This window comes from Dasypus novemcinctus, chromosome 7 (assembly GCF_030445035.2).
Source record: "Dasypus novemcinctus isolate mDasNov1 chromosome 7, mDasNov1.1.hap2, whole genome shotgun sequence".
Taxonomy (NCBI): domain Eukaryota; kingdom Metazoa; phylum Chordata; class Mammalia; order Cingulata; family Dasypodidae; genus Dasypus; species Dasypus novemcinctus.
Genome location: NC_080679.1, coordinates 115,357,616 through 116,511,048, shown reverse-complemented (window position 1 = coordinate 116,511,048; position 1,153,433 = coordinate 115,357,616). Strand labels below are relative to the sequence as shown.

General features: G+C 42.4%; 5 protein-coding genes, 1 long non-coding RNA gene and 4 pseudogenes across 18 annotated transcripts; 4 read left to right on the top strand and 6 right to left on the bottom strand.

Moving 5' to 3' along the window:
- Positions 1-207,164: 207,164 nt before the first annotated feature.
- LOC101421857 (mitochondrial dynamics protein MID51 pseudogene) lies at positions 207,165-208,922 on the bottom strand (annotated as a pseudogene).
- Positions 208,923-282,361: 73,439 nt separating this feature from the next.
- On the bottom strand, positions 282,362-284,428 carry LOC139439264 (skin secretory protein xP2-like). Its single transcript, XM_071215989.1, has 3 exons — positions 284,404-284,428; positions 283,728-283,905; positions 282,362-283,079 (listed from the first exon to the last, which is right to left on the bottom strand). The coding sequence occupies exons 1-3, from the start codon at positions 284,426-284,428 to the stop codon at positions 282,362-282,364; spliced, it is 921 nt and encodes a 306-aa protein (XP_071072090.1).
- On the top strand, positions 282,565-659,718 carry MGAT5 (alpha-1,6-mannosylglycoprotein 6-beta-N-acetylglucosaminyltransferase). 5 transcript variants are annotated; one of them, XM_058301096.2, is made up of 18 exons: positions 282,565-282,890; positions 336,595-336,644; positions 415,572-415,950; positions 437,430-437,594; positions 497,731-497,807; positions 498,805-498,894; positions 509,960-510,031; positions 512,461-512,622; positions 515,774-515,943; positions 518,611-518,745; positions 524,260-524,393; positions 548,684-548,817; positions 595,940-596,089; positions 607,587-607,733; positions 626,367-626,483; positions 634,376-634,450; positions 644,912-645,069; positions 653,932-659,718. In XM_058301096.2, exons 3-18 carry the CDS (start codon positions 415,710-415,712, stop codon positions 654,128-654,130), a joined length of 2,226 nt encoding a protein of 741 aa, XP_058157079.1. In that variant the 5' UTR covers positions 282,565-282,890; positions 336,595-336,644; positions 415,572-415,709; the 3' UTR covers positions 654,131-659,718. The 5 variants fall into 5 exon arrangements, with proteins under 5 accessions (XP_058157079.1, XP_058157077.1, XP_058157080.1 ...); XM_058301094.2 differs by having other exon boundaries at positions 415,569-415,950; XM_058301097.1 differs by lacking the exon at positions 282,565-282,890 and adding an exon at positions 283,092-283,288.
- Positions 659,719-660,901: 1,183 nt separating this feature from the next.
- On the bottom strand, positions 660,902-936,257 carry TMEM163 (transmembrane protein 163). The gene is made up of 8 exons (XM_004480181.5): positions 935,913-936,257; positions 930,492-930,611; positions 769,241-769,284; positions 767,850-767,941; positions 716,902-716,998; positions 672,409-672,520; positions 663,508-663,649; positions 660,902-661,935 (listed from the first exon to the last, which is right to left on the bottom strand). Exons 1-8 carry the CDS (start codon positions 936,106-936,108, stop codon positions 661,875-661,877), a joined length of 864 nt encoding a protein of 287 aa, XP_004480238.2. The 5' UTR covers positions 936,109-936,257; the 3' UTR covers positions 660,902-661,874.
- Positions 936,171-953,532, bottom strand: LOC101420534 (POU domain, class 5, transcription factor 1-like; annotated as a pseudogene).
- A 25,806-nt stretch (positions 953,533-979,338) lies between these two features.
- LOC101420109 (mesoderm-specific transcript homolog protein-like) lies at positions 979,339-987,474 on the bottom strand (annotated as a pseudogene).
- A 13,232-nt stretch (positions 987,475-1,000,706) lies between these two features.
- On the top strand, positions 1,000,707-1,097,597 carry ACMSD (aminocarboxymuconate semialdehyde decarboxylase). 4 transcript variants are annotated; one of them, XM_004480178.5, is made up of 10 exons: positions 1,000,708-1,000,893; positions 1,006,827-1,006,871; positions 1,016,067-1,016,163; positions 1,019,968-1,020,017; positions 1,021,461-1,021,697; positions 1,032,297-1,032,390; positions 1,043,994-1,044,089; positions 1,044,734-1,044,906; positions 1,094,500-1,094,598; positions 1,097,312-1,097,597. In XM_004480178.5, the coding sequence occupies exons 1-10, from the start codon at positions 1,000,837-1,000,839 to the stop codon at positions 1,097,372-1,097,374; spliced, it is 1,011 nt and encodes a 336-aa protein (XP_004480235.1). In that variant the 5' UTR covers positions 1,000,708-1,000,836; the 3' UTR covers positions 1,097,375-1,097,597. The 4 variants fall into 4 exon arrangements, with proteins under 4 accessions (XP_071072580.1, XP_004480237.1, XP_004480235.1 ...); XM_071216479.1 differs by lacking the exons at positions 1,094,500-1,094,598; positions 1,097,312-1,097,597 and adding an exon at positions 1,047,388-1,047,686 and having other exon boundaries at positions 1,000,707-1,000,893; XM_004480180.5 differs by lacking the exons at positions 1,094,500-1,094,598; positions 1,097,312-1,097,597 and adding an exon at positions 1,047,384-1,047,529 and having other exon boundaries at positions 1,000,707-1,000,893.
- Positions 1,084,420-1,085,764, top strand: LOC101414410 (26S proteasome non-ATPase regulatory subunit 4 pseudogene; annotated as a pseudogene).
- Positions 1,097,598-1,109,218: 11,621 nt separating the features above from the next.
- Positions 1,109,219-1,113,432, bottom strand: LOC131279229 (uncharacterized). 2 transcript variants are annotated; one of them, XR_011649286.1, is made up of 2 exons: positions 1,113,328-1,113,432; positions 1,109,219-1,113,034 (listed from the first exon to the last, which is right to left on the bottom strand). It is a non-coding gene; the product is annotated as an uncharacterized lncRNA (long non-coding RNA). The 2 variants fall into 2 exon arrangements; XR_009186613.2 differs by having other exon boundaries at positions 1,113,224-1,113,402.
- Positions 1,113,433-1,113,437: 5 nt separating this feature from the next.
- Positions 1,113,438-1,150,698, top strand: CCNT2 (cyclin T2). 5 transcript variants are annotated; one of them, XM_058301093.2, is made up of 12 exons: positions 1,113,438-1,113,791; positions 1,114,012-1,114,118; positions 1,114,940-1,115,021; positions 1,116,831-1,116,857; positions 1,133,579-1,133,707; positions 1,135,144-1,135,204; positions 1,137,301-1,137,363; positions 1,140,432-1,140,477; positions 1,142,096-1,142,259; positions 1,145,949-1,146,019; positions 1,146,500-1,147,658; positions 1,147,760-1,150,698. In XM_058301093.2, exons 1-12 carry the CDS (start codon positions 1,113,705-1,113,707, stop codon positions 1,147,825-1,147,827), a joined length of 2,064 nt encoding a protein of 687 aa, XP_058157076.2. In that variant the 5' UTR covers positions 1,113,438-1,113,704; the 3' UTR covers positions 1,147,828-1,150,698. The 5 variants fall into 5 exon arrangements, with proteins under 5 accessions (XP_058157076.2, XP_058157075.2, XP_071072579.1 ...); XM_058301092.2 differs by having other exon boundaries at positions 1,146,500-1,150,698; XM_071216478.1 differs by lacking the exon at positions 1,116,831-1,116,857 and having other exon boundaries at positions 1,146,500-1,150,698.
- Positions 1,150,699-1,153,433: the final 2,735 nt, after the last annotated feature.

The following is a 1,153,433-nucleotide window of genomic DNA, read 5'->3' as shown; positions in this document are numbered from 1 at the left end:
ATTACACGCTGTGTTTTAAGCTTCCAAAGCAATAGACCAGAAATGGATTGGCCTTTACAAAGGAGATTTATTAGGGTTAAAAGATAATAGTTCTTGACACCAATCCTGCTGAAGCTATTCCAAAAAATCGAAACAGAAAGAACATTGCCCAACTCCTTCTATGATGCCAACATTACCCTAGTACCAAAGCCAAACAAAGACATCACAAGAAAGGAAAATTACAGACCAATTTCTCTAATGAACCTAGACGCAAATGTACTTAACAAAATACTTGCTAATCGTATTCAACAACACATTAAACGAATTATACACCACGACCAAGTGGGATTCATCCCAGGTATGCAAGGATGGTTCAACATAAGAAAATCAATCAATGTAATACACCATATAAACAGATTGAAGGAAAAAAATCACATGATTATATCTATAGATGCAGAAAAAGCATTTGACAAAATACAGCACCCTTTCTTGATAAAAACACTCCAAAAGATTGGAATACAAGGAAATTTTTTGAACATGATAAAGAGTATATATGAAAAACCTAAAGCCAATATTGTTTACAATGGAGAAATCCTAGACTCCTTCCCTCTAAACTCAGGAACAAGACAAGGATGCCCACTGTCTCCGCTCCTATTTAACATTGTCTTAGAAGTACTTGCTCGAGCACTGAGGTAAGAACCAGAAATAAAAGGCATTCAAATTGGAAAGGAAGAAGTCAAAATTTCATTATTTGCAGATGACATGATCCTATACATAGAAAACCCTGAGAGATCTACAACAAAGCTTCTAGAACTCATAAATGAGTTTAGTAAAGTCGCAGGTTATAAGATCAATGCGCAAAAATCAGTAGCATTTCTGTACACCAATAATGAGCAAGATCAGGAGGAAATCAAGAAACAAATACCATTCACAATAGTAAATTAAAAAATCAAATACTTAGGAATAAATTTAACTAAAGAGGTAAATAACTTATACACCGAGAACTATACAAGACTGTTCAAGGAAATCAAAGAAGACCTAAATAAATAGAAGACTATTCCTTGTTCATGGATAGGAAGACTGAATATTATTAAGATGTCTATCCTACCAAAACTGATCTACATATTCAAGCAATCCCAATAAAAATCAACACAGCCTTCTTAAAGGAACTGGAAAAACTAACTATGAAATTTATTTGGAAAGGAAAGAGGCCCCGAATAGCCAAAGACATACTGAAAAAGAAAAACGAAATTGGAGGAATCACACTACCTGACTTCAAAACATACTACAAAGCTACGGTGGTGAAAACAGCATGGTATGGGCATAAGGAGAGATACACAGACCAATGGAATCGAATTGAAAGCTCTGATATAGAACCTCACATATATAGCCACATAATATTCGATAAAGCCACCAAACTCTCTCAACTGGGAGAGAGTGGCCTATTCAACAAATGGTGTCTGGAGAACTGGATAGCCATATGTAGAAGAATGAAAGAGGATTACCATCTTACACCATATACAAAGATCAACTCAAGATGGATCAAAGACCTAAATATAAGAGCCAAGACCATAAAAACCTTAGAAAGCAGTGTAGGGAAACATCTACAGGACCTTGTAATAGGAAATGGATTTATGAATATCTCACCAAAAGCATGAGCAGCAAAAGAACTAATAAATAAATGGAACTTCCTCAAAATTAAAGCCTTCTGCACCTCAAAGGAGTTTGTCAAGAAAGTAAAAAGGGAGCCCACACAGTGGGAGAAAATATTTGGCAACCATATATCTGATAAGAAACTTATAACTTGCATATATAAAGAACTCCTATATCTTGAAAATAAAAAGATAAACAACCCATTTAAAAAATGGGAAAAAGACTTAAACAGACACTTCTCCAAAGAAGAAATACAAATGGCTAAAAAGCACATGAAAAAATGTTCCAAATCTCTAGCTATCAGGGAAATGCAAATCAAAACCACAATGAGATACCATCTTACACCCATAAGATTGGCAGCTATGAAAAAAACAGAAGAATACAAGTGCTGGAGAGGATGTGAAGGAAGGGGAACACTCATCCACTGCTGGTGGGAATGCAGAAGGATCCAACCATTCTGGAGGACAGTATGGCGGTTTCTCAAAAAACTAGCCATAGATTTGCCATATGACCCAGAAATACCACTGCTGGGTATATACCCAGCAGAACTGAAAACAAGGACACAAACCGATATATGTACACCAATGTTCATAGCAGCATTGTTCACTATTGCCAAAAGTTGGAATCAACCCAAATGCCCATCAACAGATGAGTGGATCAATAAAATGTGGTATATACACACAATGGAATACTACTCGGCTGTAAGAACAAACACACTACAAACACATGTGATAACATGGATGAATCTTGAGAACCTTATGTTGAGTGAAGCAACCCAGACATTGAAGGACAAATACTACATGACCTCAATGATATGAAATAAACAAGCTGCCCTAGATAGCAAGAGACTGAACGATAGGCTTACAGGAAATCGGAGGGTGGAGGAAGGATGTGAGCCGATGTCTGCAGGGGTAGAATTTAAGACGAGATGGTGGTAAGTATGAACACAAAGAAGAGATAAAATGGGGACAAGGGGTTGCCTTTGGTTGGGGCTTTGCGGGTTTGAGGGTGGCTGGGGGTGGGCGGATGGGTAATATTGCCCAAAAGTGGGGGGAGGGACGGGTAGCATACGAACATAGGAGAGTGTCAGATGTTGGTGGAGAGTAAAATGCCGAGAAAATCATATCAAAATATAATTAAGAGGGTTACCTGTTTAGAATGCTCAGAGGGGAGGGTCTGATGCAGGACGGGCTCCTAGGGAATGTCTAAATGCTCATTCTGCCAGAGTGGGTGACACCATGGGGTAGAAACCCAAGTAGTGAGAGTGGGGGTGGACCCACATCCTGGGGAGGACTAATGCCATCAAATAGAGGGAACTGTATCCCTCGAGAGAAAGGGTGGCTCCCAGGGCATTGGGGCAGTTGAGCAAGTTAGGCCCTGAACACTATTCCATCTATCTCTGGAAGTGGCTCCTCAGGAAATGGAGGTTGGCTGTCACTGTGGGCACCAAGGTGGAAGGGAAAATGGACGTTAAATGTGTGGAACCAAGGTAAATGGGGGGTAAGAGAGGAGTTTCATGAGAGTACACAAGGATGGATATAAAACATGTAATATTACACCATAACATATAGGAGATGACAGACTGATAATGTAAACCATAATGTAAAACATAGGATAACTTAGAATTTAAAAAACTGTGTATCCTAAAGTATGCACCACAATGTAAGCACAGATGTCACCTTGTTTGAAAGCTATTGTCTCAGACTCTGTACATCACGTTAAGTAAATATGATGTGAATAGGGTGTAAGAGTATTGCTGTGGAAGGGAAAAGGTTTTGTGGTGGATGTATGGGAGTGCTGTATATTATATATATGCATTGCTGTGGTCTAGGGCTCCTGTGAAGAGAAGTTCAATAATTAGGGGGAAAAAAAAAAAAAGAAAAAGATAGGATGTAGAATTTTTTCCAAGTCAACACGTATTCTTTGTCTAACCTTTAAACCCATCGCTATATGCCATTTCCTAGTAAGGGACCCTGATATTATATTGGGCTTCAAATTTCAGGGAATTCTGGATCACAGAGTGGTTCAACAATGGCAACGGAGGAATACTGGTATAGGATACCATTGACAGGTGATATATGGCTGACAGGGAACTGTACAGAACATATGTCCAGGGTGTATGGTAATGTTTGGATATACTCATAGTGGCAACAATTAAAAACCACAGCAGGGGGGGTACTGGGTTCCTGGCCAGTGATGCTCTGTCGTGGTCCCTAGGGAGCAGCGACAGTCTCCCAGGTGCAGCGGCGGGGACCAGGAGGGAGGGTTCAACAGTGAGCCCCTGACACTAATGACTATGCTTGTGAGCTGATAAGCCTAAAATAAGAACAAGGCCTAGAGCAGCATTGTGCCTGAGAATTTCCTCCTGTCAGCCTTCATGCTACTCAAATGTGGCCAGTCTCGAAGCCAAACTCAGCAAGTGGATGCGGTGCCTTCCCCCCAACGTGGGACATGACACCCGGGGATGAGCCTCCCTGGCACCGAGGGATCACTATCAACTACCAACTGATGATGCAACTGGAAAATGACCTTGTACAGAAGGTTCGATGCGGATCAGCAGAATATCCCTGTCTACATAAAATAACATGACTTTAAAATGATGTTTGACCTAATGTAAGGGGGAAATGGAAAGGAGAAATGAGTTTATGTGGCTACGAGTCTCTAAAAAAGAGTCTGGAGGCTGTCAGAAGGATTGCCCTTATGCACAACTGAGCAGAGTCTGAGAGACAGATAAAGCTGATACAACCCCCAGGTATTGGTTCCTTTGAGGGCTAAAGAGACCCATGGGAGTTATGGTCATGGCAGATGGGGTTAACTACCAGGTCAGATGGCCCCTCTTTGGAACTGGTGTTTATGTGTGATGAATCTGGACTCAGATGGGATCTCTCTTCATAAGACTTTCATGATAATGTGCTGGAGTTGCAGTTAGTGTTGGGGTTTAAGATATATTTAGGGGATTTGAATCTCTGGACTGACAATGTGATAGCCAGGCCCTGAGCCTCAACAGACTCCAGCACCTACAATCTGATTTATTGGACTCACCACACTCAGCTAAGATGGAGTTGAAGAAGGACAACCACCACACCATGGAGCCTAGAGTGATTACAACTGAAAGTGGGAGGATTGCATCCAGCATCCATGTGGAATCTGAGCCTCCTCTTGACATAGAGGTGCAATGGACACAACCAATCCAATGTCCACATAGAAAAGGTGGCATTGGATTGGGAAAAGAGGACATGGTGGCTGATGGGTATGGGGAAAGGCAGGAAGAGATGAGAGGTGGAGGTGTCTTTGGGACATGGAGCTGCCCTGGATGGTGCTTCAGGGGCAATCACCGGACATTGTAAATCCTCACAGGGCCCACTGGATGGAATGGGGGAGAGTATGGGCCATGATGTGGACCATTGACCATGAGGTGCAGAGGTGCCCAAAGATGTACTTACCAAATGCAATGGATGTGTCATGATGATGGGAATGAGTGTTGCTGGGGGGGAAGAGGTGGGGTGGGGGTGGTGGGGTTGAATGGGACCTCATATATATATATTTTTAATGTAATATTATTACAAAGTCAATAAAAAAAAAAAAAAAAGATAATAGTTCTGAGGCCACGAAAGTGTCCAAATCAAGGCACCAGCAGGAGATTCCTTCTCCCCGAGCAGTAGCTGTGGGTGATCAGGCACATGGCAGAGTCTGTTTCTCTCTCCTGTCCCCTCTGGGCCAAGTTGCCATCTGCTTTTGGCTGCTCCATCTGTGACTTTCCTGGGTTCATTGATTTCAACTCCTGGAGGCTTCTCTTTGTCTCTGCAGCTTTTTTCTGTATCTGTGGCTTTTATTCCTCTTTTTATAAAGGACTCCAGTAAGAGGATTAAGATGTACCCTGGAGGGAAACAGATGTGGCTCAACCAATTGGGTTCCTGTCTACCATATAGGAAGTCGAGGGTTTGATGCCCAGGGCCTCCTGGTGAGGCCAAACTGGCCCCTGTGGAGTGCTGGCCCATGCGGGAATGCAGCCCCACGCAGGAGAGTCGCCCTGTGTGGGAATGCCGCCTCATGCAAGAGAAGCCGCTCTGTGCAGGAGTGACAGCCAACGCAAGAGAGCTGGTGCAGCGAGATGATGCAACAAGAGACACAGAGGAGAGAAAGTAAGAAGATGTAGCAGAACAGGGAGTTGAGGTGGCGCAAGAGAGTCACTGCCTCTCTTCCACACAGGAAGGTCCCAGGATTTGTTCCTGGAGCCGCCTAATGAGAATACAAGGAGACACAGAAGAACACACAGCAAATGGACAGAGAGAGCAGACAATAGCGGAACGGGAAGAGGGAATAAATAAAAATAAATCTTAAAAAAAAAAAAGATGCACCCTGACTCATGCAATCTAATAAAGGGCCCTTAACTGAAGCCATTTAATCAAAAGTTCCCACCTACAATAGGTATACATGCACAGGAATGGATTAGCCTTAAGAACAGGATTTTGTGGGATCTACAAAAGCTTCAAACTGCCACATACTGTTTTACAATTTTCCTTTTTCACTTAATATATCAGACAATTCCATGTTAGCACATAAGGAGCTGCCTTGTTAATTTGTACAATTGCATAACACTCCATTATATGCATATATCATAATCTATTTCACCAGTCTTGTCTTGATGGGCATTTATGTAATTTACAGCCATTTCCTATTATAACCAATAATACAACAAATGACCTGGCAATAAAAGCTCATTTTGCCCATTTACTAGTATGTCTATAGGATAAATTCCTTAAAAGTGAGTGGCTAAGTCAAAGAATATGTGCGTTTTTATTGTAGAGGGGAAAGATGCCAAAATTCCGTGAGGTTTGTTCGGTTCTCCAGAATTTCTAAGCAATGAGTGAGCCACAAAATTTGATCACCTTCATTTAAACCTCAATATATCTCGACCTTTATTCCTTCAGTGATCATCAGGCTCTTATGTGCCCAAAACATTCTCTCTTATTTCCAATTCACAACCAACCAGGCAAAGGCAGTGCTTCGCATTTCCTCTCCAAGCCCCTTTTGTGATTACTTTCCTCCCCCATGCCACGGGGTAAGGCCAACCTCTAGTTCATCTTCACCTCCTCAGAGTCCTCACTCCCAATAGCTGAAGGAAAATTCTATTAATTCTATCTACACAACACTTTTTTCTTTTCTCTAATTTCCCAACAGCTTTGCACCTTCAAACCAAATGACTGCAAGCCCATCTAACTCTCTCTCTTTAGAAAGAAATTAAAAGGACTGAAAAAAAAAAATCAACATATTAACAGGGAAAACATCTGGGCTGTGTGATAGCCAAATGATTTTCATTTTCTTCCTTGTTTTTTCCGAATTCAAAAGACCTTCTAGACCTGTGGTCCTCAACCTTGGGTGCATACTAACATCTGCTGGGAGCTGTTAATTATCCTAATACCCAGGTCACACACCAAACCAATTATCTCAGCATCTTTGGGGCTAGGGCCCTTTTAATCCACCAGTCTTTACTGAAGAACCCACTGGGTTGAGGGTGTGGTACTAGATGCTTGAGGTCCATGCCAAAGAGCAAGCCCCATCCCTGGCCTAAGAAACTGATAATGAGAACACGCAAAGAGTTCTCAACCCGCCTTGACAACTCTTTGAATCTACCTGTTAAATTTTTCTCTACAACATGCAGGCAACACAATCCCAGGACACTCAGCTTCTGATGGGCCATCACTGTCCTTTACTTGGATTCACTCTTCTGAGTTTCTCACTCACTCACCATTTGTTCTGTACCTTCCTTAATCCCTCCTCTTTAGTGTTACTGGAGTCAGTTCATAATGAATCAAATGTCTAAATTAGGGACTTATCTCAACCTGCCTTGACAACTCCTTAAGCCTGCCTATTAACTTCTAGAGCCATTTAAAGTAATTAAGTATATGGATGGTGAGAAAACTCATTTTCCTTTGAAAGGAATTGTTTTTAAGTAAAGCTTATCATTCTCCCCGATGAAGTGAAAGAAAATGAGCAAGATTGGGCTTGGTGAGGTATGAGATGATCACTTTCTTAGATTTTAAACAGCTCTAATATGCATTAAGTGGCTTCACTACCACTTTGAGAACAGTGCAAAGCTCTGGTTTAAAAAAGGATTCTGTAACTGATAAGGCACAATTTTCGCCCTAATAAAGCAGCCCATAAAATGAGATGCCGTCTCCTGGCATAGCAACACGGAAGAATCCCCAGCTACTGCCAAGATGGAAGCCACAGCACACACTGAAGTGCGCAGGGGAAGACACGACCAGCTTTCCACGTCAACACTGCACTGTTGGGGGAAGGCATTGCTTTGTTGCTTCCTGGTCATGACACCCAGGAGCCTGTGCTCTCTCTGTCCACAGCAGTTTATCTGTAGCCCCTATCCCTTCTCTGGCCTCCATCTCCCCATCCCAAACAAAGGGCCTGTTTCTTTTTCTTGTTGTTCGGCAGCCCAATGTGTGCAATGGACAGACAAAACTGTTCAGCATGCAGTGGCAGCTATCAAAACTAATACATGTCTGTATTGGGTTGGATGCTAGGGTTCTCCTTATGCCTTTCCTCTCCCAGGTAGTAAGGGCCAGGTAGAAACAGACTTTTGCAAAACATCTGTGTGCCATTGAACAGCTGTTCTCAGCTTGCAGGAGAGGCATTCTATCTTAACAATTCTTGGAGTAATACAAGAAATTTGTGACTACTAAGAAAATTAGCAAAGTTTACTGTTTGGTAATGTAATACAAAAAATAATTCAAGTAGGTTCACATGATTTCTATATTAATGTCACTCTCCCTTGCCTCCTGATGTGATTTCCTTTGTCTTTATTTTTTAATTTTTCTTAGTGAAGTTGTGCATTTACAAGACAAAGGTGCCTGGTTTTGATAACTTCCAGCATTCTGTAACATTTTCCTGAGGAACTCAAACTCACCTGAGTTCCAGCAGAAAGGGCGGCAGCCCGCGCAGGGCCTGAAGGGAGGGCTGAACTTGAGGCAGGCAGTGGGGAGGAACTGGACGAGAACTTCAAAGGAGGTCCTGAGATTCTCAGGAGGAGGAGGCATGGCAACTAAAATAGTTCTTGCAATTCCAGTTTTCCCAATTAGGGCCCACAAGATTTTGCTAGTGTTTGTTTTGTTTTGTTTATCTACTTAAAATACACACATTCACAATCAAATCCAGATATCAAGAGATTCAGAGCAATATTGGGCAATCAGAGGATGTAACACATGTACTTTTGTTTCTGAGACTAGTTTATAAGGGACATTTTTGCATCCAGTCCTAACTCTGTGGAAGGGAGGGTCCATTTGTCCATGCTGGGAACCTATTAGCGGGGGGGTGAAAGCAGCAGCAATTTCTAAGAATAGAGAAAGAAACGATGGCTGTATTTGGAAAATTCTCCCCATAGAAAACCACAGGTTGGCCCTAGAACTGTGGGACGCTCTGTACTGGGTCTGCATGCAGAGGCCCGAGAAGGCAACCTCCGGGTAGAGGAGAAGGCAGGGAAGTGGGGACTCACGGAGATCGGCTCGCCTAGGCGAGGGACTTGTTTAGGAGAATGATCGCACAATCCAGGACCAGCAACATTTGGAAGTTAGGAATAAGACTATGAAGCATGTTGCAAACACCTGGCCCCCTGGGATGCACTTGCTTGACAGTCACCCAGCCGAGAAAAGTCTATCTCTGGGTGTCCCCACCTGCCTGCTTTCTTCTCCACCCTGATGTCTGGTGAGGGTGAACGGTGGTGCCAAGGTGGAAGCCAGGAAGGGCAGGAGGTACACCAGGAGGCCAGGGCCTGCAGGTTCCAGGATCTTGATGGAGCCTAGGAGGAGGAGGAAGGCTGGGCAAGCCGTGCCTTCAGGTGCCCTCCTCCGGGTCCAGGGAGCAAGGAGGGCCGGCCAGTCAGGCAAAGTCATCCTGTGGGAAGGGCCAACAAGCAAGGGAGGGAAACCACAAGCTTGCCCATGCAGCATGGGACTGTGCATGGACACGCAGAGGCACACAGAAGAGCCTTGGGCTCGATTTGGTATTGTGACCTCATCCCAGGGCCCCACAGGCCAGGCAGGGGCTCAGCGCACTGCCCTTCTACCCCAGAGCCGGCCTCAGGCTAGGTTATATCCTGCACAGAGAAGCTGGAGCCTGAGGAGTAACTTGGGCCCAAAGGGGAACTGAAGAAGGAGCCAATAAGAGAGACTCTCTCCGATCCCCTTGCCAAGGCTAAATTCCAAGGACTTGGGTGGCCTCAGAGACGCAGGGGTAGGTCAGGACACCAAGCCTGCGGCGAATGGGGAGTCTGACTTCTGACCAAGCCACACACGCACGTGCGAGGAAAGGGTGGGACGTTGCTTCCTCCCACACGCCTCACCTGCACACCCCCACCCAGTAAGGGGGGCCGTGGGTGCCAGGCGCCCTCGAGAAGCGCTCCCTGCCTCCCCTGGTCCAATTACTTCCATGGCAATGGAAGCTCACGTTGCTCCAATTTTACAAAGAAGAAAAGCAGCCAGATCAGAGAGAGAATTTTACAAAAAGAAGAAAAGCCAGATCGGAGCACTGGGCTGAGAATTTAATAGAAGTTTACATCTCAGCCAAAAGCTGGGTCCTATTTAAGAGAGCTTGTAATTCTTGCCTAGAAACAGATACCGGCCTGGCTCTGGCACCCAAATTTGCATTTGTACCGGTCAGAAAAGGAAAGGGAACGGCCCCTTTGGGCCACCAGTATTCTTGAGTGCGCAAAATCTCTTGCCTGTGAGGCCTGGCATCTGCACGCCGCCTCCACCTGCCTCCCAACACAGCAGGCCAAACGGTTTCACTTAGCCCAGAGCGTTCCTCAGCACAGTCGCAGGCAACACCTGGGGCCTGTCGGGCCACGGGGAAGTCCACTGAGAGCCCTGGGTTTTGTCTGCAAAGACTGCAAGTTCTCTGGTCAGGCTGCCCCCTCCTCCCTCCACCCCAGCCTCATCTAAGGGTAATGTGTCTCAGCTGAGACTCCAGCCTCCTTGCCCCTTCCTGCCCCCTCTCCCCTGCTCCAGCACACTCTGAGCCCATGATTGGCTCGTCAGAACAGCCGTCTTCCTCCAGAGGTCACTAACCCACCCCCTTGCCCTAAGATGACACAGATCCGTAGGACCTGCCTGTTAGAATGAATGACGAGCCCTGATGCCCTCAGACCAGCCCCTGCTTCTCCTCAGATGGGACAAAGGCACGGTCCCCTCTGGTTAATAATTAGGGGCCACCCAGGAAGCCGGGCCCACTCCGTGGCTCTCCCGCCCCCTCCCCAAGGGTTGATAAAGCTGGAGCTGGGCTTACAGCCTCAGCGGGTGCACAGACCACCCGCGGGTCCCAGCATCCCGTTAGAATGAGGTCCGGATGCGGTAGGTCTGGGCTGGGGCCCAAGCTGGTGCGCGTCTGGCAGGCTCCTGGTGGCCACCCCCGAAGGAGCGCGGCCACGGGAACGTGCGGGTCTGCCGCAGCCGCCCTAGAGGGGACGCTCGAAGGGAAAGGGAAGCTTGCAGGTGTCTGGCTGGGACCACTTTGAAGAGCTCTAAGCTCCCCTCACAGCCTCAAGCTTCAAGCTGCCATCATTTTAACACCATTTACAAACACGTCTTTTAAAAATTCCTGTACCCATGCCAAATCCAAAGTGCATTTAATAGGGAGAAATAGAAACAGCTGAGGGAAAGGGCAGGCAATTCGGGCGACTCGGTCAAGCCCCAGGGATGCAAGGCTGCGGGTGAAAGCACTGACGTATGAAGGTGGAAATTGAAATTGAAAAGGCCCCAGAAATAAGGGTAGGTAGCTGACAGCTGACAGAGCCGGGAGCCCAAAGTCGGGGCTGACACACAGGCCTGCTCTCCAGGGCTAATGAGGAAGGCAGCCACCTGTATTGGGGTGACAGTGTATCTGGAGGTCAATACTTAATATAATTTGACAGCAGAAAAAAAACTGTTTTGGAGTTGGGTGCTGGGTGTTGGTTTGTTTTCCTCCCTTCCCTTCCTTCCCTTCTTCCTTCCTCCCTCCCTCCCACAGTTTTATCTCTGGAAGAAAACCACTTGGAAGTCATGTTTGCTCCCGGGTCCCATGACTTTAGTAGCTCCCAACACTTCTCTTTTTATGGACTAAATAGGTAATTCCTGACGGCATTGCTGGGGAGCTCCTGCTGAGGGATTCTCAGCCTTCCAGAATGAACTTGCTTGTTTTGTTGTTTCTTTCCAGAGATTCAGCCTCCAACCTCTGCGTTTCTGGGAGGCGGCCTCACCTGACAGAGATCTGTCCCTTTCCCAGACACCTCTCACATCTCAAGTCATTTCAGGGCTCAGAGCACCTCTCCTCTCGGCCTCCGCAGACCCAACGCTGGAGTCCGTGAGGGAACGTACAGGGCTTAACAGAGCGCTGGGAATTCTACCAGGACTGCCCCCCTCCCGCCCCCCACACACCCCTGAGCTGACCGTCAGTTTTGATCCAGTGCAGCCCTCTCCCAAACTGATTGTAAGCCCTCTGGTGCCATCGCCTGGAAAGCCGTAACTATGACAAGGCAGATTTCCCACAGGAGTCCCAGTGAGGAAAGGAAGGGAATATTTACTCAGATCATTTGCATTCTCCCCAACGCCCCCCTCACAAAGAATTCCGTTTCCACTGAAAGGGTTAGAGGTAGGTTGTGGGGTTTGCATCACGGGGCAGGCACAATTCAGGGATCGGAAGTGGCTCACATCTTGCTCGGCCACACTAGTGGGGTGTCCTAGGGCAAGTTGCTCACCCTCAGAACCTTGGTTTCCTCAGGAGTTAAAGGGCCACCTTGGGGGGTTGTTGCCGGGATTAAACGAGGTGATGGGAATGAGCCCCTGGGTGGAGGAGACCCGAAGATGAGGTCAAGTTTAATTTCTGTGACTCTGTCCTTGGTGGTTTTATTAAATTCCTTCTAAAATCTGGTTCCCCTGATGCCTGTCCCATCTCAACAATAAATAAGTTCTTCCACCACGCAAGTGGGTCATTCTTTTTCTCTGGCCTAAAATTGTGCCTGTACGAGATGAAGGACTTGCCCTCCACCCACAGGCCGACGCCTGTCGCTGAAGGTAATACTGACAGATAATGACTCCATCTCTAGATGATCCTAGAGGGTGGGGAAAAAGAAGTGCTCCTGACCGCCTCCGCTGTAGCTGGAGGGGGGTGGATGCCCTGGCCACATGGGAGGTTGTCTATTTCTGGGGAAAAAACCAGCCCTTAGCAGTCCTCTAGCTGTTCTCACATGCTCAGGGGTCCAGAGCGGCCCTCCATACATGGCAGGAGTTGAGCTCTCAGATGGGATATGTATGATGAGAGGAAAGGTCATTAGGGGTCAGAAGGCCTTGTTTTCCAGCTTCTGCCAATACCTGGCTCTATGACTTGCCCTCTGACCCTTCTAGGTACTCCATACCTGTGAGCAGCTCCTGAGTCCACCTATACAAGTACCAATGGGAACCCCACTCCAATACTTACCAGAGTGCCTATATAAGCTGGAAACACGAGCCAAAGCTCAGAGATGCACAGCAGATTCGGGTGTCCCTCTAGACACAACGATAAATATCCCTCTCCCAAAAAAGCATAACCAATTTCCCCAGTCTCCTTTGCCCCAGGGGTGACTATGTGACACAAATCTGGCCAATGGAAAACAAGAGGAAATTATGCGGTGAGAATAATGGTGAAACTCCTCAAAAGGGAGGTTGACTCAGCTGGCATGTTCCTTTCACCCTATCCCTTCTTTCCCGCCAGAAGAACAAATGGGAAAATTTGAGCGTTGGCAGTCATCTTGTTACCATGAGACAAACATGCACTAAGGATAATGGAGCAGAAGATAGAGGAAGCCTGGGTGTCAAATGACATTATGGAGTGGATCTTGCAGTTCTGGACTACATATATCCCAACCTCACTTCATGTGAGAAAAATAAAATCTTTCATTGGAATAATCCACTCTTATTAAAATATTTGATACTTGCAGTTTACTTCACATACTTAGTGATGCAGGATGGCAATTATTGAGTAACTTCCCCATCAGTCAGTGTAATATGAGGTAAGAGCATTTGACACTTAATAGGCATTCAGTAATTGCCTACCAGATTCTAAACCTACACAGAGCAGTCCATCCGTTGTTTGGCTAACACCCAAAATTTATTTCCTGGCTCCAATTTCAACCTTGTAAATTCAAAGTTTAAATGTTGACAATTGAATGAGATAAAATATGTAAAAAGCTTTTTACAATGTGTGACGCATAGCATACTTCATTTAATGCTGGAAATGCACTCTGAAAATGAGAGCTCTGACTGAATCCAATGGAGATGTGTTATGGAAACCCTAACTTATTCTCTATTGCCAAAATCATGGCTTTATTTGATTATGCAAATAATAGTGCAAATAATAAAGAGATTAATAAAAATAGTATGGGTTGGTTCCAAGATGGCATTGGGGTAGCTCAGGCAGGATGAAGATCTCTTACAAAATAGGGGAAAAGTCATAGAACTCATCTGAGGGAGTTGCTTTGGGGACCTGCAGACCAGCAGAGTGCCTCACACATCATCCAGAAGGGACTGGGGACAGAGATGAAGAGGCCAAAAGGAAAACTATGAGCTGTTGACCCCTGTAGCTGGGAATACTGCCTGTTTCCCACCCTTGAAGGGAAAAGCCTCAGTAAAACCTGTAAATGAGCGGCCAATGAAGTGGGGAAAGGACATATTCCTGGACAGAGGGAGGGCGGGGCAGAGGGCTGAGTGTGGTTCTCTCCAGCAAGTTTAATAAGCATAACGCAATTCTGAATCATGGCTCAGAAGATTCAGTCAGTGGAAATTGAAGGATTCATCTCTGTGCAAAGGTTTGCCAAAGAGCACCATCTGCTGGCCAGCTGGGAAAGTGAAGACACACAAGGCTTGTCTCCCGTTTCTTTCCCAGGCACCAAAGAGTTGGTCAGTGCCCTCATTAATGGCTCTCTGCCCCTTAAATGGCAATCTAAAGGTATGAGAAAAAAAATTGAACCAAAAATCAAAGAAGAACTGTGAAATAAAATTACTAGGCAAGAAAGAAAGATTAATCAACAGAGTAAAAACACTAACACAATCAGAGCTTAGATATGAACAAAAAATTACAAGCCATACTAAGAAACAGGAAGATATGGCTGAGCCAAAGGAACAAACCAAGAATCCATACAAGACATGGATTTAAAACAATTAATCGGGAAGTGGACTTGGCCCAATGGATAGGGTGTCCGCCTACCACATGGGAGGTCCAAGGTTCAAACTCTGGGCCTCCTTGACCCGTGTGGAGCTGGCCCATGTGCAGTGCTGATGCTTGCAAGGAGTGCCATGCCATGCAGGGGTGTCCCCCATGTAGGGAAACCCCACACGCAAGGAGTGCGCCCCGTAAGGAGAGAGGCCCAGTGCAAAAGAAAGTTCAGCCTGCCCAAGAATGGCGCAGCACACACGGAGAACTGACACAACAAGATGATGCAGCAAAAAGAAACACAGATTCCTGGTGCCACTGAAAAGGATAGAAGTGGTCACAGAAGAACACACAGTGAATGGACACAGAGAGCAGACAACTGAGGGGGGGGGGCGGAGAAGGGGAGAGAGGAAAAAAAAAGACAACTTATCAACGAGGTTCACACAAATCTCCTTAATCAATTTAAGAAGTTAAAGGAAAATATGACTAAAGAGATAAAGGATATTAAGGTGACATTTTGTGAGTATAAAGTACAAAGAAAAGTAACAGAGCTTGGTGGGAATGAAAAGCACAATGGATGAGATTAAAAATACATTAGAGGGATGTGGCTCAAGTGATAAAGCCTCCACCTACCATATGGGAGGATCTGGGTTCAATCCCTGAGGCCTCGTGGTGAAAAAGAGTAAGAGAAAGCATCCCTATGCAGTGAGCCAGTGCCTGTGTGGTAAGCCAAGTGCCTGCACAGTGAGCCAAGTGCCCATGTGGATGCCTGCATGGCAAGCCAAATGCCCACATGGTGAGCTGAGTGCCCACATGGGTACCTGCATGGCAAGCCAAGTGCCTGCGTGGTAAGCTGAGTGCCCGTGTGGTGAGCTGAGTGCTCATGTGAATGCCTGCATGGTGAGCCAGTGCCTGCACGGCAATTCAGTGCCCACGCAGCAAGCTGAGTGCCCACGCAGTGAGCCAGTGCCCGCACAAGTGAGTCATGCAGCAAGATAATTAAGCAGCAAAAGAGAGGCAAAGGGGAGAGTCAAGGTGAAGGGCAGCAGAGACCAGGAACTGAGGCTGTGCAATTGACAGGGAAACTCTCTCCACATCAGAGGTCCCCAGGATTGAATCCTGGTAAATCCTAGAGGGGAAAGATGAGAAGAGAAGACAAAAAGAGAAATAGATAAAGAAGATCACACAGCAAAGAGACAGACAGCAAAAACAGCAAGGCAGGGAATGGAGAGGAGAAGAAGGAAAAAAAGCATGAGGAGTAGATGTAGCTCAAGTGGTTGAGTCCCTGCCTTCCACATATAAGGTCCCAGGTTCAATTCCTGGTCCCAGTACCTACAAATAAGTTTTTAAAAAATACATTGGAGGCAAAAAATAGCAGATATGAATTGGTTGAGGACAGAATAAGTGAATTGGAAGACAGACCATCTGAACTTGGAAAAGACAGAAGAATAAAAAGAGAAGAAATGGCAAAAGTAGAACTGGATCTCAGGGAATTGAATAATGGTGTGAAACACACAAACATGCCTGCTATAAGTGTCCCAGAAGGAGAAGAGAATGGAAAGGCAGCAGACAGAATATCTGAAGAAATAATGTCCCCAAATTTTCTAACCTGTATGAAAGGTATAAATATCAATATTCAAGAAGGGCAGAGTACCTCAAACAGAAAAAATTGGAACAGACCTACCCTTAGACACTATTCAGAATGTCAAATGCCAGAGATAGAGGATTCTGAGAGCAGTGAGAGAAAAGCAATATATCTCTTAAAAGGGAGTCTCAATAAGACTAAATACCGATCTCTCAACAGAAACCATGGAGGGGAGTGGATGTGGCTCAAGGAGTTGAATGCCTGCCTCCCACACAGGAGGTCCCAGGTTTGGATCCTTGTGCCTCCTGTAAAAATAAGGCAACAAGCAAAACAAATGAAAAAATCAACTCAGTGGAGACAATATGGCTCAGTGGTTGAGTACTGGCTTCCCACATGCAAGGTCCCAGGTTTAGTCACTGGCCCCCAGGACCTCAAAAATATTTAAAAAGTAAAAAAAATAAAATAAAAAAGAAACCGTGGAGATCCATGGAAATGAGAAGGCAATGATAAGATATATTTAATGTACTGAAAGAGAAAAACTGCCAGCCAAGAATTCTTTATGTGACAAAACTGTCCTTCTGAAATGAAGGTGACACAGACAAACAAAAACTGAGAGAGTTTTGTCACCAAGAGACTGATTAACAAGAAATACTAAAGGGTGCACTACAGCCTAAAAGGAAAAGACAAGGGTGAGAGCCTTGGAGAAGAGTGTATAAATGAAGATTAGTAAGGGTAACAAAAAGGGTTAAAAGACAGGCAATAGTAAGACATGAGAAGAGAAATCTAATGGATAAAATGGACACAGTAAGTAATGTCTTTATAGTAATAATATTAAATGTTAATAGATTGAACTCCCCAATCAAAAGACATAGACTAAGAGAATGCATAAAAACATATGAACGACCTATTTATTGTCTAAATGAGATTCACCTGAGATGCAAGAACATAAGCAGGCTGAAAGTGAGAGATTGGAAAAAGATATTCCTCATAAACAGTAATCAAAAAAGATCTGGAGTAGCGATAATAATATCAGACAAAATAGATTTTAAATGCAAAACTATTGCAATAGACAAAGAAGGTCACTATATATTAATAAAAGGAACAATTCACCAAAAAGAAATAACAATAATAAATATTTATGCACCTAACATAGGAGCTCCAAAATACATGAGACAAAACTGAAGGGAGAACTAGACATCTCCATAATAATCGTTGGTGACTTTAATGCACCATTCTCAGTATTGGATAGAACATCTGGACAGAGGATAAATAATGAACAAGAGAATAACGTGATAAATGAACTAGACCTAACAGACATCTATAGACCATTACAACCCAAAACAGCAGAATATACATTCTTTTCAAATGCTCAAGGATCATTCTCCAGGATAGATCATATGTTGGGCCATAAGTTGGATCTCAATAAAATTTAAAAGATTGAAATTAAACAAAGCACTTTCTCTGATCATAATGGACTAAAGTTGGAAATTTATAACGGGTATAAAAAGGGAAATTCACAAATATATGGAGTTAAAAAACACTCTTATATATTCAGTTGGTCAAAGAAGAAGTTGCAAGAGAAACCAGTAAATATCTTGAGACAAATGAAAATGAGAACACAACATATCAAAACTTTTGGGATATAATCTGAAAGTGTCAGCAAATGCAGTACTGAGAAGGGAATTTATAGCCCTCAATGCTTACATTTAAAAAGAAAAAAGAGGTGGGGCAAGATGGTATCCAAGTGAGTGTGCCCTTGTCATCTCTCCTATAAAAAAAACGGCTGAGTGGGGACAGAATCCTGCCCCCAAGTAAGCAGTTTTAGGAACCCACAAAGCAGGAGGTTTCTGGATATGGACCTGGAGAGAATGCAACAAAAGGAGTGCTTGCTCAAAGTAAAGCCACGGGTTTCTGACACTAGAGCTGGAAGCTGTGGGAAGGCAAAACCCTTCCCCTAGGGTTGATAGCTGCAGCATTCCCTGAACACTGCCAGTCACCCAGTGGTGCTCCTGAGGCCTATGTTCCCCAAACACATGATTCCCAAACCCATGTTCCCCAAACCCACATTCTCTGAGCCCACATTCACCAAAGCCTGCATTCCCTGAACCCAGCACTCCCAAAACCCTGGCATTCCCCTATCCCTCCAGTCTCGGACAAACTCCAAGAGTGGGAGGGTTTTGGTGAGGGGTGCAGAGGGGCCCGAGGAGTGCAGGTTCAATGGTCTGGTCCTCCCCTTTTTTTTTTTGAGCTTGGAGGAGCATGCTAGCTGGCTTGGGAAGAGGCTAGGAAGAGAGAAGAGGTGAATCTGCTAAGAGAGCCCAATTTACCTAAACACTCTGGGATAGAGAACCTTGCTCTGGGAGAAGGTGGAGTCAGAAAATTAACTAGTCCTGAGTAGCACACCTAAAGGAGGGGGACAGTAGGACATGCTTTGTAGGCTTCCAATAGCATATTTAGGGTCCCTGGCAAGGTGTGGGTGCTCTCTCAAAGAAACTAGAGTGTCATTATTTTCCATGATGAGTTGGTTCACCAGGGTCCCATTTGAATCTCCAAGGGGAGCCCTCACACAGCCTTCCTACTGCCCTGGAAGAGAGGGAAGTGAGGAAGGGAGAAAGGGGGAAGAATAGACTCCTAAGCAGTTTATATAATTGCAAAGAGAATTTCTTGCTTGAGGATTTGTCTGGTCTTTTTTGTTGGTTTGTTTTCTTGTCCTTCCTTCCTCTTTGTCCCCCCATGACCCTTTGTTTGTTTGTTTCTTTCTTTTTTCCCTCTCTCTCTTTTTCCTTTTCTTCTTTCAGGTGCTGCAGACAATATTTCTTATTTACTGTGCTTCCTCATCCTCATGTTCCTCTTTTCTGTATGTATTGATATTGGCTACCAATGCTATACCCTTTCCTTTACATCTTTCTTTCTTCCATCATCTCTTGTTTCCATTTTACATTCCACCTCTCTTTGTTTAGCCCCCTTTTCATGACTTTTTATTTCTAACACCTCTGTTCTTTTTTCTGTCTTTTATTCACTCTTTATATTATTGTCCTTTCTTTTCTCTTTCCCTCTCTCCTGACCACACTGGCCTTTTAATTTCATGCTATATTCTTCCCCATATTCAGTTTACCATCTCATTGTAGATACTCCACTTTTTTACTGTTATAACCTCTACACAGCTTATGAGTTTAATATCCATTATCCTAGATCTCACATGGTTATTCTGCTAACATTTACTATCAATATTACTATTATACTTTTGCTTTTCTTACCTCTTTTGCTTTCCCTGGCCCTAATATTTTCCTTCAAGGGAATGTAGACAACAAGGAAATAAAAGAAGAACAAAGTATCAAAGAGGAGACTTAACACATGCAAAAAAACGGCTCCTAAATAAACCCCAAGACTAGATGAAGAAGCTAATCAACTGAACAAACCCATCAAGATAAAATTATGACCGGACAGCAACAAAAAATTACAAACCATACCAATTATCAGGAAAACATGGCCCAATCCAACGAAAAAACTAAAAACCAGGAAGAGAAGCAGAACATCGAACAACTAATCAAATCTCTCAAAACATATATCTGGACCAATTTAATGAAGTGAAGATAGAAATTACGGATATTATGAAAACACTTGGAAGAGCATACAGAACAAATTGTAAACATATACAAATAGATAACAGATATGATAGTGATGAACAGCACAATCCAAGAAATCGAAAATAGACTCTCAGGGACGTGGACTTGGCCCAATGGATAGGGCATCTGCCTACCACATGGGAGGTCCACAGTTCAAACCCCGGGCATCCTTGACCCATGTGGAGCCAGCCCATGCACAGTGCTGATGCACGCAAGGAGTGCCATGCCATGCAGGGGTGTGCCCCACTTAGGGGAGCCCCACGTGCAAGAAGTGTGCCCCATAAGGAGAGGTGCCCAGCACAAAAGAAAGTGCAGCCTGCCAAGGAATGGCGCTGCACATGGAGAGCTGACACAACAATGTGATGCAGCAAAGAGACACAGATTCCTAGTGCCACTTATAAGGATAGAAGTGGTCATGGAAGAACACACAGTGAATGGATACAAAGAGCAGACAACAGGGGGGTTGTGGGGGAAAGGGAGAGAAATAAATAAAAAATAAATATTTTTAAAAAAAGTAAAAGAAAATAGACTCTCAGCAAATAACAACAGATTTGAAGAGGCAAATGAAAGAATTAGTGACATGGAAGACAGTACATCTGAAATCAAACAGATAGTAGAATTGATCAATAAAAAGATAGAAAAAATCCAGCAGGGACTTAGGACCTGAATGACACCACAAAATGCACAAACATATGCATTATAGACATCCCAGAAGGAGAAGAGAAGGGAAAGGGGACAGAAGGGGTGTTGGGAGAAATAATGGCAGAAAACTTCCCAAAGCTATTGAGGGAGATTACATGTCCAGGAAGCACAATGCACCCCAAACAGCATAAATCCCAATGAGCCTATCCCAAGACATATACTTGTCAAATTTTCCAATGCTAAAGACAAAGAGAAAATACTGAAAGCAGCAAGAGAAAAGAGAACCATCACATACAAGGTAAGTTCAATAAGATTAACTGCTGATTTCTCATCTGAAACCATGGCAGCAAGAAAGCAGTGGTATGCATAGTCAAAGTACTAAAAGAAAAAATTTCCAACCAAGAATAAGCATTCAAAAATGATAGAGAGTTCAGAATATTCACAGATAAACAGAAATAAGACAGTGTGCAAGAAACCTGCCTTTCAAGAAACACTAAAGGGAGTCATGCAGGAGAAAAGAAAAAAACAGGAGAGAGAGTGGGAGGAGAATGTAAGAACAACTAAAAAGACAAAAAGAAAAGAAAAACCTATGACATACACAAATCCAAAGAAAATATCAATAATGTAAGTAATATGTTGAGAGTAATAACACTGAATGTCAGTGGATTAAACTCACTTGTCAAGAGACACAGATTGGAAGAATGGATAAGGAAATATGACCCATCTATATGCTGTCTACAAGGAACACATCTTAGACCCAGGGGTTTAAGGAAGTTGAAAGTGAACGACTGGAAAACCATCTTAAAGGCAAACAATAACCACAAAAGGACAGGAGTAGCTATATAAGTATTGGACAAAATAGACTTTAAATGCAAAACTATTGAGAGAGGCAAAGATTGACCCTACATATTAGTAAAAGGGGTAATTTTTCAAGAAGAAAGAATAATCATAAATATTTATGCTCCTAACCAGGGCACCTTCAAATATGTGAGGCAAAAACTGGAAAAACTAATTAAAACACAATTATAGTGGGGGAATTTAATACACCACTATCATCATTGGACAGAATATCTCAACAGAGAATCAATAAAGTAACAAAGACTTTGAACAATATATTAGAGGAGCTGGACTTAATAGACATATACAGAACATTATACCCAAATACAGCAGGATATATATTCTTCTCAAGTGCTCATTTTCCAAGACAGACCATATGCTAAGCCACAGAGAAAGTCTCAATGAATTCAGAAAGATTGAAATCATACAAAATAATTTCTCTGACCACAGTGGAATGAAGCTGTAAATCTGCAAGAGCCAGAGAACCAGATTAGGCACCAAGATATGGAAGTTAAACAATACACTCTTAGACAAACAGTGGGTCAAGGAGGAAATCTCAAAAGAAATTAGTAACTACCTTGAAACTAATGAAAATGACAACAAGACATATCAAAACTTATGGGATGCAGCAAAAGCTGTACTGAGAGGGAAATTCATAGCCATAAATTCATACATCAAAAAAGAAGAGCTAAAATTGAAGAGCTATCTGCACACTTGGAGGAATTATTAAAAAGACAAAAAATTAACCCCAAAGGTAAAATAAATAAATAACAAAGATTAAAGCAGAACTAAATGAAATAGAAAATAAGAAAGCTCTAGAAAAAATAAACAAAACAAAGAGTTGATTCTTTGAGAAGATCAATAAAATTGACAAACCCTTAGCTAGGCTAACAAAGGAAAAAAGAGAGAAGATGCAAATACACAAAATAAGAAATGAGAAAGGGGATATCACCACTGACCCCACAAAAATAAAGAATATCATAGGAGGATACTTTGAAAAATTATATGCCAACAAGAAGGACAATTCTGAGGAAATGACAAATTCCTAGAAACACATAAGCAGCCTACATTGATGAAAGAAAAAATTGATGATATCAACAAACCAATCACAGGTAAAGAGATAGAATCAGTCATTAAAAACGTCCCAACTAAGAAGAGCCCTGGGCCAGACGGCTGCACAGGTAAATTCTACCAAATATTCCAGAAAGAACTAACACCAATCTTGCTTAAACTCTTTCAAAAAATTGAAATAGAAGGAACATTGCCTAACTCATTCTATGATGCCAACATCACCCTAATACCAAAGCCAATCAAAGACACCCCAGGAAAGGAAAATTACAGGTCAATCTCTCCAATGAACGCTGATGCAAAAATCCTCAACAAAATATTGCTAATCGTATTCAACAACACATTAAGTGAATTATACACCATGACTAAGTGGTTTTCATTCCTAGTATGCAAGGATGGTTCAACATAAGAAAATCAATTAATGTAATACACCACATAAACAGATCAAAGGAAAAAAACACATGATCATATCTATAGATGCAGAAAAAGCATTTGACAAAATACAGCACCCTTTCTTGATAAAAGCACTGAAAAGGATAGGAATAGAAGGAAACTTTCTGAACATGATAAAGGGTATACATGAAAAACCCACAGCTAACATCATGTACAATGTGGAAATCCTAAAATCTTTCCCTCTAAGATCAGGAACAAGACAAGGATGCCCACTATCACCCCTCCTATTTAACATTGTGTTAAAAGTACTTGCTTGAACACTGAGGCAAGAACCAGATATAAAAGGCATCCAAATTGGAAAGGAAGAAGTAAAACTTTCACTATTTGCAGATGACATTATCCTATACATAGAAAGCCCTGAGGGGAAGCAGACATGGCTCAGCTGATAGAGCACCCATCTACCATATGGAGGGTCCAGGGTTCACTCCCCAGGGCCTCCTGACCCATGTGGTAAGCTAGCCCACATGCAGTGCTGCCACATGCAAGAAGTGCCATGCCATGCAGGGAGGCCCCCTCATAGGGGTGCCCCATGCGCAAGATGTGCACCCAGCAAGGAGAGGCACCCTGCATGAAAAACCATGGCCCGCCCAGGAGTGGTGCCATACACACAGAGAGCTCATGCAGCAAGATGACGCAAAAAAAAAGAGATGCAGTTTCTCAGTGCTATCTGATAATGCAAGCGGATGCAGAAGAACAGCGAATGGACACAGAGATCAGACAACAGGGGGTAGGGGGAGAGATAAATAAAATAAATCTTAAAAAAAAAGAAAGCCCTGAGAAGTCTGCAACAAACATATAAATGAGTTCTAGAACATATAATGAGTTCAGAAAAGTCACAGGTTATAAGATCAATGTGCAAAAATCAGTAGCATTTCTTTACACAAATAATGAGCAATCTCAGGAGGAAATCAAGAAATGAACACCATTTACAATAGTAAATAAAAATATCAAATACCTAGGAATAAATTTAACTAAAGATGTAAAAGACTTATACACAGAAAACTATACAACACTGCTCAAGGAAATCAAAGAAGACTTAAATAAATAGAAGAATATTCCCTGTTCATGGATAGGAAGAGTAAATATCATTAAGATGTCTATCCTACCCAAACTGATCTACAGATTCAATTCAATCCCAATAAAAATCAACACAGCATTTTTTTGGGTTTTTTTTTTTTTTGGTCTTTATTTATTTTTTTAATATTACATTCAAAAAATATGAGGTCCCCATATACCCCCCACACCCCTCACTCCACTCCTCCCCCATAACAACAATCTCCTCCATCACCATGAGACATTCATTGCATTTGGTGAATACATCTCTGAGCACCACTGCACCACATAGTCAATGGCCTACATCATAGCCCGCACTCTCCCACATTCCACCCAGTGGGCCATGGGAGGACATACAATGTCCAGTAACTGTCCCTGCAGCACCACCCAGGACAACTCCAAGTCCCAAAAACACCCCCACATCACATCTCTTCCTCCCATTCCCTACCCCCAGCAGCCACCATGGCCACTTTCTCCATACCAATGCCACATTTTCTTTGATTACAATAGTTCATGAATAGAATATCAGTAAGTCCACTCTAATCCATACTCTATTCCTCCATCCTGTGGACCTTGGAATGGTTGTGTCCACTCCACATCTATATCAAGAGGGGGCTTAGATTCCACATGGATGCTGGATGCAATCCTCCTGCTTTCAGTTGTAGGTACTCTTGGCTCCCTGGTGTGGTGGTTGACCTTCTTCAACTCCATGTCAGCTGAGTGGGGTAAATCCAATAAACCAGAGTGTAGGAGCTGAAGTCTGTTGAGGCTCAGGGCCTGGCTATCACATGGTCAGTCCAGAGATTCAGGTCCCCTGGGTATATATTAAACCCCAGCAACAATTTCGGTTCCGGTAAAAGTAACAGGAGAGGCTTGTGAAAAAAAATCACACCTGAGTCCAGCTCCATCACACAGAAGCACAAACTCCAAAGTAGGGCCAACTGACATGGCACTGAACTCCATCTGCCATGACCATAGAACAGGTGGGTCTCTGTAGCCCTCAGAAGAACCAATAACCGGGGTTGTATCTACTTTATCTGTATCTAGGACTCTGCTGAGGTGTGCATAAGGGCAACCTCTTGATAACCTCCTGGCTCTTTTTGGAGACTCATAGCCATATAAACTCATTTGTCCTTTCCATTTACCCCTTTGATTCAGGTCAAAAAGCATTTTTAACTCCTGGTATTATATGTAGATTGAGATATTCTGTTGGTCTGAGTTGACCCTTTTATTCAAGGTCATTTTTTACTTACATCATCAGCTGGTACTTGGTAGTAATCCCTCGGCATCAGGGAGGCTCATCCCCGGGAGTCATGTCCCACACTGGGGGGAAGGCAATGCATCTACATGCTGAGTTTGGCTTTGAGATTGGCCACATTTGAGCAACACGGAGGCTCTAAGGAGGTAACTCTTAGGCACCCTGCAGCTCTAGGCCTTGATCTTATTTCAGGTGCACGGGCTCACAGGCTTAGTTATTAGTATCAAGGGCTCATTGTTGGACCTTCAATCTTTTTTGGTCTTTGCCGTTGCACTTGAGGGATTGTTGCTGTTCCCTTAGGGACTGTGATAGAGCTCCTCTGGCTAGGAACTCAACACTCCCTCAGTTGTTATTTTTAATTGTAACCACTATGAAAATATTCAAACATTTTTATGTACCCTGGATATATGCCCTGTAGAACTCCCTGCCAACCATGTGTCCCCTGTCAATAACATCCCACACCAGTATTTCTCCCCTGCCATTGTTGAACCTCTCTGTGATCCAAAACTTCCTGAAAAGTGAAGCCCAATAACACAGCATTTTTTAATGAACCAGAAAAACTAACTGTGAAATTTATTTGGAAAGGAAAGAGACCCTGAATATCCAAAGACATATTGAAAAACAAAAATGAAATTGGAGGAATCACACTACCTGACTTCAAAACATACTACAAAGCTACCGTGGTTAAACAGCATGGTATTGGCACAAGGATAGATGTACTGACCAATGGAACTGAATTGAGAGTTCTGATATTGATCCTCACATATACAGTCACCTGATATTCAATAAAGCCACCAAGCCCATTCAACTGGGAGAGAATGAACTCTTCAACAAATGGTGCCTGGAGAACTGGATATCCATATGCAAAAGAATGAAAGAGGATTACCAACTCACAACTTATGCAAAAATCAACTGAAGATGGATCAAAGATCTAAATATAAGAGCCAAGACCTTAAAGACCTTGGAAAATAATGTAGGGAAACATCTGCAAGAACTTGTAATAGGAAATGGCTTCATGAACTTCACACCCAAAGCACAAGCAGCAAAAGAACAAATAGATAAATGGGACCTCCTCAAAATTAAAGCCTTTTGCACCTCAAAGGAGTTTGTCAAGAAACTGAAAAGACAGCCTACCCAATGGGAGAAAATATTTTATAACCATGTATCTGATAGGAGACTAATATCCTGCATATATAAAAAAATCCTATATCTCAAAAATAAAAAGACAACTCATCTAAAAATGGGCATGAGATTTGAACAGATGCTTCTCCAAAGAAGAAATACAAATGGCTAAAAAGCACATGAAAAGATGCTCGAAATCATGAGCTATTAGGGAAATGCAAATCAAAACTACAATGATACCATCTTACTCCCATAAGACTGGTGGCTATTAAAAAAAAACAGAAGACTACAAATGTTGGAGAGGCTGTGAAGGAATGGGAACACTCATCCACTGCTGGTGGGAATGCAGAAGGAACAAGCTATTCTGGAGGAGAGTTTGGCAGTTTCTCAAAAAACTAGCTATAGATTTGCCATATGACTGACCAATTCCACTGCTGGGTATATACCCAGAAGAACTGAAAACAAGGACACAAACCGATATATGCACACCAATGTTCATATAAGCATTATTCACTTTGCCAAAAGTGGGAATCAACCCAAATGCCCATCAACAGATGATTGTATATCAACAACATGTATGTATATAACATACACATAACGGAATACTACTCAGCTGTAAGAAGGAATGCAGTACAAATACACGGGATAACATGGATGAATCTTAAGGACCTTATGTTGAGTGAAGCAAGTCAGTCATTGAAGGACAAATACATGACCTCTCTGATATGAAATAAGTAGATTAAGCTGTCTCAGAGAGCTAGAGACTGGATGATAGGCTTGCAGGAAATCGGGGGGGAGGGGGGAGAGGAAGGTTGTGAGCTGATGCCTACATGGGTGAAATCTTTGATAAAGTGAAGGTAAGTAGTTGTACAGGGAAGGGATAAGATAGGGGCATAGGGATGCTATTGGGTAGGGCTTTTGCAGTCTTGAGGGGGCTAGGGTTGGGAAGATGAGTCAGATGGCCCAAGGAATTGAGGGGAAAGTTGGGGGGAACAGATGAACATGGGAGATTGTTGGGTATGTGGTTGAAAGTATAATGTTGAGAAAACTCTTTGGAAAATATAATAAGGAAGGGTTACCTGTTTAAGGTGCTTAATAGGGGGCATCTGTACAGGGGCAGGCTTCTAGGGAGTGTGTGAGTGCTCATCTTGTAATAGTGTGTTACATCATTGGGTAGAGACCCATACAATGTGTGGGAAGGTATACCCCCATCCTGGGGAGGCCTGGTGTTCTCAAACATAAGGCGTTGTGTCTCTCAAGAGAATTGGTGGCTCCCAATGGAATAGGACAGTCTAGTGTGTCAAGCCTTCAGCATTGTTGCAAGTATCTGCGAATCTGGTGCTTCAAGCAGTAAAGCTTGGTTGTCACTGTGGGCCCTGAGGGGAGTGGGAGAGAAGAAAAGAACAGATGGAAGCAGGGTAACTGGGGACAATGGAAATGTTCCACAAGATCATGCAATGATGGATACAGGACATGTTAAATTTCACCAAAATGTATAAATGTCTATTGGCTAAAATGTAAACCATAATGTAACTAAAAATTTAGAAAATTGTACAGTCTAAAATATAAACCATAATGTAAACCAAAATGGAGCCATGTTTGGTAGCTATGTTTCAATATCTGTACATCAGCTACAGCAAATATAACATGAACATGTAAAAAGATCATTGCTGGGGAAGGGGGAAAAGGGTTTGATGTTGGATATTATATTATATATGTGACTTTACCGTGTTCTAAAACTTTTTTCAAGACAAAATTAAAAAAGAAAAGAAAAGGATTTAGACACTGAGGAAGGAATGAAAGCTATTTCCTTGCCACTGTACATACAGGGCAACACCTATTACAGTGTTGAAAGGCAAAATGTTGAAAACAAAGTTTTATGATATTTTTCATTTTTTAATACCCCAATTTATTTTTTACTTTATTTTAGTTTTTTTTAAATTAGTATGTATTCTCTTTCTAATCTTTAAACTTATAATTACTATTTCATTTTCCTACTAATTGAATTTGGCAATATATTAGGCTTCATTTTTTCAGAAGTTTTGAACCACAGAGGGGTTCAACTATGGCAGGGGAGGAACATTGGTGTGGGGTGTTATTGATGGGGGACACATGGTTGGGAGGGAGTTCTCCAGGGCATGTATATAGGGGACATAAAAATGTTCAGATATTCATTGAGTATTTTCATAGCAGTTACAGTTACAAATGACAACTGAGGGAGTGCTGAGTTCCTACTCAGGGGAGCTCTGTCACATTCCCCAATGGAATAGCATCAATCCCCCAAGTGCAAGGGCAAAGTCCTGTGAAGAAGGATGGCCAATGATGAGCTCTGATATTAATGACTATGCTTATGAGCCTGTGTGCATGAAATTTGAACTAGGCCTAGAGCTGCAGGGTGCCTAAGAGTTACCTCCTGAGAGCCTCCATGTTGCTCAAATGTGGCCACTCTCTAAGCATGTAAATGCATTACCTTCCCCCCAGCATGAGACATGACTCCCGGGGATGAGGTTCCCTGGTGCCAAGGGATTACTACCAATCACTAACTGGTGATGCAACTAGAAAAAGACATTGAATAAAAGGGGGAAATGGTAACAACAAATGATTTTATGTGGCTAAGAGTGATCAAAAAAGAGTCAGGAAGTCATTAGAGGGGTTGCACTTATTCACACCTCAGCAGAATCCTAGAGATAGCCAAAGTAGATAGAACCCCAGGTATTGATGCTCCTGAGGTCTATGCAGACACAAAGGTTTTACAGTCATGGCAGATGGCTCTGGAGTTCAGTGCCTTGTCAGTGGGTCCTACTTTGGAATTTGTGTTCCTGAGTGTGATGGAGTTGAACTCAGATGTGACCTTTTTACACATGACATTTCTGTCACTTTTACTGAACCTGTGGTTAGTACTGGAGTTGGTGTATACTCAGGAGACTTGAATCTCTGGACTGGCCATGTGCCAGCTGGGCCCTGAGCCTCAGCCAAGTTGCAACTCCTACTCTCCAGTTCATTGGACTTAGCCAGGTCAGCTAACAGGGAGGTGAAGATGGTAAACCACCAAACCAGGGAACCAAGAGTGCCTAAAACTGCAAGCAGGAGAATCACATCCATCAACCATATGGGATCTAAGCCCCTTCTTGATATAGAGGTGGAGTGGACATCACCATCCCAGAGTCCACAGGATGGAGGAATAAAATAAGGGTTAGAGTGGACTTACTGATATTCTACTATAAAACTATTGTGACTAGTAATGGAAGAAATTATAGCATTGATGTGGAGATAGTGGCCACAGTAGTTGCACAGTAGAGCAGGGAGAGGGAAGAAGCAATGTGATGTGGGGGCATTTTTGGGACTTGGAGTTGTCCTAAATGATACTGCAGGGGCAGATACTGGACATTATATATCCTGCCATAACCCACTGAATGTACCAGGGGAGAGTGTAAACTACAATATAAACTATTATCCATATGGTGCAGCAGTGCTCCAAAATGTATTCACCAAATGCAATGAATGTGCCACAATAATGAAAGAGGTTGTTGATGTGGAAGGAGTGGGCGGGGGGGGGGGGGTGTATGGGAACCTCTTTATTTTTTAATGTAGCATTCTTTGTGATTTATGTATCTTAAAAAAAATACAATTAAATAAATAAATAAAAATAAAATTTAAAAAAAAAGAGGAAGAAAGAGCTACAATCAAAGTCCTAACTGCACACCTGGAGGAACTAGAAAAGAAAAGCAAACCAAAATAATGGAAGCAGAAGGAAAGAAATAATAAAGATTAGAGCAGAAATAAATAAAATGGAGAATTTAAAATAACAGTAGAGAGAATAGACAGAACCAAAAATTGTTTCTTCAAGAAGATCAACAAAATCAATAAACTCTTAGCTAAACTAATAAAAAAAAGAGAGAGAGAGAGAGAAGATGCAAATAAGTAAACTCAGAAATGAAAAGGGGGACATTATCACTGACCCAGCAGAAATAAAAGAAATCATAAGAGGATACTATGGGGAAGTGGCTGTACCTCAACCCTTTGGGTGCCCGCCTACCACATGGGAATTCCTGGGTTTGGGTCCTGGTGCCTCCTAAAAGAAAACAAGCTTAGATGCCACTTCCTGCCATAATGAGCTAGACTCCTCCAATGCCTCAACAAGCAGATGCCACAAGCCAGCAAGACGCCACAGCCTGCAGGGAGTAGATATGGCTCAGGCAGTTGGGCATTTGCCTCTCACCTGGAAGGTCCCAGGTTCAGTTCCCAGTGCCTCCTGGAGAAGGCAAGCAAACAAGGAGCAGACAAACAAGAGAACCATATGGGGGAAGGGGGAATAAATAAAGGAAAATAAAGTAAATCTTTAAAAACAAAAGAGGATACTATGAACAACTATACACCAACAAAGCAGACAAAGTAGACAACATTGTTGTAATGGGAAAATTCCTAGAAACACATGAACAAACCGCACTGACCCTAAAAGAAATAGAAGACCTCCACAAACCAATCACAAGTAAAGAGATTGAAACAGTCATCAAAAACCTCACTAAAGGGGTTCATCAGGAAGATGGTGGCTGAGTGAGCTTGCCTGGTAATGTCTCTGCAAGGGGCGGCTGGGCAGCGTTGAAGGCTCTTTAGGACCGCGCTGTTTCGGGGATTTTTGCTGGTTGGAAGGTGTCTGAACGTCAATTCAGTGGGAAGGTAACAGAGAGGACACGTCTATAATATATAAACGGAGATCCCAGCTGGGCGCAGGAAGTTCCCTCCTTGGGAGGGCGGAGCGGCGGTAGCGGGCGCTCTTGCAGCTCCGGAGCCGCGGCGGCCAGGGTTTTTGGTTTTTTTTTCCTTTTTCTGGAGGCTTTGCGGTGCTGAGAAATTCGCAGATACTGTGCTGGCTGGTGGGACAAGACTCCTTGGCGGATTGATTTGGGGAGACAGACAGTGTTTTGTTGTGAAGCGGGGGACGTTTTGGTCGCCGGACAGGGGGGGTTGCGCTTCCGCCTGGAGCTCCATCCCCACAGGTCCGGCTGCCAATCTGCAACGGAATTGGATTTTTGGCAATAAGGGGACACAATTGGGAGACTGTTGTAGGGTGCAGTGAGGGAGGGGGACACGTCTGGAAGCCGAGTGGGGAATATTTTGCAAAGTTTGGGGTTTCCGGTCTCGGAGTCTTTTTTCGGCGTTTCCAGCTGAAGCCCAGCCCACCCGACGGGGCTTGGGATCTGGGTCATTGAACTGGCTGTGGTGTAGAGGCGCCCTCAAGTGGCCGTTTTGTGGGAGCACAGGGAGGGAGCTGTCCAAAGGCTGAAACCCTGAGGAGTAGGTGAATTGCAGGGATCAGACATTTAATATAGAGTTTACGGACCTGGCTTCCCCCACGGGGCTGGCACCCAGCTACGGGGATCCCTGAGGGCTGTGTTGCACTGTGGGGCTCCTAAGCTTCCTGTGGACCAGATTTGAGGTTGCCAGGTCTGGGTCCCCTGGACTCTGGCGGTCCACACCCCAGACTCACACCTCTTGAGTCTTCAGTGTCTCAGACTTTCCACCCCTGAATCCATCATGCCCTGGGGTCTACCTGGGGTCCTTGAGTGCCCTAGACCTTAACGTTTGCGTTTTATCTTTATTGGTTCATATTGTTTTGTCTTTATTTTCACTTTATCTTATTTTTTACTCTTTTTGACACCCTGATTGCTAATATTGCATTATTCCCTTGTCTTTTCTCCTAGCGTGACCCCCAAAGTCCTTTTTTTTTATACAGTTATTTAGGGGTTTTTTTCGTTGTTGTTTTAGATAGTGTTGCAATTGTGACACGTGTATACCTGTATCTCTCTTCCCCTATCTGTTCCCCACCGTTTGCCCATCCTCTTTTTCTTTCTTCCTTTCTTCTTGTCTTTCTTTTTTTCTTTATTATAATTAGTTTTTCTTTTTTGGTTTTCTCTTTCCCTCTTGTCCCTCATTTTCCACTTATTTTATTTTAATTCAAGTATACAAGAGGTGCTACAGGGAACACCTAACATTTGCTGGGTTTTCCCATCCTCCACTGCCTCATTTCTGTGTGAACTGATTTAGGCTAACTACACTATCCCCCTTCCCCTGCATCTTGATATCCACTATCATCTACTGTCTCTCCTATATTCCACCCCCCACCTCCCGTTCTTTGATCCACAAAGTGTCTAACTCTTAATTTCTAATACCTTTGTTCTGTTTTCTGTCTGGCATCCACTCTTGAAACTATTACCTTTCTTTTCTTTTTCCCTCTCTCACGAAAACAATAGCTTTGTAGTTCATACCATATTCCTCCCATATTCAGTCATCTACCTCATAAAAGGTACTCTACCTACAGCTATAACTCTACACAATCTACATGAATCTAACCTCCATCCTCCCAGATCTCATATTCTTGCTTTGTTAACATATATCACCAATACAATTCTACACTTTTTCCTTGCTTACACAATTGCCTTTCCCTGGCACTAATACTTTCCTTTAAAGTGAACTTAACCAGCAACAAGAAATTAGAATAAGAAGAACAAAGTGACAAAAAGAAGATATAACACTTACACAAAAATAACAGCTAATTAATCTCCAAGACTAGACAAAGAAGCTAAGGAACTGATTAAACCCGTCAAGATAAAAGGATGACCAGAAAGCAACAAAAATTGACAAACCAAATCAGTAATCAGGAAAACATGGCTGAATCCAATCAACAAACTAAAAATCAGGAAGGGGAGCAGAACTTCGCACAAGCAATGAAAGATCTCACAACATTTATCACCAACAAATTTGATGAAGTAATGAAAGAGGTTAACAACATGAAGACAACACTGGGAGGGGAAATTGCAGACATACGCAAAAACATAACAGACATGATGGGAATGAACACCACAGTTCAAGAAATCAAAAATACACTTGCAGCAAATATCAACAGACTAGAAGAGGAAGAGCAGAGAATTAGTGATGTGGAAGACAGTACATCTGAAATCAAACAGATAGTAGAAGGGGTCGATAAAAAGATAGAAAAAATCCAGCTAGGATTTAGGGACCTGAATGACAATGCAAAACGCTCAAATATACGTATTATAGGTATTCCAGAAGGAGAAGAGAAGGGAAAGGGGTCAGAAGGAGTGTTGCAGGAAATAATGGCTGAAAACTTCCCAAATCTACTGAAAGAGACAGACGTACATATCCAAGAAGCACAGCGCACTCCACTGGTCATAAACCCCAACAGGCCCACCCCAAGACATATACTCGTCAAATTATCCAATGCTCAACACAAAGAGAAAATCCTAAAAGCAGCAAGAGAAAAGAAAACCATCACATACAAGGGAAGCTCCATAAGATTAAGTGCTGATTTCTCTTCTGAAACCATGGAGGCAAGGAGGCAGTGGTATGATATAGTCAAGATACTAAAGGAAAAAATTTTCCAACCAAGAATACTCTACCCAGCTAAACTAGCATTCAAACATGATGGAGAGTTCAAAATATTCGCAGACAAACAGAAACTGAAAGAGTATACCAACAAGAAACCTCCCCTTCAAGAAATTCTAAAGTGAGTTCTGCAGGAAGAAAGGAAAAAACAGGAAAGGCAGAGTTGGAGGAGAGTATAAGACCAACAACAACAACAAAAAAGACAAAAAAATATATATACAAACAAAATATGACAAACACAAATCCAATCAAAATATGGCTAACACAAATAATTCCTTGATAGTAATAACACTGAATGTCAACAGATTAAACTCACCTATCAAAAGATTCAGACTGGGACATTGGATAAGGAAATATGACCCATCCGTATGCTGTCTACAAGAGACACATCTTAGACCCAGAGACGCATGGAGATTGAAAGTGAATGGCTGGAAAACAATCATACAAGCTAACAATAACCAAAAAAAGCAGGAGTAGCTATATTAATATCAGACAAAATAGACTTTAAATGTGAAACAATTGTGAGAGACAAAGAAGGATACTACATTTTAGTGAAAGGGAAAATCTGTCAAGAAGATTGAACAATCATAAATATTTATGCCCCTAACAAGGCTGCCTCTAAATATGTCAGGCAAATGCTGGAAAAACTAAGTGAAACAATAGATACATCTACAATTATAGTGGGGATTTTAATACACCACTATCAACTCTGGACAGAACATCTCAAAAGAGAATTACCAAAGAAACAAAACATCTGAACAGTATATTAGAGGAGCTGGATCTAATAGACATATATAGATCGCTACACCCAAACACAGCAGGATATACATTTTTCTCAAGCGCACATGGATCATTCTCCAAGATAGATCATATGCTAGGCCACAAAGAAAGGCTGAAAGAATTCAGAAAGATTGAAATCATACAAAACATTATATCTGACCACAGTGGAGTCAAGCTGGAGATTTGCAAGGGACAGAAGCCCAGATTTCACACCACGATTTGGAAATTAAACAGCACACTCTTAGAAAAACAGTGGGTCAAAGAGGAAATATCAAAAGAAATCAATGACTACCTTGAAACAAATGATAATGATAATACAACATATCAAAATTTATGGGATGCAGCAAAAGCAGTACTGAGAGGGAAGTTTATAGCCATAAATTCATATATCAAAAAAGAAGAAAGAGCAAAAATTGAAGAACTAACTGCACATTTGAAGGAATTAGAAAAACAACAACAAAGTAACCCAACAGGAAGAAGAAGGAAGGAAATAACAAAGATAAGAGCAGAACTAAATGAAATAGAAAATAAAAAAGCACTTGAACAGATAAACAAGACCAAGAGCTGGTTTTTTGAGAAGATTAACAAAATTGACAAACCTTTAGCGACACTAACAAAGAAAAAAAGAGAGAAGATGCAAATACACAAAATAAGAAATGAGAAAGGCGATATCACTACTGACCCCACAGAAATAAAGACTATCATAAGAGGATATTTTGAAAAACTATATTCCAACAAAAATGACAATCTAGAGGAAATGGACAAATTCCTAGAAACACATAAGCAGCCCATATTGACAAAAGAAGAAATTGATGAACTTAACAAACCAATCACAAGCAGAGAGATAGAATCAGTTATTAAAAATCTCCCAACTAAGAAGAGCCCAGGGCCAGATGGCTTCACAGGTGAATTCTACAAAACATTCCGGAAAGAACTGACACCAATCCTGCTGAAACTATTCCAAAACATTGAAACAGAAAGAACATTACCCAACTCCTTCTATGATGCCAACATTACCCTAGTACCAAAGCCAAACAAAGACATCACAAGAAAGGAAAATTACAGACCAATTTCTCTAATGAAGCTAGACGCAAAAATACTTAACAAAATACTTGCTAATCGTATTCAACAACACATTAAACGAATTATACACCACGACCAAATGGGATTCATCCCAGGTATGCAAGGATGGTTCAACATAAGAAAATCAATCAACGTAATACACCATATAAACAGATTGAAGGAAAAAAATCACATGATTATATCTATTGATGCAGAAAAAGCATTTGACAAAATACAGCACCCTTTCTTGATAAAAACACTCCAAAAGATTGGAATACAAGGAAATTTTTTGAACATGATAAAGAGTATATATGAAAAACCTAAAGCCAATATTGTGTACAATGGAGAAATTCTAGACTCCTTCCCTCTAAACTCAGGAACAAGACAAGGATGCCCACTGTCTCCACTCCTATTTAACATTGTCTTAGAAGTACTTGCACGAGCACTGAGGCAAGAGCCAGAAATAAAAGGCATTCAAATTGGAAAGGAAGAAGTCAAAATGTCATTATTTGCAGATGACATGATCCTATACATAGAAAACCCTGAGAGATCTACAACAAAGATTCTAGAACTCATAAATGAGTTTAGTAAAGTTGCAGGTTATAAGATCAATGCGCAAAAATCAGTAGCATTTCTGTACACCAATAATGAGCAAGATCAGGAGGAAATCAAGAAACAAATACCATTCACAATAGTAAATTAAAAAATCAAATACTTAGGAATAAATTTAACTAAAGAAGTAAAGAACTTATACACCGAGAACTATACAAGATTGTTCAAGGAAATCAAAGAAGACCTAAATAAATGGAAGACTATTCCTTGTTCATGGATAGGAAGACTGAACATTATTAAGATGTCTATCCTACCAAAACTGATATACACATTCAATGCAATCCCAATAAAAATCAACACAGCCTTCTTTAAGGAACTAGAAAAACTAACTATGAAATTTATTTGGAAAGGAAAGAGACCCCGAATAGCCAAAGACATACTGAAAAAGAAAAACGAAATTGGAGGAAACAAAGCTACGGTGGTGAAAACAGCATGGTATTGGCATAAAGAGAGACACATAGACCAATGGAATCGAATTGAAAGCTCTGATATAGAACCTCACATATATAGCCACATAATATTCGATAAAGCCACCAAACCCTCTCAACTGGGAGAGAGTGGCCTATTCAACAAATGGTGTCTGGAGAACTGGATAGCCATATGTAGAAGAATGAAAGAGGATTACCATCTCACACCTTATACAAAGATCAACTCAAGATGGATCAAAGACCTAAATATAAGAGCCAAGACCATAAAAACCTTAGAAAGCAGTGTAGGGAAACATCTACAGGACCTTGTAATAGGAAATGGATTTATGAATATCTCACCAAAAGCACGAGCAGCAAAAGAACTGATAGATAAATGGGACTTCCTCAAAATTAAAGCCTTTTGCACCTCAAAGGAATTTGTCAAGAAAGTAAAAAGGGAGCCCACACAGTGGGAGAAAATATTTGGCAACCATATATCTGATAAGAAACTTATAACTTGCATATATAAAGAACTCCTATATCTTGAAAATAAAAAGATAAACAACCCATTTAAAAAATGGGAAAAAGACTTAAACAGACACTTCTCCAAAGAAGAAATACAAATGGCAAAAAAGCACATGAAAAAATGTTCCAAATCTCTAGCTATCAGGGAAATGCAAATCAAAACCACAATGAGATACCATCTTACACCCATAAGATTGGCAGCTATGAAAAAAACAGAAGAATACAAGTGCTGGAGAGGATGTGAAGAAAGGGGAACACTCATCCACTGCTGGTGGGAATGCAGAAGGATCCAACCATTCTGGAGGAGAGTATGGCGGTTTCTCAAAAAACTAGCCATAGATTTGCCATATGACCCAGCAATACCACTGCTGGGTATATACCCAGCAGAACTGAAAACAAGGACGCAAACCGATATATGTACACCAATGTTCATAGCAGCATTGTTCACTATTGCCAAAAGTTGGAATCAACCCAAATGCCCATCAACAGATGAGTGGATCAATAAAATGTGGTATATACACACAATGGAATACTACTCGGCTGTAAGAACAAACACACTACAAACACATGTGATAACATGGATGAATTTTGAGAACCTTATGTTGAGTGAAGCAACCCAGACATTAAAGGACAAATACTACATGACCTCAATGATTTGAAATAACCAAGCTGCCCTAGATAGCAAGAGATTGAACGATAGGCTTACAGGAAATCGGAGGGTGGAGGAAGGATGTGAGCCGATGTCTACAGGGGTGGAACTTAAGACGAGATGGTGGTAAGTATGAACACAAAGAAGAGATAAAAGGGGGGCAGGGGTTGCCTTTGGTTGGGGCTTTGCGGGTTTGAGGGAGGCTGGGGGTGGGCGGATGGGTAACATTGCCCAAAAGTGGGGGGAGGGAGGGGTAGCATACGAACACAGGAGAGGGTCAGGTGTTGGTGGAGAGTAAAATGCCGAGAAAATCATATCAAAATATAATAAAGAGGGTTACCTGTTTAGAATGCTCGGAGGGGAGGGTCTGATGCAGGACGGGCTCCTGGGGAATGTCTAAATGCTCATTCTGCCAGAGTGGGTGACACCATGGGGTAGAAACCCAAGTAGTGAGAGTGGGGGTGGACCCACATCCTGGGGAGGACTAATGCCATCAAATAGAGGGAACTGTATCCCTCGAGAGAAAGGGTGGCTCCCAGGGCATTGGGGCAGTTGAGCAAGTTAGACCCTGAACACTATTCCATCTATATCTGGAAGTGGCTCCTCGGGAAACGGAGGCTGGCTGTCACCGTGGGCACCAAGGTGGAAGGGAAAATGGACGTTAAATGTGTGTAATCAAGGTAAATGGGGGGTAAGAGAGGAGTTTCATGAGAGTACACAAGGATGGATATAAAACATGTAATATTACAGCATAACATATAGGAGATGACAGACTGATAATGTAAACCATAATGTAAAACATAGGATAACAGGATAACTAAGAATGTAAAAAACTGTGTATCCTAAAGTATGCACCACAATGTAAGCACAAATGTCACCTTGTTTGAAAGCTATTGTCTCAGACTCTGTACATTACGTTAAGTAAATATGATGTGAATAGGGTGTAAGAGTATCGCTGTGGAAGGGAAAGGTTTTGTGGTGGATGTATGGGAGTGCTGTATACTATATATATGCATGGATGTGGTTTAGGGCTCCTGTGAAGAGAAGCTCAATAATTAGGGGGGGGGAAAGATAGGATGTAGAATTTTTTCCAAGTCAACACGTATTCTTTATATAACCTTTAAACCCATCGCTATATGCCATTTCCTAGTAAGGGACCCTGACATTATATTGGGCTTCAAATTTCAGGGAGTTCTGGACCACAGAGTGGTTCAACAAAGGCAATGGAGGAATACTGGTATGGTATACCATTGACAGGTGATATATGGCTGACAGGGAGCTGTACAGAACATATGTCCAGGGTGCATGGCAATGTTTGGATATACTCATAGTGGCAACAATTAAAAACCACAGCAGGGGGGGTACTGGGTTCCTGGCCAGTGGTGCTCTGTCGTGGTCCCTAGGAGAGCAGCGACAGTCTCCCTGGTGCAGCGGCGGGGACTGGGAGGGAGTGAGGGTTCAACAGTGAGCCCATAACGCTAATGACTATGCTTGGGAGCTGATAAGCCTAAAATAAGAACAAGGCCTAGAGCAGCATTGTGCCTGGGAATTTCCTCCTGTCAGCCTTCATGTTACTCAAATGTGGCCAGTCTCGAAGCCAAACTCAGCATGTAAATGCAATGCCTTCCCCCCAGCGTGGGACATGACACCCGGGGATGAGTCTCCCTGGCACCGAGGGACCACTATCAACTACCAACTGATGATGCAACTGGAAAATGACCTCATACGGAAGGTTCAACGCGGATCAGCGGAATATCCCTGTCTACATAAAATAACATGACTTTAAAATGCTGTTTGACCTAATGTAAGGGGGAAATGGAAAGGAGAAATGAGTTTATATGGCTACGAGTGTCTAAAAAAGAGTCTGGAGGCTGTCAGAAGGATTGCCCTTATGCACAACTGAGCAGAGTCAGAGAGACAGATAAAGCAGATACAACCCCCAGATATCGGTTCCTTCGAGGGCTAAAGAGACCCATGGGAGTTATGGTCATGGCCGATGGGGTTAACTACCAGGTCAGATGGCCCCTCTTTGGAACTGGTGTTTATGTGTGACGAATCTGGACTCAGATGGGATCTCTCTTCATAAGACTTTCATGCTAATGTGCTGGAGGTGCAGTTAGTGTCGGTGTTTAAGATATATTTAGGGGATTTGATTCTCTGGACTGACAATGTGATAGCCAGGTCCTGAGCCTCAACAGACTCCAGCACCTACAATCTGACTTATTGGGCTCACCACACTCAGCTAAGATGGAGTTGAAGAAGGACAACCACCACACCATGGAGCCTAGAGTGATTACAACTGAAAGTGGGAGGATTGTATCCAGCATCCAGGTGGAATCTGAGCCTCCTCTTGACATAGAGGTGCAATGGACACAACCAATCCAATGTCCACATAGAAAAGGTGGCATTGTGTTGGCCTCCGCTGCGGCACTGCAGGCGGGTCACTGCAGGCGAGTCGCTGCCGGGGATCGGGCCTACGCCACGGCCTGACCGGGGCGGCAGCGGGCGGCTCAAGGCTTGGGGGACGCGCGGTTCGATGGAGGAAAAACCACGGAGACGAGGTCTATGCGCAGGTCTGATTTTATTCGGGAAGTACATGGGGTTTTATAGTGTCATGGAGGCGGGGAGGTTGTGGGAGGGGCATGTCCGCAGGGCAGCTGAGGATTGGCTGCAGAGGCAAGGGCGGACCTGCGGTTTATGACGTAAGCCATAGATGGCAGAGGGGGTTGTTTCCGAGGTTGTGCCGGGGCGGATACGGGATGAGGGCGGTTGAAATGAGGCGGGGAGAACAGCGATCGGCTGGGAGGGGGAAGATAACAGTGGCTGGGAGGAGGGGCAGAGGGAGGCAGCAGCACAAACTGCTGCTGAGAAGGGCCATAATACAGGGAGGTTACGAGGAACAGGCGGGCAAAGTGTAAGGAAGCGAAAGGCAGGGTGGGAGCAGGGGACAGCATTGGATTGAGAAAAGTGGACATGATGGCTGATGGGTATGGGGAAAGGCAGGAAGAGATGAGAGGTGGAGGCGTCTTTGGGACATGGAGCTGCCCTGGATGGTGCTTCAGGGGCAATCACCGGACATTGTAAATCCTCACAGGGCCCACTGGATGGAATGGGGAGAGTGTGGGCCATGGTGTGAACCGTTGACCATGGGGTGCGGGGGTGCCCAGAGATATACTTGCCAAATGCAATGGCTGTGTCATGATGATGGGAGGGAGTGTTGCTGAGGGGGGGGAGAGGTGGGGTGGGGGAGGTAGGGTTCAATGAGACCTCATATATATATATTTTTAATGTAATATTATTACAAACTAAATAAAAAAAAAAAAAAAAACCTCACTAAAATGATAAGTCCAGAACCAGATGGCTTCACAGGTAAATTCTACCAATCATTTAGAGAAGATCTAATGGCAATCTTGCTCAAGCTGTTCCAAAAAATTGAACAGGAAGGAATACTACCAAACTCATTCTATGAAGCCAACATCACCTTAATACCAAAACCAAATTAAAAAAGAAAATTACAGGCCAATTTCTCTAATAAATATAGATTTCAAAATCCTCAACAAAATACTTGCTAAATGAATCCAAAAACACATTTTAAAAGTTATATATCACAATCATGTGGGTTTTATACCAGGTATGTAAGTGTAGTTCAACATGAGAAAATCAATCAGTGAAGTACACCACAATGATAAATTGAAGAAGAAAAATCATATGATGATTTCAATTAATGCAGAAAATATATTTGACAAAATACAACATGGTTTCTTAGTAAAAAAACATTCTGAAAGAAAGGAATAGAAGGAAACTTTCTCAAAATGATAAAGTATATATATGAAAACCTACAGCTAATACTGTACACAATGGTGAAAGACTGAAAGCTTTCCTGCTGAGATCAGGAAAAAGACAAGGATGCCCACTATCTCCACTGTTATATAATATTGTGCTATAAGTTCTAGCTAGAGAAATTAGGCAAGAAAAAGAAAATAAAAGGCACTCAAATAGGAAAGAAAGAAGTACAACTTTCTCCATTCACTGATGATATAATCCTATATCTAGAAAAACCTGGAAAAGCCACAAAAAATGACTAGAACTAATGGATGATTTCAGCAAAGTGGTGGGATATAAGATTATATGCAAAATTCAATAGCATTTCTATACAGTACTAGTGAGCAAACTGAGGGAAAAGTCAGAAAAAAATTTCCATTTATAATAACAACTAAAAGAATCAAATACTTAGGGTAAACTGAACCAAGGCATAAAGGACCTGCATTCAGAACATGGCAAAACATTGCTAAAAGAAACCAAAGAAGACTTAAATAAATGGAAGGACTTTCCCTGTTCATGGGTTGGAAGATTAAATATCATTAAGATGTCAATTAAACACAAACTGACCTACAGATTTAACACAGTCCTGATAAAAATTCCAACAGCCTCCTTTTAGAATTGGAAAAGCCAATTATCAAATATTTCTGGAAGGGTAAGTGCCCCCAAATAGCCAAAAATAGTTTAAAATAAAAGAATGAAGTTGTAGTACTCTCAATTCCCAACTTTAAAGCATATTATTTAGCTACAGTGTTGTATAAACAGCATGGTACTGGAGTAGAGATAGACTGACCAATGAAATAGAATTGAAATTTTGGAAACAGACGCTCACTCACATCTATGGCCAAGTGATTTTTGACAAGGCTGTCAAACCCACCCAGCTGGGTCAGAACAGTCTATTCAACAAATAGTAATAAGAAAATTTGATATCTGTATCTACAAGAAAGTAAAAGGACCCCTTTCTCACTTTTTATACAAAAATTAACTCAAAATGGATCAAGGACATAAATATAAAAATAGAACCATAAAACTCCTAGAAGAAAATATAGGGAAACATCTTCAAGATCTTGTGGTAGGTGGTGGTTTCTTGCATCTTACACCCAAAGCACGAGCAATGAAATAAAAATGGGACTTTTTCAAAATTAAACACTTTTATGTTCCAAACAGACTTTGGAAAAGGCAGTCTACTCAATGGGAGAAAATCTTGGGAAACCACATATCCAACAATGGTTTTATTTCCATGTTACCTAAAGAGGTCATATAACTCAATAACAAAAAACAAGCAACTCAATTAAAAAAATGGGCAAAAGACTTGAATAGACATTTTTCCAAAGAGGAAATACAAATAGCCATAAAGCACATGAACATATGCTCAGTATCACTAGCTATTAGGGAAATGCAAAATGATTTACTAGAACACAAAATACATGGCAGAAATAGGGGTTGCAAGAAGAGCTTAGAGGATTCATTGGCATAAAGGCTCTGTCTATCATGGGCAAAATGGTTTCTACTCTCACTTTTTTAAACTGAAAGTATATATTACCACCCAGAGCATTGAAAAAAGTATATAGTAGTAAACTATAAAGGATTTTTTATACAAATACATACGCACTTTTTTTGTTAGGAAAATGAAGTTGGAGACAACATAAATTAGTACAACGCAAATATCAACAAATGGAATACGTATGCCCTGACTCAAAAAATCATTCATCCCCTTTCCTTCCTAACAAATGAACACTATGTTCTTTCTTTTAAACAACATTTATTACAGGTGTGCTTTGTGCCAGACCTGGTGTTAGAAACTAGAAATAGAAGATGACTAAATCATAAATGCTACCCCTAAGAAGAAGCAACATAGCTCTGCAACTGAGACTCTGGAGCCAGACTGTCTAGGTGTGAATCCCAACTCTGCCACTTGTAAGGTGTGTGGTCTTGGGCAGTTGACCCCTTTGTGACTCAGTTTTCTCATCCGATAATAATACCTACCTCATAGGGTTGCTATGAAGATTAAATGAGTAAGCACTTAGAAGAGTTAGGATATACTAAGTGTTTTTAAATAAATAAAAATAAAGAAGTTCATGTTTCAGAGGCAAAACAGACAAGTTTGCAGGTAATTCCAGCAATGTAAAAAGCGCTGTGATTAAGATGTACTCTGGAAGCTCAGAGAGGGAAAGGACCAGACCTAATGAGGAAGACAAGGAAGATGTCTCAGAGAAGAAAGGGAATATGGTCCTATATCTGAATCTTCAGGTTATGCAGGAGTCCTCCAGAGGACAGAAAGAGGAAGCAGGGACCTTGTACTACCCAGACACCAAAGGGACCCTTCTTGGCTTAGGCAAGTTCTCCACCTTCTTCCAGGTCCCCCAAGGCTCCATGGGAAGAGACCAGCCACAATGAAAGAAGAGCCCTTTGGCTGTGTTGGAAAAGGAGCACTCAGGAGTATCCTTTCCAAAATCTCTGCCCTGATGCCTCAGTCCCTGGCAATCAGTCAGCCAGGCCACTCTTGTCACCATGTCTCATACGTGATCAGTATGTCTAAGCTGATTGCAACCATAAATGTGCTGCAGTGGTGATTCCGTGTGGAGACATCAGAATGGCTGTGTTTCCTCTGTGTCTAGAGGGATCCACATGTAAAAGATGAAGAGGAGAGCAGCTCCTTGAGGGTGTGGAGAAAGGGAAGATTAGTGAATTCCAGCCTTCCTTGCCTCTCTGAAAGGCTTCTTCCAAAAGAACCTAAACCCAGCCAGAAATAGAACCTAGTCTGATTTTATTGAGAAGGTAGAGATCAGAAACCCCCTGATATTAGTCAGCCAAAGGGGTGCTGATGCAAAATACCATAAATCTGCTGGCTGTTATAAAAGGTATTTATTTGGGATAGGAGCTTACAGATACCAAGTCATAAAGCATAAGTTATTTCTCTCACCTAAATCTATTTCATGTGTTGGAGCAAGATGGCTGACAACATCTGCAAAGGGTTCAGGCTTCCTGGGTTCCTCCCTTTCAGGGTCTTGCTTCTCTCTGGGTTCAGGGTTCCTCTCTTCCCAGGGCTTGCTTCTTCCTGGGCTCAGGTTGCCTGTCTTCCTGGGGCTTGCTTCTCTTTCCTCTGTGAACTTACTTCCCGGGGCTCCAGCTTAAAGTTTCAGCATCAAACTGCAACATCAAAACTCCAACATCAAAAACCCTCAACTCTGTCCTTTGCCATGTCTTTTATCTGTGAGTCTCCACCCACCAACAGGTGGGGACTCTACACCCTACTGGCAGAAGAGGTTTACCTGATTACTTAATCAAGTAAACCTCTGAATCCAATATAATCTAATATGCCCAGAGGAAAAGATCTGTTTACAAACACAATCCAGTATTTCTTTTTTGGAATTCAACAGTAATATTAAACTGCTACACCCCCTTTGACTTCATCTTCCATCTTTCCTTTTTACACCCAGTGGCTTCTTCTGTAACTATTCCTATACCAATAAATGAATGTCCCAGAGGTGATGTAGGGGAGAGAGGACTAGGTAAAAAATGCCTCCCCACCATTGCTTTGTTTCGTTTCCCAGAGACTAGCCCCTGAAACTCAGTTATTGACACCCAAGAGAAAGAAGAGATACTGGATGAATTACAATGCTTGCATCTGGAGAGCAAAGTCATGTCCCCCTGGGATCAGTAATTATACCGCACTGTCACTTTGATAGCTCCACATTGGTACCTGCTAACTGTACTTAAGCAGCATTTTGTCTTAGGACTGTAGATTTACTGGATTCCCACACACCCACTAGTGCAGGTAGCCACCCTGATTCACGAAGTTCCCCAAATGTGTGTACAACAGGAACTCAGTCACCATAGCACTATCTGGTTCTGTGTAACCTTGGAATATCCATATTTTCTTTAACTGAGCCCAAAATTCATCAGGCTTCTCTAGACAGTGAGGTACCTGGAGCATGTCTGCCCTGTTCTGGAAGTTGGAGAACAGCCCCGTGCACAGCTGGCACACATTCTATTCCATTAGATTTGATCTCCTCAGTTCATCTCTAGTCCTAAGAGTCTCAAAATTCAGTCCCCTGACTGGCAACACCAGCGTCATTTGGGACTTGGTGGAAATGCAGATTCTCAGGTCCCACCCCAGACCTGAATCAGGAACTGTGAGGTGGGGCTTGGCACTCTGCTTAAACAATATCCAAGTGATTCTGATGCACACTCAAATTTGAGACCTCTTATCTAGTCCACAGTAGGCAAATGACAAACCTTCCTACATATGTCAAGCTTTGCAGACCATATGTTTTTTTTTTATATCTTTTTTTTTTAATTGACTTTGTAATAATATTACATTAAAAATATATATGTGATGTCCCATTCAACCTCACCCCCCCAGCAACACTCGTTCCCATCATCATGACACATCCATTGGATTTGGTAAGTACATCTTTGGGCACCTCTGCACCTCATAGTCAATGGTCCACATCATGGCCCATACTCTCCTCCATTCCATCCAGTGGGCCCTGTGAGGATTTACAATGTCTGGTGATTGCCTCTGAAGCACCATCCAGGGCAGCTCCATGTCCCAAAGACGCCTCCACCTCTCATCTCTTCCTGCCTTTCCCCATACCCATCAGCCACCATGTCCACTTTTCCCAATCCAATGCCACCTCTTCTATGTGGACATTGGATTGGTTGTGTCCATTGCACCTCTATGTCAAGAGGAGGATCAGATTCCACATGGATGCTGGATGCAATCCTCCCACTTTCAGTTGTAATCACTCTAGGCTCCATGGTGTGGTGGTTGTCCTTCTTCAACTCCATCTTAGCTGAGTGTGGTAAGTCCAATAAATCAGATTGTAGGTGCTGGAGTCTGTTGAGGCTCAGGACCTGGCTATCACATTGTCAGTCCAGAGATTCAAATCCCCTAAATATATCTTAAACCCCAACATTAACTGCTCCTCCAGCACATTAGCATGAAAGTCTTATGAAGGAAGATCCCATCTGAGTCCAGATTCATCACACATAAACACCATTTCCAAAGAGGGGCCATCTGACCTGGTAGTTAGCCCCATCGGCCATGACCATAACTCCCATGGGTCTCTTTAGCCCTCAAAGGAACCAATATCTGGGGGTTGTATCTGCTTTATCTGTCTCTCTGACTCTGCTTAGTTGTGCATGAGGGCAATCCTTCTGCCAGCCTCCAGACTCTTTTTTATAAACTTGTAGCCATGTAAACTCATTTCTCCTTTCCATTTCCCCCTTACTTTAGTGCAGTCCATATGTTCCTGTCATAACTACCCACCTCTGCTTTTGTAGTATGATAACAGGCATAGACAATATGTAAATGAATGAGCTTGTTTGTGTTTTAATAAAAATTTATTCCCAATAACAGGCAATGGGCAAGATTTGACTTCATGGAACTTTGCCAAACCCTGGCCTTGTCTAATCAGATACATCCCTTAATAGTTTTACATGGTGTTGCCTTAGTTAGAATCTTGCTTTCACTGACATCTTTGATTCTGGTTTCTTTTGGAGTTCCTTTTTTTAAGTTGATACTTATCCATTGTAAGAAGAAAGACTTAAACTCTATGTAAAACTATACAGAAAAGTACCAAGCTTTATAACTTGAAAAGCCTGGGAAGTGGGCAATGGTCCCATTTCACAATGAAGACACTTAGTCACAGACAGATGGTTCAAGGTCCACCATAATACAGAGCCAAAAGTGTGTTCTTTGAGCATAAGAGTCTCCATTTCCATAAAACAAAATGTGTATGGTGTTTGGGTTATGCCACAGGGGCCCAAGATGTAATTGCATACAACCAAACCGCTGATTTCAACAGGGCCTCCCCTAGAAACCCAGTTTCCTGATCCCTGTTCCAGATATCTACCCTATGCTGCATCATCTTATTTGGGGCCATACAAATAGAAACTATAAAATGGACAATGATTTAGTTTTCCAGTAGTTAATTACGAGTTCATGCATTTCTCTAGACTTTATCAATAACTGATCCATCCAGACTCTCATGTGCTTATAAAGCCACTGTTACTCTTTCCTAACCATCAATAAAGGATGTATGGCTTTCAACAGGGTGGGGATAGGTTTAGTTGAACCAGGATAGCATCTCAATATCATTTTGAACATGAGCTCTGACAGACCGGCAGTGGCTATCTGAAGTGATGTTAAACTGGTTCTCAGGAGGCACCCAAACTGCACAGGAAAGAGTGCCACGTTTGATAAAGGATGTCTGCATGACTCTCTGCTCCTCTCTCGGCTGAATAGTGGCAGAACCTCATCTCTATGCTAACCCCAGCTAAGCCATTCTCACCCCAACACTGTGCCCGGCAGCAGTGGAGAGAAATTCAGGTGAGGCTGGGACTGTTGATGAAGGGAAAGCTCTCTGGCTTATTCTGAAACAAAAATGGGGATGCTGGTCCCATCTTCACCAAAATGTGAACAAAAGTCTCTGTGATCAACAATGTCTCTAAAAATATTCAATTTTCAGTCTTTACAGCCCCTTTGTGTTACTCTCTGTTAATAGCAGAAGGTGAGGCCACCAAACCCTGATCAAGCCCGCCACCTATAGGGATTCATCCAAGGGCAGGAAAAAAGGGGACAATATGTATCTTTCCCAGGATCTTTCAGACTAGATTGAGAGAGTAAAGATCTTTTGCTTTTTGCTTTTGAAGATTTAAGGACAGAATAGGAACTCAGCGTGTATCAAGCAGATCATAGCCATTTCTTCCACCAGGTAGAAATGTTGAGCTGAAAGAATGAATCCCACCACAGGAAGAACCAAAGGCAAGAGAAGAGAAGCAAGAGCCTTGACCGCTGTTCATTCTCTGACTCATAACACCACAGATGAACTTTACCCCTATAGGTTTGTTGGTGAGGCAGTAAATTCAAACCTGTTTTTTTTTAACTGTTAACTTTTTTTTTAAACTTGAGTTAGTTTGATTTGGATTTCTGTCATTTATTTCAACAAGAGTTTTGAATAATATGATTGTTTCAAAATGGAAAAGGAAAACTCCAATCCAGAAATATCACTACCAAAAAGTTATGAACTGATGTGCATGAGCAACTGTACTAAAAGCACAGCTGGGTATCATGTATAAGCTATAAGTGATGGAAAAGTGTGAAAAGAAAAGAATTGTAATGTTTTCTCATTGCTTTTTGTAGTAGTCAGAATGAGCTTGTACATGCTATGGTGACAGTAACAAACAGCCCCTGAATTTCAGTGGTTTTAATGCATCAAAGTATTTTGGGTGATTCATGTCGCCATTCAAGGCAGCACTCCTGCATGTGGTAACTCAGGAATCCAGGCTGCTTTAATTTTGTAGCTCTGTCCTTAAAACAAAACATTTTCCAGGAACACTTTCCCTAGGAAAGACAATCCAGAGAAAAGTGTGTGGGCATTGCACTACCTTTGGTCACACAGCATCCAGAACTAGGCACATGTTCCTGGCTAATTGCAAGGAGGCCTGTCTTCCTCATGCCTGGATATTGATACTAGAATTTGTAACATCTACCACACTGGTGGTGTATCCTCCCATGATGCAAAAGGGAAGTCAGCAAAACAAACACAAAATGCAGCTTCAAAGAGGACTGACCAAGGAGTGCTTATTAATAGCCCTGACATAACATGTGTACATAAAAAGCAATAATGTCACCTAGACTCGTGATGTCACTGTTCTCCACATAGGCCCACTCAAGTTTTACTGAGATTGCCTCTGCCCTTTGTGGGCCTAAGATCAACTGATGGATACAGTAGGAAAGGATGTATGTGAAAGAGGGAAGACAGTGAATGAAATGTAGTAGCAGGACAGTCAGCCAGGGCTTTATCAAATGACCACGTGGGAAGAGACAATCATTCTTGTTGAATTTCATTACATATCTTTTATTCAGACAAAAAGTGCAAATGGAAACAAAGACCACACAGACAGTGAAATGTCCCCTGTGTCTCTCTCCTTGCCTCATGACCTCTCCCCGGCTCTGACCCTTCAGACAGGACCCACCTTCTACCCTCTAGAGTCTCTTGCTTTTCCTTTCTTCCACTTCACTGTTTCAGGCTGACAGATGGCAATGGGCAAAACCATGAAAGAGAAGGGCCCCAGGATTCCTCTTCCCTTGCTGATCCTCTGCCACCCACCCCTTCATGCCACGCATGCGGCTTCTTTCACGCCGAGATCCCATTGCCTGTGGACCTACTGTGTGCCAGCCACTGAGAAAAGAGTTTTCATGTATTATCTTACCTAACACCATAGCAAGCCAATGAGGAAGGCGTTGTCTATCCACTTTACAGATGATAAAACAGAGTGGGCCAGGTTAAGTGACTCCTGCTCAAGGTTTTCCATTAATAAGCAGCAAAGCTGAAACCTGCAGGCAGATCTGAAGACTTCCAAGTCAGGCTGTGCTACTTGCGTTGTGCTGCATGGCCTTCCTAATAATTGCTCGTTTACGTGTGTCAAAACTGTACAGAGGGACCTCAGATTTTTTGAGTGTAACATTAAAAAAATAAAGACAAAAAAATAAATAAAATAAAGGCAGGCATTTTCAGCAGCAGATCCCCTTCCCTCAAGGTGAATAAAGACCATATTCAAAAAGAAAAAAAAAATGCTGTACAGAGTGCCTCCTATGTGGCCTGTGTTTTCACAAGGATGAACAAGCAGAGAAATATGCCCTCCTGCAGCACAGAGACTAAGCTAGTGTCCTAAATGCATTGGCAAAGGTGTGCACCCAGTGTGCTGGGGTCCCTGTAATCTAACTGGAGGAGGTGGAGAAGGTTTCAGAGAAGAGGAGATCTTGGTGGCTGGGAGAAGGGGGTAAGAAGGCCAATTTTCACTATACTTTCTACAGACAGTTGAACTGTGTCCCAAAAGATACGCTGAAGTCCTAACCTCAGAGAACTGCAAATACAAAGTTGTTTTGAAATAGGGTCTTTGCAGATGTAATTAGTTGAGATAAGGTCATACTGGCTCAGGGTGAGCCCTAAACCCAAGGACTGGTGTCCTTATAAGGAGCGGGAGTTTTGGAGACACACACAAACATACAGGGAAGTCGGCTGTGTGACAATGGAGGCGGAAATTGGAGCAATGCGTCTACAAGCCACGGAATACCAAGAATTGCCAGCAATCACCAGAAGCCAGGAAAGAGGTGTGGAATGGATTCTCCCTCAGAGCCTCCAGAACAAACCAGCCCTGTCAACACCTCGACTTTGGACTTCTGGCCTTCTGAACTATGAGAGAATACATTGCTCTTCTTTTAAGTGACCCAGTTTGTGGTCATTTGTTCTGGCCGCCCTAGGAACCTAATCCACACCGCTTTGTGCCTTTGGAATGTCAGGATTCCCATGCGATCGTGCCAGCCACGTGGAGTGGTGGTTGAAGACAGGTCCCTGATGGGAGGACACAGCTCATGCATGCTGTCCTCCGGCTGCTCATGGCCACTACCACCACACTCCAGCAGTTGGCAGCCCGCAGTGTCAGGCCAACAGGACCAAGTACTGGTGCTTGGTCAGGACCACCTCCCTTCACACAGGTGCTGCAAATGAGGATGCAGCCAAGGCTGCGAAGAAAGGACTAGAACGGCCCCCGGGTATTGTGTCAGGGGATCTTCCCTTCTCCAAGGAGAAAGTCACTTATTTGAGCTACCCATGAAGGAGAGGAAGCCTGCCTCTAAACACACAGTCGTCACCTGGTGTAATCTTCAATTGGAGCCCTCAGCCAGCAGCATCAGCAGCATCTGGGAGTTTGTTAGATATGCAAATTCTAGGGCCTAATCACAGACCTACTGAGCAACCCTGTGTGGGTTTTAACCTGTGGAGAAACTGCACTGTGGGAAGCCTATTTCCTCCCCCAAAAACAGCTGAAGCGGGAAGGCCCTCTTGGAACTGGCCACCCAACCCTCATGTGGGTCCATCCCTCTCCCTTCCCTGGAACCAACCTGGGCCAACCCTTGATGCCCTCGGAGAAGACATCCCATGCCACAGAAAGAGCTGAGAGAGCAGCGGCAGAACCGTCGGGTAGACCAACATGTAGAGTGAAGGAGTGCACCTCTAGAAAGAAGGAGAGAGAAGGGGTACCCAGCAGAGACTGGAAGGCCACTCGTGAGAGTACACCTGTGTGCTGGGCATTGTCCTTGAGGAGCAGCAGACAGAAAATGCAGGAACCCTGTACTTGGGGGGCCCTGCAGGGGAGCCATTAGACAACAGGGCAGTTCAATTTAGCACACTGTTCATTCAGCATCCGCTGTGTGCCAGGCACCGTGAAGGCAAAGGGACAATGTGGAGGAGTGGTGAGAAGGTGGGCTCTGCAGCCAGGCCTGAGTTTAGACCCCACGCTGCCCCTTGGGGCAATACTCAGCCAGCAGTAAGTAGTACCTGGCTAGTCAGACCCACAGGTGCTTTCAGTTAGCATCTGCGCTGAGGGCTCACAGCCTTGTCTCTGATTGTCCAGTGCCTGAGTCTTCCTAGTTACTAAATATTTTGACCACCACCCCTGTGGTGGCAGAGTGAACCTGAACAAGCTTTCAAGCTCCTCTATATCTCTGTATCCTTATGTGTAAAATAGGAATAGTAACAGAACCTACCTCAAGGCTGGGAGGACGAAAGGAGTTCACAAAGGGAATGTGCTTAGCCCAGTGACTGGTACATAACAAGTTCTCAGTAAATATTAGCTGTACTATTTTTTCTCTCCCAGGGCCTGAAGCAAAGGCCAGCCTCCTAGAGATAAGATACCAGGACTGAGTGGCCAGAGCTGCTGAAGGCAGATGCCTGATTCCCAGGGTGGCTTTACTTCCAGGCCTGGACACCTGTCATCAGCCAGTGTTCCTCACACAGAGCTGCAGGGGGCAGCTTAAGGGTCCCAGCCCAATAGGGTGTGGTTGAGGGCATCCTCCCATCTCTCATGGGAGTGGAGCCACTGCTCAGACCAGCTCCACTCTTCTGTAGAACATACAGATGTTCTGACACAAGTGCTGGAGCAGCCCCTTGGAGCTCATTCAAATGTGGGGGACTATTTAGAGCCAATCAAGACCGCTCCAGATCGTTGGCTCTTACTTTAGATAAACAGGGTAAACAAAGTTGTAATGAATGAAAACTCGCAGGAAATCCTCTCTTTTCCCATCTGCCTCCTTTTTGAAAGCCAGATACCCCAAGTCTCAGTGTCTCACGGGGAATATCCGAAGGATTTCAGGAGTATTGCTTATTTGGTTAATAACAAACGTGCCTTACATTATGCAGCCCTTTCACATATGTGTGAGGCTCACAAAACAGCTGAGAGGAAGGCAGGCCAGATGGCCTGAGCCTCATACGACATAGTTGGGAACTGAGGTCCATTCTGCATGGCTTCTTTGAGACTCATGGACATCTCTGCTTGGAAATAGCGAATGAAACCATCACTGTAGAGATGGACAACCCTTCCTACTCATTGGTGAATTGGAGTCCACCTTCAGGGCACCACACCCCGTAACCCTCAGCACATCACATGCACACAAACCCATACACACACATATGCAACAACAACCATTTGCCTCCAGGTAGGGAGAGGGACTCATAGTGGCCAAGATGGAGACCAGATCACTCAGTTACTACAATTATCACCAGCACCTCCCTGCAGCAGAAAAGATGCAAGACGGTCTCATACCTTCTAGACACAAGAGAGAGTAGGGTACATATCTCATGCATCCTAAAATGGGCAGTTGAGGATTGGGCAGAATGCAATTTAAAATATATATATATATATATATTTACAAGAACTTCGTGAATCTCTGTAGAGACTGCCAGTTTCCTATACAAACAGAATAACTAGCATGCAAGTATAAAAATGAGGAAGAAACTTACGTGGTGACTTGCAACTTTTCAACCAAAGCTGGACAGCAAGATGGCACTTGCAGTTACAGAGAAAGAGAACTATGCATAATATCCTACATATGCAGTATTTGCAAACATACAGATATGTCCAATATATTTTGGAGTTCCAAAATAAACTCCATATATCCTCACAAAAATAAAAAACAAAACTTCCTCTCCATCCTGACAAATCAAGAAATCAGCTGAAGGGCACACAAGTACTTTTAACCTGTAACACTCTTCTATATTTAGGCCCAAAAGGCACTACCTCAATTTTGTTAGTCAATTAGACCATATCCTGGCGAGGTGCCTAATATGCTCTCTTTATATCAGGCCTTCTCCACTGGAGGAGAGGAAAGAGCACCCCAAGCTATGAGATAGCACAGCGCCTCCCCATGAGCGGCCGAATCAGGCATCCCAACTGCGGGTAACTGTGGCCAAGAACTACCAGTTCCTCCTTCCAAATCTGTGTAACTCCTTTTTGGTCTACTGATACTTCCCCAAACTCGAATTCAGGCTATCTATCATCCCTTCCTCCAATCTGGACCAGCCTCCAGCTTTTCCCTGTCTGTTCTTTGGAGAGGACCTTGGCCAAAGTAATTTTGCTAATTGCCAGGAAAGCAATGAGCAAACTCATGGTAGCAGCCAAGCTCCTGAGCCATAGTCAGTCAACTGCACATTCTGGTCCTGCTCTCCGTCAGCCACAGAGAGCATCGCTCCCCTAGCAGGATCCTCCACAGCAGCCACAAGAGCTTTAACATGGTCTCTCTATCCTCCCTTAATCTCCCCCCTTCTCTCTACTTCTTCAAATTCTTTGAAATCTAACTCAAATTCTATCACTTCCATAAAGTCTTCCTTGACTCCTCCAGAACTTCTGGAGATCTCCTTTCCAAATTCTAACAGCATAGTATTTGCTGTGGCCTATTTGCCACCACATGGATTAAAATGGAGCAAGAGAGTAAAACCAACATACAAAGGGAAGCTGAAATAGGAGGCATGTTTTAAGGCAAGAGATAGATAAATCAATTTTGACATAACCTTCCAACTATAATGGCTAATAATACAATACAATATAATACATTACAATATAATGTAATATGATATAATATGATAATATAAACATCAAAACCAATGCTGGCTTGCTTCTCCTTTCCTCTCTCCCTGCCCTCCACTCCCTCAGAGCAGATGGGCACCTTTTCAGAGAGGAAGTCAATCTGTTTCACTTGGTGGTCAGGCCACCAAGATCCTGCAAGTCCAACCAGGTGGACATCTCACCCTGAAAATCATTTGCTGTTGAATTACACCCAGTTCCACACCCTAGGTTGAATAGCTGACACCAAAACCTTTGCATCATCTGTATTTTCTGACCCAGGGGATTTTCTGGGGTTATTTCACATGACAGGAAGAGTGATCTGACTTTCAGCAGAAAATAGAATTTCCCTAGGACACCTCAGTTAACCAACCCCTCCTGCTGACTTCAGGTCACCAGTCTGGTGGCTGTGTTTTATTTCAATTAGCCCCAGGGAAACCTTTTCTTCTCATGTGACAATATCAGTAATAACTTTTTTCTTTTAGCTTTTATCAACTGATGGCTCCAAAGATGAGCCATTCATTTTTGTGCTCTGCTCATCTCTGGAGAACCTGTCCCTCAGTGACTCATTCTATCCCTGATATCTTTCACCTGAATGGTTTCACATCACCTTGCATTCATTGATTCATAATCTACTTATTCATTCACCAACACAGAACCCAGAAGACATTCATTCTCTATCCCTCCCACAATTCTTTTTTCTGCTTTATTCACAGTATGTCTCCCAAGTGTTCCTTGATTCAGTCCATCCTTCTCTGATCACATCCTTCTAATATGATCACTTTAAGTTCTAGTTAAGTCCAGTGATTTTCAAAAGGAGAAGGTTGGCAGAAAATCAGAGTCTTAAGGGAGAGCCCATGTGTGGTATAAAAAATGTGTTGCTTTTTCCAATTCAAACTATATGAAGTAAGGCTTGATATAGATCCTTGGTCTGGGGATACAACAAAGACAGAGTTATTCATACTGGGGACATATCCCTTGTAGGGGATGACCAGACCCTGAGAAAATTATTAGGGAACTATGAGATTCATCTCTACCCAGAATAAGGTCCATGTTCCACATATTAGCCTTTATTCAAGCTCTTTCTACTACCTGGAATGCCATTCCCTCACTTCTATGAAATCCCAACTGTTTTAAAAACTTGTTCTTGATATTCCAAATATCATCTCATCCATGAGGACTTTCCTGGTTCTTCCAAGCGGAAGTGACCTTTCCTTCTGAATACCTTATCAGATGCTTCTCCTGTGGCAATGACTGCATTTTTTTCAAACCATCCTCCTGAAAGTAAGCTCCTTGAGGGCTGGAACCACACACAACAGGTATGCTGTTTACTCCAGAACCCTAAGATGTGAAAATGATTGCTTTGTTATTTCTTTAAAGCAAATTAACTTGGTTCTCATCTCAACCACTAGGTTGAAGAATATTAAATTTCAGTCCTTGGTGGGCTCCCTCCTCATATCAGCCCTTTTCCCACCACCATGAGATTATATACAACTATTGGGTATACATAGTACCAGAAAGCAGGGGGCAGGGTTCTTGGTGCTCACTGTCCAAATGCACATGACAACGTAAAGCAGGTGGTTCCACACTTTCTTCCCCATCTCCAAAGTCCAGGCCAAAGCCTATTGTCAATGGGTCTTCGAATACTTGATCTTTATCTATTCTGAACTCCATCTCTTCATCCCAAATATGACTATACTCTAGCATTTGTTTTGGCATCTATTGTGTGCACAACCTATGCCTTCATGTATCCCATCCCCAGTCTTCAAAGGAAGAAACCACTTAGTATCGTAGTCACACTTGCGTCTCCTACCCGTGTGGCTAATGCAGAGTCTAAAACGTGAAGTTATTGAGAGAATGGTTACTCATCTTCTGTCCTTTCCTCTTCAAGCCTGGGAGGCATTTTCTGGGACATAGGACCCGTCGTGTAGAACTCAGCCCTAATACTCCTTCCTTAGGAAGCCGTCCCCTGTCAGACACTATCATAGCACAGATATTTGTTCATTATTTAATCATGATTGTCTGTATCACCAGACCAAATGCTCTAATAGGGCAAAAGCAGCATCTCTATTTGCCCACTCTCTATATTCCCTGCGTAAGGACCTGACGCCCAGTAGCCATTCAAATAAGTACTGACTTCAGTCATAAAGATCCTCCTTCCCTTCCCTTAGTAGTAGTGTTTGTATTCCAGTTGTATGTATTTTTGCTGAAGTGGAAAGGTAAGTTTGAGGCCATGGGGTAGAAATTCTCCCCTAAGATCAAGGCAGAGGCTCTCCCTTCAGGAGCCTTGTGAGATAATCAAGGTCTTTACCCAACTTTAAGCCACATTTCCACTACCCCTGCCTCACTTTCCTGCCTAAGGACCTGTGAGGAGAAATCCTTTCCCTTTTCAAGTGTTCATTCTTCACAAACAGAGATTCATGTAAAACTGAACAGGTGATTCCCTAAAATATCCTAATAAAAGCCCCCCAAGGGCCATTCCAACCTTTCTTTTAAAACTATTTTCTAATACTAGAATATGTAGCAAGAAAGATCTTAGCTTGTTTGACTGAAAATAGCAAAGAATTCAATTAATTTAATTAATGTGCTGGGCACGCAAGAATGGCCATTGTATAATTTAAAATCAGAATGACCTTGATGAGTGAGTGGGCTAGCATAGGTGACTGTGAGAAACCTTGTACTCAGTGTTGATGGAAAAGATCATATGGTGATTACTTAAAGTTTAGATGTGCCTTTTTCCATGGCTTCATCTTCCTCATCATTAGAGTCTCCGCTTACATGCTTCCTTTTCAGAAAAACTTCTCCTGATTATTATAGCTAAAATATTCCCACTCCACCAGCCATTACCACCACCAGTCACTTCTTATTCCTTACCGAGATTTATTTTCTTCACAGACGTAATCAGCTGAAATCATTAATTGACTTATTGAATGAGTATCTGTCTTTCCCCCCATCATGTAGCCTCCCTGAAAGCACAGGATTTACTTAATTTGGTTACCCTCTATCCTTAGAGCTTAAAACAGTGCCTTGCATATAGCAAATGCTCAGTAAAAGTTGTTGAGTGAAAGAATAAACAAGCACAGGCAATGAGTCAATAACAAATCCAATTGACTTTATAGCTCTTGAAAGACAGGTTGACTACCTTTGTCCAGTGAAAATGGCAAAGTTTCAGTCTTGCCCCCTTCTTTCCCAGCTACACTCAATATCTATTAACTACTTCAGAGGGTTAAACTGAGCAGATCATCAACTTTATGGTAGCATTTGGCTTCTAAATCTAACCAAATCAAGCATAAAATGACAATATGGCTGGTGTAAGTTCTCTCCCTCTGAGAGCCCCTGGAGCCAATTATTACACCATCCCTGGATATTCCCACCACTGCTGGTGGGAGTAGAGGAGGTGGGAATGGTGACTGTCTTACCTCCTGTAACAGTTTGATATTACTGATGAATTCCAAAAAGAAATATTGGATTATGTTTGTAAACTGATCTTTTCCTCTGGGCATATTAGATTATATTGTATTCAGAGGATTAGTTGATTAAGTAATCAGGTAAACCTCTTGTGCCAGTAGGGTGTTCAGTTCCCACACCTTGGTGTGGGGGGGACTCGCAGATAAAACACATGGTGAAGGACAGAGTTGGAGGGTTTTCGATGTTGGAGTTTTGATGTTGGAGTTTAATTCTGAAGCCTTAAGCTGGAGCCCCAGGAAGTAAGCTCACAGAGGAAACAGAAGCCCCAGGAAGAGAGGAACCCTGGACCTAGAGAGAAGCAAGACCCTGGAAAGGAGGAACCCGGGAGCCTGAACACTCACGGATGTCAGCGGCCATCTTGCTCCAACCCATGAAAATAGACTTTGGTGAGGGAAGTAACTTATGCCTTATGGCCTGGTGGCTGTAAGCTCCCACCCCAAATAAATACCCTTTATAAAAACCAACCAATTTCTGGTATTTTGCATCAGCACCCCTTTGGCTGACTAATATACCTCCTACCACATTGCTTTCTTTCCCTGGAACAACCAGCTTCCTAGTGCTGAGAGAAAACAGAAAATCAGTAAAATGAGTCAGATGGATGACTCTACTTACCCAGTTCTTTTACTTCCTCTTCACCCTCCTGACCATGTGGGGAGAGATATCTCCTTAATTCTACCCAGGAAGGAGTGAGTTTTAACTCCAAACCTAGAGAGACAGGTATGTGAGTAATAAATCCTGCCCAGAGCCATGCCTGAGATGGCAGCCCCTGGGTGGAGAACAAGCAGCCACCTCACTGAGCAGGATCTTACAGGGAAGCACATGGCTCACATTGCAACCGTTCAGGAATGCCATCATCCCCCAGTGGGATTTTTACATTGAAATAGGCTAATCAGTAAACCAAAATGATTGGCAGGGAGGAAAACCACCAAATCTAAACAAACAAAAACACCAACAACAGCCAATCAGCTTCTCTATTAACCACAGAAACTGAAGCAGGGAGAGCAGGGCAATTAGAATTCACAAATAATGCCAAAGCTTTTTTCTCACAAGTCACAGCAAGTGAGCTTATTTTCAGAGACTTCAAGGCCAATTCTAATGTAATAAACAAGAAATAGAAATTATGTGAATGCAATACACACACACACACACACACACACAGAGCCTGACTTGGGTGGAATCAATGGGAACCAGCCCAGGTACCCATTCACACAACACACTTCTGCTGAGCCCTTAAGATTTCACGTTCATAAACTTGCTGCTCATTCAGGACCTCTGGGCTCAATGCAAATTAATTAAGCAGCTGTACAGCTCATTTGTCCATTATTGGGGTTTTAAAATAATTAAGAGTGAAGGTAACTGATGAAAGCCTTTCCGGGCTGCCGCCACAGTGTATGAATTATAAGTTCCATATTAATGTGATTCCTCTGTGACAGCAGATTAGCTGGGGGATATTCATTAAGATGGAATAAAAAGGCAACAGTAGCCGTGACATCCTTTTGTTTCGTACTCCCTGACTGCTTTCCAGTGTGCTCTATGTGAAGGTATATATATAACATATTTCAACATTTTACAAATAGGATAATATTGCTTAACCCATTTGATCCTCCCACTAATCCTGTGAGCTTGGCAATGCTGAGGTTATCCTCTTTGTTTTACAGAAAAAGGATCTGAAGTTCAAGGAAGTGTCTCACACAGATAATAAGGGAGGAGACATGGTCAAACACTCAGGCCCCCTGACTCCCAATCCAGGGGTCTGCCATGGTGCCTCTCCTGCTTCAGAAGCTACCTTCTCCCAAACAGCTCCCTGTGCTCCCATCTCAGCTGTCTGAAACTGCCAAGGGCAGACATTCCTTTCTTTGGCTTAAGCCAAGGATTCCCATATTAAAACAGAGGAGGAAGATTTACACTGATAGCAGAATAGAAATATTTTTGCTTCACTCTCTCCCCCATTAAAACCACAAAAGAAAGAAAAGGTGGGAAAAAAATGCCATTTTCAGTGAAGTAAGGAAACAGCCATGAACTCAAAGTTATCAGCTACGAAGCACACGTGCCAAATACTGTGAAATTAGAGTCTAGTTGAGGGAGCATGGTGAGAGCAACTCATCTACCTTAGACTCTATGGAGAATGCAAATTCTTTCAATTAAGTGTTACTAAGCAATATATAGCATCAGTGTTCCTTAAGCCCTTCCAGAGATTAGAAGAAATGGGGGCGGGGGGTGGGAGGAGGAGTTCTCAGCTCATTTTTATGAGCCCAAAAATCCTTGATACCAAAACCTGATAAGGAATATTACAATAAAGGAAAATTATATACCAACCTTACTCATGAACTCCAAACATAATATTAGAATTCAATAAGTCCTAAACAAAATACTACATAAAAGAATCCAGTGGCACATGAGAAAGATAACACATTATTACAAAATTAATTCCATAAAAGCAAGGGTAGTTTAACTTTTGAAACAAAGTAATTCATTCATTACATTTACAGAATAAAAGAGAAAAATTCAATAGATATGGAAAAAGATTGAAAAAATTCCATGTTAATTCATCATAAATCTCAGCAAACTAGGAATAGATCCAAACTTATTTAATCTTATTAAGAGTATCTACAATATGCCATGAGCACACATCATGATTAATGATAACATATTGAAAGCTTTCCTTCTGAAATTGAACATGAGACAAGAATGGCTTTTACTCTATTTAACATTGTACTGGAGGTCCTGTCCAGGCCAATAAGACAAGAAAAAAATTAGAAAGAAAAAATAAACCTGCCATTATTTGCAGAAGATATGATTGTGTGCACAGAAACACAAAGAGAACTATTTTTATTAAATAAATTTATTAAATACAGGACAATGCATGTGCCAGCTAGGCCCTGAGCCTCAGCAGAGTTGCAACACCTACTCTCCAATTCATTGTGTTGTGGAAGCAGAGAGATTCCATGATCATGTATTGAAGGCCAGGACTCAGGAATATTCTGAGAAGGAAAAATGTATTACAACCAACCAGGCCCAGGGACTCCTGTCCAAAAAGCTGAGACCTGAACAGGATTTCTGGGTCCCCTTTATACAGAGAGTATAGGAGTGGAGAGTCAAACATTGCTTTTACGATAAAAGGACTTCTCTTTCTTAGTTTCTTAGAGTTTTAAGTGTTTGTTTGAGTACCAGATAGGTTTTGAATTAACTTATCACCCACATTCCAGGTAAGCTTGAATTAACATATTGCCCACATTCCGTCTGGATAACTTTGAATACACTTTCAGTCTACATCCTTTCTGAATATATAAAGCCTATAGGGCCTATATTACTTAATTGGCTTTCTAGAAACTAGGAACACTTGGATACAGAATTAGATAATTTTGAATTAATGCACAGGCTAAATTAGTTGGACTTACTTAGGTTAGCCAACAAGGAGGTGAGGATGGTAAACCACCACACCAAGGAACAGAAAGAGTCTACAACTGCAAGCAGGAAAATCCCATCCATCAGCCAGGTGGGCTCTAAGTCCCCTCTCAATTTAGAGGTGGAGTGGGCATTGCCATCCCAGGGTGCCCAGGATGGAGGAATAAAATATAGATAGAGTGGACTTACTAGTACTCTACTGTAGAATCACTGTTACTCTAGCAATGGAAGAAATTATCGCTGATGTGGAGACAGTGACCACCGGAGTTGCTGAGGGCAGGGAGAGGAAAGAAGAGGTGTGATAGTGGGGCATTTTTGGGACTTGGAGTTGTACTGAATGATATTGCAGGGACAGATGCAGGATATTATATATCCTGCCATAACCCACTGAATGGAATGGGAGAGAGTGTAAACTACAATGTAAACTATAATCCATACTGTGTAGCTGTGCTCCAAAATGTACTCCTAAAATTGCAATGAATGTACCACACTAATGGAAGAAGGTGTCGATGTGGGAGGAGTGTGGGGTGTGGGGAGTTGGGCATATGGGAAACTCTTATATTTTTTAATGTAACATTTTATGTGATCTATGTATCCTTTTAAAAAGATAATAAAAAATGGAAAAAAAGAAGCTAAATCATTAAATTAATAAGTGGGGTTTTTAATTAGTGGGCATTGGTTCCCTAGAGCCAGCAGCTCTCAATCTGTAGCCAACACAGGGAGATGTTCTCCTTGCAGCACCCATCTCTTGGGTTGGTATGCCTAGTGGAGGAACCCCACTCTCTCCCCACCAGGGACAAATATACCACCTGGTATATGCCGAATGCCGTAGAACATGCCCACTCTAACCAAGTTATTTTTAGTGAAGGAAATCACTGGCAGTCCCCTTATCTATTAGGGATTGTATTTTATCTTGCCCAGCCAACACACCTGGTCCTGAGCATAGGATCTCCTTGTAGGTCCTAGGGAAAGGCAGCTTAGATGATGCTATGGAGGTATTCTGCAGATGTGATTAGCATCTACTAGCAGCTGACAGTAAGGAGAGGCGATTAGGCTGGATAATGTGGATGGGCCTCATACAATCAGTTGGAGGTTTTCAAATCAAAGAACTGAGGGTTCCGGAGAGAAGAAACTCTTACCAGAATTTCTAGCCTACCAGCTTCCCCCAAGAAATTCAGACATGGGACCGCAACACCACTCTAAAAGAAATTTCCAGCCTGCCCTACAGAAATTAGACTTGCCAGCTCCAAAATTGCATGAGCTAATTCCTTGAATGTATGTATATATTTCTATTTCTCTGTTGAACCCTGATGAATACAATTTCCAAATTCATTATTAGCTCACGGATATCCACTTGTCCCAGAATCATTTGTTGAAAAGACTGTTTCACCATTAAATTGTCTTGGTATCCTTGTTAAAATCAATTGACTATAAATGGAAGAGTTTATTTCTGGATTCTCAATTTTATTCCCCTGATCTACATATCTTCCTTATGCCAGTACCACATAGTCTTCATTACCATAACTTTGTAATAAGTTTTGAAATTGGGAATTTCAAAGTCTTCCAACTTTGGTTTTTGTTTTTGCTTTTTCAGTATTCTTTTGGCTATTTTGAGTCCCTTACATTTCCATAGGATTTTGAGACCAGACTGCAATTTTTTAAAAAAAGCTCAGGGATTTTGGTAAGAGTTGTATTAAATCTGTACATGAATTTGGGGGGTATTGTCATCTTAACAATATTAAGTCTTCTAATCCATGAAATGTCTTCCCATTTATTTACGTCTTCTCTAATTTCTTTCAGCGATACTTTGTAGTTTGCAGAGAATATGTCTTGTTCTTTTTTTGTTAAACTTATTGCTAAATATTTTATAATTTTCATGCTATGGTAAATGTAATTGCTTTGGTAATTTCAGTTTCAGGTTATTCTTTGTTACTATATAGTATTTATGTATTTATCATAAATCCTATAAATTTTGCTGTAATCATTTGTTAGTTCTAATAGTTTTTGTGGATTCCTTAAGATTTTATATATACAAAGTCATGTCAAATAGATAAAACTTCAGTTCTTCTTTTCCATTTCAGATGCCCTTTATTTCTTTTTTCATGCTAAATGCTTTAGTTACAACCTCCCCTACAATGCTGAATAGCTGTGTTGAGTAGATATCCTTGTCTAATTCTTAATGTCAGGCAGAAAGATTTGTCTTTAAACATTAAATATGATGTTAGCTGTGGATTTTTCATAAATGCCTTTTATCGGTCCAAGGAAAAGATGATATAGAATAATCAGTCCCAACATTTCTCCTAGTGAAATAACTGTAGTTCAAGGATAAAGTGATAATCATCCATATATCTAAGCATAAAAAACAGGGAGAGCACTTGGGAGAAAAATCAGGCTCATGTTAGAGTTATCCAGAATATGTATTTTGATGCTTACAAATATATATATATGTATTAAGAAAGGTCTGAAATTTAAAATATACATATATATATACTTTTAACCTCCTATGGATATCAATCTTTCAAGAAACAATAAAGAGTTTAGAAACATAGAAAATGAGATTAGCAGTATTGGTGTTAAGATTGAGGTCCTAAATATAGGACAAAGATTAAATGCCTACAAAACTTATCTATAAGATATAAATACCATAAACCATAATAAAGTAAAATAGTAATATAGCTAATGAAAATGTTGCAAGAATGGGAGAGAGGAGAGGTTGGAAAGCATATATGTACACCAAATGCTTGCTCTTGCTAGCAAGATGTATCAGCTGGAATGCGTTTGACTTTAAAACATCCCTGACTCCAGTAGCTTAAACAATAAGGATGATGTGTGCACTCACAAGAATTCCCTGGGCGGCGGACTTGGCCCAGTGGTTAGGGTGTCTGTCTACCACATGGGAGGCCCGCGGTTCAAACCCCGGGCCTCCTTGACCCGTGTGGAGCTGGCCCACGTGCAGTGCTGATGCGCGCAAGGAATGCCCCCCCATGCAGGGGTGTCCCCCGGGTAGTGGAGCCCCATGCGCAAGGAGTGTGCCCCGTAAGGAGAGCCGCCCGGCGAGACAGAAAGTTCAGCCTGCCCAGGAATGAAGCCGCACACTCGGAGAGCTGACACACGAGATGACGCAACAAAAAGAAACACAGATTCCCGTGCCGCTGATGACAACAAAAGCAGACAAAGAGGACGCAGCAAATAGACACAGAGAACAGACAACTGGGGTGGGGGTGGGGGAGATAAATAAATAAATAAACAAATTAAAAAAAAAAAAAGAATTCCCAATATAGATAGGCTCTGGGTGGGTTAATTCAGCAGCAACAGTGTCAGTGAGGATCCAGGTCCCCATGATGTTGACCTGGGCCTTGCTTCCTCCACCCCACGGCTACCCGAGCTGCAGGTATCCACGCAGGTGTGACGGTGCCCAGTGGAAGACGAGTAAAGAAATATTTTTAAAAGACTCTCCTTCAGACCTCACCTCATGGTTCATTGCCAGAACTGAGCCAAATGATGCCACCAATCTACCCTCTAACAAGGGGAATGGGTCTACCACGAGAAGCATAAATTGATTAGAACACATAAGGAGGGTGGAGACGTGGACAAATTGTAACAAGGGGAAGGGAGTCAATAGATACTGCCTGAAGTTGAAAGCAGTAGTTCCCACGCGCAAGGAGTGCGCCTGTAAGGAGAGCCGCCCAGAGCGAAAGCAAGTGCAGCCTGCCCAGGAATGGCGCCGCCCACACTTCCCATGCCGCTGACGACAACAGAAGCGGACAAAGAAACAAGATGCAGCAAATAGACACAGAGAACAGACAACCGGGGGAAGGGGGTGAATTAAATAAATAAATAAATCTTAAAAAAAAAAAAAGAAAAAAGAAAGCAGTAGTTAAAAAATGTAATGACTCTAACTCCTATGTTTTTTTCATTATCTTCCTTGTGAATTTTAGAAAGATTTTTAGAAACTGATATTTCTTAAGCTAGAAGAAACATTTAGCTAAAGAGCAAAAATTATTAGAGATTTTTTTTCTTTATTCTTATCGATAACAATATTATTTTGAGTATGCATCATACAATCCCAATTTTCTTTAAAAGAAACTCATGAATAGTGGCTGTTAATAAAATATAAATAATCCAAGAAGCAGTTATATTGGGTAAATGTAAATGGCCCTTAATTATTCTTTATGTCATTATCTGTCATCAATATCTTTGTCCCGATTAGCCAGATTCATTTACCTGTCATATTGGAAAGCAACACAGAGCACAGATTGGGAAGAAAGAGGAGGCCAGAAAGCTTATAGCCCTCCAAGGGGTGGGAGAGGGGGATCCTGAGCAGCTCTGGAATAGGAGCCGTGGGGGGAGAGACAGATGAGAAAAGGACTGATGGTTTTCCTGCATCTATCCTACTAAACATGTACAAAGACTCCTATGATACTGGAGGACTGAGACTCGGCCTCTCTTTCATATTGACAATATGGCCTTGGGCCAGAAGTTGATGATACAAAGATGAATGCAATTCAGGTCCTGCCCTCAAGCGCTCACAGTCCAATGGGAGAGAACTCATAAAACACAATTTTGACTACAACAATAGAGGTGCAATGGTATGAGCTACTGCAATTGCCCAGAGGAGTCAGTGATTAATTCAGTCTGGAAAGTCAGAGATAACTCTGTGGAGAAAACGTAAAAATCAAAGAATGCACTTGACTTCACTGACTATACCATCAAGAAAAAGCCTTCTAGAAACAGAGAATTATGTTCAAAAGAACTGAGGTTTGAAGTAACATGACCTACTTGAGAAATTACAAAACAACTGGTATTGAGGCAAGGTGTCAGTAGAAAGAAATAAAGGTTGAGAGGGGACACAGGACACAGAGGATTTTATTTGCCTTACTAAGGAGAGTGAAGCTTTTCCTGTGGATGATGAGAGCCACTGAAAGTTGTTTTATTTCGTTTTGATTTGTTTTGATTTGATTTGTTTTTGAGGTACTGGGGGCCAGGGATTGAAACTTGGACCTTGTATGTGGGAAGATGGTGCTCAACCACTGAGCCACATCAGCTTCCCTGAGTTGTTTTTTTTGTTGTTGTTGATTTGTTTTGCTTGTTCTTTGTTTTCATTTTTTTAGAAGGCACTGGAACTGAATCCAGGACATCCCATGTGGGAGGTGGGCACTTAACCACTTGAGCACATCCACTCCTGGGAAGTTTTTAAGTAAAGAAATGTCCTGATTTGCATTTTCAGAAGAGACCTTGGTGGTTCTATGGAAAACATATTGCTGCAGTGTTGTAGAAGACGAGAGAGGTTCGATTATTTGCATATAGAAGGGTCAGGACTCAGGAACAATTTTGAGAAGGAAAAAATGATTTATTGATGGGGCCGGTCTCGGACTCGGGAGCTTTCTGTTTCAAACTCGAGCCCAGAACAAGATCTTTGAGTTACTTTTACACAGAGAGGAAGGGCCAAATCATTCTTTTGTTTCAGTGCTCAATAGGCTTAAATTAGCATATATCATCCACATCCTAGGTAAACTTTTAGCATGGACTTCATACATTCTAGATAAACTTTTAGCACATTTGGTTTACATTTTCTCTGAATATTTAAAGTTTGTAGAGTTTGCATTGATAAACTGTTTCTCCAGGACTGGAGTTGTTGCCATGGTCACCAAGGGCAGGGCTGTAGCCTCTCACTGTCCCACACCCACAGGTCGGGACACATACAGCTTAGGTTATCTACCAAGAGATGAACAGTTTCCCACCCATAGCCCGTATCAGCAGGTTAAGACATGAGGTGAAAGGCCCATTAGGATGATGCAGGTAATAGATATTGAAACCTGAACTAGACTAGAGAAGTCACAATAGGAAGACACAGAAGTAAGAAAATAGTCATTGATTATTCATGAAGGTCGATAGAAGGAAAGGAATGAGATACGATATGTAAATATCTGTCTCAAGCAACTGGGTGGTTGTGCACAGGAGGCAGGTTCAGTCTAAGGGAAGCTGATCTCGAGGTATGAGTGGGACAACCCAGTGAAGACGTGCATTTAGTAGCTAGACATTAGTCTCATCTAGCAATATGGATTTTGGAGACTTGAGGTAGCATCTCCTGAAGGTCAAATGGCCTTGGGAGAGAAGAGAGCAAGAGAAGAAAAAATAACGTACCCTTCACATTGCAGAAACAAGTGGGAGAGTCCACAAAGGAGACCAAACAGGGACAGTCAGAGAGAAAGGAGGGGAAACAAGAAAAGAAAATGATGCATTCAAATCCATAGAATGAACAATATTCTTAGAAGAAGGGAATAATACCTCAGCTTTAAAAAAGTAAACTACAAAATTCTTAGAAGGAGGAAATAAATACCTCTGCTTTAAAAAATTGGAGAACAAGAAGAGGAGGAGAGAACATGGAGAAGAAGAGGAAGGATAGGATGCAGAAAGAGGAAACAGAAGGAGGAGAAGAAAAAGGAGACACATTAGTGCAACTGGTTAAGATGATCTGTAAATTTCCCAGAACTCTGCTGCTGATTTCCCTTTATTCCAGAGAAGTATGTGATGGGGCCAGGTTATCATATAAGGTTCAAGTATCCATGTTCCTGGAGGAGAAAGCAGCAGAAATCTGTACTACTTTTGAGACTCTTCCTCCTTGTGGTGGTTTGAAGCTGTATGTACCCTCAGAAAGGCATGTTTTTCAATTTAATCCATTCTCGTGGGAGTGGACCCATTGTAAATAGGAATTCTGAGGCGGCGACATCAGCTAAGGTGTGACCCACCTCATTTAGGGTGGGTCTTAACCCTCTTACTGGAATCCTTTATAAACAGGATGAATATGGAAAGAAAAAGAGAAAGCCACAGAAGCAAGAAGCTTAAAGCAATGAAACCTGGAAGAGAAGGGAGAGACCAGCAGATGCTGCCATGCACCTTGCCATGTAACAGAGGAGTCAGGGATGGCCAGGAGTCAGTCTTCAGGGAGAAAGCATTGCCTTGATGATGACTTGATTTGGACATTTTTCTCAGCCTCAGAACTTTGCTAATACATTCCCATTGTTAAGCCAGCCCATTTCATGGTATCTGCTTTTCATAGTCTAGCGAACTAAAACACTTCTTGTCTTAGATTGCTATGCTACTATGACAAATACCAATAATGAATGGGCTTAAACAATAAGAGTTTATTGTTATAACAGTTTTTGACCCAGAAATCCCAAATCAAGGTGTCAGCAAGACTAGGCAAAGCTCATGGGACCACTGGCATTGTGATGGTGGTCATTCTCCACCACAAGGTGATGCCCTTGCTTTCCTTCAGTTTGCTCTGACTGACTGCATTTGAATATCTCTGCTTATGAAGGAAGCTAGTAATGTGGATTCAATTGTGCAACATTTAAATAGGATCTTGGAAGACCCTACTCTAATGAGTCCATTCTTTAACTGACAATACAGTTTTGTAAAAAAAGTTCCCTATTTACAAATGGGTTTGCATCCACAGGAACACAGATTAAGATTGAAAATGTGTCTTTTGTGGGGTACATGATTCAAGCTACCACAATGCCAAACCCACTGGCTCAGAAGCTTTCTCGGTAAGCTTTGTAGAAAAAGTCCGATCCCAAATGAAATTTCTGGCAACGAAAACCTTAAGGACTTTTTAACTTACTAATGTTTTTGCCCCATGAATAGCCCTTTTCCTCAACTCTGCCATCATGGGTGAGAAAGAACTGGGCCCCTCCCTGATTATTTTTAAAGCAACTTGAAGGGTAGCCCTAGCTTTCCTTTGCATTCACTTTGATTTCACTCAGTCTTGGGGTATGGGCTAAAGGTGGTAAGATCTCTGCAGGCTGAAACATATCCTCTTAGCCTGCCCCTCTAAAGCTTGAAGGTGAACAAATGTGTTTACAGATACACACAAACAGCCTTATATGCAAGGAAGATATGAATCTGGCCAACTCCTCCAGGAGCAGGGGAAAAATGTACCTTTATAGGGGACCAACTCAGTATCAGCAGCTGGGTTAGAACTACCTCATGCCTGTTAGCTCATTTAGTAGCCACATGAGGTAGATGGTTTAATCCCAATCAACGAAATTCAGATTTTCCCTGTCTCCAAGGCCACCTGATTACTAGTAAATGGGAGAGACAGGGTTGGATTCCAAAGTCCAGGCTTTTATCCTAAATGAAGAAAGAGTCCATTTATATTTTTAAAAATTTAAAACTTGTTGAGGCTGCCTTATTTTTCGGGTTCCAATATGCAGATGAGCTTCAGATCAGAAGACATGTGTTCCTGTAATGCTGTATACAAACTGAACTTTTGTAGCTCAGATCATATTTCAAGTATCTTAAATTTCATGGCAAATTCTTTTTCTACATCAAAGAACTCCTTCATAAAGCAAAGTCTTCCCTTAATTTATCTCCAGTTTCATGTGTCAAGTTTCCTTCAAGTGGAACTCATTTCTGTCACTAAAGAAACTGTATATCCTGAAAAAGCACCAAACCCAAAGTCTCACTTTGTTGTCAGTGTGAGTGAAGAGAGAGCGCCTGAGAGCCCTTAGAGCAAGCCCTGAAGGGGAGACCAGCATTCATCCCAGCTCCTCCAGGCACCCTGCCCTTCGCAAGGAGCCTAGGAGATTAAGTCCTTTTCATGTCTACTCTGTCAGGTCATAACAGACTTTTACTCCTACAATTTCCTGGAACTTCTGGGGGAAGAATACAGAGCTTGAGTTGACATAAAGTTGCCCCTTCTCCTTGGGACTCATGAACCTCTCAGTAGAGTTAGGCTCTGGAGAAAACTGAGGACATCTTTGGACATGTCTGGAATCTCCAAATTCCTCTGTCCATTCCCTTAACTTCTTATATCAGTGAACAGGCTTCTCCATCCTTACCCTACCCCATTCCCCAGGAATCAAATAGGTAAACTTGAGGTCAAGAATGAACAGCTACTTGCATGCTTTTCCTCCTTCCACATCTGTCCTGACTTGATGAAGAAATTTGTACAAATCCCTATACATTGATACAGGCTGAGCCCAGGGTTGCCTGGATAGAGATGCTTCCCTCTTGTGGACCTACACTCTACTGGAGGCTCATCTTTCGTGCTGGTCATCTGTGTCATCTACCAAATATTTCCAGTTCTCCTGGACACGGTTATCCTTGCACTTTCCCAGTTCCTAAAATGTTAGGCATGGCCATGATACTTGCTTTAGTCAATAGAATAGATCAAGTGACATATGTCATTTCAGTGGATGCTTTAGGAGTTAGAGTGATGGTGAAAGCAAGAGCTGAGATAAAGCTGTTACCAGTCTGGGTCCCTGGGAGAGTATGATGAATACAGCCCCCTGCCAACTCCCAGTAGAAATGTAGCAAACAAGCCCAGGATGCCATGGCAGCCCTTAGAAGGGGCACCAAGTCACATTCCTCAAGGAAGTGGAGTCTGGTTGAGGAAGACCTTCAAGAGGTTGTTGCCAATGCTGCATAGGAGCTGAGGCTTAGTAGGTAATAACAAGGCAAAGTAGGGGAACTAGAGTGGGGAGGGAGGAATTCCAAGACAAGAGAACAGCATGGGCAAAGGCCCTGAGGAGCAGCAGGGAGAGAGAGAGGCAGGGAGGTAGGAAGGTAGAGAGCAATGAAGGGAGGGAGGAAGAGAGAAGGGTGGAGTTGTTAAGGGGTCACATATCACCCAAGTCTGGCTTACCTAAGAGCTTCTTTCTCGGTGAAACTTGATACACCTTGACTCCCACCAGAGAAAATGAAAAGAGAAAGAAAATTACAGTGGAGGAGAAGGAAAAACAGAAAAGTGGATTTAAGGAAAAGAGGACCAGAAAAGAATGAGGAGCCCAGAATATTCAGATTAGAGGATGCAATAAGAAACAGGATGAAAGAATGATTCATCATTCTGTTTGAGAGTCACTGAACTCTTCCCTTACATGAACTCCGCTTCACCTTCCCAGTCTCCTTAGTATCCAGAACTCTTTACACTTTTCTACCTTGAGAGTTTGCTCATAGCCCTCTGCTCCTTTCCTTTCCTTCCATTCAGTCAGGTCCCACCCCACCCTTGCTTCCCCTTTTAACTCTTCTCCAGCAATCTCTCCCCATGATGCCCTCCTCTTTTGATCCTCTATGCCACATGGAACTATCTCATTGTTGGCTGTGTTTCTCAGCTCACTTGATGGATTCTAAGCTGCTTGGAGGCAAAGACCCTATAATCACACCCAAGCATTTTGCTCAGTGCTAGACTCAGTGCATGGATTTGAATGCATAAAAGGTCATTAACAAATATTTGCTATTTGTTTAATAGTCTTGAATTACTTATTATTATAATAAACATGTATTAAGTGACATTTATAAAGTGCTATTTATTAATAATTTATTTAATACCTATTATATGCTTGGCACTATACTAAACACAGCAAATAATAAGAGAATAAAAATTGATTAATTCCCCTATATTTTCTACATGACTTTTTTGTAACCTAAAGCTTCTATGAAGATAAAGTGAAAAAAATAAGACCCTGGGGGAACATAAGGAAGAAATTGTTACTGTATATACAAGATAGATCTTACAGTGATGAAAGATAATTTTAAACCTTTTTTTTTTAGTGTTACATTCAAAAAATATGAGGTCCCCATATACCCCTCAGCCCCCTCACCCCACTCCTCCCATAACAACAACCTCCTCCATCATCATGGGACATTGATTGCACTTGGTGACTACATCTCTGAGCACTGCTGCATCACATGGTCAATGGTCCACATTATAGTGTACACTCTCTCCCAGTCCACCCAGTGAGCCATGGAAGGACATACAATGTCCAGTAACTGTCCCTGAAGTACCACCCAGGGCAACTCCAAGTCCTGAAAATGCCCCACATCACATCTCTTCTTCCCACTCCCTACCCTCAGCAGCTACCATGGCCACTTTCTCCACATCAATGCTGCATTTTCTTCCATTACTAATCACAATAGTCTATGAATAGAATATCAATAAGTCTACTCTAATCCATACTCTATTCTTCCATCCTGTGGACCCTGGGATGGTTAGGTCCACTCCACCTCTGTACTGAGAGGGAGCTTAGATTCCACTTGGATGATGGATGCAATTCTCCTGTTTGCAGTTGTAGGTACTCTTGGTTCCCTGGTGTGGTGACTAAGGTAAGTCCAATAAACCAGAGGGTAGGAGTTGCAAGTCTGTTGAGGCTTAGGGCTTGGCTATCACATGGACAGTCCAGAGATTCAGGTCCCCTGAGTATACACTAAACCCCAGTGCCAACCACAGGGCTGGTAAAAGTAACAGGAGAGGCTTGTGAACAAAAATCACATCTGAGTCCAAATCCATCACACTCAGGAACACAAACTCCAAAGTAGGGCAAACTGACATGGCACTGAACTCCATCTGCAATCACCATAGAATCTGTGGGTCTCTGTAGCCCTCTGAAGAACCAATACCTGGGGTTGTATCTACTTTAGCTGTCTCTGGGACTCTGCTGAGGTGTGCATAGGGGTGACCCCTCTGATGACCTCCCAGCTCTTTTTTGGAGACTCATAGCCATATAAACTCATTTGTCCTTTCCATTTCCCCTTTTTATTCAAGTACATCAGTTGCAGTAAATATAGTATGAACATGCAAAAAGACTATTGCTTGGGAAGGGACAAAATGTCTTATGTTGGATATGTGGGAGTACCATATATTGTATATATGAATTACTGTGATCGAAAACTTTTGTGAAGACAAGCTTAATAATTAGAAAAATAAATAAAAATAAAGGATGTAGACACTGAGGAAGAGATGGAAAAATTTGCCTTGCCAATGTGCATACAGAGCAACACTTATTGCAGTGATGGAAGGCAAAACGTGAAAAACAAAGCTTTTTCATTTTTAAAATTTTTGATACCCCAATTTTACTTTAATTTTTCTAAGTTAGTATGTATTCTATATCTAACCTTTAAACTCATCACTATATTCCATTTTACTATTAATGGAACATGGCAATATATTAGGCTTCATTTTCAAAGAAGTTTTGGATCACAGAGAGATTCAACAATGGCACGGGAGGAATACTAGTGTGGGATGTTATTGATAGGGGGCACATGGTTGGGAGGGAGTTCTCCAGGGCATATATACAGGGTACATAAAAATGTTTGGATATTTTCATAGTGATTAAACAATTAAAAATGAAAACTGAGGGAAACGGACTTTGGCCCAGTGGTTAGGGCGTCCGTCTACCATATGGGAGGTCCGCGGTTCAAACCCCGGGCCTCCTTGACCCGTGTGGAGCTGGCCATGCGCAGCGCTGATGCGCGCAGGGAGTGCCGTGCCATGAAGGGGTGTCCCCTGCGTGGGGGAGCCCCACGCGCAAGGAGTGCGCCCGTCAGGAGAGCCGCCCAGCGTGAAAAGAAAGAGCAGCCTGCCCAGGAATGGCGCCGCCCACACTTCCCATGCCGCTGAAGACAACAGAAGCGGACAAAGAAACAAGACGCAGCAAACAGACACCAAGAACAGACAACCAGGGGAGGGGGGGAAATTAAATAAATAAATTAATTAAAAAAAAAAAAAAAATGAAAACTGAGAGAATGCTGAGTTCCTAGCCAGGGGATTTCTATCACATTCCCTAATGGAACAGCAACAATCCCCAAGTGCAATGGCAAAGACCAAAAATAAAAGGGTGGTCCAACAGTGGGTCCTTGAAACTAATGACTATGCCTGTGAGCCTGTGCGCCTGAAATAAAAACTAGGCCTAGAGCTGCAGGGTGCCTAAGAGTTACCTCCTGAGAGTCTCCATGTTGCTCAAATGTGGCCAGTCTCTAAGCCAAACTCATCATGTAAATGCGTTGCCTTTCCCCCCAGCATGGGACATGACTCCTGGGGATGAGCCTCCCTGGTGCTGAGGGATTACTACCAAGTACCAGCTGATGATGTAACAAGAAAACGACCTTGAATAAAAGGGTCAACTCAGACCAACAGAATATCTCAGCCTACATGTAATTTTAAACCTTTTTAAATTTTTATTTCAAATTTTTTATTTTTCTATTTATTTTTGTATATTATTTGCTATTTTAAAATTATTTTATTTTCTTATTATTTATTTGGGGGCTTCATTTTTGGAGAGGTTTTGGATAAGAAGGGTCACAACTGTGGTAGGGGTGCTGGATGTCTTTGATGGGGGGATGTGTGGGAAGGGGTACACCTGGGGTATGCCTCTAAGGCAATATTAATATGTTCAAGTGTTCACAGCATGTTGCTTTTGGAGTTGGAGGCTCACAAAACAACCAAAAGAATAATGAATTCCCATTCTGGAGAGTCCTGCTATATTCTCTAATCGAATGGAAAGATTCCCCCAAGTATGTGGGCAGTGCCTAGTGAAGGAGGATAGATCATTAAGCCAACCAATATTGATGATTGTACTTATGAACCTTTTCTTGTGAAATTGAAACTTAGCCTAGTATTATAAATTGCCTAAGAGTCACCTCCTGAAAGCCTCCTTGTTGCTCAAATGTGGCCTCTCTCTAAGTCAAACTCAGCATATACACACACTACCTTCCCCCCAGCATGGAACTCCCGGGGAGTCCTCCCTGGCGCTGAGGAATTATTACCATGCACCAAATAGCAATGCATCTGGAAAAAGACCTTGACCGAAAGGGGGAAATATTAAATACATTGAGTTTTTTTGACTAAGAGCTTTCAAAGTAAGTCAGGAGGTCACTCCAGAGGTTACACTTAAGCACATATCAGCAGGATCTCATTGACTGCCACAGGAAACAGTGCCTCAAACAGACACTATAAGCAGGGCAAAGAATCTCAGGAATTTGGCACCCTGTCAATGGGCCTTACTTTGGAATTTACGCTCCCCTGTATAACAAAGTTAGACTCATTTACAGTTTCCCTACACATGGCTCTTCTGCCCCTTTTGTTTGAACCTGTAATTAGCACTGTACTTGTTAAATATATGTCCTGGAGACTTAAATCTCTGGTCTGTTCATGTGCTGGTAGAGCCTTGAATCTCAGCAGAAGTGCAACACCTACTCTCCAGTTCACTGGACTCACCCAAGACAACTACAAGGAGATGATGCTGGACAATGCATTTCCCAAAAAACATATGGTATCTGCAACTACAAGCAAGACAATTCTATCCATCTGCTCCCTGGGATCTAAGCCCCTTCTCAGTTAGAAACAGAGTGGGCATCACCATCCCCAAATCCTCAAGATTGGGGAATGAACAATGGACTAAAGTAGACTTACTATTATTCTATAATAGACTTATTATTATCCTAGCAGTGTAAGAACTTATATCATTGATATAAAGGCAATGGCCTCCAGAGTTTCTCAGGGTAGGGAAAGGCAAGAATAGGTGCAACATAGGGCCATTTTGGGGATATTGGAATTGTCCTGCATGACATCGTAATGACAGATACAGACCATTATACATTTTGTGAAAAGTTATAAATTCATGCGGGGCAGAGTGTAAACTATAATGTAAACTATATTCCATGGTTAGTAGCAACACTTGATCAATATATGTTCATCAGTTACGACAAATATATCACACTAATGGAAGATGTTATTAATGTGGGAAAATGTCGGAAGGGGAGGGAGTGAGACATATGGGAATCCCCTATATTTTTGATGTAACATCTATGTAATCTAAAGCTTTTTTAAAAATAAAAAATAAGAATTTCAAAAAAATAATTGATTAATGAACTATTATCATCTGCCAAGTACGATGTCATACACTGGAAATGTGCCATTTTGTTTAATTCTCATCACCTTATTACTATATTTTCTCCTTTTTAGGAGCAGTCAGTTAACTCACTCAAAATCACCCAACCAGCAAGACTTACAGCCACAACTCAAGGCCAGATCTGACAGTCTCTTAAGACCATGCTCTAAATAGGGCCCTATAAAAATAAAACTCCAAAGTTTCCATTTCCCTGGCCAGCACCTTAAAATATTACAGTTTTTCAAATGTTTGGGATTTTCCTTATGAGTCTAGGTTTACCAGTTAGACAGGAGTGGCAATCCCAGAACATGAAATCAACTTAATTGGCCACTGGGTGGCACCAAAAAAGTGTGTCAAACACAAAAGCCAACAAGCTAGGGTGGTTACCAGCTCTGAGATGTCCCTAGATGCAGAGCTTTGCAAACAGGGAGGGCAAAGCCGCCCGGAAGGAAATAAGCCAAGGTTCAAAGAAACGAACTGGAAAGCATGTTTCCTCAGGTGTCTTATGTTGATAGAGACAGCAGCCAATTTGCATGTTTGCCTTTCAGTTAAAAACCACAATCTTGAGAAATGCAGACTATTTAAAAACATCTGTTTACCAGGAGGCACACAGAAATCCCCGTGGGTGCTGCAAGAAAAGAAGAATTACAGGCACAATTGCTGACAGCAAGGATGTCCAAACACCTTAACAAGTCCTTGTTGAAACGGCAGCTCTTAAATGATTCAACTGCCTCTTAGCCAAAATGCATAGCATCAGCCATAAATACATATAATTAACATCACACACGGAGCAGGGGAAACTCTGAAAATATTTCATTTACTATCTCAAAGGAATCATAGATATTCTTCCCCATGAATTGAGGATATTGTCAAAGTATTTATCTGCAACCAGCTGTGAACTCTCTGAAATATCTAAAGAGATTGCCTTGTACTTAGCATGAGGAACTACAGCTCATTGGGAAATCCCACACGCCAAACCTCAGGGCCTGCCTAGAGGCCTGGCTATGGGACAGGTTGCCCTGTTCTGTACCAGTGCTGCTCAGCATGTGGTCCATGGAGTACTGCCCATCCATACGCTACAGGTCGATGAGGAGATAAGTACAGAAAGTGAGAGCAAGACTTAGAAACTCTTACACAACTTGATATTGCCATGATATGGAAGGCTATGACCAGTGAAACAGGGTTAGACCAGTTAAGATGTGGCAAACTTGCTGGCAAATCCTTTGTGGCAAATTGTGAACTAGTCTTGTGCAGTAGGACCACCTATCCACCTGAAACTGGCTGGAAAGGAGAACAGACTGGTCCTCCACCATGGCTAGCTTGAGAAGCACTGTCTATTAACCCAAGGTGGATTTCTCCCACCCTCTCCACCCAGTTCCCAGGCTAGAGAGGCAAAGAGCATAGTAATTAAAGGTATGCGCTTTGGAGTCAGGGATAACTGGATCCAATCTCCTCTATTAATTGCCAGCTGTATGGCCTTGCGCAAGTTACTTAACCTTTAGATCTTCCATTTCCTTAGTATTAAAATAGGGCTATTAATATTTATTTTATAGAGCAGTCATGAAGATTATATCAAATACATGTGATGCGACTGTGATACTCAGACAATTTCATATTGTATTTTTTCTCTGGTTCTTTCTTTCTCTCTCAATGCAAATAACACTTCCTCTCTGGGGAGCAGTTTCGAAAATGAAGACCTCTCAGCCCCCAAGAAAAAAATGTTACCAGTGTATCTTGGGGGTTATTTATGACTGGGGTTCTAGATTTCAAGTTCTTTTTTGAAAGGAGAGAATTATAGGGTAATGGAAAAAAAGAGAGAAAAGAAGGCCTAAGGAGAGAGGGGAAAGGAGGAGAGGGGGGCAAGGGGAGAGGAAGGGAAGAAGTAAAAAGGGAAGAAATGCTTTCTCTTGGACAAAGAAAGTATTGAGACCTGGCACCAGAAAAAGGGAAGGATACAGAGAGCTGGGGAACGAGAGTTAGATGCCTTCTACTGGGGGTGGGTCCCAGAAGATAGAGGGCACTCTGTCTTGGAGAAGCAGACAGGGGGCATCCAGCCTAGAACTCCTGGGAGCAGCCTGCTGGAGGGCTCAGAGCCACGGGTGAACCCACCTCCCATTGATTACCCAGGGCTGTGCCAATATAACCTCCATTCTCTGCCCGGGGAGGTGTTGACTGTGTCGGCATCCAGCACCTCATCTAGTGACTGCCCCACAAGTGATCCCCATCCAGGACAGCACACTTTGCTGTCCTCATCTTTATACTCTCATCTAACCAGTGATAGCTGAACGTCCACTATATGCCAGGCACTGTTGTAGCACTGGAGATTCAGCAGTCAACACAACAAAGGCACTGCTATCCCTGGAATTCACTTTCTAGATGGTGTGGGAAGAATAAACTGTACAAAAATACCAAACAAACGACATTACCCCTAAATGGAACAATGGCATGTTGCAATTACTTCAGCAAGGACAATGTGCTGTATCAGTGCTTAACTCTACATTGTAGGGTAGAGGATCTTACGCTAGAGTACAAAGACAATTCAAAAGGGTTCATAAATTTGAATGAGGAAAAAAATGCATCTTTGTTTTTACTGACTTCCAACTGAAATTTCTTTTTTTGTCAGTTTGAATTTGGTGAATCTCCAAAAACAATTATGTTTTGAACTAATCCATTCCTGTGGTTGTGAGACCCTTTGATTGCATTAGATTGGGTAAGGGACCTTGATCAAATTGCTTGATTAGATTGCTTTTGATTGGACTAGGTCTGTGAGGTATAACTCAGGTTGGGTCTCCACCCTATTACTGGAGCCTATATAAAAGGAGACACAGAAATAAAGAGGACACACAGAAAAGGAGTTCTGCCATTTTGACCCAGTCATGTGAGAAAGAGGACTCAAGGATTGCTAGCCCCTGAAGCTGAGGCCCCCAAGAGGTTGGGCCCACAGAGCAACTCAAGGCTGAAGAGACTAGCCATATACCTGATTGCCCACAGCTGGGCTTCTGGAGACAGTGAGCTTTGTGGGGAAGGCAGGGCCCACAGCAGAGACTGGCTGCCGTCTTGCCTCACCACATGGCGAAATCACCAGTAGCTGACTTTGGTGAGAAAGCATCTCTAACGATGCCTGAATTTGGGAATTTTGAAAACTCGGAACAGTGAGATTTAACCCCTAAAAAATTTCCCATTATAAAAGCCAACCCATTTCTGATACTTTGCACTGGCAGCCTTTGGCAAACTAAGATAACTTTAAATATGAATGTAGATGATCACAGCAGTTCCTGTGACTTTGTAACCAATAGAAATTACATATCCCATTATATAGTTTCAGCTATTTCAAAATAGCATATCTCCTCACTGCAGAATTAGGGTAATTCTAAAACCCACCATCAGACCTTAATATTTAATGTTTTAGTAAAAAATAATTATAAAGAAGCACATGTATGACTATATCACATATACTTGTTCTCAATGTTTTGATCTATTACATGTTTTTAAATAATTGGTTTCCTCCTTTGTAATTTTATGCATTTATTAACATTGTTCTAGAGGAGATCTCTGGGTTTTATTAGCCTGCCAAAGGGGCCCAAGGCTCAGAAAATGTTGGAACGCCTGCTCTGGGGCCTGCTGTTAGTTGGCATTTGAAGTGCCTTAATCAGGAATCCATCCTCAGAAACTGTTAGCATATGAAAGACCCCAATCAAGCATTCACACCCTGCAGCACTGTGGCAGCCTGTCCAATCTAGCTAGAGTGTTTATAAATCAGCATCAGAAATGTTAAAAGTAATTCTTTCTTGGTGAAATAAGCGATGTTCTGATATAGGTGGAAAGGCTAGATATATTGTCTAGGCACATGCACCCTTGCATGAACAGTCATAAAGGAGTTTTGCAAGCTCCATGGCTATATATTGTTACAAATGGGACACTAGGCCTAGGAGTATGATTTGGGCATGTTTTCAAACATCTAGCAGGGGATTCCAACCAGACAGCTTTGCTCTCTTGACTGGACAGTAGATCTAACCGGCATGAAGAAATTAAAATCTTCACGAAAGTCAAAGTAAAGAGGGTAAGAGCTGTCATTGCTGATTAGGATTATGCGTGGAGGGTCATTTTAAATTTCCTATAAAACAAGAAACACGTATTACATAAAAGAAGGATATTTTCTTTTATGTTAACACTCAGCCCTCGCAATTATTAGGTTGGTGCAAAAGTAATTGCGGTTTTGCGTTGTTGAAATTTGCCATTTGATATTGACAAAATTCTTTAATAAATGTGGTTATGTTATACATCACTTTAATGTACATTTCTTGCTTTACTTTTTTTGCTAGTGGCTTATTCTCTTGCTTTTTATTTTATATTTATTTTACTATAGTAATGATAGACAAAAACCAAATCTGAATGATTTTCTTATTTGAGTTCAAAACAGGTCGTAAAGCAGCAGAGACAAATCACAACATCAACAACATATTTGGCCAGGAACTGCTAAGGAATGTACAGTGCAGTGGTGGTTCAAGAAGATTTGCAAAGGAGATGAAAGCCTTGAAGCTTTGGAGCATAGTGGCCGGCAATTGGAAAGTGACAAGGACCAATTGAGATCATCATCAAAGCTGATCCTCTTAAAACTATAGGAGCAGAAAATGCTTTCCAAGAGTTTGTCAAATCCCAAAGCACAGATTTTACGCTACAGGAATAAATGAATTTATTTCTCATTGGCAAAAAATGTGTAGATTGTAATGATTCCTATTCTGATTAATAAAGATGTATTTGAGCCTAGTTATAATGATTTAAAATTCACTGTCCGAAACCGCAATTGCTTGTGCACCGACCTAATACATCACAGAGAAAACTCCCTGGTGACTAAAGCACTAGGAATTGACATGACTGGGATGGAAGAGAGTAGAGGAAGCTTGAAAAGCTGTGAGGGAGGGATACAGCAATCTAGGATCTCTGAAAGACTTAACGCTTTCCTGCTTTGTGTGTTCAGTTTGGCTCTGGACAAGGGTCTCTGAAGGGAAGTGCCTTGATATCTTTGGGAAGTATGGAGCTTTGCCTTGGACTGAATGATTCTTGAAGTTTGACTTCTTTCTACTCCTATGCTGTATTTAAGAGCTGGGAACTGGGATGTGTTGCAAATAATTTTTTTTGTTGTTGTTAAAAAAAAAAAGTATATATATATAATACCAGTACCATTGTATAAATATAATTATATGTATATACATACAATTGTATGTATATATAATTATATATGTTGTTAAAAATATATATAATATACAGTACCATTGTATTTTTAGTTTAGAACTCTACTCTTACTTCTTAAAGGATCTAAAATACAAGTACATAAAAAAATAAGCAATTAATGTATGACTTTGCACACACAATGTATAAAGAAGTAATTTGTGACAAGAACAAAATAAATTGGGGGTTGGATAGAGAGACCTAGGAACATAGATTACATATGCTATTGAAGTTAAGTTAGTACCAAATCAAAAAAGATTGTTAAAGATTTAGGATGTTAAATTTAAGCACTATGGCAAGAACAAACAAAATATCTGAAAAATACGCACAGAAGAAAATGAGAAGGAATTCTAAATGGTTCATTGGAAAAGGTCAAATAAAGATAAAAGTTGACAATAATAGAACTGAGAGACAAAAGTGGTATAAAATTTAGAAAAACAAATAGCAAAATGGCAGCAGTAAATCTTGCATTATCAGCCGCTACTTTCAGGTAATGCAGTAAATCCTGCATTATCAGTAGCTACTTGCAATGTAAATGGATTAATTGCCCCAGTCAAAAGGCAGAGAGACTGGCAGAGACCTAACTACATGGGTCTATGTAAGAGACTCACCCCAAATTCAAAGATAAAAGTGTGTTGAAAGTGAAAGGATGGGGAAAAAAAAGTATTCCATGGAAATAATTACCAAGAAAGAGCTGGGGTAGCAATACATACAAAGAAGGACGCTGTATAATTATAAAAGAGTCAATTTAACAAGAAGACATAGCAATTAAAAATATACATGCATCTAACAGCAAGACTCCAAAATATATGAAGTATTGACATATTAGAGGGAAAAATAGACAGTCCTAGATTAGTAGTAGGAGACTTCAATAAACCACTTTTAATAATGGATAGAACATCTAATCAGAAGATCAATAAGGAAATAGAAGACTTGAATGATATTATAAACCAATTTGTCCTAATAGACATATATAGAACACTTCACTGAATAACAGAATACACATTTTTCTCTAGTGCATATGTATCATTCTTCAGGATAGACTATATGCTAGGTAAGAAAGGAAGCATCAATACATTTAAGAGTATTGAAATCATATGAAGTATCTTCTTCTACCACAATGGAATGAAGCTAGAAATTAACAAGAGAGAGAACTGGAAAATTTACAAATATGTGAAAATTAAAGAACACACTCTTAAACTACCATTGGCTCAAAGAATGAATCACAAAGGAAAGAAGGAAATACCTCAAGGCAAATGAAAATGAAAATGCAACACAACAAACCTTATAGGATGCAGTAAAGGCAGTGCTGAGAGGGAAATTTATAGCTCTAAATGCTTACATTAAAAATGTGAGCAGAGAAGGTATAGCTCAGTGGTTAATGTACAAGGTCCCAGGTTCAATCTCCAGTACCTTTTAAAAATTTTTTTTTTACGATGAATGATCTCAAATTAGAAAGCTAACCTCACAACTGGAAGAACTAGAAAGAAAAAATAGAGCAAATGAAACCCAAAGCACACAGAAGGAAAGGAATAACAAAGATCATAACTAAGATAAATGAAACAATTTAAAAAAACAAACAAACAATAGAATCAATGAAACCAAAAGTTGTTCTTTAAAAACATCTTCAAGTCAACAAACCTTTAGCTAAAAAAAAAAAAAAAAGGAACAGGTGCAAATAACTAAAACCAGAAATGAAAGTGGTGACATTTCTACTGACCCCACAGAAATAAAAAGGATTATAAGAGGACAATATGAATAATTGTTCATCTAGGTTTAGATGAAATGGACAAATTCATAGAAACAAAACTACCTACATTACGAAATAGATCTTAACAGTCCAATAACCAGGAAACAGATTGAATCAGTAATCAAAATCCTCCCAACAAAGAAAAAAGTTCAGGATCAGATGGCTCCCCTCATGAATTTTACCAATCATTCAAAGAATAATTAACCCTAATTCTTCTCAAATTTCTACCGAAAAAAACAAAGAGGAGAGAATGCTTCCTAACTTATTCTCTGAGGTCAGCATCACCCTAAAACCAAGATATATAGCTATCACTAGAAAATAAAATTGCAGGCCAATATTCCTTATGAATATAGATGCAAAAGTCCTGGAATACAAGCAAAAAGAACCAAACATCATATTAAAAGGATTATACACAATGACCAAGTAGAATTTATCTCAAGAATGCAAAGCTGGTTCAACATAAGAAAATCAATTAAAAGAACGAAGGAATAAAAATCACATGATCATCTCAATTGACAAAAAAGACAATTCAACAAGAAGACACAGAATACCCATTTGACAAAATCCAACATCCTATTTAATAAAAACACCCAGAAAACTAGGAATAGAAGGGAACTTTCTCAACATTGTAGAGGGAATATATGAAAGACCCAGAACTAACATTGTTCTTAACAGTGAAAGACTGAAAGATCTCTCGCAAAGACAAGGAATGAGACATGGATGCCCCCTTTTACCACTGCTATTCAACATGGTACCAGCCAGAGCATTAGGTAAGATGACAAATTAAAAGGCACCCAAACTGGAAAGGAAGTAATAAAACTACTCCTAATCACAGGTGACATGACCCTCCATAGAGAAAATCCTAGAGAATCTACAAGAAAGCTCCTAGAGCTAATAAGTGAATGCAGCAAAGTGGTGGTATGTAAAAACAAAGCACAACAATCAGTCATGTTTCTAAGCACTAGGACTTCTACAGAAAAAAACTGTAGAACACTGCTGAAAGAAATTAAAGAAGACATAAATAAATGGATTTATTCCATTTATTCAAGGATTAGAAGACTTCATGTTATAATATCAATACTTCCCAAAGTGATTTACAGATTCAACATAACCACAATAAAAATTCCAACAGCCTTCTTTGCAGAAATGAAAAAGCTAAACATCAAATTCATATGGAAAGGAAAGGGGTCTAAATAGTCAAAAACATTTTGAAAAGGAAGAACTATGTTGGAGGACTCATACTTCCTGATTTCAAATAGTATCAAAACAGTGCCATACTAGCCCAAGAAAAGACAAAGACCAACAGTAAAGAGTTGAGAGTTCAGAAATATACCCACATATTTTTGGCTAATAGATTTTATTTTTTTAAAGATTTATTTTTATTTATTTCTCTCCCCACCTCCCCCCGCAATTGTCTGTTCTCTGTGTTCATGTGCTGCGTATTCTTTTGTCTGCTTCTGTTGTCAGCTGCATGGGAATTGTGTTTCTTTTTATTACGTCATCTTGCTGCAACAGCTCTCCATGTGTGTGGTGCCATTCCTGAGCAGGCTAAACTTCCTTTCGCATAGGGCAGCTCTCCTTATGGGGCTCATTCCTTGTGTGTAGGGCTCTCCCACGCTGGGGACACCCCTGCATGCCACGGCATTCCTTGCACGCTTCAGCACCATGCATGGACCAGCTCCACATGGGTCAAGGAGGCCCGGGGTTTGAACTTCGGACCTCCCATGTGGTAGACGGTCGCCCTAACCATTGGGCCAAGTCCGCTTCCCACTAATTGATTTTGACAAGTGTGTCAAAGTTCATTCAATGCAGGAAAAAACAATGTCTTCAACAAAGGTGCAGGAAAAAGTATTCACATGCAAAAAAATGAAAGTGGTCCCTAGATCACACTATATTAAAAGATTAACTCAAAATGGATCAAAACCCTAAATATAAGAGTTAAACTATAAACTCTATGAAAAAAGCATAGGGAAATATCTTCAAGAAGTTGTATTATGCAATAGATCCTTAGACTTCATACCAAAACCTGAGCAGCAAAAGAAAAAAGAAATGAGAATTCATCAAAATTTAAAAGGTTTGTGCAAAATTTAAAACTTTTCATTGAAAAGACAACCTACAGATTGGGCGAAAATATTTAGAAATCATAAATCTAGTAAGAGTTTAATATCCAGAATATATAAAGAACTCCTACAACTCAACAAGACAACAAAAAAACATTTTAATATGCAAATGACTTCAATAGTTTTCCAAAGAAAATCTACAAAGGGTCAATAAGTACATGAAAGGATGTGCAACATCAAAAGACATTAGAGAAATATATATCAAAACCTTAATGAGAGGGAAACGGATGTGGCTCAACCAATTAGGCTCACGTCTACCAATAGGAGGTCCACGGTTCAACGCCCAGGGCCTCCCAGTGAGGGAAAACTGGCCCACACAGCAAGCTGGCCCATGCGAGTGTCAGCCCACGCTGGAATGCCCCAGGCAGGAGTGCCGCCCTGCGTGGGAATGCTGCCCAGGGCAGGAAAATCACCCCGTGCAGGAGTGCAGGGCAACGATGAGAGCTGGCATGGCAAGATGATGCAACAAGAGACACAGAGGAGAGAAAATAAGAAGAGATAGCAGAACAGGGAGCTGAGGTGGCACAAGAGAGTAATCGCCTCTCTCCCACTCTGGAAGGTCCCAGGATTGGTTCCCAGAGCCACCTAATGAGAATACAGGCAGACACAGAACAGCACACAGCAAATGGACACAGAGAGCAGACAATGGGGGCAAGAGGGGCGAAATAAATAAAAATAAATTTTAAAAAAAAACCTTAATGAGGGGAGCAGATGTGACTCAAGTGGTTGAGCACCTGCTTCCCACATGGGAGGTCCTGGGTTCATTTCCCAGTGCTTCCTAAACAAAAACAAAACAACAAGCAAAACAAAAGAAAAAAAAACAACTCACGAGAGCTGATGTGGCTCAGTGATTGAGGGACGTCATCCCACACATAAGATGTCAGATTCAATCCCTGGCCCCTGGTACCTAAAACAACAACAGCAACAACAGCAACAGCAACAAACCCAGTGAGATACCACGTTATATTCATTAGAATGACTTTTTTAAAAATGGAAAGTAACAAGTGTTGGCAAGGATGTGGAAAAGGAACTCTCATTCATTGTTGGAGAGAATGCAAACTGGTACAGCCACTGTGGAGAACTCTTTTGTGGTTCCTCAGAAAGTTAAACATGGAATTGTCATATGACCTGGCAATTCCATTTCTATGTATATATCCAGAAAAACTGAAAGTAGAAACGAAGCAGATATTTGTAGACCAGTGTTCATAGCAGCAGTATTCATAATAACCAAAAGATGGAAGCAACCCGAGTTTACATCAACAGATAAAGAGATAAACAAAATGTGATATAAATACTCAATGGCATATTATCCAGTTGTTATAAGGAATGAAGTTCTGATACATGATACAGCATGGATCAACCTTAAAGACATCATGCTGAGGTACTTTTATTAAAAGTACAAATATTGTATGATTTCACTTAAATGAAATAATTATAATATGCAAATTCCTAGAGACAGGAAATAGATTCTAGATTACCAGGGGCAGTGGGTTGGGGTATGGGGAATTAATGCTTAATGGATATAGTGTTTCTATTTGTGGTGATGAAAATGTTTTGGTAATTAATAGTGATGAGTGTAGCAGAACATTATGAATGTAATTAGTACCACTTAATTTTATACTTGAAAGAATAAAACAGAATAAAAGGGAAAGCTTCAGTATGCTCTGATTGAAGATTCTCGTGGCAAGGGGAAACTGGAGGTGGGTTCATTAGAAGAGGGACATCTTATGTGATTGGTTTGGGTAGCATATTTGGCTCTCTCTGTTTGCTCCTGATTTGGAATCGAGGGACTAAGGTTAGGTAAGCTGCCATTGACCAAGCCCTGACCATTCTGGACCAACCCTTGCAGAGGTCACTGATTTATTCCCTGCAGCAGCTGTGGGTTAGAATTTTATTTTCCTACACAGTCTGGTTATTGTCCCTTTACATATTCAATCTCTCAGGACCTATAGATCTCCCTCTCTCTCTAGCAATGAGATATTATGGATCTCTACCCAAATGAACCTCCCCATTGTAAATGGTCCATTAACAAGCTCCCTCAAGCACAGATATCTCAAGACCAAGAAAGGTCTTGGACACCATGTAGTGTGGGGTGGAGCTAGCTGCTCTTTCTTTTACCTGGATGGGCTGTAGTGAGCAGACCGTAGCCTCCTGAGCCAGTGTGGTTACAGGTGCCCGAGCTCACAGGTAAAGCTCTGGGCATAACATCTGACTCGTAGTAAGTGCTCCATAAAGCACAGCTATGGGTTTTCTTTGGAAGAAGTGGCTCTTTGCCAAGGAGGTAGGATTTAGCCCAGTGCTCCTCAACTAGGGGTGATTTTGTTCCCCAAGGGACATTTGGCAATATCTGGAAATTTGGTTGTCACAACTGGGGCCAGGATGCTACTGACCTCTAGTGACGAGAGACCAATGGTTAGCTCCTGCTAAACATCTTACAATGCCTAAGAAAGACCCACACAACAGTAATTATTCAGCCCCAAATGTCATTCATGCTGAGGTTGCCTATCCATGGAGAGAAATGGATAACAGCAGGGGCTTCTGGAGGCAAATAAGCATAGTGATCAAGGGAATGGTCTCTGGATTAAGAGCATGGCTCAGAGCTTAGTTCTGCCACTTTCCAGTGACCACGGATAAGTCACTTAACTCTTCTAACAGTGGGACCACTCCCCCTACCCTCGCTTGTAGGATTTATTGTGAACTGACAGTCAATTTCATCCCATACGTTTCTTAGGTTCCTTGGGTAGATACGGGCAACCAAAGAAGTTTGGGGAGAGGGAGACTCGGCCAGTTCTTCTTCAACAATCGAGCCCCCAGGTTAAAAGGAAAGAAAATTTCAAAATTCTGCCACACATAAACATATTTATTAGCAAGCAATCCCAAAAGTGGCCGTCAAACTTGTTTTGTAAGCTCTGTGACATCCCAGCTCTCCGTCCCTTGAGTCCTTCAAGCCCCATTTGGCAAGAAAGACTCGCGCAAGACAGACACAGTGAATGTAGAAGCAGGGTCAGTTTACCTTGTCCCTGGCATCAGGCACCCAGGGCTGGGCAAGGGACATATTAGGGATTTAGCTTCCTGAGTTATTATTTCTAAGTATTCTGGCCATTGGCTTCTCTGGATCTTTATACCCTGCTCACGCACAGGTAGGTAACAGCTCTAAAATATTTCACCCTCACGTCATCTGTGAAAACCCACTTCTAACATTATCGTGCTACTGAACATGCTGCTAATTTCACCAATGAAAGAGACATTTCAAACATTTTCCAAGCTAATTAGCTAAGCACCTGATGTTGGAGATGCAGAGCACAGAGGCTGCTCCAGCCCTCTGGAGAGGGCTCCGGGTTAGACTGCTAGCTGGCCCCTGGGGCGGGGGCAGCGTCCACCCAGCATAAGAATGCCAGCTGCACCTGGGCTGTTGTTTACCCTAAGTAATGCGCACACAATAATGCATTGTCAGTTTCAAAGGTTTAAAGTAAATCACAGAAGCACAATAGAGCAGCTAAAATTACTCAGAGGGATCACATGTATCAAGGGCCTAGCACTGTTCCTGGCACACTAATAAATGAGGAATAAAAACTGGCTTTAATTGTATGATTTTTTAAAGCCCTCCGCCAGCTCCTTGAAGAAAGGGAGGCAAATTTTACTCTAAGGGTGGTACAGGAAAGGGAGACTGCATTTGTCGAGCAACTACTGTGGGCCAGGCATTTCCTGAGCCCGGTGGCCTTTAATTGACACAAAAACCTGTAAAGGTAGGTTTGGTTATTACCGACTTGCACACAAGCAAGCTGGAGCTCCGACGACGGCACAAGCACTTCACCCAAGGCCACAGAGCTAGTAGGTGCCAGGGCCGAGACGAAACAGAAGTCTCTTGGATGGGAACGTTGGGGCTGGAGTAGATCCAACCACCTCCTCAGAACTGTACTTTGAACTCTCAGCAGGACAGGGGTATTCTTAAAATTCCCAAGTATCAGGAAGTTTAACTGCACAGGCTAGGAGGCAAGTGGGAAGTGCAAGGCTGCGGTCACTGCTGGAGGGCGCCAGGCCGCTCTCCACAGGACTAGGGTGCCAGGGGCTGAGCCACAAAGGGAGGGCTGCCTGGGTGGATTCTCCCCGAAGCAGAACCTGAACCAAAGATTCGGGACAAGTGACAGGACAGCACGAAGAGGGGGAGGGGCGCGGAGGAGCAGAGAGGGAAGTGGGAGAAGCAGGCCTCAGCGCACCTGCCTCAGTCAGCCCTGGCTTGGGGCCATAGTTCCGGGGCAGGCCAGGAACTTGTCCAGCTCTTCAGGTTCTCCTTAGGGACAGGTCGCTCCAGTGCTCTCTAGCATCCTCAGAAGCCAAGGCATACAGGGAGGTGGAAGAGCCGGAGAGGCTCTGGGCAGGACCTCAGCAGTGTATCCATGGTAGTCATCGCAGCATCCACAGGGCCTCGTCCTTCACACTCCAGTAGCCCAAGTCCTTCCCGGGCCCCCACGGCCCTGCCCACTGCCCCTGCCTGCCACGCAAGTGAGTCAGCCACACTTGTTTCCCTCTTCCGCTCCCACTGCCCTGCCCGCCCCGGGGGCTTCAGAGACACCAAACACACCCCAGCCTGCTAATGACTCATCCTCTGCTCAGAACCCTCTTCCCTTGAGAATCTACTCACTTCGTCGGGGTCTCACCCCAAATATCAACTTCTCTTAGAGACCCGGGTCACACTTTTTAAAGCAGTACCTGTTCCCCTTACCCTGCCTCTCTTTTTCTCTTCTCTACCTGATACTGTATTCAATATATTTCTTTTTTTTCCCTATAGTTTCTTTTCTTTTTTTTTAAGATCACACAAAATGTTACGTTAAAACATATAAGAGGTTCCCATATACCCCACTCCCCACCCCCCCCACTCCTCCCACATTGACAACTTCTTTCATCATTGTGGCACATTCATTGCATTTGGTGAATACATTTTGGAGCACTGCTATACAGCATGGATTATCGTTTACATTGTAGTTTACACTCTCTCCCAGTCCATTCAGTGGGTTATGGCAGGATATATGATGTCCTGCATCTGAATCTACAATATCATTTAGGACAACTCCAAGTCCCGAAAATGCCCCCATATCACACATCTTCCCTCTCCCTGCCTTCAGCAACTCCCATGACCACGGTCTCTACACCACTGATGTAATTTTTCCATTGCTAGAGTCACAATAATTCTATAGTAGAATACCAGCAAGCCCACTATAATCCATATTTATTAGGCATATTTCTTTGTGGATTTGTTTACTGTCTACTTTTGCCATGAGAAATATAGGTTCTGTGAGGGCCAGAGCTCTGACTATCTGGCTTGCCATTCTCTCCTCAGTAGCTAGGGTAGTGCCTGGTACAGACTGAGGGTCAGTAAATGCTTTGAATGAATAAATGAATGAATGAATGAATGAATGAATCTATCTACCTACCTACCTATCTGTCTATCCTTCTATCCATCCAGAATATATATACTCCCTAAGGCAGTATCCCTGGAAGTCTGTGCAAGGATCACCTACATCAGGATTCCTGTGGGGCACTTGTTATAAATGAGATTCCGCAGAGGCTACCCTGGCTGGGCAGTGGGGAGCACTAGAGGCTTTCCTCCTTAGCACTGATCATGGGCAGCTCTCTATTGGGCCCGGTAGAGGCTGCAAGGTGGGGCGGGGGCAATGACTACTGGGCCACCCAGGAGGCTGAGTACTTGGCACCAGAGTTCCCAGCCCTCCCCAGCCTGGAGGTTCTGCAGAAGTTCCCAGGCCCCAGACTGGCCAGGCGACCTCAGAGCTGTTAGACTTCAAGGGACACCAGTGAGCTCAGAAAATGTGGTGATGGGGGCAGCCATGGCAGACAGGTGTCATTCAGCCCTCCTCACTTGTCAGACACTATGGCCCTTCTGATTCTGTGAGTCCTGGGAAGGGAAGAGTCCCCGATACTGGCTGATGGAGGCTTAGAGTCAGGTTATTCTTAAATGTGTAAATGAGAATCAGCAACTTGGCTTTTGTGTTGTTTTTACAGCTTACTATCAAATGGTAAATTAATTATATCTACATCACTGAACATTTTACAATATGCATTCTGCAATTCATTTTGTAGTCATTTTAATAATAGTTACTATGTATACAATACTAAATTCAATTTGTAGTTAAGGAATATTTAGTGATACTTCGAAACTCATTAAGACTTTTATTTGAATTAAAAAATATAGAGTCTGACACTTTTTGTCATCAGAATCAGATTTCATTTGATTTAGAGGAAACAAATGGATGGGATTTCTATTAAAATGCAGATTCCTGGGCCCCATCCCCCATCTTCTGAATCAGAATCCCAGATTGTGCTGAGTCCCTGAATTCACTGCCAGGTTCACTACGACACTGTGGTATGTTCTTTGAAGTTTGAAACTCCCTGCACAGTCTGCCCTCAAGGCAAGTGGGAATAATGTTGGAATAACCAGAAGAGAAGAGGGTAGGAGCTACGCACCCATTCTCCCATTCTCCATGCTGGGGAGGGACATAAAATTAACGCCTACCACCCTTCTCATGACGTACTGAAATGGCTGTGTTCCTTTCTGCCCAAGAAGACCTCTTATTTTGGGTTGCCAAAGGGCTGCCAATGCAAAGTACCAGAAATGGGTTGACTTTTACAAAGAGGATTTATTTGGGGTAAAATCTTACAGTTCCACAGCCATGAGAAGTCCAAATCAGGCACCATAAGAGGTGCTGCTCACCAAAGTCAGCTACCACATGGCAATGGATTATTTCACAGACATAATCTTTATCTTTTTGGGAATCATAAAATAACTTCCCAAAATAATTTCTGAAGTGGGGCAGCAGCTGAATAAAGCAAGTAGAGGGAGGCAGGCTTAACTTCATAAGGAAAAGCAGGGAGGAGAGGACACATGAAGAAATGATAGGATTGCCAAATAAGAGAGGTTGATATTAACTAGATGTCCCACTTCCAGGTTTCTTTAAGACATAGTTGAAAGAATAAGGAAAAGAATCATGTTCTTTACAAGCAGGCAACCCAGATCTGGATCCAGAGACCATTTCTGTGGCTTAAAGGAAAGAAGTGGTTTTGATTAAGTCAAGTTGGGTTGGAATCCTGACTCTGCTCCTTATTTGCTTTGTTTCTCTGGGGTGATCATATAATTGCATCCTAGATCATGGGTCTAGGATGCCTCCTTTGTAAAATGTGCATAATTATCACTGCTCTTCCCCTTTGTTGGGCCCTTGATGGTTGGAAGGGTGGACTGGTGGAAGCCACTGTCTGGGAGAAACATCTCACCATGGGCAATTGGGCTGGAACCTGCACTCCAGGAGATGGAGCAAAGCAGTTCTCTCCCCTGGATTCTCAGGACATGGTCTATGTCCTATTGCTTGACTATCCAAGTGCATCACCACCAGAGCTTTGACCTTACTGTGCTTCCTACCAGGACTGGTCTTTCTCTTTGCCCCATGTTGAATTTGCTGTTTTTGCCTGGAACATTCCTTCTTTTCATCTCCACATGCTGCCTTCTCATCATTCAATTCTCAGCTTAAAGACTGCCTCTTCAGAGAGACCTTTCCAGACCTCTTCATCCAATATTGCTCCCCACATTTCCATCTTGTCACTCTCTATTGTGTATTGCATCTTTTATTTTTGTCTTCATACTTATCCTTCTCTGAACTCATCTAGTTTGTCCATTTTAGTCACTAGTTTATTTTCCACACCTTAATTACAATGTGAGTTCCTTCTTTTCCAATGAGCACAGGACCCGAAAACACACATAAATATCCACAGAACGAACGAATGAATGAATGAATTTACTTTTCCCTTCGAGTTGCCTCTCAAGCCACCTCTTCTTTTGTCCATTCTCAGTTCTTCTCCCCTTGGACTTTTTTTTTTTTATTAGAGAAGTTGTGGGTTTATAGAACAGTTAGGCATAAAATGTAGGGTTCCCATACAACACCCTATCATTGATATCTTGCATTGGTGTGGTACATTTATTGCAATTGATGATAGCACACTTTTGTAATTGTACAATTAACTCTAGACCATGGTTTAACTTCAGGTTCATTCTTTGTGTAGTGTAGTTCCATAGATTTTTTTTCTGTTACTATACATAAAATACAACATTTCCACTTTTAATCACATTCAGATATGTATTTTTTAGTTCTTCGACTCTTTTGGTCTTTTTATCTCTTTGCCCTTCCCCCAGTTCAATCCCTACTTCACTCCTTTAGGCTGTCAGGACCCTGACTCTGATTGTAAATTTCCCCTAGATGGAGCTAGAGAGGAATGTTTTATGTCCTTCCATTCCTTCTGAAGGATACTGGGTTGAGCAAATTCAGCCTCCGAGGAAATCATCTAAGACAACCAACCTTTCTCTGGCTAATACTGCTAAAAGCAGAATTTCAACACATTCTTACAAGTTTCTCCTTTGCACCAAAGACAGTCTTCCAGTTATTCTTGAAGGGAAGTGAGGGGGGAAGGGAGAAAATCCCATCCTGCCACACTTTACAAAAGACACTGATGATGATGTGGGAGCCAAAAGTGAAATGCCTTCCAGAGAACTGAAAAATGAGGAAAACAAGATTGCTCTTGGACAGAGAAACAGGAAACCAGCCAACCTGGGATCAGAGCTGCAAGCTGGAACAAATCTCCGTTGAAGGAACTACCATATCCGAAAGAAGACTCTCTCCATTAACAGAGGGGTTGATTGGTCTTGGAATTAGAGTAAATGTTTATTTAGCCCCATTACCTGCCAAACACCTTGTTAAAAGATTTCTTTGCATTAACTCCTGTGATCCTCCCTAAAGCCTTTTTCTTTGCTATAGTTGGTCTTTTCTTTAGAACTAAATTATTAAGTCTCATAGGAACAAGAGCTGTGTCTTTGATTTCTCAAAATTCTTTTGCTTAATATTTTGTCCAAACATCACAGCACAGAACACAATGCTGAGAGGAACAACCAACATTGGTTCATTGGTGGATTGCTCTAGCCTGGAGTTTCCGTTCCTTCTGAAACTTTCTCCTCCCTTAGCTTCTCTATGTACAACTACATAACCTATTTCATGCACATTTCTTTAGCTCCTGCTGTTCCCTCTGTGAGGAATTCTCTTTTTCTTTGATAGTCATCCCTTACTTGAAAGCACTATAGATTGACGGTTAGACAAACGGACTTTGGAAAATGAAAGACCTAAGTTTGAATTTCGGTGCGGCCACCAAGCTATATGACATTGGGCAAGTTAACATCTTTGTGTCTCTGTTTCCCTTCAGTAAAATGGGCCTGATAATCCCTGCTGCTAGAGTTATTATAAGAATTTAAATTCACAAATGTAGTTAAAGCACCTAGCACAATACCTGGTAGGGGACATCATGCTAGAGAAAGTATTCGGGACAGAAGTTAGTGAGTCCTTGCTAAATGCTAACTGTTAGGGTTGCACACAAACAAAATTGCATTTGGCTAACTTAAGCAAAAAGAAGGAATTTAGCATAAAGATACTGAGTGTTAACTGACTTAAAGGGCAAGCAGAAAAATCAGCCTTAGGAAAGATGAGCCTGTATAGATATTCATGAGAAGTCCCTGGGATGAATGATCTACATGGGCCTCCATCTGGATCCTGGTCTCAGTTTACTCTAGATTCAAGTTCCGGGAGAAAGTATCTGGGTCATGTGCTCGCTGTGGAGGCAGGCGGATGGGTAAGCCCTGTGATTAATAGTGCCACCAAAATCCTGTGGAATGAGGCTATGGTTGGCATCTGTATTTGTTTCTTTTTTCTGCTGTAACAAATTACAACAAACTTAGTAGCTTAAACCAACACAGATTTATTATTATCTGACATTTCTGGAGGTCTGAAGTCCAAAGTCAGTGTTAGTTGGCTAAAACTGTCAACAGGGCTGTGTTTCTTCTGGAACTCTAGGGAGAACCTGTTTCCTTGACTTTCCAGCTTCTAGACACCATCTGCATTCCTTGGCTTTGTCATCACATCTCCATCCCTCCCTTTGTTTCAGTAGTTACTTCCCCTTCCCTGATTCTGACCCTCCTGCCTCCCTCTTAGAAGAGGGCTCCTGTGATTACACTGGGCACACTCGGATAATCCAGCATAATCTCCTTATCTCAAAATCCTTAATCATATCTGCAAAGTTCCTTTTTGCCATATAAAGTAACAAATTCACAGGTCCTGGAGATGAGGACATGGACATCACTAGTGGTGATTATTCAGCCTACTTCTGTTGTTACCAAGGGAAAAGTGAGGGTCTGTTACCAAAAGGAAGAAATGCTAGAACAGCAGATAGTCACTGAAATAGCTTTTACATCATCATCATCACCATCACCACCACCACCACCACCATTTTTTAAGACTCAGCATAATACCGTTTATAGCAGTTTGATATTATTTATGAATTCCAAAAAAAAAGATATTTGATTATGTTTGTAAACTGGTCTGCTCCTCAGGGTGTCTTATATTGCATTAGATTCAGAAGTTTCACTCTTACTTTATTAAATCAAGATTAGGGTTTTATGTGAACACGTCATTAGGACATGCAGGATTGAGTCCTTGGTGGTGATAAAATAGACTCTCTGACAGAAGTAGCTACACAGAGAAGATACACAGAGGATCCTGCAGCCTGGGAAGAGAGATGAACCTGATAGTTTGCAGTTGACCTTGTAAAGAGAGGAGAGCATCTGAGCCTGGAGGGAAACCATCCCTGGGAAGAGAGATGAGCCTTATGCCAGCCTAAAGCTGAGATGGGAAGAAGCTGGGAACATGGAACCTTAAGAGGAAGGAGGAGGGCTGAACCCTCATAGACACAAATGACTTTGGGTGGGAAAGCACCTCTAATGTACCTTGAGTTGGTCTCTTTAGGGCCTTGTGACTGTAAGCTTCTCCCCCAAATAAATACCCTTTATAAAAGCCAATAGAGTTCTGGTACTTTGCATCAGCATCCCTTTTGGCTGACTAATACACCATCTTTTCCAGCAAATCTTCCCTGAATTCTCAGATAGAGCTTATACCTCTGCTCTGTGCCCCATATCTGTGTACACTTTCTTGGTACGTGCCATATCATACTGAAATTGTTTGCTTGTTTTTATAGGTCACCACCACTATACTATAGTAACACAGACCCAAAACTTCCCCTCTAACTTTTTCAAATCCCCTTTCTCCCTCCCTTTAACTCATCACTACTTTAAGTCAGTAATTAGCCAATATGAACTCCTCAACAACCCTCTTTGCATTCCTGCCTCCATCCCCCTAATCCACCCAGCACATTGCTAGAGCAGGGACCCTGAAACACAGCTGTGTCGTATCACTCTCAGTTGTTGACTCTTTTGGACTTCAGGTGCACAGAATTGAAACAATTTGCATATTCATTTTCCTCAGTAAACGGCTCACACTCGTCCATGGTTCAAACATAGTTTGTCTTTTTAGCTTTTTAAAATTGTTTTGTGACTTTTTTGACCCTTTACGGTTCATTTCCCACTTCCCAGGGCACTCAGTTTCATGCATTTAATGTGTATCTTTTCAATTAACTTTATATAGCTCACTTATACATATAGGTATCTATGAACACAAGCAGTATTACTTTAATTTTGAATTTTGACATGGAATATATTTTATTCTGCAGGTATTTTTTCACTAAAAGCTGTTTTTGCAATCTATTTATACTAATCAATATAAATCTAGTTTGTTCATTTCAACAGTTGAATAATATTTCATCATATGACTGTTCCACATGCTTTTCAAGCCATTTCCCCACTAATGGACATTTACGTTGCTTTTATTCTTGTCCATTATGATAAATTTCCTTGAGTATGTCTCCTTAGGTATCCTTTCCTTAGTTAACTGTGCAAGAATATGCCATGCTACTTTTCAATGTGTCTGCTCCAATTAACTCTTCATCTAATAGTACAGGAAAGTTTGAGTTTTCCCATATGTCTACCAATGCTTGCTATTATCTGACTCTTTCATTTTACCAATCTACTGGGTGAAAATTGATAGATTTGTTTATTCTGCATTTCTCCATTTACCCCCGAAATGAAAAACTATGTTTATAAATGGTCAGTTTATGCGGTCACCAAGGTTCAGGAGCAGCAATGCAGAGCGAAAAGATAGGGGTGAGAAGAGAGGAGGGCGTAGGGCTGTGGGAGGGTTACTTCAGACGTGCAAGCGCGCGCTCCCAAGAAATCCAAGGCTCCTCTTAATCATAGCGGGTCGGTATAAGCCCCCGACATGGAAGGAGAAAGCCATCCAGCGATTCTCCCAAACCGCCGTGGATCATATGAGGTAGCCAAGGCTCAGGTAGCAGCAATGTTGCACGAGAGAAGTCCCATGGTGAGAAGAGAGGAGGGGGGGGCTGCCAGGTTATGGAGTGAGGCTGTGGTGGAGTTGCCTTGCCCCACGTTGGGCGCCAGCTGCGACGGCTTGCTCGGTCAGTAGAGGTGGGGTCTGGCTGCGGACGAGGGGTCGGTCCAGCTTAGGACGAGGGGTCGGTCCCACTTGGGACGAGGGATCGGTCCCGCTTGGGACGAGGGGTCAGTCCGGCAGCAGACGAGGGGTCGGTCTCACAGGGGTTGCACAGTTCGGCTGACGGGGTCGCCCGGCGAAGCCGGCGATGAAGGGGTCGCCCGGAGAAGCAGGCGACAAACTGGGGACAAGGGAGGCCAGGCCCTTGTCGGGGGCTCTCAGGACTGGAGGGCGCACGGCAGAAGAACTACCGCGGAGACAAGGTAAACACGCAAGTCCACTTTATTGAGGGAGAGGCAACAGTTTTATAGGGGCTGGGGAAGGCTGATTGGTCGAAGCCACGCCCTGCTCTGATTGGTTGCCAGAGAAAGGTCAGTGGGAGGTGCTGGACAGGGGAGGGGTGGTGGTTAGGGATTGGCTGTCGCTGTTGCTGGGGGAAGGGGCAGGGTTTAGTGATTGGTGGCTGCTGTTGCTGGGGTAGAGGGCAGACTGGAGTTTCCCGCCCATGCCTGGCTGTTGCTGCTGTCGGGGGGAGGGAAAAGGGCAGACTGGATTTTTCCGCCCACGCCTGGCTGTGGCTGCTGTTGGGGGAGGGGAAAGGGCAGACTGGAATTTTCCGCCCTGCGCCTGTGCAGGGAGAAAAAAGGCATCGTGTGGCGCTATCTGGGAGGAGGGGCGGCCGCGGAAGCATGGCTGCCGAGAAGGGGAGACCCGAGGGCACTCTGCGCCCATGCCGAGCTCCCTTCAGGGGTGGCGGTGAGTCCGACCAGCCACCCTAGCTTACTGCGGCTGCTCCCCCGCCAGGCCAGCAAACCACACTTCAGCCCGAGGGGTGACCGCAAGTTTACTCTTTCCTGACCTGTCTTTTGTCCATTTGTCTCTTTGGTTCATTGCTTTTCTCGATGATTTATAGACCTTCTTTGGATGTATTGTATGATGAACCTTTATATATTTGTAAAACCATAAATACTTCTAATCTTTTAACTTTGACTCTGGTGTCAGTTTTCAAGCAAAATTTTTCAATTTTGATGTGATTTTATTTATAAATGGCTTGCAATATATGTATCTTACTTAAGAGCTCTTTTCTAAACCCAAGGTCATAAAAATCTCTTCTGAACTTTCTTCTGAGTATGTGTGTGTGCATTTTAGCTACTATTACTGACCTTGATTTGGGATGATCAGAGTCATCCCAGCACACATTTGGTGCAGATATCAGTAGGTACTACAAATGCTGTAGCTGTGTTATGGGGCATATTCTCCAAATTTTATTTCCCCAATATCTCAGTATATTTTAGCCACAGCTTAATTTCTTTCCATCGCTGGAACTTGGGCCTCTTTTAATTTACAAGTATAGAATATCTTTTACTTATGAATAATAACTACAAGTTTTGGAGTGCCTGCTATATGCCAGGCTCCTCTCAACCGTCCATAGGTAAAAATAACATTCACTGAGTACATAAGGACCAGGTCCTGGGCAAAATAGTCTCTTTTTATATTATCTCATTTAATTTGTGGAAGTATGAGTCCCCATCTTGCAGAGGAGACTGCTGAGCCTGAGAGAGGTTGGATGAGGTCCTGCTGTCACATACTAGTAAGAGAGGAGCCAGGTTCCACCTTGCTGGTGTCTCGCTCACAACCCCTTTTCCCTTCCTGCAGCAGGGCCTCTTCTCTGGGAGCACTTGCATCACAGCAGGCTCTGGAGATCAAAGGTGAGTAAGAGCCATCTGCATTGGTGTTCTATCGCTGGGTAACAAACTACCACAAACATAGCAGGTTAAAACAACACCCATGGGAAACGGACTTTGGCCCAGTGGTGAGGGCGTCCGTCTACCACATGGGAGGTCCCCGGTTCAAGCCCCAGGCCTCCTTGACCCGTGTGGAGCTGGCCCATGCGCAGTGCTGATGCGCACAAGGAGTGCCGTGCTACACAGGGGTGTCCCCCGCGTAGGGGAGCCTCATGCGCAAGGAGTGCACCCATAAGGAGAGCCGCCCAGCGCGAAGGAGGGAGCAGCCTGCCGAGGAATGGTGCCACCCACACTTCCCGTGCCGCTGACGACAACAGAAGCGGACAAAGAAACAAGACGCAGCAAAAAACACAGAAAACAGACAACCGGGGGAGGGGAGGGGAATTAAATAAAAAATAAAAATAAATCTTAAAAAACAACAACAACAACAACAACAACAACACCCATGTGTTATCTCATGGTTCTGCAGGGCATACATCCAGGTCCTCTGCTCAGGGCCTCACCAGTAGGAGGTCAAGTCTCAGCTGGGCTGTGGTCTCATCTGAGCCTCAGAGGGTCTCCTTCCCAACTCTTTCAGGTCATTGGCAGAGTTTGATTCCTTTTCATTGTAGGACTGAGGCCCTTTCCTTCTTGCTGGCTATCATCCTGGGCTCTTCCTCAGCAACCAGAGGCAGCTCTCAGATCCTATTCGTGTGAGCCCCTCACAACATGACAGCCTCCTTCTAAGCCACCAGGGAGATCTCTGCCTCTGGCCTGCTAGGAGAAACTCTCACATGTCACATTCACAGGTCCCACCCACACGCAAGGGGTGTGCATTACACACACCGTCCTTGCCTCGAAATGCACCTTTTAGGGAGGTGAGAACAGACAGGTAAAGAGATCGCAGTTCAGCATAGGATGGGTGGTCAGAGAGGTGGCACTTGGGCGCCACAAGGGCAATTAGGAATGAAGGTGTTCAGAGAAGGATGGGAGGGAGATGGAGTCCCGAGGCTGTTCAGGAAGAGGTGGAGTCTGAACTGAGTTTTGAAGGATGAGGATTAGTCCCTAATGGGAGCTATTCGTGGAAACTGAGAGGAAACCAAATTTAGGTTTCTAGGTAAAAGACTAATGCTTTAATCTATACCAGAGCCGAACTTCAGAAAAGCTAGAAATCAAATCTAGGAAAAATTAATAATTCAATCAGTCAGCCAGACCACGGTGACTTGCTTTGGTGATTTCAAGGGCTTAGACAATTCATCTGGATCCCATTTTTAAAGCTTGCTGCATCTTGCAATTCTTTTTATGTTAGTATTAGTAGGGAATTCTCAGAATCTTTTTCTTAAAAAATGGCACAAAGGAAGAGGCAGATGTGGAGTTGCTGCAAGGAAAAATAGTCAGGTTATGGTCTAGATAGTACGGTAGTTGCATTCACTAATCAGCCAGTTGCCCTGGGTTTATTAGTTTCTTTTTAATCTTATACTGTATTATAAAATTGCAGGACTGTGTGAAAAGTGGAAAAGAAAAGGCGGGTGGTAGAGAGGGAGAGAGGATTATCAAAGCAAGCACAGAATAGAAAGAGAGCAAGTGGAAAGCAGTCCGTGAAGTCCCAGCTGGCTAATAGTGATGGATTACAGCTCCATTCGCTGTTACAGGTATGCAGGTGGCGATACGTGTCCTCGTTCCTAAAACCTTGCGTTTTCATCTGTTCTAAGGTTAAATCACCTACCCTTTACTAAGGCTACTTAGCATACGCAAAGAAATTTTCAATTTGTACATTTTAATCAAAATAGTGCATTCACAAATATTTAAAAATCAGCCCTTAGAGAAGCACTTCTAATGAAAGACAACAATCCCCTGCCGCAAGCTCCCCTCATCTCTGTTTTTAGTTCTTTAGATCATTCCTGCCCCATCTACAAATAACATATTTAAGTCACTCTTCCTTTTGGAGGCTTATGAGGATTTAGCTCACCTATACTATCACCATAACCCCCGCCTACATGAGAGGTTTATTATGATTTGTATTTCCTCTATTGATTGTTTTTGTAATTTTGTAATTTGAGATAACACACCACAATATTTTTCTCTTTTTCCATGGTCTTTATACAGAAATACGTCTTGACATTTTTACAATGAAGGGATTTTATTTTTTAATAAGCTCTTTTTTTTTTTTTAGGTACCAGGGGCCAGGATTGAACCTGAGACCCCATATGTGGGAAGCCAGTACTCAACCACTGAGCCACATCAACTCCCCTGGATTTTATTTTTTAACAGGGATGTTGACAGGTGAAAATAGCTACAAAAGATGTTAACAGATGGGCCATTAAAAAGTGTTTCCTGTATAAACAAATTTTTTCAATCCTGAATAAATAAAATAGAACAAGTTTCTTTGTAATCTCAGAATCTCAGAAGATTTCATATGCAAGTTTTGTACTGCGAAGCTTCAAAAAGGCATGTAATATGTAATATTTCCCAAACATTTTAGCATAGACACTTTTTTTTTTTCACAGAACATCTATACATATCTTAGGGAAATGTTTCTAAAAAGGTAAAGAAGCTGGCCTCCTGTTTGACATAAGTCTTTTTAAACAAAGGAAATTGGGCACAAAAGTAGAAGCCAGAAGTCTTATAAGATAGAAGTCAGCATAAGCTAAAAATTAGTAGAAACCAGAAGTCAGTGGAAACCAGAGAAGTAGACACAAGGAGAGAGTGAAATCACCATGGGATGGAGATTTGCTGGAATGCTACAGACTCTGGGAGAAAGCAAGCCCTGCCAATACCTTGATGTTGGACTTCTACCCTCCAAAACTGTGAGACAATAAATTTCTGTTATTTAAGCCATTTTGTGATATTTGTCATAGCAACCCTGGCAAACTAAGACAAAGCTGCCATAGATGCAGGTAAGAAAAGACAGCTGAACTTTTAATACAAAGCTAATGGAAGAGTATGGGCTGATGTAATCATTTGGAATCCTTGGGTCATAAGGGGAGTCTGCACCTACCTACCCACTCTTTTCCATGGGCCTTCACTGAATGCTCATAAGACAGGGCAGGAGGCAGGAGAACTCAGGGACCCCCAAGATACAGTGCGGAACCTGCTGAAGTCTAAGAATAAGTGAAAGGAACCCCACAGACACTCTGAACCTTACACTATATACTAGGTAATGATGATTTACACACTAGAGGAGAAGTAAAAGGTCTGAGGAAGACAACTTACCCCAGACACAAGTGCACAGGGACTACTGAACAAGATCAGAACAGGAATAATGAGAGAAACCTCCAGACAATACCAGGCCATGTACTGTGTACAAAGCAAAGGCCACCTGCAATTGGGAGAAGGCAGACAAGCTAAGAAAAGCATGAGTCAAAGGCAAACAGAGCCTGCTACAGTCTGAGGGCAGGGAAGAAGAACTGAGAGAAACCCCTGGATCCCCAAAACCAGCATAGGAATTTCTGACTCCTGCCTCAAATAAGGTGAAGCCTATAGTGAACTTAATATAAATAAAGTAACAAAAATGTCAGACCCAGATCAACTATAGACTGGATTGTCTCAACTTTTTAAGTTAATGGCCTGTCATAAAAAAAGGCCTACATACTTCTGAATCTGATTATTATTTTCTTCAGGGTCTACCATTTTTGTTACACACAACGTCTCAGTTCAATTAAAAATTACAAGATGTGGGAAGCGGACTTGGCCCAATGGATAGGGTGTCCGCCTACCATATGGGAGGTCTGTGGTTCAAACCCTGGGCCTCCGTGACCCATGTGGAGCTGGCCCATGTGCAGTGCTGATGCGTGCAAGGAATGCCGTGCCACGCAGGCATGTCCCCCACATAGGGGAGCCCCATGCACAAGGAGTGCGCCCCATAAGGAGAGCTGCCCGGTGAGAAAGAAAGTGCAGCCTGCCCAAGAATGGCACTGCACACATGGAGAGCTGACACAACAAGGCGATGCAGCAAAAAGAAACACAGATTCCCAGTACCGTTGATAAGGATAGAAGCAGTCATAGAAGAACACACAGCAAATGGACACAGAGAGCAGACAACTGGCGGGGGAGGGGAGAGAAATAAATAAATAAATCTTTTTTAAAATTACAAGATGTGTGAAAAAGTAAAAATATTATTTTAAAAACGATGACTCTTTCTCAAGGGAGAAAATAGTCAACATAACCAGATCCATGGACATATAGTCAGAATTATCAAACAGGGACTTTAAAGTAATAGTAATAAACATATTAAAGGAATGATTGCGAAAAGTGAAAACATATGTGAACAGATGGATGATTTTAGAGTCAAATAGAAATTCTAAAAATGAAAAATATGATATCAAAGATAATGAATCCTTTCAATGAGTTTATTAGCAGACTGATCACAGCCGAGGTATGCTCTGTGAAAATAAAAACCGTCTATAAAAATAATGCAAGCTGAAATACAAAGAGAAGGCAAAAAACAGAACAGACTATTCAAGATATCTGCTAAAATATAAAATGGCTGAATATTCATGTAATTTGAGTCCCAGGAGAAATATGTGAAAAGAGAATGACCTAGAATTTTCTAAAATATGTGAAAGCTATCAATCTAAGATTCATGAAATTCAGCAAACCCAAAGAAGGATAAACACAAAGAAATAGCCTCCAAAATCCCATGCCCTTAGGCATATCATAATCAAAATGCTGAAAAAAGCACGAAAAAAAAATCTTAAGAGAACACAGAGAAAAGAAGACATGTTACATACAAGGAAACAACAATAGAAAAATTACATCTTCTCATCAGAAATAATGGAGACCAGAAGACAGCAGAATGGTATATTTGAAGCATTAAAAGGAAAAAAACATGCCAATCTAGAATTCTCTAGTGAAAATATCTTCCAAAAGTGAAAGTAAACAAAATAAAAAAAGTGAAAATAAACAAGACTAAAGTGAAAAAAAAAATGTCTCCAGCAAACCTCCACTACAATAATACTGAAATAAATTACTTAGATTGAAAAAGAAACATCAGTAAAGACCCAGTAAAAATGTGTCTACATGTACACACACATACACATGCACACACCTAACACTTTAAAGACTATTTACTGTTTAAAGTAAAAATAATAATGTAATATGAAATTGTAAAAGTATGGCATATTTAAAGTAAAATGTATATGACAGAACATAAAGGGTGGGAAGGTGGTAATTAGAATATATAATTTTAAGGTACTTAAAATTGTGAAATAGTAAGAGTATTTTTATTATATATGTGATAAGTTAGAGATGCATATTGTAATCTCTAGATCAATCACTAAAAATTGCATAAACAGTCAGGCCCTGAATCTCAGAGTTGCAATAGCTACTCTCCAATTCACTGGACTCACCCAGGACAACTAACAGAGAAATGATCATGGACAACGCTCATCCCAAGGAATAGAAAGAGTCTGCAACTGCAAACAAGGTAGTCCCATCCATCTGCCCCTTGGGATCTAAAACCCTCTCAATTAGAGGTGGAGTGGGCATCACTTTCCCAGAATCCTCATAATTGGGGAATGAATGGTAGACTAGAGTGGACTTACTGGTATTCTACTATACACTTACAGTTTTCCAAGCAATGGAAGAACTTTTATCATTTATCATTGATGTGGAGGCAGCAGCCACTGGAGGTTCTGAAGGAAGAAAGAGGGGAAAAGTAGGTAGTAGGTGTAATATGGGGGCATTTTTGTGATATTGGAATGGTCCTGAATGATGCTGCAATGACAGATACAGGCCATTATATATATTGTCATAACTTACAAAATTGTGTGGGAGAGAGTTTAAGCTATGATGTAAACTATAATCCACACTTGGTGGCAATGCTCCAATATGTGTTCATCAATTGTAGCAAAAGTATCACACTAATTAAGGAGGTTGTTAATGTGAGAAAGCGTGGGAGGGGTAGGGAGTGGGACATATGGGAATCCCTACATTTTTAATGTATCATTTATATAATCTAAGTATCTGTAAAAAATAAAAAATTAAAAATTGCATAAAGACACATAACTAAAAGAACCTAATCATAATAACTTATACGGGAAATAAAAAATGTATACCCATATATATATTTAAGGCACCAAAAAGAAGAGGAAGGACAGGAGGAACAAAGAAACATGGAGAAGATAGAGCAATATAAATTAAATATATTATAACCCAAATAAAATAATAATTACATTACGGACCAAAGAAACCAATTAAAAGACAGAAATTGTCAGACTGAATAAAAAAGCAAGACCAAAGTATATGTTGTTAATAAGAAATACAGAAATACATTTTATACTTAAAGACACAGACAAATGGAAAGGAAAAGGACAGAAAATGAAAAAACTATACATATACAAGAATTATAAGAAACCTGCTATAGATATATTAATATCATAAAATGAAGATTTCAAGATGAGTATTATATGAGATAAAGAGAGGCATCTTATAATGGCAAAAAGATTAAGTGACCAAGAATACATAATTTTAGCTATGACAGACTAAAGAGAAACATAGATAAATCTACAATTATCATTGAAGACTTTAATTCTTTCTCTCAGCAATTGCTAGGACAATGAGACAAGAAATTAACAAAGACAAGGAAGACATTATTCAACTTAAACTCATAATACTAAAACATTACACCCAACAACAGAAAAATATTGTCTTATCTTCTCAAGTTCACATGGAATACTCACCAAGATAGACTATTTTCTGGCCCATAAAATCCCTAAAATAAGTCTCAATAAATTTTAATGTTCTCTGACTACAACAGTATTAAATTAGAAAGCAATAGTAATAAAATATTCCAAACCATTTTTCTACAGTGATGGTACTGTTCTATATCTGTGCAGTCCAGTGTGATTGTTGCTTGCTATATGTGACTACTGAGCTCTTAAAATTTGGCTAGAGCTACTTCAGGAATTATTTTTTAAATTTTAATTCAGTTCAATTAATTTAAATTTAAATATCCACATATGGTCAGCAGCTAAGGAATTGGACAGCACAAATCTAGAAAATTTCCAAATATGTGGAAATTAAATAATGGGTAAACATAATCACCAGGGCAATTAGAAAATATTACGGGGAAGTGTACTTGGCCCAGTGGTTGGGGCATCCATCTACCACATGGGAGGTCCACGGTTCAAACCCCAGGCCTCCTTGGCCCGTGTGGAGCTGGCCCATGCGTGCACAAGGAGTGCCCTGACACAGCAGGGGTATCCCCCCGTGTAGGGGAGCCCCACGTGCAAGGAGTGCACCCTGTAAGGAGAGCCATCCAACACGCAAGAAAGTGCAGCCTGCCCAGGAATGGCACCGCACACACGGAGAGCTGACACAACAAGATGACACAACTAAAAGAGACACAGATTCCCGTGCTGCTGACAACAACAGAAGCAGCAAATGGATACAGAGAACAGACAACTGGGGTGGGGAGGGAGGGGATAAAATAAAATAAATAAATCTAAAAAAAATTTTTTTAAAATAAAAAAATTTTTAGAAAAGAAAATATTATAACCAGAATGATAACGAAACACACCATTTCAAAATTCACAGGATAAGGATAATAGTTGTAAATGTCTACATTAGGAAAAGGGAGAGGTGCAAAATCAATGATCCAAGCTTTCACTTTAAGAAGCTAGAAAAGGTAGAGCCAATTAAACCCAAAGTAAACGAAGGATGAACGTGAAAATAAGGATGAAGTCAAAGAAATAGAAAACAGACAAACAATAGAGAAAATCGACAAATCCAAAAGTAGAGTCTTTCAGATAACCCATAAGAGTGATAAGTTGTTAACATCAGGAATAAAAGAGAAAATACGCATTAACAATAATGAAGGAGGTGACACAATTACAGATCCTCTAGACATTTAAATAATAAGGGGATAATTACTAAATAAGAATAAAGAGATTACTGCTAACAAAGTTGACAACTCAGATGAAATGGACATATTCCTGTAAAAGTACAACTCACTCGAACAGACACAACAAAAAAGAGAATTTTTGGTTAACCACTAAAGAAACTAAAATTTTCCTACATGAAGAACTCCAGCCCTCATGGATATAAACGCAAAAATCTTTAACAAATTATTGATAATTGAATTCAGCAACATAAAAAGAATAATATATACTGACTTAGTAGAGTTTATCCCAGGAATGTAAGGTTAATTGAACCTTGGAAAATCAGTCAAGGCAATTAACCATTTTAACAGATTAAAGGAGAAAAATCATATGATCATGTCAATGAATGCACACACTTTCACACATGGAAAAACATCTCAACAAACTAAGAATCAAAGTAAAGTTCCCCACAAAGGACACTATGATAAACCTTCTGCTAATAACAGTGATTTCAACAAGATTGAATACAAGATGCTGCTGCTCATTCTCATTACTTTTACCCAGAGGGGGAGTGGGCACCACCATCTCAAAATCTTCAGGATTGAAGAATGAACAAACATAAGGGGGGAATGCAACTATGGACTCAAGTAGGCTTATTATTCTAGCAGTGGAAGAATTTGTAACACTAATATAAAGGCAGTGGCCACCAAAGGTTCTTAGGGGAGAAGAAGGGAAGAATGGGTGTAACATGGGACATTTTTGGGACATTGGAATTGTCCTGCATGACACTGCAGTGATGGATATAGGCCATTATACATTTTGTCAAAACCTATAAAGTTGTGCGGTGCAAAATGTAAACTAACGTAAACTATATTGCATGGTTAGTTGTAATGCTTGAACATGTGTGCATTAGTTGTAACAAATGTACCACTCTAATGAAAGATGTTGCTAATGGGAGATGTTGTTAATGGGTGGGGTATATGGGAATCCCCTATATTTTTGATGTAACAGTTATGTAATATAAATCTTCTTTAAAAATAAAAAAATTAAAGATTTAAAGAACACATTATGCTTAATAAAAGGAGCCAGTACAAGAAAGTATGTACTGTATGATTCCATTATTATGAAGTTCTAGAGTAGGCAAAACTTTCTACAGTAATAGATAGCAGATCCATGACTGTTTCTAAGGCCCAGGCATTGACTAATTGTAAGCACAAAGAAATTTTCTAGGACTATAAAAATATTCTGTATCTTGATCAGGCAGTGTGGTTTACTTGTTAAAAGTGATGTGGCTCAAGCGATTGGGCTCCTGTCTACCATATGGGAGGTCCTGGGTTCAGTTCCCGGCAGCTCCTGGCGAAGGCAAGCTGGCCTGCATAGAGAGCTGATGCGGCAAGATGACACAACAAATAAGACACAGAGGAAAGACAATGAGAGACACAACAAACCAGGGAGCTGAGGTGGCTCAAGCAATTGGGTGCCTCTCTCCCACATCAGAGTTCCCAGGACCAGTTCCCAGTGCCTCCTAAAGAGAAGAGAAGAAGAGAAGACAAGCAGACAGAGAAGAACATGCAGTAAATGGATGCAGAGAGTAGACAGTGAGTGCAAGAGGCAAGGGGGGGCAGGAATAAATAAATAAAATAATTCTTTTTTTTTAAAAAGTCATCGAAGTACATTTATGATCTGTATTTCTCTGGATGAAAGTTATAATCAATAAATACGTTTTAATCAATAATAAAGCTATATTCACACAAGTAAGCTTAAGTGTCTCAAAAAAATTCAAAAAGGTTTTATTTGTAAGAGTAACACAAATTTAATATTTAATCTTTCATAAGATATATTTTAATGTAATGATATTTTTCACCATTGCCTTTTTGTGGCAGCATGCTGTACAGAGGATACAGTGTCCTATACATGCCACAATGTGAAAACAGTGGGAGGCACCACTCTGCCTGGAGTAAAAGAGGGGCAGAGGGAGTGGGGAGAGAGATGTGTTTGGGATCAGAATGCACAAAAATGTGAAATTATGTCCATGTCATCAGGTTGTAAGAATTAAAATGAAATGGAAACTCTAGAAGTAAAATGAGATCATGCATGTAATGCCCTTGGCACAAATGCCTGGTCCAAAACAGGTGCTCAATAAATATTATTCCTCTTCCCCTCTGGAGCCCTATTATTTTTGGGGCATGTGGATTCGGTTTCTCTGCATGAAAACCTACTTATTGCATTTGGGGAGATGTTGCTCTTTTCATATCTTTATTTTCTATAAAAGAAAGTTGGAATTGTCAAAGGATCCATTTTTGGTTGCCCTTCAGAAATGAGCCAATTTATGGAAAAGAATATTCTGAGTCTTCATAGCTATGGTCTAAACTGTATGCAAATAAGGAATTCAGAATTCATTAAGTGATCTTTGGGCAGTCACGTGAGTTGTGAAAAGGGCAATATTCTCACAAAACTACTTTGTCATAAGTAAGATTACAGTAGGGAGCCTTTCAGAATTATATAAGGACTTCTATACAATAGCTAAATCATTAAAATATCAAATTAGAAATTTATTTATTTGTTTGTTGAGATACCAAATATTCAAGAAGATTTTTTAAAATGTTCAAACAATCCTTATAACTTTGCCTCTCAAAATAATTTAGGAAGAGTATGTCACTGTTTGATAAAATATCTTTCAAGGCAATTTTTTGAATATGCCAGTAAAAGCTAAATAGAGGATTTGGTTGGTTGGTTTTTTTTTTTTAATTTTCCTACTGTTGTAGACTTGGCAGGATTATCAAAATAATCCCCTAGGTGTTATATCATACAGAACAGGAGACCTGGAAAGTTGAGTTTCTTTTTGGCCAAGATATATTCTATACTTCTCTAACACGTGAACTTGGAATTATTTTTCAATTTTAGAAACACTTATAGAATATACCACCCCCCATAGGTCACCTCAGGTTCATTCTTACATTTAATTTTCACAACACTCCTTAACGCCATTTTACAGATGGGTACAGTGGGGTAGGAACAATTCAAGATGGTTAATTTATTTATCAGGGGCCACACCTGATGGAAAGCTGAGCTGGGATTTAAGTGGAGAACCCGCTCTAGTCCCCTATGCCTTCTACCTTCCCTGCCCCTCTGCACCATACTCCATGCAGAAACCTGAAGATAAAAGGCTGCCATGATGCAGGAAGCTCAGCCTTCTTTGTGAGCCCCCCTCCAGGCCAGAAGACGTCTGAGGCAATGGAATTGAAGGCAGAGGCATCCGGCTGGCACAACTCCCACTGGGGCTCTCCTGGATGACTCTGTCACCCCCCTAAGAGGGAGAGATTTGTTGGTGTTTGTTTTTTCCTATCCCTGGGCACTTTAAGAACATTTGGTCTGGAGCCCTGCTCTCCATGCCCCACGCTCCACCGATCACAGCGCTGCCACCTCCCCAGTCAGAGACACTGGCTTCAGTCTCCCACATGCTTCTCTGCCTGCCAACAGGTTGAGGAAGAGAATTGGCCACTTGGCTGTAAACATAAGCAGCACCTACCACCCCAGTAGGATTTCAGTGGCACAAAATACATCACACTCAAGAGCTTTCATGGTTGCAAAGCCATGAAATGCCTGCTATTTCATCCTCTCCTTACAGGCCTTCTGGAACCATTTCTGTTTTAACTAGTTAAAACCATTTTTTAAGTCTTATGACTCACCTACCCTCATGAACGTGACTCCTGAGGTAGGCAAGCCACAGAGACCAACACAATTTTTGCTTTTAGCCTTGGAGGTGAGGACATTTCAGCAAAGCTCCCATCTTTCCTTCCGCATAGATTTTCATTTAGTCCTGATGTTGGTTTTGCAAAATGGGAATTTGGAAGACTTCCCACATAGAACAAAATTATTTAGCATTAAGACTATGTATCCATAGTTTTCCAATCGGCTAGTACTTTTCTGCAGTTTTCTATCACAGTGATAGACTTGCCCAAGGACACACAGGTAGACAAGGGTGATAGCTGTCAAACTCAAATCCATTGGTCCACAACCTCACATCCAGCCTTCAGAGTGACCTCTAAGGATTCATCAAACTGACAAGGGACTTCAGGAACCGAGAAGAAACATATATCTGAGGCCTGAACAGATTCCTCACCGTGGGTAGGAGATTCCTAGCATTATAATTTTCCATGTACCTCAGCTAGGGATGGAGGGAGTCACTGGAGAAGGGAAGAGGCTGTTGGAGTGGTGAGGTCCTCCTACCCACTGCGGGGTAACCCAGGAGGCAGACTACAAGCTTTAGGAAACAGAAGCACCACATGAAAGTGGGAGTAAAATTATTCTTGAAAAAATTTGCTGTTTTCACCAAAAGCAGTGACATTGCCATTATGGGCAAAAAAACCCACATAATTTTGAATAAATTTTCACAAACTATTTCTGTTTTTATTTTGATTTACACATTGAGGCAGCCATAATTTTTTAAAATAATTTATACATCATATGAGAGTGGGGAAAGGTATTATAAACTTTGCAATTCTTAAAACCTACAAGGTCATAGCCCAGGCTTCGCTCTCTTTCCGCTATCTCTGAGATCAAAAACTACAGGAAATATATCACTAGCACTGATACCTCCCATTCCCCAAATAACAAAAGTGTTAGTGAGACAAGCTGCCCGAGATTTAGTTCCTATGCCAAAATCTACCAAGCAGTAATAATTCACACAAATGAGCATGACCATCTTATTTCACATTTCAGTTTACTTAAAAGAGCCTAGAGAAAACCATGAGAGCAGACTGCTGACTCACAAAATGAAGAATCTTGCTATAAATTTAAGGCTACACTGTGTCAGGAGCTCTATCCTAGGCCTCTCTCTGACAGTGACTGTTTCAAAAATTACACGTTAGGGACCTTGAAGGTCAAATCTCTTTGGCAAATAAGCATCATTATTCTTTTATTCTAATATTTATCAAATTATCACATATTTATCAAATACTTATCAGGTGACCATTATGTACACAATATGAGTTATAAAGGCATATAAAGTTCTCAGGCTAATTATAACCACATAAGAGCAGTAAGACAAGTAAATATGTACAAACTGCCTGCCAGGTGAGAAAGACAATAAATCATGAGAATATACGGTAGCTTACTGCATCTGTAAAATCTTAGAGTAGGGAGAAATCTCAAAGTTCATCTTATCTAACCATCCTCCAATATGGAACTCAGAAAAAGATTAGATTAGAATCCAGATTCCAATTTACTGGCATTGTAACTTTGGGCAACTAATTTGATATCCTTAGTACTCTGCCTTCTCTTCTGTGAAATAAATGTAAATAGACTTCCAGTTAGATGTGGCCAAACACACGCATATTTGTCCTCTCCTGAAACCCTTCTAAAATGACAGCAAAGAGTTTTTACAAGGAACAGGGGAATGGGAGAGGAAAAACTAGTAAACAACATTTGTAATCAGACAGAAGCATCTCCTTTCAGGAGGTCAAGCCTGGAAGTCAGCCAGTTCACAGCACAGAATGCCAGATCAAGATTTGGAAGGATTTGATACTCCAAGAGGGGGGCTGTGAAATGGGGTCAAAAACAGAAGAACTGGTTAAAATTTTTATGTAAGAATAAGATAATCCTCTAGGTTCTCTCCCCACCCTCATGCAGGTTGAACAACTACCGTCCGCCACAAAAGCAGGAAAGTGGAAAAGAAATTGAACAAAAGGAACTCCAGAATCAGGGACCTGATAGAGCAGAAGCTGGGCTGCTCTGTAAAAACAAGTTGATGAAGCAAAAGCCTACTTGTTAGACAGTGAAATCCCCAAGTCCCCTGTATGAAGTAGAATAATGGCCCTCAAGGATGTCTGCTTCTTAATCTCAAGAACTTCTGAATGTGTTAGGTTATAGTGGCAGAGGGGAACTAGGGTTTCCAATGGAATTAAGATTGCTTATCAGTTGCCCTGAAAAGTGGAAGATTATCCTGAGTTACCCAGTGGGGTCCAATGTAAAAAGAAGGATCCTTAAAGGTGGAAGAGGGAGTGAGGGAGACAGTGAGAGGAAAACGTGACTATGGAAGAAAAGCAGAGAGAGACGCAATGATACCAGCTTTAAAGCTGGGGGAAGGGGCTGTGAGCCAAGGAATGTGTCTGCCTCTAGAAGCTGAAAAAGGCAAAGAAGTGAATTCTGCCCTAGAGCCTCCAGAAGGGAACTCAGCTGACTACTTGATTATAGCTGAGAACAACCTACATCAGGCTTCTATCTTAGAGAACTGGGAGATAATAAATCTGTGTTGCTTAAGTCAGGTACGTTTGTTGTAATTTGTTACAGCAGCAATAGGAAACTAATGTATCCCATCAGAAAGCAATAATAAGTGTAAGCTTGCTATTTACAAATCCAGAGGAAACCACCAGAAGAGTTGAGCATCACTGCCTCTAGGGAGAGGGAATTGGTGGTAGGAAGGGTAGATAAGGGATCTGCTCTTTTTATGTTATAAGCCTTGTAGAACCATGTGACTTAAAGTTATGTTGCAATTTTATAGTGAAAAAAGACAAAACTAAAAAAATAAGTGTTAAGCTTCACAGAAAGTTCTGATGTAATCACCTTGATCCATTTGGAAACCATGCTCTGAATAACTGAAGTAACTAGTTACTGACAGACATTCTGTAACAAACAAAGTTTGCTCTATGTCTCAAATAAATATCCCATTATATATTTAATGTATCTCTCATCATTTAAATTTTCAATATTAGATGCTTAAAAGAATAAATATTTTGTTTCATCTTATTTGTGAAACCATGAAAAACATGATGGTTCTGTTAGTGTGACAGTATTTCACTTGACTAGTGGGATATCCACTGTTCTCTTGTTTCCTATTATGCTTAGTACCTTTGGATCATGACTGACATGTGGTTGTTGGAGTAAATCTAAACATTCTGAAGATTTTAGATCTAAAAGATGTTGTATAGAGTAAGACTTATACCAATGGAAGTACATTTTTGGTTGTAAACTATAGAAACTCTAACAAGGTATTCATAATAAAATTTTTAAAAACATGTGATAAAAAATAATGTGCTATTGGGACTTGAAAGAAGCCATTCCAGAATGAGAAACCCTGAATTTAGGAGAGTGGTTAATTCTGCAGGGCAGGAGGCAGGGTGCTGGTGGATATGAAAAGGGCAACCAGGAACTCCAGTGTGTTGACCACAGAGCTTCTCATTTGGTATATACATATATTTTTAAAAGATTTATTTTATTTATTTCTCTCCCCTTCTCCCCCCACTCACCATTGTCTGCTCTCTTGTGTCCATTCACTTGTGTGTTCTTCTGTGTCCACTTGCATTCTCAGCAGCACCAGAAATCTGTGTCTCTTTTTGTTGCATCATCTTGCTGCATCAGCTCTCCGCGTGTGCGGCGCCAGTCTGGGCAGGCTGTGTTTTTCACACAGGCGGCTTTCCTTGAGGGGTGCATTCATTGAGTGTGGGGCTTCCCTACATGGGGGACACCCCTGTGTGGCACAGAACTCCTTGCCCACGGCGGCATTGTGTGCGGGCCAGCTCACCACACGGGCCAGGAGGCCCTAAGTTTGAACTCTGGACCTCCTATATGGTAGGTAGATGCTCTATCAGTTGAGCCACATCCGCTTCCCTTCATTTGATATATTTTTAATACATATTGTCTAATACATTTTGAAGAGACTACTCCCACATTAATCTCCAGTGCACAGTTGAAAAGTAACTTATATGAAATAAATTTTGTCAGAAAATGCTGTCTTGCTTAACACATCTTCTAGTAAAATTCCCACTCTGCCCTCATCTGATTGCTTTCTAAGACAATGCCTAAACTGGCAACAGCAAGATTAAACTGCGTGTGAACACACAGCCTTTCCATGATAACTCGCTTCACTTGTATTAAGAAAACATCTCAAAACGCACCCAAGGTCATGAGCTTCAGTGTAAGGTCACACTATGCAGTTAATTGATTTATTGTTGTCAGTTGTGAAGGTACCAACCAGAACTTGAGCTGGGAGATCTTTCAAAGAAATACGATGCTTTTATAAGAAATTCAACTTCTATTTTAGCCCATTTGAAGAAAAGTTGGTTCTTGTAACTATTACCATTCTGTAAGGAGTAGAAAACAGACTTAATATTATGCCGCCTGAAAGCATAATTAAAGAATTTTTCCTTTAACTAATATTATAACTACTAACATTTGTCTTCAGTATTAATTTTGAAAAGAAATTTTACAGACTGTAATAACATTTCCCTTCTGTATAAATGTGAATGGATGATTTCACTTATTTCATTTTTACATTGATTTCAAACTCTTCTCACATACTTTCATTAAATAAATCATTTTTATCCAAATAAGAACTGGTTCCTCCAACTCATCTTTTTATCCCCCAAAAGCAGGTGTTCCTTTGTTAGGCTGAATCAACCACCTGCTGTTGAATATTTAATTTGAAGAGAATCTCCACCAGCACCTGGCATTCACAGTCAGCCTCTCTGTATCTGGCTTAGCTGTGACCTTTGTATATTTATGTTTAGTCTTTTCACTGACATTTTATAAGGAAAAAGAATGTGGGACAAAGTAGGAAAATAGAATGCATAAAAGTAAGCAACAATGATATGAGGTAGCAGAATGTTTATAGGATCTGGTAAAAAATACAGAACTATCTAGAAGGTTATACAAAGTACTTTAAAGCTCAGGAGCATATTTTAGAACTTAGTGTGAAATATAGGATTTTCTTATTTTATGAAGAATATTATAGGTTGGGCTATTTACCAAATCTGAGTTATATTTTAAAAAATGATATGGACAGTGGGACATTCTGCTGTCTCCATGGCTGGTTTGGGAATCTTTATGGTGCCAATAACATTAAAGATTTTGGGATGATCCTCAACAGTAAAACAGGAAGAATACTTAACCAACTGCTTGTCTTACCAATTCATGAAAATGAAGTGAGTGTATTAGTCAGCCAAAGCAGTGCTGATGCAAAATACCAGAAACTGCTTGGTTTTTATAAAGGGTATTTATTTGGGGTGGGAGCTTGCAGATATCTGGCCATAAAGCATAAGTTACTTCCCTCACCAAAGTCTATTTCCATGTGTTGGAGCAAGACGGCTGCCGACATCCATGAGGGTTCGGGATTCCTGGGTTCCTCTGGGCTCATCTCCTCTGGTTTCTCCACAAGGTCAGCTGTAGACTATGAGTCTCTCTAGATTGCCTCTCTCCACAAGGTCAGCTACAGACTATCAGGTGAATGGCTCTCTCTCCCTGAGGTTTCTGCTGTGTCTAAGGAGCCATCTCTATCCCTCTGTGTTCTTCTCCTGGCTCAGGTCCTCTCTTTCCAGGGCTTGCCTCTCTTTCCTCTGTGTGCAGACTTCCTGGGGCTCCAGCTTAAGACATCAGCATCAAATTCCACACATCAAAACTCCAATATCAAAAACCCTCAACTCTGTTCTTTGCCATGCTTTTTATCTGTGAGTCCCCACCTCTTGGTGGGTGGGGGACTCAATAATCTAATTACCTGGCCCAATCAAAGCCCTAATCATAACTTAATCACACCCAGGTATGGACCAAATTACAAACATAATCCAATATCTATTTTTGGAATTCATAACCATATCAAACTACTACAGTGAGCTTCAGACATGGGAATATTACGATAACAGAAGTCTGTTTTCATACTATATAATAAATGAAAGGATATTATCTACTTTGTCCTGAAAAAAAAAAAACACAGGGCTCTTTTTTGGTATATATAGCTGAATTAATCCTCATAAAAATGAAATTGCTATGGCTTGTATTTATTTGAAAATATGAAAGGTCATCATTTGCTGTAGAATTGAGTCAAAATTGAAAACTACCTATTAACTTAAAATACGCCATGAAGGGTGAAATTACAAATACTTATGACAAAAATTAATATTAATTATAGTATAATTCAATAAATGTTCTATTGTATTTTAAAATTATTAAAATATTGTCCTCATGCACAGTATTTGGTAAATATTTTTAAATGGATATGCTAACACCTATGTCATGATTGTTATCAAGATTAACTGGTTAAATATACATAAAGCATTTTGTACAGTGCTTGACATATAGTAAGCCTTCCATAAATAATAGTTATTAGTAGCTACTTATTTGACAAACTGCTAAATATATGGATATCCAAGTTCTAATCAACCTTCCCATTGATGAAGACCCAGATCTTCCACTGGGTCATTCGTCCCATTTCTGGATAACTCTAATGCTTAGAAAGGCAATCTTCATATTGAGCAGAAATCTACATTCCAACATCCAACAGTTGGTGACAGTTTTGCCCTTTGAAGCCCCACAGACCATCTATTCTATCTTCCATGTAGCAACCCTTTAAGCATTTCTAAACAGCATTCCTCCAAGTCTTCTCCCTCTTGAATATCATCTTTACAAAGTTGAAAATGAACACAGTGTGGCCAAGATAGAGCTTAAATTAGGGCTACCTAGAGACTTAATATTGTGATTATTCTACCTTTTTTTCAGGACATTATAGTTATAGCTTAAATTTGCATATTATTACTCAGGACATTTTCTGTGGCAAATGACAGAAACTCAATTAGCTTGAGTTGATAGGGAAATTAATAGGTTCTACTAGATTATTAGAATATAATCCTACTAGAGAAGGAGGAATACCGATGAGCCATGGGAACAACTGGTCCAAGGAACCCAAATGTAGAGAGGAGTCTTTCTTTCCAGCTTTCAGATCTGTTCCTCTCTCCACAGACCAGACCCTTTGCTTTCCCAGAGGTGAGAGACATGGCTGTCTACAAACTAAGGCTTTACATCTTGAGGAGTCTTTCTTTCCAGCTTTCAGATCTGTTCCTCTCTCCACAGACCAGACCCTTTGCTTTCCCAGTGGTGAGAGACATGGCTGTCTACAAACTAAGGCTTTACATCTTATAATCTTGACTTCCTGAAAGTGACTTACCATTTTCCATCCTGATTTTAGAATTCTCAGAAAAAGATTCTGATTCTTGGGGCAAATGTCCACTCCTATACCTTTCAATTGTGGCCATGGGACCAGGATATGTTGTGACTTGAGTGTTTTACATTGTGACCATTTTGATGAAGGAAAGGGACAATTTCTAGAAAAGATGTGCTAGCTAGACAGGCCTGAAATAGTCCACTCCAGAATACATTGTTTTATTTTTCAATTTTTGAAAAAAAAAGACAGTTAATTAACCTACTACTCCATTTATATGTAATCTGTGATGAATTCCATGTCCCCTTCAGTACTCAAGATATTGGCTACCTAACCTATGACATCATTTATACCTACTGAATTGCAGACATCTTTGTAGCCTCGTGAAATTTTGCATCTTAATTTTTCATCCTACTTATATTACTAAAACTTCCAACTGTCTGTTGGAAGTCTGCCTTTTACAGTTTCATGGGTGGATGAGAAAATGGATAAGGTCACAGACAGAACTTGTTGCAGTCCATTAGGAATTTCTTTCTGGGTTGACATGGATCCATTAATCAATACCTTTTGGGAACAGTTGTACAACCAGCCCTGATTGCTTAGAAATGAGTCTTTCCTGAAGGACATGTATATAAATGTCAGAGACAATAAGGTTAGAAGATTCATCATCTCCATGTCCCTTGGGTGGAACCCATTTGAGGAACAGTGTTGCTACAAGACTAAAGAAGAGAATTTTTAGGCAATGATCTAAAATGCTGACTTCCCCCCTCAAACAGGATGTGCTACCTGAAATAGCCCTAGCATTGCACAGGTAATTATCTCAATGAATCATTTTTCTCCTTAAAAGAGAGCTCAGAAAGAAGTTTTAAAAACAAACAACAAAAATAAACCACAGTCCTGACCAGCAGGACAGTTCTTTGAAACTCAGATGACAGGAGCTAGAGAAGGATGCTGGCATCAGAACAGGTACTGATCTAAGCTGTCTTCATTCTTTGCTCTGAGATTCCCTCAGCACTCAAAAGCAAAGCCCTAATGGGAAAGCTCTGATTTCCCTGAATATTTTCTCAATAGACTTGACTGATACCATTGTATTTTTCAAATGCTCCTCAGTTTTTAACTGGTATGTCAAACTGACCCTCACTGTGATATGAGTGGAGTGAATGAAATATGCCATCCAGGAACTGTTATCTTCAACCTAGTTTTGGTGCTAATCATGTAGTTTATTCATTTATCCTTTAATTCATTCAGCAAGTATTCATCAAGCATTTAAAATGTTACACATTTGAGATAACCGAATTCACAAAACACAGTCTCTGATCTCATGAAACTTCATCTGCCCCCAGCAAACCTTTTGCTTCAGCCAAGCAAGCCTGCTCTGACTGCTGAAACTTCCAATACTTTTTTTTCACTTTTTTTCTTCTTTATTTTCTTTTAAATGTTACATTCAAAAAACATGAGGTCCTCATATACCACCCCACCCCACCCACCCCACCCCTACCACATTAACAACCTCTTCCATCATTGCGGCACATCCACTGCACCTGGCAAATTCATTCTGGAGCACCGCTGCACCACATGGAGAGTGGTCCACATTGTAGTCCACATCTACCCCAGTCCACCCAGTGGGCCATGACAGGACACACTACGTCCAGCATCTGTCCCTGCAGCACCACCTAGGACAACTCCAAATCCTGAAAACGCCCCCACACCAATATCTCTTCTTCCATCTCCCTACCTTCAGCAGCCACTGTGGCCACCCTTTCCACATCCCTACTACAATCTCCCTTACTAATCACAATAGTTCCCCAGCATAACACCAGTAAATCCACTCTAATCCATACTCCATTCCTCCATCCCATGGACTCTGGGATGGTTATGTCCAGTCCCCCTCTACATCAAGAGGGGGCTTAGATTCCACATGGATGATGGTTGCGGTTCTCCTGCTTGCAGCTGTAGGCACTCTTGGCTCCCTGGTGTGGTAGTTGGCCCTCATCACCTCCCTGTCAGCTGGCCAGGGTAAGTCCAAGAAACCAGAGGGTAGGAGCCGCAAGTCTGCTGAGGCCCAGGGACTGACCGTCACATGGACAGTTCAGAGATTCAGGTCTCCTGAGTATACACCAACCCAAATGCCAACCACAGGTCCAGTAAAAGTAACAGAAGAGGCATGTGTAGAAAGGTCATATCTGAGTCTGACTCCATCACACTCAGGAACACAAACTCCAATTAGGCCAATTGACATGGCCCTGAACTCCAGAGCCATCTGTCATGACCATAGAATCTGTGGGACTCTGCAGCCCTCAGGAGAGCCAGCACCTGGGTTTCCATCTAGCTTGACTGTCTCTGGTACCCTGCTGAGACGTGCATAAGCATCACCCCTCTGATGACTTCCTGACTCTTTTTTGGAGACTCATAGCCATATAAACTCACTTGTCCTTTCCATTCTCACTTTCATCCAAAGTTAAAAAGCAGTTTTTAACACCTGATATTACATGTAGGCTGAGATATTCTGCTGGTCTGAGTTGACCTCTTTATTCAAGGTCTTTTTCTAGTTACATCATCAGCTGGTGCTTGGTAGTAATCCCTCGGCTCCAGGTAGGCTCATCCCCAGGAGTCATGTCCCATGCTTGGGGGAAGGCAATGCATCTACATGCTGAGTTTGGCTTAGAGGGCCAACACTTTCTTGACCTTCCTCCCTGGACCAAGAGTTCTCTATGCATTACAGTCTCTTATTTAAATCCACCTCAAATTGTGTCTTTCCCTCCACAAAGATTCCTTGATCAACCCAACCTGCAGTGATATCAATTCTTGTAACCAAATTGCTTGTGTTATTCATGGGCAGCTAGCAGATAGATCTGATAGAATGAAACGAGCTTTAGAGTAGGACAGATAAATATTCAGATCCTACCCCAGTGACTTACTAGATTGTATATTCATATGTGTTTATTTTTTTCTGAGCAATGTCTGTAAAATGAAGATGATAATGTCAATTTCATAGAGAAGTTATGAGGAAGAAATCATTTATTCTACACAGCATTCTTTCATCCCACACATCCAGTTCTCTAACAGTGGTGTACTGAAAAGGGAATAGGATTTGGAGCCAGAGAATGAGACTCTATACTTCCTGGTTTTGTTCCCTTAGAAATATCAATTGATATCTTTGAATCTTAGTCTCCTGAGGGGCAAAATGGGAATAATAATTCTTATTTCAAATGATTGTTTTGAAGAGCCAGCAAGTTGATGTATAGAGAAGTCCTTTGTGAACTAGAAAGCACAGAACACCTAACACATTCTTTCTTGACTATTATTTAGGTTTCCTAATTTTAACTAGATTGTCAATCCCTTTGGCCAATAAACTTACCTTCTATTTCCCTTTTGCACTTCTCCTTTTCCTATAGTGTATAGAGACAGTTGGAAGTCCTTGCTGGTGAATACACATACACACATGCACATGTACACACATACACACACCTGTTTGTATTTTGTTTTATAAATTTTCTTAGAAATATAACACACATGCAAAAAGTGCACACCTCTTAAGTACATAGCTCAATGAAGTCTTACAAAGTTTATAAACAGCCACCCAGCTTACAAGCAATCAGAATCTTGATCTCAATCCCAGTACCCCAACCACTCAAAGTTAGCCACCATTCTGATTTCATAAGCAAAAATTATTTTTGACTGCTTTTGTGATTTATATAAATTGAATCATACAATTTATACTCTTATGTGTCAGACTTATTTCACTGGGCATTATGTTTGAAGATTCAACTTTGATGTCTATAGCAGTGGTTCATTCGTTTTCACGCTCTGTAGAATTCATTGCATCAATATTCCAAAACTTACTTATCTATTCTACTGTTACAGATTGGAGCTATTTCAAAAATATTCCAACATTTTGTACATTTTGGGGGATACACTGGTGTACATATTTCTATTTGGGTGTACCTAGAAGTGGAATTGCTGGCTATAGAAAAGATGTATGTTCAGCTTTGGTAGAGGCTAACAAACATTTTTCCAAAGTGGTTGTACCAATTTACATTCCTACCAGCAATGAATGAGAGTTCCAGTTGCTCCATATCCTTGCAAACATCTGGTATTGCCTGTCTTCTTTGTTTTGCCTATCCCAATGAATGTGGAGTAATGCTGCATTTTTATTTTAATTCACATTCCCTGTAATTGATAATGAAATTAAACATATTTTCATTGTATTGACCATTTAGATATCTTATTTATTTACTTAAGTATTTAGTATATTAAGTGACTATTTAAGTCATTTGCCCATTTATTTAGGTTTCTTTAACTTTTTCTTATAATTTTAGGAGTTCTTTATATATTCTGGATATGAGTTTTTTTATATTATGTGACTTGTTTTTATCACTATTAATGGTGCCTTTTGATGAGTAGGAAGTTTCTAATTTTAATGTAGTCCATTTTAACATTTTATAGTTGGTACACTTTGTGTCCCATTTAGGAAAACTTTACCTAGCTAAGATAATGAAGATAATGATTCTTTCTTTAAAAAAATTTTTTTTGGTTTAACTCCTGTATACAGATCTATAATCTGCCTACACTTCATTTGTGTAAGGAAGGGATAAAAATTCATTTTTCACATTTGGATTTTCAATTGAAACAGGATAATTTATTAAAAAGACAATACTTTCTACACTATACTTAAGGTCACCTTTGTCAAATATCAGGTAGCTGTACAGATGTGGGATTCCCTGTACTCTGTTGGTCTTTTTATCTATCCTTAGGTAAATTTCAATGTGTCTTAATTTTAATAATCTTATATGTCTTGACATCTGGTAGTATAAATCCTCCAATTTCTTTATTATTATTAAAAATTCCATGAACTATTCTTGGCCTTTTGAATTCTTATGTGAATTTTAGAATCAGCTTGTCAAATTCCATGCAAAATCATCTGGGATTTGGATATAGATTGTGTTTAATCCAAAGGTTAATTTGGGGAAAATTTACATCTTGACAATTTTAATTCTTCCAATCCATGAACCTAGGGAGGGAAACCTCTATTTATTTAGGCTTTTTAAGCTTCTATTGGCAAAGTTTTATAGTTTTCAGTGTAGAAATCTTTGAAGATCTCTCATTAGATGTATTACTAAGTTTGATATGTTCTATATTAATGTAAAGCATATATTTTTATTTCATTTGCATTTTTATTGACATTGGATCAAGCAACTTGGCTAAATTTCCTTATTAATTCTTGTAAATTGTCTCTGGATTTTTTTTTAATTTTTAAAAGATTTATTTTATTATTTATTTATTTTCCCTTCCCCTTTATTGTTTGCACTTGCTATCTGCTCTCTGTATCTATTCACTGTGTGCTCATCTTCTTTTGTTTTAGGAGGCACTATTCACTGAACCCAGGACCTCCCATGTGGGAGGGAGGCGTCCAATCATTTCAGCCACCTCTGCTCCCTAAATTTTTTATGTACACATGTTGCCGGTGAAAATGACAGTTTTATTTCATCCTTTCCAATATTATGCCTTTTATTTCTTTTTATTGCCTTATTGCATTGGTCAGGATCTCTATTTTTCTTTTAATCAAAGTGGTGGTAACAGGTATCCATATTTGCTCCCAATCTCGAAAGAAAGTTTCTAACAATTCACCATTAAGTTGACTTCTTTTCCTGGATATGCTAAGAGATTTTATCATAAGTCAATATTGTATTGTAAAGATTTTTTATATAGTTATTATGATAATCATTTGACTTATCTCAATTTTTCTGTGAATGTGATGAATTATATTGATTGATTACTAATGGTAAAGCACTAGCATTCCTGGAATAATCTTAACTGCTCATGATGTATTATCTATTTTACATATCACTGAATTCCATTTGCTAATATTTCATTTACGAATTTTATGCTTATGTTCATACTATAGATTCATCTGTAATTTTCTGTCCTTACACTAATAGTTTCCTTGTTTAAATTTGGTAGTCAGTTTTATGCTAGCCCTATAGAAAGACTAGGAAGTATACCTCCTTTTTCTATTTTCTGGAAGAGCATCTATAAAAGTGCAATTATAACTTCTTTAACATTTGTTATTCACCAAAGAATTCACCTGGAACAGGAGTGTACATTTTGGGGAGGCCTAAAATAAAATATCTTATTTTGTTATAGATATAATCGATTTCTGTTTCTATTGTTTTGGTAAGTTATGTTTTTCAAGGAATTTATTTCACCTAAATTGTCATAAAGTTATTTGTAATGTCTTCTTCTCTTTTAAATATCTATAGAATCTATTTATATTGATGTCTCCTTTTTCATTATTGATATTAGTAATTTGTTTTCTTTCTCTTTTATTTTTCATCAGTCTTGCCAGTACTTAATCAATTTGATTAATCTTTTTCAAGGAATGAATTCTGATTTATTTATTTTCTTTATTGTATTTTGCTTTCAATTTCTTGATTCCTGCTTTTATTTAACTTTTTATTTTGAAATACTTCAAACTTACAGAACAGTTACAAAATAATATAAACCCCACACAGAGAATTCCAATATACTATTACCCCCATATACCCAAATCTACCAATTTTAATAACTTGCCATACTTGCCATATGATTTTATCACTCTATCTATCCAGCAATGTGTTTATCTGTCTATTTATCAATCTAATTTCTGAACATTTAGGTTGTAGGTTATATAGATAATGCTCCTTGAACATTTACTACTGCCTTGTACATTTCCTTAGAATAAGGATATTACTTATGTAACCACTTAAAGTGTAGTTATCAAGGTCAAAATATTTAAAATTGATATGAAATTTACAGTTATGAATCCAGAACCACTGATTTATCATTACATTTTATAAATTTGCCTTTTAGATTCTGTTTAGATAGTGGTGTGTCTATAACTGTGGTAGTTTCTTTTGTGGACCCCAGAAAATTATGTTCTTAATTTGGTCCATTCCTGTGGGTGTGGAACACTGTGATTGGATTGGATTTAACTGAGAGCCATTTAATTGGGTTGCTTCAGTGGGGCATAGCCAAGCATGAGCCTTGGTCCTCTTGCTGGAGTCCTTTATAAGTGGGAGAGAGGAGGCAGCAGAAAAAGAATGCTGAGAGAGAAGACCTCAGTTACCAGAGGCTGAAATCAATGGAACATAGAAGCTCAGAAGAGCCACTGGTGAAATTAATGAGATGAGGGCAGAGACAGGCAGACACTGCCATGTGTCTAATTGTCCACAGCTGCAGCTTGGGGAGACAGCATCTTCTGATGATGCCTTGATTCGGATACTTTCATAGCCTCAGAACTATAAGCTTTTAAGTTAATAAATTCCCAGTGCAAAAACTGACCCATTTCTGGTATATTGCCCTGGCAGCCTCTAGCAAACTAAAACAATGACCATGAGTAAAATGTTTCCTAGGGAAGATGGGACATTTGGAACTATGTAAATGGGGGAATTCCTAGAGTCATATGCTTATGCCCAAAACAAGCCACACAGGCAAAAAAAGATCAGCGAGGTCCCTAAGCTTTGGCCTGGAGCTATCCTCTAAACTCATTGTATATGTTTAGAAGCCTGAAGGAAGCACTTGCCCTGGTGAATCTGCAAAGACTAGGCCAGGTGTTACACTCAACAAACTACTTACAAGAAAAACCCAAACAGATGTACCCCATGACATATTATGATTAAACTTTCAAATGCCAAAGATAAAGAGGAAACACTGAAAGCCACAAAAGAGAAGCAACCTGTTGCATACAAAGGAACCTTAAAAAAACTAAATATCAATTTCTCATCAGAAATCATGGTGGCAAGAAGACAGTAAGATGACATATTTAAAGTGCTGAAAGCAAAAAATTGCCAAAACTGTCTTTCAAAAACAAAGGAGGGGTTAAGACATTCCCAGATGAACAGAACTGAGATTGTCATCACTAGACCAACTGACCAACCCTACAAGAGATGTCAAAAAGACTTCTTTAGGTTGAAACGAAAGGACAATAGACAATAGATTGAAGCCACATGAAGAAACAGAGATCTCCAATGAGATCTCCAGTGAGACATGGGTAAACATAAATGCCAGATCTATTGTATTTTTGGTTTAAAACTCCACTTTTTACTTCCTATAGGATCTAAAAGGCAAATACATAAAAATGTAATGATAAACCAGTGGTTTTGACTCCTAATATATAATTATGTAACTTGTGACAAGGACAGAGAAGTATAGGTATATACTTTGTGGATACTATTGAAGCTAAGTTGGTACCCAAGCAAATAAGATTGTTACAGGTTTAGAAGGTTAAATTTAAACCCCTGGGTAACTACAAAGAAAACATTGAAGAATATTCAGGCATATAGAAATAGAAATAATAGTACAGGTTGTCAGGTGGAAAGGATGAATGGGGAGTTAATGCATGAGGGGTGTAGGATTTTTGTTTGAGGAGATGGGCAAGTTTTAGTAATGGAAGGTGGTAGGAGTACTGCAATATTGTGAATGAACGTGATTAATCACTTTGAATGGTATACTTGGAAGTGGTGGAAATGGGAAAGTTTATGCTTTGAATGTGTTTCTACGTTTAAAAAGAATAAGAAAGATCAACTAAAGAGACAATGGCAAATAAATACAATACCTGATCCTGGAAGGGATCTAGCAAGGGGAGAGAAAAAGCTCAAAGGGACACTACTGAGACTTAAGAAAGAAATGGGATATTACCCATAAGCATTGCACCTATGTTAAATATTTTGAACCTGATAACTACCCTTAAGGTGGTTACATAAGTAAACATCCTTATTCTTAGGGAATATACATGGCAGTATTAAGTGTTCAAGGAGCATGATATAAACAACCTATACTCATGTATTCAGAAAATGGATTGATAAATAGATACAGATGGGATAGTGTCATCGATATGGTGAAATAAGACATCCCCTAAGAAAGTCTTCCCAGAGACTGAGCAAATAAAAAGAAAAACCCCACTTGCTTAGAACTCTGGAGGTTGGTACAGACTGGAGAAGGACTCCACAAATGCTGAATAGAAGAAAGAGAAAAATCTCAGGTAGGAAAAATTCCATTCCAGAATGCCAATTAGTTCTCTTTCCCCTCCCTCACACTCGGTCCAGGCAGCCTGGGAGTCACACCGAAGCAGCATGTCCCAGGTCCCTCCCACCATGAGCAGAGACTGTAAAGGAATGCACAGCATCAACTTTGACCATCACAGGGACCTAAGTCCACAAGGACCCAGGACAGAACTCAAACCACTGAGGAATGCTGCAAACAAAAGGACCCCTAGAGAGGAAATGAGAAAGAGACAGACCATGATAGAAAGACTGGTAAGAACTGTTGGGCCCACTCAATCCAGTTTCAGCAGTGAAACAGACTTTTCTGAAATAATTCACCTTTCTGGTTTGACCCCATCTGGTTCCCTGGGGTATGATACCTCAGTGGGGAAGAAGCCAGAGGCAGAAAAACCTCAAAGAAAAAAAAGGGGGAGTAACTGCATTGCTGTGAGATATAATGTATCCCAGGACTAAAATGTGTATGGAAAATAAGACACTGAGTGTGGGTGAGAATTTAAACAAATCACTGGAGCTGGGGAGAAAAGTCTGCACAAAAACAGAAGAGATCAGGTTTCCTGGAGAAGGAACAGAGGATAAGAAGCTCTCTCCTGGAGGCAAAACAATTGCATAAAAAGTGAAATCTTCAAAATTACACCACATATTCAGGGCAACCAATTGTGAAAATCTGATTAGTTAAAAATAGGTTATTCTGAAGTTCTAGAAAAAGTTAGACCAAGCATCAAAGAAGAGCCTTAACACAAAGCCAATAAGTGATAAAACACTAGACAAGGAGGGGAGAAATGGACCTTCAGAGTTAAATCATCCAGAAAATCAGATGCCTAGATACCAGCAAAAACTTGCAAACCATACTGAGAAACAAGATGATATACCTCAGTCAAGGGAACAAATTCAAACTTCACAGGAGACACAGAAGTTGGAACAACTCATCAAAGATGTTCAAACAAATCTAAATCAATTCAAGGTGATGAAGGAAAATGTCATCTAAAGAAATAAAAGATATTAAGAAGATAAATAAAAGATTAAAAGATAAAAGACAATGTATGAGTGTACAGAAGAATTTAAAAGTATAAAAAGAAACAATAGAAGTTACGGGGATGAAAGACTCATTAGTAGAGATTAAAAATACATTAGAGGCATGCATACAACAGCAGATTTGAATAGGCAGAAGGAAAAATTGGTGAACTAGAAGACAGGACAATTGAAATCATTCAGTCAGAAGAGCACATTAAGGGTAAAAAATATAAAACATTGAGCAGTATCCAGGGATTTGAGTGACAGCATAAAGCACACAAACATATACATAATCCCAGTAGGAGAAGTGATGGGAAAAGGGGCAGAAAGAATATTTGAGGACATGGTGGCCAAAAACTTCCCAACTCTTATGAAGGACATAAATATACACATCCAAGAAGTATAACATACTCCAAACAGAATAATCTCAATAAACCCACTCTGAGACACATACTAATTACAATGTCAAATACCAAAGATAAAGATAAAAATTTGAAAGCCACAAGAGAAAAGCAAGTTATCACATAAAGGAATCTTCAATAAGACTAAGCACCAATTTCTCATTCAGAAACCATGGAAGCAAGAAGCCAATGGTATGATATATTTAAGGTGCTGAAAAAGAAAAACTGTTAGCCCAAGATTCTTTATCTGGCATAACTGTCCTTCAGAAATGAGGGAGAGTTTAAAATATTCACAGATAAACAGAAACTGAGAGGATTGTCAACAAGAGACCTGCCCTACAAGAATTACTGAAGGAAGTTCTGCAGATTGAAAGGCAAAGACAAGATCGAGTGACTTGGAGCTCTGTGAAGAAATGAAGGTTATCAGTAAGGTTAACTAAAAGGGTAAATGCAAAACCCAATAGTCCTGTATCCTCAATATACAGTTCTACTCTTTATTTTTTTTTATATGTGTTTTTTTATTGTTGTTGTTTTTTAAAGATTTATTTTATTTATTTCTCTCCCCTTACCCCCCGCCCCACCCCAGTTGTCTGTTCTCTGTGTCTATTTTGCTGCATGTTCTTTGTCCACTTCTGTTGTTGTCAGTGGCATGGGAATTTGTGTCTCTTTTTGTTGTGCCATCTTGTTGTGTCAGCTCTCTTTGTGTGCGGCGCCATTCCTGGGCAGGCTGCACTTTCTTTCATGCTGGGTGGCTCTCCTTACGGGGCACACTCCTTGCGCGTGGGGCTCCCCTACACGGGGGACACCCCTGCGTGGCAGGGCACTCCTTGCGCGCATCAGCACTGCACATGGGCCAGTTTCACACGGGTCAAGGAGGCCCGGGGTTTGAACGGTGGATCTCCCATGTGGTAGACAGACACCCTAACCACTGGGCCAAGTCCGCTTCCCCAATTCTACACTTTAATTCATATATGAATCAAAACACAACTGAACAAGAAAAAGACTTCTTTCCTGATAATGGACATGCAAAATGTAAAGCGGTAAAGTGAGACAAAAACAACATAAAGAAGAGCCAGTAGGCCAGAAAGTTACTTAACCTGGTCACCATTACATAGGCAGGACTCAGCCAAATCTATCTTTCAATCAAGCATGTGCTATTAGTCAAGCCTGGGGAAAAGCCCAAACGAGTGAAATAGTGTCAGGAAGTATTAAGGATCTAAGATTTTTATCTTACTTTTCAAGCTGATAAGCTAGCTTGCTCAGTTTTGTGGATTTTGGCAGAAAGAATGAGACTCCTGGGTCAGAGACAAAGGTCTTTGGTGGTCAGGCCTCAGTAACATGCATGCTCACACTGTTGGTTTGTGTCTGTTCCCTCATGCACCCCAGCCCCACAGGGACAATGCAGTGGGTCTGCATGGGTGCCCATGCACACAGGAAATTGTATTATAGGAAAGGAATACTGAGCTTGGGAGAGTCACTGCTTTTACAGCTGAAAGTTCACCTCATCCCTCAAGGTTGCTTGGTGTAACACAGTCCTGAGAAATGTCTCAGGAGAAGTGTCTTGCATTCTTGGTATTTCCAGCAAGAATGCACAAGTCCCGTGGCAGATTGCTCTCCAAACATATTTTAAGACTCTTTCAACTACAAATTACAGAAACGTAGTTTAAGTTATTTAAACAAATCAAAAAAAGGAGGGACAAATAAAAATTAATTTTCTTAGAAAACTTTTCTCCCTCCCCCTTCCCTCCCTTGTCTCCTTTTCTTTACATTGTCTCAATTTACAAGCATGGTCACATGGCCCCTTCTAGAACCAGGAGTGAGATCTGTCCCCCCCAAAACATGTAGACTGCAAGTGGGATATTTCCCCCAAGAAAACCAGAGTGCCACTAACAGAAGGCAGTGAATTCCCAACAGATGAAAAAACACTGTGCTAGGGATGAATGATCTCTAAAACAGCACATATAGCTAGCAGTAAGCTAGTTGGGATTGCAAGACGAAATGTGTGCTGTTCCAATCAGATTTGCAAAGCTCCATAGGCCTCAGTGGTACTTCTGCATAAATGGTGGCTGACTGCTGGTACTCCCTGTGACATTTGACAGTTCAGGCAGTTATCAGTAGGTTTTAGGAGCCTGACTGCACCCAACGGCAGCATGCATGGGGATTTGCCAATACAGAAAGAATAAGGAAAATAAAAGAACAGGGAAGTGTTCTAAGCTAACAAATTTATAACAGATCTCAATACCCACCCTCAATCTGATGCATCTTTTCTCCTGAACTCTCTTAAAATTAAGAACCATGAATAATGTTTCATACAATCACAGCAAGAGCAAACAGGGGAAATTACTAAGACACACAGTATTGCTCTTGTTAGGACACAATATTTTGGAGGAGAAGGTAATATAGCCTTTTAGCAGTTTGTGGATCATGGGCTAAGTGTTGCAGAACCAAAAAGATTCTAGCACTCCCAGGGTTTGGTGGGATCAGGGCTCTTCAGGAGAAATTAAAGTTGTCCTTTTCCTCTTTCACAGCCATGCCATCACCATCTCTTTCCATTTTCAATAAAGTTGCCCCTAAATTTGTTGCAACTATAATGATGGCAGATGAGAATCACTCTTCCAGAGCTCCCCACTCACAGACAGGATGAGGAAGAGGGTTGTTATCCCAGAAACTCCCTTTATCAAATGATGAAGGATGATTTATTAAAAGCTGGTGCAGGGCATGTAGAAGGACACACATGAGGACACACTGGGCACCCAACAAATACTCGTTGATATGTGCCTACTCTCTCATCTCCACTATATGGAACTGTTTCTCCTACTATTGACAACCCAATAAGCGAAATGCAAATATTGTCATTTCAAGAAATTGAACTTTGTAATTGAAAAGAATGTGTTGGCTAGAGGAAGCCTCAAAAGTCATGATTGTCTATTCAGCATTTTGAGTCTTCCTTCTCTACCCATCACCTGCAGCCCAATTAACAGAATCATTGTCATTATGCCCAGCTCTCCAAGCTTTATAACTGTGGATGCCCTTTCCAAAGAAACTCTCATGCTAGAGTGAGATTGTCTTAGGGGCAAGGACCATATGTCAATTATCTATTGCTGCATAATGAATAATCCCAAACCGTAGCAGTTTAAAGTGGCAAAAGCTAATTATCTCATCATTTCCAAGGAATTTCAAGATTCCTCTGTTAGGAATCCCAAGACTGCAATCAAGGTGTTGACTGGGGCTGACAGCACCCTAAAGTTCAAAAGGAGAAGAGGCCAGACTTACTTTTGTGTTCGTTGACAGGACTTAAGTCCTCACCCGTTGTTGGCCAGAGACACCAATTCCTTGCCATGTGAAAGCTCACAACTGGTAGCCAGCTTCTCTTGGAAAGAGAAAGAGAGAAAGAGTGTAATCAAGATGTATGTCTCAGTCTTAAATTGTAACATACCGAAAGTGATATTCCATCACCTTTGCTGTATCATAGTCACTAGAAGTGATTCACTAAGTCCAGCCCTTACTGAAGGGGAGGAGATTGTACAAGGTAATGAATACCAAGAGGAAGGGATAACTGAGCCATGTTAGAGGCTGCCTTCCACAGACCACATCTCAGTCATGTAACTGTGCCCAGTGGCTAGCAGAGAGCCTGGCAATGGTAGTGGCCTGGTGTGAGTCTTTTTGGACTCCAGAAAACTATGTTCTTAAACTAACCTTTTCCTGTATGTGTAAGCCTACTGTATGCAGGACCTTTTGAATTAGATTGCTTTAGTTAAGAGCCTTTGATGAGATTGTGGGACCCAGGGTGGCTCCTAATTCTTTTACTGGAGCCCTTACAAATGGGAGAGGCACACAGGAAAGAAGCCTGCCATTTTCACCCTGCCATGTGAGACAGGACTCCAAGATCACATACAGTTTCAGAAAGACAGAGAAACTCTGAAAGGCTGAGACAGAGGTTGGAGGCTGGAATCACAGTGGAACAGCTTGAAGCTGAAGAGAGGAAGCCCAGAGGAAAGAGAAGAGATGAGTCATCACACCTGATGGCCCACAGCTGAGCTTGGGGAAAGCGTGAGCCTGGAGGAGAAAGCAGAGAGAGACCTGTAGACCTGCCATTTTGCCTCGCCATGTGGCAGGAATCTAGAATTCCTCGGCTGCAATTTGCTGAGATGCCATCCCTAATGATGCCTTCGTTTGGACATTTTCATAGCTTCAGAAGACTTCCCCCTAATAAATAAATCCCTATTGTACAAGCCAACCCATTTCTGATATTTTTGCATTGGCAAACTTTAACAAACTAAAACAGGTAGGCTCAATAAATACCTGCTGCATTATATTTAATCTTGTCCAGAGGACTCACACACTGCAGTTGACACCAAGCAGGGTGGAACATATATGAGAATAAACAAAGAATGGTGCAATGGGCATGAATTTCATTCCACCAACTTAAGTAAGCAAGAACTACAACATTTTCTGTCACTCAACCTAATTTTTATCTGAGCTTCTATCCTGCCACGGTGGCAAATCATCATCATCATCATCATCATCATCTCACTCTATGAAACTCTACCTTCCCTGTATCCAGATAGTTTTTCAATTCTAGAAAGATTACTTAGAACCAAGACCATGGGGTGAGAGATGGACATCAGCTGGTCCTTGCGTCCTGAGTGTTGACTGAGATGGGTCTCACACCATCAGCTTCTTGATCACCTGCCAATGTTCTGAGATTCCTATCCATGTGGTTCCTTTGATGCCACCCCACTCTTGGCTTTTTCTGAGGTTTGGGATCCAAATGAGACACAAGGTTCTTAGTCAGGGTCTGTGTGTCCATCTCACATGGAGTCCCAATCAGACATAACCATCTAGGCTCTTGCAGCCTCCCAGGGTCTGGCCTGGGAAGAACACTGCAGAACCCCTTTGATCCCTAGCTCCCTTTGAATTCTCTGGGGCTCTGTGGACTCTCAGGGTGCACGCTGGTCCTTTCGGACCTGTTGGCTATTCCACTCTCACAGCTGCTTCTCCACCTCTCTTCCCTCTTCCCTCTGAGCCCAACCCTCCTCCAGAGGATCTTTTCCTAGTCTGAAGGTTGGAGGGTAGAAGGCAGAACCTCATGGTATTGAGCTTGGGCATTTTCCCTCAGTAGCACTCCTCCTCCCTCTGTCATCTATTTTTTTGTTATGCCCCCCCAGGGCCCCTCGCCTGCTCTTCCTAATAGGTCAGGCTGTTCAAACATGAAGCCACAAACTGGGTGGCCCTTGCCTGGTCAAACCCCTCAAGGCAAGGAACTCAGGATGAGAATATGGCACGAGGAGGAGGAGGAGGGTGGAGAGAAAGGGGGAATCAAAGGGGGAATCAAAGGGGATTTTTTTTAATTGGTGAAGCTTACTTTGCAAAACCCAGAACACTAGAAAAAGTCAGCTGACTCCTGGAAAATAAAGTAGAAGACACAGGGATTCAAAGATCGCACACACAGGGATGTCCCCCACACACAAGGAGTGCGCCCCATAAGGAGAGGTGCCCTGTGCAAAACAAAGTGCAGCCTGCCCAGGAATGGAGCCACACACACGGAGAACTGATGCAGCAAGATGATGCAACTAAAAGAGACACAGATTCCCATGCGACTGACAACAACAGAAGCGGACAAAGAAGAGCACGCAGCAAATAGACACAGAAAACAGACAACTGGGGGGGAGGGGGGGAGGGGAGAGAAATAAATAAATAAATCTTTAAAAACAAAACAAAGAGCACACATGCACAAAGATGAAAGTACTGTCGGCAGGAAACAGGAAGGGAAGAAAATAAGTTCATCTCTCCAGTGGATGACTTTTTTCCTTCCTTTCTCTCCCAGCTCTCTTGATCTGACCACGTAAGGCCCCGGCCTGCCACCTTTAGCCCTCTCGTGGGATCAGAAAGCACCTGGGGGCTCCTAAGCCCCCTGTGCATGAGCCAGGGGAACGCCTGAGGAGGTACACAGCCCTTGTTTGTTCCAGTAGGAAGGGAAGCCCACATGGATGTCTCTACAAAAGAATGGTCTCCTGGTTGATGTGGTCAAAGACCCAGACGAGCCTGGGAATTTCATGAGATGGTGGAAAGCATTATTTTTTATGCAGGAATGGTGTGGTAAAAATAAATCAACATTTAAACTATTAAACTACCTTACCTTTTCAAGTTTCACCTTAATTCCCATATCCACAAGCTAGGTATTATTAACTCTATTTAAGTATTGAAGAATCTGCAACCAGCGCAGAAGACAGGGATATGGGATGTGGGCACAGATATATGATGTAAAAATCAATGATCTTTCAATTAAAATATGGCAAAATGGGTCATTCCAAACAGAAAGGATTGAAAAGCCGAACAATTTTCTGGACTGGCATAAGCAATCAATCTACTTCATTCTTTTCTTCAATAGAGCTTCTCGACAGAGGGAAAAAAGAGATAATTTTTCATTTCTCTACTTTGTTCCAAATATAAAGAAAGGTGGTAGCAGCAGGAAAAATTAGGATGTCATGGGGTTTCTGTTTGCTTGTTTTCTTTTTGAAAAAGAGGAGTACTTAGAAGTACCAAAGAAAAAATTTCAAGGTATTTTTGTGGCTGAATTTGTTTGTCTGAGCACACAGGCAATTAGCCCAATTGTTAGAGCTAGAGAGTCTTGGGAGAAAGGATTCCAAGACCAGGTGAGGCTAGCAGCTCCCTCAGTTTTAGATAACAGAGCAAGTGGCTCAGTATGTGATTTCCTTCTCCCACAAGAAAATCAATTCTTTGCAAGATTTGACTTTACTGGGGACTGTTTTGCACTGATGCTCAGTTCACAGGAGCTAGTCCTGGACAAGCCTCTTTCTTTTGGTGGCTGAAGCATTGTATACAAAAAGGGTTTGATGCTGACCAGGGGTTCCCAAAGTAGAACCTTTTTGCAAAAGGTACATGACTCCATAAATATACCAAGCATTGGCTGAAGATAGAATATTCAACATTTATGAACATTATGTTCTGATTACTTACATACAGATAGATGTTATTATGAATTAATAAACTACAAACTAACTTAAAAGCATTCTCAAATTCATAGTAGTTTTAATCCTCAAGTATTTGGGCAAGGAAAGGATACTCTTAATAGAAAGTAAAACATTTTAACCTAGGAGAAGTAACAATAGTGTTGTATATTAAAAGGGATTTTGATGCTCAAAAATATTGGTAATCATTGATGCAATTTACCCATTAGTTGTTATTAGAGAAATGCAAATCAAAACCACAATGACATTATACGTCATACCAACTAAGGTGACTATGATCAAAAAAGACATGCAATAAACAAGTGCTGACAAGTATATAAAGAAATTGGAATTGAGAATAAACAGAGAATGGTGCAATGGGCATGGATTTCATTCTACCAACTCAAGTAAGCAAGAACTTACTTGTAAGTAAGTAGAATTGCCATATGGTGCAGGCACTTTGGAAAACAGTTTGGCAGGTCCCCAAAATGTTAACCATAGAGTTACAATATGACCCAGCAATTACAGTCCTAGGGAATTGAAAACATGCCCACACAAAACCTGTACACAAATGTTCATAGTGGCATTATTCGTAACAGCCAAAAAAGTGGAAACAACCCAGATGTCCATCAACTGATCACATCCATACAATGGAATATATTTGGCAATAAAAAGAAATGAAGTACTGCTACATGCTACAACATGGATGAGCCTCGGAAACAGTACGCTAAGTGAAAGAAGGTAGTCACAGAAGGCCACATATTACATTATTCCATTTATACGGCATGTCTAAAATAGAAAAGTCTATAGAGATAGAAAGTATTTTAGCGGCTGCCAGCAGCTGTGGCGGCTGACTATTCATGGATATGGGGTTTCTCTTGGGGTGATGAAATGTTCTGAAATTAGATAGTCATGGTGGTTCCACACCTCCACGAATATACTCAACATCGTTGAATTGTACGTGTTTAAAGGAAGAATTTTACAGCTTATGCATTATATCTCAATAAAGCTGTTATGTAAAAAATAAACCAATCCTGGGGAAGAAGCGTGGAAATAGAAACACTTTAGAATTCATTCCTTCATCCAAACGTGCAATAACGTAGCAAAAATATCCCAAGCACTGCAGGAAGCACCAGGGAGAAGGCAGTGCCCCTGCTCCACGGCGCTTACAGGCTGGCAGGATGTGGGAACCTGACAGCAGTGCTGAGTTCTGAGGACAAGGAGACGGCACAGAGAACTGGAAGTGGGAACAGAGGAAGGTAGAAGCAAGAACCAGGCAGAAATGGGACACGGAGGGGCAGAACAGAACGAGACCCACGTCTCCACGAGCGGCACTTCCAGAACAGAAGGAGCCTCATGAAACGGAGTGGGGGCAAGGCGCAAGGGTCAGGGTGGGTGGTGGGACAGACTTCCTTTCTCTCTTGGCCTCCACGCTTAAGATAGAGAGGACAAACAAACCTAGAGGGCCCTGTAGACCAGAGGAGCGCAAACCATCCCTGTAAAAGGCCAGGGAGTAAATATTTTAGACTCTGGGGACCGTGTGGTCTCTGTTGCAACTACTCAGCTCTGTCATTACGGAACAAACACAGCACCAGGCCATAGGGAAATGAATGGGCATGGTGATGTTCCAATAAAACTTTATTTACAGGAGAGCGGATGTGGCTCAAGCAGTTGAGCACCTGCTTCCCACATGGGAGGTCCTGGGTTTGGTTCCTGGTGCCCCCTAAAATCCAAAGAACAAATAACAAGCAAATAAATGAAAAAAACCAACTTAGGGGAGCCGATGTGGCTCAGTGGTTGAGCTCCAGCTCCCCACATGTGAGGTCATGGGTTCAATCCCTGACCCTGGTAACTCAAAAAAATAAAAATAAAAAACACCTTTATTTACAAAACCAGATATCAGGCTTCAGCCCACGGATGTACTGTGTTCACCCTTACAACTGTGAGCTCTTTGAGTCGAGTGCCATGCTTTATTCATATCTATGACCCCCAGGGGCATAGCCAGTTGGGGTGGCTCAATATGTGTTTCCTGAACTGGAAAGGAAAGGCTTTGCACCATGCCTGCCCTTGGGCAAGGTAGGTGCCAGCATTGCTTATCCCTCTTGGCCTCTGGCAGCCCCTGAGTCACGTGGCCAGCTACCCCCTGGTTGGCTGTGGAAGTTCCGTGAAATGCAGGCAGCTGGGTCTAGGATTGAAAAAGTGGATGGAAGCAGGAGAGGAGCAAGTGCTGACCAAGTGATAAGGATTATAACACAGAGCCCATTTAATACCTGAGTTGCCTCCTCTAGAGAGTCTTCCTGGAGTGGCAGCACTGGTCATAGAAAAAAGCTCTGGCCTGGGTGTCCTGACCTGCTCCACCTGGAACACACCCTTAGAGCAGGTGCAGACTCTTTAACGCATCTGTCACACCAAGTGGAGGCAGGGTTGGGGTCCTCTCCTGAGCAGGACCCTGACCCACTGCTATAAACCTATTAAGGCCCTGTTGCAGTCTACCTAGGAAACCCACCTAAATGTTTGTTCAACTTCTCCAGGAGGGAGGGCGAATAGCATTACAGCATTTGCCACTCTGACTTTATGGAGTTGCTCCAAATTGTGCATGTCCCTAAACTATTTGCTCCAGCACAGGCTAAGAAGAAAGATGGAGTGTTCCATTAAGACAGGGGTTCTGAACTGTTTTTATTCCATGGACTCCTTTGCCAGTCAGGTGAAAACCACAGAACTAAGTCCACACTATACTGTGTATTATGTAATAAATATATCACACCCGCACCAACACGTCCCCAAAGAATAATGTTTTTTTTAATTTATTTAAATTCAAGCTCACAGACCCCTTGTTAAGAAGCCCTGCAAGGGCAGTGGAAGAAAATAGGACAGGTTTCCCTTCTCTAGGTTTTCCCAGTAATGAATGATGGGGACTCTCCATTGATCATTTTTGCATTCACAAATCTTGGCTCTCGCCAAATAACACAGCCGTGCCCTCCTCCCCTTGGGAAGACGCCACACAGTGAGCAAAAGGATGTGCTTTGAGCTGTCTCCCAGTGGATGGGATGGAGGGGAGTCATTCACACCCTCTGACCTATTTAGAGCTCTGTGATCTAAGTACAGTGGCTTGTTATAGACATAGTAGAAGCTGAGGACAATTATGATAAAGAGCTACTCATTTCTGTGGCATCATATTACAGGTGTTCAATATTCAAGTACAGAACGCGATGGGCAGAGTGTAATGAAAGGGGTTATTAAGGAATCATCTATGTAGCAGATAGAAACGCTGTTATAAGCTGTACTTCTATTTTTGTATAAGGCCAATTTACATGTTTATGATGTCTATAAAGAACAGAGTATGAGATTTGGAGGATGTAGTTGTGCATTATATTGACATGCCTGGTTTTTTGTTGTCATTTTTAAAGTTTTCAGGCACCAGAGTTAAAAACCAGTGGTTCCCTTAGGCACTGAGCTAGAAGGGACACGAGAGGTTTCTGTATCTGGGGTCCTGCTTAAAGCCTCTTGGGAGCAAGGAAAAATGGATCATAAGCAGACAATTGGAACCAAAAGGTCTGTCTTGTCCAAGATGAACACAACTAACCCAATAATTCTGCATGGATGTAAGGCTTTAAAGTTGCCAGCCTGGCTCCTCACCCCATCCCAATGACAAGCATTTCAGAAATTGGTGCAGAGGGAATCGGGCCAGGAGAAGGTACAGACACAAGCAATGAAGATCTGAAGTACTCTGCAAACAATTTTACGTACAGAATCTCTAACTTGCCAAAACTCCTGTGCTGTTAAGACACCTTCAACTACAGCAACTGAGCACCCTGATTCTGGGAAGCCTATACAATAAGTTAATATATTAGATCTCATATGAAGACCAGGTGAAGGGAGGGGACCAGAAATGGTCCTCTATGACTCCAGCGCCAGAGTGCTGCAATTCTCTTCCCTTCATTCCTCTGGTGCTAGCTTTATCCACAGGCTTGGAGCAAAACGTCTTGACATGACAGGGCCAAGAGGAAGAAGGACCATCTCTTTCTTGTGACTCTTTTTAGAGACCGTGGATGCCCCCCTCTGGAACTTTACCCTCCTGTTTCATAAGTTAGAACTGGACAACATGCCCCTTCTTAAAACAGTTACCAGTCTAGAATAATCAGGATCTACTCCTGGTGCCAGGGGTCACATTTCTACAAACCACCTAGAGGACGGGAAAATACCTGAACAGAAATCTCTTAGGAAAGAAGAAAAGAGAAGAGAAAATAGTAGACAACCAACAACACCTTCTACAGACATAGAGATCCCTTTGTCAGGACTGGACTAATTCCCAGCTCCTGCACACTCACACACTAGAGAGGTTTCATAGCTCTGTAAGTCCAGGTGCTTTCCTCCATCTTCCTCCCACCTCACCAGCTCCAGGGCCAGCTCTGACCTGAGGGAGGACCTTTGTATGTAGGAAACCACCCATTTCAGGTATCTGTTGCTGCATAACAAACAACCCCAAAACTTAGCAGCCTAAAGCAGCAATAGTTTTATTTGCCCATGATATATGAGTCAGGAATTTGAGTGGACACAATGAAGAAGACTCCTCTCTGCTCCATGATAAGTGGAGTTTCGACCGGGGGTGGGAGGTAAGAGTGGGGGCTGGCTGGGATTGCTCACCTGGGGCCATATATCAGGGGCCTTGATTTTCATTGCTGGCTGCGTTCCCTAGTTGTCCCCCATGTGAAGTGTCCATGTGGCTAACTTGGGCTTCCTCACAGCAAGGTGATCTCAGACTTCAAAGCAGCAGCCTCCCAAAGCACAGGCCCAATGCGCAAGTGCCTGTTGGGCCTCTAATTTTTCACATTTGCTGATATCTCATTGACCAAAGCAGTCACATGGCCAAGCCCAGCACCAGCGTGGGAGAGGCTGCACAAGGGCCTGTATACTAAGGTACGTGCTCATCAGGCCCACCACCCCAGCCATCTGGCTCAGCCTTTAGGCCTGTCCAACTCTGACCCTGTGCCCAGTTTTGATCATTGTGCCTCTGCGGCTCCAGAAAACTAGCAGCTTTAGCAGCTTTTCTCTACCCAGAACCTAAGCCACAAATGGCCTATAGAAAGCAGTTCTACGCCTATCTTCTCCGCAGCTCAGGAACCTCTCACAGCTCCCCTTCTTTCGTTCCCCCTTGAAGTTCTCTCTTGTCTGCATATCCTCCTTTCTAGCTATAAATATTATATTCACCCCCTACCTTGCCTCTTCCAAATGACAACTACTACTTAGCACAAGCTGTCTGGCTTTTATAACCGAGCTTCAATTCAAATGCTGCCTTTTAGATTTTCTGCATAGATCTATGTACCAGCAAGTACCAGTAAGTGATACCCACCCCCAGGCCTGGCCTGGCTTCTGAGTCCAGCACCTTAGACCCTCTTTGGCTGAGGATAGCACTCAGGTGTCTACATTTGACTCATGCCCTGAGTCCTTGGCTTGGAACTCATTCAGGACTGAGCCCTCTAGGACTGTCAGGCACTCCTCCACTCTTCAAAGGACTGGAGACCCCCTAAAGCCCAGCCCAGAAGTGGAGACTTTGCTTTTGGCTGACACACCTCCCCAGTGCTAATAGCTACTTGTACTCCAAGATGTCCAACAGCCCCAGTTCCTGGCATCCCTGTCAGTTTGCACTGTCTGTGAAGAAGGACATCTGGGATGTTTCATGTATAAACAGGAAACTTTGAACCAGCTTAGGCAGGAGAAGGGAATTTATGTGCCCACTTAAATCATGGGAAGGCAGATCTGGCCTCTGGACTAATGGGCACAGGGACTGGAACATAATCAACCTCCTTTCTATTTGTGCTTCTCCACTCTGCTGACTTTGTATGTCATTGTTCTATAGATAATTTTCTCCAATGGCAGGAGCCAGGGCCCTAATAGCCCTGGAAACTCTAATGGGTTTGAATTTCAACACCTAAATTAAAATTCCTTAACTTCCTGCAGTAGCAGATTATTTTATGTCAAGCCCACTTAGCAATAAAGAAAGCATAAGCTTCCTTAAAAGCATGTATGTTTGCTTTCTCTTCCCACTCTGTTTTGCCCTGTACAGAAGGGACACTGGAAGCAGGAGGATGGAGAATAAAGGTGGATAGGCCCAGAGATCCAGAGGCAAGCAAGTCCGGGGGCTCTTCAGAGAGTTCCCAGGAGCAGCCAAGTCCCATGAAGCTGCCCCACCTTGGGGTGGCTCTGGAGATGCTTTCATGTTTGGTTAGGTATATAAATCCAAAAATATTAGCCAAGACTCATGAAGTCAGATGCTTTTTTTTTTTTTTAGGAGGCTCCCGGGACCAAACCCAGGACCACCCATGTAGGAAGCAGGCACTCAGCAACTTGAGCCAATCCACTCCCCATTTATATTTTTGAACATTCCAGATTTTAGAATAAAATATAGGTCAAAATATAGGGCATACACCATGTATTATGCATCACTCCCAGTGGAGAGTGGGACAGCACTCATAATCAAACACATTTTTAAAATGTATTTTTTTACAGAAGATGTGAACTTACAAAACAATCTTTCACATATGTAGAATTCCCATACAACAACCTTTCACCAATATACCACACCGTTTTGGAATATTTGTTACAGATTATGTGATAATATCATCAGACTATTACCACTAACTATGGTTCACAGTGTGTATTTGGCTTTATTTATTCCATACCCACCTATTATCAACACAGTGTGGGAAGCAGACGTGGCTCAACTGATAGAGCATCCACCTACCAAGTGAGAAGTCCAGGGTTCAAACCCAGGGCCTCCTGGCCCATGTGGTGAGATGGTCCACGTGTGGCAGTGCCATATGCAAGGAGTGCTGTGCCACTCATGGGTGTCCCCCACATGGGGGAACCCCACGCGCAAGGAGTACACCCTGCATTGAGCTGCCCCACACGAGAAAAGCACAGCCCACCCAGGAGTGGCGCCACACACATGGAGAGCTGACACGGCAAGATGACGCAATAAAAAGAGACACAGATTCCCGGTGCCACCAAGAATGCAAGCGGACACAGAAGAACACACAGCAAATGGACACAGAGAGCAGGCAACAGGGGGGTGGGGAGGGGAGAGAAATAAATAATAAAAATAAATCTTTAAAAAAATAAAAAACACAGTGTATCTTCAGCATTGATGCAAGAATATTATAGTATTGCTGTTAACTATAGTCCATAGGTTACATTAATTGTATTTTTCCCATGTTTCCCCATATTCCCAAAACCCTTCTTTTATCTCCTAATAACCTGTACTCTAAGTTTTAACTCCATGCATTTATTCTTCATATTTAGTTCATATTACTGAAACCATACAATATTTGTCCTTTGTGTCTGACTTATTCACTTAACATAACGTCTTCAAGATTCATACATGTTATCATATGTGTCCCAATTTCATCTCTTCTTACTGCAATATAGTGTTCCATCATGTGTATATACCACATTTTGTTTATCCATTCATTGGTTGATGGACATTTGGGTTGTTTCCATTGTTTGGCAATTGTGAATAATGTTGCTATGGACATTGGTGTGCAGATGTCTGTTTGTGTCACATTTTACAGTTCTTCCGGATATATTCCTAGTAGAGGAATTGCTGAATCATATGGCAGTTCTATATTTAGCTTCTTGAGGAAGTGCCAAACTGTCTTCCACAGAGACTGTGCCATTTTACAATCCCATCAACATTGGAAGAGCTTTCCTATTTCACCACATCCTCTCTAGCCCTTATCGTTTTCTACTTTTTTAAAATAATGACCATTTGATGCAGTATGAGATGAAAGCTCATTGTTGTTTTGATTTGCATTTCCCTAATAGTGATATGATACGTCTTTTTCATGTGCTTGTTGGCCATTCAGTATTTCATCTTTGGAGAAACATCTTAAGCCTTTTGACTATTTTTTCCCATTTATATATATATATTTTAAAGATACATAGATTACATAAAATGTTACAGAAAAAATATAGGGGATTCCCATATGCCCCACTCCCCACACCTTCCACTTTTCCTACATTAACAACTTCTTTCATTAGTATGGTACATTCATTGCAATTGATGAACATATTTTGGGCCATTGCCACACAGAATGGATTATAGTCTACAATGTAGTTTATACTCTCTCCCACTTGATTCTGTAGGTTATGGCAGGATATATAATGTCCTGTATCTGTCTTTGCAATGTCATTCAGGGCAATTCCAAGTCTTGAAAATGCCCCCATATTGTACCTCTTTTTCCCTCACCTTGCCTTCAGCAACTCCAGTGGCCACTGTCTCCACATCAATGATATAATTTCTTCCATTGCTAGAAACACAATAAGTCTATAGTAGGATACCAGTAAGTGCACTCTTGTCCATATTTTATTCCCTAGTCCCGAGGATTCTGGGATGATGATGCCCACTCCACCTTTAATTGAGAGGGCACTTTGATCCCACCTGGCTGATGGATGGGACTCTCTTGCTTGCAGTTGTAGACTCTCTCAGTTCCTTGATGTGGTGGTTGACCATCCTCACATCCTTGTTATTTGTCCTGGGTGAGTCCATTGAAGTAGAGAGTACATGTTGCCACTCCACTGAGGCTCAGGGCCCAGCTGGCACATGAATAGCCCAGAGATTCAAGTCTTTTGGACATAACACCTACTAACTCCAGCACCAACTATAGGTTCAATAAAAGGGACAAAAGAGACATGTATAGAGAAGTCACATCTGAGTCCAACTCTGTCACATTCAGGAGCACAAACACCAAAGTAGGGCCCATTGACAAAGCACCAAAATCTGGAGCTATCTGCAATGACCATAGGACCTGGGTGTCTCCACAGCCCCCAGGAGCCTCACTATTTGGGATAGTATCTATTTTGGCTGTCTATGAGGTCCTGCTGAGACATGCATAAGGGTTACCTCTCTGATGACCTCATTTTGAAGTCTCTTAGCCACATAAACTCATTTGTCTTTACCAATTCCCCTTTTATTCAAGGTCTTTTTCCAGATGCATCACCAGCCCGTGCTTGGTAGTAATCCCTGGGTGCCAGGGAGACTCATTGCCGGGAGTCATGTCCCACACTGGAGGGAAGGTAATGTGTTTATATGCTGGGTTTGGCTTAGAGATTGGTCACATTTGAGCAACATAGAAGCTCTCAGGAGGTAATTCTTAGGCACACAAGAACACTAAGTTGAAATTTCAAGAGCAAAAGGCTCGTAAGCATAGTTGTCAATATCAAGGGCCCATCAATGAACCATCCTTCTTCACTGGTCATTGCCCTGTTCTTGAGGGATTGTTGCTGTTCCATTAGAAAATATAGCAGAGTTCCTCAAGATGGGAATTCAGTATTCTTTCAGTTGTTGTGTAAATCTTGGATTGCTGTTCTTTTATTGTTGAGTTGTATGATCTCTTCATGTAGAATGGAAATCAAATCCTTATTGGACACATGTTTCCAAATATTTTCTCCCATTGAATCTGTTGCCTTTTTACCTTCATGATGAAGTCCTTCGAATCACAAAAGTGTTTAAGTTTGAAGAGTTACATTTATCCATGTTTTCTTTTGTCACTTGTGCTTTCAGTGTAAAGTTTAAAAATGCACCACCTACCACCAGGTCTTAAGCTGTTTTCCTACATTTTCTTCTAGGAGTTTTTTGATTCTAGCTTTTATATTTAGGTCCTCCTTGATTCATTTTGAGTTAATTTTTTTAGGTGTAAGATAGGGGTCCTCTTTGTTTCTTTTGACTATGGATATCCAGTTCTCCTAGCACCATTTGTTTAATAGACTGTTCTGCCCCAGCTGGGTGGATTTGACAGGCTTGTCAAAAATCACTTGACCACAGATATGAGGGTTGTTTCTGAACCATCAATTTAGTACCTTTGGTCTATCTGTCTATCTTTACACCAGTACCATGCTGTTTTTACCTCTGTAGCTTGGTAAAATGATTCAAAGTCTGGAAGTGAGAGTCCTCCAACTTTGCTTTTCCTTTTTAAGATGTTCCCAGCTATTCAGAACACCTTACCCTTCCAAATAAATTTGAGAATTGTATTTTCCATTTGTTTAAAAAATGCTGTGGGATTTTTATCAGGATTGCATTGAATCTGTATATTAATTTGGTTAGAATTGACATCTCATTGATAGTTAGTCTTCCAATCCCTGAACATGGAATGTTCTTCCAATTATTTAAGTCTTTTAAAATTTCTTTTATGGAAGTGAACGTGGCTCAACTGATAGAGCAGCTGCCTACCATATGGGAGGTCCAGGGTTCAAACCCAGGGCCTCCTGGCCCAAGTGGTGAGCTGGCCCACATGCAGTGCTGCTGCAGGCAAGGAGTGTCATGCCACGCAGGTGTGTCTCCCATGTAGGGGATCCCCACGCGCAATGAATGCACCCCTCAAGGAGAGCTGCTCTGCATGAGAAAAGTGCAGTCTGCCCAGGAGTGAAGCTGCACACATGTAGAGCTGATACAGCAACAAAAAGAGACAGATTCCCAATGCCGCTGACAAGAATCCAAGTGGACACAGAAGAACACACAGAGAATGGACACAGAGAGCAGACAACAGGGTGGAGGGGGGAGGGGAGAGAAATAAATAAAAAATAAATCTTAAAAAAATTAAAAATATATATATATATATACAGGGTATTCCCATATGCCCTGCTCCCCACACCTCCCACATTTTCCCACATTAACAACATCCTTCATTAGTGAAGTACATTCATTGCAATTGATGGGCACATTTTGGAGCATTGCCACTACCATGGATGAAAGTTGACATTGTAGTTAAACTCTCTCCCACAAATTCTGTAGGTTATGGCAAAATTTATAATGGCCTGCATGTGTCATTGCAATGTCATTCAGGACAATTCCCAACTCCCAAAAATGCCCTTGCATTACATCTGTTTCTCTCTCTCCCTGTTCTTAGAACCTCCAGTGGCCACAGTCTCCATATCAATGATATAATTTCTTCCATTGTTAGAATCACAATAAGTCTATAGTAGAATACCAGTAAGTCTACGTTAGCCCATAGTTCATGCCCCAATCCTGAGGATTCTGGAATGGTAATATCCACTTCACCTCTAATTGAGAGGGGGATGTGATCCCATGGGGCCAATGGATGGGACTCTCTTACTTGCAGTTGTAGACTCTTTCAGTTCCTTGGTATTGTAGTTGTTCATCATCACCTTCCTGTTAGTTGTCCTGGGGAAGACCAATGAACTAGAGAGTAGGTATTGCAACTCCATTGAGATTCAGGGCCCAGCTGGTACATGGACAGCCCAAAGACTTAAATCTCTTGGACATACACATACCAACTCTAGTACTAATTATAGGTTCAAATAGAAAGAAGATCTATGTGTAGGGAAACCACAACTGAGTTCACTTGTGTCACTCTGGTGAACATAAATTTCAAAGTAGGTCCCACTGGCAAGGCACCAAACTCCTGAGCTATCTGCCCTGACTATAGCATCTGGATGTCTCCAGAGCCCTCCAGGGCCTTGCTATTTGGGGTAGTGTCTACTTTGGCAGTCAAAGAGATCCTGCTGAGAAGTGCATAAGTATAACCTCTGGAATGACCTCCTGACTCACTTTGAAGTCTCTTAACCATATAAATTCATATTTCTTTACCTTTTCCCCCTTTTGGTCAGTTGCATTGTATTTGGTGCTTGGAAGTAATCTCTCATTGCCAGGGAGGCTCATCCCTAGGAGTCATGTCCCATGCTGGGGGGAAGGTAATGTATTTGTATGCTGAGTTTGGCTTAGAGAAAGACCACATTTGAGCAACAAGGAGGCTCCCAGGAGGTAACTCTTAGGTATCTTATAATATTAGGCTGAGTTACAATGTCAAGAGTAAAGGTTCATATGCACAGTAATCAATATCAAGGGCCGATCAATGGACTATCCTCCTTCACTAATCATTGTCTCTGTACTCAGGGGATTCTTGCTGACCCATTTGAGAATGTGGCAGAGCTCTCCAGGATGGGAATTTGATATTCCATTGGTTATTGGTTATTGTGTGAATCTCCACCCACCATAACAATGTCCCATGAACATTTGAACACATTTATTAATAAATGCCTTATATGTATGCCCAGGTGAGCTTCCTCCCATGTATCCCCTGTCACTGATACCCTGCACCAGTGATCTTCTCCTAAAGGCAGTTCTTATTTCACCCATTTTGACCTTTGGGTGTTATCTGTCATATTTTATTCTCACCACTCTCTTTACACTTTTAGTTACTTTTACTGATATAGTCTTGATTTCTAGACTCTATTCCAAGCCTCTCTCCTGTCTTTTATCTTCAGGCTGTAGCACTCCCTTTATTATTTCCTGCATAGCCAATCTCTTGGTTACAAACTCTCTCAGTTTCTGTTTATCTGTGAATATTCTAAATTCACTCTAATTTCTGAAAGACAATTTTGCCAGATATATGATTCTTGGCTGGCAGTTCTCTTGCAGTATCTTAAATATATCATATTTACCTCCATGGTTTCTGATGAGAAATTGGTAGTTAATCTTATTGGGTATTCCTTACATGTTATATGCATTGTTTTTCTCTTGCTGCTTTCAGAATTTCCTTTGTTTTTGGCATTTGACATTCTGATCAGTAAGTGTCTTTGAGTTGGTCTATTTGGATTTATTCAGATGGGAATACATTGTGCTTCTTGGACACAGTTATCCATGTCCTTCAATAAGATTGGGAAATTTTCTATAATTATTTCTTTGAATAGTCCTTCTTCCTGTTTTCCCTTCTCTTCTCTTTCTGGGACACTCATGACACATATGTTTGCATATCTCTTGCTGTCATTTAGTTCCCTGAGGCTCTGTTCAATTTTTCCCATTCTTTTCTTCATCTCTTCTTTTGCATGTTTTCTTTCAGAGGCCAGGTCTTCAAGCTCACAGATCCTTTTTTCTGTCCCCTCAAATCTATTATATACTTCTGGTGTATTTTTAATTTCATTTATAGTGGCTTTAATTCCCATAAAATCTTCTGTTTTTCTGTGTATGCTTTCAAATTCTTCTTGTGTTCATCCAGTGTCTTCCTAATATCCTTAATCTCTTTAGCCATCTTATTGAATTTATTAAGGAGATTTGTTTGCACATCTATGATTAGTTGTCTCAACTCCTTTATGTCATCTGGAGGCTTACCTTATTCCTTTGACTGAGCCATATCTTCCTGTTTCTTGGTATGGATTGTAATTTTTTTGTTGGTGTCTTGGCATCTGGCTTACTAGATGTGTTTATTCTGGGTGCAGTTCCTCTCTTCAGTTTAGGTTTTCTTGCCCTTTCTCCCTTACTGGTTGTGCAGAAAGAGCCAAGTATGTAGATAATACTATAATCTATGGAGCCTGAGCCTGCCCATGTTGCCCCAGGAACTGACGGAGCTTCTCCCACCTTTCTCCTCTGCCAGGGGTAGACACAGAGCTGCAGCTGTGTATAATAATCCAAGTCATGCAGGCCAAGATCATCTGTAGTTGCCAGGAGTGATGAAGCTTCACACCCCTTCCTCTCCTGCCTGGGCAGGAATGGAGCTGTAGGTGTGGGCAGCAATCTATGCTATGAGGTTCTAAAATGACCACAATTGCCCAGGTAAACTGGCATAACACCAGCCCCTCTCCTCCCCTACCAGGGGAGGGGATGGACCCTTTGGAGTGTCCAACAATCTAATCCATGTGGACCAGATGTGCATACGGTTGCCTGAGATGCTGAGGGACTACTGTCCCTTCTGCGCTTTAGGTGGGATGGAACCACAGGTGCCCAACAGTTTAGTATATGTAAGCCAAAAGTGTCTGCCATTGCCCAGAGTGACTGAAAAAACACGAGCCCCCTCCTATCTTCTGGGAGTGGAGCAGTAAAGATGGAATAGAAAGCACTCAACAAACCAGTTTGTGCAGACCAAAAGCATCTGCAATTGCCCAGAGAGACCAAGGAAACACAGCTCCTCTCCTATCCTATTGCGGTACAGGGAAGGAACTCCCACATGTCTCACTATTCAGTCTGTGCTAACAGAAAATGCCTACAGTTACCCAGAGAAGCTGGTGCAGGTTCCACCAACTTCCTCCCTGCCAGAGGTGGGGCTGGAGGCTTGCTAGGGCTATGGTCTGATCTGGGTGGAAAGAAGTCTGTCCCTCCATCGCTGTGATTTTCCATCAGCCCTGCTTCCCCTCAAGCCAAGTGTGTTAAAATAGTGGCTACCAGATTCTTTCCAAGTTGGACAGGTTCAAACTTGAGTTGTTCTTAGGATTATGCTTTAGTAAGCTGAATTTACTAATCAGCAGCTGAAGTCTGTAGCCAACTATCACTTCCTCCATCATTTTTAGGAAATGGAGCTTCTAACTCCAATCAGGGAATAGCTCCTGAGGCGGCTTGTGTTGCCAGTGGAGGATTGGCACCAGCTTTGGTGCTGTGGAGTGCTCTACTCACACAACCTTACTTCTGATTGGCAGTCTCTTCCATCCATTCTTTCAAAGATGTTATAGGATATTCTTCAGACCTCCTGGGTCCCCAAACACATGCTTTAGATAGATCTGTTTGATTACTATCTGCCCTGTAGGACGAGCAGATTCTCTCTCTCTCTCTTTTTAAAATATTACATTCAAAAAATATAATAGGTCCCCATATGCCCCCCACCCCCCTCACCCCACTCCTCCCATATCAACATCCTCTTTCATCATTGTGGGACATTCATTGTGTTTGGTGAATACATTTTAAAGCACTGCTGCACCACATGGATAATGGTTTACATTGTAGTTTACACTCTCCTCCAGTCCACCCAGTGGGCCATGGGAGGACATAACAATGTCCAGCATTTGTCCCTGCAGTACCACTCAGGACAACTCCAGGTCCTGAAAATGCCCCTACATCAAATCTCTTCTTCCCTCTCCCTACCCTCAGCAGCTACCATGGCCACTTTTTCAACATCAATGCTACAATTTCTTCCATTACTAATCACAATAGTTCCAGGATAGAATATGAGTAAGTCCACACTCTAATCCATACTCTCAGCTGCCATCTTGTCCCTCCCCTCCAAACACATTTTTGATTGGTATTTATATGGTAAAATGTATAACTAGTCACACTTTGTAGGATACATAGGGTTCATATAAACCCTCTTGCTATTTCAGGTTATGTTTGGGGATTTCAGAATGATGGGTAAGGGATGTGTAGCAGAGATGTGGAAAGTGGTCACCAGAAGCCTGGACCACTGGTTTCCAGCAGTAGGAACCAACTTTGCCTGAACCTGGGGTCAGTGATTGGTTGCACCTGTGTCCCATGTCTGCTTCTAGTCCACCGCCTTTACTCTACCACAGGATGACCACAAAGTACCCCTACTCTCCACCTCACTGTCACTGTCTGCCTAAGGCTCTAGTTCCAAGAAGTAGACTACACTTAGAATTGATTATCCCCCTTCCTGTAGGAAACCATCAGCTCCACTCCCGTCATTTACCTTGGTCCCCAAATGATGCCCCAAACCCCCAGGTCTCTCCACTCCACCTGAACTCTCATTTCCATAAGATTCTGACATCCCTTAATCAACCCGATTTTCCAGCCCTTCAAACTCTTTCACTCTCTTCTGAAACTCATTGGCAAAATTCCCTCTATCCTCAATATTTTCCCTAAAAGGCTCCTTCCCCTCTTGGCTCTGAATGAAGCCAAGCCCTCCCCCTGAGGATACTTCCTGTATTAGTCAGCCAAAGGGGTGCTGATGCAAAATACCAGAAATTGGTTGGTTTTTATAAAGGGTATTTACTTGGGGTAGGAGCTTACAGATATCAGGCCATAAAGCCTAAGTTACTTCACTCACCAAAGTCTATTTTAACGTATTGGAGCAAGACGGCTGCTGATGTCTGCATGGGTTCAGGCTTCCTGGGTTCCTCCCTTCCAGGGTCTTGCTTCTCTCTGGGTTCAAGGTTCCTCTCTTCCTGGGACTAGCTTCTCTTTCCTCTGTGAACTTAACTTCCCGCTTAAGCTCCAGCTTAAGTCTTCAGCATCAAACTCCAACATCAAAAACCCTCAACTCAGTCCTTTGCCATGTTTTTTATCTATGCCCTAATGACGTGGCCCAATCAAAGCCCTAATCATAACTCAATTATGCCCAGGTACAGACCAGATTATAAAAATAATCTAATATCTATTTTTGGAGTTCATAGCCATATCAAACTACTACACTTCCTCCCCTGGAACTCCTTCAAGTCAGGGATTTATTTTACTTCATTCTTCTCCTACCACTGAGCCTGTAAGTAGGAAAGGTGTCCTCTTTACTCCTCTTGGTCACTTGTGACCTTTGTTCCTCCCTTATAAAATAAACACACACACACACAGTTTTTGTACAACATGCACCATACAATACCATCTACTATTCCTCCTCATTTAAGACATTTGAAGATTTATGGCTATTTCTCTTCATTTCCCCCATCTCTTGCTCTTTATGACTTCTTGAATATTAATTCTTGATGATTTCAGTATTCTCAAAGAGGATACTTCCAGGACATATATCTTCTCATCTCCAATTATCCCATCCACTCTACTGCTGTTCACCTATAACCATAATTATACTTTATCCTTTGTCATTACACTCCACAATATATATTTCAAACATCCCATTCCCAACCACCATCTTTTATCCCTCTAACTCACTTCCTTGAGATTCTAATACTAATAATTTTAGGCCACTTGGGGATCTTTGTAACCTGAGAGCATCTCACTGTCCAGCATGCCACTCACTTACTACACTTTCTCATTAGATTTCATGGTTGCTTATGTAACTTTTCCTTTGCAAACACAACCAACTCTTTCGTTCTTCTCTTCTTCTGTCATACTCATCTGGCAGAAAGCCCAATCCTTGTTAACTCCAACTTTCTGCCTGCTGCACAAACCCACAGGACTGAAAGTGGCCAGAGAAGAAGTGCACAACTGGGTTGATGTGTCTCAGTTTAAATTCAACAGCACCACAAGAAACTTCAGATGAGCCCGTGGTGCTGCTGGTCACTCCTTGATGACATTCCCTGAGTCAACTCACTTTCCCACTCTCATTAGGAGCCATTCAACCTTCTCTTTTCTCATGTTGCCCACCCATTTCACATTCCAACTCTCAGCTGAAGACCTTGCCTTTTATTTCACTGAGTAGAAGCCATTAAAAGAGAGCTTTTATATGCTTTTTACCAAATCCCCCCAAATAACCACATCATTATCCACAACTCTGCCTTACTTCCTCAATGGAAGGCCAAGCCTTCCTTTTTTGCCCTGGATCACATCTCTTGCTTCTTTCTCAAGGTCTTAAGTTCTGAAATTGTCCCCTCTCCCTTGTGCATTATCGAATTTCCCCCTCTCTATTGGAACACTTCCATCAGAATATAAACATTCTATAATATCTTCCAACTAGAAACAAAGTCTCTCTTGAGCCCACATCCCCTTCCAGTTACCATCCCATTTCTCAGTGTTTTCTTGTTGCAAAAACTCCTCCAAATCAGGCTTCAACCTTCCCACTCCACTCTTCTCAAGGATACCACAGCCCTTTTCAAGGTTACCACATCACCAAATCCAATGGGCAAATATCAGGAGAAATGTGGTTTGGGAAATGATTCCCTGAGCATGTCCCTTTCTCACCTGCTTGTCCCCTTTCACTTCCCTTGGGCCACACTGGCCTCCTCGCTGTTCTTAGAACATGCCAAGAACATCCCCCCTCATGGCTCTTGCACTTGCCCTCCCTCACTCTGGAATCCATACACCCCACATATTTGCACAACTCATCCTGGGCCTATACTCCTGAGCCAACACTTCCAGGCCAGCCCCTACCTCCACCTCCACCACTTTTACATTCCACTTTTTAGATTCCGGCCTTTTTACTGAATAGTCCAGGCCTCAACATGCCCAAAGATATCACAATTATGTGACTACGGCCAGCAAATTGCTACCATTCAAAATCTCTAACTTAACAGGATGGCTACAAAGTTCTGAATCGCTCCCTCAAACAAATAATTTTTTATTCTACTTTCTATTTTTAAATACTTGCCAACTCCCATGTAGTAGTAAGAAATAATATAGGGAGATCCTATATACTCTTTACCTTATTCACTTTAGCGGTAACATCTTGCAAAACGATAGCACAGTATCACAACCAGGATGTTCACACTGACACAATCCACCTATCCAGACTTCCCCAGTTTTACTTGCACTTATGTGTGTTGTGTGTTGTTCTATGAATTTTGTCACAAGTATAAGTTCATGTATCCACCTCCACATCAAGATACAGAACAGTTTCATCACCACAAGGATCCCACCTGTGGCCCTTTTATAGCCACGCTCCCATCCCACCCAACCCTGTAGCCCATCCTAACTACAGGCAGGCATTATTTAATTGCAAGAAATGAATATTCAGTTAAAGAAATTGAAGCAAAAATGGGGTTTCATTACAAGGATGTAGAGGACTCTCCAGGAATCCAACTACGAAAGGACATTGTGGGGAGCAGATGTGGCTCAAGCAATTGAGCACCTGCCTCCCACATGGGAGGTCCCAGGTTCGATCCCTGATGCCTTCTAAAAACAAAAAAGCAAACAAGTAAACAAGTGAAAAAACAAACTCAGGAGAGCCCATGTGGCTTAGTGGTTGAGTGCCAGCTTCCACATACAAGTTCCCAGGTTGGCTCCCTGGCCCTGGTACCTAAAAAGAAGGTCATTGGACCTCCCAGAAATAGAATAGTCATCAAGGAGGTACTGTCTGCTTTTCTCACCCTCTCTCATGCTCATACTCAATTTCTCCTTTATTCTGCATGGTCTTTCATCTCAGCTTTTCTTTGAATATTTACCTCACTCTTCTCCCTCTGTATACCACTTCCCCGTCTCACTTTTCCACTATCTCAAGGGCCATCATAGTCACCCCAGAATGGTAGCCTCAGCCCCCAGCACCACCTGTTTCTGAGGATTTCAATTCCAAATTCCCAAAATGAAAAATCTGATGGTCTCAGCTTGGGTCAGGTGTTCACCCACAGCCCAGTCAGCTGTGGCCATTGAGGCAGGGCTACAGAGTATGTAAGTCTCTGAGAAAGTGACAGCACTCTGAGAAGCAGCTGTGGGCAGAAGAGCATATAGTGTGGTAACAAGTCAAAAACAAGCAAAATACCCTCCAGAAGTCTATCTTCCACTGGACAAACACACAAACACAAGAGAGAAGTTAACATTTTAGAGAACAAAGCTTTTCAGAAACTACTGAGAAAGAAAGGAGAGATGACCATAAGGAGAATCTAAGGAAAGCATAATTATATTGGAGCAGTATTTTACTCTGCCTCCCCAAGACATAAGTGTCCCAAACCCAGAACTGCCCACACTGATCTTTAGAAACCAGTATGTAATGTGTGTCTGGCACTCAGTATTTGCTGGAGCGAACAGAATCCCTTGGAAGATAATGGGGATAAAATGACAGCATGATGGGCATTTTAATTCTCCTCTTCTAAAAAGAAAAAGAATTGATGTTCTCCTGGAGAGTAAAGTTTTTCTCTAGCATTTCATATTGGAAGGAATCATAAAGAGAAATCTTTATTATCTGGGTGACATTTAGCCATACAATGGACAATGGCCTCATCCAAAGCTTTGCAACATATTCAGAAATACCCTTCTACTGTCTGTTACTTATATTATCCTCTCTTAAAGTCAAGGTCATAGCACTACTTCATAATTCCAGGATGGCATTTTCCATGGAGAGATGAACTAATCTGGGAGAACGGGTTGCTCTCTGACCAAATTGCAGAAATAGTGCTGAGAAAACTTGGAGATGTGGCTCCAAGCCATGAGTGGGGGGTAAGGATAAAGAGGTACATCAGAAGCAACTGAAGGAATTTTTCAAAATATACTCTCCCGCTCCCCATTCCCAATATTCTAATATTACCTGGGTCCCTGGGAGTGGGGATAGGGAAGGTCAGAAAGAATATGGGATTGTATTTTTGAAATTTTTTCTCCAATAGAAAACTTCCCGCTGCCTCTCTCCTTCACCCTCATGGATACCAGTAACCTAAAGGGGTGCATTTGTGCCTGATATATCTTTCTCAAATATCAGTATATATTTTATGTATGTATATAGGTATGCATTTATATGCCATCTCATTCCATAAAGAATGACAGATGGTGTACAAAGATACATAAAATACAAAAAAAATGAGCATTAAAAATAGGAACGAAATGCCAAAAAAGGGAGGAAAAGTTGGAAATTCAAATGTGATAGCCCAGCATGCACTTGCACAATGTTCAGCTGGTGGTCAATCAATCCAAGGTGAGCTCACTGAATGGAGCCACAGTGAGCCACACTGAACACCGAGCTGGGCAGTCGGCAATCACACCAGCTCTAGGGACTGGGTCATCAGCTAGCAAAGTGGACCATCTGTTATCAAGACGAAGCTCTGAGTTGTGCTCTCACCAGATGGAAGCAATTCTACCTAGAAGGGAGGTGGGCAGCAAGGCCCCATTTTGTAAAAGTGAGATTGTTGAAGGGTCCCCATCAGGGGGCCTGGGCAGGATAGCACTTGGAACTTTGGGAATTAGTAGACAAGAGCAGGAGTTGTTGGAACTTATTATTGTCGCTCCTGCCAGGAGACATACCCCAGATTGAAGGACCTGGAATTCGGCCTTGTGTGCTTAGAGTCCAGCTTGACCCGCATCTGGATTAAAGATTAAATGGCTAGCTCTTCCTAACCCGATTCTATTTTGTTATATGCTATGTCTTCCTACACTTAAATTTATACTTGGAATAAGACCCCTAAATTATCTATGATTCCATGATGGGACTGAAGATGTTGACACATGCACAGAGTAGTGTGGGAACGGGAGTGTGGGGAAGGGCAGATGATCAATGGATTCCACCCCAGGATGAAAATAAGTGTAGCTATTATCACTGAGCACCTACTAGGGCAGGGTGCTTAAATCATTATCTCATTTTAGCATTTCAACCACACCTTAGGAGTACTCTTATCATCTTCCTTGCTTTATAGATGAGGAAGTAGAGGGTCACAGAGATTAAATATCTTACCTAGGGTAGTTTAGCTATTAAATGGTTGAGCCAGGATTCAAATCCAACAGTCAGGCTGGGTCAAGCAAAACAGAGGGGAGAAAAGAGTTGATGTTTAGTCAATAGTTCATGGAACTCTGGTCAAAAAGAGTCAGACTTGAGCTATTCTCTGAAGCTCAGGGGTCTCCGCTTCTTTGGACCAGTGAGATGCTGACTCGATGGAAAACTCTGTCTCTAAGCCGCCCTTCCAAACACTGAGTCTTCATGAGGCCAAAGTGAAATTTTGCTAATAATTTAGCAGCCATCTGGTTTGTCATGGCCACTGTGGAGGGTAAGGAGGGTAAAGGCTGGACAGACAAAACATCACACCATTTAGCCCAGAACTTTGCAAACCGTTTTAAAATCTATGCCACCATTTGATGAAAATTTTCCTTCTCACTCTAAGAATGATCAATGTGCAAAAGAGTCTTTTCTTTAACACATCCCTACAAGGCAAGGAAATTTTATTCAGCAGTTTGTATTATGAAAATTTTTTTATTGATTTCCAAATATTAATTTTGTCATAATGTAAATATGTTTTCAAACCACTCATGTCCCCCACCTTGAGAGGTGGCCTTCTCACTGTCCTTGAGGACAAGTCGCTACTGCTAAAAGCTTTTATCTGAACGTATTTTATCTGAAATTCTGCGTAGGGTTCAGTGCCTCTGAAGCACTAATAATCCTGCAAGTTCAAGGAGTCAGAAAACTCTGGTTTTTCTTCATTCATGTGCTTCAGTGGACTAATAAAATCATCCAATCTGTGAAGTTTTGAACACATCATTCTTTCTAATGTCTTAAAAATTATATTCCCAGCTATTTTCCTAGCGTTTCTTTTACATTCTTTGGTGCCCTAAATTATAGCATGCATTCCATGTGTTTATTTGGGGCTTTGTCTGATATTTGAGCCATAAACTCATGACTAGTAGCTAACCTCTGAGGTTTCTAAGACAAGTATGTGGTTTTCACATGTACATATAACCTGAACACACACAGCCTGCAGAGAATTTTTTGCCAAAGCCCTCCATTCATAACTAACCTGGACATAATGATATTTCTCACAGCTTTCAAATTTGGAGCATTTTGGCAATTCTGGTTTGCAGCTTCTTATAGGTTTAATTAGATACTCCTGAGAGCTAAAGCTGTTCTCCGAATGCAGTTACAAATGAAAAGCTCACTCGCTGATTAGCCTCACGGCCGTTAAGCCAAAGCAGCTGTTGCAGTGGGATTTTAAGAACTCCTTTCCCTAGTGATGGAAAGGGATGGCTACCTAAGGACTGGTACAGGCTTTGGAGCCAGGGGACCTGCTTTTATTTTGCTTTGTTTTGCTTTTTTTAATTTTTTATTTTGAAATAGTTCAAGACTCACAAGAAGTTGTAAAATTAGTACAGAGGTTCCTTGTTCCCTTCACCCAGCTTCCCCAGTGATGATACCTTACATAATCACAGTACATTTAATAGCAAACCACTAAATGAGCACACATTCAATGTGCAAGAATCTGTTATAAGTTCTCTACCTGTCCTAATCCCTCTAATCCTCACAGAGAACCTACGGGTGTAGGCCTAGTAGCCCCATTTGTCATCAAGGAAACCAAGGTGGACAGAAGGAAAGTAAATTCCCAAGCTCTCAGAACTATTAAGCAGAACACTAGAATTCAAACACAGTCTGGCTCTAGAACCCATGCTTTTTAAATACTACATTACCCTGTACTTTTTCTATGTGAACTTAACCAATTTACTCTTACCATCCCCTGTTCCTTTGCACAAATTAAATTGTGTGGAAGATTTTCTGAGAAATTAGGCAAGAAAGTATCATGTACATGGCCCATACTCATTAAATTGCAACTCCTCTTCTTTCCTCCCAGTCCCATGCCCCATATTTCATTAGATGACCTTTGAAAACTTCTCTTTCAAGCTCTAGGAAACAATGTTGTTGTTTTTTTTAGGTACTAGAAGCAAGGGATTGAAAACCTGGGACTTCATATGTGGGAAGCTGCATACTCAACCATTGAGCCACATCGGCTTCCCTGAGTAGGTTTTTTTGTTTATTTTGTTTGTTGCTTTTTTTTTTCAGGCAGCATCAGGAACTGAACCCAGGACCTCCCATGTGGGAGGTGGGTACTCAGCCACTTGAGCCATATCCACTTCCCTCTAAGGAACAAATTGTAAAGATCAACAGCAAAGTCAGTGCATGATGCAAATCACTTACTAGTCAAGCAGGATTCACATGAATTTATGCATAGAAATAAACCAGTCACAGATACTCCATGATAGTCCAGGAACAGCATTTTCTGATTCTCTTTGATTTCTAATCTTTCAGATAGTTATCTGAAGTGATAGCTTATAGACCTGAAAGGTATAATTTCCTGGTTATGTCAAAGTCAGGCTGGGGGCAGGAGTAGTAGATTAACAAACTAAAAGCAAAAAAAAACTCTCAAAAATGTTCCAAGCAAAAAGAAGAAGAATGGATTTTACTCCCATGATTAAGTCTGATAAGAATATAAACCAACCATTTATTACATCTACTGTGTGCCAAGGTCTTTGTAGTCTCTCTAATCCCCACACCTTGCATAAGCAGTACCCTCTTCAAAAAGGAGGAAGCTGGAGAAAGAGGTACTCTTGCAAACAACAGGAAGGATCCGGGAGAGAATCCAGGTGGAGATGGCATCCTTTCCCAATTCTGTCATCTGCTCACATCAATACTTAGAACCAAGAGTGAACTGACAGAGCAAGCATAAGCTAATTAAGGAAAAAGTTATCTGCCTTGCTAGGTAGGCGGTGCACCTTACCCATCTCATGGGGCCCTACAGAATTTATGTCAAGATGTCAATTGTAACTGGTGAGATCATTAAATCTTGTTGATTCTCTATCCTAACTTTCTCTTTCACTCCTTCTCCACTCTATACCTTCCCACTTCTGTCTTAGTCCAGATGGAAGAAATAGAAACTGGGATCAGGCCAAATTTATTGATATAGGCTCACTGAGCAGAGATTCTGTATTTAACGATTTAGTTCAAAAGGATAGGAATTGCCCTAACACTTTGCTTGTTTGGTTAACTGAAATATGTATCTAAAAGCAGTCCATAGTAAATGAAGTCGAAATGCCAAACTTCCTCAGTATTCTATGAAGGAAGATACTCAAAGCCCTAGGGAGGTTAGAATACTAGAGTGGATTTATCATGTAAGACCTGCCAATTTCCCCCAGAGGACACACTCTTCGCCAAAGCTGTGATAAATAATTTTATGAGGGAGCCCTCCTTTCCCTCCCTCACCACGATCCTTGAAGAGTTCTTGGTGGCTCTTCTCTGTAGGCCAGGAATTACAGTGTGAAATGTGATCAAACTGTGATTCCTAAATGCAGCGGGGATGAGAGGACCCCAGGGTGGCAGGGGACAAGTCATGGTGCCAGCAGAGGCAAAGTCATAATCAAAAAAGTCTGACTCACTTTTGACTGCGCTGAAATAGGGTGTCTATCAAAGCCTTACTTTATCTTTATAAGTAGAAAAGCTCTAATACTAGTGAACAGATATTTGACTTGAATCACCAGGAGTCACAGACTCTCACAATCAACTCCCAGACTTGAACCAGTTCACTAACCCAACATTAGTGGGTCCCTGAGGAAGGTATATGTAAAAGATTTACATTGTTAATCTCCCTCCCAACCTTCCCCAAAGGACCTGCGTCCGTTTCCAAGGGGGACTTTGCATTAGAGAAGAGGAAATAATATGATCTTTGAGGAATTACTGGACTCTGATCTGAAAGAGCACAAAGTCCTGAAAACTTTTAGTGGTCATGTTGTCTACCGCTCAGAGTAGGGGCTTATAAAGGTAAACAAACAGTTAATGGAGTTGGGGTTCAGTTCCATCTCAGAGGGCCCAGTGTGTCCCTGAACTTGTGTTTAGATCTCCAGTTCTGGAATGCATAGTTTCAACAGATAAACTCTGCAGAATCCCCAGATAGGTTCCTCGTGTGTAAAGTAAGCATTATTACTATAGGGAAGGCCAAATGGAAACCATTAGAACTGCCTTTACCTAAGCATATAGTAAACTAAAGGCGAGGCTGTATTTCCAGAGATATTGCATCAAGGACTTGAACAATGCAGGGGTAGTGATTACTAGCACATCCCCATACAACTAACCTATTTGGCCAGTGTAGAGGACAGATGGAGCTTGGAGAATGACCGCGGATTATCTTAAATTTAATTAGGTGCCAACTCTAATTGCAGCTGCTGTTGCAGATGTGACTTTATTGTTGGAACAAATCAACACATCCCCTGGCACGTGGTATCCAGCTGCTGATTTAGCAAATGTTTTTTCTCTGTACCTTTTAATAAGACCATCAGGAGTTCGCTTTCAGTTGGCAAGGCCAGTCCCACTCCTCCACTGTTCTACCACAGTGCTATAGCAACTCTCCAGCCCTACATCACAGTTTGGTCCACAGGGCTGTAACCACCTTTCCATTCTTCAGGACACCATGCTGGCCCTTCATACTGATAATATTATACTGATTGCACCTAATAAGGAACTATCTTATGCACATTGATATAATATTTGAGTGGCAGGGTTTAAGGGAAATACAACCCGTGAGTATCTTAGTGAAATTTCTAGGGGTGCAGTGGTCTGGGGCATATTGAGATATCTCCATCAAGGTAAAGGATAAGTTTTTGTACCTGCCCCCTCCTAACACTACTGAGTGCCCAATCTGTCCATAGCAGAGATCAACATTGAACCCCTGATGTCACCGTTCCTCAGGAGGACTAGGTGTCAAGTTGATTACATTGGATCACTTCCTTTGTGGAAGGGACAGTGCTTTGTTCTCTCTCTGGATAGAACAAAGCACTGTCTTCCTGCCTGCAATACTTCTGCCAAAACTACCATCCATGGACTTAAAGAATGCCTTATCCACTGCCATGGTACTCCACACAGCTTCCCTTCTCACCAAGGAACTCACTTCACAGCAAATGATATGCAGCAGTGGGCCCTTGTTCATGAATTTCATTGGTCCTAGGATGCTCCCCCTCATCTTAAAGTACCTAGATTGATGGATAGTGGAACGGCCTTGGGAAGATTCTGTGACGGAACCGAGTAGGGTCGTAATATTTTGTAGGGCTGGGGCAATGTCCTCCAGGAGGCTGCATGCGCTCTAAATCAGCATCTAAAATATGATGCTGTTTCTCCTAGGGCCAGGATTCATAGGTCTGGAAATCAAGAGCTAAAAATGGCAGATTCCTCTCACTAGTAATTTCAGCAATCCACTAGCAATAATTTCCCTCCTGTCCCCTCAATTTTAGGTTCTGTTGGCCTAGAGGTCTTAGTTCCAAGGCAGACATGTTTCCACTAACAGAACAACAATGATTCCATTGACCTGAAATTTGAGACTACCATCTGGCCACTTTGGGTTCCTCATGCCAGTGAATCAACAGGCCAAAAAAAAAGGAATTAATGTTCTGGGTGGGGTAATTGATCCCAACTCTCAAGGGAAATTGAGTTGCTATTCCACAGGGGCATGAGAAAGAGTGCCCAGAACGCACAAGATCTGGGGCATCTCAGTAGTCCCATGTCCTGAGATTAAATTCAACAACCCAATTTAGGTAAGGATTCTAGTGGCCCAGACACTTCAGGGCCATTAGGAATGAAGATTGGGGTCACTCACTAGACAAGTAACCATGTGCTTGCTGAGCACAAAGGAAATATGGAATGCGGAGTGGAAGAAGGTAAATACCAACGTGACCAATTGCATCATTGAGGACTACAATGGTTATGAAGATTTTCTCCTTATTTTGATATGTTTATAAATGGGCTGACCAAATATTTTTGTTCTCTTTACCTCTTTCTTTCTACCATCTAATATAAGATGTTATTAATCTCAGAATGTAAGGTAAACAATTTAAAAAGGAAAGTGTGTATCTCTTAGGAGAAAAATGAATATTACCCAAAGACAAAAAGATACTTTATATCCTCTTTGGGGGAAGGAGTATGTTTCCCATTCTGCAGTAGATATTTGTATCATGTTAGGTGGAATCCTGATTTGGTTATCGTCTTTATTTGGAGATTGAACATGGTTTGGGAAAATGTGTCTGGGTGCCAAGTGGACCAAAAGAGAACCATGGTGTTTTGTAACATGTCAACTTGGCTAGGCTGAACTACACTTCCTAGAATTCCCTTTCCCGTATGCTTCCAGTTAGAGTAGGCCACAAGAGATACAGAGCTATTCTCGGGGGAGATTTGGAGGGCAGAACTGTAGCAGCAGGTGTTTTGAAGCTCACATACATGTTCCCTTATCCTTGGGCTCACCTGCTTGGTGAAGGAGTGGTCGGGCCTGTACCTGCTCTTCCTTCCCCTGGATCCTCCTTCATCTTCTCTGATTCCTGGGACAGGTGTGAGTTCTGCTTCTTGATGACGGGCCTCAGCTTCTGCAAGACACCTACCCATCAAGATCAGAGGGAACAGAACTAACAGAGGCTGCAGCTTGTCCTTGCTGTTTTCTACTCTCTTCCACCTGCCTGCTCCTCCACTGGACAAGCTCTGGGGAGTTTCTGCTCCAGTAAAGAATACAGGCTTACAGAGACTGTTTAATCAGTCCCTGTAATTGGTAAGGTCAAAGCCCTGTAATGAATAGGCTAGATACAGGTATTTCTAATGGTTCAGCTTCTCCGATTGACCCCTGACTGCTGATACATAGGCCTAACTCCAGAGGATTAGAAACCTGAGACCACCAGGCACACATCCATGAGCTTTGGAGGAAATTTCAGCCTAAGGAACCGTCACTGTACAACTCCCAGCTCCTTGTCTGAAGGAAAAGCCACCGTGCTTTCATGGTTGCTTCTTTTTTTTTTTTTCCTAAATGGATCCTTTTCCCCATTACACTCTCAGGGAGAGGTTTATGATAAGGATGATCCCAGAGCAAGAAATGCTGGAGGAAATGAGAAATGGCTGCACAGACCCTTGGACTTAAATAACCACATATCAGCTCTTCTCAAGGACCCAAGATTCCTCCCTTATCTCTGTGCATCTTGGGAGCATGTGATTTCCTCCTCTTCTCAGTGAACCATGAACTTCCCCCAGCCTCCCAGCCAGAAGCATTTATTCCTGTCGTGTGAAACTGCACAGATTCCTGCTCTCAGCAAAGAAGGTCTAAGGACCCCCTTCTTCAGGCCTTCAGCCCTGCCCATCTATTGTCTCCATGGCTATGGTTTTGGCAGCCCCCACCTGAGCAGTCAAGCTGACCTTTCTGGGAAGACCAACAACATGGTTTTTCCACCTGTCATCATCCCAATAACTTAAAAATGTTCATGTCCCAAAGCTCAGGAGCGGAGAAGGAGAGGGAAGACTGCCCCTTCCGGAGGAGAGGGGGGCGCAGGGCATCTTCCTGTCCCCCAACACGTTGGCAGTGGAGATTGGCAGGAAGAAGTTCCAACCCCCACACCCCAGGTGGTTTCTGCTCCACCGAAAAGTTCTCCACTCAAAAGTTCTCCTTCCTGTGGGAAAATGCCACAGCCAGTCCCGGCCAGGGGCACCTGTGCCCAGCGCTGCCACACTCGATCCCCAAAGGGTAGGAATTTGCACTTGTAGCTGAAGTGAGGGTGGAATCAGGGATTCAGGTGAGAACAAATTCAAGAGCACTGCTGGAGGCTAAACCCCTTGATACTGAGTTGCTTGGCAGAGAAGAGCCATTAAAAACCCATACCTCTTACAGGACAAAGATGTTTATCGTAGCATTCATTTAAAAATAGAAATGGGAAACTTCCTGCATGCTCAAAAACAGAACAGTAAGTAGCTAATAGTGTTTTTGCTATTTTTAGCAAAAATGAAGAAATGCTCACAAAACATCAAATCTTTTCAAAGAACAAGTGACAGAATAGTATGAACCCATTGGTTTACTTGCTTTAAAATTTAAATTACAGAATCTTCTCAGGAAGATAAGTCTCAGCTGTAAGCAGTGATTTCTTTTGGGCAGAGGTAGATTTGGAGAGAAAATCTGCCCTACTATATGGTTAGAAATATTTGGGTTTACTTACAATAAGTACTATTTTTGTGGTGAAAAAATAAGGATCAAAAATCATGTTATTAAAGGTTGGTAAACAACAGAAAAATGATCATAACAGAAAGTTAATTTTTAAAAGCAGGGCAAAACCCCATGAAACATTACAAAACAGAGGAAAGGAAGGATATAAGTCAATAGCAAATGCTGATAATTTCTGGATGTTAAAATTATAGGTAACTTATGTCCTTGAGAACACTTTTTGCATTCTTAGAACATCTAAAGTATAAATTTTTTACATTAAAAAAATAACAGGGGGAAGCGGCTGTGGCTCAATCAGTTGGGCTCCTGTCTACCATATGGGGGGCCCTGGGTTTGCATCCCAGGGCCTCCTTGTGAAAGGTGATGCAACCAAAAGGGAAACAAGCAAAAACACAGAAGAGCATGCAGCGAATGGACACAGAGAGCAGACAACAAGCAAGCCGGGGGGGAGGGGAGGTAGGGAGGGATAGAATAAATAAAAGTAATAAATACAGACACAGAAGAATGAACAGCGAACAGATACAGAGAGCAGACAGCACCCAAAAAGCCGCAAAGGGGGGTGGAAATAACAGGGAAGTGATGTGGCTCAAGTGATTGGGCTCCTGTCTACCATATGAGAGGCCCAGGGTTCAATTCCCAGGGCTCCCCTAGTGAGGATAAGCTGGGCCAAGCAGAATGCTGGTCCACGCAGGAGTGCTGGCCCACGCAGGAGTGCTGGCCCACGCAGGAGTGCTGGCCCAAGCAGAGTGCTGGCCCACGCAGGAGTGCTGGCCCAAGCAGAGTGCTGGCCCAAGCAGGAGTGCTGGCCCACGCAGGAGTGCTGGCCCAAGCAGAGTGCTGGCCCACGCAGGAGTGCTGGCCAACGCAGGAGTGCTGGCCCACGCAGGAGTGCTGGCCCACGCAGGAGTGCTGGCCCAAGCAGAGTGCTGGCCCACGCAGGAGTGCTGGCCCACGCAGGAGTGCTGGCCCACGCAGGAGTGCTGGCCTACGCAGGAGTGCTGGCCTGTGTGGCAAGCAGGCCCAAGTGGAGAGCTGGTGCAGCAAAATGGCACAACCAAAAGAGACACAGAGGAGAGACAACAAGAGATGCAGCCAACCGGGGAACTGAGTTAATACAAGACATTGAGCACCTCTCACCTACTCCAGAAGGTCCCAGGATCAGTTCTGGGTGCCACTAAAGAGAAGACAAGCAGGCACAGAAGAACACACAGCAAATGGGCACAGAAAGCAGACAATGCGATAGGCAAGGGAAATAAACAAATCTTAAAAAATAACAGTACTACTTTTATAGTCAGCATTTATTAACATCCTGATACAACCAGCAATTACATTAACATCCTGTGAAGGGCTCACGGGTTCCTTATTTTCCCCTCCCCCACACTGAAATCCTTTGGGAGGGGGTTGGGTTTTTCCCACCGATGCTGCACTTGCTGTGTTCTTGGGGAGGAAGACACAACACGTGGTGCTCTCCTGCCGGGACGCACCCTCCTACAGGTGCCGTCAGCCACCGCGGCTTCCAGCTCATCTATCAGGACTGGTTATTAACCAGCCCTCTTCGGAAGCAAAATTTTTTCCTACCCAATTCCCTAATTCATAGCTGCTGTCAAACACCATTCCCTTCAATTTACTAACAATAAAAATTGAGTAGAGTATTTAACTCACTGCCAAAGAGACAGGTTCACTGGCAAGGCCAGAACGAGACATCTGGCTCAACGATTCTCACTGGCATCCAAGCTCCACGCTGTCCGCACTAAGGGTGGTCAAAAGAGGCAGGGCGGGGGAGGGCAAGGGGGCTTGGGCGGGGTGGGAAACAGGCTTCCAAAACTGGTAGGACGCAGCAGAAGTGATCCTAATGAGCAAAGGAAAAGCCGTGACCATCGCCATACAGAGAAGGAGAAACTACGCCAGCCACAGTCCAGGAAACAGGGCCCACGCTGGCCCAGTCCTTTTCCTAGGGTAGTGGTTCTCAAAGTGTGGTCCCCAAACGAGCAGCATCAGCATCTCCTGGGGTCGTGCTGAAATGCACATTTTGGGGCACTACCCCAGGCCTGCTGGGGATGGGAAGCTCTGGGGGTGCCGCCCGGCCTCTGCTTTTTAACAAGGCCCCCCTTCCCTCCTCGCCAACCCCCACCCCCACCCCGTCCCCACTGCCAGGCCTGTGTGTCTCTGAAGCGCTCTGCAGCTTGAGGAGACAATGCTCTCAAGGTCAGCGAGTGACTCATTCTAAGTGCTCAGGAAGGCAAACACACAGCAGAAAACCTGGGCCTCCTGGAAAGAGCAGAAATGGCTCCCCTGGCAGAGGCTCCCTCAAGGGAGTCAAGCAAATGCCTTGTTCCGGTTCCAAACTAGGTTGTGGGCCTGTATACGACAGGTTAGTCCCAAATGTAAGTTAAATGCCTCTTCAAACAACTCTCTCCCTGCACTCACTTGCCCATATTTCAGCCATTCCCAGGAGTGCTCAGAGAAAGGAAATCATCCAGCAGCCCTATTCCGTGAATCCAGAAAAACATGTAAATAAGCACCTGCACAGGTGTGAGGGGGTGATAAGTGCTATGTCAGAGATTGGAACAAAATGCGACAGAGCACACGGAGTCAATCACTGCTGACTGCAGAGAGGCGAAAGAAGGCATTTACGGAACAGATAACATTTAACCTGGAGCTTGAATAACGAGCAGAATATAACCAGGTAGAGAAAAGAGCAGAGCAGAGGGCCAGGGGCACAAAGAGCTCCTGGGAGGAGGAGAAGGAAGAGAAGTTCAAATTGGGGTGGAAGACAGAGTCCCGGGTGCCAGGCCAAAGGAGATAAACTATTCAGGAGAATGTGGAAGCTTTTTAAGAACAGGAATGGGGTGATGAAATTGACAAATAGATGATTTTGACATCGTGGGAAAGAATGAACTGGAGAGGGGACCAGTTAGGTGAGAATCTGGGTGATGATTTTTGTATTTATACAAATTTATTTCTAATTTTCTCCACCATGAGTGTGTTTTACTCCCACGTCCTTTGCAGTTAAGAAGATTGGCAAGAAGGGGAGGAACAACCAGGACAGGAGGTCCCTGGAGTCCCAGACGAGGGGGGTGGCCTTGGAAGAGGAGCAGGAAGAAAGCACCCAAGTAGATGGGTTAGCACTGGTGAAGAGGAGAGGCCGTTATCAGAAAGGAGACAAAAATTCATGAAATATCAATTTTTCAGGTGGAAAAGAGCTGAGATCATTTGTACGCAGAGGCCTCCGTATTTTCAGTAAACAGACAGCAAACATCACTACCTGAGAACGCAGGGTCAGGACTGCAGGTGGGAGCTTGAAGAGAGCCACAAAGATTTGGAACAGATAGCAGGCTACGCCTGCACTCTATGTATCAAATGTCAGGCATGAAGTCTTTTACATCTATTGATTCATTTAATCCTCAAAACAACACCAGGAGGGAAGCAGATGTAATTCAAGTGGTTGGGCGCCTGCTTCCCATGTACGTGGTCCCAGGCTTGATCCCCAGTACCACCTAAAACAAAACAAACAAATGAAAAAAACCAGCGCCCATTGGGGAGCAGATGTAGCTCAGTGATTGAGCACCCACTTCCCACATACAAGGTCCCAGGTCCAATTCCCTGGTACCTCCTAAAACAACAACAAACTCTAGGAGGTCGATACATTTATTAACATACCCATTTTATGGAAGAGGAAACTGAGGCTTAGGGAGGTCACAGCCACACAGGTAGTAAGTGGCAAAGTGAAGATTTGAACCCAGGCAGTTACCACAGACTGGTTTATTTAAGCAAGAGAAATTTCTTGGCCCACACTTTAGACTAGAAGTCCAAAATCAAGGTGTTGAGAAGGCCATGCCTCCTAAGTCTGCAGCGTTCCGGTGCTGGCTTGCTGGCAATCAGCCTCTGCCACCGTCACATGGTGCTGTCTCTCCTTGTGTCTCCTCCTGTTCCCATACTTCCTGTCCAAATTTCCTTTGCTTGTGAGGACTCCAGTCATACCATGTTAAGGTTCGCCCTGCTTCAGTTTCGCTTCATCTTAGGATCTTCAAAGATCCCATTTACAAATGAGTTCACATCCACTGGACCAGGTGTTAGGACCTGGAGATGTCTTTGCGAGGAACATGATTCAAGCTATGATAGCAACCAACATTGAGATTTAGAGAAAGTTACCCCAGAAATAACTGGAAGATCATCCAGCAGTATTGGAAGCTCAGTTGCATTTTAAAACCCCTGTATTCGCTATGGAGTCCATCAGAACTCCATCAGGGAGAGCCTCAGAAGAACCAGCTAATGTTCTCTGAAGGAAAGGCCCTCCAAATGTGGCCATGCATTGTGTTCCCAGGAGGCTACCAGAAAAACCTACCATCGGAGCATTCCTGTGGAGAACACTACCTTTGGGCAAATCTATGTCCTGCCAAGTCTCGGGCCACCCCGTGCCATGGGAAACGAGGGAAGCTGCAGGAGAAAGAGAGCCGCTTCCCAGTCACCATGTCTTTGACTCATCCTACTATGGGGTTGGAAGGTCTTCAAGTATTTGGGGAAAGGACAGCTGCCAACACAGCTGAATCAAAAGGTCTAAAAATAGTCAAGGAAAACACAAAGATGGAATGTGAAAATCAGATTATTTGGAAATCCAAGCCAAACTCAGAAAAACTACAAGATGGGTGGGGATAAAGAACACAGGACTTTGGCCACCCTCTGCAGCAGTAATTATGCCACTAATTACATTTGGGCTGCCTGGCAGCACTCTCTCCCACTGTTGCCTTCGTGGTAAAAACAATCACAGGTCACCTTCACTGCACATCCAAGCATAAAAGTCAGATAACCAAACTGCCTTTACTAGACCACTTGAATCAAACAAAATCCCAGCACAGGCAGAGGGATGCCTGCACTGTCCCCTGCCACCAGTGGGGTACACCTGCCTTACGGGCAAGGGGAATAAGTTAGGAAACCTTAAGTGTCTCAAAAAACTGCCCAGTCCCCTTGGTCCTTACAGGTGAGGTTTTGAGGCAGTCAAAGCAAACCCAGCCAAGATCTGAGACAGTCTGGATGTTCTGGGCTGCCACATCAGACTTAATCCATCAGGACTTTTTTTTTTTTTTTAATGTGAAGGAGGGGAAGGAGAGGGAAGGTAGCTGTTTAGCAGCTCCACATTATCAGGGCATCAGTCAGTGTAACCGGGTGGCCAATCATCAGTGTCGGCCATACGAGTTAGGGAGCGTGGCATGCTCTCCTGAAAGCTGCCCTGCCCAGGGGCAGGTGACCAGTTTCCCAGATAAGACCTCTACTTGGTTTCCTGGCTTCATCCAGCTTCAGGAGGCCACCTGTTCTCCTTAGCTCCTGACCCCTTCTTCCATCTTCCGCATGTCCCACTCCAGCCTCTGCTGCCATCATCACGTCTCTTGCCCTCTCCTCCCGATCTTCTTGCCTCCCTCTTCTAAGGACACTTGTGATCACATTTAGGGCCCACCCCAATAATCCAGGATAATCTCTCCAACTTGATACCCTTGACCTAATCACATCAGCAGTCTCTTTTTGCCCCATCAGGTAACCTATTTATAGGCTCCGGAGATTAGGACACGGGCCTCCTTGGGGGCCATTATTCAGACAATCACAGGACCTCAAAGATGTATTTCTTTGGTTATGCCCTCTCTACTCTCACGGACTCCAAGGAAATAGCCTCTGTCCCTGAAGATTTTTGTCAGAGGATTCTGGAAATTTCCAGATGTGTTGCCATCTCCCCTTGAATTTGGATGGCAGTGGTGACGCCTCCTGACAGTGCGGGTGGCAGAGGTGGCAGTCACAGTACTCTAGCCTGGTGGCACTCTGCCGAAGCAAGTGTCATCAGGCACAGCCTCGCCCCCAGTGCCTGTGATGGCCAGCACCGAGGGCACATGGGCCCCAGCCCTGGCGCCTGTCACCCCACAGACACGCACACCACCTCTCATGCCAAAGCTGCCGGAGCCAGGGGCTGGCGCAGTGCAGCCTGAGGAGTCCTGAAGAATAGGCACAGAACTCGGCCATTTGCACCAAACGCCACTCTGCACTGCCTCTCCCGACAGGGTGCGCCTCACCTTCCTCCCTCCTCACTGTGATGGCTCGGCTCATTGTCAGCTTGGCAGGTGATGGGTCTGGTTGTTCGGTCAAGCGTGCACCGGCCTAATTGTTACTGCGAGGACATTGCATGGACTTAAATCATTAGTGAGTTGATTGCATCTATGGCTGACTGCACCTACCATCAGCGGAGGAGATTGCCTGCCGCAATGAGAGACCTCTCATCATATCAGTTGAAGGCATTACACTGAGAAGTGTTGATTTCAGCTGCCCGAGAGAGAATTTCGATTTCTGCTTCAGCCAGCCAGCTTCTCTGGGGGAAGTCATCGAAAACGTTCACCGGAGTTCCAGCTTGCAGGGCACCCTGCAGAATTTGTACTTGTGCATCCTCATAGTCACATGAGAAAATGTAATAAAATCTCATCATATTTAGAGATAGCTCCAGTTGGTTCTGTTTCCCTAGAGGACCCTGGCTAATCCACCACCCTGGCCCACCCTTCAAACCAAACTCAGGTGCTTTAACTTTTCCTTTCAGGAAGAGTGTGCTCATGCCTCCATTTACTATCAAATAAACAGACCCCTGGCAAGCCCATCTCTCCCCAGCCCCGACCCCTTCATACACACACCCCACCCCAGCTGCCTTCCACCTAATCGCACAAGCCTAAATCCTACAATGAGCACAGTTCAAACTTTAAATCCAGACTGGGGCATCTGCAAAAGATCTCAGTCTTCAAGATGCAAGGAGATGTTACTTTTACCGGAACTGTAGTTGGTGCTGGGGTTTAATGTATACCCAGGGGACCTGAATCTCTGGACTGACCATGTGATAGCCAGGCCCTGAGCTTCAACAGACTTGCAACTCCTACACTCTGGTTTATTGGACTTACCCCACTCAGCTAACATGGAGGTGAAGAAGGTCAACCACCACACCAGGGAGCCAAGAGTGCCTACAACTGAAAGCAGGAGAATTGCGTCCAGTATCCATGTGGAATCTAAGCCCCCTCTTGATACAGATGTGGAGTGGACACAACCATTCTAAGGTCCACAAGATGGAGGAATAGCGTATGGATTAGAGTGGATTTACTGATGTTCTATTCATGAACTATTGTGATTAGTAATCAAAGAAAATGTGGCATTGGTGTGAAGAAAGTGGTCATAGTGGCTGCTGGGAGTGGGAGGAAGAGATGTGATGTGGGGGCATTTTGGGGACTTGGAGTTGTCCTAGGTGGTGCTGCAGGGACAGTTACCGGACTTTTTATGTCCTCCCACAGCCCACTGGATGGACCGTGGGACAGTGTGGGCTATGATGTGGACCATTGACCATGAGGTGCAGTGGTGCTCAGAGATGTATCCACCAAGTGCAATGAGTGTCTCATGATGATGGAGGAGGTTGTTGTTATTGGGAGGAGAAATGGGGAGAGGAGGGTGGGGGGGTATATGAGGACCTCATATTTTTTTAATGTAACATTAAAAAAAAAAAGACAAAAAAAAGATGCAAGGAGAGAGTCCGATTGTCACAGTGTCCTGAGCATTTGGGAGCAGAGAAGTGGGAAGTGGGATATGACCGAGAGCCTTGTATATTCCAGGTGGGCCCTGTCCTTTCACTTGGCAGAAGGGTTTCGCTGAGAATAGACTGGTATACAAAATGCCACCAGCAGAACCTGTCCTTGGGCAGCCTTGCTAATGTCGAGCTGTCCTTGAAACTCAAAGATGCTCCAGCTAGAAGGCCTCTCCCTGCCCCCTTGGTGAAGAGCACAGTAGATGAAGAGGAGATGCCTCTTCTCAGCCTGACTTGTAAATCAGCCCAGCTGATCTGGACAGACACAGAAAGTCCAAGGCCTCAGGAAAAAGCATAAATATTTCATGGAAACCTCATCCACTTGAGTTCAGGGAGGCTGGAAAATAAAGCCACAGAAGGAGTTTCCCGCCTGACCAGGCAGGCAGGACCAGCACACTGCAGGTTGTGAGCTGGAAGCTGATAGTCGAAAGCTGACCTCGTTAGGCCCAGTCTGCAGAGGCAAAAGGGCAGAAGAACCATTGGTCAGGCTTCAGGTTCGGGGCACTCCAGCTGCTCAGGGGACCTTGACAGAAACTCCGCAGAGTTACCTACAAGCCCGGAGAAGGAGCTGATTTTTTTCAGCTCTGTCCCAAACACAGCATGTGTACAACTTGTCTCCCTAAGGTTTGGCCATGAGCAGCATCAGGGCACAGAAATGCAGGGCAGTGGCTCTGAACACAGATTTGGACTCAGATAGTCCTGGGTCTCAGTCCCTGCTCTATCCTTTCTTAGGCAGAGGGCCTTACGCTGGTTACTTTGTCTCTCGGAGGTAAGAGTCTTTAAAGGCATCTCATCAGCAATTTTGAGATTTAGTGGCAGCATCATTAACAGCGCCAGTGTCTTTAAGGACCCGGATTTTGATCTTCCTGCTCTGACTTCCTAGTATACGGCTTCTATTCTCAAGGTCACCTTAGTGGTGGCGGATGCTATTTGGGGCCCCAGATATCACTTCCAAATTGCACATTGGAAGAAAGAGAAAAGTCAAAATGGCAAAAAGGAAGCCTTCTCCTGGTTTAGCCAGCTCCTTTTAAGCAGCTGCCCCTGCCCATGCTGCATTCCCATCTGCTTCCATTTGCAGGAGGAGAGCTTGGCCACATGACCACACCTGACTGCAAAGGAGCCTGGGAAACATTCTTTCATGTGCTTATTTTAAAATCTGTGCACATTGTTCACCACCCCGAACTAAATTGGGCTTCTTTTACTAGGAAGGAATGGAATTGAACATCAGGGGAGGCAACAGGCAGTGGGCAGTGGCTGCCGCACCCACCTGCCCCTCCTCGGCGCTCTGCATCTGGGCCTCCTGCTTCCTGGCTAAGGACCAAAATCAGGCATCCAGAGAGCAGGACTGGGAGGAGGGTGCACAATTTAAGGAAGCACTCACTCTCACGTTCACATGAGTGCCCAACTCTGGGTGAACCTGAGAGTGAGCGCCTCCTTCAATGTGGAGGCTCTGGCACCTTGCTTGCCTCATCTTAGTCCCATCATCACACTGTGTCGGGTGCTTTCTTCCCGTTACACCTGATTTTCAAAAATGGGCAAACCGTCCTGGGAAGCCTGTGCTGGGAGCTGTTTAGGGTTCTCCAAGCTCCAAGGCCCTCAGCACTGCGCTTGTTAGAGGCTCTCAGACCCTGCAGGGCACACAGGCTGTACTCTCCCTGCATCCCCAGGCCCCGCGGACAGCAGGAGACGCCCCTTCACAGGAAGAACAGAGCAAATCAGCCTCAGGGCACAGAACTACCTCAACTTCTCACCCCTGCAGGCCTCAGAACTGCTGCCTCGGGCCTGGAAGATGAAAGGGCCAGCAGCTGGCTCGTCCCCACCCCCCAGCCCCACCTCTGCTTTTAGGTCTTCCAGGAACACACTGATCACACTAGCATTGCTCAAACCCAGCTGACCCGAAACAAGTTTGGATATGTCGTGGGTTCCATATACGCAATGGGTTAATTTCCAGTCTAACTATAATAATGAGAATAATTGCCCACACTCAGGGAGCTGGCAATTACCACTATTTTTAACCTGCGTCATGAAGGCAAATGGTGTTATATACAGCTGGTTCCAAGGGGGCTGAGTTTTTCCCAGCAGGGAAAATCATGCTCCAGAGTCACTGCCCACACACTTCCCTCCAGTGCTCTTCTTCCAATATGGCGCCACCTACAAGCCCAGGCACATGGGACCTTCACCCTGTTGCTTCTTGCCCTTGCTAGCTGGTTCCTTACGCCAGTAGATACCTGATACACATGCTACACTAGTAAGTAGTAACTGCAAGCCCCACAAAGCCCCACAAAGAAAATATGTGTTCTTGGTTATAATTTGACAATGTACTGTCTGAACCCCTGCGTGGGCCTCCCAGCTCTGGGTGTCTCCACCAAACTACCCTGAGTCTTTGCCAAGAGAAAGTCAGTGCCAGCAGGACACTGGGAGGGCCACGCCTCCAGGGAGGCCAGGAGGGAGGGAGAAGAGCACGGCCCCTCTCTTGCCCCTTGAAGGATTCCTGATAGACAACCTGCAAGGAGTCAAGGGGAGAGCAGAAGCTCTGGGGAGGGCGTGGCCCCTGCTCATGCACCCCCTTCTCCTGTGGCACTAGCTCATATCTCTTTTCTCCCCTTCTATATCACAAACCTCTTAAAGGCTGGTACCTTATGTTTTACTGTCATCACCCAGCACAGTCTGAGACTGAGTACTTTTTAAATGAACAAATAGCATCGGGCACTTCTAGAACATGGATATTTTCAGGACTCGCCAACCTGAGGTTCAAATCAAGTCATGTTAACATGGATACCCTTTCTTGATCAGTTATTCCAGTCTACCGCAGAACTCTTCCCGACCATCAGGACATATTTCGCCATCTTCCAAGGGCTCTCTCCAATGCCCCACAAAGCAGTACAAGTCATTGCTTGTTGACACGGCTGTTACTGGGTTGTAGCAAACTCTGCCACCATCTCTCTGCCATGAGGCTCAGCCCTCCCTTGCCTGTGCCATGCATACAGCATCACTGTGGAGCTGGTTGAGCTAGTGACACTGATGATGATGATGTAGTGCTGGCCAAGCCTGCTTTTGCCCCCTGAGGCTCAGATCTTGCAGATTCATTGTTGCTGGCTAGCAGTACCCTATCCTTGCATTGCACAATGAAAGCCAAGCAAAAACAAACATTCTCGCTCTGTGACTCATTCAGGTTGGGGGGAAGGGAGTGTCTTAATTTCCCAGTGGAACAACAGGAATTTATGGGTTAACAGTTTCAGAGGCTAGAAGGTTTACTTCCTCCCAGGGTTGGTTTCTTCTGGCTGGCTGGCCATCCTTAGGGCTCTTTGGTGCTTCCATCACATGGCAGTACACATGGCAGCAGCTTCTCCTTTCTCTTCTGGGTTCTGTTGACTCCCAGCTTCTGGCTGGTCCCCGTGACTTCCTCACCCTGTGACCAATTTCCTTTGCGATAAGGACATGAGCCATGCTGGATGAAGGCCTACCCTCATTCAGTTTGGGCATATCTTAACTAATAACATCTTTAAAGGTCCTGTTTATAAATGGGATCGTACCCACAGGCCAGGGGTGGGGACCTGAACATGCCTTTTGTGAGGGACATGATTCAATCCCCAGTAGGGGGATTCCATCGTAGAATTGTTGGGACCTCCAAAACACGACAGAGCATGATGAATTCTTGAGTCCAGAGGCTGAGTCAAAGCAGCAGTTTCAACTCTGCCACCTTCTCTCCAGAATTACAGAGCAGAGCTAGATCCTTCTTCCTTTAAGACTAATTCTCTCTGAGGAGTGTATTAGTTTTCTTTTGCTACGTATCAGATGACCACAAATTTAGCAGCTTAAAACTGTACCCGTTTATTAGTTCACAAGCCTGGGTAGACTTGGCTAGATTCTCTACTTAGGGGCTCTCAAGTCAAGGCATCAGCTGGACTGGGCTCTTATCTGGAGCATCTTGGAAGAATCCTCTTCTCAACTCATTCAGGTTGTTGGCAGGATTCAGTTCCTTGTGGTCGTAGGACTGAGGTCCCTGCAGTCACTGTGTTCCTCCTCACGTGGCCCCCTCCATCATCCAGCCAGTAATGGCCTGTCATATCCCCCGGGTGCCTCAACCCCCCACTCCCTCTTCTGCTATCAGCTGGAGAAAGCCCTCTGCTTTTAAGGGCTCGTGTGACAGATCAAGCCCACCTGCATACTTCCCCTATCTTAAGGTCAACCTTGCCCCGTCACAGCACGTGATCACAGGAGGGACATCTCATCACAATCACAGGATCACAAATAGACTAAGGTATTTCAGAATTTTTTTTATTCTACAGGGAGTCATCCTCCACCCCTACATCCTAGCATCTTCCAGATCCCTTTCTCCCCTGTCAGACTTTCACCCTTGGATACATTGGAACCTCAAATGTGGACAAAATTCAAGGATAATTCTCGGCAAGCAATGGATACCTAGGAGAAGGGTGCCATGTAATTCCCCTCTCAGAATCTGAGTCTCATCTCTGGCCCAATAGGGCCTTGGGTGACACCTGCCTTGGCCTGGTCCTATGCTAAGTGATTTACATTTTTTATCTCCAATAATCCTACCACTTTTCCTATGAAGTGGGTATTATTATCTCTGATGGTAGGATGGGGAAATGGAAGATTAGAGGAGTCCAATCCATGCAACTAGGAAGAGGTAGCGCCAAGATATGAACCCCAGATAGTTCTGATATTTTTTTCATTTTAAGTTTTTCTGCCCAAAACTAGTACATGAACATCTATATACCTCTATCTGCTTTCAACAATTGTTATTATTTTGCTAGACTTGCCTCTGCTCTCTCTCTCCCCCCCTCCTTTCCTCCCTCCTGCTATATAACTGCATCCATATATCTATCTATATGTTTAGAAACATATTTTTTGGGCAGCCCATCTGAAATTAAGTTGAAGAAATTTTGATGCATCACTCCTAAATTCTCCTGCATATACCTCCTATGAATAAAAGACAATCCCTTTAAAAAAAACCATAACACTACCATGAACCTTAAGAAAAGTCAAATCAATTTCACAATGCCATCCAGTATCCAGTCCATATTCACTTTCCCCCAATTGCCCCAGTGTCTTTTACAACCGTTTTTATTTTTTCTTGTATTTTGACACACAGATCAAAAGACCACCATTTCCAAGTAAAAGGGGTGGGCTGTAGGCTGAGCCGTAAAGGGAGGGGCAATAGAGGATTGATGAGGTGCTCTCTTCCCTGGGTTGGATTTCAGGCTGTTTGGACTATTGACAGGGAATGCTTCCATCCCGAGACCCCTCTCCCAAGGAACAGGCTGGAGGAAGCGCCTGGCTCGGGAGCACCATGGCAATTGTCCTCAGTCACCAACTCCCTTGAGCTCGGGATCCGTGCTCCTCTCTGTCCTCTGGGGCCATCCCCTGTCCCGGAGGCCGGAGCCTGCCCCGTCCTTCTGCTCGCCGCCCCCTCTCCACCTCTGACCGATGGTTGCTCACCACCCACCCAGGCTCGGCGGAACCCGGCCCGCGCGGGCCTGCAGCGTGGCCCTGCCGCCAAGGCTGGGGCCGGGCGTGTGCTGGGAGCACCGCAGAGGCCGAATTAACGGCTGAGCGAGCCCGAGAGCAGACAAATGAGTGTTGCAAACTGTCCCCAGAGAGCTGAGCCCCACGAGGACGGGGGCCGGGTTTAAGCTGTTCTCCAACGTTCTGACAGCACCTGGCACAGAAGGGACCCAGAGTGAGCCTTAATTAATCATTATTAAGTCAATGGCTCTCAAAACGGCCTGGGGAGCTTGAACGAAACAGAGTCCAACACCACCCCCTCCAAACTGTGCATAAACTGGTCCAGGGAGGGGCACTGGCTTGACGGTTTAGAGACAGTGCAAAAAAAATGGGAGGGGGGGAGGAGAGATAAATTAAAAAAATAAATCAGTCGTGCACAGGGAAAGGATAACTGCCCGGGGAGTAAAGGACGAGAGCTAAGGCAGGGCTGGTTTGGAGAGAGAAGCACATCATCTCCCCGGAGCATGGCCCCGTGTGCTTCCCGAGGACGCCGGCCAGCGCGAGCGAGCCTGCAGGGGCGAGGGGATGGCTGCAGAATAGCCTCCGCCCCGTGCGCCCTACGCTCCCCATCTCCTCCTTTCTTCTAGAGACAACCACAGTGCAGCAGGCAGGATTCGAAGCTGGCCCCTGCGAGTCCCAAGTGAACCCCTCCCCCCGGGTGTGGGTGGGAATCTGTGGATGTGATGGGCCAGTCTCCAGCACACTGGAGAGAGCCCCCGCTGGCTTTGAAGAAGCAAGCTGCCGCGTCGCAGGAGGTCTGGGGCCCGATGGAGTCTCTGGGAGCTGAAAGCGACCCCCTGTTGACAGCCTCTAAGAAAACAGGGAGGGGAGCGGCTGTAGCTCAAGTGGTTGAGCGCCTGCTTCCCACAGGCGAGGTCCCGCGGTTTGAGCCGCACTACTTCCTAAAAACAAAACAAGAAAGCAAACAAATGAAAAAGCCACCTTGGGGAAAGCCAGTGGTTGAGTGCTGGCTTCTCACAATCGAGGTCTGGAATTCAATCCCTGAACCCAGTACCCTCCCCCCCCCCCCCCAAAAAAAAAAAGAAAGAAAGAAAGGAGAGCAGGGACCTCAGACATACAACTGCAAGGAGCAGAAACCTGCTGAATCAGACTAGAAGCTGAGAACACAGTCTAGCAAAAACTGATTTCAGCCTTGTGGGACCCTGAGCAGGGGACTCGGTTGGGTCATGCCTGGATGCCTGCCCTCAAAACTATGAGACAGCACAGGGGCGTTGTTTTAAGCTACTAAGCTTGTGGCAATTTATTACCCAGCAATAGAACGCTAATACACATGCTCATAAAAGAAAATTCATAGACAGGAATTTAGGAATAAATAGTTCATCAATAATCACCCATATTGTCCTCACCAGCAGCAGAGATGCAGAGATTGTTTTATTTTTCACATACTTGTAATCCTACTGTACAGTTTTCTATATTAATGTTAATTAGCTTGCAAGCTATCACGTATTTTATAAACTTTATCTTAATGGCTGCAAAATAGTCCTTTGAGTAGATATCACAGTTTATTTAACCTTTCTCTATGGTTTGATATTTAGTTGTTTCTACGTTTTATTATTCTAAATAATGCCGCAGCTAACACCTTTGGAAGAGAAGTTTCTCCCCATATTTAGGATTATTCCTTTAGGTTAACTGCCCCTTTGATTCATACAGCCCCTTGAATTTTCCCCACCCTCTTATGGATTTTCCAAAATTCTTAATACCATGGTGAAAAGAAGCCTACTGACAATTTTCCTCTGTGTATCCATACAGTTTATCTTTTCTTTCTTCTGTCCTTTGACCTGGCTACAGCAATATTCCATCACAGGAAGCTATGAAAATGTCATCCTTCCGATCCTTTCTTTTAAAGAGTGACATCCCTTGACTTGGCCCAAATGCTGCTTTGGGAAGCCGTATCTTGTGGTCCCACAGGCACGGTGACCTCCATCTTCATCTCATTCATCTAGCGTCTCCGGCCATTTTCCCACTTCCCCGGTCCCTCTAATTACAGTTTTACACTGCAAAAGCAACCTGTTTCTTGTGTGCCACATGCTTGGTATTCCTTTCATCCAAGATCATTTTAATTTCCCTCAGATGAGATCTCCCAGTTGGGGCAGACCTATCCCAAAGCAGACTCCTAGCCCAAGTAGGGTCGAAAAGATATCCTCATGCATTTTGCATGTGTGCTCAGAGTGTCCCTCTTAGAGGTCACTTGTTAAAAGTCACTTACTGCAGGGGAATGGATGTAGCTCAAATGGTTGAGCGCCTGCTTCCCATGTACAAGGTCCCAGGTTCAATGCCTGGTACCTCCTAAAAAAAAAGTCACTTACTCCAACTCCCAGTAGTAAGGTAAAAGGAGGGCCCATTCCCTACAAATAGACCTGAATGACAACCATACAACCCTAAAATATACCTCGGAAGTGAGCTGCCTCTGGCCCAACTCCACCTTCTTACTATCGTTTGTTATAATAAGATTCAGTTTCAGCACTGGCTGGTGACTCTGATATCACACAGGTCTCTACCCTTCTGTCATTCTGGGCTCCCACAGTTATTGCCCGAGGAGTCACCAGAGCCACCAAGGTTCAGTTACAAAGGCATAGTGTGGGAGGGGAGCAGATATGCTCAAGCAGTTGAGCACCTGCCTCCCACATGGGAGGTCCCGGGTTCAGTTCCTATGGCTCCTAAAGAAAAAAAAACAGGCAACAAGCAGACAACAAGCGCAAATAAGAAGCGAACAGACGAAGGAGCAATGGGCGGGGGGGGGCATTTTTTAAAACTTAAAAACCAAACCAACCATAGTGTGGGAGACACATCAGCTGCCTACCCAACAGCCATTTCCTCCTTTTCTCCCCTATGAGAACAGGAATGACCAGGCAAGGCCTCAAGCAGAGATGGCCTTTTGCCCTTTTTTCATTCTCCAGCTTGAATGCAGATACAAAAGCTAGACCTGGAGCTGCAGCAACCACTTCACTACCCTGAAGGAATGGCCATGAGCATTGCAGGGACGCTAAGGGCCCCTGACCCCAGGGGCCACTGGAATAAGGCTGGCAGCTGCCTGCCACCAGCCTGCTTAGTTGGGGAAATTGACAGCCCCAGTTTGCTTCAGACACTGTTGTTTCCTGTTACTTGCAGCTGAACACAGCCCTCTCTGAGGTACAAAGCAAGAATCAACTATACTCCCCAAATAGACGGGTAGCCAGGGAAGGAATTATTGGAACAAAGGATATGAACATTTTAAGGCCCTTGACCCACAGTGTCAAAAGACTCTCCAAAGACTTCTGCTGGCCTCTACTCATTGGCTAGGTTTTAAAATCTGCATATGCATACACAGGAGCACAGGGAAATGATTTAACCTCTTTAAGCATTAGTTTTCAAATCTTCAAAGGAAGATGAAGTTCCCTCTTCGGTTTGTTACAATTGATAAATGAAAACACAGACCCCTACTCAAGGTGAGGCAAACAAGGCGAAGTTTATGGCGGTACCAAAAACCTCGGCAATTTTAACACACTATTTCTTAAAATTCAGAATTAATGCAAAAAAAAGGCATGATGAAGAACTTTTTAAAATTTTAGCTAAAGATGGGATCGGACCTCCCTCTAGTCGAGGGTCTGATCCTACTCTGAAAAAGCCACTAGGACAGCATCTGGTAGCTGGAAAGACACAATCGACACTCATTGCTTTTCCTTCACCAGTTGTATCTTTATGCATTTAATAAATTTCTTCTCTCGTTCGCTACATGTTTTTGTGAGGACCTATGATCTGTTGCTGGGATTTGACCTCCCTGGTGTCAGGGAGTGTGTCTTTGAGGTCTGCTTTGTACCAGTTGGGCCACAAAGGACTTGTAAACAAGCACTGCTGAAAACACGACTCTCTCCCCTTACATCAGCTGTCCACACGGAGCTGACGCCCCTACTAATGAAAGGAGGCATTCAGGGGCGAGGCGGGCCCTCGCTGCGTGCCAGATGAGATCTAATTACTGCCAGCGAGCCCCGGAGGCAGCATAAACAGCCAGGCAGAGCAGAAGAGCACTGCCCAAGGCCCCAGCCCTGCCTGAAAGCCTGGAAAAGCAGACCCCAGGGCGGGAAACAGCCCTTTTCTCTCATTGCGGTAGTTTGTGCCATAAATTGGGGAAGGATTCCAGAATTTCCCGAGGAGCCTCCCTACCTCATCACAGATATAACACAATCTCTGCTTGTACGTTGGTTTCTCAGCAAGGGAATGTAAGAAATAGCACAGCCTGAGCTACAGCCATTCAAAAAGTAGGTCATAAATACCCAGGAATCAAATTACTGGGGCTCACGGTGGACACCGGAGCAAGCGGCTTCCACGTGGTTTATTTTTCTTTCCTCTCTGAAACCATGGAGAGCATGGCCCTGAAATTTTCACGGTTTCTCTCACCTTAAAATAAGCAGTGGCAAAGAATGTAATATTATTAATATCTATGAATTATTTTAGTGCCTATTATATTCTGTGCACTTTCTAAATGTAATTTCCATGAACTCAAACTGACAAGGTAGAGTGTGAATCACCCTTGTTTTAGAAACCAGAAAAGTCTGGAGAGATATCTGACCAGCCAAACGTGGTTCTAGGATTTGAACCCAGGATGAGGGTTCCCCATTAAACTATGTGACCCCCTATTTGGCCCAGAGATTCCCCAAGGCACCCAAGAGATCCATGACCCTGCAGATTACTGCTCTTTCTGAGGTGTTCAAAGATTTAAAAAATATGTTTGCTCTCTATCACAGGTCTTTCAAATGAACATACCATCAAACATAATCCAATGTTTTTAAAATTTACCCCCAAGGAATTTGCCCCAAAGAAGCAATCAATAAAAAACCCAAAACTTTATAAAACTGTTCATAACAGCGTTATGAATAATAGTGAAAAATTGAAAACAAATGCTCTGAATAGAGGATGATTATTTACAATACACTTATAAAGTGTCCTCAGGTTTTCCAGCCTTATGTAGCTACCTGTTCAACATTCAAATAAAATAACAGGACTTCTCGTTCATGATGGCCACAGCTATTTCCGAATGGTTCTGACCATTCTTGGGGTCTGCTTACCTGGTAGTAGCTGTCACCTGTAACTCCTGCTGCCCTTGGCTTCCCCTCAGGATCTTTGGGCCGTATTTTACTCATTCTCCAGACTACTTCACCAGAACGTGGAAAACAGTCCCCTTCTTTAATTTCTCAAGGTATCATCTAGGTCTATAACTATTTGTGGAACAGCCTTTACCAGGGAGACCATCAGAAAAACATTAACACATGAAAATAAAACCTGAATCTCAAACTCAAACACCAATTGTCCTAAACCCACATTCATGCTTCAATACAGAGCGCTCCTGTCCAAGTATCTCATCTCTTTGGCCCGCCTGCCCCGCTAGCATCCACTCTTATTTATATCCATACCCTTCTCATTTTCCTTAGTTTTAGACCTGTAACTCCTGAGTCCATGCTCCCAAAGGAAGCCAAAAGTCTGGAACCATCAGAACAACTCACAGGTGACTTTTTCCCTGCCATTTGCCTCCTTCTAGTCCCTAACTTGAGCTCCAAGGAAGCATTTGTTCTTGTCTTTATATAATCAAGAGGCTCACTGAACTGTTTCTTTTATCCAAATTAAAAAAAAAAAAAGAATTTCTCTCTCAAATGAATGCTTCTACCACACCCTCTAGAAACCAGCCTAAACTGTCAGCAGCTTTTAAAACAGCAATTTATTTTCCTTCCCACCACACATTTAATCAAATCCTCTGGAGCCATTAAAAGTCATGTTGTAGAAAAGTATTTAATGACCTGGAAAGTGTGTTCATAGACTGTGGATAAGTGACAGAAAAAGAAAGACCTATCAAAAAGGACGTGCAGTAAAATCCAAATGATATGAAAAGGTGAATCTATGTGATCACGAAGAGAGGACAAAATGTGTTTTATTTTTCTGTTTTGTCTTCTATATCTACCTGCCTTGGGGTAAGGCATTATTAGGATGCCAAGAGAAAGAATTACTGTTTAGCATTTCTGTTTGTTTTGTTTTTTGTTTTGCTGTTTAGCTTTTGTCATTCCAAATAGGACTTTCCACCTGAATTGGGCTTGAAAGCTGGGCATTGTTAAAAGAGGGCCATTGGATGTACCAGTGGCTAAGCTTAAGGCAGTCGAGAGAGAAACCGAGGCAGAGTAGCAGTCCATGGTGGGGGCAGGATGCCCAGGGGAGGAGCGTCCAATGAGCTCAGAGGAAGGCTGAAGCCTGACCTTACCCTTGCCTTTACCCTAGGCCCAGGGAGGAGACCGCTGTGAGAGTGAGCCCCCAGCCCACGGTGCAACCCCAGCAGGGTTTGTAGTGCCGATGTTGGAGGCCGAGCAGACTGAGGGCCCTCGAGGGGTCGTGGGCTGTGGGTTAAGATGGGGACAGGTGGACAGCATGAGTAGACCACGTGGTCTGGGCTGAACAAGATGCAGCAGAAACTCAGGGGTCTGCCGTGCCAGCTGGAACCACAAAAAGACCAGGCAAGCCCCTGGACCCTGACAGGCCTTGAAAGAGGAGGACGCATGTGAGCAGTCGCAGATGTCAGGCGCAAACATCAGCAGGTCATCCAGAGATGAGGCCAGCGAGCAATATCCCAGCCCTGATGGCCAGCGCACAAGGCAAGACCAGCCCCCGCCGAGGTGAGCCGAGCAGGGAAGGAATCTGAAAGGCTGAGCATTTATCCCAAGAAGACAAAGATAGGTCTAAGAGACTATGGGGAGGGGAGCTGATGTAGCTCAAGTGATTAAGCACCTGCTTCCCAAGTACGAGGTCCCAGGTTTGACCCCCAGTATCTCCTAAAAACATACAAACGAACAAACCAACTCTCAATGGGGAGTGGATGTAGGTCAGTGGTTGAGCGCCTGCTTCCCATGTATGAAGTCCTGGTTCAATCCCTGGTGCCTCCTAAAAGAGAGAGACAGACTATGGAGATTATTGGCTTAGCCTAAATTTAAACTCAGGAAGCTTAATTTAGAGTTCTTCCTAGCAACCCAGTGTAGGGAAGGGGGTAGTGATAAGCCTGGGGTAGTGGTTCAGAGTATCAGACTTCAGCAAGCATTGGAAAACACCTGGAGGACATCACCCGTGGGTTAAAGGACCCATCCCTGGCCCCACCCTCAGGGTGCATAAGAATGTGCATTTCTACCAAGTTCCCAAATAATGCAGATGCTGCTAGTCCAGAGACCACACTTTGAGAACCACTATTGTTGAGAATTAATATGTTCCTGGCACATCTAAAGTAGTAATGGGGAAGCAGACTTGGCCCAGTGGTTAGGGCGTCCGTCTACCACATGGGAGGTCCGCGGTTCAAACCCCGGGCCTCCTGGACTCGTGTGGAGCTGACCCATGCGCAGTGCTGATGCGCACAAGGAGTGCCCTGCCACGCAGGCGTGTCCCCTGTGAAGGGGAGCCCCACGCGCAAGGAGTGCACCCCGTAAGGAGAACCGCCCAGAGGAAAAGAAAGTGCAGCCTGCCCAGGAATGGTGCCGCACACACGGAGAGTTGACACAACAAGATGACGCAACAAAAAGAAACACAGATTCCCGTGCCGCTGACAACAACAGAAGCGGACAAAGAAAGAACACACAGTAAACAGACACAGAGAACAGACAACCGGGGGGGGGGGGGGGTAGAGGAGAGAAATAAATTTAAATTAAAATTTTAAAAATCTTAAAAAATAAAATAAAGCAGTAATGGTGCAGCTTCTCCTCACCAGAAATAAATGCATATATCAAATAATAGTCACGGTTAAAAGTAGGTATAGGATTATGGCTGATGTTTATTTTTTACTCTGTGTCCAGAAGTTTTCTAGTTCCCTAAAATGTACATGAATTCTTGTTGAAATCTGAAAGAAAAAAAAAAGTATATCGAAACTGCTACTCAAAAAAAAATAGAGACGTGCTGGTTGGGATGCCTTTAAAATAGCCCAAGAACATGACACTGACCAGAAGGCAGGGCGCTCACTCTTCCTTCCCTGAACTTCTTGCCACAGGTACTTTACAATGAAGACAGTCCCTTTATAGACAAAGAAGGCAGCCACCAAATTGGTGTGGTTCGAGATTTTGATGGGAGGTTTATTACCCCAAGTTCCAGGGTACTCAACCCCACAGGTCCACAGTGGGGGCCTGTGGACCCCTGCGGTCAGCCCAGGAAAGAAGACATGGAGAGAGGGCGCTAAGGCAGACGTGAGTAAGTGACGTCAAGACCCAGAACCTCCTGGCCCAGCCCAGCAGCCAGGCCGCCCGGGGCTCCCTGCAGTTCTGAGCTGGCCTCTGCCCTGCTTCCCCAGGACAGCTCATCTGTTTTGGTGGGGAGCCTGCAGGACAGTACAGATGGAAATAGTGCATTTCACTCTCAATTAAGTGTTAAAAGTCGTTCAACTGGGGACCCGATGTGGCTCAGGCAGTTGAGCACCTGCTTCCCACAGGGAAGACGGGAGGTCCCGGGTTCAGTTTCCAGTGTCTCCTTTAAAAAAAAAAAAAGGCAGCAAAACGAATGAAAAAAACAACACAGGGGAGCAGATGTGGCTTAAACAGAGGGCCAGCTCCCCCTCCTTCCCCAAAAAAGTAGTTCAACTGCTTGTGGAAAATCATCCTTTGCGTGTCTCAGGATATTTTATTTTTTAAAGACAAAATTTTCTGGGCAAGAAGTGGTGCTGGAGGCCCAAATCTGGCTCATAAATGAAAACCACAGAATATGTGGTGATTCTTTTTAAAAAGAAATCTCCCTTTTTACAGAAAGCCAGCTTGCCTCCTGCAGGCCCCATCGCCCCACCTGATTTCCTATCCACTGTCTTGATTATAAAAATGGTGCAAATGTAGATCTGAAACTCTGCTTAGAGTTCTGAGCAGACCAAGAAGATCCATTCAGTTAGAGGCACTGAAATCCATCTCCTCTGGCTGTAACATTCTGTTGATGTTAGTCCCCTTCCAGCTCAGGAAACAAATCCTTTGGCCAGCAACATTAGCAAGCTGTGCCGTGATTCTCTTGCATTCCACCACGGGACTGACACCTCAGGACTGGCACTCCATGCACTGTATTCAGGGTGACACATTCCATTGCACCCAGAGGCACAGTGGCCCAGCCAACTGGGGCGATTATCTGTTCCCTTGTCATTCCAATTTGGCTGTGAGCTTCTCGAGGGCAGGGATCATGTCTGAATCATCTCTGTCACTGAGAATACCTAACATTGTACTAATGAACATGGGAGGTTCATCAATGTTTGATGAATAAAAGAATGAGTCAATAAACCCTAACAATAATTCTGATAGTGGCACAGAGCGTTCACAATGTTTGCAACAGCATGCTAAACAATTTACATGTGTCCTTCCATTTAATCCTCCTGACAAATATACAGATAAGAAGTGAATGGGGGAGGGAAGAACACATGGGGAAGAAAAGGAAAAGGAAAAAGGATAAGGGGAGGGAAGGAGAAGGAGGAGAAGGGAGAAGAGAGGCGGGAGAATGGATAAAAGGAGAGGGGGAGGAAGTAAAGGGTGGAGTAGAATAGAGAGGGGGGAGGTAGGAGGGCAAAGGAGAGGCGAACGGGGAAGGGAGGGAATAGAAAGAAAGAGGGAGAGATCTAGAGAAGGGCTGACTTGCTCCTGCTGGTAGCCTTGTCCAAAGGGAACCCGGGTCCGGTGGAAGGAGCTGGGATGACAGCATTTGAGCCAGCCCCACACACCATCTGGAGGGGTTGACCAGAAGACTCCACAACAGCAGGTGGCTCCAAGGACCTGACAAGAGTGACTGCTGGGCAGCAGGCTCTGGCAGAAGGACTCTCCATCCGGGCCAGATTTGAAAACTGAGCAGGCAGGCTTGTTAGAAATCTGTCAGCAAGGAGTCAAGCAGGAGACACTGGATTAGGAACCAGCGGCAGACAGCAAGCCAAGGCTACAGACAGGGACGTGGGCCCAGAACACAAGGCGGGAACCCAGTTACAGCACGGAAACCAGAGGGAGGGCCAGGGAGGGTATTTGAATTATCAGGGTAAAGTGCTTACATATTTGCTTAAAAGTAAGGACTTCATTCTTTGGGGTAAAAACTATGTGGTTAAAATAAAATACAATTGAGCAGCACAAAATAAAGATCAAAGAATAAAATTCAATTTTATTACCTAGGAATAAGCCTTGCTACTGCTTGATGAACTTCATTTCAGGCAACTTTCTAAGCACACGTACACAAAGAAACATAGACAAACAGATGGGTGGATGCCCAGATGGACACTTGAACAGATAGGGAGATAGTAGCTAAAATGGAATCACATTATAAATTCTATTTATTTTTAAGGCATTAAAGTTAATTTTACTTGAATTTTATTTAAATATTACTTAAATTTTATTTAACTTTGCACCATCAATTTATACCTTCTCAAGGCCTGATAAACCTCAAGCCAAAAATAAAACTTCATATCAGCCCAGACTGTAATATTATCTTTCATTCCAGAACTAAAGCAAATGAAGTTCCTCTCTGGAGGACCCACCTTCACCCCAGATCAAGGTCCAAGGAAAAATAACAGCTTTTTAATGTCACAGAGCACTCAAGAAAACAAGGCACCAAGTTTGAGAGTAAGTCAAAACATGAGAAGGCTGAAACAGCATGAAATAGTTCAGATATTAGAATTATCAGACACAAAAGTAAAATTAAGTTTAATATGATTAAAGGAAAAGAGAAGACACTTGAAAATGATCAGGGAAATAGAAACTATAAAGTGTGAACAAACAAATTTCAAGAGGAATGAAGAAGAACTTCCAGAAAAGAAAAAAAAAAAAAACACTAATTATTGAAGTGAAAACCTCAGTGACTGGCTACAAAGTAAATCACTCAAAACTGAAGAAAGAACTAGTGCACTAAAAGTGAAAACTGAAGGAATTGTCCAAAATGAAGCATAGAGAGAGAGATTTTTTTTAATCTGAAAAAAAGAAGAAGCATAAAGGATAGAGAGGGTCAATATATTTGTAGTTAGAAAACTAAAAGAAGAGGCAAATGAGGCAGAAGAAATAAGATCTAAGCGTGTTCTAAAACTGACAAATTACTCTTATCCACCAAATTACAAAGGAGGAGGAGTTTAGATAAAGAGAAACACACCCTGAGATACATCGAAATCAAACTGGAAAATACCCCCAAAAAAGAGCATGAACGCAGCCAGGGAGAAAAAATTAATTAATTTCAAAGGAACAGAAATTAAATTACAAGTCTCTTTCCAACCAAAACCAGAATATGGGATGAAATTTTCAATAACAGAAATTATCACTTATATGGTCTTTATAATGTGACTAGAAGCCTTCTAGAGACTTTATTTGTATTAAGCTCTGAATCTTTACAATTACGAGATAGACAACACAATTATTTTTATTTTACAGATGATAACTGAAGCAGAAACTTTAAATAATTTGCCCATGTTCACACAGCTAGTAAGTGACATAGATGGAATCCAAACCAAGGCAGCCTTGTTCCAGAGACAGTGATCTTGACCACTCTATTCAACTGCCTTTCTCTACCTGCATTTTTTAGCCAATAAAAGTATCTTTCTGTAATGAAGCTATAGGTAATTTCCTCTTCTGGTAATGTCAGACTGCATAATTCAATTAAAAATTCAAATCCGTAATTAAAAACCTTCCCACAAAGAAAACTCCAGACCCAGATGGCTTCACTAGCAAATAAAAAAAAGACCAATCTTGCACAAACTCTTCCAGAGAAAAGAAAAAGAGGAAACATCCCAAATTCTTTTTTGTTTCTGAAGCAAACATAATCACGATACCCAACCCTGGCAAGAACATTACAAGACAGCCAAATTACAAGTCAATTTCACTGAGGAACAATCTCACTGATTTTGATTCAAAAATCAAAATCATATTGGCAAACTAAATCACAGCAACTTGGCAAAATCTGTGTAATTAAAAATGCATTTACTCTTTGACCTGGCAATCATACTTCTGGGAATTTATTCTACAGATTTAACTGCCTCATATAAAATGACAAGTGTTTATTACAATTTAGAGTATTTATTACATCACTGTTTGTAGTAGCAAGAGATTGAAGACAGCCCGTTTCTGATAATAAAGACCTCATTCAATAAATTACAGTACATCTATACAATAGAATATTGCGCAACTATGTATAAGAGAATGATATCTTCTAAGTGTTGATATGAAAAGATTTTTAAGGTACATTAAATTGGAAAAATCGAAGTACAGAACAGTGCTTATAGTATGCTGACTTTTTTGCATAAGAAGATGGGAAATAATTTATATTTGTTTGTAGGAATATTAAGAAACACCAGAAGATTACAAAATTCTTTTGTGTGGGGAAGTATCGGGTAGGTGGGTTGTCACCAATGGCAGAAGAAATAATTTTTCTTTGAATTTTCCCATTTTATATTGTATTTTGAATTTTGAACCATGAATAAACATCAAAGAATATAATGTCTTATGGGGAGAAATAGTAGATGAGGAAAGGGGCGAATGGAATTAAGAATTCCAAGGCCCGGTACTGTTTGGGACAGTAAGTAAGAAGCTGGGAGCAGGCGCAGCTGCTGTCTCACAGGGAGAGGATTTCGTGAGGCTGGCTCTATACTTGTTGAAAAAATTACAAAGCAGGTCCATTTGTGTGAAGAAATGAGGTTGAAATGGGTCCAGAGTCTTACTTATGACTACACAAAGATTTCAGGGGGTCCGTGAGCTCAAATTAATTTTGAATAATCCTAAAATTTAATTTAAAGGAATACAGATGTTGAGTGACCTAAAACTACCCGCCGCTACATTCTGAGAAGAGGTCCGTGGTTTTCCCCTGACTGGCAAAGGGGTCCGTGGAACAAAAAAGGTCAAGAACTCCTGGCTTAAGAGGAGGAGAGGAAAGAGCCTGCAGAGTGGTGGCCGGGGAAGGGCTTTCTCTCTGGGAAGAGACAACGTGAAGGGCCCAGGATCGCCCCTTGCCCAGGTCGCAGCCCAGGGAAGAGACAACGTGAAGGGCCCAGGATCGCCCCTTGCCCAGGTCGCAGCCCAGACAGATTAAGTCAGGACCTTTGGGGGGGTGGCCCTCAGGGGTCAGTGTTTTTGAAATCTCTCAGTGTTTGGGGAACCAGGGTTGGAAACCGTGTCATACCTGCCCTCACATCCGTAGAGCCTCTGTGGCTCTTCCTTGCCCACCTCTTGGAACCTTCCCACCTTGGAAGGATTCGTTGTTTTTGGACAGAGGAGGCTGCTTCTGTACTGGTTGGGAGGTGGCAACGGCAGGCAGAGAAGCACAACCCCGAACACCCCTCACACACACATGGAAAGAAAAGCACGCCCGTTCCCGGTGCTGAGACCACGCCAGTGAGCAACCGTTCCCCAGGCAACTTGCTCCCTGCAGCTTGGCTCCATCTCTTAGTTCCTGGTGCAGTCAAGGCCGCAATAAAGCTCCTTTCATGGAGCAAGGTCATGTTCAGAGCACTGGGGTAAGGCAGGTAAAATAAACCCTCCTGAGGGGGAAACGCCCACCCCAGCGGAGGCCCTGACATGGGGCCTCCTGTGGAAGGCAGCACCAGAGGGACCCCAAAGAGATGGTTTTGCTGAGAAGCAGGCCACCGGCTTTGCCAGGCTTGCCAATCCTTTTCACATGGAAGGACACACTACAGAGGGATCAAGAGGCAAGCCCGCGTCTTCCTTAAAATTTTTTCTACAACAAAAGTAATGCTAGTTCATTGGGGGAAATTTCTGAAAAAGAACTGAAAAGCACAAAATAGAATATGATCACCTGTCATTCCACTACCCAGATAGGAATGCAGGTATAATTTTGCAGTAATCGTTCAAGGCATCCATAAAATAAATCATAAGTATACCAAAATTTGGATCAGATTGACTATATACCCTTGAGCTTTTCAAAAACTTAACAATACAACGTGAGCATTGTTATCTGCAGCATAATTTTTATGGCTTGCTGGATTCTATTGCATGGAGAGCATAACTTATTTAATCAAATCTCTGTTACTGGGTACTTGAGTTGTTTTTCATTTTCATTCTCATAAATAATATTATGATGAACACCATTATAAATCAGTCTTGATCCACACACTTGATTGTTTTTCAGTTCCTCATAAGTTCCATCCTTCAGGCTTATATACCATCTGGGTAGAATATACCCCCCTCTCCATGTTCTTAACTAAGTCAACCTACTTATTCTTTCAAGTCTGAGCTTAAAATGTCACCTTGTCTAGGGAGCCTTCCTGACCCCTAAAGTCGAGGTTCACCTGCCTGTTATATACCACAATAGCAATTTGCACTTTTCTTTCACAGCACTAGCACATTTATTTCTGTCTCGTTCTCTAGTAGACCCCAGCACTCGGAATAATATTTGGCCCACAGTAGGTATTCAGACATTTCCTGAAAGAATTCAGACAAACAAAATCTTCTAAACTGGGTTTTCAGGTACTTTTTCATCGTTCAGAAAAGGAAACTTGTGGAAGCCTGATTCATCCTTCTCAGTGCGGCACAACTTTCACTGGCATGTTATTTCTTTAGACTAGTTCCACAGCTCCTTAAAAATACACAATTTTTTTAGCTTACCACTTTCTTCTAGTTGTGGCAGTGACAGCGGTGATCCAATGCAATTTTCTGCACTCTAACCTAACACTAGTAACCTAGGTACAGGACTTCCAGCTACTAACAACATGTCGGTGATCCTCACATTTTTCTTTTGAGTCAAGTCTTCTCTACTGAGTCCCAGACCTTTATCCCTAGTTATTCTAACATTCCACGAGCCTCTTAAATGTACATATCCTAGACGCAGCTCATCATTGCTCCCCATATATAGGCCGGTCTTGTCTTGAACACTATTCCCATCCACCATTACCCCGTCCCCGGCCTTGTTTTTGACCCTGCTTCTCTCCCACCACCCACACCACGTGTTACCAATTCAGCTGGCGTCCAGCCCTGAAAGTCTCCTGCCCCTTCCCTTGTCCCCCACCACTGCTTCACGCAAGCCTTCACAATCGCTGGTCACAGTCATCACAATCACCTCCCAACTGAACTCTAGTCTCACTCCCTGGTCTCAGATGATCTTCCTGAATACTTTAAGAGTGATCTTTGAAAAATAATAGCCTTATTTTGAAAAAGCAAACATGATTGTGTCACACCAAGACTTAAAAAGTATAATTTTTTTTGCGAAGCCCCTCCTAACCTAGCCCAAACCTACCTTTCTAGTTAAATGTCCAATCATTCCCTACATGCTCTGGGGCCATAACTTGCACAGCTTCAGAAGGCACCAGTCATGTTGTATTTCTATATAAACAGCATCCCCTGGATGTCAATAATTCCACTGGATTTTTCCAATGAAAAATCTGATCCTAAAAAAATGCACATTCATCCCTTTATGTTCTTTTCTTATCCTACCTGGCATACTCTTCCTGAGCTTAACCACCTGCAAAACTTCTATTCATACTCCGAGACCCAGCTCAGATGACTCCTAACCATCTAAGTTTTTCCTAACAGCCCTGTTAGCTTTCATGGAGAAATAAATTATTCCATCACATAGGTTCCTATTGTACATACCATTCAACACAATAATATTGGTGTCGTCTATATATCTCGGTTCACATAAGGCAATCAGATTTTAGGGGGAAGCTTATGTGTTTTTGGATCTCCATCTATTAGACTGAGGAAGTCTTTGCTAATTAGAGTAGGGAATGATTTAGGTGGATATGTGTCATCTGATTGTTGAGGGCTTTGCTTGTTCAAGAACTTGCATATTAACCTGTAGACCATGGGAAAGCACTCAGATTGGGGTTGGGTGGGTGGTAAGTGATGACATGGACGCTGCCATGCCTGACCAAAGTATGGCAGCAGAAGCAAAAGAACAGTTTAGGGAGGTGAAGAACAGTGAAGGCAGGAAAGGCAGGTGGGTTGCCTGCCCACCACATATCCCTAGATAATAATCTACCTCAAACATTAAGAATATTCATGTAAAAGTGTCTTTCCCACAGAGAGAATAGTTAGCTCATTTCTGAGCTGTCCCCATTTAGCTTTCCAATTTTAATGTTCCATTTTAACATTCCAAATGTTGGTTTGTTCGAATCACCCTTTAAACACTTTTAGAGATGTTTCTTGATGGCATTGGCTGGGCTAGTTCTAAGTATAAAAATCAGCTCCTTTATTTATCACATGCATACATATTCTACTTCTTGTTGGGATATGTAGAGAAATTACGGCTCAGCTCAAGGGCAGGTATAGGTCTAGTCTCTGCTTCACTCCCTTTTATGGCTCCTTTCCCCCAAACGGAACCTTTGGTCTCGCCACCAGCCTGTCCAGGCTCCACATGGCAGGGAGAGAAGCAACTCCAGCAACTCTTTTCACAACAGTGAATCCGATGTTCCCTGAAGCATCTTTGTTTCCTTCCCACCTTCCTTATTTGCCTTCTTTGTTTTCTCGTAGTCCTGATTTTCTATTTCATTAACCCATTTTATGCTCCCTTCATTGAAAGGCACTTCAAATACATTTTGGAAAAGGCTATTTTAAAAAAAAAAAAAAAGAATGGAATAATACCATGCTCTTTTTAAAAAAAAAATTTAAGCAATACATATTTATTATAGAAATTCATGCAATGTTGACAGGTATGAAGAAGAAAGACACAGCTATTAATTTAGAGGGCATGAGTATTTACATTTTGGTATATACCCTTACATATTTTATATATAATTTTATATATTTATACACACAGTTTAATCAAATATATATTTTAATAAAACAATTGTACATAAATTATTTCATATTCTGCTTCTTTATTCAACAATATATATATCCATGTCAGTATATATCCATCTGGTTTCCAGATATAAGTAGTGGAATAAAGTTAGAGCATAGAATTTATTTCCCTTTATGATTAACAAAATAAACCAGTAATAAATAAATAAGAATTAACCAATGACAACTAAATAGAGAAAAAGAAACACAACATCATCAAAACCTTCTAAAAGTGGTGGTCAGGAGGACAAACAAATGATTCTGTTTCTCATGCTTAGAAGTATGATATGAGAAAAGAAAATTAACCAAATCCCTGAGATTTTTTACAAATATCTTCTAATTGGTAAGGAAGAAAAGTAAGAGTTGAGCACCCAAATCAGTACCTTTTCTGGATGGGATAGTGAAAATAGCTGCTGGGTAGGGATGGGTCAAAAGGCAAAGTAAGCAACTGGGACTGACAGTCTCATATGATAGAGTCTCCTGGTATATAGTATTACCCACTTTACTGGGTATAAAGTATCACCCACTTTTACTTAGTAAATAAACCCTTGTATAGAACGTTTAACTGAATCCTAGGTGAGAGAGGTCACAGTCAAGTTTTCCAACAGAGACTGCTCATAGCTCAAGTTGATCTCTTCCTCTACCTTCCAGTGAAATGAATTTAATAGCCAGCTCTTTGGCTGAAGTTTGGAGGGATGTAAAACAGATCTCAAGTGTGAAGAGGGTCAAGGACAATTCATGCATCCTCCATCAGAAGATAGAGCTGCTCTGTGAAGCTTGAGCAAGATCAAAAGAACCTGTATGATACTTAAGCCAATATACTATGGCAAACAGAAATAACAGTGATAATAAAAACAATAACAACAAAGGAAAAGAACAAAGAATACAGTTGAAAGCTGAAAAATCTATTTTGGAGGAAAAAAATAACCTAAGGAACAGAAGAAAATTCCCTGAAAGTACTTCATTCTATATAACATTTTAACAAGAAACTGAACTCAATTTTTAGAAGAGCTCAGAAATTAGATGATAAAACATCCAAAGTAGTAAATACATTAGAAATAGGAAGGACTAGAATAATCATAACTGCAAATGTAATCAATGGAATCCAGGAAATTCTAGAGATTATTTCAATACCTTTAGATGATTTAGAATGAAACTAAAGGAATTAGAGAGGGAGAAGATAAGAGCTATGGAAGGGAGATAATAATGATCCAGTGTTGGTAAGCATGAAGTAGAGAATCCAACAAATGGAATAGAAAAATTCTGAAAAGATTTAAAAGAAGAAAATTTTCCCTGAAAGGAATATCTGAGTTTAATGTAAGAGACAAATGAACTATTTAAAAAAAAAAAAAAAAAAAACTGGTCTGGCTGGTAGACCCTGAGATATATGCTAGTTACTTTTTTGGAGAAAAAAGAGAACATTCTTTAGGTCACCATGCAGAATAAGGAAGTATCCTAAACGGGATCATTTTTTCTTTAGACTTTTCATAACAACATTTGACATAGCAATTTCTACAAACACAGGAGTGCGACGGTTTGCTCGGTCGGTAGAGGTGGGGTCTGGCTGCGGACGAGGGGTCGGTCCCGCTTGGGACGAAGGGTCGGTCCCACTTGGGACGAGGGGTCGGTCCGGCAGCAGACGAGGGATCGATCTCACAAGGGGTTGCGCGGTTCGGCTGACGGGGTCGCCCGGCGAAGCCGGCGACGAAGGGGTCGCCCGGAGAAGCAGGCGACGAACTGGGGACAAGGGAGGCCAGGCCCTTGTCGGGGGCTCTCAGGACTGGAGGGCACACGGCAGAAGAACTACCGCGGAGACAAGGTAAACACGCAAGTCCACTTTACTGAGGGAGAGGCAACAGTTTTATAGGGGCTGGGGAAGGCTGATTGGTCGAAGCCACGCCCTATTCTGATTGGTTGCCGGTGAAAGGTCAGTGGGCGGTACTGGACGGGGGAGGGGTGGTGGTTAGGGATTGGCTGTCGCTGTTGCTGGGGGAAGGGGCAGGGTTTAGGGATTGGTGGCTGCTGTTGCTGGGGTGGAGGGCAGACTGGATTTTTCCACCCACGCCTGGCTGTTGCTGCTGTCGGGGGGAGGGAAAAGGGCAGACTGGAATTTTCCGCCCTGCGCCTGCGCAGGGAGAAAGAAGAAGAAGGGTGCCGCCCCACAGGCATCGTGTGGCGCCATCCGGGAGGAGGGGCGGCCGCGGAAGCATGGCTGCCGAGAAGGGGAGACCCGAGGGCACTCTGCGCCCATGCCGAGCTCCCTTCAGGGGTGGCGGTGAGTCCGACCAGCCACCCTATTATGGGGGCAGCGGCTTGGCCTGCCGCGGCTGCTCCCCCGCCAGGCCAGCAAACCACACTTCAGCCCGAGGGGTGACTGCACAGGAGGGAAAGTATGACATGCAAAAAAAAAAGAAAATCTTGTATTAGCGATTCTCAATCATGAAAGAATAGAAATAAACAACTGTGAGCCATTCTGGAAGTAAAAAACTCAACAACTTTCATGTTGAAATCTAATTAATCAAGAGATGAGTGGGAAGACCATGGAAAAAAGAAACAGTTGAACAACTCTTGCAAGAACAAAGTGAAATGGTAACTGTGAAGTTCTGAGATATAAAAAAAAGAATTTTTTTAAGTGACTCGAGTTTTATAGCCAAGTTGACTTAACAGTAGAAAGGGGAGACACCCTTCCACCCTCGCACACACATGCACACACACGCAGAGATAAGGGTTTGGATTTGGTGCTTAGACCCAGAAACTCTTTTGCAAAACAGAGAGCTGAGAGCAGTAGGTATGGCTCAAGCAATTGGGCCCCCATCTACCGTATAGGAGGTCCAGGGTCTCCTGGTGAAAGCAAGCTGGTCAGAGCAGAGAGCTGGCCCACACAGAGTGCTGGTGCAGAAGATGATGCAATGAAAAGAGACACAGAGGAGAGACAATAAAAGAAGCAGCAGACCAGGGAGCTGAGGTGGCACAAGAGATTGAGCACCTCTCCCCCACTCCAGAAGGTCCCAGGATCAGTTCCTTGTGCCTCCTAAAGAAAAGACTAGCAGACACAGAAGAATGCACAGCGAATGGACACAGAAAGCAGACAGTGAGCACATAAACAAGGGGCTGGGAAGATATAAATAAATGCATAAATCTTTTTTTTAAAAAAGAGAGAACTGAAGACCTCTAATGTTGAGTTGGAGCTGTGGGGGTCTCCTTCCTTGGGACCACTGCTGTTTCTGTGCCATCTCCCCTATTGAAGGATCATTATTTAGAAGGAACTGGGGCAGAACAGATAAATGCTACAATATTGTTTGAGAAACTCCAGGAGCAGGTTACCAGGACTATAAACTGTTTCCTCCCAAAGTCTGGGAATTTCTAAACAAATTCAGTGCCTTAGTTCTATTAGAAGCAATGATGAAAAATGGAAATTCCCCAGGATATGACCCATGTTATATATAACCAACAAGAAGCAGCCATGAGAACTAGTCCATTTTGCACAAAAGGCAGAATTGTCAGTAGCGCTGGAAGGATTAATAGCTATTCCAAAGACCTGATAGTTGGAATACTCTGCACAAATAGGTATAAAATTGTAATGAAGTTTTTTGAGACATGAAAGACCTTGCTGAGGAAGACTCAAGAAAAGATTATAGGAAAGTTGTTTTTAGGTTTCATCCAGATAAATACCAGTCACTTGTAGCAAGAGATCCTTTTAAAAAGATCAGAAATGCCAAGGTAATTTAAAGAAATACTGAAAAAAATGTGAAAGCAGCATCTCACAGATACTAAGGAGCAAGTCTGAAATCACCAAAGCAATGGAAAATTTAATCACCCTAACTGACATAAATTGTTCCATAAATACTCTGGTGGTAGATTTTCATCAGAATGCATGCATTCATTTTCTAATGGACAAGCAGAGTAGGTTTATGCAATAAGACATAAGAGAGAGCACAAAAAGACAATGAAGGCTTTTATTATTTTGTATTTATCATGCCAATTGATAGTCTATAATTTCTTCTATCCCTTAAATCCAAGTTTTATTTGGACAAATTATTAAAATGCACACAGAAAACTTAGTTATCATTCATTACGTATATAATGGATTTGAAAATGGAATTAAAGACTTCAGATTAAAGATGACAGGTTGTGGGAAGCAGATGTGCCTCAAATGATATGGCTTCTGCCTACTATATGGGAGGACCCAGGTAAGATTCCTAGGGCCTCCCGGTGAAAAAGAAGAGGAGGCATGCCTGCATGCACAGCAAGCCAGTGCCCGGGCAGTGAGCCAGTGCCTGCGCAATTAAGTCATGTAGCAAGATGATGATGCAACAAAAGAGAGAGACAAAGGGAAGAACGAAGGTAAAGCTCAGCAGATACCAGGAACTGCAGTGGTGCAGCTAATAGGGAACCTCTTTCCACATCAGATGTCCCCAGGATCGAATCCTGGTGAATTCTAGATGATAAAGACAAGAAGAGAAGACCAAAAGAGAAATAGATACAGAAGATCACACAGGAAATGGACACAATAGCAAAAACAGCAGAGTGGATGGGTAGGGGAGGGGTGAATAAATAAATAAATCTTTAAGGAATAAAAGAATGATAGGTTGAAGATACTTCTGCTTCTGCTCCCTTGACACTCCATTATAAAATTTAAAAAGGGATTATATTCTATTGTGAACTATATGCAACATACAAAATGGTATATCAAACTACATATGCAAAATATATAAAATGTAACAAATACAATAAAAGGTAAATCTCATACACCCACACTTAGGTTAAGAAATAAACATTCCCAGAACCTTGACCATTCCCTATGTACCTGGTCCTCCACAGTCACTTTGCTGTCCATCCCACACTCCCTACCAACAGAGGTAAATACTCACTTGAATTTGGGGTCCTTTCCTAGCTTTTTTTACAGCCTTAACATCTATCTATCTATATATATATCACTGAACAGTATTTTTTATTTTGCTTGTTTTTTTAACTTTATATCAATGGGATCACTCTGTATACGTCTGTGGTTTTTATAATAACTCGACATTACTTTTTGAGCTCCATCCATGTTGAAGCAAGTAGCTGTGGGTCACTGTTAATGCTATATAGCATTTAGCTGTATATAAGAATGAATACTCCACATTTATCCACTCTATTCCTGATGGAAATTTGGGTTGTTTCCAGTGTTTTGTTGCTATGAACAGGGCTCCTATACATATTCTGATACGAGTCTTTCAGTGGATATGTAGGACGTATCTTATGAGTATATCCTTAGCAGCAGAATCCCCCTTGGGTCATAGAATAAGCACATTTTCAAATTCATTAGAAAATTCTACAATGTTTTCCAGGAAGTGCACATGCCTATTAGTAATGAAAGGAGATACCTGTTGCTCTATATATTCACTAAAATTCAGTTTTTACTATTTTTAAAGTTTTGCCAATCTGGAAGTTGTGAAAGGATGTTGCATTATGGTTTCAATTTGCATTTCTTTCATTACTACTAAGATTAAGCATCTTAGCATCTGAGATGTTTATATTTTTGCTTCTATGTCTGTTATGACTTTTGTCCATTTTTTATGTTGGGTTATTTATCTTTTCCATATTGTTTTGTATAATACAACAAAGGATAGTAATCCTTTGTTGAAAAGACATATTGCAAATATCTTTTCCCAGGCTGTGGCTTGAATTTGAACTCTATTTTTCACTCCAAAAATAGGTGTTATTAACATTAGTGCAGTTGAATTTATCAATCTCTTTCTTTAAAATTTACATTTTTTGCTTCTTGTTTTAGAGATCCTTCCTACTCTGAGATTATGAAGATATATAAATCATAGAATTTTGAAGTTCTAGTTCTCACCTTAGGATCTTTATTCAATGAGGAATCGATTTTTGTGTATGCATATGGTAGGAGTTCAGGTTCATTTTTATGTACAGGCATAACTAACTGACACTGAAGGATTTATTGAAAAGGACATTACTTTCCCACCAATTCACTATGCCAGCTCTGTCATAAATCAGGTTTCCATAATACATGGTTAATTTCTGGGCATTCTGTTCTCCTTCATCTGTCTGTGTCAATACCATACATTCTTAGGTAAAATAGTTTCATGATAATTTTTGATGACTAAGTCACTTTATCTCTTTCTTCAAGCATGTCTTTGCTATATTTGGCTCTCTCTTTTCCATAGAAACTTTAGAATCAGTTTTTCACACACACACATTTAAGCTATTAGGATTTTGCCTGGAAATGTATTGAATCTAAATGTTAGTCTGAAGGGATTGACATCTTACTAAAAATGAACTTTTCAATCCATAAATTTGGTGTCGCTCTTCATTTATATAGGATTTTTAAAGTTTTTTTTTTAAGTCTTACAGTTTTCTCTATAAAGGTCATATACATATTTTGCTAGATTTATTCCTAAATATTTCATTTTATATATTTTAAATGGTATGCCTTTTAAAATATACTTTTGATTTTTTTTGTTGCCAGCACATGGAAATGAAATTGACTTTACATTTATATGGCATCTTGCAAAGTTGGTAAATTGTCTCATTAAATCTAATACTTATAATCATTATCTATTTGGGTTTAGTATGTAGACAAATTTATTATCTGCATATAATGATAGTTCTGTTTCTTCTTTTCCAGTTCTTAAAGAGAATGCTTTCAAGGTTTAACATTAAAATGGTGGTTACAGTAGGTATTTGTTAGACATTCTTCTTAGGTTTAGAAAGTTCCCTCCAATGTTGAGCTTCCTAAGAGTTCTTATCAATGGATGTTGAATTTTATTGAACACTTTTTCTGCAACTATTGTATTATCTCTATAATTTTTCTTCTTTATTCAATTCGGAGAACTATTTTAGGTGATTTTCTTAGATCAATGAAACAGCCATTCAGGGATAAAGAGTCCAAATTGTCATTACATAGTATTTTTTTATACATTGATAACTTTGGTTTTAGTTTATTTTGGATTTAGTTTAGGACTTTTGCATTTACGTTTGCAAGTGAATTTGAGCTAATATGTTACTTCCTCATACTTCAATTGTTATACCTGGTATCAAAATTATGTGTGCCTCATAAAGGTGTAGAGTGTTTCTTTATTTTACGGTCTTGTAATGAGTTTGTGTAAGACTGGAACCTTCCTTAAATAATCTGTAGAAATTGCACGAATAAACATCTAAGTCAAGAGTCTCTTTGTGGAAAGAATGTTATAACTTCCACTTTCTTTAATGGTTATAGAATTCTTCAGGTTTTCTCTTTCTTTTTCAGTTAGCTTTGTTATATTTTTCTAGGATATTTTCCATTTCATCTAAATTTTCAAATTTATGTTTTAATCATTTTTAACATCCACGACATTTCTAGTTATGTGCCCTTTTAAATTTCCCATATTGGTTAATTTACATTCTGTAATTTCACATGCATGTGTGTGCATGATCAGCCTTGCCAAAGAACCAATTTTAGTCTTGTTGATCTCTAATGGAGAGGTCCATTGTATGTTTGTTTTCTGTTTCATTGATTTCTATTCTTATCTTTCTTATGTTCTTCCTTCTCCTTTCTTTGGGTTTCTTTTTCTAACTTACTGAGATGGATATTTGATTTATTAATTGTCAGTCTGTCTTACTTTCTAATATAGGTATTTAAGGTTATAATTATCCTCTTAGTACAGTTTTAGATGAGTCCCACAAATTTTGAAATGTAATGCTTTTATTATTATTTAATTGCAAATATTAAATCATTTAATTATGGTTTTTTACTTATAGTTAGATGGTCTTAATTTCAAATTTAAAATTGATGTAATTATATACATTTTTCTATATTCTATAGGACAAATTATGTTCATTGATCTTCTAAATTTAAATCAAATCTTTCTTCTAGGTGTTTAAGTTTCCTAGCTGCCAAAACAAATACCATACAATGGATTGGCTTAAATAATGGAAATTTATTGGCTCACGGTTTTGAGGTAGGACAAGGGTTCTTTTTGTTTGTTTGTTTGTTTGTCTAGGTTTTAAAAAGTGCTTTTATTTCTAAAAAGAGGCTTAACCACAGTGTGCTAGACCAGTTTTCAAAATGGTCTTGCAGCTAAGAGTAAAACTGGGCCAAATGAGTAGTAGTCAGGGCTCCTGGTCCCCAGGCAACAAGAGGGAACTTCTCCAGCAACTCAGTCTACTAAGTTTTACTTCAGCTGTTTTTTTGTGATGGATGGAGAGTCGTTTGGGGTTTCTCTGCATGACGGAGAGGTCTGATCTTGAAGAAGACCGGTAGCCCACATCCTCTGCCTTTATAGGCTTAATGATATGGCCTGGCTTGGTGACAACCTTGGGAGCAGTCAGCTTTTGGAAGGCCCTCTGGGTGTTCAATGTAGATCCTATAGGCGTCTGGATGGTCCTTTCAAATTGCTGATGGTGGGTGGATGGGTATGGAAGCACCCGCACCTGATGGAGCTGCTGCATGGATGTTGCACTTCTCATTGATAATCACATTTGGCAAATTCTTGTCTTTTTAGGACAAGGGTTCTTAACCAGGGTTCCACGGACCCCCAAGGGGTCTGTGGAAAGATTTCAGGGGTTCCATGAGCTTGAATTGAAAAAGATCAACTTATGATCTTTATTTTCTCTGACCTCTGACTGAAATCTAGCATTTCCTTCACTTACGAATGTATGCAATCAATCACAGTAGTATTCATTTCATATCACATTACAGTTGTTGCATATCTGAAAAAATCACTTAACGCTCATCCATCCTTTGAAATTAGAGTAGTTGTTAGACCCGACACTAGTTGAATGTCATAAAACTATCTGCCTCTACATTCTGAGAAGGGGTCCTTGATTTTTGCCTGACTGGCAAAGGCATCCATGGAACAGAAAATGTTAAGAACCCCTGGGCTAGGAAAACTCCACTATCAAGGCACCAGCAAAGTGATGCTTTCTTGCCAAAGATTGTGGCACTATGTGGCTGGCTGCCAATGATCCCTGGTACTTGGCTTTTCTGTCCCATGGCAAGGCCCATGGCAGCATATTCCGGCCTCTTTCTCCATCTGACCTTCACTCTGCCTAAAAAGGACCCCAGTAATCTGTATTAAAGCAGAACCCGATTCAGGGAGGCAATGCCTTAACGGAAAATAACATCTTGAAGAGATCTTATTGACAATCTGTCCACACCCACCAGAATGAGGGCCAAGAACAAAACATGCCCAAACTGAAGCAAACAAGTCAATCCACCACACTAGGGATAAATACAATTTGATCATGATGTATTATCATTTCTGTATATTGACAGATGCACTTTGCTAATATTCAATTTAGGGTGGCTTTTTCATTTGTGTTCATAAGTGAGGTTAGACAGTAATATTATTTTCCTATAATGTCCTTGTCATATTTTTGAATTAAGGTTATTTTTGAATAATATGAACTGGAGAATATTTGCTTATTTTATAATCTTTCAATAGTTTGGGTAAGATTGGAATGAATTTTCCTTAAATGTTATAATGTAACATATATTTTTAGATGTGAATTTGCATATTGATAGCCTATTAGTAAGAAAACACAGTCGCATGCTACATGTTCTTTGAAATATATTGAGATTTACTGTATGGCCTAGCACAAAAGTCAATTTTTGTAAATGCTTCATGTGTACTTCATCTGCTCTCTCTTATTGAGTCTGGTGTTCTATATATGATTATTAGTTTAAGACTGTTTCTTATGTTTTTCAAATCTTCTATATCCTTACTTATTTTTTTGTCTGCTGAAACTGCCCCATATCTGAGACAGATATATTAAAGTCTTTCACTATGATTGTAAGATATATCTATATCTCCTAGTAGTTCCACCAAATTTTGCTTTATGTATTTTTAAGGCTATGCTATTGGGTGTTTATTATATCAGTTAAGCTTGTTGTATTATATAATATAAACTTTATTTCCAGAAAATCTGTACACTTCTCCCAGCCTTGAGGTAGAAGCTGCTCCCTACGATTGCTACCACCTTGATACCTTGACACTTCTAAGAAGGGGTTGCCAAGTTTTTTCTACAGAGGAGACAATTGTTAGTATTTTAGGCTTTGTAGGCCATACGTACTCCTTTGAGACCATTTAACTCTGCCATTTTAGCATGAAAGCAGCCATAAATCATGTGTAAACAAATGATCATGGCTGTGTCTAATAAAACTTTATTTAAAAAGCAGGCCAAAGACTGGATTTGGTCCATGGATTGTAGTTTGCAGACCCAGTCCTAGTGTTCTCTTTTTTTTTTTTATTTATCTCCCCTTCCCCCCACCACCACCAAGTTGTGGGGTTCCCCTATGCAGGGGACACCCCTGTGTGGCAGGGCACTCCTTGCGCGCATCAGCACTGCACATGGACCAGCTCCACACAAGTCAAGGAGGCCCGGGGTTTGAAACGCGGACCTCCCATGTAGTAGGCAGACGCCCTATCCATTGGGCCAAATCTGCTTCCCCCTAGTGTTCTCTTGTTTACTCTTTACTGTTCAAAGAATTGTTGTGATTTCTGTCTCCTAACTGGACCCTCATGTTTTCTTATTAGGTGGGGGGAAATTTTTTCAAATTATGCTCTTCAATGCTACTGTTTTGTTTAAATTTTTATAAGTATATACTTTCTTGAAAAAATTTGACCTAAAAATACTTTCTTCTTAATAAGCTCTTAGTACTGCTTTTCTCTGCATTAGCAGCAAAGGGAGGTTATTTGTATGTTAACTATTCCATTTCATTTACATTTTCCCTCTGAATATAGAAGAATCGTAGGCCTCTCAAAAGTATCACTTGCATATTCCATCTGGAATTTTTACTCTGATTCTGGTAAAATTTGTGTTTTAAATATATATTTTTAGAAGAAGAACAAAAGAATAATAGCTGTACTGCCAACCCCAGGGTGGTTATGAAAAACAAATTAGATAATGGATAGAAAAAATGCTTTGAGAAGTACAAAGTACAGCACAGATATGAGGAGGTGGAAGGAATCACAAAATCCTTTTAGTCTTCTTAAGAAAGGCTCCTCGTGCACATATGGGAAATATTTAATCTACTTATTTCCTGGCTCTTAAATGCCTCTCTCTTCTAAGCAGACATTCATGGTAAGTTCTTCCACCTACATTCTATGCATGCAAGTTGGAAGGCAGGGACATGGGTCTCTATGTCCTGGGATTGGCTGGAGACAGGTCTCTATCCCACTTCCTGGTCCTTGAGCATCTCCCATGCAAAATCATTGAGTCATAAGGTCCTATTTGCTAGAGTCTGCCTGGGGGTGGAAGTTCTTCTTATAGGGTCTGTGATCTTGGTTGGAGAAAAACACTGAAGTTAAGCATTTCCTTCCATTATGTGTGCAGGCAATAGGCTTTGCTGTACCTGACTTTCTCACTAACCGAAATCACAGGTATAAACATATCACATAAGAGTTATACCTGGATATATAATATTTATGCCCATCACTACCTCAAAATTTACAGTATTTATTAGAACTAGTCTTTTTGTTTAATGAGTACATAACAAGGTACATATACTACTATATCTCAAATTTGTTTTTTATTTTTATAACTATATTTCAATACAATCAGTTTCCTTTGTAATCCTACAAATTTTATTTTATGCACTCAAAGGAATCTATCTACAGGCTTTACCAGACTGTCAGAGGAGGACCCAGCACAGAAAAAGTTAAGAACTCTCTTCCTAGGGGAATAGATATTCCTCCAAAGTGTGCTGTTCTTATTTCTGTCTCTCATTCCAAAACTTCATCCGCTCTGGTTCTTTTCTCATACTCCCAGCATATCATACACACTCACCCCCAACTTCAAATCCCTCACCCCACTTTGACTGTACAGAGCAAGTCACCTCAGCCAGCCTGTCCCGGTGCTCAGCAAAGCCATGGCCTCTCCACCTACAAAACTCACAGTCCTTTAAAGGCATTTACAGATTATGTCTTTTCCCCTGAGCAAGACCCTGGAGTCTGTTACAGATTGAATAGTGTCCCCCCACCAACACAGGTTCAAGTCCTAGCCCCCGTCCTGTGGATGTGAACCCTTTTGTAAAGAGGACCTTTTGTTTTTCAGTCTTCAAATAATTTCATGTCCAGTTTATATTGCACCCTCATGGGTCAATAACAGTGTGCTCATGTGGAACATTCTCAGCACTCACAAAATGAGGTGCTCAGGAGAGGGGAATGGGCTTCCTTCCCAGAAATCTGGGTCAAAGGCCAGCTCTTCTGCCAGCCTCACCCCAAGACACTCTAAATACTGTCTCAGCTCTCACTCTGCAGAGTTCACCCTGGAAGCATGCAGTCAGAGCTCTTCACTGACATTCAACTGGAAGGCAACATCTCCATAAGGTAGATGTGCTCCAGGAAAAAGATAAAATCAGACGGCATGGGCAAGAGAGAAAAGATGGGAAAGAAAAAGATGCTGAAAAGGAACAGGCCAAAAGGCAGGGCAGACAGAAGCAGAAAACCTAGGCCAAAATATAAAACATGAAGAGGTCTCAACTGCCAGGCTGGTGTTCTGCCTTCTCAATTCCTTCCGAGGAATTAGCCTGGGGCAAGGGATGGAGCAGGCAGCACAGTGTTTGGAAACAAAAATAGAAAGGGTTGGGTGAGAAAACAGGAGACTGTAAAGATGTCATACTGATCAGCACGAAGAGACCAGGGCGATGACCAGCAGGACAGGAGGCTCCCAGGAGCCCTGCAAGGCACCAACTACATGGCCATGTGCTTCAAACGGAGAATCCTGAGCTGACCACCCAACACCCAATGTGGTTTCCACCTGCCTTAAGTCTGCAGCAGCATGTCAGCTCAGACAATGAGCAATCGAGAGTGTACCCCAACTCATCTATTTCTGCAGGAGTGAGCTCTGCAGATAAGTTCACCTTGGAGTTCAAGGGTACTGAGCGGTGTTCAAGGGTTCAAGGGTACTCTGGCCTCTAAGTAGCTGATGAGTCCCCCCCACATGGCCTGCAGAACGTGGTCAGCCAACATATCAGGAGACCAGTCAGCCTCCTCCTGGGCCAAATGGAGTATGCCACTGGTGAGCTGACAATAAGGTGGCTGAGGGCAGGAACGGACTTGTAATGGCCTTGAGGATCTTGAGGAACAGAGATTTGTAGCCTGCCTGGTCCACTGCCCACAGGTTTGCCATGTTGACAGACTCAGCTGCCTCAGGTTGTCATATTGGGCTAGCCAATGTGGTCTGGTCACCAAGACAGTGTCACCAAGGGCACTGATGGCAGGAAGTCAATGACGAAACACCTGTCAAGCTCATACTGCACTTCCAGGGTCAGAGCCTCTGAGGGTGGTGCTGGTCAGATCACATGGTCCAAGGGGAACCTTATGGCCAGCCAGTTGATGGAGCCAGCCACTACCTTCTCAAACGTGTCTGCCACTGTCTTTGGGGAGAGGTAGCCCCCTACTACACAGTGGTCCTAGTAACTGCTACCGCAAGGAAAGTATTCTGGGTTCTCCTGACAAACGAGGAAGAAGCCAGGGACGTTCATGATGCTGCCTTCACCATGGACACATGACCAGAGGTTCTGCTCCAGCATGAGGGACACAAGGAGATGGATGTGGTCAGCTGTCACCCCTGTAGGTCATCAGAGAGGCTGCCACTCATGTACATGTTCCAAAGTGGCGTGCCAGGCAACCTGGCCTGCAGGAAGCTCCAAAGCTCAGCACACGCTTGCACGGCCCAAGCCTGCTCACCAGCAGGGATGGCTGCCTGGTTCTGATAGTAAGAAGTTTCTCCTGTGTCTAAGGCTGAAGAGTCTGTTGGGTGGGTCTGTAGGGACCTGCTCAGGCCCGTCTTCAGGTCCTTGTTCAGCAGCCTAGGGGAGCCCATCCAGTTTGGCTCCTCCCGGCTCCTTATCCTTGAATGGCTCAGATGGGTGGGGCTGTGGGGGCACTGACTGCTTAAGCGCCAGCGTGGCAAGGCCGACCTGGCCACTCTGCCATCCCCAGGCCTGGCCCAGCATGGAAAGCACAAAATCAATGGCCATGCCGCTGTCTTTGGCCTCCTCCTTGCCTTTGCTTTCACCAGCACCTGCCTTTGCTCACCTGAGGCTTCTTAATGCATCTGTGAATTGGGGTGGGAGAGAGCAGGAGTGTCTACAGAAGACACCGTTGTCCTCTTTCCCTTGGAATTAGGATGGGAAGGAAGAGGAGAGACTCCTAAACAATTTTCTCCAGTTTGCTGTGGAAAAAGACCAGGCTCTTCTCCAGCTGCCTCTCCCAGGCCTCAGGATCCTCTAGCTTCCGATTTTTCCAGAACTCACAGTAAATGGAGCCAAAGTAGAAATCTCAATCATGATAAGTTCTCAGCCCTGGCTCAGCAGAGCCCCGTAGAGACTCAGTACCGCTGCTTAGCTCCACGAGGCCACGGGGGCCTGGCAGGGGCTCGGTGTCAAGCTGCAGACCACACACAACCACTCTCCAGGCTTCACCTGTCGCCCGGGATGTCGTCCAGGGTCCCCCACCAACATGGCCCCTACACTTCCCTGTAAATAGTATCTTTGAAGACATTGTTAGTTGAGGCCAAACTGAACAGGGTGGACCTTAATCCAATATGACTGGAGTCCTTATGAGGACAGGCAAACAGTGGGATACAGAGAGAGAGAGAGAGAAGGCCGTGTAAGGGAGGCAGGGACTGAGTTATGGATTGCTGGCAAGCTACACCAGAACACTACAGACTTCAGAGAAAGTCTGCCATCACTTGAGTTTTGACTTCTAGCCTCCAAAAATGTGAGACAATAAATTCCTGTTGTTTTAAAAATAATAATTATTATTATTATAATAACAAAAAATACAAAAGAAATAAATTCCTGTTGTTTAAGCCAAGCAGTCTCTTGTATTTGTTACAGTCAGCCCTAGCAAACTCAGATGGAGTATTGGTTGCTATATCACAGTCTTATTAAGTTTATCTGCTCAAAGGAATTTGGGGAATCATAGAAAATGAAACCTCAGACTCCAGACTTAAAGGAAAACTTCCTTGTTTACTAAAAATCCTCATATAGGAAGGAATGAAGCAAATACACAACACAAAGTTTCCACAACCTTCACATCCATTTTCTTTACTGGACTTTCTAAGCATACATTTTAAATCTACCAAAAGGAACAAAGGATTATTTTAGGCACATTTACTTAAGAAGCAAGCTGACCCTGACCTTAGCAAAACCTTCCAACATTGCAAAATGAAGCTGTCTTAAAACAGAGTTTAGCAATTTCTAAAGAGCCATTGGTAAAGCATATATATAACTGCCCTTTGAAAGGGGTCACAGTATTTGTTCGGGAGAAGTAAAACCTAAGGTTCTTATTTGTTTTCTAAGACCTTATCCAGCAGTCTCCGTGGCATATAGCTCTATTATTAGAGGTCAAGGGAGGTGGGTACATTTCTTCTGCAGAATGATGTCTCTCCATCTCCCTACACCAGGACACAGGGAAATGGCACATGGCAAATTCCATCAGGACAAGGAATTGAAGGGTAGGGAGGGGGCAGTTTTTCCTGGAAAGGAGTACCAAGATACAAAAACAAGCCAAGACTATTGAGAATAATTTGGAGCATATTAAAACTCAAACCTCCCAGTCTACAGAATTTTAATTCAACAGTTGTTTTCCTTCAGCACATTGAGGATGTCTTTTCTGGCTTCCATGTTTGCTGTTGAGAAGTCAGCTTTCAGTCAACTTTAACTCCTTTGTTGGTGATATGTCTTTTCTCTATTCCCACTTTGAAGATAGTCTCTTTACTGTTAGTTTTCTGTAAATATGGATTTCATTCTTTTCTTTCTTTCTTTAATTTCTTCCTTGGAATTTGTCATAGTTCTTTAATCTGTGGGTTGGGCTTTTTTATCAGTGCTGCATTATTCTTAACGGTTATCTCTTATGATATTAACACTATCTCTTTCCTCTCCTTCTGGAACTCCAGTTACATGTATGTTAGACCTTCTCCTTCTGTCCTCTATGTCTCTTAAATGTTTTGTCATATTTTCCACTTCTCGGTATCTATATGCTGTATTCTGTATTTTCTTTTCACTTATTTTTTTACCAGAAATAACGTTAGCTCTAAATGCTTTTAAGAAGACTTTAAAAATATAGTTTACCCACCATTACCAGTACCATCATAGGTGTGATTGATCTGCATACTTAGTCCACCAGAGTCTGAGAAACTGATGTCTGTGGTTGGAATTTAATGATTAAGGCTATACTTATATGTTGAAAAATATATCCCATAAATGCAAACCTTAGCCTAGGTAATTTGTTGAGATCCTGAAATATGTAAATATCTTTTTCTATCAGTTAAAGACGTTTGAACTTGATGGAAATTAGCATTTTTTTTCATATCTCCAGGATCTTACAACTTTTGCTGATATTTACAATTATATCCAATTGAATTCTGGATATTTCAAATAGCTTTGTCTGACCTTAAGTGTCATCTTACCAATGCAAGGTAAAATAATGCATTCTAACAGATATATTTAAATGTAATAAATTCTGTGTGCTTCATCTTCTTTAGTAGCAGTTTATATTACCTTTTCTTCATACTGAAAATATTATTCCTAAAAATAGTAACTTACCTATTTGCTTTAACTGACAATAAATTCCAAATGAGCAATATCAATATTTATACAATAATAATACTCAATGAAGTCCAAGACAGTATTTCCTGTTCCTTTTACCTTTAGAATGCATCTCACTAAAAATGGACAGTTTAATTAACTTTTTATAATTATATTTGTATACATATATATGAATATATTTGTAAACAACAAAAAAGGGAGACAAGTAAAAAAACAGAAGAGTGCTCAGTGAATGGACACAGAGAGCAGACAGCAAGCAAGCCCAAGGTGGGGGGGGTGGGGATTAAAAAAAAAATTCAACCACATTAAAAAAAATTTATGTGGAAAAACAAAAAGCATAAACATTTTACAAAGACAGATGACAAGGTAGGAAAAATAACATTTGCAGGAAGTGGATGTGGTTCAAGCAGTTGGTCACCCACCTCCTACTTAGGAGGTCCCAGGTTCAGTTCCCAGTGCCTCCTAAAGATAGTGAGCAAGACAGCAAGCTGATGCAACAGGCTGGCACATCAAACTGATGCAACAAGATGATGCAATGAGGAGACACAATGAGGAAACACAATCAGATACAATAAGCAGGGACCGGAAAAGGCTTAAGTGATCGGGCACCTCTCTGCCACATGGGAGGTCCTGGGTTTGGTTCTTGGTGCCTCCTAGAAAGAAGATGAGCATTCACAGAGAACACACAACAAACAGACACAGAGAGTAGACAGTGAGCACCAACAACCAGGAAGGGGGATAAATAAAATAAATTTTTTTAAAAAATTTGCAATTTATATCACAAAGGCCAAATAGCCCTAATAAATGAAGAGCTCTTGGAACTGTGTGAGAAATAAAATCTCATTAGAAAAATTGGCAAAGGACACGACCAGAACATTCACAGAAAATAAGAAATACGGATGGCTGTTAAACATGAGAAGACCATCAACTACACTCACAATATGAGAACTGCAAATAAGTACCATACTGTGATACCATTTTTCACTTGCCTAGTTGACAACAACCCAAAATTTTGACAGCATATACTATTGGGAAGGCTGTGGGGAAACTGTGGGAAACAAGACTTTCATCCATTTCCTGTAAAGGAGAATCTGGTAATAGCCATAAAAATTCCAGATGTGTTTATTCTTCAAACCTATGATCCCATCTCTGGCATCCAAATCTGCAGATATACCAGCTCAGGTTCAAAATGACATGTACAAGTTTGTTCCTTGCAGCATTATTTGAAACAGCAAAAGACTGGAAACAAGCAAGGAAGTGCAATATGAAATTGGTTGAATAGACTGATAAAACCACACAACAGTACTACATAGCTGAAAAGAGAGAAAAATCTACAGGATGTATAAGAGGTAAAGAAAGGAAAGTATGGAACAATGTTTTCACTCTGCTATCTTTGATATGAGAAAAAGGAGCAGGGAAATAAGAAAAAATATGCATATTTGCAAAAAAGAATCATTGAGATGATAAATAAGAAATTAATGTAAATGACTACCTACTGGGAACAAGGTAGATGAAGATGGAGCAAACAGGGGTGAGACAAAACATTTTAGTCCATACCTTTTTGTATTGTTTCAATTTTATTGAACCATGAAACTATATTATCTATTCAAATAAAATAAAATTTATCCAAACTGTCCATGTGGAAACATTTCTCTAGACACATATATAGTTTAGATTATCTGGGTTTCATTTGTACCAATTCACAAAAGATGCCATATTTTATGATTGTAACTGTATAGCATAAGGCAATTGCAATATATTTCTATTGAAATTCCACATTACATTACATTTGCATAAAGCAATCACTCTTTTCTCTGTGAGTACAATCAATAAACCACATTCTTAAAATTAAAGTAGGGGAAGAAGATGTGGCTCAAGCGATTGGGCTTCGGTCTACCATACGGGAAGTCCTAGGTTTAGTTCCTCAGACTTCCTGGTGAAGGTGAGCTGGCTTGCATGGAGAGCTGGCTCTCACAGAGAGCTGACACAAAACAAGATGATGCAACAAAAAAGTGACACAGAGGAAAGGACAATGAAAGACACAACAAACCAGGGAGCTGAGGTGGCTCAAGCAATTGAGTGCCTCTCTCCCATGTCAGAAGATCCCAGGATTGGTTCCGGTACCTCCTAAAGAGAAGATGAGAAGACAAGAAGACACTGAAGATTGTGCAGCAAATGGAAGCAAACAGCAAGTACAAGCAGTAAGGGGGGATTAATAAATAAATAAATCATTTATTTATTAAATTAAAGTAAAATGTTAAATTTCCCATTTTCATTACATAAATGTTTTTCAACCACTTTTGAAGTTTAAAAGAGAGATATACAAAGGTACCCCATTTGTAAAATATGCTTTAGAAAAGAAGTCACAAAAGACTTTTTAAACCAAAAATTCACCCCCCACAATTTTGCTTTTTCTAGAGCCAGTATTTTTATTCCCTGATCATTGTTCTCTTATTAATGGACCAAAATGTTTCTGAACTTAAGACTATGCTGGAAAAACTAGAATTGTTGTTTCTGTTTTGTTTTTTTGAGGTACAGGGGGCCAGGGATTGAAGTATGGACCTCATGTGGGAAGTCAGTGCTCAACCATTGAGTCACATCAGCTTCCCTGAGTTGTTTTTTTTCATTTGTTTTGCTTATTGTTTGTTTTTGTTTTTTTCAGGAGGCACTGGGAACTGAACCTGGGACCTCCTATGTGGGAGGTGGGTGCTCAACCGCTTGAGCCACATCCGCTCCCTAGAATTATTTTTAAAGAAGCTTATTTCATAATTTTTAGCTTTATACAAATAAAGTCATACCTTTGCCTGGAAAATTATAGACTTAAGAAAAATGTTCAAACAGAAGTATTTTATAGTTTTATCAATGGATTCTTCATATTTTCAATCAAACATTTTTAAATTGTTTGTTTGGAGAACATGTTCCAAGCAATCAGTCATTCTTGAGACTTTGTTAGCACTAGAAACCACTTTCATTCAGTAGTCAAGAAATTCATATTCTTATTGTTGAATGTTTGCATTTTTGGTGAATTTGCTGTGATCCAGTTGTGAGGCTGTACTTTAGCCAGTGACCTCATAGTTGATTATATGTCATTCTTGTAAAGCTTCTGGGGCCTCTACATGACCATCCTGATGGATATGCAGCGTCTTGCCAGGCATAGTTCCAGGCTTTTCCATCTGGAGGACTCCATCCAACCCATGGATTGACTCCAGAATGAAATATTTGCAGAAGACCACATGACAAAGACTCCCCACCATCAAGAGGGCCACACACACAGATCCATCACTGGTTTTCATTTTCCAATGCAATTGCTGAGTTTAGGGAACAAAAACCATTTGCTGCGGCAAGGATGACGCGTGTAAAAAGTTCTCACACTGGGGCATAAGGGACACGGCAAGAGGCCCGAAGAAAGGTGTTTCTGGCATGTAACCAACTGTAATAGCAAGCAAAGTGAAGATGGTTAATGCCCCTGCAGTAATAGTAGTAATCCTACAGTCCTGCATTCCCAGCCCATGCCACAGGTTCTGAGGTCACTTACCTGCATCTCCAAGAATTTCATTGATACTTCTTTGCAGGTTTTTTATGGTCTTCACTCAGTCTGGTGAAAGCCCCATTTCCATCTATACAAGGAGTTGGCAAACTTTCTATAAAGAGCCTGATAATCAAGATGGTCTCTGTTGCAATTAATCAATTTTGCCATAGATATAAATGATCAGCCTGGCTCTAATCCAATAAAATACTTTTATGGGCACCAAAATTTGAATTCCATATCATTTTCGTGTGTCATGAAATCATCTTCTTTTTATATTTTTCATAAAATGTAAAAACCATTCTTAGCTCTCAGGCCATACAAAAACAGATGGCAGGACAGATTTGGTCTGCAGGCTGTGGTTTGCCAACCCCTGCTCCACGGTGTTAGAGGAAAATGGATGAAAAACATTAACTGGAATCATTCTGGGCCATTGCCTTAAAATATCATACTGGCTAAGCCTTCTGGTTGGAGAAGTGTATGTCCGTTATGTTAATTGGGAAGGCCGCAATCCATTTAAGGTCTTCATTGTAAAACCTACTTAATTCTTGCTTAATATCATAGTTTTTGCTTGTGGTTAGACTTTAATGTTTAATCCTTTATATAAAAGCTGGAAGATTTGTCCCATAAAATTGGAAACAACTTGAGTCTATGTCGAGGAATGTATTTAAGGAGCAATATTTTGCCAGAGTGCTAATGTCTGCTTTCCTCTCAGCAATGGTCCTTAAGGTGTGTCCTTAGACCAATAACATCAGCATCAAGTGCGCATTTGTTGGAAATGCAGATTTTAGGCCCCATCTCATACCTCCTCAATGAGAAACTGGAGGTGGGGTCCAGGAATCTGAGTTTTAACAAGTCCTCTAAGGGATCCTGACGCATACTAAAGTTTGAGAAACACAGCTCTAGGAAAATGCCTTGGATCCTCCAGAAAATAAGTATATAATCACTAGGACATAGGATTACCTCTTAAGAGGAGAAGATTGATACATTTGCTAGTGGGTGAAAGGCATCCAACTCCTGGACACATCCCTGATGGTTGCTGTACTACCTCCCCTGCATTACAAGCACAGCAAGTAGAGAACATACACAATGACAACCTGCTGTGTTGAATGATCCAGGCACAGCAAAGCAATTCTGATTTGTTCTGTACACTGTTCCTTTCCCAGGTAAGTCCTCCAATGATATACTGACTGGTGGAAGGGACTTAAGAGCGATGGGATGACTGCATAGGAGCAGCAAGTTGTAAACAGGGTGAAGGAGGCCTACCGCTGCCGTCCTTGCGGCCCTATTCTAACCAAGGAACTCTTTCTTTAAGTCTTTATGGTTCGCAAGAGGAAACAGATGATCCTGGAGAAAAGCAACTTTCATGACTGCATCAGCTCAAGCAGTTTCCTGACGAGCCTCATCAATGTTGATGTTGGCCATAGGTCATGGTAGAAAAGGCAAGAGGTATTAGGGATTGGGGTAAACTGTAGAAGAAAAATAACAGATTGGCCAGAAGAAAAACAGCTGCTTAAATTGAGATCCTGGAGAGGATGGGATTAGGTTTAGGAGCTATGGACTGACACATGCATTAATGTGGCATGGGTTCTCAACAAAGCAGGAGACTTGTCTGCCAAATTTAAATTTTCCTGACTTCTTTACTAAGTGTCCAGAGGTACATGGACTCTGGGCTAGAGCTAAGGCACTCTGTTTAAGGAGGTTATTAATGTAGGGCTTCACACCCTTCTCTGCTTATTTTGAATACAGGCATGAGGGTATCATGAAGGCTGCATATGCAATTTGACTTTGGTTTTAACAGGAGGTACTCTAACCTGATTCCCTATCTCCTTAGGGTAGCCGCCCACAAGACTGATGGGATTTCTGCAAGGATTAGATCCAAACTGGTTGATTCTTGTGGCTTAGTCATTGTTAGTTCTCCACTCAAGGCTGTTCATTTGGGATGGTCTCATCCGCCTATACCATGTTCAACCTGCCATATATCACTGTATTGAATTTACAAAGTAAATCTCAATTCAATACACACACAGACCAAGGTGTATTCCATCATGTAATGTTTAGGGGTAATGTTGTTCCATCATACTATGTTTAAGGGTAGTTGGAAGTCATTCAGTAGGATGATGTCTGATTTTCCTTAGGTCTTATAGTAATAATCATCCAACAAGATAATGAACAGAGTAAATAAATGACAGCACCATATAGGTACACCAAGGTTAAGAAAATTATGTGTCTTTGATGGGATAAACGATTGATGAGTGAAAGAGGGATCTATTGCTTTTGTAAACTTTCAACTAACTTGGAAGAAAATAAGATTAGCTTCCCATGCTTTCTTTAAGTTTTGAATCTTATTGTGCCTGCGGATGGCTGGATAAACTCTAGTCAGTCTTGGATTCTCATCTGAAAGCTACATTTTTTATTCCTACAGAAACTTTGGATGAAAATTGGAGTATGCTTCCCAGAGAGCCTTTGAAATTCTCTACCACAGAAAATTGCCTGTAGAATTCCCAAAAGTGATTTTATGAATCTAGAGTGCATTCATTTAACGTCTATATCCATTAATTTTGAGTTATCAGCTCTAATATGAAAATAATGGGCATGCATTCTTTATATCACTTATTAATTCTCTTCTATCCCAAGCTAGCCTATCACAGAGCTGAGGAATTTTTAATGGATCTAAAAGATCTTACTGGGGTCAAAGGTGTGGTTGGTGGTCTCCCGAAGAATCAAAGCGCTCTCTTGCTGAGGCTCAAAGCCACTGCTGGAAGCTTTTAAACACCTCTCTAAGTAAAATCTGCTACATGGAAAAAGCTTTCAAGCTTTGTTCTGAAGCTTCTCAATTCCTCTCTAAGATTTGAACCATGGCTATTCTTCAGACACAGGCCAGAATCCTAAGGGACAAGTGCTTCGGGATCAATACCTATATTTTGACAAGGGGGTGCTTGGGGCGTAGATTCATCTAAAGAAATAGCAATGTCAAATTTTAAAGTTTGCTCAGTGGAGGGCTCCACATCTGTGTAATGTCCTCCCAGGGAGGAAACTTACCCATTCACAGGGAAAAGTGGGACTTCCCAGGAGGGAAAGCCCAGGTACTTTGGATTCATTTTCCTAAGTGTCATCCCCTTAGGGATCTTGAGGAGTAATGCCAGAAGTTCTTCAGCTCATGCCTAGATGCAGAAAGCAAGGAAGAGTTCCAGGGCCCCACTCTGGTATGGCTTCTGGGAATGAACATTCCAGAAGGTTCTTTCAAGCACCTGAGAAGGTGTCTTCCTGAGTTTTGACTCAAATTTTGCAGTCCTTCTCTGATACCTTTATGGAATGGCCTCAATGATTTTGTCCCTTGTATAAGTTTCCTTTCTCTTCCTTCTTATATCATAACTCCATCTGGTCAGGATAAATAATCTTTAGGTTTCCCTTACATTGTGGTCCATCAAAAGGAAAGTGTAATTGCAAGTCCTACCTGTTGTACATGTCCCATAGTTTAAAGCCAGGCACGCCAATGGTTTAACATAAACTAAGCAGTGGTGGGAACTGTAACCCTTGTGTTGGGGAATGTCCCAACTAAATCAGCTGATTTAGACTGGGATGAAAAAAGGATACTCAAAAATTTTATAGGACCTAATGGGAAAGGTTCACAGAGAGGAAAGAGGAGACCCAGAGATTAGGCAGCCAAGGACAGGCTCAGCCTATGCTCCTAATTTGAAGTGACAAAGACTTGCGTGCTAACACATTTCAGGTGCAGGGACAGCTGCACCCACCTCAGAGAGCACAGGGAAGTCGAGAGGAGGAACTGAAACTGAGACAACAAGGGTCACAGTCTATGCCCTTGAACCACATTCTGCGGTCCTCTTCACTGACCTCAGGCCACACATGGCTACAGACTCGACTGACTATGCCATACTGATGGAAAAAAAAAAAACAGCAGCAGCTCGTATTTCAAAATAAACGCTGTGGTTTACTAAAGTCAGTCGGAAAGAAAAAGGAGAAACAAGTGTTTCCTCTCCTCAGGCTCATTAATACCTTATTGCAGGGTTAGCAAACTTTACCTGCAAAGGGTCAAATGGTAAATATTTTAGGCTTTGTGAGCCAGAGGGTCTCAACTGTTAACGGCTGAGCTCTGTGAAAGTAGCCACGGAATGAACATGAAAACTTTATTTCCTGGGCACTGAAAGTTGAATTTCATGCGATTTTCACATGTCATGAAGTATTCTTCTTTTGATTTCTTTCCAACCATTTACAATTGTAAAAGCCATTTTAGGTTGTGCGCCAAACAAAATCAGACAGCAGTAGGCTGGATTTGGGCCCATAGGCTTTTTGGTGGACCTTTGCCTTAAAGACACAAATGTTAATCTGGGTACACTTATGGGGAATTAAATTAATAACTTGGCCATTCCATCAAGGTAGTGTTTTCTGGATGGTCAGGGGCTTGGTGACACAGGAGGGGAAGGAGAGAGGTGTCAGGGGACCCAGAAGAGCTTGAAGGCACATCTAGTAGGGAAAGGAAGAGTAGATTCTTTATCACGGTCTAGATGATATGAGGTTCTTCTTCCTTACGATTAAATTTTCTCATCACATTTGTATCACTCTCTCCCTGCACATCCTTCACTTTCACTCCAGAGCCTTCTAGAAAATCCAGTGCCAAACCTCCTCCCCAGCTGGTGCCTGCTCTGTAAGCAAGTTCAGCTTCTGGGACCACCTTCACCAGGTTCTCATGGGGACAGAGCTCTTTTCACCCTGACTATACTCAGGACCAGCTTTCTTTGCCTTCTTTGTCACCAAGTTCTCCCTACTTCGGTATTTTCTGAGTTTTTCTCCTTTGTCCAGGAAGCTCTCATTGGTCCCTAACAATGCTTAATCAATATGAAGTGGGTTATTTACCTGCAGCAGTTCTCTAAAGCATAAGCATCTAAAGATGTGGACCTGTTATCAGTGATTGTGGCCACGTCATGCCCCGGGTTGCCAACCAGCACCACTGTGCAAGCACCCAGTCTCAGCACCATGGCCACACTCCCATGGACTCTGTTAGGCTCAACTCTTTGGGAGAAAACAAATCACTATCAACTAATGGCCAGAGCCACTGGTCTCCAGCCATTGTCCATGCCCCATGCTCACTTCTTCAGTTCCATCCCTCTTTATTTATTTATTTATTTATTTATTTATTTATTTATTTATTTATTTATTTAATTTCCCCCCCTCCCCTGGTTGTTTGTTCTTGGTGTCTATTTGCTGCATCTTGTTTCTTTTGTCCGCTTCTGTTGTCGTCAGCGGCACGGGAAGTGTGGGCGGCGCCATTCCTGGGCAGGCTGCTCTTTCTTTTCACGCTGGGCGGCTTTTCCTCACGGGCGCACTCCTTGCGCGTGGGGCTCCCCCACGTGGGGTTCACCCTTGCGTGGCATGGCACTCCTTGCGCGCATCAGCGCTGCACATGGCCAGCTCCACACGGGTCAAGGAGGCCCGGGGTTTGAACCGCGGACCTCCCATGTGGTAGACGGACGCCCTAACCACTGGGCCAAAGTCCGTTTCCCTCCATCCCTCTTTTTGATGAACAATAGAGAGGGTATCTGCCTCTCCATCCCACTCTATGGATGCTCATCCACTGAAGAACAGAAAGGGTGAAGGAGAACTGGTATTTGCTGAATGCTTACTAAATTATCTTATTTACTATCCACTAAGTCAGGTAGCTGTGATAATTAACGGTGTCTAAAGATGGAGAAACTGAGGCACAGATAGGTTCATTAATCTCCCTAAGGTCACATAGCCAGTAAATGGCAATATAGTCTGTGAGCCTAGGTCTTTTTGTGTAACTTACATTCATGAAAATTATAAAAGCTTACATATAGTATTGAATATGTGCCAAACCCTACTCTGAATAGTCTAGTCCAGTGCTTCTCAATCAAGGATGCGTACCTCCCCTATCCTCCAAGGGATACTGGTAATGTCCAGAGACATTTTTAGTTATATGCTATGGCATCTAATGAGTAGAAGCCACAGATGCTACTAAACATCCTACAATGCACAGGGCAGCGCCCCCATGGCAAATAATGTCCACAAATAACGTCCCCAAATAGCGATTGTGCTGAGGTTCAGAAACTCCGCTCAAAATGTACTATTTTGTTTAATCATCACACGGCTCTGAGACTTGAGTACTGTTATTATGCTCCATTTAACAGCTGAAGAAACCAAGGCTTGGAGGAGTTAAATAATATGCCCAATGCCATCCATCCAGCAAATGGTACAAAATGGATTTGAATCCAGGCAGATGGACTCCACCATGCTGTACTTCAGAGACCCTATTGCAGTTTGTAACTATAAATTCAGCGATGGAATTATTTCATCAATTCACTCATTAGTCTAGAAAGCACCCAAAGGAACAGGGGTCATATTGGTCTCTTCTTACCGTTGTTACCCCAGCACCTAGTCCCATGCCTGCTCCATGGTAGATACTCAGCAAACAAATGAATGGACCTATATATACATACATGACTTCAAAACTTGTTCTTGCCATCACTGGCACCTTCCTTTTCTCTGTTCCCATCTGTCTCCCCATCTCTCTGTGTATCTCCATCTGTCTCACCCTCCCTCCCTCTCTCTCTCATGTGTGTGTGTGTGTGTGTGTGTGTGTATGTTAAAACTTCAAAGAACTGAAAGCTATCTCTTTCCATTCCTAAACTCTTTCCCCAGATTTAGAGAGAACTACTTTAAACCTTACTGAATACCTTCCTTCCTCCTTAAACATCGAGCTGAATAATTAAACTCAAACATTTGTTTAGTGCTTTTAAACTCACAGAGGACTTTCTATCTCTATTATCTTGTCTTCACAAAATCTCAGTAGCAGTCGTTCTCTTATTGTTATGCGCCTCACCCCCATTTGGCAAATGTGAAACTGGGACCCTGAGCTGTAAGGCACTTGCTAAAGGGCACACGGCTGGTAAATGTTGGAAGTAGGGCTGACCCCAAGGTCTTCTGAGTCATTCTCACTTTCTGTTCAGTTACCATATACAGGGTCCAGGTGGACTATGAAGCCATGGAGAGAGTAAGCTCCCAAATGGCTCCAGCCCATAGTGGTTTCTGAGCATGTGCACCTATTAGGTATTACTTCATAACATACGTATATTGTGTTTGGAATGAGCAGAAAGACTCCCGAGAAGGTGTTTGAGCACTCTCATAGCACCTCAAACCACACATGAAACCAGAGAATGAATGTCATCCTGTTCCGTACCCCCAGAAAGAAGTTGCTAGCACAGCAAGAAATCCTTTATTGCTTCCCTAACAGGTATGGGAACACGTGAGCCAGCACTGTGGTCCTACCTATTCTATATCTACAATCTATACCTGTATCTATATCTATTATCTATACCTATATTGTTCTGCCTGATCTGTATATGGTTGTTAATGAGTAAGTGGTTCTGGGCTAGGTTCTAATCCTTTTCTTAGGTCTAGGCAAGACTGGAAGGGAGATTGGGGCTGGGTGGAGAGGGGGAGAGGTGCAGGCTCTGACATCATCAAGTATAAGAATAGAAAATAATATTCTCCATCCTGGGATGAGGTCAGCATGTAAATGATTGTTCTGTTTAGGAAAATATTTTACTTTATTAATATGGAATAGAGGAATTGTACTATCAGAGTGAATCAGTGTGCATCTCTAGGAGTTTGTGAGTGTGTTTTTGAGTCAATAGTTACCACCAGGAGGAGAGAGAGAAAATCATGGACCTCACGTTAGCGGAGAGAGCTCAAAAGGGACCCAAATCTGAGGTCCAAGAGGACTCTCTGCCTCTACGTAGTAGTGCCAGGGCCACAGAGTGGAAGGACCCAGACCTTCGGCAAGACCAGAGGAAAGAGCAATGGGCTTTTCCTAACACTGTGGAGGCTGGAAGGGGATCCTCGCTAGGGCTGCTGTATTGCGCAACTCCAAGGAGCACCCCTCGCACCAGGTGCCAAGTAAATGACAGCCCCTGGAGGTGGGCGTGAACAATGCGGTTACCCCTGATTCCCTTTCCAAGGAGGCAAACCTGAGGGGCAAGGAACTAGGCAAGGAGCTGGGGTCCACCACCCCCTAGGAAGGGCTATCTCTCCCTGCACTTTTTTCTTGGTTACATTCATGCTCACATAAAGTACAATTTAAAAAGTGTTTCCTCAGGAGCTAGCATAGCTCAGTGGTTTGAGCTCCTGCTTCCCATGTACGAGATCCCAAGTTCTAGCCTCAGTGTCTCCTAAAAAAAAAGTGTTTCCCTCCTATGTTGTCCTTCTTTTATGAAAGGCTGTTGAGAGAAATAGAAAGATGATGGAACAAGAAGGAGGAGGATTTCCTCTGCCCAAGCCATCATGGTAGAGGTTGTAGTATTAATGGGAGTGGGGTGGAAGGGGGTGGGTAGAAATCCCCAGGTTCCCAGAGGTGACATGTAGTAAGGGAAGTGGCCCACTGTGACCCTGGGAGAGGAAAGGAGGAGAGGTTATAGTTATACTTCACAGAGAATACTTCAGGAAGCAAGTTCCAGACAAGATTCATCTGTCCCAGATACTCTAAAGGAAGCCATAATTAAAGGGTAAGGTGAACTGGCGTACATACGCCTTTTTGGGACAGGAGAGTGACTTCACTATTCTAGTGAAAAATTGTGGTTTCTGACCAGGAGCAACTTTTACTTTTTTCTCTTTTTAAAGAGACAGTTACTAAAAAAAAAAAAAAAAAAAAAAAAAAAAAAGTCTGTAATATTCTAAATAAGAGGGAAAATTATTTTCCCAGGTATTTTCTCTTGTATACAAATTTCCCTCTGGTACATACTTTCATTCATTCACTCATTCATGCATGTATTCACTGAGGAAAACTCTTACTACTCTCCACTTTGCTAGGCCTAAACTGACTACTAGAAACTAACAATGCAGGCCAGGTCCCTACTTGGAAGGGCTGACAATCTACCCAGTAGGGGCTGAATAAAAACCAGCACTCCACATGGGCAGTGCCTAGTGAAGGAGGGTGGACCAATGAGCCAGGCCCTTGATAACTTGCTTATAGTTATGAACCTTGTTTTTATGAAATCAAAACTTGGCCTGGTAATATATATTGCCTAAGAGTTACCTCCTGATGGCCTCCTTGTTGCTAAAATATGGCCTCTCTATAAGCCAAGCTCAGAATGCAAATTTACTGCCTTCCCCACCAACATGGGACATGACTCCCAGGGTTGAGCCTCCCTGGCACCAAGGAATTAATACCAAGCACCAATTAATGATGCTTTTGAAGAAAGACCTAGACCAAAAGAGGGAAATATTAAGTGCAAATGAGTTTTATGGCTAAGAGACTTCAAAGGGAGTCAGGAGGTTGTTCCAGAGGTTATGCTTATACACAACTGAGGAGGGTCTCAATACCTGCCACAGTAAATGGTACCTCAAATAGGGGTACTCCTGGGGCTCTAGACATATCTAGATACTGTAGACAGGGCAGACAACCCAGGATATTGGCACCCTATCAGTGGGCCTTACCTTGGAATATATGATGACCCATCTCTCCCAATGTATCAGAGTTAGACTTATTTTTAATTTTCCTGCACATGGTTCTTCTATTCCATTTATTTGGACTTATAATTAGCACTGTACCCATTAACTATATGTCCCAGAGACTTAAATCTTCTGACTGTTCATATGCCAGGTGAGTCTTGAATTTCAACAGAGCTGCAGCCAATACCAACTCTCCAGTTAATCAGACTTTTCTAGGACAACTAACAAGAGGATGATAACAGACAATGTTTAAGCCAAGAAGCAGAGAGTTTCTTCAACTGCAAGCAAGACAGTTCCATCTTTCTGCTCCCTGGGATCTAAGGCCCGTCTCAATCAGAAGCAGAGTTGGGCATCACCACACTAAAATCCTCAAGATAGAAGAATGAACAAACATAAGGGGGGGGGGGGAGGTGCAACTGTGGACTAAAGTAGAATTACTATTATTCTAGTAATAGAAGAACTTGTAACATTTGTAACATTGATATAAAGACAGTGGTCACCAGAGGTTCTTAGGGGAGGGCAAGGGAACAATAGGTATAACATGGGGCATTTTTTAATGATTTTTTTCTTTATTTTCTTTTAAAAAAATATGAGGTCCCCATATAACCCCACCCCTCCCACATCAAAAAACTCTTCCATCATTGTGGCATATCCACTGCACCCAGCGAATACATTCTGGAGAACCGCTGCAGCACATGGGGCATTTTTGAGACACTGGACTCATTCTACATGATATTACAAAGACAGATACCATCCATTATACATTTTGTCAAAACATATAAACGTAGGCAGTGCAAAGTATAAAACATAAAGTAAACTACAGAGCATGGCTAGTAGCAATGTTTCAATATGTGTTCATCAGTTGTAACAAATGTATTATACTAATGAAAGATGTTAATGGGGGAAATTTCTGGAGGAGAAGGAGGAAGGGTATATGGGAATCCCCTATATTTTTGAGGTAACATTTATGTACTCTAAAGCTCTGTAGCAGTTTGATATAATTGCTGAATTCCAAAAAAAGAAATATTGGATTATGCTCGTAATTTGTTCTGTACCTGGGCATAACTGAGTTATGATTAGGGCATTGTGTTCCCACCCCTTGGTGGGTGATGACTCACAGATAAAAGGCATGGTGAAGAACAGAGTTGGGATTTCTGATGTTAGAGTTTGATGCCGAAGACCCAGGATGGTAGAATTTGATGCTGAAGACCCAGCAGCCAGAGGAGAGAGAAGTCAGCACCAGGAAGAAAGGAACTTTGAAGCCAGAGTAAAGTAAGCCCCAGGAATGTAGGAACTCAGGAAGCCTGAACCCTCGGAGATGTCAGCAGCCATCTTGCTCCAAATAGACTTTGGTGAAGGAAGTAACTTATGCTTTATGACCTGGAATCTGTAAGCTCCTACCCCAAATAAATACCCTTTATAAAAACTAACCAATTTCTTGTATTTTGCATCAGCACCCCTTTGGCTGACTAATAAAAGCTCTTTTAAAAATAAAAATTATTAAAAAAAAGAAAAATACAAAACACAGCACTCCAAGGGAAGCCTTGGCAGAAGGGAGCCTCTCATAAGCAAGAGAAGATGTCCCAGTGACAATTCTCATGAGGTAAGGAGGAAGCAGGAATTCAGAATCTCAGCAGGGAAGCAGACATGGCTCAAATGATAGAGTGTCTGCCTCCCATACAGAGGGTCCAGAGTTCGATCCCCAGGGCCTCCTGACCCTGGTGGTTAGCTGGTCCGTGTGCAGTGCTGCTGCATGCAAGAGTGCTGTGCCACACAGAGGCACCCCCACGTAGGGGTGCCACGCTCAAGGAGTGTACCCAGCAAGGAGACCTGCCCCATGTGAAAAAAGTGCAGCCCATCCAGAAGTACCACTGCACACATGGAGAGCTAATGCAGCAAGATGATGCAACAACAACAACAACAAAAAGAGACTCAGTTTCCCAGTGCCACCTGACAATGCAAGCAGATAAAGAAGAACACACCACAAAGGGACACAGTGAGCAGACAATGGGGGGGAAGGGAAAAGAAATAAAGAAATCTTAAAAAAAAAAAAAAAAGGATCTCAGCAGGTATAGTAGGGAATGTCCCCAGGAATGTCCTGCTGGGGTGTGCCACCCCAGCCACTGACACCACCTTTAACCTTGACCTACATTTGTTGATAAAACAGGAGCACACAAAAGGAGTCCAGGACAAATGAGTTTATATGGCTATGAGTCTCCAAAAAAGAACCAGGAGGTCATCAGAGGGGTAGCCCTTATGCACACCTCAACAGAGTCCCAGAGACAGGTAAAGTAGACACAACCCCAGGTATTGGTTCTTGTGAGGGCTACAGAGACCCACAGGTTCTATGGTCATGGCAGATGGCTCTGGAGTTCAGTGCCATGTCAGTTGGCCCTAATTTGGTGTTTGTGTTCCTGAGTGTGATGGAGTTGGACTCAGATGTGATCTTTGCTCACAAGCCTCTCCTGTCACTTTTACCAGACCTGCGGTTGGCGCTGGGGTTCAGTGTATACTCAGGGGACCTGAATCTCTGGACTGTCCATGTGATAGCCAGGCCGTGAGCCTCAACAGACTTACAACTCCTATCCTCTGGTTTATTGGACTTACCCCAGCCAGCTAACAGGGAGGTGAAGAAGGTCAACCACCACACCAGGGAGCCAAGAGTGCCTACAACTGCAAGCAGGAGAACTGCATCCATCATCCAAGTGGAATTGAAGCACCCTCTTGATACAGAGGTGGAGTGGACATAGCCATCCCAGAGTCCACAGAATGGAGGAGTGGAGTATGGATTGGAGTGGACTTGCTGATGCTCTATTCTGGAATTGTTGTGATTAGTGATGGAAGTAAATGTGGCATTGAGGTAGAGAAAGTGGCCATGGTGGCTGCTGGGGGTGGGGAGTGGGAAGAAGAGATGTGATGTGGAGGCATTTTCAGGACTTGGAGTTGTCCTGGGTGGTGCTGTGGGGATAGTTACTGGACATTGCGTGTCCTCCCATGGCTCCCTGGGTGGACTGGGGGAGAGTGTAAACTTCAGTGTGGACCATTGACCATGTGGTACAGCAGTGCTCAGAGATGTGTTCATTGAGTGTCCCATGATGTTGGAGGAGTTGTTGTTGTGGGAGGAGTGGGGTGAGGTGGGGGGGGGGGTTATATGGGGACCTCATATTTTTTTAATGTAACATTAAAATATAAAGACAAAAAATTAAAAAAAAAAAAAAAAAGGAGTCCAACTCCAAGGCTTCAAAGAAAATGGCTCATTAGCAAAATCTGCAAAGGTAACAGGTGAAGGAGGAAGGAAGGGTGATCCAGATGAAGACATAGGAATCCACAAAAGGACAGAGGCTTGGAAAGTGTGAGGCATTCAAGAAAACTCCTAGAGGTTGATTAGATTAGACATCACCCAGGTGGGACACAGGTGTGAGAAATAGGAACAGAGTCAGGGCAGGTTGGGCCAGGCTGCTTGCAAAGCTAAGGAATCCGGTCAGCTCTAAATTAGTCCCTACATACTTGTGACAAGTTCATTTTCCCCTGTCTGGATAATAATAAATATTCAGGTGCCAGAGAGGGGGTGGAGAGAGCTTGCAACAATGCTCAAAGTAACCCATACCTTGACAATTCACTCTGCTATCTGACGAGCACTAAACTAATTTCCATATTAATGCATTATGTCGAGATAAGACCCAGAAACATGAATTACAAGAGCTGTGTAGGGCTCTCATTACATTTCCAAAGAATCCAGTGCGTCCATTAGGTCCATTAGTCTGAAGCCCGGGGAACCTAATGCAAGAGAGATTTATTTGCAAGGAGCAGCTGTGCAAAAATGGATTCTCCAGAGAAAGCAGCTTGGCTCTGGAGCTGATGTTTTCTTTTCCTCTGTGAATGGAACAAGATAAGGCACATTTCTTAACAAATTGTGACCATTTCTGGCATGCTTTCCGCCTGGTTCTCTTCCCCATAAAGTGCTACCCTGTACAGAGCCCAGCTGTCAGCAGACACCTGAGCCCACGAGAGGCTCTCCAACCCGGGCCCCCGTGACCCTCGCAGATGTACTGTGCCAATCCAGGCGGAAATGCCTGCTCCAAATGCTCTCAGGCTTGGCATCGCACTCTGTCAATCCAGCTTCTGATGATGACTGAATTTCACAAGCAGCGAAGGCACCGAGCACCACCACCATTGAGCCTGATTCTCCTGCATTTTTAACTTTCCCTCCCTTTTTGCCTGGAGTCATGGAGGAAAGATAGAGTTGAAAAAATTCCCTGGACTGGCTCACAGGAAGTCAGAAGAATGGGGACCACTTTATTCCAAAGGCTGGAGGCACTGGGAGCACAAGAGTTGTTAGGAGGGATTGAGTGAGAAGACTCCCATGGCTGAGGCAGTACTGTGGCTGAATAGTGACCCCCCAAAATATGCCTACATCCTAATCCCCAGAACCTGTTACTATTGCGACTATAGCAGAAGATGGGATTAAATTAAGGTTCTTGAGAGGAGGGGCATATCCTGGGTCATTCATGTGGGCCCTAAATGCAATCAGGCATATCCTTTTTATGAAAGAGGCAGAGAGAATGTGGGGACAGAGAGACAGAAACTTAGAAGGGGAGACAATGTGAAGACAAGCAGAGAGGCATGCTGCCAGGAGCCAGGGAATGCGGGCAAGCACTAGAAGCTGGAAGAGACAAGGACCAGATTCTCCCCAAGAGCCTCCAGAACACACCTCTGTTGTTTCAAGCCACCAAGTTTGTGGTCATTTGCTTACAATGGCCACAGGAAACCAATGCTGGCACCATCAGAACCACTTGTGGCCTGCCTAGTCCCCTATGGTCCTGTTGAGAGGAGGATGCCCAGCAGACACAGAGCATATGAATTGCCATGTCCTGGGAAAGTTGGAGACAGGCAAGGATTTGGTTGGCCATGACTTTGCCATGTGGACTTAGGCAAGTCCTTGAACCCTCTGACTTTGTTTTCCTCCCCTGTGCAATGAGGAGGTTGAACTACGTGACCTCTAAGTATCCCCATGAATGTTAATATCCTATTATTCTATTAGCTATTAGCAGCAAACTTATGCTTTCACAAGGTGGTGGCCACAGCAATGGGCCACCCAGAACTCCTTCAATGAAGACCTTGATGCCCAGCTGTTGAGAGTCTGTGGGAGTAATTAGGATGGATGTGGGGCATGAAGGCCTGGCCCTTTTGCCCCTACTAAACACTATTATGAGGGGCATTTGTGGTGTATATGACTTTGCATTTTTCCCCCAACCTTTTCAGCACTTTTCCCTTCCAGTTACCTTCCTTCCATTACTAAATAGTTTAAAGGCAAGCCTCTGAAAATGGTTGTGAACTGGTGACTGATCAGTAAATCTTGCTACACTGCATTCTTCAGAAGTCTTGCTGCCCTTCACAAGCTCTTCCCCATATATACAGAAACATGCATTTTGAAAGACCCCTCTCATTTTGCAGTGAGCACGGATGATCAAGCATGGAAAATGCTGTCTCTCCTCCTGCCAAGGACAAGGACCCCACATAAAACCCCAAAGAAATGCACACTACTTGCCAAGCTGGACTTGTCTGAGTCTTCCTTTGGTCTGACGGATCCCTATCAGGTAAGTGGAAAGCTGTCATTTTACACAGCTCCTCGCCATACTCAGGACCGTGTTCTAGCTCCAGAGCTTTCTATGGGGTTGGCGAGGCTGACATTGGACTGAAACTTCTCCTGCTGCCCAATTTTGCTTAGGTCCCTTCCTTCCTCAGTGTTGCTCCTGAAGCAACCTTTTAACAAGCAGCTGCATGCTCAACCCCTTCTCAGATTCGGCTTTGGTGGAACCCAACCTGCCAGTCCCATTTCCACAGAATCATACATTTTCAGAGACTTCTCCAAGCCCCCTTCCCCTACTAACTCCCAAACCCCATTTGACAAATGAGGAAATGAAGGCTCAGAGAATGACTTACCAAGTTCATTCAGTCAGCAGAACTAAATCTTCAGTTTCCCACATCTCCACCATGTCCTCTTTCCACTGCCCATCACAGCCTTTCCCAAGATATCTCATTTTCCTTGCATGGTGGAGAGATGCGTAGGCAGAAAGAAATCAATGCATCTATCCATCACCGCTGCAAGGAAGAGCAATGAGCAAATGCTTGAGTTTGTGAGTTATTCTCTGCTTCCACTTTAAATAAATGAGTCAAAGCTTTTGGCATAGGGACTCTTTAGCCTTCCTGTTAGGCCATGTCACATAAAGACAAAATAAGCTCTGGATGTGGAGTCAGGAAACTTGGGTGATTGCTCAAGGGCCCCAGTTTAGGGTGGGGAGGGGTTAATCATGTTAAATAATAACTGGAGATGCTGGTTATATAAGATACTCCTTGGGAAAAACTGGCTGAAGGGTATGCAGGTGCTCTAATTTTCACAACTTCTTATGAGTGTAACATTATTTCAAAAGAAAATGTTTAAAACAATGCTGCTGCTGATAATAATAATTAATAATAAAAAGTATGGTTTCATTTATTCTAGCAGGGAGTGGATGACCTCAGGTGGGTAAAGGAATGGGCAGGTTACTGAATGATTTTAGAGTACCTAATTGCAAGGCTAATACATTCTAATGTATTTTGAATGTCAGTCAGCAAATGGAGGGTGAAGAAGGTTGTTACACCAGGCATGCATTTTTAAAAACATGTCCTACATGACTGAAAAAAACACCAGAACTGACATTCTTTCAGCTGCAGTCCTAAAAAAGTCTGCCGGGCACCTGCTGCACTGCTTGGCTTAACTCGCCCTAGGGGATCCTCACCTGCGGCCAAGGCTGTCATCCACTGGGTCTGACCAACTCCCAGAATTCACAGGTGAAAAAGCAGAGGCCCCTTGAGGTGAAGCGACCTGTCCAGAGAGTAGCTGATAAAATACAACTATATGGTCCCAAATTAGAGACACCTAGCCAGCTGTCTGTTGAGGGAGGGGAGCAGAGGCTACCTGGCATTGAGAGAGCCTGCCCTGGTGGAACAGCATGTGGCAGAGCTCCAGTGTTTTGGGGGGGACCTCCCCTTCTCCAGAATAAAGCACACCACCAGCACAGCCAGTGGCCCCAGGCCACCTCCAGGGACACTGCACTCTCACCAAGAATCCTGAGAGCAGGTGCTCTACGGAGCACTCAAATATGGAGCATTTTTAGTTTTGAAACTAAATGGCATTCTAGGGTATTACCAACTATAAATCAAATGTCACCTTAAGAAAAAAGAAAAAGAAAAGAAACTAATCAACTAAATCCAGGTAGCTGCGTTTATCACAATTTCTTGCAATAAAACGTTCATTTTTTCTCCGCGTTCTAATCTTCTCTTAGGGAAAGTACATTTTTTTGCCGTTTCAAGATGAGAATCCTAACTAAAACTGCTGTTGAGTCCAAATGCTTGTTATCTTCCTGGTGTTTAATGTCCAATAAAATAGCCATAGCTATTTTCTTAACTCTTTTTGTTCCACGGACCCCTTTACCCATCAGGTGAAAACGATGGACCCCTTACAAAGTTCACACTGTACTGTGTATTATTTAATAAATACATCACACCCGCACCAACACGTCCCCACAAGAATAATGTTTTTTTGAATTTCAATTCAAGCTCATGGACCCCTTGTTAAGAAGCCCTGCTCTAGTTCATGTTTCAGAGTCCAAAGTCCTTAGAAACATGGCTTACGGTATCCTCCATGGCACTGGATATTTTGCAAGCATAGAGCTGTCTATATTCTTAACTGTTTTTTTTCCTGAAGTATACTTTATATACACTATCAAGTGTACAAAACTGATGGACTTTTATATGCTGTATACCTGGTAACCACAATCCAGCTCAAGATAGAGAACATTTCCAGGCCCCCAGAAGGTTTCCCAGGGTACAGTATTTAAAGAATTTTAAAAACAGAATGCAAATTGAAGCCTTCCCAGCTGGCATGGTCAACTCATCCCAGACCTGGGACAACATCCTAGGCAACTGGCTGAGATGGGAGGACATCTTGATCCTACAGGCAGTTGGGAGACATCCAGGCACACCATTCCAGAACTTCCAGTCCTCCACCCTGCCTTCTCAAAGCAGGCTTATGCCCTGGAGAACCTTTCCTGTCAAGGAAAGGGGGTGGGGATTGTTATGAATGTGATGTTTAAGAAAAAGCTAGAATTGGAGGCAGAGGAAAGGTTAGCAGACGAGAGGTTTTGACTTGTAAATTATGGTTTTCAAAAGAGTGATCATTTGTACAAGCTTCTGTAATAGGCCACTGACAGGTAGAAACACTGGCATTAGCACAAAAGAGATACTCTTGGTGCTTATTTATCCCTAACTGATGTCTACAGGAGTTGCCTTTGATTTCGTCCTGATTGTTGGAGTTTCAGCTTCTTTCATTCATTTTAGTAGGAAATTATCTTCAACTGCACCAGGATATAATAATATATGAAGCTGCTACCAACCCAAGATTTGGGCTATGACTTGCCTAACTGTCCTGGTTCTAGAACACATTTAAAAAACCTTCATACTTACAGTCTTCTACCCAGAAGTTTCCCCTATCAGGGGCATGACTCCATCTTCTTCACTTTAGAAATTTACTTAAAGTTTCCAAAACTCAAATCCTAGTTCAAGGAAGGAGTCCAATAGTTTTCCCCTCCCATCAAGAACACAGCCTCGGGTCCCTCCACTTGAAGCCAGAGGGCTGATTAACTGAGAATTGAGCTAAGCTATGTGGAAGACAATTTTAAATAAGACCCTTGAAACTGTGGACCGGGTGGAGGCTTTTTGAGTCAATCTGGTGGAATGTAGAATTTAAAGCCAACTAATCCCTCGGCGCCAGGGAGGCTTATCCCCAGGAGCTGGTAATGTAACTAGAAAAAGACCTTGAATAAAAAAGTCAAGTCAGATCAGCAGAATATCTCAGCCTACATGTAGGATCATGTATTAAAAAATGCTTTTTGACCTTGAATAAAAGGGGGAAATGGCAAAGACTAAATGAGTTTATATAGCGAAGTGTCTTCAAAAAAGAGTCGGGAGGTCATCAGAGGGGTCACACTTATGCATGCCTCAGCAGGACCCCAGAGACAGCCAAAGTATATACAACCCCAGGTACTGGTTCTCCTGAGGGCTACAGAGACCCACGGGTTCTATGGTCATGGCAAGTGGCTCTAGAATTCAGTGCCATGTCAGTTGGCCCTATTTTGGAATTTGTATTCCTGAGTGTGATGGAGTTGGACTCAGAGGTGACCTTTTTACACATGCCTTTTCTGTCACTGTTACTAAACCTGTGGTTGGTGCTAGGGTTGGTGTATACTCAGGAGACTTGAATCTCTGGGTTGGCCATGTGCCAGCTGGGCCCTGAGCCTCCGCAGACTTGCAACTCCTACCTTCTGGTTCATTGGACTTACCCACGTCAGTTAACAAGGAGGTGATGATGGTCAACTACCACACCAGGGAGCTGAGAGGGCCTACAACTGCAAGCAGTAGAATTGCATCCATCATCCATGTGGAATCTAAGCCCCCTCTCAATATAGAGGTGGGGTGGACATCACCATCCCAGGGTCCACAGGATGGAGGAATAAAATATGGATTAGAGTGGACTTACTGATATTCTACTATGGCACTATTGTGTCTAGTAATGGAAGAAGTCGTAGCTTTGATGTGGAGAAAGTGGCCATGGTAGTTGCTGAGGGCTGGGAGAGGGAAGAAGAGATGTGATGTGGGGGCATTTTCAGGACTTGGAGTTGTCCTAAATGATATTGCAGGGACAGATGCTGGACATTATATATCCTGCCATAACCCACTGAATGTACCAGGGGAGCGCTCCCTCCTGGGAGCCTCTAAGGAGCAGTATGAAATACACCTCAGAATCGTCCACCTGTAAGAAGGGAACACTTACTCACCAGCTTCTAGCTCCTATCAGTCAAGGACGGCCAGGTGATGTGTTAATTCCCTCTTCTAGATTGTGCTTGAGAGAGGACCAGGGTAGTTTAGCAGTCATCTCACATGGCAGCTTCAGAGGGGCCCCAGGATGGAAAGTAAGAAATGAGGTGCGCTTAGGGGAAGTGCTGACAGGTCTCACCTGCATAAAGCTGGAAGCTGCAGTAATGGAAGCTGTAAAAGGTGGAGGGAAGGGATGTAAGGCAGGATGTGTGGGAGGTGTCCAGTGCAGTCTCCCCCTTACACCACTCATGCTCTCCCTGAAGTCCAGTCAGTGACAAAGTGTTTAACGTGGTGGCCAGTGACCATTTCTACAAAGGTTTCATTCAAGAGAGTTCACAGACCACCAATAAATACTCTTATTGATGTTCATCATCTTTCTCCCCCACACCCATTCCAGACTTCCCTCACCCTCGACTGGACCCTCATTCTTCACCCCTGCAGAGTTGGAACAATAGTTGCCTTACCCCTATTGGGTCAAGGGGTAAGGGATCCAGACCTGCTTTTTCCTGGTGCCATTGGGGAGCTGCAATCCTAGCTCTTTATGGCAATCAGAGTCAATTATTCTCACCAAAATAGTTCTCTATGCTTCACTGGCCCCAGAAGCCTAAAATGACTTAATGGTAGTTGTAGCTCCAACTTCAACTCTTCCAGTATCTTCTGGTGCATGCATATTCCTTCTTTGGAACCAGAACCTCTTGTCTAGCAAAGCACAAGGTTGCAGAATGGCATCTATACATTTCCCAAGTGGGTCACTGGGAGCAATGGTGAGAGTACCTAATCCCACTTCCACCTCTTGGTTCCAGGATCCATGTATTCTAGATATTGGGGACAGAGACCATATATTGGCCATTGATTCAATGCATTTAACACATTCTGAAAGATATATCCCAACTCCACAGAATGCTGTCCCCAAGATAACATCTTAAAGAAAACTTTAACAGGTCTTGCTTTTAGGCATCAACTTCCAGTGATTCACTATCTGGTAGAACCAGCAAATCCATTGGCACACCTCTTTTACAATAAAATGGGTCCCTTAGCCTGAGGCAATGTTATGCAGCTCTATACTGATAAATCTAGATGCTCAAGGCCAGAAAAGGGAATAGCATATCCAGGTGGGTGTTAATTCTCATAAGCACAAATTACTGCCCTGAACAGGGCAAAGGCATTTGAAGAAATCAACCCGCCACCATGGTTGGCTGGCTTCTTGAGCAATGTCATCACATCAAGAGCTTGGCCATGGTCTCTTCTGCTGGGAGGTGGGGCATTTGTCTTGGCAGTGGCTAGATCAGCCTTGACAAGTAGAAGCTCATACTGTTGGGCCCATATATATAGCCTTGACCTCTGCCCCTATGGCATTCAGGGGCCCATGGCACAAGCCCTGGGTTGACCAAGAAGAGAGTCTGGCTGATATGTACTCATGGGGGCTTCCTCTCTAGTGGATGCTCTCTGGTGAGCATTAGCCCAAAACCCTAAGATCTTTACACTCTGTACCCAGTCCCATCAGTCCACCCTATGTCCCATTCCCTAACTTCCTTTACTCTCATCTTCCAATCTTGTTCCACCCAGGTCTCTGACCATTCAGCCTACCACTTACCATAGCCAGAAGTCAATGGCTATCCATACCTCAGCACATCTCTGCCTCCAAACCAATTAAGTAATCAACACACTAGTTGCAATTCTCCTCAAGAAGAGGATACTTCATTATCACTGTCCTTTAGGGAACCCCTGAGTGAGGCTACAGTGCAGACAGGTCCATGTCCAGTCAGCACCTACATATTGAGCTTGTCCATCTGTGAACAACCTCCAAGATTTTTCCTCCTATGTCAGTTGGCCATAAGAAACTCCCCATGAGTCCACCCATGTAAGATGAGGCAGAGGCAATGGGACAACAGAGGCAGGTGGCATGGCAGCAAGGACTACCTGTTAAGTACCTTACTTATTCCCTCTGTACCTCTGTTTATGTGAAATCCAGAAATTATCATTCCTTTTATATGATGAATTGCTGCTGTGTCTGTCTCACCATATGATTTGGCACATGTAATAATTCCCAACCTTTGATTGTCTCAGGTCACAGTCACTTAATGGTTTCTTGCAGGTGCTTTGCCTCTACTAGGGCCTAGTAGGATACAAAAAGCTGCTTTCAAATGGTGCATAATTCTCTGCTGTAGAAAGCATGACCTTGCTTTAGAACCCTATGGGTGTGGGCTGTGATTTTCCTAGTGGAGTTTTCCAAGGACCCCACACACTACTGCTATTGGATCTGCTGGGTCATATACCCCACGTGGCAGGGCGGCTTGCCCAGAGCCTAGACTTGCTGCAGAGCCTTCTCTTGCTCTAAGCCCTACTCAAAACTGACAGAATTTCTAGTTATCCAATAAAAGGGGCCAGATCAGTATTCCTAAATGTATTAAATGTAGCCTCCAAAACTGGAGATGGCATGTCTCTTAGTAATAGCAGGTGTAAGAAGCAATAAGTTGTCCTTTACCTTGGAGGGACGGTCATCGCATGCCCTGGGCCAGTGGGTATTACACTTCAGTAATGCACCACATGACAAGAGCTGTCACCAGCCCACTTACCACCAGCAATGGAGTCCTTACCACCATCTCACCAGCCAGTGAACCAGCTCCAGAATCCCATCTTGAGTTTCTGCTTTCTAGGGTCATGTCTGGAGCCAAGACTCTTAGTCTAGATTTCCCCCAGAAAGCAGAGCCTCAGACCAGGGCTTGCATATAGGGACATTTATTTTGGGAAATGACCCAGGAAACAGGAATGGGGACTGGGAAGAGTGAGATAGGTAAGGAAGGAAAGCCAATCCTACCATTAGTGAGTTTGCCGTCACTGTGTGCCACTCAGGGATGAACCTATAGGAGACACTCCTCATTTCCCAGGGCTGCCATGACAAATTACCACAAAATCGGTGTCTTAAAATGAAAGACATTTGTTCTGTCACAGTTCTGAGGTCTGAAGCCTGAAATTGAGGTGTCAGCAGGGCCATGGTCCCCCAGCTGTGTAGGGGAAAAACCATTCCTTGCCTGTTTGAGCTTCTGGTGGCTACTGGTACTCCTTGGCTTGTGGTTATATCCCTCAATGCAACATCTTCACATCGCCTTCTCTGTTTGCCTGTCTTCTCCTCTTCTGTCTCAAATATTCTTCTGTCCTTCTCATATAAGGACACTTTTCACAGGATCCAGGGCCCACCCAGATAATCTAGAATCATCTCCTCCTCATCACAAGATCCTGAAGGTCACATTCATGGTTCCAGGGATTTGATATGGATATTTGGCATGCATAGCTTTTTTTTTTTTTTTTGGTGAAGGGTGGGGGAGCATTTTTCAGCCTGCCGGACATTGAAGATTCACGGGAAAAGGACCTCAATTGCCCACCTGTGGGAAGGAAGAGATGAGCATTAATCTGCCAGCTCCCTCCCAAGTCCCATTCCTCCCCCGGAGTTAAGTCACCTTGAACTGCTTGGGAGAATGCCGGTAAGTCAGGAACCCCAAGGTAGAGCAAGCAGTGCAGCTGAGGGGGTTGCTATCAGCTTATATCTACCTGCAGCCAGCAGCTACAGCAAAGGTTGGCATAAAAGGTGGAGCGGGAGGAGGCAAGGCAGGGCAGGAGAGGGGCCTTTTTAATAATGTAAATTGTGTCCTTCCATTTGTTTCTTTCCACTTATAGAATTCTATAAAGACCATATTAAGCTATACCTTTACATATACTGAAGTGTTTTTGTTGCTTGAAAATGAACTCGCATTGCAGATACATTTCATTTGTAACTCAAATTCCTCCAAGTCATCTGAAATCGTTCAGACTCATCCCTTCTAATGTCTGCATATCATTTCACGGTATGGATATACCACGATTTATTCAGCCAATTTCTTCTCTTGATGGGCAATCAGTTCATTTCCTGTGCCTGCTGCACACATCTTTATGCATATTTCGGAGAGCCTCGGGTTAAACTCTGTAGAGAGATGAAAGTCTTAAGGATTTTGTGAGATACAGCAGTGACACTTAAGGGCCTAGATCATGAGATGCAACGGCTCACCACAAAACCTCCCTGCAACCTTGTCATCTGAGGTTTGGCAAAGCGTTTGTACCACGCAAAGAGCCTTCTTGTGGGTGGCGCAAGCCGGAGAGGCAGAGAGTGAGCAGACTTGGCCTTGAGCACAGGTGAGGTAGCCCTGAAGGCTCCTAGAAATCACTGAGGGAGACTTTGCCCAAGTGTTTAGTTGCTACACTTGTCTCATGATTATTTGCATCATCAAGTTGCTGCAGCTTGGAGACATCTGGGTTGGCAAGGTAGGCTCCCAAGCTCCTTTTCAAGGTGAAGATGATGCAAAGCTTTGGACTGAGCAATTCAAGGAGTTTGGAATCATCACAGGGATTCTACATTTTCAGAGCAAGCTGGAGACTTACATATACAGCTCAATTTCCCCTCAACAGTAAAACAAATCTGGCAGGAGAGGACACTGAGGATATAGATGGCAATTGTCAGAACTAGAGAAGCTTCCCCATAAAGAAGTGTGTGGTATGAAGGAGAGAGAAGAATTTGGAGACTTCCTATCTATCTTCCTTCCCTCTTGTTGAAACATAATTCTCCACTTTATTATGTCATCTATTTAAAATTAAATGCCCTTTGATTGCTTCTATGCAATCTAATGGAGTGTTCAGGAGACCCTGCCCAGGGCCACCCCCGCCCCCAAGTGTATCATTCGCCCAGATTTATTCGTTTTTTTTTTTTTTACAATTGTTTTGTCTTTATTAATTTTTTTAATGTTACATTCAAAAAATATGAGGGCCCCATATACCCCCCACTCCCCTCAGCCCACTCCTCCCCCCATAGCAACAATCTCCTCCATCATCATGAGACATTCATTGCACTTGGTGAATACATCTCTGAGCACCGCTGCACCTCGTGGTCAATGGTCCACACCATAGCCCACACTCTCCCACAGTCCACCCAGTGGGCCATGGGAGGACATACAATGTCTGGTAACTGTCCCTGCAGCACCACCCAGGACAACTCCAAGTCCCGAAAATGCCCCCACATCACATCTCTTCCTCCCATTCCCCACACCCAGCAGCCACCATACCACTTTCTCCACACCAATGCCACATTTTCTTATTACTAATCACAATAGTTCATGAATAGAAATACACTTAAATAGCCAGGAGAATGGCTGAGTGCTTTCTCTGGGAATGGATCTGGAAGACTGCTAGCAATTTGCATAACAATGTCCATGGACCTGCATGCTCTTCCCACCTGATTCTACTCTTCTTATGCATTCAAACATAATCACATTTTTAGATGTCTTTAAAGACTCAGAGGGTGGAGAGAAAAGCCAAATCACAAAGAAAAAATGGCAGAAAGAAATAATTAATTTCTAAAAAGGCCACCGATTGTCCTGCCCCACCGCCTGCTCCGGTCTTGGCTGCCTCCTTTCAATTTGAAGCTTGCCTTGCATCCCCAGGACACGGAGATGTCTACCCGAGTGTTTGGTCTCCCCGGACAGGTTTGAAAGCCTCTCCCTCCAATTTGATTTCCTGCTTCCCCCTAGTGCAAACGTGCCTTTGCCTTTCCCCAAGTCCCCTCTCGGTCCTTTTCACCACAAGCTTTTCCTGAGTCTGAGCTTCATTCTTGCTGCCCCCCTTTGTTTCCTGTTGCCGTCTCTCTGCCCATCCAGGCTCCGCTTCCTGCAGGTGGCAGCCCAGGCCACTCCTCCAGGTGTTTCCAAGAATGTAATTTTCCCAAGGTCAGGGACTTTTAGTCTCTTGTTTGCTGATATATCCATAGTGCCTAACAAGCAGTAGCTGCTAAATAAATATTTGTGGGCTAAATGAAGGCTAAGTCACTCATGACTCAATTCATTTGATTGCCGTAACATATATGTAACATAAAATTTGCCATGTTAACCATTTTTAATTGTAAAACTGATATCAATTATATTTACAGTTTTGTGCTACCATCACCACCATCAATTACCAAAACTTTTTCATCCCCCTCTAAACTGAAATTCTGTACCCATTAAGCAATACCTCCCCCGCTCCCTGTAACCAACAAGCTACTTTTGATGTCTATGAATTTTGCTAATTACAGTTATTTCATATAAGTGAGGTCATACAATATTTGTCCTTTTATGTTGGACTTTTCTTTTTTTGGAGGTACCAGGGGCCAGGGATTGAATCCAGGACCTCGTGTGTGGGAAGCAGGAGCTCAACTGCTTGAGCCACATCCGCTCAGACATCATGCTGAGTGAGGCTTATTTCATTCAACCTGCGAGGTTCAACCATGTTGTAGCAAGTAGTAGAACCTCATTCCTTTCTATGGCTGAATACTATTCCATTGTGTGTATATCCTACATTTTGTTTTGTCACTCATCTGTTGATGGACCCGTGGGTGGTTTCTACCTTTTGGATATTGTGACTAATGCAGCTATGAACACAGGCTATGAACAATATCCATTCAAGTCCCTGCTTTCAGGTCTTTGGGTGTATACCTAGGAGGGGAATTGCCAGGTCATATGGTAATTCTATGTTTAACTTTTTGAGAAACCACCAAACTATTTTCCACTGTGACTGAACCATTTTATATTCCCACAAGCAATGTATGAAGGTTCCAGTTTTTCCACCTCTTCACCAACATTCAACCCCCAACTCTCAAGATACCTGTAGCTTTTATTACCCACACTCAAACCTTTGTCATATGCTGCCTTATCTGACTAGGCAACTGTTAGCCATTTTTCCATCCTGTTTCCTCCGGTAGACTGACATATCCTGGAGGCTAAGGATCTCTTCCAACTCACTTTTCCTTTGTTATTCACCATTGCATCACTGTTGGTTGCATAATTTACTTTTAAATTCTCAGCATTGGGAAATGGATGTAACATAAGTGATTGAGCGCCTGCCTACCACATGTGAGGTCCCTGGTTCAGTTCCCGGTGGCTCCTAAAGAAGACAGCAAGCTTACACAACAAGAAACACAGAAGAAAAACATAATGAGAGATACAACAAAACAGGGAGCAGAGATTCCCGGTGCCTCCTAAAGAAGACAAGCAAGACAGCAAGCTAATGCAATAGGCAAGTGTGGCAAGCTGACGAAACAAGATGACTCAACAAGAGACGCAAGAAGAAAAGAATAATGAGAGACGCAACAAAGCAGGGACTGGAGGTGCCTTAAGCAATTAGGTACCTCCCTTCCATATCAGAGGTCCTGGGTTCAGTTTCTGGTGCCTCCGAAAAAAACAAGGAAGACAAACAGACATAGCAAGTGCAAACAACTAGGGGGTGGGAAGAAATAAATAAATAAAACAAATCTTTTTTAAAAAATCTCAACATTGGCAAGGTAAAAAATTCATGTTAAATTTCATTCTCTGCCAGCCCCAGGGACAGAGATTAGTTGGTTTGAAATCTCTAAGCAGGCATCCACACCCCAAGCCTTCAGCCACCTTTGTATCCAATCAACCCTAGAGGGTTTCCTGAGATCTTAAAGGATGCTAGAAACTATTTTTCATTCCTGAAATGCATAGGTATGAGAAGTATGTGGATTGCCTATATATATTTTTCAGTCACTTCTGCCACTGCTTAAGGAGACCACCAACTTCTCCCTCCTGGAAAACCATAACAGCTTCTGAAAGAGCACTGTTTTGAAGACCTGGTTTCTAGTCTCAGCTCTGCCACTTACTGAGAATGTGACATTTGCTATGTCCCTGCCTATATCCTCGATCTTCTCAGCAAGAGTGTTAAATGAAGCAATGGTATTCAAATTTTAGTAGTGGAACCTGCTTTCAAATGGCTTTCTGGGCACCCCAAAATAGAAGATAGCTATTAATGACAATGCTGCTGCTTTAATTGAGGCAGGAGCCAAGCCCCAGCTCTGGGGCCTTCACCTTCTTCCTAGCTATCCCTGCGCAAACCCTCTGAGAAACCACTGGGCAACTCTCCATGGCTCTTTGATTTTATGAATGGTTTTCCCTTTCAAAAATGTTTGCTCAAGTTTTAGACACTTAGTAAATGTTCAATAAACATGAGCTTCCATTATTGTTGTGATTGAGGATGATGAAAGCACTGCCGTTCTTGAAATCAGAGCTGGCATTTTCTCTCATGCATATATTCAACAGCTATTTTCTGGGAGCCCACCATGTGTTCCGGCACTGGGTTAGTGCTGGGTGAGGTTGCCATTTGAAGCCCGCCACAATTCTAACACAAAACAGGTAAACCATCTCCACAGCCCAACTGCAGTCACAAATTGGTAATGAAGCTAATCCAGTGATGGGCATCTGGCAGGGAACAATCCTAATTCCAGGCTTATCTCACAGTCCTTTGCCCACTTTTCTAAACAAGAGCAGCCTCTGCCACCTAAAGAGTTATTTCCCTTTAGTAGAATAGCATTAGGAGAGATAACACTGAGTGAACACCCTAAGTTGTCAACCAAGGAACCTCTTAGATGACTCTGTCTGTTAACAAGTCAACCCTGAGTGTCCAAGATGCTAGAAAGACATACCCCTGTTCCCTCTTCCCTTGCCATTCCTGCCACTGCAGCTATGTATTTCCTGTACTGAATATACCTACCTAGTGTACTCTGATGTATTTGTCCCATGGAGGCTGGAGATAAGGCCACACTGCACTTAATAGTACTTGAAAGAAATGGTTATTCTGGATGTCAGTCTTTTGGGAAGAGGTAGATCTTTAGACAACAATGGAGGAAGCCTCTTGCAGTGGTTTGGAGCTGTATGTACCCCAGGAAAACATCTTCTTAAATGTTGTCCATTCCTGTGGGTGTAAGCCCACTGTAAATTGGATCTTTTGATGAGATTACTTCACTTAAAGTATGTCCCAACCCTACCAGGACGGGTCTTAATCCTCTTACTGGAGTCCTTTATAAGCAGATTGAAATTCAGACGGAGGAAAAACCACCAGAAGCAAGAAACTGAAATTCAGCAGAACCAGGAAGAGAATGGAGAAGCCAGGAGAGACTCCCATGTACTTTGCCATGTGACAAAGGATCCCAAGACCAAGGATCACCAGCAATCAGCCCCAGAACGCCAGTCTTTGGGAAGGAAGGTCAGCCTTGGTGATACCTTGATTTGAACTTTTTCCTGGCCTCAAAACCATGAGCCGTTAAATTCCCATCCTTTAAGTTAACCCATTGCATTGGTATTTGCTTGAGCAGCCAAGGAAACTAAAACAACTCTCCTGCATGACCCTGACCCCATTCTGGTAGTGGGAAAACCTTGGCCTTTGCGGTGTGGTGACCAACCAGGAGCTCAGCATGGAAACAACTCTCGGGGACCGCACAAGGAAGAGGAGTGATACGGCTCTCCAGATGCATGGGGTTCACTTGGTTTGTTTGCTTTTGCAAACCCTGAGCTTCTGGTAAAGTCCTGGGTAAATGATCCCATCTGGTTGCTGCCATATATCAGGAAACCATGATGAAAATGGTGAGGACATGTTTGGGAGGTGTATTGTCACGAGGGAGCAGACATCCCTGAAGCCAGCACGCAGTTATTTTGGAAAGATTTCTAGAGAGAAGGATAATTACGAGGTCTCAATTTCCAACCAGTCCTGCACACGGAGAGTTTCATCCTGCACTCCCAACCTTGTAGGGCTGGGGGAAGGTTAATTAAGGGAGCCAGTGGGGTTTCTTTCCTGATACTCACCTAGATGCCACCTTGTATACTCTCCATCCCCTGCACTCCACACCACTGCTGTGTACTCTCCACCTACTCTTCAAAGAAACAGTCCATGCTGAGGCAGGTGGAGGGAGCATATTGGCAGCCTAGCTCTACCAAGAAGAGGCAGGCTGTGCTCTCCCTGAATTTCAGCTCTAGGAGACGCTGTGTAGTTTAAGGGGACATCTCACATCGTCTTTGGGCTGCTGAGCTGGCTGAGGAAATGTATTAGGCACTTTAGCCTCCCCTAGTCTTTATGCTGGCGATCATAACCAACTCCATCCCACTTTTCATAACACTCTGGAAGCATAGAATCCCCTCTAGCAATGTGTTTCTTCCCCTGCAATGTGGAAAATGGAGCTTTGAAAGCCTCTGTGAGACTAAGCTTTAGAAAACTGGGCTTAACGTATGAATGACTGTCAGGAGGGATTTGTTCTCCATCCACCTAATGAACTCAGAGCCTGCCCCAGTCTCCTTCCAAACCTCAGGGGTCAGGGGCAGGGGAAAAAAGCTGTACCACATGACAACCACCCAGCTTCAGAAATAAAATTATAAGTGAAATCTCTCATGCTCCCCTTCTCATTTCCTGCCCTCCCACCCACTTTACCTCCAAGTAGGCCTTGGGCCATTTTCTTTTCTTTTTTTAGAAAAAAAAAAAGGTTATTTTAGAGGCATTTTTAAGGTGCCATATTTACCTATTTAAGCCTATGAATTTATTAATATTAAAATACTAAGGGGTAGGATGGAAAGGGGTGATTGTATCTTAATTTCCTTGTGTTCTGCACATATCGGGAGCAATTGCCAGATACTGGGAAGGGTTACCAAGAGAGGCTGTGAAATCTTTTACCTCTAGAAGAATTTGGGAGAACAGAAAAGTCCCATCCAGTTGAGGCAGTTTCAGCAGGTGCTGAAATAGCAGGTCAGTGCAATTTAGAAAATCAGACCCCCTTGTTTTTTGGGGGTCATAATTATTCCATGTAGGTTTTCACTCTTTTCCTTGCCCTGTTGTCCATCTACAGCCTTAGAAGACTGTTGGCAAACAGATGGGTGTGTTTGTTCCTTTCCTACTACTGATGCCTAAAATCCTAGGCTGTGGGGGCCAATTCTTCCATCTCCTGGAAGTGGAGACAGGGGCCCTGAGAGCCAAGGGTAAGAGAGCTTATTAGGGGCAACACGGGATGAGAATTCCAGCCCTGCCCCTCGGTGCTTGCTCTCTTTCTCATTTTTTAAAATCATAATACGTTTTTAGGTTTACAAAAAAAAGGTATAGTGAATGAAAACAAATACTATGTGCCCACCACCCAGCTTCAGACATAAAAATATAAATGAAGCCTCCCCAGTTTCCCATCTCATTTCCTGTCCTACCTCCATGCTTCATCCGAAATGGTGTCCACTGTCCTGAATTTGTTATTCGTCAAGCCCAAGATTTTTATATCTTTACTACACACATATTCACCTAACAGTATTTTTGCATATTTTAAACCTTATATACAAGCTGTCATATTTATGACCCTTTGGCAAGTTTCTTTTTTCATGCAACATTTTAAAAAATTCACCGGTATTTTAGCATCTGCAGTATTCTATATTATGGATATTTCATACTGTATTTATCTCACATTTGTTGATGTTGAGGACAGTTTCATGATTACAGCATTGCAGGGGTAAACTTTCCTGCATAGATCTCCTAAGCCCTCCAGTGCTCTGTCCCCTGAGATAATTAGCTACTCCCCGAATAGGGGTAGATTTGAGTTACACACCACCCTGTGTGGTTCTGTTGTAACTAAATTTGCATGGTGTCATACTGGAGAGGTAGAAAGGTGTTTCAGTCTGCTAGGCTGCCGAAGCAATATACCAGAAATGGGTTGGCTTTTACAATGGGGATTTGTTAGCTTACAAGCTTATGGCTCCAGGGCTGAGAAAGACATCCAAACAAAAAGGCATCATCGGACCATGGCTTCTCCCCAAAGATTGGCTGCCAGAGATCCTGGACTCCTCTGTCACATCACAAGGCACATGGTGGTATTTGCTAGGCTCTTCCTCCTCCTCTGTGGTTCCTTGCCTTCAGCTCCCTCCTTCCATGGCTCTCTCTCCTCTCTCTGAATTATATCCTCTCAAAAAGGACTCCAGTGAGAGGATTAAGATCCATCCTGGACTATGCCTTAACTGAAGTAACCTAAACAAAAGGTCCCACCTACAATAGGTCCACACCCACTGGAATGAATTAAATGTAAGGGCAAAATCCTCTGGGGTCCATCCAGTTTCAAACTGTCACAAAAGGAAATAGAGCAATAGTGGGATGGGTGGGTTGGCCCAAAGATATGTAGCAGGAGGAAATGCATGTGGGGGAAACACTGTCTATAAAGGGGTATAGGGAGGAGAAGTCCCATGGGAAACTACCCCTCCGTTCGCACACCTCTGCCCAGAAAGCCCTGACTGTGGAGGGTGGGGTTGTATATCAGACACATACAGATTGAAAAGGGATTCTTAAGTTAGTATATTTGTCTTTTTTTTTTTATTTAAATTTTTATTTTTATTTTATTTTTAAAGAATCTTTAGGTTGCGTAAATGTTACATCAAAAATATAGGGGAAAGCAGACATGGCTCAAGCAATTTGGCTCCCATCTACCTTATGGGAGGCACAGGGTTTGATCCCCAGGGCCTCCTGGTGAGGGTGAGCTGGCCCATGCAGAGAGCTGGCCTGCGCGGAGTGCTGGCCTGCATAGGATACTGCCCTGCATAGGAGTGCTGCCCCAGGCAGGAGTGTTGGTCCACGCGGAGAGCTGGTGCAGCAAGAAGGTGCAACAAAAAGAGACACGGAGAATAGATAATAAGAGATGCAGTAAATCAGGGAGCTGAGGGGGCACAAGAGAATGATCACCTTTCTCCCATTCCGGAAGGTCCTAGGATCAGTTCCTGGAGCCACCTAATGAGAATACAGACACTGAAGAACACACAGCAAGTGGACATAGAGAGCGGAAACGGGGTGGGGGAAATAAATAAATAAATAAATATGATCATATAACCCACTTCTCACTTCTCCCCCTCCCATTCTTTGCCTTTTTGGTTATTAAAAAAAAATTTCATGGGTGTTAAAGTTTTTCCCAAATATTTGACTAATTATCTGGATCTAAAACAATATTTTTCCCCTCAAAGAGGTCAGAATGTTTTTTTTGAATAACTAGTTTTTAAGAGAATGTTCTTAAAGACTTCAAGCAACACTGTCAAGTAATATTCACCTGAAGTTCTACCCTCCCTTTCTGTTTTTAAGACTCTCAGAGCAAGTTAAGCATCTATCCTTCCAATTTGGTCTGTGTTAGCCAGTGCTAAGGTTTTTACCCCGAGCTTTGATTTTTTTTTAATGAATCTGAAATTAACACTATTTTCTTGACCCAAGTACAAAGGATCTTCCTTTATTCACCCACCTGGGAATCAAGTTTATTAGTCAGCTGTCAGCCACAGAAATGCAATTCTCTAAGTCTCAAGGAAACAATGTCTGTCTTTGACTCCTCTTAACTAAAAGAGTAAAGGATTTAGACACAAAGAAAACAGATAGCTGAAATCTGGGCTCCTTTCCTCCCCAGAATGTGCTTGCTCCAAAGTAGGTCAAACTCTGTTGCTGTAAATCTTAACAATTCTCTTTAATTCTCTCACTGGCTACACTTGGGGGCTTGGAGAAAGGGGAACCAGTCCAATTAATTAAAGAAAAATTGCAGTAGAAAAAGAAAGACTCCTGAAGCGCTGAGGATCTTCATCTAGACACCAGATGAGTTCATCAAAATGAATATTAGTATGAATAGAATTACTGGTAGTGAGGCAATTACTGTACAATGGATGCTTCCGTGGCCTGTCATGGTTGACTGCAAGCATTCTTTCTCCGTCCTGGAGTTTGAGGAAGAGGCTGACACAGCTCCAGAGAGGGTCCAAGAGGAAGAGGAACCTGATGAACCATCAGCCTCTGAGCTTGACATCCCTCCCCAGAAAGCCCAGGGAAGGGTTTTTCAAACCAAGGAGTCAGCTGCAAATCTAGTGATGTGAATTTACAGAATGCTTTCATATTCTAAGGCTGTGTCTGCATATTATCTCTGAATTGAAACCCTTTATTTCCTTTGGCCTCTAACGTATATTTCTGCCTTAACAATGGAGTGATATGGTTGTTCTCCAGAGCAGTCTTACCAGAAAGTAAACAATTCAATCTTGCCAGTTGGTCAAAATGTTGCAAAGTTTTAAAAATATAATAATATGAAGGAGTTGTGGACTTCAAATTTTTTTATTCTTTTTCTAAACCATCACAGACCAGCAAAATCTGTAGGGCTGTAAGGAATGTTTAAAGGTTGTCTAACTTATTCTCTGCAAGAGATCTGAGTCTCGGCAAGAAATTATTTCAGAAAGATGATTCTTCATCCAGTTACAAAGGAAAACGATTTTCCAGTGTTACCTAATTAACTGATGCATGACCACACAGTACTACCAACAAATTCTTCCTTCTGTGTAACTAAAAGTTGGAGGCCCTTTTTAGGACACAGTGAGAGAGATAATGTTCTTGGTATTACAATACATCTCTAAAGTTACATTCTAACTATATTTGTCAGCTATTGCCAAAAATATGCTGCATAAGTAACAATCCCAAAATTCAGAGACATAACAAAAAGTATTTTTTTCTTGTTCAGACATCTGCAGGTTAACTGGGATTCAACCAAACTAGGATGTACTAAGTTAGGTTTGCATACGCTCTGTGTTCAGACTACATCTATTCCACTTGTGTCTCATTCATGGACCAGCAGCTTCCTGAGAAGTGTTCTTTTCGGGGAGAAAAGCAGGAGCACCAAAGAACAAGATCAACCCCACTGACACTTTTAAAGTCTTTGCTCATTTCCCATCCACTAACATTCCACTGGCCAAAGCAAATCACATGTCCAGAATCAGTTTCAATGAGTCTGAGAAATCGGCTCCACCTCTGGTGGTAGGAACTGCAAAATCACATCACAAAGGATGGGGATTGAAGGACAGGTTGGAAGCATAATGCAATCGATCACCCTCACCTTTTCTGTATTAAGCTGAAGCAATAGTACATAACACTTTCGGGAACCTTACAAGATCCCACTGAGAATCTGATAAAAGCTCTGGATTGAATTTTGGCTCCTCCATTATCTAGCTGGATAACCTTGGGCAGATTATTTGTTTTTTTCTAGGCTCCAGTTCCTGGATAGAAAATGGAAGAAAAGAATCTACTCTACAAGACTGCTGGGGTGACTAAACGAGATAGAGAGAGCTTAGCACAATGCATTGAATAAAGTAAAATAGGCTCAGTAAATAGTGGCTGTTCTTATGGGTCATTCATTCAATAGCCATTTTGAGAAGTTCCTACACACCAGGCATTTTGCTAGACCCTGGTGGTACGAAAATAAATGGCACAGACCCTGAAAATGGGGAGAACTAACTAGGCTTGGAACAGGTAAAGGCCACTAGGGGTGCATGGGGAAGAGGCACCTAACCCAACCTGGAGCTTCAGGAAAGGTTGATGGGAATGACTCGTGAAGAGTCTTAGGAAACTTAATGGGAATTTGTCAGATAGGTGAGAATGGGGGTGCAGCAAGCAGGGTAGTCCAGGTAGTGAAAAGAACCACTGTGGAATCATTCATGCTATGAGGCCTGAATAATTCACTGGGGCTGCCATGGGTATATCTGGGAGGGGGCCAGGAGGAGGAAGATAAGCTGGAGGAGGATGGCTGGGACAGGAGATGAGTTAATTGTCATAAATACGCTTCACTGAGGAGGTGGATTATATACTAAAGACCAATAGCTGTTCAACAGCATTCAAATCGGAATCATTCATTTCACAGCATCTTTCCATCCTACATTAATGCTACATGGTCTCACTTAAACTCCTGGGACTTGAGAGGTCTCGAGTCTGCTGAAAAAGTCACCTTCAGTCCCAGCTGCTGGGAGGGAGAAGACCTTGGCTGCACTTTCAAGACCATGCAATTCATCAAGAGTTTTGGGCCAGCTACTCTACTTGGCACTTGGGATGGGGTTTGGGGTGGGGTGAAAAGTGTGAAGAGACATGCTCTCTTCTTCCAGAAGATCCAAACCTAGGGGTTTGATTCCAGCAAAAGAGCAAAGTGTGTCCCATAGAATTGCTGCAGCTGTGACATGCCCTATCCTCTCATGCCCACCCAATCTATTCCACGTCAGGCCACACCACTTTTAAGGGTTAGTCATCCAGGTCAGTAAGCAAGGGTCACCACCACTGAGCAAGATGGGACAGAAAGGTTTTTCTGCGTTTTATCCAGCACTCAGCCTTCCTCTCCGTCCCACACTCCCCACTCTTTTCCTGGGGAAAGTAGATGGAGTCAGTGCCGAGGGTCCAGGGGTAGAGGGAGGCTTGGACTCAATGTGTGTTGTCTTTCCTTTGGGGAAAAAGAAAAACAGCTTGAAAAGCCCAATGCTAAGCAGAGATATTAAAAACTGATTCTAGGAATGAATTAGTAATGAGTTACTGTTGAATTTTTTAAGAAGTTGTATTTGTCACACCACTCGGTGGTCATTAGCCCTTTTTGATGAATCCACAAGGTTTTGCTTTGTAATTGCAAGATATTTGGAGCTTCAGGAGAGACTCCCTATGTTAGAGAATCATCTGGTCAAGGTAGTTCTTTGTAAGGAGCCAGCCAAAGCTGACCAAGGCCGACCCTCTCTAGGGTGCTCTAGCATTCTGGGATCCACCTGCTGCAGGCTCTTCTGGGAGATCCCACCATTCCAGAGAGCCAGCAGCCTCCAGCCACTCCCTGTCTCCCCATAACTTCCTTCTTACTGCCTGACCTCTAGGCAGATGTCTCTCATCTCCTCTTATGATTAGTTATCACCATTTCACCTCTCCCCAAAATACTGGGAGTCAAAGATCAAAGACCCCATCTCAGACCTCCCTATTATTCCAGTTTAGAACCAGTGGGTGGGATTCCACCTTCCTTTGTTGGTAATGATGATGGAGCAGACCCCACCAAGAAGGCTTTGTAGGCAGGCAGGATCTAACTGTCTAATTCTATTCATTTCCTATTGAAGCTACACCAAATTACCTTGCTTAAGTGGCTTAAAACAACACAAATTTATTTTCTTACCATTCGTGAGCTCAGAAGACCAAATTGGATCTCACTGGGCTGAAAAACAAGGTATCAGCAGGGTTATGTTTCTTCTGGAGGTTCTAGGGGAGAATCCATTTTCCTGGCTCTCCTAGTTTCTAGAGGTTGCCTACAGTCCTTGGATCCTGGCCTCCTCCTACCATCAAAGTCAACAATGGCTGGTGGAATCTTTCCCATGCTGCATCGCTCTGCTGCTAACTATTCTGCCTCCCTCTTCCACATTTAAGGACCTCTGTGATTATGTTGGGGTCAGCTGGAGAATCCAGGCTAATCTATTTTAAGGTCAGTTGATTAGCAACCTCTATTCCATGTGCAGCCTTAACTCCCCCTTGCCATGTGACATAATAGATTCACAGGTTCTGGGGCAAACATAGGACATCCTTGCGGGAGATTATTTTTCCTACCACACTAATCAAGATGAGGAGAGGGAAGTGGATGTGGCTCAAGTGATTGAGCTTCCTCCTGCCACATGGGAGGTCCCAGGTCTGGTTCCCATTGCCTCCTAGAGAAGACGAGCAAGATAACAAGCTGACATGACAGGCTGGTGCGTGCGGCAAGTCGACGCAGCAAGAAATACAAAGAGGGAAAACAATGAGAGACACAACAAAGCAGGGAGCTGAGATGACTTAAGCAATTGAGCACCTCTCTCCCATATGGGAGGTCCTAGGTTCACTTCCCAGTGCCTTCTAAAGAGAAGACGAGCAGACTCAGAAAGCACACAATGAATGGAGACACAGAGCAGATAGCAAGTGCAAACAATGAGGGCAGGGGAGGGAATAAAAAATGAAATCTTAAAAAAAAAAAGATGAGGGAGATGTATGAAACAAACATTTTCCAGTCTTGTTGAGTGTGTCAGGCACACCACAGAGAACCACAGGGTGTAATGCTGACAAAAGGAAGAGAAGAGGAAATGCCAGCAGAAGCCCTTTATTTCCTCCATTTAACTTCTTTTGTCTTCCCAGTATTTCAAGTTGCCAAAAAGGTGGGCAATTTCCCTTTGTTTGCGGCTGTTGCTCTGACATGCTAATGACAGAGAACTTTTCTAGCCTTGAAAGAGTAGGGAGGACGGATGAGACAGGAAATAAAGGCTGCTTCTCTTCCACCTGCCACGGACCCATTGGAGCCATCACGTAACCTTGCACTGAGGTTTTCGTCATTTATTCTACAAGGATGAGGCTATCTGCTCCCCACTGTGTAGTTGCACACTTGCGCGGCTGCTCCTGCTGTACTATGCCACTAGGTTTCATTTTTTAAAGTGGGATGTGTGCCTCTCTTATTTGAATCAAGACTCGCTCAGAGAGTGGTGTAGATTTACCCCTTGATTTTTGCCCCCTGCCCCACAAGTGCCTTGAGAGAGAGCACACTGCATTTAGTGGCCACTTAGGCAGATGTGGTGTTGGCTTGTTAAGCAATCTCTGGGGCTATCCAGAGTCCTTGAGGGCCAGTGAGTCCACAGCATGCACTTACCTTCCCAGCAGATGGAGAGTAGGAAACAGGAAATCATCTTGCCATAAATTCTGTAAGCCTCATGCAAGGTTCTTTGGCTTTACATTCCAGGGTTTTATAGAAGGGTTGCATTATAGAAGGGCTGACTAGTTGTCTCAGCAGAAGATAGAGACTAAAAAGGGAATGGGATCCTAAGTTCAGTGTGGGTAATTCTCACCATTTTGACCTCAAAGAGAAAACAATTGCTGGAGGCAGGAGCCAAGCAGAGGAACTGCAGGTTCGACCCCAGGGGCTGGGAGAGGGGGAGGGATGGGGGTGTCACAGCCTGGATATTTGTTTCATAGTTGGTGGGAGAGTCAACAGGTAAAAAAAAAAAAAACAAAGAAAACCTTGTCTAGTGTCATGTGGTCTTGCTTCGATTTTCTCATCAAGGTCTTAACAACTACCATATCAACAAATCACCGGAAAGCAGAGGGCGGGGCGGGGCAGGGGAGGCGTTTGCAGAATATTGGAAAGGCTTTCCTTTTAGGGCATGTCCTCAGGGAAAGCAGCTGCCCCAGTGCTTGCCCCAGTCCTACCTCTACGTCTGGAGCTGGAGGGGGGAGAGAGGAGTCAAAGTACATGGGATGGGGAACCGTCTTCCGGGGCCAGGGGTCCCACTCCCTGCACAGACCAGCATCTCGTCTGAATGCTGGCTTAGGACCGACCCTTGTTCCCCACCTGGTTCCTACTGCCCTGGCCTGCTTTGGTGGGAAGGCAGGAGCCCCAAACTGAAAATTCAGAATTCACTTAGTAAAACAGCTGTGAAGAGTGATCATTGTTTCTATGAGTGAACGATTTTATTTTTGAAGAGATAACAGAGACATATGGTTCAAAATTTAAAAGCAACAAAAGTGAAAATTTTCCTCCCACCTCAGTCTCCATTCATCCAATTCCTTCCCTGGAAACAACTAATGTAATCAGTTTTTTATACACCAGGTCAGAACTGTTTAATGCAAATAAAAATGAATATGTATGTGTTCTTCCCCCTCCTTTTTTACCTGCATGTAACATTCCCACACATACACTGTTTTGCATCCTGATAATTTCATCAATATTTTGGAGAACTTGCCACATCAGTTCCAATGAGCTCTTACTGGTAGTAAAAATAAAATGTATGGAAAGGATCATGTACCTAAGCCTAGAAAACAATGGTATTTTTTTCCTGGATGACCTCCTAATGAGATGTGGTCATGGAAGATGAAAAATTCTCTTGAGGACAAAAGGAGTTCACTAGCCTTCAACGGGGGACACATCTGGAAGCACATGGGGCAACCAGGACAGTGACCAGTGTGGTAAAAAGAACAAAGGGTCTGCAGGCAGGAGCTGGCTCTTACTCTGTTCCCATTTCTTACCAGCTATGTTGCCTTAGACAAGTTATTCACGAGTCAGGATCCTCAGTTTTCTCCTCTGTAAGGAAGAACCAATAGAAATAGCTATCTCATGAGGTTTGCACAAAATGGAATGAGATAATGCTGGGGGGAGAGAGGGCTTTGTGAAATGCCAAGTGCTGGATGGATCTATTCATCTTCTCAGTGGTTTTTGTTAAGTGCCTGCCGTTTGCCACAGAGTTCCAGGGCCTGGGATCCCAGGTGGGGTGAGGGAGGTGACAGGCTCTCTCACCCATGGAGCTTGTCCTCTATCGGTGCAGGAAAAATAAACAAATCTACCAACGAGATATTTTGAGATTTGGTGCTATAAACAAAGTAACAGGATGGGGTTGTTCCAGTGAGAGAGGGTGGGTAGGAAATAGCCTGGTCAAGATGTTTCTGGACACTTGCTTTGCAACCATGCAACGCAAGTAGGATGTTGGGGTCAAATTTAAACTCTCTCTCTACCCAGGGCCAGAGGAAGCCAACCTCTGGGAGGGTGGTGGGAAGCAGATGGGACACATTTGTTTTTCAAACTGCAGTGCCTTCCTCCTGAGCGTTTCACCACTTGGCGGCATCCCTGGGCTGACAGCACCAACCAGGGCAGTGGAGGCCACGGCCCATGTGATGTTCTTCTCTTCTGTGAACAGACCTGGAGCGAACCTGAAGGAGGGCAGGGGCGACGGGGAGAGCCTGTCCTGATATTTGCCTTCCTTCCAGGTTACCTCAGCAGTCTGTTTGTTGGAATCCTAGAGCGTTTCTTTCTTTTCCTCTTCCTGCAAACACTGTACAGCCTTGCATATGTGTGTGTGCACGCATGCGTGTGTCTGTGAAATGGCATGCGTTTAAAATGGAAGAAAGCAACTTTTATATAACATGCATAAATGTCAAAATAGTGTTTGTAAGCGCTTGCTGTACTTCTAAGTGCAACAAGAGCAAAACAGCATCTCAGATCCACCTTTGATTCAAGAGAAAGTCTGGGGCATCCCCCAGGAGGAAGCAAGAGATGGCCTGCTGTGTCTCAAACTGCACAAAACTAATCCAGGGAAGACTCGGCTGCATTCCTAACCCCAAAATTTAGGCCCAGCCTAAATCCAATTCCTTCCCAGGCAACTTTTGAAAATGATAACCACCCTCTATTGAAGACCTACTATGTGCAAAGTGCCCAGGCCAAGAATGCTCCATACATCTTGAATTCTCCCAACAACTCTGCGAATTGGTATTTGGTTGGAACTGGTGGACAGGGAATAAAAATCAAAAGTAAAATCTGCAATCTTCTGAGCAAGTCTTGATTTAGATGACATCATGTAATCTGACCAAAGATACCAATCTAGATACCAACCCCCTAGCACCCTGTTTTGGCCCATATTCCTTCCCACAAGGTATAAGAATCCTCAGGTTGCTAGTCAGCTGTTCAGGGACTCCACTGAATATCACCAGACAGAACAAGGCTCCCAAGCAGTGGCTATCTTCTGGTTACTGATGGTAACAAGGTCCAGAGTAACCGCAGGCAGCCATTTTGTAGCATGTAGGTAAGTCTGCCACTATCTCTACTGCTATTTCGCTTGTCTTCTGTCCACTGGCCACTGACCAGCCTTTTTTTTAGCAAGATGGAAGACAAGGTAGAAATCTATCCTTATCTACTTTAAGTATATCTAGGAATTATTTGATAGTCCTCCTTTCAAGAGATGGAGTTTACTTCCCCTCCTCTGGAGTATGGGCCAGACTTAGGGACTTGCTCCTAATGAATAGCATATGGGAGAAGTGATGAAGTATAACTTCTGACAGTAGGTCATAAAAGGTACCGCAGCTTCCTCCTTGCCTCTCCCTCTTGGGGGAAGCCGGCCGCCATGTTGTGAGGATGCTCAAGCAGCCCCATGGAAAGGCATATAAGGCCACGAACCGAGAACTCCTGCCAGGAGCCATGTGAATGTGGCTCCTCCAGTCCCAGCCGAACCATCAGGTGAGAGCAGCGCAGCTGACAGCTTCACCATGCACCCATGAAAGACCAACAGTTAAGCTGCTCCCGAATTCCTGCCCTGCAGAAACTGTGATCATTTTAAGCCACTAAGTTTTCAGCAATAGCTAACACCAGTTGTAGTAGAATACCTGATTAGATCATGTTGACTAACAATTAGCCAACCTAACCTAAATTATACAAACACTGGTAGGTTAAATGCTTTCTCTTCCTGAACTAACACATTTATATTTTACCAGAAGAACCCTGGAGACACAGTGTCCCAATTCAAAAATGCTGGGACAATGGTGAGCATTTCAGGAGTTGGTGGCAGGCCTATTGGGTAATTATTTTTGGTCCGGGGCCTAGGAGTTTACGTGATCTTCTAATCACACCATGCAGCCAGCTGCTGGCTCTTCTTAGGAATGTCTCCAGCCATTCCTCAGGCAGCCCAGAGAGACAATTCCTGTCAGAGGCCATGTGGGCTGGGGCACGATAATGTTACCACCATCCAGGTGACAGGAAATGTTCTTCTCTCTCCAACACTCTTGTCCCCCTTTCCATCCACCGCAACATCTCCTTTGTATGTCATCTTCCACAAACAAAGGTCTGTCACCCTCTCCTTGACCTCCTTCACTGAGGGGTCTTCCATTCCAGGCAAGTTATATCTTTACTGCCCGCTGAGTGTTTCTCTCTCTTTTTTATTTCTTCTGTCCCCTTTCATGGTTGTTGCTGCTACACAGTCCTTTGGAAATCCTGTAATTCCACTAGCAATTTACTGAAAACCAGGGATTGGAGTGTAGGAATGCAGGAGTTCACAGCACTTCCCTCAAGCAATTTTATGTTTGGTAGAAACAGACCAAAAGTGCAGGTACACACACAGCAGCCACCTCCTCACAACATAAAGGTGGGCATAACAGCTGCCCAGGCACACTGGGCTAACAGGCCTGGGAGGTCTGTGGTCCAACTGAGAGCCTTCCTCCCCTCAAAGGACCCTGCCACCCAGGCTGGGGTTATTACGAGGTAACAGAACCCAAAACCATATGTAAAGGATTAATAATAATTCCTCTCTCAAGCACACAATCCCCTTTGGCGTAATGCTTTACCTTTAAGTGTTTCCTTTCTTGGTCAACTTTGCACGCATTGGAGGATTTTCCCAGCCTTTCACAAACAGTGTAAATAATCACTTTGTCTTCCCGGTTAACTCCAAGTTTTGAGCTTTGGAATTTCATTGCTATATCCCTTTTAGGGATTACGTTGAGATGCCTTGGGGTCCGGGGGTTCCTAAACTGTGCTCTGGAGGGCCTCAGAGCACTGTGTAGAGAACTCACAGGGGCATCTGGGATATTTTCATATTTTGAGAAAAACACACAATACTAGACAGCGTGGGATAATGCATGAACTACTTGCTCGAGGCAGTTAACAACTCAGCACTGGATTTCAACAGCATTCCTTCTGGCAACATCATTTCTTTGCAAAGCTGGTTTTTCAGTGGTTGACAGGAGAGAAAGGCATTATCACCCCAAATCAACGGGGAACAGGAAATGAAGGTGGTGGCAGCTAACCTCCTTCCAAGATTTGAGAAGTTGTACAGTTTCCAACGGGATCACATATCCTAATAGTAAGTAATTGTAATGATTTAAGAATGGAATAATATTTTTCTTTCCATTTATGTGTATGTTTTTAAATGGCTGGAGTTGTTAGGACATAAATACTTAATAGGTTCTTTAAACACAACTACTTGAAAAATGGAACAGCTGGGTATTTCTTTTGGCTTCAGGACACCATGAGAAAGTAAGTGGGAGAGTAAAAAGGCAGCAAACTGAGAAAGTTTGGGAACCTCTGTCGTGGCCCATTGTGACTTGGCCCTACCCCGTGCATCTCAAACACTCCACTGCCCCATCTTCCTAAGCCTTTCCATAGTGCCCTGAGGGCTTTGCCAAACTTGCCGTGCTTCTCCCCTCTAGGGCTTCCTACATGCTCTTCTTTCTGCAGGGAATTGCCCTCTCTCCTCTACTCCTCAATGAATCACCTGTCTTTAGTTATAACAGCACCTATTATACTGTACTCCGTTCACTTGCTTGCATATTTGTTTTTCCCAATAAACTGTGAGCTTCCTGAGGGGAAAAGTCTTGGTCACCTCACTCATCACTGTATACCCAGCATTGGTTGATTGAAAGAATAACTGGCAAGTGTGTTACTGAAAGCTTTTTCTAGGATTTTGCTGACTATACACCACCTCTTAGCCTGCCCTCCGCAAGCACTCTTATTATCCTTTACCACATTCAAATTTCAGTACAGACACCAACTGTGGCAGTTTGAGATTATTTTTTTTGTCTTTATTTTTTTAATGTTACATTAAAAAAATATGATGTCCCCTTATACCCCCCACTCCCCTCACCCCACTCCTCCCCCCATAACAACAACCTCCTCCATCATCATGAGACATTCATTGTGCTTGGTGGATACATCTCTGAGCACCGCTGCACCTCATGGTCAATGGTCCACATCATAGCCCACACTCTCCCACGTTCCACCCAGTGGGCTATGGGAGGACATACAACGTCCGGTAACTGTCCCTGCAGCACCACCCAGGACAACTCCAACCCCCGAAAATGTCCCCACATCACATCTCTTCCTCCCACTCCCTACCCCCAGCAGCCACCATGGCCACTTTCTCCACACCAATGCCACATTTTCTTCGATTACTAATCACAATATGAATCCCCAAAAGAGAAAGATTATGTCTGTGAACCAATCCATTCCTGTAGATGTGAGACCCTTTTAACTGGACTATGTCAGTGAGGCATAACTCAGGTTGAGTCTCTGTCCTCTTGCTGGATCTGCTAAAACTGGAGACACAGGAAAGGAGAGCCGCCATGTTTGATCCTGCCATGTGAGAGAAAGGACTCCAGTTTTGCCCAAGGCTGAGCTGCAAGGAGAGAAGACCCCAAGAGGCTCAAAGAGCTGAGGCCCAGGGAGAGATGAGCCATGTGCCTGATAGCTAGCAGCTGAACTCGGGAAGAAAGGGGAGCAGCAAGACTGATAGAGGAAGCCCAGAAAGAGACCAGCCCTATACCTAGTTGCCCACAGCTGAGCTCCAGGAGAGGAAGGTAGATTCAGGAGGGGAAGGCAGAGACCTTGGCAGAGATCAGCAGCCATCTTGCTTCACCACGTGGCAGCTGATTTTGGTGAGAAGTGCCTCGATTTGGATATTTTATGGCCTAGGAACTGTAAGCTTTTACCCTAATAAATTTCCCATTATAAAAGCCAACCCTTTTCTGGGTACTTTGCATTGGCAGCCCTTTGGCCAACTAAAACACCAACCAGGGAGCAAATGGCCTTTATTCTCCCTGAAAGCATTCCTTTGGCAAAAGGTTATCTGTGGACTGGGAACTACAGGTTTTGCTTGGGATATCCAGGCCTTATTCAGGAAGTGTATATGTGTTAGGTCAGCACAAGGGATGGGGGTCTGGAGTAGTGTGCCAGGCACAGATGGTTGCAAGCAACTGAGACTGGGAAAGAAGGGAGGGAGGGAGGAAGGGGAAAGTTTTGTTGGGTTTTTAAAATTTTGTTTGTTTGTTTTGCTTTGGGGGCAGGGGGCAGGGCATAAAAGGCAGGAATCACCTCATAGCTGGGTCTCATGTAGCCCAGAAACAGCATCAGTACCACTTCTCATAAGGAACAGAATCCCAGGGCAAATGGGCTTTGCAAAGCTTCCAACTCCTGTCAGGACTCAGAGCTAGCTCAGAATCCAAAGCAACACCAGTATCAAGGTCATGGAGAACCTCATCCCAGGGCTCCATTGTTAGTGTGATAAGGTTTCTTCCTTCTCTCTCCAAGACTCTCTGCCCTGGGCTCCCATTGCCAACTAACCGCCTTCCTCTTGGCTCTCCATCAAAGTTCAAAGAGAAGGAAGCTGACTCACCCAGCTGGCCAGTAAAGCCCTACTTGGGCAGAGGTTTTGCAGTACACCTATAGCCTGGCTATGCTCGGGCCAGGGCTCCGCTTCTGGGCCAATCAGCCGAAGTTAGAAGAAGAGGCTCAGAGAGCACCAACATGTGGCACTGGAAGGAAGTCTTCCTTGTGAAAGTATGATCTCACACCAAGGATCTAGTTGTCTATAGTGATTTATGCACTAAAGTTTCCAGGCCACTGAAGTGTGCTTTCCATATGCAAGATAAATGGGTCAGTGAGGAGGAAAGAAGAGAACTTCTTAATTTTAGCAATGAAACTCATTAAACAAGAAAAACCCCTTTGAATTGGTATGTCCAAACAACTGAGGATGAAATCTTCAGTGAGACCTTCCCAGGAGCCAAGAGCATTCCTGGCACTGACTTTGAACCCAAATGTTCAGAGTTCTTCCCTACCTCCCCATGAGTATGTGATCTCAACCCCATCACGGTCTCTGCCACTGGGGGTCCTTGATGTTTTGGGTTGTTTATTCAGGAATTTCATTTTTGTCTGAGCAGTTTCTTTCTCCTTGATATTCTCTTTCTCTCTTTTGCAGCTTGTAAACCTGTCCCAAATAGCACTTTTGCCTAACCTCCTACACATATTCAGACCTTGTCCAAAAAAATAAATCACCATCCTTGGATGCTGTGTGCACCTCTAACTCTCCATCCCATATACCCAAACTTCAGGAAAGAGTGCTCTGTACTCAGTTTCCATTTACCCCATCTTCCACCTTCACCTTCCAGCCTAAGACATGATGCCGCTGCCCTCAGCATGGTTCCAGCTCTGCTTTTCCCAGGGCTTTCAGGAATCTCCGATTATCCATCTAGGTTGCACCCTTGTCAGGTCTGATGTCTGGCATGCCTGGTCTTGCCCACAGGCCCTCAGTGATTCCTCCCACCTGTCTGGATGCTTTACTGAGCATCAAAATTGCCTGGGAGGGCATGTTAAAACTGGGATGACAGGGCTCCACCTCAGCAGTTCTGACTTAGTAGTTCCAGGGTGGGGCCCTAAAATTTTGCATTTCTAGCAAGTTCCCTGGCAATACCATTGCTTCTGGTCTGGGAACCACACATTGAGAATCATTAAAGGAGGTGATTTTGCACCCTGACCCCCATACATTTGGTAAATGCCTGGGGACAATTTTGGTCATCAAAACTTGATGGTGGTGGGGTTGTTACTGGGATCCAGTGGGTAGAGCCCAGGGATGCTGTGAAACATCCTAAAACCAATGGGGCAACTCCCACCTCCCACCCCAACAAAAATGCCAGTGGGGCTGCTGAGAAACCCTGCTCTGGAACTCCCTCCTCGGCTGTGCAGCCTCTGATCACTCTTCCCTCCCCACTCTTATCGCATCAGTGCCCAGGCTTCAAAGTTCCACCTTTTCTATGTGTCTCTTCTGTTCTCTCGTCTTCATTTCTACTGCCCCTCCTTATTTCAGACGTCATCACTTCCCGTGGGGATTGCTCACTGAAATAGCTTCCCAAATAGACTTCCTAAACAGCAGGGTCCTCCCTCCCAAATCAGTATGAACTCTCTGAGCACGTGGTTTCCCGAGGCTGTCCCTCCCCCAGTGTCTCCACTAGAAGACCTAGATGGACCCTTGGGACACAAGAGAGCCCGGCCAGTTGACGCCTGCTTGTCCCGCCAGTCTCATCTGCCCACTCCCGTTCCCTACTCCCCGTGCTTCTGCCCTACTGCGTTACTTGTAATTGCTCAAATGTGTTGCCTTTCTTCTCATCTCCAGGCACATGTTCTCTTACCTCAATCTAGAAAGCCCTTTCTCAGTCTGCCTAGAGAGGTGTTTTCCAGCTCCACCTCCTCCAAGGAGCCTTCCTTGACCCTCCAAACCTGCTGAGTTAGGTGCTTCGGTTTCAGGTCCCCTTGGGCCCTGAGCGGGAGCCTGTGCTTATTTACCCAGCAGTCATCACACTGGAGAGGCAAGATTACAGAGAGGCTAAACACAAAGACTTTGGAGCTGAAATTGGATTTGTATCCCAGCTGTGAGTCTTACTGGTTGTGTGACATTGGATGATCTACATAACTTCTCTGCACCTGCTTCCTTATCTCTAAAATGGCTTTGTATGGTTACTGCCTTATTGGGTTGTTGTGAGGATTAGAGCACTCAGAACAGGGCTTGGCAGTTAATAGGCAGTTCCACAGTGTTAGCAATTATTAGTATTATTTATGTGTCTACTTACACACATTGGATGTTAAGTTCCTTGAGGATAATGATATGTCTTTAATTTCTGTATTCCCTAGGACATAGTAGGCCCTTGATAAATATTAATATGCATGTGTAGACTCCTTTCTGAGGGCCGAAGCCATAACAGACTGCCGTAGTTCCTTCCTTCTTTTCTCCCTGCATTCTATCGTTTCTGTCTGCTTGATTCCATTTATTCATTCGTTGAGTGTTTTATTGAGCATTCTATAAATGAGACAATATTTTCCATACCCTGAGTTTCTAGTAGCATGAAACAGTACCTGGAATAATGAATTAAGAATTTGAAAAACCTGAGCTCTGACTACCTCTCTAAGGTTTGCACACCGAATAGGACAACAGGGTCTGTCACTCTTCTCCATCACCATGATATTGTGAAGTCATCATGAGATAATGAATTTATGGAAAGTACAACTATCATCAAAAGCAAAAGATTTTGTTTTCTAACCCACACTTTTTTTTTTCTATGTATCTGGAATAAGGACCACTGGACTAACCTGTGATTATTTGCATGTTACTCTTCACAAAGAGTTGGAGAAAAATGTTAAGTGAGAAATAATTTGTTTTCTATATAAATTGATTTATATTTACATTTCATATAAATAGAATTATACGATATGTCACACAATATATTTATTTCATTGTAACACAGTCATACAGTATTTGTCCTTTTGCGTCTGCTTGCTTCTCTCAGCATAATGTCCCCCAGGTTCATCCATGTTGTCACATGCTTCAGGACTTCGTTTCTTCCTACAGCTGCATAATATTCCATCATGTGATTACACCACGGTTTGTTTATCCACTCATTGGTTGATGGACACCTGGGTTGTTTCTTACTTTTGGCACTCGTGAGTAATGCCTCTATAAACATAGGCATGCAGAAGTCTGTTTGTGTCACTGCTCTCTGTTCTTCTGGGTATATACCCAATAGTGGTATTGCAGAGTCATGTGGCAAATCTTTATTCACCTTCTATCAGAACTGCCAAACAGTCCTCCTCAGTGGATGTACCATTCTGCATTCCCACCAAAAGCGAATAAGTGTTCCTATCTCTCCACATTCTCTCTAACACTTGTAGTTCTTTCTTTTTAATAGTGGTCATTCTGATAGGTGTGAAATGATATTTCATTGTAGTTTTGATTTGCATTTCCCTAACCATTAGCAATATTGAATGCTTTTTCATGTGTTGTTGAGGTGTGTTTTTTCTTTGCCATTTTTATTTCCTCTTTGGACAAATGTCTATTCAAGTCTTTTGCCCATTTTTTAATTGGGTCATTTGTCTTTTTATTGTTGAGTTTTACCATCTCTTTATGTACCATGGATATTAAACCCTTGTCAAACATGTGATTTCCAAATATTTTCTCCCATTGTGTTGGCTGCTTTTTCATCCTTCTGACAAAGTCCTGTGATGTGAAAATGTGTTTAATTTTAAGGAGGTCACATTTATCTATTTTTTCTTCTGTTGTACATGCTTTGGGTGTAAAGTCCAAGAACACACCACCAGCCACAAGGTCTTTAAGAAGTTTCCTTACATTTTCTTCTAGCAGTTTTATGGTCTTGGCTTTTATATTTAGGTCTTTGATTCCTTTCGAGTTGATTTTTATATAGGGAGTGAGATAGGGGTCCTCTTTCATTCTTTTGGTTATGGATATCCAGTTCTCCCAACACCATTTGTTGAAGAGACTGTCCAAATAACGTGGATTTGATAGATTTATCAAAAAACATATAGGTGAGGGTTTATTTCTGAACTCTCAATTCTATTCCACTGATTGATGTGTCTATCTTTATTCCGGTAGCATGCTGTTTTGACCACTGTAGTTTTGTAATATGTTTCTCAAGGTCAGGCAATGAAATCCCTCCCATGTTACTCTTCTTTTTTTGAATGCTTTTGGCTATTCAGGTGCACATTCTCTTCTGAGTGGATTTGGTAATTGCCTTTTCTATTTCTGTAAAATAGGCTGTTGGAATTTTGATTGGTATAGTATTGAATATAGAAATCAGTTTGGGTAGGATTGACATCTTCACAATATTTCGTCTTCCAATCCATTTGTTTGGGTCGTCATTGATTTCTTTTAGCATTGTTTTGTAGTTTTCTGCATACAGAAAACTTTGGTTGGGTTGATTCCTAGGGATTTGAGTCTTTTTGTTGCTATCGTAAGTGGAATATTTTCCCTGATTTCCTCCTCAGACTGTTCAATACAACAATATTACTGAATTTTGGGTGTTGGTCTTGTATCCTGCCACTTTGCTAAACTCATTCATTAGCTCAAGTAGCTTTGTGGTAGACATTTCAGAATTTTCTAAATTTAGGATCAAGTCATCTGCAAATAGAGTTTTACTTCCTCTTTTCCTATTTGGATGCTGTTAATTTTTTTAATCTTGTCTAGTTGCTTAGATAAGATAAACTTCTAGTACAAAGTTGAATAACAATGGTGACATTGGACATTCTTTTCTTGTTCCTGATTGTAGCAGTTTGATATTATTGAAGAATTCCAAAAAGAAATATTGGATTATATTTGTAAACTGACCTTTTCCTCTAGGCATATTAGATTATATTGGATTCATAGGTTTACTTGATTAAGTGATTATGTAAACCTCTTGTGCCAGTATGGCATGTAGTCCCCACCCTTTAGTGGCTGGGGACTCACAGATAAAAGGCATGGCAATGGACAGAATTAAGGGTTTTTGATGTTGGAGTTTTGATGCTGGAGTTTGATGCTGCAGCCTTAAGCTGGAGCCCCAGGAAGACAGAAACCCTGAACCTAGAGAGAAGCAAGACCCTGGAAGTGAGGAACCCAGGAAGCCTGAAACCTTGTAGCCATCAGCAGCCATCTTGCTCCAATATGTGAAAACAGACTTTGGTGAGGGAAGTAACATATGCCTTATGGCCTGGTATCTGTAAGCTCCTACCCCAAATAAATACCCTTTATAAAAACCAACCCATTTCTTGTATTTTGCATCAGCACCCCTTTGGCTGACTAATACAGAATTTGACACCAAGGAGTGAGGAAGTGCTTTTGCAATTACCGAAATGCTGGAATGGTTTTATAAATGGGTAAGAGGTATTTTTTGGAGGAATTGTAAGATGCTTGTAAGAAACAACCTACAGTGCTTTGAAGAGACTGTTGATAGCAGTATGGATGCTAAAGAGACTTTTTATGATGCCTTAGAAGTAAATGATGAAACTATTATTGGAAACTGGAGGAAAGGCTATCCATGTTTTAAAGTTGCAGAGAATTTAGCAAGATTAACTTCCGGTGTTTTATGGAAGGCAGAATTTGAAAATGGCAAGCCTGGGCATTTAGCTAAAGGAGTTTCCAAAGTAAACCTGGAGAATGTGGCTTGGCTTCTGCTTGCAGTTTATAGCAAAACACTAGATGAAAGAGATATGCTGAGGATTGAACTGTTGGGTACAAAGAAAACAGAAACTAATTCTGGAAATTCCAAGCTTCTGGAAATCAAGCTTCCAGCTCCCAGATGAAAGTGCCCCATTGGAGGACCTAACTAAACTTGGAACTTGCAAATCAGGATTGAAGATGCAATTATCTACAAAAAACTTGTGGAAAGTCTTATTGTCTGATGGCTTAGACCCCTACTTCCTGAGTGCTAAACCAACAGAATTATTGAGATAGCTGTATGAACAAAACCACTGTCAACCTGTAATAAAAAGGACATGGAAAGGAGAGATGGAAGGAGAAACAGCTTTAAGAGGAAAACCATGGAAGCTGAGATCTGGAATTAAGATATTACCTTGGGCCAAGAAAGAACTCCACCCATGTGTACAGAGAAGGTGAGTTTGTACCAGCAGTTGGAGAATGTGGATGTTCCTGTCCAATGTTCTGGGAGAGTTTTGCTACCCCAGGAACAGAGAGGGTAGAGCACATTCCCCAAGGATTAGGGCTGTTAAGGTTAGCACCCAACAGGTCTGAGAGGGGTAGACCTGTCCCCCAAAGGTTAGGGAAGGCCAGGGTTCAACTCATTGCTCTGAGAGAGTTGAGCCTGTTTGCCAAAGGTTAGGGGGAATATTGTCTTCATATCACTGTACCCAAAGATTGGGTAAGATGTGGCAATTACCCTGACACCCTTGGAGGGAGAAGTCTGGAGCTTGGTTGACACCTAGATGCTTGATAAGGGTGGAACCAAGAAAATGGCCATTGGATAAGTATGTGGAAAGGGTGCGTTCTCATAAGGCCCCAAGGAGAAAAAACCACCTTCTTAAGAATGACTCCCAGACTGAAATAGAATGGAGGATGCCCTGCAGGTTTACTGAAATATAGAGGACCCATGATTCATGTTTCCCTCCCAGATTCTCCTTAATGTAATGAAAATGTTTGTCCTTTGTCTGTTCATTTGTATATTGGAAGTAGATGAGTTGTTTTGTAAGTTTCAGAGGTCTGTTGCAGACAGGACTTTGCCCAGCACAAACTGTATTCCTTTAAATTGATTGTGATATGATTTAGTACTTGCATTGTGATTGATTTAAGGTTTCTTTGAATATTGTAATGTCCTTTTGGAATTCAGAGGATGGAGTACAGCAGTTTGATATTATTGATGAATTCCAAAAAGAAATATTGGGTATATTTGTAAACAGGTCTTTTCCTCTGGGCATATGAGATTATACTGGATTCAGAGGTTTACTTGATTAAGTAAACCTCTTGTGTCAGTAGGGCCTTGAATACCCGCCCATTGGTGTGTGGGGACTTGCAGAAAGAAGGCATGGCAAAGGACAAAGTTGAGGCGTTTTGATGTTGGAGTTTGATGCTGAAGCTTTAAGCTGGAGCCCCAGGATGTAAGCTCACAGAGGAAAGAGAAGCCAGCCCCAGGAAGAGAAGAACCCTGAGCTCAGACAGAAGCAAGACCTGGGAAGAAAGGAACCTTGAACCCAGAGAGAAGCAAGACCCTGGAAGGAAGGAACCCAGGAAGACTGAATCCTCGCAGCCATTGGCAGCCATCTTGCTCCAATACGTGAAAAGAGACTTTGGTGAGGGAAGTAATTTATGCCTTATGACCTGGTATCTGTAAGCTCTTATCCCAAATAAATACCCTTTATAAAAACCAACCCATTTCTGGTATTTTGCATCAGCACCCCTTTAGCTGACTAATACACCGATCTTAGAGCGAAAGTTCTCAAGCTTTCCCCATTGAGTACGATGTTGGCTGTGGGATTTTCGTATATACCTTTAATTATATTAAGGACTTTTTCTTCTATTCCTATCTTTTGAGGTGTTTTTATCAAGAAAGGATGCTGGATTTTGTCAAGTGCCTTTTCTACATCGATTGAGATTATCATGTGATTTTTTCCTTCAGTTTGATCATGTGGTGTATTATGTTGATTGATGGTATGTGTGTTGAACCAGCCTTGCATAGCAGGAATAAATCCCACTTAGTCATGATATATAAGTTTTTTGATTGGATTCAATTTGCAAGTATTTTGTTTAGAATTTTTGCATCTATGTTCCTTAGAGAGATTTGTTTCTAATTTTCTCTTCTTATAATGTCTTTATCTGGCTTTGGTATTAGGGTAATGTTGGTTTCATGAAATATGTTTGGTAATTTTCCCTCCTTTTCAATTTTTTGGAAGAATTTAAACAGGATTGATGTTAATTCTTTTCAAAATTCTGGTAGAATAATTCTTTTCAAAACGCTGGTAGAATTCACTTGTGAATCTATCTGTTCCTAGACTTTTCTTTGTTGGGAGATTTTTTATAATGGATTCAATCTCTCTAAATGTAATTGGTTTGTTAAGTTCTTGTATTTCTTGTAGCATCAGTGTAGGTTGTTTATGCATTTCTAAAAATTTATCCTTTTCATCTAGGTTGTCTAGTTTGTTGGCAGACAGTTTCTCACAATATCCTCTGAGTGTATGTGTCTTGGAGTAGGCCTATTTGGATACCTTCTGATTGGTACAGTGTGCTTCTTGGGCAAGTAAGTTCATTTCTTTCATGAGAGTTGGGAAATTTTCAGCTACTATTTCCTCAAATATTCTTTCTGCCTCTTTTCCCTTCTCTTTTCCTACTGGAACATCCATGACACGCATGTTGTGTTTTGTGTTGTCATTCAACTCCCTGACCCCCTACTCGATTTTTTCCATTCTTTTCTCTCTTCAGTTTCAGCTGTTCTGTCTTCAGTATCACTTATTCTTTCTTCTATCATTTCAAGTTTGCTGTTGTATGCCTCTAATGTGTTTTGGATCTCACCCTTAGTGTCTTTCATTTCCATAAGCTCTGTTACTTTTCTATTCAGGATTTCAAATTCTTCTTTGTGCTCACTCAATATCTTCTTGATGTCATTTATCTCTTTAGCCACACTGTTTCTCAACTCAGTAATCTGATTTTGGATATTTGTGTACATCTCATTAATTAATTCTCTCAAATCCTGCTTCTCTTATGGGACTTTGTTATATTCCTTTTCTTGGGCCATGACTTCCCTTCTCTTAGTATAACTTGTTATTTTTGCTAATGTCTAGGCATCTGATTAGGATGGTAATTTATTCTGATGCTCAATTTCTTTCTCTTTCATAGGGATTTAGTTGTGGGAGGCTGTATGTTACTGCTGCTTGTTGATTCTTGGTTTCACCTGGATCATTAAGATTGTCCCTGTTAGTTGCTCAAAACTTGGCTCTGGACCCACTGATGGGTTGCAGACCTGCTTCCTAGGGCTTTGGGGAGGAAGGCCAGAAAGGCCAGAAAGGCCTCTCTTACTTAATTTTCTCCCATGCACTTCCTTGATCTGCCAGCAGATGGTGCTCTTCGGCAGCCCTCTCAGTTCAATGCATGGTTGAACTGTTTGTTTTGCCATTGTGATTTCCCTCCTTTGTCCCTATCTCTTTTGAGCAGTGTCCAGCCTTTGCCTGGTGTCCTAAACCCTAGAGGATCTTTATCTAGGCTATTTCAGCCTGTCCTCTAGCTATTTTTCTGGAGGAGAAGAGAATCCCATGTCTTTCTAGTCCACCATCTTCCCAGAATTCTGAGAAATAAATTTTCCGAGTCTGAGAGAGGCTAAAAAATTAAAGGATCATCTTCATCTCTCAGAATCATGGATGTTAGTGATCACATTGTTCAATGTTTCCCAAAGTGAGTTCCAAATAAAATTTGTTCTAGGTGATGGTAACACATATCTGAGGAGGTGGGATGGTTTATAGTCAAACAAATTAGGGAAATATTGGATTAAACAAATCTCAACAAGTTTCTTTGTGGTAGCCCTTTCCAGTCTTTAATAAGCTAATGTGCACCTTGAATTTCCGAGGTGCTATCTCCGAGGCATCTAGGATTCAGAGTTTCCAAAGCTTTTTCAGATTTCAGCTCTTTCAAAGTTACTTCAGATTTCAGAACCCCTTTCCATTAAGCATCTTGGGAAACTAGTGTTTCATGGTACAACTTTGGTCCAGGTCATCTCTCCTATTCACCAATATTGAAAGTCCAGAGAAATTAAATGACCTGCCCAAAATGTCACAGTCGGGGGAGAGCCTCTCTACTGGACGAGGGCTCTTTCCGAGTAATCACAATGCCATCTTTTTCTCAGAAAATAGAAGGCTGAAGTTTCCAATGTGATTCCAAAGTGGTTTTCAGCTTCCAATTCCAGAATCTCAAAGAAGTTCAAAGTAAATTTTGTGAAGAAAATAAGTGAGAGTGGATTTCATCTCCTTTCCATTCAGATACTGAGTGACCTCCTGCCTTCTCTGAAGTTCTAAATCCAACCTATCCTTCAAGGCCCCCTCTTTCAATATCTTGTATATAGGAGGAGCCAAAATTGTGCCTGTTAAATCTTCAATTATTTACCTATGAGTGTGGGATCATCTCCCTCCCCCATATTCCTATAACATATTCAGTGTGTTATTCAGTATCAGTTTGCATAATCTCCCATATAACTGTTTATACACATTTGGTTTCCAACATTAGATTGTAAAATACTGGAAGGAAGGGTCTATATATAATTCATCCCTATAAATTGATATCCTAACATGGTCCCAGGGAAAAAGCTATTATCAATCATTTAATCCTTACTATAAATTAATTTTTCATGCCATATTAGCCCAGACAAATAACGTTTATGCTGCAGTAACAAATAGTTCCCCAATTTTAGTGATTTACCCATTAAAAGTTTCTTGCACATTAAACCTATCTCACATGGGTGAACAGATGTCTCTGTTCCATACAGTGACTTAGGACTCTGGGTGCTAGAGGCTCAACCAATGGCTTCCTCAGTTGCTGTAACCAGAGAAAAGAGTGCTGGAGAGCTCATACTGGACATCTCATGCCTCGGCCCAGAAGTGACACAAGCCACTTCTGCTCACAGCTCACTAGTTAGCACTAGTTCCATGGCCTTTCCCAACTGCAAGGGGAACAGAAGGCTAACCACCCTGCATGACCAGAAGGAAAGGAAATCTGAATGTGTCTAGAAGCCTCTACTGTACCATAGGCTTGTTAAAATTAGACTTTATTTCTAATAATGGAAATAAAGGCACTGAACACTTAATAGATGCTTGATAACTTTTGGTTGATGAATGGGTTGAAAGTCAGAGGTACTTCAAATAATAGGGAATGTTGAGTGATTAAAGCATTAGATTGGAATCGGAAACCAATTTTGCCCTTTTTTTGATGAAAAAGTTTAATCACCAACCTAGGCCTATAGTTTATTCATCTGTAAAATAAAGAAATTGTACATTATAATTTCTTGTGTAATTACACCATACAACCTAGTGATCCCTTCTACTAGGTTCTATAGTTCCTTCCATGGTGCAGTTGGAGGCATTCATCCCAGAAATGACCCCTCTTTCTCTATAAAAGAGATCTTACTAATAATCCTCCCTTTAACACCAGCTGCTGTTTTGTCCAAATAAATGAAGAAGCCAAAGAAGAGAGAACAGAACAGAGAGAAAAGATCCAGAAATAGCTTTTCATTACAAGCCAGCATCAAGCAAGAGCCTTGAGCAGACACAAGATGCCCATTTTGCTTTTGGGAGATGCCAAAGTTGTCCCTTCAGTCAAAGGGGGATTTTAAGAGAAGCACAAGAATTCTTAAACATTCTCTGTGCTGCCTCTGGCCCTGGTCCAATAACAACACTGTTATTGTAACTGAGATGTTAGGACATTTGGCAGTGTTGTGTTCTTGTTTGGCCCAGTGCAACTATTTATTTATTAAAGCATTGGGGCTCTTCAAGTCACAGTTCAGGTTATTAATTTATGTAGCTTGCCTCCCTCAACAGGAGACCAATTTGAATATCCTCAGCTTCAGTATGAACCAGTTTGCAGCCCAGATAGTAACTCTGAAGCTTTATCTTTCCGTTTTCATTATGCCCGTAATAGGTATTTGGGCCTGCCCTAGGCAAAGGGTCAAGATCCAGTGCCCTCGCCCTTCCCTTCCAAATGCCCCTCTCTTTCTTTAAGATCCCAATACAAACTGGACTCTCAGTTTAATTCAACTAACTATAAGTTAATTCAACAAAGTCAATACTTTTCGGGTATTAATTATATGCATGTGATATGCTAGCAGGGAGTAAGACCCAGCCCCTGTCAAGGGGCTAGGAAGTTACTAAGGAGAAAGACATGGAGACAAGCCACTCCAGGTGAGTGTGGCAGGGAAGAGCTGGTGGGGTGTACAAGAGTTAGTGGGATGTAGAGGAGGGAGTGGGCATCCCTGCTGCAGAGGCTTGGGGAGAAACTTCTAGATAAGGATGGTTTATTTGGGTCCTGAAAGGTGGGTAAGAGCCTGCCAGATATTTATGTGTGTGTGTATGCGTGTGGGGGGAGTAAGAGAGGCCCAGCCTGGGCCAAAGCCCAGTGGAGTGAAATGACTCTCCATGCTTGGAAATTTAAAATAATTTCCATTGACTCTAGCATGGGATGAGGGAGAAGAGGTATCCAGGCAGGAAAGGAGCCAGATCATGGCTGACCTTGTCCTTTGAAAATAATTTAAGCTATTGTTCTTCCTAAGGGTATTTGGAAAGTGGATTTCCAAAGCCCAAAATCTCTCCTGAGGTCCGGAAAATTAATTGTAATTGTGTCAACCAGGGTCCCAACAGAAGACAGCACACTCAAATTAGGGTAATACAAGGATGTGTTTATTTTAAAAAGGACTATTGGTAAAAGTGTGGGGTCAGGAAAACCCCAAGGGCAGTGCAGCCTCAGGGCTAGGGCAGAGGAGCTGTTACCATCCACGGGCTGAAGGGATAAGGGGAGGGAGTAGCTTTTGGAACTGGGGAGGGTGGGGAGGGTAAAGAGCCAGGGAAGCGTAAATTCCCCAACCTCCATCTGCCCTCTCTGTCCAATCTTCTGCCAAGTCAATCAGAAGCCAGAGTCCTTTGACGTAGTTCATAAAAATCAGTGGGTCCGGAGGAGCCAATGGAAGAGACCCAGCGGTCTATTGCTGGCTTTGTCGTCCCCGATGAGGGTGTCAGGTGTGGTTGGGAGTCTTGTACCACTTCCCAGCATGCTCCACTTCCTAGTGGTCTTTACCCCCAACTCCCAGTCAATGCTCCCCTATCCTTCTTGGTAGTTGGCATCTACTCAACAGGGTGTAAAAGACAAAATGCACCGGACAATTAAGGAGAGGATTTTATTCAGACTATTGCAAAAGGGAGAACATTCATCAAGGAGGACCATCTCAGAAAAAAAGGAGGGGCGCCTGAGTCTTCCTAGAGGTAAGGAAATCAAGGAAACAGGAGGAAGAGCAGAGGTGGGTCTTCTCTAAGTCAAATTGGGAAGGGCGGTTCTTTGCAGTGAGTCATTTCCCAGAACTCAAAAGGGTAGGGGATTTTGGAAAACGAAAGGGCAGAGCTAGAGGGACTTCAGGAAATGAAAGCATAAAGTTTATATTGTTAAGGGCTTGTTAATAAACTAAATATGAGCTAGAGTTATTATTATTTCAGGGGCTTTTGACTTTGGCTTCAATCCGTAACAATTATTGTATTCCATTGCAAATTGCATCATAAGGAAGTTTTTGTTGTGGCTGTTGTTTTTACGAGATATAAGGTCAAACACTGATGTTTTAAAGTGACTTATCTTCAGAAATATAACAGATTTGGTGGCATTCCTATTCACTTGATGGGGCATATGGAAGCGAATAACTTATGCAAAACCATCTATAAATGGCACTGCGACTTCAGGGCAAAGGGAGCTAGTGTGGGGAGAGTGTGGAGTGTGGCAGGGCTAGGGACAGGTGAGGCTAGGCGAAAGGCCTTGGCCAGGATGAGGAGGGTCCTCCGGGCCTCTCTACTGAGTTTTAACCCATTCTGGAGGGTTTGGAGTCAGATGTGTGAGGCCATTGTGCAAACAGTCTGAGCCCAGATTTTCCCATTTACTGGCTCTGCCATCTTGAGCAAGGTACTTAACCTTGATGGTAAAATGATGATAATAGCATCTAGCTCAGAAAATATTTATGGTAATATGAGAATTTTACCTAGCGTGTAGAATTAGGTATGAGAACGACTGAAGCTTCAATTGTTGTTATTACTTTTTAAGGATTTTCCTGCTTCAATGTTGCTCTCTGGGTGCCTCCAATATTCCCACGGAGGAGTGGCTCACTGGGAGATATCTGGTTGGAAGTTGTGGGTGGGTAAGGACTTGACTTGAAGCTGCGTCTGCATAGCTATTTAGGCAAGAATGGTTTTAAAGTCGGCTGGTCAAATAAAAAATTGATTGGAATTTTAGAGATTGGGAGGTTGTTAAAGTCTTGCCAATACTGCCCTTATGGGGGGCGGGGTGCAGGAAAAGAACTTTGACTAAGGGGCATTGCAATGGTTTGCATTACAAAGCCCAAAAATGGTTCCATTCATGTCAGAGTCTGCTCGTACCCCTCTTTGAACTTCTGCCATGTTGAAAGCCGGGAGCTCTAGTAAAATGGGCTGGGAGAGGCAACTGCTTAAATATGCCTGAAGCAAGCCTTGGAATCCTGAGACAGTCATAAAGCAAAGGCGAAATGTTGACTATGTTTGTCCAAATAGAGGATGCGTTTCACCAAAATATGGGAAATTTTAAAAGAGCAGCATCCAGCCTTCTCATCAGGATGGACACCCAGAAGATTTTCAGATTCTTGTTTAGCACATTGCTTTAACCTTCGGTAGCAATGGCAACACGATTGCTTCTAGCTCCCAGCCCAGCTGAGATGGTGAATTATTGTGGAGCATAAGGTCTCTCAAAGAGCTGTGCAAGTGCCTGCCAGCTACAGACAAGCTCACCAGCAGGGTTCAACACCAGTTCATTCAATAATGGCACTGCTAGGGCAGCTGGCATGGTCTGAGAGCAGGGTGGCAAGGGTCACCACCGCCTTTTGAAGTCATGCAAGCAAATACCTATTCTTTGCCTACTGTTGACATAAATTTCAATACATAGCCTGAAACATCAGGATGAAATCTTTTCCCCCACAGCCGGCTAGAGAATAAAGGGAAACACAAAAAACTTAAAACACCTACCACAGAAATAGCCATAGAAAAATGCCTCTGTTTTCAAATTAATTTGGGTAGTGTCACCATTTGCTGGGTGACTGCTGCAAGCTTGGCTTCCAGGGACAGGAAGGTTTTACACAAATTTCTTGTTAGTACTAAGGGGAGTCAAAGTTTACTCAATCACCACAAGAGCTGTGGCTTTTAGAGCTTTTGACCATGACCGTTGGTAAGAAATACACTTTCCATTGTGACCCAATGTACACCTCCATAACCGAAGCAAAATTTCCGAAGTGTAAATACTCCCACTATGCCTCATTAAAAGCTACAAACCTAATGTTACTGAAATAATGAATACGGAGTTGGCAGGAGATGCACACAATAGGCTGTTGGCACCCCACTGCTAATCACACACACACACACACACTCTCACATACACACATACGGGCACAATGCCTATTAAGAAACTGCTGAACTAGTGTTGCAAAGAACAAACTTTAAGAGTTGATATGCAGTACGTTCAGTTTAATTTTACAGAATTTTAAGATCTTTTGGAAATCTGTTGCAGCAAGAAGAACACTAATCTTCTGTTGGTAATGTTCTAAGAAATGAGGTCCCTCGACTCGAGATCACTGGCTTGCCTGATTCTTCTGTGGTTCCTCTTTGCTTCAGCCCAAATGAAATTTTTTTTGGAAGCAGTTTTTACAGAGCCCTAAAAATTGTTTGATGCACAATAAAAAGAAAGGTATGTGTGTGTGTGTAAGAGAGAGAGAGAAAAAAAAAAAAAGAGAAATTTTACATGACTCTGAATATTTTGAACAATTGAATGGACATTGGCAGTTTTCTCCTAGGTTTTAAAGCAGGGGTTCTTAACCTTTTTTGTTCCATGGACCCCTTTGCCAGTCAGGTGAAAACCACAGACCCCTTACTAAGTCCACACTACACTGTGTATTATTTAATAAATATGTCACACCCTCACCAACATATCCCCACAAGAATTTTTTTTTTAATTTCCATTCAAGCTCATGAAGCCCTTGTTAAGAACCCCTGTTTTAAAGCTACTGTGTCAATTAAAGACAAATCACCCTACAAAGTCAGCAGCATTCGACAGTTAGCATTTATTTCTCACAAAATTGAGGGATAGCTGCAGGAACTATCTGCTCTTTGCTGGGTTTACTCTTGTGTTTACAGAGTGACTGGGGGCTCCAGACCTAAGCTGGGCTCCACACAGCTCTCATCCATCCCATGGTGCCACCGGCCTTGACTGAGGAAGGAATGGCAACAGCTCACAAGAGCAGGGGAACCTTGAAAGGCCTTTGAGGCCATCACCTCTCCCTCGATTAGAAAAAGCAAGTCACAGAGCCGAGCATAGAGACGAGGGTTGGGTCTCAGTTCTCCATGCCGCTATGACACATACTATCCAGTGTGTTGGCTTCAACAGTGAAAATGGCTTGGCTTTTGGTCTTGAAGCTAGGAGAAGTTCAAAATGGAGGCATCAGTGAGGCGACTCTTTTCCCCTCAAATCTGTAACAATCCCATGGTGGCTGCTGGTGATCTCCTTGGCAGCCCTTGGCTTGCCTTGCTTCACATGGCAGCGTCCTCTCTTTCCTCTCTCAGGTTACCTGGCCTCCGGCTCTTCCTTGTTGCTTTCTGTGACTATGTCTGCATTTCTTTTGCTTATAAGGACTTCAGTAATCTGGACTAAGGCTCACCTTCATTTACTTGGGTCATAGCTTAACTAAAATAACACCTTAAGAGATCCTGTTTACAGGGGGTTCTTACCCACAGGAATATGGATTAAGAGCATGTCCAAATTGGGGTACATAATCAAACCTACTATGTGTGGGGAAGAAGCCCCACCCACTGAGAAGGGCTTTTATATGACAAAGTTCATGGCTATAAAGTTAGGGGTGAAGAATTGGGGCCTGTGGTAGGCTGAAAATGCCCTCTCCTAATATGCCTGCATCGTTACCCCTTATCTGGAATAAACGATTTTGCATAGGTGGTTAAGTTAAGGATCTTGCGATAGGGAGATTATCCTTGACTAGTTGGGTGGGCTCAATGTAATCACAAGGGTCCTTATAAGAGAGAGGCAAGAGCTCAGAGTTAGAAGGAGATGGGATGATGGAAGTGAGGGAGAAAAGATTATGTGAGGCAGGTCCATGGGCCAAGGAGTGAGGACAACTTCAGAAAATGAGAAAAGTGAGGAAATGGATTCTACCCTGAATCTTCCAGAAATAACACAACCCAACCAAATCTTACTGTTACACTTCTGACCTCTAGAACTGAAGGAGTATAATAGGAGTTGTTTTAAGCCACTGTTTGGCAATATGTTTACAGCAGCAACAGGAAGCCAGTGCAGACCTTGTGACGAGAACAGAGCAGATGAGCCCAAAGAGAGATGAGTCCTACGCCAGCCTACAGCTGAGATCGGAAGAAGCTGGGCCCATTCTAGAGTGGTAGGCAGTAGGTTTGGGAACTTTGTCTTGAGGGATGAGCATACAAACAATGACTGTAGTGCTCTTCAAAAATGATGGCATTCTCTTCACCAATGGACTTCTCTATGCTGTGATGAATATGTGTCTTTGGGGGCATTTGGATGGATGAGTAGGTCATATTGAAATGTATTATAACATTTTCCTAAGTACTTAATTCCTTGCTCTTTTTAATATCAATGTATTACTGGCATCTAAATTTCATTAGAAAAACCTTGGAGAATTCTGTTCAAAGCCCAGATTCTAGGGAAATGGATGTGGCTCAACTGATAGAGCTTCCACCATATGGGAGGACCTGGGTTTGATCCCTGGAGCCTCCTGGTGAAAAAGAAGAAGAGAAAGAGTGCGCACATGGCAAGCCAGTGCCTGCACAAGTGCCCGTGTGGTGAGCCAGTGCCCATGTGAGTGCCTGCGTGGTGAGCCAGTGCCCTGTGCAAGTGAGTCACACAGCAAGATGATGACACATGAAGAGACAAGGGGAGAGTCAAGGTGAAGTGCAGCAGAAACCAGAAACTGAGGTGGTGCAATTGACAGGGAACCTCTCTCCCCATCAGAGGTCTCCAGGATAAAATCCCGGTGAATCCTAGAGGAGAGAAAATGAGAAGAGAGGACAACATAGAAAGCAAAAACAGCAGGGCAGGAGGAGGGGAAGGGGGAAACATAAATAAATAAATAATCTTAAGGGGGGGGGGGGAAAAAAAAGCCCAGATTCTAGAGCAAGGATTCCAGATTTACCACTTACAAACTGCATGTGAGAAATTGTTGACCCTCTATATGCCTCAATTTCCTCAACTGTAAATAGGAATGACAATACATATCTCATAGGTTTATTATGAGGATTAAAAAATTTAATAAATGAAAGCATTCTTATTTACTCAGGTCCTCATGAATCTAGATTTCAGCCATCCAATGGGTCAGATGCTTAGTTTCACTGTCAGCTGCTCAAGTGAGTACTTTGAATTAGAACCTTTGGTAATTACCTCCATAACAACAATTTCAGCCTGATCTAAAACTACGTTCTTCCTTCCTTGGTCTAGCCTTCCCAGAATCTGTCTTTCCATGTAGTCCCCAGTTTTGCTTTTACAAATGTATAGAAGTTCACAAGTCCTGTGGTGGGTAAGTCATCCCCTTCAAAGTTTCCCTTTTCAGTTTTCCTCTTGAAGCCTGCTCTGATCTGAGTCTATAATTAGAGAAAATGAAGATGGTTTGGGGTAGTGTGCAAAGTTTCAAGGCGTACCCTCAGGTCAGGTTATGATAGAATCTTGGTCAAGGTAGTAGCAATTTCATCATTGCCCACTTTGGCAAGGCAAGCCAATGTAAGTTTGGAGGTGTGGAGTATGCTAAGTCATCTGAATTCTTTGATGTAGCTCCATTCGATCCTCAGGGTCCTACTCTATTCTAATTGATTCCCTTGGTTTAAAACAAGAGAGTGGTTAGGCTGTGAATTCAACTGACTTTTGTAATTGGGCAACCCACAAGATCAAACTTTAATTTTGGTTTTCATTTATCTTGACCTAAAGCTACAAGAGATGATATTTTATTGTTATTGTTGTTTCTTTATTTTAGCAATCATGGAAAATCCCTGGTCTAAATGTGCTTTGAGCTGATATTTAGGAGTTTGTACTCCTTATTCTTTCTTTGAAGTATAAATTCCTTGAAAAACAACCACCCTTCCCCTCAGTCTTTATATTCCTCAATTGCCACTTGTTCTCCCAAAAGCTTGATTTCAATGAGCACTTTATTCAAAGTGAAAACAGTTGATAATTTGATAAAACGTTTTGCTGTTGTATGCCATAGCAGCTGGGTTTTCAACCGTCAGCCTTAATCAGACTTGATAAACCATCATTTATTTCTGCTTCCTTGAGTGTGCCTCTTAGTTCTAATGCATGTGTGTCAGGCTACTTAGCTAGCAGCAACAGAAACTTACGTTGATCTACTGAAGGAGAAAATGATGTTATTTAAAAGTAAAGGTGAAGGAAACATTCCATGCAAGGAAGAAAACGTTCCATGCAATGAATGTGCACATGACTTAGAGGTTACTGAAGGCCTGAGGTAGCGAAGGATGCAGGGAGAAGCTGTGTCTGGTGAATCAGCACATCCCCAGGTGTTGTGGGTGTGCGCATGGTGGAACCCCAGATAAAATCAAGGGTGGACATACAGACACTGACTATTATAATTACATATATTGGTGTTGAATATAAAATGGTACACATCAAACTTGGTTTTATCATTTATTACAATGAAAACTATAATGTGAATCAGAAGGTAAGAAATTTATCTGCATTTGGTGAGCGGATGATGGAACTTTGCAAGATTTTGTGTAGAGGAACACCCATGGGACTACATCTTGTTTAAGCATCCCTATCCTGAGAAAAGAGACTTTGATTCCTAGAAGCCACTAAAGTCAATTATTATGGAGACTGTTCTCTTCACCTTTGAATATGAAATGTCACTGTAAATATGTTTTTAAATTTTGTTCAATGTTAATAAAGTTGTCCAAATGATGAAGAAAAGAAAAAAAGTAAAGGTGGAGAGCCAGACTCAGAGGCATGCATCTAGAAACAACTGCCAAAAGCATGTCATAGAACTGGTAAGGTAAAGAACTGCTGTCTCTCCCGCTACATACCAGATATCACAGCTTGCCAACGATCATTTATTTATTCCACAGAGACCTTTGCCAAGACTGAACCACATGGGTTCCAGCTTTATAATGGTAAGCATACATGTATCAGTCAGCCAAAGGGGTGCTAATGCAAAATACCAGGAATCTGTTGGCAGGGTAAATAAATTTATTTGGGGTAAAAGCTTACATTTACAAGGCTCTAAAGAGTCTAGCTCAAGGTGACTTCCTCATCAAAGTCTCTTGCCACATGTTGAAGCAAGGTGGCAGGCAACCTCTGCCTGGTCTCTCTTTCCTTCTTCCTCTTAAAGCTCCGTGGGCCCTGCTTCTTTCTACCTCAGTTGTAGGCTGGCGTCGGACTCTTCTCTCTCTGGGCTCAGCTGCTCTGGTCTCGTCACAAGGTCAGCTGTAAATTTTCAGGTGAACGGCTCATCTCTCTTCCCAGGACGGCAGGATCAAAGCTGATAAAGGTCTCTCCTCTGGTATCAACGGAACTTCTCTCTTCCTGTATGCATCTTCTTCTGTGTACCTTCTTGGGTGAGTGTCCATTTAGATAGCCCACCAAGAAGTAGGGGACTTAAACTGAGTTTACTTTACTGACGTGGCCGAATTAAAGCCGTAATTGTAACAAAATTTAAAGGCATCTCAGCTGAATCTAATGCAATCAAAGGGGATCACACCCAGAGGAACAGACCAGTTTACAAACATAATCTCTCTTTTTGGAATTCGTAAAAGAATCTCAAACGACCACAATACATAATAGCTATTACATTTCACTTAATTTGAATAGGTCAAGAAATGTGTTTTATATATAGGACCTTAAATATCCCCTGCAGTATTTTGTGCGCTCTTAAGAGTCGTTTCTGTCCTGATCTCCCTATCCTCCTGATTTCCTGGGGTGGGCAGTATGGTGCAGGAGAAAGACTCTGGGCTTTGGAGTCAGGCAAACTTGGGATTCAGTCCTGGCTCTGGTTCTCACCAACAGTGCTTAATGTTAGCCATATTGTTTAACTTTTCTAAGTCAGCTTCATCTGTAAAATGAGTAGAGTAAAATCTACTCCATAGAGTTGTGGAGAGGATAAATATAATTTACATGAGGCTTAGTAAGAGATGCTGAGTAATAATGGGCTTGATTGTGCAGAATTGTGTTTTCTATGTTTATAATTGAGCAATTATCTAAAATACGGCACATGGGACATAAAAAAAGAAGTGGAGAAATATGCTTAAAGCACATTTAGCAATACCAAAGGACACTGCTGCTTTGTCCAGAAATAAACCCAGACTTCTTTCAATCTAAGGCCTTTTGTTCAGGAGGGGTGGACGTGCTAAAAATGAAGCGCTGTTCACCAGGTATCCATGACCTTGACTCAGCTGCCAGGGCTTTCACTTCTGAAATCCCACCGTGTTTTTTCCCCTCTTCTCTCATTTTTTAATGAATTATCTCTTGAGAGGATTTCATGAAATATACATCTCCATCCTAGTAAACATCTTTAGGTCTACACACTATGTCTAGAAATTACAATCTAAACCTTGTAGGAAAAACAATCAAGAGAGTGCTAACTTCTCTCACAGGCATTGCAAGTATATAATTTATAGAAATAGACTATATAATACAAATATATAAAATAATATAAATGTGTATACATATGAATTTTATACACTTATATTTTATTTCTCTATATTCAATACTCTTTTTTAAAAAATTCTGAGTAATAGCCATGTGTAATACTCTCTACGGCAGGTGGGTCCATGAAGTTTAACTGACTGATGCATTTCAGAAATCTTTAGGTGACCAGGTGGTGCAATTATTACCCAGCTGTGGGAACTTGGCTTCAAAGTGAATCTATTATGATTAGAATCTGTACGTTCGTATCCTAAGAACAGAAAGTCCTGGCCACCAGGTGTCACCATCCTTCTATGTCCTTCCCTGTGCCTGAGAGCACTGGAGAAATTATTTTCTTCCGAGGGACTAAGGGAAATACGTGCCTGGGAGCATTCCTGGGACTTCACTAAGAGGTCTTTTCTTATTGAGCGGAATCGCCCTGCCCAGGCAGATTTCCTGGTGGTTCTTGAGCACTACTGGACAGTTTCTGACTGCTGAGAACAGAAGTGGCAGATAAGACTCCTCCAGGCAGGAAATATGAGGGCCGTTTCCTCTAGCTTGAAATTTAAGGTATGTTGGCCAAAGGTGCCCGGAGCCTAGCGCTAGCTCAGTGTTAAAAGAGTCCCACCTGCACTACCACCCTTGCTCACCTGCAAAGTGAGGGAGCTGGGCCAAGTCATTTCTACCGTCATGACGTTTCATGATCTTCAGCAGGGCAGGTGATAGAAGTCAAAGGAAGAAGATAGGGCTGACAGTGAAGCAGAGAAGGTCAGGGAAAGTTTAAACATAAACCCTTGCTCGCACAATAACTGGATCTAGTAACTGGTGGCAGGGCCCGCAATTTCCCAAGAGTTATGAACCTTGTCATTTGTACCCATAGGTGTTCCACCAGGCCAGTCTCCATTCCAGATACTACTTAACAAGGAATTATAATGTTGAGTGATGTAAATGTCTGACGTTCTCTCTCCCAGGGCTTGGTTGGCTTTATTGTGTCCTGTCAGTCAATAGTCTGTGTAATGCCTTCAGGGCATGGGATGTGTTTTATTTCTTTTTGAGTTTAACCAAGGTCTAATAGTACAATGTTCAACTAGCACTCCCAGAGTGTTCATAAAATCCGGGAGTGGTAGGGGCAGAGAAAAGGGATGGAATTCATTTCCCCAGCACCTACTATGTGCCAGGCAATGCTAAATACTGTACATACATTTCATTTCATCCTCACCATAAGCTGATGAAGCAGCATTTATTACGATAGTGCTCAGATAAAGAAAAGTAGACTCAAGTGATTAAGTGGCTTGCCAGGGTCACAAAAAACCAAGTGGCGGAAACTCATACTGCTTTATGTTATCCATTCTACAAAGGAGGAAACTGAGGATCAGGGAGTTCATGTTGTGCAAACCGGCTAACGGTGGAACCCACGTCTGCCCCTCACTGGGCTTCTCTGCTGGAGGTCCCCTGGTCCTTAGAAACCTGCACTGCACCACCCTGGAGGGTGAGTTGTCATATCGGCATTTGCACTCGGGCGGAAACTTGCCCTTCTCCTTTCACCCTTTGGGCTGCGGAATTGCGAGGCTGGGAGAAGTCCTCTCCGACGGGGTTGAGAGTTTGCAGACGGCCCCTGAGAGGCTGGGGCGTACCGAATTGGCTGAGCGCTCCGCCGGGGAGGGCGGGGAGTTTGCAGAACGTCCCTGGCCGGAATCCCTGCCAGCGAGATCCACGAGCCCCGGAGCAGGGCGAAGTTGGAGAGGTCGGAGGAGGGAGGGTGGGAAGAAATTGCGGACAGATCCCCGCCCTGGCCGGCTGAACCTCCGGAGCGTCTCTGCGGCGTCCGGGCCCAGGGTGGACGCGCCGCTCGGCCCCGCCAGGGCTGGGAGTTTGCAGACCGTCCCTGCCGCGGCCCGCTCGGCGGCGGCCCTGCGGCTCCCGCGGCGGCGGCGGCCCCGGGCGCGAGCCAGCCCAGGTAGCCGCGCCGCAGGGTCGGGGCAGCGCGACCCCGCGTCCGGCCGCGCCTCGGGCTCCGCGGGGACCGCGGCCGGAGGGCGCTCCCGGCTGCCGCCGCTTCCTGACGAGGAGGTAAGAGCCGCTGGGTCGGGGTGGTCGCGCCGGACTCGCCATCCCCGCGGGGCCGTACACGCAGAGGGGACCGCGAGGGTCGCGGGGAGCCGGAGCCCGGAGGGGCGAGCCGGCACCGCGGGCGGCGGGCCGGGGGCTTCCGCTCGCCCCTCCTCCGCCGCCTGCGTGGGTGCCCTGGCCGCGGCGGCTCTGCGGGACCCCGGAGTGCAGCCGGGGACGCGCCCTGGAGCGCCCACCTGCCGGGGCAGCTCTCCCCGAGGAGAGGCTACCGCCCCCCAGGGCGCGTGGGGAGGGGCTGGTGGGTGTTCTAAGGGAGAGTGCAGGGGAGGCTGCGGTCGCGCGGGATGGACGTGAGCGGCGGGGATGGCCGATGGGCGCTCGGACCGCAGAGGAGCCCGGTAGGGTCACGCTGCCGGCGTGGGCGGGCGAGGGTCCCTGGGACCCGGGCGCGGCCGCGGGCCAGCTGGAGGAGCGAGGGACGCTGGCTCGGGTCCCTGGGGAGAAGGGATGAGGCGGGCGGGCGCCCCGGGTCCAGGGACCTGGGAGGCTCCGGGTGCGCCCGCAGCCCGCGGGGTGCAGCCTGCGGGGTCCAGCCCGCGACCCGCCGTTGCGCTGCTGTCCGGCGAGGCTGCGGGGAGCGCAGAACCCACACCCGCGCGCACACTCCCGAGAGCATGCTCAGTGCGGCCCTGGGAACTTCCTGCCGAGTCGCGAGCCGCCTGGGCCCTCTCCCGGCCCCCTCCTGGCTCCCTCCGGGCCCGCGGCAAACAAAGTTGGGGGCGGCGGGGGACCTCGAGCCCCTTCGGTGTCCTTCCAAGGCCTCGGCCCCTGCCTCGCCTTCTGCCGGGCTTCCCCGAGCGGCTCTGGCTGGCCGCCCCGGAGACTGGGGACGGGGGCGTGGATGTCCTCTCTCGCTCCCCGCGGCCGGGTCCAAGGCCGGGTGGCCGGAGGCCTGGTGGTACGGTCGCTGCCGGGTGGACCCTTGCTTTGGGCGCCCGCCGAGCGCACAGACCGCCTGCGGTAAGCGAGGTCCGTGGAAGTGGGTGTGTGAGCCCGGGGACGTCTGCGCACACACTCGCTGTCACACACAAAGCCGTGGTTTCGTAGCCACCGCGCGGAAGAGGGAAGGGGTGGCGCTTGCATTGTCCAGAAGCGTTTGGAGCGCGCACAGGGTTCGGGGCGCTTTGCGGGCTGCGGGATCCTGGAGATGCTCGAGTTGAGGTCTGGGGCCCTGCATTCCAGGCACTGACCGCCAGGCCAGGCCCCGGGCACTGCTGTCTGCGCCTGGCTCTGGCCGCCCAGTTAGTGACGACGGGCTACATCTGGCACCATGAAGTTGGGGAGGGAAGAAAGACGACCTTCATGTGAAGGAGCACCGGTGCACCTCTAAAGACACCTGGATCAAAGTGCTAGAGGCTGATCTCATTTCGCAGAAAGGCAGGTGGGGAGCTGATGTTCTCCTCCAGTGCGTTTTCCCGAGGGACTTGGTTTTTGCCCCAAGGGTCTCCCCTACCTTTGCCACTGTCAGGCACGGGCATCCTGAGTCTTGATGCTGGATCCCAACTCCCCGGTGTCTCTAATGGACAAAATTACAGAATAGTTTTAGTGAAGGACCAACCATCTCAGATCTGTCTTGATGAAACCCTTTTCAACCCTGTCCTTTCCTTCCTTCCTACAGATTCTTTTTGTTGATCCTTGAGGGCTGAGATGAGTACCTGTAAAATTATTTGGCACTTTTAGAATTAAAGCTCCCCTCTCTAGAGATCTTTTAGCTCTCTTCAGTTGCAAACTTAATATCCCTATAATCACTCCAATGTAGAGAGGCCCAAAAAAGCCTGGTGATGAGGCAAGGGAAAAGGTGGCTTTTTATCCCTTTTAGAGACTGAGGAAAGAGAAAGAGGCTACTCTGGCTGGTACCTGCAGAGTTAGATATCTGGGTGCCTGGGCATAGGGTTTTGGCTAGGTTTGAGCCTCACTTTTGTGGGTTGGGGACACTTTTGATGAGAATCACTAAGGTTTGGGACTTCGCAGGATTCGCTTCCACACATCTGAAAGCCAGCTGGTTTTAGGTAGGATTGCAGTGACAGAGGGCTGGGGGCCCTGCCCAAATCTGCCAGTGGCATCTGTGTGCTTCAGCCACTGCTGCAAAGAAGCTCGTGGGCTTTTTGAGCCCCTCAGCAGTGTGCATTTCAAGTGCTTTGTGTTTGGAAGTGTGAATACAGTACTCATTTATATACATATTCACAAGTGCATATACATTTTTATAAAAAAGCATATGCATATGTACGTGCATATGCAGTGTTCTTGGTAGAATGCTGGAGCCGGAAAGGACCTCGAGAGATCACAGGAATTCACGTTTTCTCTCTTCTCATTCAGTTTTCTCACTTTAAAAATAACCACCCAGCCTTCTGTGCAGCTGGCCCCTGAAAGCATTGAAATACCCGAGTCCCCCGTGATCTTCTTAGCTGAGGAGACCTGAAGTATGACTGCTCAAGATCCTTTCTAGATATCACTCTGACATCTGACATGATTTTTCCTAATGCTTTACCTGGCATGGGTTCTAAGTCACTGTAGAGTAACCCTCAGATTGCTTTTGGCAGGGGACAGGCAGCAGCGGCTGTCCCTTGCAGAGATGCCTAGAAGATTGCAAAGAGCTATCCTCAGTAAGGTGGGGAGAGGTGGTTGCTCTTGGCCTTCCCAGGGGCAAGGCATAAAGAGCTGCGAGGCTTTGTCTTGATTCCGCCCTCCTTGTCTGTTGGTGGCCACCTGGCGCTGGGAAGGCAGGGTGGCGGTTGGGGGTGGCATTCAGTGTCGATGTTACTCTAGAAGGTCTCAGGGAAGCATGTGCTGCCAGCAGCTTTGCTTCTAGACCGAGGGGGGTGGGTGTCTGTCACTAATTTAAAGAAGGTTCCTAGCGTCAGGTGAACAGTTGACAGCAGAAGGAACGTGTGTTGCAGAACCCAAGTACTTAGAAGAGAGAAAAAAAATAAGTTTATGCTTAGAGAGGGGTGCCATGTGGGTGACAGTTGAGAGTGTGGGTGAGAAATAAATATTTGGGATTTGCCAGTGCCTGTTTTACCAGCTGCCTTTAAAGTTAATAATGGTTTTGAACTATAGTCATTCCTAACAGCCACAACTCGGCTATACTTTTAAAGTTTCGTTTGAAATTAGTAACCATCATCCCTACCCTCTCTTCTTAAAGTTGCTAATCCTAGCATGTCTCCATGGATGCTTTGTGTCACCATCAAAAACCCTAGCCTGACTGTGACTGAGATGCTCCCTGCAGGTACACTCACTGAGTATTTATTGTGCATCCACCCCGCACTGTGCTGGTGATATAAAGATATCCTTCATCTAAATTACTTTCTCACTTTTAATTTAGCTGACCTTCTCTTTCAGTGTGTTAATGCAAACTAATAGCTCTTGGAAAGCTGCCAGGGTGGGTCCCAGGAGCCTTAGTCCTGTAACCATGTTCTCATCTGGGTAGAGCTGGGACTTGAGCTGTGTTTGCCCATTTGGACTGCGTTATTTTATTTTTTTATTGCCACAATTAAACTCATTCTTCCCCAACTTTGTCAGGTGTGTGCATGGGCGGGGTAGGGGGAATTATTTTCTTCAAAATGCCACAGGTCTCGTCTGAAAACCATAGCCTTCTGGAAAGAAAGCAGGGGCCTTCCTCTTGGGGCACTTTGTGCCTTATGTCTGGCCTCAAAAATCTGGACAGGCAAGGGGTGTAAGCTTGTGAGGGGCTGGGTGTGGTGGGATCCGCTGTCCTTGTCAAACTGGCACTGTCTCCTGGTTACTTCCCCTGTCATGCCTGTCTTAGTGGCCCTCCTGGACCTTAGCCCCTCCTGGGGCTGTTATCTAGGATGTTTCAGATATATCTCTCTACCCTTTTGTGCATGAACTTAGGAGTGAGGTGTGCCCAAGTACTTTGTTAGTAGAGAGAGTTGCAATTGACTTCTTTTTTAAAAAGTCAGCACTTCACAGGTTATCCCTAGAATAATCACAGCCCCCCTTATTTGTGTCCCTCTCTGACTTCTGTGGCTGGCTGCTGGGGAGAGGGCCACTGCCCACCCTCTCCATCTGTGCTTTAGTCCTTAATGCTGTAATTTTTGCAAACAGGCTGCTTACAAGTCCCATCATGCTATGAAATGCTTTCCTGCACGGAAAAGTCATCTACCACAATAGTTTTGGATCTCTTCCATGACTCAGGCCACCCATGGGAGTGTGTTGTGTTTGTGATCATCAGAGAGATTGTACGACTTGGTGAGGGAATGTCAGGAACAGCTGGGCGGGAGAATGGGGGTATTCATAATGATAGAAATTTACCTTCAGTGAGATTTGACGTGGTTTCAAATGCTACTGAAATAGTATTTCCTCTCATCGTTACCCTAATACCGAGGCGGATGCTACTGGGAGTCCCATTTTACAGGTGGGGAAAATGAGTCACTGCAAGGTTATGAAAGCCATGGTCACTCCTAGCAAGCAGGTGGCAGAGTGGGGATTTGTGCCCAGGTGATTGGGTTCCAGAGCCCTCCTTCTTAACCACGGTGCTCAGATATTAAGGCTGAAGAGCTTCCCTGCAGTCATGAACACCGGCTTTCCAACCGAAGAGAGAGGAGTCTGGGACGTGCCAGGGGTCGGAAAGGACCACAGAGGGATCCCTGTCATTCACTTCTCTTTCTAGCTGAGGTCACCGAGGTGTGGAGAGGTAGAAGGACTTGCTCAAATCTCACCAGCGGGCAGTGGTGAAGCTGGGCCTCAATTCTGATCCTTGGTCCCATAGGAGCAACAGATAAGTCAGAACCACTGACGTGTGCCTGGTTGGTTTGTAGCAGTGATTGGGGAGCAGACTGTGATGGTCATTTGGTATCTGTCTCTCCATACTCCTAGAACTGTTCTGTGCGTTCACCCCATGGCTTCAGCTTGGGATCCAGTAGAGAGGCTGACTGGTGTCCAGGTCTCTTCTCCATCACTGACTGGGAGAATTTACCTGACTTAGGTGCCTTTGAATGCACTTTCTTTCCTCATGTTACTTTTTAACTCTGACGTCTTGAAGCCGACTTGGCCCAATGGATAGGGCGTCCGCCTACCACATGGGAGGTCAGCGGTTCAAACCCCGGGCCTCCTTGACCCATGTCGAGCTCGCCCATGCGCAGTGCTGATGCGCACAAGGAGTGCCCTGCCACGCAGGGGTGTCCCCCGCGTAGGGGAGCCCCACGCGCAAGGAGCGCGCCCAGTGCAAAAGAAAGTGCAGCCGGCCCAGGAATGGTGCCGCACACACACGGAGAGCTGACACAACAAGATGACGCAGCAAAAAGAGACACAGATTCCCGTGCTGCTGACAACAACAGAAGCGGACGAAAAATAGAACATGCAGCAAAATAGACACAGAGAACAGACAACTGGGGCGGGGGGGAAGGGGAGAGAAATAAATAAATAAATAAATCTTGAAAAAAACCCACAAAAACCCATGAACTTACAATTAAAAAAAAAAAAGAATACAGTCTTGGGACAGATTTAACCCTCTTCTTCTAATCTCTTTGCCCGCGTCCTAAGACTCCTGGTCCCTCCCAGTGTTTTCTGATACTCTCTAGGAGCATAGGGCAGGCAAGGAGTTGAGCCTGCAGGCCTCAGAAGTGTTCTTTTAAAGTTCCAATAAAAGTTGCCCCTGAGGGCATTCCCACAGAGTATTGGACTCCCAGGAGAGCTGAGGCCTGCCTAGTTGACCAGTCCCTGCTCTGTGGAGATTTCCCGTTGGGTAAACCCGTCAACACCGTTTCCTTTTGAGTGATTCCCTTTACGTGCCCAGGATTGCATCAGGCACCATTGAGCTCTCCCCTGTTCTTGCCTCTGAATGTTTCTGGTTAATAAATAGTCCCTTGTTGCTCAAGGAGTTTGAAGTCTAGTGGTCACGGCCCCCACAGACGAGTTAAGTTGGGTCGCATAAAGAAGTATGCGAATGAAGAGCACATTAATTCCGTCCAGGCGACCACATTGGGCCTCAGCTCTTACGTGGAGAGTAAGAGGGTTTTGAATGAGCTCCAATGTTATGTTCAGTCCTAACGGCGTGTAATTCCATACATGTGGCAAAGAAGGTGCAGAATAAAGAAATTAGCTGAAGTCCCCTTTTTGAGTAACCAGTGCAGTTGGTTCTGCCCTTGCTGGAAATCTCTTTAGTAGACAGTTGGAATGCTTGCTTAAGAATGAGTTCTGTACCATCACTGTCTTTTGGGATGTTTATCATGGCGTGTTCAGGAATGAAAAAGAGCCTTGGTCCTAACTTCTCAGCCCAGAAATCACCTGCTTTCCCGAAGGAAGCTATTTTTCCCTCTTGGAAAATTGAGACTCAAAGAGCAGGAAATGCCCAAGTTCATGGAATTCCGGGATTACAGGCCAGTGTCCTGGGGAAAGCAGCTAGGTGTTTCCGTTGCCACACCGCCAGGCCAAATTCTGTTTACACGCCTTCATTGCTGCTTCACTGTAAAACAAACATGTTTAAAGAACAAGGGAGTTGGATATCAGTCTCCTTGCAGCTGCTTTTTTTTTTTCCCAACCATCTGTTATTTTCAGCTCTGATTTTTTTATTTACTAGTGTTCCTGCCATTGAGGGGTTTTCTAAACGACCCATTCTTTCTCTTATGCCTCTTGTTTAGAGAAAGACTGGGTATGCCTCCTGCTAAATATCATCTTTCTGCTTGCCTTTGGCAACCTTGTTAGGATTTCTGCTTAGTGTATTTCCCTTGCCATCGCTCCTGTAATTTTTTTGATCAACTGAGGTTAGAAGTAGTACCAGTGGGGACTTGGGGGGGGGGGGGGGGAAGAGGAGGCTCGTGTGCCACACCCCCATGTCCATGTTGTCGGTAAGACCATTGCAAACACAGCTTCAAGCCGTCCTTCCACCTGCATCACCTTTATCTGCCTGAACAAATTTCTAGCCTCAGTGGCTAGCACTGGTATCTTCCTCCATCATTTGATTTTTAACTATAATGTCAGATTTAAAGGCAGCGTTGCTAGGCAGGTGATCTCTCATTGTAAATTGTTTAGTACTTCCAGTTGTAATTCTCTTGGGTAAATGTTCCCAAGCTTCTTCTAAATTTGTGAATTTGATGTCCAGTGAATTTCAGAAATGGAAAGTTTTCTCCTAGTTTCAAAACTAATCACCTCTGGCCCCAAGGGTTTCTCAGAGAGGGTGCTAGAGGTCTACAAGGCACTGGCTGGAAAGCTCTGTCTGCACCCATGCCCTCATACAGTGCCCAGGACGCCAGAGTTACCGGTTTCTGCTGAGCAGTGAGCTGGCGGCGGCTCTGCCTCCATGGGTGAGGAGCCTGAAGTTGGCTGGCTGCCTTTGTAGGTCAGCCAAGTGCTTCACGATTTCAGTACCTCGTCTATAAAGGTGTGCTCCTGATATATTTACTTATTTATGTTAGAGAAAGTGTAGGTTTACAGAAAGATCATGCATAAAGTACCAAGTTCCCATATAACCACCCCAATTTGTGCCCCTGATTTTGAGGTCCTGTTTTGTTGCGCTTTTGTGGAGTATTCTTTTTCTTTCTTTCTTTTTCTTTTTTTTTTTAAAGTCAATTAGTGGACTTTTTGTGGACCTTTTTCTCCCTCAGTGTGCATAATTTACAGGCTTACGAAGGTCAACAAATTGGGACTGTGTATGTGAGCGAGGGTGTGGTCGTGTGTCCACTTACTGCCGTGGCTTAATGATTGTCTTGCCATCTATTAAAAAAAAAAAGTGGGAGTGATCAGAGCTGGAGCTGCAGTAACCATCGGTTAAATGAAGTTTCCAGAAAGCTTCTGTGCAAAGATTTTGTTACTATAACTTTTCCCCTAATACATTCAATTGGAGCGAAGTACTATGGATGATGATTTTATGGTACTTTCTTATAAAGCATAATAAAAGTGGTATTTCCATGATCATGAGTTGCTTATTCTATGATAGGCCTTTTCTCTAACTGCCACATGTTTTCATACCATGCCTGGTTCATTGTTCTCCAGGTTCCTGAGATGCTTCCTCCCAGTCCAGTTCAGACCAGGGGCTTCACAAGAAATTCTTCTATTTTCTCACTGGCAGCCATTAATATAAATAACATAAGATTCTATTGTCCTTTTCTTAGTTTCCCATTGCAGCTGGAACAGATTGCCCCAAGTTTAGTGACTTAAAACAATGCAAATTTATTACCTTACAGCGCTTAGGTCAGAAGTAAAAAATCAGTCACTGTGGTCTAAAATCCACACGTGGACAGAACCGCTTTCCTGCTGGGGGCTGGGGGGCGGGGATCCATTTCCTTGCCTTTTCCAGCACCTAGAGGTCACCCACATTCCTTGGCTTGTGGTGTCTTCCTCCATGTTCAAATCCAGCAGCGTCAGCTGAACCCTTATCCTGCCGCCATCAAGCTGGGTCTCTGAGCACAGCTGAGAAAGGCTCTCTGCTTTAAAGCATTCATGATTAGATTTGATCCATCTGGATAATCTGGGATCCTCTCCTCTGCTCAAGGCCCTTAACTTAATCACGTCTGCCGTGTAAATTAAAATATTCATAGATTCGAGGAGTTAGAATGTGGAACAATTATTCTGCCTACTGCAGTCCTCAGAACTCTTCTTCAGGCAATGGTTATTTACTCTTTATGGAAAGGAACAACTTTACTGTTATAGAAAATCATGGTGTTTCCTCGTTCCTCATCTTTATGAATATATTCAGACCAAATATTTGCTAAACACTTTAGTATTTGAATGAAATTTGAGTTCTGCCCTGGCCAGGAATTGGACTAAGTCCTTTTATGTGTTCTGGCTTATGAACCTGCCAGCAAGTCCTGTTGTTATGATGTGGAGACTGAGGGTCAAAGAGGGCAGGAAACGTGCCCAGGGATGTGTTGCCAGAAGAGGTAGAGCCAGTGCTCTCTTTCCTTCCTGCATTCTTTTCGCTCTGCTTTTCTGCCTAAGAAGTGATCACGGAAAAGCTTAAAGTAATGTGAGATATTTCTTCATCTGCCATAGGTGGTGATAAAAAAATAAACACTGCCAGTGGTAGAGTGATTGCACTAATGGCCCCGGTTAATGGCCTCCCTGTAGCCACACCGTTTGCTCTATAATTTTGTAGTTCTCCTTCCGCTCCCTTCAACCACTAGTATTGGCAACGTGACTTGCTTTGGCCAGTGAGATGTTAGCAGATATTATAGAAGCAGAGCTTGAAAAGCATCTGTATGTTTCTGATTTTCTCCTTTTACGCATCGGGGCTTGCTCTCTCAGAACCCTGCCATGGCCACGAGAACATGCCCTGGCTAGCGTAGTGGGGAGGAGTGTGCTAGCCGAGGCCATCCTAGACCTGACAGCCCCTCGGTGACCTGCCGGCTGCTCATAAGCATGTCTAGCTAAGGTTAGCTAAGCTCGGATCCCCAGAACCACCCAGCCAACTTGTAGTAGAACTTGTAGAATTGTGGAAAGAAGAAATGAACATTATTTTAAGCTACCACATTTTTGGTAAAATTTGTTAAACAGCATTTGCTAACTGATACACTGCTCCTCTCAGATTTGAGTAGCTAAAAGGTATTTTCAGTGTCTTTTTGAAGAGCATTTTGGTTTCCTTATAACTTATTAATGTTCTTTAGGCTTAAGAACTTGCCTATTGTATCTGTTTTATTTTTTTTTTAATCTTAAGGTCCTTTAGGGATAATTCCTGTCAGTTTCTGTCTGAAGCAGACTTATTTTCCCTCCTCAAACTATTTACACTCTTCTAAATACAGTGTCTTTTGACTTGAACCTACAGTTTGGCTTAGAATTCAACACATACATAGAAGAGCAAGAAAAGTTTTTATTAATATTAACACTACTTACCTTTACTCCCTATGATGCCCTCTGATGTTTCGTATTCTGTTCCAAATCATTTACTTACAAAATGCTGGTCAGGGATCCACAGAGTATGGCCTGCTGCTCAGTTTCGTAAATAAAGTTTTATAGGAACACAGCCCTGCCCGTTTTTCACGTTGGCTGTGGGTAGTTTTCATGCTACAATAGCAGGAGTAGTTGTGACAGAGTTCATCTGGCCTGCAAAACCTGAAATACCTACTATCTTGGCCTTGAAGAAAAAGTTTCTAATTCTTGCAGTAAATTTCATAACCCATCAGTCAGTTGCAGCCCTCAATTTGGAAGACACTGCTCCAGTGAACCTCAGCTCTCCTCATACCGTTCTTGAAATTTTATTATGCTCCACAAATCTGGCTGATGTGAAACCTTAACTCTTTCTTTTCTATTTGCTGAGACGAGGCAGTTAAGATTTGGCTATTTAACAGTACTCCTGCTTGGCTAAAATAGGGAACTCTTAAGTGCTTCTCAAATGTTTTCAGGAGTGTTATGGGTTTTTTTTTTTTTTTTAATTTAAATAAGGCTTTCTCTTGGAGACTAACTGGAATTAAAATGGACACAAATTCTATTCAAGTGCTGGTTACTTATTCATTAGATTCCAGCAGTGCCTTTTCTGTGATATAATGGAGCCCATTAGTGGAAGAGAAGAGAAACAGTCATCCTGGCTTCTTTTAGAACACCTCTCTGGCGGCTGGTCCTTATCGCCACATTTCTGAGTCAAGGCAGTATTATTTCTGAGTGTAATGCAATTTAGAGATGTTGAATCATGGACTTTTGGGACTGGAAGGGATTTTGGAAGGTTGGTTTTTGCCCTCAGAGCTAACTGGCCCCTTAAGTCCAAGTTTCTCTGATACCTAAATTTTCCAAGCCTGCCAAGGAAGAACAATGCTGTTATTTATTTACGTTGTATGGCTAATAGGATTGATGAATTGGAGCTAAAGGCAGAAGAGACTTGAGGATGACTTGGAACTTATCTTTCTAGAATCTGAGATGCCAGGTGAAGAGTAATCACTGGCCCATTTATTTATTGGCAGTGAGAATGGAATCAGAATAAAGGAGTTTCAAGTTCAGAATGAAGAGCTTAGTTAAGATCTGAGGTGCATCCCCTAAATAAGGTAGGTCCTTTAACTTTGGAGTAGGTTCTCCTTAGCATTTTGATGTTAGCTGCCTTCCTTAGTTCTGGTAGGTGGCTGTCATTGTTAGTTTTTATGGCAGATTAACTAGATTATGGTGTTGTCTTGGTTTGAAGCTGTATGTAGCCCAGAAAAAAACATATTCTTAAATGTGGGTGTAAACCCATTTTAAGTGGGACCTTTTGATGAGACTACTTTAGTTAAGCCTCATCAGAATGGGTCTTAATACTGGAGTCTTTCACAAATGGAATGGAGAGAGAGCAAGAGCGAGCGAGGAAGTGAGCCACAGGAGCAAGAAGCTGAAATCAGCAAAATCCAGAAGAGAAGGGAGAGACCATGAGAAGCCTCAGCGTGCCTTGCCATGCAGCAGAGGAGCCAAGGCTTGCCAGCAACTGGTCCTTAGGGAGAAAGCATTGCCTTGATGATGTCTTGATTTGGACATTTTTTTGCACCCTCAGAACTGTAATTTTTCCCATTGTTTAAGCCAAACCATTTCATAATATTTGTTTGGAGCAACCTAGGAAACTAAAACAGGTGTCCAGTTGTTGGATGAAGTAGGCATTGTTCCTGATTGTTCCTGTGAGGGTGCTTCATAGATGGATTTACATGTTTGGTCAGTTGATTGCATCTATAGTGGATTGCATCTATAATCAACAAAGGAGACTACTCTGAGCAATGAGGAGCATCTCCTCATCTAATCACTTGGAGATCTTAGAGGCAGAACTGAAGATTTCTGAAGTCAGAAGGAAGACTTTTCCTCTGCTTCAGCCAGACAGTCTTTCCTGGGGAATTCATCGTCACCATCATTGTAGTTTCCAACTTGAGGCCTGAACTACAGAATCCAGAATTGCCAATCCACGATCATGTGAGCCAGTTCCATAATACATTTTGTAATATTTATATGGAATATGCAGCCTGTTGGTTTTGTTTCTCTGAAGAACTTGACCAATATAGTGGCCGTCTCTACAGGTGGCTGGATGCTAATAAGGCCCCTCCTGGCTGCTAGCAACAGAAACCTGCTGGGGCTTGCTCAAGCAAAAGTGGAGAATTCATGGATATAGGGCAGGGTCGAGGAATGGTCTGCCGCCTCTGGCCCTGGGAATCCACAGGAACCCTCTCTGCCCTCCTCCTCTCTGCCCCCCTTTGCCTGGCTGCTTTATTCTGCCTCCTTCCCTGTTTTGCTCTTCTTACCCCAGGGGCAGAATTCTGGGCAACGTCCTTGTTAAAGGAAAAGCCAACCAGCCAGTCTTGTAATGTCTGCTCCAATTTCCCTGGGAATGTCTCCCCAGTGACCCTGCTTGAGATCAGCTAGAGGTGGGCAGGGGTGGGAACTGGGGAGGGGACTCTGGTCCAACAGCAGCCTGTGCAATCAAATTTTGGTTCAGTCAAGGCTCTTATTGGGAGCATTTTTAGAAATTTGTGGGGCAATTTTGATCACCAGTGATTGGGAGATGCCATTAGCATTTATTGGAGGGAGACCAAGAATGCTCCACACCTATAATAGGTAAAACTGTCTTACCAAAAGGTATCTTGTGCCCACTACTAGATAAGCATGAAGAATAACCTGTTTAGTTTCTGAACCTAGACCTCACTTTCATATAAACAAGTAAGTTTTTTTTGCATGCTTAAATAGATGACTTTTCTAGTCATGAAGAAAGATCATGCTTTGTTTTGTTGGGAAATTTCCCAACAGGTGTTTGCCATTTTGGAAAATCATATTGCCCACAGGAGAGCCTCTTGTGTGTTTGAGTCACTCATATAGTATACTGTATGAGTCCACATTGGTAGCTGACCCACTTTTTGATTCTACATTAAAGTGCAAACATCTAACAACTCCATTATGCCTTCTTGATAAGTCTTGCCCAACTGATTGCATGTTGAAATACATGTTAGTTTGTTATAAATTTTTGTCCTTGCAGTCTCACTTTTTTTACTCTTAGGGCAATTAATATATGTGTTTGAAATTGTTCAGCTGAATTAAATATTCTTGACATCAGGCATTTTAGAAGTACAGACTCTGGCCCATGCATTGAGTGCACAGGATGGGAGAAAAACGGAATAGATGTACTGGCCCCTAATGCTTATAGTTATACTGCCCTTCCTGTGGCTGTATGCATGGGTGGTGGGCTCTCGTTGGTGCAGACCCTCCACTCTCCCGTAAATATGGTTTATAGTTACTACTGGGCCAGGACTTGGTTGTAGGTATTGTCTTCATTATGGAAAGTGAAATCAGGCTATCATTCATTGAAAATGAGTTTCATATGAATGTCACTTTGCAGGGCTTTGGGGGTGTATGTGTTTCTGTAAGCATGCATGGGAAGATATTACATCTTGATTTTCACTGCCTTCTAGTGAAAATTTAGCATTCTTTAACTTTTCAATGTTGGGAACAAATCACAGTAGTGTTGGTATGGTCTGTGAATGTCACCCATAGAAATCAGATATTTTCATGTCACATTATGTATGGTTAACAGGTATCTTGAAAAATCAATACTCTATACCACTTTGAAATTATGGTGGTTGTTAGGCCTGCTGCTAGATAGTGTTATTTATAAATAATATAATAGTGTTATTTATAAATAAGCACATGGGTTAAGCTATATTACAATTTTTTAAATCTTTAGATAACTTTATTTAAATATAAATGATTTCCTTTGTAATTCTATGTATTTTATACACTAAAAAAAAAACACTTCTGAGAAGGAGTCACAGGCCTCATCAGTTGGTCAATAGGGTGATGATATGGAAAATGTCAAATGGAATTATGGGGTGCTCTGGACACCCCACTGCTCCCCAGTCATTTATCAGAAGTTGACCTTCAGAGTTTACCTTTCCCTCAAGGTCATCAGATGAGTGTGGAGTAGGGGAGGCTTTTCTCCTTTGGTTCATTTTCTTCTTAGACCTGGTGAAGGAATTGAGGTTGACTCACCCTTGGCTCAGTCTTTTAAGTCTTTCGTGTTCTTCCAGTAAGACCCTGTTGGTCAGTGCGAGGTCCACATGCACTGAAAGCCAGCACATACTGGTGCTCTGCATCCCAACTAGAAGTGTGATTTCTGCTTCTGTTCTTCAAAAGGGAGAAAAAATGCAAACATTCTGTAGGAAAATTAAATTCCCTCCCTGCAGGGAGACTCTGTCCTCCTCTTCATGTGCTTAGAGGCACATCATCCCAAGCACAAATGGAAGGGGTCACCATTGCCCAAGAAAGATGGGCATGAACGGCTGCCAGGGGTGTTTTCCTGTTACTGTATGGCTTGTGGGGGGGAAGGGGCATCCCCCAGCAATTAGGATTTGGGCTTGAGGCAGACAGCGCCATTTGTGTGTTGGTGCCATCCTGGTGGGTGCCGTGCCCCCTGGTGTGCTGAGCTTCACTGGTGCCATGCGGCAGCCTCTAACTGGTTTGTTTCTTTTTTTTTTTAAGATTTGTTTTATTTATTCCCCACCCCTTGTTGTTTGTGGTTGTTGCTATTCTGTGTCCATTTGTTGTGTGCTGTCCCTGTCTGCTCATCTTCTCTTCAGGAGGCACGGGGAACTGAACCTGGGACCTCCCATGTGGGAGAGAGGCACTCAACCACTTGAGCCATCTCCGCTCCCTGCTTTGTTGTGTGTCTCATTGCTTTTCCTCTTTGTGTCTCTTTTGTTGCATCATCTTGTTGTGTCAGCTCACTGTGCCTGCCTGCCACACCAGCTTGCCTTCTCCAGAGGCACCGGGAACCGAACCTGAGACCTCCCATGTGGGAGGCAGAAGCCCAATTGCTTGAGTTACATCTGCTTCCCTCTCACTGGTTTCTGTTTCTGGGAACATCTGTTGGCAGGAAATGACTTTGCTTCCTGAAGCCCCAGTTGCAGGGATCCTCGCTTCCCTCCAGACGTAGAATTATTGCGGGGCTGCCGTGTCTATGTCCTCTCACAGCTTCCAGGTCTATATTTGGAGTATGCAAATGCTGGACATTTCTTTTCTAAATCCCCAGAAGTTGAGGGTGGGGATGGGTCTTCACAAACTCATCACAGATACCTTGGACAACCATGTTAATAATGACAGGAATATTAATTTTCTCTTCTTCCTTTCAAAAATATGCTGAGGATTAGAATTGAATAGTCATGGTTTTTTCCTCCATTTTTCAGAGTTTGGTTATTGATCACACATCTCATACTTCTTTAAGGAAATATGAGCATCCCTGTTGCATTATCTTGTTCTTTAATAAAAGCTTGTGAAGACAAGTTCTGCACTAGATGTAGAGCCAAAGAAAATTCCTTTAAGGCTAAGTAAAACTTCTACCTAGCAAGAGAAATGTCCGAAGAGATTTGTTGGAAAGTCAGGTGGTTTTTTTCTTCCTAAAAAAAGATTTTTCCTTTTTTTTTTTTTAAGAATGAAGTCTGCTGTAGCACTTGCCAGAAAGCGCAATATTCATAAAATCTCTTTTCCAGGGCAGACATCTTCACAGCCAGTGCCTTTTAAGATACAGAATGATACAATGAATTCTGCAATAGGAAGGTGTTTAAATAAAACGCCCCTGTTTTTAGCATTTTCTCTGTGACGGTTAGATCAAGGTAAAATTTGTGTGGCATAATCATAACTCTGAAATGTGAAGATAAAACCCCAGCTCCCGAATGGATTGCATTCCCAGTACTGCCTCACTCTGACTTGTGCTGAGCCTTTGTTCCTCTGACTGCTCAGCACACACGTGTGAACATGCCCAGCAGAGGCGCAGACATGGAGATTGATGAATGAAGCTCAAGGCGCTTATAAATGGCATTACAGCCCAACCACAAAAAGTAATGAAGAGCATCACACGGCGACCCAGGATTTATTTATTCACGGTGTCATGTTCCTCTGCCTTCTTGTAGGCCAGTTGAGGTGTGAAAGCAAAAGTTTCATACCGGAGCAGTTATCTAGAGATTACAGTCCATAAAAAAATCACTCTGCCCTGCTAGATGGGCCATTTGTCATCAAGTCAGCCATTCCAGAGGCCATTGCTGGAAACCTAGAGCCAGCAGGTGGTTAGGTGAGAGTTGCGTGTATGCTTGGAAATTGGGGATCCAGCTTTTGATGGAGAGCTGTTATGTGGCCCGAGGATAATGGGAGTTCTTTCTTCTGAACCTCGAAGCATCCAGAAAAGATGGAGCCACAAGGCGGGAAGAAAAAGAAAACGGTTGGAGAAGTCCTGGAAACAGGAGCAAGGGGATAAAAGAGGGGGCAGGGGTGCGAGAGCAGCACTTCTGCCCTGTAAAGGGCAGGCTGTGGGAGCTGCAGGTCAACTCTGTGGTCCTGGGTAGCAAGACTCTTCTTGGAATAGGGCAAAGGTCGTCAGCTGGAAGTCAGGTGGTCTGTGGGCCAGTGCTGTCCCTGTCACTGACCAGCTCTGTGAGCTTCAGTCTCTTCCACAAAAGGAGTTGAGTTGGGTTAGACGTGATCCCACATTGCCGCCAGCTCTCAAGGCCTTCGCTGTGGAGCCGCTGAACCATCCTTGGAGAGCTCCTTCGAGTGGTTCAGTAATATTGATTGAGTACTTATATGCCAGGCACCGCGGCGCAGAGGCGAATACAGCTCCCCATTCCAGGGGGCAGAGGCTGGCGTAAACACTCCCGCTGCTCCAATAGTCCTAGTAACGGCTAGCTCGAACAGCGTTGCTGCAGTAAAGGCATACTTCCGTACATTCTTTAACCTGCCCAGCAACCCTATGAGGCTGCCACTACTGTTCTGATTTTAGAGATGAGGAAACGGAGCACAGAGCAATGAAGGAGTTTGTCCAAGGTTTCCTAGCTCACAGGTGGCGGGGCCGGGATTTGAACCCAGGGACTAGGGCTCCTGAGCCCATACTCTGAGCTGCTGCTATTTGGGGTGTGGGGGGTGTATTCACATGTCTTGGTGTTTTCCCTCTAGACTGTCAGCTGCCCGAGGACTACAACTGCGCCTATCTTATTAACTCCTCTACTCCCAGTGCCTGGTCCAGTGGATGCTCATGGGACACATTTGTTGGATGGGTGGATGCATGGAAGGAAGAGAGAAATAGGGTTTTCAGGGGTCTTACAGCCTAAAAACAAAACAGACCCATAAACAGCCAACGTCGGTCAGGTTAAGGCAGGACCTCTGGGGCGTCAGGGAAGGCTCGCCTGAGGGGGTGATGCCTGAACTGAGCCTTGAAAGATGTGCAGGGTTTGGGAGGAGCCAGGTGGGAAAGGCGGCGGGCTTCCGGGGCTCGTTCCGGCCTCGCACAGTGCAGGCAGCCCTTCTCAGAGCACAGAGGCAGGGGTCTGGGGGTGGGACCAGGTCAGGAGACGCCTCCCCTGCCCAGGCCAGCCGTGGGGCTTGGTCCTGAGAACAGGACGTGAGCCCCTGAAGGGGTTTGAGCAGGGGAGTGACAGGGGTGGGGACGAAGGGGTTTCAGATAGGGTGTTCTGGCTACTGGGAAAGGGTGGAAGGGACAGGAGAAGACTGGGGTGGAGGCCACTGCAGTGGGCCTGGCCAGAGATCCCCGGAACTGGAGTGTGGGAGGCGGGCGCAGACAGCTGCGGGAGGGAGGGCAAAAGCGGTCCTGCGGGAGTGCCAAGCTGGTAGGGACTGGTTTAGGCGTTGCAAGCCTCAGGCTAGGTTAAAGGCAGGAGAGTGGATGATAATCATCCCCCAGAAATGTGATCCCTGGAGGGTCCAGGCCCTGGAAAACTGTTTACAGGCTGAGCCACAAAGAAGCCCTGAAGGACCTGCCAGAGAGCTGGTCAACCAGGAGGGTCAGGTCAGCAAGGAGGGTCAGGAAGGTTTTATGGGACTGATAATCCTGGTTATCTTGCTAAGTACCTTTTTTTTTTTTTTTTTGAGCCCTTAGAGTGGGCCTGGCATTCTTATAAGCTCTTTTTAGGTTCTTTTCCTCATTGGCTGTTTATAAAATCCCTGTGAGGTAAGTGTTATTTGCTATGATCTCCATTTTACAGATGAAGAAACAGAGGTTCAGAGAATTACCCAAGTAATTCTACTGATTACCCAAGTAGACATGCATCTCCAGACCAGATGGGGCTGGTAAGATAAGGCCTTCTAAGTTTCTCTTGCTTTGGGCAATATGGAAATCTCCACTGACCTTTGCAAATTCCACTCTATGAATCAGAGGCTGAGAATGGAAGTAGAGTGGTAGAACCGTCTGGAGGACCAGAAGATGTAGGGTGGAGGGTGGTGCTAGTTTTGTGTTTTAAAGGATGAAAGAGCTGCTCCTAGGCTTAGGGAAAGAGCTCAGAGGGAGAGTTTAAAGGTACAGCCAGGAGGGGCTCTGGGGTCTCAGGACAGAAGGGAGAGGACAGATCACAACACAGAAGACAGGAGAGGAGGCTAGAGGCAAGAAAGCAGAGCTGTTGGCAAAACCGAGGGGGAAATCATACGATTTCATTTATATGGAGTGTCTAGACTAGGTAAATCCGTAGAGACAGAAGGTAGATTAGTGGATGTCAGAGGCTGGGGGAGAGGGGAATGGGGAGTGACTGCCTAATGGGCATGGGGTTTCCTTTTAAAAGGGGAGATGAAAATGTTTTGGAATAAGGTAGAGGTGGTGGTTGCAACAATATTGTGAATTTACTAAATGCCACTGGATTGTGTATTTTTTAAAAAGTCTGTTATGTAACTTTCACCTCACTTTAAAAAAAGGGGGTCAAAAAGTGGGCAAGAAGCAAAGTGGGTTCCCTCTGCCAGCCTGGACATCTGGGGCCAGGCTAGCTGCCTGTGAGGTAAGGCCTCTATTTCAATACCTGCCACTACCTTGTTTGTCATCTACCCATTAGATTGCAAATGCTGTGAGATGCCGTCCTGTGTTCTGATGCTGAAACAGTGCTCCGCACCTAACTGGGTCTCAGTAAAGAGGGGAATGAATGAAAGGAAGGCTGAGCAGGTGCGTGGAGGAGAGGCATGTGGCCTTCTCATAGTAAGAAAGTGGACAGTGGTGTGGGTTTGGAGCCACTGGCCCGGGAAGAGAAAGCCCGAGTTCCTGATGTTAACAGTCCTGTTGACGATGAGCGTGTGGATGACTCGGGTAACAAGGTTTAGGGGATTACGTGGATTGATTATTTTCCTGGTACTGCTCAGCTGCAAGAAGAGAAGGTGGATTGTGAGACTGAGCCTCGGTGTGTTGTTAAGACGTGAGAATTTTGCTGGCCAGTGGCACTGGAAAGACGAGGATGTGGGAGAAAGAGGGCAGGGGTTCAGGGAAGTTTGTGAGTCTGGAGTGGGGGTAGACTGGGGATGGTATAAGTTGGAAAGAAGCACTTAAAGGTTTGGTAGGAGTGGAGGAGCAGGAGTTGGTTTGGAGCTCTTGATCACTTTATTCCCTTATTGATAAGACAGGAGACTAGTATAGCATGTGTATGAGCATTAGAGCTAATTCAGAAAATAGGCCTAGCACTCTACCAGGAGTGTCACAGCCACTCAGTTCATGGTAACTCCTGTTGTAAATTCAGATGAAAGAAAAAAGCGGTCAGGTTCTAGGCAGGCCATGTGTATGAAAAGGCGCCTATTGATTAAACACTTAGAAAGTTTTAAAAAGCCCCCTTTTAAATCCCAAGATATTGGCACTCATGATGGATGTCTTGAGGCAGATAAAACAGTTGAGTCTTTTTAGTGGAAGAAACAGGGATCCTTTCACATGAAGTGGTACTTGAAGAATATTCCTGTAATTAAAATATACAGTGCAGTTAGTTTTCAGGAAATGTGTATTTTTCATGTCTTGAAGGAGCCTCACAGAGTTACTTACGGAAAGAAAAGAACTGCCTCTACTGGGAAGTAGCACATGATGCAGGGGCAGTTTTTCGTTGTTGTTGTTTGTTTTTTCTTCCCTCCTTTTTAAGATTTTGCACCTAGTGGTGGAACCCACTCTTGGCTCTGTGAGTCCTGAAGGTCCATTTCTTTATAGTACCTTCTCCTCTTCCTCCTCCCTCTATGCCCGGGAGCCTGGGAGCTTGGTTGGGGGGAAAAAGTTATCTATATGTACACTGAATTCTAACTGAAATTTAACTTTTTCTTTAGTGAAGAATACAGGCCACAAACCAAAGTAGTGGTGCCCTGATGTCATCAGTAAATCCATGTCAGGTCACCGTTGTTGCAAATATCTCCAGATCACATTCTTACTCACCCTACTTCAATGTTATGGTTGATGACAGACCCACTTTTAGTCTTGTTACTTGGTGCCCTAGTAAAGAAGCACTCATGTTACCATGCCACACTTAAAATAATATTGTGTTAACTGTATTTAAGTATAATTTGTTTCCTTTGTGCCTTATTTATGCATTTAAAAGCATTGTTTGGTGAAGTCCATGGGCTTGACCAGACTGCTAAAGAGGTCCACGGCATCCAAAAAATTAACACGGCTGCTCTTCGCCTGTGGTCTAAGTCAACTCCAGTGGTTCTCAACCCTGGCTGCACATTAGAATTACCCGTGGGAGTTTTAAGCTTTTTAGTGTCCAGGCCATACCCTAGAGCAGGGGTTCCTAGCCAGGGGTCCGTGAGCTTGAACTGAATTTCAAAAAAACATTATTCTTGTGGGGATGTGTTGGTGCGGGTGTGGTATACTTACTAAAGACTACTCGTATAGTGTGGACTTAGTAAGCGGTGCGTGGTTTTCGCCTGACTGGCAGAGGGGTCTGTGGAACAAAATAGGTTAAGAACCCCTGCCCGTACCAGTTAAATGTGAATCTCTGGGAATGGGATCCAGTTGATTCCTGTGTGTAGCCAGGGTTGAGGGCCATTGTTCTAAATGCTTATGCAAGCCAACTTGCTTCCCTCCCTCCTTTCTGGGTCTTTAAATTAGAAGTTAAGTTTTGTGCTCATGGTGGAAAAGTCAAACTGTACTGAAGAGCATGGCCCTCCCACCCTTTCTAGAGATACTATTGCTGCCAATTTTTTTTTTTTTTTTTTGCTTAAACAATTGTAATAGACACACATCCTCACAAAGAGCAATGATGGAATTATATGATGCATGGTGTACCATACATACTTATTATAGAATTTTCCCCCTTATAGAGAGCTTTTATAACCAATTTCTGAGCTAGCTTGATCTTTGAGATTAAAATTCTCTTTTGTGTCCCTCCTCCCCCAAGGGGAAAGAATAATCTCTTTTTTTTTTTAATTGGAGAAGTTGTACATTTACAGAAAAAAAATACTCATAAAATACAGAGTTTCCATATGCCACCGTATTAACATCTTGCATTCATGTGGTGCATTTGTTACAATTGCTGAAAGCACATTTTTATCATTGTACTATTAACTATAGTCTGTGGTTACATTAGGGGTCATTGCGTTGCACAGTCCTATGTGTTGTTGTTTTTTTTAACTTTTTATTCAGCAACATCTATGTTACTGCATTTTATCTAGGTTCTTGGTTATGCTGCAGAAATGAATTTCAAGAGCATGTCAGGTGAGTTAGGTCAGTAATTTATTCAGATAGGGAAGGAAGAGAAATGGGAGACAGTAACAGATCAGGGGTCCCAGATGGAGAGGAAGGGGCTGAAAATTGGTAAAGAGGGCTGATTTATAGGCTACAATTTCCCATTATAGACTATAAATGCCCAAGTTTTACTTGCGTGGCCACATGGCAGAGGGAAAATGGTGAGAGCCATGCGCAGAGGGCAGGAACAGGTCCAGAGGCGAGAGAGCACGAGTGAGAGTGCACTTAGGCTCTGCGCTGGCCTTTTTGAACTTAATTATTCTACCTCTTTGCTAATGGAGGGGAGGAGTTTCAGCTGTTCGCTGTTTTGATGGACTATCCCACCTCAATCCCCCAGTGAGGACCCAGTGATAAAGTCCTTGGGGAATATCCGAGGCTTTTCCTGGCTTCTAGAGGAAGTCTTTGTTCTGAGTGGCAAAATCTTGGGGGAGGGTCTTCCAGCTGCCATCTTGGGGGTTATTGATGTCCACGTGGACTTTCTGCCAGGTTCCAGATCCATCTATTGATTCCCTCTCTTACTAGCCTGCTTCATATAAGCAACCTAAATTTCCCCTTTTAACCACATTTGTAATTCATTCTTGTTAATTACATTCCCAATGTTGGGCTATTTACCTAAACTTTTGCATCACCCCAGAGGGAAACTCTGTACTTTAAGCCTTGACTCGCCATTCCCTTCCCCTACCCCAGCCTCTGGTAACCCATGTTCTAGATTCCAACTCTGTGAATTTACGTATTCTAATGATGACATATTGGCACTTTAAAAAAAAAAATTTTTTTATTTTTATTTTTTTAAATTTGCCCCAACCTGGGGAGCCTAAATCTTTTAGGCTCAATTCAAGGGTAACTTGGAGACCATGAATCCTATTTCCTTTCCTTTAAGAAATAGTGCAGATGAGAAGAAATAACAGCTTTAGCATCAGGCAGATCTGGGATGCATGGCTCTGAACAATAATTTCTTTGAATCTATTTGCTCTTTGCAGGTGGAGATAAAGAATTCTTCTTTACAGGGCTGTAGTGAAATGTGTGGAAGGCCAGTGGCAGGCAGCTAGTATCATTTCCTCCTTGTGGACTGTGTTCCCGAAAGGAGTTTGAAATGATCCACGGGCCCTTCAGAGTTTTCTTATTAGTAACAAGGAAGAAGGTTGCAGAAAGCACAGGATAAGTTAAAAAAAGAAAGAAAGAAATCCCCATGTACCTGCTGCAGACAGGTGTGGAGGCCTTGGCTTGGGATGGCCATCTTCATCTGGTTGGATTAGGAGTTGGGTCCAAGAACAAGATTGAATAATTAGCCTTATCACCCTTATCAGCTCTTCTGCAACCTAGTACTCAAACCAAGTTAACAAACCAGCCAACTACTTAGAATATCACATCTTTGCCTTTCATCTCACTTGAAAAATTCAATTGCGTTTAGAACGAAATCCTTATCAGGGCCTTTGGCCTGACGCAGAAGTCACCCCAGATGGTTCAAGTGAAGACTAACAAGAGGAATAGTTACAGAGGTGTGGGCTGGGGTGAGCTGAGGGAACCCCTAAGGGACAGCACACAGACAGGGACCAACCACCTTGGAGGACCGATATCACCCAGGGACCAACAGGGCCACCAGGAAGAGCTCCTGAAGCCCAGGCAGATGGGGAATCGTGGAAGAGGGGCTCCCCGACCCGAGTGTTACTCGCCGAGGGGCGCTGCTCCAAGGTGGGGCACCCAGGGAGGTGGGGAGTGGGGAGGAAGTACCCTGCCCTCTTTCTTCCTCCCCCAGGCCCCATCTGGACCTCAGGTTGGCTGACCCAGCTGGAAGCCCACAGGCGAGGGAGACTGCGGTGTCAGCTGGCCAGAGCAATGCAGAGGACAAAGCTGGGATGGGATGGGAAGGAAACAGAATAAGCAGATAACCAGCAGGAAGCTGTTAGAAGTAAGCGCCTGACACAGTGCTGAGCACTTAGACAGGACACAGTAATGTTACGTAACTTCCCTTCCCTCCTAGGATTTGAGTCATAGCTTGCTTACGCCTATCTTTTTTTTTTTTTTTTTTGACCATAACCTTAAGATTTTATGTCATAACAAGACAAAGCTTAGAACTGGATCACTTGGCCCTATCTCCTCCCAGTTCCAAGTGTTTGTATCTCTTAATAGCCCACATCTCTTAGCTGGGCAGTTGGGCTCCACGCATTCAAGCCTCAGCCCAGGTCTTTGTAGTTTTAGCCTTCTTCCGGAAAATTGGCTCAGTGTGCCCAGCGTGGCCACTCTGCTTCCTGTCACAGTGTGCTTTGCCTGGGCTTACAGAGAAGCCCTTTTTTTTGCTGTGTCACTCTGTGGGGTTAGTGCTTGCTGCACTTCTTACAGGTCAGGTGGGTTTTATGTAACTTTCACCATGTCTGTGAGAGTGCTCTCAGCATGAAAAGAACTATTCAACCCTATCTTTTTTTTTTCTTTAAGATTTATTTTTTATGTAATACTGTCCCCTATCTTAAAGACGCACCAGCAGGAGGAAGAGCTGCACCTGCTAGGAGGCAAACCCTCTGAATCCTAGGACTGCCCTGTGTTCCTGAGCGCTGGCTCTCCAGGTTCCAGGCAGAGAAGCTATGTATGTAAATCATCCCCAGCCTCCCGTGTCCAACTGCAGGCATTCTGACTTGCCGCTGGTCAGGCAAGACGCCAAATTCTTGGAGGTCTCTTCAAGGAGATGTTCATTTGGAAACTCCCACTCTTGGTTTTCTCCATACTCATGCCTGGGTATTTCCAGGGGTCATCCGGCTGGATTAGGGGTGCTGTCCAAGACCATGCTCGTGCCGAATTAGCCTCATCAGCTGCTCTTCAGCCCTAGCTCTCAAAACTCAAGAGAAGACCAGGCCAGTTCCATAGATGAGCCTTCTAGTCCTTTAAAAAAGTGAGAAAATGCATAACCCAGGATTAGAAGCACCATAGAGAATTTTAATTTTTCCCATGTAACACCTGAATGCTTTTTAATCCAAAGAAACACAGTACAGTATATAACTATGTTTTTCAGAAGATAATTATAGGAGTTATAAAAATATGGAGACACAGAGCTCTCTAGGTGGTATAGTTTGGTAATGGGATGTAAGCTCAAAGTTAAGTGGTAGATGGCTTCTGCTTTCAACCCCATTATATCTCTGGGAGACTATATGGCCCCATTGGGAGGAAATACCAGAAGTCTGAATCTGTTTCTGCTGTGAAGTGGGTTTTTGTGAAATCTGCACCCTATCCCTCCATGTTCTGTAGACATTGACTCCCATCACCTTTTGGTCTTTTTAGACCCAGGTTTGGAAGAGTCAGTGTTGGGTATGTCTGAATTTGGCTTAATTATCAGGCCACTAGAACCAGATACTCTTTGCAGGAGTGTCTTGTTCTATTGTAGAACATAGAGGTCCAGTTCACACCATGGTGACAGCTCTTCTTTCTCTCCCCAGTTGTTGACCATTTTAGGTCACTGCTGGTCAACAGCCATGTCATCGAAGAAAGGGAAAGTAAACATAACAGAGTCTTTTTAACTTTTTAAAAAATAACTCTTTTGAAAGATATGGGGAAACAGTAGACAGATGAAAGCGGTAAACTGTGTCTTATGTCCAAATGACATGCAGATTTGATTGAGTCCATCTTCTTAGGTTTAAAAGAAAAGTAGGAGCCATTCTCCTAGTTTGGCTATACTTATATATATATAAAACAGGACGGTGGTTTGCCAACGGAAGTTGCATAAGAAGGATGGAAGGAGCTTGTTAAAACGGCAGATCCTTGGGCCCCATCTCCCAAACCTTCTGACATGGAGTCCACATTTTTAGCCAGTTTTGCAGATGATTCTGCAGTGGGTGTTCCGAGGACCACAATTTAGGCAGCAGTGCAATAGGGAATATTGATCCCCTTAAGCCTTCTTTAAAGGTGCTGGGACTTATCAGGAGATCTTTCTTTGTGCTTTTTAAGTCATAATTGTAGAATTCGGTGGTCTTCCAGATCTGTTTAGACCCTTGTGCTTCAGGCTGCCTGTTGTTGGCCGGGCGGGCCCACCAGAAGTGACTGCCCTGGAGAGGATTCCCTGGCTTCACCTGGTGGGAGTTGCTGTCTTGTTTAAAAACAAAACCCTCCTTGAAACTCCGGGGCCTCCCTGAAGGGGTCTGAAAAGTAATCCAGTGGTGTTGCTCTGTTTCAGGCCTGTGTTGTCATTAATCCCATCACAAATGATAATGCTTTCCATTTACAGGTTTACCGTCTCCGAGGAGTTTTACGTATCGCATACTAGACCCTGCTGGGCGATTAAGCCGCTCACTTGGCATCTTACAGGCCACTCAAGTGTTAATTGCTCATGGCAGACTCTGGAACTTGTTGGGGAACTGTCTGGGCATGCGTCTGCTGTGGCTTATTGTTCCTCAGGAGGGGATGGTCCTCAGAGGCTCCCTCTCTGGAGTGAAGGCCCTGAGAGATGGGGCAGGGCACTGATTCCTCAGAAGGTCTTTGTCCCTCCTATCCCGTTACTTTTCCTTGCATCTTTGGAAACTCCTTGGTCCTTTGAGTGGGACCGGGTAGCTACAGTTCCTTTTTTTTTTTTTTTTTTTTTTAATAAAGATTGTATTTCTATTTCTAGCCCTCACCCCCAACCCATGGTTTGTGCTCACTGTCTGCGCTCTCTGTCTGTTGTGTGCTCTCTGTGTTTGCTCGTCTTCTTTTTAGGAGGTAACTGGAACTGAACCTGGGACCTCCCATGTGGGAGAGAGGCACCTGATTGCTTGAGCCACTGCTGTTCCCTGCTTGTTGTGTCTCTCATTGTGTTTCCTTGTTGTGTCTCTCTGTTGCATCATCGTGTTGCATCAGCTCTCTGTGCCAGCCTGTCACATCAGCTAGTTGTCTTAACTTCTTTCAGAGGAACCAGGAACTGGACTCAGGACCTCCCATGTCATAGGTGGGTGCCCAATTCCTTGAGCCACATCCACTTTCAGCTCCTTCCTTTAATGTTCATTATCTTATGGGAAAAAATGAGAGCCCCACAAAATAAGAGGTACTTAATACATTAAAAAATTTATTTATTGAAGTATATCACTCATACATAAACATACATAAACAAGTGTATAATAATAGTTGTGAACTTATAAAACAAACATATATAACATCATCCAGGACTCTCATAACTCACAATTTCTTCTAGAAGTTTTATGGTTCTTTTATTTTTAGGTCTTTGATCCATTTTGAGTTAATTTTTGTATAAGGTGTGAGATAGAGGTCCTCTTTCCTTCTTTCGGCTATGGATATCCAATTCTTTCAGCACCATTTTTTGAATGGACTTTTCTGCCTGAGCTGTCTTTATGCCAGTACCATGCCGTTTTTACTACTATAGCTAGGTAACATGATTTAAAGTCTGGTGATGAGGGCTCACTTTTCCTTTTTATGATGTGTCTGGCTATTCAGGACCCCTTACCCTTCCAAATAAATTTGATGATCATGTTTTCAAATTTTTTTTTAATGCTTGTGGAATTTTTATCGGGATTGCATTAAATATATCAATTTGAATATAATTGACCTCTTAATGATATTTAGTCTTCCAGTCCTTGAGCATGGAATGTTCTTCCAATTATTTAGGCCTTTTTTTTTACTTCTTTTAACACCAAGTTGCAGTTTTCTGAATACAAGTGCTTTGCATCGTTGGTTAAATTTATTCCTGATTATTTGAGTTTTATCTGTCATATTTTATTTTCACCACTCTTTTGACACTTTTAGTTACTTTTATAGATATAATCTTCATTTCTAGACTCTCTTCCAGGCCTCTCTCTCCTGTCTTTTCAGGCTTTAGCACACACTTTAGTATTTCCTGAAAATCTGGTCTTTTGCTTAGAAATTCTCTGTTTCTGTTTATCTGTGAATATACTAAACTTGCCCTCATTTTTGAAAGACAGTCTTGTTAGATATAAGATTCTTGGCTGGAAGTTTTTCTCTTGTAGTATCTTAAATATATCAGACCATTGTCTTCTTGCCTCCATGTTTTCTGGTGAGAAATCAGCACCTAATATTTTGGATATCCCTTATATATTATGCATTGCTTTTCTCTTGCTTTTCTCAGAATTCTCTCTTTGTCTTTGGCATTTGACATTCTGATTAGTATGTGGCTCGGAGTTGATGTATTCGGATTTTTTCACTTGGGAGTACATTGTGCTTCTTGGACATGGATATCTATACCCTTCAATAGGGCTGGGAGATTTTCTACCATTATTTCTTCAAATATTCCTTCTGCCCCTTTTTCCTTCTCTTCTCCTTCTGGGACACCCATGAATGTATGTTTGCACATCTCTGGCTGTCATTTAGTTCCCTGAGACGTTCAATTTTTTCCATTCTTCATCTCTTCTTTTGTATGTTCACTTTCAGAGGCCATTTCTTCAAGTTCACCAATCCTTCTGCCTCCTCAAATCTATTATAGGATTCCAATGTTTTAAAATTTTCATTTATTGTACCTTTCATTCTCATAAGATCTGCTACTTTTCTATGTATACTTTCAAATTTTTCTTTGTCCTCATCCAGTGTCTTCTTAATATCCTTAATCTCTTTAGCCATCTCATTGAATTTATTGAGGAGATTTCTTTGAACATCTATGATTAGATGTCTCAACTAGTCATCTGGAGGCTTTCCTTTTTCCTTTAACTGGGCCATAGCTTCCTGCTTCTTGGTTTGGATTGTAAGTTTTTGTTGATGTCTTGGCATCTGGCTTACTAGAGTATTTATTCTGGGTGCAGTTTTTCTCTTTAGTTTAGGGCTACCTAAACTTTTTTCTCCCCTGCTGGTTGTGTAGTAGGAGCCCAGGATGTAACTGGTGCTATAGGTTGTGGAGGCTTGAGCTGTCCTTATTGCCCCAGGGACCAATGAAGCATCTCCCAACTTTTTCCTTTGCCAGAGGTGGAGACAGAGTCACAGCTGTGTGGTATAATCCAAGTTGTGCAGGCTTAGACTGTAGTTTCCCAGAGAGACTGATGAAGCTTCACGCCCCTTTCTCCCCTGCCTGGGACGAGGATGGAGCTGCAGGTGTGGGCAGCAATCTTATGCAGTATGGGTCCAAGATCACTGCAGTTGCTCTGGTAGACTTCCGATTTTCAGTCTGTGCCAGCCAAAGGTACCTGCAGTTACCTCGATAGGCTGGTGCAGGGCCTGCCAGCCTCCTCCCTGCCAGAGGTAGGGCTGCAGCCTTCTCTAGGGCTGCAGGCTGATCTGCGTGAAAGAAACTGGTTCCTACCATCACTGTGATTTTCAGTCAGCCTGTCTTCCCCTCAGGCTGGGGGCGGAGTCAAGATGGCGGCCACCGGCCTCTTTGACTTGGGCACATTCACACCCCAGCTGTTCCTAGGATTATACCTTAGGCAAGGAATCTACCAATCAGTAGCCAAAATTGGTAACCTCCTCCCCTGTTTTTGGGAAATGGAGCTTCCAATTCCAGCCACAGACTAGCTCCTGGGGTGGCTTGTGCCGCCAGAGTAGGATAATCACTGGCCTCCATAGCTTAGCTTACAATTTTCCCAAGAGGCTGGTGCAGGTCCCCGTAACTTCCTCTCTGCTGGAGGTGGCACTGGGGCCTAGGCCTGAACTGCAATCTGATCTAGATGGAAAGAAGCTGGTCCCCACTAGCACTGGGATTTTCAGTCTACCCTGCTTCCCCTTGTGCCAGGTGCGGAGCTAAGATGGCAGCTCCCAGCTTCTTTCTGACTTGGACAGGCTCAAACTTCAGCTGTTCTCAGGATTATACTTTAACCTGCTGAATTTACTCATCAGTAGCTGAAATTAGTGCCCAACCGTCTCTTCCTCCCACTTTTTTGGGAAGTGGAGCTTTCAATTCCAGCTGTGGAACAGCTCCCGAGGAGGCTTGTGCCTCCAATGGAGGATGGGCACTGGCCTCTGGGGCGTGGAGCACTCTACTTACAAGTCTTCTCTGCAGAAGGGCCATCTCCGCCTTCCACTCCCCCAAGGACGTTGCAGGATGCTCTTCTGGCCTCCTGGAGCCTCCAGACATGTGCTTCAGCTAGCTCCAGAGAGCTCTGGGTGTTTACTAACTGCCTGGTAGCAGGAGCTGACTCTAGGAGCTCCTTACTCTGCCACCATCTTGCTGGTTGTCTCCTTAATATATTTTTGTTTTTAGGAGATACTGGGGATTGAACCCGGGACCCTGTATGTGGGAAGCAGGTGCTCAACCATTTGAACTACATCCACTCCCCAAAGGTTTTGTGAACAAGGGAAAGACATAGCATTTTCCACTAACCAGGTGTTTAAGTTTAAATCCTTGGTACAGAGAGTCTGGCCAATTAAGTCAGTGAGTATGAGGAAGAGAGAAATAGGACAGGTAAATGGAGGAGAATCTGTGACAGTCATGTGAGAGAGTTCTGTAGGGGCAGTTGCCCACTTTTTAAAATAAATGCTCTCATGACTCCCTAATCTACGTGGTCCTTCCACCACTGTTGTAATAAGCAAGGTTGTGGCCTGCCCATGACATCAGGCTGTGCTGGCTGTGCTTTCGGCACTCTGGTTTACACAGGGAAGTGGTCTTCCCACCGCCCACCGCTGCCCCTCCCTCTCCTCCTCGAGGCGTCTGAGACTGACTCCCTCCTTTCCACTCACAACCTTGCTGTCCATGCCGTGTCCAGACATGCAGCCCAGGGGGTGTATTAGTCAGGGTTCTCTAGGGAAGCAGAACCAACAAGAGATATGTGTCAATAGTTGTAATTTTATCAGTCTCTCACGTGACCATGGGGATGCATAAGTCCAGGTTCTACAGTCAGGCTGCAAACCAGGGGGTCCAGTGAAGGTTCTTGATGAGTTCTGAGAGACACTGGCTGTCCAAAGACAAGCTGGGAAATTCTCAATGCTGAAATCACTGCCTTTTAAGGCATTCAACTGATGCATCACTCATTGCTGATGACAATCTCCCTGACTTATGTAATTATAATCAGCTATCTATGATTTACCACTGCAGTAAAGTCACTGGTGACTAAGTCCATAAATGCCCTTGTATGACAGCCCAGTGTGTGCTTGACCAAACAACTGGGCACAATTACCTCGCCGAGCTGATGCATTAACATAACCATCACAGTGGTGAATGCAAGGCTCAACTTAGGGAAATGGAGACCCCAGGTGCTCCGATTAGGTCCATCATTGGTCATTTGAGGTGCACCCACTGTTGGCGTGGATCATGGAGCAACTTTGATTTTGGGGTTTTGTAGGATGGCTTGTGTGAGGCTGCCACCCATTCCCTACCCCTCACCCTTACTCCTAGTTCTCTTATCTAAAGTCAGATAACACTGACCCCACCTTGAATTGTAAATCTGATCCAACCCAAGGAAATGCTTCAATACCAGGCCTTTCCAACATCCATATAATTTAAAAGGCCATCTGTGGACTTTTCTAGAAATGCAAACCACTCAGACAAATGTGTTATTATACCCTCACCAATGGACTGAGAGGTAGTCAAGGTAATTAAAGAAAAGCTCTGCTTGTTAAAATGTGAACTACCTTTATATTTCCAAGCTTGAGTCTGATCACTATTGTGAGAGGTCTTGGCCATCTATGACCTTTTCTGGTAGATAATGACATCCATTCTAAACCAAGGACAAACTTTTCTCTCAACATGCAGAAGTTTAGGCATATCAGTGCCTGAGATGGAAGAGGCCAAGGGCTGATATTTTGGTCATAATCACCACCCTGTGACCTACAGGACAGGGAGGCCCCTTTTTACCCTGATTCTCTGAGGGAAGGTGGATGGGATGTTTCTTCCTGTGAACTCTGAACCAAGCTTGAGACAGTGTGCATGAGTTGGGGGCTGCCCCTGCGGCATGTGGGAAGGAGGCAGGGGTATGCAGCCATGGGTCTTAGGACTTGCTAAGCAGCGTCCAGGTCAGTCCCTTTTCTGTCATCCAGACAGAACGACTGCTAAGGCTGCCAAAGGCAATATACCAGAAATGGGTGGGCTTTGACAATGGGGATTTATTAACTTGCAAGTGTACAGTTCTGAGGCTGGGAACATGTCCAAATCAAGGCATCATCAGGCATTGCTTTCTCCCTGCAGACCAGCAGTTGGTGATCCCGGAATCCTGTCATACTGTCATATAGCAAGGCACTTAGCCAGGCCCATGGCAAAGCATATGGGCTGTGTTTGATGATCTCACCCTTCTCCTCAGGGTTTCATTACTTTTAGCTGCTGGCTTCTGGGGCTTGCACTCTTAGCTTCTATACATTTCTCTCTCTGAGCTCCTGGGTGTCTCTGTCCATATTCATCCCATTTATAAAGGACTCCAGTAAAAGGATTAAGACCCACTCTGAGCCATGCCTCACTGAAGTAACCTAATCAAAGCCCTTAACTGAAGTAATCTAATCTGAAGTTCCGGCCTACAGTAGATTCACACCCACAGGAATGGGTTAGTTCTAAGGACATGAGTTTCTGGGGTCCATCCAGAATCAAACCATCATGTGGACATTCTCCTGCTTGGACATCTCCATTGTCAAATACATCTCTCCAGGCCCATGCCATTTCTTGTCGAGATGCTGCTGTGGCCTCCCCTATTCTCTCTTCCTATCTACACTACACCCAGAGGAAGCTTTTGAAAATGCAAACCCAGTGCTGTCATCGGCTACTAGTTTTTCCCTCCCAGTGAGCAGCAGTGTGTGGGGGTCCAGAGTCTGGGTTCTCAATTGATCTGAACTGGTGATGCTGATGCTACAATTTGAGAACCACAGAGCTATATATCCCCCTCACCTCCATAGTGGACCTGAAACCTAGAACGGTTTTCTGAAGGGTCTCTGCAAATAAACACATCACAGCCCGGCGAGGGTAGAGCATGCATCCATCACCCAGTTTCTGGTCCGTAGATCTGGGGTGGGACCCAAGAACTTGCCTTTGTCTTAAGCTCCCTGGTGATGCTAAGGTTGCTGGTCTGGAAACCACACTTTGAGAACCACTGATAGAGACACAGCCCAAAACATTTACTCTGACTGCTCCCAGAGGCCTGCTAGATTGCAGAATGGCAGGAAGGAAATACAGGCTAGGAAAAACCTGGCTTGTAATGATTGATCCAGAATAGCCTGTCCTATGCTGGGGACACCCCTCCCCAGTGTGTAGTTCTGTATGAGATTAAGGACCCCAGCATGGGAAAAGCCGCTTCTACTTCTTTTGTTATGCCAGTGGTAAAATGTAGGGACTGGAAAGATGTGAGGTAGAGGATACCCCAGGAGAAGCATGTTTTACAGTCATTCATTCTAACTGTGTTGTAAAGGCCCCAGAGCAAGGATCAAGACGGTTTGATTGAAGCTAAATTCAGGACTTGTTGCTGATGGCAGCTCCTTCTGCTACCCACTGTGGTGGAAATGCTTCTTGTAAAGGATTCCTTAGTTGGCCCTCTTGTGCTGCTCCTCATTGTGCCCCTCTCCTCTGATGGAGGGCCACAGACAGTGGCCCTAGAATAGGTAGGCAGTTTCCAGAGACATGACCCCCCTTCCTCCCCAAGGCCACACGGTATTTTTCATGATTTTTCATGGGCCTCATGGGCTTTTGACGGGTCCGAGCAGCATCTCATCCAGGAAACGGTGGTACTGCCGGAGCCAGGACTTTGGAGTCAGATGCATCCAGATGGGAGGCTATTCTCCCCGCAGCAGAGCCTCTGGGTGCAGAGGAAGCCACATCCAAATCCAAGCCTTGCCACTCCTCGCCGGTGACAGTGATCTAGTGATCGAATCAGTGTTAAGCCTTTGGGTCCTCTCCTGTCATGCAGGGGTTAGACTGGCACCTTAGCTCCTAGGGTTCCTGTGAAGATGAAATGCTTGTGAATACTGGTGGAATCCGAGTTTAGTTAGTAGTGTTGCGTCAGTGTTCATTTCTGGTTTTGACAATGTATCACGGTTCTGTGAGATGTGAACATTTATGGCAAGCTGAGTGAAGGGTGTACAGGGCCCCTGTAGTATCTTTTGCAGCTGTGTCCTGCACATCTGAAATTATTCCAAAATGAAAAGTTTGTTTGGAAAATGCTTGTGGAGCATTGGCTGGGATTTGGTGGCCATTACTAGTACTGCTAAAACAACTATGGTTATTATTGATACCTTGAAGGGTCCTTGCAACCAGTATGTTGGATGTAGGCAACTGCCCTATAATCCATGTACTCGCTTCCTATTGCTGCTGTAAGAGAATACTGCAAACTTGGTGGCATAAAACAACACACATTTATTACCTGGAGGCCAGAAGTCCCAAATGGGTCTTATTAGGCTAAATCAAGGCTGTGCTGTATGTGGGTGGGCATCAAAGGTCCAGACTGTTACGTGGCTTCTAGAAGGGAGAGCTTTGGCAGGGGTGTGAGAGCTTAGCTTGGTGTCATGTTAGTGTCCGTATTCATAGGGTACTAGACTCTGATCCTTTATGGGCTTGATACTTTGAACACAGAATTGGTGTTCTTGAATAGCAAATTATGCTAAGGGAGGCATGGTTGAGTTCACAGGCCACTTACACCTTGGAACACAAGTTGTGGGTCATGGATAAGCCTTGCTGCCATATGCCTCAGTTCATGTCCAAGGCCATCACAGGCTGGGATTCTCTGTGTTTTCCTGGGCTTCTCCTGCACTGGTCTCTTTGTTTTTACCAATATGGTCTACTCACTTTCTCCCCCAAAGGAACCCTTGAAAGCTCCAAGCTTCTTTTTCCCACCTCTCTTTACCTGCCTATTTCTGTTTAAATCTATGCTTTCGAGTATGGTAGCCACTAGCCATGTGTGGCTACTGAGCACCTAAAATGCAGCTCATGAAAATTGAGATATGCTATAAATGTAAAATACACACTGAATTTTGAAGACTCAGCCTGAAAGAAAGAATATAAAATATTTCATTGATCATTTATTAATATTGATTGCAAGTTTTGAATGATAATATTAGGGATATATGGGGTTAAATAAAATGCATTATTAAAATGCATTCCACCTGTTTCTTCTGACTTAATGTGGCTACTAGAAAATTTAAAATTACTGCATGGCTCATTATATTACTTTTGGAGAGTACTAGTGTAAATCCTACTCATAAATCAGTATGTACGTGTGTGTGTGCCTGTGTGTGCATGCTTGTGTGTGTGAGAAGTCCCATATTCCCATCACAGTGTCGTGTGAAAGACTTTCCCAGGGCTTCTTTCTTCCTGTGCATCCCCCGCCCCTTCTCCACTTGCTTGCAATGTGCCTGGTAAATGAATCTCTGGGGATGGGAATATGAACTCATTGGAGCCATGACAAGGTTGCTCAAAAAAAACAAAAAACCAGACAAAAACAGGTGCCTAGTAATGTTTTATACTAGCCCACTGAGTTAGGCAGTAATGCTGCGTGTGAGAACGTGAACAAGCAAAATCTGTATAGCGCTTTGGAGTTTTCACAGAGTGCTTTCACATGATCTAATTTTACTATCCTCATGACCAACCACTTGATTCTGCTGCTGGAAGAAAATCACTCCATGAATGAGGCGAGGATAAAGGCTCCTAGATGTCACTGCCTCCAGCTGCTCCCCTTACCATTCGCGTCTTTGAAGCTTCTGGGTTTTTTTGTGTGCTTTATTTTTTGTTCGGGTGGTATCTTATCTTAAAGGCTGGCTAGGGGATTCTGATGTCCTTTTCTCACCTCTACCTTGACCTTTAACCTGCTCTCTAGTGATGGGTGGTGTTTCCAGGGTTCCTAATCTGTGATAAGGTGCTCAGGGGAGCATTCTGAAAATGCAGATTCCTGAGCTCCGTGCCACTGAATTTTCTAGGAATGGTGACCAACAAACACATTTACCTTCCTAGTGTAGTCTTGTACTCTTGGTGAGCCTCAAGAGCTGTGGCAGTGAAGCGGTGGATGTGGGTGTAGGTGGGGGTGGGAGGGGCCGGCTGTGTTGGATGGACACCCCTGGCCTTCCCTCCCACCCCCCCAAACACCTGGCATCTGCTGATGGTTTGTTGGGCCTAAGAGGTCAGCCAGTCTTCCAGTGTAGCTGGTGAAAGGGCAAAAGGCAGAGGGTAGAGGATGTGTGGAAAGCACAGAGGTTAGGAGAAAGGGCTCTTATTCAGAGGGTTGAGGTTTATTCACATCCGGGCTTCACACCTGTCTGCTGTGTAGCTTTGTGCATTTTACTTTAATTCTCTGTGCCTCAGTTTCTTCATCTGGGAATGGGGTGAATAACAGTAGCTACTTCCAGGGGTAGACGTCCTCAAAGCATCTGGCACGTTGGTAAGCGTTCCGTAATGCTAGCTGCTCAGCTTCTGCAGCTTTAGTGTTATCTGACAGACCCGGGGAACTCCTGGGGTCAGGAGGGGCTGAGGAGGCAGTAGTTTCGGAGAAGAACGGTCTGTGAGCGACCGCCAGGGCAGGCTTGGGAGAGGCTAGAGTGAGGCCGGCTGGAGGTGGTGGTGGTGGGTGGTGCTCAGGAAGCTTGGGGCCGAGAGATAAACCGGGTATTTCAGGACAGTTGGGAGTATTTGCAGCTTTTTAGAGAAACTCTAGGCAGGGCGTTTTAACAAGGGGCTCATGAGCTTGAATTGAACTTGAAAAAAATTCTCGTGGGGATGTGTTGGTGCGGCTGTGATCTGTTTATTAAATAATACACGGTATAATGCGGACTTGGGGGTCCAGGGTTTTTCACCTGACTGGCAGAGGGGTCCATGGAACAAAAAGGTTAAGAGCCCCTGCTCTGGGCCCTTGTAAGCACAGATCCCTGTGGACTCGCCCAAGCCTTGCCCTGCCTGCGCTCATGACTGTTCTCGCATCAGCTGGTCAGTCAAATGAACAGAGCCGAGCTAACATCAGGCGGCTGGCTGTGGCCTTGGCCAGACTCCCTGCTGGCTGGGCTGGGGATCTGAACAGTGGGAAGGAAGTGAAGTCATTTTTTCAGCCTTGTGCAAGAGGCCATCTCCTGGAAGGCCTATTTCTGGTGGGAACCTTGTTACCTGGTAACCCACTGACTTCTGAGTACTGGCATCTTAACCCCACCTCTCCCCTCTGGCAGCCCAGAGACCTGAGCTGAGGACTCACCCCTTCAGTCTCCTGGGCCCTGGCCTTTGGCGTGGAGGAGGAACTCAGGAACCGCACAGCCCCTGGGAGGGGGAGGGGGCAGCCGCCGGGCTCTCTTCTGCTCCTACTTCACTTCTTTTCCAGAGATTTGCAGATTCGAGTTGGATTTATTTTCCTTCCCAGAAAGTTGTGGCTTGGGGCTGTCTTCCCTGGGGTTGTAACATTTTGCAGACTTATTTGAATATTCATTTCAAATCCGTGGATTTTTTTTTTTGCCCTCTTAGCACTTTGGTTCCTTTTTGCTAGATTTGTTAGATTTGTTAAAAATAATAATCCATAGGTCTAGTGTATTTGCTTTTCAGGAACAGTTTTCTCCAGGGTTGTGTGTAAATACAAATAGGTAAGAGCATTTGGAGATTGGCAGTGATACAAACGAGGATGCACATATTCCCTTAGAGAAACGGGCCTCTTGGCAGTCCTCCATGACTTGGTAATTTTCTTGTGCTCACTCTGACTGATGTGGGGGGTGGGAGTGGCGAGGACGCTGTCAGCAGAAATGACCAGGGCCCAGTTTATGCATTTGCCTTAAAGAATGGCCAGAAGGAGGTGACAGTTCAGTAAGCAAGAAACAGAAGGGACTTTTTCCTTTCCTAGTTGTATTAGCGCTTCGAATGAATTTAAATCATTTTTAGTTGAAAATTAAAACCACAATGAGATATTATTCACACCTACTAGAAGAGCCACTAATAAAAAAAAACAAATCAGAAAATTACAAGTGTTGGAGAGGATGTGGAGAAAAGGAACATTCGTTCACTGCTGGTGGGAATGTGAAATGGTGCAGCCCTTGGAAGACAGTGTGGTGGTTCCTCAGGAGGCTATGTGTCGAACTGCCGTAAGATCCCGCAGTCTTGCTGCTAGGTGTATATATACCTGGAAGAGCTGAAAGCAGGGACATGAACAGACATTTGCACACTGATGTTAATAGCAACATAATTCACAGTTGCCAAAAGGTGGAAGCAACCCAAGTGTTCATCAACCACTGAAAGGATAAACAAAATGTGGTACATACATATGATGGGATATTATTCAGCTGTACGAAGGAATGAAGTCCTGATGCAGGCAACAATATGGATGAACCTGGAGGACATTATGTTGTGTGAAATAAGCCAGACGCAAAAGGACAAATATTGTATGATCTCACTAATATGAACTAAGTTAGAGTTAGAATCTAGAGTGTAAATTACCAGGAGATAGAATGGGGGTAGAGAATGGGGAGCTGATGCTTAAATTGTGCAGAATTTCTATTTAAGTTGATTGTAAATGTTTGGAAATGGATAGATGTGATGATGGCACATTACTGTGTAATTAACGGTCCTGAATTATCTGTGTGAATGTGGTTGAAAGAGGAAGTTTTAGATTGTGGATGTTACTTAAAGGAAAGATAGAGGATAAAACGTGGGATTGTGTAACAGTGAACTCTGGTTGATGATGACTATGGTGAGTAGTAAAAATATGAGATGTTCTTTCATGGACTGTACCAAATGTACATCACTATTACAAGGTGTTAGTGATTAAGTGGTATATGGTAAAAATACACCAAATGCAAACTGTGGACTACAGTTAACTATTATTTTAATATTCTTTAATCAATTGAAACAAAGATACCCACACCAATGCACAGTGTCAACAATAGAGGGGAATAGGGGAATGTTGTATATTTTATATGACTTTTATGTAAACCAACTTCTCCAATTAAAATTTTTTATAGTAATTAAAACCATTATGCCAAGTGAATGAAACCAGACACAGATACTACATATGGTACGATTCCATTTGTATAAAATGTGAACATAAATAAATCTATAGAGACAGAATTAGCTTAGTGGTTATGTAGGGCTGGAGAAGGATAGAAGGATTGAGAGCTGACTGCTAAAGGGTATAGGGTTCTTCTCTCTGGAGTAATGAAAATGTTCTAAGATTGTGATGATGGATGCACAACTTTGTGATTATACTAAAAGCCATCGATTGTATATCTTGGATGGTTTGCACATTGTGTAAATACATCTCAATAAAACTGCTTTAAAAAAATAAACGAAAAAATCACCAACCAAAAATAAATGAACCAAGTAACCCACCAACCAAACCACTGCCAGCCAGAGATTAACCCTAGGTTCACAAGTTGATCGAGAGACTTCATTTCATAAACACAGGCCCAAGAGTAATAGTCTCTTATGTACATAACAAGAACCTAACACCTAATCAGTTATAGTGTGGAAAATAAGTTCTAAAAAAGAGGGAAGTGAAAGAGAGAGAGAAAAAAAACCCAAAAATCAAAATCTTCAGTTTTTATCTAATTTACTAACTAGGAAACCTTAAGAGTTCTGCCCATCCTGCATTCTGTGGAATTGTTCCAGTCCTACCAGGAAAATCTTATATCCTGTAAATTTCAATTTCGTATCTGAATATCCTGAATATTTACTAGAATAGTAAAACAAAACAAGTTATTTGATGATGACGGCTTGTTATATTAACACCTTGTTTTTGCTGGGCACATACATATTCATGGGAAACCCATCCATGAATAACTTTATTAAGATATTTTTAGTGGCTACCTTTTATGGCATACAGCATTTAGAAGTTAATGACCTCTCAGTTTTGTGGCTCCTTAGAAAGCTAAATATATAATTACGGTATGACCCAACAATCCCATTTCTAGGTATATACCCAACAGAATTGAAAGCAGGGACTCCAACAGCTATTCGCACACCAGTGTTCATAGCAGCATTATTCACAATTGCCAAAAGATGGAGGCAACCTCAGCGTCCATCCACCAATGCATGGATAAACAATATGTGGCATATATGTACAATGCAATATTCAGCTGTAAAAAGGAATAAAGCCCTGATATGTGACAACATGGATGAACCTTGAAGACATGCTGAGTTAAATAAACCAAACAAAAAAGGACAAATATTGTATGATCTCACTGATATGGACTAATTAGAATAAACAGGGACAGATGTGGCTCAAGTGGTTGAGCACCTGCTTCTGACATGGGATGTCCTCCTTTAGTCCCTGGTGCCTCCTAAAAATAAACAAATTAAAGGAAACAAATGAAAACCCAACTCAGGGGAACCAATATGGCTCAATGGTTGAGCGTCAGCTTTCCTCATACAAGGTCCTGGGTTCAATCCCTGGCCCTCATACCTCAAAAAGGGGGAAAAAAAAAAAAGAATAAACACTCATAGAGTTAGAATCTAGAGTACGGATTACCAGGGGCTAGGTTGGAGATAGAGAATGGAGATTTAATGCTTAATCTGTACAGAATTTCTATGTGGGTTGGTTGTAAAGTTTGGAAATGAATGGTGGTGATGGTAACACCACACTGTGAGTGTAATTAACAACACTGAATTTTATATGTGAATGTGGTTAAAAGGGTAAATTTTAGGTTATATATATATATGTTATTAGAATAAAAAAATTAAAAGATAAAACATAGGCCTGTTCAACACAATGAACCCTACTGAAAATGATGGACTTTGCTTAAAAAGACAATTATAAGATGTTCTTTCATGAATTATAACAAACGTACCACACTATTGCAAGGTGTTTACAATATGGTGGTGAATGGGAACTCTGTATTTTACCCATGATTTTTCTGTAAACCTACAACTTCTTTAATAAAAAAAAAAAAAGGTTAATGATCTTTACAAAAATCATATTTAGTAACTGATACTAATTGAGTTGCTTACTAGGAACTTTAGGTATATTCTGCCATTTCATCCTTACACTAACCCTCTGAGGCTGATTATCAATCCCATTTCATGGATGAGGATGCTGAGGCCGAGTTGAATAATTTCCCCAAGGTCTCACCGCTAGGATATGAGCAGAGGTGGGATTAGAGTACAGGTCTGTTTTATCCTAAAGACTTGTTTCTACCGTGCTGCAGTGTCTCTTTAAGGAGACTTACTAAGCATAGGAGGAGGGGAAAAGGTGGACTTCTTGAAGGCTCACTTTGGCCAGGCACCAAGCTAAGTGCTCTACTATGGTCTCTTTTAACTAAACCTCAGCGACCCTGTGGGTAGGTAGGTACCGTTACTACCTCAGTCTTCCAGCCGATGAAACTGAGGCCGGGAGAGGTGAAGTGCCTTTCCCGGTAAGTGGTGGAGCTGGAATTCCTGCAGGCAGTCTAAGTGCAGAGCCTCTGTGGGCTCAGACTAACAGGGCCTTGAAGGGAAACCACTTGAATGGCATGTGAATCCACTGTCTCAATTGCAAGTGTGAAGAGAAACTGTATTTTCACTGGACTGTCAAGTATTTGTGGAGTGACTGTTTGGTGTAAGATTCTGCATCTAAAATGCCATGGGACGTTCCAATCTGGTTGTGGGCGTGACTATTAACAGCCCACAGGAGAAGAGGAATCCTCTCAGGTCTGGGAAATTTTCTAAGAGTGAATGTTGCTTGTGTTAGGGAAGTTGTAGGTTTACGGAAAAATCATTCAGAAAATACAGTCTTCCCATTTTATCCTCCCCCTTCCCCCCATTAATACCACCTTGCATGACTGGTACATTTGCTACAATTGATGACAGAATTTCATAATTCTTTAATTTCAGGGCATCTGTTGAAAAACTCCTCAGGTCGGTTTACCCTGAGGGAAGTGAATATGCTGTTGTCACACTGTTTTTGTCAACAGAAGTTGTCTAGTTAATTTTGCCAACTTTTAGTGATGTCATTGGGTGAGAGTAATTGGTACAAAATACAGTGATGCGAGGGTTGGCTTCCTTGCATTTTTTTTCTTTTAATAATTAGAAACAAGGGACCAAATCTAGGGACTTTGTCTTGCCAAGGAGGAAGAGCAGAGATTAACTTCTCATTTGGAGAGGTGTGATGAGGATGCGTTGTGGCCTCGCCTGTGTGTGTGTATGTGTCTGTCTGTCCGTGGTTGCCCGTGGGTGTTTAGTGACCTGTACTTGCACAGGTGGTTATTCTTGAATGGAAAGCTTATGAGGATTGTTTCTTATTGCTTATCATTTCTGACATTTTCTGTTCAAGGAAGACAGGCCTGCTTTATTTGTAAGTTTGTCACATGCCTTAGCTCCTCAAGGAATATTATTACTTAAAAAACGAGACCTAAAGACACATGAGTATGGCAAAGCCCTTAATCAGTGCTGTGTTGGCCTCCTGAATGGGCTTGGTGAGGTATTGCTCACCTGAAATATCTCTAGACCAGCTTGTCCTATAGAACTTTCTGTGATGATGGACATGAGAGGGTAGGTACTTTCTCTAATATGGCAGCCACTAGCTACATGTGGCTACATGTGGCTGTTGAGCACTTGAAATGTGGTTTGTGTGTCCCAGGAATTGAGTTTTACATTTTATTTAATTTTAAAGTAAAATTTAATAGCCATTTGTGGCTATTGCTGCCATCTTGGATGGCACTGTTCTAGACAATGGCCAGAGATGACCCATTGTTGCATTTAGTGGTAGGTCCTAGTTAGGGAGATTTAAAGCATAAGATACTCTAGTGAACACTAGTAAATTTAGTAGATAGAATGTGACTGTGAAGTTGTATTTAAATTTTGTAATTGAAAGAAGAGTTGAATGAGTTGGAGGTAGAATAAGCAGGAAAGTTTCTAAGGGAAGGTTGTTTGCTGATAGCTTCTTCATGTCTTTTGGGGTAATGTCCAGACAGCTTTCTGTATTCCATTACTCTGTATTCCATTACTCTTCCATTGGTCCTAGTATGCAGCAGTATGATATGGAAGACTCCAGAGCCTAACAGATCTGTATGAAGATGGAGGTCACGTATGCAAGATATTTAGCTGAGTCTGTTTCTTATCTATAAGAAAAGTATATTGGTACTTCAAGGGGATATTGTTTTGCTAGCTAAACTATGCAAAGTTCTCGGTTTCTCATTTAGTGACATTATTATCAGGAATAGGACTTGTAAACACATAGGTTCCTGATTGACTAAAACTATATGATGGACTGCATTCACTCTTCTTTTCTTCCCTTCCTCTGATGAGGGAGTCCTCTCTCTTCATATGTATCTAGGACTCATGGAGGGAGTCTAGAAAACACAGAGAAGGGGTAGTAAGAGGCTAATGCACAGAGGGATGCTTGGCAATTTGAGAATTGGTAGTGTGATAAATAAGGCCACCTCTGAAGAGTCAGTGGTAAGGGTGCAAATTTATCTGTGCATATTTCAGTCTTTATAATTTCAGCTTTCATCCTCCTCCACTTGCCAAAGAATATTAAATAGAGTCTACATCTTATCCGCTCTGTGGGTTTCTGGGGATTTTTTTGCATGGTTCCTTGGACACTTCCTAGAGCCGATTCCATCATTTTCTTTATCTGCACGCTCTGTTTACTTGAACACTTGTGGTTGATGCAGCATCTTACAAGAACTGAACATTGTCTTCCAAGCATCATTAATCTTGCTTTCTTATCCAGCATAAGTGTGAAATTAATCAAAAAGGAAAAGGAAATTAATAGTACATCGGTATTCACAATTTGTCAGGAGACCTCACAGCAGGTATGAAATTCATGTCTCTAAATTAATGCTCACCTCAACAAATTAGTTACAGAAAATGGATTTGCTTATTATTTAGGAAATGCCCCTTAATGATTCCTGCTTTGATAACTAGTTAAGTTAGATGACGGTTGGTGGTTGATGACAAGACCTTTTCAGTGTTGTGAGTCACCTTACGACCCAGAGAAAACTTTAAATTTACTCTTTGCTTTTTGCATATTTTACTTGGATAAATATGATAAAGCCAGATGGTTGATGCATACTAGTTTCTTTGCAATTAAAAAAGGTTTCCCCAAACACTCACAGTTTTGATCTGTATTTACAATAAACTATGTTTGATCCTGGGTTCCGTGTTTCCTTGTTATGACATGTGGTAAGATCAGTTCCAAAGGATACATTATTATGAACACATTATGGAAAAGAATGGATTGTTATAATTACAATTCTCTATTACAGCTTTTACTGAGGTTGATAAAGGACAGGCTTTTGTTACTGACTCGTTCCTGTAATTGCATCTTAAATAACAGGCAGCAGTCACCTTCCATCAGGGTGGGAAAGACGGATCCTTATTATTTAAGTGATCACATAAGGTGCTGAATGAATCATAGTCACCCTCAACATGAGGAGTTAAAAATAGAAAGGAACAGTTGACATCATCCTATAGCAGGTTGTTAAGGAACTGAAAAATGCCAGATAGTTTTTTAAGGAAAAAGACTGTGAAATAATGTCCCAGCCCACGTGTGAAGAGCCTATTGCCAGAGGTCCTCAAGCTGCAGCTTGCATCCCAGGCACCTGCAGACTCAAATGGATCACTGGGCCTCAGGCCAGAGTTTCCGATTCAGTAGGTGTGTGGTGGGGGCCAAGATGTTGCACATCTAACAACTCGCCACTGATACAGATGCTGTACTTTGAGAACCATTGAGCCAAGGTGAAGAAATAGATGTAACTTGGGAATTGTTCCCAAACAGACACTTAAAAAAAAATTAACATGCCTATAACAGAAAATTTCCCATTTTGACCATTTTAATTGTACAATTTATTGGCATTAATTACATCTACAATATGGTGCTGCCATCACCATTGTCCATACCGAGACTTTTTCATCACCCCAAAGAGTACCTCTATCCATTAACCATTAACTCCCCTCAACCACCACCCCCAGGTGTCCTGTAATCTTTATGTCTTTGTGAGGTTGCTTATGCTAGACATTTCATACAAATGGAATCAAGTAATTTGTCCTTTTGTGTCTTGCTTATTTCGCTTAGCCTAATGATTTCAAGGTTCATCTCTATTGTAGCCTGCATCAAATTTCATCCCTTTTTATGACTGAATGATATCCCGTTGTACATATGTATCACGATTTGGAAAAACAGACTTTTTTTTTTTTTTTTTTTTTGAGGTACCAGGCCTGGGGATTGAACCTGGGACCTTGTATGTGGGAAACAGGCACTCAACTACTGAGTCACATCAGCTCCCCTCAGTTTGTTTTTTCATTTGTTTGCTTGTTGTTTGTTTGTTTTTTTGTATGAAGGAGGCAATGGGAACTGAACCCGGGACCTTCATGTGGGAAGCAGGCACTCAATCGCTTGAGCAACATCCGCTTCCTTGGAAAAACAGACTTTTGAGATGAATTCCCTAGTGCCTGTTAAAGTAATTTTGATGAAAATACAGAATTTCATTTGGGATGGTGTGCAAGCTTTTTTTTTTTTTTTTTTTTTTTCCTTTTTTTGCAAAGGGGATCTGCTCTTTGTGACATTGTTAACAAAAATTAAAAACTGTTGCAAACCTAGATATGTGGTGTCCCTGCCCAATTTTATCACGTCTTAGTAAAATCTTGTATATACACTGTTGTCTAAAAAGTATTCTCTCGGGAAGCTTGTGAAAAAAGATCACATCTGAGTCTAGCTCTATCATACAGAAGCACAAACTCCAAAGAAGGGCCAACTGACATGGCACTGAACTCTATCTGCCATGACCATAGCAGCTGTGGCTCAAGCAATTGAGCTCCCTTTTACTATATGGAGGATCTGGGTTCAATCTCTGGGACCTCCTGTTAAAAAAAAAAAAAAGAAGGCATCCTAAACCTTCACAGAGCAGAGAGATGCAGGCCCGGGCACGGGATGGAGAGGCACCAAAACAGATGATGAAGCAACCAAATTAAAAAAAAAAAAAAAAAAAAGCATTCTCTCTATAATCCAAGTTAGTGATGAATTTCAGAAGTTGAAAAGTTTGAATTTTTTTGTTCCTATTAATAAAATATGCTTTATCTGGGGTCCATCTGTAGGAGAAAAACTGTTTTCGAAAACTAAGGTCCCAAGCCACTTAATCATGGTTGTTGTCACACCTGCCTGATGCCTGACAAAATAGCTGTCAGCAAAATGAGCCTGTGATGCACACAGGCACCATCGGCTGTGTTGGTTCCAGGTGTCTGAGGGTTCTAGGACTCCTCTTTTATTAACCTTTTAACTTATTCTGCTGTAGCAGTAGCACCCCCAAGTAATGGTCATTGCTAATGTTTGTCTCTCCGATCCCAGGAGATGGGCTTTCCGTGGCTTAGCTCATAAATCTCTACCACTGCTCTCTGAATGAGGCACTATTGTTACCTTATCTCCATTGTAGACAGGAGATGGAGGCCTAGAGAGTCAGTTGGTGGCAGTCATTCAGGGTTTTGTTTGGTTTTGTTTTTTTATCCCCATCCCCCTCCCCCCCCCCATGGCTGTTTTTGCTTGCTGTCTGCTTTTCTGTGTCCATTTGCTGTGTGTTCTTCTGTGTCTGCATTTTATTATTTATTCCCGCCCCCCTCTTGCGGGTTGCTTGCTGTCTGCTCCCTGTATCCATTTGTTGCACGTTCTTCTGCGTTTTTGCTTGTCTCCCGTTTTGGTGAGTCACCTTGCTGAGCTGGCTCTCCGCGGTCCTTGCAGGCCAGCGGCACCCTGTGGCAGCTGCAGTCCGGATGGCATCCCGTGGCGCTTGCAGGCCGGCGGCTCTCCTCAGCATGCAGGCGAGCTTGTGTTCACAAGGAGGCCCCGGGACGCAAACCCAGGGCCTCCCATATGGTAGATGGGAGCCCAACTGATTGAGCCACAGCCGCTTCCCAGTCACTCATGTTTTGAGACCTGGAACCATGTATGTGAGGCAGTGTGAGCAAATTGGGGCAGTGAATTAGGGTTCTTAAGAGAAACAGAACTGCCAGGCTATCTACATGTGTATATATGTGAATATTAAAAGATTTTCTATAGGAGTTGGTTCATGGCAGCTGTGGGGATGGGCAAGGCCAAATTCCGTAGGGCAGGCCACAAATTTAGAACTTGATGGTAATATTGGATTCCTAGGAGAAGCTGCAAATTGGGAGCTCTGATGAAGGTTTTGATGGATTCCCTAAGAGAAGCTGGCTGGCTGAAGTAGAGATAGAAATTCTTTTTTCTTATAGCTGAAATCATAAGTTATCCTTTTTAAGGTCTTCAGCTGATTGAATGAGAGTCTGCCATTGCTGAATGCAATCTGCTTTATTGATGGCAGATGTAATTAGCCATCAGCCATACATGCCATCAACTGACCAGTGATTTAAATCCATAAAATGTCCTTACAGTAATGATCAGGCCAGTGCTTGCATGAACAAACAACTGGTCACCATAACCTGGCCAAGTTGGCACATGAACCTAACCATCACAGGCAGATTAGATTAGATTATATTTTATGCTGCTTTCAATAGAGATCTTATCAAAAGCCTCATTGTGATGCAATGAAGCTAGAAAGTCTTGTTGTGTGATGAAACCAAACATATCTAGGGTTAATATTGTACAAGTTCTGGTGTCTGAGACCACTCTAGGCCTTTGTAACTGGGCAAAGTTTTACTTAGTTGAATTTCACTGCTCTGTCTAATGTAGGATGAAAGTTATATGAAACCAGTATTCCATATTATTATAGGGGCCTCTTTTTATATAACTACTTGATGATTGATAACGAGGATCTAGTGACTCAAAGTTTATAAATATGGTCTTTATTTGTTTCTAGCATGTACCACTAGGGGTCTTGTCACTGGAAATCATTACTCGAGGCATGAAAATATTTTAGGTAGAATCACAGATTCCCTTAAATGAGCTATGCTGCTTCTGCATCCTTTTTTTTTTTTAAGATTTATTTTATTTATTTCTCTCCCCTTCCTCCCTGTTGTCTGCTCTCTCTGTCCATTCGCTTTGTGTTCTTCTATGCTGCATTCTTGTCATGCGGCACCGGGAAATTGTGTCACTTTTTTTTTTGTTGCGTCATCTTGCTGCGTCTGCTCTCCATGTGTGCAGTGCCACTCCTGGGTGGGCTGCGCTTTTTTTGCGCAAGGCGGCTTTCCTTGTGCATGGGGCACCCCTATGCCGGGGACACCCCTGTGTGGCATGGCACTCCTTGCATGCATCAGCACTGCACATGGGGCAGCTCACCACACGGGTCAGGAGGCCCTGGATATCGAACCCAGGACTCTCCATGTGGTGGGTGGATGCTCTATCCATTGAACCAAAACTACCCCCTCCCCCGTGTTCTTAATTAGCCTCTGGAAAAAGAAAGAGGGAAAGTCCGCTTTGAGTTACGTCTGTGGATGTTTGTATCATTCGAGATTCTGAGATTCCCTATTCAGAGGCCTTGATCATAAGGACAAAGAGGAAGAAAAGATGAAGTGTAAAAGTTGCAAAAACATTAATCGTATGGATTCCAGTGCAGAAGGGCAAGGAGGAGTGGGGAAGTGTAAGGCCCAGAGGCCTGAAATCCTGGGTCTTGCCCAAGTAGTCTTCTCACTTGAGTTGGTTTATCTTGCCTCACCTTTAGCAATGCTTTGAAAGTGAGGGGAGAGAGAGGCAAGAAGCGCAAATGCAGAATCCTAACAGATCTGCTTTAGAGTGCAGTGCTTATCCATTAGGTTAGTTTGTAGGCCATTTAAATTATCTTTTATCCAAAATATAAAATGAAAGGGCTAAATGCTAGTTGAAAGCAGCATTATTTTAGCGAGTTGTTTTTGGCTGTGTTCTCATTGTGTCCTGTATTAGCTGCCTTAGTCTTCTTTCTAGATTGACTTGCATTCTCATAATCTCTAACCATAAATGCTTTCACAGTTTATGAAAGGGAGGAAAATCAAAGCATCAGCCCAAGAGGACATTGAGAGGCTCCATTAATCCCTAGAAAAGTTGCTTTTGGGTGAAAACATAATGAAAGCTATGGAGGTATGCTGTTTCAAAAATGAGAAAGGTAAAGGACCTCTTGCAACATTTTATTTATCTATGGACACAGCTAGAAATGGCCGTAATAGTTCATTAATATTAAATGCTTGATTCTGTAGGAAATGATATATAAGATTAGTTGAACATTAAAACTTTGCTGAAGAGAGAAGGGAATGGTCTTTGGTTTCTCTGCAACCATGAATTTTGTTAATGTAAAAAGCCAAGGGTTTGCAACAGTTTTACGTGACTCAGAGAGTAGGTTGTCTGAGTCTTGAGGTAAAATCAGGATTGCATGGTTAACTGGTGTATTTATGACGGTCTGAAGCTCTAAGGAAACAGGAAGCTCTAAAATCCATTCCTCTGGGGGTAAACTTTTTGTAAGTAGGACCTTTTGATTAGGTTCCTTCAGTTCAGGCATGGGTCTTAATCTTCTTACTGGAGTCGTTTATAAACTGTATGAATTCAGGGGTGGGGTGACGTGGGGTGGGGTGGAGGGACAGAGAGAGAGGGAATGAATGAATGAATATGCTATGGAAGCCAGAAGCTGGAAGTAATGAAACCCAGAAGAGAAGGGAGAGACTAGCATTGACTGCCATGTGTCTTGCCATGTGACAGAGAAGTCCAGAATTACTGGCTGGTTCAACGTAAGAAAATCAATCAATGTAATACACCACATTAATAAATTGAATGAAAAAACCACATGATTATCTCAGTCGATGCAGAAAAGTTATTCAACAAAATCCAGCATCCTTTTTTGATAAAAAACACTTCAAAAGATAGGAATAGGAGGAAAATTCTTCAATATGATAAAAGGCATATATGAACAACCCATAGTCAACATCACACCCAATGGGGAAAGGTTGAAAGCTTCTCCTCTAAGATCGGGGGTAAGACAAGGATGCCCACTGTCACCATTGTTATTCAGTATTGTACTAGAAGTTTTAGCTAGGACAGTTAGACAGGAAAAAAAATTAAAGGCATCCAGATAGGAAAAGGGGGAAAGAAGAAGTAAAACTCTCAGTTTGCAGATCCTATATTTAAAAAAATTCTGAAGTATCAACAGCAAAGCTACTTGAGTAAATAAAAGAGTTCAGCAAAGTGGCAGGATATAAGATCAACATGTAAAAATCAGTAATGTTTTTTACACTAGTACTGAATAATCTGAGGAGGAAATCAGGGGGAAAATTACATTTACAATAGCAACAGAAAGATTCAAATACCTAGGAATTAATTTAACCAAAGAAGTACAGGACCTATATGTAGAAAATTACAAAACAGTGCTAAAAGAAATCGATGAAGACCTAAACAAATGGATATACATTCTGTGTTCATGGATTGGAAGATGAAATATCATGAAAATGTCAATCCTAGTCAAACTGTTTTCTAGATTCAGTGCAGTGTCAATCAAAATTCTAACAGCCTACTTTACAGAATTAGAAAAGGCAATTACCAAATTCATTTGGAAGGGAAAGTACATCTGAATAGCCAACAGCATTCTGAAAAAGAAGAGCAACATGGGAAGAATTTCACTACCTGACCTTGAAACATATTGTAAAGCTACCATGGTCAAAATAGCATAGTACTACCATAAAGATAGACACATCAATCAGTGAAATAGAATTGAGAATCCAGAGATAAACCCTCACCTATTTTTTTTTTGACAACTGTTTTTTGACAAACCTACAAAGTTCATGTTACCGGAACAAAACAAACAGTGCTGGGAGACTTGGATATCTATAACCAAAAGAATGAAAGAGGACCCCTATCTCACTCCCTCTAAAAGAATCAACTCAAAATGGATCAAAGACCTAAATATAAAAGCCAGGACCATATCACTCCTAGAAGAAAATGTTGGGAAACATCTTCAAGACCTTGTAGTAAATGGTGGTTTCTTGGACCTTACACCCAAAGCACATACAACAAAAGAAAAAATAGATATATGGGATCTCCTCAAAATTAAATACTTTTTCATTTCACTGGATCTATGTCAAAAGGGTAAAAAGGCAGCTGACTCAATGGGAGAATATATTTGGAAATTATATGTCCAATAAGTGCTTAATATCCGGAATATATAAAGATACATTACCACTCAACAATAAAAAGACAACCCAATTAAAAATGGCCAAAAGACTTTAATGGACATTTGTCCAAAAAAGAAACACAAATGGCAAACACATGAAAAAATGCTCAATATCACTAATGATTAGGGAACTGCAAATCAAAACTACAATGAAATATCATTTCACACCTATCAGAATGGCCTCTATTAAAAAGACAGAGAACTACAAGTGTTGGAGAGAAGGTAGAGAGATAGGAACACTTATTCACTGTTGGTGGGAATGGACCTCACTGTGGAGGACTGTTTGGCAATTCCTAAAGAAGCTGCATGTAGACTTGCTATGTGACCCTGCAATACCACTACTGGGTATATACCCAGAAGAGCTGAGAGCAGTGACATGAATAGACATCTGCACACCTATGCTCATAGCGGCATTATTCATGGATGCCAAAAAGTAGAAACAACCCAGGTATCCATCAGCTGATGAACTGATAAGCAAACTGTGGTATATTCACACGATGGAATATTATGCAGCTGTAAGAAGAAATGAGGTTGTAAAGCATGACACGTGGATGAACCTAGAGAACATTATGTTGAGTGAAGCAAGCCAGACACAAAAGGACAAATATAGTATGATCGTGTTACTATGAAACAAATATGCTGTGTAACATATTGAATGATTAAAAAAAATTTTTGTCCTCCACACATTTAATCATTTAAGCATGAAATGTATGTTTTTATTCAACTGTATTTTCTTTTTTTTAAAAAAATTATTGTGTATAGCAATTATTAAATGTACAAAATACTTGTCAAGCTGGACTTGTCCAAGTCTTTCTTTCGTTTGAGTATTCCTATCAGTTTTGTGAGAAGCTGTCATTTTGCACAGCTCCTCACCGTATTTGGGACACTGATGTATTGCTTTGACAGCTTAACAGACTAAAACAGTATTGCTAAAGGAAAAAGAAATCCAGATTTGAAAGCACTGGCAAGGTAAAGGATAATGAACTTCTTGAAGAGTCTTCACGTATTGTGAACAGTTTTTGAACCCTGTGGTCTTACTGCTTATGTTTCCTAAGTCACCTACTGCCCATGTACTTGATGATAGGTACTTACAGGGAAGACTGGTCCTGTCATGTACCACATGAGATACTTATGAAAACATGGAGAAGGAGCAAAGCACTGAAAGCAAGCTGATACCATTTAGGCCTAAGGCATGGCACTTGGGAATTCTTTCCATTCGCCCACACCACCACATGAACAAGGTGTTTTTGGTTATGACCAAGATACTTAGGATAATTTTCTAAAAATGTATCTCTTTATTTTTTTATTTTTTTATTTTTTTATTTTATTGACTTTGTAATAATATTACATTAAAAATATATATGTGAGGTCCAATTCAACCCCACCCCCCCACCCCACCTCTCCCCCCCCCCCCCAGCAACACTCCCTCCCATCATCATGACACATCCATTGGATTTGGTAAGTACATCTTTGGGCACCTCTGCACCTCATAGTCAATGGTCCACATCATGGCCCATACTCTCCCCCATTCCATCCAGTGGGCCCTGTGAGGATATACAATGTCCGGTGATTGCCTCTGAAGCACCATCCAGGGTAGCTCCATGTCCCAAAGACGCCTCCACCTCTCATCTCTTCCTGCCTTTCCCCATACCCATCAGCTGTATCTCTTTTTAAAACAACTTTATTGAGATCTAATTCACATACTAAATTCATCCATTTAAAGTGTACAATTGAATAGTTTTTAGTATACTTACAGATATGTGCAATCATCACCATAATTTTAGATCATTTTCATCACCTCAAAAAGAAACGCCATACCCTTTAGTTATAACCACTCTGTTTTCCCACCACCTCCAAGTCCTGAGTAAACATTAATCTACTTTCTGTCCCTATACATTTTCTTATTCTGGACTTGCATATAAATGGAATCATTTAATAGGTGAACTTTTGGACTGGCTGCTTTCGCTTAGCTTAATGTTTTCTAGGTTCATCCAAGTTGTAGCATGAATCAGTACTTCATTCTTCCTTAATGCTGAATGATATTCAATTGTATGGATATACTGCATTTTCTTTATCCATTTGACAGTTGATAGGCATTTGGGTTGTCTCTACATTTTGGTTCTTATGAATAATGCTGCTATAAACATTTGGGTAGAGGTTTTTGTGTGGACATTTCTAGAAATATATCTTGATGACTGGACTTGTTGCAGTATAGCCACTTTTTTTTGCTATACTGATAATCCAGTTTCAAAACCTGTTCTGTCATCTCAAAGTTTTCTCCAACAGAAGCCAATATAGAAGAGGGAGGTATGGGATATGTGGTCACTGGAGTTGATTCGGTTCATCCTGTTTAGTAAATATTTATTGAGCTCAGATTGATTCTTGGTGACAGTGGAATTGGAATGACGACTGTAGGTTGAGTCTGTTCTCTTAGTTGTCCCTGCGCAGTGTACTCTGGTGTTGCCCAGAGCTTGATGATGCAGGCAACAGAAATCGCTGGGGAGGGTAGTTGTGTACATTTCAGACCACATAAAAAGAGAATTGATTTCTTTGGGATTTAAAATAACAAAATTCTCACAAAACGCCTTTCAGAAAAAGTCCCACCAAGTCCTTAAGAAGGAGGTAGACCAGTCAGTCAGTTGTAGAAGAGTGAATGGGCAGACAACTTGAAGATGGGTCTGTGCAACGTGGTCTTTATTTTTCCCTGCATTCCTTCCTTTCCCCTCCCTTTTGAGGTCCTTTTCAGTTTTAGAATTTTCTCCTGGTAAGTTCCATGAATATCAGAACCAGAGGAATGTAGTGGTTAAAGGACATGCTTCCCCTTTTTCTTTTTTTGTAAAGGAGTTTTATAGAAGGAAATTATTTGCTATATGAGAAGCATGTGGCAGATATATTTCCGAAATGGCTTCTTACGCTTTTTCTTTGTTTACTTCTTCAAGGAGAAGTCACTATAATCCACTGTGTTTGACTGAACAGACTTTTCTACCTTGATTGGCTTTTGTGCCCATTGTTAAGTCCTTAGCTTCTTTGTAATAGAGCTATATTTTTTAAAAATTATTTTTACTATTGTAAATAGTCATATACTTGGAACTGTGTGTATATATTAAGTGTAGTCCGGAAAGCATTAGGATTGGTAAAAAGCTTTGGTTTAATGCCTCCTGAGACTTGGAACAAAGAGCTGTTTTGTGCAGATGCTCTGTCTTTGCCAAATGCAGTCTTACTCCTGCTGAAGTAATAATGGATGGATTTGGATTCTAACAAGTAAGATAATACAATTTTTTAAAAGATAAATGCCTCTGGGTGTTGAAGTGAGAGGGCCTCCCACCTAGCTATTTTTAGGTTTCCTTTTTTGAAGACTATCTTAAAAGGCAGTTGGGTTCCCAAAAGGGAGAAGCAGAGTTCATAGAAGCTCATCGTCAGCCTGTTTGTTTGCAGCGGATTGAGTCCTTAAAGAGGAGGAACTTAAAAATGTCTTTGTCCTTGTGATTTCAGGATTGATTACTATTCCAAAGAGGACACTGGTGGAGGATCCATTAGGCCATGTAAGTACTCTATTAAGCAAATATTCACCCTGGCGGGTGCAGAGCCCAAAATATTTGCTCTTGGGAGTGAGAGAACCAAGTGGTTGAATCAAATGCTAGTGTTTGATACCATCAAAACACAGGTGGTCTAGTCCCAGAGGGTCAGGAGACGGCTTTCCTAGTGCTACCCGTAAGTTGGAGAGGACTCCTGTGGCTTTCTCTTAAGACCAGAATTGAAATTTTGGGATCATTGAGCAAGAATGATATATCTTTATAGAATTAGCAAAGTGACTGGAGCAGTAGGGTATTTATTCCTTCATTCAGTCATTATCAAATGCAAATTTATTGGGCTTGATCATAGCAGTTTCTTATTCATAGAAGGGCTGTCTCCTTCACAGTGCCCTGTCTTGGACCTGACACAGAGAGGACCAGGATGGGAATATAAGGAAAACCACAGAGCTGGAGGGCGCAGCTTGTAAGGGTTGCACAATCTCTCAAATGTGTCTTTATTAAGGGCCAAATGAAACTTTGGTTTTTCCGTTAATACTTGAGGAATCCAATTTCCTAAGGCTCCAGTTATAAGCATATTTTAATGGAGGAAGCTATTTGCTAAGTACTTCCTTATTTTCAGCCATCTGAACAATCTTTATTGCTTAGAACCCCTGCCCAGGCTCCCCTTGAGAGTTACCTTGGCAAATCTGACATTCGACTTGGAGCAGATCATTGGCTTTCAAAGGCTGATAGGATTTGGGTGTCAAGGTTATGGGGCCAAAAGAATGAAACCATCAACATTCCTAATTCTGTTTCTTTTACCTATATGGGTCTTTGAATGAATGTCTCTAAGGATTTCACAGGAGGGAGAGGGAAGGAAAAACACCAACAACCACAAGCAGGTGAATGTGTGATGTGAATAAAAGCATTAATATTAGAGCTAGAAAATCACATAGCCATGTGGCTTTTATCTGTGGCTTCTCTCTGTCACCCTCAGAGTCCCACCATGGGAAACCAGAGAAACAGGAAGTGTCTCCTTTGGAAACGCAAAGGGATTTGGAATCCCCAAAGATGGGAGATTTTGACTAAGACCCCCTCCACCCCGCCCCCCACTTAATGGCAGCAGGTCTTTATTTCAGGGGCCAGGTAACAGAACAGCTCTCTTCAGTGGTCTGTTCCCCTGAAGCTGGTTTAGTGCTGACAGATGGGGAAATCAGTCTGTCGTCCTCCGAAGGCAGGGCAGCTGTGCCTCACACGCTGGTGTCCCGGGAGGCACGGAGCTGGAGCCACGTCCTCAGACCCCGCTGTCCAAATTGCCAGGGCTCACGCTCCAGGGAAGGGGAGCGTCTTTCTGCCCCTCTAGTTCCACGGTTTTTGTGGCAGCGACTGCTTCTCCCTCCTGTGCTCGGCTCTGCAGTGTGTGGTTTTGACAGCCTTCCTGGGGCAGGCAGGCGGGTTGACATCCTGTGGGGCTCCTGGGCTGTGGCTCTCCGCCACAAATACGTTGTCACTTCCCCTCGAGCACGCCATACCTGGCTGCCTTTGGCTCCTGTGGGAATAACTACGGAAAGAGCAGCTGTCTGTCAGCCTCCCCCAGAGCTGTGGAATCAGGCTGTTGTGGACCTGTTGTTGGAGGAGTTCCCACAGCAGCAGACTTTGCTGTCATTGACATTTATAACTTGAAAGCCATATCACAGGTGACTTTATGTTTTGCGTAGTCCTTTAAATAGCCTTCAGGATATAGAGCACCTGGCCTGGGAGTATAAAGCACCCTTCGGCAATCCCTTGAGTATGCAGGAAGTTGGTCTTCCTGAAAGGTGGAGAAGTGGCTGCCCGTCCACCTCCCTCTGCCATATTGTGAAATCATCTTTCTGGGAACTAGATAGGAAGAAGCCCTGGTTTTATGCTTAGGTCTGTGTGTAACAACGTGAGTCTGTGAAAGTAAAGATTATTGGTGTCTAAGACCATATGGTCTTTGACTCTGGCCATCAGAGAGAGTGTGATAAGAGAGGGTATTACTGAGAAATTGATATCGGAAAATATTTATCAGATGGGTGGGTGGATCTGATACCTAGGCTTTTTTTATGCCCCAATTTCCCAAAAAACTAAGCTTCATTACTTGAGACGGGACGTGGAAGAGGAAGATGTAATGTTCCCGGTGAAACTGAAAACCATATCCACCCTAGGAGATCATATGAACTCATAAAAGCAAAGAAGGTGGAGTCAGAGCTGAAGGGAATCAGAATGCATTTTAGTTACTTTTGAGCCTGTCTAGCCTCTAACCTCCTCAAGAGCTAGGACTGGCCTTATTCCTGTTTATAGCACAGAGGCCACCGGTATGGAGGCTGCCCATGGCAGCTTCATGAGCTGAATGGGTGCGTGTATGGAAATCTTACTTTGGGGTAGAAATATATTTATGTCATTGAAATAACCAACAAATCCAGATTCTGGGATTAAAAATTAATGAAGTTTTCCTACTGGTGTGTCAAAGGTAAGTAATCTGGGGAAAAGGCAGATCATGGGACAAGACATATGGGGACCTAGATGCCGGGTCTCATGTGATGAAAATGGAACACCTTCATTGTCTATGTTCACATTTCTTTCTATGGTCCCCAGAATGTTAGTCAAGTACTATTAAATCTTAATGCCTGATCTTGGCCATGCTGTTTGAAGCTAAGTCCGGTGTATTAACTTTGCTGGAGTAGGGCAGGAGTAGACCTCATGAGCCAGCCTGATGGTGGCAGCAGGCATTGGCAAGATTCCCAGTTGAGGATGTCTGTCCCCCCTTCCCTGCCCTTTGCATGGGATATACATCAGTATTTGAGCTCAGTCCTCTCAAGAGTCCGAGAGTGTCTCTGAACCTGTAAGATGACACTCTAGCTGGCTATTACCCATCGATAGGGTGGCATTTGGATGAGAGCCTGTTTCCATCCTGGCCCAAGGGAAAGGTGAGACCCCAAGGGCAGAAGTGAGGGCTCTCCACCTCATCAGGCCAAACGTAGCACAGCAGGCCAGTTTTCTTCCCAAGGAGGGCCTGCTTTTGACTGGATCTAATCAGAACTCCTAGTTCAGAGCAAGAGGTTTCAAAAACAGCATCACATGAAAGTTCTCTGGCTTTACTAGAGAACTAGATATTTTACTCAGTATTTCAAATGTCTAGATAAGTACAGAGTTTTAATACAGCAGTAACGCATGTACGTGACCTCCCCCACCCCACCCCACCCAGATACCCAGCCTTTCAGAGCCTTTTAACTTTAACACTTGCAGACCTTTTTGTTTTCTCTTCATTTGGTTTCAAAGAGATGGGTATGTGCCTTCAACTTTCCCTTTCCATTCCCCTGCTTCTCCAGCTAGTTCAGGACTCCCTTGGAATGGGTAATTCAACCAGCCTTGCTGGGCAGAACTAGTGTTTTCTCCAAATCCCATTCCCTTCCAGTATTACCTCATCATACTTGATGTCTCACACGACTCACTTTGTAAATAACCTCTCATTTCTTCCCAAACCATATATGGGATGTCTTCCTATATGTCAGACCTCCCTGGAGGAGAGAGGCAAATGACGTTTTACTTTCCTGTTCAGTTTTAGAGCGATGGCTGGACAGCATCTATCTGGCAGCATCTCCCTCAGGTTGATTAACGTGGTATAAAGTATTGGCAGGTTTCCAGTTCTTTCTTCTCTTACTGTGGCCATTTTTTGGGTTCGGTGCTACTTTAGCTCACAGCCACGTAATTGTCAGATAGCTGATGATTCATTTGGCTCTTCATTTTGGTGTGAGCCTCGTGATAGATGAGAGGAATTGGCATTCACAGCTAACACTTTGGCCGTGTGTGCTGAGTTTTAGCACCCCCATTTAGCTTGAGAGGTGCCACCTCGAAAGGAAGGTAAAGGGTGAGCCAGAAGGACCGAGGAGAACCCTGGGAGGGTGAGGCAGACAGGGTAGGGGGAGGGTGGCCTTGGGGATTGCCTGAAGAATTGATATGCTCTAGGTAGCTAGGGAGAAAAAGGATGTTTTTTAAAATTTTTGAACCATTGTGGACTGGTACTTGGAAAATAAAATAAAACAGATATACAAAACAATGGTTGTACAAAATTAACTAGCATTAATAATAAAATACTGATTTTATTATTAGATTCATTGGCCTAAGAGTACCCTGTCAAATTGCTATCCAAGTTGCTAAGACACTCTTAATTTCTGTACTTATCCTTCTCACAGAACACACATTTGTGGACTGGCACTGGTTTGTGGACCCCACTCTGAGTAGCACTGACCTAGGGGATGTGGGACTCTGCTTTTTCTCTGCCCTCACGTGCTGGGAGGCCCTGGACAGCCCCTCGCCTCCCTGCACCTTGGTTTTGTTGCTGCCAAGTGAACGTGGTGGTTGGCATCGTGCTGTCCTCCTGCCAGGAAATCTCAGAGCGAGAAAGGGGGTTTGTTCCTGAGCCTCTTTCTCAAGTGCGTTTCCTTTTAGGGTCCTTTCTGGAAGGCCACCTGGTGGGGATTAGCTCGTACACCCCTTTGCACTCACATCTCCTTGCCTAGAACTCAGTCACCTGGCCACACTGTCTGGGAGATGGCATCAGGCTGTGTGTCCAGGAAGACAAGAAAACGTGACTGTTGTGAGTCGTGAGTAGCTGGCCTTCCCCTCGTCCTGTTTCTCTGACTCACTTTATTGGGACTCTTGTTCACTGTTGCTCTCTGCTGTCCACATGAACTTGGTGCTTCCTCTGCTACACCTGAGTGCGATTATAGTCAGGTCCTGCTGCTTTATGCACTGGGGAAGAAACAGTGGAAGGAAACGAGTATGGGCAGTGAAAATGCTGTGCAGACTGGCAGATGGTGGCTGCTTACGTGAGAGTAAAGTGGTTGTGAGCCAGTGGCTGCCTTTGGAAGTGTGCTTTCGTGTGGCAGAGTATTTTCTGAATTGGGAGTGATGCTTAGTCTTTAAAGTAAATAGCCGCCCTTAATGTCCTTATCCAGGGAGTGTCCCTCTGGCAGGCGCCAAGTCAGTCCTTTTTTGGATCCTGGCAGGATGTTTGGTTGCCACTTGTTCTGCAAACATATTTTTCTTATTTACATTCTAATTGTGGTCAGCGTGTTTATAATATTTTTGGGATTCAAGATAATTAATATCAGTTCAATAAGTAGAGGGAAACCATTACTGCATTGGCACAAGGACACATATAATTTGATAAAAAGCTGAAATGACACAAATATCTTTATAAGAATGTCTTTTCTCTTCCTGCAGCAGTGGATGAGAAAAACAAAAGCAACTCTTTATTTGCTCTCAATTCAGAGAGCCAGAATGTGGGAGGGACATTTGGTTGGGGGAAGGGGAAAGTTGTTTGGCTGAAGAGTTTTAAGGGGTTGTGTCCTTCCGTGTCCTTCCAGATCTGGTGGGTCAGGCAAGTTGGGGTAGGCATTTCAATGGAGAACTTAATTCGGTGATGGAAGAGGTGAGATATCATACAGGGTATGTCGTGGCATCCCAGGGATTTGAGATTGACAAAAGCAAGAGGATGTTGGAGGAGGTCCCATCACTGGGCCTGGAGAGGGGCTGGAGTTGGTGTTATCAGAAATGGGAAGCTAGGGCCACTGGGGAGAGCTACATCTGAGGAGGAGATAACCCCCCGGCCCCCTGGGGGGTGGATGGAGAGAGACCCTGGCCGCTGCTCCTGCCTCCTGCCTCCCATAGGTGGACTTTACATGGAAGCAGTTGGCAGGGGAGTTTGGGAAATGAAGTTCCCTGCCACAAGTTGCAAAAGGGGAAGGTGTGCAGAGCAGAGCAGAGATCCGAGAGCAAGAAGACAGATGGCTGTTACAGGGAGTGTAACCTTTTTGTGAGAAGGGAGACTAAGAAGATAGAGTGGGAGATTACTTTAGGAAAGAAACTTTCTGAGAGCTTTGGTTCTTTCTTTCTTTAAAAAAAGAGGTACCGGAAATTGAACCTGGGACCTCGTACACGTGAAACAGGCGCTCATCCATTGACCTACACCCGCTCTGCAAGTTTGGTTCTTTATTCCCTTCCCCGATGCCATATTCCCTCCCCTGTTCTCTGTTCTTTTTTTCAAAGATTTATTTTATCCCCCCCCCCCCCCGCCTCCTCCGCCCTGCTGCCCCAGTTGTCTGTTCTCTGTGTCCATTTGCTGGGTGTTCTTTTTTTGTCCGCTTCTGTTGTTGTCAGTGGCACGGGAATCTGTGTTTCTTTTTGTTGCGTCATCTTGTTGTGTCAGCTCTCCATGTGTGCGGCACCATTCCTGGGTAGGCTGCACTTTGTTTCGCGCTGGGCGGCTCTCCTTACAGGGTGCACTCCTTGTGCTTGGGGCTCCCCTACGCGGGGACACCCCTGTGTAGCAGGGCATTCCCTGCACGCGTCAGCGCTACACGTGGGCCAGCTCCACATGGGTCAAGGAGGCCCGGGGTTTGAACCATGGACCTCCCATGTGGTAGGCGGATGCCCTAACCACTGGGCTAAGTCCGCTCCCCTTATTTTTCTTATTTCTGTTACACTTTTCACACTGTATGGTATTTTATTTACATATTCGACTCTGGGATAATAGCACAATGCACTAACCAGGTCAGAGGCACACAGCACATTTAAAAGTGGAGGGGACCAGAGCCTCCAAAAAACCCACTGGCCGACACAAGGCCAACGAGCGGTCTCAGGAGCCGGGAGGGTCCAGAACCGATGGTAGGAGGTGCTGGTTGCCATGGGGTTGGAGCCGGGAGTCCCCCTCTCCCTGACCCCCTGCTCCCCGGAGCGGTGGCTGCTGGGCTCTGTGCCTCGGAGGTCTGGCTGTTGAGCTCTGTGCCTCGGAGGTCTGGCTGTTGAGGACAGAGGACGTCTCTCCAGCAGGTGGCAAGTTGGTCCGTATTGGATCCCGGCATGATGTCTGGTTATCACTTGTTTCACAAATGTGTTTTCCTCAACTTGTTTGCATTCTAATTGTGGTCAGCATATTTACAAAGTTTTGGGGGATCAAGATTATTCATATCAACTCAATAAACAGGAAGCCGGCAGTTACCTCTGCTTGAAAATCATGGTGTGTAAAATCCGGCAAGGCAGGGAATTACTGTTAGGCATTTGTGGAACGACATCCACGCGTTCCTGTGGCCTGTTTACCCAGCAACCCTAGGAGACAAATTATTCTCCATTTCATGACTAAACGAGAGGTCGTGGTTTGGTCAAGGCCACAGGATTATAAAGGGGCGGGGCAGAGACTCCGGGGCGGGCTCTTGTCTTCCAGTCCTCCTTCCTGCCCTTCTTTCTGGGGACTGTCAGTATGCTTGCCGCCACACTTGTGATTCGCTGCTTCCAGGCTGCCCTGACCTGGAGTAACTACATGACAAGGTGAGAATTGTGTGTGTAATAAGAGATTCTAACTGCGGGGCTTAGGATACTGTGTTTTAAAGGACCATTTCTGTATTTATAGAAAATCATTCATTGGATGATGGAATGACCCTTTTGGAAAAGTGTTGATTTTTTTTTTTTTTGGTCCATTGGGGAGATTTTTGAAAATAAATAAGGGAAGGAAAAATAATTTGAGAGGGCTGCCAGCACTTTCTTGATAGCATACTCACTGAAATATTTGCCCCAGTTTTGTGTCTTTAGTTTTCTTTGTGGGTCTAAATCTCTTTGTTTATGTAAGAAATAGAGGCTAGATGCATGTGTTACTAATTGAGAGGGCACTATAAAGAAAAAACAGACTAAAAGCAAGTCTCCCTCCTCAGATGCAAGCACTGTGCCTGATTTCTTGTGTACGCCACCAAAGATGTCTTAAAGCTGTGCCCCAGTGCTTCTCAAGTGGGGCAGTTTTGCTCACCCGGGGACATTTGTCAATGCCTGGAGACATTTTTGGCTATTACAGCTTGGGTGTTAGGTGTGTTTGCCACTAGTATCTAGTGGGTAGAGGTCCGGATGCTGCAGACATCCTACAAATGCACAGAGTACTCCTACAATAAAGAATTATCTGGCCCAAATAGTCAGTAATGTTGAGTGAGAAAGCCTACTCAACCCTCATGTGTAAACTGAAAGTTCCATCCTAATAGGTCGGACACAAAAGCTTCAGGTCTGAGCTTTGTCATTTGTTTTGCCTTATGAGAAGGATTCCTTTGCTTGGCTTGCTTGCTTCTGCTTGTGTCGCGGCTATGTGCTGGGGGTGTGGTCCTCCCCAGGTACCAGGTATAAGGAGTACATTGTCTGTAGAGACTAAAAGCAATAAAACTGACCTCGGGCAGGCTGCTTTTTATTATCACAATGAATGTCACGCAAAAATACGTCCTGGAAAAAAACCTGAGTTCTAAATAATTATTGCTATTAGCGGAGAGTTTTAATATTATACATAAGCCACAGTTGCGGACACTTTTATTAGCTCTCCTTTAATAAATATTGTGTTCTACGTGGAAGTTAATTTGGAGAATTCTCAGTTACATAGTTGACCCCTTACACATGGGGACTCAGCTACATGCCTGGCTTTGAGTGTCGGTGCCTAACTTGAGAACTTTTTACATTTGCTATAGATACAATTCATGTCTCTGACCTCTGTGGTAAAACATATTCCTGTGTCTAAACAGAGATTTGTGGTAAACAATAGTACCATTTACAATGAAGAAACAACTCAAGTTACTTCAGTTCTTTCATTCCCTGAGACCATTTGGAGTTTTCACTTGCGTTTAACATTTAGAATGGGGAAAGAGAGAGAACCCGGTTGTAATATTGTTGGGTTAAGTGCATATTTTCTTTTTTTTTTTTAGATTTATTTTTACTTATTTATTTCCCCTTCCCCCCATCCCCCTGCACCAGCTGTCTGTTCTCTGTGTGCATTTTGCTGCGTGTCTTCTTTGTCCACTTCTGTTGTCAGCGGCATGGGAATCTGTGTTTCTTTTTGTTGTGTCAGCTCTCCATGTGGGCGGCACCATTCCTGGGTAGGCTGAACTTCCTTTCACGTTGGGCGGCTCTCCTTCCGGGGCGCACTCTTTGCGCGTGGGGCTCCCCTATGCGGGGACATCCCTGCACAGCACTCCTTGTGCGCATCAGCACTGCACATGGGCCAGCTCCACACGGGTCAAGGAGGCCTGGGGTTTGAACCGCGGACCTCCCATGTGGTAGGCGGATGCCCTATCCACTGGGCCAAGTCTGCTTCCCTGCATATTTTCACTGATAGACAATATAGTTTATGGAATTTGAATAACTTTAAAATTGACATTGATTCTTAAAAATAGTCATTTATTAAAGAATTATTTAAGAAAATAATGGTTATCAATTATTGCATGATTATCCTTGGAACTGATGTTATCGCATAGAGGAGGCACATGAATCAGGGATGCCCCTTGGTAGCACATTTGCTGGGTTCGCTGCCTGTGGGATGGCTGAGATCTTTGAGACAGGTGAATGGAAGAGAATGAAAGCAGGTCCAGTAAATCAGCCAGTTCTTTCTGTTGACCTGGTTTCTACCCCTTTGATACTGGTGCTTTTTAAAATGCCACAGAGAATTGAACTTCTGACCCATCATAGTCTTTGTAAGAGTAGATAAATTCTGTCTCCCCCCTCAACTTCTTAGAACTCTGTGTTGATTTGTACATACATAATAGTGTTTAACACCACAAATGTCACGAACTGAACACACCTGTGTAACCAGTACCCAATCTGCGAAACAAAGCATGTTTAGTTTCTGGCATCTCCCCTTGGACCTCTTCTCCTATCTGTTACCCCCTCATTCCAAGGGTACTGTTGCCAGATTCTGAACAGTGCAGATCAGATTTGTCTGTTTTTGTATGTTACCTAAATGGAGTTCTATAGTATATATATAGTATGGAGTTATATAGTGTAGGTTACCTAAATGGAGTTATATATATAGTTTATGCCATCTCTTGGTTTTGATTCTGACTAAAGACATTTGAGATATTCTAAAATATGTTCATGAAACATCATGGCAGCTTTCAGTGGTAGATGAACAGAAACTTCCCTGTCTATCTTCAGTGTGGCTCTGCTAATAGAAACGTTGATCTTCAAGGTAGCAAAATTTGATATGCTTTCCTTTATTACAAAGAGTCCAACCAACTTAATTTTAATATCATTTTTATTCGGAGAGCAGATAATTATATAGAAATTGAACTGGGGTTTGTGTACGTGTTGAAGCAATCAAGTTCATTTGAAGCTAGAGTAGTTTATAGGCTTAAAGTGTGGTCAGTAAGCTGGATGTACCATATAGAGGCATATAATTGTATTTGAGTTGGAAAGCATAGCACTGCACTGCAATCTTATTACATCAGTGTATTATATTTAGCATGCCATTTTCTGAGTAGTAAGCATGTCTTGTCTATAGGGACTGGGTAGATGGGAAGGTTTAATCATTGAAGTTTGCACCGCAGGGATCTGAAATTGTCCTCCACGTAATGGTGAGATTCAAAACTCAGTTTGAAGGCCCTTGGGAAGGTTGAAATGTTAAATTAACAAAAACTATTATCTTTAAAAAATAGCTTCTTCCAAAACCATCATGCCTGATAAGAATCTGTGCTCTTACTCCTTTCTGGATCTGCCAAGGGCTGTCTCATTCCTGGTGAGCCATGGCAACTAAGTTTGGAGCTGGATGTGGCTCCTACCGAGGTGTTCTGTGGGCAGCAGGCCACATGGGATGCAGAATCAGTTGGCCACGCAGCGTCTGTTGGTCCCAGCAAGGATGAAAGCGAACAGTTCTTGCAAAATTGCTAAGTCAGGGTTGTTTCGCTCTGGGAAACTGCTTTTTGCTCACTTAATTTTTTTGTTCATGAAGGGCATTCTCTTCTTTCTTCCCCCTTAAATGAATTTTTGTCCTGTTCTCTAATTAAAGCAGAGAGGACATTGCTGTAAGGAATGTAAAATGGTACAGTTGCCGTGGAAAACAGTTTGGTGCTCCCTGAAAAAGTTAAATGTGGAATTACTGTATGACCCATCCATTCCATTTCTATATATATACACAAAAGAATTGAAAGCAGAGACTCAAAGAGATATTTGTACACTATTGTTCACAAGAGCATTATTCACTGTAGCCAAAAGGTAGGAAAAACCTCGTGTCCAGCAACAGGTAATGGATACCCAAAATGGAATATTATTCAGTTGTAGAATGGAATGAAGCTCTGATACATGTGACAACATGGGTGAGCCTTGAAGACATCCTGTTGAATAAAATAAGCCAGTCACAAAAGGACAAATACATGTTTCCACTTATATGAGATATCTAAGATAAGCAAATTCATACAGACAGAAAAGAACCAGGGGCTAGCGGGTGGGGAAGGGTAGTTATTGCCTAATTAGTATTGAGTTTCTATTTGGGATGATGGAAAAATTTTTATAATAGTCAGTGGTGATGGTAGCCCAACATTGTGATAATAGGTAGGTAATACCACTGAACTGTACATGTAAAAATTGCAAATTTTACATATATATGTGTGTATATATATATGTAACACCATAGTATTTAAAAAACAGAGAAAAATCTTAGTGTGCCTTATTTGTTGAAACTTTATTGTACCCAGGTTGTGTAATCTACCAGTGTTTTTGTGTTTTGGGTCTTAACTGATGGAGGAGAAGTTCTGTTTGCAAATAAAAAGAATTATATCTCAGGTGGGCCTTGGATCACGTCACCTCTGGGCTTCAGGCTCTTCCAAGTCTCCCTTCGAATCCTAAGTCGCGCTGTGGCATCCTCATCTTGCATCCCCAGCCTTGGCACCACCTAACCCCCTTTATATTCTAGGCATGCAGGCCAGTGACCTTGAGTGTGCCTTGCTCTTGGCGCCTCTGTGCCAGCCTGTGTGCACTGCTCTCTCTGTTGGGGATGTGCCTTCTTTTCATCCTTCAAGATTCATTCTGGAGTTTTCCTTTTTACAAAAGCCTCCTGCAGTCCTCCCAGATCAGGTAAGCAGTGCTTCTTATGGGTTAACACGATGTGCACGTCACGCATTGTGGGAATTGTCCCTGCACTGTGCTCAGCATCCAGGAGAGGACCTGGTGTGTAGTAGGTGCTCAACAAATATTGTGGAATGGATGGATGGCTTTTACTTTTAAACTACATTAGAATTATCTGCTGATGTGTCTCGCCCCCTCCAACTACAGTTGGAGGGCAGGGAGCATGCTGTCATCGTCATATGCTCAGTGACAGACAGAGGTGCTCAGAAAATGTTTGAGTGGGAGGCAGGTGAGGCTGGTTGGTGGGGAGAGCATTTTAGAAGCAAGATGAATTTTTCTTGCATCACAGCTATTTGTATTAAAGTCTTGAACGTATGGGCAGACCCTTGTCCTGGTGACACTGAGGTCAAGAGCAAGGGAATTCCAGCATGCTCTGGGGTGGGGGAGGAACTATGCCCTTCCAACTCCCATCCCTAACCCCTCGCTTTCCAAATGGAAATGTCTCTGTGTATACGAAGGTGTTGATGAAAGCTTCCCATCTCAGGAAACATGCTTGACATTGATGTTGATTACTTTGCTGATTGCTGATGTAGGAAAACATCAGCAAAAGAGAAAAAATCTAAATAGAGCGGGTTATGTAAAGGCAGTATTAATTATCATCTTTTAAGGGAACTAATTGCCATTTTTACATGATTACTGTGCAGCCTCCCACAAAAAGGCCCAGTGTCTTGCATATCTTATTTCGTTTCTGCAGTAATTTTGATATGAGTGCTTATCTGAATTTCTGTACTCAGCCCCTAGTATCATATCATAGCAGGGTTTTCTTAGTTGCAAGAAGAAAAAGTTAAGTGATGGGATAGAGCTCTCCCAATTTGAGTCTTCCCCGCCGCCCCCCTTGCCCCCAACCTGCTCAGGTCTTTGCCAGTCACTTAATCTGCCTGTGAGTGCCAGTGGGTAGCAAAATGATTAACCAAGGGGAAAATCAAATCCTGCAGGAACAAAGAGAGATGTCATTTCTTAGAGCCTTGTCTGCATCCTTCTGAGATGCACATGCCCGCGTCCCTCTCGTGGTGCTGTTTCCTTCCAGTTGTTCCGGTGCCGAAGAAGAGATTCCATGTCACAGTTCCTTGGTGATGTTTGGGTCTCTGCTGTGTCCACAAATCTGAGACCTCCTGGATGATGCGTGGCTCCCTGAGAAGACTGGACCCAGACATATTCCTCAACTGCCCATCTCCTCAAAGGGGAAAACAGAGCAGATGAGCACAAGTGGTCCAATTAAAGCCACGTGCTGACTCCAGTCTGGATTGCACGGGCACTTTTGTAGTACCTGGTCACTCTAAAGGCATCACACTCTAGTGCCCCAGGGACAGGGGAGACTTACTCAGTGTAATGGGTGGGCAGAGAGGAAACCTTTACGTTCTAGGCAGTCACAAGGCAACAGCTCTGTTGAGAAGGCTTTGTCTGGCTGCAGAGCTTTTGTACGTAAAGAACCTGCCGGTCTTTGTCGTGGCCTTCCCCGACCCTGAGTCACGGTGAACCCATCCTCATTGTCATCACCTGGAGCATGTTGAACTGTGTCACCCAAAAAGATATGTTCAAGTCCTAACCCCTGGTAGGTGGGGGAATGACCTTATTTGGAAATAGGGTGTTTTTTTTTTTTTTTCAAGATTTATTTTTTAATTCTCTCCCCTCCTCAGTTATCTGCTCTCTGTGTCCATTCGCTCTGTGTTCTTCTGTGACCACTTCTATCCTTATCAGCGGCACGGGAATCTGTGTTTCTTTTTGTTGTGTCATCTTGTTGTGTCAGCTCTCCGTGTGTGCGGTGCCATTCCTGGGCAGGCTTCACTTTCTTTCATGCTGGGCGGCTCTCCTTACGGGGTGCACTCCATGCGCATGGGGCTCCCCTACGCGGGGGACACCCCTGCGTGGCAGGGCACTCCTTGCGCGCATCAGCACTGCGCATGGGCCAGCTCCACACGGGTCAAGGAGGCCCGGGGTTTGAACCGCGGACCTCCCATGTGGTAGACAGATGCCCTAACCACTGGGCCTAAATCCAGTGGCTGGTGTTTTTATTTTATTTTATTTTTTAGTATCACACATTTCCTGAAATTAAACACACATGTGTTCACACACACACGCACACGCACACGCATTTGTTTGTTCTTTGATTTTCCCCTGCTGAAATATAAGTGCCATGAGGGCAGGCAGGGACTGTCAAAATTTATCGCTGCATTGTGAGCAAAAAGCCATGCTCTCTGTTCTGCAATAGATGCTTAAATCTTTACTGAATGAGTGAATGCAGTGGAAGGACAACCAGCTGATGTGCTCATCCAATTTCTACTTTAGAAATTATCACCGTGACTGCTTGAGGTTTTAGCTGCTGTGCTAAACACACTGAATTCATCCAATTGTATTATCAATTTAATGAATGTGAAAAAGTATTTAACACTTGAGGGTTTTAAATAAGAGGGAAGAAAATAGTGGAGAAGGGATTTGTACCAGCTGCGGAGGGGTTTTGCCTGTGTGGCAACAGTAACAAAAGGAATAACTTCCAATCTGTGCATTTATTGCTGTGAAATTTGTCACTTTCATTTACTTCCAGTGCCATCCAGCTGTTAATTTGTGTTTTTGTTGGAAAAGACTTTTGGGGAAATGGTTAGCCTCCCTTAGTGCTATCTGTCTTTTCAAAGTTAGTTATGCTGAGCTGTAGTCAAAGCTGAGTAATTCTGTCATCTGAAAGCTCACATTCTTCCCCAAGGAAATCATCATGTGGCCTTTCTAAAGATGGCACTTGGAGAATGGGAGCAAGTGGGGATGGAGGAGGGCAGGGAGAAACTCTTTGATTCTCTTTTTCCATTGCAAAATAGTCCAGACTGCTCATGCATGCAGTGTGATTTGGCTCCTGTAATTGTGTTTTCAGAGGTGTTGTCATATTTCTCTTTAGAATTTGTACTCTCTCCACCCCCGTCCTTCTGTAGAGTGGGGTTGCCCAGAAAGGCTTGTGAGGACCTGACTGGGGTCCATGTGGCTAAAGAGAGCACCCCAACTAGATGCAAAACTCATCGGAGGCCCTTTGCCTCCAAATCCTTACACTAGAAAATAAATAAACACACCTCCTTTCATGTGATTGGTGTGGCTAGGCTGACAGTTACATTCCATGGCAGTATATCCAGGTCACTTTATTTTTTTTATTTTTTATTTTATTTTAAAGATTTATTTTTTTTAAAAATTTCTCTCCCCTTCCCCCTCCCCCCAGTTGTCTGCTTTCTGTGTCCATTTGCTGTGCCAGGTCACTTTTTGGTGAGTGAAAAATGGAAAGCTCAGATTCTATGTTCAGACTGCGTTTCCCGCCTCCTGGGACAGCCCCGGAAATGGAGATGTTGAACAGCTGAATAACGATGAGGGCATGATCAGCTGAAGGTCTTTCCAGGGATCGCTGCTCGAGTGGTAAATCTGAGCCCTTTATCTCATTCTTCCAGACAGTTCGTTGTATGGTATTACGTTGTAGTGGTTAAGAGCCCTGACTCTGGAATGGGACTACTTGGGTTCAAACTGCACCCTCCACCTAGTGCTAGCTCAGTGACACTGGACAAGTTACCTAACCTTCCTGCCTCTGTTCCCGCATCCATAAAATGGGGTTAAGAACCTGGTCCTACTACACACATCTGAATCATGTAGCACTATGCCTGGCATATCCTGAGTGCTTAGTACATGTTGTCGTTGTGGTTTTTATTAGCAATAGTCATTTGCACCTGACAAATGATTTTTAAAAATCACAGTAAGGTAGACTAGATGAAAAAAACTTCAGTGAGACCATGGGGTATGGGTAATTTAGGCCTCGCTCGTGGGAATGATAGACGGGTACAAACTTTCTGAAGGAAAACATTGTAGTATTAGTAATTCACAAGCTCTGAAAATCTTCCCATTTGGTCAGGTAATTCCTTTATTTTAAGGGAATATCTGAAATTGCACAGGCAGGAGCGAATGACAGTTTCTTGTGTTATTTGTAATATAGAAAAATTGGGAGCAGATAAATGCCCAACATTATGGGATTACTTACGTAAAATGTAATATGAATGTGCAGTGCAGTACTACTTAGCTTCTAAATTGTGGTGGAAAAATATTATGAAAAAGATTAAAAATATACTATTAAGATAAAAGAAGGCTAGGTAAAAAGCAAGTACAGTATTAATTTCTGATATGCTTTTTGACGTGTACCAAAATCTTAGCAGTGAATATCTATAGGTGGTGCAATGAGGAAGGATTTTTAAAATTTCTGCATGGTTTGCCGGGTTTTATCAGATTTTTGGCATTGAGCAAGTATTACATTTCTGTTGGAGAAAAAGGCAGTAATTTCATTTGCAAAAGGGAAATTGTTGGCCCTATGAGGTTCAAAGGGAGCAGTTGCCAGAGGGAGAATCTGCAGTGGGCCTGTCTGCCAGGGGTTCCAGCACTTTGCTTTTGGCTAACTTTTCCCACATGAGATTCTGTGCAGTGTGTGGCCTTTTGCCCAGCCAGGTTCTGGAGTCCTGAGTTGAATGTGAGCCTCTACTAGTCTTTGGTCGTCAGTTGATGCAGGGAAATCTGTTCACCCCCTCCATCTCTTACGTGCTTGAAGTCCTTGTGGTTTCCTATGTAACTTTTATTTATTTTTTTAGCAGGTATTGGGGATTGAGCTCAGGTCCTCGTATGTGGGAAGCAGGCACTCAACCACTGAGCCACACCCGCTCCCCAATGAGAGTTGTTTTTTGTTTATTTGTTTTGTTTCTTTGGTATTGGAGCTTGAACCTGGGACCTCGTACATGGGAAGCAGGCGCTCAACCACTCGAGCCACATCTGCTTCCTCCTTTTGGTTGCTTAAGGAGCATCTGGCTGAGGGCCTGCAGAGTTTGTCCGGATTCCTGAGTGCTGGGAGGCCGTGGCTTAGTCCATTGCCATGAAAGCTGGGGTCCGCTGGATCCCATTTTTGGATCCCATTTTCTAGTCTCGTTAAGTGTCCCTGGCATGCCTAGTGCAGACATTTATGTCCTTGTCATTTTGTGCATAAAATTTTAAAGGGGTAAAAATAAACTTGCTTGCTGTGTGGAATTGCTCCGGAGCAATCTGTCTTCAACTGGACGCCCATGCCAGATGGTGTTGCACTCCTGCTGGGTTAATGAATAGGCGTTTGCTCAAAACCTTGAGCTGCTCTTGAATCATTCTGTGCAGCTTAAACACTAAACTCTGCCCGTGGCAATTTGCATTTCTTTCTTTTTTTTTTCCCTCCCGCTTTCAATTTTAGGAAGGAGAAAGAGGTGACATTGTTTTCCTGGAATAAGTTCCTCTGAGTTGAATTAACTTTACTGCTGGTATTGTGGCACAGGTACCTGTCTTCTCAGTGCTGTCAGCAGTGGTAGTCATAAAATACGGTGGAGCAGGATGCTTGTAGATATTAGCATGAGGGGGGCCAGAAGTTGGGTTGATTGTGTGCTGACTGTGGGTTTTTCATGGGTGTTAACTGGTGGCTGTAATACCGTTTTGTGACAATGTTCCACGTGCATTGCTGGCCATTCGTTCTTGCTGCAGTCCGGGGCAGCAATCAGGAGACAATCAGGAGGCTATTAATACAATAGTGGAGTCCCTTGAAGGTGGGTGTCTGTGTGTGTGCTGTGCAGTAATAATAAATGTTTCAGTCAGTTTACTCTTTTGCTCTCACACTAAGAAGCAAGTGATGGGGATGTTGATAATGCAGGAGTTTTGGTACCTGCCAACAGGGATTCTCTCCTACCTCTAGGAGCCTTGGTGCAGGTGGTGAATGCAGTCTGCTTTGCTCGTTCAACAGGTTCTGAAATCCTGCCGCCCTCACCAGACCTTTCTAGAGAGAAAGACAGGGGTATCCTTCATGCCTGTCCTCACCCTCTGTGGGGCCTCCAGCCTTTATGGAATGACTGCTGTCACAGCCCAGCCCTGAAGGGCACGAGTTGGTGCAGCCGCGAGACCGAAGAACGCACCTGGCGTTTGGTCGGACAGGAGAGAATCTTTGACGGCGGCTGGTCAGAGAACGAATGAAGTTATCCCTCCGCAAAGAGATGAGAAAACGAGGGATGATATATAATGGGCTTCAGAACAAGGACATTGCATAAGGTGTGAGAACAGAGTTCCTGCGAGGGTCACTTGAAGCGTCCCCACGGGGTCTGGTGATGCTTTCAGTACGCCCGTAGGAAGCACGTCTAACGAGGATGCTTACTGCTTTGGGAAGATAATAGTCTATGATACTGTCTTCGTATTCTCTCCCTCTGGGGAGGGTTGTTAACCTTTAACTTATTCCTAGGTCACTCGGGTGGCCACATGCTGAGAACTTAGAGGGGGCCCAGGGTCCCCACAGCTTCTGTGTGTGGGTATTTTGTAGCTCACGTGGTCCAGGCTACTACCAGAGCCTCGGGATGCAGATAAAGTTGGATGCTGCTTTACCAGTACCTGGGGGTCTTTTCTCTGTGGCCCGAATGGGCTGTCCCAGCTCCTGACGTCCATTTTATCTGTGACCGTGGTTGTGACGGTCCAACGTCTGTTTTGTTTTCCTGGCTTCTGCTCTCAAATGACGCTGGGGAGGTTGTCAGTCTCCGGTATCAAAACCCTCCTTTGGAATACGCCTGTAAACAGTTTGAATTCCTTCAGTCTCCACCAACCAATGGCTCGTTTCTTTCCCACCCTGGAAGGTGGCTTGAATTTGAAAGTTGACTAAAAAAAAATCTCAAGTGTGAATTTCCTGTTTTGGAGAAGGATTTGTCTTTTCTAAGATTCTGAAGTTGTTCTGATTTTAGCCTGGGCATCGTGTAAAATGATTCTTACTTTTTTAATCTTCATAAAGAATTAGAATAATTTTCCAGAAGAAACCACAGAAATTACAGGAGGAAGAAAGATCCAAGCCCTTGAATCATGGAGTCAGACATTTTCCATAACACCCTGCGCTTGTCTCCTTTATAATTTTTTGTCAGTAGCTCTCTGTTCCCACACCACCCATAGTCTCCTTGTGGGATGGGTTTCCTGTAGTCTCGTTTTTTATCTTCTAGTAATTGCTGCATTAAGTGGACCCAGTCATAAAGTCTGCCTAGAGCCTTTCTAAGGTCTGTAATTGCTTCAGTACTCATGCCTGGGGTGTGTGTGTTGGGAAGAACTTCTGAATGGGCGTGCTGATCTCATTCCCTCTTCCCGGAGTTGGTTTCCTTTGTGAAGATTCTGTTTACTGAGTGCACGTTGTTCTGTGTGTCCTGCTGGAGAAGACCTGGATCAGATCTTTGAGGACTAGTGTAGGCATTGCTCTGCCCATCACAGTGCTGGGTTCTCCAGCAAATCACAATATATCTGGAATATATAGGCTTGAAGTGCCCTCTACTTTTGAAAATGCTGGGAGTCTACATATAAGATAGTCCTCCCTTATTTTTTTAGGAATTTCAGGGTGAGAAGTTATGATTCTCATGAAACTAAAAATAACTTTTTCAAATGATCATGCCGGTAGTTAACCTGAGGTACCCAGGTTAACCCTGGTTTTGGTATTCTTTGGACACTTCATTTTCTCATTGCTTCTGGTGTTCCTTAACCTTTTGTTAGGCATTTGTTCAGTCCCTGTGGAAAGCTGTCAGCAAATACGCAGAGTGGAAGCTTCTGTTGAGCCTAGAGCTTGTGCATGGGGATTGTGACCCATGACCTAACCTTGGTGTTTGAAAGAATATTTTTTTGCTGCTTTTGCTGCACAGGTGCTGTCATGGTGTGTATGTGTCTGTGAGTGCGCATTATGTACATTTTTTCCTACTGAATTTAAGGTTAAAAAAAATCTATATAGTATCCAAGGGAGCTTTTAAAACATGTTTACGCGTATGTGTTTTCTTTTCAATTCAACGTAGCATCTGTTTTCAAAGCAAAATAATCTTTTAGAAACATGTGACAGCTCAGATTTCTTCAGGCGCTAATTGTTTTTCCATTAGGGCAAAATTGTTTTTCTATTACGTGCAACTGTTATTAAATAATAGTTGATGATCGTAAGTGTTGTGGCTCTTCAGCTCCATCGTTATAGTTTAAAGTCTTTTTTTTTTTTTTTAACAGACTAAGGTGTAATCGTTTAAGGGAATGTGTATGTCTAATTTACAAGGATTGCCTCACATGGTAGTTTCTGCCTTTGAAGTTTCGACTGTTTTAAAGATTAATCTCAAGATAACATTAACACAGTTCAGCAAATTCGTTAGTTCACCAAACATTTATTGAGTTTACTGTGCCAGATATTGAGATGGGGCTGGTCAGAGAGGTAAAGATGAAAAAGTAGTTCATACGATAAAGAACCCCAAAGATTGGTGGGTTATCGGATTTGTGTACTGCAGTATACTTCTATTCACTAAACCCTTACTGATTGGAATATTTTTACATTTAAACTTGGCCATGATGTTGACAAGAATTTTCTAGGTGCAAAAGGGCATAATAGGTAGAGGGAACCACATTACCATTGGCGGGAGATGTTGCTTAACTTGTTCCAGAAATCATGAGAAATTTACTTGAGGGAGACTGGTAGAAAATTCAGTTCGAAAGGTAGATTGAGGGGTATATATGGGAACTCTGTATTTTGTGCATGATTTTCCTGTAAACCTACCACTGCTCTAATTTAAAAAAAAATTAAAGGTAGATAGGCAATGATTGGCCAAAAGAGGAAAGCTTGCATTTTTAGATGTATCTAGCACTTAAAATCTGAGGTTTGGGATTAAAGAGAGATTTTCGTATTTCTTATTATAATGTGCAGTCCTTTGGAGTAAAGGATACATGTTTGCCATATTATTAGGCTGAGGAGGAGAAAGAAGATATCACTTCTTGATTAGCACTTCTTATCCTAATTTATGTAGGGAAACCCTTGTGTTTAGGATATATGTTCAGTTGCTGTAACAGAACCCAGAGCATGGTAGCTTAATCTAATTTTCTTTTTTGTTAAAACCAGCTAGAATGGCATCTCTGTCCTGCTGAGGTTTTCAGGGGCTCTGGCTTTTTTGTCTTTATGCTCGACCATATCCAGAGTTGCTGTTCTCTGTATGGTCCAACACAGGGGAGGAAAAAAGGATTGGGGGAAAAGAGGCAAGATAAGGTTATGACCCAGAAGTTGCACATATTTCTTCTACACCCAGCCTATTGGGTGGAATTTGATCCTCTGGACACTGAGGTGCAAGAGATACTTTTATTCTGTGTAGCCAAATGCTCTGTTAAGTTTCTGGTTCCATGAAAGAAGGGGACAGTGGATTTTGGGGAAAAATAGCTGTCTAACTCAGCCCTATTTGAGCCTCGTTATCTGTAGCTGAAGCTCTTTGTTAGCTGGGAATAAAAGGTACCTTAAACCCTGAGTAGCCAAGAAAGGTAGCCACAGCTCATTTCCTTGGAGTTGTCCATATAGAAAAATGAAAAGTAAGCTCTGTCTGCTTCTTCGGACTCACTGAGATTATTAACTGACCTCGAGCTGCTCTCCGTGAACTTCAGTCCAGGCTACGAAATGACCTGATGACCAGGCACATGCCTTGCTCTCAACGTCTGCCCAGAACTCAAGATTTCCAGCATTTTGCCCCAGTATTCTTTAGAACTGCCAAGCAACTGGCAGCAGTGCCCAGGAAGTTTGCTGGAGGACACCTTTTGCTCTTGAGCCCAGCTGGATGCTAGCTTGGCTGTCTTGGACCATCTGGACTCCATCCAAGGTGCTGCATTAATAAGATCTTTTGGGCATTTCAGTACAAAGCAGCTTGTCTAAATGGAGTTCCCTTGACCTGGGCGAGCACAATCAACCCACCCTTGCTGCGTTACCCATGGCAGCTGCTGCCAAACCTGCCCCATGATCAAAGTCACCTGGAGGAAGGGCCATTTAAATGCGTGGGTTTCTTTGAGCCAAGGCAAACCAGGTAAAACAAGTTCTCAGGGTGGCGTCCAGAAATCTACAGTGAGGCAATGCCCCCTGCAAATGGATTTGATGGTGAGCTAGTATTGGGAACCACTACTTTGGAACCCTTCTCTTACTCAGTAGAACTTGCCACATCCATTTTCTCTTCCATTGGGGGCTGATTTTTACAGTCTAACTTGTAAAATGGCTGTTTCAGATTCTCAGCAAGTAGAAAAGAAACAGAAGAATGTTTTCTGAATGAATGGTGTTTGTGCACAGCTCCCTGGCTTCCTTGAAATGTGTTCTCATGGCATATTAACTTGTCTTGAAACATTTTGGTTAACAGAAGGTGAAAATTAGCACACCAAGAAATGTTGTGTGTGTACCATTTCAGAGAAGTTAAATACTTTCCTATCTTCCAAAATTACATCAAACTCCATTTTGGAGTTTTCTGTTTTTTTTTTTTAAACTAAGCCACTATTTCTCAGGGAATTTTTTTTCCATGTAATTTGACAAAATTCCTAGAACACTGCATTCCCTTTCTTTGTAACTGCAGATGTCCTCTGCCTCCCATTGCCACCTCTCACAGGAGGGCAGTGTGCTGCCTTATTCCCTGATGTGGCTCAGGAGCATAAATGTGCCATATGACAGTCTTCCAGCAGGGGTTCGAAGTCTTAGAGGGACACAGGCAAAGTGGCAAGAGCAGAGGCACCGGCTAATGCCTGAAAGCTGCTCTTCTGTTTTGTACCGCCTGTGGATCAGTCAGTTCTTTGGAAGCTGGTGTTTCAGGGCTGCTTGCTGGCCACTGCCTCTGTTTTGGCTTGCTTGTGTTTTTTTTCTTTTGCTGTGAACAATCATCTGTACCTCTTTCTGCCATTTGCACGAGAACATTAATCTCTGTTTGGGAAACCAGTCATTTGTTGCCCTGCTCTGCATGCTGATTCAAGAAGTCTCCCCTGTGGTCAACTTTCTACCAAACTGTTGGAGCATTCAGATCTTCGTTGTGTAGTTTTGATCCTTTAATCATACAGGTTTTTCTTCCTACAGTTGATCCTGAGTCCTTTGCTTTTTTGTCCCCTCCCTACTACTTGTACCTTAAACCTTGGGAAATGCAGTGTCCGGCTCTGCACTGTCGCTCCTAAGTTCTGTTGGCGTCTGAGGGAAGCAGGTATTGATTTGGTACCAGCTGGGTGCTCTGCAGGTGGAGATGGTGCAGATGACGGGCATGGACATGGTCCTCACCCACAGGGAGCTCAGGGGTCAGTCACAAATGACACCCCGGGAGCAATGAGAGTCTTCAAACCATGGACAGAAAGTAAGTCTTTTTGGAATACCTAAGGATTTATTTTCTGTATGTCTCAGGTCAACTTCTTTGAAATTACGAGTGAATTACACAGTATTTTACAGTTGGTTGGAAAGAGTTTTATTTTAACGATGATGACTATTCCAGCTGACCCCCCAGTAAAGGCTGAGAAAACTGCAGCTTTGGGGGAGCATTGCCGAAAGTGTGAGTGGCAGACCTTGGTAAGAAACACTGCTAATAGTCACGTGTGAAGGGTTTAAAGGATTTCTGCCAAGGAAATGTAGTCTTCTTCCGAAATGGTTCACACAGGGCTGTCTGGAGGTCCCCTGATACCTTTCTTTCTTTGGGAGTTTTAGGAATTTCTCTTGAGACTTTGCAGTGCTGCTGCTTCCCAGGTGGCTCAGCTCTTCCTCCTGCATGATGTTATCATTGCCACTAAGTGGCGTTTGGTCTCTTGGTTCTTCTTTTCTCTTTTTAGGCACTGGTTGCTCTCCACCCCTGATAAACCCAGTTTAGTGCAGGTCAAGTAGCTTTTGCTGTGACCTCAATTAGCCTTTCTTCACTGAGTTACTCATTCTGGAAACAGATGAGGACCCACCGTGTTCTAGGTACATTCTGAACACCAAGGATGTGATGGAGAACCAAACGGATGAGGTCCCTGCACTCATGGAACATTATATTCTTTTTTTTCCTTCTTCTTTATTTTCTTTTAAATGTTACATTCAAAGAATATGAGGTCCCCATATACCCCCCACCCCATCCACCCCACCCCACCCCTCCCCTCCCACATCAACAACCTCTTGCATCATTGCAGCACATCCACTGCACCTGGTGAATACATTCTGGAGCACCGCTGCACCACATGGACAGTGGTCCACATTGTAGTCCACTCTCTCCCCCAGTCCACCCAGTGGGCCACAGCAGGACACACAACATCCAGCATCCGTCCCTGCAGCACCACCCAGAACAACTCCAAATCCCGAAAATGCCCCCACACCATATCTTTCTTCTGTCTCCCGACCATCAGCAGCCACCGTGGCCATCCTCTCCACGTCACTACTACGATTTCTTCCCGTACTAATCACAATAGTGAAACAAACAGGGTAATTTCAGATAGTTACATGTGCTGTGAGAGGAAGGGGAAGTTATGGGGGGAGAGAGACCTGATGACCTACATTGGAATTGTGACTGTAGGAATAAACAGCCAGCCATGGAAAGAACTTGCCAAGGACGGTAAAGACCCTGTGAAGTGAGAATGAAATTGGCATTGTTGGAGGGGGTGGGGGAAGAGTGGGACAGAGGAGGTTGGGAGGAGGAAGTTTATTCCCCCCAGGGTAAGGAGTTTCCAATTTCCCTTACTTGCAATAAAGTCATCGAAATAGCAAGGAAAGCCCTAGCAAGGCTGCACAAATAGCCTCATGTTTCTGCCAGTGCCAATATTCTGGATCACCTACTCATAAGGGGCTTTGGAGAGCCAAGTGCCGGGTTATAAATTTTATTGCCTTCCCAGAAGTGACATGACATGTCATCCTCATTGCCTTAATAGATTTACCCCACCTGTTGAGGCCTCGCCTGCCACAGCAGAAGCTGTACTTTGTGAGATGTATATTGGCTAGCAGAGGCTCTGTAGGAGGGCAGTTCAGCCGCTCCCTCCCACTCCCTCTTGCTGTTGACAGATGCTTCTTGATTCTTGCTGGGGTAGTGAGAAGAAAGGGAAATGGAATAGAGTGTGCCCAGGCCTGAGCCTTGTCCATCTTCCAAAGGCCCAGCTCTCAACCCATGGCCTCCCCTCCCTCCTCCTGCCCTGCGTGGAACTCACCCAGGACTTTCTTTCTCCAACTGTGCTGTGCTTATAAATCACTGCAGGGCTCATAAAGACTTAAAGGTCATGTGTTATGTAGCTTAATAAAATGTACACACATTGACTTTAAGTCACAACAGCGCCTGGATTTTCTGTGAGTTCCTTTGGACTTCGAACACACATTTAAAAACATACATTGATTATTTGCCCTTCAGTTAAGGGTTGCTTTTTTTTTTTTTTTAAAGATTTATTTCTCTCCCCTGCCCCCGCCCCCCACAGTTGTCTGTTCTTTGTGTCTATTTGTTGCGTCGTCTTTGCTTCTGTTGTTGTCAGCAGCACGGGAATCTGTGTTTCTTTTTGTTCCGTCATCTTGCTGTGTCAGCTCTCCGTGAGGGCGGCGCCATTCCTGGGCAGGCTGCACTTTCTTTGATGCTGGGTGGCTCTCCTTACGGGGAGCACTCCTTGTGTGTGGGGCTCCCCTATGCAGGGGACACCCCTGCGTGGCAGGGCACTCCTTGCATGCTTCAGCACTGCGCATGGGCCAGCTGCACATGGGTCAAGGAGGCCCGGGGTTTGAACCGCGGACCTCCCATGTGGTAGACGGACGCCCTAACCACTGGGCCAAGTCCGCCGCCTAGGGTTGCTTTTGTGTTGTGTTTCAGCCCCCTTTATTAAGAACCCTCTCTGTGCCTGGTCCTACTCTTGGGGCTGTTTTTTTCAAGTTGGAGAGGACATGGTCTTGGCCCTTTTAGGGTGTGATGAGGTTTAGTGGAGGCAGGTTGACCTGGGAACTGAGAGGTCCAATCAAGTGTTAAATAATAATGTAAAAGGTTGAGGGGCCAGTGGGAGCACCAAGAAGTGTCTGTTGGGGGTCCTGGGAGAGGGTTGTCTACTGTGTTTGAGCTGGATATTTTAATCCTCTCTTAGGCTTTGGCCATAATAAGCAAATTATTTTTCTCTGCCTCTTCTATTTAGAAAGTGTCTTTCTTTTCATATTCTTTTATGTTTTGGATCCAGCAGATAGAAAAGATGGAAGATGGGGGGAAAGGGGGAAGAGGAAACAGCCAGATGCCCTTTAGCAGGCTAGCGAAGCCCCTGGGGAAGAAGTCGGCTTCTTCTGCCTCATTGGGTCTGCCTGTGGCAACACTAGACAGGGTCAAGCAATTTTTGTGATTTGTCTTCTGATCCTTATCTCCTTTCTTCGCCTCAGGATGACCTGTGCCTGCCAGATCCCCACCAGGTGGATGTTGTTGTCCCTCGAGGTAACAACTGCACAGTGCTAGTGAGAAAGCTGAATGGTTGTCTAAGGTGGCCTTGGGGGCATCCAGGTGCCAGCATCTCTGTCCCCCTGATGCTCTGCTCTGGAGGCCACAACTCCCAAGGTCCTGTGCCTGCTTGTTGTTGTTTTTGTTTTTTTAAAACATGATAACAGTGAATAACCCATCCCCCAAAAGCTGCGGCTGCTGATTAATCCTCAGGCTTAACCATACGCTAATATGTAGTTTGCTCTAATACAAGCTGCCAGGTTTGGGATAGTTGCTAAATTGTTACTTTCCCTTCTGTGATTTTTAATATAATAGTATCAATTTAATACGACAGTATCAATAGACTAGAGCCAAAAGACTGTCAATAGTCATGTGACTAGTTTCATAGCACTTTACTACTACTGCTATTATTGGCGTTGTTATTATTATTTTACACCCTTGAAATCAGCCATCCCAAGAACTGGGACTCAACAATAACCTGTGTTTCTTGCCTCTCCCATCCCCTGTCCTTGCCTCCTGCCCCAGCAATCACACTCCAGAATTTTGAGTTTTCTTGTTCTCCTGTTCAGTTTCCCTGCCTCTCTGTTGGCCCAGGGCTCATCCCCCAGGCAGTGTTGCTGCCGGCACCCGCCTCTGACTGCCAGCCCCTCTCGCTCCAGAGCCGCCCTCCCCACACTTCTTGTGCTCTCAGCCATGTCCCAGAGAGTACTTCTTAGCCAGGCTCTTTATTAGTCATTTGTCGTCCTGTAAGGGCTGTTGTCGCATTTAATAACAATTTTTCTTTTGTGCTTTCTTTACCATCCTGAGTGAGAGTGAGAGCTGAGGTACCTGTGAGGTACATTTTTAGCACACACAATTAAAAAAAAAAAACCGTAATTTCCTAACTGTGATGTAAAAGAGAAATTAAGGGAGAGCACTGTATAACAAAATAGGCATTTCATTCTCGGAGCACAGCCCAGATACAAGTGGAAGTAGTCAGATACTTGCACCTGTCAGTAAAATCACTTGTAAATGCAACAATTCTAAACATAGGGTTCATTTGGTGAATCATATTCCAGAAGTGGTTTTGTCATCGATGATTTTTTTTTTTATGGTTAACAGCTAGTGGTGAAGGTCAGAAGTCTTTTTGTACATGGCGGTAGCATTACAGGAAACCTTAGAATGTGTTAAAATTATGCAGGCAGTGGATGTGGTTCAAGCTTTGAGCACCTGCCTCCCACCTGGAAGGTCCCAGGTTCTGTACCTGGTTCCTCCTAAAAAACAAACAAAACAACAACGAGCAAAACACATGAAAAAACCAACTTAGGGAAGCTGATGTGGCTCAGTGGTTGAGCACCGTCTTCCCATATACGAGGTCCCGGGTTCATTCATTGGACCTGGTACCTCAAAAACAACAACAACAAAATTCAAAAAGTAGTTAGACCGTATATGTGCTCTCTGATCAGTAATGCAGACTCTGCGCCTGGCCCCAGAGATTGTGCAGGTGTGGGGTGGGTCTCTGGAATCTGCATCCCTCCCAGCCCCCCACCCTTGTGGCTTTTTTTTCTTTTTCTTTTCTTGCTGTCTGCTCTGTTTTCATTTCCTGTACACCCTTCTGTGTTTTTTTTGCTTGTCTCCTTTTTAAAAAAAATCTATTTATGCTTCCCTCACCCCCCTGGCGGCTTGTTCCATTCTTTGCTGTCTCTTCTCTGTGTCCATTCCCTGCGCATTTTTTATGTACCTGCTTGTCTCCCTTTGCTGTGTCAGCGGTTCACAGCGCATGGGCTGTCAGCTCTCTGTGGCGTACAGGCGAGCCTGCCTTCACAAGGAGGCCCCCAGACGTGAACCCAGCGCCTCCCACATGGTAGACGGGAGCCCAACTGATTGAGCCACAGCCGCTTCCCTCGAACCTGCATTTTTCATGAGCATCCGGGTCATCCCAGTGCAGTTAGTTGGTCCAGGGACAAATTTTGAGAAATTCTGTGTGAAATCATCAGTCCCCTTGGCATTGAATGCTCTTGGAGGGGTGGCGTAGGGATGCGGAATTCCCAGGGCTTGCTGATTCTAATGTTTATAAGAACAGTGGGTCTCCCACGTAAACTACGGAAGAGTATCAGGAGGAGTAATCAGATATTTGGCTAGTCTAGTAAGGTAGGTTTCTAGCACATGGTTCTTGCATTTTAAAAATGCATTTTTAAAAATTCTGGTGATGGAGGCAATTTAAAACTCTAAAGATCCCCACAGTTTGATGGGGCATGAAGATTTGACAAGGCAGAGTAGAGTTCCCAGGGAAGGGCATTTGGGAGTTCCTAGAAAGGGCATGTGGTTCTGACCCCCGGGACTCTAGCTGCAGCTCTTTGCTGCTTGTGATTTTACGCAGATCACTTAATCTCTCCAGAGCCACGTGACAACTCTCGTAGGGCCACAGAGTGTCTGGTTTCATGGATCATTAAAAAAAAAAAAAAAAAAAAGTTAAAAGTCCTGTTATATGCCTTCAGTAATATAAAGATGAATCCAGGGTGAAGGATATTCATTTTTCTTCTGATTTTAAAAGTCAGTAAATAAAGCATTTTTTTTGGCTCCTAAACCTTCCTTGGGCCATGGGCAGTGTGCCACATGGAGAAGTTGCCCTCCTTGCATGTGTTTCTTCTGAAAAATGAGGTAGTTGTTGCTCTGTAGGTATGTTGAGCAGATTAGATCTGATGTGAGTTAAACCCTCTGGTATGCTTGCCACCTGCACAATTGGGGTTATTGTATTAATACGCAGGCCAAGTGTAAATATTCTGCAGAGAGAGGCATATATATATATAATTTTTTTTTTTTTGAGGTACTGGATTGGGGATTGAGCGCGGGACCTCATGTGAGAAGCTGGTGCTCAACCACTAAGCCACATTGGCTCTCCGAGAGGTGCTTACAAAAGGATCAGACTTGTCCTTTTGCTGTTTAATTTTTCTTGACTAACCATGTTGTTTACCCGGGGGCTCTTTTCCCTCCAGTCCTTCTGCTCATTCATTTCCTCCTGTGATTCCCACCATCTGTTGTACTTGACACCCTCCTACCCCTTTTGGGAGTATCATGTGGTCACGTACTCAACTTTTAAAGGAGAATAAATGGGGATGCATTTCTTCTTACTATTATTGGGAGGAATTCTTCATACTAGTACTAGATATAGTAATGTCTGCCTACATGGGTTTGTTCTAAGCCATGAGATTATTTCTCAGGTTATTAAATTGAGAGACTCAGAAGAAAACTGGGTAGTTAGCATGTGGTGTGATGTCCAGGGATCACGTAGGGCTTGGGCCAGAAAGAAAGTGAGGGAGCTTGCCAGAGGGTGGAAGAGGAGAAAGGCACGTGGAAAGCAGGAGAGGGAGTAGACATGACGTGGGCGGGAGTCCCTGGGGAGATCCTGATGCCTTTCCTGTGGGAATCCAGGAAATCATTGTTCCGTAAAATCAGACGGTCTAAGATGACTGTTTAGGATAGTTGATACGGCCCTTGGACTGTTAAGCCACTCAGTCAGCTCATGAACAAATATGTATTGAGCTCCTGGTATGTGCCAGGCCCTGGGGATACTGCGGTTGAAGAGTCCTGCCCGCAGTGAATTTGTAATCTTTTGGAAGGGAATCGCACACCGCATCCACAAACCATAGGACGATTTCAGGTATTCTTCAGTGTACATAAACAGGTAAAGGGGAGGACGCGGAGGAGTTGCTTTTGCTTGGGTGGTAAGGTACACGTTTGAGATGAGGCTCCCTGGATCCAGAGGAAGAGCATTCCAGTTGGAAAGGCAGCAGGTACAAAACTCCTCATCAAGAATGAGCCTTGGCATGTTCCAGGAGAGGACAGAGGCTAGTGTGTTGACATCTTAGTAGATAAGGACACAAGTGGTCAGAGGGTAGGCAGTGACCAGGTGGTGTAGGTCATGGTGAATTCTGGAGTTTGTCACTGGGAGCTCCTGGGCATGACATCTGACTCACTTACAAAGGTAGCTAACTCTCGTGAGGGTGAGGGTGAGCAAGACAAGGAGATGAGGTCGCTTGGACTGGGCTTGGAGCAGTGGAGATGACGGAAAAAATAGACTTGGAGTAAATTTTGGAGGCAGAACTGGCTAAATTCCTGATGGAGTAAGTACTAGGGATGTGTGAGGTCTACAGCTTTACTTGAGCAGCTGGGTGAATGGTGGTGCCATTTACTGAGCTGACATGGGCTCCTGTATAAAATCAGTTCTTTCTGGAGGGTGCTGGGTTAGGGATACTTATGCATGTGGAGCTGTTGTGTAGGCAGTTGGAAATTTGGGTCTAGAGCTTACTCGGGTAAAGGGTTCAGGCTGGATGTGTGATTCTGAGCACTTCGGCTTTTAGATGGTAATTGACATCGTGGGATGGGGTGCGATTACTAAGGAAGACATAACAAATAGAGAAGAGGCGCTGAGGCACCCCAATGCTGAGTTTGGGAGAGGAGGAGAAGGCAGCCGGTGATTGCTGCAGTGTCCTGAAGGCCGAGCAGTGTGCGAATGAGCAGCCTTTACAAAAAGGAATTCCTCAGAAAGCACGGAAAAGCAGCTGTACGACCTGCTGGAGAAGGAGTAGTGATTAACAGTTGCTTAAAAGGTGGATGTTCTGCCACTGGAATGCTGGAAAGTTACCTGAGGAGGCTGTTCCTAATTGTTGAATATGGTCCTTGAGGTTCTTATGTGTTCTTATATTTGCAGTAAGGATTATTGGCTTTGTGAGCAAAGCTCTTTGACTTTTGTGGATGGAATATATTCACTGTTATTAAGAGGAATCCTCTGAAGTGGCTGTCAGTTCCTTTTCTTAAGCTTTGCTTTGAGTTACAATAAAGTTTATTTTTACAAAAACTTGTGATAGGCAAGAGAAAAGAGAGAAGGCTTCTAATGGCCCCTTGCTGCTGAATTGTAGCATTCTTTCCTGTCAGCTATTAGATATCAGCGGCAGGAAGGGGCATCCTTTTCAGATACAAAGGATCACACGGATGCCGATGAGAAGGACCCAAGTCTTCTCCTGGTTTGCAGCACACTTTTGGGAGACAAGGAATGTGTTAGTTTCCTAGAGCTCTCCTAACAAATTATCAAGGATTTAGTGGCTTAAAACAATACAAATTAATTATCTTCCTGTCTAGAGGTCAGGAATGGGTCTGTTACAAGATGAATAACTGTCCCCAAAGATACCAAGTTCTAATCCCTGAAACCTGTTTGTTTGCCCTTGCATAGAAAAAGTATCCTTGTGTAGGTGATTAAGAATCTTGAGATGGAGATGTTTTCCTAGTAGGCCCTAAAGGCAATCACAGTGTCCTTCTAAGAGAGAGGCAGAGGGAGTCTACACACAGATGGGGAGGAGGCGTGTGATTAGAGAGGCAGAGATGGGAGGGATGAGACCGCCAGCCAAGGAGTGCCGGAGCCACCAGAGGCTGGAAGGGGCAGGGAACGGATTCTCCCCTAGAGCCTTTGGAGGGAGCACAGTCCTGCTGACACCTTGATTTTGGCCCAGGGAAGCTGCTTTTGGACTTCTGGCCTCCAGAATGCTGACAGAATAAACTTGTCATTTTAAGCTGCTCTGATTTATGGTAATTTGTTACAGTGGCAGTTGTAAACTAACACAGGTTCTCACTGGGCTGCGTTCCTTTCTGCAGGCTCTTAGGGGAGAATCTGATTTCTTGCCTTTTCCAGCTTCCTAGAGGCTACCCCCATTCCTTGGCTGCTGGCTCCCTTCCAAGGCCAGCAATGGCCAGTCAAGTCTTTCTCACATCACATCACCCTGATGCTGACCTTTCTGCTTATCTCTTTCACTTTTAAGGACCCTTGTGATTACATTGGACCCACCTGGATAATCCTGGTTACTCTTATCTTAATATCAGCTGATTAGTTACCTGAATTCCATCTGCAAACATACTTGCCCCTTGCCATATAACATAATATATTCACAGGTTCTGGGCATTGGGATGTGGGTATCTCTGGGGAGCCATTATTCTGCCCACTACAGGGGCCAATTATTCAAGACCAGGTCTATGAGGTGAAAAAGAGAGCTTTCTCTCTGTGACCCCTCACTCATCCATCTGATGTGACCTTGGCACGGTTAGCTCCTCTTCCCACTAGCTGAGCCAACCAACCTTTCGTAGTTGAGCCTCCAGATCAGGCTTTATTTCTCCAATGTACATGACAAACTCCAGAATGCTACAAAAGGTTAAGAAAAGAGTTATTTACCAGAGGTGCTGATGATTTGCTTCTGCGGAGTGGTTAATAAGAGCCGAGCAGTGAATCACGGACCCCAGACGCCCTGCCTGACTGGGGGTCTGGTGGCGTGGTTGTTGGTGAGATTGGACTGCAGGCTGCAGTGATAACTATTGTTTGTGCTTTTGCCATCTGCTGTTCCCTTCCTGTCACCAGGTAGACCTCAGGAGGTCAGTGTCCCCACGCTTGACTGAATGCCTTCCCACAGCCCAGTGAGGCTTTCAGGAGAGGGCCAGGCATTTACTCGACTGCATTTGGGTTCATGTGTCAAAACTCAGTAAAGCCTCGTGGATTTCCTCTGGACAGTGGCCACTCCTTATTGGAGGGGGAAAAGACCTCTTCTTTCCCTAGCAGCTCACATTTGTCACAGGGTCCCAACTCTGTCGATATTGTTGCAGTCATTCTAGGTGAGGCCTGCTTGGGGAAGTTGGCGGAAGGCTCCCTAGGTACACAGGAAGTCAGTGCTTAAAACCAGAGGTGGATTCTGGCTCTTGGCCAGACTTTTTTTTTTCCCCCTCTGCAAAAGGGACAAGTATCTTCCAAACTTCAGGCACAATTTTTACTATGTCTGAATTGCCACCTGAACTTCCTACTAAACATATTTGCCTTCAAATTTCTTTTAAACCAACTTGTTTGTTTTAATCGACAGCATATAAACATGGATTTGACGTGCTCATGCATGTTAAAATAAAAACATGGCTATTAGAATAAGAAGCATCCATCCATATTTCATGTGTAACATAGTGGTAAGGGTACAATACTCAGAAAAACTGTATCAGACCAGCTGACTTCTCAGGGGATGCTGTGCCCAAGGGAAGTGAAATTTTTGATGATCACGCATGAGCCAGACTTCTGTTAGCTTAAGGAACTATGGGGGCAACTTGTTAGCTATTTTGGAACATTTCAAGTTTAATACCCAAGAACCAGAGAGCAGAATTCTTCCCGTAAGGTAAAAATGTGCACTTATTTACTCTAGTGTTTGCAATATAAATAACATAGATAAGTATATACACCAAAATGCTTGGTCTGTATCCCATTTGGAGATAAAAGCTAAGAGCTTATATTGAGCCTATATGAGATATTTAAGTAAGGAAAATAAACTTTAACAAAGAGAATAATGAAAGGTCCTGTTATAGGTCAGCAGTATCATTGTTTCTGAGTTTGCTGAGAGCAGGGTTGCCTGACGTTCTCTGTCCCATCTGCGTGATGGAGGCAGTGTCCATGACGACACGTAGACCTTTCCTACTGCTGGGCGTCTAAGAGTTACTTATCTTCCTCCTCCTCTTGCTATGGTGGATAGGGATGGAAGAGGGATTGTATATAGGATTGTCTCATTTGTGCAATGTCATTAGACACTTTCATGAACTTGGTTCCTGAGCATCCTCTTGCCTTGAGAATGTTCAGTCAGAGTTCTATGGAAATTTTGAGCATCTCCAGTTTCCTCAAAACTCAAGAGCAAGTAGATCCAGTTTTACCTGTAAAATTGCAGTGAATACTTGGGTTTTCCTCATGCTTATATGGTTCCCTCTTCTCCAATGTCGTCTTGCACTTCCTGAGAAATACTCTTTTTATTCTTTGGTTGTAATGTATCAAACCATTATTTTCCAGAGAGATTGCAGGTGTCAATAAGACCTTGAGACTTTCATGTCTCCTGAATGATGGTGGTAAATAAACCAACTTGAATGCTATTTTGCACTTGGGTAGCATGCTCATTTGCTGAAGTGGATGCATGTGGGAAAACGATTGTCTCATCTTCTCCTTGACATTGAGGTACTGTTTTGCTCTTTGGAAAAGCCCTGTCTGGACAGACCTTTGAAATATGTGCATTTTATTTATAGGGAGTCTTTACTGCTGACTTGGAATAAAAGGACGTTTTGTACACTCTCTCATCTCTTTTTTCTAAAAGAAAGAAAGGCAGCCAACAGAGAGATGGCAACAAATTGGACTGTTGGGTTGAAACTACAGGTCAATGAATGGTGGCTTAGGTGGTGAGTGGCCATGTTGTCCAATCAGATGTTGGGCTGGCTTTAGGTATATTACTAATTAAACAGGTCCAGGTCAGTGAGACTTGGTCAGTCTTAAGATGAAGAGGGTCGATGTCCGGTGTTCTTTCAGGTCCCGCTGGGTGCACAACTAAATCCTGGCCAACTTCCCCCTGTGATACTGATCCATATCAGGAAGGGCAAGAATGGGGAAGGGAGAATGGGATTTGAATCTATGAGAATTAATTAAAGCAGAAGAAATCTTGGCCAATATATTGTCCAATCTCCTTTAAATTTTTTTTAACAAATTAGAGTAAGGCACACAGGGTGAAGGAATTTGCCCCAGAATACATACCCAACCATTGCCAAAACTAAAAATGGTAGCCATCTTTAAGAGCCTTGATATACCTGATTGCTTTCCAACAGTTTGATAGTCGTTGAGGCAAGGAGTTGGTTAGATCAATGGCTTAACATGGAGAACAGTGTCACCTTTGATTCTGTTTTTTACTTTTTATTGAAGTTTAATATACATGGAAAAAAGTACACAAAACAAGTGTATCGCTTGATGAATTCTCAGAAAGTGCATACACCCATGTACTCACCCAGATAAAAAACAGAACATTTCCTGCCTTTCAGAAACCCCCCATCCTGCTCTCTTCCAGCCATGACTCCTCCTACCCCTCCAACCACTTTGAACAGCAGATTCGTTTTGTCTGTTTTTGTACTTTGTTAAAATGAACTCATACAGTGAGTATTATTTTGGTTTGGCTTCTTTTGCTCAATATTATGTTTGTGAGATTCATCCATATTGTGCATCATCGTAGATGATTTGTTCTCTTTGCTGTATACTATACTGTTGTGAATATGCCACAATTTCTTTACTCTTTCTACTATAGATGGGCATTTGGGTAGATTCCAGTCCTGGGCTATTATGAATAGTGCTTCTGGGAACATTCTAGTATATATGTTTTAGTGAGCGTAGGTACACGTTCAGTTGAGTATATATGTATATACGTAGGAGTGGGTCATAGTGGGTATGCACATTCAGCTGTATGAGATGCTGCTGAATAGTTTTCCAAAGTGGTTATGAAGCAGGCTAGTAAGATAGGGACTTAATAGACGGGTCTGGAACCTGACAAGAAGTCCACATGGACATCAGCAACCCCAAGATGGCTGCTGGAAGACGTCTGCCACTCAGAAGACTTCCTCTGGAAGCCAGGAGAAGCCCTAATATTCCCTGAGGACTTTATCATTGGGCCCTCCTGGGAGACTGATGGGAAAAATAAGCAATTAAAACAGCAAACAGCTGGAACTCCTCCCCTGCCATTAGCAAAGGCGTGGGATAATTAATAGTTCAAAGACCCGCACCAGGCCTGAGTTCTTGCTCTAGCTCTGGACCAGGACTCCAGCTGTTCTCCCCTGCTTGGATTCACCGGCTAGAAAACTTGGGTATTTATAACCTATAAAGGGAAATTGTAGCCTGTAAATCAGCCCTCTTTATCACTTTTCAGCCCCTTCGTCTCTACCTGGGACCCCTGATCTGTTATTTTCTCCCATTTCTCTTCCTTCCCTACCTGAATAAATTACTGGCCTATCCTACCTGAAAAAATTACTGGCCTAACTCACCCGGCGTGCTCTTGAAATTCATTTCTGCAGCATAGTCAGAGAACCTAAATGAAATCTGGTAACAGTTGCACCAGTTTAAACTTTTATCAGTAGTAAATGAGGGTTTCCTTTTCTCAGCATCCTCACCACACTTGGTATTTTCTGTGTTTTTTTCCCCCTTTAACCATTCTGGTGGGTGTGTAGTGATGTTGTGTTGTAATTTTAATTCCACCTTTTATATTTGATTCTGAAGGACTTGATTATATGTGTTTGCTCTGTGTTTGTACTGTACTGGACTTTGTAATCTCCCTTTTTAGATGGGAATGTTAGAAAGGCATTATTATTTTATGTTAAGTTTTCAAAGAGGCTGAATTTTTCCAATGAACTCCCATTTCCTCTCAGCTGTTCTCTTGAGAGAGAGAAGCTTGTGAAGTTGATATTTTCTTTTGAATAATATTCTGCTCTCGTGATATGCTTGATTTGTTGCAGGGAGATCTGCAGAAATAAGGAACAAGGTCCAAATCAGCGAGCTTAATTTGGTCTAGTCAAATATATTAATATCAAACCTGGGCATTTATAGTTCTTCGCAGGGGAGCTAGCAGGTAAAAGATAGGTAAGCGCGAACCTTACTGAAGCTTGTTCACAATGAAGTCCTATGAGACCAAACTTGACTTTGTAGTTTTGAGTGAGAAATTCCCATGCTGCAATCCAACACATTTCCAGGATAGAGGGATCATAAAGAAGAGTCACTGAAGGTGAAATAGCTCAGAACCCCTCAATAACTGAAAATACAACCATTGTGCTACTTACGTAATACAGAATCCAAGGTTTTCTATTAGTCAAGGCTATTTTGTGATTGAAAGAGTTTACTCTGAAGTTCCTAAAGGAAAATTAAAGCTTGGTAAGGAAATAGTGCTAGTAAGGGAAGCATGCTAAAAGATACCCAGGTCTCCTTATGTAAGCGGGCAGTGTGATTCATTCCCTGGCTATTTTCTGAGACAGTTTCACACCCGACATAGGAAGGTGATTAATGAAGACAGATTTGGCATCGTTTTTCACGCTGCTGCTTTGCCATTTCTGCTCTTCATCTACGGAAGGTCCGTGCAGTTTCCTGGTGGGTCTATATTTAGTCAGTACAGGTGCTCAGTGAGGGAGGGAGGTGAGATCTTGGAAAGGAGGGAGGCATCAGTAGAGATTAGAATACTAGTCTGTATGCTTATTGTAGGGATGCTTGTGCCAGAGAACAAAACCAGTCTGAGCTTGGCAGAAGACCATCTCCAGAAGGAGAAGGGGGATGCTGTTTCCTGGGACCCCAATAGCTTGTTTTCTTGGTAGCTACCACTATGGATTGTGTACGGAGATGGTTGGATTCCTTCTAGAAAGAGAAGTCACAGGGAGGTGAGTGGAGGGAGCCCCATGTCAATCATATCCAACATAGTGTTGGGTAAGAATTAGTGGAATAAATGTATGTGGATTTTGGATATGACTTTCAGGGCTTTATGCTCTTACTTTTACTACCAGTGTGACATCTTCTATAGTTGACAGAAGAGGTTGAGTGTGGTCTGGAGGTGTGTGTGTGTGTAGTGTAAGTGTGCTTTTTGTAGCTGAAAGGAAAGAAAGAAAACTTTGTTGAGAATTTCTAAGTGACTGGGATTGTGCTAAGCTGCTGGACTTTCAGGTTATATTATCTCATTTGAAATCTCCACTTTACATATGTGAACTGAGGATACAGTGCTTAAATATTTGCTAGACTAGAGTCACCTGGGAAAGTACCCTACATCAGCCACGAATGCTGCAGTTACCCTCAGCTAGGGACATTAAAGAACTTAATTTAAGGGCCATGGTTGGCGGCAGACGTGGCCCGGTGGTTAGGGCGTCCGTCTACCACATGGGAGGTCCGCGGTTCAAACCCCGGGCCTCCTTGACCCGTGTGCAGCTGGCCGATGCGCAGTGCTGATGCGCGCAAGGAGTGCCATGCCATGCTGGTGTGTCCCCCGCGTAGGGGAGCTCCACGTGCAAGGAGTGCGCCCCGTAAGGAGAGCTGCCCTGTGCGAAAGAAAGTGCAGCCTGCCCAGGAATGGTGCCGTACTCACAGAGAGCTGACACAACAAGATGACACAACCAAAAGAAACACAGATTCCTGTGCCACTGACAGCAACAGAAATGGACAAAGAAGATGCAGCAAATAGATATAGAACAGACAACTGGGGTGGAGGGGAAAGGGGAGAGAAATAAATAAATCTTAAAAAAATAAAATAAAAGGGACCATGGTTGAGTCTGGAGTTTCCCAAAATACCACTTCTACAACCAAGGCCAGTTTGCTTCCTGAGGCTTTTTCTGTTTGGAAGGCAAGCCCCCAGTTCCCCACCTTGTGTGAATGTCTGACTTCTATCTAGCTCCTGCTGAATGAAGGCCTTTTAGGTCCACCAGACAGAGGTCCCCGAGAGGTTAAGACCAGGTCTTTTTATCTTCCATGCTGGGCACAGCACTAAGCACTTTTGTCAATGGAAAGAGAAAAACATGGAGACTCAAAGGAAAAAAATAATGGATTATAACTTTTTAAAAACATATATGCCTTGTGTTTTCCCAAAAGGATTTGACAACTTCACCATCAATTGTTTTTGATCCCTGAGAGCTGGAATCAAAAACAATTTTTGGATACGGTACTGATCACTTCTATGACATCGTCGTTTATATAGGGTGATTTAAGTAGGTGGTCGATAATGATTATTGGCTACAAGGAGGTATCTTATTCCCGGTAAGTGGGAAGTGGGTTCTTAGCCCTGTTTAAGAAAACTTATCGAAACACTTGAGTAAGAGTGGTAGTGTTATAGAATAGGCTGATGGTGAATCCACACTAACTCAAAGTAAATCACTTTGCAAAATTTAGGAATGTTTTGTTCAAATACCTCCCAACAGATAATGATAAAGCCCACAGCTTTATGTTGTAACACCCATGAACTGTGGTTTTCAGTGTGGCATAGAACAAAGATAGCTCCTACCTTCTAGCAAATTAACTGTCATAAATTTGACTGTTTATGCATTCATTGTATCCGCTAGCTATTGCCACGTAACAAACTATTCCAAAACCTGGTGACTTTAAACAGTAAGTCATTGTTGCACATGGGTCTGCAGGTCAGTTGGGTGGATCTTTGCATCTCATTTGGGTTCCTTTGTGTGACTGGGGCCAGTCTCTTAGTCTGTGCTGGGCCTTCTCATAGGTTTGGGTATGGGCCAGAGTCTGGTCTAAGATGGCCTCAGGACAGCTGAGCTCTCTTGCACATGGCCTGCCATCTTTCTGCAGATAGTTTGTGTAGTTCAAAGAAGGTATAGAGAAGTGTGCAATGCCTCTTGAGGTCCAGGTTTAGAATTGGCAGTCATTTTTTTTTTTTATAGTTTGTTTTGCAGTACATTTATTGGAACTTTTTTTTTTTTTAGAAAAAAAAATGTAGCTCTTTATGGGTTACAAGCTAATGAGGGGCAATTTGCATGGTTTGGACAAAATAGAAGTCCTTTTACCAATAAATATGTCTCAAAATGACAAATAAAGCTCTTCCCCACCCCCTGCCCCCCATTGGCAGCTCCGAATCCCAGCAAGAAGTGACAGGCACAGGCAGATGAGCTATGTACAGTGTAAACAGTAAGGCCCTCGAGGAGGGCACGAGGGCAGGGCCAGTCGATGAGGGGGGCACGGAGGGGCCTGGGCGGCGGGGAGGGTCTGGGCGCACACCCCAGGCTGGCAGGGTGGCCGTCAGTGTGCCACCCCAGCATGTGGGCAAGGGTGGCAGGTCCACTGCGTGTCTCCAGTTGGCAATAAGAGAAAACGGCTGTGTCCAGCTCGAGCCCTTCTGGGGGGCACTGGAGCGGCCAGGTAGGGGCCTCTTAGCCCTTCCCTGCCCAGAGGGCTCGGGGCATGGGGTGTGGGTTGTGCCGCTCAACAGGGGCTGGCAGTCTGCTGCATTCTCTCAGCCCAAGTGTGATACAAGGCCAGTCCAGATTCAAAGGGCCAGGAGATAGACCCTTCTTGTCTCCTTGCAAGGGACATGGACATAGGATGACCAATAATTGGGGCCATGAATGCAATCAGTCTCCTACATTCACTCTCTCATTCATTTATTCCTGTAATCCTTTATGTAGTCCCCTAAGTAATCTCTCCTTTTCGTGTTCCATTCTTTGTTAATGGTGGCAGACTTGGCCCAGTGGCTAGGGTGTCCGTCTACCACATGGGAGGTCCGCAGTTCAAACCCCGGGCCTCCTTGACGCATGTGGAGCTGGCCCATGGGCAGTGCTGATGCGCGCAAGGAGTGCCGTGCCACACAGGGGTGCCCCCTGCATAGGGGAGCCCCATGCGCAAGGAGTGTGCCCCGTAAGGAGAGCCGTCCAGCGCGAAAGAAAATGCAGCCTGCCTAAGAATTGCGCTGCACACACAGAGAGCTGACACAAGATGACGCAACCAAAAGAAACACAGATTCCTGTGCTGCTGACAACAACAGAAGCGAACAAAGAAGATGCAGCAAATAGACACAGAGAGCAGACAACTGGGGTGGGGTGGGGAGGGGAGAGAAATAAATAAATAAGTCTTTAAAAAAAAAACAACTCATGAGCGACTATGTACAGTTACTGTCCATAGATTTGGAGGAAGCCACCCGGATGAGTAAGACATTGCTCTGCCCAGCAGAAGTTCACAACCGCAGGGGAGGGGGAGACGGACATGCAGGCCACCAGTCATGATAGAACATGAGTGGGCCCAAAGCAGATCAAGTGCAAAGTGAACTGTGAACCTGAGAAAGAGTAAGCCAAGTCTGTGGGTGGAGAGGCTTCCCCTGAGGAGAAGCTAAGTGACCTGGGAACTAGGAGTCACTGGCTGGAAGGGGCAGGTCAAGAAGGACATGCAATAATTGGAAAAGTACCTAAGGGGGTACCAAATTGAATATTTGGTTTATTGTAGGGGCAGGAGATAAGACTGGACAGATTTGGTTTATTAAGTGTGGAAGTGGCAGGAGATAAGGCTGGACAGATAAGATATACTTAGACCAGGTGGAAAAGGCTGTGCCTGAGCGGGCTGAGGAGTAACAGGGAAATGTTAGCTGAATTTTTTTATTTGGACATTGTAGTGATTCATCTGCTATAAAGCACAGCCAGTGTGATTATTCACCCTGAATGCCTTTTGCCTTCTACTCATCAGGAGGAAGGTGGGATAGAAGGGTTCTGTGGTTTTTAAACTGGGCGCTGAGGTGCCCCTGGGTGCCATAGTATTTCTGGATTTTCTCGGCTATGTTACAAGAAAGAATTTAAGAATGTGCCGGTTTAGTTAGGCTAGTAGTTTATTAAGAAAATAAAAGAAGAAAAATGGGAGAAAATAACAGATTAAGGGCCCCAGGTATACTTGTGAGTTGGTCCAGGCAGGGAGAGGAAAAAGGCTAAAAAGGGGTAATATACAAATTACAGATGACAAATTCCCAGGTCTACTTGGGTGGCCTGGAGAGAAAGGGCACAACCGGGCTGGAAGGGCTGAGTTAACTTCTGCACTTGCTTTTTAAACCGTTAATTACCCTGCCCCTTGTTAATGTTTGGGGGAGGAGTCCCAGATGTTTGCTGTTTTGATTGGTTATCCCACCCATCAGTTCCCCCAGGGAGCCCAATGGCAAGGCCCCTTGGGAATATCTGGGGCTTTTCTTTGATCCTGGAGGAAATCCCGTTCCAAATGGGGAATTCTCGTGAGATTCTTCCAGCAGCCATCTTGTAGGGTCTTTCCCTCAGGGAGGGTTCCCACGGCCATGTGCTTCATGGCCGTGGTTTTCTGACAGGTTCCAGATTCATCTCTTCATTCCCTAAACAAACCTGCTCTGATAACAGAGTCACAAGACTGTCGGGATATATTTTAAATTTTCAAGGAAAACACAGCTACATCTTTCGGACGCGATTCAAACTTCTAAGTTGGTTGGACCTAATTACCTGCTAAACGAACTGTAAGCTATTTCTTCTAGACTAAGAGTGCCATGAAAAATTTACTGGATCACTGAGGGGACCATATAGAAAGAAAGTGTGGGAACCTCTGGGTGCTGAGTTCAAATTCTGCCCCTTTCAGTAGACCTTGGGCAAATTTGTTACTTTCTCTGACCTGTTTCCTCATAGGTAAACTGAGGATGGTATTAGCACCTCCTTCTTGGCGTTGAGAAGAATAAACTAGCCCATATAAGGCGGGGGTTCTTAACCAGGGGTCTGTGAGCTTGAATTGAATTAAAAAAAACTTTCTGGTGGGGACGTGTTGGTGCGGGTGTGAGGTATTTATTAAATGATACACATACAGTGTGGAGTCAGTAAGGGTGCGTGGTTTTCAGCTGACTGGCAGAGGGGTGTGTGGAACAAAATGGTTAAGAACCCCTGCTCTAAGGGCTTTCAATGGAGCCTCGCACAAGATAAGTACTAGTAAGCGTTGCTACTTTATTGTCATTATTAATTTAGTGATCCCACGTGACCTGGGCTAGTGCTAGGTCCGTTGTCTTTGTGGTGACGACAGCAAAAGCCCAGCACAGGTAGCGGGGGGTGGAGGCCTGCCGAGAGGGCCCGGGCCTGTGCACAGTAAACAGGACTTTATATCCTGCAGGAAATCACAGGTTGAAATAGCGCTGTTCGTCTTTTCGTTCCTCCCTGCAAGCCTGCTTCTCCGCCAGGCCCTCATTGCAAGAAACTCACTTTCCACATGCGGCTCTGGCTTCAGAGTGATGCACTCGGGCACGTTCATTCATATTCTCTCTCCTTCCTGCGTGCCCCCACGGCCCCCCCAAGCGAAATGACCTGTCTGTACAACAAATGGCTGCGATAAAAGGAACATGAAATGGTATCTGCCTTGTCGGTTTCCTGCTCTAATGGAAAAGGCCTGCGCAGCCTGATAATGTGGGAGGGTGGGGTAAATCCTCTCAACACACCAGGAAGGATTTTGTTTGTAATTACGAGCTGATTTGTGATAGCTTGGGCTGCTCATTTGTCCCCCATCTCCAGCTGGTCTCTTGTTTTTCTTAAGGGGCCTCAGATTACTTTGGTTAGGTTCTGTGTGTGTGCATGCTGCTCTTGTGTTTTCGGTGGCAGGGATCTGGCCTTGTCCTGGGGTGCAGTCAGCTGCTGCTTTCCTCCCCACCCCTCTCTGCTGCAGTCTAGTCTGTGTGCTCCCTTTCTGTCCAGGGAATGGTTTTCTTTTTTCATCTGCATGGATGTCACTCTAACTGCGCCTCTCGCAGACTTGGAGCCTGGGGTTGGCTATAGCCTCCTCTCTCATGCTGCTCAGGCTCCTTTTTGATTTTGTCAGATCTCTTTTGCATTTGTCTTTCACCCAGCGTTCTATTCTGTTGGCAGTGCGGCGAGCCCTTTCCAAGCTAATTTTCCCCACTTGCTTTTTGATTAGTTTTCCTCTCCAGCTTCTTTCTCCACCCCTCGGTCCCGAAGTCCTTCTGTGGATAGCTAGTAGAAGTTCCACAGTTTGTTGCATGATTTTAAGAAAATGCGGGTCAGAGCAATGCCCCATGTGGTTAATGTTCCCAGGGATGTGGCTTTGCCTCGAAATTTTTGGTTTTATTCATTTGTCATCCCTCTGGAAATTAAGTATATGACCTGTTTGCCTGCATTTCATCATCTGCAGTTAATATTTGAAAGGCAAGTAGTTGGTGTCTGCCATGGAGTATTTATTGGAAAGGATTTTTATTTTAAAAATAAATTGGGCTAAGTGTTAACTGCTGTCTTCAAAGAAGGTCTGCCGGAAGACATGGTGCAGGCTTCCTTCTACACAAGACATTCCCGCCAGCCTGTGAAGAAGCCCCTGAAGTGTTAAATAACTTCTTGTCTGCATTTTTGGAGGAAAGAGTGTTCATAGCTTTGATCAGATTCCTATAGAAGTCTGTGACCCCCAACTATTAGGACCCCCTGCATGGTTTATTTAGAAAGCCTAAAGAGATTTCAAATTATAATGTGTAATCAAAAAAAAAAAAAAAGGATAGAGGTCGCAGGAACACACACGAACTTGCCTCTAATCGTATAAGGCCCTATTGCAAGTACACAGTTCATGTGTCCACAGTTATGACATCTCTCTTAGCTTCCTACAGCTACTGTAACACAATCCCATGGACTGGTGGCTTAAACAGCAGAAATTTATCCTCCAAGGTTTGGAGACCAGAATTCCAAAACCAAGGTGTTGGCAGGGCCCTGCTTCCTCTGAAAGCCTGTAGGGTCCTGGTGGTGGCTTGTCCATGGCATAACTCAATCCCCTCTTCTGTCACTTGGCTGTCCCCTCTGTCTCTGTCCAATTCTCCTTCTCCTATAAGGACATCAGTCACATTAGAACCTACCCTAATCCAGTTTGGCTTCATTTTAAATAATAACATCTTTAAAGATCTTATTTCTAAATAGAGTTGTAATTATGGGACTGGGATTAGGGATTTAAACACATTTGGGGGGGGGGAGGGGCGGAGGACTCAATTCCTAACAGCATCTACGAAAAGGAATGGTAATAAAGTAATGTACGATTTGATTGAGAATTTTTCCCTACTGTACTAGTTTTTACTTCTTAGGAGTTGACTGATGATGGTTTGTTCGATGTTGTATGGAATAAAAGAAAAAGGACCTTGCCTTAAGAATTTCCTCTCTAAAGCATACTATATCAAGCTCTGTCCTGTTTCTCATTAGCTCAGCTCTTTAGAGAACAATGAAGGTTGCAAGGAAAAAAGGTGGTTATGGGTCCCAGTTGGATCTCCTTGCTTTCCAAAGGGTGTTCTCCAAACTGGCAGCATCAGCAACACCTGGTAGCTGTTAGCAAAACAGACTCTTTGGGCCCACCGACTGAGAATCTGTGAGATACAGGCCTGAAGCATCGTTCTAGGTTCCGGGTATTTCATGGTGGGAGGTAGGGACTGAATCTCTCACAGGCAGTGTCATGAGCAGGGCCCCTTCATCTATTAGATGGCGTTCTGATTTCCTATTATGTTTGTTTTCCAATAAAAATGATTCAAATATATATGTCTGTATGTGATTTACTTTTGAATCTTTTGTGGGCATTCACATACAAATGTATATAGATCAGGGAAAGCATCCTTTGTAGACTGTCCACCTGGAGTTCTGGGGATGGGGAAATACCATTGTGCTTACCTCCTGAGCCCGCGAGGGTGGCACTGAGGATTCAAGCAGTAAGACTCTGGCTCTGCCTGGCAGACGAACGCATAAACGGGTAATTTCATCTCGGTGTGCTAATCTTATGATAGCATAAGGGACCAGGGAAAAGACTGGGTAGTTCTTTGTCCCACAGCTGGGATGTCACTAAGTCAGAATCTACTGAGAGGTAGTCAACCCTATTCAACACAGACATTTTTTGGAGCTTTACAGACTTCTGACCCCTTCACAGAGCGGCTCATGGTTCCTCTTCACATGGTGAGTTGATAGCACCTTTAGTGCTTTAAAGTTAGCAGCTTAAATAATCCCGTGTTTCACTCCCAACCTTCTGATGTCTAGCCTGGGAGAAGGCTGGTGGTTGAGTGCTAGTTCTGCTCCTCTGCCTCTTGGCCAGCAATCCCTGACCCCCACTGAGTGCAATGACGTCCCCCTGTGGCTTTTTGTCTTTGTGAACTCCAGCTAAAGGCAGGTTTTGTTTTAATTTAATGATTTTCCTCTGGAGTTGCCTAGTTGCAGCATGATCATTAATCCCTGTAGTAGAATTAGCCCTATTTGAAGATTGAGCATTTGAAGATTTGGCTTTCTTGATACAACACTCTTAAGAGTTTTATAGAAGAGAGAAGCAATGATCAGATAATATATGTATTTTATGTGTACAAGGGTGAACCAAAAGTAGACGGGAAGCCAGAGTGTGTTGTAATCAGCCTATTGCCCTTTATTTAAACAACAACAACAAAAAAAAAACACTAGAAGGCGTTTTCTTTTTCCTATACCCTGACTTGCTTTTGTATACTCCTTTGCTTTGGAGTCAAAGAAACTTGGGATCAATTTCTATAATCATTAACTAGCCAGGTGAGCCCTGAGAGTGCAGTTAGCTAATTCTCTGAACCTCCTGTGTAAAGTGGGGAGCAAATTTTCAAAATGATTTTAAGACTCAAATGAGGTATTGTATAGAGAGGACCCAGTACAGGTCACATAGTCATTTATTCAGCAGCTGTTGAACAGCTAGCATATAGCACGGACAGCTGCTGGGAATAAGTTCGAGGTGCTATGTTGAAATGTGCTGAGAAACTACAGCAACAGGCACAACCTTCCAGTCCTTTAGAGCAGGATGAACATAAAATGTCAGCAGGACCTGGGCAGGTAGTACAGATGTGTGCAGCAGATCACGCGGCTTCCGAGCAAATCCGTGAGCTGAGCCCAGCTACTCCATTCCTGCCAAGGTATCTCACAGAAAAGGGGTCAGTATCCTCAGATGGTCCATTTTTCAGGTGAGAGCAGAAATTCACATGTGGAGTCTTGTTTTTCAAATGTTGGGAACTAATTTAAAAATAACAATAACAAAATATCTTCCTGACCTCTGCTCTCTAGCATGAAATAATACAGTGTTATCTTTATTAGTAGTTGTTCTTTGATTTCCTGCCTTCTCAGTCCTAACGACTTGGATCACAAAGCAGGGCTCCAATCCTCCACCCCAGCCTCTTCCCATTAATAGGACACGGACCTGGGGTCTGAACCCCAGAATCCTTCCTATGCTCTCCTCATGAATCGTGGAATGCGACTGTGAGAAACTTGACCCATGGGCAGGCCCCTTACCTGTGGCAACAACAGTGCGCTTACCACGGCCATACTGGAATTGAGCTCTGGGTATGGCCTTTCAACTAGTCTGTTTTAATCACTCCTTTTACCTGAACCCAAATTGGAAAACCTGAACTGATGAGTTTTAGAAAAGACCAAAGATTAGTTATTCTTGACAGGCAGAGCCTGCATTTGTATTCATTCTCAGCAAGGTTGAGCATTTATGAGCCCTCAAATTCTGAGCCACAAATTGTGTAAAACAAACGAATGATAAAACGGGACCTCTCAAACAGCAGCTTGGCACCACCCTCTTCATGAGAATGGCTTGTTTTATGGCCTGTGCTCTGGAAGGGCTGAACTCTGACACATTTCTACTTACCTTTGAATTGCATGTATAGTTCCTGGAGGTGAGCGTATCAGGACAGGTCCCTTGAACTACTCTAAGATTCTCTTTTTAGCTGTCATTTTCCTCAGCATCTTGTATGGTCTCCAGTTGCGAGAATCTGGGTCTTGGCAGGGGGAAGAACCATTGTGTTCTCCAGCCAGTTCGGAGTACTTTGGCAGTGGCAACTGCTAGTGCTAACGGCTTTCTTTGTCAGTGGCTGTTCAGTGTGACAGGGAGGGCTAAGCCATATTTGTTTTACCTAGACTAAGGCCCAGATGTTGAGCTTTTCACTTGTTTGCCAACTATTCAATAGACAAAACCCAGCCTGATTTAGAGGCGCAAGGCAGTGAGGCATTGAACCCAGAGAATGCAGAGGTCCCCTGTGATGATTTGCAAGTGCGAATGTTAGCACAAAGTGAAAAGGATTTATACAGAGGGACTGATCTTCCTGATTAAAGGGCTGGGATATTGTTAGTCGTCATTTTAAGGCATAATTATCAAAAGGTCACAGCATTAGTGTGGTAGCAGTCACAGCAGTATCACCAGTTGTTACAGCATAATGTGTGTTTATGGTGGTTGCAGTGGAGTAGGTGTGTGTGTGTGAGTATTTTAGATGGTAGTAAAAGAACAAGGGTGAGGCGGAAAGTAAGAAGGTTTTCCTTAGAACAGAAAGGTGAAAATTCACAGGAGAGGTGGGATGGCTTCCTAGCATTATAGATGCATAAACACTCAGGGTCAGCCCTGGAAGTAGTGCAAGGTAAGAAAAACCTCATTTAGAATCTTTTTCATGTTTGGTACCAAGTTGCCTCCAGCCCAGGGGTACTTCACACTGTCTTTCCTTGGGTATATATCTCATGCTTTCCAAACATATTGGACTACATAGCACATGTCAGTTATTGACTTTTGGCCTTTCAACTCCAAATTCACCCCTTTTGGCTGCTCTGTTAGTAGAGGGTGTGTGAGAGACACTAAACGGTTTTGCTTCCTGGTTCCCATGTACTCAAATGAGAAGGCACCTCCACAGGCTGTGTCTGCTCTAGTGTTGGCAGCAAGCAGCACCCAGTGGCCAGAAGCTTCTCCTGGGACCCCTTGGAGCAGTTTTATAGCAGAGGACTTCCAGTGACATATTTCTCTGTGAATATATTTACCTCACATCCTAAAGGGTGGAATTCAAGCAAGTTCTGGAGGGAGAACTTCCAGCATATTCTGCCATTGTGGCACTTCAGCAACTTTTCTGCCATCCGTTGAGCCATGTGGTGCCTCTCCAATAAAGTCAGGAAGGCTCTATGCCCAGGGTTGGGAGCGTCTCCCATGGGTGCTCTATGTCAGACCTAGTAGGAGTGGTTGGGCATCATATCTGCTGTTCCTAGAAGTCTTTTCATTTCATGATAGCCAATCTCTTATTACCCCAATTTCCTGGTTATTTTATGTAGAGAAAGAAAGTAGATTAGTGGTTGTCTAGGACAGGGGAAGTAGCGGGAGTGATAGCTAAAGTTTCCTGTCTGGGGTTTCTTTTTGGTTTGATCTAAATGTTCTAAATTTTGCTGTGATGGTTGCACAACTCTGAATAAAAATCATTAAGTCGCATGCTTTAAGTGGTATGTGGATTATAATTCAAAGCTATTACAAAACAAAACTTCATAAGTAGACAAATAATCATCAAATAAACCACATTGTTCTGTGGTAGCTGGTACATTCTGCTTTTGTTCATAGGTTTTCTTGATGTTCTCTCAGAGAGAATTTTTTAAAAATTTGGCACACCATTTTTTTTTTTTGGATTTTAATTTTTTTTTTTTTTATGGTGACAAATAACCTTCAATTTTCTCATTTTTGCTTATTTTATATACAAAGTTAAATCACGAATAGGTACAACTAAGACATTTCATCTCACATTGATATTCCTGCCAGATCCTCTGATTTTGCTGGCAAGGCCAACGTGGGGTGGGACGGAAGAACTTTCTTAGGTCGTGCCCTCTGGAGGCCTGGGGTGGGGGAATCAAGATGAGGACAGGCTGTCATACTTGTTTTCATTCACATTTACCTGGGACCATTCTGCAGCCCCAGTGCCCTGGACTGAAGGTGAACAGGGAGTGAGAATCAGCTTCCCTATGGTACACCATTTCTTCAAGGGAAATTATTGCTAAATCAAATGAATAACTGCTTGGTTTCTTACAGTAACTGTTTTCCCTCCCCCTTTGTACTCTTTCCCTTTCCATGGAAAGCAGTTTGGAGAAATGATGCTTTATCTAGACCTTTATTTCTTCTGTTTTTTTTTTTCTTTTCTTTTGCTACTTAGGTGTTTAATGTCTAATTTTTATGGTTTTTTTTTTCCTCAAGAGCTAGTGATAGTGGCTGCTGGAGGAATCTTAAGTTTGTAAATTATCTAATTTACAACCAATACAGAGCCAAAATGATTTTGAGTGCTTTGGTTGACAGAAACAAGATCCCAAGAAAACCCAATGGGACAGAACAGTGGACCAGAAATAACAATATAATACAGGAATAAATAGGATGTCTTCTGCCTAGGGTCAGAACAACCATTTGTACCAACCCAGAATAGCGAAGACTTAATTTAATGGCAAATCCAGTTAAAAAGTTGGGATGATTTTAGAGGGTCGGTTGGGGGTTGGGAATGGGAATGCTCAAAAAAAAGCCCAAATTCCTGTGACTTACGGAAAACGAATTCTTAGTAAGTAACTCTGTGACTTAGAGCAGGCTACTTGACCTTGCTGGATCTGTTTCCTCATCTGTAAAATGGGGATAATAGCATGTACCTTCCAGATTGCTGTGACAATTTGCCAGGGTAATATATGCAAAGTCTTAGAGCCATACCTGGTGCATAGTAGGTACTGAATGATTATGACGTGGATGATGGGAAATGGTGGTAGAAGTAGGGAGGGATCTCATATCAAGGAGGTGACGGTGCCAGTACTTGGCAAGGATCAGAGCCCATTGGGTGCATTGAGATCTAGTTAATAGAGCCACGCACTTAAGGAGAAAGATGGCCCAGATGGAAAATGGGCTGGGAGCTGTGCATGCAGTGCAGCAAAGGATTATTAAGTATCTCCCATGAGAAAGTTTCTGTGTTGGATGCTATGAGAATAAAAAGCTTACATTATGTAAATAGTGTGGAGGCTTACAGGAAGAGACAGCCTGGGTTACTACATAGAGTAGAAAGAATGGCTTGCTCCCAGCCTCAGTTTCCTCATCTGTAAAAAGGACATAATATTAGTCGTGAGGGTTAAGATAATTACACACAGCACCTAGCAGGCAGGTAGCAAGTGCTCAGGAAATGGCATCTTTACATAATATAACCAGGGGAGTATGACAAATTCAAAAATAACTATGTTGCAGACATTTTATTTTATAAAAGAGGTTCAAAGTGCTCTGGGATTCAGAGGGAGAGATCCTGTGTGTTTAAGGGCCTGACAATGTAATGTTGTTTTTGGAAAGGGCCTTGCCCTAGCTGGAGATTTGGGAGTGGGGGCTGCTGTAGTGAACAGGCCAATTTCTAATAATCGGTGAAACTATGGAAGGGATTCTGAACTTCCTTCTGCTTCCTAAGTTTCTAGGTGGTTTATTCTAGGATTTTTAAAGGGTTTCTGGAGATTTAATTGTCTAGCTGTAAGGAATGACTTTCCAAGTGAAACTTGAGGAGCTATGACAGGCCACCTGGGAAATGTTTGTCCAGGGAACCCTCTTAGATCCCCAATAACACATACTTTTACAAGTGAGGGGGAAAAAATCTGAAAACTTGCTATAGGATATTCTTTAGGAAAAACACTTTTTGAAGCCAGATTTCCTCTGGAGTTTAGTTCTTTTTATTGGAAGACTAGAGGCCAAGACCCTCTAGATTCTGTCAAGAAAGGCGTGGTTGGGTGGTTCTTTCTCCAGTGGAGGCATATAGGGGAAAAGGAATGGGTACGAGGTTGGGTGAGAGAGTGGCCTGAACAGGACAGCACCTAGAGGCCCATCTGACTGAGCAGCCGTATCCCTTCTCATCCCTGCCCCGGCTGACTGGTGTTTTATGCCCAGTCGGGTAAGGAAGAAGGAATTTCCCTACTAGTTGAACAAGACTGTTCTGTCAGGGATAGATAATATACCACTGTTAGCCCACTGGGGCCTCAGACTGGCTGCCTCATCCTCCCTCAGAGGCCCTCTCCCATTTTCCCATCTCCGTGTGTGGCACGCCCCTGGCCCCCCAGTTGCCCAAATGGAAAGCCTGGCTGTCGCTTCAGAACCCCTCCCTCTCATGCCCTCCCTGTCACCTCCTGCTAATTAGACCTCTGAAGTGTTTCTAGCTCCTGGTCTCTACTGACCATGACCTCTACTCAAGTCCTTTGTCACCCAGACTGTGGCATAAGCTGTATCATGGGCTCCTCATGTCCAGCTGTGCCCCCTTCAAATCCCTCCCCTACACAGCAGCCAAGATCAATTATGGCTGCTTCTCCCCTCTTAAATGTCTTCTGTAACTTACATTTTGTGGTACTGGTTCTCACTGAACAGGGGAGGATTTTCAGAAGTATCTGAGGATTCTCTTCAAAGTATTTAGATCTGGGCCCCACCCAGGACCCCTAAGAAAGAGGGACTGGGAGAGAGGTGCTAGGCCTTCTGCCTCTTGACAAATATCCCCAGATGAACAGGAGTAGATATATAATAAGTAATGCTTTTTAAACTTTGTTTTGAAATACTCTTTTTTAGGAAGTTGCAGAAATAGTACAGAAAGTCCCATGAACTCAGCTTAACCCAGGGGTGACATCTTATATGCTGAGGGACAATGTCAAAACTAGGAAACTGACATCAATCCTTTACTGCTAAGGGGACTGTGGACTTAAGAAATGCTTTTTAGTGCCCATTTCTCTTGCCAGGTTAAAATGTAACAGTTCTTGTTACATGAACTGTGGGGTTATTTCTTGATCTAAGATGGGACACATTTTAATTTAGAAAGGACCGGGCACTCTTTATTCTGTGTGTGGTGATGGTGTAAGTGTGTGTGAGATTTTGATAGCAACTCCTTATTTATCCTTGTAAAGAGCTTGCCAAGAATAAACTTGAGCAATGAAATTCTATATAGTGACCTAAGGTCATAACTTCCTTATGTGAAAAATCAGAAGTGCCACAACAGGTTTTACGATAGAAGAATAGTACATTTATTTATTTTTCATCTAAGAGACAGCTTAGAATTATTTCTCATGTGAATTGTTTCCCAAGTTTATGTAAATCTCGCATGTTTTATTTTGTGTGGATTGTAAAATATAAGAGCACGGGGAGCTGTTCTTTTGTTTTGCTTTTTGTGTTAGTTTGGTTTGATTATAATTCTAAAATGCAGTGTATACTAGGGAATGGCTCTATTCGTTGAATCATAAAATTTAGTTTTGCTATGAGAGATGGAATATTATTATGGGTCATAGTGAATTCCATGGAATATGTTTAGATTTGCAGGGCTGACCTGGGAAATTCTTTGAAGTTACCATTTTCACCGACATTGGAGTCATTCTAAGTGACTGAGGGCTGCTTGGCATCCTTGTCAAAACTGTTGGACCAGGTAGAAAAATCCTTTGTTTCAGTTGCGGTGACATTTTACTGACCCTGGCTTGTATGTTCTGGGTTCACACAGATATGTGTCATTTTTTGAGAAAAGGAACTGAAAGAAAACCACAGTCTGCTTGAGAATAAAACTAGGTCAGAGAAGGCATACTTTATTCTTTAAAATCAGGCAGCAAGGCAGGTTTCCCATCTACCTCCTGGAAGCCTCTGAGATTCCTTAGACTTTCTCAATAATGCCTACCACTCACCAAGGACCAGGCGCTGTACTAGGCCCTTTGCACATACTTTTTCTAATTCCATTACAAAACAGCATTTTTCACACTTGCCAGAAGGCGGAAGCAACCAAGTGTCCATCAGCAGCTGAATGGAATATTATTCAGCTATAAAAAGAAATGAAGTTCTGATGTAACATGGATGACCCTTTAAGACATCATGTTGAGTAAAATAAGCCAGACACTAAAGGACAAATATTTTATGTGTTTACTTATATGAAATACCTAGAATATGTAAGGTCATAGAGACAGAAAGTAGATTAGAGGTTACTAGGCACAGCGGGGTGGGACAGATGGGGAGTTAATTGCTTAATGGGTACAGAGTTTCTGTTTGAGGTGAAGCTTTCGGTAGTGGGCGACGACATGAATATAATTAATACCACTGAATTGTATACTTGAAAGTGGTTAAAATGGGAAATTTTGAGTTATATATGTCACCACAATAAAAATTAAAAACAAACAAACAACCCTGTAAGGAGACATTTTATAGGTAAGGAAACTGGATCACCATTTCTTTTAACTTTCCATAGAGAACAAAAGATCAGTTCGCGTCTGTGCTGAGATTTGAATCTGAACCTAATTCTCAAGCTTCTCCACTATACTGCATTTCCTCTCCATCCATTCAAAGCACTCGGGGTTGCTTCTGACCCTCTTGAATAATTTTAAAGCAGGTTTCCGAGGGACGATTGCAAAGGCTGACTTCTTTCACGCCTGAGAAGCTGCCTTTTGAGCTGTACCTCTGAGTGGGAATTGGGAACACACTGGATATCCTGTTCCTTGATGACAGCTAATGACCTCTTTACAGTAGGAAAGAGCCTTTGCAGTCCAAGAAGAGCAGGAAGCAGCCAGCTGGAAGTTGCTCATCTGAGTCATTTTTTTGTTTTCCGTTCTTTTTGTTAGCAAAATGGTGAAACCATTATGGGGACTGAGAACAAGGCTCAGGTGGGATCTCCAGAACTTTGAGTTCTTTGGAGAGATTCCCAGAGCAGTCCTGCCTGTATTCTCCAAGGACAGCACCCACAGGCATTCTTACTGCCCAGGAGGCTATTGGAACTTTTCCCAGCAGATTTAAGGACTCAGCTTACAGACGGAATTGAATTCCTTTCTGCTAGGAGCTTGAAGTTCAACAAGGAAGACGGTACAACTCAGTCAACCATGTTTTTCTGTATGAAGAATTACAAGATTATGGTGGTACACACATAGGAGACAACAGCATGGCCCTGCCTTTCAACTAGGCTGACCAACACTTCTGGACACAGGGCTTCAGGTGCTAAAACCAGGAAAGTCCCAGCCAAACTGCGACAGTTTGTTGTGGCCCCAGGCAAACCACTTAGACTTTCTGGGTGCAGTGTCTGTCACTGGATGTCCACTGGCTGACTTCTCAGTTTCCTTTCCGCTTCTTAGGGTTATGACTTAGGTGTGACTAATTCACAAGCTTGAATTGGACCAGAAGGTAGTCTTCTGAAAGTGCTGTGATCAGAAATCTGAATCTGAGAGCAGTACTAGCTGTTTTTTAGAAAGCTAAGACTAGCTGAACAATTAGGATAAAGTAATGGGGTTCCTGTAATGATGTCAGTTGAGCCAGGGCGCAAGATCACGAACTCCTTTGACGTCGAGGTCATCTCTGTATTTTGCTTCAGTCTCTCTGGAGGGTTTCACAGCTTTAGCACCAGCAGGTGTTCACCCAAGGTGGCTGTTGGTATTGGAAGGCTGCGAGTGTGTATGTGTTTGGCCTACCCAGAATTCAAAGGGAAAAAAATCTGAATTAGTGCCCAAATAAAAAAATAAAGAGATTTAAATGGAAACTGTGGGTATGTGATTGCTCTGGAAAGATTGGAGATCTGGTCGCCCCAGGCTGTCTTCCCTCAGGCTATCTGGGGGCTGGACCTACGAAGCAGCTCTCCTTTAGTGGGGTGTGTATTCTCCAGTTCAACATAGCTTTCCCCACCTGCACCCCTATTTCTCAGACCTGTTTCTCCCCCTTTTTTCCATTCATTTTGATCATACACCTGGTAATGCAGATACCTTTGCTCAATAGTTCTCCACCCTGGATATATCTTGGGGCTATCTTAGGGTGCTTAAAAATTATATTGGTTTCCTGCCTCTACCCAGATCAATTGAATCATAATATTCGGGGTGGAAGGTGGGTTGCTGACATTTTTATTTTAAAAATCTGCCCAGTTTTTGAATGTAACATTAAAAAATAAATAAAGACAAAAAGATTTAAAAAAATTTTTTGAATGTAACATTAAAAAATAAAGACAAAAAAGAAAAAGGAAAAGAAAAAAGAAAAAAAAATCTGCCCAGGTTGAGAACCACTGCCTTAGCATGATTCTGCAGTGGGTTTTGATGGGGGGAAGCAGCATGGAAGAGAGGAATTGAAGAAACAGTTTACCTGAGTCCATTGATTGGTATAGGGCCGTCACAATGTGAGTTGAATGTCAAATGGAAAGGTTTAGGAAAAGTCTGAAAAAGCAGATATCTAAATGACATATTCTTGGCACATTTTGCTAAGGTATTCATAAACTCCCCCCACCCCAGGTCCTGCTGTGCTGATATAGGCATTTAAATCATTATAATAATGTCCATTGTTTTAGTGTGGAGTGATTTATAAAAGGATTTTTATTGGTTTTATAAATCTGGTGATCGTGAGTGGCAAGTGACATTGATTTCGTGTGTTTGAGGCAGGGGATAAAAAGGAAGGGCACAGTTAAAATTAACATGGGTGGTTTTTCTGTTTGCATAATGATTTCATCAGTAGTTATCTTACTGTACATCAATTTCCATCACCTAATGTCCCCCACCTGCCACCACCAGCATCATATTTTAGGCTATGAGTAGTCATCCTGAATTATTAAAACAAACAACACCCAAGTGGTTAGTAGATAAAAACCTATTCTCACTTGAAACTTAAAGTAGAGGAGACTCGGAGACTGCCCACTTCTACTGCTTAATTTTACAATCAGATGAAATAAGGTTTTGAGAAGTAAAGTGCCCCTTTTAAAGCTCTGCCACTGGTTAGTGGCAGGGCTGGACCTCTGGGCACTGTGGCCTTCTATCTGTTTGTGACTCTTCGTCTCTGATCCCTGTGACTTCAGAGAAGGTTGACTTTCCATAATGTCATGCACCTTTTCTTAAGCTTGGACCTGGGAGTCCTTGGCCTCAGAAACTTTTTTTTTTTTCCTTCATCTTTGTATCTCCCTCTGTCTAGCCTTGGGTCTGGTATTACTTGGAACTAAAAAAAGAAAAATTTGAATGAAGGAATAAGACCTTCAGGTCACAGGGTTTCCACAAAACCTCCCCGGGCCTCCCTGCAGCCTTCAAGGGTCTATAAGACCCACAATCTACATGCCCTCAGTAGGGCCCCTGGTTTAGCGGAGTTCTGTCCTGCCCTGTATGTTGAGGGAGGGCCCGTATCTTGGATCTTCTGGCTTTTCCTAGTACTCAGTGCCAAGCGGAGCTCCTAGCAAGCTCCCTCTGTGAATATTTGTCTCTTAGTTCTCAAGCTCTCTGGTTGACTTCTCATTGCCCTATTATCTAATTTTCATTTTGAGCAAAATACTCTGAGATGCTGTTCTAATGTCACAATGATAGAACTGCAAGAGAAAAATAGTAAGATTTATATCACTTTCTAACCTGGTGACATATGTTGGTTTCCTCAGGATAGCCTGTTTTATTGTTTTTACCCTCTTGCTCTGTAACTAGCTTCCAAGCTCTAACAGCACAATTGCTTTGCTTGTTGCCTAAATCTCACTGTGCCTCTTGATATCTTTGAAACCAAGTCCCCATTGTGAGGCTCTTCATTTAACTGTTTTGGATTCTACCCCTGTCCTGGGAACCAAGATACCTCAGAGCAGAGATGGGTTGGAAGAAGGATGTAGTCAGGTCTTCGCAGAATCAACTGCAAAGTTATTATATATTATTAAGTTCATGCCAAACTGAAAAAAATCAAAATATGGAGAGGAGAGTGAGGTCTATGTTTTTAAATGCATTCTAGAAGATTCTTACATGCCAACCTTGTTCTTCTTTTGAAAACAGCTGTTTCAAGGTTCCCTTGATGAAATAGGATGGGACAGGGAAGACTAACACTCAGAGGAAAGCAACTTATATTTATTAAGCACTTATGATTATATGCTAGATCAATCAAGCATCTTTTTTTTTTTTTCAGTCACTTGTTTATTCATTCATCCCGAAAGTTCGAGTACCTTCTAGGGGCCAGGCTCTCTGATAGGTGTGTCATAGAGCCATAGTAATGAAGCCACATGGACAGTCTCCTACCTAGCTTTTTAGATTACTTATTAGTTCTCCATTCCTCAGTTTCCGCCACTTAAAAATGGGGATAATTGTAATACCTCACTGGCTTAGAATGAGGATTCTATGAAAGGATGTGTGTTAAATTAATAACACTTAGCTCTTATAACTGCGATAACAAAGACATAATTCTGCCTTCACAGAGCATATAATTGGGTGGAAACCAGGCTCCAGAGGAGAAGCAACCTGATCAGCAAGTAACATAGGTGGCATTTGAACCTCTCTGTGCTTTCCCATCTTACTGTACAGTTTTTCCCACCCTCTGTACCTCCTATCTGTCATTGCCAGTTAAGAGCTCAACTGTATTAATTTTTCTGGAAATATTCCACAAGTCTGTATTACATCCTTTCTTAAGAACAATGTAGTATCACTATTGTAGAAAAATTGGTTTTGCTTTGCCACTGTAGAATGATGCTCCAAGGGGCTGTTAAGAAGATATATAAATGTGTTTGCTCTTACACTAAATAGCCCTAAACTATTGCCCTTTCCTGCTCAATATGTCTTTGGCTTTCTTTTCAGTTTTAGCAGTTAACAGCAGTTTGGTACTGGTCTGCTTTATTAGGGAAAGCCCCTACTTCCTTGGAAATTCCTAGTATAAGTTATTACCAAAACTCAACGAGAACCAAAAGTTACCAGGAGAAACCAAATACCAGACTTGTTAAATCAATGCTCTTGGTTTTATATAAACCACTTAGTAGACTCAGTTCTTGAGGAAAGTCTGTGGATCCTTGTGACTACATTAGGCCTACAGAGGTAATCTGGGATGATCTTCCTAATTTAAAGTCAGCTAATTAGCAACCTCAATTCCATCTGATCTGTAATTCCTTGTTGTCACATATCATGGGTTCTGGGGAGGGCATTATTTTACCTGCCACAACTGTCTTGTTCTTTTTTATCTTCTTAAGTATTGCCAAAATATGTTCCAAAAAGATGAACAGGTACTATAGAAAGATAAAAAAATACATTTCAATTGAATAAGGGAAAACAGTGAGGCAAGGAGGAAATAATAGTAGGAAAGTAAGAGTCAGGAGTGAAGTTTTTACACAAAATACATACCCTGGAGCTCAACATCTTTCCTTGAAGTAGACAGTGATTGTGGCTTCAGGCTTTTCCTAGCAGCTTTCTTGAAGAGGGCAGCACTGCCAGTGATGTTTTATTGTGTCATTTGAGTCAAGAGCGGCCCATTGTTCAGATGTCAAAATGAGTATTTTTGATAGTAAAGTGTAAGAGAATATTCTTCTCTAGGTCCTCCTGGATAGATGAAATATAATAAACAAAACCTTTGACATGTTTACAGTAAACCTAGCAATATGTGTCCCTGGGCCATTTCTTATTACTTTCTGTTTTAGGTCCACTGTGCAGTGGTGTGAAGAGTTCTTCCAAGATGTGAGGTCGGGGTCCAGGGACAGGCCACATCCAGGGATCTGCTTTGGAATATCTGGAGCAGCCATTCTCATCTGGTGGTTTTTCTCCCATAAATGTTTTCTTATCATGAGATCTTTTCTTTTCTTTTTTTCCTATTCAAACTGTATTATTTTCTCTTTAAGCGTCTTGGATATCAAAGATGCACACAACATTTATGGTAATATAGACATACATTTAACTTACTTTATTATTTTTACAACAAATACCCCTCTTCCCTGCTAGTCTCTTAATCTGCTTCCTAGCTCTGAATTTGCTATTTCTATCATTTCTTATAAGTGATCTCATACAATTTTCGTCCTTATGTAGCTTGCTTATTTCACTAAGCACAGTGTTTTCAAGATTCTTCCATGTTGCAGCATGCCTTGTAACTTCATTTTTCTCTTATGGCTGAATAATATCCCATTGTATGTATGTGACACATTTTGTTTATCCATTCATTTGTTGATGGACACTTGTGTGTTTCCAGCTTTTAGCTCTTGTGAATAATGCTGCTTTAAACATTGGTGTCCAAATACCTGTTTGCTACCCTGTTTTCACTCTCTTTGAGGATATACCTTAAAGTGGGATTGCCAGGTTAAATGGTGTTTCTATTTTCTATATATTACTCTTTGAGAAATTGCCATATTGTTTGCCACAGTGTTTGCATCATTTTACATTCCCACCAGCAATGCACTAGAGTTCTACTTTCTCTACATCCTCTCTAATACTTCATTAAAAAAAAAAACAACTATTCTTATGGGTATGAAGTAGTGTCTCATTATGGTTTTAATTTGCACATCTCTTATGGCTAATGATGTTGACCATCTCTTCATGTGCTTACATTCTGAATGACAGCCATATGTTTTTTTTACCAGTTTAAATTTTTGAAAGTTACCAAATAAAATATATATTTATTTATATGATCCCCTTGAAACAGAACAGTTTACAAACCTCCTTCCAAGCCCTCATCAAGGAAGAGGGCCAGGCAATTAGTGGCAGGCGGAAGAATGCTTTGTGTTAGCATTGTGAGGTTTTGACCATTATGTATTACAGTAAACATATTTATTTATATCCCTAATGTACTGTTGGTTAAAGACAGGATGCATTAGGAACTCTTAGGTCAAAGTATAAATTATCAAGAACCGTGCCGTTATTCTGCTGCTTTCCCTCCAGATTATCTTCCTTCTAGCTGTTAGTTGCTTTCATCTGATCAAAATTCTTTTGGTATATATTTTTCACATATTTGGAAGGAGAAAATATTATGACTCTTCCAGTCATTTTGTCTTTTAATTTTTTTAGGATTCCAGATTCATACACCTGCAATGTGTTATTTGTGGAGGAATACTTTCAAATAGCTGCTGGAAACCACATGTCTTGTCCTGATATTTAAAAACACAACAGAACAATTATATAAAAATAAACACATGGGGTTTAGAGATGCCAGTTAATCACACTCTTCCCCCATGGATGTTCTGAACTAGAGGAAATTGACAAAAGAAGCTGGATGAAGATTCAGATAAAGTACCAGCTTTATTAGTGTAGAGCCTGAGTTGGAAGCTGCGGCATAGGTGTAAGACCAAAATAAGGCTTATTTGTCTGCCCTAGCTGGAATCCACGTACCCAGTAGGAGTGGCTGGGCAGCCTTGGGTGGGATCTGCAGCCCACCTCTGCTGTGTGGGACAGAGTGTGAACCCCTGTGGCCAGGACACCCAGCAGCCCCATCAAGCTGAGACCCCATCTGTGCTCCCCATCAGGAGGTGGGTCTCCAGGGAACATAGGCACAGACCTCTTCTAGTTTCTTCCTGGGAAATAGAGTGTATGTTCTATGTGAAAACATGTCTGTGGGGAATAAAGATTCCACCCCCCCTTTATAAATGATTTATTTTTTTAAAACTTTCCAGATATAAGACATCCAAACATAGATTATGCAGCAAGTAATAAGATTACTCTCTTGATTTTAAATGTCCATTTGGTCCCCTCACCAAATGCATACCAAGAAATATGTGATTTTGGAATTTATTTTGTTGGCAAATGGCAAATCATACTTTTTTTACACAAAGTAAGTGGTAGTTGTTAGAGACTAAGTGGGAAAAGGGTAATTTATCATTAATCATTTTGAACATTAATAAGGAAGGTATTGAAATGAATTAGTAGACTTTAATGTCTAGTTTCAAAAATGAAATATGTTTAACACTACATCATTTTCATATATATGTAAAAATTAGGAAATCATTAAAAAATTCCTAATAGGGGTTGTATATGTGTGTATGTCTGTGCTTGTGTGCCTATGCATGAGAGAAAGAGGAGACCAATTATTTATTATTGTGAAAGGATTAATCACAAAAGGTTGGGCAAAGCTGATCTAGAGGAATGGATGATACACTTTTTCAAGTATCCTTTACAAACATAGCTTCTTTCAGCAAAACTTTGAAAGCCTTTCAGTAACCATAAAGTAAAAATGTACCAGAATGTACCAGAAATGTACCAGAAATGTTCCAGGAATGTACCAGAAATAGAGCCATTTCCAGAGACTTTAATTAGGGATTGATACCCTTTTATGTAAAATTAAGTTACTTGATGAGGATCCTTAACTCAGTTGAAGGCTGTTCCATTCTGAAGTCAACTGAGAAAGTGCTTGTGATTGTTAAAGCAGATCTTCTATTTAAAAAAAGCAATTATAAAACAGCAACAATGAAAACTAAGTAAATGCTCCTGTGATGTCCAGCTTTGAGCAGAGCAAAGTATATGCTGGGTAGCTGCATAAGGCAATTAGAGTTATTTGCTATATCAAAATTAGAAGGCATGGATCGATTTGACTTTGATTTTAGCATAATGGATGAAAAATCTTTTTGTCAGCAATTAGAAAACAGGACCAGTTAGTTGTCTTGTGATTGGCACTCCTAGTTCACAATGTTGAAACCATGTCCTCTTTGCATAAAATTGTCTGTAGGACATAGATCTGGCTTATTGAAAAAGTAATAGCAAATCCTTAAGTTCTATGATAATATAAAAAGGAGAATTGTGCCATATTCTCCTTTATTCCCCACTGGAAATGAATATCTGGTCCTGCCCCAATTGTTAACATCCTCTGTGCAATAAAAGCAATACTTCTTAAACTTTAATGTGTAAACCCATAACTGGGGAAATTTATTAAAAATGTCTGCTCTGGGAAACGGACTTTGGCCCAGTGGTTAGGGCGTCCGTCTACCATATGGTAGGTCCGCGGTTCAAACCCCGGGCCTCCTTGTCCCGTGTGGAGCTGGCCATGTGCAGCACTGATGTGCGCAAGGAGTGTGGTGCCACGCAAGGGTGTCCCCCGCGTGGGGGAGCCCCACGCGCAAGGAGTGCGCCCGTGAGGAAAGCCGCCCAGCGTGAAAAGAAAGAGCAGCCTGCCCAGGAATGGCGCCGCCTGCACTTCCCGTGCCGCTGACGACAACAGAAGCGGACAAAGAAACAAGACGCAGCAAATAGACACCAAGAACAGACAACCAGGGGAGGGGGGAAAATTAAATAAATAAATAAATCTTTAAAGAAAAAAAAAAAGTCTGCTCTAATTCAGTTGGCCTGTGGCTGGGCCTGAGATTCTCCATTTTTAACAATCTGCCAGGTGATCTGGATGCCACCAGTCCATGGGTCAGTCTTTGAGTAGCAAGGTTATAGAGGTGCTGGTTACTAGAAGCATTAGGAGGAATTGAAGCCATTAGATTAGCTTCACATAATTTCTCACTTTAGGAGCCAAATGCCAAGGAGAGATTGGTAAAACCGTAACAGTCTGGCATTATTCTCAACGAGTTCATGCCCAAGGCAGTGATGATACAACAGAGCTCTGCATCATCTGCATGGCTGGCTCAATGGATAGAGCTTTGTCCTGAGAAGGCCAGCTTTTGTCTTTTTAAGGAGAAAACTACCAAACCTTGCGAAAAGATCATCTAATAAGCCAGTGGATTTACATTTGTGGAAAGCAAAGAGCTTATCATTTCAAATAATGGAATGGACTGCATTTTGGCCCATGAGATAGAACTTATTGATGAAAGGAAAGTATTCCCAAGGATATGACAGTTCTCATCCCTGGCTGCATATTAGAATCCCCTGGGGAGCTTGAAAAGAAAAATATTCCTGGTTGGGCCACGTATCAGATGAAGTAAACCAGAATCTTTGGGAATGAGGCCTCGGCATCTGCACTTTTTGAAAAGCACCCCAGTTGATTGTTAAATGTGTCCAATGTTAAGAACCCTGGTAATAGGCAGTCCTTACCTGTGAGAGTGGGGCACTCCTAAGGTGCACCCTTTTTTAGCTTGAGCTAAATTATCACTGGTGTAGTTTAAGGGCATGTGACCAGGTCCCTGTCAGGCTGATCTAAGATATTTAGTGTTTTGGGGAGAGATGACATTGGTTTGTTAATTGGGGAACAAAGTAAACCTTCAACCAGCATCTGAACTCTGAGTTCTTTCCTAAGGAAATTCAAACTCTTGGTCTGCCAAAGCTTGGGGTTCTATCCTTCATGTGAATTTACTGTAGCCTCATTGTAGAATCAAGAGAAATTAATTACAAATTCATTTAAGTCTCCCGCTTAGCCACTTCAAATTGGGTGTGTGTGTGTGTGTGCATGCACACACATCTTACCACACGTCAGATAGTTTTCTGAAATAATTTTGACCTGAAGGTCTTTATCAAATCAAGTGTGCTTAGATACTTTCCCACTGCTGCAGACAGTGCAGGTAGGACATTTATGGTATAGCTCACCACCATGCTCCCTTCTTCCCCAGGAAAGGAGGGTGCCCTGGGCTGGGCATGATGGGGCTCTAGGTCAAGGGAGGGCTTGTCTAATAATGAGCTTTACCTCAAAGGCATTGCCCCACTTTTATGAAATAATTTTTATAATCTTTGTGGCTACTATATTCTTTATTACTGGAGTCATTTGGGCCTATTGGCATTCATGGGTGATTTCTAGATGTAGGAAATTTTGCAGTCTGATCTTCAGAGAAAAGGGGTGTTTGCTACTTTATAAAATTCCTGTGTGGTGTTGCTGCCCTTTGACTTTGACAAGAAGCAAATCTTTGAGAGTTTTAGTTCAACATCAAGAAATCCTATCTAACAAATGTACATACCATGTGATCTTTTCATAGACTACTCTTATTTTCTTCTTAGAAAGTCATTATCAGCTAGTCATATTGTGTGTTCATGATTTTTCTTGGATTGGAAGCCAGATGAGAATCCTGCTTTGTTTGAGACCAATGAAGCATTTGTCCAGATCCGATCTTCTCATAGCTTTCTTCCAAGTGCCTGTATATTTATAATCTAGAATTTTTGTGGAGCAGAGCCTCAGTGCCAGGTACACTTTAGTCAGTGGTGGTACAGCAAGTCTAGGAACAGGACTCTTTGGCTGGTGCCAAGTCAGTGGTAGCACTGAAGGATAAAGAAGAAAACAGGACTCGTGTATCAGTCAACTTGGGAAAGTATCAAGTATCAGCCGCCTCTCAAGTGTCTCGTCTCCACAGCCTTAGTGTGGGCCCCTGTGCGCTCTGGTACTCATGGCTGGTAATGGGAGGGATGATGCTGATGGACTCCAGATTTGTCCTTGGTTTGCTTCTCCCTTGCTCTGTGAACTAGTACTAGGGCTACCCTCTTCTGAGCCTCTTTCTACAGGGTTGGAAAGACCCTGCTGGTTCATTAAGGCAGTGTTTTCTAGCAGGAGAGGTTTCATCCCTTAGGAACAGTTGACAATGTTGGGAGACATTTTAGATAGATCATCAAAACTGGGGGGCTGGAGGGTTGCTCCTGGTGGAATATAGAAGATAGAGATCAAGGATGCTGTTAAATATCCTACAAGGCACCAGACGGTTCCCATATCAAAGAATTATCCAGCTCAGACAGTCAATTTTGGTGAGGTTGATCAATCCTGGATTACAGGGATTTATTTCATTTTTCAGGGAGACATGCCTTTTTTGTTCTGGTTTAGTAAGTGTTTTTAGAATTCTTGGGGTTGCTGTGGTTTTATTTGTTGTTGATGGGAAATTCTGTCAACTATGAATGACCTATGGGCCTGTTGTATGAAACTTACAAAACATGTGAAGATCTTATCTGTTCCAGGAGTGACAGCTTCCTTCTCATTCTCTGACACCCCCCCCTCCATTCCACATGGCAGTAATGCACACACCGGAAAGGTTAAGTCTGAGTAAAATCATTACGTGTTTATCTCCACCTGTTTTCCCTTCCCCGCCATGCCCTCTAATGAAGATGGCCATGATATAGTGGGGCCAGATAGCAGGTGGTAGAGGAAAGAAAAGAAAGGGTAGGAAGGAGTCCATATTCCAGAGATGGGCATCATTAGCCTGTTTACAGTATTTTTTTTTTTTAAAGATTTATTTAATTCCCCCTCCTCCCCCGGTTGTCTGTTTTCTGTCTTTTTGCTGCGTCTTGTTTCTTTGTCCGCTTCTGTTGTCATCAGCAGCACGGGAAGTGTGGGTGGCGCATTCCTGGGCAGGCTGCTCTTTCTTTCGCGCTGGGCGGCTCTCCTTATGTGGCTCACTCCTTGCGCGTGGGGCTCCCCTACGCGGGGACACCCCTGCGTGGCACGGCACTCCTTGCGCGCATCAGCACTGCGCATGGGCCAGCTCCACATGGGTCAAGGAGGTCCGGGGTTTGAACCACAGACCTCTCATGTGGTAGACGGACGCCCTAACCACTGGGCCAAGTCCGTTTCCCTGTTTACAGTATTTTAAAATTTATTTTGCTATTGATGTCCCATATGGAGCCCCAAACTACACTTAATGGACAGTGAAACCATAAAGCAATACCTTCTTCAGGTGGGTAGGGTGGGAAGGTTTCTTCTCCCTGCTCTGTTTGCCAGGGCTGCTATGACAAACATGATGTGGTGAATGTGTTAAAGAACAGGAATTTATTGACTCAAAACAGTTTTGGAGGCTAGAGATTCAAATTCAAGGTGCTGGGAAGGTCATGTCTTCCACAAAGTCTGTGGTGATCTGGTTGATGGCTTTCAAGTGTCCCCCATCACACAGCCATCTGTCTCCTTGAGTTCCTCCTCTGGTGTCTCCTAATTGACTGCATCCTCTTCTTCTAAGGACTTCAGCCATATTAGATTTTAAGGCCCAACCTGATTCAATTTGGCCTCGTCCAGATCGGATCTTTGAAGTTCCTATTTACAAATGAGCTCATACCCACAGGAGCGGTGGTTAGGCCTTGAATGTGACTTTGAGTGGGACATGATTCAATCCACCACACCTTTGTCCACACCAGGAATGCACATGTAGCATAATAAATGAAAACTTTGGGCATAGACTGTCTTGGTTGGATCACTTCACAAGTAAAAGGGGCCAGGCTGTTTAAACCCCAGACATTTAACAAGCCTCCCCACAAACACCTAAGGTGTGTTGTTTTAGCTGATGTCTTTCAGGTAGTGACTCAAAATAAGACTTGTTTAACCAGTTCTAAAGAGAACAGACAGTTTTCCCTTAGAATGTGTTTTTTCCTGTCTGTAAAAAAAAAGACTAGAACTCATTAGAATAAGACAAAGGTCTTAAAAGTGAAAAAGGAGGCCCTGTTCATACCTGTCCCGGTGTTGCGTCCCCATTTGCTCCTGAATTAGCTATTAATAAATACCTAGAATTGGAAGAATTTAGTGGGTATCACAGCTGTCAAGGATTTGGGACTGCTATTTGAGTGGATTCAGTGATGGATTTCAGGTCAGTGGCACTCAGCCTTTGTCCAGGCCATCTAGAGGAGTCATTTACCTCAGAGCATCTTCCCAGGAATTGTGACTTTTTTTGGAGGAAGCAGCTGCTCTGCTTGTCCCTCCCGCCTTCTAAGCTGCTACTTTTAACAACAGAAGACAGCCATATTTAAAGCAAGAACCTCCCTCCAGTCCATCTGTCTTCCTTATATCAAGGAGTCCACAAATATGTGTTTTTCCTCCTATCATCTGTAGATTCTCCCAGCCCTGCGGGATTGGTAAGACACTGCATTACACCCTCACACATTTTGGAAGGTCTTTGATGTCCTGAGTTTTTACAGAATGCTGATGGACTCAGCTTGGTTTGGCAGAAACTGTGCTGTCCATAGAAGGCGGGACCTGGGCTTGAGTGGCTGTGGATACTGGTTTGCTTCTGTCTCTAGCTGGAACATGGAATGGGTTCTGGACCTCACTGTCTTCCTCTGGAAATCGAGGGTTTGTGCATGGTTACTGTTTTCTGAAGCACAATCTCAGGTAACCCCAGTCTGTGTAAAGGTATTGTATACATTTTAATCTTACCCTATTTCCTTTTAAAATTGATCATTAAGGTCAGTGAGAGACCAGAATTGGAAGTTTGGTCAGATGACATGTAGCCATTTCCAGATAAGCACTCAGTTTGTTTCTGCACTAAGCTTTGGTTGCAGAGTAGCAGAAGCCCATGTTCACCCTGATTGCAAATGGTAATGGTTACTGTTTTTCATATTTTTGTTTATTTTAGGTATTGGGGCCTGGGGATTGAAACTGGGACCTTGTATGTGGGAAGCTGGCACTCAACCACTGAGCCACATTGGCTTCCCTGAGTTTTTTTTTTTTTTAAGATTTATTTTTTATTTATTTCTCTCCCCTCCCCCCAGCTATTGTCTGTTCTCTGTGTCCATTTGCTGTGTGTTCTTCTATGTCTGCCTGTATTCTTGTCAGCGGCACTGGGAATCTGTGTCTCTTTTTGTTGTGTCATCTTGCTGTGTCAGCTCTTTGTGTGTGTGGTGCCACTCTGGGGCAGGCTGCGCTTTTTTTTTTTCATGCAGGGCAGCTCTCCTTGTGGGGGTACACTCTTTGCATGTGGGGTACCCCACATGGGGGATAACCTTGCGTGGCACGGCACTACTTGCGTGTATCAGCACTGCACATGGGTCAGCTTGCCACACCAGTCAGGAGGCCCTGGGTTTGAACCCCGGGCCTCCCATATGGTAGGCAGACGCTCTATCAGTTGAGCCAAATCTGCTTCCCCATGGCTACTGTTTTTAAAAACAATTCGCCCAGCACTCTGAAATTGATCTTTATGTAATTTATACAGAGGTGGAGAGATAAATAGTAAAGAATTGTTTCAAAGTTGAATCATTAACATGATCTAATGGCTGCTGGTATTTCTTGTAAATATGAAAGTTGAGCAAGAAGCCCCTGAAGCTTGCCGTATATGACTGACCCTCATCTAGCATTTAATTCTGGTATAGTAGTGGTGTTCTCTGCCCTGCAGTGTTATATTAATAGCTATGTGCACCTGAGTTTTAAAAACTAAATAAGCAACATACTGTTTTCCTAATAAAAAATAAGATAAACAAGACCATTGCCAAGCATTAATTTCCTGCCCAATAACATAGAAATATGAAGTTTGAACTCCATAGACAGAGGTAGTCAGGGAAGTTTTGTTCCATGTGTATGTAGTACAGTAGATGCATATACTTGTAATCTTCCAGTGTTTTAAAATTTAGTATGAGCAACAGCAACTCTCATTCATTGCTGGTAGGAATGCAAAATGGTACACCCACTTTGGAAGACCACTGGGCAGTTTCTTACAAAGCTAAACATTGGCTTACCATATGATCCAGCAATTGCATTCCTAGGTCTTTACCCAAAGGAGATGAAATCTTATGTCTACACAAAACCTTCTTGCAAACATCAACAGCTTTATTCATAATTGCCCCAAATTGGGAGCACCAAGATGCACTTCCATAGGTGAATGGGTAAAGAATTTGTGGCACATCCGTAAGGGGGAATATTATCGGTGATAAAAAGAAATATATTAGCCATGAAGAAATGTGGAGGAATCTCAAATGCATATTGCTAAGTGAAAGAAGCCAGTCTGAAAAGGCTACTTTTCTGTATGTTTCCAAACATATGACACTGTGGAAAAGACAGAACTACAGAGTCAGTAAAAAGATCAGTGGTTGCCACGGGTTTTAGGGGCGGGGGTGGAGGGGAGAGATGAACAGGTAGAACACAGAGTATTTTTAGGGCAGTGAATCTAATCTATATGAGAAGATAATGATGGATACATGGCATTACTAATGGACTTTAGTTACTAATAATGTATCAATATGGGATCATCGTTTGTAACAAATGTACCACATTTATGAAATGTATTAATAATAGGGGAAACTGTGTGTGTGGGTGGGTAGGAGGTTGGTAATTCTTTGGGGATTCTTTGTACTTTAAATATTTATGTAAACCTAAAACTACTTGAAAATGTAGCTTATTTTTTAAAGAAATAAATAGTGTTACAACTTAAGAGAAGTCTTTGATAACTTAATTGCAGTTGTCTTTGCCAATAATATTATTTTGATTTTGAAAAGTAATTGTACCAATTTGACAGTGACGATAGCTGTATCAGTTAATATGTTTAAGTCTATATGCCTGGTAATGACTTTCTAAATTAACAAATATACTTTTGAAAAAAAATGTACAATTAGCCCCAAACACTTAAATAATTGGTATGTAAAAAAATTAGCAATGTAAAAAAAAAATCCATTTAAACAATAACAGTTCAAAATAAAACATTTGTGGAATACCTTTGGGAATCTTGGGAACACAGTTTATTTGTAATGCCATCAGATCGTTCACTTGCTTTTCCAGCTCTAACAGCATTCTGCAGTTCTAGAACTTTCCCATGTTACACATGCAGGAACTGAGGTAATAGACTTGTCTAGGACCACACAGTACAAACAGGTAGAACAAGCTGCATATCTTTGACCTCTCCTGACCACCCTTTCTGGCTTCCTTTCCTTTGGTCATCTCTTGACATAACCACTGATGAAGCAAATGGCCTCAACTGGAGCTTCCTCCACTTTGTTTCCTTCCTGTCCCTTTTTGTTCCCACTTATTGCCCTTATAGAACTTTATTCTGGAACTTTCTTTTTTCTTCCCTTTTCATACCCATCTACCACCATTTCATCAATTACATTTAATTCCATCTCTTCAAGGGTATAATCATTTTCACTGCTACATGGCAAGATCATAGGGTAAAAACTTCCTATGATAAGGGGCAAGTGTAATCTTAAAGTGCCCAAGTTCTTTTTGGTTCCCACAGCAGGAGGCATCTTCGAAGTCACTGCTCATTTATTTATGCTGTCATCTAATTTCCACCATCTTGTCCTTTCATGGAGCAGGCCCTTAGTAATGGCCCACTCTGTGCTAGGCATAGCCATTCCTGGCATTTTCCTTCTCTGGAATCTTAAAAACCCATAGGAGACAGGAAACAAAGAATTATTCTGTAAAGCAGTAGATAAGAAGATCTTCAGAAAAAGCACAAAATGTGGTGAGAATTCCAAGGAGGATGAGCTACTTCAGGCTGGAGTATCAGGGATGCTTTAGGCTGGAGACAGGAGGCTTGAAGTATGGATGGAATTTCCCTTAGCAAACCTGGCTGAGCATCACAGAGTTAGATATATTGAATTCTTATTGCTCTAATACCCACCATTTAAAGACAAGTATTAATTCAGGTGGCATGTGGTTAGGACAGGAGAGAGGTGCAGATAACTAAAGTTTGATCAGCCACATTCCACGTGAATGCTGGATGAGTGAGCTGTGATGTGATTGCTCTGTGGAACTGTTGGAAAGGACAAATCTGTGTGGTCAGGGCTGGCCACCCTCTCAGGGGAACAGTCGTTTCCAACTCCATCCTCTGAAGAGAAAGGTCCTGATGTGAGAAATGGGGCCTCCAAGGACCTTGGACTGGCCTCCGAAGGAATTGCTTCCTCAGCCCGGTTCTCATTTTTTTTTGGAACCAGGCTCCTCCCTCCTTCTTATGTCATGTAATTCATCCATTTATATAAAGTGTGCAATCCAGTGGCTTTTGGTATATTCACAGATTTGTGCAACTGTCACTACAGTCAATTTTAGAATGTTTTTCATTACCCCCAAAAGAATGCTGTTGTGGGAAACTGGCTTACCTGTTCCTTATTGTAAATGTTACACCTGTGCTGTTGTAGATGTTACAGTTGTTAGATGTTGCCTTTGTTCCCTATTACAGTAGATGATGTTGCAGTTCTAATAGCAAACAGCTGCTTGGTAATTTCCAGTAAATATGAGGTAGAAACTAGGGTCGAGGCTCTCAGTTCCAGAAGCTGTCTAGTTCTCTGGTCCCAGTTTTATCTCCTCTCTTGTGTGTCTCTCTCTGTCCTGTATTTCATAAAGTTCTATGTTGTCTTCCCTTTGAGTCAACCTATTGTGAGCTGATTGCAGCAATTGGCGCAGAACGTGGGGCCCAAAGGGAAGAAGGCTTGCAGCAACTGGGGCCAGACCAGGGACCTGAAGGGAAGAAGGATCACCTCGAGCGAAACTAAAGCTGGTATAACGGTGCAGAGTCCCAAGTGGTGTGGAAAGCCTTCGAAATCCTCGAGGGTTTGCTTGTATTTCCCCAGGAGATGCAGAACATCCTGTGTGGGTACCAGCTCATCAGATAAAGCCATACCATGAGCACCAAGAGACGACAAAAGTTCCTGTGGAACTCAGAACCTCTGGTCATGCAGATGGAGAGACGGACACTGGAAACTGTATGGCTTTACATCAAAGTATCTAAACTACAGAACTTGTTCATAAAGCAAGTATGGCTTGGGGACAGAAAGAGATTAAGAAGGAAATTGAGAGGAGGAGAACTGAATTATAAAAGAAAGCAATGAAGAAATTCTAGATTAATAGATTTGGAACTGCTTTTGTGTTTGTTCAGTGTCAGTGTGTGTGTTGTAATTGTTTCAGTGTGTATGAAAGAAAAAAAGAAAAAGAGAAAGGAAAATATGAGAAAGAGAGGAAGGAATAAAGAGGAAGGAAAAAAGGAAGAGAGAGGGAGGAAAAAGGAAGAGAAAGAAAGGGAGGAAAAGAGAAAGAGGAAGGAAGAAAAAGAGAAAGGAAGGATAAAATGAAAGATGTAAAAGTTAAGTGAATATTGAAAAAGGTAAAAAGTTTGTGGGAATGCTAACTGAAATGTTATAAGGTGTACTTTGTCCTGAGACAAAATGGAGATATGCAGGACAGAATGAGTATGCATATAGCAAGTTGGACAAGTATTATGGTAGCATTCAGTGAGATATGTTTTGTAAAAGTAAAACCAAGCCTGAATGAATACAAAAAGTGCAAAAACTGTGTGAAAAGGTCAGCAATGGACTTTTGCAATTCTTCAAGGCTTTCTGCCCTGGCCTGATAGCAATGAATCTGACTGCAGAGAAGAAACCTGTGACAGTGACCCTACTAAAAAACATGAGAGACAATGGTATTTTAAGGGCCTGGAAGAGGCAAACAATTTGGACAAGCTGTAAGGTACCCTGCTGCTCAATCGAATTCTTAAATGTTTGGGTAAGACAAAACTATATTCTCTGCTGTAATTGATAAATACAATGTTTTCTCATGTTAATGGAATTTGTAATGACTTAACCTGTGAATTAGATGTGGCCAGCACTAATATCGAGTACTGGCCTTTATAGCCTTGCCAGTTGGGAGTATTAAGCCCATGAGAAATGAAAGTCTATTCATTAAATGTCTGCTAGTTAGAAGTCTTATTGTTTGTTGTTGTTTAATCTACACCAGTTATGGATTATGTACAAAATGCTTGAATACTAACCAGAACTTTGATAATGTAACATATTGTGTACTTAAGTGTTTGATGAGCGAAAGTGATATATAAATGTACCTTAATGTAATTTATCTCTTGTTTTAAGTTTGAACAATCCTGGGACGGAATATATTGAGAAAAAAAATTTAATGAGTATTGTTCAAACTAAAAGTGAAAATATCATGCAGGAAGCTTTGTTAATCAGTGAAATGTCATTTACATAGACTTTGCAAAAACAAAGGGGAAATGTGGGAAAATGGCTTACATGTTCCTTATTGTAAATGTTACACTTGTTCTATTGTGGATGTTGCAGTTGTTCCCTATTATTGTAGATGATGTTGCAGTTCTAATAGCAAACAGCTGCTTGGTAGTTTCCAATAAATATGAGGTGGAAACTAGGGTCAAGGCTCTCAGTTCCAGAAGCTGCGAGTACCCTGGTCCCAGCTTTATCTCCTCTCTTGTGTCTCTCTCTGGCCCTTTATTTTGTAAGTTCTGTGTTGCCATCCCTTTGAGCCAAACTATTGTGAGCTGATTGCAGCAGAATACTGTGCCCCTTAGTCATCACCCCCAAATTCCCATTTTCCCTAATTCTAAGCAACCACTAACCTACTCAAAGTCACTATAGATCTACTTATTCTGGACATTTCATATAAATCGGCTCATACAATATGTGGTCCTCTCTGAGTGGCTTCTTTTACATAAGGTTTTCAAGTTTGACCCATGGTATAGCATGGATTAGTACTTCATTTCTTCTTATTGCCTAATAATATTACATTTTATGGGTATATGACATTTTATTTATCCATTCATCAATTGATGGACTTTTGGTTTCTTTTCATCTTTTGGATGTTATAAATAATGCAGTTATAAACAATTTATATATAGTTCTTTGTGTGGATATATAGTTTGATTTCTCTTGGGTATGCACTGTATTAGTCAGGGTTCTCTAGGGAAACAGAATCAACAAGAGATATCTGTCAATAGTATGTGATTTTATAAGAGTCTCTCATGTGACCGTGGGGATGCATAGGTCCAGGTTCCGTAGGTAGGCTGCAACCAAGGTCTCCAATGAAAGTCCAATGACGGTTCTTAATGAGTTCTGGGAGATGCTGGCTGTGCAAAGACGAGCTGGGAAATCCTCACTCAATGCTGGAATCACGTCCCCTTTTAAGGCATTCAACTGATTGGATAAAGTGTCACTAATTGCTGATGGCAAGCTCCCTGATTGATGTAATTGTAATCAGCTATCTATGATTTATCACTTCAGTAAAGTCAGTGGTGACTAAAGTCCATAAATGCCCTTGTATTATAGTTGTCCCAGTGCTTGCTTGACTAAACAACTGGGCACAATTACCTGGCCGAGTGACACAATAGCCTAACCATCACAGTCCACCCTTTGTCAACTTGGCAACCATACACATTACCTTAAACCATACTTAGTCTCTAAAAACAATAACAGATATGCATATATATAGATATATTTCTGCCTAGCAGTGTTCAACTCTCCTGCATAAAACCAGAAATGCATTAATTCCATACAGAATAGGATGCAAGTTCTTGGGTAATATTCACTCTCAAACTTGACATCCTCCAATATTATGATATGAAACTGATACAACTTGTTGTATGATAAGGGGAAGTTTGGGAAAGAAGACAAAGAGATTTGTTTTGTGTGCATTTACAGTCATCATCATCATGAATCAAGGAAGAAAGATTCATGACCACTACAGTCCTTGTTTTTGTAACTGGTCGTGTGGTTGAAGTTCATTTATCACTACCGTCTTCCACTACCCATTCCATGTTTTCATTACCCTCAGCAAGCACTTCAGCTGGCCGTGTTTCTTTGCCTGGTGGGGTGACCCAAACTTTCATTCCTGAAGATTCTGGGCCATTGTTAATCCTACTTGGATTGGGTTGTTGCAGTTTCCCTTTGACTTTAATCATAGGACATGGCAGTACTAGGAGATGCCCCAGAGGATCTCCTGTGTTCCAGGCAAACTCTTCTTTACCCCCATTATGTAGATGCAGTTGACACAATAGCCTAACCATCACATATACCTAGGAGGGGAATTCCTGTGTCATATGGAAACTCATGAAATGGTTAACCATTTCAGGAACTGCCACACTTTTCCAAAGTGGCTGCACCATTTTATATTCCCACCAGTGGTGTACCAGCGTTCTGGTTTCTCCACATCCTTACCGACACTTGTTATCTTCTGAACTTTTTTATTCTAGCCATCCTAAGGAGTGTGAAGTAGTGTATCATTGTGGTTTTGATTTTCATTTCCTTGATAGCTATTGATGATGAACATCTTTTCCGGTGATTTTATTTCTTAAATTAAGAGAACTGACACATTTCCTTGTCACAGATCTTGGCCTGCTTTTGGGAGGGTGGAAATCAGATTATAGTGGCTTGAGGAATGAGTGGGAAGGACGGAAGTAGGTGGTACTCTTCAGGAAGTACAGGGATGGAGCAGGGATATGTATTAGGTTAGTGGCAGTGGTGTACCTGGAAGCATCACTCACTGCAAACAGACTGGCATCCGTTCTAGAGGTGGGTGTTGAAGTCATGCCCCTGGGCTCTTAACTCTGGTTGGCAACAAGGCCTTCTGAGATACACTCTGTAGTCCTTTTTGTGTCCAAGGGATCCCCCTTGCCAGAGGATCCAGCTGTTAGAAGGCCTGGAACCTGGCAGGTCTTAGCCTGGTCCGGGTCTTTGTGCTCAGTTTGAGTCTGGAGCCTCTCAGTTACTTGAGTGGCCATTACTGATGGCCCTTTTGTGACACCAAGACCCTCTGCTGAGGACTGGTGCTCTGTTTTCTCAGCCATCCTATATTCTCATTATCAGCCTGTTACTAGTATGGGTGATAGGGGTGTCTCTTGAACATTTTTAAGAAGTCTTAAAATTCTCTCAAAGGGAATTGTCGAGATGAATTCTAATTTAATTCTCTGTGTGTGCTGCATGTATGCAGCTATAGTTTCACTTACTATAAGCTATAGATTCTACTGTAGGAAAGGAACATTCACTGGCAGGTCTTACAATCTGGGCCCTTAATAATTAGAGCTGTGCTCAGCACTTCTCATAGCTAGGGATTTCCACTTTGAATTTGCATGTCTCTAAGCTGAAATAGTTTAACCTGGATCAGGTTTCTTGGCTGTCTTTTTGCGCCTGTAACTCACCACCCGGGTAGTTCTGACCCTCTGGTGAGGCAAAGGAAGAGACCTACTCTGTGTTCAAGTGAAGCTTGTTCTGTTCCTGGCCATTAGCCTTTTTTTTTTTTTTTCCATATATATATTTTATTATTTCTTTTTTAAAAAAGATACATAGATCACACAAATGTTACATTAAGAAACATAAGAGATTCCCTCACACCCCACTTCCCACGCCCCCTACTCCCCCACATGAACAACCTCCTTCACTAGTGTGGTACGTTCATTGCATTCAATGAGTACATTTTGGAGCACTGCTATACTGCATGGACTATAGTTTACATTGTAGTTTGCATTCTCAGTCCACTCAGTGGGTCATGGCAGGACACACAGAGACTGTACTTTCAGGGATCGTTTCTATAGTTCGTTAGCCTTTCTTTTGAGCCTTGAGCCGCCTCTTCAGTTGGGTTAATTACAGAAGCAGAGTGGGCCTCCTGTCTGAAAGTTGACAGGTAATTTCCTGGCAGTGTTTATGGCTCAGTCCTAAAATGGTAATAAGACGATTACCAGAAGACCATCTCTCTTGGTAGAGTGTCTCATTTACTTACCCTGGGAAAATCCCTTCAACTCTGGGGTAGAATTGACAAACGCGTGTGGCTTACCTAAAAGGAAACTTGACGTATTTGGTTAGGAGGCTTAATCAAGGCAGCCGCTTCCTGCGGAACTCGTGGTAGCACCCAGGCAGAAGGGAGCAGTTTGTGGGAATGGGTTTCAAAGGCCCAACTCCCTGAGCAGAGAGGGGACCACATCAGGCTCATTGTTCAACCCCCAGGGCCTGATGGAAGCGGTGCCCAGCACAGACCTTAGGACGCATGGAGCAAGGAAGGGTGGAAGGTGGCTTTCCTTTGGCTGCATTTAGAAGGGCTGCATAAAGTCCCTAGCATCCCAGACGACGAGTTCCCTGACTCAGCAGATACCTTATTGTGCCACTGCTGTCACTGTCTTTCTCTGAGAAGGTATGTGGTGGTGGAGGGGGACAATGGTCCTTAAAAGGATGTCACAGGGTCCACAAAGAAACTGGTAAACCGTCCAAGGTAGACAAGTATTTGAAGACTACAGACCAGATGGGAAGGGGAGCAGGAGGATAAGGTGGGAGGAGGCAGGTGGGGTTGAGCTGGGGCTTGGAGGATAAGCTGGGTTTCGTTTGCCAGCAGAGTATGGGAAGGGCCTGCCCCCCCCCTCCCAAGAAGGGAGCACGTGCTTTTTGGTGAGAATAGCAGGGATACCTTGGGGACTGAGGTTATAAAGAAGTGGCAGGTATGTTTTGAGCCAAATTATATTGGCAGTATGGTGGTACAGCATAGTGATGAGACACATTGACTTGAAATCATTCTGTTTGACCTGGCCTTCCGGCTTCTGTAAGTACCAGAGTCACCTGGAGGGCTTATAAAATACAGGTGCTGAGCCCCACCCTCACCCCCAGAGGTGACTCAGTGGGGCACGAGAGTGTGTATTTCTGCCAGGTGCTACTGCTGCTTTAGAGACCACACTTTGAGAACCATTGGCCTAGCTTCGGGGTCTGCAAACTTTTTCTGTAAAGGATCAGACGGCAAGTATTTTCAGCTTTGTGGGCCTCTTAGGGTCTCTGTCTCAAATTCTTCTTGGTTGCTTTTCACACCCTTTAAAAAAAAGTACAAACCATTTTTGGCCATGTACAGACAGGCCATTGAGAGGGGTATGTGAGGGGGAGGAGGGTGTAGCTTACTGACCCCCTCCCCGCCCTCTGCTACGTAACAGCAGGCAGACTTTTGCCCTGTTAATTTCACTGCCTTTGTTTTCTCATCTATAAAATGGCCGTAATATTAGTAGTTCTTCCTTTATAGGACTCCTTCAAAGATTCAGTGAGCGAAGGTAGAAAAAGCATTTAGCCATGGAACATATAGCTAGTATTTATCACTCACTGTTACAATTAGTAGTACTCCTACCAACTATTACTCACTTAGCTGATAGCCAGGGGGAGACAGTGAGAGCACTGACCAACACAGATTCCCTGAAGACTGGAATTGTTTTGCTCCAAGACCCTGCTATCATTTCCTCTTAGGCTGTTTGAAAAGAAGACTCTTTTGAACTGAAACCTTTGTATACGCTGATATAAGCTCTGGGTTTGCCCCTGTAGGAGATCATTTCTCAGTCCTTCTCATGGCGTACTTAGTAAATGATACTATCTGTAAGGTGGTGTTTTAGTCTCCACCTGCTAAAACAGATACCATTCGATGGGTTGGCTTAACAACAGGAATTTAGCGGCTCATGGTTTCAGAGACTAGAAAGCTTGCTTCCTTCCGGGGTTGATATCTTCTGGCTGGTCTGCAGTCTTGCTGTGCCTTGGCTTTTCTGTCACATGGAAGTGCACATGGCAGCAGCATCTTTTTTCTTTTCTGGGTTAGTCGACTTCCACTTCTGGCTTCTCCCCTGGTCATCTCTCCTTCTGTGCCCAATTCCCTTTGCTTATAAGAACTTCAGCCATATAGGGTAAAAGCCCACCCTCATTCAATTTGGGCACACCGTAAGTAACAGCATTTTCAAAGGTCCTCTTGATAAAGAGGTTCACACCCATGGGAACAGGGGTGTGGGAACATGCCTTTTGTGGGAGACATGATTCAGTCCTGAACAGGTGGCTTATCCTTGAGTCCAGGACTCTGGCTGAAGGATGTCTGTCTGGGCATACCTGTAACCAATTTGCAACCTGTGCTAAGGCCTCCCTTGTCGCAAGGCAAGCCCTGAGGTCAGATATTAACCCCTTCTGTGCTGGTAGCAAATAGGATCTGGTCCCATTAGTATTGACACTGTGCCTTCTAACTTATCATTTTGCCCTATGATGGCAGTGAAAGTGAGAACCACAAAAGAGCAGACTGCTAGGTAGCTCACATTTCCTGTGTTAAAGTGTGCCAGTGAGCACTGAGAAGGGGCTGTCACCCAGAGGAACACCCATGAGCCAAAAGTCTGGGCTTTTCTGGATTGGTAAAGTCAGGAGAGGCCCCCTGGTGGCCTGCAAGTCTGTAAACACTGATAATGGAAGGTGGCCATGCTAAAAAGGGGCTCTTTTCCCTTCCTTGGCTGGGTAGGGGAGTGGGGTTGCATATCCATTTTCTTTCTCACCTCTCCAGCTCCTTGCTCTAATTCTTGCTAGAAGCAAGTAATAATGACTTGGTAAGCTCAAGTTACAGGCAAGGTCCAGGACGGTGATCCAACTCCACCCTCCACTTGTGTTTTTGTTGACCTTCAGTGAAATACCCTTCCCTCTCCTCTCCACCTTGCAAAACAAGCTTCCTGTTGTGAACTCAGTCCAGACTGGAGCAGCCCCACCATACCCAACAGCCTCAGGCGCATACCACCCCCCCACCCCCCCACGCCAGCTGTATTTGATTTGCACAGCTTCTTGTTGCCTAGCCTGATTTCCCCTCAGCTTACAGATCCTGAATCAGAACGTAAAATATTCAACCAGCGATGAACCAAAAAAAGATAATAAAATAAAAAAATAAGGTCACATTTTAGAGCTAGCTGAGTAAAATTGTGGCTTCTGGTTTCTTTCGCTGTGTGTTTGCCATGAGCTCTTAGCTAACTTTGCCCCTTCTTCACAGCAGAATGGAACAGAGGAGGGGACATCTGCCGACGCAGGAGCCCGAGTGAGACCGCCTGACCTGCACCCCAGCCTACACCATGACTTCATGTCAACCTTTTGCGCTGTAAGAGCCTAGGGCAGCTTTAGTTGCCGTAGAGCAATGGGTTTCTTCACCCCGTGGAAGTTGTCCTCTCAGAAACTGGGGTTTTTCCTGGTGACTTTTGGCTTCATTTGGGGTATGATGCTCCTGCATTTTACAATCCAGCAACGAACTCAGCCTGAAAGCAGTTCCATGCTGCGGGAACAGATTCTGGACCTCAGTAAAAGGTACATCAAGGCGCTGGCAGAAGAAAACAGGAATGTGGTGGACGGACCCTATGCTGGGGTGATGACGGCTTACGGTAAGCGTGGGGCCACGGGGTGGCTTTGCCTGGAAGAGACTCCAGGGCTCCCAGGACTTGGTCTTGTCTTGGATTGAGTGTATTCTGCCCTACCTTCGAGGGTGGTCCTTAATGAATTGCGCACAGAGGAGCACTTGTGGAGGGTTAAAGCAGTGACCTTTTGGATCTTCCAGGTTCCTGCACACAGATAACATTCCCCCCAGGAGCCTTGGAGCCTATTGGCCATCTTTATTTGTAGCAAGCTGCTCCTCCTGTAGCACATTTCTGGACTACAGGGTCTCACATTGGGAGTATGTTTGCAGAATGCAGAAAAAATATTCTCATTAGTTTTCCCCAACAAAACTTAATTAAAGATGGTTGTCGGAGGAGGTAGGGAGGGATAGGGAGGAATGTTCTAGGGATGCCAAGAAATTCAAAGCTAAATGTATGCTTCCCTTCGACCAGTGTATAGGATCTTAGGGCTTACATGCTGGTGAATAGCTTGCACTTTTGGCTTCTTTAAATTTTACTACTCTCCTTTCTTACCCTTATCTCTAATTCCCCGCAGTTTGAAAGAGAGGTCCCCCCCCATCTTTGCAAATTGATTTATACTCATATTTTATATAAAATGTTTTGTACTTGTTTCTTTTTTTTTGGGGGGGGGGTTACGTGCTTCAAATCCTTTTTTAAATGAGGGAGGGTTTAAAAAGATACATGTATGGAAAATATATATATTTATAAATCTATCATTCCAGAAAATTATGACAGATAAATTTCAGGGTATAACTGTCCGGTATTTTATATATGCACTCAAATATATTTACACACATATTTACAAAGCCAAAATTGGAAATTAAGTTTGGATTATACTTTATTTTAGAAAATCCACATCCAAACTCTCCTTTGGCCACCATTTTTTTTCTGGATTGGGCATGGTCTGGAGGAGGTGACCTGTTGTTACTGTACATTGACAAAGTCTAATAACTGATTCTGGACTTCAGTGGTCTCACTGTCTAGGACATATAATATAAATGAAATTCAAGAATGGGGATGGGTGAGGAGAAAGGTTGGTGTTATACTTAGTGACCCAATCAAGGAAGGATCCCTGAATTAAACAGAGTTTAAATGATAATCCTTAAATATGTGCAAACACATGAAATTTTACTCAGTTATACACATATTTCTTCTTTTCAAAAAATTCTAAGCAACTTGGTTATTTTCTATTTCATGTATCATTTTCATAAGGAGAAAATGGTTGCTTCTCAAGAACAATGTAGAAATCTTTTTGAGTGTTTATTATTTGCATTATACACTGTCTTCTTTTAATCTATTCCTTCAAGCTTTGGCAGACTCTGTAATGCTTTTAATAATTCTGAATAAAATTTCACCAGTTTTGATTTGATGGAGTATAAAAACTGTGACTCCATTTTGAGAGCCATTTTGAAAAACAAGTAGGTGGTTTTTTAGAGGATGCATTTTTAAATTACTCATTGATCTAGATCTTCTGTGACATTTCCAGAATAGCGTAGCTAAACCACAAGGGAAAAAAAAACCCAGCCAGTTGTCATCATTTGTTACCTAAAGAGCCACATGCCTTTTACTTATGATGTTACAAGAAACTGGGGCTATTTTACAGTTCCTGGTTCCATGTACCCATGTTACACATTTGTGGGAAGGCTTAGTTTTCCAAGGCTGCTGTTACAAATGTAACACTCTGGTTGGCTTAAATAGGATTTTACTCATTCACAGATTGGGAGTCTTGAAATCCAACATTCTAATGATGACAAAATTTTACAATTTTGTCACATGGTGATTTCACTCTGTGACTTCTCCCACTTCTGGCTTCTACTGACAGACTATATCCAAATTTCCTATACTTATAAGGACTCCAATCATCGAAGTAGGATCTCTGATGATCCTACTCAGAACAAGTCTGCATTTTAATTAATAATAGCATTTCAGAAGTCCTGTTAACAAATGGGTGTACATCCACAGGAATGCGGACTAAGACTTGAGCGTGTCTTACAGGGGACATGATTCAATCTCCATTATGGAGAAAAGGGGCCAGCCCAGTAGTAATTTCCTCCTCCATTTTATCTTGGTTAATCACGTCTTCAGAGAGAAGGAAAAAGCCACATGAATAGTACATTTATAGACTTTTGATTTTTCTAGTTATTTTGGCATTTGTATTTCTGTGGACTGCTAACATTCTCATAGAGCAATCCTCCAGATTCTGATGGACAGTAATGTGGTTTTAGGTCTTCAACCTCACAGAGATACTAGTTTTTAAAAAATATATACCAGAAACTCCCAGAATAGTCTTTTAGAATTTCTACCACATTATAAGCTTAGAATCATAGGGCTTTGGGGTTCAGAGACACTAGAAATAATTTATTACAACTTCTTTTTGTGGATAAACTTGGCAAAGTAATTCTTTTTCTCGGAAACAAACAAACAAACAAACAAACAGAAAGGCCCATTAACAAGTCTAACCCACACTGCTGTATTTGATTTCCATCAAATCAACTTGACCTGCCAAACAAAGTGGTCTTAAGCAGAGTATCTGGAAATTAATGGGACAGTGCATCTTTGCTTGAGGTATTAGGAATCATCACATGGTGACATCCCATTAAGATAGGATTTCCCAGCCTTAGCAAGGTTGACATCCTGGGGGAGGTGGTCTTGTATTGTGGGGGGATAGTCTGTGCATTGTAGGGTTTGTGTGGCAGCATCCCTGGCCTCCACCTACTAGATAGTTGTAGCACCCCTAGTGTCACAGTCAAAATGTCCCCCGACATTGCAGATGTCTCCTGGGGGGACAGAACTTCCCCCTCCTCTACTTCTTCCTCCCCTGCCCTTGAAAACCACTGCACTCAGTGTAGAAACAGCAAAGACTTTTTTTGGGGAAAGATATGTATTACTTTTTTAAAGTAGGTACTGGGATCGAATGTGGAACCTCATACATGTGAGGCAGGCGCTCTACAGCTGAGCTGCATCCACTCTGCAGCAAAGGCTTTTTTTAAAAAAATCAATTTTATTTATACATATTAATGAAGCACTCAGTTTATCCAAAGTATACAATCAATGGTATTTGGTATAATCACAGTTGTGTGTTCACCACTTCAATCATTGTTAAAGCATTTTCATTATTTCAGTAATGATAATAATAAACAAAAAACAGACAACCAAGAGAACTCCTTACCACTTACTCTTTCTTTTTCTACTCCTGTACAGAGCTGCAATTTCTGGCTATTGCACAATTATTTATTTATTAAGCAGTTTTATGGAGATAAATTCACACACCATATGATCTATCCAAAGTATATAATCAATGACTTTTTAACTGTTAAAAAGTCCTCTATTGTAAAATTGTAAAAGAAATAGAAAAATATATCAAAAGAAATTATAAATTTTAAAAGAGAGTACAGGGAAGCAGATTTGGCTCAATGTATAGACCATCTGCCTACCACATGGGAGCTCCAAGGTTCAAACCCAGGGCCTCCTGACCTGTGTGATGAACTGACCCGTGCGCAGTGCTGATGTGTGCAAAGGGTACCTTGCCACACAGGGGTGTCCCCCTTGTAGGGGAGCCCCACGCACAAGGAATGCGCCTGTAAGGAGAGCCACCCAGTGCAAAAAAAGCGCAGCCTGCCCAGGAATGGCACTGCACACACGGGAGAGCCGACACAGCAAGATGATGCAACAAAAAGAGACACAGATTCTGGGTGCTGCTGACAAGAATACAAGTGGGCACAGAAGAACACACAGCAAATGGACACAGAAAGAAGACAACTGGGGCGGGGGGGCGGGGAAGGGGAGAGAAATAAAAAATAAGTCTTTTGAAAAAAAAAGAGTGCAGGCCCAGGTTAGAGTTAATATAATCAATTATAAAAAATAGATAGCATAAGAACAAACTTTAAATTGTATATAATAATTCAAATATAATAGAAATTATGATATTCTAATTTTGTATTACAGCTCTAACTATTGGACATAATCTCTAAGAATGAAAAAAAATGATTGGTTTAGTTATTTAATTTCCATTTAGGGCATAGTTCTTTCTAGATAATCAAATTCCTATTTGGGAATTCTTCACATCTTATCAGAAAGAATTATAGCAGGTAACAATTTTCCAACTTCTAATTTTATGAGGTAGAAAAACTCAAAATCTTGTTCAACAGTAAGCATGTTAAATCATTATTGATTCAGATAGATTATTTTAATTAAAAAGTATGAATAAGAAAGGATTAGAGAAAAATGGAGTATTTAAAATACCTCTTTTCCAGTCCTCAATTAAAAGCAAGTGTTTATTTTGTATGAAAATAATTACAGAATACTGATCACAGGAACAATTTGCCAGTTGTACTGAGTATTTATTGTTCATATACCATAATATTATTTTACATTTATCTGGTCTACTCTAGCTCTTTTTCAGTTACTGTTTGCATGGAATACCTTTTTCCAGTCTTTCACTCTTAATCTGGTTGTGTCCTTATGTCTGAGGTGGGTCTCTTGTAGACAACATATATATGGCTCATATTGCTTAATCCATTCTATCAGTCTATGTCTTTTGATTGGGAAGTTCAATCCATTAACATTCAATGTTATAACTTAAAAGGCATTACTTTCTTCATCCACTTTGTCCTTCGGCTCTCTTTTGTCATATCATTCTATTGTCAGACATCTTGTTCTTTATTTTCCCTTTCCTAATAACCTTTATTTCTAGTCTCTTCTCCAAATCTCTTGCCCTTGTTTTTTCATTTTGGGTTGTAGCACCCCCTTTAGTATCTCTTGCAAATCTAGTCTTTTGGTAATCTATCAGTTTTTGTTTGTGAAGACTTTGAACTCACCCTCTTTTTTTTTTTTTTAGATTTATTTATTTATTTATTTCTCTCCCTTTCCCCCCACCCCACCCTGGTTGTCTGTTCTCTGTGTCTAGTCACTGCATCTTCTTCTTTGTCCGCTTTTGTTATCAGCAGCCTGGGAATCTGTGTCTCTCGTTGTTGCATCATCTTGTTATGTCCACTCTCCGTGTGTGTGGCACCATTCCTGGGCAGGCTGCACTTTCTTTTCCGCTGGGTGGCTCTCCTTATGGGGCGCGGGGCGCACTCCTTGCGCGTGGGGCTCCCCTACACGGGGACACCCCTGTGTGGCACAGCACTCCTTGCCCGCATCAGCACTGCGCATGGGCCAGCTGCATATGGGTCAAGGAGGCTTGGGGTTTGAACCGAGAACCTCCCATGTGGTAGATGGACTCCCTAACTACTGGGCCAAGTCTGCCGCCTCACCCTCATTTTTGAAGGATAGCTTTGTCAGATACAGAATTCTTGGCTGGCAGTTTTTCTCTTTCAGTACCTTAAATATATCATACCACTTTCTTGTCTCCTCTTTGGTTTCTGATGAGAGGTTGGCACTTAATCTTATCAAGTTTCTCTTCTCTGTGATCCTTTGCTTTTCTCTTGCTGCTTCCAGAATCTTCTCTTTATTTCTCATATTTGTCATTCTGAATAGTATGTGTCTTGGGGTAGGTCTGTTAGGATTTGTTCTATTTCAGGTGTGTTGTCCTTGGATATTGATATTTATGTCTTTCATAAGGGTTGGGAAGTTTTCGGTCTTTATTTTTTCAGATATTCTTTCTGCCCCTTTTCCATTCTCTTCTCCTTCTGGGATACCAATAATGTGTATGTTTGTGCTTTTCCCATTGTCATTTAATTCCATGAGACTCTGTTCCATTTTTTCTATTCATTTCTCTTTCTGTTCTCCTGTCTTTTCCAGTTCAGATATTCTGTCTTCAAGGAATTCAAATCTGCTCTTATGTTCCTCTAATGTATTTTTTATCTCATCCATCATGTCTTTCATTCCCATAAGGTCTGTTACTTTTCTTTGCAGGCTTTCGAATTGTTCTTTATGCTCTCCCAGAATATTCTTAATAGCCTTCATTTCTTTAATCATATTTTCTTTAAATTTCTTTGACGTGATTTAGGTGAGTTGTGTGATTATCACTGATTAATTGTCTTAAGTACTGTATCTCTTCAGGATATTTGTTTTGTTCTTTTTGCTGGTACATCTCTTCCTGTTTCCTAGTATGGCTTGTAATTTTTTGCTGATGTCCAGGCCTCTGAATACATTGGTGAATTTACTCTGATGGCTAATTTCTTTCTCTTGCCTATTTTTTTTTTTTTTTTCATAGCTCTTCTTTGCTATTTGGTTCAACTTAGTCATGAAAATTGTCCAGCTTAAGTTTTCGTAATCAGTCCAGGGACTCACTAGTGGGGAGCAGATTTTCTCCCAGGGGTTGTATACAGAAAAGGTGAGGTTTTTGTCCATGCAATTTCCAGACTGGTCGGCAGATGGCAATCATCAGAGCACCTTTCCACAGAATTTCAGTCTTTGCTTTCCCGTGTTCCTGTGTTGAATCTCCATATTGTAAATTCAAAGAGGGTCCTGCTGGCCAAATTCACTGAAGAAAAGCTCCTCAACCTCCCTTCCCTTTTCCCTTGAAATCACTGACATGCAGGAAGATGTCTCTTCCCCTCTCAGTTGGCTGCATTGAGCCAGGTGTTTTACCCCTGCTTAATATCTTGGAGGTTGGGGAGGGGAGCACTTCCCAGCACCACAGGGGCTTGGTAACTCACGTTTGTCCTTTTGGCTTTTTCATCTCTCTGTCCCTCACCTTCCTTGGAGTTGTTTAGCACTGTTCTGATCTGCTGACCCCCAAAGCAGGTCCATTGGACAACTTTTGGCTTTCTTCTCCATTGTTTTTGTAAGAGCATTCAGTTCTGCCTGTTAGTCTGTTGCCATCTTCCCACAATCCTGGCTCAGCAATGACTTGTTAGCACTATCCTTTTGTGAATATTCTAAAGCAAATAATTGTTTTTTTCTGTTATCTTTTTTTTTTTTTTAAGGAGGTACCTGGGATTGAACCCATGGCCTCATATGTAGGAGTCAGGCCCTGAACTAATGAGCTACATCTGCTCCCCAAATAATTGGTTTTTGTTTTTTAAAATTTGAAAGCCAGTTTTGACTTCCCAGTTCTGGCACCAACAATGTGAATTGAGTGAGAGGGTTGGGCCAGGAATTGGTAGAGTTGAGGCCCAGGCCTGGAGGGGTGGGGAGCCGTTCTGATGACATGTGCTTCCCTGGAATCCCTCACTATCAGCTGTGGGCACCTGAACAGGCAGGGAGCTCTTCAGTTGGTCAGATGGAGAGGGAGGGACTGGAGGATGGTCAGTGATTTAGTTGAGCTGGGGGGTGAAATAGGATGCCTGGGTCTTCAGTTTGCCATCTCTTTCTACCACACATGCAGCCTGTGGGCAGTGTACAGCCCAGATGTCAGCTCTGAAAGTGTGAAGAGCTGGTCCTGTATGGCTGGGATCTGGGGAAGCATCTGGTTTAAATGAATCCCATCCTTCCTTCTCCCATCCCTCTATTGGTATAAGCAAACTGAGGCTCTCAGTGTATGTTATAAATTGGTCTTCTTTGGCTGAAGCAGGTGTTTGAAGAATTCTAGTAGCCGATTGTAGATTATTATTGACTTATTAGATAGAATCTCTGACTTAATATCCTAGAGCAGGATTCAACGAACTATGACCCACTGGCCAAATTTGGCCATCTGTCTCTCTGTATAAATAAAGTTTTATTGGCACAGAGCCACATCCATTTAATTTTTTAATATTTATATTTTATTAGAGAAATTATGAGCTTACACAACAATTATGAATACTGTGCAGAAATCCCCATACATCACCCCTCCAACAACACTTTGCATTGTTGTGGAACATTTGTTATATAGATTATGAAATAACATCATCAAACTATTACCACTAACTATGGTCCGTAGCATACATTTGATATATTTTTTCCATATACCCCCTATTAACACCATGCATTAGTATTGTACATTTGTTATAGTTCATGAGAGAACACTCTCATATTTGTACTGTTACCCACAGTCCATCTTCAACCATGTGGTTCATTGTGTTACATAGTCCCATGCCTTGTACAATCTATCCAAAGTGTATATAGATTGTATACACTTGTGGCTCTCACTTTTATCACAGAGTTGTACAGTCATTACCTCAGTAAATTTTTGAACATTTTCCTTAGTTCAAAAGAAAAAATCCAATACCTCCCTATAATTGACCCTTAACATTGATACAGTACCTTATTTGACACTGATGCAAGAATTATAATATTGCTGTAAACTATAGTCCATAAATTATAATAATTGTATTTTTCCCATGCATCACCACATTCTTACCACCTTTTAATAGTGATATAGATACATTTTTATTGTATGTAGAATTCTTAATTAGCTTGGCAGTAAAAGTGTGGAAATGGATATACTTGATGGTAACATGTAATAATGATTATAACTAAATCAGTTTATGAATGGGATTGTGGTGGATAGGAGTAGTTTAGGATGTAAATGTCAATTGAGAGAAAGCTAGAGAGTAATCTAGGGACTGAATAACATAGTGAACCCAGAGGTGGATGAGGATTGTGGTTAATACGACAAATATAAGAATGTATTTAGGGAAGCGGACTTGGCCCAGTGGTTAGGGCGTCCGTCTACCACATGGGAGGTCCGCGGTTCAAACCCTGGGCCTCCTTGTCCCATGTGGAGCTGGCCCATGCGCAGTGCTGATGCGCACAAGGAGTGCCGTGCCACGCAGGGTTGTCCCCCGCGTAGGGAAGCCCCACACGCAAGGAGTGTACCCCGTAAGGAGAGCCGCCCAGCGCAAAAGAAAGTGCAGCCTGCCCAGGAATGGCGCTGCCCACATGGAGAGCTGACACAACAAGATGACGCAACAAAAAGAAACACAGATTCCCGTGCCACTGACCACAACAGAAGCGGGCAAAGAAGATAATGTGGCAAATAGACACAGAGAACAGACAACCGGGGCGGGAGGGTGGGAGGAAGGGGAGAGAAATAAATAAATCTTTAAAAAAAAAAAAAAAGAATTTTTTTTATGAGCTAGAACACATCCATTTATTTTTAACAGCTATAAATAGAGAAGAATGATGCTACCAGTATTTTTTGTAATAGCTAAAATATGCTGAATCCATCTTTCAACCGTCGTCATAGTGAATTCTAAAACACTTATGGGATCATGTCCTTCCTTGACTCAACAATTTCCAGGACTCCCTTGGTCTGAAGAATGGATCAGCAAACGAAGGCCCTTGGGCAGATCCTCCTTGCTGCCTCTTGTGTTTTACTGGAACACTGCTACACCCATTCAGCCGCATACTGTCCACAGCTGCTTTCACTCTATAATGATAGTGTTGAGTAGTTGCAGCGGAGACCAACTGCAAAACTTAAACTGTATACTATCTGGCCCTTTACCAAAAATGTCTGTCAGCCCTTGAGAGAGAGAGAGAGAGAGAGAGAGAGTGTTCGTGTGTTCATGTGTTCGTTCCAGGTCTCTTTCATCCCTGCCTTTGGATTCATTGAAGAGACCTCCTTTGTAAGGACAAAGTGTTCTCCACCCTCTGAAACACTTCTTCTGAGTGGCAGGTTGAGAGCTGTAGTGGTTATGCTCGAGGGTTTTTCACCTGGGTGGCTCTGCTACATCCTGGCTATGTGGCAGGGGCCCTGGAGGCACAAACTCCTTTGAAGTGGGGTGTCAGTACCTGGAAGCTTCAATGAGATGCTGCATGTCCGGCACCTGATGTGTTGTCCCCACTGCTGTTTGACCAGTACTCGAACACTAAGAGAACAACCTTCAAACAGTATCTGCCCCTCCTGTTTGGGGAATTGAAAAGAGACTTGTCAACCCATGTTGGGAACTGGTAATTCCAGAGGGGTGCCTTGAGTATCTCCCATGCCTTGTGTGTGGGTCTATCAGAGCCCTTGTTCTTGCAGTGTGGAGGGTGGCAAGGCCTCTGGCCACAGGTGCTGCAGGAACTCTCTGCAGCTCAGCCTCGTCTGTGTCTCCCAGGCCAGTGTGGCAGGGGGGCCTTGCCGTCAGGAATGTCCCAGAAATTGCATCAGTGAATGGTGTCACTGACCCCAGTCCATGCCGTTCTTGTTTCTGACGTGAAGTGACCCCTGTCTGTAATGGCCTGACCCAAATTCTGTCCCCGGTGATCACCTGTTACCTAACAGGGCAGCCCTGGGCCACTTCTGCTCTCCAGTGAACTATTATAGAAACAGGAGGTGCAGTAAGACCCCCCTGGAGAGCCGCACTGAGTTAACCCCGGGTCTCTCCAGTTGTTTCTCTGAAGTGTCCCCAGCTCTGGCTGCAGCAGTGGTGGGCCCTCAGCTTCTCGGCCAGCACTCCCACGCCCCGTATCCCATATGCAGGCTGCCTGGCTTCTGCCTCAACCCCCAGGTCCTGTCTGTCTGCTCCTCCTCGCCTTCTGCCTGTCTCCTGATTCCCTGAGCTTCTTGGTCCAGACTCTCCCCTTGACTGGTTCTTACCCTTCAAGCCTGGCATCATGGGAAATGAATATGCCATTGGCTGCCGTGTGCCAGAGCTGCCTGGGCTTTGGGGGTCCAGTAGGGAAGAGACAGGGTCCCTGTTCTCCCGGATGCTATGTTCCATTTGGAAGGGAGAAATGAACTTACAAGAGAATGTCAGATGGTAATAAACTCCAGAAAGTAAGGGTCACAGCGGGAATGTGATGAAACCTCCTGAGTGGAAGTCTGAGAACACAAATGACACCAAATAGCAGCCAAGGGGATGGGAATGGGGGCTGCAAGGCAGACCACGCCAGGCAAAAGGCACGGAGTGTTGCAGACCCCAAGGTGGATATGTGACCTCAGGGGCAGAAGAGAGGCTGCTGTTCTGTTCCAGAGTGGCGAGCAGCAGCGTGGAAGGTGCTGAGGTCTGAGAAGTGGGCAGAGGGCAGGTTGCGCAGGGCGATGGGCAGGTGTTGGGGTGGGCGAGGGAGGTGACGGGGAGGTTCTTACACTTGATGAGGCCTGGCCTGCTTCTGCCTGGTGCTGCCTCAGTGCCATTTCCTGCACTTTAACACCATTTAGGGTTCTGCACCACAGCCCGTGGGAGGCTCTTCATTGAGATGTTGGCGTGGCCACTGAGGGCTGGCATCTAAGATTCAGCAAAGGGCTTTTACCGCTGCTATTTTTTCCCTCTTCTGTTTCTACAAATATGATAAAGGGACTGTTTTTTGAAGGACTGGGACTTTTGTAGGGTGGTGTGGAAAAGCACCATTGTTCACGCAGAAATTCCTTGCCCTGGAGGAAAATACACTGTTCTTGGGCTGAAAGTGATACGGGTAGGGAAAAAAAAAGAGCTGTGGGTTGTTTGTGTCTATGGAGGCCTTGGTTACTCTACAGTGACGTGGCTGGTGTGATCAAATAAGTGGTTTTCTGGTTTAAAAAGCCGTGTACCTAAAAATGGACGTCTTTGGGGCTTGGGGTGTTTCCAGCATTCCTGCGGTGCAGGGCCACCCCACCCCACCCAGCCAGGCAGGCACGCACGGAGCCCCGTCCAGGGGCTGAGGAGGCACTCAGGAGGACTTTAGGCGGGAGGAGTCAATTCAGAATAAGGGTCCAGAGAGGCCATGGGTTGTGAAAGAGGACTTACAGGGATTTCATGTCACGTTCAGAAGGTCCCAGCTGCCGAAGGAAGGGTTCCTCGACATCCTGCTCCCTCTTCCCCGCAGTTTCCTGGTGTCTTCTCTGTTGGTGCTGCCACCAACGCTTTACCCTCCTCATGTTCGCCTTGGCACCACTGCTATCCCCTAGAGAGAGGCTTTGGGACAGTGGCTGAGCATTTTCCTGCCTCTGAGCCTTTGTGTCTGCTGTTCCCTCCTCCTGGCAGCCTCCCTCCACGTAGCTCAGGCATCCCTTCCTTTTCTCCTTCCAGTGAAGTGCCTGACCGCACTGTCATTCTCCTACCTCCCAGCATTCTCCTGTCCACCACCTAACATCACCTGTTGATGGTATTTGCTTATGCCTCTCCTCCCCACCCACCCCGCTTCAAAGGGAAGTGTCTGAGGAGCAGAGACTTCTGTCTGCATTGTTCCCACTGTACCCCTGGGCTCGGCTCGGTGCCTGGCACACAGTAGGCATTTAGACATAAAGGAATGGCAGTGGGAGCCTGAGAGTGTCTGTGTGGTCCACCTGCAGCTGGGATGGATTGGGAAATCATAGTCATGTTTTTAGTGTAGCAGGAAATGAGAAACCCACGGATGCCACATCCTGGAGGCCCCCAAGGAGCTATTATGCAGGATTCTGACAAGGGAACCAGTGTTTACTCTGGAAGGCAGTTTAGGGGGTGTTTACGTGTGGGCTGTGGCAGGGCCGTGCCCCTTACTAGATATGTGACCTTGAGCAGGTCAGCCTGCTTCCTGTACAATAGAGGCTGTAATATCGCCCACCTCCTAGGGAGGTGGTGACGATGGCATGTGACAAGGCCGACCAAGCACCTGGGGAGTGAAGTACACTCATTACTATCAGTAATTACTAACCCCTGGCCTCCGCATACCCACACTGTCATCACACAACCAAAATTGTCTCTGTAGTACTGGAGTTGAGCGTGGGGTTTCAGGAACCTCTTGAGGCAGCTGTACTTGGTGATTCCAGGGAGTGGGCCTGACCAGATAGAAGAGGAAACAACTGCCCCAAAAGGCAGGCTTGCCTCCCTCCTACACAAGGAAAGGTGAGAATGGAGCACGGATGGTGGACCTTTCGAGTGTAGAGAGGTGCTGTTTGGCTCTTCTCTGGGCCCCTTCCTGCCAAGTGTGCTTACTCCACAGAGTGATTTGGTGCTTCTGAAACGGGATGTAGCTGTCATTGTCCTGTTGAGCAGATGTATTTTGCATGCTTTAAGGTAAGCTGGGTGTGGCTGAACTCACCTTTGTAGCTAAAGAGAGCATTGGTGATGGTGATGTGATGTAGGGTGGTGGTAAGCAAGAAGTTGCGGCGTGTGCAAGCTGCTCTTTCCCCATGGGAAGAACCCGGGCCCCAGGTCAGTCTGTGGGTCCCAAGCCCGCTCAGCCACTCTGTGTCATGGACCTTGAGCTGCCCTGCTTCTGAGTCCTTTCCTTATGTGAAAAGGGGCTCAGATGCCTGTCTCCTATTCTCTGCAGCTGATGGGATGTTAGGAACACTCAGAGAACTCCCTGCAAGAACTCCATTCTGGGTGTTTTAGTTTCTAAAGGCTGCTAATGCAAAATACCTGAGATGGGTTGGTTTTTTTTTTTCTTTAAGGAGGTACCGGGGATTGAACAGAGGACCTCACATGTGGGAAGCACGCACTCAACCATTTGAGTTACAGTATCTACTCCTGAGTTGGCTTTTATAATGGGAATTTTTTTAGGGTAAAATCTTAAAGAGTTCTGAGGCTGTGAAAATATCCAAATCAAGGCATCATCAGAGATGCTGTGTCACCAAAGATTGGCTGCTGGTGATCGTGGACTCCTGCCCTGTGGAAAAGGCACAACAGGGGCTGATGTCTGTGGCAATTTCTCCCCAAGCTCTCCTGTGGGCGATTAGGCACATGGATTGTCTCTCCCCATTCTTCTCGGCCTTGTCTCTTTTGGCCCCTTAGGGGCCTCTTTCTGTGCCTCTGTGCTCCACTGATTCCAGCTTCTTGGGATATCTCTGTCTCTGCCACTTTTCTCTGTGTGTCTCTGCTTTAGTCTTCCATTTATAAAGGACTCTTGTAAGAGAATTAGGACCCATCCTGAGTTCTGTGATCTAATCAAAGGCCCTTAACGGAAGCGATCTAATCAAAAGGTTCCTTAACTGAATCTAACCAAAAGGCTTACATGCACAGCTTAAGAACATAATTTTCTGGGGCCCATAAAAGGCTTAAACCAGCACACTGGGTATTTACAGCTTCCATAAAGCACATGATATCATCAACAGGCCTAGATAGGATATTTTCTCAGATTCTGCTGCCTAGAAAGTTCCTTGAAAATACTAATGACTCTCCTTGCAGAACCCCAGGAATAACATCCACTTTTAGCTACAAGGTGATGTCAGTACTTTTAACAAGTGAGAAGGCTCATCAGTGACATTGAGCATCCCAGGCACTTGTGCTGTCTGATGATCAGTACTCTTTTATGTTCTGGCCTGGCAACTGCAGAGTGAAGGACACATTTGTAATTTGACCTCCAGGTGTGTTATCCTCAATGTAACTTTGAAAATTAAAATGAAAAAGGCAGTGAGGGTTTGTGAGCCCAGGCATTTCTGGCTAGAATCTTACCTGAAATCAGGGTACTTGCAGCCAGTGTCTTTGAGTTCTGAGGGCAGAATTCACCATAATGTGTGTATGTTTTAGTAGCATTTAATGTAGGGTAATGGATGTTGGTAACAGTAGCACAGTATTGTGGATGTAATCAACACCAGCAAATCACATACTTGAATGTGGTTAAAATGGGAGATTTTGAGTTGTGTATATGTTCCTACAATAAAAAATTTTAAAAAAATAGCAGTTAACCCTCTTTCTGATTGTGAAAGTAATGTGAATTTTTATATAAAATTGAAAGCATGGGAGGAGTTCTGAAGGAATAAAAAATAAAAGTACTCCTAATTCCCATACCCCAGGTCTTATCACTCATAACATTTTGACTTCCCTCCAGTTCTTTTTTTAATGCAAATAGATTTGTATGTAGATATAGGAATATATATATATATATTCTTTTTAAATTGCAATTATATTTTATATACAGCTTTAAAATGCATTCTTGTTATGTTTTCTCATGACATTGGCTATATTTGATGGCTATACATTTTTCACTTTTTGTTCATCCATCAATAAATATTATTGAGCTCTTTTTTTTTTTAAAGATTCATTTATTTATTTAATTTCCCCCCCCTCCCCTGGTTGTCTGTTCTTGGTGTCTATTTGCTGCGTCTTGTTTCTTTGTCCGCTTCTGTTGTCGTCAGCGGCACGGGAAGTGTGGGCGGCGCCATTCCTGGGCAGGCTGCTCTTTCATTTCACGCTGGGCGGCTTTTCCTCACGGGCGCACTCCTTGCGCGTGGGGCTCCCCCACGCGGGGGGACACCCTTGCGTGGCACTGCACTCCTTGCGTGCATCAGCACTGCACATGGCCAGTTCCACACGGGTCAAGGAGGCCCGGGGTTTGAACCGCGGACCTCCCATATGGTAGACGGACGCCCTAACCACTGGGCCAAAGTCCGTTTCCCTATTATTGAGCTCTTGATGTTAATAACTGCTGAAAGATAGATGGCAAGGCAGGTCTTTGCCCTCACTGAGCTTACAATTTAGTGATTTTTTTTAATGGTATGAGTGGATGGACATAATGTATTTTAATCTTATTGTTGGGTGCTTTATTGTTTCCAATTCTTAACTGTTATTAATAACACTTATAAATAACACTGCTTTGAAGATAATGAATGGACTGTATTTTCATCATTATAATGACTATTATCTTCCTATAGGAAGGTCATATTAGAATGAATTTTAAAATAGTTAATTGGTGAAACTTGATATTCATGGCAGTCAATGGAAATGAGAGGCCTGGGTTAGTTTTTTTCATTAGCACCTTTTTTTCTCTTTTAACACCTTGTCTATGCTGGGTTTCTGCAGAGCAGCATGTGAACACATTCTCTGCCTCTGTTCTTGGTTTTCTCTCTCTCGGGAGCTTTGGCGAAGAGGGATTTGAGTTAGGAGCAAGGACAGATGTGAATTATTTCCTTGATCATTGCATGGTTGGTTCTTTGCCAATAAGCCATGGTCTGGCCACCCCTGAAAAGTAGTTCGTCATCTTGCTGTCCTCAGAATCCTTGATCTATAGATCTTACAGATCCTGATGTAGTACTTTGCAATGGGGCCTGGGAACTCTTACTCCACAGGTGAGTCTGTGCAGCGGGGGTGAGGACCACTGCTTTTAGAAGCATGTCTCAGGGAGAATGGTGTTTCCATGGCCTCTCACAGTAACTCCTTAAATTCTGATTGACTTGATGATTTGGTTAATTGGGGTTTACCAGCTGTCTCATAGCTGTAGCTGGTAGACTTGTAAACCCTTTTCTACCAGCAGGGCCCACTTTCCTACTGACTACTGTTTTCTTCAATTCCAGATATGGAGGAAAGTATAGCTGGCAGTTATAGCTCCTTGACTGTCCTATTCAATGATGTCATAATCTTCCAGCCTCCTCTTACTCCCTGATTTCATGGCTTCCTGGAAATGAAAACCTACAGAAGCCTTCAGCACCTGTTCTAATGGAGTTTCGTCAATCTTACCATTTATCAAAGAACTTCTGGCACAATAAAAACCAAAGCTAGAAAAATGAAAAAGCAAAAAAACAAACAAAAAACCCCCAAAGCTACTTTCCCCCGATGGACATTTTAAATGTTTTCAACTACTTTGAGCTCATCTTTATCATGTACAGTAAGTTTTAGGAACGCTGAATTGCAGTGGTAATGTTGGGATAAAATTTTTATTGCTAAGGCTTTATAGCACAAACAAAATTTTAAAAGCCCATTAGTGATGGAAACTTGTAATTCTGCTGAGGGCACATTTTATTGCTCTAATAGCTATAAACCACAATATGATAAATATAAAAGTATTATCCTAGAATTTAGAGGAATATTTTCCCCCTCATTTCCTTATTCTATTGAAATTGTTCTTGGGTGTATGGTCTTATTGGATAAAAGGGTTGCCATTAAGTCTAAAACACAGATGAAAATATTCTAGCATTAGTTTAAAATTGCAGTAAAACTGTAGTAGTTTTTGAAGGTTTAACTGTAAAACAAAAGGGGAAATATAATTTCATCACCTGGAAAGATATAATTTAATTGCCTCATTTATTCATTCATGCACTTATCACTTAGACAACACACATTTCGTGAGTACCTATGGTGTGCCAGGCACTGCACTAGTCAGTAGAATATGAAGCTGGGCATAGCATGATGTTTGTTTTTTCATACTTTGCTCTTGCTAATATCTTTAATCTCATCTTGGCTTGCATTGAAATAGCGACTCAGCTGGATTGGGTTGAAAATGAGCTTTGTTTTCTTTTTCATATTGGGAGAGAAAGCCTGCTTACCCACCTAAAATGAATAGAGTCCAAGGTTTTTTACAGCCTCATATTGCATCTTCATTTTAAGGCAGAACCATCTTAGTTTCCTGGGGCTGCTGTGACAAAGTACCACAAACTGGGTAATTTAGAACAACAGAAAATTCTTCTTATAATTTTGGAAGCTGGCAGTCCAAAATCAAGGTGTTTGCAAGGCCATGTTCCCTCTGAAACCTGTAGGGGAAAATTCCTTCTTGCCTGCTTTCTAGCTTTTTTTATCCCTTTTTTTTTTTTTTTTTTTTTTGGTGGTTTGCAGGCAGTCACTGCTGTTCCTTTGGGTCGTGACAGCATAGTTGCAATATCTCCCTCAGTCTTCACATGATGTCTTTCCCAGTGTCATATTGCATTAGGGTGTGGCTCTAATCCAATTTGGCTTTTTTTAATTTAATTCCATCCAAAATTACCCTATTACCAGAGAAGCTCATATTCTCTGACTCTGGGAGTTAGAACCTCAACACATCCTTTTTCAGAGGGACACAGTTCAACACGTAAGAGTATCAAAGGCAGAGGCTTAGTTTTTTCATGTTGAACCACCTGGTTTATCTGGCCACTAGCTGATGTTTAACAACATGGATCATGTGGACGGAGTTGCTCATGGGACAGAGGTATCAGCGAGTTTTAAAGGGTGGGCGGGATATGATTTAACAAGAACACATGGCAGAAGCCCTCGGGTTAATCCCTAACAAGTGGCAACAGGTCAGAGATGTTGCTGGTGGGCGGGTCTGTGGTTCTTCACAGGCAGTAGAGCGTGGGGATAAGATCAGTCAGCTCTGCAGTCAGACTTTAGGTTTGAATCCTGGATCTGCCAATCACTTGGCAAATTATTTAACCTCTCTGTATCGTGGTTTGCTCATCTGTAAAATGGGGATGGGAACAACACGTTCCTCATGTAGTCATGGCAGGAGTAAATGAGTTTATTCACGTAAAATGTTTAGGACAGTGGCCGGCACAAAGTTGAGCTCCATCAATGGTGGTGGTGGCAGTGGCGGCCGTAGAATCAGAAGACTTGGGGTGGTAGTTGTGATGGAGAACATCGACTTCCTTCCTCCTTATGAATTCCCTTATTCCCACTATGTCCTAGAGTCGCAGAAGGTCAATCTGTGGCAGGTGGGGGTGAACAAGCGTTAGTAGTTCACCCTCATGAGGGGACTGTACTTTGAGAATCAAGGAAGGGTATCCTAACTATTGGTGTGAAAACTTCATCGCCTACCCTAGGGTATTGTGCAGAATAATGACCCGCCAAAGATGTCCCCGCCCTAATCCTCAGCACCTGTGAATATGTTCCCTTACATGATGAAGGTGGCTTAGCATCTGTAATTAAGTTAAAGATTGTGAGATGGGCCCCATGTTATCGCAAGGATCCTTGCAGAGGAAATGAGGAAAGTCAAAGTGCAGGAGGTATGAGGACAGAGGCAGAGGCTTGAGTGATGGCATTGCCGGGGGGCGGCCATGACCCAAGGAAGGCAGGGGCCTCTAAAGCGGAAATGGATTCTCCCCTAGAGTCTCCCAAAGGAGCATAGCCTTGCTGACATCTTGATCTTTGCCCCCAAAGACCTACTTTCGGACTTCTGACCTCCAGAAATGTAAGACAATAAATTTGCATTAATCCAAGCCAGGAAGGTTGTGCTAATTTGTTAATATCGGCAATAGGAAACTGACTCAGGTGTGCTCCACCACTGGTTAGCACTGAACTGCTATGGGTTGATGACTCTGTGCAGTGATCCAGCTGATTTGTAACCTGGTTCCAAAAGGTTAAGAGCTCTTGAGGCGCCATCAGCATTGGCTTGTCTTCTGCTGGCTTTTCCACACGTGATGAACGTTCAGGGAGTAGGTACCTTACTCTTCTGTTACCTATCCTGTAGCCCCTCCACATCAACTCTCTCATGATTGCCACACAGGGACCAGTGGGGAACACAAGCATTAGGGGAACGTGCCTAATTCAGTGGTTCTCAACTGGGGGTCATTTGGCAATGTCTGGAAACTTTTTTGGTTGTTACAATTAGAGAGGTGCTGCAGATATCTAGTGGGTAGAGGCCAGGGATGTGACTAAGCATCCTATAAGCCACAGGACAGCCCACACCACAAAGAGGTCTTCAATCCAAAGTGTATCTAGCTTGAAAAACCCTAAGTTAATCTAAACCAGGGCTTCTTGGTCTCTAATTGCCTTTGCCAGTAATAGTTAAATGCCGTTTTTGCTGGCAAGACAGGCACCAGGCAAAGAACCCAGAGATGGGGGTGATCGAAATCCTAGATCTTAGGCTTGTTTCTTTGTACTTCATATACCGTCTCTCAGTGGCACAGTTGCCCCCATCTGCAAGCCTGGTCTCTGGAAATCTCCAGAAACCTGGAGAACCTGTTTATACCTTAGGGTCATGTAAGAATGGAGCTGGTGACTGTCTCCCACTGCCCCTGCCTGCTAGTGAGATGCCAGGAGCACACAGTCTCACAGACTGTGGAACTCCAGCCCTCCTAGGTCCATGGACCCCTCGTTAAGAACCCCTGTCCTAGGAGAGTGCCTTCATGACCATTTGGATAAAGAGAGAAAGCTTAAGTAGAATAAGAGCACTTTCCAGAGGAGGGTTTCACTTTATTCTTTTTTTATATTTTGAGCAGGCAGCAATGTACTGTTTATTATGTGCCAGGCAGTATGCAAAACATTATATAAATATTAACTCATCAAGTCCTTGTAACAAACCCACAGAGGTAGGCTTTTTCCTATCATTCGTTTACAAATGCAGCATCAGGAAAGGAGAGCAGGACTCAAACCCAAGATGTCTAGTCCCGCTATGGGCGGAAGACACTGAACTTCATAGTTGGGGTTGAGTTTCTTTTTCTACACAGGTTCCCGACTTCTGGCTGGTCCCATTGAGGAATCAGGGAATTTTGCAGAACTGAGTTAAGTTCCCCTTTTGACTTCTGTCTGTGACTTGAGTGTCTTAATCTCTGTGAATCTCAGTTTTCTCATCTATAAAACGGATTTGTGCGTACCTCACAGGGAGGATGGGAAATGAAATGGGATCACTTTTAGGTGTACGTTACTTATAGTAACATTCAGTAAATGTTACTCCCCTTCTGCCTTCTTTGCTACAAGCTGTTTAGTTTTAAACTAAAATTCATTGCTCTGATTCAGTGGCCAGCATGTGCTTGTACCTGTAAGATACACACTGAAGAGCAAGAAATGGACCTAGTCAGATATTTGTTGGAGTGAGCAAATGAGCAAGCTGCTACAGATCCTAACACGGTGAAGAAGTTTGATGTTTGGGGGGTGAGGGCAAGGTGAGATTGTGCCAAGCATGTAGAACCCAGGCACTCAGGATAAAGAGGCGGGTTTTGTTTCTGTTGTAGTTTTATTTAGTTCTAGCCAGGCTGTCTGTAAACCACTAATCGTACAAGTTTCTGTGCTAATTTTGTATCTATATGTTTCTGCTTTGACAAGTTTCTCTCTTTCCTTGGCAAAATATTACACCCAGAAAGCTGCATGACCCTGTGTACTTTTGCCCACTCCCTTCCATAAATGGGTCTGGTTTGTATTCCCGTGGATGACTAACCAGGGGTCCATCTGCCTTTCTAACATGTGCACGTCAGCATGTCTTCCTTTGATGATGAGTTTCAGAGGGAAGGGATAAGTTCATCTCTTTCTTCATGGACTAATTGGAGTACAAACTTAGTAAAGGTTTGTTTATGGGTAAGGATGATGTTCCTGTAATTTATCCACAAAGGGCCTGCTCTACTTTTTAACCTGGAGCCAAATTGTGAGTAATGAAATCAACTCTTAGATGTAAGAACTGTGAAAGGATAGGTCCAGGATCTAGAACAACTGCCATGCCCTGCATATAACAGTTGCTCAATAAATATTTGTTGACTAAATGAATGAATCTAGCCTACAGATTAAGTAATTTTCTAAATCTGATTATAGTCAACTCTGGGTTATCCAGTATGTCTGGAATTCAGTAACTGTAGCCTTTATTAAGTGCTACCATATGTAACCAACATCAACAAACACTTTCCAGAAAATTGGGACGTGCTAGAGTACACAGCACTTAAAATAGCAGTGGTCATGATCAGGAAGCTACTTTAGGACTTTATTACACTTTGGGATTGTCGATTTGTGCCCCGGTAATCATCTTGTGGTAAAGCTGGAGGAATTTAATAGAATGCTATGGTAGGATACTATGGAACAAAGAGTTTTCTCCATCAAGCTAGTAGCTGGAAATAATTTTATAATGTCATTCATTGCCAGACTTGCGTTCCTGAACAGACTGATTTGTTTCACAGGCTCTAGGCCCCTTGAAGATGGTTTCTGTCATCTTTCAGATATGGTTTGTTAGGATAGGTCTTGAAGCAATACTTTTTTAACCATGCCACTTCAGAAGCATTTGAGAGGGTTTGTTCTCTGTTAGAGGGAGGCAGAGAAGGCGCATGTGCACCAGACAGAATTGCAGGGGCTAAAGAATTTTAAAATTACCTGCATTTTCTCTTACAGATCTGAAGAAAACTCTGGCTGTGTTATTGGATAATATTTTGCAGCGCATTGGCAAGTTAGAGTCGAAGGTGGATAATCTTGTCGTCAATGGCACAGGAACAAACTTGACCAACTCCACCACAGCTGTTCCCAGCTTGGTGGCACTTGAGAAAATTAATGTGGCAGGTAAGAATGGCATTTCCTTATCCTGATGTGGACTCAAACCTTGCTTTGAACTAGAAAAGAATGAAAGAGCACAGTGGCTCTTGTTGGAATAATATAAATTCTGTAACCGGTAACCATGCAAAGCTAAGGTTAAATTTATTTTTGAGTAACAGATGTTAAAATGCTTTTATCGTCTCATCCTAACGTGTGATATCCAGTAGTTTCTATGACACATTTGCACATAATGAGCTCCTAGGATTCACTGCTAATAAGAAGATTCGTAGCATGGATAAATAAAATATAGAGGTTATCTGAGAAGCTGATAACAGTTGGTTCCTTCCTTTTCCCATCAGACAGTTTCAAAAAACTGTGACATAATAAATCCTCTTCTCCCTGTTGTTAAGGAAGAACCACTGTTGCAGAAAATGCCTCCTTTGTGTGTGTGAAGAAATATAAATTCTGGAAATGAATTTAGGAATAAGTGGGCCCTACCTAATCCTTGTAGCTATTCATGGGCACCACCATGCAATTCCCACTGGGATGAATTTTGTCTGGCACCTTCTTTTTTTTTTCCCCAAAGATTTTTATTTATATATTTCTCTCCTCTCCCTCCATTGCCTGCTCTCTCTGTCCATTTGCTGTGTATTCCTCTGTGTCTCCTATTTTCATTAGGTGGCTCTGGGAACCAATCCTGGGGCGCAGCTCCCTGGTCTGCTGAGTCTCTCTCCTCTTTGTCTCTTTTTGTTGTGTCATCTTGCTGCCAGCTCTGCATGGGCCAACATTCCTGTGTGGGGCAGCACTCCTGTGTGGGGCAGTACTCTGCACAGGCCCGTATTCCATGCAGGCTAGCACTCCATGTGGGCCAGCACTCCATGTGGGTCAGCCTCCCTTCACCAGGAGGCCCTGGGTATTAAACCCTGGACCTCCTATATGGTAGACGGGAGCCCAATTGCTTGAGCCCCATCTGCCTCCATGTCTGGCACCTTCTTGAAACTGGAATCTTGGGTGATTCAAACTGAACACATATTATGGTACATGACTCATATTTGACCCCTGATGGCACTTGAATCTTGGTGTTGAAACTGGGCTCAACTTTTTTTTTTTTTTTCATTCTAAGATTTATTTATTTTTATTTATTTACTCCTGCCCCCCTGGTTGTTTGTTATTGCTGTCCACTTTTCTTCTTTTTAAGAGACACTAGGAACCGAACCCGGGCTGCCCATGTGGGAGGGAGATGCCTAATCACTTGAGCCACCTCCGCTCCCTGTTTGCTGTGTCTCTTGATTGCATCATCTCACTGCATCATTTTGTTGCATCAGCTTGCTGCACCAACCCATTGCATCAACTCGCTGTCTTGCTCGTCTTCTTTAGGAGGCGCCAGGAATGAACCTGGAGCCTCCCATGTGGTAGGTGGGAGTCCAGTTGCTTGAGCCACGTCCACTTCTCCAGGGCTCAACTCTCGATAGGGAGGGCTGCTGGCTTTTCCTAGTGACACTGGAGAGAGTGAAGGACCCAGGAATGAGGTGGTCAGGGGGAATGGTTGTAAACACATTGTCTATAGTTAGGGTGGGTGGTAGTCAAACTCTAGTTAATGAATAAAGTCAGTAGTTGGGTTACTTTTGGAATTTGTAAAATCTAGTTTAATACACTCTTTAGCTTGTTTCCCTTTCCCTCTTTCTTATAAAAATTAACACATTTAAGTGGTAGAGACTTTTCCTTTCCCACCTCCCAGTGTCAGAACATTTAATTGTTTCCCATTATGCAAACTTGTTGTATTACCTTTTTGTTATGTTCTTTGCCCTTTAGCAAGTTTTAAATTGCAGAGTATATTTCTAATAATCCAAAGTATCCAACAAAATGAAGGTATTAAAAATAACTTTTAATTACAACACAGAGGCAGTGTCATCTCAGCCATAAATCCTGTCTTGCCTGCAGTTTCCTACAGCTTCTGTAATTCTGTAATTAGACAAGAAAACCTCCCACTGTGTTGAGCAGCTTATTAATAAATGGAACCTGTGCCTCTCTGGTCTCCACTCCTCCCCCTACCCCCATTCCCAGTAGAAAGTGCCATTGGCAAGGTCCTAACTGATTTCTTTGCAGTTCTGTGTTATTTCTGGAGGTAGAATGGGGTTGTTCAGCCCTCAGCTCTCCTGCCCTCCTATAGGCCCTATAGGTTAAGGGCCAGGAAACATTTCTGCTGTCATTCTTTTCTTTTTCCTGATATGGGTGGGAATCTTGCTGCCTCTGACTGTTGCTTGTGTGTGCCAGGCTCTGCAGACAGATTTACCTGCCTGCACTCCAAGGGACAGGGCAGAGGATCTTGGGCAGACCTTTAAGAATGAAAAGGGAGGGAGCTGATAACTGAGTCTTTGAAATAGGATCAAGGTCCCTTGTGTTGAACTAGTTTACTTGGTTAACACATAATTTCTTGAGCCCATTCTCTAAGCCATTGACTTTGAGTTTGGATCTCCTTTAGAGGTGCCACTAATGCTTTGTTTTAAATCATATTTAAAGTACCAGAGTGTTTTGCTTTTGTTTTGGGATTCCTACCCTCCATGGGAATTTGGAGCAAATTTAGAATTATCCTTCCAAATCTATAAAACTACAACATCTCTAATATGTATTTTTTAATTGACCTCATTTTCATGCCTTTATATCTTTCATTTGTATGGAAGACAGACTCCATACCTTCAAGGATTTTATTGGCCAATGAGGAAACTAATGTGTATACATAAAATAACCCAGACTGGTCACTATGGTCTGTGGAAGGCTTCCTACAGCAAGGTGGGCTTTGTAGGTAGGTAAGATTGAAGCACAGGGGTCTTATGAAAGAGAGACAGACTAGAAATGGATGGTGCCCCAAAAAAATCTTGGAAGGAAGAGAGGATACTAACATCTAGCAACCATCTAATAAATACCAGATGTTGTTTCTGATGCTCTGGGGTACATGGATTTTCTTCATTCTTTCATTAACTTTTTTCCCAAATCTTTATAAATTTGTTTTTATATATATATATATATATATATATATATATATTTTTTTTTTTTTTTTTTTTTTTTAAGATTTATTTTATTTATCCTGCCCCCTCTTTGCTGCTTGCTTTCTGCTCTCTGAGTCCATTTGCTGCTCATTCTTCCATGTCTGCTTGTCTCCCTTTGATGCATCATCTTGCTGTGCCAGCTGTCTATGGGCATGGGCCATCAGCTCTCCACGGGCATAGGCTGTCAGCTCTTTGCGGGCGCACGCCATCAGCTCTCTGTGGGTGCAGGCCAGCTTGCCTTCACTTCCCAGGGCCTCCTATATGGTAGACAAGAGTGCAATTAATTGAGCCACATCTGCTTCCCTTATATTTATATTTTATATAAATGGAATCAAACAATATGTTCCACAGTATATTAAGTTCACAGTAATGCAGTCCTACAGTAATTGTCCTTTTGTGTCTGGCTTACTTCACTCAACATAATGTTCTCCAGATTCATCCATGTTGTCATATGCTTAATGACTTCAGTTCTTCTTACAGCTGAATAATATTCTACTGTGCAAATATACCACAGTTTGTTTATTTATCAGTTGGTAAACACCTGGGTTGTTTCCAGCTTTTGGCAATAATAAATAATGCTGCTGTGAACATCTGTGTGCAGATGTCTGTTTGTGTTGCTGCTCTCAGTTCTTCTGGGTATATACCCAGTAGTGGTATTGCAGGGTCATGTGGTGAATCTAAATTCAACTTCTTTAGGAACCACCAAACAGTTCTCCACAGTGGCTGTACCATTCTGCATTCCCACCAACAGTGAATAAGTATTCCTATCTCTACACATCCTCTCCAACACTTGTAGTTCTCTGTCTTTTTAATAGTGGCCATTCTGATAGGTGTGAAATGATATCTCATTATAGTTTTGATTTGCATTTCCCTATTAATTAGTGATTTTGAACATTTTTCATGTGTTTTTTTGTCATTTGTATTTCTTCTTTGGACAAATGTCTACTCAAGTCTTTTGCTCATTTTTTAACTGGGTCATTTTTACTTTTGTTGAGTTTTAACATTTTTTTATCATGAATATTATTAAGTCCTTATTGGACATATAATTTACAAATATTTTCTCCCATCATGTTGGCTGCCTTTTTACCCCTTTGACAAAGTCCTGTGAGGTGCAAAAGGGTTTGATGTTGAGGGGGTACCATTTATCTGTTTTTTCTTTCATTGTATGTGCTTTGGTTGTAAGGTGCAAGAAACCATCACCCATCACAAGGTCTTTAAGATGTTTCCCTATATTTTCTTTTAGTAGTGTTGTGGTCCTGGCTTTTGTATTTAGGTCTTTGATCCATTTTGAGTTGATTCTGTTTAGGGAGTGAAATAGGGGTCCTCTTTCATTCTTTTGGTTATAGATCCAGTTCTCCCAGCACCATTTTTTGAAGAGACTGTTTTGTCCTGTTAACATGGATTTGGTAGATTTGTCAAATACCAACTGACTATAGAGGGTGAGGCTTCATTTCAGGACTTGCAGTTCTATTCCATTGATCGATGTATCTGTCTTTATGCCAGTACTATGCTGTTTTGATCACTAGTTTTGTAGTATGTTTCAAGGCCAGGCAGTGAAATTCCTCCCATATTGCTCTTCTTTTTTTAGAACGCTTTTGGCTATTTGGGTGCACTTTCCCTTTTGAATGAATTTGTTAATTGCCTTTTCTAATTCTGTAAAGTAGGCTGTTGGAATTTTGATTGGTATTGAATTGAATCTATAAATCAGTTTGGGTAGGATTGACATCTTCACAATAATTAGTTTTCCAATCCATGAACACAGAATGTCTTTCCATTTGTTTAAGTCTTCATTGATTTCTTTTAGCATTGTTTTGTAGTTTTCTGCATACAGGTCCAGTACTTCTTTGGTTAAGTTGATTCCTAAGTATTAGAGTCTTTTTGTTGCTATTGTAAATACAATTTTCCCCCTGATTTCCTCCTCAGACTGTTCAATACTAGTGTACAAAAAAATTACTGATTTTTGGGTGTTGATCTTATATCCTGCCACTTTGCTGAACTCATTTATTAGCTCAAGTAACTTTGCCATAGATGTTTCATAATTTTCTAAATATAGGATCATGTCATCCACAAATAGAGTTTTACTTCCTCTTTTTCCCATTCGGATGCCTTTAATTTTTTTTTTTCTTGTCTAATTGCTCTAGGTGGAAATTCTAGTATATTGTTGAGTAACAATGGTGACAGTGGGTATCCGTATCTTTTTCCTATTTTAAAGGGAAAGCTTTTAACCTTTCCCCATTGCGTACGATGTTGGCTGTGGGTTTTTTATATATGCTTTTTATCATATTGAGGAATTTCCTTCCCTTCCTATTATTTGAAGTGTTTTCATGAAGAAAGGATGCTGGGTTTTGTCAAATGCCTTTCCTGCATCGATTGAGATGATCATGTGTTTTTTCAACCTCAATTTGGTAATATGGTGTATTACATTGATTGATTTTCTTATGTTGAAATAGCCTTGCCTACTAGGAATAAATCCTATTAGAACATGATGTATAAGTCTTTTGACAAGCTGTTGGATTTGACTTGCAAGTATTTTGTTGGGAATTTTTGCATCTATGGTCATTAAAGAAATTGGTGTGTAATATTCTTTTCTTGTAGCGTCTTTATCTGGCTTTAGAATTAGGGTGATGTTGGCTTCATAAAATGTGTTAGGTAATTTTCCCTTCTTTAATTTTTTGGAAGAATTTAAACAATATTGGTATTAATTCTTTCGAAATGCTTGGTAGAATTCACCTACGAAGCCATCTGGTCCTGGACTTTTCTTTGTTGGGAGATTTTTGGTGACAGAGTCAATCTCTTTAAATCTGACTGGTTTGTTAAATTCTTACACACCTTGTAGTATTAGTGTAGGTTGTTTGTGTTTTTCTAGGTATTTGTCCATTTTATCTAGATTGTCTAGTTTGTTGGCATACAGTTTCTCATAATATCCTCTTATGATTCTTTTTATTTCTGTGGTCAGTTGTAACTTCCCCCCTTTCATTTCTGACTCTTTATTTGCATCCCTTTTTTTTTTTTCTTTGTTAGCCTAGCTTGGGGTATATCAATTTTATTGATCTTCTCAAAGAACCAGCTTTTAGTTTTGCTGATTTTCTCTCTATTTTTTTCTCAATTTCATGTATTTCTGCTGTTACCTTTATTAATTCTTTCCTTCTGCTTACTTTGAGATTGGTTTGCTGTTTTTCTAGTTTCTTCAATTGCTCAGTTAAATCTTTGAGTTTAGCCCTTTCTTTTTTTTAATGTAGGCATTCGGGGCTATAAATTTCCTCTTAAAACTGCTTTCGCTGTATCCCATTAGTTTTGATAAATTGTGTTCTCATTTTCTTCTGTCTCAATATATTTACTGATTTCACTTGCCATTTCTTCTTTGACCCACTAATTATTTAGGAATGTGTTGTTCAGCCTCCATACATTTATGAATTTACTTCTTTCCTGCCTATTATTGATTTTCCATTTCATTGCATTATTATCTCAGAAGGTGCTTTTTATAATTTCAATCATATTTATTGAGAACTGCATTATGCCCTAAAATATGGTCTATCCTGGAAAAAGATCCATGGGGACTTGAGAAGAATGATTAACCTGAGTTTGGATGCGATGTTCTGTATGTGTCTCTTAGGTCTAACTTGTTCATCACATTGTTCAACTTCTCTCTTTCCTTGTTAATATTCTAATTGTTCTATCCATTTACGGGAGTGGTGTGTTGAAGTCACCCACAATTGTTGTAGAGATGTCTATTTCTCCCTTCAGTTTTGTGAGAGTTTTTCTCATGTGTTTTGTGGCACCTTGGTTAGGTATATAGATATTTATGACTACTGTATCTTCTTGGTGATTTTTCCCTTTTATTAATATATAATAGCGTTCTGTAGCTCTTATAAATTTTTTGCATTTAAAGTCTGTTCTATCTGCTACCTTTCACTCTCAGCTGGTTTGTATCTCTGGGTCGTAGGTGAATCTCTTGTAACAAGCAGCATATGGATGGCACATGTTTTTTATCCATTCTGTTAGCCTGTATCTTTTGATTGGGGAGTTTAATCCATTCACATTCAGTGATATTATTGTAAATGCATTATTGACTTCTACCATTTTATTCTTTGGTTTTCATAAGTCATATATCATATTTTCATCTGTCTTTTTTACTCTTTTGGTTATCCTTTCTACTATTCTTTCTTCTGTACTCTCCTTCAAGCCTCTCTCTCCTGTCTTTTTCTTTTAACCTGTAAGACCTCCTTTAATATTTTCTGCAAAGTTGGGTTCTTTTTTAGGAACTCTTAGTTTCTGTTAATATTTATACTCACCTTCATATTTGAAGGACATATTCACAGAATAAAGAGTTCTTGGCTGGCAGTTTTTCTCTTTCAGCATCCTAATTGTATTGTATCATTGTCTTCTTGCCTCTATGGTTTCTGATGGGAAACCATGCTAAGTCTTACTAGATGTCCCTTGTATGTTTGCTTCTCCTTGCTGTTGTCAGAATTTTCTTTGTCTCTGACATTTGACATTCTGAGTAGTATGTGTCTTAGACTAGGTGTATTCAGATCTATTCTGAGTTGGGTACAGTATACTTCTTGGAAGTTCATTTCTTTCCTGAGAGTTGGGAAATTTTCAACTGTTATTTCCTCAAATATTTTTTCTGCCCCCTTTCCCTTCTCTTCTTCTGGAATTGCCATGAGATGTATGCTATCGCGTTTTGTGTTGTCATTCAACTCCTTAAGCCCCTACTCAATTTTTTCCGTTCTCTTCTCTGCTTTTTTTTCCTCTTCAGTTTCAGCTGTCTTCAGTATCACTTATTCATCTTCTATCATTTCAATTCTGCTGTTGTATGCCTCTGATGTGTTTGATCTTACCTATTGTGTCTTTCATTCCCATGAGCTCTCCTACCTTTCTATTCAGGATTTCATATTCTTGTTTGTGCTCATACAATGTCTTCTTGATGTCCTTCATCTCTTTAGCCATATTGTTTCTCAACTCATTAATTTGATTTTGGAAATTTGTGTATCTCCTTAATTAGTTGTCTTAAATCCTGTGTATCTTCTGGGGATTTGATATATTCCTTTTCTTGGGGCATGTCTGCCATTTTCTTAGTATGACTCATGATTTTTTGCTAATATCTAGGCATCTGATTAGGATGGTAGTTTACTCAGATGCTCAATTTCTTTTTCTTTCATAGGGATTTAGTGGCAGGAGGCTGTTAGTTACTGCTGCTCTTTGAGTCTTCATTCAACTTGGATCGTTAGGATTGTCCCTTTTAGTTGCTCAAATCTGGGCTCTGGACCTAGTAATGGGTTGGATATCCACTTCCTAGGGCCTTGTGAGTGAGGTTATAAAGGCAAAAAAAACCCTCACTTAATTACTTTGTTTTCTCACATGCACTTCCTTGGTCTGCCAGCAGATGGCGACCTTTGGCAGACCTCACAGTTCAGTGCCTGATTGGAGTGTGTTACTGTAAGAGGGACAAGATCCATGTGATAGAGGTTCCTGCCTGGAGGCTAAAAACCTCGTAATCAAACTTTATGGAGACAGTTCTCCCTCCTTTGCTGGTAGCCCTCTCCCTTATCTCTGTAGAAAATCCACTCCCTTCTGAGTCCTCATCAATCTTTCCCAGTAAATAGAGAGGGGATTGGGAAGATCTGCTCTTTCAGAGCTGGCTCCCAAGGCAAACAGTGGTTCCATCCCGCCCGGCCTAGAAGGGCTGGTGGGACACAGCAGACCAAATTGGTGGATCAAAAGCTGAGTCACCCGACAATGTGATAGCCAGGTCCTGAGCCTCAACAGACTCCAGCACCTACAATCTGATTTATTGGACTTACCACACTCAGCTAAGATGGAGTTGAAGAAGGACAACCACCACACCATGGAGCCTAGAGTGATTACAACTGAAAATGGGAGGATTGCATCCAGCATCCATGTGGAATCTGAGCCTCCTCTTGACATAGAGGTGCAATGGACACAACCAATCCAATGTCCACATAGAAGAGGTGGCATTGGATTGGGAAAAGTGGACATGGTGGACGATGGGTATGGGGAATGGGAGGAAGAGATGAGAGGTGGAGGCGTCTTTGGGACATGGAGCTGCCCTGGATGGTGCTTCAGAGGTAATCACCGGACATTGTAAATCCTCACAGGGCCCACTGGATGGAATGGAGGAGAGTATGGGCCATGATGTGGACCATTGTCTATGAGGTGCAGAGGTGCCCAAAGATGTACTTACCAGGTCCAATGGATGTGTCATGATGATGGGAACGAGTGTTGTTGGGGGGGGAGAGGGGGGGTGGGGGGGTGGGGTTGAATGGGACCTCACATATATATTTTTAATGTAATATTATTACAAAGTCAATAAAAATAAATAAATTAAAAAAAAAAAGCTGAGTCACCCTTTGGCTGTGTCCCCCTCTCTCCCCTTTCCTGGGGCGGTGGATCCCTGGAGCTCCTTTTGTCTGTAGTGGCTCAGAGGCCTGAGCATTCTTAAAGTGCCTTAGTATGTGGGAATGTGCAGGCAGTAGCAACTGCTGGGTTTTTTTTTTTTTTTAATTTCTCTCCCCTTCCCCCCCACCCCCCGCCCCAGTTGTCTGTTGTCTGTGTCCATTCCCTGTGTGTTCTTCTGTGTCCACTTGTATTCTTGTCAGCAGCACCTGGAATCTGTCTCTCTCTTTGTTGTTGTTGCGTCATCTTGTGTGTCAGCTCTCCGTGTGTGCGGCGCCACTCCTGGGCAGGCTGCACTTTCTTTCATGCTGGGCGGCTCTCCTTACAGAGCACACTCCTTGCGCGTGGGGCTCCCCTACACAGGAGACACCCCTGTGCGGCACGGCACTCCTTGTGCATATCAGCACTGTGCGTGGGCCAGTTCCACACTAGTCAAGGAGGCCCTGGGTTTGAACCGTGGACTTCCTATGTGGTAGGCAGGCGCCCTATCCATTGGGCCAAGTTCGCTTCCCTCAGCAACTCTTGAGTGAGTGGTTTCACAGGTTTTGTGGAGTTGAAGAAATTGGGGAGGGAAACCGTTGGTACGGGAATCCCCTGCCGCTTAGCCTGACACCTGCAGCACCCTGTGTAGAAGAGATTGTGAGGGTTTGCTCCATCTCTCCTACTTCCATTTATAAATCATCGAAAATGAATGAGTTGGAAAATGTGCTATGATTTCCTTAAAGTTTCTTAGAGAAGGAGAGCTGATAGTTTCTTGGGGTATTTAATAACCCGTCTTCCAAAGTTTTCTGTGTCTCAGGATCTTCCTCCTTTGTCTGACCTGTGTCCAAGCTCATTCCTCTCTGTGTGTAGACATTTCCCTTACTTAGACACAGGGGTGGCCACAGTGGATGTAGATGTGTTGGGCCTCCTGCTATATTTTCCCCAGAGGCTCGAGGGCCCTTTATATCTCGTCAATTAACCAGTATGTCTTTTAAAAATTAGTTTCCACATCTGTATAGATCAGGCTGTATCAGGTGTAAAAGGAAGGACGGCATTTACCTTTCAATCCTCATTCGCTGTTCTGCATTCTCTCTAATCCAAGACCACATTAGTGGTCCTGACCATCTTCACAGGGCGTGGAAATGACTCCTGAGCTATGAGAGAGTGTGTTTTTATAGGGTTCCCCTCCTAGTTAAGTGAGATTTTCCTCCTCCTTCCCTGCATGAAGACATGTGGTAATTGCTCAGAAATGCTCCCCTGGAGTATCTTTGCTGCTTCCTCTGGTGTCTTACTGCTCACTGATGTTCCTGACTGCTTACTGTTGGGTGCTGTTGCTTGCTGATGCATCTTCTGGTTGCCTATAAACTGCCTCTAAATTGGATACCCTAGCAGTTGAAGAAGGGTTCCTTAAATTTATTTTTCTTTTTCAGAGATAGCTAAAGTATGTATGTCCTTCCCTTTCTCTGTCTAGCTGTGTTCTGCGTTGCTTTTATCAAAAAATGGCTCTCGTTTCCAAATTTATCACCCTTGGACTTTTTTTAGGATGAGAAAGTGAATGTGCCCTAGAGAAATTTAGGTGGAAATGAACTATATTAAAATCAAGAATCAAATTGTACTGCATTTTCAGGCTCTGTTTATCTTGTTAAAGAGGAAGGGGAGTCAAAGAAATGAAAAAGGAGATGTTTAAAAATCCCCACTTTAGTCACACAGTAAATTAATTTCTTCCTGAAAGGGCTTATGTACCCCCTTGTCAAAATTTTCTACTTTGAGAATGATGCTTCGTTGTTTGGAAAGGCTGATTCTGCATTTCTCTTGTTTTGTGATCTTAAATTACAAATACTAAGAATAAGATTAGGTCTGTAGTTCTTTGCCATGTATTTAACATGGAAGAAAACTATAAAGTATAGATATCTGATAATGAAAATGGTTGTCTTCTGAGGCCCAAAACAATGTCCATTATATCTTTGTTTTTTTCATGATATCTTGATCAAGCCCTTAAAAAGTTGAAGGTACTCAATAAGTCCTATTCACTTGGGTTGGATGATGATGGAGGTGTCAGCCTTTGGTTCTTCCCCCACAGGGAGTTTCTTCATATAATTCCTCTTTTCCACTTATATTTAGGGGGATTGGCTTGGCAGTGGGACTTGCCATCTCATTTCACTTTCTCAACCCTCAGCAGATACCACTCCAGAAGTAGGAGTCCATTTTGGCTGATGTGACAGAGTCCCCAGGGATGATTCTGTGCTCTGGAGCCTCATAAAATGTGATGGTTACAACTCTAGAATGGAATATTTTGGAGGATGGGAACACTGTACAGCTCTTTATAGGGGACAGTGTGTCTACCTTTTTTTGTGCTTTTATTTATTTATGCTGTTAATAATCAGTTGTAATCAGACATCAGCTGAATAACTGGCCAGTACTGCCTGTTCACTAAAAGCCATGTAATAATAGTATTCTTTGTGTTAAGAACACTTAAAATTGCCAGGTCACTTGGGAAACACAATGATAAAATTGAAGGTGCAGGAACAACTCAAGTGGTAGCTCTACATTTCCTTGCATCACTTGCAACATGCAACATATTCCAGAATTTGGGAGTCTAGGTGCAGTGTATTTGAACTTGAGTGGTTTTGTTGAAAAAATAACCATAATTATTATTCTTACCATTTGAATGCTGAAATTGAAAAATATCCCTGCTGGGTTCCAGGGCTTGCATTTGGAAGTGCAATTTTACCCCCTTTGTGCTGCTAATGGACCTTGAAATTAAGCTGAGCCTCTGCTGCTTCCTTATTTGTATACCCACATTATCAGTTGTGTTGAAGTAGCACCTGAGTTACCCCAACTCTGAGCCCAGGCACTGGCTCCACAGGTGGCTTTCCCAGGGGTGGGTATTGGCTGGTCAGCAGGGCCCCATCTGCTGTTGAGCAGCAGGATAGAGGTGAGATGGCAGAGTGCTTTCCTATTTATTTGAGCAAGAAACAAATTACCACTCACTTTCTCCTTCTTCCTTTGTGAGGGCAGTGGTACATATTTGGATATTTGTCTGAAACTGTTCTCTTGGTATCTTCACAGAGCAGTGACTGTCATTGGTGGTATGGCTTTCACTATGTGTTGTGAAGGGCTTTTTTGTTTTATGTTTAAAAGGAGAAAAAGGAGGAGAAGAAGAAGGAGACTCCAGCTGAGCAGAAGTGATACTGACCTTTGGGGCTGTGTGTAGAGAGCAGTGGGTCTCAACCAGGGTGACTTTGTCCCTAGGGGACATTTGGCAACGTCTGGAGACGTTGCTGGTTTTCGCCTCTGGGAAGGTACTATTGGCATCCGGTGGGTAGAGGCCAGGGATGCTGCTAAACACCCTGCAATGGACGGGAGAGCCCCACACAACTGAGAATTATCCAGTCCAAAATGGTAATCCTACCGTGGTTGCATACCCTGATCTACAAGGTGCTGGAATCCGATCCCAACAAGAGTTCCTGCTTTTGGCCCATGCAGAGAGGTGCCTGAGACTTAGAAGTTTCCTGATTTACCAGCTGAGACCAAAAGTCTCCTCCTTTCTCCCTAACAAAGCCATTTACAAGCTACTTCCCCCAACCTTACCCCTTGTAGCTTTTCAACTAGTCTTCAAGATCTCTAAGGAAAGAGAGTTTATAAACTCCAAGGACTATTTTGGGATCTTGAACTCAAGCAACTCCTTCCTTGGATCCAAACCAGTAAATTTTGGCAATCTGCATTTTGCTCCTGCTTATATAGAAGACAATTACTTCTTTTTATGAAAGAGCCGCTAATTCAGAATAACAATGGCAAAGCAGTCTGAGAGTGGAATTAAATTGCAGAATATGTTAGAAGAAACTCCATTTTGTTAATTTTAAGCAGAATATATAATTATCAAGATACGAGAGAGTAAATTAAATAAGCTAAGGAAAACAAGGCCCCAAAGATGTACTTTACAGCATAAAATATCCTACATGGAGTAGTTGTGGCAACACAGAGGGAGAAAGATCAGGAAGGTAGGATGGGGATTTGAGAAGATTATTAAATTTAAATCTGAAGATTACATTTGTGTTTCTGTAGACAACAGAAGCTGTTGGAAGGATTAAAGGGAGAGGATAACTAGAAGAGGTCTATATTATCAGGAAATAATTAATGGCCAAGTGAAAGTGGGACCCAAACAGAAGTCAGGTGAGGGAGAGTTCACTTGACTCAGGTAGGAGGAGAAGGCCTGAAACTAGAGATGTGCCTGAGGCCCAGAGAGAAGGTAGGATTTGTAACGCTGTCCAGGGTGGAACCAACACAATGGGACGTGGGTGGACTGTGGAAGAAAGCTGAGAAGGGCCACCAACGATGATTCCCTGGGATGGGGCTGGAAGGGTGGTGGCCATGCTTTTTTGAGAAGCAACCCAACAGAGACAGGATTTTGTGTGTATTCCTGGTATAAAGTATTTTACCATTTGTTTAGGAGTATTGATTCAAAGGCAGTTGGAACTTTGGTTCTGGTCTTCAGGAGATTAAGGGCAATGAGAGTCAGTATCTTTAGAGCCTGATTCCTGGTTCAAATCCGGGCTCCACCTCTTCATAGCTGTGTGACCTGGGACAAGTTTCTTAACCTTTCTGTGGCTGAGGTTTCTCTTCTATAATATGCAGGAGATAGTCATGGTGCCCATTTCAGGGGGTTGTTATGAGGATTAAGGGAGATGTGTAAGTACTTACTGGAACCACACCTGGCACACAGTTGGCACTGTATAGGCATATGTCAATAACAATTTAAAAGTGGCACATTTGGGCTAATGGCAGAAGGATAGAACATGGTAAGGGCTAGTTACCAGGATATTGCCACTGATAGGGAATTTAATAATTAATATTTGTGAAGTGCTTTATAAATTAGAAAATATGTTTGTATATATTATTTACTTAGAGCACTTTAAACTTGAGTCAGTTCCCAAACTGACCTTTTTGCTCTTTCATTATACTTAAGAGGCTTATCAGGAAATCCCTGTATCTCTCAGTGCTCCATTGATTGCAAAAGGGAACAGAAAAGCCTAGATTAAATTAGCTTAAACAAAAAGGGAGTTTGGTGCTTATGTAATTGGTAAGTTCAGAGGATGATACTGGCCTCAGTATTGCTGGATTCAGACTTTGAAACTGCCTACAGGAGCCTCAGCTGTGCTGTCTTCTGTGATAGCTTTGTTCTCAGGCTGTCTTCAGGGGGTGGGGCCCAGAGGGTGCCAGGAGGCTTCAGGTTTTAGTTGTCCATCCAGTGGAAAGACTGCTGCTTTCCCAGGAGTCCTGGCAGCACTCTTAGGAGGACTTTGACTGGCTTGGCTCTGGGTGTCTGCCTACCCATGAGCCACTCCCAGGGCCCATGGTTGTGTGCCTTGGGGGTCATCTCTGTTCTTTGCCCTCAGATTCCCAAAGGCATGGGCAGTGTCTTACACTTTTCTTTTAATCTAACAGTAGCTGGGAAACTTCTAGTGTTTCAAATAAGTGTCTAGCTGAACATATTCCTCATGGACCTGAGCCCACACCAGCTCAGCCACTCTGTCCTGGAGCTTTCGTGATGGCCAAAGTGGGCAGGACTTTAGTCCAGAGAGTGTTTCTGCCATTTGCCTCTTTGGGGATTCTTGAAAACATCTGGAAAGCTGGCTGCTATATTATCACAAGAGGAAATGATCTTTCTTTGCCCAGCTCTCTAAAAACTAAGATTCCATGGAAAGATAATTTATGTGGAGTGAGTGTAGCTAGGTGTTTGAGTGTATACTTCATATGTACGAGGTCCTGGGTTCAATCCCTGGTACCTTCCAAAAAAAAAGATTTATTTTTTATTTCTTGGTGTTTAATTATGAAAATGTAAGTAGAATAGAAGAGAAAACCTAGTCACTACACTACATTAAAGGCTGCTCTGATGGATTAGTTCTTGCAGAAAAGGGAAAGTGACCAGCAGTCTTAACACCTTCGGGCTAATTATTGACCCATCAAGAAATCTATGGCTGTTTTCATTTCAAAAAGTGAGAATATGTGTCTCTATGAGGCATTTGAGGGGAAAACTAGGAAGATGAGGGGTCCTCGATAAGGTTCACTGAGGACTGGCCTTGGGAACTTGGGCATGCTTTACCATTGATTATGAAAATGACTCTGCGCAGTGTTATTCTTTGAATCTGAGATAAGACATACTGAAATTAGACTTGTTTGTTTTAATCAGAAGGTGACAGATTCCACTTGCTCTAATTTGGCTTAATGAGGTATGTGTATACAGTTGTGATATCAGCTTACATATGGTATTGATTCAGTAGACATTCCACAGTTAAAATGTAGCATATGTTTTTTCTCAGATATTCCCTTGTCTTTGCCACTGCCTCTCTACCTGTTTTCATGGGAACATATATCAATAGACTTGTTCTGGAGCCTGAGATTTAAAAATTCAGGAAAGTTTCAGAATTAAACTTGTTTTGCTATGGAGAGGGGATAGGGGATATATCCGACTGTTGGTTTTTTGGGGGAAAAAATTTTAGGTTTGGTGGTGGTTTGAGGGATTTTTTAAAAACTGTGCTTTTGATTTTGCGTATCCACAGCTTCTAAAATTAGACGGTCTAAATGAAAATAGAGTGCCAGTATTTGTTTTTATTTTTTTCTCTTCTCATTTATATCTCAGAAAAAGAAGAGAGAAAGCATATGTGGTAAAGGTCTGAAATTCCTTGCTGATATTAAAAATTAAGAAGAGACCTTGTTAGAGAGCAGGTTTCCAATTAGGTATGTGATTGAGGGGGCTGGCATGCCCCACAGCTGGGGACAGTGGAGAGAATCTTCACTGGAGAGTCTCCTCTCTCTCCTCTTTTTGCCCTTGGATGTTCAGCTGAGGCACACATGTGCCCTCACAGCCCTCCAGTCCATTGGTGTCAGCCTGGAGACCTGAGCCAGTGGAGAGGCTGCATGGCTCAGGTTGACAGAGTGCTTGAAGCGTTATTTTTCTTTGCCTTGACAGGGTCAGACAGCTGCAGTATTAGCTAGTCTTTCTCTTTGGTGTTGGTGAGATTCTCAAGTCAACGTTTATGTTGGAGAGACTTTCCTTCCCTTGGTGCAGCTTGAGATGGGCTCTTGCAATGCAGTTTAATTGTGGGACAGCCACAGATGAGCTGCCAGCGAAGGGCATGGAGTAATGCTTCCCTGCATTGAGGGGCTTGACTGTCCGGCAGCCATGGAATGGTGTTCAGACACAGGCCCTGGGGCCCGACCACGTGAGTACAAATCCCACCTCTTCTACCTCCTGGCCGAGTGACCACAGGCAAGAGCAAACCAAATCAGTTTCCTCATCTCTAAAATGAGGAAATTGGTAGTAGCTGTGCTGGATGACTGTTGTGAGAATGATGAGTTACTATATATGAGATGCTCAGATGCATTTTGACCATTTCTTGTATCCCTTTATCCTAGGCCATGAGCTTCATAAGAACCCAGACTTGAGGCAAAGAGCCAAGCATGTAGCAGAAGGTCATTGCTCTTTGAGTGTAGAAGCTACCCAGTTCTAAAGCTGTGTTTTATAAAGAAAACTGGACTTGGGAAAAGAACTTTACCGAAGTTGCTTGGTCTTTGGTATCAGGTCTTGAGCAGGGCTTCCTGCTTTCTTACTTTTGCACAGTTGGATGTTTACTTACTGTCTCTGAGCCTCAGCTTTTTTCTCTGTGTATAGAGGCAGTGATGCCACTACCCCATGCTCTCATGAGGATGCCATGAGCTCACATGTGTTGAGATCCCTCCATGGCATCCTACCTCCCTTATCTTCTCACTCTCCCCTTTGTGGTTGATTCCTTGTTGGAAGGGTAGGGTCACAACCAACTCTGACTGGCGCCACCAGGCCTATATCAGACAGAAGAAATGTACTCAGAAACCAGAGCTCCTGCTGGGATGGGCTTATGGTCTGGCAGAGGAGCAGAGGTTGGCTGTGCTTGCGAGACCTTTCATGATCCTACTTCCTGAGCACCAACGGCCTTTGCCTGGTTTCTTAGCTTTGAGAATAACCTTCAAACTGGCCATTCTGGATAGGGATAGAACTGACCTATAGGATTTGGCACCGAGGAATTTCCCCTGGCCCATGGTGAAGTTGTAGGACCCCATATTGCCTGTCAAGCAGCCGTAGGCAGACCTGGAACCCGGCCTGACCCCCTCATGTACCTTCCCTCTCCCTAAAAGGGAGGGGAATTCCTGTGCTGAGGTATTCAGCTCTTAAGGGAAGACAACCATTAAACTGTCTAAACTTTATGCTAATGGAACTTTCCCAATAATTGCTTTCATTAAGCTTGGTTAACAGGAGCAGTGCAAGTTACAGTAAGATTAGCAGAAGAGCAGAGTAAATATTTAAGACTTTATTTCAGGGTGCAGCTGGGTTGGGGCAAAGAGAAGATTCATAAAAGCTGTACCTGGTGGTATCTGACATGTGAACACAGCAAACCACTTGGCTGAAGTTCAGCAGTTTTCTCTTGAGCAGTTAGTTCTCTGAATCCTATCTCTGGGAGGCAGGTGGTGTCTTACAGGGACAGGCGTGAGCTCTGTTCTGGCCTCTCTCAGGCATTAGTAACATGGTGATAAAGATAACTGCCTTCCCTGCCCCTCCTACCCCCCCCCCCCCCCCCAGGAATGCCCTGAGGATTAAATGGGTGTCTGGTGGCCCAGGGCCAGTCTAGTGCGGGGATGGTTCTTCCCCAAGGGCAGAGGGCCATGGGTAGCAGCTGAGCTGGCCAGGAGCTGAGAAGCTGGGTGTGTGCCTGTGGCCAGGCCCCAGACCTGGTCATGCTAACCAACCCTCCAAAGGGCTCGGGGATTCATTTAGCTGTGGTTTTCCTGCCTCTGGGCTACCAGTGACCCAAAGCAGCCATAATCTCTACCTTTGAGTTTATTTGTCTAAGTGAATAACAGGGTAGTGTTTTCAAAAGGAAGGACTTCAAAAGCAGAAGTTGTCTCCCATATTATAGAGGGCTAACAATTTTACTGCTGAAAATTTGGAAATTACAGCTAAGCAAGAAGACGGAAATACAAAGCAGCTGTTGCTCTACCACCCGGAGATTTATAGATTTGGTTCATTCTGAAGAGATACGATAAGCGCTTGCTCTATGCCAGGCACTTTCTAGGAACTGGTAGGAGATGGAATGATAGGGAAAAGAAAGTCAGTCTGTTTCCTCACGGGGGTAATGCTACAGCAGTGAAGGGAGAAAATAAATAACACACGTTATGTCAGGTGGTGATAAATGCTGTGCAGAACAAGGTAGCAGGGTGAGGAGATGGCAGGGGAAAGGGGTGCTGAGTCAGGTTGGGCCGGTTGTCAGGGAAAGCCTTTCTGAAAAGGAGACCCTGAGCAGAGACTCAGATGAAGGGGGAAGGGAGCCTTGCGGCTCTCTGGGGAAAGAAGAGCTGGTATAACTACCCCAGAGTAGATTCTTCCTGGGTGTGTTCAAGAAATACCCTTGATGCCCCCTCTCCTATCTTAATTTTTTTTTTATTGTAGATATATATGTGTATGTGTGTATGTGTAAACATGGTTTGCCATTTTACTATTTTAGGTGTATAATTCAATGACATTAATTTCCACAGTATTGTACTACTATCAACCAACATCTGTTACCAAAACTTTTTCACCACCCAAAAAGAAACTCTCATTAAATATTAACTGCCCACTCCCCTTCTCCCCCACCTCTGGTGATACATACTCTGCTTTCTGACTCTATAAATTTGCCTATTCCAAATATGTCTTATAAGCAGAATCACGCAATGTTTATCCTTTTGCGTCTGCCTTATTTTACTCAGCATAATATTGTGAAGGTTTTTCCATGTTGTAGCATGTACCAGAACTTCATTTCATTTTAGTGCTGAATAATATTCCATTTTGTGTATATGTATCACATTTTGTCTATCTGTTCATTTGTCAGTGGACACTTGGGTTGTTTCTGCCTTTTGGCTATTGTGAACCCTCATGCCCTTTAAATCCTACAAACAGAAGTTGACACATTAAATCTAAAACCAAACCCCTCCAAATTTAAAAGAGAAAATTTATTACTAAATGATATCACCTGGGATTTATGCTTCTCCTGGACTCAAACTGGGCATTTCAGGGGGTGTTCCAGAAGCCATGACAAGGTGTTGATATGTACCCAGTGGTTCAGCACATGATGGTACCTAAGAGCATGCAGTAGTTAAGAATATAGACTCCATGCTGAGGATTTGAATCTGAAGCCCACCAGCTGTGTGACTTTGGCCTGGTCACTATGGTCGAGCCTCAGTTCCCTCAGCCATGCAGTGGCATGGTGAGGATTATCTGAGAAAAGGCATGTGAAGATTGGCACTGCCTTTGTTCCATAGGCTTTTTAAGCCAAAGCTAATGAACTTAAAAAAGTGTATTGGAGGTATCAAAGTGGGGCAAGTTCTATTCATTTGCCAAAGAATAAACTAAATATAATCCAGTCCTTGACAGAAGGACCACAGATTTTGGGTGGGATTTGGGCTGGGCATCTGGTCATGAAGTGAGTGAAGACGTTGTTGGCAGTCACCTTCCTGTTTATATTTGCCTGTCTCTATTCAGAGTTAATACCATCATTGAGGAATAAAGCGATTGTGCTTTACGATAACTCTTCTCAGGTTTTGGGATGTGGGCATGTGACTATGAGTCTTCAGAAGGTCACCTTGAATTCATCACTGGCCCTAAGTGATATGTGTGAGGCTTCACCTAAGCTGGCTCTTTGCTTTAAGCTTAACACTTCATGAAAACTCTACTGTTTCAGTCACCAACTCTACTCCCTTTGGTTTAAGACAAGCTCTTGGATACAATTCTACAAGAATCCGTTCTACAGCATCCCCAACAGATGGCATCCAGGCTCTCCCTCCGTTCTTAGCCTCCAGAGGGAAGGATCCCCTGTGTTTCCCTGGCCTGTGGGTTCTCTGTGCCATGCCAGGGGTACAAAGACATGGGCCTCACTATAGTAAGGCCTCTGAGAAATATGTGTCTGGCTAGAGATGTGACTGACTGGCATTCAGAAGATTTCAGAGTATAGCCCAGCCACAGGTTGAGGAACTCCAGGCTGTTACTGTGAGCTGTGGGGAAGGTATGTGGCACCTGGGTTCCAGGCCCACTGCTTTCATGACTGGCTGTGATGTCCTTGGCTCATAACTCAGTCTTTCTGTTTTTACTTCTATAGCCAGAGAGTCATGGACTTATAGAAGTGGAAGAGACTTAGGTGCTCTATCCTTTCCCCCAAATTAAGGGACTGACTACAATTTTCCAAACTCCTTGCTGAACGGTCCTTCAGCTTAATTGGTACTTAGCTGCCAGGTTACTCTTCAATGGGCTTCATTTACTTCATAGTCTATATTAGGTTGGCAAAATATGGCTGTGGGCCATATTTGGCCCACTACCTGTTTTTGTAAATAAAGTTTTATTTGAGCATGGCCGTGCCCATAGGCTACTTATTGTCTGTAGCTGCTTTGGTGGTACAGCTGCAGAATTGAGTAATTTTACAGAGACCATATGGCATACAAAGCTGAAAATATTTACTGTCTTGGTCTTTACAGAAAAAGTTTGTGGGCGCCTGATCTTAAATGAATGGTACTCTCAGGAGTGCAGTGTATAGCCCATGCCCTCATGTGCTATGGTAGGTAGGGCTCAAGCACTGTGAAAAATTGCCGTCTTTGGTTTGGATCAGTTCCAGTCCAGTACTTTCACTTCACTATCTTGGCTTAGCCTTTGAGAGCAACTTTTTTTTTTTTTTTAACAAATCAATTTTATTGATATATATTAATAAAGTATAAATCCATCCAAACTGTATGATCAATGGTATTTGATATGTTCACATAGGTATGCATTCATCACTTCATTATTAGAGCATTTTCACTATTTCAAGCATAATAATAAACAGACCCAAAAAACCCTTATCACCTCTCAGTCTCTCTGTGATTCCCCTGCCATACATAGCTGCTATTCTATGTTTATGCTTTAGTTTATTTGTTTATTTGTACTTATAGTTTGTAAAAGCAGTCTTACATATGCAATATCACCCATATTTGTATTTCCCATGAGGTTTCACTGTGTTATACAGTCCCGTGTTACATTTTTTAGCTTTTCTTCTGGTAATATACATGATCTTAGGCTTTCCCTTTCAACCACTGTCATCCTATGTAATAGGAGAGAAACTCTTACTCTTTGGAGACTTGTGTCAGTTTCTATAAAATATTCCTTTTCAGGAAGCATATCCTCAGGTCTGTCACCAGTCCACTCCTGCAGCAGTACCCAGGAGTGTCTCTAGAGACCCTCCTCATCATGTTCCAGTGTATCAAGATTCTCTTTATGGGGGTGGGGCTCTAGAACTGTATTCATTCCTCCAGAAAATGTCTGACCAGTACAGAGCTCATGGGCTAAGGGACTTTACTCTCATGTCCAGGCTCCCTTAAGGTAGCCTGAATACAGGGCAGCTGCATCTTATATCAGTTCCTATTCAGTGGCAGTTTACTAATTCTTCTAGTCTCTTCTGTATGGATTGTTGTTGAACCAAATCATCTCCTGATCTCCACTCCCCTTTTACTTCTTTGCACTTGATACTTTATATCTGAGTATGGGATTTTACCTTAATCCCTATTAAATATTATTTTGCTTATTTTCTGAATATTTCAGTAGTGCATTATGATTCTTCATTTAAAGTATTGTTTTCTTCTGAACTATGTTCTCTCTCCTGTGTGGGTCATCAGTATTTCATTCTGGCCGTCAATAAATAGGTTAAAGAGAAGGGGCATAGTGGTCTTGCACTGGAGACCAACTTCCAAGTTGACATGGATCCATTGATCTACATTATTTCAGTATAATGCTCAACCAGCTACAGATCGAACGAGTCAGCCTGTCAATTTCCTGTCTTATCCAGAGAACTAAAGTCAAGTTGCCTTGTCAGAGGACAACTTTTCTACCATCTCCTGGTCTATTAACCCTATAAAAAAGGAGAGGGGATAATTTCAGATAATGTTAGCTTAGTTAGTACTCTACATACTCAAATCATATTTTAACAAATCTATTCTAGAATTTTGCCAGTAATGGGCAAGAAGCTTATTATTACCTTTCATTATCTTATCTTCTCTACCACATTTATATGTGGAGGAAACATTTACCCATTTCTAGTCCTCTAAATCCTGTCTCTTTTTAACAGTTTTTTAGGGCTTCTATAACAGAGTACCACCTACTAGATGGTTTAAAACAACAGAAATTATCTCTTATAGTCCTGGAGGCTGGAAGTCGTAAATCAAGGTGTTGGAAGGGCCATGCTTCCATCCCTCAAGTGTGAAGGGAAGAACCTGTTCCTTGCCTTTCTCCCGGTTTCTGGTGGTGGCTGGCAATCCTTGGCTTATGAAATGTCCATGTCTGCTTCACTTATCACATGGCCTTCTCCCTGTCTGTATCTCTCTGCCTTTCTAATAAGGATACCAATTATATTGGATTAGGGGGGCCAGTTTACTCCAGCTGACCTCATTTGAACTTAACTAATTCCATCTGAAATGACTATTGCCAAACAAGGTCACATTTTGAAGTACTGGGGGTTAAAACTTGAACATGTTTTTTGGGGGAGGGAGGATGACACAATTCAACCCATAACACTTAGTAATGGTGCAAAGCTTCCCTGTCCAGCTTACTTCTTGTACTTTACCATCGTGATTTTGGCAAGGAGAAAACAAAAGTAGAGTCATTGAAAGCACTATTAAAAATGTTAAACACACTGTAGGAAATTACAGTGGATATAATCACTTAGCCATGCCCTGCATGTGGATATAACATACTGACCTTGATAAATGCCAGCCTAACTGATAATGCTCTGATTAATTTACTTTCCAGCAATACAGCTTTTTGTTATTTCAGTTCACTGCTGCATGGCTTTTGTAGCTCTTGAACCTTCATCTGTTATTTGTAAAAAGCAAAACAAAAAAACCAGTCCCACTAAAGAAGGAAGTCGTAAAAATGTGACACTTGAGGTAGGCTGGTTAGTGCTTTAAATGCATATGATGTTAGCTCATCAACCTTAGGACCTCTCTCTCCTTTCACTCTTCCTCTGACCTTGCATGTGTGGCACATAGTTGAGTCTGTATGAATGAGCCAATGAATGAGTGAGTACAGTTTCTATGAGTGAATGTGGCTAAGCATATTAGATTAGTGGGTGTGTATAAAATTACAAAAGAAATAGCCACTGTTTATTAAGGGATTACTATGTCCCAGGCACAAATAATTGACACTTTATTAGTTCTGTCCTCAGAGCAAACCTGTAAAACAATTGTCCCAATTTAATAGCTAAAGAGTAATAGAGTAGGAGATACTGTATAATTTGCTGAAGATGGTGGAAGCTGCATCCAGGAGCAACAAGTAGGTTGCACTCTAAAATCCACCTTCAAAGATGCTGCCTACAGCCCAGGTAACAAAACTTCACTGACCGTCATGCTGAAAAGTCACACATAAGATATTTTGCAAGATGGGAACAGTATAAGTCTTAAGGATGGAAGATAATTTAAGAAACAAGAACTTTTTCTGACAAGACTGTAAATATTTCAGGTGCCAGTCATACACTATTTTTGAGTTTTGATTTTTTGGTGTTCATTTTTCCAGTGTGCCCTGATTGCCCTTTAATTTTTGTCCTACCCATTAAATATTTCAAATGAGGTCATATTTTCTAGAGAAATACCCAGCCTTGTTTTCCAATTTTTTTTTTCAGCCTTAAAAATAAAAACACTTTTTAATTGCTTTGAAAAGTACTACAGATTCATTGTTGAAACTTTGGAAAATATAGAGAAGAACAAATAAAAAATAAAATGATCTCTAGTGCTATTATATAAAGTAGCATGACTATTAACGTATGTATTTCCATCTAGTCTTTTCACTATGCTTGTTTTGCATAAAAATGGCCATTGTATTCTTTGATATTTTTAAGGGAGCATTCTCCCGGGTCTTTATTATTCTTTAAAAGCTTACTTTTTAATAACTACATATTTTACATATTTAATAACTTCATAACTAGATCCCTATTCCTTTTTTTTTCCCCCTATGATAAAGATCATTGCAGTGGCATGAACATTAATCTTTGCGTCTCTGGTTATTCTCTTGAGAGAGTTTCTTAGATGTCTAATGGCTAAGGTCAAAGGGCATGGTATTTTCTAAGTTTGATTTTTGTTTTTATCAAATCAAAACAGGTGCATAATTTAAAAGGCAAAATAATAAAAGGCTTGTAACAAAAATTATACTCTGCTGCCCCCTTCTCCATTCCTCCCTACTTGTATTCTGCACATTCAGTTGCTTTCAGCTCTTGTTAGTTGTTTCTTCCAACATTTATCTTCATACTTCTCAGGAGTGTTTATGCTGCTATTCTCTAGCTTGCAATTTTCGACAATATTTACGAATTTTCTCTTAGGGAAGTTGGGATTTTTCTCTCCTTGACACAACATACCACCTTTCCCAGCAAATCTTGCCACTTACACTTCCTCTCTCCATTTGTCCAGAATTATATACACCCCACCCCACCCCCCTTTTCCCCCTCAAATCAGTGGTCTGTGCCAGGGACTGGTCTAGGTGCTGGGAAAATCTGTGAACAAAACAGACATGCGTGTCCTCACAACAGTGCAGTCCTAAACACTCCATCAGAGCTCCACTTAATGGCCAGGCAGACCAGATCATCTGTTTGATGTTGTTTTTTATTTAGCCAGTTTCTTTCCGGAGACTTCTACCCAGCTATAGTCTGGCCTAGTTGTTTTTTGGGCCTTTTGTACCTTGGTGGTCCTGGGGCTGCCTGTTCCCAATGCTCTTTTCTTCTCTTCTGTGCTGGGTCTCCACACAGAAGTGGGTCTCCTTACATCCTCCTCTTTGTTGGTTTATTACATCCTGATAAAGCTTACTTTCTAGTAGTTTCCTGAGAGAGGGTGTATAGGGGAAATTTTTTTTTTGAAATCGTGAATGCTGAAAAATTTCATTTTCTACAGTGAATGATAAATTGGCTGAATATAAAATTCTTAGGTTAGAAATCATGTTTCCTTAAGACATTTGAACCCTTGTTCTATTGACTGCTGGTTTTCAGTGCCATTTTTAAGAAATTCAGTGCCATTATCTCACCTGGATGTGACCTCTGGAAGCTATTGGGACTTGCTCTCTATCCTTGACACTTCTTATACCTAGTATGAACCATGTGCCATCGTTACTAGACCTGTCAGTGAGTTCTTTCAGTTAGGACACAGGTCTTTTTTGTCTGGAAAATTTTCTTGAACTATTTATTTGATGGTCTCTTATATCCCCACAAATCTCTACACTACTTTTTTCTCCTAGAACTCAAGTTGGATTTTGCACTTCAGTGATTGATTTTCCCACACCTCCTGTCATCCATCTCTTCATTTTTTGCTTCATTTTCTGGAAGATTCCATAACTTCCTCCAGCTTTTCTACTGCATTTAACTCTTCTATTTCAGTCTTCATTTCCAAGAGTTCTTGTTCTCTCAAAGTTCTTTTTCTAAAAATAATACCCTGTTCTTGTTCTGATTTCATGGATCAATATGTCTTTGCTTATCACTCAGATATAATTATATTTTTTAATAAATTGCTCATTTTCTGTTTTCTACATTGTAATTTCCTCTGAGTTTTACTCTTTCACTTCCTTTCCTTTTCTGTTTCCTTTGAGCTTGTTTTTATTTCTTTCATATTAGGTATTATTTCACTTTGAGGACTGGCTAGAGCACTGTCGTTGCCCATGGATGAGGGTTGACTTCGACCCACACATGGAACCAGTACATGATTTGGGAGGGCCCCAGATGTCAATATCAATCTTTTCTCTTGGCTGCTTAGTTTCCCCAGAAGTGGATTCTGCTGCAGAGCTGGAGACTGGGGCCTTTTAAAATGAATGGGAACTTCATTTAATTCTTCTACCCTTTCTGCTGGCTCCATTTTGCCAGAATATAAACCTTTGCTGCTTTTAACAAGAAGTCTCTAGTTATAAGCATTTTAAGGCATTTGATAGATAACATAAGTTAAACTCTTACCATCAATGTATGAGTATACCTGCTTTATAGCCTCTGGCATTATAATAAATAAAAATGATATAGGTATTTCTTTGATTACTGGAGAGATTGAATGTTTCCATATGTTTTATGAGACCTGCATATTTTGTGAATTTCCTGTTCATATCTTTTTTTCTTTCTTCAGTTCTCTTGTCTATTCACTGAAGTTTGAATCGTCTGGTGTCCGGAAGTAAAGACATCTGTTATTTCTGTTAGTTTTGTCTGATTCTGTCTCCCTGACCTGGCCTTGGTGGTCTCCTCTGAGGGTGGGGGCACATGCAGTGCTTCACCTGGCATGATGTGTATTTCCTATCATATGAAGGCAAGGCTGCTTCCTCTGAAACCTAAGTGGTCACCTAAGACTGGTTCCTGCTTCTTAAAGGTCTGTTTATGAAGTAGCCTAGCAGGCAAGTGATGGCCTGTGGCTCAGAGTCTATCCCACAGCCTCTTTTTGTATATAAAGTTTTGCTGGACTACAGCTATGTTACATATTGCTATGACTTCTTCCCTCCTGCATTGACAGACTGTATTAGTCAGCCAAAGGGGTGCTGATGGAAAATACCAGAAATCGGTTGGTTTTTATAAAGGGTATTTATTTGGGGTAGGAGCTTACAGATACCAGGCCATAAAGCATAAGTTACTTCCCTCACCAAAGTCTATTTGGAGCAAGATGGCTGCTGACATGCATGAGGGTTCCGGCTTCCTGGGTTCCTACGTTCCTGGGGCTTCGTTTACTCTGGCTTCAAGGTTCCTTCCTTCCTGGGGCTGGCTTTTCTTTCCTCTGCATGCTGACTTTTCAGGCCTCCAGTATAAGTCTTCAGCATCAAACTCCAAAATCAAAACTCCAACATTAAAAGCCCCAACTCTGTTCTTGGTCATAACTTTTATATGTGAGTCCCCACCCACCAAGGGAGGGGGGCGGGAATAATCATAACTCAGTCATGTCCAGGTACAGATCAGATTATAAACATAATCCAATATCTATTTTTGGCATTCATAACCGTATCAAACTGCTACACAGACTATGGCCCCCAAGTCTAGAATAATCTGGCCCTTTAAAAAGAGCTTACAGACCCTTGAATTGTTTGTTTGTTTGTGGGTGTTTAGTACCATATAAGTATTTGCAAAGGCTTATGAAAATTGATGGTTCTTTACTCTTACGAATGAAAACTAATAAGGATGATTGTCATGCCTTCTACAAAAACCAATAACTAAGATGTTGGTGGCAGTCATCTTTCTTCAAATGATGTAGTGAGTGTAATACCTGTGTCAGTTTGCCCTTCCATGTATCCCCCAGATAATTGGTTTCCAGGGTTATTGCTTTTGCAGCCACATTCTCCCCTGAAAACCACCTGGCTCCCCTTTCCATGCCCCACCTCCAGGAAATAACAAAAGTCCAAAATGGGCTTGAGCTGCTCAGACTTCATTGTCTCTCTTTTTTTTACAGGACTGCAAAAGCAAATTATTTTTTAAAATAATAACAATAATAATAATAACCAGCAGATAGTGGGCAGGGGTTAGCTGTCAAAGTGGAAAGGCTCTCCGTGTGTTTAAACTGCCAGTCTTTTGTGTCTGTTCATCTTACTTGTTGTCTTTGGGGCCCAAGACCTCCTCCAGTGTGTTTTCCGTGTCCACCCATGTGGCAGCCACCTCCATCCCCTTCACGACTCAGGCTTCTCACTCCATCCACAAGGGCTGTGCTTTGGCAACACCTGAGTACCCTGCCTGGCTGTCACCTCTGCTGCCCCGCCTTTGCTCAGTGGTGCCTGCCACTCCCTGCCAGGCTTTGGGAGGAAAGTCACCGCTGGGCTCCAAGCTCTTGAAGACCACCTCTGGGTGCAGCCTGGATGCGCACATCTCCTGCCGTGTCCCTTCCCAAGTCACTGCCAACAACAGCACCCCAGGGAAGTGGTCTGGGCACAAAGCCATCAGCTGCTGCTTCCTGCCTGCTCTGTTTCATGCTACCCGAGGCAGGGATTCCTCAGCAGCAGCACACTGTGTTATACGTATGTAGATGTGAGGGGTTTGGGTATGGTATCTCAGGCTTGTTCTCAGGGCCATCTCTCAGGTAGTTTTAAACTCCCCAAGCTATGTGTACTTTGACGTACCACGTGTCATATGCGTCCTCACTCTTTCAGAAAGTGCACACTTATAAACCAAAAATGCTATCAAGAATAGCCATTCCCTCACCAGCTTCATCTTGCTTGGTTGATGCATCTTGGTGTGTTCTTAGCATTGGTTCATGTTATGGTTAAGTTCATTAGTCAGCTGACGGGCTTATAGTGACCGGTTGTTTCTCAAGTAAGCATTGGCCTGAATGGTATTCTTGAGGGTATTTCGTGCCTGGCTTTATATCATCATTCTGTCACTTGCATCTATGGTGGAATGCATGTACAATCAACATAGAAGATTGCCCTCATTAATGAGTAAAGTCTTTTCATCCAATCAGTTGGACATCTTAAGGCCAGAACAGAGGATTTCAACAGTCAGCAGTATGATTTCTCTCTCTACTTCTGCCAGCCAGCTTCTCTTGGGGAATTCATCTTTACCTTCATCTGTTTCCAACTTGCAGCTTCTTCTGAGGAATTCAACTTCACTTTCACTGAGTTTCCAACTTGTGACCTGCCCCACAGACTTGCCAGTCCCTGTGGTTGTGTGAACCAATTCCTGTAATAAACTTTTACTATTTACATACACACACGTAGTCAGTTCGGTTTCTGGGAAGAACCCTAATACTTTAAAAACTTTTTAAATAATTCTGAATGAAACTGTCTCCTCTTTATTTCTCTGAGTTTATTGCCTAGTAAAAGTCACTCAGCAGTCCCAGGGCTTGGTGGGGATTAACGCAATTATGGGGAAGCGGATGTGCCTCAAGTGATTGGGCTCCCATCTACCATGTGGGAGGTCCAGGGTTTGATTCATGGGGCCTCCTGGTGAAGGCAAGCTGGCCCGCAAGGGGAGCTGGCCAGAGTGGAAAGCTGGTGCAACAAGATGACACAATAAGAGACACAGGGGAGAGACAATAGGAGATGCAGCAAACCAGGGAGCTGAGTGGCACAAGAGATTGAGTGCCTCTCTCCTACACCAGAATGTCGCAGGATCAGTTCCTGGTGCCACCTAAAGAGAAGACAAACAGAAGAACACACAGTTAATGGACACAGACAGCAGGCAATGGGGGCGCAGGGGGATAAATAAATAAATAAATCTTTAAAAACATAAATAAGTAAAGCAATTATGAAAGTTTGGAACCAACTATGAAGTTAGGAAGCACAGGGCTCTGCAAGCATACCCTCACTTGTGACACCAGTGGCAAGTGCCAGAGTTTCCCCTCACCACCTGGGAGTTCAATAAATCACTAGAAGGACTCCCAGAACTCACTGAAAGCTATTATGTTCTATTGCAGGGAAAGGATAGAGATTATAGTTAGCCAAGGGAAGAAGCTCATAGAGCAGAATCCGGGAAACTTAACGAACATGGAGCTTCCTAGTTCTTTCCCTGTGGAGTCAGGGTGCGTGACTTCCTGGTATCAATGTATGATAACCACACGGGGTGAGGCCAACCAGGGACGCTTGCCGGAGCCCTGATGGCCAGAGTTCTTATTTGGACTCCATCTTGTAGGACTGACAGATTGATTGCCCATCTGGTTGGTTTTTGTCTCCAGATCAACTGATAGAGCCTGACCCAACCCCCACACTCTCCCTACATACGGTGTTGGTCTTTCCGGGTGAGTGCCCACCCTAAACCTGATTGTTAGACTATTGTGACCCAGGACCCCCAGGCAAAGAGATTGCTACTGGGCATGACGTTTCAAGTCCTCAGAGGTTAACTCCCAGAAGCCAAGGACAAAGGCCAGCCCTCTCATGGGACAAGGTTAAAGTCTTCATAGCAGGCAACAGGTAGAGTCCACTTCCACTGGCACTGCACAGTGCACTGGGCGGCAACAGTCAGCTCCCCTTACTTCACGTTCTTCCTTCTTGTATTCTCTTTCCACACACAAACATGAGGCATTTCTTCCTCCTTTGTTTGCTTCCTGCAGGTCAGTTTGTACTGATCTTTGACTTTGTAATTGTTCTTCTAAAAGATCTCCTCATCACATTCTTTAGTTCCCTGATGAACATGTGGCCTCCATGGCTAGTTTCACGTTAGAGCAGATGTCTGGCCCCAGCAGGATGGCCAAAGTGAACTTGATCACTCAGACTGAGGGGCTTAGGACTTCCGTGGGCTTTATCTCCGTTGGCATCTGCTGTCAGCAGAGGACATCATACTGGAAGGACTCTGAGCTGCAAGGCAAAACCATATTCTCTAGCATTTTTCAAGTGCACTTCCAAACAAAAATTAAATTTTAAAATGTAGAGGAGGACACTTCCCTCAGTGGAGCCACGCAGAGGAGGTTGCTGCTGATCAGATTGGGGTCCATGTCATTTGCAGATTAACTCAGTAATTGTGTTCGGAGCCTCTACTCTGTGCTAGACACTCTTCTGCATTCTGGGAATATAATGCAAGACAAAATGGACAAGGACCTTGCTACAGAGCTCACGTTCTAGTTAGGGAGCTAGGAAATAAACAGACACATTTCTATATAATAATGCCAAGTAGTGGCAAACACAATGAAAAATATAAAGCAAGATTATGAGAGAGAAACTTAACCAGGGATAGGTTGAGGGTGTATTTAGGATAGTTTTGGTAGTTGCTCCAGTAGCATTTCACATGATGCTTCTTCTCTCCCTTTATGACAGCAAATACATGGAATCTGATCCATTCTGGGACTTTGTACGAGTGTTTATCCAGAAAGCTTCCCTCTCAAATTCCTTTGCCCACCAGGCTGTCGTCAGGCTGAGCTCCATTGGCATATATGGTCATGTTTATCTTTTTATGGCAGGAGTTTGACATTTTAAATTTGTCAAAATGTTGGGTACACTTAAAATGAAACTTTCCTGTTAAACATTGTCTCATTTAATGAATAAAAATATTGTAACAGTTGTATATGGTTTTTAGACTATGTCCTTGGAACTGTATATACCCATGAAAGGCAGAACAGGAAGCAATAGTAGAATGTCTTTCCCCTATTCCCCCTTCCCCATTTATTTATTTATTACATAAAGTGTTGGGGAAATCAAGGACATGCTCAGTGACCATCTCCCAGCTCTTGCTTATCCCACTCCTTTTCTCCTTTTGGTTACTTTTGTGCAGGTGCTTATGGTTCCGCTCTTGTTTGTGTGCATGCAGGAGTTCATTGTTTCCATTTGTGCTTTACATTCAGATAGCTGTTCAGTATGTTTCTGTTTAGCAAGAGCCCATAGGCATCCAGGGGAGATATTAAGTCTTAACCAGCCCCAGCTGCTTGCCAGGGCACAAAGGTTGCTTGCTGGCAGAGCTCCCTCCCCCTGGAGTGTATAAAAACCAATCACTCAGTCAGTGCAGGAGTCCCTCATCTCCAACACAAATAGAGGCATTCACAGTCTGCTCCACCTGCCCTGATTTGAGCAGTTGGCCTCCCAGTGGGACTCGCCAACATGGGATCTCTTCCCCTGCTCCTTTAGATTCTTTGTGCTATACAGGCAATAAAGTGGTCATTTGTTGGGACCTCTGTTGTGCTTGGGCCATGGCATAGCAACTCACTCCACATGGAGAACACGTGGAGTAGAGAGGATAAGCTCAAATGGCAGGCCTACCATGGAGTCGGGAAAATTCATCCCGAGAGTTGCTGCCATTTTGGGGTTGGGGAGGTGACTCGACTTCATATTCAGTCTGTCATTTAATCCTCACCATCATTCTCTCCTCTTCTGGAGGAGAGCAGTAAAGCTTAGAGAGGATCATGGTTTGCCCAACATCTCCCAGCTGTTAAATAGTAAAATTGAGGTCAGGCTTCATGCTCTTTCTCCTGACAGGTGCTTTGGGTGAGAGGAGGATGCGTCTTCATTGCAACTGTGCTAATCTTTGGTAGTTTTAACTTGAGAATAAAACCAGGTTCTGCTTTATTTTATAACATAAGGGCTTTGGGTTCTAAGATCTTCCAACTTTAAAATTCTATTTTTCTAATAGAAATCAGATTTGTTCCTTCCAAGTCCCTGCCCTCCATTTTGATCCACCTTCCTCTGAGGTCTTTGCCACGGGCCATAGCTGGTGGCTGAATTCCCAACTGAAGAGCTTCCGTTCCACTGGCAGAGCTGTGGCTCTCCATGACACACAGGGGTCTTTGTTAAAGCAAGGCATGTGACTTACTACCCTTGTAGCTCTTTGAAAAGCCATTGCAGTTGATCCAGGTGACTAAGGAGATACAGGCCAGTACCTGGAAGACCATGTTTCAAGTTGGAGCCTCCAAATAGCTCTTAGATAGATTATGGGCCCTCACAAACCCTTTCTCAGATACGTGCCTGACTCAGGGCAAATCCATTCTTATGACCCATAAGAATAGCAAGCAAGCCTGCATCCTGAGGCGTGTGGGTCCTTAATATACCTGCACACGTTAAAGCAGGCCAATTCTCATTTCATTACAATTCATTTGGTGTACCACTGCACCCTGCCCCCTCCTGCATGTTTCATAACATGGATATGTTAATAAGCATTACTATTCAGTGAGTGGAAAATATGAAAATTGAAAATGGATGGTAGATTCATTAAATTGCAAAATAATCCATTATCAGTATGCACTTGTTCCAAATACTAGGCTGGTTACTGGAACCGTGAATTTAGTATAATAAGTGTGTGTGTGGGAAAATAATAATACAAGTCTGCAGATGTTAATGAGAATAAGTGCTTTGTTCATTTATTCTTTTTTTTCCTTCTTCCAAATACTTATACCCACTTCTTCCTACCCCACTCCCTTCCTTCCTTCTTTTCCCTCTCCTTCTATCCTTCCCTTTTATACCTCTTCCCTTCCTTTGAACTAAGAAAAAGCAAGCTGGAAGATTGTCTAGTTAGGTAGTGGCACAGTTTTCAGAAGCTACCACTGGCTGACAGAGGGGTGTGCAGTTGCTATCTCTGCTCCATGTCTGTGGCTTTGCTACACAGATGCAAGACATTTTGTCCTCATTCTTTGTCCTTTCTCATGCAGAATACATGGAGTATGTGAAAGCATGGTTTGGGGGAGGGTGGAGGGATGGGATGGGCCACACCTGCCACCAAGTAACTTGCTCCTTGGTCCCCTCCCAAATTCTTACCTGCTTGGTCTCCAGGTGTTTGGGGCTGCAAATGGATGGTAGACCATGTCCTTGGAAATGGAATACTTCACACAGTGTTGTCTTCTCAGTAGAGATACATTGTCCAACTTTCTGATTGGTTCATACCTTTTGCCACTAGGGGAAGGGTAAACAGAGGAAATAAGTAAAACTTTGTTCCACTTTCTTTGCTGTGGCCATATGCAAGCATTTTTTTTTAAGATTTATTTTTAAATTTATTTCTCTACCCATCCTTCCCCTACCCCTGCCGTTGTCTGCTCTCTGAGTCCATTCGCTGTGTGTTCTTCTGTGTCCGCTTGCATTCTTGTCAGTGGCACCGGGAATCTGTGTCTCTTTTTGTTGAGTCGTCTTGTTGTGTCAGCTCTCCATGCATGCAGTGTCACTCCTGGGCAGGCTGTGCTTTTTTTGTGAGGGGCGGCTTTCCTTGAGAGGGCATTCTCCTTGTGCATGGGGCTCCCCTGCGTGGCACGGCACTCCTTGTGAGCATCAGCACTGCACATGGGCCAACTCAGCACACAGGTCAGGAGGCCCTGGGTTTGAACCTTGGACCTCTCATATGGTAGGTGGATGCTCTATCAGTTGAGCCAAATCCACTTCCCTGTTTTAGGCATTAATTCATAAACAGATCTCCCAATGCCCTTTGCAGTTCTAGCCCCAAGGAGTAGGAAGTAGTAGGAAGATCTCCAAGCTGGTAGTAAAATAACCATCCATCTTCAGTTTTAGTGTTTTTATTTTTCCATGTTTCTGAGGCTAAACAAAGAGATTTTATTGGGATGCCAGGTGACTTTTGCCTCAGAAATCACTAGGAATAAGTATTCAGGGCTATTGCTGGGACAAACTTAAAATACATAATCTAAGGAAGAATTTTTATCCCAGATACATCCCACTCCAGCTCAAGATCAAGATCTGTATAAAGGGGATTTAGTCCTGCATGCCAAGGGCTGTGGTTTTATCAAAGGCAGGGGCAGAGATAAAATTTTAGATGCCCCCATATTTTGATTGACATTTGAGAACTCTTTAGTATTTTGAAGACACCAGAACAGTACAGTTATAAAGTCCAGGGATAAACTGGAATGGAAATAAGGCCAAGTTAAGGCACTTACGAGATGAATATACGCCATAGCAGGTCCATTTGTGCTGAAAGTCCCTACAAAGTAAAATCTGGAATTCAGCAGGCCCAGGTTCAGCATGGCTTTCTCCAGGTAGGCAGGGAAGACACTATCATCTTGGCTCCTCTTGCAGTATTTTTCAAGCATTACAGCTATGAAATAAGTCAAAATTGGAAAGAAATCTTCATGGTACTAAGAGTAAATTCCTCCCCCCTTCCCCCCTGACATTTAACTTGGTCTTCTCCTTTATTCTTACTCTTTCATCTCTGTCATGATTTTAGTAGGTAGTTTCATTCTTATTTTACTAAGAATTAAAACAATACTGGCATACTAGTGGCTTTTCAATGATTTGACTTCAGCTGAACAGAAAAGAGCTGCTCAGCGTTTCTGTTGGAAGCTTCAGGAATACTACTTGGGCTCCTTTGATACCCAAAAGGAGTGGTTTCAGGAAGTTAAAGTTACACCAAGTTGTAATCTGGATTTCAGCTGGGCTTTTTAACCTTAACACAACGAACATTCTCCTGTCTTAATCTAAATTCTGCTTAAGGGTGGGTAAATGGGTTAGATGGCTTTACAACATTCCTTCCAAGGCTTAGGAATATGTAATTTATTATTTGTAATGAGATCCAAAGATGACAGCAACTCTCGTTGCGGGTTAGGAAGTGGAGGTGAAATCCTTTGGAAGGGAGCAGGGTTTCATCGAGTAATATTTGGTGGTCTTATACATGCATGTTTGTTCTTATTTTAATTTTGATTCTTTGGAAAAGAGGTGAAGTGGGGAGAGAGGAAGGTGGCAAACAGTTTAAAGTTTCAGTCCATTAAATTTTGGGTAGCAGGATAGACAGAGCCAATTGTGTTTGAGTTGCTATGTTTTCTATATGGCTGTGTTTCAGGAAATTGGGGATGGACACCTGGCATTTCAAACATATACCTACACATTAAAAAATTTTCTGTGATCATTTATAACTAGCCGAACCTGGGAATCAATTTCTGGAATTTGTGGGTGCTAAATAAACAGCAGATATTAAACTACATGGTTTGGTATTGAGGGAATGGCTGCCTGGCTCATTTTTCTGAATTTCTTGTTCTTAATACCCTTGGGTTCAAGAAGAAAATTCTTCTTATTATTCTTTTTTTTTTTTTTTTTTTTTTTTTTTTGCTGTATAGAACTATACCTTAGGATCTTTCTGATTCCTGATTCCTCTTTCTGTTTTTCCGTCCCTTGTCACTCTCACTTTTCTTACTCCTTATAGGAGACATGGAAAGACAGCCAAAAATAGAAAATCTTTTTATACAACAGACTTTATTCTGGAAATGTTATAATCTATCGCATTTAACCTCACTTTCGTCTGTTATTTATTTTACTTTGCTAAAATAGACTTTGCTAGAAAAAGAAAAGAAAAATCTGTATTTAAATGGTGAGAGCTAATGAATTCAGAAATGGAAAATAAATGAAATATGATTTCCCAAACTAGTTCATATGAAGAAATTATACTGTTATATTTCATAGAATTTGCAGTTCTTTCTGCAAATGTAACGTAGGTTAGAAGGTAGAACTTCCATTATGGTGGGGAGAAATAGCAAAAAATTTTTTCCACAAAAAAAATGATGAAACTAGACAAAATTTTCAAATATAACCATTTCAGGGCTTTGAAAATTGATCAAAGGCATACATCAAATTGAAAAGTGATTATTTAAGAAAACTCCTGGAGTTTGAATAAGAACTTTTGGGAGTCTATAGCCTTTTTGCCTGGAGTTGCTGCCCTCCCTACCCCAACTCTCTTAGTGGGGCAGTTCTAGCAGGAGTGGGACAGGGGTGAGAAAACCAGCAGCATCACTGATGGAGAGGGCTTACTTAATATGGAGCAGAGCACAGAAAAATCCAAAGCCATGTAGTGATCTCCAGTGACTCAGATTTACTGAGATTATACTGTTATGTGAGGCAGGCAATGAACCAGAAGACAAGCCACATACTTAATAAGAAGATCTGGGTGAGACAGTCCAAGGGCCTTGGATAAGATTTCTAGGAATTCACTCAAGATTGGAAGGACCCCACACTGTCAACTCACCTTTGATTGATGGTGAATCTTTGTGCACACACAGACATGAGAAGGCCCAGCAGAAAATAAAACCCTAGATAGATGTAAATACTTCTGAGCACTGAGTGTGTTGCCAATACTTACCCAGTTCCATTTGGCACAGGATGGAAGCCTTACTAAAAGAACACATCATTGGCCAACTATGAAGTTATGCAGATATAGGGATGAACTCTAGAATGCCAGCCTTAAAAATAAAATATAAAAACAAGAATCAAAACCAAAAACAACCTAAGCAAAAAAGTCAATAGCCACACACCCTCACAGCACAGAGGAAACAAATTCCACACATTTAGTCTGGTCAAATTACTAAACACAATAATGATGGCAGCAAGTCTCAGGGTGAGGGGAATGGATCAGAATCCAGAGGTGCTACAGTATATTATCAAAAATATCTGATTTAAGCAAAAAATTATAAGACATGTAAAAGAACATGAAATGTGACCCATAATTGACGGGGGCAGGGGGAAGCATTTAATAGAAAACTCTAAGTGGGCCCAGATCTTGAACTTGGCAGCTAAAGGCTTGAAATCAGTATTATAAGAAATAGAGGAAACCATGTTTTAAAAAAATATGACAGTGATTCAACAAGTACAGAATTACAACAAAGAGATGATATTAAAAGAAAGAACTAAATGGAAATTCTGGCATACGAAAGTATAATAACTGAAATGGAAAAGTCACTAAAGGTACTCATGACCATATTTGAGATGGCAGAAAAAATATTAGTAATTAGTAAGCCTAAAGATAGATAAATAGAAATTAGCTAATCTGAAGAACAAAGTATAAAAGGAATGAAGAAAAAGAAGTCTGATCCTGTGCAACAACATATTAATATATCTGTAATGAAAACTCCAGGAGAGGAGAGAGGAAAATGGAGCAGAAAAGATATTTGAAGAGGTAATTGCTGAAAATTTTTAACTTTATGAAGAATGTTCATCTACTGACCAAGATGATCAATGAATGCAAAGTAGTATAAAGACAAAGAGATTTACACCTAAACGTATCATAGTCAAACTCTTAAATGACAAGGACTAAGAGAAAATCTTCAAAGTAACAAGAGGAAAACAGCTCATCATGTAATAAACAAATGGAGGCCAGAAGGCAATTTATACAAAGTACTGAAATAGAAATAAAACTGGTACCCTATTCTGTATCAAGCAAAACTAAGTTTCAACAATAAATGCAAATCAAAGACATTCCCAAACAAAGACTCAGAGACAATATTGTTAGCAGTATTGTCTTATGAGAAAGTGAAATGATGTCCATTAGACTAAAAAAGAATAACACCAGATGGTAACTTGAACCCACAAAAACAGATGAAGAGCACCAGAAAAAGAAAATGTGTGGGTAAATATAAAAGACTGTAGATTGATATAGATTTATTTTTCTTTTCTTGACTACCTTAAAAATAGTAAAATTTCATAAAAATAAGTATAACACTATTGTTGGACTTATTGACATATAACAATATAATTTAAAGTTTTAAGCACTTATTTGAAAATAAGAAATGTTCTAATCAATAACTTAAGCTTCTACTCTAAGAAATAAGAAAAAGAATATCAAATTAACCCCAAAGGATACAGAAGTCAGGAAACAAAGAAGATTAGAGTAAAAATCAGTGAAATAGTAAACAAAGCAATAGGGAAAAATCAATGAAACCAAATGTTGGTCCTTTGAAATGATCAAGAATATTGTGCAACCCTTTTAACTACAATAATGAAGGAAGAAAGGGTAAACACAAACTACTAAAATCATTAATAAAACCATACAGAATTTTAAAAATATTACAAAGGAATGCTATGAACAAGTTTGTGCCATCAAATTAGACAACTTAGATGAACTGAAAAAATACCTAGAAAGGCACAAATTATTGATACTATCTCAAAATATGCTATCTGAATAGCTCAGTAACAAATAAAGAAATTGAATCAGTAACTAAAACTCTTCCCACAAAGTAAAGCCCAGGTACAAATGGTTTTACTATCGAATACTATCAAATCTTTAAATAGGAAATAATACCAATCATTCACAAACTCTCCCAAACATATATAGGAGGAGGGAATGCCCCCTAACACATTCTATGAGTAAGATATCCTGACAGGGAAGTGGATGTGATTCACCACTTCGGTGCCCACCTACCACAAGTGAGGTCCAGGGTTTGGGTCCTGGTGCCAGTGGATGCAGCAGCCCATGGGGAGCAGATGTGGCTCTGCCCACTGGGGCAGTCACCTCTCATGTGGAAGATCCCAGGTTCAGTTCCTGGTGCCTCCTGGATAAGGTAAGCAAACAATGAGCAGACAGAGTAGTGAACCATCTGAGGAAGGTGATGACAAAAAAAGTAAATTAAAAAAAAAAAAGATATCCTGACACCCAAGCTAGACAAAGATTACAAGTAAATAAAAGTAAAGACCAATATCCCCTGTGAACATATGCAAAAATATTCTTAACTAAATATTAGGAACCTGAATCCAGCAGCATATGAAACATATCATGAACAAGTAAAATTTGTCCTAGGAATGCAAGGTTGATTTAACATTTACAAATCTATTAATATAAAATAAACCATACTAAGAGAATAAAGGTCACAATCCACACTGTCATATTAACAGATGGAGAAAAGCAATAGAGAAAATCCAGTATTGACTTACAAAAATTTTTTTCTCAACGAACTACAGGAAAAAAGGACACTTCATTAACCTGATAAAGAATATCTAGAAAAACCTACAGAAAACATCATAGTTAATGGAGAAGAATACTTTTGCCACTTTATGACGCATTTGACTGGAGGTTGAAGGCAATGCAAGAAGGTAAAAGTAAAGGATGAGATTAAGGACATTCAGATAGAAAACAAAGGTGTTAAACTGTCCTCTTTTTTTTTTTTTTTTTTGGTCAGATGATGTAATTCTATATATAAATATATTCTAACAAATCCACAAAAGTATGGTATAACTAATAATCAAGTTTGCCAAGATCAGATAATTGTATTTTTATATACTAGCCGCAGATAATCTTAAAATAAAATGAAGAAAATAATGTCTTTCAAAATAGCACCCAAAAGATTAAAAAGCATTGGAAACACATTTAACAAAAGAAGTACTTTTACACCATGAAGTTACAAATCATTGTTGAGAAAAATTAAAGAAAATCTAAATAAATGGATGTATATTTCATTCTCATGTATTGGAAGACTCAATTTTGTTAACATGCCAGTTCTTCCCAAATTGATGTATAGATTTAACAAAATCCTTATCAAAATCCCTTCAGGGAAGTGGACTTGGTTCAATGGATAGAGCGTCTGCCTATCATATGGGAGGTCCAGGGTTCAAACCCCGGGCCTCCTTGACCCGTGTGGAGCTGGCCCACGCATAGTGCTGATGAGCACAAGGAGTGCTGCAGGGGTGTCCCCGCATAGGGGAGCCCCACACACAAGGAGTGTGCCCCACGCGAGAAAAGCACAGCCCACCCAGGAGTGGCACAGCACACACAGAGAGCTAACGCAACAAGATGACTCAACAAAAAGAGACACAGATTCCCAGTGCTGCCTGACAAGAATGCAAGGGGACACAGAAGAACACAGAGCAAATGGACACAGAGCACAGACAATGGGGGGAGGAGGAAGGGGAGAGAAATAAATAAAAAATTAACCTTTAAAAAAAAATCCATGGCAGTACACTACACAGTAAACCCTAAGTTAAACTCTGGATATAGTTAATAATACCATTATGAGAACAATTATAACATGTTACACACCAGTGCAAGGTGTTAAAAATAATAGGGTGGTATACAGGAAGTCCTGCATTATATGCATGATTGTTTCATAAACCTACAACATCTGTAATAAAGGGGAAAAAAAGGACAAAAGAAGATGACATTAGAACGGCTTTAATCAAAAAAAGAGATTAATAGTGTTGACAAAAATTGGGAAAACTGGAACCCTCATACTAATGTTGGGAAGGTAAAATGGTATGGTCCCTTTGGGAACGGTTTGTCAGTTTCATGAAAAGCAAAACATAAACTCACAATATGACCCAGAAATTCTACTTCTAGGTATCTATTCAAGAGAAACAAAACATGGGTCCCCACAAAGTCTTGTATATAAGTGCTCATAGCAGCATTATACATAAGAGTCAGAAGCTTGGAACAAATCCAAACGTCAGCATTTGGTGACTGGATAAAGAAACATGGGAGCATATGTAGCTCAAGTGTTGAGCTCCTGCTTCCCATACACGAGGCCCCAGGTTTGATCCCCGTTAACTCCTAAAAAGAGAAAAACTAAATAAAAATCAAACTTTAATTGGGAAGTGGATGTAGCTCAGTAGTTGAGCACCTGCTTCCCATGTACATGGTCCTGGGTTCAATCTCTGTTGGTACCTCCTTCAAAAAAACAAAGCAAAACAAAGAAGCCATAGTATTTCCATAAAATGGAAAACATTTTAGCAATGAAATGGAACGGACTACTGATATATATGCTAACATGGGTGTACCTCATAAACATTATACTAGGTTAAAAAGACCAGATGAACGAGACTGCATCTTGTATGATTCCAGTTATATGGAATGTCTGGAAAAGTCAAATATAGAGACAGAAGGCAGATTAGTGGTTTCCTAGGCTTGGAGGTGGGGTAGAGAATGACTGCAAGTGGGCACAGGGGAACTTGTTAGATCTATACCTGGTTTGTGGTGGTGTAGCACAACTAAGTAAATGTATTGAAATCATTTAATGCTATACATACAATGTGTAAGTTTTATGGTATGTAAATTATGCCTCCATAAAGCTGTTTTTTTTAAAAAGCAAGGAATGAGGGTAGCATGGTGTCGATGAAACATGTTTGACAATATATTGTTAACTGTGGAAGCTAAGTGATGGACAGTGGGGGTTCATTATACCATTATATCTGCCCTTGTATATATTTCAAATTTATAAAAAGAAACTGCTTTTGGGGGAGTAAATGTGGCTCAAGAAGTTGAACACTCACATGGGAGGACCTGGGTTCGGTTTCCAGTGCCTCCTAAAAAAAAAAAAAAGAAGCAAAAAAGTGAGAAAACCTACTCATGGGAGCCAGTGTGGCTCACCCATTGAGCACCAGCTTCCCACATACAAGGTCCTGGGTTCAATCCCCAGCCCTGGTACTTCAAAACATGTTTTTGCTTTAGTTTCCTAGGCTGCTCAAGCAAATACCATGGAGTTAGTCGGGTTAAACAATGAGGATTTATTTGCTCCTGGCTTCAGATCGGAAAAAAGTCCAAATCAAGGCGTCATCCATGTGATGCCTTCTTCCCAGCAGCTGTGGCATTCTGGTGCTGGCTGCTGGTGAGCCTTGCTCCTCAGTTTGCCACATGGCAAGGCACATGATGGCACCTCCTGGTCTCACCCTTCCCTTCTGAGTTCCATTGATGTTCAGCCGTTTTCTTCCCCTGGCTTTCTCTCTGTCTCTCTGAATTTTACTCTGCTTTTAAAGGACCCTAGTAATAGGATGAAGACCCATCCTGACCGAGGTGGGTCACACACACTTTCGCTGAAGTAACCTCATCAAAAGGTCCTACTTACAATGTATTCACACCCACAGGAGTGGATTAGATTTAAGAACATGTTTTTCTGAGGTACACACAGCTTTGAACCACCGCAGTAATGCAGGTTAAAATAATCTAGGTCCTTAAATACTAGTTTTGTTCTATTTTCTAGTTAGCCAAATTGATTGTCACCTAACCAATTATTTTCTTTTAGAATATGTGTGTGTGTGTCTGTGTATCTTTCATGTTTTGAATTCCATGCATGAAAAATTTGGTTGGAAATTTAGAGTTAGATCATTATTCATATTTGTAAAAAGTCATGTTACTTTTTTTTCCCTGTTCTAAGAATGGTCAGAGAGTTGGAGGAGCTATTTATAAAGGGAACTGGAAATCATGCAGTTCAAATTCTGTTGTTACAAATCCTTACTTATCAACATTTAATACCCAAATACAGTTTACAGTTCTGGAATGTTGGGAGCTATTTTCAGTAAAACATAAATATAGGAACACAGATGAGTTTGGGTAGTCCTTTGGCATCTCTTTCAATTAGATGTGTTCTAAAGGATACCAGTGAACTGAGTCTAGTTTAGAAACAGGAGGAGAGGTTACCAGTGGCGGTGTGGTGGTGAAGTATGTGTGTGTATAGGGGAGGGCTGTTTGTGTTGGGTTGGTTGGGTGTTATGTGTAAAAGCTGAGATGAAATAGGCAACAGGCATGGAAGCTGTTTAAGTCATGACCTTCCCTCTAAATGAGGTAGGCAGAAGAAGAGGAAAGTGCCATTAAAAATATTAATAATAATTCTCCTTTCCTTTGAAAGAGAGATGTACTCATCTGTAGAAGCTTGGCATTGTTTATGAATTCCAGAAATAGATATTGGATTGTGTATGTAAATAGGTCTCTTCCTGTGGACATATTACACTGGATTAAATTCAGAGCGTTCACTTTTAATTGATTCAAGTTTGGTTAGGGCTTTGATTCTACCATGTGAGTAGGAAGTTGAGTTGCCATCTCTTTGGTGGCAGGGACCCACAGAGAAAATGACAGGGTAGAGGAGAGAGTTTTAGTTTTTTATGCTGGAGCCCTGGGAAGTAAATGCACAGGGAAGCAGAACATAGAGGAAGAGAGACAGCAGAGGACCCAGGAAAAGCTATGAGCTTGATAGCCTACAGCTACAGCTGAGACCAGGCAGAAGGGAGACCTCCAGCCTACGGCTGAGATTGGAAGCTGGGACCACCGAGCCTTAGGAAGGAGAGGAAGGCTGAATACTCACAGACTGGCAGCTGTCTTGCTCCAACACGTGGCAACAGACTGGTGAGGGAAGTAACTTATCTCTTTTATGGCCTTTGACTGTAGACTTCTACCCCAAATAAATACCCATTATAAAAGCCAACATATTTCTGGTACCCATTGTAAAAAGTCCACATATTAGTACCCCTTTTGGCTGACACACTATCTGAGATTAATATTCTTATCTAGGTCTTCCCAACAAAACTCTTCCCTCTTGCCCAGAAACATGAGAACCTGTCATTTCTTCTTCTTGGAATTCATCTCTGACTTTTCCAAGTACCAGTATCTGCCACAATCTTTAATTCACAAACTGGTATCCATTATGTTAGCCAATGCTCTGTTGTTATGAGGAATACAAAAGTAGACTGATACATGGCCAATTCACTTTACTAAAGTTAGTCTTATGACCTTACGGTCTTTTGGTTATGCTCATGTGTGCACACAGAAGTACACACAGGTTAGAGATACACTTGTAGTCAAAGCCAACACCAGGCAAATTCTAGATTGTGTAATACAGACTAAACATTTGATAGACGTTCACAGGCAGTCTGCAGGTGTCTGTCTGAGCTGGAGCAGTCTTGCAAAGTTTGACAGATAAGACAGAGTTTGAGCTAGACCTCCAGGCTGGGTTGGATTTGAAAAACTTAAGTATTTGTTTGATCTGTATTATGACTACTATTATTTTTTAAAGATATATTTTTTATTTCTCTCCCCTTCTCCCCTCTACCCCCCCCCCCCACCTCCATTGTCTGCTCTCTGTGTCCATTCACTGTGTGTTTTATGTTCACTTGCATTGTCAGGTGGCACCGGGAAACCGCACCTCTTTTTGTGTTGCATGATCTTGCTGTGTCAGCTCTCCCTGAATGCGGCACCACTCCTGGGAGGGCTGCACTTTTTTCATGCAGGGTGACTCTCCCTGCAGGGTGCACTCCTTGCACGTGGGGCATTCCTATTTGGGGGTGCCCCTGCATGGCATGGCCCTCCTTGCTCACGGCAGTACTATGTGTACGTCAGCTTACCACATAGGTCAGGCGACACTAGGTATTGAACCCTGGACCCTCCATATGGTGGGCAGATGCTCTATCATTTGAATCATGTCTGCTTCCCTGATCTGTATTAAATTGAACAAATGGAAACAAGGTTTGTAGGTAAGGTTTTATAGCTCTTTGTGTTTTATTCTTGAAAAATAGAGTGTGACTGCATCAGGCACTTCTTAATTTCGGCAAGATAAATTGTAGTGTCAGTAAAGGTAACTCTACTCTCTTTTCTGATTCCATAGTGTAGGGCCATGCCAAACAGGAGGAGTACCTTAGAGAACTTTCTGGGCATTCTCTCCTTCTCCTGTTGGACATTTATCCTCTTTCATATCCTTTATTTCCTTAAGAACTTCTTCAGATTGGGTGTATAGAGATTTTGTTAAAAAAGATAATAAAAATTCCCTAACTTTAACATTGTCTTACTTTAATCCCATAATCAATGCCTGAAGGTTTCTAGGGACAGTACCCACGTCCTATAGCCAACACTCACCTCTGGGACTTTCCACTGAACATAGAAACCTTGCTTCTTCTCCACATGGTCCTTCCTGGTTTTCATGTTGCCATGCACAGAACTTGTACATGACTCTCTGAACACTTCGAACCTCATATCTTGAAGTTTTGTCACATGGTTATAGAATTCAAGGGTGACTGCTGTTTGAGCTGTAGCTTTATTCCAGAGATTACTATTAAATTAGTTTTTATGCTCTAGTCAGCAAAATGCTGTAGAAGTAAAGTAAGGGTTGATTCTGTATACCCATGGTTGTCAGTCAGAATTTTTGAAAGAAGCAACCATTTTCTGACCCTTTGGTTGATGGCCTCTGAATGATGCTGGAATATTTAAAGAAGAAAGAAATTCCTAATTAACTCCTCACATTTATTTCATTCAGACCATCTTTCCTTTCTGTACTTATTTTTGGAGCTTAGTTGGAGAGGCAAAAAGCCACGTACTACAAATAGACTGAGAAATTGGGGTTGCCTACTGTAAATTGAATACTGGCGATTCCTGTCAGAGCCTACGGACAGGGAGTAGGAGTGAAATCACAGGCTTTCTTCCTTGAGTGTCTTGAGGGTGAATTATTTCCCGGTACTGCTGACTCTTTCTGCACACATGTAGTTACCTTTTAGAGCGAAGGCTGCTATTTAAACCTTTCTTCAGCTTTGGGCCAAGCACTGTAAATACACAATGAACTAGTCCACTCCAAATGCGAGACATCTAAATGCAGCCAGTGACAGAGGAAAACACTTGCCAACAGATTGTACTTAACTCCATGATTGTAATTTCTGGAATACAGATTATATTTCAGTTCTCTATGTCCTTCTGTAACCAACCTAAATGCATGGAGCCCTGAGTAATCATAGTCTGCCCATGGTGAAATGCGTCATATTGGAGGTCATGGAAAGTACTACTATTTGAAGTACTTGAGGATGTCAAAGATCGTTGGTAAATGGACACCAGCAAAGGCAAATAATATTCCTTTATCTGTACTCTGAAGTCAAAGAAACCATACATTTTCAAAGCAGTTGGGCTTAATTTTCCCCCCCATAACTGCAAAATTACATATAACGCAAGGCCCAGATCGTAAATATACAATTTGATGAGTTTAGACAAATGTATATATCACTCCAGAAAGTTCCCCGAGCCCTTCTTCTATTCATTTTCTGTCCCCCCGAGGCAATCACTCTTCTGAATTCTGTCACTCTGGATTAATTTTGCCTGTTTTGGGGCGTCAGTAAAAGGAAATCTGAGAATATGAGCTTTTGTTTGGGTCTGGCTTCTTTCTCCCAGCATAATTTATTTGAGATTAACCCACGGTGTTTTATATATCAATAGTCCTACTTACAAACACACTGTAATTGATTTGTCCATTTTCCTGATAATGGGCAAGTGAGCTGTTTCCACTTTGGGGCTGTTATGAATAATGTTGCCAGAAACACATGAGCCCCTCATTTCTTCTAAGTAGTGGACTGTATTGCCATAGAGACATTCATAATATTCCCTTATTGTTCTTTTAAAAGCTATCAGATTTTTAATGATATCACTCTTTCATTCCTAATATGGCAAATTTACATTTTCTTAGTCTTGCCTAGGGGTATATACATGTGATTCATATTTTATTTATTTTATTTATTTATTTATTTATTTTATTTATTTAATTCCCCCCCTCCCCTGGTTGTCTGTTCTTGGTGTCTGTTTGCTGCATCTTGTTGTCTTGTTTCTTTGTCCGCTTCTGTTGTCGTCAGCGGCACGGGAAGTGTGGGCGGCGCCATTCCTGGGCAGGCTGCTCTTTCTTTTCACGCTGGTTGGCTTTCCTCACGGGCGCATTCCTTGCGCGTGGGGCTGCCCCACGCGGGGGACACCCTTGCGTGGCACGGCACTCCTTGCGCGCATCAGCACTGCGCATGGCCAGCTCCACACGGGTCAAGGAGGCCCGGGGTTTGAACCGCGGACCTCCCATATGGTAGACGGACGCCCTAACCACTGGGCCAAAGTCCGTTTCCCTGATTCATATTTTAAAGAGCCATCTTTGGCTTTATTAATTCTCACTATTTGTAAAAATAAGTAAGGATCAAATCAGAGAAGCAGAGCCACTGGGGGGTTGATGCACGTGGATTCGTGGGTACGTGTGCACATGTCTACATGTTTGTATATGAACAGATTCATTAAAGGGATTTGACACTACTCAGTTGTGGGAGCTGGTTTAACAGTTTCTGTAAGGCTTTTGTCTTTCTGGCTGATGCTGGAGCTTGAAGTCCACAGGTCAGGCAACCAAGAAGGGAACGTAGATGTTATGTAGAGGAGAATAAGAACAAGCTAGAACTCATAAGAACAAACTGGAGTCCACGATCATGGATTGAAACTCATGTCAAATTTTTTACTTCTGACCTTCAGTGTTCTGCAGAAACTAGGCATTTTGTCTCAGAAAGACACTTGGGAGGAAGAAATCACCACTCCACATCCTAGACACCCCAAAAACCCTTTCAAGTAGTAAGATTGACCAAGGGAATCAATGGGACAACAGTGACACACTTTCTCTTTAAAAGGTCAGAGGGTAAATAGTTTAGCTTTGCAGACCATATGATATTTGTTGAAGCTTTTTAACTCTACTATTGTGGTGTGAAAGCAGCCTTAGCCAATACCTAAATGAATGTCATATCTATGTTCCAAGAAAACTTTATTTTGCAAAAATATGTGGTACGCCAGATTTCATCTATAGGCTATAGTTTGCTGCCCCCTGTTTTTTTTTTTAAAGATTTATTTATTTATTTCTCTCCCCATCCCCACCCCTACCCGCCCACCCCAGTTGTCTGTTCTGGGTCTATTTGCTTTGTCGTCTTCTTTGTCCGCTTCTGTTGTTGTCAGTGGCATGGGAATCTGTGTTTCTTTTTGTTGCATCATCTTGCTGTGTCAGCTCTCCATGTGTGTGGCACCATTCCTGGGCAGGCTGCACTTTCTTTTCGCACTGGGCAGCTCTCCTTACAGGGCACACTCCTTGCACGTGGGGCTCCCCTACATGGGGGACACCCCTGCGTGGCAGGGCACTCCCTGAGTGCATCAGCACTGTGCATGGGCCAGCTCCACACGGGTCAAGGAGGCCCGGGGTTTGAACTGTGGACCTCCCCTGTGGTAGACGGACGCCCTAACCACTGGGCCAAGTCCGCTTCCCTCAATATTCCTTCTTAACTGATCACAGTCTATTTAGTTAATATTACATACTTGTTGTTTAATTCCATTGATTTCCCCATCCTTTGTGCTACTGTGGTTATATCTACAATTGCTTTAAATTCCACAGTTTTTGCATTAAATGGTCAATTGTCTGATGAAGACATTGAGAAGGAAAAAAATGGTAGTCTTCTATATTTACCCACATATTAGCATTTCTGATGTTCTTTCCTTTCTATATATATCTTCAAGTTTCCTTCTGATATTATTTCCCTTTCAACCCAAAAAACTTGCTGTGTAGTTTGCTGATGGACTTCTCCCATCATTCCATTCATTTATCTGAAAAGGGCATTTTTCAACAGCATTTTTCAAAGACATCGATATATAATTTGGATTTAGAATTTAAGGATGTCGGTGGTTTTCTTTTACATTTTTTTAACAGATGCAGTCTTTTTTTTTTTAAGATGCTGTTTCTTTGTTTTCTGGTCTTTTTTTTCTGATGAAATGTTAGGCAACATTTCTCTTTGTTTTCTTTTATGTAATGTGTCTCTTTTTATTTTCTCTCTAGCTACTTTCAGCATTTTCTCTTTAAGCTTTTAGCAGTTTGATTATGATAGAAGTGATTGTCTTTGTACTTTTTCCTGTTTGTGGTTCGCTGAGTTCTTGCATCTGACACTAATGTTCACCAAATTATTTGGCCACTATTTCTTAAAATACTTTTCTTTCCCTTTTACTTCTCGATGTCAAGAAGATTAGGCTTTGTGATGTTGTCCCACAGGTCACTGAGGCTCTGATAATTTTTTTTTTTATTTTTATTTTCTCTGGTTTCCAGATTGGATAATTTCCATCCGCCCCCCCCCCCCCCAAGTTTAGGGATTCTTTCTTCTGTCATCTCCAAACTGTTGTCAGTTCTATCCTATTAAGTTCTTATTTTAATAATAAAACTTTCAGTTCTGGAATTTACATTAAAAAAAGAAGTGTCCATGTCCTTGCTGATAATCACTTTTTAAAAAAAAGTTTTATTTATTTCCTCCTCCACCCCCTCCCCCCACCTTGCTGTTTTCGGTCTGTGTCCATTCACTGTGTGATCTGTATCTATTTCTCTTTTTGTCTTTTCTCATTTTTTCTTTTATAGGATTCACTGGGATTCGATCCCTGGTGACCTCTGATGTGGAGAGAGGTTGGTTCCCTGGCAACTGCGCCATCACTGTTCCTGCTTTCTGCTGTGCTTCACCTTGACTCTCCCCTTCGTCTCTCTTTTGTTGCGTCATCATCTTGCTGTGTGACTCACTTGCGTGGGCACAGGCCTATTGCGTGGGCACTCGTGGGTACTCGGCTCACCATGCAGGCACTCACATGGGCACTCAGCTCCCCACGTGGGCACTGGCTCACTGCCCAGGCACACTTTCTCTCCTTTTTCACCAGGAGGACCCATGTTTAATCCCTGGGTAGGCAGAAGCCCTATCACTTGAGCCACATTCACTTCCCTGATAATCACCTTTTATTCACAGATGATGATCAGTTTTTTCTTTGTCTTTAATTGTTTTAAAAATAGCTTCTCTAAATTCTTTGTCCACCAAGTCCAACATCTGTATCATCTTGGAATGTTTTTGTTGACTGCTTTTCTTGATTTTGGTTCATATTTTCCTATTTCTTCATGTAATTATTTCTTCATATATATTGGACATTAAAATATGTTATAGCATGTATGCAATCTAAAATAACCCATTTTTATCAATGGTCATGTATGCTGCCACAATAAAAATAAAATAAAAAATACGTAGAATTGTAAAACACAAAGTAGACCCTACTGTAACTGATGGGCTAAAGTTAATACTATAATTATAATAATATTGCTTCATCCATTATAATAAGGGTACCACACTAGTACATTATGTTAATAATAAGGAAAACTGTATGTGGGTAGAGAGGGTGCGTAGATGGGAACTCTGTACTTTCGGCATGATGTTTCTGTATACCTCAGGTTGAAAAATACAGCTAGGATCTAAAGTGTAAAAAAAAGATATCATGTAGGAACTCCAGATTTTATCTTCCTCTGAAGAGTGTTGTTTTTGTTCAAGCAGGCCTTAAGTTATAGACCTTTCACCTAGAACTTATAAAGACTTGATTTTATGGTTTGTTAAGGTTGGTTTGTTTCAATTTTTCCCCCAGTCCTAGGAAAAATAGTGAGGCTTGGGCCTGAGACCAGTCTCTTCTGGGATTTCAATGAAAAGCCTGAAATATGTCCCCTCTGACTCTTTGGGATTCAGCTTCGAGTCCCCTGTACTGAGCAGCAGCTGAAATCTCTATGCTTCTTTAGAATTTTCCTTGGACTCTTCCCCACAAATGCTCAGTTAGGTGATCACTCAAGGATTTTGGGGTAGTTTATATTGCATATTTTAGGGCTCCCCTTATATGGCTCCCTACTTTAGAGAATATGTTAGGTAAATTTCTGGCAAGAGGGTGGAGGGAGACACAACCTGAGTCGTGCCTTACTGATGTAGTCAAAAATGAAAGGATTATCTAGCAGGCATAACATGTTCATTTTATGCCAGTGACTTGCAGGTTTCATGCAACTCTATGTAACTGTATCCTAAAAATTAGTAGCTTTCAGCTTTTTCTCAAACATACTCAAGGGTTTGGTGTACTTATGGACACTCATTATTCTAGGCCTTTAGCTTCTTTACTTTTCTCTCTCTGCTTTTTTTGGTACCAAAAAAGTATCATCAAGGTGTCATCTTAATGCTGAATTTTCTTACAGCTTATTTTCCATGCTAAAAATAGAGGGAGGGAAACTGCCACTAAGCAAGCAAAACAAAACAAAAAAATCAGCTCATCTGAGAGAGTGAAAACAAAAACATCTTGATCGCCTATCAAGAGAACAAAGTACTTCCTACTTAGCTGTAGATGTCTGGGTGGCCCTTTAGAATTGCTGTCCTTACCAGTGGATGCTGGAAGGGATTGTGACAAGTGATTTTAAAAGCAATGGTGTGTTTTTTGAAGAGAGCACACCTATTTTTGGTGATGATTCCAATCAAAATAACCTTGGGATAGAGCCAGCCTTCTTCCCATGGTTGTTAATTCTGTAATTTTTTTTTCTTCAGTTTCAAGAAGGACACATAAATATATACACATAAAATTTGTATATATGTTTTATTTTCCTTAACAAAATCCAAACCCAAAGCACCTCTGATGGCTTAGTAAGCACAGTTCAAAATGTCTGGAATGTGCTTAAGTTAACCCTATAGAAGAAAAATTGAACTACCCCATACTTTTAGGGGATGAGATACATTGAGTGTTCCTTGTTCTGGGTCATGTTGCTGTTTCAATGAGATGGTTTCATAACATTTCTTTCCCTCTTCCCATAAATTGCATGTGAGAAAGGGAACATATGACAGGCCAAGCCCTATCTCCTTTATTGGAAAACAGAATAGCTGTAAAAATTGCCTAGGGCCCCAACTTGAGAATACAATATAGTTTTGTCAGTGTAATCTTGAATTTTTTATATCTGCCACTTATTTCCCAGTGTATTTTCTCACATCTCAATTGACGGCCAAGAATGCATCAAAATATGTCAGTGCTATATCTTATTTTTCAAAATATTATATACAGAAACTTTTTTTTTGGAAATATGATACCAAAATAACTTGTTTCTTTTGTTTTTGATATGTAAAACTAGTATTCTCTTAATTTAGTGACTGCAGTGTCCATTTGCTATAGCTAGATACATATATAATAGCCTTATACATAGTTATGTGGATTATTTTATGTCCCTCAAATTGTTACTTAAGTGCTGCAGAACATTTTGTTACAGAGGAAATTATAGCAGAAATTAAGTATAAAAAGCATTTACATAGAGATGAATGTAGATTTATACATAAAAAGAACTCTGATTATCCAAATCATATTGCAAACTCCATTTTATCTTCCAATCCCAGAGCTACTAAAATAAACCGTATTTGCGTTTGTACTCATTCATTTAAAAATACTTAATTTTTCACCTTCCATAAATCCAAAAGCATTTTAATCACTAACTCTATCTCATGCTCCACCTTTATGTGAAAAATGAATCAGGGATGGGTAGGACAGACACAAAGGCCATCCAGACAGTAGGACAAGGATATTGAACAAATAGATGAAATGAGTGAGTGAGAACTGGTAGGAGATATTTCAAAGTGGTATAAGTAATTAATCTTTCACATGGTGTTATTTCCCTCAGCATTCCATAGTCTACCTTGAAGGTTGTTCAGAGGGTTGAATATGAGGCAAATAAGGGCCAGGCATAACCCCATGTGGAAAGAGTAACTCAGATGTTAGAAGAACATAAGCTTAGAAAAGCTCTCAAACTTGCACAGGTCATGCAGCTAGTAAGTGGCTGGGGGTCAGCCCAACTGCGATCCCTTTGCGGGACATCTTTATTTACATTTTCCACTGTTTCCACTCACTGCTGAGGTTGATGTCATCCAGTTCTTGAAAATAATGGAACATGTCAGTGTTGCTCTTCCTTGGCATGTTTTATAGTATCTGTGCCCAGAGCATGTTGCTTCATAATGTAGTGGCATCTTGCATGATGGCCAATGAGGGAAGATGGAATTTTATGAGAGGATTGGTCTACCATTTTTGAAAATATTTTTTTTCTATCTCTATAACTTTTGTAGGGGCTGGTACAGTTTTGTTCTGGAAAAATACACTTGAAAATTTTAAAGGAGTTTACCAATTATCTACCTGGGAGATACCAGAGGGCTTAATGAAATGAAAATGGGCGTTAAAGGGGTTAAGAAAGCAGTAGAAGTGCAATAAACCAAAGAAGGCATTGAACATTCATAATTATATTTATAGACCTTTTGTTGGGAGAAGAGCCCTGACTTCCTTACCAATAAAAAGTAAAACGTTGACTAATACGGCTTCAGATGTCCCTTGAGCTCTAAAATTCTTTGATTCAATGATGATTGCATTCCCAGCTTTTTAGTTGAAAAATAAACATAACACAAACAATTCCTTTTAAGGTACCTGTATATATTACTGGGGGTCCATGAATTGGGTCACACCATTACCCCTCAGCTCCCCACCTCTCCTTCCCCAACTACTTTGCTGGGCCATGAATTTTTGCTGTAGGACCCTGGGACTGAACTGTGTGTACATGACTCAGTTGTAGAAATTGAATCACAGTTTTCATAGTGTTAATGTAATGCAACCCTAAGTGAGTATTTGCCAAACCAAGAAAGACTGGTGAGGTAATTTTCAGTGGTGGACTGTATTTCACCACAGCCCTTCTTTGTCTGATTTATTGCTAATAACTCCTGAAGCAGAGCCAGCTGATGGAGGTTTTGGCAAGGGCTGTGCCTCCAGGCAAAGCAGACACCTAGTCAGTCCCTAGCTGGGAGCAAGCACTGACTGGGGCACTTGCTGCCTGGTCATCAGGTAAGCTCCGCTACGTGTTCCTAACAGGTGTTCCTAGAGAAAAGCTCCTTTGTCCTACCCACAAAACAAACTCGATTGAGACCTTTTATATTTGGAGAGGAGATACATGTGGGGTTTCTCTGAGCTGCATGGAGCCTTCTTTCTTGAAGACGGTATCTTAACTGTTGGCAAAGGAACTGAATGGGAGCTTGTACTCATTTCCTAAGACTTCCTAAGATGGACAGATGGTCATGTTAGCTAAGGTTTCTAAGAGTTGTCTTATAAATGTAGTTTTTCTTCTTTTTTTTTTCATTTTCTTCCCCACCCCTTAAAATAGTGATGGTCAGGATATTAACCACCCTTAACAGATCAAATGCCTGTGTAGTGGTAGATAAAAAGATAATGGCACTATGTTCTGCAAGTTCTTAAAAGAAGCGTCGTTACAGACATTTGCCATCTTTGTTAAAATTAACATACAGAAAAGTGATCCCTGACAAAGGAGTCTCTCTTTATCACTGGGTCAACTTTCACTTTGAAACGACTGTCTTCTGTTTCTGTTGAGCTCACTTGAAACCCTCTCATTCTTTCTCACTGTCTCGCACTCTCTTTTCCTCTCCAGTCTACTCCACTTCTTTACTTGAGCATCAGTATTCTTACGCAGGGTGGCACCAATAAGCATAGCTATGCTAACGGTAAACCCAACACCCAGTTTGAGCCTCTTTTTGTGAGCATATTTCTGGATCTTTTTTGTTTGGCAGTTGAGTAGTTACCTTTAACTTTCAGTAAGTTTATAGTATTTTTGAATATTTTTTCGTGCTGTATAGTTGATGTTTTTTTGTGTTTTTTTTTGTGTTTTTTTTTTCTTTCTGTGCAATGAACTGAGCATTAAGATAAAATATCCTTATATGGTACCCAACAGAGGGAAGCGGACATGGCCCAGGGTTAGGGCATCCGTCTACCACATGGGAGGTCCACGGTTCAAATTCCGGGCCTCCTCGACCTGTGTGGAGCAGGCACATGCCCAGTGCTGATGCGCGCAAGGAGTGCCCTGCCATGCAGGGGTGTCCCCACGTAGGGGAGCCCCACGTGCAAGGAGTGCGCCCCGTAAGGAGAGCTGCCCAGCGCAAAACAAAGTGCAGTCTGCCCAGGAATGGTGCCGCACACATGGAGAGCTGACACAACAAGATGACACAACAAAAAGAATCACAGATTCCCGTGCAGCTGACAACAACAGAAGCGGACAAAGAAGAATATGCAGCAAATAGACACAGAGAACAGACAGCTGGGGCAGGGGGAAGGGGAGAGAATAAATAAATAAATAAATCTTAAAAAAAAATGTACCCAGCAAACCTTGCATTTGATTGGTAAATGCATCATGACAGTTAACATGATTCATTAAGATCAGGTCTCATAAAACCATGAGCCTCTCCTCTTAAATACCAGTAAGATCCAAATATCAATTACACACATAAGGGACAGACCACTGCACCTCTTCCTATATCAGGAATGACGACTCCTTCACTGCCGTCCCTTCCTCTCATCCTTCTTATGTCTAACCCAAACTCCTTTCACTGCACTTAGTGTGTAATCCAGAACTTGAAATTCCTGTTGCAGTGATTCCAAGTAGGAATCCCTCCACCCCCTTTCTTCTGTGGCACGTTCTTCCCACCTCTCTGGAATTGGGGCTCTTCATTCCTTTGTTAAGTGGCAGAGTCCTCAACATACCAGGCATAACATTAGTACTGCGCCGCCGTAGCACAGCAGTGGCAGCAGCTGTCTTTCCTTAGAGTACACTGCTCTCTTATTTTATGCACCTCCTTCTTCCCATGGGTGGTAAGCTCTTTGAGGGCAGGGACCTTGTCTGATGAGGACTGTTCTGATATTTCAGCACACAATGGGCAGCAGGTTTTCAGAGACATTGTTGAGTAGGCTGGTTTTGGAAGTAGGTGCTGAGGGTTTTGAACTTTCTCCTTTCCATACCCTAAGAGGAAGTAACTTTCTTCCTTAGGAGGATGTAGTGAATATAAAATGTGATAATTTATGTGACAGCACTTGTGAAAGGCAAGTTATAATTGTCCACACTAGTTTCCTGCCCTGTATATCACCCTCTTTCTAGTCACACTATCCTTCAAGGCCAATTTTACTATTTACTTCTGCTCTCTCTGCCTTGGCTTTGCCCCCTTCCCTTCCTTCCTCAGAGGGGAGAAAAGCGTGAATTTAAAAAAAAAAACCTTCTCTGTCTGGCTCCATATCTCTTTGTCTGCCACTTCTAAATGTATATGTAAGAAGCCATTGTCTCTCCTGCATGTGTCTCTCTCAATCGATGTATGTATATTTAGGTTGTCAGAAAGGATCTGGCTTCACACTTGACAGGACTGCTCCATCCGGTGTTTTTATGACATTGTTTGCAGCTTTGGCTCCTGCTGGGGGTTTCCTTCCTGAATCTGAAGCATTTTTGATAGCAGGAAAATTATTTTTTAGATTAAATGCAATATTCAAGCAACACTATATTATATGGGTACAGGCAGGTGACTGAGAAGAAGACAAAAGAATTTTCACACGGAAGTAATCGGCTTTTGCGTAGACACCTGGTTGACAATGTTACAGAATCAGTACAGAGGGGAAGTTTTCAGTGCAAGGCCTTTCACTGTGGGCTGGGGTGAGGGTAAGGGGAGAAGCTGAACCTAAGCAGTACTAAGAGCTGAGCTTCATTGCTTATATTGACATCTTTTTTTCCTTGCCCCTACACCATTTTTTAAAATGGCATAGGGAGAGCTTTCTAGCAGGATATACTGGTGGTCTCCTATCTCCCTCCTTTGAAGGGGCCTTGTGCAGTATACTCAGCCTACCTTGGAAATTGGTAACATCAACATTTTTTTGCCTGAATTTTTTTGTTTCTTAACCAAATTTAATTCAGAGGCTCTTCCAGAGGTAGGAAAGTCCTCTGTGGCACAAAATAATAAAACACATTATTTATTAAGTCACCATCATCATTGTGATATCAGTTCTTGGTAGGTCATGCTATGTTCTCTGGAAACAAAACATGGAGATGCACTCTGAGAAAGGCCTGGAAGTCCCCCTGCACTGTGAAGGGCTAGAGGCTTTTCCTCAGATTTCTTGTGATCAGACCCACAGGTTCCTGTTTTTCCCATCCACATGTTCCCTCTGCCCCCAGAGTTTCTAGCTGTTACACCAGTGGCTTTGGAGGCCTACTGTCTGTTCAGACCCATAACCATTTAGCTAAGATCATTAAATTCCTGAGGAGCCCCTGTTGGATTAGCTGAAATACTGCTGTCCCAGGAAGAGTAAAAACCCTGCCTGTCTTAGTTTCCTAGGGCTGCAAGTACAAAGTCCCACAACTTGGTGGCTTGAAACAACAGAGATGGATTATCTCTCAGTTCTGGAGAAAGTCTGAAATCTGTAGGAGAATCCTCCTTTGTCTCTTTCTAGCTCCTGGCAGCTTGCCATCCCCCCTTGGGCTTCCGTCTATGCTTGAGTCTTCACAGGGTGTGCTTCCTGTGTCCGTCTGCCTGTGTCCAGTTCTCCCCTTATGAGGGCTCCAGTCCTACTGGATGAAGTCCCATTTTGCCATCGTCTTAACTAATTGCGTCTTCAAAGACCCTGTTGTCAGACAGGGTCATGTTCATAGCAGCAGAAGTTAGGACTTGAACGTGCCTTTTGGGGGGATATGATTCAACCCTTACCCCTGCCTCCGTGGTTGGAGTCATGGTGCAGGTGGGGCAGGTGGAAGGTTCGGGCATAGAGTCAGTCGACCAGAGCAGACAGTCTCACACTCTAAGAGGGGAGATGGACTGGTGTAAAGAAAAGAATGGGGTGGCTCACTGCCATGGGAGAGGTGTGTACAGAATGCCAGGGAAGCACAGAGAAGGGCAGCACTGAATCCCGGTGCAGCGGGAAGGAGGATAAAGCCATTTTTCTTCAGAGAGGTGATGCTTGAGCTGAGCCTTAAAGGACGGGAGGCTTTAGCAGGGGGAGAAGGGATGCTGAATGGGGTTCAAAAAGGGTGGTCCAGGCTGAGTGCCTGGCGGTATCCTTAAAAGAAGTCACTTCAGTGGCTCTTTGCAGAAGGGATACTCTTCATTTGGGGAATCTCTCCTAGCAGCATGAACACAGGGGTCTGCTCCTGTTACTATAAATAAAGTTTTATTGGAATACAACTATGCCCATCATTTACAAATTGACTATGGCTACTCTTGAGTTACAGCAGAAGTTGCTTAGTTATGGCAGAGACCAGGTAGCCTGCAAAGCCTAAAATAATTACAGCTTGGGCCTTTACAGAAAGTTTGCTGACCCATAGCATCACATATTTTTTATTCCTTAAAACTGTTGATGAAGAGGATCCACACCATTAGGACTTTGCGTGCTGTCCTTCATGGACATGTTAGTTCATTTTACAGCTTGGTCAGAAGGGAAGACTCTTGATATTCTCTGTAACCCTAGCCCTAGGATACCTTAGACTCAGCTTTATTTATTGAAACCTTTGCTTTTTCTTATTTGCTTAGTAAGTGTTACCAGGCAAAATCAGAATTAAAAATAGTGGTAGGGGTAATAGTCATTGAAAAATAGTTTATTCTTTGGTAAGGCTGTCAATTTGTTAGTGGCTTCTGGAACCAAAAGAAGTAGCCGTCTGTCCAGTAGGATTGGGAAAAGGGAAGCAGTAGGGAGATTGACATCTCAAGCCTGCATTTATTTAAAAACATTGAGACTGTATTTCCAGAAGGGGCTTTGCATTTGAAAGACCTGCTTTGCTGGATAAAGCAAGTGAGAGTTGTGTGGAATTAAATAGCAAATGTCAACTAGAAGCACCTGCTGTGGTCAGTGGTTAAGTATCAGCCATTGGGTGTGCCTTGGCCACATTCTTTACAGATGTTAACCTATTTCGTTATCATAAGAGGTGGTTGAGATAGAGCTACAATCATTCCTGTTTTACAGATCAGAAAACTGAGGCTCTGTTAAATTAAGTACCCTATATTTAAACTTCTGAAGGACCCTGTCTCCAATCCAGGATTGGAGGATATTGATTTCCATGCTATAGTTATCCTTAGCAAGTATAACACTCATCAAAAACAATCAAGAGGTCAAGAATGTTTGTTTTAGAATAACTAGTTTTCAAGGGGTAGGTTCAATTAAAATCCTTTTCAGCACTAACTTCTGTTTTAACCTCAGCAGCTACTGATACTGTTTAAATACTCCTATTAACTGGTATTACAGTTTGGGACTCAATTTCTGATTAGTGTTTTGTCTAGAAAACTGTAGTTAGTAAATACTGGTGATTTTTCCAAGTACTTCTAGAAAATATAGGAAGTAAAGAGAAGCATGTAAGTTTAGAGTTGTCCTAATTTCCAACTAAAATGATCATTCATAAACAAAAATCTCATTTCATTCCTCTCCTTAAAAGCTCTCATTGCTCCGCCATGCCCTCAGGTTAATGTTTATAGTCTTATGGCTACTGAGGCCTCTCCTGGTTGGGCTCTGTCTGCTTCTCCTGTCTGACTTTTCTTCTCAGTACTTGATACCTCCTCATTCCAACCAAGGTGCCCCTGAATTTGGAACTACCTCAGTTGCTTGAATGCTGTCTTCACCTTGCCCCTGCACCCAGGAAGCCTTCTTTGTCCCTTACGGACCCAGCTGGCTGTCTTTCTCCTGCCACCCCCTAACATAATGTCTACTAAACTCTTATACAACTGTTGATTTACCTGCCTGCTCTCCACCACTAGCCACATGCTCCTTGAAGACAGTGTTTTCATTTTGACTCTAGTTACAAGGAATTAAGGATTCACTCGAGGTGGCTAGTAAAAAAGGGAATTTATCAGGAAGAAATATTTAAACCAGTAAGGAGACCTACATGGACATCTAAGACCATGTCTGCAAGGTGCCATAGTCACAGTTCCTCGAAGCAGATCAGCTTTCCCTTGGGGCTCTCTGCTCCTCGGCACCCCAACTCTTTTCACCCCTCTTTCTCTTGTTGGCTTCCTCTGCTCGCACACAGGATCTCATGAAGTCAGCTCATGACTTTAGCTTATCTGCGTGGCTCATAGTGCCCCTACCCCCAGACCTGGAGACCCTTCTGATTTCATGTCTTAATTTCCCCACTCCCCACTTGTTTGGTATGCAGTTTCTCAATTGCAAATTTTAGGGCAAGAACTCTGATTAGCATAGCTCACCCTGTCAAGCTGGGCCACACTTGTTGTGGGTCTCTGACCATCCTGTAGGTGAGCTGTCCTTGGGTCAGGTCCTCACTGCAGACCAGTCGAGCTGGTGGGGTTCCATGGATCTAAACGTCGCCACCAGAATAGACCCCTCCTCCCTGCCTCTCTGCTTAGAAGGATGTCAGGCTTGTGTTTTATGAACTTCATGCTACCCTTTGTTGTCTTCCATCTTTTACAGATATCATTAATGGCGCTCAAGAAAAATGTGTATTGCCTCCTATGGATGGCTACCCCCACTGCGAGGGGAAAATCAAGGTAAGGCGGACGTGGAGCATGTTCATTCCCATCAACCTCAACCTACACTAACATGCAAGTGAGCCCTTAAAGGGAGCCATTGAAGGGGTGCCTCTGTCCTGCTGGTTTTGGACTGTAGTCATGAGAGTCCCTTCTCTGCTTATGCCAGCTCCATGTGGGTCTTCTGACAATGGCTCCAGTTGTCCAACTGAAAGAGCCTGGACCTTTCTGGGAGCCTGCTGTGTTTTGGAGCCACCTTCCCCTCTCTCTTCCCAGCCTCCAGCAGGCGATCCTTCAAGGGCCACTTACAAAGGCCTGCTCTTATTTAGTGCCCTAGCTCCCTTTTCCATCACTCCCCAGGGCCCTCTTCTGAGGTCTCCAGGTCATGGTTTAAATGTCATATCTCCATTTGGGATTGAACATCCGAAGGCTCTTGACCATCCCTTTAGTCTTAATAACATTTTTTATTTTTAACTCCTTTTGTATGGCCTGCCCTTGGGGTGACCCCTCCCAGCTCAGTGACTTTCAGAGGAGAGTTTCAGTTTAGGTATGCAGTCAGTCTGGTGAGTCCAAACCCCGCAGCCCCTGCATGGTCTCTGTTTGGGATGTCTGTAAATGCACATCCATGCACCTATCCCTGCTCTTTGTTCCAGGCACTGTGCAAAAGGCTGGTGAAACTGCATTTCTTCGGGGAGAAGGGGTTTAGATGCAAGGGTTCCATCATGCAGTCACTTTTGATAGCATTCTCTCAGCCACTGCCTTCCCTGAGCTTTATTATTTACAGGGTCTGTCCCATGGCATCTCTCCAATTTAAGCACCTCTGCTGAGGCCCGGCTCAAGCCTGTGTGACGCGTTGGTCACACTGAGCTCAGTGACTCCATCCCTGTGGTCTTGAAGCCGCAGCCTGAACCCTTCACTAGTCTCCGCCCTGGTGCCCTCACCTTCCCGGCAGCAGAGGTGCAAGAGCACCCAGAAGGAACCTCTGAGAGGTGTTCTGATCTGGTTCTTGTTGTTTCAGTGGATGAAAGATATGTGGCGTTCAGATCCCTGCTACGCAGACTACGGGGTGGATGGGTCCACGTGCTCTTTTTTTATTTACCTCAGTGAGGTGAGTAGCTTCTAGTGGCTTCTGGAGGTGGGTGGGTTTGGTTCATCTGTTACTGTAACCAAGCTTAGAATTTGAGAAGTTTTATAATGTGCATTCATTTCACCTGGAGGGCATGTGTTCTTTTTATTATTATTATTATTAATTTCCTGTTCCTCAAAGAGGTATATTACTTTTTTTTATCCTGAGGGAAAAATAGACTGAGTTTGCATCAGCATTCACCAGAGAAACAAAACCAATAGGATGTATAGATAGATCTGTATGTCTATCTCTATCCATCCTTTCATCCACCTAGAGAAAGGACACAAGAGATTTATTTAAGGAGTTGGTTCACACAAGTTTGACATTCATAGGGCAGGTCAGGAAGCTGGAGACTGGGTTAGGAGTTGGTGCTGTGGTCTTGATACAAAATTTCTTCTTCTCTTAGAAACCTTAATTCTGCTCTTAAATTCTTTCAACTGATTGGGTGAGGCCCATCCACATTCTGGAGGGTCACCTCCTTTACTTAAAGTCAATTGATTATGGATGTTAATGTATCTACAAAATACCTTCACCTAAATTAGCATTTAATTAAATAACTGGGTACTGTAGCCTAGCCTTGTTAACAGGGGAGACTAACCATCATAGTTAGTTTTATTTTTCACTTAGTTTACTTTTATCTTTTTTCTTCTTCCTTATATCTAGGCTTCATTTTCATTCATCCCCTTTACATATCAATTTTGGGTTTTTTTCTTTTTTTTTTTTAAGGGTCCTTGCACATTTTACAGACCATAGCCCATGGACCAATGGGATGTATTGCAGACTCAGATGATCTACATCAACTTTAGGAAAATCGAGGGGGTGCAATACAATTAGGGCTTTATCCAGGGCATGCTTTAGGGGAAGAATCTAGTAGCAACTCGAAACCTGCCCCCGTCCCTTTTGGATAGTGGGCAGCCATAGGGTCTGGGCAGGCTCGTTGCAGCCATATCTTTTTTTATCTCCTGTGTTTTTGTTTGCTGTTGCCCATTTATTAGCTTCAGCAGGAAGAAGAAGGCCTATGTTTTTGAGACTTTAAGAGAAAGCACAGCCAAATCAAGTCCTGTTGCCATAGTTTTCCTTGTGCCCCAGGAAGCAGGGAAAGCCTCTCTTTGGGTTGGGGGCCAAGCCAGCATTGCTGTAGGGCTTGTGACCCTGGCTCCTGTGACTTGCTTCCCCTGTTGTCCCTCTCCTAGAGCTGCACTTCCCTTTCCTCAGTACTGTTCAGTCACAAGTCTGTGGAGTGTTGTTGTTGTTGTTGTGTGTGTTTGTGTTTTTCTTCTGACTGTGCTGTCCCAGGCCATCCCATCCTGAGAACCCCTGAGCTAAAGAAGGTTAACATACCTCTTAGAAATTAAAAGCACTGAGAGTTGGATGTGCAGTGTGCCTCATTAGCTATCTCTTGGCAAATTGATTTTGGAGAATTTATTTGACCTTTTTGACTTGGGCTGCTCCTCATTTCCATCTCCAGAGGTGTGAGGCCTGGAGCAGTGAGAAGTCTGTTAGAAGCACCTTTCCTGCCTGAGGTAAAGGGTCCTAATTTGGTTTAATTTTCAAAAATTTTCTTCCCCCTTCCATTTGTTAGAATTTCATCAGAGTCTAACTGTGCTCCTTGGTTGACAAGCGGAGCTGATCTCATGCTTTCCTGACAGTTTGCATGTTGGGTTAGATTGCTGAGGCAAAGGGGGAGGTTTTACATTCCCACATTGGCCTTGTGAGAACATGGCCTTGTTCCCCGGTGTGGGAACATGTGGGAGGATGTTCCAGAGGGAAAGGGGCTGCAATTACGTGCCCTGATTCCTTTCCTCAACCCCCCGCCCTCACCTCATTGAAAGAAGTGTATAGCCAAAATGAGAGGAAAGAGAGGAGGATTCTGGGAAGGTAAATTAAGAGGCATATAGGGCAGATGGGGCTATTTCATTTTAGAACCTGTGACCATGCTTCCTTAGCTGATTCTACTCCCATCTTATGCAGATGATCAGATTTTTCTTTTTGTCTGGCCAAATTCAATCCAGTGAGCACTTATTGAGCATCTATTGTATAATATTCACTGATTTCTGAGAACTCACATGCTCTTGGCACCATGCTATACATTCATTATCTTAAAAAAGTCCAGTGGAAGAGGAAAAAGGATACAGGAAATTGTGCAGGAAGGGTTGGAGATGGTTCCCTTGGGGAGAGAACTAGGAACCTCTTTTTCAAAGTTCTAATCTGAAAATAGCCTTGAATCTCTGGGCTTTTAAGAAAATCCTTCTTCATCACAGCATCCTTGTAGGTGACCTCCCAGGAGAGGTCGAAGAGGATTTCACATGTCCACTCCAGTTGGAAGTACTATATTGGAGCCTTAATACCTGATTGCAACTTCTGTTTCTGCTGGTTTCTAAGCTCTTTGACTTTGGAAAATGTACTTAACCTCTTTGTGCCTTGGGTTCTTCATTTGTAAAAGTTTATATTTTGTTCTTATGTTTTTAAAGGACCCTACCATAAGGTTGTTGTGAGGTTGCTGAGTTTATTTGGGAAGCTGTCTAGAATCTAGCCTGGCAGATAGAAGACACTCAATAAATACAACTGACATTTTTTATGGATTTTTATGTTATTTGAAGACAGTTGTGAGGTACCAGTTAGCTTGGGCATTTTATGTGGGACCTTGTTTCCATTTTATATATAAGAATCAAGTTTCTGGTTCTCATTAACCAGTCTAATTTAATTTGAGATCTTTTGACTTCTGATAATATAAATGTTCAACTGTTCCCATGGACTTCTTTTCTCCAGATGTAATACTTCTGTTTGCAATCGAATAAAGAGTTGGATGCATGGTGCCTCAGTGTACCCTGGCTGTTTTAAAAGTATGAAATTATTAGAGAAGTTTTTAAAAGCAAATTCATTCCTTTCTAGTACTGGACAATATCTATGACTTTGGGGTACCGTTTGGTAGTCCAGGTTTTTTTTTTTTCTCTTGCTTTCTTAAAAAAAACTTTCCAAATTTTGTTACTTCATTAAACCTGGAAAACTGGTTATTTCCTGTATCATATGCCAGATTCCCCCTCCAATTGCAAAAATGATTAAGAGGAACATCTTCCCTGGGGTAGGTAGCAATGACTTGTGTACTTGTGCAGCATGTGTACCAGTGACTTACACTCATTTCTTAATCCTACGGAAGAGCCGATTCTTGTTTCCATCTACATTAAACTTCAGAACTTTGACAGGTATCGAAAGGACATGAAGTAAAAAATCCCTTGTATAACGACAGTCACCACTTGCATTGAGGCATTTAGATTCAGACCAGTCTTAGGAGACGGCACTGTTCCTTCATTTTTCTCTTCATAGTTGTCACAATGTCCTGACTTCCACTGAGTTATGAGATTATAAACTGCCACTTTCCCCCTCACCAAACAGTAGTTTACAGATCTTTTCTGGCTAAATCCCAGGTAGTGAAGCCAGTGATATTTCCCCCATGGCATCCCTACAGCTACTTGTTATATGTCTGATGTGTCTGACACTCTCCTGAGGAGTGAGGATGTGGAGTTAAGTTTAGTCCTTGATCTTGTTGGGGGTGGGGTTTGGGGGGGCAGACAATAAGAGAAGAATGAAATGTTTTTGATGCCAGATACCTTAGATGTACAATCTCACTTGAACCTCTTACTAACTCTAATGCGTAAGCCAAGTCATAGACGGCCCAGAGACGTTAAGCTGCTTGTCTTCAAAGCCCAGTACTTTCCATGAGTGATACCCTTTTATGCAAAGGAAAACTGAAATCAGTGTTAGTAGCTTGTAACTATTTCCTTTGCATTCAGTTTTGTGTTCAAATCTACTTGCTGGAAACTTAGCTCTAATCAAGCTAGTTTCAATTAATCTTCATTGCTAGTTTTCTAATACTCCATAATTTTTATCCTTAACCACAAAAAAGAGAAGCAGCACCATCTGTCCTGGGAATGTAACTCAAGAATACCAGAGGCTCAGTCATTCCAAGTTGTAGGAGAAAGGGAATGATTCATTAGACAGCCTTGCATTTCCAGAACATCAGGCAGTTCATTTTCTGTATCTCTTTTTGTGAGCCATATAACTACTCCTGTTACAGAGGAAGGGACCTATAAAGTAATTATTCTGAATGTCATTGTTTCAGGTATATTAACTTAGCCCTCTGCAGAGCGTTTTCCTACTATTAGCTTTTAATTTCTTAATCCCTACTGATATTATACTGATAGTTGTTGCTGATCTATAAGATAGCCACACATTTTATTTCATCTTTATACAGTTCTAGCAATTAGCAAACATCAGATCCTTCTAAATGTCATTGTTAGTTTATGCTGTTTGGGTTTTGTTTTTGTTTTTGTTTTGGCTTTCTTTTTAAGCACTTCTGTTACCATTCTAAGTATAGTTGCTCTGAAATAATCAAATTGAACAGTGACTGATTACTAGATCTTAGGATGTGTACAAGCTGTTGCCTAAAATGCCAATTTGGACTGGATGAGTGAATGAGTGAGTGTATGTTTTGTCCCTCATAAAGAAACAAAAGAAGCAATTTTGCGCCTTACTCATCAATCTGTTTCTTATATTCCATGAACAATAGGCATAAAAGTCTTTGCTTCTTTCCTCCCTCCCTTGGCAGAGTGTAAAACTAATATTGGCTGAGTCTGCTATTAACCTTGAGTTTAAATTCAGCGTACTTAATCCCTTGATTAATGCCAAGATTAATACCCAACAGCAAAGGTTGAAAGCTTAAATGTTTGTGAATGTGAGCATGAAATGAAATCCTAATAACCAGGACAATGATTTGGATTTATGGGCTGTGTTGGCTGCTAAGATAACTTGGAAATAGTGTTGCACAGACTAATTTGTCAAAGTGAGAAGTGATAAAGAATTGACTGTTTAGGTTGTAGGAGAAAACCTAAATGAAAAAATATAACTAACATTTTGGGGGAATCAGGGAGTACTTTAAAAATATCACCAGACTGTGATATGAGAATACCAACATGCACCTTTTATATAAGTGTGTGGCAGTTAGAAATAAGAAATTCCTTTTCAGTTAGGTAATATTTCTTAGCAGAAAAGGAGGTGGCACAGATTCATAGTCATGCTCTTTTTGTTTTCTGAATTCCATCTTTATTTTTATCTTTTTCATCTAGATGCATTTTTTTTGTTCTTATTCAGTTTTAGATATCCTTTGAAAAAGGATTTTTTAAAAGCATGTTCGAGTTTATCAGTCTAATTGATTTCTCAGTTCTTTTCCTCATGCTCTCCCTTCCCCCACATCTGTCTTCTTAGAGATACTTCCCATCTGTCTCTACATTATAGATACTACAATATTTACATTTAGACTTATTACTCTGGCCTCATCTTTCAAAAAAATTAGAAGGGGGAAGGACAGGTCTTGCCAAACCCAAAGCCAACACATCTTTGCTACTTATAATAAATGTGGCAGCTGGGGTGTCAGTGTGCCCATCTCCAATTTGCTTTTCTACATGCTTTTAAATATTGTGTCTCATATTCCCTATTATATGCCATAAATTATTTTAAAATTTTAAACCCTTTTAATATGGAGAATTTCAAACAATTACAAAAGAGGAGAGTAGAACAAACTCCCATGTGCCCATAAATCAGATTCAACAATGATCAGTTATGACTAATTTCATTCCATCTATCCCATCCCCCATTATTTTGAAACAAATCCCAGATGTCATATTCTTGATATTTCACCGTATCTTTAAAAGAAAGGGGCTCTTTTGAAACAAAAAACCAAAATACCATTTCACACCAAAAAATTCATGGAATTCCTAAGTATTATCAAATACCAGCTTAGTACTCACCTTTTCTAGATCATCTATTATAAATTAAAGGGTACTTATTTGCATTGGGCTTCAAATAAGAACCTTTGCAATTGTGGTCCAAGTAAAAAACCAGCAAATTTGGAAGCCCTTAGTTGTAGGTTTCCAGATAACAGGACACTCAGTTAAATGTGAATATCAGATAAAAAACATTTTTTTAAATATAAATGTTAAATGTCTCATATGTTGAATGGGACATACTTCTACTAAAATGAAATAGTTGTTTGCCAACATTCAGAATTCAGATTTAACTGTAAATCATCCGTCCCTCCCCTCGCCCCCAATTTGTCAACTTTACTGAGGGGGAAACGAGCTTAGCATGTTTTGGACACATGAGGTTCATGTATGTAGGGTATGGTAAATAAGATAGTGTAAGGCCTGAGTTCAGATTCTGTAGGATCTTGGTATAAATTCTGGATTTTATTCTGAGTATAATGACAGACCATTGAAGGGTTCAAGTAAGTATGGAATTTGATCCAGTTTAGGTTTTAAGATCACCCCTGTTGCTTGTGCAGAACAAGATGGGAAGAGCAAGTTAGAGTTGGAAGCAGGGAGTTGTTACTACTTTTGTTACCTTTACAGCACACAGTAGAAGCATAATATTAATAAACCTTTTTTTTAAGAGAAGATTTAGGCAGTAATACCCTGCTATTGAAGACTGGCCTGTGTTTGTGAGACTGTGGAAATAAGGTACTGGGTTTCTATGTGGAGTATGCACAGGCTCTGGGGTGGCACACGGCACTTCAGACCTGGGCTCCTGCCTTCTCCGTGTGCACAAGGGGTCTGTTCTCTTGTGCCCGGTGTCTTCATCTGACCTGGTAACTGGTCTTTCTCAAAGGATTATTTGGAAGCTCAAATGAGATAATGCGTGTACAGTGGTTTTCCTAGTGCTTGGCTCCTAATTTATTGTAACTTTTGTTGTTATCCATTTTGCTCTCCCCCACCCCCATCCTTGACACTTAGGAGTGGGGTCACCTTGGCAAGTTCCCAAACCCGTTTAAGCCTTGGTTTCCTCTCCTGTTAGGTGGTGATAGAATCCATATTGTTGGGGTATACTTTGGAAGATTAAACGATGGAATGTATTTAAGTTGCCTTTTTTTTTTTTTTCAGAGATCCTGACACATTGTAATCCTTCAGTAAATAATAGTTATATTCATATAGTATAACTCCCTTAAAAATTATGCTATTAATATTCACTGTGAAGTATAATATGCAGATTAGCAAAAAGAGGAAAATGGGAGGCATTCATAACCCCATCAACCAGAGATCATCTCAGACTTTTTATGCCTTTGTCCCATTTAGTTTTGAGTCCATTTACCATCTGAAAAACATAGCATGATGGTAAGTGGATGTGGCTCAAGCATTTGGGCTCCTCCCTACCACGTGGGACATCCTGGGTTTGGTTCCCAGTGCTTCCTGGAGAAGACAAGCAAGACAGTGAGCTGGCACCACAGGCTGGCATGGAGAGCTGACACAACAAGATGATTCATCAAGGACACACAAAGAGGAAACACATTAAGAGATATAACAAAGCAGGGAGTGGAGATGGCTCAAGCAATTGAGTGCCTCTCTCCACATGGGAGGTCCCGGGTTTGTTTTCAAGTGCCTCCTAAAGAGAAGACGAGCAGACACAGAGAGTGCACAATGAATGGACACAGAGAGCAAGCAGTGAACGCTAACAACGCATGGAGGAGGGGGGTGGGGAGGAGAGATAAATAAACTCTTTAAAAAGAAAGAAAGAAAAATATAGCATGAGATTCTGTATGTCAGAGATCTATTAGAACAAAACACCTCCTATTAATCATGAGAGAGGAAGCTATAAAAGGGCCTGTTCTTTCAAAATAATAGAACGTTACTACAAATAAGTGCTTGAATATGTGCATGTGTTGAATATATATGTTGGATCTCCTCCTAGTTTTTGCCATAATATTTCCTCCTCTAAATTCCAACTGGAACTGTATATGTATCTAGCAGCAGTTTCTTTTTCCTCAGATATAATGAGTTGTCCATCCTCCAGACCTTGAGAGTAAGTCTGACCTAGTTTAGCTCTGTTTAGGGACTCAGAGAGTTTCTTTGATTCACAGTGCTCATGATTAAGCTGCAGAACCTACTCTGATCAAAGAAATGTAAATCATTGGGAGGAGGAATGTTGAAAATCAAACTTTTATTTTATATCTTCTCTTTCAAGAAAAGTGATTTATAGGGCCCTCTCTCCAAAGAATATGTGTTAATGTTCCAAAGTTCTAGCCTGGCAGGTCTTTCTCCTTTTTTTTTTTTTTTTTTTTTTTGGTTGCATCTTCATTTAGGACTAGTGCACTAAAAAAAAAATAGTCCATGTCAAAGGAGCTTTGCCTTCAGAATAAAGATTCATATTAGAGTAGTGAATCTGCTCTTCTATTGATTGTGGTGTGCTTGGTGCCCTGGGCTCAGATGGTTTTCAGTTCTCAGGCTTACAAGTATAGGCAACTTAAGGCCATCCAGCCATTCTCCATGGCAAGGGCTTGAGGCAGGGCTTGCTCAGCCCACAGGAATCAGTCAGGGAAGGGGTAGAGAAGGGGAATGACCAGTGTTGCAGTGTGGGCATCTGCAGCAAGAGTGGAAGCAAAATCCTGGCACAGGGAGATTGCCTCAGGTAAAAGAGTGGCCAAGGTGGTGGGAGAAGGAAGGTGGCCACAGGTAGGACTCCACGAGCCAGGCAGGAGAAGGGCCACTAAGCACGACGTGAAATAGACATGATTAGTGTGATGCTGTGAGGACACAGGATGGAACCCGCAGAAAGCAGGGATTAGGAGGTCGCGCTTATAGCCTTGAGTAAGATTTTCCCCGAATGTTATTAATGACGCTCTTATTTAGGAAAATATTGCTCCTTTGAGGGCTGTTTGTTTTGATACTTGGCCTTACTGCCGGAGCTGGCTTTCTTCCAATCCTCATAATCCTCTGAGGTTTCAGAAAGAAAGAAACATTTTTTCTTCTTTCCCCTCCACACGGAGTAGTTGGTTTAGGTCTAATTTAATTGTTTTGTTAACCTGTTATCCCAATACTGTTTACAAAAACAGCCGCTTTAAATCCGCCCCCCCCCCTGCCCCGCCTCCAAATATTCTTCTGCCAAGATGGTCATAAATGAGTTCTCACCATCACACATCACATGTGAACAGAAAAATTGCTAGTGAAAGCTAAACTGGACTAACTGCAGTTTCCCTACTTGGTAGGCATGCCCTTGAAGACTTGCAGTGATTCGGAGTGAGAAGAATTGAGATAAATTATGAGTTTCAAAGAGGATTTTAAGTCTTTATTTTGTTGGGAAGTCATATTTCAGAAGATCACCTTGGACTGTATTTTCATCACACTGAAACTCCAAAGTTTTCTTGGAGGCGGGGAAAGGGAGGGAATGTACCATCCTCTATCAATATCTGTCCTCACTAATATTTCTCCTTTTGGTTTTCTTTACTTATAGTCTTGTTTCATCTTTTCCCATCATGATATTTATGGGGAAATTTTTTGTCCTCATGTGTTACTCTGTAAATTTAGCTATTTATGTAGTGTGGGATTTTTTCGGAATGTGTATCCTGCTTGCTCATCCTCCTCCTCTTACCTTCTGTGAACTTGGAGATCTACAATCCATTTGAAGCCTGCATGTTCTAAATATGCTTTATAGCGATGTTTTATTGAGTCCATTTACAAAAATTTAATTTGAGCTAAATAAGTCAAACCAGGCTAAGAATATGAGGCACAGATGTGTGCAGTACTAATGGGACCCACTGGGCTTCATCCACACGCAGGCATCTTTCCTGCTGGTTTTCCCTAATTTTTCTCATTTGTGGAGCTCCAGATACTGCCTTTCCTGGAGATCTTGCTGTAAGGTCAATAATTAGACCTAGGCATCCCAGGCAAGTTAGTGTGTGTGCATTTGTGTGTGTATTTATGAATAAGAACCTTTCAGCATTCCTTATAGGGAGTCTTTTGAGTCTCTGAAGTCATTCACAAATAAGGTAAAGTCTAATTTTACTCCATAAGAAAAAAAGAGAATATTGCCCTTTTTTCTTTCAAGGGATTTCACCCTCACCCCACACTTTGCTGCCCTCTGCTTGTTGCTTTCAGATCACTTAGAGCAGCAGATGGCTTTATGCAAACCAGGCCAGTTATTTTTATTCATAGCGAAAATCACCCTGCTCATTAAAAGCAATTTCTAGATTTGGAAAACTGACAGCTTTTCTTGAAAACTCACCCAGAGTTAGAGGGCAAATCACCTTGTCTGACTGCTCTCCTAGCACACAAGGCTCTGGCCTCAGACATCACTCCTGCCTGCCTCCTCCAAGGACGTCTGCCTGACCAACCCAGAGAGAAAGCATTTTCAATGGCTATTTGGTATCCATCTTTAATAATCTTGTTATATATTTGTAAATCGGTGTCATGCTATCTTGACATTATATAGCCAGTTTTGATAAAGAGGCCAGACATCAATGTCATACAACATATTTCTCATTTTACCTTTGCTGGAAATTATTAATCTGCCTTATTTTCTTGTGTAAGCTTTGTTAAAATAATTTCTATTAAATAGGGTTCTTTGCCTTTCTCTTCCCTTCTCCCTGTGACAGTCTAAACCCTTGTGTTGTGCATTGACAGAATGATGCCTCTTCCACAGTGCACACTCTGAAGATCATGAGGGTTTTTTTTGCCACTGTACTTCTTGAGATCGAGTGAACAACCAGAAAATGAGGGAGAGCCTTGACCATTGAGCCTTAAACTACCACTTGCATTCCTAGTTCTGAGATAAATGGTTGAGTTATATGGCTCAGATGCCTTCCTCTTTCCCTCCCAAACATACCATAGCAGATAAGGAATAATTCTTGTCCTTTTGCTGAACAGTTCCTAAGGCACATTATGTTCTCATTCCTCAAGTCTTTTTCTGCCACAAGACCCCCCTCTCCTGGTGTAGAATTGTGAGGATTAAATGATCAAGGAATCAGGTTCTGTAAGGCCCATTAAAGGGCATATATAAAGTGTTATGAAGTGTGCCTTTGATCCTTGCTGATCATTATTTCATCTCAGACAGCACCTGTATCTAGCTATCTGGTTAAATGCATGGAATTTTGACAATGATAATAACAACCAACAATAATGTAGTACCCATTCCATGCCAGGTAGTGTTTTCCATGCTTTGCATGCATATTACTTCATAGAAAGATGAACCAGTACACTTAGTATCTTTTGTTTATGAATTTCAGGTTGAAAATTGGTGTCCTCATTTACCATGGAGAGCAAAAAATCGCTACGAAGAAGCTGATCGTAATTCGTTGGTAAGTGATGTGGGAACCTCTTACTAGGCTTGTGCATTTAGAACAGATGCCATGCAAGTGCATGTCTTCTAGAAACTCCAACTGCAAGGCGAGATAGTGTTAAACTGAAGAACTTCTGTCACTAGACCTGTGGAAATCTGGGTGACCAAATCAGTCAGCTAGTTAGCATATCACATTATCTCTTAGTTGAGTCATTCTCTGAGGGTTCCTAAATAATAGGCTATTGCTATGAACTAGACCTGGTACCCAATGTGGGAATTTCAGTAATCTAAGGGGGATGGCAAGTATACCCATCATATACCCCAGGGGAGCTAATGACAAAGTGACAACCTCCATCTGAAGGGGCAGGAGAAAAGCTGAAGATAAAGTGATGAAAGAGATTGTACTAGATCAGGGAGAGCAGGGTATCCCTGATAGAGGGAAGTCCATGTTAAACCCTTCTTCACAAAACCACTTGTCACAAAATAGCATTGCGTTTTCAGGGAGTAGAGCATGACTCAGTGGGATAAGGGATTAGGGTGTTTATCAGTCAGGATTCTCTGGGAAACAGAACCAACAGGAGATATTTGTAAATTATGAGATTTTATAAAAATTGTTTCACATGACCATGAGGATGTACAAGTCCAAATTCTATAGGGCAGACTGCAAGCTGGAAACTCCAATGAAGGTTTTTGATGATTCCCCAGGAGAAGTTGGCCGACTGACGTAGAAATGGAAACTCTCCTCTGGCTGCTGAAATCATCTCTTCTCCTTTGAAAGCCTTAAACTTGATTGGATAAGATGGCTTTCATTGTTGAAGGAAATCTCTTCCATTGATTATAAATGTCATCAATCATAGATGCATTAACTGACTAATGATTTAAGTCCACAGAAATGTACTCACAGGAACATTCAGGCCATTGCTTGCTTGACCAAACAACTGGGCACCATAACCTGGCCAAGATGGCCCATGAACTTAACCATCATGGCGTGTTTGGATAATAAGGATTGAAGATAAGGCTGAAAAGTTTGGTAGGGAACTATGAAAGCCTTTGCTACATTCAGAGCTTAATTTTTTATTCTTTAGACAGAAGATCAGCACTTTTTTTTTTTTTTTCTGTAAAAAGCTATGTAATAGGGAAGTGGCTGTGGCTCAATCAGTTGGGCTCCCGTCTACCATTTGGGAGGCCCTGGGTTCGCATCCCGGGGCCTCCTTGTGAAGTCAGGCTCACCCATATGCTGCAGAGAGCCGCCCAGTCCGCAAGCGCTTGGAGAACCAACTCAGCAAGGTGACGCAACAGAAAGGGAGACAGGCAAAAAATGCAGAAGAGAGCGCAGTGATGGACACAGCAGACAGCAAGCAAGCTGCAAGGAGGGAGGGGAACTAAAGTAAAAATAAGTACAGACACAGAAGAACGCACAGCAAATGAACAGAGAGAGCAGGCAGCACACAAAAAGCCGCGGGGGTGGGGGGTTAAAAAAATGTAAAAAAAAAAAACGCTATGTAATAAATATTTTGATCTTTGCAGGCTATCTTGGTCTCTGTCATAACTATTCACCTCTGCCTTTGTAGCACTGAAAGCAGCCATAGACAATATGTAAATGAATGGGTATGGCTGTGTTCCAATTAACCTTTATTTACAAAAACTTGACCCAAAGGCTGCAGTTGGCTGACCCAGGCTTTAGACCATGAGAGTCTGGGGAAATTTGTTAAATTGAGGAAGGACATGATTGGATAAATGTTTTAGAGTGAATTATGGTGAGTCCCTAAAGGTGTACTCAGCATTTTTGATGTTATGTGATATAAATATTGGCATTATCACTCTTCTCTGTTATTTCAACCACTGGTTGCATCCAGCTACATTAGAAAAATGTTTTCGTGGCTTTTAAATTGTTCTTCCCTGAATTTATCTAGTATCCAGCTATATTAGAGAAATGATATTCCTGGCTTTTGAGTTCCTTAAAAAATAGTATTTTATTTGTTTGGACTGGGACAAAACTAGAATGCGAGCATTTATTTCTCCATTTAACTGTGTGGAAGACATGGAGGATTTTTAGTAGCCTACATGATGTCGAGTACCTTGTTAAGAATTTACTTCAGTTTTCCCAGGAATCTGCCACTCTGGCACAGTAAGTTTGTATATGGAGAACTTCAAGGTACACTAGACATACTTACTGTAAAGGATGTGCATTTTTTTTCATAGCTTAGCGCTTTGTAATAACTGTGCTGCCTTTTTCAATTTCTAATTTTTTAATGATGTCCCTTACAGAACCTTCACTTCAGTTTGCCATCCTGGAACTTTAAACTGAAGCTGTGCTACAGACAAGTCTCACTTTTGAAGTCCTGTATTTAATTGACTATCTTTTTCAAGGTTTCAAATGTTACATCATGAAAAACACTATACTTACTGAATTTTTATCTTCTCATTTAATCAAATTTCTGGTTTTAGGCTGAAATTCGTACAGATTTTAATATTCTCTACAATATGATGAAAAAGCATGAAGAATTCCGTTGGATGAGACTACGGATCTGGCGAATGGCTGATGCCTGGATTCAGGCAATCAAGTCATTGGCAGAAAAGCAGAATCTTGAAAAAAGAAAGCAGAAGAAAGTGAGTTTCTTATTAACCCACTTAAGTTGGATGCCAGTTTTCTTTGAAAATTTGATCACACTTGGAATCAAGACTAAGAGAAATGTCATGTCTCAGATGATATTCCCTTAGGGTGAATCTGCTCAGCCTCCTGTACTGCCATTTTGGGGTGTTCCTTTCCACAATTACGATACTTTTATTTAGCAAGGAGTGGTGCACAGGTTTCAAGGGTGAAGCCAATAGCATATCTACCTGCATGATTTCCCTTTGGGTCATCTGTCTGATGGCCACTCCCAGTGGGGTCAGGAACTTTCCCCCATTCTTTCCTTAAATCCAACCTTTGAGAACTTTCTGTTTCTCTCAGTTCAGTTACATCCTCCATGCAACTCTGTACTTTTCGTGGCTGTCAATCCAGGGGTTTGAGAACCTATGAGTTCCACTGGTGTTCTGCTTGGTTGGTGCTTCTGGTTGCATTCCTGAGAGAGAAATGTCATCAGTTGAACCAGGACGAATTTGTTTCAGGTTCATGAAAAGATGCTTGGTTGGAAAGCTTCTAGAATGCCCCTGGGCCTAAAAGAGCATACCCTATTAGTTATAAATTAAGTGGCTGCAGCCCTAGATTAAGTGTTCTAGTTTTGTGTGTGAGCAAAGTGAGTGATCTGTTCATACTTCTAAAAAAAACTTAAAAAATTAGTTTGGTGCTCCTGATGCAAACAGATGAATTGATTGCATATCCAGGTTTGATATAAGCACACAGAGAAGAACTATTCTTAGTGACTTTAGAATATGGGAATTTACCCATACATTTTAATGGGATATCATGAAAAACAAAAAGAGCTGCAAAAATACCTTAAAACACTTTTTACTAATCACGTAGTAGGTGATGGTGCTGATACTCTTATTCTGAATCCTTTGGGTTTTGGGATAAAACAAATGAGGAATTATGTTAATGACCTTGAAAAGTAGGATTTTCAGTGTGGGAAAAAAGGAAATAACAGATATGAGATAATGATATATAAAAATACTATCATCCTAAATTTTAATTAGAATTACTGGCATGAACTCAATATTTGTTTTATCTTAAAGTAAAAAAAAAATTTTCAAGCTATGTCCACTAAAAAGGCCTACAGACCGTGATAAAACCAGTAATAATGAGCACCCTCAACCCTAGATTTGATCACTAAGTATGATCACCAGTAATTGGTGTCAGGGGTTCTTGGGACAGTGGCTGATTCAGGTCTGAAACAGAAGTTATATAAGATAAACTTAGAAATATCTTGTCATATCAGAGAGCAAAGAAGCTATGAAATATTATTGGGGTTATCTCCAAAGAATTTAGGATTCAACTTAAATAGCTCTGCCTACCCCATCTGTCAAGATGGGACAAATTGTTAATCAGTAAGGATAACAAGTGCAATTTATTAAAACACATCAAATGTGTTTACATCCATTATTTTATAATGAAATTTTAAAATGCCATTGGTCCCCATTGGAGTATGCTAGAGAAAAAATCTGTTATTTTGAAAATGATATAGGAGAAAACGTAATCATTTACCAGGCTTTTTTTCTAGGCAAACATTACCTCAATGTTTGATGGTCACATAGTTGACAGGAGTGTATTTTTATAGAAGTATATTCCAGTTAATAAGTGAGGAGGAATGATAGCACATCACCAATTCATAACCCCTACTGGAAAAATGGATCGAGGCAGTGATCATCAGTGGCTGCTCACATCCCAAAACAGAGGCACTCAGGCCTTGTACCTCCCCTTGTGAAATAGTATTGCACAAAAAATAAAATCTGCTTATTTTAAAAATACACTTTTATTACAGGTATTGTGATCTTATAAAACAATCATGTACATGTGCCAGATTACCATACACCACCTGTCTACCAACACACTACATTGTTGTGGAACATTTTTTATAGATGATGAGATAGTATCATCAGGCTATGACCACTAACTATGGTCTATAATGTACGTTTGACATATTTTTCCATACCCTCTTATTATTAACACAGTACATCTTTGGCATTGATGCAAAAATACTCTAGTATTACTGTTAACTGTAGTCCATAGGTTATATTAATTGTATTTTTCCCATGCTTCTGCACATTCCCACCACTCTGCAATAGTGACGTACATCCCTTCTAGTTCATAGAAGGACGTTCTCACATTTGTATTATTTACCACAATTTTCATCCACCTCTGGGATCACTGTGTTATTCAGTCCCTAGATTATCAAATCTGCATTTTAACCAAGTCTGTAAATCTACTTACTAATTTACTGTAAATAAAAGGACTACAGAACATGTTATCCAATATCATGGGATTATAATCAGCAAAATCCAGACTTTATTGGAAATATAGTCCAGTTTCTTCAACAAATAAATTACAAGCATGCTTCCCCAAAAAGTGATAAGGGATTACTCTGGATTAAAGGAAGTTAGGGGACATATCAGGCAATTATAATTCATTTGACTTTTGAATTGAATGCACTTAAAAAAAAAGAGAGACAATTGAGGAACTGTGAACACAGGATATTGGAAAATATTAAGGAATATTATTACCTTTCTTAGATGTGATAATGTTATGTTTTTTAAATGAAGAGACAATTCTTTTAGAAATATGTACTGAAATATTTACAGATGAAGGGATATGTTGTCCAGGATTAGCTCCAAAATAATCTGGAGGGATTGGGAGAAAATGGGAAGAATAGATTAAATAATGAGTTAATCTTTGTTGCAGCTACATGATTGGTACATTGAGAATGACTGAATTATCATTTCTGCTTTTGTTTTTGTTTGCTGTTTTCCATATTAAATGATTTAAAATATTCCAACTGTGGAAAAGAATCCAGTATTGTTAAGAGCTATTTCATTGTCCTGGCTTACTTTCCTTTAATTCTGATTTTCCTGATATAGCAGGGTTTTCTGCTCACGGCTCATTCACATTGCCACACCAAGGGCAGTAATAGCTTTCTCATTTCTTACATTAAACACTATTTCCTTCCTTTCTTTGTATCTTCTAGAAAAATGGCATGCCCCACCTTGATAACTCATTAGAACATAAACATGACTCTGGAATCGCCCAATTGCTTTTAGGTGTTTTGCTGTGGAGTTTGTACTTGGTTTAGTGGGAATCAGCCTGTGTCTTTTTTTTTTCTTTCAGGTCCTCGTTCACCTGGGACTCCTGACCAAGGAATCTGGATTTAAGATTGCAGAGACAGCTTTCAGTGGTGGCCCTCTTGGTGAATTAGTTCAGTGGAGTGATTTAATTACATCTCTGTACTTACTGGGCCATGACATTAGGATTTCAGCTTCACTGGCTGAGCTCAAGGAGTAAGGAGATTACTTTTCAATTTTAAAATCAGAGTACAAAGAAGAAATTGTAAACTCAGAAAGTCCTCTATTAGTGTGTAATTTCTTGCAGAGGAAAATGAAAGTGATAATTCACTAAACAGGAGATAAGAAGATTATTTTCAGGAGCTAAATACATACACTGTGGAAAGGATAATATGTTTTCATTGTAGCTGCAGGCTTCAGAGGCTTCATAAATGAATGCCAGCCAAATTCAAACTAAAGAGCTTATTGTGTGCTATTACAGGTGCTTCCAACATCTGCAGCCCAAAATATTATTGACTTTTCTAATTCCCTGTCTCTTGCTGAAATTCATACCATTCCCTACTCACCATCAAGTTTTCTGAATCTTAAAACAGTATGGGTTCCTGTTTATAATTTAATTTGGATGGAATGAATTTCCTGAAAGCACTGGGTCCAATCCTTTTCCAATTAGCCGGCTTTCAACTCTGAGCCTGTTAACTCTACCTGGGTTTTCTCTTTCACTGAAATTTGCCTCTAGCCCTAGCCCTCTCTTAATCCCTTTCAGATGGATGCAGCAGGCTAAGCAGGACTCTTTTCTAGCCCCTTCCCTCCTTTTGGATACCTGTCCACAAAGGCTTTCTACTGAAACAGCCAAGTTATCACATGGTAATTGATATTGTCATTCTTGGTATTACTGCTTTCATCTCTACAACTGCCAGGAAGAAGGCACGGACCTTGGACAGTACACAAGAGACTGCTCTGGGCAGCAAAGTCTTGGACAATAAATTAGGAGCAGTGTGGAACAAATATTGTTCTAACATTCCTTCCAGCTCCAAAACGTTCATTAAAACTTCTGTGCCACAGTGCCCCTTTCAGATCTACATAAACTTGAGATTTGCTGAACCCTTAATCACCACTCCTGTCCTTTTGTCATGCAGCTTCCTAGTACCTTCCTCCTGCTTGCTTAATATACTTTGGATTCATGACCTGTAAAGTAGTTACACCCACACCGTTAGCAGTCATGTGTTCAGCACTTTCTTTCTGTGGGCTGGTTCTTGCTATGGGATATATAAAGAAGACCAGCATGTCAAATAGTTGTCAATCTTTCAATCATTACATCACAATGTGATTAATGCCAGTTGTGGCATGGATGCTAGAATATAAGCACTGGGAGTCTGGAAACTGTGACTATTGATCACTGTTGTGTATGTAGCACCTACAACAGTGCCTAGCATACGTGTATTGAATGAATGAGTTAGGGAATGAATAAATGAATAAAGGAGCAGATGGGTTAATAAATAGAATACTGTGGGAGGACCAGGGAGGACACAAATACTCTTGGACACAGCAAGAAAGGCATGTAAATATAGAATTTGTCAGGCAGACTTAATTGTGGGATTCTTTAAGCACACTGGTGACAGGGCCAGAAGTGTTGTACTGAAGACAGTGGAAGCAGCATACAGTAGCAGTTCCCAGACATGCCTGCACTTTAGAAGCACCAAATTCCAAAGCCCAGACCACCTCCCAACCAATTAAATCACAACCTTTGGGGATGGAACACAGACACAAGTATTTTTGAAGACCCCAGGTGATGTCAAGGTGCACACAGTTTGGAGCCACTTGATAAAGGGGTCAGCAAACTTGTTCTCTGCCTGCTTCTGTAAATTAAGTTTCACTGGAATGCAGCCATACTTGTTTATTTACCTTTTCTCTGGCTGCTTTCATGCTACAAGGACAGAGGTGAGTAGTTGCCACAGAGACTGAATTGACCTGCAAAGATGAGTGTTTTTACTATCTGGCCCTTTACAGAAAAGGTTTCAGACCCTTGGGATAGATTCCTGTGCATTTAAATTGGTTTTAAGGAAGCTAGCTTTTCTAAAGCCCCCAGTTGAGGACAAGGTGCTGGAGCAGTGACTCTAGGGCCCTGGGTGTGGTTCTTGTCCTTAGAAGTAGGATGTCTATGATTTGGTGAAGCACTGTGGTAGGGTATGAGCAGGAGGATGATTCATCTGTGATGAGTGATTTTCTAGGTGAATGCAGTACACTTGGCCCTTTTTACTCCCATTTGTGCAGTAGATTGGTGCTTTCTGAGATGGATGGATGGAGACAAAGTATAAGCTATTGTGCTAGTTCTGTAATACAATCTAGTTAAGGAAAACAGTGGTACACAAGAAAAATCAGGGAACAGGACAAGACACTGTTGAAAGGCATTTACAGGAGGGGGGGTAATATGAAAGTAATAGTCACTGAGTGTCTAGGATAAATGAGGCAATATCTCTTCAGTAGCTCTTGTAGTTCCCCCAAGAACCTCAGAGAGGTTCCGTATCCAATCTCCCCCTCCATATTTTTTTTGGAGGGTCAGGAAAGACTCAGGTTAAATAACTTGTCTAAGTTTCCATAGTTGCTAGATGGTAGAGGCAGATTTCGACCCAGATCTTCCCTGATATCAAAGGCTATGCTCATTCTACGCCACCATGTGCTTTTGCAAGAGTCAAAATCAGGGCTCCAGGTGGGCCCTGATGGGTGGGAAGAATTTTAACAGGCAGGCAGCAGACTTGGAAGGGTCATGCTGTCCTCTCCAGGTTTCTTTGAATGCCTTTTTACCTATTAATGTTGCCACCTGCAATGCCTTGAAGTCAAGGATTTCTTTTTTTTTTTCTTCCCCTCTTTCTGCCCTCTCTCTAGGATAATGAAGAAGGTTGTAGGAAATCGATCTGGCTGCCCAACTGTAGGGGACAGAATCGTTGAGCTCATTTATATTGATATTGTGGGACTTGCTCAGTTCAAGAAAACTCTGGGACCATCATGGGTTCATTACCAGTAAGTGATCTGTTCTCTTCTTAATGATTATAGAGATTTTTTAAAAAACAAGGTTTACATACTTGCAGATGGAAAAAGCTTATCAAATATTATCTTTTCAACAGTGTGGAGTATGTTTCTCATTCCTAATTGAAATTCTTCCCAGTGACTTTTTCTTTCAAGGGCTAATCACTATTTTCATTGATTTCTTAAGAATGGAAAACAGGTGTCCAGCCCTCTTTTTATCTTCCCTTATCCTTAGTATTCCTCTCCCAGGACTACTACACATACCCGTTTAATCAATACAGATTTTGCTAAAATATGAACAGGGTCATTTCTTGTGTTCCTTAGGTTCCACATGATGAGTTACTTCTCTCACCTTCGCCCTCATCAGTATTGTTATTCTCAGAAGAGAAAACTGGGAATGCCTGTGTGTGAAGGCTGAGGTCCTGTACTTTTTAAGATAAGCGTCATGTTTAACTTGAGTAGGGTACATATGTTAGTCTATGTACTGCCTTTGAAATTTGAATGAGTAACTCAGCATTTCCACAGCTGTGGGTTTAAGATGACTATTTGGTATTTGAAATGATTAGCCAGCACAAACACAGCACTGGATAACATAGAATTACATAATGAAATTCATTAATTTTTTAATTTCTTTTCAGTTTTTCTGAGGAAAGGCTTAGTTTGATGCTATTATATCTCCCATACTTCTTTTTATACTTGCATGTATTTTTAACGAAGTGAGAGAAGCTGTTCAAGTCTCATTCTTCAGAGGCAAAAATACTTACCTTGAATTTAAAATACTTTTTTTTTTTTGAGGGGTTTTATGGTTTCTTGGTTACCTTCCATTTATTGCAGTGGATACTGGCTTTTGTTTATAGTCTTGATAAAAATTTCCTTTAGAACTTAAGTAAATTACGTTTTTAAAAAGTAAATTTAAATAAAGATTATATTTTCTTAATAGTATAAGTGGTACATAAATTTGGTAAAAAAAAAAATTGTGAATTAGTAAATACTGATAGTAAATGTTGACTTACAATTTGAACCAACTTGCTAAGAGAAGATTCTGAAAAACCTTTCCATTAGTATAATACAACTTGGAAATTCTTCCATGTGTTTCTTTTTTATTGTCATGGGTAAAAGGATATGTTCTTTTGACTTAACCAAGAAGTGAGTCCCAGAGACCTGAAGTAGGTATCTCTTGTTAGTTTAGAGTTTAATGTCAACTTTAATCTCCAACATTATGTCTGATTGGCAGTCTGTAAGAAATTAACAGTTCATAAAATTGAAAATATTATGGATCTTCTCAGAAATACAGAGAGGGGGAAATACCCACTGTTGACTGCTTGCAATTATTTTTCCACCAGCACTGGGCACTCATGGATGAAGAATGGGGCTGACTGATTGCATAACTGTGCTGTTTTGCTTTCTTTGGTTATAGTTCCATGAAAAGGCAAAATTAAAATCTTGTTCAGGGCCATATTATCCCTCTACCTTTTTCATCAGGGTTTCCCTGTCTTTGTTTTGTTTTCCTTGAAACCTTGGTGAATCATAGACCATCCCATTTGTTCTCAATCTGTAGAAATAACCATCTTTCTTCTTGGTTCATAAGTCATATAGTAATCAATTTTTCTTTTTTAGCTATAGCATTAAGAAAATAATGACTGACAGAAGCTATTGTTTCTGGCATTTTGCAAAAGACAGACATCTGATAAATGTGAGAAAGGAATTGGGTAGTAGAGTCACCCCCTGACTCATACATCCTCGCTTTTAAGAAGAACTATTTGGACGGAAAAATATACTGAGCAGTGATATTTAGGTCCATTAAAAAGGGTGATTTTTGGGAAGCAGATTTGGCTTACCTGATAGAGCGTCCGCCTAATGTATGGGAGGTCTAGGGTTCAAACCAGGGCCTCCTGACCCGTGTGGTGAGCTGGCCCACACGCAGTGCTGATGCATGCAAGGAGTGCCGTGCCGTGCAAGGGTGTCCCTCGTATAGGGGAGCCCCATGTGCAAGGAGTGTGCCCTTCAAGGAGACCCACCCCACGTGAAAAAAAAAGCGCAGCCTGCCCAGGAGTGGCGCCGCACACATGGAGAGCTGATGCAGCAAGATGACACAACAAAAAAAAAGAGACACAGATTCTCCGTGCCACTGACAAGAATACAAGTGGACACAGAAGAACACACAGCAAATGGACACAGAGAGCAGACAACAGCGGGGGGGTGGGGGGGAAGGGGAGAGAAATAAATTAAAAAAAGAAAAAGGATGATTTTGTTATTGAAACGATAACTGTTGATTAGTATTTGATTTTTCTGGATAGAAAGACACTATCTCAGGGAGTTTTTCAGACCAGTACAGTGATTATTCCTCCATTCTTTAGAATAAATCATCTACATTAGTGACATTAGCTGGCAGGAGGTCTGTTAAGACTTTAGCCCTGAAGTCTTTGTGGTATAAAGAGGCTAAGATTTCATCAAAAGGCCAAGCTAGGTACTCTAGAAAGGTTTTTGCCCTTTTTTTTTCCTTTTCTATTTTGGAGGTTAGTGATTGATAGGGTGCTCCATATTCATCTTGGTGGATAGCAGATGTTATGAATGTCATTAAATGTAAAGTTAATCCTCTGATCTTTCAGTTAGGAGAAGAAGAATTTGTAAACTGTGTCCAATTTATGTAGGGATCCAGGAAATTCAATTAAACAAACTTAAATACCTATATGCTACTAGAACTCTGCTACATACTGTAACATTCATATCCATTTTGCTTCATAGGAGGCCTCTGCTCACAATGAAGGCAGTCAGGAAAGTGAGATGTAGATAGTCCAAGACACCATGTTTTACCTCAAAATCCAAACCAGGACATAGGTCCTGGAAGGAGGTTGTGAGAGTCCATCTCACAGAAGTGCGGCCAAGGGCACTGGAGACTTTCCAGGGGTCATTGGCATGGTTGCAGAGATCCTTATTAGAGGAAATCAGCTGTCTGGCACAAGAACAGTATCTTTTTAAGTCAGTGGTCTGCCCCTGATGCCCCGCACACACACAAGACATTAGAGGAACAGCATAAATATTAGAAACATAAGCAAAATTCTATAATGCACAGATATAGAAAGTGACTGGAGAAAGAAAATGATATTAACCTCCTTTGTCCATGGTCAAGAACAGCCTCTGGCCACTGGTTTATGAAACAGATCTGGATAAGACAGAAAACAGGCAATGGTTTGAGGCTCAAAACAAAGCCCCAAGTCTAAAGACATAGATTTTTACATCTCTCAGAGACATTTGATGGTTCTATAGTGTCCTATTGTGAGGAAGCCCAGCATCACGCAGCTTCCATCTCTGCACTCTATGAAACTGCAGGCTTTCAGGAGACTCCTACAAGGCATCTTCACTCATCAGCGTTTGCTCTAGTTATCCAAATTAAAAATATGGTCACAAGCCGAAGCTAGAAAGGAACGTAGACTCTTAGGAAGACTCAACTGCAATTAAATGAAAGGAGCTAAAGCCTTTAGGGCTAAGGTTCCTTCTGACAGGGTGGCTTATTTCTCCCTGCTGTGCTGCACAGAGCTCAGTCCTCCAGGGGTCACATGGTGCTGTGGCCAATTCTGGTACTGGAAGTGTGAAGTGTCTCTGGCCAGGAGCAGGACATTCCACAGCCCCCCCATGACTGTGTCCTTCCAGAATGTCTCTTCCTCCTTCCTGTTGCATTCTGAACATTGTCATCTTTCTCAGAAGAAATATGCTGGGCATAACCACCAGTTTCTCTTTTGTCTTATTTTTAAAGGGAAAGAGTATGTTACAAAATGAGCGTGTTTATTAAGAGGAGAAAAGGAATGCTTCGAGCTCTTCATAGACCAGGGAAAACAAGCATCAATCAGTCCCATTGGGTCCTAATCAGTCCCTTGGGGTTCTAGCTCTCCTTTACCTGGATTGTGGATTCCCATTACTGTGCTCCTTTTGGCTGCTATACTGAGGACATGTTCTTGGAGTTAGTGCCAGAATTGTCACTGATGACAGCATGGTTAGTGAGAGCCACACAGTAACCCAAAGCAAGGAAACTATTTTTGTGGCCAGCTTGAATTTCATTTTGTGGTCATGGCACAGCTCCTTCCCACCCTCCCTTTTTCTTTTCTTCTCTTCCTTTTCTAGACAAATGCTGGTGATTGCTGATGAAAAAAAAATCATCACCCAAAAATGGCATTTTACTATTGCTTCTCTTGGAAAATTCTATTTAGAGTTTGGGTTTTGTTTTTTTTTCTAAAAGGCACATTGAAGTAAAAATAAAAAGTTAGAAGAATGGCATCTTCATACTGGGGGGAAAAAAGAAATTGAGTCAGATATTTAAAAGTCATTGGTATCATCTCATTCCACAATACAGGTTTTGAGCTTGCTTTATTTACTTTTATCCTTATTGGTCCAGTATGTTATTCAGAGTTATTATATAGAATGACTGAAAACAAAGTTGTTTTAAATGGCTAGTCAAGAGCTAAATTTACCTCAGTGTTTCGCAAATCAGTGATGAAATAAGTGTAACAAAATCAATAATTTTTCAGTATGAATTCCTTCATCCTGATTGGTCATTCTTTGTACAATCTAAACCAAGGGTCAGCAGTTTTTTTCGGTGAAGAGCCAGATAGTGTTTTGTTTCTCTGTTGCAAGTGCTCAGCTCTGCTGTTATGGCTTGAAAGCATCCATAGATAATATGTAAATGATTGGGCCTGGCTCTATTCAAACAAAACTTTATTTAAGAATGCTGAAATTTTAATTTAATACAATTTTCACCTGTCACAAAATATTCTTTTTTATTATTATTATTCTTTAACCATTAAAATTGTAGAAGCCACCATTAGCTTGTGGGCTGTATAAAATCATACCACGTGACACTTTCAGCTGCAGTTTGCTGTAGTTTGCTCTAAGACTTTGCAGAAACAGCCCACATGAAATATCTTCAGGGTTACTTCTTCAGTCTCTGGGTAAAAGGAATAAAGTTTTGTTATTCCTTTTAATAAAGGAATAAAATATTTGTTATTCATGTACTTGAATATCACCACTACCCATTGAGCAAGATTTTAAGCTTTGCCTAAAATCAAATAACTACCTGATAAACATGTTGCAGGATTCCTGAGTGATATTTATGCCTTATGCTTTGAGCAGAATAGGACCTCTAAACATGATAGTGCTTTGTTTCTTCAACAACTATCCATTAAATATCTTCTGTATACTTGGCCCTGGCATGGTACTAGGTGTACAGCAGTGAACATGTCATCTAGTTCTAGTCTCCCTGGGACTTTCGGTTTAGCTGGTATTTGCATGATATTCTGTGATTAGTCAACTAATCTGAAGCAAGTGGTATCTACTGTGTGATGGCTGAGGCACTGAACTCTATAAGCTATCCTGAAACCTCATACTTCCTTCCCAGTAACATTTCCAGTGAATGATTATCCCCTGAGGTAGTCTCTGAGGGAGGGTGTGAAGCTTTTACCTGCTGCATTTTGGAGTCCAGGTCATAGTTGTACACGCATTGCTTTTTTCTTTCAGGTGCATGCTTCGAGTCCTAGACTCATTTGGTACGGAACCAGAGTTTAATCATGCTAATTATGCCCAGTCCAAAGGCCACAAGACCCCCTGGGGGAAATGGAATCTGAACCCTCAACAGTTTTATACCATGTTCCGTGAGTATTCATATTTCACCTCCATTCCCAGAATGCCACCCAAACTGGATAAGGAAAATAAATTTTGTAGCCATATATTTTAGATCTGAGTTTCGGGGCCCTGAATTGTGGAAATATGTCCTGTTGAGCCTTTTCCTTAGAATTACCTGCATTTCTTTTATTAACATTGAAAGGCCATTTGAGTGTTTTGTGAAAAGCTTGGAAATGTTCTAGAGAAAAATTCAACATGAAGTATCATCAGAAACTTACTGGGAAAGGACTTTGGGTTGACTTTGGATTGGCATGTGCCAGGTGGCTTCCATGCCCCACAGATGGTGGTTGGTTCCCACTTTCATTACCAGTGAGGAATGAGGCCTTCCACATTGACACATTTACCAAAGAATTAAATCGTCATTATTTATGCATCATACCTTTTTGGAAAATTAGCCTTTAAACTCGTTTCATACTTTACTGATTTCTGAAGCACCAGGCCCAGAATGAAATTTCGCTTTCCTTGGCTGACCTGCTGTCTATGTTGTCAACAGCAGTTATTATTTTATGAAATAATGTGGTGATGACAGCACACCAAAAATTGTGGAACTGACTGATCCCAACTGCAAGGCTCTTATAATTTTTCTGTTTCTGTGGTATCCTCTCCCCACATTCACAGTGACTACTGCAGTCAGTGCTCCTGCCTCCAGCCTCATCTTCTTTTTAGGCAGCCTAGGGCTGTGGTGCTAAACAACCAAGTTTAATAGTGTTTGTGCCACTATTATTTAAGTCAGTAGGCCCCTTTTAATGAGGTTAGGTCCTCTTCTGGAAATGATAACGCATGAATGAGTTCAACAGCTTATTTGGATGCTCAAAGGGAAGAATTCTCATTTCTCAATATTTTTAGATAATTTAAGTCAGAGGTTTCCATCCTAGAATGAATTTCTGAGACGAGAATCTGTTTCCTTTGCTGAGGCAAGGCTCAAGGGACCCTCGCCCTGCCTCCTCCCTGTGGTTGTCCTCCCTGCTTGTATGCAGCCACCTGGGATTGACCCTGGCCTCCTCACCAAATGTATCAGAGCAAGCTCGGGGGACTAATGGTTGGGTGGTAGGTAAGAGGAGAGAAATTAAGAAGGGTTAGGGATGAGGAGGAGAGTAATTTAAACAATCAAGTAACTGGTTTTTAAATGTTCTTTGTAGCTCAGAGAGATTTGTGAGAGTGGGTGGTGTGTATCATAAACATTACTTCTTACTGTTCCTGGAGCACTTTCATCCTACTCTTATACTCCAACCCAGGGGCATGGTTTAGGGGCAGCCTAATTTGGCATATTAGGTGACAAATGCCTATCACCATGGCCAGGCAGGGCTGGAAATTTGCCTGCAGTTTGACTTTGCCGGGAGACTTTGAGGACCTGGGATATGAGACAGAACCTGTGTTTTATGTCAACGGAGATGAAATGTTAGCTGTGTCCTCAGTGCCACATGTCATGCCTGAGTGACATGGTGTGTGTCTGCCCTCCATGAGATGGTGTTTCCCACATTCAGTCAGTAGAGGAGAGGCCTTTCCCGAAAGTATAAAAATTCTCTGAATGTTGAAATTGGGGCCTACTAATCTATTCCATCCTCCATGGATGGAAGATTCCAACAGTATTGGTTGATGGAACAAAAAGAATTTTACTGCTTAAAAGGTAACTTAAGAATACATGGATAACTTCATTTTTATCTTGGAAGATGGGTAAATTTCCTAACAATGACTCAGAATTCAGCAGGGTTCTGGGGAAAAATTGATATATTTGAATATATTTAAAAGGGGGGGGGGAGCCAATCTTTTTTTGCCCCCTTACCCCCCGGCCAAAAAAAAAACAACCACCACACTATCAGTAAATTATATCACAGACAAAGGGCTAATATCCCAAATATATAAAGAATTTCTGAAAATGGAGAAGAAGAGATTCATGGTCCATTTGGTAAATGGGCAAAAGCTATTAACAGACTGAAGGAAAGAGAAAGTCGCTGCCTCCAAGTGTATGGAATATGGAACAATGGTAACATCAGTCACAATAAGAGAAATGCCATTTAACTCTGCACCAGGATACCATGTCCCACATATGAGCTTGGCAAGAATCTGAAAGTTTTACAACATAACTTTTGTGCAGGTGAGGACAAGGGCAACCAGCCACTTCCTACCCTGGTGGAAGAATGCAGCCTGGGATTGCCCCTGTGAAAGGGTGTTGGTCAAGAGCCAGCAATACTACCTATTCATTTTCCTTTTGACTGAGCAGATCCTTCCCTAAACACCTATCCATGAGATACACGAGAAAAAAAGAAGAAATGACATGGGTATAATGCCATTTGCATTGGCACTGTGTGCAATAGGAAAAGATTGGAGACAACCCACATGTTCACCCAAGGACACTGAGTGAATAATTATGGTCTATTGATAGGGTGAAGTACTATGTAGCTGGTCACAAGAACAAGCATCTCTACTGCTATGGAGGGGAATTTCTAGAATATATGAAGTGATTTTTTTAAAAAAGTGCAGACCAGAGGACTCCTTTACATATAAGAAAAGTGTAGAAGAGGAGTGTGTGCATATCTTGTGTTTATACATTTGCTTATATTTTGAAAAGATATCCTGGAAGAATAAATAACAAACTAATAAGAATGATGATCTTTGGAGGAGGGTATGTGCAGGGACAGGGGTAGAAGACAGATGTCTCTGAATGTAAATTGGTTTGATTTTGTAACCATGTAAATGGTTTACATAATTTAAAAATAAAAAGAAAAACCACTAATTACTACTAACAAATTTTTTAAAATGAAGCAGATTGAACTATGAATTAAATTGCTGTTAACTTCTCACGCAGTAAATAATTATTTCAAGTGCCTTTAAAACATAGACCTATACATTTGTAGTGGAAAATATTCATATTGCTGTTTGAAACTAGTTTAGATTGTAGATATGTTGTAGGAAACAAAATTTTCAGTAGACAAGAAGGGGGAGTAATAGTATAAAATTAAAGAATTTAAGTAAAGAGCCTATACTCTTCTGCTTGAAGAGGAAATATCATTAGGAACTCATTTTTTTCTCTTTAAAAATGAAGTGTTTCCTAACTCTGTGGAAAGGCTAAAGAACTCAGATTGATGTTCCTTTAGTCCTTTTCCCCACTAAAGGAACCACCTCCTAGTCCTAGGATAAATAGGTCCTTTCAGGTCCAGGGATAGGATATGCTCAAGATGGGACAGAATGCAAGAGAGCTAATAAAGACCATACTGGTGGATCAGAAAAATACAGGAGCCAATTGGAAGGTCCTGCATCATCCAAAGATGGGGGACTGTGAGCACAAAAGAGAACAATGATGGTGGTGGATTGAAACTAAAGAGATGGAAGGAAAAAAACCTCCATTTTTCCATAATGATACTCTGAACAAACCAACAAACCCACAAAATCCAATCAGTCGCCTTTGTTTTGATCTGTTTATGTGGTGTAATACGTTGATTTTCTTATGTTGAACCATTCTTGCAAACCAGGGATGAAACCCACTTGGTCATGGTGTATAATTTGTTTGATGTGTTTTTGAGTATGATTAGCAAGTATTTTGTGGAGGATTTTAGCATCTAGGTTCATTAGAGAGATTGGTCTATAGTTTTCCTTTCTTGTGGCATCATTGTTGGGCTTTGGTACTAGGGTGATGTTGGCATCATAGAATGAGTTAGGCAATGTTCTCTCCACTTCTGTTTTTTGGAAGAGTTTGAGCAGGATTGATGTTAGTTCTTTCTGAATGTTTGGTAGAATTCACCTGTGAAGCCATCTGGTCCTGGTCTCTTAGATGGGAGGATTTTGATGACTAATTCTATCTCGTTACTTGTGATTGGTCTGTTGAGCTCATCAGTTTCTTCTTTCATCAATGTAGGCTGCTTGTGTGTTTCTAGGAATTTGTCCATTTCCTCTAAATTATTCATCTTGTTGGCATACAATTCTTCAAAATATCCTCTTACGATACTCTTTACTTCTGTAGGGTCAGTTGTGATATCCCCTTCCTCATTTCTTATTTTATGTATTTGCATCTTCTTTCTTTTTTTCTTTGTTAGTCTAGCTAAGGATTTGTCAGTTTTATTAATCTTCTCAAAGAACCAGCTTTTGGTTTTGCTTATTTTTTCTAGTGCTTTCTTATTTTCAGTTTTATTTAGCACTGCTCTAATCTTTGTTATTTCCTTCTTTCTACTTGCATTGGAGTTAGTTTTTTGTTCTTTTTCTAATTTCTCAGATAGGCAGTTATGTCTTTCATTTTAGCTGTCTTTTTTTTGTTCATTTTTCTTTTATAATATAAGTATTTTATGGCTATGAATTTCTTTCTCAGTAAACTTTTGCTGCATCCCATAGGTTTTGATACGTTGTGTTGTCATTTTCATTCATTTCAAGATAGTTACTGATTTCTTTTGTGATTGCCTCCTTGAGCCACTGTTTGCCTGTGAGTGTGTTGTTTAACTTCTGTATCGTTGTGCTTAATCTGCTTTTCTGCTCCTTACTGATTTCCAGCTTCATTCCATTGTGGTCATAGAAATTACTTTGTGTAATTTCAATCTTTCTGAATTCCTTGAGAGTTGTTCTTTGGCCTTGCATGTGGTCTATCCTGGAGAATGATCCATGTGCACTTGAGAAGAATGTATATCCCATTGTATTTGGGTGTAATGTTCTGTATATGTCTGTTAGGTCTAGCTCCTCTAATGTATTAACCAAAGTCTTTGTTTCTTTACTGATTCTCTGTTGAGATGTTTTGTCTAGTGGTGATAATGTTGTATTAAAGTCCCCCACTGTAATTGTAGAGGCATCTATTTTTCCACTTAGTTTTTCCAATGTTTGCTTGATGTATTTTGAGGCACCCCAGTTAGGTGTATAAATGTTTATGACTGTTCTTTCTTCTTGATAGATTATCTCTTTTATTAATATATACTCACCTTCTTTGTCTCTTACAGTAGTTTTGCATTTAAAGTCTATTTTTTCTAATATTCATATAGCTACTCCCACCCTTTTTTGGTTATTATTTGCATGTAAAATAGTTTTCCAACCATATACCTTTAGGCTTCTTGTATCCCTGGGTCTAAGGTGAGTTACTTGTAGACGGCACACAGATGGGTCATATTTTCTTATCCATTCTGCCAATCTGTGTGTCTTGACATGAGAGTTTAATCCATTAACATTCAGTATTATTACTGTCAAGGAATTACTTACATTAGCCATGTTTTCTTTAGGTTTATGTATGCCATATGTTGTTTTTATTTTTCTTTTTAGTTCTTACTCTGTCCTCTAACTTTCCTGCTTTTTCCTTTCAACCTGTAGAACTCCCTTTAGTATCTCTTGAAGAGCAGGTTTCTTGTCGACAAACTCTCTTAATTTCTGTTTATCTATGAATATTTTGAACTCGCCATCATTTTTGAATGCCACGTTTGCAGGATAGAGAATTCTTGGCTGGAAGTTTTTTTCTTTTAGCACCTTAATTATGTCATACCATTGCCTTCTTGCCTCCATGGTTTCAGATGAGAAATCAGCATTTAATCTTATTGAGCTTCCATTGTATGAGATCTATCACATACAATTTTCTGCTTTCAGTATTCTCTCTGCTTTCAGTATTCTCTCTTTGTCTTGAGCATTGGACAATTTGACAAGTGTATGTCTTGGAGTAGGCCCGTTAGGATTTTCCTGTTTGGGGTGTGCTGCGCTTCTTAGACATATACGTCCATGTCACTCAGTAGGTGTTTTGCTAAGGAAGAGGCAGAGCCCCAAAACACAAAACTAGCAATTTATTCAGCACTTGATGTGTACATGATCAAACATTGATAATAAGTCAAATAATCAGTTTTTGATTCACTAAGCTAATTAGATAGTACAAAAGAAAGTGAAAGTATATTTACAGACACTCACCAAACTGGGGAAAACCCAATGTCTTGTCTTCACAAGGCTAGGAAGTCCCATTCAACAACTGGCCAGAGTCCTGATTGGAATTTTGGTCCCAGGCAGAGCGTCCTCTCCTGGGTAAGACTTCAGTCAGCACCTGCAGGGGCCTCCCCTTTTAAGGGGCCCAAAAGTTTGGTTGCTATGATCAACAGCAGATTAATGGAGATTCACACAGTTCTTCATAAATCAAATATAAGCATTCTTATATCAGTAGGGTTGGGAAATTTTCAGCCATTATTCCCTCCAACACACCTTCTGTCCCCTTTCCTTCCCCTTCTCCCCCTGGGATGCCTATAATGCATATGTTGTCATTCAAATCCCTAAGTTCCTGCTGGATTTTTTCTATCTTTTTATCTATCTGTTTTATTATCTATCTAATTTCAGCTATGCTGTCTTCCATATCACTGATTCTTTCCTCTACCTGTTCAAATCTGCTGTTATGTGTTTCTGGTGTATTTTTTATTTCTTGCATTGTACCATTTGTCACCATCTGTTATCTTTTTATGTATGTTTACATTTTCTTCAGTATATTCTCCCAGTGTCGTCTTAATATCCTTAATCTTTTCCATCACTTCATTAAGTTGATTCATGATATTTGTTTGGTCATCTCTGATTAGTTGTTTCATATTCTGCATCTCCTCCTGTTTTTTAGTTTGTTCATTGGACTGGGCCATGTCTTCCTTGTTATTTTTTGTTGGTGTCTAGGCATCTGTTTATCCTGATGGATTTATTCAGTTGATTAGCTTCTCTTTCTGCTCTAGGGTTTTATTCTATTGTTGTTTTTGTGTGTGTGGTAAGGTTTCATTTTGACACTTTGTTTCTCTTATTCTATTTCTTTACTGTTGTCTGTATTCCCTTGGTGAAAAAAATTTGGACCAGAGAAAAGGAAAGAGATAAGAAGAGAAAAAGAATAATAGAAAAAATCAGTAAAAGAAAAAAAAGGGAAACCAAGAAGGGGAAACACAACAAACAAGAAACCAGACAGCAGCAACTAATAAAAGAGAGAGAGAAAGAAAGAGAAAAGAAAAAAGAAAAAACAGCCTTCCTCCTTAGGCCCTTAAGGAGCTTCTCAGGCTGCCATTTTTCATCAATCAATCACCCTGCCTCCTGCCCTCTGCAGGTTTTGAGCCAGGTTTTAGTGAGTAAAATAAGGGGGGGAAAGTAACCTTTAAAAAAAAAAAAGAGATCTAAGAAAAGCTAATACAAAAAGAAATTCTATATGTTTTCTGTCATAAAGTATCAGCTGGATGCCTGATAACTCAGTGGATCACTTCTCTAAGAGCTGGGAATGGAACCAGGGACCTTGTATATGTAAGGTGGGAATTCCTCCACTGAGCTAAACTGTCTCCTTAGGTTAGTTAGCCTTTCAGAAAGCTGTCCTCCCTCTTTCCATTAGGCAGGTTAGATTCCTAGAAGTTTGCCAGACCTATGCTGATTAGGTGCCAGTCGGTTCCCATGTCCTCTCTCATTTGATTCCTCTCTTTACTTGGGTGGTTGGGCATGACAGTCTGCCTGTCGAGATCCCCCCTCTCCTCTCCCTGTTGGGTCAAGGTCCCTTCCAAGATTCAAAGGGGGCTCAGCTGACAAAACTTACCACAAAGAAACCACTCTTCACCCTCCCAGACCCCTCTTCCTCCAGGAAATGCCCCCTCACACTCCACTTATAGCAGGGAGCCTAGGCTGTTGGCCCTGAGGGCAGGGTATATGTGCTTCCAGCCACAGGGGCGAGCAACTCACAGTATTCCTTGGGCTTCTTTATCTTTCCAGTAACCTCCTAGATGGCTCAGAGCACCTTCCTGTTCTATATATATCCAAAGCAGCTCTGTAAGATACATCTCTACCCTCTCTCTGCTCCTTTGTTATGAGAGGGTTAGACTCTGCCTACCCACCTTGGTACCATTTTCCCAGGAATCAGTCAGTCACCTTTGAATGGTGCCAGGACACCAACTCATTACCCTGAACAATACAGGAAAAGAATCCAGCCTTTATCCTGCCTTGTAGGATAAATTGTATTTGAAGATAATCAAATAGTTGATGAAGGAAAGTTGTGTTAATTATAGAGAAATCACAGCTAATAAATGCAGGAGGAATAACAGAATTAGAAAATCAGCATTTGAAAACCCCTAATGAAACAGTGAATCATCAGTGGATGCTAACTCCCTCAGGGCAGAGGTTGATGGAAAACTCCCTCATGGTCGAGGCTGTCTTGATTGGAGGAAATAGGGAAATAAAGAAGTTTAAGGTCTTTGTCATGATGAGATGAGTGTCTGCACTGGAGGAATTGCAAGAGTACATGGTATTTCTTACCCCGCTTTCCTTTTTTTTTTTTTTTAAGATTTATTTTCTTTATTTCTCTCCCCTTCCCCCCCACTCCAGTTGTCTGTTCTCTGTGTCCATTTGCTGCATGTTCTTCTTTTTGTCCACTTCTGTTGTTGTCAGCAGCATGTCAGAGGCATAGGAATCTGTGTCTCTCTTTGTTGCATCATCTTGTTGTGTCAGCTCTCCGTGCGTGCAGCGCCATTCTTGGACAGGCTGCAGTTTCTTTCGCTCTGGGCAACTCTCCTTATGGGGCGCACTACTTGCGCGTAGGGCTCCCCCACGCGGGAACAACCCTGTGTGGCAGGGCACTCCTTACGTGCATCAGCACTGCGCATGGCCAGCTCCACACGGGTCAAGGAGGCCTGGGGTTTGAACCGCGGACCTCCCATGTGATAGACGGATGCCCTATCCACTGGGCCAAGTCCGCTTCCCACCCCCTGCTTTCCAGAGCCTACCTCAGAGATCTGTGGTGCAGCCTTGAGAGGGGGGCCCTTCAATCCCACATGACAAAGGAGCTGGAGTCCAGTTCAGCCACGACTTCCCTGTAGAATCCTCCATTCTCTCGTCCTTGGGGTAAATGTGACTATTCTAGTGGTCTGAATGGTAAGACCATTCCTTTGAGTACAAGAAAAAAAATGTCAGAAGTTATATATATTTCTACCTTTAGAAAAAGCAGGTAAATTTACTAGTACCTTAGCATATGTGTTGGTAGTTATTATATAATTAATGTATAAATACGCACATATAGTGTAGTGGTTTGAGTCTTTTGTTGACCCCAGAAAACTATGTTCTTGGGTTGATCATTCCTGTGTGTATAAAACCTATTGTAGATGGGACCTATTTGGTTAGATTTAGTCAAGGGACCTTCCGTTTGGTTATCTCACTTCAGTAGGGCATAATCCAGGTTGGGTCTTAATCCTTTTACTAGAGTCCTTTACAAACTGGATTGATACAAAGAGAGGAGACCACCACAGAGAGAAAAACTTCTAGAACAGAGAGAAGCAGCAAAGGGCAGCCAGAAGCTAAAAGCAATGGAATAGAGGAGAAGGTAGAGACCGGCAGACCCCACCATTTTGCTCTGCCATGTCCCTGATCACCCACAACTGCAGCTTGGGGAGAAGGCATCTCCTTATGAAGCCTTGGTTTAGACATTGTCACAGCCTCGGAACTGTAAGAAATCCCCATTGTAAAAGCCAACCCATTTCTGGTATATTTTCTATGCACCTTTTAACAAACTAAACATAGTGGAGGTGTACTCTATTTTGTTTACCTTGTTTTCTACTGATAAGGGTGCACAATCACAAGTTTAGAGAAATAGGATGCTATACTTGTAGACTCAAGTCTTCTTGAAGTTCAACTATCCTAGAAGACTTGGCATTGTTCTGACATGTATGGATTATAGAGAGAATAGAGAAGGTCAGTCAGAAAGGGCCCAGAAGGAGGATAAAGAAAGAGAAAATATTTGCTGTTTGCGGACCAACTTTGAGCAGTGAAATGAAATATTCTGGACCAGAATGCTCTTGCTTTCTGGAATACTCAGGGTTCCCTTCTTATTTTAAGGGTTCTTTTCTTTCTCCTCTCATTTCCTCTCAAGTTGGTAGGGTTTCCGAAGTTGAAAAGCCTTGGGTTTCTTTATCGTTTTCCCTCAAATCTCAGAATTTCTCTGGAACATCCTCTTCACTGGGACCAACTGTATTTGCAGTTGGACATTTTAGTTCGTGTCAGCATAGACCTTCCATAACAACTTCCAGACAGACCAGGTGCCAGGCAGCACTGAAGCTGACTAAATCCACCAAGTGAGGTTTTTTCCCCAAGAAGCTGATAAATCAATTTATTATTCCCTGTTCAGCCTCAAGGCCAAGGCTGCCTTTCCTGCCTTTGCTTCTTGTCTAGACACTCTCCTGTCCTCAGAACTGACCCTGAGAGCTTCCTCTTGCCACAAGTGCTTGCTCTAGAAAGGTCAGTTTGGATCAAGGTATTCCTCCTCAGAAAACTGCAGTGCCTTCCCATTGCCCGTGGAGTCAAGCCCACAGCCCATAGCAGTGTGTTCAGGACCTGCAGCACCCTGGTCTCGAGCCCTCTCTCACCTCCCCAGGCCCCGACCCCAGCCTCACTCAACAGCCCACTGGTCTCTGAAGGTGCTAAGGAGACTCCTCATCACCCTTGCTCCTTCAGGTCCCTCCCCTAGCAAAACTGTACTTTTTCTTTAAGACTCTATTTGAATAACTCCCTCAATCTTACAATCAAATTTAAAAAGATTTGTAACCTTATTATAAAAAACAAGGAAGGCTTCCCCCTCCCCAAAGGGGCACTCATAACCCTAAATGGAACCATTTTTTATCATTTAGGGATTTTTTTTCCCTCCTCCCTTTTTCACATGTATATGTTTAGATAGTTGTAACACATTCTTAAATTTCACCTTTTTTTTTTTAAGGACATACCAGGGAATGAACCTGGGACTTCATATGTGGGAGGCAGGTGCTCAATCATTGACCTTCATTCACTTCCCACATTCTTAGATTTGGCACCTACTCCCCCACTCTGTGGCTTTTTGCTTGCTGTCTGCACTCTGTGTCCATTCGCTGTACGTTCTTCTGTGTCTGTATGTATTTATTTTTATTTCCCCTCCCCCTTGCGGGCTGCTTGTTTTCTGCTCTCTGTGTCCATTTGCTGTGTGCTCTTCTGTGTTTTTGCTTGTCTCCCTTTCTTGTTGCGTCACCTTACTGAGTCAGCTTTCTGTAGCTCCTATGGCCTGGGTGGCGCTCTGCAGTGCCTGCGGGCCGGGCGGCTCTCCTCAGTGTGTGGGTGAGCCTTCCTTCACAAGGAGGCCCCGGGACACAAACCCAGGGCCCCCCATATGGTAGACGGGAGCTCAACTGATTGAGCCACAGCTGCTTCCCTGCACCTCCTTTTTTCTCATTTAAAATGCAGGGTTTTTTTTCAAGGTTCTATTCAGACTTTAAAAACCATCATTTACAAGTCTGCCTGAGATTCCATCTAGTGGCTAACACTGCATTTCTTTTTATTTTGAGCTACTTTTGCTTGTTTCTGTTGCTTTTTCCTGTGCCAGCCCTGCGCTCGGCTTGACCCTCTATTTAAACATAATTTCAGTCTGCCTTTCAGTCTACTCTACCTTGTATACATACTGCTTGTTATAAACTCCTGAAGGCAATCTTTATTTTTCACAGCTCCCAATAAGGTTTCTTGTACCTCAATAAATGAACGAAAGAAATCTGCCCACACAGAAAAATAAAATAGAAGGCAGTTGCCAATACCATTGAGAAAAGAGAAATGAGGTTGATGACTTGCATCTTGAGTTCTCCAGTATTTGGATAGTTCTAATTATCTGTGTGATATCTGTTTCACAACTTCATCTGGCTTCTGTACAAACATCAGCAGTGGTAGAACATCTTTGTCTAGTTTTTTTCCCTCTCTTTCCCCAGAGACTGTGGCTGAAGGTAGCCATAGCAGATCACAAGATTCCTCATCCCTGGTTTCAAGCTGGTTTCGTCTCAAACCTGTATTTACATCCTCCAGTTAAAGAATTTCAATAACCTTAACCGTCTGCTTAACCACCTCACTGTTTGTGCCACCGTCATAGAGTATTACTCTATTCTCTTAGTAAAACCTGTTTGCAGTGATTTTTTCTTTTCTCTTCTGGGTACCTGCAAAATATGCAGTGTGGGGACACCATAGAATTTGTCTTCTGGGTACTCACATTTTGTAGGTATAGTCACCTTTGAGAAGATAGTATTTCTTGGTATATGTGGAATTTGGGGCAGAAAAGGCAGGGAATTGAACAGGGCTCGTTGAGTGCAGGATAAAAGGGGTATTCGACAGGGACCTAACCTGGGGTAGTTACTACCAGCAGAGGCTGTTCCTTCTTGCTATTGCTCAGAGGTGTGGCTCATTCATTCTCTCTACCTCCCACCCCCCATCCCTTAATGGAGAAACAGGCCTAAAATCAAAGGGTAAAAGCCCCGGGCCATCCCTGTCTTCCAGTTCCTTGTCTGCCTAGTTGACCCCCACTGATGGCTTCTAGGGCACTGAGGAGTGAAAGCACCTCTGGCTGGAGAATAGCTCTGAGTTGGGTTTATAACTCTCTTCTTCCTGCCTCACAGGACTGTAACTCCCAGCCCTTGCCCTCAAAGGACCTCTCAGGTAGCAGCAGGACCTTGGATCTTGGCCCTTGGAGCTGAGATTGTTTTGCTTCTTTACAGGAGAGCCTCAGACTCTTCTTCCAGGTTGTATCTCTCCCCCTGAGTTAGCATATCCCAGGCGCAGACTCAACACGGCAGGTGGGAGACAGCTGGGCCCAGAAGGGGAATTCCATTCCACATGGGCTCTACACCCACAGAACAACAAAGCCCCTGCTTCCCCACCGCTCCTCAGACTCCTGCAAGCACGCCCTCCATGGATAATTTTCTCCCCATCTTCCCTTTCCTGCCATTTTCTTCCCCCTTTGAAAGATTCTCCCCACAGCAGCACTGGACAGTCTCTACCTTTGGGGCAACTGAGCCCTGGCCTGGCTCTTGGCTGGAACCATGGGAAGGAAGCCCTTCAACAGTGTCCCTGTTGAAGATAGCTGTTTTTATTAACTGAACTATTGTCTTTTTCATGGACCAAAACTTTTTTTGTACTGTTCCCTTATTGATGTCACCCAGTTTTAATAAAAAAAAAATTTTCTGAAGGAAAAAAAAGATTGGGGATCTGGATGTATTTAGCTTTGGGGCCTTCCCATTTTACCTAGGACCTCTTTTCCTTTGTAACCCCCCATGCACACCCCTACCCCAATCCCTGTAAGGTGCACCTTTGCAAAGGCTAAAGAGGTGACCAAGGCTGAGTGTTTGCTTCTTCATTGAGGAGTATATCTAAGACTCTGAAGTTTTTATTTGCGGGTTTTATTCTCTTATTTAATACATGTCTCCTGACCACCCACTGTGCCTAAGTCTTCGCTCTGCAGAAGCTTGCATTTTAGTGGGTGCAGTAGGCATGCAAGCAAAAGCAAAGCCTTATTATACTAGCTCCAGTTTTAAATCTATAAACCCAGTTGAATGGAGCAGAGAAAAAATTACCAGAGGGGCGAGGCAAGTCCTATTTGCTCTGTCACTCAATTCTGGAAGTGTTTCTCAAGGGTTCATGACTAGCTCATCCCACTTTTCCCAGGGCTGTCCTTGTTTTCAAATGGAAAGTTCTGCCTCCCAGGCAGACTGGATGGTTGGCCACCCTGGTTCACTGTGCACCGGGCTAGGGCAAGAGGTTATATAGAGGAGGAGAGAAGAAACAAGGAAGACTGACAAAACCCACTCTCTGGACAAAAAGAACGGAACTGAAAGTGCTGGGGAGTGAATACTCACTCTGTGGCCTCCACAGGATGGCAGAATTAAAGCTTCCAGTTCCCCAAGGTGGGCCTCTTGTGCTAACTGTACTTACCCAGTCCTAGTGTGCGCTCTCCTTAGTGAATTCTAGGTCAGGTGTTGGAGACCCGAGGGCCTCCTTAGAGAGCTGCGAGTGAGGACCTAATTGGAACCAGTGCCAGATTATCAAATTGGAATTCGGATTCGGTGGGAGAGAGGGGCCCCAAGAAGGCCAGCCATTAATTACTGTCAGCCTTGTGCCTGTACTTTATGTCCATAATCCTGTTTATTCCATTACATTATTTAAAGTTACTTGCCCAAGGTCATAGTGAGTGAGCTGGTATTTGAACCCAACACAGTCACAACCCGCAGTTCACCCTCTTTCCCCTACATTGATGGCACTCAAACTCCAGTGTGGATTAGAGCATCCATTGTTTCAGTTGCTTTTAGCCTAGCAGAACAGCAGTTAGCCTGTAATTGCCATGTGATCAAATTATCTGTAACTGAACTAAGCCCACCGGGCCGCATTGAGGTGAGCGCCATGTTGAAGTGGCTGGAGTTGTAGTAAGACGCACAGCCATGGAGGCCCCTGTGTGTTCTCTTGCTTGCCCTTACCAGTGTCCCTATGAGCAAGAGCAGCAGAGGCCATTGCTCCCAGTTTAGAAATGGGGAAAGAGACCTCCCAAAGCATAACTTGCCTCCAGCTCTGGACACTTGGCTGGAGCAGGAAGGTATTGGAATCCCCGCACCACGGAGCACACTCGCCTGCTCTGCTGGGGCGCCCTGGTAGGTACTGAAAGATGCCTGTCTGGTTCTGTCTTCACTTTCTTCTCAAATGAATACCTGGGTGCACCATGGGAGTCTTTAAGGAGGTCCTGTGTTCACTGGCCCACACCATTTCCGATATCTAAACCTCCTGTTGTGATTCCTCCCTTGTGTGTGTTGTCTTGCCTCTCCTTGGCTTTTAGATGTCTTCCAGGGTGCCAGGTTCTCCCAGACTTCCAGGCCAATGCATGCGCTGCTCCCTTTGCCTGGTGCTCCCTGTCCCTTGCTTTCCCCCCAGTCTACACACTTAACCCTTCCCTACTGCTCATCTTCCAGAAAGGCTTCTTTCCCTGAATACCTCATCCCTCCATGCCCCCTCTCTCAGCCCCTGTGTTCCACCCCAGGTACCACAGTGACTAAGCACCATGAGAGTGATCCCTGATGAGTCCCCAGGGCCTGAGGGGTACCCTGTACATAAGTACTGATAGATCCAACTTTGCCCAACTGCAAAATGCAGTTAATTAAAACCTAAGTCAAATCATGATATTTCCGCGCGAAACCCTCCTTTGGCTCCCACAGTATCCTGCTCTAAGAAAAGACATATGTGGTCTGGCCCACTGCCTCCTGGCCTCCTCCCGTACCCCATACCCTCTGGTTCACTGCTTTCTAGCCTCCTGGCTGTTTCTTCTTGAACAGGCCCGGCACAGTTCTGCCTCAGGACCTTTGCACTGGTGCTTCTTTGTGTCTGAAGCACTCTTCTTAGACTTTCACCTGGCTTCTTTCCCTTCCTTCCAGCAAATGTCACATCAGTGAAACTTACCCTGACCTCCTTTTGAAATACAAACCCCTTTTTCCTCTAGCCCTCTCTGCCCTTTCCCTGCTTTATTTTCCTCCATTGCTTTATCACCACCCAGGGTCTATGTTTCACTTATGTTTACTTTATTTTCCTTCCCCTGGAATGTAAAGTAGATGTTGATAGGAGTTGTAGTCTGTTTTGTTCATTGTTAAAACGCCAACAATTTGAAGAGTGCCTGGTACATAGCAGGCATTTTGAAAATATTCGTTGATTGAGTTCAATTAAATTGAAGAATAATGCCTATGTTTTATTTTTAGTTCATGCAGCAATGCAGGGAAGTGTCAGAAGTGTGGTACAAATTCAGGATTACAGAAACTTCTTGAGCCCACAGAACTCTATTCATATCGTTGGGCTCACAAGAGTTATTCGAAGTACACTGTTCGTTATTATCTTTGACATTCCCACTGTGAATGTCTCCCAAGATTTGGGATGCAAAGCCATTTTTATTTGCACAATCAGATTGGATTGATAGCTTGTGGACCTAAAATTTTGCTGGATGACACAGGAATTTTAGAAAGAAGCTAGTTCCCCTTCATGTAAATGGAAAACCTTTTGGCTTCAGCTAAGGATCAGTTCCTTCCATGTGCAGGTTTTTTTAGGACACAATGAGCAAAGGAGCTATTTGTGATTCATTTTGTTTCTTAATTTGGATTAGGAGGACTCTTGCCTTTTACTTCTTTGCACACCAGTGACTGCTACAATCAGCCTCATGGCTCCTTCTGCTTCTGTCCCAGCCTTCAAGAGTGATATTCTTCCAGCACTCCATTCCTTATCAAATTCAGTTTAGATAAAATGTGAAGCATGACATTGGTGTGTCTATAAGGTTTCTAAATCCAGATCACTTCTTGTGTGACCTAAATGTCTTTTTCAATAAAGTTTTTTTTTTTGTCATGTCAGTTTTATCCTCTTCAGAATCAGTGTTCAGCAACATCATGAAAATGATGGTGACCAGTATTCTTCTGCAGCATTTTATTATTATATTTTTCAAACATATCCAAAAGGTGAAAGAAATGTACAGCAGAAACCCACAACCTGGGTGCTGCAATTGCTCACTTTATTTGCTCTATGACAGGTCACTCCATATGTCCATCCATCAATCCACCCTTTTTTTCCCCCAGATACATAAAAGAACACTTTAACTGTTAGATGTTTCAACGTACCATTAACTAGAGTTTAGTGTTAGTCACAGTACCAATTGTCTTTCTGTTCTTTTTACTACACTGAATTACTTTGTTTGTTTGACAATCCCATGTATATTCACTGGACTATCCTTCACTCCTAAATTGTTGCCTTGGCTTTTAGTAGGTGCTCAATAAATGTGCCTAATGTCGAATAAAGGACAATATTTATAATCCTCTGATGTTAGAATTCTGAAAGTTTGTATCTCCAATATGTTTCCCTTCTTCCCAAAATCTGTTTTCGGATCTAGATAAAATATATTAATTCATGTATCATTTACTAGGCCTGGGCTAGACACTAGGATAGCATGTTGAGTTGTCTTGGCTAGTGATTAATCCTAAAAAGAATGGGTTGTGAGTTTATTTTTTATTTTTAAAGATTTATTTTCAATTTCTCTCCCCTTCCCCACCCCAACCCCCACCCAGGTTGTCTGCTCTCTGTGTCCATTCGCTGCTTATTCTTCTGTGTCCGCCTGTATTCTTGTCAGCGGCACCCACAATCTGTGTCTCTTTTTGTTGTGTCATCTTACTGTGTCGGCTCTCTGTGTGTGCGGCACCATTCCTGGGCAGGCTGCGCTTTCTTTGGCGCTGGGCAGCTCTCCTTACAGGGCGCACTCCTTGTGTGTGGGGCTCCCCTATGCGGGGGACACCCCTGTGTGGCAGGGCACTCCTTGCACGCATCAGCACTACGCATGGGCCAGCTCATCACATGGGTCAGGAGGCCCTGGGTTTGAACCTTGGACTTCCCATGTGGTAGGCAAATGCCCTATCTGTTGGGCCAAATCTGTTTCCCAAGTTGTGAGTTCAGAGCTTGTGTTCAACTAATATGAGGCTGGAAGTATTTTAGGCATGGCCTCTGCCACCTAGTATTGTAGATCCATCTATAAAGCCAGTCACCCCAGTTAAATTGCACACTCATCATTGACTTAGTCATGCATCCTAAAGTTATTTACTCAAGTCCTGCTATGTTCTGGACTCTGGGAAGTCAGAGATATATAAAGCATAGCTAGTCCTCAGGAGCATACAGACTGTTAGGGAAGATAGTAATGTGTGATATGGCTCTGACTTTGTGGTCCAAGGGAACAGGGGAGGGAGACATCCTCATACTTGGGGAATCAGAAGTTCCTTACCTGGAAGGTGATGGGAGCTGAGATTTAGAAAGAGGAGGAAGAGATGGGCATGCCAGACTCAACCAGCATGGGTTAAGATGGAAAACTTGCCCACTAAAACCCCAACTAGGTCCATTTGGAGCATCAGGTACTAGTGGGGTTGTGACCAGAAGCTGGAATGATAGGGATGCTGGGCCCTGCTTTGTCCTCAAGGAGGTAAAAATTTTCCATGGGAAAGGCGTAGTCACACATGTGTTTCAAAGAATCCTTTGTTCAGCAATCTGGAGGATGGATTGGGGTTAGGGAGCAGTGAGAAAGAGAGGAGGAAGGAGTAAATGTGTAGGTATGGAGACCACTTAGAAATAAATCCACTGCAGAATTTCAGTGATATTCATTGATTTTTAAACAGTGTTTTGGTAGGGTGTGTCAGATAGGATTTCTGTCAAACCAGTGTAGACACAAGGGAGTTAGTTGGCTCTTGTCACTGAGAATTATTGAAACTGGCTCAAGAGCTCAGAGTACATCCTCATCCTCTCCGCCTCTCAGCTCTGCATCTCCCCGGGTTGGTGTCAGTTACAGGCAGGCTGTCCCCACCTGGGCACAGAGATGGCCAGCCGCAGCTCTAAACTAACACCCTGCCAGCTAGTGACTGTGGTAGAAAGGCATTTTCAAAAGTAGCTCTGACAAATCATGGCGAAACTGTGATTGGCTGAGCTTCGGCCCTGAACCATCCTTGCGCTGATCCGTGCCTTGGTGACAGTAGAAGTCTTTGGGGTCATGCACTCTCCATGAAGGAGTGGGGAAGGGGCTCTGCGTGGGCACCAGTCCAACCGCTGGACAGAGCCTGAGTACAGGGACTGGGGAATGAGTGGTTAGCTGCACACGGGGCTGCGGAGCAGACCAGAAGCCCAGGGCATCTGCATCTGATAGGATGAGCACAGGCAACATCCAGTAGTGAAAAATTGTGCTGCTTTAACAAGCAGGGATGAGCTGTGGCTATTAACCCATAGAGGTGCCCAGGGCACTCTGTGTAAGTGAAAAAAGCAGCTTACAAAAGAGCAAGGTTAGTAGGATCCAATTTTGGTTTGAGGATAAAAGAGATCCATAAGCCTAGTTTTTTTTTTTTTAAGCCCTCTCATAGTGGTTATTTATAGGTGGCAGGAGGATGACTGACTTCTTTTTTTCCTTATGTCTTTCTCTGTTGTCTGGAAAAAGTTTCATACTGAGGGTATATTTCTCTTATAGTCAGGAAAGCCGATAAAACCATTTCTATTTAGGGAAAAAGAAAAGCTTATTTATTGTACATGTTTCGGCGTGAAAAGATGAGGCCCAAAAAAGAGGAGGGAAGGGAGTTGATGGGTTTGGGGAAGGGAAGGGTGGGCTGTGAGGGCTGAGGGAGCCCAGGCTGCCTTCTGGATGTCTGCCCTCAGAGACCGGCTGCTGCCGGTCCCCAGCACTGAAGGGCCAGCTGAGACTGATGGCCCGGCAGCCTGTTAAAATGAAGATTTATATCTCTTAGTGGTAGAAAAAACAGTGAAGATTTATGCAATTAGGAGGAAGTTTAATTTGACTTAATGAAACATTTTGAATTATGTTTTAAAATAGAGACATTATTACTGCTAGGTAGATATAGTAGATAATTCATTTATTAAGCACTCATTAAGCTCCATGAGGGCAGAACACATCTTTATGTTACAGTCCCTCACTACCTAGCATATAACCTGGTGGGTAGGAAGAGCTCTCTAAAATGTTTGTTGTTGAATGAATTATTCAAGCTAAGCTAATGGCATTTTTAAAAGGAGTCATTGGTGCAATCTGCTCAGTAAAAACATCTAGCCAATTTGTAATCATTTATAATTAGGTGCTTCCAAAGTGCTTAAAATAATGCTTTTCCTAATAGAAAAAATGTTTTTCATGAATCACTTAAAAGGCATTATTAATATTTAGCAAATCCATTCCAGTTTGTACCATGTAAAAATATCAACTTGAGGAATGAAGTAATGATATGTACTACAGCATGGGTGAACCTTGAAAATAGCACACTAAATGAAAGAAGCCAGTCACAACAGGCCACATACTGTATGATTCCATTATATGAAATGTCCAGAAAGGGCAACTCTGTAGACACAGAAAGTAAATTAGTGGTCAGTTAGGGCAGGTGGCAGGGCAGGGAAAGATTGAGAGTCACTGCAAACAGATAAGGGTTTCCTTCTTAGGTGCTGAATGCTCTAAAATTTGACTGTGACAATGGTTTCACAACTTTCCAACTATACTGAAAACCATTGAAGTGTTCATTTTTACAGGGGTGAATTGTTTATTATGTGACTTAAGTCTCTATAAATCTAGTAAAAAAGCTTTATAATCCTATTGTTTAATTGTATTCTTTACATTTTTATTGTTACATATAGAAACATGCAAATATCACAATGTACAACAAAGTGAACACATTAGTGTTTCAAAAATAGAACATTGCAAGTGCCCAAAGGCCCTGTTGCCCCTCCTGGTCACTTCCCCAACAAGGTAACGTCGGTCCTGACCTCTAACACCACGGGTTAATGCTGCCTGTGTTTACATTTATAGAAATGGAATCATTCACCAGGTGCCCTTTTGTATCTGGCTCTTCTGCTCAATGTTACACTTCTGAGACTCATCCATGTGTTGTTGGTTGCGTGTAGTCATGTTTTCCTCATTCACATTCTTGGATAGTAGTCCATCATAGGAACATATCACATTTTTTAAATTTCCTCAGTGCCATTTATTAAATTACTGTCTCTTAGCCCCAGACCTACCCTTCTGTTCTCAGCTTTGTAGTGCTGGAACTGGGACTGGCTCCCCCTTAGGTCTGCCATATGGGACACTAGAAGGAGACTGGAGGGCTGTAGGGTGCCCTCTTTGCTTGCTTTCCATGCCCACATGGTCTCGGCAACCTCCATTTGCCCCAGGAGCAGTAGACGGTTCCAGTCTCATTGTGCCCTCTCCCAGGTACCACCAATGCAAAGACCTGGCTCCCAGCGTCCTCTCTAAGCATCTACAGTCTAACATCCCTAACCTCTCCACTCTTCCCCAGCCCTGTAGGTGGGCTGATTGCTGCATTATTAAAAGAAAAAAAAATTTTTTTAATTACTGGTCCATCTTCAATAAAAGGTAAATAATTTCTGTGTTTCTGTCTAGACTCTGACGGCTTTATAAGTCAGTAATGGATGATTGTCTCCACTTTGGGCTATTATATTATTATGAAAAGTGCTGCTATGACCATTCTTCGTGTCTTTTGGTCAATTCGTGTATATGTCTAGAAATGAAATTGCTGAGCCATATCGTTTGTGTGCTCAGCTTTAGTAAATACTACCAGAATTTTTCCAAAGTGATTGTACAATTAGTTGCATTGATCTTAAGACATTCCCAGTATTTTACACCTGATTTTGAGAACTTGTCTTAATTTAGGAAAAAAGTTAATTATCTCCATGTATTGTAATTGGGGAAAAATCAGCTTGATCATTCATACAAAGGGCGTAAGTTCCTCAGGAAACTAAGTTGATTGTGTGTGTGTTTTCTAGGTCTCTCGTGTTTATTTTGGTCAGTGTTATAACATTATTTTCCTCTGGTGCATACTTTACTGCTGTAGTTCACAGAGCCCAGAAAATAAAATATTTGGACTAAGAGGCCAAATGTTGGTGTGGTTTAACAAGCTAGGGCTCTGAAACTAGCCAGCCTGGTTACTAGCTAGCATGTACACTTGGTAGTTTAAGTAACTCTCTCGGCCTCTGTCTTTTTATCTGTACAAACATTTTATAAGGTTGTCAGAGGATAATGTGAAACAGTCATTTTCAGGCACTTAGCACATAGTCAGAACTCCAATTTTTTTTCCTTTAAAAAATTATGTTTATTTCCTTAGGTGGAATGATTTCCAAAAGTATGGGATTTCTTTGATTTACCTTGAAATACAGATACCTTCTCTTTGAGATCCTCATCACAGAACTAAGTCCATTTCCATCTTAGAGCAAAAGAGAAATCTGCAGTTAGATCTTTTCAGGTAGCATTGGTCCATACCTGTGGATTTGATTTGTTAGAAGCAAGTTTCAGAAGGCTTATGCCAAGACCAGGGCTCTGTGTGCTGCAGATGTTACTGGGCGGACACCCAGCTCTTTGCTAGCAAGCCATACCTCGCCCGTGGTTCTTCCAGAATTACCTATGGGGTTGTATTGCAGCTGAACAACCCCTCACGGTACAGAGGCTCAGTGTCCTGTGCCAGGTTCCCCATTCCCCAGGAGGAATCAGAGAGAGGTCCGGCCCTGGCTAAAGCCTCCGTTCATTAAATGTGGTGTGCTCCACGTAAGCACTGCCTGTCTATCTTCTTACATCCCACCTGAGGTCCTTAAATCTCACCTGGTCATCAATCCACAAATTAACATCTCACTCAGCACAGGAGAGAGGAGTTGAGATAAAGTGTTCAGATGAAAACTAGAAAGGGGAGGGCTTGTTTATGGAATTCATTGGTGCCAAATTATGACTTCAGAACAGCAAAGGCCTGCTATTTGTCATACGATTTTTTGGTTAGATTATTTATTTTTTCCTCTCTCACCATTCAAGCTATAAACTAGGGTAATCTTTGAGGCTAAGAGACATGCATATGATTTCTTTTCCTTCTTTAAAAATCATTTTACTTGTGACTACACCTTAGTAGATTATAACATGAAATAAGATCCATTAAATGTTTTTTACAGTAACATACCAGATATTTCATTTTTAAAAATAAGTACCCTCATGGGGAATACATAACCAAATTACAGAAACAAGCATCTAAAATCACGGCGCTTTTGGCACCACTGTGTAAATTTTCTGGTTGTAGAGATGCTACCAATTTTAAAATAAAAAACACAGTCCCTGAGTTTAGCACCAGATTCTATTTCAAAACGTTTTCAGTTAACAAAAAGTCTTACAAAGAGGTGTTTCAAGCTGCCTTATTGACATTTAGAGTGCAAGCACACTCTCTTCCCCTCCTCCCCCTCCTTCAAAGCCTCCTCCAGCACCTCAAAGAAAAAAAGGAAAAGGTAAAAGGCAGCCTTCTTATTGGCCGTAGAACTTACTGAGTAATTTACTTTTCAGCCGACTGCAGCCATTGCCATCCCCGCTGGGCACTTGTTCAAAAACGCAGAAATGAAATAAGACTTTGGCCAGACCCAGCACTGTTCCCCAGTCATGGTGCTTTATCTCCTTGTTCCCTCACCGGCATTGGACAATAGGTGGGGAGGCAGTGCGGTGGTCACCCCGCGCTTTTGCAGCTCTGTCTCCACATGCATGGCCTTTTGACGGTGTTTGCCAGGCCACCTCTGAAGGTGGCATGAGGGCACAGGGCAGGCCTGCGGCTCTGAGGCCCTGGCTGCAGCAATGCCCCTGCCCACCACAGAGGCCCCGTTCCGCTTCCTCACCTGGGAAAGGGCGGCTCTGGCCCAAGAAAGGCAGAGCAGGAGGTGGGAGCTCATGACTGGCTGTCCTGGCAGGGAATGTGCTTGAAGGTGCAGCTGTGTGGCTTTTGCCAAATAATACCCCCTTTATTAGGAGGAATTTGGTATGGTATTGCTCTTCTGTTCTGTCAGAGTCAAGAGGAGCAGTGGTTTCATTCCCATCAGCAGTGTGCAGCTTCTGCAGGGTTGTCTCCGAGCAGAATGAGTGGGTAGGAGAGAAGGGTCTCTGTTGATCATGAGAGGATTGTTTTCAGATGGTTGCCTCCTATTGAAATTCCTTTTAAAATTAGAGCCACAAGATGATACACATGTTTGGGGAGGGTTTGGGTTGTCTATCCTAGGTGAAGTGTTAAAATAAAGAGGTTTAGGAGCTAAGATGATGAGAGAGGTCTACCAGAAGACTCCTTTTCTCTTCCTATCCACCCGATAGACTAGACATTGTTGCTTTCTAGTGGTTGGTGTTTTGGGGTGGCTTACCTGGTGAGCACCACACTTTTTTTTTACGGTCTTTATACCACTGACCTATTTGATATACTCCCGTAATTGCATCTTTCCTTAGTGAATAATTCTTAGAGGAGGTGAAATGTTGGGGTGATGCTACCTGGTTTGTTTGTTTTTTGAGGTCCTGGGGCCGGGGATTGAACCTGGGATGTCATATGTGGGAAGCTGGTACTCAGCCACTGAGCCACATGGACTCCCCCAAGTTGGTTTTTTAATTTGTTTTACTTGTTGATTGCTTTTGTCTTTTCAGGAGACACCGGGAACTGACCCGGGATCTCCCAGGTGGGAAGCAGGCACTTAACCGCTTGAGCTACATCTGCTCCCAACTGCCTGGTTTTGCCCCCCAACTCCTTTTACTCCACTGGATGGTTTCTAGCCATGCAGCTGGTCTGAGAGATGGCTGGAGTCAGGGCACAGAGTTTGGTGATCCTGGACAGCAGACCCCAACCCTGCTGAGATCCACCAGTTCACCCTCTCCCCTACAGGTTCTAGGCACTTAGGAGGTGAGACCTGGACAAGGCATTTCTCTCTGGAGACTATAGCCTTGTGCTCAGGTACCAGGAAGGAGGGGTGTGCAGCCTAATGATCTCTAGACAGATGTATTTTGTGCTAAAAAGACACAAGTTAACCCATCTTAGTCCAAGTTAACCCATCTTAGGGAGAATTATTTTCATGTCAGAGGCCAGTCCCCCACCCTTCCCAGGTAAGAAAGAGCACTGGGTAGAATGAAAGCATTTGATTGCATGTAAGATGGTTAGTAATGCATTTTCATTGTTACTTCTGGCCTAACTGTCCTGTCCTTCTCTTTTCACATCAGCTCACACTCCAGACAACAGCTTCCTGGGATTTGTGGTGGAGCAGCACCTGAACTCCAGCGACATCCACCACATTAACGAAATCAAGAGGCAGAACCAGTCCTTGGTGTATGGCAAAGTGGATAGCTTCTGGAAGGTGAGTCCGTCTGCGCATGTGCGTCCCTCTCTGATGAGAAGGTTGTTAGGTAATTTAATTTAACTTTGATCTAAGGAGTAATCAAGCCAAGTGCCCAGAGCTTAATGGAATCTGCTTAAGAAGTAAACAAGAATGATCAAGGATTGTGGTGCTCAGCAATTGGGTGTCTAATCAAGGCAGTATCTGCCCGTCCAGGCAGCGACTGCATAACAAATCCCTTCACCCTTTGCATTTTGGAAGTGACACTTGGCAGCCTCTTACACCTCATACTTGCTTCTCAGAGCCAGTGCCCCACACGGGTTGAATACCTTTCTGGAGCTAGGCACTGCACACAGATCCTTTGCCAAATGAACCTTTCCCTCCACTCTCTGGGAACTTGTAAAGGGAGGAAGCTCCTGTTGGCTGGGGAAAGCAGTGACCTTCACATCCTCTTGGCTATAGTCAGTGGTCATTGTCAATACTCAGCCAACCAGGAAAAAGAAATATCTACAGGGCTACCGCGGGGTGATTTGTGCAGGGAGGTTTTGGGTGAAACCGCACCCTTTGGTTATAGACTCAGGTAGTGTTGAAAGAGTTGGTTAGACTGCTGGGTCCAGAGGGCCACTTTGCCCTCCTGTCTTGATTTGTAGGGTTCACAAAGGAAGATACTACAGAGTGACCAGATTGCGTATAACCTGTTGACAAGCATTGGGAAGTCTGCCTTAGTTTGCAAATGCCGTAATTTGTTTTTAAGGAAGTGTTCTTTATAGGACACAAGAGTCTTCAGGATTTAAAAACATGCATATTCCTACATTTACATGCTAATCACTTTCCAGAATGATCACAAACCTTACTCTCATGTTATCATTTCTCCCTCATCTGGGAAGCTAGAAATCCTACAATGGAGGGATCACAAGTGATAGAGTGACAAAGGATTTCCTGCTAGTGGTTTTCTGACTCCATGTTCAGAAAAGGATAGCCTTGCCTGCCTGTCCTTTTTCTTCACTTCTAAGATGCCAGCTCTACCAAAGGGACAATTAAATTGACCTCTTTCCAAGGAAGCTGATTTAATTCCTTTACTATAAACAGGTAGAATTCCATTTTAGTTATAGGACCTTGGTTCTCAACTGGGGGCAGCTTTGCCCCCCAGGTATTATTTCATAGCTGGGGAGTAGACTGCTGGCATCTAGTGACTGGAGGCCACAGATGCTGCTAAACATCCTACAGGACAACCTCCACAACAAAGAATTATACAGCATAAGATATCAGTAGTTCCAAGGTTCAGAAACCTTTAGCTGGTACATAAGATTTATTTCCTATGTATGTTATTCCACACTTTCCTTTCCCAAGTAAAACAAAACCAATCTCGATTATAAATGGTTATTTAAGCTAGTCCCATGAATTTATATATCTTTGCTTCACTTGTGTCAAAATCTGCCCGGTGTTAACAGAGCATTTTTCAGCTAACTTTTAGCTTGGGTTTAAGGGAAGTTGGGTGTTCTCATTCTCAGCTTGGCTGTGAAATGAATGGATTTTAGTAAGACTCCAGCTTTGGGGGAAAAGCCATAACTCCCTCTTCCCTCTGCACCTGCTCAAAGAAAATAATGTGTATCTCTCTGCAAGTTGAGATTGAAATTATATCATTTTTGTTTCGGAACCAAGGGCAATGTCTTCCTAGATGCCTGTATTGGTCAGCCAAAGGGGTGCTGATGCAGTACCAGAAATCTGTTTGCTTTTATAAAGGATATTTATTTGGGGTAAAAGCTTACAGTTACAATGCTCTAAAGAGTCTAACTCAAGACACCATAAGAGGTACTTTCTTACCCAAGTCAGTTGCCACATGGGAAGCAAGATGGAAGGCGATCTCTGCGAGGGTTCAGCTTTCCTCTCTCCTGGCTACAGGCTGGCATAGGGCTTCTTTCCGGGCTCAGATTCAAGCTATCAGGCAAATGGCTCATCTCTCTTCCTGGGTCTGCAGGGTCAGAGTTCTCCCCTCTTCCTTGTCTATGGAGTTCTCTTTCTCTCTTCCTGTGTATCTTCTGTGTCTTCTTGAGTGAGTTCCTGTTTATATCAGCCCAACAAGGGGGCAGGGACTTGACCTGAGTTGTACCCTACAGAATCAAAGCCCTAATCTTAACATAATTTAATCAGAGACATCTCAACTGAATCTAATACAATCAAAAGGTATGCCCAGGGAAACAGACCAGTTTACAACCATAATGCTTATCTTTTTTGGTGTTCATAAATAGTCTCAAACTGCCACAGTGCCTTTGGCGTCTTTTTCAGTTTCTCTAGAAAAACAAAACAATAAATTGGTTCTGAAAGCTTAGCTTTGTTTGGATAAAATAATATTGCAACTAAAAAGACGACTCACTTGATGTTAGTTGGACTCCCCAAAGTGTTAACCAGCTTAACCAGCATGATTTGGGGCACAATTTGGAAATCCCTCATATTTTGAGATGTTAACTCTGTGGTGAACTGGCCTTCTGCATACTGCCCATCACCCAAGAATTGCAAAAAGCCAAGTGGCAGTGAGGCTATGTTAGTCTTTGCCTGAATACCAAAACCCAGGGTGTTATTTTCATTTTATTACATCATTCTGGCATTTTTTGCTAGGAAAGGTCCAAAGCGATGAAAAACACTATAAAGCTTTCATGTGAATTCAGGACATATTCTCAAACTTCTGTACACAGCATGGTATATGAGAGTTTAGTTTCTCTTCCTAAGAGATCCCCATTCCAGAGTATCTAGTGAAGGTGCATGCAAAGCAGATGTGGTTTTTAAAATGGGATGTTATTCCAGCCACCTCCCAAAGTTGTACGTGACTCCAACTTTAGGTTTTCTAAGCTGTTTTTCCCATCCCGTGTGTCCTACTCTCTCCCCACCTTTTTTGACTCAGATCTTTGGGAAGGGAGGTGACTGGATCCTGCATTTCCCACCATTGCACAGGTGATGCTAAAGTGCTATTGGTACATTATGCGTTGAGTCTCAAGACCTTGAGATATTTGAAATTGTGTGGCGCTTGGCCTTGCGTGGCTATCAGTGAATATATAGTACTTCTTTCTTCTTACCTTGACCTCCTGTATTCTTGTCAGAGTGCAAGCTAGACTGTCACTTGTTGCTGCTGTGGGTGCCTGATAACTGTCACTCCCAGTCTCACTTCCCAATAAACATATTTGCAAACCATGCTACTTTAGTCTGCTAAGGGCCAAGAGAAGAGCCAGCCTGTTTTCTTAGAATTGGATAAACATGTGCCAAGCAGTGACCTTGGAGAAGAGGTGAGAGAGACACAGCTGTGTCTTCCTTGCAGACTGCTGTCCTGCTCTGTACAGCCAGGCGGCTACTTGGCAGTCTGGCTAGTGGTCAGGGCATGGACCAACAATCCCTGGCATGGGTCTCATATCAGAGATCTTTTTGGCTTATTTCCAGTGTTTTTGGTTATGATCTGTGTGATTGAAGCCAGTGCTAAACAAAACAGAAAAATAAATGACTTTACTAAAACCCCTACCTCTTTAAAGATGAAGCACTAAGTACTGAGACTTCACCTCACAGGAGGCATTCAGCAAAGGCCCGTCTTGTGCTAGAGCTAATGCACTGAGAATAAAAGAGGGCCTCCCATTTATGTTATACTTCTCAGAGCCCTTCACAGCCATCATTTAGGTGGTGCATACCTATTCGGTTTGAGGAAGCAAGAGCAGCTGTTTCTCATCCCCAACCACCTTTATTTATAGATGAGAAACTATATTAAAGAGATGGAGTGATTTGGCCAGGGTGACAGAATTGGAAGTGACAGAGCTGGGACCAGGCTCTGGCTTGATGGAGCTGCTCCTCTGCCCTCTCCCTTAGTTCTTGCCTCGCAAGGGTGATGCCACGTTTAGAGCAGGATTTCAAAGCTGAAAAGGAAGGTCTGAATGGGCGCGTGAATGTGTGCAGCAAGAGCTGTCGGCAAATATTGCCATAACATCTGCTCCTGGCTGCCCACCACCCAGGTGGGGAGGGCAGCAAAAAGCCCTGCAGCCCATTCTGCAGAGTCCATGCTCCTCATCTGAGGAATTCTACCTCTTTCTGGCTCCAGACAAGGGCCTGCCTTGTCCCCTCCTAGCCTAGCTAGGAGACAACAGAAGTCAATCAGTTCTCATCTGAACTCCCAAAGCTTCTTTTTCTCTATCCCTCACAGACTGTGTTGTTTTAAAGCCTCCCCTCATGTGAGCAAGTGGTCCATCTCCCATAGCCTCAGAAATCAGGCAGCAGGCCTTCCAGAAATGACTCAGCCTTTCCCTTCCCTCCATCCCTAAGGTCCTGCCCTTCTAACCCATTCTCCACAGAGCAGCCAGAGTGATCTTTGTTAAAATGTAAATTGGCTCTTGTTATTCCTTTGCTCAAACCCTTCCTGTGGCTTCATTTAAAACTCAAAACATATTAAAATTGCAACGGAATTCCAGTCTGTTAGCATGGCTTAGTAAGACTCTCTCTGGGCTAGCCTCAGCCTGCTCTGTACCCATTCCTCCCCTAGCTCTCTGGCCACACTGGCCCCTGAGGGCCACCCCCCCTTCCTGGGGGCTCACCAGACCCTTTAATGGGTGTCACCTTCTGGGGCTCAAGCCTTCCAGGTGCCTGCCCTTACCCAACCTGTCATTGCACCCATTGGTTCCTTTTGCATAATTTTAATCAGTTTGTAAGTGTGTATTTTATTCACATTGGTTATCAGTCTCTTCTTAATTCTCCAAGGGCAGGAATTATGTCTGTTTGCTTACCCAGTACAGTGAATTCATCTCTCCGATGAAGTTTTTATTAGTGATTTCTCTGGAGAACCTGAGATGCTTTTGCATGAAGCATTTCCCTGCACTCTCTGGTGTGAGGAAGACTGGACGGGATGGGCTGGTGGAAAAAAAGTAGAGCTAGACTTGTAAGGACAAATTCTGCAGCCCACAGAGGTTTTGAGAGTCCGGAGGCAGTGAGATAGCATGGGAGCAGGGTGCTGTGCAGAGAGCTCAGGGCCTTTTTCTGGGCCAGTTCTACTGTAAACTGTGTGATTTGGGGCCAACAATTCTGGCATCAGTTTCCTCACCTATATGAAGGTATTATTTAAAAGGAATGAATTTCTTTTTTTTTCTTTTTTAAAGATTTATTTTTATTTCTCCCCACCCCCACCCCTGTTCCCCCCTTTGTCTGCTCTCTGTGTCCACTCCCTACGTGTTCTTCTGTGTCTGCTTGTATTCTAATTAGGTGGCTGCAGGAACCAATCCTGGGACCTTCCGGAGTGAGAGAGAGGCGATTACTGTCTTGCGCCACCTCAGCTCCCCTGTTCTGCTACGTCTTCTTATTTTCTCTCCTCTGTGTCTCTTGTTGTGTCATCTTGCTGCGCCAGCTCTCTGCGTCAGCCGGCATCCCTGTGCAGGGTGGCTTTCCCACGTGGAGCGGAATTCCCTCGCAGGGCCTCATTCCCATGTGGGCCAGCTCTCCGCATGGGCCAGCTTGCCTTCACCTGGAGTCCATGGACATCGAACCCTGGACCTCCCGTATGGTAGACGGCGGCCCAATTGGTTTAGCCACATCCGTTTCCCAAAAGGAATGAATTCTTGATGCACCAGATACATGGCAGATCACAAAGTAATATGCTGTGTGGAAGACCCAAACAAATAAAGGGAGTGTATACTGTATGATTCTGTCTATAAAGCTGTAGAAAATGCGAACTAATCTATAGTGACAGAAAGCACGTCTTTGGTTGCTTGGAGAGGAGTGAGAGAAAGATTGCAAAAAAAGCACAAGGGAACTTTGGGGTTGGAGGTGGGGCTATAGTAAGGAATTTGGCCTCCAAAAAGTGATCTGTCACTAGGAGGTAGGTAACCGCTGGAATTTCCTCAGTGATTACACAAGTCTTGTTTTTCAGGATGGGCCCCAGGACTGTACCTGATAGTTTATGCTAATGAGATGGCTCCTGGTGGAGCCTGCCACACAGGTGGTCTTGAGGTGGGGGCTGGCCAGGCCTGAAAGCCCAGCCATGCGATTAGAGGGTTGGGCCCTTGAGCCACTTCATGTTACTCTGACTTCCAGGGAGAGGAGAGGGGCGGGAGGTGGAGTTCGGCCATGTGGGCGGGGAATCAGCTAATCATACCTACCTAATGAAATGCCAGTAAAAACCCTCCACACCAAAGCTCAGGTGAGCTTCCCTGATTGCTAATCCACATCCATGTGCTGGGAGGTAGCACAGCCTGACTCCACGGTGGATGACCCGGAAGCCTCATGCTTTGAGACCCTCCCAGACTTCACCCAGTGTATCTCTTCTTTTGGCTCCTTGTTTGTTTCTTTTTGCAATAATAAAACTAGAGTCATAAATATAGCATTTTTCTGAGTCCCATCAGTCATTCTAGTGAATTATCAAGCCTTGAGGGTGGTGAAAATCCTTGGATTTGTAGCTGGTTGGTCAGAAGTGTGGGTGGCCTGGGATCCCCCAAATCAGTAGCTGGTGTCTGATCTGAAATGAGGGTAGGCTTGTGGAGAGCTTTGCCTTTAACCTGTGTAGTCGGACTTACCTCAGGGTCCTTGGTGTCAGGGTTGCTTTGCAGCAGTGATGGCTGTGGCCACTGTCTCCATTATGGGCATGGTTTCACAGGCATATACATGTGCAGGCACTTCTAAAAGTCTACACTGTGTGCAAGGTATTGTATGTCAGTTATATCTTTAGAAAGAAGTGGATAAAGGTTGGCGAACAGTGACCTTGAGGTCAGTTCCATTGTGTGGCCTGAGCTGGTACAGCCTGCAAACTAAAAACAGTTTTTACATTTTGGAAGCGTAGCAAAAGGAAAAAAAAAAAAAGACCTCAAAAACAAACAAAAAGAATATGCAGAGCAGATGTGGCTCATGCAGTTGAGCGCTGGCATCCCACATCGGAGGTCCTGGGTTCAGATTCTGGTGCCTCCTGAAAAAACAAAAGCAAATGAAGAAACCAACTCAGGGAAGCCAATGTGGCTCAGTAGTTGAGCACCGGCTTCCCACATACAAGGTCCCAGGTTCAATCCCCAGCCCTTGGTACCTCAGAAAAGAATATGCAACAGAGACCATGTGTTCACACAAAGCCCAAAATACTTACTATCTGGTCCTTAACTGAAAAAGTTTGCCCACCCCATTGCTGAGGTCAGTGATTCTTGGCCTGTGTTCTTTGGCACCCTAGAGGAGGTAAGCAAGGTGAAGGGGCCGCCAGACAGTGTAGGCTCCTCCCTACCAGAGCAGCTCTGATTTATCTGTGGCATAGATTTGAAATTCCAGTAGGAATTCACTGGGTAGGGAAAAAGGGTTTGATTGTTGGAAGCAACCAAAAAAAAATCTTGAGACGAGATGACTCCTGAGATCCCATCCCATTCTAAGAACCACATAATTATCCTGCTCACTAATTTGGTTGACTTTGGCTCAGTTAGAATTAGTACAAAATTGGAAATTGGAGTAGTTTGGAGAAATTCCATTTTATTTCATAATATGAATTAACTGCTCTTAGTACATTGTTTTATTGTACCACCAAATACCTTTGTAATTAATGAACATACTGAAATCCTTGAAAAGAACACTTTTTGTTAAGTCGTTTAAGCCTTGTCATCCTGTTTGTTATTTTAGTCTACTTAGCCAGATAATGTAGAGGTAAACCAGATAAACTTAAATCTACCTTAAATTAAATTGGCATACATAATGAAGTCAGAGTTTGTTTTATTGAATTTGCTGGGAAGTCCTTTGTGACCACAGCTCTTCGTCCTGGTTCCAACCAGAAGAGCATTCAGAGGCATTTCTGTATCTTCTCCCAGTTTATTTCCCTTAGGAGAAAGAGCCATCAGAAAAGACTTGTCATGATCCCTTGGAAGCTGCAACTCCAAGAGGCAGGAAGCAGATGGCTTTTCCTTGAGGAGCTCAGTGAGCTGGTGGGGATAGTTAGCCCCTTGAGGGTGGGGACTCAGCAAGGCTGGTCAGCTGTGCCTGTTTTGCATCTTGCTCAGTGCCTGGTGGGTGACAAAGTACAGTCACGTAGCTGTGCCTTTTTCCCCAAATTCAACTGCAAGCTTGGAGAAGGAAAGAGCAGAGAGGAGAAACCAAATGCAAAGAGAAATGTCAGAAATGAATAATGGGCTTTTAAGATTCCAAGGGCTAATAAAGTCCAAGAGACTTAGGGATTTCAGAAACAGTGTCAGCAGCATGCTGACTTTATAACCTGCCCCAGAGCAGCGTCCACTATAAGCACGTAAGGGTTTTTGTTTTTAAAGATTTATTTTTTTTATTTATTTCTCTCCCCTTCCTCTCCCCCACCCCAGCTGTCTGCTCTCTGTGACCACTTCTATCCTTATCAGCATCACCGGGAATCTGTGTTTCTTTTTGTTGCGTCATCTTGTTGTGTCAGCTCTCCGTGTGTGTGGTGCCATTCCTGGGCAGGCTGCACTTTCTTTCGTGCTGGATGGCTATCCATAAGGTGCACTCCTTGCGTGTGGGGCTCCCCTATGCGGGGACACACCTGTGTGGCACGGCACTCCTTGCGTACAGCAGCACACAGGTCAAGGAGGCCTGGGGTTTGAACCGCGGGCCTCCCATGTGGTAGGTGGACGCCCTATCTATTGGGCCAAGTCCGCTTCCTGCACATAAGGGTTTGATGAGCATACACATGCAGGAATGAACTCAGAGCTGAGTGGACCCTGGGGTGGCCTTTCTCCCTGTCCCATCATCCTAGTAGTCTGTTCCGTATTTCAGCATGCTTTCTGCTAGCATCTTAAACCTATTCAGGCTTACTTGTCGATTGGCAGACAGTACTTCTCCCTGTAGTGGCCTGTTTAAGCCCAGAGATGCTGATTGGAGACAGTCTGGAGGAGTTGGAGGAGCTCTAGGTGGGAAAGCAGGTGCCCAGATTCTAATTTCAGCTGCACCACTAACTGCCTGCTGCATGCCCTTGGAAGTTATCTGCCCTGCAGGTCTCACTTCCCTCATCCATAAAGTGAAGCTGAGGACTGGATGTTCTTTTATTTAGGTCTCCTGGGTTCCGTGATTCTATAATCTAAACTCCTTCTTGTCCTCCTCTAATTCTTTTAGGAATAAGGACACAGAGAAGAAAGCCTAGAAGATAACTTTATGGCCATGAGAAATAGGGCAGACCAGACCAGGAAGTCTTGTGGAGGGGTCAGGTGTGTGGGGGTGCTGATCATTGGTGCAGGCCAGGGACAAAATCCATAAAACCAGCTGCCCTGAGGAAGGGAAGGGGTTGCTGTGGCTTAGCATCCATGTGTGGAGCAAAGATTTAGGGGTTTTAGTTGATAGTAAGCTCCGTGTGAGTCAACAGTGAGGTAAGGTGCCAGGAATTGATAATGAACTCTCAGTTGGCCCCATTGAGGCATGACATAGACTGAACAGGGCGATGGTCCTCACACATTCGAGAGCACCTGGTAAAGCCTCACTCCTGTGAGCACTCAGGATATGTTGGTCCTCCTTCCTCATTCAGGAGCCCACCTGGAAACTCATGGTGTTAAAAGGACAGATGGTGAACCAGCTGGACCCAGGGTTAAATCTTGACTGCACTGACTGTGTGATTGTATGCAAGTCACTTAGACTCACTAGGCCTCTGTTCTCTCATCTGTAAAATGGGGTGCAGGAGGGAGGAGGGTAATAGAAGCACCTACTTTGTAGTTCCTGTAAAGGCTGCATAAATTAATGCATATAAAGCTTTGAGAACAGTACCTGGTATTCGTTAAGGTCTGTGTTCATTTTTGCAGTTACTAATATCTAGGCAAACCAGAGCCCTTTGGGTTGGAAGGAAAAGATGTGGGGGAAGCTTGATTTGGGTCTGAGGGGTTGGGAGGGGAAAGACTCTGAAGGGCTGGCAAACAAACGAGGAATCAGATTTGTTCAGCGTGACCCGTAAAGGGCAGGAGGTTGTCAAGAAAGAACAAAGGGCACGAGATGAGACTTCTTCCAGCGTGGGTTTTGGAGTCAGCTACAATCTGGCAGTCACCACCACGTATGGAAAGGAAGCTGTCAAAATTTTCCCAATCTAGGAAAACTGGCTACCACTCAGCCAACTTTCCTGTTTTTAAGAATCACCTCCCGGAGCAAACTCACCAGGTGCCTCCCCCAAGGACCTGACTTCTGTTGCCATGGTAATTCCAAGTTGCCTTAAAGCTGCTGGGTTTCAGTGAAGTCTCTTTCAAGAATGTTTGCCTTTAAAATATATATATATTGTGGATAAAATTTGCCATTTTAACCCTTTTTAAGCATTCAATTCAGTGGCATTAATTAAATTTACAACATTGTGCTACCATCATCCATTACTCACTCTTTTTCAGCACATCAATAGACAGAAACTCTATTCATTAAGCAGTGACTCCCCATTGCCCCTTCCCCACCACTTGCCTTTTGACCTAGGAACTAATAACAATTTGTATGAATTTTTGACGTCAGGAAGCACTTCCACATAGGTTGATGGTGTGGGTGTTAGTTTTACAGGTGATAAAAAGAAGACTTGGGAAGCAGATGTAGCTCAGTGATTGAACGCCTGCTTCCCATGTACAAGGTCCTTGGTTCAATCCTCAGTACCTCCGAAAAAAAAAGCCTCAGAAAAGTTTAGAATAAGCTAATGCACCTTAAGGTATGGACAGCTGATAGGACTCTGTCATTGCATTTTCCAGCAGTCACCCAATGGTCCAAAGGACTGAATGATGAATGGTAGGATTTTAGGCCTTGTCACAAGTGGTTAGGGAGAGATTTGGGGGGTCTGGAGTGGAGAGTAGGTTTCTTGGCGCCCTCAGGAGACCCACTAAGCCCACTGGTTTCCTACGTCTTTGTAACTGGCAGCTCTCCAGAGGCATAAACAGCTAAGTGTAAATCACTGCAGCTGTGAGAAGAAAACATATAAAAAGTGTTAAGAGTGAAAAGAGGCCCTTTGTGCTCAGCAGAGGGTCTCTGAAAGCCAGGACTGACTTGGGGAACAGAGGCCCAGGCAGCCAGCGAACATCCTGAGGGTGGGGTGCTTCTGGAAGGTTCCGAATCTGCCTACTGGCTCAGAAAGCTCTGGGATGAGTTCATCTGTAGCTCTTAGTAAACACAGCTGCTGTGGTTGTAATTTGCCTCAAGGCTTTTTACTATTACCACAACCCAAACAGTTTGGCAACAGATATGGGAACAATGGTGTTCAGGGATGGGAAAAGACCAACAGCAAAGAAATTGAAGGGCCAGGGTATCAGTGGACAAGAGCCACTGAGAGGATTCCAGTGTGTGGAGATGGAGGAGGCAGCATTCTGCATAGTGACCAAAGGGTCTTAGGTGCCCAAATGGTGATCCATCCTGGGAGAAGCAGAGAACCATGGGGGAAGTTGCTACAAAAGCTTTGCAGCAAACAGCGAACCCTCAATTAAACCATAGATAGCTATAAAAATGTGCTGTCATCATTTGTAACAAATGTTTCACACCAATGCTAGGTGTTTATAATAAGATGGTATATGGGACTCCTGTATTTTATGCATGATTGTTCTGGAAACCCACATCTTCTGTAATAAAGAGAAAAAGGCAAAAACAAACAGAAAAACGTTGCAGGATTGTTCCCTCCATGGGGGCAGAGTGGGGAGGTTAAGATCAGTCTTGAAGGGAGAGAACCTTAAATGCCTCTGAATGTATCACAGCCTGAAAGGCATGGCTTTCTGTCGTGTTGAAGCACAGATTTATAAGAACCAAGATACTGGGTTGTGACCATATGTTTCCCCTTAGTAGAACATTGTTAAAGTACGTCTTATAGTCTGGATCCTTCCAAAAGTGCAGTCACAGCTTGAGGAGCCTTCCCTGTGCTTCCTGTTCCAGGCAGCGTTCTGGCGAGCTGGAAAGGACCACGCTCTTCAGTATTGAGATACTGGCGTCTGCAGCAAGCTGGGCATGTTCCTCCAAGCATTCTCTCCCAGTCCCAGGTGCAGAAAGACTGCCAAGGGCATCACTGCCCTTCAACCTGAGGGAAGCTTGGGGAACCCCCAGGCCTTTGTTCCTAGGAACAAAAATCCCTGAGGCCACCACATCCTCCTGGGATAGAATGTTCTTTCCTCATCCACACGGCAAGAGCGAGGTTTAGGCACACCCGGGAAAGGACACATTTAAGCACTTTTGCTGTGGTCCTGGTGTCCATCTTTGTTTCAAAAGTGAGCAAATACAGTAAAAAACGTGGCAATGGGAAGAACTTAGAAATGTGGCTTTCTGGCCATTTCTTAGAAAATCAAAGTCAAAATACTGTGTTAGAATGGAAGTGGTAGAGCAGTGCATAAATCTGGGAATGGGATTAAAATAAGTCAGATAAGTAAAGTGTGCTGGGCCTGTTGAAGGAAGTTTGGCCTAAAGTGGGCTGTTTACATGGCCGCTGAAAACCGGTATAGGAGGGGCTCGTGCAGGTTGGCACCTGATTGGCTCCCATGCCACCGGGGGCACTTGAGTAATTTTTGGTAAAAAGTGAAGCCATGGGATTGGCTCTGTGATAGAAATCTTGAAACAGGCCCTTTAAGGACAGAGCTTGTCGATGGATTTTATATCAGCAATGAAGACTGGGAGCATAATTTAACATTGGGGAGTGTTTATTGGAGGCAGAATCTACCATTTTGTTTTAAGAAGAGGTATTATGACACTGAGAAACAGTGATAAACCAATTTAGAAACTACTTTTAAAAATATAATATATGCTTCCTAAATCATATTTGGCACCCATATATGATTTTCTACTTAAATAAAAATCATATAAGCAGCATATGCTCATAAACTCTGGCTGTACAGCCCTGAGGGCTGAAGGAAGCCATCTGTACACAGGATAAATCAGGACTTCCCCTTGAGAATCCCAGTCCAGCCTCAAGGGACAGCAGAGCTCCAGGGAATACAGGAGCCAGCCCTGCGTGGTTAGAATTTTCACAGCTGGCTGGCCTTTGCCTGTCTCCTCGATTCTATTTTTGACCAAACTGAACTGTGCGAGATGATGATAATGGCTTCCTATGTGCCAGACTTGGTCCTTGCAACAACTCTATGAAGTCAGTACTATTATTAACCCCATTTTTTATTGGATCTGAGACAGATGGAGGTTGAGGTCCCACAGGTAGTACACGATCCAGTCAGGATTTAATCTGACTGCTACACTGGGCCCCCTTCCAAGGAATGCTCTTTCTCTCTCTGACAACTTCTTCCTCTCTCTCCTACCCCTCCCCTTTAATCTCAAGAGCCTGAATACATCCATGATGACAAGGGACAGATTTCAAAGGAAAGTATTGTAGGATTCTGTGTGGAGCATTAAAATCTCTTACACAGAATTTGTGAAATGCAAAACAAGTGAAATCAAGCCTTATCTAAAGACGAACGAAATCCATCCATTTCCCTGTTATTTATGATGATTGTTGTCTCAGACCAGTTACTGAGAACCCACTTGCATGTTGGGAATTGCAAAGACTTTGTCTTTTGGGGAACTTGGAGAGAGAGAAATAGCTACTAAGACAAGTGAAGCACAGGAGAAATTTTGCAAGTAAATTAAAAGCTGGGTGCCAGAGCCCATCACAGGTATTTGAGGATGTGAATGTTGATTCATGTGTGCCTTTGGGGAAAAGTATCTCCTTACCTTAATTAAGATCATAGAACACACCTCCTCAATTGGGGAAGAAAGGAGAGCACTAGCGGTGGCAGCAACTGGACAGAGGGGCTCAGGAAGTCCGCGGGTGAGCTTTGACTAGATGTTCACCCTCTGTCTAGGCTTCAGGGGCGATTGTTGACAAGAGGTGGGGTTAGTGAGGACGACCCCAACGGGCCACGCAGGTGGTTTGCGGCACACCTGCGGAGGGCACGGATCCCCTTGCAGTGTGTGGGGTAGGGCCTTGTACAGCCCTCCTGGTCCAGACAAACTGACATCATTTCAGGTCCTCAGAGCCTGCTAAAGGTTGACCAGAGCTCCACATGGTGCCAGTGCAGACTCTCAGAAGGGCAGCCTCTTCCTGCCAGCCTGCTTAGGCAGCTTTGAGAGGTATTTGGGGTCCCACAGCAGGCATGGGAGATGTGGAATCTCCTGTCTGATGGCCAGAGAGAGGCTGTGTCCAACCCACAGGTGTCCTTTTTTCCCCCTCCTATTTTCTTTTCTCTCTCTTCCCCTCTTCTCTTTTCCTCTCTTCTCCTCCCTCTCCTTCCCTTCCTTTCCTCTTTCCTTTTTATGTAGATCATTTGCTGTAGTTGTTACAGAAAATACTTCCGTAACCATACACTGTGTTAGTTTTCTTATTCTTAGCTCAGTAATGACTTTTACATGGACTGAATGGACACTTGGGTAATTTAAACCAGTGACAGTTTGAGTGACAACTCTGAGAAACAGAGTGCCACCACTCTCGTGGATGAACTCCTTACTATTCATTCGGGGCAGATATAAATTCCTTCTCAGTGCCCTGTAAATATAGCATATCTCCGAGGTTGGAACAGCCCTGCTGGTGGACGTGGGGAATGGAAGAAACCACCCTTCACCCTTATGCGGCAGCTGATCCAGTCCAGCTGGAACCAGTGGGCCTCTCTCGATCTTTCAGCTGATGCCGGTGTCCGAAACATTAAATTAGCTTTGCTTACTTATATTTTGTGAGAATGTGCTAGCTCCTGCAGGATCGTAATTCAAGGGTAGGGTCCCCCAAAATAAATGGAACTCACATGGCAGTACAATGGATCTTCCTGTCATCACCCTCCAAATGGTTAGGAGTCAGCAGGCCCAGGCAGATTCCTCCCTCTCGTCCTCTGCGCAGGGCTCATCCCCTCTCTAAACCATTTCCTTACCTTTAAAATGGGCTTACGTTCTGCCTAGTTTACAGGGTTGACCAAGGGAGTCAAGCAAGAAGATAGTTGTGAAGCTGCTTTTTAAACTGTGTCAAGCTAGGCAGTAGTGATTGGGAACTGTTCCTCTTTGGATGGATTAGAAATGCATTCAGCTCTAAGTAAAATGATACCTGGTCAGCAGTGGATTAAACAAGGGTTTACTTTTCTCATCTAGTGAAGTCTGGCGATTGGCAGCCCTGGGCTGGGGAATATTCTCTTCGGTGTCTCTAAAGGCCCAGGCTGCTTCTGTGTTTCTATGATGTCATTCTTGGCCTGCTAGCTTTTGCCACCGTAGGGTCACAAGGACCCCTGCTGCTGCAAACCTCATACCTGTGGCCAAAGCAGGGAGGAGGTGAAGCCAGCCGTGTCTGTTCCTTTTATCAAGAAGCACACGGGCTTTTCATGAAGCTCCCCTGGTCGGCATCCCCTGATATTTCTCATGGTCCAATCTGAGTTGCATGACTGTCCTCGGCTGCAAGGGAGGCCCAGAAAGTGAGGTATAGGAGGGTTGTGATCGGCTTATCAGTAGGATTCCTCCACTGTGCCCTGACTGTATTGGGATTCTTTTAACAATACAGAATGGATTGGGAGGGAAACGGATTTTGTGTCTGTGACACATTCACTTCCCCTTTTCTCTTTATCAAAGCCAAACAACACTTCCACAGACAAAAGCCAATGTAGGAAGTATTGACAGAGGCATAGTACAAAGTTTCTGTCCTCTGGTGGCCCTGCCTTCCTCTCCTGATGTGACTTCGCTGTTCAAAAGGCTCCCACCACCTTCAAAGTGTTAACTGTCCTTTTCTCTCGATTGATCCCTTTTCTCTACCCATCTCCCCACTCCTGTTTTTTCTGGAGTAGTACTGCCTCTAACTTTTAGAGAGCCTGGCTAATGGTCACACTGGCCAACTCACCAGATGTGTCAACACAGGTAACTCAGGCTAAATTCTAGCACAGTTCTCATCAAATTCCATGTGACACTGCTATATCTGGCAAGCATCTACCTCTTTTTTTTTTTTTTTTGCCCTTGACTCCCAACCCCACTCAGAAGGCCTTCAGATGGCACAAGGGTAAGCCCACATGCTGGGTATGAGTTTATTGCCCCTCTGCTCCAAATCCACCCTTTCTGAGTGCCCAGTGAAAATAGATCTGGGCCCTGGAAATATTTTTCATGCATTCAACTCTAAGTAATGCAATACCTGGTCAGCAGTGGATCAAACAAGGGTTTACTTTTCTCACCTAGAGTATTGTCAGTTGAGGCCACTAGAGAGACTTTGCAGGAAGAAAAGTTCTGGTTTCTGAGTGGCTCCTGCAGCCCAAGTGCTGGAGAGCAGAGGTGGGAACCATGTGGCCAGGCCGAGAGAGCAAGGGTGGGACTCTGCATCTGGGAAGCAGAGCCTGTGGCAAGTTCTCGTCTCTGATAATTCTCCTTCTCTCCCTCTGACACTCTCTTTCTCTCAGTTACCTTCATCGCAGTCAGAGGTATTTGACAGGCCACTCACCTTTGGAAGAGTCCGTAGAACCCTAGAAGCAGGATATGTAACTCCTAAAGAGAGTGGGCTTTAGAGACACTCAGGATTCATTTCCAGACTCTGTCACCTACTCACTGCATGCTCTTTTATTGATACTTAACAAGTCTAAGCCTCAGTGTTCCCGACTGCAGTATGAGGACAATAATAGCACACAACTCACAGAGGTCTCTGGCTTACTTGAGATAGTGATTGCAAACTTAAAAAAAAACCAACAACAACAAAACTACAGTGCCTGGTATATAGTAATCTCTCTATAGGTATTAGAAAGATTATATTTTTATTTTTGAGGGGCTTGGGCTCTTGGTGGATTGACTGGCCTAGATAGCATCTGAAGTCCTGTCTACTCTGAATCCTCACTGTGGCATGTATCTGTCTGGCTTCCTACTTCCTGCCTTGCCTCATCTGCATATCTGGTTTTCTCTCCCTTCCTCCCTCCATCTGTTTTCCACTCTTTTCTCTCTCCCCTGCTCTTCCTCTTCTTCTTCTTCTTACTCTTTTCTCAATTATTTCTCCCTGTTTTTAGGTGTTAGCTACAATGAGCAAACAATGGATAGATGAAACAGCTTGGGAAGATTTGTATAGGGCCTTACAGAAAAACACTTCTTCTGAATTAAATTATTATCTTGCGATAACTTGCCAGGATTACTTGTTCCCAGGGTCAAGGATTCCTTTCCAGCCTTGTCCTTTCAGAAATAAAATAAGAAGGAAGTGTTATTGTGGCCAGAACCCAAAAGACAGATGAGTCACGGCTTTGGAGCAGACACTAAGGTCTTGGTATAAGCACTTTCTGGTCCTTGGGAGGAAACATCTGTAACTTTCGAGGACTTCCTTTGCCAACTGGATATATGGAGCTTAAAGAATTAAATTTCATGCAGGCAAACCAGCAGACAGAGGCAGCTGGCCAGCACCTAAAAGCACAGAGAAAGTGGCTCTGTGGGTGAGAGCTGCTTCTGATGGGATGGGAATGCTTATCAAACATGGCATAGACCATGGATTCCTGAGGACAGGAGCCCTGTGGTCCTACTCATGTCCATATTCCCAGTGCCTAGCCAGGTCCTGCCATAGAAGGCACAAAATGTACCTTCTAGGAGAGTAAAATGTGTGAGGATTTGAAGGAGGCGGTCCAAAGCAGTGTGCAGTTTAATTCATCTCAGTTAACTCCAGCATGTGTTGCATGTGGTGCAGGGTTTCCACCGTGGCCTTTTTAATCTCCATAAGCCCCAGTTTCCTCATCTTTAAAACAGTGATGCCAACGGTACCCAGCACAAGGGCTGCAGCACTAAGGAGAGTCGAGAAGTACTTAGTATCTATCGTGTTTATTGGAAACTTCATTTCCCCTACAGCGAGGAGGGTATCATTCACATTTAGAGAGTTTTAGTCCTGAAAGAGGGATTAAGAGCTTATTTTCTGGTCCAGCCTTTCTCATCCCAGCCCTTTACCTGCCAATTTTTTTTTTTAATTCTTGTGCTAAACAGGTATAATAACACCTACCTCATAGGATTGAGAGTATGAATGTAGCATAGATCCTGGCACAAAGTAAGTGCTCAATAAATGGTAGCTCCTATTATTTTAGTGCTTAAGTCAACCTTTTTAAAGAAAATAAATCATCTCTATCATGCCATTAAAATTCAGGTGTGCACCATTCCTGGCTTGCTGTGTGGGAGGTAGTATGTTTAAGAAGGAGGACTCTTGAACAGAGGTGGGGGACTCTGAAAGTGGGTCCCCTCCCTGACCCCCAGTATTGTAACCTGGAGCAAGCCACCTTTCTTCTCTGAACTTCAATTTTTGCATCTACTGCTGGCAGGGTTGTTGAGGATCTCATGAGAGAAGAGTCTAAATAGCAGTGCTATGCCAATCATAAGCAGATGGTAAATGGTAGCCATTGTTTTGATGACTGTATCTCAATTTAGTATTGCTTTCACTTGCTGTGCATAAGGTTGGGTGTTGCCATATTTAGCTGTTTTTTTTTGAAACCCCAGCCAGTGTAACCTTGGGGTATATTCTGTTTATACTTTTCCAGAGGGCAAGACCCTTGTTTAATTCATTCGGCAGAAAAGTGCATCTTATATCAGACCTTGTTCTTTTTTTTTTTTTAAGATTTATTTTATTTATTTATATTTCCCCAACCCCTCATTGTTTGCACTTGCTGTGTCTGTTCGTCTTCCTTGTTTCTTTCAGGAGGCACTGGGAATCGAACCCAGGACCTCCAATGTGGGAGGGAGGCAAGTAATGGCTTGAGCCACCTCCGTTCACTGCTTTGTTGTGTCTCTCATTTTTTTCTTTTTGTGCCTCTTGTTGCATCATCACACTGCGTCAGCTTGCCATGCCTGGCCATTGTGCCACCTCGCTGTGTTCTTTAGGAGGCACTGGGAATCAAACCAGGGACCTCCCAAGTGGTAGGCAGGAGCTCAATATCTTGAGCCACATCCACTTCCCCAGACCTTGTTCTAAGTTCCTGGTAATGCAAGAGCAATCATGTTATAAACTTGCCTTAATGGAGCTTACATTCTAATAAGGAAAAGGAAGGCAAAAAACCTTAAATAAATATGGGATGCAGTGCCAACAGTAAAACAAGGTAAGGAAATTGAGAAAGGCAGAAATTGTTCCAGGGGCAGGGTACACTTTTATTAAACACCCATCACCCCAAGTTCTAATAAAGTCCTTACAAATAGAAGGGGCCCTATCATTATTTGTGAAAATGAATTCTGAACTCTTCATTCATAGTGGACTGATTGAATTCAGGGTGTTGGCTTGATTATGATGACTACCTAGGGTGGGAGAGTTTCCAGCAACCCAAGGAAATGCCTGAGCAGAGTGATTGGTGTCTGCATTTCTGTAGAAATCCTGCCCGGTTCCCAAATGCATGAGTTAGTCTTAGCTGCTCAAACCTTGCAGTCAGCTGTTGTTTTCCCAATAATTTCCATTTGCGGTTCTTCAGAAGTTGACTTTCAGCTGCCTGCATTCACTGGTCCCTGTATGAATATAAGTCTTTTATGGTAAAAAAAAATAATTGAAATGTATTTTTTAATATAAACAATTATTTTCCTAATAAACTCTGGTTCTGTGAAACCAGTTTGGGTCATCAGGAATTTAGCAGAGTACTTTATGAGTAGGCCCTTTCCTTAATATTAATGGACATGACATTTATGATGAGCATCTCCTTCTGACCTCAGCAGTTGGTTAAGTAGCCCTGAAATGTTGCCCTAGATCTTATTCCCAGTTGCTTTTAAAAATCCAGTTAGATCAGAACCCGTGGGAATGTGATAAAATCTCCCCAGGTGGTTTCAGTGTGTAACCAAGGTTGACAACCATTGCTCTAGAAGGTTCTGTTGAGTCCACTGGGAAGGTTGAGGCTACCACGCAAGCCTCTTTAAAGAGTGGTTTTCAAATATGGCACACAGCAGAATCACTCAGGAACTGTGCCACCCACAGGGATTAGGATGTGGTAAGGTAGGTCGGACCAAGAGAGCACAGGTATCCTATGTGGTTTTGACACAGGTAGTAGGGGAGCCAAATTTTGAAAGCACCCGAAGGCTTTTCAACCTTCACCTCTCCAGATGATTCTAACGTGTTGCAGAGTTAAGAACCTGCAGTGCACTGGAGGACTGATTTTAGAGTAAGAGATCTCTTGATTGACCTCCACTGCTCAAAGTCCTGACCATCCCTCTTTCAGATGGCCTGGGCCCAACAGCCCAGGGAGTGCTGGGGCCTCCTGACTTCTCCCCTCAGCACCCTTTAAAAGAATCACTGTTAAATTATGGGTTGTTGAGACAGCAATAAAAGAAGGGGAAATTTGGGGGTCTGCTTTTACCTGGCTTTGCAAGTATTTTGACATTTGCAAGCCACTTTAAAGAAATTTTAGAGATCGCGTTATAACTCTAGGTTCAAATAAAACCATCCCAGCATATAGCTATCAGTTTTCCTTTTGCCTGCTTTTTAAAGGACTCTTTGTGTTAGTGAATCAATTACTTTTACCTTTTCTGTTGACTAGTAAACAATGAGCATTTATGTTGACTGTGAATAATTAAAAGTAGCTGTGCTAAACTGTTAGCAAACTCACCTGGGCACTTTTTGTTTATTTAAATAATACACAGTTTAACTTTCTGTTTTTCTTAAAACATACAAAATACCTCTAATATAAAGCAAGCATTGGTAAGAAAAATTGGTTGAGTACCTTGTTACTAATCTAGCTACTGAGCTGTACTTCATTAAAAGATTTGCTTTTGAAATTCTTTTCCCTCCCATTGGCCACCCCAGGCAATTTTAAATGCTACTCTTGGCAGCCTTTGTCTGCCTTTTGCCATAATACGGTGGCAGAGATCTTCCTTAACTATCTCAAAGCTCTAAAAGAGGGGTTACAGGTAAAGTATGGCCTGCCCAGCCACATATTTTTGAGGTAGCTCATCTATCAGCTAAACATGGTTCCTACATTTTTAAATGGTTGAAAAAATAAAATAAAAATTTTTAACATTTGAAAATAATACAAAATTCAACTTTCAGTGTCCAATAAAGTTTTATGGGACTCAGCCACGCCCACTTCTTTATATATTGTCTGTGGCTACTTTCAGGATACAATGGCCAAGTTGAATAGTTGCAACAGAGAACAGCATATCATGGTGTGCAATGTATAAAATATTTACTCTGTGTCCCTTTGAGAAAAATCTTGAGAACTTTGCTCCAAATGCTCGCTGTCCCTGACATGTCCCACATTTACTTTAGCTGTCTCTCTAGACATCCATTTTTCCTGGTTCTACATTGCTCCTCTCTTCCCACTTCTAGGAAGCTGGGAACCCGCCTTTTAAAGTAAATGTGTTGACTGTAATTAGACCCATTTTTCAAGGGTTCTTTGCTCACCTCCTTTGTTGGGGACTATCTTTTGGCATATAAGACCAAAACTCGCAGTTCTCACGAACCATAAAATATTACTAGAATCATACCTCAGCTTTTTAAAAAAGCAAACTGGGTTCTTCATGATTAATTTTTTTAAATTCCCCAAATTTACTCTTGGTACCACCATATCACCTATTGAAGCTTGAGGTACAGGCCCTTCTGCTGTATCACGATATCTGCATTCCTGAAAAATCACAAAAATTACTAAAAATTTGCAGACTGCAAATAACAGAACTTAAGAGAAAAGTGGGGTTTGACCAGACCACTGCAAATCTCAGCAACTTTTAACCAAAGCAGTTGTGAAAATAATGACAATCCTAATAACAGTGGTAGCTGAGATAAAAAGGTATTGGAAGCCTAAAAAGTAAATAGAACAGTTAATAAACAACTCCACACCTCTGCTAGAAGTCCCATTCACCACAGCAAAGCAGTGACAGGCTCTCTTGCCTCACACCACCTCGTGCCAGAGGGAATGGGGAGGGGTGAGCCTTACCCTGGCACCCAGTCCTGAACAGTAGGGAAAGTTGTTTGGTGAAAGGTTAACAAGAAGGGCCAGTGGGCAGCCCTCTTGTAGCCTTGGAGGGTTGAGTATTTAAATGTGCTCCCAAGACTCCAAAACCCAGGAGAAGAAATTTGAGGCACCAGAGTCTTCTGGGAACCCCTGGTGGAAGATGACTGGTCAGAATTAGTGAGCTTTCCAGAACCTCGTTCTCTGGGAGTGCAGTGATCCCAGTGATGAGAAAACAGGAGATCCCCAAATCACCAGTTTGACTTCATGGGGATTGGGACTTTAGGTTTTTAAGACATGCACAAAAGATGAAAAAAGGGCACAGAACTACAATGTAGGGGTAGAAGAATCTAAAACCCCCAATTTAACCCCTCCCCCAAAAGCCTAGTACAACAGAAAATAGTTCTTCTCCCCAATTTTGAGTGTTTAGAAGCTTCTCTCAGAATAAACTATAGTGACAACATTTTTCTTTAATTTGTGTCATGGAAAATTTATAATAAAAGAGAATAGTATAATGTGTCCCAATGTACCTGTCACCCAGAGTCACCCATTGTCAACTCATGACCAGTCTTGTTTCACCCTTATCCCACCCACCCCCCAGATTATTTTGGAAGCAAATCCAAAACATCTTATTATTTTGCTTATAGTATTTTATTACGTGTATCTAAAGCATAAGGACTCTTAAAAAATACACACATTACTGCAGTACCATTATCACACCTAAAAATAATTAACAATAACTTCTTAATATTAAATACACAGTCAGTGGTCAGATTTCTTTGATTGTCTCATAAATTTTTTTTCGTTTTATTCAAATTCAGATGCAAATAAGATCCAGATATTGTGAGTGGGTATTTTCCTTATGTTCTTTTAATTGAAGTTTCTTTGTTGAAGAAACCAGGTTATTTGTCCCGTGGAGTTTCCCACAGAGTGAAGTTTACTAATTGCATACCCGTGGTGTAGTTTACTGTCTTCCTCTTCTCACTCTGTTTTCTGAAATTGGTAGATCACATGTAGCAGCATGATCAAATTTGGTTTTTTTTTTGCAGGAGAACTTAGTGTCATGGGTGTTAATGTTCAGAGTAAGTTTTCTTACCTTCTTGGCGTTGGCAGCCATTAGGCGTCATTGCCTACCTTCCTTGGTTCCTTAGTACTTGCAGAATGAGTATATGCGAATGAAGTGCCTTTATGAACTTAATTTCAGTATATACGTGGTGTTTTTCAGACCATCACAGTTATCATTCTTATGGATGCTATGCTGACATTTTACATTTAGCCTCTAAATTCTAAGGTTCTGAACATCTGGAGGGTCATGTCAGGGAATAGATCTGTACGACATCTGCTCTGAGCTAGCACCCTCTGCCTTTTCCAGGTTTGCTCTTTTTTTTGAAGGAAAGCTTTCTCCCTTTAATTATTTTAAGTAAAGTTGAGCCTCAGCCCCTGCACTACCTCCATATGCTTTACCAGCTGAACTGTCAGACCAACCAGCTAGATGCGTTCCCCGGTGATTAATTTTCTCCTATAGACCCAGAGGCCTGCACTCATGTACATATGGTATCTAATGGCTTTGTGGGTAACTGAGTTAGTGGTGTGTGAAGGTGACCTGAATAAATTTGAAATAAGAACTAATGTGGATTTTGGCAAGCTCCTCCTATAATAAATTTGGAATACTTGTGTTTTTACTTAAGTGGGTGTTAGATGAGTCTCTAGGAAAGAAGCTTTGTAGTCTGATTTCAGATATTCTGCCAAGGACAGAGAGAAAACACCTCCACTTTTGAACCTTTTTAATAGAGGATCTTCACTTCCTCTTTTCCACATTCTGCTGAAATTTAGCAGTTACTGTCATCTCCATTTTGCACTTGCTTCTTCCAAATTAAGAAAGATAGATACAGCCCTGATGTGGTCTTATCACCTTTTCTTAATCCTTCCCTTCTAGGACAAAGAGATGTTAGCAGAGTTCATCTAGTCCGCTTCCTTTCACTGTAGGCAAGGGGTTATTTGCAACCTTCTGTTCAGGGCTAGATTGCCACTTGGTCTTTAGTTTCTTTTTGATTGCTGTACCCATTTTAGTGAAAACATTTAGAGCATGACATCTCCATATATGGATATTAATTTATTGATAAAATGTATAATACTATAATAATGTTATATACATTATATTCAAAACTGAAAACCTCTAAATAGATATTTCCTTCTAATATCCCATTGAAGCATCTTGTGCATTCTACTTTGGGGTCTACTGGATTAGTCAGATTTGGCACTGCTTTGAGATTCCAGCAAGACAGTGGCACCCTCCAAACAAGCCAAAAACCAAAAGCAAAATCCAACTTCAGTGAACTCTTAAAATCAGAAAATATGGAAATGTATTCTTTTTCTTCAACATGTAAGTTTCTATTGTTTTCAGAACTGAACATTTAGTTTAATCACATGGTGGGCACCATGACTGTTTCAGAATTTAGGACCCAAAGGACTTTAATCTGGCCCTATTTCTACCAATATCTACGTGGAGTCATCTGGGCTATTGAGGAAAAATATGTGGCTTGACATGTAGTCTAATATGTGAAAACCCAGCTCCACCACCAAAAAGAAAATTCTAAGTAAGATACCAGTCACTGGTTTTTGCTAAAATAGCCACTACATACAGAGTTTCTTTAAAACACCAAGTTACTTGTGCCCAGGTCTCCACTGAAGTGGGGCACTCCCACCCCTCCCCATGGATTCTTGCACTAGTACACATCACTATGTGAGCATATGCTATGGTAAATCTCAGATTATTTTTTTTTCACATTCTTCATCTTGTTTTAGACCCCAAAGGTCTTTGCTTCTTGGACTCCTGACTGTCTGACTTAGCAGGGTTTACCGAGAAATTTCTGATGGCTCATGATCAGAGATGCAGACGGCCAGTCCCAGCCCTCCTGAAGCCTGGAGTCAAGTAGGGAAAGGGGAAAAACTGAACCCTCAAGCAGTGTTTTAATCAGGGGGACGCAGTAGAGAGTAGAGGATTGGTGGTCCACTTGAGTAGGGGGAGGCAGTAATTGCTGGAGGAGGGGTCAGGCAAGGGGAGGCGGTGCTTGAGGAAGGTGTCCAAAAGAAGGTGGTATGCAGAGTGCTTCCAAAGAGGCTGCCTGTAATAGCGTATTAGTTTCCTGTTCTTGCCACCAAAAAAAAAATTCCAACTTGGTGACTTGAACCAACAAAAATTGCTTCTCGCACAGTTCTGGGAGCCAGAAGTCTGCAATCAAGTTTCAGCAGAGGGGAGGGGACTTGGCCCAGTGGTTAGGGCATCTGCCTACTACATGGGAGGTCCGTGGTTCAAACCCTGGGCCTCCTTGACCCATGTGCAGCTGGACCACGTGCAGTGCTGATGCGCGCTAGGAGTGCCGTGCCACGCAGGGGTGTCCCCCACGTAGGGGAGCCCCACGCACAAGGAGTGTGCCCCATAAGGAGAGCCGCCCAGCGCAAAAGAAAGTGCAGCCTGCCCAGGAATGGCACCGCCCACACGGAGAGCTGACACAAGATGACGCAATGAAAGGAAACACAGATCCCTGTGCCACTGACAATAACAGAAGTGGACAAAGAAGAACACTCAGCAAATAGATACAGAGAAGACAACTGGGGCGGGGGGAGGGGAGAGAAATAAATAAATAAATCTTTAAAAAAAAAAGTTTCAGCAGGGATGCACTCTCTCCAAAGTGCAGGTCCCCTGCCCCTTGCAGCTTCTGGTGGCACCTGGCACTCCTGGTTTATGACAGCATCACTGCCCTCTGCCTCTATCTACATATAGCCTTCCTCCTTGTTGTCTTTGTATCTCAAATCTCCCCATCCTTTCTCTTTTAAGGACACTTGTCATTGGCTTTGGGGCCCACCCTAAATCCAGGAGGATCTCATTTTGAGAGATCCTGCCATGACCCTATTTCCAAGTAAGGTCCCATGCAGAGGTACCAAGTGTTTAGACTTGGACATGTTTTGGAGGCACAGTTCAACCCACTGTAGATGGTCAATGGCAGGATGACATTTTTATGCCAAAGGGAGTCTCTCAAACAGAGGCTGGAGACAAAAATTAGCTAGCCATAAGCACGCTATGGGAAGGCTTGGCTAGTGTAGAGCCCAAGGTTGAGAAGTCCTGAGAAGAATCCTAACCATGATGCAGTATTTACCCACATTGTCTCCTGGATCCTGTGGACCACTCTGGGAGTGAAGATGTTTATGATCTGTAGAACCCAGCTTCAGGTGGACAAAACTAGTCACCTGAGGGCACATGTCTAGTAAGTGGCAGAGCCACAATGAAACCCACATTTCCTCCCTCCAGGTCTTAGACCTTTTTGCTGTACCTCCCTCAGGCAGCTGACAGTGAGCCTTGCTTGGGCTTTGGGGCAAAGCTTGGGGACCTGGGCTCTGCCTCAGAAATGGGGACAGTGTTTTGATTGTATGATGGAGAGGAAGACAGGGAATGTGTGAAGGAAATTTTCCAAAAGGATTGACAAGTGTGAGATCGCAGTTTGACTTTCCCAGTGCAATTTAATTGTTCCTGTTTTCAAACTGCTCCTTCTAAATTAGACACTTCAGTGGCTTTCTCTTTCTAAATATATTTGTTTGCAGCGTTTTAGATTTGAATATGTACTAATTAAACTGATCATTTTATTTTGCTATTTTAATGTTTTCAAAAACCCAGGAATGATGCAGAGCAGAGTCATTACAGGAGGCATGTGATTTATTTTGAGGGGAGGGTGTTTAGCTTCCCTCTTAGAATCAGTCCTTCATCTGAAGTCCTCTGGAGGAAACTTTCACTGCTGTGCCAAAATCAGAATCTCAGTCTACACTGTAACTTTTCTAAAAGTACAGCAAGGATGTGCCTGGAATTTAGAAGGTAGTTTTCAGTTTGAAGGTAGCAGGCGAAAGAAGAAGCCCAAGAGAGAGAATCTTAGGTTTTAAACAGCCTGGTTTATCACATCAGGTTCCAGCCTTACAACAAACGTATGCTAACATTTGCTATTCCGAGGGGAGATATTATGCACATTATTACAAAGTGCCACATCCATCATCAGGAACTCATGGATACTCATGCTTACGGTGCTGGGCTGAGTGACTTGGAAGGAAAATTTAGCAAGCACAGCCTTGCACACCAGAATTTAAAACTAGAAAGAGCAGCACCTAAGTGAAGCAAAAGAAGCCAGCCTGCACCATTGCTTGGAGATGAGAGGCCCAGTATCAAGGAAAGATCCCGTGATGGTGAGGGGCTTGCCCAGCCCCACATGGAGGCATTGCACCTTCTGTGGTACATGGAGCCCATCTCTGCCATAACGAAGTGCTGGGCTGGGGCTCTTTCAAACACATAGCAGTGTGTATGTGTGTGTATGAAAAAGAGAGAGAGAGAGACTGGTAGGATTATGGTATGGCTCCTTCATGTAATTTTTAAAAAACCAACATGCCCTTTGAGATGTTGACACCATGCCCCACCTCATTTGTTTCCCCCCTAACAATCCTACGTGATAAATAGGACAGGTTTAAGATATCCTTATTTTACAGATAAGAAAACTGAAGCTTAGGGCCTTGCTTGCCCAAGGTCCCACAAGAAGTTAGTCACCAAGCTGGAATGAACAAAGCCATACTGCTTAACTCTTGACCCCAAACTGCCTACTAAGTTTTACATAAAGGTGGATGGATCCTCAGAAAAGGCCAAATTACTTCAGACCAGTGACGGGGGAGGGGGCTTGGGTCTCAATGAGTATTTAACATATATAAACAGAAAACATATATTAACTTATATAACATATATATGTTATATAAAAAACATTTATATAACATATATAAACAGAAAAAAACCTTTTACATGGTGTTTGCTGAGTCCTTGTGTCCCCAATACATTTTTTAAAAATGTATTAAAGTATGTCACTCACACATAAACATACATAAACAATTAAGTGTATAGTAATAGTTGTGAACTTACAAAACAAACATATGTTGCATTATATAGGACTCTCATAACTTACTCTACCACCAATACCTGGCATTGTTGTTAAACATTTTAAACTAATGTTTAAAGAGCATTGTCAAAATATTACTACTAACCAAAGTATTTTCCCCCAACCAACCCTATTATTATCATTATCTTTATATCATTTATATATGAACATACATAAATAATAAGTGTATAGTAAAAGTTGTAGACTTACAAAGCAAACATGCCTAACAACATCATACAGGGGTTCCATACATCAACCCTCCACCAATACCTTGTGTTGTCATGAGACTGATTATGAAAGAATATTGTCAAAATCTTACTACTAATTATAGTCCTTATCTTACATTTGGTGTATTTTTCCCCCAACCCACCCTATTATTATTTTTTAAATATATTTTCTATGACAGAAGTTGTAAATTTATAAAACAATCACACACATGTGCAGAATTCCTAAACAATATCCATCTATCTCCACACCACATTGCGGTGGAACATTTGTTACAGGTAAAATAATATCATCTGATTGTTACCACATCCATAGTGTACATTTGGCACACATTCACCATACTGCCCCATTATCATCATAGTACATCTTTGGCATAGATGCAAGCATTTTATATTATTACTGCTAACCACAGTCCATAGGTCACTCCAGTTGTATCTTTCCCATGCTTCTCCACATTCCCACCACCCTGAAGTGATGTACATTTGCTCTATCTCACAAAGGACATTCTTGCATCTGTACCATCAACCACAATTCTCATCCACCTTTTGGTTTACTATGCTATTTACTTCCTAGATTATTCTCTAGCATTCTGTCAGTTGGCATTTATACCCCTAGACTACCATATTCAGCCACATCCCCATTTATAAACTAGCTGTTACTACGTGTTTCCATCCACTCTGTACATTTCTACACTTTTACATTAAAGCTAATTAAAACTTCTACATATTTTAAACATCAGTAGTCCATCTCAGTCCTCCTATTTCCTTTAAGAATCCACTACCAACCTCCAGGACTTTGAGATATTTTCCTACAATTTCTTTTAGAAGCTTTATGGTTCTTTTATATTTAGGTTTTTGATCCATTTTGAGTTAATTTTTGGATAAGGGGTGAGATAGGGGTCCTTTTTCCTTCTTTTGGCTATGGCTATCCAGTTCTTTCAGCACCATTTTTTGAATGGACTGTTATGCCCGAGCTATGTGGGTTTGATAGGCTAGTCAATAATCACTTGACCATATATGTGAGGGTCTGTTTCTCAACCATAAATTTGTTGTCATTGGTCTATGTGTTTATATTTATGCCAGTACCATGCTGTTTTTACCACTCTAGCTAGGTAATATAATTTAAAGTCTGAAGATGAGAGTTCACTTTTCCTTTTTAAGATGTTTCTGGCTATTCAGGACCCCTCCCAATACATTTTTAAAATGTAGAAGGGGAATTGTGTCTCTCAATTCCAACAGTTATCCCACTAGTTTTTCACAAGCCTTAGTGATATCCTAAATGGATAAAGATTCTGATACTAGATGAAGCTTTCACTTCCTTGTTGCATGAGAAAGACATTATAATTTGGGGAGTATTGTCATAACCCTGTACATAATCTTTCATAGCACAGCACATTAGATTCCAATTGATCAAAGTGCTTCCATGATAAAGGAATGAAATCTAATTCTGAGAAACCAAACCAAATAGCCACATAAAATAAACAGAAAACTAGGATGCTCTAATGATAAAGTAAATTAAAAATTGTATTTAGCATCATCTCAGCCACCTTCTTCCTGTTATAAGGAAAAAGACCTAACATTTTCCGAACTCTTTAGTGCCAAGGAACTGCCTTGCACTGTTTACCCAACCCTGAGGACCATTGTTTAAATAATAGTTAACCTTGTTTTCCAAGGAAATACCTAAATCTTGAGAAGGTAACTCACTCCCCAAAGCTGGCCATTGGCAGAACCTGGACTAATTCATTCCCTGAACTATCATTTAATTTAGCACCTACTACACATGAGTCTACAGACTCCTCATTTATTATTCTTTTCACTCTTCTGCTCTTGAATCTAGGTAGGTGAGGTAAGCCAGAAGTCCCCAGGTACAAAATTTAGAGAGCATCTCCCTTTCTCCACGGCTGTTGTCAGTTGCAAAATTTAAGATGTCCGCGGGAAAGGAGACTTTCATTTTCATATCCTTTGAGGTGCTCCAATACATGCACACTGCATGTACAAACATACTCTCTCATGCACACATATACTCATTCTCACACACTCTCAAACATACTGTCACACACATATGAACATACACCCTAACACACTGCATACTCTCTGTTTCAGTTTGCTAGAAGGTACTGGGAACAATACACCAGAAATGGGTTGCTTTTATAGTAGGAATTTATTAGGTTAAAAGCAATTCTGGGGCTGTGAAAGCATTCAGATCAAGGCGTCATCAGAGATGCTGCCTCACCGAAGGTCAGCTGCTGGCGATCCTGGACTCCAGCCACGTGGCAAGGCACAATGGCGGCTCTGCCTTCTCCAGGCCCACTTTCACCCCGGCTCAGCTGTGGGTGATCATGCATATGGCAGGGCGCTATGCTGGCCCATTCCTCCTCTGCTGTCCTCCAGGACCTGTTAATAGTTCTGCTTCAGGCTGTTCCATTTATGGCTTTTTTCTCTCCTGGGTTCCTCTCCTCCATCTCTGTGGCTTTTCTCTCTGTCTGAGCCTTTTACCCTCCATTTACAAAGGATTCCAGTAAAAGGAGTGCCCTACTGAAGTGATCTAATCAAATGGTCCCATCTATGAACGGTTTACACACAGAAAAATGGATTAGCTCTAAGGATATGATCCTCTGGGATCCACCCAGCTTCAAACTGTCACACTCTCCCACTCATACATGCGCACACACACATACATTCACACACATGTGCGCACACACAACCCTCTGCATAGCAGTATGCATGTTACTGTTTGCCCTTTACCCAGACAGCTGTCACCTGTACTGATGAAATCTCTGGTTTGCCATGGAGGATCCTATTTGCTCTTGGCTCTTACTTCCTCCTGAGCTGACTGAGACCCTCCCCCTCAAGGTGATGTCAGGTGCACTCATCACATGCCATGTGACATAGCCTTTGTGTGCACGCTGTGTGGGAGATGTACTGCCCCAGGACTTTCACAGCACCGGGAGCCTGGATAGCAGAGCCAGGAGGCCTCCTTCCTCTGACTGGCACATAGCACAGCCAGGCCTTTCCGCCTGGGATCAGCAGCTCCTAGACAGAGACAAACACTCCCCTTTCCTCACTCTGAACAATCCAGCACAGGCCCATGTCTGCCATCCATTCCGGGAGGCTGCATGCCATCCACTGGTAAAGAGCCGTGGGGCGTAAAAGTCTTCAGGAAGCCCTCAGTCTCGCTGAAGCACTGCTGTTGGCCCTGCTTATAATCGCTGCAGCCTTGACAGCTTTCTGGCACATTAGCTTACATGTTCCCTGGTCTCGGCCTCCTGCACAGACAATGCATCAGGATCAGAGGACACGTCTGTGAACCCCCTGAGTTTTTCATGCCACCCCGGTGTCCCCTAAAGAGGGGAGGGGGCCTCTTTTTATTATGAGTTAGGTTCCAGAGAGGGGGACACCTCCAGTACTACCAAGGAGTCATTTTCTTCATTCTCTTATAGTAAATTAAACACTAAATCAAGTTTTTTCAGTCCCAGACTGTGTGTTGCTGTCCGTCTCCAACACACAGTGGCCTGGTCTTCTGTTTTTTTTTGTAATTCAGAATCCAATTAAAGGACCCAGTCACCCCCCCACACCCCCACCCCACACCCCCTCCTCATTCCCTGCTGCCCATGCTTGGGAGCGTGTCACTGTGAGCATGGCCCATCAAACTCAAGCTTCCCTTCTTCTTCCTAGCCGGGAGCCTGGCAGGAGCGTGAGCCTGGGGTGGGGTGAAGGGGCTCTTCTCTACGGAAGAAAGATAAAGGATTATGCTATCCTGTGGAGTGGGCTGGCTCACATGCAGTTTTCCAGCTTTCCCCTCCTAGCTCACCAAGCTCACCCATGAAACCGGGCTGTCTTCAGTTATCCCACCTCCAAAATTTCTTCATGATTACTTCATATGAAATGTAGCTTTAGGGCTGTCAAATGTGATTTTGAAAACAGGTGTTCTTTTTTGTTTTCCTGACTATAAAATAATTACATGTGGAAAAGTTGGAAATTGCAGGAAAGCAATTACTTTCCATCCTGCCATGCCGTGATAACCAATCTTGCTATGTGCGCTGCCTGCCACTTTGTCTTGGGTGTTCTTATGTATCTATCTTGCTTCATATGAAAGGAACTCTTTGAAATTAGCAGAAGGTGTTCCTTGATCAACTATGAATGAAGATAGATTGGAAAATCTGGCTATGCTGTCCATTAACGTGAATATATGGAGAATATAAATTTGTTGGTATCAGAGATTTACTGAAATTAAGACTTGAAAACAGAAACTGTAATGTTATTATTCATTATTGAGAGAGACTCATATACAGGTTTGGCTTTTTTCCCTTTTTTCCAAAGTATGCCCTAAAATGACTGAAAGTGTTAATCTATTAATTTCCTCCCTTTTTAATATGGTAACATTTTAAATTTATTCTTTATTAATTTCATTATATACACAAAATTCAGAAAAGAAGAGGTTCACTGACTACATTTCTTTTTTGGTCATTATTCATTTCACTTATTGATTATTATGAATATAATCTTTGACCTAAAGAAAGGGGTATTAAAATAATGTTCCGTTTCAGTGTCCAGTGCTCCAGGTACACTGAGGGTTTTCAGCTGAAGCCCAGCCTCAGGTGGATCCTGTGGGAAAGCTCTGAAACAGGAATTGTTCTAGAGTCAGCCCCATCTTGAGACAAGGAGGGCCCTTCCTCAATGGAGGGTGATTCTCTGGAGAAAGGCAGCTGTGAGGTTAACAACCAGCAGTGGGCTCCCAGGATGGACATGCTGAGGTACAGGGGCCCCAGGCAGCTATCAGCTGCCCCATTGCCTTTGCATACAAATTACTATAGATGTTAGGAGAGAAGAGAGGGAGGTGCTCTAAGTCAAAAATAACAGCTATGGGATGGCAGGGCTCCAAGGACCTGAAAGTCCTCAAGCCCCTCATCCCACAGCAGAAGAAATCGAAGTTGCAATAAGAATACAAAGTGTGTTGCCCAGGATTATCCACTCACCTGCAGGAGTTCCACAGCTTTCACCCAGGTTTCCTGCCTCCCACACTCTGGCGAGCTTTGCACAGTCCTCCCCCCCCCCCCCCCCCCCCCAGTAAAGGCTGATTTTTTCTGGACAGCCTGAGAAATTCCCAGGGACTAAGGGAATTCCAGGTTAGATGGGAAGAAGGAACTTCCTGCCTGGTGTTTCTTGAAGAGATTAGGAGTTTGCAGTCGTCAGTTGCACAGGGTGAAAGTAAAGTTTATAAGGATGCTTTCCTTCCCCTGGACTTTTCTAAAGAATGGTAAGTGAAACTGGTTTGCCACCAGCTTTCCATTCCAACTCTTGGACCCACAGAGCATCATACATGGACATTTTTTCATTTTAATTTTTATTGTGGTAACATATGTACAACCCCAAATTCTCCCATTTTAACTACTTTCATATATACAATTTCATGGTAGTAATTACATTTGCAATGTTATGCTACCATTGCTACCATGTATTACCAAAACTTTTGTCACCCCGTATAGAAAACTATACTCACTATTCATTAACTACCCATTCCTTTACCTCTGGTAACCTATAATCTGATTTTTCACTATGAATTTGCATATTCTAGATATAGCACGTGTCATCATGCAATATTTATCCTTTTCTGTCTCAGTTATTTCACTCGACATGATAGGTAGATCCATGTTGTCACGTGTACCAGGACTTCATTCCTTTTTAAGACTGAAGAATAGTCCATTGTTCGTATATACCACGTTTTGTTTATCCACTCATCTTTGGAGGGACACTTGGGTTGCTTCCATCTTGGCAATTGTGACTAATACCTCTGTGAACATTGGCATACAGATGTCTGTACAAGTCCCTGCTTACTATTGATTTGGATATATACCTAGAGGTGGAATTGCCAGGTCATGTGGTAATTCTGTGTTCATCATTTTGAGGAGCCACCAAACCGATTTCCACAATAGCTGCACCATTTTTTACATTGCCTCCAAAAACACCTGGCAGTTCCTACCTTTCTACTCTCTAGCCACTTCATGCATCTCGTTTTTTGCTGCTCAGAAGCATTTTGCCCTGTGCATTTTGCCTTTCTCTGCCCCTCCCCACTGATGGAGGGTCGTGGAAAAGGGGAGTGACTTCAAGGCTACTAGCCCTGGCTCTGCCACCAGAATGCCTGGTGAACGGACAGTCGAAACCCTTGCTCAGTGTCCTCACTTGTAAAACCAAGACTCTCCACCAGACCCTTCTTTTAGCATTACTTTTCAAGCTTCACTCACGCCACACCAAATCCATACACCACCTGTACTCTTACTTAATATTTAAAATGGACTCTTTTTTTTAAAAAAAAAAAGGCTTGTCCCAAGTAGTTAATGTCCATGACTTGTGTTTTTCTATTCCACATATAATTAGGTTTTTAACTATTAAGTTTAAAATATTCATCCATGTACCACTACTATCACCTCTCATAGCCACAAGCATTAATTTGGAAGAGTGGGATTCCATGAAATATAAGCAAGAAACAACTTTTTTCTCCCTTGAACTATGGAGTTATTCTTCTTTATCCCTTAGAAATAATTTGGGGCAGGCCCTCTAACTCTTAAATAATAATAATTTTAAAAATCCTTTCTGTTACTTTTAACTATCAAGAAAAATCTGAGTACAATAATTTAAATATCCACTCTGGCTTAATAAAATTTCTGAACATGGTTTCAAGTTAAGCTTCTCCACCCCCCTGCTAAGTGCCGTTTTGCCTGAGAAGCCCCACGTGGGGCAGAGCTGTGTGTTCTTCTCTGCTTCCTCAATTTGCAAGTCGTCTTCTCATCCTCCCCACCATCTGTCTTCCTGCCCCAGCCCCCTAACCAGGCTGCTTCAAGTTCCTCCAAGGACATGCTTGGGGAGGGCAGCATAGAGAGGGGTGAAAAAACTCTGTGTGACTAGGACTTGGTGCTATCAGGGCTGTTCAGGAGTCTAAAGCAGACCTTGTCCCTGGTGGGTCCTCTCTGTGTGTCTTTGGGTGCCCGCTCTTGCCCCCTTTCCTGTAGTGGGTCATTGACCACAGGCACTGCCTCCTCAGGCTGGTCACATGGCTCCCCCTGAGCTCCTAGTTCCCAGCAGCCCTTCCTCCCGTGGCCATGGGGACAGAGCCCTTATAGGCGCGATGCAGTTGGGTCCCTTCTGTGTGCTGCACACCTACACCAAGGGAAACTCAGTTAACTATCATTCCTCAAAGGAGTCTCTGGAAGCCCAAACAGAGCCCCCCCACACCCCCATGCCGAATTCCACCCTCAGGGCATTTGCCCAATCACAGGTTCCTCCTGTGAGTCATGGCAAGGCTGGTGCCTGGCACTAATCTGTATGCCTCAGAAATGCCATGGGATGTATGGGAATCTCCCAAGTCGTGCCTGAGAGGCCCTTCTTACCTGGCTGGATTGAGGTGGGAAACAAGCCAACAGCTCTCCTAGGACATCCTCCCTCATCTGTCTTGATGAGGGTGCCAGGCGAAGACCTGGCCACAGCAATGTCACCTGCCCGGTTATACCCTTGGCCTTGGGGAGGTACACTGGCCCTCATGCTGGGAGGAATTGTTGCCTCTTGTTGTGTTCCTGGCTTAATCGGCGTGTACACACCCAATCATCCCCACCACCAGTGGTGACTGTGCTCCTCTTTACTGAGGCAACCCCCAAAACTTACCTTGTGGAATTCTTTCCTGAAGCCTGTCACAGGATGGTTCTGTCAACAACTGGCCGAAGACCTAGTTGAGGTATCATGTCTACTCTTTTATAAGGAGACGAGAACCTCTGTCAAGTCTACTGAAACTACAGTTCCCTGGCCCTTTGGAGTTTCTACAACAAATACAGCTTCGGGTTTACAAAGGCAGCCCAGCCTCTTAATCTTTCTAAGCTTCCTTTGTGACATCTTTCTCTGTGTCACTTAGCAGTCTGTTTTCTGTGATTACTGCCCAGATAGAGCTGATACACATTTGGACCAGTGGTGGTCTGTTTTCAACCTATTTTCTAAGCACAAAAGCATAACTGGTGAGCTTTGCTGGTCTAGGCCCGTGGCCATCAGAGTAGATTAAGGGATGTTTTATCCCTAAGGGACTGCATTTGCATTGGGGAAAAGAGAAGCCAGCTTTACAATTTGAAGACCCCCTGCCTTCTCAAAGCAGAAAAGAAGGCCATGTCAAAGGGTTTCTTGTTTCCACAAACTGGCTGGCAGATCCGCAGGGTCCTTTTAGAGGCATTTGTTAAATGGCAGAAAACTCTAGTGCTAAATCTATGAAATCCTGGAAACCTGCCAGTATTAAGAAATGGGGAAGCATATACTAACCAGTTCAGACTGAAAGAACTGGGGATTGGTTCCAGGATAGGCAAAAGGAGAGGTTCTAGAAATTTCAGGACTCATTTCTAGCTGATCTCATTTTATGGTTTGGGGGCAGTATTAGAACCATGTATTTGTTTTTTAAATAAGGGTATATATTTAAACAGAACTTTTAAATACAGTTTTATTCTAATCTTACTGTATATATATAAGAAGCAGTATATTCTATGAAGAGATGATATCCCCTATTTATAGATGAAAAATTTGCCTCCAAGTTGTAAAAACAGGTTTTGGTAGGTTTTCTAAAGGCTGCCAAGCCATATACCAGAAATGGATTGGCTTATTTGTTTTCGAGGTACTGTGGCCAAGGATTGAACTAGGACCTTATATGTGGGAAACCAGTGCTCAACCACTGAGCTATATCAGCTCCCCTGAGTTTGTTTGTTTGCTTATTAGTTTTTTTAGTTTGGTTTTAGGAGGCACTAGGGACTGAACCCAGGACCTCCCAGGTGGGAAGCAGGCGCTCAATCACTTGAGCCACCTCCGCTCCCCAGGATTGGCCCTTTTTTTAATTTTAATTTTAATTTTTTATTTATCCCCCCCCCCCCCCGCCTTGCATCTTACATGCTGTCTGCTCTCTGTGTCCATTTGCTGTGCATTCTTCTGTGTCTGCTTGTCTCCCTTTGTTATGTCATCTTGCTGCGCCAGCTCTCCACAGGCGCAGGCTGTCAGCTCTCTGTGAGCACAGGCCAGCTTGCCTTCACAAAGATGTGAACACAGGGCCTCCCATATGGTAGACAGGAGCCCAATTGATTGAGCCACAGCCACTTCCCCCCGGGTTGGCTTTTACAATGGGGACTTATTAACTTTTAAGCTTATAGGACTGAGGCCTCAAAGATATCCAAATTAAGGCATCATCAGGGGTTGCTTTCTCCCCGAGGTGCAGCCATGGGTGATCAGGCACATGACGGGACACTTGGTGGTGTCTGGCAGTCTCTTCCTTCTCCTCCAGGTTCCATTGCTTTCAGCTTCCAGCTAAAGTGGCTTCCTCTCAGTTTCTGGGTTTTGCTGATTTCAGCTTCTGGCTCCTGGGGCCTTATCTCTCAGCTACTGGGTTCCTCTCTATCTCTACACCTTTTGTCTGTACCTGTAGCTTTTTATTCTTTCATTTATAAAGGACTCCAGTAAGAGGATTAAGGCCCACCCTGGGTCATGCCCTACTGAAGTGATCTAATCAAAGGGAAGGTCCCTAAGCTGATTTTAATCAAAAGGTCCCATCTACAGTAGGTTTTACACCCATAGGAATGGATTAGTTTAAGAACATAATTTTCTGGGCTCCTCAAAAGACTCAATCCTCCACACCCATTTAGCATCAGAAATCTTCAAGCCTCTTTCTTTAGATCAAAGGTCACAATTTACATCTAACCTGATGGTGGAGACTAATAGATAAATAGCTGGTAAATCTTCTTCCCCCTCACTCACTCTATTCCATTTTTTTGTCCTTCACCCCAGAACTCAAAGGTAGGTGGGTTATAGAACCACTAAGAATTATGCTTGAGTGCAGCCTTACATATAGCTATCCAACTGTGTTGCCCTAGATTAGTCATAATTTAAACTAGATGAGCTTCAGTCAAGAATAGGTGTGGAGCTCAGTGCAGCCAAAGGAAGCAGATTCCCTTCTTTTTATTGCCCATGTGCATGTAGGTGGACCTCAGGCCAGGCCATGGACAAGAGACCTGTAATTATTACACACCATCTTTTCCAGAGGGGTAAGAACTTGGGAAGGGGAGCAGATTCTTAGCCTCCCAGGGTTTTCAAGAGCCCTGCGAGGCCCGAGTGGGACACAACAGGGACCCCAGCCCTCTACTATTGTTGGTCCTTGAGATATGTGAACCAAGGACTGACAAGATTTTAAGTTACTCGGGAATTATGTCAGCTTCACTGCTGACTTTCATGGAGATTAGTATTTTAGAGCTCCCCTTTATTTTTGGAATGAAAGCTCTTTTTTTTTTTCATCCTGGTTGAATTTTAGGCTTCAAGAGCAGATAATGACTGAATTTCTCTCTGCTTTCCTTCCTCCCTCCCTCTTTCCAACCTTTCCTTCCATCTTTCTTTCTTTTTACTTCACAATTACTGAGAGAGAAGCTTATTCTTGGTAGCTATATTAAAAGGAAGATGAATGAGTTATAAAGTATACCTCTTAAGGTTATTTTTTTTTAATTTATTTTGAAATAACCTCAAATTTACAGTACAGTTACAAAAATAATATTACCACCTCCATACAGAGAACTTCAACATACTCCTAACCCCCCAGATTCCCAGATACACCAATGTTAATCTTTTGCCACATTTGTCTTGTCATTCTATCCACCCACCTATCTGTCTGTCTATATTTATCAATGCATTTTCTGAACCCTTGGGTGTAGGTTTTGTATATGATGCTCCTGGAACACTTATTGCTGCCATGTACATTTCCTAAGAACAAGAATTTTTGCTTATGTAACTACTTAAGTGTTTGAGAAGTTCAAGAAATTTAATTTTGATATAAAGTCTTACAGTCTTTATTCCAAATTTTTGAAATATCCTCAACACCTTCTAAACTTTACCATCTCCCCAAACAGAAACCCTATACCAATTCTGCATTAATTCCCCATTCCCCTTGTCCTCCAACCCTGGCAGCCTATACTCAAATTTCTGTCTATTTTCTCCACTATTTTCTTGGGGCTTAAATTTAACATCCTAAATCTAAATCATTCTCGTTTGCCTTGGTACCAACCCAAGTGCAATAGTGTAGACAAACCTTTTTACTGTATTCCTCTGGTTCCTCTACCTTTATGTAGTTCTTGTCACAATTACATGTTTATACATTGTGAGTCCCAAATCACTGATTTCACATTATATTCATGCATTTGCCTAAAGGAAGTAAAAAGTAGAGTTACAAACCAAAAATATAATAGTACTAGCATTTCTATTTACCCATGCTGTTACCCTCAGTGGAGATCTTTGTTTCTTCATGCAGTTTCAATCAATTTTCTAGTGTCCTTTCACGTCAGCCTACAGAGCTCTCTTTAGCATCCCCTATAGGGCAGATCCAGCAGTGACAAACTCCCTCAGCTTCTGTTTATCTGGGAATGACTTAATATTTCCCTCATTTTTTTTTAAAAGCAATTTTATTGAAACATACTCACAAACCATATAGTCTGTCTGAAGTATACATTCAGTGGCTTTTGTTATAATCAGAGCAGTGCATTCATCATTGCATTCAATATTAGAGCATTTTCATCACTCCAAAAAGAAAAACCCCTTACTCCTTAGCATTTACCTCTCAATCCCTCTATCCTTCCCCTTCCATACATAACCACTAATATAATTCCATCTCTATAGATTTATTTATATTTATACTTTATATAGATGGAGTCAAACAATTCATAGTACTTTGTATCTGGTTTCTTTCACTTTGCCTATTTCTTTTTTTTTTTAAACAATCGTTTGGAAAATATATTACTCTTCTCTACAGTCCATAGTTTACTTTAGGTGTATTTTTGCCCATATACCACCCTATTATTAACATATTGTAGTATTAGCATATATTTGTTCTGTTTTTTTTTAAAGTATTCTTATATTTGTTCTATTGACCACATTCATTGTCCACAAGAGGTTTACTATGCTATACAGTGCATATTTTATTCTTTGCTTTCCTTCTACCTTTTCGTCATTTTTGAAAGATAGCTTTGCCAAATATAGGATTCTTATTTTGAATTTTTTGCTGTCAGATTTTAAATGTGTCATCCCATTTCCTTCTTCCCTCCATGGTTTCCAATGGAAAAAAATAAGCATTTAATCTTATTGAAGTCCCTTTGAATGTAACATGTTGTTTCTCTCTTGCAGCTTTCAGAATTTTATCATTATCTTTGACATTCAACAGTTTGACAGTTTGATTATTATACTGCTATGGCCTGGGTCTTCTGGGGTTTATCCTGTTTGGAGTTCATTGATTGTCTAAGATGTGCATATTCGTGTCTTGTTAGATTTGGGAAGTTGTCAGCCATTATTTCTTTTAATATTCTTTCTACCCCTTTCTCTCTTCTTTTTCTGAGACTCCAAAATGCATATACTGGTATGTTTGATGGTGCCTCACAGATTCCTCAGTCCCTGTTCATTTCTCTTCCTTTTTTCTCTCCTTTTGCTCCTCAGACTAGATGATTTCAATTGTCTTATCTTCAGGGTCACTGATTCTTTCTTCTGCTAGTTCCAGTCTTCTGTTGATCCCCTCTAAAGAATTTTTATGTCTGTTAACATGGTCTTCAGCTCTGTTTGTTTCCTTTTTGTAATTTCCATTTATATTCATTTTTCATTTTCCTGATTTCCTTTAATTCTTTGTTTTTCTTTAGCTCTTTGAGATATTTAGGGCCATTTTTTAAAAGTCTTTGTCTGGTATTTCTCAGGTCTGGTCCTCCTCATTGATGGTTTATAATGTTTTAATTGTTTCCTTTGCCAGGGCCACTGCTTCCTGTTTATTTGTATGTTTTGTAATCTTCTGTTGAAAACCACACATTTTTGATATTTTAATGTGTTATCACTAGAATTCAGACTCTGAGGTGTCTATCTTTAAGCTTATATCCAACTAATGATGTTTCCTTGAAAGCCAGGAGCTAATAACAACAACAAAAAGGAGTAAAAGAAAACCCTTTTCCTAGTCTTTGCAGATTGACTTGTGTGAGTCCTCTCCTTCAGGGCATATCCATATAAGGAGTTTAGAGAATAGCTCTAGATCAAATTGTAAGAGTCATCTTGGTCCTTTCTGTACATGTATCTTGCCCTGCGTGTGCACATGGGGCCCCATTTACACAGATGCAAATGTCCCTAGGAAACAGCTTTCTTACAGTCCCAAGTGCTACACTGTGTGTCCTCCAGTCAGCAATTCCTTGCCTCAGCATCACGACTTGCTGGCTCTCCCACAGTGTTCCTTAGTACAGTTCTGCTAGCCACCTTCTCTACGCGGGGCAAGTTTAGGGGTGACAAGTCCACTTCACACAGATTACATTCTCCCTCTGGTATTGGAAACAAGGATTTGCACTGGGATCACAGACTGGCTCTGTGCCAGGCTGGTGAGGGGTGAGGGAGGGGCCACCCAGGGTGCCACGAGCTCATACTGCCTTTTAAGTAGCTTTTTTCTTGAGTCAGTGCTCACCCTTTTACTGCAGTCCTTTAACTGTTTTGTGAAGCTTTTAGAAAGATGTTTCTGCCAGTTCTTGCTGGTTATTCAAAGCTTCTATGGGTGGATGGACCCTGAAGCATCTCAGGGCTATGTTCTTTTTTTCAATTAAAATATACCCTCTGAGTAAAGTTGTGGACCTTAGTTGTAGAAGAACTTTTCTCCTCAAACAGGGTGGGAAGACTGGCAGTTTCACAGAGAGCAACCAAAGGAGCTGAGTGGTACCTGAGGCCACCTTTTCCTTGAGCCCATCAATGTTTTGTGGTCCATGTGCCTATTTCTCTTCTTTAGTCAGTCAGTATACATATATCAGACACCTGCCCTGGGCCAAACCTCTGCAGGCACTGGAGGTACAGTGTCTTGTCCTTGAGAAGTTCACAGTCCCAGTAAGGCAGAAACACATATTATAGCCCACTGAAGCCAAATGTGAAGGTGCATAAGCACAGAGGCAACAGCTACTAACTTTTCCCAGGAGCATAAGGGAGAGCCAGCTCTTGAAGGATGAGTGGGAATGAGTCTATCCAGAAGAGACAAGGAAGGAGGAAGGAAGGGCATTTCCAGCAAAGGAAATGTCAGGCCAAATGTATATGTCAGAGCACGAGTGGTTAGGGAATAGAGGACCATGTTTGTGTATGCAAAGGAGGAGAGGAAGGGACAGCTGGGGAGCTGATCAAAGGGCAGATTGTGCAGGGCCTGGCGTGCATGCTGAGAAGGTGGACTCTTAGCCCGTTGGCCATGAGGAACCTGTGAAGACCTTTTTGCAGAGAAACAAAATGTTCTGTTTTAGGAAATAGTGGCAAGGAGGAAGATGGATTAAAGAGGTGAAAGCCTAGAGTTGGTGTCTCAGACCAGGGCTCTGAGGAGCAGAGCCTGAGGCAAAGACTAAAATATTAATATATCATTCAGACAGAGGGTTGTGCAAGCCCAGGGCAGAGGGTGAAGGAAAAAGGGAAGTGAGGCAAGGACGATTGTAAGATGATGTGGTGATGCTGTGCAGGAGCCCCTCAGACACTGTATTTGCCCATCTGTGCATTCGTCGGGTACCCTGGATACCCCTGGTAGGTTTGCACAGAATGATGCCTTGGCATAGTCTAAGAGAGAGAAAAAAGAGCTGAGAGGATTTTTCTGTTTGGCTTCCTATTTTCTGTTTCCTGTTGACCTTGGTTCACCTCCCAGGGAGTTATGGCCCCTGTACTTCCAGGGTGTTCTTTATAAAGGGGGCTCCCAGCCACATCCCACGATGTACGGTTCTTCCCAGTCTGAGAGTGGAGGGCTACCTGGCTTGTGTGGGCACTGACTGAAGAAGAGAGAAGAGCAGGCAGGGCAATCTGAAAGGCACATGAGGTTTGTGTCACCCTTCAGACAGAGAGCTCAGCTCAGAGAGTATGACATCGGTCCAAGCAGGAGGTGACAGATGCCAAAGTGAATAGAGGAAGCCTATAGCAGAGAAAGATTTACAGGCTCGTCATTCAGTAGAGCTGACAAGTGCAACCTCTTCCTTTCAAGGGTTATGCTGCAGTGGTAGTTAGTGGAGGGCTTCTGTGGCTGTCTTTGGTCAAAGCATACTCTAATGCCTTTGTGTTTCTGAAAGAAAAAGCCACAGTTCTTAATTGTTTATTAGTAAAACCCTGGAGTGTACCAATTTCCTACATGGGGTGGGAAGTTGGGGTTTGGGCGGAAGCTACAAGTGTAACAAATGATTTCTACTCCATGGCAGTCAAAGAATTAGATCCCAAGGGTACTTTTTAGGACCCTTACTGTTGTAAATGAAAGAAGCCCAGCTTTACTAGTTCAGGTTGAAGCGAGTGTCTGTTGACTCTTGGAATCCAGGGAAGAGCAGGGAAGCTTCTGGGCCCAGACATGATGGAACCAGCAGACCCAGCCACATACTCACCTTCTCCCAGTGGCCTCCTCCAGGTGACAGCATCCCTTGTCTCTCACTGGAGCCTGATCCCCTCCCCTTGGCACGACCCACACACTCCTCAGCGGCCTGGCTTTGCAGCTCGCTCCTAGATTCTGAAGAAAGCTGAACTCCTGCAGTCATTCAGCACTCCCTGAGAGAGGGCTCCCCTGGCCTGTGCTCCCCACTGGAGAACACAGCTTTGGCTGGGACTGCAGAATGATTCAAAACAAAAGCACAACAAAGGCAGGTGACGAGGTGCCATATGGGTAAGGGAAAATGTCATCCAGGACAAGGGACCTGTGTGGGTGCAAGATGTTGGTGGGGAGACAAGTATGTAGATATATACTTCAACGAAAAACTCAGATTGCTGCCATTTCTTGAAAAAATACCCCTAATTTACCAGCAGAAGTGATGGGAGAGCTACTCTCCAGTTCTGCATTCCACATCTTTCCGCTGCTGCAGACTCACACTAGTGTTGCTTTAGATTGAATTGTTTTCCTAAAGCTTCAGAGTCAAGCTCTAAATATCTTACTAGCGGTTCTGCAAATGCACCTGCCTCCAGCTACAATCATAAAAGCTGAAGACACACTGAAAGCACTGCTTGTTGCTCTAATGTGCATTCTCCTTTTCCTTGGCAACCCCCTTTTTTCCATAAATGAGCTTAGGTAGATTTCAATTTTAATCAGTTTGATTGGTTGTTTTTAATGAGAATTTAAATTGAACTGGAGTCTGGAAGCGTTATAGGGCAGCAAGTTGCTCAGCCGGGACCTTTTGGAGGCATTCCCCACGGCTCCGCGCTAAGAGTGGAGGGTGGCATGCTGTGGTGTGATGCTGAGTGCAGGGCCCCTGTGACCCCATTTTAAGAAATTCCTAAGTGGTAGAGTTTTTGAAGTGGAGCTTGGACCTTGGTCTCTAAGTCAGAGGGGGAAGTTTCCTGGGGAGCTGTCTTGATTCAGTTCTTGGAGCAGTGGGGTACCCAGTCCCAAGATGCCTTGGGTAAGGGAAGGCTGATATGCTGGAAAGTGTCTTCACCCCTCACCTCCCCTCCCTACTTCAGACCTTCCCTTGAGTTGGGGAAAGGCAGGCAGGGGCGTGCTTAATTTAAGAATCCTGTTTCTTGAAAAGAAAAGGGAATAATGCACATTGAAGAGAGGAGGTCCTTATAGCCCTCGACAGCAAGACTTGAGCCTTCCAGTGTGGTAGCAATGGTGCAAGCTTCAGAGCCAAAGAAACTGGTTTATTTTGTCTTGATTGTGTATATTTTACATTTTTATTCTTTCATCGTAAAATACATCAATTATACAGAAGAGTCTAGAAAATAAGACATCCATATACTCAGCACCCAGATTTATAGGTGTAAATAGTTTGCCATGTTTTTCAACAAAGAAATGAAATATTACAAAAATAAAGCTAAAGCCCCATCCACCTCGCCAAACCCTCTCTGCCTTCTCACTCGTAATCAGAACCTGGAATTTGGAAGATATCATTCCCAATGTGTATTTTTGTACTCTGACTGCAAATATTTGTATGCATAATCATTGTCCTTTTGCATAACATGGCTTTGTAATAAATTGGCAAAACAGCATGGAATCATAAAATTCTAACTAGAGGTGGTAGTGGCTTTTTGTTGTTTTGTTTCTAAGTAGATGATGGCTTGCCAGACTGTGTTCAATGACTTGATCAAAATTTCAATCTAGAAAAAAAAATTTTTTTTCAATCTAGAAAGATCCCTGGTACTATGGGTGTGATAGGAACCAGAAACAGCTCCAGCCTCTGTCTCTGCTTTCTTTCCTTCCTCTTCTCTCCCCATTCCTTTCTTCCCTCCTTCCTTTCTCTACTCCCCCCCCCCCACCCCGTTTTCAGGTGTGATGTCCCAGTCTTGGCCCCTCTCTGGGTCCCTCTCTTTACCTCTGCTCCCTTTTTCCAGCAATTACCTGGCTCTCTTCCCCACCCCCATCCTCCAAACTTGTCATTTGGCCCATAATTGCCCAGTTACCAAAGCTGACTGAACTTTTTTGTGCTGAAGCCCACAGCCATCTGGCAGAATCTCTCTGTGTGCAGGATTCTCAGTTCCCAAGAGAGATCTGGTGGGCTCAGCCTGTCTTTCTGAGCTATGAATGAGTGCCCCAGGTCAGGTTTGCACCCTAGGTAGAGGCTCCCACCTACTTAGTGGGGACCATGGGTGGCATAGACTCCTAGGGAAGGGGGTGTATATGGCAGTAATTGCTAGTCACATCCAGCACAAGGACTATATCATAGAATCCTACAAATTAACGTATGCTAGGTAGGTGGAGCTAAATTTGGGACAAGCTACAGATGGGAAGTCATAGTTTTCTAAACTGTTTATAGTCATCTCCACACTAGTCCAAGGGTACACATCTCTGAAATAATGAATTTAGTATCTTCCAGCCTCTCCAAACATGGCATGAAATCACACTTTCAGTCCAATGTTCATTTAATTCATACATTAGAGTGCAGAAATGGGCTTGCTCATGAACAAAAGCCTCCTGGTGCATGAAATGGCGAGTGTGGACTATCCTGTTTTCCAGTCATGCAAACCTTTGCTTCATGATTTTGAAATAATTTTTCCTAGGCCCCCAAATTGAGAGCCAGAAGTAATATTCTCCACCAGGGCAGTGAATGGCAGGGGGGCGGATCCCCTCTGACACCACGGGGAGCTGGCCCACCAAGTCAGGGCTGGGGGGCCCAGCCAGCCAGGGCTGCACTCCTGGACTTTCCCGCCCAAGTAGAAGTCACTTTCTTCCCTCCTCATTCAGTCCCCTCCCCTTCTCTGCACACTGTGGCCTCTGGTCTCATCATTCACATATCCCTTGTGGCCTTAAGTCACAAAGCTGGCTATTACTAGATTTGTCTGGAGAGCCTGAAAACAGGCTTAAGATGGGAAAACCATGTCCCACTGATATGCGACTGGAAAACATTATAGAACTTGAATCTTTCAAACTTAAAAAATAAAATAAAATCAACACACACAAACTCCAGCTGGTGCAACTTAGTCATGGGGAAATATGAAGTGTTTCAGGAGGAACAGAAAGTGAGTTTGCTTCCACTCCACAGGCGGTTTTGATTTAGAAAGCATGCCTTGAAATTCAGTGCCTACAAATGCAGGGAAGGGATTTTGTTTCATATTTAATAAAAGTAAAACTACTCTTGAGTGTTTCAGTGCTAATCAAATTTTACACTTAATCTTCTTTTTACTTTGTCTGCCTGGATCTTCTCATTATCTCTCCAGCTGCCGAGTTAATAAATGTATATTGTGGGAAACTCTCATGATCTGAATTAGGTGGGATCCAGTTCTGACAACATGAGTTAATCATTACTAGGAATATTGGCAAGAGCTGGGGATGTTTGTATTCCTCAGGGACAGCCTAGCATCTCCAGATAAATATTCCAGTCCAACTTTGGGTTTTCCTTCCCCAGAGTTCCTCCCCCAAAAGAAGGCTGAGCCAACGGCGATGTGTTGGGTCCCTGGTAATTACAAAGTGAGGATACTTGAGAACAACTGGCCGTAAGCTATCATTTGGTATTCAGTAATATGTTGCTATACGTCTCGTCTTATAAAAATGCACAGCAGCAATGTGAATGCTTTTGCCTTCAAAATCCAGCCAGATTGTTTTATTTATTTATTTTGAAATTTTCGGAGTTGGATTGGCAAATTCCTGCACACTCTCTATAAAGAATTGCTATTTACATAGCCTTTAGGTCTTCGGAGAGGTTTTGTCCTTTTGAGACAACAGGTTGTTAGGTGAATGAAAGAAAAAGAGAAATGCCTTCTTCTCTCTCCTCTTTAGAATAAGAAGATCTACCTGGACATTATCCACACGTACATGGAAGTGCATGCAACTGTTTATGGCTCTAGCACAAAGTATATTCCCAGTTACGTGAAAAATCATGGTATCCTCAGTGGACGGGACCTGCAGTTTCTTCTCCGAGAGACCAAGGTAAGTTTTCAGTGTTTTTGTGAAAATTCACCAGTGGTTTCAGGTGTGATGCCCCAGTCTTGGTCACTCTTGGTTTCACCCTGGGGAAAATGAGGTCAGAGTCGTCTTGCTTTCTTTTCAATGCTGCATCATCTCCTTAGGTCATTTCTGAACAATAGTTTTCTAAGATCAGTTGTAGCTTAAAAGTTATTGAACTGTGGAAGAGAGCGAACAGTTTTTGTTCATTTCTTTTGGTTAAAAAAAAATGTACTGAGAACTTAACTCTGTGCCAGTTGTCACATGAGGGCGAGGGAATACAGAAGCAAACAAAAGATAACTCCCTGGCCAGAGAAGTAGACTTTCTGATAGAGCGACAGCCCTCTCTGTAAGCTGGAGATGCTTAACTTACCTGCCCTTTCCCTCATAACCACTTTCCAAGTAATCAGCCCCCTATCAGCTTTTTCTCATATCTCCTCTTTCAAAACATGTATATTGGGTACTGAAGAAGTTCATATGAAGGTAGGATCACTGTGGACTTTTATAATGGGAATTTATTAGGTTAAAAGTTTATGGTTCTAAGGCTGTGAAAGTGTCCAAATCAAGGCATCATCAAGAGATGCTATCTCACCAAGTTGCAGCTGTGGGTAGTCAGGCACATGGAGGCATCATCTAAAGATGTTTTCCCTCAGAACTCAGTGGTGGGCATCAAGCACATGGCAAGGCACACTGACTGCCAGTCTGCCCCTCTCTTCTCTCTCCTCTGGGCCTTATCTCTTCAGCTTGGAACTGTTCCTTAGGTCTAGCCTCTTTGGAGCCTCTTTCCCTGCCTCTGTGCTCTGCTGATTCAAGCTTCTGGCCTCCAGGACCTTTCCTTCTGTCTGAGGGTTTTTTGCTGCATGCATAGCTTGCGGCTTTTCAGTCCTCTGTTTATAAAGGATCCCAGTAAGGGGATTAAGACCCACCCTGAATGAAGTAGTCACATCTCAAGTTAAAATCCTACTTGCCAGAAGAGCCTGCTTACAATGGGCCCACACCCACAGGAATGAATTAACTTTAATCACATACTTGTACTTTCCATACAGCTTAAAACATCACACTCCACCCTCTGGACCCCAAAATGCCATATTCTCTCCATATACTTAAATACATGCATTCTATCATAGTATTTCAAAAAGCCTTAAATCATTTCAGTAACAATGTTAAGTACAAAATCACCAAAATCAGTTGTAGGCATGGAGACTGTCTAGGGGCAAAATTCCTCTCCATTGTAGATGTAGACCTGTGAAACTTAGAGAACAAGTTGTTTACTTCCAATATTAAAAAAGAGAGACTGTCATAGAATAAACATTTCCATTGTCATGGAGAGAAAATGGGAGGAAAGCAGAGGTCATTGGTCCCAAACAGTTCTGAAAACCTGCAGGGCATACTCCTTTAGATTTCAAGGTCTGAGGGTCATCTATAAAATTAAGGTTTCTTCTCCTTAGGGCCTCATGGAACAAGCCACTTTTCAAGGGCTTGCTCAGAGGCCATCTTCTAGACTCCACCCTCATCAAGTACCTAGGTGGCCATGGAACTCTAAGACTTACCCTCCGAGCTGTCACTGGCGTGATAGCTACACATTCCCCAAACTCCAGGGAACAGGACCAACCCTCCCAGAACAATGGGATGGTGACCTAACTCTCCCCAGCTCCCAGGGAATGTGCCCCACCCTCTCTGGAGCCTGGGATAGCAGAACTCTCCCTGAATGGGGAGAAAAGCCATCCTCTTCAAATGGCACAAAGGGCACACTCACCCTTTCCACACGTGAGTGGGGTCCTTCTCTTTGGACCTGAGAAGATGTTTGAAGTCCACACCTCAACTGTCATGGTTTTGCCCTTGAAGTTATTTTTCCTTCCATCTCTCATTTTTCTGCCCCTTTAGTTTAGACTGACAATTGTTTTGTCCATACAGATCTCACAAAAAGCTTGTTGGTTTTGCATGCAGTTCACTGGCAACCCCAACCATTAGCCCATAGGACTTTCCACACATTCTTTCTGGATAACTGCATTTCCATTTCTAACTTACACTGAAATGACTGTTTGGTTCTATGTACAGGATGTGGATAGACCTGGCATTTGAGACAGATGAATGTGAGAGTCAAGTGTAGAGGTGGGCTGAAAACCTGCTCAGCTAGTCTAGGTGTTGGAAAATAGGGGAAGATAAACTTTGATGGGGAGATGGGGGTCTGCCTGTCAAGGAGATAAGGGTCTGATTGTCAAAGACATAGGTAGAGTTCAGACCACATGGTATAGGTAGTGGAAGGAGCCACTGGAATGGTGAGGATTATTTTGCAGGCCAGTGTTGTGATGAACATGATTTTTTGATACCATGGGAAAGTCTACCCAGGATCCAATTTTTTTAATGATCTGTGTTCTTTCTATAAATCTGCTATGGAAGTACCAAATGAAGTTAGGGGACTTGTGAATAAGCTAGAGCTCAGCATTAAAGGGTTGGCTGGCACTTTAATGTATTAGATAAACTCTCTTATGCTCATTATTAGACTTACACATGAATTTAACAAATACTTACTGTAGTAGTTCCTATGTGCCAGGCACCATGTGAGGGATATAAGAGTAAACAAGACCAACGGGATCTCTGCCTTCATGCTTCCTAAAACTTAGGGAAGCTTGTTATCAATAGTGAGTACTCTAGCCTTGGCCTCTGATTCACTTTGTATGGGAGAGAGGCTGACTGGCTGGACTTTAATGGCCTAATTGCAATTTCTAATCCTCGTAGACTTGGCTTTTAGAAAGTGTATTCACCTATGCCGTCCTATTTGGTTCTCACAATGGCCTTTAGATATAGATAGGGTAGATTTTGTTGTTACTTTTGTTGTGAAGATATAGGCCAGAGACTGAATTTCCCAAAGGCACACAGTCTTGTAAGTCTTAGAGGCAGCTCTGACTCTGGTTTGTTTTCTTATATATCTATATAGATATATCATTGTAAATAAAAGCTCTTGTAGGCTCTCAGCCTACCATCCTCTTAAATAAACCTACCAGCCAAAAGCATATACATCTCCTTTCTCCTCAGTTTCTCCACCTGTAAAGGCATTTATTTGATCCTTTCTACCTCCATCTCTTTTGCATGATATCTGAATAAGCAGCTTGCCAATTCTGTAGCTCCTTGGCCAAAGACTTGGTTTGTTTTCATTAAGATTTTATTTCCTTACAAGGTCACTTAAATTCTGATGACTGTCAGTGGTAAACTAGAGTGAACCTGCATCCCCAGGTTTCACTGTTTGCTTTCTATTCACCTTCTGCCTTAGGTTGACATTTTAAAGTTGTCAGCATGCCCGGGCCCTTTGGTGACAATGCTATTTTTGCCATTTTCCTCATTTTGCTTTTCCCCACATAGGATGGTGGGAAAATCTCAAGGTCCTTTAAAATAACATTTGGCAGAGCTGTGTTTCAGCAGCATGTCATTACTGTCTCGCGCACTTCTGTTAACCTAACCTCGTGAATGTCTTACTCAGCCCTGCAAATTTTAAAAGAACCCTTCCTTACCTACCATCCATTTACCTTGTCAGAAAATGGGAAAGAGGCCAAAGCTGAGATCCCTGATGTCCACGGGGGTAAGGGAAGAGGCCTAGGAGGCCCCGGCCATGATATTAATGCCTGCCTGATATCCAAGGGTTGCGGCCTGAATTTTGAGTGTGAGGGGTGTGATTTTCATCCTTGAAAAATGGGTACCATTAGAAGATGTCACCTATGCCATTATGTATTGCTTGTTGATCTGACTAGAATATATGAAAATCCTTGGAGTGGATTCGTGACTAAAAGAGTTGGCAAATATGATGAAAATTAGGCAGCATGTTGCCGAGACTCCACGTCTACGCAGAACACAGCAGCCAGCGCTAAAATGAATGAATCTTGGGCTTTGAAATAATGACACTAAAGACCAGTCAGGCTTTGCATTTATAACCCTTTCTGCCTCTAACTCCTTCCCCTGTGTCTCTGAGCAATTTAAAGGCGATTTATTCCAATACACATTGGTAATGCAAAACTGGATGTGCAGGGAGGCAAATGCCTGTGGAATGAATGGGATTCATACCTTCCCCCAACTTGGGATTTGAGAGGGAAGCAAGGGTTGTTGCTCCTCAAGAGGTTTAGAGACATAATAGAAATGATGGATGCTTCATCAGCTTCCGACTCATTATTTTTATTTATGAATACTCCCTGGATCCCTGCACCAATCCTAGGAAACCCTCCACTCAGCAGAATTTTCCTGGCAGTGCTATTAGGTGCCCAGGCATCATTAGCAGACTCCTGTGGCAGGGAGCTCAGGAAGACCAGAGGAATTCTGTGTAACTAAAATCAGGGCTCAAAGAGCTGGGGAGATATCAAATGTAAAAGACCCTTCTACTAGGAATATAAAGTTGGATGAATTGATTATTTATCAGAGGACCACAGATAAGTCGTTTAGTCCAGCAAACTCCAGGAGTGCTGTTTAATCCAGTAAATCAGGACTCACTGGGGTGGTGTGTTTTTATTTTTGGCAATAAATCCCCATCTCCTCTAATATAGTTCCCTTCTCTACCTTCCTAATTTTAACCTCCTCATGTCCGCCTCCCCCAGTCTTCCCAAGGGAAGTTCATTATCCCGTAGTAGGTATTGGAATAGGGTATCCACATCGGACACGGAGGCAGAGGAGCATCTGGAGTGAAGCAGTGTCATTTGTGGGGTGAAACTGGTACCTGCATTTCTGCTGTAAAAGACGAGCACGGATTCTGGCTGGAAAATCAGGAGAATCTACGGCTGCTGCTCAAACAATTGCTGACCCCTTCCCTGCCCAAAGTTCTGGTCATCTTCCCCTCCCTCCAGCATGTGAGCTAGTCGTGCCGGCCCTGTTCCCAACCACATCCACTCCTCAGGTGACCTGCGGGACTCACCTGGAAGCCAGGACAGGGATGGCACATATGCAGCATGTGCAGCCCTGACCGCATCCCTAACCAACCTGCTCATGGACCCCAGCTCTTCCCACCGAATGTGGATATGGCCACACAACTTTCTTAAAAACCCAGGGCTTGAGACAGCCCTTCCTGGAAACAGACTTTCATGCAGCAACCTGAGGGCAGAGGGAATTTGCTTATCCTCTTCACTGTTACACCCCAGGGCCTAAAATGGTAAAGGCATTCAGACCACAGATCCAGAACAAAGGCTAGAGGACAAGATGAATCCCCCGATCTGGGAATGGGGCCTTGCCCCTCAAAGTGATGTTTCCCTGCTCTCATGACTCATGTGTCCAGATCTGCAAGATCTCTCCAACAAGGAGCACGCCCTTCTGACTTCCCATGCCCACCTCTCTCCATGGTGCAGCCCATGTCTCCAGGTCCTATGAATGATAGCCCAAGAGCTTTCTTTTTAGATGGAGCAATCCCTCATCCTTTTCTGTTCTGGATTTTAGTTTCCATTTGGCCTCAGATAGCCAGGTCAAGCTGGTTTCATTCTAGCAGCCAACATAGCAAGGCATGGCCAATCCATTTTGATGAAAAAAAAATTTACACATGCAGACGCATATACTTTTCTTCCTCCCTGTCTCTTCCCTCCCCAGATACACATATAGGATGAAGAGTATACAGAGGTATGGCTCAGTAATCTTAAGAATTCAAGAGCAAAAGCTCATCCCCACACCCAAATGCATACCTAAATGTCCATCCTGTCCTCACAGAGACACTGGATTGTCTAATTTTTTTGCTTTTATTCTTTCCTTCCTCCAACAAACATGTCATAAGTGCTGGATGCATTCCCAGCCTTTTTCTGAGCACTGTGGGTGATTAAGGCCGTTTTGCCCACAGGGAGTATACAGGTGTGGTAGAGGAGGCTAACAGGTATTGATAATGTTGTGGAAAGCACACGGATGGAGCTAGTAATAAAAATATTATATTTAGCATTAGTTTTAAAAGTCACTGTAATGCTGTAAGTAGGGCCAAAGATTCAATTGTGTAAAATGTTGTATTGTGAACTGGGACATTAATGAACTGACTGGGATAAGCCCACTGCAGAGGACAGAAATTGTGTTTAATACATTTAACACATCCCTGGTATGTGTTAGGAAAACCAGGGGTTTTTCCTCTAACACTAACAGCTATTTCCTCAAACCCTACACTACTTGCCGGACTCTGCTGAGTCCTTTCATGGATCATCTCTTTTTATCACAAAATTCCTATGAGCTTGGTCCCCTTACAGGCCTTATTTTGACAAAGTGGCGGTTGAGGCTCAGGGTGGTGAATCAGCTCAGGGTGCTGCGTCACTGATGGGAGTTACCGCATGGAATCCGGTGACAGGCTGGTGGGGAATGGCCCTCCAAGGACAGGATGCCCTGAGCTGGCTTTTGATGGTTAACCTTTTCATGCTGGCACAGCTCCAGGAGACCAACATCTACGGTATTCAATGTATCCAAATGCTTTCCAACTCCTTGATCTCCAAGGCAGTAAATTTGTGAGGCATTTTGTCGTTTGCCTTTGTCCTGGCTTTCAAATGACTGAAGTGCAGGATCTTTTGGTCTTGAGATTGTTTATGTTGTGTTTGATGTTATTCCTTAAAGGGGCATTTAATACCTGGGCAGGACTGGTGAGTCTACTGCTGCACTTGGCACATGCTCTTGTCTTGTCTCCTTTGCCTCTGGCTCTTTGTAAGAGGATCTTCATGCAGTGGGCTAGGGGCTGGTGAAGCCCAGGAGAGGACAGCAGCCAGCCTGTAGGGAGCGTATTTGGCCACTGTGAAGGAAAGTGTATGGCTGGAGAGGGACTGAGGCTGCACAAAAGCATCACATTGCAGGAAAAGAAAAACTTTTCCCCATATCCAGCCATTTTATAGGTTCTCTTTAAAGTTATAGAAGGGACACACATTACCAAAAATATGATCCCCCGTCATTATATGAAGCCTGATCAAGTGTTACTGAGAAATAGCATGTGAGTCAGGGCATTGGCCTTTCTGTGCAGCAGCCACTGTAAACCACATTATGTCTCTCTTCTGGTGGGTGTCCCTCCCCTTTCTAACAGCCCTGAGTCAAGGTACTTTATAAAACAGTGAGTCTGTATAAATAAGCCCACAGGTGCTAAGCATCTTATAGAAATTGACAACCACAACCCCTACACATCTAAACTTCATTTAGGCAATTCAAGATCACATACATGTACCTTTGTGAAGTTGAACCTGGATTTGAACTAGCACTACCATTGCTCAAACATACTTGGAATACATACGTTACATGAAATATCTCATTTATTCCTCACAACCACCCATGAAGCACAGTACTATTCCCCCATTTTACAGAGCACTTCATGGGTTTGGTCAGTTTTTAGTCACTGTTGATAAGGTAGCATTGCATTGCTGGGAGGCATGTAAAAGGTTAAGTCTCCAAGAAAAACAGCTGGGCAGTTCCTCAAAGTGTTAAGCTTAGAATTACCATATGACCCAGCAATTCCAAAACTAGGTGTGTAGCCCAAAGAATTGAAGACAGGGACTCAAACAGATACTCATACACCAATGTTCATGGAAGTGTTAATTCACAATAACCAAAAGGTAGAAGCAACCCAATAGAGGAGCCGACAAATATAATGTGGTTATATACTACAATGGAATATTATTCATCCATAAAGGAGTGAAGTTCTGATACATGCAACAACATGAATAAACCCTGAAAACACTGTGCTAAATGAAATAAGGACAAATATTGCATGATTCTACTTACATGACATATCTAGAATAAGCAAATTCGTAGAGACAGAAAATAGATTAGCAGTTACCAGGGGCTAGGGGGAGGGAGAATGGAAAGTTATTGTTTAATGGGTGCAAAGTTTCAGTTTCAAGTTATGAATAAGTCTTGGTTATGGATGTTAATAGCATTAATTATATTTACAATGACCTTGTAAATGTAATTAAAGCCATTGAATTGTATGTTTAAGAATAGTTAAAATGGAAAATGTTACAATATATATATATAGCCACTGTAAAATGTTTATAAAAGAGAACCTGTGTTACCTTGCTTAAGGTCCCATAGCTGGAGAGAACAGCTTGTAAATGGGCTCAGATAATCCATACAAAGAGGCAACCCAACAATTTACCATGGTTACAGAACTAGAAGTAATAGAATCAGGATTTGAGCCCTTGTCCCTTGGACTCCAGAGCCTGTGCTGTTGATCCCCTCCTTGTCCTGACCACTTTGTATCAATAATCAATTCTTCTCATATTCTGGGGTCGATCCATTGCCGACACTCCCTCCTGAACCATCCTACCAACTTGGTTAATTAAAAGTAATCAGTAAAGTATTTGTATTGTCTGTGTGTCTCCTATTTGCATATTATCCTTGATGTCCCCCATTTAAGACTGAAAACTGACCAAACCCATGGAGTCTTCAGAACAGCTACCCTTTGTCCATGCTTAATGGACTGTGTGTTAACTGCTGCTCCACCTAGGGATTTAAAAGCAATTATACTTCTCTTTTCCCATAGAATGAAAATCTAAGGGATTTTACTAAACTCTTGTTTCATATGTAGGAATGCCCTGATCCTATGCCATGAATAAAGAATCATCTGTTCTCTCTTGCTTAGTATTAGTTTTAAAATTTAACTTTTGAGCATGGAATCCCTCTGTTTAGAAATGTGCATGGGTGGAGCAGAAACTGCCACCATGGAGATGTCCGTCGTCGAATATCCTCATTAGATTCTGGTCCTCTGAAGGCCAGCCAGAGTATTAAATAAAATATGCCCGCTCTTCTCCCAGAGAGTTAAGCCTCTGTGCTTGAGTGCATTCTTACAGTGTGTGTCTTGCCTCCACAGTAAGGAAATCTGTAAGTAGGCAGAATGATGGGGGATATAGGGAGGTAGGGGATAAGCAGTTTAGTGTGGTTACAGTACCCATGTGCAGCAAGGCCATAACCATAACATGTGGAAACTTCCAGAATGCTGTTTGATGGTGCATTCCATCTGCCTACGCTATTGTCATTCAAACCTCAAGTGTGCTATTAGAGCTTAGTACATCTGCTCTATTATAATGCCACAGGTAATGAGTACACAGGAAACAAGAAAAAAAGTGCATATTGACAGAAGTAGCCAAAAAAAAAAATATCAACCACCTTATTTTGGTGTTCCCAAGTAATGCATTTCCTGCAATCCTAATTCTTTTGACAAGAAAACTCATTTTCAGGAGATTGTGTGTGCTTAAGCTTCATTCTGAAATTGTGAGGCTTCAGAGAGTTAGCCCAATGTGTTTACTTTATGCATACTGAGATTTTCAAATGCCAGCAGGGCACAAGAGATGGTGCAAATTGTTATTCAGATATAATTAAACCTAGGTCACATTCAAGTCCATTAAACAACTGCTTCAAATCCTTTTAATTAATGGGTTCAAATTGGTTGGTCTGGATGAGCTAATTAAATTTTTTTCCAGGATTTTCTATTTAAATAGATAAGCATTGTTCATTTCCTCCAGAATTATTCTTTGCAATTTAGAGTTAATGAAGGTATCAGCATGCCATGCAAGCCTTTATTTTCAGAGGTCAGGAAACAGCATGGGCTCAGGTCTCTGGCTAAACCTGCAGAGACCCGGCCGCACCTTCTGGCACCTTTCTTCTCAGAGTCAAAGAGATCTGGAAGCCCTATGCTTTGTGCCCACCCATGGTTTCTGAGAACAGTTACCTGCTTTCCGCTGGAAAATGGAGCGTCCTTCCCAAAATTTGAGGGAGAGGGCAGACCACACGGGTCAAAAGCCTTAAGCAGGATTCTTAAATTCATATGCCATGAAGCTAGGATGTCATGAGACTAGGACTTCCAACTCTTTCCTCCCATTTTTTTATGCCACCGTTAAGCAGTCACCTCCCCCCACCTCCACTCCTATACATGCACGTTCTCCCTAAGAAGATCCTTCAAATGTCATTGGAGATTACCCACATACCCCACAGCCTCCAGGCTGCTGCTGCCGCATGTTCCCCTTCACCCTTATTCTCAGTCTGCAGTGGAAATGGCCCTAGCCAGCAGTAGAGATCTGCCCTGGCACCTCAGCTTCTCTCACCCACTTCCTCCCCCAAGGACTTTCCCTGGCAGGGGAGCCAGTGATCTCAAGGTTGGGAGGAAAGTAAATGAAAGATCTCCCATGGAAAGAGCCTTCAGTTATAGGATACGAAGGCTCTCCTAAAAACCTGAGATTTTATATTCTTGCCCCAGAAAAATCCCTGTAGGTGTTGCATGACCTTCCAGTATGTGAAACCAGAGCCATCCTCCGTGCTCAGCCCTGGACTTCGAGTGGCCAGCTTGCAGATGCTGCATCTTCGCCCGTTGCCCAGGGAACCCGGCTGCTCAGACTCCATATTCCCTGGCAGAACCATTCTAAATAATCGTTCAATTAAAGTAGCCACAAAGGCAGCGAAAGGAGAAATCGAGGGACAACCAGGTCCAGTTCAGCAGATCCTCACGCTCAGGGCCTGGTGTGTGGGCATTTCTTAATGGGATGGTTGAAGTCCACCGTGCCCTGCAGTCCCATTATCCTTTGTCACTTGATTTGCCCATGGGAGCTGAAGGAGCTGAGAATCCTGCCCCTTGGTGTAGGCCGGAAGAGCGAGCAAGCCCAGAGCTGGACCCTGCCCATGGATCACCTGCGCTCCTTCAGCAGGTGATGGATACCAGCAGCCGGGCGAGGCAGCGAGGCGTGTTTGTGAGAGGCTAGTTCATTTTGGACGCAGGAGTTGGTGCTACAGAAAGGCAGCAAGTCCCCTTTGTCAGGGGCGGCCCTGGCTCCTGGAAATTTGAGAGTGTATTTTTGCTGCCATCTATTGTCTGCCACGGGGGAATGCACGGTTTGGTTGCTGGAGGGGGATGCCACCTTGCGATTTAGAGACTCAGTGAGTGCCCTGTCCCCCTGCATTGAGGGGAATATAAAAACCACTGTGTTGGTGTCCCGCCGTGAAAACCCCATTATAAGACCTGTGTTTACTGACCCACCATCATTTTAAAACAGGTCTATTTGAACTGCAATGAAACCAGCAAGTGCCCTTTCTGTCCCTCTGCCCAGCATCCCTGAAAGCACCCCTTGTTCCTGTGGCTCAGTGAAGAAACCTCTGTTTAGTTAAGCAAGTGTTTTTCCAGTCATGTCTCCTGCTGAGTTACAGAAAGGTTATTATTGGCCCTTGATTTGTTGTTTTGTGTTGTTTTGTTTTGTTTGTTTTGTTTCATTCTCCCTCCTCCCCACCTTTTCGCTTCCCCTCCCCACTTCCCATAACGCTTATTTCTTTACTTTTTTTTTCAGCAGAGGAGAACATAGTGAGCTGCTCAGCTTCCTGAAGGCTTTAAAAGTCCCTCAGTAGATTTTTTTCCAGATCCTGATGTAAGCAGACTTCTCTTCACCCCACCCTCACAGGCTCGGGAACCTTCCAGAGTGCCCCAGGCTTCCACAGACACAGACACAGACACAGCGCCCTGGAAGCCAAGCTAGGAGACCAGTCCTAACTGATGCATTTATGTGCCGTGTTTTTTGTCTTGCAGTTGTTTGTTGGACTCGGGTTCCCTTATGAGGGCCCGGCTCCCCTGGAGGCCATCGCAAATGGATGTGCTTTTCTGAATCCCAAGTTCAACCCACCCAAAAGCAGCAAAAACACAGATTTTTTCATTGGCAAACCAACTCTGAGAGAGGTAAGCACCTATCAAAACCATTCTACTCTCAGTAATATGATTAATAGCTATTTATTGAGTGCTAAGAGACCATTTAAACCCTGTCGCCTTAGAGAGTAGATATTATTAACTTTATTAAGACAGATTGGGGCAGAGGAGGGTGGGGCAGCCAATACCAAGCCTCAGACAGAATAAGTGAACTTGATGGCATTACCCAGCTATGGCATAGCCAGGGTTGAAGCTATTTCTCCCTCTCTCTGCCACAAATCTATCTTAATGTGAACACAGACCTCTCTTGATTTCTGGTTAGAGCAGAATCCTGATTTTCTCAAGAGCTGGAGATTAGGGACTAAGGAAGTCCACTGGTTAACTGCCACCTGTGGATAACCATCTCTCTTCACTGGACTGTGGGGAGCTAAAAATGGGCTGTGAGGTCTTCCAGGAACAGTCAACCTCAAGAGGAAAACCCCATCATGAAAGAGTGAAGGTTTGTGCCAGCTTTGTTCACACACCATCACGAGGCACCATCCCAAGAAGCATTCCTGCCACTGCTCAAACCATTTGCCGTAGCCTTATTTAAATTGCCTTCCAAGGTCTTCTGAAAATCTGCAGTGGGTGATGAATCACTGTGGAAGGCAGTTGGATTTGATTTAGGGCAATAAACAAAAGTCATTTAGAGCCAAATGTAAGCCAAGCTGGATGTTTCTGTGTGGACAGAAACAGGTGTGTGTAAGATGCCGGAAGATTGATTTTCCTATTATTTCTGTGTAGTTGGTAAGTGGCTCTGCAGGCTGCTCAAGATGAGGACAGCCCTAAGTATTTGGAGTCACGGCAGTGTCCTTATCATTCAGCGTCTCCTATGTGGGGTAGGGGGTTTACCCTGATGGACAGCCCTCCCATGACCCAGCAGTGTAGAAGTACTATCTTTAAGTATATGGTTTTTAGTCTTGCTACTTTTTTTTTTTTAAGATTTATTTCATTTATTTCTCTCCCCTTCCTCCCCCCCCCCCCCATTGTCTGCTCTCTCTGTCCATTCGCTGTGTGTTCTTCTGCATCTGCTTGCATTGTCAGGCGGCACTGGGGAACTGCATCTCTTTTTTGTTACATCATCTTGCTCCATCAGCTCTCCGTGTGTGCAGCGCCACTCCTGGACACGCTGCAATTTTTCATGCAGGGCAGCTCTCCTTGCGGGGCACATTCCTTGCACGTGGTGCTCCCCTACACGGGGACACCCTGCTTGGCACAGCACTCCTTGCGCACAGCAGCACTGCGCGTGGGCCAGTTCACCACATGGGTTAGGAGGCCCTGGGTATAGAACCCTGGACCCTCCATATGGTAGGCAGATGCTCTATCGGTTGAGCCACGTCCGCTTCCCAGTCTTGCTACTTTTAAACCTTTCTGACTCAATTCTGCTGACCCCCTCCCTCAAATAGTATACAGAATGCATTTTCAATTATCATTCATTATTGATCAATCAGAGCTCTTCCCAATTCATAGAATTGGTTGTTTTGAGAGTTATTTTCTCTGACTTTCCCTACCATTGGTGAAATCTCCAAAGGAAATGGAGGGAAATCAACATGATCCATAGAGGTTAATGTGGAGCCCAGAAGGCTTCTGTCAGGGCTTAAATGTGTGTGTTTCCTTGCTTGCTTACCAGTGTAATAAATGTGACTCCTTCATCTTGGAGAGTATTTTCTTTTTGGGGGGAGATCAGTTCATTCATTCATTATTCAACAATGCTATTCTCCTATGTGCCAGGTACTCTGTGAGTCCCTGGGATACAGAGATCAGGGCCAGTCACTATCACTGACGAGCTCATTCTTTAGAAAGGTTTCCAAAAGAGCCACCCCAAAGGTCAGAACACCTCAATTTAGGAATCTCTACCTCAGCATGTGACTGACTTCTCTGAAACTTTGAAGTTTGGGGTAGAAAGGATGGGCTAAAAAAGTCATCCCCAGATTTTCATTCAGGAGGAGGAAATCCCCAGAGTTCACCTTCTGCCCAAATTGTTTGTTTGTAATTTTCCATGATTTTTTTTCAACTTTTTATTTTGACATAATTTTGGACCTCCAGAAAAGTTGCAAAAATAGTGCAGAATATCGCCTGTATAGCTTTCACCCAACAGCCCCAGTGATGACATTTGCAAAGCCACAGAAAAATGATCAAAACTAAGAATTAACCGCAGAACGACCCTGTTACCTAAACTATTTGGTCTTCACCAGTTTTTCCACTGATGTCCTTTCCATTCCAGGATGTCCAGTCCCAGAGCCCACATTGCATTTAGTTGTCATGTGTGCTTAGTCGTCTCCAGTCTGTGACAGTTCTTCAGTCTTCCATTGTAATTCGTCATCTTGATACTTTTAAAGAACACTGGTCAGGTTTTGTGAGCTATCCCGCAATTGAGATTTGTCTGATATTGTCTCATGATTAGATTGAGGTTATGCATTTTTGGCAAGAACATCCCAGAAATTATCTGTCCTTCTCAGTACATCATATCAGGGGTACTTGATGTCAGTTTGTCTTCCCATTGGTGGTATTAATTTTGATCACTTGGTTATGGTGATGTCCACTCAGTTTCTCCACTGTAATGTTACTCTTTTTCCCTATTTTGAGGGGAATACTTTGAGACTACACAAATACCCTGTTTCTCCTCAAACTTTTGCCCATTTATTTTTGATAAGTATCAGTGGCTCTTGCCCACAAAAATTACTAATATGGTGTTCTAATGATGATTTTCTGTTTCCCTCATCATTACTTTTTTAAATGCATGAACAGCTAAGAAGTCCATCTCTTTTCTTACTGCAATTTCTATATACAAGTCTTTGGAAACTGATTAATCAGAAGTATCTTAGACCGAGAGTGATGTCATCAACATGATGACCTAAGAGATCCTCAGGAATGTTTCCCCCTAGAGACAGAGAAATAGAAGGGCAGATTGAACTCTCTTTGAACTCTGGAGGATGATTGAGACTGGAGAACAACTCTACAAATGACAACTTGAGGGGAAAAATAAAACACCTAAAAATGGTAGGGAAATGGTGAGGCAGATGTGCAAGTCTGGACCACCCCTCCCCACACACTCCGATTTGCATGATTTGAAGAACCACAGTGGCTGCTTTGCAGCCTGGGCACTTCCTGCTGTGGTTGCCGACCACAGAACCACCCCTGCCTGTGGTTAGAGGTTCGCATAGACTAAACCCAAAGGCCACATAGACCCATAGTGGCATTTTAGTGATCTATATATGCACAAAGCAGTCTTCTGATACCAGCGCAACCTGCAACAAAACTTTTGGCAAGCTGAGTACACTCTTAACCTGGGCTTTAATTGCTGGTGCGTCTAAATGAAAAAATTGGGCGTCTTTGAACATAGATCCCAACTGTTTCCATGGGTTAATATACCCTAACCTGGTAGGTAGCAGAGGTAGAAAAACTATGTGGAAAGGGGAAGCTGAGGTACTGTACAGATATGTGCATCCAGGACTGAAAGTTGGAATGAAAGTGCATTGTGGTCCAGAATGCAAGAGAGGAGTTGAGTAAATCACAGCCACCAGGGAGGAATATTTGTTTAAAAACAAAGAGAACAGCCCAGAACTCTTGGAGGAGGAACAGAGGAAAGGAAATCATTTCCTTAAGGGGAAATAGTTACATGTACTAGGGAAATCTTGGACATTACCACACATATCCTGGGCAAGATACAGGAGGAAAAAGACCTGAGAAAAACTGAACTATTAACCAGTTCATTAAAAAGTGGAACAAGTGTTGACGAAGAGCCTTAGGACACAGCCAATCTACACTAAAACCTTAGGCAAGAGGAAAAAACTGACTTCCAGAGTTAGCACATCAAAATAATCACATGTCCAGTCATCAGTAAGATCACAGTCATACAAAGAAATAGGAAGATGGCCCATTCAAGGGAACAAGTTAAAACAACAAGGGAAGTAATTAAAGGCACTCACTCAAATCTCCTATATCAGTTCAATGAGGTATCTCATTGAAAATATTAATATAGAACCAACAGGTATCAAGAAGATGTATGAACTAAAAATAAGAATTAGAAAGTTTAAGAGGGAACAGAACTTATAAGGATGAAAAACACAATAATGGAAATTAAAAATACACTAGAGAGAGAGAACCAGCAAGATGGTGGCAGAGTAAGGAGCTCATAGAGTCAGCTCCTGCTACAAAGCAGTTAGCAAACACCCAGAGCTCTCTGGAGCTAGCTGAAGCACCTATCTGGGAGTTCCAGGAGGCCAGAAGAGCATCTTAAACATCCTTGGGGGAGTAGAAGGAGAAGACTGCCCGTCTGCAGAGAAGACTCATAAGTAGAGTGCTCCACGCCACAGATGCTGGTGCCCATCCTCCACTGGAAGCACAAGCTGCCTCAGGAGCTGTTTCGCAGCTGGAATTGAAAGCTCCACTTCCCCAAAACGGGGGAGAAAGAGAAGGTTGGGCACCAATTTCAGCTATGATGAGGAAATATAATGGGCTACAGTATGATCCTGAGAACAGCTAATGTTTGAGCCTGTCCAAGTCAGAAAGAGACTGGGAGCTGCCATCTTAACTCCACGCCTGGCATGAGGGGAAGCGGGATGAACTGAGGATCCCAGTGCTGGTGGAGACTGGCTTCTTTCCATCCAGATCATATTGCAGGTCTAGCCTAGGTCCCAGTGCCACCTCCAGCAAAGAAGAAGCTGCCAGGACCTGCACCAGCCTGTCTGGGAAATTACTGACCAAGCCACGGAGGCTGGTGATTATCCTACTCTGGCAGCACAAGCCACCCCAGGAGGTGCTCTGTGATGGGAATTGGAAGCTCCATTTCCCAGAAACAGAGGAGTAGGAGACGGTTGGCTGCCGATTTCAGCTACCGATTGGGAGACTTGGCTGGCTTAGAGATAACCCTGGGAACAGCTGTAGTGAGAACCAGCCCAAATCAGAAAGATGACAGTAGCCACCATTTGGACTCTGCCTCCAGCCTGAGGGGAAGGCAAGCTGACAGTTTCTTTCACACAGATCAGCCTGCAGCCCGCCTAGGCTTCAGCCCCACCTCTGGCAGGGAAGAGGCTGAGGAGCCCTGCACCAGCCTATACAGGTAACTGCAGGGAACTTTGGCTGGCATAGACTGAAAATCAGAAGTCTGCCAGGGCAACTGTGGTCATCTTAGGACCTGCACTGCGTAGATTATTGCCCACACCTTCAGCTCCATCCCTTCCCCAGGTAGGGGAGAAAGGGATGTGAAGCTTCATCAATCTCTCTGGGCACCTACAGTCTAGGCCTGCACATAGATTATTCCACATAGCTGTGACTCTGTCCCTACCCCTGCAAAGGAGAAAGTTGAAGGAAGCTTCATTGGTCCCTGATGCAATGAGGGCAGCTTGAGCCTCCACAGCTTACAGCACTCATATAATAGCATATTTGAGGAGGCAGAAGAAAGGATTGGTGAGCTTGAAGAAATGGCCTCTGAAAGTGAACATACGAAAGAAGAGATGAAGAAAAGAATGGAAAAAATTGAACAAGGTCTCAGGGAACTAGTGACAGTAAAAGGCGTGCAAACATACATGTCATGGGTGTCCCAGAAGGAGAAGAGAAGGGAAAAGGGCCAGAAGGAATATTTGAAGAAAAAATGATAGAAAGTTTCCGAACCCTATTGAAGGACATAGATATCCCTGTCCAAGAAGCACAACATACTCCCATCTGGAAAAATCCAAATAGACCAACTCCGAGACACATTCTCATCAGAATGTCAAAGAGAGAATTCTTTGACATTGATAAGGGATATCCATAAGATTAAATAAGATATCCATAAGATTAAATGCTGATTACTCACCAGAAACCATGGAGGCAAGAAGACAGGGGTCTGATATATTTAAGATACTACAAGAGAAAAACTTCCAGCCAAGAATCTTATATCCAGCAAGACTGTCTTTCAAAAATGAGGGCAAAATTAGAATTTCACAGATAAACAGAAACTGAGAGAATTTCTAAGCAAGAGACCAGATTTTCAGGAAATACTAAAGGGTGTGCTAGAGCCTGAAAAGAAAAGACAGGAGAGAGGGGCCTGGAAGAGAGTCTAGAAATGAAGATTATATCTATAAAAGTAACTAAAAGTGTCAAAAGAGTGGTGAAAATAAAATATGACAGATGAAACTCAAATAGGAATAAACTTAACCAATGATGTAAAGGACTTGTATTCAGAAAACTGCAACTCAGTGTTAAACAAATTTTAAAAAGCCCATAACAACTGGAAGAACATTCCATGCTCATTGATCGGAAGACTAAATATCATTAAGATGTCAATTCTACTCAAATTGATGTATAGATTTAATGTAGTCCCGATAAAAATTCCAGCAGCATTAAAGAAAAAATTGAAAACACGATAATTAAATTTATTTGGAAGGGTAAGGAGTCCTGAATAGCCAGAAACATCATAAAAAGGAAAAGTAAACCCTTATCTCCAGAATTTAAATCATAATATCTACCTATAGTGGTAAAAACAGCATGGTACTGGCCTAAAGACAGACACAATAGAACAATGGAATCAAATTTATGGTTCAGAAACAGACCCTCACATGTGTGGTCAAGTGATTTTTGACTAGCCTGTCAAACTCACACAGCTCGGGCAGAACAATCCATTCAACAAATGGTACTGAAAGAATTGGACATCCATAGCTGAAAGAAGGAAAGAGGACCATCGAAAAATTAAAAATAAAAGCAAGAACCATAAAACTTCTAGAAGAAATTATTGGAAAAAATCTTCAAGACCTGGTGGTAGGTGATAGATTCTTAAAGGAGATAAGAGAAGGACTGAGTGAACTACTAATGTTTAATGTATGTAGAAGTTTTAATTAGCTTTACTGTAAAATTGTGGAGATTTATAGAGTGGATAGTAGTACACAGTGAGTAAAAGCTAGTTTATAAATGGGGATGTGACTGAAAATGGTAGTCTAGTTATGTAAATGCCAATTGACAGAATGCTTGAGAATAATCTAGGAACTGGATAGCACAGTAAACCAAGAGGTGGGTGAGAATTGTGGTTGATGGTACAGACGTAAGAGTGTCCTTTGTTAGCTAGAACAAATATATATCACTACTGCAGGGTGTTGGGAATGTGGAGAAACATGGGAAAAATCCAGCTGGAGTGACCGATGGACTGTGGTTAGTGGTAATAATATAATATCCTTGCATCTACACAAAAGATGTACTGTGTTGATACTGAGGTAGTATGGAAAATGTGAGCCAAATGTACACTATGGACATGGCAATAATCAGATGATATTTTATCTGTAGTAAATGACACACCACATTGTGGTGTGTTAATGGAGGGGTTTTGTTTGGGAATTCTGTACATGTGCATGATTGTTTTATAAGTTGACAACTTCTGTCATAAAAAAACATATATTTAAAAAATAATAATAGGGTGGGTTGGGGGAAAAACATACCAAATGTAAGATAAGAACTAGGATAGTAGTAAGATTTTGACAGTGCCCTTTCATAGTTTGTAACAAACGTCTCAAGACAATGCAAGGTGTTGGTGGAAGGTTGACGTATGGGACCCCTGTATGATGTTATGCATGTTTGCTTTGTAGGTTCGCAGCTTTTACTATACACTTAATTGTTTTTGTATGTTCATATATGAATGATATAAAGATAATAATAATCGGATTGGTTAGGGGAAAAATACTTAGTTTAGTAGTAATATTTTGACAGTGCTCTTTAATCATTAGTTTAAAAGGTTTAAAAACAGTGCAAGTTATTGTTGGTAGGGTGAAGTGTTATATATGTTTGATGTTATATATGTTTGTTTTGTAAGTTCACAACTATTATACATTTATTGTTTATGTTTATGTATGAGTGATGTATTTCAATTAAAAAAATACACTAGAGGCATTCAGCAGCAGATTTGAACAGGTCAAAGAAGGAACAGCAGACTAGAAGACAGAACTATCAAAATCATACAGTCAAAGGAACAGATAGAGAAAAGAATGAAAAAAGTGAGCAAAGCCTCAGGGACCTGTGGGATATGAAACTTAATAACATACACATTATGGAAGGCCCAGATGGATAGATTTAAGGAGATTTAAGGAAATAATGGTTGAAAACTTCCCAAATCAGATGAAAGACATCAACACCTATGACCAAGAAGTGCAACAAACTCCAAAACAGGATAAAACCTAACAGATGTACGCCAAGACATACATTAATCAGGATAGCAAAGGCCAAAGATAAAAAGAGAATTCAGAAAGGAGCAGGAGAAATGTGATTTATCACATACAGAGGATCCTCAGTAAGACTAAGTACCAACTTTCCTATAGAAACCATGGAGACAAGGCAGCAGTGCTATGACATACTTAAGGTACTAAAAGAGAAAAACTTCCAGCCAAGAATTATATTTCTAGCAAAATTGCCCTTTATAAATGAGAATTTAAGATATTCATGGATAAATAAAAACAGAGTTTATCACCAAGAGACCTGCCTGCAGGAAATGCTAAACGGAGTTCTTTAGGTGGATAGGCAATGACAGGAGATAGTAGCTTGGAGTACTATGAGGAAGTGAAGATCTCTGCATAGTAAAGGTAACTGCATAGGTAAATGCAAAATCCAGAGGTATGATTTCCACAGTATGTTTTGTGGTTTGGAACAATGTGTACCCCAGAAAAACATGTTCTTAAAGTTAATCCATTCCTGTGGGTGTCAATCCATTGTAGAATTTTTTGATGAGGTTACTTCACTTTAAGGTATTGTCCAGCCCAATCAGGATGGGTCTTAATCCTACTGCTGGTGTCTTTTATAAGTGGAATAAACTCAGATAGACAGAGAGAAAGCCATAGGAAGCAAAAAGCTGAAATTCAGTGGAACCCAGCAGAGAACAGAAAGGTGAGGAGAGCCCTCCATGTGCATTGCCATGTGACAGCAGAGCCCAGGACCAAGGATCAGCAGCAGCCAGCCCCACAACACCAGTCTTTGGGAAGAAAGCATCACTTTGACCATGCCTTGCTTTGCACTTCCTCTTAGCCTCAAAACCTTGAGCTTTTTAAATTCTCCTATCATTTAAGCCAACCCATTGCTTGGTATTGGCTTGAGCAGCCAAGGAAAGTAAAACAGTACATAACCCTACTTTTTATTTCCTAAAGATTTAAAATAGAGTTGAATAAGAAATAATCATATTTCTATGTTACAGATGCGCAAAATATAAAGAGGTAATGTATGACAAAAACATAAAGAGCATAAACGGAAGAGTATTAGACAAAAGCTATGCACACAATTGAAAGTAAAATGGTGTTATTTTGAACTATTAAGTTATAGACTTTGGTTGTTTAATACAAAACCCAGAGTAATGGTGAAGAAAGTATTTATAATATATACAGAAATAGAAATGAGAAAGGAATCAGTTAAATCATAAAAAGATCAACTGTATACAGAAGTTTGCAATAAAGGAAAATAGGGACAAAAAGATGTATAAGAAAGAACAAATGGCTGAAGTAAATCTTGCCTTATCAATAATTTCACTGAAAATAAATGGATTAAACTCTACAATCAAAAAACACAGATTGACAGGATGGATTAAAAAGCACAATCCATTTACATGTTCTTTACAAGAGAATCACCTTAGAACCAAACACACAAATAAGTTGAACATAAAAAACAGTCCATGCAAATAGTAACCAAAAGAAAGCTGGCATAATCAAAAACAGTTACAAGAGACAGAGAAAGGCAGGCACTGTGTGTTAATAAAATGTTCAACCCTCCAAGAAAATGTGACAATTATAAATGTGTGTGTGTGTGTGTGTATCCCTAATCACAGTGCCCAAAAAATATATGAGGCAGACGCTGACGAAATTGAAGGGAGAAATAGACAACCTCTACACTTTCAGCAGTGGATCTACACGCAAGTTCAGTAAGGAAATGGAGAACTTGAACAATACTATAAATAAGCAAAACTAATAGACGTGTACAGAACACTGCACCAAAAACAGCAGAACACATGTTAAGGGCACATGGATCACTCTCTAAGATGACCACATTTTAGGTCACAAAACAACCTTTAAAAAGATTGAAGTTATACAAAGCACCATCTCCGACCCCAATGGAATGAAGGTAGAAATCTGTAACAGAGGGAGAACTGGAAAATGCACAAATACATGGAAGTTAACAGACTCCTAAACAATCAGTTGATCAAAGAAAAAAATCACGAGGGAATTCAGGAAATACCTTGAAATGAATGAAAAGAAAAACACAACATACCAAAACTTATGGGGCACAGTACAGTGAAGGCAGTGCTCAGAGGGAAATTTAAAACTCTAAATGCTTACATTAAAAAGGAAGAGATCTTAAATCAGCAACCTAACCTCAAACCTGGAGAAATGAGAAGAACAGGAATAAACTAGGTGAGCAGAGGATAGAAACTAGGTGAGCAGAGGATAGAAAATATAATTAGAGGAGAGAGAAATGAAATAGAGGGGAAAAACAATAGAATCAATGAAATCAAAAGTTGGTTCTTTGAAAAGCTTAATTAAAATTGACAGACTTATAGCTAGGCTAAGAAAAAGAGAAGACCCAAGTAACTAAAATGGATAAATTCCCAAAAGCACACAAATTACCTATACTGACCCAAGAAAAAATAGCAGATCTCAACAAACCATTAACAAGTAAAGATACTCAATCACTTATCAAAAACCTCCAAACAAAGAAAAGCCCAGGACCAGATGGCTTCACAGGGGAATTTTACCAAACATTCCAAGAGAATTAATACCAATCCTGCTCAAACTCTTCCAGAAACTTGATGAAGGAGGACCACTTCATAAGTCATTCTTTGAGGCCAGTATCACCCTAGTTTCAAGCCAGAAAAAGATATCTAGAAAAGAAAACAACAGACCAATATCCCTCATGAATATAGATGCAAAATCCTTGACAAAATACTAGCAGACTGACTCCAACAGCATATTAAAAGGATTATATCCCATGATCAAGTGGAATTTTTCCCAGGAGTGTAAGGATGGTTCAACATAGGAAAATCATTCAATGAAATACACTGCATTAATAGGACAAAGGAAAAAAAAACCACATACACAATAATCTCAGGTGATGCAGAAAAGGCATTTAACACAATCCAGTACCTCTTCTTATTAAAAATTCTCAGAAAACTAGGAATAGAAGGAATTGCCCCTAACATGATAAAGGGAATGTATGAAAACCAACAATTAACCATCATACTCAGTGGTGAAAGACTGAAACCTTTCCCTATAGTATTAGGGACCCATCAAGGATACCAGCTATCACCACTGTTATACACTATACTGGAAGTTCAAACCAGAGTAATTAGGCAAGAAAAAAGAAATAAAAGGCATCTAAATTGGAAAAGAATGAGTAAAACTTAATCCGTTTGTAGGATTATATAATATATATTTTAAAATATTGAGAAAAATTCAAAACAAAGATGCTAGAGCTAATAAATTTAGTAAAGTAATCGAACACAAGACCAACATGCAGAAACCAGTGGGGTTTCTGTATGCTAGTATGGAACAATCCAAAAGAGAAATCAAGAAAAAAAAATTACTTTTACAATAGCAACTAAAAAAAGCAAATATCTAGGAATAAATTTAGCCAAGGATATAAAGGACTGTTATACAAAAAAACTATAAAACATTGCTAAAAGAAATTGAAGAACAACTAAGTAAATGAAAGGGCATTATGTTTCATGGATTGGAAGAATAAATATTGTTAAGATGTTAACTCTATCCAAAATGATTTACAGATTCTATGAAATCCCAGTCAAAATCCCATCAGCCTTTATGGGAGAAATATAACAGCTAATCTTCAAATTCATATAGAAGGGTAAGGGACCCCAAATAGCCGAAAACATCTTGAAAAAGAAAAAGTTGAAAGACCCACGTTTCATGATTTTAGAATTTATTCCAGGGAGTGAATGTGGCTCAAGCAGTTGGGCACCTGCCTTCCACACAGGCAGTCCCAGGTTCAGTTCTGTTCCCAGTGCCTCCTAAAGAAGGCAGAGATAGAGTAAAAACAAGCAGGGAACGGATGTGGCTCAAACAGTTGACCACCCACCTCCAAATGGGAGGTCCCAGGTTCAGTTCCCAGTGCCTCCTAAAGGAAAAAAAGGGAAAACAGACAACAAACAAAAACAGTGAGCAAACAGATGAAGGAGTCGGGGGGGGTGGGTAGTGTTGGGAGTACTTATTACGAAAATGTAATAACCAAAATAACATGGTAGTAGCACAAGGACAAACATATAGACTGATGGAATTGAATTGAGAGTTCAAAAATAAGCCTGCCCTCCATTGGCCAATTGATCTTTCACAAGGGTACCAGCTCCACTCAGTGGGCAAAGATTTGTCTTTCCAACAAATGGTGCTAGGAGAACTAGATCTCCATATGCAAAGGAATGACTGAGGACCCCTATCACACCATATAAAAAAATTAACTCAAAATGGATCAAAGGCCTAAATATAAAAACCAAAACTATAAAATCCTAGAAGAAAACATAGGGAAACATCTTCAGGGCCTTGTGTTAGGCAATGGTTTCTTAGACTTTACAGCAAAAGCACTAGTAACAAAAGAAGAAACCCGATGAATGGGACTTCATCAAGATGAAAACTCTTGTGCCTCAAAGGACTTTATCAAGAAAGTAAAAAAGACAACCTACAGAATAGGAGAAAATATTTGGAAACTCTATCTGATAAGGGGTTTAATATGAATATATAAAGAAGCCCCACAACTCAATGACAAAAAGACAATCCAATTTAAAATTGATAAAAGACTTGAATAGACATTTCTCCAAAGAAGGTACTCATTTAGCCACCAGGGAATGTGAATAAAAACCACAATGAAATACTATTTCAGACCCTCTAGAACGGCTACTATTTTAACAAAAGGTGGGGGGGTGGGGAGGAAATGATAAGCCTTGAAGAGGACATAGAAAAATAGGAACCATTATACATTGTTTGTAGGATTGTAAAATGGTACAGCCACTTTGGAAAATAGTTTGGCAGTTCCTCAGAATGTTGAATATAGAACTACTTGATGACCCAGCAAACCCATTTCCAGGTATATACCCAAAGGAATTGAAAGTAGGGACTCAAACAGATACTGGCACACTGATGATCATAGTGGCATTATTCACAATTACCAAAAGGTGGAAGCAACCCATGTGTCCAACAGATGAATGGATAAACAAACTGCAATAGATATTACTAAGCTGTAAAAAGAACTGAAGTTCTAATGCATACTACAACATAGTTGAACCTTGAAAACATCATGTTGAGTGAAATAAGCAGACACAAAAGAACACATAATGTATGATATCACTTATATGAAATAAGTAGATTATGCAAATCCTTAGAGTTAGAAACCAAGATACAGGTTACCAGGGCCCGGATGGGGGCAGGGAATGGGAGTTGATGCTTAATTAATTAGTACAGAGTTTCTATTTGGGGTGATAAGAAAAGTTTTGGCAATGAATGGTGGTGATGGCAGCACAACTTTGCAAATATAATTAACACCTGAATTATATATTTAAAACGGGATAAAGTAGGGAATTTTCAGGTTGTATATAAATTATCAGAATAAAAGAAAAAACATAGAACTGTACAACACAAAGAGTGAACCCTAATGTAAACCATCTTCTATAGTTAGGAGTGTGATCATAATAACATTGTTTCATCAGTTGTTTATAATAGGGACAACTACCCCTGTGAGGGGGGTATATGGGAATATACTTTCTGTATGGTTTTTCTTTTCTTTTTTTAAAGATTTATTTATTTATTTAATTTCCCCCCCTCCCCTGGTTGTCTGTTCTTGGTGTCTGTTTGCTGCGTCTTGTTTCTTTGTCCGCTTCTGTTGTCGTCAGCAGCACAGGAAGTGTGGGCGGCGCCATTCCTGGGCAGGCTGCACTTTCTTTTCACACTGGGCGGCTTTCCTCACGGGCGCACTCCTTGCGCGTGGGCGCGGGGGACACCCTTGCGTGGCGCGGCACTCCTTGCGCGCATCAGCACTGCACATGGCCGGCTCCACACGGGTCAAGGAGGCCCGGGGTTTGAACCGCGGACCTCCCATATGGTAGACGGACGCCCTAACCACTGGGCCAAAGTCCGTTTCCCTGTATGGTTTTTCTGCAAACCTGTAACTCCTCTAATAAAAAAAATAGTATCTTAGGCTGAGCTGATAATTGGAACCATTATGTTATTGATAATGCTAAAGATTTTGATTTTACCTTGTTTCATTTGAGTGTTTTTTTCCTGAAAAAAATTTGGACACTTAAACACAGTCTAACTGTTGTCCAGTGAATGATGCAATCTTTCGTAAGTCAGATCAGCCAGTCTGAAGTTATTGAGAGAAAATGCTCATAGTTTTCCGTGAGTTGTTCTCATTTAGCACTTTGTTTTATTGAGGTCATGGAGGTCTTCCATTCTTCGTGGCATCAAAAGAGAATATACAGTTGGCACTGGGCTGGGGCTCTTGCTTCCTCTCTCCTGTTTAGACACATCCACCAGCCCTTCCGTGAGACTGGGGTAGAACGACAGGGTAGGATCCTTTCTTCAGTCGCTCAGCCAGTGACCTCAGACAGCGGCTCCGTGGGTCCCGTGATCCCACAGGGGGCCGTGATGCCACAGGGGGCCGCTACGCAGAAGGTCAGTGGACACATGTTTTGTGTGTCCCCCTGGGGTCCTTGCTGCTAGTCCCTGCCTTGGGGAAACTTATCAGGATACATTTCCTGTTTTCCAGAAGCAAGGAATCTGATATGGAAGAATGATAAGACAGATGTATAATCAACGGAAGTGCATAAAGCAATGGCTAAGTGAATTAAGGAGGGGGAGTTAACTTGGAGTAATGCCAGGAGGAAAAAGTACTTGGTTGACTGAGAAGGGAGCCATGGAGGCCTGGGCTTTAAGAGGAAAGGAGGAGGGAGGTTTGAAACGTGATAGGTGTGAATGTTACCTAGCTCGAGGAAGACCCCAAGAAGGCCAGTTGCCTTAATGGAGTCCTTCTGGTGTCCACCTCACTCTCTGCTGAAGACACTGCAGAGAAGGGGCTGGTAGCCAGTGGCATCACACAGCTTTGAGAGAGGCTTTGCTCTTTCAACTCTCAAAAGCCACGAAGCCCCCTAGCCAAAGATGTTTCCAATTGGGAAAGAGCTATCATCACTTGTGCAGACTTCTAAGCATCAAAAATCCCTAGAAATTGTTTTTTAGCTCATGAAAGGAAAAAATTTCAACCAAAACATACATAATTACAAAGCTGTCTTTTTATGCCCACGCAAATCTTCGAAGTAAAGCAACTCTTTCCCTCATATGAATTGCATATATGTCTCTTCTTTGTTTACTTGAAGAGAAGTAAAAGTCTGGATCTCTAAATATGAGTTTAGTTTTGTTTTAATTTTTGCATTGGACCAATTTTTAAAACTGCGCTCTTCACACAGAGGAGAAACATATTCCATAATGCCTTAAGTAATTTGGTTGTACATGTACTTTAAATGTAATAAAATTTTGATTTTTATATTTATATTGGGAATCATATTAGTAAGTTCTTGATCATTATTCTGACATTTTGCAAACCATTAGTAATTCTCTAACTTAAGTGTTTTTTTCTATAAAGAGAATTATGTTCTCCTTGGAGATTTAATAGCAGCTCTGAAGTCATGTCTCTATTTAATAAGATTTTCATTACTTTTACAAACTACTCCAGTAAATTTACTGATTGATACACAATGAAAACCTCAGATTAGACAGTTCTCAATAAATTAACAAGGAGAAATATAACATTCAGAGGGGGAATAATGAATCACAAAATGTCTTGCTCATAAAATTAAGTAATCCTCAATAAATGTAAATGAATGAAATGTTAATGGCACAACATTTTGTATTTTCCAAGTGCTGAGAGCAACCTTGTAAATAAGAAGGGACCTTAGGAGACAGAAAGGAGAGAGACTGCTAAGATGTAGATGGCTAAATAGTGATGGTAACTATTGATGGTAACTTTAATTTGCCCTGACTCCTTTGCAAGAAACAATTAGTTCATTCTCAAGACCACAAAATTAAAATGATGTGATATTTTGTTCATCTTCAGAAAAGGTCTAATACAGGCATAAATTTGCTCCTGGGGGTTTTCAGGTTGGCAAATTTTTAAGAGAACAATTAAAAGGCTGATGTTGATGTTGGGCTTTTTTGGTCTTTGTGTTAAGAGCACAATGGTTATCTTTTATGTCTCTTTCGGTCCAAAGCTAATAAGTTGTTAAAGGATCTGCATTTGACTTTGCCTCTCCTACTTTCTAGCTATATGGTCGTGGGGAACTATAAAGCCCTCTGAACCTGGGTAAATCCTTGATGACACCCTAGCAACCTGATAGATAATATATGTGCAGATGACTGGCACAGTGTCTGATCCAGCCAGGGTTTCATTGATTTGTGTCAAACCCAAAATATGTGATGAGAAAGAAAAAAAAAGTGTTTTTTACCAACTTTTTAGGCAGGCAAATGCTCTCTGTAGTTGCTATCATTGACCAAATAGCTGTATAAAAATGAAGGTACATGGCAGAAGTCTGGGGGCCTAAGCAGGCTAGTGATGGGGGACTCTGGGCAGGAGCAAAGACTGGGATAACTGAGACCCCAACATCTCCATTGCCTGAGCTCTTGCCCAGGAAATTACTTGTGTTCTGGGTTCCTCCACTGAAGAGTTGGCATGGTAGTGTACGAAGAATGGTGGCCAAGAGCTGGATGGAGTGGTGCCAGTTAAATCCTCCAGCCCTCTGAGTATATTGGAATCTCAAGAAAAAAAAAGAGCTGGTTTTTTCTTTAAAGCAAGGACCCCCAGCCCTACCCAACCCAACCCCTCCTTTGTATAACAAAATATATTTTAACATCTACTTCTCTCTCCTGGAATGAAATTCATAAATAATGTATAACCTGCCTATGCATGTTATTTTTTAAAAGAGTCATTCCCTAACTCTAATATAAAGGAGAAATAAAAGGAAATAATTTATAATAAAGTAATGCATATTTTAGCAAGAGCTTTACTAGAAGACACCATGCTGTCTCATTCTCCTTACAATCAATAAGTTTGTGTTAGTTAAGAGGAATAAAACATTCAACTGAATGTGGTCACTGCTTTTTCTTTATATTTGACATTGTGAAACAGGAGCCAGATGGAAAAAACACATACATACACAATTACCATTAATGCAATAGCTACAAATGTAGACTGATTTGGCTATGTTGTAGTGGAGATTCAAGGATCATGAGTGACATTTACATTGCTGCAATGGTTTTCCCAAAATGGTAACAGCTTATTGAAATACCAGATAAAATAGGAGTATAGATATCCCTTGATTTACATCCTGATTACATTCCTGGAAAAGTTTTGTCTATTAAAATGGTGCCACAGATTTAGATTCCATATACCCACATGAAATCCCAGCAGGACGTTTAAAATTTGTGTAGGGAATAAACTTTGTGGCATCCCCTACATCCCTGGTTCCCACTTGGTTTAATTGTAGTACCCCCAATCATTGTGATAGCCAAAGAAGCTCTTACAAATGGCCAAAATGCTCTCTTGAACCCACAGTTTTAGAGGGATCCTAGAATAAAGGTAGAAACATGTGTGAGGGGTACATTTAGATATTTAAAACATGAACTCTTAAAGAACTCACTTGGTTTCCTTGGTCACCCCTTTGTTCTTAAAATAAAACCTCCTTTTGGACAAAAACTACCTGTCCTTTTCTGATTGCACATTGTCTTTATTTATATCAAGGATCCAGTGTTATGGTAATGCCTGGTTTTTACCATAAATATCCCATGCTTGTCTGTCTATTCTAGTATAATAGATACAAGTTTGATGTAGGTGATTTTCAGGATTGGGGTATGACTGAGATAAAGATATATTATATCTTGGTATGAGGTTAGAGATCAAACCTACTTGTAACAGCCCCCACATCACCTGATTGTGACATTCAGTCTTTTATTTTCAAGTGGGACTCACTTTTTTGGTGCCATTTCTCTTTCTCCTTTATGGGTATTCAGAAAGTTTCGAACATTGGGAAGGACAGTAATGTTTTACTACCTTCACAAGTACTACTAGGTATGAATAAAGGTATAACACTTCATCTAGCACAGAAGGTTCATAGCAGCATTATTCACACCCCAAAAAAATGGAAGCAACCCGGTGTCCATCAACAGAAGAATGGAAAAACAAAATGTGGTGCATATACACAGTGGAATATTATTCAACTGTGAAAAGGAATGAAGTTCTAAGACAAGCTACAACCTAAATGAACCTTGAATTTATCATGTTGAATGAAGTAAGCCAGACACAAAAAGATGAATTTTTTATCTTACTTATATGAAATGCTCAGCTGAAGCAAATTTCATAGAGACAGACCATTATAGATTATGAGGGCCCAGATGTAGGCATGGGGAGGCAGCATTATTGTTTACCTGATGCAGAGTTTCTGTTCGTGGTGATAAAAAAGTTGGGTTAATGGATATTGGTGATGGTAGCACAATTTTATGGATATAATTAATAGTGAATAGTATCCTTGAGAGGGTAAAAATGGGAAAATTTGAGTTGTATTTAAGTTAGTACAATAAAAAGTTAAGAAAGGTAAGTCAGTGCTTATGAAACTGAGATGGTTTGTTTTTTCTTTTCCAGCTGACATCTCAGCATCCTTATGCTGAAGTTTTCATTGGACGGCCCCACGTTTGGACTGTTGATCTCAACAATCAGGAAGAAGTCGAGGATGCAGTGAAGGCAATTTTAAATCAAAAGGTGCTTAAAAAAAATCCATTTCCCCCATTTGTAATGTGAACTGGAATGTGTGGACAGCATTATAGGCCTTTTGTTTTAGTAAATAGAGCTTTTCTACATTAGCTTATCCCTAGAATTGGAAAGTAGCTAAGTTGTAGGATTTGGCTTGAGAATCCTGCATGGATGTTCTGTGAAACAAAAACGGAGCTGACATCTATTTCTTTATTCCAGCCCATATGCAACACGAGGGCAGCAAATATATCTGCCTCACTATTGTATTCCCAGTGATTTGCTGAATGGATAGATGGGAGGGAGAGAGAGAAATATTTGTTCGCAAATAAGCCTACTAGAAGGCACAATATGTTCAATGCCAGAAGCAGCATGCAAATGACTTAGAGATGGGAGTGGGAGGAGACTTTCTGGAGAATGCAGCATTTGACTTTGGTCTTATAGGGTGAGTAGTCATGTACGAAGCAAAACTAAGAAGTGGGTCCAGAAGGGCATATATTCAAGGCATAGTGAGAGTAAAGGGAAAAAGCTGAAAAGGTATAATATCCTGAGAAAAATGGCCAATTTGCCCATAGGGGGCCTCTTTATCAACATTTGACTTGTCCCCCTGTGTGCACCTCTAAGAATGGTTGTGAAAAACCACGTAAGCTGCTTTGAACTTTGAAGAGTTTTAGGGGAAATGAACTAAACAGATGGGCTTAAATCACCTGTGAGGACTTTGCGTGCCAACCACGCCAAGGAGGAGGCGGGAGTGAATCCCTGAAAGTTTTTGTGATCCAATTGGAGGTAATGCTAATGACATTTAAAAATAAATAAATAAATAAATAAATAAATGTGACCTTATGGTAATTCAGGATTTTTCAACCTCAGCATTATGGACAAATGGGCGAGATAATTCTTTGTCGCAGTAGAGAGGCTGTCTTGTGCATTGTAGAAGGTCTGACAGCATCCCTGGCATCTACCCTCTGGCCCTCTTCCTGCCCACCAACATTTGACAACCAAAAGTGTTTGCAGGCATTGCCAGATAGCTCCTAGGGACAAGGCAGGGGCAGCGGTGATAGTGGTGGCAACATCACCCCCACTTGTAAACCACTGTGTTAAAAAAGTTGGGTATGAGTTATATGATATAAGGCATCTTTCTTCTTTGGGAAATAAAATGGGATAACCAGTCATGGCCCACTGAACTGCCCATTTCAATTAATTCGGAAGATCTCCAGGGGAGCAGTAGCACTCTGATTTATTATCCATGCCTGGTGCAGTTATTGAACTTCAGCATTAGACGTTCAGAACATCCCCCCTCTGGGTAGGGCTAGGCCAGCTTAGGGCAGAATTTCCACAGACTGCTGGTGGCCAAGCCAACAGGAGAAGTGCTGAGTGGGGTTAGCTACTACCAGGCTTTCTGAAACTATCTGCCACACATCTAAAGCTTCACCACTTTCCTGTGGAAATAGATGATTCTTTCTTTCTTGAGTCTCTGCTTCTCTTAGTAAAATATACAGCCTTTTCAAAAGTGAATCAAAAAGTAGAAAACATTGGATCATGGAGTCCAAAACTTTTCAGGTTATAGATCCCATTTGTCAAACAAATCTAATGGGGATGTCCAATACACAAACACTGAAGGTGGAGTCCTGAGTTCTTTCTGTTCTGTTCTACCTGAGGCCACCTCTGTTTATTCCATACATCAATTTATTAGCCCAAAGTACATTAAAAGCTTTATTTTAAACATGCTGGGAAAGCTACTTCAGAATTGACTACTTTAAAGGAAGCAGCTGTATATAAAAAGGAAAGAAGCAGTATCTAAAGCAAACAGGCATGAGGCAATGAGAATGCAGCATTAAAACCAAATGAATAATATATTACAGGGGGAAGATAGCAGGGAGAAGGATGGAGGAAAAAGTGAAAATGAAAGGCCGGTGTTTCCCAATGCTATCAGATTTCTCATTTGATAGCTCCATCTGAGTGTTTCAAAATAGTGCATTATGAAGAGAATGGGAAGAGTGAAAATAACTTATCTGTGTACTTAACCTAATACTGAGTTTGGCCAGAACATATTTTAATAGACCTTTTAGTGGTAAGCTAGTCTCTGGACATAAACAATTATTTGGTTACTTTTTAAAATAAAATGCATATTTTACTAAAATTATATGCAATGATTAATATTAACGGCTTTAATATTCTGAAATATAAAGCCATAGTTAACGAAACATTAAGTATTTAAGTGAAGATTTAAATATATTATAAAACTGTAGTGAGCAAAACATTAGTAGGCATTTAAACTGGATATTAAAATTTTAATGATATAAATAAAATCAGTGTTCGTACTTTGAAAAAGTTACTTACTATAGTGCAAAAGATAATAAAGAAGATACTTTTCTGACATGGCAGATCAACCCTGATCAACCTTATCCCAAGAACTATCTAAGGCCACTTAAAAATATAATAATAATAGCAGTAGCTGATATATAGAAAAACTCTTTTATGAGCCTATTCTCATTTAATCCTTCTACAATTCTATGGAGTGTGACTGCTATTCCCAGTTTATAATGAAGAAATAAAGGTTTAAAGCAGTATTTTACCAAAGATCACACAGCTAGTAAGAAATAGAGCCTGGATTCAGACCCAGATCTTTTTGACTAATGTATTAAGACAATATAAAATTTAAAAAGGAAAAGCATAAAATGAAACGAGGAGAAAGATATGAGTAGGAAAGAAAGAGTAGGTGTGAGATTAATAAAAACTATTGTCATAAAAATTACACTTGTTAGAAATGAGTTAGAAATTTAGTGCCAAACTTTCTTATATTTAATTACAAGATTTTATATTTTAAATTATGACACTCAAAAAAGCAGGAAAACAGACCCATCATTGGGAGGAAATGGTTAAGAAAATGAGACCTAGAGATGGCCCAGATGTTAACAATTATCAGACAAGAACTTTAAAATACTATGATAAGCTCCCAAAGCTTTCTTTAATCTTTTTGGGAATCCCACAAAATAATGTATAGCTGATTTGTTCTGCTCCTTGATGAATAACAGCCTACACATGTCAGCCAGTATACTTTATCTTTGTTCAAATCAGTGTAAAATTGCAAACACCTAGGCCACAATGATCTTTTTTTTAAATTTAAGTGGACCAAATAATTTTCCTCTATATCTTCGGTTTTGGTTCCTAGTGAATGCCAAGGGCAGAAATTCTCTTTTTAGAACTTAAGCTTCAGACTGTATTTATAGAGAAAGGCAGTATAGTCTAATGCTTAAAAGCCTAGACCCTGAATTCTCATCTCACCTCTGATACCTTGTAGCTATGGGATGCTGGATAAATTACTTAACCTTTCTAAGACTCTCTCTCTTCATCTGAAAAATTAGCTTAATAATAGTTTCTAACACAGAGAACTGTTTAAAGGAATAAAGAAGATAATGCATGTGAAAAGCTTAATGTGGCAAGAATGTAAGAAAAATAGGTTATTCTCTATTTTATTTGTTTTATTAATGATATCCAAAGAGGTGAGCTACAATATGTAAAGCAAATACAATTACCTTTGACCTGTCAAATTCTACACTTTTACCTATACCAAGATTTCTTTAGAAAATGCTATGATAAATATATTAAAAGATTTAGCAAAAAAGGTAGACAGCATGTTTGAACAGAGGAATTTCAGCAGAGACATGGAAACTATTTTTTTAAAGCCAAATGAAAATGCTAGAAATGAGAATTATTATTAGAGATGGAAAATCCTTTTGGTGGGCTTATTCGCAGACTGTTCATAACAGATTAAAGAATCCCTGAACTTGAGGACTTGTCAATAGAAGTATCCAGATTGAAACAAAGAGAATTTAAGAACAAAGAGCATCTAAGATCTGTGAAACTATATCAAACAGTCTAATTTATATGCAATTAGAATCTTAGAAGAGAGAGATTGACAGAGAATGGAACAGAAGAAATCTTTGAAGAAATAAAGGCTAAGAGTTCTCCAGCATTAATGAATGGCATCAACATACATATGCTAGGAGCTTAATGAACTCTACGCAGGAAAAATACAAAGTAAAACACACCTAGATACATCATAGTCAAATGGCTGAAAAACAAAGATAAACAGAACATTTTGAAAACAGCCAAAGGAAAAAAAAAAATTCATTCCGGGAATAACAATATTAAAGATAACTGACCTCCCATCAGAAATAATGGAAACCATAGGATCTCCAGGGATCAGAACGTGTAGGACCTTTAAACAGGCCATGAAAAGGATTCTGGATTTTTTTGTAAGTGTGATGCAAAATTTTTAGCAACTGAATGACATGATCTAGTTTACATTTTAAAATATGAAAATAGATGACGCAATATGCCTAACTCAAAATCCTATGGCTAGTGAATAGGGGAGCCAGGACACAAACCTTCCAAGTCCATTTCTCATTGACTCATGCCAGACCACCACAGTCAGACAGTACCATGGAAGTTTGACTGATCTCTTCTTTGAGAGCAGTCCCCTGTAGGAATTGTATTCTAACGTGGTGCCTTGCAAAGATGAGACACGGGAAATGTTGGTATTGGAGGAGGCAGGAAATCTCACAATAAGAGGTTAAGAGGAAAAGATGGAGATAATGGGAAGATAATGGAAAGTTTCCATGGCCAACAGGAAACTACACAGTGTAGCCTGCATGCATCCTTCCTGTGGCCCTACCCAAATGAATAACAGTCCTTTTTCCATAAAGCAGGATGACCAAGAAAATGAAGAAGAACCCTTGCTTCTCCCATCTGGCCCTACTTTGGTTTCTCAATGGTCAGATGTGGATCCAGCGTTCCATTTCATTCCATCCCTCGAAGAAGCCTAGACTTCTTCCTGAAGGAGTGTTAATCAGGAAAAACTCCACCCCCACCACCACCCAACATCTGCGAAACAGCTCTGACTTCAGGGGCTTGCTCTTTATCCCGGTAGCCAGAGGTCTGGTAGCGTTTCCCACCCAGAGGGAAACCCTAGTTCTCCCCTGTCTGCAGGAAGGCAGCTCACTGGCAGAGAGGGCTTACAAATACAACTTCATTTTTTTTTCCTTTGCTTTTCCTCTATAGGAAAATCATTTGCCTTCATGTCCTTTATAACTGTCACCCAGCCACAAAGCAGTTAAAGAGGCAGCATCCCTTTGCTCAGACCAGACTTGGTTGGTAGAAGAATAGAGAAAAGCTATTTTTCTGAATTCACTGCATTGTATCTTTTAAATTAATTCACTTCCCTTTTCTAATAGATGCCCTTTGTAGTATGTTGCAGGAAAGAGTCTTGGGTCTTCAGCTTGCTTCCTGCTAATTTGTTTATTTCACTGTAGAAATTCTACTTACCCACTTATGAATGCACTCCAAATGCTATATTCCCCTCCTGTAGATGGTTTCTTTTATTCCTTCATTGAGCTTTTGAGAAGATACATATCTATTGACCCATTATAGAAAGCTTCTGGAACTGACTTTGTGTTGAATAAATAAATACACTTTTTTTAAAAAAGGCGACTTTTACATTTAGTGTGAAGGATTAAGTCTAGATCAGAGAGAGCACAAGTACAAAAGCTTGAGATGAGAAGTAGCATGCCTAGAACACAGAAGTCAATTTTCCAAAGTATTTTGAGCTCTTCAGAGTTGAGCTATCTAGAAATAGAGTGACCTCTCTGTTCTTGCAGAATAGTCCTGCCACAATACTCTGGTTCAGTCCCTTTTAGCTCTATCCAGATGGGCATGAGCTGGTTCAGCTGAGGGGCAAATGTAATTGTAATATAGCCTGTGTATAAATTCAAAATTGTTTCCAGGTGTACCTAGTCTTTAGAAATCCAAATAAGTAATATAGGCCTTACAGTCTTTGAATGTTCAGAAAGGATGTAAGACTGAATGTGTATTCAAAGTTGCATCCGGACGAAATGTGGAGGATACACTAAATTCAAGCTGGCTTGGAATATGGGGAATAATCATGCTTACCTGGAGGAAATAACCTATCTAATACTCAGATAAACACTTGAAGAAACTAACAAAAAGTCTTTTTGCATACAAGCACCGTTTGTCTCCCTACTCTTATTTCCTCTGTATAAAAGGGACCGACAAATTCTATTTGGGGCTCAGTTTTTATTAGGACAGGAGTCCACTGAGTCCAGCCGGTCGAAATAAATCAACTTCCTTCTCAGAGTTCTCGTGTCCTGGCCTTCAGTACCACGCACACCCGACTTCTCTGCAACAATTGTGTGTTTCAAGATGCATTATGAGGTTATGAAATCACAGTTGAAGAACTTTTTGAATATAATATATGAATAAATACCCTCCCAAAACGGAGAGGATACCCTGAGGCCAACCACTTGTATGCCCACTGCAGAATGTTGATCATCCCATTTTCAGAAGGCCTCAGCTCATAGGTGTTGTACCCAGTTTCCCACCTTGTATATTCAGGATAGTCAAGTGCAGACTTAGAAGGGAGATAGTGAAGGTGCCTCATTACCCTATTGCTGACAGGTGCTGTTGGGCACTCTGACGCTGTAACAGACCTGGAGAGCTGGTTGTTTTCTCCCAAATGAAATTTCCATTTAGTTTGGTGATGCTAGCTGGTGGTGTCCCTGAGAACTCACAGTGTTGGCACAAATTCTATGTCAAAGATATCAAACCCACCCTTCTCTTTTAGGTGTCACCATATCATTAGATCGCTTCACTTACCCCAGGGAAGCACCTTCTAGGGTTTCCCACTGCCCTCAGATAAACTTGTAGAGGCCTCTCAAGGCTTTTGTGGGAATCCATTCAACTTCCTCCTCAGCCTTGTCTCACCTGCTTCCAAGATCTCCTCTCCTTTTTCCACATCTAATCTCATACAGTTGCACCACATTTTGGCTCTCCCCAATCTTGGCTTGTTAGAACCCAACTTGACCTTTACAGACCATCTGTACTGGTGCCACTCTATCTCCATACATTCTGAGCTGTTTGGGTACATGCTAAGCTCACCCACTAACACAGGCCCATGTTTTTGGTACCTTCATGGGTTAGTTGAACTGTTCATCACAGGCCTTTCTCAGAGCATTGGTCGTGCATTCATTCAAAAGATGTTTATTCAGTTCCAGTGGTGGCCACACTGTGCTTATCCCTGGGATACAAAGAGGTGCCAACAGCCACGCACCCTGACTGGTGGCGCTTACCTTCTAGCAAGTGGTACTTGCTCCCTTTTGTTCAGTGTCTACAGTGTGCTAGACACTAAACTAAGCCCTTGACTGTTTTTTCATAGTCTCCACCATAGCTTAAAGGAGGTGGGCCTTTTGAATTGGCATTTTACACATGAGGTACCTGAAACTCAGGGGTGGGAGGTGGTTTGCTCAGGGTCCCATAGCTAATAAAGAACAGTAAGAGGGAAACGGACTTTGGCCCAGTGGTTAGGGCGTCCGTCTACCATATGGGAGGTCCGCGGTTCAAGCCCTGGGCCTCCTTGACCCGTGTGGAGCTGGCCGTGCCCAGTGCTGATGCGCGCAAGGAGTGCCGTGCCACACAAGGGTGTCCCCCGCATGGGGGAGCCCCACACGCAAGGAGTGCGCCTGTGAGGAGAGCTGCCCAGCGTGAAAAGAAAGAGCAGCCTGCCCCGGAATGGCGCCGCCCACACTTCCCGTGCTGCTGACGACAACAGAAGTGGACAAAGAAACAAGACCCAGCAAATGGACACCAAGAACAGACAACCAGGGGAGGGGGGGGAATTAAATAATTAAATAAATCTTTAAAAAAAAAAAAAGGACAGTAAGATTGTGAACCCACATCTGTTGACTTCAGACTCACAGTCTTAACCCTCACTGGGCAGCCTCCAGCATGTTGTCACCTCTAGGCTAGATGAATCAGTGGAAGAATGGGAATATGTCACATGCTCTCGGTGTCCCCCTATTTCATGGTACCACGTTCTTTTTTCACAGACTGAGCCATACATGCCATATGAATTCACATGTGAAGGGATGCTGCAGAGGATCAATGCTTTCATCGAGAAACAGGTAAGGCTCTTCGGGAGGCAGCCTGTCTTTTCTGTGTCCTGCTTCATGTTCCAGAAGGTTCTCAAGAACAGTTAAGATCTTGCAAGTTTCTGTGTTTATATTCCTGCTTTGGAGACAACGGAAGCCCAGCAATGGTCACCCCAGCGCATCGGTTTTCCTGAGGCAGGTATGTTCTATATGACAGTGAGAAGTCAAATGGAAACTTAGAGCAGGAAAGACTGATGGGCCAAAATAAAGACTTCCTGCCAGGGTCTATAACCTGCAGTGGGTTCTGCAGGGCATCACAGAGACTTTCAGGGAAGGGGCAATGGCAGCATCCTACTTCAGTCCAGTCTTCCCTTCTCACTCCAAGCAAGGCAAGGTCTGAAACCAGTGGTTTCTAAGAATTCCCTTTAATAATAAATGTTCAGTAATCCTAAAAATATAGAACTCTAGTGTTTTTCACATATCTTTAAAAACAGGAACCTTTTCCAAAGAAACCTTGTATGAAATCTAAGTGTATAAAACAGATCAAAGCATAACTTCACTTCTAAAGCAGGGGAGAGTTCCAGGAGCTCCACCACCCCCAACAGAGTTTGGATACTGCAGCTTGTCTTCACAGAAGTCAAGGCCAAGAATATAACTATGCCATCATTTTTATAACATTTTAATTCCTCAGGCTTCAAAAGCAACAGCTAGAAATAGACCCAGAAGCCTCTGGGTCGGAGAATATGAACTCCTTGACCAGATTCCAGAAATAGTGCCTTCCTCTTCAGGTGCAGAGCTGTGTCTTAGGAGATCTCCATACAATAGGGGTGAGGGTGTGCAGGCTAAAAATAGAAATGGCATGTTGAACTCGTAGTGGGCAGAGATTGTAGGCCCAAGATAGGTTCCAAAGAAAGAGTTGAAGTTTTAAGGCACCTGAAATGGCGACAAGCAGCCAGCAGCCTTCTGTGCTCCTGGGAGAGGGAGCTAGACATGGGCAGGGCCTCCAGGCAGCATGTTTGGTCCCTGATTTCTCCTTCGTGGTCAGGTGCCCAGCCCCCTGGGTTCCAATCCATTTGTATAAGTTTCCAGGTATATGACTGGGCACATGACTCAGCTTCTCTGTGCCTTAGTTTCCTTCTCTGTAAAATAAGGATAATAAAAGGACCAACCTCATCGGGCTAATGTGAGGATCATGTGAACTAATACATGTGAAGTGCTTAGAATAAGGCCTGGCACAGACCACTCAATAAATGCTCAATAAATAAAAACATGCCCTATTGATTACCTAATATAATTATACCATATTAGTCATCACACTTTCCTATGGGGCCTAAACCTTTGACTTAGTATCTCATTCAGTCTTCATGCAACGCCTCCATTAAGAATGATCTGTTTATTTTATTGCCATCGTCATAACCCTAACAACCATAGACATAGAAACTCTGTCGAGCACTGTACTTGACACTCCATGGAACATCGTCCCTTTTAATTCTCCCAGTCACCCTATGAGGTGGTGGTGGTAATCCCACTCTCTGGATATGAAAACTGAGATGCATAGCCATAGGGAGTGGAACCAGGATTGGATGCTGGCTTTGTCTGAGGCCAGAGCCTGCCACCCCAACATCCCAGAGCCTCAGGAGACACCCAGGGTCTGAGAGCTGTTCTTCCAGTCCGCTTGTACCTACACGAGCTGCTGACCTTTCCTGGAGGTGCAGAGAGGCACTGTTCTGACCTTCGTTGGCACTGGGTTTCAAGTCCTCCCAGCTCTTCCTGGCACAGGAGTCTCCCTGAGCTCCTGCCTGGCTCCCTGCTGCTGTTTCTGAAAACTACTCTTCGTTTCCTGCATCCACTTCCTCTCAGGGAAAATGATTACTTGCCACTCAGGAAACATCTCTTTCTGAGATTTATTGGATGCCAGTTGCTTTCTTCTCTAACTTTACGAATCCAGTCTCTACATCCAGTCTCGCTTTCCCCCAGGTCCTGTGCTCTGTAAATCCGTTATCGGTTTCCTGTCAGACAGGAAGTTCCCCTTCCCAAAATAGACCACGCGACATGCTTCATGCTGCAGGGCCCCTGTCTAGCTTGTTCGCATCTGTATCCCATGTGCCTGGCACCCTGCTACACACAGTGTGTGTACAGGAACTCTCAGGTTAATCCGTGAATAAATGTATGGAACCTTGAGTGAGTGAGCATGTGTGTGTCCTTTTTATTCATGTTTGCCAGGAACCATGTATCTCATCTTTGACTTTATGATGTCGAAAACATAGTACTAGAATTGTCTTCTGAAAAATATTCTCATAAAGCTGCCCCTTCTACACCATCTCCTGGCTATAGATTTCTATTTACTATTTTGCAATTCATGGAAATCCAGAGAGTGCTGTGGGGTTTTTTTTTCATTCATTGGCCCTGTAAGTATTTGTCAACCAGAGTGTACCATGTCCTGTCTTGAGAGTTGGGGAAGAAAAACTTGGCAAGGCATAGTCAGTCACTGCCCTCAGGTAGCTTCAAGATTCATGCAAAAGGCAATGGAAATCCAGAGGCTGCTGTGGTTTTTTTTTTCATTCATTGGCCCTGTAAGTATTTGTCAACCAGAGTGTACCATGTCCTGTCTTGAGAGTTGGGGAAGAAAAACTTGCAAGGCATAGTCAGTCACTGCCCTCAGGTAGCTTCAAGATTCATGCAAAAGGCAGTCAAGTTCACAGGCAGTGCCACTACTGTGGGGTTGGGACAGATGCATTCTCACCCCTAACCTGCAGGTGGGAAAGGGGAAGTATGAGGAAAGGCTGAACAGGTCCAGATGCAACAGGCCTGAGGGGACGAAATAGTAAGGAAGTTCAGCTCTGAGGAGGGGAGAAGTAAGAAAGAAGCCTGAGGCTGGAGAAGGATCTTGAATAGACTCTGGTGAGAGCTGAAGCATTCAGATTTGATTCTGAGACAATGGGAAACTAAAGAAGAGTTTTAGCAGGGCAGGGGGCACTGATGCTATCAGATTTATGTTTTAGAAAAGTGCTAGGACTTTTCTGTTTGGTGCATTTCTTATCAGGCATTTTCCCACTGTCACTTATATGAGTAATTAAAGGGATCTCTTTTAGTTTCTGGGGAGAGATTCTACTGAACCTCTACACTTTTCCCCAAGGTCCGAGGGAAGCTGGGAAGTCACAACCTCATTAGTTCACAGATCGGTTCTTCTACCTCTAACCATTAGCTCCAGGCTCCTGTATTTCAGTGCTTGGGGTTTTCATTACTTTTGCAGCTTAGAAGAATATCTCCAAAGAGCAACCAGCATGGAGAGAGGAGTGTTTCTGGTATGAACAGGAAAATCTCAAACTCAGAAGGAAATGGTAGCATCTCAGGTTTCCTTTACCTTGAACTGCAAACAGGTACTATAGCTCTAATTGAGCTGATAGCTGCTTTCACAGTCTTCTATGGGACCTGCAAGGGGAACAAGGAAGCTTTTTATCCCAAAAACCTTTCAAGGCTGTCCATCAATCCTCGCCCAAAGCAGCCTGGGCCAGAGGAAGCCAATTGACAGCAATTGAGAAAACCCTAGGCTTAAAGGTAGAGTGGAGCAGTTGGCAGCAGGAACCCTACCTCATGGCCAACCAACCTGGGGCCAAGCACCCAATGGTCAAGGATCCTGACTTTGGCCAAACTACCTCCTCTTTCTCTTAATGCACCCATCTCCTTTCCCTCTACTCTATTAAACATGTTGAATTGGATTGCACTCTCTTTGCAAATCAGCTCTCTGAAAGAGGCACAGTCTCCAGCAGCCCCAGAGTCAGTGCCAAGGTGAAAATCCCTCATCATAAAAGCTAAGAGCACTCTTATTCCCTAACCTGGATGGGCCCACACAGCCTGTTAAGAATCTCACACACTTCCTAGGGAAGACTGAAGTATTTGCCCAGGCCAGAGAGCATATTGGGTTATTTTGAAGAAATGGTGATGTTCTGGTTGATTTCTGAAAACAATATGTATTCTCTTCAACCCTGTTCTCTGCTTACTGTAAAGACCCTGTAAATATGCATGCTGGTCACAGTGATGTTATTTTACAAAGAGCCGTGTAGTTCATATGAAGATAAGGAGGGGAAACAAGAGTTAACTCCAGAGCTTTTATAGAGTCAGCTCCAGCTCCTGGGGCATCTGAGTCATCAGAGCCCATCTTAAACACACTGGGGAGTGAGATACATGAATGAGCCTGTTTGTGAGTCTGCATACTGGTGGGGAGTTGTGGGGAGTGGCGAAGCAGGCAGAGGTTTTAAGAAAAGAGAAGAAGGAATTGAAAGGGAGAAGGTTGGCACGGGCTTGGGGAATGTTGGCTCTGGAAAAATGAAAGGCTGCTGTTAACCTAGCCATCACCAGCCTCAGAGAGATTGGCGGTAATGATTATGTCCTGTATCTGGAGCCATGCACTTCTGGGGTCACCTCCCCACTGTCTCCATGGCCTTGGGCAGGATGCCTAACCTCACTGTGCTATTGCCTCCTCTGTGAAATGGAGGTGATAATACCTACTCCAAAGGGATGGGGAATAGATGTTGGGGGTTAAGAACAGTGACTGGCACATAGTAGAGGCTAGGAGAGCCCTAGCTATGAGCTGCTGCTGCAGGAACTCAGAAACTAACCAAGGTATGTGTTTATTACCAAGCAATGGGCTTGCTGCCCAATGCGCACAGAGGCCAATACCGTGACATCAGGATTTTGAGAAAAGACAGAAATTTAGTGCAAGTTCAACCACCATGGAGACAGGAGGTAAAGCTCAACTCTAGGATGGAAACAAAGGGCGGTGGGGATAGTGACAGGATTCAGGTTGGCATATTCTGCTGGACTGTTTGTAGAAATATGCCAGTGGGCTGCATCTACTTTTTGAGGGACCCCTCGCATTTTATTTGCTTCCAACAATCTTTTATCCCCATAATCTTGGTTCTGAAAAGGGGTTTTGGAAGAAAGGTGACTTTAGGTTATACTTGGCAGCAGGTATGCATGCATTTTGCCTGGGAGTTTTTACAGGCCAGTTAGGGTTGGTTTCTGCCCTTGACAAGCAGTTTGTGGTTAAGGGATTGTAGCAGTTTGATATGGTTATGAATTCCAAAAAGAGATACTGGATTATGTTTGTAATCTGGTCTGTACCTGGGCATGATTGAGTTATGATTAGGGCTTTGATTGGTCCACATCATTAGGGTGTTGAGTCCCCACCCCTTGGTGAGTGGGGACTCACAGATAAAAGGCATGGCAAAGGACAGAGTTAAGGGTTCTTAATGTTGGAGTTTTGATGTTGGCGTTTGATGCTGAAGTCTTTAGCTAGAACCCCAGGGAAAGAGACAGAGCCATTTGCCTGATAGCCAATAGCTGACCTTGTGGAGAAAGGCAAAGCCTAGAGAGCCTCACAATCTACAGCTGACCTTGTGGAGAGAACAGGCGCTGAGCCCAGAGGCACCCAGGAAGCCTGAACCCTCGCAGCTGTCAGCAGCCATCTTGCTCCAACACCTGGAAATATACTTTGGTGAGGGAAGTAACTTATGCTTATGGCCTGGTATCTGCAAGTTCCTACCCCAAATAAATACTCTTTATGGAATACAACCCATTTGTGGTATTTTGTATCAGCACCCCTTTGACTGACTAATACAGGGATTGTGGTAATTTATTGGAAAGGGGATGTTAAAGCAGCCTGTGATAAGGCAGAGAAAGGGGACGGTGGGCAGTTTCCACATTTTCGTTTTTAAACAGCCTTATTGAGGTATAATGCACATACCATAAAATTTACCCAAGTAAGGGTGTAATTCAGTTTTTAGTAAAAGTGCAACCTCCACCACAATCTACTTTTACATTTTCTTCTACCCAAAAAGTTCTCCTTTGCCTATTTACAGTCAATCCTTGCTCTTTTACCCAGTCTCATTCCTCTGTTTTCTGTCTCTATAACATTCCCTTTTCTGGGATTCCTGGCTTCTTTCACACAGCATAATGTTTTCAAGATTCATTCGTGTTGTTGCATGTATCAGTACCTCACTGCTTTTATTGCTGCACAGTATTCCATAGTGTGGATGAGCCACAACTTGTTTATACATTTTCCAGTTGATGGGCATTTGGGTTGTTTCCAGTTTTTGGCTTTTAAGAATAATGCTGCTGTACGTATCTGCATGAAGTTGTTGTGTGCACTTATAATGTCTTTTCATATCTCTGGTGTGGGCTCCTAGGAATGCAAGAGTCTGACAAGGTTACGTTGAAACCTTTTAAGAGTGAGCTTCTGGGCTAAGTTGGTTTGTGCATATAGAGATCTTCCACGTTGACCCTTATTTCCCTGCCTCACAGCCACCTTCTCTGTTGCGATTGTGAAAGCACAAATTCACAACCAATGCTGGGAAACAGCCCAAGAGCCATCTGTGGCAGAAGCTGCTTCCTTTTGAGGGGACAGCAAAGGTGAAAGTTGTAGGTATAAGCAGATAGCTGAAATGTGTTTAATTCATTCAGTCATCCAGTTTTTATTGAAAACTTTTTCTGAGTCAGGCACTAGATTTCCCAGCTATAAAATAGATTCACATGCATCCCTGGCACCTCAGAAAGCTGGTTGAACTTGGCCCAGACCCATTTTCATGATCTGGGAACTACCCCTGACATCATGCACCACTCAGCATTCTTTCTCTAGTGGCTCCTCTGCTTTGCTTCACATAGGTGACCCTTCCCACCTTGCACAGCCAACCGAAAGGACAAGCCAGCTCCTCCGCCTTTCGCTTCTGTCCTCAGGAGCACTACCACCCCAGCCCCCATGTTCCCTAGCTCTTGTGGTATTTTTGTGAATCAGGTCTTCTCCCTGATGTTCCCTAGCCTTCAGTACAAAGGTATCACCTCGCCTCTTCTTCACAGTGAGTTGTGTTCAGTTTTTGTTCAGAACATTGCTTGCTCTAAATAATTTTTTGGTTAATAAGCCTTTCTTATTACAGTTACTGTATAGAAATTTCTGACGAGTGGAACAAATTTAGGGAAAATGGTGGCTGGTTGAAATAATTGTTGGAGAGGCATGCAGATGTTCTGTGTTCTAAATGGGCTTGTTAAGCAGATTGGGAATTACTTTTTGCATCTCATTCTTGCTGCATCGCTGAGTTGAAATGCTCTCCTTTCCTACTTGTACTATGAAAGCTCCAGGATACCAAAACCATTCGATTTAATTAACAGCTCTTTATTGAGCACCAATTATCTGCAAAGCACTAACTCCTATTCAACCTACAAAATGCAGCCTTGAAGTCTTCTCTAATTGCCACCACCCATAGAATGGCTTTTGTATCTTGCTAGGCCATCTGTTTTGTACTGTTCTGTATTTTTTTCCTTAATTTTCTGCCTCCCTTACTAGACTATGCACCGAACCTATGAGGTCAGGGACTGTGTCTTCCTCATGTTTGTATTTCCAGTACCCAGTACAAGGCCTTAATAGTCACTTAAAAGTTTTGAAGGAATGAGTGAGAAAGAACCCTCAAAGCGAGCATATGATCTGAGTGTTTCATGGTTTGTTGAACAGAGACACTTGGGTCTCATCTGAGTCTCCCCTTGAGCTCCTGGCTCTCGCCCTGCTTCTGCTTTTACCCCTGAAGTCTCTTCTCAGCACAGGGCTCCTGTCCCTCCTCTGCTCAGAATTCTCCAGGGGCTTCCCTCTCACTTCAAGGAAAAGACAGAACTTCTACATCAGCCTAAGAGCCCTCTGTCTTCTGATCCCCTTAGACCACCCTAGCCCCACCTCCTCCCATTCCCACCCCAACACACACACATGCACATGGACATACACTGCTTAGCCCCGTGGAACTCCCGGCTCTCCCCAACCCCCGCTATGCACACTCCCTTCTCAGAGCCGCTGATCTTGGTTTTCCCTCTACCTGGAAGGTTCTTCCCAGATAGTTCCTTGGCTCACGACTTTACCTCCTGGAGTCTTATCTCAGGCACTCTTTTTAAATGAACCCTCCTCCAGCAGTCTCGGTTTTAACACCTGCCTTAGTTTCCTGGGGCTTTTGTCACAAGGCTCCACAAACTGGCTTAAAGCGACAGAAATGTATTCTCCCCCAACTCTGAAGTGAAAGGGTCAGCAGGCTCCCTCCGAGGCCCCTGGGGAATACCTGTCCTCGTAGGTTCCAGCTTCCAGCAGCCCCAGGCATCCCTTGGCTTGCGGCAGCCTCTGCCTCTATCCTCAGCTGTCTCCTCCCTGAGTGTTTGTGTCTCCATCCACGTCCCCCTTCTCAGAAGGACCCTAGTCATCGGATGAGGACCCACCCTCATCCACTGTGGCATCATCTTCATGTGATTACAGCTGTTGTCAACAGAGAAATAACAAATAAAGCTTCAGGGCAACAAAGGCATTTATCTGAGGTCTTAGAATTGCAATTTGGGAAACACAGATTCAGGTAGCAACTCATATTGTGCCAAGACAGGGGTATTTAAAGAAAAGGATTCGACAAGTTGTTTGCGGTTGGTGGATATTTGGGGTACTCAGTTGTCCTTCGGGTTAGATCAAGGGTTCTTAACTGGGAGTCCATGGAAAGATTTCAGGGGTGTGTGAGCTTGAGTTGGAAAAATCAACTTATTATCTTTGTTTTCTCTGACCTCCAATGTTGAGTGGTAAAGGAATCCATGGAACAAAAAGAGGTTTCCCCTGGATTAGATAGTTAACTGAGTCCTCCATCTCATGGTTTGCTTGTGGTGTCCAGAAGTCCTTAGAGTTTGGGAGAACATTGTTATTTGAGGTTTTGCATACTCCAATAGTTCCTAGTATCTGGCTAAGACTTGCTTAATAGTAGCCCCCAGAGTGGCCTCTTGACCTCATTTTAAATCTCTTAGCCAGAGTAACTTTATTTTGTTTTATTTATTTTAACACTGCAAAGATTTTTTTTTTTAATTACAAAAAGGTCTCCTTCACAGGTTTTCAGGGTTCTTCCATGTTGTAGCATATACCAGATCTTCACTCCTTTTTATGGCTGACGACTGTCCCCTTGTGTGCATGCACCATGTTTTGCTTATCCATTCCTCCTTGGATGGACACGTGGTTGGCTTGCACCTTTTGGCCCGTGTGAATAATGCTGTTAGGAACTTTGGTGTTCACATTTCCATTGGAGTTCGTGCTTTCAGTTCTTTTGGGTGTACATCTAGAAGCGTCACCCTTTTTCCCCTCCTTGTATAGTGTGTGTGCCTCCTTTCTGGCTGTGTTTGTGTTTAACCAGTCCCTGTGAACGCCTAGGTGATTTAATGTCTTTTGCTTGTGCACTGACAAAACTGCTGTGAACATGCTTCTGTGGATTTTATTTGCATGTGTATCCCTGTCTGTCTGTGAAACTCTGAGCCTGGAGGCTTAACTACCACTGGGTACTCCTGAGGGCCATCCCACCCCAAAAGGAACTAAGCAAGAAAACCAAGGGAGTCATTTGGGCTGTTTGGGGAGCCTGTGCAGATAGCACCTTTTACAGGTTGGACCCCACCCCTGCCCACAGTAGGGATTCTGAGGACTTTTTCCAGGGTTCCCTTGACAAATGTGCAGACAGAGTCAACCCTGAGTGCCAGTGATGCATGAGTTCCTATCACTGGTGCTTGCTTTGCACACAGCTGAAATGAAACCTGGGGCCCCAGGCCAGAGATAGCTTCCCTCTCCTCATCTTGCCATTTCCCCCACCCTCAACCCCTCTTTCTTCTACCATCCAGCTTCTCTTTCTAACCACCTACACGCTCATCATGTTCCATAAGTGGCTTGCTGGTCCCCAACCCTCTCTACTCACCCACGTGTCTTCCTTGGACCTGCTGGTTTCCTGAAGTCCTTCTCAGTCCTGGAAATACCTGACCCTGCCCCCTTCTGAGCACCCCTCCCTCATCGTCCCTCTCCACGCAGTGGGGGCCATGTTACATTACATCTTATCACACCTTGCTCAGACTCTTTCTCCAGTTGTGGCATTAGTGGAGCACTGTCATTTTCAAACACCATGTTGAGTTCTGTCAGAGATGCCTACAGATTCCCTGGTGTGATCCCTTACCTCCTAAAGTCAAAATCCTGCCCTGGAGATAGAAACAGTGAAACAGTGTCCCCTGAGACCACTGCCAGACTTAGGTAGGGACTTAAAAGGTCTTTGGAGTTAGAGCAAAGGGAAGCCAGAGCAAACCAGAACAGCTGGTCAGGATGGGCCTTCAAGGACGGAAACTTTGAATAGCTGCATAATTGTTGAGGACAATCATCATGAATAGGCCCCTTTTACTGATGCACTGTTTCATGGACTACCTCTCAGCCTCAAGCCCTCAGCGGGAGATACTGTTGTCCACATTTTGTGGTTGAGGAAACTGGTGGTTAGAGGGTCAAGTACTGGCCCAAAGAGGTATTCTCCCTGGACGTGCCTCCCACCATGTCTGTCTGACTCTGAGCCCTTCCTCTTCCATGCTCTTCCACATAGAGGTCCCTCACATTGTCAGGATTGCCTGGCGGCACTGGGACCCCCAGCTGCCTCCTTGGTTCCTCAGCTCATGGCCTCCTTGTTCTTCTAGGACTTCTGCCACGGGCAGGTGATGTGGCCGCCTCTCAGTGCCCTGCAGGTGAAGCTTGCTGAGCCTGGGAAGTCCTGCAAGCAGGTGTGCCAGGAGAACCAGCTAATCTGTGAGCCGTCTTTCTTCCAGCACCTCAACAAGGACAAGGACGTGCTGAAGTAAGTGCCGGGGAGGCGGGGAAGGCAGCCTCCACTGGATCCTGTTCTCCCTCCTTCTGGGTACAGGGTGGGTTGGTCTTGATTTCCAGGTTTGCAGGCTTTAGGTAAAAGGATGTGGGAAGGGAAGCAGGTCCCTGCATGACTCTCCTGAGAGAGTTGGCCCAGCATTTTTATTGTTAGGTAGGATGAGGTCAGTCGTCCCAACGGTGGGTTGAGAATTAGAACAGGGGAGTTGTGTTCCCAAAAATAATGCCTTATCTGGGCTTGGGGATTGTGGGTACCGTTCAGTTTGCTAATACTGAGCTTAAGAGCTGTGGGACCTAAGGAGGGCACAGAGCAGCTGACCAGCCCCGAGGCCCCTGGCAGCAGCCAGTTCCCCAGATGGTCCCGGCAGAGTCCAGCAGTGCAGGGACTCCATGCCAGCCTGCACCCCTAGAGTCAGAAAGGAATGAGGAATATGGGCAAGGAGCTGGCACAGAACTGCACACTCTGTATCCCAAGAACCTCCTTCCATTCTGGCAGCCACATCCCCTTTTGCACTGATCAGTTCTTTTCTCATTCATTTCCCTTTGCCACTAGTATTTCAAGTTTGGCATTTGCAGTTCCCAAATGTCTGGGTGAGGTTTCTTCTGGTCACTGACTCATGACCCTTGTCAGCACTAAATCTTTTCTCCCAAATTCTCTCACACCCAACCCTGGTCTACATAGTGCTTAATACTAGGTCCCCTACCCAGTGCTGTGCATTCGGTGTTTTCTCCCAGGGTACTTGCCTATAAATCATCTCAGTAAATATACAAGCCACAAGTCATGCCATCTTTTTTTTGTTTTTTAATTTATTTCTCCCCACTCCTCCCCCCTCATTGTCTGCTCTCCGTGTCCATTTGCTGTGCATTCTTCTGTGTCTGCTTGTCTTCTCTTTAAGCAGCACTGGGAGCCAATCCTGGGGCCTTCTGGAGTGGGAGAGAGGGGCTCTATCTCTTGTGCCACCTCAGCTCTCTCGTCTGCCGTGTCTCTTACTGTCTCTTCTTGCTGCGTCATCTTGCTCTGCCAGCTCTCTACTCAGGGCAGCTTGCTGCGTGAGCCAGCACTCTGCGTGGGCCAGCACTCCACATGGGCCAGCTAGCCTTCACCAGGAGGCCCCAGGAGTCAAACCCTGGACCTCCCATATGGTAGATGGGAGCCCAGTTGCTTGAGCCAGATCTGCTTCCCAAGTCATGCCATCTTGAAGAGGATGTTTAAGTAACAGGTAGACTCAAGGCTTCCTTCTTGCTTATCCCTGGCTCTGGCTTCATGCCCTGTTAGAGAAACTGCTGGCTGCTGGAGTGTCTGCCCACAGTGGTCTCATCTGGCCTGGACCTTCTCATAAATATTACTGTGTTCCACTGTGATATAAAACCCTTTTTATAATGAGATTGTGGCCACTAGCATCTTGCTCCTGCCTAGGGCTGTGGGGGATGCTATTTTTTCAGTTCTTTTTACCTAAAGACTGGGCTTAGAGGCTGCCTTGATTCTACCATGAAAACCAAAGCACAGAAGAGATCATTCAGTGTGGCACCTCTCTTGCAGCCACTGAAGCTTGGTGAAAGGGCTGGTGGTCCGCTAGTCATGGAATGCCTAATGGTTCTGGAAGCTCCCACCATCTCCCCAGCATAGAGCCTGATATTCCAGCATTCTAGTACAGGCTTTTCACTGGCCCCTTTTGCAGACACTTCCAGTAGCAAAGAGGCTTTCTGAGAACCCCGAGTATCTCTGTGTTTGTACTGAAAGTCTCAATTCCCTGGGTACAGACTAGGGGCAGTGTACTCAGTTCCACCAGCTCTCAGCCCCCGACCCCCTCTGGAAGAGGAAACCCGAGAAGCTGCCTCTTAGGAATGGAACCCACTGTGACTCCTGACAGCACAGCTTCCTTCCTCGCCCGCCAGGAGCCAGGGCTCTTGGCTGTGCCTTCGTTTCCTAGGCTGCTATAGCAAAGTACCAGAAACCAGGAGACTTAAAACAAAATTTACTCTTTCCCAGTTCTGGAGCCTGGAAGTGTGGCATCAACGTGTTGGCAGGGCCACAGTCCCTCTGAAACTTGTAAGGAGAATCTTCCCTTGCCTTCTCCTAGCTTCCAGTGTTTAGAGCATTCCTTGGTGTTCCTTGGCCCATAGGCATGTCACTCCAGTCTCTGCCTTGTCTTCATGTGGCGCTCTCTCCTGTCTCCATTCCTCCACTCTTAGGACACTGGTCCAATTGGATTAGCACCTGCCCTAATCCAGAGTGGCCTCATCTTAGCTAGTCACATCTTCACAGAAGACCCTATTCCCAAATAAGGTGACATTTATGGGACCAGAGGTTAGGACTTGAGCATGTCTTCTTTTTTCTTTGAGGTCCTAGAGCCGAGGATTGAAGCTGTTACCTGGTACCTGGGAAGCCAGTGCTCAATCACTGAGCCATATCAGCTCCCCTGAGTTGGTTTTTTCATTTGTTTTGCTTGTTTTTTGTTTTTTGTTTTTTTGGTTTTTTTCAGGAGGCACCAGGACCCAAACCCGGGGCCTCCCATGTGGGAAGCAGGCACACAACTGCTTGAGCCACATCCACTCCCAAGCATGTCTTTTGGGGGTTCACAATCCAGCCCCTAACATCCAGTTATGGTACACTAGGCATGACCAGAATTAGCCCAGGACCCTGTGGGACCAGCCCACCTCCAAGGTAATGGTATAGATCCTGGGGGGATGGGGGGGCAGGAGGGGAACTGGATCTGGGCGATTGGCAGATTCCCTGTTCCATCAGTTACCTCATCTGTAAAATGGGGATGTCCTGGGTAGCAGTGACCTAGAGTGCAGCTAAAGACAGATGAGAATGGCTCCCTCTTCCAGAAAGCCTCGGCAGTGGGGCAGGCCCAGGCTGTCAGCTGCCCAGTGGAGTCTGGAAAGTAATTCCCCACCTATGGTCTCCTCTAGTTCTGCAAACCATGCAGAGCCCTCCAGAGCAGAGGGACTTGGCGTGGGCAGTCCTCTGGCTTGCTTGCCCCCTCCCCACCATGGCTGTGTGTGTTTTCTTACAAGAAGGCTGGAATGAATGCTAAGTTAGTGATAAAGCTGTTTGAAATGAATTCTATGAACACACGAGCCCTACTGAATAACTTACTCAGGCGTTTGTAAATCCTGATAATGGTGGAAAGCACAGCTCTCTGGTAGTCTCTTAAGCACGTCTCAATGTGGAAGTCATCCTGGCCAATTAGCCGTTGCCTACAAGCCAGTGCTGCTTTCTCTTCTCTGACTTGGGGCCTGGTTCTGAGTCAAGCTGGAGCACCTTTCAGCCTTGGATGTCCACATTTTTAAGAACCACCTGTGTCACCATATATTACGAATTGAGCACATCACATGAAATAAGACCTGTGTGGGCATCCTGCACAACCTCCTTGAGCCAGCGATTATCAGGCACCCAGTTCCTCAGCTCCTCTGTGCTTAGGGCAGAGCGAACCCCCGCCCACAAAGCTTGCATACTTTAGGGGTGACCTCTTCTCTATACAGAAACTCCACCCCGACAGGGCCAAGGGCGCCAGACAGTAGAGGGACCCTGGGAAGGGCCAGTGGGGGGGAACCTCGACTCACTGAATAGGAACCCCTGCTGATGTGGAAACTGGTCTTTAATTTTACCCCATTCTAAAACCTTGAAATATTGGCATTTGGGGGTTTCTCTTTGAAGAAGGAAAATTCTGAACTGTGAAGTCTGGACTCTGCGTGCTTTGACGCCTGAGAGGAGAGAGATCTGCCTGAGTCCAGTGGCCACGGGGGAGCTTTGGCAGGACTTGGCGGATCGGAGGTGGGATTGGCGGCCTCTCTTCTCAGCCCTAGTGCCTGGGTCTTCAGCCTGCCCCGGCCAGTCCCCAGACTGCCAGCCGGGACTGCTAGCGATGAAGTAGGAGGTCCCAGGACAAGGGCGGGGATCCATTTTTAAAAGAAAATAACTATAAAATGTGAACTGAGGGGTGAGCACCAAAAACCCCAAAGCCCATCCTCTAAGAAAAGCCATTTAGCTGGAAAGAAGTCAGGAGCAAGTCTCTGAGTGAGTGTGTGTTGAGTGTGTGCATGTAGATGGGTGAGTGTGAGAGAGCATGAAGGGATAAGAGTGCATGTGTGTGCGTGTGCGCATGAGTGTGTAAGGGTATGTGCACAGCCCTGAAAAGGCAGGGGATCCCATGGGGGTGGGAGGCGCCTGCACTGTACCCGTGGTTTGGCCTCAGCTCCCAGGTGGCTTTCCCGTGCACTGAGCTGAACACGGATGATGGGTAGTCTTCCCACCTGCCCAGTGCTGTGTAGCAGGTGCCTGCACTCTCACAAAGGGGAGAGCTTCCTGGGCCCTGGAAGGAGCTCCATATGTGCCCGCAGCTCCACACCTGTTGAACCTTGCGGAACTGCATCATGGTCTCACCTGTGATACCTGGAAGCATCCACCCCGAGCCACTTTCTGGTGCTCTTTGTCCTGTGTCCCTGAGCTGGCGCTATCTGCTGTGGCCTTGACTGAGATGCGCCAGTGAGCACCCAGTCAGGGAGGCTCTCTGGGGTTTGAGCACAGGCGGCCCCAGAGGAAGCAGCAGGGTTTTTAACTTTTTCATAGCACCTAGCAACCACACCCCATTGCCGCCAGGTCTAAGGCTAGTTGTAGAGAAGTCCACATTCGCTTTTAGCAGTGTGCCAGGCAGGTGGCGAGAGCTAGACATAGCAGCTGCTACAACAGGCCTAAATAAATAGATCACATCAGAATAAGCCTGTGTCCCAAGGACTCATTCCATATGTACACGTAGCAGTCACAGTTGTGCTCTGGACGTCCCTGTCACTCCAGGTTGGGTGGTAGAGGACAGACAGGGGTCCCCTGTGGATGGCCAGGTTATCCCAATCTCTGAATTTTAGGAAATCCACAAACCTGTACTTCCTGTCTTCTCCCTTCCTGGCCCTACCCTTTCCCAGCTGCACAGGGAGACCAGAGCTGTTGGGATATTTAGATAAGCTGCAGAACTCCCCTGGCGACTGCAGAAGCAGATGAGAGGGGGCACAGTGCTGCCCTCCAGCAGGTGCCCCCAGGCAGGTGGGCTAATTAGTCTGTGCAAGAGGATCTGGAGCTCTGGGGTGGGGGTGGGGGGGAACCCAGAAGCCACCTGTTATTAGTCAGCCAAAGGGGTGATGATGCAAAATGCCAGAAATACGCTGGCTTTTATAAAGGGTGTGTATTTGGGGTAGAAGTTTACATTTACCAGGCCATAAAGCGTAAGTTACTTCCCTCACCAAAGACTACTGCCACGTATTAGGGCACGACAGCTGCCAACGTCTGCCAAGGGTTCAGGCTTCCTGGGTTCTTCTCTTTCCAGGGTTTATTTCTCTCCAGTCTCAGCTGCTCTCCTCCTCTGTGTGTTTACTTCTTGGGCTCCAGTTCAAAAAATCCAACCTCCCTTCTCTGTAGTGCGATTTCTCTGAGTCCCCACCCACCAAGGGGGTGGGGATGCAACATCCTACTGACATGGCCCAATCAAAGCCTCAATCATTATTTAATCAAGTAAAAGTGAAACCTCTGTGTATTAGTCAGCCAAAGGGGTACTGATGCAAAATACCAGAAATGGGTTGGTTTTTATAAAGGGTATTTATTTGGGGTAGGAGCTTACAGATACCAGGGCATAAAGCAGAAGTTACTTCCCTCATCAAAGTCTATTTTCACGTGTTAGAGCAAGATGGCTGCTGACAGCTGCGAGTGTTCAGGCTTCCTGGGTTCCTCCCTTCCAGGGTCTTGCTTCTCTCTGGGTTCAAGGTTCCTTTCTTCCCAGGGCTTGCTTCTCTTTCCTCTGTGAGCTTACTTCCTGGGGCTCTAGCTTAAGGCTTCAGCATCAAACTCCACCATCAAAACTCCAAAATTAAAAACCCTCAGCTCTGTCCTTTGCCATGCCTTTTATCTGTCCCCACTCACCAAGGGGCGGGGACTCACCACCCTAATGACGTGGCCCAGTCAAAGCCCTAATCATAACTCAGTCATGCCCAGGTACAAACCAGATTACAAACATAATCCAGTATCTATTTTGGAATTCATAACCATATCAAACTGCTACACTCTGAATCTAATATAATTAATATTCCTGGAGGGACAGACCAGTTTACAAACATAATCCAGTATCTATTTTTGGAATTCATAAACGACATCAGGCTACTAGAGCACCTGAGCTCCCCAGGCTGTTCAGCCTTTCAGGTAAGAATTGGGCAGGACCCAGAACAACACTGGTGCAGAGAGGCAGGTGTTACCTGCAGGAAGGGAAGAGGGGATAGAGTAAGACCCCTTCCTCCCAAGCCAGAGTCCCAGCCTGAGAAGGTGAAGCCATGAGGGTCACCTGGCCACAGATACTCAGGAGAGAAGATGCAAGGAGCAGGAGCGCAGGGCTTGGGATCAGAGGGAGCTGGATCCAGACCCCTGCCCTGCACATGCTTCAGCGTGGCGGGGGGGGGATGGGGGGGGGGCTGCTGTTGGGTGAAAGCTGGCTGCAAAGAGCCAGTGAGTCAAAGGTGCAGCACCTTCCCCCAGGGGAAGTTCACCTGCTTTCTGGGAGGTGGGCACAAAGGCCACCTAATGGGAACTTTTTAAGCCATTATCCAAAAAAACTTTTTTAAAAATTTAATTTAATTTTCTCTATTTTATTTTTAAATGTTACATTCAAAAAATAGAAGAGGTCCCCATATACTCCCCACCCCTCTCACCCCACTCCTCCCACATCAGCAACCTCTTTCATCATTGTGGGACATTCATTGCATTTGGTGAATATATTTTGTTTTTTTGTGTTTTTGTTTTTTTAATTTTTAATTTTTTTCCTTATTTTCTTTTAAATGTTACATTCAAAAATATGAGGTCCCCATGTATCTGCCCACCCCACCCCTTCCACATCAACAACCTCTTCCAGCATCACAGCACATCCACTGCACCTGGTGAATACATTCTGGAGCACCGCTGCACCACATGGACAGTGGTCCATGTTGTAGTCCACACTCTCCCCCAGTCCACCCAGTGGGCCACGGCAGGACACACAACGTCCAGCATCCATCCCTGCAGCACCACCCAGAACAACTCCAAATCCTTAAAATGCCCCCACACCACATCTCTTCTTCTGTCTCCCTACTATCGGCAGCCACCATGGCCACCCTCTCCACATCACTACTACAATTTATTCCCTTACTAATCACAATAGTTCTCCTGCAGAACACCAGTAAGTCCACTCTAATCCATACTCTATCCCTCCATCTTGTGGACCTGGGATGACTATGTCCAGTCTCCCTCTACATCAAGAGGGGGTTTAGATTCCACATGGATGATGGATACAATTCTCCTGCTTGCAGCTGTAGGTACTCTTGGCTCCCTGGTGTGGTGGTTGACCCTCTTCACCTCCCTGTTAGCTGACCGGGGTAAGTCCAACAAACCAGAGGGTAGGAGCTGCAAGTCTGCTAAGGCCCATGGCCTGGCCATCACATGGACAGTCCAGAGATTCAGGTCTCCTGAGTATACACCAACCCAAACGTCAACCACAGGTCCGGTAAAAGTAATAGAAGAGGCATGTGTAGAAAGATCATATCTAGTCCACCTCCATCACACTCAGGAACACAAACTCCAAAATGGGCCAACTGACATGGCCCTGAACTCCAGAGCCATCTGCTATGATCATAGAACCTGCAACCCTCAGGAGAACCAGCACCTGGGTTTCCATCTATCTCGGCTGTCTCTGGTACCCTGCTGAGGCATGCATAAGCATCACCCCTCTAATCACCTCCCGACTCTTTTTTTGGAGACTCATAGCCATATAAACTCACTTGTCCTTTCCATTTCCCCCTTTTATCCAAAGTCAAAAAGCAGTTTTTAAAACCTGATAATACATGTAGGCTGAGATATTCTGCCAATCTGAGTTGACCCCTTTATTCAAGGTCTTTTTCTAGTTACATCATCAGCTGGTGCATGGCAGTAATCCCTTGGCACCAGGGAGGCTCATACCCAGGAGTCACGTCCCACACCGGGGGGAAGGCACCACATGGATAATGGTTTACATTGTAGTTTACACTGTCCAGTCCATCCAGTGGGCCATGGCAGGACATACAATGTCCAGCATCTGTCCCTGCAATACCACCCAGGACAATTCCAAGTCCTGAAAATGTCCCCACATCATATCTCTTCTTCCCTCTCCCTACCATCAGCAGCTACCGTAGCCACTTTCTCCACATCAATGCTATAATTTCTTCCATTACTAATCACAATAGTTCCATAGTAGAATATCAGTCAGTCCACTCTAATCCATACTCTATTCCGCCATCCTGTAGATCCAGAAAACACTTAAACATACTTGTAAAACATCTTTAGATAATGCATGTCTTTGCCCCTATCTCAATCCTCAGAAGTAACCATTGTTATCACTTTGATCACTAAAGTTTAGTGCATAGCTGTCTCGACTCTTTGTCATAGTGTCATCCTGTTCTGCACCTTGCCTTCCTCAAGGACATCTCTCCCTGCTGGTGCACACATTTCTACCTCATTCTTTTTGGACCAGCTACACAGAACTCCAAAAGCACAGGTGCCCCATGATTTATTTGGCCATTCCCCTCTTAGTATTTCTCACAGTTTTCCCCATTTTTTCCCATTGCCAACAGTGCTTCACTAAGCAGGCTTAAGCACATTTCCCTGCACACACATCCTTGCCCTCATCCGTCTGTCTCCAGGCTGGATTCCCAGAGGTAGAGAATGGCTGGGTCAGAGGTGGGTGCCATTTAACGTCTAAAAGCGGGGGAATAGAGCATGTTGCCTGCAGGTGAAGGCAGGTGCTTCCCCTTCACGTCTCACCCATGTGCCTTTTTCTCTCTCCAGGTATCAGGTGACCTGCCAAACCTCCGAGCTGGCTAAGGACATCCTGGTGCCCTCCTTTGACCCCAAAAACAAGCACTGTGTGTTCCAAGGTGACCTCCTGCTCTTCAGCTGTGCCGGTGCCCACCCCCGACACCAGAGGATCTGCCCCTGCCGGGACTTCACCAAGGGCCAGGCGGCTCTCTGTAAAGACTGCCTATAGCAGCTGCCCCGGCTGGCCCAGGCTAACATGGTGCAGGGGAGACAGTGGCTCCAGGGCAGTGGGGCAGAGACTGTTCTGGGACCCCCACCCTCACCTGAACTTTCTGGTCGGAAGGTTTCCGTGTGGGCTCACTCCTTCTGTCGTCAGAGCATCCCAGCAGAGCCTTCACCAAAACCAAGTGAGAATGGAAGTCAGGCTGGAGAGCCTGACTCCCTGCTCCCAACATCGTTTCTATTTTTCGAGGAGCATCTGTAGGGAGACCCTGTTGATACAGCCGCTCCAGGATCGAGAGTGTTTCAAGATTTAAACAAGACAAAACCAAGAGGAGGAATGGAGCTGATTGGAAAGAACTTTGCAGGGGAAAATTCCTAAACTCATTAACATATTTATTTGGGAGGGAGGGAGGGGGAACAAGGGGGGGAGAGGAGAGATTGAGCACAGTCTTGTTTCTTCTTTTATTTACCGCTGTCATCATCTACCTTCACTATAATATTCCTGTCTGAGAGAAGGGAGGGCCACTGAGGGGACCTCGTTCCTCAAAGTGAAATCTTGCTTTTAAAACAAACACTCCAGGGTGTTGTAGGTGCAACTGGGGGCTCGCCGAAGGCAGCTCAGGAGCAGACACTGGCTCAGCCTGGGGGGTGGGGGCTGCTCTTTTGTCCAGAGGGTCCAGCCAGGGCTGCTTTGCCCCTTCAGTGTTTCTCCCCTTGGCCATGATTTCATGTTCTTGAGAAAGGAAATGTGGGATCTAGGAATTTATATTTGCTGTCTAGCTTTATGATAAGTTCGCCCTCCCGCCAATGCTGTTGAAGGAAAGTAGAAATGAGGGCTTGGAAGAGCTACTCTTGAACTGGGAGGTCGTGTTCTTCAGCTTCTGAAGAGGGCTGTCTTGGAGCGGAGATTTGGACACGAGTGAAGTTGGTGCCTAAGAGCAGGTGGTTCCACCCAGCAGGGGCCCAGCAGCAGGTGGCCTGGTATGTTGCGCCCTCTAGCGTCGGAATCACCAGATTCCAGGGAACGGGTCTCAGCAGGCGATGTTCATTGGGGGAACAGGGCAGTTTCAGTGTCCTGGTGCTCACCAGTGTGTATGGCTTGCAAGGGGTGGAAGTCTAACCCCTGCTTTTACTTCCAGCACGAATATTCTGAGGGGATGAGCGGAAGCAGGGATGAGCCAAGGACAGGTTGGCCTTATTAGATGCCGGACCCCACCTTCCAAGCCCAGGAGCTCCTGTGCCCTGCCTCCCAGTGTTTCCCACGTCCCCAGCCTTAATGTATTGCTTCAGTCTACTCCGTGTGCAAATTTGTGAGTTTCCTGGGAAGGTCCTGGCATCTCCCTGCTGGTTAGTGTGCCCTCTTCTTCCCCTTGTGGAGTGTCCCTGTTGTGAGCCGTCAGTGTGATCAACCCCACTCCAGGCTGCTGGTTTGGGTGGCCCCACTGCTCAGGGCCATGCTTCCCACCCGGGCTCCCTCGGCCTCCTGCTGCTTCCCAGCACCTGGCCTGGTGTCGGGCAGCCAGGCAGAACCGCAGGGCCAGGCATCTTCCTGGGAGCATTCCATTTCTTTGTTGATTATGCCAACGCCTGGGTAGGCCTTTGGGCAGTGGACAGAAGGAAGAATTCTGCCTCACAGGGACCAGAGGTGCATAAAGCCTTTCTTGAAGTCTGGCAAGTTGGATTCTGCCTGCTAATCCATATTACCTGGCTACTCTCCTGCAAGGGGTGGGAATAATTCACACCAAATGCACAGCCAGCCCTTTTCTCTTAGGCACGCCAGTCCCTGGCTGGGGGCTCTGAATTGCATCACAGTCCTAAAGAGTGACAGGGTGGTGGGGAGGGGTTCCTAGGGTCTCCTCTCTCTCGAGCATTGTCTCAAGAACTGACTGAGGTAGCCTTTGTCTGGCCCAGCCACGAGAAGGGCAGAAGTCCTAGGGAAACCTTGGTTGTGTGTTTCTTGCTGTAGGAGGAGAAGCAGTTGGCTTCATTGCTGTTAGGAACAGCTCTTCCTGTGAAAGCACCTCTGGGTTGTGCCCTAACTTGTAGGAATTTGCATCCCAAGATCCCAGGCCTGTGGTTTCTGTGCCAGTACCACCCTCTGGTGGGCTCTTTCTGGAGCTTCAAGGCTGAGGCTGTAGTGCAGGATTCGACCAGCAGGGGGAGCCTGCAGGCCAACACCGATTTCCCGGGCAGCCAGATTAACCCATCTTTTTAGCCAAGAGCTGTTTAAACAAGCACAGGAACTTAGAAAGAAAGGAAGCTGGAAGGCAAACTTCCATGAAAAGCTGTGCCTCTCTTCTGTTTCAGAAACTGCAGGGACTGTTTGCTTGGCTGTCCCTGAGCTCAGGGACCACCAGTCCTACAGAGGACCTTCCCCCAGGCAGCAAGCAGTAAGCAGGAGCCCGGGCAGCTGGGGCTGCTGTTCTTGGGCAAACAAGCCCTCGCTCCAGTGACAGACAGCACTGGTTGAGCTGACAGCATCTGATGCAGGCCACCTCCCAGGCCTCCCCACACTGGGCTCAGATCTAATCAGTGACCTGGGAAATGGGCAGGTGTGTCCCGTCCCAGCCCCCCCCCCCCCCCCCCCAGTGTCTGGAAAAGAACATGGGAGACAAGGAGCCTCTGGTGATGCGGGCTGGAGCCTGCAGTGTATTGCCAGTGACTATCTCAAAGTGAAATATGGATTTTTCCATGCTTGTGATCCTAAGTTCTTAGAAAATCTTCAGGAAAAACAAGTATCTAATTTATTAAAAGAGAGAAAATTTTCCTTTGGAAGGTAGAGTAGGAAACACTTCTTTTAATGCCAGGAAACACCTCATTTATTTCATGTATGCAATGTGATTTGCACATGTACAAATGGAGATGCTTTTTTCATTTTTACTTAGGTTGGGTTTTTGTCACTATTTTAGCTTGTTTGTTTGTTTTCTTTTTGTATGTTGCGTGTTTGGAATTAGAGTCTTTCTTTGGTGATATTTATTGTTTCTCTAACGTGCCTTTTCACTTTTCATTGGGGTTGGTTTTCAGAATGGGGGTGCTGTTCATTGACTCCAGCAGTTGTGTGAGGCAGGGCATATCCTTGGGTCACTACATATGCCCAGGCAAGCTCCAGAAATGCCTTCCAAGCGCCAGTAGGCCATAGAGTACTAGCATATTCCCAGACAACCCCAGAGGAGGGGGAGGAGCCCTGAGAGCCCCAAGGAAAGGCATGGCTTCCTCCAGACAAGCCCAGGGCGCTCCTGGGCTGCTTGACCAGCTCTTTGGCTTTGTCCTAGGACTGCTGGTTGCAAATGCGCTGAGCACTTGCCAACGAGAGGGGGCCACACCGAAGGGGAGCAAGACCCCGCTGAGCTCTGTAGAAGCGTGAGCTTCAGCTGATTGGCATCACGAAAGGGAAAGAATATGCACCCCATTTTTGTTTCCTTAAGTGAATGCAAGGTTTAATGACCGTGAATACGCAATCTCTCCCCTTCGGGAGTAGATCCCAGTGAAGTGCACTGGTAGTGAAGGCGTAAATATCCCTGGAAGACTAAACTGTGTGTTGTCTAAGTGGGTGGGTGCTTAGGCCAGAACAAGGCAGACCACCCACTTCTCCAAGATGGTTTACCTAGATTGTGTATATAACTGGGAGGTTACTCCTTTCCCCCACTTCCAAATTTTCTTGATTTAAAAAAAAAAAGGCACTTTTGGTAACGACAGGCTCTGTTGTATGTGTTACAGTCCCAAGCCTGGATTGTTTTATTTATTTAAAGTATTTTAATTTTCATATTGGCTTCATTCTGATTCCATATATCTTCATGAGGCCGCAGAGCACCTTCATCTGATTAGATGGGGAGAAATAGATTCATAGTCATTGAGGAAGGTGGGGATCTTCTAAAGCCAAGGCTAAGTTCCTTTCATTCTTGTTGGCTTCAACAACAAAAAAAAGTGGAGAACCAAGTCTTTATAGCCAAGGGCCAAATTAGCTGTATAGTAAGATGAAGGGGGAAAAAAAGTTACCCTAGTTTTGTTAGCACTTAGGGTTTCTGTGAGGATTCCGTGTGTAGCACAGTGCCTGGCACATAGTAAGCCCTAGTAAACGTTAAATATTGTTATTACTAGCATTTCATAACACTTGGGAAATAAAGGTGTGAGCTCACTATCTGTTGATTCAAAAGTAATACCTACCTGAAAACACTGTTCCAAGGTGATTGAATGTTGTAGGAATTACCAGTTTAGTCTGTTCAAGTTCCGTGCCTGCCGTGCTGTTTGGAATGTTACTGTACCTGTAAATGCACAGTATGACTTGAAAATATGCCATACTCTAGCCCCAAATGAAACAAGACTGTGAGGACTTGTAACCTGGAGATGAAAAGGGGAAAGGTGACTGGGCCACACACCTAGACCTCCCCCTTCCTTACCTCTCCCTCCCCAATGCCTTCTGGACCATTCAAGGGTTTCCCTTTTGATTTAGCGGTTAAAATGGGCTCTCTGACAGACTGAACCCCTTAAACCACAATTAACTATATACCTCTGAAATGCACCAACAGAGGCTCTAGGGTGTTATTTAAGGGAGAAACAGTCGAACTTGCTCATTTCCCCAGCAGTCCCTCAGTCCCCTGCTGGCCAGGGTGGCTCCTCCAGTCTGCAGAGGGCAGACCCCAGGCTGTCAAGTTCTCACGGGTTTCCATCAAACCCAAGGTTAAGTGCGGATCCCGGCCCAGACCCCCTTTGCAGTGCAGCGTGGCTAGCCTCAGGACGGGAGCGCCGCCCCCACCCAGCAGCTCCAGAGGCTGCTTGTGGCTGAACCACGTGTTCCCCAAACACCCAAATTCAGCTCACTCTTTGTTCTGTTGGAGTTTTTATCTCCTGTCCTATCTTGGCACAACTCTGGATGATGGTTTTACTTGTGAAATAAGGGGCGTTTGCTGGAAATCTGTCTTTTTCAAATTCCTTTGGATTCTCTGCAGCTCACTCAACAGTTTTGTACTCCTGGGTGTCAGAAAGGAATTGACCTTCTTCAAAGCATCACTCCCTCCATCCCAGAATTTGTTGTGTCTTAAGGTTGCTCCACCCCACCCCCCACTCCACTGGTCAAGGGTGGCCAATGGCAACAGTTAGCCACGAGAGGAGCCGTGCGGCGAGCAGCACATGTCCGTGGGGGTGGGGGTAGGGGCAGGGGCAGGAGCAGCACATGTTCGCGGTGCTGGGGGTCTAGGCCTGTCTGCACCAGCAGGCCGGGACCCCAGTGCTGTCTAGCCCCTCCCCACGCCAAGCTGGAGCAAACTGGGGAAGCGTTTTGCTCATTGTCCTGTCGGAGTATCACTAGACGGCAGTGTAACAACTGATGCCAAAGGAGATGGTGCCCGCCCTCCCACAGCAGCTGCTGCCACAGCCTTGGCACCTGTGAGCTGACGGCAGTTCATCTCTGTGTCTTCAAACAGCTCCCGGGTACAGCCGTTTTCTCCCACTCACTTCTGGGGTTCAGTAGCGCAGGATTCTGCAAACAAGGTGTCGCTGTCCAAAAGTACTGTACTGGCATAGAGCACTGCTTTGTTTCCCACTGTTGTAGAGAAAACTAGGGAGAACTTTATTTTTCAATAAACTTTTCTTGTGTGACAGGGAGAAGTGTTTTTTTCCCAGGGGGTGGGTGAACGTGGGGCCCAGCTGCAGCCCCAGTGTTGGATTGCACTGCCCACATGCCACGTTCTGCAAACATGCTTTTGAAAAAGCTGGATGGGACAGTATGTTTAAGAGTGGCAAGGGGAAGGTGTCACACTTGAGCCTCTTAGTCCCGTACATCACAACCACCTGTGCTAATTTCAGAGCACACCTGCCCTGTGTTCATCAAGAAGGGAGCAGACTTAGAACGTGGACTGTTACCTAAAAAAAAAAATACGCTACATCAGATATTCAAAACTCCTTTAGGATAGGCTCGTGAAATAGCCCTCCAAAGTATGTAAGGGCCAGAGGTTGGCTAGGTTTTTCCTCCTCAAAAAGGAAATTTTGAATCAAGCATCAGGGATGCATGGGCGCCTGGTGATGCAGTGCCCTGGAAGCGCAGGAAGGTGGAGGGGGTGACCTCGCTGAGGGTGGTCCCAGGCGCCGCTGGACCCCTCGTGGGCCAGCCTCGGCAGCACGGCCTCCCGGAAGCGGTCAGGCCTGGCTGCTGCCCGGAACGGAGACACCGCTCAGTTCCCGTAGCATGTTTGGTGGCACCTAAGAACCAAAAAAGGCGCCAGGAAAAAAAGTGCTTTGGTGTGGGAAATGCTACATGATAGCTTCCTCTCCCTGAGCTTTCACATCCTCTCTTACACGCAACGAAAAATCCTGCAGAAAGGAGCTTCCTGAATCCTGTACTTCACGACTCCCCCCTCCCCCCTTTTTTAAGTCTCACAACATCAACATCCCACACAACACTCTCCAAGGTTTCCTTGGGGGAGGCGGGGCAGTAAAAGCATCAGGTTGAACCAGGGTTCCGGGACCTCACAGAGCGAACCACCTTCCCTTTCCTAGCTGGAAACAGGTGAGAGAAGGGGCCGGAAGGCAGGGACCAGGCCTGGGAGGGCAGCCGTCACCAGCCCACCAAGCGAAGGCACACTGCCCTCCGCTGCCAGGGTGGCTCCTTGCCCGGGGTGGGCCTGTCTCCTGAGGTCACAGCCAATTGCAGCAGCCCTCTGGGAGTCCCCACCCAAACCTCCCCCATCTGCGTCATCCTCACCAGGGGCTGCTAAGCACGGTGGGAAACCTGCCCGCGTGCTGGAACCACACAGTAGCAACTCAAAGATCACCTCCCGTACCCTACGAAAGAGGTCAAGGTCTTTATTGGTCTACACCGACGCCTGGAGACGCAGCAGTGCTGGAGGTACAGAGTGGTGCAGGGGGGACATTTTTATGGAATCTATATCTAAGGTTACATAAACTGAAAACTTGATTCTTAACAAGGATTCAGCCGACTCTGAGTGGAATGCACCTTTACCACGTAACACAGCATATAGATATATGCATATATGGACAGATTATATAATTATTTATTACAAATAAATTGTACTTTCACACCTCTCAGAACTGGGTCCTGGTTTCACATTTATGTTCCGTTTCTGAATGTACAAGGATGGGTCATGTGCTTAGTTCATCCATGCAAAGCTCATACATTAATCACTAAGTACTTTAAAAATAGAATGGTCTCCTTTTGAACCAATCTGTTTAGATTTAGGATTAGTAAAACAGTATGAAACTAATGAAATACATTGATAGAAATTAGGAAGTGACAGTGATGGTTCTCGGGGTGGACAGGTAGAGGACACAAGGATACGGTCGTCCCTTAGACTCTGCCAGGAGATGCGAGACGGCGGAACAAGGAGGCGGCTGGGGCCAGCCGAGGCCAAAGGACGTGGGCGGGTCCGGTGCTTTCCATTTCAGGCTTAGAGCACCACAGAAGAACTTTCTGACAAGCAGAGATCTTATCCTACCCATGAGAACAACTTTACTCCAGGAAGAGAACGTCCACTCCAGCTGGCGCCTGGGCCCTGAGTCTCCCTCCGGTGCCCGCCGTCCTGATGTTTGATGAGACAGGGGTGTGTGGGTTGGGGGGAGCAGAGCAAATGGACCTGCTCGGCAGACGTTCCCGTGACGACAAAGAAAACCTCCCAAAAAGAAATCAGATGTTCAGTTGAAGAGCGGCACCGTCCGCCTCTCCTCTTTCGAAAGCTCTCGTCTCCACAGTCTTCATGCTTCACGACAGGGAGCGGTCAGCTCGGCCCCCAGGGCCGCTGTCACTCGAACATCTCGTAGTGGCGCGTCTGCCTCACCCTCGGCACCATGTCGATGAGGAGTCTGCAGAGAGAAGGGACACGGTCACCTCAGCCCTAGACCACACCCCCCGCGGGGGAAAGCAGACAGGATGTTTGGGGGTTTTTTTAGCTGTAAGTCACAGACCATAACTTCACCATTTTGAGATGGACAGTTCTGTGGTTGGTGGTAGATTCGCAGGGTTGTGCAGCCATCACGAATTTCAGGTCATTTTCCTCCCCCCAACCAATAAAAAGAAACCCTGTATCCACACCAGCAGTCACTCCTCCCAGCCCCTGGCCGCCACTACATCTCCTCTCTGTCTCTATGGATTTGCCTATTTTTGGACATTTCATATCAATGGAATCATAATAGGTGGCCTTTTATCCTGGCTTCTTCCAGTCATCATGTGTTTTCACGGTTCATCCATGTTGTAGCATGCACCAGGACTCCATTCCTTTTCCAGTGTAGTGACACCACATTTTATTTATCCACTCCTTAACTGATGAACATCTGGGTTGTTTCTCCTTTTGGCTGCTATGAACATTCACCCATTTTCTCTTGAGTGTATACCTAGGAGTGGAATGTCTGGGTTCCATGGTAACTTGTGTTTAACTTTTTCAGGAACCACCACCCTCTTCCCAAGCGGCTGCACCATTTTACCTTCCGCCCAGCAGGGCAGCAGGCTTCCAGTTTCTCCACACCCCAGCCATCCCAAGACAGACACCTGATGCTGTTTGTCTTTTTGACTACACCCATCCTGGCCGGGAGACGGGAAGCTTTTTTAAATGGAAAACCGCAGTGCTTTTCCAAACTGGTTCTCTCAAAGGCAGGTTCAGGCTCGCATGTTGGCTCCAGAGCGCGTGGTGCCAGCGTGGCCACGTCCTCAGGGGGAGGGCTCAGCGTGGGCGAGGGCCCCACACCCAGGGCAGGGTGTTTTCTCAGCATGGACAAATGCGCCAGGAGTTTCTTCTCCGTGTGACCCACTGCGCTGACAAGTCTGGGGGGCTGGTGTCTGGCTGGGGGTGCTCTCACCCATTCCCTGGAGCGTCACCCGCGGGTGGCAGGTGGCTCTCTCCTTCACACGAGGAAGTGACACGGCCAGGCTTGCCCTAATGCAGGGGTTCTTAACCAGGGGTCCGCAGGCTTGGATTGAAATGCAAAAAAGCATGATACTTGTGGGGACGTGTTGGTGTGGGTGTGATGTATTTATTAAAAAATACACAGTAGAGTGTGGATTTGGTAAGGGGTCTGTGGTTTCACCTGACTGGCCAAGGGGTCCGTGGAACACAAAAGGTTAAGAACCCCTGCCCTAGTGCATCCCCAGGACCACCCTTAGAAAGGAGGAGCACAAATCTGCAGGTCCCGAAGGGCTCAAGGGACAGCCACTAAGTAAGTCCTTCCGTGGCTTCAGAGCCTTCGGCCTCTCGTCCAAGTCCCTGCCACAAGACGGGCCGACTCCCACAGGGGCCCTTCCGAGCGCCCGACCCCTCTCAGACTCAGCAGGGTCGCAGGCACAAGCTGCGACTTGCGGCTCCCGCGCGGTCATCTCCTGGCTGGGGTGGGCACGGGGCACCCCCGGCTGACCAGAAAGCGGAGAGGAAAGCAGGAACTCACTTGACCCCGTAGGCAAATATGGTGAGGCCGATGAGCACGCCGATGCTGCCGTCCAGGTACCAGACCGCCGCGTTGTGCTTAAACACCTCCGCGCTCAGCAGGATGGAGAAGCCCATCACGCCGCCCACAAGCGAGTTGAACCCTGCGAGAGAAGCGGGGAGAAATGAGGCTGCCTCCCAGAGCGGGGCCGCCTCTTGCCACCACCGAGGAAACGGCCCGAGTGCCGGGCAGGCCTCCTCGCTCCGGCAGCCACCGCCCCGGAGCCCGCAGGGCGCAGCGAGTCTCTGCTCAGACACCGGAGACCTCCCTGCAGAGGCCGCTCGTCCCTGCCTCCCTCTGTTTTCCTTCCAGGCACACGTGTGGCACAGTGTGTGTGTGGTCACTGTCGGCCTTCCTTGCACGGCCACTAGAATGGGAGCCCTCACGCGGGGCAGGGGCTTTGTTCCTGTTGAATCCGCACTGCCCGGGACAGGTCCAGCACCGAGTCGACGTGCAAGTACCTGCTGACCCAGGTCTGCTGAACGTCTGCTGGGCCGAGGACCGAGGGGGGGCGATACAGAAGTGACATCACTCTAACCTGTGCAGGCCTCTGAAGCCAGGCGACTCTCGCCCTCTTACTGCAGAGACAGCAGCTTTCACAGAGGGGTTAAATGGCTGGACGCAGCCGTGCAGATGGAGAGCGCGCGGCCTGGCCAGCCTCCTCCGTGCTCTCCGCCGAGGAACTTAATGATTTTCATGGTCTTTGACAAGAAGAGAAGTGCAAGGGCTAGAGTTGGCTACATGACTGGAGAAATGGCAATCGCAAAAGAAATGGAGCAGAAAGGTACGGATCACCGTCTGTTTTCACACGTGTCCCCACGACTGGGGACCACACTAACATCTTTGAGTGTTCAAAGGCCACATAGGAAAGGGGGGGGCTCAGGATGGCTCCGGGGTGTCCCTGTGGAGTGAGGCACAAGGCACCCCCTGAGAAGTGCCACGTCCATCCTGCCCCGTGGTCCCCGGTGGCCTGGCAGCTGGTCCACACTGAGCCAGAAACCTCCAAGCCAGGCTCAGGTGCGTTCCTGGAAACACCTGCACAACCGCACAGCCGCCTTTGCTGACTTCAGAGGGCCCTAAGCCCAGGCACAAGCAGGGAAGCTGAGATGGAGCAACCCGGGCTGGACATCCAGTTGATTCTAAATGAAAGGGGCGGGGGTGGAAGGGGTGTGGGGGGGCTGGAGGATTTGCCCAAAGCCCGGGTAAGAGATGAACTGGGGCTGACGAGGCCATCTCGGGGCCTGGCCTGTGACACCGCCATCACGCCCTCTTCTGTCCGCCCCCATCTCCAGCGTTCCCTCTCCGTTCTCCCGCTCCTCTGCTCATGCCTCGGCCTTGTACATCTTAGAGAAAACAGGTTCAGACAAGGACTGTCTCACCTTCCCGGCACCGAATCCACCACCCACGGTAACTGCGGCTCCCGCGCAGCCCCTTCTCCAGGCATTCCTGTTCCTTCACCGCTCACCCCTTGGACTCGGTGCACCCCAAGGGCTCTGTCCTTGCAGTTATTTCCTTCCCCCTCCTCCACGCCCCCCCCCACTGCCTCCACCCCAGCTCTGCCTTCACACCCCCTCCATTCTGTCACAGCCCTTCCTCCAAGGGCCCTCACCGGGGACATCAGCGATTCCACATTGCCTGAGACAAGGATTATTTCCCAGTCCAGGAACTTTCTTCTAGAGCCTCCCAGGATACTGCCACCTGCCGGGCTCCCAGCTGGAATCCCACAAGCCAACGTCTTCCACATTTCTGCCCTCTGTCCCTTCCTTGCCCTCCAGCTGCTGTCTCACTCATGCGAGAACTTGAGGCAAGGCCTGTTCAAAGCAGAAACCTCGATTCCTACCCCCCCCCCCCCGCCGGGGCTCACCCTCTGGCCACCTTCTCTGCAAACGGTGCCACCTTCGGCCCAGCTGCTGAGGCCACCCTGGTCTTCTCTCGCCCCCAAAATGTAATTGGGCCAGGCCCCAGCAGCTTACCCCTCCGCGCCCCTGCCCCCACCCCCCACCTAAGCTGCCGCCACCTCTCGCCCGTACCCCTGCACAGCCTCCTCACTGCCCCTCCTGCCCACCACCCCCTCCTGATCCCCCATCTACCCCTCCACCGACAGGCAGAGCCCCAGTGACCTTCCACGAGTATCACCTAAGAGCGGCCTAGAAAAGCTAGCCATGAGTAGTCTAAATACTCTGCCAACCCTCCACAGAGGAGACCCCATGTGACAGGCCTCCTGCCTCTCCTGGGTCATGTGACCCAGCCATGCTGCTGTCCTCACCAGCCAACCCCACCCTGGCCCCAGGGCCTTTGAACTTACCACCCCTCTGCCCCATCCGCTCTCCCGCTGCTGCTCCTCACAGCTTCCCATGGTGCTCCCCCAACCCTGCAATCTCTAAAGCCCCTAAAACAACACCTCTCTGAGCCACCCCCAGGCTCCCACCTCCCCGCCCTCCTTGCCTCCTTCCTCTCCATGGTTGCTCACTGCCTAATATATTTTCACCATGTTCCTTCTCCTCTTCCCTTCACTAAGAAGGGGCATGCACCTTTCCTTGCTAGGTCCCAAGTCCTGGAACAAGGCCTGGTGCTTCTCTGAGCTCAAATGATCGCTGCACTCCTCAATGAGTCGGTGGTGGAGGGTGGGCAGGGGGGCAGGGGGCAGGGGGGCAGGGGGCCAGGCCTGAGCTGTGCTAATAGGTTTCCCACTTCACAGCTGCCCCAACGGGGCCTGGGGAGAGTGGGGCCAGCTGGGGCTCGGTGGCCCCTTAGCTCCACCTGCAGGGAACCCTCCCAGCTCCCAGCCCTGACACCTCCGGGTCTCCCACCTCTCGCGGCAGCACTCAGGGCAGGTGGGCTCCCACCCTGGCCGCCCCCGCCTGCCCTGCTCAGGGCGTCCCTGGCTCCAGCACCCATGAGCCACTGGGCCGTGAAGGACTGGGCGCAGCGTCCTTTCGGGCTCCATCCCCCTGCTCGTGAGCCACGCAGCAAGGTTCTCTGACTCCTGATGTATTTTGAAAGTCGTCGCGTTCAAAAGCGTCCTGTCTGCAGCCACTTTCCAGCCTTTTGCCTGCAGAGCACACTCCAGGTCCTGCCTGCTCTGTCCCTGTCCTGGGTGATGATCTCTGCGAGTCACTCCCCCCCTCTGTCTCCACCCCTCCCAAAGCAGGCTGGGGTGGGGGTGGGGGTCTAGGGGTCTGCTCTGAGAACTTGCCCTCCCGTCTTTTGATACATAAATGACCAATTTTCCCTCCCCCTTATGACTGGCTGGCATTTACTCTCTTGGCCTCCCAAAGTCCCTTCTTCAAACAAGTAGAATCAAACCAGTCTTCCCCCCCACCCCACCCCCACCCCCCCAAAAAAACAGCCTCCACAGCTCACATCTTGCACAGAGGCCCCATTCTGTCCCATCTACCAGGGCTACGGTTTACCCCTCGGACACACTCAAGTTGGGGCAGTTTTTTGGTGGGAGGGGGTGGCTAAAGGAAAGGAAGAGCCAAGGAGGCGATAACCACCGTCCTCCCCGTCTCCGTCCTCGTGATGGCCCCAGCGGGCCCTGCAAGCCCAGGGAAGCTCAGAAATGATGCAGAGTGCGAGGCGCCCTGCAGGTGGCCACTAGATGTCCACGCCGCACCACCAAGCCGCCTCCCTGCCAGCGCCAAGGCCCGGCCAGTGGGGTTCCAAGAGGGGCTGGAGCCCCCCAGGGCGAGCTCCTGAGAATTCACAGCTGACCCGGCGCACCTGCCGGCTGACCCCCTCAGCGCCCCACGCCCACGTGCGCAGAAGCTGGAACCCGCACGCCCACCGCAGGCCTCAGGAGCCAGAGGCTTCCCCGCCGCCCGCCACACGGAGAAGGCGCGCCCGCAGCCCCCACGCACCCGCCCACGGAGGCAGCAGCGCCTCTGGCCACTCTCCTCCGCTCCTGCCCCCAGCCAGGCCTGCCCCCACCCAGGCCCACAGGCTCCGCCTTGTCCTCAGTTAGCACCACGTTCTGAAAAATAAAGGCTGCTCTGACCCGAGGACACGCACTGGCACAGTCACTGGCGCGGGCCATGGCGATGCGCAGCGCCCCCGGTCTTGCCTTAACGACTGGATCAGAGAGGGTATAATTAAGCACAGCGAGTTGATGCAGAAAATTCTGATGAGAAAAGTCCTTCTGCGCTTGACAGTCATCACTGACTCTTAGCGTTCGGGGGGCTGGGAGGTCCGCCCAGGCCGCCCATTTCCGAGGCGGGGCTGGACTCCTGGAGAACCACAGCCCAGAACCTTCCCCCTGCTGCCCCTTCACTTCTTCCGCTGATCTGTGGTATTCATTTGCTGCACAAAATTCATTTCACCTTAAATAACACAAGGCAAGCTTCAGCCTAGTCTAGAGAGCAATAAACTTCTGTTGACTAAATCCTCAGAGCAACCGAACCAAATTAGACCGGCTTTAACTGCGCCCCGGGGCATGAGGCCCCGGCCTGAAACTGGCCCGCCTCTGCGCTCACACCGTGCGTCCCTTCCCTGGCAGACGTGCTTCCTGGCCAGAAGGGGCCCGTGGAGGCCGCCTGCCCCCGCCGCCCCCGCTCCACCTGGAGAACCCGCCACCCGCCCCTGCAGCCTTCAGCCGCGCCCGCTTCCCTCTGGGGTGGAAAGCTCGTGGCTCAGCAGCCTGCCCTGGAGGGCTGGGTCCCCCCCAGAGTGGCCACGGGGATGCACCCCAAAGCCTGCTCCTCAGAGGACCCAACCCATAGGACAGCCAGGGCGCCTGGACCCCACATCCCATCCCAGTGGGACAGAGCGAGGGGAGGACAGAGAGGAGGTTATTACACATTGTTCCAATTCTGCGAATCTCGGGGTGCATGGGACCCGGGTCGCAGACAGTACAAGCACAAGCGGCTGCAGCTGGGGCCGCGTGCTCTGACGACACACCCAAGTCACCAAGCGGGGCTGCGGCGCGGCTTGCGGGGCAATGGGGCTCCCTCTGGTTCCTTGGAGCAGCTCTTTCCTCTCTCTCTCTCTCTCTCCTTAGACCCCCATGGCCAGGTTTATAACTATCACCGTTTCCTCAAATCTCACCACTCCCCTCCACTCCTTTTTTTTTTTTAAAAAAGACTTATTTCTTTATTTTCCTCCCTTCTCCTCCTCCTGCCCTGCTGTTTCTGCTGTCTGTGTTGTCTTCTTTTCTCTTCTCTAGGATTCAGAGGGATTCAATCCTGTAGACCTCTGATGGGGAGAGGGGTTCCCTGTCAATTGTGCCACCCCAGTTCCTGGTTTCTGCTGCGCTTCACCTTGACTCTCCCTTTGTCTCTCTTTTGATGTGTCAGCATTTTGCTGCATGACTCACTTGCACAGGACACAGGCTCACCACGCAGGCACTCGCGCGGGCACTAGCCCGCCGTGCAGGCATGCTTTCTCTTCTTCTTTTTCACCAGGAGGCCCCAGGGATCAAACCCAGGTCCTCCTATAAGATAAGCAGAAGCTCTATCAATTGGGCCACATCTGCTTCCCTCCCCTCCACCCCTCTTGCAACCACCCCAGTGTCCTCATCCACCAGCGTCCTCTCCCTGCTGGGGCACCCCAGCTCCTCAGATGCCCCGGGGTCTCTCCTGTGCTTTTAGCCTGGAGACCCACCCTTACCCATTCTGGTGTGTTTGTGGGACAATTTTCACTTAAGCCTTCCACTTCTCTGTGAAATGACTCTTCCCTGGTTCAAGAGTATGAAGGACATATGGCTTACACAGATACACATGTGAAGTCAGAAGAAATTTCATTGGAAAAAGCACCCACCATTGGCTCCCCTGCTGTATACTGTAGAGGTATATGGTGGTAGATTAGAACAGTGAAGTCCAAATGGAAACTTAGTACCTGGAATAGCTGTAACCCTAGATAAAAACCACCCGCCAAGGCAGCGAGGGGGCCCACTGTTCTGAAAAGAGGAGGGTCAAGCCCCACGGTCATGGGGAAGGGGACGGGCCTCCTGCCTGTGGGGAGGGTCCCTGCCGGAGCCACACTCAGGCTTCTGGAGAGCGTCTCCACTGTCATCACCTGAGCGGCCCCTGCAGGCCAGGAGCCCACCTGAGAACTGGGCGAGGCGCCGCCTGCTGTGTGCGCACCTGGAGCCCGGGGGGCTGTTCCGACCAGCCCTGCCTCCCCCACGCACCTTCCCTTTCCATGGTGCCCCAGGTAGAGAGACCTGGGGGAGGGGATCCCAGGCCCAGGTTTCTTCCTTCCCCAAAGGGCGCAGGGCTGAGCTCTGTCCCTCAGAGCAAGTTAAGGAACCCCAAAGACGGCTGGAAGGGCCCAGCCAAGCACCTGCTCCGTGCCACGCATCCCTCGACCCTCAGCACAAACACGCCTGTGCTATTGATGCCTGAGACAAGACGGAGTCCACAGCCAAAGAAGGCACTTTCTCTTCCAGATTAAAAAATACCAGCTCAAAATGCAGTCCATGATACTGGATGGGATCTCAGAAATGAGGAGAAAAGGTTCAAAAGGACATTACTGGGACCTAAACATAATCGGAGGATAGAATGTAGACTTTTTTCCTGTGCTAAATTTCTTGAACTTGATAACCGCACTTAGGGTTGGGCTAGGAGTTAGGGCTAGGGTGAGGTTAAGGTGATTCCGTGAGTGAGAGTGAGTGAACTTGTTTGTAGGAAATGTGTAAGGAATTGTTATGTGTTCAAGGATTATGAGGTGTGCCGCCTGCTCCCAAATGTCTAGAATATTAGATAGATCAATAACAGACAGATGGATTATAGAGGGATAGATGATGAGGGAAAAGAGAGAAAGAAAGAGGAATGGATACAGTGAGAAAAACATCAAAGGAGGGAAAGGTTAGCATTGCTGGTTCTGGGTATCAGGGGGTTGGAGTTTTCTCTATGGGGTTTATATTATTTTTCCAACTGTTCTCTAGATTTTAAGTTTTTCAAAAGACCAAGACAGGGAAGCGGCTGTGGCTCAATCAGCTGGGCTCCCGTCTACCATGTGGGGGCCCTGGGTTCGCGTCCCGGGGCCTCCTTGTGAAGGCAGGCTCGCCCGCACGCTGCAGAGCCTGGCCGGCAAGCCCTGCAGAGAGCCGACTCAGCAAGGTGACGCAACAAAAGAGGGAGACAAGTAAAAACACAAGAGTGTGCAGCGAATGGACACAGAGAACAGACAGCATGCAAGCCACAAGGTGGGGAAGGGATTTAAAAAAAAAAAGGACAAAGCAATGGGAAAAAACACCAGATCACAAAACCAGAGAGGACGGACACAGTGTCAGCGTGCCAGGCACCGCGGGGTTGGCGCACAGGCCCACCCCCACCTCCTGCTCCAGGGCACACGGTGTGGAGCGGCGTCCCCTGGCCTGCCCGTGCCCAGGCCCCAGGGTGCACCAGTGGACCGGGGTGCTGGTGGAAAAGTTCAATCCCAGGCCCCATTTCAAACCCCAGGAATCAGAATCTTCTGGGACGAGGCCCAGCAATCTTTATTTTAATAAACACCCCACGCAGCTCTGATGCTGCCAGTCCAGTGTGGTCAACCGAGCTGCGCCTGGGATCCCCCGGTTTTGGAGTCAGGCTGTCGGGTCATGGAAACCCCGACTTCTTGAGGCATGCTCAGAGGGACTCCAAGCTGCATGCACACACGCAGGCGATGCCACCGCCAGGGCGGCCGAGGTGGGAGGCGGAGCTGCAGACTCGGCAGCGGGTGCGGGAGAGGGCGGGGGGCACAGGGACTGGCTCCACCCATCAGGGGGCCTGCAGCCGCTTCCACCCCGTGCCCCCAACCAGCCAGTGTATCTGCCACCAGCTCTGCCCACCCTGCCAATCCTCGGACCTGCGGCTGTCCCCATGGTGGAAGCGTCACTCTTACCTCCTGCCCGCCTGCCCCACTGGGGGAAAGCCCCGGTTCCACACCCCCCGGAGCATCGCGGGGGGCGGGACGAGGAGTGGGGGCCTGCGCTGAGTCTCTGTGCTCCACCGCTTGGGGACGAAGAGCCCGCTGCACGGCCACCCCCACCCCCGTTCACAGCAGCAGCCGCCCACCCGGTCTACACCCGTGTTACCTTACATAGCAGAGGACCTCGAGGGTGAGGGTGGGGGTGGGGGGTGCTTCTTAAAAAATTCACAACTCTTTCTATTCTTTTTTATGCACAGTCCCCCACCTACCCACCTCCAGCTTTTAGCCCTTCATCTTCCACCCCCCAGGGCAGGACCCTTTACCTCCTTGACGCTTCACATGCCCAGGAATGAGGAAAGCCAAGCAGCCAGGGGGTCCTACTGGCCAAATTTCTTTCTTCTCTGTCCCTGCTCATTTGGAGCCTGAAATGCTTTTCCTGCTTCCCACAGCCTTTCTGGCTCTCATTCCGAATGCCCGCGTAGGAAGCGCCTCCCGACTCAAAGGGCAGCGTGAGGGCTTTCCTGGCAGGTTTGCGCTTTAGGCAGAGAACTCGCGGCTCTTTTTCCCAGCTAGGGTGCCCTGGCAATGGCAGCTCGAGCTCTCAAGTGAGCACCTCGTCGGCTGGAGGGGGCAATGAGCATGAAGAATTTATAAGGCACGCATTTATAGAATCCAGAAACGATCCTGACTTTTTATTTGGAATCACGCCCATAAAATCTAAAACTCCACGAATCCCTTTGTGCTTCACAGCTAAGAGGGAGCCCCAAGCCTTCCTTTGAGGAGGTCAGGGAGGCGTGATTTATGAAGAGTTTATTACATGTCCAGGGTGCAAGACATCTGCCCTGATGTAGGAATACTAAGAATCTTTAAAGAAGCTTGGGAGAGAGAGGCGGTGAGGAATGGATTCCAAAGTGTCGAGCTCTCCTGAAAGACAAGCAACTATAAGTGACTCAAACCACACCTTCCCTCGCTGCAAGCTCAGCCCCCAAAGGTCAGCCACATGGCCGTACTCACCATCTGTGATGAGCGCTCTGCTGGTCAGAACTTTCCCCAACATAAACTTCAACACGGCCAGGATGCTGCAAAGGATCCCACTTAAAATGGAGACACTGAACAGGAAATCGTCCTGGAAGAGACAGATACAGATTTCAACAATTCACCTCCTGCTGGAACAGATCTGCAAACCACTTTCCTCAAAGACCAGCTTTGTTCCAAGTACAAATAATCAGTCTGGTACGCTGCAACCAAGGAGGAGTTTATTGCCTTCTTTCAGTTATCTGTGCCACTGAAGATTAGAAAAGATGGTCAAAAATAGATAATCTGGATTTATACGTGGAAACCCATTATGTATTTCTTTTTCCGTAGTAGCTTTACCTTCCCACTATTTTGCTAAATGACTGGCAATCATTGATCCATAACAGAGTTGATCAGAATGCCAAGAGCAAAGTGCTTTCTGTGTACTTTCCACAGAGAAGTTGAAGGAGAATTTTGGAACACAGAAGTATCCCATTGACCAAAGAATCTTTCAATTCCGAGCCCAGTGAATTTTTTTTAACCCCCCCCCCCCCACTTTGTGGGTTTTTTTGCGTGTGTCTGCTCTCTGGGTCCATTCGCTGTGCATTCCTCTGTGTGTCTCTATTTTTTATTTTTTTATCCCCCCTTGCGGCTTGCTTGCTGCCTGCTCTCTGTGTCCATTCGCTACATGCGTCTCTGTGTTTTTGCTTGTCTCCCTTTTTTGTTGTTGTTGCGTCACCTTGCTGAGTTGGCTCCTCACGGTGCTTGCGGGCCAGGCGGTGCTCTGCAGTGTGCAGGCGAGCCTGCCTTCTCAAGGAGGCCCCGGGACACGAACCCAGGGCCCCCCATATGGTAGACGGGAGTCCAACTGATGGAGCCACAGCCACAAGGCCATTAACCACAAGGCCATTAAGACCAAAGATACGTGTGACCATATCTTTTCCTTGAATTCACACAAGACAATCAGGAGTTCAAACAGAGCTTTCAAAGTAGGGAAAAGGGAGTCTAAATATATATATATTATATAGTCTGCTATTGCCATTTTTAACACTCTCCATAAATTGTGACTTCACCTTTGCAAGCAAATGAGTGAGTCAATTATACAAAAACAAGCACCACCACCTCCTGACAGTAGGGTGCAGGGCCACAAACTTCTAAGGAAGCAACTCTTCAGCTCTGAGCTCCCATCCACCCCACTCCCATGAGACAGCCTCCATTCTCCAGTATTAAAATGCACTGTCAGCAGAAATCTGACAAAGCGTGACAGAGATGCAAAGAAACAGAATTCCTTACGCATTTTATTATTTAAATTTACCAACTAGTGACGGCAAACTGGGAAGGGGGAGACAAGTTTCCTGAGTCCAAAATGGAAAAAGGCACCTGAAAATTCGCCTCACTGGACACAGGCATCTGCAGAGCCTCCAGGTACCTCTGTCCAGACACTCACTAACTTCTGCAGTGGCTTTAACATACTTTCACCAATTCCTTGCTACTCCCACCTCCAGGCGGTAGAGCATAATTCCCCTCCTCTTGAGTGGGGGCTGGACTTTGTGACCAAGAAACTGTCCCAGCCTGGAGACTAAGGAGACCTAAAAAGCAACCTGGAATCCTAGTCGGGATCCTGGCACAGAAAAAGGACACTGGAGGAAAATCTGGGGAAATCCAGGGCAGGAATTCTCTGTCCTATCTCTGTAACTCTAAAATTATTTCCAATATAAAATTTTTTTTTTAATTTCAAATTCAGAAAATAATTTTTTCAAAAATTTTTTCAAAAGAGTGTCACATCCTCAAATTATTGGCAAGGACTGCCAAATCCGGATATGTGGCACATCCTCGTCCCCTGCTGCATGTGAGGATACACAGTAAGGGCCATCGGAGGGCAGCAACCCCAAACCAAAGCTCCCTCCGCCAAGACTCCGCCCCATTACGGGGCAGCAGCACTCAGAATATAACGTGAGCCTGGTTAAGGAATCACACACCCACATGGTCCCGGTGCTGAGGGGACCGTGCGAAAGCAGCAGTGGGGAGACCGAAGCAGCCAATGAAGTCAAGTACTTTGGGGCCCAAGTTCTGGGGCTGAATTCTTGCTTTGCTCATCCCACACCTGCAGCCTTTCTGGCTTCCTTCCATCTCTCTAATGTACAAACCCATCGGTCCTAAATTTCCAGAGATGGAGGAAGAAGTCTGTGCTCAGCCCTTCTAGGTCTCGAGGAGAAAGGGCTGGGGTGGCCCCACCTCCCGATGCATCTTGAGAAGAGCCAGCTGTGGCTTGGGTGGGCCTCTCCTGGGGAGTACACTAACTCGGGAGCTTGCTGCTTCATCCGGCAGTGCGGCGCAGCCAGACCTAGCTCAAATCCAGACTCCTCCACCCCCTGTGAAACATGCTCCCTCTCTCCAACCTCAGTGCGACCTGCAGCACCTGACAAGGAGCTGATGTGCAATAAACGTTCAATGGCCCAGACACGCTGCCCACACACTAACTCAGCAGGGCCACACTGGGTGCTAACGCGGAGCCCTGGACAAAGTACAATAAGCATTTCTGTAGAAGAAACGTAGGGAACGTACCACCTAGGAAAAAGGAATGCGTGGTGAAATGAAAAGCAACTCAAGAGAGAGTAAGGCCTAACTCAAGACGAGATCTGGGGTGGCTTATCAAGTGGGAAGGGGTGTCAAGGACCATCCTTTGAGGGCTGACCTCAGAGGAGCTCTGCAAGGACCAGGTGCTTCTGAGGTCCAACCCCCAGAAGAAAAGGGGGACGGAGTACTGACACAGTACCAAAGGAGAAGCACCGCGTGGTGACGAGCCTCGAAGTCGGAGCCCCACGCCATAGCCGCGGGACTCGGAGCAAGTCACAGAATCCCTCTTTCCTGCTCCCTCTATTTCCCCATCAGTGAAATGGAAAAAAAAAATAACAGACCTACTACAACATAGCTCAGCAAGAGCTACCGTCTCCAGATTCCCTTCCCAGGTGGTTCTGAGTCACAGCTGGGCTATGGATGGCATCGTGTTTCCCAGAAAGATGTGTCCAAGTCCTAAGCTCGGGACTGCGAGCGAGAACTCATGTGTGAATAGGCTCGTTGAAGATGTCACTGGGTAAGGCGAGGCCAGAGGCCTTGGATAGGACAGGAGATTTGGTCAGAGATACAAACCACTTGCAGAGCGAGGGCAGCGTGAGCAGCATGCGGCGGCGCAGGGCGGGCAGGGGACTGCCAGCAAGCCTCGACCAGGGCACCTGCCACCAGAGGCAGCCCCGCGCCGCCGCGCCCTGATTTCACACCCCTCGACTCCAAACCGGCGCCAGGATGGATTCCCCTTGCGGAAGCCAACAGGGCTGCGTTCCAGCGGCCCCGGCCAGCTCCGCGGGCCACAGGGAGCCGCGGGCGGAGGAAAAGGGCAGGCAGCTGCCCCCGTTCCCGGAGGTCGGCGCAGGGCCAGGTGCCTGCTGCGCAGGGGTGCTTTGCTGCCCCGCGGGCTCACCTGGGCGGGGGCGGGGGGTAGGGGGCAGCCGAGCTGCCGCCGGAGCCCTCCCTCTGCTTCTCCGAGACCTGGGCCGGGCGCGCCTACAGTTTCGTGGCAAAGACACCCGCTTCTTCCGCAGGTCCCCGCGTCACCGAGGCGGAGGCTGCAGAGTCGGGCACGGGCTCCAGCCCAGCCTCGGGGGTCCCGGGGTGTCTCCGCCCCGCTCGACCTCACGCCCAGCTCTCCTCGGTGACTGCGGGTCCAAAGCCAGACTCAGAGGCGGCGGCGTCGCAGGGACCCCTCAGGCGGCTCCCGCGGCTGCGGCTCCGGGGGTGGCGCCCTCTCAGGTGAGAGCTGCCACTCGCCCTCCTAAGGTGCCCAGCACAGAGGAAGCGCTGAATAAGCCCTGGGAAAGGAAGTGGAGCCGACATGTCACGACCTAACGTCTCCCTTGGAACCACAGTCCCGTGTGCAATCCAGGGACGTTAATTACACTCACAGGGGTGTGCTGCCCTCCCCACCATCCCTTACCCGAACCTTTCACTGGAATAAAACTCGAAAACAAAAATCCACAGGACAGCACAACACAATGAACCCTTACAGAAACGATGGGCTATAGGTAATAGTATAATTATAATAATATTTTTTCATCAATTGTAACAAATACACCTGGCTAATGCCCAGTGCTCCAAAAGGGGAGGGGGTGGAAGTGCTGTATTTTCTGCCTGAGTTTTCAGTAAACTTAAAACTTCCCTAATAGGAAAAAAAAAATCTACTTTTTAAAAGGTAGAGAAGCCAAGGAACTCAGGTTCCTCCTGTCATGGATCATTTCTCCTAACCATCCTTTGCTCCCAGAATTTGTTAACAACTGCCATCCCGCCTGGGAGAAAAGAGACGGTGGCGGTCCCCGAGCTTCGAGGCTTTGTTCACTCTGGCCGTGCGGATCCGCCTCTGGAAAAACACACAGAACCTCTAGACATGAACCCATGGAGGACCGGAGGTGGCGCTGACCTGCCATTCTCTCTCCCAAACCGGCTTTCAGGAGCCCGGAAGGCTCCGGGATGTCCCGCGCCCTGCCTGCCTCGCAGACAGCCCCCCTGCCTCCAGTCTATTGTTCACAGGCGCAGAGTGACACAGTGACATCAGTCACCAGCCTGCCCGAGGCACGAGGACTCCAAGTTCAATAACAGGTTTCCGAGAGGATGCCTCTCCGAGAGGCAGGAAGCCAGAGCAGACGTGGCAGAGACGAGAAAGTGCAACCCACTCAGGGAGGCTCTGCCGCTGCCTTCTTTCCAAGTGTGGCCACACCTGCCCTCGCACTCCATGCTCGCTGCAAGGCAAGCGGAAGTCCCAGAGACGCAGGCACAGACGCAGAGTGGCGGAACCACTGCCCGTGAAAGCCTCTGGGAAAACCGGGATGGCCACTTCCTTGCTGAGTATTACCCAGCTGGGCTCCTGTAATTACTCACAGCTGAACCTTCACTGAATAGATGGACAAGCAGGTCCAAAAGTTTAAGAAACGTAGCCACTAACTCAAAAACTGAGAATGAATGTACATTAAAGGTAAATGCTACATAATCTATACCCATGCTGGCAAGTTCCTTTATCACCACGTAGTGGTGAAGCCTTTTTATAACCATATCAAAGCTATGAAAGAGTGATACATTTGACTAAATTAAGACCTATGCTGGGGAAAGGTCATATTCAAATACAAACCAGGAAAAACTTTATCACATGATGGAGGTATATGGAAAAAGTGTGCCAAATATATGCTATGGATCATGATTGGGGGTAGTAGTCTGATGATATGGTCTCAAAATCTGTAACAAATGTTCCACCAGGTGTGGAGTTGTACGGGAAATCTACACATCTGTATGATGGTTTTGCAAGTTCACAATATCTGAAACAAAAATATATTTTAAAAAAATAGTATGGGTTGGGGGAAAAATATACCAAATGTAAAGTAAGTACTATAGGTGGTAGTAATACTTTGATGATGCTCTTGCATAGTTTGTAACAAACGTTTCACAACAATGCAAAGAGTTGGTGGAGGGGTGATGTATGAGACCCCCATGTGATGTTGTTTATTTTGTAAGTTCACGATCTTTACCATACAATTATCGTTTATGCATGTTCATGTATGAATGATATACTTCAATAAATAGAAAATGTTTTTTAATTTAAAAAAAATTAAAATTTAAAATGAAAAAAAAAACCCCAACTACAAAGGTAATCTCCTTAATACATAAAAAGCTCCTGAATAGTTATAAGATAAAGACCAACAAACTAATAGAACAGAGACAAAAGACCTGGGCAAAAGACAATTTAAAAAATACAATTCAACAAAATGACAAACAACCCAATTTTAAAAATGGGCAAAGGACCAAATAAATTTCTCCAAGGAAGATATGCAAATGACCAGTAAGCACATAAAAAGATACTCAACATCATCAGCCATTAGGGAAATGCAAATCAAAACCCCAACAAGATGCTACTTCACACCCACTAGAGCAGCAGGGGTTCTTAACTTTTCATTCCATGGACCCCTTTGCCAGTCAGGTGAAAACCACAGACCCCTTGTACTAATCTACACTATACTGTGTATTATTTAATAAGTATATCACACCCACACCAACCTGTCCCCACAGGATTTTTTTCTTATTTATTTAAATTCAAGGCCACAGACCACTTGTTAAGAACCCCTGCACTAGTATGTCTACTATTTAAATTTTTTTTTAAATGTAAAATAACAAGTGTTGGCAGAGATGCAGAAAAATAGGAACTCCTTCTACATTGTCGGTGAGAACATAAAATAGTCTAGCCACTCTGGAAACAGTTTACAGGTTCATTGAAACGGTTAAAATATAATTACCATATCACTCGGCAATCCCACTTCTAGATATATTTCCAAAAGAAATGAAAGGAGAGACTCCTAAGATATTTGTGCACGAATGTTCATAGCAGCATTATTTACAATAGCGAAAAGACAGAAACAACTCAAACGCTCAACAACACAGAATAGACCAAAATGGTGTGCATACACAATGGACCATCTGAGGGGGTGAAGTTCTGACACGTGCTACAGCATGGATGAATTCTGTTTTATCATGTGTCACATTGAGTGAAATAAGTCAGACGCAAAAGGATTTACATTGTATGATGTCCTTGACATGAAACAACTAGATCATGCAAATTCATAAACACAGAAATAGATTACAGGCTACCAGGAACAGGAAGCAAGGGGAAATGGAGAGTTCATGCATAACAGATGCAGAGTTTCTGTTTGGGGTGATGAAAAAGTCTTGGTAATAGAGGGTTGGAGATGGTGGCATAACATTCATTGTGAATGTAATACCACTAAACTGTAGATCTGAAAGTGGCTAAAATAGAAAATAGGAAATTTTGTGTTGTATTATTACCACAATAAGATTTTTTTTTTAATAAGAGACTTTTTTTCCTTTAATACCCTTCACCTGGAGTTTTATCAATAAATATGGAGATGGTGTTCATAGCACAAAATTGTGAACATAATTAAGAGGACTGAGTTATATATTTGAAAATGGTTAAAAGGGGGAAATTTTAGGATATACAAGTTATTAGACTGTGCAACACCAAGAGTCAACCCTAATGTAAATCATGAACTACAGTTAATGGTACAATTATATTAAAATTCTTTAATCAACTACAGTAAATGCACCACACTACTGCAAGGTGTTAATAATATGTTGGTATGTGGGTACTCTATTCTATGCATGATTTTCTGTAAACCTACAACTTCTCTAATAAAAAAAAGAAAAGAAAAATAAATTAAAATGAAAGTAAATATGAAAGATACTCAAACTCGCTCATAAAAGAAATGGAAAACAAATCCATTTTGTTAGGGGGAAGCAGACTTGGCCCAATGGATAGGGCGTCCATCTACTACATGGGAGGTCCGTGGTTCAAACCCTGGGCCTCCTTGACCCGTGTGGAGCTGGCCCATGCGCAGTGCTGATGCGCACAAGGAGTGCCGTGCTGTGCAGGGATGTCCCCCACGAAGAAGAGCCCCACGCGCAAGGAGTGCACCCTGTAAGGAGAGTCGCCCAGCGCGAAAGAAAGTGCAGCCTGCCCAGGAATGGCGCCACACACACAAAGAGCTGACACAACAAGATGACACAACAAAAAGAAACAGATTCCTGGTGCCGCTGATAAGCATAGAAGCAGTCACAGAAGAACACACAGCAAATGGACACAGAGAGCAGATAACTGGGGGGGCAGGGCAGGGAAGGGGAGAGAAATAAAAATAAATAAATAAAAGCTATAGGGCACTTATAAAATTCTGTTGGCAGTGCCAAGCAGTCCAACCTCTATAAACAACAATTTGGCAATTTCTCTGAAAAGTACCAATGCATCCCTCCTTTGACCAAGCCATCTAACCTGTGTGAAAGTATGCTACTGCTATACTTGTATAAGCATGAAAACTATGATACACAGAGGAGTATTGCCCAATAGAACAGAAAAGTACAGACAAATCTAAAATTATTGCTAAAGATTATAATACTTCTAGTGCAGTAATTGATAGAACAAGTTGTCTTAGGTTGCCACCAGGCTGCCAATGCAAAGTACCAGAAATGGGTTGGCTTTTATAATGAGAATTGGGGGAGGGGGAGTGCATGGTAAAAGCTTATAGTCTCAAAGCCATGAAATGTCCAAAGCACCATCAGAGACGCTTTCTCACCAATGTCAGCTACCGGTGGTCCTGATGTCCTGCTACATGGCAGCTGATCTCTGCTGAGGTCTCTGCCTTCCCTTCCAGAATCTACAGTCTCCTAGAGGTCAACTGTGAGCAATCAGGCTTATCTCTTTCCAGGCCTCCTCTCAGTCTCAGCTGCTCTACTTTTCCTCCCAAGTCCAGGTGTGGACTATCAGGTATGGCTTGTCTCTTCAGCCTTGAGCTGCTCCTGCTCCGGGGACCCACCCTCTTGGGGGCTTCATGCTTCAGCTTCAGCTGCCAGCAATCCCCAAGTTCTCTCCCTCACACGGCCAGGTCAAAATGGCAGAGCTCTCTTTTCCTGAATGTCTCTTCTTCTGTGTCTTCATTTATATAAGACTCAGCAAGAGGGCAGAAGCCCAACCTGTGCCACGCCTCACTGACGCAGTCCAATCAAAAGGGCCTCACACCCAGAGGAATGGATTAGTTCAAATACTGACTCTTCTGCTTTTTGGGATTCATAAAAGAACTTCTAACTGTCACACAGGTAAAGGGAAAATCAGTAAGGATACAGAAGACTTAAACAATGCTGTCAATCAATTTAACCAGCAAAAACAGGGCAAACATTCTTCTCAAACGTACACAGAGCATTCAACAGGGTAGACCACATTCTGGGCCATAAAACATCAATGATCTAAGTTTCCTCCTAAAAAAATAATGGAGGGAATACCAAATTAAATTCAAAGCAAACAGAAGGAAGGAAATAAAGAATTGAGCAGAAATCATGGCATAGAAAATGAAGAAACAAAAAAAGAAGAATCAGTGAAACCAAAACCTGGCTCGTGATAAAGATAAATAATACTAAGCAACCTCTAGGGCTATCCAGAAAAAATGAGAGAGGATGCAAGTTACCAATATCAGGAATGAGAGAGTGAACATCACTACACCTCAAACAGACATAAAAAGGATAATATGGAAATAATGTGACGAACTTTAATGCCAATAAGTTCAACAACTTAGATGAAATGGACAAATCAAAGCTCACTTGAGAAGAATTAGATAAACTGAATAGCTCTATAATTATTTACAATTTTGAATTTTTACTTAAAAACCTTTCCATAAAAAGCTTCAGGCCAAGATGACTTCACTGTTGAATTCTACCAAAAATCTAACCATTTAAGGAAGAAATAATACCCATTCTAAAACAAATTTCCAGAAAACAGATGAAGATGGAACAATTCCTGGTTCATTTTCTGAGGGCAGCTTTACCTTAACTACAACCCAAAGGAGTTATAAGAAAACTATAGACTAATAGCCCTCATGACCATAGATGCAAAAACCCTTACCAAAGTCTTGCCAAATCTAACCTAGTCAAGTATAAAAAAGACAATACATCATGTCCAAGTGGGTTTATCATGGAAACATGAAAATGGTTAAACATTAGAATATCAACCACAATAAGAAAACCATGTAATCATCTCAGTAAGATGCAGAAAAAGAATTTGACACAATTAAATGCCCACTCAAGATTTTTTTAAAAGGAATTTTGTCAATGTGAGAAAGGATATCTATGAGAAACCTACAGTTGATACTAAATGATTAGGTGGAAGGAATGTATTTCCCTTAAAATTGGGAAAAAAAATTTAATTTTTTTAAATTAAATGGATATTAATTTCCATTTATATCACTTTTACTCAACATTGAATGGGAGGTAGCACCCAGTGTACAATTAGGAAAGGGAGAAGTAAAAATATTTTTGAGACTGTATCATTTTGTATTTAGAAAATTCTCAGTAATCTAAAATTAAACCTTCTTCTATAACTAATTAGTGAGTTCAGCAAGGTTACAGGATACAGAGTTAATATATAAAACTCATGTGTAGCTAGAAACAATTTAACGTTTTACATAAATACTATTTATGCTAGCATAAAAATACAAAATACTTAGGATATTTTTAAAAATATACAAGATTGTGAAATATTGTTAAGATAAATTAAAGAAGGTTTAAATACATGGAGAGTTAAAACTATATTTGACTTGCTAAGATAGCATTTCTCTCCAAACTGATCTAGATGTAAAGCTACCCCAATCAAAATCCCAGCAGCCTATTTTATTTTGTTTTTTAGTAAAATTGGGCAAGTTGATTCTAAAAGGTAAATATAAATACAAAGGCCTGAGGATAGGCAAAGCAATTCTGAGAAAGAACAACATTTGCAGACTTACGCTAACTGATTTCAGGATTTACAATAAAGCTACAGTAATCAGGACAACCTGTTGTCGCCATAAGACAGACATCGAAAGGGAAATAAAAGAAAATCCAGAAATAGATCCACTTTTATATATAGTTAAATTTGGTTTTCAGCAAAGACCCAAAAACAATCTAATGGAGACTGAAAAGTCTTTTTAACTAATGGTGCTGGATCAACAGGATATGCATATGGAAAGAAAATGAACCCTGCTCTTACCCCACTCTAGAGAATTTTTAATTTGAGAAGGATTAGAGATCTAAAAGAACTAAAACTATAAAACCTCTAGAAGAAAATAAATGTCAGACAATATGTTTATAACCTTGATTGGGCAGAGATTTTTTTAGGACAAAAAAGTGCTAACCTTTTAGAAAAAAAAATTGATAAACTGGACTTTATCAAAATTAAAACCTTTTGCTATTTAAAAGACAGTTAAGAAAATGAAAGCAAGCCACAGAGAGGGAGAAAATATTTACAAAACTTATCTGATAAAGTACTTGTATATAGAATATATTAAGAATTTCTAAAACTCAGTAAGATAACAGATGACTCAATTTAAAAAATGAGACAAAGATCTGAACAGACACTTACTAAAGAAGATATAAGAATAGTATAAATAAACACAGGAAGAGGTGTCCAACACCATTAGTCAACCAAGAAATGCAAATTTAAACCACAACGAGTTGCTACCATAAAACCATCAGAATGGCTAATATTAAAAAGACAGTTAATACCAAGTGAGGATAGGATGTAGAGCAACTGGAAATTTCATATACTGCTACTGGGAATGTAAAATGCACAGTCACTCTGGAAAATAGATTGTCCATACCTTATAAAGTTAAATATTGATTTACCATAAAACCCAGCAATTCCATTCCTTGGTATTTACCCTAGAGAAGTGAAAGCATATGTCCACACAGAGACCTGTACCCCAATGTTCCTAGGTGCTATTTACATAATATCCAAATGTTAACAACCTACCTGTCCATCACTGGTGAATGGATAAACAAATCGTGCTATATCCATGCAATGGAATGGTCCTTAGCAATTAAAATGAACAAACTATTGATACATTCATTAAAAACATGGCTGGATTTCAAAAGCATTATGCTAAGCAAAAAAAAGGCCGACACAAGGGACTAAACACTGATTTCATTGATATGTGTTTTAGTCAGCCAAAGGGGTGCTGATGCAAAATACCAGAAACTGGTTGGTTTTTATAAAGGGTATTTATTTGGGGTAGGAGATTACAGATATCAGGCCATAAAGCATAAGTTACTTCCCTCACCAAAGTCTATTTTCACGTGTTGGAACAAGATGGTTGCTAAAATGACTGTGAAGGTTCAGGCATCCTGGGTTCCTCTCTTTCAGGGACTTGCTTGCTTCTGTCTGAGTTCAGGGTTCCTCTCTTCCCAGGGCTTGCTTCTTCCTGGGCTCAGGGTTCCTCTCTTCCTGGGGCTTGCCTCTGTTTCCTCTGTGAGCTTACTTCCCGGGGCTCCAGCTACAGCTTCAGCATCAAACTCCAACATCAAAAACTCCTCAAATCTGTCCTTTGCCATGTCTTTTATCTGTGAGTCCCCACCAAACAAGGGATGGGGACTCAGTGGCCTAATGACATGGCCCAATCAAAGACCTAATCATAACTCAATCACACCCAGGTACAGACTGGATTACAAACATAATCCAGTAACTATTTTTGGAATGCAAAGTCCTATCAAAATGCTACTCTCCAATCTCTGAATTCCAAAAAGGCATTACAATATTCAAGAAAACCTTAAATCAGTAACCATGCAAGTGCTAAATCATATCTCAATCAATTTAAAGTAATACAGTTTGTCTTGGGGCAAAGACCTGTCTGCCATAGACCTCTGAAACTTACAAAACGATTTATCTGTTTCCAAAACACAAATGGACAGACAAAAGATTAACATTTTCATTACAATAAGGAGAAACTGAGAGGGAAACATGAGTCCCAGTCCTCTACAGTTCAGTAAACCTGCAGGACATCCTCCATTCGATTTCAGTCTGAGAGTCATTCTTAAGATGATGGTTTCTTCTCCTTGATCCCTTACAGGAATCCACCCCATCCACATGCTTGCCCAACAACCAATTTCTTGGTTCCACCTCATCAAGTATCTGGGTATTGACCAAGCTCCAGACCTCTCCCTCCAAGAGTGCTGGGGTGATTGCCACACCTTACCCAATCTTTGGGTTAGAGTCTTAAACCCCCTAAAACAGAGACATGAAGACAACATTCCCCCTATCCTTTAGCAAACAGGCTCAACCTTCTCAGAGCAACAAGTTGACCACCTGGCCTTCCCTAATCCAGGGAGGCAGGTCCACCCCTCTCAGACCTGTGGGATGCTGACCTTAACCACCCTAATTCTTGGGGAATGAGCCCCACCTTCTCTGTACCCTGGGGTGGCAAAACTCTCTGAGAACATCAGACAGGAACATCCACCCTCTTCAACTGCTGGGCCAAACTCAACTTCTCTATACACAAAGGTGGGGTTCCTCTCTTGGCCCAAGGTGATGTCTTCATTTCAGATCTCCGTTGCCATAGTTTTCCTCTTAAAGTGGTTTCTCCTTCAATCTCTCCTTTCCATATCCCTTTTAATCCAAGCTGGCAGTTGTTTTGTTCATACAACTCTATCAAAAAGCTTATTGGTTTAGCATGCAGGAAGTAGGAGTCCAAGCCATCAGACAGTAAGACATTCCACAAGTCCTTCCTAAATATCTGCATCTTCAAACCTGATTTACAATTTCCAAGTTTAGTTAAGTGCTCAAATGGGGCAATATCATCTGGGAGCTTGCTTTGCTGGGGCTTGGAACTTCCAGAAACAGTTTCTGTTTTCTTTGTGCCCAACAGTTCAGTTCTCAGTGTTTTTCTCTCATCTAACATTTTGCTACAAGCTGCAAGGAGAAGCCAAGCCACATTCTCTGGGTTTACTTTGGAAAGTTCTTCAGCTAAATGCCCAGGCTCACCATTTTCAAATTCTTCCTTGCACAAAACATCAGGAGTTAATCTTGCTAAGTTCTCTGAGACTTTAAAACACCAATTGCCTTCCTCCAGTTTCCAATAGTTTCATCATTTACTTCTTTTTTTAAAAATTTATTTATCTCCCCTCCCCCCTCCTCCCCCGTTGTCTGCACTTTGCGTCCATTCGCTGTGTGTTCTTCTGTGTCCACTTGGATTCTTGTCATGTGGGACTGGGAAACTGTCACTTTTTTGTTGTGTCATCTTGCTGTGTCAGCTCTCCATGCATGCGGCACCACTTCTGGGTGGGCTGCGCTGTTATCGCACGGGTCGGCTCTCCTTACAGGGTGCACTCCTTACGCGTGGAGCTCCCCTACATGGGGGACACCCCTGCATGGCATGGCACTCCCTACACAGCAGCACTACACATGGGCCAGCTCACCACATGGGTCAGGAGGCCCTGGGTACAGAACCCTGGACCCTCCATATGGTAGGCAGATGCTCTATCAGTTGAGCCACAACCACTTCCCATCATTTACTTCTAAGTCATCATAAAAAGTCTCTTTCATGTCCATATTCCTATCAACAGTTTCTTCAATGCAGTCTCAGTCTTTTCTATCAAGCATCTGACAATTCCCCCAAAAAATACTCCATACCCATTTATAAAATGTTCCAGCATTTCAGTAATTGCAAAAGCACTTCCCCACTCCTTGGTACCAAATTCTGTATTAGTCAGCCAAAGGGGTGCTGATACAAAATACCAGAAATCTGTTGGCTTTTATAAAGGGTATTTATTTGGGATAGAAGCTTTCAGTTACCAGGTCATGAAGGATAAGTTACTTCCCTCACCAGTGTACTGCCAGGTGTTGGAGCAAGATTGCTGTTGACATCTGCATGAGTTCAGACTTCCTGGGTTCCTCTCTTCCTGGGGCTTGCCTCTCTCTGGGCTCAGCTGCTCATTCTCTGGTCTCTGCAGCTGCAAACCATCAGGTGAATGACTTGTCTCTCTTCCTGGGGACTTCTCTTCCCTCATGATCAAGCTCCTCTGTGTGCTTACTTCCTAGGGCTCCAGCTCAAAACTCCAACTCCCTTCTCTATGGTACAGTTTATCTGTGAGTCCGTGCCCACCAAGGGATGGGAATTCAGTGTCCTACTGATGTGGCCCAATCAAAGCCTTAATCGTTACTTAATCAAGTAAACGTAAAAACCTTTGACTCCAATACACTCTAATATGCCCAGAGTAAAAGACCAGTTTACAAACATAATCCAATATTTCTTTTTGGAATTCATCAATAATATCAAACTGCTACAAGGTCCCAGGTTCAATCCCTGGTACCACCTAAAAACAAACGAACAATAAAGAACCAACTCTCAGTAGGGAGAGGATGTAGCTGAATGCCTGTTTCCTACCTACGAGGCCCTGGTTTCAATCCCCAGTACCACCTAAAAAATAAGACCCAAAACCACAGTCAGGGAAACGGACTTTGGCCCAGTGGTTAGGGCGTCTGTCTACCACATGGTAGGTCCGCAGTTCAAACCCCGGGCCTCCTTGACCCATGTGGAGCTGGCCAATGCTCAGTGCTGATGCGCGCAAGGAATGCTGTGCCACGCAGGGGTGTCCCCCGCGTAGGGGAGCCCTACGCGCAAGGAGTGCACCCGTAAGGAGAGCCGCCCAGCGCGAAGGAAAGTGCAGCCTGCCCAGGAATGGCGCCGCCCACACTTCCCCGTGCTGCTGACGACAACAGAAGCGGACAAAGAAACAAGACGCAGCAAAAAGACACAGAAAACAGACAACTGGGAGAGGGGAGGGGAATTAAATAAATAAAAATAAAATCTTAAAAAAAAAACAAAACAAAACACTACAGTCATTGCAACGATTAAAACAGGCTTCAAGAGGCTGTTGTGGAACCCAGATCCAGACAGGCTGACGTCAAGTCTCAGCAATCTCCTACTGACACATTTCCACTGCCTGGGAAAGCACGTACTCCTTTTCCTAGACTTATTCAAGTGTTCCTCCCTCTGTTCAGGGTTTCCTGACGACCATCCTCCTGAGAACCCTGTTCTCCCTGGTCCAGGAAAAGTCCTCACACTTGTCTCATTTCCTTGTTTGTCCCCCTTTCCTACACTGCGAGCTGCCTGGGAGAAGGGTTCCCTTCTCCTCCACCTCGGTACCCATCCCCACTGCATTCAAAACTATTTGTGAGATAACGAGCAAGGGGCAGAGGTGACACAAGCAATTGGGTGCGGTTCCTGGTGCTTCCTAAAAAAAGACAAGGACGAGCAGACAATGAGCAGACACAGAGAGCAGACAGCGAGCGCAAACAACAATGTGGTGAGAAATAAATAAATCCGTAAAAGATGTATTTGTGAGATGAACTACTACATTGACTAGAAGGAACATCAAAATCACAATAAGCCAAAAAAGTCTCTTACAGGGAGGTTCACGGAAGGTGCAGAAATGTTTATTCCTTTAGCCTTCTGTCATCTTGACCCTTAATAAAAGTCAGGGGCATAAGGTTAAAAACCTAACTCAGTTCAGCCACACACAAAAAATAAAACTCTGATACATGCAACAATGTGAATGAACCTTGAAAACATTATGCTAAGTGAGATAAACCAGACATAAGAGAGCAAATATTGTATGATTCCACTTACATGAATTATCTGCAATAGACACATCCATAGAGCCTGAAGTAGATCAGAGGTCATGGGGGCGGGAATGGGGAGTTATTACTTAATGGGTCCTGAATTTCTGTTTGGGGCAATAAAAATGTTTTGGAAATAAATAGTAGTGATGCTGTTGCCCAACACTGTGACTATAATTTATGCTCCTGGGTTGTACATTAAAAATGTTTAAGATTACAAACTTTGGGAAGCAGACTTGGCCCAGTGGATAGAGTGTCTGCCTACCACATGGGAGGTCCAAGGTCCAAACCCTGGGCCTCCTTGTCCCGTGTGGAGCTGGCCCATGTGCAGTGCTGATGTGCGCAAGGAACACCCTGCCACGCAGGGGTGTCCCCCGCGTAGGGGAGCCCCACGCGCAAGGAGTGCACCCCATAAGGAGAGCCGCCCCAGCGCGAAAGAAAGTGCAGCCTGCCCAGGGATGGCGCCGCACACGTGGAGAGCTGAGACAACAAGATGACGCAACAAAAAGAAACACAGATTCCCGTGCCACTGACAAGAATAGAAGCGGTCACAAAAGAACACACAGCAAATGGACACAGAGAGCAGACAACTTGGGGGAGGGGGAAGGGGAGAGAAATAAATAAAAATAAATCTTAAAAAAAAATGACAAACTTTAAGTTACATATATTTTGCCACAGTAATTTTTTTTTTAATGAGGAGGCAGCAAGAGATGACGCTGAGGGGTCTAAGTGTTAAGACCTCAGGTCTGTGAAGGAAAACAAACAACACAACGATCTACTTCGGAAAAGACATTCCTGGTGTCGAAACCCAGAGAAGAAAAGGCTCAGGTAAAGACTCCGGCTGACTAGTTTTCTAACCATCCAATGAATGCCGGAAGGAAGCTTAGGATGGAAAGAAGCACTGCCCTGGGGGGCTCTTCATGGTTATCAGCTCTTCCATGGACCTTTGGAAGGAAGTAGGACAACTGCAAGGGCAAGGCTGAACTTCTGGGAAAGCCTGAAGGGCCCTGGGTTGGACAGACCTTCATGGTCACAGTGTCACTCCAAGATACCGGAACTGAGCTGAGACTGGGCAAGGCTTGGCTCCTGCCCTCCCCACACTCACTGCCAGGGACCCAGAGCCTTGGGTTGAGGAGCTCTCCCTACCCTTTCCATCTTCCAACCCAAACTTCTGGAAAGCTTATGGAGACGCCACCTCAGCCTGCTCCCAACAGGTCTCCTACCTTCCAGATACTCCCATCCATCAGAGTGGAGTATCTTTCCCAAGAGCTAGTAATGCCTTAGTTCTGTAATTTTCCAGCTTCACGGAACAAATCACCCATAGAGGCATTCCACCTGACGGACCCACCTTCACCCTACCTGTGCCCAGGTGCAAAGAGCTTTCCACTACACACCTTTGTGTCTACACCAAGACCATTCCTGTCTTACCTTAGAATGCGTCATGGAGACACACACGCCCAGGCCCCCGGTGGCACTTCCAGCCCTTCAAATCTGGCATACACCAGGGAAGGGGGCATCCCTTCTGAATAAACATGAGGCAGCCTTAAGACCTCTGAGTCAGAAAAGGGCTTTGAGACCTGCTAATCCAGCACCATCATGCTGCAGGTGAGGAAACTGCCGCTCCCGGAGGGGAGGCGACTCCCCCAAAGGCAGCAGAGAGCTGGTGGCAAGGCTGTGTTCCAAGCTCGGGCTCCCAAAGCTCCTCCACCTCTGCCTCGGCAGCCCGGAACCCCAACACCTGGGACACTCCTCTCCTAATTCTCTGCTCCGGCTGGAATGTCGTTGAAATTCACAGGGCTACTTAGCAAGTGGCCAGACTAATTTGGGTGAGGCTCCTAGTGCTGGGGTATATGGTTTGTTACTTTACACTAGCTCAGGAGATGCCCTGGTCAGCTTTTCTCCAGTGGAAGGCAGGGCCCCTCCATTGCCACACACAGTCTGCTGACCTAGTGGATAAAGGTCCCTGTGACCTGATATACAGTGATACGACCATGATCTCATCCAGCTCCTCTCTGAAGAGCTAACCCCAATAAGGCCAGCTCAGGTTGAGCTGACCCCTCAGCCTTACCCCTGACCAGTCGCCCCTTCCTTCACTCTGTCCCAGACACCCTGGCTGCCTTCCCACTCCTCAACATGAGAGGTGCCTCCTAGCTCAGGGCCTCGCAGAGCCATTCCCCAGCCTGGAGCTCCACACATCCACAGGGCCCTCTCCCTCTCCTGGGTCCCATCTCTGCTCAAATGTTACCTGCCCAGTGAGGCATCCCCTGATCCCCATCTTTTTTGTTTGTTTGTTTTTTTAATAAAGTACTGTTCAAACTGAAACTCACCTGTGACTATTTAAAATTAACTTAAGATCCAGTTCCTCATTTGACTGGGCACATTTCAAAGGTGCCTCTGGCAATTGGCTACCATACTGGAGAAGACAAATAGAGAACATTTCCACCATCACAGGAAGTTTTATTGGAGAATGCTGATTTAGAAACAAGTAGGTTATTTCCTCTGAACTTGAGATGAAGCAGTAAATGGCGACATAGTGGTCTAGACAAGAGTGCAGGACAGGAACAGCTAGAGATTATGACTTGGCAAGGAGTCAAAAAGTAGTTAGGCAAGCAGATTGGACCTTGAGTTCAGCAAATCACAGCGCTAAAATTCACCGTGGATGAACTAAAATGCACCTGCCATCGAAATGCACCTAGGGCTTAGTTTTTTAAATTGCTATGTATTTTTTAATTGAGGCATAATTAACATACAATTAAATGTACAGGCTTTAGACGTTCAGTTTGATGAAAGCTGTCAATTATACTTACTTGTGTAACCACCACCACCCCCAAACAAAATACAGAACATTTCCATGACCCCAGAAAGTTTCCTTTTGCCCCTTTCCAGTAATTTAACCCTCTCCTCACTGCCCTGCAACAACTGAGTTAATTCAGTCCATTCTTGAATTTTCTATCAATGCAACCAGACAGTCTATACTTTTTTGTCTGGCTTCTACTGTCCACATAATGTTTTTGAGTTTCATCCATATTATTGTAGGTCTCTGTTTTTTCTTTATTGTCACTGAGTCTTATTCTAGCAATTACTTTCACAGTTCTCCCTGTAAGTTTTTGGGTTTTTAAAAAATAATTTAATATAAATACCTCCTGCCGATCCCAGGCTTTCTTACTTGGGTTCCCAATGAAGAGATAACTAGTGAGGAATGAGGAGGGAAACTGATGGTTCTAATCCCCTTCCTTACTTAGGAAACCATCTGCCTATCCCAGGTCAAACTATCAAAATGAAATGAGCTCAGGTAGAGGAGTTGCTAGAACAACTTCTCCCACTCTGATTGTGGGGGAAAAAACAAAGAACACCCAAAAGAGTACAAAGGCTCCTTATCCCGAGCTTGCTATAGCAAGGGAGTTAACCACCATCACAGGCATTTGGTAGACTCAAAGCAGGCAGGGGAGTGGGAAAGCTTTACAGTGACAAAAAGGGAAGTTTTGCAGGGGTGCCCTGATTGGAGGTGGCTGGACGAGAAGCCAGAGGGGCCTAACTAGACGTGGGCCTGTGTGATTCGGTAGGGGAGCATATTTGGTTTTCTCTTTTTGGTCCTAAAAGTTGGCAGCGGGGGCAAAAATTAGGAAAATGATCAGTTGTTGACCAACTCCTGGCTGTTCAGTGGTTACAGGGCTTGTGGTTTGACCCCCGGGGATGCTTACCATACACAGCGGCCAGAGCAAGTACTGCAGGTAGCAGGGCCGAGTTTTGGGGTCTGATTATTGCTGATGTCAGAGTCAGAGTTTCCTGGTCATGGCCCATTGGTAGATTCACTCTCACGGGATGTACAAGTAGCCTCTAAGAAGGAAGGTCCAATCACTGTCCAGGACCTCAGCTGGCCAGATATCTCAGTGACACTTTCCAACAACTTGAACTTGCTGGGCTAAATACGATGCCCACCTTCTCTCCCCATTTCTCCCACCTGATACCATGTGTGCCAAAATAGAGACAGGGTGTGAGCAAAACACCTGTAAATCAAATTCCATCTTCTGACGGATTCACATGGAAACGTAAAATGGACGAGCCCCATTTTGAGCTGGCTGGCAGCCAGCAGCAGTTTCTGTCACTAGGGCACTACATTTCTCTGTCCTCCTGCCACCGCTCCACTTTTCCATACAGTCTCATCTGGAATCATTTTTATTCACCATGGTGCTCAGAGGACAACCGTTTGCAGGAGGGAACTGTGTTTTTCTCTGCAGTATCAGCCATCGCCTCCTACTTTGTTTTATGTTTACCTCTTATCATGGACAACACCAGCAGTTGCAATTCCTGGAGCAGTGACCCCAGGCCACTGATACCAGGCAGAGGCCACTTCTGGATATTCACCCCACTTCTTCCCGCCAAGGCCAGCACTGCCCTTTTTGGGGACAGCGAGTGGGGGATATGGAGGCTCGCTTGCTTATGCTTGCAAAAAGGCGTCCTTTGCCTTCCTAATGAGGACAAATTTCAAACCATTCTGACGCTACATGTGTTATACTATTACCTAGGGAAATGCTGGTGCTGGCTGAATAATAAATGTGTATCGATTTACGGCCCCACGTAGAATTAAAAGTCACTCTCGTCCTCAGATGTCTTTGTCTCCCCATGGCAGACAAGGAAAGCTGGCAGATGTGGAGGAAATTATAACAAGCAAAAGCCTTCCATTTCCCCCGGTTATTAAATTATATTGACAAATTACCATGGAATCACATTTAATGGCTTCACAGTTTCTAAATTAGCATCAAGCCATTGCCATGTCTGGAGGGTCCAGAGCTGGTGTTGAGACAGTCAGGAGACTCCGCAGCCCACGGAAATCGGGGTCCCAGTGGGGCCTGCAGGTGGACCGGGGAGTCTGGCCGGGCCGGCAGACGGGAGCGCGGAGACCCTGCGGGGTCTCGAGAAGGGAGCGACGCCAGCGCCGCAGGCGCAGGGCGGGCTGGCAGGGCCGAGGCACGCCACGGAGGGCGGCAAAGTCGGGGCAGCCGAGGGGCTGCGGCGGCCTCGGCCTCGGAACCGGGAGGGCATTTTGAAGGGCTGAGGGGACGCCCCCAACGCAGCCCGGCTGCTGGGAATGTAGGACGCTCGTCTGCCCCCGCAGGCGGCGGTCGGGTCTGCGTGTCGTGTCGGATGCAAGAGGAGCAGCGGAAGGGTCTCCGCCGCGGGGGGCGAGGGGCCCGTGCGGAACAAGCCCTCGAATTCCCGAATGTCGCGGCAGAATGTGCGGCGAACGAGCCTGCCCGCCGGGGCACAGGCGCCGCCCTCGGGTGTCTCGAGGGCCACCCCGCGCGGCCCAGAGCCCAGGTTCCGGGCGGTCCCGGGGAGCACGGGGCACGTGAAGGCGCCAAGGCTTCCAGGGTTCCCGAAACCCGGGCCATCCCCTAGCATCCCCTCTGCTGAGCCCTCCAAACACAGGAGCTCAGCTCTGCAGCGGGAGCGGGCCTGCGGCCACTCCTTTCCCCCTAAGTGCGCTGACCTCTCCAGCACCCAGGCCCAGACCAGACGGCACCCGAGGGGCAGCAACGACGAGCCGACGCCGTCGTATTAACGCCCTTCGCAGGTGAGGCGCTCTTCCAGAGCCTTGGCGGGTTTATCCTATGTCAGATATAACCACTGCCAGATCTCTGCTAGGTGGGAAGTGTGGCCCTAAACAGGGAGGCTAGACCACCCGGGGCTAGGTCACACTGCCCACCGGGGAAGACTTTCAAACCTACGTCTGACCTAAAATCGGCTGCCCTTCACTGCCTAAAAAACGTAGGACACTCTTCCTCTAATGTTGTCTGATGGCCCCAAAATTAAGTTTTGCCAATTAAAAGGAAATAACAATTAGTTCACGATGCTAAGAACACCTCGTCATATATTTGAAAATGCCTGAAAAAGTCAGAACAAGTTTCAGTTAAAGAGAGTGGAATGAACACCAGATTGCAGCTTTCATCAGGCCACTAAAATAGCAGACGGGGATTATTTTCCAGGCATGAGCCCTCAAAGACAGAAAAAAGAAAGGGACAAGAGCTTCAAAATTGCAGAGTTGGAGCCATAGACGGAGGAGTGGGGGATGCTGGAATCCTAGGGTGGAATGGGCGCAGTCGAGAGGCAAGGTGCCAGAACCCTCCATGGGCTCAGGACCTGGTGCCCCTGAGTGGCCCCGGGGTCTGGGTGAGAGCTGGGGCTGGAAACAGGAGCATTAAGGGACAGTGTCTTTGAGCAGCCAGGCCCCTCCCCCACGGCCCCGCTGGTGTGGACTGCTGGTCCCCGAAGGGCAGAAAGCTGGGGGGTGAGCTCCCCCTAGAGGGTGAAACAAAGGTCTTTGCTCCCAGGCTCAGCTGAGCATGGACTGAAGGTATGGAAAATGGGAGGACTGAGGGAGTGTACCTACTGCTTTATGACTTTGACCAGCCCAAGGTTCTGTTTCTGAGAACAGATTCTGTAGGCTTAGCCCAAGAGAGAGCCCAGAAAGTGACTTTAAATGCATAAAATAAAATATATAGACTTACAAAGAAAAACAATGATATTAGCGTAGCTAATATTAAAAGTTGAACTATCGTAATAGAAGCACTTCTAAATAAATGCATTAAATAGCAAAATCAAACAGCTATCATAAATACAGTAATTTTTAAGTTTTGATGAACACAAATACTATTTCGAGATATCTTCCAAAACTAATCTCAAATGCCAATATCTGATCCTTACTGGTAACAAAGTCACAAGTACAGCTAATATTACTACTGTGCCCTGCTGCCTATTTCTACACTTGAGGAAAGTGCTAAATTCCTCAAAATGGTTAAATGAAAATAAAGACGCATTTTTTTTTCCAATTCAAGTTCACGGATCCCCCAACACTTATGGACCCAAACACCAGGTTAAAAACCGCTGCCCCAGAATTAAGATAACATTTGACAAGACTTGCCCAGGTACAATCAAAGACGCTTCTTATATAATCAGACAGCCAATCATCACCAGACTTTTGGGAAGCCATCTAATAGGGCAGGCAGACCAAATAAACAAAACATGTCATTTTATAAATGGTATGCAGGGAGAAGAAAACTTAGAAGCTGTCATTAACATCACTGGAGACAGGAGACATTATCCCTGACAGATAAGAAAGGATGTTATAAAAAAAAAAAAAAGGAACATACTCTTCGTCATTTTGATAGATTCCCTTGATTCATCAAGGCCTTCCTTACTTTCTAGCAGTAAGATGCCAGAAGCTCATGTTTTACTTTTCCTGCTCTGGTCCTGGTTCCTCTCAGTGGAGAACTGTGTTCACCCTCCAAGATTGGGGTGCTGGGTGGGCTCCCTGCTGCTGGCTGGTGATGGCTCCCGGGTCCTCCAAGGCAGAGGCCAATGGAGTGGGGGGCAGCCTGAAGAAGCAGCTGGGGAGCCTGCATCCAGCCGGCAAGTCCAAGCCTCTGGCCTGCATGAGGGTGGGCTTGAGAGGGTCCTTCCAGGAATGCACAAGAGTTCCTTGTTTTAACTTTTACTTTGAAATGCATTCAGTCGGACAATCAATGTAGCTGCAAAAATAATATAAAACCATGCACCCTGCATGCAGATACCCAGCTCCACCGACTTTTAACATTTTGCCACATTTGCCATATCATTCTATATTTCTATCTGTTTTCCAAACATTTGAGAGTAATTTGTATGTATTACATGCCCAAATGGTTTTGGCCACTTGAGGGCCTGAAGGAAAGATCACAGCCCGAGGAGCTGCCTGGGTGTGAGTGGGTGAGTGTGCAAGTGTGTGTGTGTGTGCATGTGTGCATGTGGGGCGTGCACTGGGCCTGGCCGCACATGGATATGAGGTGTGTCCTTGGAGACTCCCGATCTCACTCGCAAGCTCCACCGTGATGCTACCAGCACCTGCCCAATCTCAAGCAAAAACCAAACTCCCAGACACACTTTAACAAAACAAAATCGAACCACAGAGAAATCACACACAGCAACACCAAAAAACCAGAAACATGGCTCACATTCACAGTCACTCATCAGAGCCAAGAGAGGCCATCCATCCTGAGAGGCAACTTTTAAAAAGCAAATACATGAAAAGTAAGTAAAAAAATCTTCTCATGAACAGACTTTAGAGTTACTGATAAGTTTAAAGACATACAAAAGACTGTGTATGGAAACGGATGTGGCTCAAGCAATTGGGCTCCCATCTACCATATAGGAGGTCCAGGGTTTGATACCCAGGGCCTCCTAGTGAAGGCAAGCTGGCCATATGGCTGGCCCACACAGAGTGCTGCCCCCCACAGGAATACTGACCCACACGGAGAGTTGGTGCCGCAAGATGACGCAACCAAGAGAGACACAGAGGAGAGACAATAAGAGACGCAACAGACCAGGATGCTGAGGTGGCACAAGAGAATGATCACCTCTCTCCTACTCCAGAATCAGTTCCCCAGCCGCCTAATAAGAAAACAATCAGACACAGAAGAACACACAGTGAAAGGACACAGAGCAGACAATGGAGGGAGGATGGAGAAATAAATAAGTAAACCTTAAAAAAAAAAAAAGACTGTACTCTTCAAACTCCTCACCAAGGTGCCACGTATGTAAAAGATTGTGTGTTCTTCAAACTTGTGGCTGAGGTGCCAAAATACACAAAAGATCGTGTGCTCTTGGAACGCCTCACCAAGGTGCCAAGATACATAAAACACTAAGTGCACTGGAAACTCCTCACCAAGGTGCCAAGATACGTGAAAGATTGTGTGCTCTTGAAACATCTCTGCCCCTTCTTGCCCTCAAATGAACACCTTACCTAATCACAGTCATTATCAATCATTTGAACAATAGTAACTAAACTTATGGGACCCCCACTGGCCAAATCAAGGAAAACTGTAGCATTAGAATAAGGAATAGACTATAACCTATTGAATTAAATAGGAAACTGAGTCCATGTTGAAACAAACACAAGCGTACAGACATACATAAAGTTTGATGAGTAATGGAATATTTACATAGTTCCAAAGCACTTCTGCCCCCAAAATACTTACACAAAGAGGAAAAGAGTAACCGTATAGTGGAGAAGCTCGGTGGAGCATGCTAATCAGGTGATCTGATGAGCACTGTCAGTGACAGCACGACCGAAATCAGGAGCCACCTGCCAGGATGCCAGAGGTTCCAGCATCTCTTCTGTGATATTCCTCCCAAAGATGTACGTACAACTGGAAGCACCCGCATAGGGGGACACCTTACAGAATCATTGAATTCATCATAATGATAAACATCATTAATGAAATAATGAAAAACATCAAGGCTGGGGAACTGTTCCAGGAAGGGCCTTAAAGCACATCATCTAAATGCAACACATGATAATGGACTGGCTACTTTCACTATCGGGGACATTACTGGGACAACTGATTAAACTTTAACAGGGTCTGATAATCTTTTTAAAAAGGAACACTGAAAGAAAAAAGTTCTTAGGAATTTTAAAACATAATAATAGACATGAACAAGTCAATAAAAAGCATCAGAAGTTAAGATTGAGGAAATCTGTCAAAGTAGAACCTCTCAAAAAAGAAAAAGAAATATAGGAAAGAAAAGGGGAGAAAATTAGAGGGCTAGGTTGGAGATCTCACATTTGAATAATAGGAAACCCAAAAAGGAGAGAGAAAACAACAGTGGAAAAATATCATAAATAAAATAATTCAAGAAAATATCCCAGGACTGAAGGGAACACATTCCATAGTAAAGGGCCAGGTACCTAGCACAATTCATTTAAAAAAAAAAATCTCACCAAGGCTAATGACTACAAACTTTAGGACAGTGAGGACAAAGAGATCATCCTACAAACTTTCTAAAATAAAGGACTGGTTATTAGAATGGCATTAAACTTAAAAAAAAAAAATACTAGGAATCAGAAGACAATTGATTATGGTCTTCAAAATTCCAAGGGGAAATTCATTCCCACCCAAGCCAACTAGCAGGTATTCTACCTGTGAGGACAGAATACCAACATCTTCTGGCATTCAGGGTCTCAAACATTTTGCTTTCCCCACACCTAGTTTTAGGAAGGCACCGAAGATGTGCTCCATCAAAGCAATGGAGTCAACCAAGAAAGATAACATGTGATCCGACCGAGAAAAGGAAAAGGAATCCTCAGGATGACAAGGAGTGGGATCCCAAGATGACAGCTGGGGAGCCGGCCAGGAGCATGCTCAGTCCAGACAGGAGCACGTGGGCTGGCTCCAAAAGAAACCTCACAGATGAGTAACTACTCACTGATAGGAGATCTACTGTGCTCACATGTATCCAGAGGGGATTTACATACACAGCCAGAATTAGGCCTTCAATCAACGGTACGTTAAAAACTAAGTTTAAAAATACACTATTTTAAAATATTGATGTCATATATTCATTTGTTAGTGCCAAGAAACCTAAAATGTAGTGCAAGACATGGGGAGGTGGTGTCAAATAAATCATACAAGACTACGGGGCTCAGCTATGAGTAACATTTACAATCGTAATGGCTGTATAATGATCTAGCCAAAATAGCAGTGAAAACATACTGAGAGGATTGGGTGATTAGGCAACAGAGGATGGTTTAAAGACCTAGCAGAGTAGAAAGTCAATAAACAATACCTATAACTGAAAAATCAAGAGGTAGCAACCTAATTATTTTGCTTTAACATGTGGGGGGGCAAAAGAAGTTATAAATGGTTGCCTCTAGGGAAGGGACTATTTTTATAATGAGCCTTGCAGGACAACTGACAATTCAAATTATGTAAAAATATAACTTAGCTAATAATTAAAACGAAATATAAAGGAAAATATTTCAGGGCAGTAATTTCTGGGCCTACCAGTCAGGATTCAGCCACAGAAACAGAACCAGTAGGAGATATACATTAAGAGAGTCAGTGCAAAGAATTGGCTTACATGATGCCAAAGGGCTGGACAAGTCCAAAACCCATGGGGTAGGCTATCTGGAAGGACAGGTAGAATGCTCAGGCAAGAGCTGCTGCTTCTTCAGGGAAATGGTAGTTCTGCTCTTAGGGCCTTTCAAAGGATTGAATCAGGCCCATGCAGATTAATCTCTCTTATTAAAAGTCAACCGATTATGAACTTGACTCACATCTACAAAATATGGTCACAGCAATGCCCAGATTACTGAGATTTTTTTCCCCTTTAACTTTATTCAATTTTTATTTACATCCAAAGCTTTATCAGTGTGTAAAGTTATTTTTGATTATATTTATGAATTTTTGTTGTGGTAACATATATACAACACAAATTTCCCATTTTAACCACTTCAAGCATACAATTCAGTGGCTAATTACACTCACAATGTTGAGCTACTATCTCCACCATTCACTACCAAAACTTTCCCATCAATCCAAACAGGATTCCTGTCCGAGGAACTGGGGCCTGCCATCCAGCCAAGCTGACACATAGACCTATGTATCACCTTGGGTGGCTCATGTCCCCTGCCTGCTGCATGGGGTGGTTAACTGAAAGCACCACTAAAGAATCTGAATTGTTTCAGCAGCTTTTGAACAATCAAGGCTGGATCAGAGGAACTTACATGGAAGAGTATGCTTCGGGCCAGACTCTGAAAGCTGCCAAACACCTAAAAGAGATAAGGTGGAAAAGTGCTATCTGCCATGTACTTCTAGGCAAACTAATTTTGTTGTCTCCTTATGCAAAGGGTTATTTTCTCTGTAGTCTGAAAACAAAACAAAATTAAAATAACAGGCCAACAGCAAAAACCAAGAGCAAAAATAAACAAATGCAAAAACTCAGTCACACATCCCCAAAAGTGAATATGAACAAAGGAGAAGGAAGGAACAACCAAAGGTGAGACCTAATGAACTAGAAAGCAAACAAGACTTGATCAACAAAAGCAAATGCTGGCTCTTTGAAGAGACTTGTAACAGTTTGATAGTCCTGATGAATTGCAAAAAGAAAGAGAGATTATGTTTGTAAACTGGTCTGTTCCTCTGGGAATGATACTCTTCGATTGTATTAAATTCAAAGGTTACGTTTACTTGGTTAAATTAAGATTAGGGCTTTGATTCAGCCAGTTCAGTAGGGTGTGGAGTCCCTGCCCCCTTGGTGGGCTGGTAAAACAGACTAGCACACAGAGGAAGAGAGACAGCTCATTAGACATGGCAGAGGAGCCTGATAGTCTACAGCGGACCTTTGGAAGGGAGCAGGGCAGCTGAGCCCAGAGAGAAAGGAGTCCCAGGGAGAGAGGCGAGCCCGGGGGAAAGAATCAAGTCCCAGGGAAAAAGGCAAGCCTTATGCCAGCCTGCAGCTGAGATAAAAGCAGCTGAGACCATGGAGCCTTAAGAGGAAGAAGGAAAGCTGAACCCTTGCAGACAATGCCCACCATCTTGCTTCAACATGTGGCAAATGACTTTGGGTAAGAAAGCACCTCTTTTTTTTTTTTTTTTTTTTTTAAAGATTTATTTATTTATTTAATTCCCCCCCTCCCCTGGTTGTCTGTTCTTGGTGTCTATTTGCTGCGTCTTGTTTCTTTGTCCGCTTCTGTTGTCGTCAGCGGCTCGGGAAGTGTGGGCGGCACCATTCCTGGGCAGGCTGCACTTTCTTTTCATGCTGGGCGGCTCTCCTCACGGGCACACTCCTTGCGCGTGGGGCTCCCCCACGCGGGGGACACCCTTGCGTGGCACGGCACTCCTTGTGCGCATCAGCACTGCACGTGGGCCAGCTCCACATGGGTCAAGGAGGCCCGGGGTTTGAACCACGGACCTCCCATATGGTAGACGGACGCCCTAACCACTGGGCCAAAGTCCGGTTCCCAGAAAGCACCTCTTATGGTACCTTGAGTTGGACTCTTTAGGGCCTTGTGACTGTAAGCTTCTACCCCAAATTAATACCCCTTATAAAAGCCAATGGATGTCTGGTACTTTGCATCAGCACTCCTTTTGGCTGACTAAAACAAGACAGATAGGACATACTCTGATGTATCTGACAAGATATATTTTGGCAAGGTGGATTGAAAGACATAAGCCAGAGCACAAATAAACACCATTAACTTTAATGGTTATAAGTGCACATAATTACAAATTAATTAGAATTCAAAAATTTTATGAAAATAATATGAACAACCTTGTTGCAATATATTTGAAAGCCTACATTAAATGGGCAATTGTCTAGAAAAATAAATTTTCCCAAGAATATAAACTATAAAGATATGTGAAACATTGAAAATCTCATTAATAATAATAGTTAGTAACATAATAATAGCAGCAGCAGCCAGACGATTTTTTAAAAGCTTTGCATCCATTAACTGGGTTCACCCTTACAACAACCCTAGGAGTTAAGTACTATTATTATGTTATTTTACACATGAGAAAACCAGTCAAAGAAGTGACTTATTCAAGGTCCCACAGCTAATGACTCAGGTGGTCTGCTAAGAATATTATCTCAGCAGAGAATATTCCCTCTTGCCTCTCCAAATGAAAACAGTCCAAATGTGTAAGCGAGTTCCACTAAAACATAAAGGAACAGATAATTCCTACAATATAACAAGTACTCCAGATCAGAAAAAGAAGAAAAGCTGTTTAACTCATTTTCGGTGGCACCCAAAGACAAGGGCTTATAAGCATAGATGTAAAATCCTAAATGAATTATCGGTGAGTTGAATCCAGTAATGGATTGTTAATATTTTCTGACCAAATAGGGTTTATATCAAGAATGCAACATTAGAATATCAACTAATCCTAAACATTAACATCCTAAAGGAAAAGAAGGGTTTCAACATATATAGAAAAAGTATGCAGAATTCAGCAAGTATTTGACGTTCAAAACAAGGTAAAACAAATTCAAATAAATCTCTTAAACAAGGACTGGAAAGGTCTCTGCCAAAATCATCAGCAAACTAATCTCAGTGATGTCACTTTGGAAGCATTTCCACAAAAGTAAGAAATGACACAAGAATCCTTGGCATCACCCTCAAAATTCAATAGTGTATTGAAGATACTGGCTGATATGAAAAAAAATCGGAAAGGAAGAGACAAAACTGTCATACGCATATGCTAAATAATCACCTGATAAACCGAACTAATAAGAAGAGTCAGCAAGGTTACTGCTAAACAAGATGAATATCCAAACTTTTATCCCACCACAACAATTTAGAAAGTAAATTAAATACAAAATACTCAAATAGTAATAAAAGTCACAAAATATGAAGAATTGACCCTGTGGTTATTTGACATTTTATGTGCTCCAGAAAAGCATGCTCATAACTCTGATCCATTCCTGTGGATGTAAACCCATTGTAAATAGGACCTTCTGATGAGGCTACTTCAGTTAAGGTGTGACCCACTTCATTCAGAATGGGTCTTAATCCTATTACTGGAGTCCTTTATAAAAAAGATGAGGGAGGGGGAGGGGCAGAAGGCTACCAAAGCAAAAAGCTGAAATCAACCGGAAGACACTGCCATGTGCCTTGCCGTGTGACAGAGGAGCCAAGGATCACTAGCAGCCAGTCCTTGGGAGGAAAGCATGGCCTTGATGGTGACTTATTTGGACATCTTCCCAGACTTCCACTGGAAGCAAATAAATTCCTACTGTTTAAGCCAACCCATTTCATGGTATTGCTTTAAGCAGCCTAGGAAACTAAAACAACCCTAATAAACATAGATAGCATCCTTAGTGGAGAAAATTACAAAATTTCACTAAATGACATAAAGGAAAACATGAATAAATGGAGAAAGATGAAATGAAAGGGAGGGACTCAATTCTGCAAAAATTCTCCAAAAGTTTAATCGATACATTTAATGCCATTCAAAACCCAAAAAGATTTTTCAAGAAACTTAGCAAACCAGTTTTGAAATTCATATTGAATACTGTGAATGCAAAATTAGCCAAGAAATTTTGAAGATCTAAGAAAACTGAGTGAATTTGCCTAAGGAACATTAAGATTTATGGTAATTGAAGTAATTAAAAATCATGACACTGGAACAGAATGCACCAACAGATCCATGGGATGGGATAGCAAGTCCAGAGACCATCATGCATCCATGGGAACTTGCATTTGAAGGATGTGGCTTTTAAAATGGAGTTAGGAAAGTTGTATATTCATCTGGGGGAAAAAAATCAACAAAAATGAATCTCTACCTCTGGCCAAGCACCAAAATAAATTCCAGATACCTTAGAGGTCTAATTTTTAAGTCTCATTTCTTTCCATCTACTAAAAGAAAACACAGGCATATATCTCCACAGCACCAGCACAGTAAAGCTTTTAACTGTCCAACCCCTCCCCCGCAAAAAAGAAAAACAAAAACAAAACAAAACACCACCACAACATAAAGGAAAAGATTGACAAATCTAATTACATGGAAATGAAAGGAGAAAAAAAAACTTTCTAAATAGTGAAAGTTATATAGTATTTTTTAAAGTAAGCTATTGGGAGAAATTATTAATATTTACAATTTACATATAACAAACCTGGTTCTAAGAATATATGAAGAACCCAGTAAGAAAAAGACAACTGTTACAGAAAAATGGGTAAAGGATATAAAGCAGCAAAATTTATTTAAGAGGTAATGCAAATGGCCAACAAATATATGAATATAATAAACCATCAATAATCAGGGAAAAGCAAATTAATAATAGATACCACTTTTACCCATTAGATTGGAAAAGTATGTTAAGTTTGAAGACATCAAGTACTGTAACATTATGAGAATGTAAATTGGAACAGCCACAATGGAGGGCAACTTGGCAGGCAGTTTCTATTAAAACTAAAAATGTGCATATTCTACTATGCAAAAATTCCACTCCTAGATATTTACCCTAGAGAAATACCATCTGCACATGTTATACCTTGCCATAATAGAACAACAATTTTCACTGCAGCATCTCTATAATTCTAAAACACTGGGAACTAGTTTTTTAGTTTCCTACGCTGCTCAAGCAAATACCATGGAATGGTTAAACAATGGGAATTTATTCACTCACGGTTTTGAGGCCAGGAAAATGTTCACATCAAGGCATCATCAAGGCGATGCTTTCTCCCCAAAGACTGCCATTCTGGGCCCAGCTGCCGGGGACCCCTGGCTCTTCCACATGGCAAGGCACAGGCGCATCTCCTGGTCTCTTCCCTCTCTTCCAGGTTCCAGGTAAGCCCCTTGCTTCTGTGGCTCTTTCTCTCTCATGTCTGAATTCCTTCCATTTATAAAGGGCCCAGGAGCAGGATTAAGACCCATTCTGAATGAGGTGAGTGACACCATAACTGAAGTAGCCTCATTAAAAGGTCCTACGTACAATGGGCTCACACCCATGGGAATGGAGTAAATTTAAGAACATGTTTTTCTGGGGAATATGCCACTTCAAGCCACCATACTACCCAAATGCCCATCAAGAGGGAATGCCAAAAATCCAGGAATTTATATGATGGACTGTTAGACAGCAATTAAACATCAAAAATAGTCTAGATCTTAAAAACATATCGAGTAAAATGTTGCAGCACACTATGTACAACATCCATTCATGCAATAACGTGAATGGAGTTTACATAGGACTGCATTCATATATCTTTTACACATACGGTTTTTACATTAGCATGAAAAAAGGCCCACAGAAAATATGCCAAAATGTTATCAGTATGCAATTACTAGGCAATTATGTGTAGCAGGAATGAGTATGGAGATTATTTTTTATACTTTCTAACATATTTTTCAAATTTCTGTTACCATTGTGGACTGTGAATAGTAGTAGTAGATGATGTTGCCTAGAGGCAGTCTTATGAGGTTTTCTAAAGCTAAGAGAGATCAAGTAGACTTCCCCAAGGGATGGCACCCAGATTCAAACCCAGGCTGATTCCAGAGCCCTTGCTCCAAATGCCACATCTACTTAATGTGCTTTAGGAGAAGGCAGGTAAAGGGTGGGTGTGGGCTGCACAATTGCCAAGTCCTTCACAGCACCAACCATCATGGACCAAAAGGTCCAAGCAAGATGATGGTTATTTCATGTGCTTATTTGAGTCATGTGGCTTCACTCATTCATTCATTCAGCAATTTTCTACTAATCTGGGAATGCAGTGGTATACAGCACAGTTTCTGCCTTCCAAAAGCTCATAACCTCACCTTCTTTGTGGTGATCCCCACAAAGAAGGGAAGCCCCTCTGGAGCCCATATGAATTGGAAACTCTGCAGGTTGGGGAGAAAGATGTAAAGATCAAGAGATTCTACATCATTCACAGGCTCCAAAATAATCATGTATTTTTATAATCAGGAAAAAATATGCATTAATAAAAAGTAAGCGCCAAAGGAAAGTTACAAGAGAATGTTCAAGTGAATGTGGATTATCTAGGTTAGATGCTGGGTAAGTTCATGAGAACTTCTGGAGAATCTAGGAGCAAGGACTGGAGAAGAAATCTGGAAAGCCAAGAGATGGGATCCTAGAAATTGAGATGCAAATAGCAAGTTCTAGTCTAAGATACAAAATAAGAAGCTGAGAGACCAGAACAAGGAAGACAGACAAGGAGACAGTTCTTATGGGCAAAATCAGTCACCCTGGGCAAAGAGGAAGGAGGGAAGACTTTAACAGAACACCCAGAGAGCACCCACCCCTAACCACATGCCTGCCTGCCTCCTTCCCTCCTTTCCTGCCTTCCACCCATCTCTCCACTCACCCAACCATCTTCCCTCATTCCTTCCAAGGCCTGAGGAAACAGGGCCCTTGACTCAGCCTAGCAGGGAAAGTAGGGAGCCCAGGAAGACCAACCTTGAGGGCCAGTTAGGCTGGGTCTATGGCTGAAGCAAAGACTAGAACCTTCTGGGTTCTTGGAAACCGGCCAGGCCAGGTGCTGTGCACTGCCTCACCTGCACACCAGCTGTTCACTTACAGCGCTAGGGCCACAGCACAGAAGAGTAAAGCAGTGGAGCCTGAGAGTGTGGGGGGTGGTCTGGGGACTAGCCCTCTTTGCTGTAAAAGATCAACAGGAAGATCTTGGCAGCATCCGTTAGGGGCTCCCAAAAGATCAGGTCCTCTTGGTTACACCCCTCTAGGTGAGCCAAAGGCTTCAGGCATTCATGAATTCATTCAGCCGACATTTAGTGAGTTTCTGCTCCATGCCAGACCTTGCACTAGGAGCTGGGAGGACAATAAGTCTAAGTCCTCAAATTTCTGACAGTCTGCTCCAGAGAGAATAGTGGACATAAAATCACATTGCGGGGTGCTAAGAGCTCCCACAGCAATCAGCCTGAGTCATCACGGTAGCACAGAGGATGAGCACCCACCCTGGGGTTGGGAATACGTTTGGGGAAGCCCAGAGGGGGAGGGATAGAACTAGCGAAAACAGATGGACAGAGGTGGAACGCAGCGCAACAGCAACTTTCACGCAGCGCCACCCTCTCACCAGCAGCAGGGGGAAGGGTCCACAGCCACAGCTCTTCACCGCGAGCACATTCCCTCAGCTGTTTTCTCCTAGAACTCCCTACACCTACCTTCCCTCTTGGGAACAGCCGGCCCTTCAGCAAATAAAGGAGAAAGTCTGCGGATCCCTCCTAAAGCAGCTGACCTTCACAAACACCCACGGCCAGCCTGTTTTTCACGTTTTGCTTCTCCTTGAAAAGTTCTTTAGGGTAAAGGTCCTGTACTCAGCCCACTTTGGTCTCATCCATGTCTCTACTTCCCTGTGGGGCTGGGACGATCAGAGAGCCTGCTTGAACAGGATTGTTTAAGGATTAAGGCTTTTCACCCCATACTCCAAAACTACTTCCCAGAGTGGTGTCAAATGCTTCCCTAACAACCCTGTGTGCCTTAGTCACCAAACACTTACATTCTGGTTACAACAGAGTCTTCCAAATTCACAGCACTGATCACACGAGCAGAATGCAGCAAAGGTAATTGTGGGGCTGTCACCACTGGGTGAACTTATTTCCTGCCTGCTTTGCTGGACTAGCACATACTGTGTGCACCATATAAATAGTAATATTTCAGTCAAAGCTTGAGACGTTTTTTAAAAAGGCGTTTGGCATGAGGATTCTCTCCATTTGCTATACAGTAAGCAAAAACATAGAGAACTGTAACAAGGACTATGCTGTTCATATTATACTTAGGGAAGTGAGTAAAAAAATATTTAACTGTTCAATAAACACCTTTATTTTTTTTTCCTTCTTCAAGAGATAAGAAAGTACTTTCAAAACCTCACAAGAGGGAAAGAAGTGACAGGTTTGTTTGTTCTTACCTTCCAGATGAAAAAGCAAGTACTGAAAGATTAAATAACTTTCCCAAGGTCAAACACAGACATAAGAGAAAAGCAAAGTACTCTACCTTGGCCCCCAAACACCCATATTTGATAAACACTAGTGTCTTTAAATCCACACAGGGCCCTGGAGAAGGCTGGGGGCGGGGGGACATCTCCCTCCTCCCTTCCTTCCTCTCTTCCATTTTTGTTACCCTCATCCCGACCTAAGACAGGTCTTCACGGGACCAGTCAGGTCAGAAACTTCAAGGCACAGGGCAGGCTGGGGTGGGGGTGCAGAGTGTGTGGAAACGATCACTCCCATAAGAGGGTGGAGAAATCCTAGACTTGGAGTTTATTCAGAATCTTCTGTGAAACTGATTCTCTCTGGGCCGTATTTTCTCCATCGGGCAACAAGCCAGTGGTATTAGCTATTTTCAGACCTCAGGTTCTGTGATACTTCAAGATGCAGCCCTGGAACAGAAAGAGCCTTTGACCCGTTGTCAAGCACCGGGTTCCATTCATCGTTGAGTCTCTGACACTAATGTTGGGCCGTCTGGGAGAAGTCATTTTACTTCTTTATCTGAGAATTCATCTCCTTAGTATAAAATGGCAGTGAGTCTAACGCCTCTACCTACTCCAGAGGCGCCGTGAAGGCCTGAGACGTCAAGCTGAAAAGCACTTTTTTGAGGCGGAAAGCACAAGAAGGCATTACAGACTGAGCAGAGCAACCACGGCAGACTGCTCACAGACATATCATATTCTGATTAAAATCCAAGGCTGCCACAGCGAGGAAAAGCGAACCAATCGGGGACTCCTGGGCAGTCATTTCCTAGGAAACTCTTGAACCGAGAAACAAATCACACTGTATGTGAGAGACCAGAGGGATAAACTGTCCATGCTTTCGGTGGTTGAAAATGGCTAATACTCTCCAGAGCCTGAGCCCCACCAGGCGCTTCCTGGGTGTTTCTGGAAACTGCGCAATAGCTGTCACATTTCAGCAAAAGCGCCTCTTACTATCTGCCTCTGGTGATAGCTGCTATATTTAGCCTGCTATTTACATGTCCCCCTCTTATCATATACTTTATCTTAATACTGCTCTATTTATATTTCAACTTTCAGTGGTGCTGTCAACACCCCAGGTATTGAACGTATGGGTTACAGTGAAGAAAATAAAACCTCAATTATTGAAACTTAGAATATTTATCCTGTTGCGACCTGAGCAGGATTCCTGCCTGACCTAGCAATGTAAGGTCATTTGTTGGCCAAGCACAGCCTCTGAATGCACCTGAACTGCACATAATTGAAAGGTACAGTTTGAGCATTTAGATACATGTCTATACCTGTGAAACTATCACTAAATACAAGGTAGTATTTTCATCACCCCCCAGTTTCTTTATGCCCCTTTAAAACCATTCCTTCCCTCTATTCCCATCCTTGGGCAAACACTGATCTGCATTCATTCACTATTAGATTCGTTTGCATTTAAAATTTTATATACATGGAATCACACAATATTTACCCTTTTGGCCTAGCTTCTTTTACACAGCTTAATTATTTTGAGCATCACCCAATGTAGTTGTACAGGTCAATAGTTAGTTCCTTTTTTATTGGTGAATAGTATTTCATTGTATGATGTACCCCAATTTGTTTATCCATCTACCTGTTGATGGACAGTTATGTTGCTTCCAGTTTTTTACTTGGAAGTGAAAACTGCAATAAATTTTTGTATAATGGTCTTTGTGCAGACATGAAGTTTGAGTCCTCTTAGGTAAAGACCTAGGAGTAGAACGACTGGGTCAATGGTAAATACATGTTTAGCTTTTTAAGGAATCTCTGAACTCTTTTCCCAAGTGGTTGCTCCATTTTATTCAAACTATCAATGTATAGTTTGCCTTGCCAACTCTTGACATGACCAGTGTTTTGTTTTATTTTGTTTTGTTGGTTTGGGTTTGTTTTTAAATTTTAGACATCCCAATGGGTAAGTAGTGGTGAATTTAATTTGAAATTTCATGATGACTAATAATGTTGAGCATTTTTTCAAGTGCTTACTGGCCATTCATATATCTTTTCTTATGAAGTATCAGCATAAATCTTTTGCCATGTTCTTATCAGGCCTTTGGTCTTCTTCTCAAGTTGTAGCAGTTCTTCGTATATTCTGAAAGTAACTCCTTTGTCTAATGTATGCGTTGTCTCATCATTTTCTTAATGGTGTCTTTTGAACAGCAAAATTTTTTATTTTGATGAAGTCCAACTTATTTTTTTAAATGCTTCATCCCTTTGATGTCATATGTAAGGAAAATTTGCTTATCCCAAGGTTTCAAAGATTTTCTCTTACGCTTTCTTCTAGGAGCTTTGTAGACTTAGGTTTTACATTGAGTTTCAAGCTTCATTTTGTGTTAATTTTTATATAAGAATTTTTTTTGCATAAGGATCTTTTTTTTCCATACGGATATGCAGTTGACCCAACACCATCTGTCAAAGAGTCTTTCCTTTCCCCCATCAAATCACCTTTGCATCTTCGTTGAAAATCAGTTGACCATATATGTGTGGGTCTATTTCAGAATGTCATTCTCCTTGAATGCAGGCTTAACCAAGCCAGTAATAATCTGCTTTCATTAGCACTCAGTTCTCTGCTGGTTAGAAGCTGGTAGGTCCTTGGCTCTAGGATGAATGAAGGGGCCAGTCTTGCTGAGGAAACGAATTATTCTGTCTGAAGTAACAAGAGTGGGGTACCACCAATAGCCTGACACCATCAATTTCTGCCTTTCTCTGTGCTGTATTAGGTTGATGGTGGCAGAGTGAGGATAGAGGGATGTTGACAGCCTTGACTCTACATGAATGTTTATGAAAAAGTGTTGTTAATACAACTCCCAAGTTAAATTTAGAGCTATCCTTGCCAGCATGTCATCCTGGGAGACACCGCTCTCTACTGCTAATGGTGAATTCAGAAATTATAGGCTATTATACCAGAAGGAGGGATCTACAGCATTACCCAACCAAAGCTGAGAAGAGCACTCCAGAGGGCATTTTCTGGACAGTTCAATATAGCCTAAGCTTCCAGAACTAAAGGCATCGAAGGTTTCCACGAACCTCCTCAGAAGCCTCTTCTCTAGTTTGACCATTTCTGCCAACATTCATTCAATATTTATATGCTAAGTATGTCACCAACAATCCTTTCATTTTATTTTCCTAACAATCCTACAAAAGTGGTGCCATTAGCATTTCCATTTTACAAATGAGGAAACTGATGAAGAGAAAGGTTGAACAGCCTGTCTTGGTTCCTCCAGTTAGGAAGTGGCAAATCACGTTCACTTCCACTCCCACATCCTTAACCTGAGCTACACTGCCTCACCCAGAGTGAGGGATCCCCAGAAACTCACTCCCACGGATGGACACTCACCTCAGGAGACCTAGAACCTATTCCTCAGACTGACGAGGTGGGATCTCTCACCCAGTCCCAAGCCTTGCCTGCCCTCACCTCCATTCTCCCTCATTTTCTTCCTTTAAATAGTTCCTACCTCAACAAGGATGTCATGAAGAATATTCCGCTAAGAGCAGGCTGAGAAGAGGCAGACCTGAAGTTGCGGTGGCAAAAGGAATGGAAGGGAAGACGTAAGTGTCTTCAAATAGAGCACTTTCAAGAGGGGTGGAGACTAAAGGGGAGAGAAGAACTTGAAATTAAATGCCTGGGTAGAAAGTGGCAAGCAGAGAGTGACTGAAGATACCAGAAAGAGAAGTGAGATCTCCAAGGAGGGGAGTTAGGAGGCAGCTCAGGGGGCTAGGAGGCAGCTGTGGGGAACAGAGGCCCCGAGTGGGAGAGAACAAATGGAACGGGGAGTGTGCGCAGAAGGCGGTCCAGGCTGCCTCCATCCTCTCTACAAGGTAAGGATGCACAGAGAGAGAGACACCAACAGGGCCTAAGAATGGATAAATCTCTCCCACCAGCACCAGGCTATCCGGTGAATGCCAAGCATTTTGCAAATACAGAAGTCTGTAAATCCAGAGAATCCCAGTCCCTCCACAGGTCGGAAGACTGTTGGGACAGGTTCTTGTCTGTGGACTTGGAAACACATGCTTCTAGTAGACTCCAGAAGAGTTTGGTCTCTGTTTTGTTCATGAGAGTGGAATCCCACCTGAGGAACTTGCTGGGATACTGCTGACCTCCACGGGGTCTGCAGAGCCCGGCCCTTCCTTCAAGTGTGGGAAACACACAGCACTTAATGTTGAATGAATCACCCATGAGAGAAACAGTTACCCCCCTAGAAATCACAGTCACATTCTCCAGGGACAGGACATGAAGCAAAGCTGATGGCTGGCCTCCTGAAAGGGAAGGCGCTATCAACGGGGGCTCCCTTCTGTTGCTAGAGTGGAGCTGCTTTGTTCTGGGGAGTGGGCTGGAATTTTAAGAAACTGGGGGATTTAGTGAGGAGATGGGTAAGGGGAGGCTTCAAGGCAACCTTTCTACCCAAGGAAGAAACAAAATTTTGCTAAGCGATCCTTTCTGACTTAAAACACAAACTGGCCTTTTCCTTTCTTCCTTCTCCCTCCTCTTCATGCTTTCTCTCTCTATCCCTTTCTCCTCTTCTACATAGAGACTCTTGTATAAACAGGAAGCAAAGATAGGACAGAGAGCAAGTGTCCAAAGAACCTGTGGCTCCAACTGCTCGTTCGGCCTGGAAGGGCCCCTCTGTGCCCTCCTCCACCCCCTTTCCGTCAGCCCCCTGCTGGCCCACTCCAGCACCTCCTTCAGAGGGCAGGTGGAGGGTCTCCTCCAGAATGGCCCAACATGCCACCTCCATCAGCACCCTTGATAAGAGCACCTCCTTGGTGTTCTCCTGGGACTGCCTGTCTCCTGACTCTTCTCTTCACATGCCGAATGTACTGTTTATGGGTCTGTCCCCAGCTGTGAACCCCTTGGGAGCCAAAGCCAAGCCCTCCGAGAAGGTTCGAGGGCAAGGATGGGACTTCTATGGCCTGGGAGCTACACACATCATCACCGCTCCGTCCTTTGTAAAGCATTCCCATTCCCTCATTTCATCTAATGCTCCCGAGGTCCGCTGTGTGGCAGGTAGAGGAGGAGTGACTTGCTAGAAGTCACACAGCCAACAGTGTTGAGTTAGGCTTAGAGGTCAGGTCTCCCGGCAACTGGTGGGTATTTTCTGAGACTGGGGCCCAAGGTTAGTTGTGGCTGACTGAAGCCCAAGGGAGAGCAACCCTGTCCCCGCTTCAGGGAGTCAGGGCAGGACCCTCAGAAGCCAGGGGTCCCCTCAAGAGCACGTCAGAGCAGCCAGACGGGGAGCTCCGGGGCCCACAGCCACCAGAGAGACTGAGAAGCCGAGCCTGACATGACCTCAGGCCACAAGCTGAGGTACCTTGATTAGTAATTTAGAAACCTAAAAATCTAGAATGCTAAGAGCAGCAGCCACCTCAATATTATGGACTTCTACTGCTAACCATTTTAAATCAATTGCCCATTTGATCCTTACCCTAAACCTAGGAGGTAAGGATTGTCGCCATTTTACCCCTGAGGAAACTGAGGGCGAGAGAGGCTGAGGGGCTTTCCTGTGGTCAAGCAGGTAAGAAGAAGGCGGGAAGCCCACATCTCTTCACCACTCCAAGCAGCTTCTCAAAAGCACCCCCGTCCTGTAGTGCCACCCACCACCGTCCCCCTCATCCCACGCCTGGCCTACGGCATTTTCCATTATTTTTTGGTTAACCCGCTTGTGGGTGCTTCAAGAGACAAAGCAGTGGACGGCACACCCTGGGCAGTGGCACAGGACACAGGGGGCCCCGCGGGGAGGGGCAGGGGTGGCATGGGCCTCTGGGACAGCCTGCAGCAGCACTCCCTTGGGAACACACAAGAACTAAGGCAGGAAGGCCCGGATGGCAGGACCACGTAGGCCTGTGGCCCAGGAGCCAAGACAGCCCTGGCCCAGAGGCAACGGTTCAAGGTCAGGTTCTCCCACCAGCCCACTGAGGGAAGAGCACGATGAACAAGGACTCTTTTTTTGTACGAGGGACTGACTCGTACGTGGAAAAGCTGTGCTCAACCACTGAGCAACATCGACTCCCCCGTTTTGTTTTGTTTGAGTTTTGCTTGTTGTTATTTTTTAGGAGGCACTGAGAACCAAACTCAAGACCTCCCACATGGGACGCAGGTGCTCAACTGCTTGAGCCACGCCCGCTCCCACCATGCCCTTTTAAAGCAACCTATAGACAAAGGCAGAGCACTATGATGACTAAAAATGCAGCTCCGGCTACTTTCCCTTCTACTTCCAGAACCGTGGTTCCTATAAAGCTGCAGAGAAGGCTCCTTCGGAATCTGTTTCATCAATAACCCAAGGAGAGCTTGTACACGATGTGAGGCAGGGGGCTTGTGCCCGGTGCTCACGAAGCCCTGGCAGCTCATTCTAGATTCACCATCCGGGACTCCCCAGGGAGCAGGCCGGCCTGACTTCCCCATGGCAGGGCCCAAGGCTGGGCAGCACCCAAGGCCTTCAGTGGTGCCCACGCTTGGTAAATTCCTAACTACGGTCTCTTACGCAAAACTTACCCGTTCTTACAACTGTGCTCTCATCCAGAATTGAAGCAGCCAGGGGAATGGGGCCAGGGGAGGAAAGATACCGCTGCAGACAGAGCCTGCAAGGACAACTCCCAGAAATCGCACATGTCAATGGAATTCTGCGGCGAAGGGCAAAGATGCAGGTGCAACTCGGAGCTGAACTCAAGATACGCAGGCCTCGGGACCATCTCCCGGGTTGTGACCAGAGATCTCGAATTCACTGCCTGGTTTTGACCAAAAGTATCAAAATTCACAGCTATCCGCCACAGGCAACCGAATGCTTTTGTAGCTGTGTGAAATTGTCCACCCACTCCCTACCCCAATCAGGGCTTTTTAAAAGTTTGATTTAGTTGCCGGTTTATTTCTCATTAGACGTAGGTTTCCACTTTCTCTTTTAAAATGGGAAGATCTGACAGACTGGGTCCCCCTGGGGCAGGACAGCACTGCTGGGCACGGCGGGGGGGGGGGGGGTGCCCCCTCCCAGGCACACACCCCCAGGCGCCACAGACCCAGCCTCTCAGGCCGGCTTCTGCAGGCGGTGAGTGTGTGGCTCCAAGTCTGGCCACTGCACCGTGGACCAAGATTCATTCTGAATTACTTCAAACCAGTGGTGGGGGCTGCGGGCAGGGTGCCGGCTACCATGAACCTCTGGAGCAGAGCGAGGGACCTCAACGCCCTGGGGTTGAACGACCGATGACGGCTACAACTTGGTGGCATTTGCCTGGCCCTGGGTGCCGCTCAGCTGGTCAGAAAGCCTCTCCTCTGGGACCTGAGCTCAGATCCCAGGAAGGGACAAAGGGAAGGCTCCTTTGTCAGCGTTTCATAGATTTGAAGGCTTAAAAAAACAAAAAACAAAACAAAACCAAAAACCCTTTTACTTTTTCCTCAAAGTTTGAACAAGATGACCTGAAAGGATTGTGAGTTTTAAAACGCGCATCAGAACTTTTAAAGATGTGGGTTCACTCTCTCCAAACTTCACCTTGGGAGGAGCATTAGGCCTTAACACTTTGCCATGGAATTTAAGTCGGTGAGTTTCTTCTCTCATCCCACAAGTTGTCTGCACCTGCGGGATACGCGACTGCTACCAGTAAAAATGTTTCAGCTATCAAGAGAAAACCAAGGGGACTTTTGCAAACACCTGAGAGCAAAGTTATTCACTCTATAGTTCGCCCAGCTGGAGATTCATCTTTAATGTTAAAGTAAATGAATGCGTCAACCATAATAGTACTGAACACTCCCACCGATAAACATTTCTTAGGGTTGAGTTACGTTTCCCGTCCTCTTCTAAATGCAAAGATGTTACCTGACAGTTAATGTCTACTCACACTTAAGGCCTTCAGTTCTAGGTGATAACCACGATGATAAAGAGCCATTAGGGCACTGATGGATTATTAAAGAAATGGCTCTACTCTTAGTTTAAGAGGTTTGGGAAGGCAAATTCTGAAGTCACTTTACTCTCTCTCCTAAATGCCCCACAAAATTACACGCATACACATAACCACACACAAACGCAAAGCATCACCTCCCAAAAGATTAACACACATTTCTTTAAAAGTAAAGTCGAAGGTCTAATCATTTTGGTCTTATAGAATAAGGTGATTCAGGAAGCCAAGCTCAAATCAAATCACACCCTAAGAGAGGAGCCCATACTTGGCATTTAAATTATTGCACGGCTTGGGTAAAAGAGGAATGATTTAATGGCAACTTCCTCATTCCCAGGTACCCAAAGTGCTTGTCTTCTATGAAGACTGCCTGATGGGAGGTTGTTAAAATATTTCTCTTCTCAGGTATTCATAAGGGTGGGGGGAGAATCGGGGAGCAGATAATGACTCTCACCCACAGGACAAGGTAGCCAAAGATGACACATTTTAGTAAGAAATCGTGTCCTTCAGTTTCAGCATCTGAGTTTCAATTGTGCCAGAAAACCTCATGTGAATAGATTTATGTATTGAATGAAGATGCAAAAGAAAAAAATTACATAATTTTTATTACAACAATCCGTGAATGGACACAGAACCACAACCACAAACACCACAAACTGGATCCCTCTGATACACAAAAATAACCGTGTTTCTCTGTACATTGCTTGGTGGCTGCTGGGGGTGGGGAATGGGAGGAAGAGATGAGATGTGGAGGCGTATTTGGGACTTGGAGTTGTCCTGGGTGGTGCTGCAGGGACAGTTACCAGACACTGTATGTCCTCCCATGGCCCACTGGGTGGAATGTGGGAGAGGGTGGGCTATGGTGTGGACCATTGACCATGAGGTGCAGCGGTGGTCAGAGATGTATTCACCAAGTGCAACGAATGTCTCATGATGATGGAGGAGGTTGTTGCTATGGAAGGAGGAGTGGGGTGAGGGGGATGGGAGGTATATGGGAACCTCATATTTTTTGAATGTAATATTAAAAAAATAATAAAGATTTTTTAAAAATTAACCAGGGGAAAAAACCAAACTTTTTCACTGTGAAAGCCAAAAAAAAAAGTCAAAATATCTAAGGAGAGGTCCACAGAACCCAGTACTACACCAGCTACTTGGGTTTTTGGGTTTTTCTTTCATCCAACCCAGAACTTCTCTCTGCCGACACATCAACATTCCTGAAATGAGTTCTTCTGAACCTCCAAACCTTTGTGCCTTCTCCCTCAATCTGCCCAACTCTCCCCAGTAAACCAGAGGTGAGAGGCAGCACAGGCGGCCGGTACTTTTGGGAAAGAACGTTCCAGAAGAAGAAGGACCTTACCACTTCTGGCAGCAGCCTCGTCGAGAGGTCATGGATGGCTTTGACCACTATGCAAATGGATGACAGAAGGAATATCACCCCCAAGATGACACAGGCTCTGCAAAGAAATAAAACATGGAGCATCACAACCGGGAGGACACCACCCCGCTGGGGAGCGAGCACGGCGACGACGACCCCACCCAGGGCGCAGGGACCCAGCCGTAGCTGGCCGCACACTCGCGGTGACCACCCACAGTCCGAGGGTGGATTCTGAGCCATCTCTAGATGATGTCGTTCATAATTTTAACACCAGCATCAGCTCCACGGGAAAAAGGCCCGCCATCCCACATAACCTCCCAGCATCCCGCGAATGCTGGTGTGGAAGGGCCTTCCGGGTCTGGAGACCCTCGGCCCTGCCTGGCCAAGCCCCGTGCCACGAGCCGTGCAGCTGGAGGGTGCCAAGTTCCCTAGTTAGAGTGGAGTTCGGACAGGAGGCACACCCCGAGCCCCACACCAGTGGCTGCAGGCTCCTGGTTAAGGCACTGAGCCTCACTTGCCTCTATTTCCTCAACTGTGTAATGAGAACACTAGTTACCACCTGAAGATAGAGAGAGACCTGAAGGCACCGAGCATCGAGCATCGCACTGACCCTGTTAATATTTGCTGAAACAAAGGGAAAGAAAGCTCTACTCTTTTTCTGATGTGAAGTGACAAACCCCTCTGGAGTTTTGATGGGAAAACAAAAGAGATTCTGTTTAAGGCAAAATGGGGCAAATCAATAAAAAGAAAGGAGGCAAGAAGGAAGGAGATAGCTGGGCGCCAAAGGGGCAGAGGCGAGTTAGAGGTGAGGCAAAGGGTGAAGCCAGGAGATTCACACCCAGGGATGTGGCCAAGGGATGTGAGCCGGGGCTGGCAAAGGAGCCCGTGGGGCTCAGGACACAGCAGACACCCAGACACAAGGAAGGGGAGGAGAAAGCGAGATGGAAGATGAAGGTAGACAGGAGGAAAAGAAGGTCACACACAGGTCAAAACACCAGATGTTACAAATGAAAAGAGAGGAAAGAGGAAAAACACAAGAACGACTGCAGTCAGCTCTCAGCCACCCCTGCCCCGGCCGGGTATCTCATCCTCTGGCAGCCTTCTCAGCTGACTCTTCCCAGCTACGGGCCCACCTGTGCTGAAAGGACACCAAGCCAATTAAAACACCACCCTGAGAGAGCTGGCATTTGGGGTCCAGGACAGCCACTTTCATCCCCGCTAGGACAGTCAGGTAATCCAGAATCAAACAGAACGCATCTTTCATTATTCATCTTTCTTTCCTTTCTCTGAACTAACGTCACGGCCCAGACTGTCCACACAGCTTTTATTTATTTATTTTTGAAGTGGCGCCTTGACTCTACCCAGTACTTATAATCCTAAATAACCTGTGGACAGATACGATCCCCCCAATAGTACAGCCAGAAATCAGAGCCGGGAGACAAATCCAGCAGGAATTCCTAATCCACACCCTAGTTTTAAGGTTTAGTCTTTCTAAGCACAGCTATGAAGAAGGACCAGCTGCAGGCTGGGGCAACACACAACAAAGAACCACCCTAACACAGCAGAGAGAGAGAGGAAAATGCACGGCCTGGGGATCTGTGAACAGACCTGAGCAAAGAACGACTGCCGTGTGTGCTATGCCTCCCTGTGATGAGTCCCAGGGGAAGGAACAGTCAGTCACTCAAGAGGGATAAAAGGTAACTGAGGCAGTAGGTACACGCTGATGCAGCAGCAGGAGGAAGGACGAGGGCGGGGGCTCGGGATGGTGCAGCCGAGAGGGGTTTCGTGGTGGTGGGAGCTGCGCAGGGCCTGCGGGATCAGAGCTCCCCGAGAACCGGCCCTGCGCCCCAGCCGCACCCACGAAAAGAGGGCAGTCCTTTCCTACCTGCAAGCCTCCTGCTCACCAGAAGAAGCAAAGGGCACCGGGGGAGGGCTCACTGCAGGAGCAGAGCCTAAGGTCTCAGGTCAGGACAGGCTGTGTGGCAGCTTCACTTGCTCCATTCGCAAAACTCCTGGGGACTAGCGGAGGCTGTCTTCAGCCACCAACTGGGTGCTTCTCAAGCCTGGTGGCACCTTGCACTCTCCTGGGGACTTTTTCTACGTTTCAGTTCAATGTCATCCAAACCCCTTGGGGGATAGACCCAGGCAGCCTCACCTTTTTAAAAGTCCCCCTGACCATTCTAATGTACAGCTCGGCCGGTCACCTAGGCCCGGGGGCTGTCCTCAGAGGGCTTCCCATGCAGGAAACAGTGCAGCATGTAGGTGGCCCCCGCGGCTGAGGAAGGCATGGGGTCTAAGGTGCTGCAGAGCCTTGTGGCACATCCACCGACTGGCCGGCGTCCCACCCTGAGGAACAAGCAGCGCAGCCACCATTTGTGGGCTCGACCTTCTACAGGGTCACCTCGTTCCCAAGCAAAAAGCAGCAAATGCCTGAGCTGCTTCCTGACAGGGACAAACTGCACAAAAGGAATCCACCCTCCAGCAGAGCACCGCAGGTCTGCCCCCGCAGCAGAGTGGACCTGGATTTTGTGGACATTATTCCAGGAGACCAGGGTGCAGGATGCAACGGCCTCCATGCAGTTACTTCCTATGGTTCTCCTTCATCAAAACTCCACTGGGAGCAGAAGTGGCTTAAGCAGTTGAGCACCTGCCTCCCACATGGGAAGTCCTGGGTTCAATTCCCAGTACCTCCTGAAAAAAAAAATAAACAAGCAAAACAAATGAAGAAACCAACTCAGGGGAACTGATATGGCTCAGTGGTTGAGCACTGGCTTTCCACATACGAGGTCCAGGGTTCAATCCCTGGTACCTGAAATAAAAACAAAAAAAAAACCCATTATAAGTGCCTGAAGGGTAAGAACTATATTCTTTACCTCTCAGTATCTATCATTGGACGACCTATATAGCAGGCACTCAATATGCACCTAATATCAACTAAATCACTAATGGATTTGTAAGTCCCCCACCCCTTGAAGTGCAAGGGGGCATCATCCATTTACCAGGGGAGTGGAAAGAGGAAAGAAGCTCCTAACACTTGGGTCAAATGTCCACGGAAGAGTCCACAATGTAAAGCCACTCTGGAAATGTCGTGAAAATCAACAGAAATTTGTGATTTGGTTTGTTGAAGTTGAATTCTACAGAACTGTCATCATGTTTTATTTATTTACAAATATATCTGTCCACGAATCTGTTAAAAAGTTTTTTTTTATTTATTTTGTTAAAAAGTCTTAAAAACCAATTTCCATGTTCTTTTAAATGTTGTTGCAAATTCAGAAGCAACAGTCGCCCTTCCTCCAACACCACCAGGAGTCTGTGTCAGAGCCGCTCTAATAGCCTAACTTAGCTATTATTAGCAGAGGGTGTGATGCTATTTTTTAACGTATTATTAATAATATATTGTGTTTACACAGCAGCTTTCTCCTCAGGCACTCAGATTTCCGCACATCAGCTCATAAATCCCCTGGAGGTACTCACCAGACCCAGCCTTTTGATTTTCTGCTATTTTACGGAGGTGGGGAGGTACGTTTCATAAACACCAGGAGTTAAAATAGGGAACCGCGAACTCGGAGGCTGGGCCAAGGTCACCCAAGGAGTTCGAAGCCCATCACGAAGCAGATTCCAGGTGTCCTGACTGCAGCTCCATGCCCAGCCCCTGAACCATCAGCCACCGGCAGGCTCAGCATCACGTGCTCACGCCACCTCCGCCCTGGGACTGCAGCCGTCTCAGGACGCCGCCAAGATGTGGGTCAGGAGCAAACGAGGCAGGGCGGCTGATTCTGCACCTGCAGGTGCGGTCTGCCTCCAGGTGTGTGCGTGGCGGGGGCGGTAACTGCTACACTTGCACTCGGTGGCCACCGCTTGGCGGGGCGGGACCCCCAAGCAAAGAAGAGGGCGCTGGGAAGCCAGCTTCCTTCTCCCTCCTGCCCGAACCCCAGGGGAGGAGACTTGGAGAGCCGGAAGGGGGCACATGAACTACCACGTCCTTCAACACAATCTCCCCTTCGGCGTAGACTGAAAGTGAATTTCAGGTCCCACTGATCCAGTGGTTGGTCAAGTGGGGTCCCCTGCCCAGAGGCACCAGCATCAGCCTCACCTGGGGGCTTGTTGCAAATGCAAATTCTCAAGCTCCACCACAGCCCACCCAATCCAGAAACTCTGGGGATGTGGCCCAGCCACCTGAGCTTTAGTAACTCAGCCTCGGGGTGAGGCTGCTGCACACTCCAGGTGGAGCCCCACTGCATTGGTCTTACCAAAGACACATTTAATGGTGTCTGGAAGATGGCTAGAAAAGCAGAGTTAAAGTCAATGGCACTTTTTCTTTTCCCTTCAGCTAAAGGCCACAAATTGCTAATTGTGCATGCACTATAAATCTCTGAATTACCTAAGCATTGATTTAGCCTCTGAAATTACAAGGTGGAAAAAAACCTCCTGACACACACATTCGCATCCAAATTGATGCCAGGCTGAAAGTTTAGGCCCTTGTCAATGATAAACTTAAAGGCCTGTGGCTCACACAAATAAAGCCTGAGACTTATCTTCCCAATTCTCAGTTACTTCCCATTAGATCCAAAAGCGAGGGGAGAGGCTTCTTCTAATCATCCTCTAATTTATGGCAGACTTAAGACAGAGCTGCCCTGGTGATTAACTAATTCAGTCTACAGATTAAAGTGTAATTGTTTTATTTATAATCTTTTACCCTACTCTCCATAGAACTTGTACTCTGAGACATTGTTCAAATGTAATGCAAATAATTAGCAAATAAAATACAGTTGGGGGCAAGATGGCAGCAGAGTAAGCAGCTCCTAGAGTTGACTCGTGTTACAGGGCAGTTAGTAATCACCAAGAGCTATCTAAAGCACCTGGCTGGGGGCTCCAGGAGACTGGAAGAGCATCCTGCAACATCATTGAAAGAATGGAAGGAGGGGACTGCCCATCTCCAGAGAAGATTCATGAGAAGAGCACTTGACCCCACAGAGGCTGGTTCCATCCTCCCTCCACTGGTGGCACAAGTCACCTGGGGAGATATTCTGTGTCTGGAGTTAGAAGCCCCATTTCCCAAAAATGGGGAGGACGAGACGGTTAGGCACCAACTTTAGCTACTGATTAGTAAATTTGGTGGGCTAAAGTATAATCCTAAGAACAGGTAAAGTTTGAACCTGTCTAGGTCAGAAGGAGGCTGGGAGCTGCCATTTCAACTCCTACCTCAGCATGAGGGGAAGCGGGGCAGACTGAAAATCACAGTGATGGTAGAGACTGGCTTGCTTCTACCCAGACAGGGCAGCAGCTCTAGGCTAGACTTCAGCCCCACCTATGGCAGGGAAGAGGCTGGGAGGACCTGCACCAGCCTCTCCAGGCAACTGCAGGTGCTTTAAACCAGCACAGACTGAATAGTCAGACACCCGGAGCTCCATCCCTCTCCCCCACCCCCAATAGGAGAGAAGGGGAGCTGTGTTTCCTCAGCCTCTATGACAACTGCAGGTGCTTTTGGCCCACATGGACTGGTTTGTTGAGCACCTTCAATTCCATCCTCCGCCCCCTCTGTAGGACAGGAGGGGGCTGGTTTGTCCGCAGCTTCTCTGAGCAACTGCAACTGCTTTCGGCCCACACAGACTAAAGAGTCAGACACCTGTGGCTCGACCCCCAACTGCCCAATAGGAAAGGAGGGGGCTGGTGTTTCCTCAGCCTCTCCAGGGACCTACAGGCACTTTTGGCCTGCCCAGACTGGTTTGTGGGGTGCCTACGGTTCCATCCCCACCCCTTAAAGGCAGAAGGGACAGTACTCCCTCAGCCTCTCAGGGCAACTGCAGGGATGCATTAGGCCCACTTGGATTAGATTGTTGGGCACTCTGGAGGGTCCATTCCCAACCCTGGTAGGGGAGTCTACCTGAGCAACTGCAGGCAGTTTTGACCCAGGCAGCTTAGTTTGCTACACAGATTTGCAGCTCCATCCCCACCCAAGCAGGGGAGCAAGGGGCATGAAGATTCTTCAGTCTCTCTGGACAACTACAGATGGTCTTGGCCTGTATGGCTGCAGCTCTGTCCCTAACCCTGGCAGAGGAAAAAGATGGGAGAAGCTTCACCGGTTCCTGAGGCAACACAGACAGCTTCAGCCTCCACAGCTTATAGTACCAACTACATGCTCAGTTCCTACTACACAACCAGCAAGGAAGAAAAGGCAAGAAAGCCCTAAACTAAAAGGAGAAAGTGTGCCCAGAATATATCTAGTAAGTCAGATGCCAAGACACCAACAAAAAATTACAATCCATACCAAGAAACAGGAAGATATGGCCCAGCCAACTGAACAAACTAAGCCTACAGATGACATAAAGGAGTTGAGACAACTAATCATAGATGTTCAAACAAATCTCCTTAATAAATTCAATGAGATTGCTAAAGAGATAAAGGACGTTAAAAAGACACTGGAGGCAGCAGACTTGGCCCAGTGGTTAGGGCGTCCATCTACCACATGGGAGTTTCGCCCCGGGCTTCCTTGACCCCATGTGGAGCTGGCCCATGTGCAGTACTAATGCGCGCAAGGAGTGCCCTGCCACGCAGGGGTGTCCCCCGCATAGGGGAGCCCCATGTGCAAGGAGTGTGCCCCATAAGGAGAGCTGCCCAGCACGAAAAAAAGTGCAGCCTGCCCAGGAATGGTGCCACACACATGGAGAGCTGACACAAGATGACACAACCAAAAGAAAGACAGATTCCCATGCCACTGACAACAACAGAAGTGGACAAAGAAGATGCAGCAAATAGACACAGAGAACAGACAACCAGGGTGGGGGGGGGAAGGGGAAAGAAAGAAAGAAATCTTTTAAAAAAAAAAAAAAAGACGATGACGACACTGGATTCAGCACAAAAAAAGAATCTGAAAACATACATAGAAAAATATCAGATCTTATGTGAATGAAAGGCACAATAAATGAAATTAAAAATACACTGGAGGCATATAACAGCAGATTTGAGGAGGCAGAAGAAAGGATCAATGAGCTTGAAGACAGGACCTCAAAAGCAAGCATACAAAAGAAGAGATAAAGAATGGAAAAAATAGAGCAGGGTCTAAGGACACCAAATGACAACAAACGATGTGCAAACATATGTGTCATGCATGTCCCAGAAAGAGAAGAGAAGGGAAAAGGGACAGAAGGAATATTTGAAGAAATAATCATAGAAAATTTCCAAACACTATTGAAGGACATTGATTTTTGTGTCCAAGAAGCACAATATACTCCCATCCAAATAAATCCAAATAGATCAAGACATACTAATCATATCATCAAATGCCAAAGACAAAGAGAGAATTCTGAGAGCAAGAAGAGAATATTGATCCATTGTTGGAAACTGAGGCACAGTGGCCTCACAAGGAGAGACGTGCTGTCTCCATGCTAGTGCTGTCTCCATGGCTACACTTGCACCCTAAGGAATGTGGTAATTAAGAATTCCCAGCAAATGGGATGAAACTGTTAAAGGCTGAAAGAAAAGATGAGCACATACCTTTTGTAGTGAATAGAACACTTAGACTTTGTACCTTGAGATAAGATTTTTTAAAATTCCTTAGACTATAGGTAATGCTGATAGTTAACTGCATGTTGCTGCTTGTTGTCACATAGGCATGTGTTGCTGCTTGTTGTCACATAGACTGGGGTATACAGAGAGCCCCTTGTAAACAATAAAGTTGTCTGATGAGTCTCTACTCGCAGACCCCTGATCCCAGCTCTCTCTTTCTCTCTCTCTCTCTCTCTCTCTCTCTCTCTCTCTCTCTCTCTCTCTCTCTCTCTCTCTCTCTCTCTCTCTCTCTCTCTCTCTCTCTTTCTCTTTCTTTCACTTTCCTTTTTCTCTTTCTTTCATTCCCAATACCCTTCGGGTCCAAATCTCCAACAATGCATCACATACAAGGGACATCCAATAAGATTAAGTGCTGATTTCTCAGCAAAAACCAGCAGTGGTATGACATATTTAAGACACTGCAAGAGAAAAACTGCCAGCCAAAAATCTTATGCCAGCAAGATTGTCTTTAAAATATGAGGATGAGTTTAAAGTATTTGCAGATAAACAGAAACTGAGAGAGTTTGTAAACAAGAGACCAGCTTTGTAGAACAAACTAATGGGAGTGCTATAGCCAAAAAAGAAAAGACAGAAGAGAAAGGCTTGGAAAAGAATCTAGAAATGAAGATTATATCAGTAAAAGTAACTAAAAGTGTAAAGAGAGGAGTGAAAATAAAATATTACAGATAAAACCCAAAGGTCAAAATGGGTGAAAAAAGAACTGCCATTACAGTAATAACATTGAGTGGTAATTGTTTAAACTCCCCAATCAAAAGGCACAGATGGGCAGAATGGATAAGAAAATATGAGCCACCTATATGCTGTCTACAAGAAACTTGCCTTGGACCCAAGGATACCAGTATATTGAAAATGAAAGGCTGGAAAAAGATAGTCTATGTATACAGTAACAACAACAACAAAGAGCTGGAGTAGCTATACATATATCAGATGAAACAGACTTTAAAAGCAAACCCATTATTAGAGACAAGGAAGGACATTATATATTAATAAAAGAAGTGATTCACAAGGAAGAAGCAACAATCATAAATTTATATGCTCCTAATCGGGATGCCCCAAATTACATGAGGCAAACACTGGCACAACTGAAGGGGAAAATTGATGTTTCTATAGTAATAGTTGGAGACTTCAATATACCACTATCAGTATTGAATAGAATATCTGGGCAGAGAATAAGTACAGAAACAGAGAGCTTGAGTAATATGATAAATGGACTAAAACTAGTAGACATATACAGAACACTGCATCCCAAAAGAGAAGGATATACATTCATCTCATGTGCTCATGGATCTTTCTCCAAGATAGACCATACGTATGTCACAAAGCAGATCTCAATAAATTCACCAAGATTGAAATTTTATAAAGCACTTTCTCTGATGATAATGGAATAAAGTTGGAAATCAACAAGAGGTGGAAAAAGGGAAAACTCACAAATATATGGAGATTAAACAACACACTTAAATAATTAATATTTGATAATAATCCGGTCAAAGAAGAAATTTCAAGTGAAATCAATAAATGCCTTGAAATGAATGAAAATAAGAACACAACATATCAGAACCTATGCAATGCAATGAAAGCAGTGCTGAAAGGGAAATTTGTGGCCCTCGATGCTTAGATAAAAAAAGAAGAACTAAAATCAATGACCAAACTACACAGCTGGAAAAAATAGAAAAAAAATACAGTTAACTATTCCCTAGGCAAGCAGAAGGAATGAAATAATACAGATCAGAGAAGAAATAAACAAAATTAAGAACAACAACAACAAAACAACAACAAAAGGCAATGGAGAGAATTAACAAAACCAAAAGTTGATTCTTTGAGATTAACAAAATCAACAAACCCTTAGCTAGACTGACAAAGAAAAAAACAAGAAAAGATGCAAATAAATAAAATTGAAAATGAAAATGGGGACATTACCACTGACACTACAGAAGTAAAAGAGATCATAAGAGGATACTATGAACACCTGTATGCCAACAAACTAGACAATGCAGATGGAATGGAAAAATTCCTATGTATGTATGAACAACCTACACTAAAATAGAAAAACTCAACAAACCAATCACAAGTAAAGATATTGAGACAGTCATCAAACAGCTCCCCAAAATGAAGGCCAGGGCCAGACGGTTTCACAGTTGAGTTCTACCAAGCATTCAAAGAAAAGTTAATATCAATCTTACTCAAAAGAAGGAATGCTACCAAACTCATTCTATTAAGCCAATATCACCTTAATAACAAAGTTAAAGATATTATGAAAAAAGAAAATTACAGACTGATTTCCCTAATGAATATAGATGCAAAAAATCCTCAACAAAATACTTGCTGTTCGAATCCAACAACACATTAAAAGAATTATGCATCATGATCAAGTGGGTTTTATACCAGGCATGTAAGGGTGGTTTAACACAAGACAATCAGCATAACACACCACATTAGTAAATTGAAGAAGAAAAATCACATGATCCTAATGATTGATGCAGAAAAGGCATTTGATAAAATATAGCATCCTTTTTGATAAAAATACTCCAAAAGATAGGAATTGAAGAAAAGTTTCTCAACAAGATAAAGGCCATATATGAAAAACTCACAGCTAACATAGTACTCAATGGTGAAAGACTGAAAGCTTCCCTGTTGAGACTGGGAACAAGACAAAGATGCCCACTGTCATCACTGTGTTCAGTACAGAGTTAGAGGTTCTAGCTAGAGCAATCAGGTAAGAAGAAAAAATAAAAGGTATTGACATCAGAAAGGAAGAAGTAAAACTTTCACTATTTACAGATGATATAATCCTATACTGAGAAAGTCCTGAAAAATCTGCAGTACAGCTGCTAGAGCTACAATAATATATAATTTCAGCAAAGTTGCAAAAATCAGTAGTATTTCTATACACTAGTAATATGAAACAAGATTAATAAGCTAAAATCAGTAGTATTTCTATACACTAGTAATGTGAAACCTCAGGGAAAAAAAATTCATTTACAATAGCAACTAAAAGAACCAAATATTTAGGAATAAACTTAAGCAAGGATATAAAGCACTTGTATTTGGAAAACTACAATGTATTGCTAAAATAAATTTTTAAGAGACCTAAATAAAAGGAAGAACTTTCCATGCTCATGGATTAGAAAACTAAATGTCATTAAGATGTCAATTCTACCAAAATTGATATACAGATTCAATACAATCCCAATAAAAATTCCACCAGCATAATTTAAAGAAATGGAAAACACAATTATCACATTTATTTGGAAGGCTAAGGGACCCTGAATAGCCAGAAACATCTTAAAAAGGAAGGGCAAAGTTGAAGGATTCTCACTTCTGGACTTTAAATCATATTACCTAGCTATAGTGGTGGAAAAAAAAAAGCAGCATATTACTGGCATAAAGATAGACACATAGATCAATGGAACCAAACTGATGGTTCAGAAACAGACCCTCACATCTATGGTCAAGTGATTTTTGAGAAGGCTGTGAAATCCACCTAGCTGGGGCAGAACAGTCTAATCAACAAATGGTGCTGAAAGAACTGGATACCTATAGCCAAAAGAAAGAAAGAGGATCCCAATCTTACACCTTATACAAAAACTAACTTAAAATGGATCAAACCATAAAGCCCCTAGAAGAAAATTTAGGGAAACATCTTCGAGAACTGGTGGTAGGTGGTGGATTCTTAAACTTTACACTGAAAGCACAAGCAATGACAGAAAACATGGATAAATAGGACCTGCTCAAACTGAAATACTTTGGTGATTCTAACAACTTCATCAAGAAGGTGAAAAGGCAGACTACTCAATGGGAGAAAATATTTGGAAACAACATTTTGGATACGGGTTTGATTTCCATTCTATATAAAGAGATAATACAATTCAACAATAAAAGAGCAATTAAAAAAACGGACAAAAGACTTAAACAGACATTTCTCCAAAGAGGAAATACAAATGACCAAAAAGGCACATGAAAAAATGTTCAATATCACTAGCTATTAAGGAAATGAATATCAAAATGACAACGAGATATCATACACCACACAAAATGGTCATTATTAAAAAAACAAAACAGAAAACAATAAGTTCTAGAGAGGATATGGAGATACAGGAACCTCCTTCACTGTTGGTGGGTTTGTAAAATGGTATAGTCTCTGTGGAAGACAGTTTGGCAGTACCTCAGGAATCTAAATATAGAACTGTCATATGATCCAGCAATTCTTCTACTGGGAATATATCCAGAAGAACTGAAAACTGTCACACAAACAGACTTTTGCCCACCAATGTTCATAGCGGCATTATTCACAACTGCCAAAAGATGGAGGCAACCCAAGAGTCTATGAACTGATAAGTGAATAAATAAAATGTAGTATATACATACGATGGAATACTATTCTTGTGGGGACATGTTGGTGCAGGTGTGATATATTCATTAAATAATACACAGTATAGTGTGGACTTAGTAGTACTAAATCCGTGTCCATGGTTTCACCTGACTGGCACATGTCTGTGATTTTCACCTGACTGGCAAAGGGATCTGTGGAACAGAAAAAGGTTAAGAACCCCTGCATTTTAGTGACTAGAACTAACACAACTGGCTTATAAATGGGATTGTGGCTGAAAAAAGATAATTTAGGGATGTAAATGTCAATTGAAAGAAAGCTAGAGAATAATCTAGGGACTGAACAACATAGTGAGCCCAGCGGTGGATGAGAATTACGATTGATAGTACAAATACAAGTTCCTTCTATGAACTTGAACAAATTACACTGCTATTGCAAAGTGGTAGGAATGTGGAGAAGCATGGGGAAAAATACAATTAATGTAACCTATGGACTATAGTTAATAGCAATACTATAATATTTCTGCATTAATACCAAAGATGCACTGAGTTAATAATAGGGGGTATGGAAAAATATACCTAATGTACACTATAGACTATAGTTAGTGGTAATAGTCGGATATTATCTCATAATCTGTAACAAATGTTCCACAACAATGTAGTGTGGTGGTGGAGGGGTGTTGAATGGGATTCCACACTCATGTGCATGATTGCTTTGTAAGTTCATAAATTCTCTAGTAAAATATATTTTTTAAAAATACAGTCAAGGGGTGAACATACACAAAGCACTTATGGGGGCACAATTTCTAATGTTGCTTTATTCTAGCTAAGCCCTCTTTCCCTCTATGTGCTCTTCTATTTTAAATAAGGCCAATAAAAACCCAAAATCAGTTTAGAGTCAAGATAAAGGGAAAGAGACAGTGAGCAATTAATGCTTCTGAGTCATTTCCCACTCTCTGAATTGGCTATGCCAGTCACCAATTTGTTTAAGACTCTGCCCCACCTTCAGTCCATCACTAGCAACACAAGCCATCTCTCCTACTTCAGGAGCTCCCTCCCCTCCTCTTGGTAATTTACCCACATTTATCTATTTCCCTTGGCTTTCCTAAGTGCTAGACCCCATCTCCACTCTCTCCCACCAAGTTCTCATCTCTCTTCTCTATCCTCAACCTCATCACCTGCTGCATTGAGAACAGGCTGGTTCAAGTTGGCGTGGCGTGGACCAGCGATGGTCACTCAGGCCAGGAGCTCTCCAAGTAAGTGGTCCATACGCTCTCCATGGTAAGATGGTCCACCTCCCCAACATGCAACCACTCAAAAGCTTTCTTACTCAGCAAAATGGCCCCTTGTTTATATCTGAAATAAAAGGAGCTGTATATAACCCACCCAACTAAAATTTCATTTAGATAGCACTTTATTCTTACCAACTTTAGAGGCAAAAGTAATCACGAGGACTTGGTTAAAGAATTAGACCCTGGAGAAAGATAGTCCAACAGAATTCTCTGCAATGATGGAAACACTCTATTCGCCACTACTCAACACAGTCGCCACTAGCCACATGTGGCCACTGAGCACTTCAAACATGGCTAATGCAACAGAAGTGAAAATTTAATTTTATTGAACTTAATCAAAATTCAAATGGCCACATGCAGTTAGCAACTACCATACTGGACGGTACAACCCTGAAGGCTGGGCTAAAAACACAGAAGCCCATCAAAGGGGTCTCAGCCCAGAAGTCCTGCCCCAATGGGGTGGCTTACGTGGGCTAGCACAGTCTGCTCTAGGAAACCTGGCGAAGGGGAACTGTGCCTCTGGTATGTCTCGCTGACCAATGCATCACTTCCCTACTTCCAGTTAAACCATGAGGTTTCTATGCAAAACCAATGCCTGCTCTCATCCAATATCAACCAGTCTTCACCAAAGTTACTGCTCGACCAGGGGTGACCGCGTTTTAGAAAGGGATTTAGAAGCTTCAAACGTTCCTAAGTTCTGTTTGCCAAGCCCTGAAGTTTAGGCAAACAAAATCTGTTCCCAGTCTCCAGGCAGTACAAATCCAGGTAGTGAAACCCGAACATCATTATAGGATAGTCTTTATCTGTAAATGTGGCCATCGGAACCAAATGAACAAAGGGGAGAGAGTGATGAAGTGCCGCCTGGGGGACAGGATGAAGAAGGACGGGTGGCGCTGCAGAGTGGGACATGCAGGCTGGGTGTGGAGCAGTGGGCAGGAACAGTCAGGCAGGGAAACTATAACCGAAGGCCGTGGAGGGCTCCAGGCAGAGGGAACACCATGAACGGGAGTGTGAGGACAGCGCAGTGAGGCCCCATTTTCGTGGAAACTCCGAGTGGAGATGCCGATCGGGGAATCTGGCAATGAGGCCGGGAGGCAGGCAAGGGCCACCCGGAGAAGGGCCCTGTGTGTCCTGGGACGCCCTCAGGAGGGCAGGCGCCCCACCAATGGTGCGCACAGTGGGTCTGGGATGTGACATGGACCAACACGTTATATTTTATAGTAACAGCCACGTATTTTAATGTACATGAGGAAAAAGTTGATGACCATTCCACGACTTTGGGGATAGTACTGTTCTGGGAAAAATGTAAAACGCAATTCCATTTAAATAAACAGTAAATATAGGATAGGTGGTATGTAGATAAGACAGATATCATCGAAGGGGAAAACCCTGGAAGGACGTCAGGAAGTCGCTGAAGGATTTTCGACAAGGTACTCCCATGAGCTGATCTGGGCTTTACAAAGGCCCCTCTCGCTGTGGCTGGGGTTTGGGGGGGCGGGAAACCAGCTGGGAGACAATGTGACGCCTTCCTAGGTGGGGGCTGCGCGACTGAGGGGTCGATGTGGGAAGGTACTGTGAAGGCAGGATTGATGGGGCTGGGGCCGCGGGATGGGGCAGGGAAGGGAGGGCAGGAGGGACGTGAAGCACGCGGGCCCGAGTCCACGGCTGGCCCGAGGGGGGCATGAGCGGGGGTATGCGGCTGCAGCGGGGAGCCGGGGGCAAGTCTGCGCTGGGACTTGTTAAGCCTGAGGAGGAAAGCCCAGACAGCCAGACAAGAGTTGGGGCCAGAGGGGCATCTCCGAGCCTGTGCTCCCCAGGACCATTTCTCTAGGGCCCCAGGGTTCATCCTGCTGCTTCTGGGTGCAGGCAGGAGGGAGGGGCACAGGAGCAGCCCAGCTGAAGGGTGCAGACCCATCCTGCCTCCACGCACCCCCCCACACACCGCGCAGGGAATGCACGCTGCGGCTCACGGCCCAGCTCTTCCAATCCACCCACAAACACTGGGTCCTAGGTCAAGGGTTCGACAGCAAACGAGAGAGACCAATTCCCTGCTCTCCTGGAGCCTCCGTGGGGAGGGACAGACATTAAACATGTGACTGAGTAAGCCCATTAAGTACAGACACATGTAGTGGTATAAAGGGGGATAACGGCCACGGTGGCTGCTGATGGTCGGGAGAGGGAAGAAGAGATGTGGTGTGGGGGCATTTTCAGGATTTGGAGTTGTCCTGGGTGGTGCTGCAGGGACGGATGCTGGACGCTGTGTGTCCTATCGTGGCCCACTGGGTGGCCGGGGGAGAGTGTGGACTGCAATGTGGACCACTGTCCATGTGGTGCAGCGGTGCTCCAGAATGTGTTCGCTGGGTGCAGTGGATGTGCCACAATGATGGAAGAGATTGTTGATGTGGGAGGGGTGGCATGAGTGGGGTGGGGGGTATATGGGAATCTCATATTTTTTTAATGTAACATTTAAAAGAAAATAAAGAAAATTTGAAAAAAAAGTGTTGCTTTAAGGACAACAGTGAAGAAGGTGTGCCTCTAAGGGGACATCGGATCTACAGGTGGAGAGGGAGAGCTGGGTAGCCACCCAGGCCAGTCTTTCAGCACAGGAACAGTGAGTGCCGGAGGGATCTGGTGTGCCCCATGGACAGCAGCCAGGCCAGCGCTGCCGGAACGCAGCGGCCACGTCACGGGGTCACAGGAGGGACTCGGGCTGTTAAGATGGGTTGGTAAGACGGGAAATCAACAGAAGGTTCTAGCAGAGACTTGACAAGGACTTATATTTAAATAGGATCACTCATTGAAGTAGGATCACTGGCTGCTGCAGTGAGAACAGACAAGGGTGGCAGCAGGAGAGCTGCGGGAATGTACCTGCCGTACACCGTGGGAGTGACAACACTGGGAAGGGCAGGAACGCACAAGTGGGGAGGGCAAGGCCTCCCAAGTTCCTAAAATGCACCCAACAACCCCAGGCAGACTGGCTGACAGTCAGTTATACCAGACCTAGCGAAGGAACAGGTGGCCTGGTGGGGTTAAGAAATATTTAAAATAGGCCTACCAAGGTTAACCCCAGTTTCTCAGGAAAATCACAACATCCAGAGATCTTACTTTACTTATGCAAACTGGTTATTCAAAGTGAAACATTTAGGCATTTTCAATGTCAGATCAATTCCCTGCACATGAATTTCCATGTTTCCAAATATTTCCTGAAAGTATAGCTGCTTGTTTAGTATACAACACAGCCAGACAGATACCCACAAAAACTAACTGCAGCTTCTGCAGAAAACACAGGAAGAGAGGTTCTTTTATAAACCCTACTGTGTGTTTTGTTTTGCTTTCCGTCCAGTGTGCATGTATCTCCTATTAAACATAAACACTACGCCAATGCTGAGATTGAGGAAAATATTTACTGAGGGGCTACCATATGCCAAGAAAACTGCTAAGCATTAGAAACCATAACAAATAAGAAGCAGATCTTTTCCTCAAAGAGTAGAGAAAGCGGGCATTTAAATCACCCAAGAATCTTCCTAGAGAAGTTGTGATTTCAGCTAAATTTGAAAGAACTGAAAGACGTGAGCTTGATAAACAGAAGTGAACAGTACATTCCAGGGCAAGGAAAAAGCCTGTGCACAGGCGCGCTGGGAGTCATTCATTCGTAGCGTTTTCATTGCAAACCAATTTAGTGCCAGGCATTGTCTACCATGCGGATGTTTGGGGGAAGAAGGAGAACTAGGCTCTGAGGCAGATACCTGCCTGACTTTATCAAGAAACATCAGAACATTAAAGCAGCCTGTGGGCCAACGGGACCAAGCAAGAGGGAGAAGGGGAGGGTACCGCTGGCAGGAAAGGGGCAGATCTGGAAGCTGTCCGAGGCCTGGTAAGAGACGAGAAGCCACTGCGGGGCTCTGACTTGGGTTTTCACAGGCTCGCTGGCTGCTTGATAAGGGCACGGTGAGGAGGATATTGCAACGTCCAGGGGAGAAAATGACAAGGGGCGGCACCTCGGATCAAAGCGGGAGCAACACAGCAGGTAAGCCTTTGGATATATTCTCCTTTGGGGTTTGGGTCTGTGATGCAGGTTGAACTGTGCCTCGGCCCCCCACACAGATACGTTGAAATCCTAACCCCAGCACATGTGAATGTGACTGCCAGGACACGTGCTTACCACAAGGATTTGTTAACTGAATATTTCTCTTCACCCCCACCACAACACTCTTATCATTTCCTTGGTAACCTATTCTCCAGTACGCTATCCTTCTTGGTTATAGTACTTAAAGTAATTAACTTAATTTGTTCATTCATTTTATACACTCCTGGGAATCTATACCTAAAGAAAAATCCTTTCAAAGGATGTTCACAGCCGCATTAATTGTATTTTAAAATGAGAAATGTAAATGCACCATAATAGGAGTGTTCAAGTCACTACGAGACATCAATTCAGGAGATTATTAGATGCCAGGTAAAATTGACTTTGTCAACAGATAACAAAAATGTCCTAAAGATAAAATAGAAGTGAAAATGCAGGATATGAAATTGCACGTACACAGGCTAGAAATACGAAAAAATAAATCCAAACCTAGGAAACCCAAGTTTAGGAAGAATTTCAATAAAAAGCTACAATGGTGAAAAAGTAGACTTTCTTCCCATCTACTTTTATAAAGCAAAGAACATTTCTAAAAATGCCTTCTCCTCTTACACCACTTTTATCAAATACTTTTATTATGTCCCACAAGACATGAAATATGGGTCTCTATCAAGTTTCAAACGTGGTGACATAAATCAATCAGTTTTTAATGAGCACCTACTCTATGTTCTACATCCTGCGGTGGCACAGGTATATAAGACATGGTTTGGGGCAGGATACAGCATTGGTTTAGAGTAATATAATAAGCTTACACCCAAGTACAATGGTTCATGTCTCCTTTTCCAAGACGCAACACTTTTATAAGTAAAATGAGAGTAATCAAAATAACATTTTCCTCCCCAGATTGTTGTAAGCATAAATAAGATGATGGATAAAACACCATGCATTGAGATGACATTGAGCATATAGAAAATACTGAGGATAACATTTCTAATTCAGTCCTGTGGCATTTCCTTCCATCACTGGCACTTCTGATAACACCCAACATTAAACATGTCTTTTCTGATATAGTCTTGTGGTCAAGTCCAATGGACATGAATTCTATAGGGCAGGGTTTCTTAACCTTTTTTGTTCCACAGACCCCCTTGCTAGTCAGATGAAATGAACATTAGTGTAATTTCTTTATTGCCTACATTCATAAGTGAAGGAAATATTAGATTTGTTAGAGAAAATAAAGATAATAATTTGATTTTTTTTCAGTTCAAGCTCATGGATCCCCTGAAACCCCAAGGGGTCTGTGGACCCCTGATTAAGACACCCTGCTCTAGGGCAAACACCCCTGGCATGTGTGAAGAATCTGGAGTTTACAGAGGATTCCCACAGACTTCTGTGCTTTTCAGAAATGCTGCCCTGCAGAGCAAGAATCATCTCTCCCATCAGACAAGTTAGAAGGCCTGAGGGGGTGGAGGAAGGGAGCTGGAGAAGGCTGTGGAAAAGTCTGTGACCCTCCCAGGTTTATATAACTAGTCAGTAGCTGAGTATGTCTCAAGTCCAAATCTGAGGTTTTAAACATAGACAAGCTGGAATTCTCCTTATCTGGGTGCTCAGTCACTTTAAACACACACAACACAGGATGTGTGTACAAAATGTTCTCCCTTAAACAGCAGCATTGCTGGAGTCACTGAGCTGAGGGGGAGAGGGAGCCAGGAGTCTAGGGTTCTAGAACCAAACCTAGAGAGATCTCTAGATTTCAGTTCCCTCATGTAGAAAATTAGTAACTTCAACTAAATCCCTATGGACCTGACACTCTACAACTCTACTCCCAAAGTGGCATCGGTTAGTCTGGCTCACTAAAGATTTTTATTTTAAATCAACAGGTTTGAGGCACAGATTTATTTGCATACCTGAAATGTAAGAACTGAACAGCAGGAATTATTTACCCATTGGCAAATTAGGGGAAAAAATATGAGCTTCCCACTGAGCAACCTGCAAATTACGGGTTTCCTATCATATATCACTACAGAGTTGTCAGACTGCAGAAAAGATGGACTGTGATTTTGTCTGGATCTTACTTATTTCTGCACCTTCTCTGTGACCTACACACTCTACTATTTTGAAGGGCTGACATTTCCCAGAGTAAGAGAGTAAAACTAGATAAGCTAAAAAGAGAGCATTTTAAAGGAAAATGTTATTCATCCATTGAGCCTGTAAGCTGGTTTTCTAAGCAGAAAAATGACTTGAAATTATTTGAAGAATATTAATACAGAAACCTCATTATATTATGGCCTGGGAAGCATAGTAATGATTAATCCTAAACCCTTCACCCTCCTGTAAATTCTGGAACTTTAAATAATGTAAGCAATCTCTTATTAGATTCACAAAATGCAAAGCCTTCCCTATAAAGGACAGATGTGCCTATAACATAGAAACTGATTTGGTCCCTTAATCACCCAGAGCGTAAGCTAAAAATATCACAAGTCAACCCATCTCAAGAGATAAATGTTAGGGTTTGCATATTCACTGTCATCCTGATCATCTTAGGAATGGAGAAATTAAAGATCCTAAATGTAACTTGCTCTATGCTGAATAAATACAAGGACATCCCAGAGGAATGTTTTTTTAACCACCAGAGGCTATCCAAGAGACTGGGGAAGAAGGCTGTAGCAGAGGCTGTTGATGCCACAATATATTCCCTTGGACAGCCAAGATTTCAGTAGCAGCCACAGGGGCTCCATGTTCTCTGACAAAGCCCCACCTTATGCACCCACAGGGGTGGCAGGGTACACATCTCAGCAACTTGGAAGAAAGTAACCCCCACTGCCTATAGCAAAGACCGCAGTGAAGCACCCTCCCTGGCTTTTCCTCCACCACTGTTGAACTCTCCCTGCTCCCTCGCTCCTGTTTCTGGGATCATTCCTCAATTGACTCCCTTCAACCAGGTCCTTGCCTCAGGCCCCAAACCAGGAAGAGCTTTGATGAGGGACAGCCACAGCATATTATCAAAATAAGGAGAAAGCAAGATGGTTTGAGCGTGGCATGGACGAACTCAGGGTCTGGCCCAAACACCCATGTGAACAAACCAAACGTAGGCCCAAGGCTGCAGCTTCAACGTTCCCCTGGTTCTGGAAATTAAAACCTTCCAGGCACCCCATTTCATTAGGCCATTCTTGCATACTCAAATGTCCAGCAAAAAGTAACTATCAGGGCCCCACCCTGAAATGACGACAGAGTGAGATGCTTCAGGGTTCTGTCCACCTACGGAAGTTGTGAACAACCAGGAACTGGCAGAAGCCTCTTTCTCCAAGCTCCAGAAAACAATTTAAAGGACTGCAGTAACTGCATAAGCACCAAATCAAGGAAAACAGACTACTTAAAAACAGTAGGATCTTGTGGCACCCTGGCCCTCCCCAACACCTCACTAGCTCAGCACAGAGGTCCCATGCCCCCAGTGAGGATCCCTGGTACCAGTTCCAGAAGGAGCAGAGAAGCCCTTGTGTAGACACTGAGAGCAGGTATGTCTGGGGCTGGCCTGAAGGGACAGACTGTTCCAGAGCTTGCCCTGCATGTTGAAGGTGATGCCCTGGCCTTTCCTTCAGAATGCTATGGCAGAAAAGTCAAGGTATCCTGCCCGGGACAAGAGATGTCTGGCTTTAGGACATACAGTGTTCTGGCTGAGACCATGAGGAAATAGCCTCCCAGGGAAGAGGGGATATTTGTATCTGTTTAAGTGGAGGAATGCCTAGGGCCACATATACACACTCAAGACAAGCCACCTGTGCATAAAGGATCAGGAGGGCGCCTAAGCTTTGGCCTTGAGCTATTCTCCAAAGTCAGAGTATAGCTAGGCTCTGAAAATCTGAAAAGACTGGGAAGGTTGTTTTCTTTTTATCTTCTCCTTCTTTGTTGTTAGTTCCTGCCTTTCAAGGAATTCTCTGTCATGACACTAGCTGTATAAAAGCTTAAGTAAAAGATGCATCAGAGTCCAATTACAGTGATAACATTTAAAAATGTCAAGCTGCCCAGGATTCAAGAAAATACTATGAAACATACGAAAAACCAGGAAGAGATTGTCTAGGCAAAGGAGAAAATTAAAGCATTAGGACTTATCAATCAGGAGAACCAGACATGGGACATACCAGACAAAGACTTTAAAATGGTCCTAAATATGCTCATAAAACAAAAGGAAAATACAGACAAGAAAAATGAGCAAAGAACTAAAGGAAGTTAGGAAAATGATAGACAAAAACAAAGAGAATATCGATAAAGAAATAGAAATTATGTAAAGTACCCAAACAAAGATCACTGTAACAGACATTAAAAATTCCCTAGAAGGGCTCAATAGCAGATTGGAAATGGCAGAAGAAAGAATCCTTGAGCCTGACATAAGGCAACTGAAATCAATCTGAGGAGCAGAAAGAAGAATGAAGAAAAATGAACAGAGTTTGAGGAACCTGTAGGACCCCATCAAGTACACCAATGTATGTGTTGTGAGAATCCCAGAGGAGAAGAAAGAAAGGGGCAGAGAAAGTACTCAAGAGAATAATGGATGACATTTCCCAAATTTAACAGAAGACATGAAAAAACACATCCAATTGCTCAACAAACTCAAAACCGGATAAGCCCAAATAGATCCACACAGTAGCACATTATAATCAAATGTTCAAATGCCAAAGATAAAGAGAGAATTCTGAAAGCAACAAGGGAGAAGCAACCTATAACATACAAAGGGCCTGAATAAGATTAAATGCCAATTTCTAATTGGATACTATGGAGGCAAGAAGGCAGTGAGAGGACATATATAAAGCACTGAAAGCAAAAAACTGCCAAACAAGAATTCTATATCCAGCAAAACTGTCTTCAAAAACAAAGGCAAGATTAAGACATACCCAGTAAAACAAAAGCTGAAAGACTTCATCACCACTAGACCAGCCCAATAGGAAATGCTGAAGAAAGTTCTGCAGATTAAAGGAAAGGACAATAGACAACAGACTGAAGCCACATGAAGAAATAAAGGTCTATGGTGAGGGTAATGACGTGGGTAACATAAAGGCATAAAATGTAATGATAAATCAGTGGTTTGGGATTCATAATGTATAAATACGGAATTGTGACAAAAACTACATAAAGATGGGGGCTCAAAAAGACATTATTGGGATATGTGGGGAAAAAAGAATATAGATATTAAGCTTTATATCAATGTTTAACTTCTTGAACTTGATAACAGCTCTTAAGGTGGTTACAGAAGTGAATATTCTTGTTCTTAGGAAATGTACATTGGAGTAGTAAGTGTTCAAGGAATATGATGGATACAACCTAGAGTCAAGTGTCCAGAAAATGGATTGATAAATAGATGGGCAGACAGGCAAATAGAGGCAATATTACAAAGAGGTGGGAAATGTGCCAAGAAGTTAAAACTGTTGGATCTGGGTATCTGGAGGGGTACCCTGGAGCTCTCTGTGTGAGTTTACATTATTTTTGTAACTGTCCTGTTAAATTGGAAAGTGTTTCAAAATAAAAAGTTTACACACACGCAGTCCAACAGATACCTGCCAAGGAAACCTGTGACTATATTTGAAATATCCACACATTCTCCCAAAAATAGAATTACATCATGTAATTCTAATTACATGACATCATGTAATTCTAATTACAATAAATGACTGCTCTGTCCATTCATTAATTAAGGATGTGGACACCCCTAATAAAGAATTATCTTCCTTGATAATTTATGTGAAATCCACCACAATGCACTGATTCCTGGCACCAATAGTGAAAGCTCAGGCTCGGCCTTCATTCCTGCTATGAAAATAAGCGGTCCAGTGCACAAGGCAGAGCAAAGGCTCTGGGGCCAGGGTGTCTGGGTACATCATTATGTCACTAACACTTCTAGCTGCCCGAGACTGCAGGAAAGCTATCTAACCACTTGCTGCTGCAGTTTAATTGTCTATAAAATGGGGATTAACAGTGCAACTGTTAAGAAGAAGAGTTAAGTCACATTCAGAGCTTAGCACATTGCCTGGCTCAGAGGAAGAGTAAACAGAAAAGTTGGATATTTGGACAGGGCACAAAATTTAACTGATCCAAACATACACCCCTCCCAATATGGGCAGGTGAACCATATTCCCATCTTCCTATCACAGGGCCTAAGACTCATGACCTGAAGTCCAAAATATCTTCTCATACAAACTCACTTTCCCTATAATAACCCAGCGTCCTGACAAGGGTGGATATTAAACTCGTCAATAGAATAAGACAGTAACAGAGAAGTTCACCCAGAGCAACCTGCAAAGGGACCATGACAGGGTAAGTCTCTAATTGAATTGTGTCCCCCAGAAGTTATGTGTAAGAACCCCTGTACCTGTGATCATGACCATTTTGGGGAATAAGGTCTTTTACAGACTGTGGCAGTTTGAGGTTATTTTATGAATGCCCAAAAAAAAAGGAGCATGTTTGTAAAGCAATCTATTCCTCTGGGTGCGATACCCTTGGACTGTCTTAAATTCAGGTGAGGGGCATTTGATTAGATTACCTGTTAAGAAGCTATGAGGGCAGTTGCAGCGACTCAGGTTGAGTGATACCACCCCCCACCCCCCGCTGGGTCTGATATAAACGGACACTCACACAGACACAGAAGAGAGAGCTCTGTCATTTTTAATTCTGCCATGTGACAGAAAAGAGGAGGCTCAAACAGCTGAGGCCCTGCAGAGAAAGGAGCCATTTGCCCAATGGCTTAGAGCAAGATTGGGAAGAGAGCAGAGCAGCTGAGACTGACACAGGAGGCCTGGAAAGAAACGAGCCCCCTGCCAGGAGAAAGGGGACCACAGGCTCACTTCAGCATGAAGTCTCAAGAGGCTGGGCCCACGGAGCTCAAGAGGGACAGGACGCCCGGAGGGGAAGGAGGGCCAGGCAGAGATCACCCGCCATTTGCTTCCACACATGCCGGCTGACTTTGGTGAGAAAGCGCCCCTCAGGGTGCTCTGAGTTGGACTTTCCCCGGCCTTGGAAGTGTTTACCCCAAATAAATACTCTTTATAAAAGCCAACAGATTTCGGGTACTTTGCATCGGCACCCCTTTGGCAGACTAATACACAGATGTAATTAGTTAAGGGTGGGCCCTAAATCCAGTATGACTGGTGTCCTTAAGGGCAGAGGGGAAACTGAGTCAGAGAGAGGTGACACACAGACCCAGAAAATGAGGCAGAGGTTGGAATTAGGCTGCCATAAACCAAGGACCCAGACGCTAGAAGAGGCAAGGAAGGATCCGCCTCTAGAGAGAGGATGGCCCTGCTGACACCTTGATTTTGGACTTCAGAACTGAGAGAGAATAAATCTCTATTGTTTTAAGCCACCCAGTTTGTGGTGATTTGTTACGGCAGCCCTAGGAAATGAATACAGTGCTCAAACTGGCTGTTCTTCAGAACTATCTGTGGGGTTCTTAAAGGATTCAGCTTCAAACTATAAGCAAATGGCTCATCTCTCCCCAGGGCCCCAGGATCAAACATAAGAGAGCTCTCTCCTCTCCCATGTGTCTTCTTGAGTGAGTGTCCCTTTATATATAGGCCCACCAAGGAGGCAGGAACTCAACCTGAGCCATGCCTGACATTGTCGAATCAAAGGCCCTAAATTGATTTTATCAAGTAAACTTAAAACTTTTGAATATAATATAATCAAAGGGTACCACACCCAGAGGAACAGACCAGTTCACAAACATAATCTTTCTCTTTTTGGGGATTCGTAAATAATATCAAACCGCCACAGTGAGCCATTCAAGCTTGAGCAGCGCTGCCTTAGAACAGAGTCAAGAGGACCAAACTGTGTAACTACAGAGGGGGAATCATTTTGAAAAAGCAGTGATGAGCTCAAAGAAAGGCCGCTATAAACTGTGTACACCGGGGAGAACATAAATTTCATTTAAGGACCGCACACCAGTAATGCCGACCTTGGAGATGGTAGCGACAGCTGCTCCGTTTAACCGCTTGGTATGGGCTCCACTGCCCAACACCTCCTAAGTGCCAGGCACTCTGCGAGATGCTTTGCATACGCTACCTTATTTAGGCCAAATGTCCAGGAAGACAGAAATCATGGAGGAAGTCCAGTTTAAGAAACATGTTTAAGGGCGTCCAGCAAGGCTGTGAACCTCATCCATCCTTATCACTCATGCTCTGGCTACCCATCGTTCTCCTTATCATCTGTCTTTGTTTCCCAGAGGCACCTGCTATACTGTACATTTCAGGGCCCTACTCAAGATCTGCTGAATCAAAATTTCTGAAGGGGGATAGGCACAGAATCCACAATTTTTATAAGTTCCGCTGAAGACTCTGAAGCACCCTGCAGCCTGAGAGGCAGCCGGTCTCCCGTGGATGGCCTTTGTTAGTCTGGGCATAGCGCCAACAGGCCCACCTCTCAGACTCTTTCCCACAGAGCAGCGAGACTGACTCTGATTCCTAAGGACCACCTTTGGGCTCCTCTTAAAAGAAAAAGAACTATTGATCAAGGAGAAGGAAAGTATCAGACTTTGCTTTCCTTTACGTGGAGGAAACAGGCATGTGGACAGCTCCTAGGAGAGGAAGTGAGTTTTACCCTAAGCAGGAGAGGTGGTTAGTTAGCTGCTCCTAACGGCTCAGAAGTGGATGATGTTCCCCCTACAAGTCCCGGAGCCAGAGGTTACAATAGCAGATTTGTAAATAATTCACTATGCCTGGGCCGGAGGCCTGAAACCTAACAGAGACTTTACCAATCATATCTTTAATCTGCCAACAACAGAGATGGCCTTGCAGAGACAGGCTGCCAACTACATGGGGCAAATGATTACGAGAGGAATAAAGAGGATAGTCATTTAGTATTCCCACTATAATTATTCTACCAGCTTATCTAAGGCACACTGCATTTTGCCCTACTATTGCAAGTACCCCATTTTGCTCTAATTTGTTTGCCCAATGATTTTGAATTAAAGTAACCCACCACTGCTTTTTTAAACGAGGGAGGGAACAAAAAGATCAAATCCCAGGGTGTCGAAAGAAAAATGCTGTGTGGCTCCGAGCAGCCCCTGTGATACCCATTCCCTTCCCAATTACCAGCCCGTTGGCTTTGTGACAGATGGGAGAGAATGACACCGCCCCCAACAGGGCTTCGATAATGAGGCCCTGGGTGATCACAACTCGACATTCAATCTGCACCAATAATTACAGAGGTGGTGTAACCAAATTAGAGAATTAGGGGTTTGTGTATGAAGACTGATGCATGAACACACAGTAATTTTATTAACCATTAACATGCTTTGTATTAACAGGCTTCCGATTCAAAACAGTGAAAAAGATATGCCATTTCAACCCCCCGGATATGACAGGTCTGACTCTGGGGCTGCAGGTGGGCGGGAGAGGGTGCGGATGTGCGTGTTATCAGTGAACTGCGACACTACAGAATAAAAACATCACCAGCCAGAAACTCAGGGAATTATTCATGGGCTTGTTAAAAGGTCACATGCCAAAAACTTCATTTAACAGAAAAGAGCTGAGGCATGGTGCTCAATTCCTCATTTTAAACCCAGCTGACTGAAAATGGAGACAAGCAAATTGCATTTAGGAATATATGTAAAGCTATTACAGATGCTTTTCCACATCCTTTGTTGGGGACACCTAGAAAGGCACTTCTCTCCCAGCCCCCAACTCCTCGGGCATCCACTGCTTCACCTCTGCCCCTCTGTCTGCCTTGGGCAAAAGAGCTGCTATTTAATTCATCTCGGTGTGAATGACTCCAGCCATTGCGTGGTCTCTTCCAGGCGCTTAGGACACAGTCTAGATGTGAATAATTGGTTTTTCTCCTGATCAAAAGAGCAAATGTTTCATTAAACAGAGGCATGTGAAGAAGAGGGAAGAGTCCTGAAATCCACTCCAGTACTTCTCACCGAGGGCGACGTTTGCTCCTCAGGGGACATTTGGCAATGTCGAAGTATTTGGGGTTGCAACAACTGGGGAGGCGGTTCCTATGCATCAGGTGGATAGAGGCCAGAGATCCTGCTCACCACCCCACCATGCACAGGATTGCTCTCTAACAAGAATTACCTGGCCCCAAATGTCTATGGAGCTGAGGTGGAGAAAGGCTGTTCTACTTCAATATTTGAGCCTTGCAATCCCAAGTGTGGTCCAGGGACCAACATCACCTGGGAACTCATTAGACTCTCAGGTCCCTCCCCAGAACTCCTGGACCAGAATCTGCAGTTGAACATCCACAGGTGATTTGTAAATGATTGAAATGTGGGTAGCGCTGCCTGAGAACACTGTTCTCCAAGTTGGCTGCATCCTGGAATCGCCTGGGTAGATGGATGTGTAGGGCGAATGCCCAGACACGCAGGTGTGATTGGTCTGGGACGCAGTCTGAGCATCAAGAGGTTTTTAAAGCTCTGCAGGTGATTCCAATGTGTGGCCAAACTACTGTCTTCAAAGGCATTAAATCAGTGCTCTTCAGCGTGTGGGCCAGGGCTGTCAGCGTCAGCACCACCTGAGAACTTGTGAGAAATGCAAATTCGCAACCTCCTTCTCGACCCACACAATCGCAAAGTCTGGATGGGGCCCAGCCACGCCTGCTTTCACAAACCCTCAGCGGATTCTGGTGGCCCCGGAGGCTGAGCAGCGCTGCCTTAAAAGACACACCCCAGCCCTCTCGCAAGTGCTGATAATCTGGAATTCTATCACTGTGATCCTCAGCCCATGGTTATTACCGTTATCTGCAGTGTAAAGGAGTCTCCATTCTGCAGAAATCCAACTATAAACGTAGCTCCCAGAGGTTCCAAACTCATCTTTGAATTCAAGGGAGAAGGACACTATAGTTTGGAACCTCACAAAGGAACTCTGACCTCCAAGTTCATATCTGGCAAACAGACTCTGCCCCCTGCCCCCTCAACCGCGAGAGGTCACCGCGTGCAAACCGCTGCAGGAGGCCCCTCCAGCACCGGCCAAACTTCCTAAGGGCGTCTCCCCCTGGCCAATCTTCTAGGCTGACAGGTATGTGGTGGCCTGGAAAATCTCTCTAGAGTACAGCAGGCCTTGCAAGATGTTATGGGTTGAACTGCATCCCTTCTGAAAGACACGTTGAGGTCTTAACTCTCCAGTACCTCAGCATGTGATCTTACTTAGAAACGGAGTTCCATTTCAGATGGACTTAGCGAAGATGAGTTCACCCTGGAGTAGGGCGGATCCTTAATCAGTAGGACTGGTGTCCTTCTGCAGGAGAGGGCCGCGTCCCAGTGGAGGCAGAGACCCACGTGCTGCGCTGCCAGGCAAGGAACGCCACAAGGGCCAGCAAGCCACCAAGAGCTGGGCCGAGGCGAGGAGGGCTTCTCCCCTACAAGGTTCAGAGGGAGCATGGATCTGCTGAAACCTGGATTTCAGACCTCCAGCCCCCAGAACTGTGGGGTAATCCACTTCCGTTCAACATGGTTAAGGTAAGTGGGGGGGTGGCAAGAGGAGGAGAAGGCAGGCGTTGACACCACACAACACGTTAACCTGCCGGGCTAGCTGAGGTGGTTCCCACATCGGGGACCGAGAGTAACCCTGGACAGATGGCTTGGGCCAGGGTCCACATGAGAGCGAGGTGTTCCCACACAGGTCCCAGGGCCAGCCGCAACTTGGCATAAACCTTTCACTCTGCTCAGCCTAGAGTAGGTCAAACACCCGGTTACTTGCACACTTTGCATTTTCCACTCTTTCCTGAAGCCAATGGGGCATGACAAAAAGACTTTGCCCCTCTCCCCCGTTTTTCCTGAGGTCCTGGGGCCAGGGCTTGAACCCATTATTTTGTATATGGGAAGCTGGCACTCAACCATTGAGCCACATTGGCTCTCCTCAGTTGGTTTTTTCATTTGTTTGCTTATTGTTTTTTTGTTTTTAGGAGACAACCAGAACTGAACTGGTGTGGGAAGCAGGCACTCAACCACTTGAGCCACATCCACTCCCTTTTTTTTTTTTGCCCCCTTTTAATGAAAGAAAGGGAAGGACACATCAAGACACATTTAGTATGGCAACAAAAAAACAACCCAATTTAAGGAAAATAGTCATCTACATGAAAGTCTCAGGGAGGAGCTGAATTAAAATCTACCCTCTATTTTTCTGTAAACCTACAAGAATAATAAATAAAAGATTTACACTATAACTATGCTATTCAAATCAACTGACTAACCTGAGCCTTTATGTAAGTAACAAAGTCTCTCTAATTAGGTATTCTAAAATCAGAGCTACTTGACAAACCACAGTGGCAACATCCCAACCATGCTGTGGTCTGACAGGCCCTGCAGCAAATCAATTCCAAAATACCACTGTTTCTAGAGTTTCAAAGTCTGGTCTTGTCCTGTGTGCTATTAAAAGTCATTTTAAGAAAGCTATGGTAAATACTGGTCCTCACTCTCTTATCTTTTACAAACCCCAATAACATTTTCATTGGAAAGACCTAGTAATATAAACCTAACAAACCCACCTAAAAGGCAGCAAGGCCCAATGCACTTTGGTCAAGAGGGATGAAGATAGGCAATCCCTGGTCGTTCTCATGCTAGCCCTGGAGCATGTAGCTCAGTCATTATACAGAGGCTTCCCCTTCAAAACAACAAGGGAGTAAGAGAGAGCTAGCAATGAACACTGATGATTTTAGCTTCTGGAGACTATTTCAGACATGACTATTAAATACAATGAGGAACAAATGTCATCTACTGACAACTATGACTTGGCTTTTCAACCCATGCCCCTTGCTCCTCTACAAATCTATGCACATGCATGAATCTGTGCATGTGTGTGCGTCTACCTGCATGGTGCAGGTGTCTGTGTAGATACACATATTCTGTATATATTTGTATATATACACACCTATAGACATATATATGTATATATACAGAGAGGAAGAGAGGAAGGGAAGGGAGAGGAGAAGGCAGAGAACTTTAGCAAAGACTGTAAAATATCTTCTGAGGAATCAAAAAAAATACACCAGAAGGAAATATACCAAATTCTTAACATTTGCAAAGGATACTTGCCAAAAATAAGCTCTAGATTCAAGAATCCTGCTATAATAGAACTTGGAGTCTCCGTGGGGGAAGCTGGTGTGGCAGGAAGTTTTAAAAGTACACGGGCTTTAATGCCACTGAATTGTACACTTAAAATGGTTAAAATGACCAATGCTGCCTGACATGCATTTTACCACCCTAAAAAACGTAAGAGCTTTCACGGCAACAAGATCAACAAAGCAGGGGCTCTCTGATTCCACTCCCAGCTTTTCCAGTGTGTCATGAGCTGGGTTCCGGGAGTCACCTCTCTACCTGAGGAGGCAGTGTGGTCCTGGCTGAAACCAGGAATAGTGCTTGGAAAAGGACACCAATAAATAAATCAAAGTGACTGCACAGGAAAAGCTGTGGAATATAATAGGAACATAAGGAAAATAATCAAAGACACAATCAAAAGAATAGCACAGATACATATATTAGCACAGGCCAAAAATGGGCTGAGCCTTGCAAATAGCCACATGATATTTAAGGCCAAAAAAAACCTTTTCAAGTACCATTCAGAACAAAATTCTCAGGTTAGCCACAACCTGAGAAGGATGCTTAATTTTAATGAGAGGCAACAAAAAGGGATCAGCACCATTTCCTCTCAGTTTCTTTCTCCTGGCTTTCCAAGTGGACAAGGCACAGAAAATAAAATTTTTAAGAGGACATAGAAGTTCCACAAGAGAGACTCAAATAGAAGCACCTGGTCATGCTAAAGCATCCAGGCCCCCAAACCCATTATCCTAACTATTAAAAGATCACTCAGAGGTGCAGCTGTGGCTCAGTGGTTGAGTGCCTGCTTCCCATGTACCATACCAGGTCCTGGGTTGAATCTTCAGTATCTTCTTGGAAAAAAAAAGATCATTCAGTGTTACTAGGGGAAAACTGACAGCTGTCTTTGCAAAAGAATCAGGGCAAACTGGAAAATAATGTTAAAGGTCTGGAAAGAAGTCTTAATATTTAAATTCACAAATTAAACCCTTATACTCTCTTCAAATTCTGAGATGGCTTTTCAACAGATTATTATCAGTATTTCAAAATGAAAAACATGTTGTCCAACTAACATAGGCACACCAGGAATAAACTCCATTGAGTAAACCTCATTTCCTTTATAGATGGCTTTAACAGCCTAGTAAATAAGCAAGGATATTGCTTCAGATTATATATTTGGTTTTATGAAGGAATTGGGCAAGCCTTTCTCATAATATTCTTATGAACAAAGAAATGTTTCCATTTGGTGAATTAAAATCTGGTTGGACAAACATACTGGAAAATCTTGATTAGCCGATCAATTTGGAATGATGTATCTAGAGGTATGCTTTAAAATATATATTTGAAAAGCAAAGTTGTAATGGATACCATCTTGCCCCTTAAACTGTCAGTTGTTTGTTTTTTTAATGAATAGTTCCAGTGCTAATTGGAAATATAAATTGTCAAAATCTTCTCCGAGGCTTATTTAGTAATATATGTCACCTCTCTGACTTAGAAATTCCATTTCGAGGAATTTTCTTCCTAAGGAAATAATCAGACACATGCAAAACGGTGCAAGTTTCTTCACTGCTATGTTACAACAGAGCAAAAAACTTCAGTATTTATTTAAAGGGGAGTGGGTAATAATGGTGCTTCCATAAGACAGAAGAAACAGGTATTTAAAATCTATCCATTAAGGGGGAAAGCAGGATGCACCACAAAACGCATCGTAGGAACTCAATTTTGTAAAAACGTGGCTACACATGACCAGGACATAAAAGAGATAGAAAGAAAACTCCCCCAAAATTAACCATTTTCTCTGAGTTGGTGGGAGGAGGGGTGATTGATTGGTAATATGTTAAATAATTATGTTTTAGTTTTTAAACCATTATTTGATTTTTTTCCTACCACTGGTTTTCAAAAACCATAAAAAGGAAAGTTACAAGCATTCAAGCTGCGGCTAAAGGGCCGTCGCTCAGGGTTGGACAATAACAGGAGAGAGACGTTCCCACCAGGAAAGAACTTCCGATGCTCACCAAGGCCGTTCCAGGCTAGCTGCCATCCAGGCCCTCACTGCAAATCATGGTCACGCAGCTTAGGAGCCGCTTCCCATTTGAGTCTCAAGACTGGATAGGGAGGGGGCGGGGGAGGGACAGCAGGTGCCCTTCCTCAGGCTTCCCCCTTAGAGTTAATTCCCAGGCGCCCCAGCTAACAGCTCTCCGTTCCCTGGGGAATCCTGACTCTCCTCTCAGGAGGCAGTGAGGAGAAGCAAAGATGCCTCCTGACTGACCTCCCAATAGGAACTGGACCCAGAGAAAGCCAAAGTTCTTCCTTAAATCACCTGTATTCTATAGTTGAGGGCTTTTCTTTAACTCAGTAACATATGCCTTCTTTGGAACTAACTCTAATAGCCTGGACTTCCCTCCGGGACAGGAGGGGGAATAAATCAGAGTAATTGTTCCTGGAAAGCAGTTGATGTAAAACTATACTTTTCCCCACAGTAAAATTCCCCAACACACACACACACACACAGGCAGGTACACACACCCTCTTCCTTTAAAATGGGCCAATCCAGTACTTTAAAAGCTTGGGAACCAAGGACAAACGGATTTAGAACTCTTCTACATTTCTTTAACTCTGTTTTGATTCTTTCTGGCCTGAGCTTCAATTCTTTCTGCAGTTTACATCATGGTCTGGTTTTGGTATAGAGAAAGAGGGGAGGGAGGTTTACACTTGTTCTACTTACCACAAAAAAATAACACCCTTTTTTGTAAGTCCAAGTACATATATTCTTCGACTGTACTATCCTAAGGAGAGTCTTAGGCAAGCGCTTCCCTGCTGGTGGAAGGGCAGAAAGAAGCAGTGGGCAGAGCAAGCTGCAGAGACGAGGGATGGAGGCAGGTGCTTTCAAAACAGAGCACAGGAATGGCCATTCGGCATCCTTGACAAGCCAAGAGTGAAGACGCAGCCCACACACGCCTGGGGGACACCGTCAGAACAATCCTGGTTCTGCCAGGTACGAGCTGTGCGGCCCTCAACAAGTCACGCTGGCCTCTCTCAGCTTTAGTTTCCCCATATGCAAAATGGAGGTGACATCACACACCATCCAAAATTCAACAAGGTCAGGTGTAAAGCACCTAGCCTGGCCCAGCCTAGCACAGAGTAAGGAAATGCTTATACACTAAGAGTTTCCTTTGCCTTCTCCATCTCAACTTCCGTATACTATCCCCTTTCACACACACACACCCCAGCATCTTCAACTGATGACTTTTTCCTCCTTGACACAGCCCCTCCCGTAGGTCCATTATAACCTAATTCGCTTGACAGAATTGTGAATGAGGGGTGAGGGGTGGGGAGGGAGAGAACGGAAAGGGAGCTCATGACTTACACAACGTAATTGCCGACGCTTCTCCATGCCTTAGTTGCTTCCTTATAAAACAGGGATAGAAACAGGTGTCTTACCATGACTGTAAAGATGAAATGAGATGAAGCAAAATGCTTGGTACTGGGCCTAGCATCTGGGAAGCATTTAACAAGCAGTAACTGCTGCTATTAATAATTACTATTGTTATTTTCAATATTGTCCCAAGCAGTACACTAGTGAGGATGCCATCCAGCCAATGTGACTGAACCCAGTTATAATCCACCTTTGCTCAAATCCCACCGCGGTTCAGTGCCTCACGCTAGAACCTCTCCTTCACGAGCTTATCCTAACCCCTAACCCACAAGCTCCATGTCCTAAACTCGTACTGTGAAAACCAGCGACGGCAGCAAATGCCTGCTGCAGCTGACAGGGAAAGATGCTGGTTCCGTGCCAGGAACCCTGTCACCTGTACTGGGTCTCCTCTTGCCACATGCCTTCCCCAGTGTCCTTTTTTTTTTTTTTTAAGATTTATTTTTATTTATTTCTCCCCGCCCCCAGTTGTCTGTTCTCTATGTCTATTTGCTGCATGTTCTTCTTTGTCCACTTCTGTTGTTGTCAGTGGCACGGGAATCTGTGTTTCTTTTCGTTGCGTCATCTTGTTGTGTCAGCTCTCCGTGTGTGCGGCGCCATTCTTGGGCAGGCTGCACTTTCTTTCGCGCTGGGTGGCTCTCCTTACAGGTGCACTCCTCACACGTGTGGCTCTCCTATGCAGGGGACACCCCTGCGTGGCACGGCATTCCTTGCGCGCATCAGCACTGTGCATGGGCCAGCTGCACACGGGTCAAGGAGGCCTGGGGTTTGAACCGTGGACCTCCCATGTGGTAGACGGACGCCCTAACCACTGGGCCAAGTCCACTTCCCTTCCCCGGTGTCTTGAACTGCTCTTTGAGGAGCAGACGCCCCGTCCTGGGCCTCGTTAGCTCCGTGCTGGGCACTGACTAAGGCGCCTAACAAACACCGGCTGATGCGGCAAAGCCGAGGAAGGACGGTCAAACAGAAGACGGCTCGTGTTTTCGTCACACTTACAATGAGGTCAGCGCCCTGCCAAGCACTTTCAGTGTCCCCGGACACTCTCTGGCATCATCATTAATCTACTGTCCCTAAGTGAGACAAAAGGTTAAGCATTTTACCTAAAGTCGTTTAGCTCAGGAGTGAGAGGCCTGGAGCCAGAGGTGTGCCTCAGAAGCTGCAAGAGAAGGATGCCGGGGCTGGGGCTCCGTGGACACTGCAAGGCCACTGTGAGCCTGCCCACCCCCTTCCAAGGCTCAGCTGTACCATCAGAGCCCAAAGGAGTTTTTAAACCGCCAGCCCTTCTCAGACCCTCTGCAAGGGAAGCATCCTGCAGGGACGTGGCGTGTTGAAGTCTGCACCTGCTCTAGTGCAGGTGGGTTTTCTCCCTCGCCCTCCCTCCTCCCTGCGGCTTCCCACCTTCTTCTCTCACCTCACTCAGGACATCAGCAATGGCCTCTGCTACCTTCTCGTCCCCACGCCCCTGCACATCCCCTTCCCGAATGAATTCCCATCAACCTCGCGTTGCTCCTCTCCCTGCCCCTTCGCCGTCCACCGGGCCTCAGCTCTCTTGAACCCAGGAGCTGCCTGCAGCCGAGGCCCCTGTGCACCCCCCCGCGACCGCCCACCTGGCCTTGGTCTCCCAGCAGCCTCAGCTCTCCCAGCCTGGCTGCTCCCCGAACAAAGAAACTGCTCTCCCAAGTCTCCTCACTAGTCCTTGTGTCCAAAGACACACAGAAAGCCCCAAACGCTAGGACTCTTCCTCACACCCATTCCTCTTCTAAGATCTCCCCAAGCCGTTTTCTCAGACTGTCTTAAGGGTTGAGTATTATAACACATACAGAGAAATTACTCGAAGTGGTTTCTTCCAAGCCCTTTCATCAGCCAAATTCTCCCCCCTCAGCTCCTGTGTTTTTAATAGGCTGTGATATTTGCAAAATGTAGATCAGATAACAAGGAAATGTGTATTTGCCACTGCTGCCACTTTATTTCTCGAAATGCAGGCTCTGGGGTTAATTATGCAAAGGGTGCACTGGCCTGGTGTAGTCTATTGTTTGTAAGCCAGTGTCTGGCTCTCGTTACCCGTGAGATTCAGCAAGCAGCCACAAGCACACCACAGCTGCGCCCACACGGCCAGGGGCGCCTGGGGAGTCCCGCCGCTCTGCCATGCATATGAAAGAGGTGACTTACCAGTCCCTGCATATGTTCCTCATTCTCCTGTATCTGCGGCTGGCAGCGTTTCCAATCCCAGCAGCCACACAGGGAACAATCAAGATCACAGTCCCAGGGCAAACCACGCCCCCCTCCCCATCCTCGGGGACTGACAGGTCTCCCGGGCCAGGCACACCCTTGCCAACACACCAGCTTCCACTCACAGCTGGAATTCAGATTCACTAGGATGCTAAAGGATTTCTAAACTCCCCGTTTAGTTGCATCTTAGTAAAGAAAAGCAGTGCCCTACATCTCAAAGACAGGCCTCCGGAAAATAAACAATGAGGTGTGCACACATTTGTGGGCGAGCACAACAGCACCGCGGCTTAAAAAGGCCAAAGCTGGGACAGCTCAGATTTCCTAACAGGAGTGTTAAATAAATTATGATACAGGCAGCAGCAGAATTCCATGTGGCCACTGAAAAGAAGAGGTTAGCTATATAGGCAGGAGATTAAATCACGTCCTTGGTTTGTGAAAGAAGCAGCTTCCAGAACAGGTACAGAAAGATCCTATTTTCATTTATACCTAGTTGCGTGTGTGTAAAACATATGGTTATGGATTATGTTTTATTTGCATAGAACATACTCTGGAAGCACTTACACCAAACTGTTGATTGTGATTATCTTTTACTGGGAAAGGGGATAGGGGTAAGTAGGAATGAGAGAAAATGTTCACTTTAAAATTTATATTAACTTGATTTTATTCTACCAATATGGACCACAATTATAATCAGAGACATGAATGAAAATATTTTCATTCTTAAAAAAAACAACAGCGGGCCTCACAGATTTCACAAGGATGGCAGAATTCCCTAATGCTAAGTCATCTGAGCTCTCTGACATTAATTATCTAGTCAGATCACTTCGCCCCCGGTTTAGGAACTCTCAGAAGGCTTCCCACTGCTCCTATAACCAAAACCTCCTCCCGAGGCTCGCCAGGGCCTGGCTGCTCCCAGCCTCCTCTCCCCAGCCTCACTCACTGTGGTCCAGACACAAGAACCTACCCCCTGACCCCCCAGCCACCTGGAGGGTTCCCCCCGTGGGGCTCCTGTAGGCCCTAAGCCCTCTAGCCAGGGACCCTTTTTCTCCGGCTCTTTCCTGCTCTGCAGAGTGTTAGTTCAAGTGTCACCTCCACAGGGCCCCTCCTTAGCCTCCACTCACTCCCTGCCATAGCAGCTGTTCTTACTACTCTCTGAAATTACATTATTGTCCATCTCCTCCTTCTGGGTCTATGCAAGCAGGGAGCTTCTTTGTCCTATTTCTGTCCTATTTCTGCCTCTAAAATTACACAGCACCTCGTGGGCACTCAGCAACTCTTTGTTGGATGAATGAATATATATCAGAATCTGGAGTTAAAATGGTTGTCTGGTTTTTTTGTTGTTGTTGCTTTTAATTATTATTAGAATAATGAAAATGCTGTAATAATACATGAAATGATGAATATCCAACTATGTGATTATACCAAATACCACTGAGTGTACACTTCACATGGACTATATGCTTTACTAATATGTATCAATAAAATTGACTTTAAGAATTTTAAAAAGAACTAAAAAAAATTCTTCTCTTTGTAAGAATTTAATCATAAAAATTGGACTTTTTTTCAAAATAAATCATGCAGATTTTTACCTTTGCACACCTGAAACAAAATGTATGCTATATTAAGATAAACCGGAATGCCTGCAACATCACTCACCACTCCAGAAGTGCAGAAAATCACCCAGAAAATCCAAAATGAGGATGGAGTTGAGATTCACTAATATTCCAAGGAAGTCCCTCAAGATTTATTTTGCCATTAATCCTTACTCTGCTTGGATGAAACAGTAATGAGAGTCCTTCTGTTATTGCTTTTCAACTAGGTTGTCAATCAAGACAGTCAAATGTATCCTTGGGGAAAAGCAAATATTTATCCAGATTGTTCTTACCAGAAGCCAATAAAACAGCTTGCTAAAAGGGAGGTGAAGGTGGGGAGAGAAGGATAACACACAGGGGTCTAAATGTGTCGTTTCCAAACTTCTATCTCAGCCCCTCAAACCGCTGCTATTTTTGAAGAGTACTCGATTTCAGACTCCAACATACAAAGACTTCCTGTGCTGGAAGAGTTACACCAATAATAACCTGGTATTCCAAGATCTCGGCCTCAGTCACCTTATGAGAGGAGAATTTGCACTATGATTTAAAGAGCAAGTAAAGTCCATGTCCTGCCTGTTTTCGGGCTACTCCTACACTACTGCCAAATCATGAACACACTTTCCTGAATAAAAACACAAGTGTAAAAAATTTTCTTGACTAAAAATGCCAAGGAACAAATTTTGGTGGGTGCTAACATTCACACTAAATGATCCCTTTGCAGCAACGCACACCAGAACAAATACAAAAACAAAGCAACCCGGCCTGCACTATTGCCTTAGAAAGCCATGGAAAGCACAGAAAGTCCTTAGCACAGTGACAAAACCACAGGAGGAAAATAAGTAATTAAGATTGTCCTGAGAGTCAAACGTTTAGAGCAAAACCTTTCTGATCAGAACAACTATCCGGAAGCCGTTGGACCTGGTCTCTGGTGTCTGTGCAGAATCTGGCTTTTGCCCTTTCAGCCTGGACTTGATTTTAATAGCACAAAGACAGGGGACTCAGATTAATCAAGCTTACAGAAATGGACGTGCTAAAATAGGCTGCTAATTTATTACCGGATGCAAAGTGTCTTTGTATTAAGAACTGTCTGCGTGTCCTTGCATTTCTTCAATTTTCCCTCCCATAAATCCTGAGCATGGAGGAGCAGGTGGGGGCTAGAGGACCACACCTTTGATGGCATCGAGCTCTGAGAGCCTGACCCATCAGGCCGTAGATCGGAGATGCTGTTGAAGCGTCGAAGGGGCAGCCAGTGAGACCAGAGGACAACAGCGAAGCCACCTTCTCCTCCGAGCAGCAGGGTTTGGGGAAACTGCCCATATTTGCCTTTACAACCATCCTGTCTTTGTTTCCGTAGAGGACCAGGAGGATAAACTTCAAGGGCGTGGAGTGCCTCTGGAAGGAAGCTTTTTGTCTCAATAGCCTAGTTAACAGAGTTCTATAAAGTACGTGGAAATCAAGACCAAGAATCAGACAAGGGAGGAGAAAAGTGATTTTTTTCCAAAGCATAAAAAACCTCAAGTATAAATCAAAACCAAAATGAGATACCACTTCATACCCAAAGGGATGGCTAAAATAAAATCACAGATAACATGTAGTATCGAGTATGTGGAGAAACTGGAACCCTTATGCTTTGCTGGTGGGTTTATAAAATGGGGCAGCTACTATGGAAAACAGTCTGTCAGTTCCTCAAAAAGTTGAACCTAGAATTATCATATAACCCAACAATTCCACTTGCAGGTATAGACCCAAGAGAAATGAAAATACATGTCCACAAAAAACTTGTACACCAATGTTCCTAGAAGCATTTCTCATAACGTTCAAAGAGTGGAAACCCAAGTGTCCATCAACTGATGAATGGATAAATTAGTGGATTTATGGAATATGAATGGAATATGCCATAACAATAAAAGGAGATGAATTGCTGGAACATGCTACAACATGGATGAACCCTGAAAACATTATACCAAATGAAAGGGACCGGTCACAAAGGACCATATATTGTATGAGTCCATTTATAGGAAATGTGTAGAATGGGCAAACCTATAGATACAGAAAGTAAATTAGGGGTTGCCCAGAGCTGGAAGATAGAGGATGAGGAAATCAGGGGGCAATGGCTAAAAAGGTGTAAGGTTTCCCTTTTTGGGTAATGAAAATGTTTGAAAACTGTGGTGAAGGATGCACAACTTGATGAGTATACTAAAAGCCACAGAACGTACACTTTAAGTGGATGAATTGTATGGTACATGAATTATATCTCAATAAAGCTATTTTGTAAAAATCCTTTCTCTATTTTGCCTGGAAAACCTACTGTTTAAAGTAGCCACCATTTGTTGGGTACTTACTCTATGTCAAGCACTGTGCCAAGCAGCACACCTCATAATATCTCATTTACTTCTTACAATTCAATGAGGTAAGTAGAAACTATTAAGAATAAAAACAGAAAAGTCCCTCAAGGATTCCTTTGGATGCCTCCTATTGAATGACATGAATAAGCTGAATCCAGACACAGGCAGACACTGGTCAAACGAAGGCTGCCCGAAAGCTCCAAGGGTACAACTACCTGACACAGGAAGGAGAAGGGGGAACAATTACGCTAATTTCATCCAATACCTTCATGAACTCCCCAAAGAAAGCTACCTGCAGTGCGGTGGGTCCTTCCTAACAAGCAAGCATTTGCTTTCTGGGTTGATGGGAAGGCCGTGAATACCCAGCAGGAAAATCACAAGCATATCAGTGTAGAGGAGATGAGGGCTTAATTGTTTCCTTTCCAGACTGGCTTGGGTCTTTTTGGTAGTTTGTTTTTTAAGGAGGTACCAGGAATTGAACGCAGGACCTCATACAAAGGGAGCAGGTGCTCAACCACTTTAACAACATCTGCTCCCCGTGGCTTTTTTTTTTTAATTCTCCAGAAGGGAAAAGGTTGCTTGGTATGATTACTAAAAAAAAGAAAAAAGAAAAATCACATATGTACCTTGTAAACATTTTTTTCAGAAAATTCAAAAAGTCTGAGAAAGTAAACGTCAGTTACAACTAGTATCAACACTTTGGTGTCGCTCAGAAGTCAGTGCTGAGTATCACGCAAAGGCAAACTGAATTAAAAACATGCAACAGCTAATACACAGGGCAAAATCGGGAGACTGAAGTGAGAAGAAAAACGCCCTTTAACTTCAAAGACAGCTATGGAGAAAGTTTTTCGTCCGAGAAGGGAAAGAGCCTGCCAAAATGTCGATCTAGCAAATTGGTCACAGAAGAGAGAGGCACCTCTTTCTAGGCCGTCTTGCTGGAATCTAGCCTCCTCCTGGCGTGCCCGGAGATAAAACGTTGCCCATTTGGCCATTTGTCTCCCCAAAGCAGAGGCCATGGTCCTCGACAAAGGCAAAGTCCCGCTCCTTGAGGGCAGGGTCACAGAACTCAGCCCAGAGACCCCGGGGGCCCTACCCAGCTGCCGGCTCGGCATGAAACGAAAATCGAGAGTTTGAAAGGGCAGGCTGTGGCCGAGACCAACAGCCCTCGTTTGCTTGGCTCTGGGGACATCCGGGAACGGCAGCGCCCCTCGTGGCAGTCGTTTGCCAGAGGACCCTGGACATGAGCAGCAGCTTCTGGGAATGCCAGGGTGGCCCTGAGACTGCCCTGCGGTGGCCCAAGAATTTGTGTCTGGCCAACAGCCAAACGTTTCTCCACTTTGCAGAGTTAAAACCAAAGCCCAGCGCTGCACTTCAGATGGCTTCATTTTACAGCTCTTAGTTTTCCTGCACCCCCAACGCTTGCCCTGTCCCTCCCATTAGTTTTGAATGCAACTAATTGCTAGGAAGGGAAGTTTCCAGAAGAAAGGAGGGAAAGCCAGAAGGACAAACTGGCGAGGCCAGGACATGCAAATGATTATTTGGAGAAGTAGCATTATACCTAGTGGTCATGAGCAAATTTCAGCGCCATGCAAGACCTAGGTTCAAATGCCAGTTCCACTCACTGCTAACCATGAGTCTTCAGGACCAATATTTTGCCTTCTCTGCCAGGAGGTAAATAACACTTCTGCCTAATGCAGAGCCCAACATGGTACCTGGTATGAAACAGGCATTCAGTAAATGGTTATTATTATCATTTTAATAAGGGTAAGCAAAACTTTGCCCAAGTTCAATCCTGCATTCATACTAGTGCCAATCATTATTCTAGGGATTGAGAATAAAAAGAACAAGACAGTTAAGGAATACTTTTCCCTTCATGAACACAAAGCCTTATGAGAGAGGTGACCAATAAACAAACACATAAATTAAATATAGATCTGCGAAAGAAAAAAAACATGCAAAAAATGAATATGGATGATAGGGGTGAGGCAGGAACTACCTGGTGCATTATTAGGTTGTATTTTTCTACTCACCGAAGTTCAAGTAGCCAGAGTCTGGGAACTGTCCCAAAACGGAAATAAAAGGCTTCTCATTCACATCTGAAAAACTGGCAGCCCGTTTCCCGAAAGAAATACAAATGCCAAGAAAAGGAACGTTTTGAGAATATATTCAACTATACTGGTAACTAAAGAAACACACATTAACATGGAGAATACAATATTCTACCTGGACAACTGGCAAAGATAAAAAGGAATTATAGCACGTAGTGCTGGCAAAGGTGAGTGAACAGCCTCTCATCCCTCGCCAGTGGGAAGATAAATTAGTATCACCCTTTTGGAGCACAGTCGAACACTAGGCATGAATATTATAAGTTTGCATATTCTTTGACCCAGACTTCTACTTCTAGTCATTTATCCTAGAAAAAGAAGAGAATAAGCACTAAAATACAAATTTGTAAAGACAGTTATTTCAGGGTCATTTCTAACACCAATCCATTGGAAACAACCCACACCTTCAGTGGTAAACTGCTCAACCAAAATACACTAAGTCCACACACAGACTACCTCGAGCTATCAAAAAGAGCAGATATCTATTTATCCTAAAATGAAAAGATGTGCAAAATACGATATTAAGTAGACAAAAAGCAGTTCAAGAATGCACATAGACTACATATATTTAAGTTTTTTAAAAATGCACAGTCACATGATATGCACTAAAATGTTAACTGGGGTTATCCCTGAGAGGCCCTACAACAAGTGAGGTTTACTGTTTTCCTTCCACCTCCATGCATTCCCTAAATTTTTTACAATAATCATGTCACACTGTCTAGTCCCACACAAATCAAATTTCTTTGGGGGCAGGAGGAGACAAAATAGGGAAATCAAGGAATCATCTTTTATTACCTCACTGCACAATTAATACACATCCCTAGGTCAAGAGCAATTTTCTAAATATGTCAAACGTTTGTTTGGGTGATTGTTTTTCCTTGCAAATCCCTTTATTTCAAACCTCTTGGAAAGCAAAATAAAACAAGAGGGCAGACAATTTCACACCATGCCAGCACAATCAACTCTAACAAAAAACATTTTCAAAATTCTAGGAGAGGAAAATAAGGAGACCTAACATCTTTTTGAGCGTGAATTGCTATTACACTCAAAACCATATTTAATCTTCACCACAATGCCAGTGGGTAGCCACCATGGCTTCCCTTTCACAGATGAGTAAACTGAGGCTTTGAAAGAGGAATAAATCCTGAAAGTCAGAGCAGGTGAAGGGCAGGGTGCAGGGTGCAGGGAGGGTCCTTCTCGTGGAACAGGCCTCCCTCCTCCCACTGCCTTGTCCTGCCCACAATGCCACAACCTGCCGGCATCCGGTCTGAGTCAGTGGTGGTATCACCAGCCCTTTCCATGACAGAGGAAGGCGGCTCCCTTCTGCCTGCAGGCGAGACTAAAGTCAAACCCCTCAAGGCAAATAAGCCTGGGACCTGCTATAAAGGCTGGCCTTTCTGCTTTCTGCCTTGGATCTCATCACTGAGGGAATCTCTGAAGTCATTTGCTCTTCTGGTTCAGGCTCTGTAAAGTGAAGAGCACTGGACAAATGTGCAGTGGATGGGCTTTGCTTTCCCAGAGCCTCTGATTTAGGGCCAGATTGCATACCCCATGCGAAGAGAGTGGAAATGCAGCACCGTTTTAATATGACCTGGATAGAACTCATTGCCTCTGCAGTCCACTTAGATCACACCGCCAAAGCAAATGACCAATCTATCGTTTCTTGACTTCTTTTTCAATTTCTGAAGCTATTTCCAAAAGCAGAGAGGGTGCTGCTTTAGCCAGTAATCAAAAGGTTATCACGACAGCCTGTTGACTAGTAGTTTCCAGGCCAAGGCATGTGGCTCAGCAAGTTGGAAAAGAAAGCAGAGCAAACACCCTGGCTGAGAACCTATGTGCCCCATTTATTTCACACGAGAAGGCACACAATGGATTTATGCCTCTCTAAGAATATCCTTCCCATAGCTCTCCAATTCCCCTTCCAATATGCTGCTGAGCATAATGCCACTTGGAGGTACATTTGGAACAGGAGTGCAGCCTCCTGTGCTGTGTTCTTGCCTCGCAGAATTAGAAGCCTGCAAAGGTGAGCAATGCCTCCCATCTGCCTCCACGTCTCTGCGTCAGAAGGCTGACTGATGGCCCAAAGAGACAGCTGGGCCTGGGAGCCACGGCGTGACCCCACCTGGGCTGCTATGGTATGCAAACTGTCGGCTGCTCCCAACCCGTCCAGCTGTACCTTCAGGGATAGCATCCCGATGGCCCTCCTCAGCTGACAGCAGTGGGAGACTGGACTTCCCGTGGCTTACACAACCTCACGAGGCACACGACAGCATGGCGAAGGCAGCCGTGGAATTCCCTGTGTCATCTGGCCTTGTCAAGTTCTTCCTCTGCTGATTACTCTCCACACCCTCCACCTCCAGATCTACCTCCGCCCCCCCCCCCCCCCCGCCAGTCTCCTCTCATTTCCAAATCCCCCGGCCAAGCATAGATGAAAAAATACCTATTTAAAGTTGTGCTGTCCAATACAGGAGCCACGAGCCACATGTGACATTAAAGTGTAAAATGAAGTGAAATCAAACAAAAGTAAAAGCCTGCTTCTCAGCCACTCTAGACACCCCCCCACACCCCACCCCAAGCACTCAATAGCCATATGTGGCCAGTGGCTGCCACGCTGGGCAGCGCAGATGTTGGACACGTCCCTCAACACAGAGTTCTATTGGACAGCTCTGGGCTAAAGAGCATAAAGAAAATGTCTCCTCGCTTTCTCCTGTCCCCAGACCCCCTCCCCGAGGCGACCCTGCTGCCAGTCTCCTTTGTATCTTTGCAGAGATCTTTTATATGTGTGTGTGCATACGAGCCTCTTTTGTTAAAACAAATGAGAAAATAGCGTAAACATTGCTGTGCTCAAAGCTGTCTTCAGTTGATGTGCCTTGGAGATCACAATGTATGTGTACAAATAGTGCTTCATTCTTTTGAATGGCTGCAGAGTGATCCAAGGTCACCAGTCACGACCACCCACGCCCTGACTCACACTCTTCTCTCCACCCTTTGTGCAGCCCTACCCCACCAACCTCCCATACTCCCAGTCTGCACATCCTAAAACTCTTTTCTGATTACTTCCTTCACCTTCTTGCCCTAACAAAAGAGGAGGTGTCCTGTGAGGAAGCTGCTTTCCCTCCCTTTGAAGTAGAGGCAGTTTTTTCTCTCTCATCCCACATTCTCATGGTCTCCCTGTCCTCATAGCCACTCCAACCCAGTTCTCCAGCTCCGTCCCTCAACTCTCCCAGCTGCCATCAGACTAAATCACCCACTATACCTCCCAGTTGCCCTGAATCCCCAACCTCCTGGACCGCCTTCATTTACTAGGACAACAGCAGACAGTCCACTGCCTTCATACTTCCCCAAATTCAGCACACTTCCCTGATAGATTCAATCCCAGATGGAGCAGTCAGACAGCACCTCACTCATCCATGTCCCTGACAGTGTGCCCCACCCTACCTCAGCCATCCATTCCCAACAAAAAGCTACACCAATAAAGGAACCATCTGTGAAATCTTGGTGGTTAGCACCCCACTCTCAGATTAGTTCCCCCATACGGACAACTGTTGGCCTAATCAAGACTTGTAATCCATGGTCAGTAATCACCAACCCCATTATTGTCCCCCCATCCTTCCTTATTCTGTTTGGGAATCTTGGTCTAGTCTTACCATCCCTCCCTTGCAAACAAACTTGACTCCCTTTCCCCAACTTCTATCATACTCAACTGCTAAATACCCCAATCATGAGTAAACCTCTCAGTCCACTTTCTTCATACCTATATTCTATACTCCTGGAGGTGACTAATAAAACTTGGAGCTTTTGCAAAATAACTTAGGGATCAGATGTAGCTCAAGTAGTTGAGCATCTCACATATGAGGTCCTGGGTTCAACCCCCAGTACCTCCTAAAAACAAACAAATAAATGGAAAACGAGCTCTCACTGGGGAGCAAATGTAGCTCACTGGTTGAGTGCCTGCTTTCCAAGTATGAGGTCCTGGATTCAATCCCCAGTACCTCCTAAAAACAATAATAAATAATAACTCTTAGGGCTATCATCTACGGTGGTGCTGAAGGCACAATCTCTCTCCCTCAAGCATCAAGCATCCCCCCATCATATCCAAGTCAGGACAAGAAGTCATCAGGGTGGCAGGACTGGGGAAGGGTTCTCTTCTCTTTGTACTGGCAATTCCAAGTTCAAGATTCACTTAGACTTTTTGTCTGTTTTAGTTTCCTATGCTGCTTACAGCAGATACCATGAAATGGGTTGGCTTAAACAACAGGAATTTGTTGGCTTATAGTTTGAGGCTGAGAAAATGTCCGAATCAACACCTTCAAGGCAATGCTTTCCCCCTGAACACTGGCTGCTGATGATCCTTGGCTCCTCTGCCACCGGTCAAGGCTCATGGTGGCATCTGCTGGACCCTTCCTTCTCTTCCAGGTTTTGTTGATTTCAGCTTCTTGTTTCCATGGCTTTTTTCTTTCTCTCTCTGTATTCATTCCATTTATAAAAGACTCCAGCAATAGGATTAAGACTCATTCTGCATGAAGTGGGTCATACCTTAACTGAAGTAGCCTCATCATAAGGTCCTACTTACAATGGGTTTATATCCACAGGAATGGATTTAAGAGCATGTTTTCCTAGGGTGCATACAGCTTCAAACTACCACAGGGTCTAATTGTGAGAAATATAAGAGGAATTAACTGAAGGCCAGTTGGATAATTTCACATTTCCTCTGACCAATACTGCCTTAACTTCCCTTTAGCTTGACTAAACTTTAGACAGGCCTGTCCATGACTCCAGACCCAACTGACCTCCCTCCCACCCAAGTCCTTACACTTTGATGCACCTGAGAGGCCCCTAACTATGTTTCCTTCTCTTCCTCCTCTCTCCAACCCTCTCACATTCCAGGGAACATAATTAACTGCAAAGGAAAATATTTCAAAACCAAGTGGTCCTATGCAATCTCAGTAAATTGCTCAATCCATCCCAGTGATCAATCCCTTTACCTTCTTTTGGTGCTTTTCCTCCAATCACCCCCAGCCTTAAAGAGCTGGCTGTTTTTTGTTTCAACAGAGTTGAGCTCTACTTTTTCTCCCCTGTTACAGCAGCTCCTCAATAAAGTCATCCTTGCTTGTTGAACTTTGTTCGGTGCAGTTTTTTGTTTGAAACCTCTAATATTTATTCTCCTTCAACTGACTGAAAACTCATGATTTTTCTAACTATACCCCTCACTCTAAGTCATTCATGCTCATTAATATGCAAACATCAGCCACTCAGCTGGCAGTGATTTCATGAAGTTTTTTCTTATATAGGCTGCACTAGAGATTAAAAGGTCAACTCGTACAGGGAACTGTGAATGTCATTTTAATCTGAATATTAAGAGTCTCCAGATGAATTCATTGGCCTCATGACATAACCCATCACCTAGAAATTATCGAAGTGTTCACCTTTTGGGTAAAAATATGGATACACATTTTTGAAATGGCACCTGTCTGGACATCATTAAAGATTTCATATAGCCCATTTTGATCTTGGAAAAACACTAAGATGCTCACAGAGACCCAAGAGTATAAAAAAGTCACAGTACTTTGCATCTATGTGAGAAAATCACTTCAGTAGACAGGAAATCCAGGAGAAAAGCAAATTACAAGAGAGCAATTGGGAAATGAGGAACTCAATTCCTTCTGGACCTGAAAATTAAAATTTCTAAGAGGACTTTCAAATTGTGGATTATCAATGCTAAAATAAGAAAGAAAAGGCAGAGGGAAGAGTTTTCTCTTTTGAAGGTACTGACTGAAAGAAATATAATGCAAGCCACATATATGATTTTGAATTTCTAGAAACCACACTACAAAAGTAAAAAGAAACAAGGAAGATAAAATTTAAAATAGTTTCTTTAACCCACTATATCCAAAATATTCTGACCACTATGTAATCAATGTTTTAAGATAATTAATAAGGTGTTTACATTTTCTTTTTCTTACTAGGGCTTTGGAATCTGGTGTATATTCTACATTTTTGGCATATTTCAATTTGAAACAGCAACTATCAATTGTTAAAACCACCACTATTGACCACCTTATTGGACAGAGCAAATATAGAACCCACAGTGATGTGTTCTTCTGGCAACACAGGTGCTAGCTCTTGAAAAGTGAGCATACCTCTACACTGCACTTATTATGTTCCTCCATTACCAGCCAGCAGCAGACAGGGTGGATGCATTAGTTCTTCCTTTGGTTAGACCATGTTAACTCAACTTTGGTCCATTATGGTGCCATCACTTAAACCTTTACAAGCTCAGTGTACTACCATTGTTTTCTTAAAATTTTTCAACGTAAATTGGCTCACTTGAAAAAAAATCAATGTTATCCTGAACCATAGCATCTGTGATATCATGGGTTTTACACTTTAATTATACCCATTAAAGGAAAAAGAGTTAATATATTAAAATAAATATTAAACATTTATTGTATGTAGAACTTTTAATTAGCTTGACTGTAAAAGTATGGAAATGGGTAGAGTTAATGGTAACACATTATCATCTGTGTAACTAACATGGCTCATTTATAAATAGGATTGTGGCTGAAAGCAGTAGTCTAGGGATATAAATGTCAATTGAAAGAAAGCTAGAGAATAATCTAGGGACCGATTAATACAGTCAGCCTGGTGGTGGACGAGGATTATAGTTAATAATAGATACAAGAATGTTCTTCTATGAACTAGAATAAAAGTACATCACTAGTAAAAGGTGGTAAGAATACAGTGATGCATGGGAAATGTAACTAATAGACTATAGTTAACAGCAATATTGTAATATTCTTGCATCAGTGGCAAAGAGGGTACTATGTCAACAGTGTCAATAATAGGGAGGTATGGGATTTTTTCTTTTGGACTAAGGAAAACATTCAAAGGTTTACTGGGGTGATGACTGCAGAACTCTGATAAAAGTGAGAGCCATTAAGTGTACACTTTGGTTAGAATGTACAAGGCATGGGACTATATAACAGTGAACCATGTGGTGGAAGATGGAAGTTACCATGTGGGTAACAGTACAAATATGAGTGTTCTCTCATGAACTATAACTCATGTACAATACTAAAACATAGTGGTAATAATAGGGAATGTATGGAAAAAATATGCCAAGCATACATTATGGACCATAGTTAGTGGTAATGGTCTGATCATGTTCCTTCATAATCTGCAACAGATGTTCCACAACAATGTAAGGTGATGGTGGGGAGGGTGATGTATGGGAATTCTGCACATTATGTATGATTGTTTTGTAAGCACACAGCTTCCCTAATAAAAAATATTTTTTAATAAATAAATAGCATTTAAAAGAAGTTTTGTATAATATCTAAAGCCAGCACTGAACTAAAATTTTCTATCTCCAGCAAATCAGCTATGGTCTCGTCTCTCAAAAGCTTTCCATTTGGCAATTCAACCTCAGATACATTACTATCTGAAATCCCCTGGTGCCAAAGAGACTTCCAAACGTTTGTATATTTGAGTGTAACTTAACATCCTCATCAAGATTACCTCTGTGTGGGTACTGCCACAAACCACAGGCAAGGTGGTATTTACTCGTTTATATTCAAACTTCCATAAACTGCAGAGGTAGTACAAAACTCTTGCCCCAATAACTGGGGGCTCAGTCCTAGGGAGCCCTCTTAATTGTGATGGTTGCTAAGGTATTTTGAACTACATGCCAAAGTCTGTACTATGTGTATACAAAAACACATAATGTTGTCTGTTGACTCATATAATCACTGCAATAACCACTTATGAAAGAGCAATTGTGTTTTCCTAATTTTCCAGATGGAGCAACTAAGGCATAGAGCACTTAGTACCATTCCCACAGTGACAGACCCTGCAAATGGTAGAGGTAAGACACAAACTGTGGAAATGCATATCTAGAACCTGTGCACTTATCCCGTTGGGTTACAAATGGTATAAGAGATGGAAGATGGAAAAGACAAAAATTTTATGGTCTCAAATATAAATCTCAAAGATAAAGTCATCACCCACAGGACAAGAAGACTGAGTCAAACAACATTTTCTAATACAGAGAGGGATAGAAGAAAATAGAATAATTTAGAAGGCTCTAAAGGTATCTTTTGTAAATTACAATGGAGAACTCATCTTATTAGAAGGAAAGAAAAAAGTGTGAAAATTCAAGGGAACAAAGATTCTGGGAAGTGGATTTGGCCCAATGAATAGGGTGTCCACCTACCACATGGGAGGTCCAAGGTTCAAACCCAGGGACTCCTGACCCATGTGATGAGCTGGCCCACACGCATTGCTGATGCGTGCAAGGAGTGCCGTGCCACTAGGGGTGTCCCCCGTGTAGGGAGTGCGCCCCATAAGGAGAGCCACCCAGTGTGAAAAAAGTGCAGCCTGCCCAGGAATGGCACCACACACACGGAGAGCTGATGCAGCAAGATGATGCAACAAAATGAGACACAGATTCCAGGTGCCGCTGACAAGAATACAAGCGGGCACAGAAGAACACACAGTGAATGGACACAGAGAGCAGACAACTGGGGCTGGGGGGAAGGGGAGAGAAATAAAAAATAAATCTTTTTAAAAAAAAGATTCTAACAAGAGGACGAAAAAGAGGATGGATGGATGGATGGGTGGATGGATGGATGATGGATGGATGGGTGGGTGGGTGGTGGGTGGGTTGGCAGATGTATGGGTAGATGGATGGATGAGTGGATGAGCAAACAAATATCTACTAGGACCCAAGCACAGATAACAGGGAGAATTATAAATGGGCAGACCTTCTCTCTGATAGGAGGGGCCTACCACACAGCTGATACCATTCCAGCCACAATCGAAGGCAAATTGGGGACCTCTTTCTCATCATTCAGACCAAAGTTTCAGGATGAGCTTCTGGACATCCTAATTCCATGGCCTCCACTGGCAAGGAGTCTGCAATCCGGAAAAAGATGAAAAGCCACTCACATGTATTCCCTGTGGGCAGAGTGCACAGCAGCGGCATTGCTGTAACGCCACAGGACAATTGCCGAGGACAGGACATCGAGGATGGCGTCAAACTAGGAGAAAGAGAGGAGGCATTAGTGCTTTTCCGGAGCTAATAGGGTACAACTGTGAAGACGCAGGACAACTGCGCTGTGACTCAGCACATCTGAGCATGCGACTCCAGACACTCCCCCATGGCCAGGCAGGCCCGAGGCCCTTCATGGAGGGCCGGGGGACACCTGACAAGCCCCTCCCGGCTCTGCCCAGCCTGAGAAACCACACTCTGCCCTGTGGTGGGCTCTGCTCCCTGGGCCCTGCCCCCCAGAACCCTGGAGATAAAGGGGTTACCTCTGTTCCAAAACACACAGAAGTGGTTTCCCCGTGGCTGGCAAAAGAATTTCAGCATCATGTCCCAAGTAAAAGATTCAGAGTGAGGAGTCTTAGCTGCTGGCTCCCACTGGGACTGCTGTACCCGGGGTCCCAGGGAAGGGTGGGGATCACCCAGGGGTCTGGAAAGTCTGCCAGCACTTTGAGATTGGATAGCAAAGTAAACGCTTTTGTTTGAATGAGAAGGAGGGAAAAGAAGGGAAAGTGAAAGAGAGATGGGGCAGAAGGAGTGAGGAAATGGGCATGGGTGTATGTGTGAAGTGTTTGTGGTAGGCCTTTTTCTGGGGAGACAGTCCACGCCTTCAGAAGATTCTGAAAAGAAACTACAATATCCCCAAAACATCAAGTCTTCATAACAAAGGGAAGGACTATGGGTTTGGAAACAGAAGCACATACCTACCCTCAGACACAGGGAACCCTAAAACTACACAGGAGGCCTGTTTCTGGGGCACCTCTAGAATTACAAGCTCAAGTACTCTCTTGAACTCTTCTAACATACCTTGCCTGTAAACCAGCTTTCAGGTCCCATTTTCCCTAGCCAACCCCCACCAGAAGCAGGCTCAGAACACACATTCCCCTAGTGCAGCTACAGACTGACTTACCGCAGAATGGTAAGCCAAGTTTAATTCCCAGCACTTCTACCTACACAGGCCAGAGGCTTTGCTCCAGCATGTGTCCATTTTTAAGCCTATAACCGTGGAGAAATAAAAAGGGCCAAACTCCTAAAATAGCCAGGCAACCCATTCTGGAAAAATTTGGTCCCAATGATCTGTACTTAAGAATTACACAGTCTTGTTGCAATTTATTTCTGTCAAATCATAATTTGTTATAGGAGCTATTTCCATAAAAGGTATGTTTCTAAAGCTAAATTTTCATATGCTAGCCACCCTCTTATTTGAGGGCCTAGGGTGAGATTGGTTGGCTTAGGAAAAACGTGCAAAACTCTATAAAAGTACATAAAATGTACATAAAAGTACATTACTTACTGCAAACCCAAAAGCAGAGGCGCTGTACCTCATAACGGAGACAGCTAAAAAGAAAGAAAATAGTGTTCAGAATATTTTAAAACCTCATGGATAGTTTCTCTCATTTGTGAGTATATGAATCTATTTGATAGGTCTTTTAAACATCAGTGGTAAAGTTCTAAGAGAATAAAATTAAAAATTAACTGCACATGTAAAATCTGAGAATTAAAAAATGGGAAGTGTGAACTGAAAAGATTTCCCGACACCACTTGCAACACTGTCCCTTCCCAGTGTGTCTGGAAGCACCAAAGGGCCAACTTCAGAACGACAATGCTTACGCAGCTGTCAATCAAATGACTTCTTAGACGCTGAAAATTTAACAACTGGGACTAAAGAACTGCGAACTAGATTAAACTTTCAAAGTGAAATCACAGCCATCAAAATTGCTCCAATAATAAGGTAATTAGCAGGGATACTGCCATGCACTTGCCATTGCTAACACAGTAGGGAAAAAACCCATGCCTACCAGAGCTAAAAATCCAATGTAGACATCAATAACGCTGTTTAGGAAAACAATAACAAATCATCTTAATCAACAGAGGTCTACAAATGTAGATGTTAAAATTATAAAATAAAATTCCCATTACAAAATTTATCTACTTTTTTGGGGGGCAAGGTAATTGTGTAGCACTTTTGCCTAATTCTGTGATCTGTTCAGCATGCCTAAGTAGCATCCAGCCTCAAAAGCTCTTCTCAATTTGACTTAATAAAGGAAGATGTCCAAATCCAAGCCATGTTTAATAATCATATACCCATCTACCAACAACACCCTAAGGGTCAGCAAAGCTTTGAAATGGGGTGTTCCCAGGTACTTGCTGCTCTTTGTCCAGGTGTTATAAGTGATTACTCATGGAGTAAGAGAGATGGGAGGGAGGGCGGCACAGTCTGGACGACCATTCACCTCGCCACAATTTCCTTTCTGCTCTCTGCCCTCCCCACAAGGTCCCCCAATCAGGTCCTGACCACCATGTCTTGCTTTGTGCCCCCGACCCCCAGTCACAAGTTGGTTGGACCAAAGATCACCTGACACATGTGGACCCAAGTATGTTTCATAGTCTGTAAACGGGAATTGAGATAGAGAGTAGAGGGTCAATTTACCTTGCTAGAAGTCGATCGTGCAAACAAATGGAGCTGGGGTCGTCACTGTTTGCTACAAGGACTGAGCAGCAGAGAGACAAGGAGAGGATAAACAGAGAACTAGGGCAAGAGAGAACAACTGGCTACCTTTCATTGCCCAGCCCTTCCAGAACCTCAACTACATTCCAGTCCTCAGGCCGAGAAAAGTAGGATGCAATCCATTAAATTCCTGAGCTTTTCTGATTTTGACACGAGCTGCTCCCACTGGCCCAGCCAGCTGTGTGCAGTGATGGGCTGCGGCTTCCACGAGCTCTACAGGAGTAAACAGGAGAGGGGCATGGGACCTTCCCAAAGAACCTCAACCTATGGACCACGCCGGCCAAGCAAAAAAGCAGCTGACCCTTCGCGGGTCGCCCTGAGATGCCCCGGAAGACAGTGAGCCTGGCCTCGGTAAGGGCTGAGTAACAGCCAAACATCGTAAAACTTCCTAGAAACAAGTCAAAACGAGTATCTGCTTTTCCCTTTACAACCTGGTTTTAGATCGTAGCTATGTGCTTTCTATGGGTTGTCTCTTTATCAGCAGTGGAAACCTTTTTAAATTCTAGTAAAATTTTGCACCAATGGTCAATAAACACACATAAAAGCAGAGCTGCCTGGACTGGAGATCCTGCTCCCGTCCCCACTCATGCTCTCCAGCCTGGGTGCGGCTCCTCCACGGAAAGGGCCCAGCTAGAAAACTACTCCACACACCAGCAAAGAGGACCATCTGCTTTGGAAAGCCAACTTTATAAGCAATAAACCATGATTTTAAAATCTTCTGAGTTACTTGATAATAGGCATTTATACCGTGGAGGAGTGCCACCAAGTGATTGTCTCTCATTTTGGTATGATGAGAAACAGGAATCTTGTCTTGGAGATTCTGGCAACAAATACAGAGGGATGGCCATCAAATGGTAGGGTTTTCCTGACTCAATCAGAGTCAAATGTCCAGGAAAATAAACCCTTTCAGAACTATATTGGAAAGTTCTCCTTCTGCGAGTAGGCATGCCAATGGGATGAGGGAGCCTAGAATGTGAGTGGAATATTGATATTTTCCATCATCCATCCCCTGTACACAAAGGAATAGGAAACCAAGAGAGCCCCAGTGTAACCCAGAGCCCTTAACAGAAGGGAAGGATTAACATGTGACATTTACTTATAAATTGGCTCCCTCAAATTGCCTCAATGAGATGGAAAGAGGGAAAATGTCACAAACTGCATGGGGACAAAGGTGTACTGAAAGGCCCTAACTGCCATGGCTCTTGTTGCCTCCTTCTGTGGCCAACTCTCCTGTTCTTGCTACTAAATAACAGCAAATAATCATTAGCACTGGACCTAAATGGAAGAGGCCAGCCAGCCTTCCAGGAATTTCCGAAGAGTGTCAAGTAATAACTTTATTTTCTTGGCTCAAAACACACCATGTGCATTAGTCAGCCAAAGGGGTGCTGATACAAAATATCAGAAATTTGCTGGCTTTTGTAAAGGGTATTTATTTGGGGTAGGAACTTAGAGTTAACAGGCCATAAAGCATAAGTTACTTCCCTCACCCAAGTCTACTGTCACATGTTGGAGCATGATGGCTGCCAATGACAGCCAGAGTTCAGGCTTCCTGGGTTCCTCTCTTCCCAGAGCTTGCTTCTCTCTGGGCTCAGGGTTCCTCTCTTCCCAGGGCTTGCTTCTCTTTCCTCACAACCAAGCTCCTCTGTGTGCTTACTTCTTGGGATTCCAGCTCAAGACTATAGCATCAAAACTCCAACTCTGTCCTTTGCCATGCCTTGTATCTGTGAGTCCCCACCCACCAAGGGGCAGGGACTCAACACCCCACTGACGTGGCCCAGTCAAAGTCCTAATCATAATTTAATCACATCCAGGTACAGACCAGTTTACAAACATAATCCAATATCTATTTTGGGAATTCAGAACCCTATCAAACTGTCATACCATGACACACCCTAATTCTGGGATACCAATGAACTCAAGAGAAAGGATTAAACTGGCTTAGACATTCTGTGCCCCCAAGAACTGCGGAGTTTTCGCCCAGACCTTTCCAATATCCCTCATGCTAAAAATGAGCTCTACTTGGAGATGAGCAGGCCTGGGCCAGGATGACCCATTCACAGCAAAGATTACATGGTAGAAGTCCTTGAACCCCACGCACATGTGGCTGACGCGTGGCTTAAAGCCACCTCAGAAACGACAAAAGCCCAGTGGAGCCTTTAAGGCAGCTGCTATATTCAGGGGTGGACACCAGACAAGGACCCTTTTGACCTTAGGCAATTATGCTGTAAACTGGCAACATCCGGGGAAAGACGTGTAATCAGGTGGCAGGAAGCCAAGCCCCAGGATGGAGGCTGCTTGGTCAAGGCAGGGGCCACAGAGTTGAAGGTGATGAAGTGTCCCTACCTGTCAACACCCGGGAGCAGAGCCCGTGGCACAAACAGGGCGGCTGCTCTGGAATGCGGCACCTGACTGTCAGCAGCCAGCAAGAAGCTTTCCAGAATGCCTCTGCTTCTCCTTACACTAGCGCCAGTCTCCACTGCTCATAATTTAGGCATGCACTCAGGGAGCTTGCGACGCTTACAGGCTCCGGGAGCCTCCCTGGGTTCCCGGGCGATCTACAGCCTGTTTTCCACCTCTTAGTCCACCGTGGTGAGAGTGGACATGTACTGTCATTTGATTAGGCCTGGCTTACACACCAAAAAATGCACACTGAAGATGCAGCTCGGCACCTCTCTCCTTGCTTTCTTTTTATTTTTTTAAGACAAAGAGTCCTTACAATGCTCATAACTAATGTTCACCTGTCCTTTGGGGCCCAGCATCCATTCCCCATTCTGGCAGGAGTGCCCCACCCTGCTTCTCCTCTGGGGGGAGAACCTCGCCTGCCTCCTCAGACTATGGGGTTTGGATGAGATGGCTTTGCCCACTCTAGGCAATCCTTACCCCATGGCCAAATGTAATGACTCCAAGGTGGGCACAAGGGTTTTTTGGCCAAAAATTTGGGGAAGGGAGTGTCTTTCTAAGAGGAGATTGAAGATCTGGTAGATGAATACCTGAAGAAGCAGAAAGCAATTTTGCCGTAAATGGCGAGAGGCTGCCTCAGAATAAAGTGGACACAGAGGAAAGAAGATATTAAAGCGAAGACAAATCAGACCCTGATGACTAACTGAACCTCAGGAATCAGCCCTGCCTGGGCTGGGCCATGCAGGTATGTTGAGGAAGAACTTTCCAGAAAGTAGGACGTGTCCGTACAAAGGTCCTGCAGCAGACACACTGGAGGCCATTTTGGCTGAAGCAAAAGGAAGCAGGGGAGAGTTGTATGAGATAATTAACGTCCTTGTTCTCTTAAGCAAAAATTTACATATGAAAGGGGCAGGATACAAAGTGATGTATGTGATACAAATGATTTACGGACCAACGTTGAAGACATGCATTGAAAAACTAGTAAAAAATTCCTCTAAAGGATAACAGTGGTTAATCTTTGGGGGTTAGAAATGCTTGAGTCAATTTCTTTCCTTTCTTGTTTTTTCTATTTTCCACATTTTGTACACCAATCATATATAACCATGCAGACCAGAAAAACAAATCAGTTTTACTTGGGAAAAAATTATCCAACTCAAAAAATATAACCAAAGGTCTAAAACAGAATAGCAGAAACTAGATTTATGACACACATTTGGGAGGAGGCTAAGAGAAAAGCACGTCTTTATTACATCTAAGTTCCTAAAATCTGTCTTCCCAGACCTAACCTAACCCATTCATGAGGAGGAAGTCAGACCCCAAAGAGCTCAGAGCAGCATGCTGGCGGGCCAGGCAAGCCAGGGCAGGGAACACAAGCAAAACGTCACCCCAATCCGAGGGACCTCCTGCCTTCCTGGTTTTCACTCGCCCCATACCGCACTTTCATTCGTGTATCAAGAGGGTAATAAGAGCTACACTCCCAGAAGCACACACAACAGAAGACTTAAATAAATATTTATACAGGTCTGGCTAAAGACCTGACCTGCTTTAACTAAGTCATACACACACCAGGCCACAAAATCCATCAGCTGAAAGCTCCAACTCAAACAGAAGGACAGCTGGAAAATGGACGGGACCCAGGCAGCCCACAGTTAGGGCGACGCTAAATGCAAATCGGGCAGCTGGATAAGCAGGTTTCCAGGGAGGGCCGCAGAAGGCTGGGACAAAGCGCCTTGGAAATGCGCAGAGAGGCGAGGAGGCCAGCGAGGCGACTGCAGAGCAGTGCGGAGATCCTCCGCAAGAGCGTGAAACAAAGAGCGCCGTGTGAACGACAAGCTAGATTGAGAGCAACAATGAGGACCCATCTGTCGTTCTCTCCAAGTCAGGCAATAATTATCCTGCGCCTTAGCACCCTTTAGCAATACCCCAGGCCCCATAACACCTCCGAGTTGCTAAATTATGAGACCAGTAAAGCTCCGTTAATAAATCAATCCCACTTTAATTACACCGCCTCCATCACTCAGACCCGGCAGCAGCCTCACCAGCCTGCGTGTCCCTCATCAGCCTGAGAGCCCAGCTTTCCACCCGCCACGCTTGTGACGGAGGCTGACGGAGGTGCTAGTGCTTGCCAGGACTGAGGCAGCAGAGCAGGTGCAATTTAAGAGAGGTTCAAATTAATTTTTTTTTTGAGGTACCAAGGCCAGGGTTTGAAGTTGGGACCTTGTATGTGGGAAGCCGGTGCTCAACCACTGAGCCACATCGGCTTCCCTGAGTTGGTTTTTTCATTTGTTTGTTGTTTGTTTTGTTTTTAGGAGGCACCAGGGACCAAACCCAGACCTCCCAAATGGGGAGCAGGCACTCAACCTCTTGAGTCACATCCACTCCCCAAATTAATTTTTAAGTTCCAACTTGCTTCAACAGAATCTCTCTCCTACTCAAACACAAGATCATAGCGTAGAACAAATATTAGTGAGAGGGATATTGAATTCAGTCATACCCAAAGGGGAAGAAGAAATACAATTTGAAAACAAAAGCAACAAAACTACTGCTTAAGCCACTAAACTACCCATCTTCAATTGCAGCACGGTGACTTGGCTTCTTATTTCTTGTCGGTCTAGACCAGAATTTGCAAAAGCGCTGCCTTGAGGATGAAATCCAGACATTTCTCTTTAACCTAGACAGTATTAAAATATCAGCATCGTCTACCAATGTTTTTAAATCAGGAGACTTCACCTTCAAAAACAAAAGAAAAACAAAACTGGATGTCTGGCTTCTCTCCCAAAACTGCCCGCCACGGGCCACCCTCTCAAGAGCCTGGGGGTCATCATTACAACTGAATGGGGACTGTGCTCTCAGTGGTCTCCAGCCACTACCTCTCCTGAAGAAGCCCAGCCAGTCTCCATCACTCACCTCCTACCTATGCCTGGCCCTGAAGGTTTTGAGGATGGGACCCCAGTTCTAGCCCCTGAACATCTTGAGGGGAAGGACAGTGGTTTTATCTCTGTGACTTGCAGCAAAGTGCCTGCTAAACAAATATGCATCATACTGCACAGATAGCAGCCTGCAATGTTCCCTATTGTAAGGTCTGGCTTGCAGCACATTACAAAAAGCTGTATCATGGGCCAGCTTCTCAAATCCTATATCATCCTTCCAGAGATCTTTGTGGTCCACGGAAAACCTGAGAGCTACAAGTGGCAAGTGACAGGCTTTCACCATTGCCCAACCACCCACTCACCCCCTGGGGCTCTGCCCATCCTAGGGCAGGGTAACCCTTGCCAAAACCTCAGGGATGATCCTGGGCCTCCCATTTTCTCTTTACAGATCAAAAGGTGGTCAGGTACAAAAAGTGATTAAACCTGATGAAATTCCTTGATCCATGCTTTTTGACTGGCTAGGACTAATCCAGTAGAAATCTTGGAGCACTTGGTTGTCATTCTGCCTGCTACCACCCCATTACCATAGATCTAAGGCTCCCTTTACATGCTCTGTCCTGAGGTCTAGCCTTGGAAGGGGTGGCCCTGGAAAACCCATTTGGCTTTAGAAGCAAGCCCACTCTTTGTTTTTCTCTTCTTTTAAAAATATTTTTAATTGTCTTTTTTTAAAAGATAAATAGATCACATAAACGTTACATTAAAAAATATAAGAGGTTCCCACATATCCCACTCCCCACTCCACCCCCAAACCACATTCTTGACTTCAACTTAACCAGCAATAAAACTATGGCAGGGGAGGAGCATTGATGTGGTATATCATTGATGGGGGATGCATGGGTGGGAGGGAGTTCTCCAGGGTATGCATATAGGGTATATAGATATGTTCAGATGTTCATTGGGCATTGACATAGTGGGTAGGGTTTCACACAACTGATGGAATGCTGAGTTCCCATTCTGGGAAACTCTGTCGCTCTCCCCAATGGAATAGCAACAATCTTCCAAGTCCAAGGGCAAAGACCAGTGAAGAAGGATGGTCCAATGATGGGCCCTTGATACTGATGATTATGCTTATGAGCCTGTGTGCTTGAAATTTCAACTAGGCCTAGAGCTGCAGGGAGCCTAAGAGTTACCTCCTGAGAGCCTCCATGTTGCTCAAATGTGGCCACTCTCTAAGCCAAACTCAGCATGTAAATGCATTACCTTCCCCCCATCATGGGACATGACTCCTGGGGATGAGCCTCCCTGGGGCCAAGGGATTACTACCAAGCACCAGCTGGTGATGCAACTAGAAAAAGACCTTGAATAAAAGGGGGAAATGGTAAAGACAAATGCATTTATATGGCTATGAGACTTCAAAATGAGTCAGGAGGTTATCAGAGGGGTGCACTTATGCACATCTCAACAGGATCTCTGAGTTGTATCCAAAGTAGATACAACTCCATGTATCTACTCCTCGATGCTCCTGAGACTACGGAGACACCCACGTCCTATGGTCATGACGGATGGCTCTGGAGTTCAGTGCCTTGTCAGGGGGTCTTACTTTGGAATTTGAGCTTCTGAGTGTGATGGAGCTGGACTCAGATGTGACCTTTCTACACATGCCTCTTTTGTCACTATTACTGAACCTGTGGTTGGTGCTAAGGATGGTGTATACTCAGGAGACTTGAATCTCTGGACTGCCCATGTGCCAGCTGGGCCCTGAGCCTCAGCAGAGTTGCAACTCCTACTCTCTGGTTCGCTGAACTTACCCAGGTCAGCTAACAGGGAGGTGAAGATGGTCAGCCACCACACCAGGGAATCAAGAGTGCCTACAACTCCAAGTAGGAGATTCGCATCCATTATCCATGTGGAATCTAAGCCCCCTCTCGATACAGAGGTGGAGTGGACATCACCATCCCAGGGTCCACAGAATGGAGTAATAAGATATGGATTAAAGTGGAATTACTAGTATTTTACTATAGAATTATTGTGACTCTACCAATGAAAGAAATTATATCATTGATGTGGAGAGAGTGGTCACAGAGTTGCTGAAGGCAGGGAAAGGGAAAAAGAGGTATGATGTGGGGGCATTTTCGGAACTTGGAGTTGTCCTCAATGATATTGCAGGGACAGATGCAGGACAATATATATCCTGCCATAACCCACTGAATGGACTGGGAGAGAGTATAAATTACAAAATAAACTATAATCCATTCTGTGTAGCAATGCTCCAAAATGTACTCATCAAATGCAATGAATGTACCACACTAATGAAAGACTATGTTGATGTGAGAGGAGTGAGGGGTTTGGGGAGTAGAGTATATATGGGAATCTCTTTTATTTTTTATTGTAATATTTTTTGTGATGTATGTATCTTTAAAAAAAAAAGATTTAAAAAAGGTACTATACCTCTCCCAATGCCATATCAACAATACCTGTGTAACCCACAGCAAGAGTGGGTTTGAAGAGGTTCCGGACTGTCATCTGAAAGTGCCCTAGGCTATCTTGCAATGAAAGACCAATTTGCACAGATATTTCTAACATAAAACAACTATGAAAGTCATGGATCCCTTTACAGCTTCCAAACCCCTACCAACACCTCCACCCCTGCCTCTACCTTTGCCCCCAGCCCATTCTGGACCTGTAGCCAGAGTGGTTCAACCCATTTCACTCCAGTTAGGCCAAAGAACTAACAACGGGCAAGGCCCCCAAGCTCTGACCTCCTCTTCTATGGCTACCCTTGCTCACTCCAGCCACACCAGCCTCCCCACACCGGGCGTACTCCAGCTGGAGCACCCCTACCTGAGGCAGCTGATTGGTTCATTCCCTCATTTCCTTCAGGTCTCTGCTCAAAGCTCACCTCAACAGACAGCCTGGTCACCTATCTCAGCTCCTGCCTCCTAGCTTCCCTTATCCTGCTCTATGTTTTCTTTATCCAGAGCACTTACCCCTTCTAACACACTATCTGATTTGCTTATTTACAAATGTGGTTCATCATCCACCCCACCCTGCCATCCATTAGAATGGAAGCTCTACAAAGGCCAGAAGCTTTTGATTGCTCTGTCACTGCTGACTGCCATACTACATGTTCTACCTCTTTGATTTAAAGAGCTGCCAAAGGAGCACTGTAAAGAATTGTACACATTTTGAGGAAGAGGGATACACTGAATGAGACTCCAAAGACATGGCTTAAAGAAATGATGATGAATAAACGGTTGGTCATTTGAGCTGAATCAAAATCTCTAGAAGACTACTAATACTGTCACTCAGAGAATAAAAGTTAAACATAGTTAAACATAAAAAAGGACTTTTTGGCAATCCCTCTCCACCACTATTCTTTCTCAAACTCACCAAAGCAACAATGGAAAATAGAAAAAGAACACAATCATCAAAGAAAATAGGAAATGTCATCATAAACTCAAAATGGATTTGGCCACAAAGGGCTTGTGTGCATGAACACTTTAGTTGCAGGCATTTTTAGACTGCCGGGACCTACTCTCCTGTTCTGCTACATTACAAATCTAAGATGCACTAAATAAAAAATTTTTTAAAAAAGAGTCAGGGATTTCCCAAAATTAAAGTCCCAAGCAAACACCTTTCTCCATTCTCAACAGTACCTTTTTTCCCTAGTTGGGGAAGATGCTAATGGAAAATCAAGAGGAAAAGAAACAAATGCAAATTTTTTCAATGATATAACTACCCTGGGTATTCACCAGGTAGATAGGAAGGTCAGAAAACATAATTTGCCGTGCTTGAAAAGGTCAGGTATCTAATTGGCTGTATCAGCTCCTTTGTTAGGGCTTGCGAACTTTTTTCCCCCGTCCTTTTTTAAAGTTACCATAAAATCTGAGGCAGTTAATTACATAACCTTAGCATTCTTCTCACTTAAAAACAAAACAAAACACTAAAGACTCAAATAAGATTTATAATGGAATAAGGTAATTTATGTAACAAACGTGGCTCAGTTTACTTGAAAGGTTGAACTGACTGATGTTATTGTGGAGTGCCCCAGACCTATTATGTTGCAATAAAGTACCACTGACATTCATTAGTCTTGAGCATATGTCTTTTTATCTTACACATAGGTAGAAACAAAAATAAATGGGAAAAAACCTTAGGTATGGTTTCTAAGTCAACAAATGCATTAACTATATGTATGCCCTGTGGGCATTCCAAAGTCAGGAAAGCAAAGCAAAGAAAGACATCATCAGATCCATCATCCAACCCAATAAACTTCAGTTTTTTGAAGCCCAGTGAATGAGAAGCCCAATGAACCAAAAACGAATATAGAAGATACAACCCTAAAAAGTGAAATTAGAGACACTTCTTGATGTAATTACCCCCAAAGACTTGTGTACAGTTGATTATGTTAATACAAATAACCTGGGTGGACTGCTGATAAGATTTTCTAGAGGGAGAGCTATGTTTTTGGCATTTTACTTGAACTAGGATCATTTCCCATGATATTGAGCTATAAATCAAATATGAATCAGTGTTGATGCCCCAAAAGAAAATAAAAATAAGGAGTCATGGCTTTTCTTGACTCTGTGACAATAATTCTTCCCTGAGAGGATCAGCTTTATTTCCAATCAATGCTGATAAATAACTCACAACTAGATAAAATGGACTGTGAATTGAACATTTATAAACTCTTTGCCATGGTTCGCCCATCTGCCTCAGCATTAGACCCTGCAGGTTTAAGGCATTAGGGTCCACGGTGGGCATCCCATCCCATTCCCACCTTATTTCAACCATGGCAGTTTCCTTCTCATCTCTCTCAAGAATTAAGAGTTCTGGCAAAGATTCAACCAAAAAGAAAGCTTGAAAATCACATCTATAAATGAATACAATCCCTACACACACATTCATAAGGGGGTGGTCTTCATAGCACATATGATCCTTTGTAGGGAGGACCAGTGATATAGCAACAATCAGACCCCCAGGCCCTATCACCCACCAGGAAAATAAGGCCATCTTCTCTTTACAGACTCAGAGATGGTGCTCAGAGACTGCCATCAACTACCCACAACTCTCACCTTCATGGATGCCATGTACCCTTTGCCTGGCATCCACATATACACATACACAAGGCAGTAATTTCTGTGCATTCTGCTTTCCTTCTTCTTCTGGTAAAGAACCCTCTCTTTGTTTGGGGGCCTGTCCTTCCCAGTGAGGGTGGTTCACACTAAGGAGGCCCTGGCTTCTTCCACAGAGGTCTACAGCCACCAGTGCCCCAACCACTGGACATAGTGATTGGACAGCCAAAACCCTTTTCCATAAACTGAGAAAAATGGTAGGATAGAAGAGGAAACTATAAGGACTAAGGACCATTTGGGAACAATTCAACACCACCACATGCAGACAGGCTGAGAATGAAGCTGGCACAGAGAGAGCACAGAGTGAATAGTGGAGAGAAAAGGAAGGAAGAAGGGAGAGTCTATGCCGACAGCATCATTGAGCCCGTGGATCCAGCCAGTCACGTTCTCTAATACATTCTCATTTATTTTGCTTCGGCTAGTATGAGGGGTTTCTATCGCTTGGAACTAAAACACCTGTTGTAGTCAGCAATTGCCACATATGGATATCCCTTGCAGTCAGAATATGCGATGCTGAGGCTCATACTACTTCCCCATCCCTGCTGGCATCAACTCAAAGATAAATGAGGAACCAATTCACTAGAGGATCTCCTCAAGCAATAAACTCCCCTTGAGTATTTTAAATAGTCTCCATGCTCAAAATCCAATTACATCCAATCCAACAATATAGGAGGGCACACCAATACACAAAATAGACAGCTAATAGGCTCATGGCTGAAATGGTATGCCTGTTACTGTCTCACTTTCTCATTTACATTTACTTTCTTACAATGAAAAGCAAGCACCTAAGGGCCAAGGAGGCTGTGGTCTGACCATGGGACAGGAGGGTTTCTGCCAGCTCACTCTCACTTTCAGCCACCATGACCTTTTCCTCACTACCAAGTAAAGGGGGGGAAGCCTAAGGTTTTCAAATAATTTTTACTCTGGAAATAAAAAGGTCCAAATGTTTCAACCTAAACGACAGATTTTCAGAGGGCATAAAAGGACCTCTGTCAGAGTTCCCCAAGGTTCAGTGATTCTTTAGAAGGACGCACAGGACTTAGCATATGGTGATAACTCAAGGCTAAGATTTAGTACAGCAAAGGATACAAAGGAAAATCAGCAAAGGGGAAAGGTGTATGGGTTGAAGTCCCTAGGAAACCAGGTACAAGCTTTCAAAAGTCCTCTCCCAATGGAGTCACACGGGGTGCTTAATTTCTCAAGGAAAGATATCTACCTGGGAAGCTCAGTAGGGACTCAGTACCCAGGGTTTTTATTCAAGGCTGGTCACGTCAGCACCCTCTGCCTGGCATGTACCAAAATTCCAGACACCCAGAAGGAAATTAGGCATTCAGTATAAACTGCATTACTTGTGCATACAGTTTAGTCACCATGAGCACTCCCATAAGTTAGACAGTTTTATATTAGTGCTGGGAACCTTTTACCCAGTGGCCAGCTAAGGTCCAACCTTCCAAGCAGGCCTTTCTAAGGATAGGCAGGCTCAGGCCTGTTCTGACAACCTTTTTCTGCACAGGACCCAAGCTAATTCCTCACATTAGAGAGAGAACTGACCCCTAAGAGGTGAAGTCACTTGGCCAAAATCACACAGCAAGGCTAGAACTAGCACCCAGGTTTCCCAATTCACAGGGAGCAGAAGATAACATCACCCCCTCTCTCTCAGCCACCTGGAGCACCCACTCACATCTTCCAAAGAAGCCTGGCCCCTCGGAGTACAGACTGTGAATGAAGGGGATACAAAGGCAGCCTGGTTCTCAATCCACAAATTCTCCATGGCAACTTCAATTACATCCATCACTTGAAAGTTTCACTGATAGAATATATGTAATTTTTAATATTCTACCACTATCTTAGGACAAAGATACCTTTCCAATTAAATTAATATTTGAAAATACCGAGCTCATTATCACTTTAATTAAAATCATACATTTTCAATTAAGCTGGAAGTGTCCTCAGAGAGCATCCATCTAGTCCAACACCTTTATTTGACAGAAAAGGCAGTAGAGTCCAAAGAAGGAAGCAACTTGACTGAGGCCCCACCATCAACAGGTCTAAAAATCAGGGCCAGAGTCCTGGCCTTTAAAACATGTGCTCTTCCTACTGCATCTTGCTGTCCTTCCATCCCAGACTCGCAGAGCTCAGAAGACCTTATGCTTATTATAGACCCTTAAGTGCTTAATGATCTGAAGTGAATTCCTCTTTATGACCTGTGCAAGGGAGTCTGTGTAACACTGCAAAGAGCTGATAATCCTCAAATTAGAGAGCTAATCAAAATGATTGCTGCACTAGAAGAGATATGGCACTTAGATACTATTGATATACATCCCCTTTTAAAAATAAGCACTTACCCAGAAGTACAACACAGGGTTGAATCTGCAAAGATCCAACATGGCCAAGACTTCCAAGCCCCACAGCCCCACAACCAGGCTGGCTACACTGACCGCCACGGACCTTCCACGGCCTGTACAGCTCTCAGGTGAGCTGTGTGTGGTGCCCAAAAGAAAAGTAAGGGGCTTATTGACATGACCAGAGGAGACAGAGTCAGGCTTCTCAGCACATTATCTCTATTCAGCACTCAGAGTTACCAACGCATCCCAACACAAAACACCATTTCTCTACATAACCAATTCTCACTGATGCACTCTAGCAACTGAGAAACACAAATGATGAGAATTTTCTCATATTCTAATGATAAATACATGTCTAATAAAAAAAAACACCCTGATGGATAGAAGGGGCTGAGTCTAAAAAGCGGCACTCAAGGCATATCAGAAAGGTACAAACCAGTGTTTCTCAGCTTTTGTTCCCCAGAAGACATCAGGCAACGTCTGGAGATACATTTCGTTGTCACATCCTGGGGACAGGTTGCTACCTGCATCTAGTGGGTAGAAGCCAAGGATGCTGTGAAACATCCTTCAATGCACAGGAATACCCCACACGACAATGAATTATCCAGTCCGAAATGTCAGCAGTGCCAAGTTTGAGAAGCTTTTAGTCTAAACAGATAAAGGCCAATTCACAGTTCTTGATGGTATGTCGGCACATTGGTTCTGAGAGTTCTGTGCTATCTGAGGATTAGGCAGGATGATATATAAAGATGTGAAAATGAAAATTAAAACCAGAGCATTCTAGTTCCCAAAAATTTTGGGTACAGTTTGTTTACTGGACAGTTTTAAGGCTTGTGTCCTTTCATCCTACAAAATTTAAAATGCCCTTTGGCTCACCTTTGGTCATTATCCTTGGGATGCCAGTTACAGAATGAAAGCCAGGGAGGGAGAGGCTGAGGGTGAACGAAGAGGGCGCCGGGCACAGAGCTTCCCCAGACAGCCAGCGACTATCCCATGGCCTGTGTGCCCCCATTTCCAGCTACCACCCGGAAGTTTGCATTTTTAATTACTTTTCTAAGGGTTTTCCTATCACTAAGAAAGCATTGATAAATCTAGACAGCAGTTAGGAGAAAAATAAACGGTTATTACCAAAGTGACAAAGCAAACCCAGATAACTTAAGAGATGGAGTGGGTGAACACACAATAAACAAGAGCGGCAAATTGGGTGCTTGTAGATTTTAAAGAGGCCAAGCATTGAGAGCAAAACAGAGCAAAGCCACAGACTACACCAAAAATCTAGGAAGGTACATTCAAGTAATGTCACCTTCCCCAAAGTTATTTAGTACTTGTCAGGGCCTTTCGGTGTTAATGAAGAACATGAAGAAAATACCCATTTGGATTAAGAAATTTTCTGTAGACCAAATGGGAGGGTTAACTCATTAACAGGCTCCACGTGCTTGTGGGTTTCCCTGGCTAAAGAAGACAACAGATTGCAGGACAACCCAGTTTGATGCAAAGATTCAGGTGCAGCTTTGTGTTCCAGCCCAAGGGGCTGAGTGGGCGCTGAGAGCCAGGCCGTTGTCCTTGAACCCCAGGACGAGGCTGAGCCACGTAGAGGAAAGGGACCTTGTTCCAACAAAGACGCCCCATGGTTGAGCAAGGCTGGTCCTGCCAGGGATGTGGGGCTCCTGGGGAAAAGGGGACCTGAGTGGGACCTCAACACACAGAACGGGAAGCCAACTGGAAGGAAGAGAAAGGGAAAGTCATAACTCACTGGGCTCTGTCAGGTTCTTCTTTGGCATAGCTTTGAGGAGAAAGAAGCAAGAGGAAGGAAATCATCAAGTACTGAGAGCTGGGGATAACTGTATTGAGGTGCTTAGCCTTGATTTTTCATCTACAAATTGGGACCTGGATAAGCAGTTCTGGAAACAAATCCATCTGAACCCAAGTACCACAAACTCTCTGGTTTAAAACAACAGAAAGTTTTGTCTAGAGGTTAGAAATCCAAGGTTAAGGTGTCAGCAGGGCCAGGCTCCTTCTGAAGTCTGTTCCGTGTCTCCCTCCTGACCTCTGGCCACGGCTGGCAATCGTGGCGGTCTTTGGTTTGGGGCGTAACTTGGTCTCTGGCCTCTCCATCTCTTCTACCTCTTTTAACTAGTAACACCTTTAAAGCCCTATCTCTAAATAAGGGTATGTTCTAGGACCAGGAATTAGGACCTGAACATGTATTTTGGGGGGGACACAGTTCAGCCCCTAACAACCACAGTCAAGCCTCCCCTCCCCCAGTGATTCCTGCCTCCGCTGTCAGCCACGCACCTGGTGCAACACTCTCAGCTGCCTTCATTTCAACGCAACACCCACGGCTGTCTGAAGGCTGCTAGGTGTGCAAGGTTGCAGGCACAGAAGTGGATACGACAATATCTGCTCCTCGTCTCATGGTTTAGTGGGGGAGACAGACACACACACAGGATTCTCAGACGTCCCCCTCCCTCCATGTCTTCCGTCTGTCTCCCATTCCCATGAGGAGAGTCTCACTGCACAGAAAGACTGCCCACTCCCCAGGAAGGAGAACAGTTTTGATTCAGCAGCCCAGAGGGTCCAGTTTCATTGGGAGAGGCCAAAAAGTTTTCAAAGACAAATGTCAGAGGCTGAGAGAACACCCTAAGTCAAAACAAGTTGCCAAGTAGGGCTGAAACACCTTCCCCTGCCCCCCAGGAGAGTCACTGGGGTTATGGAGGGCCCTGTGGGGGAGCCGAGGGGTGTGCACAGGGAGATGTTTCCAGGGAGAGGGTGAGGAAGGACCTTGCAGAAGGCCTGTACCTAAGAGGTGGGCAAAAATGGAAGCATCAGTGAGAGATCCAAGTGTCTTGGTTTCCTAGGCTGTTTCAACAGATAATCATGAAATGGGTTGGTTTAAACAGTGGGAATTTATTAGCTTACTGTTTTGAGGTTGAGAAAATATCCAAATCAAGACTTCGTCAAGGGGAAGTGGACTTGGCCCAGTGGACAGGGCGTCCACCTACCACATGGGAGATCCGCGGTTCAAACCCCGGGCCTCCTTGACCCGTGTGGAGCTGGCCCATGCGCAGTGCTGATGCACACAAGGAGTGCCCTGCCACGCAGGGGTGTCCCCCGCGTAGGAGAGCCCCACGCACAAGGAGTGCGCCCCATAAGGAGAGCCACCCAGTGTGAAAGAAAGTGCAGCCTGCCCAGGAATGGCGCTGCACACACGGAGAGCTGACACAGCAGGATGACGCAACAAAAAGAAACACAGATTTCCGTGCCACTGACAACAACAGAAGCAGACAAAGAAGAACACGCAGCAAATGGACACAGAACAGACAACTGGGGGGGAGGGGGGAAGGGGAGAGAAATAAATAAAATAAATCTTTAAAAAAAAAAAAAGACTTCATCAAGGCAATCTTTTTTTTTATTCTTTTTTTCTTTATTTTTTTAATGTTACATTAAAAAAATATGAGGTCCCCATATACCCCTCATCCCCCTTACCCCACTCCTCCGCCCATAACAACAACCTCCTCCATCATCATGAGACATTCATTGCATTTGGTGAATACATCTCTGAGCACCGCTGCACCTCATGACTGGCTGCTGGTGACCCTTGGCTCCTCTGACTCATGGCAAGGTACAAAGCAGCGTCTCTCCCTTCTCTTCTGACTTTCTTTGATTTCAGCTTTTTGCTTCCATGGCTCGCTCTCTCTTTCTCTCTCTCTCTCTCTGTTCATCCCATTTACAGAGTATCCAGTAATAGGATTAAAACCCATCCTGAATGAGATGAGTGACACCTAAACTGAAGTGGCCTCATCAAAAGGTCTTACTTAGAATGGGTTTACACCCACAGGAATAGACTAGATTTAAGAACATGTTTTTCTGGGGGGTACATAGAGCTTCAAACCACCTAACTCTACCCTCTGGAACCCAAAAAGATGTATTCTTTCTAAATGCAAAATACATTCATTCCATCAAAATATCCCAAAAGCCTGAAGTCGGTTCAGTAACAATACTAAGTACGAAGTCTCATCGAAATTAGTTATAGGTATGGTCTGTCCTGGGGCACAATTCCTCTCTGTCTGTGGGCCTGTAAAACCTAGAGAACAAGTTATCTGCTTCCAATATACAAAGGAAGGTCAGGGATAGGATAAACATTTCCATCCCAGAAGGGAGAAATTGGAAGGAAAATAGGGGTCATGGGTCCCAAACAATTCCAAAACCCTGAAGGGCATACCCCATTAGATTACCAAGTCTGAGAGTCATCTATGAATGATATTATGTCTTCCAGGCCTGACGGAGTGGCAGCTCAACTCTTTCCAAATGCTTGCACAGGGGCCATCCTCTCCCAGAACACTGGGGTGAAGGTTCAACACTCTAAGCATTGGGGTGACGGCCAGGCTCCCCGCAATCCACAGAGATAGGCTCCAGCCTCTGAGACACAGAGGTGGCAGCACTCTTCCTGAGCAACAGGGAGGAAGGTCCGCCATCTCCAAGTGCCAGGGCAGATACACCCTTTCTACACTCACGGATAGGCCAGGTCTCTTGGCCTGAGAAGATGTCTTTGGTCCAGACCCAGCTTCCATAGTCCTGCCCATGAAGTGAGTTTTCTTTCAACCTGTCCCTTTTAGTTCAGGCTGGCAGTGGTTCTGTTCATATAGATATCACAAAAACTTGTCAGTCTTGCATGTAATACACAGGGGTCCAAGCCATCAGACAGTAGGACTTTTCACAGGTCCTTCCTGGATAACTGCATTTCCAAACCTGACTTGCACTGAAATGGATGACTGGTTCCATGTGCAGCTAAATCCTCACATGGTGCACTATTCTCTGAGGACTTGCTTTCCAGAAACTCAGAATTTTCCAAACCATTGATTTCTGGTTCCTCTGTGCCTAGGAGTTCAGTTCTCACCTTACGCATTTCCTCTCTCATTTTACTATAAGCTGCAAGGAGAAACCAGGATGCACTTTCCACATTTAGTTTGCAAGTCTCGTCAGCTAGATATTCAGGCTCATCACTTTCAAATTCTGCCTTCCATCTAACATTAGAACTCAATTTTACCAAGTTCTTTGCCACTTTAAAACAAGGATCGGCTTTCCTCCATTTTCCAATCACACATTCGATGTTTCCTTCTAAGGCCTCATTGGAAGTAACTTTAGTGTCCATATTTCTATCAACAGTCTCCTCAAAGGAAACGAGGCCTTCTCCATCATGCACCTCACATTTCTTCCAGCCTCTAACCATTACCCAATTCCAAAGCAGTTTCCACATTTTTGGTATTTACAATAGCAGCATCCAATTCTCCTGGAACCAAACTGTGTTTTACTTTCCTAGGCTCCTCCAGAAAATACCATGAAATGGGTTGGCTTAAACAATGGGAATTTATTTGCTTACCCTTTTGAGGCCGAGACAATGCCCAAATCAAGGCATCTTCAAGGCGATGCTTTCTTCCTGTAGACTGGGTGCCAGCGATCTTTGGCTCCTTTACCATATGGCAAGTCACATGGCAGCATCTGCTGGTCTCTCCCTTCTCTTCTGGATTTGTTGCTTTCAGCTTCTTGCTTCTGTGGTGCTCTCTCTCTCTGTATATTCATTCTGTTTACAAAGGACTCCAGCCAGAAGATTAAGACCCATCCTGAATGAGGTGAGTGAGTGGAAATCTTAACTGAAGTCACCTCATCAAAAGATCCTACTTATAATGGGTTTACACCCACAAGAATGGATTTGATTTAAGAACTTGTTTTTCTGAGGTAGCTACAGCTTCAAACCATTGTAGAAAGGAAAGTTGGGAGCCACAGTGTGAGAATTTGAAGGTCTAGTGTCCTGGTGGTCAGCCAAGGAAGGGATTAGGGGGGGAGGCTGGTATCTACAGTGTCCAAGGATGAGCCCCTGAGGTAAGGGCACTTGCTGGTCAGCTAGAAAGGGTGGGAGACACAGAAGAAGAACAGAGGGGACATGAGGATCTTGAAAACACTTAGAGATCTTTAGGAGAAAGACACTAAAAATTAGACTGGGAATTGAGACCTGCCTGTGACGGTCTACAGATGTAATAGTCATCATAAGAACCTGTTACTGGAATATTGTTATATCTCTCATTAAGCCCTAAAAATTAGAGGAAACAAAATGCCCATAGGAGCCTCTATAGCCATGTTTGGGGGGACGCTGCATCCCAGTTACAAGGGCTTGACTCACAGAGGCCTAATTTCAGCTCGCAAAATAAACCTGCACACCCCCACATACACATCAAAGAGTAGCAGGAAGAATTTTAACCATGAGAAAATGGCCCAGCAGGACTCTACCAAGGAGGCAGAACGCCTTTCAGAGGGCAGGTTTTCTCTGTAGGAGAGAAAGGTCTCCCACCAAAAAAAGAACCAGCAGGAGAGGCAGATAATGGCCTGGCCTCCCCCAGAGCCTCTCTGCTAACAAAGCTGCCAGGCTGAGGGCCAACAGAGGTCACTCCTTTTTCAAAGTCTAAATGTATTTGCAAACATTTTCAAGTCCCAAGCAGAAGGGCCACCTTGCACAAGGCATTGGTCTGATACAAAGGGATCCATTCCCTCCCCTGCTGCAAGCTGGTTGGGGATACCCTTTAAATGCAAATGTCATTAAACAAAGATGCCAATATTTACTCCCTGCCAATGTGCTGATGAGCTGCAGAGCCAGAGCCTTCTAAACCTTGTAAGTACCTTTATCTTTGCACTATCACATCCCACACAAACTGCTGTTCCATGCTCGAGTCCTCTGGCCTGGAAGCTCCCAAAGGTTCACAGTGGTCTCAGAACTCTTCATAAACCCCTTCCCCAAAACAAAACAGCCACCCAACAAGTATTTCCCGGAGCTAAGGAAGGCAGCTGCCATTTTCTGAGCATTTCCTATGAGCCGATAGAATGACACGTACGTCATGTACATACACTCAAGATCCATGTGTCAAGAACTCTCATTCATCTCCTCTTGGGGGCCAAAATCTGCGATCTTCCTCAATGACACTCGTCATCTCTCTCCCGGATGCTCCCTCATCCTCTTTCAAGAATCCTCTGTATCCAGTAGGGTCCAGACAGAACAGAATTCGCGTTAGGAGGCTCAAGTGAACAGGCTGTTAACTTACTTTACTTTGTGGGGTTGAGGGTGCAAGACTAGGAAGGCAAGGCGCCCAGAAAAACACAAAGGTGAGAAGCTGGGTGCTCTCCTAGGGCAGTAGGGACCCGGGTAGGAGACAGCCAGGGAGAGCTGGAGACGAGAGGAGGTGGTGGCCGCAGGAGGGGTTACCAGACCTGCTCAGCCCCCGGGGCAGCCAGAAAGAACAGGAGCAGCAGGGTGGCCCTCCCCCTCTCCTTCCACCCCGCAGTCCCCGCAGGAGGCACAGTGGCCCAGCCAATGGGCTGGGAGTGCTTCCCCAGTCTCTCCCACCTGCCACTGTGCCCTCCAGGCCCACAGGACTTTCACGTCCATCACAAATAAGGGGGCACTGTGGCTGAGCGCTGGTGCTGAATGATAAAGCCCTCTACCCCTCTACCTCTGGTAATATGGTGTTGGGCTGGTTTATAATTTTAAAATAAGAGAAAGGATAGTTTCCAATGAGAGACACAGTATCCTAGCAGGCTTTCATGAACAGTCTTAATCAGAGGATTTAGCTAGAAAAAGAAAAGCCCATAGATAGATTCCACTCAAACCATTTCGTGTTCTGGGTTTTGCCCTATTGGAAAACCATTAGGCACTCACCAAAACCAAAGAGGAGGGCCCAGAAACACCCAAGTAATAGAATACCATAACATTTTGAGTTTGTTCAAGTCTCCACTGCACTAGTACAGTCTTTCTAGACTAAAAATGTCATGCATGCCATTCATGTCAGCCAATTATCTTTCTGTCTTGCCAGACAAATGAATAGTGAAGCGTTTACCACTGCGGTTATTAGATTTTGCATGTGTGATGTTGCGTGCAGCCATTTAAGAAGATAAATTTGAAAATGGACAGCAAAGGCATCAGACAACACTTCCCCATGGTGCAGTTAATATGAAAAATTCTGTACACATTCAAAATCATACTAATATGCAGGGGTGATTACTCTCCTCTCTGCTTATCCCAGTAACCTGACAGATTCTGATCTGTGAGAATCTAAGAGTAGTAATTCTGATTATATAAAACCTCAGGGCACAAGAAGTAGGTAAATAACTGGGTTGTGTATATGTGTATACAAAGCAACAGTTTTCCTACACCTGCAGCCAAGAGGAGGCTGACCATGTTCTCAGGAAGGAGTAGATATGCCTCTCTTCTTCAACTTAACTCTCTATATTCCCTCCAGCCTCAAATACTTTACCACAAAGACAGGAACCTCCATTCTTGCCTCATCCAGTGCATAAACAGAGAGACCCTAACAAAAGAAAAGAGGCTGGTTCAGTTACTCCCCTTGGAGATCAAAAGGAGCAGAAGTTCTAGTAGGCAGAGCACGCAGACGGGCAGATCTCTGGAACCAGACCAGGAATGGGAAGGGAGGTCGGACCCATACATCGCACCCCACTTTTCTACAGCAGCCAACCCCCCATATAACTTAAGCCCGTTCAAGAGAATACTACCGATGGATGTAGGATGACCGAATCCCTGAAAGTAACTTGTTTTTCTCCCTGTTGCTAAGATACAAAGAAAATAATTGTATGTAAATCAGAAGGTAATGAAATGAAACCCTCTCTTTGGGCCAAATTCTGCTTTTGGTGGTCAAGAATATCCTGTTGAAGCAATGAAGTATGAAAACCAGCTTCAACCAGTTGGCCGGACCTGCACAGAAGCAGCCCCTTGCTATCCTCTCTTCAACTTGCTTAATTAACATAGTAAAATTCCCACCCAGGGGTGGAGTTATCCACTCCTTTCTTGATCATGCAATGTATGTGCAAGCGTGATTTCCTGAACATACTAATTATACAATTATATAACCAGCTATGTGTTTTCATCCATATGGATGAACCTAATGCATAATCAAAGCAAATGCTAAGTAGTAGCTTGGGTATTTAAACACGAGTGAAACTGCAGCACAGAGGGTCTGATCTGAGTCACTTTAGACTGGCCTTGGCCCCTTACCTCTGCGGACGTAATAAATGTGAGTTTGCCTGACTCTCATGTTGAAGTTTTTTTCATGCCATCTCTGGTTTTCCATAAAGGCCCTGCTTTGAGGCCTAACACTACTACATATCCTAAAGGGCCAATTCTCCCCCTAAGAGCTTCCCACACAAAGATTAATGGTAAATTTTCCAGTTTATCAGAGCATATATAAAGTGGGGCATAGAATTCTCTCACAAAACTCCATTTGTTTCTTTCACATACGAAGCAAAACACAAAGGATTTAAAACCACACCACCATAACCTATTTACAAATATGACTCAGAAGTTATAACTGACTCTGGAACTTTTGCAGGATGATTCCCATGTGACTTTTTAAAAAATAAACTTGAAGTTTCTTATATTAAGTAATTTTTAGAGTTAAAAAGAAAAAAGACAGATCCACCAAATTACCAAAGTTCTCAGCACAACCAGGTTCTGAGGGTTCTGCTAGGACCACCTGAACTACATTCAAACCCTGTCCTCCCACTCGTCCCCTTGCCAGGGAGCTGAAGGGAAGGGCTACAGCTTTCCTAAGGGCAGGGTTATGAAGCTGGCTGCCCAGAGCCTTGGGTCAGACACACCTGGATTTGAATCCAGTTATGCCCACATACCAGCTATAAGGATGGGGCAAATTGTCTGGTACTTCTAAATTGCAGGTACCTTACCTGAAGAGTGAGATACGGGCTTACAAAACTGTGGTGAAAATTAGAAGGAATATAGGGAAAATGATAGTCATGCACTACACAAGCCTGAGTATTTATTGCTAACACCTGGCCCATGCACTGATGGTAATCATTTCCTCTTGGAAGATCTCATATTCCAAATTGAGGATCTAGTTTTTAAAAAACAAAATGATAAAGAGAAATAAAAAAGTACCTGATCAGACCAGGAAAGCTTTAGTATGTAAAAGAAATCTCAATCCCAAATTTCATGAAGAATTTTCCTAAACGAAGCAGATGTACTTTACCTGTCCAATTACATGATAATGAAAGAATTTTCTCGAATTAAGAAGATAGATTTTCACGGTACAATAAATGTTTGCTGTCTATATCTCAGTGACTTTTGTGGTGAGTGAATCAAAGGTGAAGAAGTTAGAATTCATTCAGGGTTGAAAATTAATTAGTCCATCTCAACCCCATGAGTCACAGCCATCAATTTAAGAGACATAACACCAAACAGTGGATTTTAATTAGGAGGGTTACAAAACTGTTTAAGAATCAAAACCCAATTGTCAAGCCCAATTAAGCAGGCTGATGGAACGAACTATGTGCTGCTATAAAGTGTCCTTTTGCAAAAGAAGCGTGAAATAAAACCCTTGTTAAGAAACTCACCAGCTCTCCTCCCCCCAAAACATATTATAATATTGGCATAATAAAAGTCATTCATTCAGTTATAACACAAAGTATGTCAGCCTTCAGATGATAATACATTAATCTGGAGTTGAGCTCAAGACCATTAAGTCAACAAACTGCCTGGGCACAGGAGCAAGATGGGAATGGTGGCTCTGGCCCAGGCTGACTTAGGCCAACTGACCTCTCCAGGAAGGGTTTCTGTGATGACTTCTGAGGCCTAATTCAGTTCCAAGATCCTAGAATGAAGACTTAAATGTTCTGCCTATTACAGATGTCAGTGCCGATGAGAAAAGAGTTAGGGCAGAGGAGTTGCTAAGCTAAGGGTCAGACACATGAAGCAAATTAGGTGGGAAGGAATTTGGAGCCCAATATGTACCATTTGCGTCCTGGGACACCCTGGTCTTTCCTTCTTGTTTTTTATTTTTTTTCAAACCAAGCTTCTATCACCTAAAATAGCTATTTGAAAAATAACACTTAACAGTCATCTTCTCCTAAAAAATCCAATTATTTTCTTTAATTAACTAGAAAATACAAACCACAGAAATAATTTCACACCCTCTTCATCAAGAAGCACTTGAGACATCTACATGCAAACAGCCTCAATGGCATACCATGCTTCTCTTTTGAAAAATACCTAAAATTCTCTACTTCACTTGGTTTAGAGAAATTTAATGTCAACATTCATATTCATCCCAGATCTGAGTCCTTTTCCAACTGAATATAAAATAGAAGTTTCCATCCCACTCTGGGGTACCACTGCTGTACCAACCCTCCCCCACTGTCCCCAGGTCCCCCAGGCCACTCGGAAGCTGGGAACATTTTTCACACTCTTTGAGGACGGGCGTGCCTTGTATAAAATTGATGAGAGAACAATTTTGGGAGACAGGTCAGCTCATTTTGAGGAGAGAATATCTGACCTCTGTTTCCGTATTCTTTGTCATTGTGCATGCCAACAAGTGTGTATCCACATGTAAACCGAGTATACGTATTAGCCAAAGAGCAGTGAAGAATACATCTTTACATGGAACAGCAGAGCAAAAAAGCCAGTGACCCCTCAGTCTCCCTCCTGCCCTTGGTCCATGATTCTCCATTATAAATAGTTATTGACTCAAAATATGACTACCTCTTCCTGAGTACTTTGTTCTACTTAATGGTGGCATGAAGTTTTAAGGGTGACTCTGTCATGATGAGTTCAAGTAGAAATACCAGAACTGTTCAGGTTCTCTCTCTCTCTCTCACACACATGCACATACGCACACGCACACACACACACACACACACACACACAGGATGAACAGCAGAGGACCATGAGAGAACTTAAGAAATGCAAGAGCTTGAGGAAACTTGCAGAGCATTTCTTGGAAAGAATGATCATTTCAAAGAGGGAAGAAAGGATAGTCATGTGCTATGTGAAGATGCCTGATGAGGGAGGAAGGAACTAAAGAGGAGCAAACCCCTTAGGAAAGGGTAAGTTTTGCAAATGCGTATCAGAGGGTCCTGCCACCTGGTCCCGCCATCAATTATAATGACTTGTGCAAAAGCCCATTATTCATGGTAAATGCCCAGTCTCTGGGAGACAGAAGAAAAAAATAATAATCTTGCAGCAAACTGATGCCTTATTTTATGGCAAACTGAAGAAGAGGAGGCGGAGGTTCTGTCTCAGATTGGGGGCTGAGGGGCAGCCTGAGAGGGCAGGGGGTCAGAGAAACCACTTCTAGAGTTTAAGTGGCCCACTTATCTGCAAGAACTAAAAAAGAACACACCCCATTCGCCTCATAAGACATATCTACTTCTGGGGACCACTCTTCCTACAAAAATGTCACAAAAACATATTTATCTGTAAATGTGTGGAAATGGATAGAGTTGATGGTAACACATCAAAGTGAGTAGCATCTGGTTTATAAATGGGATTGTGGCTGGAAAGAGTAGTCCACGGATGTAAATAATCAAGTGAAAGAAAGCTAGAGAATAATCTAGGGACTGGATAAACATGGTGAGCCCAGAGGTAGATGAGAATTGTGGTTAATAGTACAAATGCAGGAATGTCCTTCTGTGAACTAGAATGGATGTACGTCACTACTGTAGGGTAGTGGGAATGTGGAGAAGCCTGGGAAAAATACAATTAATGTAACCTGTGGACTATAGTTAACAGCAATACCGTAATATTCTTGCATCAATGCCAAAGATGTATTGCATTAATAAAAGGGAGGTATGGAAAAAATAAGCCAAACATATGCTATGGACCATAATCAGTGGTAATAGTCTGATATTATCCATAATCTGTAACAAATGTTCCACAGCAGTGTTGTGGGTTGGTGAAGGGTTGTTGTATGGGAATTCTACACATGTGCATGATTGTTTTGTAAGTTCACAACTTCTGTAATAAAAATATATTTTAAAAAGAATACAAAAAACTTTTCTCTACTTTAAGAGGTATCTCTGTATGATTATTTGGATAAAAGAACATATTAGAATAACTTCATTTTTACATACTCCTGTGGAAAGAGAAACCATACTGCTCCACCAAAATTCTATTATTGGCATAGCATGGACAGCACCAGTTTCAGGTCTCAACTGCCTGGATGGGAATCCTCATCCACCCTTGGTAGCTATGCAAAATGGGGCAATTTACTGAACATCTTCATGACTTGATTCCTTTACTATAAAAAGGGAATAATAATCTCTAGCTCATCAGTTGCTATGTATTGAGGGATTAATGCATGTAAAAGGATTCAGAGCACAGTAAGCACATACTATAAGCATGGAGGTTTTCAATAAATTAGCTCTCATCATAATCACCTTCCAAACTCTCCATGTTTGTCACATTTTGACAAAACTTTCAAAGGGCAACAATCTTATAAGGGGCTCCTACAGTTTGAAGGAAAAATAGTAGTTAAACCAAGTCCCAAGCAAATGAGACCTCTCATTCAAAATCCCATGGAGAAGGTCACAGCCCTCAGAGCTGGGAGGCACCTGTTTTACAACTGAGATGGAAAATATGGACAATAAGAAGGCTGAGATCCATGGAATTCTGGGGAAAGGGCCTCCCCACGGCCATGAGAGCTATCCTGAGCCCACACTCCAAAACTTTTAACAGGCTTCTAAGACTGAGACTGAGAATCTCGGTGACCTCACAGGACCTCTTCATACCTTCACATTGTTTAAGCCAACCCATGGCATGATGTTTTAGCAGCCATCATGCTTGTTCCTTTACACCCTTTACACTTTGTGACTTTCTTTGTGAGACTTTCTCTGACCCCATCATATAACACTGTATCTGTTTTCTTCTGTCATTCTCCCTTCCCTTTCTTGCTTTATTGTTCTCCATAGCACTACTCACTATCTCATCTGCATTCTATCTCTTCTGAGCTCATTACTGACAGGGATTTCTGTCTGATTTGTTCACTGCTCTATCTTCTGGGAACACTCAGTAGGTGTTCAATAAATAAGTATTGAAAAAATGGGCCACACAATTCCTGTACAGTAAATTCATATTATTGCTTGGCAGATTAAATTATAAAGCAAACATATCATTAAACTCTCCTTGCTTTTCTCCTAGGATAAAGTCACATTTTGGATGCCCTAATTGATATACAAGTGTTTCAACTATAGTCAGGAGCAAAGCTGATAAATGATCAAACCCTTGAAATATGACTTGCTGCCAGTAGAAGACTGATTCAGGGAAGGGCATTCAGCCTAGAACAAAACCCATAAACTTCATTTTTCAGGGCTACTATAACAAATATCACAGATTGCTTGGCTTAAACAGCAGGTATTTATTGTCCTACGGTTTTGGAGGCTAGAAGTCCAAAATCAAGGTGTCAGCAAGATCATGCTTTCTCTGAAGTCTGTAGCATACTGGTGATGACTTGTCAGGAATCTAAAACTCAACCTCCATCTTCATCACATAGCCATCTGTCCCCCTGTCCATCTCGCACTTCTGCTTATAAGGACTTTTTCAGCCATGGGGTCCATCCTGATTCAGTTTGGCCTTACCTTAACTATTAACACCTTGAAGGTCCTCTTTACAAATGGGGTCACACCTACAGAACCAGGTTAGGACTTGAGCACGTGTTTGTGGTCTAATTCAATCCATGGTACTGGCCATAGTGTTCACAGCAACAGCCACAAAGCTATGTGCTCACAGAGCTCCTAGAAGGCATAAAGCATGGAAGGAATTTCTCCTCAGATGCACAGAGAGCATTATGTAGGGTGGCCAGAGGTCTATATCACTCATCACTCACACATCACTCATGTGAAAATCACAGGTAGAAAATTCCTTCCCACAAGCTGAGTCTCAAGCAAGGCATAATCCTCAAAGCATATTTGGAAGATAAAGGACACAGGACCATGAATTTGTTGATCATTTTATAAGACTTCTTTGAAATTGCCTATAATAATCTAATCCCGAAACATGATATGAGGGCCCAAGATTCTTGCGAAGAAAGAAGAAAATGTGGGCAGTGACCTTTCATTGGATTCATACACAAATGCCTGTTAAACTTGAAAGTAACTACTATATGCTAGGCATCAAGCATCAAGCATGGCATGTAAACGTAGGTATTTCCACCAATCGATCAGGAAATGAGGCTCGCCACAGTCATTGACTTGCTCAGCATCACAGAATTAGAAAGCAGCAGAGCCAGAGCCAATAAGGGTCAGTCTTTTGGCTTAGGACTCAGTCCAAGAGTCCTGAAAAAACATGGTCTCCAAAGTCCAAACAAATATGGCCTCCACTCTTGACCTTCAACCAAAGTACTGCCCGCACCAGAAAGCTAGGTGGAGAGTCCTATCTATACGAAACCTGAACCACTGTACTGCATGGCTCACAGTCCCCAATGCTGGCCTTTTACACATGTCCAGGCATATACATCCATGCCAAAGACCAAAGAAGACATTGAAGATACGGGCACAGGCAATCACACAGCAATGAAATCGAGGGATTGTCTCCTAACTGTTCTCTTCCCTCACAACAGCTTATGCTCGAACTGTAATACTCTAAATAAGAAAGCACTTCCTTAACCAAAGAGTCCCAAATGCTACCCAGGGATCCTGGCTGCTGGGATTCCTTTTCTTGGTAACAAAGGCTTAATATAGCCACAAGATTCCAGAGACATCCTCCTGGATGCTGATGAAGAGGTTTTCAAATGAATAACAAAAGGGATGCACTTCAAATCCAATTACTGCCAAGCAATTTACTTTTAGGAGAAAAGCAACTTCATAGAATTCCCTGTTGTGTTACAAAAAAAATAACCCTATCATTTACAGACTCTCCGTAAACCCACACCTCTGTGAATCACCACACCCAAAGAGAAGTGAAATTTTACAGAAGCCCAGAAGAAATCTGGACTCCATAGGCCAAAGTCCACTCAACTTCTGTTCTTAGAATGACACTTGTTGAAGAGAATCCACAATATGAATCTAAGGACTGTGGTTGTCTTTCCCCAAACCCCCACAACATGTAGAACTCTGAGAAGAACCTGGAAAATCAGCCAGGACATGGGCTTGGAAGGCTGAGAATTGTTCACAGAATTTAAAATCTTTCTTGGGCAACCCCATATGAAAGGAGTGAGTCAGAGAGCAAGAGAGGAGGTGGAAAGACACATGCAATTCTGTGGTGGAGACACCTTCCACTGCTGTTAATGCCAATCACGTCTTGTCACATCGTTATTCAGTCCACAGAAGCAAAGCCAAACCAAAAAGACAATTATCTCCTTGAGGTCAACTCCCAAACCAAATGAAACTAGAGTAGCTTCACCTCTGAAAGAGAAGACAAGGTCAAACCCTTGTCTTTAAACATTATGTTTAAGCATTTATTATATGCTTACTGTGTACAAAGCAGCAAGTATGAAACAGGGTGGGGGATAACCAACAGAGACAGGCATGGGCCCTGATCCCAAGAAGCTCATTCCAGTAAGGCAAGGTATCACAATGTAAGGACTGCCTCTCCTAAGACCCCAAAGTGCTACAGGACTGATTCCTTGATGATGGGAGAAATCAGAAGGGCTGCATGGAACAGGAGGCATTTAGCCAGTATTGGAAGGTGCCAAGAGAATATGCATAAACTTGGAGAGGAGGAGGACCTTCTTGGCGGAGGAGATAAGGACCCTTCTGACTGAGGTGTGGGGTTCCTGAATTGTCTTAGCAGAGGTTGGAGTATGGGCTTCGTTTGGTAAAGAACAAGGGGCCGTTTCAGATTAGAGGGAACAAGATGTGCCTTAAAACATGAAATAATTCATGCACAAGATCCTGATATCCAGAAGTGAGATTCGACGGAAGTACAGCAGGAACTCAAGTGAGTTCTCATAAACAAACAGAATGCACAGGACCCGGAACTGAAAAGGGATCAAGGGAAAGCGCCAGTGAAAGAAGAGGCCACAGACTTAAAGAAGTAAGACCCAGGCGTTCATGGAGTGCCGACTGCCTAGAGAGCACTTGTGATGCAAAGAGGAATAACAAACACCCCAGTACTCAAGAAACCTGAGAATAAATAGCCACGGTACTAAATGACAGCAGCTACGTGGTCTGGGCTTTAAGAAAAAGTGGACTTGCTCTTTTTTATCACTCACCCAGACTTAAAATCACCATCATCCTTCATGCCTCTCCCACCCTCCAGTCCCGAGCCCCACTGATTCTTACTTTTTCCACTAACAGCTACTGGCAATTTACATCCAGTCTGATGCTAGAATGTTTATAGTTGGGGTCATCATTTTCAGATATGGAAACAGAGATACAGAAGAGTTATATAAGTTGTCCAATATCACACGGCCTATTAATGGGCAAATCTGTGTTCTTATCTGCCTCCCTTCCCCGACAGCTTCTATCCAACACTTCCTCCTGCCCCTAGTTTGGCCTGGCATCTGTCACTTGTCACCTGAACTACTTTGACTGCTCCTGACCATGTTCTGATCTGGTTTCTCCCAGTTCCTGCCCAACGCTTCAGGATAAATCTACCTAAATTCCTGTTTGCATCACACTGTTGCCCCACCCACTGACAAACATTCATGGCTCTCCAATGCTTACCTAATTAAGCCCAAAAAATACAGCCTGATATTCAGGACCTTCCATTACTGGTCAAGCACCACCACCTACATATGTTACTACCTCCCACTTAGCTCTCAGGAACAATAACCATCTTACATTTTCCTGCGAACTTCATAGCCCATAAATGTGCACATAAAAGAGAGCAATTCATTCATATATATGTATGTGTGTGTGTTTATATATATTTATCATACATCCTTGTAAATAAAATAATTAGAAGGGCAATATCATGTTGATTCTTGCACAGTGCTGTACTTGGCTTTTTTCCCTAATTTTCATAGTATCTTCAGTCTCTGGGAACTTTCGTGTCCCTGGGAACCCAAGATAGGAAGCATTTAGGAAGACAGACAATAAGGGGCCAATACCAGTGTAATGTGGCACAGATTAAGCTCCTATGAGCTTAGAGAAGAGAGAAACCTGCTTGAACTGACATCAGAGGTGGATTAGAACTTGAGCACAGAATTGAGATGGGTGGGACAGAGAAGGAGAGGTACTTGAAGCTTCTCCGGGAACACACAAACACCCTAAAAGTTCCTCTGCAGTTCCTGCATGCATTCACACAAGGTTATGTCAAGAACCCCCGTCCTGCAGCGCAGAATCCGGCAGTGGACATAACACAACACCCCACCCCTGAGGTTGACAGGAAGAAAGAGCAGCCCACGCAGAGAGGCCCCCGTCCTCCCCCCACCGACACCCCCCAGAACCAAGCAGGCCTGCTCGGGGTCCTGGGAGGAGATCACCTGAAGAATCGCTTCGCTGTGGACCCCGGCCAGCTCCTGCTGGGCTGGAAGGAGGGTGAGTCCCCGGGGGGGAGAACAGAGTCAGACAGTCAGGAGGGGCCTGGGAGTGAGGAGAAGTGCTGGCGGGTGAGCCAAGCCCAGAAATGGCGGTCACCGTCTCCCGTCGGCCAGGCTCTTTCCAGGCCGGGGGAGCGCGTGCCACGGCAGGGTTAAGAGCTTCTCGTGACTAAAAGCTTGATTCATAAAAAATTGAAGACAGCACGATCTCTGGGACGGTTTTGACAAGCAAAGGTTTCACTCGGTAAGATGCCAGCCCCTCGCAGGGACGATCCCCTGTGAAGGCTGCTCAGCCACCAGGAAATCCTCCTGCAGCAGGAGAGCCAGGAGAGGCGGGAGAGCAACAGGCCAGGAAGGGCAGAAGCGTCCCTTAAGGAAGTCCTCAGGCTCTCCAGGTTTCTCAGCATCTCAAGGTCGGGGCAACTACTTAAATGAAGATGCAAGGGGAAAACTCCAGTTACAGGCACAAACCTTTAATAAAGCAAAAGCTGAACACGGCAGAAGGGCCCTTCGCCCACCTGGCAGCAGAGAAGGTGGGCATCTGGCTCAGTCCAGAAACACTTTTTAATCTGTCATCCTAATTTATAAGAAAGAACTAAAGTAAAGGAGAGAGGGGGAAGGACAGATGGATGCTTAGGTTTGTGTGTCAACTTGGCCAGGTAATAGTGCACTAGCCTGACTGTTACTGTGAGGACATTTTGTGGATGAAAATCATCAGTAGGTTGATTGCATCTATGGCTGATGACATCTACAATCAGCTGAGGAGATTGCCTTCAACAGTGAGAGATGTCTCATCCAATCATTTGAAGGCTTTGAAAGAAGCCGTGATGTCAGCAGTCAGAAGAGAAAATTCCCTCCTCTACCTCAGCCAGCCAGCTTCTCCTGGGGAATTCATCGGAAACCTTCATCAGGGTCCCCGGCTTGCAGCCTGCCCTATGTTATCTGGATTTGTGCACCCCCACAGTCTCGTGAGACAATTCTCATAAAATCTCATCATATTTACAGCTATCTCCTGTCAGTTCTGTTTCCCTAGAGAACTCTAATTCAGTTATCTGTTTCATCATCAGGTTTATTTCATTCAGTTATGTGTGGACCTTAAGTTTACTGAGAGTTTCAAATGAGCGTGATGCAGTCTGCCTTCTGCTAGGTGGTAATTACATCCCATAACTTATTAAATAAGAAATCTCATTTCATAAAAAAAAAAGTCATTACCACTAAAAATAAAAATGGAAGCTAGCTATTTATATGCTGCCTGTCACCACGCCCTCTCACACACACAGCGGGATCAAAACAAAGACATGTGGCACAAAAAGCTCCTCTCACTCCCCAAGAGCCCAGGATGCTGCAGAACTGTAAATGGGGGAAGCACACTCTCGGGCAGAAATCTTGCTCGCTGAGTTCATGAATTTAGGTTCATTTCCATCTACTATTTGCATCACCAAGTAAGCATCATTTCATCAAGCACACAAAGGTGTCAAATTCAAGCACAGTGGCCAGTTCTCTGAATCCCATGGAATCTGAATGTACTCTAAGGTACAATGTGCAGCACCGACTCCAAGTCAGTCTTTCTCTCCATCTCTTTCTCTCTCTCTCTCTCTCAGGAGAAGAAAGAACAAGGAGAAGCTCTGGCAAAGTAGCAAGATAATGAGTTTCACTGGACTAAAAAACATGTAAAATATTTGCAGTCAGTTTAATGCATATTTTGAAATACAGTATGTGCAAGTATAGGATCAATTATGCATACAGCATAAGCTCTTTTAACAACCTCCACTCGCCCTCCTGCCACAGTAGTGGACACACCACATCTTCGGTAAGACACATGGATTGATCTAGCCCACTCCCTCTGGGTACTTGCTCCACATTCTATTTTCATCAGTCATTGGCCAAGAACCAGTGCTGTCTGCTCCTAAACCTGCTTATGCCAGTTGCATTTGTTAGTGCAATTACGTAACACTAAACATGTACATAATAACAATAGTTAGCGCTCACTATGTACCAGACATTACCCCAGGAACTCTACTTGTATTGATTGATATAATTCTCACAGCAATCCCATGAGGTACGTGGATCGTTAGCCTTATTTTACCAATGGGAAGACTGAAGCCGCAGCCCAGCTTTAAGCTGGCAAGTCGCAGAGCTCAGGTAAGAACCTGGGCAGACAGCTCCACCGCCTGCCTTCAACCACCAAGCTTTGCTGCCTACGCATCAGGTAAACTGACACACAGAAGGCAAAGGGAGTGGTAGTTTCTATGAATTAGATTAAATATCCTGGAAAATTCAATAAAGCCATTCTGATGAAAAGTAATTGACTTCAAAACAGGTGTGAGCAAGACAATTGTGAAAGACTAGGAGGAAAAAAAAGCATAAAATTAGAATTCGGAGCTCAGATTACTTTACCAAGGGTCTTATGTGCTTATTCTATTCTAACAAAGCAAACTGGAAATCTGAGGCACCGTGTTTTGGTTGCAGTTCCGAATTAAGGACTATTCAGCATTCCTGTCACTGAATTCACATTCAGAGTAAGAGTTTATATGTTTTAGTTGTATATATTTTAAACATATAAAGTTCAAATGTGACATTTACAGTATCTGTGTTCCCAGCTTCATTCTACTTTTCCAAAAACCAAAAACTGTTGGTCCTAATCATGTCAGGTAAGAAGGCTTCTACACCCAGACCACTTATCAAGAACCTCAAAATAGAAACTGCTTTCTAAGCAATTCTAGTGTGACCCCATTGGAATGCAATGTCCTTGAGAGTAGGGCTTGTCTGCTATTCACTGCTGTATCCCCAGACCCTAGAAAGACACCTTTTACATAAAAGATAATCAATCACTATTGTTGAATGGATTAATGCATAAATAAATGAATGCAAATTATGTGGAGCTGTAATATCAGCTCAGTGAAATGAAGTCCATATAAACACAATTGCATAGGGAATTTGAAAGGTTACCAGGAAACTAATCCTCACTCCTCACAAGTAATGAATGTAAATGTGGTTTTTTTATGACTTGATTGTTTAGTAGTATAATTCTTCACTTTTCTCTGGTCCAAAAGGGTAATGAGCAAGCAATGGCATAAAATATAATGTATGCAGAGGACTAAAACTGCTGTCTGATGAAAGGTAGGGAAGGGAGTAAACTGTAACTTGAGAATCTACTGAGCACCTGATGCCTCCAAATACATTTTCATTTCAAAATACAAAAATCTGGAAGCAGGTGTGACACTTTGAAGCTGGGTGGACCCCAGAAGAGCATGTCCTGAGAGCTAATCCATTCCTGGGCGTGTGAACCTCCTGTGGGTGGGACTTTCAGCTGAGGGCCTTTAATTAGATTGTGTGGGTCTTATTGGAATCCTTTAAGAACTGGAATTGGTGGAGCCACAAACACGGAAACAAGCTCCTAGAAGCTGAGAGAGAAAGCTGCAGATGGAGCAGCCAGAGCTGAGAGCAACGGAGCCCAGAGCAGAAGGCAGAGAGTGGCAAATGCCACCACTGTGCCCTGCCAAATGCCTGATCGCCCACAGCTGCAGCTCGGGGAGAAACCATCTCCTGATAATGCCTTGATTTGAATGTGGTTTTTTTTTATTGAATTTAAAAAAAAAATACATAGATCACAAAAAATGTTACATTAAAAAAGATAAGAGGTTCCCATAAATCCCATACCCCACGTCACCCCCTATTCCTCCCACATCAACAACCTCTATCATCATTGTGGCACATTCATTGCATTTAGTGAATACATTTTGAAGCACTGCTGTACCGCATGGATTATAGTTTACATTGTAGTTTACACTCTCCCCAGTCTATGCGGTTATGGCAGGATATATAATGTCCAGCATCTGTCCCTGCAATATAATTTAGGACAATTCCAAATCCTGAAAATGCCCCCACATCACATCTCTTCTTCCTTCTCCCTCCCCTCAGCAACTACCATGGCCACAGTCTCCACATCAATGACACAATTTCTTCCATAGTTCTAGAGTAGAACACTAGTAAGTCCACTCTAATCCACATTTTATACCTCCATCCTGTGGACCCTGGGATAGTGATGTCCACTCCACCTCTCAATCAAGATGGGGCTTAGATCCCACATGGCTGATGGATGTGATTCTCCTACTTGCAGTTGTAAACACTCTTGGTTTCCTGGTGTGGTGGTTGACCATTTTCACCTCCCTGTTAGCTGACCTGGGTAAGTCCAACAAACCAGTGAGTAGGTGATTTGAACATTTTTTGCAGGCTCGGCACTGTAAGTTTAAAAGTTACTAAATAACCATTGTAAATGCTAAACAATTTCTGATATATTGCCTTAGTAGCCTTGAGCAAATTAGAACAGCAGGTCTTACTCCTTTAAGATTTTTATCTACTCACCCAATAGCCCCTTACTCCCTTTAACACCTGACTTCTTAGTACTAGGAAACATAGTAAATTAGTTTCCAGCATGATTGAAGAAAGGGATGAAAGTTTCACAGGTAACCACAGGTGACCTCTTCGTAAATGACTAGGGGATGGGCCAATGAGCATCTGTTAGATAATTAAAATAAATAAGATATATTTAGAAAGTGCCCTCATCCTAAGTTAACTTGTATGCTTTTTCAGGGAGAGGAGTACAGCACATGGCAAGAGGAATTAGCCAGTGGTTCAGAAGGCCCAAGGACGGCCTGAATGGCTCAACACACACATGGTTTTCAGCTAAGCCCAGGCTCTCACCTACGAAAGAAGGGACTAAATTTACCCATGAATGCAAAAGACAACTTTAGTCCCAAGTTCATCATATTCTGGGTATCCCCAGGCATGTTCCAAACCCTGGCAGTATCGTGACTTTCATCAGCCCCTGGCACTCCGGTATCCACAGATACCCTTCCTCTGTCAAAAAAAAAAAAAAAAAAAGTATTAAAATTATATTTTACAATTGTGTTGGTATAAAGACAAGTGTGTTACTATTACAGATTAAACATTTCCTCTGACCTAAAGCTCCTTTTATCTTTTGCTTTTAAAAGAAATTAACACGTTTTTATGGGCACAACACAAAAGAATCGTGGGTCCCAGGCACTGCGCCTGCTGCATCTGAAGGTAGCCCTGCTCCTACCGAAACCCTAAGTCACAGGAACAAGTAACACCAGCCTCTTTCCCTTCCTCCCTGTCAGACCAGACCATCTTCAGGAGTTGTGCTCACACAGCACACGGCCGTAGGAGCAGAGTGGCCCTGCAGGAAGAGCCATCTGGCAGCACACGTAAGAGGGCAGGAGGAAGGCAGGGCTGGAGGCCGGAGGCCAGCGAGGCGGAAACCAACCCAACCGCGCACACAGTGGGCACTAAATGAGGCGCGTGCCCGGAAACAAATGCCAAGGCAACGCAAAGACTGCATCTTTCCTGTCTTCCTGGCCCCTAAACCGGTTCCAAGATTTTCAGGTCTAAGTGACTGAGATTCTGCTCGTTCAGCACCCACTTCCAGAGTGCCTGCCATATTCCAGACACTGTCCAAGACGCTCGGTCTACCCCAGCAGGGCGACAGAAACGAAGACCCCTGACCTGGCGGTAACATTCTTCTAGATACTAAAGATGATAAACAATAAGCCTGAGAAATAAGTACATTATGGCATGCGTCCAAAGGTGGTAAAAGCTATGAACAAAGAAGCAGAGCAAGGTAAGGGGGACCAGGAATTCCAGGTGGGGTGGAGACTTCAGTGTTAAGGAGAGGTGATGATGGCAAGCCTCGGGAAGAAGAGCAGGGAGATGGCTGCCTGCGGGAGGAGCATTCCAAGACGAGGGGAGAGCTTGAGTAAGGTTCAGAGGTAGAGATATGCCTCCCTAACTACCCCCAAACCTGTCCTTAAAGGAGAAAATCAAGTGTTACAAGCAGCTAAAAGCAGTCTCTACAAGATCAAATTGAACAAGCTGAGCATTCCAGGTCCAGCAAGAAATTAGACCTGTGGACACTGCAGCTTGAAGGAGGCAAGGGTGGGGCTGAAGAAATGCTTTTGGTGCTCCTAAGAGAGTCCAGCTAAGGGTTAAATGCTCATCCATTGCTTTTCCTGTTCTTGGCTTTCCCGTGTAATTAGGTTCTGGTCAACAGCATGTGGGTGGAAGTTAATTGCTCTGCTTCCAGACTTGGCCATAAAAGCCCCTGCACACGGCGCGCTCTGCTTCCACTACAACTGCAGGGACCTATCTTTAAGATGGCAGCATCAGAAGATAAAAGCTCTCAGATTTCCAAGCCTCTGCTTGGAGGAAAGCTGCCAAGGAGAGCTGCCCAACCCACAGAGGATGCGGTATGAGTGAGAAATGCTGACTTAATCGGGTTAAACCCCTGAGATTTCTAGGGTGGTTTCTTTGGTTTTTTCCTCTGCATGTTATCCAAAATTATTTTGTCTTTTTTTTATTGTCTTTTTTAAAAATGATAAATACATGACACAAAACGTTACAATAAAAAACATAAGAGGGAAGCAGACTTGGCCCAGTGGATGGGGTGTCCACCTACCACATGGGAGGTCCGTGGTTCAAACCCCGGGCCTCCTTGACCCGTGTGCAGCTGACCCATGCACAGCGCTGATGCGTGCAAGGAGCGACCTGCCACACAAGGGTGTCCCCGTGTAGGGGAGCCCCACGCGCAAGGAGTGTGCCCCATAAGGAGAGTCACCCAGTGCGAAAGAAAAGTTCAGCCTGCCCAGGAATGGCACTGCACACACAGAGAGCTGACATAGCAAGATGACGCAACAAAAAGAAACACAGATTCCCATGCCGCTGACAACAACAGAAGCAGACAAAAAGAAGAGCACGTGGCAAATAGACACAGAGAACAGACAACTGGGGCAAAGGGGGTGGGGGGACGAGAAATAAAAAAAAACAAAAACAAAACATAAGAGGTTCCCATATACCCCACTGCCCACTCCTCATGCCCGCTCCTCCCACATCAACATCCCCTTTCATCAGTAAGGCACAGTCATTGCATTTGGTGAATACTCCCAGGACCACTGCCACACCACATGGACCATAGTTCACATTGTAGCTCACACTCTCCCCTAGTCCATCCAGTGGGTTATGGCAGGATAAACAATGTCCTGCATCTGTCCCTGCAATATCATTCAGGACAACTCCAATTTCCGAAAATGCTCTAGGGTGGTTTTTAAAGCAGCTAGCCTGGATTGCCCCTGACTAATCCAGTAGCCATCTCTACGGTCCTTTACAGCGGAAAGGACCACTATCACCCTGAGATCAGTCTTCTTTTAAAACTGCCCTGAATTGGACAAGGGAAGACCAAATAAAAGGACACCCATTAAACCTTTACCTTACTGGATATGTCTAAATTATTTCATCCTGTCAACTGCACGCTCCCTGGGAACTCTCTCTTCCCTAGGCTCCTAGGACCCTGTTGTCCCTGGTCCCCTCCCACGTCACCACCTATCCACCACCTCCTCTTCTGCCAACACCTTAGATGGGAATGTCCTGTCTTGGCTCATATTTGTGGTCTCCACACATTCTTCCTGGTGAACCCATTGGCTCTTAATGCTTCAGCTCCTACTTACACACTCACAACTGCCTCATTTAGACCTTTCGTCCTCACCTCTCCCTTGAGCTTCCTAGACACATCTGCCTTATGGGGCGGAGGCATTGTAAACGAAAATCCCGTTAGCTAGCACAAGGTTGACCTTACATCCAAAACATACTGCTCCATCTATAGTCACCATCTGGATCGGTTATAACCTTATCCTCCCAGCCACTGCTTGCAAACCTCAGAGTCACTCCTGACTCTTTACTTTTCTTTCTCAGCCCCATATCCAAAATTGAATCATTTTTAACTTTATCTCCTTCTGCTGGAAGATACTACCCAGAAAATCCTCCTGAAGGGGCCAGGGACATTTTTCCCTTTCAACAAGGTTTTTCTCTTTGGTTTCTAGATTGTTCCCTAAGTAGGTTCAATTTCAAAGGCCCTAAATGCTAATTTAAAAGATGTTGGAATTTCATTACTGTACAACAGTTTGGACGTGGCCCCAAAGGCCAGTTTTTGTTTTTTTTTTTTCATATATGGTAGCATTTTTTTTTTATTGACTTTGTAATAATATTACATTAAAAATATATATGTGAGGTCCCATTCAACCCCACCCCCCCACCCCGCCTCTCCCCCCCCCCCCCCCAGCAACACTCATTCCCATCATCATGACACATCCATTGGATTTGGTAAGTACATCTTTGGGCACCTCTGCACCTCATAGTCAATGGTCCACATCATGGCCCATACTCTCCTCCATTCCATCCAGTAGGCCCTGTGAGGATTTACAATGTCCGGTGATTGCCTCTGAAGCACCATCCAGGGCAGCTCCATGTCCCAAAGACGCCTCCACCTCTCATCTCTTCCTGCCTTTCCCCATACCCATCAGCCACCATGTCCACTTTTCCCAATCCAATGCCACCTCTTCTATGTGGACATTGGATTGGTTGTGTCCATTGCACCTCTATGTCAAGAGGAGGCTCAGATTCCACATGGATGCTGGATGCAATCCTCCCACTTTCAGTTGTAATCACTCTAGGCTCCATGGTGTGGTGGTTGTCCTTCTTCAACTCCATCTTAGCTGAGTGTGGTAAGTCCAATAAATCAGATTGTAGGTGCTGGAGTCTGTTGAGGCTCAGGACCTGGCTATCACATTGTCAGTCCAGAGATTCAAATCCCCTAAATATATCTTAAACCCCAACATTAACTGCACCTCCAGCACATTAGCGTGAAAGTCTTATGAAGGAAGATCCCATCTGAGTCCAGATTCATCACACATAAACACCATTTCCAAAGAGGGGCCATCTGACCTGGTAGTTAACCCCATCGGCCATGACCATAACTCCCATGGGTCTCTTTAGCCCTCAAAGGAATCAATATCTGGGGGTTGCATCTGCTTTATCTGTCTCTCTGACTCTGCTCAGTTGTGCATGAGGGCAATCCTTCTGCCAGCCTCCAGACTCTTTTTTAGAAACTCGTAGCCATATAAACTCATTTCTCCTTTCTATTTCCCCCTTACTTTAGGTCAAACAGCATTTTAAAGTCATGTTATTTTATGTAGACAGGGATATTCTGCTGATCCGCATTGAACCTTCCATTTAAGGTCATTTTCCAGTTGCATCATCAGTTGGTAGTTGATAGTGGTCCCTCGGTGCCAGGGAGGCTCATCCCCGGGTGTCATGTCCCACGCTGGGGGGAAGGCATTGCATTTATATGGTGAGTTTGGCTTCGAGACTGGCCACATTTGAGTAACATGAAGGCTGACAGGAGGAAATTCCCAGGCACAATGTTGCTCTAGGCCTTGTTCTTATTTTAGGCTTATCAGCTCACAAGCATAGTCATTAGCATCAGGGGCTCACTGTTGAACCCTCACTCCCTCCCGGTCCCCGCCGCTGTACCTGGGAGACTGTCGCTGCTCCCCTAGGGACCACGACAGGGCACCACTAAAGGCCAGTTTTAGTACACTGAAGATCGTGAGGGATTTTTGTGAAGCAATTTAAGAGGATGAGTGAAACTTAGCCAATAAAAGACCAAAGGCCCTGGGTAAAAAATGTCCCCCAAAAGAAGGGATCTTCTAGTCAGGCAAGGTGAGGTAATAAGTCACATACCCACTGCTGTGGTACCTTTTGATAACCATGAGAGCAACATCTATAGATCCCTTCTCTGACAAAAGAAAGTCACACTGCTCCTCAGGGCCCTCAGACACGGGTATCTGTCTGTCTGTCTCTCTCTCTCTCTCTTTCTCTCTCTCTCTCTCTCATGCTGTAGCCTGCCTGGCAGGGTGAAGTCTGTAATCGCCCCCCCTGAACTAAGGGAATTAGGGCTCTCCCCTCCCCCCGAGTCTAGCAGTGGCAGGAGACATTTATATAGCTGGCACTGTTTTGTTCACATCTGGTGAGTCTATGTAAAAGCCAATCAATGTGAAGAAAGAACCTTTGTTTCAGTGTCTGAATTCTGAAGTTAGCCTTCGTACAGCCTAAAACACCCCACAAGCCTCTCACATGTAGCCTCCCTCCCCAGTCCCACGACATCAATTCAGAGCCACTGTCCCTCCCACCTGGGCTCTTGCAATCACTGCTAACTACTCACTTTCCTTCCTTCACTCCGCAGCCAGAGCAGCTTCTGACACATCTGCTCTTCTATCTCCTCTGCTTAAATCTTTCAGGGAAAAATACTGGTGTGCCCAAGGACGCATGCACCAAGATGGTAAGTTAGTGATGTCTGAAAAACTGGGGGTAAATGATACCCATCCACGAAGAAAGGTTAAATCCTGTGACACCATATGTAGACTACTTTGCAGCAGGTCGACGCAATCCCTTCTATGTGTAGGAGCACAGAAAGACAGTCAGGACATACTGTCACGTGAAAAGCCTGCCGTAACACTTACTGAGAAACAAAATCATCAAAATAATGCAAACGTTTTCTCTAGGTCCATATTTTTGTTCAAAGGAATAGAAAGAGACCCAAGATGTCACTTCCCAAGCTGGTAACAGATGCAGTCCTGGGGAGGGGGGAAGGGGAGTGGGACTGGTGCGAGGGCAGCAAGGGAGTGGGAAGCATGTATTTACAAGGCAATAGTATTCATATCTGTTCTAAGGTGCTAGGCTGCCAAAAGCAGATGTCATAAAATGGGAATTTATTAGCTTACAAGCTTACCGTTTAAGGGACAGGAAACGTCCAAATCGAGGCATCGTTAGGCAATGCTTTCTCCCCAGAGATCAGCTGTTGCCGATCCCAGATCCCTCTGTCACATCACAAGGCACATGGCAGCGTCTACAGGTGTATTAGTCAGCCAAAGGGGTGCTGGTGCAAAGTACCAGAGAGCTGTTGGCTTTTATAAAGGGTATTTATTTGGAATAAAAGCTTACAATTGCAAAGCCCTAAGGAGTTCAACTTAAGGTTGGTTTCTCACCAAAATCAGTTGCCATATGTTGAAGCAAGACAGTTGTGGATCTCTGCGAGGGTTCAGTCTTCATCTCTCAGCTACAGGCTGGCAAAGGGCTTGTTTCTTTCAAGGCCTTCTCAGCTATAGGCTGCAGGCTATCAGGCGAATGGCTCATCTCTCTTCCCAGGGTTGCAGGATCGAAGTTCTCTCCTCTGCTCTGTCTATGGAGCTCTCTCTCTTCCAGTGTCTTCTGGGTGTCTTTTTGAATGAGTGCTCATTTAAACAGCCCAAGGAGGCAGGGTCTCAACCCTACGGACATGGTTGAATCAAAGCTCTAATCTTAACATATTTTAATTAAAGTCATCTCAGCTGAACCTAATATAATCAAAAGGTATCACACCAAGAGGAAGAGATGAGTTTACAAACATAATCCTTTTTTGGAATTCATAAAAAATATCAAACTGCTACAGTGGTCTCTTCCAGGTATTTTTTGTTTTCACCTTCTTGCTTCTGTGGTGTTCTCTCTCTCACTCTGTATTCATGACATTTATAAAGGACTCTCTCTAAGAGGATTAAGACCCACTGAAGTAACCTTACTGAAGTAACCTAATCCAAAATTCTACTTACAGTAGGGTTACACCCACAGGAAAGGATTAGCTTTAAGAACATGATTTTTGGGGGTACATACAATTTCAAACCACTACAACATCCTATAGGTGTAGTTTAAAATGGCAAGTAAATCAAAATAATTAAATATTAAATTGACATAAAAGGATAACAGTGAAAATATTTTTGGGGGTAGGAGATTTGAAAAAGAAAGTTTTAAAATCATTTATTATGATAACAGATATATAATACATCCTAAAATATTTTAAGAACCTCAATGTGCAGATTTAGTCCACTTTATATAGACTAAATCGCTAGAAATATACATTTGAAAATTTTTGCAATTTCACTAGGAAAAGGAATGCCTATTAAAATATTTAAATGCTTATTTTCCACCTATAAGTTTGGCAATGTTTTTAAAGGCTTCACAAACTAGAGCTGGCAAGAGCACAGTTCCTCATCCACTGAAAGTAAAAATTCCTTGGAGGGGCATCTTGGACAGGTTTAAACTTGGGTTTGGGGAAACAGACTTGGCCCAGTGGTTAGGGCGTCCGTCTACCACATGGGAGGTCCATGGTTCAAACCCCAGGCCTCCTTGACCCGTGTGGAGCTGGCCCATGCGCAGTGCTGATGCGCGCAAGAAGTACCCTGCCACGCAGGGGTGTCCCCCGCGTAGGGGAGCCCCACACGCAAGGAGTACACCCTGTAAGGAGAGCCGCCCAGCACGAAAGAAAGTGCAGCCTGCCCAGGAATGGCGCCGCCCACACTTCCCGTGCCGCTGACGACAACAGAAGTGGACAAAGAAACAAGACGCAGCAAATAGACACAGAGAACAGACAACCGGGGGAGGGGGGAAATTAAATAAATAAATAAATCTTTAAAAAAAAATAAAATAAACTTGGGTTTGACCATTTTTCTTCTGTGTCCTATCTTAGCTTACTTGAACACACAATAAACAAAAACCATGTCTGGGAAGCAGACTTGGCCCAGTGGTTAAGGTGTCTGTCTACCACATGGGAGGTCCTCGGTTCAAACCCCGGGCCTCCTTGACCCGTGTGGAGCTGGCCCGTGTGCAGGTGATGCTGCACAAGGAGTGCCCTGCCACACAGGGGTGTCCCCCACATAGGGGAGCCCCACGCGCAAGGAGTGCGCCCCATAAGGAGAGCCGCCCAGCACGAAAGGAAGTGCAGCCTGCCCAGGAATGGCGCCGCACACACGGAGAGCTGATGCAACAAGATGAGGCAACAAAAAGAAACACAGATTCCTGTGCCTCTGACAACATCAGAAGCGGACAAAGAAGAAGACGCAGTAAATAGACACAGAACAGTCAACCAGGGCGGGGTGGGGGGGAAGGGAGAGAAATAAATAAATAAATCTTTTTAAAAAAAAACAACAACCATGTCTGAGTATATTAGCAAACATGGAATTTATAATAGTGAAAATTTTGCAACCCCAGTGGCCCACCAACGGGAACACATGTGTTCTAACCCAACTCCTGAAGGGCATGGAGTCGGGGTAGCTGAAAGACAAAAGAACACACCTGGCACGGACACAGGCTTTATTGGGACTTACGGACAGGAGGGCTTCTCTCTGGTGGCGGCGGTCCAGGGAATGAAGATAGCGCTCCACAAAGAGAAAACAGGGGGACATTTCATAACAGAGTTTCTGCTAAGGTCCCATGAAGCACATAAGCAGGAGGTGGTGATGTCATGTAGGAAGGAGTGCTCCGCCTGGAGAAAATTACAGTCTGCGAGAGCCTCTGCACATCATTTCCCTGTGGGGTGGTCCGTTACACTTTAATGTTGTCCTGGGCTCTCACGCAGTGCAAGCTGTGGGCTGAGTTGCCCTTAGGGAGGGGGAACCAGGCCCCAGGACCCACTAGACTCCCACAACTGGTTAACCGGTTTCATGACATGCCACAGGTCTGAGAAAGAATAAGGCAGACACACACATGCTGACATGGAAAGGTAACAACAAGGTACTGCTTAAGTGGAAGCAGAACAGTATGCAGAATATGATTCCATTTTAGAAGTTTATATGCTTCTATACACACAGGAAAAAGTCTAAAACACACACAAAAACATTAACAGAAGTTATGGCTAGGTGATTTGGGTGGAAACGGGAAATCACTTTTCTTATTAAATACTTGGCAACTTAAAATAAGTTGTTTGTTTTTTTTAACTCACTGCTCTCAGAGTAAATTACACGTTTCTACACAGAGCATGTAATGCCCTTATCTGGCACCAAGACGCCTCCATTGCCAACTTCCCTCACTTGCCCTTGTGAATCCTATGCTCTAAAACTCTAATACTTCTACTCTCCAAAAATGCCATTTCTTCCCTCTACTCAGAACAAATGTCTTCTTCCCTGCTCTTACCACAAGCAAATTCCTGGGCACTGTTCCCACATGACCCAACCCCCCTCCCCTGGGAGCTCACTTCTAACCAGCCCTATAGAATCACTCTAAAAGTGAGCCTCTATCACAGCTTCTGCCAGCCCTGTAAGAGTCAGGCTGGATGACTGCGCGCTCCAGGAAAGCCAGGGCTGTGTCGTGTGTTGTCATATCCCCAGCGCCAAGCAAGGTACAGGGCAGTGGGTGCTCAGTGTTTGCTAAATGAGCAGGCACGTAACAGAATTGCAGGGAACAAGCATGCTAGGATGCTGGGAGGGAAGGCAGTGGCCAGTGAAATAGACAAGCCAGAGGAAGGCAGGGAAATCAAGAGAGTAAGTGACCTGCAAATCGCAAACAGAGTTGCTCAGGAAAGGGTGGGCAGGCACACTGAACCCCACAGAAAATTCAAGGAATAAAAAACTTTGAATGTAGTGAACTTCCAGTTTGGTGAAAGGCAGTTTCAATAGAACAGTGCTGCAAAATGCTGTGGGTGAGCAGGCGTGGGTGTAGCCCAGCCTTGAGCGCCGACCCTGAGAACTCTGCTGCCGTAGAGGCACAGAAGGATTAAGGGACGGTTCCCTGAGCTTTCTGGGAAGGTGAAATGATCTACAGGCAAAGAGGAAGGAGAAAGCAAAGAGAGAAAAACTAAAGATGCTGGGCCAGTGTTGAAAAAGAAAAAAGGGTCCTGACACCTCTTCTGACAAGTGGGGGTTGAGGTTTACAAGCAAGGGTAAAAGCTGCTGAGAATGAAAGTCTCCAAGGATGGGCCTTACCTCCTGAAGGCAGAGACCAGGTCCCTCGGAGAAGAGCGGGCTCTCAGAACCTAGGTCACAGCCTGCAGCGGTGCAGCAGGGGGCCTAGCAAGCTGGCTGGTGGCGCTAGCTCCAAGGCGGAGCCTTTCTTCTACCTCAGTGGTTCTCAACCTTTTGTGTGCATCTCCATCACCTGGAAAGCTTGTTAAAAGACATTGCTGGCCTTACTGATGAAAGGGGATGTCGATGTGGGGGGGGGGGGGGTTGGGGTATGTGGGAACCTCTTAAGTTTTTTAACATAACGTTTTGTGTGATCTATTTATCTTTTTTTTAAAAAAGACAATATTAAAAAATAAATAAATTTTTAAAAAAAATTTTTTTTTAATTATAAAATAAAAGAGATTGCTGGGCGCCGCCCCCTGAGTTTCTGATTCTTCAGGTCTGGGACAGATCCAGGGATATCCAGCACTAACAAATCCCCAGGCGGTGCTGCTGCTGCTGATCTCAGAACCACAGTTTATTTCGTCTGCCCAGAGAGGGTCTTACCCCCAAAATTCTGATGCAGTTTTTCTAGGGAGGGGCCCAGGAATATTTTTGTTAGGGTCTCCTGGTAAATCTAATGTGCAACCTGGGCTGGGAGCCACAGCATCAGGAAATCAAATCAGTAGGGAGTATGTACAGTGTGTGGAAGTGCCCCAGGCCTCGGGGTGATGATGTCAGATTAGGCAAAAACCCTTACATAAAATTGATAAAATTTATGAATTCCAAAAAGAAACACAGATTATGTTTGTAAACTGGTCAGTTCCTCTGACATTAAAACCCTTTGATTGTACTAGATTCAGCTGAGACATCTAATTAAATTATATTAAGATTAGGGTTCTGATCCAACCACGTCATTAGAGTGCAACTCAGTGTCGAGTTGCAGCGCCCCCCCTTGGGTTGGTAAAACAGACTCTCACACAGAGAAGAACACAGAGAGAGACAGCTTATTAGACATGGCCCTGGGAAGAGAGATGAGCCTGATGGTCTATAGCTGACCTTGTGGAGAGAACAGAGCAGCTGAGCCCGGAAAGAAATGAGCCCCGAGGACAGTGAGAGCCTTAAGCCAGCCTACAGCTGAGATGGGAAGAAGCTGGGACCAAGGAGCCTTAAGAGGAAGAAGGAAGGCTGAATGCTCGCAGACACTGCCTGCCATCTTGCTTCAACCTGTGGCAACAGACTTTGGGTGAGAAAGTTCCTCTTTGGGTACCTTGAGTTGGATTCTAGTGTCCGTTAACTATAAGCTTCTACCCCAAATAAATACTTTTTATAAAAGCCAACAGATTTCTGGTACTTTGCATCAGTACCCCTTTGGCTGACTAATCCACCTTTCATCCAAAGAGCTTCCTTGCCAAGACTGCAATTTCCACTCCTAAACTGTCTTTGGAAAGAGGCACTTCAGCAGTCTTGGTTCAAATAACTAGCACATAGGATGTTGTACACACAGCTGACAAATCAGATATAAATAATTGAAAGCAGATGTTATTTACTCAAGCATTTTCTAAAAAGCAAAACAAACAAAAATAAAATTTAAAGAATTGTTACTCAAACTATGTACCCTGTGGCCAAAAGCCAGTTTCTACTTGTCTCCAAAAAAATAGTTAAGATTTCCATCCAAATAGAACTTGGGCTACCCCAGAATGCCAAGGATCATTCACCTAATTTTCCCACCCATTTATTCACCGTTTCCTGAATAGGCACAGGGCCAGGAATTCAAAAATTAATAAGACTGCAAAATACAGTCCCTACTCAAGGGATTCACAGGCTAGGGGAAAGCAACAAATATCTAAACAAACAAAAGCATAATGAAGTGTTAAAGGCTCTGCGACAAGCTATTTCCACGGAGCTCAGTGAAGCCGTTGAGGACGTGTCATATTTATCTAGGGGAAATGGGGATGGTAAGTTACTCCACAGAACAGGGCCACTTGACAAAAGCTTGAAAGATTCAGCGGCACTCACTGGGGGTGGGGGTGGGGGAGGGGAAGATGCTAACAAGGAGGACATTTCAGAGATTGAAGAGCAAAGCAGCAGAGACACACAGGTCTGAAACGATATGAATACTATATTCTCCTGAAAACAATGCTGGACTCAATCTACTTAACACATTGCTTGGACTCTCAAGGAGACCTGGCACAGTGGACTCTTCACATTTCCAATTTACACCAATCCCTTCCAAAAAGAGAAATGCCAACCAACCAGGAACCAACTGCAGACTCTCACGGGACCACCCAAGCAGGTGGTAACAAGCCCCACACCATGCTGGGGTGAAGCCTACAAATGACAGGCACTTGCTAGAAAGCAATGCAAACAGGAGCCCAATGGCAGGCTCCAAAATGAACCCAGAAGTTTGTCTGAAAACATAGGCACATCTGCCAGGTAAGACCAATAAAGAGAGTGTGTCCAGGAAGAGAATTTAAAAAACAAACCAAAAAACATCATCCTATCGTTATATTCCTGAGGGACAATAGAGTTCAAAGAAAAAGGCAAAGTTGTGGGCATCAGCCAGACGTAAATCCTACTTTTAGCACTTACGTAAATCCTACTTTTAGCACTTGTAATCTAGGCCAACCTACTTAATATCTGAGACTTGTAAGAGTTTATAAATTCCAGTTACCACTGTCTTTTAAAAATATATGATTCGCAAATATTTCCTTCCATTCTGTAGGTGTCTTTTCACTTTCTCGATGGTATCATCTGAAGCACAAAAAAATTTAATTTTGATGTTCAATTTATCTATTTTTTTCATTTGTTGCTTGTCTTTTCACAAAGGTCATAAAGATTTATGCCTATGTTTTCTTCTAAGAGTTTTATAGGTTTAGCTCTTACATTTAAGTCTATAATTCATTTCAAGGTAATGTCTGTGTATGGGGTGAGGAAGGGGTTCAACATGATTCTTTCTCTTGTGAATATCATTTGTTCCAAAACCATTGCTTGAAGAGATTATTCTTTCCCCATTGAATATTCCTGGCATCCTTGCAAAAATCAATTGACTAATGTAAGGGTCTATTTCTCGACTCTCAATTCTGTTCATTGTCTATCCTTATGTAAATACCACACTCTCTTGATTACTGCAGCTTTGTAATAAGTTTTGAAATTGGGAAGTGGGAGTTCACCAACTTTGTTCCTTTTTCAAGATCACTTTGGCTATTTTGGGTCCTTTGCATTTCCATGTGAATTTTAGGATCAGCTTGTCAACTTCTGCAAAAAAAGGAAGCTGGGATTTTGATAAGGATTGTATTGAATCTCTAGATCAATTTGGGGAGTAATACCATCTAAACAATATCCATGAACACAGGGTATCTTTCCATTTCTTTAGGTCTTTATTTTCTTTCAACAATGGTTTGTAGTTTTAAAGTACAAACTGTGTACTTCTTTTGTTGAATTTATTCCTAAGTATTCCTATTATATTAATGCTATTGTAAGATGGAATAGGTTTCTTAATTTCATTTTCAGATGTTCATTGCTAGTGTATACAACTATAATTGATTTCTATATAATGATCTTATATCCTGCAATCTTTCTAAACTCATTTATTAATTCTAATAGTTTTTAGAGGATTCCTTAGAATTTTCTATGTCACCTGCAAATACAGATAGTTTTACTTCTTCCTTTCCTATCTGGATGAATTTTACTTATCTTTCTTGCCTAACTGCTCTTACTATAGCCTCCAGTATAATGCTGAATAGAAGTGGCAAGGACAGACTGTTCTTAATCTTAAGGGGACAGCATTCGTTCTGTCTTCCACCGTTTTATGTGATGCACTTAGCTGTGGGTATTTCATAAATGTCCTTCATCAGGTTAAGTTCTCTTCTATTCTTAGTTTTTGAGTGTTTTTATCATGAAAGGGTAAACTTTGTGAAATGCTTTATTCTATGTCTATTCAGATGATTGTGTGTTTTCTGTCCTTTATTCTATTAGGATTGGGCACTGCATTCATTGATTTTTCCAATGTTAAACTAGCCTTGCATTCTTGGGATAAATCCCACTCATGGCGTATAGTTCTTTTAACACAGTGTTGGATAGGGTTTGCTGCTATATAGCCTATATATCAACTTTCAACTTAGAAAATAAAATAACCCTGCTTTTTTGAGAAATGATCTTTGGTAACTGTCAAAAATGGAATACTGCACTGAAGAGTGACCACTGGTGTTGGTGATTAGAAACAATATTGCCTGTGTTAGGTGATTGATTAGTACGCCAACACTTTCAAATTTTAAAGCTGCCAGTAACCTCAGTATTTTATCCTAAACTGTCTTTAATGACCAAATAAAAATTAATTTTAAAAAGATATTAGATTTAATAGGTATTATTAACTTGGATTATAATTTTTATTTTCTTCTTTAAAGTCAATGGAGCTTAAAGTATAGCAGGCCTGAATATTCAAGTATTAATATCTGTAGCAAATTAACCAAGTCTTATTTTAGTGGTATTGAAGTCTCTTTTAATAGCTTCCATGAATGACTTTATATCTCTATGATTATCACACTGGAAAAGTAAGCCCAAAAGACAAGGATTTTCTCTGTTTCTCTGAACAGAAAGTATGCTGCAACAGTAGGATAAATATCATATAATTATAAGGCCATCAATCTAGGATGGGTAAACTCATGCTGAGCTCACCTTACTAAATAACCATTATGTATGTATTGGGAAGGACAGACCCATGCTCCTAATAAATCTTGTTTGTCTTCCACTAAGCTGTCACACATACTCTACCACACTGCTTTGAAATGTCCTACATATTAAAGACATTTAAGGATAGGCATGACTTCTGGCAATGAAAGAATGAAGAGGTCAAAAAATCCTCTCTCTAAAAAACATCTACATAAGTGGGATGAAATAGTCAAAAAATAATATTTTTAGGTCTCTGGGAATCACAAAAGGCAAAAAGCACATTGGGAGTATATGTTCACAAAACATTGCTCAACTTTGGGTAAAAACAGTGGGAGTCTATGGCATTCTTACCTGGAGCTACCAAAACCCTCAGAGAGGCAGAGCTGACTGTGAAAACTAGTATCAATATTTCCACTACTGAAAACTAGTATCAATTATTTGCACTACCAGCAAGCAGATTGATTTGCACCAGAGAGTAAAAAACCCATGCCAAGGGGACAATGGAAAAAGCCCACAGCTATGCTAGTCTGAAGTTGCAATCCTGCCTGAGGCAAGCACCACACTGAAAAACTAGCCTGTAAGTTAACAGGAAAATCCTGGAAATGAGTTAGCCATTGAGAGACTTAATAAGCATTCCACACATCAGTGGCTGTCTGGAAACCTGCTTGCAAGTACATGGAAACCTGAAAGAGTCCTGCAGAAGGTAAATGCCAGGGCAGACTTAACAACTGTCTGGGCAGGACTCTCAGAATGGTAGGGTGGGGACCTCTCTAAAAGAGAAATACAAATATTGTTGAAGGTTTCAAAATCAAATTTTTCATAGCTATGAAAAGTAACCAAAGGTTTACAGCAATCCAAAGAGTGTTTATTTATAAAAATGCTGAACTTTCGTAAGTATAGCAAGGTTTGCGGCATTTTAATTTAACCTACTTCCATCCCCTTCTCCCTAGTTCCTCAGTGGCCCTGAAAACCAGCAGCTTCACAACCACAGGGATTGAAAAACATCAGTTTTGCAGCCGCCAGTGGGGAAAGACTGAATCTGGAGCTCCTTAAAAAAGTTCCACCTCCACTTCCCTGTACATTTCTTTGCAATTTCCACTGACTCTACAATTATTTCAAAATAAAATGCTTGATTCTTAAATGAGGACAAAACAAAGACACACCCAGCCAATGACAACAGAGAAGACTCATAGCAGGCTTGCCTTACAAAAAATACCTAAGAAAGTCCTTCATACTGAAAGAAAATGACTCCAGATGGTAAAATTAATGCACAGAAACAAGAGCACTAGAAATAGTAACCATGAAGCTAAAAATAAAAGACTGTATCAATATATATTTTTCTCTTTTCTTCTTTTAATTTTTCTAACTCAAATAAAATTTTATAAGCCCAATAGTTAGGGGGTTTATAACAAATATATATAACATATATTAAGACAATAATTGCACTAATAACAAGGAGGAAATGGAGCTATTTGTAGTAGTTTCTATATTATACTGGAATTAATAGCATTAAAGTGAAGAGGATTATGTTAAAATGCATATTGTAATCCCTAGAAAAATCCATTTTAAAACTCAAAAATATAATTTAAAAATCAGAGGACTTAAAATGACATTAGAAAATATTTAACACAAAAGACAATAGAGGATGAAGAGAGGAACAAAATAAAAGATATGAGAAATAGGAAACAAACAGCAAATGACATATATGAAAACTATCATATTTATAAGTACATTAAATGTGAATGGACTAAATTTGATCAAAAGCAGAGATTGCCAATTGGATTTTTAAAAAACACTTCTAACCATATACTGTCTATAAGAGACACACTTTCAATTTAAATATGCAATAAGGTTTGAAACACATGGTTGGAAAAAGATATACCATGCAAAAGCAGCCCTGAGAGACCTGGAGTGGCTATATTAATAGCAGACAAAATGGGCTTTCAGAGAAAGTCTATTACTAGAAACAAAGAGGGGCATTTCATAATGAAAAAAGAGCTAATATGCAATAAAGATATAATAGATGTGTATGTACCTCACAAAATACCCCCAAAACTCATGAAGTCAAAATGTACAGAATTAAAGGGGAAATTAGATCATTCAGTAATTATACTTGGAGATTGTATTACCCAATATTTCTCAACAATTGATGGAATAAGACATAAAATCAGTAAAGGTATTGAAAACCTGAATACCACCATCAGCTATTATGATTTAACATTTATAGAACACTCCATCTAACAACAGCATAATCTACAATGTTTCCAAATGCATATTAAACATTCTCCAGGATAGACCATATGTTAGGACATAATCATGCATCAATAAACTTAAAAGGACTGAATTCATTTAAAGCATGTTCCCAAGCTACAAGAGAATTAAAATAGAAATCAATACCAGAAAGAAATTTGGGAAACCATCATATACTTGGAAATTAAACAATATATTTCTAAATAATCCACAGTAAAAGAATCACAATTCAAAAACATTTTGAACTGAATGAAAACAAAAACACAACATATCAAAATTTATAGAATACCACTGAAGCAGTGCTTACAGAGCATTTTATAGCTTTAAATGACTATATTAGAAAAGAAAGGTCTCGAACCCATAATCAAGGTTTTCACCTTTACATGAGAGTAAATTAAGCCAAAAGTAAACAGAAGAAAGGAATAATAACAAATGGGAAAAAACAGACAATAGGAAATCAATATAGAAAATCAATAAATCCAAGAATTGGTTAGTTGAAAATTAATAAACTGATAAATCTTTAACTAGACTAATGATAATAGACCTATTATATGTGAAGAAACTGAATCTGTAATTAAAAATCTTTCCATAAAAAAAGCCTGGGCTCAGATGGCTCTAATGGTGAGTTTTACCAAACATTTAAAGAATAACAACAATTCTACACAATCTCTTCCAAAAGAAAAAGAAGAAGAGGAAGAAACACTTCTCAGTTCATCTTATGAGGCCAGTAATACCCTGGTACCAAAGCCAGACAGGCATCACAAGAAAAGTACATACGAATTTCCCTCATGAAAACAGATTCAATACTCTTTGATGAATATTGGGAGCTCAAGTCAGAAAACATAGCCCACTCAACTGGGACAGAATGGCCTCTTCAATGGTGCTTGGTGAACTGGATATCCATATCCAAAAGAATGACCCTCCATTTCATACCCTATTAAAAAAATTAACTCAAGATGGATCAAAGACCTCAATATAAGAGCCAAGACCATAAAGCTCCTAGAAGATAATATAGAAACCTCATAGATCTCATCTGTGAGATCTTGTATTAGGAAATGGTTTCATAAACTTTACATCCAAAGTGCAAGCAATGAAAGAAAAAATAGATAAATTGAACCTCCTTGAAATTAAAAACTTTCGCACTTCAATGGAGTTAGACAAGAAAGTGAAAAAGCAGCCTACTCAATAGGAGAAAATGTTTGGTAACCATTTATCCAATAAGGTCCAAATATCCAGCATATATAAAGAAATCCTACATCTCAAAAATAAAGACAAAAAAACCATTTTAAAAAATGGGCAAGAGATGTGAATAGATAACTTCTCCAAAGAAGAAACACAAGTGGTGAAAAAGCATATGAAAATATGCTCAACATTACTAGCTATTAGGGAAACGAAAATCAAAACTATAATGAGATATCATCTTACACATATTAGAGTGCCAGCTATTTTTTTAAAAAAAACAGAAAACTACAAGTGTTGGAGAAGATGTGGAGAAAAGGGAACACTCCCTGTAGCAGTTTGATATTATTTGTGAATTCCAAAAATAGATACTAGACTATATTTGTAAACTGGTCTTTTTCTCTGGGTGTATTCGATTATATTAGATTCAGAGGTTTCACTTTTACTTTATTAAATAAAGATTATGGCTTTCATATTGACCAAGTCATTAGGGCATGCAGGGTTAAGACCCCACCCCCCTCGTGGGGATAAAGCAGACTCTCAGAAGAAAATACACAGAGAAGGAGAACACAGAAGCAGATACGCAGGAAGAAACAGAGCTCCATAGACACTGTCCCAGGAAGACAGATGAGCCTGATAATCCACAGCTTACCTTGTGTAGAGACCAAACAGCTGAGTTCGGAAAGAAACGAACCTCAGGGACAGTGACAAGGCTTATGCCAGCCTACAGCTGAGATTAGAAGAAGCTGGAACCACAGAGTCTTAAGAGGAAGAAGGAAGGCTGAACCCTCACAGACTTCACCTGTCATCTTGCTTCAACCCCTGGCAATAGATTTTGAGTGAGAAAATACCACTTAGGGTACTCTTTAGGGTCTGGTAATTGAAATCTTCTACCCCAAATACATACCCTTTATAAAAGCCAACAGAGTTCGGTTCTTTACATCAGCACCCCTTTGGCTGACTAATATACTCATCCACTGCTGGCGGGAATGCAGAATGGTGCAGTCATTGTGGAGGACAGTTTGGCAGTTCCTCAGGAAGCTAACTATATAACTGCCATATGATCCATCAATCCCACTTCTGTGTATATACCCAGAAGAATTGAAAGCAGGGACCTGAACAGATATGTGCATACCAATGTGCAGAATGGCATTATTCATTATCACCAAAAGTTGGAAGCAACCCAAATGTCCATCAACAGATCAATGGATAAGCAAATTATGGTATATCCATACAATGGAATATTACTCAGCTATAAGAAGGAATGCAGCATTCATACATGGGACAACCTGGATGAACCTTGAAGACTTTATGTTGAATAAAGTAAGCCACTCACAATATTACATGACCGCACTGATACGACTTAAGCAAATTGAGCAGAATTACAAGCTAGAGTCTGGAAGGCAGGTTATCAAGAGACAGAAAGGGAGTAAGTAGAGTGTGGTGAGCTGAGGCTCAAAATGGGCAAAACCTCTGATAAGGGAGAAGGGGGTGGTCGGGCAATGGATGGGGTAATAGTGGTGCACTGATGTGATTGGGTTTGATGGTGATAGAATGTGAGGGGGAGTAGGATGGGGGGGGTTGGGTTGGACTCTCCATGGAACTGGGGATAAGGTTAGAGGAAGGAGCAGGTGAACTCTGGGGATTTGCAGGTCTATGGTTATAACTATAATGGTGGAAATGTTCTTTCAGCAAATATGGTAGGGGAGAGTTACTGGAATAGGGTCTCAGGGGTGGGGTGATATGTGAGGTTGGGTACACCTGGGACATACTTCTATGGAATATGCAAGTGTTCGTCTTGTCATAGTGTATTATCTCAGTGGGTGGAGACCCATGCAATAAACAAGAAAATTTTAACCTCCCATCCTGGGGAGTACCGCTCTGCTCTCAGTTAGAGGTACAAGAATCTCTTGAGAACATAGGCAGTGCCTAATAAAAGAAAACAGACGAATATGTCAAGCCCTCAGTATTACAACATGTAACTATGAACCTTATTCTTCAAAAACTGAAACTTAGTGATTACCATAGGTTCCGAGGAGAGAGGGAGGGAAGAATAGAATAGATGGAACATAGGGCATTTATAGGGCATTGGGATTGTTCTGCATTATCTTGCAATGACAGATACAGGCCATTTTAATTTTGTAAAAGCCTATAAAAGTATATGGTGCAAAATGAAACCATAATGTAAACCACTGACTGTGGTTAGTAGCAATGCTTCAATATTTGTACATCAATTGTAACAAATGTACCATACTCATGTAAGATGTTATTAAAGGGGAGAGTGGGAAAAGGGAGAAGATTCAGTATATGGGAATGCCCTATATTTTTCAGGTGACTTTTCTGTAACCTAAAGCTTCTTTGAAAAATATAAGACACTAGGGAACAGATAGAATAAATTGTCACTGTACATAAAATTAACACATCTCATGGTTATGAAAGACACAACAATTTATTTTTTATTTTTTATTTTTGTATTTTGTTATTTTATTTATTTTTTTATTTTGGCCCTGCCTTCCCCCAGCATGGGACATGACTCCTGGGGACAATCCTCCCTGGTACCAAGGGATTATTAACAAGCACCAATTAGCAATGCATTTGGAAAAAGACCTTGGCCAAAAGGGAGAAATATTAAATACAAATGAGTTTTTATGGTAAAGAGATTTCAAAGTGAGTCAAGAGGTTGTTCCAGAGGTTATACTTCTGCACATCTCAGGAAGACCTCTTTGACTGCCACAGTAAACAATGCCTCAAACAGGGGTCCTGAGGGCAGGGCAGACAATCTCAGGAATTTGGAATATATGCTCCCCAATGTAACAAATTTAGATTCATTTATAATTTCCCTACACATGACTCTCTGCCCCTTTTATTTGAACCTATAATTAGCACTATACTCATTAAATATATGTTCCAGAGACTTACATCTTTGGTCTGAGCCCTGAATCTCAGCAGAATTGCAACACCTACTCTCTGGTTCATTGGACTTGCCCAGTACAACAAAAGGATGATCCTGTAGCACACCCACAATCATGCTAGAGTATTGTACTGTTTTTCTTTTCCTGTTTCTTAATAAACTCTCTACTCCCTTAACAACAACAACAACAAAAGGATGATGATGGACAATATCTATCCCCCCAAAAAACAGAGAGTACCTACAAGGGTATCACCATCCCCAAATCCTCAAGACTGAGGAATAAACAAATATAAGGGGGGAATACAACTATGGACTAAAGTAGACTTATTACATTGAAGCATTGCCTTTATATCAGTATTTCAAGTTCTTCTATTGCTAGAATAGTAATAAGTCTACTTTAGTCCATAGTTGTATTCCCCCCTTATATTTGTTTATTCCTCAGTCAATGCAATGGATGTGTCATGATGATGGGAGTGTATGTTGCTGGGGGGGGGAGTGGTGGGGTGGGGGTGGTGGGGCTGAATGGGACCTCATATTTTTTTTTAATGTAATATTTTTACAAAATCAATTAAAAAAAAAAAGGCAATGCGTCAATATGTGTTTATCAATTCTAACAAGTTTTACCACATAAATGAAAGATGTTAATGGGGAAAAGTGTGGGAGGGGAAGGGGGTTTTTATGGGAATCCCCTATGTTTTCGATGTAGCATTCATGTAATCTAAAGCTTCTTTCAAAAAACTTTTTTTTAATTCTAAAAAAGATTTGTTAGGTGAGACCAGAGCTGTATTCAGACTAATTAGTCCCTCATTAACAAGGAAAGAGCCTTGCATTTGAAGGAGAAAAAACACAGGGACAAAAAAGAAATGTACAGATGCGTGGCATGATTGCACAAAGAGAACTCCAGAAACGTTATCCAAAAAAAGAAAAAAAAAAGGATTTTGTATAATGACCAAATGAGATTTAGTTTTAGTTTTGGTTTAATATCCAAAAATCTATGTACTACACCATCACATTAAAAACAAAAAGAACAAAACTCACCTGGTCATATCAAAAGATGATTAAAGAGCATTTAACAATACCCAGTCATGTAAAAAATCTCAACAAACTAAGAACAAAAGGGATCTTTCTCAAGTTGATAAAGGACATCTATAAGAAGCTAACATAGTACTTAAAATGAAAGATTGAATGCTTTCCCACTAAGAACAGGAACTAGGCAAGAATAAACACTCATGGGAAGCAGAGGTGGCTCAAGCAATCAGGCTTCTTCCTACCATATGGGAGGATCCAGGTTAGATCCCTGGGGCCTCCTGGTTAAAAAAAAAAAAGGCATGCAGCATGGCAAGCCAAGTGGCCATACAGCAAGCCAGTGCCCATGTGGCAAGCAATGCAGCAGGATGATGATGCAACAAAAAGAGAGATGAAGGGGATAGTCAAGATGAGATGCAACAGAAACCAGGAACTGAGGTGTCACATGTGACACATGTGACCTCCACATTGGAGGTGCCCAGGATCGAATCCCAGTGAATCCTAGAGGAGAAAACACAGAGAAGACAAAAAGAAAGACAGACACAGAAGATCTCACAGCAAGTGGAAACAGACAGCAAAAAACAGCAGGGTGGGGTGGAAGGGGGAGAAAAAAATAAAATAAAACAAAACAATACCACCACCATTTTGGGGGGAAAAAAAAATAAACACTCTTCCCACTCCTATAAAACACTGTACTGCAGGTTCTAGCCAGTGAAATAAGGCAAGAAAAAGCTATTAAAATGCATCCAGATGGAAAAGGAAATAAAACTATCTGCAGATATCAAGATCCTAAGGAATCTACAAAAAAATTACTAGAATAAACAAGGTTAGCAGGATCACAAGCCATCAGATCAATATATAATACAAATATTAATTGTATTTCTATATCTTAACAATAGACACTCTGAAATTGAAATTAAGAAAACAATCCTGGGTGGCGGACTTGGCCCAGTGGTTAGGGCATCCGTCTACCACATGGGAGGTCCGCGGTTCAAACCCCAGGCCTCCTTGACCCGTGTGGAGCTGCCCACGCACAGCACTGATGCGCGCGAGGAGTGCCCTGCCATGCAGGGGTGTCCCCCACGTAGGGGAGCCCCACACGCAAGGAGTGCACTCCGTAAGGAGAGCCGCCCAGCGTGAAAGAAAGTGCAGCCTGCTCAAAAATAGCGCTGCACACATGGAGAGCTGACACAACAAGATGACGCAACAAAAAGAAACACAGATTCCCAAGCTGCTGACAACAACAGAAGCGGACAAAGGAGAAGACACAGCAAATAGACACAGAGAACAGACAACCGGGGTGGGGGAGAAGGGGAGAGAAATAAATAAATAAATCTTTTTAAAAAAAGAAAAAGAAAACAATCCTATTTCCAATAGCTTCAAAAATAATAAAAATACTAAGGAACAACATTATCAAAAGAAGTATAAGACTTGTATGCTAGAAACCAGAAACATTACTGAAAGTAAAGCTCTAAATACAAGGAGATTTCACTTTCATATCCAATAACGTTAAAATGGCAATTCTCAACAAATTGATCTATAGATTCAATGCAATTTCCAGCAGTTTTTTTTATTGTTGTTGTTTTAGAAATTGACAACTTGATCCTAAATTCTATATAGACATCAAAGGATCCAGAACAGCCAAAGAGTTGTTTAAAAAAGAACAAAGCTGAAGGACTTACACTACCTGATTTCAAGACAACTACAGTAAACAAAACAACATGGTATTGGCATAAATGCAGGCATACTTACCAAAGAGAAAAAGAAAGTTAGACTCTTTCCTCACACCATATATGAATAGTACCCAAAATGGATAATTGACCTAAATATCCACTTAGGTCATCATCGGCCAAAAATTATCAAATTACAGAACTATAAATCTTATGGAAGAATACATAGGAGAATATATGTGTGGCCTTGGGTTGAGGGCAAAAATTTCTTAGATAGGGCTCCAAAAGCATAATCCATAAAAGAAAAAGTTGATAAACTGGACACTGTCAAGATTAAAATCTTCTGTGCTATGAAAGATACCATCAAGAAAATGAAAACACAAGCCACTTACTGGGAGGAAATATTTCAAAATCATATTTGTGATAAAGGACTTGTATCCAGATTATGTATATATGTATGTATGGTATGTAGATGTATGCGTGTTTACATATATCATACCATTCAATAAGTCATACAACTCATATTGAATAGCTATTTCACCAAAGAAGATATACAAATGACTAATAAGAACATAAAAAGTTGCCCAACATCATTAGTTAGATAACTACAAGTTGAAACAATAATGATATACCACTATATATCCATTAGAATGGCCATAATCAAAAGACAGACAATATCAAGAATTTGCAGAGGATGTCAACAAACTGGAACTACCGTGTACTGCTGATGGGAATGTAAAAATGGTACAGCCACTTTACAAACCAGTTTGACAGTTTCTTAAAAGGTTAAACATAAGGCTTATCACTTAACTTAGCAATTCCACTACTACATATATATCAAAAAAAAAAAAAAAGAAAATATATGTCTATACAAAACCTTGTGCAAATATTCTTAGCAGCAATATTCATAATAGACCAAAATTGGAAGCAATCCAAATGTCCCTAAACTGATGGGAAAACCAAATGTGGTGCATGAATACAATGGAATACTATTCAGCAATGTAAAGGAAACAACCATTGCGATTAAGTTAGAACATGGATGAAATGCAAAAATATTATGCTAAGTGAAAGGATCAAAACACGAAAGACTACATATTGGAAAGTTCCATTTAGAGTAAGTTTCCAGAAAAGGCAAATCTATGGAAATACAAAGCAGATCTGTAGTTGCTTGGGGCTGGGAGCAGGGACTGAAAGCTAACAGGCATCAAGGAAATTTGAGAAATAATGAAAATGTTTTAGAAACTGGGTCAATTTTACAACTGATTGCCATGATTCATAAATTATACCTTAATTTAAAAATCACAGCTTGGATGGATACAGTAAAATATTTGTTTTCCATCCCTCTGTCATTGTAATCAATGGCTTCACTTCTGTACAGAAAGGATGCTAATTGCTATAATGAATCACGCCAAGAAGATCTCTTTGCTAGATTACAAGAAAAGATGATGTCTTTGCACCACCAACAAACTGCAGTGAAATTATACAGTACCACAGTATTTGGCTTCAGTATGCAAAAGATACCAAAAGAACAGGGTCTGATTATTCCCTACTAGGACAAGCAAAACTAGTTTTCCCTTTATCCTGCTGACATAAAAGTGGGTTCCCCGCAGAAAGTATGAGAAGAAAACCACAGATGCAGCGCAGACATCCGTTTAAATTAGAGTATACATTGATTTCCATTACATTAAATCAAGTGGTTTCTCAAATCCTGAGAAACTATCTGTGGACTCCCTGAATGGGGTGCTGTGTTGTCTATGGAAGCACAGGGCTGGCTCTTTGGATATATTTGTTGAATTCAATTGCCTAATACTAAACAAACTCTCCACTTATCACAATAGGAAGAAAGCAGGAAAAGAGAAGAGGGCAGAAGTAATAGGATGGTATCTAAAACACACAAATGAACAAGCAATATCCTCTAGGCTCCGACCCAAGCCCTATCAATTTCCTAATAGGAATAGTCAGTGGACCACACCAATTCTTTCCTTCCATCCTATTTGCCATCTCTCTCCTCTGTAGGTTTCTGATTGTGCTAAAGAACAGAAGAAGAAAAATAAAGGAATAGAAACTTAATTTTCTTAAGAAACTTCAACACCAACTTCAGTTTTTTCTCAACTTAATGATAAAGATCTCAGGCAAATTCTAATGATGGCCACTCCACACATCTCCAGACCCATACTTAATTTCATCTTAACAATGCCTGTTTCTTCATCAAGCATTACCCAAATTTAAAGACCTGACTCAACTAAGAATTCTAGATTGTTCGTCATGGAAAGACCAGGAAGTTCACAATGTCCCCACTCCAGCATTTTAGGATAAAGGCATATAGGGCCCAGAAGGGGAAAATGACCTTCACAAGGGTCAGCTAGCAATAGCCTTATAACCAGAACACTGGCCTTCTGACTCTAAGCTTAATGCTCTTTCCACTACTCCACACTTCACTTTTGCAACAAAGAAGAGAGAACCACCGAAAACCAAAAAAGACAATTGCTGATCAAGATGACTACTTGTCCTTGCCAGTAAACACAAAGGAACATTTCACTCCACACCTAGAGATTCTTACCCAATGTCTTTACATTAGAGTAAGGAAATCACTTGCTGAAGATGGCAGTTGACCCCTGGTCTATAGGTTACTTCTATGAATGTTCAGAAATGAGAACTCCCAGGCACCACAATCCATAATTTTTTTTAACATCATTTTGGAGGATGGTATTATTTTATTTTATTTTGTAAAGATTTATTTATTTTTCTCCCTCCCCCGCCCCCAAGTTGTCTGCTCTCTGTGTTTATTCACTGTGTGTTCTTCTGTGTCCGCTTGCATTCTTGTCAGCAGCACTGGGAATCTGTGTCTCTTTTTGTTGCATCATCTTGTTGCGTCAGCTCTCCGTGTGTGGGCGCCACTCCTGGGCGGGCTGTGCTTTTCATGCAGGGCAGCTCTCCTTGAGGGGCGCACTCCTTGCGCGTGCAGCTCCCCTATGTGGGGGACACCCCTGCATGGCACGGCACTCCTTGCGCACGGTAGCACTGTGTGGAGGCCAGCTCACCACACAAGTCAGGAGGCCCTCGGTTTGAACCCTGAACCTTCCATATGGTAGGCAGACGCTCTATCAATTGAGCCACATCCGCTTCCCCACAATTCATAATTTGGGAGTAGGCACATAAAGGCCAGTCTTGAAATAAATGCCTGTATTTTGCTAACACTGAAGGAATGTTCATTGCTGAAAATTATATATATATGGTACATATATGGTACATATATTTATATACATATATATATATGGTAGGAGAGTTACACAGAAACAAGCATCAGGTGTGCACAGAAATTTCTCTTTTTAAAAAAATGCAGTGCTATATTTAAAGAAATCAATATATGTTCATTGCCAAAAGTAGACTAAACAAAAGAGCACAGTCAAGAAAACAGAAATCGCCCCTAACTCCACCATGCACAGATGGTTACGAGTCTCTTCTGCCTAGAACTCCGCAGCACTATTCCTTAATAGAATCATGCTGTACAGACCCATTTGCTGCCTTCGGTGGTGAAGACGGGCTAGCTCTGTGGCCACAGGTCCCATGCAGCACTGAACCACAGCCAGGGAGATGGACATTTGTGGATATCAGGAGGATGGAAGCACTGATACCTGGATAGTGATTCTGACCTTTCCTTCACTTAAGATGTCACGTTGGTGATAAAAGGCTTAGCTTGAAATCCCAGTAGGTCTTGAGTGGCTAAGAATATTGCCTATTGAGGACACAGGCCATTTCATCTGTCCTTCCTGAACAGTAATACAAAAGGTACAAAAGAAACTGTGACACAGGATACAATTGAGCTTTTCTGATCTGGCAAGACAATAATTTCAGCAGACAGGCTACCACCTGTGATAATATCTTATCTCTCTAACCCACTAATAATAGATGAGCTTTCCCCTGAGGTATGAGCCTCCTATTGCTGCTGTAACAAATTAACACAAAGTGGCTTCAAACAACCCAAATATATTCTCTTAATGTTCTGGAGGTCAAGAGTCAAAAATCAGTCTCAGGGGGCTAAAATCCAGGTATCATTAGGGTTTGTTCCTTCTAGAAGCTCTAGGGGGGGACCTGTTTCCTTGCTTTTTCCAGTTTCTAAAGGTCACCCTCATTCCTTGGTTTGTGGTCCTACATCACTCCAACCTCTGCTGCTTCCACCATCACATCTCCTTCTCTGACTCCCGCCCTCCTGCCTCCCTCTTCTAAGGAGACTTATGATATTAGGCCCACTGGAAAATCAGGCTTATCTCCCCATCTCAGATCCTTACCTTAATTATATCTGCAAAGTCCCTTTTGCCATATAAGGTAACACATTCACAAGTTCTGGGTATCGGGACATGGTTGTCTTTGGGGATCCAACATTCAGCTTACCAACCTAGTCATAAAACATTCTTCGAAAACATGATTTTAAAATGTATGCTTAGTATCCCATCTTTTGGGTGAGTCAAACATTCTTCTATTGTTTCTTTTAAGGCTGTTTCTAAGTATTTTGCTCTTATAAACAATGCTGAAATAGACACCCAGCTGTGCAATCTTTAAGCACTTCTGCAATTACTTTCAAATCTGAGGATCTGAACCCTTGATAAATGATGCAAAACTGACTTCAGGAAAGACTTTTATTTACATGTTGAATTGCAGCATCTAAGAGTGCCCATTTCACATCACTTTTGCCAACAATGATTTTTTTTTTCAACCTTTGCCAGTTTGATAGGAAATAATAGCTTAATGTTTAAATTTGCATTTATTTGCAGTTATGTTGTACTCTCTATATTCCATTTATTAATAACTTGTATTTCTGCCTTTGACATTGTTCAGTCATGACCTTTACCTGTTTTTCTAATGCAGCAGACATTTATTCTTATGCATCTGAAAAATATCTTTAAGGTTGTTAAACTTTTAATTTTCATCCCTCATACATATAGATTACAAATATTTAGTTCTTTAATTACTTTTTGCATTTTATTTGTGGAGGTTTGGGACTAAACAGTTAAACCTTCATTAAAAACTGTCTAAATATTATCTGGCTTTTGGCTTTTTCCTTTATACATAGTTTGCCTTATGTTGACTTCCATAAATGCTTACAAACCTAAACTTGAATGTTTGGGTTTCAGGTCATACAAACACATTCTTATACTAAAATCAGATAGAACCTTATAAGATCCAAAAGACATTTTTACCATTAATCATTTCATCAAGGGATTGGCAAACTATGACCCCCACTTGTTTTTATATAGCCTAAGAGATGTTTAGGGGGAAAAAAACACACAAAGAAGAATATGCCTCGAGATGGTATATGGCCCACAAAGTCTAAAATATTTACTACCTGTCCTTTATTTAAAAAAAAAAAAAAAAAAAAAGTAATCCCTCTAAAAGGTATTTTAGTCCATGGAGGAAAATACAAAGTTATTTTCAAAGTAATCTAACCAACTTCCCATCACTAGTAAATGATTCTATTCTTTGGATTTGAAATGCCAATTTTCAACTCAAAGAATAAATACAAATGGCTTGTATATATATTTAAAATGAACAGTCTTTCTAAATTATAATTAGTTGCAAATTAAATTGTCATTTTTTAAATCTATCAGCTTAGAAAAATTACAAAGATTTATAATATCCAACATTGGAGAGGAGGTGCGGAAACACCAACTCTGATACTCCTGGTGGGATAAGAGGGCTGCCTCCTTGGTGCAATATGACAAAACCTATCAAAAGCTGAACTCTGTAGGACTTTTGACAATTAAATTTTAAGGATTTATACTACAGAAACTCTCACCGAAGTTCACAAAGCCAAATGGTGGCTCAATACAACAAGAATTGTGTTAAATCAATAGCACATCCTACCTTGGAATAGCATACAGCCATTAAAAGAACAAAGGGAGAGATATACACACATGTGCTCATATATAGATGTCTACAATATATTGTTAAATGATCAAAGTCAATTCAAAACCTAGAATTGGTATGACCTTATATGTTTTGAAGCTAACATGTACTGAACATTCACAGTGTGTCAGGTCTTAGCTAAGTATTTTACATGTATGATCTCATTTGATCCTCACAACAGTAAGTACAATTATCACCATTTTAAAGATGGGTGTACTGAGGCACAGAGTTTAAATAACTCATCCAGGGTCATGCAGCCAGGATGTGACAGCAGGTTGTCTTACTTAATCAATACACCATGCTGCCTCTCTCCCCAAAACTATGCGTATCTGTACAATTAGAATACAAAATACATTAGTAGTAGTTTCTTCATGGGATTGAAATTAAGGGAAGGAAAGATGTAACTTTTACTTTGCACTTTTACATATATGGTATTTTTGATGTTTTGATAACAAACATATAACTGATACAGTTTTTTGTAAATTAGGAGAAACAAGTCCTATGACATACCCAGTTTTTATAGACACACTGGGGGCTTGTTAGAGACCTTTCTATTTCCTTTCTCTGACCAGCCCTAGCATCATTCTGTTTCAATTTAAGGTCTTCAATTTAATTAAACGTCACTGTAGTTCTGATTATATAGTCCCTCCTCGCCAATCTCTGTACAAACTCTTGGTTACTTTTGTACATTTACTTTTCTAAATAAGCTTTAGCATCCGTTTATCAAGTTCTCAAATAAAATTCCATTAGTACATCAGTTGGAGTTATGTGCACAGTTTCACACAGGAGCCAATTAATAAAGAGAATGCCAATTCAGAATCTGTGATTCCAAGGGGGCTGGCTCAAAGTTGACTTTGTGAAGAAGGGGTCTGATGAACGAAGGACTGGCCAGGTTTTCTAGAAGGATGTACAAACTCATGGGAACAAGTCTGGCTAAACATCTGTGATCTGCTTTTCCAATGAGTTAATGAACGTTCATGCTGATGACACAGCAGCAGCAGCAGGCAGGTCCTCCGCGTACCTCATCAGTAGGGGCTGCCCTCTCCCCTGGCAGCACATTTTCTGCACACCTGTGCTTTGCCTGCATAACACTCTGGGTATAAGTTCTGTCTTTCAGTAGCTAGCAATCTTAGGCAAGTGACCCAATCTCCCTGAGCCTCGTTTCACTCGTATGTAAAACGGAGTAATAATGAGCACCTTTAGGAGCACCTGGCCAGTTTCTAGGCCACCGTAGGTCCTCAGGAAATGGTAGCTACCACTGTGAATGCCACACCAGATCACCCTACTTCACACGACCACCACGAAATGAAAGGAAACACCTCAAATCCAGAAAGAAAGAAACATAACAAAACCAAAAGCCTCTAAATTACACTCCTTTACTACCAGTGTTTTCAAATCAATGATGTCTTCATATATCTGAATCCCCTTTATTTAGTCCCTCATCTCCCCAACCTTCGAGAACTGTGCAGAGAATAAGAGATGCAGAGAGAGAGAGAAAGGCAGGCGGGCACGGGTGAACACCCTAGCTGTGGGCACTGCCAACAGAGCCATTTCCCCACAGGTACATCCATCGTCCTCTTGGAGTGTCAAATGCCAATCCTGAGAGCCTGGAAAGAAAGAAGATGTTTCCGAAGGGCTGGAGAGGAGCTCTGAGGGCCAGGTCCTCTCCTCCAGGCCCCCTCCCGCCTTGCCGAGGTTTAGTGATAGTTCAAACGGTTGCCATGGCAACCCTCTGCCCGCAGGCACACCACCTCAGGTCTGTGAGCAGGCAGCCCTTCCACTTCGGCGCTGGGGAAATGCCTAGAATGCTTTTTTTGAAGCTAATGCTTTATATATGTATTCTGTTTGGGAGATGTGTGAGGGAAGGGGGAGGGGGCTGGTTCTGGCTGTTAATCTGTGGCTCAGCAGATTAAACAAAAAACTACCACAAACACACACTGTACTGAGTGAAGGCAGACTATGCTAATGACAGAAGTAAAACATTTTGACAGCCTCACTCAGCTAAGTGTCAAACACTTGAGAAAAAGAAAATTGGGTTAAAAAAGAAAATCAGCAACCAAGTACAATAACAGCCTAAAAGAAATGAATCAAAGGCCACCCAGAGCCTCTTAAAGGCAGAGAGGAGGACCTCCCAAGACAAAAAAAGGAGGTTCGCCAGATCTTTGACAAAGGTGGGCTAGAGATAAATCAAGGTGGAAGTTGCTGTCTGACATTCACAGGCAGTTGGGGAGGGTCAAAGACATACACATCTTGTTAACTTCCCGCTATGGTGACAGTGAACATTCAGTACTCAGAGAGAATAAGAAAACCTGTAGAAGCCTGAGCAGGCACGTGTACCGACACCTCACAGACGACACCCAGCTCCTGAGCCAACACCTTATGGCCATCACTGCTTACAGCTTCCACAGAACTGCCACCTTGCTACCTCCAAGGGAAAAGAAAGCTCCAGAAACACAGGAAGCCTGGACTGCCGCTCTCTCACACAGAACTTCTCACCATACACTTAATCAACATGAAGGTAGAGAGGGGTCTGGGGCCCTATCTCTAATTTAAAGATGCCTCTTTTTCTTTATCCTCTCTCAAAACACCAGCATTTAAGGGCCTTTTAGCTAGATTTATACTCCAAAGTGGGAAGAGAAAATTTTAGTACTGGCAGGAAATCAAATAGTACAGTGATGCCACACACACCAAAAGATAGTTTTAATGTCTTTCTGGCAACAAAAAGGGAATCAAAGCTTAGGACAATGAACTTCAAACCTAGCCAGTGGAAGAGAGAAGTAGCAAGGAAGCATGGCTTTACTTCCAATCTACTTCTCCTGGGCCAAAAAAGGAATAGGTTTACAATCCCTGAGCAAGTCTGTTGGGTGACTGAAAATACCAGGTAGCAGATACTCCTGTTCTCTCTCCAAGATCCATTCTCCCTTTGCCCTAGTCATCAGAACTCTAGTTCTGATGCAACAGTAGTATGTCTGGTTAAGAACCCTGATTCCCAGAGTCCCTTGCAACTAGAGGTGATCATATGAATCAAACAGGCCAATAAGATGTCATGTGAATGGGTTCTGACCTCTGTACTCATCCTTTCCTCTTCTTGCCAGACATGGGGGATGCCATGCCTGAAAGTGAAACAACCGTCCTCTAAGCATGAAAATAACCCCCTCAAGATGCTAAGGGTAGAGAAGCAAAAGTTGGAGATCCTGGGTCCCTAGCTGTGTGCTGTGCTTTCCTCGGGATTTATATGAGGAAAATAACCTCCTATTCAACTAAGTCACCCTTGTCAGATTTCCTGACTCCTGCATCTACATGTCTTTGCTAATGGAGGGGCCACCAAGGAGGAAAATGCTCTTGGTAGTCTGTCAGGAAGTTGTGGCATTTGAGTTCTCTCTCATATGTCAGTTAATGGCATCACAGTAATGCACAGATCAGTGTGAACACCAAGTCATCTAGTACTTTCAATCCGTAAATACTTTGTATCCCTCCACTATATTTAAGTTATTTTCATATTTTTACCAATCATTTCAATTACGCTAACTTCACACTAAGTTCTAGGAATGCAGTTCTGAGATCATTCCAAAAGTGTGATTCTCCATCAATTCAATAACCTTCTCTTTTCTTTTACATGGTCGATTTCTAAAGGTCACCTGTGAGAAGAACACAGGAAGGAAAGAAGCGAGAGCTGACAACGTTTTCCCAACTTGCTTCACATCCATTGTAAAAGATAACCCCTTGGCATCATAGGTGGCTAGGGGTTGAAATTGTGTTGTTCTTAGCATCCTAAAGAAATTAAAAGGATGGGAGTGGAGCTTCGGTAAAAGCTTTTAGTTCACAAAGAAAAGCAGGTTACAGATTTGAAGTTTTCTGCATAGTGTTGGCTCTTCAGGGTTTAAGAATAGATAAGATCCCTACTTGAAAAAACAGTCTTAAAGTCGGGGTTTAAGATGGAAGGATAAGAAAAAGAAATCACGAAGGAATTTCTAACTCTCTAGAGAGAAGTAGCAAGGCCAATTATAGGTGGTGAAGTTCAAATGCACCAGAGGAGTCAAGATGAGGCACCGTGCCTCGTGACTGGGTTTGTTTTGATATGGCAGCAGCACAGAGCAGGAACTGAGGGACTGCTCTTTGGAGATTGACAGACCTCAACTCAAACCCAGGCTTTGACACTTGCCAGTAATGAGACCTGCAGCAAGTTCCCCAACTGCTCTATACCTTTTCTCCCTCAATAAAATGAAGGTGACACTATTCTGTGCATGTAAGTTATATGGAGGTTAAGTATGTAAACCACTTAACATAGTGCTGGTCCCTCATCAACAGTAATTGCTGTGCAACACCACTGCTACCTAAACCACCTATCACCTTCGCCTCCACCCCCCATCATCACCCTCACCTACCTCACCCCTACCCCCTCCCCACCCACCTCCACCCTCACCTCCATCCCCTCCCCATCTCTGCCTCCAACTCCACCACCAGAGGCACCAAGGCAGCAAAGACAGTGAGTGCTCCACTCCACTGAGAATCGGGTGGGGAAAGCTCCAAGAGGGGCATTTCTGCAGGCCTCCCTCTAGCTCATCTTACTCCATATGTAGCTACAAACCAGGGGCATCAGGACCCACCTGAGTGAAGTTTCTGAATGACATATTCCTTGCCCCATCTGAGATGACTGTGTCAGAATCTCTGGGAGGTGGGTCCGTGGATCTGCATTTTATCCAGTTATCAATTTACCATTTCTAATGTGCACTAACACTGGAGAATCACTGAATCCTAGGAACCGTGAGAAGGAAAGGAAACCTGAGAGAAGAGGTTGCTGAGGGAAAGGCAGCAGCCATGGTCTTGAGGCAAATGGGGAATGTTGGGGACATAAGAAGGGCAGTGTCTTCAGAAAGAAGTTATCTGGAGAAAACCAGATCTCAAAAAGCATAAAAAGGGTGGAAGTCAGACCAAGGAATAAGGACAAGGATATAAAAATTTGTTCTGGAGACAAAAGGTCTTACCACAGCTGAGGGAGGTATGTGAACAGAGTTCTCTCTCAAATATCACTAAATGGCATCACTGCCCTTGGGTAGGGTTGGGGCTGATGTTAAAGTCCTGAAATCTCAGCATAAGGGGTATGTGGTGTTTTGGAGCTATGTATCCCCAGAAAAACTTGTTCTTAAACGGAATCCATTCCCATGAATGTGAACCCATTAAAAGTAGGACCTTTGATGAGGTTACTTCAATTAAGTTGAATCAGGATGGGTCTTAACCCTATTACTTAAAGCCTTATAGGGAAGGTCACGGAGATAAAGGTAGAGGCTGAGAGACAACAGAACCCAGAAGAGAAGGAAGAAGCCAGGAGAGGTGCCATGTGCATTGCCATTTGAGAGAAAAGCCAAGGACCAAGGCCAACCAGCCCTAGAACAATACTGTTTTCAGGGAGAAAGCATTGCCTTGATGACATCTTGATTTTGGACTTCTAGTCTCAAAATCATGAGCCAATAAATTTATATTGTTTAAACCAACCCATTGAATGGAATTTGCTTTAGCAGCCAGGAAACTAAAAGAGCGTAAATATAAAGAACATCTATAATCATATAAATGTCTTTCTGGCAGAATAAAAGTAGAGTTTGTGTTGCCCCATGGGACAGGTTCTTTTTCAGTTTTAAGACTCCACAAGGAGAGAACCTGCATTTGGTGCCATCTCATCTTACAGATGAGGACAATGAAACCCAGAGAGATGAGACAAGTGCTCAAAGGTATACCAGCACAGTCCAGCCTGGGACCTGGTGGCCTGACAACTTGTTCTGCAAGCTGGGGAGGGTTGTCCTTGGAGAATTACATCATTAACAGAGATGAGGAAGAGGGAGAATGGTAGGTCGACAGGGAATAGAGAAGGGGAAAGTCAAGTTGGCAGAAGTGAGTAAGGGGGTTTGATTCAGTAGCCTCTCCAGCCAGGTAAGGAGAGTCCAGGGAAAGGCACTCCACAATCTTCCTGGGCAGCCTCACTCCTCTGCAATGGAGGAAAAGTTGCAATGACTTGGTAAGACTGCAAGTCACTTACTGGGCCATGTTTGTTGATGAGCCAAGTCGCTGTACAATAAAATGGCCTGAATTCTCTGGTATTTTCTTCTATTTGGAAGGAATCTGGGGTTTTTTTTTCAATCTTTTCATGTCTTCTTTATTCTTAGACATTCTCATCACTTCACTCTCCTGTCCAGAAGATAGTAAAATGTGGCTAAGGGTTAAGGGGAAATGAGGGACTTCTTAAGGCCACGTTCTCCAGCCTCCCTGCCTTGAGTTTCAGACACAAGCCCAGCTAACAACATAAACAAGTGTCACTATGTTTTCCATGACCACTGTCCCTTGTGAGTGTGTTTCAAAGCCTTATGCTTTTTCACATTTTATATTTCTGAAATCAAGATGCCCTTGATAAGTTTCTTCTTTCTCTTTAAAAAAAAAAACTAATTTTAAAGTAATACTATCATAACTTTAAAATTGTGGACTAATGGATCTTACAGGATATAATGAACCTATTGGAGGGAAAAAAAGTAATAGTCAAGACAGAGTTTGGGATAGGCCCTGGCTTCACCAAGACTTCACCCCTATTTTTTTTTTTTTAATTTAATCCCCCTCCCCCCTCCCCCGGGTGTCTGTTCTCTATGTCTATTTGCTGCATCTTGTTTCTTTGTCCGCTTCTGTTGTCATAAGCGGCACGGGAAGTGTGGGCGGCGCCATTCCTGGGCAGGCTGCACTTTCTTTCGCGCTGGGCGGCTCTCCTTACGGGTGCACTCCTTGCGCGTGGGGCTCCCCTACGCGGGGACACCCCTGCATGGCAGGGCACCCCTTGCACCCATCAGCACTGCGCATGGGCCAGCTCCACACGGGTCAAGGAGGTCCGGGGTTTGAACTGCGGACCTCCCATGTGGTAGACGGACGCCCTAACCACTGGGCCAAGTTCATTTCCCTCACCCCTATTTTTAATAACAGGAGTTTATATTATGTGCCTAGCACAGCGTCTGGTAACTAGTAGGAACTCAAAAAAAAAAAAATTGTGGAATGATTGTGTGTTATGACATGCATAAGATAGGAAAACCAACCTGAAAGAAATGTGGCCATGGGGATAAGATGTGGAGTAGAATAATAGTTTAATTGCAATAAAACAAGAATGAGCAAATTTTTTCTGAAAAGGACCAGACAGAAGATATTTAGGTTGGAGGTCCACATAGTTTCTGTTGCAACCACTTAACTCTACCCTTGTGGTATGGAAGCAGCCTTAGACAATACATAAATGATTGGGCATGACTGTGTTCCAATAAAACTTTATTTACAAAGATAGGCAGTAATTGGCCTGTAGACCATCATTTGCTGATCCCTGCAAAAAAAAGATGGAATAAAGCCAAAAACAAGGCAAACATCCTTAAGCCTCTAACTCAAGAACAACTATCAAGTTCAGAGAAGAGGTTAACAGTGAAATGAGAAACATTGAGTTCAGCAAGACCAAATTTTAATGAATCACGACTAGCAGAATCTCACACATAGCGACTAGCTTCACCCATTTAGTGTTTCATTGTTCTTGGGAATGGGAAAGGAAAGGGAACAAAGAGATTTGGCTGAAAAACATGAAAAGCTCTCATGCAAAAAAATAACCAAGATAGAGAAATACATAAATAAAAACATTTATGAAAATCCATCTACATTGCAAAGTGAGAGAATTATAATCTCTGATTCCTTGCAGAGTTTCCTAGGCTGAGCTGGAAAACAGCAATTCGAATTCCTTATTTCCTGATGACAAGGACTTGTACCCTCATGCTGAGAGTCTTTTCCAGTCCTTAGTCCTATATATCCCTGAGCTTTCCCTACCCACCCCTACCCGGAACTCAGCATTGACTTTTAAAATGCAAAAGGAACAGTAGGTCATCCTCCATCCCTTCTCCTCATTCAACAGTTGAGCAGTCATTTGAGGTATCTCAGAGTGACAAAATCTACTAGACAAAAAGTCAATAACCTTGGACTGACAAGTATAGCCACACTTAAAAGGACCAAACAATAATTGTAGGAATCTTGGGCAATCCTCTCACAGTAGTAGAGGGGATACAAAGATGGATGACTCTGGTCACATCAGCATGTCCTTAAAGTCTTTAGGAGAGATAAAAAGGAATCAACACTAAGTTCCAGTAGAAAGAGATAAATATTGAAACGTTGACACAGATAAAGGGCTTTGTGCTTCTTTCAGAGTGGAGGGTGATGACTTGCAGCCAGGAGCAAGGAGAGATGAATATCTCAGCCTGACTCTAAGGATGGGCAAGATCTGGAAGGCAGAGATTAGCAAATGGTAGAGAAGACCACGTGGGCATAAGCACACCTCAGGTCAGCAAGCAGAAGCCCCATAAAGAACTTCCAAGGTTGACGTTGAGAGAAGAGACAAAAGGAATGAACATGCTTCTTGTTAGAACACCCCAAATCCCCAGTTTAGATGGCATGTGACTGCTACCCACATCCCCCCTTTCCTGCCTTATGCAGCTCTGCCACCATCACCCCAGCCACACCATGGGACCTTCCACAGGTCCCTCAATCCAGTAACCCAAGTGAGAGCTCACAGTGCTGCAGACCTGCCAGGACCCAGCCCAGCACTAAATCAGAGACTGTTCTGTCCAGGTTATGCCTGTCCCATACTACACACCACACCACACCAAGAGCAGAGGTCTGCACCATTCTTCATTGTATTCAGCCTGGCTGAGAAAGACCATGCAAAAGAGAGGAATGAAAATGAAGCTGGAAACACCCATGGGTGCCAAATCTGAAGGCACTGTAAGAGAAGTCTGGTTCAGTAATTCACACTTCCTTCTATAATCCATAAAAAGTGCTTCAAGGTTTTTATTAATTGAAGTTTTTTTAGGAAAAATGTAATGCATATATAGGGCTTAAAAATTAAACTGTACCAAACAGTGTTAAATAACCTTCCATAAATATTTTATGAATATTCAAAGGTGTATATAAACTCATTTGCTTTCTTTACACAAATAGAAATATACTAATATATACACTGCTTTGCTCCTTACTTTTTCCCCAACTTAACCTACATATCTGGGAATTTGTTCCTATCAGCAAATACATATGTACCTCATTATTACTAGTAGCAGGAGGGTGGTCTATGCATTAAATGGCTGTATCTGAATTTATTTTAGCGCTGCCCTATTGATAAACATCAAGGTTAATATACACTTTTGCTGCTACAAACATGACAGCAAACACCACTGTGTGTCAGTCATTGTGCACACACACCTAGATAAATCAGCAAGACAAATCTGAGCAAGCCAGGCCAAAGAATATGTGTCATGAAGGTTCTAGAATGAATTTGAAAGGCAAAAAAAAAAAAGGTAGAGAGGAAGGGAGAGGGATATCTGTATGATTTGGACACAAGAGTAAAATGGGTTAAAGGAAGGGGAAAGATGGAGAAAGAGCACTTATGAGGTTCTTCCAGTGTGCTAGGTGAGAGGACATGAATGAGGGTAATGGAAAAAATAGAAGGAAAGGGATTCAAAGCCAATGCAGACAAAACCACAGAGGAAACAGAAACTGAGTTAGCAACTGACAGAGGAGACAGGAATGAGGAGGAGGGTGGGCAGAGCAGCAAGGAAAGGAAGGGGAAGGATCAAAGGCTCATGCAGCAGTTTCAAGTCTAAGATGCCAGGAGAACATGGGTGTGAAACGAGACCCTCAGCCTGGGGGACAATGGCTTGAGGGAAGGAGAGTCCCATGTTGTATGTGGTAACACTGAGATGTGTGTAGGACAATGAGGAAGACTTGAAAGGCAACTGGAAACACATCAGGGAGCTCAGGCTTAGAGAACGGGAATGGGATAGAGATTTAGGCACTTCCCACAGAGGTGAGCTGGAGCCTGGACCACCTAGGGAGAGAAGGGTGCAGCGTGCCAAGGCCCACCTCTCTCTGAGCACTGACATTCAGGGAGTGAGGACAAGGTGAGGGGCCACAGAGGGCCAGACACAGGCCCAGTGGTGAGCCTCGGAAGCCATCAGAGGGGCCTGTCATAGTGCCTGGATGAACGGAGGGAGACAAGTCTGCAGCAGTGGAGGAAAAGAAAGATCCAGAAGCCAGGCCCCACCATTGTGGTTCAACACAACTGGGAGGGGCACCAAAGGAAGGAAAGGAAGTAAGACTGGAGTTGCATTCAACTGACCTGGCACTTGGCAGAATCAACACAGCAGATGAAGAAGAGCGGTACACTAAGAGTGGATTTGTCTTAGGCTAGGAAGACTTTTCAGAGTCATAGCCAAAGAGAAGACCTAAGTGAAGAGAGCAGAGAGCTGAAAGAAAAAAGGCCACGGAAGTAACTGATACAGCAAAATCTCAGTACAACTGGCCCCTAAAGTCTCATTACCATGAGAGGTGAGAGATTCCGATCATCTGAAAAATCAGCCCACGGCCACTCTGTTTAGATACTGCTTTGTGGTTTCTTTTATTTTTGGCTTCTGGTTCCATCATCAATTTCCCATTTCTGGTAGCCCTTTGCTTCCACTGAAGAAGGTGTGACCTGCTAATCCCCAATGGTGTTTCTGTAGTCAGAGAAGCTTCCCCCAAAGAGAAGATCACAGTAAAATGTCACCAACACAAGTTGTCATCTAAATAGGTTGTATTTGTGTATAATCTTGTCCATGGAGGCCTCTTTTGTCTAATTCTAGCAGTCTGTCCACCAAATCAGAAACAAAGATCTAGAAAATGCCACAAAAACAAGCAGCAAAACAAAAGATAATACACAATCCACATCCTGGGGAGGACTAATGCCATCAAATAGCGGGAACTGTATCTCTCAAGAGAAATGGTGGCTCCCAGGGCATTAGGGCAGTTGAGCAAGTCAAGCCCTCAACACTGTTGCAAGTATCTCTGAACATGGCTCCTCAAGAAATGAAGATTGACTGTCACTGTGGGCCCCAAGGGGAGGGGGAAATAGATATTGAATAGATGGAACTAACGTAACTGTGAGGGCAATAGAAGTGTTTCACAAGAGTACACAAGGATGGATATAAAACATGTAATATTACACCAAAAACATATAGGGGCCAACAGACTAATAATGTAAACCATAATGTAAAACATAGGATAACTAAAAATTTAGAAAATTGTATAGCCTAAAGTATAAACCACAATGTAAACACAAATGTTACCTTGTTCGAAAGTTATTGTCTCAATATCTGTACATCAGTTTCAGTAAATATGGTATGAATAAGTTAAAAGATTATCGCTGTGGAAGGGAAAAGGTTTTATATTGGATATGTGGGAGTACTGTATATTGTATATATGAATTACTGTGATCTATAGCTCTTGTGAAGAGAAGCTCAATAATTAGGAAAAAAGAAAAGAAAAAGATAGGATGTAGAATTTTTCCAAATCAACATGTATTCTATATCTAACCTTTAAACTCATCACTATATTCCATTTTACTATTAAGGGAAACTGGCATTATATTGGGCTTCACTTTTCAGGAAGTTTTGGATCACAGAGTGGTTCAACAATGGCAGCGGAGGAATACTGGTATGGGATGTTATTGACAGGGGACATATGGTTGACAGGGAATTATACAGGGCATGTGTCCGGGGTGCATAGAAATGTTTGGATATACTCATAGTGGAAACAATTAAAAACAACAGCTGGGGGGTGCTGGGTTCCTGGCCGGGGGGGCTCTGTTGTGGTCCCTAGGGGAGCAGCAGCAGTCCCCCGGGTACAACGGCAAGGACCAGGAAGGAATGATGGTCCAACAGTGAGCCCCTGATACTAGTGACTATGCTTGTGAGCCTATACACCTGAAATAAGAACAAGGCCTACAGCAGCACTGTGCCTAAGAGTTCCCTCCTGACAGCCTCCGTGTTACACAAATGTGGCCAGTCTCAAAGCCAAACTCAGCATGTAAATGCACTGCCTTTCCCCCAGCGTGGGACGTGACACCCGGGGATGAGCCTCCCTGGCGCCGAGGGATCACTACCAAGTACCAGCTGATGACGCAACTAGAAAATGACCTTGAATTAAAGGTTCAACACGGACCAGCAGAATATCCCTGTCTACATATAATAACAGGAGTTAAAAATGCTGTTTGACCTAAATTAAGGGGGAAATGGAAAGGACAAATGAGTTTATACGGCTATGAGTCTCTAAAAAAGAGTCTGGAGGTTGTCAGAAGGATTGCCCTTATGCACACCTTAGCAGAGTCTCAGAGACAGATGAAGTAGATACAACCCCGGGTACTGGTTCTTTTGAGGGCTAAAGAGACCCACAGGTTTTATGATCATGGCAGATGGAGTTCACTGCCATGTCAGTTGGCCCTTCTTTGGAGTTGGTGTTTCTGCATGATGGAACTGGACTCAGATGTGATCTCTTTTCACAAGCCTTTCCTGTTACTTTACTGGAATTGTAGTTGGTGCTGGGGTTTAAGCTATATCTAGGGGATATGAATCTCTGGACTGACAATATGATAGCCAGGCCCTGAGCCTCAACAGACTTCAGCTTCCACACTCTGGTTTATTGGACTTACCCCACTCAGCTAACATGAAGTTAAAGAATGTCAACCACCACAACATGGAGCCTAGAGTGCCTACAACTGAAAGCAGGAGGATTGCATCCAGTATCCATGTGGAATCTAAGCCCCCTCTTGACATAGATGTGGAATGGACACAACCAATCCAAGGCCCACAGGAAGGAGGAATACAGTAAGGATTAGAGTGGACTTACTGATATTCTATTCATGAACTATTGTGGTTAGTAATCGAGAAAATGTGGCATTGGTGTGGAAAAAGTGGCCATGGTGGCTGCTGGGTGCAGGGAATGGGAGGAGGAGATGAGATGTAGAGGCATTTTTGGGACTTGATGTTGTTCTGGGTAGTGCTGCAGGGACAATTACCCGACATTGTAGAACCTCCCATGGCCCACTGGATGGAACGTGGGAGAGTATGGGCAATGATGTGGACCATTGACCATGAGGTGCAGCGATGCCCAGAGATGTACTCACCAAATGCAATGGATGTGTCATGATGATGGGGGAGAGTGTTGCTGTGGGGGGAGTGGTGGGGTGGGGGTGGTGGGGGTGAATGGAGACCTCGTATTTTTTTAATGTAATATTTTTTAAAAAATGAATTTTAAAAAAACACTTTGTAACTCAAAAATATATTTAATAAATAAATATCAAGCAAAAATGAAAGAAAAAAAACAAAACAAAAAATATGCAACTCTTCCCAAGACTCAGAGTATTCAATAGTTTTCAAACTACTTTTGGAAGTGCACAAAGATATTTTTTTCTGATTATGCCTATGTCTCCCAAGAAAGGGAGACATTACTGTCTCTTTGGCTCAGTCCTTTACTGTCAGCTCAGTAACATCATTAATTTCAGCAAGGTACAACTTTCTGATGTTAAGTCATCTTACCCACCTCTCTCTCAGGCACAATGAATACTTACAATTTTCCTTGAAAGAAACAGTTTTCCCAAGCTCAGATTTATCCAAGACTGACTTTCATTTCTATTTACTAGTAATAAAGCCTTAATTTTTAAAGTGTCAGTACTTAGGAACAAAGGCTAAAACTGAAGTCAAAAGACAGGAAATGAAATGCAAAATTGAAAGGATAAGCAAATGCCAAAGAAAGAAAGAGAGGGATGAGCCATTCTTTGAAATGCCAGGGTAAAGATGGCAGAGTTCAGGGACCAGGGTCCCTCCTTTCATTGGTAGCTAAAGAAATGATTCTTTAAAAGTTCCAAAAAGGAACGGTTTTATGTATCTTTAAATAAATTAATTAATTTAATTAAATAAATAAATAATTTTTAAAAAGAGCATGATTTCTAGACTCAGCCAATCTTGGTAGACTCAGAGGGACAACTATTAATGGCATGACTTTTTATTTTACTCAATATTCAGAACTCTTTTGCTTATCTAAATAAATGTGTACAATAGTAGTATCTATGATAAATGTTTTCATCTGCATAAATGTGTTAATAAAGGGAGTTATAAAAAAAAAAAAGGAACAGTTTTGTGAAACTTCATAGACCTTCAAAAATTAAAGAAACATTTTCTGCAGGACACCTAAGCCCCAGCTCCAGCCTGCAGACGATGACAACCTACTGAAAATTCTTACCAACACCCTCTGATTTAGAGAAGCAAGTTAAGAAAGAGATAATAGCCTAAAAAAGTCAAGCAAAACGCCACTAGTGGGGATGAGCCCTGGCCATCACTGGAGGCTCTCCAGACCTGGCTGGAGGCAGGGAAAACTTCCAGGGCTTGTCTCTTGGACAGCTCCAGGTGAAATGGAGAAATGTTTCAAGTATGAGTATAACACCACCACAGAAGAGAGACACATCTCTAACTATGAGGGGTAAACCCTGCTCCAGGACCTTTAACTAAATCTCAGAAGAGAAAACAGAATTCTGGTCTTCCCAAAAAAGGCTGTACCAAGGCCCAGCAAAGCTCCACCCCCAACCAATTCACCTACAATCCACCTTTAGGTCACCTAAATAGTAAAAGAACATGGTACCCAATGTTCTCAAACTGCAGCTATGAAAGGGAAGGCAAACAGGTCTCTTTCAAGGAGGGGTGTGTGTCATGGAGAAACCACCTCCACCTTATTAAAGAACAGGTCTAGGTAGAGCTGTCCATGCTAAGCTGAGCAATAGGACAAATAGCAAGCAAATGTGAAAACATACTACAAACAGGAAAAGGAAAGATACATAACATACTGAAGAAAACTTATGAAGGGTGCAATCTGAAAGAAAACACAACTGGAAGAACAAATGGAAATTGCCAACAAGTACAGGTAGATTGGGGAAGAAGACCTGAATTCAATGTTCTACCAAAACATCAATGAGTACCATTTCCTCCACTACTATGCCCTGGACCAAACTCAACACACTAGAAGTGGGACACAGAGAGTTCTAGAAGAACTCCTCCAGTTTGAGCTCAAGGGGTGAAGAAGGGTGCCCCTTCACCTCAGAAAATGTATGGAAGTTTTGGATATTTTTCTTTTCTTCTTTCTTTTTTTCCTCTATGTTCCCATGCCCCAATTCCCAAGCAACACTGTGATGGTAGCAGCAGCCAATGGCAAGAGGTGACCAGAGGAGCCAGAACTCTAAGGAAGGAAAATACTCCTATCCAGTCAGTAGAGCTGTGGTCCCCAGAAGGTGGAGCTAACCATTTCACATTTTTACTTTTCTGTCTACCCATCACTTGACCCCAGAGACATGGGCACAGATGTAGAATAGCAATACAATACACAGAGCAGCGTTTAACAAAAGCCCAGAGAAACTTACCCCAGGTCCCCAGAGGATCTTATGGACAGAGAACCTTATCCCAGATCCCAAGAGGAAAAGAAATTACTTAAGTACTGGAGAGTCAAGAGGAGAAACACAGGAAAATGAACCCTCAAACTCACTCCTTCTTCCAATCCCCAGTAAGTTAAGCATGCATGGATCTGATTCTATTTGTCATGCCACAGACTTTGAGAAATACATAGACCATTGTTCACATCCCAGATTGTTGATCCCAATAGAGCTGCAAAGGCTTTAAAAACTGAATTAATACTAGAAACAAAGTTTCCATGGAAGGTGGGTTGGAATGTATTGTCTGAACCCAACCAGTTCAACTGCTGCTCAAACAAAAATATCCACAGGATTTAAACCATCAAATTCCAGTAGTTCATTGCTGGATTGTGAGAGAGCAAGTAACTCTGGTATCTTGTATCTCGTATCTTGCAGCTTTCCTAAAATTACTTATTAATTCCAGGACATTTTTTTTGCCAATAATTTGGGATTTTCTATATAAACATTTATGTTCTCTATAATCAAAGACAGTTTCATTTCTCCCTTTCTAATATATAACTTTTTCTTTTCTTATTTCATTGCAGTGTCTAGGATTCCCATTGCATTGTTGACTTGGAGTGGTGAGCAGGAACTTCTTTGCATTGACCTGATCTTAAGGGGAAAGTGTCTAGTTTCACTGTGACGTATATTAACTGTAGGTTTTTTTGTAGATGATCTTTATCAAGTTGTGGAAGTTCCCCTCTATTACTATTTTGCTGAGAGTTTATATTCTGAATTGATGTACTTTGTCAAATGCTTTTGTTCTACCTCAGTTGATAAGATCATGTCTTTTCTTCCTCAGCCTGCTCAAGTGGTAGATTATATTAACTGATTTTCAAATACTGAACCAGCCTACCTCTTTGGAATAGTTCCACCTGGTTATAGTATATAATTCTTTTTAATTTATTGTTGAATTTGGTTTATAAATATTTTGTTGTGAATTTCACATGTATGTTCATAGAGTTACTGGTCTATAGTTTTCCTTTGATGTAATTTCTTTATCTGGTTTGGGCATTAGGCTAATGCTGGCCTCATAGGTGAGTTAGGAAGTGTTTCCTCTACTTTTTTTTCTGGATAAGGTTGTTGGTAATTCTCCCTTAAATGTTTGGTAGAATTCCAGTAAAACCATCTATATCCAGTACTTTCTTTTTCATAAGGTTATTAATTATTGATTCAATTTCTTTAATAGATACAGATTTATTCAGATTATTTCTCCTTGTGTCAGTTTTGGTATTTTGTATATTTCAAGGAATTGGTTCATTTCTTCTAAGTTACCAATTTGTGTTCTCTCTTTTTTGCTTAGCCTGGTAAAAAGTTTATCATTTTTTATCTTTTTTAAGTAACAGGTTTTGGTTTTATTGGTTTTATACATGTTTTCCTGTTTTATATTTCATGTTACTGCTCCAATTGTTATTATTTATCTTTTCCTTACATTATTCTGCTTTCTTTAATTTCTGAAAGTTGAAGTTGAGATTATTGATTTGGGGTCTTTCTTCTTTTTTAACATACATATTTAATGCTATTAATTTCCCTTTAAGCCCTGCTTTCACTACATCCCAGAAATTTTGATATTTTATTTTCATTTTCATTTAGGTCATATCATTTTAAATTTTCTTTTGACACTTTTTCCTTGAACAATTTGTTATTTAGAAATGTGCTATCTAATCTCTAGGGAGTTTGGAATTTTTTCAGCTACCTATTTCTTACTGATTTCTATTATAGTTCTATCATAGTCTGAGAACATAGTTTGTATGATTTCAATTTTTAAAATTTATTACGTTATGTATTTGGTCCTGAATTTGGTGAGAAAATACGTATATTTTTCTCTTGTTGGATGGTATATTTTACAAGTGTCAGTTAAGACAAGTTGATTGATAGTGCTGGTCAGCTCAACTATAGCCTTCTGTTTTTCTGCCTGCCTGATGGAGTGTAAAAGGAGGTTGTAGTTTCTAGCTATAATAATAGTAGGTCTGTCTGTTACTCCTTGCAGTTCTATCAATTTTTGTTTCATGTATTTGATACTCTGTTAGATGCATGCACATCAAGAATTCTCATGTCTTCTTGGAGAATTGACCCCTTTATCATTATGCTGTGATCCTCTTTCTCTGATAATATACCTTTTTCTGAAGTCTTCTTAGTTTGAACTTAATACAGCTACTCACGCTTTTTTTGATTAGTGCTAGCATGTTATGTCTTTATCCATTTATTTACTTATTTACTTTTTTTTCTTTATTAGAGAAGTTGTGGGTTTACAAAACAACATCCATAAATACAGGATTCCCATATAACACCCTATTATTAACTCCTGTATTGGCGTGGAACATTTGTTAAAATTGATGACAGCACATTTTTATACTTGTGCTATTAACTATATAGTCCATGGCTCAATATAGGATTCACTGTTTGTGTAGTGTAGTTCCATGGATTTTTTTAAAATTTTTTATTCTGTTACCATGTACACAATCTAACATTTCCCCCTTTTAATCACATTCGGATATATGTATTTCAGTACTGTTAATTAAGTTCACAATGTTGTGCTACCATGGCTACCACCTGTCACCAAAACATTTCCATCATTCCATATAGGAACCTGTACATATTTTTTAGGAGTTACCAGGGATTGAACATGGGACTTCATACATGTGAAGCACGCACTCAACTGCCGAGCTACACCCGCTCGGGAACCCTGCACATTTTAAGCCTTAACTTCCTGTTCCCTATCTCCACCCTGTCCCCTGGCAACCTGTAGTCTTGTTTCCGACTCTGAGTTTTCTTATTCTAATTGTCTGAAGTCTGTGAGATCATACAATATTTGCCCTTTTGTGTCTGGTTTATTTCACTCAGCATGATGTTTTCAAGGCTCATCCATGTTGTCACATGTATCAGAACTTCGTTCCTTTTACAGCTGAATAATATTCCATTGGATGTACATATCTCGTTTTCTTTATCCATATTCATCAGTTGATGGATACTTGGGTTGCTTCCATCTTTCGGCAATTGTGAATAATGTCACTATGAACGTTGATGTGGAAATATCTGTTTGAGTCCCTCCTTTTCATTCTTTTGGGTATATACCTGGTACTGGGATTTTTGTGTCATATGATAGTTCTCTACTTAGCTTTCTGAGGAATTGCCAAACTGTCTTCCACAGCTGCTGTACCATTTTATTTTACCACCAGCAATGAATGAGTATTCCTATTTCTTTGCAACCTTTCCAACAGTTGTTGTTTTCTGTTTGTTTTTTGATACCAGCCATTCTAATGATTGTGAAATGGTATTTAATTGTGGTTTTGATTTGTAGTTCCCTGATGGCTAATTATGTTTTTTTTACTTGAACTGTGACCTGTTTACCTAGTTCCTGCTACTCAATATATTACGTAAGGTTTTCAATAATAAATGGGTAAAAAGGCCTTTTGTGAGGTTTTACATTTATCCTGCTAGGAGTTGGGCTGCATTTAATGTTTGATGTAATTGTAGGCGCTAGAGGCTTCAATTTCAATACCAGAAACACAATACCATTTACAATAACATCTAAAATATACAATATTTAGGTATAAATCTAACATAATTCAGGATCTAAGTATGGAAAACTTCAACACACTGATGAAAGAAATCAAAGGAGATCTAAGTAAATGAAGGAATATTGGATTGGAAGACTCAATATTGTTAAGATGTCAAGTCCTCCCAACTTGATCTATAAATTTAGTGCAATCCCTATCAAAATTGCGGCAAGCTATTTTGCAGACATTGAAGAACCGGTTCTAAAGTTTATATAAAAAGGCAAATGACACAGAATAGCAAACACAATATTGAAGTAGATCAACGCTGGACTGATACTACCCAGCTTCAAAGCTACAGTAATCAAGACAGCATGGTACTGAATAAAATGGAACAGACTAGAGAGCCTAGAAATACACTCACACAAAAATAACCAAATGATCTTTGACACCCACACAAATAAAGTCAAATGATTTTTTACAAAGGAGCAAAGGCAATTCAGTGGAGAGAGGACAGTCTTTTCAACAAATGGAGCTGGAAAACTTAGATGTCCATATGCAAAGAAAAAAAAATCTAAATAGAGACATAACTTTCATTGAAATAACTCAAAATGAATCAAAACCTAAATGGAAAATGGAAAACTATAAGACTTCTAGATGTCAACATAGGCTAAAATCAAGGTGACCTTAGGTTTGGCAATGAATGCTTAGATACAACATCAAATCATGATCCATGAAAGGAAAAAATTGATAAGTTGCACTTTATTAAAATTAAAAATGTCTGCCCTGTAGAAGTCACTGTTAAGGGAAAGAAATGAAAAGCCACAGACTGAAAGAAAATGCTTGCAAAACATGTATTTGATAAAAACTTTAATTCAAATTATACAAGAACTCCTAAAACTCAACAACAAGAAAACAACCCAGCTGAAAAATGGGCAAAAGATCAGATCAGACATCTCACCAAAGAAGATATTCAAATAGAAAATAAGTATATAAAAAGATGTTCAACATCATATGTCATAAATGAACTGCAAACTAAAATAACAACATACTACCCTGCACTGAATAAATTGGTTAAACTCCAAAACACTCACAATAACAATTGCTGACAAGGATACAGCATAGTAAGAACTCTGATCCATTGTCAGTGGGAATGAAAAAAAGTTAAAGCCTCTTTGAAAGGCAGTTTGGCAGTTTCTTACAACACTAAATATAGTTTTAACATATGATCCACAAAAACCCTACATGTGTATGTTTATAGCAGTTTTATTCATAATCAACAAAACCTAAAAGCAACCAAGATATCCTTCAACAAGTAAATGGCACATCTATATTATGGAATATTATTCAGCAATAAAAAGAAATGAGCTGTCAAGTCATGAAAAGAGAGGAAAGAAACTTAAATACATATTGCTACATAATAGAAGGCAGTCTGGAAAGGCTACATACTGAGTGATTCCAAATAATGACATACTCAAATCTAACTGTATTACAAATGTATAAGCAGCCTACTGAAGGAAGTGTGGCAGGGTGAGGAAAGGTGCTGTCCTACATAACTGTGGACATGAGTGAAGGCAAAAAGAACTGCACACAAGCACTCTACTCTAGTTGTTTCCCATGGGTGTATGGGTTAACAATTCTGATACTGTTATACATGTATACTGAAATTGAACCATTAATTAAATGGAAGGTAGTTTCAAGAGTTAAGTTTCTCATTGTTGAGTGAGAATTTACAGGTAAACGGGGAGAAGAATAGAATGGTCCATGTGGTAACGGATTAGAGTTGGAGATAACAGTATGAGCTCATATTTACCTTAATATAGGTACAAATCGTTACACACAGAAATATTTATAGATATGTGTATATACACAAATTACTATATATACATATATTTCCTTGCTCTGTCAGCTGAGAAGGGCTAAAAGAAATGACATTCCATTAGCAAAGAGCACACCTAGGATCCAATCTTGGTTTCTAGTACCATTCTCCAATAAAAGGAACCAGGGATCCTTGGAAAAATTGTTTATTCTATGACTGAGGGAGAAAATATGAAAGACAAGTCTGGAGCATCAACCTCCCCCCAACAAAAACAACAACAACAACAACAAAAATAACAATGATGGAAATGTCAAAGGGACTCAGGAATGAATTAAAAGAGCTCCTAATGGCCAAAACTGGAACAATTTGAGCAAGAAAATAAAGTAGCATTGAATTATAACCCAAAGAAGGTTAAGGAGATAGGACAATTAAATGTAATGTGGTGTCCTGGATGGAATTCTGGAACAGATAAGGAACATTATGTACAACACAAACAGTGAACCCTATTGTAAATTATGGACTACAGTTAATAATAGAATTATAAACATGTTCTTTTGTCAAGTGTAACAAATGTACCATACTAATACAAGGTGTTAATAATAAGTACTCTATATTTCTATATACGTACTGAAATACAGATTTATCAGAAAACTTACCTTCTTTAATAAAGAAAAATCAGTAAAAAAAAGAACATTAGGTAAAAAACTAAGAAAATCTGTAAATAATAATTTTCCAATATTGATTAATAGTAAAAAAATGTACCATATTAATGTAGAATATTAAATAACAGTGGAAACTGAGTCCAGTGTATATGGGGACTCTGTATTATTATCTCAAGTTTTCTGAAAATTTAAAAGTATTCTAATAAAAGTCAATTTTAGAAAAATAAATGAAAACCTAGAGAACAAACAGAAAACCAAAAAAGAGACATGATGATGAAAGGGTCAATTCACCAAGACGAAATAACAATCTTAAATGTGGATGTACCTAACAGCCGAACTCCAAAACACATAAAGAAAAACTGACAGAATGGAAAGAATAGACAAATTCACAATTATAATTGGACAATACTCTCTCAGTAATAGAACTAGTAGACACAAAACCAGCAAGGAAGTGTAAGAACTGAACAACACCAGCCACCAACTAGAACTAATTAACATTTATAGAACACACCACTCTGCAACAGAATATACTCATTTAAAGGCATATGGAACATTCACCAAGAGAGACAATATCCTGGGTAATAAAACAAATGTTAATTTAAAAAACTGAAACCATACAAAGAATGTTCTATGACCATAATGGAATTAAATCGGAAATTAAAACTGAAAAGATAATGGGAAAAATCTTCAAATACATAGATATTAGACACACTTTTAAATAATTCATGACTTAAAGAGAACACCTTAAAAAAATTAGAATATTCTGAGCTAAATGAAAATGAAAATACTAGATATCAAAATCTGTGGGATACACAGTGCTTTAGGAACTTTTATAGCATTAGATGCTTATATCAGAAAAAGAAGAAAAGTCTTGAGTAATATAAGTTTCCACCTTAAGAAACTAAAAAGAGAACAAAATAAAGCAAGCAGGAGGGAAATAGATTTTTTTTTTAAATCAATGAAATTTTAAAAAAAGAGAAATCAATGAAACCAAAAGACATATTTTTAAACAATCAATAAAACCTATAAATCTCTAGCAAGTTGACAAAGATAAAAAGAAGACATAAATTACTGATACCAGGAATTGATGAGGGAAATTCACTATAGACCCCAGAGACAATACAGGGTAATAAGGGATTATGACTCGCCCCACCCCTACCCACAAAAAACTCTACATCAGGGGTTCTTAAACAAGGGTCCATGACCTTGAACTGAAATTCAAAGAAACATTATTCTTGTGGGGATGTGTTGGTGCAGGTGTGATATATTTATTAAATAATACACAATATAGTGTGGACTTAATAAAGGGTCTGTGGTTTTCACCTGAATGGCAAAGGGGTCCATGGAACAAAAAAGGTTAAGAACCCCTATTCTACATGCACGAGTACCTCGATGAAGAAAAAATGGATTAATTCCTAAAAAAAAGAAATAGCACTATCAAAACACACTCAAAATGACAGATATAAGCTTAATAGCCTTATGACTATTAAAGAAATTGAATTTGTAATGAAAATCCTTCTGAAAAATCAATTTCCAGGCTCAGATGATTTACTAGCAAATTCTACCTAACATTCACAGAAGAAATAACTTCTATTTTTCAAAAAAAAATAAATGGAAAAGGAATACTTCTCAACTCATTATATGAGGCCAGTATTTATTGAGCTACCAAAACCAGAAAAAGACAAAAAACTACAAACCAAATCCCTTACAAACATAGATGAACAGTGCTCAACAAAACACTAGCAAATAAAATCAAGCTATATATTAAAAGAATAATAGCTCGCAAACAAGTGGGGTTTATGCCAGGAATGCAAGACTAGTTCAATATTTTAAAAATCAATGTAATATAATATATACGAGTGTGAAAAAGAAAAAATATATATGATCACATTAATTTATACATAAAAGGCAGGCAAAGATCTCCATTCCTATTCAGTTGTATATTAGAAGTCCTAGCCAGTGCAACAAGGCAAGAAAAAGAAATAAAAGGCATACATATTAGAAAGGAAGAAATATAATTGACCTTTTTTGCAGGCAATAGAATTGTCTGTGTAAAAAATCTCAAGAAATATACAAAATATACAAAATATAATATATAAACTAACAAGTGAGATTAGAAAAGGCACAGGATAAATACATGAGCAAAACACCAAAATCTACATTATTTCTATGTATCAATGATCATATTACTACTTATTGATAATGTATAAATGGAAACAGTTCTAAAAATCATTTATAATAGCTCAAAGAAAGGCAAATACTTAGATGTAAACCTAGCAAAATATGTACAGTAATAGTATGTTGGAAACTATAAAACAAAAGAAAGCAAGGAAGACCTAAATAAATGGAAGGACACCCATGTTCATGGATTCGAAGAATAAACACAGTAAAGATGTCACTTATTCCCCAAGTGATCTATAGATTTAACACAATCCAAATAAAACCCCAACAGAATTTTTTTGCAGATCTGGCCAGGTCGGTTTTAAACTTCATATGGAAGTGCATAGGACAAAGAAAGCTAAAACAATTCAAAAAAGAAGAAAAATGTTAAAGGCATTATACAACCCAATTTTAAGACTTACTATAAAGCTATAGAAATTAAGACAGTGTGGTATTATGCAGGGACAGAGCTCAATGAACAGAAATAGAGAATCTAGAAATAGACCCATACAAATTTGTCTACATGACAAAAGTACAAAAGCAATTCAATAAAGAAAGGACAGTCTTTTCAAAAAATGATATTGAAACAATTGAACATTCATATGCAAAAAAGAGCCACAATCTAAATCTTATATGGTATATAAAAATTAACTTAAAATGGTTCCTAGATCTAAATGTAAACATAAAAATATCAAAGTTTTAGGGAAAAAACATAATAGAATTCTCTGTGACTAGGGTTAGAGAAAGAGTTCTTAGATATCATGCTAAAAATATGATTCATAAAAGAAAAATTAATGAATCATCAAAATTAAAAACATTTTTTTCTGCAAAAGACTGTTAAGAGAATGGGGGAAAAAAAACTACAGAGAGGATAAAATATTTTCAAACGACATATACAACAAAGGTCTTGCATTCAAAACACGTCCAAAAAAAAATCTTTCAACACTAAGAAAACAAACCCAATTAAAAAATAAGTAAAAGATTTGAAAAGCCCCTTCAACTAAAGAGGATATAGAAAGAACAATTAAGTATATGAAAAGATGTTCTATTTCAAGCGCTTACAAGGATATAAAACAATTAGAACTCTCATATATTGCTGGTGAGAATGCAAAATTGTACAACCACTCTGGAAAACAGTCCGACACGTTCTTAAAAAGATAAACACACATTTGCCGTGTGGCCCTGCAATCCTACTCCTAAATATTTATCCTTGAGTAGATGTTGGCAAACTATGAACCTCAGGCCCAAGCTAGCATGGGCCTAAACTCAGCAAGCCTTATTCATTTATGTATTGTCTACAGCTGCTTTCATGCTATAACAGCAAGTCAAGTAGTTACAACAGAGTTGAGCAGTTGCAACAGACCATATGGCCCAGAAAGCTGAAAATGTTTCCTATCTGGCCCATTACAGGAAAGATTTGCCAAGATTTGCACTAGGGAAAATAAAACAAATGTAAACAGAAAAACCTGTACACAAATATTTTAAGCAACTCAATTCATAATTACCAAAATCTGGAACCAACCCAAATTCCTTCAGTAGGTGAATGGATAAACAAACTGCAGTATAGCCTTGCCATGGAATACTACACAGCAATAAAAAGGAACAAACATTTGATATATATGACTTGGATGAGTCTCAAAGGCATTAAGCTGAGTGAAATAAGGTGGTCTCATGTGGTTATATACTGTACGGTTCCATTATTTGAAGTACTTGAAAAGGACAAAGTTATAGTGACAGAGAAGAGATGTAATATCCGAGGATTAATACACTTACACTGTCTTACTCCGTAAACCTATGGTATGGCATTTTGTTGTTGTTATTTTTTCTAAGCGTCTCCTTATTCTGCTCTCTTAGTTAAATAAAAGGGCAGGGCCTTGAACTCATTATGACTGGAATCACATTGAAGACACACAAGAAACGGTTCCAGCACACTGCAGGAAAATTCATGTTCATAGACAACCTGCCCTCACAGCTCAAATCCACCTGGTGTGGTGTAATTGCTAGAGGAGAATCAGCTGAACTGCATTCCCTTTTGGGTCCCTCCTTCCAGTTTCTCACAATGGTCTGTGAACACTGACAAAAAGCACACAAGTACAGGGTGATTCGGGTCACTTACAGCTTGAGAAAGGACAAGACACTGGACTAAACTCAGGAAAGTCTGACCTGCCATTTTCCTGCTGTATGTTCTTGGCCAAGCCATTCAATCTCTCCATGCCTGGATTTCCTCATCCAAAACCCGAGGGGCGACCTGGATATTGTTTACATTCCTTTCCAGCTTAAATTGAGTTTATGCTATTATTATCCATTAACCCTTAAATCAAAATATCTAGGAACTACATTTACCAAATCATTCCCAAAAGGGAGGGAAAAAAAAAAAAAAAAAAAAACTGGGCAAGGAAGCATGTATGCCCAAGAAAGAAAGCCATCAAAGGAATATTTTCAGCCTTTTTATGAAATTTAAATAAGGAAAACTATTAGTTTCCCCCAGTGTTCCTCCCTTCCCAAAGGAGCTTGAATTTAATAGTCTTTGAATGTCCTGCCAACCTCTAAAAATCACCTATGGAGAATTTTCTCCAAAAATTCCTGAGCACTTCTGTACACTGGGGCTTAGGTTTAGACTCTCACATGTCCAGACTGCACATTAGTCAGTCAAGTTCAGTGTAGTTGTAAGGTTATAGACTAGATCTCCTGGCATAACTTTTGGAGGGATTTATGTTCTCTGCCCTCTACAAACACTAAGAAAATGACCAGCAGATTATAAACATTATCACCCAACACCAGTTTTGTGCATTTGGAAAACCCGCCTGATATATACATAAGACAGTGTAAAAGGATACAAAGAAGAACCACCCTCCAGTGGCAATAGCAAAGTATTATTGTATTTACATTTCTATTCTATTGTATGCACAAAGATATAAAAAGTAAAAACAACCCTACGCAAGCTTACAGCTAGCGACGAGTAGTCGAGTAGGTTGTGTTGCCTCTAATTATAATAAGCTTTCTGAAATGGATAGCACAATTCATAGTACAAAAAACCTGCTCTGGCCAACCATATCAAATTCTAATATTTCTTATACCCATTAAGCCCTTGCTAAGATGGGACACAAATGGTACTTTTCAACCACAAATAAACACTTCCCAGGGATATTTCTATAGCTGACAGCCGTAGAAGCTCATGGCTAGAAACTTCTGCCATGTTGAAGAATCATTTAGACTACCAAAGAATCATTATATACACATTTATCTGTAGTGGGAAAAAAATATAAGAACAGAAAAAAGAACTGAATACTAGAACTACAGAGACATTTTAACTCCCTGAGCTGTGATGTATCAAAAGAAACGTCTAACACATTTTTAAGTCATCCAAGGAAAAAGGTAAGTCTAACAAAATTATAGGCAAATAAGTTAAAGAAAATATTTACATGAAATATAACAAAGTTTAATATTTATAAGCATCAAAGTTCCCAGACTCATAAAAAATTAAGGCTTCAAGAAATAAATAAGAAATACGATACACATAATTCACGGAAAAGGAAATAAATACTCAAAATGTTCAGCCTCAACTAATAACCTGAGAAAATGTGAGGGACCCTAATGCTTTTTGGGGCACAAACACTCACTCCCTATCTCCTTCCCTCTCATTCCCCAGTGCACAAGACCGGTACAAGTCAGGTGATAGTGAATCCAACACCGTCAAAGGTATTGGAGACTTTTACAATCTCTTCTGCAAACAGCAGTGCAATGTGACCCACAGAAGCACTTACTACACAGTGGAACTTAAGAGTGTGACAACTGGGTGAGGTTTACGTAAATTATTGACTGTAAGATTTCAATCTTAAATAATAACTATAAAATAGAAATATGGAAAAATATTTTTGATGATTAAAAACCATGTTTGGGATGAATATTTTAATACTAAAATAAATAGAAACCACTTAAATGTCAACCAGTATGGGAACAGTGAAATAACAAAGAGTCTTTCTATAAAACACTAGGCAGCCATGATAAAGAATGCAGTAGGTCTTTACGTTTGGGCATGCAAAGATGTCCACGATATATTATTGAGTAAAAAAGAAAAAGGTAGGGGGTTGTGGGAAGATAGCAGTAGGAAGCTCCAGGAATCAATATTCCCACCAGAACCAAAACAGAGAAAGGAGACAAGTAACTAAAATTAGAAATGAAAAGGGGGACACTACTACAAATCCTACAGAAATAAAAATCCTACAGAAATATAAGAGGATACTATGAACAACTAACTGTACACTAACAAAGTAGACAGCCTAGATGAAATGGACAAATTCCAAGTCCTATACTGACTCAAGAAGAAATATAAGGGAAGCAGACTTGACCCAATGGATAGGGCGTCCGCCTACCACATGGGAGGTCTGTGGTTCAAACCCTGGGCCTCCTTGACCTGTGTGGAGCTGGCCCACATGCAGTGCTGATGCACACACTCCCCATGTAGGGGAGCCCCACGTGCAAGGAATGTGCCCCATAAGGAGAGCCGCCCAGCGCAAAAGAAAGTTCAGCCTACCCAGGAATGGTGCCACACACACACAGAGCTGACGCAGCAAGATGATGCAACAAACACAGATTTCCGTGCCGCTGACAACAATAGAAGCGGACAAAGAAGAACACGCAGCAAATGGACACAGAGAAAAGACAATTGGGGTGGGGGGAGGGAAGGAGAGAAATAAATAAAATAAATCTTTAAAAAAAAAAAAAAAGAAGATATATAAGATCTCAGCAGACCAATAACTATAAATAGATTGTCAGTCATCAAAAACCTCCCAATGGAATATTAATCAGCTATATAAGGGAATGAAGTTCTGATAACATGTGACATGGATGAACCTTTAAGATATTGCATTGAGTGAAATAAGACACAAAAGGACAAATGCTGCATAATCTCAATGATATGAAATAATCAGCAAAAGCAAATTCATTGTATCAGAAACTAGAATATAGGTTACCAGAGGCCAGGGTAAGGGAGTTAGTGCTTAAATTGTACAGATTTTCTATTTGGGATGATGGAAAAGATTTGGTAATGGACGGCAGTGATGGTGGCATAGTTCTAACATATGTCACTAGACTAAACTTTTTTTAAAAATCCATAAGACTATGTAACACAAACAGCGAACCTAAAGTAAACCATGGACTGTAGAAAATAGCACAATTATAAAAATGTTCTTTCATCAGTTGTATCAAATGTATCACATTCACGCAAGATGTTAATAATAGGGTGGTATATGGGAATTCATTATTTTAGGCACAATTTTTCTATAAACCTACAACTTTGCAAATAAAAATTTTTTTAAAAAAGTAAGGTTTAGGGCACTATGCATAGTTTTATGATATTGTAAAAAAACTATATTATGTATGATTTATTATATATATGCATATCCAGTTTTAAAATATCCGGAATGATTTATATCAAACTATTAATGCCTAAAGAATGAGCTTGGGAACTTTCATTTTTAACTTTATGTCCTTCTCTAGCATACATATTTTTATAACCTGCATTACTTTTAAATAAGAAAAAATCCAATTATTTGTATATTCAAACATCAAACTGAAACAAGCAAAAAATTAAAATAATGTTGAAGCACTGAAATTATAGGTGATGATATAAATGAAATTTCAAAGCTTTCTCTCTAAGGAAAAGTTTGTTTTAGAAACATGTAGGTGTAACAGGTAGGAATGAGAATCAAGTATTTCACTGTAATTTTTATTCACTGGCAGGATGGTCATAGCTGTCCATTTGCAGATACCTACAGACTTCAGAAACCTTCTAGGATGTGTAGGTGAAAGCCTGTGAGGATACAAAGCACACCTCCAAAAGGACAGTTCACCATGAGAAAGCAAGCCGCTAAGGAAAATTTCAGTGATGGTCAGTGTTCCAAGGTCACAAAAATCTAGCTCTCAATTCAGGTTACTGCTTGCTTTGGCAAAAAAAAGCAACAAGAAGGGTCGTTGTGTAGTTTCCTTTTAATGCTAAGTCTCCCGCCAGCACTATGTAGAAAGGTAATGAATGTACAAATCTGAGACATTAAAAATGTTTTTAATGAGTTTCCTGGCCTTGTTCTGAGTACAGATATGAGCAAAACACAGCCTAAGCCCCAACTCTCACGGTAATGGAGGACAAGAAGAGTGACTATTCCAAAGCAGTGGGTAACATAAAAAGCCCTTATGCTTTTATGAACCCTGCTTTGCAAAGGAACTCAAAATACTTCGAAAAGAATGAAGACAACAGGCTTTGGGGTCCAAGTCCAGGAACACAGCCAAGGTCCCCCATCTCCCTACGAACTGAGCACAGACCCTATGACAACTTGAAGCCAAGATGGGGTGCCTCCACTCAAGCCACTCCGTAAACAGGCAGGGACAGGCAGGGCACTCGCTCATCTGTGATCACACCTCCAAATATTTACTAAGTGTTTACTATGCGTCCAAAGAAAAGCAAGTCCCTGCCACTGCTTTCAGTGGCTCACATGCAAGTGAAGGGAAGCAAGTCATTAAAAAGTCAACAAAGACAGGAAAATAATTTCACATAACATTTACTTTATGAAGAAAACACCACAGGGTGATTTGATCAAGTGAAATGGGCATGAGGGGTGCTGGACAGGGGCCCGGAAAGGTACTTCTGAGAGGGGACTTCTAGGCTGACACCTGAACAAGGGAAGGGGTGGCGTTGCCACCATTTGGGCATGTTATAGGACCCTGGGGGCAACTGTGGTTGGAGAAAGTGATGAAGAGCTCTAGGGGGCTGCAGGGACAGGCAGGGGTCGGACCTTTACACAGCTGGCATGGCGAAGAGTTCAGATCTCTTTTTATATGCAATGGAGGACAACTGGAGGATTTTTTAAGGAAGGGAGTAAGAAGACTTAGTGTATAATTTAAAAAGATAACTCTAAGATACTATGGGGGGGGGGGTCATAGAACGAGGCTGGAGAGGACTGGAGGCAGGTAGATCTACAGGAGGTGGCTGCAAGGATGCCAAGAGATAACAGTGCCCAAAGTATCTGAGACAGAAGAGTAATGGGCAGGTGACAGAAGCATTTTTGATTACTGCTAAGAGGGCTTATAGAGGGGCTAGATGCCAGGAAAAGAAAAAGGGAAATCAAGGAAGTCCTACATAGAATCTCAACTCTTACTTTGGAAGGAACTGTTTTTTTTTTTCAACAAAAACCATTACTTTCCTGATCCAAAGATCAGCCATGCAGTGTCGCTCTGTAATGGGGACAGATTTTTCCTGGTCTTCCAAACATTCCCACCTAGTAACCCACAGCCAGTATCTGAAAGTGAGCCACCTGCACTCCACCGTGGAGTCTAGAGAACTTAGAGACACTAGACAACTAGACAAGTCCAAATCTCTTCATACATAAAGATGTCAGGACAGGTATCAGAAAAGAATGAGGCGGCAGCCTTGGCCCAGTGGTTTGGGCATCCATCTGCCACATGGGAGGTCCGCAGTTCAAACCCTGGGCCTCCTTGACCCATGTGGAGCTGGCCCATGCACAGTGTTGATGCGCACAAGGAGTGCCCTCCCACACAGGGGTGTCCCCTGCTTAGGGGAGCCCCACGCGCAAGGAGTGTGCCCCATAAGGAGAGCCGTGCAGCGCGAAAGAAAGTGCAACCTGCCCAGGACTGGCGCCACACACACGGAGAGCTGACACAAGATGATGCAACAAAAAGAAACACAGATTCCCATGCCGCTGACAACAACAGAAGCGGACAAAGAAGACACAGCAAATAGACACAGAGAACAAAAACCAGGGGGGGGGGAGGGGAGAGAAAGAAATAAATAAAATAAATCTTTAAAAAAAAAAAGAGAGAAGAATAAGAAGAATATATGCCAAACTCACAAAACTGGATGCCTTTAGACATGATAGAGGCAAGACCAGAATGGAGGTGTTGGTCAAAAAGACCTTTATTTATGACGTTCCTTTTTTTTTTCCAAGTTTTTTAAAAATTTATGTCCCCCCCCTTCCCTGTCCCCATTCCCCACTTCCCCTGTTGTCTGCTCTGTGTGACCATTCGCTGTGTGTTCTTCTGTCTGCTTGTATTCTCATTAGGCAGCTCTGGGAACCAATCCTGGGACCATCCAGAATGGGAGAGAGGCGATTACTCTCTTGTGCCACCTCAACTCCCTGTTCTGCTACATCTTCTTATTTTCTCTCCTCTGTGTCTTGTTGCATCATCTTGCTGTGCCAGCTCTCCGCGTTGGCCAGCACTCCTGCATGGGGTGGCTTTCCCATGCTAGGTGGCATTCCCACATAGGGGGGCACTCCTGCACAGGGCAGCATTCCAGTGTGGGCCGGCGCTCCGCATGGGCCAGCTCACCATGTGAGCCAGCTTGCCCTCACCAGGAGGCCCTGGACGTCGAACCTTGGACCGCCTATATGGTAGACAGGAGCCCAATTGGTTGAGCCACATCTGTTTCCCTGATGATCTACCTTAACGATAATTATTCATATACTTCCAAAGTATGCATACAAAAAAAAAAGGAGTAGCTGTAAATACACCTAAAATATTAATAGTGATTCATTCTGGGGTTTGGGGAGATGAGCAATTATTATTCTTCCTTTTATATTCTGCTCCCAAGAGGAAAGCAAAGGGAATAGTTGTTTTGATCTCTTGGTATTGCCAACTTGAAATCCATCAGCACTCCTGTGGTAAGAGATCCTGGGCTTCAAAAGAGTGAGGAAGAGCAAGGAGCTTTCCAATGAGCTTTCATCGCCCTCTATGTCTAATAAGCAATTTTCAACTTACCTGTGCTGTGCCTGGGCAGTCCTGGGCTTCTCCGGGAACTAGTGTGCACCAACCACACTCCTACAGCCCAGGGCAGGGAGATGCTGGGTGGTCAGGCGACAGGCCCAAGCTGCCCAGCTAGTAAAGGAAAGAACCAGGACTCTCAACTTCTGACTCCTGCTCCCTCTCGGGCACTACAGAAGCTAACAGGGAAGACGTGCTGCCTCCACAATGCCTAAAGGCCCCTGTGACAGGCAAGCACCACCCTCTGGGCCCCAGAAGTCCTCCAGGCATGGTCCTAGGCCACCCCTGCCATTTTTGTTCACTGCTCCTCCTACTCTCCCATTTGAATCATGGCATTTTAGCCTAAACCACATGCTCTTTCTCACTCATGAACTCCAGGTTTTCTCAGACAGGCTTACCGCACGAGTGGCAAAAGCGGGCTCTCAGCATGGCGGGCACATCTGTTTTGTTACCTTCGGTCAGGAGCTACACAAGATACGCATAGCTTTGACCACCCCTTCCCAGTCATTGACTCAAGGGACAAGTTTCCAAACTGCCTTTCAAACTTGAGCATCCATCAGAATCCCCTGCAGAGCTTGTTAAACCCAGATTGCTGGCCCCATCTGCAGTCTCGGATTCAGTAGGTCTGGGGTGTAGTCAAGAATTCACAATTCTGACAACTTTCCCAGGTGTGGTGGGCTGAAGAATGGTCCCCAAAGACAGCTAGACCCTAACCCATGGAAGCGGCACAAGTTCCCTTACATGGCAAGAGGGTCTTTGCAGGTGTGATTAAGTCAAGGCTTTTGAACTAGGGAGAGCACCCTGGATTATCCAGGTGGACCCAATGTCACCACTAAGGCTCTTATAATAAGAGGGAGGCAGGAGGCTCAGAGAGAGAGAGAAGCGGATGATGTGATGGCAGAAGCAGCCAAGGAAGGCCAGCAGCCCTCGAGGCTGGAAGAGACAAGGAACAGCTGTGCCTCCTGAACCTTCAAAGGGAACAGGCCTGCCGATGCCTTGATTTTAGCCTCCTAGGATTCAGTTTAGACTTCTGGCCTCCAGAACTGTAAGAGAATATATTTCTGTTTTTTAAGCCATAGGTTTGTGGTAACTTGTAACAACCTCCATAGGAAAGGAGCAGAGCAGGCGCTGCTGGTCCCACAGGTTGGGGGCACACTCCAAGAACCGCTGGACTTCAGCTACCCCTAGCCACGCTTCACACGACTCTGAGGATCACGACCTGTGGGAAGAGTCTCCTGGAAGATGTGCCCATGACTCTGAACAGTGGACGACACAGTGAGGAGCATCCCATGACTGCCTGCTCTCTGTCTCCCAGGGCACAGTGTGGGCTATGGAGCTGACCGCCAAGCCTGGCTCTGCTGCTCAGGAGCTCTCTGTCCCAGGACAGCCTCAGGGCCTTGGTTTCTGCATCTATAACTCAGGGATAACCCCATGAAGCACTAGAGAGCATTAAACCAGAAAGCATAGGTACATTCTGCCTAGCTCATACGAAGCACTCTCCAAACATCTGCTACTGTTATTTTTTGTGACACAAAACTGCCTTCAAAGGAACTGGAGGTATACGCCCTAGTCCCATCAAGAGAGCCTTCTTCCTGAAGAAGTACTTTTATTGACACAAAATATCAAGTAGCTGCCTCTGAGATCTGATCCTGTCACTTACAAATGATCATAATGACTAGTAAGAAGGTATAGAAATTGTATCCTCTACCCTGCACAGCACACAGAGCTAATCAATCTAAATCCCAACCACCATCACTTCCTGAATGGATCACAGCAGCCAATAGCTGACTGCTCATTCCTCTAGTCTTGCTGTCCCCGATCCAGTACCCACACTTAATATCATGCCCCTGGCTGCAATTTTTCCACAGCACCCCGCTCCGTAAAACAGGGCTTAAGGGGTCCATGAGCTTAAACTGAGATTCAAAAAAACATCATTCTTGTGGGGATGTGTTGGGGTAGGTGTGATGTATTTATTAAGTCATACACCGTAGAGTGGGGACTTAGTAAGGCATCCGTGGTTTTCACCTGACTGACAAAGGGGTCCATGGAACAAAAGAAGGTTGTAGCAGTTTGATATAGTTATGAATTCCAAAATAGATATTGATTTGATTGGGCTACATCATTAGGGTGTTGAGTCCCCACCCCTTGATGGCATGACAAAGGACAGAATTGAGGGTTTCTGATGTTAGAGTTTGAAGATGAAGTCTTAAGCTGGAGCCCCAGGAAGTCAGCATGCAGAGAAAGAGAAGCAAGCCCTGGGAAGAGAGGACCTGAGCCAGGAGAAGAACACAGAGGAATAGAGACGCTCCTTAGACACGGCAGAAACCCCAGGGAGAGAGACAGAGCTGTTCACCTGATAGTCTACAGCTGACCTTGTGGAGAAACCAGAGGAGCTGAGCCCAGAGGAACCCAGGAAGCCTGAACCCTCCCTGATGTCAGTGGCCATCTTGCTCCAACACATGGAAATAGACTCTGGTGAGGGAGGTAACTTATGCTTTATGGCCTGGTATCTGTAAGCTCCTATCCCAAATATATACCCTTTATAAAAACCAACCAATTTCTGGTATTTTGCATCAGCACCCCTTTGGCTGACTAAGACAAAGGTTAAGAACCCCTACCCTAAAATTAGATCTAAAAATAAAACCCATGCTCCCAGGCCATATAAGCCTATAAGCAGCTCCATCTCTGGGACCTGCCCATCTCTCCAACTTCATTTCTCCCTGCTCGCCCTTACCCACAGTCCACTCCAAACTCACTAAACTACTTACAACTCCCCAAATCCAGCCTTGCTTCCACCTCTACTGTGCTGTCTCCTCTGCCTTGAAAGCCCTTCCCAGCCCGCACCTTCTCCTCTTCAGTGCAGACAAGAGGAGATCTCCAGCGAGGGTTCCTCCAGTTTGCCACCTGGGGGTGGTGGAAGCCTGGCTACCACTGCTCTGGAACCAGGGTGGGGAAAGGGACTTGGGGTCTCACCATGCAGAAATAAGACTTTCACATAAGGCTAAGAGTAGACATGCAGAGCCAAACGGCCTGGGTCCAAAGCCTGGCTCCATCATCGCTTAGTAGTTTGATGGCCTTGGCAAAGTATTCCAATTTCCTCATTTATGAAGAGGAGATGATTGTTACTGCCTACCACATGTGTGGATTAAATGAGTTCATCCATGTAAGGCATACAGTAAGTGCCCAATATGTGAAGCAGTTAACAGAGTCAGTGTAATATAAATGCACCCCCACCCCACTTCAGAGACGTTGCCTTGGGAGCCTACCATCTTTTCCATCAAAGCTTCCACTAGTCGGAACATCACTGAAGGCCCCGTGATGCTGTGGCTTTCAGAACCAGAGTATGAACCATACTAGAAAGTCCATTCATTCGTTCACCACCCCTTGTTTCTTCTACCAGGTGTGGCCTCATGCTGAACAACTTATTCACCAGACTTGGCTCAAATGTTCTCGTGATACCCAAATAAAGCCTTACCCAGTTAAGGCTCATACTGAGAATAATCAAAATAATGTGGCCCAGGAATATGCATCCCCTCCTTCTTCCAGGACAAGACAGCCCTAGTTTTCAGCTGGGCACAAGGTACACAGAATCGACCTTATTTCCAGCCATCCTTGCAGCTAAGCTCTGGCCAGTGAGATATGCCTACGGACTACCTCTTCCAGGTCGTGCTGCACAGAGAAAGGGGAGCATTCTCCTCTCTGCTTAACCATGTGGATGAATCAACATTCTCGGGAAGGCAGAGCAAAAAGAAGGAAGGAAAAACTGTCTCGGACGCCAGGAAGCAGCGCAGCAGCCCTGGGCTACCCACGCGCAGGCTCTAGGGCTAAAGCCATGATTATCTGCTGTCTCTTTTTAGCAACCAAATCTATATGCCAACCAGTATAAAGGTGCAACAGCTTCAAAAGGTACTTGCACAGAAAATAAAAGGTTAAAATATGCTTTAAGCAAGGACAGTAGTATTTCAATTTCCCCAAAGTGACTACTTGGAAGGGAATGCTCACCCAGCTGGAATATTAGTGGGTTTATTTGTTTAATGAGTGGCACAGTGTGCAGTTAATTATGAGTGTGTCACTGAGATGGGAAGAAAATCCAACCCAATGGTCTAGATCAATCTGTACCACCCAAATATGTTCAGTGACATTTTCAATGTTTTCTTGACAAACTGAACCCCACAGCTGGAGCACTACTGCCCGTTCTAAAGAGCAAGGCTCTGGCCCAGCTGCTGGGGGGTCTGGGCCGTGGACCGGCCTCACCACGGGCAGCAAGACCGCTGGGCTGCACCTCTTACATCTGTAAAACCCTGAGGCTGTGAGACTCAGAGGGCTTAGAGAGCAAGACCCTACACACTGAAGGAAAAAAAAAAGGGGGCCCCAAATTAGCAGCTAGAGGGAGAAGGAAAAAATCTAAGGACAGAAATGGAGAACCCTGAATCCCAAAGAGTGGCCAGTCAAACATACAAGGCATTGCCCGGTGAGGAGAGCACCCCCCAACCAGCGCCAAGCCTTCCTGGGTCAGGCTGGGAGCCTCTCTCCAGTGTGCACTGCCAGCTGCACCTTCCCCTCACAGAGATCGCCAGGCTGGGGTCCAGGGCTGGGGGAGGGAAGAACTGAGTGTGGGGAGGGGCCCACAGAGGCCCGTCTTCCATTGGCATTAACATTCTTCCCAAACTCAGACCCCAAATTCAAGGCCCTAAGACCCCGTCAGCCAGTCCTCGCCTTTTTTATTTTTTATTTTTTATTTTTTTGGTCTCTTCTATCATTTCCAGTTCATCTTTCACTAGTCCTAACAGAGAAGCTTTAACACACAGGCCCTCTACTGCTCTTTCTCTTCTCCACACCGTAACATGGGCCTACACATAAGAAGCATGAGGTTAAACCAATCCATTTTTACCAAGTGACTGATCCCAGAAGAACCCAACCACAAACGACCTACGAAGCGGGTAAAGTGTCTACAGCACTTTTCTTTAGAGGCAAGATGAGCCCGTGTCAGTCTCACCAGTCACATAGAAAAGGAAAAAACGAGAGTCAGGGGATCTCCCTGCCGCCCCATCCTTTTCTCTTTGCTTTCACATCCTATCACTTCCAGGTAGAAGAAAGAAACCAGATCCCTACTGAAGATTCCCTAACACGGTGGAACCAAAGCTCATCACTTCTAAGTCAGCTTCCAGCTAAATTCCCCATCCCAGAGTGTGGCAAACTGGATTTCGCAAAACTGGCTGCACTCAAATCTTTCACAAATGATCTTCTCACAATGTGACCCTGACACTCCACTGCTGAAAAGCAGGGTGTATGTTCCCTCCTCTCGAGCCTGGGAGGACTTTGTGTCTTCCTCCACCAACAGAATACAGCAAAAGTGATGTTGCCCATTGCCTGAGGGTGGGTCCTAAAAGGCAAATGAGGAAATGGAGGTGGCTCAAGCCCCTGGGTTCCCGTTCACCACATAGGAGATCCAGGGTTCGATGCCCAGGGCCTCCTGGTGAAGGCAAGCTGGCCCACACAGGAGAGCCCCCCACCACCCCCGCACAAGAATGCCACCCTGCACAGGAATGCTGCCCCACGTGGGAGTGCCCCACACACACACAGGAGTGCAGGAGTGTCACCCTGTGCAGGAGTGCCAGCCGACGTGGAGAGCTGGCGCAGCAACATGACGCAACAAGAGACACGGAGGAGAGACAATAAGAGACATAGCAAAACAGGGAGTTGAGGATGATACAAGAGAATGATTGCCTCTCTCCCACCCCGGAAGGTCCCAGGATCAGTTCCCAGAGCTGCCTAATGAGAATACAAACAGACACAGAAGAACACACAGTGATGGACATGGCGGGGCTGGGGGGGCGGTCAATAAATAAATCTTTTAAAAAAAGGGCAAATCAACTTCCTCCTGGTTCTCTCTAAGGACATGTGCCATTGAGTTCTGAGCCAAGAGGTCAGAAGTCTGGCCACCTCGAAGCCACCATGCTGGAGAGACTGTGGCCATCGGACTACAACAGAGATGAAGAGGTCCAACCAGGGGCCCCTCTGGTCCAGCCCCAGCTGTTCAAGCATTCCCTGCACAGGTGCCAGACATGTGAAGGAAGAAAACACTGCCTCTGTCTGACTCTAGCTCATGAGGGAGCCTGAGCCAGAACCACCCAGCTGAGCTGCTCCCAAATTCCTCACCCACTGCAACATAGGAAGATAACAATTATTGCCATTTTAAGCCACTACATTATGGGGAGATTATGCAATCATAGCAAATGGAACACAGAATCTTTAGTAGATGTCACCCCTTCTCCCAAAAGAGCAAGTTACCACCTCTGGATTTTGGACTTCTTCTCAGTGTTTAATTTCACAAATTCTACCTCCTAGTAAAGTGAATAAATGGCACCTTTAAAAAAAAAAACAGAAATGTGTTTAAATTTTCACTTCAACATCTTGAGATTTTCATCATGCCTCTCACAAAGTCATTCGAGAGTCCTTGACACATCTCAAATGCAGTTGGGCAATCCCAGTGGCTAAAAGTGAATGACCCTGCTGTGCTTCCAAAGGGCAGGTCCAGAGTGGGGCGCTGGGGAGGCTGGGAAGTCTCGGACCCTCTCCACTTCCCCTTGAGCTTCTTGCTCTTACACTGCATGTCCTATACCTTGGCGGTCACTCAGATAGAGCAAGCCTCTGAAAACCCAGAATCCAGCTCACTTGTTAATTAATACAAACAAAACAGAACTGGTGGCATTCTTTCAACTGGCCAAGAGTTGTTATTAGATTGGTGCAAAAATAATTGCGGTTTTTACATTGTTGAAATTTGCCATTTGATATTGGAATACATTTTTAAATAAAAATGATGTTATATATCATTTTAATGTGCATTTCTTGCTTTATTTTTTTTTGCTAATGACTTATTACTTGCTGTTTATATTTATTTTAGACTATGGAAATGATATTAGACAAAAAGCAAATTTGAGTGATTTTCTTATTTTAGTTCAAAAAGCAGCGGAGACAACTCATAACATCAACAACACATTTGGCCAGGAACTGCTAATGAACATACAGTGCAGTGATGGTTCAAGAAGTTTTGCAAAGGAAACAGGAAACTTGAAGATGAGGAGCATAGTGGCCAGCCATCAGAGGTTGACAACGACCAATTAAGAACATTCATCGAAGCTGATCCTCTTAAACTACACAAGATGTTGCTGAAGAACTCAACATTGACCATTCTACAGTCGTTTTTGAAGCAAATTGGAAAAGTGAAAAAGTTCCATAAGTGGGTGTCTCATGAACTGACCAAAAATCAAAAAAATCATTTTGAAGTGTTATCTTCTCTTATATGCAACAACAATGAGCCATTTCTCAATCAGATTGTGATATGCAATGGAAAGTGGATTTTACATGATAACTGGCAACGACCAGCTCAGTGGATGGACCAAAGAGAAGCTCCAAAGCACTTCCCAAAGCTGAATTTGCACCAAAAAAAGGTCATGGTCACTGTTTGGTGGTCTGCTGCCCGTCTAAGCCACTACAGCTTTCTAAATCCCAGCAAAACCATTACATCTGAGTATGCTCAGCAAATCGAAGAGATGCACTGAAAACTGCAACACGTGTAGCCAGCATTGGTCAACAGAAAGGGCCCAGTTCTCCATGACAATACCCACACGTCGCACAACCAACACTTCAAAAGTTGAACAAATTGGGCTACAAAGTTTTGCCTCATCCACCATATTCATAAGACCTCTCGCCAACTGACTACCACTTCTTCAAGCATCTTAACAGCTTTTTGCAGGGAAAATGCTTCCACAACCAGCAGGATGCAGAAAATGCAAGAGTTCGTCGAATTACGAAGCACAGATTTTTATGCTACAGGAATAAACAAACTTATTTCTCATTGGCAAAAATGTGTTGATTGTAATGGTTCCTATTTTGATTAATAAAGATGTGCTTGAGCCTGGTTATAATGATTTAAAGTTCACAGTCCAAAACTGCAATTCCTTTTGCACTAACCTAATAGAAAACATGGCTGTGGGCAACAGCAGCAAATGACCAAAGAAAGAAAGGCACACAAGTGATGTAAGGGCTGGGAAGAAAGGAAAAGGGAGTGGAAGCTTCAATTTCAGAAAATAAAAGGTTTGGGCCTTTTAACTGACTACTGGGCATGGGAATCTGAGTTGGGCAGGAATCTAAGATCATCTGCCCCCTCATTTGTAACTAGAAACCTTTCCAGAAAGAGCCAATTACCTGACATTATAGTCCCTGATTAAGACTTTGAAGTGCTTGCATAAACAAAATATCCACCTGCCATATTCTGGCTTGTTTCATTTCTTTCAAAGAATAGATGGCGCTCTGCACTACTCTAGGAACTTTGTCCCTGCCCTGTGACAGCCCTGCCCAGTGCACACCATTCTGCTTTCAAAGGCTTCCCTCAGGAGATGATATGTATCCTCCTGTGCAGCCTTAGAGAATACATCCCCACTCCTTCCTGACCCTCAAGAAAGGCTAAGAGCTCATAATGCAAAGACTGGCACCTGACCCATGGCTCTCAGGTTCCCCAAGGCTGGAAATCCTGCCTGCGTTTCAGAACTCCCTATTAGCAAAGCCAAGTCAGCCAGCCCAAAGGTACTGTGCAGAGGCACAAAAGCACCGAGACCCAACCTCCCCGCTCCAGTTCTCGCAAGTCCCTGGGGTCAGTCAGTCCCACTTCTTTCCCAACTATGTTGGATCCAGCCACAGCACTGGGTGAACTGTAACTAACATACATATGAGGATAATACTAAAAATAGTAATAAGTTACTGTTCGCCCACTACTACCCCTCATGGCTATAAGGATAAAATGGGATTTTGTGTGTGAAAAGTACCCAACAAATTACTGATAATTCAGTAGCTATTATTTTTTTCTCAAAAAAAACCAAAATAAATCCTAACCTAGGCCCTGGTCATTTTAAGAGTTTAGCACCACTGTGGAGAGAGGGTACCAGGTAAGAACAAATACAAATATAGAAGGATAGTTCATGAATTTCTACACCTCGTATTCTAGAAATTTTCTATACCTATATACTATATACTATTCACCTCCATCTGGAGGTCCACAGACCCTATGATATCAATATGTAAAAGCTGAATTCATGATCTCCCACCCCACACTGAATGCTAAACCTGCTCCCCTTCCTATATTTCAGATTTCCAAGGTACAAAATTAATCCTATCATTTCCTGACTTAATGTCCTTTGAGGGCATCCCATCACCCACAACTCTTGAACCTTTTGGTCCATAAACCCCAGGTCTCCTTGGGGAAGGATCCTGTTACACTCCCAAAAATTTATTCTGTTCATGAGCAGCTATGGACCTCTTCTATAGGAAAAAACACATATGCCTGTTGTGTATTGTTCATACAAATTCAGGTGGTACCAGGAACCTCTAGCATCCATCCACTTGCTCTGATTCACAAGAGTCCCGATTCATAAGCTCCAGCTCCAGCTCACCCATCCACCTCCAATTCTAGCCACCTTGCATCTTCTTACCCCAGGCACAAGGACTGTGCATGACCTGCAGTTCTCCCAAAATTCCACAACCTTTCATTAGTCCCATCTCCCCTTCAACCTTGTATTAGTCAGATTTATATTACATAATATAATATATATATAATATTTTATATATATATATATATATAATGTAAATATTATGAGATTCTTTTTTTAGGAACTGGGGGATGGGCAAATCCAAATTCTGTCAGGCAGGCTGCAGGCTAGAAACTCCAATGAAGATGTTGATGAATTTCTGAAGAGAGGTGGGCTGGCTGAAGTGGAGTTTGAAATTCCTTCTGACTGATTAAATCATCAGCTCTCCTTTTAAGGCCTTCAACTGATCAGATGAGATGTCTCCCATTGTTGAAGGCAATCTCCTCAGTTGATTGCAGATGTCATCAGTCAGAGGTGCAGTCAACTTATTATTAAAATTCATAAAATATCCTCACAGTAATAATCAGGTCAGTGCTGTCTGGACCAAACAACTGGTCACCATTACCTGGCCAAGGTGACACAAGAACTTAACCATTACAGTCTATCCCTTGTCAGCTTGGCACCCAATCACACCTCCTACTCAATTCCCTGACTTGAGACAGTTTACAGACCCTGAGCCCCTTGAATGAGGAGAAGGCCAGGTCCCCTTAGGGAAGGATCCTCTCACACTCCCAAAAATTTATACTGGTAATCTTCCTCTCAGCTTTCCTGAAAGAGATCTACAGCCTTTACCAGATTATGCATTAGGAAAAAGGAAATGACCAGACATTTCAGAGATAATTAGACACTGGCTCAGAAGTGACATTAATTCCAGGAGAACCAAAATATTGCTGAGGTCCACCACACAGAGCAGAGACTTATGGAGGTCAGGTGATCAAGAGAGTTTTAGCTCAGATCTGTCTTACAGTGGGTCCAGTGGGACCCAGACCTATTCTGTGGTTATGTCCCCAATTCCAGAAAACATAGTTGGATAGACATACTCAGTAACTGGCAGAATCCCCACAGTGGATCCCTGACTTGTGGAATGAGGGCTGCTGTGGTAGGAAAGGCCAAGTAGAAGCCACTAGAACTACCCCTACCTCGCAAAATACTAAATCAAAGGTAATACTGGATTCCTAGAGGGACTGCAGAGATCAGTGCCACCACCAAGTTTGAAGGATACAAGGGTGAGATTCCCACCACATCCCCATTCAACTCTATTTGACCTGAGCAGAAAATAAATGGATCTTGCAGAATGACAGATCATCATAATTTAACCAGGTGGCAATGCCAATCACAGCCACTGTCCCAGATGTAATATCATTGCTTGAGCAAATCAACAAATCCCCTTGTCCTGGTATGCAGCTGTTGATCTGGCAAATTATTTTTTCTCAATTGCCATTAGTAAGGACAACCAGAAACAGTTTGCTTTCAGCTGACAAGGCCAGCAATATACCTTTACTATCCTGCCTCAGGGCTATATCAACTCTCCAGCCCTATGTCATAATATTGTTCACAGGGATCTTGAGCATCTCTCCCTTCCACAAAACCTTACACTGGTCCATTATATTGATGATATCATGTTGATTGGACCTATGAGCAAGATTTTGCAATGGCTTTATTGGTAAGTGACTTGTATGAGAGAGGATGGGAGATAAATCCAACAAAAATACAGTGGCTTTTCCATGTCAGTGAAATTTCTAGGTGTCCAATGGTGTGGGGCATGTCAAGATATCCCTGCAAAAGTGAAAGATAAGGGAAATAGATGTAGATCAAGTGATTGGCCTCCCATTTACTATATGGGGAGTCCCAGGTTCAGTTCCCGCGGCCTCATGGTGAAAGCGAGACGGCCTGCACCACAGAGAGGTGGCCCATGGCACTAGCTGATTCAACAAGATGATGCAACAAAAAAAAAGACACAGAGGAAAGTCAATGAGAGACACAATAAAACCAGGATGCTGAGTTGGCTCAAGCACCTCTACTTCAGAAGTCCCAGGATTGCTTCTTGGTGTCTCCTAAAGAGAAGACAAGCAGACACAGAAGAATGGGCAGCGAATGGACACAGAGAGCAGACAGCTAGTGCAAGGGAGAGGGGTGATAATAAAATAAATAAATCTTGGGGGGAAAAAAGTGAAGGATAAACTGTTGCATCTGGCCCCTCCTATGACCCAAAAAGAGGCACAACATTTAGTTGATCTCTTTGGATTTTGAAGACAGCACATTCCACATTTGGGTGTGCTGCTCTGGCCCTCTTACTGCATGGCCAGAAAAGCTTCAGTTTTGAGTGGGGACCAGAACAAGAGGAAGCTCTACAACAGGTCTAGGCTGCTGTTCAAGCTGCACTGCCACTTGAGCTATATGATCCAGCAAATCCAATCGTGCTGGATGTGTCAGTGGCAAATAGGGATGCCATCTGGAGCCTTTGACAGGCCCCTAAAGATGAATCACAACTCAGACCCTTAGGATTTTGGAGCAAATCTTTCCATCCTCTGCAGGTTTCTACTCTTCTTTTGAGAAACAGCTTTCAGCCTGCTACTGGGCTTTAGTACAGACTAAATGCTTAACCATAGGCCACCAAGTTACTATTGAGACCTGAGTTACCTATCATGAAATGGGTATTCTCTACCCACTAAACCATAAAGTTGGGCATGCACAGCAGCACTCCATCACAGAGTGGAAGTGGTATATATGAGATAGGGCTCAAGTGGGTCCTGAAGGCACAAGTAAGTTACGTGAGGAAGTTGCCCAAATGCCCATGGTCACCACCCCTGCCATGTTACCTTCTCTTTCCCAGCCCACAGCTTGGCTCTTGGCGAGTTCCTTACAATCAGATGACTAAGGAAAAGAAAACTCAGGCCTGGTTTACAGATGGTTCTGTACAATATGTAAGTAACACCTGAAAGTGGACAGCTGCAGTACTGGAGCCCTTTCTGGGATGTCCCTGAAGGACAGTGGTGAGGGCAAATCCTGCCAGTGGGCAGAACTTTGAGCAGTGCACCTGGTTGTTCATTTTGCTTGGAAGAAGAAATGGCCAGAGGTGCATTTCTACACTGATTCATGGGCTGTTGCCAATGGTTTGGCTGGATGGTTAGGGACTTAGAAGGAACACGATTGGAAAATTGGTGACAGAGGTCTGGGGAAGAGACTTTTCTGAGTGGGCAAAAAAAACATGAAAATATTTGTGTCCCACATGAATGCTCACCAGAGGGTGACTTCAGCAGAGGAAGATTTTAATAATCAAGTGGATAAAATGACCAGTTCTGTGTTTAATGCCAGTCTCTTTCCCCAGCCACTCCTGTCATTGTCCAATGGGCTCATGAACAAACTGGCCATGGTGGTAGGGGTGGAGGTTATGCATGGGCTCAGCAATATGGACTTCCTCTCACCAAGGCTGACTTGGCTACAGCCACTGCTGAATGTGCAATCTGCCACAACAGAGACCCACACTCCATCCCCGATATGGCAACAATCCCCAAGGTGATCAACCTGCTAGATGGTGGCAGGTTGATTACAATGAATAGCTTCCATCCTGGAAGGGGAAGCAATTTGTTCTAACCAGAATAGACACATACTCCGGATACAGATTTGCCTTCCCTGAACACAATGCTTCTTCCAAAACTACCACCCGTGGACTTCCCAAATGTCTTATCCACCAGCACGGTATTCCACACAGCATTGCTTCTGACCAAGGAACCCATTTCCCAGCAAATGATATGTGGGAATGGGCATGTGCTCATGGAATTCACTGGTCTTACCATGTTCCTCATCATTCTGACGCAACTAGATTGATGGAATGGTCTTTAGAAGACTTAATTATAGTACCAACTAGGTGGCAATAACTTGCAGGGTTGGGGCAATATCTTCCAGGAGGCTGTGTTTGCTCTAAATCAGCATTCATTCTACGTTGCAGTATCTCCCACAGCCAGGATTCATAGATCCAGGAATCAAGGGGTGGAAATGGGAGTAACAATACTCACTATCGCCCCTAAGGACCCACTAGGAAAATTTTTGCTTCCTCTCCCTGTAATCTTAAGCTCTGCTGGTCTACAGGACTTAGTTCTGAAAGGAAGATCACTTCCAACAGGGAGACAACGATTCCACTGAACTGGATGTTAAGACTGTCACCTGACTGCTTTGGGCTCCTCATGCCTCTGAATCAACAGGCAAAGAAGGGAATTACTGTACTGGCTGGGATGATTGATCCTGACTATCAAGGGGACATAGGGCTGCACCCACATAATGGAGGTAAAGAAGAGTTTGCCTGGAATACCGGAGATCCTCTAGGGCATCTCTTAGTACAACCATGCCCTGTGATTAAAGTCAGTGGAAAATTGCAACAGCCCAATCCAAGCAGGACTAACAATGGTTTCTCAGGAATGAAAGTTTGGGTCATCCCACCAGGCAAGAACCATGGCCAGCTGAGGTGATTGTTGAGGGTAAAGGAAACATGGAATGTGTAGTGGAAGAAAGTAGTGATAAATAGGAACTTCAACCACGTGATCAGTTACAGAAACAAGGACCATAATGGTCACTAATATCGTCCTTGTTTTATTATGTGTATGACTGTATATGTATATAAAACAAATATCTTTGTTTTCTTCCCTAACTTTTTCCCTTATCAAATGACATAAATTGTTTTATTTTCATGTCATAATATTTAAGAATGTCAAGTTTAAGAGTGAATATTACCCGAGGACTTGCACCCTATTCTGGAGGAAATTAATGCTTTTCCAGTTTTATGCAGGAAAGCTGAATATTATTAGGTGGAAATATGTGTGTGTGTGTGTCTGTTATTGTTTTTAATTAGAGACTAAGTATGGTTTAAGGTGATGTGTATGGTTGACAAGTCGACAAGGAGTAGACTGTGTTGGTTAGGCTAATGTGTCTACTCAGCCAGGTAATGGTGCCCAGTTGTTTGGTTAAGCAAGCACTAGGCTAATTGTAATACATTTAATCATCAGTGAGTTGATTGTATATACGGCTGATTACATGTACTATCAATCAAGGAGACTGCTGTCAGCAATGAGTGAGATCTTATACAATCAGTTGAAGGTGTTAAGAGGGGAGGTGATTTCAGCATTCAGAGAGAATCCCCAGCTCTACTTCAGACAGCCAACCTCTCCTGGGAACTCATGAAAGACCTTCATCAGAGCCTCTCGTTTGCAGCCTGCCCTGCAGAACTTGGATTTGTACATCCCCACAGTTACATGAGAGAATTTTATAAAATCTCATACTGTTTACAGATATCTCCTGTTGGTTCTGTTTCCCTGGAGAACCGAACTACTACATGGGTATATACAGCTCCAAAACACCATGGCCACTTTGTTCATGAGCCCATTGGCCAAGGGCAGGAAGTGGAGAGGGAAAAAGTCTGACTGGTATTCACAGAGCAGGTCATCTATCCACTTGATTATTAAAATCCTCCTCTGCTAAAGTCACCCTCTGGTGAGCATTCACAGGGGACACAAATATCTTTATGTTTTTTGACCACTCAGAAAAGTCTATCCACATACCTTTTCCCCAGACCTCAGTGTCACTAATTTTCTGATCACATTCCTTCCAAATCCCTCAGCATCCAGTCAAATCATTAGCAATAACACGTGAAATCAGTATGCAAATGCACTTCTGGCCCTGTCTTATTCCAAGCAAAATGAACAAAATTAACTGCTCAAAGCTATGCCCTCTCGGAAGACTTTCCTTCACCACCATGCCTCAGGGATGCTCTAGAAAGGAGCTATAGTGCTGCAGCTGTCCACTTTCAGGTGTATATCATACATATTCTACTTTATGATGAAGCGCTGCTGTGCACACCCAACTTTACGGCTGGGTGGTCATACTACACCCAGTTTATGGCGGGTATCAGGTCTAACGATAACTTAGAGGCTCATGTTTAAGCTTTCCGTCTCTACTAAGGCCCAGCAGCAGGCCAAAAGCTGTATCTCAAAAGGATGGTAATTATTTGCAAAGGATAGCAGGGCTTTGCTGCAAAATCCTGAGTCTATGCTCTAATTCTCCTTTAGGGGCTGCCAAAGACTCCAGACAGCATCTCTATTTCCCACTGATTTGGATCAGCTATATCATATAGCCTAAGTGGCAAAGCAGGTTGTACAGGAGCCTGGACCTGTTGCAGATCCTCCTCTTTTCCAATCCCTCCTCCAAACTAGCATCTTTTCAGGTCACTTGGTAAATGGGCCAGAGTATCGTACACAAATGAGATATATGTTGTTGTCTCCAAAATCTACAGAAGACAACTAGGCATTCTGCCTCATTTTTGGAGCCAGATGTAACAGCTTTTCCTTCACCTTAGAAGGGATATCCCAGTATGCCCCATGCCACTGGATACCTAGACATTTCACTGACGTGAAGTGAAGTGAAAAATTCCAACTTAATTTTGGTTGGATTTATGTCCACCCTCGGACAAGCAAATGCTTTACTAATAAGTCTGAAGTAGTAACTGCTTCTTGCTTACTATGTACAACCAGCATATGTCATTAATATAATGGGCCCGTGTGATGTTTTGCAGAAAGGAGAGATGATCAAGTTCCCTGCAGACTAAATTATGGCAAAGGACTGGAGAATGAATTGGCTTACCCCTGAGATAGGAGACTGAAGATGTATTGCTGGTGTTGTCAGTTGAAAGAAAACCATTTCTGGTGGTCTTTTACTAAAGGGTAAAGGGGAAAAAAAGCACTTGCAAGATCAATAGCTACATACCACCTGGGAGATGTGTTGATTTGTTCAAGCAATGATACCACATCTGGCAACAGCAGCTGCAACTGGGGTCACCACCTGGTTACATTTTTGATGATCCACTGTCATCCTCCATGATCCATCTGTTTTATGCACAGGCCAAACAGGGGAGTAGAATGGGGATGTCATGGGAATCACCACCAGCCCTGCATCTTTCAAGTCCTTGGTGGTGGCACTAATCCCTGTATTCCCTCCAGAAATGTAATATAACATTTGGTTTACTATTTTGCTAGGTAGAGGCAGTTTTAATGCCTTCCAGTTGGGCTTTCCTACCAGAATAGCCCTCACTCCTCAAGTCAGTGAACCAATGTGGGGATTCTGCCAGTTACTGAGTATGTCTATTCCAATTACGTATTTTGGAACAGGGGAAATAACCACAGAATGGGTCTGGGATCCACTGGAGTCACTGTGAGATGGACCTGAACTAAAACTCCATTGATCACCTGATCTCCATAAGCTCCTACTCTGATTTGTGGAATACAGTGACATTTTGGCTCTCCTGGAATTAATGTCACTTCTGAGCCAGTGTCTAATAATCTCTGGAATATCTGAACATGTCCTTTTCCCCACTGAACAGTCACCATGGTTATAGACACTCTCAGGTCCCTGGTGTGGTGGTGACCATTCTCACCTCCCTGTCATCTGACCTGGGTATGTCCAATGAACTGGAGAGTACATGTTGCAACTCAGCTGAGGCTCAGGGCTCAGAGATGGCACAAGGACAGTCCAGAGATTCAAGTCTCCTGAGCATACACAAACCCCAGCCCCAATCACAGGTTCAGTAAAAGTGACAGAAAAGGCATATGTAGAGAGGTCACATCTGAGTCCAACTCCATCACAATCAGGAGCACAAATTCCAAAGTAGGGCCCACTGGCAAGGTAATGAACTCCAGAGCCAAGTGTCATGATCGGAGAACCTGTGTGTCTCCATAGCCTTCAAGAACACCAGTAGCTACTTTGGCTGTCTCTGGGATCCTACTGAAGACCTCTTAACTCATTTTGAAGTCTCTTAGCCATATAAACTCATTTGTCTTTACCTATTCCCCCTTTTATTTAAGATCTTTTTCCAGTTGCATCACCAGCTTGTGATGGTAGTAATCTCTCAGCACCGGGGAGTATCATCCCTGGGAGTCATATCCCACACTGAGGGAAAGGTAATGCATTTACATGCTGAGTTTTGCTTAGAAAGTGGCCACATTTGAGCAACATGGAGGCTCTCAGGAGGTAACTCTTAGGTACCCTACAGGTCTAGGCCCAGTTGAAATTTCAAGCACAAAGCCTCATGATTATAGTCATCAGTATCAAGAGCCTGTCATTGGACCATCCTTCTTCACTGGTCTTTGCCCTTGTATTTGGGGGATTGTTGATGTTCCATTGGGGAATGTTACAGAGCTCCCCAGGATGAGAACTCAGCACTCCCTCAGTTGTCATGTGTAACTCTATCCACTATGACAATATCCAACGAACTTCCGAACATATCTATATACACTATATGCATGCCCTGGAGAACTCCCTCCCACTCATGCATCCCCCATCAATGACATCCCACACCAGTGCTCCTCCCCTGCTATGGTTGACCCCACTGTGATCCAAAACGTCTTAAAAAATGAAGCCTAATATATTGCCAAATTCAATTAGTAGGAAAATGAAATAGTATTGACAGGTTTAAAGATTAGAAATAGAATAGACAATCATTTAGAAAAACTAAAATAAAGTAAAAAAATGAAAAATATCATAAAACTTTGTTTTTGGCATTTTGCCTTTCATTAGAGTGATAGGTATTGCCCTGCATGTACAGTGGCAAGGCAATCTCTTCCATTTCTTCCTCAGTGTCTATATCCTTTTTTTTTTTAATTCTTAATTTTGTCTTCTAAAAAGTTTTAGATCATAGTAAAGTCACATATACAATATAGGGGACTCCCATATACCCAACATCAAACCCTTTTCCCCCTTCCCACCAATGATCTTTTTACACGTGGATGTTATATTTGCTACAGCTGATGTACAGATATTGAAACATAGCTACTAACCATGGTTCCCTTATGGCTTACGTTATGGTTTATATTTTAGACTGTACACTTTTCTAAATTTCTGGTCACATTCTAGTTTACATTGTGAAAGCCAACTACCTCAGGGCATTCCACTGCAGTTTCATCTGATGAAACATAATTTATCTCTTCAGACAGGCTGCTGACTCAGGGTTGGTAGGTACAGGGTTATCAGGCACAACAGGGTTAATCTCTTCATGTGGAGGCTGAATGGCTGATTATCATTACAGGTTTATCTGCCAAAGAAGACTCAGCAGAAATTAGGGTATCAATGCTCCCACTTTCATCATTATCAACCAATATGTCCCCATTCCAATTTTCAGGATTCCCTTCCTTTCCAACCAATGCCCTCACTTTAACACCCTGCCAGATTGAGATTTCAATTTACATTGTAATTCAATCATTCCATTAAGACTCCAGGTCTGGTTTTCAGAAGTCTAAAGTCTGCAACTACATGAAATATGTGTTTCTTTCAGGACACACAGAGAAACTTTCATGTCCTTCATAAAGCTCCTAAGCTAGGAATTCGAAAGTTTGAGCTCATCCCTTTCTATAACAACTACATCCAGCATGTATAGGAACAACCAGCCAACATCATTATACCTTTTCACTCCACTCCACAAAACTCTGTTAAGGTGTCAAAAACATCCTCACCCAGAGACTTGCCCCTTATAAGTATTTGAGTAGCAGTAACCAATGGTGAGATTTTGCATATCTCTATTGCCAATTCATGTCATAGATTATCTTGATCACTGGAAATAGAGTCAGCGCCTTTGCTTGTTTTTATTTGTTTTGTTTTTATTTATTTCTCTCCCCTTCCCCCGCCCCTTTTGTCTGTTCTCTGTGTGTTATTCTGTGTCTGCCTGCATTCTTGTCAGGGGCACCAGGAATCTGTGTCTCTTTTTGTTGCGTCATCTTGCTGCATCAGCTCTCCGTGTGTGCAGCGCCACTCCTGGGCAGGCTGAGCTTTCTTTGCACAGGGCAGCTCTCCTTACGGGGTGCACTCCTTGTGCGTGGGGCTTGCCTACACGGGGGACACTCCTGCATGGCACAGCACTCCTTGCACACAACAGCACTGTGCGTGGGCCAGCCCACTACATGGCCCTGGGTTTGAACCGCGGACCTCCCATGTGGTAGGTGGATGCTCTATCTGTTGAGCCAAATCTGCTTCCCTTATCGGTGTCTTTGAATCTAGTAAAATTAGATTCCCAAAACCCCAAAACCAAATCAGAAATCACACCCTTAAGATTCCATTTCTCAAGAATCACAGCCAGTATCAAATCAGTATTAGTTAGCTTTCTCCAGGGAAACATAACCAAAAGGAGATATATAATGTAAAATCTCGAGAAATTTATTATAGGAATTGGCTCATGTGACCTTGCCAATGGGCAAGTCTGAATTCCTTAGGGCAGGCTGCAAACTGGGGACTCCAGTGATGGTTTTTGATGCATTCCCCAGAATGAGCTGGCTGGCTGTGTAGGGATGGCAATCCTTCCTTCTGACTGCTGAAATTATCGGTTCTCTTTTTAAGGCCTTCAAATGATTAGTTGAGACCTCTCACTGTTGAAGGAAACTCCTTAGTTAAATGTAGATCCAAGCTACCATAGAGGCAATCAACTAACTGATGATTTAAATCCATGAAATATCCTCACAGTAACAATCAGGCATGCGCTTGCTTGACCAAACATTTGAACACCATGCCCTAGCCACATTGACACATGAACTTAACCATCACACTCCCAAAAGGGCAGAAAACTCTGCCACTCATTTTTTAATGCCTAAGACCTAGTGCTCAGACATGGAAATGAGTTTAATAAAAAAAAGCAAATTCACTATAAACTAGCAGTTTGTCTTAAATTATGTGGTAGGCAGAATGATGCCTCCCCAAATATGTCCATGTCCTAGTCCCCAAGGCCTATGAATATTACATGTGAGGTATGAAAATGTTACCTGTGAATATATTACTCATACGAGAGGGATTTGGCAGGTGTGATTAAATTAAAGATCCTGAGACAGGGAAATTATCTTGAATTATATTGGTGGGAAGGAGGTAGGAAGTCAGAGAGGAAGATACAACAATGGAAGCAGAGTTCGGAGTGCCACGATTGCAGGGTGAAAGGGGAACGTGAGCCAAGGAATGCAGGCAGCCACTAGAAGCTGGAAAAGGCAAGGAAACAGAATCTCCTGTGGGAATACAACCCTATCAACACCTTAATTTTGGCCAGACTTCTGAACTCCAGAAGTATAAGATAATAAGTTTGTGTGATATTAAGCCACTAACTTTGAGGTGATTTGTTACAGTGGCAATAGGAACTATTAAATTATTATTAAACCAAACTATATTGTTGTATGTTCTCATTGCATGTCTTTTTACAGGTCTAAAATAGAAATATTCTAAACATCCATCAAAAGCACACGGGTTAATAAATTATGATGCAAACATACTATGAAGTAGTTCTTGATACTTCAGTGAAGTCTCTTTAGAACGAAAAAGGTTGCTATTTCTCTTTTGCTTATTTATATATAAACACAAATATACCCTTTTGTTAATGGTATCATTTCTTCCATATTTGAGGCTATAATTTATGTACATAAATCAGATCATACAATATATACTGCTCTGTAACAAATCTTTTGCACTTAATACACTCTTCTTTACATCTAGGGGACAAGATAAAGTATCAACTTTTACTTTCTATGCACTATTTGAATTATACAATAAATATATATTATTAAAAAGAAACACATAAATACATTTCCATTTGTGAGAAAAGCCCAGTCTCAGAAGTTTCAAATCAAAATTTATTTTGAACATTACAAGTAAAGTCGGACCACAATTCAGTAAAATTTAATAAAACATTTAGATCATCTGGCTACATATTAATAAAAAATAATCAACGATGTAGAGATGAAGAAAATTATATCTGCATTTAAACTTCAGTCACTTGTATCACCTGACGTTTTCCCAAACCCTCCATTATTTTCACAATGTCCAGTGAGGTTGGCTGCCTAATCACTAATCTCACTGCAAGACGTTGACAAACCAATTCACATGAACAACAGTAAGATATGTAGCTGTGATTTCTCAAGGGACCAAAATGTACAGTTCATAACGGGAAGGATATGAATAACTCAGATATTTCCTGTCTGAAAAAAAAATGACTTAGCTATCTAAGCCCAAATCAGATTGAATTAAAGATGAATAGAAGTAAAGTGCATTCTGTTCCTTAGCATCACAAGTTACAGTTACAAATTTCATCTAGAGCTCTTGATAGATCTCCAACCAGAGAGCAACACTAATTATAACAAATTTGGCCCCAGGATTTGGACATCAATTTTTTCTTGTTTCTCAAAAGCAAAAAGGACAGGCAAAGGCAATCACTGATTATTGGCAGACATTCCACACAGCACAGTGTTCAGAAAAAAAGAGAAGGTGCCACGGATTAGCCCCCTATCCCAAAACCATCAGCATTGTTTTCAGGGTCCAGTGGAGTGGAACCCTTCACCCCTTATCAAGACCCAATCTTAATTCAATGTCCAGAAGCAAAGCTAATTTGTGATGCAAGGTACAATGGGGTACCATCGGTGTGACGGTGTGACGGTAAATGGTAAACAACTGGCTCCAGGCTAGGGGGAGCCCCTTGAGTGTAGCATTTGCCAATTCCCATGGTGTAAATACAGCCATTCTCGCTTATTTCAAGCTAAATCTTGATATCAACCAGCTTGAAAAACTCCTAAGAATTGAATAATTGCAAGAACTGCGATCCAGCCAACTCCAGTTCACTGCTGAGTAGCCCTCCCCCCATGCTCAAAAAAAAAAGTTTTTTAATTAGCTCTCACATCCAGATGGCTGAATCTCTAGTCATTCTTATGAATTTGTTTTCCTTGTGTTCTTTAAGGACATACCCTTCCAATGGGTTATGTATTAACTGCATTGTTTAATGCTACAGTTCATGTGCATTTATACATCTATAGCTATGTCTACATTTTGTAAGTTTATTGAGATATAATTCACATTTCTTACAATTCAACCATTTAAAGTGTACAATTCAGTGGTTTTTTAATATACTCATTGAGTTTGTACATCGCCACACTCAATTTTAGAATATTTTCATTGTCCCCCTCCCCCCCAAATAAAAAACCCTTTCCCTTCAGAAGTCACACTTAGTCTCCCCTCCCCCCAACCCTCTCAGCCTTAGGCAACCATTGATCCACTTTGTCTCTATACATTTGACTATTCTGGGTATTTCATAGAGGTGGAATATCATACATGATTTTTTTGTTTGTTTGTTTTTTAGGTATCAGGGCTGGGGGTTGAATCAGGGACCTCATATGTGAAAAGCTGGCATTTAATCACTGAGCCATATCAGCTCCCCTGCATTGGTTTTTTCATTTGTTTGGGTTTTTTGTTTGTTTTCAGAAGGCACCAGGAACCAAACCTAGGACCTCCCATGTAGAAAGCAGGCACTCAACCACTTTAGCCACATCCGCTCCCTCATACCTGTATTTTTAAATACATTTTTAGATGAACAAACTATAATGAACCAGTGCTGTATGAGACAGTAAAATGAGAAAATTAACCACCCTCACCCTTACTGTTACCTTGTAGAACTAACCGACCACATACCCTAAATAGGATGGAAAAAAATATATAGGAACATTTGACACATCTATACTTTCTTTCAGCAATTTTTCTTCTAAAGAAGGCATTTTAACAAGATACAGCCCGTCAAGGAAAAGAGAAGTAAAATACCATTAAAATGCTCACATCCCATTAGTGTAACATGGGATGCTCCAAAACCAAAGCGGGCCAGCTTCCGATGACCCTGCTCTTCTCCGAGCACAGCTGAGTGGCCGCTCTCTTTATCCAGCAGCTATCACAGCTTAGGTGTAGAGAGAATGACACCACTTTGAAAGTGTTCCAGATCCTCATGTCCAGGACAGAAGCGCGAGAGATTGAGGCCGTGGCTGGACTGAGATGACAGGACTATTTTTAAAGGCATCTCTAAAGTGATACTAATGGATTGTGCCATATCCCCTCCCTCAGACCAAAACCACTGGTTCTGTAAGAGAAACAATACAGACAAAAAGCTTATTGAAAAAACAATGCAGGAAAAGGCAGGGGAAGATGGAAAATAGAGGTGCCAATAGCTTTTTGAAACATGAATAAACCACTGGCACTTAAGTATTGTCTCCTTTTTATTTTTTTCAATCATATCATCATGTACAAAACTTTTACAAGCAAAAAAAAAGTTTATTTGGCGGGGGGGGGGCGGTCACAAAAAAGATAATTTCAATTTCCAAAAGATCTTTTTATAAGAAGGTCACCCAAACCCAGTGGAATACAAAATTTTATTTATAGTATGACCACAGCTATATATTTCTTAAAATAGATTAAGAAAGACTGTGGGGATATATAAAAATATTAAAATGGCTGTCCCTGAGAGAACAGAAAGTAGAGGATTCTTTTCCAGTGTTTTTCACAACAATGTGTTACTTTTGTAATGTTTCGTAATAAAATACCTAAGTAATCTTTAATCTTTTTAACTAAATGCACCTTTAGGATTAAATCATGTCCCTCACAAAAGACATGTTCAGGTCCCAACACTGGGTCCTGGAGGTGTGAACCCATTTGTAAACAGGACTTTTGAAGATGGTACTAGTTAAGGTGTGCCCAAATTCAAAAAGGGTGGGACTTAATCCAATATGGCTGAGGTCCTGATAAACAAAGGAAATTGGACACAAAAAAAGAGAAGCCATAGGGAAGAGCCAAAGGCTGGAAGTCAGTGGAACCCAGAAGAGAAAGGAGAAGCTGCCACCACATGCATTACCATGTGCTAAAAAAGCCATGGACCAAGGATCACCAGCAGCTAGCCCAGGTCATCAGTCTTTTGGGAGAGAAAGCATTGTCTTGTTGATACACTGATTTTGGATTTCTCCTGGCCTTAAAACCATGAACCAATAGATCCCCATTGTTTATGCCTCCCCATTGTGTGGTATTTGTTTTCTCAGGCAGGAAACCAAAACAGCACCCATTGGTCACCTGTTCATAAGGAAATGGATGTCAGCTCTTTCAATATCACTGGACACATATGAACTAATGAGGTCTTTAGTTCTCTATGCACAATTTAACAGTAAAGGGGAGCACACTGGCTATGAAAATGCCCTCAGCTTCCCAAGGAACTCACCTGCTTCCAAACAGGAAAAGAGGGAGGGCAGTGACACCCTAACCTGGCATGGAGCACCCCTCTTATGCCATCAATTCTTTCTGACTTCAGGAAAGAAAACTGATCCTAGATCATTGATTCTGCTGTTTCAGGTCCAGAGTGTACATTTTCTAGAACTACACTGGGCTATTTTAAATAGCTCTCTTTTTTTTTTTTTAAACACATGTGCCCCTTTCCTGGTCCACTAGCAAACATCCACAGGTAAAGAGCATCGTAAAGAAACCCTAAGGAACTCTGCCGATTCCCATCAGAACAGGGAGGAGTCTCACTTTCTAGAATCTAGGCAGATGTCAACTGGGGCTCAAGGTCACACAGAAGGACGCCCTGGCTCCTTCCCATGCCCACCAATGTCAGCACAAGAATCGTTACTCTCTTGGCTGCCTTTTCAGACTCTATGGGTTAAAATGGTTCCAGAGGGGGGAAGAGGAGAAAGGCATTTGTCTTTCTTTATGTGGCATGTTACTGTGGGGACTGCTCATGTTTACATATAGATTCTCCCCCTAGAAAAATCTCCTGTGGGGAAGTACAGTGTCATCTCTGTCTTATTCGGGTTTTCCTTTCTTGTCACCCAGTGGGAAGAGGCTGAAGAGCATCGAGGCCAAGCAGCAGCAACACCAGATGCCCAGACTCCGCTGCTCACAAGCTCGGTCACCCCGGGCGTCTTTAACACAGGAACCGCTGCAGCCAGAGCCACAAGTACCGAAAGCCATGCTGAGCCCAGGCAAGCCAACGACAGCGCTCTGCATAAGTTATTATTTTCCCAGGCACAAAGCAAGTGATCAATAAATGTCCGCTGAATAAATTAATCCTTTCGCATTATCGGTTTTTAATTGCTTTAAGATGAATTTTTATTGAGCAGTTTGGTTCTCCTCTAGCTTCAAGTAGATAAGCTGCATTTTAATGAGCTCACTGCATTGGAGAATAGCTGTTCACCTGCCAGTCTTTTACCAAGTTAAAAAAACAAATAAATCTCTTCCAGGAGCTATGTACATGAAAATACTGGTTTTGCATCTAGAGAGTGATGACTGACATATTTAACAACTGACAGAGCTCCAGGCCCAGCCAGGCAAAGGGGACAAAAGGGACAGCATCTGCTGAAGGGTGGAGGCAGTTTCTGGAGGTCTTTCAGCTGCTGAGCAGTGGGTGAGGACAGCGGATATCAAGGAGGGAGAGTGGGTGGAGGTAGGGGAGCTTGGAGCAGTGGCTGTTTTACCCACTGCTGTTTTAATAACCAGCAGAGTGATCACAGCCAATACCAACCGAACAGCAGCCTTCCCTGGTAAGTGTCCATGTGCATGTGAATGAGGTATGAGTGGATAGGTGTAACTGTGCTGACCATGTGAGTATGAAGTCCAACAACTTGCTCGACCCATCTACTTTAGGGCAAATTCCTTCATTGATTTCTAGGTCACATATAATAACATTAATGAGAGGTTTTCCTTGATTTAGAGCAAGAGTGGCATTACAAGTAGGTGACAGAGGTGTGCCATTGTCCCCAGATCACTCATTCCCTGGCCTGCCTGGGCCCTGAGAGTATTTACATTTAGGAAGAACAATATTACCCAAGTGCCGGGCATGAGAGACAAAGTGCTCTGGGTTGGAAGGTGAGGAACTACGGACTGGTTTAGGAACTTACCAGGAGCCGTCTAAGGCGTTTCCTGGAAAGGGCCTAAGGTGGGGATCCTTATGCCGTCTTACTTTCCTAGGACTACCCTAACTACGTACCACAAACTCCGGGTGGCTGAAAACCATAGCAATGTATTGCGTCCCAGTTCTGGAGGCACCAGCAGCATCCTGCTCCCTCTGAAACCTGGAGGGGAGACTCCTTCCTTGCCTCTTCCAGGTTCTGGCGTTCGCCCCCATCCCCAGATGCCCCCACCACCACCCCATGACTGAACTCTGCCGAGACAGCGGGCCAAGGCGCTGGGCCCTCATTTCCCTCTCTACCCACGTCACTCTCAGTTCCCCAAATGACTCAGTCCTATGCCCATCCAGAATAAACTCATTTTAAGTTGACCTTGACACACTATTCTCTACAAAATACAAAGGAGCCACGCCATACAGGAGGCTCAGAAAATGCACGCAAACTCAGATGATGTGGCTCTGTGCCAGGAGGCATGATGGCCCAAAAAAGGAGGTGGCTGAGGCCAAAACGGATCACTTAGAAGTTTCTTCATTACACAAATGGTTGCAAGAGAAAATAAGTTTTTCAACATAATATCTTGGAGCAAAAAATTTTAAAGAAGGCCTTAAAAGAATGAAAAGTTTTCTAAATAATTACTATTTTCCTTAAATGGAATTTTCATTTTAAATGGCTATTCATCCTCAAGGGAGAGAAAAAAGAATGAAATAAAAAGACTGAAATCAGAGAAAGGATTTCATACACAGAGACAAGAACTATAAAAATTGGCCTTTAAATTCAACTGCTCAAATTTAGCCGAACTTCCACCTCCCACAAATCTTTCACTTTCTCATTAACTAATTTGCCAAAACTTATCATTCTCCTCCAGTATTGTATTCACAAAGGCTCCTCCTGGAGTACATGAAAGTTGCATGGAGTGCAAGGTTTCTATCAGCCCTTTGGGCAGGTCACTTGGATGGGCACTTATCTACTTTACTGTCCTTGTCAACAGAAAGGGGAAGGCCAGTCCCTCCCTGCTCACATAGAGAAGATTTGGGCTAGGCAAAGGCTGGTCATCAGCGCCTGGACAGGAAGGACTACAGCAAAACAATCTGGCTCAAACCCAGGTCCACACATGTGAGCTTACAGCCTTGACCATGCTATTAATCTCGCCATAGAGTTATTATGAGGACTACAAGAACATATAAAGGCCTTAGAAGATCATCAGGTACATAATAAGTGCTCAATAAAGATTAGCTTTATAATTCTTACCACTACAACCCCTGTGAACTACTGGAAAGAAAAAGTTAAACAGGGAGCCTCGCCCCAATCAAGATGATGGAGTGAGATACTTCAGGGCTCTGTCCCCCCACTGAAGCTTTGAATAACCAGCTAGAACTGGCAGAAACATCTTTCTCAAAGGTCCAGAAAACAGTTAAAGGACTGCAGTAACAAGACAGGTGCTGAATCAAGAAAAAGGCACCTTAAAAGTGGTGGAATCTCTACTATGCTGGCTGGGTACAGAGCTGGCTCACACTCCCAACATGAATGCCCGTCTCAATTCCAGAGGGAGCAGAATAACCCTTGTGCACATACTGGGAGCATATAAGTCTGGTTCAATCTGGCTGTGGCCTGAGGAACTCGCAGTCCCAAACCTTGCCCTGGGAGTAGAGAACACAGCTCACGAACGTCTCCTACAGAAGACTGTGGGAGAACAGTCGAGTGACTGCCTGGGCCAGAGAGTGCTGGCTTTAGGGCATTCAGACAGTAGCACATACAGTGAGGAAACTGTTTCCCAGGGAAAATGGACATTCATATCATATCAGTATAAATGTGGGAATGCATAGGGCCAAATATACCATCCAAGACAAAATGCATGCACAAAAAGAATAAGGGAGGGCCCTATGCTTTGGCCTGGAGCTATTCCCTAAACTCATTGTATGGATAAACTCTGAAGAAGAGCACTCACAAGTCTGCAAAGACTTGGAAAGATGTTTTCTTTTTCCTTAATTTTTCTTTTTCCTAGCTCCTGGAATGCAAGGAAATCTTTGTCATACACTATTTGGATACAAGCTAAAGGAACAGACACCTCAAGAATTTAAATGCCAGAAATATATTAAAATATCAGCATGTCCAAATTTCAACAAAAAATTACAAAAAATACAACAAATGCACCTCACTAATGCAAGGTATGAAACCAAGTTCAAAGGCGCTGAAATAACTTACTAGCATCCCAAAACTGGAAGCTCAAGTCTCTTGAAGTCAAATTCAGTATTCTCTCCACTACACTCACCTTCTCAATTTAAAACTCAGAGGACACAACAGGGGCAATTACATAGTATGTACAACTTGACACTAGAACCTACATTTCTGCTTATTGAAGATTGTGCAATTGTACTGATTAACTCTGTATCAAGGTATGTTAATTTCTGGGTATGCTGAATGGTAGGCAGCAATGTCTTATTCACTTTTATGTCCCTACCCACAGTCCCTAATAGTCATAGGGAGGGAGGAAGGAGGCAGTTCATGAGATTTTGTTATGGAAACAAACATGACCAGCAACAGGAAAAAAGACAATGAGGACACTGGAGTGACTTGCTCAAGCAATTCCCTAAACCTGACAGGTCAACACCAAGTTCACTACCACTGGGAAACACTGGAAAAACACTTGTCTTTTTAACATGGCTGACCATGGACACAATATGCCCTCAATTTCTAGTGGTCTCTGGTAAATTCAAAACCATTTATTACCAATGCCTGATGATTATAGTTGCCATTTACTTGAGCTGTTATGACCCAAGCAGGTGCATGCACGAGTACCAACCCTCATCACAACCCTCAGTTAAGTACTATTATGACGCCATTCTACTATTGTCTGCTTTACAGATGAGGAAAGAAAGACCTATAGAATGGTTCGGTAGCAAGTCCAAGGTCACAGAATGAATAAGCAGAACTTGGTCTTTGCCTTTAAAATACATAGCCCTCGTTCATTCTTCCCTTAAATGTTGAACTGAACAAGGTCTATCTACCGATAACTGTGAAAAGATTTAGCAAACAACTCTAACCATCAAAGCGCTTCTCTAGTGAGGGTCAGAGACACATCTGACAATCATCCACAAGGCAGAATGTAATGAGCACTTAATAGAAATCTTAAGGAACAGTGCTGGAGAAGCAGGGGAGTAAATAATTCTGACTCTGAGCATGAGCCAAGGCTGGGGAAGGACCTTAAAGAACAGCAGGCTCTCTCAAAGCCAAGAACAATGGGAAGAAGGACATTTTCTCATGAAGGGAGCCTATGAGCTTGAGGTACCTTTGAGGTGGAACCATCAGCTGTGAGGCTCAACTGCGGCGGTATCAAACAGCACACGAGGACAAGATTGAGCCCTACAACCCCAATGCTCTGAAAACAGGTAGCGGCCCTAGAACAGGGATTCTTAACTTTTTTTGTTCCAAGGACCCCTTTGCCAGTCAGGTGAAAAACACAGACCCCTTCTCAGAAAGTAGTGGTAGATAGTTTTATGACACTCAACTAGCATCAGGTCTAACAATTACCATAATTTCGAAGCAGAGATGAGCATAAGCAATTTTTCGAGATATGCAACAACTGTAATGTGATATGCAATGAATACTACTGTATTTAATAATTTTTCACATGCATTCGTAAGTGAAGGAAAGGCTAGATTTCAGTTAGAGGTCAGAAAAAATATAAATAATAAGTTTATTTTTTCAATTCAAGTTTACAGACCTCCTAAAATCTTTCTGCAGCCCCTTGGAGGGTCTGTGGACCTCTGGCTAGGAACCCCTGCCCTCGAGGCATAGAGAACCAGCTCCCAAGAACAGGCTCCATGCAAAACATGGTGCTCCAAGAAGTCTACTTTCTTTAACCTAGCTCTCAATGTTCATGTCCCCACTTCACTGAGGTTGGGATACAATAAAACAGAAACTGCTTCTCTGGACCTTCCCTGAGTTGCTGAGGGAAGCTGCTGAGTTGACAAAGGAATTGGCTGACTGTGTGCCCACTGAGGAATCAAATACAGTATGATATTTAAGGATCCTGGCTGAGTCAGCTCCTGAAGCCAGTTATCATGTCTTAGAGATGCCTGACCCTCAAAACTAACTTATTATATTTCCCATTTAATTGTCCTGGACTTCCCCTACAAACCCATGCACTCAGGCCCCTCCTCCTCTTTGCCAGTTATCAAGACATCTACACGTCTAATCCAGGAAGAGCTCTGAGTGGGGGGAAGACAAAAGACCCACAAGCTGATCTGTCACAGAAACAGCCTTTGACCGTGAGCAATTTTGGGGGAGCAGTTCTGCTCTTTGCTAAGACTAGCAATTCAGCTCATCAAAGTGTACAACTGAATTATTTATGAATAATAAAGCATAATTTAGCATCAGGTTACACCTATGTGTGCCATAAAGTAAGGAGTTTTCCAGAAAAGTCTCTAATGGCCCTGCAGTAGTTTAAATGAATCTGGAGCCTCCGACCATAGCACCAGTCTCCACCCCTTACCCTTCTTTCTTAGAATTTCATGAAATCACCTTAAAATAAATGTAAAAGAAATACAGAAGGGAAAACATCAAAACAAGGAATGGCTTTTCTGTCTGTAAATCATTCACATTATCAACCACAACCCTGAGCGAAAAACTAAGTATCTTGTCCAAGGTCACAGAGTGAACCCCATTTTCTATAACCACCACCTTCCAGATAATTCCCTATTTAGGGATAGAAAATAGTTTTTTTGCAATCATTTGGGTTTTCTCATTACAAGAGACTGAAAATGGGACCCAAATTGGCCTAAGGCAAAAGGGAATATACTGCCTCATATCACACACAAAAAGTGTGTGGACGAGTATTAGGTTTTGCTTGATCCAAAGACTCTGCAATCCTGTGTAGACGTCTGTCCCAGCCACAGAAAAGGCTGCAGGTATCATATCCACAATCAAGGCAGGAGAATAGTGCCACTCGGTTCTGCCTATGTTTTTTATCTGGCAACTAAAAACTTCCCCTGAACCCAAACCCCTCTCCACTCCAGCACAACTTCTGCTCATATATCATCTGCCAGAAGGTTTACGTGGCCACCCCAGACTGCAGGAGAAGCTGAAAAAGAGAAGAGATCAACTGTCCAGCCTCCAAAGCAGATGGAGGAATGGAGACGAGGTTGTGAATGGGTCCTGGGAAGCCAGGCTCTGCCCAGCAGCTACATGCCCGAAAAGCAATCGGTATGGATTAGAGCAGGGTGGTGGTGACTCTGGGTGGTAGGTCTTCAGTTTAAAAAGAGAGAGAACTAATAGATTCTCTGACAGTCTATTCATGAGGAACCCAGAGCTTAGGGAACTTTAGCTTTCATAATGAAGAGTAAGCATGCCTGCTCATTGCTCTGTAGGAAACAATGTCTCTATCTTCCAAGGCTTTAAAAAAAAAAAAGAAACCCTGTCCTTTGGTCTGCAGAAAGAACTACTGTATCTTCCAAGGTTGTTCACTATATTATACAAACATCCTTGAAAAGATAGTCTGAAACAAGGGTAGTCAGTGCCCCTGCTGGCAAGATGTGTGGAATCATGAGAGACCCATGAAGAATTATCTTCCAACACTGTAAACTCTCCAGCTACTAAAATAAGAAGTCCTAGAAATGCCTAAAAGTGAACAGGGTTCACAGAAAGGCACAGGTAAAACATTAGAAGTGGTTGCCTCCTGGACAAGGAGTAGCCATGTGGGTAGACGTAGGGAAGGGGACTGATGGAACTATTTCTTTAATCTATTTTAGCACTATTCAACTTAAATCATGACCATATAGAATGTTTGATAAACAAAATTAAATTAAAATAGCTAAAAATTTAACAGCACACAACCAGTGTGCATCCCTGAGTATCATGGGAATGCTGAAGTACATACAGGACATCTCTCTAAAAGTGATGTATTGTGGCTATGGCAAAGGGCATGCAACAGAGGTGGCAATACTCATTTCTGGATGACATTCAGCTATGAAACACATCTGGCTGGCAGCTAAGTAAAGCTCTTACAAGTAAAGGTCAATTTTTTATTACCCACACACTCCATGAGCAACATCCCATTTATGTATTCTGTGTTATTTTCATGAGAAAATGGATTGCTGGTAAAAAGCAGAACAGGTATGTCAACCAAATAATGGAAGACTTAACTATGAAGTATCAAACACTACTCAAACTTAAGGAGCTTAATTCTTTTTTTTTCCAAAAAATTTTACTTTGAAATAATTTTAAATTTACAGGACAGCTGCAAAAATAATACAAATCCCATACAGAGAACTCTAACATATCTCCACCCATATCCACCAACTTTTTTTTTGTCTTTCTTTTTAAAGATACATAGATCACAAAAAAATGTTACATTAAAAAATATAATAAGTTCCCATATACCCACCACCCCACCACCACCACCCCTCCCACATCAACAACCTTCTTCGTCAGTGTGGCACATTCATTGCATTCGGTGAATACATTTTGCAGGACTGCTGCACCACATGGATTATAGTTTATGCTCTCCCTCAGTCCATTTGGTGGGTTATGGCAGGATATATAATGTCCAGCATCTGTCCCTGCAATATAATTTAGCACAATTCCAAGTCCCAAAAATGCCCCCACATCACATCTCTTCTTCCCTCTTCCTGCCCTCAGCAACTACCATGGCCACTGTCTCCACATCAATGACACAATTTCTTCCATTGCTAGAGTCACAACAGTTCCATAGTAAAATACCAGTAAGTCCACTCTAATCCATATTTTATTCCTCCATCCTGTGGACCCTGGGATAATGATGTCCATTCCACCTCTCAGTCAAGAGGGGGCTTAGATCCCACATGGCTGATGGATGTGAATCTCCTGCTTGCAGTTGTAGGTACTCTCGGTTCCCTGGTGTGGTGGTTGACCATTCTCACCTCCCTGTTAGCTGACCTGGGTAAGTCCAACAAACCGGTGAGTAGGAGTTGCAACTCTGCTGAGGCTCAGGGCCCAGATGGCACATGGACAGTCCAGAGATTCAAATCTCCTGTGTATACACCAACCCCAGCACCAACCATAGGTTCAGTGAAAGTGACAGAAGAGGCATGTGTAGAAAGGTCACATCTGAGTACAACTCCATCACACTCAGGAGCACAAATTCCAAAGTAGGGCTCACTGACAAGCACTCAACTCCAGAGCCATCTGCCATGACCGTAGAACCTGTGTGTCTCTGTAGCCCTAAAGAGCTGTGTTTCAATATCTGTGTATCAGTTGTAGCAAATATAACATGAACATGTAAAAAGATCATTGCTGGGGAAGAGGGAAAAGAGTTTGATGTTGCAACCAATCCAATGTCCATATAGAAAAGGTGGCACTGGATTGGGAAAAGTGGACATGGTGGCTGATGGGTATGGGGAAAGGCAGGAAGAGATGAGAGGTGGAGGTGTCTTTGGGACATGGAGCTGCCCTGGATGGTGCTTCAGGGGCAATCACCGGACATTGTAAATCCTCACAGGGCCCACTGGATGGAATGGGGGAGAGTATGGGCCATGATGTGGACCACTGACGATGAGGTGCAGAGGTGCCCAAAGATGTACTTACCAAATGCAATGGATGTGTCATGATGATGGGAATGAGTGTTGCTGGGGGGGGGGAGAGGTGGGGTGGGGGTGGTGGGGTTGAATGGGACCTCATATATATATTTTTTTTTAATGTAATATTATTACAAAGTCAATAAAAAAAAAAGAGTTTGATGTTGGATATATGGGAGTCAACTATATTGTATATGTGACTTTACTGTGATCTAAAACTTTTTTGAAGACAAAATTAAAAATTAAAAAAAAAAAAAAGGAATAGACACTTAGGAAGGAAAGAGATTGCCTTGCCACTGTACATACAGGGCAACACCTATTACAGCGATGAAAGGCAAAACATCAAAAACAAAGTTTTTATGATATTTTTCATTTTTTAATACACCAATTTATTTTTTACTTTACTTTAGTTTTTCCAACTTTTAACACTTTGCCACATTTGCTATATTGTTCTATCATATCTATCCATCCATCTATCAATCTACTTGGCTATTTTTCACACATTTGTGAATAGGATGTATCATCATGCTTCTTGAATAAAGGGAGCTTAATTCTGGGTGCCAACAAAGTGCACCACCTCCAGCTAACAGAGAAGAGATTTACACTAGAAGAAACTCAGAGCTTACAGAACTGACCTGGAGGTGGGCAGACGAGCTCAAGAAGCTGGCTAGAGCCAAGGGAGGGCAGATACTGAGCACACAGCTGGAAGAACGGATCGACCATCCCAGTTACAATGTGTCTCCGTTCATTCAACAACCGCTACCTGACTCCTGACTCAACTGCCACCCCTGCCACCGAGTACCAGAGGCTGATGACATCTCCCACCTGAAGCCACATTCCTCCAAGACTCAAAGCCCAAGCATGGACTTCCAATTGGCTGAGCTTAGGTTATGTGCCTCAGTCCTGGTTGCCAGGATCCTGGGAAAACAAGTTTCTTCCAGCACCCCAAATTCTACCTCCCCTCTCACCAAGCCATAAGGGAGTGTCCCAAGCACAGGACAGGGTCTCAGGGGCTGGCAGACAGAAAATAAAATCGAGTGAACATCACCGCAGTGAGTATATACAGAACACATTATGCACACACACACATTATGTCAGCAACCAACAAAATAAAAATGAGAAAGAAAAAGATCTCTAATCCTTATAAACGTGCCCTCTGTTCTATATGTGAATGCACTGACACTCAAAACATTCTTAACAGGTAAGAATAATTAGATCATATACCATTTGGAGTTTGGAGAAGAAATAATGTGAGTTCTCCCATCCCCCAAATCCCTCAGCTATAATTGTTCATTTCTTCTCCATTAGGAGCATTCTGATGTTTTCCTTACATATTTCTAGGGAGGTAATAGACATTTAGCCACATGGAGTTAAAATCTAGAATACAGGTAACCAGAGACAGATGAGGGTAAAGAATAGGGAGCTGATGCTTAATTTGTGCAGAATTTTTCATAAGGTTGGTTGTAAATGTCTGGAAATGGATAAAGGGGATGGTAGCACATTATTGTGAATGTAAAACAGCATGAAATTATGTGTGTGACTTTGATTGAAATGGGACGTCTAGGGCCGTGTATGTCACTAGAAGGAAAGTTAGAGGATAATACATGGACTGTATAACATAGTGAACCCTGTTGTAGACAATGACTGTGGTTAACAGTACAAAAATAACAATGTTTTTCCATGAGCTAGCACAAATGTACATCACTACTACAAGGTGTTAATAATAGGGTGGTATATGGGGGAAAAAGACACCTAATGCAAACCACGGACCCTAGTTAACAGTAACATTGTAATATTCTTTCATCACTTGTAACAAGGGCACCACACCAACGCTAAGAGTCAATATTAGGAGGTATAAGGAGTATGGGGATTTTCTTTTTGGAGCAGTGAAAAGGTTCTAAAATTGACAGTGGGGATGAATGCACAACTCTGTGATTATACTGAGAGCCATTGACTGTACACTTTGGATGGACTGAATGGTGTGTGAATAAAACCATTTTTTTAAAAAATAGACATTCAGCAGCAATGCAAAACTGGCCCTTAATTTTCATCTAAGTATTAATCCTAGTCAAAGATCCCATAACACTGAACAATGGAGTATCTTTCTCTCAGAACACAGGCACGCACACACCATACGGTGCTGTCCAGTACGGTAGCTACGAGCCACCCAAATTACTGAGTACATGAACTATGGCTATTCTAAAGTGAAATGTGCTGTAAGCATAAACCATACATTGGATTTAAAAGACGTAATGTAAAATAAGCAAACAATACAAAATACTTCAATATTTCTTACATCTTATTACATGTTGATAAGATATTAAATTTAAAAATCAGTAAAATTACATTTACCTTGTTTCTTTTTGCTCTGTTTACCACAGCTCCTAGAAAATGTTAAGTACATGTGGTTCACACTTTTTGTTTCTCTTGGGTAGCACCGCTACAGACACACAATTCATCCAGCTCACATTTCCTGTTAACATCCCCTCTGACCCACCCCTTCTGAAGAGCTTTTTGACTAAATATTTTTGCTTCTTAAATTGTAATAGCCATAAAGTAACCATAAAGTTACTATGCATGGGCTTTATTTCAACCAATACCCAAACCATACAGCTCCTCCCTCACCCACTCCCAAAAAATGTACTTTCTCCCAAGAACTGCTTAGATAGCGCAAAAGAAAAGTTCACCTTACCTCTAGCTTTTACTTAAACTGGATATCCATTTATTCATCTAACTTTATCTCTGTCAGTAATTTATAGAAGAGTCACTAGTCAAGTGAAGGATGGATTTAATTCATCACAGGAAAAATTACTGAATTCTTCAGAGCCTTAGACACTGTGAAAAAATACCAATCCTTCCCTCCGACTTCCCCTCAGCACAATTAAAACTTTAAGTCCTTGGCTCTGTTTTCACTGCTATTCTCGAGTCTAACCATGGAGACCTTGTACAATCAAAATTTTAGCTGTTTCCATTGGTGTAAAGACTAATACTTGCAAATTGCAAATAGCTGTGAGACCCAAATACACTATTAAATAACAGCAAAGCCCTGCATAACAACTCAGAGACAACGTATTCATTATTCAACAAACCTTGGCCAACCATCTACCTGCTCCAGTGTCCTACAGCCAGGGACATGAAACAGAAGAGAACAGATCCCTTCATTCAGGTGTTCCCAGCAGGTGGGGGCCCCTGACTACAAAGGGGGAATCGCAAGGGTGGACATACATACTAAGGGAAGTGAGACTTTGGGGTGACATGGGGGTGAGGTCAAAGACCAGTAGAGGGAAACGGACTTTGGCCCAGTGGTTAGGGCGTCCGTCTACCATATGGGAGGTCCGCGGTTCAAACCCCGGGCCTCCTCGACCCGTGTGGAGCTGGCCATGCGCAGTGCTGATGCGCGCAAGGAGTGCGCCCGTGAGGAAAAGCCACCCAGCGTGAAAAGAAAGAGCAGCCTGCCCAGGAATGGCGCCGCCCACACTTCCTGTGCCGCTGACGACAACAAAAGCAGACAAAGAAACAAGACGCAACAAATAGACACCAAGAACAAACAACCGGGGGGGGGGGGGGAATTAAATAAATAAATCTTTAAAAAAAAAAAGACCAGTAGAGCAAGACCTCTCCTCACCCCTCCACTGCTGGCCTCTTGCAGAGAAGAGGCACCCCCAGCCAGAACCCCTTCACTGCGTGGCAATCAAGTGATGAAGCCTGGCTAAATCAGAGGCCATTGTGATTGCATAGGAAGCCCCATTTCCAATCCAGGTGTATTGTTATAAACCTTGTATTTTGGTTCCCCATCTGTTTGGCTCCTCTCTATCTTTATTTCAACTGGATCTGAACTTGGTAAGAGGAAATGCACGTTATTCATTGGGTCCCCAAAATATCTTCACAACACACACACTTTTTTTACAGTCCTGGTCTGTCCCCCAAGCTACCATCCCCATGGCTCTCTACTGATGGACAACACTGTCCCTTCCTTCTCCAACACCCAACACTTGCTCCGATCTTTAGGCAACCAGGCCAACTGTTCTCTGTAAGGTCAGTAGTGACCTTCTGATCACCAAATCCAAAGGACAATCTCCCAAACTTGACCTCAGGCAGCAAGTAACATCACTGGTCTCAACTTTTGAAGTGTTGTATTTGACTTCTTGTAACCTTTTACAATTCATGTTCTGCTCCAACTTTTCTGACCTCTAAGTCTTCTGCTACTTATTTGTCCTCTTCTCACCCCAAAAGGAGTCATTCTCCAAACTCTGTCCTCTGCCCTCTGCCCTCTCCCCTCCTCTCTCACCATGATAATCCTCGGCTGTTTTACCCGCCACTGCCTCAACCACTGCCCTAATGTAAAAAGAACCCAAAGTCTATCTTCTACCTAGATCTCTCAAGTACTAAAGTCCCATGCTTCCAAGTGTCCACCAGCTCTTTCCTGCTTAAAGTATCTCCAGGGCTTAAACTTAGTATCACTAAACTAAAGCCATTTTATCTCCCTCATCACTGCCACCAGAACAATCTTTTTCCCCTAAAATCTAATTTTGTAGAGATTCTGCCATTTCCTCTGTTGTCTATGCTCAGGCTCTTTTGCTCTCTCTCACCCCTTCATCCAGGAAACTTGTGGATGAGCAGGTCCCAGCAGGAAACTGATCGCATACTCAAATTTGGTTAATTCAGAGATGGCTTAACAAAAGGACAATTTGCCAAGGTAGGGGCAAAGAGGAGGGAAACCAGAGGGAAAGTAAGTTCTTGGGGATAGGCCTGAAGGAATTCAGGGAGGCAGTAGTTTCCAGAACCTCTAAGGAAAGAGAGAAGAGGATGCCTTGACCCAAGCTATGTCTTTGCTGAGAGGCACCTGCTACTACTGCAGCAAGCATTGCATTGGGCATTTACTATATGCCAGCATTTTGCACATGGTTGTTCTTTTAATCCTCATAATAGCTCCATGAAACAGATACTAATATTATTTCCCTCTGACAGACAAGGAGACTGACGGTAAGAATGGTTAAGTCCATTTCCCAAGGTCATCCAACTATTTATGAGCAGAGAGCTTAATCCTTCCTCAATTTGACTCCAATATCCTTACTCTTAACTACCGTATTATTTGCCGACATAAAGCATTACTTTTTATCATAGTGTTATCTTATTCAGAAACATCCAGTGGCTTGCTATTCCTCAGAATGGATTGGAAATCTCCAAAAATCTGTCCCCTCTACTTTATTTCCAAATTGGTCCCTACATAAACATGGCCTAAATTGACTCCCACCCATTTTTCAAGTGAGACATGTGCTACCATTCTGTAAAGTCCTTCCTGGTGAGCTCAGCCAGAAGCATCTTCCACTTCTAAGCATCCTGGTTATTACACTCTTAAGGGCTGCCAAAATACATCTTGCATCCATTACAAATTAAAATATAACCTTCTTAAAGGCAGGGACTCTTGCCTCATGTATCCCTGTATCCTCCATAAGATCGAGGATTCGCTCAATGTATCAAAAGACTTCCCTAGAGAGAACTCAGCCCCCCCCAGTTTTCCCTACAACCATTTTGGTCAAGGGTTAAATATGTTATTCATATCTGCAAAGGACACCAGGTGAAATTGACCCACCATAAAGTACCATCCCAATTTGTAATAGCTTATTTCTTTTTTTTTTTTTTAAAGATTTATTTATTTAATTAATTCCCCCCCCTCCCCCGGTTGTCTGTTCTTGGTGTCTATTTGCTGCGTCTTGTTTCTTTGTCCGCTTCTGTTGTCGTCAGCGGCACAGGAAGTGTGGGCGGCGCCATTCCTGGGCAGGCTGCTCTTTCTTTTCACACTGGGCGGCTTTCCTCACAGGCGCACTCCTTGCACGTGGGGCTCCCCCACGCAGGGGACACCCTTGCGTGGCACGGCACTCCTTGCGCGCATCAGCGCTGTTGCATGGCCAGCTCCACACGGGTCAAGGAGGCCCGGGGTTTGAACCGCGGACCTCCCATATGGTAGACGGACGCCCTAACCACTGGGCCAAAGTCCGTTTCCAGCTTATTTCTTCTCTTACTTATTGTCTACCCATTATTCCATCTCCCAGTCAACAATAAGGGGAGAATTTACATATATAACTAATTACTATAATATATGAATGAGTAAATAACTAACTGACGGCAAAAAATGCAACTTTACAGGGCTAAAGGTAAAATATATTTAAATTCAAAAAGAAATGATGGACCCTGACTAGAGAGTAAGAATACAACATAAATTCATCTTTGTTTAAACTCTAGCAATTTTAAGTGACCAAAAACTGAACCAGCTGCAGGAACATAATTGTGAATTTCACACCTCTAAGGTAACAGGTCCACTAACTCCCCACTGATCACGTAACTTAGAGGACAGTCTTCATCTCTGGGGCATCACTTTAAGAACAGGACAACCCACAGGTTCGAGACAAAGGTGACCAAGATGGTGGGTCCCAAAAACCATCTCACCATTTCACACAAGGGAAAGCTGAAGAGTCTGGGGATGCTCAGATTTTAGAAAAAGCAGCAAGACAACACAATAAGCTTGCAATGAAGCTCTGCCTTGTACAAAATGGAGATTCATCCTGTGGTTGTACACAGCACAGATTCTAGAGTTAAGCAGGCTGTGATTTGATCCTATTGGCTACGGGGCCTCAGGAAAGTTCCATGACCTGGGCTTTAACAAGCCTATCTATAAAATGGGGGTAATACTACTACTAAGAGCACTGCTGTGAAAATTAAGTGCAAGCACATACATAAAGCACTTTTCAGAGTACCAGGTACATATGTGCTTGATAAGCATTTGCTAAGAAAATATCAACTGAGAAGCAATAGTTAGAAAATGGCAAATTTCAATGGACCATTAAAAAAATTTTTTCCCAAAAATTAGGGGTGGACAACATAAAGGCCAACATAAATCCCACTACTCAAGGTCCTCAAACAGAGGCTGGAGGATCATTAGAATTTATCTAAAGAGGGTACCGAATCTCCATGATGGCAATTTAGACATGGTGGTATCTGAAATAAGGAACCTTCCCACTGCCCTATGGCATTGCCCTCATTGAAGAACTGAAGGACTAATGCCTTTGGCTTAGTGACTTAACACGTAAAGGTAATGAAACTTACTTACAACTAGGAATGTGTTATTTCACCAAAAATAAGTCACATCTGTCCTTGCTTAGAACAAAAACAGTCACCTTTTGTAATACTAAAATCATTCCCTAAGAATGCTCCCTTTATATGACATGAAGAGTTTAAGCTTCTTTTTTCAGGAGACTGGTACATCAATTACTCTATAATAAATATCTATTCTGTTCTAATACCATATCTCCTCCTTCCTTCTAAGGAATGACTGGGGATTAGATCCAAACTCTCACAAAATGACTACATATATACATTATACTTTTCAAAAACTAGTAGAAGTCTCTATCTTGAAAATGTACTTCATCAAGTGAACAAAGTTTACTTGTCATCCATAAATGCAAAAATGTCTCTAAGTGCAGTTAATGGGAATACCAGAAATTTCCCTGGGTAAATAAAGGCATAATGGAAAAAAGAAATATAAACTCAAAGGCTTTCTGGAAAGATATAAATGGTGATGAAATCGTTTTTTGGTTTTTTTTCTTTTTTTAAAGATTTTTTTTTTAATTTCTCTCCCCTTCCTCTGACCCCTGCCCCGCCCCCCCCCCCCCCCCCCCCCCCCGCCGTGTGCTCTCTGTGGTCATTCGCTGTGTATTCTTCGGTGTCCACTTGCACCGGGAATCTATGTCTCTTTTTTGTTGCATCAGCTCTCCATGTATGTGGCTCCACTCCTGGGCAGGCTGCATTTTTTCCATGTGGGGTGGCTCTCCTTACAGGGCACACTCCTTGTGTGCATCAGCACTGGGCATGGGCCAACTCACCACATGGGTCAGGAGGCCCTGGGTTTGAACCCTGGACCTCCCCTGTATGTGGTAGGCAGACACTCGATCAGTTGAACTAATTCCACTTCCCAAAATAGTTATTTAATTCTCCTGAATTTCCCCTAAAAACAGGAGAGAAACAAGGATAGCAAAACAAAAATCTCATAAGCAGTGACAACAAAACTAGGTGACAGGTATTGCCATTAAAACCTGAACTACAAACACTAAGAGCTACAAGATCTGCACTAGTCAGAAAGAAACAGAGGAAGGAAAGAACCACCATCAAATTACCAATAGGTAATTACTTAAATGGGTGGTAAGTAGATGTGATAAAGGAACCAAAACTAGAGGGAACTTTGCAAGCTCCAATTTACAGGTGCATCATGGCAAAACAGTGAGGTTTGATGATGCTGAAGGAGCCTGTGCTCTATGAAGCAACAAGTCAAAACTCCCTTCCAGGACAAAGCCCTATACTGAGAATAAACTGCTAGATGTAGAACCCAAATTGAACAGTCCAGAGAGAACTGGGGCAAAGTAAAGCTCAATCATGATGAAAAATGGAGAAGAGGATCAAAGAAGGCAGCCATATTTTTTAATCACTTTGTGTAGGGTTGGGGGTGGAGAAAGGAGCTCTAAAGCCATGATACTCAAAATAACTCTCCAGGGAAGTGGATGTGGCTCAAGCAACTGAACTCCTGCCTGCCACATGGGAGGTCCCAGGTTCAGTTCCCGGTGCCTCCTAAAGAAGAGGAACAAGACAGTGAGCTGGTGCAAGGGGCACCAGCAAGCTGACTCAACAAGATGACACAACAAGGAAGACACAAAGAGGAAAAAGAATGAGATACCTAACAAAGCAGGGAGCTGAGGTGGCTCAAGCAATTGAGTGCCTCTCTCCCACATGCAAGGTCCCAGGTTCAGTTCCCAGGGCCTCCTAAAGAGAAGACGAGCAGACACAGAGAGCCCACAGTGAATGGACAGAGAGCAGACAGTGAGCATAAAACAACAAGGCAGGGGGGTATAAATAAATAAATAATAAATCTTTTTTAAAAAGCTCTCCATACCTATTATTCCTCACGAAAGTACAGTTAAACTCATTTCACTTAAACTTGAGTAACAGAAAAGAGATTGCAGTGAGAAATCATACAATTAAATAAAAAGAATAAGCAGAAAAATGTGCCTACAGGTGATGAGAGCACACAAGAAAAAACATGCTCACAAAACTGATGAAAATTCTAACATATCTCAAAACAAACAAAAATAAATAGGAAAAAATGTACATGTAATAGATAATATGTAAATCATAAAACTTTAGAAATGTGATTGGAGAAATGAAATATTTGTTTAAAGATGAAAGAACAAAGTAAGTTTAGAAACAAAATTAAAATTTCATTTAAAAAATGAAGACAAAACCAGAAGAGACACAAGGGCCAATAAGTAACTAACACCTTTAGAGAACCAGACCCTGGAAAAGAGGAAAATTTTTTAAATCAAAAAGAAATGAAAGAAGGATTTGAGGAAAAGTGACAGTTGTAGATGACAGGCTGAAAAGATCCAACATATATTTATTAGAAATCCCTAAGGAATAACACAAAAGCAATAAAACAGTAAAAATACTAAAAGCTTTACCTCAAGAAAATTTTCCTGAAATATAAAGACACGAAACTGTATCTCGTAACTGGGGGAAAGTTGACCCAGAATAGCTATCAGGAAGATACAGTGTGGTAAAACTGTTGTATATTTTTAAAATAGTAATAATTCTTTGGGTACATACACACACACACACAAAAATCAAGTCACCCTCAAGGAAAGGAAATCAGATCATGATTAGATTTTTAGATTTTACAGCAGTTCTTAATGCCGTAATACAATAGGGTAATATATTTAAGATCGTTGGGAAAGAAAATGTGAGCCAAGGATTTTATATCCAGTCAAAATGACTTTCAAGTATAAAGACCACAGAAAAACTACTGCAATCAGCAAGAACTCAAGAAGTATTGTTCCCATGAACTCTTCCTAAACAATCTAGTGGAGACAGAGATGAAATGAATGAAGCATCAGCACAAGGACTGGTCGTGACTATTAAAAATTTATTTACCTGTAGAACCAAGACAAAATGAATGGTTATAAGGAAGACAGTAGAGTATGTAATGTCTATATGATCTGGCAATGCAGACACCGTACAGTATTTTCAAGGAAGGAAGAAGCATTGGAGGAATATATGAAAAGAATAAATATACTGAATGCCTGATAGAGAGAAAAAGGATATTATTTTAAGTTAGATGTTGTAGGAAAGAGAATAATGAGGGAAGAAAACGTTATAATTCATAGTAAGGAACCAACATATGATAGCCATAAAATAGGGAATAAAAGGAATCATATAAAGGATAAGATAAAATGACAACCATTCATCCGACTTTACCTTTTCCAGTGTCTTACTTTCTTGCCTCATTTAAGATTATTTTGTAAAGTTTTTAAGTACATGATCAATTATAGAGAGTAAAAGATAAACACCAGTAAACTATCCAACCAGCTTTAACAAATCCTTTGGAGATCATATGCTTCCATTCGCCCCAACTTATCTACTATCCTGAGCTAAGTTTTTCATTCCCATACTTGTTATTATATTCAACTTATTTATCTACAAACAAAATGTTGTACTATTTAAGATTATCCAATAGGTAATATACTGTAACTTTTTTTCCCTTACATTCACATTCATCCACATTGGTGGCTCTAGTTCAGCGGTTCCCAGTAGGGCAGTATTATGCCCTAGAAGGCATGTAAGAAATCTGTAGGACTGTCACTGGTTGTCAAAAACTTAAGTGGGAAGGTGATGGTATTTAGTAGGTGGGAGGGGGCCAGGGACCTTAGATATCATAAAATGTTCAAGATGATCCTGTACAATGAACAATTTTCTTTTGCCCACAGGACTCAGAGATAGCTCACAAGATACTCATTTAGGTGAAAAATTAACTGAGCCTAGATAAGTTTTGGTAATGGATAGTGATGATGGTAGCACAACATTGTGAATGTAATTAACACCACTGAATTATATATTTGAATGTGCTTTAAAAGGGAAGTTTTAGGTATATCTGTTGTATATGTTACAGGAACAAAAATTATAAAACAAACCACAGGACTGTACAATGCAAAAAGTGAACCCTAGCATAAATTATGGACTGTAGTTCATAGTACAATAATATTGTTTCATCTATTGTAACAAAGGTACCACACTAGGGCAAAATGTTAATAATAAGTAAAATTGTGTGTATGTAAGGGGAGATACATGGGAACTCTATTTTCTGCATGATTTTTCAGAAAACCTACAACTTCAATAATAATAATAATAATGAGTAACCAGTTCCAGAACACACGGTGTCTTAGAACTGGTTTCAGTCCATGCTGGGGTCAAGATGATGTAGTCAGGGAGGTCTAAAAGGCTGCCCCAAAGGGGGAAAAACAGCCTAGAACTTTTTTTTTTTTAAGATTTATTTTATTTATTTCTCTCCCCTTCCCCCCACCCCAGTTGTCTGTTCTCTGTGTCCATTTGCTGCGTGTTCTTTTTTTGTCCGCTTCTGTTGTTGTCAGTGGCACAGGTATCTGTGTTTCTTTTTGTTGCGTCATCTTGTTGTGTCAGTTCTCCGTGTGTGCAGCAACATTCCTGGGCAGGCTGCACTTTCTTTCACGCTGGGCGGCTCTCCTTATAGAGTTATAAACCAATTCCAAAAAATTAGGTCACCAATGGTAACTGCACTCAAGGTATTCAAGACACAATACGAAACACTTGTATCAGTCTGTTTTTGTAGTTATTACATTCATGATTCTACATCTGCATACCCACATACCTATTTAGCTCTCATTTCAAAATGTTATACAAATGAAAATGTCAAAAATAGAGTATGATTATTGTCTTACCTAAGATTGAAACATATTCATGATATGGAAGTATAAGCAACTACTTATTTATATCTATTAGTATGTTATGTATTTATATATTCAAATATGCATGCTTCTCTTCAAAATTACCTTCCTTTTATTTCTTTTGTATTACTTTTAGAATATAATACCATTTTAAGCCTTGCGTATAAATGGACCTTCATTTTAACATAATAAAATGGTACGATAAAATATTGGTTTTAAAAAGGGTACATTGGATCTAATAAAGCTGAACACCACTGCTACAAATAGAGCCACTGTATAGACATTGTAATTTCTTCATCAATTCTCATGTCAACGTCTCTCTTCCACCTAGTTTCCTGCTATTAGAAATAAAAGTACTATGAATGATTTCATATATCTCCTTGAACACATTTAATGAACAGAACTTTGTAAAAAATCCTCACAGTCTATATCTCTTACTTTATGTGGTGTTTTCTGATACACAAAGTTTTTACTCTGCTGTCATTAAATTTGTTAATGTTTTCCTACATAGTTTGTTATTTTCTGTGTCTTAAATAAAAACTCTTACTTTACTCCCAGGTCTTACGAATATTCTCATATTTTCACCTAAATGTTTAATTCCTGCTTTTCAGGTATAGATTCTTAATTCATTTGAAATGTCTATTTGTATATAGTGGAAAGTAGAGAGTTATTTTCATTTCTTCCATGTAGACAGTCAACTGTCCAAGTATCATTATTTCCCCCCCTGATGTGATATATCTTCTGTTAAATATCAAATCTCTATAAATGTATTTCTGGACTCCCTGTTCAGTTTCCTTAGTTTATTTTCTATTTACCAATATCACAATCTCAACTGCTCAAGTTTTAAAAGTTTTGACAAGTACCTGCATCTTGTTTTTGAAAATCATTTTCACTACTCTTAGCTCTTTATTCCTCCATAGAAATTGTGGAGCTTTACAAATTTATTAAAAAGAAACTACTGGAATTTTTGTGTGTAGGAATTTAGGTTAATCTAACATCTTTATTTTTATATTGTCTTCCCAATCATAAACACTGGATTTATCTCTTTATGCAAATCTTATTTTATGAATTTTAATAGCATTTTATAACTTCCTCTATTAAGGAATTTTACATAGATTTATTCCTTTTGTTTTCTTAATAGAAGAAATATCATTAAGAAACTTAAAAATTATATTTCTGTGTGGCTATTATATAAGACACAATTGAGTTTTGTGTTTGAGATGATGTGTTTAAACTACTAAAAGAAAAAACTGCCAACCAAATTCTATATCAGGCAAAACTGTCCTACAGAAATGAGGGAGAGATTAAAATATTCCTAGATAAAACAAAAGTTCAAAGAAATCATCACCACTAGACCTGCCCTCCAAGCAATGCTAACAGAGTTCTTCAGGTTGAAAGGAAGGACACCAGGCACTAGCTTAAAGCCATTTGAAGAAATAAAGATCTCCAGAAATGGTGACAACATGGGTAAATATAAACGTCAATACCAATGTAGTTTTGGTTTGTAACTCCACATTCTGCATAATGTTTAATGATAAATTGGTGGTTTTAGAAACCCAATGTATAAGGATATAATTTGTGACAAGAACAACATAAAAGAGGGGAGGTCTGAGGCATATAGGAATACAGTTTGTGTATATTTATTGTGAAATTAAGTTGGTTTCAAACCAAACAGATTGTTTTAGATTTAAGATACTAACTTTAAACCCCATAGTAATCACACAAAAAAAAAAAGATCTTAAGAAATATGCACAGAAGAATACAAGAAGGGATTATAAATGGTACACTAAAAAATATCAACTAAATACAATCCTCAGCAGTAATGAAAGAATTGAGGGACAAAAAAGATATAAGACTTACAAAAAACAAAAAGCAAAATGGCAGAAGTTCTGCATTGTCAATAGTTATTCTATGTATAAATGTATGAAGCCACCATTCTAAAGGCAGAGACTGGAAGAATGGATAACAAAGCACAACACAATTATAAAATGTTTACCAGAGACTCACCTTAAATTCAAATATGCAAATAGGTTGAAACTGAATGGATGTGAAAAATATTCCACGTAAATAGTTACAAAGAAAGCCAGGGTAGCTATACTAATATCAGGCAAAATAGATTTTAGGTCAAAACTGTTTACTGGGACAAAGAAAGATACTATATATTGAGGAAAGAGTCCAGTCATTTACAAGATATAGCAATTATAAACATACATGCAACTAACAACAAAGTCCAAAATATATGAAGCTAATATTGACAGACTTGAAGAGAGAAATAAAAGGTTCTACATTAAAAGGAGATTTCAATACACCATTATTAATAATGGACAGAATATCCAGACAAAAGATCAATAAGAGAACCAAATAGAGAATATAAGCAATACTGTACACCAACCAAATCTATCAGACATGTATAGCATACTTTACCTATACCTATAATAATAGGAGACTACACTTTCCTCTAGAAAAGGAGAATACATGGATCACTATCCAGGCTAGATCACATATTAGGGCACAAATTAAGTCTTAATACATTTTACAAGATTTAAATCATACAATGCACCTTCTCTGACAACAATGGAATGAAGCTAGAAATCAGTATCAAGAGGAAAACTGGAAAATTAAAAAATATGTGCAAATTAAACACATGGCTCAAGGAAGAAAGCACAAGGAAAAATAGGAAATATTTGAGATAAACGAAAATGAAACACAAATACCAAAACTCAGTGCTCAGAGGAAATTTACAGCTGTAAATGCTTAGATTACAAAAGATCTCAAATCAGGAATCCAAGTTCACATTTGGAGTAACTAGAAAAATAAGAACAAAGTCAACCCACAGTGAGCAAAAAGAAGGAATAATTAAGATTAGAGTGGAGGTAAATGAAATAGAGAGTAAAACAAGAAAAAAATCAACAAAATCAAAAGTTGGTTCTATGAGAAGATCAATAAAATCAATAAACCTTTAGCTAAATTGGTGAAGACAAAGAGAGAGGATGTAAATAACTAAAATCATAACTCAAAGGAGGAGCTATTGCTACCAAGAGTACAAAAATAAAAAGGATTAGAAGATGATACTGTGAACAACTGCACACTGACAAATTAGAAAACAAAGATGAAATGGGCAAATTCCTCAAAACGCAAATTACCTAAACTGACTCAAGAAGAAATAAATCTCAACAGACCAATAAAAATAATAACAATAATAATAAATTTGACTCAATAATCAAAAACCTCTAATTAAAAAAAAGGTCCAGGACCATATGTCTTCTCTGGTGAATTTTACTGAAGATTCAAAGAAGAATTAAAACCAATCCTTCTCAAACTCTTCAAGTAGAATTTATACCAGGAATGCAAGGATGGTTCAACATAAGAAAATCAATTAATAAAATGAAGGAAAAAACAAAGATTATGGCAAACGATGCAAAAAAAAAAAAAAAGCCATTTGACAAAATCCAATACCATTTCTTGATAGAAACATGAAGAAAACTAGGAACAGAAAGAAATGTCCTCAACATGAGAGAAGGCAAATATGAAAACCCCACAGCTAATATAGTGAACGGTGAAATACTGAAAGCTTTCCCTCTAATTACAGTACAAGAGAAGGATGCCCCACTTTTACCACTGCTATTCAACATTTTACTGGAAGTTCTAGCCAGAAAAAATTAGACAAGAAACATAAATAAAGGGCATCAAAATTGGAAAAGAAAGACATAAAACTATCAATTTCATAGGTGTCATGATCCTTTATATAGAAAATCCTAAAGCTTCTATAAGAAAACTATAGTTAATAAGTGTAGTCAGCAAAGGGGCAGGGTACAAGATCAACACTCAAATATCAGTTGTGTTTCTATACACCAAAAATGCACAATCTGAAAAGGAAATTAAGAAAATAATCCCATTCACAATAACAACTAAAAGAATAAAATATCTAGGAATAAATTTAACCAAGGATAAAAATCTTTGGGAATAATATATCTGATAAGATTTTAATAGCCAAAAGATATTTTAAAAATCCTACAATTCATCAATAAAATGACATACAATCGAATTTTAAAAAGGGCAAGGAGGAAAGCAGACTTGGCTCAACGGATAGAGCATCCACCTATGACATGGGAGGTCCACGGTTCAAACCCAGGACCTCCTTGACCCATGTGGAGCTGGCCTATGTGCAGTGCTGATGCGCACAAGGAGTGCCATGCCACGCAAGGGTGTCCCCCACTTAGGGCAGCCCCACGCACAAAGAGTGCACCCTGTAAGGAGAAATGTCCAGTGCAAAAAAAAGTCCAGCCTGCCCAGGAGTGCCACCACACACACGGAGAACTGATGCAGCAAGATAACGCAACAAAAAGAGACAAAGATTCCCGGTGCCACTGACAAAATGTGGTATACAAAGTTATATTATTCAACTATAAAAAGGAACAAAATTCTGATACATGCTATAACATGGATGAACTCTGAAGACTTAATGTTGGGTGAAATAAGCCAGACACAAAAGGATAGCTATTTTATGATTCCACTTACATGAAATACCTAGAATATGCTAATTCATCAAGACAGAAAGTAGATTCAGAGAATGGGGACTGGGGGCAGGGGTGGGGAATGACAATGGGAATGGGGAGCTATTGTTTAATAGGTAAAAAGTTCTTTTTGGGGTTTTGAAAACGTTTTGGTAATGGGTGATGGTTACAGTACCACAACACTGTGAATGTAGTTAATACCATTGAACTGTATACTGGAAAGTGGTTAAAATGAGGAATTTTATATTGTATCTATGTTATCATAATAAAAAAAATTTAAAGCTTGGGTAATTGGTAATTGATTTGACAGAAGAGAGAAAGCAAATGTCTAAGATGGCAATGAGAAAGCAAAAAGGCAACACCCACACACAAGAATTGCAGGACAACGTAATAAACAGAAGACTGAAATGACGGAGATTGGTTCAAATCCTATTTAAAAAGCAGTAAGATTGCCAGATTCCCTCCCCAACTCTGCAGAGAAGTGTGATAGCCTGTCACACTCCTGTCAAATGACTCGAGATTTGTTCTCTGAAGAGACTACAACAGTCTCTTCTTAGGGGACACCAGACTTAACCAAAGGTGGGGTAATCAAACTGAAAGTGAGGAACCAAGTCAACATTTTCAGACACAATGGCTGACATTTCAACCCTCATCCCCAACTCAGCTCATAAAATTCAGGCAGCCAGGCATTTGCCCTCCAGAAGACAGAAGACCCTTCACTGGATAGCTTGTAGGGCTCAAGAAGAAGGAACTGAAGTGTTAAACTGAGGGGTACCTAACAAAATGACCCAACTATGTCACCCTGTGCCCAGAGCACCCAGTCAGCAACTTCATCACCCACTCATAGTATGATCAGACAACCAAGGATTGCCACTCACAGGATTCCTCCCCCAATATGAAAGATGAGCCCAAAGCAAATGGAGAAGGTAGGAAGCAACTTAAAGGAAGACAGCTCAGGAAAAAGATGTTTTTTCTTAGCTATAACTAACACCCTCAGAGAAATAAAAGATCTATAAACAAGAACCATAAAACAAACGCGATGGTTAATTAAATGTGTCACCTTAAGTGGGTGATTGTGTCAGATTCTTTATGAAGCAAATACTGGCCTGATTATTAATATAAGGGTATTTCATAGATGGATTTGCATCTATAACCAGTTAATTGTATCTATAATCAAGAAAGGAGATTGCTCTCAGCAATGTGGGGAGTCTCCTCTTCAATCAGATAGAGGTCTTAAAAACCAGGACTGAGGATTTCAGAAGTCAGAAAGAATTTCTGCCTCTACTTCAGGCAGCCACCTTCCCTTGGGGAATTCAACTTCACCTTTATGAGTTTCCAGTTTACATCCTACCATACAGAATTTAGACTTGCCAGTCCTATGGAATTCAAACTTGCTAGCCCCCCACAGCCCCATGAGCCAATTTCCGTAATAAATCTCTTTATTCAAATATAAACACACAAATACACCTGCACACACATACACACAGAGAGAATCCTGCCAGTTCCGTTTCTCTGGAAAACTCAAATACAGATATTTGTACCAGGAAGTGGGGCTCTGGAGTGCTGTTATCACAATACCTAAAAACATAGAATAGGCTTTTGGAATTTTGAGGATCCTGAAAAAAAAGGCTAGACTGCTTTGAACTGAATGTTGGTAGAATGTTGCTTCAATGAGGTCTTGGAAATGACATGTTATTGGAAACTGGAGAAAAGGTGATACTTGTTATAAAGTAACAGAGAACTTGTTTTCTAGATCCCAAGGTCCACAGAGGAATTTTGCCACAATGTGGACCACACCCATAACTGATTTTGATGCGTTTGTACAGACTTGCTACTGAAATGGTTAAAGATTTTTGGGATATTGAGATGGGGTGAATGTATTTTGTATGTGGAAAAAAAAAACATGTCTTTTTGGGGTCCAGAGGGTTGACTTTTGGCGACTGAATCATGCACCACCACCCAAAAAAAACACATATTAACGCAATCTACATTCTTGTGTATATGAACCCAATTGTAAATAGGAACATTTGAAGATATCTTTTCCATTAAGGTGTGGACTCATCTGTGAATAGGATCTAAACAAGATCCTATTTAGGTAACTGAACTGAATCAGAGTAGACCATAATCCATATTACGGCAGGCCTTAAAGCCAAAAGTCATAGAAATCCATGAGAAGCTAGAAGTTAGCAGAAAACAGAGTAGAAGATACAAGAAGAGGAGCTCGCATGTGGTGGGAGGCAGAGATGCAAACCAAGGAACCCCAAAGATTGCAGCAAGCCAGCACCACAACACAACAGACTTCAAGGAGAAAGCATCATCTTGCCAGTGCCTTGATTTTAGGCTTCTAGCCTCCCAAACCATGAGCCAATTATTACTAAGCCAACCAGTGTGTACACTAATAGCAACCCTGACAAGCTAAGACAGGAGTTGGGTGATTTTTAAAAGGAACAGTCTGAGAATTTGGAAGAAAAAAAAACTTGATAGAAGAAACAAAAATGAGAAAATTTCCCAGAAAGCAGATCAAAAAGACAAGATAGAAAGTAGGGGCATAAAGAGATGAAAAAGACCCCCACCATGGCAAATCTCATGCAAAAGTTTAGGATTCAGAACAGCTTAGGACTTCACTACAAAGCAGGGAATTCAAAGGAGGAAACCCTTCAAAACGTTTAAGGAACATTATTTCCTACTGAGAATTCTCTATTCAGCCATCAATCAAGTGTCAGAATATAGTAAAAGACATTTCAGGCATTACGTGGATCGAAAAATTCACCTCCCATGTGCCTTTTCCTAGGGAGCTAGCAGAAGACGTGCTCCCCCAAAAAGTGGGTATCCAGGAAAGTGAAAAACATGGTGTCCACAGTAATTTTTTTTTTGCATTCAGAACATCTCAAGCAATTAGACATTTAGGAACCATCTCTCAGCTGAAGAGCTTCCCATCTTCTTTCCCGCAAGGGACTCAAACTGGCAGGTGTTTGTCCCCCTAGGATACCCAGGGACAGCAGGTGTGAAAAGGGTAAAGGAGAGGCATCACGCCTTGGCTGTCTAGCCCCCTGACCGGGGAAGTAATCAGAATGCTGTTGTACGGTGATGCTGGGGAGCCCACTTGTCCTGGGGCAGAGGTGGCATCTCTGGGGCCCAGATCTAGGACAGCATCTTCCTCCATTTGAAGGCAAGGGGCACCCGATAGATGTCGGCACAGGTGCAGAAGTCTCTGAGGTTGGCTGGATAGCGGTCAAAGTCATTAATGAAGGTGGACTTGAAGCCCAGGGGAGAGAAGTAAGGTAGAGAAGGGTGACCTAGGGATGACAGCTGTGCATCAGAGAGAAAGGACAACCAGAAGGATTAGAGAAGGTCAAATGGCTCCACGAGAGATTTCTTGAAGAAGAAGAAACTGATAGAATTACCTATGCATCTGAAAATATCTCAGAGAATTTGAGGTTGGAATAGAAGTACTGAATTAGAAAAGCCAGCATAGGAATAAACAAGACAAATATTAAACCCAGAGAAAATAAAAGTAGTGTAAGAAGTGAGAAGCAATCATACTTTACTATATGGCTGAGTAAGCAGGATTTATACAGTCATAGTAATTCAAACCGTAATAATTATGCAGGGATGGAAATTCAGAAAGTCAACATGTTTGTGTGGGGCCAGAAGGAGGATAAAGGAGTTAAATTATCTTTTCCCATGATGTGGAGACAATTAATACCAAAACTTGAAGAAGAAAAAAAAAAGCCAGGAGTTAGCCTTATTAATAAGCCTACTATTTATACATATGTAAGTTCATTAAAAAATCAGCCAGAAGAGGTAAAAGGTAAAAGTGGTTTCTGGAAGGGGGCCAAGAAAGAATGGGGGACTACAGTAGCCCTTAACCCTTTTAGAATTGTATACATGTTATAGCTTCAATAAAAATAGTAAAAATATATTTATTTTCCAAGTGCTATTTTCAATGCCTTTCCTTTCATGTGTTTGATATGTTCATGATTATCTGTTCACATTAAACATATTTACTTGACAGATTCTGTCAGATAATTCTCTCATCTGAAATTCAAGTTCTGATCATGCTTTGTATGACTCTCAATAAGATGGACCCTTTGCTCCAAGGCTTTTTCATGGTGTATTATGACCTCATGTTTGCTAGGGCTTCATCCACGGGACCCCACTGGGCCTTGGTTGAGGTCTGTGGCAGTTTGAGCTTATTTTATGACTCTAAAGAGAGAAAGATCATGTGAGTAAACTAATCTATTCCTCCGGAGGTGATATCCTTTGACTGCATTAAATTCAATTCCGGGACCTTTGATTAGACTACCTGTTAGGATTGCTGTAGAGCTTTTCAATGGACTACGTCAGTGGGGCAGGACTCCGGTTGAGCCCCCACCCCCTTTCTGGGTCTGATACAAATGGACACTCTTCAAACAGACACAGGAAGAGAGGGCGCTGTCATTTTTGATCCTGCCATGTGACAGAAACAAGGCTCAACCAGCTAAGGCCTCAGGGAGAGATGAGCCCTTTGCCTGTTATCTTGCAACTGGATTTGGGAAGAAAGTGTAATAGCATTGACTGATATAATGGCCTAAGAGGCCAGCCCCATGCCCACCTGCAGCAAGCAGAAAGCAGAGCACCTGAGCCTGAGAAAGGCAGCTTGGAGGGGAAGGAGGAACCCCAGCAGAGATCAGCAGCCATCTTGCTACACCATGTGGCAACACGCCAGGAACAACAACAGCTGACTTTGGCGAGAAAGCATCTCTGATGATGCCTCAATTTGGATTTTTCATCACCTTGTAACTGTAAGCTGTTATCCCAAACAAATCCCCTTTCTAAAAGCCAACGGATTTCCGGTACTTTGCATTGGCAGCCCTTGGCAAACTAAAACACGGTCTCACACTTGCTTCTTTCAGAAGCTGCAAGGGTACTTACAACCTAGGACGATGTCCACACTAATTTCTGAGCTTGAGGTTTCCCAGACTAAAGGAGTGGTATACACTTCTATAGCTGACAGCAGAGTGTGCTTCTGAGTCCCCCGTTAGCATCTCAGCACTCATTCCCCCCCAGGAATGGCCCACTAATACAAGAAGCTCTGCCGCCCCCCCTCCCCAAGGTTACAGCCCCACCCTGGGTAGCCCACACCAGTGGTGGTCCATCCTTGTTTCCTTAATTGGAACTCTGAAGAGCCATCCCAGTTTCCAAGCTCCCCATGGGATAAGCCTCTGAGGCACCAGCACTGAAATGTGACTTCTCCTCCACCCAATCCTGCTTCCCTTGCTCTTACAGCTGTCATTCCTGAGCACCCCCCACCGCCACCTGCAGTAAATCTGAGAGTCTCAAGGACTCAACTTATGAAAATTCCAAACACAAACTGATTTGAGGTCTGTTTCACGGTTATGAATTCTAGTGAAAGGCTCCCCCATGCCCACCCCGCACAGAACCATGAGGAGACAGGCAAGCTCCCATCACTGTCCTCCTGAGCTGATGGGTAAGGTCCTTATAGCATCTACTTCCTGCTGGGACCTTTGTTTCCTCCATCTGCTGGGGTGCTGCTCAAAACTGTGTGCCATCCCTGTGCGGACATCATAACCTAAGCCCCTCTTACTGCGACCAGAACCTTCCCCCAATCCCACTCCAGCAGTCTTAGCTTCTGTGCTGGGAACTCTTGTTTTCATTCCATTCTTTTGGGGAAAGAGGGCTCTTAGGAGCTGGTAGACTGCCCTATTCTGAGTCCATGATGCCCTTTATCCAGCATCCCTGCTCGTCTGTTTCAGGTTACCTCACCTACCCTCTTGCATCTACTCTTATGTCTAAAGAGCTCACCTTCCTACTTAGACCTGAGCTCTCAGGGGGCAGTTGGTTCTGCTTGGTGATGTCCCGATGCCACTGAGCACAGCAGCCGTGCCTTACTGACAGCACCGACCAAGGGCTGGGTGAACACGTTAACCGACAGGAAGGCCTGATGCCCAGAAGATGGGCAAAAGTGAGCAACAGGTTCCTTTACTGGGGAGTGGGGGGAGCGCCATGCCACCCTCCATCTGTTTCTTCCACCACATCCAGGACTTAGCCTCTCAGCCCACAGAACAGGGTAACGGGGGATCACCTCCGGTCCAGGAGCAGCTACATCAGACACACACCTTCAAACAACCAAATACCAGCCCTGGAATATAACCAGACCAGAAAGGCCTCTCATCCAAACGGATAACATGACTGGAAAGAAACCAAGAGACAATGGGAAAATCCTCAATTTTCCCAAGGGGTGCTTGCCAATTTCCTAGGAGAGAGCCCAGGGCACAAGCAAGGAGGAGAGGGGATTCCACCCCCACCCCCACCCCTACCCCCTCCTCCCCCACCGTCCCAGGCCTGATGAGTCCAGCTGGGGCTCACAGCCCAGCTCCCCTGGGACGTAGCCATGGCTCTGCTACAAGGACACTCTCATGTTAATGCACCCCAGCCATACTTTTAATTAAAGTCTGCGTGCAGAATGCACAGAGAAGGGCAGCCGAACCTGCCAGCAGCTGCAGAGACCCCTCCTCCACTCCCACTTACAAACAGCAGCTGGTTGTGAGTGTGGAGACTCAGGAAGATGTGCTCTTCTAACAGCGCCAAGGAGGCCCTCTCGGCAGAACCCTGGATTTGTTGGTCCAAGAAGAGGAGCGGGAGAGGGGAGAGAGGGAGAGTGGACAGGTGCGGGCAGAGGAAGATGGGCTCCTGTGGCCAAGCTATTTACAAAGTTGCAAGCATCCAAGTTGCAGCCTTTCGCCTTGTTTCTATTCACAGAAAGAAAGAAAAAAAGCTGCTATTCCTTTGTCCTGGGTCTTTACCTGCAAACATGCATCCTTAACCTGCAGGAACCCCCATGGACTGGGCAGGGAGAGGTAATTCAGCCAGTGTGGAATTCGACCAAGGTCTGTGCGTACAAGCCCTGCCTTGACTTCGTTATTGCAGAAAGCAACCACACAATGACTCACGTATGGGGCATCAAGGTTCTGCCTCTGGGGCTATGGGAAACAAAGGGATATTTAAACCAGCCTAGAAGGCCAGGGAAGCCTTCCCGGAAGATCTGCATTTTGAGGGATAAATAAAACTTAGCTAGAGGAAAGGGTAGGGATCAGGAACAGAGGGTATTTGAGACCAAAGGAAGAGGTGTGTGGGCATGGAGACAAAGGGCAGGACATGGCACACAGGGGACCAGAAGCCGTATTTGGGGGCTAGAGGAGACGGGTTAGCTGGGTCCACCCAGGAAGACGGGGCGAGATCACGAGCGACCTCCTTGGGGTGCGCAAAAGGGCCTGACTAAAATCCTCCGTGTTCTGGGGTGGCAGGCGGGCCTCTGCTGCCATGACCTCAGAAAACCGCACCCCTGCGGTCCCTCGCCCGGCTCCTACCTCTAGGAAGCAGCATCCGGGGCTATCAAACAGGGAGCACGCTTCAGGGGAGCAAGTTACAGCGCCAGGATGTGGCTCACAGACTTCCTGCCCACATCCCCCGCTGCGCCACCGGCTCACTGCAGGCAAAACCTCAGAAACCGTAGCTGGAAGAGGCCCCTGTGGTTTAAAGGAGCAGCAGGGATGAGACGGCACACCCAGCCTAAGTGGCGAGCAGAAGGTGCGCACGTGCTCAGAAAATGCGAAGCACGCAGGAGGCGTGGGGAGCAAGAACTAGGAGAGGGGGGTTGGCATGGGACAGACACGAGCCCTGTGCGCCTTTGGTCCCATGAATTCTTACATTGTACATACACTGCTTTTACCAATAAAAATGAGTTCTAAGAGGAGATTTGGGCAGCAGACTTGGCCCAGTGGTTAGGGCGTCCGTCTATCACATGGGAGGCCCATGGTTTAAACCCCGGGCCTCCTTGACCCGTGTGCAGCTGGCCCATGCGCAGTGCTGATGCACGCAGGGAGTGCCCTGCCACGCAGGGGTGTCCCCCTCGTAGGGGAGCCCCACGCGCAAGGAGTGCGCCCCCGTAAGGAGAGCCGCCCAGCGCAAAAGAAAGTGCAGCCTGCCCAGGAATGGTGCTGCACACACGGAGAACTGAGACAGCAAGATGACGCAACAAAAAGAAACACAGATTCCCGTGCCACTGACAACAACAGAAGCGCACAAAGAAGACGCAGCAAATAGATACAGAGAACAGACAACCAGGGCAGGGGGGAGGGGAGAGAAATAAATAAATAAATAAATAAATAAGATTTTAAAAAATAAAAAAAATTTTTAAAAAAGAGATTTGAAGCTGCATGTTTAAGCCTTTGGTTCCCTGAAGTATTTCAGGGCAGAAGCTCTTAGAGACCCGGTGCGCCTGAGTCGAGGATGGCACAGATCCTCAACTAATGAGGCGGGGTGGGCAGAGGAAGAACTGCGATGCAGACAATGTACAACACGACGGGGCAAAACTCCTCTGGCGAGGGGAGACCACGTGGGTGGTGAGGCCACGCTGAGGAGGTGACCTGTGAAGAGGAGGCAGCCAGGAGGAGACCCGTGAGAAGGTCAGGGCAGCGGAAGAACGTGCCCTGCCGTCCTGAGGAGAAGGCGGGGGTGTCTGAGAATGGGGACCAGTGTAAGCCTTTCGGACCACATGCACTTTACTGTCCAGGCACCCGAAAGCCCCTGGAAGGTCTCATAACTTTTCCATCAGCTGTGATGGAAACGCATCTGCTGACAGAACAGAAAGTTCCCAGACATTTTCACTGAGTTTCTTAGAAGGGCCATGCAATTTCATTTTATCTGCCTCCCAATTCTTGGCCTTGCAATTTAAAAGATGAAAAGGATGGATGTACATTTTCTACTCTTTTTAAAGTCAAGAATTTACACTGAAATCAAGTGATTTATTATAAAACCCCCATATACAAAAAGAAAATCCCTTTTAGAGAATTTTCTAATTCTTAAATCTACTTCTTAAACCTACCAATTCTCTAAACTTTTGAGTGAGCTTTTTCTGAGAAGATCTGGGCTTAGACTATACTTTTCTTTTTTTAATGGAGCTTAGGAAAGGTTTTCCCCTGAGAAGATTTCAAATATATCTTCATTTCCCACAGAACATATACTGAGTGCCTAAAAATTAACTAGCACTTATTCAAACCTCAAAAACAAAGTCAGAATGCATTTCCCTAAATCATTCTAATGTAGACATCAATGATGTCAAACCCTGCATTCTAAAACAGAATTTCTGTTCTCTTTTTAGCCTCATTATTAAAACAGACTTTTTAAAAAAAAACATTTGGTCAGAACAGGAATGCCATTTTTCATGCTGCCTACCAATCATAAACAGAAGCAATTTTAAAATCAAACTAAGGCTCTCTCTGAAATGTTCAAGATGCATTACCATCTGGTTTTATATCAGCATTTTACCAGGTCTGAAATCCCTATATTACCAAGTAGTCTCAAAAATAGTTCATATTCTTTTCAAAGCACATGAAACTCAAGACCCAAGTTTTAAAAGTCCACCTAATTTTTCTAGCTGTACCAGACATGTGAATGACACTATTGACATGCATAAGCAGAACTGACAGTAACTCAGTACTAGTGACCTAAGCTAATTTTATCATTAGAAAGTCCGAACCTGATTACCTGGAAGGTGACAGATGGTAAAGGATAACAGCCTCCATCCACAAAGCACATACAAAGAAAAATAGGAATTTTTGAAGTTGACAAAGAAAAGAGATAACCCCAAAATTATACATATCCATCACTCTCATTTCCACAAAAGAGGCAACAGTATTTCTTCAAAAGACGCTGAGCTAAAAACCATCGTTGAAGATTAAATAGAAAATGGCAGCAAAGGAAGTAAAGACAGGAATTCCAACTGGTACCATGGTAGATACAATACCAAAACACTATCTTTAGTGAGAAAATGGCCAAAAGGATAATCCAATTAGCTCAAACTCTACATAACTGTTTGTAAAATAAATGAGGACTAAGCCTGCCATCTAAATAGATCTTCAGAATGGAATTTATCATTTTCCAAGATAGATTTCCCTTCCACTCGACTAAAAAAAAAAATTTTCTCACTCTCTCTTACTCATTCAGCAATCTTAAGTATTGATTCCAAACAAGGAGGATGCTATTCTGGCCCCTAAATAGTTTCTCACCCAGCAGTGGATAGAAGCCATGACCACAGACACAATTGTCTTCCCTTCAGCATGATCATCATTCCCCTTTCCCCACCTCCACACACACAGACACGCCAAAGCATCAAATACAGTAATTCTATAGCAATTCTCTTTAAAATACAAATTGATTCAACCCAACAATTTTACTGGATAGGAGAGTGGTTCATCTAGCTGGATAATACCATCCCATCTCATCCCTCTGTTAACTACCTCCCTGGAGAGTAAGACTGGGTTTCCTGGTGACACTTTTAAAAGATACATATTTGTCATAATTTCTGAAATGTACAGTCTTCCTTTAGATACTAATTTAAACATAACTTTTAAAGTATGCTTATATTGATTAATCCTTACTGATTTTATTTCAATTTGAAGCTATGAAAAGGATTGTACAAAAGTCTGTCAACATGTAACTGATGTTTTAGACAGGATTTTAAATATTTATATTACAAATACATTAAGGAAACTAAAGGGTGAAAACCAACAACACAACTTATCAACACACAACTACCTCAAGACTACCTCAAGAGTTTTAAATACGAAACATAAACACAAATACAATAAAGTTACTTTACAGTTAAGGTGGGGAAAAGATAAAACCCGTCTCTACGTTTTTTGGTTTATCTAAACCAGAACAAGTCAAAAGCTGGTAATAAATTGAATGCACTGTAGAAAATAACACAGATTGTGATATTATATGCCAAGGTCAATATTTTGTAGGCAAGAAGTTAAAGGATTTAAATTAAATGCTTGCCACAATAAAGGGATTAAATCGCCCCTATAGAGGAAAAAAGAAAAAAAGAAAATCCTTTTCACAAAACGTGACTCTGATTCCATATGTTTTATACAGCAATCTCTTCCCATTAAGGAAATGGAACATTATTTTCAAGATAACCCAACTGATCAGGCATTAGCATGTGAAACCAAAATTTCCTCATAATTTTTCCCTATTATTGAAACTCAAGTATATCAAATGAAAAATCATTCTCCCAAAGGAGAGGCTTGCTCAATATTTCTTCACATTCAGGTCTCTCCATTCAAATACCTATATGATAAAGTCTTAGCAGCTGTAATTAGGCACATGGTTATATCTGGATAAACATTCTTTGGTTTGCAAATCACCTCCCTCCATTCCACTACTCTTTCTTTACATATGTAAATTAAGATGTCTGATCCAGAGTCCACCACCAGCCACCATAGCCAAATTATCCTCCAGAGACATCAATCTGGTTTGTTAATCTTGTGCAGCATAAAGGAAGGGTGGGGGGCAACAAGGGGAGGAAGAAGCTATTTTCAGGAATCGGAATTCCTCTTGATTAGATTTCTGGCTCCTGGTAAATGTTTATACCCTGAAATGCTTTCCCTCTGCTTCTAAATGGTTGGCTTTTTTAGAGGCAAGATATGTACAACATTTCCAATATAAATTGCTTCAAATAATATATGCTGAGGTTTGCAGGGAACATTTGGCCAAATTTTAATATTCCCTCTTGGGAACCAACACCAACTTCCAGCAGCAGGTCCAAGACTGCAGAACAGAATTTTAAACAACACACATACAGATATACAGCCACATCTTTCAGCAGACAAAGCCCTTTCCTCCCCTACTCTGAGGTCACACAAGTCACTCAGAATATAGATCTTTCTGTTAAGGTAATAAATTAATCATAAAATGCTCAAGATACATTCTTCTTTTCCCCAGCATAAAAAACACCATGATCTCTCCCGAGGTAGAGCTATACTGAATGTCATTGCTTAGGTTTGTGAATCACTGCAGAATTAATAAAAATAAATATCACATGCACATTATTACAGGCTGCAGATGTTAGCTGAAAAAATGTATGCCATAATACTTCCTGACCCCCAAAGAGGATTATCCATGGGCTGAAATTGTTCAGTTTTTTTGTTTGGTTGGTTTTCTATTTGTTTCTTTTGTTTGTTTTTTTAGGTACCAGGACCAGGGATTGAACCCGGGAACTCATATTTAGGAAACCAGGGCTCAACCGCTAAGCAACATCGGTTCCCCTGCCATTTTTCTTTCATTAAAATGTGCATGTTATTTTATTCCCAACCAAACATAGATAAAAATCCAGGAAAGGGAGAGGGTGTGCTGTAATATTTCATTCATCTGGTCACATTAGGCTCAAAATACAAATCTCAAGGATATTGTCACATGTCAGTCCAAGCTGAAGGCATTCCACCCGAGAATGGTTTCACCATTCAGCTAGCAACCAGTGTCTATTTGCTCAAATCCACATAGTGATGAGAGCCAGCACTCCCAGGGCCTCTTCTATCTCTCCTACTTAACCACCTCTTCCCTCTGCACAGGAAAGAAGCCATTTTACTAATTTGTAAGTACCCTGGTTGCCCAACCATCTGAAAAAAAAATTAACTCATCAATAACAGTCAACTAAAAGCAAAAGAGCGTCCCACAGGAGTTAGGGAATAAATGGGCAACTCCAGCACATATTGATCGGCAAGAGTCCCGATACTCACTAAAAGCAGCTACTGCAAGGGCCAGAGTCACGATGATGGAGAACCAGGAGACCCACAAGGCCTTCTTTCTGTAGTTCTGGGCTTCATGAGGCTTCAGTCGGGTGCTGCTTTCTAGTAAGCCTGGCGAAAACAAGGAGAACAGGAAGTTAGGCATTTCCTTATTAAGAAACCCACAGCCAGAGCAACAATTTCCTATCTGAGGATCGCAAACTGACGGCCCATGGGCCAGAAATGTTTTGTTTGGCCCACGCTGTGTTTTAACAACTAGGAGATTTCAAATGAAAATCAAGCTTTCTAGAATCTCTTGAAAGATCATACGCTCCGGCAATATGAGGCATATATTCCTGTGCAGTAATGAGCAGCTGTCCTCTTTCAAAGAGCTCTGCAGACCCCACCGCTCCCTCAAATGTCACACCAGGTTGTTCCTTTGCCCTTGTACTAACCTGCTGAGCTCAGGAAAGTACTGCTACTTACAAGGCCCATCCATTAGGAAAACAACACAAATAGCCCACATTTGGTTGGACATCCAGTCCCCTCTGATGAGGGCACTGATGGGCGCTGATCTACCAGCACTGCCCCAACTGGTGGACTGGGTTTTGCCCAAAGCAATGACTGTAGATGACTTCACTGCTCCCCCAGACAATTAACTGTAGGAGAAGTACCATTTCTCTTTAATGACAACCAACAAGAGCCCCTGGGCCAAATTATATGCCATGTTCTCTTCCCTCCTCTTTCAGTTCTATAAAATCTATCCTCTTGTGTCAAACATTGTCAAAAAATTCTTTGATATTACAGTGGTATGAACTTGCTACAACTAAAGGTAACTTTCCAGGTTGACCAGGGTGTAAAAAAGGTTTGATTTTTGCCTCCTACCCTTTCAACATTGAATTTCAACAAAAGAAATTCAAAGTAATGTCCAAGCTTCAAAAGCCTTGGGTCAAAGACTAAAGCATCTTCAGTATGATCTCAATTTATATTTTTTTCTTGTCCCTTGAAAAAAGATCATATATGGCATTTCTTAGTTGCATAGAAAACCAAATTCTCAGTCATTTATATTCTACATTAACAGGAGTTTATTATACCAATAAACCTTTTGGAGGTTGGATAGCTTCTTCAAAACAGCTCCCAAAGATTAAGGAATTCGTAATCTAAGCTGACACCCATTTGTAAAATATCACACAGCTTGCGACATACCACACCTACACATCAAGTAAAAAACATCACCCTATTTGATAGAATGGGTATCACATTAAGCCTCTGGTTGCCAAAAACTGGATCCTGTTACAAACAATCGTAACGAGGACCCTGTTAAAACTCTCCAGCTCCTAGACTCAAGCATCCCTGAACAATTTCTGAACAAAGCAAGAAGAAATGTCTTCCCTAAGCAGACTAAGAACGCTGCTTAGTGAGCCCAGTTCACAACTTAGAGATTTTAAGTGACTGAAATCTGAATGCTTACATAGGATCAAAGCAGGTAGATGAGATTTGCAAAAGGTAGGAAAAAAAACACCATCTCCGTCACCTACCTGTAAAGGTCTCCCCAAACCTTCTTTAATACACGCATAAGGGTAAAGAAAGAAAAAATCTCTCTCCTGACCAATTCTGTCCTAGGAAAAGTGATTTCAAATTAAAATGAAGCATGTCCCTTTGTCTATTTCTTTCTTAGCTGCCAAAAACAAAACACCCCACTCCACTCTAATTTTCAACACCTTTTTCACCAGTTAAGGCCTTAACCTAAAATGAGCAGATCCTACCCACCCCCGATAATTCATGTCCCTTTTCCCAAATGATATAAACTCCCTTTCATCCTGGCCAATCGATTTTCAAGAGTCTAGGAGGCTGAAACATTTAAGTACTGACTCAAATAAGCAGTTCATTCGCTGGATATTTTGACAGCAACAACCTCGAGAGGTTTACCCATGCAGGGAAAAAACAAGGTTCCTTTTAGGAGTAGACTTCATTTTCTAAGTGGACCAACGATGATGTGGGTTTTCTACTGTGCCACGTTACACTTATTTTCCTTGCAAAGCCAACTGGCTCTGACAGTATGCCTGGTCCTGGCCACTAGACAGGCCTCGCCCCACCCACAGGTCAGCTCACGCTTGGAAGAGTCTCAGGTGACAGCCAGCTTGGGCTGGGCTGCCTCTGCTAAGATGGCACTTGGGTCCTCTCAGCAATAGGGCTGGTCCTTCTTCTCCAGAGCTTCTCCTGTATGCACCTCCCCCATGAGATTTTACAATTAAAAATTTTTAAATGGGGGTAAATGCAAAGGGAAGATTATTCAAGGAGGGACTTTCCTATTTCTTTCCAACCTTTGCTTGTTCCCCTCTGCTTTTCCTTTCTAAACACATAGTCAATACCAAGAAGAACTTTCTACTCTTCCAAGAGAAGCAGAGTATGATGAGGAAGGCTGGCCTCCCCCCACCTACAAAGACCCAGCTTGTGCATGAATGGTCCATACGCCACTGCACACGTGTTGGGTGGAGGCCCATTCATAAGCCACGGATGCAGCAGGAACTCCTAACGTTTTCAGGAAGCTGTGCTTCAAAGAGGAAGTAAGGGAAGCTAAGGCAGGCCTCGGATGCTCAAGCAGAGCTGGGTCCTCCCTGCCCACAGCGGACCTCCACATTCAAATTTCTAAAACTCACACAATTTTCACATATTTGCAGTAAGGGGTTGGTAACAGGAAGCATAAGGTTTGTATTGATGAAAGAATGATCCCCTTTTGGGAAATGCAAATATCTGCAGGGAGAGTGAAACTATCAGCCATTTCTATACTGGTATGAATTAATACCAAATACCTTCTCCTAAGATTTGGTCAAGCTTAGATGAAGGAAGGTGAATTTTCATTAGATGGTGGAGGTAGTAGGAAATGATGCAGCATATAAGAGTCTAAGGCTTGGGGCAGAATAGTGGGAAAACTCTTGTGGGGAGAAGAGTGGCTATTAAAAGGGAAAGGGGAAATACCTAAGACAAACCTGGCATGTTTCTTGTGGGTGTCTTTAGTCACTGAAGGTGGGAAAAGAAACTGTTCCTCTTGGACCACAGAACTCCTACTCCCTAAACTACCGGCTCAGGCAAACACCACTGCAGTTACAGATATATTGAGCTACCTAGGTTTCTGGAAAACAGTTCACATCACTTCTACGGGGAAAATGCCTTCCTAGTCGCTAAACGCTAGATTTAAAGCAACCCTTTGATTTGACTTAAAGGCAGTCTGCGAAAGGACCCTGAAAGCCCAGGCCCAAATCAGGACAAAAGAGGATGCCAAATACAGGTACAGGGACAGATGCAGGGTACCCAGCATCCAAACCCCATGCTCTACAGTTATTTAAGCCCCAAAAGAAAGCAAGCCAGGCATGACGGAGAGACACACAGCAGGCAAATGCTGAGGTCTCCTCCTCCCCAAAATCTCCCACCATTAGCAAAGAGGCAGCAGCACTGGAACCATGCCCAAGAAATGCAAAAATCAATACTGGAAAGATGTAATCCCAGAAGTAGAAGAAAAAAAAGAAAGCACAAAATATAATAAACCTGCCCAGGTAACCTTCTGATAAATTTAATAAAATCAACTTGTTCATCATTAACTCCACAGTAAGGAAGAGGTCAAACAAAAGAATGTCACACGGACTTTCAGCCCTCAGTGCCATACGACATTGGGTTCTTTGGAGGACAGGACTCATCCTAACAGAGAGGCTGTGTGCGATATGCAATACACAGTGCGGGTTTATGAACAGACAGTGAATTCTTTCATGCTGTAATATAATAGAAAATGAAATTCAGTTTACCAGTGAAAAGTCACCTTAGGAACAAATTCAGAAGGGCTTTTTATACTGGAGCATGAGTTACAAAATGATGCTAAATATTAACTCACCCCAGCATGTCTTCCCCTACCATTTTGTGGGGTGAGGAGAAATAGGACAGCTTTCACAGATGACCCTGCAATGCTACAAAAATAAGCTCACTCTGGGGCTGTCTTTCAAGACAAAAAATGTTTAAATCCTACATTATTAGTTGCAGGGGAGAAAGGTAATTAACATGTCCTATAATAAAACTGATAGGTGGGTGCTTGTGATGTCGCCAGTCATCGATTCTAAAACGACATCTGGTTATGTTATGTGAGACTAGGAGGAAAAACTGCAACATAGGTGCAGAACTCGTTGCAACGGGAGCGGCTCCAGTTCTCAGCAAGCATCTCTGCAGATTCTCTGGGAAGTGCCGTTTCCATGTCATTCCATTCCACATTCTACAGTTTAGAATTTCTAAGAGGAAAGAGACTGTGTATCAGAACACTAAACTCGGAATAAAAATGTACAGCAGACACTAAGAATAGGGCAACAACCTGCTAAGACTAAAATACATAAACCGGCCACAGCCAACAAAAAACGGCTTCCGATACCGACTCTGAAAAGGGGATGAAGGCTGGCGATGAGCCGGCTCCTGGAAGGGCCTGGCTGCAAAAACCTGCTTGGAGCCTTAAGTGGTTTGAGCAGAATCATTGATCATCTTCGAGAAGGCCGGTGTGGATTTGGGTTCAGCAAGAAGCAGAAGAGGTATAGACGCGGCCAACAGGGCTTCCTCCGCAAAGAAGCCAAGTCAAAGCAAAGGAAGGATGGCGGGGTGGAGGGAGGAGGCAAAGAGACGCGGGCACAAATCCGAGAGTCTCCAGCGTTTCGTGCTAGCAACTCAAAAGTGGCCCCGGCTGTAGGTCGAGAGGTAGGGTTTCGGCGGGTGTTTGCGAGGTTCCCGGCCAGTGCCTGGGAAGGATTCTGAAGGGGCTGGAGATGCGCACCCCGGAAACCACCAGGGTCTCAGTGACATCCCCCTGGCTGCGGTCTCAAACCAAAGTGATCCGGGTAAGTGAGGGTGGGGGCCGCCCGAGGGCGCGCTAGTCCAGGGGCGGCGGCGCCGGCCGCGCTCGCTCAGCTCGCCGAGCCCTTCCTTGGCCCGGGCCAGCCCAGTGCCCGCCGAGGGACGCCGCGAGGCTCAACCCGCAAAGTGAAGTTCTCCCGGTGGACCGGCGGGGGCCGGGACCGGAGAGGGCTCCAGAAGGAGGACACGCTCCGAGCCCGGGTCCCTCCGAGCTGCGCGGGCTCACAGTCCCCGGGAGGACTCGGCTCCGAAAGCAAATAAACGCCTCTTGCAAACTTTTCCAGTGGGTGTCGGAGGGGCTGAGGCCGGCCGAGCCGGGGGCGCGGGACCATCCGAAGGCAGCCTGGGCACTCCGGGTTCCGGCTGCAGAGCCGCTGCCCAAGCTGCCCACGCCCTCGCAGGGAAGTACCGGCCTCGCGGCTCCCGCACGCTCCGAGGCGCCGAGGCCCGCGCCCCGCGTGGGCCAAGCCGCGGGTGGGGAGAGGCGGGCGCCCGAGGCGCGACCCCTCGTCGCGCCCGGCGGCACAGGCCCCGGCGGCGCGCGCTCACCTCGGTCCTCCAGCCCGTCGCTGAACTGGCCGCTCTCGCTGATCCGTAGCTGCCGCTCCTCCTCGGGCGGCTGCGGCTCGCGCGCCGGGGAGCTCAGCGGGCCGGGGGTGGCGGCCAAGGGCGCGTGGCCCCGGGGCGGCGGTGGGACGGCGAGCCCCGGGGGGCTGCAGCGCTCGCTGCCCGCGGGCGGCTCCATGGCGCCGGGCGGCGGATCCCAGCGGATCCGGGAGGCGGCGGCGAGCGCGGCGAGGCCCCGAGTCAGAAGTGCGAGGCTCCGGGCGGGCGGAGGGACGGCCGGCCAGCGAGGAGAGGGACGCCGGGCCGGCGGGCGCCGCGGGGTGCAGGTGCGCCCGGGGCGCAGGGGGTGGTGTCGGGGAGCGGCGCGGCTCGCGTGGCCGGCAGCGGAGGCTGAGGCTGGGGCTGCGCTGGCGCCGCCGCGCTCCGCCCCCCGGGGCAGGTGCGGGCGGGAGGGACCCGCCCCGAGCCCCGGCGCTTGTGCACCCGGGCGGGCGAGGAGGTACGGACCCGGCCTGCCCAGAGGCGCGGAGGCTGGGGTGCAACGAGGGGCGTGCGAACCAGCAGGTGGCTCCGGCAGAGCCTGGCGAGGGCGTGACCGAGGCCCCCGCCTCGCCCCACTCGGGCCTGGTGGGATGGTGCCGGAAGGGGAGCCTCGGACCGCGGCGTCTGCCGTCCGGGCAGCCCGCGGCTGCGCTGGTTTGGGGGAGCAGCTAGCGCTCTAATTTAGCACCATTCTCTTCGGGAGCTGCACAGGCTCCAGAGGCTGTGTAGGGTCTCCTCCTGGGCCACCGTCCTCACCCACGACTCGGTGAAAACGGGGTTCGCCTGCCCCCCCCCCCCCCCCCCCCCGCCTTCCCCCCGCGCGCCCTTCGGTCTCGTGTTTCCTCTAGGAGCTTTAACTCCCTTCCCAGTTTCTCGAGCACCAGCAACCAGGAGACCGGGTACCTTTAGGACCACAGCGCATTCTAGAAGATGCTTGGACTCCAAGGCTTCCCCATCAAGACTGTCCCTGGGCCTTTGTCCCAGCCAGTCTCCCCACTCAGGTAGCCATTTCCTTTGGGAGAGTCCAAGTCTTGTCCGGACTTCCAGACCCGGACTGAAGCTTCCCTCCTACGAGAAGCCTCCCCTGGCTGCCCAGGTGCCGTCTTCGTTCGCCACCTCCGACCGCGCCGAGCTCGTGCCGAAGCATTTCTGGGCTGGGAGCTCGTGTGCCGCCCTAGCCCTTACGCTGTCGTCTGGCCTCGGCAGCGGGGCCGTGACCTCGTCCACGCAGGGCCCACGCCGGCTGTGTTGTAGCCCGAAGGGCGACAGAGGCGAGCCGATCGTTGAACAGATTCGGCTTGCGTTTCCTGGTAGCAAAAACCACGCTCCGCAGTCTAGATTTCATCTTTAGGTTCCTATCAACCTTTAAATTTAATCTGAGCACTCTAAAATGCCAACTCCCCTTTTAAAACTTACCTATTTGTATGTGGGGGTTGGGAAGGGGTTCAAAACCTCTTTTTTGGAAGAGCGACCTGTTTTCCTTTCTCGTTCGCGTTTTGTTTGCGCTTGGGAATGGAGTGCGATTTGAAAGCTCTCCATGGTGCGCGTAAACATCCCTGGAAATAGGGGGAAGGGGGCATCTTACCTTGTCGTTTTGGGTTGGAATGAGATCTGAATTGACCTTGGGCAACTCGCTTTACCTTTTTGGCCTTTAATTTCAAAGTCCCCCTTCTTGCTAAGAAAGCTTTGGTTATTTGGATTCAAAACAAACAAAACAATGAAATGCCCACCCGCTAGTCCTGGTTCTGTCCTCTGCAGTAGACAATCCTTCAGATACTTGAACTCTCGCCTACACACTTCCTTAGTCTCTCTCACCTACCCCTCGGCTGTTTGCTCCAAGTTAACCCACCTGATTCCTCTGGCAATGACTCTGAAACAGAATCACCAGGGAGTCTAAAAACAAACACAGTGGGGCCTGGCCCCTCTTCTAAGGCATTCTGATAGCAAGGCTGATGAGATGGGTCTGGGCGGTGGCCCTGGCATGGGTATTTTTCAAAGCCTTCCTCCACACCCCTACCCCACTACGAAGAGTCACACGGATTTTTTTTTTTTTTTAATGATTTCTCGGTGGCTCCCCCCGGAGATTCTGATTCTGTAGATCTGGAGTCAGCCTGGGAATCTGCATTTGACTCACCACCGCCACCATCCCCCCACCGGACACACACACCACAGAGATTCTGATGCAGATTGTTCCAGACCTACTCTGTTAGATTCTCGCCGCTAACTGCTCTCTACAATATGTCCTGTCTAGCTCTGCACCCACACACACTCGGGTCTGCAGCCGACCCCCGTTAAAGGAGCGAGGACCACTATTTTTTCCTTGGGTTTCTAAACTGGTTCTCTAGGCCAGAGTGTCTCAAATGTGCAGACAAAATAGCCTGAGTTCTTATTAAAATGCAGATTCTAATTTAGTAGGTCTGAGCTGGAGGCTGAGATTCTGTATTTCTAACAAACCACCAAGTGATGGTTTTGCTGGCCACACTTTGAAAACTAAGGCTCTAGGAGCTACTATTCAGGAGATAAATATATTTTCCATCATGTTCCAAATGCCTTTCATAAGCCATTATTGACTTCCCCAGAAAGATTTCTCTGACTCCAGCTTTCCTCTGGGTGCTCCTTTTCCTGAACGTCAAGTGTTTTATAATTCACTATGTATTTCATGTGTGGGGTCAGGGATTGTGGTGCTGGTCTGACCCTACCGCCATGCACACACACTTACCTGTCAAAGATACACATAGTTTTCCCCCAAACAAGCCCTGCTTACAATCTTGGAGCATTGCCATGTGCCAGGCTCCTTGCTAAGTGCTTTACATACATTGTCTCCCTCACACAGGTACTGAGCCCCCATTTACAGATGAGGTAACCAAGGCAGTTTTCTGGAGGCTAAGCTCCTGCTAGCTTTACAGCCCACAGTAGTACCGCCCCCTAGGGGGCACTTTAGAAATGTGCAGGTGCTTCATCTGGTCTCACAAGAATGCAAGGTGGCCAGGGTGGCAAGAGATCACCTGATGCACAGAACTATCAGCACAATAAAGAACTGCTTGCCTTCCACGTGGTTTCCATATGTCAGACTAATATTTGGATCAGTTGAAATGTACTTCTAACTACGTTAGAACCTTGGCTCTGTTTTACATATAAACACAAAATATTTTTGTACCTTTTGAATGCACATGGAATTTTCTGGAAATGAAACTGCTGTATCAACCTAGGAAAGGTGGTGCTTTGTGCACCATTTTGGAAAATCAGGACACTGAAGGCAATTCCACTCGTGGCGTCTGAGTCAGCAATCAACACATCTGTGCATGTTGCGTGATAACTGCCACAGGCCCAGTCATTCCATATGTAGAAAAGAATGTCCTTGTTTAGTTCTTATTTCAAACTGTCAAAAAATAAAGTATCAGTAATATTCCAGAGGCTGGTCTTACTGCTTTTAAATTTTAAGTAGGTGCAAATATCTAATGACTTCTTTATGACTTCTCTTGCAGTTGTGACAGAGTATTAAGAAAAGCATACATTTTAATTATGTTTGGCTTTAATTTTATTCCTCATTATTATTGTTGTGCTTATGTGCATATATAATTATATCGATTTTTTAAATTATGTATATAAGTATTATCTAAAATTTCCATTTTATGATCACAATAGTGACTAATAAAAAATAATTGTTATGAAAAAGGGGACTTAACTGTCACAGTCAAGAGCATCCTAAGGAGACCTAAGACCCAAATGTAAAATGGTATCCTGGTGGCATCCTGGGACAAAAAAAAAAGAAACATTAGGTAAAAATTAAGGAAACCTGAATAAAATACAAACCTTAGTTAATAATGACATCAATCTAGATTCATTAATTATAACAGTTATATAATATTAATGTAAGATGTTAATCGAGGAAACAGGGTGCAGAGTTTATGGAAACTTTCTGTACTAACCACAATTTTTCTGCCTATGTAAACCCATTCTAAAAAAATATAGTCTATCTTTTTAAATAAATTTTTAAAAGCCCAGGGAGCCTTGAATCTAAGAGGAGACATCTTACCTTGAACTTTGAATGCCTCTTACAGAAGAGAGACTGTGGAAAGACTAAGTACTTGGAAATTTTAATACAGTCATTAAGAGTGCAATGTTAACACTGGTGAGAAAGACTATGGCAAGAGTTAACTGATATTTGTGATTTCAACTCTATTCACTAGCATTTGCTGGGACTTATTTTTGGTATGTTTAAAAATTGAGGAAGTTGGGTGAATTTTGTGGAATCCCAAATCCTTAAGTCAGTGCGCTTCCACTGGGACATTTTAGAAAGTCACATTTGGGTATGAGCATGTAGGCATATAATCTGACTATTAAGAGTTGATCAGTTGGTTGGTGGCTTCACTCTCTGCTCTTATTTATTCCCTTTTACATTTTTGGTAAATATCCCTAATTGCGGGACTACACACTGGAAAAGAATGAAAGGCCAAGCAGCTAGAGAAAACAGTAGGCAGTAGGAGCTCTGCTGGGGACTGCAGTGGTGCTTAGCCCTGGGGGAGCCCCCTGCTGAGTTTTGTAGAGGGTCCTGAGGATGCTGCCTCTAAGAATCCACTCCATCCTCACACCCTGATAAAGCAGGTACAGTGTTATCATTATCCCCATTTAAAGATAAACTGAGGCACAGGTTGAATTACGCTGCTGAAGGACTCATGCAGCAGAACTCCTGAGGCTCTAACCACTTTACTATACGGCCTCCACAGATGACTCCAAAGATGACCAAGAATCTGTATCTGATTTCAGATTAAAGCATGCTTGTTTTACTTTGTAACATGCAGGCTTGGGCAAACCAAATATAAACATGCTGTTCATCTTTTGTAAGTCTTGAAGTTTTGGGGTTGAACTGAGAAATGTAACCTGAGAGCTACTGTGCCCTCACCACTGGAGGCTGTCCAGGAAGGGAGTGTCTAAACAGCTGGCTGCCAAAGCCAACTCAGAGCTGCACTGAAGGGAAGGGCCCTCCAATCTTCTCTTGGAAAGTGGAATTTGTCCTGTGTGCACGTGCCTGCAGGTGTGCGTGTTACATTTATAAACTCCATTCCCCATGAAAAAAGTATAAAACTAGGGCATGACTAGGAAACATTTGGAGAAACATCATATTGGAGATCAGCATTAAGAGGCTTTGTATGCAAAACATTGTAGAACAGGACCTACAAAAAAATTTTTTTAATGCCACCTGTGCTTTTAAGGCATCTTACCATCGAAACAGGATTCCTTAGCTCTGCCCTGACCTCCTCTGCCGGGTGCTCTCTAGAGCAGTGAGTCTCAACTCTGTGCTCCTTAAAATCACTACGGAGAGGATAGCCAACTCGTTTTGGTTTACCACAGACTTTCCCAGTGTTAGCCCTGAAAGTTTCATATTCTACAAAACCCCTTCAATCCCGGAAAAACTGGGACAGTACCCTTACCCAGGAACTTACAAAAATCCTGAACCTCAGACTAACCGTATCTGAATCTCCAGAGGTGAAACCCGGGCAATTAGTGATTTTGGAAGTTCCCCAGCTAATTCCAATATGCAGCCCACACATGAAAAAGCACTGCTCTAGGACAGCACTCCTCAACTTTGCTGTTTTCAAGGTTCACCTGGGGCTCTTGTTAAAAACACAGATTTCAATTCAGTACATCTGGGCTGAGGCCCAATTTCCTGCTTTTCTAACAAGCACTCTGAGTAGGAAGGTTCTGAAGTACGCAAGGAGCAATAGGTTTGTTTCCACTTTGAAAGAAATCTACAACACAGGCAGAAAGGGGCAGAGGAATGTGGGAACAAAATTAAGAAAAGGGTAAAATCAGACCAAAATATAAACTAGTGATAAAGTATGGGGAGAGGGCACGTCTTAGCACAACGTACCCTCTTGGATTCCTCAGTGCTCAGCACACTATGCATAATGAGCATTTGGCACCCAGATGAAATGCTTCATGCAAGTGATTTGTTTGCCAGGGTGGGAGGTCATCCCAGGAAAGAGCAATAGTGGGCATGAAAAGTTCTATGATGAAGTTAGCTAAAACTCTGTACAAGTGCATAGGTCCAAAACGCTTTCCAAGTAATGGTTATTTTGGGGGAAAGACAGAGGATTGGGATTGGAATGGAGCACATTATAGAGAATTCTGGGGTAGCTGGACAGAGTTTCTTCAGTACTTCAAACTTGCCTGGGTTACTCGTTCAGGCCTCTGTGCTTTTGTCCTTGCCCTTCTCTCTTTCTGGAAGGTCCTCTGGCCAAATGTGCTTTCAAGGGTTCCGTTCTCCACAAGTCTTTGCCGATACCCCCACCTATAAGGTGGGCCTGATGATTCCCTCTGTTCTTGCCCTCTCTTTGTTTGTTTAGGGTTTGTATTTTATTGTTTTAATTTTTTAAAATTTATTTTTAAAAGATACTTAGAAAACATAAAATGTTACATAAAAAAATCTAAGGGATTCCCATATGCCCCACTCCCCCCACCTCCCACCCTTCCCCACATTAACAACTTCTTTCCTTAGTGAGGTACATTCATTGCAATTGATGAACACATTTTGGAGCATTGCCACTAAGCATGGCTTATAGTTTGCATTGTCGTTTACGCTCTATCCCACTCAATTCTGTAGGTTATAGCAGGATGTATAATGACCCTTAACTGTTGTTGCAATGTCACTCAGGACAATTCTGAATCCCGAAATTGCCCCCGTTATCACACCTCTGTTCCTCTCCCTGACTTCAGCACCTCCAATGGCCTCTGGCTCCACATCAATGATATAATTTCCTCCATTTCTTGCCCACTCTTTATACACTATCTTAGTTCAGTTGTAGTCCTTAAAGCACTTTATTTCTCTAATTTTGTTTACCAATTTCTTTCTGCCTGGTGGGAAATTCCTTAAAGGCAAGAACACAGTTTATTCTTCCTAGTGTTTCAAGCATTTACCACAATGCCGGCACAGAATTAGTGGCTATTGAAGGAATAAACTCTTAGCTGCTCCATAGCAAAGCCTCAGGTAGTTGATCTGGCCAGGTGTTTGTGACTGATCTCTCAAGTCAGACACTAAAGCAGTTCTTTCGAGATTCCATCTCTCTGTAACCCCTCCATTTACCCCCTTCCATCAGGAGGGAAAAAAAGTGCCATGTTTTAGCTTTTAAACTGCTAAGAGGGGGAACTTTCAGAAAGAAAAAAATGTTATAACATTTTATTATCCTCTTAAAGATGACAGAAAACCTTCCTCTCCCACCAGCATGTACAATCAGAAGCCACCGATAGTACATGATTTCACTTCAGCAGTCCCTTCAACCCCTTCCCAGGTCTGCAAATTCTTATGTGAACTTTTAATTGAAGTATAATATACATGTCGAGAGTGCACAGATCTTAAGGTTACAGCTCTACAAAAATGTTCACAAATTGAACGCGCATGGAACCACTTCAATAAACAATATTATCAGCACCCAAAAAACTACCTTTTGGTCCCTTTGCAGTCATTTACCCCCGAGAATAGAAGGAAATATTTCCAACATTGCTTTGACAAAAACTGTTTTGTGATGTTTATATTTTACTACTTAATGGGGGGAAAAAAACTTCAGGTTTTAGTTATAAAAGAAGGTAACATAAGCTCATAGTAAAATGTTAAAACTAAACAGCAGCATGAAAGTAGAGAACGTGAAAGCTTCCCCATGCATTCTCAGGCCACACATGCAAAATCGCACCATTCCCCAGGTTAAACACTGTTACACACGTTGGTGCACTTATCCAGTCAGACCATGTACTAACAAGAGAATGTATTAAATTTCTGAGCAGGTGAATATTTAGGTTGCTTGTAACGTTTGATATTACAAACAAAGCCACATTGGCCATTTCATTTCGGACGTTTTAAATAGAAAATATAAAGAGATTCTGGAAGTGCAGAGATAGGGCAAGCTTTGGGATTTAATTCAGTCACTTGACTACATCACCAATGACTCAGTGTCTGTTTTCCTGTGTCTTCCAGGATACCAGGTCCAACCTAAGGCTGGCTCATCTCGTGATTGCAAAATAGCTACCAACAGATGCTACCAATCTCATCAGAAAAACAAGAATAGAGAAGGAAAGGAAAGAGGGGGAAGAGAGAGAGAAAGCCATAACCAAGGCACTAAAGTTCTCTGGCTTTACTCTGATTGCGCCAAATTCGGTCATGTTCCTGCTTAGGGAAAAACCACTGAGGGCAGAGGAATGCCCAGTACCGATTGGGTCAACCCCCATTCCTAATCAATCTCCATTGCAGAAAGGAAGGCATTATTCTAATTAGCTGCATTGATAGAGTCAGCCTCTGGAGCTGGGGATGGGGTTAGTTTCACTCAAGGCAAATAAATAAATGGCTACTATACAATGAGGTATGGGTTAAATGGATGCAAGGATGGCAATCATATTATTCACTGCAATGACTATCCTTTGAGACAATTTTTTTCTAAATATACACTCATCCATATATATGAACACATTTACAGGGATGCCTCACAGATATTGCAGGTTTGGTTCCAGACCACCACAATAAAGCAAGTTCACAAATTCTTTGGTTTCCCAGAGCATATATAATTATGTTAATCCTATACATATTAGTGTGCAATAGCTCTATTCGTGTGCAATAGCTTTATGTCAAAAAAAAAAGCAATGTACGTACCTTCATTTAAAAATACTTTAATGTTAAAAAAAAATGCTAACCAGTATCTGAGCCTTTAGTGAGTTGTAATCTTTTGGCTGATAGAGGGTCTTGCCTCAATGTTGACAGCTGCTTCCTGATCTGGGTGGTGGGTGCTAAAGTTTGGGGTGAATGTGGCAACTTCTTAGAATAAAACAATAAAGTCTACCACATGAACTGACCCTTTCACTTGAACAATGAGAGAACAATGTAGAGTTATTAATTGGTCCAATTTCCATATTGTTGTGTCTCAGGGACTATGGAGACCCAAGTAGAGGAAGAGAGATGGGGGAATGGCTGGTCAGGGAAACAGAACACACACAACCTTTACTGATTAAGTTCACCATCTTAATGCAGATGGGTGCAGTTTGTGATGCCCCAAAACAATTCCAATAGTAACATTAAAGATCACTGATTACAGATTACCATAACAGATATAACAATAAGGAAAAAGTTTGAAATATTGTGAGAATTATCAACATGTGACAGAGACACAAAGTGAGCACATGCTTGTTGAGAAAATGGCACCGATAGTCTTGTGTGATGCAGGGCTACTGTAGACCTTCAATTTGTAAAAAAAAAAAAAGAAAAGAAAAAGAAATGCAGTATCTGCTAAGTGCAATAAAGCAAAGCACACTAAAACAATGTATACCTGTATTTAATGCTTAACTAAAATGGATCTTGCTATTTTGCAACTCATAGTCTCTGCCTAACAACATATCTTAAATGTTTTTTCTTTCTTTATATACATTTAGATCTATCTCAGTTCTATAAATTTTTAAGGTATTCTTTCACATGAGTAGAACATAATTTAACATTTCCCCAATTGAGCATTTAGATTTGTTTTGAAAATTTTCCTTTACAAACACTTCTTTGGCCATCTCATACTGAACAAGATTTTAAGCAGAAAATGTAGAGTGATCTTTGAAACAGGTATTTTTGAACAATTTCACTGAACCTAAAGGTCATGAACACATGAGGATATAACGTTCTTTCAAAGTCAGGTAAGTATGTAACTATCCAGTTCTGCCAAAAAGACAACTTCCTTTTCTTTTACCATTTCATTTATTTGAATATGAGTTATACTTCCTCTGTCAAGGGGTAAATATTTTATTGTTGCTTTAGACTGAGAGGGAACAAAACTCAGACTGGGAGCTGTGAAAATGTTATATGGCCAAGGAGAAACCTGGAATGGACGGAATCAGAGGACAGAAGTGAAGCCAAGGTCACTCAGGCCGTGCCCTTGTCTTCACGCAGGAATTCATTCAAGCCCTTAGCTGGGAAGTCAGAAGGAAGCCGTCTGGAGTTTAATACAAATGTTTGCTATACAGAGTTTTCCATGAAATAATTTTCTACTTGTATAAGCGTTCAACTATGAAACAATTCTTTGTTTTCTCTCCTCTACATTATTGTTTCTAACTTAGATAATAACTTTTGTCCTTTTTACTCGACTCTGAAGGAGAGTCAGTGCCCTGCCTAAACTAGGTATTCCAGTGTCCTGTCTTCCTTCCTGTGAACCGGTTCTTCCTGAAGTCTAATCTAAAACCCCTTTGTTATAGTTTAGCCCTACGTTCTCTCACCCTGCCCTTGGAGGAAACATTCTCTTTCTTGTGGGCACCAGGGCACATCTGCCTTCCACTCTTCCCTTTTACTCTCCCTTTCGAGCTCTGAGATGACCTGAGAATATAATAGGTAACTCTAGAGTGGGCCAAAATCAAGCCTCCTAGACCTTCCATTGCTGTATGGGTGGCTCCTGGATGTCGAGTCTACTGCCCTGTGTTCTCCTGGACTACTTCTTCTTCCCTCCCCCTTCCTCTGCCCCTTTCCCTCCCCCTACCTCTCCTTCAACCCCTCCTCTTTCCCCTTGCCCTTCTTCTTCTTCTTCCACTGCTGATTCTCCTCTTCCTCCTCCCCACTCCTCGTCCTTCTTCTTTTTCTTCTTCGCTCTGCCCCAGGCTTCTGAATAATGTGGGATTAAAATCAAGAGCATCATTGAACTTCACCTTCCCTCCAACCTGTTTCCCTAAAACTCCCTGCCCCCACCCTTTGTGTTCCCAATTGCTTCCTTAGTGAATGAAGACCTTAACCCCAAAAGCTCTTAACCCCAAAAATCCCTGGGTCCCATTTCCCCAACTTCACTGTTTGGGAAAGATATGGAGGAATAGAGTGGAAAGTGAGGGCCCCCAAAGTCTGGCTACCAAAATGGGGCCTCGGTGCAGAGGAAAGGACGGTGCTCTCCCTGGGAAAGGAGATCCGGCAGCCTCAAAATCCTCTCGTCTGAGTAGTTACTGCCCTCTGGTAGGTTGCCTCTCATTCAGTTCTCGATGCTCATCCACTTTCTCTTTCTGGCCTGCAGCAGCAGGGCCTCTGTCTGGTATATCTTGTGGTTGTCAGCTTCCTCCAGCCTCTTCTGCAGCAGGGGCCGCAGCCAACACGAGTGCTCGAAACTTAGCTCCAGAGCCTCAAAATGCCAGAAGCTCATCTGGCTGAACACCTCCCCAGACAGAACAGAACCCCCAGAGTGAGCCCCTCATCGGCCTGGGTATAACCCAGGATGAACTTCTGCTTCCAGAGCTTGGCAAATTGCTCCAGTTCTTTCCGTACTGATTTGGTGTCCTGGGACTGCTCATGGGTGGGCCTTGCTCTAGTTTCTCCTTTCCCAGCTTCACGGCACCAAGGGAACACCACACGGCACCAGGTGGAGCTCAGGGGACATCTCCTTGGAGTTGTTCTCAATCCCAGCACCTGCCCCACCCTCAGGCTGAGGGGTCTCCAGACTACCTTGGGGCACCAGCCCCATTCCAACCTGAAGGTCACAGGAGGTCATCCCCCCACAGAACTCTTATGGGGGTGGCGTGTTGGGCATGGGGGAATCCTGTACATCTCAGCACCCGGCCCAAACCCCTGACCCAATTCCTGACCCACTTGGAGGGCCCTGGAAGTGCAGCCAGTTCCAAGGGTCAACCCAGCCTGGCTCTGACCCTCTTGGCCCATAGCTTCCACCACCTGGCATGGTGACAAGACAAATTCCAAAGCCAGGTGGCCCCCATGGGAAGGAAAGACCAGGGGTCTCTGAGGGACTGCTCGATGCCTCCCTCCCTCCTCTCTCCGGGACTTCAGATGGCAGGATCCTCCAGCTCTGCCACCTGCCGGCTTACAGAATGTGGTTAGTGCCCTGTACTTTGCCTACAGAACCGTGGTTTTCAGATCTTGCAGAGCTTAAGGATCATTGCTATTTGAATGTAGATTCCTAGTCCAGGGCTCCAGAGATTCAGATTCTCTAGTTCTACAATGGGACCGGTGAGTCTACACTGTTAACAAACACTCCCAGGTTATTCCAAAGGAAATTACTACACTCTAAGACTACCACTGATGGTATTTCCTCTTTCTCATCTCTCTTCCCACCAACCCAGTGGTTCTCTATCTTGACTGCACGTTACAATCATGTAGGGAATTTCTAAAAACCCCATGTCCAGGTCTCACCCTAGATATTCTGAGTTAATTAATCTGAAATGGAGCCTGGACACTAGTATTTTCAAAAAATTGTCCAAGACTGAGTGAATTCTATGTTCAGTCAAAGAGAACACAACTGGTCCAGCCCCATTCCCATTTTGCTAAAGTCAGGCCATCATTGATCCTTACTTGGATTCAACAAGAGGTTCCTAATGCTCACTCTGCTTCCTCTTTTACTGCTCTCCCCACTTCACTCATTCTCCTTAATGCAGTCAGTAATATTTCTAAAATAGAAATGACTCATGTCTTTCCCCATCAGTAAGCTCTTTGTTACTTTAAAGTTTACAAACTCCTTAGCCTGACACGCAAAGCCCTTCAGTTTCTGGCCTCAGAGGGCCTCTGTCCCTGTACGTCTCCCTCAGCCCCTAAACTCCAGCCACACTCAAGCGCTGGGTTCCCCCAACCCGCCAAGCTCTCTCATACCTCTGCCTTCACTCTTGCTTTCTCACCTGCCTGGAATGTCCTTCCGCCTAGCGGTTAGGACACCCTCCCCATACCCATTTCTTCCATGATAAAATGGAGATGATATTCCTTTGTATTGCTGTTGTGAGCATTCAATATTGGGAAGGGCCTGTCCCAGAGTAGCCATGATTCCATCACCTTTTCTCACCCCTAGCTCTGGGCTGGATGAGCCTTGGTGTTAACAGTACTCTGACACTTAAGTAGACATGGAGCATAGTGGTAAGGAGAAACACTGGAAATGAGGGAGACAAGCCCACTTGTGGGTGGTAACCAGATAGCAGGCAGTGGGCAGTGTGTACTGAGCCTAGGGGAGAGGGCAAGGCATCCATTCATTCATTCTTCACCAAGCCCTATGGTGTACATGCCAGGCATTGTGACGACCACAACCGAGAGCGACACAGGCTCTGACAGAGTCATGGAAAAGGGAGGAAATGGAGACTCAGAGAAGTTGAAAGTGACTTTCTCAAGGTTGCACAGCATAGCAGGTAGTCAAGCACAGCGGGACCAAGGCCTTCTGTCTTCATGAGCCATACTCTTCCTGCTTGCTGGACCATGTGCCCAGAAATTGAAAGGAGATGGGGCTGGATAGGTGGGGAAAGAGGAATGGCTGCTGGAGACTCGGGCTGACAAAGTGACTCCGATCCTTTGCATGGACCCTGTGGCAGTCCCCCAATTCTATGGTCCTCAGTATCTCCCCCATTAATCCTGTGGTACCCAAATGACTTGTCCATAATGCCACATTCTGTCAAATATCATTAACATATGCGGTCCATAGGGCAAGGACTTTTTGCCATTTCATTCACTGATGTATCAAATGCCTGGTGCAATATAGATGGTAATAAATATTTATTGGCTTAATGAAAAGAAATACTGGATTAATAATAATTGTCCTATTAAAAGAATTAAAATTAATAAAAATAAAGAGCAATGTAGTCCTTCTCACCACTGTGCAGGCTTTTAGAACCCAGTTCTCCAATGAGCCCATACAATAGGGTTGGAAATTTTGTTCTTTTCTCAGTGACGTCTTCTTCCCCTTTTGGGAAGAAATGAACATTAAGATATTCAGATGAAAATCCCCTTAATAAGTAAAAAATGACCTGATGGTACTTTAGTTCCAAAATAGCAAACCTGGGTGGCACCACTTTGGGAAACTGTGAGCCTTTGTAGCTGTTTATAAACTTGAAAATTGGTTCTAATTCATCTGTTAAATGAAGAGCATCAAGTCCTCTCTGACTCTGACCGTTAGTTCTCATCTCACGATGCCAATGCCCAAATTGTTCTAATCCAAACAAAATATAAGCAAGCAAAGCCTCCTCTTAGGCACGTACAACTTTTAATCTAATGGAAATGAAGAGGCAAGTGACTGGGGTTTAGTTCCCTTTGGCTATAGCAGTGTATTCGCAAAAGACCTCAATTTTTTAATGTCTGAAAAAGGCCAGTTGATAAAATGTATTATACCTCACCCAGAAGAAAACTTGGAGAATCAGCATAGAACCCAAATTTGAAAAAGAGGTTACTAAAATTTGGTGGTGGCTCCCATATTACAGATTAGGAACATGAGGCATAGTAGAATGTATTAGTTTCCTATTGCTGCTGTAACAAATTACCACAAGCATGGTGGGTTTAAACAACATGGATTTATTCTTACAGTTCCAGGGGGTCAGAAATATGAAATGAGTCTTATGTGACTAAAATCAAAGTGTCAGCAGGGCTGGTTCCTTTTGGAGGCTCCAAGGGAGAGACTGTTCCTTGTCTCTTCCAGCTTCTAGAGCTGTTGGCACAAGCCTTGGCTTGTGGCTGCATTACTCCAATCTCTGCTTCCATCCTCACGTCACCTTCTTATCACTGGCTCTGATCCTCTTGCCTATTTCTTTTAACGACCCTTATGATTACATTGGGCCCACTCAGATAAACCAGTATAATCTCCCAATTTTAAAATCCTTAATTTGATCACACCTGCATAGTCCTGTTTGCCAGATAAGGTAACATTCATGTCTGGAGACTAGGATATGTCCATCTTTGTGGGGCCATTATTCAGCCTACCACATGAGTAAAGAAATTTGCTTATGTTGACACCATAAGGACAGAGCCAAACCTAGGACTGAGGTCTCCAGGCTACTCCTCTTTGTCAACTGCTTGGGTGTCAACTGAGGCCTCTCTGCCCTTTGGGATTAAGTAAAATTGAACCCACCCCCATCCCAGCTTGTATAAATTTAATATGTTCTGCCAGATTTTGCCAACTCCCAGGGTCTTACTTTCATGAGGTCATCTGTCTGCCACACCCTCTGAGCTCCTGCCTATCATTGAACTCCAAATTTCCCTTGCATCTTAACTCCTCCTGCACTTCTTCTCTCTGCAACTTGTCCACTCCCACCCTGCACTGATCCAAGCATGGGACTCAGCCCCTATCCTGTATTTATTCCAAAATCATTCAAAAAGGCAATCACTTGCAATCACACATACATTCATTCATTTATTCAAAGTACCAGAGAGCTAACTGACTTGGTAACACACCCTATAATTGTTTCCATCCCTTCTCTGTCTCACTTTCCTACCCCATTATCAGCGTTTCCTGAGATCACTTCCCAAATGAATTACTTGCACTCCAATTCTTATCTCAGGATAAATCTCTGAGGCAACTAAAGCCACACCAATAGGTAAAATCAGTCCACTAGAATTAGCAACATCAGCGGGAACAGTTCTCCAGAAATAACCTGTGGTTACACACTTATACTTCCAAGAAGGGGATAAAAACACTAGGGCACCTTTAGCCAGGGGTATCCTTACATATAAAAATAGGAGATCCTAAACGGATGCATTGAACCCTCCATTCCCACCAAGAGATATCTCCTATACCCATTACTCCCAGAAAGTCTTTTAGTGGTGTGGCAGATTGAGTTTGTGCTTCAGAAGGAAATAAAACAAAACTCCAAGATGTTCTGAATCTTAATCTTTTGTAGATGTTACTCTTAGTTAAGGTGTGGCCAACTGAGGCAGGTTGGGTCTTACTCTTGTTCCTGGAGGACTTATAGAGATAAAGCCACAGGGAGGATATAGAAGCCAAAATTCAGCTGGAACCTGAAAGAGAAAGGAGAGGACATCATTATGTGATGGAAAAGTCAAGGAACTCAAGGATTGCCAGCCAGGTAAACACTACTGATCTTAGGAGAAAGTAAGCTTTCTGGCTTCCAAAATCATGAGACAATAAGTTCCAATTGTTTAAACAAACTCATCATGCAATATTTCTCTTAGTATCCTGGAAAACTAAGACAAATGGAGCACTGTATTTTTTTTATTACCCAAAGAAAGATCTAGTTCCAAATTCTCCTAGAGAAGGGCATGAAATATTCCAGATTCATGTGGAGGTATAACTGGCTGATAGCAGAGCATGCACGATGCAGGCCATATGATGTGGGAAGGGGAGGACAGGGTGGGAAAACTGGCACACACTTTGTCCCATCACCCAGGGCCAGGGTTGTTGCTTCAGTCTCCCGTCAGTGTGAACTCCTTCATCAGAACTCCCAGCCCCACCTTGGGTGGATTTCTAAGTTTTACCTGGAGGAATGCATGCAGTAGAGGAAAGGAGAGTGGGAACGAAAGCCCTATGAGGACACTGATGGGACTCGGTTGAGCAAAGGCTGAAAAATTGCCGGAGACCTGCCTTTCATCGGCTCCTCCCAAATTCAGCCCCTGGTCTTTCTTCTGATGGAAAGACCCGGATAAGAGGACTTAGGCTAAGGGGTTCCTGGCTGGTAAAGCTGCTCAGCTGATCCCCAGGGGCAAGGTCTGGTAATTACTCCACCGGAAAAGCTGGGATGGTGGATGAAAGAGAACCGGAACCCAAGTCAGGAGATCTGATTCCTGGTCTTAATTCTCACCTTCCAATGATTGGGCTGATGATATCCTTTTGGCAAGTACAGCCTGTCCCCTGGAATTCTTGCATCTGGAAGCAACATCAAGCTGTGCTCAGTGTTGATCAGAACTTTTTCATTTGCAGTGGACAGAAATCAACCTAAACTAGTGTGATCAGTGAAAGGCCTACAATGGGTGAGTAAATGGGAAGGACAGAGTACCTGAGGTGTGCCATTGTTTTCTGGGTATTGACTTTCTCTTTAGTACCTCAGAACATCATTAGCCATGGGTCAGGGAAGAGGGCTACTGATAGCCCACCCCAGAGGCAGGAAGCAGGCTTTCCCCTTAGTTTTTTTATAGGAAAAGCACCAGAGAAGGGCCTGATTGGCCCAGTTTCATCATGCACCATTTCTAAATCAATCTGTAACTGACAAGGGGTGGTGCATTGTGCTACCCTTGATCACATGCCCACACGGTGGTAGAGGTAAAGGGGTAGTGGAAGCAACAGAAGGAAAATCATGCTGAACATCCAAATTCCATGACTTCCTCAGCCTCCAACTTGTCTGCTTTGGTCCAATAGCCATGGCCCATGGTAGGGATGGGAGATGACAATGAAACAGAAGCCAGGAAAGCATGATCCCAGAGGATACAAAGTCCATGAAGGGGAAATTGCTCCTCTTCTCATCCCTGGGGGCAGTAGTACTAATGAGGGGAAATAGGAAAGAACAGTCCCTTCCTGGGCAGGGAGCCCAGTCATCTCACCTGAGTGAGGACCACAATCTCCAGCTTCAAATTCCCACTCTGCAAAACAGACTGTGGTTCTGGACTCACAGGGCTTGCCTTAGGTTCTGTAGAAGCAGGACCTGAGATAGGGATTCTCAGTTCAAATGGTCTCAGGGAAAGGGGCATGAGGAAAGAAGGATAGAAGAGAGGAAGAAGCCAAGAAGAACGTAGTTTCAACTCACTTCTAGCCTCAGCCGGATCCCATGGGGAGCCTAAAGACAAGGGATTAACATTTTTTACACCTGAATCAGTCAGCCATTGACCAGAGGCCACCCCCAGAGTAAGAGCAGCCATTGCTAGACAAGATGGCTTCTGTGAGCTGAGGACTCAGAAGGAAGCTGCTGTGTGCTGTGAGTGGACGACCCTCATGGCAATTGGGAGGATGAAAGGGGACCTAGGTGGGGCCCTGCGGCACCCGCCCCCCCCACCAGGCTCTCGTGAGGTCATGTATTTCAAGTACCTATCACATTGCTGGCCCACAGGAGGGACATCAGTGCTGGTAGTTATCATCAGCATTAGTACTTTATCCCTGTCATACAAAATTAATAGGAAGCATTGCACAGTGCCAGATTTTTCACCAAGACACTGAACTCAGTAATGTAGGCATGCATTAGCATCAGGAATCTAGACAGACCTGGACTCAAATCCTGTCCCTGTCCTGCTCTATAAGTGACCTTGGGTATAGAACCCCTTTGAGCCTCAGGGCTCTAACCTGTAAAACAGGCTCCCTCCTGGGCTGCTGTGGGGATGACCAGACGTCTTCCCTATGATACCCTCGATGCAGAGCTTGGAGCAGAGGAAGCACTCACGTGATGATTGGTTATTATTAGCTTCTGTGGCTGGATTGTCAGCTCTTTAGCTGGCAGGAATGTGGAAGTTATGAGGACACCCACTGGTTTCATGAAAGACAGGAATAGGAATTTGCATTATGGTAAAGGCAGAGAACTGTGTTTAAGGGAGCGAATCCATCTTCAGAAAGAGGATGTGAGAGCTCAGCTGCAAGTGGCCTGAGCCCACTCTGAAAATGCACATTATCCACCAAGATGGTGGAGGGGCGGGTGGCAGGGGAGTGGTTGGCCCTGCAGCAGCTCCTCCAGCCCGTGCAGATCACTGCAGGGAATAAAGGGGTCTCACCTCCACTTTCTCAGGGATTTGTCAGCCTGGGGCCACTCCCTGCCTTTCATTTAGTTGATCAGCTTGACCCTGAAAGTTGTTTTTCCTTTCTTCCTGCCTGTAACCAAGAGGAAAGAGGAAAAGATGTATGTCCAAGTTCAGAGTAAATTAGGCTCTGAAGTCAGACAAACCTGGGGTCTGCCTGGGTGCTGTACCCCGACAGCTAGGTGGCTGTGAACAAGTAATTCAGCGTCTCTCAGTTAATAGTAGAAAATATTATCTACGTTTAGGACTATTCTAGAGAATTAAATGATATCTGTAAACACTTACATCAGTGACTGCTCCCAAGTAGCATCTATTATTGTTATGGACCACCTACTATGTGTCAGCACTGTTCTAGCAGTGTGAAGACAATGGCAAATCATAATAACCGTAATGAGGCTCTTGCTCTTAAGGAGCTTACATGCAAGTGAAGAAAGATAGTTAATGAATAAACAAGAAAAACTCCAAAGAATGGCTACCTGTTATGGTAGATTGAATTATGTTCCCCAGCAAAGGCATGTTTGTAATCTGAGTTCCTGTGGTGTGAACTCATATAGAAAGAGGACCTTTTGAGGATGGTATTTTTAGTTAAGGTGTGGCCCAACTGAATCAGTGAGGGCCTTAGTCCATATTACTGGAGTCCTTAATAAGCAGAAGAAATTCAGATGCAGTGAGACAGAGAAGGCCACACAGGAAGATGCCAGATGTCAGTGGAAATTGGATAAGCTGACACAGGAAAGGGAGATTGCCACAAAGTGGAAGCAGAGATGCAAGTCAAGGAACCCCGAGGACTGCAGTAAGGCACCATCAGAGTGCTACAGCCTTCAGAGAGAAAGCAGAGTCTTGCCAACTTCTCAGTTTGGCGTCTCTAGCCTCAGAAAAAAATTGTGAGCTAATAAGTGCCATTGTGTCATAGCAGCTCTGGCAAACCATGTCATATGTTATGCAAAGAATTAAAATAAGGGAATGTCGTAGAAAGTGACGGTCTACATCCTTTGGTCTGATCCCTTCTTTAGAAAGACCTCTCTGAGGAGGCAATGCTCAAGCTGGAAAATCTGGAAAATACGATGGCACCAATGATGAAGTGACGAGGGGAAAGAGCTTGTCGGGCAGCAGGAACAGCTGGTTCAAAGGCCCTGAAGTGGAAACAAGCTCAGTATGTTTAAGAAACACACAAAAAAGGCCAGCGTGGCTGCTGTGCAGGGGAGAGAGTGATGGACTAGTGGGAAATGGGTCTGTTTGGAAGAGTAGGCAGAGCAAGAGGGTAGGAAAACCATCTTAATTAAATGGGAAGGAAAGCAACAAGAGGGCGTTAGGCTAAGGAGAGACATGTTCTGAAATATGTTTTTAAGAATTTCTTTGTGTAATTTCACCAAATATTTAAAGAAGAAATTATACCAATCTTTCATAAACTATTTCAGAAACTGAAGTGGAGGAAACACTTCCCAACTCATTACATGATGCTGGTAATATCTTAATGCCAAAGCCAGACAAAGACATTCCCCATAAAATTAGACACAAAAGTTCATTGCAAAACACTAGCAACTGAATTTAGCAACAAATAAAGAGGATTTATACACCATGAACATGTAGGATTTATTTCAGGAATATGAGGTTAATAACATCTGGAAGTCATTTAATGTAATATACCATATTAATAGAGCAAAGAACAAAACCACACAAGCTTATCTTGATAGCTATCAGAAAACCACAAAACAAAACATTTGACAAAATGCAATACCCAAATGGTCATGGTCAAATCTCGCAACAAAATAGGAAAAAGAGGGAACTTCCTCAAACTGATAAAGAACATCTATGAAAAACCTACTGTTAACTTCATACCACTGACTGCTCTCCCCCCGCCACACACACACACACACACTCCTATTTAACGTCATACTGGAAGTTCTTTAGTCACTGCAAAATGAAAGCAAAAGCAATAAAACTTATCCAGATTAGAAAGGAAGACATAAAACTGACTTTATCCACAAACAGCATGATCCTATATGTAGATTCTAAGAACAAAAACAAAAATCCAAGCTAAGCTCAATAAGATGACAAATGATCCAATTTCAAAATGCCAAAATATTTGAACAGACATTTCACCAAAGAAGGTATTCAAATGACTGAAGCATCTGAAAAAATATTTTACATCATTAGTTGTTAGGGAAAGGCAAATTAAAAGCAAAATGAGATACCTCACACCTATTAGAACTGTCAAAAAGACTGACAATATCAACCATAGGCAAGGATGTGGAGAAACTACAACCCTCATACATTGCTGCTGGGAATACAAAATAGTACAGCCACTCTGAAAAACAATTTGGCAGTTTCTTTAAAAATTAAACATAGGCTTACCATAACACCCAGCAATTCTACTCCTAGGTATTTCCCTAAGTGAAGTGAAAACATACATCCATGCAAAACTTTGTACACAAATGTTCATAGCAGTAGTATTCATTGTAGCCAAAAACTGCAATCAGCCCAAAGGTACATCCACTGGTGAGTGAACAACCAAATATGATATCTATGTAATGGAATATTATTGAGCAATAAAAAGGAACAAACTACAAATACGTACTACAATATTGGTGAATGAAAAAATCATTTTATCAAGTGTAAAAAGAGAGACACAAGAGACCGTGTAGTGTATGATGCCATTTATATGAAATTTCCAGAAAAGGTAAAGCTATGGAGACAGAAAACAGATCAGTGGTTGCCTGGGGTTGGGGGTGAGGGTTGCAGAAAGGGATCAATTCTATTTGGGGGAAACTGTGGTAATCGTTGGACAACTCTATAAAATTTACTAAAAGTAATAGAATTGTCCACTTAAAATAGGTGGATTTTGTGATATGAAAAATATACCTCAATAAAGCTCTTAAGAACACATTTTGGGTAACTATGAGAACAATGGATTGCAGGCGATGAAATGAAAGCAAGGAGCCCAGTTAGCAGCCTGTTGTCATGGTCCAGGTGAAGGTGATGGTGGCTGAAACCAACTGGCTAGCAGTGGAGATGGTGAGGACTGGTGGGATTCTGAATACGTTCTGCTAGCAGAGTTGAAAGACTTGCTGGTGGATTAAACAAGCGATGAGGAAAGCAAAGAATGGGGAGGAACTGTGGTGGCAGCAGTGACAGCTGTGGTTATATTTTGCCCTGGAGAATGCTGGCTTTGCAGCTAAATTCTGATGGGTTCCTAGCACCTCTTGCTGAGGGCTCTGGCCTGTGTGCTCATGGGGGAATGGAAGAATAGGAGATGGATAGAGGGGACTTTTTAAAAGTGTGGACTACTGACCTCTGAGTCTATTTAATCAGAATTGCTGGAGATTGTCTCTGTAAACTGCATTTTTCCAAGATCCCTTAGATACCTCAGAAGCACTCTAAGGTTTGAAAATTATTCTGTTGGGGGCATAAATTTTTAAAGGTTACAATGCATGACTTTCATTCACTGATTTCCACAAGCCTCTCTAATGAATTCCTATGAACTTATTGCATCCCTCTTCAGTGTTGTTAGTGTAGAACACCCAACTCAAAAGAGCCTCCTGAAGGGAACATCCAGCTTTCTCTGTGTGCTCGGTATTTTCACACTTCCTTCTGCTTGCCCAGAGTGATGAGCACCACTCCAGAAAGAGGAGGTCAAAGTTTGACCAGGCCCGTGTCTGGGGTTCCCCAGGCCGGTCCCCTCCTACCAGGGAACACTTTGAAGTGGCCTAACCACAGTTCTTACATGTACCACAGAAATTCACTGAATGCGCAAGGGTTCCCGCCAGCCCTTCTAAACTGGCCTTACTCTCTTTTCTCTTCGTTTCCACCCACTCCTCTGAAGATCAGTGACCTAAGAGTTGAGACACCTGAGCTTGACTCCTCTTATTCCACTTAACTGGTCCCGTTTCCGAGATTCCACGAGTGTATCTGTAAAGTGGAATGTCGGTGTTTCTTAACCCTGGCTTCACATTAGAATCACTGGGGCGCTTTAAAATTGCTGCTGCCCTGGTCAATTCTGGGGGGTAGACTAGGGCATCAGCAGGGTGGGAAGCTCTCCAGGACAATCCAGTGTGCAGCCAAGGCTGAGACCACCACCTCGTGATCATGAAGGACTCTTAAAGTTCTTTCTGATCTCTCTTTTCCTTGGCTCCCACGACCCCCACCCATGACCCCCACTCCAATGCAAGGGTGCCAGGGGATCTGTTACGGTCAGGTTACTGGCCGGTGCACAGAGGGTGCTTCTGCTCATCCTGGCTACAGAGGAACCAGTGAGGCTTGGAAGGTGTGTTCTTGAGCAACCCTGGGTTGCTCCCTGGGTTACCTTTGGTGTCTCCTAAATTAAGAAAAACCACCACTTTGTGCACAGCAGGGTTTATGTCTATTAAAGATAATGCCTGGAAGCCTCCAGAGTCTACAGAAGGGCAATAAAGATGGTCTTGGTTTTTTTTCATTCCTTGTTTCCACCAACTGGAATGAGTCAAAGAGAGGGCAGCAATGCCTTCGCAAAGCAGAGGCTATTTTTAAACATTAATTTGACTTTTGGGAGTGATCAGATACCAACACTGGCCTAACAGAATCCTAGGAAATTCGTTTGATGCTAAATTGTATGGAAATCTCTAGATAGCTTAGTTTTCTATGGGTTTAGAAATTGCCCATTATTCTATAAAGTATCTATTATTCCTAAACCCATGAAAAAAACACTTTGAAGACAATAAGCATAATTAAAAGCTTCAAATTGCCTTCCACAAGCTGCTATAATTCTAACCCCCGCCCCCAGTGTTTCAAACCTCAGTTCATGCCACCACCTAAAAACCCTTGACTTTGCTCTTTCACACCTAGATGCCCAATCCATCAACAAATCTTTTTAGCACCACCTTCCTGGCTGACCCTCCCTCACCACCCTTGTCTAAGTCACTGTCCTCTCTTTCCTGGGTCTGATTTACACCCCATTTGTTATGTGACTTTGGGAAAGACCCATAAAATGACACCGGCCTAACTAATCTCTGGGATCCCTGCTAGTCCTGAGATTCTAACTGGTAGGAGTGAGTGGACATCTGCTGAGGGCTCACTAAGTCCAAGCACACTACCTGTGGGTTCCATTAGTGCCCACATGAACCCCATGAGGCAGGTACTATTAGTTTCCTTTTGAAGAGACAAGGTGACTGAGGCTGAGGTGAAGACACTGCTGGATGCTTACCCCTGACCTTGCCATTGATCTGATTTTGTTGGAGTTGGCACAAAACCCAGCCCCCCGTGAGTCAGTAAGTCAAGATTAGTCAAAGCCAGTTTGGGCAACCCTACTCCATTTTACACCTTATTGGTACTTGGTGTGCATGAAAGACAAAGGGGAGTCTGTTGGGGGCTCCTGGGACAGGGCTTTGTCCCTGTTGCTTCCAGTTTTGGATGTTATCGGGTGAGGAGGTGAGGCAGGGGGCTTTGTCGGCTCTCCAGCAATCACCAGTAAGGATATGGCTGATGATGGAAGGAGGAAAGGATGAGAGAAATTTGGTTCTTGATGGTCTCATTGAGCCACTGGACCACCATGTTACTGCCTACTTCTTAAGTAGGCATAAGAAGAACCATAAATGGTTCTTAAGTGAACCATAAATATCCTTATGAATTAAGCCATGCTGGTTACAAGGAATCCAGTGCATCTTGATACATGAAGTTATTTGCCTAAGGACACACAGTGAGGAAGGAGCAGTGCCAGGCTACAAAGCCATGTGTGTTGATCTGTTTACTAATTCAAAGTGGGCAGGCTCTTGCTCTGCCCTACCCCTAATTTAATTCCAAGTCTACCCCTCTGTAATGGGTTGGGTTGAACCAATATTCTAGGGCTCCTCAACCACAGCTGACAGGCCCAAATCTGAACACAGCTGGCTCTTCTCGCCCTCCTGAGTCCAGAGCCTTCCAGAATGTTGGCTCTGTGGGAGCCGGGTTCACCTCTCGGTGTGTGAACTGCACCTAGAGTGGCAGGAGCTGATCTGCTGTAAATTGCTGTCAGGGCAGCAGTCCCTCAAAATAGATAAGGAGATTCATGGGCACCCTGCATTTCTCTGAGCTTCTGTCTGGAGAGCAACTAACTCCTGCTTCCTGGAGTTGGGGCTCAATGGGAAGACCTTCCCCCAAACCAGCATGTTCCTATCTGAGGCCTCAGAAAAGGAGCCACTCACTCTTGTACTGTGCCCAGAGGCTTCAGGGAGAGTGATCAGAATATTCTTTCAATCCTGGCTAACCTGGCACCCCAGTAGGCTGGTCTATGGGTGTAGAAGCAAACAAATTTGAGAGATGCCCTATGGTTCAGCCTCCTTCAGATGTCTTCCCAGGGACCTGCTACGGAATGAGAAACGTCTACCCTTAGTGAGTCCTAGGAAATATAGTAGTGTTGCCAGATTGTACCTTCCCCAAAGTAAATATATTACTTAATAGGGATAGCAGATCAACTTCCTTGTTATACACAAGACTCATATGTTGCTTCCAATTAGGTGGAGAGGAAACTTATCTCTGTTTGAAACTATATACTTTTAAAATGTGACTTGGTGTTACCTCTCTCTCACCATGAGTGTGAGGGCCTTGACTATCTGTTGCTTGCTATTGTGGTCCAAGTATGCAGCACGGTGCCTGGTGTTTAATAGGTGTTTAATAAATAATTCATACATATATATAAAGAATAAATGAAAATTTAACATTTGAAAAATAATTTAATGAATGAATGAAAGTCAGTACAATGGAGAGTGAAAGAAAGGCAAGTAAGTGAAAGCAAGTATATATAACTCTTTGAAGAGACTTGCTGAGAGGATCAAGAATAAGTGGTAGTAAAAGGGCACAGAAGGAAGAGAGATTTTTGTTGCCATTGTTAACATGACACTGGGGAGAAAGAGCTGGTAGAGAAGTAGGGTTTTCAGACCAGCTCTGTCCATTGCCAACAAAAGGTGCATTCTTTATGTCATAGTCCATGTGAATGGCACCCCTGCAGTTGTGCAGTGCAGTGACCCAGTCACATATAGGAAGGTTTTCATAACTGATGAAGAGTCTGAGAGGAAGATAGGGAGGGATGGATCTAGAGCCTAGATTGGCCTTAATTGGGGTGCACATCCTTTGAGATTGAACAGATGAATATATTAGGGTAAAGAATATATTAGGTAGGCAAGAAATTAGGGCAGTTTTTGCCCAGTGGTCTAATATTTTTTATCATGTAGGAGATGAAGCCATCCAACTCTGAGAGGACCAGGGCTGTGTGAAGGGCTTAAGGAAAGTGATTAGAGTCTGTGATCTCTAGAACCTCCCATGTAATTTAGTGAGACTCTTTCAACTATCTTTAATCAACTTCCCTTCTAGGCTGGGTATCTTCCATGTGAAGACTCCAATTTGCAAATGGTTACAAAATTCATTTTTAGGCAAGTTGTCTGCCCTCCGTAAGTATCTTTCCTTTGGAGCTATAGCGATTTAGTTCTCCAACCAGTAACCCTCTGAAACCCATTTAATCTTCAAAATCCCAATCTTCAAAATCCCTGAAGTCATGGGCTAACGCCCATGTACAATGTCACTTCCCACTATTACTGATTATAACATTTGTATGGGAAAATATATATCAAGTTACCGATGAGCACACCAGGAACACCTCTTCCAGACACCATCCATCTCCGAGACTCTCCAGGGGTTCTGAATTCCCTGCTGAAGGCAGTAGTCACCACTGGGGGAGGGCAGTGTTAGAGAAGGGGCAGATTCCCTGACAAGACTCCCCTTGATGAGAAGTCATTTCTACATCCTGACACTATATGGTAGATGGGAGATGGGTTATAAGACTGAAATGGGCACCCTGCATTTCTCTGAGCTTCTGTCTGGAGAGCAACTAACTCCTGCTTCCTGGAGTTGGGGCTCAACGGGAAGACCTTCCCCCAAACAGCATGTTCCTATCTGAGGCTGAAAGTGTTTTTAGACTCTGACCTAGCATTTCTATCTCTAGGAATTTATCTGGTTGAAATACCTGCATATAAATGCAAAGAAAATGCTTTAAGTTGTTCACTGCATCATTATTAATGATTGAGTAAAACCAGCAGTACAAATATTAACCAAGGGGGAACTGAGTGAATTAATTATCATAACTCTGCTCCCCATACGGTGGGCCATCCTGTAACCTAAAAAGGATAAGGTAGATTATAGGTATTGACATGAGAATCTATCCATGATATATGGTAGATGAAAAAAAGTGGGTTAGATACCATATTTATACTATAAAAGTACTCACATTAAAATATCTATATGGGGAAGCAGATGTGGCTCAAGCGATTGGGCTCCCATCTGCCATAGGGGAGGTCCAGGGTTCAATTCCCGGGGCCTCCTGGTGAAGGCAAGCTGGCCCACGTGATGAGCTGGCCCGAGCAGAGAGCCAGCCGGAGCGGAGAACTGGCCCCACGTGGAGTGCTGGCCCATGTACAGTGCTGACCCACGTGAAGTGCTAGCCGGCACAGGAGTGCTGGCCCATGCAGAAGACTAGTCCAGCAAGACAACACAATAAAAAGAGACAGAGGACAGATAATAAGAGACACAACAGATCAGGGAGCTGAGGTGGTGCAAGAGATTAAGCACCTCTCTCCACTCCAGAAGGTCCTAGGATCAGTTCTCCATGCCACTTAAAGAGAAGACAAGCAGACACAGAAGAACACACAGCAAATGGACACAGAAAGAAGAGAGTGAGTACAAAAACAAGGGGGGTAAGGGAGAAATAAATAAATCTTTTAAAAATAAAATAAAATACATGTGTGTAGGGAAGTGGTTGTGGCTCAATCAGTTGGGCTCCCATCTACCATATGGGAGGCCCTGGGTTCGCATCCTGGGGCCTCTTGTAAAAGCAACTCACCTGCACACTACAGAGAGCAGCCGGCCCGGGCACCGCTGAGTGCTGCCTGGCCCGCAAGCACCGAAAAGAGTCAACCCAGCAAGATGACGCAACAAAAAGGGAGACAAGAAAAAACTCAGAAGAGCGTGCAGCGAATGGACATAGAGAGCAGACAGCATGCAAAAAGCTGCAAGGGGGGAAGATAAAAAATATATATGTGCGTGTGTACTTATAAATACAAGTGTGTTTATTAAGAAATACCTGGTAGGATGCACATAAATGATTAACAGTGGTTACCGACCCCTAGAGGAAAGTTAAGGAGAGAATAAATGAGACTTTCATACTCAACTTCATACATTGCAGAATTGTAAGGACTTTTTATGAAGACATGTATTACTTCTATAATAAAACCAGTATTTTAAACCAATTTAAAAATATTAGACACTGTATGCCAGTGCACCTTAAATTAGTCTATAAATGTATTATTATCCTAAGGAAAAAAACCAACAAGCAATTTTTTTTGGAATATAGTAAGCTGATTCTAAAGTTTATTTGGAAAAATAAACCTACTAGAATAACCAGAAAACTTCTGAAGAAGACAAGAAAAAAAAAAAAAGGCAAACCCTAGCAGGTATTAAAAAGTACTGCAAAAACTAAAGAATTAGCAGTATTACCTGGGTATAGACTATGAATAGACAGGCAGATCAATTCAATAGAAAAGGAGTCCAGAAACAAACCAAATGCCTATGAAAATTTGTTATTGGATAAAGATGGTACTTCAAATCACTGGGGAGAAAACAGGTCATTCAATAAATGGTGTTAGGACAAAATGGGTTACCAGTTTGGGGATAATAATGAATCCCTCATTTGATCCCTACACCTAATAAATTCCACTTGAATCTAGATTTAAACAGAAAAGATGAAAACCATAAAAGCATTAGAATAAAGTATGGGAAAATATAATAAAGGAAAGGAGAGTGCCTTAAACAAAACCCAGAAGCCATAAAGGAAGTTAACTGATGCATTTTAATTTCATGAAATTAGAAATTTTCTACATGGCTACTAATATGAGCAAAGTAAAACAGAAAAACTCCAAACTGGAGAAAATATCTGCATAATAAATGGTAGAGGGCTAATTTCCTTAATACACAGAGGACATCTAAATCAATAAAAAAAGAGTCAGCAAACAGAAAAATGAGCAAAATCATGAGTAGGAAATTCACAGAAATATAAACACAAAGGACTTATGGCCCCATAAAAGGCAGTCAACCTCATAGAAAACAATCCAGAATCACTTTTCATCTATTAACTTGACAAATTTGTTTAAGTTTACTAATAAAAATTTAGTAAGGCTGTGAGAAAATAGACCCTCATGCTCTTGGCAAGAATAGGTATATTATCGTTGGAAGGAAATTTGGCAATATCAGAATAAAATGTGTATCTGCTCCTTGTCTTGACCCAACTTCCACTTCTAAGAATTTAACTTTCAGATATATTTGTACATATGTGCAAAGATGTATTTTTAAGGATGTTTAATACAGTGAAGATGTATATTCACGGATTGTTTGTAGTACCAAAAGATTGGAGACAATCTATTACTAGGTTAAATAGTTTGAGGTCCATCTATGTAAGAGAGTGTAAATTGCATAGTTACAAAAAGGAAAGAGATTATTTTATGTGTGCTTATATAGAACAAATTTCACACTATGTTTTTAGTGATATGTGTAATATACTGCAATTTGTGGACAAAGGGGGAAATTATATATATATTTACTTATATATTCACACAATCTCTGGAACTAAGCACAGGAAACTGAGACACTGCTTACACCTGGAAGTCCAAGGACAGCTAGTCTGGAGCAGAAAAGAAATTTATTATACATGCATTCATACACTTTATTGAGACTATTTGAATTGTTTTCCAAGGGCATTCATTAAGTTTAAAATGTAAATGATTAGCAAAAGCTTTATGCTAAGTGAAAAAGCTATATTTAAAGGTCACAGATTGTTTGATTCCATTTATATGAAATATCTAAAATAGATAAATCCATAGAAAAAAGAAAGTAGATGGGTGGTTGCCAAGGGCTGAGGAAAGGGAAGAATGGGGAGTAACTGTTTTATGTATATAGGGCTCTCCTTTTGGGGTCATGAAAAAGTTTTGGAACTAGGTAGAGTTGGTGGATGCACAACATTGTGAATGCACTAAATGCCTTTGAACTGTTCACTTTAAAATGGTTAATTTTATGTTATGTGAATTTCACTTCAATTTTAAAAACTTAAATGATTAGAGGTCATTAACTGAGCCCAAACCTTGCATTTTATAAACAAGGGAAAAGAGGCCCTGTCTTTTCATTCATTCCTTCAACAGCTGTTTTTGAGTGCTGTATTAGTTTCCTATTGCTGCTGTAACAAGTTATCACAAATGTAGTGGCTTAAAACAGTGCAACTTTACTCTCTTACAGCTCTGGAGGGCAGAAGTCTGGAGTGGGTTGGCAAGGCAGCATTCCTTCTGGAGGCTCTAGGGAAGAATCTGCTACCCTGCCTTTCCAGCTGATAGAGGTCATCACATCCCTTGACACGTGGTGCCCTTCAAGCAATGGCATCACTCCAATCTATGCTCATCATCTCATCTCCTCTGGACCTTCTCCCTTTCCTGCCTCTCTTGATATGACATTGGGCACACCTGGATAATCCAGGATAATCTCCCCATCTCTAAATCCTTCACATCTGTAAAGTCCCTCTTGCCATGGAAGGTAACATATTCACAGGGTCTGGGAGTCAAGACGTGGACATCTGTGAAGGGCCCTTATTCTGCCCACCTCAAGTGCCTTCTCTGTGCTGGTGCCTCTCTGCCCCAGGCTCTTAGGATACGGTGGTGACAATATGCAATCCCTGCCTCATGGGGCTTATATCAGCAAGGGCGAGAGAGACAATAAACCATATAAATAAATAAAATGAATAATCTGTTAGCTGGTGATTAGTGCTGTAGAGAGCTAGAGAGCAGGGAAGGAGGATAAGGGGACTTGGGGTTGGGGAGAGGAAGAGCCAGGAAGTCCTCACTGGGAAAGCAAACATTAGAGTAAAGATCTGCAGGAGGTAAAGGAGTAACCATGCAGCTCTCTGGGGGAAGAGTGTTCCAGGTGGAGCAAAGGGAAGTGCAAAGACCCTGAAGCAGGAGTGCATCTGATATGTTCATGGAACAGAAGGTGACAAAAGCATGGCTGGAGAAGAATGAGGGAGAGGGAGATGGTTAGACATGAGGCCAGAGACAGCGGAGAAGGGGTGCACATCATTTAGGCATTGTAAATATTCAGTGGACCATAAATTAATCTTGAGATTAATGGCCTAGGGGTCTTCTAGGCCATTGTAAAGGCTGCCATTTACACATACTGAGATGATGCCTCTAAGGGAATTTAAGCAGAGACATACCAAGGTTTGTTTTACTAAAATTCTGCCAAATGCAAGAGAGGCGGCCAGGAGGCTACTGTGGTCATCCAGCCATTAGAGGGAGGTAGCACCATCCACAGTGGTAACTGTGATTTGATTTTATGATATAATGTGATCCATACACCAGCCAGATTCACAGATCAGATGCAGGCTGTGAAAGTGAGAAATAAAGAACAACTCTAGGGGCTTTTGCCTGGGCGCTTGGAAAGATGGAATTGTCATTTCTGGAAAAGGGGAAGAACTGTGAGAGAAGTGGATTTGGGAGCTAGGATTCCAAGTTCGGTTTCTGACTGAATGAATGGACAGCTGTGGATGCAAATCTTGAGTTCAGGAGATCAAGGCAATTGGAGATAAAAACTGAAAATCAGAGAAATGGCATTTAAAAGGATGAAATTGGAAAATGGGCGACCTACTGGCAAAGTCAAAGCTTGGACCCAAGTCCCCCCAATTTTGTACACCTATGTTGCTGATTTGAGGTTAAGAATTGACTATTTCTCTCTTTTTTTTTTTTAAGATTTATTTATTTATTTAATTCCCCTCCCCTGGTTGTCTGTTCTCTGTGTCTTTTTGCTGCGTCTTGTTTCTTTGTCTGATTCTGTTGTCGTCAGCAGCAGCACGGGAAGTGTGGGCGGCGCCATTCCTGGGCAGGCTGCACTTTCTTTTGCGCTGGGCAGCTCTCCTTATGGGGTGCACTCCTTGCATGTGGGGCTCCCCTACGCGGGGCACCCCTGTGTGGCAGGGCATTCCTTGCGCATCAGCACTGCGCATGGGCCAGCTCCATGCGGGTCAAGGAGGCCCGGGGCTTGAACCGCGGACCTCCCATGTGGTAGACGGACGCCCTAACCACTGGGCCAAAGTCCGTTTCCCAAGAATTGACTATTTCTTATTCTTTGCTTTAAATAGAATCAACTTTTGTTGTTCTTTTTAAAATAGGAAAGTATTTTATTTTCAATTTAGAGAATGTGCTGGGTTGAACCATGTACTCCAATTTAGACACGTTCTTGGTCTCCGTTCCCTTCCTGTGGGTGTGAACTCATTGTAAATAGGTCTCTTGGCCTTTTCCGTTATGGTGCAGCCCAACTGAATGAGACTGGGTCTTCATCCAGTTTGCTGGAGTCTTTTATGAGCAGAAGAAATTAAGACATAGGAGAAAGACCGGGGGAGGAGCCTGAAGCCAGAAGGCAGCGGAACCCAGGAGAGAAAAGAGAGGCCATCTCGATGTGACAGGAAAGCCCGGAAGTAATTGACTCTGGAGGAAACCAGCCTTCCAGCCTCTAAACTGTGAGATAATAAATTCCCATTGTTTAATACAACTGGTCGTGTGATGTTTGTCATAGCAGCCTGGAAAACTGAGACAGAGAATTTAAGAAAAAAAAAAAAAACCCTGATAATAAACACTAAAAATTAAAATGACCTATAATCTCAATACCCCGTAATAAGTACATGTAGCCATTTGGCATATTTCTTCTCAGATTTTTGCCAAAGCAGAGCATGTATTTTGTATGCCACACAATACCCAACAAGTATTAGTTGCCTTTGCTTTTGCATTTTAAAAAGGTATGTGAGAGGGAAAATGGGGGTCCCCCTAGGGCCCTGCTGACAGGGTGGAGAATCATATGCCTTCACTAACACCAGTGCAGGCTCCTGCCCAGTGACATTTTATTTTGCATAACTTGTCAGTGCCTCGTCCTGAGCCGCGTGACCACCGGGCTCGGCCATCTGTCGAGCCGATAAGGGAGCCTGGCACCCTGCTGGTGGCCTTGGCACCTGGCGTATAAACACGTCACGGGCCCTCGGCTGGTGTGACCGTGTCTTGTGTATAATATGCCTCGCCACTCGGCTTCTACCCAGTTCCATAGTTGGTTGAGGGAGAGGCCGTTTCTGTGGCAGCAGGAAATTTGTTTCCTTCCCCAAACTGTGAGGTTCAGGAAAGGTTACTCAGCAGCAGTTTCACAGAGGAAAGAGAAACCTGTCTCAGACAAAAGGGGGGAAATCTTGGGAATCCGTTTTTATCTTTTCAGCGGCCAGAACATCCCGTTCAGAGGGGAGCTGTCACCTTTCTGTTCCTGAGCTCAGAACGAATGGCCTGCCTGCCTGTAGCCTGCATTCCTGTGAAAATGTGCGGCCCACAGTGAGAGAGTTCCCTGGGAGCCGCTGTTCCAAACACGGATGAGTAAGAGGAGCAGAGGGTAGGGAGCAAAATCCCCTGCCGGGCCCCCACTCCTTTCCCACCTCCTGCCCCATCCTCTTAACTGCTTCGGCCAGGACCAGGCGAAACTGTGACACAGAGGGAGTCACAGGGCCGGAGTCTCATTACTGTTGAGGTCACGCTTCTCTCAGCAGGGACCTAAGGGCGCTCAGCCTTTCTCAGCTCTGCAAGAGCCCAGCGTGATGCGCTCATGGAAGGACAGATTCTAGAGGCAGCACACGTGGGCCCGAATCCCACCTGAAACAAGTTACCGAACCTCCTGGAGACTCAGTTTCCACACCTGCAACGTGAGAATAACACCTGCCTGTCGGGTCTTTGGGGCCTATTAATGTGGCTGCAAACCTCCTGGCCCCTCACAGGGTCCTGGAAAACATCAGTTCCCTCCCCCACGCACGTAGGCCCGTCTAGTTAGTGTGGATTCCCTCTCTGTATGATCCATTCGGGGGCCTCACAAGGTCATCTGGAGACACACTTCTTATTTCACATCTTCGGTCATACTCCAGAAAAGGCATCACACCTTGACATTTGCAGCCGATACCAAAATAGGAGGTGATGTGAAGCACCGAGACGCAAAGTCACAGGTTGGGGCCTCGGGAGAGATCAAAACAGGGACAAGAAGTTTAATTTGGGAAAATGTGAGTAAATGTCCTGAGTGAAAAAAACATAGACTCTCTAACATTGCTCTGACGGCAGCGTTCAGTGAGGGAGGCCTGTGGGGGGCGCTTGGGAAGAGGAAGGATGACCAGCCCCTGGTCTAAGAGGCCTCGTGGACCAGAACCGCTGCTCTGGCCAAGGTGTGGCCTCCAAAAGAAACGCACTTGCGGGCCCCGCCCGGAGCAGCTGTGCTGGTGGGACTGCTTCCTCTGAAACCAATGGCTGGTGCCTGCGGCTTGCTAATCAGCGTTTGCTGGAAAAACGTCTGCTTGAGGGCAGAATTTGATCTGAGGCTTGTTTTTATTATAACGAGATTGTGGGGTTCACCAAAATCTAAAAGAACCTTGATGTTATTTTGCAGCAGGGCACCATCAGTGCTAGCAACACACAGTGAGGTTCCTCTAGGAAGTTCCTAGAGCGTTTCTAAGACATTGGCCTGGAGAAGCCAGGGCAAGAGAGAAAGAACAATGGTGGATGGGGAATGGTGGGCATGCGGGAACTTCCTGTTCTAGCTGCTAAATTTTTTTCTGTAAATCTAAACCTGTCCTAAAAAATAAAGTCTTAAAAAACACAAAAACAAAACAGAACAATGGTAGATGAAAGAGAAAGAACATGAGGAGCAGGCATTGGTCGTTCTAGCCAATTTGTTAGGAGCAACATGGAGAACCCCTTCGGGCTTAATATTTAAATTCTCTTGAGCCTTGATGTAACCAAAATTCCCTCTCCCTCCCTCCCTCTCTTCCTTACTTGTGACCAGTAATGAAACTTTCTTTTTTTTTTTTTTTTGAGCATCAGATTTGTTCCAGACACATTTACTAGTTTCTGAGGACAAGGAAATGAAAAACCATGTATAGTCTTTCAAAATTGACACTCTCGGGTGTGCTCGCATGTGTGTGGGTGTGGGTGGGGGTGTGTGCCTGTTTGTCTATGGGGGCTAGTGGTAGGAAGGAATAGCTAAACAGGCAAACACAGGAGACTCATCAAATTCAGAAAATATGCCTAGGCTGTTGGGGCTGTCTCCCTGGGGATGATGCCACTTGCTCTGAGTCTTGAAGGACACACTGAGTATCCTCAGCAAATGGCAGGATGAAAGCCATTCCACGTAGGTGGGCAGAAGTGGGGAGGGAGAGGGAGGCTGGGTGCTGGAGGCTGGATCGTAGGGTACCCTGGGATGCAGGGTGGGGAGGTGGAATGGGATCGGATAGAGCTGAAGCTTCAGGCAGAGCCCAGATCACAGAGGAAATTGAACTTAATCCTGAAGGTGATTGGGAAGTCAAATAATTTTAAACAGAGAAGGAAAATGTTACAAAAATGTTTTTGTTAGTGGAGGTTGAAGGCAGACTGCAGTAGAAAAAAGAGACTGAAGACGGGGCCATGGCAAGGGTTTGCTGGGTGATTTTATAAGCTCTCCGTTCAGGTGTATTTACCCACAGTACCAGTTTACTCCTCTGAGAAGCCTATAATTCAGTCAGATGAGACTGGGGTCAAAGAATCATACCTCAGCTTTCAATTTCAAATTGATTTTGGAAGTCCACAGAGAAGATAATCTTGAAGACTGGGCTTTATTGAAAGTTATTTTCTAAATTCTGAAACATCCCCTTTAAAGAATAAGAAGCAAAACTTGCATCATGGAGAAGGGAAGACCTTGAATGAGAAAAAAAAATATTTGAAAGGACACAGGGAGAGAGCACAGTTCAGATGCAAATGTCCCGGCTCCTCCTGTGGGGTGGAAACTTCCATAAAGTAACACACGGGTAGGTTTTGGGAAACCTGAGACCCCTGAGGTTCTATGCCAGAGGAGACTACAAGGCACTCAAGGAAGTCCCATATCAGGCGATGACCCTGCCTTTGATGCAGCCAGAGAGTGGTAGAGCAGCTTCTTTCGAGAAGAATTAGTAGTCCTAATGGAGCACTGCCTACTACTGTGTGGGGCTCTGGAAGGACCCGTGTGTACCAATAGGGGGCGTGGGAGTACTAAGGAACTGGTAGACCAGAGGAAGGCTGGGCAAGAAGAGGGGGCCAGAGAGTATTGGACCCCGTGACTGAAGACTGTAGCAGAGACCCTCAACTTTAGCAGCGACACCCAAAGTTCCAGCCGGAACCCAATGCCCCTCTGCATCCTAAGTAGATACGGCCCAGAGACCCTGCAGGATGAAGGCCATCTCATGGGAGGTGATGAGGACTTGGGTGCTCAGTGAGAGGGGAGAGCCAGCCCCGAAAGGGAGTATGATTTAAATCTACTCTTTACCCCCTTACAATCTGTTTGGTTTTTGCATTTGTAAACTCCTGTCCTGCCACATGTATGTGTGTGAGTATATATGTGTACAAAACGTGCCCCAAAGTAGCAGGCAAAATAAAATCCTAGGCACAGTTGGCTTTCCCATAAAAAGGCTGAGGATTCATTTGACAGCAAGAGAGGCAACAAAGTACAGTCTTTAGGGCCACAGAGCCAGACTCCTAGTCTTCCAACCCTGGTTGGTTCCACCACTGACAAGCTGAGACCTGGGCAAGTTAGATATTTCTCAGTTCCTGTTTCCTCCTCAGTAGAATGAAAATAGTAATAGTACCCACTGCCTAGGGTTGTTATGATTATGAAATGAGTTGATATTTGGAAGGCACTGGATAGTGCCTGGCACACAACTGGGTCCATGTAGTGGTTTAATAAATAAACTTTGCTCTCAGAACCTCGATCTCTTTTTTTTTTTTTTTGAGATTTTAAAAATTTATTTCTTCCCTTCCCCCACCCCATTTATCTGTTCTCTGTGTCTATATGCTGCGTGTTCTTCTTTGTCCGCTTCTGTTGTGGTCAGCGTCACGGGAATCTGTGTTTTTGTTGCGTCATCTTGTTGTGTCAGCTCTCCGTGTGTGTGGCGCCATTTTTGGGCAGGCTGCACTTTCTTTCCCGCTGGGCGGTTCTCCTTATGGGGCGCACCTCTTTGCACGTGGGGCTCCCCTACACAGGGACACCTCTTTGCGCGTGGGGCTCCCCTATGCGGGGACACCCCTGCATGGCAGGGCACTCCTTGCGCGCATCAGCACTGCGCATGGGCCAGCTCCACACAGGTTAAGAAGGCCCAGGATTTGAACCAAGGACCTCCCATGTGGTAGGCAGACGTCCTAACCACTGGGCCAAGTCTGCTTCCCAGAACTTCAATCTCTTGAGGGACTTGTGATTGAAAGCACAGGGTATATGGGAGAGCGTTACTTAGAATAAAGAAATGGAAGCTTTTTGTCCAGGCTTCTCCTGAATCTGGGCAAGTCCTTTGATCAGAGCTTTCCTTTCCCCTAAATCTCTCTATCTCTACAGTGTGTGTAAGATAGGGTTGTCTGTATCTCACACTGAAGGCCAGAGAAAATTATTGGGAACATTTACCTGTCTCATCGTTGTTGTCTTTTTTCTAGTGTTCTCTATGTCTGCCTTTGTCAGCTGGAAAAAAAAGAATACCATTCAAAAATACAAATATGTTTCATGAAAGGTTTGTCATTTAAATCTCTCATGAAATTTAGGGCTGAATGAAATACAGTAGATGTTTAATATATTTGTTAACTGATTTTTTTAAAAATGCCATCACAATGGCATTATTTAGCATATGAGAAGGAATGTCTCTTACACCTGAATTCAGAAAATTAATCTGACATTATCTAAAAATAGACACCATTTCATTCTTCTATGCCCTTTTCTCTATTTTTAAAAACTCACTAGTTGTTCCTTCCCCTTTTCCAGATGTTAGCTGGGAAATCTAAATCTTTTTTTAAAGCCTAGCTAGAAGAACTCACAGATACACAGAAGTGTTGATAACACCACAGTTGCAACTTACATCAAAATCTCACAGAATATAAAATTTTTAAGATCTGTTGCTGCCACTTCAACTTCCATTATTAAATGCAAAGAAATCACAAGGTGTATACTTGTGAGAATTTCTTGAATTAACAAACATCCAAAATGTAGAACGAATGGGGATGACATTTAGGCTTTGAGGCAGAGCTAAATTCAGATTTAGAAAAGGTTGGTCAGCTGCTCAATGCAGATGTTGTTTTTATCTAGTGCTATGATCATTTCATCAGAGGAACATATTTCTTAAAGTGGCAGGAATTTGGAATTTTAGATATTTTTAGAAGGGGTAGCCCCTATGATACTCCAAGCCACACACAGGAATTAAACTCAGCTGGGTTACTCCCATGCTCTAAAGCAGTGTTTTTCAAATTAGGTCACCATCTATTCATAGGCCCTGAAATCTACTTAATGAACCAAAACCAGCATTAAAATAAAATGGATTAGAAATAATATAAAACATAATATTAGAGGAATGTATCATATGTTGAAAGAAAAACATTTGTTTCAGTTTGTGTGTGTGTATGTTTAGTTATGATACAAAATGTGTTTTTTTAGAGTAAATCACAATAAAAAATATTAGAAAGCTACCAGCCCAATACTGGTACACACAGACTTCCCAGAAGATATGTACTGTACTACAAGTAGGAAAAGAAATTAGTACAAACCTAATGGAAAATAACTCTTCATAAGCTTGATAGGCCTTGGAATTATCTGGAAACTCTGAACCAGTTATTCCATCTTTGGATATCTATCTTAAAGAAATAATCCAAAATTCAGACAAAGATTTATGCACCAAATATTGACAGCACTATTACTCCCTATGCTGGAAATCCCAAACTTTTTAAGTGCTGATAACATAGCCACATTAAGGCAATTTTATAATGTGAAAACTGGTTAAGTATTGTGTTATTGTTAAAGAACAGCAACAGTGTGTTCAGAGGACTTATAATGATGTGGGATATAACAGTAAATAAAAAAGGATTCAAAATTGCTCGTACCATATAATCTTAACAATTGTAAAAACTGGTAAGAAGGAAAATGCTAAAATGTTAGCAATGGTTTTCTGAGTAGTACAGTTATGAGTGATTTTCAGGCTCTGTTTTTCTGTTCTCTCCAAGGTTTCTGCAATGTACATGTAACACATCTATCATCTAGTGGGGAGAAGTGTTTCTTAACATAAGTGAAAGATCCCCCTTCCCAGGACAATTTGTGTTCTTACCAGTCAGGAAATACAAGGTTGGGCTCTTCCTTATTTGCTTTCACAAGGATGCCCCTTATGTTGACCTTGCTGTTGGGCAAGGGAAAGTAAAATTTCCCCTTTGTAAAGTGCGTATTCTCAGTTTCATGACTCTCAACGATCCATTTCACGTTCTTCCTGGGTGATTAACCAAAAACAAGTGCACCAGGTCTCCCAAACAGCATGCCCAGTAATAGTAGTGGGTGTTTCTCCTTTCCTTAAACCAGAGTATTAGTTGCTTATTGCTGCTGTAACAAATCACCACAAACTTGATGACTTAAAACAACACAAATTTATTATCTTACAGTTCCAAGGGTCAAAAACCTGAAATGGGTTTCAGTGAGCTAAACTCGAGGTCTTCCCAGGCCGCTGTTCCTTCTGGAGATTCGAGGGGAGAATCTGTCCTCTTGCCTTTTCCGGCTTCTAGAGGCTGCCCACAGTGCCTGGCTTGTGGCCACCTTCCATCTTCAAAGCCAGCAGCCATAGCACCCTCAGCTCTCCTGTGCTTCCATCTTGACATCATCTTCTCTGACTTTGACCCTCTTGCCTCCCCCTTATAAGAACCCTCATGGGGCCAACCTGGATAATCCCACATAATTTCCCCCATCTCAAGATCCTTGATTTAACCGTATCTGTAAAGTCCCTTTTGTCATGTAAGCTAACATATTCACAAGTTCTGGGGAGTAGGACACAGACCAGTATTCTGTCTACAACAACCAAGTTAGACAGAGCAGCTTGAAACTGGGGTAGTTCATCTCTCTAGCATTACAAGAAAACTTCACTGTGCCCAATTAGCGTTCCCAAAAGTGTATGGACTGCAGATTTTCCACTAGGGGGCAATATCCATTAACAGCAGGATCTCTGTCACTCATCGGTCACTAACATTGACTAAAGGTTAATCTAAGACATGGTTTCTAATTTTACACTTAGTATGCAATTCTACAGCATCACAAAAATGTAGATGAGTTGCAAAATCATACATAAATATATACTAGAGGACCTGTAGTTGCATCAGGATTCCTTTCTATTGTTGTTTCTTATTGCTTCGTAGAAGGCAATGAACCACAGAAGAGACAGTCTGGGCTCAAAAAACTAGGGGATTATTTATAATTTAATGTTTTTATTTTGGAATTTTTTAAGTTACTCAAGTAATACTACATTGTAGAAAATTAGAAAACACATATAAACAAAAAGAACCCCACTTTTGGTTATTAAAAACCAAAACCAAAATAATTGTGTCAACAGTGTTTTATTTTTTTAAAGGCCTTTTAACTGAATTGTGGGATTAGAAGATTAAAATTAATTTATACATTTAAATTAAATTTCGAAACACTAACAACATTTTATTAGCCTATCTTTGCACTTATTATTTTTGTCTGTTCATTTCAAACTTGTGGCATTTTTTAAAAATGAATTTTCCTGTGTTATTGGATTTTAGAGTCACAGTTTTCTCCAAGTTTTTGCAGATCCCTTTGTCCCCAGCTTTTCTTTTATAGCCTCCAGCCAGTGTTTTTCTTCCTTTCCTTTAAAGTTGATAGATAAAATAAAGTGCCAGAAGTCACAAGCCAATAAGCCTTTTCTTTGAATTCCTCTTTTAGACAAGGAAGTAAAGGAATTTAATGATTTCCTCTCTGTCTCTTCATTTCCTTTATACTTTTTAACTTTGTTTTCTCAAATGTTATCCTGCCTAAAATAATCTGCCTTCCTACCCGTTTGTCTAATTTCCGCCCATTCCTCCAAAGCTCAGCTTAAATTCTACCTCTTCCATAAAGCCTTAGGCAGCCACAGAGACCAGGAGAGATTTCTCCCCCTTCCGATTGGTAGAGAACTGACAGACTATCCCAAATCTGATACTTCATCGCCACTGTGTTTACCAAACATATCCATGTACCCTGGCATTCATTTCCTCACCTTTTACAGCTGAGGGAACCTCATCTCAGAGAGGTTAAGTGACTGCCCGGAAGTCACACAAAAAATCAGCATCAATGTCAAAAGGTAAATTTGTGCCACTCTTTCACAAGTAAGACATCATCAAGAAGAAATAAAGAAAATAGTTTATTTCCACCCAAAATCAAACAAAAAATCACATTGGCATCAGAGTGGGCACCACAGCCAAGTCTTCTGACCCCTGTCCAGCTCTTGATTTACCACCCCTGGCTGCCTTTCATGCCCTTTCCTGCCTATCGTGTTGTCACAAACAGGTCTGTACCTTGAACTTTCAAATGTTTATCTTTTCACTAGAATATTATAAATTGTTTAAATGTAGAGAGTATACTTACTCATGCAAAATACAACACATATATTGAGCTCTACTATTTGCCAGGTACTGTGGCAAGCAGTAGAAATACAAGGGACATTTCAGACAGTCCTTACCTTCGAAGTTCTTAGAGTCTGTGTGGAACAAAAAAGCAAAGCAGCAATTATGTGAAGTGTGAAAAGTATCCTAATAGAGAAAATGCCGGGTATGGTCAGAACAGCCTTTCCAAGGAAAAGTCCTTGAACTGAGACTTGAAAGAAAAACAGAAGGAAGGAGGATTAGCATTTATTCAATAGGTACTGTGTGCTCAACATGACCCAGATGCTACTCATACAGTATCTCATTTAATCCTCACAGCCATCCTACCAAAAATCCCGCGAAAAGGGCACGGGATTTGCTTACTGTGTTTCACACATCTTTTGCTAAGAGCAAACTCATAAGGACTACTTGCTCTGTGTGTGGCACTGTTCCAAATGCTTCTTGTAGGTCAGCCATTTAATCCTTACAACAACCTTGTGAGATAAGTTACCATCGTCCCTATTTTACAATTCAAAAGTCTAGGCTTAGAGAGGTTAAATAATTTGCCTGCAGTCACATAGTAAGTTCAAGAGCCGAACCTCTACCATATCATTTTTTCATCCTCTGAATATTTTAATAGTAAAAGTTTGCATATTTTCCCAGCAATTCCACTCTTAGGTATAGACCCCCCAAAGAATTTAAAGTAGTGACTCAAAAAGATACTTGTACACCAATATCCATAGAAGCATTATTTACAATAGCCAAAATGTCTGTCAACAGATGAATGGATAAAACACACAATGGAATATTATTCAGCCATGAAAAGGAATGAAATTCTGATACATGCTTCAACATGGATGAACTTTGAGAACATTATGTTGAATGAAACAAGCCAGACACAAAATAGCAAATATTGTATGATTCCATTTATAGGAAATATCTAGAATTAAGCAAATTTATAGAGACAGAAATTAGATTAGAGATTACCAGGAACTGGAGGGGGAAGGATGGGGAGTTATTGATTATTGGGCACAGAGTTTCTGTTTTGAGTGAAGAAAAGGTTTTGGTAATGGGTGGCCATAATGGTATCACAGCATTGTAAAAGTAAGTAATGCCACCGAATTATACACTTAAAAATGGCTAAAATGACAAATTTTATGTGTATATATATTACCACAATAAAATAAAAAATATGCATATTCTTAGTAAAGAATTTAAAGTTGTGTAAAGTCCTTCCTTCACCCCGTGATTCCAGTTTTGTATTGATGTTAAATATTATTATTCCCACTTTATGGCTGGGAAAATCAAGTCTCAAAAATAATTAAGTATCTTGCTTGGGGTCGCGTAGTTAGTAGGTGATAAAGCTGGAATTCAGACCCGTGTCTTTCTAGCTCTAACATCTGTGTGGGAACTACCAAGCAAACTGGGGAGTCTGGAGAAGGGTCTGCAAGCTAATGAACAGTACCTGCTTTCTAGGCAAAATCAAGGAAGGGCTGCACACCCCAGGCTACGGAAACTGAACTTTTTTTGCTGGTGTTGCAAAGGAGATGTGTGATAGGTTTGGCATTTGGGGAGGGACTGTCTGGTGAGAGAGATACCAGAACCTGAAACAAGACAGTGGGAAGGATGGACAAATGCAAGCGATATTGGATGGCGCGATGGAACTCGGTGATGGATTTGTTGTGAGGAGCGAGAGGAAAGGACACGCGTGTTGTGCCTTCCTGGCTCCTGGCCTGGTGGCCTGGGTGGGCAGTGGGGCCATCTCTGGAATTAGGAAGGACACTTTTTCCCATGGAGAGTTGGCTTGAAGCATGTAGCATTTCAACATCAGTTCTAGGCAGAAAAACTCCCTTTGTTTTTGTTCTACTGATTGTGGAACTGCTAGAACATTTATTTTCCTGGAGGGAGCACCTCATTAAGACTTCTAGAAACTGCTTCAGATAGTTCAGACAAGAGATTAGTTTCATGCTACCTCACGTCTCAGAGAAGTCTACTACCCCGGTAATCTCCCAACTATCGAACTTTCCTTTCCATCCTACTTCTCCATCTCTGAGTGATCAGCCTACTTCTGGGTTACAGTTTACCAGCCGCACACTGTCACAACCCATCTTTCTAGAAGGAGCACCAACTTCAACAGCTGGATCATAAAGTACGTGAGACGTGAGGAAGGAGTTACCGCAATGCCTATGCCGTCGGTCCAGCTTGTGAAGACCACAGCATGGCAAGAACAAATGGGGTTGCCCATGGAAGGCCAGGCCCCCGGCAAAGTGGAAGGGATAACTGTCTTTGTCTTTGAATTAGAAGTCCCGACCAGGAAACCAAATAAGCTGGACCAAGGAGAAAACCGAAAGCTAATACTGCAGAATGCCATGGACATCAGAGCCAGCCTCCAGAGCTGCTGCCGTGTCAGCTGTGGAGTTTCCAAACGATTTCTCCTGCTTCCATAGGCTTAACCAACTCAGGTCTACATGTTTGATCTATTCCTGCCAATTTTCTGGACTCCAAGAGAATACTGAGGGCAGCAAAAAGGAACTACTTATCAGTGAAAAGATCTGAAAATCCAACAAGTGATACACAAAAGGAAAAAAGCTGGGGTGCTCAGTGTAGGGTTTTATGAGCCCAGAGGAAATCCCTGCAGTACAAAACTATAATGTATTAAGGGTGACACTGCACACTATTTTATGATTAGTATCATCATTTTACCTGCAGTGAAATATTTATTAAAAGATTTCACCCCAGATGACTAGAAATTTAAACATGTGTGCTCAATGGACACATATCAGGAACCTAGAAAATTCACTCCTCATCTCCTCTGGATAGGTAGTGGGTCCTTGCCTGCCTCCTAATGGCCCCAGATGAGACCCAACATCTGAAACTGCAGGAAAATGTCCTTAGGGCAGAGCAACTGGGTTAGCTAGCCTGCGTTCCAACTACGGGAACTTTTGGGGGTGGGCCCAGTTTGGGAGAAGGGCAGTGCCTCCCTATCTCTGTGGCTTGGAGACACCTGAGCCTGCTGGGAATGGGATCCGACCCCACGCCCCCACACACACCAAGGACAGAGAATGGTACATCTCTTCCTCCACCCCCACAGGCTGCTTCCTGTGTTCCTGTGATTTCCTTCCCCCTCCAACTCTGCCCTAGATGTTCATTTAATCCATGCCCATGGATAAATAAGACACAGCGGATGGCTCGGACTTGACCTCTGACAGAAGAGGCGCTTGTGGCAAACCACTCCTGAAAGCTCAGACTCCAATATCACCACTGGCCCCATAAGTGAGGTCAGTGTGAAGCAGGCGGCTGTAAAACAACTGGAAGTGCTGGGCAAAGTGGCAAGCTGAGAAGATGAGCCCTCAATTCCAAATGCTCCGATTCATTTTTGGTTTTTTTGAACCACCATGCTAGTCAAACAAAATCTCTGAAAGTTGTCACCTCAAGCCTGTAAGGAACTTTGAATACAAACATAATTTGAGAAGACAGACTGTGGTGTCCACAACTCTTTGTACCCTTCAGAAAACATGTTCTTAACCTTAATCCATTCCTGTGGGTGTGGATCCATGGTATGTAGAACCTTTTTATGAGGCTACTTTAGTTAAGTGAGTTGCGACTCACTTCAGGGGAACCAGTTTAGCTCAGTGGTTGAGTGCTTGCTTCCCATTTACGAGGTCCTGGGTTTAATCCACAGTACCTAAAAAAAAAAAGTTAACCCAAATTGGTTTTAACCCTCTTACTGGAGTTCTGGACTTCTTTATAAGACAATGAAATTAAGACCAAGGAAGAAAAATCCCCCAAAGCAAAAAGCTGGTATCACTGAAACCCAGGAGAGAAGGAAGAGAGCAGCAGGCACCGCCATGTGCCTAGCCATGTGGCAGAGGAGCCAAGGATTGCCAGCAGCAGAGCATTGCCTTGATGGTGTCTTGATTTGGACATTTCCCTGGATTCTAACCATGAGTGAATAAATCCCTCTTGTCTAACCCAACCCATTTTATGGCATTTGCTTTAAACAGCCTAGGGAATAAAAACGCTAACTCATTTTGTTCCTTCTTGAGCACCCCCTGTGTTCTGGCCCTTCAGAATAGGGCACGGTCTCTGAGCTCAAGGAGGGGTGAGAGGGTCAAGAAAGACTTCTTAGAGCACACGAAGCTGGGGGTATGTTTGAGAAGGTGTTCACAAGATGGACAAGATATTTACATTAGAGACCAGCAGGTAAATGGCAAACTGGAGAATTTAGTCAACATGGGCTGGGTCTGTGGAAAATTCAAAGGAGAAGGTAAAAGTATCTGTATGCTCAGAGTCTACTCTCTACTCCAAGCAACTATTACACAGGCAACTAGAGAGGAGAAATGTGTCACCACTAGGATGACCAATGGCCCTAGTTTCCCCGGGATATGCGACTTTCATTTTAAAATCCAGACAGTCCTAGGCTACCCATCCCACTTGGGACTGAGGGGTTTCCTAGGATGTGGACTTCCAGTACTAAAGCAGGAAAGCCCTAAGTAAGCTGGACCTGGCTGTAAACCTGTCACCACATAAGGCATTCTTCCTTCTAAATGGTATTTTGTTCCTTTTATTGGACAAGTAGAGGATTCTTGGCAACTCTAGGCAAGCCCTTCCAGAAGTCATCCCAGATTCCATTGTCCTCCATGGGCTGGCCTCTGGGGTGGAGACAGTTGCAAACAAGAGCTAATCCTTCCTTTGCATGGAATGTGCAGCTTTTAGAAAATTTAAGTGGAAGTCTCTTTCGAGAGCAAAAACGTCCTTGCTTTCAGGACTAGTCAGACTAAGGAAGTGGTCCGCTGAGGTATACATTGGGGGTGCCTGAAATGGTATTTATTTTCTATAATAAAGTTGTACCTCTCTTGAGGCACCACGGTTAGCTTGATGGAAATTTTCATTCAAATGATCCCTGACTGGTAGCTTCCTTGCTGGTAATTCAAAGTCAAGTGCGACTCCTTGTCAAGTGGTTGCCAGGAGATACCACAGGAGCCAGCTCCCCATCTCCTCTGCCATGGCAACATGTGGTTATTTCCCAGTCCATCTTCTTTCTGCAGAGTCTAGCTCTCTGAGAGTAGTATGCTGCCCTTGATTATTTCATCTTGCAGAAAGGAACAAACCCTTGCAGAACAGAAAAAATCTTGCAGTGCCAACCTACCACGGACCTTTCTTTTGTGATCTTGGGCTATAGTTGCCATCCTCACAAGGTTTCAATGAAACAATTCTGGAAACAGCCATAAACATTTGAACCTAAATTGTATAATAATTCACCAAAATGGTTGACTTCTCTAATAGCAGGCTTGGTCTCCAGAATATTTGTCTGCTTTAGGAGCAGAAATATGTTAAACATGAGGTTGACAGAAACGGGCTAAGTGCTTCAGTGCTCCCTTGTAGATTATTGTGAGAATTAAGTGAGTGAATTGCATGACCTCTTAGAACAGTACCTGGCACACAGTAGATACTCAATAAACATTTACTACCACTATCACCCTAAGCAATAATTATCCAGATTTGTTCTTATAAGGATCTTTATAGTCAATTTTACAGAAAAAAGAACTTACTATAAATTGTTCGACAGAACTGTTTCAGTTGTGACAGAGCCCCCACTAAGTTGGCCTAAGTGAAAAAGTTATTGTGTTGGCTCCAAGCGGAGTTGTCTTCAGGCAGAGCTGGATCTGAGAGCTTAGAGAAAGTCATCAGGACTCACCCTCTCTCTCCATTTCTTGGCTCTGTTTTTCCCTGTTGAAGTCACATTCCAATAGGCACTCCAGCAAACCCAGGCTAACCTGCTTACCTCTGGCTATCCTGGAAGGAAGAGGACATCTCTTTCTCAAAAGGTCCCATAGGGACTTCAGGATTGGGTCTCACTGGACTGACACTATGTACCCATCCCTGAACCAGGCCCTGTGGTCAAGGGAGTGGGACACACAGGTGTCCTCAGCTGAGACCAGTTTTGGCCAGTTGGTTATGTCCCATCCTCTTTGGACTTCTGGAGCTGGCAGCATGGGGTGGGGGTGCAGTGAGGTTGGGGTCAGCACAACCCAAATTGCATGGACTGAGAGTGGGGTAGAGGGATCCCCAGAGAACAGCCAGAATGTTGTTACTAAAAGGGGCAAGGGAGGCTAGGCAGGCAAATGCAACGTATACGTGAAGCAATATTAATCCTAGTCCACTCTCCATCTATGTTAATGGATATATAAACGTTTTACATAGTTTAAATCTACTGGTTTTTTGGCCAAAATTCATTTTTATTAATAGGAAATAAACATTTATTCCAGTATCAAAGTCGTTATATTTGAAGTTGCTAATTAAAAATGAATTTAAAATAATCATTTGGTAATCTTGTTTTGACTAAGATGATGAAACTGTGGCTTAAAAAAAAGTATTCAGTATAGTTCAGAGTCATACTTTAACGATGCTTTTTCATAATTTGTCACAAATGTTTCACAGCAAGGCTAGGTATTTGTGGTGGGGTGATGTATGGGCGCCCTGTACGTTATCCATGTTTGTTTAATAAGTTTACAACTTTTACAATATATTTATTGTTTATGTATGTTCATGTGTGAATGACATACTTCAATAAATTGTTTTTAAAATGAAAAAAAAATTAGCACCATTTGCTCATAAGTCGTTCAGATTTTGTTCTTAAAGTTTCTGAAACTTTCCTGTCTACAAAGCACAGGAATTGCTGAGCTTTATGAGAAAACCTCTCTGGGACAACCAGTGAGAAGTTAAGCCATGACCATGACGGGAATTACTGTATTTTCAGCATGGTAACATGGACTATCTGCACAACATCCCCCACCTCCCTTGCAGCTCAGGAGGACCATGCTTCTAAGCTCTGGGGCAGGAAGAGTCAGGGTGGTACATGCTGTTGGAATTGGTCTTTCCAGCTAATGACAGTAAATACCTGGCATGGATGCTATTGGTCCTTAATGTCTTGTGATTTTAGGATATTCTGAAAACTGTTTAGATTTAGCACAATTTATTCAGAAATTAAATATATTTGATAAGTTTCCTTACTCTGCCAAGTAAGTGTCTGCTGATTTAGCATAAAATATATGCACACATGTAGGTAAAGCATACTTAGAATACTGTATTATTTAAGCCAAAATCTATTTTAACAAAATGTCTATAATTAGAAGCAGCTGATGAAACTGAATTGAAAGGTAGAACGAGGGACTCTCCCTCTCACCTGAAGCTGGGTTGCTTAGGAAAGGTAAGAGCAGGTGCCCATAAAGGTCTTCTAAGACACTCTCTCCTCATTCCTACTACATGATTCCAATTGGGATTGTGCCAGAAAATAACATTTCTAAATATTTCAGAAAAAAATCCATTGAAGTGTTTAAAAGTCTTTCATGAAAAAAGAATGTCTGCCTCTCTTTCTGAATCAATGCATTATAATGCTCATTAAAATTTCCAAATAACAAAAAGTTAAAGACAAGTCCATACACTTAATCAGATAACAAAGGAATGGGAGTTGGAGTGTTAGGTCAACTCCTAGTCAGAAGTTCTGCTGCTTTTTACTATATACTGTTCACCAATGTGAGCAAAGTGGATATTTGTGCGTGAAGAGACCAGGGCCCCTTTTTGGCATTTCTTCCTAGGTGGAAAACACAGCAGATAAAGGAGCGGGGGAGGTAATACCGGAATGCTACCCCTCCCAGATGAGAAGGAGTTAATGAAGCCCAGGTATGGATTCAAGAAGCCAATGCGATCCTTTAGCAGTGGATAGTGGCTAATGTGGTCATTCACATTATACAACAAAATCTGGATAAGGATTTACAAGAGCAAATGGCCCATAGACAAAATGAATGGGAATAGTTACAGAAGCAAGAGCTCCCACCCAGCATCTTCTAAACTTCTTCCTCTGATGGAGGAACTATAAGAGATTGTCAAGGACTAAGTTCCTGTCATTATTATGTATTGCTCCCCGTATGTCCCACACCTCACTCTCAGAGGGGCTTTGGTATTGCTCAAAGGCTCCAGTGAGACCTCAAGAGAATACAAAGAAGTTCATTAAGCATGTGAGGATGGATGAGGGCATGTCTCCATCTTTGAGTAGTTGCTGGAGAAGGAGAGGATGGTGAGTCTCAGGACAGAGACCATCATTTGACAGACAGAGATTATTTATGGTAAGCTGACCAGCTTAATTCTGCTTGTACCTACTGAGCAGCTCCTGAGCAAAGATAGCTCCATAATCAGAAGACAAAAGATTGATCCTAAAGTTGAGGAGCCCCAGATGCTGTACCAACACTCCACAAATATAGCTTGTTCAAATATGGAGCAGTGATGTGTTATCCATTTGTCACTGAAGCCAAAGCCTGAAAATTCGAGGGCAATCACTCAATGAAATCTCAGGGTTAGACCTTCCCACAATCATAGCTGATGTTGGAAAGCTGTGTAAAAGCAAACTGTCTCTGGACTTCCAAGCACACTCATTGAGTCTTGGTAGAAATCTGCAGGTAAAAAACAAAAAATTGCTTGAAAAGTTCCATGAGTACAGAGCAGGGAAAAGTTGAGGGGGCAGGATGTACAGTTATGCAGCAAGCAGGGGCACAGCCAGTAGCCCACCTGGACCATCACTCCCTCATCCTGATTCAGATAAGACCTGAGTAAGCAGGTAATTGTGTTTAAATAAGGCTAGGATTCTGCCAGGCAGGTACAAGAGAGGCAGAGATGATTGAGGAAATCAAGGGGGTTTACAAGGGAAAGCACACAGTATGGACTTTGGAATCTAAGTTTGAAAAGAAGGAAACTGAAAATGCAAAGAGTGCTATGAATAGTGAGAAAGTTGAATGGTCAATGGAAGGATGGAATGATGGGTCAAGTGGGTGTTTGCCATCGAGATGTCAGAGGAACTGTAATTATTTGTGATTTCAAGTGTCAGGTTTGACCCTGGGAGTGACAGATAGCAGTTAAGAACAGTAACCAGATGTATTGAGGTAATATGCTAAGCACTTAATAAACGTTGTGTCATTTAATCTTTACATCAACTCTATAAGACAGGTACTATGATTATCCACGTTTTATGACAAAACTAAGGGGCAAGGCATAGGGAAGTGAAATACTTTACTCAAGATCACTCTGTCTTCTGGAATTGGGTTTCAAACCCAATCTACAGACCCGAGTTGATCTTTTTCACCACTATGCAATAATTTCCTACCCTCAACAACGCTGGGGTATTAGGAAGCCAGTCTTGTTCAGCCTTTGCCTTTGTAAGGGAAGAAAGTTTGTATTCTGAGGTGATGAAAATACAAGGTGAAGACCTAGATAAGATGTGGGCATCCATGATGTTTTTCCCAGAGGTGTTGTCCCTTCTACTTTCTCCCTCTTTGCTTTCATTCAATACATAAAAATCAGACTTCTCTCTGCTGCTTGTGTTTTCCTAGCTTTTATTCCAGTCTGTTCCATGGTCCATGGATGTGTGACTTGAAACATTGCAATTATGCAGTGGCACGAATCTGGAAAAAGTAGGACAGACTATTTACATGTTAACTTGAAATTGAAAAATTGAATTTTTTTTTTTGAGATACAGGCAGATGAAATTTCTTCAAGGAGATATAAAACATATGTTTGGAACAAGAACAGATGGTATCGCTGATTTGCAAAAGTTGACAAAACAATAGCTCAAGAGTTCACAGTTGTCTTAACCACCATTCTCTTCTAGTGCCTGGGGATGGATGAGACAGACTTTCTTTCCAATTGGGACACAGAACCCCTTAAAAATAATAATGGCTTTTATGTGTAATGCTTTATACATCTTCTAAGAATTTTATTCTTTCCTTCATAACTTAAAAAAATTTAAAACACACAAAGTCAACTCTATATCAGCTAATGTCAAGGAACAAGGCAGAAACTAAAGAGCTGAACCAACCCCAGCACCTCTTCCCTTAAGGAATTTATAGTCGAGTTGGCGAGACAGGCAAGGAAAGGGTAAACTATGGAACTTTCCACAGGAAATTTCTCTATCCAGAGTCTCCCAACATCCCATAAAATAGGCAGTCATCGTAGGCAGAATAATGACTCCCCAAAGAAGTCCACATTCTAATTTTCTAATTCCTAAAACTGTGGGACTTTGCAGATGCAACTAAGTTAAGGGTCTTGAAATGGGGAACTATCCTGGATTATCTGGATGGGCCTAATGTAATCATGAGGGACTTCAGGAGAGGAAGACAGGAAGGTCAGAGAGAGGAAATATGGTGTTGGAAACAGCGGTCAGAATTATGTGAGGCCATGAGCCAAGGAATGCGGGCAGCATCTAGAAGCTGGAAAAGGAGTCTTTCCAAAAGCTCCAAAAAGAATGTAGTCCTGTTGACACCTTGATTGTAGTCCACTGAGACTAAATATATGTTCTTTCAAGCCATTAAGTTTGTGGTAATTTGTTACAGCAGTAGTGGGGAACTAATAGACCTGGGCAATTGTTGGTCCCATTTGACTGATGAGAAACACGAGTGAAAAGTTCACATAATCACATACATTTCTGGAGAGAGTGTAAAACAGTACAAGCACATGGAGGCACTTTGGCATTATCTATCAAAATTGCCAATGCATTTATTCCACTTTCCACCATTTTAAAGATACACCTGCTTTGCATGAAATTACACATGTTCGAATTCACTCACAGCAGCCTTGTTCTTAGAGCAAAATATTGGAAATAATCCAAGTGTTTATCTCTAGGGGGATAGTGAAATAAACTTCACAATGGAATAGTATGCAGCTATAAAAAGATTGAAGACGTTGTCTATGCTTTTATGGAAAGATCTCCAAGATATATTGTTAGGTAAAACAGCATGGTACAGAACAGTATACATGGTGTGCCACCTTGTGTGTACAAAAGGGGAGAAAATAAGGATATATATTCATATTTGCATAAATAAATACTAGAAGGATAAACCAAAAACTATTAAAAGTGATTAGTTGTGGAAGACGGCTGTGTGGAATGAGGTGAATGGGAATAAGAGAAAATAATTTTCAATTCACATCTTTTCATGCATGACTTTTTAACTATGTGACTGCACTATGTATTTTTTCTAATTAATTTAGAAATGAGAGTAAGTGATTTACTAGCCTAAGTTCTCACAATCAATATTAACAGTAGCAGTAATAGTAAAAACAACAGTAGAAGCAGTAATTCTCCTTACTGAGCCTGTGTTACATATCAAGCTCTCTCAGGTCTTTTCTTTTCAAATCCTTATAACACACCTGTGAGTCAGGGATCATTATCCTCAATTTATAGATGAGGCAATTGAAGCTCAGAGAGGTTGAGTGATTTGCCCGAGGTCACTCAGCTTGCAAACAGGAGTTGAAATTCTAGCCTAAGTCTCTCTGATTCCACAGCCCAGACTCTTGGTCTTTAGACCATAATGCCTAAAACCCACACTTGTAACAGAGTGCGCTTAATTTTACAACACAGTATATCACATAAAAATTGCTGACTAAAGTGAGAGTCAAGCTGGCTAAGTGATATATGAGCATTTATTCTTATTTTCTTTGTTGTTGTTGTTTTGTTTGTTTGTTTTTTTGTTGCCGGGTTCTTTCAGGAGGCTTTGGAGAACTTGAATAGGTGACAATCCACTGTTGTTTTTTTTACACCTGCAAAATTATATTATCAAAGAGGTCTCAGGGAATCAAATTTGACCCAATGGATAGGGCATCCACCTACCACATGGGAGGTCCAAGGTTCAAACCCCGGGCCTCCTTGACCCGTGTGGAGCTGGCCCATGCACAGTGCTGATGTGCACAAGGAGTGCCCTGCCACGCAGGGGTGTCCCCCGTGTAGGGGAGCCCCACGCACAAGAAGTGCACCCCATAAGGAGAGCCGCCCAGTGTGAAAGAAAGTGCAGCCTGCCCAGGAATGGCACCGCACACACGGAGAACTGACACAACAAGATAACACAACAAAAAGAAACACAATTCCCGGTGCCACTGATAAAGATAGAAGCAGTCACAGAAGAACACACAGCAAATGGACACAGAGAGCAGACAACTGGGGGGGAGAGGGGGGAGAGAAATAAAAAATAAATCTTTAAAAAAAAAAAGAGGTCTCAGTGTTTGTATCATGAAATTAAATTGACAGTTTCTTTCTTACTCTCCTGGGCCTCTTGAGTTCTCTACCTACCCCCAGGCCAGACCCTAACATTTGTACGATTTGGGAAAAGAATATAAATGAGACTCATGTGCCATGTTTATGAATATTTAAAAGTTACAAATCAAGCTAAGGAACTGCTAGATAAAATCTATTCTGTTCTCCTACCTTGACAAATAGACCTCAGAACAACCTGGAATACTAGGTTTGGATTTTATCCTTGGACAACTACAAGTTCTGTGCCAGATCATGGTATTTCAGAAAGAGCTGGTCCCTGACCATGAACTAACCTCACCTTGTCTTCTCACCACCATTCCCCAGTGGGCCTTAAATACATGCCTGTGGTCTCCCAGCCCGCATGTCCAAGCTCCACGTACCTACCCCACAAATAGCCACCCCTTGGTCACCCTTTGGACCTACGGGGCATGCCCCTGAGAAACTAGATCCAGGCACAATGCCCACACAGACCCAAGCAGCAGGCTCAGGGCCACGGTGAATTCCAGGCTGGTCACCTAAATGGTGAGAGGATGACCAGAGGTGGGCATGGTCCCTGGCCTCCAGACTTCTTGCCCTGTGGAGAAGCACAGGGAGAGGAAGGCTAGAGCCATCGTCCTCTAAAGCACAGGGCCCAGGGCAGGAGTCCCTCTTTCTCAGGTCCAGAAGAAATACTACCTATGCCCAAAAGTACCACAAACGGGATTGTGGGAGGCAGACAAGATGCAGGGCTTGAGCTGAGACTATCACTTGGTGGAGGGGGAGAGCAGTGAGGAGAAAGAATCTGAGGATCATGGTGAACTCATGTTGGAGAAGCAAATGGTGGGGGAAAGCAACCGAAGTGGACCCTACATGCTGGTGCAGTGGTGAGATTATTGGACATGTCTGAGCTTGAATTTAAATGATTGGCAGTTAAGTGATGAGGAAAATTAAGCATTTTCTTTCTTGTTGATAGTGTTCTGAGAATGTTAAAGCCTCACCACAGTGAGGAAACTGACATGGTGGAGCAGAGCTCCCAGACAACCCACAGTGAACAACGGCACGAACAAGAAATAAATTTTTGTATCGTTAAACCATTGAGCTTTGGAGTTGTTACCGCAGCACGACCTAACCCAGTAATTCTCGAGGAGTTCTCCCAGAATCTAAAGCAGAAGCATCACCTGGGAATTTATTAGGAATGCAAATTCTCAGGCTCCAGTCTAGACCTACTGAATCAGAAACTCAGGAAATGGGGCCCAGCAATCTCTGTTTTAATAAACCCTGCAATAGAGGCCAACATAAATTTTGCCAAGACCTCTAAAAGTGTATGATACAAAATGTAATCTATAATGGAAACCATTGACCACAGTTAGTAGCAATGCTTCAATGTGTGTTCATCAACTGCAACAAACGTACCATAATCACGTAGGATGTTATCAATAGGGGAAAATATGAGAAGGGGTGGGGGTGGGATATAGGGGAATCCCCTGTATTTTCCATGTGACTTTTCTGTAACCTAAAGCTTCTTTGAAAATAAAGCAAAAGGAATAAGACACTAGGTGAACATACAGAAGAAATTGTCACAGTACATAAAAAGATGATATATCTTATGGTGATGAAAGATACTACATATTTATTTTATTTTATTATTTATTTGTTTTATATTTTCTTTGTTTTAAAATTTTTTTTAATTGTTTTTATTCATCTATTTTTTTGGCTTTGTTTGGGGGGAGGTTTTGGATTGCAGAAGGGTGGCACCTGTGGCAGGTGAGGATCACTGGTGCGGGGTGTCGGTGATGGGGGAACATGTGGGGCTGCACCTGGGGCACGCCTTTATGGAATAAGGATATGTTCAAGTGGTCATAGGGAGTTGTTCTGGTGGGTGGAGACCCACACAATAACCAAAATTCTATTGAATTCCCATCCTGGGAAGTCCTGCTACGTTCTCTAACAGAGCAGAAGAATTTCTAGAGTGTACGGGCAATGCCTCCTGAAGGAGGACAGCCCACTATGCCAGGCCCTTGACACTGCTGGTTGTACTTACGAACCTTGTTCTTGTGAAATTGAAACTTAGCCTAGTATAATAATTGCCTAAGAGTTACCTCCTGAGAGCCTCCTTGTTGCTCACAGATGGCCTCGCTCTAAGCCAAACTCCGCATATAAACCTCCTACCGTGCCCCAGAGTGGGACAGGACTCCTGAGGATGAGTGCCCTGGCACTAAGGGATTGTTACCAAGCATCAGCTAGTGATAGATTTGGAAAAAGACCTTGACCCAAAGGGGGAAATAGTAAATACAAATGATTTTTTATTGTTAAGAGATTTCAAAGAGAGTCGGGAGGTCATTCCAGAGATTACACTTAGGCACATCTCAGGAGGATCTCACTCATTACCACAGTAAACAGTGCCTCAAATAGGGGTGCCCCTGAGGGCTCTACACACTGCTGGACTCTATAGGCAGGACAGACGAGCTCGGGAATTCGGCACCCTGTCAGTGGGCCTCACTTTGGGATTTATGTTCCCCAATGTAACAGAGTTAGATTCATTTATAATTTCCCTATACATGACTCTTCTGCCACTTTTATTTGAACCAATAATTAGCACTATACTTGTTAAATATATGTACCAGATACTTAAATCTTCAGTCTGTTCACATGCAGGTTGAGCCCGGAATCTCAGCAGTGCTGCAACATTTACTCTCCAGTTCATCAGACTTGCCCAGGACAACTAACAAAAGGATGACAATGGACAACGGCCATCCCGAAAAAATGGAGAGTATCCACAAGTGCAAGCAAGACAGTTCCATCTCTCTGTCCCATGGGACTTAGGCCCTCTCTCAGTCAGAAACAGAGTGGGCACCACCAACCCCAAATGCTCAAGACTGAGGAATGAACAAACATAGTGGGGAATACAACTATGGACTAAGTAGACTTATTACTATTCTAGCAATGGAAGATCTTGTAACACTGATATAAAGAGAGTGGTCACCAGAGGTTCTGAGGGGAGGGAGAGGGAAGAATAGGTATAACATGGGGCATTTCTAGGACATTGGAATTGTTCTGAATGACACTGCAATGACAGATACAGGCCTGTATAGATTTTGTGAAAACCTATAAAAATGTGCAGTGCAAAGTATGAACTACAATGTAAACTATTGACCATGGTTAACAGCAATGCTTCAATATGAGTTCATCAATTTTAACAAATGTACCACACTAGTGAAAGATGTTAATGGAGGAAAGTGGAGGAAGCGAAGGGGGTGGGATATATGGGTATTCCCCAATTTTTTTGATGTATAATTTATGGAATCTAAAGCTTCTTTAAAAATAAAAAAAAAAAATAAGCCCTGCAGATCATCCTAATTCTCACTAAAGTTTGAGAATGACTGACCTAGGCTGTCCTGATTGTTTCTGCTTCCATTACCAATCATAAAAATAAAGAATGAACAGCTAAATTTGAATTTCAGATAAATAAAAATAATTTTAGTGTAAGTACGTCCCATGAAATATTTGAGACAAACTTATACTTTAAAAAAAAAGGATTCATTGTTTATCTGAAATTCAAACTTAACCGGGAATCCCTGCATGGCAGGAGCAAGAGGGAATATCAGTATTTGTAAAGTTCCCCAAGTGATTACCATGTGCATCTTAAGATGGAGAACGTCTGGTTTTGGCCAAGCCACCCTCAACACTATAGCATAAAGAGCTGTTATTATTGATATTATTTGTTATACTCAGAGCTCTGAGTAAGTCTAGAGGGGAATTTATTCTCTTTTTTAAAAATTATTTTATCCCCCCTCCCAGATGGCTCCCTCGTCTGTCTGCTCATCTTCTTTAGGAGGTACCAGGAACCACACGCATGGGCACCCACTTGCTTGAGCCTGTTGGTAGTAGCATCTGCTAGTTGCAGTGACTGCTCATCTTCTTTAGGAGGTACTGTGAACCGAACCTGGGACCTTCCATATGGGAGGTGGGCACCCAATTGCTTAGGCCACATCCGCTCTGGAATTCACTCTCTTTCAGGTGATGGATTTCACCTTCATTCATTTCTGTCTCTCTTTGACAGCACTGTAAGAGTGTGCAGTGATTGACAATACAAGCATTGTCATTATGAATTAATAGCACATAATCCACAATTATGGAAATTCATACCACCTCATTTTTAAATTAGACATCAATTATACAAATAGTGAGTGGAGAGGCTTAGAGAAGGGAGCTGATCACTGACTCCAAGTCAGAGTGAAAAAAAATATGAATAAAATTCAAGTGCACCTCTAGTTCTTAGGTTGGCACTCATGAATCTAATTTAGAGTGAGCCAATCATTTTTCTTGAGTTCCAGTGATCATCCCTCTTTCTGTGAGTGCAGAACCTTACTAGGTTACCCTGACCTGGCAAAAAAACAAACAAACAACTAATTTAATCAGAGGAGGTTCTGGATTGAATCTCAGTTCTTGGTTCCTGCGTTGATTTATGAGAGTTCAGGAGACAATTAGAATAAAATTTACAGGGGTCTTGGGTTATTGACTCAATGGTGGAGGCAAACAGGTAATATATATTGTGTCTAGGTTATCAGAGTGGGGAAAGAACATTGGATTCACCTATGACTAAGACCGCTCAGAGAAGACAAACCATTGTCCTTCATGGTCAAAAAGACATTAGTGAAGGTAAATGCTGTCTGTGGATGGCTGAATGAAAATATAACTAAGAGTCAGCCATTTCCTTACTCATTTTTAAGACACTGACAGTGTGACACATCATAAATTCTTCCCTACTACATTTTTATAAAACTTTCAAATATCAGAGTATTTTAATTTCATTATAGGATATTGAGAAAATACAGAGATAAAAAGTCATTTATCACCATTCTAATAAAACCATAATTATGTTCTGCTCCATTTACTTCTGCACTTAAAAGAAATTCCTTAGTGTGTTTTCAAAATGGAATGTTAATGTCCATGAAATATTCTTTAAAGTCCAACTGCTCCGTAGTCCTGAGGCTGCCATTCATTACCTTGCAATCAACTCAATGCCATATTTTAGAGTTTTTTCTCTTTCCTTTCTTTTACAAATCTCCAACTCTGTCTCTCAGTGCATGACCTCGTTTCTTACCTCAGAAAGACAAGAGATGCCAACAGTTCTTGATGCATTGTCTTCAGTTCAACACTTTGCTGAGTCCTCCTATTTTTTTATTTTCCCCTTCATCCTCAAAGAGAGAGAGGATAGCACCTTCTCTCCAAAGAAAAGCCTCCGCCTGAGCTCTAGTCCCATCACTCCATGCCCCTTGAGCTAACCCTCCACCTGTAATCTGGTCCCATCCTCCATATCCTCTCTGAGCTAACGCTATGCTTGTTCCCGGGTCCCCATCACTCCACGTACCCCTGCGCTAAACCTCCACCTGCCCTCTGACTCCATATTTCCAGGCCTTGCACCTGAGCTAACCCCCCTCCTGTAATTTGGTCCCCATAGCTTCATGTCACCTTAGGCAGCTCACATCCATTGATAATATGATAATATTGGGATTATCAATCTCAACCTTCAAAACAACCCATCCCTACCCATTTAGTGACACCTGGAATTCCTAGTTGAGTTTCTACATATTTCAGGTGTGTCACTCCACAGATATTTGTGAAATATAACTTTCTCTACTTTTCCATAATTCCTCTCAATTAATTCAAGTCCCTATACCATCAGATGGCAGAAACTTTTTTTAAAAAGATTTATTTTTTATTATTTCTCTCCCCTCTTCCCCCCCTCGCCCCCCCAGCTGTCTGCTCTCTGTGTCCATTCGCTGTGTGTTCTTCTGTGACTGCTTCTATCCTTATCAGTGGCACCGGGAATCTGTGTTTCTTTGTGTTGCGTCATCTTGTTGTGTCAGCTCGCCGTGTGTGTGGCGCCATTCTTGGGCAGGCTGCACTTTCTTTCGTGATGGGCAACTCTCCTTACGGGGCACACTCCTTGCGCGTGGGGCTCCCCTCCACGGGGGACACCCCTGCATGGCACAGCACTCCCTGCATGCATCAGCACTGCACGTGGGCCAGCTCCACACAGGTCAGGGAGGCCCAGGGTTTGAACAACGGACCTCCCATATGGTAGGGGGATGCCCTATCCATTGGGACAAGTCTGCTTCCCAGATGGCGAAACTTGATCTCAGTTATTTCAGAGTTTCCTCTACCCACACATTTTCTGCGAGGTTTTTTCTAAATTCTATAATAAAAATAGTGACTGGGAAGCAGATGTGGCTCAGGTGATAGGACCTCCACCTACCATATGGGAGGACCCGGGTTACATCCCTGGGGCCTCCTGGTGAAAAAGAAGAGGAGATGATATTTAAGCTAAACGTTAAGTGATAGGTAGATAAATACTTGGAAGAAAGAAGGGCAGGGGAAAGTCATTCCAGGCACTAGAGGCCAAGAAAGCAATAGATAAAAGACAAAAGTGGGGAATGCATTACATTTGAGGTGCCACAAAGACTTCACCATGGCTGGAGCATAGAGCATGGTGACAAAGCACAGAAAGAGTAGAGGTAGGTATGGGACTTTGTCTCCTCTGGATGCTTGGACTTAAGCAGTGAGAAATCATTAAAAGTGTTACACTGAAAGAGATGTGATCATTTTGGTTTTTAAGAAAGACCACTTGGGCTAGAGTGGGCTAACACTAGAGTCAGAGAGATCATTATTGGACTATTGCATAGTCCTGGAGAGAGATGAAGGGCTTACAATAAGAAATAATAGGTATGGTGGAAAAGGAGGAATGTCATTGGAAGATGTAATGGGGTTAGAATCCAAAAACTTACTGAGTTACTGGATGTGGGGAGAGGGAGAGAGAAAGAGGCTGAGAGACAGGAGCTTCAGGGAATGGTCTCTTCAACCAATAGATCTGCCCACCACCTTCAAGTAATCCATGCATGTCTGGCCAAAGAGAAACACACGGTGACAACCAGGGGCTTGCCCCCCTCCTATATTCCTGGATCACATACACCCAGGGGTCTTATATAATCCAAGAAGGATGGAGGGGGAAGCTACATCTCTCATATTGATAGATATAGAACTTACTGCCAGTCTTGGCATATAGGGGACTGAGTCAGAAATAATTGGAATAAGTGTCATGGAGTAAAACATAGCTGAGAGTTTATATTATTTAAATTAATACTTATACCAACTCTCTGAGTAAAATCAGTTCTGTCATCATCCCCATTTTACAGAGACACTAAATATCTTGCTCAAGGTCATCTAGCTAATAAGCAGTGGAATCAGGAGTCAAACCTTGATATATGAGCTCATTGATAGCCATCAGAATAGGGCCAGGAGAAAGGAGCTACTCAGACTTAGTCTAACCCATTTTTATTTTTGTATGATCCAACTATAGAGAAATTTAAGGATCTCTTGCCCTTTTTTATGAAGGAATGTCTAGTATAAAGCCCATCTGATTTATAATTCACATATTAAAATGCAGAGGTGAGATCTTTATACAATTTTCCTTTGTTTGTTTTCACTTTCCTTGATATCATAGTGGGAACTGACACCGTGCTCCTAAGGACCTTGCCCATTTAGCCAAAAAGTTTGCTTGTCTTTATAAGTAAAAGTGAAAACATTTCTATTTACTTTTAAGTACAAGAAAATAGTTATTAAAAAGTAATTTTTTCAATCTCCCACTTTCCCTTAATTCAGGGTGCAGGTGGTCCTTCTCCTCCCTTTCAGTGAAAAATTGTGCAACCTCTGTGACATTTCAGCTCGCTTTTAGAGCGTAAGAATTCCTGAAGTCACTCTAAATTTCAAGCCCAGTTACAGTTTAGGAAGTAAAAGTAATCAGTACAATACATGAAGAGTCTCTTCAAAGACAAAGTTTCTCCCTTTGTAGGTGAGCACACGGCCATTTTTTTCTCTTTCCTACCTGGCATCTCTCCTCCCTGCACTCAGTCTCGTTCCCTGGCAGGGAAAACACAGATGGAGGAAAGGTTGGGGCTGTGGGAAAGTTGTTAAGTGACTGACCCTGTGGTAACAGGGCGTAGAGCTCTACGGGACAGGCTGGAGGTGATGGACTGCGTCTTTCCCTTGTGGAATGTTTTGAGGCTCTTGGGCAGTACTCCAGCACTGGAACCCTCCTCTGCAGCATCCCTGAAGATGGTTTATTATATGACTTACCTATTGTTTTGGTTTCTTAGGCTGCTCCAGGAAATACCATGAAATGGGGTGGCTTAAACAACGGGATTTTATTAGCTTACGATTTTGAGGCTGGAAAAATGTCCAAATCAAGGCGTCATCAAGGTGATGCTTTCTTCCTGAGGACTGGCCGCCTGCGATCCTTGTTCCTCTTCCACATGGCAAGGCGCATGACAATAGCTGCTGCTCTCTTCCTTCTCTTCTGGGTTTCATTGATTCTAGCTTCTTGCTTCTATGACTTTCTCTTTCTATGTATATTAATTCCATTTATAAAAGACTCCTGAAATAGGATTAAGACCCACCCTAACTAAAGTAGCTTCATCAAAGGTCCTACTTGCAATGGCTTTACACCCACAGGAAGGGATTAGACTTAAGGACATGTTTTTCTGGGTACATCCAGCTTCAAGCTACCACACCTATCAATAATTAAGAGACATTGTTGGAAAATGCTTTAATTTAGATATATAGATGATAATTATTAGATAGATAGATGATAGATATAGAGATAAATGTTTGTGCACTATATTTTGAAGCAATTTGGTACACCAAATTTAGGATTATTATAGCTTCTTAGTTCATTGAACTTTATGTTATTATTATTATTATTTTTTTAAATTTTATTTATTTCTCTCCCTTCCCCTCCCCCCACCCCGGTTGTCTGTTCTGTGTGTCTGTTTGCTGCGTCTTTTTTCTTTTTGTCCGCTTCTGTTGTCAGCGGCACGGGAATCTGCGTCTCTTTTTGTTGTGTCATCTTGTTGTTGTTGTGTCAGCTCTCCGTGTGCGCAGCGCCATTCTTGGGCAGGCTGAACTTTCTTTCACGCTGGGCGGCTCTCCTTACGGGGCACAATCCTACGTGGGGGACACCCCTGCATGGCACGGCACTCCTTGCGCGCATCAGCACTGCGCATGGGCCAGCTCCACACGGGTCAAGGAGGCCCGGGGTTTGAACCGCGGGCCTCCCATGTGGTAGGCGGACGCCATAACCACTGGGCCAAGTCAGTTTCCCAACTCTGTGTTATTATATAGTGATCCTCTTTTGCCCTAACAATGGTTTTAATTTTGTAATCTTTTTACCTGGGATGCATTCTTAAGATGCTGATTATGACAGCAGCTATCACAGCTTTCATTTGATTAGCTTTTGCCTCTTTTTCTTAACTTTTTACTTTCTGGATCATTAGGTTTACCTGTATCTCTTATAAACAGCATATAGTTGGATTTTGATATTTCTCCCATTTTTCTTTTTGCTTCCTATTCGGCCTATTTTTTCTATATTTCTTTTTTCTCCTTTATTGTCTCCTTTGAATTGATATTCTTTTCTTTAGGTCACTTTAACTTTTAGTGGCCTGAAAGCTATCTATTTTATTTCTATTCCTTTAGTAGCTACTCTAGGAATTTTACCATGCCTAGGCTGTATAATGCCCACCTCATGCCCCCAAAGATGTCACTCCTAATCCCTAGGACCTGTGAATATGTTAGCTTACGTGGTAAAAGGGAATTTAAAGGTGCAATTAAGAGTTAAGGATTTGGGTGAGCCATGTAATCACAAGGGTCTTTATATGAAATAGGTAGGAGAGTCAGAGTCAGAAAAACGTCCTGTGATGACATAAGCAGAAAGAAAAGGAATGGAAGATGTTACATTGCTGGCTAGAAAAGGCAAGGAAATGGATTCTTTCCTAGAGCTTCCAGAAAGATAACAGCCCTGTTTTCTCATTATAGACTTCTGATTTCCAGAAGTATTCAACAATAAATTTACATTGTTTTAAGCCACTAAGTTTGTGGTAGTCTGTTACAGCAGCAATGGGAAACCAATACAGATTTTGGCAATACCCTGTGGATGTTAATCCCCAAAGCTCTAGGATTCTGAAGCCTGATTCAAATCCTGGCTCTGCCACTTACTGTAGTATAACCTTGTACAAGTTACTTAATGTCTCTGTGTTTCAGTTTCCTCGTCTGTAAAATGGACATTCCTCTCTCCCAAGGCTGTTATGAAGAATAAATGAACTGATATAGGGAAAATGCTGGCTGGCCCATAGGAAGTGCTCTAAAGTGCTTGTTCTTCCTCTGCGCATTGGCACGTGCTCCAGGGCAGGTCTAACAGCCATTTTAGTGTGAGATTCACCTGTTTGGTTTCAGCTCTCTGAATCTTTCTTTTTTTAACAGATTGTGATGATCGCCCTTACTTTCTTTCAAGCTGAGCAAGATTTTTCAAAATGTTTGTTATAATTTATCCAGAATCATGATGAAGAGTAGAAATGGTTTTTTTTTGGTTACTTAATACCTCCCGATTGGGAGACCAAGAGTGTATCCCAAAGGCTTTGCCATGGGTGCCTGAAGTCCCTTAAATATTTTAAGACCTCCAGGAAGGGGAAAAGGTAAAAGCAGAGTAATAAAGCGCCGCTCTGTCCCAAGACTTCTTTAGAGGCATGACCACAAGTCCCACTCTGTGCCCCAGTGGAAACCTTCTGCCAATTGCTCTGATACCCTTCGGTGGACATCGCTATTCTCTTCTTTTCCCTATACTTAGGCTGTGTGTATTTACCCATTATGGCATATGCATAATTTTACCCCTCATTCAACCTATGTTCTTGGCACATAGTAGTTCTCAGAAAATGTTTGCTAAATGTATGAATGAATGAACACATGAATGAGCAAAAGGCAAAGGCAATGGAAGAAACAATATATATGAAGAGTGAACTCCTTCTATGACTTTAAAAATGAAGCATCCCCCACAACTTTTTCAACATGCTAAATTCTCATGAACAAAACAATTTAAAATGTTGTTAAATACAGGAAGGTAACCAACTGAACAAAAGCTAGAAATATTACGTTTGATTGCTTCTGGGAAGTGAGGCCAAGGGTAAGAAGTGAGTCAGGGGTCTATTATTTTTCTTTAAAAGCCCCTCTCTACTATTTGATTTTTTAACCATGACCATGTATTATCTTGATAAAATTTAGAATATTTTTTAAAACAATAATCAGTTATTTTGGACCTACTATAACTCAAAACAACCTGCAGTACTTTTTTTTTTTAAGATTTATTTTGTTTATTTCTCTCCCCTTCCCCTCCCTCTCCCCCCCCCCCCCCCCCCCCGCCATTGTCTTCTTTCTGTGTCCATTGTGTGTTCTGCATCCAGCTGTATTATCAGGCAGCACTGGGAAACTGCATCTCTTTTCTGTTGCGTCTTCTTGCTGAGTCAGCTCTCCGTGTGTGCAGCACCACTCCTGGGTGGACTGTGCTTTTTTTCATGTGGGGCAGCTCTCCTTGCGGGGCACACTCCTTGTGCGTGGGGCTCCCCTACACATGGGTGCCCCTGTGTGGCAGGGTACTCCTTGCACGCAGCAGCACTGCACGTGGGCCAGTTCACCACATGGGTCAGGAGACCCTGGGTATAGAACCCTGGACCCTCACCATGTGATAGGCGATGCTCTATCAGTTGAGCCACGTCCACTTCCCAGCCTGCAGCACTTTTGAACTCATAGGGTGAGTACAGTCCTTTTAAAATTTAATTTTGTGCTCTGAGTTCTGCTTACTAAAGCATTGTTGACCCAGAGCCAGGTTAACAAATAAACAGAACTTTGAACTTTAATAAGGTAGTTCTAGTGGACGTAGATTTGCTGGGCAAGACTACCAATTGGTCCCTGTGGGTAACTGTACAGGGACTGAGTAAATCAGTTATCTCCGTGGTTTCATGGTGATTCCTGGACAACAAAACTTCTTTCCTTACAGGCTTCTCCTTCTCTGATCCTGTGGAGATGAAAATTGATATCCATAGTCATATTCTACCAAAAGAATGGCCAGATCTAAAAAAGGTAATGGTGATTAATTTGCTGAATTATTTCTGGAAATTCTCCTGGTTTTTTAAAATGCCTTTCCCTTCTTTTGGAAATTAGATGTGAAGTATCTCTGCTTGGGGGTGATTTAAAATTATTCAGTAGCTCAGGTTTCCCAATTTTTAAAAATAAGTATAAGAACATTGGAGGAAAAAAAAAGTGCTTTGTCAAAATTCCCCTTTCCTCCTCAGATGAAGCATTCTTTAAAATTTCTGGACAAATTAAGTAAGGCAGCTTTACTTCCATTTAAATCACATATATTCAGCTGCTAGAAAGCTATGTACCAGCTACAACATGTGAAGTTCCAGTTTCAGGTAAGAGACTATTAAAATATGGAATGTGATAGGTTTCTAGGACTTCTGAAACATACCTCCTTTCAAAAATGTTCAAAATACATTTTAGAAGCACCAAGAGATAGGTTTGTGAAAATTTTTTAGTCTATTTTAGGACACTGTCTAAAACCGTTCCTCTTTGATGTTCTTTAAGCTGTAAATCCTTGTTATGAAGAACTAGGGTGTAGATACTTCAAAGAGATAACTCTTTTCCACAATGAGTGTCTCTAGACTATTCTCCATGTTTTTGTAAAGATGGGATTTTATTTTTGTCATTAAGAACTTTTAAATAAAAACTAAAAGAGGAAGGCGAGGAACAGCAACGAAAATTAAAACAGGCTTGAGGCTTGCTCAGGCTGTCAGGTTCCACCCAGCCTTCAGCCCTCTGTTAGAATTTTCATGCTCCTAATAATGCTTCATCCTTTTCCATCGCAAGTGAGGAAAAATGAATTAATCTAAACTCTAATTAAAATGCAGTTTCATGTGCAGGTGGGGTAAACTATTTTCTCCTCAAGGGTATCTCCTGGGTTAGTATTACGAACAAGTGTCTCCTTGTCCACTTGCATCTTAGGTAAGATGGGTGGTAGACACTTGGATTGAAAAATATAGGGGGCGGTGGGGGCGAATGGGGACCTCATTTTTTTAATGTAATATCTTTTTAAAAAATGAATAAATTGAGTAGAATTTGGGGGAAAAAAAGAAAAATACAAACAATGCTGAACCTGATGGAAAGGCTTTCCTATCACGACTAGTGGTAAAAGCTCAACCTATCAAACTAATCCCCCAAAAGGAGTCGATGAATGCCTGAGATGGGCACAGGCTGTTTTAAATGCTGTTGACCTCAATGTATTTTATTAAAGTGTAAACAACCGCTTTATGGTGTTAATGATTTTATGAAGGGAATGTGCCAGAGACTTTCAATTCCTAAATTCCTTCATGGGAGTATATTTGGCTTCTTTTGATGCATTACACAGTTTCTTACTTCTTATAATGCTCATCATTTTCTAACCCTCATTATGGTTGTTTGCCTGATGAATGATAGAATCAATGATTTGGCTAATTTATGATGCAGGGAAGGGAAGGAATAGATTAAATTCCCTAATCTGAGAGTTTCAGAAAAATCCAGATTTTATGATATAGTATTTTTCAGTAGATCAAAAAATCCCCAGCAAATAGCATTAATTCCAATATTACTGCTTTTTCTCTTTCTTTAATGCTCAAATAACACCTGCATGAAATCCGATGGGAATGCATGTCAGTCCCAAAAGGACACTGCCCACCTGTACTTTCTCCCAGTTCTGAGTGATTCAGCCAGGCTACTGGTTCCCTCTCTAAGGTAATGTCACAGCAGCAAGGGGCTCTGGCTCTACAGAGGCCACTCCTTGGCCCAGGTAGTGATTCTGGAGCTTAGAGAGGAAGAAACAAACCAATCATAGTTAAGAGTCTCTTTCATCATTAAGGGGGGACTCTTCAGTTCCTCCCACAGATAAGTGCAAGGCATATTGTGCAAAGAGTCTGAGTCTCTTTCATCATTAAGGGGGGACTCTTCAGTTCCTCCCACAGATAAGTGCAAGGCATATTGTGCAAAGAGTCTGGTCTGACTGTTGTAGCTATTTTTGTTGCTTGACAGGGTAGGATTTGGACTTAGACCCAGGTTTCCTGAGACTGCAACTGATTTAAACCAATGTCCAGGAAAAATACTTCACGCCTGGGGAACACACTCTTCAGACTCCTTGGGAAGGGTGATTTCTTCCCACTAAGTCTAGGACCCAATGAGACTCTCCCTCTGGGCACGACAGTTGTTCCAAACAAGCCAGAAAGTAGCGAGGCCTCTTCCATGCCCCTTGGCCTTCCCCTTCGGACTTCAAAACCTAAAATAAATGCTTCCCCTTTGCTGAGCAGAGAAAACAAACTTTCTATCAAGAATTCTGTGCTACAGCCCCCACCTCCCATTATCTAGCCCCCTCCCTCAAGCCTCCCTCCAGTTTGATCACAGAACTGGTCACCCAGAGCTGACAATTTCTAGGTGCCCACCTAAAGCAGGGCCTTAACAGTAAAACTGTTTGGGGAACTGAGGGACACAGAGCGTGAAGTTGCGGGGCATAGCTAAAATGTGTGCCCTGAAAATGTCCTCAACATGCTCTGCTGGCTCTTTACACAGCCTCACCTCCTATCTACTGACTATGCCCCCAAAGAGATGAGGGGTATTTTTGTCCCCCCAAACCAGACCTCTTCTACCTAGTAGTCGCACATGTTGCAAGCAGACAGAAGACATGCTTCAAATAGTAGTAGTAAAAGTAATAGCAATAATATTCTTGTACGGACATAGAGAGAGATATATATGTCCCAAATCATGTATTTATCACTTGAGTCACATAAAAATCTTGTGACATGCAGATAGGATTCATATTACTCAACCTGCTTGACAACTGAAGTACTTGAGACTCAAAAATGAGCCTAGAATCCCAAAGCACCACCTGCTCACCCCATACCCACCTGGGCAGAGCAGGTCCAGGAGAAGAATACCCACCTGCTCTGCCTGCTCCCCGAAGTCCTCACACCCCATAAACCTACTGAAGGCTTCCCCACAGGGTCATTGGAGCCTGGCTTCTAACCAGCAGGTCAAGCAATCAAATCTGTTACTTGGTAGAAGTTTCTGTTTGGGTTCAGGCCAGCCAGTGATGAAACAACTAGCAGAAAATGGTAGTGTGTTTTAAAGCTTGGATGAGTGAATGAGGTAAATGAAAATGCATCTAAATGATGTTTGCCCCTCTGCCCCATCTGTGTGATCAAAGTGAAGTATTGAAATTTCATTAACTATAGCAGATTTTCCTTTGTCTTCAAATCGTTCCTTAGTGGAAAATATTATTTCAAGCATCAATCCCTGATCTCTTCTCACTATTTTCTCAAATCTTCCAATAAAAGAATGAAAATAAAAAGCCAGTACTAGTTTGATTTTAGAAGAGGAAATCCCTTGGGAGGAACTGGTGTCTCTTTTCAAATCTGCCTTTCCTTATTAATATTAATAGACACATCTCAATGACCTTGACCTGCTTGTGAAATGAAGAAACAGGAAAGCAGAGTCAACACGTCTGGGTTGATGATTAACTAAAGACTGCAAAGACTGGGATTTGAGAAAGAGAGAAATCTCATTTTCACTTGCTAATAATGATATTAGTCAGAGCTGCAGTTAGGATCCTTGGGAGAAAAAAAATCTGTCTAAGGTGGAAAGAAAGTGGCTTCAGGGGACACTGGGTTAAATTGCTTCTTTTTTTTAAATTTTTAAACTTTATTTTGTACATTTAATAACTGAAAATATAAACAATAATTTAAAAAGAAAAAGAAAACGCAGTTGAATAAAACATACATTTCTCAGTTTTATATTTACATCTTCTTCTGTTAGCACATGAAGCAAGCCAGACACAGAAGGACAAATACTGTATCACTGCGTCACCATGAACCAAAAATATTGTGTAACATATTGTATGATTCAAAAAAATTTTTGTATGTATCCACTACATTTAAATTGTTTCTGATAAATAAGGATCCACTCTCTGCTGTCACAAATAGGAGGACTATGGTCCAAGACCCACGAAACTAATTGTAACAATGAGGATGACTAGGTTTTACTGACCATCTACTATGTCACCAATAGTAGGGATTACAAAGATTCTTCTTGTTTTAAATAGGGTAAAAGAAAAAGTTTTATCCCTTAATAAAAATTTTGTATTTACATCTTTCTGTTAGGACGTTTAATTGTACTTGATCACTGTAAAGTTTTAGAAGACAATATCCCAGACATAATATGACTTTTAAACAACCCCTCTGAGGACACAAACAACTGGTTTCATCACCCAAGAGACTCATTATTCACCTCATGAAAGTCTGAGCTCTCCAAGGCATTAAAAATGTAATTCAATTCCTCAACCTCTAATTCATATGTATCCATTTCATGTGTGTACGTCTCTTGTATACAGAACTGAATTCCCTTCCAAGTTTTTATTTCTCATGGTCATAAATGCCTATGGGACATGGGTCATTGTCAGTTAAATGTTTCAGACTGTAAATGCCTCCCGGCATATTCTCAGGCCAGAACTACTCTGATGTCATAAATGTAAGGCCCCAGGTTTAGCTCAACCTGGGATGTGATCTGGGGGAATGTGTGGAACCCCAACTAGGAGCAGAATAAAATTGCCCCAAATAAGTTAGGTCTTTGAAGGGATCTGTGGAGTAACTTGAACACTTTATACTTTCCAGGTAAGGGGAGAGATGAACAGAGTGACAAAGGGCCCCTTCTTTCATTGTTCTCCTTGGTCCCTGACCACAGGCATGCCCCACCACCACTGCCACGGCCATCACCACCACCCCCTCACCATTACCCTAATCACCAATCACCATCGCCACAATCACCACCACCATCAGCACAGTCATCACTGCCACCACCACCGCCACCGCCACCATGGCCACCACAATTAGCACCACCACCACCATCACCACTATTACCACTGTTACCTCCACTGCTGTTACTAGTATCTCCACCATCATCACTTTCACCACCTTCATCACCACCTCGACCTCTACCATCACCTCCACCACCACCACCACCTTTTTATAAGCCACACCGACTGTCAATAGCCTTACCAGCATTAGTGTCAGTTAAGTCCCATTAAACCCTATGTCATAGCAACTCCTATTAGCCTCATTTTACACATAAGGAAACAGTGACTTAGATGTTAAGTTACTCCAAAAAAGTTGAGTATCTTGTCAGTGATTTTGTAGGCATGGCATGATACCTTAGTTCTGCCTCCCTCTGCTTACCTTTTACCCTCCCTAATGTGATTCTTGTGTAGCCTGCAAACTTAGAGGTTATAGTTCCTTAGGAAATTAAGAAATCATAAGAAAGAAAGGGAGAAATGAAAGGATAGAGGAAGGAAGGAAAGGAAAGAAGGAAGAAAGAAAGAAAGAAAGCCTCTCCTACATTAACAATAAGAGTTCAATGGCAAAAGTCCAGTTTGAGAGAACACAAAGTCTTAATTTCACTCTAAAGAATAAGTGATGAAGGTCATATTCTACTCCCTCTTCCAATACACATTTCTTATTAGCTTTTTCCAGGCCAAGAGAGGGGAAATCATGAGGGTATTAAAAGCATGAAGGTATGAGAGTAGTGATGACGGGAAGTGGGAACAGGCAAGGGAGAAATTCGATGCAGCAAAGTTGGGACTTCTGGACGACCATTTCCGTTGTATACCCAGCCTGCTAACAGGGTCCTCTAATGTCATTTAGGGAAGAGGCAGGTAGGTTTCCAAAGCCAATATGATTATTTGGAGCTAACATTCAAGAAAAGAGCCATGACTGGGCTAAATAAGGCTGGTGGAGAATTCACCCAGATCTGAAGAAGTCTGTTGGGGCAGACCCCACTCACAAACACAGCAACACATACCGAGACACAGATATCCCTGTCCATCCATCCTCATGATTCGGGTCCAGATCCCCCTCCCCGCAGACAGGAGGCTGAGAATGCCCTAAGTTGCAGTCCTCTCTTCTATGCTCTTCGAATCTAACTGAGCTTCTCCCCTGCAGAGATTCGGCTATGGAGGCTGGGTGCAGCTCCAACACCACAGCAAGGTGAGTTTCTTCAAAACGTCAGCACACGTTGCACTCAAAACACCCTGAGCTTTGCCATATTTGCTGCAGGCTGCGTTTCCAGGGAGCTCACCTCTTCTGCCCTCTTCTTAACATTGTAGTAGGCAGGGTAACAGAACTTAGATTTCTCAAAATTATTATTAAAAATGGGCGTAAATTCAAAGAGCAGTATTAGGAAGAGGAAATTGTAATTTGGGAAGCCATTCAAAGCCCCTCTCCTCACCACCACCCCCTTCTCTTTTTTGCCCTGGAACCAGTTTTAGCATTTATTGCTCTACCTCAAGGAAGTGACCTGGCCCTTCCCAGGTAATTATAGTATATTAAGGTCCACCAAATAAATGGAACAGTTTCTATTTCAAAACAAGCTAGAGAAATTAAACATTGGAGACAAAAAGAAAACCTGCTGTTATTAAGGGTTGAGTTTGATAAGAGGAAAAAATAAGAGGAGGAATGCTTGGGGCAAAGCATTCTGCAAATAATGAGGCCCGAGTATAAGCTGGGAATCCAGGTCAGGTCTGACTTTATTTTCAGAGGCATAATATGTCCTCCTGGAATTCAGGGGGAATAGTCCTGCCATTCTAGCTGGAATACAGACGTGACTAGGCGGCCCTGGAGGCCTTGCGGTCTGGGAAGACGAGGTCGAGATGCAGGGCTAAGGTCAGGAAAGCCTTTGGACCAAACGCTAAGGGCCATGAAGTCGGGCACCACGGATTAGGAAAGCCCTTCTGGAGCAAGAGACGCCCATCCTGAGACTTGAAGCAGGAGTGGAGTTTGTCCAAGGAATAAAGGAAACACTGTTCCAGAAAGAGAAGGCAGAGAGCAAAAGCATGCGATATGACACATGTATGAGCCCAGAACCTCTCGGAGGTACCAGTGTTTCCCAGTACGGTTTCCAGACCAGAAGCATCAAAACCACCTGGGAACTTGAGAAAAATGCCGATTGTCAGGCTCCACTCCAGACCTACCAAATCAGAAACCCTGAGGGTGGGGCCCAGCCATCGGCGTTGTAGCAAGTCCACCAGGTGAATCTGATGCCTGCTCACATTTGAGAGCCCCCGGCTGGTGCGTTTATTTACTCACTCACTGTGAGTATGAAATCTGGTTTTTGCCAGGCCTATCAGTCTAGATCCTGGGGACATGGTGATAAACAGGACAGACATGGTCTCTGCCATCATGATGCACAAATAATTCTAGGGGGAATTTGACATGATCCTTGTGGACAATGAAGAACCAAATAGTGCTGTAATAGAGAGTGACTGGAAGGGCTTCGCTTGGGCTGACTGGTCAGAAAACTAGCTAAGACTTGGAGGTCAGGTAGGGAAGGCCTGGAAGAGTATTCCTAGCCAAGGGAACAGAAGTTGCAAAGGTAATAAAATGAGAAGAAGTTAAAGTTCTCAAAGAACAGACAGGAGGGCCATGTGGCTGAAATGCAGTGGAAGGGGGAGATGGTAGGAAATGAGGCTGGCAAAGGAGGCAGAGGTCAGACCACGGAGGGGCTGGTGGGGAATGCTGAGGAGTCTGGATTTTATTTTCAACACAATGCTAATCCTTTGGAGGATTTTAATGGCTTAAAAAGATCGCTCTGGCTGCTCTGTGGAGAATAGCTCAAAGTGGGCAAGAGTCTGGGGGAGCAAAATGGTAAGGAAGAAGCTGAAGAGGTGGACAGAAGCCTCCTCAGACAGCCTTGGAGGCTGGGCTTTGTCCCAAAGGCAGTGGGGAACCATTGAAGAGGTTTAAACATCAAAATCTTTGGGGCAGCTTATTCTCATCCTCATCAAAAGTGTTCATGAAATACTGATTTAGACATAACACCACACTTTTTCCACTAATAGTGTTAGTTCCCAGCCTGAAGAGCTGGTGATCTCAGTTGGCCTCATGTCTCCTAAAGGGAAAGGAGTGGACCCGATTACAAGGCTACTAGAAAGTCCCAATTTCAGGGGCAGGTTGCATGATTTTTGTCCTGAGCCACAGTTGGATTTGAATAGCCTTCATTTCATTTTGCTTAATGTCAAGAGATTGCATGAATTTAACAGCAAATCTCTATAAGGAAACAAGAAGCAAAATATTTACTGGTCACCTCTCCTGACCTACTTATTTCCAGCAAAATTGCATACAGTAGGAGTTTCATAGAACAAAACATTGGCACTCCCCTTCCGGTTCTCTCAAAATCAAAGCAAAGCAGAACAGAAACAAATTCTGTATTTTTCATAATGTCAGTGATCAGGGATTGGAGTCCCTGCAAAACAATATGCTAATGTATACAAATAGGCAAACTGGGCTGAGAGCAATAAGAAAACCCAATATATGAGGTTTAAAAAGTTTTTTTTTTAATTCTCCTACATTCTTTCAGTGAATAAATCTTCTGTCCCATCTGATCTACAAGATTGATTTACTTCAGAGATCCCTGTTCTTTGAAAGATCTTTCCAAAACATTTCTCTGGCTTGCCCTCCTTGTTTTTCTTTTTAACCTTTCGTTCTTCATTGCTCCTGAAACAAATCCAGGGGTATTTGTCTGTCACAGTAAAGCCTTGTTCAGAATTGAAAAACATCATTTGTCCTTTGGTTTATTAAAGCATAAATAGCAAAACAGCCCAGGGTTGTATAACAACCTCAAAGGAGCTGTGTGGGGTGGGATGAAATTGTGCCCTGGCAGTGAGAACACCTGGGAAGCATTTCAAAGACTGTAACCCAGCAGGAGGCTGGTTCAGCAGCATCTGGAATCATCCACCAAGTGCTTCCCGGGCCCTCAGGAATGCAACACACACACACACCATTTCCATTACACTAACATTTCCATACACACGACTCTGAGTGGCCCCCGTTTCCCACCCTCAAGATAATTTCCCCCTCACTGAAGAGCTAGGCAGACACCCAAATGTATAAAGAACACACAAGGAGCAATAATTTTGTGCTAAATGAGCAAAAGAAACAGTAAATAGTAGTAGAGTTCAGAGGCAGTAGAGAGCCCAAGGCTGGGGGCAATCTTCATGACGATAAAGAAACAGAATTTTAGGGCTAGTAATCATCATCCAATCTTTGAAAATGCGGGTTACAATCCAACAGTCAGTCACAATATCAATTTAGTAAATCAGGACAGCTTAAAAAATAAATAGATTACAAAAGGAAATAGCAGAATGCTCTGCTCATGGCAAGAGGAAATGCTGTTTCAGTTAAATGTGTCTAAATACCTATGTATGGTGTGTTGGATTCCTTTAAATATTACATATCTTAACTTGAGATCATGGCCAAAATTGAAAGCTACTGATCTAGTCCAATGTCCTCATTTCCCATTTTATTTTATTTATTTATTTTTTAAAAAGATTTATTTATTTATTTAATTCCCCCCCTCCCCCGGGTGTCTGTTCTCTGTGTCTATTTGCTGCGTCTTGTTTCTTTGTCCGCTTCTGTTGTTGTCAGCTGCACGGGAAGTGTGGGCGGCGCCATTCCTGGGCAGGCTGCACTTTCTTTCGCTCTGGGCGGCTCTCCTTATGGGGTGCACTCCTTGCTCGTGGGGCTGCCCTATGCGGGGACATCCCCGCATGGCAGGGCACTCCTTGCGCGAATCAGCACTGCGCACGGGCCAGCTCCACACGGGTCAAGGAGGCCCGGGGTTTGAACCGCGGACCTTCTATGTGGTAGACGGACGCCTAACCACTGGCCCAAGTCCGTTTCCCCCCATTTTATTTTAAGAGTAATTTTTTTTACTACATAAGTAATATTTGAATAAATTCTCCTTTTAAAAATGTAAGCTATTAGAGATAAAGCTACAGTTCCTTTCTTTTTTTTTTAAAGATTTTATTTTTATTTATTTCTCTCTCCTTCCCCCCGCCCCCCCAGTTGTCTGCCCTCTCTGTCCATTCACTGTGTGTTCTTCTGTGACCGCTTCTATCCTTATCAGCGGCACAGGAATCTGTGTTTCTTTTTGTTGTGTCATCTTGCTGTGTCAGCTCTCTGTGTGTGCAGCGCCATTCTTGGGCAGGCTACGCTTAATTTCATGCTGGGCGGCTCTCCTTTATGGGGTGCACTCCTTGTGCGTGCAGCTCTGCTATGCGGGGGACACCCATACATGGCATGGCACTCCGTGCATCAGCACTGCGCATGGACCAGCTCCACACAGGTCAAGGAGGCCCGGGGTTTGAACCGCGGACCTCCCATGTGGTAGACGGATGCCTTGTCCATTGGGCCAAGTCCACTTCCCTACAGTTCCTTTCGACCATAACTCTCCATCCTCAGAATTTGGTGGTTATTGTTCCTGAACTTTTCCTATGACTTGACGGGTACCCATAGAAACTATATAGTATTCTTTAAGACATCTCGTTACATGTTTTTTGGCTGGATCAGACAGGTTCCAAACAGAAAACAGATAGAACACTCAAATTAGAATAATTTGAAAAGAGTTAATAACAAGATTATTTTTAAAAGGTACAGGCATGTGATAAAATTACAGTCAATGGTTAGATCATTCAGGGTCTTATTGGCCAGGTTAAGGAATTTGTATTTTGCTCTCAGTGCAATGGGAATCAATTCAAGAGTTATCAGCAGGGCAGTGAGAAGATCTGATTCAGGGTTTTAAATTTTTATGCTGGCTGCATTGTGGAGCCTTGGTTAGAAAAGCAACCGAGAAACAGGAAGAGATCAATTACAAGGCTGAGTTGTCATTCAGGCGAGAGATGATTGTGGCTTGGACCAGGGTTGGAACAGTGGAGATAAAGAGAAGTGGACTGTTGTAGGATATATTTCAGAGATAGAATTAGTGGTATTGGGAAATGGATTGGATGATGACTGTTCAGGCAGAAGGAAATGAAAAAGCAATGTACTCTCAGAGGGATGAGAAAGATCAAGGATATAAAGAACCTAGACAGGAGAACTGGTGGGTCCCAGAGAGAGAGAAACAATAGCCATGGACATTTGAATTTGAGATGGTTGTAGGGCCTACAATAGAACTATCCTTCAAAACCTTGGAATGGGAGACTTTGAGTGGTTACAGCGGTTGCTCTCTGATGATAGGGTCTGGGGCCATTTTTACCAATCCTATACCCCATACCCAACCAGCATAGCCTGCATAGTCAAGGGTGTAGTCCAAGTGGGCACTGGAGCCAGGGCAGAGATTGGTAATCTAATGGTGAAATAAAGACTGAATTTGATGGGTTCGCCCAGTGCGATGAGTGTGCCACAGTGATGGGGGAGGTTGTTGGTGTGGGAGGAGTGGGTGGGGGGATGGGGGTGTAGGGGAACCTCTTATGTTTTTTTATAATGTAACCTCTTTTGTGATGTATGTACCTTCAAAAACTAAAATTAACACACAAAAAAAGACTGAATTTGAAAATACATTTTTATGGTACATACAGTATCAGACATTTGAAATACCAACCATGCTTTATTTACTTTGGGATAGTATTAAAACTAGAACGTAAGACATAGTCGTGTCACAGGTTAGGATCCCTGGGAATCTAACTCTCAGATGGAGATCAGCACGCAGGAAGATGACTCAGAAGGGCTCTTAGGATCAACACCAGTGGAAGGGAAGAGAAGAAGGCAGGGTGGAATAGAGGGAGAAGTCACACTGTGATACAGTCTCAGTGACGCCCTCAGCTGACCCGACAAGGAGATCTAAAGCTAACCTTCAGAGGTGTCCCAAGCTGGGCAAGGGGTGGTGGTGTAGGGGAGATTTATATCCCCCTGTTAGTCACTGGACGCCAGGTGCCCTGGAAAGAGAGTGTGACTGTGAAGGAGATGACTCTCTTCAGCCAAGGCAATCCCCACAGGGGCTGATAGCTGGGGACTGTCTGCTGGCAGCACTCAGCAACAGGAGAAGAAGTCCTTTTTTCCTGAAGGGAAGTCTGGGTGGTGCATCACACCATCCACCTATCCTTTACTCTAAGCTCATAATTTATAGCTTTTGGCCCTGAGGTTCCAAGAGGCTGAGCGGTTCCACACGGGACCCAGGTCTCCTGCCCCACATTGTCTCATGCTTTCCACTAGTCTATAGTGTTCTGCCTTTAAAAATATTAGAAGTATATTTGAAATGACTTTTCTGGGTACTCATGACTGGTTCGGGGGATTTTTAATTTAAAAAAGATGTTTTTGGGAAACAAATGTAGTTTAGTGGTTAAGTACCTGCTTCCCATGTACGAGGTCCTGGCTTCAGTCCCTGGTACCTTCCAAAAAAACAGTAAAAATGTTTCCTGTGATTTTAGGAAAACTCAGGATTGAGTTCAGGCTGAATAAATTAGAGCAGATTACTCTAAGTACTTAGTTTTGATTAAGATCTTGGCTAATATTGAAATTCCAGTTAAAAACAGTATATAAGAGACCTCAGCCTCAGCCAGTGCTGACTCCTGAGGCACGTTTACAACCATGCAGGGATCCTGGATTCCTAAATGTAAAGTGAGAGGGATCAGGAGTTGATCCTTTACAATGGCTACTAGGTCCCAAAATTCTGGATGAAAAGCCAATGAGAATTGTATGCTTATGATAGGGCCATAACTGCTCTGTGGCAATATTTACCTGGAAAGAGTTTCCCTGGCAGTTGCTGACATTCATTTACCTTACCTTGGATCAAGCATGAAGAATATGGACAGAGAAATATTTAGCGAGTCTGATTCTCCTATCATGTAATGAGAGCAGTAACCCAAAAAGATTGGGCTCTTTAGAAATTATAGTAATTAACCTTTACCTACCTACAATGACCAAATATCACCATGGTGGGGGTAAGAAATGCCTTCACAAACCTGGTTTCTTGTCCCAGCCCTATACTGACTAAATGTGTGACTTTGGACAAGTCATTGCATCTGACAGACTCATTGGTAAAATGCAAGAGCTGAACTAAGTGATCCATTCCAGCTTTAACATGCTCTATTTGTCCGAAACGGTATCCGTCAGGACTCTTGGTTGCAAACAACAGAAACCAATAATGTTTAGGAAACATAGAAAAGAAATTTGTTGGATTATTTAAGCCCCTTATGGATTACAAAAAGTCTGGAGAAACAAACCTATGAAATGTGCAGGGATGAAGGGAAGCCAGGTGATTGGAGCTACAGCCAAGGCCACAAACAGGAACAGCCCACCAGGGTGCTGCACCCTCCCTGGAACAGCCTGCCTAGGGCGCTGCATCCTCCCTGGAACAGCCTGCCTAGGGCGCTGTACCCTCCCTGGAACAGCCTGCCTAGGGTGCTGTACCCTCCCTGGAACAGCCTGCCTAGGGCACTGCAGCCTCCCAGGTAGACATCAGAGGCTGTCACCAGCACCACTGCCAATGGGCACCGCACTGGAACCACTACCAGAATAAAGTGCTCTTGGGCTTTCATAGAGAGAAGCTGTGCCCTGCCTCCACCAAGGATCCTGCAGGAGATTCCCTAACCCAGGAGGGTGGTTCAGATGCTGGAATGGTCAGTAGAGGATGAGAACAGAGGCAAATCAGTCCTAATGCCGTGACGTCAGAGACCCAGGACTGCTGGAATGTAGACACTTGTTAATCACACGAGCCGCTGGGTCACTAACCTGTTCTCCAGTCCGTGAGTGATGACAACATGGATCTGAGGTCTTCCTCACACATGCCAGACCCGAACATGCTATTGGACCCCAAGCTGAAAAGTGCTCAGCCTTCTCCATGCAGGAGCAGGAGAAAGAGGCCTCGTCTGTGGAACAGAAGGATGAAGAAGAAGCTGTGGCAAGGCCAGGATGCAACTCATGATCGAGCCAAGAGGACTCAACAAGAATTCACAGCCTCTAATGGCCACATGCCCACTTAGTCATTCCATGAGCCCAAGGGAGATCTTGAGACCCTGGAGCAAGGCAACGCTAAGAGATAGGGTAGTCCCTTATCAGCCATACATCGTTAATAACTAATACTACTAATAATTAACATTTAGCACACACCAGATACTGTGCTCAGTAATTTCTATGGATTACCCTATTTCATCCTCACGAGGTTCTTTTGAGGGAAGTCATATGGTTACCCCTATTTTAAAGATGAGCAAACTGAGGCTCAGAGATGTTAACTTGCTCAAGGCCAGACAGTAAACTGTGAAACAGGGACTTGAACCTGAGAAGGCTGAACTTCAGGGACCTGGTTCAGAAAGAAAAAGGAAACTTCTCTTCAGGAACCACAAGCTAGAAACTCAATGTAAAGCCCCCTGCCATGTTTTGCATGACCATTTTGTTTGGCACCCTGCACTGAGCATTAATAGGTAGTGGGGGGAAACGGACTTTGGCCCAGTGGTTAGGACGTCCGTCTACCACATGGGAGGTCCGCGGTTCAAGCCCCGGGCCTCCTTGACCCGTGTGGAGCTGGCCCATGCGCAGTGCTGATGCGCACAAGGAGTGCCGTGCCACACAGGGGTGCCCCCTGCGTAGGGGAGCCCCTCGCCCAAGGAGTGCACCCATAAGGAGAGCCGCCCAGCGTGAAGGAGGGAGCAGCCTGCCCAGGAATGGCACCGCCCACACTTCCGGTGCCGCTGACGACAACAGAAGCGGACAAAGAAACAAGACGCAGCAAAAAGACACAGAAAACAGACGACCGGGGGAGGGGAGGGGAATTAAATAAATAAAAATAAATCTTTAAAAAAAAAAAAAAGGTAGTGGGCACTGGCAGGTATGATGCCTGATGGAAGCGAGCAGCACAGCATCAAATTTTTTTGTGTTGCTAGATGGATTCATTCATTGACAGCCTCCTCCTGCCATTGTTGTTGTCAGTAAGACCTGCTCCATTGGACAATTCACTTACTCTCACTATCCATCTGTTTTTCTCCATAGAACAAGTGAGAGTTAGACTAGATGTTCTATCTCATAGGTCTTTACCAATTGTGAAATGACATGAATCTAGATTGTCCCAGTTGTCCTCTGGGCCATCCTCTTCAGTCCTTGTAACCAGTAGTTCAGATCAGCGATGTGACCAGCCATCCTCACCAGGCAGCTCAGGAAGCCCATGACCTTGACTTTGCTGCCTCTGCGTCCAGCCACTGACAGCCACATAGAATACCCCATCAGCTCGAGGCCAAAATAAAGGCACGAGGAAGAGATGCTGCATTCTGGTGAGTAAACAGATTGCTACTTCTGTAAGGATTGAGTAGAAATCACTGAAAATGTTAGGAGAGAAACATATTCCAAAGCATACAAGGAAGGATTAATCCAAGTAGATTTAGGTTATTTTGTGCTGACGTGAGTTTTCTGCTCCAGGGAGAAGCGAAGATGCTGAAAGATGGGAAAGTCTTCAGAGTGGTCCAAGAGAACTGCTGGGACCCAGAAGTTCGTATTAGAGAAATGGACCAAACAGGTACTTGTGGTGAAAATGCTGCCAGGGTTTGCATCTGCTGTAACAGCAGTGCCTGCCCTTTAAAGTTGGTTATGATGAGCTTGACCACTTTGTGTTAATGGCCGCTTCTGGACCCCTTCCACCACCAGCCTCACTGGGGAAGGGATGGAACCTTCCATTACGATGTTGCTAAAGTGTGGATTTAATTTTGTTTTTAATCAGGTATATCCTGCTTTAAAATAAATACTGTATCATCAAAAAGATGAAAGTGGAATTGAATCATTTTTAATTACGTTCAAATGTATCTCATTTATTTATTATAGAGTCGATACAAACAGTAAACATTAGAAATCACAGATTATAGGTGTTAATTGCCTGCTTATAATCACAATCCAATTTCTTCCTGTAGTTTGTTTTGGTGCACAGTACACAGAACATCCCCACTAATGCCCAAAGTGTAGAAATGGCAGCATTTTAAAAAAATACAAGCTAATTGTGTTGTCTCAGAATACTCAATGAAGAAACCAGAAGTTTGAGAGAGGAGAATTTGGACATTTTCATTTCAGAGCTGAAGCACTAACAATTTGGCATTCCTTATCTTATATTGAAAAATCAAACTAGTCCCCGCCATTTAAAATAATTTCAAAGATTATCTAAAACGTGATGTGACTGCCATGCTACGCTTTCCTTGCTACCGCCCAGCTGGCGGTGCCACTGGAGGGGAGCAGTCTCCAAGAAGGTGCACGGAGACCCCGTGGGTAAGTGCAGGTCTGCCCGTGGGCTGCGATGGGGCGCTCATCACCACCGACACTGTCAGGCGGAAACGTTGGCAAGAAAACAAAAGAACAGTTTAGAACTACTCCCTTCCTAATCGAAGACAACTCTGCAAGAATTTCAGACATACACACAGAGAGGGTAGGAATCGTTTTACACCCAAAAGCCTGCACAAAACGAGTTACCCTCAGCTCACAATGAGTAGGTGGCATCCAGCATGTTAGAACAAGGTGTAAGTTAGCATCCTATTTTCCTAGGACTGCCATGATAAACTACCACAAGCCACGTGGCTTGAAAAAACCAGAAATACATTTCCTCTCAGTTCTGGAGGCTGGAAGTCCAAAATCACGGTGCGGGCAGGGCTCTGCTTCCACTGAAGTCTGTAGGGAAACCTGTTCCTGTGCCCCCCTCCTGGCTTCTGTCGGTGGCCTGCTGCCATCCACGGTGTTCTCCGGCCAGTCACAGGGTGTTCTCCCCTCACCTGCCTGTGTGTCCACTTCTCCCCTTCTTATAAGGACACCAGTCACACTTAGCACCCACTGGACTCCAGTTCGGCCTCATCTTAACCAATAACATCTCCCAAGACCCTCTTTCCAAATCAGGGCACATTCACAGGAACTTGAACATGTCTTTTTGGGGGACACAATTCAGCCTATAATAGACATTTAACCAGGGGACAGTAGCTTCATAGAATTTTTCACTATTTAAAAATATATTCAAAGTGCATTCAAGCTGAACTCTGCCGAAAGCCTGAAGCACCTGCCTCAACCATGCTGCAGAATATAGTGTATAAACATCTGTTTTAGAGGTCTTATTAAGGTGGGGAAGGAGGTGGAAAGAAGACGAGCGCTCCAGACCTATGGCAAAGAGCAAGGTTTGCTCGAAAGGTGACGCTAGGACAAGTGCCCACCCTTTGAAGGAAAAAACATGTGGGAATTAAACTCAGATGCCTGATGTCAGAAGCCATTGCTTATGCCTGCACTTCCTTCTCCTTGGGTCGTTGTTGTTGTGCTTCATTCCGTGGCTGTCCTTGAAGGAACGGTCATGGCTATCCCCTGCTCAGCACAGAATTTGTGCCAGGCGCTGTTGTAAGCTCTTAACATGTATCAGCTCACTCAGTCGCTACAACAAACCTATGAGGTAGGATCGAATATGCCCATTGTACATATGAAGAGACTGAGGAACAGTGGTTAAGCAATTAGCCCAAGACTGCATAATTTGGAAGTGATGCAAACAGGATTTGAACTCAGTCTGGCCCATGGACTTAACTACTACATCCAACTGCCCTTGCAGAGAGGTAAGGAAATTAAATAATGGAGGCCTAGAGCAGAAAATTCAAGCAAACTGTGCCATCTTCATGGTGAGGGAAATGTAATTGGTGGCCGCTGGGTCACTTTATCACGAGATCCAACACAAGGCTGAGAAAGACCAAAATAATAAAGGAACGATGAGATAATATGTACAATTTCTTAAGCCCTCAACTAGGTTGAGTTACTGCTGACGCTGGTCCCCGGATAGGACCCAGGGTAAGTAATTTGCTCAGCACCACACAACTAGCACATGGCAGAGTTGATTGTACCTTTCTCCTACCGCAAAAGCTTTTTCCAAATCTCATGATAAGAATCACCTGGGACGCTTGTTAAAATTGTTAAGGCCCCACCCACTGAATCAGACTCCCCAAAGAAGAGCCTGAAAATCTATCTCCACCCCCATTTTAATGAATAGGCAAGTTTGGAGGACACTGGGCTCTACCATATTTGTCACCACCCTCCTTTAAAAAAACAAGCTCTAATTCAACTGGACTTGGTTTTTCTCTCTCAGTTCCCAGATACCAAAGACTATGTAGCAAAACCAACCAACAAGCTAAGAATGCAATCCACTTGCATTAGCATGAAACACAGTAACAATTGTTGGCCACTGTGGTGTGGGAGGGGCAAGGCTGGCCAGGAGCCCTAGCCCACCACTTCCCACCTGTGTGTCCTTAGATTTACTCTATAAGATGGCAAAATGAAACAGAGTCATATAAGTGAAAATAGGATATAAGATGTAAGGATGTTACCATTGAATGATGCTCATCTATTTTAATCAATTAACATAAATAATATATTGTGACAATATAACAAAAGCTGCCATCTCTAGTCCTCACCTAAATGATGATTTATCCTTTCATTTTAATGGATATCTTCAACATGCCAGACATCTCTTTGGACACTATGGACCCAGCATGGGCAAGACAGGTTCATGTGGTGCTTATATTAAAGTAAGGAAGGCACAGAGGAAACAAACATTATAATGATAGGCCATAATAAGTATTAGAAAAAGGAAGAAACAGGGCAATGGAAAGAGAGTAGCTGGGGTCAGGGAAGGCCTCTTTGAGGAGGTGACATCATATCTGAACTGAGACCTGAGGATAAGAAGAGCCCACCCTGTGACCAAGTCATGGTGGGGGAGATGAGGAGATATAGGCCAATGAAATAATTCGAGTAGAGCTAATGGAACTTGCAGGGGGGTTGGATATGGGTAGAAGGGAAAAGAAGAGCCACACTCAGTTTGGCAGCATGTCTCCCTGACACTCATGCTCTGAGAGTTGAAGATGAGAGATTCCAGGCATCCTGAGTGCTAGATTCTGGAGCCAAACCCAGAGTCCCAGCCAGGGCATTCCATTGGGTGGGACTCCACCCAGGCTTGAGACAGGCGTCTGTCAGGCATGACCTAAGACAGAAGGGCTTGAAAAAAAATTGGTGGAGAAATACCTTGATTAAATAAAATTTCACAGGGAGGAGGCTAGAAATAACCCTTGTAAAATGGGTCAAACATTTTTTTTAACATTCTCGTCTTTGTCCAACCCTTACCTCTCCCTAGGACCTCAGGCTGAGGGATGAGGAAGGCTGGGACAGAGGACCTGGAAGAAGGGGAGAGGAAGCAGTGAGGGGAAGGGAGACCAGCAGGAGGTGGTGGGGGAATTCCTGAGCTCCTTGGCCCTTAGGTAATGCTAGGAGTATGTGGACTACCCTTCTCGCCAACTTTGCCTTTGTTTATTTCTGTGTCTAGGAGTGACGGTGCAAGCTCTTTCCACAGTTCCCGTTATGTTTAGCTACTGGGTGAGTATGAACCCTCAAACCATCTCCTTAGTGGGGGAAGGCTCATGCCCAGCTCACTACAAGTAGACAGATGCCTCAAGCCTTGACATTGGTCCCACCGAGCCCCTCACTCTCCTCCCCTTTAGAGATGAGTGGGGCCCCCGAGCCTGTACACTGAAGCCTCTTCCCAGCCCTGTCTTCTCAGCCATGCCCCTGCTCTAGACCTGCACTGCCCAGTATGGTTGCCACAAGCTGCACGCCACTACTGAGCACTTGAATGTGCCTAGTCGGAAATTAGATGTGCTATAAAGTTAAAATTACATACGTGGCATGCATTGCATTTCCAGTGGACAGTCCAGTTCTAGATCCAGCCTCAATCTCCATCAGAACTTACCTGTCTGGTGACTCATTCTTGAGATGTCCTGCTAGGTAACTGGCAAGCCAATTTGTTCTGAGGTGAGAATGATGACGGACTAATGTGTCACCTTTCCCAAGGAAATACACAAATCAAAAGGGCTACCTGGATGTCTTTCCCCAAGTGAATAAAGCTTGAGTGCTAAAAGTTTCAGGAACGATTACAAGCCTATGGAGGAAAATTTTTGTATACAGCCAGGGGTGATGTAAGGATGGTGGTTTCCCGGCATCCTTTAAAGCTTACACTATGTACCTGTTCAACCAACAAGTAGATGGTCACTTTGCATTGTGATTTAAGAAACAATGGAAATACCACCTGTTCATTCCCTCACCTGTGCTCCTAAGTCCAGTATTAGTGATTCAATCCTTATCTGTAATGGTAATTAGAGTCACTGTTTAGAGTAAAAGTGCTACTAAGACATCAATATGCCCGGATTTATCAGATTGGGCACCACTCTGAGCAACTGGGATTGCAGGAGAGTACTGAATTCCTGGGAGCAAGTAGCAGTGGGAATGGATTAACAGGAGAACAGTGAAGAGAGGAGATTTAGAAGAAACAAAGCAAGTGTCATCTGCCCCAGTGTTTTCCCAAGGCCAGCCGTAAGTATCACTGCCCACAGAGGGGATGGAGAGGAGGACAGGCAGAGAGAGCATCCTGTGATGAAGGTGACAAGGAGGAGTCCGGGGTTGGCACCAGGCATTTGGCCAGTCCTGGCCTCCTGTGTGGGGTGGAGCTGCCTCGGTGCCCAGGTCCTCAGCCTCCTGTCTGCAGTTGGCCATGCAGCCAATCCTCCCTCCATCTCCAGTGTTAGGCTGTGTCTGTCCCTTCTGCTTATAGCCTCCATTCTTACTAACAGTTTTCTTTGCTTTTATAAGGATTGGCTTCTGAGTCTTCTGTGGTTAAAGCTTGTGCCATTCTGTACCTCAGTTTCTGAGGGGAAAATCACCGATGGGGATGAAAATCTTAGCCCAGGGCAGGTGTTGTTCACAGCATGTGTCCTAAGAAGGAGCATTTGAACCAGGTGCTCTTCCTTTTCTTGTCTTGACCAGGCTAAACCTCAGGACACCTTAGACCTGTGCCGGCTTTTAAACAACGACCTAGCTGCCACCGTTGTGCGCTACCCCAGGAGGTTCGTGGGTCTGGGGACGCTGCCCATGCAGGCCCCTGAGCTGGCTGTCGAGGAGCTGGAGCGCTGTGTGAAGGAGCTGGCCTTTCCAGGGGTTCAAATCGGCTCCCATGTCAACGAGTGGGACCTGAACGCACGGGAGCTCTTCCCAGTCTATGCGGTGAGTTGCCTGCTCTCGCATGCCCTGCGCACAACTGCCGACCACCAGGCCAGGCCAGGCACTATGCTGGGTGCTGAAGGAAAGACGGACTCCACTGGGGAGGGAGACTTAGGGATGACATATTAGATTAGGTAGGAGGTGTGGGAAGAGCTCCCAAAAGGGAGTGGGCCATTCTACAGAAGACAGGCAGGCAAAATGCTTCAGAGACCATCCTGGATAGGACTCACGGAACACTCCCTTCTTTCCATTCCCATTGCTCTCTTTGATAATCCTTCATTTGGCAACCAAAATATTACCCTTGTCACAGCCACTGTGCATAAGAACCATGTTAATGACATACAAAGAAAAAGAAATGTATTTATTGTTGCTCTGTATAAAATATTTAGTGTTCCTCAAAATTATTTCATAATTTTGAAGAAATTTTAGAAAACAAAGAAATGTATAAAGAGGAAAAAATAATTATGCATAATTCCATCACTCAAAGATGAATAACCATTCTTATCACTTAGGGATTTTTGTTTGTATATATCTATATTTTAACAAAATTGGAATTCTGCATTGATTTTGTATCCTAACTGATAATTTTCAACCTGAATGAAAATTCTCAGGTTGCATAATTTTTAAATAACTGCATAATCTTTCAATAGGTTATGATTTAGCCAGGCCTCTATTAAGATACTTCCTAAACCTTGTCTTTTGAAAATGTATAATGAAATATATAATGAAAAATAATGCCATCAAACTGTAAAAATTTGATGAAACTAGGTGGTATGTGGTAGTTCCTTGTACTATTCTTTACAACTTTCTATACGTGAAATGATTCATAATAAAATATATTTTCAAAAAATCAGTGCCCTCTGTTTCTGAGGTATTGAACTTGAAGTGTCCACAGCCCCATAGTCATTTCCACCAGTATTCTTCTACCTTTTCCTCTTCTTTGTGTTATTAAACCTGCTTTCCTAAGTAACAGCAGTCAAGTCCTTATTCAATTCCTTTTTTTAAAAATTCCTTACTTTCCCCAGAAGTATAACAGCATAGTTTTCTATGATTTTCATTGCAAAGATAAAATCTTTAATTATAAAGTAAGTAGATTTTGGTGGACTAACTAGGTACTCTAATCACTGATCATCTCATTCATTCAGCCATCAACATTCACTGAGCTCCAATTACATGCATTTTTTTCCCCATGGTTATATCTAAGGAGATGGCCCATAAGCAGGGGTTCTGCCTGTTAAACTGCTTCCTAATGATATAAAAGATTTAATGTTCCCTAAATAGTGAACTCCCTGAAACTTATTGGCTTTAATGACTTAGCAATGCAATGAATGTTTTCTAGAAATTCTGATATGCTTTGAAAGATGATTTTTTTACTTCTGTATCCAACTTGTTTCAGCACAGTGTGAAAAAGACTTCAGTTGCAAGACCTTTTATTATTAATGGGAATTGAGTTTATTATTTACTAAAAAGTAACAGCAGCCTGTTGGAATAGAAATGGTTATTTTGTGTTACTAGCTTGACCATCAATCATTCTAACTAGGCTGTTCAGGGGAGCCAACTGTCTCTGAGGGGATTCTGGGAATGCATCCTGGTTCCAGTTGACCTTTTTTTTCAATATACTTTTTAATTTTTAAAAAAACATAATTAGATTACATAAATGTTACATGAAAAATATAGGGGATTCCTATGCCCCACTCCCAAGCCCTCCCACATTTTCCCACAGGAACAACATCCTTCATTAGCATGGTACATTTGTTAAAACTGATGAACACATTTTGGAGCATTGCCACTAAGCGAGCATTATAGTTTACATTGTAGTTTACACTCTCCCCTGCAAAATATTCTAAGTTATGACAAAATATATAATGGTTTGTATCTGTCATTGCAATGTCATTCAGGACAATTCCCAAGTCTCGAAAATGTCCCCATATTACACCTGTTTTCCCCTCTCCCTCCCCTCAGAAACTCCAGTGGCCACCGCCTCCATATCAATGATAAAAGTTCTTCCATTGCTATAACCACAATATGTCTATAGTAGAATAGCAGTAGGTCTACTCTAGAACATAGTTCATTCCCCAACCCTGAGGATTCTGGGATAGTGATGCCCACTCCACCTCTAATTGAGAGGGGGCTTAGATCCCATGGGGCAGATGGATGGGACTACCTTGCTTGCAGTTGCCGATACTCTGTTCCTTGGGATGGTCATTGTCCATCATCATAGTTGTCCTGGTTGAGTCCAACGAACTGGAGAGTAGGTGTTGCAATTCTGTTGAGACTCAGGGCCCAGTTGGCATGTGGACAGCTGAAAGGTTTAAGTCTCTTGGCCATACACCTGTCAACTCTATCACTAACTATAGGTTCAAATAGAAGGGTCAGAAGAGCCATGTGTAGGGAAACCACATCTGAGTCCAACTCTGTCACTCTGGGGGCATAAATCCCAAAGTAGTGTCCACTGATAGGGTGCCAAACTCCTGAGCTATCTGCCCTGCCTACAGTGTCTGGATATCTCTGCTGTTTGAGGCAATATTTACTTTGGCAGTCAATGAGTTCCTACTGAGATGTGCCTAAGCATAAATCTGAAATGACCACCCAACTCACTTTGAAGTCTCTTAGCCATATAAACTTATTTGTTTTTATCCATTCCCCCTTTTTATTAAGGTCTTCTTGACCAGTTGACTTTTGATGTCCTGGATTTGACAGTGCATTTGTTTGGCTAGCAGGATTGCCTACCTCAATACACTCTAACTTACAACAGTAACACATGCTGAAAAAATTGAGAGGGATGACTGGGATTCCAGTTGAACTTGTCATTTAAAGGTGCACCTGGAGCTCCTCAGCCTATAACTGTGCTCCTTAGCTCCTAGACCTTCCTTCTTAGTGAATGAACCCAACAATACAAGCTCAGATCAGTTTTCAGGTTCAAGAACAACTTTGCTACTAGTATGAGGCAGACAGAGTGGTAGTGGCAGACTGCTTGGCTCTACCATTTATCAACCACAAAACCTAAGTATGTTACTTAACCTCTGCCTTAATTTTCCTTCTCTGTAAAAAGGGAGTAATAATAACAGGGCTTATCACATAAAGGATCAAACTAGTTAATAAGTGTAAATTCTTATAAAAGCTTTGGGGCATGGTAACTTCTCTGTTAATGTTAGTTATCATGATTTTGAGATTGCAATTTCTCTTTGTGACTTCTTTTTGTGACCTATACAACTCCTCCCACTTAGCAGATGCTTAAAAAAATCACTTGACTTGAACTGAATATAAATGAACCACCATAGGCACAAAGGAAAAAGTTTTATCCTCATGAGGTGTCAAATCCCACTGAGATGCCACCACTATGTGCCTTTCTAGGCCCAAACCATCCCAAGAACTCCATACTCTCTTTTTGGCCTGCATCCCTTACAGTTCCTCTTCTTTCAAAAGATTTATGTCTCTTCTCCTTCTCAGAACCTATATAAATAGATCTCTCTCTACCTTTTGCCTGCCATTTCCAGAATCCCCTGTTGTTCCAGAATTGTTTCTCCATTTAAAAAATGCTTATGCATCAGCCAAAATATTTCCTTTCCTGGGATATGTGATAATATGATAAGTTCTGCAAGCACCCTACTATAGTTGGAAAGGAAATGCTTGACAGAAATCTGGTTTGAACTTTTATAAGCACTAAAATTCAATACCTGTTGAGAGGACTTCTTTTTAACTTTTTATTTTGAAATAATTTCAAACGTATAGGACAGTTGCAAAATAATTCAAACCCATTCAGAGAACTCCAACATACCCCCTCAGCCCTAGATACCCAGATCCACCTATTTTAACATTTTGCCATCTCTGTCATACCATTCTATTTATTCATCTATCTATCTATCTAGATATCTATCTATCTATCACCTTTTTTTTTTTTTTTAAAGATTTATTTATTTTTATTTATTTAATTCCTCTCCCCTCCCCCGGTTGTCTGTTTTCTGTGTCTTTTTGCTGCGTCTTGTTTCTTGTTTCTTTGTCCGCTTCTGTTGTCGTCAGCGGCACGGGAAGTGTGGGCGGCACCATTCCTCGGCAGGCTGCTCCCTCCTTCGCGCTGGGCGGCTCTCCTTATGGGTGCACTCCTTGCGCGTGGGGCTCCCCTACGCGGGGGACACCCTGCATGGCGCGGCACTCCTTGCACGCATCAGCACTGCGCATGGGCCAGCTCCACACGGGTCAAGGAGGCCCGGAGTTTGAACCGCGGACCTCCCATGTGGTAGACGGACGCCCTAACCACTGGGCCAAAGTCCGTTTCCCTATCTATCACCTTTTATCATTATCTATCATCTAACTATATTCTGAACATTTGAGAGCTTGAACACATATATTTCCATGTACATTTCCTACAAACAAGGTTATTCACTTATGTAATCATGTTAAGTGTATTTATCAGGTTCAAGCAATTTAACATTGATATAAATCTTACATTCTATATTCCAATTTTTTCTTATGCTCCAATAATATCCTTTTGAGTATATTCCCCTCCATTCTTAGATTCCATCTGGTATCATGTACTGCATTTAGTTGCCATTATTTCTTCAGGTGATCTTCCTTTTTTTAAATTGTGGAAACATTACACAACATAAATCTTCCCATCCCAACCTTTCCCAAGCATACCATTTGGTGGGATCAGTCAATTCACAATGCTGCAGTACCCTCACCACCATCCATTTACCAGAAACTTTCTCTCATGCCAAACAGAAACTCTTCACTCATTTTGCATCAACTCCTCATTGTCCTTGTTCCACGCCCCACCCCCCCACAACCTGTACTCTACTTTCTGTCTCTATTAATATGCACATTCCCTGATATTTTATTTATGGTTATCATGGGGCTTAAATTTAACGTCTTAAATCTATAACAATCACATTTGCTTTGATACCAGCTTAACCTCAATAGCATGCATAAACTATGTTCCTTTACTCCCCCGTCCCTCTACCTTTAAGTAGTTCCTGTCACAGATTACACATGTACACATTTTGAGTCCTAAACCACTGATTTATTTTTACGTTTATGCATTTGACTTTTAGATCCTGTAGAAAGTAAAAAGTGGAGTTACAAACCAAAAATACAAGAATATTGGTATTTATATTTATCCATGTAATTACCCTTACTGATCTTTATATCTTCACGTGGCTTCAGTCTACTGTCTATTGTCCTTTCCTTTCAACGAGCAAAACTCCCTTTAGCATCTCTTTTAGGGTTGGTCTAGTGGTGAGGAAGGCCCTCAGCTCTTGTTTATCTGGGAATGTCTTAAATCCTTCCGTCTTTTTGAAAGACAGTTTGCCTGATGTAGAACTCTTGGTCAGCAAGTTTTAAAAATAGTTTTAATTAGAGAAATTTTAGGTCTACAGAAAAATCATGTGAAAACCACAATGTTCCCAATATACCCTTCCACCCCCCATTATCAATACCTTGCATGAGAGTAAGACCCTTGCCCCAAGTGATGAAAGAATATTATAATTGTAGTATTAACTATAGCCCACCATCTATAAAAGGGTTCACTGTGTTGTGCTGTCCCAGGTTTTATCTTTTAATTTCTATTCTAGCAAATACGTGACCTAGAAGTTCTCCTTTTAACCACATCCACATGTATAATTCAGTGCTGTTAATTACACTCACAATGTTGGACTACCCTCAGCATCATCCATTTCCAAAACTTTTCAATCAACCCAAATAGAAATTCTGTACAAATTAAGCATTAACTCCCCATTCCCCACCCCCAGTTGAACCCCCCGGAAACCTATATTATAGATTCTAAGACTATGACTTTGCTTCTTCTAATTATTTCATATCAGTGAGATCATACAATATTTGTCCTTTTGTGTCTGGTTATCTCACTCAACATGATGTCCTCAAGGTTCACCCATGTTGTTGCATGAACCAGAACTTCATTCCTTTTTAGTGTTGAGTAATATTCCATTGGATGTATATAACACAATTTGTTTAGCCATTCATTGGTTGATGGACATTTGGGTTACTTCAATCTTTTGGCAGTTATGAATAATGCTTCTATGAACATTGGTGTGCAAATATCTGTTCAAGCACCTGCTTTCAATTATTTTGGGTATATACCCAGCAAAAGGATTGCTGGATCATATGGTAATTCTATACTTAGCTTTTTGAGGAACTGCCAAACTTTCTTCTACAGTGGCTGCACCATTTTGCATTCACTGTAGCAATGAATGAGTGTTCCTATTTCTCTACATCTTCTCCAGCACTTGTAATTTTCTATTTAAAAAAAAAAAAGAAGTAGCCATTCTAGTGGATGTGAAGTAGTAGTTCATGGTTTTGATTTGCATTTCCGTAGAAATAACACGGAGCATGTTTTCATGTGCTTTTCAGCCATTTGTATACCCTTTTTGAAGAAATGTCTATTCAAGTCTTTTTTTGTAGGAGTTACTGGGGATTGAACCCAGGACCTAGTATGGGGGAAGCAGGCACTCAACAACTGAGCTACACCTGCTCCCCTATTCAAGTTTTTACCCATTTTTGAATGGGCTGTTTGTCTTTTTGTTGTTGAGTTGTAGTATTTCTTTTTATATTCTGGATATTAAGCCCTTATCAGATATGTGCTTTCCAAATACTTCCTTCCATTCAGTTGGTAATGGAAACTACTTTTGTGATAAATTCCTTTGAAGTACAAAAGTTTTTAATTTAGATGAAGTCTCATTTATCTATTTTGTTTTGTTTTGTAGATGGCCAAATTGACACATGAACTTGACAAGCACTGTCCACCCCTTGTCAGCTTGTCAACCATATACATCTCCTTAAACCATACTTACTCTCTAAATAAGAACAATAACAGTCTTATTTTCACCTAACATAATTCAATTATTCACTAACAGACCTTTCTGTTACCTATTTCCCAATCATGTTCCATCTAAGTCCTTGGTCATCCAGCCAAATCATTGGCCACAGCCTGTGAATCAGTACACAAATGCACCTCTGGTGATTTCTCCTTCCAAGCAAAATGAACAACCATGGATACTTGTATTAGTTTAGCAAAGGCTGCTAATGCAAAATTACCAGAAATGGGTTGGCTTTTATAATGGGGATTTGTTTACAGTAAAAGCTTACAGTTCTGAGGCCATGAAATGTCCAGATCAAGACATCATCAGAGATGCTTTTTAATCAGTTACTGGTAATTCCAGTTTCCTGCTCTATGGCAAGGCAAGATGGTGGCCAGATTCTGCTGAGGTCCCTGCCTTCCCATCCAGGCTCACCATCTCTCCAAGCTTAGCTGTAGGCAATCAGGCATCTCTCCCTGGGTCCCTGCTTCTTGAGCCTCTTGGGACTTCTCTGTCTTTCTGCAGGTGTAGGCAAGCCTGGAGTCCTCTCTCTCTCATGACAGGGTCAAAATGGCAGTGCTCCCTTTCTATGTGTCTCTTCTCTGTCAGCTTTGGCTGACTGCTGTGTGTTTTAAGTTTATATAGGACCCAGCAAGAAGGTGGAGACCCAACCTAGGGTCCAATCAAAAGTCCTAAAGCAATCTAATCAAAGGTCCCTTAACTGAATTTAATGCACTCAAAGCCCCCACCCAGGGATGGATTAGTTCAACATATTCTTTTCTGGGATTCACAAAATTCAAACTGTAACAGCACTACTCAAAGTTCTGCCTACTGGGAGGATTTTCCTTCACCATTGTCCTTCAGGGATGTCCCAGAAAGGGACTGTAGTGCTGCAGCTGTCCACTTTCAGGTGGTACATGTATATTGAGCAGAAACATTGGTAAACTAGGCCTAAGTTTTCTCTTCCTTAGCCAACTGATCATAGGGAAGTCTCCATAAGTGCAGGGGTGCACACTGGAAAAGAGAAGCTAATATGGCAGGAATGGGGGCCAAGGATATTTGGGCTACTTCCTCATGTAACTTGTGCCATCAGGGCCTGCTCAAGGCCAATCTCATGTACCCCACTTCCTTAGATGGTGGAGTGCTGCTATGCATGCCCAACTTTAGGGCTTGCTGGGTCAGACAACACCCAGTTCTTGATGGGAAATTCAGTTGTCTTGGTAACTTGGTGGTCCATGGTTAAGATTTCAGTCTCTACAAAGACTCAGTAACAGGCCATATGCTGTTTATCCACAGGAAAGTCATTATCTGCAGAGGATCGTAGGGCTTTGCTCCGAAATCCTAAGGGTCTTTCTGCTGTGAATCTTCTATAAGGGCCTGCTACAGACTCCAAGTAGCAACCCTATTTGAAACTGAAACTTCTAACACCATTGGATCTGCTGAATCAAAAGGCCTAAGTGGCAGAGCAGCTTGTACAGCTAGCCTGGACCTGTTGTAGATCCTCCTCTTGTTCCACTGCCCCCTCAACACTAGCACCTTTTTGGGTCACTCAGTAAATGGGCTAGAATAGCACACCCAAATGAGGAATATGTTGCCTCCAAAATCCAAAAAAGCCAAGCAGGCATCGTGACTCTTTGTTGTAGGAGGGGCCATATGCAACGGCTTAGGATCTTAGAAGAGATATCTCAACATGTCCCACACCACTGGATGCCTAGGCATTTCACTGAAGTGGAAGGACCCTGAATTTCTGTTGTATTTATCTCCCACCCTCTGACTGTAATTCCTTACCTATAAGTAGAGTAGTTGCTACTTCTTGCTCACTACGTCCAATCAGCATAATGTCAATAATATATCAGACGAGTGTGATATCTTCTGAGAGCGAGAGACAATCAATTTCCTGCAGAGGAAATTATGACATAATCTCATAATCTCATGGGCCTGGAGAATGAGTTGGTTTACCCCTGAGGCAGGACAGAAAAGATGTATTGCTGGGTTTTCCAGCTGAAAGCAAAATCTTTCTGGTGGTCTTTACTAAGGGGTAATGAGAGAGAAAAAAAGCATTTGCCAGATCAATAGCTGCCTACCACTTTGTGGGGAGGGGTGTTGATTTGCTCAAGCAACGATACCACATCTGGAACACTGGCTGCAATTAGAGCCACCACCCGGTTAAGTTTATAGTACTCGACTGTCATCCTCCAAAATCCATCTGTTTTCTGCACAGGCCAAATAGGAGAGTTAAATGGGGATGTCATGGTGGGGATCATCACCACCCCTGCATCCTTCAAGTCCCTGATGGTGGTACTAATCTCTGCATCCCTCCAGGAATGTGATATTGCTTTTGATTTACTGCTTTGCTAGGTAGAGGCTGTTCTAGTAGCTTGATGTGGCCTTTTCTACCAAAACAGCCTTCACTCCACAAATCAGGAAACCAGTGTGGAGATTCTGTCAGTTGCTAAGTATGTCTATTCAATTATGCATTCCAGAATTGGGGAAATAACACCAGAATAGGTTCAGGGATGTCTAGACCTTCTGTGAGACAGGCCAAAGCTAAAATTCCATTGGTCACCTGAACTCCATAAGCCCCTACTCCGACTGATGGAAGACAGTAACGTTTTGGGTCTCCTGTAATTAATGTCTGTTCCAAATCAGTGCCTAATAATCCCCAAAATGTCTGATCATTACCTTTCCCCACTGCACAGTAACCCTGGTAAAAGGTTGGGGGTTTGGTTTGGGGAAGATGGGGAAGAAGAGTAACAGTATACATTTTTATAGTGTAGCAGGGTCCTTTCCCAATAACTTCATTCAAGGGGTTCTGGGTCTGTAAACTGTCTCAAATCTGGGAATGGATTAAGTAGCTCTCTGTCTTTGTGATTCAAGTTAGACTTTTGTTCACCTGACCTAGAACTCTTCTGCTTATACAGATCAGGTAAGAATTTAGTAGACTGCCTAACTATTTGACTTCTACATACCCCATCATCAATTAGTCAATGCAATAGGTCTCTGCTTTCACTCTGGTTACTGCTTTCACTCTGCTGTCCATAACAATAGCCACATCCACCACCTCGTCTCTGGCAATTAACTTCCTTAGCAAGTTTGCCCATAACATTCAGCTCAGTACCTGCCTGGCTGATGAACTGAGAGCTCTCTTCTCTTTTCTCTTTCACGGCAAACTCAACTGGACTCATGGGCCTTTGTGAATACCTGTAGACCCCAGAAATCCCTACACAGTGTCAGGTTGAGTAGCCAGGTGCTTTGTGTCAAGCCACCTGCCTCAGCTCAGGCCTGAGCCCCTGCCTCCCATTCCAACACTTCCTCACTTTCCACATCCTCATATTTCCAAATGGGGGGAAGGAAGGAAAACTCCAGCCCTGACTTCAAAGATAGAATCTCAACAGTCTTTCCAAGGGAGTGGACAAATAAGAGAAACCAGGAAAAATTTCCCCTACATTTGAGCTGCAGATTAGTCCTTGAAATTTTGCTCTCAAAGTGTTTGACTGCTAGATATTTCTTTTGAATAATTTTGCCAATCAATATATTAAATTCATCCATTTCAATGGCAAATCCATCAACCCGTTTTGTTAATTCTAGGTACCCTCTTTACCCCAAGCAAAGTTTACCAATGACTCTTTTATACAAATCAAGAAACAACTTAAAATATTAATTAATTAATTTATTTATTTATTTATTTATTCCAATCAATATAGACCCAGAGAAAAGCAGTTATCCTAAAACAGTACCCTGTAGGTGCTGGTTCATCCAATTAACCCCCTCTCTCATTGCTTCTTTGAAGGCGGCTGAAAGGCTCAACTGCTCCCTGTTTGTGCACCCCTGGGACATGCAGATGGATGGACGGATGGCCAAATACTGGCTCCCTTGGCTTGTAGGTTTGTGTCACTTGAAGGTCCAAGACACTGGACCAATTCTTGGGTTTTTCCTATTGCTTTAATATCCTCATTACTTAAGTAAACACCATGTAAGGGTTTGGCTTAAACAATGGGAATTTATTGGCTCACAGTTTTTGTTTTTTTTTCAATTTTATTGATACATATTTAAAAAGCATAAATCCATCCAAAGAGTACAATCAATGGTATTTATTGTAATCATGTTTGTACATTCATCACACCAATCACTCCCAGAGCAATTTCATTATTGCAATAATAATAATAAACAATGAACAAACAAAACTCATCACCTCTCAATTTTTCTATGCCTTGCCTGCCATACATAACTGCTATTCTTTGTCCATCTCTCTAGTATACTTGTATTTATATTTTGTAAAAATTAGTCTTATATATGCAATATCACCCATATTCATGATTTACATGAGGTTTTTCTATCTTATACGGTCCCACGTTACAAGTTTTAACTTTCCTTCTAGTAATATATATGACCTTAGACTTCCTTTTCAACCACTGTCATACTCATACATAGCACTGCTAGTTACAAACACCAGGATATGCTTTGACCAGTTCTATTCATTTACAAACAACTTCTTTAACAATTCTGCACAGATTAACCCTCAGCTTTCCATTCTCTACCCTCCTTCTATTTTCTGGTGACCTATATTCTAATTATTAACTCCATAAGTTTACACAGTATATTTAGTTCCTAATAACACAGTCATACAATAGTTGACCTTTTGTGTCTGGCTTGCTTTACTCAACATAATGTTCTCCAGGTTCATCCATGTTGTCATATGCTTCACAACTTCATTTCTTCTTACTACTGCATAATATTCCATCATAAGTATATACCACAATTTGTTTATCCATTCATCAGTTGATGGACACCTGAGTTGTTTCCAATTTTAGGCAATCGTGAATAATGCTGTTATGAACATCAGTGTGCAGATGACTGTGTCTCTGCTCTCAATTCTTCTGGGTACATACCTAGTAAATGGTATTGCTGGGACACAAGGCAAGTCTATATTCAACTTCCTTAGAAACTGCCAAACAGTTCTCCACAGTCGATGCACCATTCTACATTTTCACCAACAGTGAATAACTATTCCAATTTTCCACATACTCTTCAACATTTACAGTTTTCCAACTCAATAGCAGCCAGTCTAATAGGTGTGAAATAATATCACATTGTAGTTTTGATTGGCATTTCCCTAATTGCTAGTGATGCTGAACATTTTTTCATGTGGTTCTTTGCCATTTGTATTTCTTCTTTGGACAATTGTCTTTTCAAGTCTTTTGCCTATTTTTAAATCAGGTAGTTTGTCTTTTTATTGTTGAGTTGTATGATCTCTTTGTATATCATAGATATACAAAGATAACCCTTATCAGATATGTGATTGCCAAATATTTTCTCCCTTTGAGTTGGCTGCCTTCTTACCCTTCTGGAAAAGTCCTTTGAGGTGCAAAAGTGCTTAATTTTTAGGAGGTCCATATTTTTATTTTTCTTCCTCTTGCTTTGGGTGTAAAGTTTAAGAAACTACCGCCTACCACAAGATCTTGAGGATGTTTTCCTACATTTTCTTCTAGTAATATTAAGGTTGTCACTTTTATATTTAGGTCTTTGATCCATTTTGAATTAATTTTTGTGAAAGGTGTGAGAAAGGGGTCTTCCTTCTTTCTTTCTTTTGGATATGAATATCCAGTTCTCCCAGCAACATTTGTTGAATAGACTATTCTGGCCCAGCTGGGTGGGCTTAACACCTTTGTCAAAAATCACTTGATTGTAGATGTGAGGGACTATTTCTGAGTTCTCAGTTCAGTTCCATTGGTCAATGTGTCTGTCTTTATGCCAGTACTGGGCTGTTTTTTCCACTGTAGCTAGGTAATTATGTTCTAAAGTCTGCAAGTGAGAGTCCTCCAACTTTGTTCTTTTTAAAGATCTTTTTGGCTATTCAGGGTCCCTTCCCTCCCAAGTAGATTTGATAATTGGCTTTTCCACTTCTGCAAAAAAGGAGTTGGGATTCTTATTGGGATTATATTGAATCTGTACATCAGTTTGGGTAGAATAGACATCTTAACAATAGTTGGTCTTCCAATCCATGAACATGGATGTCCACCCATTTGTTTAACTCTTCTTCATTTTCTTTCAGCAATGTTTTATAGTTTTCTGATTACAGGTCCTTTATGTCCTTGGTTAAGTTTATTCCTAAATATTTGATTGTTTTAGTTGCTATTGTAAATGGAATTTTTTTTCGGATTTCCTCCATAGATTACACATCAGTAGTGTATAGAAACACTATTGTTTTTTTTTAAATGCTACTGGTTTTTGCATATTAATCTTGTATCCTGCCACTTTGTTGAAGTCATCTATTACTTCTAGTAGTTTTGTTGTGGATTTTTCAGGAGATTCTAGATATAGGATCATATCATTAGGGAATAAAGTTTTAATTCTTCCTTTCCTATTTGGGCGCCTTTTATTTCTTCATATAGCCTAATTGCTCCAGCTAGAACTGCTAGTACAATATTGAATAACAATAGTAACAGTGGGCATCCTTGTCTTGTTCCTGAACTCAGCAGGAAAGCTTTCAGTCTTTCACCATTGAGTACAATGCTAACTGTAATTTTTCCATATATGCATTTTACCATACTGAGAAAGCTTCCTTCTATTCCTTTTTTTTTCTGTAGTGTTTTTATCAAGAAAGCATACTGTATTTTGTCAAATGCCTTTTCTGCATCAATTGAGAGGATCATGTGATTTTTCTTTTTTGATTTATAAATATGGTTTATTACACTAATTGATTTTCTTGTGTTGAATCCACCCTTGCATAGCTAGGATAAAACCCACTTGATCATAGTGTGTAATTATTTTAATGTGCTTTTGGATTCTGTTTACAAGTATTTTGTTGAGAATTTTTGCATCTATTGCGTTAGAGATATTGATCTGTAATTTTATTTATTTGCAGTATCTTTATCTGGTTTTGGTATTAGGGTAATGTTGGCCTCACAGACTGTTTGGTAGCATGCTTTCCTGTTCAATTTTTTGTAAGAGCTTCAGCAAAATTGGTATTAGATCATCTTTGAATGACTGGTAAAATCCACCTATGAAGCCATCTGGTCCCATGCTTTTCATCTTTGGGAGGTTTTTGATGACTGTTTCAATCTCTTCACTTGTGACTGGTTTGGTGAGGTCTTCCATTTCTTCTAGGGTCAATGTAGGTGGTTTGGATGTTTCTAGGAATTGCCCATCTCCTCTACATTGTATTTTTTTTTTTTTTTTTTGGCATACAGTTGTTCATAGTATCCTCTTATTTTTTTGTTAAGATTTATTTATTTATTTATTTATTTAATTCCCCTCCCCTCCCCCGGTTGTCTGTTTTCTGTGTCTTTTTGCTGCGTCTTGTTTCTTTGTCTGCTTCTGTTGTTGTCAGCGGCACGGGAAGTGGGGGCAGCACCATTCCTCGGCAGGCTGCTCCCTCCTTCATGCTGGGCGGCTCTCCTTATAGGTGCACTCCTTGCACGTGGGGCTCCCCTATGCGGGGGACACCCCAGTGTGGCACGGCACTCCTTGCGCGCATCAGCACTGCGCATGGGCCAGCTCCACACGGGTCAAGGAGGCCCGGGGCTTGAACCGCGGACCTCCCATGTGGTAGACGGATGCCCTAACCACTGGGCCAAAGTCCGTTTCCCAGTATCCTCTTATGATCTCCTTATTTTTGTGGGATCAGTGGTAATGTCCCACCTCTCATTTCTGACTTCATTTATTTGCATCTTCTCTTGATTATTCTTTGTCAATTCAGCTAAGGGTTTGTGGATTTTGTTGATCTCAAAGAACCAACTTTTGGTTTTGCTGATTCTCTCTGTTGTTTTTCTGTTCTTGATTTCATCTATTTCTGCTCTGATCTTTACTATTTCTTTCCTTCAGCTTGGTTTGGGATTAGATAGCTGTTCTTTTTCTAGTTCCTCCAGGTGTGCAATTAGGTCTTCAATTTTAGCTCTTTCTTCCTTTTTAATGAAAGTATTGAGGGTTATAAATTTCCCTCTCAGCTATACCTTTGTAGTGTCCCTGGGTTTTGTTATGTTGTGTTTTCATTTTCATTCATCCCGAGATATTTGCTGAATTCCCTAGCAATTTCCTCTTTGACCCACCAATTATTTAATAGTGTGGGGTTTAATCTTCATGTATTTATGAATTTTCCCTTTTTCTGACCATTATGGATTCCCAGCTTCATTCCATTATGATTGGAGAAAGTGTTTTGTATAATTTCAATCTTTTTAAATTTATTGAGACTTGTCTTGCCACCCAATATATTGTCTATCTTGGAGAAGGACCCATGAGCACTTGAAAAGAAAGTATATCCTGCTGTTTTGGGGTGCAGTGCTCTATAGATGCCTGTTAGATCTAGTTCATTTATCTTTCATTCAAGTTCTGTTTCTTTATTTATCCTATGTCCAGATCTATCCAATAATGAGAATGATGTATTGAAGTCTCCAACTATTATTATAAAGACATCTATTTCTCCCTTCAGCTCTGCCAGTGTATGCCTCATGTATCTTGGGGCACAGAGGTTAGGTGCATAAATACTTAGTATAATTATTTCTTCTTGGTGAATTGTCCCTTTTATTAGTATGTAATGACCTTCTCAATCCCTTATGACAGTTTTGCATTTGAAATCTATTTTGTCCAATATTAGTATCACTACTCCAGCTCTTCTTTGGTTATTATTTGCATAGAATACCTTTTTCCAACCTTTCACTTTTAACCTGGTTGTGTCCTTACATCTTGTATACAACATATAGACTGTTCATATTATTTATCCATTCTATCAGTTTATGTCTTTTGATTGGGGAGTTCAATCCATTAACATTCAGTGTAATTACTGTAAAGGCATTACATACTTCATTCATTTTGTCCTTTGGTTCTCTGCATTTTATATCATTCTATTGTCTGTCTTCTTATCTTTCAGTTTACCCTTCCTCATAATCTTCATTTCTAAACTCTTCCCCAAATCTCTCATCCTTGTTTTTTCCTTTCAGGCTGTAGCACTCCCTTTATATCTCTTGTAATTCTGGTCTTTTGGTAACATATTCTATCAGTTTTTGTTTGTCTGAAAAGACTCTGAATTCACCCTCATTTTTGTAGGATAGTTTTGCTGGATACAGAATTCTTGGCTGACAGTGTTAATCTTTCAGTACCTTAAATGCATCATACCATTTCTTCTCACTGTCATGATTTCTGTTGAGAGATTGGCACTTAATCTTATTGAGTTTCCCTTGTATGTGGTATTTTGTTTTCTCTTGCAGCTTTCAGAATCCTCTCATCTCTGATATTTGTCATTCTGAATAATAGGTGTCTTGGGGGTAGGTCTATTCAGATTTATTCTATTTTGGGTGCATTGTTCTTCTTGAATATTGACATTTATGTCTTTCATAAGGGTTGGGAAGTTTTCAGTCATTATTTTTCTCATGTATTCTTTCACCCTTTTCTATTCTCTTCTCCTTCTGGGACACAGATAATGTGAATGTTTGTGGTTCCTGCACTGTCATTCAATTCCCTGAGACCCTGTTCCATTTTTTCTATTTTCTTCTCTTTCCGTTCTCCTGTCTTTTCCAGTTCAGCTGTTCTGTCTTCAAAATCACTAATTCTGTCTTCAAGCAATTAAAATCTGCTCTTTTGTGCCTTAGATGTGCTTCTAATCTCATCCATCATGTCTTTCATTTCCATAAAATCTGTTACTTTTTTTTTGCAGTCTTCCAAATTGTTCTTTATGCCCAGTGTCTTCTTTATATCCTTTATTTCTTTAGTCACATTTTCTTTAAATTCTTTGAGGTGATTTAGGAGAGTTGTGATTATCACTGATTAATTGTCTTAAATCCTGTATCTCCTCAGGATATTTGGTTAGTTCTTTTGACTGGGCCATCTCTCCCTGTTTCCTAGTATGGCTTGTAATTTTTTGCTGATGTCTAGTCATCTGAATATGTTGGTGAATTTATTCTGATGGACAATTCATCTCTCTTGCCTACTGTGTTTTGTTCCCCCCACAGCTCTTCTTTGATATTTGGTTAAATTTATTCTAAGCCTTTGTAATTGCCTGGCTTAAATTCAGGCTGGGGACTCACTAGTGGGGAGCAAATTTTCTCCCAGGGTAGAATGCAGAGAATCCTGAGAACAGTTTTTGTCTATGCAATTTCCATACTGACCAGCAGATAGTGCTTGTCAGCTCACCTTTCCACGGAGGTGTTGCAGTCTTGGCCATTCTGTGTTCCTGTGTTGAATTTCTGGGTCAGAGAATCTAAGCAGGCTCTGCTGGCCAAATTCACTGAAGAAAAGCACCCCAACTCCCCCTCCCTCTTCCCTTGAAACAGCTGATAGGGAGGAAGATATCTGTTCCCCTCTCAGTTGGCTGCAGGGGGTTTACCCCAGATTAATATTTTGGCAGTAGAGAAAGGGAGCCCTTCCCAGCTGCCACAGGGGCTTGCTAACTCAAGTTTGTCGTTTCAGCTTCTTCCTCTATCTGTCCCTCACCCTCCTGGGATTTGTATAGCACTGCCCTGGTCTGCTGACCCCCCAAAGCAGGTCCCTTGGACAGCTTTTGGCTCTTTCTCCATTGTTTCTGTGAGAGCATTGAGCTCTTCCTGTTAGTCCATCACCATCTTTCCACAATCCCAAGCTCAAAGTTTTGAGGGTAGGAGAACTCCAAATCAAGGCATCATCAAGATAATGCTTTCTTCCAAAAAGACTGACATTTTGGGGCTGGATGTTTGCAGTCCTTGGTCCTTGGCTCCTCTGACACATTGCAATGCACATTGCAGCCTCTCCTGGCAACACACATTTCTGGATTCCACTGGCTAGCAGTTTCTGGCTCTTCCATCTATGGCTTTCCCTCTGTATGACCTTCCCTATAATGCCTTCAGTAATAGATTTAAGACCATTCCTGGGCCACATCTTATCTGAAGTAACCTCATCAAAATGTCCTATTTATAAGAGTTCATACCCACAGGTATGGACCAAGTTTAAGAACATGTTTTCCTAGGGCACATAGCTTCAAACCACCACACAAATCATCTATGGAACCCTATTATGCCAAAGAAAGAAAATATAAATAAATAACAGGATTGTGAGTAATAATAGTCTTATTGAGCCCTTACTCAGACAAGTGCTGTGTATATTATCTCAATTATTTTAATCATATCCACACAAAACTCTTTCAGGTTGACATTATAATGACCATTTACATATAGAGACACTGCATCTCAGAGTGGGTAGGAAAGTTACCCAAGTCATACAGTGAATATGTGGAAATAGAATTTAAACAGATCTGTATGGTCCCAAAGCTCATGCTCACCACACAGCCTCCTAAAGGGGCTCCAAAAAAAAAAACCAACCAGGCTGTCTAGTAAATTTTAAAAAGCTGATAATAGCATCAACTCTTAGAAATGCGAACCTTGAAGTTCAACTTCCACCAAGCAAAGATCTGAAACACTAGATTGTAGATGACCCAGGCTTTCAGATTTTCCATCATCTAATCCTATCTTCTGCCTTTCCTGCAATTTTCATTTATGCTTCCACAAAAAGGAAAGGGAAAGTGAGAGGGGAGAAACTTCCATTTGGCATGTTCAATTCCTTGCTATAAATCCTGAGAGGAAGAGATGGAGAGAGACCAGATGCAAAACCAAGGATACTTTTGTAACCACAAGTAAAAAGTATGGGTCATCTACAAACCTAATGAAAATCAGGTCCCCAAATGAAAAGGAGTGGATTTTCTTTAGAGAGACATTATCCATACTCTCCTCCATACAATTAGTACAAATAATTACAAAGTAATCAAAATGGTACCACATGAAGAATTAAATGGAATAATATATTAGAAGTAAAAAAACTGAATTTTAGTTCCAGCTTAGTCTCTATTTTGTGATATAACTTGAGGTAAGTCACTTCCAACTCTTTGCACCCCCATTCTTTATCCATAAAATAAGAGAGGTGGTCTGGATTTTTTCAAAGGTCTCTTTCTGTTCTGACATTTCATGCTACTGTGATTGCTGTTGGGGGAAACTCTATTTGATAAGGTAGTTTCCTAACCATCACCCCCCACTACCAAATTTTTGAGCAACAATTAGTAGAAAGGAAGAGGTGGCCTAAGAGGGCTCCAATGCAGCCCACTTTGAGAGAAAATCTCATTCTGGTTCACACATCTTTCAAATGTCCCACAAACTTATTAATAGTGCAGTTTCCACATATAAAATAGAGGATAACATTTGTTTCTAAAGTCATTCAACCATTCATTTCTTCAGCAAGTATATATTGATCCCCTCTAGCATGCCAGGCCCTGTTCCAGGCACCAAGGACATAGACATGAACAAAACTTCTCCCCTCATAGGTATAGGGTTTCTGTTTGGGGAGATGGGAATGTTTTAGTTATAAAAGGTGGAAAGGGTGCTGCAATATTCTGAAGATCATTAATCCCACTGAAAGGTATGCTTGGGAGTGGTTGAAAGGGAGAGGTTTATGTTGTATATATGTTCCCACAATATATATATAAAAAGAAAGAGCAAATAAAGAGACAATTACAATTAAAGGCAATAAATTGTTCTAAATGAGATCTAACAAGGGAGGAAAGAAGGCTCAAAATGATATCACTGGGACATATGAAAAAAATTAGAATATAGACTGTGACAGTTTGAATTTTGTGACTCCCAGAAAAAGATTCTTAGATTAGTTCTTAAACTAATCCATTCCTGTGGGTATAGGGCTCTTTGATTGCATTAAATTCAGTTAAGTGGCCCTTGATTAGATTACTTTATACTTTATTGATGGGAACACATCAATGAGGTGTGAGCCAGTTTTGGTCTCCACCCTCTTGCTGGGTCTGATATTAATGGAGACAAAATGAGAGAGAGAGAGATGCTATTTTTGACCCTGCAATGTGAGAGTGGACTCAAGGATCATTAACAGCCAAAGCTTTTAAGCATGAAGCCCACCATAAGACTGGGCCCACAGACCAGTGCAAGGCTGAAGAGATGAGCCATATCCTTGATAGTTCACAGCTGAACTTGGGAAAAAAGCAGAGCAGCCAAGACTGAGAGAGGAGACCCTGAAAGAGACAAGCCCAATGCCTGGTTGTCCTCAGCTGAGCTCCAGGAGACCATAGATTCCAGAGGGAAAGGCAGGGACCTCGGCAGAGATTGGCTGCCATCTTACTTCACCGTGTGGCAGGACCCCTGGATCATCAGTAACTGACTTTGGTGAAAAAGCATCTCGGCTGATGCCTTGATTTGTGTTTTTCATGGCCTCAGAACTGTAAGCTTTGACCCTAAATAAAATCACCATTTTAAAAGTCAAATCATTTCTGGTACTTTGCTTCAGCAGTCATTTGGCAAACTAACTTTTCCAACTGTCCTGTTATTTTGAAAGTATTTCAAAATAAAAAGTTTAAAATTAAAAGAGAAAAACAACAACATATGCCAAATTCCACTACTACCACCCAAATCTAAGTCACCATCAATTATAAGTTGCCCAAACTGCTGCAAGTTCCTTTTTAAAAAACTATTTAATGAAATTTTGATGTAGGTAATGTAAGTTTATTGTAAAAATTGAATTAAAACACTATATAGTAAAAATAACCCCTTCCACCCCAAATCCCTTAATTCCCCTCTCCAGAGTAAACCACTGTTTCTTGTATCTTGTGTATACTCTGGGAGATGTTCTATAAATACATAGAAATATGTTTTTGTGTATAAATATTGCATTTCCTTTTTCTTTTTATACAATTGATATCACACCAGACACTTCCAAACATCTGCCTGATTCTTTTTAATGACTGCAAAATATTCCACTAAATGAATGTACTTTTCTTTCTTTAACCTGCCCTTTGCTGATGGACTCTTCTGTGATTCAAAAAAATGCTGCCATGAATAGCTTTGTTTCTATTTCTTAAGCATCAGAACTTATCGTGCCTTGAGTCCTATGTACTTACTCTTTTCTCTGCCCTGAAATCTCCTCTTCAAATCTATACATCCCTGATTCCTTTTCATTATTCCGATTATCCATCCAAAAGTCACCTCTTTAGAGAAGCCTTCCCTGAACAACCACTCAGTTTCATGGTATGCGCTTTTATTGTCTTCATAGCATTTTTCATTATCTGAAATTATTTTGCTCATTTATTTGTTTGATATCTATTAACCTAACTACAACCTAAATTTTTTAGTTCCGTGCTTAATAAATATTTGGTGAATGAATGAAAAGACTGGCATGGGTAGGAAAAGCGGCTTGAGATGAAGGTGAAGAAAAAGGCAGGACCAATATTGTATAAGGTCTTGGGGGTGATGGTAAAGAGCATGAACTTTATTGTGGATGTAAAGGGTGGCCATTAGAGGACAGGAGGATATTCAAAGCATTTGAGAGCCATGATCTGATTTACCTTATAAAGCTTCCATTTTGGCTGCCTGTGTGGAGAATGGATCGTAGGGTTATGATTCATGTAATTAATGGAGAACAGAATTTCAGGTCTAGAAGGAAATGATACTGTCCATCCTCCTGCCTTCAGGAAGCTTTGCCCAGATAGATATGAATCCATGAAGTTTCCAGAATCTTCAGTAACAGAGACTTGGCAGAACCCCTCAGGAGGCCAGGGACCCAGGGTGGCTCTGCGCATAGAACAATGATGGACTGAGAAAGGAAAAGTGTCAGGTGAATGCCCCATTTGGCAGATGGAGGGTCAAGATTTCCCAGAGGGTACAGGGCTTTAGCTATGGGACAGTCAAAGATTCTGAGTCAATGTGAAAATCCATGAGTTGGAAAAGTAGACTGGACTAGCTCCTTGGGGGTAAAGATGTCAGACATGGACCATCTGTGTCTGTTAAGAGCCCAAAGGATTTCAAACAATTCACTTTAGTCCAGTTATTTTCAACCTCAGCTTCAAGAAGTGGCAAAGATTTGGCAAGAACAATAACAGTTAATGCTTATTGCACGCTTACTAAGTGGCAGGTGCTATCTGCTGAATCCTCCACCTGACCCAGGGACAGGAATGAACCATTATTTTCCATTTTTACAAACAAAGAAATGGAGGCACAGAGAAGTAACTACTATTTGCTGAGCACCTCCAATGTGAACTCTTAGCTAGGAAATTTGCTAACATCAGCCATCGTCTTGCAAGGCTCCACAAAAGTCATAAGATGGGCAAAAATGTCAGCATTTTCAAATGAAGACATCCAGGCTGAGGCATTAAGTAACTTATCAAAGGCCAGGAAACAAAAAATTGGTCATCCTAGGGCTGAGCCCAGACTCTTGAATTCCACTTGCCCCTGCTGCATCCAAAACAGAAGTCAAGGGAATCAAGACTAAAGCTGGGTCCTCTGTCTTCTTGGCTTGAGTGTGTTCTAGTCTCTAGAAGTCTCTACCTGCTAGTGGAAAATAGGAAGCTTCAATGGTTCTCCTGTCCAAAGAAATGGCACGCATACCGCCGAAATATGCTGGGGCAAAGGGGCACTGACAATTACAAGCTGCCATTGACCAGGCATTAGTACCACTGAGCTTCTTCTTGCTCAAAGCAACAAGCCCTATTACACCTTGTGACTGGTTCCTCTTTCAGGAATGCCATCTGAGACTACCACGGCCATTTGCTCCATGATCATGGGTGGAGTGTTTGAGAAGTTTCCTAACCTGAAAGTGTGTTTTGCTCATGGAGGTAAGACCCTTCCCTTCCAGCCATCATTTTAGCCATAAAGTATATGAGGGTTTGAAGTCCAAAATCCATTTTTGCAAGCAAGTTTAGTCTAGTTGGCAGTTTTTTTGTTTTGTTTGTTTTTTATTTAAATCCCTCCAATAGGACCACAAGCTCTCCAGTTTTCCATTCCTTATTGTTTATGGATAGGCCTAAAACAAACACACACACACACACGCGCACACACACACACACACGCATAATATCAAACTATACATGTTATTCTCTAACCTGATTTTCCTGCTTAGCATGAAACAGACATCTCTCTATGTCATTAAATATAGAGCTCCATCATTTTTGACAGCGGTGTACAGGTTTGTGCCACCAAAATTCAGACACTACTCAACGGAGACAGGTTGTCTCTGTATTTTGCTAATATAGTCATGCTATATTTGAAACACTTGACCGTGTATCTTTACAAAGTTGTCTTGTCTCTTCAGGATAAATTCCTCAAGTCTGAATTCCTAGATGAGTTCATTTCATTTCTCCTGGGTCTTCTCCCATACTATACCCAGATGGGCTCAAATAACTTCTTGCATGCAATGTTAGGATTGCAAGAAATCTTTTCAAATCAATACTAGCCCCTCAGAAATGTGTTTTACTTGTAGGTGGTGCCTTCCCTTTCACAGTGGGAAGAATCTCCCATGGATTTAGCATGCGCCCAGATCTGTGTGCCCAGGACAATCCAACTAACCCAAAGAAATACCTTGGTTCCTTTTACACGGATTCCTTGGTTCATGATCCTCTGGCCCTCAAGCTGTTAACAGACGTCATAGGAAAGGTAATTCCAAACTGCTGTTCAGATTGGTTATGGGAGCAGAGTGCTGGATCAGCAATCAGTTAATTGACCTCCTTCCAGAAGAAGGATGGAAGAAAAGGCACTATAAGAAATGGGGAGACAGTGATATTTGAGATTAGATCTGCTTGCCCAAGGGATCCTGTCCAAGACAATTCTCAATGTAGAGTATGTATGGCCAGAACACTTTCATGCATGCCAGTGAAATCCCAGATAATCTACATGCCTGGGTATTTCTTGAAGCCTTGGTATTTCTATGTCCTTGCGGACATATCCATATAAAATGATAGGCGGCCATGTGGTAAGCAGGGAAGAGCCATCAGTTTCGAATTCAGATTGACCTGGGGTAAAATCCTTGCTCCACACATCCTTGAGAACCCAATTGTCCTCATGCTCTAAACGGAGATAACTGGAACATTAGAGAGGTGGAAGAGATACAGTAGTGGGAAACGGCACTCGATAGGTAGGCAACGAGCAAGAGGATGAAGGGTCTGTGTACCATGGCCTGACAATTCTTCCTGGCACAATATGGCCTTAGTTTTAAAAATGATTCACCTGTTAGATTGAAAAGATCAGCACAGTGGTTCTTTAAACTCTGTAAGGAAAATTCTTTCCTCTGTTGTGTCTGCTAGCTGATCTCCCTGTTGATGGCACCTCCACCTTTACACATTCTTTGGAAAGGCTAACTCAGCAAGTTAGACAAGTTTTAGGGCAAAGGCTAGTCTGAATTAGTAAAAAGTCTGAAATATTCACTATTTCAATGCGATTTTATGGCTTCCATGTATCTCTAGAAGTTTTCCCAAGCAAAAATCTTTGAGGCCTTCTTAAAGAAGGTAGACATAGTTAAAGATTTGCAACAGTATACCTGGGCTGAAATTATTTCCTAAAGTTTCTGAAATCTTGTTTAGTAGTAAAAGAGGTCTGTCATTGGAAAGATGCAAGTTGTTTTCTATTTCCAGAATGGATAAGTCATTGCACTTTAAAACTGTTTATCGGGTTTGAGAAAACCACTAAAATACAATCATTACACATTCTAGTTAGGTAGTGAATTATGTGGTTGAGCTGTGTCTTTGAGCCTTCTAGCTTTTGTGTTGTCTTTGCACAGAGAGGTGGATAATGCTTGTGTCTGAGGAATGTTATTGATTGAAGGGAGGAGAAATGGGGAGATATAAGCATGAAACTTACATTAAACTCCATGTAATGCATGAAACTTAGGAAGGTTGAAACACTAGCTCTTGTTGAGAGACTTTGTGAGACTCTAGACTTTAGTGTGGAAATGGGAGAGCCCCATTCTCATTACCTACCCATCAAGTCCAGTATACTCCTCTGGCATCCTTGGAAGTGGTAACTTCAGGAGGCAACATCAGGAGACAACGCCCTTGGCAAATAAAACATGTGCCCTTATGAAGGATAGTATCAGCACCTTTAAATAACATCCAGGTCAATATACACTGGCAAGGGCCTAGGGCAGAAGAGGAAGAATATGGCAAATGCCTCATGGTTACCAAATGATAGACTGGTTGGTGAGCAATGTGCACGTACACATTTTAGGAACTCCCAGAAAAACTCGGAGGGCACTTGGCAACATTAGTGGTGCTGAGATCCTGCATTCATTCTGTGAAGACTTGAACTATTATAATCTGGTTATCAAAAGCAAATGTGATCTCACTGTATGTTACCTCACAGGTTGGTGAACCCAGGATATATAAGCAGAATATATTAATAATTCAGTATTCTCTTGAAATAGTAATGCCTCCTTGTTCCAGTTATATTTGAATCAGCAAAATCTCTTTCTAAATCAATCCCTGATCCCTAAGAAAAGTCCAATCATTGGGAAGCAGATGTGGTTCAAGTGATAGGGCTTCTGCCTACCATATGGGAGGACCCGGGTTTGACCCCTGGAGTCTCCTGATAAAAAAGAAAAAGAGAAAGCGTGCCTGCACAGAGGACCTGTGTGAGTGCCTGCACAGTGAGCTGAATGCCCATGTGGCAAGCCAAGTGCTGTGCAGCAAGTCGAGTGCCTGCACAAGTGAGTCACTCAGCAAGATGATGACGCAACAAAAGAGAGATGAAGGGGAGAGTTATGGGGAAGCATAGCAGAAACCAGAAACTGAGGTGGCAAAAGTGACAGGAAACCTCGCTCCACATCAGAGATCCCCAAGATTGAATCTCAGTGAATCCTAAAGGAGAAAAACGAGAAAAAGAGAAATAGATACAGAAGATCACACAGTGAATGGACAGACAAAAAAACAGCAGGGCGGAGGGAGGGGGAAGGAGGAAAAAAAGAAAAGAAAAGAAAAGTCCAATCATGACTGCTGGGCTAGAGAGCAATATGTCCAGATAAGAGCAAGAGTTCAGAATGCTGTGGAGGGAAGTCTTGGGTGGGTGGGGAGGGGTGGGGGGGCAGGATAGAACCAACCTAATATTTGATGTATTTGAGAGTTTGAAATCATTCTTTCCAGGCAGGCACTTGACATACCAGTTGATGCATTAGGAACAAACAAGCTTATCTGCATGGAAAAATAAGCAAATGAAAGTAAAGGAAATAACTCCAAGAGAATAAAAATCTGTATGACAGCAGATGATCACTGTATATTACTTGACTCAGCAGGGAACAATGCTTATAGTAATAATGGTATAAACACTAAGTACTGGTTTAACTGAAAAATTGTAATTCTAATGGGAGGATAGAGGAGAAAAATTGGGGTAAGAAAGTCGCAATGATTGTAATGGGAAGTCAATAAATACTCTCTAAAACTAATAAATCAAGTGGACTATTGATATTTAATGTATGTAGAACTTTTAATTAGCTTTACTGTAAAATTGTGGAAATGTATGGAGTGTATGGTAACACAGTGAGTAACAGCTAGGTTATAAATGGGGATGTGACTGAAAATGGTAGTCTAGTTATGTAAATGCCAAATGACAGAATGCTTGAGAATAATCTAGGAACTGGATAGCACAGTAAACCAAGAGGTGAGTGAGAATTGTGGTTGATGGTACAGATGCAAGAGTGCCCTTTGTTAGCTAGAAAAAATGTATATCACTACTGCAGGGTGATGGGAATGTGGATAAGCATGGAGAAAATACAGCTGGAGTGACCTATGGACTGTGGTTAGTAGTAATAATATAATATTCTTGCATCTATGCCAAAGATGTACTGTGTTGATAATGGAAAATGTGAGCCAAATGTACACTATGGACATGGTAACAATCAGATGATATTATTTTATCTGTAGCAAATGACACACCACATTGTGGTGTTTTGATGGAGGGGTGTTGTTTGGGAATTCCACTCATGTGCATGATTGCTTTATAAGTTTACTACTTCTGTCATAAAAAAATATATTTAAAAAAGAATAATAGGGTGGGTTGGGGGAAAAAGACACCAAATGTAAGATAAGGACTAAGATTTTGACAGTGTTCTTTAACAGTTTGTAATAAACCTCTCATGACAATGCAAGGTGTTGGTGGAGGGTTGACGTATGGGACCCCTGTATGATGTTATGCATGTTTGCTTTGTAAGTTCACAACTTTTACTATATACTTAATTGTTTATGTATGTTCATATATAAATGATATAAAGATAATAAATATCGGATTGGTTAGGGCATTAAAAAAAGAAAGAAAAAAACAATATCGTAAGCTAATTTGGGGGAAATGGACTTGGCCCAGTGGTTAGGGCGTCCGCTTACCACATGGGAGGTCCGCGGTTCAAACCCCTGGCCTCCTTGACCTGTGTGGAGCTGGTCCGCGTGCAGTGCTGATGCACGCAAGGAGTGCCTGCCACGCAGGGGTGTCCCCCGCGTAGGGGAACCCCACGTGCAAGGAGTGCACCCTGTAAGGAGAGCCGCCCAGCACAAAACAAAGTGCAGCCTGCCCAGGAATGGAGCCGCATACATGGAGAGCTGACGCAACAAAAAGAGACACAGATTCCCGTGCCGCTGACAACAACAGAAGCGGACAAAGAAACAATACGCAGCAAATAGACACAGAGAACAGACAACCAGGGTGGGGCGGGGGGAGAGAAATAAATAAATAAATCTTAAAAAAAAAGCTAATTTGGGAATATGAAGGTTATCATCTACTGAAAAATAGAAAAGTTGCTAAGAGTAAGAATTGAGAAACAGGATATAGGACTTCTTTGGGTAATATAAATATTTTAGTAATATTTGATTGCTTAACTAAACATAGGTATTACTTTTATAAATAAAAAATTTAAATATTTTAAGAATAAATATATGTCATTCATAGAGACAAACCAAAAGCACTTATGGAGCACCTACTATATTGAATACACTTTGCTAGCTGGCCAATGAGGATGTAAACTTCATAATCTTTTAGCTTCCTTCCATCCCTAAAATTCTATTTTTAACCTACGTCTACTCAGTTTTGCAGACAGATACAAAGTACACTAGGTATATGTTAACAGTCAGTCACTATGAAAATATGAAAAAAAGGAAAATTTTACTGCCTCCTTATATTAACCTGTTCATAGAAAATACACTTTATATACTTAGGTGGAGAGAGTTTTGAGAGGTTGGTCTTCATCCCATTATGATTATATCATAACCTTAGCTAGATCCATTGGTAATCTATTGCTGCACAAGTAATTGCCCTAAAACTTAGTGGCTTAAAACAATAACAAACATCTATTCTTTCTCATGGTCTCTATTTAAGAGCAACCTAACTGGCTCAGGGTCTCCACTGGGTCACAGGCAAGATGTCAGTCAGGGCTGCAGTCATCTGAAGGCTAGACTGGGTTTATTTCAAAGGTGGCTTTTACACATGGTTGGCAGATTGTTGCCAGGTTTTGGTGGGAGGGTAAGTTCTTAAGGTTACCTCCCTGCAGAGTTGCTTGTATGTCCACAAAATACAGCAGCTGGCTTCCCCCAGGAACAACTGATCTGAGAGAGAGAGAGAGAGAGACCAGAAGGGAGGGAGGGAAGGGGAGGGTGAAGAGAGGGAGGAATAGAGAAACAGAGAAGGATGGAGAGGGTAAGGGAGGAAGAGGAAGAAAGAAGGAGAGAACACCAGGTAGAAGCTTTCCATTTTATAACCTAGCTTCAAAAGTTGCATAGCATCACATGGGCCACATTTTATTCATTAGAAGCAACTCACTAAACCTGGTCCACATTCAAGGAACATGGAATTCAGCTCTACCTTTTGAAGGAAGGAGTATAAAAATATTTTAAGACATTTTATATATATATATATATATTTTTAAGATGTATTTCTTTATCTCTCTCCCTTCTCCTCCCCCCCCCCCCCAAGTTGTCTGCTCTCTGTGTCCATTCACTGTGTGTTCTTCTGTGACTGCTTCTATCCTAATCAGCAGCACCGGGAATTTGTGTTTCTTTCTGTTGCATCATCTTGTTGTGTCAGCTCTCCGTGTGTGCGGTGCCATTCTTGAGCAGGCTGCACTTTCTTTCACGCTGGGTGACTCTCCTGCCAGGGTGCACTCCTTGTGTGTGGGGATCCCCTATGTGGGGGACACCCCTGTGTGGCAGGACACTCCTTGCGCGCATCAGCACTGCGCATGGGCCAGCTCCACACAAGTCAAGGAGGCCTGGGGTTTGAACTGTGGACCTCCCATGTGGTAAGCAGACGCCCTATCCATTGGACCAAGTCGGCTTCCCTTAAGACATTTTAAAGCTACCACAGTCCACCCTCTCATCACAAATTATTTATATTCCTCCCAAATGCAAAATACCTGACAACCCCAATTCTCATGCATTTACAGCATAAGCTTAAAGACTAGGATCTCAATGTTAAAACGAACTTGTGGATAGGCTCCTCAAGTACAGTTCTTCTCAATCTGAAGACCTGTGAACTAAAGAGACAGGTTATCTGCACACCTACACACCCACACATACCTAACATAAAATGGTGAGATAGGCAAAGAAAAGTTGATACAGACCCTCCCATCCAAAAAAAAAAAGGGGGGAAACAGGAAGTTCAGAGGAGTCACTATTCCATAGCAATTCCAAAATCCATCAAGCAAACCTTGCCAGTGCCTTGATTAGGACTCAAAGCATAGCAATGATTCTGCAAGGTTCTTGCTTCTACCCTTAGAGTCATCCTTCCTTTTCCATGAAAGACAACCTGGGTTTGTGTCTAAGCAGGTTTTACAGACTGTTTCATTCCTCTAGAAGTTTGGGGGTCCACAGACTTCTTTTCATTTTGTACTATCTGCTCCTTTCAGTCCAAGCTAGTAGTGTTTATGCTCACACAATTCTCTTTAAAACTTTATGGGTCTTTTATGACTCTTATTAGGGTTCATGCCATTAGGTAAGTCTCACCTTCAAATCTCTGAGAAAACTCCTTCTCTACCATGAGTTTCTGCTAAGGCTGATGAACACCCTTACACTTCTTAGAAACTCTATTGTTTGAATGAATGGTTCTTCGATGCACTGCCTTAAGTATTTTGAGGTTGTAACAGTCAGCATACTCGCTTTGTGGCTTCCTCCTAGACCATATTTTTCTGACTGTGCCCTGGATTAAATTTTTGCCAGAAAGCCATCTCTTACTTTTGGCATCATTTGCCATTGGAGAGGATAGGAATTTTCAAACCTAACAATTCCAGGTTCCTTTTTATTTAAGAGTCATTCCTTTCACCCTCTCCTCTTGTATTTTACCCTAAGTAGATAGAAGAAGCCAGGCATCACTTTCAACATTCTGCCTGGACAAATCACCCAATCCATAAGATCTATTGTCTACTTTGTATGTAACTGCATGGAACACCACATAACTCTAACATAACAGGCTTTTCGTTTACAATAATATTTTCCTCATTCTCTGTTAAGCCCTAACTGTTAGCCTTCTCGAAGGCTATCAGGCTTCTAATAATGATCTTTTTAATGACCATTAGTCTTTCACTATTCTCATTTTTTCCAATTTCTTCCCATTGTTCAGTTCCAAATCTTCTCACACATTTTTAGGATTTTATTTTGGCAGCATGTCACCTCCAAGTATCTAAATCTCTATTAGTTATCAATTGTTGCATAAAAATCAATCCAAAACTTAGTGATTTTAAACAAAAGTGAACATTTATTATCTCATACATTTTCTTTACATCAGGAATTCTGGAACCCCATGGATGGATAACGAGGTTCACTTAGATTACTGTAGCCTGTTGATATCTTGATTTTTTGAGGGGGGGGCGGATAGGGCTAATACTTACACTAACTTAACTCCAAATCTACATCAGTTATGTAACTCTCCTCTCAGTATATTTAAACACATTGGGTACAGTAATCTACTCTACCCTCTTGAAGAAATATCTTCAGGAGCCTCTGACTTGCTCTAATCTGAACTGGGTCACTATTTAGGCCTGCTACATAGGTATCAGCATGAAATCTCCCTTCACCATCATCCTGAGAATATATTCCCTCCCTCTCTCTTCCTCATGTATTGTATTCCCTGTTTCCTGAAACCCATGATTTTCCTCTTTCTTGGTTCATTTCTTCATTTTCGTGGAGTACCTCCTCCATTAACTTTCTGAGAAAGAAAGCATGGGAGATAAAAATTTCTTAAAACTCGTTATCTAAAAATGTCTTTATTGTTCTCTTACAATCAGTTAAGAGTTCGGCTAGGTATCGAATCCTAGGTTGGAACATTTTCCCTCAGAAGTTTAAAGACTTTGTTCCATTGTATTCTGGCATCTAGTATTGCTATTGCTTAATTTAATGCCATTCTAATCACCTGTATCTCTCTCTATTCCCAATTTCAAAGACTAAGATTTCATCTTTTTGCCCTAAAATTGCACTTGATGTGAGTCTATTTTCACTGCGCATTTGGTGGGCCATTTCACTCTGTAAATTTTCATGAGTTATTTCCCTAATGATTTCTTTTCTCTGTTTTCACTATATGGAAATCCTATTATTCTAAACTGGAATCATGTTTTTTTTTCTTCTTTATTTTCTACTTCTTTGAGTTTTTATTTTACTTCCTGGGAAATTTCCTCTTATTTATTGAGAAGCCTTCTATTTAGTTTGTGCATGTTTTTTAAATATCCAAGAGCTTCTTGTTGATATTGTTCTTTTTCTATGAATTTTTAAAAATATCCTGTTCTTGTTGGATAGATGCAAGATCTTTTCTTACCTCTCTGAAGATACTAATAATAATGTTTTTAAGTTTACTACTCGTTGCAAGTCTTCCTCCAAGTTTGTTTGTTTGTTTGTTTTTGGTATTTTTTGTCTTTTTGTTTTAGTCTCAACCTTTCCTATTAAATGCTTTTTTCAAGCATGTGTGATCCCTGCCTATCTGCTAGCATTTAAGAGCAGGTCACTAAAAAGATGACTGGAAGTCTCTGAATCTCTACACTGAAATGGTCTTCTCTGTAGAGTAAAATGACTCAGCCACAATCCTTGGAAAGTCCAGAATTTTGGTCTTTTCTCCTTGATTTGTCAGTTTCCCAGGGAAGCTCTTCCAATATCTTACATAGAGGAAAAAAGGACTGTCTGCAATATTCTGGGAACTGAGCAGGAGAAAAGGCTGGGGGGTCTCATTTCTTAATAAATAACCTTTCACTTAATCCTCCTGTTTCCAGAACAGTCTCTAACTCTCCACTGTGCCTGGTATCTTCCCAATTCAGAGACTCTGTTTCACCTCTTTTGAGAATAAATGACCAGTCTTTTACCAGGTTGAGAGAAAAGCACTTGCTGGACCAAGCAGAGGTGGTCTAGGGGTCTAATTGTATCTTACATAGGCTTACAATGAATCCTCATTTTGCTTTTTGTTGTTGTTGTTTATGGATCCTCTTCTTCTTAATCCCTTCTTTTTCTCTACTTTCAGAGGCACCTAGTGCTGTCAGTTATAGAGATTGGGGGCTGTGGTGATATAAACCAGGTAGATTTCCAATTTTCCTCACACTGGCTAAGAATTTCTCTTTCTTGGGCCTTCCAAAGTCAGTTACCATTGTCCATCTGCTTTCCAGTTTCTGAAATTTTCTCCTTGTTTCTTCTCCTGTTCTCTTCATCCTTGTGGATATTTGCCTTAAATAAATATCTCTTTACCATATTTTTAGTGGGGTTTCAAATTGTGATTCTCAGACCAATACCAGTCCACAAATAGTTTACCAGTCCATGATGAAAGGAGATTGTCTCAGAACGTAAATCAACCTAGTCACTAAGCACACTGTTTAGTTTAACTTTCTTGTATTTTATGGATAGATTTCTATACCTGGTGGAAGGCACCTTCCTGATCACAGACTAGTGAAAGTTCAAATTGAGTACTTGTTCAAAAACCAGTCCAAAACTTTTCTCTTTTTCTCTGACAAAATTTTTTTTTTTTTTTTTTAAATTTCCCCCCCTCCCCTGGTTGTCTGTTCTTGGTGTCTATTTGCTGCGTCTTGTTTCTTTGTCCGCTTCTGTTGTCCTCAGCGGCAGGGGAAGTGTGGGCGGCGCCATTCCTGGGCAGGCTGCTCTTTCTTTTCATGCTGGGCGGCTTTCCTCAGGGGCGCACTCCTTGCACGTGGGGCTCCCCAATGCGGGGGGGACACCCTTGGGTGGCACAGCACTCCTTGCGCGCATCGGCACTGCGCATGGCCAGCTCCACACGGTCAAGGAGGCCCGGGGTTTGAACCGCGGACCTCCCATATGGTAGACGGAGGCCCTAACCACTGGGCCAAAGTCCGTTTCCCTCTGACAAAACTTATCTAACTTGTATTGCATCCCCCTATGGCCCAGCTTATAGCTCCCTAAAGTCATTTTTATAGGTAAAGGCAATTACAGGTCAGCAGTAATTATGGCAATAAGATGGAGTTCGGTTGGATTCCCAGAAGCGAAAGAATTTTCTAATACTCGCTCTAGCTTGGATGAAAGTTGGAAGGAAGAGAGATGATACGAACAGCTATATTCTTAAGATTTTTTTCTATTTAAAAATATATTAATTCAAAGAGAATATTTTAAATGGTCTAAGTTGTTAATTTATAAAAATTACTTTTCCACACTTATATTTCTTGAAAATTTTATTTAAACATAGATATATGACATAGTAGTTTGTATCACTTGGAAGCACCATTTGAGGCATTAAAATTAATTTAAAAAAAAAAAAACATACGTAGGCCTTGCCGCCGAGCCCACGACGTGCCGTAACAAAGGGGCCCACGTGACCCAGCACCAAACAGCCGTTTCGGAGCTCGAGACTCCAAAATGGCAGAGCAGCCGTCTCTAGGAAAGACCTCAGACCAAGTGTGCGCCTTCCTCTTCAAAAAACCTGGACGTAAAGGTGCTGCAGGCCGCAGAAAGCGCCAGGTCTGCGACCCCGAGCCGGGAGAAAGCGGCAGGAGTAGTGAGGAAGACAGCACTGTGGTTCGCCCAGAAAAGAAGCGGGCCGCGCACAACCCGATGATACAGAAGACCCCTGGCAGCGGTAAACAGAAGGCGGCTTACGACCATCTGAATAGCCAGGAGGAGAAGGAGCCCGAGAGCCTCGGCGTGGTCTACAAATCCACCCGCTCAGCGAAACCCGTGGGGCCGGAGGATATGGGGGCGACCGCTGTCTACCAGCTGGACACTGAGAAGGAGCGTGACGCACAAGCCATCTTTGAGCGTAGTCAGAAGATCCAGGAGGAGCGGAGGGGCAAGGAAGATGACAAAATCTACCGGGGAATCAATAATTACCAAAAATACGTAACGCCCAAAGACACGTCTACGGGCAACGCCTCTTCCGGGATGGTGAGGAAGGGCCCCGTCCGAGCTCCCGAGCACCTGCGTGCTACCGTGCGCTGGGATTACCAGCCCGACATCTGTAAGGACTACAAGGAGACTGGCTTCTGCGGCTTCGGAGACAGCTGCAAGTTCCTCCACGATCGCTCAGATTACAAGCATGGGTGGCAGATCGAACGTGAGCTTGATGAAGGTCGCTACGGTGTCTCTGAGGACGAAAACTATGAAGTGCAAAGCGATGATGAGGAAGTGCCGTTCAAGTGTTTCATCTGTTGCCGGACGTGCCAAAACCCCGTTGTCACCAAGTGCAGACATTATTTCTGCGAGAGTTGTGCACTGCGGTATTTCCGCACCACCCCGCGATGCTATGTCTGTGACCAGCAGACCAACGGCGTCTTCAATCCAGCCAAAGAATTGATTGCCAAACGGGAGAAGCAGCGCGCTGCGGGTGAGGGTGGTGCTTCCGGTTTCCCAGAAGAGCCCAGGAAAGAGACTAACAGGAGGAAGCAGGGGGTGAGTTGGGGTCCTGGATGGCTTGTAAAAGCACGGAGTTCTTCTGAATATGTTCCTTGTAACTAATTGGCAGATCATACAGGAGTTCTATATTCAGCTTCCTGAGGAGCCACCAAACTGTCTTCCACGGAGGCGGCACCATTCTACATTCCCACCAGGGGTGGAGTATTCCCGTTTTTCCACATCCTCTCCAGACCTTCAGTTTGTTGTTGTTTTTAATAATGCTCATTCTATGAGGCTGAAATGATATCTCATTGTAGTTTTGATCTGCATTTCCCTAATACCTAGTAATGTTGAACATTTTTTCATGTGCTTTTTGCCATTAGTATTTCCACCCTGCATTGGTTTTGACCACTCTTAGGCTTGAACTTCTCCACCATCTGTGAAAAATGAAGCCAGTTCCTTTGGGAAGAGATTAGGAGCTATCTGTTTTAAGGCCTGCTTCTTGCCCCAAGCAAAATGTCTGAGACAGTGTCCTGTGGCGTTAGGGACACTGGCATGCTTCTTTCTGAGTAACACCCAGATTTAGAAGCTGAGCGCTAGGTGTGTGGCCATGTCTTCTCAGCTTGCCTCTCCTGTTGTAGAACATCAGCTCATGATCTCGGGCAAGGGTAAGTGGGGCCGCATTATTCTCAGCAGCACTGTACTAAGGGTAGAGCCTCTGTTCTAACAGTAGTGGGTGGGAAGAAGAAGGAAGCCCCTGCCTCCTGGACGGACTCAGAAATACTGATTTCCTGCCTGCCTCCTCGGAAGATAGCCCTCCAACTTTAAGGAAAGGAGAGGAAGCACCATGTCTTGGGCTGCACCTGTCTGGAATGGAACTTGGGTCTCATTGAGCAGGGAGGGGGAAGGGACAGAGTAGTCTTGGTTCACATTCCATAGACTCCTGCTGTCCTTACTGAATTTTAGTCCGTTTTCCTGAATAGATATCTCTTCATTTGGTATATACCTTTAGGGCCATTTTCAGAGACATTAAATGATTGTCTTTAAGTAGCTTTCACCAATATCATTGGGGAATGGATCCATGAAGATCCTTCATGCTGTCGTGCTGACAATTGACCTCTCCTCCCATGTACTCTTTAGCTCACTATAGGTCATGCTCTGGCCGTACCCACTTCTGGTGGACATTATTAATGTGTGGCAGTGAGATTATTTTACGAATCCCAAAAAGAGAAAGATTATGTTTGTAAACTACTCTGCTCCTGAGTGTGCATCCCATTGATTGCATTAAGGTCAGCTGAGGGGTATTTGATTAGATTATTTGATCAGGTTACTTTAGGGCAGAGGTTCTTAATAAGGGGTCCATGAGCTTGAATTGAAATGCAAAAAACATTTTTGCGGGGATATGTTGGTGCAGGTGTGATACATTTATTAAATAATACACAGTATAGTGTGGACTTAGTAAGGGGTCCGTGGTTTTCACCTAAGTGGCACAGGGGTCCGTGGAACAAAAAAGGTTAAGAACCCCTGCTTTAGGGCTTTTAATTGGACTACATCAGTGAGGAGTGACTCAGGTTGAGTCCCCACCCCCTTGCTGAGTCTGATGTAAATGAATTCACATGAATAGGCAGAGGAAAAAGGGAGCCTGCATATTTGATTTTGCAATGTGAGAAGGGAGGATTGCTTAAGCATAAAGGCCCCAAGAGGCTGGGCCCACTGAGCAACTCAAGATGAGACCAGCCCTGCTATACGCATGATAGATTGTTGTGACCCGCGCAGTGTAGTCGCAATCAAACAGGGCCTGCGCAGTCCCGAGGAGGGAGAGGTGAGGGGATGGAGAAATGAAAGACACAAAAAAGCAGGGATCAGGTGGGCTGTGAGTAGCTGCAGGAGTGCAACAGTTACCACACGCACCCAGCTTAATTATGCAGTTTATTTTATATCCTTAGTACAAACAGTGCATACTGCTGTCCTCACAGGAAGTTCTTGTTACTAGGTCATTACAAATACACAAGTTATTCTTTGTTTTTATTAGCCTTCTAATATCACAGTTTTCCTAGACTTCATTATCCATAATCAACATAACTGATCAACACATAACCTTGCCCAGGGGTGCCTCCTTTATCTCCAGGCTCTCCAGGTGCACTTTCTTTATCCACATTCTTTCTGTGAACTTTGGAGCCTGCTTTGCAGGGCTCCCCACAATAGATTACAGCTGGAACTTGGGAAGAGAGCTGAACAGCTGAGACTGATATAGGAGATCCAGAAAGAGACAAGCCCAATGCCTGCTTGCAGCTGAAATTGGGAAGAAAGTGGAACAGCTGGGCCAGAGAGACAGTCCCAGAGGGGAAGACGGAAACTAGCCAGAGATTGCCCACCATCAACTTCAACACATGGCAGCTGACTTTGGTGAGAAACACCTCTTATGGGTGTCTTGAGTTGGAATTTTCATGACCTTGGAACTCTAAGCTTTTACCCCAAATAAATGCCCTCTATAAAAGCCAAAAACAAACAGAAAAAACGTAAGTATTGCCACAAATATTAATAAGAATGTCTGTTTCTCAAGTTTCTAAATATCTGAGTTGTATCTTCAACCCAATATTATTAAAATTTTCTTTTGGAAGTAGAGGAACTACAGGACTCACTTTAACTCTTTAACACACAGCATTCTCTTCCAAATTGAATACACTATTGCCGTTAATCCTTTGCTTGTGGTTTGTACTTTTAAGTGGTTTCTATTAGTTTGTTGGTTTGTTTCTATGTGCCTGAGAAATAGAGTTGAAAAATTATCATAAAATTAAGAATATAAAAAAAATGTGATAAAGAAGGTGTAGTGGAAAATATCTGGAAATTCTATTCTTCTGAAGCAAATAAAAAATGGTGCTTAAAAACTCAGGGAGCCACATAGTCATAGCAGTGATGTTGAGTAAATTGATCTCTTTCTGTCTCAGTTTCCTTATTGGCAAAATAGGGATAATAGTGCCAAACATTTGGGGTTGTAGAGGAATAAATAAGACAACCATTTAAAAAGTACGAAGCATACTCCTAACCCACAGTAATGCTCAATAAAAGCATTTTATAATGGTGCATTCAGACTATTAGTCAAGGTTCTGTAGGGAGACAGAACTAACAGGGATATCTGTAAATAGTATGAGATTTTTATAAGAATTGTCTCACAGAACTGTGAGGATGCACAAGTTTAAATTCTGTAAGGCAGGCCACAAGCTGGGAATTCCATTGAAGATGTTTGATGAATTCCCTCAGGAAAAGCTGGCTGGCTGAAGTAGAGATAGAAATTCTCTCTTCTGACTGTTGAAATTTTTACTTCTCCGTTTAAAGCCTTCAACTGATTGGATGAAGGCAATCTCATTGCTGAAGGCAATCTCCTTAGTTGACTGTAGATGTCACGAGCCATAGATGCAATCAACTTACTGAAGATTTAGGTCAATGAAATGTCCTCACAGTAACATTCAGGCCATGGTTTGTGTGACCAAACAACACCAAAACCTGGCCAAGTTGACATATGAACTTAACCATCATGCAGACATTTGAAGAAAGAAACTACAATGAGAAAAATTGTGACAGTACTGATTAATTTGAAAGATATTTCTTCAACCATCTTGAAAACCCAGAATTATAAAATAACTGAAGAATTGAGTTATACGAAAAAAGTCTGAGGCCTAAATTGAACATTACAATGAAAAAATCATGCCTCTGTTTAGAACAATGCTAGAAAATAAGACTTGGATCCCCTATGCAGGTTTAATCAAAAGTGAAGAGGGATAGGCATCAGTGGAAATGGCAGAGTAGAAACTTCCAAGGACCTTTACTTTCACAGAAACACTAAAAAAAAAAAAAAAGATCAAAAACTGTCTGTGATGGTTAGGCTAATGTGTCAACTTGCCCAGGTAATTGTGCCCAGTTGTTTGGCAAGCAAGCACTGGGCTAACTGTAATACAAGGGCATTTATGGACTTTAGTCACCATTGACATTACTGCAGTGGTAAATCATAGATAGCTGATTACAATTACATCAGTCAGGGAGATTGCCATCAGCAATGAGTGACACTTTATCCAATCGAGTGCCTTGAAAGGGGAAATGATTTCAGCTGAGAATTTCCCAGATTGTCTTTGGACAGCCAAGGTCTCCCAGAACTCATCAAGGACCTTCACTGGACTTTCTTTGGGTCCCCTGGTTGCAGCAGAACCTGGACTTGTGCATCCCCACAGTCGTGTGAGAGACTCTGATAAAATCTCTTACTATTGACAAATATCTCTTGTTGATTCTGTTTCCCTAGAAAACTCTGACTAATGCACCGTCACAATCAACTTTGTCAGAACTTTAGAAAAAATTCAAAAGTTTATGGCAACCAACCACACGAGAAAAAGGCAACTTTAACATGGTAGAAGAGCTTTGTAACCTATTAAATTAAGTCTTGGCCTACTCCTCACCCTCCCCAGTGTGGTGATGGTCTTGAAGATGGAAATCCATGTTCCTGTTGTGGGTTCATGGTTCAGGAGAGAGAGAAGTAGACCTTATTCCCAAGGAGCCGTGTTTGTCTGTTTTGATCTGTCTGGGAGTTCACTAAAGGATTGACACAAGATACTTGCCTTTGTTTGACTGACCCAGACCTCTCTGTAAGGCCATTCTTTGAAAATGCTAAGACACTGCCACCTAGGACAAATTACAGTTGAGGCAAACAATAGACATTCTGAAAACTTTTGGAGGAAAAGTTGGGGAAAGCTGCCTTGGGGAATAAGTACTTTGAAAAGTTCCTCCATTTAATAAGGAATGTAGAGAATGATGTACATTCCAGGGCAGGATGCATACTCAGAAAATACATGAGAAGACCCTAACCTCCAGCTGGTCTTTAGACTCAGCCTATGCAAAAAGTGAAGGAAAAGGCAGAGTTTTAAATGGCCTGGCTAAAATTTGAAGGAGGAGCCACACAGTGTCAAATCTGGAAAAACTAAGAGAGCATTTTTTCTTTTTATGGCTACAGGCATTTAAGGAAATCTTTATCAAAACACAGCTGACAAAAAATCTAAAGGAACAAATTTCAGAGATTACACACAAAAAAGGATGCATTCTTTAAGAAACAATTTTTAAAAGTTAATGAACAAACATATAACTAGAAGCCACAGTAGGCAGCAACAAATCCTGAAGAGGGAAAATAATCTGATTTTCTGTGCTACAACATAATATTCAAAGTATCAACTTTCAGTAAAAGTTAAGAGGCATGTAAAGAAACAAAGTATGTTCCATTCACAGGGAAAAAAATAAGGGACAGAAACTGTCCCTGAGGAAGCACAGAAACTGAACTTGTAGGCAAATATTTTAAATCAACTGTATTAAATATGCTTAAACAGCTAAAGGGCCCTATAAAAAGAGCCAAAGGAAAACAAGAGAACAAGATATCAACAAATAAAAACAATAAAAAGATAAAAAATTGCAGAAGGAGCCAAATAGACATTTTGGAGCTGAAAAGTACAATAATTTTAAGGAAAAATTCAGTAGATGGGTGTCAACAGATGAAATGAGCAGGCAGAAGAGAGCATCAGCAAACTTTAACATAAGTCAATAGAGATTACCCAGTGTAATGAACAGAAAGAAAAAAGAATGAAGAAAAATGAAGAGAGTCTCAGAGACTTATGAAACACCATCAAGCATATCAACATACATATAGTAAAAGCCTGAAATTAGATGAGAGAAAGGGGCAGAAAGAATATTTGAAAAATAATAGCTGAAAACTTTACAAATTTGGTGAAAAAAAATACATTAATCTACACATCAAAGAAGCCCAAAAAAGTCCAGGTAGTATAAACTCAAAGATTCCCACACCTAGACACATCATAATCACCTTGTAAAAAGGCAAAGACAAAAAATCTTTAAGCAGCAACAGGGAAGCAATGCAACATGTATTAAGAGATCCTCAATAATATTAAGAGTGTTCCTTATCAGAAATCATGGAAGCCAAAAGCAGTTGGATGACAATTTGGAGTGCTGAAAGAAAAAATATGTCACAAAAATTGACATAATTGAATGAAAAATCAAGACATTCACAGTTACACAAAAGCTGAGAGAGCCCATCACTAGTACACCTGTTCTATATGAATTGCTAAAAGGCAGTTGTTCAAGCTGAAATAATGAACACATTACAGAAAAACACAAGATAGTAACTCAAAGTCCTATGAAGAAATAAAGAACATGAATAAAGATAACTACATAGGGAATACAAAAGCTAGTACTATTGTATTTTTAGCTTTTAACTCCTTTTTTTCCAATATGATTTCGAAGACAAATACCTAAAACAAAAACTATAAATCTTTATAAATGGGCACTCAATATATAAAGACATAATGTACAACAATAATAACTATTTTTAACAATAATAAAGGAGAAGAAAGCCAGCACTAAACAGGGGCAGATATTTTGTATATTATTAAAACTAAGTTGGTATTAATTCAAGCCAAATTGTTATTATTTTAAGTTCTTAATTGCAAATCCAAAAGTAATCACTAAGAAAATAAGTATATACAGAAAAGGAAATAAGGGAATCAAAACAGTACACTAAAAAATCAAACAGAAGAAGATAGTTTTGGAGGGATTGAAAAACAAGAATAAGACATATAGAAAACAAGAAGCAAAATGGCAGAAATAATTCCTGTCTTATCAGTAATTACATGTAAATGGATTAATTAAATTCTCCAGTTATTAGGAAGGGATTGCAGAATGGCTTTTTTAAATGATCTAATTGTATGATATCCACTAGAAACTCATTTGAGATTAAAAGACACAAATAGGTTAAAGTGAAAGGATGGAAAAAAAGATTCCATGAGAACAGTAACCAAAGCAGAACTGGTGTACTTATACTAATATCATGAAATATAGATTATAAGTAAAACATTATTATAAGAGAAGAAGAATGACATATTTTGGAATTATAAACATGTATGCACCTAACAACAGAGCCTACAAATAGCTAATGTTAACAGAATTAAAGGGAGATATAGACTGTTCTACAATAAAAACTGGAAAATTCAATACCCCATTTTCAATAATGGATAACACAACCTGACAGAAGATCAATAAGGGAATGTAAAATTTGAACACTATAAGCCAACTAGACTGAACAGACATATACAGAATATGCTACACAAAAACAACAGAATACACTTTCTTCTCAAGTAAACATAGATCATATTTTAGACTGTATTTTAGAACATAAAACAAGTCTCAATAAGTTGGAAAAGAGCAAAATAAACCCAAAGCTAGCAGAAGGAAATAATGACAATTAGAGCAGAGGTAAGGGAAATAGAAAATAGAAAAACAATAGAGAAAATTAACAAAACTAAAAGTTTTTTCCTTGAAAATATCAATAAAAATCATAAACCTTTTTAGCAAGACTGACAAAGGAAAAAAAACTGACAAAAAGCACAAATATCTAAAATTAGAAATGAAAGTGGGGACATTACTACTTACCTTACAGAAATAAAGAGGATCATAGGAGAATATAATGAACAATAGTAGGCCAACAAATTAGATAACCTAGATGAAACAGAGATGAAACACATAAATTACCTAAACTGACTCAAGAAAAAGTAGAAAATCTGAACAGACCTTTAACAACTAAAGAGATTGAATTATTATTCAAAACCTTCCCATCAAAGAAAAGTTCAAAAGACCAGATGGCTTCACTGGTGAATTCTACCAAACATTCAAAGAATTAACACCAATCCTTCTCAAACTCTTCCAAAAAATTGAGGAGGAGGGAATACTTTCTAACTCATTTTATAAAGGCAACACCAACCTAATACTGGAGCCAGATAAAGACATCCCAAGAAAAGAAAATTACAGACCAGTGTCTCTTATTGTCTTAGTTTCCATGCTGCTATGACAAATTCCATATAATGAATTGGCTTAAACAATGGGAATTTATTGTCTCATTTTTGGAAACTGAAAGGCTAGCTTCCTCCCAGGGTCAGTAACTTTCTAGCTGGTTGGCAATCCTTGGGTTCTCTGGCTTTCCCATCATATAGCAATGTCCTTTCCTTTCTTTTCTGGGTTCCCACTGACTTCGAGCTTCTGGCTTATCCCTATCTCTTTATAAGGCCTCCAGTAATAAGATTGCTTATTTGTTGGCCCCATTCCTTATTTAGTTGGCCACAATTTAAATAAAAATAACATCTTCAAAAGGTCCTGTTTACAATGGATTCACAGCCATAGGAATGGATTTGAGATTAAAAACAGGTTTCCTTTCTGGAGTACATAACTCAATCTAATATACTTATGACTAGAGATGCAATATTGTCTTTAAAATACTAGCAAATTGAATTGAGCAGCACATTAAAAAGACTACACACCTTGACTAGTTTGGATTTATTCCAGGAATAAGGATAGTTCTAAATACAAAATTCAATCAATGTAATTTATCACATTGATATAGCAAAGAGAAAAAACCCACATGAATATCTCAGTTGACATAGAAAAGGGATATGACAAAACCTAGTATCCTTTCAAGATAAGCATCACTCAAAAACTAGAAATAGTAGCAATCCCTCAGCATGATAAAGGGCATTTGTGATATAAGTCATAGATAACATCAAATTCAATGTTAAATGAATTGCCCTTAAGATCAGGAACAAGACAAGGATGCTTACTTTCACCACTGTTTTCCTACTTTGCCTGGAAATCCTTGCCAGAACAATTAGGTAAGAACATAAAATATGCATACTGGAAAGGAAGAAGTAAAACTATCTCCATTATATATGATATGACCCTATATATATATTAATAGAAAATCACAAAGAATCCACAAGAAAACTACTGAAGCTAATTCAGCAGGATTCAGAATGAACTTTTAAAAAACCAATTGTTCTATACACCAGCAAGAACAGTCTGAAAAAGAAACCAAGAAAACAATTCCATTTACACAGCATCTAAAACAATAAAGTATCTCTTTTTACTTAGGAGGCAAAAGACATGCACTGAAAACTAGAAAACATTGCTGTAAGAAATTAAATATGATCTAAATAAATGAGAAGGCATCCTATGTTTAGGGGTTGGAAGACAATATTGTTTAGATATCAAAACTATCCAAAAGCGATCTACAGATTCAACACAATCCCTATAAAAATTCCAGCTTCCCTTTTGCAGAAATGGAGCAGGCTATCCTCAAATTCATATGGAATTACAACAGAACCTACTGAACAGCCAAATCAGTCTTTAAAAAGAAGAATAAATTTAGAGTACTCACATTTCCTGATTCCCAAACTTATTACAAAGCTACAATGTGGTACTGGCATAAGGACAAATAGACCAATGGAATAGAATTGAGAGTTCAAAATAGGGAAGCGGACTTGGCCCAATGCATAGGGCATCTGTCTACCACATGGGAGGTCCACGGTTCAAACCCTGTGCCTCCTTGACCCGTGTGGAGCCGGCCCATGCACAGTGCTGATGTGCACAAGGAGTACCGTGCCACACAAGGGTGTCCCTCATGTAGGGGAGCCCCACGTGCAAGGATTGTGCCCCATAAGGAGAGCTGCCCAGTGCAAAAGAAAGTGCAGCCTGCCCAGGAATGGCAGCGCACACACAGAGGGCTGATGCAGCAAGATGATGCAACAAAAAGAAACACAGATTTCCAGTGCCACTGATATGGATAGAAGCGGTCACAGAAGAACACACAGCAAATGGACACAGAGAGCAGACAACCTTGGGGCGGGGGGGGGGGGGGAGAAAGAGGAGAGAAATAAATAAAAATAAATCTTTAAAAAAAACAAAAATACATCTATGGCCAATTGATTTTCAACAAGGGGAAAGAATCACATTTTCAACAAATGGTGCTGGGAAATCTGGATTTCCACATGCAAAAATAAGGAAGTCAGCTTCTCTACTTCACACTATATATAAAAATTAACTCAAAATGAATCAATGGCCTAAATATAAGGGCTAAAACAACAAAACTATTAGAAGATAACAGGAGAAAATATACATGACCTTGGACTGGGCAAATGGAGTCTTAGATATGACATCAAAAGCATGAGCAACAACAACAAAAAAAGAAATAGGAAAATTAGACTTCATTAAAATTGAAACTTTTCTGAATCAAAAGTTTAGTGGGAGAAAATAGTTGTTAATCATATAGCTGATAAAGGTTTAATACCCAGAAAATATGAAGAACTACAATTCAACAACAAAAAAGACAAAAGAGTAATTTAGAAAGGATTTGAATAGATATTTGCAAAGAATATATGCACATGGCCAACAAGTACATGAAAAGATGCCTAACATCATTAGTCATTGGAAAAATTCAAATTCAGTCTGCAGTGAGCTACCACACCACACCCACTAGGGTAGCTTAAAAAAAAAACAGAAAATAACAAATGTTGACAAGGATGTGGAAAAACTGGAATTTCACATATTGCTGCTTAGAAAGTAAAATGGTGTAACCACTATGGAAAACAGTTTGAAAGTTCCTCAAAAAATTAAACATGATTCATGAATTCCACTTCTAGACATATTCCCAAAAAATTTTAAAAGTGTTCAAATACTGTACATGAATGTTCATAGAAGCACTATTCACAAAACTGAAAGATAGAAACAATCCAAATGTCAATCAACTGATGAATTGGTTAATTAAATATATCCTTGCAATGGAATATTATTCAGCCATAAAAAGTACTGATATGTGCTACATGATATATGAACTTTGTAGCAGTTTGGCATTAGTTATGAATTCCACAAATAGTTACTGGATTATATTTGTAAACTGATCTATAGGAGGTATCACTTTTAATTGATTAAATTATGATTAGGACTTTGGGCCATGTTAGTAGAGCATTGAGGCCCTGCCCCTTGGTGGGCGGAGACTCACAGATAAAAGAATGGCAAAGGACAGAGTTGGGAGTTTTGAGCTGGAGCCCAGGAATTAAGCACACAGAGGAGCAGAGCAACTGAGCCTCGAGAGAATTGAGCCCTGGAGAGAGAGACAGAGCCAATCCCCTGATAGTCTACAGCTGGCCTTATGGAGAGACGCAAAGCCTAGAGAGCCTCATAGTCTACAGTTGACCTTGAAGAGAAAATAGGAGCTGAGCCTGGAGAGAAATGAGTCCTGGGACGAGAGGAACCCAGGAAGCCTGAACCCTGGCAGATATTGGCAGCCAACTTGCTCTAACACATGGCAATAGACTTCGGTGAGGGAAGTAACTTAGGCTTTATGGCCTGGTAACTGTAAGCTTCTACCCCAAATAAATGCCCTTTATAAAAAGCAACCAATTTCTGGTATTTTGCATCAGTACCCCTCTGGCTGACTAATACAGACCTCAAAAACATTCTAAGTGAAAGAAGCCTGACACAAAATGTCACATATTGTATGATTCCATTTATATGAAATGTCCTGAAAAGGTAAATTCATGGAGATATTATAGAAAGCAGATTAGTGGTTGCAAGTGTGGTTGGGGTAGAAGGGACTGGTCAGGGACTGTTTAGTTGATATGGGGTCTCCTTTGGGATGATGAAAATGTTTTGGAACTAGACAGAAGTGATGTTTGCACAGCACTGTGAATGTCCTAAATGCCACTGAATTGTACACATTAAGATAGTTAATTTTATGTTATGTGAGTTTTACCTTAATTTTTTTTAAGAGAAGAAGTCTTTCTTTGCAAGTTAGACTTCAACCACTCCAACCAAAATATCTATTCAATATGTTATTTTCTTTATTTTTAACATAGAAACCAGAAATTCCTGGTCTACAGAATAGACAGTGTTTTATCTCATAGAGTGGTTCACCTTTTAGGAACAACAATGTTATTTGGGGCATTTTATGCCTCAAGTTTTCACAATAGACATTAATAAGATTTTGTCTTGGGTATTTGACCTATGGATTAGAAGATTAACCTAAGCTGGAGAACAGTCAAGCAAAAGCCAAAGTTTATCCCTATTCTGTGCCTTTTATATCTTTAACATTCAGAACAAAGGGGTTCAAAAGTATTAGAATGATCTAGAGGCACTGAAAAGGCCCTTTATTACCTGTGACAGTTTAAAACTTTTTGTGGATCCTAGAAAAGATCATGTCCTTAGAACAAATCCATTCCTGTGCATGTAAACCTATTACAGGTGGGAACTCTTGATTAAATTACGTTTGTTAAGGACCTTTGATTAGATTGCATGACCCGGGGTGGGTCTTAATCCTCTTACTGGAGTCCTTATAAATGGAGGACTAAAAGCAGCAGACATAAGAAAAAATCAGCAGAGATGGAGAGAGGCCTCAGAAGTCAACAAACCCAGAAGAGATAAAAACCACAGGTCTGGAAGAGAGCGGAGCAACTAGCAAACCAACATTGTATCCTGCCATGTCCTTGATCACCCACAGCTGAACTTGAAGAGAAAGCATCTTTAGATGTCACACCATGTGCCCTATTTCCCACAGCTGCAACCTGGTGAGATGGCATCTCTTGATACCTTGATTTGGACACTTTCACAGCCTCAGAACTGTAAGCTTTTAACCTAATAAATTCTCATTATAAAAGCCAACAAATTTCTGGTACATTGCTCCCAGCAGCACTTAGCTAACTAAAGTAAAATAAAAAAAGTTTTGATTATTTCTAGGGTGTTCTAGGCAGTGGGATGTACTGTATATATTTGAAAGATTCCCAACATGGATTAAAACAAAGAGTTTTCTGCCTAATCCCTACCTGACCTGAAATCTAAATGTATTTTATTATTATACTTCAAAATCCAGATACTCTGGTTAAATGATATTTTCCCATGCAGTGCAATCCTCAATGGAGCATAGCCGTTTTGTGATGCCTATAAACATCCTGAGAACAAGACTTTATAACTTATTTATTGTCTCAAGAAATTTTGGTAAGAGGTTTTAAGTCTAACTCTACCACTTTTTTGCTAAATGATCTTTAATACCAAGCCAGTTACCCCTATTCAACCTCAATTTCTTCAATTATAAAACAGGGATGATAACCAGACAGAGTTGATGTGAGGATTTAATATAATAATATGGGGAAGCAGGAAGCAGACTTGGCCCAGTGGTTAGGGCATCCATCTATCTACCACATGGGAGGTCCACAGTTCAAACCCCGGGCCTCCTTGACCCATGTGGACCTGGCCCATGCACAGTGCTGATGTGCACAAGGAGTGCTGTGCCACGCAGGGGCGTCCCCCGTGTAGGGGAGCCCCACGCGCAAGGAGTGCACCCCATAAGGAGAGCCGCCCAGCGTGAAAGTTTAGCCTGTCTAAGAATGGCACTGCACCACAGACAGCTGATACAACAAGATGACGCAACAAAAAGAAACACAGATTCCTGTACCACTGACAACAACAGAAGTGGACAAAGAAGAAGACACAGCAAATAGACAGAGAACAGACAACTGGGGTGGGGGGTGGGGGAAGGGGAGATAAATAAGTCTTTAAAATAATAATAATAATAATAATAATATGGGGAAGTGGACTTGGCCCAGTGGATAGGGCATCCGTCTACCACATGGGAGGTCTGCGGTTCAAATCCCAGGCCTCCTTGAGCCGTGTGGAGCTGGCCCACGCACAGTGCTGATGCGCGCAAGGAGTGCTGTGCCACACAGGAGTGTCTCCCATGTGAGGGAGCCCCACGCACAAGGAGTGCACCCCATAAGGAGAGCCACCCAGCACAAAAAAAGTGCAGCCTGCCCAGGAGTGGTGCCGCACACATGGAAAGCTGATGCAGCAAGATGACCCAACAAAAAAAGAAACATAGATTCCCATGCCGCTGACAACAGCAGAAGTGGACAAAAAGAACACACAGCAAATGGACACAGAGAACAGACAACTGGGGGGGGGGCGGGGAAGGGAAAATAAATAAAATAAATCTTAAAAAAAATAAAATAATAATATGCCAAAGGACTACACAAATGTCAGGGATTTATATTACCTCTTTCAGTGCTTTACAAATAGTAGGTGCAAAGTTTATATTTGTTTAATTGAGTTGTGTAATGGGTCTTCGGACTATAAGACTAATCTTACTTTGCACTGACTGAATTAAACTTGACCCTTTCTCAAGAAGTTATGTCTCAGAACAAACTGAATCCTGGATATACTAATATTTTTGTATTAAACTATGTTATAACAGTATTATGTCACATTTACTACAAAAGCTATTAATGAAATATGCTAATAAGAAAATTGTTAATTGTTTCTTTTTAAAAGAGAGAAATGAAGTCCCTTCCACTATTAGAATCTTTTTAGTAAAACACATCTTTCGGTGTTTATAGCATTCCTGGAAAATGTGAAAAAGTTAATACATCCCAGTAGGTGAGCAGTTTCTTATCCCTAGCAGGAATATTAATCACTATTATTATCATCTCAGTAAGTCTTTGACCTCATAGGGAGATGTATGCTGCTGGCTTTGGGGAGGGAAATGAATGTTGGAGCAGAGTTTTCATACTGAGAAACTGATAAGGATTATTCACGGTTTTACTGCCTAATAAGGAAAATCAGCATCAGTGTAGAAGGTTTAATTTCAGGATCAAGGAAAAAGCAGCCATGGTACCTGAAATGACACCAAAAAAATTACTCCTTTGGGTTTAAGTCTTTTTTGGTTAATTATTTAATTAGAGAAGTTGAAGGTTTAGAGAAAAATCATGTAAAAAATACAGCATTCCCATTATTAATATTTTGCATTAGTGTGGTACCTCTGTTACAATTGATGAAAGAATATTAAAATTGTACCAATAAGTATAGCTCATTGTTTACAATAGGGTTCACTGTGTTGTGCAATCCTATGTTTACTCTTTTAACATATATATGACCTAATTTTTCCCCCTTTAACCACATTTGCATATATAATTCAGTGCTATTAATTATACTCATAATGTTGGACTACCATCTCCACCATCCATTTCCAAAACTTTGCAATCAACCCAAATTGAAATTATGTACAAATTAAGAATTAACTCCTCATTCCTACCTCCAATCCAACCCCTGGCACATATAGTCTAGATTCTAACTCTGAGTTTGCTTATTCTAATTATTTCATATCTGTGAGATCATACAATATTTGACCTCTGTGTCTTCCTTATTTCACACAACAATCTTCAGAGTTTATTCATGTTGTCACATGAACCAGAACTTTATTCCATTTTAATGCTGAATAATATTCCATTGTATGTTTGTACCACATTTTATTTATCCATTTATCAGTTGATGGATACTTGGCTTGCTTCCCTTTTTGGGCAATTGTGAATAATGCTGCTAGGATCATTGGAGTGCAAATATCTCTTCAAGTTCCTGCTTCCAATTTTTTTGGGGTATATACCTAGCAGAAGTATTGCCAAATGTATTAGTCTGCTATGCTACCAAGAGCAATATACCAGAAATGGGATGGCTTTTGCAATGGGGATTTATTAGCTTACAAGCTTACAGTTCCCAGGCCATGAAAATGTTCAAATCAAGGCCTCGTCAGGTGATGCTTTCTCCCTGAAGACTGACTACCAGCAATCCTGGACTCCTCTGTCATGTGGCAAGGCATATGGTAGCATCTGCTGGTCTCTTCCTTCTCTTCTGGATTTTGTTGACTTCAGTTTTGGCTTCCATGGCTTTCACTCTTTTCTCTCTGAATTATATTCTCTTATAAAGGACTCTAGTAAGAGGATGAAAACTCACTCTGGGCCACACTCAAACTGAAGTAACCTGAACAAAAGGCCCTTAACTGAAGTAACCTAATCAAAAGGTCCTATCTAAAATAGGTTTACACCCAAAGGAATGAACTAGCTTCAAGAACATAATTTTCTAGGGTCCATATAGCTTTAAATCATCACACTGGTCATATGGTAATTTTATACTTAGCTTTCTCAGAACTGCCAAACTACCTTCCACAGCAGCTGCACTATTTTACATTCCCACCAGCAATGAATGAGTGTTCCTATTTCTCCACAGCCTCTCCAACACTTGTAATTTTCTGTTTTTTTATTAGTGTACATTCTAGTGGGTGTAAACTGATATTGTAGTTTTGATGTGCATTTCCCTAATAGCTAATGATGTTAAGCAACTCTTCATGTGCTTTTTAGCCATTTGTATATACTCTAGAGAAGTGTCTGTTCAAGTCTTCAGTCCATTTTTTAATTGGCCTGTGTGAATTGTAGGATTTCTTTATATATTATGGATATTAAACCCTTATTATATATGTGGTTTCCAAATATTTTCTTCCTTTGAGTAGGTTGCCTTTTCACTTTTGTGATAAAGGCCTTTGATGCACAAAAGTTTTTTATTTTGAGGAGGTCCCATATATCTATTTATTCTTTTTTTTTTCTTTGCCTTTTTTAATTCTTTTTTAAAAAATATTACATTAAAAAAATATGAGGTCCCCATGAACCCCCCACCCCCCTCACCCCACTACTCCCCCCATAGCAACATTCTCCTCCATCATCATGACACATTCATTGCATCTATTCTTTTTGTTCTTTGTGCTTTGGGTATAAGACTTAAGAAACCATTGTCTACCACAAGATCCTGAAGATTCTTCTCTACATTTTCTTCTAGGAGTTTCATAATCCTGGTTCATCTAGTTAGGTTTTTGATCCATTTTGAGTTAATTTTGGGATAGGGTGTGAGATAGGGGTCTTCTGTCATTCTTTTGCCTATGGACAACAGCACCATTTGTTGAAGAGACTATTCCTTCCCAGTTACATGGACTTGGAAGTCTTGTCAAAAATCAATTGGAAAAAAAAGAAAAAGATCAAAAGAAAAAACAAAAAACAATTGGCAAACGTGGGTGTGGCTCAAGTGGTTGAGCACCTGCTTCCCACATCGTTCAGTTCCCAGTGCCTCCTAAAAAAAAAAAACAAGCAAAACAAAGAAAACCAACTGAGGGGGGTCGATGTGGCTCAGTGATTGAACACCGGCTTCTCATATATGGTCCAGGGTTCAATCCCCAGCCCCCAGCACCTCAAAAAAAACAAACAAAAAAACCCAATTAGCCATAGATGTAAGGGTCTATTTATGAACTGTCAGTTTGAATCTATTGGCCTATATACCTCTCCTTATGCTGGTACCATGCTAGATTGACCACTGTAGCTTTGTCCAATAAGATTTAGAATCAGGAAATGTGAGTCCTCCAACTTTGGTCTTCTTTTTCAAGATGGTCTTGGCTATTAAGGGCCCCTTACCCTTCCAAATAAATTTCAATTCTATACCCTTGAGTACGATATTGGCTGGATTTTTCATATATGCCCTATATCATGTTGAGGAAATTTCCCTCTATTCCTAAATTTCAAAGTGTTTTTATCAAAAAAGGATGATAGATTTTGTCAAGTGCCTTCTCTGCGTCAATAGAGATGATCATGTGTTTTTTTCCCTTCAATTTGTTAATGTGGCTTATTATTTTAGTTAATTTTTTTGCATTGAATCACCCTTGCATACAAGAAAAAAACCACTTTGTCATAATGTATAATTCTTTTAATATGTTGTTGCATTCAATTCGCAGGTAATTTATTAAGAATTTTTGCATCTGTATTCATTAGAGAGACTGGTTCTTGAAGTATCTTTATCCAACTTGGGTATTAGGATGATGCTGACCTGATAAAATGAGTTAGGTAGTTTTTCCTAAAGAAAAGTTTCAGCAGGATTGGATTAATTCTTCTCCAAGTGATTGGTAGAATTCACCTGTGAAGCCATCTGGTCCTGGGCTTTTCTTTGTGGGTAGGATTCGATGACTGATTCTATCTCTTCACTTTTGATTGGTTTATTGAGATCTGGCATAGAGTTTTCCATAATATCTACTTATGATCCTTTTTATTTCTATGTTGTCAGTCATAATATTCCTCTTTCATATCTCATTTTATTTCTTTGTATCTTCTTTTTTCTTTGTTAGTCTGGCTAAAGGCTTGTTAATTTTATTGATGTTTTCCAAGAACCAATATTTGGTTTTGTTGATTCTATCTTTTTTTCCTCAATTTCATTTATTTCTGCTCTAATCTTTATTTCTTTCCTTCTTCTTGCTTTGGGATTAGTTTGCTGTTCTTTTTCTACTTTCTCCAGGTGTTCAGATGTGTCTTTGATTTTAGCTCTCTTTGTTTTTATATGTATGTTTAGGGCAATAAATTTTCCTGTCAGCACTGCCTTCACTGCATCCCATATGCTACGATATGTTGTATTCTAGTTTTAATTTGTCTTAAGATATATTTTTTTTCAAAGATTTATTTATTTATTTAATTTCCCCCCCTCCCCTGGTTGTCTGTTCTTGGTGTCCATTTGCTGCGTCTTGTTTCTTTGTCCGCTTCTGTTGTCGTCAGCGGCACGGGAAGTGTGAGCGGCGCCATTCCTGGGCAGGCTGCACCTTCTCTTCACGCTGGGTGGCTCTCCTCACGGGCGCACTCCTTGCACGTGGGGCTCCCCCACGCGGGGGACACCCCTGTGTGGCACGGCACTCCTTGCGCGCATCAGCGCTGCGCATGGCCAGCTCCACACGGGTCAAGGAGGCCCGGGGTTTGAACCGCGGACCTCCCATATGGTAGACGGACGCCCTAACCACTGGGCCAAAGTCCGTTTCCCTTAAGATATTTTTTTATTTCTCTTACAATTTCTTCTTTGACCCACTGATTGTTTAAGAATGTGTTGTTTAGCCTCCATGTATTTGTGAACCTTCCTGTTCTCTGCCTATTATTGATTTCCAGCTTTATTCCATTATAATCAAAGAAAGTGCTTTGTATAACTTCAGTCTTTTAAAATTTATTGAGACAAGTTTTGTGACCCAACATATGATCTATCCTGGAGATACATCTATGAGCACTTGAGAAGAATGTATATCCTGCTGATTTGGAGTGCAATGTCTATTAGGTTTAGTTAGTTGTTTTTTTATCATATTGTCCAAGTTCTCTGTTTCCTTCATAATCCCATCTAGTTGTTTTATCTATTGATGTAAGTAGTGTATTGAAGACTCCAAGTATTATTGTAGAGAAGTCTGTTTCTTCAGTTTTGCCAGAGTTTGCCTCACATATTTGGGGACACCTTGGATAGGTGTATAGATATTTATGATTGTTATTTCTTCCTGGTAGATTGCCCTTTTATTAATATATAATGCCCTTCTTTATCTCTTACAACAGCTTTGCATTTAAAGTCTGTTTTTGTCCAATATTATATATTGCTACCCCTGCTCATTTTTGGTTGCTGTTTGAGTAGAATATCTTTTTCCAACCTTTCACTTTCTGCCTATTTGTATCATAGGGTCTAATATGAATCTCTTGTAAACAGCATATAGATGGTTCTTATTTTCTACCCATTCTGTCAGACTGTGTCTTTTGATAGGGACATTTACTTCATTAACTTTCAATGTTATTATTGTAAAGGCTTTATCTACCTCAACTATTATATTCCTTTGGCTTTCATATGTCATATCTCATTTTTGTCTGTCTTTTTACTCTTTTATTATAGTTACCATTTTTCTGATAATCTTCATTTCTACACTCTCTTTCAAGCTTCTCTCTTCTGTCTTTTCCTATCAGGCTACAGAGCTTCCTTTACTATTTATTGTAGGGCTGGTCTCTGGTTAATGGATTCTCTTAGTTTATCTGTGGGTATTTTAAACTCACCCTCATTTCTGAAAGGCAATTTTGCTGAATAAAGAATTCTTGGCTGGTAGTTTTTCTCTTTCAGCATCTTAAATATATCATACCACTGCCCTTTTGCGTCCATGGCTTCTGAAGAGAAATCTGCACTGTCTTAGTGAACATCCTTTGCAAGTGATCGATCATTTTTCTCTTTCTGCTTTCAGAATTCTCTTTATCGTTGGCATTTGACATTCTGATAAGTATGTGTCTCAGTGTAGGTCTATTAGGATTTATTTTGTTTAGAGGTGTGTTGTGCTTCTTGTATATGGATTTTCAGTCTTTCATCAGAATTGGAAATTTTTGGCCTTTATTTCTCAAATATTTCTTTTGCCCCTTTTCCCTTCTCTTCTTCTGGAACTTCCGTGATGCATATGTTAGTGTGCTTTGTGCTATCATTCAATTCCCTTAGCCCTTGCTCAATTTTTCCCATTATTTTCTCTATTCATTCTTCTTTCTTTTCTATTTCAGATGTTCTGTCCTCTAATACACTGATCCTTTCTTCTGCCAATTCAAATCCATTGTTGTATGCCTGTAATGTATTTTTGTTTCATCCTTTGTGTCTTTCATTCCTGTAAGTTCTGTTATTTTTTTTGTTTCAAGCTTTCAAATTCTTCTTTATGCATACACAGTGTCTTTATTATTATAAAAGTTGTGAGTTTACAAAACAATCATGCGTAATGTGCAGAATTCCCATACATCACCCCTCCACCAACACCTTACATTGCTGTGAAACATTTGTTACAGATTATGAAAGAACATCATCAGACATCATCACATTACTAACTGTGGTCCATAGCTTACATTTGATATTGTAACAGTTTGATATAATTGATGAATTCCAAAAAGAAATGTTGGCTTATGCTTGGAATCTGATCTATACCTAGGCATGATTGAGTTATGATTAGGACATTGAGTCCCCACCCAGTCCCCACCCCTTGGTGGGTGAGGACTCACAGATAAAAGAACATGGCAAAGAACAGAGTTGAGGGCTTTTAATGTTGGAGTTTTGATTTTGGAGTTTGATGCTTAAACTAGAGCCCTGGGAAGTCAGCATGTAGAGGAAAGAGAAGCCAGCCCCAGGAAGGAAGGAAACTTGAAGCCAGACTAAAGCAAGCCCCAGGAACGTAGGAACCCAGGAAGCCTGAACCCTTGCAGACATTGGCAGACATCTTGCTCCAAATAGACTTTGGTGAGGGAAGTAATTTATGCTTTATGGCCTGGTATCTGTAAGTTCCTACCCTAAATAAATACCCTTTATAAAAACCATCTGGTATTTTGCATCAGCACCCCTTTGGCTGACTAATACAGTAGTATTTTTCATTTGTTATAGTTCATGAGAAATTACTTGTATTTGTACTGTTAACTACAGTCCATCTTCTCACTCAGTGTCTTCTTAATATCATTTATCTCTTTAGCCATATTTTCCTTCAACTCCTTGAATGAATTTAGGAGATTTGTTTGAATATCATTGATTAGTTGTTTCAAATTCTGGTTCTTGTCTGGCATTTCAATTTGTTCCTTTGGGCCATATCTTCCTGTTTCTTAGTATGTGTATTAGTCAGGGTTCTCCAGGAAACTGATAGGAGATATCTGTAAATAGTATGAGATTTTATAAAATTGTCTCACATGACCATGAGGATGCACAAATCCAAATTCCATAGGGCAGGCTACAAACCAGGGACTCCAGTGAAAGTCCTCAATGAGTTCCCCAGATGATGGCTGTCTGAAGTAGAGATGAAAATTCTCTCTGAATGCTGAAACCACTCCTTTAAGGATTTCAACTGATTGGATGAGATGTCACTCATTGCTGATGGCAATCTCCTCATTTGATTGTAGATGTAATCAGCCATAGATGCAATCACTGATGGTTAAAGTCCATGAAATGCCCTTGAATTACATTTAGCCCAGGGATTGTTTACCAAACAATTCATTACCATTACCTGGCCAAGTTGATACATTAGCCTAACTGTTTTAGTTTTCCAAAGTACTGCCAATGTGAAGTACCAGAAATGTATTGGCTTTTATAAAGGGTATTTAATTGGTGTAAAAGATCACAGTTCCAAGGCTTTGAAAAGTCCAATTCAAGGCACCATAAGAAGGGCTGCGCCTGGAGCTGAGGGATTACTACCAACTCCAGCTGGTGGTGCAACTAGAAAAAGACCTTGAATAAAAGGGGGAAATGGTAAAGGCTAATGAGTTTATATGGCTAAGAAACTTCAAAATGAGTCAGGAGGTCATCAGAGGGGTTGCTCTTAACAAACATCTCAGCAGGATCTCAAAGACAGCCCAAGTAAATACTACCCCAGGTCATGCCCCTCAGGGCTACAGAGACACCCAGGTCCTATGGTCATGGCAGATGGCTTTGGAGTTCAGTGCCTGGCTAGTGGGCCCTACTTTGGAATCTGTGCTTCTGAGTGTGATGGAGTTGGACTCAGATTTTTTGACTTCTCTACACATGCCTCTTCTGCCACTTTACTGGAACTATAGTTGGTGCTGGGGTCGGTGTATGCCCAAGAGAATTGAATCTCTGGACTGTCCATGTGCCAGCTGGGCTCTAAGCCTCAGCAGAGTTGCAACGCCTACTCTCAAGTTTGTTGGACTAACCCAGGTCAGCTAACAAAGAGGTAAGGATGGTTAACCAACACACCAAGGAACCGAGAGAGTCTACAACTGCAAGCAGGAGAATCCCGTCCATCAGCCAGGTGGGATCTAAACTCCTTCTCAGTTTAGAGGTAGAGTGGGCATCAGCATCCCAGGGTCCTCAGGATGGAGGAATAAAATATGTATTAGAGTGGACTTACTGCTATTCTACTATAGAATTATTGTGACTCTAGAAATGGAAGAAATTAAATCATTGATGTAGAGACAGTGGCCACGGGAGTTGCTGAAGGCAGGGAGAGGGAAAAAGAGGTGTGATATTGGGGAATTTGGGGGACTTGGACTTGTCCTGAATGATATTGCAGGGACAGATGCAGGATATTATATATCCTGCCATAACCCACTGAATGGACTGGGAAAGAGTGTAAACTACAATATAAACTATAATCCATGCTGTGTAGCAGTGCTCCAAAATATATTCATCAAATGCAATGAATGTACCACACTAATGAAAGAAATCGTTGATGTGGGAGGAGTGGAGGGTGTGGAGAGTAGGATATATGGGACCCCTTATATTTTTTAATGTGACATTGTGTGTGATCTATGTGTCTTTAAAAAAAAAAGCAAGATAATAAAAAAAGACAAAAGCAAAAAAAAAGGAGAGAGAGAGAAGGGCTCTTCTCACCAAAGTCAATTACTGTTGATCCTGGCATTGTTGTCATATGGTGAAGCAAAATGGCCACCAGTCTCTGTAGAGGTCTCTGTCTTCCTCTCCAGAATCTACTGTCTCTTGAGCAACCAGGCACAAGGCTAGTCTCTTTCTATGCTTCCTGTATCAGTCTCAGCTGTTCTATTCTCTTCCCAAGTTCAGCTTACTTTTTCCTCTGTGTCTGAGTATCCATTTATATCAGACAGGGCAAAGGGGTGAAGACTCAACCTGAGTCATGCCTCACTGATGTAGTCCAATTGAAAGCCCTAAGACAATCTCATCAAGTAATATAATCAAACGTCTCTCAACTGAATTCAGTGCAACCAAAGGGTATCACACCAAGAGGAATCAAAATTAGCTAACAAACATAATCTTTCTTTTTTGGGATTCATAAAATAATATCACACATAACCGTCACAGTATGACTTGTAATTTTTTGCTGCTGTTAAAGGCATCTGATTATGATGGTGAGTTTACTCTGATGGTCAGTTTCCCTCTATTGCCTAGGGTTTTATTGTTGATTGGTTTTTCTTATGGCTCTTCTTTGATTCTTAGTTCAGTTTTATTCTAGGTCTTTAAAATTGCCCCCTGTTTAACTGATAAAAAAAAAAAAAGGGCCAGGGACCCACTAGTGGGATGCAGACCAGTTTCCAAAGGCCTTGGGGTTGGTGGCAGTAAAGACACCAAAAAGCCTGTTTTTGCATTGGAATGCACTTTCCTGGCCTGACAGCAGAAGGTGCTCTTCAGCAAACCTTTCATCTCAGCTCTGGGGGGTAGGGTGTGTCTGTGATTACTCCAGCCCTCACCAGGAGGGTGGTGCTGAAACAGCATCTGTGGGAATTTCCCCTCAGGGCCTGCTACTCAGAGCCAGGCCCTCCAGTTCAAACGCACTAACTAGAAGCTCCTCTCAGCCCTCAGCCACACTCTCCTTTTTCCCAGGAAGGGAAAAAATCACTGAATCCCTCCATGTCAGTGGCAGCCAGTTCCAGTCTGTGACAAGGGTGTTTGCCTTGATGGTAGGGGATGGGCACTATTCCCAGCTGCACAGGTGATTTACTCCCTTTTTTCATACCTTTTAACTATTGGTACATCTTTCATTGATACCTTCTGGTAAACTTTTGACCATTTCTAGCTTATTATTAGTAATTCCATAAGGAAGAGGGAAATATGTATAAAAGAACTGGAAATATAATTTTGTTAATTGAGTTTCTTCTTCAGAGGTAGAACAGGTAGAGGGGAAAAGATGGGCAGAAAAGATTCCTTAAGAATTGTCAATACTTTAGGATTAAGGTCATAATCTATGTTGCATGATATCGATCTTTTACTGATAAATGCTTAATAAATACTCCTTAAGTTAAAAACACATTTTTCCTACTTTGATCACCCTATGTCTTATCATTCCTAATCGATTATGTTTTAAATGGATTATATCCAGAATTCTGGGTTAAGGAGGCATATAATGTGGGCTCGGCTGGCGTTGCCTCATTTCCCCTTGACCTGAGCCCCCTTGGAGACTCAAGGCACTCAGGACGTCTCAGATTTCCAAATAAATATATGTCTGTTCTTAGTCTCCCAAAAGGTGGAAGTTTCTTCTGCTTTCTTGTCTGTGATTAAGGATTTATTCTCTTGGGATCCAACAAGATCATGAACTAATTTTCAAGGATATCTGTGTTAATGTAATATTTGACAGCATCTACATTTTAATAGGACCTTTCTAAAAACTTTCCCAGAAGGAAACTTCCTCAATATGATAAAGGACATATATGAAAAGCCCACAGCTAATATCATACTCAATGGTGAAAGAGTGAAAGTTTTCCCACTAATATCTGGAACAACACAAGGATGCCCAATGTTACCACTGGTATTCAACATTGTACTGGAAGTTCTAGACAGAGCAATTAGGCAAGAAATAAAAGGCATCCAAATTGGAAAAGAAGTAAAACGTTCCCTCTTTGCAGATGACATGATCTATATATAGAAAGTCCTCAAAATTCTACAACAAAACTACTAGAGCTAAGAAACGAATTCAGCAAAGTGGCAGAGTACAAGATCAATATACAAAAAGGAGCAGTGTTTCTAAACACTAGTCATGAGCAATCTGAGGAAGCAACCAAGGAAAAAAAGTTCCATTTACAATAGCAACTAAAAGAATCAAATATCTAGGAATTAATTTAACCAAGGATGTAAAAGACCTGTACTCGAAAAACTACAAAATTTTGCTAAAAGAAATCAAAGAAAGCCTACACAATGGACATTCTGGGTTAATGGATTGGAAGACTAAATAAATATTGTTAAGATATCAATTTTACCTGAACTGATTTACAGTTTCAATGCAATTCCAATCAAAATTCCAACAGCCTACTTTATTTTTTGTTGTGGTATTATAAATTTTTTAATTTAATATGGTTTTAAAAACATTTTTTAAAAGATACTTAGGTTACATAAGTGTTACATTAAAAATGTAAGGGATTCCCATATGCCCCACCCCCTAACCTCATATGCTTTCCCACACTAACAACATCCTTCATTAGTATGGGTACATTTGTTACAATTGATGGACACATATTGGAGCATTGCCACTAAGTATAGATTACGATTTACATTATAATTAATCTTTTCTGCACAAATTTGTAAGTTATGAAAAGATATATAAAGGCTGGTATCTGCCATTGCAATGTCATTCAGGAGAATTTCAAAGTCCGAAAATTGCCCACATATTACACCTATTTTTCCTTCTCCGTCCCCTCCAAACCTCTGGTAGCCACTGTATCCACATCAATGATAAAATTCTTCCATTGCTAGAATCACAATAAGTCTATACTAGAATACCAGTTAGTCTACCCTAGTCCATCATTCATTCCCTAATCCTGAGGATTCTGGGACGGTGATGCCCACTCCACCTCTAATTGAGAGGGGGCTTAGATCCCATGGGGTATATGGATGGGACTAGTTTGCTTACAATTGTAGGCTCTCTGTGTTCCTTGGGATGATCATTGTCCATCATCTTTCCCTTGTTCATTGTCCTGGGTGAGTCCAGTGAACTGGAGAGTAGGTGTTATAACTCTGTTGAGGTTCAAGGCCCAACTGGCACATTGAGAGCCCAAAGATTTAAGTCTCTTGGACATAAACCTCAACTCTAGTACTGACTATAGGGTCAAATAGAAGGGCATAAGATCCATATGTAGGGAAACCACACTGAATCCAACTCTATAACATTGGGGGGTGTAAATTGCAAGGTAGGGCCCATTGGAAAGGTACCAAACTCCTGAGCTGTCAGCCCTGCTTATATTGTCTGGATGTCTACAGAGCCCTCAGGAGCCCCACTCTTTGAGGCAGTATTTACTGTGGCAGTCAATGAGATGCTGCTGAGATGTGCATGAGCCATAACTTTGGGAATGACATTCCAACCCACTTTGAAGTCTTAGTCATATAAACTCATTTGTCTTTACTCTTTCCCTCTTTTGGTCAAGGTCTTTTTCCAGTTGCATTGCTAGTTTGTTCTTGGTAGTAATCCTGCCATGACCCACTGAATGTACTGGGGGAGAGTGTAAACTACAATGTAAACTATAATCCATGCTGTGCAGCAGTGCGACAAAATGTATTCACCAAATACAATGAATGTGCCACAATCATGAAAGAGGTTTTCGTGTGGGAGGAGAGGAATGGGGTGCGGTGTGGGGTATATGGGAACCTCTTATACTTCTTAATGTAACATTTTTTTGTGATCTATGTATCTTTAAAAAAAAAAAAAAGACAAAAAAATTTTTTAAAATATATGGAAAAAAAAAAAACCTTTGAATACAGGGGCAGTGACTAGTGAAAGAGGATGGACCATTGACAGGCCCTTGATATTGATGACTGTACTTATGAACCTTTACTCTTGAAATTGAAACTTAGCCTAGAATTATTGGTTGCCTAAGAGTTACCTCCTGAAAGCCTCCTTGTTGCTCAAATGTGGCTTCTTTCTAGTCAAACTCAGCATATAAATGCATTACCTTCCCCCTGGCATGGAACATGACTCCTGGGAATGAGTCTCCCTAACACAGAGGGATTACTACCAACAGCCTACTTTACAGAAATGGAAAAGTCAATTTCCAAATTATTTGGAAAGGGAAGGGGTCCCAAATAGCCAAAAATATCTTTACAAAGAAGAATAAAGTCAGAAGACACACACTTCTTGACCTTAAAGCATATTACAAAGCTACAGTGGTCAAAGCAGCATGGTATTGACATAAAGATGGATATATTGATCAATGGAATTGAATTTAGAGTTCAGAAATAGACCCTCACCTCTGTGGTTAATTGATTTTTGACAAGGCTATCAAGTCCACTCAGCTGGGACAGAAAAGTATCTTCAACAAATACTGCTGGGAGAACCAGATATCTATATCCAAAAGAATGAAAGAGGACCCCTATCTCACACCCTAAACAAAAATTAATTCAAAATGGATCAAAGATCTAAACATAAAAGATGAGACCATAAAACTCCTAGAAGAAAATGTAGGAAAGCATCTTCAAAATCTGGTAGCAGGAGGTAGTTTTTTAGAACTTACACCCAAAGCATGAACAATGAAAAAAAAAATACAGATAAATGGGGTAAATGGTACTTCCTCAAAATTAAATGCTTTTGTGGGGCAGCAGCTGTGGCTCAGTCAGTTGGGCTCCCATTTACCATATGGGAAGCCCTGTGTTCGTGTCCTGGGACCTCCTTGTGAAGGCAGGCTTGCCCACACACCATGGAGCTGCCCAGCCTGCAGATGCCATGGAGAGCTGACTCAGCAAGCTGACGCAACAACAGATGGCAAGCAAGTCACAAGGGGGGAGGGGAAATAAAATAAATAAATACAGACACAGAAGAATGCACAGTGAATGGACACAGAGAACAGACGGCATGCAAAAAGCCAAAGGGGGGGATAAAAAAAATGCTTTAGTGCCTCAATGGACTTTGTCAAAAAAAGTGAAAAGACGGCCTACTCAAGGGGAGAAAGTACTTGGAAACCACATATATCCAATAAGGGTTTAATATTCATGATATATAAAGAGACCTTACAACTCAGCAATCAAAAGACAAACAACCCAATTTTTAAAATGATTGATGTGTTAGTCAGGCAAAAGGGTGCTGATGCAAAATACCAGAATCTGGTTGGTTTTTAAAAGGGTATTTATTTGGGGTAGGAGCTTACTGATACCAGGCCATAAAGCATAAGTTACTTCCCTCACCAAAGTCTATTTTCACATGTTGGAGCAAGATGGCTACTGATGGCGACGAGGTTTCAGGCTTCCTGGGTTCCTCCTTTCCAGGGTCTTGCTTCTCTCTGGGTTCAAGGTTCCTGGATTCCCAGGGCTCCAGCTTCAGCAACAAACGCCAACATTAAGAACCCTTAACTCTGTCCTTGGCCTTTTTCTATGCCTTTCTGACACAGGAGGTTTACATAATTACTTAATCAAATAAACCTCTGAATCCAATATAATCTAATATGCCCAGAGGAAAAGATCAGTTTACAAACGTAGTCTAATATTTCTTTTGGGCATTCATCAATAATATCAAACTGCTACAAATGGGGAGGGAGGAAGGTGGCAAGATGGTGTTGGAAAGCATTAAGGTTTGTGTGGATAACAGTGAGTAGATGCAGAATGGGAAATTCTTGCCCAGCTGGCTGCAGGCCCAACAGGATGCTGTCAACATAATAAGTCACTCCAAGACCTAAAGCAATCCTGAGAATAACGTGGGCCTCGTCACACTGACCAATGGCTGTAAAGTGCTGACAACACTGACCCCTGACACTGGCTGCACCCTGTTCAAACTCCACACTTTCCAACCCAAGGACAAGAGCACCTTTTGAATGGGATCCATCTGGCTCCGAAGCACTGACAAGGCAGGAATCATAAGATGCACATCATTGCTGTTGTGGGTAGCCCTGTAGAGGACAATGAGAAATATAAGGTGAAACTGGCCAAATGCCTCAAGAAGGAGAAAGTAAATGTTGACATTATCAATTTGGCAGAAGAAGAAGTGAAGACAGAAAAGCTGACAGCCTTCGTAAACACACCGAATGGCGAGGGTGGAACTGGTAACAGTGCCTCCTGGGCCTACCTTGGTGGATGCCCTCATCAGTTCTCCAGTTCTGGCTAATGAAGATGTGCCGTGTTGGGGCTTGGTGCCAGTGACTTTGAATTTGAAGTGGATCTGAGTGCTGGTCTCAAGCTGGCTCTGGCCCTTCTAGTTTCCATGGAAGAACAGAAGTAGTGGCAGGAAGAGGAGGCTTGGTGTGTACCTGTGGTCTCTCCTGCTGAGGGTGGGATTGCTACAACTGGGACTGAAGATTCAGATGATGCCCTGCTAAAGATGAATGAGTCAGCAGAAGTCTGGCCACACCAGGCTCCCTAATCTGAGCAGTATGGGTGAAGGTGAGCAGATTGCTTATGCCATGCAGATGTGCCTGCAGGGAGCAGAATTGGGCCAGGCAGAATCAGCTGATATTGATGCCAGCTCAGCCATGGATACATGTGCACTAGCCAAGGAGAAGGAAGATTATGACATGATGCAGGACCCTGAGTTCCTTGAGAGTGTCTGGAGAACCTTCCAGGTGTGGATCCCAACAGTGAGGCCATTCTAAATGCCATAGGCTCCTGGCCTTCCAGACCAGCAAGGAATGCAAAAAGGACAAGAAGGAAGAAGACAAGAAATGAGACTGAGGGAAAGGGTAGCTGAACCTGCTCAGGGGCTACATAGGCAGGTACAGGGTTAGACAAGTTATCTGTAAACATTACAACCTAAATAAAGCTTGGCAACTATTTTTTTAAATGGGCAAAAGACTTGAATAGACATTTTTCCAAATAGGAAATACAAATGGGAAAAAACCCTGCATGAAAAGATGTTCAAATCACATTCTATTAGGGAAATGCAAATCAAAGCTACAATGAGTGATCATTTCACACCTATTAGAATGGCCACTACTTAAAAAAACAGAAAATTACAAGTGTTGGAGAGGATGTGGAGAAAGAGGAACACTTATTCACTGTTGGTGGGGATGTAGAATGGTGCAGCCACTGTGGAAGACTGTTTGGCAGTTCCTAAGGAAGTTAAATATAGATCTGTCCTATGAGCCAGCAAACCCATCACTAGGTATATACTCAGAAGAACTGAAAGCAGGGATGCAAACAAACGTTTGGACACAGATGTTCATAGCAGCATTATTCATACTTGTCAAAAGATGAAAACAACCCATTTGTCCAACAACTGATGAACAGATAAACAAAATGTGATGTATACATACTAAGGACTATTATTCAGCTGTAAGAAGAAATGAAGTAGTGATGCATATAACAACATGGATGAACCTTTAGGACATTATGTTGAGTGAAGCAAGCCAGACATAAAAGGACAAATATTATGTGATATCACTGATAAGAACTAAAAATGAGCAAACTCATGGAGTTAATAAATAGAATAAAGGTCACCAGAAGATAGAATGAAGATAGAGGGAAGTGGACTTGGCCCAGTGGATGGGGTGTCCACCTACCATATGGGAGGTCCGCAGTTCAAACCCCGGGCCTCCTTGACCCATGTGGAGCTGGTCCACGTGCAGTGTTGATGCGCGCAGGGGGTGCAGTGCCACACAGGGGTATCCCCTGCGTGGGGGGGCCCCACGCTCAGGGAGTGCGCCCTGTAAGGAGAGCCACCCAGCGCAAAAAAAAGGTTCAGCCTGCCCCTTGAATGGTGCCGCACACACAGCTGATACAGCAAGATGACGCAACAGAGAGGAGACACAGATTCCTGGTGCCGCTGACAACAACGGAAGCGTACAAAGAAGAACACGCAGCACATGGACACAGAGAACAGACAGCGGAGGGGGGCAAGGGGAGAGAAATTTAAGAAAAAATCTTTGAATGAAAAAGAATAAAGATAGAGAATGGGGAGCTGAGGCTTCATTTGTGCAGAATTTGTAATAAGGTAGATTGTAAATGGAAATTGGTAAAGATGCTGAAACATATTATAGTGATTTTAATTAACAGGGCTAATATATGGGAAAGTTTAAGGTAGTATATGTTACTACACGGGAGGCTAAAGGATGAAACATGGGATTGTATAGCATAGTGAACCCTCTTGTGGACAATGATTGTAGTTAATAGTACAAATATAAAAAACATTATATTTGAAACAGAACAAATGTACATTAATACTACAAGGTGTTAAAAACAGGTGGTATATGGGCAAAAATACACCTAAAGAAAACTATGGACTGTAGGGAATAGTAATATATTAATATTTTTCCATCATTGTAAAAAAAAAAAAGAATTATGCAAAGTAAAAGAAACTAGACACAAGTTACTATCTGTTGTTTGACTCCATCGATAAAAAGTGTAAATATAAATATAGAGAGATGGAATTAGATTAGCAGCTATGTATGCTAGGGGAAGGATATAGGGATTGAGAGATGACTGCTAAGGGGTAGGAGGGTTTTCTTTTTGGAGTAATAAAAATGCTTTGAAATTGATGGCAATGATAAATGCACAACTCTGTAAGTATACCAAAAGCCATTGAATGGACACTTCAGATGGCTTCTATGGTTTGTGAATATGTTTTGATAAAATTGCTCTTTTAAAAAAGTATATGTAGATTGTTTCAGGTGCACAAAGGTCACATTTGGCTGAACTAAGAGATGACGAGAGCCTGAGTTACAGGAGGAACTAAGAGCTAAAGAGGAGGTGATCGATGCAGAAATCAGAGGGTTTTGTTTTTTGTTTTTTGTTTTTTTAAAGATTTATTTATTTATTTCTCTCCCCAAAATCAGAGGTTTAAATCAAAGGGATTAGTGACCCATGAGATGCTGAGGGTGAGGGAGCAGGAGGAATCCAGCATCACTACCTGGGTTCTGGCTTGAGCAACTGGGTGAAAAGTGGTGCCATAAACCAGGAGGAAAAACAGGTTTGAGTTCATCTTCTATCAAATAATTATATAACACTGGAATTTGTAAAATTACCCAATTAGTATCCAATATACAATTCCCAATGAAAAGTGGCAAAATGTCACACAAATATAGAGTTGCTACTTAATACCTTCAATTGTAAGTCGACACTATTGTGGGACATTAAATTCCTAAACTTGGTTATAGTATGTCTAATTGCTCAGGTTTGAATTTTTCCAAATGCCCCATATTTTTGGCTCAATATCTGTGACATTAATTCAGATTAATATAATTTAAGTTAATTGAGGTCAAGAACAGGGTTAGTTCCTTGACCTGCAACCCTGGCTACACATTAGAATCATCTAGGGAGCTTTAAAAATAATACCCTATGCATAGGTCCCAACCTCAGCTCTGATGATGTAATTGGTCTGGGGTAGTATCTGGACTATTGTATTTTTTAAAAGCTCCCTGGGTGATATTAATATACAGGTAGGGCTGGGAAACATTGGGTTAGAGTCAGTAAGATAGTTAGAATTTAAATCATGAGTTCAGTGTCTTGAAACTTTCTTTTTAATCCATGAAGCACTTAGGCCAAAGTCTTAAAATATTGCACAAACAAATAAAACAGAGAAAAGCAGAGTTGTTCTATTTAGGGAGTGGGGTTGGAGAGGGCAGCTTTGCCTGTCAAGCTTCCTCCTTTCCCCCTCCCATATCATTTTCTTTATATCCTCTTTATGCCTTCCCTACCCACCCACCAGGTCTCCAAGAATTCTATGTTTAATACAGTTTACACTTTAAAAACAATACTTAGAACTGGAAATAAATGCCATCCATTCATTCATGAAATATCTTAGAGCTCTAAAACTATGATTGGTGTTAATATATAGAAATAATGAAACAGACAAGTAAACCACAAGATTACAATTACATTTAGAAGAAAACATGGTGTAGTGGGTTTTAAAAAGATATGTCTCATGAATATGACTTTATGTGGAAAAGGGGTCTTTGCAGACATATTAAATTAAGGTTCTTGAGATAAAATCAACCTGGATTACCCTAAATCATCCTGGGCCTAAGTCCAATGACAAGTGTCCTTATAAGAGATGAAAGAAGAGAAGACACAGAGAAAAGGTATGAGAAAATAGAAACAGATTTGGAGTTACACAGTCACAGCAAAGGAATGTCTGTAGCCATCAGAAGCTAGAAGAGGCAAGGAATGGAATCTTCCCTAGAGCCTCTGGAGGAAGCACAGCTTTGCCAACACCTTGATTCAGATTCCCAGCCTCAAGAACTTGAGAGAATAAATTTCTGTTTTTTAAGCTATAAGTTTTTGGTTATTTGCTATGACAGTCTAGGAAGTCATTATACATGGGGAATTCATTTATATCTTAGGAATAGGGAAAACTTTCCTAATGATAAATACAAATCTAGAAACAATAAGGGAAAAGACTGATAAGTCTGGTTATTCAAAAGAAAAAATTTTTGTGTGTTAATAAAATACCAACAATGTGAGAAGTCAAATGATAAATAGAAAATATTTGCAATGTATATCATAGACAAAGGGCTACTATCCTAATACCTAAAGAGTTTCTAAAACTCCTGGGCAGGCTGCATTTTTTTCATGTGGGGCAGCTCAATGCGGGGTGCACTCCTTGTGCACGGGGCTCCCCTATGTGGGGGACACCCCTGTGTGGCATGGCACTCCTTGTGCATGGCAGCGCCGCCAGTGGACCAGCTCATCACACAGGCCAGGAGGCCCTGGGTTTAAACCCTGGACCTCCCATATGGTAGGCGGAAGCTCTTATCAGTTGAGCCACGTCCGCTTCCCTATAAGTTTTTTGATGATGCCCTTTATTAGGTTGAGGAAATTTCCTATTTTCCTATTCCTAGTTTGCTGGAGTTTTGTTTTTTGCCCCCCATGAATGGGTGGTTAATTTTGTTAAATACTTTTTCTGCATCTATGAAATTATCATACTGTTTTTCTCCTTTATTCCATGAATATGGTGAAATACATTGATTCATTTACATATGTTAAGCCAGCCTTCTATTCCTGGGTTAAACCCTACTTGGTCATACAAACTCATTGTGAGCTGACTGCAGCATTGCAGTTGTTCCCTATTATTGTAGATGGTGTTTCAGTTCTGAGAGCAAACAGCTGCTCGGTAGTTTCCAATAAATACAAGGTGGAAACTAGAGTCGAGGCTCTCAGTTCCAGAAGCTGTGAGTCAGTCCTCTGATCCCATCTTTATCTCCTCTCTGTGTCTCTCTCTTTGTCTTTTATTTCTTAAAGTTCTGCCTTGCCTTCCCTTCAAGCCAACCTATTCCTAAACTGGATCACAGCAAAAACTCATCAAGTTGAACACAAAAATTTTGCATTGTAAATATTATCTAAATATTACCTTAAAATAACATATATAGAGTTCTAGCTTTCTATCTAGTAAATCTGCTTTTTACAGGATATAGGTTAGCAATTCTAAAAATACTTTCTGGTACTCTAGCTTGAACAAATGAGTAAATAAAATGAGTAAAATTTCAGGTATCTCAACGTTGGAGAAGGCAGCCAGGCTGCTTGGAGAAAAGCCTGATTCCAGGACAGTGAAAGTACAAAATGAACTGAAACAACTTGTGCCTGAGAGGAAGGAATTACTCAAAGAGTGGTGAGGAAATATCAAAAGGATACAGGAGTCAACTTGAATAGGTTCTCATGATCAAATCTGAGATGATCTGACCATCAAAATAATCAATGATAGTAATAGAGTATAACCCATTGAATAAGATAAAGTCCAAAATGATATAAATATAATTATAATGTAATATACATGAATGAATTCATTACTGGATGATAAAACTGGTGGGTGAAATTTTGATAAGGAACAAGATATTTACTAATCTCAAAGTGAATCATCCATAATACCATGGAGAACCCATGGTAGGCACCAACTTAAATGATCAAAGTTAACATTAGATACTGGGTCAAACTGATACCACGTGCTATTGATATAGTGCACTGAAAGATTCACCTCTATTATTCCTACCAAAAATGCATAATTTGTGGCTTATCATAAGTAGACATCAGACCAACCAAAACTGAGAAACATTCTACAAAAATAACTGATCTGTACTATTCAAAAATATGCAAGTCAAGAATGAAAAAAAAATGAGGAAATGTTTCCAAATTAAGGGAAATTGCAGGCACATGACAACTGCATTTAATGTGTGATTGAAACTGGATCCTGGGGAAGCGGACTTGACTAGTGGATTGGGCGTCCGCCTACCACATGGGAGGTCCGCAGTTCAAACCCTGGGCCTCCTTGACCTGTGTGCAGCTGGCCCACACACAGAGTGCTGATGCACGCAAGGAGTGCCCTGCCATGCAGGGGTGTCCCCGCGTAGGGGCGCCCCACGCTCAAGGAGAGCCGCCCAGCGCGAAAGAAAGTGCAGCCTGCCCAAGAATAGCGCCGCACACATGGAGAGCTGACACAACAAGATGATGCAACAAAAAGAGAAGAAACACAGATTCCCAGTGCCGCTGATAAAGATAGAAGCGGTCACAGAAGAACATGCAGCGAATGGACACAGAGAGCAGACAACGGGGGGGGGGGGGGGGGGGGGAGGGGCAGGCAGAGAAGGGGAGAGAAATAAATAGCTGAGGCCTACTGGTAAAAAATAAAAGCCTGCCTGCGCAGTGAGCCAGTACCTGTGCAAGTGAGTCATGCAGCAAGATGATGACGCAACAAAAAGAGAGATGAAGGGGAGAGTCAAGGTGATGCACAACAGAAACCAGGAACTGAGGTGGCGCAAGTGACAGGGAACCTCTCTCCACATCAGAGGTCCCCAGATCGAATCCTGGTGAATCCTAGAGGAGAAGACAAAAAGAGAAACAGATACAGAAGATCACACAGTGAATGGACACAGCAAAAACATCGGGGCAGGGGAGGGGGTAACATGTCTGAAAAAAAGTCTCTTTTCTAAGGAAATATACACTGATTTGTTTAGGAAGTTGAGGTAAAAAATGTCTCCAAATTACTCACATGTGGTTCAGAAAATATGCCTATTGCTATAAATATCTATACAGAAAGAATGATAAAGCAAAGATAAAATCTGAACAACTGGTGAATGTGGTTAAAGCTCATATTGAATTTTCTTGTAACTTTTCTCTAAGTTTGAAATTCTGTCAAAAAGTTACCCCAATTAATCAATTAATTATTCAATAAAAATAGAAGTTCTGAGCTGAATAAGGCATTCCAACCAGAGGGATCTATCCAGTAGAGTCAGGAAACTATAAAAAGCTTGGTACACTTGGAACACAGAGTTACTCATCCAGCAGAAAATAAGATCGCGTACTCAAATTGGGAAAACTTTAGGAAAAATGATAAAAGAATTATTTACAAATGTATGGGAAGCTCTGTTACTATTCCACACCAAAACTTGAAGACAGAGGGGGCTCTGTGATAAAAGTCAGGGGGAAAGAGCTGAGAACTTTATTTGGAGCAAGTCTACAGTAACCCTTCAGGGATGGAACTGGGAGACACCCATTTTTCTTCCACCCTCCCATCTCCTGTCTGTGTTTCTCATTGACCAAACTCAACTGTAAACCTGAGAGCAAGGGAGACTGCTGCTCCTGGAGAATAAAGAAGGGTGAAGAAGGATAGAGAGTAGATCTGAAGGAGTAAGCAGAGAAATCCAGAATGCAGGAGGTTGAGAGTGGGAGAGAGAACAAAAGAGAAGTGAGTAAAAGAGAGAAACAGAGAATGAGAATGAATACAATGTTGAATAAATGTTAGGACTTCAGTATTAGAGAATATGTTAAGTGCTTATGAGGTAGCAAGTGGAGATATCCAGCAGGTGGCCATATACCCAGATTTGAATCTTAGGGGTTAGTCCTTTGGGTATGACTAGGTCTTATGGATGAGATTGCCCAAGTAGTCACAGGGACAATTAAAATTAGGGGTGTAGTGATTGCAGAAACGGAGGACAGAGGAAGGAGGCCCCCAAAAAGACAGGGAGCCAGGGAGGTGGAAGGAAAACCAGAAAAGAATGATATTAGGGGGGAAGTGCAGTGAGAGAAATTTGAAGAAAATTTCGGAAAAAGTGCAGTGAGAGAAATTTGAAGGAGAAAAAAAATCTGTAATGATTCAGAGGAGGATGAGAAGATAAGGACTGACAAATGTCCATCGGAGTTGGCAGCCTTATGAGATGTGGTTTCAGTGGATTTATGGGGAGAAAGTCAGATACATTGGGTATAAAAGTAAAAGGGTGGTGAGAAAATGAAATGCAAGTGTTACGATATTTTACCCCAAATAAATATCCTTTATAAAAGCCAACACATTTCTGGTACTTTGCATTGGCAGCCCCTTTGGCAAACAAAAAGGGGTAATAAAAATGGTCTGGAATTACATAGTGGTGATGATTACACAACTTTTAAATATACTAAAAACCAATGAATTGTACACTTAGGGTGAATTTTATATGCTAATTATATATTTTTTTTAAAATAATGGGGGATTTCCTGCTCACCCCAACTCCCAGTCCTCTCCTGGTAGGTAACTGACATTACTTGATTCTTAAGTATTCCTGAAATAGACTACATATATACAAACATATATTTGTGTGTCCTTAGGTCCCTTCTTAAAAACAGAAATAGGAGCAAAGTAGACACATTGTTCTAGATCTTTTATCCCTCTCTTTACAGTACAACTTGGAGATTATTCCATTTCAGTATATGTAGATAATCCTCATGTTTTTTTAAATTTTTGGATATACTGTAATTTAGTTGACCAGTCTTTTGCTGTTACAAATAACATTGCAATTAATTTCCACGTATATATTTCCTATACATGTGTGTAAATGATATACAATTTTAGAAGTAAAATTTCTGATACAAAATGTGTTTTGTTTTTCTTATTTTATTTTGATAAACTGTCATTACTGATTTACTATCCCTCTTTCTTACTATATTATGCGTTACTTGAGGAAAAAGACCATATCTGTTTTGTTGACTAGGGTACACCTAGATTCTAGCATACTGGCTAATAGACTGCATAATATAATTGTATACATGGACAAGCCTATTGTACAAAGTGTTAAATGGAAATCTGAAGCTACCTTATCTTTTTAAAAAAGACAAAAACACAGTTTATAGAAACAAGAAAAGTTTTGTTTGCTTTTTTACTTTTCATCTAGTTATTTGTGTTTTATTTCTCCTTTTCAATTAGTATGTTTTCAGAAATTATAGGATCACATAAAATGTACCACTTAAAGAAATATTCTTCATTTTATCTGAAGCCATCAGTATGTTTTATTAAACAAATGCCTGCTTCTTATATTTCAGTATTCTGTATTTCACTTGAAAGGAAGGAAAGAAGGGAGGGACCGAGAGATAGAGGGAGGAAGAGAAAGAAAACAGAAAAAAAAGAAGGGAGGATAGGGGTTGATTTAAGACTTAATAGTGACACCTTCTGGAGAAAAGGTCAGGATAAATTCTGAGTCTGTTAAATCTGTAAAACTGAAGAACAGTTTAATATTTCTACTAATCAGGATGAAATTTTTTATTTACTATAAAGTCCTTATAATAAGTACAATTAAGTTTACAGGAGGTTCTTTGATGTTCTACAAAATTACTGATGAAAACATTTTCTTTTTTTCAGGATAAAGTCATTTTGGGAAGTGATTATCCCTTTCCACTAGGTGAACTAGAACCTGGGAAACTGATACAGTCTATGGAAGAATTTGATGAAGAAACAAAGGTAAATGCCTTTTACTTCATGGTCTTCCCCCTGACTTTTTATGCCCTAATTGGGTTTGTTTTAAGATTACTTTGACATGGGATAACAAAGAGCAGGAAAACTGTTCCAGTTAATATTCCTGGAACTGTTAACTCTTTCTCCAGAAATACTGAATTATTAAAGGGCAAAGTAAAATAAAAAAGCTGAAAGTCAAGCCAGTACAACTAAATTCATAAAAGCAAGAAAGAAAACCATAAAGAAGCATATATTTATGTTTGCATGTTAGATGACACGTAAGAAAAATAATGTCCAATTTTTCTTTTAATATTTGTTACAAATCTTCCAATCACAATGGCTGCAATGATTGTAGTTATTTGGATATTGAGACTAAAAATGGACCCAAGGAATCATAAACCTCAAATAACTTGATTTTTTTTTCAGTATTTGACTTTTAGAGTAGATAAATGATATAAAAATGTACTATAATGCTGCCATCATCTATTCTACCCCTGGGGCTCCTAAGTCCAGATGGGTTTAGAATGAGATGCAATCTCTTCAGATTCCTTCTCCCTTACCATTCTCTCGCCCCAACCCGCATATCTCCCCCTAAAACACAGGGTCTTCCTTTGGGCTTCATCACCAAATACTAACAAGAGTCAGGAATGGCAAAAATGGAAACATGGAGATATAGAAACACTTAATAGATCTTATGAAAGCCTAAGTCATAATCTTTTTACATAATGCTCTTCTTTCTTGTGAGCTGCATTCCAAAAGTTTCCTGGAGCTTTAACTCTCTGCTTTAATCCTTAAGAATATAGCCATTAGAAATTTTAAAATTTTAAATAAAAAAATATAACCATCAAACCTTTCTTCTCAATAGGCTCGAAGCACATCAGTAGATGCCTAGTAGCATCCATTCTGATGTATACTAGTTGCAAGTTATTAACTGGGAACCCTCAGACTGTTTTACTCAAGTAATATGCCCTTTGGCACTTACCCACCTTAAGACACTAAAATTATTGAATTGTTAAATGTTTACTAATTAAATTAGAAAGTTGTACCTAAGATTTTAAGGGATTTCTTTACAACAACAACAAAAAAAAAGGTTGAAAATGAAATACTTTCTATATAGTTAACCAAAATTAAAATGAAATCAACCCAAAGTATCCTGATTAAAACTTTACTGGAATAATAATCGTATTATGCCTTTTATTATTTATTTTTATTGGCTTATCACTTTCAAGTTAAAAAAAAAAACTTGCATGACAGTTTTTTATACTGTCACAAATTTGAAACAATGTTCTGTACAAGGTTACTCACTGTAACACTGTAATAACAAAAGGACAATAGTTAAATAATACATCCATACAGTATAATCTATGCAGCCATAAAAATGAATTAGAACTCAATCTCTTAAAATTTCAAATTGAAAAGCAAGATGCAAAACTATGTGTATAGAATATTCTCATCCGTGTATGGGGAGAAAAGAATATTTATATTCCTAAATATAAGTATTTGCTTATATATATCTTTGGAAAAATAGACAAGAAACTAACTCTGAGAAGAAAAAGTGGTGACTGGGTGTTAGTAGTGGAAGGTAGCTAAGGTGTTACAGCTAAAAATTTTTAAACAAAAAAGTACATTGGATGAGCACCGTGGGAGGTTTGCAGATGCATACTACCATGTAGATGTGGAAAGGAAAATGAGATTTAGGGTTATGTAATTTGTCCATTGTGATTTAATGGCTGGGTAGCCTCACACGAATGCAATCCCAGATCTTCTGACTCCAGCTTCAGGTCTTCATTCAAAAAACTAAAGTGTATCTCCTTCAAAGGATACTTGGTACCAACTTATTTTAAAAGGTAGAGCAAATGGTTTCTCAAAGAAGCAGGAAGGGCAGCAATAGTCTTGTCTGAAATCTTCCTCCAGAAGAAGATGTACCAAACATGGGTCAGGAAAGACCCCAGGGTAGGAGATTTCTGCCTTGAATCACCCACTCTTCATGACTAAGAACCCTGAAGTGGTCATAGTTTATAGATATATATTAAATGGCATGGATATTACATTACCCCATACAGGTTTCCTTTCACCCTCTGGGATATTCCTGCCATTTTGCAAGCTGGACACATATCCATTGGGGTATGACAAAGTTACCCCTCAAATCAAGGGAATTCTTACTGAGGAGTAGATATAATTTGTATCTGGGAAGAGGGCCAAAAAATTTTGGGGAGTCCTTTTCTCATGTGAAATTTATGATGTGCAGATTTATACAATATTTTGAGACTCCTCATCTATATCATTTCTTGTGTTCATGGGAAAAGACAACACATATCTTAGAAGTTAGGGGATAGCTGATGACTTCTAGGCAGTTTCCAGCCCTCTTGTCCCACAGACCTAAATTGTATCTTTTCTCTGTGTTTGCCTCTAAATAGTCCTTAAGACCATTACAGGGTCCTCTAGAGGTTTCTAAAGAAAGGCATCTTTCTAAAAAGAGGTCTTCCCCTTCTAAGCCCCTTCCTTGCTCTGTACAAATTGCAGGTTTAGATTTCAAATCTAAATCTAAATCTTGACATGGATCAAGAGGGTTTTCTATAAGAGTTTCATTGTTTAATCTGCTAATATTTTTCTCTCATTTTGGGGAGCTGGTTTTTAAAAAACTTGATAAAGGTACTAAAAAAAATACTTTAAAACAACCAAAAATGCTTTAAAATAAAACCTTCTCTTTCTTTTTCAGGATAAACTAAAAGCTGGAAATGCCCTAACATTTTTGGGACTTGAGAGAAAACAATTTGAATAACTGAATTTACAACAAAAGCAAAATTTAAAGAAGATATTCTATGTTTCTTTTAAAATATGTATCACATATCCATTACTAAAATCCTATTTTGAACTGTTTTATCCAGATATAGAACAGTCCCAAATACCCAAACTTATGCCAAACTAAAATATTCAAAAGTGTTTTCATTCTGACAAAGCAGTACATTGTCTCACATGTGAATAAAAAATCAGTGATTTGCCCAGTGCTTTTTAAAATTAATCTGGTAGATATGAAAAATTAAATATCAGGAAGCAGATGTGGCTCGAGTGATTGAGCTCCCACCTACCACATGGGAGGTCCGTGGTTCAATTCCTGGTGCCTCATAAAGAAGACAGCAAGCTAGTGTAATGGGCAAGCACAGCAAGCTGACACAAGATGACACAACAAGATGGCACAACAATAGACACAGGAAGAAAAACATAATGAGAGACACAACAAAGCAGGGAACAAAGTTTCCTGATGCCTCCTAAAGAAAACGAGCAAGACAGAGAACTGACATGATGGCCAGGCACAGTAAGCTGATGCAACAAGAGACACAAGAAGAAAAACATAATGAGAGAGAAAACAAATCAGGGAACAGAGGTGGCTCAAGCAATTAGGCACCTCCCTTCCACATTGGAGGTCCTGGATTCAGTTCCTGGTGCCTCCTAAAGAAACAAGAAAAGACGAACAGACATAGCAAGTGCAAACAATGAGGGAATGGGGAGAAATAAATAAATAAATCTTTTTTTAAAATTAAATGTTATTAACAACATATGGACAAAGACCAAAACAAGATTCATCATAGAGAGCTCAGGTAGGTTTTCCACTTTGGACAAGTATAAGCTATTTTTAATAATTTTTAATACGTGCCATTAGCCCAGAACTGAGTTGGGGATGCTTTAGATTTCACAAAATACATGGCATACATATTCCATAACCTCAAGGAGCTTACAGAACAGTTAAGAAGGCAAGGCATACATATATTCATGGAATAATTACTAAGCAATGCAGCATAAGTTTCAAAGAAGTTTCAGTAAGAAGAATTCAATTTGGGCTCAAACTGTTGGGCACATCTTCACAGAAGTTAGAACTTGGACTGAGTCTAGAAGGATGGATAAGGTTTATTTATAATTGAAGGATGGCGAATTGGAAGGCCTAACTATTGGAACACAAGTTTCAGGCCCAATGAGACTTATCTGTTCTGGGAAAAAAGTTTTTGTCTGTTAATTTACTTTTACAAGAAGCCCTTTTAATTTAAAGCATGAGCAGAATTTGAAAATTAAGCTGTGGGGATTGGGCAGGGCAGAACCATGGCAGACTGCTCTATTCATGACATTGATGATCCTGCCTGGGCTGCTGTAAATAAACTTGGTCCTGAGAGCGATGATGAACATCTGTGGTTCATGTACATCAGACTGAATTCCAAAATCAAATATAATTTTTCAAAATTACCCTCTTATTTTGGATTCATATATACTTCTTTTGTCTTTCATTTGTCCCTTAAATCAAGAGGTGCGTATTAACATGTAATTTGTGCTGGCTCCTCCCTAGAGTAAAAAGGAGATTTAGGAAAGCGGACTTGACCCAATGGATAGGGCGTCCGTCTACCACTACTACCGCGGTTCAAACCCGGGGCCTCCTTGACCCGTGTGGAGCTGGCCCATGCGCAGTGCTGATGCACGCAAGGAGTGCCCTGCCACGCAGGGGTGTCTCCCGCGTAGGGGAGCCCCACGCGCAAGGAGTGCTCCCCGTAAGGAGAGCCGCCCAGCGTGAAAGAAAGTACAGCCTGCCCAGGAATGGTGCCGCCCACACGGAGAGCTGACACAACAAGATGACACAACAAAAAGAGACACAGATTCCTGGGGTGTCGCTGATAAGGATAGAAGCGGTCACAGAAGAACACACAGCAAATGGACACAGAGAGCAGACAACGGGGGTTTAGGGGGGAGAGATAAATAACATGTTTTTTTAAAAAAATGTAATTCTTGCTAAAGTATACCTATCCCATTATTTTCACTTTTTTAGTTCATTGTTCCATTTCTTTCTTGTACCTCCTTTGACTTTTTAGGACTTTACCCACCCACCCTCTGCTTACTACTACAATCTGCCTAAAAAGAAAACAGCAGAAAAAAAATGCAACATGAAGCATATGTTATTGTTTTTCCTTCCTCATTCTTTGAGGAAAATGTCTTTTTTAAAATGCTCTGTATTTGGGCACTTTTAACATAGGGCATAATGGCTGTTTTATTATAAAAAGTAATCTGACCAAAGAAAACAGAGAAATGTGATAGGGAGTAACTGAGGAAATTTTAGGAGGCGGGGTAAAACATTAAATTGTGGAAACAGAAAGCCTCTTTAAAGAGGACTTTCAACTAAGACTTGAATGATAGAAGACAATCACTATGTTGAAGAGCTTGTAGGCAAAGTGGAAAAGCTCTGAGGCAGGATAAAGCTTGTGGATGGAGCTAGTGAGTCAAAAAGAGAGTGGTAGGAAATGAAGTCAAAAAGTTTGGCCAGGTCACTAGGCCATGGTCAAGAGTTTAAATTGTCATAGTTCATAGAAAGCCATTAGAGGTCTTTAAATAGGTGTATAACATGCTGTGACTTTTTAAAAAAATCACATGAGCAGCTGTGCAGAGAATTATTAAAGGGAGTCAAGCATGGAAGTAGGGAGACTTACCTAGACAAGTAATGATGATGACTTGGGTAAGAGTAGTAGTAGAATGGCTGTCACACTTGATGATGGATTGAATATGAAGATGGGGGAAGAAAGGAAGAAGAGAAATCAAGGTGGACTCTTTGCGTTGCGTGTGAATGTGGGGTGGGGAGGTTTAGGCTTTAAGTTGTATTCAAAAGTAGTGAATTCATCCATACTTTCGATATAGATGCTTTGAGTTCTGGGATTTTTACTTGAGCAGCTGGCTAGATTTATTACCATTTCCCATTATGAGGGAAAATATGGGAGAAACAGGCCTGGAAGGGAAGACGGTCAACAGTTCTGTTGTTGGACATGTTATATTTCAGATGCTTATTAGCCATTTAAGTAGGAACCCCCAGTGAGCAGCTGGGTATACACTAGTCAGAGTTCAGAAAGTTAGGGAAAGATCATCAATGTACACAAGGTATTTAAAGAAGGGATGGATGGACTCACCTGGAGAAAAAGTAGAGCCAAGAATCAAGAAGGACCCAGGATTCGTTCCTGGACTTCAGCAGCACTTGGGAGTCAGGTGGAGGAGCCAGCACTGGGTAGTTAGTGGCCAGTGAGGTATGAGGAAAACGAGGAAATTATAGTATCCAGAAGTCAAGAAAAGACAATGTTTCAGAAGCCCTAACAGGCTTGGGAATTTTCCTGAATGACCTTGCAATGACAGATACAGGCCATTATATATCTTGCCATAACCTGCAGAATTGTGTGGGAGAGAGTATAAACTACAGTGTGAACTATAATCCATGCTTAGTGGCAATGCTCCAAAATGTGTTCATCAGTTGCCATGAATGTACCACAATAGTGAATGTTGTTAATGTGGGTAAACGTGGGGAGCGTGGGGAGCGGGCCATGCGGGAATCCCCTGTATTTTTTACACAACATTTATATAATCTAAATATCTTTTTAAAAAAAAAAGCCCTAACAGTTTTAGGCATAAAAACCAAAGCTACAATACTTCAGTATTCTACAGAATCACATCCCCCAAATGGAACAATCCCTTTATCCCCAAATTTAGTTCTACCTCCTATATTTCCAACCCTGATTAATGGCATTGCCTAGTCACCTAAATTCTTTCCTTCACCTCTATCAAATGATATTAAGTCTACCTCTTTTATACCTTTCATTTCTTTTTGATTTTTTTCTCCCCTATGTTTTCCAACTAAATTCAGGTCCTCATCTCTCCCAAGACTGAAATAATATTTTATCTTTACCCCTGTCTCTGGGCTTAGTCCCATCCTGCTGCCAGAGAAAAATTTCCAATACACACATCTGATCACATTACTCTCTTAAAATTCCCAGGACCTAAAGTAGTGATTTCTATGCTTGGAGATCTCATCAATTAGAATTTTTTTAAAGGGGATGTACTGACATAGAAATGCTAACTTCTGATTTTGACAAACAAGGACATTTAAAAAAAATTATCACCATCAATAGAGAGGTCATTTTTCTGTCAAAATTGTAGTAAGGACATAATCTCAGAATGAAGAATTTCCATTTAATTGAATAAATTTAGTTTTTTAAAGAAATTCACTCTATTATCCTTAAATTTCTCCTTCTCCTGGGATCACAACCAGCATGAGTCCTCAGTCATACTAATCACTAGCCTAAAGGATTAAGCTCAAATTTCTTAGTACAACATGCAAAATTCTTCATGATCTGACTTCCCTCAAATGATATGCAGTGGTTCCCTCCTGCCTTGCCTAGCCTTTTCCACTTCTTTCCAAATTCAACTTCAATACATCCTCTCTATGAAGATGTTCCTGACACACACAAGAGTAGTGAATTCTTTCTGTCATTACTGTCCTTTCTAAATACCTTTACTAGACCACAACTATCATTTTGAATTGCAACTGCTGCCTTCTTACTAGAAAAGGACTTTCCTAAGAGGTGGAGATAGGCATTTATTCACTTATTCGTACAACATTTTTCTGAGGATTTAGTATGTGCCAAGAACCATGCTAGTTGCTTGCATAAATTAAGTGGAAGCAAACATCCTTCCCTCCCTTGGTGCTACTTATAATCTAGTTAGGGAGACAGGTATCAATTTAAGCAGGCAGATGCATGTAAAATGGCTACCATGATAAGAGATCTGAAGAAGAGGCCCACAGTGTGTAGAAAAATTTTAACAAGGGATTTGGCCTAGTTAAAGAGTGAGGGAAAGACTTCTTAAAAGTGTTGCTTGACCCAGGATATGAAGAGAATACAAAAGCTAAAAAGAGATGAGAGGAGGGAAGAATATTCTAGCAGCAGAGCATAAATGAAAGCCTTCTGGCAGGAGAGAACACTGCAGGAAAGAAGACTACAGACGCTAGAGATGAAAAAGCGAGACATTCTTGGTATGAAGTGGCAAGATCACGTGGGGCCAGAGATCAGTTGAAGAAAATTGTCTATCTGAAAAGCAATGGGAAGGTTTTTAAGTAGGGGATGACATAACTAGAGTTCAGTTTTGAAAGGATCCCTCTGACTGGTTGCAACAGCTCATAGGGGAGCTTAAATGAGATAACTTGGATCATGGCAGTGGTGGTGCTGGCAATGGAGAGACATGCATATAGACTCCAAAGACAATAAGGAGGTTCAATTGAGAGGCCTGGTAATGGGGATGAAGAGTAGAAAAATATCAAAGATGATGTCAGGTTTTCTGGATGAGCAGTGGTGTCATTGACTATAATAGGCACAGAGAGAAAACCAGGTTTGAGGGGGAAAGTTAAGTTTAGTTTTGACATTAAGTTTCAATGCCTTTGAGACATACCAAAAAAAGTATGCAGACTTATACAATTTGAATTCTCTAGCAGAGTAAGACCTCCATAAACATTTTTTGAACAAATAATAATAAACAGAACTTCCTAAGATGAGCAAGGAAAGGAACTGGAAACCAATCCCAACTGGGTACGTTGGGAATTCATGTACTGAGTAACCGAAATGGCTAGGCCTCACAAACTCTTGACTATTTACAATGGCTTGAGTTCTCACTATTCTAGTGGTAACCCCTCTGCAGGGGCTTGGCACTCCCCAAACCAATTCTCACAAACCAAACCATGCCAAGGATATGTCTAGTGACAGAAGGTACTAACTCAGATGTCATTAACGGTACAAGGTTCTGCACAAAGTTTGAAGAATAGCCTTGTAATGGTTAGGCTCATGTGTCAGTTTAGCCAGGTGATACTGTCCAGTTGTTTGACCAAGCAAGCACTGGTCTGATTGATATTGTGAGGATATTTCATGGACTTAAATCACCAGTAAGTTGATTGCATCTATGGGGAGATTGACTTCAATAATGAGAAGTCTCATTTAATCAGCTGAAGGCCTTAAAAGGAGAAGTGATGATTTTATTTTAGCACTCAGAAGGAAGAATTTCCATCTCTACTTCAGTCAGTTTCTCCTGGAGAAATCATTGAACACCTTCATCAAAGTTCCCTGCTTGCAGCCTGCCCAAGAGAATTTGTACTTGTGGATCCCCACAGTCACATGAGATAATTTTTTATAAAAATCTCATAATATTTACAGATATCTCTTGTTGGTTCTGTATCCCTAGAGAACCCTGACTAATATAAGCCTTCTCAGTGCCATACGTGATTGCATGGGCCTGGAACACTGCTCCCCACCAGAATCTCAGTCTTTCAGGAAAATCTTTTCCGTTTTTTTCTATCCTTCCTTATCTGCAAGTTCCTGTCCAAAATATACTCCTGAAAAGTAAAATACCACCACCACCAAATTCCAAAGACACACCATTCATAGCTAGCCAAGCATTTCTCTCCCTTGCACAGCATACTTTCCCATCTCCTCTATCTTCCCTAAAAAGGAAACAAGCTCTGGCTTAGCCCAATTTATAGTACCTAACCGAAAAGCTTAAACCTATATTCAAGGTAATCACTGAAGATTAACTTTACAAAGATAAACACCAGCTTTACCTTTGTTTAACTTAAAGAGATCCTGAAGATTTTTTCCCCAATCAAAATTGAACAAAGGTAAATTGAGGAAACCAGATGTGGCTCAAGCAACTGGGCTCCAATCTACCATATAGAAGGCCCAGGGTTTGATGCCCAGAGCCTCCTGGTGAAGGCAAGCTGGCCCGTGTGGTGAGCTGGTCCACACGGAACGCTGGCCTGTGCAGAGTGTTGGCCTGCGTGGGAGTGCTGGCCTGTGCCAGAGAGCTGGCGCAGCAAGATGATGCAACAAAAAGAGATACAGAGAAGAGACAATAAGAAACGCAGCAGATCAGGGAGCTGAGGTGGTACAAGAGAAAGACACCTCTCTCCCATTCCAGAAGGTCCCAGGATCAGTTCCTGGAGCCACCTAATGAGAATACAAGCAGATACAGAAAAACACACACACAGTGAATGGACACAAAGCAGACAACGGTGGGCAAGGGGGGAATAAATAAATCTTAAAAAAAAAAGTAAATTGAAATTTCTATTTTTGAATATAAAAAGCTGCTAAGGACTTTAAAATAATTTAAGTTTATTTTTGAAAAGTCAACATATGGATGGTACGAAAAAAAGCAAACAGATCAAATCCAACCCATTTCTCCCAGTCTCCACGTCTAGAAGTATTCAGTTTCACATGGTTGGTTTTTTAAAAATATATTCTTGCAAAACAGTCTATAATATAAGTACTTCTAGGTATAAATTCCCTTTTTCATTTTAACCACAGTGGCATCTTTGTTTTCTTCCACATCTTTGTAGTCATTCCACATATAAGCTGGCACCTTCTTTTTTTTTTTTTTTTTTAAGACTGCAACATGATTTTATTGAAATGTTTTACACAATATGGGAGGAACTTAAAATTCCATATTCTAAACCAACACAAGCACTTTAAATGCTATATTCCTGAATACAGTTGACATGGTATCTAAAAAAGGCAAGTAATGAATATCTATAGGTCACTGATACAATTGAAGTTTGAAGCTAAACAATTTTGGTATATTCGTATTTTTCTGGCTCCCCTTTTTGCATAGTTATATACCAAATCTGCACATGTTCAGCAAAGTTGGGCAGGACCCAAATATTTGGTGATCTCACTAGAGTTTCCACACCATGAACAGCAAGGAATGTGAAAGTCATGGGATCAAGCAGTTCATGAGGCAGTCTTCAATCATGTTAACATTTCCATTGCATATGTCTGTCAATCAAGTTAGTTCATCACAGTTTCCAAAAGTACTTTAAAATACAGTGGGGTTAAATGACAGAAACAATCATTTCTTAACTCAGAGCAGGATAAGACAGACTTCTATATCCAATTGTTTTATCTAGAAATCATTCGCTTTTCTTTTTTTAAAAATTGTTTTTATTTACTTTTTAGGAGGCGCTGGAGATTGAACCCAGGACCTCATACATGGGAAGCAGGCACTCACCACTGAGCTACATCCACTCCCCAATGAGAGTTGGTTTTTCCATCTGTTTGTAAGTTGGTTTTTTCATTTGTTTGTTTTTAGGAGGTACAGGAGATCAACCCAGGACCTCATGTGTGTTAAGCAGGTGCTCAACCACCTGAACTACATTCACTCCCCTAGAAATCATTCTTTTTAAAGTAGCTTTCTACATTCTTAGATTCTAAATATCTCAGTTGAAATGATTACTTTTAAGTCTACTGGTTTTAGTCATGTCAGTGTGTCTACATGTGTGTCAATCTGTCTACATATGCATGCCCACAATTAATTTCAATTTCTCTAAGAAACTCCAACAAATACAGATGTCATGTTTACCAAAAATAAGAAATATATAGCATCAAAATCAGCTCTTTATACATCTCAAGCCAACTCTTTCTAGATATAGTCAATCTGTATTGCATAGCTGTTTTTACCAAGCTATAATGTAATTTTTCCCAATAACTTGTTGAAGGTACAATAAAATGCTAGTTTCTGCAACAATTAAAATGTTACTTTCTAACTTCAATTCACCCTCTGCTATAGTAAAGTTCAAAACCCTAAATACTGCTGTTCAAGTTAATGATTTTGATAGTTTGATTTTCTTTTCACAGAGTTTACAGTCCTCTGAGAATTTATTTGCTCTGAGTTTAAATGTCAGCAGAAGGGAAAAGTTTATTATTCCGAGGCTTTGTCCATGTAAGTAAATTCTCTTCTTTGGGAGCTAAATTCAGTTATCCAGCTGCCTGTCACACCAATGTGTATGTAATAAAAATCACAAACTGCCCAGTGCCCAGTATCCACAGCAGAAGCAGCGCAGTGTCACACTTGGGAAAACATTGTAAAGGCTATCCTCTGGAGAGCATGCCCTGCAGTGAATTTCCCCACTGTCATTACTTTTGGACCATTTTTAAACATTATCCCAATGGAGCAATGTTTACTTACTTGGATTTTTGTAGGCCTCTCTACCTACACTTTTCATGTTAAAAACATTAGTTAAAATAATCAGTCACCTAGGGACTTGCTATATATTTCCAATGACAAAGAGCAAAAGAATTTCATCAAAAATAAAGGAAAAATGTTCAAATATACATTTGGTGGCGTTTCTAAAAATTTGCCTTTTTTATTAATTCAAATGCAAGATAAGAATCAGATTAGTGGGAAGCAGATATGGCTCAAAAGAATGGGCTCCCATCTACCATATGGGAGGTCCAGGTTTCAGTTCCCAGAGACTCCTGGTGAAGGCAAGCTGGCCTGCACGGTGAGTTGGCCCAAGCGCCAAGCTCGCCCAAGTAGACTGCTGGCCCATGCAGGTCTGCTGGCCTATGAAAGAGTGCTGGACCCTGAGGCAAGCTGGCACAGCAAGATGATGCAACAAAAAGAAACACAGAGGAGAGACAAGGAAGCTGAAGTGGCTCAATAGATTGAGCACCTCTCTCCCACTCTGGAAAGTCCTGGGATCACTTCCCAGTGCTGCCTGAAGAGAAGACAAGCAGACACAGAAGAACATACAGCAAACGGACACAGAGGGCAGACAGCGAGCACAAATAATGGGGGTTAGAGGATGGGGGGTGATAAATAAATAGATCTTTTAAAAAACCAACAGACTAGTAAATGTAAGGGGATTTATGGAAGTCTATGAAATCCACAACATAAAATTGAGGAAAAAATGAAATTTGAAAGCTATAACTTAAAATATGATGCAAAAGAACAAGATGGTAAGGCATGGGGTGCACCCCAAAGAACTGGAAATCAGCCTGCACCTTACACTTCCATCTGGAATGCTCAGAGGAGGGCAACAATGAAGCAGTGAGCTCAGAGAACACATTGCAAAAATGGTTTCTAAATCACATCTCTTTTTGCACACAATTTTGAGATTTTTAGGGCATGGAATTTCAGGAAAGTGACAAGCTTGTTTTTCAGAAGGGACAATTTAAAAAATTATACCAAACTACACTGTCTCCAATGTGTCTAAACGTCTAACAAAACAGGTCAGAGGAGCAGCAGGGGAGGGAGTGGCACCTTCTTTTTAATGGATGAATGAATAGTGTTTCATTGCATTCATGCACCGTAATTATCCAACTTAATTCATGGACATCCATGTTCACAGTCTTTTGCAATTACAAGCTGCTGCCAAGAATACCCTTATGACATACTATATTCAGCATCTTTTCATATACTTGTCTTCTGTTATATTTTCTTTGGCAAGATATCTGTTTGGATCTTTTGCCCATTTTTAAATTGGATTATTTTATTGCTGAGCGTTAAAGAGTTCTTTGCATATTGTGGATACAAGTCCTTTGTCAGATGTATTTACCAATATTTTTCCCCAGTCTGTGCTTGTCTCCTCAATCTTTTTACATACCTTTTGCACAGCACGTTTTTCTTTTTAATGAAAACCTATTTTTCCAACCTATCAATTTTTCCTTTTGTGAATCTTGCTTTTGGTGTTAAATCAAAAAAGTCACTGCCAAACCCAAGGTCACCCAGATTTTCTCCTATATTTTCTTCTAGCAGTTTTATAGTTTCATGCTTTACATTTAGATCTATGATTCATTTTTAGGCAATTTTTGTGGAAGGTGAAAGGTCTGTGTCTAGATTTGATTTTTGTTGTTTGGTACAAAGATGTCCAATTGTTCTAGCACCATTTGTTAACAAAGATTATCCTTTCTCCATTGAATTGCTTTTGCTCCCTTGTCAAAGATAAGTTGACTATGTATGTGTGGGTGTATTTCTGGGCTCTCTGTTCTGTTCCATTATGCTATTATGTGCTAATATGTGCCTATTCTTCACCAATACCAACTGTCTTCAACTGTAGTTTTGAAGTTGGGTAGTATTTGCCCAATTTTGTTATTCTTTAGTATTGTGGGAATTTCCATATAAACTTTAGAAACAACTTGTCAATATCTATAAAACAGCTTCTAAAAAGTAAAAAAGTATATTTTAAAATATGTAAGGTATGCAAGATATATTTTAAGGGAATGGAAAAGTAGTTTTGTCTAAAAGTCAAATGACAGGTTGTTACAAAATGAGAAACAGGACTATGTAAGACAATCTGAATAGATGTAGAAAACTAGGTTTTCAGAAAAGGGATTTTGTCAGTCAAGGGTGGTTAAGATTTGATAGGTTTTTAAGATTTTTAAGAATTTTCTTATCAGACTATCTTCATGAAAAACTAATACTTCATTTTCTTTCCATTACAATGACAAAGTGTCCCTGGATTATTGGTCTACTCTTAATAAAAGATTTTTCTAAAATACCTGAGTAACCTGCTTAAAGGGAAAGGTTCTGTGTCTTACCAGAAAAATCTATGCTTTAAATTCTTTATGTAATCCTCCTTTGTTTTAGCGAATATCTTCTCATTTTGAAATAAAGTACTTTTTCACCATCATGAAAAAACAAAACAGCTTGCTGGGATTTTCATTGGTATAGGGTTAAATCTGTAGATCAAGTTGGGAAGAAGTGACATCTTAACAATACTGAGTCTTCCAATCCATGACCTGGAATATCCCTCCATTTATTTAATTTTCTTTGATTTCTTTCATCAGAGATCTATTATTCCACAATAAGTCCTATATATTTTTTAGATTTATTCCTAAATATTATTTTTGGGGGTGCTATTATAAATGGCATTGGTTTTAATTTCAAATTCCAATTGTTCATTGTTGATATATAGGAAAGCAAATGACTTTTTTTGTTTTAACCTGCTATAACCTGTCATTTCAGCTATACCTGGCACAAGCTCCATACCAATTTTTCTTGAACACTTACATGGAATTTTAAAAATCAACTTTATTGAAGCATTCATAAACCATACAATTCAACTAAAGTGTACAATCAATGGCATTTGGTATAATCACAGAGCTGTACATTCATCACTTCAATCAATATTACAGCATTTTCATTAGTCTATAAAAAAAGAAAAAGAAAAAAACAAACACAAAGAACCCTACCCCTTAGTAGTCACCTCTCAATCTATCCTTCCCTGCCATATATAACTGCTAATCTATTTCCGATTTTTTTTGTATTCATATTTTGCATAGATGGGAGTCAAATATGTAATCCTTTTGTCTAGTTTCTTTCACTTAGCATGCTTCCTTTTTTTTTAATACCATCAATGGATTATTATTAATATATTACTAACACTACTCTCCATAGTTTGTTTTGGCTTTATTTTGCCCAATTACCTCATAACAGGAACATATATTTGTTCTCTTTCAGAGAAAAACATTCTTATATATACACTATTAACTACATTCGTTTTTCACAAGAAGGTTCACTACACTATACAGTCCCATTTTTCATTTAGCTTTCCTTCTTGTAATAACGTCCTTAGACTTTCTCTTTCAAACACTATCAGATGCATGTTTGCACTTATTACAAATCCTATGATGTACTTTCACCCTTTCTATTCATTTCCATACATTCACAAACAAGAAAGCAATTGACTTTTGTATATTAACTGTATCCTAAAACCTTGCTATAATTACTTCTTAGTTCCACTATTTTCTTTTTTATCCATACTTTGGGATTTTCTACATAGACAATCATATTACTTGCAAACAAGGACAGTTTTATTTCTTCTTTCCCAATCTACATACCTTTTATTTTCTTATTCGATTAGCTAGCTCTTCCACTACAGTTGAACAGAGCAGTGAGAGGGGCATCCTTGCCTTGTTCCAGACCTTAAGATGAAAGAATCTAGTTTCTCACCATTAAGCATGATGTGAGCTCTAGGGTTTGTGTGTGTTTTTATTAGAAAAGTTTTGGGTTAAAAGAACAATCAAGCATAAAATACAGGATTCCCATATACCACACTATTATTAATAATTTGCACTGGTATGGGATATTTGTTATAGCAATATCATAGTTTTATAACTGTACTTTTAGCTTAGGTTCATAGTTTAAATTAGGGCTCACTGTAGTGTAGTTGCATGGATTTGTTAAAAAATAGTATTCAGTTTCCAAATATGCAGTCTTACATTTAACTTTTTTTTTCAGATACTCAGCATACATAAATGTTATATAAAAAATAGGGGATTCCCATATGCCCCACTCCCTACCCCTCCCACATTTTCCCACGTTAACATCCTTCATTAGTGTGGTGTATTTGTTACAATTGATGAATACATATTGGAGCACTGCCACTAAGTGTGGATTATAGTTTACATTATAGTTTAAACTCTCTCCTGCACAATTTCGTAAGCTGTGAAAAGATATAGCCTGTATCTGCCATTGCAACGTCATTTAGGACAATCCCAATGTCCCAAAAATGCCTCCGTATTACACCTATTCCGCCCACCCCCCCCCTCCAGTGGCCACTGCCTCCACATAAATGATAAGTTATTCCTTTGCTTGAATCACAATAAATCTATAGGAGAAAAAGAGTAAGTCTTCTCTAGTCCACCATTCATTCCTCAATCCTGAGGATTCTGGGATGGTGATGCCAACTCTGCTTCTAATTCAGAGAAGGCTTAGATCACATGGGGCAGATAGATGGGACTATCTTGCTTGCGGTTGCAGACTCTGTTCTTTGGGATGGCCATTGTCCATCATCATTTCCTTGTTAGCTGTCTTAGGCGAGTCCAATGAACTGCAGAGTAGGTACTGCAACTCTGTTGAGATTCTGGGCCTGACTGGCATGGAAAGCCCAAGGATTTAAGTCTCTTGGATATAAACCCATCAACTCTAGTACTAACTATGGGTTCTAATATAAGAGAACAGTCGTGTAAGGAAACCACAACTGAGTCCAACTGTCACATGAGGAGCATAAATTCCAAAGTAGGGCCCACTGGCACTGTCAAAATCCTGGTCTGCCCTGCCTATAGTGTCTGGATATCTCCAGAGCCCTTGGGAGTCCCACCATTTGAGGAAATTTTTACTGTGGCAGTCAATGAGATCCTGCTGAGACATGTATAAGCATAACCTCTGGAATGACCTCCTAACTCACTTTGAAGTCTCTTAGCCATATAAAATCCTTTGTCTTTACCCTTTCCCCCTTTTGAGCAAGGTCTTTTTCAAGTTGCATTCCTAGTTGGTGCTTGGTAGTAATCCCTCAGTGCCAGGGAGGCTCATCTCCAGGAGTTATGTCACAGGTGGGAGGGTTGGGGGGGGGAAGCAATGCATTTATATGCTGAGTTTGGCTTAGAGAGAGGCCACATTTGAGCAACACAAGGAGGCTCTCAGGAACTCTTAAATAACCCACAATATTAGGCTAAGTTTCAATTTCAAAAGAAAAGTTTCATAAACAGTCATCAATATCAAGGGCCCATCAATGGTCCAATTTGTCTCTGCTCCTGTACTCAGTGGATTATTGCTGTCCCAGCAGAGATTGTAGTATAACTGCCCAGGATGGGAATTAGATATTTTGGTTATAGTGTGGATCCCTAAGCACCCTAACAATGCCCCATGAACACTTGAACTTTTTCATATGCCTTGTAGGTATGTCCCAGGTGAACCTCCTCCCAGGCATACCTCATCACTGACAACACGCACCAATAATTCTCCCCCGCCACAGCTGTAACCCTTCCGTGATCCAAAATGTCCTAAAAAATGAAGCCAATAAAATTTGCAGTTTTTGTACATGTTCTTTATCAAGTTGTGGAAGTTCCCTTCTATTCCTAGTTTGCTGATAGATTTTATGATGACTGGGATGTTAGAGGTTGTGTTGGTAGTTTTTTTGCTTGTTTTTCCACTTTTTTTATTTTTTAAAAGATACTTCTTGTGGTGGTTTAAAGCTGTACATACACCAGAAAAACAAGTTCTTAAACTTAGTCTATTCCTTTGGGTGTGAACCCATTGTAAAGACATTTTGATGAAGTTACTTCAGTTGAGGTGTGGCCCACCTCCATCAGGTAGGTCTTAATCCTATTACTGGAGTCTTTTATAAATGGAATAAAATTCAAACAGGTAGAGTTAAAGCCACGGGATTCAAGAAGCTGTTGTCAATGGAATCCAGAACAGAAGAGAGACACCAGGTGCAGCTGCCAAGTGCACTGCCATGTAACTAGAAGCCCAGGACCAAGAATCACTAATAGCCAACCCCAGCACAGCCAGAGTCTTCTGAGAAAAGTGTTGCTTTTTTCGGATTTTTTTCTGGCTTGAAAGCCATCAGCCATTAAATTCTCATTGTTTAGGCCAACTCACTGCATGGTATTTGCTTGAGCAGCCAAGGATACAAAAACAGAGGTAGACAGTGGTTTAAAACGTAGCATTAAATCAGTCTATCTAGAGCTTCTAAGCGTCGTAACAAGCAAGACAAACAAGACACATAACAAATGAAATTATTTAGTCATCTGTTCATGGTAATTGCCTACTACAACCAAATCAATAGATCAATATTGTAGACGGGGCGTCAGTGCTAAAACATACCAACATACTAAGCACAGAAACCCCAGAATAGAAATGACAAAAGTCTGGAGTTTTTATCAGGAGCTCACTTAAAAATAATGTTACTTGCCTTTAAGTATGTCTGCCTGTACTCCGTCGTCTTTGGCAAACATATTTTAAACAAAAACTTTATTCGTACACAGTAGACAAGGGTTCAGATCCACAGACGACTCCCAGAGTGGATGCGGCTATTATTTTCCTACGGGGAGAAGTGAAGTAGTTAATAGGTGAGGCACTGCTGTAGCAAACTCTACAGATAAAATTTTTACTCAGTTCCTCTTGTACTAGCTTCCCAATCTTCGCTTCCAGAAATCACAGCTTGCTTTAAAAACATTCCCAATCTGGAATCGAGACCTAATTTAGAAATTCAGCTCCCCCATTTACTCACTGGATAATCTTCGGCAAGTAATTAAGAAAATAAATGAACCCACGACCTATGTGACTGTTAAATTTAAATAAGATAGCGTTGAGAAAAAAGTACTCAAAAGTTACAGAAACAAGGAGCGATATTTCCTACGCCCACTTTTCCAGTTAGGTCTTCTCCCCAGAACTGCTTGTGGGGCGGATGCTGGTCATGGTGGACACGTGAAAGCAACGACTACAAGACTGCGCCGACGACGCTGATAAAATGGAGGTTGTGCGTGACGTTGCGAGCAGATGACGGGTTAGTTTCCTCTCTTCAATGCGCCGCCAGACTCTGGTCCCAAGATGAACACTCCTGAACTTCAGAAAGACTACATGCCCAGATGCAGCAGAGCACTAGCACTGAGGTCTCTCACCCGCGCCCCTTCGGCCCGCCAAATCTACACCCGGCATGCACCACGCCAACCTTTTCCTTCGGCGCCAACCCCCACCTTTGGCGCCTCTAAATGACAAGTGGCGCGGAGCATTGTGGGCTCGTGGGCGAAAGCGAGGCCGGGAGAAGGAAAAGGAAAGCAAAAGACTTGGGAGAACCGGTAGGGCGGGTCTCGCGCACGCGTACAGGCGGCGGCGGGCGGGGGGGGAAGGGGCGGTGCGTGGTCTACGGCAAGCGGAGTGGGGCGGGGTCGCGCGGCCTTGGCGGGGTGTCAGCGAACCGGGAGGGGCGGGGCGGGGGGTGAGGGAGCGGGCGGAGGAGGAAGTGTCATGGCGTCGGGCCGTGGAGCTTCTTCTCGCTGGTTCTTTACTCGGGAACAGCTGGAGAATACGCCGAGCCGCCGCTGCGGAATGGAGGCGGATAAAGAGCTCTCGTCCCGCCAGCAGGCGGCCAACCTCATCCAGGAAATGGGACAGCGTCTCAATGTGTATCCTTTCCTATTCTTGGCCCTCCGCTGCTCACGCCCTGGTCCCCTTACCTACACGCCCGATCTCCGGGCCTTGTGCTTCGTGAACATGGCGGCGCCGCCACCTCGGCCTTCGCTGGCCCTCGGCCGCGCCGAAAGAGAAGGAAAGCTGGGGCTCGGGGGGCCGCGAGGGGCCAGCAGAGGCGGGGAGGAGGAGAGAGGAGCCTAGGAATGCAGGTCGGGTGGCTGCGTTGTGTAATCTGTTGGGTGCCGCGCGTGGTGGTGGCGGAGGATGGGAGTGCCTCTGGGGTGAGAGGGGTCTATTAAAGGTTATTGCAGAAAAGAAACGACTTCTTAGACCTCTCTGCGTCCAAGAAGAAAGGGTTGAGAAGTAGAAGAGTTGGAGCTGCTGACAAAGCTTAAAGTGTTCTTGGTCTTTCCTCGCGCTCCTCGCCGGTTTGATGGCGGTTCTCTTGTACCCTGGGAGCGCACTGGAGGTCTTTATGTTCTCGGCGTGGCTTTGTATGGGATGTGTGCACGCGCGTTTCAAGTGTTTTATTTTTCAGTGAGTTGTAGCCATTTAGAAATAGTTCCTGGCCTCCCTAAATAGAAATATTATAGTGAAATGCCAGGCAATTATTATTGTTACTGTTTGGCGTCGAGCCTGTTCTCTCCCTCCCTCCCATCCCCCCCGTCCCGTGGGTATTTATTTAAAACAGTTTCTGAATTGGTAGTGAGTGAATGGAAGGACTTAGAACACCGTAGATAGGGGAGTTTCCCATCAAGGTGGTTCTGGAAACGAGATCTTGTTTCTCAAGTATTTCCTAAATGTTACGTTCCAGCTCTCAGCTTACAATAAACACTGCGATTGTTTATATGCACAGGTTTTATATGCACCATTCTTTCACCAAATTTAATAGAAATGTAAGTACTATTTTATTATTGTTTTTACTACCACCAAATTTTAAAGTATATGTATGTACAGAAAAAAAGTTGCTCGTAGGTTTTACTGCTGGATTTAGTGTTCTCCGTTAACATTAATGGTTAATCACGTAGTAAACGTTGCTCCAATTGCGGAGATCTGGTTTTTTGTTGTTTTTTAATTTGCGGTCAGTTAAACTGCTAGGCACTGTATTAGGGTTTGCAAGGTCTCTTGAGCTAAAAGATAAAGAATTACTATTTCTGTATTCTTCATTTACGTTTTATACTTAACATTTTAATAATTTCAAATAGTAATGTATCAAGGCAAGCCTGATCATTGCTTTCATTTAAATTTATAAAATTGGACTCATTGTTTCAAATATTGTGAATTGGTCTTAATTATAACTTTATTTTTAAACTACCCTTGGAAAAAGGTAAATGTTTACCAGAAATATTCTATTTGGTAACGGGATAATTTCTTAAAATGTTAAACGTTTCTGTTCATCTTACACTGGCATTAGTTGTCTTGAGTTTTTGTTGATTCAACGTCTAATCTTGCTAAACATAGTGCATCAGAGATATGTTTATATGATTAGTTTTGAAGTGAAACTTACCCTCCAGTTCTGGGTACTGATTCTGACATAGCCTGTAAATCTTGACAAAGAGAGTAATGGTGTTCAGTTAAAATTTTATTTTAAAGTATTGAAAGACCTGACCTTCATGTCTGCTCTTTTCAGAGCATCTGTTAACAAGGTAATTGCATATTCTTTTGGAAATATTCCTGCATTATAATTCACTTTATTCTTTTATCACAGTTGTGTTTAGAAAGCTATTCTGTAAGGTGTGTAGAAAAACAGACTCTGGAAGTCATGATGCCATTTGGGAATAGTCATTAGGACCTTACTTGCAAAGAAAACAAGTCTTTGAAAAGGTCCTTAGAAAATTATTTTTGAGGTGGAAGGAAAAGCTTTATACATTGTTTAGATAATTCTTAATTAAAGCTCTTGTGATCATAAATTATTAGATTGTTTAATTAGATTGGCATATCGCTTTATCTTGAACAGTATGTAATTTTATATGCATTTTGGTGTCTTCCAGTCCCCTTTCTTCTCTTACTCTTTTAAATCTGTTTGATTCTTGTTCTGTTGATTCCATTTTCCTAGTTTCTTATGCACAACACTTAGACAAGTGATGGTGTTATGGAGAGGAACCATTTGGTAGTAACATTGAGATTGAGAGAATTAAATTTTTATTTAGATTTTCTTCAAAGGCTGTAGTGAACTAATGAATATGAATATAAATGTGACTTTGCTTAAGTAGCCCTCGAAAATGATGGTAGGAATCACAAGTTAAAATAGTTCTGGAAATTCTTTATGTAACTACAGATGCCCCATATGTTGAATCAGTTTTACTTTTCTACTTCCTGTAAATGGTCTCACCATAAGGCTTCACTTCTTTTATTTATTTTAAATTTACTGGTGAAGCACATGTCACTGCAGGCTAGCTTTTACTATTTTATTTAAATGCCATCATTCAATTAAAAAGCCAGAGTATTCACTTTTAGTATGTAGCTTAAAATGTCTTAATGTGTGTATGATGGTAAACTTCACATTTTTAATTGAGTCATTATTAGCAGGATAATTGAAATCTGATGTTAATTTCTATTTTGAATCGTAACTTTGCACCCTTCATATCTTTTTTACCTTTGCTATTATAATATCAAAAGTGGTTTTAATATTTGTGTTGGTGCACTTGCATCAATTGCACAGCCTCACTCTTTTATCTTTTTTTTTTTTTTCCCTATTCTTTTAGGGTGAAGGGGGTGGTCTCAAATTGAATGTGAGTCACTTTTAAATTCATACTTGCCCACATCATCGGGAAATTTTTTCTTATAGGGATATAATGGAATGACAGTAAACTTTAAAAAGCATGAGTCTTCACCGCCAAATAAGCTGAACGGCATTTGGTAAATTAAACCCTGTGGAATAACAAGTTTAAATGTTAAGATGCTAGTGACAGATTTTATCTATATTGTCATCATTGGTTATATTTTTTTTAAATGTTAAGGTATTTATTTGGCATGGGGTGGCTTCATTTTATTTTTCCCATTTTAACAAATTTAAAAGTGAAAGTCCCCTTGAAAAGTAAAGTGCTATTATATTTAGAGGTTAAATCAGTGTCAACATGTGTGTTGGTGACCCAAAAACTGTCTCATCGTTGAGTTCAATTGTCACTTTCTCTGGAGGACTTAGATCACCATCAGCAGTCAGTCACTTTTATATGTAACCAAATAATTAGGTAACTCTCCCCTTGTCTCACTGAATGCAGTGAGATGTGTTGTTGTTGTTGTTTGTTGTTTGTTGTTGTTATTGTTGTTGTTTGAGGTACTGGGGCCAATCCCCAGATCTTGTATGTGGGAAGCCGGCACTCAGCCACTGAGCCACATCTGCTCCCCTGCGTTGGTTTTTTCGTTTGTTTGCTTGTTGGTTGTTTTTGTGTTTAGGAGGCACAGGGACCAAACCATGGACCTTCCATGTGGAAAAATGGTGCTCAACTGCTTGAGCCACATCCATTCCCCCTGCAGTGAGGTTTTATGTCATTGGAATTAGAATTCCTTTGCTGTATCAATCTCATGATCAATCTAGTAAAAGTCTAAAAGCACTGGGGCCAGCAATGCCTCTTAGGTCTGTACTGAGGGAGAGCTTCCTCCCCAGTGTCAACCTTGGAGTAAATGTTGACCCAGCTCCTCTTAGGAACTCAGCAATTTATTAATTTGGTTAGTCGAGTTTATGGTGTATTTGTTTCCCATACCAATTTCAAGTCTAATGAGTTCTCTTAGTATCGAGTAGTAAAGAGCACACTTTTCTCTTTTTTGGGTCGTCTCTTCTCACAGATCCTTTCTATTCCAAATGGTCATTTTAATCTTTTTCCTCATTTGCTCTTTCTTGAACTACAATTGTATAATTTATAGTGTTATTGTATATAACATATTATACTGTATAATATGCATCGTGTACATTATAATGTGGTTATAATTATATAAGCATATAATATGCCATATTTTGATATAGTTTTGTTTAAAGTCCCAAAAGAATATGGTAGGTTAAGGACTTCCTGGAATACAGCTGTACTTAGGACTGATGGTTTTAAGGAATGATTATAATAACTTCTAAGAATACATGATCTATGTCATATGTGGGTTCCATTTTATACATATAAGTTAGATTGATCAGCTCTTCACAAGCAAACTTGTAATGGCTTGTGCTAAAATTTGATTACCACTTTTTTTGCTTACTCTAATCTTTCCCAGTTGACTTGGCTCTTGACTAGTACCTATCATTTGAAAATCTTTTTGAATTGCAAAAATATTCTTTTTGCCTTCCTTTCTTCTCCTATAAAGATTTAAATGATTTAAAGGAAGATCTTTTTTTTTAAATCTGGAGACTTGCCCACAATCTCTGTTCTTTTTGTGCTAAGCTAGCATCCTCCTGTTTTAATTTTTAACATTACTCTGCATTAGAAATTCATTTATGACATTCTTCTAAAAGTAAGATTTTATCTAGTTTATACTGTATGTTTATATTCAAAGAGCTTATAGAATGGTCACATGACTGCCTTTTGTGAAAGAAAACCACCATTTTGGGGGAATTGATCACATAGAGTTGTTTTAAATTTTATTGTGAACGACATAAATTTCTCAAACACAGAAATGTGCATAAAGTAAAATGTAAAAACTTCTCTCTCCTCCTCCCCCCGCCCCCCAAACTGGAAGGTAAGCACCATGAGGGCAGGGGCTTTTTTCTTTTTTTGACTTGACTTGTCGTATAATGAGTACCTATAAGAATGCCTCACATAGAATTATACTCGGCAAATATCTGTCAAATCAAATGCTGTTGCCCATAAGTCTATTGAGTAAATCCTTCTGCATTTTCCTGTCTGTATACTCTATACTGCATACTATATTGAAAACCTAATATAGGCACATGGTAAATACAAACAGTAGAAAAAGATAAAATAAACCTTCCCCATCAGAGTGTAAGCCCCCACCTCCACCCCACAGCATCTGCTATTAACAGTTCCTGTGTATTCTTTAAGAAATATTTTCACACATTTAATACACATATGTATATATCCTCTACACACAAAAGAGGGGTTTTGGGTTTTTTTCCAGTTCTTGAATCTGATACACAGTAACAATATGAGAACATAATGTGGGAACATAGAGAATTAGATGCATCCTAGTTGGGGTTAGGTGTGGCTACTATGGGGGAGTAATTTTTAAAATGGAAGCAGAAGGAATGGTACAGGTTGACCCAGTGGTTCTCAACTGGGGGCAGTTTGCCATTACCCCATCCCCTCCCCCTTTCCGGAGCATTTGCTAATATCTAGAGATATATTTGGTTTTCACAACTGGGAGGGTTAGGGGTGCAGTGCTATTAGCATCCTTTGGGTAGAGGCCAGGGGTGCTACTAAATGTTGTGTAATGCACAGGACAGCCACCCCACAACAAAGAATAATCCTGTCCAAAATGCCAGTAGTGCTGAGGTTGAGAAATCCTAAATTAACCTGAAGAGGGGATATGAATGAAGAAGGTTAAGTTAAAATTTGGTTGTTAATAAATACTGCCCTTCTGAGAGGTCTAATGTGTTTCTTAGCCTCTTGAACTTGTTATGAAAATCTTATGTCACATTAGTAGTAAATATTTTTCTAGTTTTTAAATTTTGCTTATGGCATTTTTTTGGTATTTTTTTTGTTAATCAAATCCACCAGCCTTTAAATTCGCTTTATTTTATTACATTTATCTCCAGATCATTCTCTCTATATATATGTAATTATGTATATTTTTTGGTTTATTTATATAATGATTTCATGAGGAAGGGTTTTATGGTTTCTAATTTAATCCTAAAGTTTATTTTGGTGTGGTTTGTAGACATTTATTTGAGGTTGATAGTTTCTTTTTATATACATATAAAGAAGATAGGATTCATAAATGTTAATTACCATATCTAAAGTCATACACCAACAGATATATGACTTATTTTTTTTAAGATGTATTTATTTATTTCTCTCCCCACTTCCCGCGCGCCCCCCCCCCCCCCCCGTTGTCTGTTCTCTGTGTCTGTTTGCTGTGTCTTCTTTGTCCGCTTCCGTTGTCAGTAGCACGGGAATCTGTGTTTCTTTTCTTTTTGTTGTGTCATCTTGTTGTGTCAGTTCTCTGAGTGTACGGCACCATTCCTGTGCAGGCTGCGCTGTCTTTCACGCTGGGCGGCTCTCCTTACGGGGCGCACTCCTTGCACGTGGGGCTCCCCTACTTTGGGACACCCCTGCATGGCAGGGCACTCCTTGCATGCATGAGCACTGTGCATGGGCCAGCTCCACACGGGTTAAGGAGTCCCGGGGTTTGAACCGCGGACCTCCCATGTGGTAGACGGACACCCTAACCACTGGGCCAAGTCTGCTGCCCATGACTGTAAATACACCTAAAAATCACACCTAGCTGTCGGCTTCATAGCCCAAGCAGTTATTACTCTACCTCCCTCCACAAGTACCTGGTAGTATGAATCTCTTCACAGCCCTGAAATTTCTCACTGAAAGTAATATCTGTAAAGCCTTTGTGATGAGTTAAGTGTGACTCACCAACTCCCTGCATCTGAATTACCAGGCTACTTGTTAAAAACTATTACGCTTTACTGGAATGCATTTTAGACCTACTTCCTTCAAAATGTCTGTAGTGGAGCCTGGGAGTCTTTACTTTAACAAGCCTTCCCAGGTGATTCTGATACCTACTAAGTTGAAGACCATTGGTCAGGAGGCAAGAGGCACCGAATGTTTGATAATTTCTCTTTTTGAAGCATTAGCAAAGGTTGATACTTATTGCCTAGGTCCTTCATTGGGGATTGCAAAATGATGATACTGTAATTCATCTTTCTATTTTCATTTATTAATTTGACTATTTGTATAATGAAAGCTTTAAATCATCTACTCTATCCTTTGGAATGGTTAATATAGAAAAGGCAGATGGGGAAACGGATGTGGCTCAACCGATTGGGCTTCCGTCTACTATATAGGAAGTCCAGGGTTCAATGCTCAGGGCCACCTGGTGAGGACAAGCTGGCCCTGGCAGAGTGCCAGCCCATGCAGGAATGTGGCCCCACGCAGGAGTGCTGCACTGCGTGGAAATGCTGCCTTGCATGGGAAAGCCACCGCGCACAGGAGTGTTGGCCAGTGTAGAGAGCTGGGACAGCAAGATGACTCAACAAGAGACACAAAGGAGAGAAAATAAGACATAGCAGAACAGGGAGCTGAGGTGGCACAAGAGAGTAATCACCTCTCTCCCACTCCAGAAGGTCCCAGGATTGGTTCCCGGAGCCGCTAATGAGAATACAAGCAGACATAGTAAACACACAGTGAATGGACACAGAGAGCAGATAATGGGGATAACAGGGGGAGAAATAAATAAAATCCTTTTTAAAGTTTATTACTTGGAAAAATGTTAGCAGACTGAGCAGTTTTAAAAAAAGAAAAAAGGCAGAATACTTGTCTTGCACTAATATTTAACAACTTTGTTGAGATATAATTCACATACCCTCTATTTTGTCTATTTAAAGTAAATAATTTGGAGACATTGCAGGTTTGGTTCCAGACCATCACAATAAAACGAGTCACACGAATTTGCCTTCCAATGGATGTAAAAGTTACAGTTACACTATACTGTAGTCTGTTAATGTGCAATAGCATTCTGTCTAAAAATCAGTGTACATACCTTAATTAAAGTATGACACAAACAGGAAGTGAGCGCATGCTTTTGGAAAAACAGTACCAATAGACTTGCTTGATTCAGGGTTGCCACAGACCTTCAGTTTGTTTTAAAAAAAATGCAGTATGTGTGAAGCACAATAAAGGAAGATATGCCTATATTCACAGAATTTTCATCTCTCAACACTTCAGTTTTAAAACTGAAACTCCTTACCCATAGGCATCAACTCTGTCTCTATAGATTTGCCTTTTTTGGACATTCCATATAAAAGGAATCATATAATATATGGCCTTTTGTGACTGGCTTCATTCATTTAGCAGGTTTCAGTGTTGCTCCATGATATAGCATGTATCAGTACTTCATTCCTTCATTTCTTACAGAGCTAGGAAATGTATAGTAAGTATGTATTTACTCTGCACATTGATATGTTAAATATATTTGTTACTCATTTATATATTGAATATAGTACATGAAATATATTTATATGTAACCACATTTGTTTTGTATGTATTTGTTTTTTAAATGTATATTTAAAATATCTCATGAGTTATGTGACTCAAGACAACAAGGTTTTTACTCAACCTCTTCTGTATTACATCTCCATCACCTTTTACCCAGAATCCTAGTTCTTAAGAATATGGAATAATAAAAGTAAAATATACCATAATTACTTGTTAACTTAAGTCCACATTACACAAAGAAAAAGCTCCTAACAATACTACAACCAAAAGTATAATTTCTGAGAAGAGCTAAACATATCTCCCTATTTCTTCCTTCCCAGCCCTGGTTTTTAAAAGTTGTACTATAAGAACAGTTTGCCAGATATGAAATTCTTGGCTCATACTTTCTGTCCTTAAATAGCTTAAATATTTAACGACATTTTTTTTCCTGGCTTAGAGCATTGCTGAGAGTTTGGTGATTGTCTAATTTTCTTTTACTTGTTTTTGCTAAATATCCAAAGGATTTTTTTTTTCTTTAAAATCCAGGAGTTTTACTACACTGTGTCTTCATTCTGGTTGATATACTCAGCTGTTTGATATGCTCTTTCAATATGTGATTTCAAATTTTTTTAGATTTTTCTTCATTACAATTTTATTTTACTTAGCAATTCTTTTTAGTGTAATTTTGTTGCTTTAGGGACAACTCTTCTAATTTTTTTTCTTACAATTTTTTGTATGAACTAAACTAAAGAGTTGTATGAACTCTCTGTTGCTCTCTTGTGAGAAATTAGTTTTACTGAACTTTTAGAAGGAGGGTCTATAGTTAATCTGTCTCAATTCACAGAGATCACTTTTCTTTCATTTTCCTGTATTAATCAGATTTGTGATAGCTTGATTTCTGAGGTGTCTTGCGTCTGTTCACCTCATCCACTTTTATCTTCTCTTTCCCTTGTCCCTATCCTGCCTATTTTGCTTTTGCTCCCAGAGGTTTCTCTTCAACATGGAGCCCTGTTCCAGAAGAGAGCTCTGACAGATAAATTTTGAAAGTCCATAGCAAATAGTTTGTCTTTTAAGCCTTACTGTAAGCTTCTTAAATCCACCCACTATGGGTGCATGCAGAATTCCTCCCAGTTTCAGTGTCTGTTCCCACATTGGCCCACCATGATTTCCAGTGAATGCCAGTTGGCTGTTTTTGAGATTCTTTTGTCAGATCTGGCATATGCTCCATTGCTTCCCTTTGCTTTTTGCTGCACAGATACTGATACTGATGAGTTGTGTTTTGTTTTTTTCTATTTTGTTGCTCTATGTTTTGTGGGAATTTGAGTGCCACCTCTGCCATCTTTTTCTCAGAATTCCTCAGGTAAGTCGTTAAAAATTTTTCTTCAGGCACTTTAGGAGGTGGTACACTAATTTCTTTTATTTTTTATTTTATGTTATTTTGTTTTTAAAGAAACTTTAGGTTACATAAATGATACATAGAAAATATAGGGGGATTCCCATATGCCCCACCCCACACACACACACACTTTCCCCCATAACATCTTTTTTGTGTGTGGTACATTTGTTACAATTGATAAACACATGTTAAAGCATTGCTGCTAACCATGGTCAGTAGTTTACAGTATAGTTTACATTTTGCACTACACATTATTATAGGTTTTGACAGAATGTATAATGGCCTCTATCTGTCATTGCAGTGTCATTCAGAACAATTCCAATATCCCAAAAATGCCCATGTTAAGTCTATTCCTTACTCTTCCTCCCCTTAGAACCTCTGGTGACCATTGCCTTTATAGAATACCAATGTTACAAGTTCTTTCATTGCTAGAACAATATGTCTACTTTAGTCTCTATTTGCATTCCCCCGTTATGTTTTTGTTCTTTCCTCAATCTTGAGGATTTCGGGGTGGTGATGCCCATTGTGTTTCTGATTGAGATGAGGCAGATAGATGGAATTGTCTTGCTTGTAGTTGTAATACGTTCTGTTTTTAGGGGGATGGGCATTGTCCTTCATCATTCCCTTGTTAGTTGTCATAAGCAAGTCCAGTAAACTGGAGAGCAGGTGTTGGAACACTGCTGAGATTCAGGGCTCAACCTGCATGTGAACAGACCGAAGATTTAAATTTCTGGTATGTATATTTATTTAATGAGGATACTGCTAATTGTAGGTTCAAATTAAAGGGGCAAAAGAGCCATGTGTAGGAAAACTATAAATCAGTCCAACTCCAATATATAGGGGGAATAGGTTATATATTCCATGGTAAGGCCCACTGACAGGGTGCTGAATTCCTAAGTTTGTCTGCCCTGCCTAGAGTGTCTCATGTCTATAGAGCCCTCAGGGGCACTCTTACTTGAGGCACTGTTTACTATGGCAGTCAGTGAGATCCTTCTGAGATGTTCCACTCACTTTGAAATCTCTCTTGTGTTTAATATTTCCCCCATTTTGTTCAAGGTCGTTTTCCAAATGCATTGCTAGTTGGTGCTTGGTAATAATTCCTTGATGCCAGGGAGGCTTATCTCCAGGAGTCATGTCCCATTGCGGGGGAGTAGGGGGAGTTGGTGTGTTTATATGCTGCGTTTGGCTTAGAGAGAGGCACCTTTGAGCAACAAGGAGGCTTTCACAAAGTAACTATTAGGCAATATGTAATACTAGGCTGAGTTTCAATTTCACAAGAACAGGGTTCATAAGTACAACCATCAATGTCAAGGGCATGGTGTTTTGGTCGGTCCTCCTTCACTAGGCACTGCCCATGTATTCTAGGGATTCTTGATGCTCTATTAAAGAATGTAGCAGGACTTCCCAGGATGGGAATTCAATATTCTTTCAGTTATTGTAAGGATTTCCACCCACCAAGACAACACCCCATGACCAGTTGAACATATTTGTATTCCACATAAGCATGCTACAGGTGCACCCCTCCCCACACATCCATCCATCACCAACAACCCCACACCAGTGATCCTCCCCAGCCACAGTTGCAACACTTCTGCAATTCAAAACATCCCCAAAAACAAAGCTAAAAAATAAATGAGTAAAAAAATGAATAAAATGATAATTTAAAAACAAAATACAAACATGAAAAATAAAGAATAAATAAATAAATTTTTCATTGTGTCTTTCACCACTATAAGATATCTTTTATGTACAGGATGCACTCATTTCTAAATGCACTACGATGGATTACACTTAATGACTATGGTGCTGTATACGTTTATGACTGTATTTATTGTCCAATACTTTCAGCATGGTAATTTGCCAAGCAGTATACAAAGATGGGATTTATTTTCTTTTAAATAAGACGTAGATAGTACTTTCTCTAAGAGACTTATATTCTAATGGGAGAGAAAGAAAATATTTAGGATTTTCTTTAAACTTGTCTAACGGCTAGAAACAGACTTTTTGAGCTATTTTTTGATAACCTATGAACATTTAACAGTTTTATATTAATACAATTTTAATGATTTTTCTCTTCAGAATACCAACTGGGTTTAAATCTTTGTTGTCTAATATGATAGCTGCTGAGTAGTTAAGATGTTACTTAGTGCACTGAGGAATTGCATTTAAAATTTTTACTTAATTTAAATTTTAAAACTTAAGCAATATTATGTACTTTTCTCTTCAACACACTTTATTGTTTTGATAGGACTACATTAAACTTTTGAAAAATTAGCATCTGTATTGAGAAGTGCTGTCAGTATAAAGTACACATCAGAAAATGTAAAATATCACTAATATTTTTATGTTTTGGACTAAATAGAATACATTAATAGCTGTTGTTTCTTTTTAAAAATTGTTACTAGAAAATGTTTATGTTTGTGGCTCACATTTCTATTTGACAGTGCCAGTTTGGGTTATAGGTTTTAAAAAGTCATATCAGTGAACTAATGAAAGCTATAGACATTTTATCCATCAACAAATAAAGTACTTATTGGGGTTCACACTGCAATAATTTGTTCTATAGACAAATGTAAGCATTCAGACTAATTGTAAAATTGAGGATTCATTTAGAAGTTGAGAAAATGGAAAAGGTGATTGTTTTCTGGTCAAGAATCAGATTTGACGATTATGATAACTAATGTAGTTTTATGCTTGAGGGCAGAGAAAAGGAAGTTCTGTGGATTTAGGGATTGTCTAAATGGGGCAGTGGTTCAGAGAGGATACCAGATTTTTCCAAGACCTCCACATCCCAAGGTAGATGCTTTAGGTGTTTTATTTGATTTTGCTTAGTGAGTGGTGTTTTGACTGCTTACTATGAGTAGCTTTTTAAATTATTAATGGTTAGGTTCTCTTTTTATAGACTTAAACATCTCTCAAGATATTTTGCTAACAAAACAAGCAAATTAACAGTTTTCTGAAATAATTGGGTAAATTAAATTTCCAGCTTAATTACTGTTTAAGAAATGAATATGTACTTTCAGAAAATGAAGCCTAATTATGCTTTTAAATTAAAAAATGTGTGGTAACGTTTACATGGTTAAGGTGCATATTGTTTCCAGTATTCATTGTAGTATGATTAGGCTTATGGTCTCCTTGAAGAAGGGATTTTGGTTAGGAGAACTAAAAAATTAATATAATATACGTATTCTCTATGATTAGCAACATCCTTTTGGTATCTATTCTAAATTCATTTTTAAAATCTAATAGATGTCTTTAACATTAGCTCCTTTTTTAAAACATCATGATGAGATATAATTTATATACCATAAAATTCACCCATTTTAAATGTACAATTCAGTATATTCCCAGAGTTGTACAGTCATCACTACAGTATGTTTAGAATATTTTAATCATTCTAAGAAGAAACCATATATCCTCATTCTCCCCTCCATTCCCAGGGCAGCCACTAAACTATTTTGTCTCTGTAGATTTGCCTATTCTGGACGTTTCCTATATATGGTCTTATAATATTTTCAAGATCCATCCATGTTCTAACTGAATCAGTACTTCATTACTTTCTATTGCTGAAATTACTTCCTATTGCCAAATAATATTTCATTGTGTGGATATACCACATTTTATTTATCCATTCATCAGTTGATGGACGTTTGGGCTGTTGTCACTTTTTGACGATTAATGAATAATAAAGAACACATTTTGGGGCACTGCTGCACTACACAGGTAATAGTTTACCCTGTAGTTCGCATTCTCCCCCAGTATATTCACTGGATTATGGCAGAATATAAAAAGTCCAGCATCTGACCCTGCAATATCATTAAGGACAACTCAAAATCCCAAAAATGCCCCCACGTCACATCTCTTCTACCGCTCCTTGCCCTCAGCAACTATGTGGCCACTTTCTCCACCTTGATGATAAAATTTCTTCTATTACAAGTACTATAGTTTTATAGTAGAATATCAGTAAGTCCACTTTAGTTCATGTTTTTTTCCTCCATTCTGTGGACCCTGGGATGGTGATGTCCCTTCCACCTCTCGATTAAGAGGGGGCTTAGATTTCACATGGATGATGGATGCAATTCCTCTGCTTACAGTTGTTAGGCACTCTTGATTCCCTGGTGTGGTGGTTGACCATCTTCACCTGCCTGTTAAATGAGGGAGATTGTTGGTGGGGGAGGAGTGGGGTGGGGTGTTGGGGGGTATACAGGAGCCTCTTATACTTTTTAGTGTAACATTGTTTTTGTGATGTATGTATCTTCAAAAAAATACAATTTACAAAAATGATGTGGTGGGGAGTGGGTTATATGAGAACCTCTTATGTTTTTTGTTTTTTTATGTTTTTTAATGTAACATTCCTTGTGGTCTATTAACTTTAATTTTTAAAAAAAATTGTAAAAAATCTAATATCCCTTCAGGATATTTGGTTTGTTCCCTTGGCAAAAAAAAAATAATAATAATACTGCAGTGAACATCCATGTGCAAGTTTTTGTGTGGACTTAATGTTTTCATTTCTCTTGAGGAGCTGGCAAACTTTTCCAGAGCAGCCACACCATTTTACCTTTCCACCAGCAGTGTACAAGGGTTCAAATTTTTCCACATCTTTGCCAGTAGTTGTTACTGTTTATATTTATTATTTTCATCCTAGTGGGTGCGGAGTGGTATCTCATTGTGATTTTGATTTGCATTTCCCTAATGACTAATGATGTTGAGCTAATTTTTGTTTTATGGACCCATTGTGTATCTTCTTTGGAGAAATGTCTGTTTAGACCTTTTTATTTAGTTGTGTCATTTGTCTTTTTGTTATTGAGTTGTAAGAGTTCTTTATATATTCTAGTTATTAGTCCCTTATCAGATACACAATTTGTAATTATTTTCTCCCAATCCCTGGGTCAGTCTTTTTCATTTTCTCAGTATCATTGCAGCATAAACAGCCAATTGTAAATATTTTTTAAATTTCCTTTCTTTCATTTCATTGTTATTTTGATATCATATCTAAGAAATCATTTCTTAGTCCAAGGTCATGAAGATTTATTCCTGTTTTCTTCTTAGATTTTTATAGTTTTAGCTCATAGATTTAGGTCTATGATCCATTTTGTGTTGATTTTTGTCTATTGTGTAAAGAGGGGATTCGTCTTCATCTGTTTGCAAGTTGATATCCAGATGTCCCAGCACCATTTGTTGAAAAGACTGTTATTTCTCCCCTTGAATTGTCTTGGCACTTTTGTTGAAAATCACCAAACCATAATATAAAGGTTTATTTCTGAACTATCAGTTCTATTCCATCATCTCTATGTTAGTTCTTATGCCAGCACCACATAATCTTGATTACTGTAGCTTTGTAATAAATTTTGAAATCAGGAAGTGTGAGTCCTCCAGCTTTGTTCTTGTAAGGTTTATGTGGAATATTTGAATACCTATGCAATGTTAATATTCCCCTTTGATCTCTTTGGTGGAGTATATATTACTACTGATAGGGGCCTAGTCTGCATAAGGGAGAATAGTCTTGCCTATGAAATGCTGAATACTTTAAACTCTGAATTTGGTTTGTTTTTTGTTTTTTGTTTTTCCATTTTAGAAGCAAATTCATAATGCTGAGGTACTGTGCAATAAATGTCAAGTTGTAGCATATTCAGTGTATTGTTTAAACATTGAAATCAAGCCTTGTTCTCTTAAGCAGTACTGCTTTTCGGCAATACTATAAATAATGTTATTTCTCAGCCTTTATTAAGCCAGCTCTCTTTTAAAATATATAATCAGATGTCCCAAGTAACATTCAGCCTGAAGATTTTTTAAATTTTCCTTATAAATTTTCTGCTGTGATGGTATTACATTCATATATAGTTATGTGGGTAAAAAAACAACTAAAATGTTAGGCTGAGTTTATGACACTTTTGGTAATACTGTAATACCAGCAAATAGACATTTTTACCTAGTCTTTCACTGGTTTGGGGGACTTCCCTTGTCTTTTAATATCTAAGTTTCTATTCTTCTTTCTTTGTGCCTTTGCTAAGGTTATATATACCATTGCCAATTTCACTAAACTATAGTCTTAGGCAAGTGATTTCCAAATTTTGAACTGTAATACTTAGAACTAGCTAAATACTTATTAATGAAACCCTTTCCAAAGTACAGAAAACAGTTATTCTAGTCTTAGTCGTGGTATAGTGTGTGTTGGGAGTAGTTGAGGGACAGGAGAGAAATGGCTTCATGAGCCATTTAGTAGAAGCTGAAGATGAAAAACCAGAACAGTTGAGAATGAGCTTCTTGGTAATGTTTTAGCAAATAGGAAGCAGATTTGGAAGTTTTTTCTGTTTCTGTTGAGGCTTTTCCAGATTAAGAAATTTTAAAGTTGAAGAGCAATAAAACAGCTATGGTTCGTTTTTCAATGACCAGCAAATGTATACACAAAATTAATATTAGAATAAGGAACACAGGAAAAGCCCTTATTGTACAGAATGATTAATTAGAAAGTGACTGATAGAATCATCTTCAGTGATTTAGAGATTACTCAGTCTTTTTGTTCATTCAAACTGACCTTGCCTCCAGCTACCAAGGTTGAAGCCAGCAAGAGAGTGAAGAATATCACCAGTGGGGGCATCATGAGCAGATAGGGGAGACAGCAGCCAGGAATAGGCCAGAGGAGAAAAGATAGAGAAGGATGGGCTTCAGATCATGGAAGATTGGAAACACACAAAGGGATAGAAAAAGAGAAGGGAGTACAAACAACTGGAGGGAGAAGGGAAGAAAGGAATATAGGTATAAATCATTGAAGAGCAATGTCAAGTATCTTAATTGCAGTGTGTAAACTGCTTGTTTAGGACTACAACAAACCTTTGAAGAGCTTGTGGAAGAATGTGAGCAAGAAAGGGAATAGAAACAAATAAGCTTGTTAAATTACTTTAATTTTAAGCCCAACACGGACAATACACAATTGTTATTTAATTTTTCAACATAGTAATAATAATATTAGAACCATATTTCTGTGTCCCAGCTGCTTTTCTAAGTGCCTTACATATATTGATTAATTTAATCCTCACTACAACTTTATAAGCCGGTACTAATTCTCCCATTTTACAGATATGGAAACTGGGGCACAAAGAGAATAATTTGCCTAGGCTAGTCAGATACCAGAGCCAGGATTCCACTGAGACATTCTGACTGCTGTGCTACAGCTGACTGTATCACCTCCACCTCCTCCCTCTTCCAAGATTTGTATGGTATAATTCTGTAGAATTTTGTGTTGTTTTGAGAATGTAATTTCCCCCTTGAAATAGTGAACATCTGCTAGAGTGACAAACTGTGGGCACTATTTTTAAATCAATGTTTGTTTCCTTCAGTTACAGTTATTTGACACAGTTTATTAAACTAGATACCGGAACACAAAGATAATCCCTGTCCCCAGTGAAACTGAATCTCTAATTGTTTGCTCTCTAAATGAAACTGAGTATCTGTTATTCTTCCAACAGTATTGGTATAAATTCTTGGGCTTTGAATCAGGTTTGCATGTGCCAATGAATGTTTGTTGCCTTTAAAAATATTTTGCTTATCTTTAGAAGCCATGGACCAACTAGTAATACTGCTGTTACCCAAGACTTTGGAATTCTTTTCTTTTTACTAAGTGACACAACAAAATCAGCCTTCCATACAAAAAGCAGTAGTACCTTGTTTGATCCCCTTCTTTAGTTGTCCTTAAAATTAAAGCCTCACATGGATATTCACGAAGTATTTATCTAAAAAGGTATTTTGTTTTGTTTTGTTTTTACAGCCCTGATGGAGTAAAATGTTTGCAGGCTATAGAGGAGGAAATATGAATGGAGTTAGTGGATTTCACCAGGAACTTTGGAAGAGTGTTGGGTGTTAGTGTTGCACTGGAGGAGGATGAGAATTGAGCCCTGTTTAGAGGGAACAGAAAGACTTCTGTGAGGAGTATGGGTAAATAAACCAGGAATCTACCCTGAAGATCACTGCTTTTTTCCCTCAGTATCTAATTTTTTTAATTATTAGTAGAATTTTACAGTCATTCATTAGTACACATACTCGGTTTCCATTGAGACTATCTTTTAGGGAAAAGCTGTATAGTTTGGAAGTATTTCTTGATATTGAGGCTTAGAATTACTACTCCTAAAAATTTTAAAAGGATGTTATTGTGGCTGAGTCCTATATGATATTACAAAGAAAAGTTCATTGGAGACTTCATAAGTGCCTTTTAGGCAAGCAAGAGAATTTGGTCCAGAATTTGGATCATCTGGCAGTCAGGAAGAAAGTTTAACTTGTTAAAGTCACTCTAATTTGACTTTTGACTTAAGCCTTTATTTCTTCGCTCTTTAATAAATAGTTCTAGCATTGAAGGCTGGGAGAAAAGGTCAGGGTTCATCATATTCTCTCTTAAACATGAATGACATAATAAGAGATTGTGGGAAACGAGTAACTTCATTTTATTGATGTTTCTTTTCTTATGTTGATACTGCCTCTTAGATTTTTATTCTGGCATTAGGAATACTTTTAATTGAATATTGATGCCTCTTTATATATGAATTATCCACATCTCAGGAATTCAGCAAACATACTAAACAGCAACTACAGCAACTATGCTGGATAGTAGAAATACAAATGAATAACTCAGTCTCTTTGTTCAAGTCCATTCTAGACTGGTAGGACAGTCTAAAAAGCCGGCAATTTTAATACAGTATAAGTACAATGATAGAGGTATGCATAGATTCCTACTGAGTAAAGGAGGGCATTTTATTATGTTGGGAACTTCACCAAGGGAGAAGGTAATCTTTCATTTAAGCCTTTAAATAGAAAAGGAATTAATCAAAGTAGGTGTTAGTTATGGAATTTTGAGTATGTGAAGATAGGAACTAATTTCTGCTCTGTTTCTTCATCCTTTCTACCTTTCTGTCTATACCCTTTCCCCCCACCCCCACCCCCCTGGAAAATTGTTATTTCAAGAATATTAGTATTTTGATGTTGCTTAAGTAGATCTGTTGTAAAGAGTAAGAGTGGTTTATTCTAAATCTATAAAAGTTAAGAATAAGTTGCCCCCCCCTTTTTTTAGAATTTTTGATTTTTTCCTTATAATTTCTATTTTAAAATGTGGAAATAAGTTGAAAATCCAAGTTGAAATTGTCCTATTTCTGTTTGTTGGAAGCCAAACTTGATTATGGGTCTATTTTAAAGATTTATACAACAGAAAGAAACTACTCAAAGTTATTTTTATTCAGTTGCCTTAACTTTAGATAAATATTTACTCAAAATTGGTGTTTGTCTTAGTATCTTTGTAGTACTGTCCTTGTACTTTTGTCCCCAAAAAAATAGCATTCCTTTATAAGAAAAAATGACTAACTTTTTGCCCTCCATTTGGCAAAGTTTCTACTCTGTTGGTTTATCTTACATGTTTTTTTTAAAGCTGCTTTTAATATTGCTGTAGTGAAGTAAAAGAGATATAATAAGTAGTAATTTTCACATTCAGCATCCACCTCTCCTGATTTGCTTGTAGTTCTTCTGTCCCTGAACCCAAGATTGTTTAGCTTAGTCATACAATGTGTCATTGCTTAATTTAAAAGAGCCCTGGAAAGTGGTGACCCTGTGCCCATAAAGAGAGTTTAATGGGTGCACTTCACCTACTTTTTCATCTTTTTTTTAAAGCTATGGCTTCATTAGTTTCCTCCTTTTCCCTTTTCCTCAACCATGCAAATTAATATCATTTAAATTTTGTCTTAAAGTAGAAGTCTTCCTTTTCTTTTTTGTTGTTCTGCGTATGAAACAAAACTGTTATAGACAGGGGTAACTAGTTTTCTTTAATGAATAATTTTATTAAAAATCATATCACTCTTGTCATAACCCAATTTGAAGTTCATACTATTAATATTGGTTTCCTTTGCTTGCACACCCCATCCCCTTAGACGAAAATAAAGGTTGCAGCAAAATTTGTTTTAAAATCACCAAATTTTAATCTTTTCTGCAGATAATATCACCTACTGCATTATTCTTGGCTGCGAAAGTGGAAGAACAAGCTCGAAAACTTGAACATGTTATCAAAGTAGCACATGCTTGTCTTCATCCTCTAGAGCCACTGCTGGATACTAAATGTGATGTATGTTTTTGGTTTTTCTTTATAAATTTGAAACTTCATAATTTAGGTCTACTAAAAATGTATTTTCATTAGTGTTACCTTCCAAATGCTGCTTACTTCTATTACCACTCAGTAATGAAATACCGGGAATCAACCTTGCAGAAACATATTTCATATAAGGATTTGTTTGATTCAGAGGTGCTCCTTAAGTGTTAATATTTTACATTTTGTTGTTTATCCTCACAGCAAACTTGTTTTATATATAAAGGGTAAGTCATATGACTTCATTTGTGTTTGAGACCAGAGAATAAATTACTCTCAAATTGTCAACAGTTGAAGGATTAGAACAACTTCCAGATTTACCTCTAGATTAGTAATGTCTATTTATTTAAAGTTATTTTGATGCCTATATATGAACTAATCTCTCTGATACTGTGCTAGTGAGCAACATTTTTTTTAAGTATTCTTGTTTTCTTAAAGGATAATGCTGATTTTCAAACAGTTGGTTTATAAACATGTTAAATAGCACTTTATTTTGTCTTTCCTGAGGAGGGACCATTAATTCTAAAACTAGCTCACTGATTTGCTGTGACTTTAAGGAATTACCACATGAAATATTCTAGAAGGAATTTATAATAAGTCTTTTATTTATTTCAGGCTTTATTATTCCAGGTTCAAATTTGATCTTTTTAACCTGGTTTGATGCTTTCTCTCAATGTATCTTGAAGTACCTCATTATTAAATGCCTAAATTAGGTTTTATGTTACAAATTGTGTACTTCTTTTTTCAATTAACTTACCCCTTTCATATCATTTTGATTTGATTTACATTTCCTATATTAGAAAATAGTTCAATTTAGAATTGTCACAGAAAATAGGCTTTCTCTGGGAAGTGTACTTGGCCCAGTGGATAGGGTGTCCACCTACCACACAGGAGGTCCGTGGTTCAAACACCGGGCCTCCTTGACTCGTGTGGAGCTGGCCCATGTGCAGTGCTGATGTGCACAAGGAGTGCCATGCCACGCAGGGGTGTCCCCTGCGTAGGGGAGCCCCACGCGCAAGGAGTGCTCCCCGTAAGGAGAGCCGCCCAGCGCGAAAGAGTGCAGCCTGCCTAAGAATGGCACTGCCCACACAGAGAGCTGACACAACAAGATGACGCAACAGAAAGAAACACAGATTCCCATTCTGCTAACAACAGAAGCAGACAAAGAAGACAACGCAGCAAATAGACACAGAGAACAGACAACCGGGGGCGGGGGGGGGGGTGGAATAAATAATTAAATCTTTAAAAAAAGAAAATAGGCTTTCTCTATCATAGTCAATTTATTTCCTGCATATTTCTAAACTGATTGTGGTTCTTTTGTAATCAATCTATAATTCTCCTAAAATTTTACTCGTCCCATAATCTGATGGTATTATGTTTATCTTAAGCATTTTAATATTATTTTTACATGGCAGGCTTATCTTCAACAGACTCAAGAACTGGTTATACTTGAAACCATAATGCTACAAACCTTAGGTACGTACTTATGTGCAACATTACTTTTTTGTGTTCTTTGTTATAGTATTCCGATTAAATAAAAATATTTCTGGAATAATTTTATCATTAAAGGAAGTTATTTTAAGACAAGTTTTTAGGCTAGAATAGTGCTGCCTCATTATAAGGAAACCATTTTTCTAAAAATTTCAACATTTCATAATTTGATTGAATGGTAAACATAGCCTTCAGTGTGGTTTTCACATAGTTGAGTGACCTAACCATAACTCGTTTTTGTGTTCATTCAGCCTATGAACTATGCTTGTTCTGCAAATGTGCACTGAAGATTAAAATGGTCCTTTAGGACTATTGGCTTATGATTGTAACGAGTATAAACATATACATTAGTCCTTGCTCTTCTGGAGCTTATAGTCAGTATTTAATAAATATATCACATCATCTTTAAAAGTATGACATTATTATTTAAATGTTAATCATCCTTTTCTAAAAGTTACCTTATTGTGCGCAAGGTTTGTGCTACTTAAACAATCTCTAAAAATTATTTGCTCTTTCATTTCACTATTGAAGAAAGTGAGGGTTAGAAGAAGATTGACATGCCTAAAATCTTGTTAAGTAGTGGCAGTTCCATATTTGGGTTTGTGTAAAACTGGGAACTCTCATATTTACCTTGGAAGAACCTAGAGGGTATGGTGGGAAGAACATGGACTTTGAGGAGAGCTAAGTTCAAATATGACCTGCTTTCTATACGTGGGCAAAGTTTCTTTACCTGTTGTACCTCCGTTCTGGATGTGCAACATGGCATAATAATACCTACTTTCCATGGTAAATTTGAAGGTGAAAAATAACCATTTGCCACATAGTTGGTATGCCATACATTGTTATTAATTATGACCATTATTTTTATTTCATTTACAACATTCTCAAGTATTGAACAGAAAGACGATTTTCAGGACAGCTTCTCATTATGACATATTTTATTATTATAAAAGTAGCTTGTTTGACATTTTTATAACACGAAAAGATAAATAATAAAAGCAAGTTCTTATTTCCTCCAAGTCCAATGATTGGGAGTAGTTATTTTATTATATAAGGTCATATGTAACAGGAAAATTACAAACATTTATGTAATGATGAAAACTAGAGGTGAATAATTAGAAATTACATTATTATACACTAATATACTTACTGATTTATTATATATAATCTTTGTATAATATCTGTATTGTATCTGACAGATTCTTAAGCAAGAAGAAGGATTAGCATTAATTTAAAGGGAACGTTAGAATTTAGAAGATACGCTTCTGTGGCTTTCTTTTGAAGTATTGCAGATTTAACTGCAAAAGATAGACTACACAATTTTATATAAATCCAAATTGCCTATTTGTTGTTTTTATGCATTTTCTCCTTCTGAAATGAAAGCACTAGCTGTAGCATCCACTTTTTAAAAAGGAAAAACCCTGCCCTTCCTGAGGGTTGATGGGACTTTGAAAGCTTTTAGCAACCCTGATTTAATGAATCTTGAGACCTAAATGGTTAGCTTACTTTTAATTATTTTAATTAGTGAAATATAGTTATGAAATAAGTGGTTGAAACCCTTTGATCTAAGATCTGGTAAGAAAATAAGAGGACTGTATCACTTAAAAGGTCATTTCTACCACTGTGATCCAAAGATTATGTTTTTGAAAAATGTTCTTGTCACATCTTCTGGAAGAAGGAGTTGGAATACATTTTAAAAACATTTTACAAAGTTGAATTCCCTGCTTACAATGATGAATTTAAAACCATGGACCAATCTAATAATGTCTATATTTGCCATGATTTTGATTTATTTTTTTTACTTAAAAATAATCCCAAATTGATTATAGTTCAAGAATTTTGAATAAATACCCTCCAGTCCTCAAATAGCTTTATTTTCATAATGAGCAGTGTTTTTGTAAAATTATTTCTCCCCGTTGGATACATAATGAGCATAGCAGTGATGAGAAACTAACTTTGTAATTGGAATCTTTTAATAATGAAAAAATATATTTTACATATGGTTATGTGCTGAATGGCATTTCTGAAACAGGTGTTGTGGGTAGTAAATGATTGGGGAAAAAAAGTGCTTTTCATTGCAGGTTTTGAGATCACCATTGAACACCCACACACAGATGTGGTGAAATGTACCCAGTTAGTAAGAGGTAAGTAATCTTTGTAACTTACTATTAGTATTGATGCTTTTTATCATCTATAATTGATTTGGATGCTATTTTATGCTTCTAGCCTTTTGTTAAGTTTTATTAAAATGAGAGAAATGTCATTTTGAAGCATTGCTGTGTTCTATCTTTACCTTTTCCTTTAGTTCTTTTTGTGGTTCTACCTAGTAAATTCGCTTTCTTTATACTTAGATGTGAAGAGTTTCATTTCATTAAAAATTGGAGGGCCTCCAAATATTAGAATTCTCTCTACCTCCTCTCCCTACTCCCCACATTTAGGCTGTCCCAATCCCAATTCATTTCATGTTTAAGATGTGGCCAGTATCACAAATGAAGCAAATAAAATATTAACTTCTAGTTTATGTGAAATTTTCATTGGCTTCTTGAAAAATGGTAACAGTTTAAGAATTTTGAGATCGGCTTCAAATCTTTCAGATAAAAATTGCCTTTGTTAGCATATTTTCCTTTTGTCATTTGGAGACGTATTTTACCCATATTTGTTTGAACAGATATATTTTCAAATATATTTTTCAAAGTTCTTTAGCATTAATAAAAATAGTTTTCATTTTATATAAGGAAAATAATTATAGTATAGCATGATACTATTTGTGATGTGCCTGTTAAACCTTCATAAACATGAGTACAGAGTTTTTGCACTGTTTACTGCTTATGAAAAATGTACATTTTTGTACTCCTATTAATGAATCCTTTGTATGTGATTTTTATTTCTAGAAATATTTTTTACAGTTGCCATGTTGTTATGCCGCTGCTTCTACTTTTCCTTTTTCCATTTGAAGTATATGAACTAATAGCAACCACTTGAGACCTTTAGTGTACTTTTTTCTGTTCCTTTTTGAAAATGAAATTTTGCATTTTCATTCTTTTACCACCACACTTCAGGTTTATGCTAAACAAAATGGGTAAGATTCTTGAAAGCCTTGTTTTATTTCATTTAGTCTTTACCTAAATATTCTTACACTTTATTCATTATGAATTGAATTTATTTTATGCCCAGGCAAGATTTTATTACGTTAATGGCTGCATTTAAAATATATATAAATACTCTTGTCTGATACCACAGTGTTGTAGTTTCAAACTAATGTATAAAATCCCATTTTTAAAATCCTAATAGCACTTGCTATCATTTGTAAACTAGAATATATTCAATACAGTCCCTATTCTTTTGTTTATATGAATATATTTTATAGCACATTTGCATCCCCAATATTATGGTACAATATGGATTTATATGAATAACCAATGTAGAAGTGGATTAAGAAAAAAAGTTTGGAATGCTTGAAAAATAACAAGCTTTGTCACAATAATAGAGAGCCGTATAATTTGCTTTAAATTGAGAACCTGTTGCAGGAAGATAGTAGTGTAAGTTAAATACATATTATTTATATATATTTTAACTTAGGAAATGGAACTGTATTTTCAGTTTAGTAGTATGAAATTTGAGTCCACTTTTTAAAATTAAGGATCTAGAATCATTAGGTCATTTCATTTGAAAAATGAAATAGTGATTTTGAAAACATTTACAAAAATTATAGTCTTGATGAATCAGCCAAAGGAAAATATTTAAATCTAACTTTTCATTGTTAATGTTTAAAATGTGACCTTAAATTTTGAGTGTAAACCACAGGCTTAACTTCATTTTGTCTGGTTAACATTTCAAGTAGCTGTATTTTATATCTCACTCCATTTTTTGGTGTCTTTTTTTCCATCATAACTTTCATCTAACAAAAGAACATTTCCCCTGCGTTGTTCTTCTATTGCTTAATGGCTATTTATAGGTCATTGACTATAGATATATTCCTAGATGAAATTTTTTTTCCTTCTCGACAATTTTTTTTTAAGTTTTGTAAATAGATCTGATTTCTATAAAATCCTTTTCACCCTCTTCAGAGATGAGAGAGTTGATATTATCCTACTTTGCTACAAAATTGACTAATGTCATTTTACCAGGACCTTTCACTTCTGTGATTTCTCCTTCCCTCCCCACCAGGAAAGAATGCCATACTTAAGTCACTCTGCCTCCAAGACATCTGATGCTTTGACACTCTTCCTTAGCACAACTCTGCTAAGCCCAAATCCCTATTTGTCAGACCTTTATGTTGATGATCCACAAGGGCAACAGGGATTACAGGTGCCACACATGAAAAAAATAGGAGTGGGAAAGGAATTTGAGGCCTTTTAGAGAAGGGTGGAATTGAGGTAAACTGATCCTAGATGAGCAGAGGGGGAAGGTATGTCAGTGATTATGAATATAATTGAAAAAGGGGAAACTGTAGCAAGGACATCCCTGTTAGAGAAGGAAAAAAACCAACTATTTCAATGTCTTATTAGTTGTTGAAAATTGCTTTTCTTTGGGAACCATTATTGAACCATCCTGATTCCCCTAGAGTACCATACCTTTTCTAAACATTGCTTTAACTGGATTCTATTAAATTTTTTAACATAATATAGTGGAGGTTCATATATAAATATATATCTGCACCCTGGTGATGTTTCTAGATTGTTCTCTGTTGATGCTTAGTAGCATGATGAAAAACTGAGCAGTTTTTGCTCTCTGATTTTGGTGGGTTGGGGCTTATTTTGTTTTGTTTTTGTTTAATGGAAATACTTAAGCCAACTTAAATATGACTGAGGATTAAATCAGGCAGGCAACTCTGTATTTTGTATTAGACTTCAAAATCTTTTCTTCTTCTTCTTCTTCTTTTTTTTTTTTTAAATCCAGGAGAAAGCTTTATTGCAACTTTTAGCTGACTAGATGCTTAACTTAGTAACAAGTTTAGCCCTTGTAACTGGCTAGCTAAAAGCAAATCGGCTTGTTTCTCAGATCTTTGGGGGATAGCAAGAAACATTTGAGTGAATGTTGTTGAAGATTTTCAGTAGTATAGAAAATGATGGCGCTCTTGTGATATTTGTAAGTAGTAAGTAAAATTTACTTTTTGTGTACAAATCTTTGAAGTTTTTGTTGTGTTGAGAACTTTTTGATGGTTGTCTGTTAGAGCTGATGTTATTGTCTTCATTTTTTTCTTTTCTTACAGCAAGCAAGGATTTGGCACAGACATCCTATTTCATGGCTACCAACAGGTTGTTATCCTGACCCTCTTTGTTGCACTGTTGTAGCACACTATAGCTTCCTTTAATGCAGGGCCCCCTCAAATGTGTCTCTTACCCTTGTTGCAACAGGAGACTGGACCATCTACTGTGGTGGTACCTTCCTGTTTGCTTTGCGGTGTATTGTACAAGGGACTTTTGGCACAGAGGGGTTAAATGCACAATGTGAAGTGTAGTGGTGCTTTCTGATGACATATTCTCGATTTGTGAGTGCATAAGTCTAAAATTGGTAGCCTGAATAGCAGCTAAAGATTACAAAGAGCTAAACTTAACATAGAAATTCGAGCAACTTGGTAAGTATAAAGCTATTTCTAGTTTACAATTATAGTTAATGACATTTTTTTAAATTTCACATTGATACAATCTTAACTTTAAAATGATCATTAAAGTTTTTTTTTTTAATAAATTTATATAATGGGTTTTTTTTTCCAGTTAATACCCACTAGTAGTAAACTAGAAGTAGTCAAGTCCTGTCAGTGCATGAATATACATAGGTTTAGTTTTTAGTTTAAAAAAAAAAACTTCCATTCAGTTTATATAAGGCAAAAATTTTATGGGTTTGTGATTGATCAGTAAATGTTTTCATCATTTCCAAAGTTGAACTGGAAGGAGAGTTTTAAAAAGCCTTTAATATCTAATATACAGTTGTGTTCTAAATTGATTATATTAATGATTTAAGATTGTTTATTAAATGGGTTTTGTGGGGAGGGGGAGATAAACCAGCTCTGTCTTAACTTCTTGTGTCATTGTGAAGTTTTATTAAAAATTTTGGATTGGCAAGTACCAATCTATTTTCTTAGATATATGTTGTTGGGATTTAATCTCTATCCATGGAATTTCTGAGCAAAACACTTAAATTTAAAATTTTGATTAGAAAAGACTAGCTGTGGCATACTACATGTCCAGTTTTTGGCTTAGAGTGGAGGGAGAAAGGTAGTATTTTTGTAGTATTTAGCTTTGGACCTTGAAGCTGTTCAGCAGAAGGTAAGTTTTCTTTGTAGCTTTGCTGAAAAGAAGGTGGAGTTTACATAGATAATTGTCCTTGACTTTTTTGAGAATTTTGTTAATTGTAATAAGAATATATCAGTTAAGCAACATCAAGTGATATATAATATAATCCCTGATTATAATGTGCCATTGAAATTACTGTCAATATAACAAAGTCTTAACATTTTTGCCATGAAATTACAAAAGAAACAAAAATACCACATAAAAGTTTAAAATGTTATGCTTGTTTTGTTTTAGTAAATAGTGATAATTGCAAATATACTATCTTCCCTTCCTTTTATAAATAAGTAAAAATACTTTGAATTTAGATCTAAAAACAAATTTCATAATATAATAGTACTAATAAAATATTAAATTTTGGAGTGAGAGCATGGAAAACACTCATAATCCTATTATATAAATTAATATTAGAATTTTTTACAACTAGTGTTAGCTGTTGATTTCATAAATAAGATTTTGTACTCTAGACTTTTAAAAAGAAAACCTTTATAATTTTGTATTTAATCTTATTGGTAAATGTTTTTCTTTGTTTTGCATATTTGAATTTCTGTTGCTCTCCATTTTCAAACCTGCTGTACAACAGTCTACACCTTACCACCTTCTGTCTTCAATACAAACCAACAGTAATAGCATGTGTATGCATTCATTTGGCTTGCAAATGGTCCAATTGGGAGATTCCTGTGTCAACTGATGGAAAGCATTGGTGGGAATATGTGGATCCTACAGTTACTCTAGAATTACTAGATGGTAAGTAGAATCATGTTTTTTTTAGAAAAATATTTTTTATTTTTAAATTATTTAAGTTTTTGTTATTATGAAAAAAATCTTTTTCTGTATTTTGTACCTATCCATTTCCCAACTTAACAATTACCAATTTTGGCTGTTCAAACCCCTTCCCTGCAGTTATTTTGATGCTAACCACATATCATTTTAGCTATTAATATTTTAGTCTGTATTTTAAAAAATAAGGACTTTTTTAAAAAACATAACTAATTCCATTTTTAACAGTTTGACAAGATATTTTTAAAATATAATTGTGCAAACAAATGAACAAGGTGAAAATAAGGATTCATTAGCCTGAAGGAAAAAAACAATTGAAGGCATATTAACTGCCACTGAGTATCTAATACCTTTCAGGGGTTTTCACAGAAATATGGTTTCTAAATAATCCTAGGTTGATAGTCTAAGCATACCTACTTAAGTATAATAATTTTGTTGCATTTAAAATGTATAGTTGGTTGTTAACTTATTGAAAAAAATATGAAACAGTGACCTAAAGGGATTTTCAGTGTACCATTCCTTGCTTGGTAGTGCCACTAACAATGAAATATATCATTGTTGCCTTGCATTATTACTTAGCAACAGACGAGGAAACTGGGGGTAGGAATTCTGTAAATTATGAATGTGGAATTTGGGAATCCCCTATGAAGGCTCGCCAAACATGGGAGATTCTTGGGGATTAGGCCTTGTACTGTAGATTTCAGAAAAAAATAGATTCATTATATAACTGACCTAAACTGGTAAGTAACATAAATACAGTTTTAAGCTTATTTTTCCTGTGGGCTTTTCCCAACTTCCTTTACAAAATTGAAGCCAAATTGGGAAAACAGATTTACATCTGTTGCTACCAACAATATCTGTTACGTAAAGTGAGAGGCTCCTGTAGCTTTGGAATGTGGTCTTAATATAAAATTTTGATGTTTCTTTAAGATAAGGGTCAGCAAACTCTTGCTGTGAAGAATCCAAATAGAAACACTTATAGGGTTTTTTTGCCTTATGATTTCTGTTGCAGCTGGTAACACTACCTATCCTTGTAGCTGAAAAGCATCCAAAGACAATTTGTAAACAAATGGATGTGGCTGTGTTCCAGTAAACTTAGTTTACAAGAAAAGGTGACAGGCCATATTTGACCTACTAGCCATAGTTTGCTGGCCCTGTTTTAAAATGTGCTTCTTATAGGAGTCCTTTCTTTTCTGATTAGTTTTTTCCCTGAAAATTTGCTCCCAGGGTATATATATCTCTCATGCCGTATTACTGTCATGTGATTATTGCCATTTTCCTTAAATTATCAGTGGTTTTTCAAAGCTTGGCCAGTAGGAGAAGATCTTCAATGAATGGAAATACCATCTTCTAAAAACCAGTAATCTGCTTTTTATCTTCTTAGGTAGAAAGTAAAATTTTGGGTTTTTCCCTTGTTGTTCATTTGTGACATAAGAGGGACCACCCAAATAACCCTCTGCTTCCATGATTTCCATGATGAAAGGGCCCAAGTCCATTATTCATTTAGATAGCCATTGAATAACAATCTTGGAACTTAAATGCATTGAAATTTTAGCGTATTATGCAGCATCCTTTTCTCTGTTTTTATCATACACACAATTATTAAGAGGTATCTGAATTTTAGCTTTGATGTGAGAAGCATCAAAGTTGACTGAAATAATTCACTTAATGACTGTTCCAAAAAACAGTGCAGGCTTAATAAACAGCCTAGCTGTAAGTTTTATTTTATGTTTTTGTTTTATGATTAATAGCAAACCCTACTGTGTGTTTTTATTTTCATTTTTTTGCATTAGCTTTGAGGGATGGGGCTTCTGCTTTAATTTTCACATTTTGGTTTTTGAGCCTATAGCTAATTACATACATTAACAGTGCTTATTTGAAAGATTATTTTGTTTCTGTCCTGAAAATTTAAGAGAGTAGTATACTTAAGAAAGGAAAAATAAAAATTGGCATCTTGTGCCTGCTGTGTACCACCTCTTGGACCAGGAACTTTACATGGACTAGGAATCTTTGACAACCAGGCTGTTAAAGATTGAGTCAAAACTAGTTCTTGTTAATGTTGAACCCCAAAGTATTATGCATCTGTTAGATTTACTATGGTCAGAGAAGAAAAGTGGTCTTTTCCACTGGATCTTTATCAAACTGGATGAAAAAGCTTATGAGAGTTTAGCACAGACAGTCATGGAATTGTCAAGGAAGTTGCCCAAAAAGTGTTAGTTTTGTTTATTAATTTTGTTTCATGGCGTAATTATTAGCACACCTTTTTCACAGGCTGGTTTTAGAGAGCTCGTGAATTATAATGGTGCTGAGTTTTTGCATCCTCTCTGCTTTTTTAAAGAAAGATTCTAATTATCTTTATTTTCATTTACCTAGAATAATTTTCTTTGAATGTTTTTCTTCACCAGTATTAAGAAGCTTACTGTTGTTTATACTGAAAAATATTAAATGAATATGGGTCAAAGGTTCCTCCCCCCAATATTAGGGTTGAATTGATATTATAAGTGATATTTAAATTCATTTAACTAATAAATATTTGTTTTGAGAATGGCCAGTGACTTTTTAATGAAGTTGTTTCAGGATATAAAACTATAATTCATCATAACCATGCCACTTTGGAAAAGTGAGTCATCTTACTATAATCCTTACTTTAAGAAAAAAATTGATGTAAAAGTACAGTCAGTGTATTACCCAATATATTATTAATAGTGTTTATTGCTAGGAAATATGATCATAAGCAGAGGAATTTTTTTCGTTTTTTAATATTTAATTTTGGAATAATTTTAAACTTAAATTGCAAAATAGTAAGGAGTTCCTATATATCTTTCATCCAGCTTCTCCTAAAGGTAACATCGTACATATTGATGTATAATTATCCAAACGAGGAAATTAGCATTGATAAAATACTGCTAATTAAACTATAGATTTTATTTGGATTTTCTCAGTTTTTCCACTAATACCCTTTTTTGGTTCAAGGACCCAATTTCATTGTCATGTTTCCTTGTTTTCTTCAATCTATGGTAGTCTTTCACTATTTGACAGTTTGGAAAAATAAACGGTCAGTTTTTCTAGACACTGTGTAATGGCTGGAATTGGGATCTGTCTGCTGTTTTCTCATAGTTTGACATTACACATTTTTTTATAATACTACTACTGAAATAGGTTGTGCCCTACTCTGCATCATCCTATGAAGGGTACATCATTTGATGTTTTATTACTGATAATGACAACCACAATCACTTGGTTAAAGTAGTATCTTCTGGGTTTCTCTACTGAAAAGTTGATATTTTTCTCTTTGTAACTAATATTTTAGGGGAGATACATTGGGATTAAATAAATACTGTGTTTCCTCAAAGTTTTGCCCATTAATTCAAATGAATCCATTGATAGATCTTGCCTACAACAGTTATTATTGTGTTGTTTGCCTAATCAAGATTTTGTATTTGGGGGAATTTTTTTTTTACTACTACTACTAAATTTTCCATAGATTCTAAGTTCAGGGGTGGGAAATGATCTTTGAAAATGATCTGCTGACTGTAGAATAGGAGGTGACAGTGAAGTACATGAACTCTTGAGGTCCCTTTTTAATATTGCCCACTTGAGAGAAATATAAATCCTAAAGGCACCTTCTAAGTTTTAAATTTAAATTTTATTTTTAGAGCTAACACATGAGTTTCTACAAATATTGGAGAAAACGCCTAGTAGGTTGAAGAGGATTCGAAACTGGAGGGTAAGATAATTGGCAGGGTTTAACAGAATAATATCAGTTTGTCACTTCTCTAAACACTATAGAGCTAACCAATTTGAATTTTTGTGGTTAAATATCCTTCTCTCCCTGTTCCTAAATAATTATAATATATCAAACTAATAAGTTACACTCATAGTTTATTCAACTGAATATTAAGTCTGTCCAATGAACTTTGCTGAGTACCTATACATTTTCTTATTTAATCTTCGCACTAATTCTGACTAAAGTATTATCTTCATTTTACAAGTGGGGAAACTAAGGCCTAGAGAAATACTTTCTCAAATGCTGAGCTAGGATTTAACCTGGATCTAATTCCAAAACTAGTGCTTTTAACTTTATTAATTTATTTGCTCGAATGCAGGTGGTTTTACTTCTGTATTTTTAATATAGACTTGTATAATCAGAGAAATTTTTATTCAATTCCTTTGCTGTCATTGCTTCTTTTGTGTTTTATTTAAATAGGCTAATCAGGCAGCTAAGAAACCAAAAGTAGATGGACAAGTATCAGAGACGCCGCTTCTTGGTTCATCTTTGGTCCAGAATTCCATTTTAGTAGATAGTGTCACTGGTGTGCCTACAAACCCAAGCTTTCAGAAACCATCTACATCAGCATTCCCTGCACCAGTACCTCTAAATTCAGGAAATATTTCTGTTCAAGACAGCCATACATCTGATAATTTGTCAATGTTAGCAACAGGAATGCCAAGTACTTCCTACAGTTTGTCGTCACACCAAGAATGGCCTCAGCATCAAGAATCAGCAAGGACAGAACAGATATATTCACAGAAACAGGAGACGTCTTTGTCTGGTAACCAGTACAACATGAACTTCCAGCAGGGGCCTTCTATACCACTGCATTCAGGATTACATCACAGGTCTGACAAAATTTCTGATCATTCTTCTGTTAAACAAGAATATACTCATAAAGCAGGGAGCAGCAAACACCATGGGCCAATTTCTGCTACTCCTGGAATAATTCCTCAGAAAATGTCTTTAGATAAATACAGAGAAAAACGTAAACTAGAAACTCTTGATCTGGATGTGAGGGATCATTATGTAGCTGCCCAGGTAGAACAGCAACACAAACATGTGCAGTCACAGGCAGCCAGCAGCAGTTCTGTGACTTCTCCCATTAAAATGAAAATTCCCATCTCAAATTCTGAAAAGCCTGAAAAATACATGGCAGATAAAAAGGAAAAGAGTGGCTCACTGAAATTACGTATTCCAATACCACCCACTGATAAAAATGCCAGTAAAGAAGAACTGAAAATGAAAATAAAAGTTTCATCCTCAGAAAGACACAGTTCTTCTGATGAAGGCAGTGGGAAAAGCAAGCATTCAAGCCCTCATATTAGCAGAGACCATAAGGAGAAGCATAAGGAGCATCCTTCAAATCGCCACCACACCAGCAGTCACAAGCATTCCCACTCACATAGTGGCTGCAGCAGTGGTGGCAGTAAACCGAGTGCTGATGGAATACCACCCACTGTTCTGAGGAGTCCTGTTGGCCTGAGCAGTGATGGCATTTCCTCTAGTTCCAGCTCTTCAAGGAAGAAGCTGCATATCAATGATGCATCTCACAACCACCACTCCAAAATGAGCAAAAGTTCCAAAAGTTCAGGTAGTTCATCTAGTTCTTCCTCCTCTGTTAAGCAGTATGTATCCTCTCACAACTCTGTTTTTAACCATCCCTTACCCCCTCCTCCCCCTATCACATACCAGGTGGGCTACGGACATCTCAGCACCCTCGTGAAACTGGACAAGAAGCCAGTGGAGACCAACGGTCCTGATGCCAATCACGAGTACAGTACAAACAGCCAGCATATGGACTACAAAGACACATTCGACATGCTGGACTCGCTGTTAAGTGCCCAAGGAATGAACATGTAATCATTTGTTTAGGTCAATTTTTCCTTTACTTTTTTAATTTAAAAGTTGTTAGAATGGAAAACTTCCTCCTGATCTAGCAGTGGTAACACCTGCTTTTGCTGCCACTGCTTCAATATTTGTAAGTGCTGCTTTATTCTTCATTCTGAAAAGAAGAGATTATAGTAAACAAGTCTTTATCTCCACATATGATAGTGTTATAAATACTGTAAAAGCATGGAAGGTGCAAAATTCAGTATTTCCACAATTGCAGCTAAGAACATTAGGATGAATGGCTGGCTGCTTCTAGAAGTATAAGATGCCTCAAGCATTTGTTATTTATAATTTGAATACTGTAGCTATTTTTTGTTGTTGTTGCTTGGCTTTTGAATGAGTGTAAATTGTTTTCTTTTGTGTATTTATACTTGTATGTATGATTTGCATGTATCGATAAAGGGATAAAACAGTATACTGACAGCTGTTTACAAGAGAGTGGAGAAAAATGTACATACATTTTTGTATGTTTAGATATTACCATAAATACTCAGGATTGGAGCTGCTTGTAAGTATAACAATATACAAAATAACTTTTATTTTATCTTGTGTCAGAGTCCATCACTAATCTAAAAAAAAAGTGGCACTTTTTCATGTTAACCTTAAACTCTAGGCCTTACTGGAAGCCACTGAAGGGGGACACTTCACTACCAGATGGGTGTGCAGTGCCATGGATGGTCATTTACACTGTGAGGCAATGAGCTTTTGCCTTCAGAGGTTCTGACCAGATTGGCTGCTGAAATAGCCCCTAATTTTCTGAAGGCTTGAAGAGGAAAAAATAAAGTTTACATACTCTTGATGTGAAGTGCATTTAAATGTTTGTTGGCTTGTTGCAGTACTATAAACACAGAGCTGTTAATAATGGGTATGTAGATTACTGTGATTTGAAAACCGAATTCACAAAAACTTAGTGAAAAATTAGTACCTTTTTTTCTTAAGCAAAGAACTTTAACACTACATGTTTTAACAGTAAACAGGGATTGCATTTCCTTTAGCATTCAGAATGACATATTCTTCAATATACTCCTCTCCTGAAGTGTGTTTGTGTGATGCTGTATTTCTTTTTCAGGTGAATGCAGTCTTCCTTATAAAAATGAAATTAAACCTATTGCTCTCAATTCTTTTATATTCTAACAATAAATAAAAAGAAAACATCACTGACTGTGCATTGTTACCTGTATTGATAGCATATGATTATCAGGAAGCTCTGTGAGAAAAAAAGATCAGCCTCCAGGTAAACCACACTAGCGGAGGTTTTACATTTGTTTGCACATCTCAGTCTATCCCTGTTGAGATAAAATTTGCACAGTCATCTGACTTCTGAACAAATGACAGACTTTAACTTGTTTAAAGTTTCTCTTAAATGCCAGTAACATGGCTCTGATTTATCAGCTTATCTTGAATTTATTCTGTGGTAAATCTTGGAGTGGTTAAATGTCTGTAAGCTGGGTTCAATTCAACTTTTATTGAACTGAAAACTGTCTTAATTTTTCCTCTGTATATGAATTATTTTTGTTACGAAGCCACTGATATGTGCACAATTGTAATTTTACTCAAGTATGTTGCAGTTGTAAATATTGAGAGTTTAATCTCATGCTTTACTTTTATTTAGCAGTTACCTAATTTGCCAGTAGCTTTATGATTTTAAGATAATTGTTCAGTTTTTGTCAATGTTATTTGAATTTAGGATGATAGGAGCCTATATCTCGGGACTTTGCCTAGCCAGCGTGTCCTAACATTTGTTCTTGTCTTGCATAACTTCAGTAACTTTGTCATTACATGTAACTTTGTTGCTCTGTGTGGCATAATATTGTATTCATAAACATGGTCATTTTGATACAGTTATACCTTCACAGTGGTACATAATCCAAGGACTAGTGTAGAATTAAGCTGAGTGCAAGAAGAGGGAGGGAAGGGTTTTGTTCTTGGTAATTTAGATGTGAAACCTCTAAGGAGCTATCATGTGAAACAACATAAGGTGGTTGTGCTACTGTATACTTGGGGATGATAATACCAGGAGTTTTAATAAGATTTTGTAAAGACTATCCAGAAAAGTAGTGAACTTATTTTCAGTATGACATAGAAAACAATGTGAATATTTAAGGTCTGTGACTATACTTAAATGTCACTAAAATTTTGCAGAATTGTTTTGAGATGTGGGAATAAAGGTAATTTTGTTGAATCTATTGGTGCTAATGATGGACAGTTTAAAAAAGGTAGCTAGTGTATATTGTTATGGGTCAGTACTTATTAGTACTTCCAAAATTGAATCTGAAATGCTATGTATTTACTTGTCACTCTGTAAATGTAATTCTTTACAATGACTATTTATTAAAGGGCAGCCAGTTGTAATTTTTACAGGATTGTGTGAGCTATTCAACCTCTTTAACCTCCAACAGGGTATTAAGCTTCCAAAACCACAATGGGGATAAATATGGAAATCCTTTTGAGTTTCATATCCATTAATGCAAACTCTTGTAAGTTATATTACCGTAAATTTACTTTATCTCATTTACGTAAAATAGTTCATCATACTGGTCCCAGTAGGCGCAACCAAAGAGAAAGACTCCAGTAAATAAACATTATTACTGAGTCTTATAAGTAGCCATAAATAAACCAAACTAGTATCATCAAATTTAGATATGAAAATTCCACGTGTGCAAAGTAATGTTAAAGTAATACATTTTGATGAGTTTTTTAAATATTTGAAATATTAAAAAACATTATCTTTAAACATCCTATAAGAGAGTGATTCATTTATAAGTTGTATTTTCCCTAGATTACAGGTGTGTTGCCTTTGTACAGAAGCACATTGCAAAGAAAGGCTTTACTTCTACCTCTTTCAACTAATTCTCTAACATCAAGTGTGCCCCTAAATATCTGCCTTAACTTGTTTTAAATCTGTCTGCAACTGAAGCAAAAGAGGGTGTTGCTTTACAGAAACATTCTCAGAGGCCTACTTTTACAAAACTAGCGGTAAGGCCTTGCAGAGTTGTTCCACTTGTTTAACCTGAGATCCATTTCTTATCGCAGGTGTTTGAATAATGAAAAGCCATGTAATTATTCCTAGGTTCATCTTTGAAAGCAGTTAGATGTACTTGATCTTCCTCTGTGTAGGCAGATTCATTCTGGGTAAAATTCTTAATGTTCAGAGTCATATAAAGAAAATTTCTACCTGTCATGAGGGACTACTTATATTACTTAATATTAATAGATTGTAATTATGTATCACTTTTCGGCCCGTTCTCTTCAAACTAAAGAAATGACTAGTTGAGGTCTACTTCAAGAACCAAATTTAAAATGTTTTGTTACAGAATGCCTTGCCTTAAAAGCATTTCAGGCACATATTTTTATATTTGATAATTTAAATGGCTTGTTTTAATTCCTTAGCCAACCATTGAAATAAGGAGTTTGAAAAACTGCTTATATATGTGTGAATATTACATGCTATGTAAGTACCCTTGGTTGATTAGATGTTCCAGGGTTTTGTATTTATTAGGGAAAGAAGTAGGGATTTGTTTTTGTGATGTGGTTTTATTGTATGTGTGTGTGGTGTTTTGTTTTTAATGTACTAGAAGACAGTCTTGTTCTTGTTTTTTATCTCCTTGAGAAAAATTTGAGAACTTGTTATGAAGAATCCTTGAACTGGTATTTCTAGAATTCAGGAAAGCTGGCAGTTTCTCCCCTAAGAGGCATGCATTCTTGGGAAGCATAGGATTCGCTAGAGGGATCAAGATTCAAGAAATCCCACTCTCTGGGGAGTTTCTCATTAACTGAGCTCAGATAAAATGTGCGAATTTTTGCATTAGAAAAGCAGTACATTCTATCCCTGTCCTAGGGTACCAAGTTGTGAATACTAATGTTCTGATATCTGTTCTTCCTGAGGGGTTCTTGGTAAGTTGATAAGCAAGATACATTGAAAGTTTGCATGGCCAGGAGTAATTCTGTTCTCATTTTAAAGGTGACTTAACCCATTTGCTGTGATCCATTAATCTGAAAAGCAAATTCTGAGGGCTGTCTCATTTTTTCTTTGCACGTTTGGGGAGGAAACCTCACTTAAAACCCCCTGAGTATTGGTACTTCACTTTAGTAATTGGTTTAATTTGTGGTTTTCTGTTAGGTAATGAGTACATTGTTATTCTTAAGGTGGATTTGTTTTTCAAGCAGTTCCACTTGGTTTGAAAAACTTTGCATGTACTCATTTGTTTGGGTTGGAATTTCAATTTCTGAATGTTCCCAGAATACCCAGGTATGAATAGGATTTTTGCTGACAGAAGATCCATAACGGGAATGTGTGTATATGGCATGAATTAGTCATTGAATTTCAGCTTCTTAGTTTCCATATAAGGGATTATTAATAAAATTTGCTTATTGACAACATAAATCCAAGGCTCTAACATGTTAATGTGAATCAGGAATAACTTTCAGTCCCTGAGAAATGTGGAAAATAAGGTCTCTAATATAAGGGACTCTCTTGTCCTGAGTAACTACATACTCAGAGTTGTTACTGGAATCATATTTTCTGCCTTCCGTCTCAGCCCTGCCACTTAATAGTTGAATGCCCTTGGGTGAATTATTCTTTGTACCTTGAATTCCTTACATACAAAATGTCAGTAATGGTACCTTTCATGGGGTTCTGAGGTTTAAGTTTTGGTTGGTCAGGGATAGCAAAATAGAAAAGATGGCATTAAAGAATGTTGATTGAGGTGTGGAGTTTGGATATTGGAGGCAATGGTGAAAGCCAATCCAGGTACATCAAATTTGAGAGTGAATTAACATTCCATACCAGCTGTGTCCAGAATCTTTAAATTGTGTATTGCAATTCATATTAAAGGATTTTCATGTTTAAACTTCTTGCTTCACCCCCACAAAAAACAAAGTGAGGAGATTATCCGGAAGGGAAATTAACCATGAAAAAATATTAGATCATAAAGTGTTTTTAATGCTGCTGCTCCCCCTACTCTGATTTTTTTCCTGCACTTTCTACTTGAAGGAAAATGAAAACTAATTGAAATAGCTTTAAAAATAGAACTAAGAATAAGAAAATTACTTCCTCTAAAATGTATTTTAAGCCTCACCATGAAATGTTTTTAAATCACGTTTTAAAAATTTGTCATTTTATATTGGTGACATCAATAAGGGTTTACCCCTTTATCAGCATTTAATAAAGTAAATGGGTTTTACAGAGTCAGCAGTTCCACTAAACCAGTCACCCAGGTCCATTGTTTCTTCCCTCTCTTTTACCCTTTATTGTTTTCAATACAATGAGGAAAGTTTTGCATTTTTGTTTTAGCTCTAGTACATGATCTGCCTGTTCGTTCCCCCCACACACACACACACTATCTCCCAAAGGAATATAGCATCACATTGAGAATTTTTATCATACTGTCATAAAATTAAGGCCAGAGGCTTATTTAGGCTCTACAAACATCCAAGTGTGCAGTCCAGTTTTCTTTAGCCTTTCAGGTCATAATCC

Excerpts from the sequence above, each read along its gene's own strand:
- LOC139439264 (XM_071215989.1), bottom strand. The coding sequence starts at position 284,428 with ATGCCCGTGCCTGACAGTGGCAAAG. Across the intron at positions 283,906-284,403 it reads CGTGCCTGACAGTGGCAAAG|GCGGTCTGTGCGCTCGGCGG; the intron begins GTAGGGGAGACC and ends CGCTTACCGCAG. Across the intron at positions 283,080-283,727 it reads TCGGGGAAGCCCGGCAGAAG|AGCCGCCGCGGCCAGGGCAC; the intron begins GCGAGGCAGGGG and ends GGGGTCCCGCAG.
- MGAT5 (XM_058301096.2), top strand. The coding sequence starts at position 415,710 with ATGGGTTTCTTCACCCCGTGGAAGTTGTCCTCTCAGAAACTGGGGTTT. Across the intron at positions 596,090-607,586 it reads TTCTTCTCCGAGAGACCAAG|TTGTTTGTTGGACTCGGGTT; the intron begins GTAAGTTTTCAG and ends TTTGTCTTGCAG. Across the intron at positions 645,070-653,931 it reads AAGGACAAGGACGTGCTGAA|GTATCAGGTGACCTGCCAAA; the intron begins GTAAGTGCCGGG and ends TTCTCTCTCCAG.
- TMEM163 (XM_004480181.5), bottom strand. The coding sequence starts at position 936,108 with ATGGAGCCGCCCGCGGGCAGCGAGCGCTGCAGCCCCCCGGGGCTCGCC. Across the intron at positions 930,612-935,912 it reads CGACGGGCTGGAGGACCGAG|GCTTACTAGAAAGCAGCACC; the intron begins GTGAGCGCGCGC and ends TGTTTTCGCCAG. Across the intron at positions 661,936-663,507 it reads ATATTTGCCTACGGGGTCAA|ACTCCTCATCGACATGGTGC; the intron begins GTGAGTTCCTGC and ends TTCTCTCTGCAG.
- ACMSD (XM_023585112.3), top strand. The coding sequence starts at position 1,055,076 with ATGGCAGAGCAGCCGTCTCTAGGAAAGACCTCAGACCAAGTGTGCGCC. Across the intron at positions 1,056,105-1,094,499 it reads CTAACAGGAGGAAGCAGGGG|GATAAAGTCATTTTGGGAAG; the intron begins GTGAGTTGGGGT and ends TCTTTTTTTCAG. Across the intron at positions 1,094,599-1,097,311 it reads AATTTGATGAAGAAACAAAG|GATAAACTAAAAGCTGGAAA; the intron begins GTAAATGCCTTT and ends TTTCTTTTTCAG.
- CCNT2 (XM_058301092.2), top strand. The coding sequence starts at position 1,113,705 with ATGACAAGTGGCGCGGAGCATTGTGGGCTCGTGGGCGAAAGCGAGGCC. Across the intron at positions 1,114,119-1,114,939 it reads ATGGGACAGCGTCTCAATGT|CTCTCAGCTTACAATAAACA; the intron begins GTATCCTTTCCT and ends GTTACGTTCCAG. Across the intron at positions 1,140,478-1,142,095 it reads TATTTCATGGCTACCAACAG|TCTACACCTTACCACCTTCT; the intron begins GTTGTTATCCTG and ends GCTGTACAACAG.